General features: G+C 42.7%; 3 protein-coding genes, 1 long non-coding RNA gene, 1 other non-coding gene and 1 pseudogene across 6 annotated transcripts; 1 reads left to right on the top strand and 5 right to left on the bottom strand.

Annotated features, from left to right (window-relative positions):
* Nucleotides 1-40,305: 40,305 nt before the first annotated feature.
* Nucleotides 40,306-123,388, bottom strand: bace2 (beta-secretase 2). The gene is made up of 9 exons (XM_072585697.1): nucleotides 122,824-123,388; nucleotides 102,125-102,213; nucleotides 76,643-76,859; nucleotides 76,327-76,464; nucleotides 71,571-71,705; nucleotides 68,018-68,119; nucleotides 61,584-61,733; nucleotides 59,695-59,863; nucleotides 40,306-42,880 (listed from the first exon to the last, which is right to left on the bottom strand). The coding sequence occupies exons 1-9, from the start codon at nucleotides 123,082-123,084 to the stop codon at nucleotides 42,639-42,641; spliced, it is 1,503 nt and encodes a 500-aa protein (XP_072441798.1). The 5' UTR covers nucleotides 123,085-123,388; the 3' UTR covers nucleotides 40,306-42,638.
* Nucleotides 123,389-198,542: 75,154 nt separating this feature from the next.
* On the bottom strand, nucleotides 198,543-198,672 carry LOC140486556 (U2 spliceosomal RNA; annotated as a pseudogene).
* Nucleotides 198,673-225,164: 26,492 nt separating this feature from the next.
* On the bottom strand, nucleotides 225,165-226,662 carry LOC140486477 (uncharacterized). Its single transcript, XR_011962588.1, has 2 exons — nucleotides 226,554-226,662; nucleotides 225,165-225,499 (listed from the first exon to the last, which is right to left on the bottom strand). It is a non-coding gene; the product is annotated as an uncharacterized lncRNA (long non-coding RNA).
* Nucleotides 226,663-226,847: 185 nt separating this feature from the next.
* On the top strand, nucleotides 226,848-920,424 carry LOC140486476 (cell adhesion molecule DSCAM). Of its 2 annotated transcripts, XM_072585695.1 has the most exons (33): nucleotides 226,848-227,528; nucleotides 322,022-322,339; nucleotides 327,175-327,321; nucleotides 623,712-623,858; nucleotides 633,307-633,585; nucleotides 640,178-640,453; nucleotides 656,273-656,569; nucleotides 658,949-659,224; nucleotides 666,908-667,186; nucleotides 677,226-677,345; nucleotides 681,116-681,289; nucleotides 741,017-741,216; nucleotides 759,076-759,172; nucleotides 771,200-771,328; nucleotides 778,243-778,410; nucleotides 785,207-785,277; nucleotides 787,801-788,041; nucleotides 797,961-798,107; nucleotides 799,474-799,629; nucleotides 813,025-813,158; nucleotides 833,408-833,561; nucleotides 836,163-836,280; nucleotides 837,127-837,290; nucleotides 843,788-843,886; nucleotides 845,353-845,541; nucleotides 863,208-863,498; nucleotides 870,883-871,059; nucleotides 872,385-872,415; nucleotides 875,467-875,582; nucleotides 879,425-879,574; nucleotides 890,685-890,882; nucleotides 898,917-899,219; nucleotides 918,341-920,424. In XM_072585695.1, the coding sequence occupies exons 1-33, from the start codon at nucleotides 227,486-227,488 to the stop codon at nucleotides 918,679-918,681; spliced, it is 6,030 nt and encodes a 2,009-aa protein (XP_072441796.1). In that variant the 5' UTR covers nucleotides 226,848-227,485; the 3' UTR covers nucleotides 918,682-920,424. The 2 variants fall into 2 exon arrangements, with proteins under 2 accessions (XP_072441796.1, XP_072441797.1); XM_072585696.1 differs by lacking the exon at nucleotides 656,273-656,569.
* On the bottom strand, nucleotides 305,221-305,377 carry LOC140486554 (U1 spliceosomal RNA). Its single transcript, XR_011962629.1, has one exon. It is a non-coding gene; the product is annotated as a U1 spliceosomal RNA (small nuclear RNA).
* Nucleotides 920,425-946,159: 25,735 nt separating the features above from the next.
* Nucleotides 946,160-1,085,257, bottom strand: pcp4b (Purkinje cell protein 4b). The gene is made up of 3 exons (XM_072585692.1): nucleotides 1,085,099-1,085,257; nucleotides 963,897-963,948; nucleotides 946,160-946,503 (listed from the first exon to the last, which is right to left on the bottom strand). The coding sequence occupies exons 1-3, from the start codon at nucleotides 1,085,105-1,085,107 to the stop codon at nucleotides 946,370-946,372; spliced, it is 195 nt and encodes a 64-aa protein (XP_072441793.1). The 5' UTR covers nucleotides 1,085,108-1,085,257; the 3' UTR covers nucleotides 946,160-946,369.
* Nucleotides 1,085,258-1,086,318: the final 1,061 nt, after the last annotated feature.

Genomic DNA, 1,086,318 nt, shown 5'->3' with positions numbered 1-1,086,318 from the left:
CTAACCTCAGCCCATACTACTTCAGTTGATGAGTCCCCAAACATCCTTTCTGCAACTGTAATACTGTCCTTCACCAACAATGCCACACCTTCCCCTCTTTTACCATCTTCTCTGTTCTTACTGAAACATCTAAATCCTGGAACCTGCAACAAGCATTCCTGTCCCTGCTCATTATCCTGTTAAAAAAACCTTACAAGCTATGAGCCAATAAACCAGAAACAAACAGTACATCTTCCCCTTTGCACCAAATTCCCACACAGCCAATAGATTATCCAAACCATATACTCAGGCTGCATTTCACTCTCATGTGATCTCTTTTTCCTGACCATATGCAGCTTAATTTTGCTGTAGGAGACTATCCCGGGCATACTTTAGAAATTCACAACCTTTCTGACAGGTGCTTTCATGGGCCCTCTCTCAGAGTCATAGAGGTATACAACATGGAAACAGACCCTTTGCTCCAACTCGTCCAATGCGACCAGATAGCCTAAATTAATCTAGTTCCATTCGCGAGCACTTGGCCCATATCCCTCTGAACCCTTCCGATTCACGTACCCATCCAGATGCCTTTTAAATGGTGTAATTGTACCAGCCTCCACCACTTCCTCTGGCAGCTCATTTCATACATGTATCACCCTCTATGTGAAAAAGTTGCCTCTTCGGTCCCTTTTAAATGTTTCCCCTCTCACCTATGCTCTCTGTATTTGGATTCCTCTAGTCCAGGGAAAAGACCTTGGTTATTCATGCTCCTCATGATTTTATAAACCTCTGTGAGGTCACCCCTCAGCCTCCGATGCTCCAGAGAAAATAGCCCCAGCCTATTTAGCCTCTCCCTATAGCTCAAACCCTCTAACCCTGGCAACGTGCTTGTAAATCTTTTCTGAACTCTTTCGAGTTTCACAACATCTTTTCTGTAACATGGAGACCAGAATTGAATGCAGTATTCCAAAGGTGGCCTAACCAATGTCCTGTACAGCTGCATCTTTATCTCCTAACTAACCAAATGCCTTCTTCACTATCCTATCTACCTGTGGTTCCACTTTCAAGGAACTTTGAACCTAGATCCCAAGGTCCCTTTATTTCACAACACTCCCGAGGCCCTTGCCGTTAAGTGTATATGCCCCACCCTGACTTACCTTTCCAAAATCCAGCATCTCATATTTATCTAAATTAAACTACATCTGCCATTCCTCAGCCCATTGGCCTACCCAACCAAGGTCGCATTCTTTGCTGTCCATTACAACACTAATTTTGGTGCAATAAAATCATAGAATCCCTACAATATAGAAGCAGGCCATTCAACCCATCAAATAGACACTGACCTCTGAAGCATATCCCATCCAAATCCACCCCATCCCTCTAACCCATGGCTAATCAGCCTAGCCTGTACGACTCTGGACACTATGGCCAATCCACCTAACCTTTTGACATTAGGATTAAATCTGGGCACAACATAGTGGGCCAAAGGGTCTGTTCTGTACTTTACTTTTCTATGTTCTATGTTCTAAAATACTTGGATGAGTCCCTCATAATATTCATGATTATGGACCAAGTGCTGGGAAGTGGGATTGGCGTAGATTCAGACGAGTTTTGTAGGTGCAGACTCGATGGGCCGAAGGACGTCTTCTGTTCTGTATAACTCAGTGATACCAGGAGTAAGAGTCTCCGTTGGCAAAGTAATTCGTATGGGTGGTTCAACACACACACACACACACACACACACACCTCCCAAAACTTCCAGGGAAAGTGTTCTTACAGCGTTTACCAACTGATGGAGAGAGAACAGGGATGAATGAGCGGAGAAGGGTTGGGGGTGTTGGTGGAAAGGAGAAGGGTTGGAGCGGGGGTGGGGTGGGGTGAATAAATAATTAGTGACAGGAAAGTTCTGACCGTGCCCGGGATGAGCGCTCACACTGCCGAGAGAAACTGCAACATCAGCGCCCGAGGTAAGTCACCAGCCATGGGTGAAATTCACACAAAATCTCGGTGTCAATTTCCAAAAAGCGCCCCGTTTACCACAACATCCCAGAGACAACAGATTTTTAAAAATACAAGTCTCATGGCCACTTACCGTCTGCTGGAATTCGGAATTGTGTTGCCGTTGTAACGCTTTTGCCGACCTGACGGTTGTGTATTCAGATGAGCAACAATTTTGGACTTTACACGTCCTGTTTATATTTTTGTTTTGGGGCGGGTGAGACGTGTTGCGCTCAGATACTGATTCAGCAACTCCTCTCCCTCTCCCTCTCACACACCGGGCTAGCTGACAGGTGAATCCAACAAAAGGGTGTCTCAGTGATTCACTCTGGATTGGCTCAAGCAGTCAGACTGTGAGCTGAAACAAAAGGAGAAAGTAAGGACTGCAGATGCTGGAGATCAGAGCTGAAAATGTGTTGCTGGAAAAGCACAGCAGGTCGGGCAGCATCCAAGGAGCAGGAGAATCATGAGCCCTTCTTCAGGAATGAGGAAAGTGTGTCCAGCAGGCTAAGATAAAAGGTAGGGAGGAGGGACTTGGGGGAGGGGCGTTGGGAATGCGATAGGTGGAGGGAGGTCAAGGTGAGGGTGATAGGCCGGAGTGGGGGTGGAGGCGGAGAGGTCAGGAAGAAGATTGCAGGTTAGGAAGCTGGTGCTGAGTTCAAGGGATTTGACTGCGACAAGGTGGGGGGAGGGGAAATGAGGAAACTGGAGAAATCTGAGTTCATCCCTTGTGGTTGGAGGGTTCCTAGGCGGAAGATGAGGCTCTCTTCCTCCAACCGTCCTGTTGCCATGATCAGGCGATGGAGGAGTCCAAGGACCTGCATGTCCTTGGTGGAGTGGGAGGGGGAGTTGAAGTGTTGAGCCACGGGGTGGTTGGGTTGGTTGGTCCGGGTGTCCCAGAGGTGTTCTCTGAAACATTCCGCAAGTAGGCGGCCTGTCTCCCCAATATAGAGGAGGCCACATCGAGTGCAGCGGATGCAACAGATGATGTGTGTGGAGGTGCAGGTGAATTTGTGGCGGATATGGAAGTGTCCCTTGTGGCCTTGGAGGGAGGTAAGGGGGGAGGTGTGGACGCAAGTTTTACATTTCTTGCGGTTGCAGGGGAAGGTGCCGGGAGTGGAGGTTGGGTTGGTGGGGGGTGTGGACCTGACAAGGGAGTCACGGAGGGAGTGGTCTTTCCGGAACGCTGATAGGTGAGGGGAGGGAAATATATCCCTGGTGGTGGGGTCAGTTTGGAGGTGGCGGAAATGACGGCGGATGATACGCTGGACATGGAGGTTGGTGGGGTGGTAGGTGAGGACCAGTGGGGTTCTGTCCTGGTGGCAGTTGGAGGGGCGGGGCTCAAGGGTGGAGGAGTGGGAAGTGGAAGAGATGCGGTGGAGGGTATCGTCGATCACATCTGGAGGGAAATTGCGGTCTTTGAAGAAGGAGGCCATCTGGATTGTACGGTATTGGAACTGGTCCTCCTGGGAGCAGATGCGGCGGAGACAAAGGAATTGGGAATATGGGATGGCGTTTTTACAGGGGGCAGGGTGGGAGGAGGTGTAGTCTAGGTAGCTGTGGGAATCGGTCGGTTTATAGTAAATGTCTGTGTCAATTCGGTCACCCGAGATGAAAATGGAAAGGACTAGGAAGGGGAGGGAGGAGTCTGAGACGGTCGGGGTGGATTTGAGGTTGGGGTTGAAATTGTTGGTAAAGTGGATGAACTGTTCAACCTCCTCGTGGGAGCACGAGGCAGCGCAGATACAGTCATCGATGTAGCAGACGAAAAGGTGGGGGGTGGGACCAGTGTAGCTGCGGAAGATGGACTGTTTGACGGTTGGAGGAAGAGCGCCTCATCTTCCGCCTGGGAACCCTCCAACCACAAGGGATGGACTCAGATTTCTCCAGTTTCCTCATTTCCCCTGCCCCCACCTTGTCTCAGTCAAATCCCTCGAACTCAGCACCGCCTTCCTAACCTGCAATCTTCTTCCTGACCTCTCCGCCCCCAACCCACTCTGGCCTATCACCCTCACCTTGACCTCCCTCCACCTATCGCATTCCCAACGCCCCTCCCCCAAGTCCCTCCTCCCTACCTTTTATCTTAGCCTGCTGGACAAACTTTCCTCATTCCTGAAGAAGGGCTGATGCCGGAAACGTCAATTCTCCTGTTCCTTGGATGCTGCCTGACCTGCTGTGCTTTTCCAGCAACACATTTTCAGCTCTCCAGCATCTGCAGTCCTCACTTTCTCCTCTAAGATAAAAGGTAGGGAGGAGGGACTTGGGAGAGGGGCGTTAGAAATGCGATAGGTGGAAGGAGGTTAAGGTGAGGGTGATAGGCTGGTTGGTTGGTCTGGGTGTCCCAGAGGTGTTCTCTGAAATGTTCCGCAAGTAGGCGGCCTGTCTCCCCAATATAGGGGAGGCCACATCGGATGCAGTAAATGATGTGTGTGGAGGTGCAGGTGAATTTGTGGCGGATATGGAAGGATTCCTTGGGGCCTTGGAGGGAAGTAAGGGGGGAGGTGTGGGACACCTGAACCTCTGGGATACCCAGATCAACCAACCTAACCACCCCGTGGCTCGACACTTCAACTCCCCCTCCCACTCCACCAAGGACATACAGGTCCTTGGACTCCTCCATTGCCAGACCAGAGCAACACGACGGTTGGAGGAAGAGCGCCTCATCTTCCACCTAGGAACCCTCCAACCACAAGGGATGAACTCCGATTTCTCCAGTTTCCTCATTTCCCCTCCCCCCACCTTGTCTCAGTCCCAACCCTCGAACTCAGCACCACCTTCCCAACCTGCAATCTTCTTCCTGACCTCTCCGCCCCCACCCTCACTCCGGCTTATCACCCTCACCTTACCACCCTCACCTTAACCTCCTTCCACCTATCGCATTTCCAATGCCCCTCCCCCAAGTCCCTCCTCCCTAACTTTTATCTTAGCCTGCTTGGCGCACCCTCCTCATTCCTGAAGAAGGGCTCATGCCCGAAACGTCGATTCTCCTGTTCCTTGGATGTTGCCTGACTTGCTGCGCTTTTCCAGCAACACATTTTCAGCTGAAACAAAAGGCTCAGCATAGCAAAGCAATATACTGTACTACAAAGGAGAAAGGAATTACAGCGTTTAAAAGACATTTGGGAAAGTACATGGATGGGAAAGGTTTGGGGGGTGGGGGGGGGGGGGTGGGGTGGGGGGAGGATGTGGGCCAGGAGCAGGCAAGTGGGATTAGTTTAGATTGGGATTGTGTGGTCATGGACTGGTTGGACCATGTTGTATGATTTTATTACGATGACCATGTTCCACATAGATCCCCTGAAAGGGTCCTGGGGAGACAGGAATCTATTGGAGTTCTGACAGTCAGGATATGTTGATGAAGGGCTTTTGCCCAAAATGTCGATTTTCCTGCTCCTCGGATGCTGCCTGACCTGCTGTGCTTTTCCAGCACCACTCTTATCTTGACTCTAATCTGCAGTCCTCACTTTCGTCGTATGTTGTGTATTTGCCTGCCTCTTGTTCTGTAAACTGGTTGATCACTTCAAGGAGCAATAACCACTGCACCTTTTCACTGGCTGAGTAATTCCAGCTTTTGCTGCTTTTAAAAATAAACAGATTTCCAGCACCCATGGTGTTTTGCTAACAAAATAAAATCCAAATTTTGAAAGTTTCTGTTGCTAGCGTTTAAGGGGTTGTGTGTGTGTTGGGGGGGGGGTGGGGGTGGTGCTGGGCGGGGGGGGGGGGCGGGGCGGTGGGCGGAGAGGAGTTGTGGGCAGAGCAGGGGCAGGGGAGGATGAATGAATAGTGACAGAAAAGTTCTGACCATGCCTAGGGTGAAATTGACATGAAATCTTACAGGAGAGAATGCCAGATTTCGGTCAAAAGGGTTTGTACTGTAAATGTATCTTTCTTCATAAATCACCCAGTTATGAGGTATGTCCTCTCAGTTTCTATTTCCATGTCACAGAAAATAGTTTCTCCATACAGGTCCTACTCAGCATCTTCAACATGTCAGACACACCTGAGACCTGAGTCTAGATTAGAGTGGTGCTGGAAAAGCACAGCAGGTCAGGCCGCATCCGAGGAGCAGGAACATTGACGCTTCGGGCAAAAGCCCTTTATCAGGAATGAACCTTCATTCGATTCTCCCTGTTCTTCGGATGCGGCCTGACCTGCTATGCTTTTCCAGCATCACTCTAATCTCGACTCTAATCTCCAGCATCTGCAGTCCTCACTTTTGCCACACCTGAGAGCTGAATGACTTCAGACAAAGACTGAGCAAAACCCTTTTATCTTTGTCCCATTCTGGGACAACTGCACTGCCAAAACCAGCGTGACTCTCCTGAAATTCGGTGTCCAAAACTGAATGAGATATTCCATGTAAATTTTGACCAAAGTTTCTCCCTCACTCTGCCTCCCCGCACCCCACTTTGTAATCCAAGGTCTCCCTTCATTTTGGGAAGTTGACATGAAAGCAAGAACTTAGCACTTTGCACAAGTCTGGCCCAAACAGATTATTTCAAAATGTCCTGGTTATTGTAATATAGGAAACAGTCGCTTAGTCATTAGGAATCGAGCTGCTCCTCAGGACAGGGTCATACTCACAGTGAAAGTCCAGAAATGTGAAGATCAATGTTGGCTATCCATTGTCAGAAAGAATGTTCATTTGGAAAGGCAGTTTGTGAGAGGAATACAAACAGTCCACACACAGAGAGAGATGATGGGCAAAAAGTTAGCAAATGTGTATAATGTGGGAAAATGCAAAGTTCTTCACTTGGGAAGGGAGAATAAAAGAACAGAATATTATTTAAATGTAGAGAAAGCTGCAGAAAGTTACATTACAAAGGGATTTAGGGATACTTGTGAATGAAACATAGAAAGCTAGCATCCAGTTGTAGCTGGTAATCAGGAAGTCTAATGGAATGTTAGCCCTTATTACAAGGGAACTGGAGTTTAAGGATTGGAAAGTCTTACCGTAACTGTACAAAGTGCTGTGAGACCGCATCTGAGTACTGTGAGTATTTTGGTCGCCTTATTTAAGGAAGTATATCATTTCACTGGAGGCAGTTCAGAGAAGGATGATCCCAGTATGGAGGGATTGTCTTATAAGCAAAGGCTAAACGGGTAGGAATCTACTAACTGGAGGTTAGCAGAATGAGAGATGATCTCATTGAAACATCTCGGATTTTTAAGGCGCTTGACAAGATAAATGCTGAGAGGATGTTTCACCTCATGTGGGAGTCTAGGACCAGCCGGCAGAGTCTCAGAATAAAACGGCACCAATTTACGACTGAGAAAGAGAGGAATTGCTTCTGTCAGAGTGTGGTGAGTCTTGCAAACTCCTTGCCTCAGAAAGCTATAAGGACAGAGCCGTTGTGTTCATCTAAGGCTGAAATAGATAGATTCTCAACCAAGTGGGAGTCAAGGGATATAAAGAATGGACAGGAAAGTAGACGTGAGGAATGTCAGATCAGCCATGATGCTATTCAATGACAGAATGGACTCAAAGTGCTGAACTGCCTCCTCCTGTTCCTGTTTCTTACGATCTTTTGGATATTTACTCTGCACTATGGACAACCTCCTACAGCCATTCCCACATTCCAAATGAGATGGTGGACATCGAACTGCCCTCTGAAATGATAAAGCATGCACTTTGTTTGATCAAATTGTTACAAAGTCACAATGGGAGGGTCTTCACGATATGCTCTGGTTCACCAAAATGGCAAACTATTACCTTTCAAAGGCAAGTAGGGATTGGCAATAGATTTGCCGAGAGGGTCGAGGGAGGAGCGAAGGACTTCTGGGAAGTTTTTAAGTGGGTGAGATCTAAACCCGAGACCCTACACTGTAAGGCCTCCATCCCAACCACCTCCTCTAACCTTACTAAGTGTCTGTAAACTCAGTAAGTTTTCAGGTTTCTTTTTTTTCCTTCTCTTCCTTTGTTTAGTTCTGTGCGGGCTTTCAGAGTAGCGGGATATGGATGTTAGGGCAGTTGCATGTTCCTCCTGCAGAATGTGGCAGGTGAGAGACACCTCGCATGTCTCTGCCGACTACATCTGCGGGAAGTGCAGCCAACTCCAGCTCCTTGAAAACCGAGTTAGGGAATTAAAACTGGAGCTGGATGAACTATGGATCATTCGGGAGGCTGAGGGGGAAATTGAGAGGATGTACAGGGAGGTGGTCACTCCCCAGCCACAGGATAATGACAGCTGGGTTACAGTCAGGGGGAGGAAAGGGAACCGACGGTCCGAGCAGGGATCCCCTGTGGCCGTTCCCCTCAGCAATAAGTATACCGTTTTGGATACTGCTGGTGGGGACAGCCTACCAGGGGTAAGCCAGAGTTGTCAGGTCTCTGGCACTGTGGCTTAGAAGGGAAGGGGGGAAAATATAAAAGTGCTAGTGGTAGGGGACTCAATAGTTAGATGGATTGACAGGAAGTTTTGTGGTCAGGAACGGGACTCCTGGAAGGTATGTTGCCTCCCTGGTGCCAGGGTCCAGGATATCACCGATCGGGTTTACAAGATTCTGAAGGGGGAGGGTGAGCACATATTGGCACCAATGATATAGCCAGGAAAGGGATTCAGGATCTGAAAAGTGACCACAGAGAGTTAGGTTGGAAGCTGAAGAGCAGGACGAGCAGAATAGTGATCTCAGGTTTGCTACCGGTGCCACGAGACAGTGAGATGAGGAACAGTCAGCGAGTGCAGCTTAACATGTGGCTGTGAGGCGAGTGCAGGAGGGAGGGCTTCAGATACCTAGACCATTGGGATACCTGCTGGGGAAGATGGGACCTGTACATGAAGGACAGGTTGCACCTGAATTGGAGGGGCACAAATGTCCTGTGTGGGAGATTTGCTCATGCGATTTGGGAGGGTTTAAACTAGTTTGGCAGGGGGGTGGGAATCAGGCCCACATGTCTGAGAGGGGGTCAGTCGCAGACAGGACAGTGACAAGTTATATTGAATCTATCAGGAAGGTTTCTCATGCGATGAAACATAAGGATCGGTTAAAGTGTATCTGCTTTAATGCAAGGAGCGTCCGGAATAAGAGTGACGAACTTAGAACATGGATCAGTACTTGGGGCTACGATGTTGTGGCCATAACAGAGACGTGGGTTCCACAGGGGCAGGAATGGTTGCTTGAGTTTCCAGGGTTTAGAACATATAAAAAGAACAGGGAGGGTGGAAAAAGAGGAGAGGGTGGAGCATTGCTAATCAGAGAATGCATCACAGCTACAGAAATGAAGGTTGTTGAGGAAGGTTTGTCTACTGAGTCAGTATGGGTGGAAGTTAGGAACAGCGAGGGAGCAGGCATCACATTAGGGGTTTTCTACAGACCACCTAATAGAAATAGAGAGATTGAAGATTGCATAGGCAGGCAGATTCTGGAAAAATGCAAAAGTAGCAGGGTTGTTGTTATGGGTGATTTCAACTTTCCCAATATCGACTGGAACCTCCTAAGTACAGATGATTTGGATGGAGCCGTTTTTGTCAGGTGTGTTCAGGAAGGTTTCCTTACTCAGTATGTAGACAGACCGACGAGGGGAGAGGCCATTTTGGATTTGGTGCTTGGCAACGAGCCAGGACAGGTGTCAGATCTCACGGTGGGAGAGCACTTTGGTGAAAGTGATCACAACTGCCTCACATTTAGCATAGCCTTGGAGAGTGAAAGGAGCAGTTACCGAGGGAAGATATTTAATTGGGGGAAAGGAAATTATGACACTATCAGACAGGAGTTGGGAAGTACAGACTGGGAGCAATTGTTCCACAGAAAGGGCACAGCAGACATGTGGAGACTGTTTAAGGAGCAGTTGTTGCGAGTGATGCACAAGTTTGTTCCTCTGAGATAGGTAAAAAGGGGAAAGATTAAGGAACATTAGATGACGAGAACAGAGGAACTTCTTGTCAAAAGGAAGAAGGCAGCTTACGTAAGGTGGAAGAAGCAAGGATTCAGCACAGCTTTAGAGGATTACAGGTTTGCTGGAAAGCAGCTCAGAAATGGACTGAGGAGAGCCAGGACGGGGCACGAAAAAGGCTTGGCAAGAAGGATTAGGGAGAACCCAAAGGTGTTTTACTCATACGTGAGGAATAAGAGAATGATCAGGGAGAAGGTAGGGCCGATCAGGGATAGCGGCAGGAACTTGTGCGTGGAGTCTGAGCAGATAGGAAAAGCCCTAAATGAGTTTTTTGCTTCTGTTTTCATCAAGGAAAGGGAATTTGTTGTAAATGAAAACTTAGAGGAGCTGGGATACAGTCTTGACCAGATCAAGATTGATGAAGTTGATGTGCTAGAAATTTTGGAAAACATTAAGATTGATAAGTCCCCAGGGCCAGACCAGATTTATCCTATGCTGCTCTGGGAAGCGAGAAAGGAGGTTGCTAAGCTGCTGGCGAGGATATTTGCCTCCTCACTCTCCACGGGAGTCGTACCGGAGGATTGGAAGGAGGTGAATGTTGTTCCACTTTTCAAAAAGAGTAATAGGGAAATCCCTGGCAATTACAGACCAGTCAGTCTCATGTCTGTGGTCAGCAAAGTTGTGGAAAGAATTCTGAGGGATAGGATCTATGACTATTTGGCAAAGCATAGTGTGATTAAAGACAGTCAGCATAGCTTTGTGAGGGGCAGGTCATGACTCACAAATCTTATTGAGTTCTTTGAGGAGGTGTCAAGACAGGTCGACGATGATAGAGCAGTGGATGTAATGTATGTGGACTTCAGCAAGGCTTTTGATAGGGTTCCCCATGGTAGGCTCATTCATAAAGTCAGGAAGTATGGGATACAGGGAGATTTGGCTATCTGGATTCAGAATTGGCTGGCTGACAGAAGGCAGAGCGTGGTTGTAGATGGAAAATATTCTGCCTGGAGGACAATGTTGGATGGGATCCTGCAGGGCTCTGTTCTTGGGCCTCTGATCTTTGTAGTTTTTATAAATGACTTGAATGATGCGGTTGAGGGGTGGGTTAGTAAATTTGCCGATGACACAAAGGTTGGAGGTGTCGTTGATAGTATAGAGGGCTACTGTAGGCTGCAGTGTGAGATAGATAGGATGCAGAGCTGGGCTGAGAAATGGCAGATGGAGTTCAACCTGGATAAATGCAAAGTGATGCATTTTGGAAGGTCGAACTCGAATGCTGAATATAGGATAAAAGACAAGATTCTTGGCAGAGTGGAGGAACAGAGGGATCTGGGTGTGCAAGTACATAAAACCCTCAAAGTTGCCACCCAAGTGGATAGGTTGTTCAGAAAGCATATGGTGTTTTGGCTTTCATTAACAGGGGTATCGAGTTAAAGAGTTGCAAAGTTTTGCTACAGCTCTACAAGTCCCTGGTGAGACCACAATTGGAATATTGTGTCCCGTTCTAGTCACCCTACTATAGGAAAGATACAGAGGCTTTGGAGAGGGTGCAAAGAAGGTTTACCAGGATACTGCCTGGACTGGAGTGCTTGCCATATGAAGAAAGGTTGAATAAGCTCGGACTTTTCTCTCTGGAGAGAAGGAGGAAGAGAGGAGACCTGATCAAGGTGTACAAAATAATGAGAGGAAAAGATAGAGTCAATAGCCAGAGACTTTTCCCCAGGGCAGGATTGACTGGTACGAGAAGTCATGGTTTGAAGATATTAGGAGGAAGGTATAGAGGAGACATCAGAGGTCGGTTCTTTACGCAGAGAGTTGTGAATGCATGGAATGCGTTGCCAGTGGTGGTGGAAGCAGAGTCATTGGGGACATTTAAGCGACTGCTGGACATGCACATGGAGAGCAGTGAGTTGAGGGGTGCATAGGTTAAGTTACTATATTTTACATTAGGATTAAGTCTTGGCACAACATTGTGGGCCTAAGGGCCTGTTCTGTGTATACTTTTCTATGTTCTAGATGCAGGTCTTGCCTGTGGCAATCCCATTCCAAGAATGAATAAAATAAAACAAACTTGTTTAAAAACATCACAATCTGTCTGTTCTAAAGTCTGACTGAAGAAATTCTTTACACACCTTTATTATCTGCTGTGAATCTGTGCAGAGAAAGGAGAAGAGCCACGTGCAGTATTTAAAAGAAATTTTGATTTGATTTATTATTGTTATATGTACCAAGGTACAGTGTAAAGTTGTGTTTTGAGTGCAATACTGGCAGATCATACCATATAGAATGCATTAGGGTAATAAATAGAGAGAAGAATATCATGTTACTGCTGCAGAGAAGGTGTAAAAAAGGTGAGATCAACATTAACTTTAACATTTGAGAGGTCCATTCAGAAGCCTGATAAGAGCAGGGAAGAAACTGTTCTTGAATCTGTTGGTATGTGTGTTTAACCTTTTGTATCTTGTGCCCAGCAAGAGGTTGGAAGATCGGTGGGAGGAATGTATGATGATGATGGCTGCCTTCCTGAGGCTGCAAGAAGTGTAAATGGAGTCAATGGATGGAAGGGTGCCTTGCGTGATGGACTGGGATGTGTTCACAACTCTCTGTAGTTTCCATACCAAGTTGTGATGCAACCGAATGATTTCTTTGAGTCATGTATAAAGAATGATAACAGTCATTACAGATATGCCAGATTATCTTAGCCTCCTGAGGAAGCAGAGGCGTTGTGGTGTGTTACTTGACATGGATGGACCAGGACAGATTGTTGGTGATATTACTCCTCGGAACTTGATGCTTTTGACCATCCTCACCTCAGCACCAATAATGTAGATAGGGGCGTGTCCTCTATCTTGCTTCCTAAAGTCAATGACCAGTTCTTTTATTGTGGGAAAGATTGATATCTTTACACCAGGCCGCCAATAACTCTATCTCTTTCCTGTATTCTGTCTCGTCATTGTTTGAGACTCAGACTACAACAGTGCTGTTGTCAGCGAGCATGTAGATGGAGTTAGGACAAAATTTGGCCACACAATCAATAGCTTGATGTAGGTATCCTCGTTATCCAAATATTCCAGGGATGAGTGTAGGGCCAGGGAGATGGTAGCTACCTTGGACCTGTTTTGTCAGGAGGCAAATTACAAGGAATTGAGGCAGGCTGGGAGACTGGAATTCATGTGAGCCATGACTAACCTCTCGAAGCAATTCATATAGAGATCAGAGTTTTCAGGCAGTAGTTATTGAGGCACGCTGCTTGATTTTTCTTTGGCCCTGGGACAATGGTGATCTTGATGGTGGGCTTTCAGATCGAAGTAGGGAGAGGTTAATGATGTCAGCAAATACTCCTGCTGACTGGTATGGGCAGGATCTGAGTGCATGGCTGGGGACTCCATCTGGGCCAGCTGCTTTCTGTGGGTTCACTCTCAAAAAGGCCGATCTGACATCTGCAGCAGTGACTGAGGGCACTGGTGGATCCGAGGCTGTTGGGGAAAGTAACACCGTTTCACTGACCTTCTGTTCGAAAATGTGTAAAATGCACTGAACGCAACAGGGAGGGATGTACTTTTGATATTTTGTTATTAGATGAGATCATAGAAATGTAGGATCTCAGGGAGGCCATTCAGTCCATCAAGTCATCTGCCATTCAATAGATCAAGGCTGATCTGATAATCCTCAACTCACTTTCCTGTTTTCACCCTTTAACCATTGATTCCCTTACTGATTAAAAACCTGTCTAACTCAGCCTTGAATATACTTACCAATCTAACCTCACCAACCCTCTACAGTAAAGAATTCCACAGATTCACTTCCCTCTGAAAGGAGAAATTCCTCCTAATTTCTGTTTCAAATGTGTCAACCCTTATTCTGAGGTTATGTTCTCTGCTCTTAAACTCTCCCATAAGGGATAACAACCTCTTAGCATCTACCCTGTCATGTTCCCTAATAGTCTAGTATGGTTCAATAAGTTTTTCTTTGTTCATTCATGGGCTGGGGGCATCTCTGGCTGGGCCAACATTTATTGTCCATCCCAAATTGCCGAGAGGACAGTTAAGAGTTAACGACATCGTTGTGGGTCTGGAGTCACACATGGGCCAGACAGGGCAAGGATGGTAGCTTCCTTCCCTAAAGGACATTAATGAACCAGATGGGTTTTTTCAATAATCAACAATGGATTCATGGTCATCATTAGACTCTTAATTTCCAATTTTTAAAATTGAATTCAAATTCCATCATCTGCCATTGAGAGATTTGACCCTAGATCTCCGGATCATTACCCGGGATACTGGATTGGCAGTCCAGTGATAATGTCATTGACCACACAGCCAACCTACTCAACCTTTCCTCGTACGGAGCCTACATTTATTGCCCATTCCTAGTTGCACTTGAGAAGGGAACTACCTTCGAGAACTGCTGTAATCTGTTTGGTAGAGATGCACACGCAGTGCCATTAGGGAGTGAGTTCCAGAGTTGAAGATATGTTGGAAATTGAATTGCCTTTAAAACGGTTTTATCTTGGTATTCCATATTTAGTCCTTTCTATGTAGAATGAGAGCTCATTTAACTGTGTTACCAACATAACTAGCCTTCAATAAAAGGCATCTGGAGGGTGTAAGAATAGGAAGGGTTTAAGAGGGGTATGGGCCATGTGTTGGTAAATGGGACTAGATTAGGTTAGGATATCTGGTCGGCATGGACGAGTTTCCCTGCTGTACGTCTCTATGACTTTATGACTCCAAATGCAAACAGTAGATTTCCTAGACAATATTATCAATGCAGCATTTTGGAAAATACAAAGTTTTTGCTTTTAGAAGATGAATCCTCAAATGAAGGTGGGCAAGAAGACAAGAGTCATCCTGGCATTACGGTCATTGGCTGAGAGGGCTAAGATATGTGACTGAAACAGCCCAAACAAAGGATACCAACAGGGAGGAGGGGGAGGGGAGAAAGGAGATCCTGGGGAATGAGCCTTCATTTTGGGAGAAAACCAGGAATTTCCCTACATCAGTCTGAGAGAAAAACAAAGGTTGCTACTCCCAAAGATTGTTAGGCTGGATAGCTGGTTAATGATGCAGAGTGATGCCAATGGTGTAGGTTCAATTCCCACACCATAAGGTCACAAAGAACAAAGGAAAAAATGCCACTGCAACAGGCCCTTCAGCCCATCAAGACTGTGTCAACACATGATGTCTTCCTAAAATAACAACTTTTGCTTCTATGTGGTCCATATACCTCTATTCCCTGTGTATTATATATATCTGCCAAGATGCCTCTTCAATGTTGTTATTGCATTTGCCTCCATCTCCTCCTTTGGCACTGAATTCCAGGCACTTACCACTCTTAGTCTAACATACCCTGCTCCTCAGGGATTTATCCAGCTGTTCACCCCCAGGGTCACTCTGAGTGACCCCGCTCCTCAGGGATTTATCCAGCTGTTCACCCCCAGGGTCACTCTGAGTGACCCCGCTCCTCAGGGAGTTATCCAGCTGTTCACCTCGACATTTGTTCTCCTTTGCTGCTATTGTTGCTGTTTAGACAGACTTCCAAAAGGACCATAAAAGACTCACAGAAAAGAATCATAGAATCCCGACCATTTGGCCCATCGAGTCCACACCAATCCCCTGAACAACATCCCATCCAGACCTACCCCTACACCTGGAATCCAGTATTCCCCTACCTACCCTGTACACTATGGTCAATTTAGTATGGCTAATTGACTTAACCTGCACATCTTTGGACTGTGGGAGGAAACCAGAGCACCTCACCGTTATCCAGTAGCACAATTTACCTAGAAGCTAAGAGCAGGGGGAAGTCATTCAGCCCTTGAATCTGCTCTGTCATTCTATATGATCATGGCTGATCCACTATCTTCTCAACCTTTAACATCTCAAAAGCTTTTTATCTCTTTATTGAATACACTAATTGAGCAAGCCACCACAACCTTCTGTGTTTGAGAATTCTACAGGTTGACCACCTGCAGAATGAAAACATTTTTTTTCACCTCAGTCCGAAACGATGTCCTAAAATGCTGACCCTGCATCACAGAGTAATAGACTTATCGATATCTACAGCATTGTAATAGGACCCCTCAGCCTGTAGTATCCATACCAGTCAAAAATAAGTACCAAACTATTCTAATCCCATTTTCTAGCACATGGCACAGAACCTTGAATGCATTGGCATCACAAGTACACATTTTAATATTTCTGAAATGTTATGAGAGTTTCTGCCTCTCAGCTATACTGAGATTTTGATTCCAGGCTCTAGATTTCAGTGGAAACGTTTTCTCTGCATCAAGTCTAGCTAGCCCTGTTAGAGTTTTATACATTTCAATCAAGTCCCATCTCATTCTTCGAAACTGAAGTGAATACAGGCCCAGTCGAAGCAACCTCTCCTGTATGCAGGGACAGCGAGCTATTAGGAAGGCCACATAGTGTGTTGGCATTCATTACAAGAGGATTTAGAAGTACAGGAGTAAAAATATCTTGTAGCAATTGCATGAAGTCTTTAATGACTTCTGTGTGCAGCTTTAGTGTTTTTACTTTAGATTTATACTCTCTTTTTGTTCAGTCTATGGTTTTCCATATTAATGCCTTTAGCAATCACCTTGTCTCTAGTCGTCCATTTACCAAATCTTCTGAAATTTAATATCTTACATTGACTTTTGGTTTCTCCAGTTATGAGGCTGCTTAGGACATGAGTCAGGTGTAGAATGCCGCAGTGGTATTCTAGACCTTCCCCGGCGCTCGCAAAAAGCACATCACAATCATAGAGTCATACAGCATGGAAACAGGCCCTTTGGCCTAACTCGCTCATGCCAGCCAGGTTTTCTAAACTGAACTATTCCTATTTGCCTCTGTTTGATTCCTATCCCTCTAAATCCCCCCTACTCCCTTACGCAGAAAGTTGTGAATGCATTGCCAGTTGTGGTGGTGGAGGCAGAGTCGTTCGGGACATTTAAGCAACTGCTGGACAGGCACATGGATAGCAGTGAGTTGAGGGGTGCGTAGGTTAAGTTATTATATTTTACATTAGGATTAAACTTCAGCCCAGCATCGTGGGCCAAAGGGCCTGTGCTGGGCTATACTTATCTATGTTGCATGTTCTAAATCCTTTTTATCCATAGAATCTCAACAGTGTAGAAACAGGCTGTTCAGTCCAACGAGTCCACACCGACCCTCTGAAGAGCAACCCACCCAGACCCAATTCCCCACCCTGTTGCTCTACATTTACCCCTGACTACTGCACCTAACCTACACATCCCTGAACACTATGGGCAATTTAGCATGGCCAATTCACATCCTCGGATTGTGGGAGGAAACTGGAGCACCCAGAGGAAACCCACGTCAACATCGGGAGACTATGCAAACTCCACACAGACGGTTGTCTGAGGTTAGAATTGAACCTGGGTCTCTGGCACTGTGAGGCAGCAATGCTAACCACTGACCCACCGTGCCGCCCTGTCCACGTACATATCCAAATGGCTATATCTTTTTGAAGTTCTACCCTAGCCTCCTTGATGTTCTGAGTCTCGGACCAGTCACACTATGTCATACGCACCATGTTCTAGGTGATTCACAAAAAAGAACAAGCAAGTGTCCAACTTATCCATGCAGACCAGGTTTCCCGAACTAATCTAAAAGTCCATGATGGCAGGATCACTATGGTCCCTTTCCCATCTCCATTTTAAGGGTCAGTTTCATTCCTTCGAAAAACAAAAACTTCTGATTTTTGAAAATACTGCACTCATTAGAGTTTAGTACAGTGCCCATAACACGTTTACGTTTGTTATTAGCTACTATTGCAACACAGGAAGACGAGGTCATAGCGACACAGTAAATACAAAAAATAGAACACTAAGATAATTCAGTTTTAAAGGGATGTAATTTCCGACACTCCTTATTTAGAGAAGGAAATGTTCCCAATTTCTCTCAACTAGTTCTTAACTAACAGATCTATTTTTAAAGTACACGTTTGCTTTGTAATATTTTTGACTATATGTTGTGGTTAACATAGTAAAGCTGCTGGACTGTTAATATCAAGCTTTGAGTGGCAACTAACATAGGGGCATTATCTTTAATCAAAGAGGCTAACATTATTATCCAACCTATACCAGACATTATTTTCTCGCTTTTGAATTTCTTCTTATAACTTTTTTGTTCCATTGGACCAATTTAACCAGACGTTTTTCAGAGATGCTGATCCTGTAGAATTGCCATAAGGTTTTGGGATTGGATAGTTAATTTCAGAGATGGCCTTGAGTGCCTCATTCAGCCATAGTTGTCTCAGTAGTTTGAATGTAGAAGTTGCCTTCCAAATAGAACAAATTTCTCCACAGTTGACTCACTCTTTTTGATTTCCTTGCTCCTTACATCAAGTCATTGCATTTCTCCTCTCTTCACCGTCATTCTGCGTTGAAACTATACCATCATTCTTCGAGAAGATTGATTCATCCTTAACCAGTTATGGTTCATTCAATTACAGTAACTGATTGTGTGTGAGATTTAACAGATTCTTCAGCTCACCTCGTAGCTATTTCTTACTAAGTGTATTGCCCTCTTCGCCTTTAACAGTCCCAACCCAAAATTTTAGATTAGCTTAAATTATTTACAGTGTGGAAACAGGCCCTTCGGCCCAACAAGTACACACCGCCCCTCCGAAGAACAACCCACCCAAACCCATTCCCCTATATTTACCCCTTCACCTAACACTATGGGCAATTTAGCCTGGCCAATTCACCTAACCTGCACATTTTTGGACTGTGGGAGGAAACCGAGCACCCAAAAGAATCCCACGCAGACACGGAGAGAATGTGCAAACTCCACACAGACAGTCGTCAGAGGCTGGAATCCCAGGTGCTGTGAGGCAGCAGTGCTAAACACTGAGCCACCATGCCACCCATACATATATTGTGTAAAATATATTTCTTGTTCTTCCAGCGACAATAACCATCTAGCAAGTAGTTGTACATGTCAGAGACCCATTCTTCAGTGGATTTTCTCCATATATTCCATGTCATTTATTGCAGAAGTAACAATCACTTCTGCACACTTACATCACTCTACCAAAATCATTCCACTGTTATGGACCAGGCCAGACCTCCACAAAACATTGCAAGAAAATAGCTCAGACCCTAACTTTTCGAGTTATTTTAAGCAGGTGTATAGTGGATATTCCAGGAGTGATACAGCTAGTCAAAACCCCTCGGTTTTATACAAAACAGAATTTATTTACAGAGTACTAAACAAAACACAAACAAAAGAGAACAGAATACAAAATAACTTAACCTACCTGTAAACCCAACAGACTATCCCAACTTAATGATGCTGTTCCAAATGCCTGCAACAGTTCTCATAAACACTCCCTTGGCAAAAAGATAAAATCAAACACAGGTTCTTATAGGAGAGAGCGAGATGGTAGAGAGATTCAGCATGGAACACTTTCTTCCATATTCCTGTTCCTTTGGATTCCCAGCTAACAACCGACCCTGTAGCTCTGAATAGACTGAGTGCTAAAACCAAACCAAACCAGAGAAAAGCTGAGCTGGCCACTCCCCTCTCGTTGTCCAAGTGTTTTATTTTAAAACTTGAAAGATTTGTTAAGTAGATAAATGCAGACATTTTGGAATCTGTGTCCTTCACGACCCCTCTTTAAAACAAGCTAAGGACAACATAACCTTGTTAGAGGAGCAGCATTGTCTCAGCTCCCTCCTAAAAATGAACCATCAATATCCAAAAGATGGCCTAATTTTAAAACCCCTCAATCTTACATAGTTAGTACACTACAACACCCATTTACATTACATTGACTATAAACATGCAAACATGCACTACTACATTCTGTTTCAGTCCGTTTACCCCTGCCACCAAACCCCTCTGTTTCTCATCCAAGTCTTGACAATGTGTCAGCGGTCACGTTTCCTGTCCTTCCGCATGCACAGTTTTCAAATTGAATGGCTGTAACAACCAGCTCCATCCAAACAGTCTGGAATTTAATATCTCTGCAAACTTCAATCGGTTATGATCAGTGTATATGATTGTCTCAGATACATTATAGTAACATAAACATTGAAATATTGTAAGGACATCACCAAGCTCAAAGTCTCCTTCTCAACTATTGAATATTTCTGTCGATGAATGTTCAATTTCCTGGAGAAATACCCGATAGGTCTTTCTATCTTCTTGTTATCTTCCTGCAAGACCACAGCACCGACAGTACATCACTCACATCGCTAGCCACTTTGAATGGCTTTGCATAATTAGGTGTGGCTAATACTGGAGCAGTGGTTAACACAGATTTCAGGCTGTCAAATTTCTTCCAACAGTCCACCGTCCACTGAAACGTCTTGCCTTTCTTTAGCAATTCAGTTAGTGGAGCAGCCATACTGCTAAACTTTGGTACAAATTTCCGATAAAATGCACTAAATCCCAGGAATCATAGTACTGCTCTTTTTGTCAATCATGGGGCCATTTGTCCATGTCCAATAACATGGCCCAGGAAGGTGACTTGGACACTGGCAAATTCACTTTTAGCTAGGTTTATCACCAGGCCTACCTCCTGAAGTCAAACGAATGGAGTGGCAAATGGAGTTCAATGCAGATAAATGTGAGGTGATTCACTTTAGGAAGAATAACAGGAAGGCAAAATACTGGGTCAATGGAAAGATTCTTGGTAGTGTGGATGTGTAGAGAGATCTTGGAGTCCATGTACATAGATCCCTGAAAGTTGCCACCTATGTTGATAGTGCTGTTAAGAAGGCATACGGTGTGTCAAGTTTTATTGGTAGTGGGATTGTTTTCGGGAGCCGTAACATCATGCTGCAACGATACAAAACGCTACTGCAGTCGCACTTGGAATATTGTGTACATTTCTAGTCGCCCCCATTACAGGAAGGATGTGGAAGCATTGGAAACGGTGCAGAGGAGATTTACCAGGATGTTGTCTGGTCTGGAGGGAAGGTCTTATGAGGAAAGGTTGAGAGACTTGGTTTTGTTCTCATTGGAAAGAAGAAGGCTAAGAGGGGATTTGATGGAGACATAGAAGATGATCAGAGGATTAGATAGGGTTGGCAGTGAAAGTCTTTTTCCTAGGATGATGACGTCAGCTTGCATGAGGGAGCAGAACTACAAATTGAGGTGTGATAGATTTAAGACAAATGCCAGAGGCAGGTTCTTTACTCAGAGAGTGGTAAGGGCGTGGAATGCCCTGCCTGCCAATGTAGTTAACTCAGCCACATTGGGGAGATTAAACAATCCTTGGAGAAGCACATGGATGATGATGGGATAGTGTAGGGGGATGGGCTTAGATTAGTTCACAGGTCAGCGCAACATCAAGGGCTGAAGGGCCTGTTCTGTTCTGTATTGTTCTATGTTCGATGAACAATTCTGATAAGCATTGCAAATGTTCCTTCCATGTGTGATTAAAAATCACCAGGTCATCAATATAAACTACACAACTGGGTAATCCGGATGAGACTTTATTGATTATGTGGCTGGCACATTTTTTATATCAAACGGCATGCCTTTAAACTGATACAGTCCATTCAACATTATGAAAGTCGAAATTACCTTCGCTTGTTCGGACAAAGGTACCTGCCGGTATCCTCTGAGCAAGTCCAACTTAGGAATATAGTTGCCTTTCCCTCCTTTTCAACACAGTCTTCTGAATGAGGAAACAGATGTTCATCAGTCTTTGTAACTGCATTGATTTTGCAAAGATCCACACATAATCGTTGGGTACCACCTGGGTTTGGCACTATTACTATGGGTGAGTTCCACTCACTGTAACTCACTTTGATTATGTCATCTTGGAGCACGCATTCAATCTCCTTTCAAACTTGTGCCAACTTTATTGGGTCATGCCTATAAGGATATTGCTTAATTGGAACAGCATTTCCTATATCTACATCATGTATAATTAGATTAGTACTTCCCAGTCTATTTCCACATATCTCTCCATGCGATAGCAATAACTCTCAAGTCATTTCAGATTTCATCTGGAAGGTACTCAATAATTTATCGCAATTTTTGAAAACTTCCTGACTGTCTGATTTAATTTGAGGAATGTTCAGTGCAGAATCCTCTGAACTTGGTTCTTCATTGTGTTGCAACCAATAATACAGTCTTGTTTTGCTTACCTTCCCTGTCAAAATACCTTTAGAATATATTCACATGACACACTGTGAAATTTCTTTCTGTCTGGAGTCCTTATGAAATAGTTCATCTCACTCAACCTCCTTTCAACTTGATAAGGTCAACTAAACCTTGCTTTTAAGTTTTCACCTTTCACTGGAACTAACACTCACACCTTATCCCCAATAGTAAAATTGCGAGTTTTTGATTTCTTGTCTGCTTTCCGTTCCATTGTATCATGTGATACTTTTAAATGCTGTCTAGCCAACTGCCCCACTCTATTTAACCGTTACCTAAAATTTGACACATTGTCCAAATATGTGGTCTCTGAATTCTGACTTAACAATTTCTCCTTAACCAGTTTTAGTGGTCCTCTCACTTCATGCCCAAAAACTAATTCAAATGGACTGAATTTGGTCAATTCATTTGGTGCATTGCTGATGGCAAAAATTATGAATGGAATTCCTTTATCCCAATCATCTGGATAGTCTTGACTATAAGCCCTCAACATGGTGTTTAATTCTGATGCCACCTTTCTACCACTCCCTGCGATTCGGGATGACATGCAGCAGATTTGAGTTATTTTATTCCTAAGCTGCCCATAAATTCCTTGAATAGTTTTGATGTAAAGTTTGACCCTTGATCTGATTGGGCCTCTATGGGTAGTCCATATCTAGTGAAAAGGATCCACAACCTGTTTAGCTGTGACATTGCACAATGGAATGGCCTCTGGAAATCTAGTGGACACGTCATTATTGTTTACAAATACTTATACCCACTTTTTGTTTTAGGTAGGGGTCCTACACAATCAATTAAGAGTCTTGTGAAAGGTTCCTGAAATGCAGCAATAGGTATTAAAGGTGCGGGTTTTATTACTGGCTGTTGTTTTCCAATTACCTGACACGTATGACACGTCTTGCAAAAAACAACTATAAACTGGTGCAGTAAAGGCCTGTATTTTAGCCTGAGTTTTTCTTATCCCTAAATGACCTCCTCCTGGCAGTTCTTGCACCACCCTCAACACCTCCTTTCTCTAACCCACTGGTAATATGATTGAATAGTGCCTGCTTATTTCTTATAGTGTGAGGGTCTCCATTTCCTCATTAAGACATTATTTTTAAAGGTAGTAACATTCAGGGATACATTTGGATTCTGCCTCCATGTATGCCTTTTGATACAATTGCTTTAAATTTTCATGTTCGCCGTAACTCAGTTAATTTATCTGAGATAAAGATTTCTTTTTTTAAATTTTTTAATAGATATTTTTATTAGAAATTTAACATTTTTACAAGTTTACAAAAATAAACAATACTCTCAAGTACAAACATTGATATACAATTAAATCTTAAATATATAACAGCCAAAATTTAACAAAAGAAAAATACCGAGAAAAAAAAACTCAACTAACTACAAATCTAACCTACAACTAACCAGAGTGTATATTTAAGTCTCTTACAATATTCAAATAAGAGAAAGAGAAAAAAAAGTGGATAACACAGAAATTGGGTAGTGAGATACATGCTCGGAATGTGTTAACATCAAATGTAAAAAAACCCGTATTCGTGCGGGATTCCTCTCCCAAGGGGCCCTGGACCTGCCAGGTTCATAATCTCAATTAAATAAAAGCCCTTGTTAGGATAGCCGAAATATTTGTATTCATATAATTCAAGAAGGGCTGCCATATTTTATAAAATAATTCGGTCTTTCGGTGCACCATATTTGTAAGGAAGTCAAGGGGAATACATTCCATAATTAATCTGTGCCAATTTGAAAGTCCAGGGGGGCCTTCAGCCACCCAGTTCACCAAAATATTTTTCCTTGCACAGAAAGAGAGAATAGAAAATAATCTCTTCCCGTGCATATCCAGGGAGGGTAAGTTCGAAAAGCCCAAAAGGAGAGATACGGGGTCCACTTTAATTTCCATTCCTAAAATTTCTGTCAGGGTTCTTGCTACTTTAGTCCAATATCTACGGATCTTATGACAGGTCCATAGGCAATGTACAAGAGTGCCCACCTCTATTTTATATTTGGGACACATTGGAGATGCTCCTGCCTTAAATTTTGCCAATCGATCCGGTGCTATATGGGCCCTATGAAGTATCTTCAGCTGGATAGCCTGAGTTCTGTTACAGATGGTGATTCTTCTGGCATTTTCCCAAATGTCATTCCACGTTTCTATAGAGATTTCTGGTCCCAATTCCTGATCTTATGTTTTAAGCAGATTGTCCATATCTCCCGATACTTCATCATGTAGTAAATGATAAATAGTACTGATGGAGGATACCCCCATTGGTCGTAGTACTCTACATTCTCTACCTGATTTATAAAGACTATCTAATAACGTAGTCTTCTTCTGTATATAATCTTGAATTTGGAAGTATCGACAGAGGTCTCCATTAGGTAATCCGAATTTCTGACGCAGCTGTTCAAAAGACATCAGGACCCCATCTTTAAATAGGTCCCCTAGATATGAGATACCCCTGGATCTCCAGAGTTTAAAAGTGGCATCTGTAAACCCCGGTTGGAATCACCATGCTCCCACTTTCGACGCATGTTTTATGTGAGTTGCCCTCATTTTGCCGCATTATATTCCAAGCTTTAATTGTGTTTAGTATTATAGGGTTTTTACAGTGATCCGTAATGATTTTCCTCTTGTCCGAAAATAGAAGGTTAATAAGTGGGCATTTTACTTGAGAAGCCTCGATGTCCAGCCAGATTGATTGTGGATCAGACAAGACCCAATCAGCTATGTAACTTAATAGGGAACTTAACTGATATTTCCTAAAATCTGGGAAGTCCAATCCTCCCCTTGCCTGTGGAAGCTGTAGCTTCTTCAGCTTCATGTGGGGCCATCTATGATTCCAGATAAAGGAACCCAATAGCCAAGTTAGCCTTGTGTAACTGACCAAATACTGGGGTAATAAAAATGCCTAAATATAAGAAACCCTCCAGGGACCAACGAAAGGGAAAATGGGATCCGTCCACTAAGTGGGGTATCATAGCAAGGCCACCCATTGGCATAGCCTCTGATTTTGAGAAATTAATTTTATAGCCTGAGAATGCGCTAATTTATTAATAACTTGGATTAAGCGAGGTAAGGACATCAGAGGATTACTGAGGAATAGAAGAACATCATCTGCATAAAGGGTAATTTTATGTTTACCTGTACCAATCCTCAGGGCCGTTATATTAGGATCAACTTGAATAGCTTCTGTTAGTGGCTCAATTATTAGCGTAAATAACAATGGCGAGAGAGGACATCCCTAACGGCAGCCCCTACCCACACTGAAGCTATCCGAACCTAATCCATTGGTAACCACAACTGCTTTGGGATCACTATACAATGTTGAGACCCATTTGGTAAACACCTTTCCAACACCAAACCTTTCCAATGTGTAAAACAAATATGACCATTCAACCCTATCGAATGCCTTTTCCGCGTCTAATGAAACTACTACTCCTGGGATCTTTCTCTGATGGCAGGCTTGAATCACATTCAAAACCCTTCTAATATTATTGGATGATCTACAGCTCTTAATAAACCCCATCTGATCCTCCTTTATGATATGTGGCAGTAACCTTTCTAGTCTCAATGCTAATGTTTTAGAAAGGAATTTAAAATCTACATTTAGCAAGGATATTGGTCTGTATGATGTACAATCTTCTGGATCCTTTCCTTTTTTAAAGATAAAAGAGATATTTGCCTCTTTCAACGAAGGCGGGAAACAGCCCTGACTATATGCGTAGTTATACATGTCCATAAGTGGACCAGCCAATATTCCTGTAAATTCTTTATAGAATTCAGCTTGAAAACCATCTGGGCCAGGTGCCTTACCGCTCTGAAGTTGCCTGATTGCGTCAAGTATTTCTTGGACTGTTAGGGGAGCATTTAGGACCGATACCTGTTCCAGAGTTAGGCCCGGAAAGGTCAAATTTTAAAAAAATGATTGCATCCTCCTAGTCCTGTCTTCACAATCCTACGATTTATATAAATCAGAATAAAATTTTCTAAAGATTTTGTTAATCTTTTTATGATCATGAGTCAAAATACCTGTACTTTCCTTGATAGATGTGATAGTTGAGGGGCCTTTTTTTTCTTTGCAAGAAATGCTAAGTATCTACCCGGTTTGTCGCCAAATTCATATAACCTTTGTTTTGCAAATAATATTTCCCTCTTAGCCGTTTGGTTAAGCGTAATGTTTAGAGCTGCCCTAAGGGCCGTAATCCTTTGCAATTTAATAATAGGTCTATCAGCGTATGCTGTTTCAGCTGCTTTTATGCGAGCTTCAAGCAGATGCTGTTGTTCTCCCTTCAACTTTTTCTGGGTCGCTGAGTAGGAGATGATCAAACCTCGCGCATAAGCTTTGATGGTCTCCCACATCATTGATGGGTTGCTGGACTTAAATTAATTTCTTACTTAATTTCTAAATTAATTTCTAAAAATGTTTTAAATTCTTGAGCGAAGTACTTTACAAATTTACTATCTTTCATGAGGAAGGGGTCCATACGCCAATGCCGAGGGGATGTCCCGTTGTTCCTCACCTTGGTTTCCATATATACAGCAGCGTGGTCGGAAATTGCTATACTACCTATTTTACAGGATGATATGGAACTTAAAAAAATCAAGGGGGACAAAAACATCAATTCTGGTATGACATTTATGTGGGTTGGAGTAAAAAGAAAAATCTCTGCCCTGTGGATGAAGACATCTCCATACATCTACTAATCCTAATTCTTTGTTCAGATCCACCAATTGTCTAGATCTGGGAGATACTCCTGCAGTACTCTTGGGAATCCTATCTATTTCTGGATCCATAATACAATTAAAGTCTCCCCCTATAATTGTATGACGGGCACCAAGAGCCATCAATTTTGAAAAGGCTTCCGATAAATTTAAAGGAGTGTGCCGGGGGGGCAATACAAATTTAAAATCCCACATTCCTCTCCATTTATAAGGGCTTTAATCAAAATATATTGTCCAGATTCATCTTTTATCTGATTTAGAATTTTGAAAGAGAAATTCTTCCGAACAAGAATAACAACTCCCCTACTTTTTGAGCTAAAAGAAGAAAAAAAGGCCTGATCAAATCCACCCTGTCGTAATTTCAAGTGTTCTTTATCCAACAGGTGTATCTCCTGTAGGAGAGCTATATTAACTCTTTCTTTCTTAAGATTTGATAATATTTTCTTCCTTTTGACTGGCAAATTACTCCCCTTGACATTCCAGGTGCACCACTTAACCGACTGATCAACCATAATTATCCGGGCAAATCCGAGACCCCTCGGGAGGGGAAACCCTATCCAGAACATCCTGAGCATAGAGCATATAAAATTCACAAAAATAAAGGCTCTCTAATACACTCACAACAGTGTAATAAAAAACTATTTCTAAATGATAAAAAAAACATAAAACGTATTTAAATGGAGATTTTCCCCCTTGTTCCCAGGGGGTGTCACTTCCTTTCCAAAGGTCCATCGTATCCTCTCCCAACCAATGCCCCACCCTTGACCCAGGTGCTCCTCAATAGGATGAGGAGAATTCAGATATAATACAAAGCTAGAGTTAACAGTGAGCACCCTACCCCCAGCCCCCCCACCCACACTAACACCTGGAGAGATTTGGTAATGTTAATTCCATGTATAAACATATATAACTATAAAATTACAACCTCAACAAATAATAATTAAATACAATAATACAAAATAACAAGGGAAAACAACCCCGCTCCTAGAGACAGAGGTAAAATAGAATAAGGTAACCACCTCCCCCCACCAACATTAACTAAACCCCCTGGCTTATATATATATATATACATACCCATACACATATATATACATACCCACTTACATACATAGAATAATAAAAAAAACCAAGGGGGGGGAGAAAATCGTTAAATAGAGAACAAATAAATAAATCCCTCCCCCCACCCCCCAAGATAATTTTATACAGTAAGGTAAGAAAAAAGAAAAAGGGGGGGAATATAAAGCGGATTGGGGGGAAGGCAAACCAACGTCCATTATCTCTTACAATTTATCTCAGAGAGTCCAAAAATTCCTTAGCCTTTTCCGGCGATCCAAAGTTATATATGGATCCTTCATGGTTAAAGCGTAACGTCGCTGGGTAGCATAAGGAGTACTGAATATTTAAGTCCCTTAAACACTTGTTCGCCTCATCGAATGCCTTCCTCTTTCGGACCAGAGCTGGGGAAAAGTCCTGGAATAACATGATCTTGGATCCTTTATAGATCATGGCTTGGGAATCTTTTCCAAGATTTCTAGAGGCTTCTAGGAGTATCTGCCTCTTCTTATAGCTTTGCAGCCGGAACAGGACCAGGCGGGGATGCTGGTTCGAGCAGGGCCCGCGTATTGCAACCCGGTAGGCCCATTCTACCCTTACCTGGCCTGATCCAGCCTCCAGATTTAAAAGCTGTGGCAGCCACTGTTCGAGAAACGCTGTAAGCTGGCCTTCCTCTTCCCGTTCGGGAAGGCCCAGCAAACCAATATTTTTTCGACGCCCTCGATTATCGAGGTCATCAATATGATTCTCTAAGGTCCGGACTCGCTGTTCGAGAGTCCGGACCCGATCCACGGCTGATTGCGCTGTAGTTTCGGAGGTCGCGGCCTTTAGCTCCGCCCCTCCGACTCGGCGCTCGATTTCTTTAATGTGTCGGTCGTGCTTTTGCAGCGCGGCCGAGAGTGAGTCCCTTCGGCTATGGGATTCTTCAATGAAAGCGTCGATCTTCGCATCCAGTTTGGAGATGATTTCCACGAGGCTTGCCACCGTAGGTAAGTCCCCCGGGGTGGCTGAGGACGCCTCTGCTGCAGCTGGAGAGGGTGGGGGAGGGGTTCCTGCTCGCTGAGAGCTGCGGGCTCCCTTCCCTTTCGTCATTTTTACTAAAGATTAGATTGTTTAAATTTAATACTAAATAACTAATTAAATTAAACAGCTATTTTACGTGATTTGGTGAGTGTGGTGGGGGTGGGTGACCCACTTTGCCCAAGTCTTGGGAGGAGCACTGTAGACTCAGACTTGCTGGGCCGCCGCCATCTTGGATCCCCGAGTTAAAGATTTCTACTTTGTCAGCCATTTGATCCTGTTTTGTGTTGACCATTTGGTCGTTGCTAATTTCACTCCATCTTTCTTATCTGTACTTTTTGATCTCACCTGTACCAATGGGCGACTTTGTGACCTTGTTACCACAGTTTCAGGAAAAATCTCAGTATATACATAGAACATAACAGCACAGTACAGGCTCTTCGGCCCTCGATGTTGCGCCGACCTGTCATACTAATCTGAAGCCCATCTAACCTAACTATTCCATGTACGCCTATATGCTTGTCCAATGACGACTTAAATATACTTAAAGTTGGCTAATCTATTCCCTTGCAGGCAAAGCACTCCATACCCTTACTCTAAACTACCTCTGACATCTGTCCTATATCCATCACCCCTCAATTTAAAGCTATGCTCCTTTGTGCTCGCTGTCACCACACTTGGAAAAAGGCTCTCCCTGTCCACCCTATCAAACCCTATGATTATCTTATATGTCTCCATTAAGTCACCTCTCAACCTTCTTCTCGCCAACAAAAACAGCCTCAATGGTCTCAGCCTTTCCTCGAAAGACCTTCCCTCCATATCAGGCAACATCCTAGTAAGTCTCCTCTGCACCCTTTCCAAAGCTTCCACATCCTTCTTATAATGTGGTGACCAGAACTGTACACAATACTCCTGCTGCGGTCGCACCAGAGTTTTGTACAGCTGCAGCATAACCTCATGGTTCTGGAACTCGATCCCTCTATTAATAAAAGCTAAAACACTGTTTGCCTTCTTAACAACCCTGTCAACCTGGGTGGCAACTTTCAAGGATCTGTGTACATGGACACAGATATCTCTCTGCTCATCTACACTGCCAAGAATCTTACCATTAACCCAGTACTTTGCATTCCAGTTACTCTGACCAAAGTGAATCACCTCACACTTGTCTGCATTAAACTCCATTTGCCACTTCTCAGCCCAGCTCTGCAGCTTACCTATGTCTCTAACCTACAACATCCTTTGTCACTATCCACAACTCCACCGACCTTAGTGTCGTCTGCAAACTTACTAACACACCCTTCTACGCCCTCATCCAGGTCGTTCATAAAAATGACGAACAGCAGTGGACCCAAAACTGACCCTTGCGGTACACCACTGGTAACAGACTCCAGGATGAACATTTCCCATCAACCACCACTCTCTGTCTTCTTTCAGCAAGCCAATTACTAATCCAAACTGCTATATCTCCCACAATTCCATTCCTCCGCATTTTGTACAATAGCCTACTGTGGGGAACCTTATCGAACACCTTGCTGAAATCCATATACACCACATCTACCGGTTTACTCTCATCTACCTGTTTGGTCACCTCCTCAAAAGAACTCAATAAGGTTTGTGAGGCACAACCTACCCTTCAGAAAACCGTGCTCACTATCCCTAATCAAATTATTCTTTTCTAGATGATTATAAATCCTATCTCTTATAACCTTTTCCAACACTTTACCAACAACTGAAGTAAGGCTCACTGGTCTATAATTACCAGGATTGTCTCTACCCCACTTCTTGGACAGGGGAACCACATTTGCTATCCTCCAGTCTTCTGGCACTATTCCTGTAGACAATGACAATTTAAAGATCAATGACAAAAACTCGGCAATCTCCTCCCTGGCTTCCCAGAGGATCCTAGGATAAATCCCATCTGTTCCTTGGATGCTGCCTGACCTGCTGCGCTTTTCCAGCAACACATTTCCAGCTGTCAATCCCATCTGACCCAGGGGACTTATCTATTTTCACACTCTGCAGGATTTCTAATACCTCCTCCTTGTGAAACGCAATCACACCTAGTCTAGTAGCCCGTATCTCAGTAATCTCCTCGACAACATTGTCATTTTCTAGTGTGAATACAGTTGAAAAATATTCATTTAGTGCTTCCCGTATCTCCTCTGATTCCACACACAACTTCCCACTACTATTCTTGATTGGCCCTAATCTTACTCTCGTCATTCTCTTATTGCTTAAATACCTATAGAAAGCCTTAGGGTTTACCCTGATCCTATCCACCAACAACTTCTCATCTCTCCTTCTGGCTCTTCTGAGCTCTCTTTTTAGGTCTTTCCTGACTTCCTTGTAACCCTCAAGCGCCCTGAGTTTTCACATTTTGTCCTAACATAAGCCTTCTTCTTTCTCTTGACCAGAGATTCCACTTCCTTCATAAACCACAGCTCCCGCACTCTACAGCTTCCTTCCTGCCTGACAGGTACATACTTATCTGGGACACACAGTAGCGTTTCCTTGAATAAGCTCCACATTTCTTATGTGCATATCCCCCGCAGTTTCCTTCCCCATCCTAATCTTCCTAAATCTTGCCTAATCGCATCGTAATTGCCTTTCCCCCAGCTGTAACTCTACCTAGTGGTATACACCTATCCCTTTCTATCACTAACATAAACATAACAGAATTGTGATCGCTATCACCAAAGTGCTCACCTACTTCCAAGTCTAACACCTGGCCGGGCTCATTACCCAGTACAAATCTAAAGTGGCTTCGCCCCTTGTAGGCCTGTCTACATACTGTGTCAGGAAGCCCTCCTGCACAAAAACTGACCCATCTATAGTACTCATACTATAGTGTTCCCAGTCAATATTTGCAAAGTTGAAGTGCCCCACGACACCTACCCTGTCTCTCTCACTCCTATCAAGAATTATCTTTGCTATCCTTTCCGTTACATCTCTGAAACTATTCGGAGGCCTATAGAAAACTCCCAACAGGTGACCCCTCCTTTCCTGTTTCTAACCTCAACCCATACTACCTCAGTTGACGAGTCCCCAAACATCCTTTCTGCAACTATAATACTGTCCTTGACCGACAATGCCACACCTCTCCCTCTTTTACCACCTTCTCTGTTTTTACTGAAACATCTAAATCCTGAAACCTGCAGCAACCATTCCTGTCCCTGCTCTAACTGTGTCTCCGAAATGGCCATAACATCGAAGGCACAGGTACCAACCTATACTGCAAGTTCACCCACCTTATTCCGGATGCTCCTGGCGTTGAACTAGATACACTTCAAACCAACTTCGTGCTTGCCGGTGCCATCTTGCATCCCTGAAACTTGATCTTGGACCTCCCTACTCTCAACCTTTTCTATACTCGAACTACAATTTTGGTTCCCATCCCCCTGCTGGATTAGTTTAAACCCACCCCAATAGCCTTAGCGAATTTCCCCCCCCCCGGGATATTGGTACCCCTCTGGTTCAGATGAAGACCATCCTGCTTGTAGAGGTCCCACCCACCTATACGTCTTTTAATAGTTCAGCTGACTGAGTTTCCAAAGGCTTTTTTACCCACAGTAGGCAGCACGCCTACCTGTAACCAGTTATATTGTTAGCAAGGAAAATTAAATTCCTGGAGCTGAGAGTTTGTCCAGTACTGCTACCACAACTTCTCTACTCTTTCCCAGACACTTTAACCTCGCTCTACATATATGAGCACTTCTTGACTCACTGTGAATTCCTGTTACTAGCACTTTTTTCCAGCAAGTCTTTCTGAGGTATATAACTCATATTTCAATATCAAACATTGAGAGGATCCTGTATCTCTTAATATAGTAACCTCGTTAGCTGCTGCTGCTCCTGGCTTATGCAAGTAAACTTTACCCTCGCAGGTATATGGTTTAAAAAGATCTAGCACTTCCTCCTTAAACCAACTTCTGACCAGGGTGTACATTCTGATGCAGCTGTCTAGCCTCCACTGTGCTTTCCATTACTATTCGAACAAAATTATTGGCTTATCCTGTTTTCCTACATCTGGCTTCCCAGTGCTTTTTATAACCCACCAACACGATGATTTCATGCGGCCTATTTTATTACATTGAAAACACCAGAGCTTTGAAACTTCTCTTTCCCCTTCAAGGGTTTCCTTTTAACCCCATGGTAAGTTGCCCTTATGATTTTCACCAAGACTACCTTTTCCTTTCCACGTGAGGAATTCTTTTCTCCCCAATTCCGATATCTCATGGATTGAAATTGATTTTGGAAGCCAAACTTTGATTAATGGATCAACTCATAAACATCAGCTATTCCAGTTGCTAATCTTATCATTTTAACTTTCTGTTGTTCCACATGAGTTCTCACTACCTCAGGAAGGGAATCTTTCAACTCCTGTCTAAGTCACAACTTCTTAAGTTCAAATTCTCTCTCTCTTTCTTCCTTTCTTCTCTCTCTCTTTTCTTTTTGTTCTGCTAACGCGATTTGTTCTTTTTCTCTTTCCTCAGCAAAGGCCTTCCTCTCCTTTTCTTTTGCCTCTCACTCAAGTTGCTTCATTTTCAATTGAATTTTAGCCATCTCTAAAGATTCTGATGGCATTTCCAGCAAATTTAAATGCTCAGCTATTGATGCAATTATCTCTCCTTTTTTCATGGAAGGAGGCAGCACCAACTCCAGTTTGTCTGCTAATTCCAGCAGCTCGGCCTTAATCACCTTTTGTAAAATCCCCAAAGTAACTTCGTCCACCCACAGAAAACTCTTGTCTGAAAGAGCCATTGCTATCCCAAACCAACTGAAATCAACACCCAGCGCAAAAGATACTAACACCTAACACTCGCTGCCTTTGAGACCAACAACCCTAATCCCAATTTGGAATCTGGACCAAATCCTGCAAATAGTCCCCAGTCTGTTATGAACTAGGCCACATCCCCTCAAAGCATTGCAAGAAAGTAGCTCAAACCCTAACTTTTCTAGTTATTTTATGCAGGTGTATAGTGGATATTCCAGGATGGATATAGCTGATCAAAACCATTTGGTTTTATATAAAACAGAATTTATTTACAGAGTACTGGATGAAACACAAACAAAAGAGAACAGAGTATAGAAAAACAACCTATCTGAAAACCCAACAGACTATCCCAACTTAATGGTACTGTTCCAAATGGCTGCAACAATCCCCATAAACACTCCCTTGGCAAACACAGCGTTACACACAAGGTCTTGCAGGAGAGAGAGATGGCAGAGAGATTCAACATGGAACACCTTCTTCCATGTACCTGTTTCTCTGGATTCCCAGCTAACAGCTGACCCTGTAGCTCTGAACAGACTGACTGCTAAAACCAAACCAAACCAGAGAAACGCTGAGCTGGGAGAACTGGCCACTCCCCTTGAGTGTTTTTTTTAGAAGCTTAGAAACTTCTTCAAGTAGTTAATGCAGACATTTTGCAATCTGAGTCTTTATAACCCCTGTTAAAAAAAAGCCAACATAACCTTGTTAAAGGAGCAGCATTGTCACACCACATATTCTTGAGTTTCAGATGATCTTTTGGAAAGATCAGAACTTGAGCTGGAGTGGCCAAATCCTTCAAATCAGTTCCCCTAAATAAAACGGTTCATAGGCAAGGAAATATATGTTTCTAAGAGTAAACTGGCAATAATTAATTCCACGTACACTTTCACTTACTTTATTTTATTTAATTATACCCAAGGTGAATTATTCCCACTTGGTATTGTGAAAGTTTTTCCCTTTCACTATTCTTTGACTCTAAATAGGACATCCCACTAATTACCGTTAAACTGATTCAGGAATCCTTGAGAAACTATACTGTCCAGCTTAAAAATGTGAATGTTCTTTCTTAGAAAAAATCCACACAATCGTCTCAAAAGTAAATGACTAGGTTATGCTTGACTCCCAAATTCAAATACCTCACATGATAGACTTGAGGGTTTCTCTATGTACAGCCTCAGCTGTGTTACTGGCCTGATAGGTTTTGGTATTGGTCGATTAATTTCCTCTCAAACAATCTTTCCCCTTTTTATTATTAATAAGTTAAAGGAATCTGGACGCTTGTTTTAAATTAAAATTTAAAACATATTTGTTTCCTTAATACTTGTGTAAATTTCCCATTGATTGCTTGAACTAACACCTTGTATCAATTAAAAAAGAATCAACACCTATTTCAGAAACAATTCTGTCCAGGCTCAGTGGTTTTTAAAGTTCACACCATTTTCCAACTTTGAACCCTTTCTCAAATCAAATTTGGGTCTTCGACGCTTGTAAGCAACATCCCGTTTTAGCAAAGATTTGACCTGAATGCAAGGTTTACTCCTTCAGGGGCGGTGATGAGCTCGTGGTATTATCGCTGGACTGTTAATCCAGAGACCCAGGTAATGTTCTGGGGACCTGCGTTTGAATCCCACCACGCCAGATGGTGGAATTTAAATTCAATAAAAATCTGGAATTCAGAATCTAACGATGACCATGTATCTATTACTGATTGTTGAAAAAAACCCATCTGGTTCACTAGTATACTTAAGGGAAGGAAACTGCTGTCCTTACCTGGTCTGGTCTATGTGTGACTCCAGACCCACAACAAAGTAGTTGACGCTTAACTGCCCTCTGGACAATTACGGATAGGGAATAAATGCTGCCTGGCCAGCGAAGTCCTCATCTTGAGAAGAATAAGGGAAAAAAAAATACACTCCAATTTTTCACTGGGGGCCCCTATAGCCTCATGGGGGAATAGGGACATGTACAGATTTAAAACCTGGGCTGGGAGGGGTGAGCATTTGTGTTCCCCACACTTGGTCCTGAGTTTTCTGGTAGTGGTGGCCAGAACACCATATCTCTAATTGTGTCTGAGGGTTTCTCACTCACTCCTCCTGTCTCAGTCTTGGGTGCAATTGTACTTGAGCTTCACTCTGTTGGAGTGGGAATGTGAGCAATTTCAACAATGCTCTCATACCAGCTGGAGTCACCCATGTTATCCCAAGAAGGTTCAAGTTCACCTGGGGTCTTCTCCAAGAAAACAGGCACTACTCCATCTGCTCTTTGTGGATTTCTGCCTAACCCTTTCTTTCTTTGTGATGATTCCATCTGAATTCATCTTGATGGGAAGGATCCTTGGACTGAATGGTATTCAGACTTACAGTGAGTCTTTCGTGGAGTCTGGTCAGTGGTCCTGGATAATGATTGCGAGGTAGTTGACTTACATTAATTGCTGAAGGCCTCCACTACCAATGACATGGACTACAGAGGAACCTTGATTATCTGAACTAGATGGGTGGGAACTATTTCATTTGGATAATTGCTTATTCAATTAATCGATTCAATACCTTTCTTCCGGTCCTCAGGAGTTTTCTATTGTCTGCTCCCCGTTCAGGAGTATAGGCAGCATGCCTCGTGTGAGACCCTGCCCCCTACCTGTGCCCAAACCCCACCCACTCCCACCCATCCCAATCCCATCTAATACCGCCTCCTGCTTGCCCACAAAACCACCAACACATCGCCCCACACCCGCCCACAAAACCTCATCCAACACTGCCTCCCCGCCCCCAATACCCCATCCAACACTGCACAGCGCCAGTCCGCCCCCACCCACTGTCTGACCTCTGTCTGCGTCCCTGCCTCCGGGCGCCCTCCTCCCCCTCTCCGGGGCAGCCGGACTTGGCACCAACAGTAAGACTGCTGCTACCTTTCTGGGGTAAGTCCCCAAATAGCATGCACGCACACACACAACTTTTTAAACTGGAACCTTTTGACAAGTTCCATCTCTGCCCTGTATGGGACAATGTTAGAGAGAATATCTGGGGAAAGGGGGTTTAGGGTTCACCCCTCTGTAAAACTTTAGGGAAAGTGTGGGGGGGGGGGGAAAGAGAGGGATAGAGGGCAGGTCAGTCATTTGGAGACGGTGCCTGGGCTCTCATCTATGCCCAGGACTGTTCGCAGCTGAGATTGTTTTGAACTGGTGTGAACAAAAGACATGATCAGGATCAAAACAGCTCTTTAATGTAATGTTTCTATTGGGACCTTGAGATCTCCTTCGGATAATCCGATATTCCGATAATTGAGGTTACCCCGCATTGACCCCCCACAAGCATTGTATTGGTGCGCACATAGAACATTATAGTGCAGCACAGGGCCTTCAGCCCTCAATGTTGTGCTGACCTGTGAAACCAATCTGTAGCCCTATCCTACTCTATTCCATTTTCATCCATATGTCTTTCTAATAACCATTTAAATACACTTAAAGTTGGTGAGTCTACTACTGTTGCAAGCAGTGTGTCCAATGACCCTACTACTCTGAGTAAAAAAAAACTACCTCTGACATCTGTCCTATATCTATCACCCCTCAATTAAAAGCTATGACCCCTTGTGCTAGCCATCACCATCCGAGGAAAAAGGCTCTCACTCTCCACCCTACTTAACCCTCTGATTATTTTATATGTCTCAATGAAGCCACATCTCAACCTTCTTTTGTCTAACACATACAGCCTCAAGTCCTTCAGCATTTGCACATAAGACCTTCCCTCCAAACCAGGCAATATCCTAGTAAATTTCCTCTGAACCTTTTCCAAATCTTCCACATCCTTCCTATAATGTGGTGACCAGAACTGTACGCAATAGTCCAAGTGTGGCTGCACCAGAGTTTTGTACAACTGCAATATGACCTCATGACTGCAAAACTCAATCCCTCTACCAACAAAAACTAACAGACCGTATGCCTTCTTAACAACCCTATCAACCTGGGTGACAACTTTCAGCGATCTATGTACATGAACAGAGAGATCTCTCTGCTCATCCACGCTATCAAGAATCTCACCATTAGCCCAATACTCTTTATTGCTGCTGTTCCTTCCAAAGTGAATCACCTGAATTTTCCCCATTAAACTCTATTTGCCACTTCTCAACCCAGGTCTGCAGCTTACCTATGTCCCTCTGTAACCTGCAACATCCTTCGGCACTGTCCACAACTCCACAGACCTTAGCGTCATCCGCAAATTTACTAATCCATCCTTCTACACCCGTATCTAGGTCATTTATAAAACTGACAAACAGCAGATCCCAAAACAGATCCTTGCATTACACCACTAGTAACTGAACTCCAGGATGAATGTTTCCCATCAACCACCACCCTCCGTCTTCTTTCAGCTAGCCAATTTCTGATCCAAACTACTAAAACACCCTCAATCCTATGCCTCCATATTTTGTGCAATAGCCTACCATAGGGAACCTTATCAAACGCCTTACTGAAATCCATCACCTGCTCTACCCTCATCCACCTGTTGGTCACCATCTCAAAGAACTCAATAGAGATTTGTGAGGCACGAACTACCCTTCTCAAAACCATGTTGACAATCCCTAATCAACTTATTCCTCTCTGGATGATTATAAATCCTCCCTCTCATAATCTGTTCCAACACTTCACCCACAACCGAAATAAGGCTATAATTACCAGGGTTGTCTCTACTCCCTTTGACAACATTTGTTACTCTTCAGTCTTCTGGCACTATTCCTGCAAACAATGACAGCATAAAGATCAATGGCAAAGGCTCGGCAATCTCCCCCCAGCTTCCCAGAGATGAATCTCTTGCCAAGAGGAAGGAGGCTTAGTTAAGGTGCTCGAGAGTTACTAGTCAGGAAAGACCTAAAGAAAGAGCTAAGAAGAGCCAGGAGGGGACATGAGAAGTTGTTGGCAGATCGGATCAAGGAAAACCGATAGGTATATCAGGAATAAAAGAATAACTAGAAAAATGTTTGTGCTAATCAAGGACAGTAGTGGGAAGTTGTGCGTGGAGTCTGAGGAGATAGGAGAAGCACTAAATGAATATTTTTCGTCAGTATTTGCACTTGAAAAAGACAATGTGGCTGAGGAATATAATGAGATATGGGCTACTAGACAAGACGGGATTGAAGTTCACAAGGATAAATCCCATCCGGCCATGGGACTTATCTATTTCACACTTCCCAGAATTGCCAACACCTTGTGAACCTCAATCCCGTCTTGTCTAGTAGCCAATATCTCAGTATATTCCTCAGCCACATTGTCTTTTTCAAGTGCAAATACTGACGAAAAATATTCATTTAGTGCTTCTCCTATCTCCTCAGACTCCACGCACAACTTCCCACTACTGTCCTTGATTAGCACAAACATTTTTCTATTTTTTTTATTCCTGATATACCTATCGGTTTTCCTTGATCCGATCTGCCAACGACTTCTCATGTCCCCTCCTGGCTCTTCTTAGCTCTTTCTTTAGGTCTTTCCTGACTAACTTGTAACTCTCAAGCACCTTAACTAAGCCTTCTTCTTCCTCTTGGCAAGAGATTCATCTTCTTTAGTAAACCACAGCTCCCTCACTCTACCACTTCCTCCCAGCTTGTTAGGTACACACTTATCAAGGACACGCAGTAGATGTTCCTTGAATAAGCTCTATATTTCAATTGTGCCCATCCCCTGCAGTTTCCTTCCGCATCCTTTGCATCCTAAATCTTGTCCATTCGCATTGTAATTGCCTTTCCACCAGCTATAACTCTTGCCACACGGTATATACCTATCCCTTTCCATTGCTAAAGTGAACATAACCAAATTGTGGTCACTATCACCAAAGTGCTCACCTACCTTCAAATCTAACACCTGGGCAGGTTCACTGCCCAGTATCAAATCCAATGCTGCCTTGCCCCTTGTTGACCTGTCTACATGCTGTGGCCAGGAAACCCTCCTGCACACATTGGACAAAAACTGACCCATCTAAAGTACTCAAAACTGTAGTATTTCCAGTCAATTTATGGAAAGTTAAAGTCCCCCATAACAACTACCCTGTTACTCTTGCTCCTAACTAGAATAATCTTTGCTATGCTTTCCTCCACATCTCTGGAACTATTCGGAGGCCTAGTTAGGCGGATGGCTATGCTAAATTATTTAGGGATGTGCAGGCTAAATGGATTAGCCATGGGAAATGCAGGGTTGCAGGAATGGGATGGGTTGCTGTGGACTCAACAGGCTGAATGGCCTGCTTGAACACTGCAAAGTCTGATTATAACTACACAGTAATTCTCACACTGGTCTGTAATTTCCTGCAAATTTATTCATCCATATCCTTCTCATTTATTGGTGATCTGCAGACTGCCAAGCAATGGAATCCCATCTTCTTTGTTCTATTGCTCTAGCCAAAGAGATTCTATCCTGGATTCCTCTGGCAGAATAATCAATTTAACATTTCAGCTGTAAAAACAGCACCATTGGCAATGTAGAACTCCCCATTACTGCACTTAGACTCTTGATGACCGAGACTACGTCATCCTTATTGATTAGTAGAACAGAAACTACAATTTATCTTTTTTAAAAGAGAAAGACAAGATTCTTGTATCAACAGTTTTCCACTTATTTGCACACTCAAAGCTACAAACACAATGACTTTTAAAAAGTCTATTGTGGCAATAATATTCCTCAGATGATCAAAACTTTCTGCTGATAAATATTTATTTTAAAAGAAACAATTATGCTTTCCTTCTTCTGAAATCTACCTTAAACTGCAGGTGAAAAAAAAATCAGTTTGCACATTATAGATTTTGCTTTCCTTTAAATGCATATTTTATTATTTAAGATTTACAAACCCCAAGGGTTTTATTCATAACTTAATTACTATTCTGTTAAAGTGACTGGCTTGCTTTTCAGAAAATCCCAAGACACTTGTGCTGTAGCAGACAGAAAATTAAAAGATACAGAAGATATAATAATCATCTTTGGAAAATCTCAGAGGTGGATGCTTTGGTTGACAAGATGCTTCATCGTTAAGTTTGATGTTATCACATTATGTCGCACATTAAAAAGCAAAAACCTCTTTTAAGCATCAAAAGCTTTTTATGGTGTCAATCTCTTCAAATGTTATTTCACATTTCACAAACATGTCAATTCTTTTGGAAGGTGATGGGGTGCAGTGGGAATTCCTGCTCAGGACGTTTTCAAAACTAAAATGCACACTTGATTTTATGCTTGGTTTGAGTGTTTTAATTTTCAGTGAATGAGAACTGAAGACCCAGCCAAAGCTGTGAGGATGCAAGCGTCATTTATTAGCATCCTACATGAAATGAGTTGCAAAAGTCTCAATTAATGTGGCCGGCAGGGTCACTATCTGGCAAACAAGTATATCCAAGTAGTGTGTGTCCACCCGAGGGAAGAATAGGATCCAGTTGTACGCTGATCTGGGTACTTGATCATAGCTTGGGTTAATCTTTGTTCAATATGGGAAGTTTCCAACATACTGCAACTTTACTTTCAAAGATTCTCAGGTGAAAGGACTGATAGTGTCAGTGCATTCATATGACAAAGAGAAGTACTTCACTTAATATTCATATCAGAAACTTACTGTCAATTTTACCATCACATCCTCTTGCAGGCTAGGTGGGGAGGGTGCAGTCAGGCTGATGACAGAATCTTCAATGCCAGACAAGCACAGCTAGCCCACAAATGGTCCCTGTTCTCCTACACGGCAAATAAAATTCACCGTCTTGTGTGAGATAAGCAGCCCTTGTTTTGATGTGATCATAGACAGTTGGATAGAATCATTAGGAAGTCCACTGGTAGGGGTTGGGGAAGGGTGAAATCACAAGTAACTAAGCGGTGGTATTGAACTGTGTCCAATATTATCATAAGGAAATGTCACCCTCACCCAAACTCTGTGAAGTGCAAACAAAGTCACGTCTCTGTCATTCTGCAACCTGAAATGAGGAGTTATGACAGACTGTGGGTATGCCTGGAAGACGATAGGTGCCACCAGTTCTTACTACTTAACGATAAGACGTCGTACATCAGCAGTGGCAGGAGGCCCGGGCTGTTTGCGCAAACCAGATAATAAATCCTTTAGCCTCAACTGTAATCAAATGTGCAGAGTTTGGCAAGTCAAAGAATAGGTAGGGCGATCTCATAGAAAAGGGTGAGGAAAATAGACATGGGTGTTCTTATCTACAGGAACAGGTGTAGTTGTTGCAACATATAAGGCTGCAACTTCACTTGCTTGCTACAGATGGCAGCAGGACATAAGTTACTCAGATGACACAATGCCAGCAGCAGCACTGGATTGTTGCATAAGAGTGATGTGTAAACTGAAACTGGCAAAATACAATAGCAATGCAAAGCACAGGCATTTCCAGGAATATTCCTGACAATCCCACCCACTAGAACTGGTAATCAAAGAAACCTGCAAACTGTAATTTGTGATGAAGTTTATAAGAGTGCAATGTTTCAAAATTCAAAATAATGGCTTAACACATCCATCGACAGTAAGCTCAACAATAATCTCCCAATAAAGAAAGCAAAAAGAAAATATTCTATTGAATTGTCCTGCGACCCCAAAATGTAACCATGAGAGATGGCTGTACACTTATTGACATCTTCTAGTTTCCTAACTGACTTAATGAGTCTTTGGTTGAGAGATGCTGGTGCAGAGAAATTCAGAGAGGTTTTTTTGTTTAGATCTTGTTCCCCTTGTGGTATTATAAAACTATGTCCACATCACAGTTTGAAAATGTACTCAAAGTCAAGGCCCATTCATAATTTCAGTTGATGGGAAATTTTCCTAATCATCCGAGTATTCAATCTACACAAAATGCCTGGTTTCAAATCATTTCTAACTGTACTTTTGAAGTTTACAGAATGATTGGATAACTAATAGATATTAGTGTACAGTATGCTCTGCTGCATATCAGGATTGGGGGGCAATTAAGTAGAATGCACATTCTGTGTAACATGAGTTGAATGTTCAGTTCCCAACTGCCACAACATTAGTCACCATTATTTACTTTTTAAATAATCAAACTTGCTCCAAAAGGCACCAGGCTACACGGGTACCATCAAATAGTGCAAACAGCCCGATAATCGTTCCACGCGTGACATGCATGGCTTTATTTCCAACGGTGTCTAATTAATGATGAATCATCAGTGAGACCATTGCCATTTCGGTGGCTGCAAGGAAAAATCAGCAAGATGACTGAAACCAGGAGGGTAATGCCAGAGAGTGCAATCAGAGCATAGGAGATGATCCAGAGTGCAGGCTGAGTCCTTGGCCTTTTGCTGATACAGTTGCTTGAAATATCTGCTGCTGAGAATGGACCAGCGATCTCAGAGACTGGAGAACCATCAATGACTGTTGATAGACATAAAACAATCTAGTTTAGATTCATGTCTTTCGACCAGATGAGGTATTTTTGTTTTGGTAAGAGCAATACCAACCAATTCATTTCCCCCCCGATTGATTATATTGATGCTTCACTATATGAGCCATGTTAACCAAGGCTAACAAGCCAATACTCTGCACAGATTCTCTCGACGCCTTCGACTGGTAGTAACGTAAGCTTTACAAAAAGTACACTGAGAAAGAGAGGACTGCAGATGCTGGAGATCGGAGTCAAAAGGTGTGGTGCTGGAAAAGCACAAAGGAGCAGGAGAGTTGATGTTTCGAGCATAAGCTCTTCAGCAGGAATTCCTGATGAACAGCTTATGCTCAAAATGTTAATTCTCCTGCTCCTCTGAAGCTGGCTGATCAGCAGTGCTTTTCCAGCATGACACTTTTTGACTCTTTACAAAAATACAGCAGAACTATGCTTTAGTAGAAATGGCATTTTAAAAAAAAGGCACATAATAGGACCAAGAAATGAATGGCAGCAACTCGTTTTGATTCCCTGGTCATCAGGAGCATCATTCCTCCATTTACTCTGGCTGGTCCTGTTAGAATTTTGTAACTCTCTGGAAGATCCCTTTGCCTCCTTCTAAACTCCAATGAATATAAGTCGGAATTGACTCAACGGGAATCAGTTTGATCATGAAAGAATAAGAGCAGCCCACACTGCTCCAGAGTTTTGGATGACTTGAGAGTATTTCCCGTCTGTGCCCCACACAAATTAAAAAAAAGACCCATCACCAAAGAGGGAGAGAAGCTTTGACAGACAAGTTAGGGCTCCAGCCCTTTACAATAATGTGTTAATGATTTAGAAAAGGGAACCGATTGTAATACCTTCAAGTTTGCAGACAAAACGGAGCGGCGTAGGAGGGTGAGCTGAGAGACGGATGCAGAGATGCATCAGTGCGATTTGGACAAGTTGAACAAGTAGGAAAATGCATGGTGGATGAAAAATGATGTGGATAAAAGTGAGATGATCCACTCTGGCAGCAAAAACAGGAAGGCAGATTATCTGAGTGGTGATAGGTTGAGAGAAGGGGAGGTGCAACAAGAACAGGTTGCTCAGTGAAAGTAAGCATGCAGGTTCAGCAGATGGTGAAGAAGGCAAATGGTATGTTAGCCTTCAGAGGGAGAGGATTCAAGTACAGGAGCAGGGATGTCTTGCTGCAATCATTCATAGCCTTAGTAAGACCACAGCTGGAGTATTGTGCGCAGTTTTGGTGTCCTTAGCAAAGGATGGATGTTCTGACCATGGAGGCAGTACAACAAAGGTTTATTAGACTGATTCCTGCGCTGATAGGGCTGATGTATGAAATCAGAGCGGATTGGTTATATTCACTGGAGCTTCCAAAGGGTAAATGCAGGAAATAGGTTTTCAAATGACCAAAGAGGCCAGAACCAGGTATCACAGTTAAAGGATATGGTTAGGTCATTCAGGACTGAGATGAGGAGAAATTTCTTCTGCCAGACAGAAATACACCTATGGAATTCTCTGCCACAGAAAGGAATTCAGACCAAAACAATGTTTTCAAGCAGGAGTTAGATATAATTCTCAGGGCTAAAGGGATTAAAGGGTTTGAGGAGCAAAGCAGGAACAGGGTACTGAGTTGGAAGATCAGCCATGGTCACGTGGAATGGTGTAGCAGGCTTCAAGGGCTGAATTGGCCTACTCCTATTTTCTAGCACAAGAAGATTTGTCTTTCTTCTCTCAATACACAAGGGAAAGAAAAGTCTAAAGGCCCACAAGGCTCAACTGACTGTATTTTCCAAATGTGCTTACGACTATGTTTGGTACTAAATGCATCACTTTTCCCTCAGTTTATTCAATTTGGCTGGCATTGATTGATCAGTCATGGTCAATTCACAGGATATTGGAAAAATGGCAAGACTTAATCTCAATAAAAAAATCTTTTCCCTTGGAGAGAATGCAAATGTGCTTGAATATATACATTTATAGTCTGCAATTCGAAAGGAAAATTTACTGATGAATGCATTTTCCACTTTTACAAATTCATATAACACACCCAAAACAATTACAGTGAGCATTCTCTCCACTTCTATCTTTATTCAGAACACTGCTCTTAATTGTTGGATTTTGCAGCTTATTTTTGCATTTTAACACAATGGATTATTCACAGCTGAATGTCATGATCAAGGGAAGTTTTCTCTGGTGGAGAAGACCAGATCTCACTTAGTACACACAGATCAGGTTGAAGGCTCACTCTCAGGTGAAAAATCATGACTGACTCATTATCAAAACTGAAGCATTGTAGTTACAGACAATAGGTGCAGGAGTAGGCCACTCTGCCCTTCGAGCCAGCACCACCATTCATTATGATCATGGCTGATCATCCTCAATCAGTATCCTGTTCCTGCCTTATCCCCATAACCCTTTATTCCACTATCCTTAAGAGCGACAACTCTTTCTTGAAAGTATCCAGAGACTTGGCCTGAACAGCCTTCTGGCACAGAGCATTCCATACACCCACCACTCTCTGGGTGAAGAAATTTCTCCTCAATTCTGTTCTAAGTGGCCTACCCCTTATTTTTAAGCTGTGTCCTATGGTTCGGGACTCAACCATCAGCAGGAACATGCTTCCTGCCTCCAGAGTGTCCAAACCTTTAATAATCTTATACATCTCAATCAGATCCCCTCTCAGCCTTCTAAACTCAAGCACATACAAGCCCAGTCGCTTCAATGTTTCAGCGTAAGATAGTCCCGCCATTCCAGAAATTGACCTCGTGAGCCTACACTGCACTCAATAGCCAGAATGTCTTTCCTCAAATTTGGAGACCAAAACTGCGCACAATATTCCAGGTGCGGTTTCACCAGGTTCCTGTACAGCTGCAGAAGGACCTCTTTGCTTCTATACTCAATCCCTCTTGTTATGAAGGCCAGCATGCTATTAGCTTTCTTCACTGCCTGCTGTACCTGCATGCTTGCCTTCATTGACTGATGTACAGGAACACCTAGATCTCGTCGTACTGCCCCTTTACCTAACTTGACTCCACTTAGGTAGTAATCTGCCTTCCTGTTCTTGCCAAAGTAGATAACCACACATTTATCCACATTGAACTGCATCTGCCATGCATCCATCCACTCACCTAGCTGTCCAGGTCACCTTGTATTCTCCTAACATCCTTCTCACATTTCACCCTGCCACGCAGCTTTGTGTCATCAGCAAATTTGCTAATATTACTTTTAATACCTTCATCTATATCATTAATGTACATTGTAAAAAGCTGCGGTCCCAGCACTGATCCCTGCGGTACCCCACTGGTCACTGCCTGCCCTTCTGAAAAGGAGCCGTTTATCACTACTCTTTGTTTCCTGTCAGCCAACCAATTTCCAATCCATGTTAGTATTTTGCCCCTAATACCATGCGCCCTAAATTTGTTCACTAACCTTCTACGTGGGACTTTATCAAAGACTTTCTGAAAGTTCAGGTATACTACATCCACTGAATCTCCCTTGTCCATCTTCAGAGTTACATCCTCAAAAAATTCCAGAAGATTAGTCAAGCATGATTTCCCCTTTATGTTCCCAGACTAGTAATCCAGAGGACTGGACTAAATATCCACGTCCATAGTTGGGGAATTTTAATTCAGTTTATTAAATAGATCTGGATTAAAAAGCTTGCATGCACAATGGTGGCCAGGAAAAGGGATCTTGTACCACAATGACAGCATCCCTACCTCCGGTCCAATATTATAGAATCCCTACAGTGCAAAAGGTGGCCATTAGGTCCATTGAGTCCACACCCTTCAGAAAAACATCCCACCCAGGCCCACCCTCCAACTCTAACCCTATAGCCTTGCATTTACCATACAATTCCACCTAACCTGCACATCTTTGGACTGTGGGAGGAAACCAGAGCACCTGGAGGAAACCTGGCACTGAGAAGCAGAAGTGCTCATCACTGGGCTACCATGCTGCCCAGGAGGTCTGGATTCAAGTCCTACTTCAGGACGGCCAATGAGGGATGTCATAACAGAATGGTGTGTTGTTTCCCTGGTGCCAGGATCAAGGATGTCTCAGAGAGAATGCAGAATGTTCTCACGGGGAGAGGGGCCAAAAGGTCATTGTCCACACTGGAAGCAATGACATAGGAAGGGAAAAGGTTGAGATTCTGATGGGAGATTACAGAGAGTTAGACAGAAATTTAAAAAGGAGGTCCTCAAGGGTAGTAATATCTGGATTACTCCCAGTGCTACGAGCTAGTGAGGGCAGGAATAGGAGGAGAGAGTAAATGAATGCATGGCTGAGGAGCTGGTGTTTGGGAGAAGGATTCACATTTTTGGATCATTGGAATCTCTTTTGGGGTAGAAATGATCTGTACAAGAAGGATGTTTTGCACCTAAATTGGAAGGGGACTAATATACTGGCAAGGAAATTTTCTAGAGCTGCTCAAGAGGATTTAAACTAGTAAAGTGGGGGGGGGGGGGGGGGTGGGACCCAGGGAGATAGTGAGGAAAGAGATCGATCTGAGACGGGTACAGCTGAGAGCAGAAGTGAGTCAAACAGTCAGGGCAGGCAGGGACAAGGTAGGACTAATAAATTAAACTGCATTCATTTCAATGCAAGGGGCCGAACAGAGAAGGCAGATGAACTCAGGGCATGGTTAGGAACATTGGACTGCGATATCATAGCAATTACAGAAACATGGCTCAGGGATGGGCAGGACTGGCAGCTTAATGTTCCAGGATACAAATGCTACAGGAAGGATAGAAAGGGAGGCAAGAGAGGAGGAGAGTGGCATTTTTGAAAAGGGATAGCATTACAGCTGTGCTGAGGGAGGATGTTCCCGGAAATACATCCAGGGAAGTTATTTGGGTGGAACTGAGAAATAAGAAAGGGATGATCACCTTATTGGGATCGTATTATAGACCCCCCAATAGTCAGAGGGAAATTGAGAAACAAACTTGTAAGGAGATCTCTGCTATCTGTAAGAATAATAGGGTAGTTATGGTAGGGGATTTTAACTTTCCAAACATCGACTGGGACTGCCATAGTGTTAAAGGTTTAGATGGAGAGGAATTTGTTAAGTGCGTACAAGACAATTTTCTGATTCATTATGTGGATGTACCTCCAAGAGAAGGTGCAAACCTTGACCCACTCTTGGGAAATAAGGCAGGGCAGGTAACTGAGGTGTCAGTGGGGGAAAAGGATAGACCAGATCTAAAAGTTGAAGTTGTAAATTGGAGAAAGGGCAATTTTGATGGTATTAGGCAAGAACTTTCAAAAGCTGATTGGAGGCAGATGTTCGCAGGTAAAGGGACGGCAAAAAATGGGAAGCCTTCAGAAATGAGATAAGAATCCAGAGAAAGTATATTCCTGTCAGGGTGGAAGGAAAGGCTGGTAGGTATAGGGAATGCTGGATAACTAAAGAAATTGAGGGTTTGGTTAAGAAGAAGGAGGAAACATATGTCAGGTATAGACAGGATAGATCGAGTAAATCCTTAGAATAGTATAAAGAAAGTAGGAGTATACTTGAGGGAAATCAGGAGGACAAAAAGGGGACATGAGATAGCTTTGGCAAATAGAATTAAGGAGAATCCAAAAGGGTTTTTACAAATATATTAAGGACAAAAGGGTAACTAGGGAGAGAATAGGGCCCCTCAAAGATCAGCAAGGCAGCCTTTGTGTGGAGCCACAGAAAATTGGGGAGATACTAAATGAATATCTTGCATCAATATTTACTGTGGAAAAGGATATGGAAGATATACACTGTAGGGAAATAGATGGTGACATCTTGCAAAATGTTCAGATTACAGAGGAGGAAGTGCTGGATGTCTTGAAATGGTTAAAGGTGGATAAATCCCTAGGACCTGATCAGGAGTACCTGAGAACTCTGTGGGAAGCTGGAGAAGTGATTGCTGGGCCTCTTACTGAGATATTTGTATCATTGATAGTCACAGGTGAGGTGCAGCAAGACTGGAGGTTTACTAACATGGTGCCACTGTTTAAGGAGGGCGGTAAAGACAAGCCAGGGAACTATAGACCGGTGAGCCTGACCTCAGTGATGGGCAAGTTGTTGGAGGGAATCCTGAGGGACAGGATGTACATGTATTTGGAAAGACAAGGACTGATTCGGGATAGTCAACATGGCTTTGTGTGTGGGAAATCATGTCTCTCAAACTTGATTGAGTTTTTTGAGGAAGTAACAAAGACAACTGATGAAGGCAGAGAAGTAGATGTGATCTATATGGACTTCAGTAAGGTGTTTGACAAGGTTCCCCATGGGAGACTGATTAGCAAGGTTAGATCTCATGGAATATAGGGAGAACTAGCCATTTGGATACAGAACTGCCTTAAAGGTAGAAGACACAGGGTGGTGGTGGAGGGTTGTTTTTCAGACTGGAGACCTGTGACCAGTGGAGTGCCACAAGAATCGGTGCTGGGTCCTCTACTTTTTGTCATTTACATAAATGATTTGGATGAGAGCATGAGGTACAGTTAGTAAGTTTGCAGATGACACCAAAATTGGAGGTGTAGTGGACCGCGAAGAAGGTTACCTCAGGTTACAACAGGATCTTGAGCAGATGGGCCAATGGGCTGAGAAGTGGCAGATGGAGTTTAATTCAAATAAATGTGAGGTGCTGCATTTTGGGAAAGCAAATCTTAGCAGGACTTAACACACTTAATGGTAAGGTCCTAGGGAGTGTTGCTGAACAAACAGCTTGGAGTGCAGGTTCATAGCTCCTTGAAAGTGGAATCGCAGGTCGATAGGAGAATGAAGGCAGCGTTTGGTATGCTTTCCTTTATTGGTCAGAGTATTGAGTACAGGAGTTAGGAGGTCATGTTGCGGCTGTACTGGACATTGGTTAGGCCACTGTTGGAAGGGTTCAGAAAAGATTTACAAGGATGTTGCCGGGGTTGGAGGATTTGAGCTACAGGGAGAGGCTGAACAGGCTGGGGCTGTTTTCCCTGGAGCGTCAGAGGCTGAGAGGTGACCTTATAGAGGTTTACAAAATTGTGAGGGGAATAGATACGATAAAATAGACAAAGTCTTTTCCCTGAGGTCGGGGAGTCGAGTCCAGAACTAGAGAGCATAGGTTTAGGGTGAGAGGGGAAAGATATAAAAGAGACCCAAGGGGCAACGTTTTCTCGCAGAGGGTGGTAAGTGTATGGAATGAGCTGCCAGAGGATGTGGTGGAGACTGGGTACAATTGCAACATTTAAGAGGCATCTGGATGGGAATATGAATAGGAAGGGTTTGGAGGGATATGGGTCGGGTGCTGGCAGGTGGGACTAGATTGGGTTTGGATATCTGCTCAGCATTGACGGGTTGGACCGAAGGGTCTGTTTCCATGCTGTACATCTCTATGATTCTAAATGTGTTTTAGCCCCATCCAAAAGGTCTTTCCAGAAATAACTCAAGCAGCAAAATCTCTCACTTCGCATCCTCTAACTCCAAGGATGACAGTTGACAATTAATGGTTCAATGGTCATTTCTAAGATTTAATTTTTGCATTTTGGAGTCAACAACCATCCCTCCACAGCGATAGACACATACAGAGACAAAAAATCCCCAAAAGAATTGGACATCAGAAACAAAAACAGAAACGGTTGGAAAAACTCAGAGGTGGCAGCATCTGTGGAGAGAAATCAGAGTTAATGTTTTGGGTCCAGAGTCCCCTTCATACACAACACAGTGAATGAGAGAGACAAACAGAGACACACACAGAGTGCAAGACAATGTGCCAAGTACCACATAATCTGAATTGTTCATCACTAGATCAAACAAATTTGGAAAAAATAAGAAATTTTTACTAGTTGGCTTGTGATTCCTTTAAAAACGAGAGCAGGGTTAAAATGCCATGAACTAAAAGAAAACACACAAAATTTAATAATGATGAATCAACACAAGGTGGCAGAGTAATCTTTAGTTATAGTGCTTGAGAAGGGGTGGGTAAACACCATGATTAAAAACAATTAGTATAGAATTTGTCGGATTTGTAATGAGCTGTTAGGTTTTACCTTGGAGAACTTGTCACACTGATACCAGGTATAAACCAAAATAAATCCTTTTGCATTCTCCAAATAATGAAGAATATAAATTTAAAAATTCAAATTTGTAATGGATGAGCATTCTAAAGCTTGGTTCATCCGATTGCAAAATTGAATCAATATATCAAGGAAGGCACTATGTAGGAGGCAATGGAAACATTTGGGCAGGGATTAAGGACCGAACTGTCGAAGCAGTTTAGAGGAGGTTTACATGACTCATTCCTGGGATAAAGGGCTTATCTTATGAAAAGGCCCAGTCTGTTTAACCTATACCCATCAGAGCTACAGCAGAATGAGACATCATCTTGTTGAAAACTATGAAAGTTCTTGATTGTAGGAGCAAATGACTGCAGCTGCTGGAATCTGTACTGAAAACAAAAAGTGCGGGAGATCGTAGAGGGTCAGGCAGCATCCATGGAGAGAGAGCAAGCTAACGTTTCGAGTCAGAGGCTGAAAATGTTAACTTGCTCTCTCTCCATGGATGCTGCCTGACCCGCTGTGATCTCCAGTATTTTTTGTTTGCAGTAAAGCTCTCTATTGGCTGAATGCTAGATGCTCCCTCTTTGGGGACACAGCTTAATAATAAGAGATCTCCCTTTATGGCAGTGTATCATAGACATGTACAGCACTGAAACAGACTCATCGGTCAAACTTGTCTATGCCAACCAGATATCCCAACCCAATCTAGTCCCACCTGCCAGCACCTGGCCCATATCCCTCCAAACATTTCCTATTCATATACCCATCCAAATGCCTCTTAAATGTTGCAATTGTACCAGCCTCCACCACTTCCTCTGGCAGCTCATTCCATACACGTACCACCCTCTGCATGAAAAAGTTGCCCCTTAGGTCTCTTTTATATCTTTCCCCTCTCACCCTAAACCTATGCCCTCTAGTTCTAGACTCCCCCACCCCAGGGAAAAGACTTTGTCTATTTACCCTATCCATGCCCATCATGATTTTATAAGCCTCTATAAGGTCACCCCTCAGCCTCCAATGCTCCAGAGAAAACAGCCCGAGCCTATTCAACCTCTTTCCAATAGCTCAAATCCTCCAACCCTGGCAACATTCTTGTAAATCTTTTCTGAACCCTTTCAAGTTTCACAACATCTTTCCAATAGGAAGGAGACCAGAATTGCATGCAATATTCTAACAGTGGCACCATGACCTCCCAACTTCTGTACTCAATACTCTAACCAATAAAGCAAAGCATACCAAACACCTTCTTCACTATCCTATCTACCTGTGACTCCACTTTCAAGGAGCTATGAACCTGCACACCAAGGTCTCTTTTTTTCAGCAACACTCCCTAGGACCTTAACATTAAGTGTATAAGTCCTGCTAAGATTTGCTTTCCCAAAATGCAGCACCTCACATTTATCTAAATTAAAGTCCAACTGCCACTTCTCAGCCCATTGGCCCATCTGATCAAGATCCCGTTGTAACCTGAGGTAACCTTTTTCACTGTCCACTACACCTCCAACTTTGGTGTCATCTGCAAACTTACTAACTGTACCTCTTACGCTCACATCCAAATTATTTATATAAATGATGAAAAGTAGTGGACCCAGCACCGATCCTTGTGGCACTTCATTGGTCACAGGCCTCCAGTCTGAAAAACAACCCTCCACCACCACCACCCTCTGTCTTCTATTTTTGAGCCAGTTCTGTATCCAAATGGCTAGTTCTCCCTGTATTCCATGAGATCTAACCTTGCTAATCAGTCTCCCATGGGGAACCTTGTCAAACACCTCACTGAAGTCCATATGGATCACATCTACTGCTCTACCCTCACCAATTCTCTTCATTACTTCTTCAAAAAAACTCAATCAAGTTTGAGAGACAAGATTTCCCACACACAAAGCCATGTTGACTATCCCTAATCAGTCCTTGCCTTTCCAAATACATGCACATCTTGTCCCTCAGGATTCCCTTCAACAACTTGCCCACCGCTGACATCAAGCTCACTGGTCTATAGTTCCCTGGTTTGTCCTTACCACTTTTCTTAAACAGTGGCACCACATTAGCCAACCTCCAGTCTTTCGGCACCTCACCTGTGACTATCAATGACACAAATATCTCAGTCGGAGGTCAAGCAATCACATCACTAGCTTCCCACAGAGTTCAAGGGTATACCTACTTCACCAACACATTCCACCCAGACCTTAAATTCATGTGGACCATCTCTGATACCTCCCTCCCTTTCATGGACCTCTCCATCTCCATTAATGGTGACCGACTTGACACTGACATTTTTTACAAACCCACCGACTCCCACAGCTACCTGGATTACACCTCTTCTCACCCTACTTCCTTCAAAAATGCCATCCCATATTCCCAATTCCTCTGCCTTTGCTGTATCTGCTCCCAGGAGGACTAGTTCCACCACAGAACACACCAGATGGCCTCCTTCTTTAGAGACCACAATTTCCTTTCCCACGTGGTTGAAGATGCCCTCCAACGCATCTCGTCCACATCCCGCACCTCCGCCCTCAAACCCCATCACTCCAACCGTAACAAGGACAGAACCCCCACCCGGTCCTCACCTTCCACCCTACCAACCTTCGCAAAAACCGCATCATCTGCCGACATTTCCACCACCTCCAAACGGACACCACCACCAGGGATATATTTCCCTCCCCAACCCTTTCCGCAAAGACCGTTTCCCTCAGTGATTACCTGGTCAGGTCCACGCCCCCCCCCTACAACCCACCCTCCCATCCTGGCACCTTCCCCTGCCACTGCAGGAATTGCAAAACCTGCACTCACACCTCCTCCCTTGGCCCCAAAGGAGCCTTCCACATCCAAAGTTTTACCTGCACATCCACCAATATAATTTACTATATCTGTTGCTCCCGATGCTGTGTTCTCTACATTGGGGAGACTGGACGCTTCCTCACAGAGCGCTTTAGGGAACATCTCCGGGACACCTGCACCAATCAACCCCACCGCTCCGTGGCCCAACATTTCAACTCCCCCTCCCATTCTGCCAAGAACATGCAGGTCCTGGGCCTCCTCCACTGCTGCTCCCTCACCACCCTACGCCTGGAGGAAGAACGCCTCTCATCTTCTGCCTCAGAACACTTCAACCCCAGGGAATCAGTGTAGACTTCACCAGTTTCCTCATTTCCCCTCCCCCCACCTTACCCCAGTTCCTAACTTCCAGCTCAGCACCGCCCTCATGACCTGTCCTACCTGCTTATCTTCCTTTCCACCTATCCACTCCACCCTTCTCTCTGACCTATCACCTTCATCCCACCCTCATTCACCTATTGTACTCTTTGCTACTTTCTCCCTAGCATATGTTTCTTTCTTTTTCTTAACCAAACCCTCAATTTCTCTCATCGTCCAGCATTCTCTACTACTATCAGCCTTTCCTTTCACTAACAGGAATATACTGTCTCCAAAATCGCGTTCTCATTTCTTAAGGTTTTCCATTTTCTACCCATCCCTTTACCTGCAAACATCTTCCTCCCCAATCATTGTTTGAAAGTTCTTGCCTAATACTATCAAAATTGACCTTTCTCCAATTTAGAACTTCAACTTTTAGATCTGGTCAACCCTTTTCCATCACTATTTTAAAACTAATAGAATTATGATCACTGGCCCCCAAAGTGCTCCCCCAAAGACACTTCAGTCACCTGCCCTGCCTTATTTCCCAAGAGTAGGTCAAGTTTTGCACCTCCTCTCATAGGTACATTTAATACTGAATCAGAAAATTTTCTTGTACACACTTAAATTACTCTGCATTTAAACCCTTAACACTATGGCAGCCCCAGTCTATGTTTGGAAAGTTAAAATCCCCTACCATAACCACCCTATTGTTCTTACAGATAACCCCTCTGACTATTAGGGGGTCGAAAATACAATCCCAATAAGGTGATCATTCCTTTCTTATTTCTCAGTTCCACCCGAATAACTTCCCTGGATGCATTTCTGGGAATATCCTCCCTAGGTACAGCTGTAATACTATCCCTTATCAAAAACGCCACTCCCCCTCCTCTCTTGCCTCCCTTTCTGTCCTTCCTGTAGCATTTGCATCCTGGAACTTTAAGCTGCCATCCTGCCCATCCCTGAGCCATGTTTCTGTAATTGCTATGATATCCGAGGCCCATGATCCTAACCATGCCCTGAGTTCATCTGCCTTCCCTGTTAGGCCCCTTGCATTGAAATAAATGCAGTTTAATTTAACAGTCCTACCTTGTTCTCTGCTTTATCCCTGCCTGCTCTGACTGTTTGACTTGCCTTTGTTATCAACTGTACCAGCCTCAGAATGACCTCTTTTCTCACTATCTTCCTGGGTCCCTACCACCCCCCCCCCCCCCAACCACCTTACTAGTTTAAATCCTCCCTGCAAGTATATTAGCCCCCTTCCAACTTAGGTGCAATCTGTCCTTCTTGTACAGGTCACCTCTATCCCAAAAGAAATTCCAAAGATCCAAATGTGAATCCTTCTCCCACACACCAGCTCCTCAGCCATGCATTCATCTGCTCTGTCCTTCTATTCCTGCCCTCACTAGCTCGTAGCACCAGGAGTAATTCAGATAGTACTACTCTCGAGGACTTCCCTTTTAAATTCCTTCCTAATTCTCTAATCTCTCTTCAGAATCTCAATCTTACCTACGTAGTGGTTTCCAATGTGTACAGAGACCTCCTGCTGGCCCCTCACCCCCGCGAGAACATTCTGCACCTTCTCGGAGACATCCTTGATCCTGGCACCAGGGAAGTAACACATCATTCTGATTTTTCGCTGCTGGCCACAGAAACGTCTGTCTATGCCTTGGACTAGAGGGTCCCCTAACATAATCAATCGCTTGGAACCTGATGTACCCTTCATTGCACTAGAGCCAGTTTCAGATAGGTGGGATTGATCTAGAAATAAGGCATTAACAAGATGGGGCTAAAGGCCTTTGCCTCCCTCTACCTAAATTTTCTCATGACATCAGTATGCAGGATGTTAAAGCCATAATGGGATAGTATGGGAGGCCATTTGGCCACTCAGAACTGTGCTGGCTCTTAAAGCGTTTTCTGTGTTTAGTCTCAGAGCTCCAAGCTATTCCTTTTCAACTATTCCTACCTTGAATACTGTGACTTCTACACTTGGAAGGACAACAGTGTGGAATGCATGGGAACACGCCCTTCCCAGCCAAGCCATAGAACAACCTGGCTTCCAAAACCCTATTATTGCTCCTTTGCCATCACTGGTCAAAGTTGTGGACCTCCCTTATTTAACACCACTGTAGGTGTAAGTTCAACACGGAGACCGTTGTTATGGACTAGGCCAGACCACTCAAAATATTCTTACTCAGGCAACCCAGACCATAACTTTGCAATTTGTTTCGGTAAGTGTACAGTGAAAATTACCAGGATTAAGTTAGAGAGGTTGACTACCAGGTTTTAAAACAGACAAAACAATTTACTTATTCATAAAATTACACAATGAACACAAAGAACAGAATAAAGAACCCCTATAGAACTCAGTCTATCCAAACTAGATTTAAGTATGCTGTTCTGAATGTACACAACAATCCCAATAAGTGAACCCCCTTTAAAACACAGTACAAAAAAGGGTCAGATGCTTCCAGGTTGAAGTTGGAAGGGCAGAAGAGAGAGTTTCCTAACAGCTCACTGTTGAACTCCCAACTAGTTCTGGACTGAACTAAACTGCTCAGCTACAGCGCTAACCACTCCCCTTTTATTATACAGGTCACTTCTAAAACACAACCACTTTGACCTGAAATCTCATCTGTTTACATATAAACAAAAGGCCTCTCAAATCCTTTCCATCTCTGTATCAAACTAGTCTAATCGGAGCCCGGCCCGGTTTATTACCCCTCTGAAAAAAATCAAGGACAGAACATCCTTGAGCCAAGGAACAGCTTTTAGAAAAAAAGGACTCGCTTTGTGACAGTTCACAATTCAAGGTGGTGACATTTTGGTGACAATTAAGGACAGGCAGCAAATGCTGGCTTTTCTGGTGATACCCAAAGACCGAAAGAAACATTCAATTCACTTAAAAATGCTTGGCTCTACGTTCACCACTTTACAAGCTGCAGACTCCAGATCATATCTTGCTGTTGGATTTTTGAAAAAATGTCCTTTACACCACTGCAGGTTCTTTGCCAGCGACACGTAAATTTGAATAGATAAGGCTTATAGGAAATGGGGAATCTGTTCTGCGAGGGAGTCGAAGGATTTCTTGTGATGGTGGGGGAGACAGGCAGGAATGTGGAGCTAAGGTCACAGTTAAATCGGCTACGATCTTATTGAAGGGGGGGGCAGGCTCTACGGAACAAATGGCCCACAGTACTATTATTTCTTACTATGATCTTGAGAAGGTTCCTCAACCAAAATTAAGGGCTAGCGTCTATGTCCATTTGCATTCAGAGGAATACAAAACTTGAACATGTCAGACAATTTTAAAAAGTACAAAATGTAACAGTTTGCGTATTTTCACTTCATTGTGAAGAGTTGTTGAAAGAAAGCACTGTGTGTTGGAACTTGAGTACATTAGACCTCAGAGTGTGAGATAGGACCTGCTCCTTCTCCACTCCACACAAAGCACCAGGGCATGGAAATGGTGTTGGGGGGCGGGGGGGGGGAAAGAGAGAAACAAAAAACAACTCCCTTTGGAAATGAGCAGGATGGATTCTTAACATTCAAGAATCGAGAGAGAGAGAGAGAGAGAGCGCGACAGATTGACAGAGCATGGATTGCAAAGCCTTGCAAATCCACATAAAAAAGAAAGTTCTTCAGCAAAAACATGTCATTCTTGGAGAGAAAGGTTTTAATGACTTTACTACAATTTTAAGATTATTCCACATCTCTAATGTTTTCCAGCTCAACAGCATATTGTTATTCCTCTGAACTTAGCCTCATTCCTGGATCTTCACAGCTCCACTGTCAGCGGCCCTGTCTTTTGCAGCCAAGACCCTAACCTGAACCTCTCTGCCCCTCTTTCCACCTTCAAGGTGCTTCACAAACACCAACTTCTTGGTGAGCTTTTGGTCACCTGACCTTACTCTCCTGAAGTTTGCGTGTCAAATTTTGTTTAACAATGTTCCTGAGAGGTTCACTGTGATGTGTGACAATGCTTAAGGCACTACATAAATGCATGGTATTTTTCAGGCAGGTTCTTTATTATTTGCCAGCCGTGTACCTGGAGGCAAGGAACAGAACCTGCACAGCAGGTCCCGCCAACTGATGAGACCACACAATCCTTCTGCAAGTTTTTCTTGAGCCATCTCGAGGTTGAGGGGCCCGGATTGGGAGGTGTGCAAAACACAATTCCACATTCCAAAATTCAATCCTGGGCTCAATGCAGCACTTAATGCTCTGCAGTATAGCTCAGGTCAACTGGAAAACCTCAAAAGGTCCAAAAATGTAACTTTTAGAAGGGAGTGTATAAGCAACAATATTAATGTGGCCATTTTCCAAACTAACAGAATGATCGATTGTTTGGCATGCTGACCAGTTCTACCACATTTTCTGTATCCCTACTGAAGGTCAAAATACCACCCACATTCTTTCAAAGGAACATGTGCGGAATTTCCTTGTAACTGCTCCCATGGCATTGTGGGTAAATTTCCTGGAAGTGCAACAGAAGGCTAGTTCAGAGGAAATTTGCAGCCTGTACCCCTATAAAGCACTAAAGGTTCAGACTTGAAGCTGTCTGTCGCATCTTGCGACATCAGTCTCTAGCTGCATGTGACTGGGGTAGATTGTTGCCATTAATTCCCCTTTCTACGATTTTAAAATAACCAACTCAAAGAACATTTGAGTTTTAAGTCGTCTTAAACTTAAGAACTTGAATTAAAATATCATTTTGTGGGACTGATGCAGCAACACATACAGTATCCATTGATTATAGAAGACTGAATGAGTACATCAACCATGGACGTCTCTAGTTGGTGTTTTCACTTCTCTCATTGCTATCAAGTTGTAATGAGGTGCACTTGAACAGTAATTTACTGTATGGTACCAATACATACAAGTTACACTGAACGCATTGGCATCTTTGCAAACCCAGCTGTTGCCATCGAGACCTCATGCTTGATAGCTTCAGCTCCCAAATGACCGAGCCACCATCAGCTTCAACACGTACGCCTTCAGAACCGCTACCTTATGCGTCACTGCCCCCATTAGTTTGCTAGTCTTGCCAAGAAGACCACACAAAAGCAGCAGCAAATCCAGAGACATTTCTTGACCCAAGCCTTGATAGTAGTAATGGCAACATCAAACATTGCTATTGACTATGAATTGGTCAAATCTTCTGTCATTCATAAGTCATCCTGAAATGCCATTCAGCAGGATAGAATCACAGTAAAACAAAAATGAACATTATTTATTTGCTCCTTTAGCAGGATTTAAGAAATGTAAAATGATCACAGTTTGTACACACATTGGTTCCATAATTAACAAGCTCATTACTGCAATACAATACTAACGGCACTCTCATTCCAACATTCGAGCTGTAGCTTTTACAGAAAGGGTCCAGTGTATAGTGAGCACCAAGAGAACTTTGTGATAATCAAATGAGCTTTGAAATCTAAGCCAATTCTTTAAGTAATAGTTTGTTTCATTTAAAATTAAATAAAGCCAACAAAGATCATATTCTTGCAGTGAGATCTCGAGTCAGGGCCCTTTCAGCCTCAGAGCTCAAAGAACAGACTCAATTGTTGTTTAGCCTTGTGGCAACATTAGTGACACACGAGGCTTATGAACACACTGCACGATAACGCTTACTAAACACAAGCAGCACAAGACTGACCTGCACACGAGCTGATAGAAAACCCAACTCGTTTCTGTTCTCGGTCAAATACAACGTAGAAGCCTTCCATCACAGTGGCACCCAAGACTAATCCATTCGTCGAAGAGGAGATTCCAAATCTATAGCATTCTAACTGGACTCCAACATCAGCCATTGGTTGGATGTACAACTGTACAGTAACAAATATGTATGTTAAGAGTTTATAACAAAACACTTTATTGGAAACAAAAATTACTGGAAATACAACTTCCACCATACTCAGTAATTTACTCCTACACAGTTTTTATTTGTTCATGAGATGTAGATATTGTTGACCTAATCCAGCATTTATTGTCCATCCTTAATTGCCTAGCAAGCAGGTAAGAGACACATGTAGGTTGACAGAGTAGTTAAGAGGGGCATTTAGCATGCTTGCCTTCATTGATCAGACCACTGGGTACAGGAGTTGGGACGTCATGTTGAGTTTGCACAAAATGTTGGTGAGGTGACTTTTGGAGTACTGTTTCAGTTCTGGTTGTCCTGCTCCAGGAATAATTTTATTAAATTGAAGAGGGTTCAGAAAAGATTTACCAGGATGCCAGGGATTGGAGAATTTGGGTTATAAGGAGAAGCTGGATAAGCAGAGTTTTCCACAGGAGCATAGGAGGTTGAAGGGTGAGGAGCATAGATAAGGTGATTATCTAGAGTGGGGGAGCTCAAAACTAAGGGGTGTATCTGATAGGAGAAAGATCTAAAAGGGAGCTGAGGGGCAATTTTTCACACTAAAGATGGTTCATATGTGGAATGAACTGCCAGAGGAAGTGGTAGATAAAGGTACAGTTACAGTATTTAGAAGACATTTGGACAGGTACATGAATAGGAACAGTTTAGAGGGATGTGAACTAAATGCAGGCAAGTGGGACTCATTTAGTTTGGGATTATGGTTGGCGTGAAGGGTCTGTTTCTGTGCTGTACACCTCCATGGCATACAGACAGGAATTCACCAAAGATCCTCAGACAGCACCTTCCAAACCCACAACCACTATCATCAAGAAGAAGGGCAGCAGACATGTGGGAACACCACCACCTGCAAATTCACCATCCTGACTTGGAAATGGATTGCTGCTCCTTTAGATTCACTGGGTTAAAATCACAGAACTCTCTCGCTAATAGCATTATGGGTCGACCTATAGCACACAGACTGTAGGTCTCAGGGAGGCAGCTCACTACTACCTTCTCAAGGGCAACTAGGGAGAAGCAATAAATCCTTGCCAGCCACCAATGTCTACGTCCCACAAGTATATTTTAAAAAATGAAAGAGAGGAGAGTTCTTTCTCTCAAGGATGTTAGTGCTAATTGATAGCGGTAACACTGTCGCCATTGGATAGTTTTTTTGTCATTGAATTTAAACTTCACCATCTGCCATGGTGGGATTTGAATACTTTAGCCTGGAGTTCTGGAATACTATCCAAGTGTCATTGCTAGCCTCCCCATTTATCAGTATTCACTGTCTTTGTCATGACTAGACCATATACATAATCAATGAACTTACAATTATTCAACGTACAGAGGAACCTTGATTATCCGGCATTCGATTATCCGAATATTTATCCAGCAAGATCGCAATGTCCCGATGCTCGACTAAACTATGTTATCCGGCATTTGATTATCCAGAATTCAATTAACCAAACAAAATACTCCCTGCTTGTGTCCTTCAGATAATTGAGGTTCCTCTGTAATCCTTTCTATCCTCAAGTAGGACCGTCTTCACTTGTATTATTTATACCCAGACATTGTGCAGAAAGATATTCTTGTACAACGCTGAATGCAAGAGAAGGGGTGTGTAGATTAAGTGACTAAGTTACAGGCCCAATCAGTTTAAGGTAAAGTTAAGCGAACTTGGTGCTTACCTGTGGCAAGATGGTGATTCGGAAAGACTGGGTTGAATTCTCTCCTCGGAGGTAGATTGAGATTTTGGGAAAATAGGACCAAGGTGTGGTCCCTTGCATCCAACAGGCCAGCTGGCTGCCTGACCAAAACCCATCGGCAAATTCTGCAACCTGCCAAGACACCAAGGGAAGCAAGCTTCAGAAACATGGGAGTTGCAAACAGAATTGTAAGCTGCAACATTAGACTTTGACTAAAATGGTCGAACGTTCTTTGGAACATTACTCTCCCAGCTCAAAAAGGAGTTTTCATCCTATCACAACTATCCCCCCCACCTGCATCCACCTATCGTATTCCCAGCTACCTTGCCCCACAGCCCCACCCCTCTATTTGTCTCTCATCCCCTTCCCCCTCCACATTCCTGATAAATGGCTTCTGCCTGAAACATTGACTCTCCTGCTCCTCAAATGCTTCCTGACCTACTGTGCTTTTCCAGTGCCACATTTTTAGACTCTATTTCCACATCTCTGCTGGCTCATGCTATCTAATCAGAATATTGAATTAATTCACCTAAATCTGTGACAATGCAAGTAAAAGATGAAATAGAAGGAGATGTCTCATTGGGTCTTTTTTAGTTTATAATATTCATTACTTTAATGTAGACATTTAGGGCCTATGACTGTGAATTCTGAATTCTGAGCAAAGCTGTGGTTCCTATTCCTGACGCAAATCAGGCTTAAAAAAAAGTTGTCCACTTAACTTTGGAGTTTTCTGGGTCAGGAACCTTTCCAGATGAAGCAGTGTAGCCTGGGGTTCCAGGCAGGCTGCAGGGCAGAGGATTGACACAGAACACACACTCTCCTTCTTTAGCCACAACTTCCTGTGGCCATGGTTTAAAAGATCCTGAACGCATTGGCAGTGAATGACTGAAGGCCAGTGTGAAATAAGTGAAAAGGTGCATAGGCCATTCAAAGGGAGGGAAAGGTGAGTGAGTGAAAGTTAAGGGTCCATTGAAAGGGTGGGGATTGGAGCTGATGAGGTAGTTCAGTTCTTGAGGTGGTAAAAGAGTTACGTCAGGTTTGGGACAATCAGAAGTCTAGGAGGATCAGGGTTTGAGTCAGGTATCTTGTGGGGAGAGTGGTGGTTTTATATCTAGACAAGACATAGAATGAACTATAATTCCTGTAAGCTTTCTTGCCTAACTGTTAAGGTAAGGAGTTGGAATGTTCTGAAGTCTGCAACTCAATCTCATAGCAGGGGAACTTTCAGTGTTCCAGACTCCAATCAGACATTTAAACTCCCCAGGAAGCCAGCTGGATTGGCACCTCCATCAACACTGTTACCACTGCCACCTCCCTGTTCAGTTTTAGATAAATCAAGATTTCAAATATTCTGTAACCCCACGACCTAAATGCATAAAAAGGAGATAATTACAAAAGAAAAAGTCTTTGTCTCGAATGAGTGTAAGTCTTAGAAACGTACCACAAGTTGCCCAATGATAATTTGCATTTATGTAGCACCCATAACATGAACAAACATCACCCCAAGGGTCACTGTTCTAATCTGATAAAAACGCAGAATGAACAAAGGTGTTGGTCCTGAAAGGGATTACCAAAAGCCTGCTCGCTGTAATGGGTTTAAAAAGGAGGAGACAAGGATGGAGCAGTTGAGAGGCTTGATGATGCAAGTTGTGGCCACCAGGGGTGAAGCAAAGGAAAGTGCAGATGCACAAAAAGTTAGCATCAGAAACATAGGGATTTTGGAGTGATTCATATAAAGGCTGTGACAATTGGAAACACATTTTACATCATGCTTTATTTTCTCAACTCAACTTTCTTCCTTCATTAAGCAAATCATCAGGCATTATTTTGTGTTAGTCATAGGCTGGGACTTGCAGGTCTTCTGAAGAAATGCTCCTGAACAAGTTTAAACTCTTGAAGGTATTCCTGTGGTTACAGAAGGGGATAAGGGCTGCATTTTGTACAAATTGGACATCTACTCCCAGAAAGTAGAAAGGCCATATTTGTATAATATGCAAAGTACACTTGCTATAGTTGATCCAGACCTCAACAAAAGGAGCTATTACGCCACTAAGCCAGACATCATGTAGACAAACAGCTTCCACAAGTGTGTTTTGGGGGTTGGTTTAGCATCAAAACTGGTGATTGGGCTTTACACTGTTATGTTGAATTAAAAAGAAAATTTTACATTATGAAAGCAAAACAAAATGCTTTCCCATTCCCCAATAGAATCAATTTTTACTTCAAAAGCACTTCAGATGCTGTAAAGGAGGAGGAACCGGTGGCAGTTCAAGCCAAGAAACCAATTACTTTATTGCGCCCGAGTAACCTGGGTGACAAAATATTGGAGAAACTCCAGTTGCAAAATTTAAATGATAAATAAGTCATGAGCTTGAGGCACTTGTCTAGAACAAAAACAAGTTGCAAGTGTTGAGAGACATTCAGCAATTTAAGATGATTGCTCAGTGACTTCAAGTATATTAATACAAGTGCCAGAATTCTGGCCATGCAGTCTGTCACCACCACCTGCTGCTATTATGCAGCCACTGCTCTCCAACATCCTGGGAGATGAACACTGATCTGAAACCAAACTCAGTTGATGAAATGTGGGAAAGCACATTGGTCTGAACATCTCTACAGATGCTGCCTTAACTGCTGACCATTTCCACTACTTGCCATTTCTCACCAGTCCTTCGTGGTTGACCGTCAGGTCAAGAAATTCTAAAGCAAAAATGCACAATTGCAATCTTCTGTGAAGCAGAAATGGGTAATCCAGCACAAACCAATGCACCCATCCCACCAATTCAAAAAAAGGTCTTCTTTTGGATCTCCTATTAGGAGTTTGTGGTCATGGCCTAATCAAATCCCACTTCCAGCTCTGTCCCTGTTCCTCCAGAAATAGAAGGAAGATTTAATGTTTTCCTGGACCTCCCTATTACTAGATGGCAACATCTCTTGAAGCCCTCAGTATTGCTGTTTCCAGTGAAACCAAATGAACTTAAAATGTACAGTGACTTTATTGCAGTAAAGTCTCTTGTCATATCTCATGAGGATCATCAGAAAAATAATTGACATCAAGCCACATTAAGGGTATCTGACCAAAAGTTTACTCAAAGAGCTGCATTTTAAAGTGCCCAGTAAAAAGGAGGGTGTCAGAAACATTTAGGGAGGAAGTTTCAGAGGTTAGGACCTTAATAACAGATAGCACAGTTGCCAATGGTCACTAAACAGAACTCAAATGCCTGTTTTTCCAAGTTCTTGATTTCTAGCAGGAAGCTCAAGTGAACTATTAGCAGACCATTACATGGAGCATCTGAAGTTGCTCCTGTGGACCAGAATGAAATATCATTAGGAAAAGAAAGGTAGGTCAAGACAACAGGATCCTTTTGAACAGGACCATGAATATGGAGTATCCTTCACTCTTACAGAAGAGATTCACATCTCCAGAGTGTGCGGCACACCACATTAGCTCAAGTAACATCCACAGCTTTCTAAACAAAAAGGGGAGACAGTGCCATACTGTTACTGTCATTGGACTATAATCCAGAACCCCAGGCTAATGTTCTAGAAAAGGTTTTAAAGAAGGATCATACCGGACCCGAAATATCAACTCTGCTTTCTCTCCACAGATGCTGCCAGACCTCCAGAGTCTTTCCAGCGAATTTTTGCTTTTGGTTCAGACTTCCACATCTACAAATCTTTGTTTTTTTCTTGGTTAATGTTCTAGAGACATTAGTTCAAATCTCACCATGGAGACAGTGAAATGTGTTCGCAATAAAAACGGGAAATAGAAGAATTTGATTAGATTAGATTCTCTAAAGTGTGGAAACAGGCCCTTTGGCCCAACTGGTCAATACTGAACCTCGAAAGAGTAACTCACCAGACCCAGTTCCCTCTGACTAATGCACCTAACACTAATGGGCAACTTAGCATTGCCAATTCACCTGATCTGTACATTTTTGGACTGTGGGAGGAAACCGGAGTACCTGGAGGAAATCCACGCAGACACAGGAAGGATGTGCAAACTCCACACAGTCACCCGAGGCTGGAATCGAACCTGGGACCCTGGTGCTGTGAGGCTGCAGTGCTAACCACTGAGCCGCCCCAAATTAGCCTAATGGTGACCGAATACAAAATAGTGAATTGTTTTATTAACACATCTGGTTCACTAATGTCCTTTAGGGAAAGCAATCTGCCATCCTTAACTGGTCTGACCAAGATCCATAGATAAATTGAATCTTAAGTGCCTTCTGGGCAATCACAGATGGACAGTAAACACTGGCCAGCCAGCAATGCCCATATCCCATGAACAGATAACTTTTTAAAAAAACAGAACTTTTAAAAATTGGAACGTTAAAGAGAGAGACTAACTGAATAAGCCAACAACACATTAAAATTCAGGTCCTATGACAGTGTCTGAACTCTCAGAAGAGTGTGATCCTGGGGGGTAGCTCTGTGATACCGGTGTCTGGAGTCGATGGCTAGCGATTAGCGCTTTGAGCTTGTTAGGAGATGAGGCCACGTTACTGACTGTTATTGGCAGTTTGAGTGGAGCAGGCGACTGAATGAAAATAATTAACTAAGTGCCCGACAAGTCAGAGACTGGAAGGATGCCACATAGGCTGCACTTCCATGGTCCCTGCTCTCAGAGTTAGTAGAAATGAGAGGCATCTTTATTTACCTTTTGTTTTAAGAAATCTAATACAAAATTTCCGGGCTGGAGAAATTCAATAATATTTCTGACTAAAACAACTGATGAAAGCTGACAATCCTAAATTGCTTAACCTAATGAGCAATGGCAGATGTAAATGTCACATATCTGCACTTTTACCCCATATACTCAAGTGATAGTCAAATGTTTTTCACGACTTTTAAACGTTAAACTTATGGGGTCAGCTATTACAAAAAATACTGTTTTTGAGGGGCTGGAATTCACGCCCGTCAAAATTCATGCCGTATCATTCGCAGAAGCCCAAATGAATTGGGCTTGCAGTGTTTTCATTTTATCTCTGGTTTACGAATTGAAATCCGCATTTATAAATCAATTCAATGGGACAGGTAAACAGCAATTCAAGTTGTCAGATGGAAGACAACAAGTTAGTGTCACTGTAGAGGGGTGGAGGCAAAGTTGCCTAATCAAGGCTGAGATAGACAGATTTTCATAAGTACAGGAATCAAGGGTTATAGGGAAAAGGCAGAAAGGTTGGAGTTGGAAATTATTACAACGTATTCAAAGGATGAAATACCTACTTCTGCTTTTATGTTTTATACACAGGAGTTCTGAAAGTCTAGGCATTTACACTGCCTGACTGAAAATGCAGCCTTAAATTGGTTACAAATAGGAAGTTTTAAAGTAGAACATCATACAGTTTAATAGAGCTGTGATAATCATATGAATATAGGAGTTTAAGGGCTAAGCCTCACTCTGTGTTAGTAAGAGTCAACAATGGCTCCACTAATTTTCCTGTGACTCAAGTCTGTCACTGGACATTGGGCAGTGTCATCAATTGTATCTGCTCACTTCAAACCTGCACCTCTGACAAATCAAGAATCTTGGTCAAGTGTGCAACGTCACTGTACTTACTGGTTCAAATGGAATGGCACTTTGCTGGTAAATGGGAATTAATCTTGGCTGGAGTTCAATTTAAATACTCGATAAAAGGAAAAAAAGATAGTCTGTGTGCACGTCTGGGCAATTAAGAGTTAAAGATAACATCAAACTTATAGAAAAAGCCTATAATTGGACAACATTCAGAAGATTGGATAAAATATGAAAAACAAAAAGATGCTAAAATATGAATAATAAATCGAGGAAAGACATTTTGTCAAAGCTTTTCATTTTGCATCCATCAAGACATTTTGCAATAATAACAAAAAAAAATCATAGGGAAAACCAACATTGATCCAGCACGAGAAGAGTACTGATTGGTTGACAAGTGAACTCTGATTACTCATGGCACTGCCTCGATCAATGTACCCATTAGAGCTGATTGACAGTTAATGTCCAGGCTCTATCAAAGTTTAAACCAGGCAGTTTGACTGATTTCTTATCGTAATGCCCTGAACCAATGACCAGCAAATAGCTATCATCTATTTTGTTGAATTGAAACAGATGTAGGGCATGAATACATGTTCTATAGATAAAGAATAGAGCCCTGAGTGTTGTATGTGTTTAATATGTGTAGCTTCCAGTATGTACAAGCACAAAGATTCTTCATGCTGCCATCTTGAGCCAATTTGTGGCATGTGGGAAACATGCGAGACAAAAAGTGATGAGGGAAAGTCACAGCAGGTCAAGGAAAGGGAAAGGATTCAAGCTACATTCAGTGATGACTTGTCAATTTATTTTTGATCAATGAAGTCCACATCCTAAATTTGAAACATAGAAAAAAAACCTTAAATGACATCTTCACAATTCTAGTAGCAAAGTCTCTTACCTTTGAGGTTTGTTTGATGGCTGCGACAACTGCATCAAACACATTGATTGGTAGGCGCAGGAGAGTGGTACCACTGTCTACAATGGCCTTGTCAGAGTTGTACTAGGGGGAGAGGAAAAACAAACACTAGTGTCGGTAAAGTGATAACTCCCACAGGAAGCATTTTCAGAATAAAAGCAAGACTAAGAATGATGAGTGAAGTGACAATGCGACTTTAAGTTGATCTGTCACTGTCAGGCCTGTATAAATCTAACTCGAGCACTGATGGTAAATTGAACATCAATAATGTAGATCCCCTGATACAGACCCAAGAACTGAACTAACCCATAACCCGGTTTAAACAGCGGGCTGGAAGAGCCAATATGCCAGTTATAATAATGTACTGTGAGGCAGTCCTGGAAAAAGAAATAACTTTAAAAATTTTATATAAATACAAATTAAATTCGTGGGAGTATCCTTACTGTCATATGGGGCTCAGTGATACAGTGATAGACCTTACATTGAGGATTTGAGTGCAATAATTTAGGTTATCTAACTGAGTGCATGCTGTTGAAGATGACATTAATCAGCTCAGCTGTTAACCAAGATCCTCTCAAGTAGCACAAAAGTTCTGTGGTCACATTTGAAGTAGAGCAAGCTTCCTGGTTGATATTTATCCCCTGGCAAACTTGAAAAGACAGAACATTTCATCATTACTTCTTAACTTTTTGTGGAGGCTTCTGTTGTATGAATTTCTGCATAACAACAAATGATCACACTTCAAAACGTCCATCTTTGTTTGTAAGTGGGTCACAAATTCATAGAATCATCGAATAGCCCATTTTCACACTGTAGGGATTCTGTCCATCACGTCCACACTGACTCTCCAAAGAGCATCCCATCCAGATCCACCTCCCCTACCCTACCCCTGTACCTTGCATTTCTCAAGGCTAATCCATTCCTAGACACTACGGCCAATTTAGCACTGTGGCTCAGTGGTTAGCACTGCTGCCTCATAGCACCAGGGTCCCAGGTTCGATTCCAGCCTCAGGCAACTGCCTGTGTGGAGTTTGCACATTCTCCCTGTGTCTGCGTGGGTTTCCTCTGGGTGCCCCAGTTTCCTCTCTCAGTTCAAAGATGTGCAGGTCAGGTGAATTGGCCAGGCTAAATTGCCCATAGTGTTAGGTGCATTAGTCAGAGGGAAATGGGTCTGGGTGGGTTACTCTTTGGAGGGTCAGTGTGGACTGGTTGGGCCGAAGGGCCTGTTTCCACACTGTAAGGAATCTAATCTAATCCATCTCACCTGCACCATCTTTGAACAGAGGGGAAACTCATGCAGACACAGGGAGAATGGGCAAACCCCACACAGATGAATGAAAATTAATCCGGGTCCCTGGTGCTGTGAGACTGCAGTGCTAATCACTGAGCAACTGTGCTACACTATATAAATCTAGGCTCATCCATTTTAAGTAAACAAACGCTAGTGTATCTCCCAGAGTCATAAATGGCACTATTCAAATGTATATTTTTATATTCAATAGAATGAGAAAATTACATGTAAAACACAACTGAAATATAACAGAAGCCATCTAGCTAATCTTTGACTTTCAGAACAGCATGTTCCATTCTCATTGTCCCCCAAACCTAATCTTATAGTATCCTTTGCAGTCAGCGAAGTTTAACTCTAAACCATTTCACCTGCTGAACTGACAATGAATACAAAACAAACCAGTTTGGATGAAGCAACATTGACATGATCTGAGATTTTTTTTTTAAACAAAGTACTTTCCTCATTCTTTGTAGATATGCTCACAGTTCAACATCCTGGAACAGCCAACTTAAAAATCAGATTGACTGAATGTTGCCTAGCAATGATTCAGCCAACTAATACCGTTGGCTTGTAAAGCTGAGTGACCTTCCTGACAGGTTGAAGAGAATTGGAGGGGAGGGAGTGCGAGGCTGATAAAAGAAGCCAGTTTAAACAATTACATTTAATAAATTTCCAAGCATTGTTTACTTTAAAGGGCAAACTCACACTGGGATGTAGAACAAGTAGCTGCCCTTTGTATTTAAGTATCCAGCCAACTTTCACCGACTACCCCACACTGGGTGCATTACTCCAATCTGCAAACAACAATTGTACAGCTTTAACTGTCCCAGTAATGGGACAGCAGACAGAAGCAGGATGTCTTGCTGTCTAGTTCTCCCGCAGCTGTGGCAAGACATGTACAGCCACTAACTGGAGGATGTCAGTCTTTCTCCTCTCACTGGCCTGCAACGTCAAGGGACAAGTCACTTATTTGCAGATTTTAAGTAATTTTGAAATGTACAATACCACACCATATTTTAAACAGGTAGACGCCTCCACCCATAGCAGCAACCAGAAACATTTCTGGAATTCAAACAGGGCACAACTGCAGCAATGTTATGAAGCTCTATCATGTAGCACTCGAAAAGGCACCAAAAAGTAAATGCCCACTGCCCACACACAGAAATTAAAGTGGGGAACTTTAAAATAAAAAAGAAAGCACAGCTCTGAGCCCCATAATCCATCATTGCAAAAATAGCACATATACATTTCATTTCTTCCTCCCTCAATAAGTCACAGATCATTTAATATTTCTGCACAACTTGCACACGGTTTCTATTCTGTTACTGGTGAGAAGCAGGGAGGTTTATTCTCACATTAGTTTTCAAGTTGGGAAAAAAAAATCACACTATTAACTTTCTGTCCACAACGGTGTCTGAACATCCATCTATTGTCGATGAAACAGCGAGAATACTGTATCTGCTACATCTTAAAAAAGAAAATATCAAAGCTTCCTATTGAGTTTTGAAATTTCTCAGGTTGTACATCAAAAGTGCAATTTTTGAATTACCAATTTGCAGGTTTCCTTCAACATTTTCGATTGCATCTTCCAATACAGTACCTCAACAACACACCAGAAGCAACAAACTCAACACATGGAATTTAACAAACCTGTTCAGTAAAGGTAGATTGGCAAATATTCCTTTTAAATTTGAGAAAGTCATAACTAATCCTCCAAATACATGAGCAAATGGTCAATCCCATACAGCATGAGCTTCGATACAAACCATATAATAACTAAAAAGGACCTTGCTGTCAAATATAAGCTCCTTTACTTTTCAGCTCATTATGCTCTTTCACATTGCCTTATAACACTCATACAGCTGTATTCTGCACTCATACGCTCTGATCCATCAACTAGATTTCTCAGAGTTGACTAAAGACTCAAATTAAAAATAATTAATGGAATTCTACCTATGCAACTCAACAATGCTTTGAAAAGTAGAAGGCACAACTTGGGCTTGAATACCAGCACTTTCAAGTGAACAGCAAATGTATTGAGCCTAATACTAAAGTTATTAAACAGCTCCTTTGTAATCAAGTCATAAAGTGGTGGTCTTCACTTCAACACTCAAATGCAAGAACTGATGGAAGGCATCAATTCCAATTATTTCTCATTAGATATTGAATGATGCTCTCCCACATTTCAATTAAAATTTCTTGCCTCCAGCAAACATTGCACCTTAGAATGGATGATGTGCTTACCTCTGTACAGTCCAGGTTTAAGTTCAGTTCCCCCACTTCCAATTTAAGAACCTCAATTTGGTAATACCATTCTCTTTTGATCGGGGTATACCATATATCACCCTTGTACAGACTCGATTCAATTCCACCCATCACCTAAAAGCAACAAGAAAAAAAAACTCTATTATAATGGTCAACATTATTCTAATACAAAGGCAAGTCTAAAACTTTCAAGGTTCCTTTGACAGTACTTTCCAAACCCTCAACCTACAAATGACAAGAGGAAACATCCCATGGGAACACCATCACTTGATAGTTGCTCTTCAAGTCCCCAGCATTCTGACCTGGAAAAATATTGCTGGCTCAAAATCTGGAAACTACTTTCCATATAGCAATGTCATGTACTTGCATCCTGGGGACTGCAGCAGTTCAGGATATGGCAGACCACCATCTTCAAGGGTAGTTAGGAATGTTGGCTTTGCCCGCTATGCCTTCATTCCCAGAAGGAAAAATAATATTTTGTTGAAAGTCAACCCATTATCATAAAATATCCTCTGTTGACTGCAAGGGTCCTAGATTAATTAGGCTTGTTGCACTCTCACCTTGGTTCCATAGGAGCTGTGCAAGAAAAATGATGCCTTAAATTTAGCATAAATTAAAAATCTCATCCATAAATCATGAGGAATTGGAAAAGAAAATGAAAAGAACATATCAGTCAAGAAGCTAGTAAAGAATGCTGCTTAGAAGCTGCGATAGTAGGTAGAGGAGAGATAGGGAGCTCTGCTCTACGAAAGGTCAGTAGCAAGAACACAAAAGGTACAGATCCTCAACATGGATGTCTTTTACCTCCTGCACATATTTTACCCAAGTAGGCTTTTATTCAAAAAGATCTTTATATTATTTTGTTGGTTCATAGAATAATGCATTCTTTTAAGAAAGAAAAAAATAGTTTCATTGCAGCTGAAAGTGACAGAATTTCCATTTACCATCATTTGACTGTAAACCTAGTGCAAGGGTTGGGGGCGGCGAGCAGTGTTGTAGCTTTGTCATTGCACTAGTAAACCAGAGATCCAAGACAAAGTTCTGGGGATGTAGATTTGAATCCCACCATAACTGGTGCCAAAATTTGAATTCAATAAATAAATCTGAAACAAAGATTTGCCCTATGGCATGGACAAGTTGGACCAAAGGGTCTCTTTCTGTGCTGTACATCTCCATGACTCTATTTCAAAGCAACTTCTGCCACCAACGAGAAACCTGTCAATTGCGGTTGTATATGCTCACCTGCTTTGCATTGTTGCCATTAACAAGTGTGCAACAACCCCTATCATTTTTCTGGTCAGCAGTTCAGGACAGCAGCTATTTCACTGCAAGAGAGTAGAATAAAAATCGTCCCTGTTTTTAATCTGATGTAGAGTCTCAACCTCAATGGGATTGTGCATGATGGTTGTTTCTTCAAGCTAACTTCAGTTTCTTACAATGCTGTACAGGGATCTTTTACACAGAAAAGGTAGCTCCTCTTAAATGTAGCTGATAGATTTAGTTTTTTCAGTAAGGTGGACAATGATACTTAATCTCAAAGTTGATGATTCAAATCCCAAATTGTTTTTTTTTTAAGATTAGATTCCCTACAGTGTGGAAACAGGCCCTTTGGCCCAACAATTCCACACCGACCCTCCGAAGAGTAACCCATCCAGACCCATTTCCCTCTGACTAATGCACCTAACAATTTAACGTGGCCAATTCACCTGAACTGCACATCTTTGGACTGTGGGAGGAAACCGGAGCACCTGGAGGAAACTCACGCAGACACGGGGAGAATGTGCAAACTCCACACAGGCAGTCACCCGAGGCTGGAATTGAACCTGGGACCCTGGTGCTGTGAGGCAGCAGTGCTAACCACTGAGACACTGTGAAAATATTTCAGTTTTTTTTTTAAGAAACCAAAAACTGCCCTTAATCCCAAATATTACAATTAACGCTCCATATTGGACGTCGAGAATCTCATGTTTGGAAATATCCTGATTATTCAGCTTCATCATTAACTAAGTCACATGTGCTTATGCAAACAGAGAAGAATAGCTAGATGATAGATCAACTAGATACATTTGAATTGCTTAAGTACTGCACAAGCCTAAAAATGGATGGCTTGAATTTTATTGTTAGTCTGGATTAAGTTAACTTTCATGCATACAGCTTGCTCTGGTTTGACACTACAACAGCAAGTGTGCAAGAATTACACTCTAGTGTTGTGGCACATACATACAGCATATGAATTTAGTTTTAGTCTTAAAAGCACAAAGAGGGAGTTAGAAGACACTGTCCATGCAAAGATTTAGAATGTAGAATGCAGCAGATGTGGCCAGTGATGCGAATTTAACAGGAACATTGGCCCTAGTTCAAAATGCACACTAACTGTGTAGAAGGCCTGTTTGAATACAATCAGTTGGGTGTAAACTAGTCAAAAGAGCAAATATTAAACAATGAAAGGCAAGTGAAAGAGGGAGCTTCAGTGTAAAAAGATCTCAGTGAGAAAACAAAGGTCTAAAAAATCCATTTCCTTGTACTGAAATTTCAAGGATTAACTTGAAAGTTGCAATACAATTAACCATAGAAGCAAATGATAACATACAATGACCTGTTTTCCCCCTCAAACATTCTACAGCTTCAGAATTGGGCACAAACTGAGTCTAAGGTGCATTCCCAGTTCTGTGGAACGCACTTTCCGCTGCCAACTACAGAAACAAAATTACTTACAGTGTGGAAACAGGCCCTTCGGCCCAATATTTGAAACCTTTTCCTTTTCTAGCATCACATTACTGCTTGACATCCCATATCATTTCTGCATCTTCTTCAAATCGAATATAACTGCGCATTTAGTGTTAGATAGTAATAATTATTGCTAAACATATCTAGCGTTGCACTGTAGATTGTATGGAGTGTTGTTAAATCTATCCAATATGATTATTTACTGGATTATTTTAAAGTTTAATTACTAAAAAACACTATATATTTATCACAGTATTTCATCTTCTGTCTTTAGCCCATAAACATGTCCAAAGCTTTACTGTACTGCATTAAAGTCATACAAAGATAACTTGACTATTACCGCTTTCTGTTCTTTGGTTGGCTGTCTGTGGGAATGTGATTAGCTGCTCCAAAAGTTTGATGACATCACTGCAGCTTCACCCTAGGAATTCCCATTAAAGAATGCTACACTCAATTACCGAGAGTAAGTAAGTGAGTTAAACTTCTCACAACAAATAATTCAACAGCCGTCAGTGAGATTTTGAGGTCAACAATGGACATCTTTCCTCTGTTCAGGATGCAAAACCTGAACCAACTTCACAAAAGGTCAGTGTTTAATTATTAAAGAGGGATCTATAATGGTCGTCACTGAATGAGAGACAGATACTCAAGTCTCTGTTGTTGCATCAGACCTCACATTGTGCGCTTTTGGGTTAATTGTTCTGTATTCATGAACATGAAGGATCTTAACACCAGAAATTTCCTTTCCCCACTTTACGCCTGCAATAAATCCATAACAAAATGATTGCATTGCAGCTTTAGAATGTTTGACCTTAAAACACCCTGCCACCAGCTCCGATTTCAGTCCAGTGCCTGCCAAAATACCACTGTTCCCATTAAGAGTGTTTTACTTAAAAGGCCGCTAATTTGCATACATGCAGTTAGCTCTCTAACTGTACAAAATGTGACCAAGGTGTGGATCCAAACTCTGAGAACATTTAATTTGAGATTTCTAAACAGCAAATGGTCATTTCTACTGCAGGCTGTGGCAATCCAAACCACTGCATAGAGGTAATTCCTTTTATACTCCAGATTCAGTGGTTTACCCTGTTTGAAATTCACGGGCTTGGAATCAGCTGCACTTAACAGATATTGCCTCACTAACTGCTATATTTTCAGGCAATATGAAATAGGAACAGCAGTAGGCCATTCAGCCCCTTGAGCCTGCTCTGCCATTTAATAGGATCATGGCCGATCCAACATTCCTCATCCACTTTTTTTGCATTGATTCCCTGATTGATCAAAATGTCTATCTAACTTAGCTTTAAATACGCACAGGAACTCGGCCCCTACGACTCTGTGTGGCAAAGAGCTCCAAAGTCTATCAACCTTCAGAGAAGGAATTCCTCCTCATCTCAATCTTAAATTTCCAAAGTTAAAATTCACATAACACCAGGTTATAGTCCAACAGATTTATTTGGAAGCACTAGCTTTCAGAGCGCTGCTCCTTCAACAACCACCTGATGAAGCAGCAGTGCTCCGATAGTTAGTGCTTCCAAATAAACCCGATTTGGAGGTGCCGGTGTTGGACTGGCAACGCCAAGTTATAGTCCAACAGGTTCATTTGGAGGCACTAGCACAATCATCTGAAGAAGCAGCGCTTTGAAAGCTAATGCTTCCAAATAAACGTGTTGGACTATAGCCTGGTGCTGTATGATTTTTAACTTTGTCCAAAGAAACCTGTTGGACGATAATCTGGTGTTGTGTGATCTTTAACTTTGTCCACCCCAGTCCAACACCAGCTCCTCCACATCGTGGCTACTATTGACACCAGTAAATGTTCAAGTCAGAACATTGAGAATTTTTTAATTGTTCAGAGTTGAGGCTGTGGAAGAATAGGAATGTTGATGCAAGCATATATTTCTAGGCTCCTAGGACTTGGCTCAAAAGTTCAAGCAGCTGTTTGAAGGCAATAAAGGGCCGATAACTCTTAGTTTACAGTCAGAACGTGTCTTTTCTCAGAACTTACCAGGCTCCCTCCTGCGGGACTGGCCTGCTCTTCACCTATTAGTGACAATCCAGCACCACACATCTGCAGTGAGAATACATTTGGGATCTTGATCTGTTTCACTAATGAGTCAAAGAATGGCTCCACAGAACTGGACGGCTGTAAAAGAACGAACAGGCAGAGTATAAACAATAAGGAACCCAACTGGCTGCAGATCATTAAATTGGCTCCACAGTTATTTCTCAACATTTTCAAACAAAAAAGTAATATTGATCCAAGCTTCCTTGGGAAGGCTGAAGAGATAGTGTTAAAATTACTTGAAATATAATGAACTTACTTTGGCTAACATACTGTAGGCCAGCCCCAGAATGCCTTGCCAGTTTATCCCAGGCAGGAAGAAGTCCTCTGATTGGAGAATAGTGGCAATATTGATAGTGACAGTGCCATTAGGTCCTTTTGGAATTGCGACAACATCAGTGCCGAGTTCACCTTCCCAACTTCCCTGTGTATATCTGACTAACACAAACTGGTCACTGGACTTATAGGTGCTCGAACTGGACAAGAAAAGGAAAATAAAAAGTAGAAAGGTTTAGGATCTCACTAATTTACAGATAGAATTCCTCATTAAGTACCTTGCAGAATTCTGAATAAATATGATGTGGCTATTTCGAAAAAGAAAAAAATATTAAATCCAAGGTAAAATGAGAAAAAAAACCAATAATATTGAGCTTCTGATTGAATTCATCTCATGTCAAATAAATCCAACTTTCCTCAGAGTCCAATTTGGATTCCAGCTCCACATTGGGAATGCAATAGAAGGTCCATATTATTTAAAATATCTCTTTTTTTGGGCTTGGTTCTTTGACTTAAACTAGTGACATATGGGTTTTGTTACATAGCTTAAGGGGTTCAATCTTTAAACTTGTCAGCATTTCTGCATTTAGGCGATTTCTTTAAAAAAAATGCTTGAGAGGCACAGTTTAGTGACTAATGGGAACTTGTTAATATATTCTTGCAATGTAAACAAAGTAAATAGTTGTATACAGAAGATTCTGGAATTATTGTGGTTGGGGGAAATACTTGTAAAAAGTTTCAATTTGGAGAGTTCAGTCAAAGTCTTGATTGTAGCTGGATGTATAAAGTGGTTGTTCCCGAGAAAGGGAGAAAAATCATTTAGAATTCTTAAAATGGGTGAAGGATAAGGAGTTTAATTTAAGAGTTCCAGACAGAGTGCTTGGTTAAAACCATGAAGTGGTTATTTGAAGTTGAGAAAATTTAAGTTCTGTTTTATGACAAATCAAGGAAGAGGCGACTAAGATTCTCATCAGTGTGAATTGAAAGGCACAACTCAGTCAAATCCGATTTGGGATAAAGGAGGGTAGTCTCTATGGTATTTACAACCATAATATGATGCTATTTGGGATTAATGGGATCATATTGTTTTACTGTGTTTAAAAATATTTAAACATGTTCAATGAAAACAATTTGGGTCACTCTATTTTGTCATTTTTTTTAGATTAGATTACTTTACAGCTATTCATCTTCTGCATAAAAACCTTCCATCTTATTGTTAAAACCAAATTTGAAACAATGTGTCCTTGTGTTCCAGTGACCTCATTAAAAGCAAAACAATAAAACATATGATTATCAACGCAGATTTCAGTCTGGGATCTGGCTTGTCGAATAACATCAATTGGAACCACAACAGGATTCAGCCACATAATCTCAATCAAAGTTCTACTGTAGTACAGGGGAACCCTGCAATATCAGCACTGGCATTGTTTGAGCATGCCAATAGACGACCATGTTCGACTGGTTCAAATAAATATCTGATTTCATGGTGATATCCAATGAAATGGATCAGCATTCAAACAAAGACAGATATATGATCATTAATTTCACTGTTTTTTTAGGATACAGATTTGGGTTTCTATCGCAACAGTGTCAGGTAGCAGTCAAGAGTAATGGAATAGTGTAAACTTGCTTGGTGGGGGGTAGGATTGGGGGCTATAAGGGAAGTGTTTGGGAAGGAGTTGGTGGGGAATTTTGAGAAATGTAGAAAGGGGGTGTGTGTGTGCGCGTCTTGGCAACAAAATGGAGGGTGTCTCAATGTCATCTCATCAGCTACATAAACAGCTCATCGATTTAGGGACAAACAGTACAAGGCAACAATATGTATTTAAATAGCAGCTTTTACATTATAAAATGTACCAAGGTGCTCAAACAAAGTTTAACACCAAGCCATTCAGGGATATTAGAACAGTTAAGAAAGAGGTTCTTCAAAGAGGTATGTTTTGCAAGGATGCAAGGGATATAGGGAAGCCTGGAGGTTTGGTGCCTGAATACCAGAGCTCTGGGCCTTTTCAGCTTAAGGCCTGGTGCTAATGGTGCAGGAGTTAAATTGGGAATGCACCAGGGGCCAGTAATTGGAAGACAGCAGTGATTCATCAGGAGGGTCATAGGAGATAATAGTGAGGTAATACCATACAGGAACTCGAAGGCATGGATGAGCATTTAAAATCAAAGAATCCATGTATGTTAGTGAGCAGAGGCGATGGGTATGTGATGCAGAATAGGATATAAGCAGATCTTTGGGTGACCTTGATACTTAATTAAAAAAAAGGTATACCAGTACTTTACTGACAATAACCCAAAATATCTGCAGGAAATTAACATAAAACCTCCACAACAGATTTGCTCCAACCATTCATTATATAGTTGTTGGAACATTGGATGTAGACTTGAACAGTGATAAAGTGTCATGGAAACAAAGCTATTCATCTTGCACTCATCAGGTGCAGGATGCAAGAAAACATGGACCCTTCTGTTTCGCCACGTTCTAATTGGATCAGAATGTCACTTATAGCTATGGTTTCCAACTCTGTCGGCCATACTCCTGGAAGTACAAAATCTCCCAAACTCTAATTTGCAACTATTTTTTGATTAATCAACCAAGGTTTAAAAAAACATCATTTCTCATGTTGCTATTTTACTCATGAGTTGCTTATAGCAGTACCTGGGAGATTAATCTTCAAAATTCCAGGGTAAGATTAAGGATTAGTTTCACCGTGTACAAAATTGGCAAATGTGTGCACATGCTTAATAAGACCAGGATCAAGGCAAGCTGTGAAGCCTAATGCAATCAAACAGACTATTAGTATTCAATGTGGAAATTCGTGCAAGGAAAATAGTGGCATGGGCAAGGTAACATTATCCACACTAGTGCCAGGCAATAGCCATTTCCAAACAAATCAAACCTAAAGACCTCTGTGAAATTCAGTGGGATTGAACGCATCCTTTGAATCCTTACTTTCAACATTCTGACCAGAATGAACTGGATTAGCCATATATACCATGGCTACAAGGGCAGGTCAAAACTTAGGAATTCTGCAGCAAGTAATTTACCTCCTGACTCCCCAAATCCTGACCACCAGCTACTTGTCAGATCTGTGATGGAATACTCCCTACTTGCCCGAGTGAGGACAGGTCCAAGTCAATGCTTGACACCATCCAAGACTAAGCAACCACTGGCATTGAATGACACTACTTCCACAAACTTAAAATATTTAATCCTCCAGCCCAGTACAGTGTACACAATAAATAACATGTACTGCAACCATTCACAAAGGTTCCTTTCATAAAAGAGTGCAAATCCATGAACACTCCCATCTAAATAAAAGGACAAGGGCAGCAGGTGCATGGTAACATCATCGATAAGTTCCCCTCCAAGTGTCACGCCATCCTGACTTGGAAATATATCGTCATTCCTTCAGTGTCACTGGGTCAAAATCCTGGAGCTTCAATCCTAATAGCACCACGGAATAATGACATCACAGTGACAGTGGGACAGCACAACTGCTCACCAGCATCTTCAAGGATGGTAACAAATGCTGACCTCTTGGGTAATACCCACATTCTAAAATAAATTTTTAAAAAAATCAAAGACAAAAGGGATAGACCTGAGTAAGACAACTTTAGCAAGAGAAGTGCAGTAGAGGTGAATGAAAATAAAACATACAAGTGTTGGAAGTCTTGAAATAGGTAAAGGTGGATAAATCCCCAGCAACTGATCAGGTGTACCCTAGAACTCTGTGGGAAACTAGAGAAGTGTTTGCTGGGCCTCTTGCTGAGGTATTGGTATAATCGATCGTCATAGGTGAGGTGCCGGAAGATTGGAGGTTGGCAAATGTGGTTCCACTGTTTAAGAAGGGTGGTAAGGACAAGCCAGGGAACTATAGTCCGGTGAGCCTGACGTCAGCGGTAGGCAAGTTGTTGGAGGGAATCCTGAGGGACAGGATGTACATGTATTTGGAAAGGCAAGGACTGATTCGGGATAGTCAACATGGGAAATCATGTCTCACAAATTTGATTGAGTTTTTTGAGGAAGTTACAAAAGAGGATTGATGAGAGCAGAGTGGTAGATGTGATCTATATGGACTTCAGCAAGGCATTCGATAAGGTTCCCCATGGGAGACTGATTAGCAAGGTTAGATCTCATGGAATACAGGGAGAACTAGGCCATTTGGATACAGAACTGGCTCAAAGGTAGAAGTCAGAGGGTGGTGGTGAAGTGCCACAAGGATTGGTGCTGGGTCCTCTACTTTTTTTTAAGATTAGGTTAGATTAGATTAGATTCCCTACAGTGTGGAAACAGGCCCTTCGGCCCAACAAGTCCGCACCAACTCACCGATACGCAACCCACCCAGACCCATTCCCCTATATTTACCCCTGCCCCTAACACTATGGGCAATTTAGCATGGTCAATTCACCTAACTTGCACGTTTTTTGGACTGTGGGAGGAAACCGGATCACCCGGAGGAAACCCACGCAGACACGGGGAGAATGTGAAAACTCCACACAGTCAGTCACCTGAGGCGGGTGCGAGCATAAGAGGTACAGTTAGTAAGTTTGCAGATTACACCAAAATTTGTGGTGTAGTGGACAGCAAACAGGGTTACCTCAGGTTACAACAGGATCTTGACCAGATGGGCCAATGGGCTGAGAAGTAGCAGATGGAGCTTAATTCAGATAAATTCGAGGTGCTGCATTTTGGGAAAGCAAATATTAGCAGGACTTATACACTTAATGGTAAGGTCCTAGGGAGTGTTGCTGAACAAAGAGACCTTGGAGTGTAGGTTTATAGATCCTTGAAAGTAGAGTCGCAGGTAGATAGGATAGTGAAGGCGGCGTTTGGTATGCTTTCCTTTATTGGTCAGAATATTGAGTACAGGAGTTGGGAGGTCATGTTGCAGCTGTACAGGACATTGGTTAGGCCACTGTTGGAATATTGCGTGCAATTTTGGTCTCCTTCCTATCGGAAAGATGTTGTGAAACTTGAAAGATTTCAGAAAAGGTTTACAAGGATGTTGCCAGAGTTGGAGGATTTGAGCTATAGGGAGAGGTTGAACAGGCTGGGCTGTTTTTCCTGGAGTGCTGGAGGCTGAGGTGTGACCTTATAGAGGATCATAATTATGAGGGGCATGGGTAGGATAAATAGACAAAGTCTTTTCCCCAGGGTCGGGGAGTCTAGAACTAGAGGGCACAGGTTTAGAGTGAGAGGGGAAAGATTAAAAAAAAAGAGACACCTAAGGGGCAACTTTTTCTCACAGAACGTGGTACGTGTATGGAATGAACTGCCAGAGGAAGTGGTGGAGGCTGGTACAATTACAACATTAAGAGGCATTTGGATGGATATATGAATAGGAAGGGTTTGGAGGTATATGGGCTGGGTGCTGGCAGGTTGGACTAGATTGGGTTGGGATATCTGGTTGGCATGGACGGGTTGGACCGAAGGATCTGTTTCCATGCTGTACATCTGTGACTCGATCTCAAGGGCAATTCGCACAGCACACCACTCAAAGTAAATTTTGGAACCATGAAATCAAAATTGTGAAGCACCTTTTAATAAGAATTAACTGGGAAAAAGATATTCCAATGGGTAGTAGCTGACTGGCAAAGAACATAGGTGCAGCCTTTCTCGCCTCTATAGTTTTCCAAAAGAAACAGGTTACAGTTTTTCAGCTAACATGGTCATTGCCCAAACAGAGTAGAGAGAATGTCCAGAGGAGGCTTAGCTACAGGAGCCAAGAAAGGAGTTTACGCAAAATGAACAAAAATAGAAAAATGTTGGACCCTTCGCGCTTATCCACTGGGGTGGGGGGGGTTACAAATTCCAAACAACTGCATCTTGCCTGACTCTTTTCCTGATCCATAGCTCTGGCTTTTGCTGGCTGGAGCCAACTTTACACAAAGCCACTTTCTCCATTAGATTGCTGCACTCCAGTCACTTTGCTAGCAGACTCTCTCAATTAGGAGAGATTCTCAATATTTTACACCCCAGCAAGCATTATTGTCTCAGTTTTGCTTAATAATTACCAGATTGTATACCTCCTGAGGAGTTTGGCGGGGATCCAAACTCCAAGGAGAAGCAATGCTGAAGCTTTGAACACTAATTCAAATACAAGGCTGAAACCATTAGTGGAATACAACAGTAATAAACACCTATAAAAGTGAAGTTATTTTTATATTAAATAATATACCGGGCACTCGGATCTGTCCATTGTTGTTAGTCTTTGTCATCTATCTACTGAATGGGACACAAACAAAATATGTGATCCAACAGAAAGCAAGGAGGTGGAAGAGAAAATCCAAGGTAATAAATAAAGAAGCAATTGGTTTCTAATTAACCAGACAAGTCTTGCCATTTTTCACAATACTGATCAGTCGAAATGACATTAGCCAGCTTAATGACATTAGGCAACCTTACTAAAACTTAAACTCTTTATTTTGTTTGAAATTATGCTCATAGCTGAGGGCAAGAGGAGATTGCAATTTATTTGCCAGGTCAGTTTTAAAATGAAACCTTCTACATGACTCAGAATTGTAGCTAGGTTTTACTTGGTATCTTTGAAATTACAAATGTGGGTTCAAGTCCAAACTAAGGATGTCAAGTGTTAAAAACAAGTTCTGAACTTGCGCTGCACTTTCAAAAAGTTGCTTTTTTTTAGATGGAACAGTGAATTGAAGTCTTGCAAGCCCTCTCTGGTGAACAGAGAGAAAAAAAATCCAATATCACTATTTCAGAAATCAGGGGACTTTTCCTGTAGTCCTGGGATAATATTTATTCCTCAACCATAAGCTAAAGTATAACCACTGCAGCAGATTAACCACTTGTCAAATCATTGATATTCATGGGAACTTTCTGCACCTAAACTTGCTCTGATTTCCACTCGATAACATGAACAGGAACATTTTAAAACAACTTCATTAGATATGTAAAGCCTTTGGAACTCCTGAGATCGTGAACATTGCTATATAATGTACCCTCTTTCCTGAATCATGTAGGTTAACATCATTCAATTGGTAAGAATTTCCAGAATGGAAGAGAGTGTTTAAAAATACAAATTCAAGTGTAAAACTGACTGTAAAGTAAAGTAATATGGGAAAGCAGTGTCATGGTAGTGGTCGAGCAATCTAGTACTGCAGGCTGCTGTGATAAATTGTTACTGGAATTCAAATTTCACTATCTGAAACATAAATCTAGCCATGTCACTGTTGATTGTCAGAAAAAAAAATCTGATTCTCCGATACATTTTAGGAAAGAAAACTTGCCATCATTACCTGGTCTAGACAATGTGTGACTCCAAACCCAATGCAATATGGTCGACTCTTGACCATGCCTTCAGTAGAGATTAGGATGGGCATTAGATGCTGACTGAGCCCACATGCCATGATTACTTTGGTTTGTCATTCTTTTTAAAGAAGTATTCAGTCAGTTTATGCTGTACAGTAATGGTAAATGTCAATCAATGCTTTCCTGATCAATGTGAGACATGGCTATTATAGCTCTGCCTCCCACCTATAGCAAATTGTTCTGACTTTTCACATTAGTAAATACAGCAGCTCAAATACAAGAGTCTTCCCATCAGCAAATTAAAAAAATTAAAAACGCCAAGCCAAATACTGGGATAGATGTAGTCACCGTAGAGCGAAGAGTTTGTGCAGGAGGCAATGTTACAGAGAAACATCACAGAGAAACAGAGATCACTTACAGAAAGTTAGTGACACCTTAATTTTACAGGACAGGGAAAAGATCAAGAGGCAAATAAGAACTCCCCACCTACGTCCGGGACACCACCCATACCCTCCACCACCTCCATGATTTTCGCTTCCCCGATCCCCAATGCCTTATCTTCACCATGGACGTCCAGTCCCTGTACACCTCCATCCCCCATCACTAAGGACTCAAAGCCCTCCGAACCAACCAGTACCCTTCCACTGACACCCTCCTTCGACTGACTGAATTGGTCCTCACTCTTAACTACTCTTTCCAATCCTCCCATTTCCTCCAAACCAAAGGAGTAGCCATGGGCACCCGCATGGGCCCCAGCTATGCCTGCCTCTTCGTTGGAAATAGTGGAACAGTCCATCTTCCGCAGCTACACTGGCACCACCCCCAACCTTTTCCTCCGCTACATCGTTGACTGTATCGGCGCTGCCTCGTGCTCCCACAAGGAGGTTGAACAGTTCATCCACTTTACCAACATCTTCCACCCCGACCTCAAATTTACTTGGACCGTCTCAGACTCCTCCCTCCCCTTCTTAGACCTCTCCATTTCTATCTCGGGCGACCGAATCAACACGGACGTTTACTATAAACCTTCCAACTCCCACAGCTATGTAGACTATAGTCTACAGCACCTCCCACCCCGCCCCCTGTAAAAACGCCATCCCATATTCCCAATTCCTTCGTCTCTGCCGCATCTGCTCCCAGGAGGACCAGTTCCAACACCGTACAACCCAGGTGGCCTCCTTCTTCAAAGACTGCAATTTCCCCCCAGACGTGATCGACGACGCTCTCCACCGCATCTCCTCCACTTCCTGCTCCTCCGCTCTTGAGCCCCGCCCCTCCAATCTCCACCAGGACAGAACCCCACTGGCCCTCACCTATCACCCCACCAACCTCCATATACATCGTATCATCCGTCGTTATTTCCGCCATCTCCAAATGGACCCCTCCACCAGGGATATATTTCCCTCCCCTCCCCTATCAGCGTTCCGAAAAGACCACTCCCTCCGTGACTCCCTTGTCAGGTCCACCCCCCCCCACCAACCCAACCTCCATTCCCGGCACCTTCCCCTACAACCTCAAGAAATGCAAAACTTGCGCCCACACCTTCCCCCTTACTTCCCTCCAAGGCCCCAAGAGATCCTTCCATATCCGCCACAAATTCACCTGCACCTCCACACACATCATTTATGCATCCGCTGCACCCGATGTGGCCTCCTCTATATTGGGGAGACAGGCCACCTACTTGCGGAACATTTCAGAGAACACCTCTGGGACACCCAGTCCAACCAACCCAACCACCCAGTGGCTCAACACTTCAACTCCCCCTCCCACTCCACCAAGGACATGCAGGTCTTTGGACTCCTCCATTGCCAGACCATAGCAACAGGACGGCTGGAGGAAGAGCGCCTCATCTTCCGCCTAGGAACCCTCCAACCACAAGGGATGAACTCAGATTTCTCCAGTTTCCTCATTAACCCTTCCCCCCCACCTTGTCTCAGTCCCAACCCTGGAACTCAATACCACCTTCCTAATCGGCAATCTTCTTCCTGACCTCTCCGCCCCCACCCCCACTCTGGCCTATCACCCTCACCTTAATCTCCTTCCACCTATCGCATTTCCAACGCCCCTCCCCCAAGTCCCTCCTCCCTATCTTTTATCTTAGCCTGCTTGGCACACTCTCCTCATTCCTGAAGAAGGGCTCATGCCCGAAACGTCAATTCTCCTGCTCCTTGGATGCTGCCTGACCTGCTGCGCTTTTCCAGCAACACATTTTCAGCAAATGAGAAGTAACCAAATATTTAAGATTTGTACATTAATTTTACGAACAGGGATTGTAATAACTTCACTTCCTTCTGGGGTACAATGGAACAGTCCTGGAGACTGCCTTTCAGTTTGGCTGACTGACTTTGACTGGGAAGTAAAGGCTGACACAGTATGGTTAGTGATTCTCAATTATGTGCTAACATAATAAAGCTAATCCCAGTGCACACCCAAAAACAACACTAGAGTGGATTGGGGCAGATGAATGAATTAGCCCTATTGTCACATGCACTCAAATGATTACAGTGAAAAGTTCACATTTACTGCATTACAGTGCTATTTTAGGTACAAAGATACCTAGATACAGATACTTAAAATTAATTTATTGGGAAACAAGTACAAAAATTAGAAAAGTAAAGAAACACAGAGGAACTCAATTATCCGGCATTTGATGATCGTATCGGATTATCCGGCAAGATCGCATGGTCCCAATGTTTGGCTAAACTATGTTATCTGGCACTTGATTATCCAGAATTCAATTAGCAAAATGAAATACCCCCCACCCCCCCCCCCGCCCATGTCCTGCGGATAATCGACGTTCCTCTGCAGATACTCCGGCATTACAGTCAGAGGAATAAATTAGAAAAATAAGTAGTAAGAAATTCAGAGTATCAGTCCTTCCAACCTCATCTCAGAGGATAGCCAAAATCTTTAGTGAGGGGTTTTAGTGGAGAGATGGAAGACAGGTCAAGGCGAAGGCATGGCTGCCAGTGAAGTGAAATGATCAGAAATTCCTATGAAGCCAGGACTGGAGAACGCAGAGCTCTTGAAGTGTTGTAACATTGAAGGTGATCAAATCCAAAAGACAGAAGGGAAACAACATGGAGGCTCCTGATGAAGAGCTTATGCCTGAAACGTCGATTCTCCTGCGCCGTTGATGCTGCCTGACCTTTTCTTTTCCAGCACCACACTCCAACATGGATACTTAGCAAAGGATAGAATGGACAAGAAAACTCAATGGTCACAAGAGAGCAAATGAATATGACAATTGATGTAGATTCCATAAACATATTATGACATAGTGGTGAACCCTACTGCTAATTAAGTCTAACACACGGAAACGTTCACTTCACCTCGTAATCTGTTGAAATAATGAGTGACAGAGAACTACCCAAATTCCACTATTTGAAGAAACATTTTTTTTTAAACTCCAAAGGTGAACATTAAACACCAACTAACTACAGCTCTAAGCCTTCTTTGTTTGAAAGATTTGTTACCTTCCTCCCACTCTATAACCATATACTGACCCGATAAAGCCCTTATTAAATTTACAGCAAATCAATTTGCAAAACCAGACAGCATTCATCTTCCACTGTTTGTAGGTCACCCAGCCCCTTCAGTTGCTTTTAAATCTCTCCCCTTCAACCTACGCCCTCTAGTTTTGAATTCCGCTATCTGGAGGAAAAGACCTTGGCTACTCACTCTATCAATGCTCCTTTTGACTTTATAAACCTCTAAAAAGGTGTTCTGGACCAGGACAGACCCCTCAAAATATTTCAAGAAAGTAGCCCAGACCCTACCTTTGCTAGCTGTTTTAAGCAGATGTAACGTGCATATTCCAGAACGGGTGCAGCCAGACCAACCACTTAGTTTTAAACAAAACAGAATTTATTTACAAGATTACCGAATGAGACACAAACAAAAAACAGAACAGACTACTGAATAACTTAACCTATCCAAAAACCCAACAGATCATTGTGACTTAATGATGCCATTCCAATATTTGCAACAATCCCCCTAAACACCCCTCGGCTCAAAAGGTAAAATCAAACACAACGTCTTACAAGAGTGAAGGAAAGTCAACCTACTTCTCCGTCTATGGGCCCAGCAGCTTTTCAACACCACTGCTGTGCTAAAACCAAACCAAACAAAAAAAAACTGAGCTGGGAGAACTGGCCACTCCCCTTACATTGTATAAGTGTTTTGTTTTAAACTTGAAAGCCTGTATCTGAGGCAGTATCTGTTAGCTATAATCAAATTGACCCTAAAACCCTTCAACTTCAGAATTTGCAGAGTCTGTCTTTTACAACCTCTCTGAAGAAACACCAAGGACAACATAACCTTGTTTAAGGAGCAGCACCACCACAAAAGGTCATGCCTCAGCCTCCGACGCTCCAGGGAAACTAGCCCCAGCCTGTTCAGCCTCTTCCTATAGCTCAAATCCTCCAGCCCTGGCAACATCCCTGCAAATCTTTTCTGTATAACAAGTTTGACATCTTTCCTATAACAGGGTGACCACAATTTAACACAATATTCAAAATGTGGCCAAACCAATGTTCTGTACAGCCACAACGTGACATCCCAGCTCCTATACTTAATGCTCTGACAAATAAAGGCAAGCACACCAAACACCTCCTTTACTATTACAGAGGTCACATTGAGGTCGAAATGGGTGCTCTTTGACAGATAGACAATTGACAAAGCCCCAGGGATGACCTTGGCCCTTTCACCTCCAAATCAAGAAGAATATAATACCAACACGAAGAATCCTGGCCACCTGACTAAATATTTTGGTCAAAGAGGTGGAGCTTAAAGAGAATTTTGAGGACAGCAAGGTTTAGTACAGGAATCAAAATAACTTCTTTTGCCTCAAAACTCCTCTCAAGATTTGCAAGCAACTACTTTTGACTTTGACAGTACATGGTTGGTTTTCAAGGGCTCCTTTCTGATTCTCATCAGCTGTTTTATTAGATGACGCAGTCTTGTAGGAACATTACCTGATTGTTTGTGATGAATGGGGTATTTGGACTCTGACAGATGCAAAATTGGAAGAATTCAACAAATGATCACCACCACTCCATTAAACAAAGACACAACATGCAAGAAAAGCATTAATTTCAAACACCACAGTATTTAAATTGGCATGAGAGAATAGGCACAAGTTAGCAACAAATGGATTTTTTTAAAAAAAGAAAACTGATACTCACCTGTTCACAAAAAGCCATCATTAAACATACTTTCGGTGGACTGCTGAGGTCACAACTAAATGATTGCATGTTTATCTCAAACACAGTCACTGCACTTCAAGTAATTCATTGAAATTTGAGAACTCAAATAACGTATGAAATAAAACTGCGCAGTATTAAATGATCCAGTTAACAATGTTCATTACAATAGTAAATGTTCATGTAATAAGAGTCCTTTGTTGAAACAGTCCACCCACCTTCACAATCACTCCTCCCCCCACCCTTGCTGCTCCTCTCCCCTTCCTTACTGTTCCTCATCTCCACTCCCCATCTTTGTTGTTCTCTCCTCATGTCCACCTTTACAGATGCAATCGCTTCCCTGGTGTAATGTGAAGCAGCAAATCAAAGGAAGAATTCTGAGCAGGGTTAGATGGATCCCAAAGCTTCATATTAAGGTTCCTTCTCTTCTTGCCTTCATTTTAATGGAGGATTGTACAAAAATGTGCAATTTAGCCAAACTGCTCAGGACTTCTTGGGAAACAAGTAGTATACAAACAAATTGAAGTGGAAGCAAGTGGAGGAAAAACTTCAAGAACTGGTTTGACATTTTCATTGAACAAGCTCAAAGCATTCCTAGTCCAGAAACAGTGGTTAAACATTTATGATTATACAAATGATCTTTACGAATAGGTCCTTACAGAACAACTTCATCAAAGCCACATCCATTAGAAGAGGTCCACATTTGTTTCTTGTGTTTTTCTCAGATGTTATCAAGTAATGCAAATATACTGTAGTGCAGACAACTTAAAAGAATGAAGAATATAAATTCTAAACTCAAAATGATTCGGCTGTCCCATAATGGGACAACTTCTTACACAAGATATCCATTCCGTAACACATGTACAAACACATTGTCCCTCATACAGGACCTCATGATTTATGTTGCCATTGTGTTCATCCCTGGAGTGCTGCTAAATCAAAGTATTCATTTATCATGTACACTATTCAGGGCTTCCAGATTTCTTTGGTTCGCCAAAATGAACTGTCCAAGATAAGGGGCTCATTATGGACAGTCATTGTTCAGCTATAAGTGCCATATGATGAGAGAGTTCTGTGTATATTTTCAGTAAAAGCTCAGCCACTTTTACTCTCATCAGGATGTTTTAAAATTTCCTCAAAGAGAACTGGTATGGAATGAAAAATTAAATTACCTGTATTAGCAGCTTGCACCATACATTTGGTGTCATATGTCTTAGTAATTGGTTAATGAATTCACATTAATCATTACACTCTTGACAGCTCCATTGAAATTCCCTTCTCCTCAGATGGATGGTTTAATTTATTGTTTAGGCTGAAATACAACTTTAACTCTGTTACACTGCAGAACTAAAGTAAGCTAGTATAATTCCAAAAGTAAAATATTCAAAGACTGATTTGAACCCTTCTTGGGGTGGGCTAAAAATGGAAGTTCAACACATCCGACCATATTCCAGTGCAGTTTGAACCCACCATTCTTGCACAATTGTGTTTTGATTGCTGACAGGATCAGCTTCTGGTTTCCTGCACATGACACTCTGCAAATAGGGGAGGGGGTGGTGCAAGGGTAATGTTGCTGGACTAATGATTCAGACCCCCACATGAACTGGGGACATGGGTTAGAAATCCAATAGAGTAGGTGGTAAAATTTGAATTCAATTAAACATCTGTTTTTTTCTTAAAGTACAGGAAAGGTTATCCAGTGGATATGGGCTTCACTGCCGGGTCAGCATTTATTGCCCATTCCTATTTGCCCTTGAAGAGGTGGTAGTGAGTTGCCTTCTTGAACCATTCCAGTTCAGGTGCCTTCAGGAGACCCTGAATGCTGTTAGGTTAAAATTCTGAAACTCTTCCTAACATCACTGATAGAACAGTGACATATTCTCAAGCCAGGATGGTGAGTGACTTGGAGGAGAACTAGCAGGTGGCAGTGTTCCCATTGTATTCTGCTGGCCTTGTCCTTCTAAATGGAAGTGGTTGTGGGTTTGGAAGCTAAGGAGTCCATGGTACATTGCTACTGACCGGTGAAGAGAATGAACGTTTGTGTGTGTGTGTGGTCCCAATCAAGCAATCTGCTGGACCTTGGATGGTAGCAAATTTCAAAATGTTGTTGGAGCTGCATTCATCCAGGCAAGTGGTGAATATTCCATCACACTGCAGACTTTTGGTATGTAGAAGGTGGACAGGTTTTTGGGGGGTTGGGTTCAGGAGGGGAGTTATTACTGCAGATTTCCCAGCCTCCTCTTATATTTATATGGCTAGTCCTGTTCAATCTCTCATCAATGGTAACTCCATGACATTGATAATGCATTATTCAGCAATGGTAAGGCTATTGAATATCTCGGGGCAAGAGATAGGTTCTCTCCCGTTGAAAATGGTCATTGTCTGGTACACATGTGGTGGAAACTATACTTGCCACTTGTCTGGATGGTGTTCACAGCTTACTACCTTTGGATATGGACTGCTTCAATGATGACCATGTAACCAGTACTAACTGATGCTGAAAACCCAGCTGATTCACTAATGTCCTTAAGGGAAGGAAACTTACCATAATTACCCAGTCTGGCCTATAGGTGACTCCAGAGTACTAGCAACATGGTCAACTGCTATTGCCCATCTGTAATTGCCCACGGGGCAGTTAAATGTTGGCCTAGCCAATAATACACATCCTAGGATGAGAAAAGTATTAAAAGCTTGTTAAACTACAATTCCTGTTGAGGGAACTTGTGCCTGGTGGAGATGGAGGTGGTGATGGTGATAGGGGAGGTCCTGAATGAATACTTTGCTTATTCACTATTGAAAGGGACTTTGTCATTTGTGAGGACAGCGTGAAACAGGCTGATTTGCTGAAAACAGGTTGATGTTAAGAAGGCGAATGTGCTGAAAATTTTGAATAAAATATAAGGATGGATAAGTCCTCTGGGTCAGATGGGATATACCCAAAATTACTACAGGAAGTGAGGGAAGAGATTGTTGTGCCTTTGGTGATGATTTTTGCATCTTCAATGTCCACTGGAGTAGTGCCAGATGATTGGAGGGTGGCAAATGTTATTCCTTTATTTGAGAAAGGGAATGGGGATGATCCTAGGAATTATAGACCAGTCAGTCTTACATCTGCGGTGGGCAAATTTTGGACAGGTTTGAGAGAGATAGGATTTATGATTATGTGGAAAACAATAGCTTGATTAGAGATCGTCAGAATGAGTTTGAGAGGAGCAAGTCATGCCTCACAAGCCTTACTGAATTCTTTGAGGATGTGACAAAACACATTGGTGAAGATAGAGCAGTGGATGTGTATACATGGAGTTTAGCAAGGTATTTGATAAGATTCCCCGTTGTAGGCTCATTCAGAAAGGCATGGCATACAAGGAAATCTGGCTGCCTGGATACAGAATTGGCTGGCCCATAGAAGACAGAGAGCGGTAGTAGATGGAAAGTATTCAGCCTGGAGCTCAGGCAACCTGTGGCATTCTGCAAGGATCTGTTCTGATCTGCTCTTTGATGTTTTATCAGCAACTTGGATGAGAAAGTGGAAGGATGGAATAGAAAGATTTCTGATGAAATGAAGGCTGGAGGAGTTATGGACAGTAGGGAGGGCCATTGTAGCTTGCAACAAGACATTGACAGGATGCAGAACTGGGCTGCTATGTGGCAGATGGAGTTCAACCTAGAAAAGTGCGCAGTGATTCACTTTAGAAAGTTGAATTTGAATGCAGAATTAAAAGCAGAATTCTTGGCAGTGTGGAGGAACAGAGGGATCTTGGTGTCCATGGCCCTAAATCCCTCAAAGTTGCCACCCAAGTTGATTGGGCTGTTAAGGCGGCATATGGTCTGTTGGGTTTCATTGGCAGGGGGATTGAGTTTAAGAGCTGAGGTTATGCTGCAGCTCTGTAAAGCCCTGGTTAGACCACACTTGGAATATTGCATTCAGTTCTAGAGGAAGGATGTGAAGCTTTAGAGAGGCTACAGAGGAGATTTACCAGAATGCTGCCTAGACTGGAGGGCTAGAAAGCCTTTAAGAAAGGCTTCATAAAGAGGCCTTTCTTTATGAAGAAAGACCGAGGAAGCTAGGGATTTTTTCATTGGAGCAAAGAAGGATGAGAAGTGACTTGATAGAGGTGTACAAGATGATGAAAGGCATAGCTAGAGTGGAGAGGCAGAGACTTTTTCCCAGAACAGAAATGTCTATCATGAGGGGTATATTTTTAAGGTGATTGGAGGAAGGTTTAGGGGAGATGTCAGAGGAAGGTTCTTTACACAGAGAGTGGTGGGTAAGTGGAATGCACTGCCAGCAGTGGTAGTAGAGTCAGAAACATTAGGGACATTTAAGCAATTCTTGGAATAGGCACATGGAAGAAAGAACAATTAAGGGTATATAGGTTAGTTTGATCTTAGAGTAGGATAAAAGGTTGGCACAACCTCAAGGGCTGAAGGGCCTATACTGTGCTGTACTGTCCTATGTTCTCAAGTTGCTGCCGCAGTCCTGCTACATTGGATTTTGACTGAGCAAGAAGGATGGGGTAGGAAGATATATTTAATTCAGGTTAGCATATGTATGTGTCCCCGTGCACCCTTGGTTGCCTAGTTGCTGGATGTCACAGATGCTACAGGGCATCTTGTAGATTGGATGCACACCTTCATGCATGGTTCCCAACTGTACATACAAAACCTGCTCCTGCTTCTCAGTCTTTTCGTCATTTTTGATGGTGGTCCAGCGTGGATAAATGTTGATAAAGCCCAGGAGTGAAAATTACCCTGATTTTACAAGAGTGCCAAAGGAGTTACCTCTTGCCAGCTCCAGCCATAGCCCTTACATTCACACATAAATCTAAGTTAACATCAATGCTTTCATGTTCGCTCATTCCATCAAATTCACAGCACAGTGTGCACCAGTACTGATGCTGCGTTAGTCTCCACATATCCACTTTATCAAAGTACATCAGCAAGAAGCTGCTATTCCATTAAAATAAAACTAAGAACTGTGGATGCTGGAAACCTGAAACAAAACCAGAGACTGCTAGAGAAATTCAGTAGCTCTGGCAGCATCAGTGGGAAGACAGAGTTCACGTTTTGAGTCCGGTGTCTCTTCATCAGAACTTCTCCACTTCCATTTCCCTGTTATGCAACAGGTAGGGCCTCCTGGCTCAGAGATATGGACATTACCAGCCACAAGAGTCCCTCCACTTCGCCACGCAGTTATTTTAGATCAACCTGTTCAAACGTAACTCACTTCGGAGCAGGTGGGACTTAGACCCAGACATTCTGCCTCAGAGGTAGGGACAATACCATTGTGCCACAAGTGCTCCCTCCACTTCCCATGTATCCTTAGTAAACAGACAATTGCATGGCTAATGAATACTCACTACTCTTCAAACTCCCTCCGTTGACCATTTAATGTTCTTGCCCAGCCACTGCAGTCAATGTTATTCTGCTCCTTCAACTCCTATTTGCAGACGTTGTACCTACTCTCATTGTTCCAAGTTCCTCCTACTAGCACTGACCACACAACAGCATCATTAGTCAGTCCCCATTAAAGTTGACAAACTGCTCGCTGCTTCCCACTCTTTTCTGGCCTTTTCAATTTACAAGTATAAATTTTGCATTTCTGCTATCACCACAACCCATCCAGCAATTCCATCCTCATACATTAGTGAGCTCACCAAACCTACTGTTAACTAGTCCTCGGGTTACTCATTATAGTCATAGAGCTATACAGCATGGAAACAGACCCTTTAGTCTGACAGTTTCATGCTGGTATCCTAAATTAATCTAATCCTATCTGCCAGCATTTGGTCCATATCCATCTAAACCCTTCCTATTCATGTGCCCACCCAGATGCCTTTTAAATGTTGCAATTCTCCAATTCATTACAGTTCCAGACAGATTATCCCAAATTTTCAAATTCGGAGTGAGGGGGCATGAACTGGCTCCCCTGCTTTATTCATCCAACCCCCTTCTTCATTCATCTAATTTCTGTTGGTTGTAAGAAGAATAATTTAAAAACGGACAGCTCCCTTTATAGGCATCCAAGTCATAGAGATGTACAGCATGGAAACTGACCCTTCGGTCCAACTCGTCCATGCTGACCAGATATCCTAACCTAATCTAGACCCATTTGCCAGCACTTGACCCATACCCCTCTAAACCCTTCCGACTCATATACTCATTCAGATGCCTTTCAAATAATGCAATTGTACTAGCCTCCACCACATCCTCTGGCAGCTCATTCCATACACGTCAAGTAATTTTATATTTTAAAAGGGAGTTAATTTAACCAGACTAAGTTATGGAGAGGGTGAGTTTTTTTATTTACTGAATATAGGAAAATGGACACAACCACACAATTTAGGAACAAGCAGTTAAAAACACACGATCAGTGTAAGCCTTTGTAAAGACTCTGCATGGTTGCACCTGGCACATGAGAAGCTATCGATTAACAGTTGAGCAGTTAATTTCAAGATTCTTGGTTTTTCATGTAGATTGAAATTCTTTTGTTCCAATTCCTTCTCTCAGTGGATAGCTCACAGCATAGTGATCGAGTGCTTGCCATTTCTTTAACGTGGAAATGTTTAATCGCTGTTCTCAAAGTGTGACCTACACAGCGCAATGGCCTATATGCTAGCAGGCCACTAACACACACAGACCATAAGTTGGAATCAAATATTCAGTATGACCATAAGTAATGTTGGGTTTAAAATCTATCATAATGACATCTAAATCTAATTTTTTTTTAAAATTTACTCATTGCCTCATTTTGGAGGGGTCAGTAAATGTTTAGAAATTTCAGTTGATCATTAGCTGCTAAAAAGATTAATTTTATATTTTAAAAAGTTACATTAAGAGAATTGAATGCGCAAGATTGAAATATTTCAATCTGCAATGCCACGTAACACAACAGATGAAGAACTGAGCTTCCACACAAGTATCCAAGACATCCTAGGTCTAACAGAGCCCTGAAGAAGGGCTCATGCCCGAAACGTCGATTCTCCTGCTCCTTGGATGCTGCCTGACCTGCTGTGCTTTTCCAGCAACACACTTTCAGCTCTGATCTCCAGCATCTGCAGTCCTCACTTTATCCTAGGTCTAACAACCAGCTCCTGGATAAGTATTCTTGCTTGAAGCACAACGGAGGGATTGGTAGGCAGGTAGATTACTTTGGACGTGTCTGTGAACTACTTTTTATTCAAGAGACTAACTGATAAACATCCTAAATTTTTTTAAAAATGTGCAAACATCTTTCTCAAGCTCAGAAAATGAGTTACTGGTGGAATTATCCAGTCAACGTAAACAATTATATTTCCTCTCCAAGTTCAGTCATACCTCATTGAGTCTGTTTCACTCAAAACACTCTAGAATCATTGCACTTCCTAGTACCACAATGAGTTGACAGTACAGGTAGTTGGCTGGTAGCCAGAGAACGTTGACAAAGAAATTTTATGGACTTCAGAATAAACACAACTTTCTACTTCCTGGTGCCTATTTACTCAACCATAACTCTTCACCTCAGATCCAGGCTGCTGCCAAATCTATTACTATCAAGGAGGTGATAAAGGAAGTGGAAGGATATGTTGAAACAATTCAGGGTAGAGAAATGAAAGCAGTATAGTATGAACATCAGGCTAGACCAGTTGGGCCAAATGCCTTCTGCTGTAAAATTCTATGGAATTTTCAGCTTCAGTCCCCAGGGCATGCTGTTGAAAACCACAGAAGATTAAAGTTATTGAAGAGGTGATTGAATAGCAGAACAGGATCAATAAGTTGAAGGGTCTACTTTTGTTTCCAGTGTTTCAATGCAGTACTTAGGTGTAGCTAGACCGCCAGTGGTGCCATTCCAAAATGAGATGCTAAACTGAAGCACCGCCCTCTCTTTCTGCAAAGATCTTTCAGACCCTTTCCAACAATGGAAAGAAAGTTTTTTCCAGTTTGCTGGGCTCAACTACAAGAACAGATTGGTCATTTGTCTCATTGTTGTTTGTGGGAACTTGCTGTGTACAAGTTGTCTGTTGTGTTTCCCCCATTACAATAGTGAGAACCTTCCAACAAGCACCCCATGAGCTGTGAAATACTTTGGGACATCTGAAATCCAGAATGGCAAAGTTTGGTGCCTTCTTTCCATTTAACATGGCCTCAAAATGAAGAAACTTGGAGATTAATATTATTCTATTCTCTGAATGCAGGGAAAAGTCTTTCTTCCCCTTCCTCCCAAAATATGGCTCCATACCTACAGCTGGATGCCAGTTCCTTTAAGTAGATAGAGGCAGAAATTCTCACCTTTATACATGGTAATATAAACACACCCAAATTGAACAATAAATATTGTCACAAGAACAAAGAATTATGGATGTGGAAAATCTAAAATGAAAACAAAGTGCTGGAGAAACGCAGGTCAGACAGCATCTGTAGCGAGACAAGTGGAGTTAACGCGGCAAAGGGTCATGGACAATAAATATTGTAAATTGCTTTCTGGAATCTGTTGAGAATCTGGACCACATTCTTTTGTCACTTTCCCACAATGGAAAATAAGACAGAACAAGAAAATCTTAGTTTAGCACATTTAAAAGTAGTGAAAGGCTACTACTTAATGCATATACATACAAACTATCCCACTTTGTCCAATCTACATGTGATTGAAATAAACAGAGGCAGAAAGATACAGAACAGTGATACAATAAATCAAAATCATGAAATGTAAAAAGTTTGGATACAGATGATCATGTGTTTTGGTAGACGATCATGTGGATTCTCAATTAGTCCTACATATGAAAGCAGGAACGAAGACAGGAAGTGAGTCTAAAATGAATCTTTTCATCTGGTTAAAAGGCAGATCTTTAGAAGGTTCACACTGCAAAAAAAACATGGTAATGGCTCAGGAAACTAGCTCACAGATTCTCACTTTCCCAGTATACTGTTTCAATATATTGACAAAAATCATCATGTGAACCACCTACTATCAATTCACACATATTACACACCTCAAAGTAAAGGGTCTATTAGAGAAACAATTTTGCCATTAGTTTCAACGGTTCAGCATTTGATGATTTCCCCATACGCACACAGCTGTGGATTTCAAATGGAAGCCTTGTTCTTTACAATTTAGCTTTAGCCATTTTCAACATTACTTGAAAAGAGAAAAAAAACAACTCTTTTGATCACAAATGATGGATTAGCTAATCAAAATGTGCAAATCAGGATGAATTGCCTAAACGTTCAGAAAAATTGAACCAAATTCCTTCAGAAGAAACACCACCCATCAAATCCATCACAGAATGCGTTTAAATTCCACAGACTAAACAAATTTCCAGCAGCACATTAAATAATCCAACATCTACAAACACTCTCCACTGTCCACCACGGTCAAATAGTGAATTCATACAAACAAGCGATGTTCGTAACTAATCCAAACTTCATGCAATTCAGAAAAACTTATTTGACTATAAACGTCTACATCCCCATTTATAATTAAAGTGGTGTTAAATCAGAGTGCCAAATATAAATTAGACATGTCAAGACACTTTTTTTTGCCCACAGTCTGACATGCTTCACAATTTGTTATTTTTATCAGAAGGAACCTACGTAACATTCATTAAAGGATGGTCTCGAGAGCGAGAGAGTTCTGGGGGCCAAAAGGAATTAGAGGGTACGGAAATAAGGCCGGGAAGTGAAGCAGAAGTAGACAACTAACACCACAATGGGGCTGGATGCATATTTATGTTCTCACGTACCTGTGCCCACTCCTCTCCATTTGTTTTTAGAAATATTACTGGGATTCAAGCAAACTAATAAAGCCACGTTTATTGTCAAACTCTTATTGCCTTCAAGAAGGTGATGGTGAGCTAACATCTTGAATGGCTGCATCTCAATGCGATGTGTATACATTGTTAGAGGGGAAGTTCCAAGACTTCAACCCAGCAACTGTAAAGGATCAGCTATACAGTTTCATCTTGCAGGTCTTGGTATGTCCACCAGTCCGCTGTCTTTGTTCTGAGAGACTACAGTTTAGAAGATGCTGTTGAAGAAGCCTTGGCATAAATCATTTAAAATAACAGCTTTGGTTCAACGACAGCACCACTCACCGCCTTGGGAGATGCAAGTTGAAGCCCCACCTAATCCTGGTTGAGACTACAGTGAAGTACTGAAATTGTCTCACATGTTGAAGGTGTCATCTTCACAATGAACACAAAACCTAGTGGATAACAACCATTTCATCACACACTTTAAAACCTGAGGAAATTCCTCTAATGGTCTCGCAAATTATTGTCCTCATTGAAACAGCAATGGAAATTAACCATATGTACATGATTAATCATAGGCACATTCAGCCTCTGAACCTCAATATTAAATTCCATAATTTTCAAAAACTGAATTTTGGGTGTTGTCCCAGTTTTATTATATGGTGTCCCTGTCCCATCCATTTCCACCCATCCCCCACCAGTCTTGTTTGTTTCTTATTTTCTTTGCTTCCAATACAGAGCTCTCATTCTCTCCCTTTCACATCTTAAGTTAGGCCAATTGTAGAATCTCTCTCTCTCTCTCTCTCTCTCGTTCACCATTTGTCTTTGCACTGGGCCACTACGTCATCTGTCCAATTCACTTTCCCTCCAAACCTATCAAAGAGTATTTTAAAAACCCATCTTCCAACATCTTTTAGTTCTGAAGAAGAGTGATACCAGCCTCGAGGCTTTGACTCTGTCGATTAACAGAAATTAACTGACCGTTTATCTTGTTCTTTATGCTAGCTGTGCATTTGTGTTTTCCAACAGAATGTCACATTCGTAAACACATGTAATATTCAAACCTTTTAAAGTATGAACTCAACTCCATTCCAGAATTTCTTGTACAGACTTTTATTTTTCAAATAAATAATGATGGGGTTGCAAAAAAGCTGAGTCACACCACCATTCAAGATGGTAGCTCACCATCACCTTCTTGAAGGCAATAAACGTGGCTTTATTAGTTTGCTTGAATCCCAGTAATATTTCGAAAAACAAATGGAGAGGAGTGGGCACAGGTACGTGAGAACAAAAATAGCCACACTGTCTTCAAAGACAAAGCAACACTTTACAGATTAGTGGTGTCACCACCTATCTCCTGTAGCCATTCACAAAAAGTACTTCCAAACTTGAAAGGGTCATTCTGAAACAAAGATGACATCTTAAACTCCCAGGGTAAATGTTTGCAAACAATAATTAGGCTGAAGTCAATCCATTTAAGGGCAACACCATGTTTGGGGCTGCTAGAAACCATATGGTAAGGTGGTCGTGATGGTCTCAATTTTAAAATTGCCCCCAAAAGGTAGTGCCAGTGACCGGTCTTCTTGAATAGCTGCAGCTCACATGATGTATGTACATCCACAACGATCTTGGGAAGATTTTGAAAATCAGGTGTGGGGCTCAATGGGGTAGATAGGGAGCATCTGTTTCCACTGAAAACAGATGATGAGCAGGCTCATGAAAGGAATAAGAAGGAGTAAACTTAAAAGTCAAAAGAGGAAATGCTGGAAAATCTCAGCAGGTCTGGCAGCATCTCTAAGGAGAGAAAAGAGCTGACATTTCGAGTCTAACTGACTCTTTGTCAAAGCTAAAAAAAATGGGAGAAATAGGGAGGTATTTATACTAGGCTGAGAGAACGTGAGTTAAGGCTCCAAAAGCAAAGCTACCTTTGCTTCTGGAGGCATGACTCCCCTTTCCTCAGCCTAGTAATAAATACCTCCCTATTTCTCCCTCTTTTTAGCTTTGACAAAGGGTCAGTTAGACTTGAAACATCAGCTCTTTTCTCTCCTTAGAGATGCTGCCAGACCTGCTAAGATTTTCCAGCATGTTTTCTTTTTGGTGTCAGATTCCAGCATCTACAGTAGTTTGCTTCTATCCAGTAAACTCAAAGTGATCTGTAAAGAAGCAAGGAAAAAAAAGTCTTTTTTTTAAATGAAATAGTTCGGATATGGAATGGATAGTCTGGAAATGTGTTGAAGTCAGGTTCAATTGATTGGGGGGCTTTGGATGATTACTTGGATAAAAATAATGATCAAGACTAAAGGGAAAAAGTAGGAGATTAGTGCTGGATAATGATGTTTATTTAACGAGTCAGTGCAGACACACTGGGCCGAATGGCCTTTTTATGTGCAATAGCAATCCTGTGATTGTAATATTAAGAGCTGCCTGTCCATGACAGAATTAAAAACAAGAGCTGCAGCCCAGCCACAACAGGAAAGGGGAAAAATACCCATGCAACAAAAGTAGGAGACTGCAAAATCATACAGTCTCCCAACCTGGTCCTTTCCAAATCCAGAGAGAGCTCAGTATTTCCTGGTCACAAGACTCCAAGTAATTCATTTGTAATTTGCAGAGAGTCTGACTCTTAGAAAACTCAGTGATGGACCTTTCAATACGAACTGGGCTTTTGAGTTCACACCTTGATATGTGAACTTTCAAAAACTTTTTCTTCATTAGGGCCTACACCATGCTCTTCACCTATATTTTGAGTGAGTGGGAGGAAGGAGGAAGGGAGATAGCATTAGATTTTCAAGGTAATTGCTTGAATAAATATTCCTTTTTATTTAAACTCACAAAAGATTTGTTGCTGGTTATCATTATCCACTCACACAGGGGTTAAGAAACCCCTTCTTTTTAAAGCCACACTTATTATAGATTATAAAGGAAGGGAACATGGATAGGGGTCTCAGTTCTCTCTTTCTCTCTCTTATTTCTGTCTGTAACAAAAATATTTCACTTGGAAGGTATATATAAAGTCCCCCAGGGGACATCCTGAATCTTTGAATGGTCTATGTTGTTGCAAACCTGTCCAGTCCACTCCAGTCATTTCAACCCCAATTGTTTTGGAGGTAAACCCACAACATGACTTGTGCAAAAATACATAGAGGTCTTTCACCTGACTTTGTAAAACAACATTGATTTATCATGCTAAATCTAAACTTCCCACCCTTTTATACAGGCATGTAGTGCATTCCTTATGATGTCTGAATACTTACAATTTTGGTTTAAAATAGGTCTTTATATTGCTGTTTGCTGCACCAGCCACTGCAAAGTTACTGCTCCCTGTATCGACCAGTATATTCATCTGCAGATAAAGGAGACACAGCAAACATTACAAAGCAATGCATTCATTGGAAGAGAGAGGAGAGAGAAAGCAAGTACTGGGACTTACACTATTAAAGTGTTTGTGCCTTCTGGAAAGAAAGCCAAACATTTGAGAGAAAGAAACATATTGGTGAGGGGAAAAGGGAAAGGGTTTCATCTCCCAATCCAACAGCAGCAGGAAGGCAGTAAATTCTTTAAACACTGGGGTAGTGGCACCCAATTCTGTTCCCTCTATGAACAGGCTGTTACTGAAATAAAAATTAAATTCTGTGGATGCTAGAAATCTGAAACAAGCACAGAGAATATCATAGAAACTCAACAGGTCGAGCAACATCAGTGGAGACAAAATAGGAAGGGCTGAGGGGGATATGGGCCAAATACTGGCAAATGGGACTAGGTGAATGGAGAATATTTGATTGGCATGGATGAGTTAGACCAAAGGGTCTGTTTCCTGTATATCTCTGTGACTAAGTCCAGTATGACTTTTGTTCTGAAGAGTCATCATACTGGACTTAAAATGTTAACTATTTCTCTCGCCACAGATATTGTTAGATCAATGTTTGGCCCTACTCACTATAACTTAACCAGGATGCAAACATATAAACATGGAGGAATAAATAATTCAGCCCCTCGAATCTGCTCTGCCATTTAATAATCCAATCTGATCGTAATCTCATATCCACGTTCCCATCCACCCCAGAAAACCTTTCAGCCCCTTGACTCTCCAGTCATTCCTCCAAATCATGAGGCTTCTGTTTCCGAGAGCCCCAGCAAACGATGACATTTGCAGAGCCTATTAAAACTACAGGTTAAAAAGAGAGTAAAAATCATAGAAATGCGAGTTTTGGATGTTGGAATTTTGTTGCTACTTACTTTTTGGTGCGGATAGGGGAACTCACAAATCATGCGCGGATACACTAAATCCAGTGTATCTGCATCCACCTTAAAAAAAAATCTAGCTTTTTAATTTTTCCTCAAGCCAAACCCCCATTCTCAATGTTAGTTTGGTGAACCTTCATTGAACTGCCTTCAACAAATTTACATCCTTCCTTAAAAAAAAAGGATGAACAGTACTGAGTATAGTACCGCAGATGTGTTTTTACAAGTTCCCTGTATATAAGTATAACCATATTACTTTGGTATTCAATTCCCCTCATGATAAACAACAACATTCGATGCAGTTTTCCCAATTACTTGTTTTATTTGCATATGAACCTTTTATGATTCAAGCACTAATCCACACGATTTCTCTGTATCATGTCATTTAGATAGCTTGTATGTTTTTATTTTGGATAAAATGAACAATTTCACATATTCCCACACCATACTCCATTGCCATATCTTTGCTCACTCACATTTATATCCTTCTGCAGGATTCATATGTCTGCTTCATAATTTCCTTTCCAATCTAACTTTGCGTCAATCCTTCAAGTAAATAATTTATGGAAAGTGTAAATGGTGGATGGCCCATCACCAAACCCTGTTGCACACCATTTGTAAGATCCTGCCAATGCAGAAAAGACCTATACATGCCCCTTGACTGGCTAACAGAAAGAAGACAATCAACTGTCCATGCAAATGTGCTACTGTCTACACCAAGAAATTTTATTTTTCACAAAAACCTTTGATATGGCACCTTATTGCAAATCTAAGTATAGTACATTCACGGATTTCCCTTTATCCACAGTGTGTTACCTCAAGAAAACCTTAATAGATTGATCAAGCACAGTTTCACTGCCACAAAACGATGTTGACTCTGACAGAGTCTGCAATAATTTTAATAGCAGCTTTGTACATTTTGTCTATGTGACATGTGCAGCTAACTAACCTATAGTTGCCTGCTTTCTGTTCCTCCCCTTTTTGAATAAAAAAGTTAGATCCACTATCTTGCGATCTAATAGGACCATCTTCAAATCCAGAGTGTTTCGGAAAATTAAAACTAATGCATCAACCATCTTCCTAGCTTCATCTTTCAAACTTTCAAGATGAAGTTCATCAGTAACCCAGGCATTTGTCAGTTTGCAGCTCCAATGACGTACTCAGTACGACTTCGCTGGCAATTGTGAATTCCTTCTCATCTTCAATTTCCTGATTTAGCATCCTTCTGTGGTGTTAAGTTTTGCTATAGCAAATAAAGCAATGTAAAACACTGTTCAATTAATCTGCAGCCCCCTTTTATCCATTATTTCTCTAGAAACTTGCCACAGCAACAACTCATTTTTTTAAACTTCTTTCGAAAAATATTTACAGAATCCTTAAATTGTTGTAGCTTTTACTTATTCTTTGCTTTCTTTTATATTCTGTTCAATCTTTTGATCTGCTACCTGTCTTGCACATTGATGTATTTTTCTTTCTTTTACGTCGACACTACCTTTAGCATTTCTAGTTAATAACAGATGGTGGTCCATCCCTTGGAATTTTACTTAACACTTTGGGAATGTGTCTATTCTCTATGTTTGAACTATCCCCTTAAATGTCTGCTGCCACACCTATCTTGCTTCACCTGAGGAGCAGCACTCTGAGAGCTTGTGATCTTAAATAAACCTGTTGGACTATAACCTGGTGTTGTGCCATTTCATACCAATTTTGAGCTATTCTTTAACTGAATTTGCCAAATCACTTTGACTCAGCTCTGATTGCATACCTTTATAATTAGCATTATTGACATTTTAAAAGTCTCAGACCCATTCTGCTCTCCCTTAAACTGAATGTAAAATTTCAGTCAGATGACAATTGCTGCTGTAGACCAGACCAAACCCACTCCAAATACACAGAGTCTAGACCCTTACTTTCTCTTATTTTGAGAGGTAAATGAAAGGCGTTCCGAATACAAGTTGATTGGTCAAACTATTGACTTTAAGCAAAACACACTATTTTTACAGCAAAGTTAAAATACAGACAAAACAAAAATAAAAATAGGAATTGGCTTAACTGTTAACTACCAAAATGCTTAAAATAATATATATTAACTACTAGTAATTAACTGTTCTAGTACAATAACATTTCATAAACACACCTTTGGCAAAGGCAAATTCAGTCAAATGGATTTCTCACGTGTAATTCTAGCAGCAGGAAGAGAACCTCAGCTTTTAGCTGTAAGAGAGGAATAAGTGCTTCCACATCTAGCTCCAAGATCCTAGCAACTACAGCAAGCTAAATATAAAAATCCTCGTTCTGTGAGAGCTTGACCCCACCCATTCAAGCTGATTCTATTGTTCAAACTTTTTTTAAAAAGCCTCAAGGCCTCACAAAATGTTTGCTTGTTCAGCTTTGAGCAAACTCCTCTGTATCTCTGCTGCAACCTGTCTTCATCCATAAAAAACAAGGACAAAATACATCTCTTATAGCCACAGCATCGTCACACTGCTATTTGAGGAGTGACTTAGATTTCAGATTTAGATTTTATTGTCATGTGTACTCAAGTACAGGAGTACAGTGAAAAGTGTACAATTTCATCATACATGACACCATCTTAGGCATCAAAGTACCTAGATACCAAAAAGGCTTAGGTACAATGTAGTAAGAAAAACAAAGTTAGTCATACAGCCGTACAGCATGGAAACAGATCCTTCAGTCCAACTTGTGCATACCAACCAAATATCCTAAATAAATCTAATCCCATTTGCCAGCATTTGGTCCAGATCCTTCCTATTCACATATCCATCCAGATGCCTTTTAAATGATGTATTTGTCCCAACCTCCAATACCTCCTCTTGCAGCTCATTCCATATACGCACTCTGCTTGAAAAAAAGTCACCCCTTAGGTCCCTTTTAAATCTTTCCCCTCCTCACTTTAAACCTATGCCCTCTAGTTTTGGACTCTCCACTCTGGGAAAAAGACCTTGGCTATTCACCTTATTCATGCCCCTCGTGATTTTATAAACTTTTATAAGGTCACCACACAGCCTCTCTGTCTCTCCAGTGAAAATGTTAAGCATTATTTCATAGAATAGTAGAAAACCAAAGAAATAAGTTATAGTTTACATTAAAATATTTCATAGTTTAAACTAGGAAAATAAAGGATAAGCAAAATGTTCAGTCTTCAATGAGTCCTCCGCTTGTTTGACTCTCTGGAAAACCTCAGCTGCCAGTTCTCGAAGCAGCTGCTGTAGATACTATAGCTGCTGCTGAACCGCTGCCTATCCATTCTCCCCCTGGGTATCTCAGGAGCATGCCCAGGCAGGATCCACTCACATGCCGAGCTGAGACATCACCATTAGCCGCCAAGAGACCGACCAACATACTGCTGAGAGGCTAGGCCCGGGACCTGCCGTGAGCCACTGAGACCCCAGGCCTGGGACTCAGCTCAGGCCACCAGGAGACAGGGCCCGGACCAACCAAGAGAGCGGAGGGAGGGATAAAAACAGAAAGAAACAGAAGGAGAGGAAGAGCTCCAGTTGGAGCATCCGACTCTATCATCATCTTGGATCTTCACTATAAATTAATTAATTAATTCTATGGCATTGCACAATATTTGGTCCAGTATAAACTACTCTGGTCAGCTCCTGAACATGGTGATGTAAAGAAACTATCCCAAAAATAGTGTGTGAAGTCCTTATCTAGGCTACCTCTGCTCATCTCATTTTGCCCGTCTATATGTTGAGTAAAATCTCCCGTAAATATTATGGTGTCTTTCGAACTATCCATCACTATTTACTCCATTGATGTTCCACCTATCAACTGATTAGTTAGGAGGCCTGTGTGCCACTTGATAAAAGAAGTGTTTGTACATTTCTCATCTCTGCCCAAACTATTTTGACAATCTAGCTTCCTGAATGAAGGTCACCCCTCTCTGGTATGCTCTTTCTTTATTCATTGCTGTGATGTGGGTGTTGCAGACTGGCCAAGCATTTATTGCCCATCCCAAATCCCATTGATCTGAGCAGCACGCGAGGGCAAATTCAGAGAGCCATTAGGAGCAAACCACATTGTTAGGGGTCTGGAGTCACATGTAGACCAGACTGGGTAAGGATTGCAGATTTCCTCCCTAAAAAGGAAATTTGTGGATAATATTTTTTGTTTCTATTTTTAAAAAAAAACATGGTTACTATTGGTTAGCTCAATTCCAGATTTTTATTGGATTCATATTTCCCCATATGCCATGGTGGCATTTGAACTGATGATACCAGAATTTTAGCCTGGGTTTCTGGATTACTAGTCCAATGACATTCCAAAATGCTGTTTTTCTCTGCTCACTTGAGTTGCTTCTTGTACCACAGTGCCATGGGCAGCAAGTTCATCCAGATAAGTGGAAAGAATTTCAAATGTTTTGAACAGTTGCAAAAGCCATGATTCCTGATGACTGGGTCCCTTAACCTGTCGCACTTACAGTCCCACTCTACTGTTCCTGCACACCGACCAAATCAGATGACCATATGTTACTGAGGTGCAAATGCATCCTCATACAAAGAATCTAAATAAGCCTCCCCCCCTCCCAGATGTATTGCAGTATCTGTAGTTAAGCTTTCAGCTCATAAACCCTGAGTCAAAGCTGCTCAAACTTTGAATACTTACTGTAGATGTATTCACTTTGGACCATACTGGCATCAAAGAGCTCTCAAATCCTACAGCCTGTGACACATCATCCATTCTGTTATCCTTCATGTGCTCCAGTGGACCATTTAATTGTTTTATTCAACTATATATTGATTCACTGATGTATTTTATTAACTTACACCAGTTGCTATATAACGTTGAACCTTACATAAAGAACAAACTTTTGATTTCAGAAACACTCACCAAATAACGAGCTTCTTCTCCTGTAACAGAGTAAGAACCAATTCTTGTAGGCTTAAAATGTTTGGAAAAAGCAACAGTATCTCTTTCCTGTCTTATCCCAGCTCCCTTAGTAACTTTACTCGAGCACTCTACTTTTAGTTGCACACTACATCTAAATCACACAAAGTTGGCTACTTCTATATGCTCAGTTTAAAAAAAAAATCAAACACCACCAGGTTATAGTCCAGCAGGTTTAATTGGAAGCACACTAGCTTTCGGAGCACCGCTCCTTCATCAGGTGGTTGTGATATGCTCAAACACAAATGGCCTATCTGATCCACTCAAATGAGCAAGCAATTCCAACTGCTTTCTGGTATTAAACCTTTTTTTTCATAACCTGTTCAGAGATGTCCCAGTGGTACTTGAACCTGGGTCCCACAGTCCGAGGGTAGGGACATAGCTTTACGTCAAAAGACGGCCCTTCCAACTGCTTTCTTAATAAAGTTGAACTGCTCTACCCCTTAAAGCCTTGTTCAAGTCCTTGCTGAAAGCTGAAAACTACAGAATTTAATACTAGTATGACGACAAAACATCTGAAAATAAACCTTCAAGCTCAGCAAGCTAATTTACAGATTGTAGATTTCAATTAAATGTCAACTACAAACAAAATTAGATTCAGATAAAAACATTTTGCCTTGCCCATGAACTGAAAGCATTTATTCAGTCCGAGTAGATAAATCCCAAGGACCTGATCAGGTGTAACCTAAACCTCTATGGAAAGCTAGTACAGTGATTGCTGGGCCGCTTGCTGAGATATTTGTATCATCAATAGTCACAGGTGAGGTGCCGGAAGACTGGAGATTGGCTAATGTGATACCACTGTTTAAGAAAGGTGGTAAGGATAAACCAGGGAACTATAGACCAGTGAGTTTGACGTCGGTGGTGGGCAAGTTGTTGGAGGGATTCCTGAGGGACAGGATTTGCACGTATTTGGAAAGGCAAGTTCTGATGAGGGATAGTCAACATGGCTTTGTGCATGGGAGATCAGCCTCACAAACTTGATTGAGTGTTTTGGAGAAGTAACAAAGAGGATTGATGAAGGCAGAGTGGTGAACATGATCTAAATGGACTTCAATAAGGCATTCAACAAGGTTCCCCATGGAGTCGGATTAGTAAGGTTAGATCTCATGGAATATAGGGAGAACTAGCCATTTGGACACAGAACTGGCTCAAAAGGTAGAAGACAGAGGGTGTGGTGGAGGATTTTTTCAGACTGGAGGCCTATGACCAATGAAGTGCCACACGGATCGGTGCTGGGTCCACTACTTTTCATCATTTATATAAATAATTTGGATGTGAGCGTAAGAGGTACAGTTTGTAAGTTTGTAGATGACACTAAAATTGGAGGTGTAGTGGACAGCCAAGAAGATTACCTCAGATTACAATGGGATCTTGACCAGATGGGCCAAAGGGCTGAGGAATGGCAGATGGAGCTTAATTTAGATAAATGCAAGGTGTTGCATTGTGGGAGAAGAAATCTTAGCAGGACTAAAACACAATAATAAAGTCGTCGGGAGTGTTGCTGACCAAAGAGCCCTTGCAGTACAAGTTCATAACTCCTTGAAAGTAGATAGGATAGTAAAGGCGGCATTGATATGTTATCTTTTATTGGTCAGAGTATTGAATATAGGTGTTGGGAGGTCATTTTGAGGCTGTACAGCTTGTTGGTTAGACCATTTTTGGAATATTGCATGCAATTCTGGTCTCCTTCCTATCAGAAGGATGTTGTGAAATTTGAAAGGGTTCAGAAAAGATTTACAAGCTTGCTGCCAAGGTTAGAGGATTTGAGCTATCGGGAGAGGTTGAACAGGCTGGGGCTATTTTCCCTGGAGCGTCGGAGGCCGAGGAGTGACCTTATAGAGGTTTATAAAATCATGAGGGGCATGGATAGGGTAAATAGACAAGGTCTTTTCCCTGGGTTGGGGGAGTCCAGAACTAGAGGGCATAGGTTTAGGGTAAGCAGGGAAGATATATAAGAGGAGACCGAAAGGACAACATTTTTATGCAGTGGGTAGTGTGTCTATGGAATGAGCTGCTAGAGGATGTGGTGGAGGCTAGTACAATTGCAACATTTAAAAGGCATCTGGATGGGTACATGAATAGTGAGCATTTGGAGGGATATGGGCCAGGTGCTGGCAAGTGGGACTAGATTGGGTTGGGATATCTGGTTGGCATGGATGAGTTGGACTGAAGAATCTGCTTCTGTGCTGTACATCTCTATGACTCTAGACCAGGATGACAGAGAGTCAGCAACGAACTCACTCTCGACAAGCAGGTTATTAACTCTAATATTTAAAAGTAGTTCAAGCCCCTCATGTTTTAACCATTATGCAGATTAAATTGCAACAGACTGGGTTTCCCATAGTTTGGGAGACTCAGCAACAGTAGGGACATAAGAACTACCAGATACGGCTATCGGTGGACAGCAAGATGACTCTGCTGTACCTCAGAGCTGAAAAATGTGTTGCTGGAAAAGCGCAGCAGGTCAGGCAGCATCAATGGAGAAGGAGAATCGATGTTTCGGGCATAAGCCCTTCTTCAGGAACTCCTTCTCCTTTGATGCTGCCTGACCTGCTGCGCTTTTCCAGCAACACATTTTTAAGCTCTGATCCTCAGCATCTGCAGTCCTCACTTTCTCCTCTGCTGTACCTCACACCACTCCCCAACCACAAATCGTCTCTTGCCCCCAAAGGCCAATCTCAACAGAGATCCTAACCAGCTTTTCCTACCCCCAAGATTAGCCCTCACCAATTCATCACCAAAGAAGCTAGCAAGGTGAGCACTAGAGAAAGAGAGAGAGGAAGTTGTTAAATGCCCAGTAGAGGAAGGAGACGATCTGGAATGAGATGTTGTGGGGTCAGAACACAATATTTTAGCAGAAATCAAATCCACAACTACTTAATGGTTGTTTCAAATTCTTATTTCCTCTCTTCCTTTGTTTGTTTTCAGTGACTTAAACTGACTGTTCAAAGCTCACTTCATCATACCCATGTCAGCATTCATAGACTGATACAGCCCAAAAGGCCATTCAACTCAACAATATCGTTTGTAAGTTTCAGCACAGCAATGGCAGACAGTGTTTAATCCAGACAAACGTGAGATGTTTTTGTTTCACATATTCTTCTAATCAACCTGTTCAGAGATGTTATTGCAGACATCTACAGCAGGTGTGGCCTTGAACCCAGCTCTCCTGGTCCAGCCACAAGAGAGCTACAAATGTGAGAGGGTGCATTTTGGAAGATCAACTTCAGGTGCAAATTATACAATAAATGACAGAACCCTTAGCAGCATTGAAATACAGAGAGAGGGAAGTGGGCTACAGGTTCACAGACCCCCCCCAAGTAGCAACACAGGTGGTCAAGACAGCATACAGCACGCTTGGCTTCATTGGCCTGGGCACTGAATATAAAAGTTGGCAAGTTATGTTACAACTCTACAAAACTTTAGTTAGGCCACATTTGGAACTTTGCTCTGGACACCATGCTACCAGATGGACGTGGATGCTTTGGAGAGGGCCAAGAAAGGGTTTAATTGGGTCATTGCCTGGTCTGGAGAGTTTTAGGTACAAGGAAAAGTTAAATAAACTCTGTTTTCACTAGACATGCAGAGGCTGAGGGGCAACCTGATAGAGCTCAACAAAATTATGAGACACATAGACAGGGTCAATAGTCAGAGGCTTTTCCCCAGGGTAGAAAGATCAACTACAAGAGGACACAGGTTGAAGGTGAGAAGGGGAAAGTTTCAGGGAGAAGTGCAGAAAAAGTTTTTCACACAGAGGGTGGTGGGTGCCTGGAGCACACTGCCATTTGTGGCAATGGAAGCAAACACATTAGCGATGTTTAAGTCATGGCTTAATGGATACATGAATGGGAGGCCAGAGGGATAGAAACCATGCATGGGTAATAAGCAGTGGGTCTAAATAAGGACTAGGAATCGACAAAGACTTAGTGGACCGAAGGGCTTGTTCCTGTGCTGTATTAAATGGAATTGAATCAATTTTCTTGGCAGATGGAACATAGTGAGAATAAATGAGGTTGTATACTTTTGTGGGAAGAACAGAGAAGCTGATTATTATTCAAGTGGAGAAAGACTGCAGAAAGCTAAAGAAAAGACATTTGGAAGCTGAGAAAAACAGGGATCGTGGGGTGCTTGTCCACAGATCCCTGAAGGACAGGTTAATTAGGTAGTTAAGGAGGTATATGTGAGACATGCCTTTATTAGATTTTAAGAGTAGGGAGGTCATGCTGGAGCTGTATAGAAATTTGGTTAGGCCACAGCTGGTGTAGTGTATATAGTTCTGCACACCACAGGAAGGATGAGGTTACACCGAAGGAAGTGCAAAAGATATTCACCAAGATATAGCCTGGGATAGAGCAATTCCATAATGAAGAGAAACTGGAGGAGCTGGGGTCATTTTTATTGTAACCGAGAAGGTTGACGGGGGGGTTCTGATAGAGGTCAAGAAGATTAGGAGGGGCATGAACTGGTGGATAGAAAACAGCTGTGCCCTTTGATTCAAGGGTCAGTAACAAGGGGGCATAAATTTCAAGTGGAAGGCAGGAGGTTTAAGAGGAGATTGAGAAAAACTTTTGCATCCAGAGTTTGGCAGGGGTCTGGAATACACTTTTTGGCAGGGTAGGTAAGGTGGGAAACCTCACAACCTTTAAAATGTACCTGGATGAGCACTTGAAGTGTCATAACATAGGCTTAATGTAATTAGTCGTATACAGAGGAAGCTCAATTATCCAATGGACGCGGGCGGGAAATATTTTGTTCAGTTAATCGAATTCCGGATAATCAAACGCCGGATGACATTTTTTTAGCCAAACATCGGGATCTTGTGATCTTGCTGGGTAATCCGATACTGGATAATAGAGGTTCCTCTGTGTTTTTAATAGTACAGACCTCTTCTGTACCATGTGATTTAAGATTCTAACGAAGGACTTGGGAGTCCAGGTTCGTGAACTACAAAAAGCTAGCAGCCAGGTTCAGCAGGTAATAGGAAAGGCAAATAAACTGCTGGCCTTTATTTCAAAGAGAATTCAGGATAGAAGTAGGGAGGTTTTGCTAAAACTATGCAACACACTAGTCAACTGGAATACTGGGAAGAGTTTTATGCCCCTTATCTAAGGGAAGAAACACTAGCATTAGAAGATTTCAGGTATGGAGGGACTGTCGTATGAGGAGAGGTTGAATAGGTTGGGTCTGTACTTGCTGGAATTTAGAAGCATGAAAGGTTATTGAAATATACTTATTGTAACATACAAGATTCTTAAAGGGACTTGACAGGGTAGATAGGTTGTTTCCTCTTGTGGAAATTCTAGGGTATAAATCTTACAATAAGGAGTTGCACATTTAAGAAATGATGAGGAATTCCTTCTGAGATGGTAGTAAATCTGTGGAATTCTTTCAGATGACCAGATAACCAGAAAGAGAATCAAGAGGTATTGAAAAAGCCAAGACAGTGCAGTTGAGGCTTATCAAATCAGCCATGATCTCATTGAATGACGTAGCAGACTTGGGCTGAATGGCCTACTCTGCTTTTCTCTCATAACAATGTACCGACTCAAGTTCCACATTTTGCAGACAAGGCTCAGACAGTAACATTCTCACTTTGGAGTTAGATTTGTATGTTTAAATCCTCTTCCAAAGTCCTCATTGTCGACTGAGATTCCCAATAGGAGTACTGTACTATCAAGTGCCATGCTTCAGAAAAACATTAAAGCAATGCCCCATCTGCCACGATCAGATGGGCATTACAGCGCCCAAGACACAATTCGAAATAGTCAGAGAGTTCTCCAGGGTGTTCTAGGCAATATATATCAATAACGTTACAACCAATTTTGTTGGTTATTATTACATTGCTCTTTGTGGGAACTTGTATGAAGTAATGCTGTGTTTTCTACATTAAAAATAGTGACTACCCTTTCCAAAATACATAATCAACGGTGAAGTACAGATATCCTGAGGTTGCAACTGGTGCAAATTAGATGTTGTTCTTTCGAAAGGAGGCAGGAAAATGGGAGTTTTGACAAAGGGTGGAGGAATGTGTCCTTTCGAAAAAGGATGCTGTGTACCACTGAGTTCTGTGCCAATGTACACAAATTAGAGTCTCATCAGCTGGCCTTCAGAACGGTGGTAATTGGTCAATTAGTCCTGAAATATCACAATGTACAGAGGAGTTGAAGACCTACCCCTTACTTTTTCTTTTGTTTGCAAAGCACAGCTATTCTTTTCACTTCTGGAATTACTTTCACCAGCAGCTTCAGCTCAACGCCACGCAAAAAATAATTCCGTCAGTAGGAGGCTAAACAAGAGATGGGTCTGTGAAGCACATTGTTAAAATCGCAGTCACATGGGGAGAAAACACCCACAGCCAACACTATGGTCACATGGAACCATGTGAAGTATGATTAATTGAAACAGACTTTATTTAACAAACAAGGAGCCTTGAAGTTTTGATTTCACAGACATAGTAGATGGAGTTGCAGGCTGGAAATTTTATAAAGTAATTCAGGCATGCATCAAGGGATTCAGATGACTTGAAACACAGATCATATTACTGCATTGTAACAGAGTTCCTGCCTCATTGCTGACAGTGAATCAGAGATTATGCTGTTAATGGTTAGTCTCTTTACAATCACTGCACACACAATTAGGCAAAGGAATAAGTCAGCTGTAAAGCTTATATAATTTAACAGAGATTTGAACTTATATTTAAAATTTTGCTTTTAATGCAGCAAAACATTGAGGTGGTTTAAACAAAGCCACAGATAAGAAGACATTAGGAGAGGAAAAGGCAGTTTTAATCAGCATCTTCAAACTCAGTTAAAGAGCAAGATCAAGATAGAGAGAAGATTTAGAGCAGAAATTTCAGTGTTTATGGTGCACTGAGGCATAACCGATAGATTCATTTTTGCTGTCTCTGTTTTGTTTTAATATTGAGACAAACTTGTCGCCCACCTACTGGTACCTCTCCAGCAGTTAAAGAATCTCATAGTCATCTTTGCGTGAGAAATCTTTATTCCAGTGTTCTCTTGTTTGAAGAGGTGAAAGCATGATGGGCCAAACGACCTCCTTCGGAGCCATAACAATGGTAATTCTTTGATTATAAACGTCATTGATATCCAATACTTTTGAGCATTTCCTTGCCTCATTGCAAATTCTGTGAAGTGCAGTGGGAAGTATTTTCAACGTGAAACTTGCTGCAAAATGCAAGTTGTAGTATTAGTCTGTCTGGTTTATAATTAAAGCCTTCAATTTTTCTTTGGTCATCTCTGCCAACAGCATGATGCTGGTATAATTATTTCAAATGCTCACAAGGGAGAAGAGAGTCATTCAGAATAACAACTATATGGTATTCTTAATCAGGTTGGCATTTATTTATATTTCTCCCAGTGAATCCTTTCTGCTGGGTTTCGGGAAGATTATTTTTCTTTATGCCAGTATAAAAGTGCTCATTATTTTTGGATCATGTTTGCTCAGTTTCAGTCTTTTGGTTCTTAGTCATTTTGAAGTTTGAACATCATATGTTGAAAATGGTATCCCATGAACCCTCTATACCAATATTTTGAGCAATTCCACAAACTTCTTGGACTGCTGTTTTTTCAATTTATCTGCTTAAATTCATAATTCACCATCTCAAATTTCTGGTATCATGTTATTAACCATTAATGACCCACCCCAGGGCAAAAAAAAAGTTACGAAGTTCCTCATTCTATAAACCAGTGGAGGAAAAGGTTACAAAGGCCCAACGATGCTGGTTACAAAGATCCAACAACATCTCTTCTTCCTCAGGCAGCTGTCGAAAGTTGGCATGAAGGTGAATACCCTTGCCAACTTTTATAGGTGCTCCATCAAGAGTATTCCGTCTGGATGTACCACTCCCTGGTATGGCAACTGTACCATTCAAGATCGGAGATGGTTACAGAGTGGTGAATTCGGCCCGGACAAAGGCCAACCTCCCATCTGTAGAATCCATCTACCAGGCCCGCTGTCAAGGAAAGGCCGCCAGCATTCTCAAAGATCCATCCCATCCTGGTAATACTTTTCTCAAACCTCTACCATTGGGTAGAAGGTACAGAAGTCTGAACACATGCACCAGCCGGTTTCGTAACAGTTTCTACCCTACTGTTGTTAGAATACTGAACGGACCCACAAACTCTTAACATTCGCCTGTACCTGCGTTTTTGTTTTTGCCACTGTTTACCTATTATTTACTTATCTATGCTACTTAACTCTGTGATTGGTCTGAATTGCTCACAAAACAAAGCTTTTCACCGTGCCTCGGTACACGTGACAATAAATTCAATTCAATTCAAAAGAAAGCCCAACTTGATTTTTACAACCTTTAGTTCAGCACGAGTTAAAATCTGACTGCAACTCAATCTGAATAACTAAAAAATAAGCATGAAATCTAAGTGTGATAAACTGTTTTTTTTTAAAGAAAAGCACTCATGGGATATCGCATCGATGGCTTGGCCAGCCCTTACTGTCTGTTCCCATTTGCCCATGAGAAGTTGGTGGTGAGCGAATCTTTTGAACCGCTGTGGTCCATATGCTGTCGGGAGACCCACAGGGACATTAGGGAGGAAATTCCAAGATTCTGACCCAGTGATAGTGAAGGAATAACAATACGCTTCCAAGTCAGGACAGTGAGTGACTTGGAGGGGAGCTTACAGTTGCTGGTTTTCCAATGTATCTACTGTCCTTGTTCTCCTAGGTGGTAGCAGTTGTGGGTTTGAAAGATGCTGTGTAAAGGAGCCTCAGTGAATTTCTGCAGTACACCTTGTAGACAGTACACATTGCTGCTACTGAGTGTCAGTGGTGGGGACTGAACGGCACCACAACAATCAACTGGACTGCTTTGACCTGGCCAGTATTAAACTTCAAGTGTTGTTGGACATGCATTCATCCAGGCAAGAGGAGAGTACTCCAACATACTCCTGACTTGTGTCTTGTACACATGGACAAACAAGCTTTGAGGATTCAGGAGCTGAGTTACTCGCTGCAGCATTCCTAGCCTCTGACCTGCTCCTGTATTCACATATGGCAAGTCCTGTTTAGTTTCTGGTGAATGGTTAGGGTTAGGGTTAATCCTAACTCCAGGGTACTGTTAGTGGCAAATTCATTATGGTAGCAACATTGAAAGTCAAGGGATGATGGTTATTGCCTGGCATTTATGTAGCATGATTATTACTTGCCAGCTCTCAGGCCAAGACTGAATATTGATTTGAACATAGACTGCTTCAGTATCTGAGTTGCTGCAGATGGCACAGAACATGTTTGTTGATGGTTGCACAACCCCCACTCCTTATGATGGATTAAGGTCAGTGAAGATAGTTGGGCCTATGATGTTACTCTGAAGAACTCCTACAGAGATGCGCAGGAGCTGAGATCACTGACCTCCAACAATGTTTATTATGGGTGGCACAGTGCTGCCTCACAGCGCCAGAGACCCGGGTTCAATTCCCGCCAGAGGCAACTCACTGTGTGGAGGTTGCACATTCTCCCAGTGTCTGTGTGAGTTTCCTCCGGGAGCTCTGGTTTCCTCCCACAGTCTAAAGATGTGCAGGTCAAGTGAATTGGCCATACTAAATTGCCCATAATGTTAGGCGAAGGGGTAAATGTAGGAGTATGGGTGGGTTGCGCTTTGGCAGGTCGGTGTGGACTTGTTGGGCCGAAGGGTCTGTTTCCACACTGTAAATAATCTAAATCTAAGTACTCTAAATCTAAACCACTATCATCTTATGTGTTAAGTATGACTCCAACTAAAGAAGAGTTTTACCCTCGATTCCCATTAACTCTAGTTTTGTAAGGGCTCCTTCATGCAACACTGTCCAATGCGGACTTGACTTCAAGGATTATCATAGTCACCTCACCTCGAGAATTCAGCTGTTCAGCTCAAGTAAGTTGTTTAATTGCCCATCACTAATTACAACTGAATGTGGCATGATCAAAAAAAATTAGACCTGGTCTGTTGATTGGAGGATTGCGTAGCTCTATCACTTGCTGTTTATGCTGCTGGTATGCAAGTAGTCCTGTTTTGTAGCCTCATCACATTGATACCTTATTTTTAGGGATGCCTGGTGTACCCCAGCAAGCCCTCCTGCACTCTCCATTGAATCAGGATTGATGGTAATGGTAGAGTGGGAATTTGCTGGCCAATGAGATTGCAGAACGTGTCAGAGTAGAATTCTACTGCACACACAGCATTGTCCTTTGATGTGAAGGGTGGTGCTTGTCACTGGCCACTCGGGTGCTTTTCCTATCTTCCTGGTGGTGGAAATTGAATAAAGATTCGTGCATTTTGTGTCTTTCACTGTCACACATCTACACACACACACCATGGGTGCTGGGGAAAAAATAAGCATTACCGCAGTTAGGCGGTAGTGTGGGGGTAAAAATAAAAAAAAGAAAAAAAAATAGAATTCTACTGCAAGTGGCCCACAGCGTCTCATGGATGCCCAACATTGAATTGTGAGATCTGTTCAAACCCTGTCCCATTTAGCGCATTGATAATTCCTACATCATACTGTGTGACACTATCAATGTGAAGGCAGGACTTTGTCTCCACAAGGACAGTTCAATGGTTACTCTTATTGTTTATATTACACACAGATGTATCTGCAGCAGGCAGGTTGGTGAGGATGAAGTGAAGATCGAGAGTGTGATGCTGGGAAAGCACGGCCGGTCAGGGAGTAGGAGAACCGACATTTTGGGCATAAGCCCTTCATCAAGGAGGCTTGTGGGCTGGGGGTTGGGGGGGGGGGGGAGTGGGAGGTGGGGGGCTGAGAGATAAATGGGTGGGGGTTGGGGGCGAGTTAACTGGGAATGCGATAGATAGATGAAGGTGGGGGAGAAGGTGATAGTGGGAGAGGAGGGTGGAGTGGATAGATAAGAAAGGCGATTGACAGGTCAAGAGGGCAGTACTGAGTTGGAGGTTTGGGACTGGGATAATTTGGGGGGACAGGAACTGAGAAAACTGGTGAAATCCACATTAATCTAGTGTGGTTGCAGGGTCCCAGGGCAGAAAATGAAGCGTTCTTCCTCCAGTTGTCAGGTGGTTATTGCTTGGCGATGGAGGTGGTCTAGTACCTGCATGTCCTTGGAGGAGTGGGAGGGGGAGTTGAAGTGTTTGGCCACGGGCCGGTGGGGTTGGTTGGTGCAGGTGTCCCGGAGATGTTCTCTGAAACAATTCGCAAGTTGGCACCGTTTCCCCAATGTAGAGGAGACCACATCGAGTGCAACGGATACAGTAGATAACATTGGTGGAGATACAGGTAAGTTGGCCTTCATTGACAAATCCTAACCACCTGTAGCCTGGAGGAAGAACGCCCTTTATTTCACCTTGGGACCCTGCAACCAATGGGATTAATGTGGATTTTACCAGTTTCCTCAGTTTCCCTCCCCCCACAATATCCCAGTCCCAGGCCTCAAACTTGGCATCACCCTCTTGACCAGTCCATCGCCTTTCCCATCTATCCACTCCACCCTCCTCTCCGACCTATCACCTTCTCTCCCCCTATCAGATCCCCTCAGCCCCATTCCCCCTTCCATTTATCTCTCAGCCCCCTGACCCACAAGCCTCATTCCTGATGAAGGGCTTATGCCCAAAACGTCGATTCTCCTGACCCTCAGATGATGCCTGACCTGTTGTGCTTTTCCAGCACCACTCTCTCGACTCTGATCTCCAGCATCTGCAGTCCTCACTTTTTCACCCTGAGAATGAAGTCAAGTATGCTTTTCCCACTCAGTTCCTTCACCATCTGACAGACAGATTTTAGCAGCAGTGCCCTATGAGATCCAACCAGCCTGATTCACTAAATGCCCTGCCACTGTCACTGGAGGACATTAAGATCCCCCAGCTGGAGTACATTCACACCCTTTCTGATCTCAGTGTTTCCTCCAATCATGGTTAAACAAGGAGGAGCCCTTATTTATCAACAGAGGGAGGACAGTATTTTTCCTGGCCACATTTTTCCTGATGTCTTGAGACCACATCAGTTCCTGAGTCAATCTTGAAGATTCCCAAGGCAACTCCCTCCCAACTGTATGCCATTGTGCCTCCACCACTGCTGGGTCTGTCCTGCCAGTGGGACAGGACATATCCAGGGATGGCAATGGAGACAGTCGTACTCTCAGAATCATACCTTACAGATAACATCATCACAGGCTGTTGCTTGATTAGTCTCAGACTGGTCTGCCAATTTTGGCACAGGCCCCAGATTTTAGTAAAGAGGATTTTTCAAGAGGGTTGTATTTGTCATTGCTATTTCATATTATTGTCAAAAATCAAAATTTGTTTTTTGTTCTAGTAACAATCTATTTTTGGACACCAAAATCCCCAAAACCTTTCCTTTCTCTTCTCTCCATGCATTGGAATAACGTATGACATAGCCAGAAAATGTGATTGTTCAGAAGAGAAGAATGTTACCAATATTAACCGAGTGTGTTAAATTTGTCAAACTTGCAACAAATATCATTTACAAAAATACATGCTGTTCATTCATGACGAACAGTTGCCTGTAGCTTAGAATGCCTACTCCAATTCATTAAGATGCTGTCAATGTTAAATGGAAGAATTTTGAGTCGGTTTTTCTTCAAGAATCATTCACATATGGACATCTCTGACCATTGTTATTTGTGTATCACTTAGGCAGAGAGGAGATTTTTTAAAAATCATTGAATATGTATGTTATTATTGCCCATGACTAACTGGGCAGTAAAGAGTCAACCATATTGCTGTCAGTCTGGAGTCACATGTAGGCCAGACCAGGTCAGAATGGCTGATTTCCTTCCCTGAAATAGAAGACTGAATCAGGTGCATCTTTACGTCTAATCAACAGTGGTTGACATGAGACTAGTTTTTCACTCCATAGCATTTTTATTGACTTTATTCCATGGTAGGATTTGAAACACTTATCCAAAACGTTAGCCTGGGGTTTGACATATGTTGTGGCTGTATAAGACATTGGTAAAGCCACTTTTGAAATATTGCATTCATTTCTGGTCTCCCTGCTGTAAGAAAGATGCTGTTAAACTTGAAAGGGTTCAGAAAAGATTGACAAGGATGTTGCCAAAGTTGGAGGATTTGAGCTGTAAGGAGAAGCTGAATGAGCTAGGGCTATTTTCTCTGGAACATCAGTGGCTGAGGGGTGACCTTAGTGAAGTTTATAAAAGCAGTGAGAGCATGGACAGGGTGAATAGCAAAAGCCTTTTTCACAGCATAGGAGTGTCCAAAATTAGAGGATATATGTTTAAGGTGAGATGGGAAAGATGTAAAAAGGGACTTAAAGGGTCAATGTTTTCACACAGAGGGTGGTGTGTGTATGTAATGAGCTCCCAGTGATGGTGGTGGAGGCTGGTACAATTACAAAACTTAGAAGGCATCAGGATAGGAGGGATATGGGCCAAATGCTGACAAATGGGATTAGATTAATTTGGCATATCTGGTCAGCATGGACAAATTGGACCAAAGGGTCTGTTTCTATGTTGTATATCTCTATGATTCTATGACTCTATTACCTTTTCCTCTGCTCCCCAAGTTAACACAGTGGGGCAAGTGAAACAAGTTGTTTGACAAACTTTCAAGGGAATGGGAGAGTTGGATTTCTTACATAAGGGAGGGTTCCAAGTCTTTTGATCATTGTTGGCTACGCTGATTAATACAGAGTACCTCCAAGCCCACACTTTCAGATCTAAATCAAAGCTCTCAACAATCGATCTAGAGCAAACTGATCTTGCATTTCTTAAGTTTCAAGCTCATGCATCATCGAGGTTAATAGCCTCAAATCATTCTCTTTCCAACTTCCCAGTGCCACAAAAATCCAAAGTAGAACAAACCAGGAAACAAGGGTAAAATAATTGACCACATTTTGCATTTCACTTTTCACTTGGTCAAACAGACTTTTTTTTAAGAAAAGGGAGGTCTATACTTTCCGAGTCGGTTTTATCCACAAAAGTTGTTCAAAGTCTGGTTGCTTAATATCACCTGGGGCCATGGTGAGAGGGCGAGAAGGGTATCAGTCCTCCTTAATCAACGGGACTAATTCTCAAACGGGAGGATTGGGAAGAGGGAAAATTAGTATCTGTTGTAAAATCAGGCACAGAAACAGGAATGAAAGAAAAGGAAACTAAGTTTGGATTGAGGCGAACACACACTTAATATTGTCATTTTTTTGACTTCTGAAATAATTTACAACCTTAGCACATTCCATGCATTTAACTGCTGGGCTAACGAGCGACTGGCAGTCATTAACAACCGTCTCATTAAACAAAAAAAACACAGCTATAATGGCCAGAACATAAAACTTTCTGTGGCAAGTTTCGAGGACAATACTCAAACCTCAGGCAACCCATTGAGAGGAGAGGGGCGTAGGGAATGATCTAAGGACATCAAAACTGGTGCTAAACCACCAGCGATTCACAGCAGCTGGGAAGCGACTATCCCCATATCACTGATAGCCCATTCAGTCTTAGACAGTACTTAAAGCAAGAATCCAAAAAAAGTGTGTGTCATAATTTCCTGTGACTCCCAGTCACTACAACATAGCATCTGGGTCCAATAAGTGTACATGACTGGGGAGGGGACGGCTAAGCGAGAGAGAAAGGACCATAAATTGGACACCACCCAGTTACTAAAAGCTGCAGAAGGTTTAAAACATGTCAAAACTTAGGCCATTATGTATCACAAACAGCTCCTCAGGGAACACTTGAAGAGACAAAAATTTCCCGAATTTTTTTGTTCTAAAATATATCTTCAAATCAACTTTTTTGTCTCCCCTCGTTGACAAAGATGAGCATTTCTCACCTTTTGTACAGGCGTCCCGATGTCCACTTCCAGATAGTACCCTCTGCCGACATCTCCTTTCAGATTGTTGAGCATGCTGTAGAAGCTGACAGTGCCGGCAGACTGAGAGGCCAGGGAGATACCCCCCTGGCGTGAGCTCCGTTTGTCGATCAGCCCCTCTCCCGAGCCGTTGAAAGTGGAAATCTTCAGAGGCAGTAAAAGGTTTTCGCTTCGGCATAACCCGAACTCCGCCAGCAGCAAGAAACTTATAAGGAACTTCATTTCGCTCCCACCTCACTCCAAAACAAAAAGTAAATTTACAGCTCCTTTCGCTCGACAAAAAACAAAACCCCAGCCTCACACACAGTTTGTCTATTTCATTTTGACCTCCAGGCTTGTTAAAACTGACTCATCGCTGATTGAGTTTGTTTGGAGATTTCAGATCTCTTTTTTTAAAGAACTTTCACCTACTGTGAGTTCTGCCCTTTCTCACCCCGAACCACAAACTCGGAATAAATCGCTGCCGGCCGAGAATAGACATTTAAGAGCTGCACTGATCCACCATCCCAGCACAAACTTCCCCAAACTTCACTTTAAAAACGGATATGACGAACCGCTGAACGGGAAAAGTTTGGTCAACTTGTGCAAAGTGAAGGACAGTCCCCTAGTGGCTAGTATGGGACAGAGCTATTCGTGTCTTAAATCGAGTGTCGATAGATACCTCCTGTCTGGATTAGTGGTGCTGGAAGAGCACAGCAGTTCAGGCAGCATCCAAAGAGCTTCGAAATCGACGTTTTCGCTGCTCCTTGGATGCTGCCTGATCTGCTGTGCTCTTCCAGCACCACTAATCCAGAATCTGGTTTCCAGCATCTGCAGTGATTGTTTTTACCTTGTTGATTTTAACCCTACTGCGAATCCTCTTGCAAAGATACCTCCTGTCCTCTATTGTTTTGGGAAGATTGTGAGGGTTGGGTGGAATGGGGAGGGTAGATCTCTCCTGACCTTTGACCAGTGGGAACACCATTTCTGCAATGTGAAAGTTTACCCATCTGAAACCCTAACTACTCTGGCTGAGTTAAAAATCACACAACACAAGGTTATAGTCCAACAGGTTTAATTGGAAGCACACTAGCTTTCAGAGCGATGCTCCTTCATCAGGGATAGTCACCTATAACCTAGTGTTGTGTGATTTTTAACTTTGTACACCTCAGTCCAACACTGGCATCTCCAAATCATGACTACTCTGGCTGAGACAGTAAAAGACAAGATATGTTTTTACCCCAAAGACAAGATAAGGCAGGTATCTTAGAATCTTTAGATTAGATTACTTACAGTGTGGAAACAGGCCCTTCAGCCCAACAAGTCCACACCGACCTGCCACCCACCCATACCCCTACATCTACCCCTTACCTAACACTACGGTCAATTTAGCATGGCCAATTCACCTGACCTGCACATCTTTGGACTGTGGGAGGAAACCCACGCAGACACGGGGAGAATGTGCAAACTCCACACAGTCAGTCGCCTGAGGCAGGAATTGAACCCGGGTGTCTGGCACTGTGAGGCAGCAGTGCTAACCACTGTGCCACCGTGCCGCCCACATAGAGAACCATAGAGCTGTACGGCATGGAAGCAGACCCTTCGGTCCAATCTGTCCATGCCAACCAGATATCCCAACCCAATCTAGTCCTACCTGCCAGCACCCGGCCCATATCCCTCCAAACCCTTCCTATTTATATACGCATCCAAGTGCCTCTTAAATGTTGCAATTGTACCAGCCTCCACCACTTCCTCTGACAGCTCATTCCATACATGTACCACCCTCTGCGTGAAAAAGTTTCCCCGTAGGTTTCTTTTATATCTTTCCCCTCTCACCCTAAACCTATGCCCTCTAGTTCTGGACTCCCTGACTCCAGGGAAAAGACTTTGTCTATTTATCCTATCTACGTCCGTCATAATTTTGTAAACCTCTATAAGGTCACCCCACAGCCTCCGACGCTCCAGGGAAAACAGCTCCAGCCTGTTCAGCCTCTCCCTGTAGCTCAGATCCTCCAACCCTGGCAACATCCTTGTAAATCTTTTCTGAACCCTCACAAGTTTCACAACATCTTTCCGATAGGAAGGAGACCAGAATTGCATGCAATATTCCAACAGTGGCCTAACCAATGTCTTGTACAGCCACAACATGACCTCCCAACTCTTGTACTCAATAGTCTGACCAATAACAGAAAGCATACCAAACGCCTTCTTCACTATCCTATCTACCTGCGACTCCACTTTCAAGGAGCTATGAACCTGCACTCCAAGGTCTCCTTGTTCAGCAACACTCCCTAAGATCCTACCATTAAGTATATAAGTCCTGCTAAGTCTTGTAAGCATCCAGGTAGGTTCAAAGTTCGTAAGTGTTCAGAGAGCAAGCAGGCATCGCTGAGATGGTAGCTTGGTCCAACCCCTGGGCTTGATGCCAAAGCCTCTGTGTACGGTGTGCTTGCAGCATTAGTCCAGTGCGAGACACTGGTGTGCTCTGAGGTCGCGGCTTGAAGTGCAGTGGTAAGTTCATTGGATCATCGTCATGATGATGCAGGTGAGCTGGCACATGTGAGATGCCAGTGTCCATGGAATGTAGTGTGAGATGTTGGTGCTGGGTACCCAAGATAGTGGCCCAGAGGATCAAGCAGTGAGCTGAAATCACCCACTGCCCAGTCAGACTTACATGTTGTTAATTGTCAGCATCTAACTTCCTCACATGGGCGGTATGATAGGGAGCTACATTTAAATGAAGCGCAAATTGCAGCTTATGAGGCCAAGAACAAGCAGTAAGAAAGGGATATTGATAGAGTAGGTGAATGGGCAAAACTGTGTTAAATGGTGCTTAATATAAGAAAGTGTGAGGTTATCCATTTTGGAAGGATAAAGGATAGATCAGGGTGCTTTCCAGACAGTAGGAAATTGAAGTTAAATATAGGTGGATACCCAAATTGACTTGGGAGTTCAGGTGCATAGATCTTTAAACTTTAAACTCAAACAGATGCAGAAAAATGCCTTAGCTATTCACACTAACCATGTTCCCCATGATTTCATAAACATCTATAAGGTTACCCCTCAGCCTCCAATGCTCCAGGGAAAAAGCCCTAGCCTATTTAGCCTCTCCTTATAACTCAAACCCTCCAGTCCCAGCAACGTCAATGTGAATCTTTATGCACCCTCTCAAGTTTAAGAACATCCTTCTTATTGGAAGGTGATCAGAATGATATGCAATGTTCTAACAGTGGCTGAACCAATGTCCTGCACAGCCACAAGATGACATGTCAACTCCTCTGCTTGTTGTTCTGGCCAATGAGGGAGGTGTGCCAAATCCCTCTTTCACCACCCTTCTACTCCACACTCAAGGAACTATAGAACTGTACAACATGGCTTTGTGCATGGGAAACCATGTCACACAAGCTTGATTGAGTTTTTTGAAGAAGGAACAAAGAGGATTGATGAGGGCAGAGCAGTAGATGTGATCTATATGGACTTAAGTAAGACGTTTGACAAGGTTCCCCATGGGAGACTGATTAGCAAGGTTAGATCTCATGGAATACAGGGAGAATTAGCCATTTGGATACAGAACTGGCTCAAAGATAGAAGACTGAGGGTGGTGGTGGAGGGTTGTTTTTCAGACTGGAGGCCTGTGACCAGTGGAGTGCCACAAGGATCGGTGCTGGGCCCTCTACTTGTTGTCATTTACATAAATGATTTGGATGTGAGCATAAGAGGTACAGTTAGTAAGTTTGCAGATGACACCAAAATTGGAGGTGTAGTGGATAGTGAAGAGGGTTACCTCAGATTACAACAGGATCTTGACCAGATGGGCCAATGGGCTGAGAAGTGGCAGATGGAGTTTAATTCAGATAAATGCAAGGTGCTACATTTTGGGAAAGTGAATCTTAGCAGGACTTATATACTTAATGGTAAGGTCCTAGGGAGTGTTGCTGAACAAAGAGACCTTGGAGTGCAGGTTCATAGCTCCTTGAAAATGGAGTTGCAGGTATATAGGATAGTGAAGAAGGCGTTTGGTATGCTTTCCTTTATTGGTCAGAGTATTGAGTACAGGAGTTGGGAGGTCATGTTGCAGCTGTACAGGACATTGGTTAGGCCATTGTTGGAATATTGCGTGAAATTCTGGTCTCCTTCCTATCGGAAAGATGTTGTGAAGCATGTGAGGGTTCAGAAAAGATACACAAGGATGTTGCCAGGGTTGGAGGATTTGAGCTATAGTGAGAGGCTGAACAGGCTGGGGCTGTTTTCCCTGGAGTGTCAGAGGCTGTGGGGTGACCTTATACAGGTTTACAAAATTATGAGGGGCATGGATAGGATAAATAGACAAAGTCTTTTCCCTGGAGTCGGGGAGTCCAGAACTAGAAGGCATAGGTTTAGGGTGAGAGGGGAAAGATATAAAAGAGACCTAAGGGGCAACATTTTCATGCAGACGGTGGTACGTGTATGGAATGAGCTGCCAGAGGATGTGGTGGAGGCTGGTACAATTGCAACATTTAAGAGGCATTTGGATGGGTATATGAATAGGAAGGGTTTGGAGGGATACGGGCCAGGTGCTGGCTGTGGGATTGGGTTGGGATATCTGGTCGGCATGGACAGGTTGGACCGAAAGGTCTGTTTCCATGCTGTACATCTCTATGGCTCGATACAAAACTGTGAGAGACATGGACTGTAGATCGTGAGGTGCACTTCTCCCAAGACAGCAGACATAGGTTTAAGCTGAGGAGCAAGTGGTTTAGAGGAGATCTGAGAATGGTGCAAGTATGGAATGCACTGACTGAGAGGGTGATGGAGGCAGATACTCTTGCAAAATTTCATAAGCATTGAGATGAATACCGGGCTTCAGTAGGCTATGAGATAGATACAGTCTAAGATGGATAAAATTTTGACAAGTAAAGCTATTAAGGGACATGGGCCAAAGGCAAGTTTGTGGAACCCATTGAATGGGGAACAGGGTCATTCTTATTTCTGTGTTCCTGGGCAATAATTCCCCTAAATTGGAATCTCACCATTTCTTGTTGAGAGTCTCCTCTTGATACCTAGAACTCTGTCTAAAGTGCAGTGAGTTGCAATACCGGTCGTCCTGCTATAACGTGCATTCCGTTAATGCGACTTCTCTGTAACATGATTGATGAATTGGGGACACTGTTTCTAAAGTGTGAACTTTCAAAACATGTATTGGTTTTAACACGATTCCAGCTCCATTAGATTAAATGGTGATGCTGTTACGCGATTTTCTTATAACACGGGATTGCACGAGAACGGAACTACCACGTTATAGCAGAACTGACTGTATCAAGAAAGGCCTTGAGTAACACCTCACATGATTCTCCCAGAGATCCCAACATGACACATGTAGTTCAGCCTCTGCTGCTCCTTTATCAGGTGGTTGTGGAGGTTAAGATCGTAAGACACAGAATTTATAGCAAAAGTTTACAGTGTGATGTAATTGAAATGATGTATTTAAAAAGACCTGGATTGTTTGTTAAGTCTCTCAACTTGTTGAATGACCATGCTGGTTTCAGTTCTTCCATATTTAAATCACAAAATTTTTTTAAAAGTTACATTCTCAAGTGAACTTTAATAATTGGTGTCATGTTGGCCCAGATAAGGTATCGAACATGTTAGCTCCCTGTGTGAGGCTGTCTGTGCCACAATGGTGATTGATTCTAATCTAAAAAATGGATTTACAGAATCCTGCATGGCTTCATGCAGTTTTTGAACAAATAAGATGTAACTGTGCAAGTACACATTCACCCCACAAACTTGTGTATGTGTGTGTGTGTGTGTGTGGTGGGGGGGAGGGGGCGGGAGTTATAAGTGTCTGTGAGACTGTGTGCGAGTGTGAGTGTAAAGGGGTACAAGTGTCAGAGGATGCGTGCATGAGTGTGGGAGTGTATGTGTGAACGTAAGAGAGTGTGTCTGCGTGAGTGTATAGGTCTATAGGAGAGAGTGTGTGTGTATTTGTAGGAGTGTCTGTCTGTGTATGTGTGTCTGCCTGTGTGCGTGCATCTCTCTGTGTATGTGTATAGTGCAGTGGGGTCACCTGTAGTGTGACATGAATCTAAGGTCCCAGTTGAGACCATCCCCATGTGTACCGAACTTGACTATCAGCCTCTGCTTGGCCACTTTTCATTGTTGCCTGTTCTGAAGTCCACCTTGGAGGATGGTCACCCAAATGTCCCAGACCGCCGAAGTGTTCTCTGACTGCCTCTTTAACATGGAGTTAGATATGTTCTTGATTGATAAAGGGATTAAGTGTTATGTGAAGCAGGCAGGAGAATGGGGATGAGAAACATACCAGCCATAATTGAATGGCATAACGGACTTGATGGGCTGTATGGCCTAATTCTGCTTCTATATTATGGATTTATGGTCCTAAGGTATCTACTGCCCTGTACATCTAGATGTAAGTGATCATAGGTTTGGAAGGTGTTGTCTAAGGACAATTATGAAGAGGGAATAAGGAGCTGACAAAGAGATGTAGATAGTCAAATGAATGGAAAATGGAATATAAAATGCAAAAAGGTGAAATTGTCCACTTGTCAGAAAGAATAAAATGAAGCATATTGTATTATACCAATCTCTCTCTCAATGTTGACAAAACTAAAGAACTAATCATTGACTTCAGGAAGAAAGGAGGAGGACACACCCCCATCTACATCAGTGGAGCGGAGGTTGAGAGGGTTGGAAGCATAAAGCTCCTCAGAGTGACGATAACTGACAATCTGTCCTGGACTCCCACATAGATGCGACAGTCAAGAAGACACAACGATGCTGCTTATGAAATTTAGCATATCCATAAGGACCCTCACCATTGAAAGTATACTGGTACATAATGGCCTGGTATGTTAACTACTCTGCCCAGGACATAAGAAACAACAGAAGATTGTGAATACAGCCCAGACCATCACGGTCAAGGCAACCTGCCACCCATGGACTCCAACCACACTTCTCGTTTCCATAGAAAGGCCGACTTATTCCTGATGAAGGGCTTTTGCCCAAAACGTCGATTTCGAAGCTACTTGGATGCTGCCTGAACTGCTGTGCTCTTCCAGCACCACTAATCCAGAATCTGGTTTCCAGCATCTGCAGTCATTGTTTTTACCTTAGTAATGCTGTCTTCCAACCTCTCCATCAGGCCGAAGATACAGAAGCTTTAAAACACACACACACACACACACACGTTCAAGAACAGCTTCTTCCCTGCAATTATTAGACTGATGGCAAATAGCGCTAATTTTGTTATTGTTCATGTTGCTTTGCGCACTTCCTGTGCAGCCATGACCTTGTGTGCCTTGCCCTGTCTAAGCACCCTTTGATCCATTTGTCCTTGTTGCTATCATCTGTCTGTACTGCTCGCAAAACAAAGCTTTTCATCGTACTAAGGTATCTGTGACTAAAATAAATCAAATCAAAATCAAATCATCTAAAGTTGTGAGGTTGCAGAGCTCTGAAATGCAGAGAGATCTGGGGGTCCTAGTGCATGAATCACAGAAGGTTATTATGCAGGTACAGCAGGTAATCAGGGAAGCTGATAGAGTGTTATATTTTATTGCAGAGGCATTGAATGCAAGACAAGAGAGGTAATGCTTCAAACACAGAGGACATTGGTGAGACTGTACTTTGAGTGCTGTATAAAGTTCTGGTCACCGGACTTACAAAAAAGTGTTAATATGTTGGGAAGCAGTTTACTAGACTAATACCTGGAATGGGCAGATTGCTTTATGATGAAAGGTTAGAGAGGCTAGGTCTTTATCCTTTGAAGTTTAGAAGAGTCAGAGCTGACTTAATTGAAACATTTAAGATCCAGAGGAGACTTGACTGGGTGGATGTTGAGCAGATGTTTCCTGTTGTGGGAAAATCTAGAACTAAGAGTTATAGATTAAAAATAAGAGATTCCCCCATGTAAGACAGCGGTGAGGGGAAAAAAACTCTCCCAGAGGGTTATGGGAATTCTCTTGCTCAAAAGACAGCAAATACAGAACCTTCAAATGTTTTTAAGGCAAAGGTAGATTGATTCTTGATTACCGAAAGGATGAAAGATTACTGGGGGTATGAAAGAATGTAGAATTGAAGTTCAAATCTGATCATCCGTGATCTTATTGCATGGCAGATGAGGGTCAAAAGGTCAAGTCCTAATCTTGTTCCTTGTTTGGTTGTTAGTAAGCGAAGTTGGCTAATATGTTTCAGTTCTTTTGTTGGAAGTCCATTCTTAAACAAAGTGAAGTTTGAATTTCCGTTATGGTCTGCATTTCTCCATATTTAAATTATTGCTTGAGACACAGGTTTGGCTAGAGCTCAGGAACAAAAGGTCATATGATTTGAAGCAGCCCCTTTTAATCCATCATCTGTGTTCAAAACATACAAATATTATCTGGAAACTCACAATAGACTGAGGCGTGACATTGTCAAAGCTCTTGTTCAGGGTGTAACAACATGGAGGTGAACCCATCTGTTAATTAAACTAAACACCCAGAAAAGCTCACCTCTCCTCATGATCTGGTAAAATAGGAATGACAGAGAACTTCCAAATTCCACTATTTAAAGAAAGTGACATCAATTTATTTTTTAACTCTAAAAGTGAACATTAAACAACAACTATTCACAACTCTAAGCCCCCCTTTCTCTTAACTGATTATTACCTGCCTCCAAATCTATAACAATATGCTGTTCCAATGAAACATTTATTAAAATTACATCAACTTAGTTTCAAAGCCACACAGTCGCTGTCGTCTTCTTGACTTCACTCTTCTAGCTGATAAATTCCCTGGGTCGATCTCTTCCTTTTTACTGCAAGTATGTTTCATATGAAAATAGAGTGTTTCCTAACTTCTTGGATCTGTCTCAAGGGCAGTTACTCTTTCTCCAATTTTCAAAATGCCTGCATTTTTATACTCCCAACATCAGATCATCTCAGTGCTTCGATGTTGGCAAAATAATAAATTCAGACTCGATTTGGTTTTAGTATCCTCAGGCATAATTTAAACTAATTGGTTAAATTCAAATCGTTGTCAAAACAGCAACCAAAACTCAGTTATCCATTTCACAGCCAAATATTACATGTTTTCAATCGTCCAGTACACTCTGGGACTGCCATCTAGTCACATACACAGGTGCTTGTAAGCTCTCACTTAACAACGGTATTCATTCTCTCTTAAAGATACAGTACACACCTTCATGTTCATAACAGGGGACTCCAAGAACCTTTGAAGACTGATGATAAAGGCAGGTCTTTTTCATCATCTACAATGACATTGGCATTTAGTTGATTTTAGGTAAGTAATGGATCCCATTAAGGATAGTCTAGAGGGTTTCTGGGGATTCCAAGAATGTGATGCACAGCCCCAAGTTAGAGCTTAAGGCTGCTTAAGAATATTCTGGAGGAATTTAGCCTTTCCCTGGAAACAGCCCTTTACCATTAGGGTACTGGGGGAGCGATGGAAGATATATGGATTTCTCCTGACACACAAGAATTTTACAGACAAACATAAATACAGCAGTAACCATGACAGTCATTCGCCCAACCATCCAGATAGCGCTAAGGATCCCTTTTCATACATTTCTTGGGGGTGGAAGCCAAATCTCTGTTGAGATTTTAAGTCCCTTGTGGAAAAATAAAAACAGGGGTGATAGAAATTTTGATTAATGAGGTTGAGCTTTAGCTCTTGTATGCTATGCTTGGGTGCATGCTGGCATGAAGTTATATATTAAGGATTAAAGCTTGCTGTAAAACCAAAATGAACCACCCGTTCATGAATTTTGCTGATCAGTTTTGACTCTATAATAAGCCTGATGGATATGTTTGATATATAATAATGAACTCTCCAGAATTTCCTGTTATGTAATTTAAATGTAAAATATTCACTGGAAGTCATTAGTTATCTTCTCTCTCCCTGGATAGTTATCTGCATAGACATATCTGATTTTTGACCGGATGACAGTGTCCACAAAGCCGTTCAGTTGAATGGCAATACTGCATACTGCAGCAGAGGGGTGCTGTGTACAGGCCCAAAGGTGATTTACAGTTGATTGGCTTGGATCCTGAGAAGTTTATATTCATGTCAAGTTCAGTAATGTTTGGCATGGTTCTACTACACCTCTATGCCTCAGGCTAACTCATCCGATTATAAAGAGCTCAAAGAGCCTAATAATCCGAATTACATCAAAAATACAGGCACTACAGGGTTTTGTAGTGCAGTGATCACTTACATACCTCTGAGTCAGGAGGCCCATCTGCTCCAGAGGTGTGGCATAACATGCCTAGTCAAATTGTTTATTTTAAATAAAATCTATAAATATGAATTGGACTACCAAAATAGCTCAACTGGCACAGTGTTAGATTGAAGATCTAAAGATCCCTGGTTCAATACCAGGATTCCATTTCAGTGTTTGGGTCTCTTGTGACACAGTGGTGGTGTCCCTACCTATCTACACATCTATCCCTTAATATCAACAGGCATGATGGTCCGAATGGCAGTAAAACTTTGTGAAGAAATAGCATCAAGTGCTATTAACTGGAATTTGGTGGACGGTTGCCTGAATCCAAGAACATGGGGGTGGAAATCACACTTGCTGAGAGCTGCAGGCCAAACAGATTGAATGATAGTACCATCAGGGGGAAGGGGCTGCTGCCAGTAAGACACCCCACCCCCACACCATTGTACCACCACTGGATTCTGGTCAGTGGCTGAGTAATGGCAGGATGGGCGTGTCAGCAGAAAAGGTAGGCAAAAGGCTAACAGTAAAGAGGAGGAAGTGAGGACTGCAGATGCTGGAGATTAGAGTCAAAAAGTGTGCCGCTGGAAAAGCACAGCTGGTCAGGGAGCATCTGAGAAGCAGGAGAATCAACATTTCGAGCGTAAGCTCTTCATTAGGAACTCACCCAGTCCTCACACCCACTCCGCCCTCCCCCTCAGTCACTGAGTGCTCCTCCTAGGGCACTGCAAAGAGGTTTGCTTCATGCGCCTTTCGCATGGCAACAATCCCAGCTTCCTGCCGATGCCTTAAGGCCTGTGGGACCTTCGATGAACACGAAACACTCAAAAAGGGTGCTAAGTCTAAGGCATGGAACTACAGGCCTACAAATCTGATAGTCAAGGGTGTGATGCTGGAAAAGCACAGCCAGTCAGGCAGCATCCGAGGAGCAGGAAAATCAATGTTTCGGGCATAAGCCCTTCACCGGTGAATCTAACACCTGTGCTAGGGAAACTATTGGAAAAAATTCCTAAGGACAGAGTTTATCTCCACTTGGAGAGGCCAGGATAGTTAGCCAATGAGGGTAGTCTACTTGGCCTTCAGCAAGGTTATTTGACAAGGTCTCAAATAGCAGACTGGTTAAAAAGTTGAGAGCTCATTGGTTCCAGGTTAGTTTGGCAAATTGGATCCAAAATTGTTTTTGTGGCAGGAAGCAGATGGTGATGGCTGTAGGATGTTTTTGCAACTCCAACCCTCCAGGGATGTACCATCGGCTTTGCCACTGGATCACTTGCTATTTGCTGTGTACATTAATGGTCACACATGAATGTCTGAGGTATAATTAGTAAGTTCCTAGATGATATGAAAATTAGTGATGTGTGATAAATAGGGAGATGGAAAGCCTTAGGTTACAGGATGATACAGTTGGGCTGGTCAGATAGGCTGAATAGTGGCTAATGGAATTTAATACTGCAATGTGTAAGGTGATGCATCTTGGAACTCTAAGAATTACAGAAGATCAAAGGAATCTTGGTGTGCATGTCCATACATCCTTGAAGGCAGCAGGGCAGGTAGATAAAGTGGTTAAGAAGCATATGGGATACTTGTCTTTATTCCTGATTTATGCCAGAAATGTTGATTCTTCTGCTCCTAGATGCTGCCTGACCTGCTGTGCTTTTCCAGTGCCACACTTTTCAACCCTACTTGTCTTTATTAGTCAAGATATGAATACAGGTACAAGTATATTATGGTGAAACTGTATATAATATTAGTTCGGCCACAGCTGTAGTACTGTGTGCAGTTCTGGTCACTACGTTCATTTTCTTCCTCCAAGTCTTTAATATAGTTTGCAGATAATTGTGGTCCCAGCACTGATCTCCATGGAACCTTACTGGCGACTGAAAAAAAAATACTTTATCCCAATTACTGTTGCTTTTCCATTAGCCAATTCTCTATTCATGCCAATAAAGTACTTCCAACACCATGTACTCATACTTTATGTCTTCCTTTAGTGAAGTGCTTTGTCAAATGCCTTCTGGAAATCCAAATACAACACATCCACTGGTTCTCCTGCATCCACGTGATCTAACTAATGGTCTTGGGTCCTTGCTTGGAGCATGAGGTCTGTCCCATTCGCCAGAGGAATGGTCCTAGCAATTGTTGATTGTTCAGCAGTCTTGCCCAAATGCTTCATTTCAAATGGGAGGAATGATAGATGCAATGTTCCCTTCCTGGAGGTGGTGCGAAGGGTGGGTGAGTTTGCCCTAGAGAGAAAATTGCTCCTTTGTGACCAGCTCAGCAATGAAATGTTGGGAGAGAAGGCCAATTGGGGACCTTCTCAATCACCACCAATTAGGGCCAGGAATTGTCGAATAAAAATCACTTAAAGGTCCCAGTTCCCTGATGATCTGCTTTCCCAACAAGCAGGAAAGGTGGCTTCAGGGTGATCTGCCTGCTGCATGGTTTAGGAGAGGGTAGGAAAGAGGAGATGTCCTTTATTTTCCCCAACATGTGAAAATCAGGGGCAAGAGGATATCTGCTGAAAGCCACCCTTGTCCTGGCCTCTGTCTTCCCTGACCCCTACCCTTTTCACAATCCATCAGACCCACAAGAAAAAGACTTGCCTTATCGCTGTTGAATCCCCTGAAGACTAGGCCTGCATTCATGGTCTGTAGACTCCAGGAGATACCCAGCTTTGATAAGACCACAGGAGCAGAAGTGGCCAATCAGCCCTTTCTGTCTGCTCCATCATAAAATGAGATCACAGCTGATCTTATAGCCCTCAACCCCACTTTCCTGTCTTTTCCCAATAAGCCTTAGCGATTAAAAACAATTTCAGCCTTAGTAATCTAGCTTTGATGCCCTGTGCAAAAAAAAAATCCACAGATTCACTATTCTCTGAGAGGAGAAATTCCTACCCATCTCCATTTTAAACATGCAACCCTTTATTCTGAGATAGGTGTTCAATGTTGAGGCCTGTAATTCATTGAGAAACCTGCCAGTCAACTCTTAAGAAATTGATTGAATCTCAATGCTTTCTTTTTGCTAGAGATGGGAAGTGAAGGATAGTTTCTTGATTGTTATTACTGAGCCTGGCTTTATAATTCCAGATATTTTATTGCAATCAAATTCCACCATTTATCATTTACTGTCATGTGCATTTAATAAAATGTGTGCCATTCATAGGCTGCTAATGGTAAAAAAGTCGCCACAGACCATTGAGGTTGGTCTCTCATTAGAGAGGCATGACTGGTGGTGGTTTAACCTCAGGGTTTCCACATCTCCAGCAAAGGGAAGTCCTTCACACATCAGGGTAAATAGAAGACAACCCATCTCAGCCAATGTGGGAATTGAACCCACACTATTGGTATCATTCATCAGCTGGGATAGTGGTATTGACCCAATGTCTCCAGGTATTAGCCTGGGTCTTCAGATCACTCACCACTCCTCTATCATCTGCCTCATTTGATTTGATTACTTACAGTGTGGAAACAGGCCCTTCGGCCCAACAAGTCCACACCTACCATCCAAACAGCAACCCACCCAGACCCATTCCCCTGCATTTACCCCTTCACCGAACACTACAAGCAATTTAGCATGGCCAATTCACCTAACCTGCACATTTTTGGACTGTGGGAGGAAACCGGAGCACCCGGAGGAAACCCACGCAGACACGGGGAGAATGTGCAAACTCCACACAGAGAGTCACCTGAGGCAGGAATTGAACCCGGGTCTCTGGCACTGTGAGGCAGCAGTGCTAACCACTGTGCCACTGTGCCATCCAAACGGCACAGTGGCACTCATATGGTCCTTAATCAATCCATGGTTCCTATCAAATAAAAGTGTTTAAATATTGTGTTATAGGCCAGGCCAAAACCTCTCAAAGAATTCAGAAGACCCTAAATTTTCTTATTTTCAAGGTAAATGTAGGTTGTATAAACTACTGGATTAGTGGTTCTGGAAGAGCACAGCAGTTCAGGCAGCATCCGAGGAGCAGTAAAATCGACATTTCGGGCAAAAGCCCTTCACCAGGAATAAAGGCGGAGAGCCTGAAGTGTCCAACACATCTCGTCCACATCCCACACCTCCACCCTCAGACCCCACCCCTCCAACCATAACAAGGACAGAACGCCCCTGGTATTCACCTTCCACCCTACCAACCTTCGCATAAACCAAATCATCCGCCGACATTTCCGCCACTTTCAAAAAGACCCCACCACCAGGGATATATTTCCCTCCCCACCCCTTTTCACCTTCCGCAAAGATTGTTCCCTCCGTGACTACCTGGTCAGGTCCACGCCCCCCTACAACCCACCCTCCCATCCTGGCACCTTCCCCTGCCATCACAGGAATTGCAAAACCTGCGCCCACACCTCCTCCCTCACCTCCATCCAAGGCCTAAAAGGAGCCTTCCACATCCATCAAAGTTTTACCTGCCCATCCACTAATATCATTTATTGTATCTGTTGCTCCCGATGCGGTCTCCTCTACCTTGGGGAGACTGGACGCCTCCAAGCAGAGCGCTTTAAGGACCATCTCTGGGACACCCGCACTAATCAACCACACCGCCCCGTGGCCCAACATTTCAACTCCCCCTCCCACTCTGCCGAGGACATGGAGGTCCTGGGCCTCCTTCACCGCCGCTCCCTCACCACCAGACGCCTGGAGGAAGAATGCCTCATCTTGCTGTGTTCTTCCAGCCTCCTGCCTGTCTACTCTGGATCCAGCATCTGCAGTTTTTTTTATCTCTAACCAAGTTTCTACCACTTTCTCTGCCAGTTCATTTCACACACAAACAACCCTTTGCGTGAAAAGGTTGACCCTTGGTTCCCTTTTAAGTCTTTCTCCTCTCGCCTTATGTAAATCTTATCTGAACTAATTGCTGGAGCCTCAATCCATGTCCTGTTTTATTCTGTAATATAGACTCAGTTCAGTGCAATAAATTCACATGATATCAACACTTTTATTGTCTGAAATTTCAGTTGTATCATTAGGCCTTGGAGCAAATTGTTAACTTGCAGTTACCACAATAGTTCAGAGCACCGGAGATATATTAAGGACATAATGCCTTACTTAGACACTGAACATCTGCTCTCATTTGCATTTGGTATTGGATTCACTGTAATTACATTCGGGGATTGATGGAAAATCCTGGATTAAAGCAATATTCCTTAATCCCTGACCACATGTTTCAAATTTCAATGCTGTATTAACCTTTCAACTCAAGTGTGAACACTCAGGATTGCTGAAGACATAAAATTAGTGCTGTTGACTCCCACGGATAGTACTTTATAAATCTGACATAAATATACACTGAGCAAATTAAGTTTTGGGATGTTACATGCAGTAAATAATCTTTAAGCCTCTGATAGGCCTTGTTAACATGCAATACAATGTAGACCATTAAACCTCGGTAAGACACCATGAAATGTAATTTTAAATTACCTTTTTGTGTTAAGCTGCTTCAAAACCTTCATTGTCATGCCTTAAATTAAATTGAGAGACTAAAATAATGAAGACAAAGATTCAATCTAGTAAATTAAGGAGTGATATCAGGAAATGCTACTTCAAGGAGAGAATGATGAATATGACAAATAAAGTTCCAGACCAGTGGAGGTAAATTTCCTGGAATCATTGACAAAACAATTTGATGTTGAAATGGGAGGAATCCAATCTTGGCCTATGGAGTAAGATGGTTTGCATTTTTGCAAAATGCAAAATGTTGCATCCCTCATTTGCAATTCTCCTGCCGTTCTCTGATTATAGTTTGGGACAGAAGACTTGGAAATAGTCTATTCAGCCCTTCAATCCTGTGCTGCCATTCAATATGATCATGAGTGATTACATTGCTATCTCAACAGCTCTCTCTTCACTGCCCCTTATTCCTGTGTCTGCCAAAAATCTATGGAGCTCCATCTTCAATAAATTCAATACCCCAATCCCCACTGCTTTCATGGAAAGAGAATGCCATGGACTAACAATCCTCTGAGAGCAAAAGAAGTCCCTTCATCTCCATTTTATGGAAGTTCCCTTCCCTTCCTACCTCCTATCACTAAAGTGTTCATTAGCCAATCTTCTCACAGATCTTTGAAATGTTTGGGAGTGTTGAGGACTGTTTCTGGTGTCTCTCCCTCTGGTTTTGATTTGATTTATTATTGTCACTTGTACCACGATACAATGGAAAGTTTTGTTTTGCATGCAACACAGACAGATCATGCCATACAAAGCACATTGGGGGATAGACCAAAGAGAAAAATACAACATTGCAGAGAAGATGCACAAAGAGGGAGATTGATTTGAAAATTAAAATTTGAGAGGTCCATTCAGAAATCTAATTCAGCATGGAAGAAACTGTTCTTGAATCCATTGGTACGTGTTTAAGCATTAGTATCTTCAGCTCAACAGAAGAAGTTGGAAGAGATTATAACCAGGGTGGAAGGAGTCTTTTATTATATTAGCTGCCTTCCTGAGGCAGCCGGAAGTGTAGGTGGACTCAATGGATGGAAGGTTGGCTGCGTGATGGACTGGACTCTCTTGTCTGTAGTTACCTATGGTCCTGGGCAGAGCAGTTGCCATGCCAAGTTGTGATGCATCCATTTCTCGATTGCATCTATAAAAATTGGTAAGAGTCTTTGTGGTCATGTCGAATTTCCTTAGCCTCCTGAAGAAGGAGCGTCATTGTTGTGCTTTCTTGATTGTAGAATTGAATGTGGGTGGACCAGGACGGATTGTTTGTGATCATCTCTCCTGGGAACATGATGCTCCCAACCATCTCCACCTCAGCACCATTGATGTAGGCAGGGATGTGCCCTCCACCTTGCTTCCTGACGTCACTTTTCTTATTCTGCCAGGTCCTGTCCTCATCTGTGACCCAGATCAGAATGTGATGAAACCACGCCATCTGTAGGTAACAGTCACTCCAGCAAACTATTGTCATCACTATGTATAAGACACATCCTCCTCAGTACTTTTAACTCTGCAAGGGAAAAAAAACACTCAAATATAAGCAGAGTACTGTAGAATGCTGGAAATCTATAATACCAACAGAAAGGACTGGAGAAACGTAACAGCACCTCTGGATAGAAGTTTAGAGTTAACATTTTGAGTCCAGAATGGTTCTTTTTTTGCAACTAAATGAGGCTATAAAATCTATCCTATTCATGCTGTTAAAAAGCAACAAGTGGAACAGATGATAAGTATGCTCAAACCAAAAAGCAGAGCAGGTCATAGAGGGGTGTTATAGATGGAAAATGTCTTCATGGTAGTAATAATATCAGAACATAGGTTCAAACACTGGATGCAGTGAGAGATGGATGTAACAGAAATGGAACATCGAGTTCATGGTCTGAAGTTGTTGAATTCAATGTTGATTCCTGAAGGTTATAAATTGCTTAAGCACAAAGTGAGATGCTGTTCCTACAGCTTGTGTTGGAACAAACCAGAAAGAAAATGCAGCACTCTGCTGTGCAGAGGGACCTGGGTGTCCTTGGCCATGAATAACAAAATGTTGGTTTGCAGGTGCAGCAGGTAATTACGAGCAAGCTCGATTATCTGAACGAAATGGGCGGGACGTACTTTGCTGGGGTGACTGATTGTTCGGATAACTGATTTGATCGTGAACAAAGGAAGCTATACTGAACATACTTATGTAAAAAAGCATGTTTACAGAGTTCTTATTTCATTCAATTGATAAAATGTGCACAAACACTGGATATTGCTTAAAAATTCATGATATTTTACAAATAAGATCACTTTTTGGCATGAGTTTGACTGAAGTCTGTGAAATTTTTCGCAGATGTTTTCTGCAGTTTTATCCCAGTCCTCAACAGCAGCTAACGTCTTTCTGTTCAGTGTCATCCCACTATCCAGACCAACCAAGTGTTGTCCATCCCTCCCTCAGCAACTGCTGAGCCCTTCGAGAAAGAGAGAGAGAGAGAGAGCGAGAGAGAGGTGCAAAATACAGTGGGAGTATGAACGAAAGATTTGTTTGCTGACTTCAGATTCTGTCCTCTCATCAATTGTTTTTAGGGGGATAATGTTTTCCTCGTGTTTCCTCCAGTCAAGTCTTCCTCCTGTTTATTTTCACATGTGCTAACTAACTACGATTCGATCTCCCCCATCAAATACATTACATTTTCTTGTTAGCTGAAAGATATTGAAATACATTTCGTTGGAAAAAAAGAGGCATCGTCGGATAATGGGGGGAGAAAGCAACAGAAATGAGAAGTGTGAGTACACTTTTTGACTTAACTGTCTGGAGAATGAACTGAGGAAAAACATTCCTGATGAAGGGTTGATGCCCAAAACATCGATTTTCCTGCTCCTCGGCTGCCACCTGATCTGCTGTGCCTTTCCAGCATCACTCTAAACTTGACTCTTATCTCCAACATCTGCAGTACCCACTTCTGCCTGAGAAAAAGAATTGTTGGGTTTGCAAAACAGAGTGAGTCAATGTTGAAAGGGAATATTGCTGTTAGACCGCACAGCTTGGGCTTGCACGTATGTTGTTCTTGCGTGTTCGCAGTCACAAACCTTGGTCCTCGGGAGAATAAGTATCGGAGAGCCTTTTTACAAAAAGTGTAAGGCTTAACTCGAACATCATATCTTGAGTATATATTTGAGATTTATTATTTGTTAAAGTATACTTGCATCTATATTCCCGTTCAAAGTTACAAAACGATGTCTTAAATGGATGAGGAATAGAATTTTCTCACTTCAATTGAAATGCATGGACAGGGTCCTTGACATTTTGTTTGGATAATCAGAAATTCAGATAATTGATGTTCGGATAGCCGAGTTTGTTCTGTATTGTCCTTCATTGCAAGGAAGATGGGTTATGGGAGGCTACGCTGAAGCTGTATATGATGCTGGAGAGGCCCAGCCTTGAGTACTGTGTACACTTTGGTCTCCTTACTTGAGAAAGGGTGTACTGGCACTGGAGGGGGTGCAGAGGAGGTTCACTCAGTTGATTACGGATTGAGAAGTTTGGCTTATGAGGAAAGATTGAGTAGACAGGGACTTTACTCATTGGAATTTTGAAAAATGAGGGGGGAATCTTGTAAAACATACAGAATTATCAAGGGAATAGGTAAGATAGAAGGGAGGTTTGTTTCCACTGGTGTGTAAAACTAGAACTAGGGGGCATAGCCTCAAAGTGCGTGGAAGTAGAATTCGAATTGAGTTGAGGAGGAACTTCTTCACCCAAAGGGTTGTGAATCTGTGGAATTCCCAGCCCTCGTTGACTGGTTTTGAAGCAAAGATAGATAGAATTTTGAACAGTAAAGGAATTAAAGGTTATGGTGAGCAGCCGGGTAAATGGAGCTAAGTCCATGAAAAGATCAGCCATGATCTTATTGAAAGGCAGAGCAGGCTTGAAGGGCCAGATGGTCTTGCTCCTAGTTCTTATGTTATGTTAAAGCATATTTTATTTTAGGTTTAGAAAATATACCCATTCAGAATTTTTTCCCAGTGAATTAATAATCCAGTGGATATTTCTGTTATACTCATCCTCTCTCGATTTTACCATGTAGAACTCAGCATTTGAGTCTGTTTACAAAATGTACCTGTACTGTTTTATTCTGTTTTATTGTACTGTTTTATTCCTGATCCCCTTTACATTTGAATTAAAAGGTCACCTAGCTACCTAGACACAGGTAGCTACTTGGATGCTGCCTGAACTGCTGTGCTCTTCCAGCACCACTAATCCAGAATTTGGTTTCCAGCATCTGCAGTCATTGTTTTTACCTAAAAGGTCACCTAGGCAGTTAAAGATGGTCATGTGAATTAGTCCAAGAATGCCAACTACTTGAGTATATTATAAACACACAACCTTCTTGTTTTGATACACCTTAAAAACATGAGACTTGAATGGTTTAGAAACAATAGTACCAAGCTGCATTTGTATAGTGCCTTTAAAATAGAGTGGAGCATTCCAAGATGCGTGAGGACCTTGCCATCTCTGACCTACTTTTTAAGCAATCTACCCTTCTGTATTTTAATGACAACCTGTGTTAGGTGACTTAAAAGGGTGTACAGGGCTGTTAAAAGATTACCTGTCACCATGATAGATTGCATGCTAAGCAAATCTAATCTGGGAGTATTATCTGTCCAGGCTCAAGAAAATACAAGAAATGCTATTGATTTGTACTCCATACCTATTACCTCGTATTTGACAGGGACAGTGACAGATCTCAAAACCAGTAATGTAGGCCAAGGTCCACAACTGCCACAACATTATGAGAATATCACGCTGTAAGAGCTGACCCCTGTGAACTAGAAGGCTTAACTGGAGATTTAGTCCTTCACAGGACATGACAGAATAGGCTTTAAGACATGCTAAGCCTCCAAATTAAAGGCACATTGTCATTAGGATTTTCTCAAAGGATAACAGGCATATGCAACAGATAAATGGTAGTCGGAAAATACAACAATGAATTACAAGCCTCCTTCAATCCCCTGAGTAGTGCAGTTGATCAATGTAATACGTTTCAAGAACTAAAAGCATAAAATGTTGGAAATATTCAGCAGGCTTGGCAGCATCTGGAGAGAGAGAGAGAAACAGAGTTTACCGTGATCTTTCCTTCCAAACACACAGATGCAACCTGCTGATTGTTCTCAGCAAATTCTTTTCATTTTATTTTAGATTTCCATAATCTGAAATATTTTGCTTATACGTTAAGATATTTTAAGCAGGTATAAGTGAGGAATTGGAATTAGATCAGGATTCTTAAACTGCGGGTTAAAACAGGGGTTGCTGCCAAGCATGTTAATTATTTATTTGTTTGTTTATTTACTTATGGGACATGGGTGTTGCTGGCTGGGCCAGTATTTATTTCTTATTCTTGAACTGGTGCAATCCATATGTTGTAGGTTGACCCACAATGCCCTTAGGAAGAGAATTCCAAGATTTTGACTGGGCAACAGTGGAGGAACGGTAATATATTTCCAAGTCAGGATGCTGTGTGGCTTGGAGGGGAACCTGCAGGTGGTGGGTGTTCCCATATATCTGCTGTCCATGTCCTTGTGCCAGGTATGACTCTAACTAGCAGAGAGTTTGCTCCCAATACCAACTGATTCCATTTTGCTCAGGCTCCTTGATGCCACACTTGGTTGAATGCAGCCTTGATGTCAAGGGCTGTCACTCTCACCGTCCCTCTGAAATTCAGCTCTTTTATCCATGTTTAACCAAGCTGTAATGACGTCAGGAGCTGAGTGGGGACTGGGGGATCCCGAACTGGATGTAACTGATCAGGTTATTGCTGAGCAGGTGCTGCTTGACACCTTTCATCATTTTACTGATGATTGAGAGTGGACTGATGGGGCAGTAATTGGCCAGGTTGGATTTGTCCTGCATTTTGGGTATAGGGCATGACTGAGCGATATTCAGGTAGATGCGAGTGTTGTGATTGTACTGGAAGAGCTTGGCTGGGGGAATGGCCAATTCTGGAGCACCAGTCTTCAGTACTATCGCTGGAATATTGTCAGGGCCCATAGACTTTGCAGCATCCAATGTCTCCAACTGTTTCTTGATATCACGTGGAGTGAATAAAATTAGCTGAAGACTGGCTTTTATGATGTTGGGGACCATTGGAGGAGGCCAAGATGGATGATCCACTAGGTACTTCTAGCTGAAGATTGGTGCAAATATTTTTCCTTATCTTTTGCCCTGATGAACTCAGCTCTTCCATCATTAACAATGGGAATACTTATGGAGCATCCTCTGCCTCCAGTGAGTTTTTAAATTATCCACTGCCATTCATGACTGGATATGGCTGGACTGTAAAGAGCTTAGATCTGATCCATTTTTTTGTGGGATTGGTTAGCTCTGTCTATCACTTGCTGCTTATGCTGTTTGGCATGCACGTAGCACTGAAATGTAATGACACCTCATTTTTAGGTATGCCTGGCATGCCCTCCTGCACTGTCCATTAAACCAGGGTTAATCCCCTGGCCTGATGGTAATAGTTGATTGGGGTATATTCTGGGCCATGAGGTTACAGATTGCACTGGAGTACAGTTCTGTTGCTGTTGATGGCCCACTGCCCCTCATGGATGCCCAGTCTTGCGTTGCTAGATGTGTACAAAGGCTGTCTCATTGAGCACAGTGATAGTGCCATACAGTACGATGTAGGTTATTCTCAGTGTGAAGGCAGGACTCCATCTTCCCAAGGACAGTGCAGTGGTCACTCTTACTGATACACTCAGGACAGGTGCACCTGCAGCTGGCAGATTGGTAAGGATGAGGTCAGAATGTTTTCCCTCTGGTTGGTTCCCTCACCATGTCCTGCAGACCCAGTCTAGCGGCTATATCCTTTAGGACCCAACCAGCTCGATCAATAGTACTGCTTCTGAGCCCCTCTTGGTTTTATGACAGTGAAACCCCCACCTGAAGTACATTTTGTGCCCTCCCCAACCTCAGTGCTTCCTCTAAGTGTTATTCAACATGGAGGAGTACTGATTCATCAGCTAAGGGAGGACGGTATGTGATAATTAGCAGGAGGCTTTTTGCCTATGTTTAACCTGAAGCCATGAGAGTTCATGTGGTCTACAGTCAATGTTGTGGACTCCCAATGCATTTCTGACCAATTTCCTGCACTTCTGTCCTCACCCCTTCTCTTCCCTCCCACAACACTGATAGGGTTCCCCTGATCCTCACTTAGCATTCCACCAGCATTCATATCCAAAATATCATTAGCCACCATTACTACCACCTCCAGTGTATCCCATCACCAGACCCATATTCCTCTTCGCTCTCCTTGTCAGCATTTTGCACTTACTGTTCCTTTCAGGATACCCTGGCTAATTCCATTCCACTCCCAACACTACCACTCACTCCCATGGCAATACAGTCACAGAAAGTGTAACACCTGCCCATTTACTTCCTCCGTCCTTGTTATTCTAAGTCCAAGACACACCTCACAGGTGAAGCAGTGATTTATCTGCATTTCACTCAATCTAGTCTACTGCATTCGCTGCTCACAGTGTCGTCTCCTCTATGACGGGGAGATGAAACACAGACTGGGTGATGTCTATCAATGAACTTACTTTTTTCCCCTCCCCTAAACCCTGACTTCAACAGATATACCACCTTTTCCAAGCTACTATCACTTCAGAAGAAGGGTCACTGGAACCAAAATGTTAACTGCTTTCTCTTTGCAGATGCTGCCAGACCTGCTGTGTTTCTGCAGCGATTTCTATTTTTGTTTCAGATTTCCAGCATCTACTGTTCTTTGTTTTACATGGACATTTCCAACTGTCCTATGCTTTCCAATTTGAAGTGTGACTTGTAGCATTTGCATGCGTTTCACATTTATTCCATCAATGTTGCAAGGTCTCACCACTGTTGACTGTAGCATCTGTTTCTTCAGCTCTGGGAACTGTTCTGCAAGATAGTGACCTCAAGCTTAAATGTAACAGGATACCCATTGACAAACACAAATTCTTTTAACCACATATTTTTGAGATTATAAATTACCACTTTCAATGCCATAGATATCTTTCCTAAAGGAGATGCTTGAGCATGTTGAGTCTGTTAAGTGTATAATCTCCTTTTTATTGCTCTATAATAGTGACCCAACTCTGAATTTCGTGTTTGATATTGATATAATTCTGTATCTGAAGAGTTGATTTCTCCAAGACGTCCAATCTTGTGTTCTGCATGATCCTTCTCTGGCCATGAATCTTTGTGAAAATATTATATTTTTTCCATTTCATAGATTCATAGAATCCTACAGTGCAGAAAAAGGCCATTCAGCCTACTGAGTTTGCACTGATTCTCCACAGAGCATCTCAGCAGACCTAACTCTGAACCCTATCCTCAAAACCCTGCATTTACCATGGCTAATCCACTTAACCTGCACATCTCTGGACACTATGGGGCAATGTAACATGGCCGATCCGTATTACCTGCACATTTTTGGACTGGTTTGTAGTGGTTCTTTGTAGTGGTTCTCTTAATTTTTGTACTGTAAAGCTGTTTTAAGTCTGTATCATGTTAATACTGCTTGTAATCTATTGTTCTTTAAGCTGTACTATTCCAATCTCCAGTGTGGTTTTAAATTCAATTACTGAAGAGTTTGCTAGACTCTGTATGGTATTTGCTTTATTTGGCAGTCTTTTACAAGTCTCTATTGCAGTAAAACTGTATTAAATTATTTAATATATCTTTTAAATTCTCTTGACTAGCTGTTCTGCAGAGATTTATTGTTTTCAGCTTTTCAAATTTGTCTTCTTTTATTAGATGTCTGTAAATTTCCTCCTTTCCAGATTAAATAAATTCTGAGGCCTTCTCAATTCTGAAACACCCCCCAGGACAATTTCTTTTCAGGCCGTTCATTGTAAGATGTAAGAACTCTCTCTTTTCATTCCTCTATCTTCCCTTTCTGGTCTTTGCACTACGTTTATCATTATCCCCTTTCCTTTAGGGATATCACACTTAACTCCTGAAGTCTTTTTTTGCTCCTTGTTCTCTAAGGCCTCTATCCTTTTCGAAGTGGAGCTGACTGTTTTCTCTTTTGCAAGCCCACAGTCTTGTCCCTATACCTGTTACCAGCTTCTTGATGAAGGTTTGTCTTTCGAGTGCTGAGTTTGCCTTGTTGCTGCTTCCATAGTCACTGCTGTTGGTAATTAAATATCTGTTGTTGACTGATGATCAACACATTCTTAAAGTGGTTATGCTCTCAAACTGGTAAACTGACTTGTATCCAAAGGTTTATTTTCCTCTCTGTCTTTTTCTTTTTCTGCTGGTTACTCTGCATGGAAGTCAGTTCCATACTACTGCTCACTATGTGGTAGTACAACCTTTGGCTGTATGTGGTTCAGAGTAAAAGTTGTTTGAACTAGTTCACTGCAACCAATCTTCTTTTGTCTATAATTTAACTACAGCCTGTATAATAATCAGTGGAAGAGGTTACACCAGACTCTTCTTAGTTAACAAGATTGTTTATTGCGTAGTACAACTATGTTACCAGATCATGCAAAATTGTGAGGACTCTTGGGAACTGTACAGCATATCTCTGCTCCTTATAGAGTCTACTGTAGGTCTTACAGACTCCAACCACAAGCTGTGTATAACATCTTAAGAATGGGTGGTGCTCAGTGTAACATGAACATTAACTCTTTTGGAACCATTTCCTTATCCAACTGTGACATCCTGTGAATGCCTTCAAATTTCCAGGATACATTAGAGTTGAAGTGTACTTCTTGCCACTCGAGTTACAAACTCTCTGTCAGGGCATCATGTAGGCCACTCATACATAGTCTGGCCTACATGTTGCTCACTGTGCTGTAGCTGACTCTTAAATGCTCTCTGAATTGGCTTATTGTGCTACTTAGTTGAAGGGCAATTGAAGATGGGTCACAAATAGTGGCTTTTACCAGTGAAGTCCACGTACTGTGAAAGAATAAAGAAAAAATTCTGGACGCAGTTATCTGAATAAGAAGTTATTGTTGCGGTTGGGACCTGGAGCAGGTCAGCCATTTTCTTAAAAACCAGGAGAACTGCGAATGCTGTAAATCAGCAACAAGAACAGAAATTGCTGGAAAAGCTCAACAGGTCTGGCAACATTTTGTGAAGAGAAAAAGAATAGGAAATGATATTACCAACACAGGGAATGACATAATCAACCCAAGGAAACCTAAACATATAAATCAAAAGTGGGACATAACACCAGTGCTTCACCGGAGGATCACTGGTAATGTTACCTAGTATAGTGACAAAACATCTGAAAATGAACCTTCCAGCTCAGTGAGCAAACTTACACCCAGAGAAATCAAAGTTAACATTTCAGGTACGATGACATTTCCTCAGTTGTGAAGAAGGGTCACCAGGACTCAAAATGTTAACTCTGATTTCTCTTCACAGATAGTGCCAGACCTGCTGAGCTTTTCCAGCAATGTCTTTTTTTTGTTTCAGCCATTTTCGTGTTGCATGGAAGACCAGGTTTGAAGGGCTAAATGGCCTTCTTCTACTTCTCATTATGCTCTGCATTTACATCGAGTTAGAGACAAAAACAAAACTGCAGATGCTATATTCCAAAGTAGACAGGCAGGAGGCTGCAAGAACACAGCAAGCCAGGCAGCACCAGGAGGTGGAGAAGTCAACGTTTCGGGTGTCCTGAAGAAGGGTTACACCCTTTCCACCTCATGATGCTGCCTGGCCTGCTGTGTTCTTGCAGCCTCCTGCTTGTCTGCATTTATATCAGTCACAAGAATGTGCGACATCTTTGTCTGCCTGGCCTGATGAGAGAATGGTTTGGAGACAGTAAGAAAATCAGAAGTGACCCAGTCACAAAGCTGTCTCTACAAACGTTTGTACTGAAGAAGGGATTTGGGAATAATGGGGGGGGGGGGGGGGTGCTGTGATAATGATCAATCAGTTAAGGGCAGCCAGAAACCCTTTGAAAAGTATTTTATTACAGCTGTGTCACAACTTGTTTGATGTTTTACTGCGCCCAATCATGAAACGCTTCGACAGAATTCAGTGACTCAGAGGGTCCTTATGACAGTGTAGAGCTTGCAATGGTTGATTATAAAAATTAGTATCAAAAAATAACTAGCTTCAAGGCTCATGGAGGTGATGTGGGTTTTTGCGTCAGCTGAACAACAAACTCATTTATGACCTAACCTCTTCATCAGCTTACAGCACAAATGCAAAATGACACTTCAATGCTTTGGAGGGCTAAAAAAAAGAGACTCGATAACTTAAAACACTGCCGTTTATTGTTAAAATATATGTAGCTAATAATATAGGCAGAATGTTCTGATGCCTTGAAATTTCAGTGTCATTGAACACTGGGAAGATTAAAGTTGTCATGTTTAGCTCCATCAAACAAATTTGTTACCGCTGCCTTCTATCTCCCTCACAATTTGTTCTGGTAACAGCAGGAAACGTGCATTCCTTGGGTTCCAATTTGGCCGAGAATTAATCTGTAAATCTAATTAACCAAGTCCGACCAAGTAATTTTTCATTTACAAAGATCCCCCTGTCTCTGCATTACTTCTGCTCTTTCCAAACCAAATGGAGTAGTGATGGGAGGTGGGGTTGAACGTGTCAAGGTGGTAGAGTTTCTTCATAGGCAGTAGATTGAAAGGCCAGTACAGTGGAAGCCAGCAGAAACTGACTGATCCCTTTAGTTCATGCAAACACAATTTCCAGCCTGTGGGAAACCACCTTAGGAAGGGTGAGTTGGACATCGAAATATGCTAAAAGCTCATTACCTGCGGGTTTAACTAACCCAGGACTCACCTCAAAATGTATCAGTTCCCAGGTTTTGTGGAACTCATCAGGTTAAGATGAGCTGACAGTGTGTGATTCTGGATTAGTGGTGCTGGAAGAGGACAGCAGTTCAGGCAGGGTCCAACGAGCAGCGAAATCGACGTTTCGGGCAAAAGCCCTTCATCAAGAATAAAGGCAGAGAGCCTGAAGCGTGGAGAGATAACCTAGAGGGGGGTGGGGGTGGGGGGAAAGTAGCATGGAGTACAATAGGTGAGTGGGGGAGGGGATGAAGGTGATAGGTCAGGGAGGAGAGGGTGGAGTGGATAGGCGGAAAAGGAGATAGGCAGGTAGGACAAGTCCGGACAAATCATGGGGACAGTTACTGAGCTGGAAGTTTGGAACTAGGGTGAGGTGGGAGAAATGGGAAATGAGGAAACTGTTGAAGTCCACATCGATGCCCTGGGATTGATGTGTTCCGAGGCGGAAGATGAGGCGTTCTTCCTCTGGTGGCGAGGGAGCAGCGGTGGAGGAGGCCCAGGACCTCCATGTCCTCGGCAGAGTGGGAGGGAGTTGAAATGTTGGGCCACGGAGCGGTGTGGTTGATTGGTGCAGGTGTCCCAGAGATGTTCCCTAAAGTGCTCTGCTAGGAAGCGCCCAGTCTCCCCAATGTAGAGGAGACCACATCAGGAGCAACAGATACAATAAATGATATTAGTGGATGTGCAGGTAAAACTTGATGGATGTGGAAGGCTCCTTTAGGGCCTTGGATAGAGGTGAGGGAGGAGGTGTGGGCACAGGTTTTACAGTTCCTGCGCTGGCAGGGGAAGGTGCCAGGATGGGAGGGTGGGTTGTAGGAGGGCGTGGACCTGACCAGGTAGTCATGGAGGAAATGGTCTTTGTGGAAGGCGGAAAGGGGTGGGGAGGGAAATATATCCCTGGTGGTGGGGTCTTTTTGGAGGTGGCGGAAATGTTGGCGGATGATTTGGTTTATGCGAAGGTTGGCAGGGTGGAAGGTGAGCACCAGGGGCGTTCTGTCCTTGTTATAGTTGGAGGGGTGGGGTCTGAGGGCGGAGGTGCAGGATGTGGACAAGATGCGTTGGAGGGCATCTTTAACCACGTGGGAAGGGAAATTCCGGTCTCTAAAAAAGGAGGCCATCTGGTGTGTTCTGTGGTGGAACTGGTCCTCCTGGGAGCAGATACAGCAGAGGCAGAGGAATTGGGAATATGGAATGCCATTTTTGCAAGAGGTAGGTTGGGAAGAAGTGTAATCCAGGTAGCTGTGGGAATCGGTGGGTTTGTAAAAAATGTCAGTGTCAAGTCGGTCATCGTTAATGGAGGTGGAGAGATCCAGGAAGGGGAGGGAGGTGTCAGAGATGGTCCAGGTAAATTTAAGGTCAGGGTGGAATGTATTGGTAAAGTTGATGAATTGCTCAACCTCCTCGCGGGAGCACGAGGTGGCGCCAATGCAGTCATCAATGTAGCAGAGGAAGAGGTGTGGAGTGGTGTGTGATTGACAAGGCTGATCAGTTAACAGGCAAGAAAGACTTCAAATGCTGAGCTCTGACAGCTGTTCCCCTGCCTAAGTGAAAGATTTTTATCCCACAGGGTTTGTTCCAGGATTGTACTGAATATTGCGTGCAATTCTGATCTCCTTCCTATCAGAAAGATGTTGTGAAACTTGAAAGGGTTCAAAAAAGATTTTCAAAGCTGTTGCCAGGGTTGGAGGATTTGAGCTACAGGGAGAGGCTGAATAGGCCCAGGTTGTTTTCCCTGGAGCGTCGGAGGCTGAGGGGTGACCTTATAGAGGTTTACAAAATTATGAGGGGCATGGATAGGGTTAATAGACAAAGTCTTTTCCCTGGGGTCAGGGAGTCCAGAACTAGAGGGCATAGGTTTAGGGTGAGAGGGGAAAAATAAAAAAGAGACCTAAGGGACAACCTTTTCATGAAGAGGGTGGTATGTGTATGGAATGAGGAGGCTGGTACAATTGCAACATTTAAGAGGCATTTGGGCGGCACGGTGGCACAGTGGTTAGCACTGTTGCGTCACAGCGCCAGAGACCCGGGTTCAATTCTCACCTCAGGCGACTCTCTGTGTGGAGTTTGCACATTCTCCCCGTGTCTGCGTGGGTTTCCTCCGGGTGCTCCGGTTTCCTCCCACACTCCAAAGATGTGCAGGTCAGGTGAATTGGCCATGCTAAATTGCCCATAGGTGTTAGATAAGGGGTAGATGTAGGGGTATGGGTGGGTTGCGCTTCGGCGGGGCGGTGTGGACTTGTTGGGCCAAAGGGCCTGTTTCCACACTGTAAGTAATCTAATCTAATGAATAGGAAAGGTTTGGAGGGATATGGGCCGGGTGCTGGCAGGTGGGACGAGGTTGGGTTGGGATTTCTGGTCAGCACGGACGGGTTGGACTGAAGGGTCTGTTTCCATGCTGTACATCTCTATGACTCTATGACTGCTTTGAAACTGATTTCCGATGCTACGAAGATCATTTCTACTACCTTGCGTTTTTTTTTTGCCTTCGATCTGCATTTTTATGCTATCTACCTTCACTGCAGCACAAGCGCTGCTTTGGGATAGATTGGTATCATCAATGAGGAACAAGAGCAGTAACAATCACAGACAGCAACAAAACCAGGAGCAACATTAGCAGGAGCACAGGGTGGCATGGTGGCTCAGTGGTTAGCACTGCTGCCTCACGGTACCAGGAACCCAGGTTCGATTCCAGCCTCGGGAGACTGTCTGTGTGGAGGTTTGCACAATCTCCCCATGTCTGTGTGTGTTTCCTCCAGGGTGCTCTGGTTTCTTCCCACAGTCACAAAGATGTGCAGGTTAGGTGGATTGGCCATGCTAAAATGCCCAGTGGTGTCAAGGGATACGCAGTCTAAGTGGATTACCCATGGGAAATGCAGGGTTATGGGGATAGGTTAGGGAGCTGGGTCTGGTTAGGATACTCTTCAGAGGGTCAGTGGTCCCAATGGGCTGAATGGCCTCTTTCTGCACTGGAGGGATGCTATGATCCTAGGAGCAGCAACATTATTTTCCATAAACTGCTGTTCCTCCAGAGGACAAAGGGAAAAAGACTGATCTCGTGCTTGAGGGAACGTAAAGCGGAACGGTTCAGCTCTGATACAGGGCTATTACTAACAGAGAGTCATATTCCTGAGTCAAAAAGTGTGGTGCTGGAAAAGCACAGCCAGCCAGGCAGAATCTGAGGAGCAGGAGAGTTGACGTTTCAGTCCTGATGAAGAGCTTATGCTCGAAAAGTTGAGTCTCCTGCTCCTCGGATGCTGCCTGACCAGCTGCACTTTTCCAGCACCACACTTGTCAACTCTGATCTCCAGCATCTACATTCCTTACTTTCTCCCTCTCATATTCCTGAGCATTATTGCCTCAGAAAGCTCTGGATTTCTGTCAGATAGTTACTGTTGTGTAAGGCAGTTAGCTGGAAAGGGTTGGAAACTTTGGACTATCTCTGCCGACTGTGATATAAATGGGTGTCATTGGGAGGAATGGGTCAGTTTGTTGCTTATAGTTAGTCAGGTTTACATATAACAGCCATGTGGCATAAATCAATAGTTACTATCTCTTAGTTACTATCTCTTACCTAGTGTTAAAATAACCAGTTATAAACTAATGTGACTTGTTACCTTCCTATTGTGTAATGAACTAATAGTTGTCGTTCAGGTATGCGCCTTTTCTGCCTATAGAGACATACAGTTGTACAGCACGAAGACACACGCTTCGGTCCGACTCATCCATGCTGACCATTTATAAGTGGTTAATTCTGGTAAACCCCATGGACTAATAGTACAATAAGAGTTGTTGGCAGTGTACTCCCCCAAAGGAGATCCTGTCACAATCAGGTGCTAGCTACGGGCACCTCTTAGTGATACCTACAGCCTTCTGCAAGAGCGCCTCCTTCCAGGCAGACCAGTTGATTCAGGGCAACATCCTGGAAACTCTGACACAGCGTCAGGCATTTCCTGCTGGTGATCCTGTTCACTGATTACTGCAGATGAAATCAGGGCAGGACTTATACACTTAATGGGAAGGTCCTGGGGAGTGTTGCTGAGCAAAGAGACCTTGGAGTGCAAGTTCAAAGTTCCTTGAAAGTGGTGTCGCTGGTAAATAGGATAGTGAAGGAGGCATTTTGGTATGCTTTCCTTTATTGGTCAGAATATTGAGTACAGGAGCTGGGAGGTCATGTTGCAGCTGTACAGGACATTGGTTAGGCCACTTTTGGAATATTGTGTGCAATTCTGGTCTCCTTCCTATCACAAGGATGTTGTGAAACTTGAAAGGGTTCAGAAAAGATTTACAAGAATGTTACCAGGGTTGGAGGATTTGAGCTATAAGGAGAGGCTGAATAGGCTGGGGCTGTTTTCCCTGTAGCATCAGAGGCTGAGGGGTTTATAAAATCATGAGGAACATGGATAGGATAAATAGACAAGGCCTTTTCCCTAGGCTGGGGGAGTCTAGAACGAGACAGCATAGGTTTAGGGAGAGGGGAAAAATTTAATAGGGACCTAAGGGGCAACTTTTTCACAGAGAGGATGGTGCATGCATGGAATAAGCTGCAAGAGAAAGTGGTGGATGCTGATATGGAGTGGTTTAGAGGGATAAGGGCCAAGTGCTGTCAAATAGGACTAGATTAGGTTAGGATATCTGATCAGCATGGTGGTGTTGGACCTAATGGTCTGTTTTGTGCTGTACATCTCTATGACTCTATAACTCAGCTTCTGTGCCCAGCTGATCAGAGGTTGGAAGCTCCTGCACCCTCTGCTGGTGTGCCTACCTCCTGCTCACCTGGCAGGTTTGTCAATCCCTTCTGAGATGGCATGTCCTGCGGCAAAGCTTTCTCAAATTGAAGCTCCAGGCTGGCATAAAGATGCAGAGCTTCATCACTTCCCTCTTCCTGCAGCTCCAGTCCTTCTCTGAGAGATTCTTCCTTTTCCTCCAACACCATTTCCTGAGGAATACTTGTATGACCTTTAGAAGCTGAAATATGTGAATGAGAAAAACGAAGATATGAATGATTTCTATTCACTTGTGCCTTGCATCACCACTGGATGTCCTGACGTACATTAGATTAGATTTGGTTTAATTCATTATCATCACATGTACCGAGGTACAGTGAAAAGATTTGATTTGCGTGCAGTACAGACAGGTCAGAACATACAAAGATGATAGGATGATTGAACAGAATGAGGAATATAATGTTACAGCTGCAAAGAAGATGCACAAAAATCAAGATCAACATTCGATTTGGAAGGTCTATTCAAAAGTCGAACAACAGCAGAGAAGAAGCAATTCTTGAAACTGTTGGAATGTGTATTTAAGCTTCTGTATTGTCTGCCCAGCATAAGAGGTTGGAAGAGATTATAACCACAGTAGGAGGGGTCTTTGATGATGTTGGCCATCTTTCTTCAGCAACAGGAAGTATAGATGGAGTCAATGGACAGAAGGTTGGATTATGTGATGGGTTGTGTTCACAATTCTGCATTTACAGCCAATAAAATACTTTTATGGCATAATATCACTGGACTAGTAATTCAGAATCCCAGGATAATTCTTTGAGGTATAGGTTTGAATCCCACAATAGCAAATGGTGAAATTTGAATTCAATAAAAATGTGGAATAAAGAGCTACCTAATGGGCAATGGCAGAGATATTTAATACTTGGCTATCCATAAATCAAGTGCCAGTTGACTGGGGGATAACTAATGCAGTTCCTTGGTCAAGAAGGGCAACAGGGATAGCCAAGGTATTTTCAGACCAGTCAGTTTAACATCCGCAGTTGAGGAATTATTGGAAAAAATTCCAAGGAACAGGGTTAATTGACATTTGGAAAGGCAGGGATTGATCAGCGCAGACTTCTTAAGGTGGGATCCTGTTTGATTAATTTAATTGAGTTTTTTGAAAAGTTGGCAAAATATATTGATAAGAGTAGTGCAGCCTTTCAGTAAGGCTTTTGCAAGGTCCCACATAGAAGGCTGGTCCAAAAGGTAAGAGCTCATGGGATCCAAGGCAAGTTGGCAAACTACATTTGAAGGTGGCTCGCAGATAAGAGGTAAAATGTAATCGTGAAGGGTTGTTTTTGTAATTGGAATCCTATGACCAGCAATGTGCTACCAAGGGACCCTTGCTGTTTGTTACTACAGTAACAATGTGGATGCAAATTAGAATATATAATTAGTAAGTTTGCAAAGACACAAAAACTTATGGGACTCTTGATAGTAAAGTCTAATATTGATTAATTGATTAATTGTGCAGAGCAATGGCAGGATTTGATTTTGATAAGAGTGAGGTGATGTTTTTGTGAGGTCTAATGAGGGAACAATAAACACAATGAATGGTAGGTCCATAGGAAGTGCTGAGGAACAAAGGGACCTTAGTGTACACGTCTATAGCTCCCTAAAGGCGTCAGCACAGATAGACAGGGGGTGAGAAAGAGGTGCTTGCCTTCATTAGCCAGGGCATAGAATATAGGAGCAAGGAAGTCTTGTAACAACCTCACAAACTTTGGTTCGGTCATAGATGGGACACTGTGTTCTGGTCACCTCACTGTCAGAAGGTTGCAATTGTTCTGTGGAGGGTGCAGAGCAAATTCAACAGGACGTTGCTTGGGTTTGTTTTCCCTGGTTCAGAGGAGACTGAGGGGAATGTCATTGAAGTATACAGAATTATCTCAGGCTTTGATAGGGTAGGCAGTGAGAATCTTTTCCCCATGATAAACATGTCTAAGATCAGACAGCGTAAGTTTAAGGTGAGCTGTAATTGGTTTCAAGGGGATCAAAGGAAAGGTGAGTGGTAGAAATGTTGAATGTGCTGTCTGAGAGGATGTGGTGGAGGCAGGTACTCCCGCAACATTTAAGAAGCATCTGGATGAACACTTAAAAAGTTAGGGCATAATAGGCTATGGACCAAGTGCAAGTAAATGGAATTTGAATGATTTGTTGGTTGTTGGTCAGTAGAGGCAAGGTGGACTGAAAGGCCTGTTTCAATGCTATATAACTCTAATGGCAAACCATTGTCAGTTGTTGTAAAACCCATCTCGTAATAGTCATGTTCTTGAGGGAAGGAAAGATGTCATCCTCACCGGGTCTGGCCCATATGTGACTCCAGAGTGACAGCAATGGCTGTGCCCTCTGGGCAATTAGGGATAGGCAGTAATGCTCCCTAGCCCGCAGCATTTTTAAGAAAAAGTCACTACTATAATATCAGAAACTGAGAAGAGGAGAATTGTGATGAAATAGAATCATTGGAAGATGCAGCAGAGGAGATTCCATTATCCTCGTGCCTGCTGTTTGAAATGACTCAAAATTGTTACATGCTTTTTCTCTTTAACCAGGCAATATATTTGCCCTTAAAGTATTTATCCAATTTCATTTAGAAGTTTTCATTAAATCTTCTTTTTATTAAATCTCCCTGTCAGAAGCTATGATTCAGACCATAAAAAAAAATCCTCTACATGTAACAAACCATTCTCATCATGTCACCACTGGATCCTTTGTCAATCTTCTTCAAGCTGTTTTCTCTAGTTACTGAATCTATTGTGATCAGAAATAGTTTCTCTTTATTTACACGAACAAAGTTCTCCATGATATTGAACATCATGATCAAATCCCTCATAACCTTAACTGCCCTAAGGAGCACAATCCTGTGAGCTTGACTTTAATTATTCCCATCAGATGGGAAATAGTTAACTTTCATAACTCTCACTTATTTTCTTTCACTTTCAGTAGTGTGTAGTGAAAGGGATGATTGCACATGATTTAAAACAGCAAGTAGGTGGAGAAGGGAGTTGGGGACAGGGGATTGTAGTTACAGGGATGTTTTGATGGTGACAATGATGCCATATTGTTTCTGGCAAGTGCAGTTGAAATCTACTCTAGAAATCCTGTTCACCGTAGACATTTTGAGTCATAGAGTCATACAGCACAGAAACAGATCCTTCCGTTCAATCAGTCCATGCCGAACATGATCCCGAACTAAACTAGTCCACCTGCCTGCACTTGGCCCACATCCCTCCAAACATTTCTTATTCATGAGCTTATCCAGTTGTCTTTTAAACATTGTAACTTCCTTTGGAAATTCATTCCACACACTAAACACTCTCTATGTAAAAGAAATGCCCTTTTTAAAAATATCTTTGCCCTCTCACCTTCAAATTATGTCTCATTGTCCCCTGTAAATCCCCCACCCTATGGAAAAGACATTCATCTTATCTATTCTGCTCGTGATTGCATAAACCTTTATAAGGGCATTCCTCAACCTCCAATGAAAAAAATCCCAGCCTATCCAGCCTCCCCTTATAACTCAAACTCTCCATTCCCGGCAACATCCTGGGAAGTCTCTTCTGAACCCGCTGCAGTTTAATAATATCCTTCCCATAGCAGGGAGACCAGAATTGGATGCAGTACGCCAGAAGAGGTTTCATCAACATCCTGTACATCCTCAACAGTGAGATTTCAATGAGACTAACCTTTCTGAATTTCGGATAAGTGTCTCTACTGAGAGAAAAATACAGATGAACAAAGAAAGGCCCACACAACATGAAGTAATTGTACAGAATCCTGGCAGCACTTCAAAATCCAGTGAGTTTTAAATGGAAGATCTCAGCGAAGTCACTCATTACAAAAAAGAGGCCTGAAAGCCAGCTTCTGAACCATAAAAAACAGGAGCAGGAGTTGGTCATTCAGCCCCTCTGCTATTCAATAAAATATTGGGTAACCTTTGAATCAAGAAGCCAAAAGAACTGCGGATGCTGGAAATCAGAAACAGAAATTGTTGGAAAAGCTCAGCAGTTCTGGCAGTCTGGCAGGGGAGAGAAATCAGAGTTAACGTTTCGGATCCAGTGACCCTTCTTCAGAAATTACAGTCAACTCCATTTTTCTACGCTATCCCCATAACCCTTGATTCTGTCCCCATAACTCTTTCGAGCAAAATGCCATGAACAAAATAAACATTTCTCTGTCATCTTCTGCTTCGGATCTTTGATTTATTTTTCTCATCTTTATGAAATTCATTCCCATGTTGCTCTCTTGGGGTGCATTGACAAAAGGGAATGATAAGTCCTCTGTGAAAAATAGAATATAAATCCAAGATGCACAAGTAAGACATACACCAATGAAATCATAAACCACCGGAATGAAATGTGTGTTTAATATGTTCATTGAGCTCGAAAATATTCCAGCTTTCTGACCTTTTTTATGTAGGTAGTCTTGCTTTTTATTCATGTCAGTCGTATCTCTATGGTTCCCTGATGTCAGCAATTGCTGAGAAGCGGCTATATTTCCTCTGATCCCTCTGTGACTTTGTCACTCCCTATCTCAAATAGCTTGCAAAGCCATTTCATCCGAGATGTCTAATTCTCCTATCTTGAACCTCCCTCACTTTAATAGCTCCAACATTCCTGCTCAGCATCTCTACCTTGCTTTCCTCCTTTAAGACATTCCGGAAAAACCTATCTTTTTAACCAAACCTTGCGTCATATGACCTAATATGCCTCATAGTGCCAATTGAAGCACTGAAGCAATTTATGATATTTGCTTACGCTAAAGGCTGTACAGGTTATTGTTACTGGTATTACTTTAGGGATAGAGGACTCTGCAGAGTGACAGAGGTCAGAAGCTAGAGAGAGGCTAGAAATCAAGGATAACATTTTGGTAGGTAGTTGATTTTTTTTAAAAAATTGTTAACGGGAAGTAGGCATTGTTGATAGGGTCAACTTATGCTCCCCATCCCTAATTGTCCTTGAGAGGGTGGTGTTGTGCAGCCTTCTTAAACCATTTCAGTTTGATTGCTTGGCTATCAATTGGTTAGATTTGACAGAGATGACATCGCGGCAAATGCCAATTCCTGGAACAATTCATTCACTGTTCATATGTTTGGGGAGTGCATGTTGAATGCAAAGATTTCAAGTGAGCAGCAACATTTAATATGATCTACATGGCTGCCAGAGATGACAACCTCCTCAGCCTCAGGAAAACTGGAACAAGTGTTCCCATGGCAACAGTGGATTGGTATGTTGACCATTCTATTTCCTGCATTGCAATAAGTCTTTCAGTTTGCTTTCTCTGACTGCTGGTCTCCTGGAGAATTTGATGATTTGTTTTTATTTAATTCGCCTTTTTTTTTTCTGTGATTGATAGTTGGGGCATTTGAGGTTTGGAGTGGTAAGATACCAAACCTGGAAATTCATCTCAGACACCAGGGGATTAGACACAAGTCCTGAGATGTACTGCCATTGACCACAACAAAGTAGGAACTCTGTATAGTGTTGGCTGATCGAACTGAATCTGTTTTGCAGCAGTGACCTCGACTAATGTCCTGCTTCCCATCTCATCACGCTATCCCACATTTGGAGAAGCATGTAAAGATTGCAAAATGACATTGATTGAATATGGTCATGACTACACTTTAATGGTTGAAATAAATCACTAAATAGACAGGTTCACCATTAATGATTCAGGGGATTGTTTAATTGAACATTCATAAAGTGTTGCTAGGATGGTGCAATCTGATCAACATGGTTAGGAAGATGTGTGTTTGTTGTAAGGGTGTTCATATTAAAAGGTCTATGTGACTCCTTGCATTGTAAGGAATTTAAAACTTCAAGGTCATGATACAATCTTGAGACACACTACCCACGATGAATAGTTCATTTGGTTCTTACGTTATCAGCCACAGCCTGGTATTCAGCAATGGATGTCTGTTTTTTAATCTCCTTCTCTTAGTGGCAAGATCATATAAAAATATTGTTTGAAATGACATATATAAAATACAAGCAGATTTGCTGTGGTGTGGTTCATTGTGAGTTAGATAATGCTATTTATAAATCCAGGAATGTTTAGTTGTGTAAGACATGGACAGAAAGCAGGATGCAGTGGTTAGGAGAGGTCCTGGCTGCCGACTCAGGACAACAACCTGGTGGTTGTGAAACCAGGTGGCCAGTACCACTGCTGTGGCCAATCTCTTTCCCTGACATTGGACACAAGGAGGTCACAGTAATGACCTGAATAAGAGTGGATTTTGTCTCATTGCAAATGACAACAATCTCTCTCTTAATATCAGCAAATCAACAGAACACACCCTCATCTACATCAATGGAGCAGAGGTTGAGAGGGTTGAGAACATCAAATTCCTAGCAATGATAATAACCGTCAGCCTATCCTAGACCTTCCACAGAGGCACAAGAAGGCACAACAAAACATATGAGGAACGGCTGAGGATACTGGGATTGTATTCGTTGGAGTTTAGAAGATTAAGGGGAGATCTAATAGAAACGTACAAAATAATACATGGCTTTGAAAAGGTGGATGCTAGAAAATTGTTTCTGTTAGGCGAGGAGACTAGGACCCGTGGACACAGCCTTAGAATTAGAGGGGGTCATTTCAGAACGGAAATGCGGAGACATTTCTTCAGCCAGAGAGTGGTGGGCCTGTGGAATTCATTGCCACGGAGTGCAGTGGAAGCCGGGACGCTAAATGTCTTCAAGGCCGAGATTGATAGGTTCTTGTTGTCTAGAGGAATTAAGGGCTACGGGGAGAACGCTGGCAAGTGGAGCTGAAATGCGCATCAGCCATGATTGAATGGCGGAGTGGACTCGATGGGCCGAATGGCCTTACTTCCACTCCTATGTCTTATGGTCTTATGGTCTTATGGTCTAACACCTCTTTTTCCTTAGGCTGCTTAGGAAATTTGGCACATCTGTAAGGATCCTCACAACTTTTATAGATGCACCATAGAGAGCATACTATCTGGGTGCATAATGGCCTGGTATGGTAACTGCCCTGCCCAGGACCATAAGAAACTACTGAAGGATGTGTGCATAGCCCAGACCATTATGGAAGCCAACCTCCCATCCATGGACTCCATTTACACTTATTATTGCCACAGAAAGGTACCAACATCACCAAAGTCCCCTTCCACCCCGGTAATGTTCTTGTACAGTCTCTTCCATCAGATAGAAGATACAGAAACTTGAACGCATACACCAACGGGTTCAAGAACATCTCCTTCCCTGCTGTTATTAGACTGATGAATGGATTCTCTAACTTCAAATGCTGCTGATCTTGTTAATGTTGATCTTGCTTTGTGCAACTCCTGTGCACCACAACCTTGTATGCCTCACTCTGTCTAAGCATCCTATGATCTGTATGATCTTCCAGTAGTGCTCACAAACAAAGCTTTTTACTATATTTAGGTACATGTGACAATAAATCAAATCAATCAATCATTTGGACAGTGCATATGTTCTCAGTGCACCAGTTGTAATTTGCTCAGAGATGTGCATAATGGAAATCAGTCAAACGTTATCTACTGATAGGGCAGATTTGTAAAATGCACTGAGACATTCTTCCATATGAGAGAGCCATATAATTTCACGTAAGTAAAGTTCTGCTAGTAATGAACAGGAGTAAGCCACTCAGCTCCTTTTCCGTCATTTAATTATATCATAGGGCAGCATGGTGGCTCAGTGGTTAGCACTGCTGCCTCACAGCACCAGGGACCTGAGTTTGATTCCAGCCTTGGGCGCCTGTCGGTGTGGAGTTTGCACATTCTCCCCGTGTCTGCGTGGGTTTCCTCCAGGTGCTCCGGTTTCCTCCCACAATCACAAAGATGTGTAGTGAGGTGAATTGGCCATGCTACATTGCACATAGTTTTGGGTGCAGTAGTTAGAGGGTAAGTGTGGACTTGTTGGGCTGAAGGGCCTGTTTCCACACTGTAGGGAATCTAATCTGATCATAGAATCAAAAAGAGTCACAGTTCAATTGAGTCATAGAGTCATACAGCACAGACCCAGACTCTTTGGTCCAACTAGTCCATGTTAACCATCATCCCAAATGAAACTAGTCCCTGCACTTGGCCCAAATCCCCCCAGACATTTCTTATTCATGTAATTATTGAATAATCTTTTAAATATTGTAACTGGACCCACTTTCACCACTTCCTCTGGAATGTCATTCCACACATGAATCACTCTCTATGTAAAAAAATTGCCCTGGTATCTTTTTTACATCTGTCTCCTTCACCTTAAAAAATATGTCTCCCAGTCTTGCAATCCCCCACCCTAAGAAAAGGACACCTGGATTCACTTTATCTTCACCCCTCATGATTTTATGAACCTCTGTAACGTCACCCATCAACTATCTATGCTCCAATGAAAAATCCCAAACTATCTAGCCTCTGTCTCTCATAACTCAAACCCTCCTTTCTGGGCAACATCCTGGTGAATCTTAGGAGCTTAACACCATCCATCCACTTTGGTTCTATAACCCTTAATAACCTTTGAGAAGGCAGAAATGTCAATCTCATATCAAAAAGTTTCATGGATTCTCCCTCCCCCCAAACTCAATATTGATTTTGGAGAGAGAGTTCTAACTTTCTCTTTTCCTTCATGTGAAGAATTGATTGATGGCCTTACTCTAACTTATTGTTATTTTAGACCCTCTTTTTCTGGTCTCCCTCAAGAAATACTTTCTTTCTATACATCTATCCCATCAAATCCTTTAATCTTCTTCCAATTACATGTTGTATGTACTTCAGTAATTTCAGCGTCAGGTCACATAATATTTTAATTTTATACCTTTACTAATGTCAATCACCGTGCTGCAAACTCGCAAATTAATTTGTACGTGTCTTATCAAATGTTACATACTGAGCTACGCTCCCACTATTTCACATAAAAGATTAATATCTTGTATCAGCTCCACACATGAATGTTGCTGATCTATAATTATTCCACCAAGAGCCGCAACACCCTCCAACTCTGACCAACCTTACAGCCTTTGTCAAATGTAAAATGGAAATTTTATTTTTTACTGACAAAGTATATCTTATGTAAAGAGTAAATGGACATTATTTAGTTATAATACAGTATATCTACCAGTTAACGTCCAAATTGTGGTCATGCCAAAGATATATCAGAATAATACATTAATAAGTAAACTGATGCTGGTATAAGAGTCTGGGAATGTAGAAAGGACATGTTTACAAACATAACATTTGAACCTTTACAAGGTCTCATTCAGTGAGGGAAAAAATAAAATTACCACTCGCAAATTATTCTGGATTTTGGCTGATCTGTAAAGAAAGCTGTCCAACTGATAGTCAGATATAACTGTTGTCTCAGTTAGAGGGGGAGGATGACCTTCACTTTACATCCCTGATGGATGTTATGTCAGTGAATCAAGACTAGCTCATTGTGTAAAAAGCTCTAAATGTTAATAGTCCCAGCTATTTCACTGATATTGATTGTCCTCTTCATCTCTTAAAAGTGATAGCAGTAATACAGCACCTTCCATGACATATAAACTGAAAGAACTGCGAATGCTGGAAATCAGAAACAAAAACAGAAATTGCTGGAACTGTTCAGCAGGTCTGCAGCATCTGTGGAAAGAGATCAGAGTTAACTTTTTTGGGTCCAGTGACCCTTCCTCAGAACTTCCCATAACATTCTGTTTAGGTTCTGTTTAACTATTCTGCCTATTGACTCAAAATCCTACAATATGGCCTCTAACATCAGTTATAGTGCTCATTTTACATTTGACAAAAATGTTACCAACAAAAGTGCTGTATGGTGTATTGATGACAATGCAGGACAATAAGCGTGGTCTACCACAGCCCTTTACATAACTACATTCAATACCATCCTTTGACCTGTTGAATCTCGCCTCCAAGCTGAACCGTTTAGTGAGGATGAAATTGATATCCATCGACAGCCAAGTTTCCGCTGGCCTGAACTCATTTTGCTGAAGTTCAAAGAATACAGAATACAAAGGATACAGAACTGGCTCAAAGGTAGAAGACAGTGGGTGTAGGTGGAGGGTTGTTTTTCAGACTGGAAGCCTGTGACCATTGGAGTGCCACAAGGATCGGTGCTGGGCCCTTACTTTTTGTCATTTACATAAATTACTTGGATGTGAGCATAAGAGGTACAGTTAGTAAGTTTGCAGATGACACCAAAATTGGAGGTGTAGTGGACAGCGAAGAGGATTACCTCAGATTACAACAAGATCTGGACCAGATGGGCCAATGGGCTGAGAAGTGGCAGATGGAGTTTAATATGAGGTGCTGCATTTTGGGAAAACAAATCTTAGCAGGACTTATTCACTTAACGGTAAGGTCCAAGGGAGTGTTGCTGAACAAAGAGACCTTGGAGTACAGATTCATAGCTCCTTGACAGTGGAGTTGCAGATAGATAGGATAGTGAAGAAGGCATTTGGTATGCTTTCCTTTATTGGTCAGAGTGTTGAGTACAGGAATTGGAAGGTCATGTTGCAGCTGTACAGGACATTGGTTAGGCCACTGTTGGAATATTGCATGCAATTTTGGTCTCCTTCCTATCTGAAAAATGTTGTGAAACATGAAAGGGTTCAGAAAAGATTTGCTAGGATGTTGCCAGGGTTGGAAGATCTGAGCTACAGGGAGAGGCTGAACAGGCTGGGGCTGTTTTCCCTGGAGCATCAGAGGCTGAGGGGTGACCTTATAGAGGTTTACAAAATTATGAGGGGCATGGATAGGGTAAATAGACAAAGTCTTTTCCCTGGGGTCAGGGAGTCCAGAACTAAAGGGCATAGGTTTAGGGTGAGAGGGGAAAGATATAAAAGGGACCTAAGGGGCGACTTTTTCACGCAGAGCGTGGTACGTGTATGGAATGAGTGGCTAGAGGATGTGGTGGAGGCTGGTACAATTGCAACATTTAAGAGGCATTTGGATGGGTATATGAATAGGAAGGGTTTGGAGGGATATGGGCCGGGTGCTGGCAGGTGGGACTAGATTGGGTTGGGATATCTGGTCGGCATGGACGGGTTGGACGGAAGGGTCTGTTTCCATGCTGTACATCTCTATGACTCTATGACTCTAACAATTATTCATATTCTGTTTGGCGACATGATTTCTCAACTCATTGCCACTGTTATTTTTTTTCTCTCAGAGGTTTATGCGACTTTACAGCTTGCTCCCTCAGAAGGTAATTCATTGAATAAGGTGGAAGTAGGTAGATTTTTGATAAGCAAAGGAAGCAAAAGATATTGGGTACAGGTAGGAAATGGGATTTGGAGCTCTAACAGATCAGCATAAATAGTGGAGCAGTCTTGAAGGGCCAGATGATCAACTTCTGATTTGACGTTTAAACTGTCGGGAAATCAAAGTTCTTGAAAAACATTTCACTAATCAAATAGAAAATAAAAACTGAGTCCGTGAAAGGTAGACCGCCAATTTGCAACAAACCCATTTTGCATTGCTGGCAAAAACTGATTTCACCAACCATTCAACTTTGATCGCTCTCCAGCCTAATAGCATAGGTAAAAACAAGGACTGCAGATCTGGGAATCAGATTCTAGATTAGAGTGATGCTGGAAAAGCACAGCAGGTCAGGCAGCATCCGAGGAGCAGGGAAATCGACATTTCAGGGAACGCTATTCCTGATGAAAGGCTTTTCCCCAAAACATCGATTTCCCTGCTCCTCGGATGCTGCCTGAATTGCTGTGCTTTTCCGCACCAGCCTAATAACATGCACAATCTACCAGACCCAAGGGTTTATTACCATTGCCTCAATACCAGTAGTGTCATTATATTCTAGAAATTTGTTTTTAATAATCTTGTCCTACCACCAAGTAGAAAATAAGGTGGAAGGTGCCTTGATGGTACCTTTTAAGGTGTTTATTTTGCCCTCTATACAGTGTAAATGTTTCACTAAATATAGAACACTGGAAAGAACAACAGCTTTACAAGCCTTCGGTGTAGTGGCAAACTCGATAATGTGCTGATTCCAACCAGAGGCTATCCTTCCTCTCAGTATGCAAGCAATCACTTCACTATTGACCCTTGCATCATCAGATAGTACACTTCCAAGTTAGGTGAACTCCTTGACTGCATTCAATTCAGTTTCACCAATAGTGATCGATGTGACGTTCCAGGAGCTGGTTGATATATTACTTTAGTCTTATTCAGACTAACAGTAAGCCTGCAGCTACAATCCATCATCAGTTGAAGGTTCTCTTTGGAATGCACCAAGGGGACACAGTCATCAGTATACTAACGTTCTTCTGGAATTTGTCTGGAGATTTTAGTTGACGCTTGCAATCTTAATGGATAAAGCCATTTTTCTGCTGTGCGGATGCGTAACCCATACACATTATATTGTGTAGTATTGTCATGTATATTAGAATAGATTTGGCTATCTATACTTATCACAGACCATTCAAAGCAGAGGGGGAAATGTTCAGAGTCTGGTAAATAGGGTTTTAGGAGTATGCATGCAGAGTGAGGGGCCGTGGCAGAATGGTAATGTTGCTGGACTAACAATCTAGTGTCCCAATCTTGTTCTCATCAATCTATCTGTCACAGATCCATTTGTCTCTGACAGCATTGAGAGGAGGAACCACCACACAGTCCTTGTGGAGGCAAAGTCCCACCTTTACATTAACGATATTCTACATTGTGTGGTGTGGAAGTCTTGCTAAATGAGGTAGACTTTTAAAATAAGTGAAGCAATGCACAGTTGGGCAGCCAAGAGATGCTGTCAGACAGCAACAGCAGCAGAAATGAGTTTAAGTGTCATTTCATGGCTGGGAAAATTCCCCACTCCAACATCACCATCAACTTCAAATTGACCCTGATTCAATGGAGAGTGGAGGAGGACATGCCAGGCACAAGACAGATGAAGCTAGAATTGAGATGTCACCCTGGTGAAGCTACAACATGGCTCTACTTGCACACTGAACATTCAAAAAGACATGAAAAAGAAAGAATAGATTCTCGCAATCAACGGATCAGATCTAAGCTCTGCAGTCCTGTTACATCCAGTCGTGAATGGTGGTGACAGTTAAAAAACTCATTGAAGGAGGAGGAGGTAACACAATTATCCCCATTTTCGTTGATGGGGGACCCCAGCAAATCAGTGAAATATATCAGGTTGAAGCATTTGCAACAATCTTTAGCCAGAAGTGTTGGATGGATGATCCATCTTGGCTTCTTTTAGAGGTCCCCAGGATCATGGATGCCAGTCTTCAGCCAATTCCATCCACTATATGTGATATCAAGAAATGGCTGATGGTGCCAGATGCTGCAAAGGTTTTGAGCTTTGAAAACATCTTGGTAGTAGGACTGGAGACTTGTGCTCCAGAATTTGCTACTCCCTTAGCAAAGCTGTCCCAGTACAGCTATAACATTTGCATCTAAATAGCTATATGAAAGATTGCCCAGGAATGTCCTGTCCACAAAAGGCAGGACACGTCTAACCCAGCCAATTGGCATCACATAAGTTAACATCAGCTACAGTGGCAACATTGCAAACTTTTCACTGCACTCATTCGAATGGCTATTCTACTCTAACTCTTGGCTATTAGCAAAGTAGTAGAATGTGTTGGTGACAGTGCTATCAAGAGTTGATCACTCAGTAATAACTTGCTCCCTGAAGATCAGTTTGGGTTCCTCTAATCAGTTTCTCGTCCTGTTACAGTCTTGGTGCAAACATGGACAAAGATTGTGAACTCAGATGGTGAGGTGAGAATGACTGCCCTTAACTTGTAACTGAATGGGGAATCAAAGACACATGGAAAACTGGAATGGGAATCAGTGGGTATGCTACCCATCGTTTGGAATCATCACAGGCACAAAGAAAGATCAAAAGTCCAAAAGGACTGCGAAGCTGGAAATCAGAAACAAAACTAGAAATTGGTGGAAAAACTCAACAGTCTGGCAGTGCCTGTGGAGAGAAATCAGAGTTAACATTTCAGATCTTAAGACCCTTCTTCGGAACTGATGGTAACTAAGAAGATGTTGATATATTTATATATAGGATGGGGAGGGGGAGAGTAAATGATAGGTGGAGATGGAACCCAAAGCTGGGAATTCTGTGGTGAATTATCCATGTTTTCACTTCCCAAAGCCTTTCACCGTCTACAACGCCTGGATGAGTGCAGCTCCAACAATACATCAGAAGCTTGATCCCATCCAGGAAAAAGAAGCCCACTGAATTGGCAACTCATCCACTACTTTCAACATTCACACCACCCACCACTGATACACAATGGTAGCAATGTGTACCATATACAAGATGCAGTGCAGGCACCTTCGGCAGCACCTACCAAATCCACATTCGCTACCATCTACAAGGACAAGGGGCAGCAGATACCTGGGAACATCGCCATCTCCAAGTTCCACTCCAAGACAAATGGCATCCTGACTTGAAAATTCGTTATCATTCTTTTAGGGTCGCAGGGTCAAAATTCTGGAACTCCCTCCCTCAGGACTCTGAATGTCCTTATGCCCAATCAGTATTCTGTCCATGAGAATGTAAATAAAGAGCATTGTATTGGAGCTCCAGAGAGTCAGACAGTAGACAGGGACAGAAATGCCACAGATGTGGAGTAGGGAATGTCTAGGTGAGTAGAGCAGCCACTAAACTGCAGTATAGATATCTAACACCAACACCCATGGAAGGCAGAATCCATTAGGAGATGATAAGGCAGCACGGCCTATGGAGATGGTGACCATAGTACAAGCTAGTTGTCCACCATAACTTTGGCAGAGGATCCACAAATAAAACTTGAGGTAAAGTCATGAATGTTGTCTGTACCATTTCACTGGAGATTCTGCAGATAGCCCTCCAAAGCTTTGGTGGGTGATTGGGAGAAAAGAAATGCACTGAATTTCAAACCCCTGTGTTGCTAAAGTTCTGAAGATGTGGACGGTACTATATAAATGCGGGGTTTTACAATCCACTGTTCTTGTGTGATCCACTAGATGGAGTACTATTCCCCAACTGACTGTGTAACCTCAGGAAGAAAGGAAAGCAGAAAAACAATCTGCAATTTTTAAACAATTGTTTAATTAAATAGAACCCGGATTATGTCATCTTTATTCACCTGTCACAGCATAAACTTAGAAGCAAAATAGTGCAGAAGCAGGAAATGTGAAATAAAGACAAAAAGCATTGGAATTGCTTCACAGTTCTGACATCAGTGGAATGAAGACAGAATGTCTGATTCTTTTCCAGAACCCTGAAGACCTAGGCTCTTCATTAGGACCATAGGTTGCAGATATAATTAATGGAAGAAAACATTCATGTGAATTAAGAAAAAAAGGTGGTTATCCAGTGAGGGAAAGTACAACTTAATGGGGCAGGGTCTGGGAGAAAATTGCAGTTGTGTGAAATCCAGGATGATTTGGAGGTCCTGGTGGTGGACTGGGGTGGACAAAGTTAAAAATCACGCAACACCAGGTTATAGTCCAACAGGATTATTTGGAAGCACTAGCTTTTGGCGCGCTGCTCCTTACTCCACAACCGCCTGATGAAGGAGCAGCGCTTGAAAAGCTAGTGCTTCCAAATAAACCGTTTGGACTTTGGCCTGTTATTGTGTCATTTTTAACTAAATCCAAGATGCCACACCTGGTAATGGGAGGCAGGAACCATGTCAGCTGTCCATACTTTCAGACTCTGCTATCCAACATCCAAGGCAGACAGATCCACAGTACAGTCAATGATTGACCAGTTTAAATATTGTACATTTTCATTTTTCTGTATTTTTGATTGTGGACTGAAATGGGGAAAGGACTGTTTTAAATACTAAGGATTATGGAAAGCATTGCTCCACTTTTATAAGCAGGTTATTGAACTCACTGTAAATGGTGTTGACCTGGTGCACTATTCAGCTAGTGGGTGAAGAGAGTAGTCAATGGTCTGGAACCAGGAGGTGTGTACAAAGTGAGATTCAGCTGGCAACAATTAGCTGAATGGGTTGTGGAGTCTCAATCAGTTAGCAATAGCAAAAGCAATCTCCCTCCCAACAACTGTATATTGGCTCTCATGTGGGCTGAACATGTAGGTGTGACATCTAGAAGAGGACATGGCCTCTCTCTTTCCCTCTTTTCTCTCTCTCTTCTGTGAAAAATATCTCAAGGTTAAGAAATGCCAGTTTGTTTCCCCCTCACCAGTTGCAGTAAGTGTGCCCTTGTTATGTAAGTCAAGTGGTTCTGTTGATTAAGATTTTGTGGTGGTCTACCCTCTTCCACTGATAATTAAATACGTCCTTAGAGTCAGCATAGAAAGGATGATTGGTGGTGATTAATTATCTCAACCTCCAGCTACTAATGGATGACACCCAGAGCCCTGTATGAAAAAGTGAGTACAACTACCAAAATTTCAGTGGGAAGATTTGTTAAGGTGGAAGCCAAATAAAATATTTAAAAATCGTATTCTTTGTTTTTAGGCTGAGAAATATGGGAAAGCATCAATTTTGTAGTATATGAATTTTAGTGTTAGTGTGATGCCAGGTTTATAACCTAATTCCAAAGAAACAGGCAGCACATCCCTTTGGGTATTTGCAACAAGCAAGTTACTGACCATATCGAATCAGCCAAATTTGCAACATTCACACAGAAGGTCCAACATTACATGTGATTTATCAATTGGAAAACATTTGCTTGACAGTCTTGATTTTGCAAGGAATTACATGGGCAAACAATTTAAGATTAACTAGAAGAAAGTGAGGACTGCAGATGCTGGGGATCAGAGTCAAGACTGTGGTGCTGGAAAAGCACAGCAGGTCAGACAGCATCCTAGAAGCAGGAGAATCAATGTTTCGAGTATGAGCCCTTCACCAGGAATTAGGCTTGTGACCTGAGGAGGTAGAGAGATAAATGGGAAGGGAAGTGGGGCTGAGGGAAAGTTAGCTGAGAGTGCAATAGTAGATGAAGGTGGGGGTGATAGTGATAGGTTAAAGTGGAGGGTGGAGAGGATAGGTGGGAAGGAAGACCAACAGGGAGGACAAGTCATGAGGTCAGTGCTGAGTTGGAAGGTTGGACCTGGGATAAGGCGGGGGAGAGGAAATGAGAAAACTGGTGAAGTCCACATTAATTTTATGTGGTTGGAGGGTCCCAAGGTGGAAGATGAGGCATTCTTCCTCCAGGTGTTGGGTGGTTAGGGTTTGATGATGGAGGAGACCCAGAACCTGCATGTCCTTGGTGGAATGGGAGGGGGAGTTAAAGTGCTTGGCCATGGGGCAGTGGGGGTTGCTTAGTGCGTGCATCCCAGAGATGTTCTCTGAAGTGTTGTGGGTCTCCCCCATCGTCAAACCCTAACCACCTGATGCCTGGAGGAACAACGTCTCATCTTCTGCCTTGGGATTCTCCAACCACATGGAATTAATGTGGATTTCACCAGTTTCCTTATTTTCTCTCCCCCACCCCAACCTTATCTTAGATCCAACCTTCCAACTCAGCACCACCCTCTTGACCTGTCATACCCGTCCATCTTCCTTCCCACCTATCTGCTTCACCCTCCTCTCTGACCTATCACCATCCCCCCCCACCATCGTTTACCTATCACCTTCCAAGCTACCTTCCCCCCAGCTCCACCACTCTCCCATTTATCACAGTACCCCCTCGGCTCATAAGTCTCATTCCTGATGAAGGGCTCATACCCGAAACGTTGATTCTCCTGCTCCTCGGACACTGTCTGACCTGCTGTGCTTTTCCTTCACCACACTCTGAAGCATTTTAAGATTGCCTATCGGTCTTGCTGTATAGTTGCATGCGTTGGACCCTAGATATATGAATATACAGGGCTCTGTTCATTGCAAACAGAAAGAACATAGGAACATAGAAATTTGGATCAGGAGTAGGCAATTAAACCCTTTGAGCCTGTTCTACCATTTAACCTGTTCATAGCTGATCTTATCCTGCTCTCATCTCAACTTTCCTGTGTGCTACCCCATCGCCCTTTATTCTGGTTTTCATCAGAAACATATTTATTTCTTTCTTGAATTTGCTATTGATCCTGCCTCCACTGCACTCTGGGGCAGTGAGTTCCACAGATTCACAACCCTCTGAGAGAAATAGTTTCTCTTCATCTGAGTTTTGAACTGACCTCCCCTCACTTGGTATCTTTGACGTCTTAAAGAACATGAGTAGGTGTTGCTCCTATTTCAACTCAATAAAATAGTTGACAGCCCTATCAATGTCCGTTATTTAGCCCTCAAAATGAAATGAAGAAATTCACTGATGGTGATCACCATTGCGGTCCAAAGTCACCTGTTGTTCCCAGAATGCTGGAATTACCATCAAATTACTTGCAGGCTACATCCCCAAAAGTTATTTTCTAAAATAAAATCAATTGAATTTACATTTCAATAAATCAATAAGAAGTTTGTGCCACATCCTGTGGGAATTGATGTGCAATTGTAACTGTAACTGGACGTAACAGGATCTGAGAAAAAAAAATCTCTAATTGAGGCTGTGTACTGTTGCAGTGTGCTGTTGTTCAGTTTGTTTTGCCTTGTAAAGGAATGAAAGGCTGAACGGCCCCCTTCTGCACTATAACATTTCTATGATTCTGTAATTCTAGCTCACAGAGTGATGGGTCTGCTTGTAATGTGTTTAGCCATACTATAGTGGAGGATATGAAAGCATCAGTAATAAATTCCAACATAAAACGTATTCATTTTAACTACAGTAATACTTAGATAACACTCTATCCTCCTGCAAACATTATACTAAACTCAAAATACTAACTTTGTCTCTCTCTCGACGTGAAGATTCATGGACTTAATCTGATGTCACTCAATCCAGAAGAAAAGCTCTACTAGTTACATTAAGTTCCAATTGCTCTCAGATTGCTTCCAAATCTCATTTTAAAAAGAGGATTTTTAAAATGGAGGTGTCTTCTTCTTTCAATGCGGTATTTTAAAAATCCAAAAACGTTTCCATGCCCTTACCCCCCCCTTAAAACGTTGCATTGCTACAACATTTTAAGTAAAAGGTAAATGGTGTTTACATAATAGTGGCTGAATCACTAAGGCACTGTAACTGCTAATTCTGGATCAAATAAGAATCAAAGATTTCAACTGAAAATGCTGGAAATGCTCAGGTCTGGCAGCATCTGTAGAGACAAAATCAGAGTGAATCTTAAGATTTGCTGAGCTATCGCTGGAACTGGATCAAGTTACAGATGTGTCAAGTCTCCACCAAATTCAAAGGCAGGAAAAGTGGGGAAAAAGGAAAGAGCAAAGGCAGGGTATTCAATAGGTCGAAAGAAGGAGAGCTTAAGGGCAGCATGATGGCTCAGTGGTTAGCATTGCTGCCCAAAGCACCAGGGTTCCAGGTTCGATTCCAGTCTCTGGAAACTGCTTGATTTGCAGGCTAGGTGGATTAGCCATGATAAATTGCCCACAGTGTGCAGGCTAGGTGGATTAGCCATGGGAAATGCAGGGTTACAGGTATGGGTGTGGGCCTGGATGGGATGCCATTTGGAGGGTCAGTGTGGACTTAATGGGCAAATGGCCTGCTTCCACAGTGTAGGGGTTCTATGTTGGTGAAAGACATCCTTTTGGTATTTAATGCTTCCTGCAACAGGAGGAAGACAGGATCAAAGATATAACAATAATACATTGACCTAAGTAATGACCAAAGACCTGGCACAGACATAATGGACCGAATGTTCTCCTTTATTATTTTACCTTAAATTGTTCCCTAAATCTAACACCCTTTCAAGAAGACAGTTTCAGATTTCTATTATCCTCTGTGCAAAGAACAGCTTCTTCTTATCCATCCAAAATAGTAGTTCTAACCTTGGGATTACTTCACTTTGTTCTTGATTCCTGGAACCCTGGAGGAAACAATTCCCACTGGCTCTTCCTCTCAAATTCCTTTACATCTCAGAGACCTCACACAGATCACCCTTCAACGATCAACACTCAAGTATGCAATTCACATTGTCAAGGCGTTCATCAGCTAATTATTTGACAGTTACTTTAAAATTTCTCACCAACCTTTTAGCACAGCTAAGCAAAACGCTACAATATTTAGACCTCTATTTTTAAACCTGGCTAAGTCCATGACAGTAGTAGAAGAGCCATTGTGTTCATTGTGTTGATCATTCCAGTCTGTAATTATCCTTATAATCCTCAGTCCCACTGTGAGCAAGACACTTATCCAGCTATTTTTTTTTGGTGGAGTTAATCAACAAAGGCATTAACGTTTCACTTGGGTATGTGTTCCACTGTCCATATCCCTTGTCTCAATTGTTAATTGTCTATTTGGATCCTTCTCTACGATACCACGTCCATCTCATCACCTCACTGCTAGTGAAGCCATGGGGACATGCTCAGAGCTCTTTAACATTATCCATTCCAGATCCTGATGTTGGAATAAGAGTATCCACTTTGCAGTGAACAATTAGTCACTCACAGCTTACCTCACTGAAGGCTTACCATCTGTAATTCTGTCAAACGTCACATCAGGCAATTATGAGATGGACGTTTATTGCTGGTGATTTCCATGAAGTGAGCAGAGATTTCTATCATTGTTCTTTTGGGCAGTTGTTGAGTGAAAGCAGGTGCACTTCCAGATAGGAAGGTGTGAACAAAAAAACACCATTATCTGGTTGATATCTCTCTTTTATGTTCCACATTTGACACAATGTTTTTATTTAGATGAGAGTTAGAATCAGCCAGCCTCCTAATGCTGTCTTGGTCTATCTGTTGTGAATGTTCAAGTCGGCATTATAAGATGCACAATGAAAGAATGGAGTTCACTGATTGGCCTGATCAATGTTTCTCCTTCGGCCAACTTCACTAAAAATAATCTGTTTGGTCAGACATGGTTATGTGCGGAATCTTGTAGTCAGTAGACTTTGCATCGGAACAACTGACGTCGATATAATCAATCATCCTGAATTTGGTTCCCCCCCCCCCCAGTACTTGTACATGGGGGTGGTGAAACTTTTAAATGTGTACCTCTAACTGATGCTATCCAAGCCATTTGAATCCTGCCCACCATAACTTGACTCCATTATTCAGAGAGAGTGACCGAAGGTAACCTTTATACTGGAAGGTCCCATATAATTGCCTTAAAGGTATGCTGCCTGTCTGGTGTGGAATCTATGCAATAACACAACAATATCAACACACGATATAGCAACAGGAGGTGAGCATTTGACCATTCAGACTTGATCCCGCCATTCAGTAAGATCAAGAATGTTTTAACATGGTGGTAACTCCAATTTCCTGCCAGTCCCTGAGAACTCTTCACTGTCTTGTCAAGCAAAAAGCTGCCTAATTCCACCCTGAATATTTTCAATCATCCAGTCTCTACTGCCGACTGTGGAAGAGAATTACAAAGACTAATGAACCTTTGGACGAAAACATTATTTCTCATTGTTGTGTGAGGGTGCATTCAACTGCATCATACAATTGTTATGGGCTAGGCCAGACCACTCAAAACATTCTTAAACAGGCAGCCCGAGACCTAACTTTGCAATTTGTTTTGGTAAGTGTACAGTGAAAGTTACCTAGATTAAGTTAGCTAGGTTGACTACTAGATTTTAAAATAGACAAAAACTGTATTCACAAAATTACACAATGAAACACAAAGAACAAAATAAAGAACCCTTACAGAACTCAACCTATCCAGCTAGAGTTAATTATGCTGTTCCGAATACACACAATAGTCCCAATAAGCAAACTCCCTTTAAAAACCAGTATAAATAGTTCACATGCTTACAGGTTGACATTGAAGGGCAGAAAAGAGAGAGAACCTCCACACAGCTCCCTGTTGAACTTCCCAGTTCAAGACTCAACAACAAACAGCTCAGCTCAGCGAGACAGCTAACCACTCCCCTTTCTTTATACAGATCACTTCTAACCCATGACCACTTTTTAAACAAAAAGCCTCTCAAAGTCCTTTTCATCTCTGTACCAAATCAGACTGATTGGAGTTCTGCCTGATTTATGCCCCTCTGAAAAAATCAAGGACAGAGTCTCCTTGAGCCAAGGAACAGCTTTTAGAAAAAAAGGGACTAGCTTTGTGACAGCTCCCCCCCTTAAAAAAAATGAAACCATCAATACCAAAGGATGGCTTCATTTTTAATTTTTCAAAAACTCGGTTAGTAGTCTAAACACACTTATATACTACACTAACTCTAAACATGTAAACATGCACAACTACATGCGAATTCAGGCCATGGCATACCCACCTCCATATCTCATTCGAGCCTCGATAACGCATCGGCAATCATGTTTTCGTGACCTGCCACATGCATAATTGTCAAACCAAATGGCTGCAACAACATGCTCCATCTAAACAGTCTGGCATTTTTGTTCTTAAATTTTTGCCAAATGTCAATGGGTTATGATCAGTGTATACGATTGTCTCAGATGCATTGCTGGTAATATAAACACTGAAATGTTGTAATGCTGACACCAAGCTTAAAGTCTCCTTCTCCACCTTTGAATATTTCTGTTGATGAACGTTTAACTTGCTCTAAAAATACTGGATGGGTCTTTCTAGCCCCTTGTCATCCTCCTGCAGGAGCACCACACCAACACCCACGTCACTGGCATTGATAGCCACCTTGAAAGGCTTCATGTAATCTGGTGTGACTAATACGGGGGCAGTGGGTAACACAGTTTTTAGGCTGTCACATGCCCTTTGATAATGCGCTGTCCAGTTAAACTTCTTGCCCTTTGTTAACAATTCTGTGAGTGGAGCAGCCACACTGCTAACGTTTGGCAAAAACTTTTGGTAAAATCCACTCAACCGTAATACTGCTTTTTTCATCGACGGTGTGGGAAATTCTCCAATTACCTTCATTTTCACATCCCGTGGGGCCATTTGTCCATGTCCAATAATATGGCCCAGGAAGGTGACTTGGGCTTTGGCAAATATACTTTTAGCTGGGTTTATCTCCAAGCCTGCCTTCCAAAGTCAGTCGAACAAGTCCAATAAATGCTGTTCCTTCTATGAGTGACTAAAAATCACCAGGTCATCAATGTACACCACACAGTTGGATAATCCAACAATGGCCTTATTAGTCAGTCTCTGAAATATGGCTAGAGCGTTTTTCATACCAAAATAACATGACTTTGAACTGCTATAGTCCATTTGGTGTTACAAAAGCAGAAATTGCCTTTGCTCTCCCTGACAGGGATATTTGCCTGTAGCCTCTGAGCGAGTCCAACTGAGAAATGTAAGTTGCATCTCCCACTTTTTCAACACAGTCCTCCAACCCCGTGGGATTGGATATGCATCAGTCCTTGTGATGGCATTGACTTTGCAATAGCCCGGTACCATGAGAGTTTGTCCAGTACTCCGACCACAAATTCTCCACTCTTCTCTGGACTCTGTAGACTCACTTTACATAACTGAGCACTTTTTGTCTCACCATGTTAATTACTGTCACTGGTACCTTCTCTGGCAATAGTCTCTCAGGAGACCCTATATCCTCATCCTTCAGCATTACAGATTGAGAGAATCCTGTGTCCCTAAATACTGTAATCTCTTTACCTATAACTTCTGGCCTATGTGAATAAGCTTTACACTTGCATGTATATTTTTAAAGCAGATCTGGCACTTCCTCCTTAACCAACCTCTGATCATCTTTACACTCTGAGGCAGTTGTTTAATTTCCCTTGTGCTTGTTGTTACTAGTCCAACAAAACTCCCAGGCTTGTCTGGTTTTCCTATATCTGTCTTTCTCCTAGCCCACCAACACTGTGATTTTGTGTGGCCCACTTTAGCACAATGAAAACACCAGAGCTTTTTAACTGCTTTGTCCTCCTCAAGGGTTTCTTTTTCACCTTGTGGTAAATTATCCTTCTGATCTTCACTGAGATCTACCTTTCCCTTTCCATGTGAGGGTTTCTCTTTGCCCCAATTTCTATCCCTCATGGACTGAAATTGATTCTGGAAGCCAACCTGTGTTTTGTGGACTAGCTCATAATCATCAGCTACTTTAGCTGCTAACCTTGCTGTTTTAACTCTCTGCTGTTCCACATGAGTTTACACTACTTCCTCACAGAGCCTACCCTCTGCCTTTATCTCCAACCTTTTAAGTTGACTTTCCTTTTCAAGGGTCAGTTTTTGAAGTTCAAAAGCTCTTTGCTTTTCTTTCTCTCCTCTCTCTTTTTCTCTCTGTTCTGCTGCGCTCTCTTTTTCCTTCTCTTCTGCTTTTAATCGTAACTCAAACTATTCATTTCTGCTGCCCTTTCCTTATCTCTTCACCTTCTGTTCAATATCTAGATCAGAACAGTGCTGTACCTTAAGAATTGTTTTCTCTAAGTTGTCCAACTGCATGTTATATTTGGCCAATCTCAGAAATTGTTTGGCCAATCTCAGAAAATTTTGGCCCATCCCTAGTAGTATAACTTCTGCTGCTGCCATGTCTTTCTAATGTGATTATTTATATTCCTTTCTTCAAACCAGGTTGAAAAAAACAGTAAAACTTGCAAATTACTTATACAGGTCTGATTCATGTTGTATACATAAAACACATTCATTTCCAAGTTTAACTTTGTTTTTACCAGGTTTCCAAAATTAGCAATGATGCTGCTACTGTATATTACTGTACTAGAAGTTTACCATGCTGTCAACATGGAGGATTACTGTCTTCCAAAAATGAAATAGATTATTCTGGCTTTATGAAAGTAAAATACCTCATCCTTATCTTTTTTGCAGTTTCTCCTGATGAATCCCACTGCTCCCGGCCTTAATAAATTATTCCTGTTTACTTTATATCTTTACTGAGTGAATCACACTCTTTTTAACACCATAAAATAATTTCCATTGCTTTCACAGATTTTTTTCCTGGTGTCCCACTCGTACAAGTTAAATAAATGCCTTTCACCTTTACTGTGGATTAAGTAATGGATACCCCCTTTCCTTGTAGACTCAACAGCCTCCTAATGTTATTCTTCCATCACACATTGTCTATTTAGACCTCAAATTGTTTTTATTTGTTCACTCATGGGATGTGGGCATTGCTGGCTGGGTCAACATTTACTCCCTCAATGCACTTGAGAAGGTAATGATGAGCTTCCTCTTGAACTGCTGCATCCATTTGCTGCAGATACACCCACATACGGTTTGGGAGGGAGTCCCAGGATTTTGACCCTGCAGCACTTAAACCACTTTAGTAGCCTTGATTTTCCTCCCTGTCACCAGATCTCATGGTATCTCTTCGCTATGGTGGTGATGTTCAAGCTGAGTTGGAAGAACTTCATTTCCACCTCAGTGTCCCAGCCTGCCAATTGTACCATTTCAATAAGGGGATTTCCCATGCTCACCATGGATATTAACTTTATTCAACAACCGGCCCGCATGGAGTACAGATGAGAGTATAGGTGTTACAACACAGCAAGGTGTAAAAGAATCAATAGATAATTTTGATGAAGTTCTGAAAGCTTTTGATAATTCCTTTAACCCCAGAAGGAAGAATAATATTGAAAGAGAAATATTTAATTGATGAGTTCAGCATCCAGGCTCTGTGCAGCAATCAACCGTACCTTTCATCTCATGGATAAATATATCTTCAGTAGATAGATTGGTGAGCATGAGGTCAAGTGTGTTTCTTCTTCTCACTTGCTTCTTAATCAACTATCACAGACATAATCTAGCAGCTACATTCCTTTGGTCTGGATCAGCTTGATCAGTAAATATGCTACCAATTCAGTCTTGCTGATGGACTATGATACATTCTCTGCCTTGCCATCCTCAGTGCTTCCTCCAAGTGGTGTTCAACAAAGTAGAGTATTGATTTATCAGTTGAGGGTGGAAGATACGGATGGTGGGAAGTGGCAGTAGGTGGTGGTCAGCAGGAAGTTTCTTTGCCCTGGTATGACCTTCATGGAGTCCAGCGGCAATGTGGAGGACTCTCAAGATAACTTGCTCCCATATCATAGTGTCACAACCTCTGCTAGGACTGTCCTATTGGTGGGACATGGCACACCAAGGTGATGGTTGAATCTGTGACATTATCTGAACAGTATAATTCCAAGAGTATGATTACGTCTGGCTATTCTTTGACTGTTTGGAACAGATCTCCAAATGTTGGCTAAATTCAATCGCAGCATGACTTTGCTACTTTCATGCTCAATCCCCCTTTTAATAACAACCAATATGCCACTTACCTTCCTAATTACTTGTCGCAAGTTAACATATTGTGATTCACGTGTAAGGTTACTCAAAGCCCTTCGTGCCACAACATGCTGCAGGTCTTTCCCGCTGAAATAACATTGTGTTTTTCTGTTCTTCCTGCCAAAGTGGAGAAATTGACCTTTTCCCATAGCGTACCCCGTTGGCCACTGAGCCTATTTAGCATAACACCACTTTGCAGGCTCCCTAACTGTACTGTGAGTGTTCCAACCCCACCTGAGCCAAAATAGTCAAAGAAAGCAGTGTCCCACCACCTTCTGAAGGGCAACTGGAGTTGGAAATCAAATGCTGACCTTCTCCGTGATGTCGACATCCCCTGAACAAAGGAAGAAAACCCGCTACCCTCCCCCAGCCTGGTACCTCTGGCTCCAATAATATAGCAATGTGGTTGATTCTTAACTATCCTGTATGATGACCTAGAAAGGTATCCCACCACCATCCTCTCAGGAAAACAAGGAATGCCAATAAATGCTGCGCTTCCCAAAACATTTGATGAAAAAAGGAAAGGTGGGTGCTGAAGTAGGAATAAATTTGCAAACATCAGTGATCGATGTCATTGGGGTCTCTGCTCATCTACTTAGTTTGAAAACTGACCACTTGAGGGCACCCAACAACTTTTGATTTTTCTCTCAAACTGTGGCCAAACAATCTGTTACCTGCATTGAGTGACAACAGAAAAGATTAAGCAGTAAAGGATCATTGTCCAATGACGTACATCATGCTGACACTGAAGTAAATATTATAACAAAATACGCAACGTCAAGCAGGAATTGCTGAAGTACCATGCTTCTTATTGTATGATATCTGATTAGTTCAGACAAACTGGAAACTGGCATAAGGTTAAAGTCAAACTTTTAACCAGACAAAATAAAATTCTATTCAATAATCACAGACTGAAAACTCATATCAATTATCTAAAATGTCCACAGATTTCATAGAAATCACAATAGTATCCCTCTTTATGTCTTCTTTAAAAATTAAACAACATTATAGGAAATTGTCATTCTAGAATCTCTTTGTTGTTTGCAACTTTCCTGGTCATCTTTTCGGGATAGTTTATTAACTCACTCCATTATCTGATCAACTTCACGGTGAGCTCAGGAAGAATTTTGCCATTTGTAGCAAATCATACCATTGACCTCAAATAAAGTTACCTGCAAAGATCTTGTGACGTCTGCAGTGCTGACTTCCCCTTTCCCAATTCAGGCTTAAACCGGATAGGAACTAAACACGATGATAGTAATGAGGGTAACCAGCCAGTCACATTTCATTAATTTCACACACAGCAAAAGGAGCAAGTTAAAAGCCATTTGGCTGTAAAGGATTTGAATATTGCTGAAAAACATCCCATTTTGTTGATGCTATTCATTGTGCAATCATCAAAATGTTTTGCAGCCAACATTTGTGCAGTATAAGAGGACAGCACAGATTGGTTGGCAAGTGCACTGTCATTGCTATGGAAAATGCACCAGCTAATGATGATTGACAGTTAGTGGTCAGGCTTTGGTTGAAATTGGAAAGCAGACAGCTTCACTCTGATTGGTTAAAGCATTGATCTGAGAAATGAAGCAACGAATGGCTGTCACCTATCTTGCTAAAGTTAGCCATTCAGTGAGGTTGTTTATCAGTAACTATGAACTTAGTGTTCAACAAAATGTAACTTTTCCCCAGATTTCCAGTGAGCCTGAAAATTAAAGAAGTTGCAAGTTCACTGCTAAGGAAATACTCCCTTGATGATGTACAATTACTAACTGAACCTTCATGTTATTCTATCCATGTGCATATTCCTAGAGTCACTGTCAGTTTCAGAATACTAGAAGGCTTTGCAATCATTCCAGCTCCAAATCGGATTTTTGCTGTAAAACAAAATGCAACCTGTGACTCCTGGGTGTTGTTTTCTGACCTTTTAGGTAAGTTATAACAAAATAGAGTCTGTGTCATTTAAATTTTTTGAAATGAATTGACCTGAATAATTTCTGCAATTCTACACACAAGAAAGTGACCCAGACATATTAATTGTTTACATAAAAATATTGCATAGGTGAATCTTATTACCTAAGTAATTACTTTGTATCGTTGTCAGAACTTTGACACTGTTGTCCGCACCAATGAAGTCACAGAGGTTTAGCACAATTTGAATTCAACCTCATTTCAGATCACCCTCCTTTCTTGGTACTCAACATGTGTGTGTGTGGTGTGTATCTGCATGTCTGTTTGTGTGTGTTGTCTGTGTGCCTGTGCGTGTGTGTATGTGTATCTGCATGTCTGTGTGTGTGTGTTTGTGTGTGTGTGCCTGTGCACCTGTGTGCCTCTGTGAGTATCTGTATGTGTGTGTGCCTGTGTGTTTGTGCATCTGCTTGTCTGTGTGTCTGTATGTGTGTTTGTACATCTGTGTGTTTGTATGTGTGTGGCTGTGTCTGAGTGAGTGTCTATGTGTGTCTTGTGTGTGTCTATGCACGTGTGTGCCTGTTCCTGTGTTAGTGTCTGTGTATGCCTGTATGTGTGTGTGTGTCTGTGCGTGTGTCTGTGAGGGTCTGTGTGTGAGGGTCTGTATATCTGTGCATCTAAGTGTCTGTGTGCATTTGATTTTGAGAGATCTCATACATTGAATGACACTGGGTTGGTCAACTGAAGGAGATGATTGTAGCTAAACTGGAGTCTGCCTCCAATTAATATTCATTTATTTGATGAAGTCACTGGATAGTAATCGGAGAGGAGGGAACAGCCATGTCCGTGTATTCACTATTTCAATACTGTCATCACTGAGATCGATTTGGAGATGCCGGTGTCGGACTGGGTTGTACAAAGTTAAAAATCACACAACACCAGGTTATAGTCCAACAGATTTAATTGGAAGCACACTAGCTTTCACTGAGATCAGTTGTTTCAATAGAGGTCACTACTGGATCTGGCAATACCCTACACAGACCTTCCTTTGCATCAGGACATTTTAGTGCTTTACAGCTAAAGAAGTGCTTTTGAAATGTAGCTACTGGTCCAACACTGAAAATGTGGCAACCAGTTTAAGCACAGAAAGCTTCCATAATCAGCAATTATAAAGACAAGATAATCTGCCTTATTGATGTCAATTGTGGAAAAAATAATGGCAAAGGCACTGTAGAGAATACTCCTGCTCCTCATAGAAAAATACGATCTTTTACACCCATTTAGAAGGGCAGACAGGGCTTCAGTTTAATGTCTCAATCTGAATGTTATTTAGTTAGTTTACCTTAGTTCGTTGGTGGAGGAGCCAGTGTTGGATTGGAGCGGATAAAGTTAAAAGTCACACAACACCATGTTATAGTCCAACAAGTTTATTTGGAAGCACTAGCTTTCAGACCACTGCTCCTTCATCAGATGGTTGTGAAGCATGACCATAAGATACAGAATTCACAGCAAAAGATTACAGTGATACAATGATACATTGAACAAACCCAGATTGTTAAATCTTTCATCTTTTAAAATTGATTTGCTGGTTTTGATTCTTTAATATGTTAATCCCAGAACTTCTTTTAAATCACATTCTCAAGAACATTTAAGGTTTTAGAACAATAGGTGACATCTCAGCTCAGACAATGCCTTAAAGGTGTGGGATTAGAGTCTGTATCCCAATCTCGAGTCAGACTGGTTCTATTTCCAAAGCGGAATTTACAAAGATTATATGGATTCACTGCCTGCATTGACCGCTTGCAGGTTCTGCATTTTTTGAGCAAAATTGAATGTATTTACAAATATAATTCTGCAAATACAAATTCACCTCATAAACTCATATGTGTGTGGGTATGCAGGAGAGAGAGAGAGACAGAGTCAGTGTGTGCATGTGAGTGTGAGTGCATGTGAGAGAGTGTGTGTTTACGTGTGTGCAAGTTCGGTAAAGTGTATGTGAGTGTGATGTGGTAAAAGCCCGTTAGAGGGTGCATGTGTGGGTGTGAGTGTGGAAGGTCTATGTGTAAGTGTATGAGAGAGAACTTGTGTATGAAAGAGGGTCTGTGCGACTGTGTGTGTGTGAGTGTGTGTGTGTATGAGAGAGAGAGAGAGAGAGAGGGAGAGTGTATAGTGCAGTATCACTTGTATCACTTGTAGTGTGACATGAAGCCAAGGTCCTGGTTGAGGCCATCTTCATGGATACCGAACTCGCCTCTGCTCGGCCACTTTACATTGTTGCCTGTCCCGAAGTCCTGCTTCACAACCACCTGATGAAGAAACAGTGCTTCAAATGTTAGTGCTTCCAAATAAACCTGTTGGACTATAACCTGGTGTTGTGTGATTTTTAACACTGTCTTAGTTTGGTCAGCATCCAACGAGCAGCGAAATCGACGTTTCGGGCAAAAGCCCTTCATCAGGAATAAAGGCAGTGAGCCTGAAGCGTGGAGAGATAAGCTAGAGGAGGGTGGGGGTGGGGAGAGAGTAGCATAGAGTACAATGGGTGAGTGGGGGAGGAGATGAAGGTGATAGGTCAAGGAGGAGAGGGTGGAGTGGATAGGTGGAAAAGAAGATAGGCAGGTCGGACAAGTCAAGGAGACAGTAACTGAGCTGGAAGTTTGAAACTAGGATGAGGTGGGGGAAGGGGAAATGAGGAAGCGGTTCCGGTGTAACTGCTCCCAGGAGGACCAGTTCCACCATAGGACACACCAGATGGCCTCCTTCTTTAGAGACTGCAATTTCCCTTCCCACGTGGTTAAAGATGCCCTCCAACGCATCTCGTCCACATCCCGCACCTCCGCCCTCAGACCCCACTCCTCCAACCGTAACAAGGACAGAACGCCCCTGGTGCTCACCTTCCACCCTACAAACCTTCGCATCAACCAAATCATCCACCGACATTTCCGCCACCTCCAAAAAGACCCCACCACCAGGGATATATTTCCCTCCCCACCCCTTTCCGCCTTCCGCAAAGACCGTTCCCTCCATGACTACCTGGTCAGGTCCACACCCCCCGACGACCCACCCTCCCATTCTGGCACTTTCCCCTGCCACCGCAGGAACTGTAACACCTGTGCCCACACCTCCTCCCTCACCTCTATCCAAGGCCCTAAAGGAGCCTTCCACATCCATCAAAGTTTCACCTGCACATCCACCAATATCATTTATTGTATCCGTTGCTCCCGATGTGGTCTCCTCTACATTGGGGAGACTGGGCACCTCCTAGCAGAGCGCTTTAGGGAACATCTCCGAGACACCCGCACCAATCAACCAAACCGCCCCGTGGCCCAACATTTCAACTCCCCCTCCCACTCTGCCGAGGACATGGAGGTCCTGGGCCTCCTTCACCGCCGCTCCCTCACCACCAGACGCCTGGAGGAAGAACGCCTCATCTTCCGCCTCGGAACACCTCAACCCCAGGGCATCAATTTGGACTTCAACAGTTTCCTCATTTCCCCTTCCCCCACCTCATCCTAGTTTCAAACTTCCAGCTCAGTTACTGTCTCCTTGACTTGTCCGACCGCCTATCTTCTTTTCCACCTATCCACTCCACCCTCTCCTCCTTGACCTATCACCTTCATCTCCTCCCCCACTCACCCATTGTACTCTATGCTACTCTCTCCCCACCCCCACCCTCCTCTAGCTTATCTCTCCATGCTTCAGGCTCACTGCCTTTATTCCTGATGAAGGGCTTTTGCCCGAAACGTCGATTTCGCTGCTCGTTGGATGCTGCCTGAACTGCTGTGCTCTTCCAGCACCACTAATCCAGTATTTGGTTTCCAGCATCTGCAGTCATTGTTTTTACCTTGGTTTGGTCAGTCCTAAGGGCACTGTAATCAATATGAAGGGTTTAACGGAAGGAAGTTCCCTCTGTCAGTAGCTGACTGTTATGTCATGACTTTAGGTAAGAATGAGTATATGATCAACAGGTGGGCATAGGGATTGAGCTGTTGATAAGGAAGTAACGTGCCAAAGCTTCATGTGAGGTATTACATTCAATTAATTCAGGTTAATTTTTATCCAGAAGGGAAATTACTTTGCATTTGTTGCTTGTTCATTCAAATATTTCAGAAAAATCAATAATATTTAAAAAAGGAAATTACTCCATCACAGATGACAACTTGACATTAAAATGTATTCAAAGTTATTCCAATGCATTAAAATAATCAGTCAGCGAGTCTCATCTTGAGTGAATATTGTTATCCATTCATCAAATTCTGTTAAAAATTCTTATGGACAAGAGCAGAGATGAGTTCAGAAACATTTGTCCTGCATTTGAGGAATTGCACCCTTTTCCGTGAATTCAACCGGCAATAAAACAGAGACAATGTGATTCTTGTCATTCAAGATATTTAATTTACATTAAAATTATCAAGAAAGTTCCATTCCACAAATACCCTTCCAGCCCCTTCAAAAATCTCTGTACCATTAAAGAGCCTGCCTTCCTAAGGCAACAGAAGCTACATCAAAAAGAGAAGCACCCTCGTCTACAGCTATATGAAGCTTTTAATGATTGTGGTATCAATTGAATAGGATTTTAATTTCCTGAGGTAGCTTAATTATATATGTTCCATGGCCACCACATCACTGTTACCTGCAATTCAACTTATCATCTATTTTAATACTAAATTGCCTGTAGTCTTTTTCAAGTATCATGCATGGTATTTGGGCACCACTGGCTCAGCAGCATTGATTGCCTGTCCTTAGTTTATGAATCAATCTCATTGATATGAGTCTGGAGTCACACATAGGCCAGACCAGGTAAGGATGGCAGATCTCCTTCTGTAAAGGGGATTCATGAACCACTGGTGACATGGTCATATTAGGCCCAGATTTTTATTGAATACAAATTTTATCATCTTCCCTGGTGGGATTCAAACCCACGTTTCCAGATATATACCAGGGTTCTGGTATACTAGATATTACCACTGCACCACTGCCTCACCAAGCATCGTAACCATTTCAAGAGTTCCCAACATGAATATTCACAGATACAATGTCAGTAACTTTTTTCTAAAGTCTATCGTTCTTTGGTCTTGCTTTTGTTCGGCGGTAGCACAATTCTATGATCCTCTCCACCAGGTTCCTGTAGTTGCTCCTTATGACACTCATGTGTACCATCTCATCAGTGTCCTTCAGGATTATCATGTTGCTATTCCCTATTCGATAATCATTCACGTAGAGGATGTGAAAGTGAAGATACACAGTCCTGAGAAGATCCAATGTTCATTAAAATGGGCTCCAAGTAAATCCAGAGCCTAACACCTAATTGATGACATTCCTGTTGTGGTGCAAGTCAGTGATCCATAGGAAGAGAGTGGGAATGGTATCAAGATTTTCCAATTCCTCAATTTCCTCGGATGGTTGTGTGGCATTAAAAGCTGAAGAAAAATCAACAGTGGAAGCAAGAGCATAGTTATCCAATCAATTCAAGTCTATTTGAAGAAATGAACAAAGGTTGGTACAGTGTCATCCACTCACTTAGTCATTTGATAGACAAACTTCAAGGAATATGGGGAACAAAAGGATCAAAAGATGTTTTGGCACCATTTACTTGAAATGCTTCATGACTATCTTTGCAAGGGCAACTAGTTGCTAATTGTTCAGCTGAACAGACTGCAAACTCTTAGCAATCAGAACGATGGTGGCTGATTTCCAATAGCAAGGAACTGCATATGTGTCGCACAGTTTCTGAAAGACCAGGTGATAAGGAACTGCCAACTGCTGAGCCCAATCCTTAACAATGTTTCTGCTGATTTGATCTGGGCTGCATTAGTGTCCTTTTTTTCAGTTGCTCAGATTGCTTCTTTATCTCCCATTTCTTTGCAAAAATACAAAATCTTTTTTTAAAATTCACAAGGTGAAGCCTCCTGTAAAATTACATGTTTCTCAAGTTCACCATTTTCAAACTGGCTAAAGAATCCATTCTGTCACAACATCACAAGGATTGTCTGGGCAAGTAAGGGTAATTTCTCTTCTATGATGTGAAGCTTGACATTCTTTGCGTACAATTTCATGTATCTTTGGGATTGCTTGTCCTAAAATCATTATGCAGTTTATCTCTGCACTCAAGTTTTGATTCTGAAATTCCTTTTTGATCATGAATCTTAGTCTATCAAGGTTGGTCCCCAAGGTTTCCCACATTAAATATAATTTGTCTTTCCTTCATTATTGCTTTTGAGTTCCTATTAGTCCAGAGTTTCTCATCTGGATGGATCTTAATCAGTTTAGCTGGACATGAAGCTGTTTACAGAAGATAAAATAATAATTTCTAATATCTCTGGTCTTATATATGCCTCCACCATCAATAAAAATCTCCTAATTTGCCTGGTCATAGCAAATTTTTGAATCTCGAAAGACCACATTCTCCGAGGCACTTATCACATTCCTGCCAGATTTGACTCTTTCCATCTTTCCAGCTTTTGTTGATATTTAAGGGGGAGATGCACAAGATTACAATTTGAATCTCTAGTCCCTGACCGAGTCAAAGACTTCTCACAGTCAAGAATGGAGCAATCTTCTCTTCCTGTGTTGTTTTGTCAATGCACCTAGAGTACTTACAGAGAAAAGCCACAAAGTCAATCACAGCCACATAGAATTTAGGAACAAGAGAAGTCCATTTGGCCTTTTAAGCCTGTTTCATCATTCAAATCACTGATCTAATTGTGCTCTCCTTTGTATACATCATTTTAACATAATTAACTAATTAGATTCACAAACTCTTGTTTGCCCTGTTACCTTTAACTTCTAGAGACTTGACTCCAGGTTATAGTCCAACAGGTTTATTTGAATTCACTAGCTTTCTGAGTGCTACCCCTTTGTCAGGTACTTCACCTGACGAAGGGGCAGCGCTCCAAAAGTTTATGATAGCAAATAAATCTGTTGGATTATAATCTGGTATGGTTTGATTTTTGACCTTGTCCACCCCAATCTAACACCTGCATCTCCACATCCTAAATACTTAGCATCCTTTTAATAGATTTAGATTGTCATTGATTCTTGTTTTTCAATCAAGATAATTAATGATTCATAAGTATAAAAAATGATCATATGTTTTTTATGCATTGTTATACAATCTTTAACAAATCATATATTCCAGCTCGACTGAAAGCAAAACAAAAATCAATAAGATTACAATATGAATATATATTTGTTCTCATAATTCATGGGGACACAAGATGTTCAACAGTTTTCTTCAAATAAGCAATTCATTTGGTAAACCAATCCAATTGTTGCTTACATGCATCAATCTATTTTGTTTATGAAATATCCTTGCTTTTTAACATCTCCTTTATATACATGAGATCAATCTTTTCAGGCATTGTTTCAGAATGAACGATTATCAATGTAGCATGCCAAATGTTGCACTTTAAATAAAGGTTCCTTTGAAATACTAGATGAATACACAATTATGTCTATTGCATCTATTAGTGCAAGAGTATCTACAGCTAAGGTGCTTTTGACAACTCTTCTGATGTTTTTGTTGATTTCCAAGGTAATGGACAACATTTGTCATTTATTCACACCAAAGATATAATGAATCCTGCTGTACTCGAATAACCATTGGGAAAAGCAGTGTGTGAGATGTCATTAACAATTATTAATTTCATTCCTTCTGGCTCAGCCAGGCTGGAAATCTGCGAGTATTCAGTTATAAGTTAAATCTTTTGAATGTGTAAATTTGTCTTCAGAATTTTTGTAACAGTAACTTCTTTCAAGATAGTGCTTAACTCCAGTAAAATAGCATGCATCTAGTCTAGTTTGCATGTGTAAGCAATTTAATTACCCCATTAAATTTCTCAATTAATTTTCTGCTTTTCCTCAGCTGTGGAATATCATTGTTGACAGACTAGATTTAGCTGCAAAATCTACAAAATGTAAAATGACATCTTTTTTCTTCATCTTACACAGTTAGATTCTGATCCACTACCCAATTGAATTCCCATACCAAGAATAGACTTATTATAAAGTTAAAAATCACACACAACACCAGATTATAGTCCAATAGGTTTATTTGGAAACACTAGCTTTCGGAGCGCAGCTCCTTCATCAGCTGGCTCATGAAAGAGCAGCGCTCCTGATGAAGGTCATGATTTGGAGATGCTGGTATTGAACTGGGGTGTACAAAGTTAAAAATCACACAACACCAGGTATAGTCCAACAGGTTTATTTGGAAGCACTAGCTTTTGGAGCGCTGCAAAGGCTTGTGTTTCCAAATAAACCTGTTGAACTATAACCTGGTGTTGTGTGATTTTTAACTTTATCCACCCCAATCCAACACTGGTATCTCCAAACCAAGACTTATTATAGGCTCTTACAGAGTCTTTTGGTATTCCTTACAATTTTTTGCATTTATCATTTATCTCTTCTGTAAACTCATTTTATTCTGCACCCTTCATTTCTGCATCCTTTACTAAAACTTTAAGCCTTTAGGAGGACAAATGGACAAATGCAGTTCTAACACAATTGATTTTATCTTTTACATTTCCACCCCAGAGTCATTAACATTCCTTTAACTTCTTCAGTGGGTTGGTTATGTTCCATGAAAGGGTTATAATACTGGTCTGATTGCATAAATTGCAAATTCTCAGATTTCCTAAATACAATAGCTTTGTCAACTTCCATATTTTGTTTCATCTGCGCTTTCTGTACTTAGTTAATAACAACAGCATTTCACTGGATACTACACTATGCTAATGAAATGATTAAATCTGGCTATATTATAAGGAATGGCCACTTCTTAAAAATATGTTCACATGTTATCATCCCAAAATCTGAAATTGGTGCAACTCTCAAATTTGTTAACTTTGTTCCAATCCTTATTATTCCCAATATCCAGATGGTATTTTAGTCAGTCTATTCCCACAAACATAGATATGCATCCATTGTTTAATACTGCCCAATTAAAGGATTCTGCCAAAATTCCTTCATTACTTCCCTGAAACATCTTGTGATCAGTACAATGCCCTCACTCTGAACCATATCTGCATCTTCTTCCTCTAAATTTTCTATTTCATGTTTAGTTTTGAATAGTCTATTCAAGTGGTGAGTTCTTCTGGGTATAAAAGATAAAGTTGCCATTATCTCACCAGACTATCCAGCTGCTCCCTCATTAGAGAGAGGTGACTGGTGTTGGTTTAACTTGAGGGTGCTCACACACCTCAGGTGAGGGGAATGGTTGAGAAGGAGAATCGTTCATGGTAACCTCAGTCAATGCAGGGCATCACTCCACTTCACAAATCAGGTATCCAGCCAACTAAGCTCTCGGTGTAGCGAGGTAGAATCAGGCTAGAATCGGATGAGAATGTCACAGTAGAGGTGAGGTGCTTTTGGCAAGACAGAAATCCCACTGGAGAGGAACCCTCCGGTATACCTAATGAAATTCTCACAGCCAAAATATGACAAGATTCAGCCCCATAGATTTCTTTTTTGATGCAGTATCTAGTTGACCTAATTTTAACTGATTGACTGAGCTCGAAGATTCACAGTTAGATTTGTTCAGGAGAAGTCATTTTCATTGGATGAAGTGAAGTGTTTGCTTTGGTTGTAATTAGCTATACTTTCTTTGGTCTGCTTTTCTCAATACCTGTACACTCATTTGGGCAAGATTACCAGGTGAGAAACTGACTGAAAGGTACTGGTATTAACATTATGAATGAGCGACACCTTAATGAGGCTTTGAGAGCAGCACGATTTTTCAAAGGAGATTTTTGGATAAATGCATTTCAAATGCAATTTAAAACTTGCCATTGTTATTATTTTGACACAATAGTGCATACTGAATATGAGCTTGGAGAATTCTGTGGTGTGGGGAAGGGGGAGTAATGGAATGAGCATGAGGGCATAAAGAGAAAGGGGAGCTCAAGGATTACGTGCAGTGAGAGCTTGAGGGCTTCATGATATTTTGAGATACTTGGGATAAAACTGCATGGAGCCAAGATGGGGTTTCTAATTAGCCCAGCTTGGCACTCATTCCCCTCTGCTGCTGCATGCATGTCGCTGTTGGGATCAGTTGGTGCAACATGATCTCACCAAACCCTTGCCAGAGCAAAAATAGTGTGTTTGTACGGACTACATTTCTGCTGAGTTGGGAAGTTTCTTGCCTTCTCTCTTGATGGTGGAATATCTGGCTAGGTCTCTGAATTGAGGTTGTTCAACCTGATCGATTACTGAGTTGAGTCACACAGGTCCTCAGTCTCATATATTGTGCTAAGAATGCTTTCCAAACGCGACAAGTTTAGTGCAAAACACAATAGAAAACCTGTGAGCAAATATAAATGCTCACATGGACTGCTAACTCTTGACTGCAATGTCTGATTGTGTTGATTAAAATTAAGCCATTTAGCTCCGTGAAATTCAAAAATAACATGTTTTTCTGTAATGAAAAATGTGTTGCTGGAAAAGCGCAGCAGGTCAGGCAGCATCCAAGGAGCAGGAGAATTGACATTTCGGGCATAATCCCTTCTTCAGGAATGAGGAAGGTATGCCAAGCAGGCTAAGATAAAAGGTGGGGAGGAGGGACTTGAGGGAGGGGCGTTGGGAATGCGATAGGTAGAAGGAGGTTAAGGTGAGGGTGATAGGCCGGAGAGGGGGTGGGGGCAGAAAGGTCAGGAAGAAGATTACAGGTCAAGAAGGTGGTGCTGAGTCCGAGGGTTGGGGCCGAGATAAGGTGGGGGGAGGGGAAATGAGGAAGCTGGAGAAATTTGCATTGATCCCTTGTGGTTGGAGGGTTCCTAGGCGGAAGATGAGACGCTCTTCCTCCAGGCGTCGTGTTGCCATGGTGTGGTGATGGAGGAGGCCAAGGACCTGCATGCCCTTGACGGAGTGGGAGGGGGAGTTAAAGTGTCCGGCCACGGGGCGGTTGGGTTGGTTGGTGCGGGTGTCCCAGAGGTGTTCTCTGAAACGTTCCGTAAGTAGGCTGCCTACTTTAACTCCCCCTCCCACTCCGCCAAGGACATGCAGGTCCAAGTCCCTCCTCCCTACCTTTTATCTTAGCTTGCTTGGCACACCTTCCTCATTCCTGAAGAAGGGTTTATGCCTGAAACGTTGATTCTCCTGCTCCTTGGATGCTGCTTGACCTGCTGTGCTTTTCCAGCAATACATTTTTCAGCTCTGATCTCCAGCATCTGCAGTCCTCACTTTCTCCTGTTTTTCTGTAATGCCAATATTAAATTAATATTGTTTTGGGATACATACACCCTAATCCCCCATTGTCAGACTGAAAACTGTCCATGTGATTGTAGAGGGGTTATGCAATGGTAATCACACACATGACATGTGGTAACAACAAACTTATGTCAGCTGATTACCCTTATAGCCTGTGAATTTGAGCATGAAACCATCACAGAACTTGTGACAATTAGTGCACAGCCGTGGTTCTGTTAACATGCAATAAAAGTTTTAAAAAAATATAATTTATCTTTTTAGCTCTCCTTTTCAAATGTAATGACATTTTCAGCTTCTCATCAACTGTTACTGCAACTTCACAGAATTTAATTTCAGACAAATCCATTACTGATACTTAAAGGTCTCCACACCAAGCCAGAAAGAGAAGCATAGATAATTTCTATTTGGTTCATATGAATTGTGCAGTCTTGCAGTGAGTAAACACAAATTCATGGGTGAAGTATCACAGAGTATTTACAGCACTGATTGGGACCATTTGGGCACATAGACTCATGCCAGTGTTTATGGGCCATACGATCCTTGGCTCACCTTCTTAATTTAATTCCTTGCCAAAACTTTCACTTCCTTTTCCCCTTGAGCATTAATCTAGCATCCTCTTAACTGAGTACAATGATCTTAGGTGCAAGTTGCCAAAGCAGTTCAGGGCAGTACTTACACATTTAATAGTAAGGTCCTGAGTAGTTTTGCCAAACAAAAAGACCTTGCGGTACAGGTTCATAGACCCTTCAAAGTGGAACTGCAGGTAGATAGGATAGTGAAGAAGATATTTGGTATGCTTGCCTTTATTGGTCAGTGCATTGAGTATAGGAATTGGAAGTCTTGTTGTGGCTGTACAGGACATTGGTTAAGCCACTTTTTGAATACTGCATTCAATTCTGATCTCATTGCTGTAGGAGAGATGTTGTGAAACTTAGAACATAGAACTTAGCAGCGCTGACTTGTCATACCAATCTGAAGCCCATCTAACCTATACTATTCCATGTACTGGAAAGGGTTTCCAAAAGATTTACAAGAATGTTTTGTACACGATGAAGGAGCAACACTCTGAAAGCTAGTGCTTCCTAATAAACCTGTTGGACTATAACTTGGTATTGTGTGATTTTTAACTTTACAAGTATGTTGCCAATGTTGGAGGGTTTGAGTTATAGTGAGAGATTGAGTGGGCTGGGGCTATTTTCCCTGTAGTGTCAGTTGCTAAGGGGAGACTTTACAGAGATTTATAAAATGATCAGGGGCATGGATCGGATAAATATCTTTGTCCCAGGGTAGGGAAGTCCAAAACTAGAGGGCATAGGTTTAATTTGAGGGGGTAAAGATTTCAAAGAGACCTAAGAGGCAACTTTTTCACTTAAAGGGTGGTGCGTATATGGAATTCGCTGCCAGTAGAGGTGGTAGAAGGTGGGAAAATTACAACATTTAAAAGGCATCTGGATGGGTATATGAATAGGAAGCCTGTAGAAGGATATGGGCACAATGCTGGCAAATGGGGACTAGATTCATTTAGGATATAGAACATAGAACATAGAAATATCCAGCACAGAATAGGCCCTTTGGCCCACGATGTTGTGCCGAGGTTTAATCCTAATGTAAAAAATAATAACTTAACCTATGCACACCTCAACTCACTGCTATCCATGTGCATGTCCAGCAGTCGCTTAAATGTCCCCAGTGACTCTGCTTCCACCACCACTGCTGGCAACGCATTCCATGCATTCACAACTCTCTGCGTAAAGAATCTACCTCTGATGTCTCCTTTATACCTTCCTCTTAATATCTTAAAACTATGACCCCTCATACCAGTCAAACCTGCCCTGGGGAAAAGTCTCTGGCTATTGACTCTATCTATTCCACTCATTATCTTGTATACCTCAATCAGGTCTCCTCTCTTCCTCCTTCTCTCCAGAGAAAAAAGTCCAAGCTTTTTCAATCTTTCTTCATAAGGCAAGCTTTCCAGTCCAGGCAGCATTCTGGTAAACCTTCTTTGCACCCTCTGCAAAGCCTCTGTATCTTTCCTACAGTAGGGTGACCAGAACTGGACACAATATTCTAATTGTTGTCCCACCAGGGACTTGTGGAGCTGTAGCAAAACATCACAACTCTTAAACTCGATCCCCCTGTTAATGAAACCCAAAACACCATATGCTTAACAAACCTATCCACTTGGGTGACTACTTTGAGGTATCTATGTACTTGCACACCTAGATCCCTCTGTTCCTCCACTCTGCCAAGAATCCTGTCTTTAATCCTATATTCAGCATTCGAATTCAACCTTCCAAAATGCATCACTTCACATTTATCCAGGTTGAGCTCCATCTGTCATTTCTCAGCCCAGCTCTGCATCCTGTCTATGTCACACTGCAGCCTGCAGTAGCCCTCTATACTATCAACGACACCTCCAACCTTTGTGTCATCTGCAAATTTACTAACCCACCCCTCAACCTCATCGTCCAAGTCATTTATAAAACTACCAACATCAGAGGCCCAAGAACATAGCCCTGCGGGACCTACTCAACACTGTCCTCCAGACAGAATACTTTCCATCTACAACCACTCTCTGCCTTCTGACAGCCAACCAATTCTGAATCCAGATCGCCAAATCTCCCTGTATCCCATATTTCCTGACTTTATGAATGAACCTACCATGGCGAACCTTATCAAGTGCCTTGCTGAAGTCCAAATGCACCACATCCACTGCTCGGCCTTCATCAACCTGTCTTGTCACCTCCTCGAAGAACTCAATAAGATTTGTGAGGTATGACCTGCCCCTCTCAAAACCATGCCTTCAATCATGGTATGGTTTTCCTAAAAGTCATAGATCCTATCCTTCAGAATTCTTTCCAAAACCATATGGATGGTTGATATGGATGAGTTGGACCAAAGGCTGTTTTCGAGCTGTACAGCTCTATGACTGAGACATAGCAATCTGCAAGTATATGTAACACATAATTGTAGCAATTCTGCTGAATTTTAACTCACAAATGTTTCATTGTCAACACAAAGTCATGAGAAAAATTGTACTGGCTGACAGTGATTATACTTCATTCACTGTAAAGAACTTTTGACACTTCCTGAGATACTTTGTGCTGATACAGGGTATTCTGGTGACAAACCATCTCCAAAGATAGGCCTGAGAGCTTAATTCCTATTTATAAGCCACACGTTAGGATAATCATTCATAGTATTGCTGACCTGACTTCAGGTTATTGAATCTGTAGCACCATGCTTCCACCAATGTATCCTTGCCGAGAAGTTTACTCTGCTCAGCTCTCCCTCTGCCTTCTGAAGATAATTACTATTTGATTATTAGACCATTAGTAAACACAAGAGAATAGGTCTGTTGGCACACAGTGTAACACCCTTTCCTCTAAGCCAGGAGGTCTGAGTTTGAGTCCGACTCCAATGTTTGAGAGCCAAGGCAAGGTGCATTCCTACTGTGGCTAAATTCTTCTGCCACTCTGATAGCAGTCAGTCCAGTTGGATGCTGAGTGGCACCCCTCACATTATAATCTCTGGTGACAGGTTAGTGACCTGTACTAGGAAAGTCTGACTGTTACAATGGGAGAAAGCACATACTTTATCTACCAGTAGGCATGAAAAGAAAGAAGAACCATAAACACCAGGTTGAGCTCGGGGCAGGTAATGGAATGCCTTCTGAATGCTAGGATGAATGGTACATTTTACCATAAACTCCCCGCTAAGATCGAGTGGTAGTTAGTCAGTGTGCAATGACCACCACGTATTAAAAACAACAAATGCACATCTAGGCATCCTCTATCATTTCAATATGAAAAGGGAACCCTAAAATAATAAATGCCTTATTATCAACACATTGTCCATAGTATGAAGACACACCATAAGCCATTGTTCTTTGGTTCCATTTGTTTGATATGTAGACATTCAGCCACAATTATTTGTCATTTTGCAAGTTACCAAAGACACAGAGCCTTGATAATTAAAAAGGGCATTCACATATCTGGCATTCAGGTTACCCAATCTCTTACAGTTTCTTCACCATACATAAAACTGGCATTTGGCTTCATGCGTAGAGAAAATGAACTGGCCAATTTTCAGCAGCTCATTTCTCTCGATATTCTGACTGTTCAATTTCAAAGGAATTTCAGCACACCTAAAAGCTCTCCGAATCCTTATACTGTACACCAGTACATTAATCCTCATCCCCATCTGGGCCACATTAAAACTTTAGAGAAATTACTAATTAATGTCAATAAAACTATAAGATGTAGCAGCAGAAATAGGCCATTCAGCCCATAAAATCAAATTAATATTCAGTCCCAAATTCATGGACCTATCACATATTAAAGAACAGAACTACACATGACCTTAGCCAAAAGGCCGAGAAGTGATCAGCCCATAGAGTCTGCTCTGCCATTCAATGAGACCATGGCTCATCTGATAATCGTCAACTCCACTTACTGATTAAAAAAACTGTCTACTTTAGCCTCAAATTAGAAAGGGTCCTGTGTTGTAGGCCATCATCCAGAAAGAACTGAATGAAGGTAGCCAAAATCATTTTAAGTAGAACGCTTACATTTATCATACAGAAAGCACAGGTATCAACAAAGTGGAGAATTAAAGACAGCCTGGGGGATGATGGAATTATCTTTAGCAAATTTCCTTGTTTCGGTTGTTACGAATGCTTAATGCTATATTTTAATTTTTCGTGCAAAATTTCAGTTCAGAATGGACAGAACCATACACGGCTTTAAGTTTGATTTGTATTTCTGTATATATTGTGTGGCTTAAGAAGGAGAGGACGCAGTTTAGTTTCATTTTTGAATCTGTGTGTCATACCATGCCATTTGAGAAGTTGTTTACATGTAGTCAAATTAGGATTTTAAAAAAGAACCTTCAGGTGTATAGGCCAGTTCTTTAGAAAGCAAGTGTCAATGAGAAGTTAAATAAAAGCTGTTACCAAGCAACAGAAGTCTGCTACTGCAGAAAAATAAAAAAAAAACCCAGAACAATGGGCAGGGTGCAGGTTTTTGTCAGAGAAAACAGGTCTATGGCAGTAAAGGCAATGTTAGCTTAGCAGTTTGGACAAAAGTGAAGTTTTGATTGGCTTAAATGTCAGTAAGAGCAGAGCTCCAGAAACAGAAGATAGCAGAGGAAGACATCCCACCAGGATGTTGAATGAATACGATAAAGGAGCACACGTTAAGGAGTAAATGAGCTATGTTAACAATTTAATGGTATCAGGAAGATATATTAATGAAAGACGAGCATATAGTGAAAGCAGAAATTTTCCCAAGAAGAAACCTCCTATAGATCTATCACAAGGAATTTCAAAGGAGACAACTGGTGATCCTTCTCAGAGATTTGACTATCTATAAGGGTTTTTGAAGATAGAAAGTATTGTTAAGTGAAAGAGTGGGTAAATGTACCCTGACTAATCTTGAAAGATTTGCAGTAACCCTTTTTAACTCAAGCGTGTTATGCAGTAAGATAGACAAATGGGATAGACAAGACATTGGTAAGGTCACATTTGGAGTACTGTGTACAATTCTGGTCTCCCTGCTATAGGAAGGATGTTATTAAAATGTAAAGGGTGCAAAAAAGATTTAGTAGAATGTTACCAAGACTGGAGCATTTTCTTCATAAAGAGAGGCTGGATAGGCTGGGACTTTTTTTATCCCAGGAGCATAGGGTGCTGAGAAGGTCAACTTATAGAGGTTTATAAAATCTTAAGGGGCACCAATAAGGTGAATAGCAAAGGTCATTTTCGCTAGGGTAGAAGAGTCCAAAACTAGAGGGCATAGGTTCAAGGCGAGAGGAGAAATTTTAAAATGGACCTGACGGGCAACTTTTTCACACAGAGGGTAGTGTGTTTGTGGAACAAACTGGAAGTGGTAAATGCTGGTAGAATTACAACATTTAAAAGACATTTGGATGGGTACATGGATAGGAAAGCTTTGGAGGGATATTGGCCAAATGCAGGCAAGAGGGACTCGTTCAGTTTTGGAAAGCTATTTGGCATGGATGAATTGGGCTGAAGGGCCTTTGTCCCTGCTGTATGAGTCTATGACTCTATGACAAGAGATCCAACACAACTTTATTGAACATTTTATCAAGGAGAAATGATAGTTGTCAGACCATACTTTAGTTAAACTTTATTGAACTCCTCTTCATAAGGTTCTTCAGTAAACATCCTTCAATCTCTCAGTAAACAGTCTCAAATCTGCACTAGGTATCTACTTCTGGCATGGACTTCCAAGTATTCACTACACCCTATCCACAGGTCTCTACCACTGAATTTGAATAATTTGACCGAGATTCTGGTAATACCCATTAGTAAGACTGCAAAAGGCTGTTCCTCAGGCTTCAGAACCGAGGACAATGTCATTAAGTTTGCAGATGACACAATGATAGGTGGAAGGACAGGTGGTGTTGAGAAAGCAAGGAGGCAGCAGAAGGACTTGGAGAGGCTAGGGGAGTGGGCAAAGAAGTGGCGGATGAAATACAATGTGGGAAAATGTGAGATTATTAACTTTGGTGCATACTGGAGAAGAATAGAGGTGTAAACCAATTTCTAAATGGGGAAAGGCTTTGGAAACCTGAAATACAAAGCGATTTGGGAGTTCAAGTTCAGGATTCTCTTAAGACTATCACGCAGGTTAAGTTAGCAGTTAGGAAGGCAAAATTCATTTCAATAGAGCTAGAGTACAAGAGCAGGGTGTACTGCTGAAGCTATATAAGGCTTTGATTAGATTAGATTAGATTAGATTACTTACAGTGTGGAAACAGGCCCTTCGGCCCAACAAGTCCACACCGCCCCGCCGAAGCGCAACCCACCCATACCCCTATATCTACCCCTTACCTAACACTACGGGCAATTTAGCATGGCCAATTCACCTGACCTGCACATCTTTGGACTGTGGGAGGAAACCGGAGCACCCGGAGGAAACCCACGCAGACACGGGGAGAATGTGCAAACTCCACACAGTCAGTCGCCTGAGGCGGGAAATGAACCCGGGTCTCTGGCGCTGTGAGGCAGCAGTGCTAACCACTGTGCCACCGTGCCGCCCACAGAATGTATTTGGAATGCTGTGAACAGTTTTAGGCCTTGTATCTAAGGAAGGATGTGCTGGCCTTGGAGGGGGTGCAGAGGAGATTTACAAGAATGATTGTGGGAATGAAGGTCTTGCCATAGGAGGAGCAGTTGAGGACTCTGGGTCTGTATTTGATGAATTTTAGAAGGGGCCGAAGAGGGGTGGTGGAGAGATCAGATTGAAATGTACAGAATCCTGAGAGGCTAGGATAGAGTAGACATGGAGAACATACTTCCACTAATAGGAGACAAATTGGCAGACTGTGTTCATTGGGTGCCCATTCTTTTTGAATACACAGTATAGGTGATTTCCTCTGCTCTGTGTAGTTCCTCTGTGCTGCAGTGTGTGTTGGCTCGTTGAAGTAATGTTCTGATGCAGCTTCGTTTGTGGCTGCTGGGATGATTGCTTCTGTAGTTCAATATTTGGTCCATATGTGTTGTTTTCCTGTAGACGCTGGTTTGGAGTTCCCCATTGGCTGTTCACTCTACTACGACATCTAGGAATGGCAGTTTGTTGTTGTTTTCCTCCTATTTAGTGAATTTTATGCCAGTAAGGGTATTATTGATGGTCTTGAAGGTTTCCTCTAATTTGTTCCTCAGCAATAAACCCAAACAAGCAGACAAAACATGTCCAGAAACCCTAGCCACTCTCCCCTACATCAAAAATATCTCAGAAATGACTGCGAGACTACTCAGGCCCCTTAGCATCATGGTAGCCCACAAACTCACCAACACACTAAAACAGCAGCTAATGAACTTGAAAAACCCTATACAGACAACAAGCAAAACTAATGTCATTTACAAAATACCATGCAAGGACTATAACAAACACTACATTGGACAAACAGGCAGAAAACTTGCCACTAGGACAGAACCCCACTGGTCCTCACCTACCACCCCACCAACCTCCATAAACACCGTATCATCCGCCGTCATTTCCGCCACCTCCAAACGGACCCCACCACCAGGGATATATTTCCCTCCCCTCTCCCATCAGCGTTTTGAAAAGACCACTCCCTCCGTGACTCCCTCGTCAGGTCCACACCTCCCACCAACCCAACCTCCACTCCCGGCACCTTCCCCTGCAACCGCAAGAAATGCAAAACTTGCTCCCACACCTCCCCCCTTACTTCCCTCCAAGGCCCCAAGGGATCCTTCCGTATCCACCACAAATTCACCTGCACCTCCACACACATCATTTATTGCATCCACTGCACCCGATGTGGCCGCCTCTATATTGGGGAGACAGGCCGCCTACTTGCGGAACGTTTCAGAGAACACCCCTGGGACACCCGGACCAACCAACCCAACCACCCCATGGCTCAACACTTCAACTCCCCCTCCCACTCCACCAAGGACATGCAGGTCCTTGGACTCCTCCATCGCCAGATCATAGCAACACGACGGTTGGAGGAAGAATGCCTCATCTTCCGCCTAGGAACCCTCCAACCACAAGGGATGAACTCAGATTTCTCCAGTTTCCTCATTTCCCCTCCCCCCACCTTGTCTCAGTCAAAGCCCTCAAACTCAGCACCACCTTCCTAACCTGCAATCTTCTTCCTGACCTCTCCGCCCCCACCCCCACCCCCACTCCGGCCTGTCACCTTCACCTTGACCTCCTTCCACCTATCACATTTCCAATGCCCCTCCCCCAAGTCCCTCCTCCCTACCTTTTATCTTAGCCTGCTGGACACACTCTCCTCATTCCTGAAGAAGGGTTCATGCCCGAAACGTCGATTCTCCTGCTCCTTGGATGCTGCCTGACCTGCTGCGCTTTTCCAGCAACACATTTTCAGACCAGGTACATGAACACCAACTAGCCACAAGATGACATGCCCCTCTCTCACTAGTATCCTAACATACAAATAAGAAAGGACACCACTTCGACTGGGACAACACATTCATCCTAGGACAAGCCAAACTAAAGACATGCATGAGAATTCCTAGAAGCATGGCATTCCAACCGGAACTCTATCAATAAACACATCGAGTTAGATCCCATCTACCACCGCCTGAGAAAAAGAACGGGAAAAGACTTTAAGCACAGGAAATGACAACACACAGGAAATGACATCACCAACCCAAACAGAAGCCCAGACATATAAATGGAAAGCAGGAATTATTTGCAGTGCTTCGTCTGGAGGCCCACTGAAGATGTTACCTAGTACAGGGACGAAACGTCTGGAAATGAACCTTTCAGCTCAGCAAGCAAACCTACATCCAGAACCTCAACCTGAGCTACTAATCTTCTCAAAACTCACTTCATAAAATGTGTTCTCTATGCGAATGGGACAACCTTGCATTTTATCTTTGGAAGCTCAGAATATAAAGAGGTTTATTGAAAGCACTCCAACTGCTGAAGCACTGGCATTTTGAGGCTGGCAAATATGGGGTACAATTTATCAACTATTTTAAGTATGACTCTGTAACGTGTGTGTACTGAGGAGAGTATACACATTCAATGTTATGGAGATAATTGTTCCTTCTGAATAATTGTGTCTGCAAAAGACACAAGTTGGAAATGATTGCAGATTGACAATGACAATTTGAGGTAAATGTTGTAGAGAAGTGAATCAATAAAAGTAAATGGATGGAGTTTAGATAGAAACTTTTAGATTGATATACAAAAAGAAATACATGCATAAATAAAGTGTTCAGGGTGTAAGAGTTGAAACATCTCACTATATAATGCTTTGTACAGATTATGCAAATCTTTGATTAAATTTGTTCTGAAATCCTAGATGCAAATATGAACTTTTTTTAACATAGAAGCAAATTTGTTAATTGTATGTTAATTATCTGCCTATGATGGAAATTGACTGGAATTCAGTTGTGTTCCTAGATAAAAAGAACAGACTGGAACTGTAATTGTCGAAGGTGCATGTTTGTGACATGGATTCCTGTAAATAAATGTCCAGAAATTTGGGTAAAGGTTGACTTCAGTTCAATTTCTCATCATCTGATTTTCCTGAAGTATAACACCTATTCCCTGTATTTCATAGAATCCCTAGGGCAGAAACAGGCCATTTGGCCCAACAAGTCCACACCAACTCTCCAAAGAGTATCCCACCCTATCCCTGCATTTCCCATGGCTAATCCACCCATTTCCATATCCTGGACACTATGAGCAATTTAGTATTGTCAATTCACTTAGCCTGCATATCTTTGGACTGTGGGGGGGAACCTACACAGACATAGGGAGAATGTGCAAACTCCACACAAACAGGAATTGAACCCAGGTCCCTAGAGCTGTGAGGCAGCAGTGCTAATCGTTGAGCCACGATGCCACCATTATGGTCGTCTGGCCTGTTCAGCATTTCTGAGTGCTTAAGTCTGTGAGATTCTGAATGACTTAAATGTTGGTAACCCAATGTTATTTCTCAATGTTCCACCGAGCAAATATTTTGATTTTAGGTTAATTAACAGAATGCAGCAATTTGCCACTGACTATTAATCAGATTGCTAGGTAATCATTGTGAGAGGGCCAGTGAAGTACACATGATGGGATTAGTTTTGACTGCATGACAAAGATCTGCATATAAATACAGCAATTCATAGCAATACATCAATCATCAATAATATAGGCCCTTTAATTTCCAGCATGCCAATTTCTTTAAGCCCCCATCAATCGATTTTAATGCAATTGACATAAACTGCTGATGTGTAATATTGACATTACAGAGAGGTAGAAATTGATGCACAGGGATTGTCTTGAGGGAGCTTTTTAATATTAGCTGGAGAAAACCACAACGCACAGCTAATTGTTGTGCAATATCTTTTATTGTAATTTGTTTTATGTGGACATTGTCTCATGTAAGTATGGCTTCTGGAGAATGGATTTAATTATTGTTAAATGGAACATTTATTTGTACGCATCTATCCATGTAATGGAACATTATGAAAAGAGATGGCTATATTCTTGTCTAAACAGATCAATTTCAGAATACAATTTTGCTTTTTAATGGGCTGGCATGGGCCATATATAACCTGAGTGAAGCCATGGGCATTAGATTGTAGTGAGTGATATGAAACTGCCTCACAGAAAACTGTCTGATACCCATGGGTTTGAAATAGGCGACAAGGTGATGGGCACCAGATTAACTGATCCCTCCTGTCATCACTGATTTTGTGCTCTTGATAGGACTGTGATAATTACCCACAAAGCAATTGTCCTTGAAATTCACACTGAAGTGATTTGATATGGTTTTGAGAAAAGGGGTAAGGCACTAATTAAAAGGACATCTCTCGAATGCTGACAAGACTGACTGTTCTGCTGGTTTTTTTTTGTCTAATACAAAGTTTAAATAGGTTCTGAGTACCAATAAGAAGAGCTCTACACCTGTGTGAAATATAAATTTGCAGGTATCCATCTAGCAAACATGCGGGACAAACAGTATAACTCTAAGAGCTGTAAGCAGTGTTCAGCCTCCTATATACAACAGCTAAGGCTTGTTTTACAATATTGTTACACATCGAACCAGCTGGCTGGAGAATGCCTGAGCAGAGAGATTAGCATTAATATGGTACCATGATGATCTGCCCACTAATCCAACATGTGTCTAAAGTGTTGCTGTTAACAGTTGAGGTATAGCACAGCACAATATGGAAAATCTTGCTAACATTCTGCAATGTAGTTTTTGGGGAGCAGTTTGCCAAGTGAATACCATCATTTTCCCCAAGGTCTTTAAGGGCGTGATGGTTATTAAGATACATAAGGCAACACAATAGTGTACATAAAAGGCTGGTTGGATCAGATGTCTAAACCTGTCAGTATGTTTGTGAATTGATGAACATGTTTGTTGTCATGCTAATCTGAGCAATCCTGCATTACTTGTGCTGCTCACAATAAGGGAGTTATCAGTTTTGTCTTTGTTGACGAACAAAGGATCACGTTACATACTCATCGACACTACATTTCAAAAGAACAGTGCTAAAACTCTAGCAGATTCACTGAACGCAATGCAGCCAGCTGTGCTAGCTTTCCATCCAACAGTTAAAAGTTCTAACTTACGCTCAGTGCCTCTAATTGAGACTACCTATGTCTGAGCTAGCATTGGTTTGCAGGTTGTGCATTGCTGACTGTGATATCTGGATCCTTATACTACCCTTGTAAACTAAAGGATTTTATGATAAGGTTAACATGATCCTCATGTTCACAATCTCTCTTTGCCCAACCTCTGAAATTCCAAACTCTTGTTCTGAATTACCAATCCAGTAATGGCCAGCAATTTGTCACATTTTTTTACACGTCCAAGCCAAAATTTTTCAGTAAATTATTTGGACTTGAATTAATTTAAGTACTGTATCCCTTGCCAATAATGGTTTTGACTGCTCAAACCATATTAGTGTAATTATTTAATGAATGCTCTCCATTCTCTTGCCTGACTTTAACATTTCTGCAGCACTGCGGTTAGTTTTTTTTTATACAATGGCGCAATGTTTTGGAATAGTACTAGCTGAAAATTAGTAGATTCTCAAGACAATTAGGGAAACAGTAAAACTAGACAGAGACAAACTATTCTGACTAGTTTGTGTGTGTATGACTATGGGTTACGGTCTAGATAATAGAATTAGACCTGGCAGAAGTGAATTAGAAAGCAGGTCTGCAAAGACAGGACAGAAAATGATCCCAACCACTGTTCCACGTACAGCACTTGGTGCCAGGTGAAAATAATAACTTTGAATCTGATATTGACAGATTATTTTTAACAAAGATATTAAGGGACATGGACAAAGGCAGAATGATATAAAGCTAGATAGTAGTTAGGCTTAGAACTCAGTTAAGAGCCAAATCGGAACAAGGGGCTGAAATTGCTTACTTCATTTTATTTACTCCTGGGACATGGGTGTCACTAGCTGGCCAGCATTTATTGCCCATCTCTAATTGCCCTTGAGAATGTGTTGGTGCTCTTCCTTCTTGAACCACTGCAGTCCACCTGCTGAGAGTTAATCCACAATGCTCAAGGGAGGGAATTCCAGGATTTTGACCCAGCCACAGTGAAGGAACAGAGATATATTTCCAAGTCAGGATGGGGAGTGGCTTAGAGGGGAACTTGCAGATGGAAGAGGTTGTGGGTTTGAAAGGTTTTGTCTAAGGAACTTTGGGAAACTTCTGCTGTGTGTCTTGTAGCTATGTACACACACAGACATCTTGTATAATCAGCCAAGATGGCAGCCAAGTAGGACACTCCAGCCAAAGCTTACCCACTCCATCAGTTCTTCTTTTTCTTCTCTTCTCCTCCTCTTAGTGCTTTTGTTTTTTTTCTTCTTTTCTCATGGCTTCTGTTGATTCCTGGCCCTCGTGCAACGATTCCAAGCCCTCAGGCAGCAATTCCTGGCCCTCAGGCAGCAATTCCCAGCCCTCAGACAACAATTCCTGGCCCTCAGGTAACGATAATACCCAATCTTCTGGCAGCAATTCCTGGACCCTTTGGTAACGATGATTCCCAGGCCCTCAGGCAGCGATTCCCCAGCCCTCAGGTAGCGATTCCCAGTCCTCAGGCAGCAATGAGTCCCGATCCTGAAGCAGCGATTCCCGGTCCTCAGGCAGTGATTCCTGGCCCTCAGGCAGCGATGATTCCCAGCCCTCAGGCAGCAATTCCCGGCCCTCAGGCAGTGATTCCTGGTCCTCGGGCAGATATGAGTCCCGATCCCCAGGCATTGATTCCCGGGCCCTCAGGCAGTGATTCCTTGTCCTCAGGCAGCGACCCCCGGGCCCTCAGGCAGTGATGAGACTTGATCCTTCGGCAGTGATGATTCCCAGGCTTTCAGGCAGCGATGATTCCCAGGCCCTCAGGCAGCGATGAGACCTGATCCTTAGGCAGCGATGATTCCTAGGCTTTCAGACAGTGGTGATTCTCGGTCCTCAGGCAGTGATTCCCAGCCCTCAGGCAGAGATTCCCGGTGCTCAGGCAGCAATGATTCCTGGCCCTCAAAAGCAATTCCTGGGCCCTCAGACAGAGATTCTTGGCCCTCAGGCAGTGATTCCTGGTGCTTGGGCAAAGATTCCCAGTGCTCAGGCAGCGAATCTCAGTCCTCAGGTAGCTTTGATTCCTCGACCCTCAGGCAGCAATTTCTGGTCCTCAGGCAGAGATGAGTCCCAGTCCTCAGACAGTGACATCTGGGCCCTCAGGCAGCAATGATTCGCAGGCCCTCAGGCAGTGATTCCCAGGCTCTCAAGGAGCAATGATTCCCGGTCCTCAGGCAGTGATGATTCCCAGCCCTCAGGCAGCGATGGTTCCCGGTCTTCAGACAGCGATTCCCAGGCCTTCAGGCAGCGATAATTCCTGATCCTCAGGCAGTGATGAATCTCGGTCCCTCGGTCCTCAGGTTGTGATGTTTCCCCGCCCTCAGACAGTGATGATTCTCGGTCCTCAGATTGCGATGATTCCTGGTCCCTCAGGCAGCGATTCCCGGGCCCTCAGGCAGCGACTCCTGATCCTCAGGCAACGATTCCTGAGCCTTAAAGCAGTGATTCCCGGTCCTCAGGCAGCGATGATTCCCTGCCCTCAGGCAGCGATTCCTGGGCCCTCAGGCAGCGATGATTCTCGGTCCTCAGGTTGCGATGTCTCCCCGCCCTCAGGCAGTGATTCCCGATCCTCAGGCAACGATTCCTGAGCCTTAAAGCAGCGATTCCCAATCCTCAGGCAACAATGATACCCGACCCTCAGGCAGCGATGATTCCCAGCCCTCAGGCAGTGATTCCCAGGCCCTCAGGCAGTGATGATTCCCTGCCCTCAGGCAGCGATGATTCCCAGCCCTCAGGCAGCGACTCCCAGGCCCTCAGGCAGTGATTCATGGTCCGCAGGCAGCAATTCCTGGTGCTCAGGTAGCGATTCCTGACCGTCCGGCAGCAATTCCCAGGCCCTCAGGCAGTGAACCTTGGTCCTCAGGCAGTGATTCTGGTTCTCAGGCAGTGATTGTCGGCCCTCAGGCAATGATTCCCAGATCCTCAGGCAGTGATTCCCGGCCCTTAGGCAGCGATGATTCCCGGCCCTCAGGCAGCGGTGATTCCTGGCCCTCAGGCAACAATTCCCAGTCCTCAGGCAGTGAATCTTGGTCCTCAGGAGTGATTCCCAACCCTCAAGCAACGATTCCTGGCCCTTAGGTGACGATTCCTTGGCCCCAGGCAACAATGCCCTGCATTTGGGCAGTGATTCCTGGCTCTCTGGCGGTGACTCTCACTCTTGGAAATGGTTCCGGGCCAGACGCAGTGACCTCTTGTAGCAGCATGGCATCCTCCCAGCCTGGTGCGAGGTCTCCTGCAGCAGCCTCCTGGTGTGGTGTGGCAATTTCCAAGCCTGGCGTAGCAGCCTCCCAGTGTGGTATCCTCAGCCCGGTGTGGCATCCTCTCGGCCTGGCAAGGCGTCCTCAGCCCAGCGTGGTGTCCTCTTGGCCCGGTCTGGTGGATCTGAAATGATCTCCAAAGTGATGCTCAATGCGACCTGGAACCAAGGCTCCATGCGGACTGAGGCTAGGTGCCAGTCTCGTCCACCCCTCTGAACTTTTATTTCTGCAATGCTGGACACTTTATTTCTCTATTGTCTAAGATCTTGTAATGAAAGAAGCTGTGAGACAAGGTTAGAATGGTGCTAGAATCCTTACCTGGTCTGGCCTACATGTGACTCCAGACCCACAGCAATGTGGCTGACTCTTAACTGTCCACTGGGCAATTAGAGATATACAATAAATGCTGGGCTAAACAGTAATACCCTCATCCCGTGAATGAATAAAAATGATAGAGTTCAAGGTCTATACGCTCCTGTGAGGGTGAAAGGCAAGGTTGACAGGAATAGGTAACCTTGCACAACAAGAGATATTGAAGCTTTGACCAGAAAAAGGAGGTAAAGCTCAGGCAGCTGGGATCAAGGGAATACCACGATGTATATAGGGGATAGAACATAGAACATAGAACATAGAAGAATACAGCGCAGTACAGGCCCTTCAGCCCTCGATGTTGCGCCGATCAAAGCCCACCTAACCTACACTAACCCACTATCCTCCATATACCTATCCAATGCCCGCTTAAATACCCATAAAGAGGGAGAGTCCACTACTGCTACTGGCAGGGCATTCCATGAACTTACGACTCGCTGAGTGAAGAACCTACCCCTAACATCAGTCCTATATCTACCCCCCCTTAATTTAAAGCTATGCCCCCTTGTAATAGCTGACTCCATACGTGGAAAAAGGTTCTCACTGTCAACCCTATCTAACCCCCTAATCATCTTGTACACCTCTATCAAATCACCCCTAAACCTTCTTTTCTCCAATGAAAACAACCCCAAGTGCCTCAGCCTTTCCTCATAGGATTTTCCTACCATACCAGGCAACATCCTGGTAAACTTCCTCTGCACCCGTTCCAGTGCCTCCACATCCTTCCTATAGTATGGCGACCAAAACTGCACACAATATTCCAGATGCGGCCGCACCAGAGTCTTATACAACTGCAGCATGACCTCAGGACTCCGGAACTCAATTCCTCTACCAATAAAAGCCAGTACGCCATATGCCTTCTTCACTGCACTATTTACCTGGGTGGCAACTTTCAGAGATCTGTGTACATGGACACCAAGATCCCTCTGCTCTTCCACACTACCAAGTAGTCTACCATTAGCCCAGTAATCCATCTTTTTATTACTCTTACCAAAGTGAATCACCTCACACTTAGCTACATTGAACTCCATTTGCCACCTTTCTGCCCAGCTCTGCAGCTTCTCTATATCCCGCTGTAACCTGCCATATCCTTCCTCACTGTCTACAACTCCTCCGACTTTCGTATCATCCGCAAACTTGCTCACCCAACCTTCTAACCCTTCCTCCAGGTCATTTATAAAAATGACAAACAGCAATGGTCCCAAAACAGATCCTTGCGGAACACCGCTAGTGACGGCACTCCAAGATGAACCTTTGCCATCAACTACTACCCTCTGTCTTCTTCCAGAGAGCCAATTCCTAATCCAAACCTCCAACTCACCCTCTATGCCATATCTCTGTATTTTCTGCAGTAGCCTACCATGGGGGACCTTATCAAACGCCTTACTAAAATCCATATATACCACATCTACCGCTTTCCCCTCATCTACCTCCTTAGTCACCTTCTCAAAGAATTCAATAAGGTTTGTGAGGCATGACCTGCCCTTCACAAAACCATGCTGACTATCCTTGATCACATCATTCTTATCCAGATGTGCATAAATCCTATCCCTTACAATTCTCTCTAAGACTTTGCCCACAACAGAAGTGAGACTCACTGGCCTATAGTTACTAGGATTATCCCTACTCCCCTTCTTGAACAAGGGAACCACGTTTGCTAGCCTCCAGTCCTCTGGCACTACTCCTGTCGACAAAGAGGACACAAAAATCAAGGCCAATGGCTCTGCAATCTCCTCCCTTGCTTCCCAGAGAATCCTAGGATAAATGCCATCAGGCCCAGGGGACTTATCTATTTTCACCCTTGCCAGAATTTCCAACACCTCTTCTCTACATATCTCAAAGCCATCCATTCTACTTATTCGTGCCTCAGTATTCATATCGACAGCAATGTCCTGTTCCTGAGTGAATACTGACGAAAAGTATTCATTCAGCGCCTCCCCAATCTCTTCAGCCTCCACACGCAACTTCCCATTACTATCCTTGATTGGACCTATTCCTTCCCTAGTCATTCTTTTATTCCTAACATACCTATAGAAAGCCTTAGGGTTTTCCCTAATCCTACCAACTAAGGACCTTTCATGTCCCCTCCTTGCTGCTCTTAGCTCTCTCTTCAGGTCCTTCCGGGCTACCTTATAACTCTCAATTGCCCCTATTGAACCTTCACGCCTCATCTTTACAAAGGCCGCCCTCTTCCATTTAACAAGGGATTCCAACTCCTTATTAAACCACAGCTCCCTCACACGACCCTTTCCTCCCTGCCTGATAGGTACGTACTTATCAAGGACACTCAATAGTTGCTCCTTGAACAAGTTCCACATATCAATTACGCTCTTGCCTTGGAATCTACTTTTCCAATCCACACATCCTAAGTCATGCCTCAACGCATCATAATTTCCCTGCCCCCAGCTATAACTCTTGCCCTGTAGTACACACTTATCCCTCTCCATCACTAGAGTAAAAATCACCGAATTGTGGTCACTGTCCCCAAAGTGCTCACCTACCTCTAGTTCTAGGATATAGGAGCTTAACGCAGAAGGAAATCAAGAGAGCGAAAAGGAGGCACAAGATAGGCTTGGCTGAGAAGGTTAGGGTGAATTCAAAGAGGTTAAAGGAAAAAGAATAACTAGAGAGAGAATAGGACCCCTCAAAGACAAAAGTGGACACGTATGTGTAGAAATGCAGGAGATAGGCAAGGCCCTCGATGAATATTTCTCCTCTGTGTTTACTGTGGAGAAAGACATGAAGACTTGGGAACTTGGGGAAGTTAGTGATCATATCTTGGGGATAGTCCATATCCCAGTAGAGGAGGTATCAGAATATATGAAAGTGGATAAATCTCATGGTCTTGACCAGATATATCCGAGAACACTGCAAGAGGCTAGGGAAGGAATTGCGAGGGTCCTGGCTGATACTATTGCATCATCATTAGCCATGGTTGAGGTCCCTGAAGACTTGAGGGTAGCAAATGTTGTGCCTTTATTCAACAGGGCTGCAAAGGAAAATCTGGGAACTAAGAACAATAAGCCTACCATTTGTGGTAGGGAAGTTAGTTGAGAAGACTCAGAGAGATAAGATACAAATACATTTGGAAAGACAGGGTTTGATGAGGAATAGTCAGTTTGTGCGTGCGAGATCATACCTCACAAACTTGTTAGAGTTCTTTGATGAACTGACCATTACAGCTGAGAAGGGCAGGGCAGTAGACATAGTCTGTATGGATTTCATAAGGCCTTTGATGAAGTTCCACATGGTAGGCTGCTCTGGAAAGTTAGATCACATGGAATCTGGGGGAGTGGCAAATTGGATACACAGTTAGCTTGATGGTAGGAAGCAGAGGGTAATAGTGGAAGGATGCTTATCTCTCTGGAGGCCTGTGACTAATGGAATGCCTCGGGTCGGTGCTGGGCCCATTCCTGTTTTTATCTATATCAATAATTTGGATGAGAATGTACAAGGCATAATCAGTAATATTGCTGATGACACTAAAGTAGGGGGTATCATGGAGAGTAAGGAAGATAATCAGAAATTGTAGCAGAAACTTGATCACCTGAGGAATGACAAATGGAGTTTGATATAGAAAAGTGTATTTTGGAAAGTCAAATCAATGTAGAAGCATCATGATGAATGGTATGGCCTTAAGGAGCGTAGTGGAACTGAAGGACTTTGGAGTTCAGGTGCACAGTTCTCTGGAAGTGGAGTCACAGGTAGACAGGGCAGTGAAGAAGGCTTTCGGCACACTGACTTTCATCAGTCAGGGCACTGAGTATAGAAGTTGCAGTTGTACAGGACGTTGGTGAGGCCGCACTTGGAGCATTGTGTTCAGTTCTGGTCACCTAGCTCTAGGAAGGATGTTATTAAACTGGAAAGAGTGCAGAAGAAATTTACAAAAATGTTGCCAGGACTCAACAGTCTGAGTTATAGGGAGCAGTTTGACAAGCTAGGACATTTTTTAGAGCATAGGAAAATGTGGTGGGATCCTTTGGAAGTGTATAAAGATCATGAGAGGCTTGGATAGGATGAATGCACTGAGTCTTTTTCCCAGATTTGGGGACACGAGGACAAGAAGGCATCAGTTTAAGGTTAGAGGGGAAAGAGTAAAAGGGAACCTGAGGGGCAACTTTTTTACACAGAGTGTGGTATGCATATGGAATAAGCTACCAGCGGAAGTGATTGAGGCAGGTACATTAACAACCCTTAAAAGGCATTTGGACAAATACATGGATAGGAAAGGTTTAGAAGGATCTGGGTCAAGTGCAGGGAAATGGGGTTAGCGTTGGTGGACATTTTGGTCGGCATGGACTAGTTTTGGCTGAAGGGCCTGTCTCCACGCTGTAGGACTCTATGACTGACACTATGTGACTCCAGATCTACAGCAATGTGGTTGTCTCTTAACTGCCTTCTGTGCATCTAAGGATAGGCAATAAACGCTGACTGTGCCAGCAACACACACATCACATGAATGAATAAAAAAATCAGGACAGAGCAGCTTGCTTGATTATTGCCCTTGGATTCAATATTGACCCTGTCAATCACATTGATTCTAATTCTTTAGAAATTATTTCAGTTCTTGAAGGTACCATGATTGACAGGATGCACTGTGACACTTTCTTCAGCAACATTTTCCAAAACTAAGACCTGTGATTGCCAGCGTGCTGCTCTGTGGGATGTTGTCATCGTATTGCGGTTAGTATTCTGCATTGTGGCCGTAGCAGCCTCAGTTTGAATCTGAATTACGGCAGTAAGTGCTCCCTGTGCTCCAGCTTTGGGGGCGGCACGGTGGCTTAGTGGTTAGCACTGCTGCCTCACCTCGCCAGGGACCCAGGTTTGATTCCAGCCTCCGGCGACTTTGTGGAGTTTGCACATTCTCCCTGTGTCTGTGTGGGTTTCCTCCCCCAGTCCAAAGAGGAGCAGGTTAGGTGAATTAGCCGTGCTAAATTGCCCATGTGTTCAGGGATACCTAGGTTAGGTGCATTAGTCAGGGGTAAATATAGGGTAGGGGAATGGGTCCGGGCGGGTTACTCTTTTGAGGGTCAGTGTGGACTGGTTGGGCCGAAGGGCCTGTTTCCACACTGTAAGGATTCTATGATTCTAGTCTATGACTTCCATTATTGCAGCAGAACATTGGGTGGATGGGAGCATAACCATTTCCAGGTTCCCTTTCAAGTTGCAAATCATCCTGACTTGGATTTTTATCACTCCTCTATCATTACTGTGGGTTAAAATTCTGGGAATTCTTGTCCCTCAGCCAGGTAGTTTGCAGCATGTTATGACCAGGTGAGGAGGGAATCGGCTCTCCTCTTCTCAATCTCCTCAGTTTTCTGCAGCAAAATGTTTTCAATTCTTTTACCCACCTATGTATTTCTCTCTCCAATCGTAGCTAGCTAAGTTTTTTACAGCAGTACGGAGACAATTACAGTCAATTAAGGACAATTTATAGGCAATTAATAAGACTGTAAGAAAAGGATAGTGGCCAGGATAAATGGAAGATAAAAGAATACAGTTTTAAAGTCTTTAAGGTGTTTTGGAGGTGTCAGGTCTTACCTGAGGTCATGTTTGCTTAGTCGTGTCTTGGATCAGCAGCCTCCATGAATATTGCAGATGAAGTGCTTAATATTCAATGTTCCTCTGATTCATCGTTATTAGTTGCTTTATCATTTCTGAAGGCTCAGGCAGAGGGAGAGAGCCAGTCTTCTTCAATTCCAGTCATCTCTCAAGCTCCACCAATCTATTTCAGTTCCTTCTCCAGCTTCACCAATCTATTTCAGTTCCTTGAAATAGATGGCATTTATTGTGCATTTCCATGTCTAGATTCATTTTCTCCCAGCTGGATAATTGTGGGTAATGTTTTTTTTATCTTCAACATTATGAACTGCTCATAAAGGTAGAAAACAAACTGAAAATACAGGTTACTTCACATCTAATTGGTGTCAGTCTCTTTTGATAAAAGGATTAATTTCGGTTCAGGTTGCTGCTTGGTTATTGGTGGCTTCATGAAATTTGGCTGAACCTGTGACTACTCTGGACATCTTTAAGTCAGCGCTATTTCTTTCGAAACTATTTTAATTCTTTAAGGTACCATTTCTTAAAGTCAGACGATAGAAGTTGGAAATTGATCATCCATATTTTGTCACTATCACGATGAGCAATTAAGAAGACAGTCCACTATCATATTTTCAGGGCAACTCGGGATGGTATCACCCAAACCCGGGCAAGAAACTGTTTTTCAAGTCTAATACAATCCAAGCCTGCTTTAAAATATATCTTTGCATGCTGACTATGTGAGTAAGTGAGCAGACAGCTAAAATTCTCACCAAAAGAATAATGTTCGTGAGAAATTATCCAAGGAAAATTATCCAAGGAAGCAAACAATAGAAATCATTAAATAAAAATGTTTGCTTAATTTATCTGAACATTTTCTTTAAAGGCAGATGTGGTTGAAAAGTATCTTGTGCACAAACAAAAGCACTTCTGAGTTAAAAGTGTTATCCAACGTTGCCCAAGTATCTTAAGGTTTAAACCAAATCCTAAAGAATTAAACTCAATTAATTTCTTTCAGTTACATTCTGCCTGCTGGTCTGTAGGACAATATAGAAAGCCTTCTGTACCAACAGAAATGACTTGAAATGTTTTATTTTGACTGTCACGTCCGACAATTAGGATACTAGGAAAATTCGTAGATGTTATAAAAGCAAAATACTGCTCATTCTTGATGTCTGAAACAAAAAAAAACAGAGATTGATCAGATTCACTACAGTGTGGAAACAGGCCCTTCGGCCCAACAAGTCCACACCAACCCTCCGAAGTGCAACCCACTCAGACCCATTCCCCTCTGACTAATGCACCTAACACTATGGGCAATTTAGCATGGCCAATTCACCTAACCTGCACATCTTTGGACTGTGGGAGGAAACCAGAGCACCCGGAGGAAACCCACGCAGACACGGGCAGAATGTGCAAACTCCACACAGACAGTTACCCAAAGCTGGAAATTGAACCCGGTCCCTGGCGCTGTGAGGCAGCAGTGCTAACCACTGAGCCACCGTGTCGTCCTTTTGGTGGAGAAACTCAGCAGGTCTGTGGAGTGAGGAACAGAGTTAACATTTTGAGTCCACCAGTCTTCTCTTCTTCAGAACACAGAAACGGGAGAGGATTCAACAAAGTTACCCCATTTTTTCTCTCCACAGGTGCTGCTGAATCCAACATTTTCTGTGTTTTGAAAGCCCAGCTCTTCGTCTGTCTCACCCATACATGATTGTGTGACATTGTTAACTTAATAGTCTTCCACATTTTTACAAGTGTACACTCTCAAGAGTCTTCATTTGGTTGAAATACATCTAATTGCATTTCGTTTGCGGTGGAATGCTTACATGAGTATCCTTCCTTGTCCAGCTCAACCCATCTCCCTACAGACCAAATGCTATGAGGCCTTTGTTAATAAGCCGATCCCATACTGTCACTCATCCATATATTTTCTTGTAGGAAGAAGGTTCAAACAGGTCATAAGTCAGAGTTCTTCTGTCAAATAATTAAAAAAATCTATTTTTTATAGCCAGAATACCTGAAACTTCACTTTGTGTGAAATGATCAAACTGAGCTGAGCTACTAATTGGAGTACTGTATTTATCATCTAATCTGTTACCTCTGGAATTTCCAGAGTCTCTCTTCCAGCCTTCAAAGGTCACCTAAAAACCTATCTCATTAAGATTCTTCCTGCTTTGATGTTCACTTCTCGTTGAAAAGTGTTCTGAGAACTTCATCTGCATAAAGGTCAATAACTAAATGATTGCATAGCTGAGGAAGGAAATATTTTGTCAAACCTTTTCATTTTGAACTCAGGACATTTGCAAGAATTTCCAACTACATTGTGCCCAAAGTTGGAAATTATTCTGTGATCGGCATTTGCTAAACAATTCCAAGTGTGCTAAGAATTATGCTAGGCTGAAGTGGGTACTGCAGATGCTGGAGATTAAAGTCAAGATTAGAGTGGTGGAAAAGCACAGCGGGTCAGACAGCATCTGAGGAGCAGGAAAATCGACATTTCAGGCAAAAGCCCTTCATCAGGAATGCCCGAAATGTTGATTTTCCTGCTCCTTGGATGCTGCCTGACCTACTGTGCCTTTCCAGCACCACTCTAAGAATTATGCTGACAGCCAAAAAAAGTAGTTAGCCCGGTGCATTGTACATGGTGAAAGCTGTACGAAAGTGTAATACATAAGGCCCAGTCTTTGTAGACAGAATGTATAAAAGTGGGGAGTTCATTAGCTCAATTGGCTAGATGTCTGCTTTGCACTGTAGAGTGACACTTACAGTGTGAGTTCAGTTCCCACACTGGTTGAGGTTGCCATAAAAGTCCAGCCTTCTTTACCTCACTCCTCACCAGACGTTGTGGTGACTCTCAGATTGAACTTGCCATCAGTTGTCTCCCTCACACTAATGAAAGAGTGGGACTGTATCTTTACCATACATACAATATTCCACTTTCAAGATAAATACCAAACATGCTCTGGCTAATTCCTTATTGTTGTGACTTGACTAATCAGAGTGAACTGATTGGTTTAAATCTATACAAAGGTTGTCAGTTAACTCACAGTTAACTGGTGCATAATCCTTGGTAATGTTTCGACCAATCAGTGTACATTTGGGAACCAAGCAGCACTTACAGTATATCATTTTGTTCACCTTTACATTGGTATTCTTGCCTATGTCCTGATAAATGCAAGATTAAATCTTTGATAAAGTATGTCTTTTCTCATCAATACTCAAGTTCTGTACAGCCAAATGCTTAAATGAAGGTTAAAAATCACACATCCCTTCATGCCCGAACCGTCGATTCTCCTGCTCCTTGGATGCTGCCTGACCTGCTGCGTTTTTCCAGCAACACAGTTTCAGCTCTGATCCCAAGCATCTGCAGTCCTCACTTTCTCCTAAAAATCACACAACACCAGGTTATGGTCCAACAGGTTTAATTGGAAGCACACTAGCTTTCGGAGCGACACTCCTTCATCAGGTGATTGTGGAGGGCTCGATCGTAACACAGAATTTATAGCAAAAATTTACAGTGTGATGAAACTGAAATTATACACTGAAAAATTGATTGTCTGTTAAGCCTTTCATCTGTTAGAATAGAGTGATAGTTTCACTTCTTTCATGTGTAAATGACAAAACCTTTTTTTCAAGTTGCATTCTCGGGATAGCTGTTAACAATGGTGATAGCTAGACAATATGTTGAAGGTGTTGGCCCCCTGTGTTCTCTGTCTATGCCATGATGTTTAGATTGATTCTAATCTAAAAAGTGAGATTAAGGAGTTTTACATGAATTCATGCAGTTTTTGAGCTCAGAGTTCTTCGTGAATGCATGCAGTTTTTGAGCAAAGTACAATGTAACTCTGCAAGTACGAATTCACCCCGCAAAACATATGTGTGCATGTGGGTCTTTGTCTGTCTATGTGTGTGTGTCTGTCTGGGGTGGGGGTTGTGAGTGTGAGAAAGTGTGTGTGTGTGTAATGAGTGCAGATTGTCTTAAGTCTGTGAGGGGGTGCATGTGTGAGTGTGGGAGTGTGTGTGTCTATAAGGGTGTGTGTGGGTGTCTGTATGCGTGTCTGTGTGTACCTGTGTCTGTGTGTATGTGAGAGTGTGTGAGTGTAGGAATATCTGTGTGTGTGTATAGTGCTATGGTGGTCACCTGTAATGTGACATGAACCCAAGGTCCCGGTTGAGGCCCTCCCTATGGGTACCGAACTTAGCTATCAGCCTCTGCTCGGCCACTTTTCTCTGCTGCCTGTCCCGAAGTCCACCTTGGAGGATGGTCACCCGAAGGTCTGAGGCTGAATGTCCTGGACCACTGAAGTGTTCCCCAACTGGGAGGGAACCCTCCTGTCTGTTGATTGTTGTGCGGTGTCCATTAATCCGTTGTCGTAGCCTTTGCTTGGTTTCCCCAATGTACCATGTCTCTGGGCATCCTTGCCTGCAACGTATAAGATAGACAATGTTGGCTGAGTCACATGTGTACCTGCTATCTACAAGGTGGGAAGTGTCCCCATGCGTGATAGTGGTATCTATGTCCACACTCTGACATGTCTTGCAGCGTCCACCGTGACAGGGTTGTATGGAGTTGTCCTGAAAGCTGGGCAGTTTGCTACGAACAACGATCTGTTTGAGGTTTGGCGGTTGTTTAAAGGCAAGTAATGGAGGTGTGGGGAAGGTCTTGGTGAGGTGCTCATCCTCATTGATAATGTGTTGCAGGTCACGAAGAACATGACATAATTTTTCAGCTCCTGGGAAGTACTGAACAATGAAGGGTACCCTGTCAGTTGCAGCACGTGTCTGTTTCCTGAGGAGGTCATTACGGTTCTTTGCTGTGGCACGTCAGAACTGGCAGTCAACGAGTTGAGCATCGTACCCCGTTCTTGTGAGGGCATCCTTGAGTACTTCCAGGTGTCTGTCACGTTCCTCCTCATCTGAGCAGATCCGGTGTATGCGTAGAGCTTGTCCATAGGGAATGGCTGTTTTAATATGTTTTGGGTGGAAGCTGGAGAAGTGTAGCATTGTGAGGTTGTCTATGGGTTTGTGGTAGAGTGTAGTGCTGAGGTGTTCATCCTTGATGGAGATGCATGTGTCCAAGAATGAGACAGGTAGTCGAGAGTAGTCTATGGTGAGTTTGATGGTGGGATGAAACTTGTTGATGTCACTGTGTAGTTTTATCAGTGACTCCTCACCGTGGGTCCAGAGGAAAAAAATGTTGTCAATGTACCTGGTGTATAATGTTGGTTGGAGATCCTGCATAGAGAAGAAGTCTTGTTCAAACCTGTGCATAAAAATGTTGGTATATTGGGGTGCAAATTTGGTCCCCAAGGCTGTTCCGTGTGTCTGGATGAAGAACTGGTTGTCAAAGGTGAAGACGTTGAGATCGAGGATAAAGCGGATGAGATGTAGGGTGGTGTTTGGAGATTGGCAGTGGTTGGTGTTGAGTACTGAGGCTGTTGCCGCAATGCCATCATTGTGGGGGATGCCGGTGTAGAGTGCGGAAACGTCCATTGTGACGAGGAATGTTCCCGGTTCGATTGGTCCGTGGGTGCTGAGTTTCTGTAAGAAATCCGTAGTGTTGCAACAGAAGCTGGAGATCCCCTGTACAATAGGTTTCAAGATGCCTTACATGGGATCTTTGTGGGGTGAATTTGTACTTGCAGAGTTACATTGTACTTTGCTCAAAAACTGCATGCATTCATGTAAAACTCTGTTATCGCACTTTTTAGATTAGAATCAATCTAAACATCATGGCATAGACAGAGAACACAGGGGGCCAACACCTTCAACATATTGTCTAGCTATCACCATTGTTAACAGCTAACCCGAGAATGCAACTTTAAAAAAAAGGTTTTGTGATTTACACATGAAAGAAGTGAAACTATCACTCTATTCTAACAGATGAAAGGCTTAACAGACAATCAATTTTTCAGTGTATAATTTCAGTTACATCACACTGTAAATTTTTGCTATAAATTCTGTGTTACAATCGAGCCCTCCACTATCACCTGATGAAGGAGTGTCGCTCCGAAAGCTAGTGTGCTTCCAATTAAATCAGTTGGACTATAACCTGGTGTTGTGTGATTTTTAATTTTGTACACCCCAGTCCAACACCGGCATCTCCAAATCATTAAATGAAGGTGGTTGCCTTATTCACTTTTTGCAGGATTTATAAAGTGTGGAATTATCATCTCCACATTTGTCTAATCTCCTGACTAAAAAAACCTCAAACTTTTCTCTTCATTAACACATTTCATTTACTCTCTTGGACTTTGGCATTCTGTATAAAGGAACTCGATGATTCATTTTGGCTTCTCAACAACATATATATCGACCTAGAAAAGTCCATAGGATCATTACCACTGCAAACCCTGCCCCCACTGTAAAACTTGTTGAATCTAATAGGGTCAGAGGGTCCCTGATAGTTTTGGGAGGAAGACCTATGACATCTGGGTTTGTGACAGGAGATCCTAGAGGGATTTGTCTCTTCTATCCATGGTATTACAGGCACAGCAGAGGCTCTAGTCTTTTTCAGCTGCCCCAGACAAGGCTGGCTTCCAGTTTATCCAACTTCTGACTAAATATGTGGCCAGTCCTTCCAATGTTATAGTAGGGTTGGGGAAAGGGAGTCAACAAAATGTCTGCAAAATAGTTGGGGCTTAAGTATCCAAACTCAGGACACAGATTGCCCACAAGTGTCACATTTATTTCTTGCAGCACTTTTCCTGTGGCACTTTATCGGTCACAGTCATATCTGCTGGCTGTCCTTTAGACAAGGTCTTGGGTGCTCTGCCAGCCCTGAGAAACAAATATATGGACAAAGCATATTTAATGCGTATGGAATACTTTACTGATGACTAAAACATGCTTCTGTTTGCAAACTATAAGCTATTTGATCAAACAATGTTTGCTGATATTAAATGTTAATGTTTTCCTGCTCATGTATGAAGCCATGTATGGCTATGAGGAAGGAAATTGAGGGTGAGATCCTCTGGACACCTCTTTCAGCCTACTGGCCTCACTCAGTGGGACAGGAATCTGTAATCACAGTATTCTTGTTTTCCAATCCCTCAATGAACTGACTTTCTATCTCTTATGTTTCTTCCATCTGAGATATCTGAACTCCTCCAATTCTGTCTCTTGAACATCTCCAATCTTTAATCACTGTACTATTGACAACCCCTGTCTTTAGCTGCCAAGACCTAAGCTCTGGAATATCACTGACTAAACCCCCATTCATGCACCCATCAACTCCTTGACCCCACTACTGTTCCCCCGTCGCCAAAACCCTCCATTTCCCTACATTTTCTCCCCTTTTAGACACTGCTTAAAATCTGTTGATGGAGATTTGAGTCAGCTTTCCTCACATTGACTTGTGTAGCTTAATGTAAAATTTTGTTTGGTACTTGCTTATGAAGCATATTGGGACATTTTAAGTGTAGCATAAATAGCAGTTGGTGTTATTCTTCTCAGCACTAATTTAATTATGTTGCCTAAATGTGTAAAGTAGCCTTATGGCCATTAAAACTGATCTAAAACTATAACAAAAATGCTATTAGCATTCATGAAGAGGTCACAACTGTGACCTTTCATCAGACCTTTTGGTAGGTCACTGATCTGAAAAATAAAACTCTTCCTCTGGTGGATTCTAGCAGACCTACTGAGTATTTCCAACATTTTCTATTTGACAATAAGATGTTTTTCTATTTGTGTCTGGCAGCTGAGTGGCTCCGACCCCAAAATGAAACTTTCTGTTGAATGTTTTCAGTACTAGTAACAATGAAATATTTTAAGAGCAGTGTAGTTTACTGCTTTCCTCATAATAATGAATAACAATGCAGAGAATTTAAGTAATGTTTTAAATCATTTATCCAGCAATCACACCTATTGTGTTGGATACTCTGACAGACCCATCCAGGAGAACACAGCTGTGCCTTCAGGCTCTGCTCTATTCCAAATTTGACCACTTTATTGATGCTCCATCTCTGGCTCTGATAATGCAATTGTACAAAGAGCATTCCAAGATGAAAAATACAGATTCTTGTAAGATGGCTCCCTTAAATCATTCAGAATATGTATTCCCATGCAGACCAGAAGGTAGTGCTTGTGATGTTGCAGATGACGTACATATCCTTTCTATTCTCCTGTATTACTGAATAGTTTAATTTCAATTACTTATTGCACATTGACTGGTTAGTGAGGTTAGATCACATGGAGTCCAGGCAGAGCTAACCAATGGATTACAAAATTGGCTCGATGATAGGAGGCGGAGCTTGGTGGTAGAGGGTTGTTGTTCAAACCAGAAGCCTGTGGTCAGTGATGTATCACAAGGGTCAGCACTAGATCCACTGATGTTTATGATTTCAATGAACAATTTGGATGAGAATATAGGAAAGATGGTCAGTAAGTTTGCAGATGGCACCAAATTGGTGGTATAGCAGACATTGACAAGGGGACTAAAAGTACAATGGGATCTGATTAACTGGGCTACTGGGCCAAGGATTGCAGGTCCAGAGTTTAATTCAGACAAATGCGAGGTGTTGCATTTTTGTAAGACAAATGAGGGCAGACCTTGCCCAGTTAATGGTAGGGCCCTGGGGAACAGAGAAACTGATGGGTGCAAGTACATAGTCCCTTGAAAATGGTATCACCATCACAAGGTCATGAAGAAAGCATTTGGCACACTTGCCTTCATCAGTCAGAGCACTGAGTATAGGAATTGGGATGTCATGTTATGGCTGTACAAGACATATTTGAAGTACTGCATACAATATGGTCTCCCTGCCATTGGAAGAGTATTATTAAACTGGCAAGGATGCAAAAAGGTTTTACAGGATGTTACCAAGACAGGAAGGCTTGCAACATAAGGAGAGGTCGAAACATCTTCTGTTGAATGTAGGAAGCTTATGGGTAACTTGAAGAGGTTTACCAAATCATGAGGGGCATAGACACAATGAATAGACAAGGTCTTTTCCACAGGAAAGGGATAGTCCAAAACTAGAGGGCATAGGTTTATGATGAGAAGGGAAAGATTTAAAAGGTACTTGAGGAGCAACTTTTTCAAATCTTTGGAACAAGCAGCCAGAGGTGGTAGAGGCGGATACAATTACAGCATTTAAAAGAACACTTGGACAGGTATATGGATAGAAAAGGTTTAGAGGGCTATGTGCCAAAAGCAGGCAAATGGGGTTACTTTAGTTTAGGAAACCTGGTAGGCATGGGCAAGTTGGACCAAGGGCCTGTTTCTGTGCTGTATGTCTCTATGACACTATTACTTAATGACTGCAATGTCCTGCTTTATAAAAGGATTGGAATGTGTGCTGAAAGACCCATCCAATGGTGTGACTGCTGATTCTGAACTGCGTAATGATAATCATTAGGCATTCCATACATGGCCTCAGATGCAATACCACAGCAATTGATTGATACTGCTAGTATCCTGTAAATAATCCAGAGCATTTACTGACCTGTCACCCTTTAATGGAGGATAAAGCAGGTATATATTCATTTAACACCAATGTCCTGTGTGTTTACCAGACAATAATGCATGATATGCACTAAAAACAAATGGATGGGTACACACAAAAAAAAACAGACCAAGAATTCCATCCAGTAAATACAGAATTGAATATATTCAGTCACTACGACCCTTAGTTATAAATGAGTAAGAGCAGGGACTTTGGAAAACGGTTTGCCAGTCATCAGGAACAAACATCTGAATTCAATTTAATAAATCTGAAAATTATACAATGCAGACATAAACTATTTGGCCTGTTGGCTTATACACGAAACATTGACTCTCCTGCTCCTCAGATGCTGCCTGATCAGCTGTGCTTTTCCAGCACCACCATTTTTGACTCTGACTCTCCAGCATCTGCAGTCCTCACTTTCTCCTGTTTGGTTTGTGTTGGTTTTCACTGGTCAGCAATAGTCCTCAGAATTAACATCCTGAAATAGACACAGATCTATTCATATATTCATAGCATAGAATGGCAGAGGTGTTGCCGGGCAGGATGAGGCCATTCAGCCCGTTGTGCCTGTACCAGATTGCTAAATGAACACCATTACCTAGTGCCAATCTCCTGCTTTTACACTCCCACCCCCCCATAGACTAATGTATAGTGGTGTTGATTAACTCAGTTGGAGGAACAGCTAGTTTGCAATGCGAAGTGATACCAAAGGTGTGGTTCAATTCGTGTCCTGGTTGAGATTACCTGGAAGGATTCTCATCAACCACCACCTAGTCATATCTCTCTGAGGAGGGAGCAATGCTATGGTCTGGTTGGGCTATAGCCACTTTACCATTCAATGTGTCAATATACCTTGCTGAGGGCTATGCACTAATGTTTGGACGGTGCCCCACTTAGCAGTGAGGTGTTAGAACAAGGAGTAACGATGTCTTGTAGACCTCAGATCAGCAAGGATGGCTCTACTGTGAGTTTCCTCTTTTTAACAGGGTCAGTGGTGTTTATTCTTACTGTAAATTTGCTAGCGAGAAATTACTAATCACCAACCAGTCATTCCTTCTCCCTTTAAGGAACAGACGATTGACAGAGGTGTTTGTTTTTTTTTCCGGCTGGAGGCTGGACCTGCAATTCCGAGAAGGCAGCTCCGTCAAATCCAATTGGAAATGAAGGAAAGGTGGGGCGGAGCTGGGGCCAGTGACAGTGACTTCGCTCCAGGACAGAAAGGGTTAAAAGCAGTCGCTCTGTTGTTTCGCTTTCCCATCTTACCCATAAGCTTACAAAAATCAAGCTGCAGATCGCTTTAGTAGAGGTACAATATTTATCCAAGAGTTTAATATGATTTAATATTTATGCAGGCACTGTCCATCTATATTACTGATTATAAATATTATTTGAACAGGAGTGGATATTTTATATAAATATTAAACAACCGCTGTATCAAACAGTTCTATTAAAATCACCCTTTTTAAAAAGAATATCATCAGGGACATAATTAGAAACGGATTTTCTTTTTAATGCATAAGTCTAATACTCACATTTAACTTCCTGAAAAGATGTCTCCGAGTATTGTAACTGACGATGAGTACAGAACTCTGACTAATATTTCTAATGGGACACATTTAATCTCGTCAATTTTCTAAGTAGATGTTCATTGCCGATCGATTCCAACCCCCCCCCCCCCCAACACCACCACCCGCAGGCAACAAAAGAATCGACTCTGCCCCTTTAAGAAACAATGGGAGTTTGTCAATGATAAATAAAACGCTAAGCAGATATCCAGTATTGGGTGTGTTGTCCTTTATGGAGCATTCAGCTTGAGAAAGAGAGAGAGAGAGAGAGAGAAAGGGTGAGAAGGGTGCTCAAATCTGGTCTGCAGCAAACAAGAGGTTAACTCTCTGCTTTAAGACTCTGGGAGTGGGTTAATGGGTTGTGATCTAATGGTATCAGGCGCTGGTTTAGCGCTGGGATCAATGTGGTTTAAGCAGTGGGAAGATGTGGATGTGTTGGACAGTGTTGAATTTGGAGGCTGACTGCAGAGCTGACTGTAGTGCTGTACCTGTGGACCAGCCTCCGACCTGGTGCTGCTGCTGCTGCTGCTGTTGCTGTTGTCAGTGTCTGTGTGTCCCAGCACACCTGGCTGTCTCTCAGGGCTGCAGAGCTGACTAATACACACCCTCTGAATCTCTGATACGTTTTCTTTTGCACTCAAGAGGAAGGAAAAGAAGAGAGGAGATCAGGTTTTAAGGACACAGCCAGGAAATACAAAATTTAATAGCCCCAGCATAAAGGGCTACCAAAACAAACTGGTTTGTCTTCAGTGCCTGCTGTAGCCAAGAGCTCTCTCTCTATCTGTCTGTCTCTCTCTCTCTGTGTGGATGTTAACCTTCACATACAGTAACAATTTTCAAATATAGCAGAAGACGGTCAAGTGCACAGGGATCATTACAAGAAGGACAAAGCCTAGGGCATGTGGATCGTGACAACTCTCTTACTCCACAGCATCCTGAATGGTGAGTTAGTTAATGAAACAGCCCCTTTCCACATTAAAACTGTGGGATGGCAGTGAATGTTTCTTTACATTTCCCTCTACTCTGTGATCAGCAGGAGACAGAAAATTGCACTGTAATCATTTAAAGTAGCTTACCTAGCAGAGTCAGTGCCTGGTGCTATAATATGACCAATTCAAACAAATGCAGGCAAGCATTGTGCCTTTCTATATGCTGTAATTAATCTAAATTTTATATCTCTGTATAGCATTATGGAAATGTCACTGATGATTGATTGTGTGGATGTGGATATAGATGATAGAAATGTGATCTCAAATGGGGGAAGAGGCTAAAATAAGAAAGTGTGTTAAAATATAAGAATATTGGAACTGTATCTCACTATTGATATGCACACCGACACATATGTGCACATTACAGATATATGTTAAATGTATGTATCTTTGCAAAGATAGAGTGAGAATCTGAAAATGCGGCTTAAGATCGAAATTGTGCCTCAAAAGGCAAATGAGTTTCATGGAGATCGAGCCACAAGATTTATTTATACTTGGGGGGGGGGGGGGGGGTAGGTTGGTGGGGACAGATAAGAAGCCTCTTTGATGGGCAACTAAACCCTTTGAAGAATAAATGGAGATGGGCAATGTGGATGGTGTAAGGCAAGGGTTGGAATTGGGGGAGGGGATGGTGGATGTAGAGTGTGGGATCGTGGGGTTTCTCTTTCTTAAATCTGAATATGCTTATAAAGCAAAAGGTAGTGATAATAGACAGGTAATTCAGATAGACGTACCACTCCCCCCCCACCCCCCACCTCAACCACCATCAATTTCCTTCATCAGTCTAAAGTATACTGTTGAAATTCAATGCTGAAGAGATGAATGAGGGAGCGAAGGTAGATGGCACGGAAAGATGGATAGATAAATGACCCTCAATCTGCAGCTGAAGTTCTTTTGACTCCTGGAGCTGTGAGCAGCGTCTAAGTGTGAGACAGCATTGCTATTTATAGAATCTCATTTTTAAATGCATTGTATTCAAGCAAAGTCACCTCAATACCAAATGCAAACTCTCCTGAGCTTTTCAATAACACACACACAGAAAACACATATATATGCACATAACAGCAGTAACCCAGGATTTACTCAAATTTAATATCTAAATATCTGTGAGGATTTAGCTTCTAAAATCAAAAACTTTCAAGGAAAGACAATTGATATTTTATTTTGTAGAATTTCCAAACCGACTTTCAAAAAGCCGAATGCAAATTATTTTAGACATTATGTGGCTTTAAAACAAAATGACCCATGATGCCTGCAATTTGTAGACACTGAACCATTTTACTACCAAATCATTTCTAGAGACCATCTATTATATCTTCACATAGTCTATGTAGATTGCCACAAGAATTCGTTAGATGCTCAGTTTATTTAATAGTGATTGATGTATCTCTTCTTGTAACAGCATTTTTGCTGCTTTTATTTCAAATTGACTCAAGAATTTTTTTTGGTGTAAAAGCAAAATTCATCTATTTAAAAGCTGTCAGCTCTGATTGAAGTATTTCTGACTTCTCTCTCTCTCTCCAAGGCTCCCAACAGTTCCCCTCAAGTGATTATGCTAATTGGTGTTTGATCAAATGATTAAATTATAATTCGATTAATCCTGTGAGCTAAATGCTTCAAACACATTTCCATGCACCCCAGCTGCTTTTTTTTTCTGCTTTTTTTTCCCTACATTGACATGAAATTAAACCATCACAAACTTGATGCATTTTTTGAATACAAGCATACGAAACAAGTAACATTGGATCAAGAAGAAAAAAACGCCTGGGTTTTTCTATACCAAATACCACTGTGTTGCTGTTTCAAATTTAAAGGCTATTGCAGACTCTGGCGGAAGATGTTAAATTGATTGTCTGCCTATGATTTGATTCCATATATATTCTGAGCTCAATTTCCTTGATCCTTCATCACATTGTAAAGACTGGCAACTTAGATGAATTAGAGAAATAATGAATTCTAATTTTGGACATCTTGGGCTGTGAAAAATACATACTTTCATCTCAACTCTTATCAGGAGAATTGTTCAGAATTTTTTTTAATAGATGATGAAGGGCTAACAAATTAGGAACTGCAAAGTAAGCTGATTAATGTGGCGTAGGGGGGCAAACTGATAGTCACGTGTCCCAGTCCTTGATTGACTAATCAATACCCTTCTCATGTTATTTTTGTGTCTGTGATTTTGATATTAAATAGATAACATATCCATATCATAGAATAACATCTGGATGGGGCAGAATTACAATATCATTGCTGGCAAACTGCAAGGGTGGGGAGGTTCATGCCATTGTCGAGAGGCACTGAGCAGCTGCCCAGGGTTCTTATAACACCACCCTCTCACAGTCCCTTCCCTCAAATTGGGGGAAGATAATTGTCAGGAGAGCCAGTCCTCAGCACTGAGGTGCCCCTTCCAGCAGTCTGTTACAGAGCAGCTTGAGAATATACCCAGGCCAAGTGACACCTGTCTATCTGTCTCTCAGCAAGAGTAAATTGGAAGGAGTATGGTGTGTGGTAGATTGTCAATAAATAAAAACAAAGAACATGATAGTAAAAAAAGTCATTTAATAGGTTATTTTGTTTAGATTTTTACTTGTCCTGAATGCATTGTGTAAGAGAATAAAATAGCTATTGATTCTATGAATATATTATGCTAATATCGTTTCAGTTATTTGACAGCCTATATTTCTAGTTTGCACTGCCCTATGTTATTAAATAGTCTGGACTTGTTACTGTTGATAAGAGGGAAAGCCTTTGCTTCACAGTCAAATTTTATTGAGCGGTTATTCAGTTAAGTTTAACTAATGTTGAACTTGAGCACCCGTAACGATACACTCTTCTGTCCCTATGTCCAGTGGGAGGATGTTATACAGTGGCCTTATCTCTGCTGTTCTCCTTTCCCCAGGGGAATGTCACACGATAATACTACCCTATACTATGTGACAAGGGGCTGTTGCTTGAGGGTAAATGAGCTGGAATATTTCGGATTACTAGTTCTGGCTCCTGGTGAGCTGTTTTGACAAGGATGTACGTAAGAACTGCTTGCAAAGTGAACAAGCCGTGAACAACTTTGATAATTCACTGCTTTTACCGCAGCGTGTGTTCAGAATGGTTTCCAACCCATGCTTGTCTCCTCCTCCACCACCCCAAAAATAAAAGATTGTCGGTGGCATTCAGTTAATTTTGCTCGAGTGCCCATTTAATTTGCTTTTGAAATCATCCATCGCCTCCACTCGCACCACCCTCGCAGGCACCAAGTTCCAGGTCATTACCTCTCGCTGCGTAAAGGAAAAGTTCAATGGTGGTTTTAAAAAAAAACGACCCAAGGCATTTCTAAAGAACGTAATCAAACAAAACTTGACACTGAGTCACAGAAGACGACGTTGGGAGAAGTGACCAAGGTGCTTGCTTGGAGAGATGGTCCTCAAGGGGGAAATAGGAGACCTTGATTAAAGTCAGGATAAATCCCTCTGCTCCTCATCCTGGGAAAAGGGTCATATTTTCCTGGAGCTGCTGAGGACATAGGAATCATGTACATAACCCTCACGGCGCTGCAACAGGTCGGGAGTTTCCATAGTTTCAGCGAGAGCTTGTGGAATTTCACGTGCGTTACTTTTAGCGTAGAATTTTGGCTATAGTTTCGAATCATTTCATTGGAAACTGACATCGCCCACAAAACCAGCCGTGTTCTCAGATCGAATTAATCTTCACTGTGAGCTCCCACTAGTTGTGCCCGCTCGCATAGGGAGACGGATAGCCATGGTTTAAAAGCTTATGAATAATATTTTTTCTTATTCATACAGTCAAATAAACTGATCGCTCAACATCAATGTAACTAGAAAATGATGGTGTGTAATGTTTTCAGTGAAGTCAGTTTCAGTTCCCTGGAGATCAAGTTACAGAATTCTGTGTACATCTCTGGTCTCCCTGCTAAAGGAAGGATGTTGTGAAACTTGAAAGGGTGCAGAAAAGATTTACAAGGATGTTGCCAGGGTTGGAGGGTTTGAGTTATAGGGAGAAGCTGAATAGGCTGGGACTTTTTTCCCTGGAGCATTTGAGGCTGAGGGGTGATCTTACAGAGATTTATAAAATTGTGAGGGGCATGGATCTGGTAAGTAGCTCAGGCCTTTTGTTTAGGGTGGAAAAGTCCAAAACTAGAGGGCATAGGTTTAAGATAAGGGCAGCATTTTCATGCAGACGGTGGTGCGTGTATGGAATGAGCTGCCAGAGGAAATGGTGGAGTCTGGTACAATTTCAACATTTAGAAGGCATTTGGGTGGCTATATGAATAGGAATGGTTTAGAGGGATATGGACCAAATGCTGGCAAAGGGGCCGAGATTAGGTGGGATGTCTGGTCGGCATGGATGGGTTGGACCGAAAGGTCTGTTCTGTGCTGAGTGACTCTGACTCTATGACCAGCCATTTTGATGAAAATGCTCATTTATTTTGTGGCAATCCCATGTCAGTTGCATCAATAACATTGCACCAATTCACCACTCTCACATTTAGCCAGCACTGTATTTTTCTGTGTGATTTTCAAATAAAAACTGCATTCTAAATCCTGATTCAATTTCACTGGCTCATGGCAGATTTTACATTCAGCAATATCCAATAAATTTGAGCGGCACTTGAAAGTTTAAATAAAACCACTTGTCAAAGCTCTTGCTATTTGGGTCCAGTTTGTACCCCAATGTCACTTGTGTCCAAAGCAGAAGTTCTAAGGGCTCATGATGTATTTTTGCAGCTCCTCCACAAGTCTGTAATTCCATCCTCTCGCATCGGCCTGCCCTGAGACACACTTCTCCAAGAGGAGATATTTTCTTCCCTTGTGATGCACAGCTATCATCAAATATTTCTCTGTCTCCAACCAAATTGGATTTTCTGACCCAGGTATATGACAGCATCACAAGTTCAAAGTGCTCCCTAATTCTCCACCAGCCATTCTCATTACCAATTCCCGTGCAGAATTGTGGACCCTCTATAAATACAGCTATGCTCATGTTTATCCTGTTCATAGAGACTAAAAACAAGGGAATGTTGTTCCCCCAAACCCCTCCCCACTCTCTTCCATTTCAGATATGTTTTAATCTGAATCATGGTTCATTTCTAACCTTTGTCAGTGTTTTAACATTCGAACCTGCAGGAAACTTGAAGTAACGCACATCTTTAATTTTTTTTCAGCTGATGCAAAAATTCTGCTGCAAATAACATGAAGGAAACCAATCTTGATTGAAATTTATTTAATCACCTAGTTATGTTAATGTCAAATCTGGTGTATTTTCCCTTCTGAGATGTCAGCCAAGCGTGCACGTGACTGTTCAGGGCAGCCCTAGCCTGGTACCAAATAGCACAGGGTGCCAGGCTACAACAGAATCTGTTGTCCTTTCAGATTTCTGCTCTTTACAGATTCTCAGGGATAACTGCAGGCCTGTGTTTTCCATTTACATCACAGTTTCAAGAAACCATTATATTTTGTTAAATGCTGGCATTGGTTTGCCCTGTATAACTGGGCTGCAGCATTTTATGCAGCCAAATGGGTGTGGGTAGAGATGGAATACAACACAGTATAAACTCCAGTACTGTGGCTGCTGCACTGTGAATATTTCTGATGTGACTTTTGACACGTTACTTTCTGTTGTGTTTAACATTGAGGCAATTGCCACAGAAAATATTGAGTATTACTTGGGTTTAGCTCTAAAACCTTTGGAAGACTTGCATTTCATGCCCACCCAAAGTGTTTTACACCCAAAAAAAGGTTTAATGCTGGAAATGCTGCAGCCAATTTTTACACAGCAAAGTCCCTCAGATGGAAATGTGATAATAACCAAATAATCTGTTATTGTGATGTCAACTGAGGAATAATTATGGACCAGGATAGTAGTGCGATCTTTCCTTCTTTGAAACAGCATCTTTCCTGTCCATCTCAGAGGTCCCCAACAGGACCCAGAGGTCCACGGTTTAACTTTTTATCTGAAATGGTTCACTTCTAACTGTCTTGTGTTTATTCAGTACTACACGGTGAGAATCAGCCTTGATTACATGCTCAAGTCCCCTGGATTGGGGCTTGAATGTTCCATTGTTCTAATGCAGAATTGAGCAGAGCTACCTAGAAATCTGCGACTGTAAAAGGGGATGATAGTTCTGTAGTGCTGTGTCCTAGTGCCAGTCATGAGCATATGGTGGTCATGTTCTTCCATTCTTACTACTTTAGCCTGGGAACAGATGCACACTGAGGCCAGTTGTAGTGCCCTGCTCTACCAGACAGCAACACCCCTCCATTATTACTCAGAGAGAGAAAAAAAGAGAAGGAAGGAAATGAGAAGTAAATCCCAAAAATATGATTTGAGCTCATTCTATTTGGCTGCAAGGCACTGGCTGTGAAGGCGAGGAACTGAATTATCAGGCAGCTCGTGCCTCTGTGGTTAGCGCTGCTGCCTCACAGCACCAGGGATTGAAGTTTAATTCCACCCTCAGGTGACAGCCTGTGTGGAGTTTGCACATTCTCCATGTGCCGGCGTGGGTTTCCTTCAGGTGCTCTGGTTTCCTCCCACAGTCCGAAGATGTGAAGGTTAGGTGACTTGGCCGTGCTAAATTACCCATAGTATTTAGGAATGTGCAGGGCATGTGATCAGTGGAGAGATTAAATTACAAATTACAAATTTTGTGGCTCAGTGGTTAGCATTGCTGCCCCACAGCACCAGGGACCCAGGTTTGATTCCAGCCTCTGGAAACTGTTTGATGTGCAGGTTGGGTGGATTAGCGATGGTAAATACAAGATTTGGGGGGGGGGGGGAGGGGTGGGTTTAAGTGGATGCTCTTAAAATGGTTGGTGTAGATTGAATGGCCTGCTTCCACGCTGTAGGGATTCTATTATTCTATGACCTGTGACATGTTATAAACTGACTAAGGTTTATACAAATGTCACGTAGCTTCACTGTTTATGTTGTGTGTATGTGTCAGAAATCATCAGCTGTACCATGGGACCATCTGATGGCTTCTGACATTGATTGTTGCTTCAAGAGAGGAGTAGGACAAGTGGAGGAGGGGCAAGAGAACAGCAAATAATGAGGCTCTTCATCAAGGGTCTGACGTTGACCGTTTGTGAGACAGTACATGAGCCAGGAATCCCTGAAGGCTGAATTAACTGACGTAAAGGAAACTTTTATATCAACATGCATGAGCCAACTTAGTTATTTTTCAGAGCGGCCGTGCGCGTGCACACACACACACACATACACTCACACCTGAAGATAAATTGACCAATTCTACAGGAGAAGTGAAGAAACTAAGATTAATCAGTTCACAACTTAACTCAGTTTTGTTGTAGCCTGCACTTAGACCCATTTCTTTTGAGTTAGCAGCACAGGATTGGATTATCTCCTTGCTGATGGCTTCAGCTTACTCAATTGAGGTGCCAAAAAGATCATCATAATTTTTAGCAAATTCTCTATGGCATTGCTCGTGGCATCTGTCAGGAAAGGGATGGTGCTGGGATGCTACAACTCAGGAGGGGTGCGTTGAAAGGATTTGGAAAGAACTTGCATGATTTAAACATGTTGGTCATGTTTACCTTCTCCCAGAGAGATTATCTTTGAGGCAGGGTAATACAGATACAGAAATCTCTGACCTCAAGTCCTCAAGAACCTCAATGTGCTTTCACACTGCCAACACCTGCATGTGCCAGAGTTGAACAGGCGCCCTGGTTTGTTTTATAAAAGCAAAACACTGTGATTGTTGGAAATCAGAATAAAAACAAAGAATGCTGGAAATATTCAGCAGATCAGCTTGCATCTGTGGAGAGAATCAGTTAATATTTTGGGTGATGTCCTTTCATAAGAACAGGAGCATTTCCAGTATTTTCTCTTTTGTTTTTGCCCATGGTTACTTCAGATATTTGGCAGAGTGTTATATTTAAAGTTCTGTTAGATCAAGCTAAGGTTTTAAGTTATTGAATTAATTTTCTTCTTTTTCCTTGGGCCTACCTTTAAGCAGAGAAGAGTCTAACAGTCTTTCTGGGGGGGGGGGGGGGTAGGGTGAGGAGGCGGGTCCTTACTCCAACGCAGCCGAACAGCAATCAGAACACATGCCACCATTACTGATCCAAACCACGCCAACTGAGCAAGCAAGCTGCTTGAAGAATCTGAGTTGCTATGGAAGCAAACACCTTTAACTGCAAGTTGTAGCCTAGAGCTTTGGATAGTCCTTGGATAGTGATGGGAGGGACTTCAGTTGCTGTCCATCGTAGCTGACCAGGCATCTCCACTCTTCTTGCCACCTCCCACTGATGTATGTTGTGAGGATTTCCACATTGATCCACAGTCTGTGTGGCTGCATTACGAAGGCATCTTGAATGGCTGGATTGTTACTGAAATAACTCCACAGAGGCCAGAATCCCATCACCAGGTCACCCCTTATTTACATGTGCTGAGTCCTTGACACTTATCCAGCTCCCTCAGAGCCAGCTCTCAGGGTGAACAGAACACCTGACACTCCTGTTTATCTTTTTTTTCTTTTTTCTTATTTTGTGCAGGTGTGAGATACAGTGAGGGACACAAGGTGTAGGAATCTTTATTCAATTTCCACCACCAGGAAGAAAGGAAAACACCCGAGTGGCCAGTGACAAGCAGTGCCCTTCACAAAAGGGCAATGCTGTGTGATCAAACTGTGAAGGGGAGGGCAGGGATTAAATCAAAATAGAGTTGGAGGGGGAAATAATGCACCCCACTCCCTGCGGCACCCACCTCTCCCTGAACAGCTCAAGGGTGTTGATGGACACCGCGTGCTCCTTCTCCAAGGACACCCGGTTTCTAACGTAACTGCGGAAGAGGGGCAGGCAGTCGGCCCTAACGACCCCCGCCATGGCCCACTGCCTCGACCTGTTGGTGGCCAGTTTGACCAGGCCCAGGAGCAGACCCATGAGGAGGTCCTCGGACCTGCCCTCCCTCCTCCGTACCGGGTGCCCAAAGATCAGGAGCGTGGGACTGAAGTGCAACCAAAAGCAGAGGTTTTTAAGAAAATCAAAAAGGGAGTGCAAACACCCACACCCAATATATACATGGTCCACGGACTCCACAGCACCACAGAACGAGCAGTTGGGCTGGGAGTCCGTGAACCACCACAATCTGCGGTTGCAGGGGACCGTTGCGTGCAGCACCCTCCACCCCAGATCCCCGAGAGAAAGGGGGAGGACTCCCGCGTAGAGAGCCCTCCACTGGGGATCCCCACCACCCGGTGGCAAATGGGCATGCCAAGGCGTGTCCGGACGGTGGATGAGGGAGAAGAGGTGGACGGTGTGCAGCAGCAGTCGATACAGGGCCTGCCTTTTTACATCCTTAAAAGGGACAAAATTAAAATTCCGGAGGCGGCTCAGGTTGTAGGGCACAGGCTCCCGTGGGAAGTACGGGACCTTGGGACCAATGCGAAATTCCGTCCGGGCTGGGGTGACACTCCTGTTTATTTTTTTTTATTTTTATTGTTTTTCTTTTCTTCTTTTTTTCTCTTCTAACAGCGGTAGACGCTCCTGTTTATATCTGTCAGCCAGGGCCCCCTGATTGGACCAGATTAACTGCCCCAATCAAGGAACTCATATTCTGTGAGATCCACCTGGGCCGACTCCACTACAATCACTATGTCCCTCCCCCTCTCAGTCCCAGTACATAGGCCATTTTGTTTTTGCAGTTCCTCCCGGGGTATTTACCATTGAGCCAGGTTCCTCCAAAAGCACAGTAGTTCAGGCATCATCCGAGGGATACTAAAATCGATGTTTCGGGCAAAAGCCCTTCATCAGGAAATTTCCTGATGAAGGGCTTTTGCTCGAAACGCGATTTTACTGCTCCTCGGATGCTGCCTGAACTGCTGTGCTTTTCCAGCACCACTCTAATCTAGACTCTGGTTTCCAGCATCTGCAGTCATTGTTTTTACCAGGTTCCTCCAACACTGCCTCTGATATATGCAAAGTGTAACACAAATAGCTTGTCTCTCACGCACAGACCATCTTGGAAGAAATTCATTCCTCTGTTCAGGTGGCAAAAGTGATGGGCCGCTATCTGTTGTGCCCATCTCAGAATCTGAGGTTTCTTGATCACAAGGGGGAGCCCACAGTTTCCAGACCAGTCGGAAAGGCAGTCAATGAGCTGGTGCATTTTGCTCCTGCACCGTTTGCGAATTTGCAGCTTTCATATAGTCCACATGTTCATTCAGGACTGCCGACCCACCTGAACATTGTACATTACTGGACCTGATCTCGTGTCAACCATACCTCTTACTCAACATTGGCATTCCTAATGTCACTCCCCCCCCTCCCCCGCCACCCCTGGGAAGATCAGATTTAACCTACTGCAGAGTATCTCCCCATTAGTAACTGTCTTGGACCTATCCCTGTAGTTGCCTGAGATCTGATAATCAAATAGGAACTGGCACAGATTGGTATCAAGTGGAGCTTTTTTTTAAGCCTGCCTTCAAAGCTTGGACTGTTTTATCTGCCAGACCATTGGATGGTATGGAGCTGTCCAAATACCCATTTGACTTTAGGAAATACCCAAAATAATGGAACAGTTCTTTTATCATCATTTTCATATTTGACAAATGAACCCTATGCATGTCCAGCCACTTTGAGTAGGCGTCCACAGTGATGAAGAAGATAGAGCCCATAAAAGGACTGGCCTAGTCAACATGTAACTGAGCCTAGGGGTTACCTGACCATTCCTGTGAATGTGGGGAAGCTGCCGGCGATAAGTTTTGTCCTGGTTGGCACTCTGGGCACTGCCCCATCAATGCAACTTGTCTGAATCCAGTCCTGGCCACTAGACAGAACTTTGTTGCCAACATCTTCATTTTGGAAACCCCTGGCTGATCTTGGTGGGGTTCAGATGGTATCTGGCAGCAGCCTTTGCCTGGGATAATCACTCTTGCTTCCTCATAATAATGTGCCATCCTCGACTGTGATCTGATCTCTCTGGGTCCAAAAAAGTTTTGATTGTGGTTATGACGCCCCTTTAGTCCCCTCATCACCACCAGCTGTTTCAGTTTTGCCAGGAACGGATCTTTATGCATCCAAAGTCTGATATTGTCAGCTTGGACTGTAAGTGTGTTTGGAAAATTTAAAACCATTGTGGACTCTTGCAAGGCTGTACCACTGGTCGTGCATCTGCCAATGAATGGCAGCTCAATGCATCCACGTTTGCTATTTGGCCTCCTGAACTGGGTTCCAACAATTATACGCATTTAGAATTTGAGCCCACTGCTGAAGTTGGCCTGAAGCCTGAACCTGATCCTCAATAAGTAAACCTTGTGTGGGTTTGTGTTCAGTTATTATTGGTCTTTATTCATGCTGCTTGTTGGTTTTCCCTGTTATTAACAATTCATCTCGATAAATGGCGACCTGAGGTATACCTTTTTCTCTACTTTTTCCTGAAAAATTGCACAGGCTGACAATACTCCAAATGGCAGTCTTGTATATTGGTACAAACCCTTATGGGTGTTAATTGGAACATACTTATGGAAATCCTCATCCACAATTGCAAGTCCACATAGCTCATGTCCAGTTGTGTGAAGGGCAGCTCCCCTGCAAGCTTTGCATATAAATCCTCTATGTGAGATTGGGTATTTATCCATTTGAAAAAAGTGGTTTACCGTTTGTTTAAAATCCCCATGAAGGTGATCTAACTGATTGAACTTCACAATCGGCATGAGTGGTGCAGCCCTTTCCCCAAACATGATTTGGTTTGATGATTCCTTCGCTTTCCAGCCTCCTGATTTCTGTCTCTGTTTTTGCCCGTAAGGTAAGTGGCACTGGGCGGGCCTTACAAGATCATGGAATTGCTTCAGTCAACCTGCAAGGTGGTCTTAGGTCCTTTTGATAGTCCCTGGACCTTCCTGAAGAGCTTCCAGATTTCATTCAGGCAGCCATATGAAAAATGTGGAGTCAATCAAGGTGAATCTTTCTCAACCAATTTCACCCCATCAAGCCTGGCCCAAGCCTTTTACTATAATCAGTGGTAAATGAGCCTGTTGCTTCTCATAACAGACCGGATCCAAAGCTGTACTCTAATGATCTGCTTATAAAGCACATAAAACAACACTTTTCACTGTACCTTGGGACATGTGATTATAACAAATCAAATCAAATCTTCATCTGTTGGTGTTCCTAGGTATAGGTTCTCAGTTAAGCTGAGGTCTTGCACTTAAGGGATAGTGTCCAGAGCGAATTTTAAAAAACTGATTCTGTGATCACTGAAACAGCCGTGCTGGTATTGACCTCCATGTGAACTGGGTGACCATTTAACTGGGGGTTGATTTTGATTGGATCTGATTTGAATATTGCTAAGCAATTTAACTGTTTCAAACCAAATGTCACTGGACTCTCCAGGGTGTGCCCACTCCTGGCTACTGGCTTATGAATTCTCTTCAGTTTAGATTGAGTGGGACTCGTTTGCTGTTCGGAGTCCGCATACCAGCAGCAACTACAATGGCCTGAAGAAACTTTGAATTGTTTGGTCAAGGCCTGGCCTTGATTTGGGGTTTTGCTGTAGGGTAATCTAGAGACCCTCTGTTCAGGATATGTCCTGAATAAGGTCATGCAATCGCTTTCACTCAAGTGGCGTTTCTCAAGCTCAGTGAGCCGTCGAAGGAGCAGCACTCTGAAAGCTTGTACTTTCAAATAAACCTGTTGCACTATAACCTAGTGTTATGTAATTTATAGCTTTATCCACCCAGTCCAACACTGGTACCTCCGGTGTTGGACTGGGTGGATAAAGTTATAATTCACATGGCTCCCAATGACAAAGCCAGTTGTAGCGCCTGTTTGAAGTTGAGTCAGGCTGCAGCTAGTAGGTGCTTTTGCATGGATACATCATTAATCCCACATATCTCAGCATCTCATTAAGGGTTAAGCCAAAGTTGCATGTCTCTGTAAGTCATCCTAAACTGGTCAAAAATCTGGATATGGATTCCCCTGTTTCGCAAATTGTCGAGTAAAACTGATGGTGTCTCAGGACTAGAGGAGGCTTGGGGTCATAATATTCCTTAATTAAATCTGTCAACTCTTGAAAGACTTTAGTATGTGAGGAAAAACTGGTCTCACAATAACTGAGACAGCTGCGAGTCCACAAGCTGTTGGAAGAATTACTCATTGATTTTCATCTGGCGCAGCATCATTTGCCTGGAAAAAGCACACCTTTTCTATGTGTTGGGCCCAGTTTTCAATATCAGTTTTGAATGAGTCAGGCTTCCCACCTAACAGCTTGGTGGCAGAAATGCTTACCCCAAAGGTGACTGCTGCGAGTGAATTCCTTCAGGAGCATGCTTTTCTCTCATCACCACTCAAAAATCTGCACAGAGGCTGGTATGAAGTCACCCTTTATTTACGTGTGGAGAATGTGACACTGATCAAGCTCACTCAAACCTGGCTCTTAGGTTGAGAAGAACCTCTGACATTCCTGCTTATATCTGTCAGCCATGGCTCCCTGATTGGAGCTGATAACCTGTCCAATCAGGGAACTCAGATTCTATGATGTCCACTTAGATTAGGTTCCCTACAGTGTGGAAACAGGTTATTTGACCCAAGTCCACTGACCCTCTGAAGAGTAACCCACCCAGCCCCATTCCCCTACCCTATATTTGCTTATTGCGCCTAACCTACGTATCCCTGAACACTATGGGAAATTCAGCATGGCCGGTTCACCTGACCTGCACATCTTTGAATTGTGGGAGGAAACTGGAGCGCCAGGAGGAAACCCACACAGATATGGGGAGAATGTGCGAACTCCACACAGACAGTTGCCCGAGGCGGGAATCGAATCTGGGTCTCTGGCGCTGTGAGGCATCAGTGTCAACCACTGAGCCACCATGCCACCGTCCATTTGGCTGACCTCGTTACAATGACTATAGTTATCATTGAGTATATTTAAGGCTGAGTTAGACAGATTTCTCATCAGTAATAGAATCAAGGGTTAAGGGGAAAAGGCAACAAAGTAGGCTTGAGAATAATCAAATCAGCCTTACCTCATTGAGTGGCAAAACAGCCTTGATGGGCTGAATGGCCTACTTCTACTCTTGCACCTTATGGCCATAAACCCCTGGAGTGGGACTTGAACCCAAAGCCTCCAGCTCAGTGGAAGGAACCCTACCACTGGACCACTACGCCCTTTATTGAACAGGTTTAATAATAACACAAAAAGCGAAGAAAAGGGGATAAAAGGCAAACCAACAATGATAATATGCAGAGTCTAAATATTGTCCCTGAGGAGATAAATTGTAGCACCATAATGCATAGACTGCACTAACACTTACAATAAAACTAGAATTGAAGCAATTGATTTGGTCGTAACTTTAGATTCTTTTTTTCAAAGAAACTAGGGAATCAAGGCAGCTTGTCTCACATTGTTCAGAAATAGTAACAATCCACAGTGCTTAACAAAATGGAAATTAGCATGGAAATAGGCAATGAGGGTAACGAGGGCTTGTAGTGCATGAAGCTTGAATACTTTTTGAGAGTGTACCATGGCAAAATGTCATGTGCCCTTCATTTAAATACATTTTTCTGGAAGTAACATAAAACTCCAGCTCTTGCCTTCTCTCCTGCATCACTCCCTTTGGCTGAGGAACCAGGAAAAGCCCCCTCTATGGCACCAGGATTTTGAGCTCTCTGTGCTGCTACAGAGAAAATAATTGTTCAGGAAAGTGATCACTTCAAGTTAAAATATGGAAATATCGAACAGGTCAGCCAAATAAAAACAACCAGGATGAAAAGGTACCAATTGCTATAATTGTGGTTCATTCCCTTCATTTCAAAGTCATAGTGTGGGTCAGAATCAACAAGTCTTGTTTTGTCTGGACATGGACTAGTTTGTTACCAATGGAATTGTTAGTGTGACTGAACATTGTGTAATTACAAAAACTCGTGTTTCTCACTTCTGATGTTATGATGGAGGGCGGGTCATTGAAGTCATTGAAAATGGTAGAACGAGTACGCTACCCTGAAGAACTCCTGTAGAGATGCCCTGGGTTGGTGATGTCATTTCCTGTGATTATGTCACTTCCTATGGTGATGTCATGTTCTGTTCTTTTTCTCAGGGGTTAGTAAATGCGGGCCAATAAAATGTGTTTGTTGATAGACTGACTTGGACCCCATTTATCACCCCCTGAGAAAAAGAACAGGACATGACAAGCCACAGGAAATGGTATCACCACAGGAAATGATATCACCAACCCAAGGAAACTCAAACATATAAATAGAAAGCAGGAAATGCCAGCAGTGCTTTGTCTGGAGGCTCACTGAATATGTTACCTGGTATGGTGATGAAACATCTGAAAATGAATCTTCCCACTCAGCAAGCAAACCTACCTTAACCTGAGCTACAAATCTTCTCAAAACTTGCTAATGTGTACCATCTACAAGATGCACTACAGTAACACACCAAAGTTACTTCAACAGTACCTTCCAAAGCCATGACCACTGCCTCCTTCAGGAACATGAGCAGCAGATGTATGGAAATGCTAAAACCTACAAGTTCCCCATCAAGTCACAACCTTCCCAATGTGGAACTATGTGACCCAACAATAGTGAAGGAACTCTCACTATGAATGGAATACAGTAGCTCAAATAAGGAGTTGCTACCATCTTCTCAAGGGCTAATAGAGATGAGTAATAAATGTGGCCACAGCCTGAGATACCACATCAGTAAAAGAATAGGCCGGTTAGCTTCATGTCTATAATTGGGAAAATGTTAGGGTCTATTGCAAAGGATATCATAGCAGAGTATTAATAATTCTATAATATGATTAAGCTTCGCGAAGGGGACATCATGCCTGTCAAATTTATTAGAATTATTTTGAGGAGCTAACAATCAGGCGAGAAAAATCAGAAACAGTGGATGTAATGTATTTGTAGTTTCAAAGAGCATTTGAGAAGGTACATTAGGCTACTTAAGATAAGAGCCCATGGTGTTGGTGGTAACATATTAAGATGGATAGATGATTGGCTAACTAATAGAAGACAGAGAGTTTGGATAAGGGACTGTATTCAGGATGTAATTCGGGAATACCACATGGATCAGTCCTACGGCTGAAATCATATCTTTACTACATATATTGTATATATATGTAAATTACCTGGATGAGCTAAATGAATGTACTACAGTCAAGTTTGCTGATGACACAAAGTAGATGGGAAAGCAGTGGTGCAGATGACTGAAATAATCTGCAGACTGATATACATAAATAAAGCAAGTGGGCAATAACTTGGCAGATAGAGTATAAGGTGGATTAATATGATGCTATACACTCTGGCAAGAAGAATAGAGGAGCTGAATATAATTTAAATGGAGACAGACTGCAGAAAGTTAGGGAGCAGAGAAACCTGTAAGCCCATATCCAGGAATCACAAAAATCTAGCATCTTAGTGCAGTGGGTAGTTGGGAATGGAAAATAGAATTTGGCCTTTATTTTGGAGGGAATGTAATGTAAAAGTAGAGGGGATTTGCTCAAACCATGCAAAGCACTAGTCACATGACACCCACAGTTGGAATACAATAAATAATTTTAGGCCAATTATCTAAGGAAAGATATATTGGTATTGAAGGCAGTCTTGAGAAGGTTCATTAAGCTGGCACCAAAAATGGGGGGATTGTCTCATGAGGAGAGGTTGAGTAGGTTGGCCCTGTACTTAATGAAACTTAGACGAAGGAGAGGTGACCTCATCAAAATCATACAAGATTGTGAGGGAATTTGAAAGGGTAGATGCAGAATATATTGTTTCCCTTTAGGGAGAATCTAGGATTAGAGGACATAATCTCAGAATAAAGGATTTTACGTTTACAACAGTAATGAGAAGGAATTTCTTCTCTTGGGGGTTGGTGAATCTGTGGAATTCTTTATCCAAGAGGGCACTGTTGAGGCTGGACCATTAATTAGATTCAAGGCCCAGATAAGTCAGACATTTTTATAAAGGAGCAAAGGTTAAAGGGAACAGGCAGGAAAGTGAAGATGTCGATTATCATATCAGCCAAGATCTCATTGAATGGCTGAGCAAACTTGATGAGCTGAGTGGCCCACTGCTGCTACTACATCTTGTGGTCTTTAGAAGAAGGGGTGAAATTGCTTCACATTGACTCACAGGTAACATATTTAATTGAAAACGTAGGCACTTTCAGGCCATGCTCTTTATATGTGCAGAATTCATTATTTGTCAGAGTGTTCTTTGTGCATGCCTGCAAGCCTGTAGGTACAGAGCTCACTTCCTGATAACTGACGAGCCATACTGCAACCAGGCTTTAGGATTGAAACTGCAGATGGGAACCTCTGCCACTATTCAGTTGTCCCCAGCCCCTTGAGTAAGCTGATGTGTGTTAGTCACTTCATGTCCATAGCATACTGACTGACCTGGCAGACCATTATTACCTCCACTCGATGAAATAGCTTAGTAAATATTTGTTTTTTTTAAAAAAGAGTTTATTTTCCTGTGGGCAAAAAGAAAGGTATCAGTGTTGGCCACAGCCCACTGTTTAAACATTTTTCACTTGTGCTTTCTTTGTTGAAAACATGTAGATTAGATTCCCTACAGTGTGGAAACAGACCCTTCGGCCCAATAGGTCCATACTGACCCTCCGCAGAACAACCCATTCTCCTATATTTACCCCTGACTAATGCACCTAACACTATGGGCAATTTACCTAACCTGCACATCTTTGGTCTGTGCGAGGAAACCAGAGCAAACCCACACAGACACGGTGAGAATATGCCACATAGACAGTTGCCTGAGGCAGGAATTGTCCCTGACTCTGTGAGGCAGCAGTGCTAACCACTGAGCCACCATGCCGCCCCTTGGTAGTTTTAAATAAAATTGTCCTTTTGATAGGTGATAGAATGGATCGCTAGAGGGATTGAATGAAATTTGAAGGTTACCTCATTTGTGAGAAAGGCCTAATTAACTACCTCCAGCCTGCAACCTACCATGAATAATTCAACTTTTCACCAATTGTGAAATAACCTTTTGATTCAAATGGGTTGTTTAGGAATATGCTCACTTTAATTTTCTTGAAAAGTTCATTTTTTTTTGCTTTGCTTTTACTACAACATGGAGGAAAAGATGTCTGATCGGTCTAAAATCTTAACAATGGGATGTTAAGCATTCCCCATCAAGCCATCACTTGGAAGGGAAGATTCTGTAAATCAGTATTTCTTAGATAGCTCACTGTTTTCTGATATCACAACAGTAAATGGTAGACCTTTTATCTGACATGTAACATTACATGAAAACCTTATTGGCCCTTTGTGCTTAATTGAAGATGCTAGAGCAGAATAAAAGGTTGTCAGACATATGACAATTGGGTGAACTTTTAGAGAGCTGATGCCTTAGTGAAGAGCCACTCCGTGACATCTCTCAGAGAATGAGGGACATGTTAACCTGAGCATGGTGCTTGGGTTAGCGTCTGCCACAAAAGTAACCACTCCTGCCTTCATTTTTATTTTGCAGTAAAATATCCTTTTTTTATCAAACTGTCAAGTGTGAGTGTTTTGTTTTAAAATAGTAGTTAAATATCAATAAACCCCAACAGAGAGTTAACATTTGTGTTTGAAGAATGATGGAAAGCAACCAATTTCTGATAAACATCTCTTGTTTCGCTGACACAATTGTCGTCTTCACTTCGGCTGCTTCGGAGAAGATCAGATATATTCTCTGCTCGCCGGACAATGTAAAGGAATGTGTCTGCATGGGGAAAAAAAAAGCTTTGCAAACCTTTTATTGTTTGTTGTACAAAAACATGACACTCTGAAGGCAATTGCTTTGAAACACATCATTGGATCATTATGATGAAAATCACTTGGCTCTTCCTGCCACCCAAACACTAAAAAGGCTTGCCAGACACTGTTTTTGTGAAAAAAATCTTTTACAACTGAGTGAAGCCCCTTTCTCCCCTCCACTTGACAACTTAGAGCTTGAAATTGAAATTTCTCCTTTTGAGGATGCCAGTTCAAAAGAAATGGAAGATCATTTTGAGCATAGTTTGACATTTTGGTGAAATTATAGCTGGGAGGAATTTAATCAACTTAGTTCGCTCAAAAGATGCTGTTAGGGAGGGTGCTAGTGATTGTTGTGAAAGGTGCCATCTTGCAGGTGAGGCATTAAACTGAGGCCCAGACTGTGCTCTTGCTGGTGTGCTCATGGGTGGCATGGTGGCTCAGTGGTTAGCACTGCTGCCTCACAGCACCAGGGTCCTGGGCTCGATTTCCACCTGTCTGTGTGGAGTTTGCACATTCTCCCCGTGTCTGCATGGGTTTCCTCCCACAATCCAAAGATGTGCAGGTCAGGGGAATTGGCCATGCTAAATTGCCCACAGTGTTAGGTGTGTTAGTCAGGATAGGGGAATGGGTTTGGGTGGGCTTCAATTTGAAGGGGTGGTGTGGACTTGTTGGGCCGAAGGGCCTGTTTCCACACTGTAGAGAATCTAATCTAAAAAAAAAGGTCCCATGGCAGGATTTTAAAGAGCTGAGGGGTGGGGTGGGGTGTCTTCTCGAGTCTCAGCTAATGTCTATACCTTACCCTTATTTCTCGTGTTGTTGTTTGATGTACCTTATCTCATAACACATAGGATGCTGCATTCTTTAACTGCCATGAGCTAATTGTTAATCAGGTCTGCATTATGATGACCATTTTAATTATATACAGTACTTTACTAGCCACCATACACTATCTGTGGAGATGTTATTATTAAAATGCATCATTCTGTAATATGTTTTATTTCTTTACAGCCATCCACTAAGAGTAACTGCATAAGTCACATTGGACTTTTATTTCAATCTGAATTTTTTTAATCTGTTTTTTATGGGTTCTTGTTTGTGATTCCAGCTATTTGTAGTGGCTGAATACTTGTCAATCTTTTGGATTTGCCAATTTACTAGTCTGTTCCATATCCAGGCCAGGTAAGATTTCCCAAATTTTAATGTTCCTGGGATTGCATTTTGACAGAGGATTCGCTCAACCTTTCCAGATCACCTTCAGCAAAGGCTTTCCCTGTAGAATGTGGCTGTGTCAGGACCAAGCCTTCCTGCTTTTAAATCTATCATCTACGAAATGGGCACGGCAATGTTCTATTTCAAATATACACCTTTATATTTTAAAGAAGTATCCCATCGTCAAAGGCTTCCTGATGCCCTCGTATGAATTAGAGAGTGGTAAATTGCAACATGGTTCAAGAAATAACTGCAGCTCTTTTTAAGGATTTTGGCCTCAATAGCTTCTTCAGCAGGTTGCTGTGCGTGCAATGACTGGGCTTTTTGCCTACAAAAAGAGAAATTGTACAGCTAATATCCTGAGGACATATACATGAAGCACTCCTTGCATGTTTATAATGTTAATGGTGGTGAATTTGCAAAGCATACATTCTCCGAGGTTATTATGGGACTGACTGGTATATTGTTTGCCACAGGCCAAAGCAGAACATTGTACTCCAGAGAGTTTGTAGACACCACAGATGCTCCCAAAGAGCTGTTCTTTAATTACACTGCATTTTGACAGGAATTGTCATCTCTGCTCTCTGTTTAGGAGTTGCCTGCCTGATGAGTGACAGGGATGAGAATGGCCTTCTGTTTGCGAGGTGACAAGGCGTGCAAATGTGCCTCCTCAGCTCCTGAATATTTAAGCCCATGGAAGCTGCTTAATGGGACGTCTTGTGATTGGGAACTCCCTCATAGATTTCACCACTGCCCCAGACAGCAGTGGAACACCAATTTGTTACTTATACGATTTATTTTAAAAGGATCTGAATTTTTTTTTGTTGCTCGGCAGAGGGCTTTTGTCAATCAACTGTCCCGTATAACTGGCTGCTGTACAGACTGCCATTGCACTAAAGCCATTGAAAAGCTAATAATACAGCAGGATGACCACTTTGTGATGGTCTCTAATGATCTCCTTAAACGTGATTCAGGTAACTTTACCTCTGAGTGACAGTGCACGATTGAAAGTGAAACTATTTAATTTCAGTGATATGTCAATGGTTCAAATACCCTGCACCAGAGACTTATACAAACATTACAAACTACTACAGTCTGAGGCAGTGCTGAGGGAATGCTGCTTAGTCAACAGTGGATGAGTCCTTAAACTGAGGCCCCATCTCTTCCACCCTTGGGTGAATGCATAATGTCCTTTAGCACCTTTTTCTTGAAGAAGAGCAAGGAGGTTAATCCCAGGCCAATACTTATCCCTTAAGCAGAACAACACGATCTGGTCATTTGTCTCACTGTACGTGGGAGCTTGCTGTGCGCAAATTAATTGTGTCACTTCTCCTGAGACATTATTTGCATCTAACCATTGATTCATCAGCCACAACATGCTATTGTATGAAGTCGTGAAATGATCTATACACACAGCATATCCAAATCCTATATCACTGATCTGCAAGCTGCGACAATATTCTTCAAGTCTGACCTCCTAACTTGTCAAAGAGCATTTTTAAAATTCCATCATATTTTGCCTTGGATGTAGCCATCTGAAACTCTCCATGCCTTTCTGTCCTCAGCTCTGCAGTGTTATACATCAGTGCAGGATATTGCAGCCAGCACTCTGTGACTTCACTGCCTATCAGGGAGAACAGTTTGCTTCAGTGAAGTGTGTCCCTGTGTAGTCAGCAGGAGCTTGAGATTTCAAGTAGCAGTTCTGCCCTCATTTTTGTATTGATTTCTCCCCTATTCACTACAAGATCCTTGGTGGGCTTCAGTTCATCACCAAGTGGCATTTTCCCTCTCCCCACCCTTTTTATGAGTTAACTTTACCATAGAGGAAATCACAGTCAAATCAAACTCTGCCTTTATATGGCATCTACACTAAGTAATACATAGGGGAATTGAACTGAGCATCTCCTGAAGGTGCGATGCTTAACTACAGAGTGAACATAGAACATAGAAGAATACAGCGCAGTACAGACCCTTCGGCCCTCGATGTTGCGCCGATCAAAGCCCACCTAACCTACACTAACCCACTATCCTCCATATACCTATCCAATGCCCGCTTAAATACCCATAAAGAGGGAGAGTCCACCACTGCTACTGGCAGGGCATTCCATGAACTTACGACTCGCTGAGTGAAGAACCTATCCCTAACATCAGTCCTATATCTACCCCCCCTCAATTTAAAGCTATGCCCCCTTGTAATAGCTGACTCCATACGTGGAAAAAGGTTCTCACTGTCAACCCTATCTAACCCCCTAATCATCTTGTACACCTCTATCAAGTCACCCCTAAACCTTCTTTTCTCCAATGAAAACAACCCCAAGTGCCTCAGCCTTTCCTCATAGGATCTTCCTACCATACCAGGCAACATCCTGGTAAACTTCCTCTGCACCCGTTCCAGTGCCTCCACATCCTTCCTATAGTATGGCGACCAAAACTGCACACAATATTCCAGATGCGGCCGCACCAGAGTCTTATACAACTGCAGCATGACCTCAGGACTCCGGAACTCAATTCCTCTACCAATAAAAGCCAGTACGCCATATGCCTTCTTCACTGCACTATTTACCTGGGTGGCAACTTTCAGAGATCTGTGTACATGGACACCAAGATCCCTCTGCTCTTCCACACTACCAAGTATCCGACCATTAGCCCAGTACCCTATCTTTTTATTACTCTTACCAAAGTGAATCACCTCACACTTAGCTACATTGAACTCCATTTGCCACCTTTCTGCCCAGCTCTGCAGCTTCTCTATATCCCGCTGTAACCTGCCATATCCTTCCTCACTGTCTACAACTCCTCCGACTTTCGTATCATCCGCAAACTTGCTCACCCAACCTTCTAACCCTTCCTCCAGGTCATTTATAAAAATGACAAACAGCAATGGTCCCAAAACAGATCCTTGCGGAACACCGCTAGTGACGGCACTCCAAGATGAACCTTTGCCATCAACTACTACCCTCTGTCTTCTTCCAGCCAGCCAATTCCTAATCCAAATCTCCAACTCACCCTCAATGCCATATCTCTGTATTTTCTGCAGTAGCCTACCATGGGGGACCTTATCAAACGCCTTACTAAAATCCATATATACCACATCTACTGCTTTCCCCTCATCTACCTCCTTAGTCACCTTCTCAAAGAATTCAATAAGGTTTGTGAGGCACGACCTGCCCTTCACAAAACCATGCTGACTATCCTTGATCACATTATTCTTATCCAGATGTGCATAAATCCTATCCCTTACAATTCTCTCTAAGACTTTGCCCACAACAGAAGTGAGACTCACTGGCCTATAGTTACTAGGATTATCCCTACTCCCCTTCTTGAACAAGGGAACCACATTTGCTCGCCTCCAGTCCTCTGGCACTACTCCTGTAGACAAAGAGGACACAAAAATCAAGGCCAATGGCTCTGCAATCTCCTCCCTTGCTTCCCAGAGAATCCTAGGATAAATGCCATCAGGCCCAGGGGACTTATCTATTTTCACCCTTGCCAGAATTTCCAACACCTCTTCTCTACATATCTCAAAGCCATCCATTCTACTTATTCGTGCCTCAGTATTCTTATAGACAACAATGTCCTGTTCCTGAGTAAATACTGACGAAAAGTATTCATTCAGTGCCTCCCCAATCTCTTCAGCCTCCACACGCAACTTCCCACTACTATCCTTGACTGGACCTATTCCTACCCTAGTCATTCTTTTATTCCTAACATACCTATAGAAAGCCTTAGGGTTTTCCCTAATCCTACCAACTAAGGACCTTTCATGTCCCCTCCTTGCTGCTCTTAGCTCTCTCTTCAGGTCCTTCCGGGCTACCTTATAACTCTCAATTGCCCCTATTGAACCTTCACGCCTCATCTTTACAAAGGCCGCCCTCTTCCATTTAACAAGGGATTCCAATTCCTTATTAAACCACGGCTCCCTCACACGACCCTTTCCTCCCTTCCTGATAGGTACGTACTTATCAAGGACACTCAATAGTTGCTCCTTGAACAAGTTCCACATATCAATTACGCTCTTGCCTTGGAATCTACTTTTCCAATCCACACATCCTAAGTCATGCCTCAACGCATCATAATTTCCCTGCCCCCAGCTATAACTCTTGCCCTGTAGTACACACTTATCCCTCTCCATCGCTAGAGTAAAAATCACTGAATTGTGGTCACTGTCCCCAAAGTGCTCACCTACCTCTAGTTCTAATACCTGGCCTGGTTCGTTACCCAGAACCAAATCCAGTATGGCCTCACCTCTTGTTGGCTTATCCACATATTGTGTCAGGAAACTCTCCTGCACACATTGCACAAACACTGACCCATCTAACGAACTTGAGCTATAGCTTTCCCAATCAATATCAGGAAAGTTAAAGTCTCCCATAACAATCACCCTATTACTGTCACTCTTCTCCTGAATCATCTTCGCAATCCTTTCTTCAACGATTCTAGGACTATTAGGAGGCCTGTAAAAGACTCCTAACAGGGTGACCTCACCTCTCCTATTCCTAACCTCAACCCAAACTACCTCAGATGGCAAATCTTCGTCCATCTTCCTTTCCACCGCTGTAATACTATCTTTGACAAGCAAAGCCACACCCCCCCCTCTTTTACCCCCACCTCTGACCCTACTAAAACCTACAAAGTGCTTAAACCTACAAAGGCACTGGGCTCAGTGGCTCAGTGGTCAGCGCTACTACCTTACAGCACCAAGGGCCTGGGTTCAATTCCAGCCTGGGACAACTGCCTGTGTGGATTTTACACATTCTCCCCTTGTCTTCTTGGGTTTCCTCTGGGTGGTCCAGTTTTCTCCCACTATCCAAAGATGTGCAGGTTAGGTGAATTGGCCATGCTAAATTGGCCATGCTAAATTGCAGGTGAGGTATGTTAATCAGGGGTAAATGTAGAGTAATAGGGTAGGGGAATGTGTCTGGGTGGGTTACTCTTCAGAGGGTCAGTCTGCACCTGTTGGGCCAAATGGCCTGTTTCCACTCTGTAGGGATTTTATGAAAACCTCCGTTCAGGATGTAATGAATGCCTCTTCTCAGCTTAGCCAAAAGATGCATCACCGTCAATGAAAGGAGCAGCTTCATTTCAGACAGTGAGGAACCTATAACCTCGTTACAAGGTCTTGCTGTGAAGGCTGATCTGTTGAAATGGGACCCCCTGCTGTGACTCCTGCCATGAGTCCATGTGATGAACCGAACCCTTCGATTCTTTTCAAATTCTATTTTAAGGCCAATGATCAGTACTTTTCACAGTGGGAAATCACAGGGTGTAATAACATGCTGACATCTCTCAGGCCATTGCTGGCAGCTTCAAGTCCTCCTCCTCATGCACCCATTCAGGATACATTGTAGCTTGTTCCCACTCTGGGAGCTAAGACAACTGATATGTCCAATGACTGACCTGCACACTCTATCAGCTGCTTGAAGGATCAGGTAAATGGTTGATTGGAGAATTGTGCATTCCCATGCCTCAGTTTTACCCCAGTGAGGCCCTGATTGAGGTCTTCCATGTGTGTGACGCCGCCTGAGATGAATCTTCCCCGTTTTAGCTGGAGTTGTGGAGATGTTTGGTCACTTCAGGGACACTGTGAAGATTCTTGAAAGCATCTCATTGCAAGAATTGCCTGCTGCAGCCACATTCAGCCTGCTGCAGCCACATTCAGCCTGCTGCAGCCACATTCAGCCTGCTGCAGCCAACATTCAGCCTGCTGCAGCCAACATTCAGCCTGCTGCAGCCAACATTCAGCCTGCTGCAGCCACATTCAGCCTGCTGCAGCCAACATTCAGCCTGCTGCAGCCAACATTCAGCCTGCTGCAGCCACATTCAGCCTGCTGCAGCCAACTACTTCAAGGATCTGGTGTCAGGCAGAGATCACTGTTGCTTGGGAAAACTGTGATCTTTGTTACAGGCTTGAGACCCTGGTCCTTAAATATGTTTTGCCTCAGTAGTGTTTATAACTACTGAGTACCTCGTAGTGTATATGTTGTCTGATTGGACCAGATTAATAACCCCAATCAGGGAGTCCTGGCTGACAGATAAGAACAGGAGTGTCAGACATCCTGTTCACTCTGAGAGCTGGCTTTGAGGGAGCTGGATCAGTGTTAAGGACTTTCCACATGTAAATAAAGGGTGACTTGGTGACAAGTCACCGGCCAATGTGGAGTTATTTCAGTGTGGATGAGAGGAAATTCATTTGCAACTGTTGCCTTTGAGTTGGGGTAAGCATTTCTGGCAAAAAGCCTTTATTTGGGGAGCTTGACTCGTTCACTCCTGCTTTCGATAACTGGGCCAGCATATGGAAGAGAATATGTTATTATTTTCCAGGAAAATGACATTGGAATAGATAGAGAAGGAAGCTTTGACTATCATTTTTGGAGTCAGGAGGTTCCACCAATTTATTTCATAAATTTAAAATAACAGTGGACCACAGACCTCTGCTAGGTCTACTTAAAGAGGACAAGGCAGTGCCGCCCATAACTTTAGGCCGAATTCAGTGGTGGGCCCTAATACTAAGTGCATATAATTACAGGTTGGAAGACCATCTGGGAGACCAAGTAGCAAATGCAGACCAAGTCGCAGCTGTCTCCTGCTGCTAGACACACCACCGCTGATACCACCACTGGAAGAGTCTGTAACGGATGTAAATTTTGAATAGAATTGAACTGAATTGAATTGAATCTATTGTCACATGTACTGAGACACAGTGAAAAGCTTTGTCTTGTGAGCAATACAGGCAGATCACAGAGTTAAGTAGCATAAATAAATAAATAATAGGTGAACAGTGGCAAAAACAAAAACACAGGTACAGGCGAATGTTAAGAGTTTGTGAGTCCATTCAGTAATCTAACAACAGTAGGGTAGAAACTGTTTCAAAACCGGCTGGTGCGTGTGTTCAGGCTTCAGTACGTTCTCTCTGATGGTAGAGGTTTGAGAAAAACATTGCCAGGGTGGGATGGATCTTTGACAATGCTGGCGGCCTTTCCTTGACAACGGGCCTGGTAGATGGATTCTATAGTTGGGAGGTTGGCCTTTGTGATTGTCCAGGCTGAGTTCACCACTCTCTGTAACTGTCTCCGATCTTGAATGGTACAGTTGCCAAACCAGGGAGTGATATATCCAGACAGAACGCTCTCGATGGCACACCAACTTCCCTTCACAGCTGACAATATCAGACTTCAGACGTAGAAGGATACGGTCCTGAAAAAGCTAGTGATAACGGAGGAAACCAAAGGGACGTCACAACCAGATTGAAAAATCTTTGCACATGGAGAGACCAGATTACTGTCCAGGACGGCATATTATCATGGGGAGCAAGAGTGATTGCCCTGAGCAAAGATCACTGGCAGAGATTGGCTAAACTCCACCAGGGTCATCCAGAGGTTTTCAAAATGAAGATGCTGGCAGCAAGTTATGTCTGGTGGCCAGGACTGGATGTTGACATAGCTGCATTGGTGAAGCAGTGCCCAGTGTACCAACAAGGACAAAAATTAATGCCAGCAGCTCCCCGACATACATGGGAATGGTTGGGTAAACCCTGGACTCTCTCACATGTCAACTATGCCAGTCCTTTCATGGGCTCAATGTTCTTAGCTATTGCGCAGGCCCTCAATGTGGCTGGATGTGCACAGAGTTCATTGGTCAAACACAGGGACAATAATTAAAAAGACACTGCGCCTATCTTTTGCAATACACAGACTCCCGGAAGTGTTGATCACGGACAATGGGCCATCATTTACCAGCAGGGAATTTGAGTATTTCCTAAAGTGAAATATTCATCATATAAAAACAGCTCCATATATCCATTATCCAATGATCTGACAGAAAGAACAGTGTACAGCTTCACTCAATACCAAACTGTCCCAGTTCCTGTTTGACTATTGGAGCATTCCTCGTGCAACTACAGGGGTAGCTTCAGCAGAGTTGCTAAGGGGGGATGACTCTGCAGCAGGTTAAATCTGATCTCCCTGGACTTCGGCAGGGGGGTAATGGAATGACCTCAGGAGCACCAATGTCAGACACAAGACTCTGCTAAGTGAGACAGTTTATTTCAGGGGGCGAAGTTTGGTGTAGGGACCACAGTTCTAGTCATGCATGGGTAAGAGGCGTGGCTAACATGAGGTCAGGTCCAATGATGTATAAAGTTTGGGGAGGTGAGGCCATCCTGAACAAGCACGTGGACTGTGTGAAACCTGCAAACTCGCAAATGGTATGGGAGCAAAATGGGCCCAGCTCCTCGATTGCCTTTCAAAACATTCCAGAACTCGTGGGTTTTCCCTCTCCATCTAGCATTGAAGGAAGTTCAGTATCTGAGGTGGACATGGCAGATGTCATCGCCTCCACGCGTTTGTCAATGAAGAGGAGAATGAATCTCTTCCCAGACACCCGCGGCACAAAAGGTGAGCTACTGTGTGTTACACAATGTCTGTATCAAAGGCTGAGTTGGAGGACCCTGACCTGGTACCAAAAGCTGCAGGAGGAGCTAAATAAAAGTGAACCAGCCTATGGTGCTCGGACTGAGAGGGGGAGGGATATAGTGATTGTAATGAGGTCAGCCAGGGGGACCTCATAGAGTGGGTGGCACGGTGGCACAGTGGTTAGCACTGCTGCCTCACAGCACCAGAGACCTGGGTTTAATTCCCGCCTCAGGCAACTGACTGTGTGGAGTTTGCACGTTCTCCCCGTGTCTGCGTGGGTTTCCTCTGGGTGCTCCGGTTTCCTCCTACAGTCCAAAGATGTGCAGGTCAGGTGAATTGACCATCCTAAATTGCCCGTAGTGTAGGTAAGGGGTATGGGTGGGTTGCGCTTCGGCGGGGCGGTGTGGACTTGTTGGGCCGAAGGGCCTGTTACCACACTGAAAGTAATCTAATCTAATCATAATGAGTTCCCTGATTGGGGCTGTTAATTTGGTCCAAACAGGGCATTCTGACTGACAGATATAAACAGGAGTGTGAGATTTTTTTATTTCCCCTCCGACTCTAATCCATGCCCTCCTTTTTCACTTTGTTCACTCAGCAATGCCCTTTGTTGAGAAGAGCACTGTTTGTCACTGGCCACTTGGATGTTTCCTTTCCTCCTGCTGGTGGAATATAAATGAAGATTTACGCACTCATTGTTCTTCACTGTGTCCTACACCTGCACACACACATGACATGGTTGCTGGGGAATGAATAAACACTACTGCTGTTAGATGGTGTCAGAGGCTCTGTTCACTCTGAGAGCTGGCTCTGAGGGAGCTGGATCAGTGTCAAGGACTCTCCAAGTGTAAACAAAGGATGACTTGGTGATGGGATACCGGCCTCTGTGGAGTTATTTTAGCTTTATTCAGCCAAAGGTGCCTGCCGTATCCCAGACTGCAGTAGAGTATGGGTAAGTTTGTACCAAATTTCACCAAATGTTTGTTCCCCTGGTTAGTTTATTGGAAGCTCAAACAGCTGTTCAACTGAAAGAGCCAAGTGCCCTGTCCATCTGATCCTAACTGAGTACTGTCAGCAACAAAAAACCTCAGATGAGGTCATTTCCCCAACTTCTTTGTCGGGGACCACGTTGGTGAAACGTTCTACCTGGAAATTATTGGTATTCATGATAGTTCAAGTCTCTTTCCAATCAGTGAAATCTTAATGCCTTTATATGCACAGTAATTGACTAAACTGACCTGGAATTCCTCCAGTTTAAGCTTTTAACACTATCTGTATACAGAACCACTGGCTGTTAGTATTCTCTTTTATATATGTTAACTAAAAGGGTGCTGTGTCTCAGGTTGATGCTACCAGGAATGGTGGAGAGAATCCTTCCACTTGAGGTACTCTGAATATTGCTATTGACTGCATTGTTAAGGTTCATTGCCTGCATTCATTTCTCTTTGATGCCTGGGTTTCCGGAGAACTGCTGTCTTTGACAGGAATGTCTTGGCTGCTTGGGGTATCCTTCCCTATCATTTGCACTGGGTCCACCTCCCCACCTCTGCATTGAGTATATTCCAGGATCATCCAGCCATGATTTCATTGAATGGTGGCTGGGGCTGCAAAGACAAAATAGCTACCGAGGCTCCTCTTTCTCGCATTCTCAAGTGTGGCAACCAATTTGCAACTTCCCATATATTGCAAGGTGATCATAACTAATTATTTGTTTGTAATGAAGTCAGTTCAAGATAAACATTAGTGATGACAACTGCGGTGTGCTTTGAACTGGTGAATGTGGTTAACTTGGGTCGAGGGTGGACCTTGGTTTAACATCTAATCTGAAGCAAAGGATCTCTGATTCCCTCTACTCAAACATTCCCCAGCTATTCATTAATCCATATGCTCCATTACCCTCTTTATTACAATCCTATAGCCGACACAGTTGCCACACAAAATGAGCTCACATTTTTGAAGTTGGACTTGAATTCAAAGATTTCTGACTGAGAGGCCACTCAGACTTTGCTGATACATCTATATTTTACAGTGTGACACGGAAGCCATGGTTTCATCTTGTGTTCATTTGGCTCTTGTGCTAAAACTTCTCAAAATGAACAATTTCATGGCCTCCAATAGAGGGAGTGTCATATTTAGAATTGCATCAGAAAATTACACAGTTGCAAGGAATCCAGATTAATGCAACGTTGACTTTCTGTCTGAGTCATTCTCATAGAGTGATAGAGTTATACAGCACAGAAACACACCCTTTGATCCAACTTGTTTACGCCGACCAGACATTCCAATCTGACCCATTTTCCACCATTTGGCCCATATCCCTCTAAACCCTTCCTATTCATATACTCATCCAGATGCCTTTTAAATATTGTAATTGTACCAGCCTCCACCACTTCCTTTAGCAGCTTGTTCCGAACATGCACCACCTTCTGTGTGAAAACGTTGCCCCTTGGATTCCTTTTAAATCTTTCCCCTCTAAACCCTCTAGTTTTGGACTCCTCAACCTTGGGAAAAAGACCTTGTCTATTTGCCCTATCCATGCCCCTTATGATTTTATAAATGTCTTTAAGTTCACCCCTCAGCCTCTGATGCTCCAGGGAAAAATGTCCCAGCCGATCCAACATCTCCTTATAGCTCAAACCCTCAAATCCTGGCAACATCTTTGTAAATCTTTTCTGCACCTTCTCAAGTTTAACAACATCTATCCTATAGCAGGGTGACCAGAATTGAAGGCAGTATTCCAAAAGTAGCCTAACCAATGTTCTGTACAATCTATAAGGAGCAGAAGTAGGCCATTCAGCCCATCGAGACTGCTCCACCATTCAATGAGATCATAGCTGATCTGATAATCCTTAACTCGACCTTCGTGCCATTTCCCAGCTAACCCTGGTTTGTTTACTGATTAAACGTTGGTTTATCTCAGCCTTGAATATAAAGAACAATCCAGCCTTGACAGTCTTCTGATGGAACGAATTGCACAGAGTCACTATCCTCCGAGAGAAGAAATGTTTCTCAAGACTCTCTTAAAATATGTAACCCTTTATTCTGAGATCATGCTCTCTGGTCCTTGATCCTCCTAAAAGGAGAAGCAACTCGTGGCTCAGTGGTTAGCACTAGTGCCAGGGACACGGGTTCAATTCCCACCTTGGGCAACTGTCTGTGTGGAGTTTGCACATTCTCCCTGTGTCTGTGTGGGTTTCCTGTGGGTGCTCCAGTTTTTTTCCCCACAATCCAAAGATATGCAGGTTGGGTGAATTGACCATGCTAAATTGCTTGTAGTGTTAGGTGTAGGGCAATGGGTCTAGGTGGGTTGCTCTTCAGAGGGTTGGTGTGGACTTGTTGGGCCAAAGGGTCTGTTTCCACACTGTAGGGAATCTAATCTAAACTCCTCCTCATCTAACCTTGTCAGGTCCCCTAATAACCTTTATATCTTTCAATAAGGTTGATTTTCATTCTTGTATACTACAGGCCAAACCTACTCAACCCTTCTCCTAAGGCAGTCCCTACTCTTACCTGGTATCAGCCTAGCAAGTCTTCTCTAGACTGCCTCCAATACCAGTATTGATTTGGAGGAGCCGGTGTTGGACTGGGGTGTACAAAGTTAAAAATCACACATCAGGTTATAGACCAACAGATTTATTTGGAAGCACTAGCTTTCCTGGTGAAGGAGCAGCGCTCTGAAAGCTAGTGCTTCCAAATAAACCTGTTGGACTACCACCTGGTGTGTGATTTTTAACTCCAATACCAGTATATTGTGAACACTAGAGGAAGCTGTGACCAGCTTTAGCAGCAGTTTGTAACCTTCGCCAGCCCTCACTCTCCATACGGCTGTTCAAAGGAATTGAATTGAATCTATTGTCACATGTATTGAGGCACAGTGAAAAACTTTGTCTCGTGAGCAATACAGGCAGATCACAGAGTTAAGTAGCATAGATAAGTAAATAATAGGTAAACAGCAGCAAAAACAAAAACACAGGTACAGGTAAATGTTAAGACAGGGCGGGGACAGGACAAGACAGAGTGTTAGAACAACCCGAATGCGCAAGATCAGCACTCAGGCAGCCAGCAGTGCACACGGATGGATCATGAATCAGCAATCTCGAGCAAGGGAAAAAAAAATTAAAACAGAACACAAACCCAACTCCCCCATGATGTGATTGCAGCTGCTGCCACTGGTTACATGCTGCAGCCTCAGGTGGTCTCAATTGTTTCAACATCTGATGCCCTCGAAATACAAGGGGACCAAGTGTTCACTTTGCTGCACAATTTCATTTTTTGATTTTTGCATGCACCCATTAAAATGTGAAGGAGAAAGTTGTTATTTTTTTTTCTCCCAAAATGTAAGAATATAGATCTGCACATCAAAATGTATTGGGAAATTAACTGGTAGAGTCATAATGAGTTAAATGACATAACAATTATTAGTATGTCAATTGTATAATTCCTGATGAAGGGCTTATGCCCAAAACATCAACTCTCCTGCTTCTCAGATGCTGCCTGACCTGCTGTGTTTTTCCAGGGCCACACTTTTCGACAATTGTCTAACAGCTTGGGCTGCACTAATCCATGAGCTGTGGGTGGCCACAAGTTACTGAAGGATTCTTGCTTTTTACCACTAGTCTCACTCAACTGCATTCAATGGTCTCAACCTCCCTGTGAGTTTCTTGAATTGCTTCATTTTTGCATTGATTATGACACAAAATGTAGTGGGTGGGGCTCTTACACCAGGTGTTGTTCACTAGCAGCACTACTGGCTGAATCTGGAAGGACATATTGGCCAGACTGGGTCGGAGTCAGGAAGTGAGAGAACTGAGAGGAAAACCTACTTACTCATAACCCTCAGGAATCCGACAGTTATAGATGCACCTATCCGTGACAATATTGATAATACTGACCACTCAAAGTCCTTATGGTTTTGATTTCCCATCTTCAGATTAACAATACCCTTTGTTATTTTGTGTGGAACTGACATTGTGCAAACTGGGATAGCTTTAAAACTGATGTAGTACCTATGTGGTTTGCAATCACAATCTATACACTCATGGCCTGAAATATTCTCCACTCTACTACGGTGTTAAGCTGACTCTGGTTTAATGAAGATGCACGAGGTAACATCAGGAGCTGCACCAGTATGATTAAAAATGAAGCGCCAACCTGGTGAAGCCACAACACAAGACAAAAAACATGTTAAGGAATATTACAAGCAACAGATCAGATCAAAGCCTTGCAGTTTAGATTACTTACAGTGTGGAAACAGGCCCTTTGGCCCAACAAGTCCACACCGACCCCCCGAAGCGTAACCCACCCATTCCCCTACATTTACCCTTTTTACCTAACACTACAGGCAATTTAGCATGGCCGATTCACCTGATGTGCACATCTTTGGACTGTGGGAGGAAACCGGAGCACCCGGAGGAAACCCACGCAGACACGGGGAGAATGTGCAAACTCCACACAGTCAGTCGCCTGAGTCGGGAATTGAACCCTGGTCTCTGGCGCTGTGAGGCAGCAGTGCTAACCACTGTGCCACCGTGCCGCCCTTTGCACAACATTTTGTCGTGAATCATGCTGGACAATTAAACAGCTAACAAGAGGAAACTCCATTAATATCCCCATCCTCAATGGTTACTCAAAGAGTGGCCCAGTGGTTAGCACTACTACCTCACTGCACCCAGGGCCCTGAGTTCAATTCCACCCTTGGCAACTGTCTGTGTGGAGTTTGCACATTCTCCTTGGTTTTGTGTGGGTTTCTTCTGGGTGCACTGGTTTCCTCCCACAGTCCAAAGGTGTGTATGTTAGGTAGATTGGCCATGGTAAAGTCAAAGAGATATGCAGGCTAGGTGGTTAGCCATAGGATAGGGGAGGGTCTAGGTGCAATGCTCTTTGTAGGGACAGTGTGGACTCTATGTGCCAAATGGCTTGTTTCCATACTGTAGGGATTCTGTGATTTTATGCTTGGGAGTACAGAAGGGAAGGCTCCAGCATTTTCAACAGAAGTACTGCATGAATGATCTATCTTAAACTCATCCTGAGTCCCCACAGTCACAGCCAATCGTCAACCAATTTGATTCATTCGATATGATAAGCAAGGAACAGCTGGTGCGCTAGTTACTGCAAACACCTTGGATACTGACAAAAACCACAGCTGGCGGACTAAAGATTTTGTGCTCTGGAGCTAGCCATGACCCTCATCAAGCTGTTCCAGTCCAGCTGGTGCCTACTTCATAATGTGGAAAATGACCCAGGTATATGCAGTCTACACTGAAAATGTGTTGCTGGAAAAGCGCAGCAGGTCAGGCAGCATCCAAGGAGCGGGAGAATCGACGTTTCGGGCATGAGCCTTTCTTTATGCCCGAAACGTCGATTCTCCTGCTCCTTGGATGCTGCCTGACCTGCTGCGTTTTTCCAGCAACACATTTTCAGCTCTGATCTCCAGCATCTGCAGTCCTCCACTTTCTCCCATATGCTGTCTACAAAAAAGCAAGAAAGATTAATCCTTTTAATTATCAACTCATCAGCAGAAACATAGAACAATCCTATTGAGGTGCACTTACTCATCAATGACTGGCTCATTGATGCTCAGTTTGGGTTTTGGTCAGTTCTAGGACATCTTGGAATTCCTCAGGGATGTGTGCATACCCAGTTTGTTTCATGGTGGAAACTGCGGACACTTGAAGCATCTTCAGCTGCTTCATAAATGAACTTCTGTCCATTATGACTTCAGAGTCGGATGTTTGCTGATGACCACATCGGATTCCATTCCATTCACAACTTCTCAGATAATGTACCAGTCTGTGCCCATATGCAGCGAAACCTGGACAACATTCAGGCTTTGGCTAGAAAAGTAACATGTAATGTTTGAGCCATGCAAGGGTCAGGCAATGCCCATCTCCAATAAGAGAGACAAACCACATACCATTTATATTCAAGGCATTACTATATTGATTTTTCTCACCATCAATATCCTGATTAACCAGAAATGTAACTGAATCAGCCTCATGATCACAGTATATCCGCAAGAGCACATCCAATGCTGGATATCCTGTGGTAACTCACCATCTGATTCCGCAAAGCCTTTCCTCTATCTACTAGGCATAACTCCAGAATGTGATGGCACACTGTCCTTTGATGCTACCAACTAGATGCAGTGCATACCATCTACAAAATGCACTCGAAGCCAACTAAGGCTTCGCTCACCTTCACTGCCAAACTCATGCCCTCTGCTAACTAGAATAACAAGGGCAGGAAACACATGGGAATAGCATATGATTTGGAGGTAGAGGTCAGAGGATTGGAAGGTTACATCAAAGAAGGCTTGGTGAGTTGCTGCAGGGCATTCTTAAGATGGTGATCATGTGACTGCTTTGTCTTGCATGATGTTGAGCTTCTGAGTATTATTGGAGCACACAGAAGATGAGCCTTAAGGGTCCCTGACCTGTGACTGACTGAAGTGGAGAGGTTTTATCAGGAAGGCACCAACACATCAATGGACTATCTCAGAAGGGCACATGGTAAAATTGAGGTGTTAGACAAAAAGGATAGACCTCCAAACAACTAATCTACGTGACCCTCCAAGAACCACCTCCCACTATGGGACAGACTCTGCAGATTCCCCTCCCAATGTATCAGCCACTTTGGAATTCATTGAACATGAGTGGAAATAGGTCATCATTGATCCTGAGGAACTACCAAGGAAGAGATTGGTACTTCAGTCATCTGGGCAAATGGCAAGTATTTAACTACATTCCTGACTTGCACTTTGCAGATGTTGAGTGGGCTTGTGATCAACTGGTTAATCTTTAGTGAATACCATACAATTCACAAATAGTTAATGCCTTAAATGGAGTATTTTACAATACTTTTTATTCACCATAGTCACATGCTTCTTCAAGGAAGGAGTGGAAATCAGAAGGAGGATCTTCAATGGACTGCATTTCCATTGCCCAGGGATTTACATTGCCAGAAATCACCAGTTGTCTCTCCCTTATCTGGAACTTAGCATGGAGGAGCAGGGATAGGGCAGGGTAGTGTATTAATCTACTCCTTATTTTGCATCTGATTCTTACTACTAGTTTTATAGGTGCCAAGAATTGTAAGTTACAGGAACCACACTTACAATGTACTGATGCATTTCCTTACAAGGGCAGGATCTATGCCAGGAACACAACTTTTGAAATATTGCTAGAAGCAAACAAGAAGTTGAAGCTGTTTGTCCTGCACTTATTAGAACTGGGATACAAGAAAACAAGTTTGAAGAGACATTTTATCCAGAATGAGAGGAGGATGTTGAATAATTGGGTCATTGTTGGCTTGGAGATGCAGCAAAGGCAGTTAACTGTTGATCTTAATTCTCAAACCAGGCAGATAGATTCTGGTCAAGGTTGCCATGGAAGTGTAGCAGGGTTTGGCTGTCTGCATCACCTTTCTTTTGGAAAAATGTGCAATATGTATATAATCCTTTGATGTAGTGCCATGATCCAGTCCGTGTTTTATGCCTTACATTAGAAGTGACTCCTTGATCCAAACCAGGTTTTGCATCTTACGCCTTTGTGCCATCTATTTTTCCAGTCCATGTTTTGTATCAGCCACTAGCTATTCAGAGGCACAAATGAGGGCCAGGAGATTGGAGAAATTCAGTTTTATGCCAGAGGAATGAAATTTGGCAGGTTGTTGTTGAATTCTTACTTTCGCACTCACACTAAGTTACAAATGCATCATCCTGTTATGAAGGCTGTTGCTTTTGTGCAGGCTAGAATTTGCACTGGCCCTTGTCCTCTAAGTGACTCCAGTATTGTTAAACAACAGGCAAAATGCTGCAGGCAAGGCGACAGACTGCATAGGCAAGGGAGTAGGTTTTATTTTCTTCCCCAAGAAATTGGAAAGTAGAGCTATTTAATCATCAGTGGAAAATAAAATAATAAATTTGGAGCTATAAATGAGGCAAAGAAATATGCTTGGGTGTGTTGCACTTTGGTTTTCTTTAATGCATGCTTACCCATTTTCTTTCATGGATGGAAACAGCTGATACTTGAACATTAAAATATGTCAACGTGGAAAAAGTCTTGAACTACCTATCATTAATGTCAGACTAAAGAATGCATCCAATCCATACAAAGACCATCCAAGGCTAAGGCATAGACTAATATGTAAACAATGTTGGAACAGAAGAAAATGTAGATCAGTTGAATTTGCGTGAGAAAACACAACACTAAATTTATACATCATGGGTTCTTCCATTCCATGTCACAGCCACCACTTCTTTGCCCTCTTCAGTCCAATTTGTGCTCAGAACGGTGTCTCAAGATTCAGTAAATGACATGTTCATAGCATGCTTCACTTCATCAGACCCATCAGCATAGATTTTCTGAAAGAGTTGGTTTAAAGCAGGCATCTCCCTCAGGTTTCTCATCACTTTCCTCTTGTTTAATTTCCATTACTAGTTTATCCTTATCCTTTGTGCAGTGAGACAAGGATGGATACCACTGTGGCTTTACTGGCACAAAATGCTTTATATCTGGGGAAAAAGCCTCCCAGGTTTTCCCAATGAATGGCTTGAGTTTTCTTTCAGTCTTTGTTCCAGGCACTTTGACTGCACATTATATATAGGTAAAAACAAGGGCTGCAGATGCTGGAAACCAGAGTCTAGATTATAATGGTGCTGGAAAAGCACATCAGGTCAGGCAGCATTCGAGGAGCAGGAAAATCATATATATACTGAGCTACTGTGGGATGTAGAAGACTCAGTTTCAAATTGCAATCATTTTCTGGTGAAAGCTTTGTTGCTTCATTCATGTTTCTTTTTGCAAACTTGACATTCACAACATATTTGCTTGCTTTTTTGATCCTGATGGAGTTCACACATTCTACCCGTGTCTGCATGGGTTTCTCCTGAGTGCCTTGATTTCCTCCCACAGTCCAAAGATGCATAGGTTAGTCGGATTGGCCATGCTAAATTGCCCATGGTGTTCAGGGATGTGCAGGCTAGGTGGGTTAGCCATGGAAAGTGCAGGGTTACGGAGATAGGGTACGATGCTCTTCAGGGGTTCAGTGTGAACTTAATGGGCTGAATGGCCTGATTTCACACCGTAGAGATTCTATGATCATTATTGTGAAGATAACACAAAAACCTGTCTGAAACCAATTATGTTTTACTTCCATCATTCTTAAAAGTTTTTCATTTCCAAAATTTAAAATCCTCATCCAGGTTTGAAGTACCTCAACCTTTGCTATCTCTGTAATCTCTTCCAGCTGCACTAACTCTTTCTAATTCTGACCTCTTCAAGCCTTCCTGATGTTTAATCATTCCCCTGTTGGTGGCTGTGGCCTCTGCTCCCTGGGGTCTAAATTCAATATTCCCTCCCCCAATTCCACTTTTCATTCTGCCTTGTTAGGATGCTTTTTTTAAAAAAAGCTTACCACATTGGTCTGGTTTTTGGTCACCTGTCCTAATGTCTCCTTTTTGTGGCATGTGTTTAGTAATGTGCAACATATGTCTGTTCAAGTCGTTGTTGTTAGAGTAAGTTTCTTAGCTGACCTTCTGAGAGGGAGATATAACCACCTGATTCTGTTATGGGAGAACTGTACATCAGAAGTGCGTGTCAACAAACAACAAAACAAGATCTAAATAGATCTTCACTTCACAGTTACCAAGTTCATTCCCTGAGCCCATTACTCAGCAGACTTGCACTGCACGGTCGATCCCTCAGGGATATATGACAGCTGCCAGTAACTTTCCACCCATCCCTCTTTCTCAGTGCACCTATTATTATTGTTTAATTTTAAACATGGTTGAAAGAAGGAAGATTAGGATCGATATATTTTTCTTCTGTTTAGTATCAGAAACGTTGCGGCCTTGAAATAGAAATTCACATGGCCAGTAACTCTATACATATTTCTAAGTGAGCTTATGACCTGCAATGGGGGAGGCTGAGGAGGAATCTGATGAACCAATCATGCAAAAAAAAGTGTGCCATCCATTAACATTTGCTGATAAAAACATCTTTAAACTTAAACTGCAGAGTGTGCTTTGGCTGTGCAGAAGAGAAAAGAAGATGATTAATTATAAATATTGTGGCAAATAATTCATAAGTATCACTTATGTGTGCTTTATAGCTCAGCTATATGTCAATTAAGTGAAGGTGTCCATAGTTTCTGAGCACAAAGATTGCAGGGCATACTTTTCTTCCACAGAGTTTGTTGGAAGACCAGTAGATAGAGCATCCTACCTACATTGCGCTTGAAGTCTTAAAGTTTTGAACTTTTTCATAGATTCCCAACAGTGTGGAAGCAGGCCATTCACCCCATTGAGTCCACGCCTGCAAACAGCAGACCACCCAGACCCATCCAATCCCTGTAACCCCACATTTTCCATGGCTAATCCATCTAACCTGCACACCCCTGGATACTATGAGCAATTTATCATGGCTAATCCCTCCTACCTGCACACCTTTGGACTGTGGGAGGAAACCAGAATGCATGGAGGAAACCCACACAGACACGTGGAGAATGTGCAAACTCCACACAGACAGTCGCCTGAGGCGGGAATTGAACCTGGGTTCCTGGTGCTGCGTGCACCAATGCTAACCACTGTGCTGACTTTTAGTGATGAGATTTATGATTTTCTTTTTAGGTGATCATCATTTTTGTAATGATGTGGAGGTGTTGGTGTTGGATTGGGATGAACAAGGTTAGAAATCACACAAAGCAGGAGAATCGGCGTTTCGGGCATGAGCTCTTCTTCAGGAGCCCTTCCTGAAAAAGGGCTCATGCCCGAAACGTCGACTCTCCTGTTCCTTGGATGCTGCCTGACCTGCTGCGCTTTTCTAGCAACACAGTTTCAGCTCTGATCTCCAGCATCTGCAGTCCTCACTTTCTCCTAGAAATCACACAAAACCAAGTAATAGTCCAGTAGATTTATTTGGAAGTACAAGCTTTTAGAGTGTTGCTCCTTCATCAGGCAGTTAGTGGAGCAGAATCATAGGACACCAAGATTCACTTGTGTTTATTACTGCTCCCAAACTTAGAAGCTGGTTGCAATCTCATGTAATGTGTAGAGTTGTTGGGATAAAGCATGCAACACACGAATAGCTGCCATCTTGGTTTACTGGCCACAATATACCCACTTTGAGTACCTACTGAATGTGTACATAGTGAATGCCAGGAAATGGATATTAAAGAATGCCAGTCACCCAGCAAGCGATTTGTAATGAAGAAAGATCAGTTGAAGCAGCAGAAGGCATTGAGCTTTGAGAAGTTAGTAGCAGGATGTGAGATCATCACTGACCCAGAGGTCACATTGGTGAAATGAGCCTGTGGAATTCTCTGCCACAGAAAGCAGTTTAGGCCAAAATACTGAAGGTTTTCAAAAAAGAGTTTGGTATCGCTCTTAGGGTTAAAGGAGTCAAGGATATGAAGATAAAGCAGGACCATGGGACTGCGTTGGATGATCACGCATGATCATATTAAATGACAGGGCTGGATCAAAGGGCCGAATGGACTACTTTTTCTTTATGTCTCTATGTCATTTCCCTAATCCTAAAAGAGCTAGAAAGTAACATTGTCTGAGTTCGCTGAAATGCAAGTACCTTTATTAACCAATGAATCCCAATTTTAGGGGGGACTTGATCAATCAACTGCTCCCATTTGTTAATGAGAACTGTCTTGATGCCTCAGTAGGTTCATGCAGGTGAAGATCACGTGAGAAATTCTAGTGCAATACCAAATTTGATCTGGGCTGGTTTATCAATTCCACCTTGCAGATATTGACTTCTAGACTCTGAATTTCAGTAGTGAATTCAGCTACTGGAATCATCAAGGCTGATTCCCAACCGAGAATTTCACCCTGGAAGAAAATTAAAAATTCAAAGTTTGTTTTCAAAAAGACAATTCCTCCTTTCTGATTAATGTAAAATCCATCTCAGTTGCCTTGGATGCATGTGAGTGGGAATCCACACTGGTGTTGATCTTAAGTACTTATCTTGGTTATGTAACACTGTTAAGATCTGGCTTGGCAAGTTATTTTATCCCATGAGTACATACTTTTGAAAGAAATGCAGTTTCATTTTGTGTTTAAAATGGGACAGTTGAGACATTTTAATGAATGAGCTTAGAATATAGAGCATGGCTGTTGAGATTTCAGCTGAAAAATGTGTTGCTGGAAAAGCGCAGCGGGTCAGGCAGCATCAAAGGAGCAGGAGAATCGACGTTTTGGGCATAAGCCCTTCTTCAGGAATGAGGAGGGTGTGCCAAGCAGGCTAAGGTAAAAGGTAGGGAGGAGGGACTTGGGGAGGGCATTGGAAATACGATAGGTAGATGAGATTTCAGCAGATGTATGATCTGTGAACAGGTTAGAATTCACACCAGGGGAATGGACAACAGATCCATGGATTTAACTAATACCTCTCTTTTACTGTTAATAGGAACCAGCTTTTGCAGATGGAAATTGAGAACAATGGCATTAATAGCGATCCCAGTCTTCTGAATTATTTGTCTCTTGCATTGCCATTGGTCTTTCCCCCAAAGTTTGTTTGCCCATCCTTTTGTGGAATGTGAGCACTGTTAGCCAGACCAGTCTTTGCTGCCCATCCTTTATTGCCCTTGAGCCCTCTTGAACTACTTCAAACCACCTGGTATACATACGTCCACAGTGCTGCCGAAAAGGGAACTTCATTGGGGGCATTGTGGAGTAGTGGTAGTGTCTCTACCTCTGGTTCAGGAGGCTTGCTTTCAAGCCCCACCTACTCTAGAGTTGTGTCACAACCTATCTGAACAGGTTTATTTTAGAAATAGGTGGGTAAGTATTTCTAGGGTTGTGATGGTGAAGGAACGGTAAGTATCGTTCTATGTTAGTGTGGCTTATATTTCTAGAAATGGGAACCTAAAGGTGGATGATGTTTCTGTGTGTCTGCTGCCCTTTTCCTTCTAGGTGGTAGAGGTTGTGGATTTGGAAGGTGATGTCAAAAGAGGTTTGGCCAGTTGTTACAATGTATCTTGCATTTAGTACACATTGCTGCCACTATGCATCATTGGTGGTTGCCATTTAAGCAGACTCTGTCATCCTGGATTGTAGGAAGCATTTCAAGTGTTGGACCTGCACCCATATGAGCAAGTAGACAGTATTCCATCACACGTTTGACCTTTGCCTTGGAGATGGTGAATAGTCACTGGAGAGTCAGGAGGTAAGATCCTTAACACAGAATTCCAAGCTCTTGAGGATGGTCTAATTCAGTTTCTGCTTAACAATAACTCCCGGCATGTTAAAAATAAATCGCATTTTCGTAGAAAGTGATAATTTTGATCACAGAGTATAAAAAAAATCAACATGTGAAAAAAATCGCAGATACGTTGATTGTAATTTGACGTGACTCTCAAAGTTCAGAGAATGTGCCTTTGGGTTAGAAAATTACAATTTTTGTGCCATTATTTAAAAAAGGCATCTGTTCCATTCATTCAAAATGCATGCAAAATAGATTTGTTTCTGAAACTAATACATGGAGAAAGAGTGCAAATAATGTGAGATGTTGCAAGTAATAGATAGAGCTAATTGATCCCACAACCAATGGATCAAATCTAAGCTCTGCAGTCCTGCCACATCCAGTTGTGAATGGCAGTGGATGATTAAACAACTCACTGAGGAAGAGGCTCCATAAATCTCCCCATTGTCAATAATAGAAGAGCCCAGCACATCAGTGCAAAAGACAAGGCTGAGGCTTTCCCAGCAATCTTCAGCCAGAAGTGCCAAGTGTATAATCCATCTCAGCATCCTCCAGTGGTCCCCAGCATCACCAGTTTTCATCCAATTTAATTCGCTCCATTTGATATCAAGAAATGGTTGGAGACATTGGATACTGCAAAGGCTATGGGGTCTGACAATATTCTGGCAACAGTACTGAAGGCTTTTGTTCCAGAACTTGCCACACACCTAGCCAAACAGTTACAACACTGGCATCTACCCAATAGTGTGGAAATTTGCCCAAATATGTCCTGCACATAAAAAAACAGGACAAATCCAACCTGGCCAATTACTGCCCCTTCAGTCCATTCTCAATCATCAGTAAAGTGATGGAAGGTGTCATCGACAGTGCTATCAAGCAGTACCTGCTCAGCAATAACCTGCTCAGTGACACCCAGTTTGGGTTCCACCAGGGCCACTCAGCCCCTGACCTCATTACAGCTTTGGGTCAAGCATGAACAAAACACCTGAATTCTGGGGGTGAGGTGAGTGTGACAGCCCTTGACATCAAGGCTGCATTTGACTGAGTGTGGCGTCAAGGAATCCTGGCAAAACCAGAATCAATGGGTACCAGGGGGCAAACTCTCCCCTGGTTGGAATCATGCATGACACATAGGAAGATGGTTGTGGTTGTTGGAGGTCAGTCATCTCAGCTTCAGGACATCTCTGCAAGAGTTCCTCAGAGTAACATCCTAGGCCCAATCTGCTTAATCAATGGCCTTCCTTCCATTATAAGGTCAGAAGTAGGGATATTTGCCATTGATTGCACAATGTTCAGCACCATTCGCGACTCCTCTGACACTGAAGTAGTCCATGCCCAAATGCAACAAGATCTGGACAATATCCAGGCTTAGACTAACAAATGACAGGCTATGACCATCATTGATAAGACATAATCTAACCACCACCACCCTTTTACATTTGAATGGTGCTACCATCATCGAATCCCCCACTATCAGCATTGAATCAGAAGTTCAACTGGACTCACCACATAAATGCAATGGTTGCAAGAGGCTAGGAATACTGTGGCAAGTAACTCCTGACTCCTCAAAGCCTGTCCACCATCTACAAGGCACAAATCAGGAGTGTGATTGAATACTCCCCACTACGCTGGATGAGTGCAGTCCCAATAGCACTCAAGAAACTTGATACCATCCAGGACAAAGCAGCCCACTCGATTGGCACCACATCCACAAATATCCACTCCCTCCATCACCGACACTCAGTAGTAGCAGTGTGTATGATCTACAAGGGGCATTGCAGAAATTCACCAAAGATCCTCAGACAGCACCTTCCAAACTCATGACCACTTCTAGCTAGAAGAACATGGGAAACAGATACATGGGAACACCACCACCTTCAAGTTCCCCTCCAAGCCACTCACCATCCTGACTTGGAAATGTATCGCTGTTCCTTCACTGTTGCTGGGTCAAAATCCTGAAACTCCCTCTCTAGTGGCCTTGTAGGTCAACCCACAGCAGGTGGACTGCAGTGGTTCAAGAAGGCAGCTCACCACCACCTTCTCAAGGGCAACTAGGGACAGGCAATAAATGCTGGCCCAGCCAGTGACAGCCACATCCAACAGAAATGAATAAATTAAGGAGAATGTGAAGCATGCTCAGGAGGGAAAGGTGCTTTGTGTTTATGGTTCCTAAAGCTCTCCAGCACAAGTATTTAGCATCATAGTCAGGGATGTCTATAGCTCTGAAAAATGCCCATCTTCCTGTCACTGTGTAAACTATTTGATAGAGATTTGTTGCTATGATTAATCAGCACCTGTTATCTATCATCTTAGTTATCATGAAACTACTTGGATATCAAAAGGATTAGATGTACATCTGTTCTTATTTTGTTTGGCAATCCCATTCATCCAGGTAAGTTGAACATCAGTTGTGAGGAAGTTGACCATCATGTATCATCTGGGACAGGGCACTGGGCAAATCATAGAATGCCTACAGTGTGGAAGCAGGCCATTTGGCCCATCAAGTCCACACTACCCCTCCAAAGAGCATCCCACCACTCCCATTCCTGTAACTCTGCATTTCGCATGGCTAATCCAGCTAGCCAGCACATCTTGGACAGGATGGGCTATTTGGCATGGCCAATCCACTTAACCTGCGCATCTTTCACAGTGAGAAGTAACCCATGCAGATACAGGGAGAGCCTGAAAGCTCCACACAGGCAGTCGTCCAAGGATGGAATTGGACATGTGTTCCTGGTACTGTGAGGCAGCAGTGATAGCCACTGAGCCACTGTGTCACCCAGCAATGTAAGCTGATTATAGATAGTGATGGAGTTTTCCAACTCTGAGGGAAGTAAACATTTTGAAGAAGTCATTAACATTGTTGATAATTGAGTGCTTCGGATTTATTAGCAAGAGATTTAGCTGGGAAGTAAGAGATAAAGAACAAAGGGAAAGAGAATTTTCTCTCAGTGGGAAGTGTTCCATTGTGGTACAGATTCTAGGTCAGATGGACCTGCATCTTTTAGAACAGTTACATGATATCATGTTTTGGTGTGAAGGTATCTGCCTCCCCTTCAGTCACTGTCCCTGAGTAATGTAATCAATGTAGTCAATCTGCGTATACTCCACTGTAACACCAGTAAGCACAGAACAAAGACTAAGTCTTTATGTTTGTGATATTGCAGTCATGTAATTAATTAGCCTTGCAAGTAAACCCCAAGATATGGACTCAACATGGATCAATTCTTCATGATATGGTACATGGGGATAATGTTTAGAAAACCACAAAGGTTGTGACAGCTAGTTAGTGGCAGTAAGTAGACTCTAAAAGCTGAAAAGGTGATTGGCATATGGCAAGTAACTCTTCTTCCTTGAGTCATCCATCCATCTGTCAGCATTCAGAGTTGAAACTACAACTCAAAACTAAGGATTCCAAAATGTCCTGAAGTAAAGTGAGGAATTTACCTCTCCTTTCTTTAAAACAAAAATTTCAGCTTTCAAGTGGCCCAGGTTAGCTCAATTTTTTGTTTTTTTTCCCCTAAATGGCAATTTAAATACTCTGAAGGTCAGCTCCAATCTAAGGAAGCAACTGCAGAACAAAGTACAGGAAACAAACAAACACACACACACACAAAAAAACTAAAGAGGCCTTATCTGTGTCCAGATATTGGCTGATTCTGCCAGTTTCTTCTTCTCCATGAAAAATAGCATAAAAACAAAATCAGAGCATGCATGATGTCAGTACTTTTCTTTGGCATGGATACTGCCTGCAAGCACAAATCTGCAAAATTTAAAATGACAGCATCTCATAAAATTGAATATCGATGTGTAATGGCTTGGTATTAGTAAGGACATTAGTTTATCAAATTGTATGGCACACATCAATTTTATCAACCTCAACAACCAAGAGAATCTCTCCATTCACATGAAATTCCTTCAAATGTGACAGATTGTGCCAGATTTTCCATATTTCTGGTTGTAATGACCACGTCCTGTGAAGAAATTGGCAATGTGATCAAACTACATATCATCAACTACTTGTCAAACAGATTCGTGACTCAGGTACTAAAGATATTGTGTCAGCCAACAACTACACATCTCACGCAAATGATACACCATCCAAATGTGACAACAGACAGCACACTGTCGAGACCATTACCAAGTCATGACAACCATAAAAAGACCAGATCTCACTGTGTGATATATCCACTGACATGTTATCTAAATATATAATGACAATATATCTAGACATCCTGTGAATGTTATCATAAAGGGATTATAGTCTTTAAAGGGAGAAAACATTGAATTGTGGTGTAGATTCTCGACCATACAAGCGTGTAAATTTCAGACAGTTAAATAACATCATGACAAGTGACCTCCCTATGAGGTACCTGGCACATCCTTTTTGTGTAATGGAGTCAGTCAGGAGTATGTATGTGTCTTCATGTGTGCACTGTAACATCAGTAAGCATAGAACTCAAACTCTGCATGTGGGTTTATGATATGTCACTGTAAATAGTCAATGGTGTAAATAAACTTCAATATATCTAACTCAACAAAGAACTCAATCTACATTACCCAGACTAATAGATAGCAATGTGTGAAACACATCAGGAAGAAATTGTGAAGTGGCATTCCTGAGGGCTTGGATTTTCTCCATACGTGATAGGAATAAGTGGTTGGACGTCCACAGTCACCGATTAAACAGAGCCCAAAAGCACAGCAGATTATGTAGATGTAAACACGAAAGGTTAAAGTAGATATATGTGGACCGGGTATTGGATGAGGTTAAATGTGGTGATGAGGTGGAGAGTGCAAAGCCTTTCTGTTTGAAAAAGAGAAGGGATATTTTGTCAATGGTGAGAGACTAACAGCTGTGGGGGACAAAATGATTTGGATGTCCTTGTATACAAGTCACTCAAACCTGGTGCACAGGCACAGTAATTTAAAAGTAATTTGAAAAGTTACTTGACTTTTATTCCAACAGATGAGAAATGTAAGAATGAAAAAGTGAGGCTTCAGCTGTTAAGAGTGATTGTCATATCCAGCTAGTGCATTGCATTAGATTCTGGACATTAAACCTTTGACCTTGGAGGAGACGTGCTAACAATCCATGAGAATTCAGCCAGAGTTTACAGGGTTAACATAACAGGAGACATTGCAGAGACATGGCTTATAATTAGAAGGTTGAGTGGCGATCTAATCAAGGATGAAAAGTAAAATCTAAATACTAAAGAGATTTGACAGAATCGAGAACAGATTCAAGAAATTATTTCCTCTGATGGGAGAATCCAGAACAAGGGGTCTTAATTGCTGTTTGCCTCATTATTGATGGCCACTGAATGCCATGAAGTTGTTGTATTGCACTTTAAATGTGAACTAAACTCACCGAGGATATTTAGGACCAGTAATTAGAGGCATAATTACCTTCTCAACGATGTGATCAGTGGTAATTATTGTCAACCAATCTCTCGGCGTTGAATTTAACTATCGCAAGTGTGGAATGCTGTTCCTTCAAGATATTTTTATGTGGACGAGATTCTAAAACTGCCATATTTTAAATTTCATAATTTTATATTTTCAGAATTTTCTTTTTTTTTGGTCTTTTGCAATCCACGCTTCCCTCCTCTTTCTTTATATTTCTTTCTATCCCTGCATTAATATTGAAATCACTGTCCTTTCATCATCTCCTTTCAGTCCTTCTGCTGCTTATTTCTCAATCCTCAAATCTCCCTGTTTAGTTAGGCATCATTAGATTAGATTACTTACAGTGTGGAAACAGGCCCTTCGGCCCAAAAAGTCCACACCGCCCCGCCGAAGCGTAACCCACCCATAACCCTACATCTACCCCTTACCTAACACTAAGGTGTAATTTAGCATGGCCAATTCACCTGACCTGCACATTTTTGGAGTGTGGGAGGAAACCGGAGCACCCGGAGGAAACCCACGCAGACACGGGGAGAATGTGCAAACTCCACACAGTCAGTCGCCTGAGGCGGGAATTGAACCCGGGTCTCCGGCGCTGTGAGGCAGCAGTGCTAACCACTGTGCCACCGTGCCGCCCATCATGTTAAGGTCAGTTCCAAGTGCCTGGTTGCTGAAAGGTACAGTGGTTAGCCTTCCTCATATTAGACACAGTTAGACACAGTTATGCCGGCACAGATGTGAAGAAATCGTTTCCCTTAGTAGAGAATTCAACAACAAGGGCAGTGATTTTAAGTAAGGGACAGGAGGATTATAGGTGATTTAAGAAAACATTTTTTTTCACTCAGCCTGTAGGGGTAACGAGAACTCAGTGCATGAATAAGTGGTACAGATAGGGACCCTCACAACCTGTAAGAAATATTTAGATGAAGGTTAAAACACAAGGCAACATGCCAAATGCTGGAAAATGGGATGAGCGTGGATAGGTGCTTGATGACCATTGAGGACAGGATGGGCCAAATGGTCCAAATGGTTCCTGTCTGTAAAACTCTGTCATACAGCTGCAGCATACTTTGGCCCAATGTCAAAAGTACAGCACATCCAGCATTACAATAATACAGTACATTGTACTGTACTTTGTCAGCTCAACCTCTGGATTAGGCTTTTAACTACAATTTGCTATGGTATGCTGCCAAAACACGATCTGATAAGTTCAGCAGGTCTGGCAGCATCTGTGGAGAGAAAGCAGTGTTAATATATGCAGGTCATCTCCCAAAACATTAACTCTGATTTCTGTCCACAGATGCTGCCAGACCTGCTGAGCTTTTCCAGCAATTTCTGTTTTTGTTTCTGATTCACAGCACCTCTAGCTCTTACAGTTTATATATGAAAATGAGTATCTTAGAAAGTGAAAACAATATCAAAAGGTAGAGAACAGGATTAAGGAATGTTGAATTATTCCCTTTCTGTTGTAAGGTGTGTAATTTTTATGTACTTTAACATCATTGTATAGTTTAGATTTTGAACGAGTGGTATGTGGGTTTGGTCTGCATCTATGAAGGGGATTAATGATTAACCTGAAAGTATTTCTGCAGCCGTGATGATTTCTTTTAAAAAAAACAATGTGAGAGCAGGTATCAGAGACTAATTTGTTTACATTAGGAGAGAGGTTTTACAAGCCAACACAATAAATAGTGTAGTGCATTAAGCTTTTGGAAAAAGGTTTCTGTTCTGGTTTTGGGGAAACATCAAGAGCTGGAAGAAATCCTTTTTGGTTTTAGGGTTTGTAGAGGTCTTGGCTTAAGCTGGATGGATTATGATTGAGGAAGGAAGATAGTTTAAAATGCTTAAGAATTATGTTACCTCAGTATAAGGAATTTAGATCCAGCCCAGAATTGGTTAGAAAAAAACCTTAAAGGGATATTTGAAGCTGAGCAAGTCTAAGCTCAGTTATATGAAGATTCAAGGAAGAAGGTAGCAGATTCTGAAGGTAGGGCATTTAATCCACAGTTAAATTAAGGTGTGTAGATGTGATAAAGAAGGTAATTCCATTGAGTGAGTACTGTAAAGGAGTGCTGTTGGGATTGATAGAATTGTATTTTGGCATATGTTATATGTATACAGTTTGCTTCATTGCTTTTATCATTTTCTTTTATGCAACTAATTTCTGTTTTATTGTTAAAACTGAATTTGTAGAATTATGTGTTTTTGTTTCAATGATATACCACCTAGTATGCAGATCAGTATGAGATCTGGCATATCCAATAATAACATCAATTGGATTCAGAGTACTTTCTACGGTTCTCTTATTTTAGGGAGTTACATGTGTCTGGGGGATTAACCAAGATCTTTTGAGAAAATAATGAATTAGCCTCCCCCTGTCCCCATCAACACCAAGTACTGACTCTTGTGTGTTCTTGAACTGGGTGATCTCAGTCAGAGTAGTCAATAGGTATCACCGGAACCAATGTCTGTCATTAGCTACACTTGCCAGGATTCCTCCACCTGTTTATGACTCTTATTGGGGAATGTGTGTTGATATTAAGTCAGGTAAACAGCTTATTTGCACTTGTTGCACTTAATAACTGAAAGAGTAAATTGACATCATGCGATAAGCTCCACCCATCAGAATATGAACTGCTGTTCTTGAAATTGGTCTTCGGTACCACTTCTGTGCATGTTGCTGGAATAGTTAAGCAGCAGTAATATTAACTTACTGTTAAGTATAGCTTTGATATATTATCATGGACACTCATGTAGCTCATGTATCTCATATATCTATTAACTAATGTGTAATAAACCTGTTACATTTGTCAAGACTTAGCATGTGTTTTTGCTGTGGGTATCCTTCCCCACTTTTTATCAGTGTGATAGATTCATACCAATAAGAAGGATTGGTGGCAGTGATCATTCTGTTCAAAACATCCCAGATGGTTCAGGTGGACACAACTGTGACATCATAATTGAACTCACTGCCTAATACCACTCGCAAAGTCATAGAGATGTACAGCATGGAAACAGACCATGCCCACCAGATATCCCAAATTAATCCCGTCTCATTTGCCAGCATTTGGCCCATGTCCCTCCAAACCCTTCCTATTCATACCTACCCAGATGCCTTTTAAAAGTTATAATTGTACCAGCCTCTACCACTTCCTCTGGCAGCTCATTCAATACACATACCACCCTCTGTGTGAAAAAGTTGCCCTTTAGGTCCCTTTTAAATCTTTCCCCTCTCACCAGAAATCTATGCCTCTGGTTTTGGACGCCCCTACCCCAGGAAAAAGACCTTGGCTATTCACCCTATCCATGCTCCTCATGATTTTATAAATCTCTATAAGTTCACCCCTCAGCCTCCAACACTCCAGGGAAAATAGCCCCAGCTGATTCAGCCTTTCAATATAGCTCAAATGCTCTAATCCTGGCAACATCCTTGGAAATCGTTCCTGAACCTTTTCAATTTTCACAACATCTTTCCTATAAGGAGACCAGAATTTCACACAACATTCCAAAAGAGGCGTAAAAATATCGTGGTCAGCTGCAACATGACCTCCCAACTCCTATAGTCATGACAAATGGACTCCAGGGTTCAAAACAAGTGGACTCATGGGGCAAAACTCTAACCTGGCATAGGACTCAATCTTAGGAAGATGATAACATTTACTTCTGTTTCTGAAGGTTGGCATTGCTGTGAATGGTCATTGTGGTCAGTGGACAATGGGATAAATGTAAGGCCACCACAATTAAACATATTCCAAATGCAGTCCAGCTATAAAAGAGAGCCATCCTCTGAAGGTAATTTCTTCACTTCATGAGTATGATTTTATTTCCATTTATCATCCATTACTCACAGAATCACAGGCAGATTTCCACTGAGGAGTCTCTGAGAATGAAACTGAGATTGCAGTTGGCTGCCAGTAAAAGTACTGATGCAATCATCTTTATGGCCTTTGGAACTTACTGAAAAAAAAAGGAACTATAAAAAGTGTCAAATAAATCATGAAAAGTCTGAAGATTTTAGAATGCTTCTTTACTGGTATCTTGTTAAAAATTTATTGAGTCACTGTACCTTTTGAGGCACCTTTGGGATCTTTCTGTTGTACAATGAATGCCTTCCCTTGCCTTGGTGCAGAGAAACTTCCTCTGGCAGTTCATTCCGTACATGCACCCCCCCCCCCCCGCCCCACCCTATGTGAAAAGGTTGCCCCTTAGGACCCTCTTAAATCTTTCCCCTCTCATCTTAAACCTATGTTCTCTGGTTTTGGACTCCTGTACCCTGGGAAAAAAAACCCTTGACTATTCACAAGTCATGTGGTAATTATTACACAGTGAGTTGTTCTGATTGGGAATGCACTGCCTAAAAGTCTGAAAGTATTGAATCTGTTTCCACCACACGAATGGTCAAAAGACAATTGAATAAATACCCAGCTGGAAAATAATTGGAAGTTTATAGGCTAAGAGCAGATGAATGACCCTATTTGGGTGTCTTTGCCAAAGACCTGAAACAGGCTGAATAGTCTCCTACTGTGCTATATCATCCTATGATTCTCAGTGTTAATAGAAACTATTCATTCTGTTCGAACCAGGTTAAATGTGATCACATCTTTCCCCACACCCACAACCCCCCACACCATCTTTTATTATAAAACAAAATAATATGATCAGGGGCTGGAGAAGATCATTTGGCTTTTGAGTCTGCTTTTCCATTCATTAAAATCATAGTAATCACTGACCTGACCATTTTTCACATAGTGTCATAGAGTTATACAGCATGAAAACAGACCTTTCGGTCCAACTCATCCATGCTGACCAGATATCCTAAATGAATCTGGTCCTGTTTGTCAACATGCATCCCATATTCCTCTAAATCCTTCCTATTCATATACCATTCCAGATGCCTTTTAAATGTTGCAATTGTACCAGCCTTCATCACTTCCTCTGGCAGTTCATTCATACCCCCCTCCCCATGTGAAAAGGTTACCCCTTAGGATTCTTTTAAATCTTTCCCCTCTCACCTTAAACCTATGCTCTCTAGTTTTGGACTCCTGTATCCTGAGGAAAAAAACTTGACTATTCACACTGTCCATGCACATGCAACCCCATATCTGTTAATTCTTTTAGAACTCAAAGGTCTCCTGACCTCGATCTTGAATACACACAAAAATACTGAACTCCAAGAATTCCAAAGATTTACAAATGTTCAAGTTTAAATATTTCCCCTCATTGCAGCCCTGAATGGCCAAATCTTTATTCTGAAACTGTGACTCCTTATTCTAGATTCACCGGTTGGTAGAAATAATTTCTCAGTCTGTACCCTGTCCAGTTTCACTAAAGAGGTTATGCAAGGACTGTGTCTTTTTTTTGTGTCTTTAAAAGCTGTGGACTCTAAGGAGAAAGCACTACTTAATAAACAGGGATTTACCAGGATGGCTGCACAATTTCATAGCAAGGAATTTGATACTTATTGTCAACTCATGGCCACACTAAAATAGTTCAGACAATAAGGAGCCAAGGAGCTGTTTACAAGTGAATCTGATTGGTTCTTAGCTAACAGAGCAGGTTAGAACTGGAGACAGGTTATACGGAAAGCGAGATAGAAAGACGCAGAAGGGTGTGCTGTTGTTCTCCCTAGCAGAAACTGCCTGTTCTCTGCAGTAAAATAAAAGCTCAGTTTAATTTTGAAAAACAGTTATCTTTTCTGCAACATTTGCTGTGAGCTGTGAAATTTGAATTGATAATTTAGAGACATCTGACAAGTGAATCAGTGACTTTGTATTTACAAACAAGTGAGAGCTTTCAGAGAAAAACACTGAATACTGGGGACCCGATTAGCCAAAATGAATCATGTCAATATTGGGATTCGCAAAGCAAAGACAATTGAACTGTCTTTTCAGTCTTTTTATACCACCACTAATAATCTATTTTCTCTATTTGTTTGTCCTTGTGTATGTGTAAGGGGTGACTTAGAAGCGGGTTAGAACTTTAACATATAACATTACCAACTAGTGGTTTAGATCTGTGCACCTGCAGCTATTGTCTAATTACTTATAATAAAGAATAATCCTTGATGAGTCCCAAAAACAACTTTAACACCTTACATAACTCTGGGAATATTGGGGCATAAATGGCAAGATGTTACCCCAGTGGGGCCATAGCATTGATATGATTTAATGAGATTATCTTTGATTCTTCTAAACCCCTCTAGGTTTAGTCAACTCAATTTCCTTTCATAGGAATATATCCATGTTGCTTAAGGTAATGGATCTGAGGAGCTTAATTTTGATGTTACATTGAACTAAATCCATTCTTCTGGTGTCACATGCAGCCTGTGGATGGACACAGTATGGACTACACTAGCTATCATATGAGCAGATAAATATTGTGTATGTTTGATCAACAATTTGTACCTGTTCTTATCATGCCATGAATGATGACCAGTATCTCCTCTGTTAAGACTCTGTGGTACTGTATCCTCTACCAGTGATTACTAGAAAGTGTGTTGATGAAGTATAGACAAAGAAGGATTGTTGGGAGTGAACTATCTCAAAAACAGCCTTACTCTGGGATGCATCCAAGGATATTGCAGGAAGTAGCAACAGAGATAATGGTGTACAAGTCAAAATCTTCCAGGAATCTGTGATGCTGGAAAAGTCATAAAGCTACTGCCATAACTTTATTTAAAAGGGAGGAGACAGAAAAAACAGTGACTATAGACCAATAACCTTCATGTCTATTATTGGGATGATGTTAGAGTCTGTTATAAAGGTTGCAATAGCAGAGAATTTACAAATGTACAATATGATCAGGCAGAGTCAGCATGGCTTCATAAAGGAGATAATGCCTGACAAATTCATTAGAATACTTTGAGGAGTTAACAAACATGATAGATAAAGGGGAACCAGTAGATGGAATATATTTGGATATTCAGGAGGCGTTTGGGAAAGTAGCAGACATTAGGCTACTGAACTCAACAAGAGCCCATGATGGTGGGTGCAGTAACTAGAATGGATAGAGGTTTAGCTTACTAGTAGAAGACAGAGAGTTTGGATTAAGGGGTGTATTTTCATGATGATAAAGTGGTGTGCCATTAATGATCTGGGTGAGGAAAGTGAATATATTACAGCCAGCTTTGAAGATTCCACAAGAGCCTTCTCACCGATTTTGTGGAATCTTCAAAGCTGGCGATAGTGTATTCACTTTCCTCACCCAAATCATTAATGGCACACTACTACTTACAATTCAGATGAATTGATAAGAATTACACACAAAAAATTGTAGAGTATTATAAACAGGTTAAGAAACTGGGAAAAAAAATCAGTTGGAATTTCGTTTGGAAAAATGTGAGATTATGAATTTTGGCAGAAAGAATAGAGGAGCTGAATATTATATAAATGGAGAAAGACTGCAGAAAGCTATAAAACAGGAGGATGTGGGAAACCCTGTTCATGAATCTCCAAAGGTTAGTGTTCCCGTTCAGCAGGTAATAGGGAAGACAAATGGAATGTTGGCTTTTATTTCAAAGGGAATGGAAGGTAAATGGAGGGAAATCTTGCTAAAACTGTACAAGATATTAATCAGACTACAACTGGAATACAGTGAACAGGTTTGGGCACCTTATCTAAGGAAAGATATGCTGGCATTGGATGCAGCCTAAAGAAGGTTCATAAGCTGACACTAGATATGGAGGGACTGTCTTATGAGGAGATGTTGAGCACATTGGGCCTGCACACATTGAATATAGAAGAATGAGACAGCACTTTACTGAAATTTACAAGATTCTTAGGGAACTTGACAGGGTAGATACGGAAATCTTGTTTCCCCTTCTAAGAGAATCTAGAAGCAGAGACCATGATCTCAAAATACATGGTTTCACTAGGGATGAGGAGGAATTTCTTCTCTGAGGGAAGTGAACCTGTGGGATTCCTTTACCACAGAGGGCTATTGAGGTTGGGTGCTCCTGTACATTCAAGGCTGAAGTAGCCCTTTTTAATCAGTAAGAGAATGACGGTTTATAAAGCGGAGGCAGGAATGTGAAATAGAGGATGCTCAGTTCAGCCATGATCTCATTGAATGGTGAAGCAGACTCAACGGGCTGAATGGCTCACTTCTGTCTAACGGCTTAAGGGTCTTATACACTGAACCATATATAGGCAGAAGTAGCAAAAAGAAGGAGGTGCCAGTAGTAGCAATCAAGCCACAATTAATGAATCGTTTATTGCACTTTCTCTAGTGTAAGTAAGTCCTTCCTTAGATTAGAAGACCAAACCTGCACGTAATATTCCAGATGTGTCAATGCCTTGTGCAACTCTAGTAAGTCTTCTTTATTCTTGTATGCCATTCCCTTTGTAACAGAAATTTAAAATTGACAGGTGCAGGATCGATGGGCTGATCGGCCACCTTCTGTGCTATAATTCTTGTGTTTCTGTAATATGTTCTTTGCTAATTGCTTATTGTAATTAGACATTAATTTTCCATCAATCACAGACAAGGAAATCAGTTTTTTTAAACAATTTTATTATCAAGTGGGTAACTTCACCCTTCACCACATTGAATTCCAATGCCTGGATCTTACACACTTTTCAAACCTGTCCACATGCCTTTGCAGCCTTTTCTAATCCTTCTCTCTGCTTCCTTTCCCACTTCACTTAATATCCTCAACAAATTTGGATACACTTTATCACTTCATTTAAGTGATCAATAAAGATTGTAAGTAACTAAGGCAGAAGTACTGGCCTTTGTGATACCTCACTAGTTATAGCCTGCTAACTGAAAATGTCCCTTTTATTCAGACTGAACTATATTCATTAAGTACAATCATTAACTCATGCCAAAACATAATGGCACCCAGTTCTGAGACTTAATTTACTGTAATAACCCCTTGCGAGGTATCTTTTATTGAATGATATTGTTTTGAAAACCTAAATTCACAGCATCTACTGACACCTCTCAGTTGTCACAAATCATAACACATTTGTAGAACACAGTTTCCCTTTTATAGATTCATGTTGACTCTGCATCCAACTGTTGTGTGAATAATATCAGAAATTTTGCCTCTATCCGTTTACCTGGGAGATAATTCCAGGTGATGTTATTCTTTCTCTGATGGAGTGCTTTTTCACAACTTGTCTTTTGACATTTGACATTTGACTTTCTGAAAGTGGATTAATGCAATGAGATCACTTCATTTCTGCTGGTGATCTGTAAGAAAGTGTCTGAAGGCAATTTGTTGTTGAAACACAGAAACATATGTCTGGGTCACTGAAACATGCTCAGATATTAACCTCTTTCCTATATATGCTGGCGTAGTTCAGATGGGCACCAAAATTAGCTTAGAGCAGCAATGGCTTAAATTGGAACAATTACTATTTATTCACCATAACCAATTTTCTTGATGTTCTTTTAAGTGCTATAATCTATACAGAGAGAAAATGCCTCCTCATGTTCACAGTACCATTTTTCCTTTCTTGGTATAGTCATATCTCACTGTCAATGGATACAGCCTCTTTGTATTTCTGTGATAGGTAACTCTCAATGGATGTATGTTTGTGATGAAAGCAACAATGGTTTTGTTTCCACCAGTTCCACAGTGCAGATGGGAGTCATTTACTAACTATAATGTTTGTAGTGCAAAATTTGCTGTGTTCCTACAAATGTTCAACTTCTTTTACCAGTCTTGAAATGTGAATTTCTGATCATTTTAACATTCAAAGCTAAATCACACTATCCCCACCAACCCCCACCACCACTGCCCACCCCCCACAACCCCTCACTGCTCCCCAACCCCCACCCATTAAAGAAAGGAGCATTCACTGCCTTATCTGCACAGCTCCAGGGAATGGTTTGTAGGACTGTTTCCTTGGTGACTACTTGAACTATGAGAATGAAGGTTGCATGGTTAATAAATTACAGTTTCCAGTCACCCTGATGATAAAATGAAATGTTAATCATCTCATTCACATGAGATTAAAAAAAAATTAAACATGAAGCTAATGTAACACTTTTGCTTCCTGGAAGAACAATGTTGATGGTTTCACTTGCATGTCCCTGTATGTCCTCCCCACCCCTTATTCCACAGCCTGCAATTCTTTTCTCTTTGGGTACTTATCAAATTCCCTTTTGAAAGCTGTGATTAAATTTGCCTCCATTAATCTCTCAGGCAGCATATCCTAGATCCCAACCATTTAAAAAATATTATTTTCCTCGTCACCTTTGGCAAAAGAATGGCTAACCTTAAATTGTTGCCTTCTGGTTCTCCAGCCAATGGGAACTGCTTCTCCTTATCTACTCTGTGCAGAGCCCCTTGTGATTTTGAATATCGCCATCAAATCTCCTCTTGCACTTCTCTAAGGAGAACAATGGCTCCTTAATCTATTCACAGAATGGAAATCTCTCATCCCTGGAACCATTCTTATGAATCTTTTTAGAGCCCATTTTGACATCTTAACATCCTTTCGAAAGTGTGGTAGCCAAACTGCACCCCATATTAGTTGAGGCTGAACCAATATTTTATTAATGTTAATTGTAACGTCTTTGGATTTGTACTCCATGACTATGTACTTTTAACCACTTTGTCACTGTAACCTCCAATGATTTTAATGCATATATATATATCTCTGCAAGTCAAATTTTGATATATAGAAATTCCTGACCGTGTGATGCTTCTTGGCTTTGGGTGCTTCAGGTGATTAGCTTTTAGTGCAAAACTAGTGAGTGTCACATATCATCATTTGAGACAGAGCCTTAACGGGGACAACATCAACAAAGTTCACCCATTTTCCTGATGAAATAATTGAAGGAGATCAGAAGGAACCTCCTAGATACTGCACACTGTTTTAAAAGTACAGGAACACAAACTATGCGGCGCACAATGTGTTATTCCACAGTCAAAGTGAATGGTGACTTCCTGAGACTTTGAAACATGTTGAAATATGGAAGATAGGAGCAGGAGCCCTTTGAGCCTGTTCTGCTATTTGTTATGATTGTGGCTGATCATCCAATTCAGTTGTGTTTTCCTGCTTTCTCCCAAACCCTGTGATCTATTTAGCCTTACTGTTTATTTCTAATCCCTTCTTCAAAGCATTCAATGTTTCAACTGCTTTCCATGGCAGAGACTTCCATAGGCCCACCTCTCTGTGGGTGAACGTTGCTTCTTATTTCGGTCCTACCCTGTATCCTTAAACTGTGACCCCTGGTACTGGACTTCCCAGTCGTCGGAAAAATCCTTCCTGCATCTACCCTGTCTAACCCTATTGGAACTTTATAGGTTTCAATGAGATCCCCAATGATTAGGAAGGTAACCCTACCTCACGGGACCTGGAACATTAACTCAGTTTTCTCTCCACAGATGCCACCAAGCCAGCTGAGCTTCTCCAGCATTTTCTCCTTTTGATTCAGATTGCCAGCATCTGCCATTCTTTGTTTTTATTCGGATGGGGATGTTTGTGATTTGGGCCAGTTTACTTGCTAACCGTGGCTATCATTGCAAAAACTGACTACAACAGCAAATGATGAGCCACAATTTGACTCTGCTGAGTATATCTTTCTCAATAACTGATGAGTTACCTTTTTCTAGCCAGAACAGGGCAGCACTTGGCTATTTGATAATGCTAGCCTAAGTACCCTGTTGCTAGGTAGTCCAGACTTAGAAGTGACAAGAAGAAATCACAGCAATAATATCAGAATGGATTTACTTTCTGCCATGAAATATTTATCAGCTTCTCACATATTCATCATCTATTGTCTTAACAAATAAAATATCCCAAGAGTGTTATTAATATTTGATGGCTTTTGTCTGCAGAGGCTAAATAAAGGTTCCTCAATCTGTCTATCAAAAAAAGTACCTCAGGATTGTATTGACACAAGTCCTGCTGTTGCAGCAATCCTGAGGTAAAAGTGGTTTCACATCAAGGTCTCAGTAAAATAATTTACATTTGTTTTTCATGAAGAAAGGTGTGAGGAAAACTCCTACCTGATTATCTATCCATAATATTATTTAGAAATCCATTTCTGGCATACATTTTCTGTCCATCATGCTTCTGGCACATTCCAAATTTCACGTTCAGATTTCAATATCACACACCAAGGCAAAACATCAAAAAAAGTTGTGGTCACCATCCATCCAGCAGAGATGATAATTGATATGTGGTGATAAAATTAGTTAATATGCACAACATCATACTGGCCTCTTACTTATCCCCAGTTTTAATCACATCAAGTCTGGTGGCTCTGCATTCAGCTGTCTAAGCTCTAGCTGTTGAAATTCCAGTAAATTCTGTTTCTTTACAGCTCCCTCTTTTTAAGATTTGCCATAATCTCCCCTTAAATTTTTGGTCATCTCTCTAATAACCCATTGTGTCTCTGGTATCAAATGTTGCTTTTTCATGCTGAGGGGAAACACCTTTATTGTAAAGATGCCGTATAATTCCAGTTGTTATTTTTGCTGAAAATCAATAACTCACCACTGTAAAATATATGTGCCACCCGGCTTTCCATTTTGCTGTTCCCTCTTCTTGTTTTCCTTAAATCTGATGTGTTTCCCCCTCACATGAGCCTTCTACAATTGTGCAAGAGTGAAGTTTAGTAGATTCTGGAAATCAGAAATAAAACACAGCAGGAAATTGTTCAACAGTTCTGTTGTCATGGCCACTGGTCAGAATCCTGAAGGACTGGGGATATTTTTAACTTGTAATTTCAAACACTGTTTTTAAAAAGAGAGCTAATACTGCGAAAATCGGTCATATATGTAAATGAAGTGGCTGTCTTAGAGAGATATCCACAGAAGGCACATCTATGGATGCGAACAGAACTTAGAATGACAACCCTTCAAAGGAGCAGTGTGAGAGAATAGGCAAGTCAAAACAGACTGGACTATGATCTCTTGCGACTACAAGGATAATGAGGGGCTGATGACCTCCTGCTCAGTAGCAAATGAACTCCGTGGATTATGCCCCAAACTGCAGACTGATTGTGTGTTTCTCCCTTTGAAGAGTAGCCAAGAACAGGGGTTGAAATATCTGTTTCAACCCGACTGAAGTGTGCTAGTAAAACTGAGTATTCCTGTATGCACCAACCTGGATTTGAACATTAGTGTACTGTGAAAGCCACAGTTTAAATATTATCACCACCCTGTGTGGCAGATAAAGAGACTCCCTTATTCTGAGTGCTAGAAGTTAGCTTGCTAGTTGTCAGACAGCGGGAAAAGGACAATAAATGTATTCGCTCTCATCCTAAATTTTAAAATTCAACCACAGTTGAAAAGACTCAGAATTACAGACCAATTTCTGCAAAATTGAAGATCATGAGTTGACAATTCAATGAGCAATGTCAATGCTACTCATGAACTCTACTGCAATGTTGTAATGTTCAGCCATCTCTCTTCACACACAGTTCAGAGATTGATCAGTACATCTTTTATTTTAACTTTAATCCATTTGAACTGAGCACAATAATCATCTCATCCAACCATCTGTAAATGTGTTTATAATTATAAAAGGACAGGATAGGATAAGAAGTGTATTGTTTCTGGATGTTGAATATGTCGGGACTAGGATACAAGATGTTATGGGAGAAGTTCAGTTGAGTCGTGACATGATCGTGGCTCTTGGATTGGAAGGTAATGGACATTACATTAAGTTGGACAAATGGTAAAAGAGAAAGGGGATAAAAGGACATGGAAGCATGTTTTGCAAGGAGGACATTTGAAAACTTTTTATTTCATCGAACATATTTTACAATTGCAGGAAAATTTAAAATGCAGTAAAACCAATGATGTAGTGTTTCAAAGTGTGGTCATGTGAGAAACTCATCAGGAAATTCACACACAGCAACTTCATACAAACAGCAATGTGTAACTAACCAAAATAATCTTATTTTGTTGATGTTGCTTGGGGGATAAATATAGGTCAATGCACCTGGGAGAATACCTTGATCAAATTTGAAGCAATGCCATGGGACTTTTTATATCCCCAAGAGAGGGCAGATGGACTCTTAACTTTGCATCTCAAGACTAAGAGTAATCTAACAGACTATTTATTTTTGAGGCACTCAACACCTAACCACACCTAATTACCAATTCTTACATCATCTTGCATTTTCTTCTTTTCAAACTGGGCACTGTATTGTATATCAAGACCTAAATTCTGAGGGTTATCTGGTGCCATCCTGTTGTAACCTTGGTAAGGTCATGAATAAGATGTATCCAATTGCATCGGCTTTATGATGGACAGATCATCACCCATCCTTTAGATGTGGAACCGCAGAGATTGCAATGTCAATAATTTTCCATTACTCTGGCCTGCAGAAGGAATCATAAGGTCAAGCAATGGGAGAAGGATCCCACTTAGGAATCTAAGTGAATATTATAGCCTGCATTCCTTCAAAATAAGATTCAGTCTGTTTTGTCACAATTTTTATAACTGTTTATTGTCTTTAATTAATGGACATTGTAGTGATGGGAACCAAGTGGACCTCATTGACTATGAGATCCTTGATTGGCCCAGGTGAACAGATCCAGTCAGGAAGCCCCGGCTGACCAATACAAACAGGGGATTTAGAATCTCTTCAGTTCAGGGGACTGACTCTGAGCTGGCTGGCCACAGCAGATGTACTCTACACAAGTAAACAAAGGGTGACTTGGTGAGGAGAACCAGCCTCTGTGCACTTATTTCAGGCATTAATTTGGGACTCATTTATTATCCCATATAGGATCAAAATTAAAATTATGATGGTTGGGTTGAGAGGAGCATGTTTGCAATAATGGAATGTTGGAAATAAGGGTGTGCAAAGATTAGGTCCAGTTCCATCCAGCATCAGCTGGTGTTCTGGATTGTACACTGACACTTCCATTTTGAAAGTTGCTTGGAAACATCTAGGTTTTTTTCTGAGCGCCTGGATATGCCCAGTCTCATCAGGCATTCTGGTGTATTGGAGCTTGTGGCCTGTTTCTCCCTATCATAAATATAAAATAATAGAATTTGACATCTGACTAAGAATGAGGGAATATATAATCAAATACACATTTCATTAGGAACCTTGCAGTCAGCGTGTCAAAGACAGGGAATATTCCTGGACCGTTGGTCCAATCTACGACACCATCCGGGCCTACAAAGTCTGGCTTCTGGGCATGTGTAGTGGTATTTACCAGATATCATTAAAAAAACTGTAAACTTTCCTGGTTTCTCATTAGAGATTTAATTAGCTTTTTTTATTTTGATCGACTGCTGAAACTGTGAAGAAAACTGGAGTGATTTGAAAACTTGTTAGAAATTTATGAAGTGCTAAAATGTTTTATTCCCAACGGCTGGTTTAACAGCTGTCACTGCTTGAATCACAGAATGCTGTTAAAGGAAAACTGGAAGCTAGCAAAGCGATGGCAAATTCTTCCTCTCATTGGCGATCATCAGATCTAGACAACACAAAGAGAACAATACCCAATAAATAACCAACTCTTAATGAATCCAATGTAATTGGAATTAATAGACATATGACACTACTGACCTGTCAGTCCAGTTTTAAGAATTTCAAGACATTTTTTTTTAATATGAAAGTAGGCTTGTGATATCTATTCTACTCCAAGAAAATAACCTCAGCCATTATCTAGCTTCCATCTGAGACCATTGCATTCCTACCCTTCAGATGAGAGTTTGAACTAAGGTCTCCCTACCTCCTCCTCATGTCATTCTATTCCAGAACATATTGGGCACTGGGGCGCGGAATAAACTTAAGGAAGAGATGGACAGGTTTTTAGTTAGTAATGGGTTAAAGGGTAATGGGCAGAAGGCCAAAAGTGGAGTTAAGGCTGAGGTGAGTTCTGCCATGATCTTATTAAATGGTGGAGCAGGTTCGAGGGGCTGAATTGCTTACTCCTGCCTAGTTCCTCTCTTCTGTGCTCTTATGTAAAAGATTCGCAGGTGTATTCTGAAGACGAGCAGGCAAATTCTCCCTTCGATACCAGTCAACGTTTATCCCTCATCTAACATCACTGACATATCATCTAGTCATTATGGCACTGCTTTTTGTGGGAGACTTCTGTGTAGAAATAGTTTCCTACATTACAGTGTTGCCTCTATAGCTGAGGAGAAAGGAATAGGATAAGGAATTGAATGATATATTAAATGGAGGAGCAGCCTCAAAGGGCCGAATGGCCTACTCTTTCCATGTTTCTAAAACAGTGAGTACATTTCATTGGCTGTAAAACAACCTGAGATGTCCAAATGTCATGAAATATACATATAAATGCATTTTTTTCTTTCTTCTTATTTTGCCTCCCAAGAGGTTACTTTGAAACAAGTTGCCATAGTGATTTCCTGATGCTCCAAAGGGCACAATATTGAGGTCCCCAGGTAGCTATCTCTAGAAATCACTAAACTATTGAGAACATCCACTTTTATTCCATGATACAAGTGTCAAGAATCCTTCAAAAAATAATGTATATCTTATTGATTAGGTTTACTTAATGGTGTAATCATAATTATTGCTAACCAACCTATCTGGCCCTGAAAAATTAATTAAATATTTGAGTTCTGTCAATTGTTTCATTTCTATAATCTATATATATGAATATCAATGATATTTACACTTCTAATATCTACACCCCAATATTTATTTCACTCTGTAAAATTTTAGAAAAGTGTACCTTTTTGAACAGGCATAAACACGAAAGGTAATAGCACTGGTGCATTTATTGTGACAATATCGTCACCAATCAGCATCTCTTTTCTCGTGTAGTGTAGATTTTTGTTTCCTTTTGAAATTTACAATTCCATCTGTCCTGATGAGTGCAAGATGGAAAATGTCAAAATAGAGGTTTACAAAATTATGAGGGGCATGGATAGGATAAATAGACAAAGTCTTTTCCCTGGGATTGGGGAGTCCAGAACTAGAGGGCATAGGTTTAGGGTGAGAGGGGAAAGATATAAAAGAGACCCAAGGGGCAACTTTTTCACATAGAGGTTGCTATGGGTATGGAATGAGCTGCCAGAGGATGTGGTGGAGGCTGTACAATTGCAACATTTAAGAGGCATTTGGATGGGTATATGAATAGGAAGGGTTTGGAGGGATATGGGCCGGTGCTGGCAGGTGGGACTAGATTGGGTTGGGATATTTGGTCGGCGTGGACAGGTTGGACGGAAGGGTCTGTTTCCATGCTGAACATCTCTATGACTCTATGACTCTATGTTCCCTTTATCAGAGACAATATCATCTGTTCTACTTTTGAATCATTAGAAGTGGGTTTTCACAATTCCTTGGATTCCTGTTCTCTGTTGCTTGTGGCTGTGAATATCAAAGATTTATTTCAACAATGTTGTAGTCTGCATTCTTTCTGACTAAAAAAAGCCACAGTTCATTCTTCACAGCATAACCTATGACTTCACATGTGGAGAGCCCTGAGAAAGAATAAGCTCAATTTGGTTTCTGTATGATGAGACTTGATTTCAGCTTGCACGGTGGAGGAAGAGGCTGTTTAAAACATCTGGAGTTTGGGAGGGACAGGAGCAGAAGATTGAGACAATCCATGACTATCCAAGTATTGACAAATGAATGGTTGTGCTAGGAAACTCAAACTAAGTGAATTCCCATTCATGAGTGCGACAGAATTGGCAACAGACTTTCACGATTGGAAGCTTGGACATATTGGGTTTTATAAGGCAATTAAGTGATGCTGAGGGAATGTTTGGCATGTTCTTTTACAAGAAAAGCAAAAGAAAACAAAAGAGAACAACGATTTCCTTTGGGCATGATGCGTCAGGAAATTGTAAACATGTGTAGGCAGAATGGAAGCCTCCTTGTGGTCAGAAGAGATTCTAGTTTTGATTTGATGACTAAAAGCTCTGGGTTAATTTGACCTCATCAGTGGCCCTACTCATTTTAAACACCATATTAGCTTCTGAAATGTAACTTTGGATAAGGCTCCTCAGAGATCATTTTTATGATCGTCCATCTGTCAGCTAAAATTCTCTCTGTTTGATGCACAGAGATAATGCAGTTGCATTTCCCCCTTAAGGTGTTCCAGTGTATCAGTTCTCTGTCCTATGTTCAGGTGGCAAGATATGTTCGCACACAGAGATATGCGTAGGAAGAGCATGAGATCTGACTAGTCTGGCAATCTTGTCTTAGTAGATAAGCAGCCATACTGTAGCACCCACTGTTGTGATGAGCGTGATCATTCTGCAATGCTAATGATATCAATGATATCCCTTTAAAATCTTTACTGTGGTTTTAACTGCAAATGTTGAATCTCCAAAGGGGCAGTACTACTTTCGCGAATTGTATTGCCCTGCAGGTCATGTCTAGATCATGACAACCTTACAGCAAAAATACTGACAGTCTGTCAGGCGATTCTCACTTTCCAGATATGGAGGCAATGCATTTTTTTTAAGTGAGTGGCAAAAGAATATAGAACTGTTGTTTGTTCTTTTAGCTTAATATTCACTACAAACAATTCATGACTCAATTCATATCGGTTGAGGTATCCATGGCTAAATGGCAGTATGCTTAACACTGAGTCACTGAGGTTTTCACTCAAAATACTTAAAATCATACAATGACGTGGCACTAGAAGAGGCTATTTGGTCTAGTGTGCCTATCGTTGACAGAATTATATAACTAATTCCATTCTCATGACCTTGTTCCACTGCTCTGCAATATTTCCTCTTCAAGCATCCTGTTCTCTTCTGAAAGTTATAATTGGATCAGCTTCTATCAGCTTTTCAAAGCAGTGCAGTGCAGATCATAATAGCTTCTGTGCTTAGTCTTGGCTGACACTTCAGGGCATGACAGTGGGAGTGCTGTACTGTCAGAGGTGTTGTCTTCTGGATGAGGCCTGGAGGGGAATCTAAAATGAGGAATTGAAGAATAAGAAGGTGTCCATTTGAGACAAAAGAGGAGAGATTTCATCCCCTCAAGGATTTCAAACTTTGAATCTACCAGCAATCTATGCAGGCTGACCCATTGAGCATGCTCAAAGCAGGAGAAGATGGATTCCTGCATTTAGGGGATTTAAAAGTGAGGTGAGGGGGCGTGCGATTGGGGGTAATGAGGGAGGGGGGCAGGCAAGAAAGTGGAGTCAGCAGTGTGGTGCTGGAAAAGCACAACAGGTCAGGCAGCATCTGAGGAGCAGGAAAATCAACATTTCGGGCAAAAGCCCTTCATCAGGAATGTGGATTTAAGGCCCAGATCAAATTTATCACATTGATTGATGGACCTTTTCTCAAATTTGCTCATAGGATTTGGGCATGGCTGTCTGGGCCAACCTTTAATGCCTGACTCTAATTGTCCTGGAGAAGGCAGTGATGAACAGCATTATTGAACTGCTGTAGCTGTTAGGGTGTAGGGACACCCACAATGCTGTCAGTACAGGAATTACAGGCCTTGACCAAGTGGCACTGAAGGAGCCATAGTATAGTTTCCAGACGCAGAATGGTTAGTGATTTGGGGGGGCAATGTTCAGGTGGTGGGGGTGTTCCCAAGTATCTGCTGCCCTGGTCCTTCCAGATGGAAGAGGTTTTGGGTTTGGCAGGTGCTCTCTAAGGAAGCTTGTTGAATTTCTGCATCTTGTAGATAGCACACATGGCAACAACTGAGCATAAATTTTAGATTAGATTAGATTAGATTACTTACAGTGTGGAAACAGGCCCTTCGGCCCAACAAGTCCACACCGCCCCGCCGAAGCGTAACCCACCCATACCCCTACATCTACATTTACCCCTTACCTAACACTATGGGCAATTTAGCATGGCCAATTCACCTGGCCTGCACATCTTTGGACTGTGGGAGGAAACCGGAGCACCCGGAGGAAACCCACGCAGACACGGGGAGAACGTGCAAACTCCACACAGTCAGTCGCCTGAGGCGGGAATTGAATTGTGGTGGGAATACATTTTTGTGGATGTCGTGCCAATTAAACAGGCTGCTTTGACTAGGATGGTATCAAGCTTCTTGAGAGTTTCCAGAGCTGCACTCATCCACGTAAATGGGGAGTATTCCATCATATTCCTGACTGGTGCCTTGTAATGGAGGACAGACTGTGGGGAGTCAGGGGTGAATTACTCACTGTAGGATTCCTAACCTCTGGCCTACTCTGTTAGCGACTGTACTTATACTACCAGCCCAGTTTCCCTTCTGGTCAATGTGACTATATTTTAGTGAACAGCCACCACAGTAAATAAAGCTTTAAAAGCATGTGATCAATTGGCCGGATTAAAGTCTGGGATATTGGGTGGTACGATGGCACAGTGGTTAGCACTGCTGCCTCACAGCGCCAGACACTCGGGTTCAATTCCCGCCTCAAACAACTGTCTGTGTGGAGTTTGCACGTTCTCCCTGTGTCTGCGTGGGTTTCCTCCGGGTGCTCCAGTTTCCTCCCACAGTCCAAAAATGTGTAGGTTAGGTGAATTGGCCATGCTAAATTGCCCGTAGTGTTAGGTGTAGGGTCTGGGTGGGTTGCTCTTCGGAGGGTTGGTGTGGACTTGTTGGTGTGGACTGTTTCACACTTTCAGAAGTAGTCTAATCTAACCTGTCAGTTAGTACCTTGAGTTGAGATCATAACAGAATCCAGAGGCATTTTAAAATGAATCTTAGAATGTTCTTTAATATATTGCTTTTGGATCAAAGGTTATCGCAAGATGTATAAGCAACCTTTTGGTAATGTTATCAGAGGTTGGAATATTGTTAGGATGTTGTGGGAACTTGTACTCTCATCAAATAAAGACATGGGATTAGATTAGATTACTTACAGTGTGGAAACAGGCCCTTCGGCCCAACAAGTCCACACCGACCCTCTGAAGAGCAACCCACCCAGACCCATTCCCCTACACCTAACACTACGGTGTAATTTAGCATGGCCAATTCACCTAACCTACACATTTTTGGACTGTGGGAGGAAACCAGAGGAAAACCGGAGGAAACCCACGCAGACACAGGGAGAATGTGCAAACTCCACACCGACAGTTGCTTGAGGTGAGAATTGAACCCGAGTCTCTGGCGTTGTGAGGCAGCAGTGCTAACCTCTGTGCCACCGCGCCACCCAGTATCCACCAGAACCACAGGAATGGCCAGCATGTTGTCAGCGGTCTCTCTTCTCATCCCAAATTCCATCCTGGTTTACGCACTAAGGTATCATAGACACCACAAACTTCACTTTCTTGTAGTCAGTGTTGGTCAGCTGAGAGACCCTCTTTCTTCTCTCCCCTGTCCTTGTCCCCAATTTAAATGATTAAATGCTGCCAAGTGTGGGACTTGCATATACTATATGTTCAAGGTCCTTCGGGGATAGGAAAGTGAAAGGTATCTTTAAAAGACTTAAGGTCATAATATTGAGAAGAGAAATAAAGGGGCAAGGAGTCTTGTGGGGGTTGGTTTGGAAGAGAGACAGAGAAAGCCATTTATCATTGTTTTATGTCTCTGTGACATGTTATTAACAGTCCTCTGACTATCCTTTCTGTGCAATGTACTGCATAAGTGAACTAACTGTCAGTCCATTCTCTGCATGTCTTATTTATTGCTACTTGGTTCTCTGCAGTGCACTATTCCATGACCAAAAGAGCCTATGAATCCCTACAATGCTTCCACTAATACTTTTGTATGTTGCTTATTGGCATCAGTGAGGATGGGTATTCTACACAAAAGTGGCATTGTATCATAAAGGCGACAGTGCGATGTGTTACCCGATATTTATTTGGTGGTTTTGTACACAGCAATGTTTCTGCACAGTTCTAACATTCCCCCCCTTGCCAGAGATGAGGTATTGCATTCAACCACTAAAACCAACATTTAGCTAATCAATTGTCACTCACGATGAGTCTGAGATTATTTAGACAGTTTGATTTTTGTTTGATGATGCTCTGTGAGTTATTTCTCGATGTTGATGTTGTTTTATAAACACAAGCTGTTGTGGCCAATACTAGAACTAAAAATCTTGATGAGCTTTTAGAAGTACAAATCTTGAAATGGGTTTACTTCCAAAACATAAAACAATGGATTTGAAAAGCCCTCCTTCAAGGTTAATGCAAGGGGATCATTCTAAAACAGGAACTTCGGTAAGATAAGTGTTTTCCAAACCAGTTGCTTTCTCTTGCACTTTTGTTACATTTATTGATTTGGGAATGTTGGTTAAAACCAAGAGAGAATGGCTGAGGCTCCCTCTCCTCTCTCATGATCAACATATAGCCTGACCCTGTGAATGGAAATGCCATGACTATGTCGATCTTGCGCCCTAAGATCAATATGACCATCCAAGAGAATCTGAGAGTGAAGAAAGTGCTGCAGTTATACGATTAAAAAAAGCGAAATATAATTGAGTTGAAAATTCTACTGCCTGAAAAAAGCAGTGGCCATCCACCCTGCTCACTGCTAACACATGACAGTGATTTTCCAACTGGAAGTTAATTGCTGCTGGTCTTAAAAGCAGCATTGGTGAATTGAATGACTCCAATTGCTGTGAAAGCAGCAGCAGCCTTTAATTTTCTGGCTACTATGTCTTTCTAATCACGCGGTGGTTATTTCTGGCAATCGAACAAGTTGCTTTGTCTACCTGTCAGCTAGTGCTAACTGATGCACTGTGGTAGAAAATTTAAAAGCACATTTCCACAAAACCGAAGCAAGGCAGCTGGAGGATTGCAACAATTTGTGTGTTGAGTTGAATTTTCTCCCTTTGGAGATGGCTGTTTTGACAGCTGGGTTTTAGAGCGCCCAGCCCAAAAATGGCTTGAAGTGACTTTTTACACGTAATCTTCTGCTGTCCGTGTCATTATTTGTGCACCTGGTCTCAATATTGCCATCTCTGGAATTGTACAACAGGAGAGGTAGACATAACCTTGCCATTGCTGGGATCTGCTGGCATTCGTGATGTTAGTGCCAATGTTAAATCCCAGCAGCACCCCATTTAAGGAACTATAAGGCAGCAAATGGCCCTCTCACTGAGGTGTTGGCCCAGAAAGGAAACTCGCTCACATTTTCAGAGATAGGCCCTGGAGGTGCTGCAGTGGAGGAGGAGATCAGTGCCTTTTTTCTGCTGCCCATTGCAGGAGATTGTGCCCACCATCCTCAGGTGGACCGCACTGAGATAGCAGCCCAGCTCAATGCTGCATTGTGGGTAAAAAGGAATGCACAGTAGTTCAGCAAGAAGGTGAAGACAGGTTGTGCTATAAACACGTGTTTCATTGATATGAATTCACTGTAGCTCGTTTGATGAATTGCGAACACTGTTTCTAAAGTGTGAACTTTCAAAAATGTGCGTTGGCTAGAATGCAATTATGCCACCAATAATTTCAGCTCTGTTTATAAAGCGCAAATTTTCTTTAAAACAGGATTGCATAAGAATGCAACTACCGTGTTATAAGAAGAACTACCTATAGCGTCCTGCACTCAGCAAGGGCACCACCGTCTTCTCCCTGCTTCACCACATTCACAGGCCCATCATTAGCTCTCACTCTGCCACTGCACGCACCCCTTACCAAGGTACATGGACTACTCTCTCTCCATTGCATGTATCAATGGCCCTTGCACACCTTGACCTCCTAAACATTTCCTACCCTCTGTGCTTCCTTCTCTAGTCACTGGCGACATCTTAGCATCTTCTGTTTCAGCAACACCATGGACAGCTCTCTCTACTCCCAACCAGACTCAATCCCTTTGCCTCATTGTAGGAAATATTGTTCTACAGCAGGAATGAGAGGGCCAAGCTTGATGGAGGTAAGGTTGATGTATATAAACTCTTCACATGAACATATCTCAAGCTCCCTCTTGTAGTGACAATCAGGTCTCATTAAACGTCCATCCAGTAAGCTCATTGTGCTGTGCTCATCTCCCATTGCCATCTACACTAACTCATTCATGGAATCCCGACAGAGTGGAAATAGGCCATCTGGCCCAACAAGTCCATACTGACCCTCTGAAGAGTCTAGCCATCCAGACCCATTCCCCTACCCCTATTACTCTACATTTCCCCTGCCTAATGAAACAAGCCTACACATCCCTGAACACTATGGGCAACTTAACATGGCCAATTCACCCTAACCTGCACATCTTTGGACTTTGGGAGGAAACCAGAGTATCCGGAGGAAACCCATGCAAAAATAGGCATAATGTGCAAACTCCACACAGACAGTAGCCCAAGGCTGGAATTGAACCCAGGTCCCTGGAGGCAGCAGTGCTAACCACTGAACCATTGTGCCACCCATAAAACTGTGGAGCGGGATTTGAACCTGCAACCTTCATACTCAGCGTTAGGGTGCTACCAATTGAGCTATAAACACTGCTAAATAAAGGCTGGAGCGATCATGAAACACCTTTTTTTCCAGAAACTAAGAATTGAACCATCGACTTTTAGATCTTTAGTCTAATGCTCTCCTAACTGAGCTGTTTTGGCTGGTTATCTCTGTCTCTCACATAACTGGTTCCCCCTCTTCTATTATACAGTCACTAGCAGCATGCAATGACCCTCCACCCCAAGTAGAGCAGCACTGGAAACCCTCAGCCTGGTATGGGTTTTGGGGGGGGGGGGGGGGGGGGGGGGGGTGGTACCATGGCCCAATAATCAAGGCCTCACAATATCTCACAGGAACTGCTGTGCTTGGCCAAGGAGAGGGGACTGGGACTTAGGGTACAGGCTAGACAGAGCTCATGATTTCTGCCCATGCTCTCAGCTCCACCTCTAGCTCTGAGGAGAAAGCAGCTCAACCTTCAGATGACTAGACAACAAGGATTTCACCTGCACCCTTCTCCAGCTCAGTGACTCTCACAGCAGTGAGTTATCTTTCTAGATTAGACTTGGGAGCATGGACTGGTGGTCGCTCCACAGTTCATTCAGGAAGAAACAGCCCAAATCTGTGTCACTTTGACAACTGTTTAGGACCAGGCAACTGGTCAGCCTCAACCATAAGATGATCCCATGGTCATGGTCATTAATGACGTTGTGAAAAGACACATACAGACACAGGAATATCAGGTTAGTTTGTTAGAGGCAGCACCAAACTGGATTGAAGGATAGAGAAGCCTACTAGCTGGTTCTGGCATGCATGCCGTTGGCTATCTCCATGAAGAGGTCAGTGAATGTTATGGAGAGCCCAGTAGAGAACACTCAGTGTCAGTCATATATGGGAATGGATTGTAATCCGCCGATTGTGATCGGCATTCATGGTAAAATGAGAAGTGAGGATGTGGAACCTTAACCTCAGTCTGTGTGCCCATTCTCTCAAGGAGCCAGGGTGGTGCCAACAGGTATCCATAGGATGGAGGAGCCACACATAGACAAAGGACCCCCAAAACTTCCTCTCAAAAGTTCCAGATCTACTGGTGCCTAAATCTCCCCTCAGCCTCTTATCCCAAACCCTATAGAAGTCTACATTGAGGAGAATGAGCCTACGTCTGGAAAAAGGCCCACTATCAGTAGGCCTAGTCCCTCAAAGCCCAAACACCCCTAAGGACAGTTGGCTCAATCCTGGATGTCAATAAAGGTCAAGGGCAGAGCAAGCTCCATCCACCTAGCTGCAGAAGTCAGGACTGCACTTCAACACAGCAACATGAAGAGGAAGTCAAACTTGTCGGAGACATGTAAGTGCCATAGGTGACACACAATTGGCACCTTGCAGCTTTGTAAATATATATGCACCTGCTTTCTTAAAATGTGTGGTCTTGTGCTTTTTTGTGCTGTCAGACTTGGTTAGTTGTTCCCATGTGAGATTGAGCAGCCTCCTCAGGCATCTCAAGGATGAAGCAAGATGTAATGGCCAAGCATTGCTCATTTCTCACAAATAACTGACTTCTTCACTGCAGATGGCACCAAATATCAGGGATCTTTGAACCATGATGTCAACTGAAGCCAAGATGTTGCACCACAACATGGAGAACACTAAGGCTAAATGCAATGTGCAGAGATTATGCTATGGCCTGGTCTTCACACACCTTCCCCATTTAACATACACCTTGTGAGTAAGAATACTGAATCAGTGGTTGACCAGGGGAAGGTGTACAAATCACAGCCTCCTGTGCATTCAGTGCTCTGTAATGGAATGCTCAATTATTTCAGGACAACTTAGCAACTTACCTCGACTCTGAAACATTGAAGACCAACTGGTGATGGAAAGGTCAAATGGAGATGCCAAGCTGCTGCCAATCATGACATCAAATTTTCCCTCACCCTCCTACCTTGTGATGTTAGTGCTCTATCTCTCTGTCCCTCTCGCTCTCTCTGTCTCTGTCTGTCTCTCTCTCTCTCTGGCTGCTGCCTTCTCCTTAATGGTCAGTAGTACTTGCATTGTGTGGATATTTGAAAGTGGAACCAGTTGAAGATATTAAGTGTGTAATCAGATGGATAATGAAAGCTTGACTCAGCAACAGAAAGAACTGCAACAATAACAACCTCCTTTACAATAAGCAGAGGCTGCTTGCCAGATTACCACCAGAATGTTAAACAATTAGAAAAAGTCTAAACCCTAGCTCATGCATCTGGCAAGTGGGTTTCACTTTGGAACTCTGGTGCTCAACTTGTTTTGCTCCATTGCGCTCTCTTGGATGTTCATCCTGGTCACTGTCCTGATAATCACCTTCATCTTCATCCTCCTCCTCATCTTCACCTTCAGAAGGAGGCCTGTCGTCTATGGGGCATGGGCTATGACCTCGGTGGATTTGTGAGCAGCGTTTTTTCTCTATTTCACATCAGTCTGAAGATTTTACAAAGATGTCATTGGCCATGTTTGAATAGGGCTGAATGTCTTACTCCTGCTCCTATTGCTTATATCCTTACGTCATGTCTGATGAACCTGATGTCATTTCATTGGAAAGTAGTTGTGGACAGAACAGTGTCTATTGATGTAATTTATATTGCTTTCCAGAAGATTTTTGATAAAGGTCCCACATCAGAGACTTTTAGTGAAATTGAAAACTCATTGAATTGATGGGCAATTATTGGGAAATTTGGCTGTGAGGGAGGAAACAGAGTAAAATGGATAGGCATTGCAATTGGCAGTATGTGACTAGTGATGTCCTGCAAGGATCTTTTGGGAACTCAACTGTATTGATCTCCATTGTATTTATTAGTGACTTTATTTATGACTTCGATTGGCACAGATTCATAAAAGAAAATTTCTTTAATTGTGCTGTAAACCTCTATGACAATGACTTAGCATAAAAACCCATCTATCCAAGTTTCCAAATGTCACAAAGGTAGACCGCATTGTATTTGGAAACAGAGAATTACCAAGAGCTAAGAGAATGGTCAGAATTGTGGTAAATCAATGTAGGCAAGTGTCAGGTTATTCAATTTGGACTTGAAAAGGGTTTGAGGGTTTATGAAATGACATGGGTTAGTATGAATGGGGCTCGTGGAGTGTGTGGGGGATGGATGCAAGGGATGTGACTGGAAGAAAGATATTGGTATCATTTTTCATGAATTAGTCTGTCAGGCAGAGCCAATGTAAAGAGCCTTGTCCTTTCAGCCAAACCATATACCAGTCAAGCTACCTGCATGTTTATTTCAGGGTTGACCCCTAGGGAATGAAAATATTACATTTTTGGCCATTTTCTGATCTTCAGTCAGGTTGGTGGAACTGAGGAGTGTCTTGTGTCTGTGTTCTCATTCTGAGAATGAAAATTCAGACGCGTCAGTATATGGAACTGAACACCAGTGAGACATGGCCCAACATTGTGGTTCTCAATGAAATTACAAAAGTGAAGCTTGGAAGCAGCAAGATAGAGGCAGCGAAGAATTTCAAATGTCTTATGACAACCATAGCTCAAAAATAAAGATCAAAGCTCCATTTAATAATAAAATATAGGCTATATTAGATGAGACCAGTGATTCAGAAAGTCCAAAAACATCAGCATGAAGCTGAGAAAACGTGCCGTGCATTCACTGGTCTGTCGTGTTACAATTGAAACGTATGAGCTAAACTCGAAAGAAAACCAATGAAAAGAGAATGGCAGTGTTTGAAATGTGGGGTATGCAAGGATATTAAGACTCGGTTGGATGGAAGGAAGCTCAAGTGATTAGGTGAAATCAAGAGTAGAAGTTCAGGGATTCAAAGGGTTTGGTATGTGCAGTTATAGAAAGAACGGACATTGGAAAAGATGACCTGTCAGCCTTGTCCTGGCAACAACTGACCACAACATTAAGGGTAAAAACAGAAGAGGAAGAAGAAAAATCAGAGCTGCGGATTTGGAAAGATTGAAGATAACCAGAGAAGAAACAAATTGAGTCCAAAGGCCCCACTGTGACTGTGTTAAAAATATTAACAATGTGGGTCAATGTGAACCAAAAGGGACATCAATACTAATGAATCCACAAGAATAAAAAGTTACAAAGAATTTCATGGATCAAAAACCTAATGGAATGCTGCTGTTCCATTGTGATGTAGTCTGTGTGATTTTTGTATTTACGTAATAAAATATCAAAAATCATTTAAGTTGGATTTTTGAAATTTGAATTTGTGATGTGTGTTTTTGTCTGTGCCTGAACAGTATAGTGATTTATTCTCCTTTCGTTTCTGTAACCATTCTTGTAATTGTTTTAAAACAGTTTGATGGATTTAGCTTTCAAATCTATTTTTTTTTGGATGCATTAGGTGAGTGTACAACATAACAAGGTAAATAATTGTGCATAAAGGTATCTTAGAAACTTCAGGAATTTCACTTAAGCACAAGGAAAACACTCATAGCTTGGATCAATGCTTTTGAAACATTTTTAGCGCAGAAATCCTTGGACAAAGATTCAAATATAAAACAGTAGTCCTGCAAAAGCACGAAGATAATAAGGAATTTAGTAATAGTTCTAAATCAGAAGTGTCTGAATAAAATGCTGAAGAGATTATTTGAAACTGAAAACATTTAAACTAAGGCATATGAAAGCTCCATGAAAGGCTATCTGATCTTCCAGACTGAGGTTGTAGGAAAAGAGATTTTGTTTTCTGGTGTGAGACAAAATCTTGATCAGATGGGCCAATGGGCCAAGAAGTGGCAGATGGAGTTTAATTTAGGTAAATGCAATGTGTTGCATTTTGGTAAGGCACACCAGGGTAGGCCTTACACAGCTTATGGTAGGACCCTGGGGAGTGTTGCCAAATGGATGGACCGAGGGCTGCAGGTGTAAAATTCCTTGAAGGTGGCATCAGAGAGTGTGGTGAAGAAGGTGTTTGGTATGCTTATTTTAATTGGTCAGAGCATTGAGTATAGGAGTTGGGGCACCATGTTGTGGCTGTGCAGGACACTGGTGAGGCCACTTTTAGAATACTGCATACAATGCTGGGCACCTTGCTGTAGGAAGGATCTGTTGTTAAACCAGAAAGAGTACAGAAACAATTTACAAAGATGTTGCCGGGACTGGAAGGTTTAAGTTGCAAGGAGAAGCTGGATAGGCTGGGGCTTTTTTAAAAATTAGATTTCCTACAGTGTGGAAACAGGCCCTTTGGCCCAACCAGTCCACACCAACCCTCCAAAGAGTAACCCACCCAGACCCATTGCCCCTCTGACTAATGCACCTAACACTACGGGCAATTTAGCATGGCCAATTCACCTGGCTTGCACATCTTTGGACTGTGGGAGGAAATCGGAGCACCCAGAGGAATCCCACGCAGACACGGGGAGAATGTGCAAACCCCACACAGTCGCCCGAGGCTGGAATCGAATGCTGGACCCTGGTGCTGTTAGGCAGTCGTGCTGACCCACTGAGCCACCATGCCACCCCTTAAATAAGCATGAACGCAGTCTCCCACTACTACAAATGTTGCAGTCGAGTACCCCGCATTTGGGGACATTGCAGGCGTCAGCACACCCAAAGTGCAATGGGATAGCCTCGTCCTGGGAGAACCACCTTATTGATTATGGAATCTCTCCTAATTTTCCTGGAGCATTGGAGGCTGAGGGATGACCTTATAGAGTTTTATAAAATCATGAGGGGCATAGATGAGGTGAATAGCCAAGGTCTTTTTTCACAGGGTAGGAAAGTCCAAAACTAGAAGACATAAGTTTAAAGTGAGAGGGGTTAGATTTAAAAGGGAACTGAGGGGCAGCGTGTTCACACAGAGGGTGGTTCGTATATAGAAAGAACTGTCAGAGGAAATGGTAGAAACAGGTACAGTTACAATGTTTTAAAGACAATGGGACAGGCACATGAATGGGAAAGGTTTAGAGGGATCTGGGCCAAACACAGGAAATTGGAACCAGTTCGGTTTAGGGTACCTGATCAGCATGGATGAGTTGGGCCAAAGGGTCAGTTTCCGTGCTGTATGACTATATCACTCTACCTGTGCAAGGGATGCTTTTGTGACCTACACAAGAGGTTTTATTTTAATTAATTGGATTGTTTGTTACCACGTGTTTAAAAATCTTTGAGTTGGTGTTGTAAGTAAATGGTCGAGAGGGTGGTGCTGGAAAAGCACAGCAGCTCAGGCGGCATCTGAGGAGCAGGAAAATTGACTTTTTAGGCAAAAGCCCTTCATGAGGAATGAGGCTGGGAACCTCCGGGGTGGAGAGATAAATGAGAGGGGAGTAGGGCTGGGGAGAAGGTAGCTGAGAGTGCATGAGGTGGTCGGAGGTGGGAGTAATAGGTGGGAGTGGATAGGTGGGAAGGAAGATGGACAGGGAGGACAGGTCATGAGGGCAGTGCTGATCTGGAAGATTGGAACTGGGATAAGGTTGGGGGAGGGGAAACGAGGAAACTGGTGAAATTCACATTGATGCCATGGGTTGCAGGATCCCAAGGCAGAAGATGAGGTGTTCTTCCTCCAGTTGTCAGGTGGTTAGTGTTTTGCGATGGAGGAGGCCCAGGACCTGCATGTCCTCAGCAGAGTGAGAGGGGTATTGAAGTGTTAGGTCACGGGGAAGCGGAGTTGGTTGGTGCAGGAGTCCCAGCGATGTTCTCTGAAGTGCTCTGCGAGCAGTCTGGTTTACTCTATTTTATCTTAATTTCTTTTGCTTCATAAATGATTGAAAAAACCAAATCTGCAACTTTGCGTTCTTATGCTTTGACAAGAAACAACCTCAATAAAGCTAAGATGAATCAAAGTATGATCTATTGAGCCAGATTTCAGTCCGGGATGTGACTTGTCTGATAATAACATCAACTAAAATCAAAACACTATCTGGAGGATTAGAATATAATGGAAAACATTTGCTTTAGCTATACTGTTTCCTGGTTAGACCACATATTAGACTGTACCTGGAATACTGTGGACAGTGGACCTTAGAAATTTTTTGAAGTGAGTACAATATAGGTTTACACTGGTAACCGAGGGTTTAATTACAAAGAAAAAATATATAGATCTACGTTGTAATTACTGGAATTTGAGGATTAAGAGTGATTTGATCAACATTTTCAAAATATGACAGGGGATAGACAAACTCGATACATTAAAGGTAATTCTAATTGTTAAGGTGTCTCACCCAAAGGAGAAATAAAATACATAATAGACCCAGAACTTTCCAAAATGAAGCTTGGGTGGAATTTCAGAACTCAGATCTACCAATGGCAATTGGTGCCAAATCAATTATTAATTATAAATGTGAGATTGTAAATTTATGCAGTAAGGAAATAGAGCAAAGGTGGGATAAATATGGTGTGGGACCACAGATGAAATTAAACAATGCCTCATTTTGTTCAGATGCTGAAACACGATTATTGTAGCTGACCCATTATTGAGTATCTTAGCTTAAATATAAAATGTGGAATGACACAACATGCATTATTCACCCCAGGTAGCAAGTAATGCATTTAATGTCACATAACTGTTCTTACTCAGCACAGGTTAGAATCTTTACCTCAAACATTGCTATAATGTCATTGCACCATTAACAGTGGACCTCAGCACATCAACCTCTAAGGGTCAGAAACTAGTTTTCCATTTCTGAGGTATTGATTCAAGGTGATCCCAGACTGAGTTGATGAAAATGTTCTGTCTGATAGCAATAGTATGCACAAACTTAACCCCTTTCTTTGATTAAATGACTCACTATAAAAGCCTTCCTAACTTGTCACTAATTGCTAAAAGTGGCACATAGTCGCATGAGGAGAGGGCTCTTCTGTGTTTGAGATGGAGGTTTACTATGTACATAATAAAGTGAACATTGCTGTACACTGAACAGAGCTGTTCTCAATCTGCTGTTTGATTTTGAAGTGGGAGCCTGCATGGAAAGCTTCCAATCCATAGCATAAGCTCAACATTAGTTCAACATTTGACTGTAATCAGAAAAGGAGTATGTAATAGTTTGTGGATGTAATTCCAATCTAGCACGGAGCATCTCTGCAGCTAAGAGGTTTTGGCACAGGCTGCCTCAGGTTATATTTGCAGTATAATAATCCCTCTATGATTTTACTTTGCATCACTGACTCATTTTGTCATCCAAACCTAGTATTAAATGTTTGAGCTGAGTCTGGGATGAAACATTGTTGTGCATTACAACTGTGGAGTCCAATATACCTACTTTCCTGTCTATGGATAGATCCTGTCTTATCCATGTGGTGGTCTTGGCTTGTTCAAAGTCGAAGGGTTCGCAAAGAAAAATGCTGTTTCCTACCGGTTGCCAACTGAATATCTCAGAGCATTTCCAGCACACAAGACTTAGGAGCTGGAATAGGTAATTTAGCTTGTTCAGCCTCCTCCACCATTTGATAAGCATATGGATAATATTCTTATAGCCTTAACTGCAATTTTCTGTCTGACCCCTGCACCCTCCTATAACCCTTGGCTGCTTGGTTGATCAAAAACACTTGTATATTTAATAGCCCAGCTTTTATCTTCTCTGGAAACAAACCCCAAAGGCTAATAGACCTCCAAGAGAAAGTATTTCTCCCCATCTCAGTCTTAACGGGAGACCACTAATTTGTAAACTGTGTACCCCAGTTCTACACTGCCCCACATGGGGAAACATCCTTTCAGCATATAGCCTGTCTAATCCTTTCAAGATCACAGATTCACAGAAGAGTAACAATGAGAAAGGAGGCCCTTCAGCCCATCGTGCCTTCACTGTCTTGTTAAATGAGCATTATCTTGTGCTATCCTCCTACTTTGTCCCCATACTCTTGCACATTATTTTTTTATAAAAATAATCATTCAATGCCCTTTTGAATGTTTCTTGATTGAAACTGCCTCCACCACATTTCCAGGCAGTGCTTGCCCAACCCTAACTACTCGCTGAGTGAAAAGGTATCCCCTCACCTCACCATTGCTGTTCATTATAACTCTATGCCCTCTTGTTTAAATCACAGAATCCTCCTCACCGTGGAAATCAGGCCACTTGTCCCATCAAGTCCATGCTGACCCTCTGAAGAGCATCCCACCTAGACCCATTCCCTTATCCCTGTGACCCAACATTTTCCATGGCTAATCAACATAGCCTGCACATCCCTCGACGTTATGGGCAAGTTCCTTGGCTAATTCAATCCACCTAACCTGCACATCTTTGGACTGTGGGACCAAACCTGAGCACCCACAGGGAACCCACGCAGATTATGGGGAGAATGCCGAACACAGAGAGTTGCCGGAGGGTAGAATTGAACCTGGGTCCCTGGCACTGTGAGGCAGCAGTGCTAACCACTGAAACACTCTGCTTACCTTTTTGTCACTTTTACAAGGCGGAATAGTTGCGTGCCAATGTTTTGTAATCTCATTACCTTGATACTTGATACTCCATCCAATCTTGTGAGGAACTGGGCAGCTGCAGAGGCCTCCTGGTTCCTGCTATGTTTTGCCTTTCTATAAGCTTAATTTCACAAGGTTACGATAAATGACATGAGCGAGAAGCAAGGTAAATCTGAAATAAATGTGTTCTCTTTAATGCAGTTGGATGCTTTCAGCTGCCTGATTGTTTAATGAGTGCTATTTTAGAATAAGGATATCATTTGGAAGGGCTAATGCCAACCGTTCAGGCAGTGAAGTGTGTGGATTGGGGATTTAACCTTTTATTAAAGTTCTGTCATCAAATCTACACATCGAGGAAATGACTCCACCGAAGCATTCACTGAACAAAACAGAATAACTCAACATCCTTATTTAAATTAGTGCGATGTTTTTTTTTCAGATTAGACTTAGAATAGTGTCATGAGATACAGTAGCAGTATCCCAACCTCCGGGAAAGAAGACCAGGTTCAAATCCCACCTGCTCCAGAGATCTGTCATAAAAATACAATCAAAAGTATATAGAATTTTGAATGCTCTTATGCATATTCACAAAGTGCGAGGAAACAATGATTGTTGCGCACCTTTCTCGATATAACTTTCCCAATTCACTTACACTGTGGGGACTTGCATCTTTGGCTTCTGCTCCATGAGATCCACCACATTGCATTTTACTGCACATTATAGGAAAAGAGCTAGACCCAGTAATTTTGCTGGATAGATCTCTTATCTGTGTTGGTGATGTATTGATTCTCTTGCGGTCTGAATGCACTGAAAATGAGTTATGCATGTTTTTAAGGTTAGTTTTACAGTTCCTGCCATGATATTTATACAGCTAATCGAACAGTGGTATTGCACATTGCTCCCAGTCACTGCTGCACATGCCAATTAACTGGAGCGTTACATGACTTGGCATCTCTTACTCACAGAGCAGAAACCTCCTAATTTACTCAGTGCCATTGTGTTTCCTGAATTATGGATTCATTGAGCTCATTAAATATACAGTTAGCAATAAAGTATCACCCCTGGGCCACCTGTAGCCCACCTCCAATTTATCAGTGGTGTCCTGGCATAGTTAGTGCTTCAAGTGCCTTGACATTGCCAGTCCTGACTCTGGAATGGTGAACAGAGACCATCATGGAAATCTGCATTGGATAAAACTGAGATAAATTCCATGTCTTCTCTTGTACAGCTCGAGAGCTGAAATGTAACCTATTTTTCCCAGAGAGGTACAAGAATATGGAACCCACCACCATGTAGAATAGCTTAAATCCATTTGAGGAGAAACTAGTTTGTGACCTTTGAAGCAGGGGGACACTACCACTAAGTCATAACAGGCCTTCTACATGATAAACCATGCAGTTTGCCTTCACTACTCAAACCCCAAATTGGAATCTGTCAGATGAATTAGTATGGGGATAACCACTAACCAGGTGAGTAGGATAAATCTGAAATAAAGGGGTTGTGTTTAATGCAGTTGGATGCTTTCAGCTACTTGGTAGTTTAATGAGTGCTGGTTTAGAACAAAATGCTCTTCTGGATATTTCAATGTCTGCTTGAAGGAGCAGATGGCACCTCAGTGATAATTGGGTTGGCCGAGCAGTTTTTATGACAAAGCATATCAACCTACTTTTCAAGTTCGCTGTTCATTTCACTTTGACAGATTTGTAAAGAAACAGAAAGTTTAGGCTGATGTAAACCTTACAGCATATGAATGTGTGTCAACTCAATGCAGTTGGAGAAAGAAAAGGCTGCACATGGAGGAGATTAGAGCCAAAATGTCTGGCTCTGGAAAAGCAAAGCAGGTCAGGCAGCATCCGAAGAGCAGGAGAATCAATGTTTTGGGCATAAGCCCTTCATCAGTGGCCAGATATATTTATTTGATTTTCTTTGTACAACACTGCACTCCTGCAGTACTGCACTGAAGTGTCAGTCTGGATTGTATGCTTACTTCTGTAGCAGGACTTGAACCTGTAGCTTTCGGACTCTGTTAGTGAGACAAGCTGACATTTCTAAGCTTCAAGAAAGGCTATCGTTGTGGTAAATAATAAGCACTGTCTGACTGCTGCTTGTGAGGACTAGATAAAGCATTAAGAATTAAATCTCTGTTTTATTTCAAACACTTTCTTTGTAATGGTAAAAGAAGGATAATAAATCTTCACAAATCTTTTACTAAAAAATTTTACTATTGAGAAATTTTGCAAATTGTGCACGTTCCTGCTGGCTGTCTTCAGTTGCTCTGCGAAGAAACATCGAAACAATGTCCAGGATTTTCAAATAGTCTGATGTCTTGAAGCAAAAGCATTCATGATGGTATAAAAAAACAAGTTGGAAGCTATCAAGGAAAATTTTATTGTGTTTTAAGTCTGCAAAGTTTTTTCGTATTTTTATTTCCTTTTAAACCTTTATGTGGATGTTGAAACTTTAAGTAAAATAACAAACAAAACAATAGCGAACATGGCCAGTGTGGATTCAACCACTTCACCTTCTCCTTTGGACCTTATGACTGGATGTTCGGGATTACTGTTTTAAAAAGATACATTTTATTGAAGCATCTCATCTTGGACTCATCAGGGCAATTTGCAAAAATTATCAACTTGAGGAGGGGAAACTAACGTTTATGCTACATGAGGGGAGATTGCTGATTAGTTGGCAAGTGGATCCGGATTGACCCATGGAAAAAGCACTTATTATTAATGATTGACAGTTAACTGCTAGGTTTTGATTTACTTATAAATCAAACAGTTTGAATTGGATTGGTCAGGCGATTGCATTGACAAATGAACTAGTGAATAGCTACCTGCTCAATTGTGTTGATGTAAGCACAGTGTGTGTACATATTCCTTCTGTCACTATAAAGAACTGGTCTTATGTATTAATGCAGCTTCTAGCACAGGCAGGTACACCCCACTGTGGCCCTGACTGACAATCCTAAATTAGTCAACAATGGGATATTTAATCATTCCAGTAAATGTTGTCCAATTGCAGAACACATTTATCATTGGGCACTGTGTTCTGTATTTTCTAAGTGTCAGCAAGTTAGGTACATCAGTACCTTGTTTATTGCAACCAGCAAATGCTGTGTGATACAATTATCCAGTCTTTGGGCTATAAAGCCTCCATATCTGGCATCACAACAGCACTGAAATTAATATACCACATTACCCATTTGTGTGTTGGGCAGGATGTTTGTTTTGGCTGACAGCAGTATCCTGTTGCGAACATCACTCTTTTCACTTCTAAATGTTAGTAGTGTGAAAACAACTTCATCTGTTTCTCAAATGTTCAGATACCCCACTCTGGCAAGAGAATCTGAAGTAGCCTGTGAACTTCTCCAGACTATATGTTTTAACACCTTTTGCGAGCTCACGCAACATATTGTGAGAAATGGTCTGATCAGGGTAGCCAGTATACACTCTATTTAACCACAAAGCTTGCATGATGAACAATTAGCTTGGACCCTATTATGAGGTTGCTGATAATGCTAATCTTACTGCATGTGAAACTAGGAACCCCAATGTGTATACTGACCAGTGAAGGTAGCTTAACGATAATAGATAATCTTGTGGCTAATTTCCAAACTACAACCGCATGCTCATTTGACCGTTCCATTTCCAATGTGAATTCAAGCGCATTATAGAGCCCATTAAGATAAATAATAAAATGTTTACATGGAGGTGTGGTTTCAAATGCAGCTAATGTATCATCTAAATATTGGCAAGGGGTGAAAGGTTACATATCATTCCATCAAAGACAACTCCTCATGGAACTGGTTCTAGAGGATATCTCAGGGACAACATCAACGGTTGGGCACACATAGTATCATGAGAACAGAGCTCAACTGCATGAGTTTCTGAGTTTATTAGTTCAATAAATTCTGATTCACGCCACAGTGACAAGTCTAGACTGCCATGGTACAGTGCTGCATTGCAAGTGTCTGGACTTCCTTCAGTGGTACGTTGGTGAATAGGCCAGAAATGTCCATTGTGCACATGGAAACTGCAATGTGCAAGTCTTGTATGTACTTCATAAATGTAAACACACTGGTTTTAAACTAATTCAACATTAGATGTAATTCTGCAATTGGACAGCATTTACTGGATAAGCCTGAGGCTGTGAAGAATTAAACTGACAACAATTTAGGATAAAATCAACGAGGTAAAAACAATGACTGCAGATGCTGAAAACCAAATACTGGATCAGTGGTGCTGGAAGAGCACAGCAGTTCAGGCAGCATCCAACGAGCAGCGAAATCGACGTTTCGGGCAAAAGCCCTTCATCAGGAATAGAGGCAGTGAGCCTGAAGCGTGGAGAGATAAGCTAGAGGAGGGTGGGGGTGGGGAGAGAGTAGCATAGAGTACAATGGGTGAGTGGGGGAGGAGATGAAGGTGATAGGTCAAGGAGGAGAGGGTGGAGTGGATAGGTGGAAAAGAAGATAGGCAGGTCGGACAAGTCAAGGAGACAGTAACTGAGCTGGAAGTTTGAAACTAGGATGAGGTGGGGGAAAGGGAAATGAGGAAGCTGTTGAAGTCCACATTAATGCCCTGGGGTTGAAGTGTTCCCAGGTGGTGAGGGAGCGGCGGTGAAGGAGTCCCAGGACCTCCATGTCCTCGGCAGAGTGGGTGGGGGAGTTGAAATGTTGGGCCACAGGGCGGTTTGGTTGATTGCAATTTAGAGGTTGGTGCACTTGTGTGTACTGGAAGCTCCATGCATCAGTATACATGGTCCTGTTCTTTGCAGACAGTGAGGGCAGGTATGTGCATTATGCCTTTTTCAACAAAAGAGGTGACAGCCACTTGTTGGTTCATTTCTGAAGGCAAGGCCCTGGCAAATTAGAATTGATCTGTCTGGTTTAAAATTTAAGCAAAATCTGGCAGTTAGTTGTCAGTCATCAGTAATGGGTACATTCTCTAAGGCAGTGCCTCTACCGATTAATTAGCATTCTGCACTCAGGCAGTACAAATGTTTGTGTTCCCCTTGAACTATTATTTTTATGAAATATCTTGATGAGTCCAAGATTAAAAGCTTCAACAAAATTGAGGTAGCATGGCAGCTCAGTGGTAGCTCACATCGCCAGGGACCAGGGTTTGCTTCCTGCCTTGGGTCACTTCTTTGCGGAGTTTGCACATTCTCCCTGTGTCTACACAGATTTCCTCCGGGTGCTTTGGTTTCCTCCCACAATCCAAAGGTGTGCAGGTCAGGTGATTTGCCATGCTAAATTGCCCATACTGTCCAGAAAGTGTGCAGGTTAGTTGGTTTAGTTGTGGGAAAGGAAGGGTTATAGGGATGGGTGAGTGTGGATGGTGAGAGTGGACTGGATGGGTTGAATGGCCTGCTTGCACACTGTCAGGATTCTATGAAGACGTATCTTTTTCAGCAGTGCTTAAGGTCTGCACTACCAAGTGACCATTCATTATGGAGAAAGTGTTGCGGAAATTAAGTGAATTAGGACAATCACATTATGGGTAAGACTATTCAGGTAGCAGGTAACCACTAAATTTTGGCTACTTTCTTCAGCTGTATTGCATAATTATTTATTTTATTAACTGATTTATTAATAAACTTTATGTAGTAAGCAAAAATAGAAATATACATTGGATGAATCAACATTTGATAGAGAGCATATAAAAATGAATCAGATCTGCCTCACAGCTCCAGAGACCTGGGTTCAGACCCCGCCTCAGGCAACTGTCGGTGTGGAGTTTACACATTCTCCCCGTGTCTGCGTGGATTTCCTCCGGGTGCTCCGGTTTCCTCCCACAGTCCAAAATGTGTAGGTCAGATGAATTGGCCATGTTAAATTGTCCGTAGTGTTAGGTGAAGGGGTAAATGTAGGGGAATAGGTCTGGGTGGGTTGCTCTTCGGAGGGTTAGTGTGGACTTGTTGGGCCGAAGGGCCTGTTTCCACACTGTGAGTAATCTAATCTAATCTAAAAGATTCTTCAAGAGCTAGCTATCAAAGTTCAAGGATACAGAAAATAGAATCAAGAATAGGCCTTTCAGCCCTTCGAACCTGCTCCACCATTCAATAATATCATGTCTGATCATACAACTAATTTCCCTGTTCCACTGTCTCTCCCTATCCATTCAACCCTTTAGCTCTCAGAACTAATTCTAACTCCTCCTCGAAAACATTCAATATTTTGGTCTCAAATACTTCCTGTGCCAGAGAATTCCACAGCCTCACGATGCTCTGGGTGAAGAAAGTTTTCTTCATCTCAGTTCTAAACGGCCTACCCCCTTTCATTAAACTGTGACCCCTAGTTCTGGACTCTCTGGTGATCAAGAACTTCCTGTTACCCCAGTTTTCCCTGTCTCGTTCTGTTAGAATTTTGTAGATTCCCTTCAAATGTATCATCATTCTTCGAAATCTCAGTGAACATAACCATTATCGATCCAGTCTCTCTTCATATGTCAGTCCTGCCTACCCAGGAATCAGACTGACAAACCTGTCAGGAGATCAAAACTGCACACAATACTCCAGGTGTAGACTCCCCAAGGCCCTGTACAATTGTGGGTTCACGGTGGCTCACTACTGCCTCACAGAACCAGGAACCCAGTTTTGATTCCAGCCTCAGGTGACTGTGTGGAGTTTGTACATTCTTCCCATGTCTGCAGGGTTTTCCTTTGGGTGCTGTGATTTCCTCCACAGTACAAAGATGTGTAGTTTAGGTGGATTGGCAATGGGAAATGCAAGTTTACAGGGTTAGGGATGAGGGTTTGTTTCTATGTAGGATGCTCTTTGAAGGATTAGTCATAGAGTCAAACAGCATGGAAACAGACCCTTCGGTTCAACCTGTCCACGCCGACCAGATATCCCAACCCAAACTAGTCCCACCTGCCAGCACCATCCCATATCCCTCCACACCCTTCCTATTCATAATCCATCCAGATGCCTTTTAAATGTTGCAGTTGTACCAGCTTCCACCACTTCTTCTGGCAACTCATTCCATACACATACCACCCTCTGTGTGAAAAGGTTGCCCCTTAGGTCTCTTTTATATTTTTCCCCTCTTACCCTAAACTTAAGCCCTCTAGTTCTGGACTCTCCCACCTCAGGGAAAAGACTTTGTCTATTTATCCTATCCATGCCCCTCATGATTTTATTAACCTCTATAAGGTCACCCCTCCGCCTCCGATGCTCTCGGTAAAGTAACCCCAACCTGTTCAGCCTCTCCCTATAGCTCCAATCCTCCAACCCTGGCAACATCATTGTAAATCTTTTCTGAACCCTTTCAAGTTTCACAACATCTTTCTGCTACGATGGAGACTCAATGAGCTGAATGGCTTGCTTCCACACTGTAAGGATGATAAGATTCTTCTATAATTGCTGCATGTCATCTCTCCAAGTCAATCCTTGCACTATGAAAGCCTTTTACCTTCTTTACTGCCTTGCCGCCCCATCATACTTACTTTCAGTGACTGGTGTGCAAGGACACCCGGGTCTCATTGTACCTTATCCTTTCCCAATCTATCCCCATTCAGATTAGAATCTGCCTTCCTGGCTTTTCTACCAAAGTGGATAACCTTATATTTATTAGTCATTGTCTGGAAATGTTCCAGGAAAATTTATTGTCCGTTTTTCCGTTATCACTCTATTTTAGCTGTTCCAGCCCTGGATTCTAACTGCTCAAGTAATTAGTTTGTTTGTTTAATGATTTTTGAGTCTTTGTTTAAAGTTTCCACACATGACTAAGTAGAACAGAGACAAAAACAAATGTAGTTGGAAAAACTCAGCAGGTCTGGCAGCATCTGTGAAGAGAAATCAAGGTCAATGTTTCGGGCCTGGTGACCCTTCCTCAGAATTTCCTCAAAACTGGACCCAAAACATTAACTTTGATTTCTCTTTGCAGATGCTGCCAGACCTGCTGAGTTTTTCCAGCAACTTATGTTTTCGTTTCTAATTTACAGCATCTGCATTTTTTTTCAGTTTTTATAAAGTAGAACAAAGGTCCAATACTAACTGGTGGAAATTTGACATTGCAATCACTGCAAGTGATCTAATAGTTAGAAAACAAATCCCTGATTTTTAGTCTGTGGAATAAAGAACAATCACTTGATCATTGAAACCATGCCCCATATATGGAGATTACAGTACAGAAACAGGCCATTCGAGACAGTAAGTTCTTTCATTCTCCAGTTAGGCTTCCTTTTATGTTATTTCATCCCAGTCCATAAACATCTCCTCCTCTTTCTTTCTTGATCACATACTTAGGGCAGGTTGGTGGCTCAGTGTTTAGCACTGCTGCCTCACAACACCTAGGACCCAGGCTGGAAGCTACCCTTTGGCAACAGTCTGTGTGGAGTTTGCATGTTCTCCCCGTGTCTGCGTGGGCTTACTCCCATAGTCCAAAGATGTACAGGTTAGGTGGATTGACTGTGGGAAATGCAGCATTACAGGGATAGGGCTGGGTGGGATGCTCTTTGGAGGGTTGGTGTGGAATCGATGGGCTGAATGGCCTGCTTTCACACTGTAGGGATTCCATGATTATTGAGCTTCCCCTTAAGGTCCCTCTATGCTATTTATTTTCACTTCTCTGTGGGCAGAAATGTACAAGGCCCCCTGCTGGTGAATTTGCGGGTGGCAGAGGAGGGAGCCTGCAGCAAATTGCTTGTATGGCCTTACTATTTGTTGTCCCCCCACCCCCAACCCCCAAAATGCTCACAATCCCTTAGCGGGATGGAATGCTCCTATATAGACCCATCTGCTCACGTGTGCACTGATTGAAGGACTGGTGTGGCCTGCAATTTATTTTTAAGATGATGTCTTTGTGGGTCATAAGTAGTAAGAATGATTCTTTGGCTCCTGGAAGAAGAGTTCAGGGCCTTCCCAGTGATCGATTCCACTCCTGCTTTGTGCCCGGGATTCCCATTCACTGGATGCAATTACCAGAAATGCCACTGGCTCTTTCCAATGGTCTGTTCCGACCATCTGCCAGCACACTCCAGCTGCTACTTCCCACTGATTCGCAATCATTCTTGTCAGGTTCAGGAAATTGTCTGATATATATTAATGAGATCCTGACATTAGGTTTTGTCCACACTGCCTTTCCCCAGTTCACCTCACACCCCTATTTAAAATAGACACCAAAGGCTAACGTCTTACTTGAGATGAATTTTGGGAAGTGGCAACCTTTTAATCAAAAGTGAGCCAGAGACATAGCAATATTGCATTTGATGGCTGGTTAGCTATATTTGCAGACCTTAATTCACTCAAAATCACTGCCACTGTATTATTGATGGTGCTTCAGCTGAGTGTACCTTTTATAATATTCCATTGTTCATCCTCCAAATATTTGCTGAAATATTAATTAAAAGAGAAGGAATGCCTAAAGGGAGAGCCTACAGTACAAAGTACTACCCAACATGCATTATTGAACAAACAATGAAGAATGTAATCCTGAATTCCAAGAGCTATCTTTGATTCTGTGAGGCATTCTCCCTCCTGTGGAGACCCGTCGTTGATGGTCTTTTGTTGCTGCATCTGTATATTGTGAGTTAGCTTGAGCCTATTCGAAGGTCCATATTAAATTATATGGACATCGTCATTTCAGATTGCCTTCGTAGATGATATAAGATGAGGCAAGGGGTAATATCCAAAGTGTACCAGGTACCACCAGATGGACGCCCCTTGGGGTAGAAATCCATCTGGGACTGAGCAGTGATCAGAAAACTGGTCACAACTTGTCAGCAGTTGGCACTAGATGGACACGGATAAATTGCAGCAAAATCCTTTCACCTTGCCACATATTAATACATTGTACAGATAAGTCTTCAAACTTTAATCTATGACTTATGGTCATTTTCTGTTTATTAATTTCTGCTGAACAACCTAAGCTCACTTTTTGTTTTTGTTTTATTAAATTTGTTTGTGTCATGCAGGAACCTGGCAAATCGATTCCCCTTTCTGTTCAGTTTCTGGAAAATGGTATTGCTGGATAGAATTAGATTTTAACTTCAACTAAATTCTTTTCTCCTAACCCCTCCCCCACCCCTGCAATCCAGAAGCATAGGGCCCAATGTTAACTGATTCAATGGGTGGGTTTGGGTCAGTTGCTGGGGATTAAAGTTCTGGAAATGTTTTATGATACAAGCCCGCTTTCCCTCCAGCCCATTTCTGCTTTAAACTGAGGTCAGAAGGAGAGCAGGTGACCAATCTGATCCAATGTGATGGATTAGAATTTTAACCATGACAATGTGGCCATGTGCATCATTACCATTCAGTTTTGAAATGTAATAGCTGTTAGCAGGGTTCCAGAGCATCAGGAATACATGTGTTATTAATTTCTTTATATATGTCTTTGTACTCATCCTGTTCTGAAATCTTACCTCTGGAGCAGGTGGAACTTGAAGCCTCCTAATCTAGAGACAGGGACGATATCACTGCACCTCAAGAGGCTTTGAAAAATCTTGTTCAGATACATTGATGAAGATATTGGTAACTTAGATATTTATCACAAGAGAGGGCTTTTGTGGTAGTGTTCCTTCCTTTGGGCCTGGAGACCCAAATTGAGGTCCCACCTGCTCCAGAGGTATGTAATAACATCTCTGAACAGGTAGGATAGAAAGCTCATTATAATGAGAGATGGAGTGTCTTTGGAGAGGAAGCATGTGGTGTTTACTGGACTTCTGTCCCAGGTGGGCCCCACATCGATTAGAATGTGTACGCACTACCCAAGACCAAACTTGTTCATCTCAGTTTCATTTAGAATTTTGACTCTTGTTACAGTGCTCCTTTAAGCAGTTTTCACATATTAATTTGACTTGATTTGTATCATTTAATATGTTTTTATAAGAGACTGGGAGGGTGAGGCTATTGTGGCACAGTGATAAAGTATCAGCCTCTGGGCTAGAAGGTTAAGGTTCAAGTCACACCAGCCCTGGAAGTCTGTCCTGACGTGTCTGAACAGGTTCAGTGAATAAACCCATTTAGGGAAGTGTTCATGTCCACTTTCATATTTTGCTGACTGGTTTGGGATTAGATTAACATCCTGCAGTGTTCCTGAATGGGAATCCGATGGATTCTAGTTCTTCACAAGTACGCTCGAGTGCCTTCACACCAATGCCTCCCAGAGCCCAAAGCTGTGCAGGTTAGGCGGATTGGCCATGGGAAGTTGTCTGTAGCCTCCAGGGATGTGCAGGTTAGGTGTATTAGCTAGGGATAGAATGGGGGTTTGAGTGGAATGCTCCCTAGAGATTGGTGCAGGTTCATTGGGATGAATAGCCTCATTCCATGTTGCAGGAATTCTATGATTTTGCTGCATATGTAACCTCTAGTGCCATCCTCACAAGCAACCTTCTCCCTGAGGCTTTTAGCCTCCCCTCCAGCATCAATATACCACAGTCTCTCTCTCTCTTTTACCCAAAAGTCCACAACTCCAGCACACCATGCCCCAAAGCCCCCTGACCCTGTCAGGCTGCACATATAGTTGTAGCTGAGGTTTTTGTTTATTTATTTATGGGATGTGGACATCGCTGGCTGGTGAGCATTTATTGCCTGTCCCTAGTTGCCCTTGAGAAGGTGGTGGTGAGTTGCTTTCTTAAACCGTTGCAGTCCACCTGCTGTGGGTTGACCCACATTGCCATGAGGGAGGGAATTCCAGGAGCTTGACCCAACTACAGTGAAGGAATGGGGATATATTTCCAAGTGAGGACGGTGAGTGCCTTGGAGGGGAACTTGAAGATGATGGTGTTCCCATATATCTGCTGTCTTTGTCCTTCTATATAGAAGTGGTCATGGGTTTAGAGTGTCTTTGGTGAATTTCAACAGTACACCTGGCTACACAAAATGTAAGTCATATATTCGCCCAACTTACAACCTTCCTTGTCGTCTGACATCCAACTATCCCCCCCCCCCCCACCTCACCATTTGACCTTTAATTCCAGTCTCTTCCTCAGGTCTCTCTGGGTGACCCAGCCTCCTGATCTTGCTTCCTTCTTTTCAAATCCCACCCCTCCCCACTTCCCGGAAACAGGTTGATTCCTACTCGCCTGGTTCTCAATGCAGACCTGCTGTGATAGCCGCCAGTGATCTGCTTCCCCCCACAATCTCCACACCTCCCCCCAAACTCTCATAGTAACTCTCTAACTGGTGAAGCAGCTTGACAGTCTACAGTGGGACTTATTGTGGTATACCATCAAATGGATGTCATTATGTTTGCTGCAGACATACCAAGAGGTGTATTGTTGCAATATGTCACGTGATTCAGACACAGTGAGGAATATTCCAGCTCAGCTTTGTGGACATGTTCCCCAACTGTGTATCACTGCTACCAACTTCTCGACTCTTACTAAATGGCTTTAGGTATTTTTGTGTTAACCAATCTCTGATGTGTGCCTTGATGTTTATATTTGATTGGATTTGATTGGATCTGATTTATTATTGTCATATGTAGAAGAAGGTTCCTGAAGAAGGGCTGATGCCCGAAACGTCGATTCTCCTGTTCCTTGGATGCAGCCTGACCTGCTGCGCTTTTCCAGCAACACATTTTCAGCTATTGTCATATGTACCAAGATACAGTGAAAAGTATTATTTTGTGTGCTATCCAAATCATATCTTACAAAAGTACATCAGGGTAATAGAACTGAAAGCAGAATATAGTGTTATTGTTGCAGAGAAGGCGCAGAGAGAGATCAACTCTACTAGATGGGAGATCCGCTCCTAAGTCTGATAACAGCAGGGAAGAAGCTGTTCTTGAATCTGTTGGTAGTAACACAAAGGGAAAAAAAAAAGCAGGATTAGCACCTGCTGACTCAGTAGTACCCAAGTCACCAACTCATAAAGCTAGCAATTGAGTCTTTTTTCAGTCAAAAAGCATTCATTTGTTTTTGGTTACATTTTGAAACAAGTAAAATTGTCTGTCTTTGTTACAGTTGCCAGTGAAGATCTGCAATCCAGCTTATACTTTGTCAATGGATCTCTGCAAGAGGTAGTCTTCGCCAGTACCATGGGGACATTGTTACCATGCCCTGCATCAGGGAATCCCCCAGCAACCCTGCGCTGGTACCTAGCAACCGGGGAAGAGATGTACGATGTCCCAGGGATCCGACACGTCCATCCAAATGGCACTCTCCAGATCTTCCCTTTCCCTCCTTCAAGTTTTAATAACTTGATCCACGATAATTCGTACTATTGCACAGCAGAAAATCCTTCAGGGAAAATTAGAAGTCAGGATATTCACATTAAGGCTGGTGAGTATCATATTGATAATTTTGGATAGTGAGAGCGATAATGATCATATTACAATTGGAACCCTCTGCAGGCGAGCTAGGGACCGTGACTGAGTCACAATGTTGAACTTCTCTTGGGTTACATATTTGCTTAGTAAGGATCATGGGTTGAACAGCACTGGAGAAGGCCATTTGGTCCTATGTATCTCAGCCAGTTCTTTGCAAGAGCTACCCAATGAGTCTCACTCCATCACTCTATTCCACAAACCAACTATTTTTCATTTTCACACTTGTATGAATTAATTTTCCAAAATATGATTGAGTGCTATTTCACTTATTATTTCAGGCAATGCTTGCTGCTTGAAAAGAATTCTCCTCACATCCCAGATCTGTGTCCTCTGGCTACCAACCGACCAACCTTTCTACTTCAGAGTTCTGTAGTATCGCCACAAACAGAAGTCCCTCACCATTGGTCCAAGTCTAATAAGTCTTTTCTACCCTCTTTCCAAACACTTCACATATTTCCTAAAGTGTGGTACCCAGGACTGAAAACAATTAGGTCACATGACAATGTCACAGAGGATCAGGCTAATGGTTTCAGCCTCAGCTTCAATCCCACCGAAGAAAATGGTGGAAGGTTGAAACGTTAGGAATTGGGTGGAAGAGGAAATTCTATTTGTGGAAGTCGGGGGAGGGGATGCTGGGCTGTATGGTCAATCCTCCAATGGGATGGCGGGGGCAGTCTATCATGGATGTGAAGTAGAAAAGGCATCAATTGGAGTTGTGTGGAGGATGGTCTGGGAGTGACCTGCGAATCCAGGTGAGGGAGGAAGGTCAGGGGTCAAGGTTGTGAGGAGGAAGAGACCTGAGGGGAGGTACTTTAATGGCTTCTTGGGGAAACATGAGGAGGCAGAAGGTCAGACAAAGCATAAGGGATCAGACTTAAAAGGTTAGGGGTGAATCAAAAGCTTTGTTTCAGTGGACTTGAGTTTAGGGGGCAGTGGTTCACAGTGAGGAGTTCACTAGTAGGGGAGCTACATGATCATGGAGATTTCACAGAAGGGAGATGTGAAGGAATTTTTCAAGCCAATGGGTGGCATGGTGGCACAGTGGTCAGCACTGCTGCCTTACAGCGCCAGAGACCTGGGTTCAATTCCTGCCTCAGGTGACTGACTGTGTGGAGTTTGCACATTCTCCCTGTGTCTGTGTGGGTTTCCTCTGGTTTCCTGCCACAGTCCAAAGATGTGCAGGTTGGGTGAATTGGCCATGCTAAATTTCCTGTAGTGTTAGGAGTATGGGTGGGTGGCAGGTCAGTGTGGACTTGTTGGGCCAAAGGGCCTGTTTCCACACTGTAAGCAATCTTTGCCTTGGGGAAACTTTTAAGGCTTTTCTAACATTTAGGAATCTAGCATCTGACTGTTGTTCATGCTGAAAAGCTGCAGGTCATTGAGACTCGCAGACTCATTATCTAACTGGAAATTCTAACTGTCTACCTTGAATAGGGCTGTTTGCCCACCTGCCCTCCAGCCTCCATTGAAACTGGAGATGGTTGGCATTGATGCTGGTTTGGGTCAGCAGACAGATTTGACAGACAACATCTCAGCCTTACCGCACACTTCTCACACACAAACCTACCTTCCCTTTAGGATAAAATCATCCTCAAGTTCAGTTCAGGTTCAGATGGGAGAAAAGTTATTTCTTCACAAACTTAGCAATTTGCCCTTGAAACTTACTGATGGATAGGTTTAAACGTATGTTTAAACAGCGTAGCAAATTAAAATCTGTAAAAATAAATACTGGATTGCGAGAAATATGTAACAGGCACTTCAGTGCCTGAAACAGGCACAAACAGGTTAATATCTAAGGGGAGACATTTTGCAAATGTCATTTTCAAATATGAATGTCTCCTGTGACATCATTATTAATTGCCCATCCATACTTGCTCTTGCAAAGCCACCTTCTTGAATCACTATGTTTCATGGGACCACTTTAACTCCAGTCATTTCTTCCAGTCTATGAAGGAATACACTTCATGCACCTTTGCAGTTCTGATGGCTATCTCCCAAAACAGAGTTTAATTTCTTTACTCCTTTCACTTCCTCCTTCAGAATTTTTGTTTTACAGGAAGTGTTCATTTTCCTTTTCTGAGCTGGTGTCAAGTCATAGAGATGCACAGCATGGAGACAAACCCTTCTGTCCAACTTGTCAATGCCGACCAAATATCCTAAATTAATCTCATCCCATTTGCCAGCATTTGGCCCTTATCCCTCTAAACCTTTCCTATTCATATACCCATCCAGAAGCCTTTTAAATGTTGTAATTGTACCAGCCTCCACCACTTCTCCTGGCAACTCATTCTGTACATGCACCATCCTCTGAGTGAAAAAAATAAGCCCTAGGTCCCTTTTAAATCTTTCCCTTCTCACCTTAAACCTATGTTCTCTAGCTTTGGACTCCCCTGCCCTGTGAAAAAGACCTTAGCTATTCACCCTATCCATGTCCTCATGATTTTATAAACTTCTATAAGGTCACCACCCAGCTTCTGATGCTCCACGGAAATTGGCCTCAGCCCATTCAGCCTCTCCAAACCCAGCAACATCCTTGTAAATTCTTTCTGTACCCTTTCAATTTTAATAAGATCTTTCCTGTAGTAGGGAGATCAGAATTGAACATAGTCTGACCAGTGTCCTGTATAATCACAATATCACATCCCAACTCCTATACTCAATGCACTGACCAATAAAGGCAATACATGAGAGGTTCTAGTAATGAAAGAGCAGTATACTAACCTCATGCAACATTCTTCGATTCCATAAAGCCAGTTGAACAGGAGTCCATCTTTACACATGTCTACATTTATTTACAAAGTTACATGTTATAAGCATATACCTCCTTTGCCATCAATGGTTGTGTCAATCTGTTTATACTTATATCGGCTCAAGTGAATTCTCAGTTAAGGCCTACTAACTTCAAACAATTGAAGAGTCTTTTAATATCTAATTAACAGGAATAGATATCTCAAACGTATGGAAAATCCATGTGTAGACCAATTGAATTGAGTTTTGATTAAATTATTCTGTGTAACTTTAATTGCCTGTATACTCAGAATCTCACTCTCCTCCTCTTGGACTCACTTTCATACCAGACTTTGATCACCTGACCTATTTGCATCATTGGCAGGGCCCGCAGCTTGTCTGACCCATCTCCCTTGCTCCTGGCTTGACCCTTTTCTCTCCCTCCCAAGGCTCCCCTTGTCTTTACTTTCCACTCCACTGCTTATCACATTTGAAGAATCATCTGTGCCATTTCTGCGACCTCCAGGATGCCACCATAAAACACACCATCCCCTCCTGTCCCCGGAATATCTCAGGGACCGTTCCTTTTGTGACCTCCTTATCCACTTCTTCAGGATGACTAATTGTTCCTTATCCACCATGGCACCCTCCTATTCAGAACTTCCTCCTCTCTCCTCACTGTGCTAGGCACAAAATATACCTTCCAGCTGAAGCAACATTTTACTTGTTCTTCTTTTGATCTAGCTTATTGCATTCTCTACTCACAAGGTGGTCATCTTTACATCGATGAGACATTTGAAGAACATCTCTTCTTTGTTTAGTCATTAACAAGATGTGGGCAATACTGGTTGGGCCAGCATTTGTTGCCCTGTGGGCAGTTAAGAGTCAACCACATTGCTGTGGGTCCGGACTCACATGTAGGCCAGACCAGGTAGGAATGGCAGTTTCCTTCCCTAAAGGACAATAATGAACCAGATGGGATTTTCTGACAATCATCAATAGATTCATGGTCATCATTCGAGTCTTAATCCAGACTTTTACAATTTAAACTTGGGTCCACAGAACGTTCCCTGGGTTACTGGATTAACAATCCATCTTGAATACCACTAGGTCGTTGCCTCCCTAGGTTTGTAGGAATGACTGTAAGCCACCTTGCTGTCATGCTGTTTCCATCCTGGGCCTGATGTAGTGCTCTAGCTAAGTTCAATGCCATCTGGAGGAACCTAATTTTCCATTTACACTTTACACTCTTCAGGACTTCACAGCTTGAACACTGCCTCCATTTTGATTACACCACATTGCGGCTTGTTTTTGTCTTTGTTGTTTTTACCCCCGGCATTACTGAACTACCTTCTCCAATTTAAACCTCTCACTTATACCTATTTTACAACTCAATATATCCTTTACCACCACGATCACTTCCTTTGTCTTTTGCCGTGTGCACCTACATCACCTGTTCCACTCATTTCTCTCCCCTTACTGTCAACATCATTTTCCAATTCCTTTCAGTTCTAAGGACTCCAAAAGTTAACAATACATTGCTCTCCATAGATGCTACTGTGTTTCTCCAGCATTTTCTGTGTATATCTTGTTGCTTGACTTGGTATCAATTTAGAGTATTTTGTTATATTAAGGGGACAATGTAAATACAAATGGATATTGTTGCTTAATGGCACAATGGTTAGCACTGCTGCCTCATAGTGCCCGGCACCTGGGTTCACTTCTAGCCTCAGGTGACTGTCTGTGGAGTTTGCACATTCTCCCTGTGTCTGCGTGGGTTTCCTCTGGGTGCTTCGGTTTCATCCCACAGTCCAAAGATGTGCAGGTTAGGTAAATTGACCATGCTAAAATTGCACATAGTGTTCAGGGATGTGTAGATTAGGTGCATTAGTCAGGGGAAAAAGTAAAATAATATGGTAGGGGAATGGGTCTGGGTGGTTTAGTCTTTGGAGGGTTGGTATGTACTTGTTGATTGCAATGGCAAATTGTAGGGATTTTTTATTCTCTATGAATTTTGGTACTGTTTGACAACGTTAATCCAATTATAAATTTTGTCCTCAGTTTTAAGAGAGCCCTATACAGTCCGCGTAGAGGACCAGAAAGCCATGCGGGGGAACGTAGCAGTCTTCAAATGCATTATCCCCTCCTCTGTGGAGGCTTATATCACTGTAGTGTCATGGGAGAAAGACACAGTCTCACTTGTCTCAGGTAAGGTCAGGTTTTGCTTCTTTTGTACCTGCCCTAAAGCAGAAATGTTCATTGTGACAAAAAAAATGCTTTGCTCTGTGTGCAAATATTCAACTTCTTCACACACTGAATGATAATCCAATGAATGCAAGCATTGAAACTGAAGGATTGTACATTTTCTAACTTCCCTGCTCATCAAGCCTAATATTTTATGTGGATTGCAATGGTAATGGAACTTCTGGACAGCTCCAACAATGTGGTCATAAGGTTTTGCTACTGTTCAGTGACCCAATTTGTCAGAGTAAGATATCTGAGGCAACTCTTCTAACATTGGTCTCTAGAAGTAAGCTAGGTGCTTGTCATGTGAATTATTGAGCATCCACCATCTCTAAATTTTCCAATGAGGAATTCAATGAGGTTTTCTCCAGAACGTAAACTATAATCATTTGAATCATAATGTGTGCGATTGATGTGGAGGTGGCTTTGCCTTCATCTGGAATGGGTTTGCTCTGATGATCCATTTGGTAAATGGCAAGATGTGGCCATGGAAAGCTGTGAAGACTCTTCATTGCATAGGTTATATGTTGTTTGACAGCTTCATATTAATAATGCTGCATTTTACCTATCAGGTAAGCCATTTGGAGGAGGTATAACTAACTCAGCTTTCTGTAACTTCAGCATATATAGGATTGTGAATCACGTACTAGGACTTGAAGCAGTTACTGTTACTGTTGTTATTTGTCTTCATTCTGGACAGGTTGGACAGGCTCTGATGACTGGCACAGATTCACAGGGTGTATTCCCTCACTGGTGTGAATTACATGACAAATTATATTTTAGTGCAGCTGATTTACCATGGCACTTATTTTTTAAATTGTAAAATTTACATTATGATACTCTACAATTCTACAAAGTGTCTGTGGTAACTGTGGGAAATTGATGCGGTCAGTGATTTCTAGCGAGTGTTACAAACCTGTGCAGATTTGCACAACTCGGTGCCCTGGCATTTACCCAGGTGACCAAGAATTGGTTAGCCAATATTGATGTGAAGCTGCTGGTGTTGGACTGGGATGGACAAAGTTAAGCATTACACAACAGCAGGTTATCGTCCAACAGGTTTATTTGAAAGTACAAGCTTTTGGAGCGCTGCTCCTTCATTAGGTAGCCTGACAAAGGAGCAACACTCCAAAACCTTGCACCTTCAAATAAACCTGTTGGACTATCACCTGGTGTCGTGTGATTTTTAACTTTAGCCAATAATGACATACAGCAACCATGCATGATCCTGACTCTGCCCAGCAGTGTCCCCTGATGCTAAGTGACTGAACATTTACTTCCCAGTGGACAATTTGAAGTTGTCTGATCAATGGATTCTTGTCTGTGATAACGAGTTGATTATGGAAGATCTCAATCCACCAGAATGCCTTTCACAATGCAAGAAATGCATTAATCAATATTCCTTCATTTTTCCCCTTCAACATAAATGCAGAAAACCTTTTTTTATGTCTGACATTGAGATTCCTCTAAACTATAATCATTTGAATCATAATGTGGCCCTGAGCTTCACATTCAACAATTACCCGAACTTATGACTCTCATCCTGACTCCAGAAATTATGTCTAAAGCTGGGCTGCTCTCTTTTTAAGAAACACATTGTGATTTGTGCTCTGTGGTATCTCACTGCCCTATCTAAAATTGGGAATGATTACATTATGGCTGTGGATCTTCTTAAGAGGAAAATAATGACTAGACAGTTCAACTGTAATGGCTATAGTTTATTTCTCTTGTTCACTAATCAGCAGTTCGGGAAAAGTTGCTCCCTAAAAAAAATTAGGTAATTTGTGATGCCTTCTTGTGAACTTTGATTGAATGTTCCTCATTTTCACTGAGAGATTATCAAGGGAGTAGAGAGTCTGAGCAAGTGACAGCATTGTGAACAGTTATCTAAGAGTGGGATCAGTGTATGAAGCCCAAGAGACCATCCTGAAATCCTGCAAAGGTCATGAAGCTTATTAACCTTTGCTTGAAACCATGGCGATTAGAAACAGAAAAAGTACAGAGCACTCTCCAATAAAGAGACTCTGCCCTCCTGCTCATAATAGTCTGGTTATTTTTAAACCTAGATTTGTTTTAAAATTGACCAAAAAATGCACACTGACCAATATGTAAATGGATTTTGATCAATGAAGAAGAATAAAAGGGCTTGGCCTTTCCATCATTTCTTTGGTGGTGGACAAACCCAGTCTTTTGTCTGCAAAAAATATGGCAAAGTGTTGTCTTATATAATTGATCCAGCATGATCCCTCCAATTGATCCACTGCAGACACTTATTGTTACTGAATACTGTGACAAAGATGCCAGCAAACACACTGAGTTTGATTTAACTGGGGTCACAATCACTTGCCTACAATTTTAAGGTCTATAAATATGTCTACATTTAATACCACTGAGGAGATATTTTTAAACAGGCATGTGTCAAGGCAAGCCCTAAGGCCTTGAAAGGTCAGGGGTCAGGAAAGCTACTGACATTTGCTGTGAAAGGTCAGCAACAGGTAAGAGTAGTTGGTAAATTGCTCAAATAGTTTTATGTTTTTTTTTAGTGCACTTGTCAATTGGTTAATGGGGGTGTGATGAAAATCAGACTAATTTTCTTAATAAATAAAGTTTAGAGACATGGCAATGTTCCCCTTTGGTATCCCTTTGAGTGCACCTGCACCACTGGATATTCAAAGCTTTTTTTCTTAATCTTGATTTTGCTTTTCTAATGTTAAAAGTTTGATCTCAGCACCTGAGGAAGACGGGCGTAGAATATGTGAGATTGTACCAAAATGTCTGAGGTTGAGGGAATTTATTAATGACAAATAATCTCCTTCGCCCTTCCCATCACCAGAAGCTTTGAGTTGTCACAAACTCTTCCCTTATTTATTTACTATGATGCACAAGGGAGAAGCTTGTGTTTTCTCGAAGACTAAGTGTGAGATTAAAAGAGGGAGGAAATTCTGTGGGCTGGACCAACTATCTCACACAATCGGGCTCTTCTCAGCTCACACCCAGCCAATTTAATGAGTGGGCAGGTAGGAGGTTCTCCTCTCCATACCTTGGGGATGTCTTTTCTGATCTCTGGACAGCACTCCACTCTCTACAACCCAGGAGCATCTCTCAATCTCTGCTCATCACCCCGTTAGAGACATCAGAGACCAGGCAAAAAGTAACACAGTACTTTCGTGACTGCCTTCCTAGAGGTTCTCCTGGAATGCCTTCACGAAAAAGAGCTTTTTCCCTAATGACGGCAACTGGAAACTATCCTGAACGATGAATGCAACTTGGGACAAAGGTGCCTGTGGGCATGCATATCAAGAATAGAAATATTTCGAAGTGGGGATGTCTCCCACAAAAGGAGCACATTATGGAAAGTTTGCCTCAGCCAGCACCTTTTTTTTTGGAGTGGCTGAAGTTTTGATTATGAAAACTACTTTGAAGAAGTTTACATTGACACCTTGGTGACAACTACTGAGGTCAGTCCTTACAGCCACATCAGTTAATCAGTTAATATTGAAACTGTTTTTGAGCGTTGCATTTTTATTCAAATCCATTTTTCAGCATTGGATGAGAATAGAACATTTATAGAATAATTAGCTACCAGAGAAGAGGTGAAGAGTAGTTGATTGGCACTGGACAGTCAGGACTCAGAAGTCCTAGGAAACTGAGGGAGTAGGAAGGTCTGAAACAAAAATAAAAATTCTGCAGAAACGCAGCAAGTTGACGTCATCTGTTGAGAGAAACCAACATTAACATTTAAACACTAGTGATCCTTCTTCAGAGTAGGAAAGGTGCTGGCTTGGAGTCTGTGGAGGCTATGAGGAGCTCAGAGCATTAATTCCTCAATGCAGAGGAGAGAGTGGATGCTGAAAAGCCACAAGCAGTGCTTCCTTTTTACAGCTGAGCAAGATTCAGGAAAACCCAGGGGTAGTTCCAGCTTGGGAAAGCTAGCTATCAGCAAAATGCTGGAGTTGTGCTGGTAAATAAGTGCTGCGGTACAGTTTTAGGGCCCAGGTGAACATGAACTCAGAACAGGAGGGTGATCAACCAGAAAAGGAACAATGTGAGGCAATCCATAATAGGGTGATTTTTGAGAGGAAATTTCAAGGCCAGATTAGTAAATCCTTTGTGAATTTTAATGAAATAAGATGCTCTAGATTAAATTAGATTAGATTCACTACAGTGTGGAAACAAGTCATTTGGCCCAACAAGTCCACACCGACCCTCCGAAGAGTAACCCACCTAGACCCATTCCCCTAAATTTTACCCCTGACTAATGCACCTAACACTATGGGCAATTTAGCACGGCCAATTCACCTAACCTGCACATCTTTGGACTGTGGGAGGAAACCGGAGCACCCGGAGGAAACCCATGCAGACACGGGGAGAATGTGCAAACTCCACACAGACAGTTGCCCAAGGTGGAAATTGAACCCGGGTCCCTGGTGCTGTGAGGCAGCAGTGCTAACCACTGAGCCACCTTGCTGCCCCTTATGTTCATATCATTATGTTAATATTGGGGTTTGTTGCTGAGAAATCCATGGGATCTATCTTGTTCTCATTTGCTTTTACCTATGTTTATCACCTTAATTCTAGGTGTTACAAATAATTTATACATGTATTGTAGATTATAATGCTGTTCTAAGTTGAATAGTAAAGTATAAAAGAAGACAATAAAACCAGCGTTGTTACCTCAACTCTTCAAAATGCTCGATTCTTTTGGTTTTAATTTAGCTTTATTGAACCTGAACTGCTTTTCGGTGTTGGGATGAGAAAGGTGGGGGGAAGGAGCTGTGCAGGATTGATTCAACTGCTGACCTTTGTCTCCCCAGGTCTCATGGCTCAGATTTTTAAATGTATTCATTTGTGGGACTTGGGCGTCGCTGGTGGCCAGCATTGATAGCCCATCCTAATTGCCTTTGAGAAGGTGGTGGTGAGCTGCCTTCTTGAATTGTTGCAGTCCACCTGCTGTGGGTTGACCCACAATGCCGGTAGAGAGGAATTTCCAGGATTTTGACCCAATGACTGTGAAGGAACGCAGTATGTTTCCAAGTCAGGGTGGTGAGTGGCTTGGAGGGGAACTTGCAGGTAGTGGTATTCTCAAGTACCTGCTGCCCTTGTCCTTCTAGGTGGAAGTGTCGTGGGTTTGGAAGATGCTGTCTAAGGATCTTTGGTCAATTTCCTCAGTGCGTCTTGTAGATAGTACACACTGCTGCTCGTGAGTGCTGGTGGTGGGGTGTTTGAATGTTTATGGATGTGGTGCCAATCAAGCGGGTTGCTTTGTCCTGGATGGTGTCAAGCTTTTTGAGTGTTGTTTGAGCTGCACCCATCCAGCCAAGTGGGGAGTATTCCATTACACTGCTGACTTGTGCCTTGTAGATTGCCGATAGACTTTGGGTGTCAGGAGGTGAGTTACTCGCTGCAGTATCCCTAGTCTCTGACCTGCCTTGTAGCCACTGTGATTATGTGGTGAGTCCAGTTGAGTTTCTGTTCAATGGTAGCACCAAGGATATCGACAGTGGGGGATTCAGTGATGGTAATACCATTGAATGTCAAGGGGCAGTGGTTAGAGTGTTCAAGTGTTTCCCGAAGTGACTTAAGTTATTCTACACATATGTCTCTCTGCCTGTATCCTTAACAAATCACTCTGTATTCCTTGTATGCACGCATTGTCTAAAAGCAGTCGACTGTCAGCTCAATATGTACTCAGCCGCTGGTAGGTAAATAGCAACAAATAACAGAGAGAAAGCTTTTGCAATTTGCTTTTCTTTTTCTTTTAGTGAATTCAGGCAAATAATCCACAGCCATTTCTTCAGCTTTGTACCCACTTTCTGATGCCACAGCGATCAGCATTTCAATTTGAATAAAAGCAGTATTGTTATCTTCTGCATTGAGTTTCAGGTCCATGGCATCTGAGCTGCAAAGACATACCACAATCAATACAGTGTTAAAGCAGGCACTTTGTGAGACTGATTTCATATTGGATTTCAAAATTGGTTGACCCCAGCAGGTTGCCAGTGGGAGTAGCACTTCAGGTTCTCCGTGGTTACAAACAGATAGTTGAGTTTGTCTTCATTGCTGAATTTTGGCGCGATTGTTCAAGTATGGACAAAGTAGGAATTATATTGGAATTCATTTGCTGCTAATGTATATTTGAGTGTGGGTGATGTGGTTCAGAAGGAAGCTGTAGAATAATAGTGAAACCATCAAAAAACACCCCAGGAGATCAGCTCTCAGATTCATCAAGAAGATCGACGCTGGTCTGCAAACCTCTCCAAATATGTGGCTTCTTGGCTTTATCATCATGTGGGTTTGATCAACTGTGCGCATTAAACACCACGTTTAACCAATCAGGGAAAGACCATCATGAATATAACAGGGAGGAGTTTTATATAAAGCACTTGTACGCTGTTGTTCCATAGTACTGCCTGCTAGGACTTGTTCTTAAGTTTGTAATTAAGATAGACAATTGGAGGAACTTTTTCACTCACCAAAGATGACAGGAAGGGAAAATAGTTGGGAGAGTTGCTCCAGGAGAGATATTTACCCTTTTCTCACCACTTAGCCAGTTAACGTCTGGTTATGAAATTCCATTGCGGTATTTTTTTTTATCTAACCTCTTTTTCTAATCAACCTGTTCAGAGATATTATTATGTATTTCGTGGATCAGGTGGGACTTTAACCCAGGCCTCCTAGTCTAGAGGTAGGGATACCACCACTGTGCCACAAGAGGACCTTATTGGGATGTTCTTGACCCACCACCAATTAAGATCCATCCGCAATCAAGTAACAGACAATTAAAGGCCGTAAATTGCCACCTGCCCCATTAGCTGTCTGCTTGGCAGGTGAGTCAAGATGGCTGCTTTCAAAATAGTCAACCAGGAAAATGGCTGCCAGGTTGGAGGAGGCCTCCAATTTCCCCAAATGTAGGAAGTTGGAGAGACATTTATGGTGGGGAGGGGGGGAAACAAGATGATGGCCTTTGAAAGCAAACGCCCTGCTTTTTGTGCCTGACTTTGACCCTCTCCCTGTGAACTCCCACCCTGTGGGACTCTAAAGAAAGAGATCTACCTTAGGTTCCCCTGAGTAATAGCACTTGGCCACATAAAGGCCTGAGATAGGCCAAAATGCTCGCTGAAGGTTGCCATTGAGCTCTCACTAGTTTGGCCTAAAATCTGTTGATTGTTTTCAGCAGTGAGGGTAGTGTTTGCTTGTCACAAAAAAAATGAAAATCACACTCCATGTGTGTTTAAACTGAAATGATTAAGCCATATATTACCTGAAAACACTTTCACAAGGCAGAATAGTGGTGAGAGGCAATTAGTTTGTCAAGAACACTGCAAAATAAAGGGTTTGTATATGTATAGAGCACCCATACATCACATGAAAAGCAATCTACCCAGGTTCTTGTAAAGAGGACCATGTTGCAGATTTACAACAATATTTGTGATAACATCAGCTGATTAAGTTCCTCTCCTTCCTCTGACGTTTACCTTTTGCTTTGCATTTAACCATAAATATTTCAGCATGGATTACAGAGGTTCAATGGCAGCTCCAAATCATATCTCTAAGGCAGTTGGTAATAATGATGGTTTAGGCAGCAATACCCCCAACCTCTCAATGAATCCACTTAAAAGAAAAACAAATTAGGTGTGCATTATGAAGCAGACCACTACTTTTCTATTTCCTTTTTTCCCCTGGTTCCTGGTTGGAACTGAGTATCCTTGCCATCTCACATTAAGAAACCCCTTTTCAGACTGAGGCTGTCTGAGGTTATCATGAGAGCTGAAGCCAATCCTACACTTTGTACATACCTGCCATGGCTGCTACTGAGTGATCAGGGATGCCGGCCAGTTCTTCTTCCTTCTCTCTTAAACATGGAAACTGGTAGTTCTGTTCCTGATTCCCATTATGGCTGAGATCAGCAAAACCTTCAAAACAGATCAGCGTCCACATGGGAATCATCTTCATCTAGATGACTTGGCAACGTTTCTGAGCCACTGGGGAGGTTACTTTCATCTGGGCCTCTTCCTCAAACAGCAGGTATCTGGCCAATACTAAACATGGGAGTGTAGAGGCCAGGTTTTGGGAGTGGGGAGAAAGAGGAAGGAGCGTTCTTTGGAATTCACTGATTGATGTCTCATTTATTTTTTGCCTGCCTTACTCTTACACTGAGGAGAGCTTCTGGAGTATGTGTGTGCTATAGAGACCATGGCCAGTGTTTTGCCTTTTTCTGGCAAGTGCAGTGAATCTCTGCTACTCAGAGCTGTCAAATTAACCAGGCCAGCAGGACTGAAGACAAGAGAAAAAAAAAATCAATAAATCTATGAATTAATAATGTAGCTGCCAGAGAGAATCATGGGTAAACAAATGAAGTCTGTACGTTTCAGGACTTAACACTTTACTTGCACATCTCTCTTGTCTTTTGCTGGTAGTGTTGTCTTTAATCCTATCCTCTCAGATAATGTTTGCATTTATTTACATCAAGTCTCTTAGCAACATTTTAAAATATTGACAGATTATTCTATTTTTACGTTGCATGGAAGCAAAGAAACAAATAATGTTTGGTCCATATAGGTCATGCTGATATTTATACTCCATACAAACCTTCTCTAAATTCCTCTCGTTCTATTGATATATCGTTCCATTACTTTCCTAGCTTCCCCTTAATTGCATCTGTTGTTCACCTCAGTCTGAGAGAATTCCCCAGTCTAGCCTCTCTTTGGATACAAATGTTTCTCCTGACTTCCATATGAGATTTATAGGTGACAATCTTAGGTTAATAATTCCTTCTTTTTGCCTTCCTTATGAACTGAAATTTCTTCTCTTGCATACAATAGAGAGATGCAAGTCCAGTATCCAAAGTTGCATTGTTACCAGGACTTCGGGAAAATTCCCTGCTATTGTTTGAATGGCATCAAGAGATCTTTTTAGTATCTACCTCATGCCAAACATGAGTTATGGAGACATACAGTCATACAACACAGAGGAGGCCTTTCAGCCTGTCAAGACTGTGCTGAACTACCTGCTTGAATCAAGTGTCCTTGAAAAGCAATCGTCTTACTTCTTGTGTACAGGACACACCCAGACAATCCTCCACACTGCCAAGTTCTGAAGAACAGTAAAGACATCTTGCCTTTGAGTCTGACTCCATTGTTGTAAATCCCTTTCTGCCAGAGGTGGTCTTCCTGTGGCCCAGAGAGATATTGGATGTTTGATAGGCTGTTAGCCTTCAGAGGTAGGACTTGGTCTCCCATCAGATCCACCTCAAGCCAGTGGATGTTGTTAAGTGAATGCAGGGCAAGCTGGATAACTGGAAGCATTTTATGGAGTAACCAGGGGAGGTGGGAATCCTGCCTCCAGAATCAAATAAAGGCCTTAATATCAAACGGTTAGCCTGACCTTAGTCATTTATAAGATTTAAGTCCATTATTAAGTATGAAATTGCAAAGTACTTGTAAGTGCACAGTAAAATAGGACTATGACAGTCTGACTTCAAGAGTGTGAGGACTGTAGGTGTTGGAGATCAGAGTCTGAAAGTGTGGTGCTGGAAAAGCACAGCAGGTCAGGCAGCATCCGAGGAGCAGCAAAATCTACATTTCGGGCATAACCCTTCATCAGGAATGTGGGGTGGGAGGGGAGAGAAGGAGGTTGAGAGATAAATAAGAGGGTGGGTGTGAGAGGAAGGTAGCTGGGAAGGCGATAAGTAGATGAAGGTAGGGGATACTGGTGATAGGTCAGAGAGGAGGGTGAAGCAGATAAGCGGGAAGGAAGATGGACAGGTAGGACAGTTCATGACAGCGTTACTGAGTTGGAGAGTTGGATCTGGGATGAAGTGGGGGACGGGAGTTAAGGAATCTGATGAAGTTGACGTTGATGCCGTGTGGTTGGAGGGTCCCAAGGCGGAAGATGAGGCCTTCTTCCTCCTGGTGTTGGGTGGCTTGGATTAGCTGGTGGAGGAAGCCCAGGACTTGCATGTCATTGGCAGAGTGGGAGGCGGATTTGATGTGGTCCACCATAGGACAGTGAGGTTGTTTCGTATGTGGTTCCTTAGGTCCTGTCCCCCCACTCATCCAAGATTCAACCCTCCATCTCATCATCGCCCTTTTGATCTGTCCTACCTGTCCACCTTTCTTCCTATCTATCCACTCCACCCTCCTCTCCAACCTATCACTATCACCCCCCATCTGCATCTACTTATCGTCTTCCAAACTACCTTGCCCCAGCGCCACCCCCACCCTCCTATTTATCTCTCAGCCCCCTTTTCCCTTTCCCACATTCCTGATGAAGGGCCTATGCCCAAAACGTCGACTCTCCTGCTCCTCGGATGCTGCCTGACCTGCTGTGCTTTTCCAGCACCACACTTTTCAACAGTCTGACTTCCTCAGGGATAGCTCAAGGCTCACAAATCTGTTAGAATTTTTTGAGGCGGTAATGAGTGATTTAGATAAAGTAGTGACAGTGGACATATTCTATTGGGATTTCCAGAAGATAAGAGCCCATGGGGTTAGGGACAGGGTACTGGCATGGATAGAGGATTGGACGACTGGCGGAAGGCAGAGAGGAGGGATAAAAGGGTTTTTTTCAGGATGGCAACTAGTTACTAGTGGAGATCAGAGCTGAAAAATGTGTTGCTGGAAAAGTGCAGCAGGTCAGGCAGCATCCAAGGAGCAGGAGAATCGACATTTCGGGCATAAGCCTTCTTCAGGAAGAAGGGCTTATGCCCGAAATGTCGATTCTCCTGCTCCTTGGATGCTGCCTGACCTGCTGCGCTTTTCCAGCAACACATATTTCAGCTCTGATCTCCAGCATCTGCAGTCCTCACTTTCTACTAGTGGAGTTCAGTAAGGGTCAATGTTGGGACCACATGTATTTACATTATACATTAACGATCTGGAAGAAAGAACTGAGGGCATTGTTGCTAAGTTTGCAGATAAAACAAAGATAGTTGGATGGACAGGTAGTGTTGAGGAAGCGGGAGGTTGCAGAAGGACTTGGACAGGCTCAGAGAGTGGGCAATGAAGTGGCAGATGGAATACCACATGGGAAAGTGTGAGGTTATGTACTTCGGTAGGAAGGATAGAGGCGGAAATTATTTTCTAAATGGGCAAATGCTTTGGAAATCTAAATTACTAAAGGACTTGGGAGTCCTAGTTTCAGAATCTCTTAAGGTTAATATGTAGGTTTGGTTGGCGGTTAGGAATGCAAATGCAATGTTAGCATTTGTTTCAAGAGGAAACAAGAATATAAGAGCAAAGATTTAGTGCTGAGGCTGTATAAGGCTCTGGACAGACCGCATTTGGAATATTGTGAACAGTTTTGGTCATATATCTAAGGAAAGGATGCTCTGCTTCAGAGGAGGTTTACGAGAATGATCCTGGCAATGAAGAGATTGTCATATGGAGAGTTGTTGAGGACTCTGAGTGTGTACTCAATGGAGTTTAGAAGGATGAAGGGGAGGGATCTGATTGAAACTTACAGAATACTGAAAAACCTGGTTAGAGTGGACATGGAGAAGATGGTTCCACTAGCGGGAGAGATTAGGACCTGACAGCACAACCTCAGAACAAAGGGGTGACCCTTTAGAATCATAGAATCCCTACAGTGTGGAAGCAAGCCATTCAGCCCACTGAGTCCACACTGACCTTCTGCAGTGGAGGGACTGGAGGATCAGCCTGGACCATGTACTCATGTCTTGTCATGGCACTCCAAGGTCCAAATGGTGATTCAGAGAGAAATGTACCATGAACTGAAACCAAATCAGACCTTCATGAATACTTGTCAAAAAGTGAGCCTATCATTTTACAGATATGTAGTCATTGCTGGAAGGAGTCCTTCTATGGAACAAATTATTATGATCAGGATTGCACTACCTAAAAGCAAATGTATGAAAGCAGACTTAATGAAACCTTTCAAAGGGATTTGGATTAAATGTTTGAAGGGAGAAACATCTGTAGGGCTACAAGGGAACAGCAGGAGCGTGGTTATCCGATAATTCCTTCAAAGCTGGCAACAGGTACACTGAACTGAATGGCCTCCTGTTATATGGTATCGTTCAGTAACCTTAGGATAGCACTCCTTTATGAGAAGAAATCTTCTAGTCTGTGGTAAAGGATTCACTATTTAACCTCATCATTCAGTGAGGCTAACACTCTGAAGCCAGAGGTTCCAAGCTCTTGTTAAGTCTTATGGTGCTTAATGTTGAAGTGAAAGGTTTATGGCATGCACTATCACTTCAAGCACTAAGTGGCATCTTTGTATTCTAAGTGATTACTAAAAAAAAATTGCAGACATCAAAAGTGGAATAAAGATTCAAAAAATACATAAAACCCTATAGTGCATTAAATTGTCATCTCCCTAAAGAAACCGGCCCAATCACATCTTACATTTGTTCCATGCCACTGACGCCATATAAATTCCAGAGGGATTGTGCATTGTCTTTCAGCTGCTGGTTGTTATATTTACAAATGCATCTTGAATAAAAGTTCGCTGTTAATTCTTGTACTTCACTGAAATTCTCAAGGTTGGGGAAAGTCTCAAAATGTTTCATTTCTCCATTTTCTGGTGTGCTGGGGCATATCACATTTGTATAATTGCCCTTCAATGATTGTTTGCTTTTGGCTAAGTGCAAGACGCATTGGGTTTGCCGTGAGGCCAAGCAAGTTTTTTTTACTAAACTCACCGGACCATTTGGCAAGGGTCACAACCAATTTCTGCTCCATTTTATCCAAGTTTCTAAGACAACTTGCCACTGAGCTGATGTCACAGAATTGACCAACATCTCTGACTGAGGCACTATTTTTAAAGACCCATGATGCATTCGGTAAGCACGGCCAACCCGAAGCTGCCCTCCATATTTGGATGTGATAGACAGGGGCAAATTGACGCTCTACTTTGAAGGTAGAGATCTGGAGCATGGGGTGTTTCACAGGGAGGGCTTCCTGTTCTCCCAGGATTGGCTGTGGAGGTCACATCACCAGACCGTGCCAGCCTGGTCTGATGTTGCATCCTGGTAAAGTAGTCCTAGCCATCCGGCCAAATGCCCAGCATTCCTGAAAGAAAGTCAATGACCTTCCTAACTTTGCCAGGAATATGTGCCACCGTCTTCTGTCTGATACCTCTCACACTCATTCCATCTTTGCTACTGTTCCAACCTCTGTGCAGGGCTCATATTCTACCACACTCAATATTGCTCACAACATGGTCTCCTTTACATTGGAGAGACCGAATGCGGACTTGGTGACTGCTCTGGGGAGCACCTGCACTCCCTCCACAGGAATGACCCTGACCTCCCAGTTGCATGCTGTTTCAATGAACCATCTTGTTTTCTGATGACATTTCTGTCCTGGGCTTGCAGCAATGTTCTAATGAAGCACAATGCTAGCTCAACCAACACCATCTCATTTTCTGCTTAAGTAGTTTGAGCCTCCAGAGCATGTCATTGAATCGTGCAACTTCAGAACGTAGACTTGGCCAACAATTTTTTTTATTCATTTGTGGTATGAGTGCGTTGCTGGCTTGGCCAACATTTATTGCCCATCCCAGAGGGCAATTAAGAGTCAACCACATTACTGTGGGTCTGGAGTCACATGTAGGCCAGGCCACGTAAGAATGACAGTTTCCTTCCCTCAAGGACATCAGTGAATCAGATGGCTTTTCTAGGATTTGGCAATGGATTCATGGCCACCATTAGACTCTTAATTCCAGATTTCATTGAATTCAAATTCCACCATTAGCCATGGTGGGATTCAAACCCAGGTCCCCAGAACATGGCCTGAGTCTCTGGATTAACAGTGCAGCGATAATACCACTAGCTCATCACCTGTTGTTCCTCTCTCAGATGGAACAGCTGCAGCTTTTGCAATGGATGCCTTTATACTCAAGGTTAATGGTGATTAGTGATTAGCTGTCCACTGCCTCCAGCATCCCACTATCAATGCTGATTTGATGGCGATGTGGTAACATCCTGGGCACTGACTTCCTAATGCTGATGGTCAAACTGAATCCTTTGCAGAAATCAGCCTATACATTATGTTGGCATAGGGAAGAAAAGACCATACTGAGGACCTCAGGGGAAGGCCAGTTTCCTTCAGAAGTTTGGACTGACCATCTTTGCCCCTGTGGTCGAGTGCCTTAGTGAAGGTGGTATATTCTGACAGAATCTGTGGAGTGAAACTGAGCTAACTTTGCAGGCCGATGGTTCTTCATCACCAGACATGGATATGTATTTCCATTTAGGTCTGTTAAACTGTCATTGGCCTGAAAGACTGACCCTCTTTCTCTTCACAGAAGCTGTCTGGCCTGCTGAGTACTGGCGTTATCAGAAAGGAAGAGAAAGGGGAGGCATAAAAAGGGAGGGACATCAGACAATTAAAAGAAGGACTGAAATGATTTCTTTTGAGAATAAAATCTAAATGAATGCGACATAGCAAGTTGTTGTATTTGGACAAGAAAGCTGCAAATATCAGGTGGGCCTTTTCCCATTCTGTAGATTGAATACAAAACGATGATCAATGTGCAGAATTGGAAGTGGGATTTTGATCATTGACTGTGATATATGACCCTTATCTGCTTTAAGAAATATCAGGTCAAGTATAACAATATACCTTAATGTCAGGCTCAAGCACATATTGTAACAGTTCATATGGATTATATGTATTTGTTCCTGGGATGTAGAGTTCACTGCCTAGAGGAGCATTTATTGTAAATCTCTAAATGTCCTTGTGAAGATGGGCTGTTTTTAAGAACCACTGCAGTGCATTCAGCTGTAGTTCAATGTAGAATGGTGTCAGAGAGAGAGAGAGAGAGAGAGTTCCAGGGTCTTGACCCAGCTGCACTGAAGGAATGGTAATACACTTCCATGTCAGGATGGTGTGCAGCTTTAAGGGGACCTTGCAGGTGGTGGTCTTCCCATGTATCTGCTGCCCTTGTCCTTCCAGATGGATGTGGTCGTGAGTTTGGAAGGTGTTCCCAAGGGCCTTTGGTGTATGTCTGCAGTGCATCTTGTGGATAGTACACACTGCTGCTACTGAGCATTGGTGGTGGAGGGAGTAGATGCTTGTGAATGTGGTACTAATCAAGTTGTTGCTTTGCACTGAATAGTGTCAAGCTCCTGCACTGCTATTGGATCTTCCCCCACTGAGACAAGTAGGAGTATATCATCAGACTTGTGCCTTGGAGGTTTTGGAGAAACAGGAGATGGATTTATCACTACAGAATTAGTAGCCGCAGTATTTATTTGATTTGTCCAGAAAAATAAAGAAATAAAATTTAAAAGGCATCTGTCAAAGTGTGCAGTGCTAGAAAAGCACAGCCGGTCAGGCAGCAACCGAGGAGCGGGAGAGTCGACATTTTGGGCATAAGCCCTTTCAGGAAAGGGCTAATGCCCAAAATGCCAACCAACTCTTCTGTTCCTCGGATGCTGCCTGACCGTCTGTGCTTTTCCAGCACCATTCTCTTCAACTCTGATCTCCGGTGTCTGCAGTCCTCACTTTCACTAGTTTAAAAGGCATCTGGATGGATATATGAATAGGAAGGGTTCAGAGGGATATGGGCCAAGTGCTAGCAAATGGGACTAGATTAGATTAGGATATCTGGCTGGCATGGATGAGTTGGACCAAAGGGTCTCTTTCTATGCTGTACATCTCTATGACTCTATGACTGTAAGAAGTTCAGCATTATGGTTCTTCAAGCATTCCACCCCTGGCCTCACACACAGACTGCCCCAGACCTCACCCCCAAACTGCACCAGGCCTCACCTCCAGACTACACTAGGCATCACCAACAGACCGCACTAGGCCTCACCCCCAGACCACATCAGGCCTCATCTCCAGAACACACCAAGCCTCACCTCAAATCCACACCAGGCCTCACCTCCAGTCCTTGCTGGGCCTTGCCTCCTGTCCGGACTGGGCCTCACCTCCAGTTTGTGGTGGGGCTCACCTCCATTCTGTGCTGAGCCTCACCTCCAAACTGTGCTGGGCCTGATGTCCAGTTCACACTGGGCCTCACCAGTCTGCGCTGGGGCTCACCTCTAGACCGTGCTGGAGTTCACTTCCAGTCTGTGCTGGGGCTCACCTTCAGACCATGCCGACTTGGGACTACTTGTCCTTGCTACCATTTACAACTGCCTGTCTTCCTCACCACCTCAGATGCCAGAAAATCTCACTCTCTACCATGTTGCACTCACTTGCCCAGCAATGGCTCGACTCCACCACTCTGCGCTTGATTTCCTCCTTGGTGCTGCACAAACTCGCTCTCCACAGACGATTAAAGTTTGAAAAAAAAAATTTCAAAAAGGCAGTTTACCGCCAAATTTACAAGGTTAACAAAGGATGGGCAATAACTGTTGGCCCAGCCACTGATGCCCACATCTCATGAATATAAAAATAACATTCCTTGAGGAACATTTGTACAGCAGATTGACTCTTTTATGTCAGCTTAATTTGAAATTTCAACTTTAGACTGAATTCATAAAATTTTGAAGTCTACCAACTGCAAGAGTGGGATTTGAACCGGGGTCTTGGAATTACTCATCCAGTGGCATTATCACTATATCACTATCTCCCCAAAAGATCAGAATCTCACTAAGATGTAACAGTTTCAGCTTACCGTTCTATTAGTTTAAATGATAGCTTCCTTCTAATAAGGAACTATCCAAGCTATGATTGCTACCTTACCTGTTATATCTGAATTTCAGCAAAAGGAGTGAGCCACCCCTATTACGGTCAAATGCAAATGACTGCAGATTCTGAAAATCTGAAATAAAAACCATGAGCTGGAATTACTGAACAGGTCAACAGCGTCTATAGTCAGAAACAGCTGATGTTTCAAATTGATGGTGAGCTTTGATCATAATTCATATCTCAGTATCTGTCTACTGATGCTCTGATGTAGTCAGACGTGAACGTTGTGACAGTAATACGGATTGAATCACCTTCCCATTTTTCCCGTGTTTCTTTCCATAACATTTCACTCTGTATTCCCCCTGGCTGTGGGTCAGTAATGGTCACTCACTGACCTTCACTCCTTTCCAAGTAATTTTGAAATGAGCTGAGATGATAACCACTGAGCCATCATGCTGCCCTCAATTCATGCAAGAGTACACCCAGATTTTAGGACACCAATACACTCAGAGGTTTCTCTCCATTTAGTGAGTGAGATGTCTTTCTATTCCTCTGACCAGAGTCGATAACCTCACACTTGTCCATGTTAAACTGCATCTGCCATAGTTTGGTTTATTCACATAATCTATCATATCCATTAGTAAATTTCTTATTTCTTCATTGTAACTTACTTTCTCACCTATTTTAGTATCATCTGAAAATTTGGCTATAGTACTTTCCATCCTTGAATCCAAGTTATTAATGTAGATTGTAAATAGTTGGGGCCTGCACACTGAACTCTGTGCATTCCTTTAGTTACATTTCATCCACCAGAAAATACACTTATCCTAACTTTCTGCTTTCTATTGGTTTGTCAATCCTCTGTCCAAGCTAATAAATTACCTCAAACCCATGTGATCATTCCTTGGGTATTAACCTTTTGTTCAGCATCTTACCAAATGCTTTCTAGAAGTCTCGATGTACTACATCAACAGGATTCCCATTATCCACATTGTTTGTTACATCTTCAAAGAGCTTGAACAAATTAGTCAAAAATAATTAATCCTTCATAAAAACGTACTGAGTACAACAGACTGACTTTTTAAATGTCCTGTTATTATTTACTTAATAATGGATTCTAACAATTTCCCATGTCAAACTAATTGATCTGTAGCTTCCTACTTTCAGTTTCCCTCTCTTTTTGAATAAGGGTGTCAAATGAGCTTTTGAATTGAATTGAATTGAATTGAATTGAATTTATTGCCAGGTGTACCGAGGCACAGTGAAAAGCTTTGACTTGCGAGCAATACAGGCAGATCACAGAGTTAAGTAGCATAAATAAGTAAATATTAGGTAAACAGCAGCAAAAACCAAAAAACAGGTACAAGCGAATGTTAAGAGTTTGTTGGTCCATTCAGTATTTAACAACAGCAGGGTAGAAACTGTTTCAAAACCAGCTGGTGCGTGTTCCAGTTTCTGTACCTTCTCCCTGATGGTAGAGGTTGTAGAAAAACACTGCCAGGGTGGGATGGATCTTTGAGAATGCTGGCGGCCTTTCCTTGACAGCGGGCATTTTCGCAATCCACTGGGATCTTTCCCACATCCATTTAGAACAGGATATTTTGCACTCACTGGGCGAACATTTATACTAAGTTATTGATTTGCATTATCTGATGAACATCATCATAATTGTCGTCAGGTCTTGGATAAACCCTATGCTTTCTGAATTTGAGCGTGTTGATGATGAGTGAAAATCTTGTTCCCATTGCCACCTTCAGTCACGGATCTCAGACACTGCAAAAGGGTCTATTATAGCAGAGAAGATTAAGAGGAGACTTCATTAGATTTCTAAAGTTCTGAAGAGTTTGATAAAGAACAGAGAGAAAGAATATTTCCTCTGGCTAGAGAAGGGGCCATTAGATTTGATTTGTCATGAAGAGGAAAAACAGTATCAGAAAAATTTCTGTTCATTTAGCATCCTTCACCACTGGGCCAATACCTTACGTTAGCTTCACATCAATGTAGTTGACTCTTAACCACCTTACAAGCTCAGTTCTATCAAGCGGCTGCTAATGATTCAAGAATGAGGGTCAACAGCACCTTTCCAAAGCAGCTAGAGGTGGGCAATAAATGCCATAATTGTGAGCGAAATGGCTAATTGACAAGTACGTTTCTGTGGGGAGTTGCTGAAACATCAAACTAAGTGAAGCTGTGACCAGTGAATCTTTTAAAGGAAAAGGGGAGATGTATTTTAGATGTAGGAACAACAGCCTGATTGCTCTCTCAAGAAGCAGGACTCAGGTCAATGGGCCAAATGGTCTGATTCTATACGACACACTTTTAATTGTTCTACTTCTGGGTCAAATGTGATGCTAATGTTGATGTGAATCTCCCCTTATTCTACCCCACAATAATCCCTAATTGTCCAGTCAAGATGTTCATCACGGTGAGGGCGTCTGGAAGGCTATTGGTCATTTTGCTCCATTAAATTTACATGTTTGAATATAGAATGTTTATTACTCTAGTTGGTTTTGCGAATAAATTCCGTATTGAATTAGCTTTATTGACATGTACACTCAAATGAATGCAATGAGAAGTTTGCAATATTGCTGCTTAAGATGCCATCTTAGGTACGAGATGCCAAGCAACAGGTACTTATAAATAAATGTCCAGCATAAGAAAAGAAAGGAGGAAAAAATACTCGAATTGCAGTTCTTTTCACCCCAATCCACCTAGCTTCCAGACCGCACTAAACTGTAAACCTCTAGGACTCACCTCCCCATGCTGGCCTCCAGTCGGGGACTCACCTCTCCACGATGGTCTCCAATCTGGGTCTCACTTCCCTGCGATGGTCTCCAATTGGGTCTCACCTCCCCACGAAGGTCTCCAGTCTGGGACTCACCTCCCCATGATGGTCTCCAGACTGGGTCTCACCTCCCCATGATGGTCACCAATCTGGGTCTCACCACCCCGCGATGGTCTCCAGTCTGGGTCTCACCTCCCCACGATGGTCTCCAATTGGGTCTCACCTCCCCGTGATGGTCTCCAGTCTGGGTCTCACCTCCCCGCGATGGTCTCCAGTCTGGGTCTCACCTCTCCACGATGGTCTCCATTCTGGGTCTCACCTCCCCGCGATGGTCTCCAATCTGGGTCACACCTCCCCACGATGGTCTCCAGTCTGGGTCTCACCTCCCCGTGATGGTCTCCAGTCTGGATCTCACCTCCCCACGATGGTCTCCAGTCTGGGTCTCAGCACCCCATGATGGTCTCCAGTCTGGGTCTCACTTCCCTGCGATGGTCTCCAGTCTGGGTCTCACCTCCCCATGATGGTCTCCAGTCTGGATCTCACCTCCCCGCGATGGTCTACAATCATGGGTCTCACCTCCCCATGATGGTCTCCAGTCTGGATCTCACCTCCCCACGATGGTCTACAATCTGGGTCTCAGCACCCCATGATGGTCTCCAGTCTGGGTCTCAGCACCCCATGATGGTCTCCAGTCTGGGTCTCACTTCCCTGCGATGGTCTCCAGTCTGAGTCTCACCTCCCCATGATGGTCTCCAGTCTGGATCTCACCTCCCAGCGATGGTCTACAATCATGGGTCTAACCTCCCCACGATGGTCTCCAATCTGGGTCTCAGCACCCCATGATGGTCTCCATTCTGGGTCTCACTTCCCTGCGATGGTCTCCAGTCTGGGTCTCACCTCCCCATGATGGTCTCCAGTCTGGATCTCACCTCCCCGCGATGGTCTACAATCTGGGTCTCAGCACCCCATGATGGTCTCCATTCTGGATCTCACCTCCCCGCGATGGTCTACAATCTGGGTCTCAGCACCCCATGATGGTCTCCATTCTGGGTCTCACTTCCCCGCGATGGTCTCCAATTGGGTCTCACCTCCCCATGATGGTCTCCAGTCTGGGTCTCACCTCCCCACGATGGTCTCCAGTCTGGGTCTCACCTCCCCGTGATGGTTTCCAGTCTGGGTCTCACCTCTCCACGATGGTTTCCAGTCTGGGTCTCACCTCCCCGTGATGGTCTCCAGTCTGGATCTCACCTCCTCACGATGGTCTCCAGTCTGGGTCTCACCTCCCCGTGATGGTCTCCAGTCTGGGACTCACCTCTCCACGATGGTCTCCAGTCTGGGTCTCACCTCTCCACGATGGTCTCCATTCTGGGACTCACCTCTCCACGATGGTCTCCAGTCTGGGTCTCACCTCTCCACGATGGTCTCCATTCTGGGTCTCACCTCTCCACGATGGTCTCCAGTCTGGGTCTCACCTCCCCACGATGGTCTCCATTCTGGGTCTCACCTCTCCACGATGGTCTCCAGTCTGGGTCTCACCTCTCCACGATGGTCGCCAGTCTGGATCTCACCTCCCCGCGATGGTCTACAATCATGGGTCTCACCTCCCCATGATGGTCTCCATTCTGGATCTCACCTCCCCACGATGGTCTCCAATCTGGGTCTCAGCACCCCATGATGGTCTCCATTCTGGGTCTCACTTCCCTGCAATGGTCTCCAGTCTGGGTCTCACCTCCCCATGATGGTCTCCAGTCTGGATCTCACCTCCCCGCGATGGTCTACAATCTGGGTCTCAGCACCCCATGATGGTCTCCATTCTGGATCTCACCTCCCCACGATGGTCTACAATCTGGGTCTCAGCACCCCATGATGGTCTCCATTCTGGGTCTCACTTCCCCGTGATGGTCTCCAATTGGGTCTCACCTCCCCACGATGGTCTCCAGTCTGGGTCTCACCTCCCCAAGTTGGTCTCCAGTCTGGGTCTCACCTCCCCGTGATGGTTTCCAGTCTGGGTCTCACCTCTCCACGATGGTTTCCAGTCTGGGTCTCGCCTCTCCACGATGGTTTCTAGTCTGGGTCTCATCTCCCCACGATGGTCTCCAGTCTGGGTCTCACCTCCCCACGATGGTCTCCAGTCTGGGTCTCACCTCCCCACGATGGTCTCCAGTCTGGGTCTCACCTCCCCGCGATGGTCTCCAATTGGGTCTCACCTCTCCACGATGGTCTCCAGTTGGGGTCTCACCTCCCTGTGATGGTCTCCAGTCTGGGTCTCACCTCTCCACGATGGTCTCCAGTCTGGGTCTCACCTCTCCACGATGGTCTCCAGTCTGGGTCCCACCTCTCCACGATGGTCTCCAGTTGGGGTCTCACCTCCCCGTGATGGTCTCCAGTCTGGATCTCACCTCCTCACGATGGTCTCCAGTCTGGGTCTCACCTCCCCGTGATGGTCTCCAGTCTGGGACTCACCTCTCCACGATGGTCTCCAGTCTGGGTCTCACCTCTCCACGATGGTCTCCATTCTGGGACTCACCTCTCCACGATGGTCTCCAGTCTGGGTCTCACCTCTCCACGATGGTCTCCATTCTGGGTCTCACCTCTCCACGATGGTCTCCAGTCTGGATCTCACCTCCCCGCGATGGTCTACAATCATGGGTCTCACCTCCCCATGATGGTCTCCATTCTGGATCTCACCTCCCCACGATGGTCTCCAATCTGGGTCTCAGCACCCCATGATGGTCTCCATTCTGGGTCTCACTTCCCTGCAATGGTCTCCAGTCTGGGTCTCACCTCCCCATGATGGTCTCCAGTCTGGATCTCACCTCCCCACGATGGTCTCCAGTCTGGGTCTCACCTCCCCGTGATGGTTTCCAGTCTGGGTCTCACCTCTCCACGATGGTTTCCAGTCTGGGTCTCACCTCCCCACGATGGTCTCCAGTCTGGGTCTCGCCTCCCCACGATGGTTTCCAGTCTGGGTCTCACCTCTCCACGATGGTTTCTAGTCTGGGTCTCACCTCCCCACGATGGTCTCCAGTCTGGGTCTCACCTCCCCACGATGGTCTCCAATCTGGGTCTCACCTCCCCACGATGGTCTCCAATTGGATCTCACCTCTCCACGATGGTCTCCAGTTGGGGTCTCACCTCCCCGTGATGGTCTCCAGTCTGGGTCTCACCTCTCCACGATGGTCTCCAGTCTGGGTCTCACCTCTCCACGATGGTCTCCAGTCTGGGTCTCACCTCTCCACGATGGTCTCCAGTTGGGGTCTCACCCCCCCCGTGATGGTCTCCAGTCTGGATCTCACCTCCTCACGATGGTCTCCAGTCTGGGTCTCACCTCCCCGTGATGGTCTCCAGTCTGGGACTCACCTCTCCACGATGGTCTCCAGTCTGGGTCTCACCTCTCCACGATGGTCTCCATTCTGGGTCTCACCTCTCCACGATGGTCTCCAGTCTGGGTCTCACCTCCCCACGATGGTCTCCATTCTGGGTCTCACCTCTCCACGATGGTCTCCAGTCTGGGTCTCACCTCTCCACGATGGTCTCCAGTTGGGGTCTCACCTCCCCGTGATGGTCTCCAGTCTGGATCTCACCTCCTCACGATGGTCTCCAGTTGGGGTCTCACCTCCCCATGATGGTCTCCAGTCTGGATCTCACCTCCCCGCGATGGTCTACAATCTGGGTCTCAGCACCCCATGATGGTCTCCATTCTGGATCTCACCTCCCCGCGATGGTCTTCAATCTGGGTCTCAGCACCCCATGATGGTCTCCATTCTGGGTCTCACTTCCCCGCGATGGTCTACAATTGGGTCTCACCTCCCCACGATGGTCTCCAGTCTGGGTCTCACCTCCCCACGATGGTCTCCAGTCTGGGTCTCACCTCCCCGTGATGGTTTCCAGTCTGGGTCTCACCTCTCCACGATGGTTTCCAGTCTGGGTCTCACCTCCCCGCGATGGTCTCCAGTCTGGGTCTCGCCTCCCCATGATGGTTTCCAGTCTGGGTCTCACCTCCCCACGATGGTCTCCAGTCTGGGTCTCACCTCCCCGCGATGGTCTCCAATTGGGTCTCACCTCTCCACGATGGTCTCCAGTCTGGGTCTCACCTCCCCGCGATGGTCTCCAATTGGGTCTCACCTCTCCACGATGGTCTCCAGTTGGAGTCTCACCTCCCTGTGATGGTCTCCAGTCTGGGTCTCACCTCTCCACGATGGTCTCCAGTCTGGGTCTCACCTCTCCACGATGGTCTCCAGTTGGGGTCTCACCTCCCCGTGATGGTCTCCAGTCTGGATCTCACCTCCTCACGATGGTCTCCAGTCTGGGTCTCACCTCCCCGTGATGGTCTCCAGTCTGGGACTCACCTCTCCACGATGGTCTCCAGTCTGGGTCTCACCTCTCCACGATGGTCTCCATTCTGGGTCTCACCTCTCCACGATGGTCTCCAGTCTAGGTCTCACCTCCCCACGATGGTCTCCATTCTGGGTCTCACCTCTCCACGATGGTCTCCAGTCTGTGTCTCACCTCTCCATGATGGTCTCCAGTCTGGGTCTCACCTCTCCACGATGGTCTCCAGTCTGGGTCTCACCTCTCCACGATGGTCTCCAGTCTGGGACTCACCTCTCCACGATGGTCTCCAGTCTGGGTCTCACCTCTCCACGATGGTCTCCAGTCTGGGTCTCACCTCTCCACGATGGTCTCCAGTTGGGGTCTCACCTCCCCGTGATGGTCTCCAGTCTGGATCTCACCTCCTCACGATGGTCTCCAGTCTGGGTCTCACCTCCCCGTGATGGTCTCCAGTCTGGGACTCACCTCTCCACGATGGTCTCCAGTCTGGGACTCACCTCCCCACGATGGTCTCCAGTCTGGGTCTCACCTCTTCGCGATGGTTTCCAGTTGGGGTCTCACCTCCCCGTGATAGTCTCCAGTCTGGGTCTCACCTCTCCACGATGGTCTCCAGTCTGGGACTCACCTCCCCGTAATGGTTTCCAGTCTGGGTCTCACCTCTCCACGATGGTCTCCAGTCTAGGACTCACCTCCTCGTGATGGTATCCATCCGAGACCAGTCTCCCCACACCCGGTCGGGTGTTGCCTCCTCCATTCCCTTTTGAGTAAGTTTAAAAGTTCTGAATTGAAGCGTTGATGGTTTAGATTTAATTTGATAAAATAAGCAGATTAAAAAAATAAAAATAACTTGTGTTATTATCACTTTATTACCCTTTCATTTCTATCAGCACCATGCCAATGATCACTGGTGGTGTGCTTATATTGGATAGAAATCTAGAAGTGCAGCTGAAGTTCTTCATGTGGAAGGTAGAGTCTTGAAGGACTTTGTGGTGAAAATATTTGACCTGGATGCTGAGTGGGTTGCTCAGTCAATTCATAAGTCTTAATTGGCTCTGTAATTTATGTTTTATAATTAATTACAATTTTTCTGTTAATTCACACTTACATTGATTTTAGGTGTTAGTCCAAAATAGTATGTTGTCTTTTCTCTGTTTTACGCTTATAGAGTAAAAAGTTCTTTTATTTGATATCATGAAATATCATTCTTTCAGCAAATAATTGGGATTTTGGATTTCTTCTTTTTAAAAATAGTTACTGGTCTCAACCAAGATATGAAAACAATAGAACAACAGCAATTAGCATTTGTATGGTGATATCGAAAGTGTAAAAGGCCTTTAGGTGTTTCAGAGGAGCATATTCAAACAAGAATTGAGAAGAAGCTACTAGAACATGTGGTCGATGGTTCTAAAGTCTGTTTTTAAGCCAAGCCTAACAGCAAAAAGGCAAAGAGGTTCAGAAGGGCACTCCAGAATTTGGGCCCAGAATGTTTGTAGATCTTTTCTCATCATGTTATTGCAACCCTCTGGAGTAGGCCTCTTGGCTCAGATATAGGAACGCTATCATTGTGTCACAAGAGCCCTTTCCAGGAGGTTGTATCAATGGTGGAATAAATTAAGAGTGGGTGCAAAAGAGACTAAATTTGTCAGAAAGATTGGCTGACAGAGGTAGGGAGGATTTGAACACACACACACACACACACACATATATAGAGAAGTAATCCTAATTTATAGATGTTTTTAGTTTTTTTTACTATAGATACATTTTCATTTGCTATAGGAGCAAGTTATTTAAAATTAAATTTTCAAACTTGCTACTAGTTAGAGCAACCAACACCTGATATTAAGATTAAAATATTGATCAGTTGAACTGTTCTGTTCATATTATCTGTTTGTTCATGGCACAATCAGAACAGCACAATTAAATCTTGATAATCGCTTCCTTCTCCTCCACTTCATTCTTCAACTGGAGAGGGATCGTAACCTTTAAAAATTGAGAAATCCAGATGCAAGGCCACGGGTCTGTAGTGCAGCATATCACAGAGGTTGAAAAGAGTGGGAGAGAAGATGAGATAGATCAAGAAGTATTGATTAACTGACAAAACGCTGGTGGTTTGAAAGCATGAAGATTATAGGAAGAAGGAAAGTCACAGGCAGCTAAAGGTTTCCATTGTTCTGAATCGGGGCGGAATACAGAGCTTTCATTTCAAAACTGTGATGATCTGGACAAGTGGTACAATGGATAAAGTGAGGTACTTGATTTTCTCACAAGAAGGGGAGGGTCCAGTGATGTGGAGGATGAGGTGTAATGGGGTACTTCATCATAACAGAGTAAAGATGCTAGGAGGTGATAAAAATGAGGTGGTGACATCTGGAGCTTGGGAAGAGCAATATCTGGGACGGGAATAAGGCAAGAGATTTTGGACGGGAGTGAGGGTGAGTTAATTGCTGGGGATGGGGTAGGGCCTGGTGCTGGGAACTGCAGTGCAGGGGATGCCTCCAATGTGCCCAGGAGGGTCGCGAAACAGTTAGCCTCACCCAGCCCATTTCCCGACGCCATGTGTGGGCTGTGAAAGTCCCCCTGCATGGGGAGGAAATAACAATACAGGCACAATGAGACTTTTAAGTGAGCATTCATTTTCCAAGCAGCCAAAGATAGGCAGCTGCCCACATCTCATTATAAAATGGTAAAAAGGTGAAAGACAGGATAGAAAGGATGTGGAGGGATATTGGCTGGCTGCTGGCAGGTGGGACTAGATTGGGTTGGGCTATCTGGTCGGCATGGATGGGTTGGACCGAAGGGTCTGTTTCCATGCTGTACCTCTCTATGACTATGACTATGTGCTGGTCATTCACTGCATGTTCGGAAAGGAAACCCCAACCACCTACAAATGCACTGTTGCGGAATGTCAAATCCACCTACAGATGTGGGGGAGAGGAAACATATACAGGTAGAGCATACTGAAGACTTAATCAAAGACCTGATACTAAACCTGGTTATGTTTTTCCAGCCCAGCTTTGAATTTTCCGTTTGAGCTGATTAGATGATTTCCTTGCGCACAGTTAACTCTGACAATTCTTCCAATGTCTGCCCAGCACTTAAGGGCAATTAAAGAGTTGCTTTGCTGTGCTAATTGTTGATTGTCCTGGGCAGAAAATGCAAGTTTAAAAACTGTGTTGCCTTCATTATAATCTCAACAAATTCACAAACATGTAACGTATGTTCAAGAGCAAAACATGACATTGTCCATAGGATTCTTGCTTTCTTGCCTGTTTGCATCATTATTAATTGTTTTATTTTCTTTTAATTATATATCCATGTAAGACCACACAAATATTATGGGAGTAATTTTCTGTAATACTATTCCTTTCATCCAGGTATGAATGTGCATTGGTTCCCAGTCCATTAATACTCTTGATATTAATGCTCTCATCTATGTATTCCAATAACTCCATTGGCCTCATTCCTCCCAAGCACCTGCAATCTCCTCCTGTCCTTTAATCTTCTGCAAACTCAGCTTGTCTCTAACTCTGGCCTCTTGTGCATCTCCCAGTTTTTTTTTTGATCTAGTATTAATGGCTGTGCCTTTGGGCATCAAGGCCTTAAGGCTCTGGATTTTTTTTCCATGTATCTATTGCCAATTTTCACAACATATCTGAAATAACTTCACAGAGGCTGGTATCCCATCACCAAGTCACCATTTCTTTACTTGTGGACAATCCTTGACATTGATCCAACTCTCTCAGAGCCAGCTCTCAGAATGAATGGAATCTGTTTATATCTGTCAGCCAGGGCTCCCTGATTGGACTAGATTAGCAGCCCTAATCAGGGAACTCATATTCCATTAAGACCACATGGCTGACCTCAATGTAATCACTACAATACCTTAAGTTTTTTAAGGAAGTTTTAGTTACTAATCCTAATACTTCCTTCTTTGGCTCGGTGACTATTGTTATCTACTGCACTCTGGAAACACCTTGGAAATTTTTGTTCTTCCTATTCTTTCTTTGGATGTGAGTGTCACTATCTAGGCCAACATTTATTTTCCTTGAAAATGCCTTTCTTTACCCTCTGCAGTCCAGGTGTGAGTACCAACCCAGTATAGGAGGGAAGAGGTTCCAGGCTTTTTCTCAGTGACACTGAAGATATGGCAGTATATTTCAAGGTCAGGATGTGTGTCGCTTGGAAGGGCTGGTAGTGTTTGCTTCCTTTGTCTTGGTTAGTACAGTTGGCTGGACAGCTGGTGCAGTGATGCCAACTGCACGGGTTCAATTTGCACACCCGCTGAGGTTATTATGGAGGATACTCCTTCTGAAAGTCTCCCTTTGCCTGTGGTTTAATGACCCTTAGGTTACATCACCACCTGTCATCTCTTTCCAATGAACGAGCAGCCGTATAGCAGCTTTAACTGTTACTTTCTTGGTGGTAGTGATCATTGGCTTTGGGGCGGCGAGGTGGCTCGGTGGTTAGCACTGCAGCCTCACAGTGCCAGGGACCCAGATTCGATTCCAGCCTTGGGCAACTGTCTGTTTGGAGTCTGCACATTCTCGCCGTGTCTGCGTGGGTTTCCTCTGGGTGCTCCGGTTTCCTCCCACAGTCCAAAGATGGGCAGGTCAGGTGGATTGGCCATGCTAAGTTGCCCATAGTGTTAGGTGCATTAGTCAGAGGGAAATGGGACTAGATGGCTTACTCTTTGGAGGGTCGGTGAGGACTTGTTGGGCCGAAGCGCTTGTTTCCAAACTGTAAGTAATCTAATCAAATCTTGGTGAAGGTGCCTTGGTGCATCTTCTAGATGGTACATAATGTGTCGTTGGTGGTGGGAGTGGATGTTTAACAGTGGACAGATGGCATGCCAATCAAATTTCTCTATAAATCTACACCATTATTGTATTCCTTCCATTGTTATTGTCTGTCAGAATTGTAAAGAATAGCTGGCTATTAATTTTGTGGATTTTAGCATTCCCTTGATTGCAAAAACACGATAGTGAGTGCTTTAAGTCGTAAAAGTCTACCTTATCCAGAAAAAAGAAACCTTCAAGAGGATCATCCTCTGCCATTACAGTTTCAAATCTCTCAATTTGTCACAATTCTAGAACAGTCATCTTCTTTCTAAAGAAAGGGGGTGAAAATTAATTAGAAATTAAAATGATAGGAGTGTAGACCAAGACTGGCAGCCAGGTGAGATTACTGAGATTGACATCCTGCCACTCCCACTCCTCGACTTATTGTGGAGTGGGGGTTGGGGAAAATGATGGTACTTCTACGTTTCAAGGTACAAACAATTTTTCTATTTTTCATACATCTTTGAACTGAAATTTATTCAGGTCTAAAGCTGCTGAGTCAAGCTCTCGAATGTTCTTGTGATCAACTACCCATTGTTGTGTCCCTAGAGCAAGCATTTTACCAAAGTTGGGTTGCCAATTCTGGTTGGGGGTATTTGTGAATGCTTCATTCCATCTGCACATTTACTGCTGTAGACTGTTAAATGTTTCCCCATTTTTAAAATAGGAAATAAACAAGTATATGCCTGAGGAATGGAAGGTCTCATGGGTTTTCTCTTGCATTACATGCAGCAATGCTTTGGCGATTAAACTTCAATTCCTGCAGACTCCAGGTGAAACCCTGAAGAGTTGGCAACCCAGTAGATCGGGGCTAGAACCCTGTGTGCTCCTCCCTCTCTCCTGCCTTTTAAACAAGTACAGCAGAAACATCCCAAAGGTTGGTCTAAATGGCAATTGTACTAATTTCCCACAGTTTCCACGGCTCCTGATTCGATGAAATGGGAGACAGGCTGGAGAATTCTCACAAACATGAGTGAATGAATGATTTTATTGTCCAGTGTATTTTACAGTGAGAAAATTAGTAGAATACAGTGAAAGAATTTTCCACTGTCGCCACAATCTGCGCCAGTTTGAATAGTTTTAAGAATGAGAAACAAAATCGATAAAGATTAAAGAGAGTCCATCAGTTCTGAGCCAGCTCACCATCAGCGATGCCTGTGCTACCATCCTTTCTCCATTGCCTCGCCACCACCTACGCCGGACCCAAGCAGTATTAAAGTCGCCACTTTTCAGGCACCATCTTACACCACTGGGCTGATTCTCCCCCTCCACTGCCACCTGCTCTGGACCAACCAGTTTCAGAATCGCATCTCTCACCACTAGGCCCACCTTGTCAATGTCACGGTGATACCACCACTTGGCCACCGCCAGTGCCACACCCAACCATGGGCAAACATTCGCCCATGCTACACCACAATCACCTGTTGCTACTAACTCAGCTCATAAACACTGACTTACTCTGGGGACATCAAATGTGTGGCCACTTCACTTATAAATGTGTTTCTGGATTCTTCCACTTGCCCAGAGATCAGCTGATGTTTATTAACCACTGCTAAAACTAATGGCGTCATCTGAAATTCTCACATGGCCCTGTTTGTTTTTTTGTTCAGACCTCACTGCTTCTCCCTGGTGTTTTAGTATGTGCTCATCTGTTCAGATAAGATCAGGATGGTCCTTAAGATGGTTCTTAACATTTCTTAACAATACCAGGTTGTTGGTCTATAACGCACATTTCATGAATGAGAATTCGCCGTAACGTGAATTGACGAATTGGGGACACTGTATTGGTTATAACGGGATTCCAGTCCCATTAGATTAAATGGTTCGGAGGAAGGAGCGTCGCTTCGAAAGCTAGTGTGCTTCCAATTAAACCTGTCGGACTATAACCTGGTGTTGTGTGATTTTTAACCTAGATTAAATGGCGCTGCTATTATATGATTTTCTCATAACATTGGATTGCATGGGAACAGAACTGCTGCATTATTGCAGAGCCTACTGTATGTACAGATGACAGGGCAAAGGTATCTCTGCCAAGTTCCAACTTTCGAGCAGAATCTTTCACACGTGATGAGTCAGGCCACCATGACAACACAGCATACCTCAGTCATATCTCATAAGTCTTGTCCAGTATTGTCCTTCATCCCTTAATTTAACTTGTTGCTATTTGTGAGAACTTGATGTATACAAATTGAGTGCTGTCTTTCCCTACATCACAGCCCTGACTTTGTTGGCACTTCAGGATATCATGAGGTCATGAAAGTCTGATAGAGATGCATACGTTTTATTCTCTTAAAATAGTTTCTATTCCAGATGATAGAGTTGAGATTGTGCAGAGGGATGGAGACATCACAGCATTTAAGAAGGATTTTGGTGATCAGTTGAAGCACCATAGCTAGGCGACAGGCCAAGTTTTGGAAAATGGGACGAGCAGTGTAAGTAGGTGCTTGATGAATGGAATGGACAAGATGGTCCGAAGGATCTCTTTCCGTCTTGTAAAGCTCTATAACTCTGCGTTAAACAAAATTAATATCCTATTAAAGAAACACTATGGCCACAGCATTACTTTGAAAATCCCTTTTCATCACGTTTGTATCTAAACAATGATTACATGAAATGAAAAATAACGAGAATGGTCAGATTCAAGGATACATGTAGACTTAGAAACTGATGAATAGAATATTTTTATGAACCACTGTTTCTATAAAAAGAAAAAGAACAATGTAATTTCTTTTTATGAGTTACATGAACTGTTTTCATGAACTGGCTATTTATTGTCTCTGGAGATTCCCAGAGCCAATCAGGTTCATCCTGAGGATAGGCCTTATGTTGCATTGTTGAAGGGTGGACATCATTTCACAGGTTTCAGAACAGAAAAGGCTTGCCTTGTTGGAATTGGTCATTAATGGTGTCCAAAGGCTTAAGGGTGGTTTCTCTAGTTTAGCCATTGCTATCACATCTGTCCGATCCAGTAAGGTTGACAGTTACCTGCTTGTGTCCACCTTGACACACATTCTCAGTTTTTCTCAGCTCCCTTGTATTCCAGACAACAAGCTGCTTCTGGAAGAAGGTTGACTGGTTGGATTGAGCCAGTCTCTGCCTGTTCAACTTCACTTCACTCCCTCGGCCACCTTTTCTCCTCTTACTCCTACTGTACTGAAATCAAATTTTTATTCCATGATATGAAATTACTCACTCTTTTCGGGACTTTAAGGGTTTTGTCTGCCCTTTGCCCTTTAACTCCATACCCCATTCTTTTCAAATTCTCTCTGTTCTGATTGAGCCTCTGCTGGAGGGTACAAACTGCCCTGCCCCAACTTACCCAGCCAGTGGTCAGCCAAGATGTCCACTCTTCTCACACCGACTGTAAAGTAAGAAGAACTTGCATAATTCAGAGAGATGGTACAGATGCGATGGGCTGAATGGCCTCTTCCACATCATAAAAATGTAACCACTGTACCATACTCTAGGGATTAAAAGACTAAAGATTCAAGCATGCTGATATTTTGCAGCTGATTCTCCCGCCAAACACTGAGCACGGGGATATTCTACACTGGGAGGGGATCTCTCGAATGTTTCATTTTTTAAAAATAAGTACAGGGCATCTCATAACATAGGACCTTGCAGTACAGAAGGAGGCCATTTGGCCCATTTGATCTGTCTTGGCTCTTTGAAAAGAAAACTGTCCAATTAATTCCACTCCACTACCTTTTCCTCATCGTCATGTGCATTTCTTTTCAAGTATATTATGTGGCTTGATGTCAAATTTTATTTGATAATATTCCTGTGAATCACCTAGGGACATTTTATTACATTAAAGGCACAATATAAATGCAAGTCGGCTGTTATAGATCCAATTCCCTTGTGAAAGTAACTATTAAATCTGCTTCCATTGTCCTTATACACATTGCATTTCAGATCATCTCAACTCACTGCATGAAATAAATTCTTCTCATCTCACTTCTGGCTCTTTTTTGCCAGCGACCTTTTAACCCGTGTTCTCTCACTTAATGTTGGATTCTAGGCACCGGTGAGCAAAGGGATTTCATTCCAAGGTAATATTGGCCTCCCAGTGGATTTTACATGGAACAATCCTGGATTCCAAAGCTTTTTGTTCCATATCAATGTAACATGGAAAATTACTGCATGGGGTGGAGTGTTGGAGCTCATGTACTAAGAAAGGAAAGTAACTTCAACAGAAGAGGCATTTGGATGAGTATATGAATAGGAAGGATTAGGAGGGATATAGGCCGGGTGCTGGCAGGTGGGACTAGATTGGGTTGGGATATCTGGTTGGCATGGACGGGTTGGACGGAAGGGTCTGTTTCCATGCCGTACATCTCTATGACTCTATAAGCATGAAGTTCATTTTCTGTGACCAACAGCATCACCCCACCACCCACCACCACCTCCCGGAGCATGATTAGGACAGCTACTTTCACCATAATGATTTGGAGATGCCGGTATTTGACTGAGGTGTACAAAGTTAAAAGTCACACAATACCAGGTTATAGTCTAACAGGTTTAATTGGAAGCACTAGCTTTTGGAGCACCGCTCCTTCATCAGGTGATTGTTGAGTTTACGATCGTAAAGCACAGAATTTATAGCAAACGTTTAAAGTGTGATGTAAAGTTCTTTTTATAAGAGCAACTTCATGTTTAAAGTCTTCCCATAACCTCTTTCAAATTCTGCTAGAGATACTACTGAACTGCTACTCAACAATCTCTGGACTTCCTCATCATCTCTTCATGTTAGAGCAGGAGTGCAATGTTCTTTGATACTTTTTAGAGAAAGATCAGAACATATATCAGTTATTCCACATGATGCTTATTGGATGCAATCTTTTCAGCATTTTACCATCCAATGCATGGTCTATGTTTCTGTGGTAAAAATGGAAATGATCTCCTTAATGTCATCAGAATCAATGTCTCTATTACACACACACACACACACAACCACACACACAACCACAAACAACCACAAACACACACACACACAACCACACACACACATACTCTTAAATGGCTAATTTCACTCATCCCAGGTTCATTCCATCTTGTCCTGTTCCACATTGGAGTCAGCAGGAGGCAGGACACCTCATTTGCAACACAAGTCCCAGAGTCCCAGAGATAAAAGAATGCAAACTACTGTCTGCCCCTCCTGCACAGCCTTCCACCACACACCCCCCCCCCCCCCCCCACTGCGCCCCCATACTGGTTGAGCTGCCTCTCTGACTCAATCCTAAGCATGGAATGGCAGCTCAAAATGCATGGATTACTTCCCTATTACGTTTCTTTTCAAAACTGCTTTGTATCAGAGCTTTTTATGCAGATATGATATTGTCATCATAGCAGACTGACATAGGTAGACCCACAGCCAATGACAAATATTGTCACCTGTGCTTCATGGGTTTGTAAAGTAGGTGACAATTGTTTGCAGAAATAATCAACCTTCCAATATTGTTACTGTGTATTAGCAACTGGCGTAGACTGTGAAGCCTCATAAAGCTTGTTCAAGTGTCCAGTTAGATCATTGCTGATCTGTAGCTCAACTCCACCATGGTTCCACATATGCTAATATCTCACTTAACAAAATTCTATCAGTTTTTGATTCCAATTTTACAGTTGATTTAGCTTCCACATTGTTCTGTGAGGGAGTTTCAGATTTCAACTGCTACTCTTTTTGTGAAGAATTGTTTCATAACTTTAAGTATAATGACTTTTTATGGGATGTTGCTTCAGGACATCTCTGCAAGAGTTCCTCAGGGTAGTGTCCTTAGCCTATCCATCTTCAGCTGCCTCATCAATGATTTTTCCTCACCATAAGGGGTTCTCAGAAGGATGTTTGCTGATGATTCATGGTGTTCAGTATCATATTGAATTCCTCAGATACGAAAATCGTCAGCACGTGTATGTAGTAAGACCAGGCCAACTTTCAGACCTGGGCGGATAAGTAACAAGTAGCATTCATACCAGGCAAGTGTGTGTCTTCAACAGGGCAGAATCTCCAACAAGAGAGAATCCAACCACTCCCTTTGATATTCAATGATATTATCATCACTGAATCCCTCACCATAAACATCATGAAGGTCACTTGTTGATCAGAAACTTAGCTGGACTGTTCAGATAAATACTGCTACACATCAAAGCCCAGGAATTCACCTCCTGTCTCCTGAATGCCTATGGACCATCCACAAGGCTAGAGTCAGGAATATGATGGAATATTGTCCCCTTGCTCCAAAAACACTCCAAAGCCGAGTGCCAGTTTGGTCAAAGCAGCTGTTTGATAACATTATTTTTCTGTCTGAACACCACTGGTACATAACTGCATCAGTTACCACCCATACAAGATCATGAGGTCCTTTAGACAACACCTTCCAAACCATGACCACTTTCATCTACAAAGATGAGGGCAGTAGATACTTAGAACCTGCAAGTTCCCCTCTAAGCCCCTCACCATCCTGACTTGGAAATATATCACCATTCCTTCACTGCCGCTGGGTCAAAATCCTGGAATTTCCTCCCTCCAGAGCATTGTGGGTCAGCCTACAGCACCTGGACTGCAGCGGTTCAAGAAGGCAGCTCACCACCACCTTCTCAAAGATAACTAGAAATGGACAATAAAGCTGGTCTAGCCAGTGATACCTGTATGATTTGCATTTTTTTTAAAATACACATTAAATCATGCCTCCTTCAACTGCACCTTAAATCTGTGATCTCTCCTACCTAAAACGGCAGGAGCAATGGATGCATGGGACCATCATGCTCAACTTCCTCCCAAGCCACACAATCCTGCTGGAACTATATCGCCATTCCTTCATTGTCACTGGGTCAAAATCCTAGAATTCCTTTCCTAACAGCACCACGGGTGTCATACACTCCAAGGACTGCAGCAGCTCAGAGAGGCAGCCCTAAGCATTTCCATCTTGTGGACAATTGGGATGGGCAGTAAATACTGGCTTTCCAGGTGACTCTCCCACGTGAATGAATGGATGAAAGCAAAATGGCATTTGCTGTCAGTGAGATGGGTTTGGCAGACCTGAAATACTCCATCAAATGCCATATCACGGTTTGGCTGATTTCATACACTCCACCTCTGGGTTTCATAGCTGTACACTCGAAACCCTATTGCTGGATGCCTCAATGCAATACTGATTGAGTGTTGCATTATCAGAGGAACCATTCTTCATGGGAAATGCTTAAACGAGTACTTTGCTGTTTCGCTGGTTTAGATGGGTATTCAAGATCCTGCTGTACCATTCAAAGAAGAAAAGCATGTTGTTCCAGAGCTGTGATCAATATCTCGGACTCATCCAGCACCCACCTAAAAGATACACTCACCTGTGAGTTATCTCAATTTGAGAGTTAAGTGTGCTGTGAGATCTTGCCGTGTTTAAAACGGATACTAATTTTGCCAATATTGCCACTCTCATCGAACAAAGGTAAGCATTTAAAGGGTTTTGAGGCAAGATCATGTAAATGAGACTGTGGAGTAACACACCACACCCAGATATCCCAGTCACTACTCGCTGTCTTTCTGACTGCCAGTTAAATCGTTAATTTTAGGAAGGAACTGTTTGAAGTGTTAGCTTCCTTTTATCAATAAATAGCAAAACAATTCAGAACTTCCAGGAGGCGTGCTGTATGTGTGAAACTCAGGCAGTTTGCAGCTGTCCCCTGGAAATGCCTTTGCACCTCTTTGACTTCATGGTAAACCGCAGTCAGATAACTGCTCTGCTATTTTGTGCCAACGGATTTGCTTCATTTTGATGCCAATTTGGGTTTGCAACTGGCACATGATATTGACTACATTTTTGCCACAGTGGTTCCATACGTTCGGTAATTATTCAGCTCTGCAGTGGCCTAGTTCTTGGATTTCCTCTGTGAGAACAGGTGATGTCATCTACAAGCACACAGAGTCACAACAGTGGAAAGTTCACCGTGTTGACAATGGAGCTGATATCACACTCTGCATGTCTAATTCAACTTGGCATCAGCTGGCCTCAGCCAGTGTGTGTTTTTAACCTTTGTCAAGCAGAAATTATACCGTGCATTTAATAAATAGGTATTTGTGGTTTCTAATTTTAAAATGTTCATTTAATTTTTTTTTGTGGTTTGTTGAAAATGTAGAAACTGAGTGCATTTGACAGTTGGAATGGGGTTAGGAAGAAAACCCAAATCTCTATGTGAGCATTTTAATCTAGAAGGTACACGGACTTCAATGTGACAAGCGTCTGAAGCCTAGAGGCTCCTGGAAAGGGTGATCTTGGGATCTTTGCAGCTTTTTGCCGAGATACACGTAAGGACAGATTTTTAAAAATTGCTATTCTGCAAAGTGGAACTTGCGTATTACTTTCATCTGTGTAACTGGCAACACTTTGTTTGGGAGCAAGGGATTAATGGCATAAAAGATCTGTGTGTGCGAGTGCTTGTGTATGTGTGTGTGTGTCTGCATGTGTGTCTGTGTGTGTGTGTGTCTGTGTGTGTATAAACGCATGTGTGAAAAACTGAGCAGGAGGAGGGCCATGTGCAGGTTTCCTGGGGAACCTCACATTGAGAGAAAGCAGAGTCAGTGTTTCAGGTCCTGTAACCTTTCTTCAGTCTGTGCTTTCTCTCCATAGATGCTGCCAGACTTGCTGAGTTTCTCCAGTAGTCTCTGTTTTATGCTTCAGATTTGCAGCATGTGTAGTTCTTTGCTTTTTGTTTAATATGTTTTGTGAAGTTGGCTGATGAATTTTTTTTTGAAGGATAACAGGGCAAACTGCCCTTGCTCTCCTTAAAAACAGGCTCTTTTTCAAACTCTTATGAAGCAAGATGGGATCTCAGTTTAACATCTAATTTATAATACTTGATGTGACTGTGCAGCATTCCCTCAGTCTTGCATACACTTGGAATATTGCATACAGTTCTGGTCACCACACTACCAGAAGGATGTACAAAGTTAAAAATCACACAACATCAGATTATAGTCCAGCAGGTTTATTTGGAAGCACTAGCTTTCAGAGCACTGCTCCTTCATCAGGTGGTTGTGGAGTATAAGATCGTAAGACACAGAATTTATAGCAAAAGTTTACAGTGTAATGTAGGCTACTTTGGAGGCTGAAGGATGTGGGTGTTTTGGAGAGGGTACAGAAAAGGATTGCCAGGATGTTGCCTGGTATGGGGATTTTAGCCATGAAGAAACATTGGATAGATTTGGTTTATTTTCACTGAAATGCAGGAGGTTTGGAGGCGACATGATAGACGTTGAGAAGATTGTGAATGGCATGGATAGAGTGGAAAATATAAGGCCTCCTCCCAGCGTGGAGGGTTCAATTACTAGAGGACACAAGTTCAAGGTGTGAGGGGGCAAGTTTAAAAGAGATGTGCGAGGTACGTTTTTCACACAAAGCATGGAGAGTGGCTGGAATGTGTTATCAGAGGAGGTGGTGGAAGCAGACACATAGCTGCTTTCAAGGAACATCTGGACAAATAGGAAGGGAATAGAGGTTTATGGATCCTGTAAGTGAAGACTGTTTTAGTATGGAAGGGCAAAATGTATCAGCACTGGCTTGGAGGGCTGAAGGGCCTGTTCTTGTGCTGTTTTGTTCTTTGCTTTCTTTGTTCTTTGCATTTGGAATACAGAAAAGGTAGAAAATAGCACATGTTTGTATAATCTATCAGTGTTTTATTATCTTGGCTAACATTGTGTAACATACTGAAGATTACATTGTGCCCTTTTGTCCACTTAAGGCTACGAAACACACATACCAGCAGAGAGAGTCCAGAAAGGGAATGAAGCAATTTATAGTTTAACAGCATATGCAGTTCTGACTCTGAATATGTGTTCCTTCCCAAGAACTTCACTATGTCTTAGTAATTGCTGACATATATGGAAATAGAAGCTGGTACCTGTGAATGGTTTTAAATCTTCCCACTGAGAGAAAAACTGCATGTTTGCACATCAGCAGTCAGTTCTGCACCATCCATTTTCCTGGCCTGCAAAAGGAAAGCAAATCAGGCAAGATATAAAGTGGGCTGCTGCTTCACTCTTGCGAGTTTTCCAATCAACAATAAAAGTTAAGATTACCCCTGCTCTCTTTCATTTATTGGAGTAAAAGATTAAAGGGAGAAAATATCTTGAGGACTGCAGCTGAGAATGAAAATATAATGTCAAACTGTAATACAGTCACTTGATTGAAATATAAAGGGACTTTTAATACTCACCATCCCCTCAGGCTGGGTCACAAACTGTTCATGAAAAATCAGACTATATGCAGGCTGAGCATGGAATGGCGTGTTGTTTTGGGGGGTGCATAGGAAGGTTGAGAACAGAGAGGTAATGTCAAATAGAATTGAGAGATTTCAGACAGAAATATTTTAAACTGGATGTGGAGAGGATGAGCAGATTGGCAGTGGGGGTGGGGGGGGTGGGGAGGAGGGTGTGGGGGGGTGCAGAGAGAGAGAGTGTCAGTAGATGGTGGGAGACTGTAGAAAATTTCACAAAATACAATTGATACCACTACAGAAATTGAAAAAGCTTCTGGTTCTGATGCCCATGTGATTCCCCCTGAAGATCGGACTCCTGTATCTTAACTGCTACATGGGCTGGATTTTCCTCATTGTGAGTCAGGACATGACAGAGGTGAGATGACAGACTGGCTGCTAAGAGGCATGCCAGAAATTCTGCCTTCATTTGCACCTTGTGTCATTTTTCTGATGTGTAGGAAGTAATGAACCTCAGAACCTGCTTGCTCTCATTAACAAGGTATTGTGAGCACATTGTGAACCCCTTTTCTGCTGTGTTGTCCAATTTTCAATGACCTGGTTGGAGTTCTGCAGAATGTCAGGGATCAGACCTGCTCCATGGGGTATGGACAGGGATGGTTGTATCCGAGAAGGTGCATTTCAAGGTGGTATCAAGGAGGATGTGAAATTCAAGAATCCAAAATGTTGCTAAATACAGTTAGAAAGAAAAAAATTAAGCAAGTATGGATGTTGGAAGCAAAGACATATCCACTTGCTGGTGCTCCAACTGAAGGAGAAATTGAGGGCAAAACAAGAAGATGAAGAAGAAAAATGGAAAAGGTGGCTAACGTTATGATGTGTGTGGATTGGAGATTTGAAGAAAGCCAAGGAGAAAGAAGGAAAATGTCAACTAAAGCTGTGGTGTGAACGAAGAAGCAAACAAACAGAGGTGCTGCAAAGGATGAAGAGAAAGTTTACAACAGTGATGCCAGGAATGTAAGGCTACTTGCATTAGGAAAAGATATACAGGTTGGATTTTTGTCCCTTTGTTTTTGGAAGCTGTGGGAGCCCTAATTACAGTCCTTCAAATTGTGAAAATCATGATGTGGAGGTGCTGATGTTGGACTAGGGTGGGCAAAGTTAAATATCACACAATACCAGGTAATAGTCCAACAGGTTTATTCAGAAGCAGTGGCTTTTGAAGCCCTCTTCCTTTATCAGGTAGTTGTGGAGTAACAACCACCTGATGAAGGAGCAATGGTCCGAAAGCTAGTGCTTTTGATTAAACCTGTTGGACAATAACCTGGTGTTGGGTGATTTTTAACCAAAACATGGAATGATTTGATCGCATGGATTCAGGGAGAATGCTTCCCAAGGTAAGATAAGCACCAAGAAATTCGACTGAGAATTCAGGAGAAACCTGTTCATCTGAAGAATGGTGACAACATAGAACTTGTTACCAGAGGCAGTAGCTGAATTGTAGAGTATCAGTGCATTTACAGGGAGTTTAGATAGCATATAGAAGAGAGGGGAATAGACGGTTCCTTGTTTCAACTTAGCTGAGGGAAGAAGTCAGGAGACTTGATTGGAGCATAGACATCGGCATAGATGTTGGCATCAACATTGACAGAGACATTGGCATCGACAGAGACATTGGTAGAGACACATTGGACCACAGCATGTTTTTGTGCTGTGTAAGCATTAGCACGAACATCTGTTGAAGTTAAGTAAAAATGATTTGTATTTATACAGCACTCTTCCAAAGTGCTGTGCAGACATTGAAGTGTAATTCTGGAAATGTACCAACAATTCTTTTTTTCTGAGGAGAAGTATTTTCTTTCAGAGGGTTTTAAGTCTATGGAACTCTCTTCCTCGTCAGGCTGTGCTAGTGGAATCATCTTCATAAGGCAGAGTTGGATAGATTCTTGCTAAGCAAGGGTGAAAGGTTATCATGGGTAGGTGAGGACTACTTTTATTCCGAATCAAAAGCAACTTCAAAATTATGGTCACTATTCCTGAAATGATCCCCCACTTAAACTTTGATCACCTGGCCAGTCTTATTCCCCGATACCAGGTCCAGTCTGGCCCCTTCTTTATTTGTACTATTTACATTTTGCTTCAAGAAACACTTCTGGACACAGCTAACAAAGAGCTCACCACTAAACCAGGCCCAGCCAATATAGGGGAAGTAAAAATTACCCAACAATCCTGTTGGTTTTATATTTTTTGCCATAATCTGTCCACATATCTGTTTCTCTATTTCCCGCTGGCTGTTGGGAAGCTTATAGTACAATCCTATCAAAGTGAACTCACCCTTTCTATTCCTGAGCTCTACCACATGGCCTTACTGACTGAGCCCTCCAGGGTGTCTCTCTCAGTACAGCTGTGATATTCTCCCTTATCAGTAATGCAATGCCCCCACCTCTTTTATATCCCTCTCTACCTCACCTGAAACATCTAAATCCTGGAACGTTAAGCTACTAGTTTTGTCTCTCTCTCTCTCTCTCTCTCAACATCATAGTTATATGTACTAGTCTAAGCTTTAAGTTCATCTGCCTTGTTAATACAAATGAATCTCAGACTGCCAGATCTGCTGTATTCAGTAACCTCTCCCAAACTGTTGTTATGTTTTGCCTTACTGGACTTAGTCTCTGACTCCTCTTGTTTTATTCCCCTCGCTCCCCTACTGCCACACTAGTTTAAACCTTCCCAAGTGGCATTAGCAAACCTCACTGCAAGGATTTTGGATGCCCCTCCAGTTTGGGTGCAATGCAACCGTCTTGCAGGGAAGAACTCGTTGAATTGAAATCTCCTTGTTGAGGAGTGGTCAGATGCATTGTGATTTGGCTTACATTGAACACCTCTTCCTCTGCAGCTGCACCTTCTAACTGAAGGTGAAGGTGTCTCTACTTCTTGGCCTTTCTGCATCCGGGGTGTCCAGGGTTTTCTTTGTCTGTGAGGGGAGAAAGAGGAGACCTTTGAATCCGAGCGATGGAGTGTTTTGAGAGGATGGAGGAGTACCAATTCTGAAGGGTGACCAAGAGAGTCAGCGATACAGAGGTCTATAGCACAGAAAAAAGACATTTGTGCTGGTCAGAAACAACCACCTAACCATTCTAATCAAAAGGGAATAACATTGCTCTCTCTCTCTCTCTAATTGCAATAGGATAAAGCTGAGTAGCACTGCTGCCTGGTATGATGGGGATGCAAAGAGCTGGATGGCTGGATATATTTGCATGGCTTGTTGGACTGAGGAAGGGTCCTGCCTGAAATGTGAACTCTCAAGATGCTGCTTGACCTGTTGTGCCTTTTCCAGCTCCACATTTTATGGACTCTGACTCTTCAGCATCTGCAGTCCTCAGTATCTCCAAGGACTGAGGCATGATGTCATGAAGTCAAGGTTGATGGGGCTTGCGCTTGAATGTGTCATGTCTCTTACCTCTCTGGCCCTGATCAGGCCATCCAACCTCATATCCAGGAATGAGCCAGCACACCCCTGCCATTAACCTTTTCAGCTCCTTTCAGCTGTGTATTTTTTTTTCCTGTGGTTTTCCTTCTTCCTTATGTCCATGGGAGTGGAATCTAACTCTGGATACTTTTAGCCCTCAGCATCATGCGCAGGACACGTCGAGAAAATGTGTTGCTTCTTTCCATGTTAGACCTTCCATTTGTACAAATCCTGGCCCTGCCACAGTGCTTACTGTTTTAATTGTGTGTGGAGTCTGAGGATATGGGTGAGGTTTTAAATGAATACTTCTTGTTATATCTGGGGATTTCGGTTGAAGTTTTTGAACTTGTAAAGATTAACACAGAGGAGGTATTCGATGTTTTAGCAGTGTAAAGGTGCATAAATCCCAAGGGCCTGATGGGTTGTATCCCAGGCTACTATGGGAGGCAAGGGAGGAGATGCAGGGGCCCTGTTGGAAATATTTAATACTTCACCGGCCCCAGGTTGACTGGAGAATGGCCAATGTAGATCCTTTGTTCAAGAAGCGATAGGCCCAGTAATTATAGACTAGTTAGTCTGATGTCAGTGGTAGGGAAATTATTGGAAAAAATTCTGAAGGACAGAATTAATCAACACTTGGAAAGGAAGGGATTGTTAACGGAAAGTAAGCATGGATTTGTTTGAGAGAGATCCAGTCTGACTAATTTAATTGAGTTTTTGGAAAAGATGACGAAATATATTAATAACGCTAGTGCAGTTGATGCTGTTTACATGGACTTCAGTAAGGCTTTTGACAAGATGCCACATGAAAGGCTGGTCCAAAAGGTAAGAGCCTGTGGGATCCAGGGCAAATTGGCAACTGGATTCAAAATGTTCTTGCAAACAGGAGGCAAAGGGTGATGTGGGGTGTAAATTTTTTGATGGGAAGCCTGTGACCAGCGGCTACCACAGGGATCAGTGCAAGGAGTTTTGCTGTTTGTAATGTACATTATGATTTGGATGTGAATGTAGAAGGATAATTAATAAGTTTGCAAATGACACAAGAATTGTTGGTGTGGTTGATAGTGAGGAGGATAGTCTCAAATTATAATCTGATATTAATCAGCTGGTAAATTGGGCAGAGCAATAACAAATGGAGTTTCATCCAATTGAGTGCACGTTTATGCATTTTAGGAGGTCGAATAAGGGTAGGGTATACACAATGAATGGTAGGTCCCTCGGGAGTACTGAGGAACAAAAGAATCTTGGTGTACAAGTCTGCAGATTCCTGAAGGTATCAGCTCAGGCTGACTGGATGGTGAAGAAGGTACATGGAATACTTACCTTCATTAAACAGGGTGTAAACTACAGGAGAAAGGAAATCTTGCTGCAACTTTATAAAACATTGTGAGGCCACGGATGAAACACTGCATGCAGTTCTAATCACCACACTATCAGAAGGATCTGATTTCAGTGGAGAGGGGGCAGAGGAGATTCACCAGGACGTTGCCTGGGATAAAAATTCCTCAGTTATGAGGAGAGACTGGAAAGGGTGGGTTTGTTTTTCCTGGGAGCAGTGGAAGCTGAGGGGGGGATCGGATTGAGGTATACAAAATTATGAGATGCGTAGACAGATTTGCTCAGGAGAATCTTTTACCCATTGGCAGATGTATCTAAGACCAGTGATGCATAAGCTTAAGATGAGGAGAAAGTGGTTTAGAGGAGATCTGGGAAAAATGTTTTTATCCAGAGGGTGTTTGTAAAATGGAACGTGCTGCCTGAGAGGCTGGTGGAGGAAGGTACTCTCAAAACATTTAAGAATGAACACTTTAAATGCCAGGGCATAGCAGGTAATGGCCAAGGGCAGGTAATTGGGATTATTGTAGTTTGGTGTTTATTGGTCGGCCTGTTTCTGTGCTGTATTATTGTAATTCTGGGCTTCTTTAAATCAAGGAGGCAAAGGTAGTTGTGGATGGGCATCAGGTTACCTAATCTGGTCAGTTGGGAAATCTGTAAGATAACTGTGAATGCGGTGGCTGGATGGAAAAGCTACTGCTGAAATTCTGCCTCTGAATTGTGCTGCAGGCCTCACCCACTGAGAGTGGGTCTGACATTTCAAATTCAGTTCGCAGTCTGCAAAATGCTCTTTCCAATTTATTTATGTAAAAAAGCAGCTCACTTGTATTAAAGTATTGAGACCACTCTTCTGGTCCTGTAATGAAACTGCGACGACTCATCAGTCCTTCAGCATACTTTCTGCTGAGATATTTCCTCTTTAGTAATGCCTGCTGTTGACATCACTGGAGAAAATAGGCTTGGAGAGGTTATTGAGCATGACTGTACAAGATATCTGGAATTACACAACATATTAAAGCCCGCATCGCTACCTCAGGTAATCCAAGTCGTCACACAGTCAGACTCAATACTTCCACGTACCTAGCCCTCCAAAGATGCTACTGGTAATTTCTATTAAAGAAAATTAAGAGTACTCATTGCTGATTATTTTATTTTGTTATCGTGCAATGTATTTAGTTTCCACTTAGCCTCTTGTCAGAGTAGCACATTAAAATATGAGAAGTGAGCCTCTGGTTTGAAATCTGGGAGAGTACCATGTCCCATTGCTTTGTGTGTTTCAGACCCAACTCGTTAATTGCTTTCACGTTTTGCAGCCAACACTGTTTGGCATTCAGCAATGTTAAATTCCCTTCCTCGTGTTTGTTAAGGCTTCATCATTGCCTTTCCGTCTCCAGGTGAGATGTTGAGAGGGCACGGTCTGCCCTCTCAGCTGTGTGTAATGGAGCCCACAACAATTCTTTTCAAAGCAGAGCAGGGTATAGCAACAGTTCAAGAAGGAAAGCCTACTATTACCTTCTCAACGTGAATTAGGAATGGACAATAAATGCAAGTTCTTTTTCTTCATTTGTGGGGGATGGACATTGCTGGCTGGGCCAACATTTATTGCCTGTCCCTAGTTGCCCTTGAGAAGGTGGTGGTGAGCTGCCTTCTTGAACTGCTGCAGTCCACCTGCTGTGGGTTAACCCACAATGTCATTAGGGAGGCAATTCCAGGATTTTGACCCAGCGACAGTGAAGGGATGGCGATATATTTCCAAGTCAGGATGGTGAGTGACTTGGAGGGGACTTGAAGATGGTGGTGTTCCCGTATATCAGCTATCCTTGTTGTGGTTCTGTTCGCCGAGCTGGGAATTTGTCTTGCAAACGTTTCGTCCCCTGTCTAGGTGACATCCTCAGTGCTTGGGAGCCTCCTGTGAAGCGCTTCTGTGCTGTTTTCTCCGGTATTTATAGTGGCCTGTCTCTGCTGCTTCCGGTTGTCAGTTCGGGCTGTCCACTGTAGTGGCCGGTATATTGGGTCCAGGTCGATGTGTTTGTTGATAGAGTCTGTGGATGAGTGCCATGCCTCTAGGAATTCCCTGGCTGTTCTCTGTTTGGCTTGCCCTATAATGGTAGTGTTGTCCCAGTCGAATTCATGTTGCTTGTCGTTGGCACTCATCCACAGACTCTATCAACAAACACATCGACCTGGACCCAATATACCGGCCACTACAGTGGACAGCTCAAACTGACAACCGGAAGCGGCAGAGACAGGCCACTATAAATACCGGAGAAAACAGCACAGAAGCGCTTCACAGGAGGCTCCCAAGCACTGAGGATGTCACCTAGACAGGGGACGAAACGTTTGCAAGACAAATTCCCAGCTCGGCGAACAGAACCACAACAACGAGCACTCGAGCTACAAATCTTCTACCAAACTTTGATCAGCTATCCTTGTCCTTCTAGATGGAGGTAGTGTCGTTTTGAAAGGGCTGTCTGAGGAACTTTGGTAAATTCCTGCAATGCTTCTTGTAGATAGTACACACTGTTGCTACTGAGCGTTGGTTGTGGAGAGAGTGTATGTGGTGCCAACCAAGAGGGGTGCTTTGTTCTGGATGATGTCAAGCTTCTTGAGTGTTGTTGGAGCTGCACTCATCCAGGCAATTGGGGAGCATTCCAACACACTCAAGTGAAACTCATGTCTTACACACAAATCTAAAAGAAAAATGTTTTGGGATGGCCCAAATTTGCAATTAGTGCAAGTTCTTTTTGAAAAATTTTCTTCCCAATTAGTATATAAAGAAAAGCTTTTCCCTCAGCACTCCAAGTTGAACTGTAATTAAATTTGATTGAATAATGGTCACCAATGCAGAGGAGAAACAACATAAACTTAATAAATTTAGAGATGGATTGTCAATAACAAATTACCCATTTCCATATATCTGTTACAAGAAAAATAGGTGCAATCACAGGCAATTTTGCCTTAATTGTCTTGTTTAGTTTCAAGTGTGCAGTTGTTTAATGCAGGCATCAGCTAATTAGTTGTTGTGATTTAGCAGGATTAAAGGCAGATTTTTGCTGATTCATTTTGAGCTGGAAGGTGAGAGTATGGCTGATATTTCTGACTGGGTGAAGGATAACTCTTTCCAGTTTGGGGCAATGCCACCCATGCCTCTTAGGGTCGAAGTGTGGGATGTGATGGGAGTCTGGGGTTATGGGGGAGCAATAAGTGAATCAAAAGCATGCTACTGTTAAAGAAGTCTTGGGTCTTACATGGTCAACAGGCAAATAATTTGTGAAAATGATTTCCGTGACAGAAGGTAAGCTTGCTGCACCTTTTGGTTTTCCCAGAAGCTGTATCACTGCTCATAACAACCAGAATAGTGCCTGTTTCCCAGGGTTAGAGGGAGTGTCAAACCAACCTTGACCATTTTGCATTGCAATGTAATTGTGTTTTGAGCAGGGGACCAGCCCCCTGAAATTTCATCATTTAGCCATAGCCAGAAGTTCCCAGTGGGAATGATCTGGATTACAGCACCTGACTTGTTTCTTCCTCAATCTACAAGTACCCCAGTGAGATACATTGTCTTTTGCTAGCCAAAATTATTTTCCACCTGTGGGTCTTCTGAAGATGACCAGTGGTGTGCTATAATCAAAAGTATCGTCATAAATTGCCTAGATAGCCACAGTTTCTGAATTAGCCTTGCCATAGAATGTCACTACACGGTTAGATCACAAGAGGCCATTATAACTGAATGCAATTCTTCCTTAATTCCAAGGCTTGTACTTGTACTGGTCAATTTTAAAACCCCATTGGCATGATGGCCAATTTCACTACCTCCTTTGCTGCCCACACTAGTACTAGCAAAATTAGCACCAGTTAAAAGATCAAATGCACTTTCGTCTCCAGTTTGTTGAAGAAACTGACTGGTCCATGAGGTAACTGAAATAAACCCATGCTTATTGCTCAGGGCAACTCATGATGGCATCTCCCTCTCCTGTTTCATCTGACACTGAGGAGGACATGAGCAGCAATGCTATGGAATCATTACGTGCCTCAAATTGCCTATCAAGTGGTATTTTGTCTTGATTTGAGGAGATATCACCAGTGCTTCGTCATTGACAGATCAAAACTTCAGCGACAAGTTATTTAGCACCAACCCCTCAAGACTGTTGCTCATTCAGTTAGACCATGGCTGATCTATCAATCATAATCTTGGTTATAACTACTCCAGTTACTGCACTATTCAGAGCCATGGGGTAGGAGAGGAATCCTAACCTATTTTGAGTGTGAAAGCACCATCAGAAATGGTCTGAAATGGTTCAGGAATGCCCACTATCACCATCTCAGGTGACAGGAATTGTCAGTATTGTCGATATGTCAAGAGCAATTAGGAAGAAAAGGAAAGCTCGCCTCTTGGCTATCAACAGGAAGCATTGAATGTGCAGCAATTCTGGCACTGTGACACTGGCATTTCATTGCTTAATGTATTGCCAACATTAAGAGGTACAAGACTAGTTGGCACAATCTCATGCCTGTGCTGCACAGATCCCAGTCCATGAATCTGATTGCTGAAACAGCCCAATCTATTCCTGACAGTGATAGAACATCAGGGAACCAGGGTATTTGGATATGTCTGAGATTAACAGGGAAAAATGAAAATATTAACAGTAGAAGACACAAGAAAAACACAGAACATGTCTGACCAAATTGGTCAGGAGATTAATATTGCAAATAAATTCACTATATTTCTGTGGCTTAAGGTATTGCACAGAAGCTTGAAGGAACCTTTAAAAATGTAAACGCAGGGGTGGTATCTTCACCAATATCTGTAACATTAAATCTATTTCATTCAAATGTAAGCTTGCTGCACCTTTTGGTTTTGTAACTAAATTCCTGCATTTCCTCATTGAAGTGACCCTGTCACCATTAACTTCTGTAACCAACCTCTGGATCAGGCTAAGTCATAGTGTGCCCACCACTACCTGCCACTTTTTAGATATCTGTGTCCAGTGCCTAGTATAAATACTGGACTGACTTACATTTGTAGCTTTAACATGACTGACCTTTTCCTTGACAATACTTAATCATTCAGATAGTACAAGTGAGAACTCTGGGCCATCAGGAAGGCAAGGGATCAGGAGTCAGGGAGAATTCTCACCCAATCTTGCAAACCCATCTTTCTTCAGGAAGCCATAGCCCACCCTGTTTAGTTTTATCAGGAGGGCAGGAGCAAGCCCCTGTCCCTTGAATCATTGAGAGAAGTGGGTCTGAGGGGGAAAATGGCCTACCCTGGTGTGTGTTTGTATGTTCAAATGTTAGGTCTGGATTGACACATCCTTGTCTGTTGCTTTTAATATCTTGAGGTGAGATGAGACTAAACAAAAATCAAAGAAATGTGGATCTTGAAATCTGAAAAAAACCCAGAAATTGACAGAGAGACTCAGCAAGTCTGGTAGTGTCCCTTCTTCAGAACTGAAGGAAGTGTTTTGAAGAAGGGGTGACTGAATGTGAAACATTTTGACTCTGTTTTCTCTCCACAGATGCTGCCAGAGCTGTTTGAGTTTCTCTAGCAATTTCTGTTTTTGTTCAGTCTCAGCTCAGTTTTAAGAATTAGAATTAAAGCTAAAAATCACACAACACCAGGTTAAAGTCCAACAGGTTTATTTGGAAACACTAGCTTTCGGAGTGCTACTCCTTCATCAGGTGGCTGTGGAGTATAAGATCGTAGCACACGGAATTTATAGCAAATGTTTACAGTGTGATGCAACTGAAATGATATATTGAAGAAAGACCTGGATTGTTTGTTAAGTCTCTCATCTGTTAGAATGACCATGTTGGCTTCAATTCTTTCATATATAAATCCCAGAACTTTTTTTGAAGTTACATTCACTTGAGAATGTAACTTCAAAAAAAGTTCCGGGATTTATATATGAAAGAATTGAAACCAACATGGTCATTCTAACAGATGAGAGACTTATTGAAAAAAGACCTGGATTGTTTGTTAAGTCTCTCATCTGTTAGAATGACCATGTTGGCTTCAATTCTTTCATATATAAATCCCAGAACTTTTTTTGAAGTTACATTCACTTGAGAATGTAACTTCAAAAAAAGTTCTGGGATTTATATATGAAAGAATTGAAGCCAACATGGTCATTCTAACAGATGAGAGACTTAACAAACAATCCAGGTCTTTCTTCAATATATCATTTCAGTTGCATCACACTGTAAACTTTTGCTATAAATTCTGTGTCTGACAATCTTATATTCCACAACCACCTAATGAAGGAGCAGTGCTCCAAAAGCTAGTGTTTCCAAATAAAGCTGGTGTTGTGTGATTTTTTTTAAAGCTTTGTCCTGTTGATCTATAACCTGGTGTTGTGATTTTTATCTTTGTACATCCCAGTACAGAACTGGCACCTCCACATCACTAATTAAAATTAGGTTTTGTTGTCACGTGTACTCAAGTACATAGATACAGGATCACAGTGAAAAGTGTTCAAAGTTACCACTCTCCAGTGCCATCTTAGGTACAAATAAAAAAAAATTAACAGAAACAACCATCTTCGATACCAAACCAAAACAACCATTTTAGATACAAAAAAAAGAATTAAAGACAAAAGCAGAAATACAAGATGTAGAGCCAAAAAGAAAGGGGAGACAATTGTGTCTTAAAGTCCTATCTTTCATAAGGTAAGTGGGCGTCCATCTCCAATGCCACAATATGGGGATGATGAAGTGATGCGAGCCCTTATGTCACAAGGTGTTTACCTACTTTCATATGAATGGGAAATGGAGAATTCTCAGACAAGGGAAATAAAGTATATACTTGTGAGATTAAAGACTAAATTTTCACCATGTTGGGTGATGGGGTTTCTTTAAGTGTCATGATCTGAGGTTTTCTTCATAAATCTTCAAATTTTCTTTAAAAGCCCCATTCATGGATTTTATCATAGGAACATAGGAGTAGGCCCTTCAGTAGGTCTTAAGCCTGTTCCACCATTCAATGAGATCATGGCTGATTTGTGGCCTAGTCCCATATGCTTTCCTTCGGCCAATATCCCTTAATGCCTTTGCTTAACAAAAATGTATCTATCTCCGATTTAAAATTAACAAATGATCACACACCTTTTTATTAATTCACTCGTGGGATGTGGACACTGCTAGCTGAGTCAGCATATATTCTTTGTCCCTAGTTACCCTTGAGAAAGTGGTTCTGAGTTGCCTTCTAGAACTGCTGCAGGCCGTGTGGTGTAGGTAGACCTACAATGCCATTGAGGAGGCAATTCTAAGATTTTGACCTTGCAAGACTGAAGGAATTCTGGAGCAGTTGGGACTTGATCTCATGCTTTCTGGCTCAGAGGTAGGGACACTATCACTCCACCACAATTCCCTGTGCTCTCCCCCATCTCCCTATCCCTCAATAATTAAATTGTTTTAAAAATGGGATGCAGCAGTTAATAATTGTTTAAAAATAACTCAAGCTTTTATTAACCATGTAACCAGTGTAGCATTCATTTAAGCAGGTTCAGGAGAGTTTTATGACATTCATTGGTCTCTTCCCTATGAATGCTCAGTTGAGTTTCAAAAACTGCAATTACCTAGGCAGGGATGTTGAGTTCACAGCTTGATTGACTGTATAAAGTGGCTATTGAAGGATTAGAAGTATGAACAAAATTATTTTATGCTTTGGTTTTATATGCTGATAAAAAACAAGGTAGGCCTTGCCATTCATTTGACTCAGATACTCTGATTTGCTCTCATAATGTCCTTTAGGACATTGGGAGAGTTTGATTACCAGATTGAGATTATCACTTCTATGAATGACGGGACTTAGAAGGCCAATAAATGTCAATGTGTATAAGCAGATGCATGAAATATAGATTCTCCCTTCCTCCAACACTTGTCTGGATTTAAAATCCAAACTTGCCATCACCTGATCATAATAACTACTTGAGAAGATTTAGAATTGCTGATGATTTCTTGAGTGGGAGGTCTTTTCTGTACAATGGAAACCACAGTAGATTGTTAGAGATATTTACTTTTGTTATCTCTACAAGGTATGTTCTTGGTGTACGCTAGATGGGTTTGGCAGGGTGGTTATGAGTTGCCATGGTGGGTGGGAGAGAATGGGGGTATGAGGGCTGTTGACAGCTTGAGGATTAAGTCTCAGAGAACTAGGCAGGATGCCCACCAAGTCCACCTTGGGACGTGCCTGCCCGGTGTTCTCCTAGTATTTAATTGGAGGGTTGACTGACCCAATTTCATCCCAAACTCACTGGAGTGAAATCTTTACAATTCGGCACTCTTTATACCATTGTGGTTTAGATGAATCAAGACATTTTATCAGTAGCTAAAACCTAACCTGAAGTCTGAACATTTATTGGTACATTAGAGGAGAAGGAGTATTTATTTGAATCCCCCTGTCTGCTAAGTGCTTAATGCTGACACTTATTGCCTGAATTTAAACATATTTCATTCTCAAGTACTAAGGGTTCCTCACCTCAATGAACACAACCCACCTCTGACTGGAAGCATATATCTCAAGTCAAAGCCTTTGCACCACGATGCTTAGCTACAAGAGTTTCAGCTCACTTAAAGCAAGAAGGGCTTCACCTTTAATTCAGAATCTGCTCCAATTTGCTGGCATAATGCCCTTTAGGAGTTTCACAGAGTTTGATTACCAATTGCTCTCAGTCATGGGGCTTACAAGGCCAATACTATGTCAGCGTATATAAGCAGGTCCATAAAATACAAATCCACACTTCCTCCAACGCTTATCGGGTTTTAGAATCCAATTTTGCCATCACTCAGTCAGTACCAGTTGATTTCCTTCATCTCCTCTGTTAATATTTCCAACTTTCCAGCTGTCCTACACCATGAACCTCAGTCTCTCACCTTGGCTTCTTGATTTAAAAGTGTATGCATGAGACTTTCAATGGAGTCCAGTTCTGGTCCCCGAGTGATTCTTCCAAAATAAAATGACTGCAATAAAAAGCTGAGTGTGCAGTGTGTGGTGAAATTATAACTGAATGTTCACAAAGTGATCTGGCCTGGATATTCTCCAAAGGGAGGCATTTGAATCTCATTGTTTCATAAAAATACACAATTTCATTTGATGTCACTGTCATAAATTGTACATTTCTGGAGGATAGGACAGGGACATGTGACCAGCAATTCTTCTGAGGTCGTACCAATCTATTTAGCTGTATGTGTAATCCTTTAGTCACACTCTCCAGCTGCTTGCACAGATACAGGCTTTGGGCCTACTCCACTGTATTGCCAAGCCGACAGTAATGAGGGATAACATCAGTGTTCTGTTAGAATATGTATCGTTAATAAAAAAAACCCTGTCTGCTTCTTTTAGATTTCTTCAGAAATCTGTTTCTCATTATTACGTTTACCACTTGATTATGATCCCAACTAATTTGCAAATTAGACAGGTATCGATTTTTTTTTATGACTGTTTAATGGAACAAATACAAATACTGAAATCTGTTTTTATAACTGCCACGGCTCTATTAGTGTGCAAGTCTTGCCTGCAAGATTTCAGGGGTTCAGACAATGCCATAAATCTACATCTCAACTCTGCGAGGGAATTATGCGCAAAGCAATTACTTGCTAATTTCCAATTTTTTTTTAATTGAAACTTTATTGCAGGAAGATAATCATTAAAGATAAACTTTTTTAAATTGAGAAGAGAAATGGTCAATCAGCAATTAAGTGTCAAAGAAAAGCTATTGCAATTTTATTTTCGTAAAAATAAATAATTTTTTAATAGAACATTAGCTGGCCATTCAGCCCCTTCAGTTTATTGCTACCATTCGGTGTGATCAGGGATGATAAGTACATTGCTCAGTCATTTGAGTATAGGAATTGGGAGGTTGAGGTTGTTCAGGACATTGGTGAGGCCTCTTCTGGAATGTTATATCCAGTTCTGGTGGCCAAGTTATACAAAGGATATTTTTAAACTGGAGAGGCTTCAGAAGAGATTTACTAGGATGTTGCTGGCTATGTAAGGTTTGAGTTATAAAGAAAGACTAGGAACTTTTTCACTTGAGCATAAGAGGTTGAGTGGAGACCTTATAGAAGTTTATAAAATAAAGCATAGATAGAGTTAATGGTAGTTATCTTTCCCTGGGATGCGGTATTTCAAGACAGGGGGTATATTTTTAAGGTGAGAATGGAGAGATTTAAAAAAACATGAGGGGCAAATTATTTGCACAGATAGTGGTTTGCGTGTGGAATGAACTTCCTGAGGAAGTAGTGGAGATGGGTATAATTACAGTGTTTAAAAGAGACTTGAGTAAGCATATGAATTGGAAAGATTTGGAGAGATAGGGGCCAGGAGCAGGTGGGACTAATTTAGTTCAGGATTACATGCAGCATGGACTGGTTAGACCAAAGGGTTGGTTGTTTCTATGCTGTATAGCTGTACGCCTATGATTGCACTAACTCTTAACTATCTGCCTTAGATCTTTGAACCTTACTACCCATGCTAACAGGTATCAGTCTCCATTGTGAAATATTCTACTGACAAAGACTCAATAGTTTCTTTGGAAGAGAAATTTCTGAGTTTTACTTCTCCTTAATGTGAAGATATACTTCCTGATATCAGCCTTGAATGGCTCTATCTGTAAGATTTGTTCTGCATTCCACAGACCAGAAAAATGTAGCTTGCATCTATACTACAACCATTCTAAACTCCTCAATTAAATGTTTTATAGAGACATACTGTCACATAGTCATACAACACAGAAACAAACCCTTTGGTCCAAGCAGTCTACACTGACCATGTTCCCAAACTAAACTAGTCCCACTTGCCTACTCCTGACCCATATCCCTCCAAACCTTTCCTATTCATGTACTTATCCAAATGTCTTTAAAATACTGTAACTGTACCTGCATCTGCCAATTTCTCTGCCAGAGAACCACTCTCTATGTAAAATGTTACCCTTCATGTCCTTTTTAAATCTTCCTCCTATGCTCAACAGTCCTCATAAAATCATTGAGATCTACAGCATGGCAAAATATCCCTTGGTCCACTGTGTCCCTGCTGATCAAAAACAAGTATCTAACTATTCTAACCCCATTTTCTAACACTTGGTCCAGAATGTTGGGTGCTGCGGCATTGTAACTGCACAAAGACAAGTACAAGCCTAATGAATCAATTGGTCCAACTGAAGCAATTAAACCATTTAAAAGGCATCTGGATGCATACATGAACAGGATGGGTTTAGAGGGACACAGACCAAATGCTGACAAATGGGACTAGATCAGTTTAGGATATGTGGTTGGCATGGCAAATTGGACCAAAGTATCAGTTTCCATTCTGTATGATTCTATAACTCCATAGTCCATACTAAGAGCAGATTGCAGGAAATAGCAGGCATTTCTAGATGTGTGCTTTGTGAGAGGTAGCGACTATTCTCTTGATGGGTTGATATAGCTGGAAGCACATTAATTAAAAGCTAGGAATCAACGACTGGACTAGAATACTACCCAAGCTGAACTGCAGAGGAAAATTCATGAAAGAGACAGCATTATATCATAGAAACTGAAGAAAAACCAAGGCAATCTCAGTGCAAAAATAGAACAAGTAACCCAGACCCTCAGGGACTATTTTTGACCCTAAATTCTACAAATTTAGGATGGGAACCACTTTTGTCCCAAAGCAAGAGAACTCATATCAAATTTCGAAGGCAAGGTCATCTGCCGTCTAATGTGGATGCTTCAGTCAATGTAAAGACAATGTAATGGTATCTCCCTGGAGACACTGGTATAACATTTGGAGGATTATGCACAGTCTTGGGCCCCATATCTCAGGAAGGAATTATTGGCCCTGAAATGTCTTCTTCCTTCAAGCAATGCCACGAGAATGGGCCCTAGGAATGAAAAGCTTAACATATGAGGAACATTTGAAGAGTCTGGATTTACAGTCAAAGAAATTTAGAAGGATGAGGGGGGATCTAATTGAAAAGCACAGGATATGAAATGGCCTGGACAGAGTGGATGCTGGGAACATGTTTCCACTGGTAAGAAAGACTAGGACCTAAGGGCATAGCCTTTGAGTAAAGGGAAGACCTTTTAGAACAGAGATAGTGAGAAACTTCTTCAACCAGAAAGTGGTGAACCTATGGAATTAATTACCACAGAATGGTGTGGAGGCCAGGTCATTGAGTGTATTTAAGACTGAGATAGATAGTTTCTTGAGTATCAAGGGTTATGGAGAGAAAGCGGGAGAATGGGGTTAAGAAACTTATCAACCATGACTAAATGGTGGAGCAGACTCGATGGGCTGAATGGCCTAATTTCTGCTCTTGTGTCTTATGGTCTTACAGTCTAACATTAAAAGTGGTACTATGATGGTCTGAGAGTAGTGGGGTAATTCCTACGGAGAAATATCTTGCATCTTCTGTTCCTAATAAAGGAAGTGGGTTTCCTGTGAAGAAACTGGTTCCCTGAATTACCTTGCCCTGAGGAAAGTCTGGGACATTTTTGAAGGTTTCAGCAAGCCACAATGGCATGAAGATCAGGATTCAAGGACTTTACCTCTTTGATGTGATTGGAATTGTGGAGGAACTGCTCAGTATTCCTTTGCTCAGGAAGATGGCCGTATTTAAGGATGAGCATTTAGTTCACCTGGTGACTTGATCAAAGTTCCTCCTTCAAGCAATGCCAACAGAAAGCCAGATTGAATGACAGTTCTTATGTTTTGTGATTATGGGATTACACTGTCTGCAAGTTGCCTGTGTTAACAGCAATGACTGCTCTTCAGAAATAACTCCTTGGTAGCAAAGCATTTAGTGAAATGCCATATACATGTAATTTAGAATTGCCAAACCACACAAGATAGAAGGAGATCATTCAACCATCATTTTTGTTGTTTCTTTGAGGAAGCGACCTAATTGGACCGATCCCTGCTGCTGTCTTCGGCATAAACCTGTACTTTTTGTTTATTTTTAAGTCGATGTCCAATTATCTTTTCAAAGACTTTGAATCAGCTTCAGCAAGTGCATTCGAAATAATAACAACTCACTGGCTGAAAAAAAAACTCACCACATCCCTGCCACCAATCTTGTTCTTTTGCCAATTACCTTAAGCTTCGGGTTTACTGACTACCCAAACTACCCCATGAACTTCAACGCCTTAATTAAGTTTCCACATAACTTCTCTTCAATAAGAGCTTTACTTATCCCTCCACAAAGTCTTCCTTAATGATGGAGAAGCAAATTATTGCAGATTCTGGAATTGTACTGGAAACAACAAATGCTGGAGATCACAGTGGGTCAGACAGCAAGCTAACATTTCGGGTCCAGATGACTCTTCAAAACATCAGCTTGCACTCTCTCTTTCTCTCTCTCTTGCGCACTCTCTCTCTCCCTCCCCCCTCCATGGATGCTGCCTGACCTGTTGTGATCTCCATATTTGTTGTTCTGAATCTTGCTTAATGATATCTGGAACAAATTCCTCATATGGAGATGATTAAACTGAGTCATAGCAGAGGTGAAATACGTAAAACCAAACAAGATTCAGTGAGTATTTTTATTGAGACTGTTTGGTAAGAGAGTTCTTTGCAAAACAAGCAGGTATAGGATGAGACTGGACACAGCCCACATCCACTGCTAGGGCCTAAGGTCAAACTATTTGTGTGTGTAGAGAGATACAAACAATACAGCGCATGTCCCCTCTGCAGACTATGTAATGGACTGATCACCTTAATCTCAGCCAATTAGGTGACAGTTGTGTAGGTCCGCCAATTGACTAAACAAAATAAAGGAAAACAATTTTTCTCAGAACACATGGGTTGAATGGCCTCTACAGTTATTACCTTGTGATTTAGTAGCAATCGGAGTGGTACGTTTGTGAGGTCAGTTCATGAAGCACTAATATCATTTATTGTATCCGTTGCTCTCAATGCGGTCTCCTCTACATTGGGGAGACTGGGCGCCTCCTAGCAGAGCGCTTTAGGGAACATCTCCGGGACACCCGCACCAATCAAACAAACCGTCCCGTGGCCCAACATTTCAACTCCCCCTCCCACTCTGCCGAGGACATGGAGGTCCTGGGCCTCCTTCACCGCAGCTCCCTCACCACCAGACGCCTGGAGGAAGAACGTCTCATCTTCCGCCTCGGAACACTTCAACCCCATGGCATCAATGTGGACTTCAACAGTTTCCTTATTTCCCCTTCCCCCACCTCACCCTAGTTCCAAACTTCTAGCTCAGCAGTGTCCCCATGACTTGTCCGGACTCGTCCTACCTGCCCATCTCCTTTTCCACCTATCCACTCCACCCTCTCCTCCCTGACCTATCACCTTCAACTGCTCCCCAACTCACCTATTGTACTTTATGCTACTTTCTCCCCACCCCCACCCTCCTCTAGCTTATCTCTCCACGCTTCAGGCTCACTGCCTTTTTTTCCTGATGAAGGGCTTTTGCCCGAAACGTCGATTTCGCTGCTCGTTGGATCCTGCCTGAACTGCTGTGCTCTTCCAGCACCACTAATCCAGAATCTGGTTTCCAGCATCTGCAGTCATTGTTTTTACCTCATGAAGCAGCTTTGTTCAGCCGTCAGAAAATGCAGAGAAAAGGTTAATGCTGTTTGGAGTGCTCAACTAAGAAGGTGCTTTTCTTTCCAGTTTAATTTAGTTGTGAAAGGTCAGGAATAGGCAATGCTGTGATGTCGTGCCATGAGATCAGATGTGTTTTTATAAAGGAGTCTCACTCCATTCTGTGCCAACCCTTGTTCTCTGTTTTGTGTTTTAGCATCTCTATCAGTTGGATAAAAATGTACTACAATCTTATCATTCACACCATGATGTGACATGAATCATGGAGATGTACTGTATGGAAACAGACCCTTCGGTCCAACACGTCCATACTGACCAGATATCCTAAATTAATCTAGTCCCATTTGTCAGCATTTGGCCCATATCCCCCTCAATCCTTCCTATTCATATATCCATCCAGAAGGCTTTTAAATGTTTTAATTGTACCAGCCTTCACCACTTTATAGACCAGTGAGCCTTACTTCAGTTGTTGGTAAAGTGTTGAAAAAGTTTATAAGAGATAGGATTTATAATCATCTAGAAAATAATAATTTGATTAGGGATAGTCAGCACGGTTTTGTGAAGGGTAGGTCATGCCTCACAAACCTTATTGAGTTCTTTGAGAAGGTGACCAAACAGGTAGATGAGAGTAAACTGGTTGATGTGGTGTATTTGGATTTCAGCAAGGCGTTCGATAAGGTTCCCCACAGTAGGCTATTGTACAAAATGCGGAGGAATGGGTTTGTGGGAGATATAGCAGTTTGGATCAGTAATTGGCTTGCTGAAAGAAGACAGAGGGTGGTGGTTGATGGGAAATGTTCATCCTGGAGTCCGTTACCAGTGGTGTACCACAAGGATCGGTGTTGGGTCCACTGCTGTTTGTCATTTTTATATGAGAGCGTAGAAGGGTGTGTTAGTAAATTTGCAGATGACACTAAGGTCGGTGGAGTTGTGGATAGTGATGAAGGATGTTGTAGGTTACAGAGAGATATAGATAAGCTGCAGAGCTGGGCTGAGAGATGGCAAATGGAGTTTAGTGTGGACAAGTGTGAGGTGATTCACTTTGGTCAGAGTAACCGGAATGCAAAGTACTGGGCTAATGGTAAGATTCTTGGTAGTGTAGATGAGCAGAGAGATCTCGGTGTCCATGTACACAGATCGTTGAAAGTTGCCACCCAGGTTGAGAAGAAGGCATACAGTTTTTTTTAGCTTTTATTAATAGAGGGATCGAGTTCCGGAACCAGGAGGTTATGCTGTAGTTGTACAAAACTCTAGTGCGGCCGCACTTGGAGTATTGTGTACAGTTCTGGTCACCACATTATAAGATGAATGTGAAGCTTTGGAAAGGGTGCAGAGGAGATTTACTAGGATGTTGCCTGGTATGGAGGGAAGGTCTTATGAGGAAAGGCTGAGGGACTTGAGGCTGTTTTTTGTTCGAGAGAAGGTTGAGAAGTGACTTAATAGAGACATATAAGATAATCAGAGGGTTAGATAGGGTGGACAGGGAGACCCTTTTTCCAAGTATGGTGACGGTGAGCACGAGGGAGCATAGCTTTAAATTGAGGGGTGATCGATATAGGACAGATGTCAGAGGTAGTTTCTTTACTCAGAGAGTAGTAAGGGTATGGAATGCTTTGCCTGCAATGGTAGTAGATTCGCCAACTTTAAGTACATTTAAGTCATCATTGGACAAGCATATGGACGTACATGGAATAGTGTAGGTTAGATGGGCTTCAGATTGGTATGACAGGTCGGCACAACATCGAGGGCCGAAGGGCCTGTACTGCACTGTAATGTTCTGTGTTCTATGTTCTGTGGCAGCTCATTCCATACACGCACCACCCTCTGTGTGAAAAAGTTGTCCCTTAGATCCCTTTTAAATCTTTCCCCTCTCACCCTAAGCCTATGTCCTCTGGTTTTGGATTCCCTCAATCCAGGGAAAAGATCTTTATCTATTTATCCTATCTATGCCCCTCATGCTTTTATAAACCTCTATAAGGTCACCCCTAAGCCTCCGATGATCCAGGGACACAGCCCCAGCCTATTCAGCCTCTCCCTATAGCTCAAACCCTGGCAACATCCTTGTAAATCTTTTCTGAACCCTTTCAAGTTTCACAACATCCTTCCTAGAAGAGGGAGACCAGAATTGCTCGCAATAATCCAAACGTGGCCAAACCAGCGTTGTGGTGAACTAGCTGAAGGTCCTGTTATATTTCTGTATATTGTCTGGATGCAGACATGTTTACCAACACCACAGTTATAACCCTGTATCCTTGCTCAGCATTGACAACTGAGTAGTTTTCTAGGTCCAACCGGAGAGCTTTCAAATGTCAACTGTGTTCTTTTTTTAGAAATGGATTATGGATTTGCATATTATCAATCAAGAACGTGCACAGTTCTAGGATTCCTTTTAGATAATGAAGTACTTCTGAAATGTAGTTGTTTTCACCTAACAACAAATTACTACAATCTTCAAGGAGATGGTGACCAGATATCTTGTTTTAGCAGTATTAGTTGAATGATAGGTGTTAATCTCAACTCAGGGAAGAACTCATTCTCACATTCATGATCGTAAGATGTGGACAGATGAGTATTGTTCAGTTTCATCTGAAGATAGGACTGAAGTCACATGTAGGCCAGACCACAGTCATATCCCAGGCCTCTGCATATCTCAAAGCACTGTACACATTCAATTAATTTGTAATATGGTCAAACAGAGGAGTTTTTTTTAATCACAGCAGTTCCCCATCGGAAACGTTGGGGTGACCAGCTTAGCTGTTCCGTTTGGTCACATTTACTGAGAGAAGAATATTTGTCAGGATGACTTTAAAATGGATTTGTCGAAGTGTCTCACCTGAACGATGCAGCACACCCTTGGGTACTACACTAGAGTGTCAGCATAGATTATGTCTGGAGGAGATATTGAGCTCACAATGAGACTCTGAGGCAAGAGTGCTATAAACTGAGCATTGCTTCTCTCCTTTCTGTCAGTGTGAATAAAGAGATATTTTGACCATGATAAGCTCTTCCACTCTTGGCTGAAATTCATCTATTATCAATAAAAAAAAACATAGTTGTCACCTTTTTTTGATTATTGACTCTGTAATTTCATAGGCAAGAAACCCTCCAGAAAGGAATACTTCTGAGTATTGAATATGGTTTGAATACTGTTGTGGAAGAATTACTCAATATTCTATAAAAAAATTACCAGGAGATGCAGGAAGTCCTTCATGAAATTAAACTTTAATCTTGCAAAATCAAAACTGTGGACCCAGCAAAATATCTTCCCTAGCTCCCCGCAAGCTCCTTGTTCTCCTCCAATTTATACAATTTGTTGGTCCCGTGCTTATTGGATAACATTAGCGTTACCAATCATGCTGGCTTGCTTTGTCTTTCTGAAATCATCATCATCTGCCACACTGATTCCCTCCATCACTCTTAACCTATCACATTTCAACACCATTATCTTCAGCATTAGCTCATCTACCAGTGATTTAACTAGCCTATCACAATCCACTACCATTATCTGTTACTAGAGCCCTGTGATATAATCCCGGGCATACATTACAACACTAAGTTAACTACATTAGTGCCATAATAATTTCCATATTACTTACAGGAAAAGGCAAAACATTTCTTCCTCTTTGGGTGAGTGGAGATTTTTTTGTTTGGCAACTTTGTAGCTGGAATCTAAGTTCCAATCTTGGAGATCATCAAGAGGGTGGGTTCAGAGAAAAGTGTGAAGTAAAGTGGCAGGAATATGTAAAGATAAAGTTGCCAAAGTCCAAAGGAAGCATAGGGCTGCAGTGTCATCGGCCAGAGACATCTGGTGGTGCTTTAACCTCAGGTCACTACGCCTCAGGTGAGAAGATGGGATCATCATGGTAACCTCAGCTGGTGTGGGAATTGAACCCCAGACTATTGGCATCACTCTGCATCGCAAACCAACCATCCATCCAACTTAGGTTAGAAATGAATACCTACCACACGAGTGGAAGATTGGAATTTATAGCCACTTACCAGTCTCCACCTTCAGTTTGACTCCCGTTAACTGCAATTAGTTGTAGAATCCCCCTCCAGTTGCAAGGATAACATGCAAGGGAAGGCTTCGCAAGGACACACAAGAGGGCTGAGGGTTTGTCAGACAGCTGAGAATTCATTCTCAATAAATGCATTGGTAACTTTTACAATCAACAAGTAGAGGATGGACACACACACAACACACACGCACACAGACAGATATAGCATGTGACACAAATAGGGCTAAATGTAACCTTTGCAAAATAAAAGGTCTGGCCTTGGACAACTGTTTTGTCAGTATTACTTTTTCCAGAATTCAAGACATGTATACTTTTAAACATTAGCCCAACAATGGTGAACTCTACATTTCTTTGCTCGGATCGTGAGGTTGCAACCTCTTTCTGAGGTGACTATTGTTCTTCTGTTGCTAAACTGTGACACTAACTATTGTACTCAATCAGTTGTGACTACTGACATTAAAACTGCACAGGGTGGCCCTCTTGTGATGCAGTGATCATGACCTTACCTCTGGACCAAGGGTCTTGGGTTCAAGGTCCACCTGCTCCAGAGGCATGTAGAAACATCTCTGAACAGGGTGGTTAGAAAATAGGAGAAAATGAGGACTGCAGATGTTGGAGAGTCAGAGTCGAAAAGCTCCTGAAAGGGCTTGTGCCAGAAACGTCGACTCTCCTGCTGCCTGACCTGCTGTGCTTTTCCAAAGCCACACTTTTCAACTCTGATTGGAAAATAGGTTAAATTTTTAAAAAAACTTACATTAATATCTGCACAGACTAGGGATTGAATCTGAGGATGTTCACATCTGCAGAGATACAATACCTATGAGTGCCTTTCCTGAGAGTCTATTCTCCAAATCTAATGCAGGGAAGCTCTGACCATTCATTCTTGACTGAGAAGAATATCATGCGTGCACTTCTGTTCCCACGCCCTCCGCCCCACGAACACTTGCTAGGACAGTCGGTCATCAACCCCGGTCTGGCTTCTCTAGCTGATTTGACCACAGCCTACAATTTTATTTTCTCTCCTCCACAATGGATTTCTCCTTCAAATATCGCCTAATTTTTATCGACAGTGGCTGGTTTTTTTTCTTGTAAAACGAATCAGCCAATTTTTCCATAAGTAGTTAATAAAAAGCACACACAAAGTCTAAATGAATTCAAGTAGATTTAAATAAATATGTTCTGTTAATGAATCCTAATATTTTCAATTTTAATAAAAACAGGCAGCTATTTTCTTCTTTCTAGAGTCTGAGATAGGTTGTCATGAGGCTCAGTAATTGCTGCCTAAAAGTTGCCCAAAGTTTGTCCCTTTGTTACAGAGCAGTTCAAGTGGCTTCAGAGTATTGAATGCAACCTCTCTCTCTGTTTGATTAGTGAGCTGCATGTCTCTTTTTTTAGATTAGATTACTTATAGTGTGGAAACAGGCCCTTTGGCCCAAAAAGTCCACACCAACCCTCCGAAGAGCAACCCACCCAGACCCATTCCCTGACATTTACCCCTTCACCTGACACTACAGACAATTTAGCAAGGTCAATTCACCTAACCTGAACATTTTTGGACTGTGGGAGGAAACCCACGCAGACACAGGAAGAATGTGCAAACTCCACACAGAACCCAGATCTCTGGCGCTGTGAGGCAGCAGTGCTAACCCCTGTGCCACTGTGTCTTCCCCCTTCTGAAAACAACGATGTTTCAGGGAACTCTTTTTCAAAGGTTATTTTCATTAATTTTTGTAAAAAATAGATAAACATATGCTGACTTTGTTATGATCAAAGCTGATGTTACTACTGTACAGGTCAGATCCCAGAATGAAATATGGCTTGAGAGGTTATATCTTGTTTGGTTTTGATTTCGATTTGATGCGGTGGTTTTTCACTGAAGTCCTGGGCCATGAAGTTACAGACTGTGGTTAAATACACTTCTGCTACTGTCACAGTGTTTCATGGATCTGCAGTTTGAGTTGGAAGATCTGTTGGTTCCACGAAGCATGGTGATAGTGCCACACAACCCGATGGATGATATCCTCAATGTGAAGGCAGGACTTTGCCTCCACGAAAACCGTGCTACCACATTTCCAATGTCACAACAACAAATACATCTCAAAACTAGACTGTGAAGGGGCATTTCATGGGAACTGTGGCAGGTGCTATATAAATGTACAAATTTCATATTGCTTCATCTTTTCCTTACAAGTGCAAGGTCCTGGCTATATATTCATTTTCCATTCTGCCATGCCGAAGCCAATTCTCACATTTTTGCCAGCACCCTGATTGAGATCAAGTAATCCCTGGGACCCGAAACACAGGACAACTGCCAAAGTGCTTATCAGCTGTCTACAAAAATCCCGCTTTGGAATGAAGTTTCGTTCAATGATTGTGCATTTAAATCACTCTGAGATGGCTTATGAAATGAATTGGATGTTCTTTTTTGTTTTAACATGCAAAGCAGAGAATTGAAAAGTGTCAATTTAATTCCGAATGTCAGTGAATTGTGGTCAGTAGCCATTGATCTCAAGAAAATCCCTGACTCCTAAATGCAAACCACAGCACAAAGATGTCAAGCCTGTTATCGATCCAGAGCAGATGGGAGCAAGTAGGGTCTTACAGGGTAAAGCCGATTTTTTATGCATACATAATTTTTCTTTTTTAGCAGCCTATCCTGCCAATCAAACACGTGAATGCTAAGCCTATTCCAGTCTGACAGCCTGAGAGTTCTGCTTTTTGCAGCTGAATAATGAGCTTTCCTACACACATCTATTAACCTTCTCAGCGCTTTGTCGTTTTGACTCGACTCAGAAGGTCAACCAATCAATTTGACAGGGCGCATTCACCCTCATTATGTCACAGTAACCTTGCGACAAATTTGTTTCTCTGTTGTGGCACTAGGTAACCCAGGGTCACCATTATGGATCAATTGACAAAGGTAGTTGTCCAGCTATGAGGAGTGTGGCCAACTACCCAGCAGAGAGGAAGTAGTTCTGACTAAGGTGTTGAGAAAATTGTCTTATTAAAACTTCTAGTGATAATGTCAAGCAAATATATAAAAATGTGAGAAAATGCAATCTTGACCCAGAATGTTCTTTTATGGAAAACCACACTTTCAAGTCACAGCATCATATCTAATTTTTTTGAGGTGGAAAACACCTGAGGCACCTTAACAATGGAGTGGGGGCAGAGAATGCATTTGGCTAGCTTTTATATTTTTTCATTACTTCAAAAATTCATTTCACTAATGGATTCATTGTTATCTTTTCCTGTATTTATGGTTTCCAGCTTTGTGGAAACATTCTTACAGCATAGAAACATTGAATCAAAGAATGTCCACAGGATGGAAGCAGGCCATTCATCCCATCGAGTCCACACTGACCTTCGAATGAGCATTCCCTCCAGACATTTCCCCACCCCCCAACCAATCCCTGTAACCCTGCATTCCCTATGGTTAACCCACCTAGCCTGCACATCCCTGGACACTATCATCAATTTAGCATGGCCACTCAACCTAACCTGCACATTTTTGGTCTTATTCTACTTTGCTCAACCCAATAATAATGTTAGAGACCTCTTTTACATATCCAGTAAGTCCCCTATTCTGAAGAAAACTGCTCCAAGCTGTTCAATTTTTCCTGACAGCTATAACTTCTCAGTTCTGATACGATTCTTGTAAATCCCTTACCCACTTTCCCCAGTGCCTGTTTACAGAAACCGGAACTGTACACTTTGGTCCATCTGTCATAAGTTCAACATAACTACACTAATTTTGAATTCTGTATCCTTCAAAATGATTCCAGGTTCTTTGTCAGCATTTAAAATGGCAGGCTGACCTAAACTGTTGCTTTTAATTAAGGTTTCCCCAATGCGTTGTGCTCAAAGCCATTCTAAACCTTCCCAACAGATGGATTCTTGTCATCCCCAGATAAGAGTCCAGTTATTTACAGTTGCAATTCCTGTTTTTATTTCTGCATCCATGGACATGGTTATCAAGGTACCTTTTCCAGTCTCTCAACCAGCTGCCCATCCTCCATTCCGTGAGTGGTAATATTCTACTTGACTGCCTCAGCTTGATTGTCTCCTCATCCAATACAAACAGATGAATGTATAAAGTGGAAGCAGAGGTAGGCTATTGGACTCATCAGGCCTGCACTGTCCTTCATTAAGATCAAAGGAACAGGAATAGACTATTTAGTCCATTGAGCCTCCCCCAACATTCAATACAAACAAGGCTGATTAAACATTTCAATGCTTTTTACTTACCCCCATTCGCATTACTACCAATGGTATTCAGAGACCTATCAATCTCTGTCTGAAACATACTCAAAGACTGTGGTAGATAATTCCAAACGTCCACAAGTCTCTATGAGAGAAACTATCTTGTCATCTTGGATCAAGGTGACAATGATTTAAGGTGTGCCCTCTGGTTCTAGACTCCCCATCTACTCTGCCTATCCCTTTGACAATTTCATGCGTTTCAAGTGATCACTTCTCATTCTTTGAAATTCAAGAGAATTCAGGCCCAATTTGCCCAATCTCTCTTCATAGCAGAGTTCCGCCATTCTGGGAACAAGTCTCATGAACCTTTGCTGCACTTGCTCTATGACAATAATCTCTTTCCTGAGATAAGGAGATCAAAACTGCACACAGTACTCCAGGATTATTCTTATCAAGTTCCTATACAGTTGAACCAAGATTTCACTACTCCTGTATATTAAAAGGTTGAAAAGCTTGTGGATGTGAACGAAAGAGTCAGAAGCCATTGGACCTCTGGAAAGAAAGACGCTGTCTTTTCTCTCTGAGGTAATATCAATTCTAAAGCCTGAAGAAAGCTAGATTAATTTCCTCCACCAGTTGCTTTAAGCTGCGGCTTTTAACCTATAAGACATTATGTGGCTCCTGCAGGCAAAGTGTCAGGAGAATGGAGAGATCACCAAGCAGCAAGTCCTGGCCAAGCAAAAAGGATTGTCTCAGTGGCCATTGAATACCCTACATAGTCTTTCCCTCTATCCATAACACCATTGCTTTTTTTTTGTGTCTGTATGGTGTCTGCATGTATGCATAATGCAAGTTTAGTAAGGTCAGGTGAGATTTTAATGAGTAGAGTTATATGTGACAGACATAATTGTCTACTTGTAAAGGTAGTTCTCCTATAACGCCACAGATGTATTCCAGTGGAATCTTGCTTCATACAAAATCGCTTAATAGAACTAATGGAAAAAGTGGGCTTGTGGCAGACCATCAAAAAATTTCACTCACAATCATTCAAAAATCACCTAAATGCGTAATGGACAGTGTAGCACAGCCTGAATGAAGGTTGAAATCGTACTTGTTAATGAAACAAAAGAAAATGTAACATAATACGTTCGAAAACTGTGATCTGCACAGTACCTCCCATGGAAAGCGGCTCTGTTAGCAGCTGGCATTGTGCATGTGCAGAACGGCGCAGAGATTACAACTTAACCGTCGGTGCTGGTGCAGGACATTGGCGCATGCGCAGAACGGCACCAAGATTTTGGCGCGAACATCGGTGCCTGTGAAGGTTTGTACGGACATTGGCGCATGTGCAGAACGAAGCGCGCAAACCGATTCCCCACAGGCATTGCAATATTGCCAACGGAGATAAGTATTCTCTAAAATACTATTCCCTAATTCTTCAACAATGTTCTAGCCAAAACATGCATTATCCTGGAGCTAAAATCTATTTATTTGTGATGAACTGTAAAACTTATTAAGCACAGAAACCTGGGCCCTTACGTTCTGTCAACCTGAGCCCAACAGAGAGGTAAATTGGAAAATTCTGCAAGATTTTACATCAAATGTTTAGTTATTGTGACAACTCTGGGAATAGTGGGACTTGTGGTGGAAAAATTCTCCTCACCTTGGTCGTCAAAGACCATCCTTTGAGGCTGTGACAAAACACATTGATGAAGGTAGAGCAGTGGATGTGGTGTTCATGGATTTTAGCAAAGTGTTTGATAACGTTTCCCACGTAGACTCATTCAGAAAGTAAGGAGACTTGGGATACAGAGAAATCTGACTGGATACAGAATTGGCTGGCTCATAGAAGACAGAGGGTGGTAGTAGATGGAAAGTATTCAGTCTGGAGCTCGGTGACCAGTGGTGTTCCGCAGGGATCTGTTCTGGGATCTCTGCTGTATGTGATATTTATAAATGATTTGGATGAGGAATTGAAAGGTGGGTTAGTAAGTTTGCTGAAGACACGAAAGTGGGTGGAGGGTGGATAGTGTGGATGGCTGTTGTACTTTGCAATGGGACATTGACAGGATGCAGAGCGAGGCTGATAAGAGGCAGATGGAGTTCAACCTGGAAAAGTGTGAAGTGATTAATTTGGGAAGGTTGAATTTGAATGCAGAATACAAGATTAAAGGCAGGATTCTTGGCAGTGTGAAGGAACAGAGGGATCATGGGGTCCATGTTCATAGATCCCTCAAAGTTTCCACTCATGTTGATAGAGTTGTTAAGAAGCATATAGTGTGTTGGCTTTCATTAGCAGAGTGTTTGAGTTTAAGAGCCACAAGGTTATAGTGTAGCTCTATAGAGCCTTGGTTAGACCACACTTGGAATATTGTGTTCAGTTCTGGTTGCCTGGATGTGGAAGCTTTAGAGAGGGTGCAGAGGAGATTTACCAGGATGTTGCCTGGACTGGAGGGCATGTCTTATGAAGAAAGGTCAAGGGAGCTCTTGCTTTTCTCATTAGGGTGAAGAAGGATGACAGGTGACTTGCTAGAAGTGTACAAGATGATGAGAGGCATAGATAGTGGATAACCAGAGACTTTTTCCCATGGTGGAAATGACTATCATGAGGGGGCATAATTTTAAGGTGATTGTAGGAAGGTTTAGGGGATATGACAGAGGGCTATTCTTTACACCGAGATAGGTGGGTACGAGAAATGCCTAGCCAGCAGTGGTAGTAGAGTCAGATACATTAGGGACATTTAAGTGACTCTCAGATAGGCACATGGATGATAGTAAAATGAAGGATGTGTAGGTTACGCTGATCTTAGAGTAGGATAAAAGATCGGCACAATATCGAGGGCCAAAGGGCCTGTACTGTGCTGTACTGTTCTATGTTCTATAAGAGTGAATTTTAATTTTAAAACAATGCCCACTGGTTCTTGATTCAAATGGAAACATCCTTTCCACATTCATTCTGTCAAAACATTTTAGGATCTTACATCTTATATAATTCAATCAAGACACCCGACTCACTCATTTGAACTCCAGGGGAATTGAGCCCAACCTGTTCTATCCTCATTACACAACCTCCTGAAGTCAGCTATTAGTCTAGTAAATCTCTGAATTATCTCTAATGTATTTACATCCTCACTTAAATAAAGAGACAGAATCTGCTCACAGTATTCGAGATGCAGTCTCACCAATACCCGATACATCAGATGGAGGGAGTGGATGTTTGTGGATGTAGTGCCAATCAAGCAGATTGCTTTGTCCTGGACAGTGCCAAGACTCTGGAGTGTTGTTGGAGCTGTGTCCATCCTGGTGAGTGGGGAGTCGTCCATCACACTCCTGACTTGTGCCTTGTAGATAATGGACAGGCTTTGGGGAGTCAGATGGTGAGTTACTCACTGCAGTATTCCTACCCTCTGACCTATTCTTATAGCCACTGTGTTTATGTGGCCTGTCTAGATGAGTTTCTGTTAATGGTGATGCCAGGATGTTGATAGTTGGAGATTCAGTGATGGTAACACCATAAAATATCAAGGAACAGTAGTTATTTTGTTTTTTGCTGGTGATGGTTATTGTCTGACATTTGTTTGGCACGAATGTTACTTGCCACTTGTCAGCCTAAGCCTGGATACTGTCCAGATCTTATTGCATTGGACTGCTGCAGTGTCTAAGATGTTGGGAATGGTGCTGACATTGTACAACCCTTCAATATCCTCACTTCTGACCTTATGGTAGAGGGAAGGTCATTGATGAAACAGCTGAAGATGGTTGGGCCGAAGACACTACACCGAGGAACTCATGCAGAGATGTCCTGGAGCTGAGATGACCAACCTGCAACAACCACAACCATCTTCCTATGTGCCAGGTATGACCCCAACCAGCAGAGAGTTTGCCTTGATACACATTGATTCCAGTTTTGCGAGAGCTCCTTGTTGCCACACTTGTTTGAACACGGCCTTTGTATTGGGAGCTGACACTCTCACTTCCCCTCTGAAATTCAGTTCTTTTGTCTCTGTTTGAACAGAGGGTATAATGAGGTCAGGAGCTGAGCAGCCTTGATGGAACCCAAACTGGATGTCACTTAGCAGGCTATTGCTGAGCAAGAGTTGCTTGATAGTACTGTTGAGGACACCTTCCATCACTTTTTTTTTAACTGATGGTTAATTAATACCTTTCTAGTCTGAGAGCAAGTTATCCATTGAAGTTAGAAAACTATTTATTTTTCTCATGTGGATTATCTCTTCAGTGTTGTGGGGAATTGCTATGTTCTATTTATCTGTGGGAACTTGTCCTGGACAGCGATCCAGTAGAATTGGAAGTATTTGAAGGCTTTGCCTCGCAGTGACTGTGATGGTTTTAAAACTTAAACCCCTCATTTGAGTTTATCATTTTTACTGTGAGAATTCTTGCAAAATCCTCAGTGCAGAGCAATAAGTCGATTGCACAGCTTCCAGTATGCCTTGCCTCACATTTTTATCTTTGGACCGTAGAATGTCTCCAGGCAACCCTGCACTCCTATCACCTTCTCAGAGCTGAGATTTCTATTAAGAGTTGCAGTTCAAAGACCTATACTCGTTATGTTATGGTCTCCGCTACCCCTTTAGAAGTTGGAAATATATCCTTTTTTAAGAGGCTTGCAGGCGAAAATTAAAGTTGCCGGTGGGAAGGTAGCATTGTCTTAGAGCTATTGGATATACTTAATTCCAGCAACAGTGTGCATCAAATATCCTGGTGTGGGACTGTCTGATTGAACACTATCATGTGCATTTGTTGTATGGGCATTTTCAATGGTGTTGTTGGTCTGCCCCTAACTCCACTGTTTCCCTTAGATTCCATTATTTCTATTAAACAATTAAGCATGATTTCACTGGAATGCAACTATTGCGTTATAGGAGAACTACCTGTAATAGCAAAGTTTCAATCCATTGACGTTTGGGTTATATGTACATCACACTTTAGCTGCACCGTCTGTGCCTTGAATTATGGTCCTGTTAATCAACCTGTTCCAGCATGTTTTGACACACATTTAGAGCAGCTCTTGAACCAAGCTCCCCTGGCCTAGAGGTAGGGACACTACCACTGTGCCACAAGATCCCCTATTATAAACATCCTCAATATTGACACCTGCTTCTCTGTTTTAAATGAAGTACCAGTTTGGGCAGGTAATGATACACATCTTTTGTATGTGGGGCTTGAACGCAGACTCTCCATTCCACACGTAGGGGGACTGCAACAAGAGCCCTCTCTGGCTGTTGGTAATTGCATTAGAAATTGCAGTTTGTCATATTCTTCTATTCATGTTGTTGCTTATTTAAGTGCAGGCATCAACCTGTTTGATTTGAATAAATTAATGTGTGAATTAAGATAGTGAAGCAATGTCAAACCAAAATGATAATGGTTTATCCATAGACATCATGAACAATAATTACTAGCCTCTACTTTCAAGATGAATTGTTGGCAGCAAAGCATAGTACAAAAATAGTTCCTTAGTTTAGTAAGTCCCATTGAAGTATGGAGCTTTTCAAGTGAAGGTGATTGGCTCCACAATCCTAGCCATTAGATTTGTTACCCCATTAAACCACAATCTGATGTACATGTTTCACTACCAGAAAGAATAAGTCCATCTGAAATAATTCCACAAAGGTCAGTATCTTATCAGCAAGTCATTTTTTTTTCACATGGAGAGTTTCTGACACTGATACAGCTCCATCAGAGGCAGCTCTCAGAGTGAACAGAATGTCTGACACTCCTGTCAGCCGGGGCTCCCTGATTGGACCAGGTTAACAGCCCCAATCAGGGAACTCAATCTATGAAGTCCTCCACCTGGCTGACTTCATTATAATCATTATGCCATGTAGTTTCACGGCTCGAGACTGGCCATGTTTGAGAAATGACAGGCTGATCTATTTTTATTTCTTTTCACTCTCCATTTCAAAATTATCTTGCCCCCCTCAGTAATGAATGGCCATTTAAAGTTGATCAAAATGAGCAGCTGAGTAATAAGCTGTCTGACCAATGCTATATATAGTTGCACCTAATCAAATTTTCAATGAGATTCTTGCCTTCCAATGAAGGTGATGGGGTCAAGGGTGAGATGCACTTAAGTCATTATTCACAGACAGGACTGAGCAGCAGATGGAAATAAATCAGTTTATGGGCCTCAAACCTTCTATAATTATCCTTTTAATTATAGGTTAGGCACTTATTAACATGAAGTTTTATGAAGGGAAAGAATTAATGTTATGAAAATATGGATTGAAAATGGATAAGTATTAAATATAGTGTATAATAACAGGGTCTGTACATGAATATCGACAATACACAGAAACATAATTGCATTGTTACATAGAACAGAACAGGCCCTTCAGCCAACCATGTCTGTGCTGACCATGATGCCATTGTAAACTAATCCCAAATGCCTTCATGTGGTCCATATCCCTCTACTCCCTGCCTGTTCGTATGTCTAACTAAATGCCTCTTAAACTTTGTACCTGTTTCTACCACCTCCCTGGCAGCATGTTCCAGGTACCTATCACCCTCTATATAAAAAAAAGCTTTCTTTTGATGTTCTCCCTCTCATTTCAAACCTATGCCCCTAAGTATTTGACATTTCCACTCTGGCAAGAAGACTCTGACTATCTAGCCTATCCATGTCCCTCATAATTTTATATACTTCTTTAACTTTGCCCCTCAGCCTCCGACCTCTAACTTTACTAACCAGTCTACCATGCAGAAGCTAGTCAAAGGCTTTGCTAAAGTCCATAGACAATTTCCACAGCTCTTCCCTCATCTATCTTCTTGGTGTCCTCCTCAAAGAATCCATTCGAGTTTGTGAAACATGATTACCCATGCACAAAGCCATGCCGACTAATTCTAATCAGTCCTTGCCTCTCCAAATGCATGTAAATCCTGTCTATCAGAATCCCCTCCAACTTCCTTCCCATTACTGACGTAAGGCTCCCCAGTCTACAGTTCCCAGGCTTCTTCTTGCAGCTTTCCTGAAATAAAGTTACAACTTTGGCCACCTTCCAGTCTCTCCCCTGGGGTCCTGCAATTTTTTCCCGAACTTCTCAGATACATTTGATTAGATCCCAGAGATGTATCTACCTTTATGTGTTTTAAGACCTCCTGTGCCTCCTTTCCTGTATTGTGGTCTTTTTTCAAGACATTGTATGTCATCAATTAGTATATAACATATCTTATGGGATATAAATCATAAGCATTGGCACATCCAGTATAAGTACCCTACTGGAGACCTGCAGTAGATAATCTTTTTGTTGAGCAAAGCAGTTAAGGGATATGGGTCAAAGGAAGGTATATGGAGTTAGGCCACGGATCAGCCACAATCTCATTGAATGATGCAACAAACTCGAGGGGCTGAATGGCCTACTCCTATTCCCATGTTGCTAAGTTCCAGAGACCACACCACGGTGGTAGACAAATGATTACATTTGAAGTCCTTCTTGCTACTTTCTGACCTAATTCCCTAAATTCTGACCACAGGATCACACCCTTCTTTCTGCCTGTCTCATTGGTGTCAATGTGGAGCACTAACTGTTTACCTTTACCACTGCAGAAGTATCCTTCAGCCTTTCAGTGACATTCTTGACCTTGGCATCAGGGAGGTAAGGTCCCATCCCGGATTTACATCTGTAAACCGCACATCCCTGACTGTTTCCGTAGCCATTAAAATCACAATCGCTATTGTTTTGCCAGCTTTTGTTGTGCCTGCCTGCACAGGAGGCAAAGATAATGGAGTCAAGATACATATGTTCACAGTGGGCATATTACTATTGAGGACCTGCTGTTGTGGAACTTGAAAGGGTTCACAAAAGGTTTATATGGATGTTGCCAGGGTTGGAGAGTTTGAGCAAGAAGGAGGCAAATTGGCTGGAGCTACTCTCCCTGGAATGCCGGAGGCTAAGGGGTGATGTCATAGAAGTTGAAAAATCATGAGGGGTATGGATAGGGTAAAGAGAGAAGATCTTTTCCCTATGGTAGGGGAATCCAAAAACTAGTGGGTACAGGTTTAGAGGTGAGAAGGGAAAGATTTAACAAGGTCCTAAGGGGCAACGTTTTCAAGCAGAGGATGGTGCATGTATGAAATGAGCTGCCAGAAGAAGTGGTGAAGTACAATTGTACCATTCCAGATGGCGTTTAAATGTTATATGAATAGGAAGGATTTAGAGGATTATGGGCCAAATGTGGACAAATAACTAGATTAATTTAGACGATCTGATCGGCAGGGCTGGATTGGACTGAAGGGACTGTTTCTGCGCTGTATAACTCTGAGTCCCCAACTCTATGACCAAGCATGACATCCTCACTCATAGCAATATGTGTGCTGCAGGAAGCACAAATAAGTTCATCGTCAACTTGTGCTTCATTCAAGTATAACCTCTTTGCTGGGTGTATGGAATGGCTACTGCATTGAATCCTTATCTGAACACTAAAATCAGATCTAATCTCAATTACATTCTTCCAGAAAGTGGGCAAGTATACAGTGAATGTGCCCCAGGATACCATCCATAACTCTTTACCCTCTCTGATCAGACAGCATGTGACACATTCTCAGGGGGATCCATTATTCAATCTGGGGAATTTTACAAACGAGTCTTCCCAACATGGATCCTCACCTACCAGAAAACATGTTAGAAATTTGGGTTTTAGTCCTCTGTGATTTTCCAATGATTAAAATATAATTATGATAGTGGCATTTGTGGATATCCTTTTTGATTAATTGAGGGATTGGATGTATTACTGGCTGGGCTTGCATTAACCCTTGTTGCCCTTGAGAAGTTGGTGGGGAGCTCTCTTCTTGATATAGGAAGATCTGTAATGCTGTTTGATGGGTAATTTCCATGATTTTGATCCAGCAACACTGAAGGAGCAGTGATAATGTATTTAGACTTGAGAAATGAAAATTAAATACTAGTGATTAACTCACTCCTAAGCATACATCAGAGTGGTGATACCTTTATGGCTCCAGTAGTTGAGCCATGTGGGCAAGCAAACTTCCAGGTTGAATGTGATCTCCGACAAGATACTGATTGCTCTAACTGGGTTTGGATTAGGGAAGAGGAAAATAAAGATTAGCCAAATTCTTATCAAATGTCTAGTGATCCTGCTGAAAATCACATGTGTGGTCAACAAGGCTCAATAGTCTGCTCGAGCATTCTGGGCGGTCACAACTCCCTATTCATCCCCAGGCGTGAAATGCATAAAACTTTGGTCAGTGTATTCTGTTCAGCACCAATCTGTCCTCAAATGTTGCAAGGAGAAGGTCAAAGGTACAGAGATACAAAAAGAAAACTCAACAATAAGCAAGGCATAACAGAGGTCATTGGTTCAGATATTATATCCGAGGCCTTAGTGGGTTAATGCTAATTGGGTGTCATTCATATAGGCTATCACTGGTTGTCTGATCACAGGTATAAATCAGTCAGAATTACAGCCTTGTCTAGTTTATACAGCCTGGGCAATCAAGTTCTTTCATCGGAAGGACTCTCTGGGAAAAAAAGATAATTTATTTGTTCCAAACACAACTGTCATCTGTGATGAATGGCAAAGGACAAAGTCATCACGAGAGACAATCATTACAGTGTTGAATTTTCTTGGTGACTGTCTCAATGTTTTCTGGGATTTATTTTTGGATGACAGGGTACATGGTCAGCAATAAAGGCTCAAGTCTTATCCTGTTAATTATCTGTGAATACAAATGAACTCAGAGCCTGGAAGCCTTGAGATTCACGTAGCCACTGCTCTTATTACAATTGTTGTTTTGAGCATTCAACTGAATAGAATTTTTTATCCTGAAAATGTGACTTTGTTGCTTGTTCACTATGCCATTCACTAATTAAAACTTTTCTTTCACTAAATAAACCACTATCCTGGTCAAACCTTCCTCAAGTCAAGAATGAATGGACCTATTGCTGATCCCACCAAAAGATCTCTGCACCGACCTCAGAGTGTTTCATCAGTTGAGCAAAAACAAACAGGACTAGATTTATTCTGTCTAATAAGAGAAATATCATTTTTAACTTGCTGAAAGATAATAACTATACTGTATAAATTTCTGTGAAAGAGTCTCCTTATTGGGGAGGCTTAACAGAGACAAGAGTGTTTCCATTCATAGTAAATAATAATTATTACAAAACAAAAGCGTTCTCAGATACTCATGGAACAGTTAGCATTAAATTGTTGCTTCTACTTGAATATATCTACAGCAGTCAGCTCTTGCACAATGAATTGAGTGATTCAGTAACCTGGGAGACTGTCTCAGAACAAATGGACAACTTTCTGTTCTCTGTTCAAATTGTAATAAAATGAAGACAGATCCAGCACATCATCCATTATATTACTGATTCTAGCATTTCTGGGTCCATTAGACAATGATGGGGTGTAAACAAGAGCTATTGGGAGAAGATGGAAGTGCAAATGTGTCTACCATGTTCCCACTGAACAAAGCAAACGCACAAAGAGTGAGAAAATCACTATCAATGTGGTCTCTCGAAATAAGAACAGAATCCTTGCCCTGTCAGATTAAGTAATTATGGAATTTAGATAGGTCCATCCAGATCACTTGATCATTTGCCCAAAGGGAAAAAAAGTAGTCACAGGTGATAGGTGTTTGCATTTGGCTCAACACCTTGATGATGGGTTCAAATTAGAAACCTGACAAAGTGCCACATTGTGTAGACAGCAGTCGCCTGACATGGATTCCGTCTGTATTGGTCCAACAGTGTCCAGAAGACATAGCACCACAACCAATGAAAGACAGGGTGCAGGCTCTTAAAGCTGGAGGGCCAACAGGAGCCTCTACACATAGAGGGACCTGTAGTCTGTTGTGTAGGGAAGGGACAATGAGATGCCTTCATCTCAAAACACAGTCTCAGAGCCTTTCACAAATTTAAAATGAATATGTGTTAGAACTCTCACTGATTTATTTTTATTCTGTTATCAATTTTGTTTGGAGCTGAAGATCGCTAGTGGCCTTTGTGAAACAGCTTGTGGTAAAAAGTAAAGAACAATTCAAACAAACTTTAGTGTGTTTGTAAGGCCAGACCTGCAGGTTAAATGCTAGCTGAGCCTTGATCAAAAGGGTCTTAATCCTACAGAAACAGTGAGCCTGAGAAGAGCTTTTTGTTTAAGCAGAAAGCAGAAGTTGGCTATTATTGAGATCAGTACCTGGGAATTGGTTCTGGCAAGTCTGGAAGATACCCTATGTTCAAACAGATGGCTGCTGTTAAATGGTAACTGAAGCCTCAAGAAGAGACAATCATTCTATCAGGGTGGAATCATGGTTGAAGTTTGTTTTTAAACTATGTTTTCTGTGGAGATGAGTTTGGCTGCTTACAATACAGAATTAAGATTTGGAAGCTCCTTGCCTAGTCTACAACATAACCTTTTGGAAGCCCAGAACAAAGAAAGCTCAGAGAAATATTACTGCCTTTACATGAGTGAACTGAGAAGGTGAACCACTTGGTGGTTCCAGAAAAGAAACCATGGAGTTTGCAACTAAGCCTTTGAAAGAATGCATTATGAAAGCCATTTAAGTAATAGGGCCAGTTTGGTTACTTTCTTTTATATATCCCATAACTGTATTTGTTTGTCTGTCTTTTGTATGAATGGGGACTGGAATCAAATGTTTCAGGTTAAAGCATAGACATTAATCTGCTTGCCTTGTTATTAATTTTCTCTCTGCGAAAGCTATTATGTACTTAATAAGTAGCTAAGTATTTTGTTTGAGAAACAAAACCAGTTCAAGTAATTAACAATTCACCAAGCCTGGGACTGGTTATTTAAAGGTCTGGTTTGGAACCATTGAGTAACTATTGTGGGTCTTCAATTTAATTTTACTGTGTTGTGAATACAGAGGTAGAAAGGCCGATTTAGTTCAGATGCCTGTCTCTGTATTGTGCAGCTGTCATGCTACCATTGTGGAGATAGAAGCCTCTCTCCAGGGCAGCCTGAGACTACAATTGCAGATAAGTGATGATGGTCTGTAAAGACTGCCCAGGAGGCTAGCCATCCACTCTGGAAAATTCCAGATAGGCTTCTGCTCATTGGTTTTGAAAACTTTTAAAATACCTTAACAATTGACCCATTGCTTACAGGTAGGTCATCATTCCACCCCTGATCTGGGTAGTTAATTTCAGTAGCACAAAGTTGCCATAAAATTGGCACTCCATTTGCTGGCACATTATTGTGCCTTCCCATCTCTTTTTATCACCCTGGGGCAAAAATGTTGTCCAAGGAATCTAAACTAGAGATCAAGAAATAAATCCCTGGTCAAAGGCCACAAAGGTACACTGACATTCGTCATGGTGTTGAACCGATCATCGTGACTCAATCATGACTTGACCTCAACCTGACTCATACCCGAGGACTTTCAGAATGGCACTTTGTTGCTGCACTGAGACAGAGCATGGCTTGATGGTGCCAGATCTGGCCCATTAGCAGCTCTCTTCCCTTTGAGTTAGAAAGTTGGTGGTTCAAGACCCACCCCTAGGATTCAAGTACAAAGCCCCCCAGCTGACATTACCATTGCAGTGCTGAGAAGGAATTGCACTGTTGGATATTGCCATGTTTCAGATGAGATGTTAAGCCAAGACCCCCATCTGCTGCTCTCATGTAAATCCAAGTAATCCTATTGCATTGTTTTTACAGACGAGCAGAGTAGTCTTTCTTCTCTATTTCCCAGAGCAGTGACTATGGTACACATGCTCTTAATTGGCTGCAAATTGCTTCAGGACATTGCATAGTTGTGGATGGCTCTGAAGTGTATAGAAATACAAGTTTGCTTTTAAATTTACATTAATTTCAAAACACAATCCTACACTCAGAATCTGGCAAATGTATGCAGCTTTCTGTCCCAATAATCCTGATTGTTAATAAGGATTGGAAGAAGTATAATCTGCATGAGTGAAGGTAAGACATAGCAAGGGGGAGAGAGTCTGGTGGGAGTAGGTTATAGACCCCCCACTTGTAGCAATATTGTAGGACAGGGAATAAATCATGAGATAATGAAGGCATTCTAAAACAAAAGACTGTATATTGATCATGGACCAATTTAATCTCCATGTAGATTGGGAAAATCAAATGAGCAGAGGTAGCCACATGGAAGAGTCCAGATGGTATTTTGGGACAGCAAGATTACAAGGATTTTTAAATTCTGGAAAAGGATCAAAGGGTTGGACATTTGCAAATGTAATACCCCTATTCAGGAAGGGAAGCAGTCATAAGATAGGTAATGAATGGCCAGAAAACTATTACAAAGAATGTACATTAGCAAAGTATTTAGAAATAAATAAATAATATGATCAATCAGTGTCAGTATGGCTTTATGAAGGGGAAATCAAGCCTGACACATTCATTAGAATTCTCTGGGGAGGTAACAAGCAGGCCATCAAAAGGGGAACCAGTAGATGTAACTGGGGTGGCAAGGTGGCTCAGTGGTTAGCACTGCTGCCTCTCAGCACCAGGGACCTGGGTTCGATCCTAGCCTTACGTGACTGTCTGTGTGGAGTTTGCACATTCTCCCTGTGTCTGGGTGCTCCAGTTACTTCCCACAGTCCAAAGATGTGCCAGTTAGGTGAACTGCCCATGCTAAAGTGCCCATAGTGTTCAGGGATGTGTAGGTTAGGTGCATTAGTCAGGGATATATGTAGAGTAATAGGATAGGGGAATGGGTCTGGGTGGGTTACTCTTTGGAGGGTCAGTGTGGACTTGTTGAGCCAAATGGCCTGTTACCACACTGTATGATTCTATACATGCTTGATTAGGTACTATGCATTAGCTATTTAATATGACAACAGTCCATGATGTTGGAGGTAGTATATTAGCATGGATAGAGGATCAGCTAAATAGTAGAAGAAAGAGTAAGGATAGGGAGGGCATTTTCAGGACTGCAAAAAAGCAGAGTAGCACAGGGATCACATTTATTCTCAATATTTATTAATAACTTAAATGAGGGAAATGAATCTACTGTCGCCACATTTGCAGATGACACAACATTACTGAATATTACTGAAATGGAGAAAGAATGCGGTATGCTACAACACAGAGCAATTTGGGGGGCCCCATGCATAAATCATAAAACACTAGCATCTACGTTCAGCAGGTAATAGGGCGGCACGGTGGCACAGCGGTTAGCACTGCTGCCTCACAGCGCCAGAGACCCGGATTCAATACCCGGTAAGGGGTAGATGTAGGGGTATGGGTGTGTTGCGCTTCGGCGGGGCGGTGTGGACTTGTTGGGCCGAAGGGCCTGTTTCCACACTGTAAGTAATCTAATCTAAAAAAATCTAAACATTGGTGGGAAGGCAGGTGGTAAGGATGACAGAGCAGTCAGCAGAGGGGTATAAATAAGTTGGTGAATGAGAAAAAATCTTGGTAAGTCTAATATAATGTTGGAAATGTGAGCTTGTGCACTTTGGCAGGAAGGATACGGGAGTTGAATATTACTGAAATGGAGAAAGAATGCGGTATGCTACAACACAGAGCAATTTGGGGGGCCCCATGCATAAATCATAAAACACTAGCATCTACGTTCAGCAGGTAATAGGGAAGGAAAATGGAATGTTGGCCTTTACTTTAAAGGAAATGGAGTACAAAAATAAGAAAGTCTTGCTAAAATCATACAAGGCATTAGTTAGACTGGAATACTATGGGAGAAAGTGAGGACTGCAGATGCTGGAGATCAGAGTTGAGAGTGTGGTGCTAGAAAAGCACAGCCAATCAAGCAGCATCTGAGGAGCAGGAGCTTCCTAATGAAGGGCTTATTGCTGAAATGTCAATTCTCCTGCTCCTCGGATGCTGCCTGACCTGCTGTGCTTTTCCAGCACCACACTCTGGAATACTGTGAATAGTTTTCATCACCTTTATCTAAGGAAGGAGGTACTGCCAACAGTGGCTGGCCAGAGAAGGTTCACTTGATTGATTCTGATTATGGAACAAGTTTCTTATGAGGAGAGGTTCAGGAGATTGGGCCTGTGCTCATTAGAGTTTAGAAGAATGAGAGGGGACCTTATTGAAACATATAATGATTTTTGGGGGATTTGACAGAAATGTGCTGAGATGGAGGGTCGAGGAACAGAGGACAAGGTAATCTCAGAGCAAGGGGTTGTGTGTTTAAAACAGAGATGAGAAGGAATTTCTTCTCTCAAAAGGTAGTGAATCTGTGGAAATCTTTACCACCAGGGCCTGTAGGGGTTGTGTCATTCATGCCCTTACTGATTACACATTAGTCTTTCTCAGTCTTAAATATATTCAAGAGTTATGGACAAAAGGTGGGAAAATTACGTTGTGAATCATCAGATCAGTCATGATCTCATTGAATGGTGGAGCAGATGCTTTGGGCCAAATGGCCTACTTCTGCTCTCACATGTTATGGTTGAAGTATCTGTGACTCAGTCTTTTCTTTAACTCTCCCTGTGTGCCCAGCCTGAGGAAATTCCTGAGCTAAACTATCATTGCTGAGAGCCCAGCTCCAGCAGCCTCCCAGGACAATGGAGGTGAGGAGTTTATTGATAAGAGAGACAAAGTGCACATAGCTTTCTGTTTTGGAGCAGACACTTTTCACATCAGTCCACAATTTAACCATCTTTCATCCTCAGTTTTTTGAAAACTTGTGTTAAAATCTCAAAACATGAATGAAATTTTACCTCATTGGTTTTGACAAGAGTGGACATAGAAGCCAAGCTGTAATAAAATGATTTTAGGTACTCCACACCGAGTAACTGCTCACCCATCACCTCGATACTTGCTGATTTGTATTGGCTGGCAAGTTTTGAATTCAGAAATTCCCTTCCCTATGCTTAATCCCCTCCTTGTCCTGTTCTCCACTCTCTCTGCCCCTTTCTTCCTTCCCTTCAAGATTTCTGAGTTTCAACAATTGCCTCATATGGAACCCTGATTCCCGCCCCTCCATCATTGGCAGCTAAGCCTTTGCTGTTGTGTCCCTAAGCTTTGCAATTACCCCCCTGAGACTCAGTACCTGTTTCATGCATTAATTCACTCCTAAAAAGTTAAGACCTTGAAGAAGCTTTTGATCATCTGTCCTATTATTTTGTTTGGTAAAAGTGAAATGCCTTGGGGTGTCCTCCTATGTTAAAATGCTGCTGAAATATGTGTACTGTTTTTCCACCATCACAGCTTTCCTTTTAAGTAATTGAAGACGTTCTGCTTCTATTACCCACCCTCAGAATCTTTTCATTTTGTGTGATTCTTTCAGTGACTGGTGAATTGGTTCATTTTCAAGAAAAATAACTGTGCCATTTGTCAATTTGAATTATTCTCCCTTATTCTGATATCATTGTTGACCTTGAGGTCACATTGCTATTTTACTAGACCTTACCCTGTTTTTTTTATTCATTCATGGAATGAAGGCATCATTTACTAGGTCAGCATTTTATTCTCGATCCCTAGTTGCCCAGAGAGCAGTTAAAACTCAACCACATTGCTGTGGGTCTGGAGTCACATGTAGACAAGAATGACAGTTTTCTTCCCTAAAGGGCATTAGTGAACAAGATGGGCTTTTTCCCAGCAATTGATGCATGTTCATCATTAGACTCTTAATTTTTTCATTGAATTCAAACTCAACCAACTGCCATGGCAGGATTTGAATCCAAGTCCCCAAAATATAACCTTGGTCTCTGGATTAACTGGCTGGTGATAGTACCACTAGGTCATCATCTCCCTTTGTATACCTCTGTGTACTTCCAGTTGCTTCATCAAGGCAGAAAAATCCAAATTTCTCTCATCTTTTCTCCGAACTCAGATGTATCTTGATTCAGGGAATTCTGGTGTTTGCTGGTGTTGTGTTTTATCTCATGGTCAGGATGACAGTGCCTTTAAGAAACACCCTCACAATATCATCACTGTAAGATAGCATGTGACCTGAGGCCGTAAATGTCTGAGACTCCATTTTAGCTTGGGATCACTTGAAGCATGACATGTTCATCCAAGTATGTCACTCTTTGTAACTGAAAAGTTTCATGTGAGCCCAGACACTGATGCACTTTAAATGCAGTATTTGTAAAAAGCAGATGTTTGATCTTTCAACACCACATTGCACTAGTTTCTTACACTGTGGTAACATAAGTATTGCTAACACCCACATTCTCTGTGATTTTGTCCGTTCCTGCACGTTGTGTGATTCCTTCCCATTTATTTCTCCCTCTCGCATCTTCAGGAGAGTGTTGGGCCCGTATTGCTGATGACTCGCTTTACACAAAAACATAATAACAGCTATTTTTAGATGTGTGAAGATCCAAGGACAGTGCAAACCTTTCATCTTGGTCAGCAGCCTCAGATTAAAGATACAGGATGAAGAGTGGAAACAATTTTTATGTCGGCTGCATCAAGAAATCAATGTTTTCAATCTCGGAACATTGCTATGAAGGGACCTCTCTCTCATTACATGCAGTATACAGCTGTCTTTATTTGTTGATTGATCTCAGAAAATGGCAACGAAATATTGCTGCTGTGCACACTGTAGATTCAGTCTTGGATAAGGCTGCTTCAGAACAAACTGGCAAAGCTAAAGACACATCGCAAGTTTAGATTAAGCCGTTTTTAAAAAAAAAATTAGCCTGCCCTTTCTTACTATTTAGCAAGGTTTCTCCTCTAGTTCTTGGAGAAATGGCTTCTGCTGATATCTGACTGCTTCTCCGATATCCAGTTTTTGGATGAACTAAAGCTTTCAGGGCATCATGTTAGCTCAGTGGTTAGCACTGCTAACGGCACCTGGCTTCAATTCCACCCTGGAGTGTCTGTCTGTGTGGAGTTTGTACATTCTCCGCATGTCTGTGTGTGTTTCCTCCGGGTGCTCTGGTTTTCTCCTATTGTCCAAAGATCTTCAGAGGCAGTGGATTGGCCATGCAAAATTGCCCATAATGTCCAGGGACGTGCAGGCTAGGTGGATTAGCCATGGATAATGCAGGATTACAGGGATAGAGTGGGATTCTCTTCAGACGGTTGGTGTGGACTCAGGTCAAATAGCCTGCTTCCGCACTCTAGGGATTCTCTGATTTCTTCCTTACATTTTGGAGAAATTTAAGCTATTGATTAAGTTATTGGGCTGAGTTAGGAGATCCTTAGAAATGAAAACAGAAACTCAATTTTGGGATTCCCCATTTCAATTTTGGCAACTTTAGTGCAGGATAAGGAGGGAGGTAACACATCAACCTTTGGTTCCAGGGCTCGTTATTTTGATTGCTCTCTAACTCGTCTCAAAAATAATTCTTAGAATCCAGACCATTTCAAGCCCATGACCTCAACCAACAAGTACACAGAGCAGCAGATGCATGGGAATGTCACCAACGTCATGACCCCCACCTCCAAGCCATACCCTATCCTGACTTGGAACTATATCACTGTTCCTTCATTGTCACTGTGTCAAAGTATGGGAGCTCTGGGCGGCACGGTGGCTTAGTGGTTAGCACTGTTACCTCACAGCGCCAGGGAGTCAGGTTTGATTCTAGCCGCGGGTGACTGTCTGTGTGGAGTTTGCACATTCTCCCCATATTTGCATGGGTTTCCTCCGGGTGCTCCAGTTTCCTCCCACAGTCTGAAGGTGTGCAGGTCTGGTGAATTGGCCATGCTAAATTGCCAATAATGTTAGGTGCATGAGTCAGAATGAAATGGGTCTGGGTGGGTCAGTGTGGACTTGGGCTGAAGGGCCTGTTTCTACACTGTAGGAAATCTAATCTATAACTTTGTACACCACATGGACTACTGCAATCCAAGGTGGAAATGCCCCACAGCCTTCAAAAGACAATTCAGAATGGGAAATAAATGCTGGCCCAGCTAGTGACACCCACACTCTGTGAAACAATAAAACAAATGTTCATGAGCAGATGTGGTTCATGGCTTCTCAGGGGAATCACAAGTATAGTTTGAAGATAGGAAACTTTTAAAAAGGCCAATCAATGTTCCCTTTTAAATAAATTGAACCTCTAACTAATCACAGCCATATATTGCATCAATTCTAAAAAGTTTAATTTATGTCAAACCTCATAATCTTGTATGAATAAACACACCCATGACTGTGTTGCCAAATTCAAACCAACGCTATCCACAAGTTTGCTGACAACACCACCATGGTAGGATGGATATCAAACAATGATCAAGGTAGATAGAGGGCTTGGTGTTGTGGTGTGGAGAACAATCTCTCTCTCTCTCTCTCAGTGTTGGCCAAACTAAAGGACTGATCATTGACTTCAGAACGAAAGGAGGAGAACATGCCCTGATCTGCATCAATGGAGCTGAGGTTGAGAGGGTGGATAGCGTCAAGTTCATCGGAGTGTCGATACCTGATAACTTGTCCTGGACTTTGCACGTAGATGTGATAGTCAAGGAGGCACAACAAAGCCTCATCTTGGCACCAGCAACATAGTCTTGTTTGTATTTAGTATCCTCACAGCCATGGGTAATCACTACCATTAACTGCAACACTACCATCAAAGAATTGTGCTAGTGGTTGGTTCATTAAGATTCAGGATGGTCTGTTCAAAAGAGAGGATGAAACCAGCAGATTAGTTGGGTAAGATCACATGTTTAGTTCAGTTGACAGAATGATTTTTCAGAGGCTCATTGTTAGATAGACAGATTGAGTCAGCAGATTTGGCATCCAAATGGTATTTCAATTGTATTAAATGTGACTGAGTCCAAGAGTTTAGTCAGATTGATCCCACTGGAAATGAGGAGTTAGTATTGTGTGGAGGACCGTGGTCAACATTGGTACAGAAACAGCTAGAATTGAGTTTTGGATGTGGTCTTGAAATGTCTTTGCACCTGGATGTCCAAAAGGTCAACTGTGGTTATGCAAGATATCATTGGTTGGTTCACTTGGGGTCAGATGCTATAAACATGCCAATTTGCAAATGAGTGGTTTAGAATCTGCAGTCTGGTCTGAGACAAAGATTGTTTTTTATTACGGGTAACTGTAAATTTGGTAGGTGATTACATCAATGAAGAACAACAGCAGGGAATTTCCATCAGTTAAGTTGACTGTTGACATTGTCTCCTGGTAACAAAGAGCTCTTGCAGTGATAACAAGGCTACTTCCCCTGTCCTGTAAGTTGCTGAGAAACCACAGTAACTTTGTGGCCAGATGTTTGCTCTCTCAACTCCCTGAAATCGGTGATGGAAAATTTCAGCTTTGGAGACAGAAGTCTTTCCTTTTTAGGTATTTGCCTATGGGAGGTAGTTGATACTGGGTCAGTCTTTATTACCTATCTCTTAACTGTCCCTGGAGTGTCTCGCTGCAGGTCGAGTCAGAGGGGAGTTGAGAGTGAATCACATTTCTGTTGGTCTGAAGTCACATGTAAGCCAGATCTAGTAACAAAGGCAGATTTCCTTCCCTAAAGGATATTAGTGAACCACATGAATATTTACAACAATGGTCACCAGTTGGCTAATTTTGAAAAATTTCACCAACCGCCATGTTGAGAAGCAAATCTAAAATATGTATTAGCCTGGGGTTCTGGATTACTAACAGGTGATACTATTACTACACCACTACCTCTGCCTGTGGTGGGAAATAAATCAAAGCAGAGTTGTTGCTTTTACCTCTGATTTTTATCTGTTTATCCGAACAAACATTTCTCATCCCTTCTGTTGCAATGTTGCCACTTTTATGAGGCTTAAATTGACAGTAAATAGGAGGCAGGTGATTGGTGCAAATGACAAATAGTTGCATCACCTGTAATAACCAGTCTGCTCTGTGGTTTTCATTCTGCACTTACTGCACTTTGCGAGCAGATGGGGTTATAAAGATTAACGTCGTGTTTCATAGATACGAGGGGACATTATCCAATTTACTTGTCACAACCACTCCTAATTGATATCCCACCTCTTGTGCTCCCTTATGTTCTCTCACATCACAAGAAAGTTGCTGAAACATCACCAACCACCCCCCCTTCCCCCCCCACCCCCAATTAATTCTGCAAAATTTCCAAGGTTTTGTTTGCATTTTTAGCTGCAGGCTTCCAGCAGGATAGTCTATCAAGAGCAGCTCCACAGCCTTCCGCAGTGATGAAGGAGCATGATAGCCTTAGTCAGGGGGTTCGGGAGCTCAGGAGGGGACCCATTTGCAGAGCCAGGATGGTATATTTGATGCAAGTGCCACCAACAGCACCTAATTCCCTTTTCCACTGTGTATTTACAAAAGGCACATGTGTGCTTGTCAGTGTGTTTTGTCTTTTTCTACATTGTTCTTTGTCTCTTTTTTGATCACACTTTTTTGTTTCTCAGACTTTATGCATTTCTCTGTGTTTGCCTCTCATTCTTTGTATGTATATCTTCCTATGTCTTTCTGTTTCCATGCAGCACACGTGTGTGTGTGTGTGTGTGTGTGTGTGTGTGTGTGTGTGTTTGTCCATCCCTCTGTGTGTTACCGGCTTTCCTTTGCCATCTACATGAAATTGTCTGGGAGTTGATGCACAGGCAATTGTGGGCACAAGACTGTTGACCTGATATGTATTATATATTACTGGAAAATAAAGTAACAGATTAGACCACCAATTTGACCACAGTTTTAAAATTACAAACACTTAGCTTTGATTAATAACTTACTGAAGAGCGAATAAAATCTTAAACAGTCACCACTGAGAGAATAATGTACCATAGCTTCACTTATTTATTTGTTTTTAATCATTCTTGATGTTTTCCATAATGATCTTATTTAATCCAAAAAGAATTTAACATCTCTATGAGTGGGATGTGAGTTGTCTATCGTATGTGTGGGTAAGGTCAGAAGTCTCATGACACCAGGTTATAATCTAACAGCTCTGCTCCAAAAGCTTATGATTTCAAATAAACCTGTTGGACTATAACCTGGGATCGTGTGACTTCTGACCTTGTCCATCTCAGTCCAACACCAGCACCTCCAGTGTGTGGGACTTGGTACTCTGTTCAACTTCTAAATCCGCTAATTCTTGCACATGCAAAATGAAGACAGTCTGTCTCAAAAGGATAGTGTTGTCAGTCTGGTTGTTGTATTGCAGCATATCTTGTAATGCACTCAGGACTATCAAACCTATGATGATTATTGCTGGGAAGAATAAACATCGTAAACAAGTAATGTTAGGGTCTCAAAAAGTGCCAATGTGTTGTGCGTTATGCAGCATATGTAGTTTTGTGAAGTTATTTCTCAATCAAATGATAAGGTTGTCAGAGTACACCAAGACTCTTAATGGCCTCAGAAGTGGTTGAGCAAACCCCTCGGGTATGGACATTTGCAACAAGTTCTGTAATGACAGGAATGGGGCTCCTATGGTGCAATGGTAGTGTGACACCCTCAAATCCAGAAGGTTTGGGTTCAGGTCCCACCAGCTGCAGAAGTATATACTAACATCTCTGACTGATTGATTAGAGAATGTACAATAAAGCGGGGAAATAAATTGGATTGAGCTATTACCAAAAGCCTGGGTATCATATTAACAATTGCAAAGGCCAGCATCGTATCGTGTAGTAGAGTCATAGAGATGTACAGCACGGAAACAGAGCCTTCAGTCCAACCTGTCCCTGCTGACCAGATATCCTAACCTAATCTAGTTCCATTTGCCAGCACTTGGCTCATATTACTCTAAACCTTACCTATTCATATAGCCAGCCAGATGCCATTTAAATGTTGTAATTGCACCAGCCTCCTCCACTTCCTCTGACAGCTCATTCCATATATGCACCACCCTCTGCATGAAAAAGTTTCCCCTTAGGTCCCTTTTATATCTTTCCCTCTCACACTAAACCTATGCCCTCTAGTTCTGGACTCCCCTATCCCAGGGAAAGGACCTTGTCTGTTTATCCTATACATGCTCCTCATGATTTTGTAAACCTCTATAAGGTCACCCCTCAGCCTCTGACTCTCCAGGGAAAACAGCTCCAGCCTATTCAGCCTCTGCCTGTAGCTCAAATCCTCCAACCCTGGCAACGTCCTTGTAAATCTTAGTGACATCACCATCTAAATGGGATAGACTAAAAAGAAATCTGTGAGCTTAAAATTGGACATCTATGAGGTATTGTGGGACATTGCAAGTAGAGCTATACTTCATCATAGTCTGGCCCATTATGTTCCAATGCATCGCCCCCTCCACAGCTGCTGTGAAATTTTGTAGATGTGTCAGAGTATGCTATGAGGTATTTCATCCAGAATGAGCTCCAAGTCTATTGAAGCTACCACATTCCCTGCCCAGACTATAAACATTAAAATAAGTAGGCTAAAGACCAAGCTGGGAGATCCAACAAAGAATGGATCAGGGTTAACTTGCCAGCACTACCACATTTAGCATGACAAGGGTGATGGTTAACAAAATGATTAATGGGAGGAACAAGCTCCTTGGATAGCACTAGACTGCACAATCTAAAACTGCCTTTGGAAATGGTCTTCAGCCAGAAATACTGACTACTGATCCTTCTCAGTCTCCTCATGAAGCCTTCATTTATCATCGGTATCAGTGTATAATCGATTCACATAAAAGCAAAACACTACTGATGCTGGGCATCTGAAATAAAAAGATGTCACAAAGTCAAAGATGTGGCTGTTGGTATTCATATGGGTATCAGCTGTGCCTGTCTCTTTGTGGGCATGTTCCATGTTCCAGTCCTACTAGGGCCCCCATTCAAAACTCTTTCTTCAACATCTCTCAATAACACCATATGTGCTACTTCCTACTCTTACCGGAATTAGAAAATTTTTCGAGTCATAGTCCTACAGTCATATAGTATGGAAACAGACTCTTTGGTTCAACTAGTCCAGGCTGACCATGCTTAACAGTTTTACTTTCCATTGACAATCTTCCCTGACCTTCACCTGGTCTATACCTGGCTCTTTTCTCACCGACCTTTGACTTCATTGTTTCAATTTCTGGGATAGGCCCAGATAGACCCACCGACTTCCACAGTTGCCTTGACTGTATTGCCTCATACCCTGCTGCCTGCATTGACTACATTTCATCTCCTCAGTTTTCCAACCCTGTTCAGGTCTGAAGAAGTCATGGGTTTCAAAACATTAGCCCTGTTTTTTTGTCCAATGATATTGCCAGATCTGCTGACTTTCTCCAGGATGTTTTGATTTTATTCCAGTCAGTTCAGTTCTCTCTATCTGATATCTGATTCAGATAGATAGTTCTTTGAAAGTTGCTTCACAGGTAGATAGGGTGGTTACACGCGCCTTTATTGCTCAGATCATTGAGTGTAGAAGTTGGGACGTTATGTTGAGATTGTACAGGACATTGGTGAGGCCACTTTTGGAGTACTGTGTACAATTCTGGCTGTCCTGTTATAGGAAGGATATTATTAAACTGGAGAAGGTTCCGAAAAGATTTACCAGGATGTTGCCAGAACTGGGGGGGTTTCAGTTATTAGGAGAGGCTGGGAACTTTTTCACTGGAGCATAAGAGATTGAAGAGTGACGTTATGGAGATTTATAAAATCATGAAGAGTATAGATAAATTGAATAGCAAAAGTTATTTCCCTAGGGTGGGGGAGTTCAAAACTTTACATTTTTAAGTTGAGAGGAGAAACATTTAAAAGGTATTCGAGGGGCAACTTTTTCACACAAAGGCTGGGTCATATGTGGAATGAAGTGCCAGAGGAAGTGGTAGATGCAGGTATAGTAACAACATTTAAAAGACATTTAGACAGGTACATGAATAGGAGAAAGTGAGGACTGCAGATGCTGGAGTACCAGAGTTGAAAACTGTGGTGCTGGAAAAACACAGCAGGCAAGGCAGCATCCGAGAAGCAGGAGAATCGACGTTTCGGGCATAAGCCCTTATTCAAGAATGAGGCTGGTGTGCCAAGTGGGCTGAGATAAAAGTTAGGTTGGGGTGAGAATTTTGGGGAGGGGTGCTAGGAAGGAGGTGAGGGTGAGGGTGATAGGCAGGAGAGGGGTGGGGGTGGAGAGGTCAGGAAGAAGTTTGCAGGTCAAGAGGGCGGTGCTGAATCCGAGGGTTGGGACTGAGACTAGGTGGGGTGAGGGGAAATGAGGAAGCTGGAGAAATCTACATTCATCCCGTGTTGTTGGAGGGTTCCTAGGCGGAAGATGAGGCGCTCTTCCTCCATGCATTGTGTGGCCAGAGTCTGGCGATGGAGGAGGCCAAGGACCTGCATGTCATTGGCGGAGTGGGAGGGGGCGTTAAAGTGTTCAGCCACGGGGCGGTTGGGTTGGTTGGTGCGGGTGTCCCAGAGGTATTCTCTGAAACGTTCTGCAAGTAGGCAGCCTGTCTCCCCAATGTAGAGGAGACCACATCGGGTGCAGCGGATACAGTAAATGATGTGTGTGGAGGTGCAGGTGAATTTGCGACGGATATAGAAAGATTCATTGGGGCCTTGGAGGGAGGTGAGGGGGGAGGTGTAGGCGCAAATTTTGCACTTCCTGCCGTTGCAGGGGAAGGTGCTGGGAGTGGAGGTTGGTTTGGTGGGGGATGTGGACCTGACGAGGGAGTCACGGAGGGAGTGGTCTCTCCTGAATGCTGATAGGGGTGGGGAGGAAAATATATCCCTGGTGGTGGGGCCTGTCTGGAGGTGGCGGAAATGACGGAGGATGATACGATGTATCCGGAGATTGGTGGGGTGGAAGGTGAGGACCAGTGGGGTTCTGTCCTGGTGGCGATTGGAGGGGCAGGGTTCAAGGGCGGAGGTGCGGGAAGTGGAGGAGATGCGGTGGAGAGCGTCGTTGACCACGTCTGAGGGGAAATTGCGGTCTTTGAAGAAGGAGGCCATTTGAGTTGTTCGTTAGTGGAATTGGTCCTCCTGGGAGCAGATGCTGCAGAGGCTGAGGAATTGGGAATATGGGATGGCGTTTTTACAGGGGGCAGGGTGGGAGAAGGTGTATTCTAAGTAGCTGTGGAAGTCGGTCGGTTTTTAGTAAACATCTGTGTTGAGTTGGTCGCCCAAGATAGAAATGGAGAGGTCTAGGAAGGGGAGGGAGGAGTCTGAGACGGTCCAGGTAAATTTGAGGTCGGGGTGGAAGGTGTTAGTAAAGTGGATGAACTGTTCAATCTCCTCGTGGGAGCACGAGGTAGCACCAAGACAATCATGGATGTAGTGGAGGAAAAGGTAGGGGGTGGTGCCAGTGTAGCTGCAGAAGATGGACTGCTCTGCATATCCGACGAAGAGGCAGGCATAACTGGGGCCCATGTGGGTGCCCATGGCTACTCATTTGGTTTGGAGGAAATGGGAGGATTAGAAGGAGAAGTTGTTAAGAGTGAGGACCAGTTCAGTCAGTTGAAGGAGGGTGTCAGTGGAAGGGTACTGGTTGGGTTGGTGGGAGAGGAAGAAGCGGAGGGCTTGGAGGCCTTCATGATGGGGGATGGAAGTGTATATGGACTGGATGTCCATTGTGAAGATAAGGCGTTGGGGGCCGGGAAAGTGAAAATCATGGAGGAGGTGGAGGGTGTGGGTGGTGTCCTGAACGTAGGTGGGGAATTCTTGGACTAAAGGGGACAGGACAGTGTTAAGGTATGCAGAGATGAGTTCGGTGGGACAGGAGCAGGCTGAGACAATGGGTCGGCTGGGGCAGTCAGGTTTGTGGATTTTGGGTAGGAGGTAGAAACAGGCGGTGCGGGGTTGTGGGACTATGAGGTTGGAGGCAGTGAATGGGAGATCTCCTGAGTTGATGAGGTTATGGATGGTCTGGGAGATGATGGCTTGGTGGTGTGAGGTGGGGTCATGGTCAACGGGGCAGTAGGAGGAGGTGTCCGTGAGTTGGCATCTAGCTTCAGCGGTGTAAAGATCAGTGCACCAAATTACCACTGCGCCTCCCTTGTCTGCCAGTTTGATAGTGAGGTTGGGGGTGGGAGCGGAGGTCTACGTGTTGTGAGGGTAAGGGGTTGGAGTGGGTGAGAGGGGTGGACAGGTTGAGGCGGTCAATGCCGCGATGGCAGTTGGATATGAAGAGATCGAGGGCGGGCAAGAGGCCAGCACGGGGTGACCAGGTGGATGGGGTGTGTTGGAGGCAGGAGAAGGGGTTGTCAGAGGGTGGGCGAGAGTCCTTGTTGAAGAAGTAGGCGCGGAGGCGAAGGCGGCGGAAGAAATGCTCAATGTCTCGCGGCGTGTCGAACTCATTGATCCGGGACCGTAGAGGGATGAAGGTGAGGCCTCTGCTGAGGACTGATCGTTCATCCTCAGAGAGGGGAAGGTCTAGAGGGATAGTAAAAATATGGCAGGGCTGGGAGCTAGGACCTGGTGTGGGGCTGGAACTGGGAGTGGGGGCGGAGCCAGTCGTGGGGGCGGAGATTGACTTAGGGGGCGACGTGGTCCTTGAGCAGGTAAGTGAAGTCACTGGGGGCAGAAATGGCTGCGGCGACGGCCACTCTGGGGGCGGAAGTGGCGCGCCAGGCAGAAACGGTGCTGGTCCCGGTGGCCGTGGATCTGGCGGCGATGGTCTTCCTGGCGATCGTGGAGGCGGTTGTCTGGGCTGCGATCACAGAGGCTGTATAGTCGGTGGTGGCTGTTGCCCATGCAGTGGTGGGGGCGGAAGTGACGTCACCGTTCACCGCAGCGGTGGTGGCTGCAGCGGTCACGTGGGCAATGGCGCCCGAGGGGTTCCGGAGGTCACGAGAAGGTTCTGGAACGGTCGAGGAATTCGGAGTGTCGGGGTGAGTACATGAAAGTTTTTTGTATTTACTTTCTTTGAAGTTCGATACGTCTAGGTAAAAACGTTTGTTCAGTGTATGAATCCTTCTGAGGATGAAGAACAGCAAAGGTCCTTTGCAGGTCTGGGAGAGTGTTGTCCTGAGCTGGGGCAGGGCTGACTGCAGGGAGTGTCGGTGCCGGCGCATGGCTTGAAGTGTGGAGCGGAGGATCTGGAGGGAGGTCTGTTGTTGGAGGCTTCGGATTTGTTGTAGGTACTGGTTGTCCTGGTTGGGTCCAAATTGTGTCGGTTTGAACGTAGTCCGGAGTCCATGCGGGGTCAGTCGGTTCCGTAGGCTGAGGAAGGAGATGTGGCTATGATAGCGAGTCTGTTTGAGGACGTGGCTGAAGAGGTTCAGGGCAGAGGAGATGACCTGGGGGGGTGCAGTGAGAGAGGGACTCACTGAGATCTTTGTAGAGGGAGGAGGAGAGCTTCTTCAAGGTAGGCATCCTTGCAAAACGATTCGCAGTAGGTTAAGATCAACTAGGAGAAAGTGGGGACTGCAGATGCTGGAGTACCAGAGTTGAAAAATGTGGTGCTGGAAAAACACAGCAGGCCAGGCAGCATCCAAGAAGCAGGAGAATCGACGTTTTGGGCATAAGCCCTTCTTCAGGAATGAGGCTGGTGTGCCAAGTGGGCTGCGATAAAAGGTGGGGGGAGCGGGGGGGGCGGGGTACTGGGAATACAATAGGTGGAAGGAGGTGAGGGTGATAGGCCAGAGAGGGGGTGGGGGCGGAGCGATCGGGAAGAAGATTGCAGGTCAAAAGGGGGGTGCTGAATCCGAGGGTTGGGGCTGAGATAAGGTGGGGGGAGGGGAAATGAGGAAGCTGGAAAGATCTACATTCATCCTGTGTGGTTGAAGGGTTCCTAGGCGGAAGATGAGGCGCTCTTCCTCCAGGCGTCGTGTGGCCAGAGTCTGGCGATGGAGGAGGCCAAGGACCTGCATGTCATTGGCGGAGTGGGAGGGGGCGTTAAAGTGTTCAGCCACAGAGCGGTTGGGTTGGTTGATGTGGGTGTCCCAGAGGTGTTCTCTGAAACGTTCTGCAAGTAGGCGGCCTGTCTCCCCAATGTAGAGGAGACCACATCGGGTGCAGCGGATACAGTAAATGATGTGTGTGGAGGTGCAGGTGAATTAGCAACAGCTATAGAAGGATCCATTGGGACCTTGGAGGGAAGTGAAGGGGGGAGGTGTGGGCGCAAGTTTTGCATTTCTTGTGGTTGCAGGGGAAGGTGCTGGGAGTGGAGGTTGGATTGGTGGGGAGTGTGGACCTGATGAGGGAGACGCGGAGGGAATGGTCTCTCCTGAATGCTGATAGGGGTGGGGAGGGAAATATATCCCTGGTGGTGGGGTCGGTTTGGAGGTGGCGGAAATGACGAAGGATGATACGATGTATCCGGAGGTTGATGGGGTGGTCGGTGAGGACCAGTGGGGTTCTGTTCTGGTGGCGATTGGAGGGGCGGAGTTCAAGAGTGGAGGGGCAGGGTTCAAGGGTGGAGGTGTGGGAAGTGGAGGAGATGTGGTGGAAAACGTTGTCGACCACGTCTGAGGGGAAATTGCGGTCTTTGAAGAAGGAGGTCATTTGAGTAGTTCGTTGGTGGAATTGGTCCTCCTGGGAGCAGATGCGGCGGAGGCTGAGGAATTGGGAATATGAATAGGAATGGTACATGAATAGGAATGGTTTAGGGAAAACGCAGGCAAGTGGGGCTCGTTTAGTTTGGAAATTTGGTTAGCATGGAATTGTTGGATTAAAGGGTTTGTTTTTGTGCTGTATGATTCTATGACTCTATGACAATAAGAAGCAGCTAAATGGTCAATGAAGAATTTCAGCCATCTCAACACAAACTAAACTTTGGCACTAGGAACACATCTGAAGTTTTCTTGGAAGGAATGAACCTTTTTAGGTCTAAGGTGACGGCCAGTAACAGCTGCTCTGCTTGGTAACATGAGTTTCTGTATTTGATATGGAAGCAGATGGTTGGACTATTAAAAGAGCTGTTTGCTGATCTTATTGTAAAGTGGAGCTAATAAACAGAAGTGTATGATTTGAGTGGCAGCTGTGCAAACAGTGACTTGTTCCTCTTCAGTGCTTTCTGTAAATGTCTGCCCAGTAATACATTCTCCATCATCGTATATGGGGCTTCAGTTTGTCCAATGTGCTAATTGAAAGGATTGCCATTATTCTTCATTAACTGAAATAACTCCACAGAGGCAGGTATCCCTTCACCAAGTCGTGCACTACTTACACATGACACTGACCCAGCTAGCGCAGAGCCTGTTCTGAGAGCAAACAGTCTTTAGTTTTGTTTTTTTTTGTAACATGTCAGAAGAGTTGTGGATGTAGGTGGCACTGGGCAAGGGGAGAAATCAAGCCAAGGTAGGAGGAAATAAGTTCCATGGGACAGGCACAAGGGTAAACATTGGGTCTGCCCGCGCAATCCCGTTTGTGGATTTGGGGAGAAGGTAGAAGCGAGCTGGGTGAGTGGGCTATGAGCTGTGACCTGGCCAGAGAGATGGGGAAATTCCTAAAGGATATGAGGTTGGTGTTAGTCATGGACACAATGGCCTGATGGTCCATTCTGATGAAGAGTTACCGGACTTAAAATGTTAACTCTGCTTTCTGCTCAAAGATGCTGACAGATTAGATTAGATTAGATTACTTACAGTGTGGAAACAGGCCCTTCGGCCCAACAAGTCCACACCGACGCTCCGAAGAGCAACCCACCCAGACCCATTCCCCTACATGTAGGCCTTCACCTAACACTATGGCAATTTAGCATGGCCAATTCACCTAACCTGAGTTTCCTGAGTTTCACCAGCAATTTCTGATTTGGCTTCATATCTTCAACATCCACAGTTCTTCATTTTACCTTCAGTTCTATTGATGGAATGTTGTTGGTGCACATAGCCTTTGAAGTATTGTTAATGAGGTGAGATGCCCGAGAGTTAAGTTGAGAGACTGTTAATCCACTGTGTTCTGTACACATGGGTTTATATCCCACTCTCATCACTGCTTTAGTAAGTGTTTGATTGATGCAGGCTTCTCCATGTGTCTATCCTTAGCAATGTTTCTCACCAGAGAGCATAGAGTTGTCTACTTTGGTGTGGCATGATGGTTCAGTGGTTAGCACTGCTGCCTCACAGTGCGAAGGACCCGGGCTTGATTCCACGCTCAAGCAACGGTCTGTGCGGAGTTTGCAAAGTCGCCTCGTGTTCAGTTTCCTCAGGGTGCTCCAGTTTCCTCCCACAGTCCAAACATATACAGGTTGGATTGGCCATGGGAAATTACCCATTGAGTCCAGGAATGTGCAAACTACATGGATTAGCCATGGGAAATGCAGGATTATAGGGATAGAATTGGGGGATGAGTCTGAGTGGGATGCTCTCCCAAGGATCGATGGGCTTGACCCATCGAGTGAGGACTTGATGGGTTGAATGGCCTGTTTCCACAATGTAAACATTCTATAATTCTATGAGTGCCTTCAGGCATTCCTTCACATTATGCAAAGTGAATCAAACTGATTAAAAACTGGCCCTGTGATGCTTGGTCATCTCGATAAGAGGTTGAGATGAATCATCCATTAAACTCGAAACAGGATTGTGGCCAATGTTTGAGATCCTCCCATACTGAAATGATGGATAAACCATGAAGATTAAATATCCCCTCTTATAGTCTGTTACTGATAGAGAACTCACCTGTTACCAGAACAAGTAGAAAAAAATTGCAGATTTGGATATTCTGGATGTGCTAATGCCAGGCAGATTATAGAATTCCAAAGCACAAAAGAAATCCATTTGATCGATTATGTCTGTACCATCTCTTTGAAATGGTTGTCCAGTTGGCTACACTCCCCATCTTTTTCTGCCTTCATATTTCCAATATATTCTTCGGGGTCACAGCATTTATTATTATATTCCAGAATGAGGATTATTGTATATATACCACAGGATCTACAGCATCTGCGAGATCAGGAAATGGTACAGTTTTAGAATGATAAGTACGTTTACTGCGTTTCTGAGAATTTCATACTAAGACCATTGAAGGAGAAAGCAGTGCTTGAAAAGCCTGAAATTGTAACACAGTAAAGTTGTGACCTCTGCCTTACAATCTCTTCAGCCAGCTTTTCCAATTACTTTTATCATTATTACTTTTGAATATTCATGTTATTCATAATTAAGGTTATAGTGAGTGTTATTTTATCCATAATACTGGTGATTCTGAAGAGGAGCATTGTATGATTTAATTTCGATGATGCGGTGCTGTCCTTTTGCAAGGTGAAGTATAGGTCAAAGAGTTTTACAGGTTAACTGTTCAGAAGAAGACCCTGCGCATACCCAAGTGGGTCTCACTTTTTGTGCTTGGATGAGCATATCGATACAGCCCGTCATCCACAGAGACATGTTCTACTTATGGCACTGCCTGTAAAAGTAGGGATAATATTAACCTAACCCTCCAGGTGAGAAATCAATGAAATCAAAATGATAATGCTTCTTTTTCACGCTGGATTTTGCTTCTTTATTGGATTAAATCTGGAGGTTCACAAAACCACTGTCAGATCAACAATTTGGGTTTAAGTGGCATCCAATTTCTGTCTTAAATCATTCGAATACTCCCTTGAGGATGTATTTGCTTTGACCTCATACAGGCTATCTTTTTCTCTCCTCTTTAGATTTTTACCTTTCAAGGAACCACACAGAATATATTGCACAGAAAGAAGCCACTTTCTCCAACCTTTCCATGCTATTGTTTATGTTTCACCACAACCTTCTGCCATCTTTCCTGATCCAGCTCCACTATTGTAAATCTCTATTCTCCTTCTCCCACACAATTTCTTCCAGATTACCCTTCAATGTCCCAGTACCATTCACCTCAACTACTCTGCACTGTAATGTGCTCCTCATTCTCACCAGTTTCTGAGTGAACAGGATTCTTCCAAATTTCCTATTTAATTTTTTGCATACTATCTTAAATTACTGGTCTCTAGTTTTACTTTTCATCACAAGTGGATACTGTACAATCCCGACAATGTTGAATCAGTTCATTCAGCCCATCAAATATGAGCCAAAAGTATTAAGTTAGCCTGGAGCAGTGTTTCGCAGATGACTAAGACGGTGCTATTTTCTGGGTCTGTAGATTGGAAGAAGCGAAAATGGCCCTGAATGGAGTGATATGCTCTTCTTTTCGGATGTGGGAGTTTAGGGAGGGCTTACGTGTTACTGAGGATTATATCAGCAATAAATGCCATTGATTGTGAATCCTGTCAGATCAAATTAATCAGATAGAGGCAATAAGGAATTTACAAGAGCAAGTGGTATGATGAATGGCAGCTATAGGAAGGGAGAAAAGTTGTAGATACAGTCACATCGATGAGTTAACTCCAGGAAAGATAAGAAAGGTAGGCAGATAGAGCAGGAGTCTTCTGTGGCTATCCCCATTTCAAACAGGTATGCTGTTTTGGAAAATGTGGGGGGTAATGGATTCTCAGGGGAATGGAGCAAGAACAGCCAAGTTTCTGGTATCGAGACTGGCTCTAATGCAATGAGGGGTAATTTGGTTTTCAAGAGATCAATTGTATTAGAGGACTCTAGTCTGAGGCACAGACACATGTTTCTGTGGCCAGCAGTGAAAAATCAGAATGGTGTGTTACCTCCCTTGTGCCAGGATCAAGCATGTGTCAGAGAGGGTGCAGAATGTTCTCAAAGGGGAGAGGGACCAGCAGGAGGTCATTTTACATATTGGAACCAATGACATAGGAAAGGAAACGGTTGAGATTCTGAAGGGAAATTGCAGAGAGTTAGGCAGGAATTTAAAAAGGAGGTCCTCGAGAGTAGTAATATCTGGATTATTCCTGGTGCTGTGAGCTAGTGAGGGCAGGAATAGGAGGATAGAGCAGCTGAATGCATGGCTGAGGAGCTGGTGCATGGGAGAAGGATTCACATTTTTGGATCGTTGCAATTTCTTCTCGGGTAGAAGTGACCTGTACAAGAAGGACGGATTGCACCTGAATTGGAAGTCGACTAATATATTGGCAGGGAAATTTCCTAGAATTGCTCAACAGGATTTAAACTAGTAAGGTAGGGGGGTGGGACCCAGTAAGGTAGTGAGGAAAGAGATCAATCTGAGACTGATACAGTTGAGAGAAGAAATGAGTCAAACAGTCAGTGCAGGCAGGGACAAAGCAGGGAACAAGATAGGACTGATAAATTAAACTGCATTTATTTCAATGCAAGGGGCCTAACCGGGAAGGCAGATGAACTCAGGGCATGGTTAATAACATGAGACTGGGATATCATAGCACTGCAGAAACATGGCTCAGGGATGGACAGGACTGGCAGCTCAGTGTCCCAGGATACAAATGCTACAGGAAGGACAGAAAGGGAGGCGAGAGAGGAGGGGGAGTGGCATTTTTGGTAAGGGATAGCATTACAGCTGTACTGAGGGAGGATATTCCTGGAAATACATCCAGGGAAGTTATTTGGGTGGAACTGAGAAGTAAGAAAGGGATGATCACCTTATTGGGATTGTATTATAGACCCCTTAATAGTCAGAGGGAAATTGAGAAACAAATTTGTAAGGAGATTTCAGTCATTGGTAAGAATAATAGGGTGGTTATGGAAGGGGATTTTAACTTTGCAAACATAGACTGGGACTGCCATAGTGTTAAAGGTTTAGATGGAGACGAATTTGTTAAGTATGTACAAGAAAATTTTCTGATTCAGTATATGGATGTACCTACGAGAGAAGGTGCAAAACTTGACCTACTTTTGGGAAATAAGGCAGGGCAGGTGACTGAGGTGTCAGTGGGGGAGCACTTTGGGCCAGCGACCATAATTCTATTAGATTTAAAATAGTGATGGAAAAGGATAGACCAGATCAAACAGTTGAAGTTCTGATTTGGAGGAAGGCCAATTTTGATGGTATTAGGCAAGAACTTTTAAAATCTGATTGAGGGCAGGTAAAGGGACAGCTGGAAAATGGGAAGCCTTCAGAAATGAGATAACGAGAGTCCAGAGACAGTATATTCCCATCAGGGTGAAAGGAAAGGCTGTTAGGTGAAGAGAATGCTGGATGACGAGAGAAATTGAGGGTTTGGTTAAGAAAAAGAAGGAAGCATATGTCAGGTTTGGACAGGATAGATCGAGTGAATCCTCAGAAGAGTATAAAGGCAGTAGGGGTATACTTAAGAAGGAAATCAGGAGGTCAAAAAAGGAACATGACAAATCTTTGGCAATTAGAGTTAAGGAGAGTCCAAAGGGTTTTTCCAAATACATTAAGGACAAGAAGTTAACTACGGAGAGAATAGAGCCCCCACAGGAGATCGGGGAGATACAAAATGACTAAGTGCTAAATGAATATTTTGCATCAGTATTTACTATGGAGAAGGACATGAAAGATACAGAATATAGGGAAATAGATGGTGACATCTTGAAAAATATCCATATTACAGAGGAGGAAGTGCTAGATGTCTTGAAACGGATAAAAGTGGATAAATCCCAAGGACCTGATCAGATGTACCCTAGAACTCTGTGGGAAGCTAGGGAAGTGATTGCTGGGCCCCTTGCTGAGATATTTGGATCATTGATAGCTGTAGGAGAGATGTCATAAGACTGGAGGTTGGCAAATGTGGTGCCAGTATTTAAGAAAGGTGGTAAGGATAAGCCAGTGAACTATATACTGGTGAGCATGACATCGGTGGCAGGTAAGTTGTTGGAGGGAATCCTGAGAGACAGAATGTACATGTATTTAGAAAGGCAAGGACTGATTAGAGATAGTCAACATTGCTTTGTGCATGGGAAATCATGTCTCACAAACTTGATTGAGTTTTTCGAAGAGGTTACAATGAGGAATGATGAGGGCTGAACAGTAGATGTGATCTATATGGACTTCAGTAAGGCGTTCGACAAGGTTCCCCATGGGAGACTAGTTAGCAAGGTTAGATCTCATGGAATACAGATAGAACTAGCCATTTGGATACAGATTTGACTCGAAGGTGGAAGACAGAGGGTGGTGGTGGAGGGTTGTTTTACAGACTGGAGGCCTGTGACCATTGGAGTGCCACAAAGATCTGTGCTGGGTCCACAACATTTAATCATTTATATAAATTATTTGGATGCGAGCATAAGAGGTATAGTTAGTAGGTTGGCAGATGACACCAATATTGGAGGTGTAGTGGACAGCAAAGAAGGTTACCCCAGATTACAATGGGATCTTAATCAGATGGACCAATGGGCTGAAGAGTGGCAGATGGAGTTTAGATAAATGCGAGGTGCTGCATTTTGGGAAAGCAAATCTTAGCAGGACTTATACACTTAATGGTAAGGCCCTAGAGAGTGTTGCTGAACAAAGAGACTTTGGAGTGCAGGTTCATAGTTCCTTGAAAGTAGAGTTGCTGGTGGACAAGATAGTGAAGGCGGTGTTGGTATGCTTTCCTTTATTGGTCAGAGTATTGAGTACAGGAGTTGAGAGGTCATGTTGTGGCTGGAAAGGACATTAGTTTGGCCACTGTTGGAATATTGCATGCGATTCTGATCTCCTTCGTATTGGAAAGATGTTGTGAAACTTGAAAAGGTTCAGAAAAGATTTACAAGGATGTTGCCAGGGTTGGAGGATCTGAGCTACAGGGAGAGGCAGAACAGGCTGGGGCTGTTTTCCCTGGAGCGTCAGAGGCTGAGGGGTGACCTTAATAGAGGTTTACAAAATTATGAGGGGAATGGATAGGAGATATAGACAAAGTATTTTCCCTGGGGTCAGGGAGTCCAGAACTAGAGGGCATAGGTTTAGGGTGAGAGGGGAAAGATATAAAAAAGACCTAAGGGGCAAATTTTATCACGCAGAGGGTGGAAATGTATGGAATGAGCTGTCAGAGGATGTGGTGGAGGCTGGTACAATTGCAACATTTAAGAGACATTTGGATGGGTATATGAATAGGAATGGTTTGGAGGGATATGGGCCGGGTGCTGGCAGGTGGGACTAGATTGGGTTGGGATATCTGGTCGGCATAGACAAGTTGGACCGAAGGGTCTGTTTCCATGCTGTACATCTCTATGACTCTATGACTTTAAGGGCCTGTTTCCATACTGTAGGGAATCAAATCTACTCTGACTGGTACATCTTGGAGTTAGAAGACAGAGGACCTATGTTAAGGAAATTAAGTGCAGTCTCCTAACAAGGGCATCGTTGAACCAATTCACACTGTTCACAGTTTGTGATTCATTGCTGATCTTCGGAGAGAAAATATACTACTGAGCCACCTGCACCTATTGATCAAAATGAAGGCAGAACAAAATAGCATTCTGGAGCTGGGTAAGACATAAAAATGGACAAGTCAAGGTTAATCCAGTGAGTGTTTGTCAGCTTTGTTTGATGAACCCTCGGAGGACTGATTGTGTGAGATTTGACAACATGGTATATGATCACGTGATATTTTCTCTCTCGTTCTGAAGCAATAAGTGGGATACTTGAAGAAGTTAACGTTTTGTCAACATGTCTGAAAAGCCCTGACCGAATGCAAGGAAAGTGATGAGCAAAATTAATTTTTGGCCAGAGTTCCTCCTCACTGAGGACTATTCATAGGTTGTGACCAGAATCAAAGATTTGACTAAATTAGCATCAGTTATTTCTGATGATTATGGAGAAAATAAAACATAAGCAGGCAAATGGAACTGAACTTAAGATGATTCCCAGAATTAAAGTAAAACTCACTGTGAATTTCTTCTCAGATTTTCCCGATCAGTCTTTATAACTTTACTGAGAACATGCTTCCAGGGAGAGCAGGGGTGTTAAGTGGGAAAATGGAAGGAAGTAGATTAGTCAATCAGAATACTCTTGTCCAATTATCAGTGGGAAGAGTGAAAATTCACACATTTACATGCTTATCCATGATCTCAGTTGGTTTGTTCAGAAGGTTAGGTATTTTTTAACCAATTTGTTCAGCAATGTTAATACATACCTCTGGAGCAGGTGTGACTTGAAGCCAGGCTGTCAGGTTCAGAGGTGTGGGCACTACCCCAGGGCCACCGAGCTACTGTGATAGCTGATTGGAAGATTCCTGGCAACAAATTAACAGCTACCGCACATAATGGATTTTCCAAAGGCTCATTCATGGTTTTGTGTAGGGATCAGTGAGATGTAGGAGCTACAATGTTTTGGATAATTGAACTTGTTCAGACGTATCTTAACGCACCTTTGAAGCAGGTGGAACTTGAACCCAGGTCTCCAGGTTCAGAGGTAGGGACATTACCACTGCACAACAAGACTCCTGAGCAAATATGTTTTCATAAAGTGGCTTTAGCTGTTTCCAATAAATATATCATTTAGACAATTCAGGTTTGGGGACAGGCTGTAGCTTTCAAGTGTAAACTGTCTCTTGGGTATAGTATCCTCTGCAGTCATATCTATGTGTTTTAAGGAAGTGGTGGTACTTTGTCAGTTTGTCAATTGGACATACAAAACAGTTGCGATGATGCTTCATGTGGCATCAGCATTTATGTATCACTAGTTCATTGTGGTCCCGCATTTCTTTGTTTGCTTCATCACATTTAAGGAAAAATGGGTTGAATGAACTGCCTTGCATTTTACCTTTCACTTTTTGGCTTTTTAAAGAAGTATATTTGTTTCAGCAATGGATGGCATGAATTAATAGAAAAGCAAAGTATGGACAATGTTATCCGTGTTAAAGAAACTGAATTAAAGTGAATGAAAGAAACTGAATTAAAGTGCGGTTGAATGATGTGGATCGAACTTTTGGGCTAATTCCATGGGGGCCTGATGGTGACATTTCCTATAAGTGGTTCTGAATCTGGCTGATAAGTAATTCTGTCAGTATGTTAGTTGTGAAAATGTGGTGTCAATAGCTTTTTAAAGTCTTGTCGTGCATTGAAAGCTTTGCTGTAAACTTCTAATCTGTGCAGAAAATAATCAATATGGAGCAAGTTATAAGGATTTACATGCAGCAAAGTAACTTGAAAGTTGGACAATAGTGATGGGAAGTGCTGTTTAATTTTTCCTCTCACTGCCTAATTAACAGGAGAGATAAAGCTTAAGTGATTGAATGTTTGTCAGGAGGAATTTTGTTTTTAACCAAAGAAAGCTGATATTGCAGTGCGATAGCGAGTGCCTTCTCTTAGGTGAGATCTTAAACCTCCCGAATAGATATAAAAGTTCAGATAGCCCTATGGTAGGGCTGCAAATCTGTCTGCAATGTATGTATCATTCAACCAATATTATTAAAATACATGTCTGGCCAATCCAATCTGGTTATTCTCACACCACTGCTCCTGGGAGTTGGCTGATCACAAAACTGGCTTTTGCATTTTCTACATTACAACAGTGATTACATTTCCAATACATGTCGTTTGTTGTAAAACACTTTGGGATACTACGAGGTGATGAATGGCACTAAATAAGTGCATTTGTTTTGTTAGATGCATTATAAAGTGACAGTGCATTCTTGTATTATTTTGTTTTGTCTGAAAGAATGTCGTGTTCAGTGAGTCTGATACAGGTGGATGTTGAATAAAGACTGAACGAATTGTGGATGCCTTAAATCAGAACTGAAAGCAGAAATTGCTGGAAAAGCTCAGCCAGTCTGGTAGCCTCTGTGAAAAGAAATCCAGACCCAAAGCATTAACTCTGATTTCTCTTCACAGATGCTGCCAGACCTGCTGAGCTTTTCCTGCAATTTCTGTTTTTGAAATAGGTGGAACTTGAACCCAGGTCTCCTGGTTTAGAGGTAAGGACACTACCACTGTACCACAAGAGCCCCACGCAGCTATATGTTTAAACAGTCCACCAGAATCCCACCAAATTGTATTGAACATCAGTCATTTTTTCACTTAATATTCCTCCTCTCATCGTAATCTTGCACTTACTGTTCCCTGTTGCCATTTCAGTGGGTAGTCTTAACAGATGACCTGTGCCATTTCAGTGGGTAGTCTTAACAGATGACCTTCGTTGATATTGGATTAGCTTCTGGTGCTTCACGAACTGTTCCACTGAGCCAAATACCATAGTGTGATCAGTTGTCAATATGTCAAGAATGAATGTTGGTGTGTAGGACTCCTGCTTCATGCAAGGACTGTTGCTAGAACTGACAAAGTTGAATTGAATTGAATTGAATTGAATTTATTGTCACGTGTACCGAGGCACAGTGGAAAGCTTTGTCATGCGAGCAATTCAGACAGATCACATAGTTAAATAGCATAGATTAGTAAAAAAAGGTAAACAGCAGCAAAACAAAAACACAGGTACAGGCGAATGTGAAGAGTTTGTGAGTCCATTCAAACAATAGTAGGGTAGAATCTGTTGTGAAACCGGCTGGTGCATGTATTCAGGCTTCTGTACCTTTTCCCCAATGGTAGATGTTGTAGAAAATCATTGCCAGGGTGAGATGGATCTTTGAGAATGCAAGCGGCCTTTCTTTGAAAGCGGGCCTGGTAGATGGATTCTGTAGATGGGAGTTTGGCCTTTATGATTGTCCGGGCCGAGTTCATCACTCTGTATAAACACCTTCGATCTTGAATGGTACAGTTGCCATATCAGGTGATAATGGTGATACTAAACAAGTTAGATGCCAGAGTGAAACCTCGCTTGTACTGTTAAACAAGGGTGCCTCACTGCTGACATAATGTTAATAATTCAGTGCCATGAAATATGGTTCCAGCCCTTTTTACAACATGTGACGTGTACCAGTACTTCTGCTGTTTACTTATATAACCTGGTAAAAATAAATTCATCTGCTGCCATTTAGACCTTGGTTACGACCAGTGAGAGAACCGTATCTAATCTTTGATCTTTTCATGCAGTCAAACATTGTTGAGACACAGGACAGCTGAGTAGCAATGCCACTTGGTTTATTCCCAGTGTGAAGCATTTTGTTTATCATGTTGGCCTCAAAGAATGAAAATTTTACATTTTAAAGAAGTATTAACATGGGACTGATTTAATTGATGTTTGTTTGTTACAAGGTGAAGGTTATGACTAATGATTATGAATAACAATGTGATCCTAGAAAATGGTGATACTGAACAAGTCAAATTCCAGAGTGAAACCTAGCTTGACAGATCATAAATTTAACTCTTTTAGCAGTTGGTTATTGTGATGGTTATTTATTGACACATAGTCATGCAAATGTTCTTTATCAAAACAACATTAATTTATTGCACAAAAAGAATTTTTAAAAAGCCACGTATAAAAACAGTTTAGATAGTTCTTAACACAATGTGCAAAGCATGGTTTCAACCTATTGCCCAGCAATAACCTTTACAGATACTCAAATCCCAGATAAACACTGAAACATACTGCAATTCCTATTTCAACTTGTTAATTATGTAACTGACTAGCCAGTTTTCTTTCTCAGCTGCTGAAATAGTTTCATGACTTTTCTCCAGTCTACCTGCTCCATAGACCTCTTTTAAGCTCTGACAACAACCCAGTGCAAATTTTCACAGCTTGAAGATTTCACAAATGAAAACCCTCCTGCTTTCAGAAATCTCTCCTCTAAACTGCAAAAGTGATTCCTCTGAACTGAAGTCAAAATTAACCCAGTAATCTCTAGTCTATTTTGGCCTGTCTGTCATAAACATAACAGTATGAACATTTCATCTATTAACACCACTGGTCTCCTCCTAGGCACTTGACTGGATCACAAGCTTTCTTGAACTGATGCATTTTGGTCAATGTTCCAAATCATTTTCTGATCTTTGAAAAAATTATCTTGACAGATTTGACCAAAATCCATCTGCCTGTATGATAAAAATCCAAATTCCAAAATTAATTATCTACCTCACATATTTATCACTGTAGAAAACTAACTTTCAACTCAGTAAGTTATGGAGGAGCAGACATCACAATCAAAACTTCTTTGAAGGTAGATTATTCCATTTGAAGTGGAAGGTCAGAGATTAGACCAACCCTGACCTACTAGGAAGGCAGAATTTTCACAGGGTCTTAGTGATGGGTCAGTCATCCAGTAAGAGATCCGGAAACATGTGAATGGAGTCAGGACAGCAGAGAAGTGGTCCACATCCTAGTCTGAAATGGGCAGCATGGTGGCTCAGTAATTAGCTCTGTAGTCTCACAGAACCTGGGTTCAATTCCAGCCTCGGTAACTTTCTGTGTGGGGTTTGTACATTCTCCCTGTGTCTGCGTGGGTTTCTTCCGGGTGCTCCAGTTTCCTGTCACACTCCAAAGATGTGCAGGTTAGGGGAAAATTAGCCATGCTAAATTGTCTGTCATGTCCAGGATGTGTATGTTAGTTGGATTAGCCATGGAGAATGCAGGGATAGGGAGGGTAGGGTGAGTCTGGGTGGGATGCTTTTAGGAGAGTAACTGTGGACTTGGGCCAAATAGATTCTGTGTAGGGATTCTGTGGTATCTTTTTCTGTGGCTGCTGTCTATTCATGATCTTAAAAGACAAATGAAGGATTCTTTATCTTTGAAGACACAATGGCAAAGGTGAACCGGTGACCTGGGATAAGGTAAGGAAAGGTTAGATGTTAAAATGTTGTTGCTACTTAGCAGTTGCTACTTAGCAGTTTTTGTTTTGCCCACTTACTTATATCAAGTAAGACTGTTTCAGTGATGCTACCCCTATCACCAGCTTGCACTTGCTCAGCTTCATGGAGCTCCAAATGGCTGTCTGCCCTCACAAAAATACTGAAAAGTCTGGGGGAAACTTGCTAAGACCGCTGATTAATGAGGGGGGCAGCCGAACTTCAGCATCAATCCCATGCCCTCTCTCCCACCCTGGTCACCAGCTGTCCTCAGCAAAAACATTCCAGCTGGGAATGGAGGCACTTGAGTGGCTTTCAATCAGTCTTTGATATTTTCTGCTCTTGTGTCCTCATTCCAGGACTGGAGAATCCAACTCCAGATTGCAGGAGGCATTTGTTTTCCTCAGGGAATGATGTAAGGTGTTTAATAAGGTACCCCACAGGCTATTGCACAAAATATGGAGACACGGGATTGAGGGTGATTTAGCTGTTTGGATCAGAAATTGGCTAGCTGAAAGAAGACAGAAGGTGGTGATTGATGGGAAATGTTTATCCTGGAGTTCAGTTACTAGTGGTGTACCGCAAGGGTCTGTTTTGGGTCCTCTGCTGTTTGTCATTTTCATAAACGACCCGGATGAGGGCGTAGAAGGATGGGTTAGTAAATTTGCGGATGACAGTAAGTTCTAGGAGGGGGATAGTTACCTGGACGTTTTGTTTCAGGTGGCAGTCACACCCGGCAGATTAAGTAATTCAAATTCAGTCAGTGATCAGGAACAACAGGATGTGACTGTAAGTGAGGCAGGTAGGGGGATTCTGAGATCAGGAGTGGAGGAGCCTCAGCCCTCGACCTTGTCCAACAGGGATTAGATTTTTACTCCCTATACGGATAAGGAAAAGGGCTCTGGACAGGACGAGCCAGCTGACCACAGCACCATGGTGCAGAAGGCCATTCAAGAGGGGGGAACAAAGAGACAAATAATTGTTCTTGGGGATTCTATAATTACGGGAATAGATATTATTCTTTGTGAGCCGGATCAGGAGTCCCGCATGGTGTGTTGCCTGCCCAGTCCCAGGGGATCAGGACATCTCGGAATGGCTTGAAAACATATTGGAGCGGGAGAGGGAAGATCCAGTCGTTGTGGTCCATGTTGGCACTAACAACATAGGCAAGGCTAGGGTGGAGGACCTGTTTAGGGAATATCAAGCACTAGGAAGGAAATTGAAAAACAGTCCTCAAGGATCATAATCTTTGGATTACTGCCCGAGGCACATGCTAATTGGCATAGGTATAAGAAAATTAGGGAAGTAAACATGTGGCTAAGAGATTGATGTGGGAAAGAGGGTTTCCATTTCATAGGACATTGGCATCAGTTTTGGAACCGGGGTGATCTGCACCAATGGGACGGTCTCTGCCTGAACTGAACTGGATCCAGTGTTCTGGCAAAAAGGATAAATAGGGTGGTCACTAGGACTTAAACTTGTGAGTCGGGGGAAGGGAAAGGGAAAGTAACAGGGAGTATGGAGTCAAGTAGAAAGATAAGCAGCAGGTTAGCATGTGTGCAGGGTTTAAGTTCAAGGCAGACTAGGAATTAAGCCAAAAGGAAGGATAACTTAGGTAGAGGTGATGGAAATCATGAGGATAAGAACATTTGCAATAAGGTACTTTACCTGAATGCTTGAAGCATTCGAAACAAAGTAGATGAATTAACAGCACAAATCATTGTAAATGATTATGATGTGGTAGGCATCATAGATACGTGGTTGCAGGAGGTTTAGGACTGGCAGTTAAACGTCCAAGGATTTACAACTTATCAAAAAGACAGGGAGGTGGGCAGAGGGGGTGAGGTTGCCCTGTTAGTTAAGAATGAAATTAAATCTATGGCATTAAATGATATAGCGTCAGGTGGAGTTGAGGAACCACAAAGGCAAAAAAAAAACAATAATGGGAGTTATGTACAGACTTCCCTGCAGTGGTCAGGACCAGGGACGCAAGATGTACCAGGAAATAGATAGTGCATGTCAGAAAGGTAAGGTCACAGTGATCATGGGGACTTCAATATGTAAATGAACTGGGAGAATTATGTTGCTGGTTGATCCAAAGAAAGGGAATTCATGGAATTCTTACAGGATGGCTTTTTGGAACAGCTTGCAATGGAGCCCACAAGGGACCAGGCTATTCTGGACTTAGTGCTATGTAATGAGCCAGATTTATAAAAGTCTTAAAGTCAGGGAACACTTAAGAGGCAGCGATCATAATATGGTGGAATTTAGTCTGCAGTTCGAAAGAGAGATGTAATGGTGTTACAGTTAAATAAAGGTAATTACTGCGGCATGAGAGAGGAAATGATGAAAATTGACTGGAAGCAGAGCCTAGTGGGGAAGACATTAGAGCAACAATGGAGTTTCTGGGTGTAATTGAGGCCACCGTACAGAGGTACATCCCAAAGAAAAGAAAGATTGGGGAGTGCGGGGGGATTAGACAACCATGGCTGATGAAGGAACTCAGGAAATGTATCACAGAAAAAGAGAGAGCCTCTAAAGTGGCCAAGAGCACTGGGAAATCAGAAGATCAGGAAGACTGCAAAAACAAACAGAGGATAACAAAGAGAGAAATAAGGAAGAAGAGGATCAAATATGAAGGTGAGCTAGCCAGTAATATTAGAAATGATAATAAAAGTTTATTTCAATACATAAGAAACAATCGAGAGTCAAAAGTAGAGATTGGCCACTTCAAACTGATGCTGGAAGGCTAGTGATGGGAGTTAAGGAAATAGCTGAAGAACTTAATAAATACTTTGTGCCAGTCTTCACGGTGGAAGACATGAGTAATATCCCAACAAGTAAAGGGAGTCAGGGGGCTGAGTTGAATATGGTTGCCATTACAAAAGAGAAAGTACTTGATAAGCTAAAAGGTCTAAAAATTGATAAGTATCCTTGCCCAGATGAGCTACATCCTAGAGTTCTGAGGGAGGTGGCTGAGGAAAGAGTGGAGGCGTTGGTTATAATCTTTCAAAAATCACTGGAGTCAGGGAAAGTTCTAGATGATTGGAAAATCACTATTGAAACCCCCTTGTTCAAGAAAGGATCAAGGCAAAAGATGGAAAATTATAGGCTGATTAGCCTAACCTCGGTTGTTGGTAAAATTCTAGAATCCATTGTTAAGAATGAGATTTCTAAATTTTTGGAAGTGCAGGGTCGACTTAGAAGAAGTCAGAGGAGTAAGAGGAGGTCGTGCCTGACAAACCTGTTAGAATTCTTTGAAGTGGTAACAAGTAGGTTACAGCAGGGAAACCCTGGAGATATTATCTAACTAGACTTCCAAAAGGTCTTTGATAAGGTGTCTCACAGGAGGCTGCTGAGTAAGGTGAGGGCCCATGGTGTTCGAGGTGAGCTACTGGCATGGATTGAGGATTGACTGTCTGACAGAAGGCAGAGAATTGGGATAAAAGGTTCTTTTTCGGAATGGCAGCTGGTGACAAGTGGTGTCCCACAGGGTTCAGTTTTGGGGCCCCAGCTGTTCAACTTTATATATAAATGATTTGGATGAAGAGACTGGGGACATTTTGGTGAAGTTTGCCGATGATACAAAGTTAGGTGGACAGGCAGGTAGTACTGAGGAGTTGGGGAGGCTGCAGGAAGATTTAGACAGTTTAGGAGAATGGTCCAAGAAATGGCTGATGAAATTCAATGTGAGCAAATGCGAGGTCTTGCACTTTAGAAAAAAAAACATAGGTATGGACTACTTTATAAATGGTGAGAAAATTCATAAAGCCAAAGTACAAAGGGATCTAGGAGTGCTAGTACAGGGTTCTCTAAATGTTGACTTGCAGGTTGAGTCTGTGGTTAAGAAAGCAAATGTAATGTCATTTATTTCAAGAGGGTTGGAATATAAAAGCAGTGATGTGCTTCTGAGACTTTATAAAATTCTAGTTAGGCCCCATTTAGAATACTGTGCCCAGTTTTGAGCCCCACACCTCAAGAAGGACATACTGATACTGGAGCGTGTCCAGTGGAGATTCACACGGATGATCCCTGGAATGGTAGGCCTAACATACAATGAACGGCTGAGGATCCTGGGATTGTATCCATTAGAGTCCAGAAGGTTGAGGGGAGATCTAATAGAAACTTACAAGATAATGCATGGCTTAGAAAGGGTGGACACTGGGAAATTGATCCTGTCAGGCGGGATACTAGGACTCGTGGGCACAGCCTTAGAATTAGAGCATTATAGGAAGGTTGTGGAAGCTTTGGAAAGGGTTCAAAGGAATTTACTAAGATGGAGGAAAGGTCTTACAAGGAAAGGCTGAGGGACTTGAGGCTGTTTTCGTTAGAGAGAAGAAGGTTGAAAGGTGATTTAATTGAGACATACAAGATAATCAGAGGGTTAGATAGGGTGGACAGGGAGAGCCTTTTTCCTCTGATGGTGTTGGCTAGCACGAGGGGGCATCGCTTTAAATTGAGGGGTGATAGATATAGAACAGATATCAGAGGTAGTTTCTTTACTCAGAGTAGTAGGGGCGTGGTACGGCCTGCCTGAACAGTAGTAGACTCACCAACTTTAAGGGCATTTAAATGGGCATTGGACATACTTATGGACAAAAATGAAATAGTGTAGGATAGATGGGCTTCAGATTGGTTTCAAAGGTTTTACAGGTCAGCGCAACATCGAGGGCCAAAGGACCTGTACTGTGCTGAAATGTTCTATGATCTACATAACTTGGGAATCAACAGGTTGTAACGTAGACACCAATTTGCTGAATTTCTTCAATCGAGAGCTAATCCTGCTTCTGCCTGGGCTGGGATCGCCTCTTACAAGGGTAGGTAATAAATGGGAATAATAGCCCAGACACAGGCCATTCAATCTCTGCTGGCATTCATGCTCCAGATGAGCCCAGTTTACATTGACACGAATCAGGCCCAGAGTGGTTGCTTCATGACTGGTGTGAGGGGAGTTAGAAAGGAAATCCCTGTGTATTTTTCCCTCTAACTGGCTTGGACTTTTGTTTATTGTTCCCATCTTCCAGGAAATCATTTCTTTCCAATGGTTATGGAAGGAGTGTTCAGATTTGCATTGGGGGGGAAAGGATGGCTGGAGCAAATGGTCTTTTTCTGTTTGTCCAAGGTCATCCATCCCTTTTCTCTGAAACTGAGAGAGTCAAACTAGTATTTGAAGTAAGTGAGAACCTAACCCTAGAATGTTACGTGTAAAATTTCTGAGTACCTTAAATTCAAAATTCCTTGGCTATTTTTCACTTGAGAGATAGTAGCTTAATCATAATGTCACTGGACTAGTAATTCAGAGGTACAGGATAATGATATGGGAACATTGGTTCAACCATTACCAAGAAAGTTGATGGTGTATAAATTTAACCAATAAAGCCTGTTTCAGTTATGATAACCATAGAAACTCTCATTGATTTAACAAGAAACACATCTGATTCACTCATACCCTTTGAGAAGGAAGTCAGCCATCCTTACCTGGTCTGAGCTTCATCTGATCCCAGATCCACTGTTGACTATTAACTGTCTTCAGAAGTCACCTACCAAACCATTCAGTTCACTGGCAATTAGAGTTAGATAATAAGCACTTGCTTTCCCAGTGAGGATCACATTCTACAAAACTATAAAGTAATTCATACAAAATCACTACTGTGTTATGCCACAATGCTTAATGCCTGAGCTCAACTCAGCCACACGATGCTCAATGTCTCCTTTCTACATAAATTAGCTTGCAAAAGTGCAGGATTGAGGAATTGCTCAATAGTCTGATCAAGCTTCTGAGACATTCAGCAGGAAAGACTGAATGGAAATTCATGTTGGGAAGCAGTGTCTGATAGACAGTAAATAACCAGCATCTTATTGATTGATAAACCTGAATGTCTTTCAGTTCACAGTGACAAAAAAAAACAGGAAATAGAGATTCCCCCATCAACTCTCATTCCAAGGTATTAAATTAACGAGAGGAAGTAATGATTAAGAATACTGCTGAAGTAAAACTTGGGTTCTGAGCAGAAAGGAAGTTGGGGGAGTCTAGGACCAGTGGGTATTGTCTCCACATTAAGGGGCAACAATTTAAAAACTAGAATGAGAAGGAAGTTCTTCTGTCACAGAATTGAGTTTTGTGACTCCTTTCCACTGAGAACATTGGGGACAGTGGCCTTGTGTATATTTAAGGCTGAGATAGATCTTGATCACTTGGGGAACCAAGGATTTCAGAAAAAACTCAAGACAGTTGATGTGGAATGTCAGAATCAACCATGATCCTTTTGAATGGTAGAGCAGGCTCAAGGGTCAAATGTCTTGCTCCTTTTCCTATTTCTTATGGTCTTATGGGTTGCCATTTTGATCTTTTATGGAATCAGGAAAAGGAATGGAATATGATGTGGGAGAGTGATCAGACGACCAGGATATAAATGGTCAGCTCAGTTTAACAAACCAATGACATCACCTGCGAGGCTGGCATCTTTAAATACCGTGTCCCTGGATCCCAACTCATTGACGTCAGCTAACCTTTGTTATGTAAATCAGCTGGAACACGGAGTCTGCGGATTGGATGCAGTCTGTCAATAAAAGCCTGCCTGTCCTTTAAACTCTGGGCTGCTGATTGACAGGGAGACAGAGCTTTTTTTGCTGCAGAATTCATTTTAATTTTAGTCCACTAACTAAAGGTCACAAAGGGATGGTTGGCGTGAGCTCAGATGTAATGAAGTGCAGGGTCATCTTAAAAAAGGAATGAAGTGTGTGCTGGATTGACCTGCATATCAGTAATTGGTGAAAAAAATGAGAGAAAGGGGGCAGAAGGTGGATTTTATAATGCAGCACCTTGTTATGATTTGGAATGCACTGCCTCAGAGGGTGGAAGCAGATTCAATCATAAACTATCAGAATAGAATGGGATAAATACTCAAAGGGGAAAGGCTATCAGGACTGGAGGGACTGGGGTGGGAAGTGCAGCTAATTAGTTATTTCTTTCGAAGACCCTGTGTGGCAAGTAGATGTCTACATTTTTATGAGTGAACATTAGTAGGCTTTATTAAAAATACCTCAATACAAGGGATATTCAGGGAGGACATCATTTGGCACCGAACAGTCTCAGATTCCAGTGAGATTTAAAGACATTATGACATATCTTCTTATGTATATGTTTAACAGCTTTTCTCAGTGTACGGTTAACCCTTAACTCCAGTTCTCCCCACAGTTTCTTTCATGGTATACCCTTTAACCATTTTTAACCATCAGCATTTAACTCTTAATGTCCACTTTCCCAGGTCACCACCAGGCAAGGCTCCTTGCTAAAGGCAATAATCTCGATCAACGTTCTCAGCTGTTTTGAAGCGCCTGCAGGATATTGATGCTCCCTTATCATTGCATGGGAAGCTGGGTGTAGAGGTGGAGTAGAAGTGCAGGCTGTCTGCAGATAAGAACATTTTCAGAACTTCAGCAGCAAGTGCAAGTGTAATATTATTAATGAAGAAATAGATGACTGGACCAGCATCTCAAGTATGCTCCTGCATAGTTCTGTGGTATGCAGGCTAGACAGCAAATTGATTAACTTTCCTATGGATTTAGAGAGAGGCATAGTGATGTACAGCACGGAAACAGACCCTTCACTCCAACTTGTCCATGCTGACCAGATATCCCAACCTAATCGAGTCCCATTTGCCAGCATTTGGCCCACATCCCTCTAAACCCTTCCTATTCATATACCCATCCAGATGCCTTTTAAATGTTGTAATTGTACCAGCCTCTACCACTTCCTCTGGCAGCTTATTCCATACACATACCACACTCTGCTTGAAAACGTTGCCCCTTAGGTCCATTCTAAATTGTTTTCCTCTCATCCTAAGCCTATGCCCTCTAGTTCTTGACTTCCCCACACCAGGGAAAAACTTTGTCTATTTACCCTATCCATGCCCCTCATGATTTTATAAACCTCTATAAGGTCACCCCTCAGCCTTCGATGCTCCAGGGAAAACAGCCCTAGCCTATTCAGCCTCTCCCTATAATTGAAACCTTCCAACCCTGCAACATCCTTGTAAATCTTTTCTGAACCATTTCAAGTTTCACAACATCCTTCCTAGAGGAGGGAGACCAGAATTGCACACAGTATTCCAAAAGTGGCCTAAACAACATCCTATACAGCCGCAACGTGTCCTCCCAACTCCTATACTTGATGGTCTGACCAATAAAGTAAAGCATACCAAATGTTTCTTCACTATCCTATCTCCCTGTGATTCCACTTTCATGGAATTGTGAACCTGCACTCCAAGGTCTCTTTGTTCAGCAACACCCCTCTGGACCTTACCATTAAGTGTATAAATCCTACCCTGATTTGCCTTTCCAAAATGCAGCACCTCGCATTTATCTAAATTAAACTCCATCTGCCAATCTAGTTTTGGACTCCCTTACCCTGGAGAAAAGACCTTGGCTACTCACCCAATCCATGTCCCTCATGATTTTATAAACCTCTCAATGTTCACCCCTCCGCCTCCGATGCTCCAGGGAAAACAGCCCCAGCCTATTCAACCTCTCCCTACAGCTCAAACCCTTCAACCCTGGCAACATCCTTGTAAATCTTTTCTGAACCCTTTCAAGTTTCACAATATCTTTCCTATAGCAGAGAGACCAGAATTGGACACAGTATTCCAAAAATGGCCTAAACAATGTTATCTATAACTGAAAGATGACCTCTCAATGCTGATATTCAATTCTCTGATCAATAACGGAAAGCATACCAAATGCCTTCTTCACTATCCTAACCACCTGCGACTCCACTTTCAGGAACTATGAACCTGCTTTCCAAGGCCTCATCATTTCACAACAATCCCCAGGACCTTACCATTAAGTATATAAGTCCTAGCCTGATTTGCCTTACCAAACTGCAGTACCTCACATTTGTCTAAATTAGAATCTGCAAACTTACTAACGATGCAAGTAATGTTAACATGAAATTTTCTAAGCGTTTTACAAAAGGTTATCCTCATATTGAAGATGGTCTCCATCATTTGCAAGGACATCCTTCTCTAGGATAGTCATTTTGCTAACTTAAACAAAAATTTTTGATTTCAGTGTATCAAGAGTTTCTTTTAAAACACAAGATCATCCATCATTATGGATAGCAGAAAATCTTCCTCAGATAATTACTGACAGTGGTCTTGGTATTCTGAATATTTGCATAAAACAGAAAGATTTTCCTCTATCAAAGTATGTCGTTGTCTGGATGTTTTCAAGAAGGAGTTAGAAATAGGCCTAAAGGGATCAAAGGGCAGTGGGGAGAAAGCGAGAACAGGGTACTGACTTGTATGATCAATTATGACCATATTGAATGATGGAGCAGGCTTGAAGGGCTGAATGGCCTAATCCTTCAATTTTCTATGTTTTCATTTCTTTGTGTCAATTGCATAAGAACATGGGCTATCTCTTCACAGGACTTTGGGAAATCTTCTGCAAGATTTTCTATTTCAGTCTCTTAGTCTTGATTCATTAAGCCTTGATTTTTTGCTCACTGCTGTTGAAGAGACTTCACAGTGGAACAAACTTGGTTAGAGGCCAAAAAGAATTGCTGATGCTGGAATCCAAAGAAGACAGACAGGAGGCTGGAAGAACACAGCAAGCCAGGCAGCATCACAAGGAGGAGAAGTTGATGTTTCAGGTGTTACTGCTTTGGCAAACCACTTCCAGCTTGGCATTCTCCATTGCTGGCTGGGCAATGTTGAGACTGATGAGGAGTTTCCCACCACAGTGCTGACAAGAAGCAATGGCAGGGGCAGTGCAGTCCTCCCCTTCTGACTAGTGTCTTCTCAGAATGTTAGTCGTAATCTGATTATCAAAGTGAACTGAGTCACAGTTAGTGGGCTGACCCAAGTGAAATTCTTTCCTCTTGAATAACAATTCTGTCCAGTTTGCAAACTTTCATCAACTTGGCAAACTGTAATGCTAGTGGTGTGAAATGTCTTCTTAAGACTGCAAAATTTCTGGTAAGGCTTCACCCACTAAAATGTGGTACATAAAGCTCTTCTTTCAAAGCTCTACATTAGCAATTATCTACAGGATAGTTTAAATTATTCATAGAATCAACAGCTTCCTCAGGACTTGGTTGCAGTCGTTAGACTTTGCACAGTCTCCGCTGGAGTTTGGTCTGTCACTGAAATGGGAGTTGAGAGCTTTCATTGCATTGTTGAATGTTGTGGTTTCTTGTGCTGTGTCTGGTGAGAGCGGTTGGTGTTAGCACTGCGATAGATCTCCAGACAACTTTACACTGGCTGGCTTTACATCAAATCGAAAGCAGTACCAGACTCGGTAAACCAATCCTGCCAGTTTACCCAATTCCTGGCCACATTGGGGCCATCCACATGTTCTAAAGGGTCTGATAAAGAGGAGTTTTTTTTCCCCTTAATTCGTAGAGTTGCTGTGGGCAACAGAATGCCTCTGTTTTCTTGCTCTTCTGTCTCTGTGCAGTTATGCCTCTCTGTAAACGTTTCTGATCCACAGGAATTTAATGCTTACTGCAGCTGATTGACTTTCTTGTTCCTTGCCATGTTCCCTGCTCTGGGCTTAGTTTTGCTAGTTTTAAACTGGCTTTCTCTCGCTGTCATCCACAGCCTATGAGGGGTCTTGAAGTTCATTGCCTGCCTGCTGTTTCCAGTGACCACTGAGCTTCTCTTCCAGGTATTTTCCCATCTCCTGGAGTTGGATAGCTGGGATGAATTTGTCCTTCACCCTTATCTCTTCAGATGCTCCTTGTCTTTGGATCCATGGGTCTGCTACCACATTGTGAGATTAGGCATATGTTTGGGTGACTGAATGACAGCAGGTTTTAACTATATACAAAAGGACCATAAGGAGCAGGATTAGGCCATCCAGCCCATTGAGTCTGCTCCACCATTCAATCATGGCTGATATGTTTCTCAACCCCATTCTCAAATCCCTGTCTATACCTGTCATCTCAATGATATCGCTGTTTGTATTCCCTGAAATTATGTGTGGATAAAGAGGCACGCTGGTTAGAAAAGCAGCCTTGCTTCTCGAAAACAGCAGGTCAGCTCCCAGTATTGATTAAAAGTCGCATAAACCTCAACCCTCACACCCTTTACTACTCCACCCAACCCATACAGCTCCATGAGCCACAACCTTTCCTGTATTCTCCTCACATCCCTTATTCCCTGATGGATCAAACCTCCATCTATCTGAAAGTTGAAAATACTCAACGATAGTGAACCCACGTCGAACTGGGATAGAACGATTCTCAACCTTTTGAATGAAGAAATCTCTCCACATCTCAATAATAAATAATCAACCCCCAAAGTGTGTCTGCACAATTTAGGTTTGGAAACTCCGTGAAGAAAGCTGTGCCAAGCCTATTTCTAGTTTGTAGGCAGCAAAAGTTTGTGTAGCCTCCCATATAGTCATAAAGTGTACAGACAGAAAAAGGCCCATCGGCCCATAGCGTATGTGCTGGTCAGAAGCAGGCCCCTAAACTAAACATGCCAGTCAATCTCTCGTTCAAGAAAAACAAACTGGAAACGCTTGTGCTTTTCACACATATAACTTGTTGGTTTAACAGAATTAATTTTCTTTTTTACACTTTCACGTTTATTTTCAGTGCTGTGCCAATTATGCTTGCTCCATGCTGAAGGGCCCATCCTGGGTTTGGGGAACTGACTCTGAAATCTTTGGAATGCTTATTTTATCTGTATTGTGGTACTTTCAATGATTATAATTGTATATTGGTGATCGAACACCACACAACTCCCTAATAGGGCTGTAAAGATTACACTTACATTTTCTTACATTTCCTCTTACATTTTTCTTCTTACAGCTAGGAAGAATAGGCTTTAATAAAAACAGTCACTTCATTATCAGCCCAGATTGAGTGTTTATCAAATGTAAGAGTTAGCATTGAAGATAACAGGCAACATGTTGTGACAATGATTGTCTGTTTATTGGATTTTATTGTTTATAAAGCATGGGTCAACCTTGTTATGATAATTTTCTTTTCAGATTAATTAGAAAAATAAGAATTTTGGTTTTGCTGGAGCAAGTGTGGAAGGGCTTCATTTTCAATTCAGAAGAATAGAAAAGAGGGTAGTCCTGTTTGCTATTATAGACCTATAGCATGCACCTTTGAAAAGGAGTCTCCTGGTGCCCTATCAAAGTCAAAATGTAAGAGGAGGTGGACCAGATGCTGAGGGGAGGCTGATTACTAAAGAGCTCCATGCCAGGTCTTGATAATTTAGAATTCATTACTTCCTTTTGTCATTTGCCCTCTACAAAATGTGTCCTATCCTTTTGATGTGGAGGGGCTGGTGTTGGACTGGGGTGGACAAAGTTAAAAATCACACAACAGGTGATAGTGCAACAGGTTTATTTGGAAGCACTCGCTTTCAAAGCTCTTCTCCTTCATCATATAGCTGTGGAGCAGCTGAGAACACCAAGTTATCCTTGCCTTAGAATGAAGGCTCACAGGAGGCAATCAGTTGAGAAAAGGTCCTGTACTTGCACATCAGATGTGACCAAAACTCACTGTTGGTATATCGAGTCAGTTGTGAACCCTTTTAATTATGTGGCAAGTGTGACAGACTCCCATGCGACATCTCTGGCATGGAAAGTTAAATACTATAAATGGCAGATTTCAATCTTTTGGTATGTGAATTGCTTTTGGTAATTATGGAAATATTAAACTTTCACAGTTTTCCTGTCCATTTTCTCTTTCTCTCTTAATCCATTTTTTCTTTGTTTCCAGCTGAGTTGATGTTGGCCTGGGTTTTATTCTCCTGTACCAATGGGCTCAAAGATGGTGAAGGGGGAGGGGGGGGGGAGTTGTCAATCCAGTTGGCTCACCACCCAGCTGTTTCCCCCACATAAATGGTAGTTATACCACCACCAGAGTTGGCAGTAGGTGGCCTGCCCACCAGAAGGCCAATGGAAGGTCTTACATGGGCAATTAATAGCCATTTAATGGCCTCACTCTGACTGCTGCCAGGATTGAAGAGTGATACCTAGTGCTCAGCCCTTTCAGCTATGGTATGGCAACAGGGAAAATTGAAGGGGGGGGAGGGGCAAGGGGTGGAATGATCCTCCTTAAATTAATAAAAATAATTATGAGATGAAGGTGTCACTAGCTAGGCCAGCATTTATTATCTAGAGGGAAGTTGAGAGTCAAGCACATTGCTGTGGGTCTGGAGTCACATGTAAGCCAGACCAGGTAAAGGTGGCAACTTCCTTCTCTCAAGGCCATTAGTGAACAGTTGGCAACAGTTTCATGGTCATCATTATACTCTTAATTCTAGAAATTTAAAATGTAATTCAAGTGCCAGATGTTTTAAATTTAATTCAAATTCCATCATCTGCCATGATAGAATTAGAACCAGATGCCTAGTACATTAGCCAGTCACTGGAGAAACCGTCATCTTACCTTAATGGGCCCCTTTGCAGGGTCAGAAGATTCCCGAAAGTGTTACCTACTTGGTAGTCCCTTCCTATGACCTCTGGAAATGAAGTCAGTCACCCAGGACCTGGAGAAATGCCAGACTTTCCAGGAACAGTAAAAGTTTAATATTTCTATAATTACCAAAAACAATTCACATACCGAAGGATTGAGATCTGCCATTTACAGTATTTAACTTTCTGTGCCAGAGAGGTCGAATGGGAGTCTGTAGCACTGCCACATAATTAAAAGGGCTCTCACTCTTTCAAAACTGACTTGATGGACCAACAGTGACCACCCAGGGACCTGGAGAAATGTTTAAGTGACCCTGCAATATGCCCTCACTGCTGGAAAGCTGCTGGCTTTTGTCAGCCAGTAGATCTCTGAGGATCCAGATGAGTGGGGCATCCTACCTCCAGCCTATTAGTGACAGATAGACCAGCATTTGGGAGCTGGGTCGTGGCTTCTCACCAGCAAGGTACTGGTGCAGAGTGAGCTATCCAGCGCTTTGTACAGTCCAACCCATTGCCCTTAATTTCCTATCTCCTTCTCAGTGCTTCTGCTCTTCAGTTCCTCTTTTTATGGCCTTTCTCTGGTTAAGGAGTTATCCATTAGTCATCTTGTTCATTTAACCTCCCAGAAATTCTATTGTTCACATTGTGCTGTTATTAAGTTCATCCCTCCAACCATTTTATGGGGGAAGAGATGTTTTCGATTGATGGCTCTGAGAGCAAAATTAACTTGAGGCATATGCTAGGTGGGAAATGCTGTGGAGAAGGAAGGGACAGTCTGTTGAGTTGGATGATCAGCCATGATTAGAATGACTGATGAAGCAGGTTCAGAAAACTGAATGGCCTATTCCTGCTCCCACTTGCTATGTTTCTAGGAGGTACTCAGCAAAACATGGCAGTGTCTCCCTCTCGGGGAGGAGGGGAGGTCAATGGGTCTGAACACAGTAAATACAGAGAAAATATTCCCATTGGAGGAAGACTGGAGAATCAGAGCACACAGATTGAATGTAACTGCAGGAAAAAGCCAGTTTATACAAGACGAAGGTAAAAATCGCATGACACCAGGTTATAGTCCAATACATTTATTTTGAAGCACGAGCTTTCAAAGCACTGCTCCTTCATCAGGTAGACTACAGTACAGACATGGACACAAAAAGAAAGCAGATTAGTCCTTGCATAATATTACTGTAAGTCAGAGCTTCGGATATCGATGATTACCATGTGCAGCAGTATTTATCTATCAGAGAGTCAGAGAGATGTACAGCACGGAAACAAACACTTCGGTCCAACTCGTCCATGCCGATCAGATATCCCAATCTAATCTAGTCCCACTTGCCAGCATCTGGCCCATATCCCTCTAAACCCTTCCTATTCATATGCCCATCCAGATGCTTTTTAAATGTTGCAATTGTACCAGCCTCCACCATTTCCTCTGGCAGTTCATTCCATACACGTACCACCCTCTGCGTGAAAAAGTTGCCCATTAGATCTCTTTTATATCTTTCCCCTCTCGCCCTAAAAATGTATAATGCATTGTGTTAATTTGAAGTGTACGTCTAAAGGCATTTCCTAAGTTTGCTTCTAGGCTTCAAACTATGTGATAAAAGAATTAGTCTTTGAAATTGTCTTCCACAGTAAGTAGCGGAGGCTGAATCTTTTCAAGGCTGACTTAGACAGATTTTTGATTGATAAGTCAGGTAAAAGTTATGACAAGAAAGTGGAATTAAGGCACAATCACATTCTCCATGATCTGATCTAATGATAGAGCAGTCTTGATGGGCAGAGTGGCCTACTTCTGTTCCTATTTCTTTAGATTTTCTCTCTGTATTCCAGCTTTAAGGGCTAAACACATATTTTGAGCTGATTGCAGTGTTCCATTATTCAGAATGTTCTAGAAAGGCACATCTGATATTCATTGATTACCTGTCAGCAAGTCAGACATGGGCAGAATCTGGATCATTCATAGAGTCAGTGACATTTACTTCAGTGCTCATCTCAATCGTGCTTCAAACTTTCACCAACTTGTGGCAGACCTGTTTGATATATCGACCTCTGTCATTAACCTAATTTAAATTTCTGCTAAAGTAATAATATTTCTTAACTGCAAAGATTGTTTCTTTTGATACAGAGGCAATACTGTGTCATCATCAAAGGATTTACCATGATTCTAATTCTCTTGCCAATAAACAACATCCTGCATTTATGTAGCACCTATCAGCTAATTAAACACCCCCAAGGCAGGTCACAGGAGTGTTGTCAGATGAAATTTGACAGTGATCCACACGTGGCTTTAACCTTGACGAAAACGTTATTATTGACCAAGGAGATAGGTTTTAAAGAACTGCATGAAAGGGGAGGAGAGTGATTTAAGGAAAGAATTCTAAAGCTAAAGCTTGAAGGTATGACCAATCATAGAGTGGAGTCATCCAAGAGTTACAGTACATAGATTTGGTCTCCTGTAACTGTGCTCGGTCCCTGAGACAGACACCTCTTGCCACTCATTTGCTTTGTCACTGTAGCCCTGGGACAGGGGCAGGGTTAAGGTTAGTTCGGGTAATTGTTTCCTTTTCAGATATTCATCCAATTCCTCCATGACTGCCATGAATGACCTTGCCTGCACCACACTCGTAGGCAGTGTACTCCAGATCCTAACTACTCAATGTGTACATTTGAATCTTACAGTGTCTGCATTGCATTTTTGACCAGTTACATTCAATCTGTGTGCTCTGATTCTCCAGCCTTCCTCCAATGGGAACAGTTTCCCCGTGTGTCCAGACCCATTGACCCTATCATTTCCAAGGAGAACAGCCCTGGTTTCTGTAATCTATCTGCATAATGTCATTCCTGGAAACATCCTCGTGAATTCTTTTCTGCATCCTGTCTATTGCTTTCACATCCTTTCTAAAACCAGGTGCCCAGAACTGGTAACAATACTCCAGTTGAGGTAAAACTGTGTTTTATACAGTTTTGATAAAGCTTCGTTGCTTTTCATGCCCCTATTGATAACACCCAGGATAACACATGTTTTATTAACTGCCAGCTCCACTAGTTCTGCTGCTTTTAATACTTGTGCCCCTATATTCCCAAGCTCCTCTGTTCCTGCATCCTCTCTAAACTCATTATCTTTAGTTCAGGTTGTCTGTCTATGTTCTGCTTCCAGAATGCATCACTTCTCGCTTCTCTGCATTGAACTTTATCTGCCACATGTCCAACCATTCCATCAACCTATCTCTGTCCTTTTGAAGTTTAACACTATTATCCTCAAGGTTCATAACTCTTCTACATTTTGTGTCATCCATAAATTTTGAAATTGAGTCCTGTGCACCAAAGTCTATTTCTGAATGTGGCCTGAATGTCTCTGTACAGGAGAGTGTTGAAAGCAAAGACAGCCAATGATTTCGAAAAGTGATTGGATGATCACTGACAGGAAGTAAACTTGCATAGTTACAGAGTGAGAGAAGAGGAGTGGGACTGACTGGATTACTCTACAGAGAGCTGATATGCACTCAGTGAGCTGAGTAGCCTCTTATTATGCCAGTATGAGTGTAGAACACAATTTGACTTATGATTTATTGTTGTAAGAGGATTAGTTCAGAAGTAGGGAACGGTTAGTACTGTTAGACAAAGACTTGATGAGACCATACCTGGAGTGTGCTGGATGTAGGTTTGCTCGCTGAGCTGGAAGTTTTATCACCATACTAGGTAAACTCTTCAGTGAGCCTCCGAATGAAGCACTGGTGGTGTAGCCCCCTTTCTATTTGTAAGTTTGAGTTTCCTGGGTTTGTGATGTCATTTCCTGTGGCAACATCATTTCCTATGGTGATGTCATTCCTGTTCTTTTTCTCAGGGGGTGGTAAATGGGATCCAAGTCAATGTGGTTGTTGATAGAGTTCCAGTTGGAATGCCATGCTTCTAGGAATTCTTGTGCTTGTCTCTGTTTGGCTTGTTCTAGGATGGATGTGTTGTTCCAGTCAAAGTGGTGTCCTTCCTCATCCGTATGTGAGGATACTAGTGTGTTGAATGGAGTTTTGCTCTGCCTACTAAAGAAAGGATATACTGACCAAAGAGGGACTGCAGTGGTAGTTCACAGGGCTGTATCGGCGATGGCAGAACCGTCCAATGAGGAATGATTGGTTTGATGACTCTATGACTATCACTAGGTCTGTATTCACTTGCAGCTAGAAGGATGAGTGGGGATAAAATTGAAATGAATAAAATTCTAACCAGACTGGACACTCTAAATGCAAGGAGGATGTTTTCCACTGTTTAGGGGAGTCTCGAACCAGGGGTCACAGCTGCAGCACGTGGGCTAGGCTGTTTAGGACTATGTTAAGGAAATATTTCTTCACTCAAAATGTTATGAACCCATAGAATTCTCTACATTAGAAAGCTGTGAACTCTAAGTCACTAAATATGTTCAGAAAGAGATTGAAAAAAATGTTAGATTTTAAAAGGGCAGAGGGAGAAAGCAGGAATTTGACAGTGAGCTGGAGAATCAGCCATGGTCATATTGAACAGTGCAGCAGGCTCAAAGGGCTGTATGGCCTCCTCCTGCCAAGTAGGTTGTTGCTGATTTGATGGGCCAAAGGGCCTCTTCTCTGCTGTGACTCTGTGTGCACAAATTTGCGAAGGAGACTGGAGAGGCGGTGAGCACGAGTCTGCATTCAGACTGGACTCCCAAGAACATCATGGTAACAAGGCCTGGTCATTAACATCGTCCAGACCCCAGCAATCCTTGAGATCACCACCTGCCTTAGGGTTCATCTGTTCTGGTCTCTCTGTGCTCACTGACCATAAAATGTATTTTTCTATTCATCTTTGCGTCTCTCAGTGGCTGCCTCGCTGTCTGTTTACCTTTCATTATCTCCATCTTTATCTTTGACCCTCCATCTCTCGTTTCTTTATATTTTACTCTTGGATTCTATTCACTGTACTGATATCTGACTGAGCTGCAGTCCCAGTCAGGCTTCACTCGTATCACTCAGTATGGATTGAAACGGAGATGAAATAGACAGAGAAAATTAAGTCTGTCACAGAGCACAAGGACATGAACTAAAGAGATTGAGAGTGGGATCATTCAAAGAGAGAGAATTGCCTATAAAACACTGAATACTGAATATAATTTCAAACATCAATTTTCTAATCTTGGCAGAGTGGAACATGTTTCTCTGCATCCTTCAATTGGCCAAATTAATTTTTTCACAAATGTTGGAGGTGAGTAATATTTCTTCGGGACTGATCTAAAGTTTAATGATATTTATGCAAATTCAGAGTTTAACTCCTTCAGTAAAATAACATGTAATGATATCGGGGCCCTTCCAACTAACACCTGTTGTGTAAAAGTGTGATGTATCATCCAATATAGGTGATAAACATCTTGTCCCTGCCGTAATGACTGAGATTAGACCAGAGCACTTGCATTAGTAGTTTTAGTTAGATGTCTGAGCTTTTCAAACCTCTGTCAGGTTGTGAAGGAAAGACTTCTATAGTTTCACCATTAGTGTCTAAATTCTGCCTCCAAAATTTACCATCCATTCGCCATGTTCGAAATAGCTAAGCTTTAGTAAATGTGACGATTGTTTGCCTAAGGCTGGGTTCGTCAACACAATGTTCTATTTGATGCTAAGATATGGCAAGAAAGTATTTCCATGACGTCTCAATGTTACAATGCACTTGACAGCCGATGAAGCACTCTTGAAATGTAGAGGTGAAGTCACCACAGTTCCATAGGGCTGCTGTCTCATTAGAGAGTAATGATGGGTGATGATTTAACTTGAGGGGCACCATGTCTCTGGCGAGGGGAGAGGCAGAGAAGATGGGACCTTCATGGTAACCTTAGCCAGTTCAGGAATTGAACCCATAATGCTGGTGTCTGTCTGCATTGCAAACGAGCCACCTGAGTCCCCCTAGACCTTCAAATATATGCCACTGTTCTAAGATCACACAGTTCTGGAAAACACTAGGATTGACATCTGGTATAGACTCTGTGACCTTTAAAACTGCCCAGCAGGACCCAGATGTAGAGATCATGTCTCTATATCTTCCAGGTCTTATATTGACTGGCAGGGGAGAGTTGGTGGGGTGTGAAAGCCAATCTCAGCAGGGATCTTGAACTCAGCACTCACCCCATTTTAGTCAGTCCACGGGCCTGAACCTGCAGTGTGGGAGTCCTGAGTTGGTGCAGTAGATGTAAACACTGTTGAAGAGTGGATGAGGCATAACTGTACAACTGTCCCAACCTTAAGTATTCTAAATACCCTGCTGTTAAAATTAAAAATAAACAGGCTGCAGCTGTTAGTAAGGATGGAATCTTTAACGGGCCTGGGCTACAATAAGAGATGTAGCAGCCTCATGTAAGAAGTGCACTGAGACATTTCTCAAAGCCAGAGCAATGTGCAGCATTTTCTCAATAAAGTTCTGGATGTCAGGATGAGATTCTCACAAGGTAGCAGGAGGTTGCTTATCAAGGAGGGGGTATCACATCTTAAAGATCTTATTGACTGCACATTTCACTCCGTGAATATGCAGCGTCCGATAAGACCATCCACCGTGGACTAGAGAATTGTCAATGTGGATGTCAGAGTGGGTACCTGCCTCCTTGAGCTGCCCGCTGGTTACATAGAGTATCCACATTAGTGAACAGCAGCACCCCGGCATCCAAGGAAGTTGACATCTGATAATCGCCAAACTCTCAGGATCCTCATCTTACCTCTCCATTCACTCACAGCATGTTTAGGAAGCACAGATGTGCATTGCAGGATGTACCAATGACAAGCATTGAAAAGGGTCCTGCAAGGACATTATGCACATAAGGACAGGCATCCAGCTCACAGGTTTGTCCAGGCTGCATCTCAGTGCTGCTCATTTCGCATCTACCTGCATGCTCGCAATATCATGCCATACCTGTTTGTGCATCAGTGCTTCAGCCAGAGCCGATAGCCCGTCACCACAGCCATCTTTGCACCCTCTTTTGTGCAGGCACACACACAGTCTGCTTGTCTGTGAAACCTTTATAGTCAATAAAGCACTTTTAGAAATATAGTCACCTATGAAATGTGGCAGAATTGATAAAGTATGATGCTGGGAAACACAGCAGGTCAGACAGCATCTGAAGAGCAAGAGATCGACATTTCGGGAATAACCCTTCATCAAGAATTCACATACTAGAAACCCGTGCAAACATGATAAATGGCTGGATAATCTGCTTCATATACTTTCTTGAGAGATAAATGTTGCCCAGGACACCAGGACGTTTACTCTGTCCTTCTTTGAAATAGTCTTATTCAATTGTTCATTGTCTACCTCAGAGGGCAGACGGGTTCTCAGTTCAATGTCTTATTCCCTATTTGTGCTAAAATGTGAATTGGACACAAGGAAGACTATGGAGAAAGAAATCATCAAGCCAAACAAAAAGGCTGAAAATATAGTAGGTGGACGTGCTGATAGAGAACGAGTGATATATAAATGCAAGTGTTTGAAGGAATATAAAATTGGCTGATGCACCCCAGTGTTCAAGGGGGAGTGAAGAAATAACTAAGATTTTGCCTCCTGATTATTTCGTACCTCACCTCATGTAATGGTATCATGCTCTGAGATATCTGTGCTGTTCTAATTTTGATCTTTTGCACATCCCCAGCTATGCAATGCTCTCACTAAAGCTGTCTACCACCTGAGGTTGCTTTTACAACACTGCAGTACGGTGCTATGCAAATGTAAATGTTTACTCACATCAGTTCTAAGCCATCAATGAGCAAATAGCCTGTTGATATTCAATATCTAGGCTTTTACAAAAGGGAGGGATAGAGACACCAGGGTGGTTGGCTGCATCAGTCAGTGCTACAGGAGAAGAAAGGGAAAAAAATAAATGTAAATAAAAAGTCATGATGAAGTTATTGAACACTTTACTTCTGTCACAACAGTTGAGTGAGTCCAGCAACAATTTGAACAATCAATTGTCCCCATTATAATTGGTGGCACAATTCTGTCTCATCATTGCTGAGTGTGTGGTGAATGGCTTTATCCCTGTGTTAATGGGTCCACACTCTCAATAAAGCTGTGAAATGCCAGTTTAAATAATGTTCTCTTCAAGGTCACTGGTTCCTGTCATTACCGTTCCCTCTTTGGACACTGATCTTGATTAAAAGGATTTTAGTTTTCGTCTCAAAACGCACTTCTTCTTTTGCATTCGAGTTATGTTCTCTGTCTACTACTAAAATTAACTCTTGTTTTTCTCTCACTACAGATGACACCAGACCTGTTGAGGTTCTCCAACACTTTCTGTTTTTATTTCCTATCTTCAGCACCTGCAGTATTTTGTTTTTATATTATTATTGTAGCTGAATTTTGGTCTTTAGCTATTCCCATTTGTACACTAAGCAGTTAATTCCATAATAACTTTGAAAGTTTTCCATTTCTGTTTTTCTGTCTCGATCTCAAAGTGACAGAATGTGTGAGTTTGCCAATGTTGTGTTATGACATAGATTCCAGACCAGACAGATCTGTACCTTTAAGACAACTGCGTGGCATCACAATATGTGATGTTCCAGCATAAAGGCAGCCACCTCACTTTCAGTCACTCTCTCTGTGACATCGACTAAGTCAATCAATAATCTGTGTGAATTAAGTGAAGGGGCATTAGGAAGCTTAGAACCCAGACTTTGTGGTATTCTGAGATATTGTAGTCATGAGAATGTTGGAAACACACTTTATGGTCTCTGTCTCATTGGAATCCATCTCTTTGCATCAGCTACTTGGACAAATGGCACAATCGTCCCAACAAGGAGCACTACAAATTGTCAGCTTGTCAGTCGCCGTATTGAACACTAAAGGCTGAAAAGATGACTGTATGTCAATTGTGAATGTCGTTATCCTAACAGTCATCTGTCAATCTGTCTGAGTTCAGAGCTAAAGTTGCAACTGCAGCCAAGACTAAAGTATTACAACCAAAGCTAAGGATAAATCTGTTCTGAAACATAATGGGTGTTTGACATCTTTCTTGACAAAGATGTGGAGATGCCAGTGTTGAACAGGGTGTGGACAAAGTCAGAAGTCACAGCTTATTGTCCAACAGGTTTCTTTAAAATCACAGGCTTTCAGAGCACAGCTCCTTCATCACCTGACTATAACCTGGGGTCATGTCTCTCTTGATAAAAAATGAGGCTGCTGCTGACCTGATTATTAAAATGAAAGTGTTTTAAGTTGTCCTAAAAGTACTAAAAACACTGTAAATTAAAAGATTTCAATATTACAAAGCCCATACCTCTGTCCAGATATCAGTCAGTACCCATTATTTTCTGTGTGCAAAAGGGTCCAAAAATTTTAAAAGCCTGCATAACTTCATCTTATCATTTTTTGTCAGAAACATCACTTTCAGACAAAACCTGTTACTATAAGTCTTTCACTGTAACAGGTACAGCAAAAAAAAAGATTGAGGATGAGCCAGCAGCCAGTTTTAAAAGCACAACAACAAAAGAATGAGAAGCCAACTGCTAGTAAAAATGCTGCAGTAAAATTGAAAGAAAAGGAGTAACCCTAAAAGTTGCAATAAGAAGGGAGATGCCAACAAAAGAATAAGGAAGGCATTACACTGTCACACAGATTTTTATTCTGACATTTTAAGGAGCATAAATAAAGTAAAAAAACAAATTGGAAAGCAAACACCTAATAATGAATAGGCAATCCATTAACATTGGGTCAGGGCTGCAGTTGTTTAAAAAAAGAATCAATTTTTATTTCACTAATCAGCACATAGATGGTAAAGACAACAAGCTGCCAGGCTTCTTTTTATTTTGGCACTAAAGGGGTAAGAAGAATAAAATTCTGTGATCTATTAAATGATGACAGCAAAGACACAGACAAACTTTTTCAGATTTTCGTCATTTTCAGAACACACATGTTCATTTCATGCTGACAAATGCCAGGTGAAACGATAGACCATTCACAAACATGTGTCGATGCATAAAAGTGATTTCATTGAAACTTACTTTACTGAAAGGCTTCTGAAACCAATCCTTCAAAACACGCATCTAGATGAACCCAATGATAAGATCAGTGGTGCTGTACTGGAGGAAGGGTGCAAGATTAAAACAGCTGCAGCAGATCATCTATTGCATCCTTCCAATTCAACTTCCCAATCTTGAATGAAATAAGGATCGCCTCCCACCAGGACAATGTCCAGCATTTTATGACATGTACATGTTCTGTTCTACATGAGGGCATTGAGTGAAAAACATGTAAGTAATCTAATCACTCAGAGAATCACAAAATAAACCAAAACAAATCCATTAACATTGGGTCAGGGCTGCAGTTGTTTAAAAAAAGAATCAATTTTTATTTCACTAATCAGACAGTCCAAAACAGCGTCTGAGGCAGCATGGTGGTTAGCTCTGCTGCCTCACAGTACCAGAAACCCGGGTTTGATGCCACATTTGGGCAACTCTGTGGAGTTTGCATATTTTCCCTGTGTTTGCATGGGTTTCCTCTAGGTGCTCAGGTTTCCTCCCACTGTCTAAGGGTGTGTGGGTTAGTTGGATTGGCCAAGTTCAATTGACCCTAGCATTCAGGGATGTGCAGTCTAGATGGATTAGCCATTGGAAATGCAGTGTTACAGAGATAGGCTAGGGGGATGGGTCAGGGTGGAACGCTCATGGAGGGTCAGTGTGTATTCAATGGGCTGCAAGGTCTGCTTCCACACGTAGGGATTCTATGATTCTTTGAAGCCCATGAACAATACGAAAGAATTTTCCAAAATTCAATCTATGGCATTAAAGCGTATCAGAAAAAGTTCAAGACAACTTACCCAAGATTGATGCAAAATCATTTATGGATCTTACTCACGATGTACCCAAGAAACTGGCACAATGTGGTGCAGTCCACATGAAAGATGCTAACTGATACAATGTAACTGACATCCCATGCCAATAGTGATGGAAGTCTGAAACCTTTTACATCATCGAAACAGATGGGCCCACATTATTTATTTGCTAGTGTGCACAGACCCACAAATTATTATGATTCAATGATTATTTATGAAGGGAAAAATCTGTCAGTTCCAGACTGCAGAGTTGAGGCTATCCATTAGCTGGCTAATCTTTACCTAGATCAGCCTGATACTACCAGCAACTTTAAAGGCAGTGATACTGTTGAAAACTGATGCCCAATTCCACATCCAACCCTCCACATAAAAGCAACATTCACATTCAAGTAAGGATCAAACTGGAATTGGATTTCATGGGATATTATGTCATCCAGAGAAATCAAACAATACTGATAGGTATGGCTTCATAATGATGTTTTGGAGAAAGTTGGTCGTGTACATGAACGATTAGGTCAAAGGTGACTGAGCATACATTGAAATTATGGGAGAAAGTGAGCACTGCAGATGCTGGAGATCAGAGTCAAAGAATGTGGTGCGAGAAAAACACAGCCAGTCAGGCAGCACCTGAGGAGCAAGAGAATTGATGTTTCGAGCATAAGCCCTTCATCAGCATACTCTGAAATTCTGTCCACACAAAGTTTCTACCCTGGAAGAGCTAAATTCCAAGTTCTAAGGAACCACGTATCTTTCCCAAGAGTCACAGGAGTTAATAAGCTTTCGAACTCCTATCAGCAGATCCTGAACATAGGAACAGGAGTAGGCCATTCAGTCCCTCGAGACTGTTCTGCCATTCTTTCCAAATTCACCTCATTATCTAGCCACCCTGCTCCAATGGAATTCTAACCTGTGCAGTTTCAACCGCATCTTAGCACATGCTCATGGAACAACTTGCCACTGTCAAGTTATCTCAGAATTGACCAGCATCCCTGGCACTGGCCCCACCTTTAAAGGACTACTATAGACTTAAGACAAGCACGGTCAGTCCACATTTGCCCCATGTGGTCTCTGGTGTTTGCGTTGACATGGCAGCAAAGGAGAGTTTGGTGCCCAGTTTTGCAGGCAAGGACCTGGCAGTACTGAACGGTTGGGATTAATGAGGCAAGTTGTGGTGTTCATGAAGGATTTAATGAGCTATAATCACCCCCACCCTCCATCACTTGCCAACACGCCATCTGAAGTGAAAATCTCACCTTGCTGCTCGGTAAATGTATATGAGATGCAACGAGATGTTCCTGAGGTTGAGGTAAATCACAATGTACTCCTCATATGCTTCTACTCAACGTCCAGTAGCTCATGTCACTTATACCCTTAGAAGACTTTGCTAAATATATCTGCATGCATCCTTATACATATTCATCAAAAGCAATACATCCCATCCCTAAAGGGAAAAGGAAGGTGTTGTAACTTGGTGCAGTTTCTGGACCAGACAAACCTCTATTTTAAAGATATGACATTACAACATGTGATGTTATGGTTTAAAATTACTTGCCGCACCCTGTGTTACCCTTTCTGTAATATCGAGTTGTGTAATCACCCAGCTATGTATGTGTGCAAGGTATAATAACGTCAGTTACATCTGTCCCAGGAGACCAGGGTACAGGCTCCACTTGCTCCAGAGGTATGTCATAAGATCCCTGAACAGGTTGATCAGAAAACATCTACAGTACCATCACTAAGCAATGAAAGGGTTCAGAAACGATTTACAAGGATGTTGCCAGGGTTGGAGGATTTGAGCTATAGGGAGAGGCTGAACAGGCTATGGCTGTTTTCCCTGGAGGGTAGGAGGCTGAGGGGTGACCTTATAGAGGTTTACAAAATTATGAGGGGCATGGATAGGGTAAATAGACAAAGTGTTTTCCATGGAATGGGGTAGTCCAGAACTAGAGGGCATAGGTTTAGGATGAGAGGGGAAAGATTTAAAAGGGACCTAAGGGCCAACTTTTTCATGAAGAGGATGGTGTGTGTATGGAATGAGCTGCCAGAGGAAGTGGTGGAGGCTGGTACAATTACAACATTTAAAAGGCATCTGGATGGGTATATGAATACGAAGGGTTTAGAGGGATTTGGGCCAAGTGCTGGCAAATGGGACTAGATTTGGTTGGGATATCTGGTCAGCATGGATGTGTTGGACCGAAAGGTCTGATTCTGTTCTGTACATCTATATGATTCTACTACTCAATGAACTGACACTGCGTTTGTAAGCCTGCGATATTGTAACCTTTTTAGTAGTTAGCGTTGTAAGTAAACTTCAAGATATCTGTCTCACAAGAACCTGACTGCTTGTGATATATGTTACATGGCTAACATATATTAAACAACAAACTGCACCAGCTCCCATTTGTTTAGTGCAGAAATCAAGAGTCCAATATTTGTAAGGTTGGCTTGTGTGCTTGCACAAAATGGTTGCTATATGCATTAAGGAGAGGTCTGTCTTCTTGTCTGCTCACGCAGTGGTGGTGAGAATTAGTCCTTCAGTCTTGTGTTTTATTTAATTATGATAGTTCCTAGACCAGACAGGCAGCAGTTATATTTTTGTCTGAAGCAGTTAATGCTGAGGGTTGATAACATAAGATCTGCCCATTATGATAATATGATGTGGAATTGTGGCCTGGATATTTTAGGATCTCAATGCACTGAAACCCAATATCTGATCCTCCTCCATGTCTCCTTGTTTCAATCTCTGTCAAATCAGTATAACCTGGAACTAATTACTAATATAATATAAACTATTTCATATTACAACAAGATTATGCCTCAAATTGTACCGGGAAGGAGTTGTCCTCTACCACACCAGACCGCACAGGCCTTGTGATCGTAGAATTAAAGAAGATGGTGGTCAATGTCCTGTCTAAACTGCGTGGCTCTGAGGGTCTGTGCCTATCGATCAATTTGCCAACACCATCCCCAGCATTGACTTTCAGTTTCGTAAGTTGCTACCACTCATGGCCCATCAGAGGTCCTCACAGAAGAAAACGAAATTCGACAGAGTCAAGATGCTGTCAGCAATCTGCATCATAGGTAGCAGCTGACTGGATTGAGCTGAAGTTACCCTGGGCATGGCTAAAATTGGGAGCAATTCTAACCCACTGTGCCATTGAGAAACTGACTGGATTAATAATATCCTGTCTGATTTCATCGACATTGCAGCCATTGGAAGGGTATAAAGCTGCTGTTCCAGCCCTCTGGTGAGTGAGGATAAACTCATCCCCATACAGCATGAGGAAATCACAGCTCAAAGTCTTCCTGCTGTTGCTGCAAGGTTCCTTCTACACCCCCATTAATTTTGGAATTGAAATTCACTCTGTGGTTATGGTAATTTAGTTTGTGACTCTCACGGATTCCCGTTGTATTTTCAGTTTAATTAAAGGCTGACATGCATTCACAAGCAAATGAAATTATGTTGCCCAGTTCAGTTTTCCTCATGAATATGAGGAACTATCGCCCTCAACAATGATCCGATCCCAGTCACCTTTCCCCCCCCAAGATTTCTCATATGACATTGACTTCTTCCTGATAAAACGCGAAAGAGCTGGTTTTCAGAGGCCAGGCAGAAATCGATAACGAAGAATTTAATACTCACATGCTGAATGACAGCCATCTAGATTAATTACAACAGGTAGACTTTACTGATGTATGTTAATCTCCCTCAACATATGGACAAGGAATTAGTAGGGAGGAGAAAAAAAAATAAATTAAACTGTGTTGAACTGCTTAACCAATAGAATAAATCTTCAGTCCTTCAAGAAATCCAAATTGACTTGCAGCTGTGGGAATAACATTTATCCAAGGCCTTTCTATACTATGTAATAGACTTCCAGTTATTCGAGTGCCTTAAAATGTCAGGCTGTCATGATTGAATTTTACTGCTACTTTGGGTTGGGTCAAAGGCCATAATATATAGCAAAATGTGAGGTTCCACTAAATTATTTTCAAAGCTGCAAAAAAACTGTAAAGGCATTGTTTCATTTGAAGGGCGAGGGCGAGTGAGGAGAATGTTGCATCCTTTCCCTGGACATTGCAAGTCGGACGTTTGCCTACAAAGCCTTACGGTTATCCCATGCTTCCTTATGTGCAATATTTTACTGGAGACGTCAACTTCCTTCTTTCAAGCAGCTTAAGCTCCACTGAAATGGTGGAGGGACAATGTTCGGGGAGAATTAAATTATAAAGTTTAAGAGAGATATAGGACTGATCAAGGACTGACCTCTGGCTGTCCAATGACTTCCTGAGTTTGAAGTATCATTGAATTCCTTTTGAAATGCAATCGGCTTTGTTGCCATGTAGGAAATGCAGTATATTTGCACTCAGCAAGCCTCCACAGACAGCAATGTTAAAGACAGATTTAATTATATTTAGTTGATACAGCAGTTGAGGAAGCCAGTTGGCCAGTGGGAGAGCTCCCCTTTTCTCCTTCACCACAACGGGATGGATTGTCTTAACTCTCCCGTGAAATGACAACTGGGGCCTTGGTTTAATCCATCCTCTGAAAGGTAGCATCTCCAGCAATGTAGCTCTCCCTCAGTAATGATGCGGAGGAGCCAGTGTTGGACTGGGGTACGCGAAGTTAAAAGACACAAAATACCAGATTACAGTCCAACAGGTTGATTTGGATGCACTAGCTTTCAAAACTCTGCTCCTTCATCAGGTGGCTGTGGGGCAGGACCATAAGACACAGAATTTATAGCAAATGATTACAGTATCATGCAACTAAAATGATATACTGAACAAACCTAGACGGCTGTTAAATCTTTCATCTTTTGAATGGGTTGCAAGTTTTGGTTTTTTAATATGTAAATCCCAGAACTTCTTTTAAGTCACGTTCTCGAGATAACTTAAGGTTTTCTTAAAATGGTGACATCTAAGCTCAGACAATGATTTGAAGGTGGGAGGTTCTATCTGTCTATATCACAATCATGAGTCAGACTGGTTCTATTTCCAGAGTGGAATTTACAAAATATTACATGGATTGACTGCTTGCAGATTGTGCAGAACTTGACCCCTGACTAATGCCCCTAACCTAGCCCTGCAGACTTGGTAAAGTGTATGTGTAAGTGTGATGGGAGTATAAGCCTGTGAGAGGGTGGGTGCGTGGGTATGAGTGTGGGGATAGGCAACGATGCAAAGTGACCGAGCAGAGGCTGATAGCTAAGTTTGCTACCATGAGGATGGCCTCAACTGGGACCTTGGGTTCATGTGACACTACAGGTGACCCCACTACACTATACATTCTCTCATGCACACATACACGCACACATATACACATGCAAGCACATATATACACACTCTGACATACTTACACGCTCATGCAAACCCTCTCTCAAACACGTAGATATACACACTCCCTATTCACACCCACGCACACACCCTCTCACAGGCCTATACGCCATCACACTCACACACACATTTTACTAAGCTTGCACACATGCAAATACACACTCTTACACGTGCACTCACACTCACTCGCGCACACTCATGTGCACACTCTCTTTCACACTCTCTCTCTCATGCACAACACATATATATAGGTCTTATGAGGTGAATTCGTATTTGCAAAATTATAGAACTCTGTGGGAAACTACAGGAGTGATTGCTGGGCCCCTTGCTGAGATATTTGTATCATCGATAGTCACAGGTGAGGTGCCAGAAGACTGGAGGTTGGCTAATGTTATACCACTATTTAAGAAAGGCTGTAAGGAAAAGCCAGGAAACTATAGGCCAGTGAGCCTGACATCAGTGGTGGAAAAGTTGTTGAGGGGAATCCTGAGGGGCAGGATGTACATGTATTTGGAAAGGCAAAGACTGATTAGGGATAGTCTACATGGCTTTGTGAGTGCGAAATCATGTGTCACAAACTTGATTAAGTTTTTTGAAGAAGTAACAGAGGATTGATGAGGGCAGAGCAGCGGACATGATCTATATGCACTTTAGTAAGGCGTTCAACAAGGTTCCTCATGGGAGACTGGTTAGCAAGGTTAGATCTCATGGAATACAGGGAGAACTTGCCATTTGGATACAGATGGCTCAAAGGTGGAAGACAGAGAGTGGTGGTGAAGGGTTGTTTTTCAGACTGGAGGCCTGTGACCAGTGGAGTGCCACAAGGATCGATGCAAGGTCCACTACTTTTTGTTATTTATATAAATGATTTGGATGTGAACATAGGAAGTATAGTTAAAAGCAAATTACTGCGGATGCTGGAATCTGAAACCAGCTTTGACAAAGGGTCAGTTAGACTCAAAATGTCAGCTCTTTTGTCTCCTTACAGATGCTGCCAGATCTGCTGAGATTTTCCAGCATTTTCTCTTTTGGTTTAGGAAGTATAGTTAGTAAGTTTACAGATGACACCAAAATTGGAGGTGTAGTAGACAGCGAAGACAGTTACCTCAGATTACAATGGGATCTTGATCAGATGGGCCAATGGGCTGAGGAGTGGCAGATGGAGTTTAACTTAGATAAATGCAAGGTGCTGCATTTTGGAAAGGCAAATCAGGGCAGGACTTCTACAGTTAATGGTAAAGTTCTGGGAAGTGTTGTTGCACAAAGAGACCTTGGAGTGCTTCTTCATAGCTTCTTGAAAATAGAGTCACAGGTAGATAGGATAGTGAAGAAGGCATTTGGTATGCTTTCCTTTATTGGTCAGAGCATTGAGTACAAGAGTTGGGAGGTTATGTTGCAGCTGTACAGGACATTGGTTAGGCCACTTGTGGAATATTGCATGCAATTCTGGTCTCCTTCCCATTGGCAGGATATTATAAAACTTGAAAGGGTTCAGAAAAGATTTACAAGAATGTTGCCAAGGTTGGAGGATTTGAGCTATAGGGAGAGGTTGAATAGGCTGGGGCTGTTTTCCCAGAGCATTGGAGGCTAAGGGGTGGCCTTCTAGAGATTTGTAAAATCATGAGGGGCGTGGATAGGATAAATCGACAAAGTCTCTTCCCTGGTGTGGGGGAGTCCAGAGCTAGAGGGCATAGGTTTAGGGTGAGAAGGGACAGAAATAAAAGGGACCTAAGGGGTAACTTTTTCATGTAGAGGATGTGCTTGTATGGAATGAGCTGCCAGAGGAAGTGGTGGAGGCTGGTACAATTACAGCATTTAAAAGACATCTGGATAAGTATATGAATAGGAAGGGTTCAGAGGGATATTGGCCAAGTGCTGGCAAATGGTTAGGATATCTGGTTGGTATGGACGAGTTCGACCAAAGGATCTGTTTCCATGCTGTCCTTCTCTATGACTGTATAACTCTATTTGCAGATACATTTTATTTTGCTCAAAAAATGCACAATCTGCAGGCAGTCAATCCATGTAATATTTTGTAAATTCCACTTTGGAAAAAGAACCAGTCTGACTCAAGATTGTGAGGTAGACAGATTCTAACCTACCATCTTTAATGCATTGTCTGAGCTTAGATGTCACCATTTTTAATAAAACCTTAAGTTACCGCGAGAACGTGACTTAAAAGAAGTTCTGGGATTTACATATTAAAGAACCAAAACCAGCAACCCCTTCTAAAAGATGAAGGACTTAACAACAATCTAGGTTAGTTCAATATATCATTTCTGTAGCATGACACTGTAATCTTTCATGATAAATTTTGTGTCTTATGGTCCTGCCCCACAACTACCTGATGAAGGATAAGCGCTCCGAAAGCGAGTGTTTTCAAATAAACCTGTTGGACTATAACCTGGTGTTGTGTGATTTTTAACTTTGTCTCCCTCAGTAATGTAGTTAATTTGGACTCTTATGTTCAAGTGGATGGAGCTGACACAAATATATCTTGGCCTTTTCCCTTCAGAGTCTGTACATTTAGATTTAGGTTTTATTGTCATGTGTACTCAAGAATGAGATACAAGAGTACAGTGAAAAGTGTACAATGTCACCACACACGGCATCATATTAACTACAAGTACCTCGGCACAATATCTTAGTTACAGCAGTCGAAAAATAATGAAATAAGTTAAAAAGTCAAACATTACAGTCCTTTCTTAAGCTGCAGACGCTCTAAGCTGGGCTTTCCCCAAGAGGGCTCGCTCTTCCCTCCGTTGGGCACACGCCTTGGATGCTGCCTGAACTGCTGTGCTCTTCCAGCACCACTAATCCAGAATCTGGTTTCCAGCATCTGCAGTCATTGTTTTTACCACACTTTCACCCACTCTGGGCTAAAACCCACCCATGTGCACCAGCCACCTTCGGCACTGCTGACCTCCATCAGGCCATGCCAGGCTTCGTCACCATTCACAAGGCTTCAGTCCTGTCCACGTCTTGGCCACTGACTGCACATCCACAACTTCCTGCATTTATTATTTCCCAGCTGACTGAGAAACAACAGCCTCATTGGTCAGAAGTTGATGGAATCCCGGCAAGCTGGGGTAAATGGCTGACAACATCTATTCAATACTATCGTCTGCAGATTGAGTTAGTCTCTCAGTGAACTTACTGCAGGACACACTGGAACATGACACCCACACACTTTCAGAACCAATGAGGTTGACTTTAAATTAAAATTATAAATATTGAAAATATTCTCTCCACCAAAGCAAAATTCTAACGAGTTCAAGAACAACCTCACACTTGTCTGTCAATCCTGAGATCTTTTGCTTCAGTTACATTGCAGCATAATGCATGATTAATGATTCCACGTCTCAACTCGAACAGAGCAATTCTCAGGACTGAAAATAGACTTGTCGATCAACTCCATTGAACCTTTCTCTCACTGTACCTCTTGATCCCCTCTCCTCTACAGATGAATCTAAGTGCCTTTTCAACTGACATATACCATCAACTTCAATGGATTTTACTTATAGCATATTCAGAGATGTGTTACTGTTGGGATTTGTTAAGAGCCCATCTCTTTTCCCTCATCCCTTCAGATGTCCAACAGACATTCCCTGGAAATGTAAGTCACACCTGACTTCAAGAGGGAAACAGGTACCTTATGGGAATTTGTTATGGGATGGTGGGTGATGTGATTTGGGTGGTGTAGGGAAGGAAAGAGGATACTCTTCAATGTAAATATCAGCAGGACCTTTTCAAATGGTGCTATTAATGTATGCAAAAAACAAATCACTCAAAGATCAGATTGTGTTCACTCTTACAGAAGGCACCAGGTTTGCTTCATAGCTGGAGTGACTTTAGCTGATCATATCTGCAGCACTCTTGGGCCAGACGGTACCAGTATGATAAGGTCTGAGTGTTCCCATTATGATAGCCTTGTACAGGTACCACAGGACTGGGTTGTTGTTGAGATAGCTGTTTTAAAGTTTATTAACAACACTAACTATTTACACTGCTGTAAGACCTCAGACTTACACATAATCTGGGTTCAGTGCTTACTGCTGTTATTATGATTACTGCTGCTACATCAGTAATACTAACTGAAGATGAGATGGTTGCCTTTATACTGGAATGTTATTCCCACTCCGAGTGCTGATCAGTGCAAGTGGTCCCTGCTGGAAATCTGTATATTCTGAGAGCCAATTTGTGAAAGCTACACATGGACAATTACCACCGAGCTAACAAGAATGGATGGTAACTAAGGCCCAGCCTGAATTCTTTGGCTTGGGGTAGGTTTTTGAATTCTTTGTGGAGGAGAATTACAAAGAGCGAGGACGAAATCATTATTGAAGAGCAAGAAAATCCATTTTTTTTAAGGTTTAAGTGGAGGAAGAAGAATTACAATGAAGCAGTATGTGTAGCTTTCCAATGAATGAGGAGGAGATTCTTGCATTGAAGCATTGATTCTTTGTTCTGGTTTGGATTCTGACCTGTTAAAACCCTGAGTGTTACAGGTACAGTTTGTCTCAATGAATGAAAGTCTTCGTAATTCCACTCACACCTTTATCATATGAATCATCAACTTTCATTTAGGTAGAAACTATAGAGTAATAAAGCATCCCAAGTAATGACACAAGGAGAGATATGAGGAGAAGTGACCAGAGACATAGGTTTTTAACAAACCAATTAAAGACAGAGGAAAAAGAGGAGCAAAGAGCTGAAAGGAGGAAATTCCAGAGCTTGTCCCAAGGAAGCTGAAAGCATGCCCACCAATAGAAGAGTGAGGGAAATCAGAATGCATAAGAGGCCAGAATTGGAGGCAAGCAGAGATTCACAGAGTTGGAGAATTGATGGAAGTTACAGAGGTAGGGAGGTACTTTGCGTAGCCTTGAAGATTTGATCTGATTTATTATTTTCAATGTCCTGAGATACAGTAAAAAGTATGGTTTTGCATTCTTTCCAGGCAAATCATACTTTACATAAGCACATCTGGATGATAAAACCAAATGCAGAATAAAGTGTTACAGCTACAGAGAAGGTGCAGAGAAAGATCAACTCCAATATTTGAGAAGTTCGTTCATAAATCTGATAACAGGGAAGAAGCTTTTCTAAAATCTGGTGGTGTTCTATGTGTTTTCAAACTTTTGTTTTGGACTGAAATTTCACAGTTTACAGTCATTCATTCCCCTCTCCCTATCTCCTCCATATCTAAACCCGCCAATGCCTTTTTCAGCAAGGAGATGTGTGTTGGATTCTTGAATTTAATGAACATAAGGAAGGGGGCCCACTATTTTTGTCCTGTAATGGTTTGGAGACTAACTGTTGGTCTGGAAGGTAATAAACTGCCATCCAAGTGGCTGCCTGCTTCATGTAGTCAAAGGTGTGACTTTCCCTCAGAGAATACTGGGACCAGGTTAAGAAGCAGGTCAACCCTTCCTGGGGGAGGCTTTACCCAAAATAAACACTGGGCCAGACACCAGTAAGGAACAGTGATATATTTTCTAGTCTAGAACAGCTTGGAGTGGAGCTTGCAGCTGCTAGTGTTCCTAAGTATCTGCTGCTCATGTCCTTCATGATGGAGGTAGTCATGGCTTTGGAATGTGCTGTCTGAGAAATTTTGCTGAATTTTTGCAGTGCATCTTGTAGAGATGGTGTCAAGTTATTTGAGTGTTGTTGGAGCTGCCCCCATCCAGGCAAGTGGGGAGTATTACACCAGACTCCTGACTTGTGTCATGTAGATGGTGGACAGGCTTTGTGGTGTCAGGAGGTGAGCTACTCGCTGCAGGATTCCGAAAAAAATCTATTTCTTAGACATTCGTTAAGGGGTAAATATTGACCAGTTGCATTGCCTTGATGTTAATGTAGGCCAGTATTATAGCAACAATTTCACTGCATGCTCTGGGATGTGTGTTAAATCAGGGTCAAGACAATCAGCCAAAGTGGGTGGCATGGTGGCTTAGTGGTTAGCACTGCTGCCTCACAATGCCAGGGGCCTGAGTTCAATTCCTTCCTCAGGCGACTGTGTGTGGAGTTTGCACATTTTCCGCATGTCTGTGTGGCTTTCCTCTGGTTTCCTCGCACGGTCCAAAGACCCATAGTGTTAGGGGCATTAGTCAAGGGTAAATATAGGGTCTAGGTGGGCTACTTTTCAGAGGATTGGTGTGGATTTGTTGGGCCGAATGGCCTGTTTCCATACTGCAGGGACTCTAATCTACCCTATATTCTGATCTCAATGCCAGGATGCATGTAACTCTGAGACATGCATAGTATAATGAGTGCAACAAAACATATTAAATGCAGTAATAATTTATTGCAGTAGGAACTCCCCCACCCCCACCAAAGATCTTGCATCAAGCTCATACATTTTGTTGATTGCAGCGATTGCCTTTGTGTTGATGGAGGTAAGGGCTTTCAGTCGGATTTTGTTGCAATGTCTGCCGATTGAATAAGATAGCACAGTGACAGTGTTACAATCCCAGCTCTGCCAAATTTATGTTACCATCTGGCTAGGGAACAGTAACATAAAGTAGGCAAAGTATAAGATGTAGGAGAATTGCAAAGAAAATAAAGCCACAAGATTCCACAGTTTTGAACAGCCATCAATACTTTACAATATAAGTCAGAACAGAATTACAATCTACATTATTTCTAACATTCAGAATTATCATGTGGTAAACATGGCTAATACTCTATGATCAAACATCTATCACAAGCATTGAAAAGCATCTGTGAGCAAGGCATGTCCCTTGGATTCCCCTAAAAGTTAATGTCACGATGGGTCATCAAATCTCATTCAATTTTACAAGGGATTATAATTCTTCACTTTAGCAAGTCTGGCTAAACTCCCTCTCAACAGCCGCACCATCAGGAATTGCATCGATGACTGGCTACTCTAGTTCTGATTGATTGATCTCCTTTCCTGGGTCTACACTGCACTGTACTTTGAAACTGCACTCCAGTGCTCATTCACAAGCACAATTCCAGCTCATCCTTGACAGATAGCTTCACCAAGCTAGTGCTGCCCCTGAGTGTTTCCAGTACTTAGCTGCCTACTAATTCCTAGAATTGTTATGAATATCTAACAGCACAGAGTCATCCAGCTGAGCTTGACTCCTCCTCACAGAGTCCCCAGTGCAGAAACTGTGTGGGTTCAGCTCCCATCCGAGCAGTAGAGCCAACTGCAATGCTCCCTCTCTCTCACTGACTTCCCAACACTGTCTGTAACCTTTGAACTCTTCTTCGGGAACCCTCAAACTGTCCTGAGTGACCTTTTGAAAACCCTGCAGCAAGACCTTTCCCAGTTGCCGGCCAGAATTGAATGCTATTAGCATTTTGAAACTGTCAAATGTACACAGGGAATGGTATGTTTCCTGAGAATGCAAGAAATGGGTTTTATCACAACAGATGGAGGAAAGGTCCTTCTGCCCAGACACAAACTACAAATCTCAGAAAGATGGCACTTCTACTATCTGTGTGACTCTCCTTCAGACTTCATTCAAAAGGTTGCCAAATGGACTGGAATTACAAACAGGACGTGTTTGTAAATTGCATCTTCTCTAAACTCATGTCACTTCAGAGTTGTCGGAGCTGGCAGTGAGACTAAGAGAGAGAGAGAGAGGGATTAAGAATTAAAAAACAGCTTTGTGTGGGGAAGAGGACAAGACTTGAGTCCTAATGTTCAAACACATGGTGTCCTTGCACACTGTTAATCCCTGAACTGCCAGCGCTGAAATTGTAAGGCACAATTGATTTGTAGCCTTGTCAAACCAAAGTAATACATTCAGCCTGTTTGGTGACCCACAAGTGAGCTCATCACTACTTACAATGTGCTAGGCTGGTGTGCTGTTCCATTTACGCTATGGAGATGTGCTTTAAATACACTGCAGAAAGTGATGCGGAAAGTTAAGTGATAAATCGCTCGAGTGTATAATTGTGTTTATTTTTCACTCAAGTGAATTATCACTTGTCTGGGCAGTGAAAGTAACATTCACTCCTGTGGTATTCCTTTCAGTGATGAACCACTTACTCTAATAGCTATAGCTTTGAGCAAACAAATTGATATTAATGCTAATATAGTTTGAAGCTAATACTAATGCAGTTTGGAGCCAGTGAGGATGAAATAGGTGTTGTGGTTGTTAGAAAGTCGTTAGCATGGATTCCAGTCCCAATGAAGCAATGGACTCCCAAGCTCATGCTGGAAAAAGCCATTCAACTGATGAGAAAATATTGAATTTCGCTCTCTATTTCTTTATCAATTCCAACTTTGTCACACTCATGATCTTCCCCACCTGCCCTCTAGCTGTCATCTGGGCCAATTAGGTGTTAGTTAATTAATGTAGGTGCCAGCTTTGTTTCTGTGGCTATGACTCATTTCTTAGCCTGGAGATGCTGAGTTCAAAATCCCACTCCTGAGACTGAGCACAACATTTCCGGCTGCACTGAAAAGACAGTGCTGCACTGTCCGAGGAGCTGTTTGAATGAGATGGTGAGGCATGACAAGTTAAAGTTTACACAGCACTATTTCAGAAAATGAAGAAATTCTCCCTGGCATACTGGCTAATATTAAAACAACATTCCTGAAACAGGTAATCGATTCACTATTGATGCACAAAGGAATTCATGTTCATGTTACATTGGCTGCAACCATCCTACTGACATCTCACACAATCTGTATGTGGAGACAAAGTGATCAACTCCAGTTTTCAGAGAGCAGATGTATCTGCACCATCTCCCTGTGGTCCGAGTAAGTATGTCTGACCAAATGTAGCTATTGTTATCTATGCACTAAACCTTCGATATATTTAAGAAGAGTGCCCTTTTTAAACACATCCATAGTGAAGTATCCTACACTGCTAATCAGTAGGTAAGCCCAAGTCATAATAAAGGGGAATTGACTGGAATGAAAAGCCTCAAACAAACCTTACCTAGTACCACATACTGATAGAGATGACAAATACCACAAAGCACCATGAAGTTTTGGAAAAATGCCACAATTATCACATCACTGTTTGTGGTACCTTGGAATGAACTAAGTGGCTGCCCCATTATTCTGTGTAACTATAACGAGATTTGAGCGCACGCACACAGCCCAAAGGTCATGAAGCAGGTATTCTTTATTCCACTGGCATCAGGTCATTACAAACAGGAAGGGATATTGAGGTTGTGCACAGTGTCTACTGAATGACTATGTGACTTACATTTGACTGAAATATTGATTCTCCTGCTCCTCGGATGTTGCCTGACCGGCTGTGGTTTTCTAGCACCACACTTTTTGACTCTGATCTCCAGCATCTGCAATCCTCACTTTCTCTGAGGAATTAATTTATTGTATTTGTCCCATTGTCCCTCTCTCCACCAAAGACATTCTTTTCCAGTAAAATCTGGTTGATAATTCCTGCGGCCCACCCTTGGTGGCATTCTCATACAACTGCTTAGCTCCCTTGCTCAGTACCATCTCTGGTTACTGTCAGAGGTGCCAATACACAATTTTGCTTCAGAAACACCAATACTGGAAAATGCATTGAAAAATTGTATTATGAGTTTGTTAAAGGCACAAATGAATAAATAGTAATATTCTTTCATATATGGCTTGGGATCATCTGATAGATTTAACTCCAATATCCAAGTCCTGTTCCCCATCCTGTTCTCTAAGAACCTTATCAGTTGTATTCATTGATTTTAATTATGTCAGCAATGTCAAGGGGCCTACCCAGTCATGGTTCAAATGCTGAATTAAAATTCAGACAAGAACAACTGAATGCTGGGAAAAGGATTCAAACTATATAGAAAGGAAGTAGGAAAGGAAGACATCTATTTATGTGCTTCCTCACGATTCTAGTTCAATGGATATTCCTCAGTTAATTGGAATGTATTGACTACTGTTATTAAGGCAAAAGAAACGTTATGGTGCACGTTTATAATAGTGACCATAACAACTGTCATCAATTGTTGAAAAAATCCATTTGGCTCATTCCAGCTCTTTAGGGAAGGGAGTCTCCTGTCCTTACCTGATCTAACTGACATGTGACTCCAGGCCCAGATCAATGTGGCAGATGTTTAACTCCCCTCTGAAATGGCTGAGGACAGTTCAGGGCGGGTATGAAATGTTGCTCCTGCCAGTGATGCCTACATCCCGTGAAATGTAAAACAAAGGTAATGAAAAGGATCAACTTGCATTCCAAAATGAACGCATGTTACAAAACTAAAACCTTTTAGTCCCAAACATGAGCGAAGAGATAGCTGGCTGCATAAACCATGCTCAGTGTTAAAGGATTAGTATAAAGCTGTTGCAGTAGAACAGAACCAGTGTGAAACTCTGTGTGGGAGCCATGTTTGAAGCTATAATTATAGTGAAGCTGTTGTTTTTATGTAGCTTCTCAGTTGTAGTAGCAGCCATAAGCTGTATGTGCAATGTGGGGCAGAGAGGCTCAGCATTTTATTTAATATTCAGGAACTTTAGAAAGCTATCATATTAAGGCAGCTGGTGGTGTACTGGGCTTGTCACTGGGCTAGTAATCTGGAGACTCAGACTAGTGCCCTGGAGATTGGGGTTTCAAATCCTGCAGCAAGTAGTGAAACTTGGAGTCAACTAATAAAACAAATTAATTAATAGCAGTTATTTCAATACAAGTCATCATTGCCTTACCAGACTATATAGTTGCTCTCTCAGTTGAGAGAGATAACTGGTGGTAGTTTAATCTAATGATCACCAGATCTTTGGTAAGGTAAAGAGATGTGAAAAGGAGAGTCCCTCATGGTAACCTCAGCCAGGCTGGGAATTGAATCCACTTTATATTGCTATCCAGCCACCCAACCTTCTATTAGTCTAGTACTGACCATGAAACCATTGTCAAAAAATTGTTGTTTAAAAACCTTCATTTATGGACTTTAGAGAAGGAAATATGACCTATATGTGACTTCAGGCACGCAGCAATGTGCTTGACTATTAAATGCTCTCTGAAATGGCAAGTAAAACTACTTCCTGACATAGTCATGCTCATTGAATCATGTCTTACAATGGCCCAACTACCACCATCACATTGACAGACAGCACGGTCCCATCAGCGGTGGCAGCACCGTTGTGTATGATAGGGAGGGAATTGCCTGGCAGTCTCCAACATTGACTCTTGACCCCAGTTCAGTTTTGGCTCTGTGGTAACTCCTAGGCTATCGATAGTGGGGAATTCAGCAATGGTAATGCCACTGACTACCAAGAAGCAATGCTTCAATCCTGGGCCACTCCCAAAGTATAGAGCCAGAACTTCCAGCACTGCTGTCTTGCTGACAGCCTTTGAATGGCTGGCAGTTCTCAATGAAACTCTCTTGTTTGTATTAGTAGGAATTTAAATAAAACCAATGCAGTTCATGATAGAGCTATGATCATTAACCTGTGAAGTTGGAGCTATTTGTATTTATTTTCCTTTTGCATTGATGCAAATTGCTAGTAAGAAGCTTTCGTTACAAATCCCTCCTGATAGCTATAAAATGTGCTGTTTAACTAATACTCACAGATGGTTTGGCTGATAAAGCAGGACACCCAACCTTATTTTCAGGCTGGATTTTTGCAGGAATCCTTACACAGAGTGTTCAACAGAATTTCTTCATTCATCTATCCATTTTTGTGTTTATCTACGGTGTATTTAATCCAAGAAGGAAGGTTCAATATGGATGAACATCACATCTCATAGAGTCATAGGAATGCACAGTACGGAAACAGACCTTTCAGTCCAAGTTGTCCATTCCATTCAGATATCCTAAATTAATCTAGTCCCATTTGCCAGCATTTGGCCCATATCTGTCTAAACCCTTCCTATGCATATATCCGTCTAAATGACTTTTAAATGTTGTAACTATACCAGCCTCCACCATGCTACATCAGGGTTTTGGGCAATAGGGCACTGTACAGTTCCTTGAAGGAAATCAAAGTAAATTGGAATAATTCACATCTCTCCCATCCTCTGACTGCCTCCTGAGCATAATACCTGCAGCAGGTAGTACAGTTAGTACTGGGATTAGTACAGCCTTAAAATAAAAGAATGCAAAAAAAGGTCTTGCATTTTCTGCAGCATTTTGTGTATCTACCCCTTAGTGCTTTATTGTTAATGAATTACTTGGGAACTGAATTGTTGTAAATCCAGTCGCTAATTTGGGCACAAAACTGTCCCAGAAACAGCAATGAAACTGTAACCAATGATTTGTTTTTATTAGTGTTTCATGACTGGTAAATATGAAGGGGCTCTTGTGTGCAATAGTAGTGCCCCTCTCTCTGAGCTAGGACGCCTGGATTCAAGTCCAAACCACTCCAGTAGGTGTGTAAGAACATCACTGAACATGTTGATGAAAAATACCTGGCTAGTGAATGCAATAAGGGGGTCCTGTGTGCAGTGGTGGTGTCCCTATCTCTGAGCCAGAAGGCCTGGGCTAAAGTTCCACCTGCTTTAGAGGTGGTATAATAACATTGCTGAACAGATTGGTTAGAAAATATCTTACTGGTAAATATTTTCCAGAAACATAAGACATTGGATTAGAAGAAGGCCATTCAGCCCATCTGATTCTGCTCTGCCATTCAATATAATCATGGCTAATCTGATAATCCTCAATGCTACTTTTCTGACTTTTCCCCATAACCCTCGATTATCTTTTTGATTAATAATCCATCGATCTCAGCTGCGAATGTAATTAATGACCCAGCCTCAACATGTTCTCCCCATGTCTGTGTGGGTTTCCTCCGGGTGCTCCAGTTTCCTCACACAGTCCAAAGATGTGCAGGTTAGGTGGATTGGCCTTGCTAAATTGGCCTTAGCGTTAGGTGCGTTAGTCAGAGGGAAATGGGTCTGGGTGGGTTGCTCTTCAGAGGGTTGGTGTGGACTGGTTGGGTCGAACGGCCTGTTTCCATACTGTAGGGAATCTAATCTAATCTAATCTAATCATTCCCCAGTAGTAAAGAATTCCACAAATTCACTAGCCACTTTGAGAAGGAATTCTTCCTCATCTCTGTTTTAAATAGAGAGAAACACAGAGTTAACATTTCAAGTCCGAAGACTATTCTTTGAAATTAGTAATGACATCACAACTAAATCCACATGTCAGCTTTCCAGCAAGATGTTGCAAAATAATGATCCTGGCTAATCTTTCCCTTTATTCAGACAAGTTCAATTAAGTTTGGTTGCACAATTCCTGCTGATTTTCAAATATCCTACATTGTGTAAATTCCCATTCATCCACAACCTCTATACCTGCTGACTTATGTTGACCTCTGGTCTATAATATCTCAAATTTAACTTTCTCTTGCTTATCTTCAAAGCCTCCCCCCACCTAACCTCAGTAATCTTCTCCAGCTCCATAACCTTCCAAGGTATCTGTGCTCCTCCAATTTTGGCCTCTTGTAAATCCCCAATCTCATCATTCCATCATTTTCAGTTGTGCCTTTGGCTGCCTGTATCTAGAACTGCAAGCCATGGCATAATTGGTAGCATTATTGCTTCTAATACAGGATTTATGAGCTCAAATCCCATGCTGAGTTATGAAAATCTATGGTGACAATCTACTGGAGAGGTGCTGGAGTGCTGCACTGTGGGAAGTGCCATCTTTTCAATGAGTTATTATTAAAAGTCCCTGTCTGCCCAGGAACATAAAAAGATTTTCATGGCACGATGGAGGAGAGAAAGGAAGATATCTATGTCAGGACTCCTGGCCAAGATTTATCCCTCATTTGACAAGAAACAGATAAGCTGGACACTATCACATTGCTGACTCTGGGAGTGTACAAATAAACTGGTGCACTATTTTTTTAGATTAGATTACTTACAGTGTGGAAACAGGCCCTTCGGCCCAACAGGTCCACACCGACCCTCCAAAGAGCAACTCACCCAGACCCATTCCCCTACATTGACCCCTTCACCTAACACTATGGGAAGTTTTGCATGGCTAATTCACCTAACCTGCACATTTTTGGACTGTGGGAGGAAACCGGAGCACCCGGAGGAAACCCACGCAGACATGGGGAGAATCTGCAAACTCCACAAAGACAATTGCCTGAAATAGGAATTGACCCCAGGTCTCTGGTGCTGTAAGGCAGCAGTGCTAACCACTGTGCCACCAAAACAGTGAGTACAATCAGAAGTACTTAATTTACTGTGAAGCACTTTGGGGCATCTCTCATTAGTTAAATATGCTCCAGCAAGTCTTTATTTCTAAACTCTTGAAATTCCCTCCCTAAAGTAATCTGCCTGTGTACTTCTGTCATGGTCCTTTGAGATGCTTTTGAAAACTGGCCTCTTTAACTAAGTGTTTGGAGCACACCTCTGAATATCTCCTTATGTGGCTCAGTGCCAACTTATGTTTGGTGGCATTACTTGCAAAGTTTGATTGTCTTGAAGTCAAATTGTTGTTGGCATGACACAAATCCAGTGAGTTTCATCTTTATAGGATGTGGGATGTCATTTCTCCTTAAAAGTAACCTAAAGAGTTCATCAAAGGTACAAGAGGCTCCCAGACATACACTCAGACTGGCATACTGATGTAAATATGTTGTGCCTATATGTTTGTATAGGTGTGTATATTATGTGCAATTATAAAGATGAGCATGAATTGTCATATATTGCATGCTTGTTATATCTCCAGATCTTATAAGTTAATTGTATGTATTATTTATATGACATTTTATATACACATATAAAGTCTTCCAGCAATGCCTTCTTTTATTTGCACTTGAGAGACTTCTTTCAATTAAGCCCTCTCAATGGGCCTTGATGCATATGCTAATTGATGCTCAATGTGGGTGGTGAAGCAGAGCTTAAGAGAACATCTTTAAATAGGAACACAGTCACAATGTAAAGTGCCAGGGCCCTGAGGCGCTCTGTGTTGATGTTCACTTAGGAAGTGGCCCATTTTGTTCGCTAAATAGAGGGAACAGTTACACGTTCACCTGCATAAAATAATAAAAAGGATTCTGCCTGGGGTGGGTGTGAGCGATGGGGAGCAATTAGCAGACATCTTTCTGATGCAGTGTCACAAAGTGACGCGTCGCCTGTTGCTGCTCAGAATTGGTGTCAGCATATGCTCCTCCGTATACCTTCAGATCTTTTCTCCGGCGCTGAACGTTGCCAGCATATCTGTCCGCACCCGCGCAGTTGCCTTAGCTAGAGACACGACGTCGATTATTTAGATCTCAGTCAGAGGCTGCCAGGACCTAGAGAAATGAAAATTAGAACTGCAAAGTGGTGCATCTGCCAGGCAGCTCTCACATTGACAGATCTAGTGTAATAGTTCTGCAAAAGAGCAACCAAGCTGTCACTGCCACCCTGTAATCCCAGAAGACAGTTGACGGCGAATTGTTAATAAAATCATATTTTCCTTTCTTGTCCCACTATGTTTCTCTCACCTTCTTGTTTAGAGTGATGGGAATGTTTGGGAATCAGACATTTTACATTTTCAGGCACTCAGTCAGCACTAAGCAGTCTGTTGGGTGTAAAGGAATACTTGTATTGATGTAGCGCTTATATGACCACTGGATGTTTCAAACTGTTTTTGCAGTCAATGAGACACTTATTTTTAAAGTGTATCCTTGTTGTAATGTTAGGAATCACAATGTACACAGAACAAACTCCCACAGATAATCTGGGACATTAATTGAGAGATAAATATTGGCGAGGAAAAAAGACTCTCATACTTTTCTTTGAAATAGTGCTTAGAGGTCTCTTATACCCACTTGAAGAAGCAGATACGGTCTCAGTCCAATATTTCAATCAAACTTCAGCACCTTCAACAGCACAGCACTCCTTCAGTATGGCAATAGAGTAACAGTTTTGATTGTTGTGCTTAAGAATGGAACTGGGATTTGAACCAGGAGTTTGTGACCTGGAGGCAAGAGTGCTAATAACTGAATCACAGCTGCTGCTGCAGAGGAAGATTCAACTTTCTCTGAACCCATAACATGCCGAGGCCCCCAAGCTATCAAAAATGCCACCTTTAATTTTCTGAAATTTATACATTGTGGAAGTCCCTTCAGCAAATGGACTGCTGTGGTTCAAAACGAAGGTGCTCTTCAGGATCAGCTAGGCCGGAGCAAAAATTGCTGACCTTGCCAGACACACCTGCACCCTGAGAATGAATATGTAAGAATAGAAATTCATGAACAACTATCCCAGCAGTCTGAATTCAGTATTTGAATTGTCCAAATGGGTGGTTGGTGATAGAATTAAAATTTTGTGTGAGAACATAAGTAGGCCTGAGCTGAACATCTCACTCAAAAGTCAGTACTGCAGTGATGTGTCAAACCTTGAGTTTAAGTTCAAGGCCTACCAGTGAGAATTATGCCAACAACTTTTATAGCCTTCCGACACATAATATGGTAAGATTTTATTTTGTATGTCTTTGAGTATATTGAGGTACATAACCAGTGAATCATGACTGGTCTGTGTGTGTTAATTAAGGGCCATCGTATGGAGTAGTAGAAAGTAGATAGCCTGGAAAGAGAAAATTAGGTGACCAAAGGACTGCCTTCATTTGAACCTCTCTTACAGTTTTCATGCTGAGGTAAACTGGATGTTCAGAGGCTAGTTTTAATAACCACCTGATCCTTATTCTTCTGATTTATAACTTTAGACCTCCTTGATGAACTTATCGCTTTATAATTACTTATAGGTTCTCATTATTGTGTAATTTATCTGACAAAAACTAGTGGTTTGTAAGCAGTTAGTCATCAATAATGGAGGATGCAGCAAGTTCTGAGCTGACAACATGATCCATTGTTGCTGAGTAAGCATCAACTACAATGTGAGAGATGCTTGGATCAGGACTTTTAGGACCGTGTATGAATCAGCTCAATACCATGGGAGAGCTTGCTGCAATCGTAGAATTCTGGGATTTGATCAGTGGGGCCATAACTTGTCAACTGCTGTCATTTTAATTCTTTGATTCTAAACAAGAGTGAACAGAACACAGTGCTCAATGTGGTTTATAACATTTCTCATCAACTAGCAGCAGAGGAAGCCGTAGTACTTAATAATCTTTAAAAATGTCCCCCTCTGAAACTTCAGCTCTGAGCGAATTAAAAAGAAAACTGTCCTCTGCCATTTCTCATTTCAAAGAGGAATGTTTACCTCTGTGGGGAGTCAGAATGCTGCTGTTCGATTGAAAGAGGGCTCAGGAACATGTAGGGAACAGTCATTCATTTCCCCTGAACTGGCCAAAGCGTGGCCAGAGGTGGGTTTGAGTATGCTGTGGAAACTGGAGGTTCAGTAGGAGACTCCACAGCTTGGAAACAGGACCAGGATGACACACTGGATACTGAGAGAAAATGCCCATTTGGCTCAATGAGCATTCCCTCCAATGTTTTACAATGTTCATTTAGAAAGTCATCTTCACAGCCTGGCTACCATTGTTGGGATGGCTTGTGGGGAGGTGAGGAGGTGGCTAGCATCTCCAAAGTACATCCTGAAGCTGAACCCAGCTAGACAGGGCTTGTAGATGGGGTACCATTTAAGCTGACTGGAGCCATCATCCCCTAACTGTTGTGAGAAGGCAATTTGGCCTCTTTATCTGAGGAAGGATGTTCTTGCGATGGATGTTCTTGAGTGCAACAAAGCTTTACCAGGCTAATTCCTGGGCTGACAAGACTGACATATCAAGAGACATTGGATCAGTTAGAGCTACCACTGCTTTTGTCATTTATTTAAGTGATTTGGATGTGAACATAAGAGGTATGGTTAATAAGTTTGCAGATGACAGCAAAATTGGAGGTGTAGTGGACAGTGAAGAAGGTTAACTCAGAATACCACAAGACCTTGATTAGATGGGTCAAATGGCCAAAGAGTAACAGATGGAGTTTAAATTCAATGAATATGAAGTGCTGCATTTTGGAAAGGTAAATCAGGGCAGGACTTATACAGTTCACGGTAAAGTCCTAGGGTGTATTGCTGAACAAAGAGACCTTGAAGTACAGGTTCATTGTTCCTGGAAAGTAGTGTCACAGGTAGACAGAATAGAGAAGAAGGCATTTGGTATGCTTTCCTTTATTGTTCAGTGCATGGAGTATAGGAGTTGGGAGACCATGTTTCAGGTGTACAGGGCATAGGTGGGGCCACTTGTGGAATACTGCGTTCAATTCTGGTCCCCCTGCCTTAGGAAGGAAGTTGTGAAACCTGAAAGAGTTCAGAAAAGATTTACAAGGATGTTGCCCGGTTTGGTGAGTTGGAGCTGTAGAGAGAGGCTGAATAGGCTCGGGCTTTTTTCCCCTGGAGCATTGGAGGCTGAGGGGTGACCTGATAGAAGTTTATGAAATCATGAGGGGCATAAATAGGGTGAATAGCCATTTTCCCAGGTTAGTGAAGTCCAAAACTAGAGGGCATAGGTTTGAGATGAGAGGGGAAAGATTTAAAAGGGAACTAAGGGGCAACTTTTTCACACAGAAGGTGGTGCATATATGGAATGAGCTGCCAGAGGAAGTGGTGGAGGCTGGTACAATTACAATATTTAAAAGGCATCTGGGTGGGTACATAGGAAGGGTTTAGAGGGATATAAGCCAAATATTGGCAAATGAGACTAGATTAGGTTATGGTATCTGGTCAGCATGGACAAATTGGACCCTAGGGGTGTGGTTTCATTCATTCCTGAAGAAGGGCTTTTGCCTGAAACATCGATTTTCCTGCTCCTCGGATGCTACCTGAATGGTTGTGCTTTTCCAGCACTACACTCTTGGCTCTAATCTCCAGCTTCTGCAGTACTCACTCTCGCCTATGTTTTCATGTAAGCGGCTCTATGACTGTATGTTCACTGGAGTTGAGAGCAATGAGGTAGGTATCTCATTAAAGCATTCCACAAGGACTGGAAACAGTTAAAACGGCAGGAAGGATGTTCTCAATGACCAAGGAGTCTAGAAACAGGGTCACATTTAAAAGATTTAAAGTAGGCCAATTAAGATGGAGATGTGGACAATTTCTTCAGCCAGAGAATGGTGGGCCTGTGGAATTCATGACCACAGGAAGTGGGAAGCGATTGAGGCCAAAACATTGATTATTTTCAAGAAAGAGTTACAAGAGTTAGATTTAGTTTTTTGAGCCAAAGGAAACAAAATGTATGGGATGAAAGTGGGAACAAGGTACTGAGTAGAGTAATCAGACATTCTTATATCGAATGGCCTACTCCTGTTCGTATTTTCAATATTTCTGTGTTTCCTTTAAAATCTCATCCTATTTGCTGCCAATTCAGTCTTTATAACTCCACTGATCTCTGCCCAACACTCAATTCAGCTGCTGCTGAAAACCTCACCCCCACATTTGCCACTTTTCCCTTGTATTCATCTGACACACCGCTGGCCAGCCCACCACAGGCTATGCACATCACCTTGAGTTTTATGGCAGGATTACAAAGCAAATTTGATACCGGGCCACATGTAGAATGAGGGAAATAATCAAAAACTTGTTCATACACGTGGGTTTTGAGGAGTGACTTAAAATAGGAAAGATAGGTTCAGAGGTGGAGAGCTACAGAGACATTCTTCCAGAGTGTGGGATCCAGGCAACCAGAGACATGGCCAACAAAGGGGAAGCAACTAAAGGTGAGGATTGGCAAGCATCCTGAAGTGGAGGAGTGCAGATATAGAACATAGAACACAGAACATAGAAGAATACAGCGCAGTACAGGCCCTTCAGCCCTCGATGTTGCGCCGATCAAAGCCCACCTAACCTACACTAACCCACTATCCTCCATATACCTATCCAATGCCCGCTTAAATACCCATAAAGAGGGAGAGTCCACTACTGCTACTGGCAGGGCATTCCATGAACTTACGACTCGCTGAGTGAAGAACCTACCCCTAACATCAGTCCTATATCTACCCCCCCTTAATTTAAAGCTATGCCCTCTTGTAATCGCTGACTCCATACGTGGAAAAAGGTTCTCACTGTCAACCCTATCTAACCCCCTAATCATCTTGTACACCTCTATCAAATCACCCCTAAACCTTCTTTTCTCCAATGAAAACAACCCCAAGTGCCTCAGCCTTTCCTCATAGGATTTTCCTACCATACCAGGCAACATCCTGGTAAACTTCCTCTGCACCCGTTCCAGTGCCTCCACATCCTTCCTATAGTATGGCGACCAAAACTGCACACAATATTCCAGATGCGGCCGCACCAGAGTCTTATACAACTGCAGCATGACCTCAGGACTCCGGAACTCAATTCCTCTACCAATAAAAGCCAGTACGCCATATGCCTTCTTCACTGCACTATTTACCTGGGTGGCAACTTTCAGAGATCTGTGTACATGGACACCAAGATCCCTCTGCTCTTCCACACTACCAAGTATCCGACCATTAGCCCAGTAATCCATCTTTTTATTACTCTTACCAAAGTGAATCACCTAACACTTAGCTACATTGAGCTCCATTTGCCACCTTTCTGCCCAGCTCTGCAGCTTCTCTATATCCCGCTGTAACCTGCCATATCCTTCCTCACTGTCTACAACTCCTCCGACTTTCGTATCATCCGCAAACTTGCTCACCCAACCTTCTAACCCTTCCTCCAGGTCATTTATAAAAATGACAAACAGCAATGGTCCCAAAACAGATCCTTGCGGAACACCGCTAGTGACGGCACTCCAAGATGAACCTTTGCCATCAACTACTACCCTCTGTCTTCTTCCAGAGAGCCAATTCCTAATCCAAACCTCCAACTCACCCTCAATGCCATATCTCTGTATTTTCTGCAGTAGCCTACCATGGGGGACCTTATCAAACGCCTTACTAAAATCCATATATACCACATCTACCGCTTTCCCCTCATCTACCTCCTTAGTCACCTTCTCAAAGAATTCAATAAGGTTTGTGAGGCACGACCTGCCCTTCACAAAACCATGCTGACTATCCTTGATCACATCATTCTTATCCAGATGTGCATAAATCCTATCCCTTACAATTCTCTCTAAGACTTTGCCCACAACAGAAGTGAGACTCACTGGCCTATAGTTACTAGGATTATCCCTACTCCCCTTCTTGAACAAGGGAACCACGTTTGCTAGCCTCCAGTCCTCTGGCACTACTCCTGTCGACAAAGAGGACACAAAAATCAAGGCCAATGGCTCTGCAATCTCCTCCCTTGCTTCCCAGAGAATCCTAGGATAAATGCCATCAGGCCCAGGGGACTTATCTATTTTCACCCTTGCCAGAATTTCCAACACCTCTTCTCTACATATCTCAAAGCCATCCATTCTACTTATTCGTGCCTCAGTATTCATATCGACAACAATGTCCTGTTCCTGAGTGAATACTGACGAAAAGTATTCATTCAGCGCCTCCCCAATCTCTTCAGCCTCCACACGCAACTTCCCATTACTATCCTTGATTGGACCTATTCCTTTCCTAGTCATTCTTTTATTCCTAACATACCTATAGAAAGCCTTAGGGTTTTCCCTAATCCTACCAACTAAGGACCTTTCATGTCCCCTCCTTGCTGCTCTTAGCTCTCTCTTCAGGTCCTTTCGGGCTACCTTATAACTCTCAATTGCCCCTATTGAACCTTCACGCCTCATCTTTACAAAGGCCGCCCTCTTCCATTTAACCAGGGATTCCAACTCCTTATTAAACCACGGCTCCCTCACACGACCCTTTCCTCCCTGCCTGATAGGTACGTACTTATCAAGGACACTCAATAGTTGCTCCTTGAACAAGTTCCACATATCAATTACGCTCTTGCCTTGGAATCTACTTTTCCAATCCACACATCCTAAGTCATGCCTCAACGCATCATAATTTCCCTGCCCCCAGCTATAACTCTTGCCCTGTAGTACACACTTATCCCTCTCCATATCTCAGAGGTTGTAAGGCTGGAGAAGATTCCAGAGCATAGGAGAGGTTTGAAAGCAAACATAAATTTAAAGTTGAATTTACTGGGAGTTTATGCAGGTCCATGTACACAGACGTGATGAATGAACAGGATAAGTAAGGACATAGGCAGCAGAGGTTTGGATGACTTTAGGTTTATGGGTAGAATATGGAAAGCTGACATATCCAGGCTGCCCTCAAATAGCCATGTCCAGAGGTAACAAAGATATTGTCTCAGCAACAAGGAGGTAATCTTAGATAGGACGGACTGTTTTCACTCGACTAAGGGATGATTTGAAGCAACAATAAAAGATTTCTGAATGGTCTTGACAAGTTGAATGTGGAAAGTATGTTTACTGTTGTGGGTGACCCCAAATCTCAGAAACGTTGTTTTAAAATTAGGGATTACCATTTTAGGACAGAGATGAGGAGAAATTCTTCCTTTTAGAGGGTTTTGCAAAGGGCTCTGGCAGCACAGTGATAGTGTCCTAACTTCTGGGCCAGGAGACCTTGGTTCATGTTCCATCATGTCCAAGCAGGTTGATAAAAATAATGAGAAGGTCATGTGATTTTGGATGACGTAGGAGGGGTTCTTGAAACTGCTTAGAGGAGAGGTATGTGGATTCTTGTTAAGCAAGGGGATGGAAGTTTATTGGGTATAGGTAGAAATGTAGCTATCGGTCCAAAAACAGATTAGTCATGATCTTCTTGAAAGGCAAAGCATTGCTTGATTGTCAGAATGGCTTATTCTGTGCTCTGAGTTTGTATGCTTGCGAATGGGCCAAGGCAAAGGAAGTAAGTCTCACTTCATAAGAAAAGAAAGTTGCATTTCTTGAGCACCTTTCACAGATTCAGGATAACTGGGAGCACTTTATGGTCAGCATGGTTTATTATTGCTGTTTGTGAGAGCTTGCTGTGGGAAAATATTCCATACTGTAACTACACTTCAAAGGGGCTTTTATTGGCTTCAAAATGCTTGGGGATGTGAAAGAGGCTACATAAATAACAAAACTGATATCGCTGGAGAAACACAGCAGGTCTGGAAGCATCTGTGGAGAAAAAGCAGTTAATGTCTCAGGCCCAGTGACCTTTTTTCAGAACTGAAATACATAAATAGAAGCTATTTTCCTTTCTTAAGGCTGTCTTTCTGTCCCCTTCCACCACCTTCTCCTCCTCTACCCCGGCACAGTATGATAACCCATCTCCCGTTGTTGTGACCTGCTATTGAAAGGATGCCCAATTAATTGGCAAATCCATAAGTAGTTTAACTTTGTGAGTTGCAGTCCACAGGGAGGAATGAGATAAAAAGGAACAGGTACATCAAACAAGGGGAGACGGAAGACAGACAGACCAAACAAGCTTTGAAGGGCGGCACGGTGGCACAGTGGTTAGCACTGCTGCCTCACAGCACCAGAGACCTGGGTTCAATTCCCGCCTCAGGTGACTGACTGTGTGGAGTTTGCACATTCTCCCCGTGTCTGCGTGGGTTTCCTCCGGGTGCTCCGGTTTCCTCCCACAGTCTAAAGATGTGCAGGTTAGGTGAATTGGCCATGCTAAATTGCCCGTAGTGTTAGATAAGGGGTAGATGTAGGGGTATGGGTGGGTTGCGCTTCGGCGGGGCGGTGTGGACTTGTTGGGCCGAAGGGCCTGTTTCCACATGTAAGTAATCTAATCTAATCTAATCTAATCTAAAAAGCTTGAGGGGATGGAGACAGAGATCGACTGGAGAAAGACACTCAACAACAGGCAGACATGCCAAACACAGTGTACTTAACTTGCTCCAATCAATCCACAACACACTGTGCCAAGCAAGCTCCCTCCTCCAACTCTGCCCCTCTTCTACCATGCCCCACACCTACCCTCACGTTTGTTGATGTATTGCCCAAGCCTTTTCTTAATCTTGGAAGATGCTTAATGTTGAGAAGCTGAAAACAATACCCAAAGACTAAGGCACCTCATTGACAGATTTCCTTAACCAGATTTTCTTAACAAAATGGATTGAAATCTTTATTTTAAAAGTTCACCGAATGTGGTGAGGGAGCAGTGTTCGAGGGGTTAAATGACAGCACGCTCTTCGTCTGAGGAGAGAAGGTAGTCTCACAACACAAAGAAATTCTTGGAAATGTGAAAGGCTGCCTTTAACAGCTGGCGTCTAATTAGATTCTGCTTCATTATCCGCTATATCAAGGCTTTATCTAATGCTAACAATCAGCAGTTTCCTCCGACGTGGGTGAAATCAGCAGCATATGTTACTCCTTGTCAAGAATCGCACCTTATGGACCCTCAGCTTCACTTGCATTTGTGTCAGCATGTAAACTGAATTATTCCCCCCATTGCAATTCAGTCAAGTTATAAAATAAAAACTATCCCCATTCTTTCACTCCTTCCTCCCTCCATTTATTGAAGGGAGTTGCCTGTGGTGTCAGATTTTACTCTCGCAGACTATGTCATGCAGTGATGATAATTAGTATTGAAAAGGACAGTTCCAGAAAGGCTTTTAAATACAGCTTTTATCTCGCTCACCCAGAGATCTTCCACAGGGTTTGTTGTGAGAAGAACGTATTTCTCTCTTTTTTTCTTGTCGTTGAAAGCTCTAGACCATGAGGTGTGCAGTTAAAGCCTGACAGCCACATGCTGTGATCTGACCACAATCCTCATCCTCCTCTCCCCCACAGCTCTCCATAATATATTTGTGCATGCCAAATTTATCAGGTACTCTTAAACAATTTGATGAATTAAAGCAAAATCACGTCGAATGCCTTATCAAATTATTGTAGAGTAAGAACCTGCATTCGCACGATATTTTCTCATTTCTCACCTGCATAAAAGCAAAATACTGTGAATGCTGGAAACCTGAAACAAACACAGAGAAGGCTAAGAAACTCAGCAGGTTTGGCAGTATCTGGGGAAGAGAGTATAGAACTGATGTTTGGAATCTGGTGTCTCTTCTTCCACAGACATTTTGCTGTGTTTCTTTTTTATTATTGTCCGTCCTGAACATACGAATCAGGGCCCATTCAGCCCATCATGCCTGATCCATCATTTGAATAAGATCACAGTTGATTTGATTGAGGCCTCTACTTTCCTGTCCAGTAGAGTAGAGTAGACTAGTTTTTTAATTGTCATTTCGACCATATACAACTGATGCAGTAAAACCGAGGCAGTGTTCCTCCAGGACCGAGGGTGCTATAAACCACACAATCGTACACAGTATAAAGTGCAAAACACGTAAGTTACAGTATAATAGAAGACTGATAAATAATACCAATTTTTCTACTCGCAATTCAAAGTTGTGCAAAGAATTTCAGATGGTAAAGAGTCCAATCATACTGTTTTAAGGGCCCTGATGGCTTGGGGGAAGAAACTGTTGCACAGTCTGACCGTTTTCCGCCAGATGGCCGGAGGGAGAAGAGTTTGAGTGAAGAGTCTTCCACAATGCCCTTAGCCTTTTGGATGCAGCGTGTTGTGTAAGTGTCTGTAATGGAGGGAAGAGTGACCCCGATGATCTTCTCGGCTGGCCTCACTATCCGTTGTAAGGTCTTACGATCCCAGATGATGCAATTCCTGAACCGGGCAGTGATGCAGCAGCTCAGGGTGCACTCAATGAACCCTCTGTAGAATATGGTGAGGATGGGGGAATGGGAGGTGGGCTTTTCTCAGTCTGTGCAGAAAGAAGAGACAATGCTGCGCTTTTTTGGCTATGGAGCTAGTGTTGAACGTCCAGGGGAGATTCTCCACCAGTGTACACCGAGAAATGTGGTGCTCTTCACGGTCTCCATGGGGACTCAACAATTTCCAGTGGAGTGTGGTTGCTCTGTGCCCTCCTGAAGTCAATAACCATCTCTTTCGTCTTGTCCATGTTCAGAGTCAGGTTGTGGGACCAGTTTGTTAGCTGCTGCCTTTTACCTTCCACTTGTCAGTCAAAGAACTTTCTAAAAGAATCCTTAAAAATCTTTAGTGACCCTGCTTCAGAATAGGGCTGAGGCTTATAAAGACTCGGTGGTTCTCCTTATGGTTGCAGCATGAGGAGTGGATGTTTTTGTCATTCACACGTGGGATGTGGGTATTACATGCTACAGGTGGATCCACAATGCTCTTAGGGAGGGAATTCTAGAATTTTGACCCAACAACAGTGAAGGGACAACAATATATTTCCAAGTCAGGATTGTGAGTGTCTTGAGGGGGAACTTACAGGTGACAGTGTTGTCATGTATCTGGGAAGGTGAGAGTAGGTGAATACCTGCAGCGCATCTTGTAGGTGATACACATTACTGATATTGATATTGATGGCGGAAGATGACTGTGGAGTTTTTAAATTTATTTGTGGGATGTTAGCATTTATTACCTATTCCTATTGCTCTTGAGAAGGATGTAATGAGATACAACTAAAACTTAGACCTGATTCATTGTTTGTGGAATCACTTGCTGCTTATGCTGTTTACCTCATAATTAGCTTAACTTCAGTGTCTTTCCTACTAAATTCACGAATTCCTCCTTTCACAATCTCCAACACATCTAGAACTCGGCTGCCTGCGGTCTGTTCCACATTAACCCTGAAAGATACTCACTGGGGTGACTAAATTGTGTCTAACCTATTTAGATGCTATCTCTCAATCTTCTCAATCTTTGTGTCTCTGAACACCCGAAACTCTTAGCCTACATTGACCCTGCCATGTGTGGCAAAATCATTCATAACTTTAGCTTTAGTCTTTCTCTTGGAAACAAGCTGGAAATAGCTTCTTGTGACCAAAGCACTTTGTATCTCCATGCTGTAGAATGGAGATTTGAAAAGCTATGTATTTGAATTGCCATGTAAAACATGATTGCAGAGAGGAACAAATAGCAGAAGATCATCAAATGATGACCTACAATGTCCCTGCATGGACAATACCTTATGGAATTAGAAGTAAACTTCCATTTGAAAATTCACAACCAATGAGCAGTAGATGGGAACCTTCAACAATGGTGCAAACGCAAAGTTCAAGATTCTCTTTGACTCCTTCCTATGCTCTTACATATCTCTTTTACCTTCAAAGTCTCACAAAGTCTTTCTAGCCTCAGTTTCGTTCATCTATCGTGAATCTTTTTCCACTATTCTTCTTCTACATGAAGTGCACTTGGAGATTTTATTATGTTAAGGATATTAGGCGAATGTGTTTTGTTGCTCTGTTAGTTAACCATGTGTGAAAGAATTTGCTTGCTGCAAAAATAAGAAAAAGAACATTGAACAACTGTTATCAAAAAGTATTCGAAAGACGAAAATAAGGTGGAGAAAATTTGCAAAGGAGACCTGGGAGAAAAGAACCTCAGAGTCAAATTCTCTGTCATTCTGAGTATAATGGGAAGCCTGTCCTTTTAGGTATAAAATTAAGGGTTTTTTTTTCATCCTTTCAAACAACTCCATGCTTTCTGATTGCGGATTAGGTGGTCTGCTGTGATTTATTTTTAAAGTCTTTCTTTCTAAATAAATCCGTGTCACCATCTATTTCTGCTCTAACTTCCCACTGTCTGTTTAGTCCTGTCTGCCTTTCCCTCTGTTTCATTCTCTTGACCTGCATACTAAATGTGCAAGACTGACTTATTGACATCACTGGAACATAAGGTGTAGTGTCAATCTATGACCTAAAGTCCCAAGGTACCAGGTTTTGTGAAGTTGGTCAGTGAGTGACAGTCTCTCTGTGACAAAGAGGTGTAATATCAGTCAGAGGATGACAAGTTTCACTGACAGAGGAGGAGTAATATTGGTTAATGAATGATAGTCCCACTGTATTGGGATGCTGTTCAGTGACTACCAATTCCTTTGTAGCAGGCAATGTGTTGCCAGTCAAACAGTAATAGTTATGCAATGACAGGTGACATAATGCCAATCAATAAATGGCAGTCAATAAGCCAACAGGTTTATTGTTGTTTCGTATAATTATGATTAGTAGATGGCTGTGTAATGGTTGTTGGACCAAAAAATCCAGGCAAATGCTGTATGGGTAGGAGTTCAGATGCTGGCATAGATCCTGTCAGAATTTAAGTGTAATTGATAAATATCGAATTGAAACCTCATCTCAGTAATAGTGACTGTGAAACCGTCTTCAATTTTTGTAAAACCCCATCTTGTTCACTAATGTCCTTCCTTTAGGATGTTCTTGTTATAGAGAGTGTGCAGCGAAGATTTACCAGATTGATTCCTGGCAGCACTGATGTATGAAGAGAATAGAATCATAGTCGTTGGAGCAGTTAGGATTATATTCCCTGAAGTTCAGAAGAATGAGGGGGAATCACGTAGAAGCTTATGAACTTCTAACATGATTAGACAGAATAGATGAAGGAATAATGTTCTTGATGATCTGAGACCCCAGACCAGGAGTCACCATCCAAGGATATGAGGTTGACTATTTAGGACTAAGGTGAGGAGAATTTTTTTCACCCAGAGAGTAGTGAGCCCATGCAATTCGCTACCAAGAAAATAGTCCAAATGTATGATTTCACAATGGCATTGGATATAGCACTTGGGGCTAAAGAGATCAAACGGCATGAGGAAAAATGAATGGCAGAGCAGGCTTAACGGGCTGAATGCTCCTGCATTTATTTACTATGTTTCTATGAAACCTGTTGTCCTCACCTGGTCTGGCCCTCATGTGACTCTAGAGCCACATAGCAATATAATCTTTCCACCCTGGAGGCTCCCAGCCTTCATTCCTGAGGAAGGGCTTTTGTCCGAAACATTGATTTTCCTGCTCCTCGGATGCTGCCTGATCTGCTGTGCTTTTCCAGCACCACTCTAATCTATACAGCAATATAATTGTCTTAACTGCACTCTGATTTGGCTTAGTGAGCCACTCAGTTTGAGTATAGTTAGGGATGAGTGACAAAAGTTTGCTTTTCCAGCTAGACACACGTCACATCAAAGAATTAGTTTTGATTATTGATGTGAGAGGAACTTGCTTATATGGTCAGTTGTGAAGAAGGCATTGGTAGACATGCATTCCCCATGAAATAACGTCCTCTCAACAGTTACCACTTTCACCAGACATTGGGATAACATTGGGACTGCAGTGAAATTACATGCAGTTGGATTGATGCAGTTGAGCTCAACTGATCATGTCGCAGCAGTCAGTGAGGGGAGAGGATCTGGGGCACTGGCAAGTTCCTTACTGCAGTGTAGGCCTTAATGAGATGGGTAAGAGCGGTTAGGAAATCCGGACAGTTGAATAAAGGAGTTAACATGTTTCTGGATGAGGAATTCCCAGATTTCCACCAGCAATAATGCAACAACATGCATTTAACTTTCCATCTTTAACAAAATGAAATATTGTTAGGCACTTCCCAGGAGCACTATCAAGCATGGAGTCATATAAGAAAACATGAAATTAGATAGTGAAAAACTTGGTCAAAGAGCTAAGTTTTAGAGGAGTGTCTTAAAGGAGGAGAAAGAGGTGAAGAGGTTTACGAGGAACATAAGAGCTAGGAGCAGGAGTAGGCCATCTGGCCCATCGGGCCTGCTCCACCATTCAATAAGATCAGGGCTGATTGTTTCATGGCCTCAGATCCACTTACCCACCCGCTCACCATAACCCTTAATTCCTTTATTATTAAAACATCTATTTATCTTTGCCTTAAAAACATTTAACGTGGTAGCCTCAACTGCTTCACTGGGCAGGGAATTCCACAGATTCACAACCCTTTGGATGAAGATGTTCCCCCTCAACTCAGTCCTAAGTCTGCTCCCCCTTATTTTGAGGCTATTCGCCCTATCTCTAGTTTCACCTGCCAATGGAAACAACTTATGAAGGCAACTTATCTATTGCCTTCATAAGTCTATATGTTTCTGTAAGATACTACCTCATTCTTCTAAATTCCAATGAGCAAACTCCCAGTCTACTCAATCTCTCTCAAATGCCAACCCTCTCAATTCCGGAATCGACCTAGTGAACTCCTCTGTGCCAGTACATCTTTAAAGACTTAGGCCCAAATAGCTGATGGAACAGCTGCTATTGTGTATGAGTCTGGAAGAGTTAATCATTGGTTGTGAAGTAAGCAACATTCAATGTGATGATCTAAAATGCTTTTAGGAAATAGAATTAAGACTAGTCTGCTCTTAACAGACTCTGTTGTAATGTAGGTCATATTCGCGTTGCAGTAATGGGATGAATGTGTAACTGTTCCACAATGAGACTCTTCCAGTTAGACAACAAATGTAGTTATCCTCATCAGTTTAGACCAATTTAAGCATGACGAGACTCACTCACAATACAGCCTTCAGTATGAGGTGATAAAAATGGTGATGTTGAAGCAGACAAAATTGAGGGTGTGCTGATATCTCCAAGATATTGTGGGTCTGGAGGAGGTTTCCAAGTCAGGTGAGAGCAATTTGCAAAAATTATTGTTGATTTGATTTGAAATGATTTGGTTTGATTTATTATTGTCATGTAACGAGATACAATGAAAAGTATTGTTTTGCGTGCCTTCCAGGCAAATCATACCTTACATAAGGGTACATCAGGATAACAGAAAAGTTTGCACAATAGCAATTCATTCTATGCAGCTACAGAAAAGGTACAGAGAAAGCTCAGCTTTAATATGAGAGGTCCATTCGAAAGTCTATAAACAGCGGCGGAAATGAAGCTGTTTTTGAATCTGTTTGTACATGTTTTCAAACTTTAGTATATTCTCCCCAATGGAAGAGGGTGGAACAGAGTATAATCAGGGTGGGAGGGGTCCTTGATTATGTTGGTGGCTTTTCTGAGGCAGCAGAAAGTGTAGATGGACTCAGTGGATGAAAGGCTGGTTTTTGTGATGTTCACAACTCTCTACTTTCTTGTAGACTTGGACAGAGCAGTTGCCATACCAAGCTCTAATGTATCCAGATGGGATGCTTTCCATAGTGCATCTGTAAAATTGATTTCCTTAGTGCATCTGTAAAAGAGTCCTTGTGAAAGTGCCGAACCTCCTTAGCTTCCTCAGAATATAGAGGGTTGGTGTGCTTTCTTGACTGCAGCGTCGATATAGCTCGACCAGGACAGATTGTTGGTGATACTTACTACGAGGAATGTGGTGCCCTCGACCACCTCCACCTCAGCACCACTGATGCAGACAGGGGCGTGGCCTCCACTTGGCTTCCTGAAGTCAATGACCAGCTCCTTCATTTTGCTGACATTGAGGGAGAGTCTGGTATCTTTACACCACGCAACTAAGCTTTTCTGTACTCTGTTTCATCATTGTTTAAGATCCAACTCAATATGGTAGTGTCATCAGCAACTTGTAAATGGAGTTAAAGCAGAATTTGGCCCCACAGTTGTAAGTATGCAAGGAGTACAGTAAGGGGCTCTGAAAGATGTACTGGCATTGGAGGGGCTGGAGAGGAAGTTCATCAGGTTGATTCCGGAGTTGAGAAGTTTGGTTTATGTGGAGAGATTGAGTAGATTCATTGGAATTTAGAAGGATGAGGGAGGATCTTATCAAATCATGTAAAATTATGAAGGAAATCGATAAGATAGAAGCAGGGGTGTTGTTTCCCTTGGCTGGTAAAACTAAAACTTGAGGAATAGCTTTAAAATAAGAAGGAACAGGTTCAGGGCTGAGTTGAGGAGGAACTTCTTCACCCAAAGGGTTGTGAATCTATGGAATTTCCTGCCCAGTGAAGCAGTTGCGGCTACTTCATTGAATGTTTTTAAGGTGAAGATAGATTTTTGAATACTAAAGCAATTGAGGGTTATGGTGAGAGTGTAGGTAAGAGGAGCTGAGTTCATGAAAAGATCAGCCATGATCTTATTGAATGGCAGAGGATGCTCGAAGGGCCAGATGTCCTACTCCTGCTGCTAGTTCTTCTGTTTCTATGATTACACAGCCTTGCTGCGCACTAGTGTTGAGGATTATCGTGGAGTTTTTGCTATCATTACTGATTGTGGTCTATGACTCAGGAGATTGAGGATCGAGTTGCAGAATGGGGAGCAAAGTTCTAGATGTTGGAATTTGAAGATGAGTTTGGCTGGAGGTAGATCTACAGTCAATAAATAAGAGTTTGATGTGGGTATCCAGATATTCCAGGGATGAGTGTAGAGCTAGGGAGATGGCATCTGCCATGGATCTGTTGTGATGGTAAATGAATTGCAATGGCTTAAGGCTATCTGGGAGGCAGGAATTGATGTGTCCCATTTCTAACTTCTCAAAGCACTTCATATTGATGAATGTCAAAGCCACTGGGTGGGTAGTCATTAAGGTACATTGCCTGATTTTTCTTTGGCACTGGGATTATAGTGGTCTTCTTGGAAGCAGGTGGGAACTTCAGATCATAGTAATGAGATATCGAAGATGTCAGCAAATACTCCCACAAGCTGGTCTGCACAGGATCAGAGTGCACAGCCGGGCCTCCATCTGGGCCAGTTGCCTTTCCTGGGTTCAATCTCAAGAAGGCCAACCTGACCTCTGTGACGGTGACAGTGGGTTCAGGTGCACTCGAGGCTGTCTGAGCAGGTGACATTATTACACTGACCTTCTGCACAAAATGAGTATAGAATGCATTGACCTCATCGTGGAGGGATACATTATTGTCAGCGATTCTACTGGACTTTGCTTTGTAGTGCTTCATAATGTATAAGCCTTGCCACAGTCAGCGTGTGTTTGGGTGGTTTGTCTAGGTCTCTAGTCTGGTATTGTCTCTTGATGTCCCTGATGGCTTTGCAAGATTGTACCTAGATTTCCTGTATAGGTCAGAGTCACCTAACTTGAACCAGGACTTCGGTAGAAAGTGGATCTCCCAGTTCATCCAATTGGGAAACAGTCAGGTTAACTTCTTTGGCAAGCAGTTCTCTACACACTTACTGATGAAGTCATAGAGTCACAAAGATGTCCAGCATGGAAACAAACATTTTGGTCCAACTCGTCCATGCCAACCAGATAGCGAATAAATCTAGTCCCATTTGTTGGCATTTAGCCCATATCCCTCCAAACCCTTCCCATTCATATACCCATCCAGATGCCTTTTAAATGTTGTAACTGTACCAGCCTCCACCACTTCCTCTGGCAGCTCATTCCATACACACACCAACCACTGGGTGTAAACGTTGCCCTTTAGGTCCCTTTTACACCTTTCCCCTCTCAACCTAAACCTAGGCCCTCTAATTCTGGATTCCCCCCACCCCAGGGAAAAGACCTTGTCTGTTTACCCTATCCGTGTCCCTCATGATTTTATAAACCTCTATAAGGTCACCCCTCAACCTCTGACCCTCTAGGGAAAACAGCCCTAGCCTATTCAACCTCTCCCTGTAGCTCAAATCCTCCAACCCTGGCAACATTCTTGTAAAAGATTTCTGAACCCTTTCAAGTTTCACAACATCCTTCGGATAGGAAGGAGACCAGAATTGCATGCAATATTCCAACAGTGGCCTTACCAACATTCTGTACAGCCGCAACATGACCTCCCAACTCCTGTACTCAATATTTTGATCAATAAAGGAAAGCATACCAAACGCCTTCTTCTCTATCCTAATCTACGCACTCTGTGACATATCATGAGTAAATCAAGAGGGAATGAATGGTGCTACTGCCATATCTCTGGATAAGGGGAAGGAACATCCTAGCCGTCAATGTTGACTCCCTTTTGCTTTGACTAAAAGCAAATGTTTGGTGAGAAAGGAATGACATTTCACAAGATTGCATCTTTGCACAATCCATGATTCAGCAGAAAGGGATGAGTTAATCATAAAGTCAGCTGCTCCTGCCCTATTGAGCTCGAGCTCAATGCAGTATAATTAGTTTCAGAAGGCAATGAAAAATAGCCATTGCTTTGTTTAAGAAACCCTTTCTTGTCTCCCTTATCCTTCCCATCACACCTACAGGGCTATTGACTTCAAGTGAGATAACAGTATGTCTTCTTTTTGGCACTTCTCAGACGAGAGTCCATTATCACATTTTAAGGGTCTTGTTGTGTGAAGCTCAGTTACTTAGAGCTGAGTAATTGTAAAGAACACAAGGTTCAAAGATTCAAGGTGGCAAGAGATCACCAGCAATTCAGGTTTCTTGGGAAAGAAATGAGAATATAAGTGAAATAGCCTGCTCTTTAGAGCTCAATGACAACGACATCTGTACCACCAACTCTAAGTTATCTGAGGACACACTCATTTTGCTTCACTCTACAGGGAGTATCATCCTCCCAGGCACTGCTGACTACAGCAATATTTGAAATGTCGATCTCATTCCAGTCTCTGTTTCTGGTAAAATGAAAATAATTGGCAAGTTGCTTTGGCATCTTGATGCCTACAGGACTCTCACTGTCCCGGGAATGTCCACTGAAGCACACTTCAATCAAGGCCAGTGTTAGGGCTTTCTCCCAGAATAGAGACCCAGGATGGGGAAGGTTGGGATGGGAGGGGGGGGGTGGGGTGGTGGGGGTGGGGTGGGGAGGGGATGGTTGGTGGTGAAGGAGAAGACCCTGTAATGGAAGCTGATGGTGATTCAGAGACTCTGAGTTCTTGCATTTACAGGAGTGATTGAGGAGGCTGCAGATCTGTTGGAAAGATACCCATCCCACCACTTGACTCCCATAACCCTGGCAGGTTCAGGCCAGAAATGGTGGTCAGATAGGAAAAGGGGTTCAGACTGTGTTTATCATCATGTTTCCCCCTTCCTGACATATGCTTTGATCAGATACTGTACCTTTTGACTGAGATACCCTGAGGTGACTTGTGATACACACACAGTTTGACCGTCCGGTGTGGCAAACAGAGTTAAGGAGAACTCGAAGAGTTTTTATAAATACATTAAGGACAAAAGGGTAACAAAGGAGAGAATAGGGCTTCTCAAAGATCAGGATCTTAAAGCCATTCCTGAAGAAGGGCTTATGCCCGAAACGTCGATTCTCCTTCTCCTTTGATGCTGCCTGACCTGTTGCGCTTTTCCAGAAACACATTTTTAAGCTTCTCAAAGATCAGTAAGGTAGCCATTGTATGGAACTGCAGGAGATGGGGTAGATACTAAATGAGTATTTTGCGTCAGTTTTCACTGTGGAGAAAGATATGGGAGGTATAGAATGTGGGGATATAGATGGTGACATCTTGAAAAATGTCCATATTACAGAGGAGGAAGTGCTGGATGTCTTGAAATGTCTAAAAGTGGATAACTCCCCAGGATCTGATCAGGTGTACCCTAGAACTCTGTGGGAAGCTAGGGAAGTGATTGTTGGGCCCCTTGCTGAGATATTTGTATCATTGATAGTCACAGGTGAGGTGCCAGAAGACTGGAGGTTGGCTAACGTGGTGCCACTGTTTAAGAAGGGCGGTAAGGAAAAGCCAAGGAACTATAGACTAGTGAGCCTGAATTGGTGGGGGCAAGTTGTTGGAAGGAATCCTGAGGGACAGGATGAAAATGTATTTGGAAAGGCAAGGACTGATTAGGGATAGTCAGCATCGCTTTGTGAGTGGAAGGTCATGTCTCATGAACTTGATTGAGTTTTCTGAAGAAGTAACAAAGAGGATTGATGAGGGCAGAGTGGTAGATGTGATCGATATGGACTTCAGTAGGGCATTCGAAAAGGTTCCTCATGGGAGACTGGTTAGCAAGGTTAGATCTCATGGAATACAGGGAGAGCTCGCCATTTGGATACAGAACTGGCTCAAAGATAAAAGACAGAGGATGGTGGTGGAGGGTTGTTTTTAAGACAGGAGGCCTGTGACCAGTGATGTTTTACCGCACAGATATTCTAACCTAATCTAGTCCCATTTACCAACACTTAGCCAATATCCCTTTACTGCTCACTTACCCATTCAGATGCCTTTTAATTGTTGTAATTGTGCCAGCCTCCACCACTTTGTCTGGCAGCTCATTCCATACACACACCACCCTCTGTGTGAAAATGTTGCCCCTTTAGTCCCTTTTATATCTTTACCCTCTCACCCTAAGCTATGCCCTCTAGTTCTGGACTCCCCCACCCCAGAGAAAAGACCATGTCTCTTTACCCTATCCATGCCCCTCATGATTTTATAAATCTTGATAAGTTTACCCCTCAGCCTCCAATGCTCCAGGGTAAACAGCCCCAGCCTATTCAGCCTCTGCCTATAGCTCAAATCCTCCAAATCTGGCAACATCCTTGTAAATCTTTTCTGAACCCTTTCAAGTTTCACAACATCCTTCGGATAGGAAGGAGACCAGAATTGCACACAATATTCCAAAAGTGGCCTAACCAATGTCCTGTATGGCTGTAACATGACCTCCCAACTCCTGCACTCAATACTCTGATCAATGAAGGAAAACATACCAAATGCCTTCTTCACACAAGTTGGACCAAAGTATCTGTTTCTGTGCTGTATATCTCTGTAAGTCTATGACTCTATGTGTCTCTTGCCTGTGACTGGGCTATTCCCTGTAGCCATAAGACAAAACCCTCGTATGGCCCTCACCTCAGGAGCTTCCATTGGTGGATGGACAATGGGTCATCTAGTTCTGGTGGAGGCTGGAAGACTGCAAGGTCAGGTTACTGCCCTAGAGCAAACTGATGACTGAGATTTCATTTTGTGCAGGGAGTCATTTCAATCTGGAACGCACTGTGTAAAAGTGGAGGTGAAAGTGGATTCAATCGTAATGTCACCGGGGAATGAGATGCTTTGTTGAAGAGCGGAACGTTGCAGGAAGAGTGAAGAAGTGACACTAGTTAGATTGCTCCTTCAGGAGTAATGGGCCACATGACCTCTGTCTGTGTTGTATGATTCCGTGGATCTGTTTTATAAACACATGGAGGTTCAAAGTTTGCTGCTCTCCCACCTTAACCCTGCCAGGTGATCACTCTACCCCCAGAGAAACTGCAAAGGGAAAGATAAGTGCCATCTAATCTACAAATGAAAGCAATTAACTTTGGGATCAGAGACTATTTGTGAGGCTATTTCCATCATCATAAGTCTGTTAAATGGAGGGCAGTAGTTGGTAGTCCAGTACATTCAGGGTTATTCATGGTAGTCTGTTATGTGTGGTCATATCTGTGGTCAAATGTGGAAATACATTTTGTGCAAAACAGTGGTTGGTAGTTTGCTATACATGAGGCTCATAGTGTTTGATGTGCAGGAAAATAGCTGATTGTGTATTCTGTGCATCGCAGCCTATTGGTTCCACAACCACAGTAGCACTGAATGACCTATAATCTGCTTTATTGATAAATGGCGGCCAGAATTCTGGGAGAACTAACTTCATGCTTTTCTTTGAGTCATACAACAGGAATTTGTTTGCTTTCCTGAGAGGATAGGCAAGCTCCTGTCTTATCTGAATGTCACTGTCTCTGAAGAAGGAGTGAGGCTCCGAAAGCTTGTGTTTTCAAATAAACCTGTTGGACTATAACATGGTGGTGTGCGATTTTTGACTCTGACAACACAGCATTCTCTTCATACTGTTCTAACATATTAGTGAAGTGAGACTTGAACATGTGACTTGTTAACTGTACATAGACAATGGGGCAGAGCCTGAGTCCATTTTCATCTCTAGCTCATTGACTGGTGGAGCTACCAAACGACCTGAAAACATTATGAAAATCTGGGATTACCAATGTGTTTTAATGGAGAATTCAAATGAACATTGACGGAGGTTAGGAAGATGCAGGGGAATTTAGTATTTTTGAACATCATTTATCCAGATGACAGTTGGTATATAGGGAGCAAACAGGAGAGAAAATGACCACAACCATGTCATTCCATATTATTAGAATGGCAGGGTAGGTTCCCAGGGCTGAGTGGCTTACTTCTGCTTCAGTGTTCCTGTGTACAAAGCTATTTCCACTTCATGCAAAGTCCGCAGAGCAAGGCCATAAATATAAGCTAGTCATTTACTCCTACTGAGAATCCAAGAGAGTGATGTGAAGGTGGAACAAGATGCCAGGAGGCGTGTCTGAGTAAACACCTGTGGGAGAAAGGATACGGTTATGGCTTTGAATAGAAAGAGGTGGATGGGGCCTTTCAAAGAGCATAGATACCAAAATAAGCAGGCTAGGCCAAATATGCTGACATCCCTGCACCATACTCGGAGCAACCTAATCATTGACTGGTTTTTCTCAGCAAAGGGGCAGCAGTGAAGACAACATTCAGTCCTCGTCTTGTGTTTGTTACCCATCAGCACAAGTATCATTTTGCATGCTCCACAGGAGTTGAATGCACATTGAAGGCTGAGAAAATTAGCTCCAGTTCTCCCCTGTTTTATTTTCATATTTTATGAGAGGTTTGTAGAGAAAAAAACAGCTGTTCTCAGAGTCAAATGTTGTGTTAGATCCATCACTTGCTCGTTTTGTTTGTCCAGTCATGACTCAGGCTAACCAATAATGTTGACGTCACTTTCATTTCCACCCAATGTCTCTGTAACTAGCTAGGCAGCCTTCACTGTCCCATTCTGTTTAATGAGTGGATCTTTTCTGAGTGGCAGTCACCAACTAGGATGAAGGATATTTAACAGGCAGACTTTATTGAAATTTTTTTTCTTCCTAGGAAAGAAAAGTAATTACACAAAAATAATCCTCACATGAATGTTATATTAATCACTGTCACAAAAAAGAAATTAAAGGGGTATTCCCTATCGTTCCATTATCTCACAATGAAATTACTGGTTTGTTAGCTGAAACGGCAGTCCATTCAATTATTTAATGAAGGCTATTGTTTTCTTCTGTCCTTCTGCTGCTCTGTCTCTTTCTTTCTCTGTCGCTGCAATTGTCTCATTCTCTCTCTCTCTCTCTCTCTCTCTTTCTGTTTGCACAGCGTAAGGCAATCTTTGTTGAAGCATAACCAAGACAGCCATGAGACAAAATACTCTGGGTGCTGGCAATCTGAAATGAAAAGAAAAAGGGCTGGAGAAACTCAGTGTCTTTGCAGAGAGAAGAGTTGACATTTGAAGTCTCATGTGACCATCCTTCTAAGAAATATTGTTTATTTCTCTCTCTGCAGGTGCTGACTGAGTTTCTCTAGCATCTTCTGTTTCAGTAACCAAGATTGAACTTGGCTTGAGCTCTGAACTCATAAGAAGGCTGATGCTAGAAAGAGGTTGCTCAGCCCATCACACCCTGTGCTGGCACCTCAATAGAGACAAAAAAACTGCAGATGCTGGAATCCAAAGTAGACAGGCAGGAGGCTGGAAGAACACAGAAAGCCAGGCAGCATCAGGAGGTGGAGAAGTTGACCTTTTGGGTGTAACCTTTCTTCAGGACTGGGAGTGGGTGTAAGGGGAGCTGCAGATGAAGAGGTGGTGGGGGCAGGGTGGTGAAGTGGGGATAGGTGAAGACAGGCAGAGGGTATGACCTGGGTTCCTCAATAGAGCAGAATTGCTTTGTTCCCATCAAACATCTACCTCCCACCCCAGTCGCCATATTTCGCCTTGATTTCTAAAAAAGCCTTATCCTTAAATGCCAATTTCAAGTTTCTTTTGCACTCCACTCCTTTTTCAGATAGAATGTTCCAGAAGCTGACAATGATTTGAAATCTCTGACCTTTAGTTATTGACTCACTTGCCAATTTTCCTCTACTTATTTCATTAAAATCTTTCCTTACCCTGAAATTCTTCCTTAAGTGATTAGTTAAGATCCAATGTTCATTGGAAAACAGTCCTAATTTTTCCAATTGTTTCTCATGACTGAAGTTCCTGATCTCAGGGAACATCCTGGTCACTGCCACTTCCCACATCCTTCCCCACACCCCCCAACGCCCCACCCCATTACCTTTGCTAAAGTGTTAACGTGTTCCCTTGAAGCATGCAGTGCCCAGAATTGTCTACGATAGTCTGGTTGAGCAGATGTGATCTTTGGAGGAGGGTAGGATTTGGGTGAACCATGAGGATGAAGTGGTAAATGAGAGATCCTGGGTAGTGAGTAGGCGGTGCGGTTGACATGTTTAGTCACAATCAGCAATGAGAAAAAAAAGTAATGGAATATTGTACTCGATTGCTAGATCAATTAAAATTGGTAAGAAGTCCTGCTGAGGGGGAGAGATGATGGCCTAGCGGTATTATTACCAGACACTCAGGTCATGTTCTGGGGACCCGGCTTCGAATCCCACCATGGTCGATGGTGGAATTTGAATTCAACGTAAGCCTGGATGTAAGAGTCTAATGATGACCATGAATCTATTGTTGATTGTTGGAAAAATCGATCTGGTTCACCAATCAATGATTAGGTTGCTCCGAGTATGGTGTAGGGAAGGAAATTACCATCTTTACCTGGTCTGGCCTGTATGTGACTCCAGACCCACAGCAATGTGGTTGACTCTTAACTGCCCTCTGGGCAATTAGAGATGGGCAATAAGTGCTGCCTAGTCAGTGAAACCCTCATCCCATGAATGAATAAAGAAAGAAACAATCTTACTATCTCCAGGAAGGGTAAAACTGCACCCATATCTAATCTTCTCCCGAAGCTGCACCTTCCTGTACTGACTCCAGACTCAGTCCACTTTGAGCACTGTACATAAATACACAGGATGTAGGAGTAGGAAAAGGTCACATGGCTGTTCAAGCCTGCTCTGCCATTCAATATGATCATGGCTGATCATCCAACTCCGTACTTTACACTTCTACTTCAGTGACCAAAATTGTTTATGTTGTTCATCAATGCTGTGTGGGTGTTGTTGGAAAGGCCAACATTTAATGCCTGTCCCGAATAGGCTTTGAGAATCTGGTGGGCAGCTACCTTCTTGGATTGCTGCAGTCCGTGTGTTACAGAAACTACTATTGGCTATAGGGGAGCCACGTGACATATAGGTGTCAACAGAGGAGCAGCAATTCGCCTCCGAGTCTGATTGATACATGATGTGGAGGGCGACCTGGAGGCAAAGGTCATGGGCTTGGGAGGTACTGGCAAGCAAAGTGAGTGCTGAGTTGAAAACAGGTTTCTGGAGTCATTTCAGATAGAATACAACGCCTTGAGGAAGGGCACTGTCACTTTTTATCTGGATGGACGAGCTAAAAGGAGTTGATTTGGCCTCCCTCATGCTATATTTATCTTGCGATCCTACCATCTACAAGCCTCCGATAATGAGCAGGCAAAGAAAAACCCTGGCTTGTTTCTGTGGAGCGGGTTTGCACGCTTGGCCTGTAATAGGATGAAACTAGATGGAAAATATCTGACTGGAGGCTATTTCATTGAGCTCCGTGTGCAGGCGAATGTTACAAAACGTTACCATCAGACATACTGGTGGAACAAACGTGTCCACTTCTCAGTGCAAGCAGCCACTGGATGTGTGATTCTTCCTGAGACAAGTAATAGTTCAGAAAATTCTGGGATTCACAAATACTGCATGTTTGCAAGAAAATGGATTTTCATGTAAAATGCTGGAAATATAAGCTGTGCCAATCTAATCCTTGCCACATGATCCAGTGAGTCTTTGATGTACCGTTAAAACAAATAAAAATGCTTCAGCCAACTCAACATCATACATCCACAGATTCAATTTTTATTTATCTGAATCTATCTCATCCTAACTCCTCTCTGTCTGTTTTGGCATAGATTATCATCCTTGCCTTTATCTCTCTTTCACTTGTTTTATATATCTGCCTTTCAATATTTCTCTTACAATCTTTCCTCCTTCTCTTTGGTTACCTTGTCTTTCTTTCTCTCTTTGTCTCCCTTTTGTCTTGTTGTGTCACTTCCTTTTTCTCTCGCATCATTCATTCTTTCTCTTTGTCATCTGACTTTCAAAGATGTGGTTTGAATTCATAGAGGTTCCAAAAGCTTTAGACTTGCTGGACACCTTAAGTAAGAGAGGAAGAGTTGCGCATAGGCTACAGGCTCCATGATGACCATCACTTCTCTATGTCAGATAGCTCTGCCATCATTTCCAAATATTATTAAGCAGCATATGCAAGAGTCAAATATATTCAAAAGCTAATGTAAAACAAATCTCCACTGAGTGAATTGATAATTACAGAAGAACACACATATACACAAGGGATAAGAGCAAAAGTAGGCAATTTTGCCCTCTGAGTCTCTCTGCCATTCTGTAAGATCATGGGCGAGTGTGTTAGGTGGCAGCTAATTGGTCAACCCCAACCCCCTCCCCGCTGACACCACCTCATCCCAACATTACCTCCTATTTAGCTCATTACTCATTACCAGGCAGCTGTGGACGGGATTCCCTGCCAATCACAGAACTTGATACTGCCATACCAGGTTGTCAGAAGCTTCTGGTCAATCGGAGGCTGGTAGATTCTGGCCCTAATGTCCTCCAGGGCATCTAGTGGTTAGGAAAATCAGAAATATTTATACTCGTCTTGTGGCGGGGAATGGGGTCAGTGGTGTTCAGAGGGGTCAGTAGCAATGGCAGAGACCATCTCCTTGGACCTCATCCATGCCTGCGATTTCACCCAGATTGGGGCAATTAAAGCCACTCACATCACCATGGTGTTGCCATGGTTCCCCAGTCAGGAAAATAGCCACCATTCTCTCTCGCTCATGAAGGCAGATGATTGAGGAGGTCGAAGCTTGAGATCCTTAAGTGACCATCAGTTGACTACTTTAGCGTCTTAATTTATGGAAGGTCAAGAAGGTTACCCTTGGTCCTTTACATGCAGAGTTAAAGAGGTGCAAAGAAGGAGTGAATTATCCCCAAGGTTCTGCCTCCTAGTCTGTTGCAGTGCAAATGGAAAAATTCAACTGAACCAGCGTTAAATATCTGACAAATAGTGACAAAATACACAATGTCCAACTTCCCTTGGTGGTCACATGGTTAGGATTCAGCCCTCTGGCTGCTGTTTCTTGTGTTCGACTCCCTGTCAGGGAATGAGGATTTAATGTTGTCCCCTTGTAGTGCTGTGGTAGTGTCCCTTCCCCTGGACTGGGAGGCATGGGTTTAAGTCCCACTTGCTCCTGAGGTGTGTAGTAACATCTCTGCGCAGGTTGTTTAGAAAAATAGGGTAATTGAAAAAAACTTTAAAGCCTTGTCTACACCCTCCTGTGCCTGTTCTTTGGCTACACCCTCCTATGCCTGTTATCCAGCCTTGCCTGCACTCTCCAATACCTGTTTTCCAGCCCTGCCTTCGCCGTCCACTACCTGTTATCCAGCCTTGCCCTTGCCGTCCAATGCCAATTATCCAGCCTTGCCTTCACCCTGTAATGCCTGTCGTCCAGCCTTGCCTATGCCCTCCAGTACCTGTTATCCAGCCTTGCCTACCCTCTCCATTTCCTGTTATCCAGCCTTGCCTACACCCTCCAATACCTGTTATCCAACCTTGCCCATGCCCCCCACTACGTGTTATGCAGCAGTATGCTTTAAGCCTATAATAGTGGGTACCATAAGGGGCAAAGCCCCCTTGAAACCAAATTCTAATTTCATTTGCTAAGTCCTTTGAAATTCAGAGTTTGTCACAGCGCCTCTCTGAGGTCTGTTTCTTTAACTATTTAAGTAATTTGGTCATTAATTCAGTCAGTTTTCTATTGGCTTTTGATACAATATAAAACCCTGTTCTCCATAATGTTACCCCCCAGCAAAGGAATGCAGCATTAATAAGTGCTCACTACTAAGGGATGGTGACACTCACTGATACGGCGGTGGAATTCACTGGGGCTTTTTACTGCCGAGTGTTCATATTCAGGGCTCAGTAAGTTAGTTTGTGTGTCTCAGCCATTGTTTATCGAATATGTTTCAGCTGACATGAAGAAAACATTACTGTGTGTAATTTGAAAATGCTGCCAGTTGTGAATCAGGGTGCTTCACATCAATTACACAGCTGAGCTGGCTGATTGGTGGCAGTGAATCTAAGATAAATTGACCTTAAGTATTTGGAGCTGCTGTAGTTTTTCAATATCTCACTTACTCTCTCTCTCTTTTCCTTTCTCACTCTCTCTCTTGCTTACTCGTCTTTTCCTGTTGTTTTCTCCCCTGCACTCCCAGTCTTGCTGCACAGATATTTGAACGGGAAAGGAGGTAACTGGGAGATTTGGGCATGGCCCACTGGACCCACTTGGTTTTTATCCCCATTTGGTGTGGCCCTCAAAACATGAACAAGTGGATAAGCCTCAGGGAAGGGATTGTGGATCAGTGTGTAGAATTGTAAACTGGAGGAATTTTGGAAGATAGGGGCTAAATTGTAGAGTTAAGACTTGTTGGAGGCCACAGGTAAAGGAAAAAAACTTGTTCACAGGCTACAGACTCCATTATGATTATGTCACATAGGAGCTGCTGAAGAAAGCAAAGCCAACAAATGCCAGCCTTACCAGCTCTTTCTGCCCACTTTTATGGATTTAGGTTCAAGAAAGATTAGTTGGAGAGAAAGCAAGACTGAGAACTGTCCTTAAGTTTGGACTTCCTTTGAACACTATTATATGTTCAGACTAAATGCTACAATGCATGGTATTCAGAGATATACCATGGCTCTAATCTCATTGTTACCTTATTGAAAACCCTGCTGCCTAATGCTAGTTGGTCTACTCCACACCTTTCTCTGTATATGTTGCTAACAGTTGCATGGCTAACTCTTAAATTTCTGCCTTGTTCTCAATGTGTCCCCATTATCTCCATAACTCTGTCCACACTGCACTATTTATTCCCCGTAAGGGACAGCTCTGTGATATCACTGTGGCAGTGTCCTAAAGTCTTCACCCAACATCAGGAGTGAATGCAATGAAAAAAAGTATGATTCAGAAGGGTCAGTTTTAACCCTACATGCCCAATGGAAACTAAATTGTTTGGATGGCCTGCTTCAGAGCTGTTGGTTCTGTGTAAATGTTACAGTTCTGAGGACAGGATTATAACAAGGAACGTTAGGAGCAATACTCCAAAAAGGACTATTGGTAGCTCTCTCCATTAGAGAGAATCAATTGCCTATGTATAGCTTGAAGGTAACCACTTCACAAGGAACATTAGGAGAGAAGGCAGATCTCCATACACTACCATAGCTAGAATGGTGTTGTTGTATCAAAGTAGCAAGTCTGTCAAAGCTGTCACTCCAGCGCAGTGCTCTGGCCTATTTGATGCAGGTAAGAGATTCCACTACTATGTCCAGGCCCATACTTATTCAATAATCAATATCACTGGTCAATATCATATTGCTGTTTGGGGAAGTTTGAAGAGTTCATGTAAGATTTGGCAGTTCTGCAGTAACCTTAACCCTGTCATACTGTGTCTACTTCAATAAAAAGTACTTTTTTAGTTATAGAGTACTTTGGGCTATTTGGTGGTCATGAAATTTGCTACATAAATGCAAATCTTGCCTTTGTTCCTCTTTGTAACCATAAGCCAAGTATAGATCTACTGGCCTGGAATCAATGTAGGATTGAAGATATAAGTTGGGGTCTATATGTACTTTTATGCTAGACTTGCCAATGACTGACACAGTTAGCACAAGAATGGAATCATAGGTGAGTTACAGTTGAAAAAACATTATTGTTGAGCTGATTTGATGTTCATACACATCAAGGCAAGATGTTGAGCAGAATGAAAGGATAAATTGCAGTCTCATTGGTCCCTGTCAGAGAGTGTGTGAGCTCCTGACCCAGGGTCTGTGTGCCAAGATGAAGAATGTGCTCTCACACATTTAGCTGGTCACATTGCTGGCCTGTGCCTTTCCCTATGCCAACAAGAATGAGGGTACTGGGGCTCACCTCATTGGCATGGTTGATACCCCCACTTTATGGAGGGTAACATTCACCTCCAAATAGGGCTACCTGCTGAATGGGGAGGGCATCAAGCTGGCACCGCTGGGTAGTGGGATTCAGTCAGAGAAATATCAGGAGCAGAGTGTTTAAAATCACCCAGTCGAAACCAGAAGAACATGGTTAGAGAAAGGGTTGAAAACTGGTGCCAACTGAAGGAAAGACGAATGTTTGGAATGGTTTGTCATACGGGAGTAGGTGGAGAGAAAGTATGAACAATATTCAGGGTACAGCAGGAAGTCCAGAATGCGAAAGTTGGCAACTTGAACACTGAGCTATGATGGACCAAATAGTTTCTAACAGTCCTTGACCACATAGTGTTTTTGCTGATGTGGGTGGAGTATTTGATACCACAAGAGCTCTGCATTCCTGACTTATTTTACAAGTAACGTGAATGCAATAACTCTGGGCAACAATTCTTTTTGCTGTTGTGATCTAGTGACAAATGAAACAAGGAAAATTCAAGAGATCATTAAAATACAAGTCAATTACAAAACGAAATTGATAAAACTCCTCCTCTCACTCTCTTTGTGCCTACACACAGACACACACTATTCGCCTGCTAGCATCTTCTTAGGTTGACCCCCATCTAACAGGAGATGGAAATTAGCCCTGACAGAACAAAAAGGGGAGTGATTTAATCACCACAGCGATGTCAATTCTGATTCTGCAGGTACATCAGCTGTCAGAGACTCTGGCAGTAAGTGAAGGCTCCCTCTCCTTCTTCTGCACTCAAAACCAAAAATAGCCGCAATTTTATATGAAACCCAAGGAGAGAGAGATTGATTGGACTGAGTGCAAAGCAAACTGTCATCTTGGCGCTCTGGTGCTCTGCTGCAGACAAAGAGAGACAGAGAGAAAGAAAAAAAATGGCCTTCAGGTGGAAATGTTCCGAGGGGAAGAGGGAGGAGAAAGAAAAGTCACAGACTGTAGATTATTCCTCTTTAAAATAAATAATGTTACCTCCAAAAGAATCTGATTGAAAATGGATAACTCACTTTCTTTAATCATCAGATATTATTGTAAATTGCCCTTACAACATCATCCTTTGTCATCAATTCAGCAAGGATGCAGCTAACACGTCTTCTGTGAGTAGCGATGAGAAATGGTTATGACTAAAATTTCCTAAATGGTTCTGAAAATCCAGCCTGGGATCAGTAAATAATATAATGGTTGAAGAGGTCATTTAGCCTATTCTGCCTATACCAGCTCTCCGACCGAGCCATTTCAATCAGTATCACCATCCCCCTGCCCTCTCCCAGTGGCCTTATGTAGGTTTTCTTTCTAATATATAGGCATTGAGCTATACTCGAATATGAATGCTTCACGTCTTCCGTTGCCTGTTATTTTAGCTGTAACAACTGATATAAATGGCACACATAACAATGTTGTAGAAAGTTTCAGAAAAGGACTTTTAAACAGTCATCTACATGCATGTTCACTGTATAATTTCAGGGTCCTTGTGTTTTGCTTACGTCGGACCTGCCATCGGCATTGTTCAATGTTGTTTCTTGCATATAAGCTAAGCAGAGGTGAAAATGTCTATTGATATCAAATAATTGAGCTCAGTGTTGAAGGGGCTCATTATTCCATGTCATTTCCAGTTGCAGCAAAGGCTCTAATCACCACTGACGTGTTGTGCCACTTGATATTCTGCTGTTGTTTGTCCTGTGGTGTTATTTATTTTTTTATGATCTGGTTGGTTGTATTTTATTGGGGTTATTTCTCAGCTTCTGTTTGAATGGCTATCAGTCATTTCAAGTTCAATCTCTTCGACAGGCCCTCATTATATGACTGCATTGAGCTGCCCTGTCTGAAGTTTGTAAATATATTAGAAAGAGAAAGAAAAAAATCAATAGGAAAATAATGTCGCAAACTAAAAGGGCGAAGGAGGGAAGTAAAATTCTTTACTAATTACACGATTGCAAAGTTGGCTTAACCTGGTGGTGTAAATTAAAGTGAATACCAGAATTGGTTTAGAATTGATAAGCTACCCTGCAAGAATACAGAAGTAGAATTTTAGGAATTTGCACTGGTAATCTATCTTGATGTCTTGAAATTTCAGTCTCTGCACCCAAATTCCCACCCTACCTACCTGATCCATGAAGCTTCGTGACAGCAGCAGAGCTTGATATATTTTCTCTTCTCATTTTTGTTTTACGTATAGTTGCACTAATCCCCATGTATTTGTGACTGTGTGTCTGTATGTGCGCCTTTCTACACCACATACACATAACACTCTCTCTCCCTCTCACACACTCACTCAGCCACTCACTTACTCACTGCTACAATCCATGTTATGCATTTTACACTCACAGTACTGTTAGGAAGGCAATTCCAGGATTTTGACCCCACCAACAGTGAAAGAATGTAGGTATGTGGAGAGGTTGGAACAATGGGTAACTGGTGAATATCAGTCTGCCTGTGGGAGTGCCTTTTTCAGATGATCACAGAATTGTCACAGAAATAATTGCAGAATGTAGAAGGAGGCCATTCAGATATTGGTCTATCCAAGTACGTGCTTCTCCATGGTAATCTATTACATATGTGTTGACTTGTGGGGGCGTGTGCGCACTTGTTCATCCATCTCTCTTCTCCCTCACACTGTAAACATATCTATACACCCAACACATCTGAAACCATCAGTGAAATGGTACCCTATATCTCCCTGTTCTTTGTAATCTGATAGCCATTGTGCCTGCAATTTGCATCTAATTACACAGTGCATTATCCATGGACAGACACGATTGAAATTTCAGACGACAATCATTCAAATTAAATAAATAGGTTAAACAAACTGAAAGTATTCCTTTTATTGACTGAGTGATGATGTGTTTAACATTGTCTTATGATTATAGTCAACATAAATTAGAACTGAGCAATCACACTCACTTCGTCTATCCGAGCAATTGAGTTAAATAGATCCTTGGATTGAAAATAAAGGGGAAGATCAAAGCTTGGAAAACATTTCTTTGTTCCTTTGAATATTGTCTTTGAAGCATTCCTTCACTGCTTCAAGGATTTATTGGAGCATTTTTCTTTACACGTTTTATCCTCGTTTACTGAAAGCATTTGGTGCCAATATCATTTTTAGTGTAAAGCTCATTCTGCATTTCCTCAACAGTGTGCCGCTGTTCCACCCTCAGCTGTGCTCCGGCTTTGGACATTAGGGATTTGCTGTGGCTGGATGGTAGCAGTTCCCTGCTAAATATAAGAACATAAGAACGTGGAGCAGGGGTAGGCCATCCGGCCCTTCGAGCCTGCCCCGCCATTCAATAAAATCATGGCTGATCTTTTCGTAGACACAACTCCACTTATCCGCGCTCTCATGGTATCCCTTAATTCCTTTATTGTTCAAAATAAAATCTATCTCAGCTTTAAAAGTAGTGTTAACTACTTCACCTAGCGAGGAATTCCATAGATGTCCTGAATCAGGACATTATGGTGCATGTCTCACTGCAGAAATATGAGTCCATTATTGAACGTGGCAGGGTCTAGATTAGAGTGGTGCTGGAAAAGCACAGAAGGTCAGGCAGCATCCGAGGAGCAGGAAAATCGATGTTTTGGGCAAGAGCCCTTCATCAGGAATGAAGACAGGGAGCCTCCAGGGTCAAGCACTGAGGAAGCAGATGTGGCTATGGTAGTGAGTCTACTTCAGGACATGGTTGAAGAGCTTCAGGACAGAGGAGATGACCTGGGGGTTGCAGTCAAAGACAACGTGGCAGCTCAGTCAGTACTGAGGGAGTACAATGGTGCCTGCTCTATTGTTCAGATAAGTCTCAAGTGGACAAACTTTATCCCCCAATTTTCCATCCCTCATTGACCTTACTTAAAGCAGATTATCTCGTCATTAATACATTGCTATTTATAAACAATTATTTGGTAGTAGAACTTGACAATTACTGAGAAAAGAAATGTTTTATTAAAATATTGCGAATTGGATCCATCAGGACAATTCACAAGAATACCAGTTTAAAGAGAAAAAGGAACATTTATACTTCATGAGAGTCAAATACTGATTGGTTGGCAACTGCACTCATTGGAGGCATTGCCACAGAGATGGTAGCAATTGATAATGATGACTTACAGTTAACTGCCAGATTTTGTTAAAAAGAAAGTCCTGCGTGTGTAAAGAAGTATACTGACAACAATTTAGAATTGTTATCTGGGCTTACAGTGTGGTGCGCTTAAATGTACTGTATGTTATTTGCAGACAGAAAGAACATGTGTACGCACTTCACCTGTTTCAACTCAACAAAACAGATGACGGCCATTCACTGGTTCAATTCTGAAGGCAATGCCCTGATCGGTCTGAGTCGGTGATGTAGGGAAGGTCCCCCACAGGGTGGTATCCAGTTGACCCCAGACAGACCCCTAGGCCAGCAAGGACACCAGTGACGCAGGGAGGATGTTCTGGATGATTGAGGGGTCCAGAACTATGGTGTCACAGGATAGAGATAAGGATGAATTTCTTCAATCAGAGAGTTTTGCACCTGTGGCATTCTCTGTCACAGGAAATTGTTGAGGCCAAAACATTGGAAACTTTCTAGAAAGTTACAGATACAGTTCTTAGGACTAAAGGGATCATAGGATAAGGGGAGAAAGTGGGAATTGGGTACTGAGTTGGATCTTCAGCCATGATCATATTAAATGGCAGAGCAGATTCAACAGACTGGATGGCCTACTCCTGCTCCTATTTTCTATGGGGCATTGGCGTTGGTCTGCTTCCGGTAGGCTGGCTCCAGATAATTAAACTGGTCCCTGCTGCATGTGATAACCCAGTGACGGTCTGGAAACTACAAGATAGGCTCCTTTAATGGTCCTTAATTAGCTGGCTCTGGTATCCATTATTTCTGGGCAAGTAGACTTGCCATCCCCGTCAAATTGAATGGCTTAATTGATCTGTGAGATGTCTAGTAATTGATCAATTCTTGATCAATGAAGCCTGGGGGTCAACTAAGAGTTAGAGTAATTACTGAACCTAGTACTGGCCATGCTCAAGTGCATGTGTTCTTCAACTGGCAGGTGGTGACATGGTGGTAATGTCAGTAGACTTGTAATTTAGTCGTCCAGGCTTCGACGGACTAGGTTCAAATCCCGCCTAAGGAGCTGGTGGAATTTAAATTTAATTAATGAAATATCTGAAGTTCAAAGGTCATCTATGGTAACCAGGTAACGAATGTTGATCATCATAAAACAAAAAGCCACCCAAATCAATGTTGCCTTTTAAGAAAGGAAGTCTGCCATCCTGGCCTGACTTGTTTTTGTTTTTATTTACTCAAAGGATACGGATGTCACTGGCTAGGCCTTCATTTAATGCCCATCCCTAATGGCTCCCTTGACAAGGTGGTGGTGAGCTGCCTTCTTGAACCACTGCTGTCCATGTGCTGTAGGTAAACCCACAATGCCCTTTGGGAGGAAGGTCCAGGGACAGTGAAGGAATGGGGATTTATTTCCAAAGTAGAATGCTGATTGGCTTGGATGGGAACTTGCAGGGGCTGGTGTTCCCATGTATATGCTGTCCTTGCCCTTCTAAATGGTAGTGGTTGTGGGTTTGAAAGGTGCTGTCTGAGGTGAGTTTGTGCAGTGCATCTTGCAGGTAGTACATTCAGCTGCTACGGAGTGTATTTGGTGGAGGGACTGAAGGTTTTTGGTTGTGGGTGCTAATCGAGTGGCTGCTCTGTCCAGGGGAATATCAAACTTCATGAGTGTTGAGAGGTGTTGAGGTGGAGTTGCACTTGTCCAGGCAAGTATGGAGTATTCCATCACACTTTTGACTTCTGTTTTGTAGATGGCAGACAGCGTTTGGGAGTCAAGAGGTGAGTTATTTGCTGCAGGATTCCCAGCCTCTGACCTGCTCTTGTAGTCACTGTATTTACATGCCTAGTCCAGTTTCAGATTCTGGTCAATGGGAACTGCCAAGATGCTGAAAGAGGGGCAGCACAGTGGCTCAATGGTTAGCACTGCTACTTCACAGCACCAGGGGCCTGGTTCGATTCCAACCTCTGATGACTGTCCGTGTGGAGTTTTTGCATTTTCCTCGCAACTGCGTGGGTTTCCTTCTGGTGCTCCAATTTCCTCCCACACTCCAAAGATGTGCAGGTTAGAGTGAATTGGCCATGCTAAATTGCCCATTGTGTTCAGGGATGTATAGGTTAGTTGCATTAGTCAGGGGAAAATGAAGAGTAATAGGGTAGGGGCAATGGGTCTGGGTGGATTACTCTTTAGAGAGTTGGTATGAACTTGTTGGGTCAAATGACCTGTTTCCAAACTGTCAGATTTTATGATTTCTATGATTCAGAGATGGTGACGCTATTGAATGTCAATGGTCGGTGTTGATCTCTATCCCCTGGGTGGGCACGGGTGCCAGATTCTCACAAGCATCACCACTTGCAAGTTTCCCTCCAAGATACAGACCATTCACACCTGGAACACTATCACAGTCCTTTCACTGCGGCCGGGTCAACATCCTGGAACTCTCTTGCTTACTGCATAATGCTTATACTTACACCACATGGACTGCAGTGGTTCAAGAAGGCAGTTCACCACCACCTTCTCAACGGAGTAACTAGGGACAGGCAATAAAGGCTGGCCCAGCCAGTGACACAGATGTCCCACGAATGTATGAAATGTAGTGATTCCTGATGAAGGGCTTTTGCCCGAAACGTCGATTTTACTGCTCATCGGATGCTGCCTGAACTGCTGTGCTTTTCCAGCACCACTCTAATCTAGACTCTGGTTTCCAGCATCTGCAGTCATTGTTTTTACCTCGGGAAATGTTAATACATTATGAGTAAAACCTGCTGCATGTGCAGGATCCAGTGTACACTCTGCATTGCTCTGAGATAAACATGCATCAAAAATGTACAATAAACTGATGCGACACCATAACCTCCACCACCAACCACCCACGTGCCATCTCTGTGAAAGTGGTCTGAGGGTGGTAAGAGCTGCAGATCCCACGTGTTGGCCAATGATGCAAACTTTAGTGCCCCCCCATGGCCCAGTACAGGTTTACAATCAGACCTGTATATCTGACCATAGTTTGTGGCTGAAATCTGGACTCACTCAGGCTGTACTCAGACATTTTAGGGACAATTGGAAGGTAATTTGGGTTATTTGTGCTGGACTATGGGGAAAAGACAAGAGATTGATGCTCGGCAATAGAACAAGTGCAGGCATGACAGACTTTCTGCATGATAACAGTTCTGTGATACGGCTCTCTCTCAGGTGCACCTGTGCATTTGGGCAGCCTATATGTGAGGTGTTAAATTTCCCCTCTACACCATTATGACAAGTCCCAATCTCTCCAATGAGATATTCATCTGATCAATCTACTGGGAGATGTTATGAGATACTTCTGGAGAAGTTGGGGCTTAAACCAAGGCCTCCTGGCTCAAAGATAGTGACGCTACCATTGTGCCACAAGACCCCTAAGTCTCTCCATTGACCAGAGATTATGGGCTTCAACCAGTTCTGTTGGAATCTATTGGAACTTCTCACAAGATTTGCAATAGCTGAAAGCAAGTTACACATTTATCGCTTTTCTTCATTATTTGAGGTAGATGGCATTTTGATTAATAGACTCATTGAATTACAAAAAAAAACAGTCAATTCTTGTCATAAACCAGCTCTAAATCCCTAAAGTTGGATTTTTTTTTACAATAAAAAATACTGTTGTTGACTAATTGGGTCAATTTGGAGTGTTCATTTACAGCTAACATCATCATAATGACACCAGACATCAGTTGAATCATCACAGTGCAATCTGCTCCTGTTAGTTTTTTTTCTAGTTATGATGAATGCTTTGATAAAGCTCCTCCCATCTTAACTGATGTTAATCAGTGTTACTTTCTCGTGAAGCATTTTCTAATCATCATATTCAGAGATGTTATTACACATCTTAGTTTCAACCCAGGCCTCCAGGTCAGAGGTTTGGATACTACCATAGCACCAGCAGAGCCCTCTCTGAAGTGTTTCACTGTCATTGTGTGCGTTGCAAAGCACTTCAGAACTGACCAAGCCTTGGTGGCCTTAATATTCAATGTTTCAAGACTGGGGAATGTGATTGATCTTGCTGTGAAATGGTTGTGCTGTCGTGTGTATCTTCAGCACCAAGGGTGGATGGATTTGGCTCTTGGTGGAAAACTATTTAATCAAGATTTTCAACGCTGCCCAATCCGAGTTGTGACAAGTTAAGCATCAGACTGCGGGCTGGGACAATTTTCAGTGGAGCGTAGGAGATTGAGAAGCGACTTTATAGAAGTTTATAAAATCATGAGAGGTATAGATAGAGCTATTGGTAACTATTTTTTCCCTAGAGTGGGGGAATTTCAAGATGAGGGGGAACATTTTTAAGGCGAGAGAAGAGAGATTTTAAAAAAGTCATGAGGGGAAAATTTTTTACACAGAGGGTGCTTCGCGTGTGGAATGAACTTCCCGAGGAAGTGGTGGATGTGGGTACAGTTACCATGTTTAAAAGACATTTGGATGAGCACATAAATAAAAAAGGCTTGGCGGGATATGATCCAGGAGCAGGTAGGTGGGACTAGTTTAGTTTGGGATTATGTTCAGCATGGATTGAAAATCTTTTCTCAATCCTTTCAAATTTCAGGCTATCTTTCCTAAAGCAGGGAGACCAGAATTGAACACAGTATTCCTAAAAGTAGCCGAACCAATGGCTGTACAGCTGCAACATGACCTTCCAACTCCTACACTCTAATGCATTGACCAATAAAGGCTAGCATTCTAAATGCCTTTACCTGCAACTCCACTTTCAAAGAACTATGAACCCACAGTCCAAGGTCTCTTTGTTCAGTAACACTCCTCAGGACCTTACCATTACATGTGTATGACGTGCCCTGATTTGACTTTCCAAAATGCAGCATCTCACATTTATCTGAATAAAACTGCATCTGCCACTCCTCAGCCCATTGGCCCATCTGATCAAGGTTCTGTTGTACCTTCTTCACTGTCCACTACACCACCAATTTTGATGCCATCTGCAAATTTACTAACCATTCCTCCTATGTTCACATCCAAATCATTTATATAAATGACAAAAAGCATTGGACTCAGCACCAATCTTTGTAGAATAGAACGTTGCCAGGGTTGGAGGGTTTGAGCTTTAGGGAGAGGCTGAATAGGCTGGGGTTGTTTTCCCTGGAGTGTTAAAGGCTGAGGGTGACGTTATAGAAGTTTATGAAATCATGAGGGGTATGGATAGGGTAAATAGGTCTTTTGCTTGGGGTGGGCAGGTCCAAAACTAGAGGGCAAACCTTTAACGTGAGAGGGGAAAGCCCTAAGAGGGCAACATTTTTATGCAAAGGGTGGTCCGTGTATGGAATGAGCTGCCAGGGAAAGTGGTGGAGGCTGGTACAATTACAACATTTAAAAGGATGGGTATATGAATAGGAAGAGTTTGGAGGGATACGGGCCAAGTGCTGGCAAATAGGAATAGTTCAATTTAGGAAATTGGGTCAGCATGGACGAATTGGGCTGAACGGCCCGTTTCTGTGCTGTATGACTCTATGACACTATGAACCTCGTCTCCAGAAGGGTAACTACAGAGGGCTGTCCTCATTCTTCTTTGGAATTGACTGGAAGGACAGCTTCCTTTTCCTGTGTATAAGGAGCTCTGGTAAAGTTGACAGCAAAGTATTGGCCAAGGTATCAAGCCAACATTTCAACCCATGGGCAGTATTGGATAGAGGCAGAGGGAGACTCACCCATTGGTTGGAGAGCTGGCGAGAGTCCTATGTCACCTCCTTCGAGGAAGTCCTGCTAAATTAACTAAGAGTGAAGCACTTAACTGGGCAATGGCTGGAACTCCCAGGAATCAAGGCTCCTGTGGCAGAGTCTCTGCCTTCCAAGAGAGTGGCCACTCAGTCAGATGGTAGCATTGCCAAGTATCACCACAATAGGGGTTGGTGGCTGCAGCCCTTTCTATTCTATTTCTATGGATGCAGGCATAGGTGAGTAGAGGAGAGCCATGGGGTGGGCAGTCACAGTGGAGGGAGAGGGTTTGTGATATCTTTACAGGATGGACTTAAAAAAGATGTACCCCACATGGAGAATCAACCCCCCCAGATGTAGTTTGTCGTAGTGCGTATGCAGAAATACCAATGGCAATGAGACAGTGCTATTCACAGAATTGTTTTGGTGCAGAAGGAGGCCATTTGACCCATCGTGCCAGCTCTTCAAGTGTGCATCATCGACTATGCCAGTCTCCTGCTTTCCCCCTATCCTGGCACATTATTTCTATCCAAGTGATCTGTCAGTGCCCCTCTCGAGTGCTTTATGGGAGGGTCTGCAGCACAGACAAGGAGATAGGTCTCAGCAGTCATCATCTCCTCTCCACCCCACCTTTCCCAATGTCCCTTTCCCAATGTCACGTCCGTCAGTCGGTCACTGATTGTCCTTGAATAATGGGTCCTCTGGATGTTCACAGACCACACACACAAGATCTGCTTTCTGCACTCTCTGCATAGCAAGCACTCACTCACTACAGAGTAAATGCCAGCACTGACTCTAGGTTGCTGTCTCCCATCGTAGATATAACAAGGGCAGAGGTTGAAAGGCAACAGGGTCCTATTGGCACCAGCTTCGCCTGATTAAATGATCCCCTCTTGCCAAACCTTACCAAAGGTGGGCCATTAAGTTACTCCCAATTTGCGGGATTTCCATTCCTATAAGGTAGGTAACAGGACTATTTTATTTGATACAAGAATGAAGAGACAGGCATAAATTATTAAAAATGAGATAAGTGCAAGTATATTAAAAGCTACGATCATATTCATCAGTGCGAGGGTAAGCTGATGATTATCAAGAAGTGAAGCCATCACTCTTGAAATGAGGGTGAATTGGAAGGATTGTAATTAATACTAGACAGCACAGCTCTGTAATGCTGAGAGTCATGGCACTCCCAAATTAACCTTGAAATCAAGGATAATGCCATATGGAATAGGGATCATTACAAAGAAATGTGAATGTAAAAATTGAGGAAGTGATTAATTTTAACTGGGGTAAATTGAAATATTTTAAGCAATAAAATTCCAAAGTAATATTTTGATAAAACCATATTTACTATAAATATATTGAACTGGCAACTCCACTGTGGTCATAGCAACAGGAAGGAATTATGTAGCTCTGCCCCCATTATGTAGCAGCTGGTTAGAGGCTCTGTTATGCATGCTGGGAGTTGTAGTCTAATTATAGGCCTTCAGGCTGTGGCCTGTAATTAGAATCCAGTACTCAGCACGCTCATTGGACTTCACCCGAGCTATGAACGTGGCTTCCAGCTGAAAGCATTGCACACCAATTTGGGAAATGAGCTATTGTGTTAATGACACTTGAAGTACCTCAGACATACTGATGCAGTCATCGCCTCTGCTTCCCCTCTGGTGGCTCAATGTTAAAAACTAGCACTCTCCCCCTCGCTCTTGCTCTCTCTCCAACAAATTTAGTATCATTTTTAAAAATTATGTTCACAGGATGTGTCACTGGCAAGGACAACATTTACTAGGCAACATTAATTGCCCTTGAAAGTGGGAGCGAGCGACCGTCTTCACAACTGAGTGGCTTTTAGGTCATTTCAGAGGGACTTCATTGTCAATTTAATCACCATGTGTCAGCCGTCTTATATCAGTCAGATCAGGTGTGAAGACGAGAGTTCAAGTCCTACCTGCTCCCAGAGGTGGGTTGAAACGTATGTAAACAGCTTGATTATTAAGGAGCAAGGCATTCGTCCTATGGTGCATGTCCTGTAAGAGAAGCATTGTCCATTTCTTTTTGTAGTCTTTCTTTTGAAAGTTCCCTTTTGAAAGTTATCATTAAATCTGCTTCCACCACTCTTGGAGGAACTGTGTTCCAAATCATAACTGAAGTAATTTCACAGTCACCAAGTCAGCCTTTACTTACACATTAATTATCCTTGACAGTCGTGCTGCCTCATACAGAGTCAGGACCAAAGTGTCAGTATATCTAAAATGCCCCCTTTTTATCTGGCAGCCAGGGCTCCCTGATTGAACCAGATTAACAGCCCCAATCAGGGAACTTATATTCTATAAGGTCCAGCTAGTTGACCTTCTTACAATCACCTTGCAACAATTCACTGTTCCAGAAACAAATGAACTCCATCTCCCTCTTGATTCAGTTGCAAACTATCTTAGGTATATGTTCCTGGTTTTGAACCTCCTGCAAGAGGAGACTGTTTCTCCTTACCTACTCTCTCCAAACATTTCCCCTATTTCCAATGTGATTTTCTCCCTGAAGATCTCCCGTACATATATCATCTGGATTCCATGAGATTGATATTCTGTACCCATGTCTCTTAATATTTACCAAGGAAGTATGACAACAGAGTGTAGCAGAGTAACTCCACTGATTACTCACCCTCTGTGGTGCCAGAATGACTTGCCCTCCATTATTATAAATTTACACTGCTGCTAGTGTACTGTTTTTATTTTTGGTAACAGTCTGGTGGCTAAATCTCATAAAACAAAGCCAGAGAGGTTTTGACAGGAGGAAGGGATGTGGTGTTGGGTATCTTCTGGCTATCATGTCTCATCTTGTGGCTGACAATCAAAGTGTACATACTCACACACACAAAAAAACAACTAGGCAAAGCAAGGAGATTGTTTACCTTGGTCTCTCACAGACAGAGTTGTCATCACACAGGACCAACAGACACCGAAAGGGGTCATCCCTTATAATATAGGATAACTCTGGTCATCCTGGTTATTGTCCAGTGTGTGGGGTCTATCCCTGCCAATGGGCAAGCTGTCTAGTTGACTTTATCCAGTTTCTGTTTGGAGAGATGGCTTGAGTTATAGGGAGGAGCTGAATAGGCTGTGAATTGGAGACTGAGGGCAGACCTTATACAGGTTCATTAAATGATGAGGGGCATGGATAGGGTGAGTAACCATGGAGTTTTCCCCCAGCGGGGGCAGTTCCAAAACTAGAGGACATAGGTTTAAGGTGAGAGGGGGAAAATTTAAAAGGACTTAAGGGGCAAAATTTTCACACAGAGGGTAGTGTGTCTATGAAACAAGTTGCCAGAGGAAGTGGTGGAGGCTGGTACAATTGCACCATTTAAAAGGCATCAGGATGGATATATGAATATATGGGCCAAATGGGGGGAGATTAATTTTGGATGCCTGGTTGCAATGGACAAGCTGGACTGAAGGGTATGGTATGGTTCTATGACACTGTGACTCGAAATGAAATTGTACTCAATGCAGTGGCTGCCTTGCTGTTTGTCATGTAACCTCTACCTTTGTTAGAAGTGTCTTCGTGTGCAGTCTGTGGGAGCCATTACACATGTCACTTGTAACAGCCTGAAGAGGTTATGTGATCCAGATCCAATACTCAATCCGTAAGATCAAAAGGAAAAGCTTCAACTCTGAATTAAAGGCAGAAAATGCTGGAATCACAGTCACTCTGACAGAGTCCAAAGCTGAAACAACATAACCTACCTATTCTCCATCTTTTATTGCAAATGATTGCAGCAATGCCTGGCTAGCTCATTCAGTAGACCATGACACTGTTAATATCAGAGTCACAGGTTTGAGCCCTACACTAGGAGCCTTTATTTTGGCTCAGTGTTTAGCACTGCTGCCTCACTGTGCCAGGAATCTGAATTTGATTTGTGTCTTCGGCAACTGTTTGTGTAGAGTCTGTACATTCTCCCCGTGTCTGCATGTGTTTCCACTGGGTGATCTGGTTTCCTCCCACAGTGCAAAGATGTGGAGATTAGATGGATTGGCCATGCTAAAAATAAGATTGGTTGTATTGTCCAGGGAGGTGCAGGCTAAGTGGATTAGCCACGGTAAATGTAAGGTTATAAGCATACGGTAGGGATTTGCATCTAGGTGGGATGCCTTTCGGATGGTCGGTGCAGACTCAATGGGCCAAACCACCTCTTTCTGCACTTTGGGGAATTCTAAGATTAACCCAGTTTCAGCCAATTTATTATATGAGTCAATAGTCACCTCTGTGAATGGTCATATTATATGCTGATATTTGTAGTCATTCCTTCAATTCCTGCTGTAAATTTGAATAGCAGCCCATCTAACATTCTTCCAGTGCAGGCTTCTCTGCAATCCACTGTAACATGAATACTCCTCCACCTCATCATAGAATCTGAAAGCCAGAGATGATTGAGATTGTGACTCTGTGAAGAAACTGTCCAATTTATCCGCTCCCGAGACGTTGCACCATCACTTTGCAAATTTTACTATTTCCTTTTCAAGTACCTATCTGATTCCCTTTGGAGAGTCTGTAACAAATCTGCTTTCACCAACGTTTCAGGCAGTGTGTTCAAGCAACAGCAACTCACTGCATGAAAGAAAGCCTCACTCTTCTTGGATTTTTTTCAGCTATAATCCTAAATCTCTGCTCTCTGTTTCCAGATCCTCCTGCCTGTGGAAGCAGGTTACCCACTCTATCGCAGTTTAAAACACCTCTGTTGGATCTTTCCTTCATCTTCTCTCTTTGAAGTATTTTCCACTTCCTGGAAAGCAATAGCTGTCCTCTGCAGTCTCATCTCTGTAATAGTGACCATGAATCGAGCACTGGTTATTGTTAAAAATCCATTTGATTCACTAATCCCTACAGGGTAGAAAGAAGCCATCCAGCCCTTTGAGTCTGCAACGACCCTCCGGAGAGCATCCCACTCAGATCCAGATCCCTACTGTATGCCTGTATGCCCACATGGCTAATCCATCAAGTTCACACAATTCCTGGTCTGGCCTACATGTGACGCAAGGCCCACAGCAACACGGTTGGCTGTTCAGTGTCTCCTGATCTTCCTCATTCAAACTTCTCCATTCAAGAACAATTGGCCATGGGCAACAAACATTGACCTTACCAGCAACAGCTGCATTCCATGAAGGAATACTTTTCTTAAAAAAAAGGTATCTAGATTCTGCGGGTTTCCAGTGTTAGACAAAATATGATTATCTGCTAGTAACTTTTAAAATATACTTTAGAAATCTTCAGGAAAATTTGATCAAAACACCTCATGCAGTGACCAGAAATGTTACTCCCCCGGATATCTTCAGTGATCACCACATTTTCAGCACCAGTTGTTTTTTTCTGGGCATTGCAATTAGTAAGGGCACAATAAATGATCAAGCAGATCAGCGACTGAAACTATCCAGATAGTCATTTAGAAAGATGTGATGTCATGCTCTGTTGGTTAGGGAATCCAGAGAGCTGTGCAGTCTTTTAAAATGTGCTGGTACAATCTTAAAATTGGTAACATGCTGAGCGATGTGGTCATACTGAGATGGAAAAATCCTTCACATCAATAACAGTGTTAATTAGATTTGAAACAACATGCTTTGCTTCAGCAAATGGTCAAAGATACACATCAAACTGCAGAATCTCAGCAGTCTAATTCAAAACTTTTATTTATATAGCAAGTTTTCATATGGTAGACTAATTCGTAAAGTTACATCACATGGGATTCAGGGTGAGCTTACCACTTGATTAGAAAATTGGCTTGATGGTAGGAGACAGAGAGGTGCGGTGGAGGGTTGCTTTTCAGACTGGTGACCAGTGGTATTCCACAGGGATCGGTGCTGGGTCCACATTTGTTTGTCATTTATATAAATGATTTGGATGAGAATTTTGGAGGCATGGTTAGGAAGTTTGCAGAAGACACCAAATTTGGTGGGATAATTGATAGTAAAGAAGGTTATCTAAGATTACAAAGGGATCTTGATCAATTCAACCAATGGACTGAGGAGCAGCAGATGGAGTTTAATTTGAATAAATGTGAGGTATTGCATTTTGGTAAAGCAATCAAGGGCAGGACTTATCAGGTTGTAAGTTTGCTCAATGACTTGGAAGGTTTGTTCTCAGACGTTTCATCACCATGCTAGGTAACATCATCAGTGAGCCTCCGGTGAAGCACTGGTGTTCTGTTCCACTTTCTATTTATGTGTCTTCATCTGATACGGTGGGTGATATCATTTCTGGTTTACGAGGATACACAAACCCCAACTAGCCACCAAAAGACAAGACCAGCTATCACTAATATCCTTACACACAGACAAAGAAGGACACCTCTTCGCCTGGGACAACACATCCATCCTGGGACAGGCTAAACAGAGACACACACGGGAATTCCTAGAGGCCTGGCATTCCAACCAGAACTCCATCAACAAACACATCGATTTCGACCCCATTTACCAACCTCTGAGAAAAAGAACCAGAAATGATATCACCCACTGTAACAGACTAAGACATATAAATAGAAAATGGGACAGAACACAGCACTTCACCGGAGGCTCACTGATGATGTTACCTAGTATGGTGATGAAAAGTCTGAAAACAAAACTACTGGCTCAGTGAGCAAACTTACAACCTGAACCACAACCTGAGCTACAAACGTTCTCAAACATTGCAGGCAGAACTTACATCGTCAGTGGTAGGGCCTTGGGTAGTGTTGTCAAACAGAGAGACCTAGGAGTTCAGGTGCATAGTTCTTTGAAAATTGCATCACAAAAGAACAGGATGGTTAAGAAGGCATTTAGCATGTTTGCCTTCATTGCTCAGATCATAGAGTGTAGGAGTTGGGACATCATGTTGAGGTTGTACAGGGCATTGGTGACACCACGTTCGAAGTATTGTGTACAGTTCTGGTCACACTGCTATAGGAAGGATATTATTAAATTGGAGAGGATTCAGAAATGATTCACCAAGATGTTGCCAGGACTGAAGGGTTTGAGTTATAGGGATAGGCTGGATAGGCTGGGACTTTTCCATTGGAGTGTAGGAGGTTGAAGGATCGAATGGAAGCAGAACTTCTGGAATGTTCCAATCAGATTCCTGCACGTGGCAGGGCCTGTTTAATTGCCTGGAGACAGTCTTCTCAGAGGAGTGGCTAATGCCTTACTGCCGGTCACTCAGAGATCTCTCCCTATGTCTTTAATTCGATGGGAATACAGCTTCTTGCAAAGTCAGAAGGTATTGGCAGCAAGTGAATGTTTGCCTTTCCCAGAAGTAGCTTTAGTTTCTGGAAACAGTTCTGATTTCTGCCTCGCACCCTGAAGAGAAAATCTGGCTTGCAGTGTTGCTGTGTAAAATCAGATTATAAAAAATCCTGGGCTGCACATTCTCCAATGAGCTTTTATGATCCCTGGAGAGGTATTGAGTTGATTTAATTCTTGGTTGAAAATACAGAGGATTGAAAATAAAACAGTCCTCTGAAATATTTAAGACTGTTAATTTATTAGATAATCTGACATTGCAGCCTCGGATTGTGGTCTTTAATGGAGACTATAAATGCAGAGTGGTGTTTGCACACATGAACTGACCCAAGATTGGAATTTCACTGACTTTGGGAGAGGGAAAATGGTCCCAAAAGGAGTTTTCCATCAGCCCAGGTTCTGAATATTTAATGATTCTATATTACCAGATTCTTTCAACCATTATGAAGGAATAGCAAAGCTATTAGAGCAGGTGTGCGTGTGTGTGTGGGTGTGTGTGTGTACCAAAGCTTATAACATTTTAACCTAATATGACCTAAATATTTCCTATATACCATTAACTAGATTAAATGGGAGGTGATGGGCTGGTGGTATTATTATGAGGCCCAGGTAATGTTCTGGGGACCAGGGTTTGCACCCACCACAGCAGACAATAAAATTTTAATTCAAATTGAATCTGGAATTAAGATGATGGACCCAGCTGGTTCACTAATGTCCTTGATGGAACATAACTACTGTCCTTGTCTGGTCTGGCCTACATGTGAATCCAGATGCACAGCATTGTGGTTGCTTCCTAACTGCCCCCAGGGCAAACAGAAATGGGCAATGAATGCTGGTCTACCATCCTTATTCTCATCCCATGAATGAAAAGAAAGAAGTAACCAGAGAACAGGATTTACGTGGACCATATTTTATTAAAGTCCCATTCACTGAAATGAAGAATTGATGTGTTTCGCCTGAGCTGCATTTGTTTGAACTTCACTTTCCCAGCTTCTTGAAAATTGACAGGGTGAGCATGGTTCACTCAGCTCTGACAATCAGGCCCGAAGTGTCCGTGCAACATTCAGAAAAGTTCAATATCGACCAGGTCAGCATCGTTCACCTTGACTCATGCCCCAGCCACAGTTTACCAACCTTCCTTCCTTCCCCTAACACTGCTCCGTATCGTTGCAGCATCCCCAGCAATGCTAACACAAAAGACAACAGTTCGTTATCACAAAGGTTCATCAGCAAGATACCATCAAACAGCAAGTGGATACCAAAAAAGGTGATTTTAAGGGGATTAACCAAAAGCTTGACCAACTGCATTGTACTGATGAAATGAACTAAGTGCAGTGTACGTGATAGCAGAAACATAAATTTCCACCCAGCCTTGTATATGGGGGACAGTGTAGCCCTTGACAAAGACCAGAGAAGGAGGTTTACACGGAGAGCAGACAGCCAAAGGAGGAGGATGTGAGCACGGACTCATGAGGTTTGATTTTTAAAGAGATTTTTGGAGTGAGTGACAATGGGGGTGTATAGCCCAACACGGTAGTGTAATACTGAAATAACTAAAGTTTCATGCTGCTGAACATTCTCAGTACGTAAGGGGATTAAAAAGACTTTGCTTTTTTTTTCTATGATTAATGCAAAAATGGGCTGGGGGATGGGGGATTGGAAAAGCTGATCAGAATATTTAAATGCTGAAGGGAGAGTAGTCCATATCAATGTCATAAATGGCTGAAGACAACAATTCTATGGATCATAAGAGAAACTAAACAAAGATTTGGAACATTCATACCATCTTCCGTTAACATGCCAGGTCCATTTCTGTGAATAGCTTACTCCACAAAATAAAAGCATGTGTGAAATTACAGATTTATTGGGAGTGCCAGTTTTAATGATTGTAAATATAGATTGAGATGTTTCGGCTCTGTCGTGCGCCATGGTGACGCTACTGGGATTCTCACTTCTCCTGTGGATCTGCAGTTCACAAACAAATCAGGCCATTCCAGATTTCTTCCCTGACCTTGCATTGCTGAGTCATTCTCAGAAGGTCTTCTGAAAACCTTTACTGGACATCCTCGATTATCCAAACGTCGATTATCCGAATTTCGGATTATCCGAACAAGATCTCAAGGTCCCGATGCTTGTCTAAACTGTACAATCCGAACATTCAATTATCCGAACATTTGACAATCCGAACAAAATACTCCCTGACCGTGTCATTCAGATAATCGAGGTTGCCCTGTATATTATGTCTTTCCCGGAGTAAGATATCCCAGGAAAGTTCACAGAAGTGAAATCAAGCAAATTTGATGGCAAGCACATCTGGAGATATTGGCCCACTCTCCACATTGGACACATGAGAAAAGATGCAGGTCAGGGCCATTGCAGAAACCTTGATGCATGAGCATGTGGGATTTGCCTTTGAAATTTAAGTTTCCCATGGGCTGTTTCATTGCTGCCTTGGACCCTTTGCAAAAACCTCCAGTACTAAGCTGTTGGGCTAGATATATGCGACTTGTCTCTATGGTTGCCCAGGAGATATTGAACAGTTTAAATCTTGGTCCAACACCTGGTTAATTCTACAACCTACTTCCCTCCCTACCTGGCCACCACCTCCATCCTTAGTGGCCAACTACCCCCTCACACATGATTTTCCTCCCAAAAGACCTACCCACTCATCCATTCACTTACCAAGGCACATTTGTTGAAGGACTAGACTTTGAATGACTTTGATAGCTGCTACCTTTCATTCCTCTGGCTCTACTCTATTTCTTGCATTTGTTAGGAGGGAGATGCTGTTTCACTGTCAGCCAGGATCAGAAGGTCCTGGGAGAAATGGACAGTAGCTTTGGAGTGGGAAAATCTTCATGGGCACTGACAGGGCTGACAGCATTAGTGAGTGAAAGTGAGGACTGCAGATCAGAGTCAAAACGTGTGGTGCTGGAGAGGCACAGCCGGTCAGTCAGCATCCGAGGAGCAGGAGAGTCAACGTTTTGAGCATAAGCCCTTCATCAGGATTCCTGATCACATTCCTGATGAAGAGCTTATGTTTGAAATGTTGACTGTCCTGCTCCTCAGCTCCTGCCTGACAGGTTGTGCTTTTCCAGTGCCACACTTTTTGACTCAGACAGCATTGGTGCTGACCTGAAATTTAAGGAGATTAAGACAGATGGTTAAATTTTAACATTCTCAATTCGACAACATTTTAAAAAAAATTGTTTTTGGGATCTGAGGATGGCTGGAAATGTCAGCATTTCTCATCCATCATTCATCGCCCTTGAGTATGTGGTACCTACACAAGGTGGCTTGGTAGTTCATTTCAGAGGGCCACCTTATTGCTCAGAGCCTAGAGTTGTGGCTAGGCCAGACTGAGTAAGGGCAGCAGATTCTCTTCCCTATTTCCCACACCATGATTTTCAATTTTTTTTTTCTTTTTCTTTTTTGTCCCCCCCGCACCCATGTTGTGTGTGTGCAGGTGTGAGACACAGTGAAAGACACAAGGTGCACGAATCTTTATTTAGTTTCCACCTCCAGGAAGCAAAGAAACACCCGAGTGGCTAGTGACAAGCAGTGCCCTTCACACCAAAGGGCAATGCTGTGTGATCAAACAGTGAAGGGGAGGGCAGGGATTAAATCAAAATATAGTTGGAACCATGATTTTTAATTCTGACACAATAGGTTCATGATCAGTATTAAGGATACGAGCATTCATTTATGAATTCAATTTAAATTAGCTTAGCTGCTATAGGGAGGACTTGAACTAGCATCTGCAGATCATTTGTCAGTGCATCTGGATCACTGAGCCTGATGTTACCACTCTAACGATTGTCCCCAGAGCTAAGTATGTTGTGACAGGAAAGGTAGGAACATGAATGTGGAGAATGGACAAAATTGTCAACCAGACGTGGTATCCAATGAGTTAAATCTCTTATTTATCCTTCATAAATTAGGCTGAAGATTCTTCTTGAGCAAAGCGCCCTCATGAATATTCATGTGGACTGCACTGGGGGCTTCAAGATAAGGTAGTTCTGTGCAAAAGATAAGGCATCTCACCACAGACATCACAGATTTAATGAGTTGAATCTAACGCGGACCAATTAACCAGCACGTGCATTCACTGGAGTGGGAATCCATCAATTTCAGGGGAAATTGAGGTTGAAATGATCCATTGTTTGGCCACGTGGTAAGGCTGGAAATGGCTGTTCACCCTGCAGATGTAATTTGAAGCTGGAAGCAGATGCAGAGAATTTTTTTCTCTCTCTCCTCCCTTCTCTTTTATGCATGTGCTGCCGATAAATGCTCCGTTTACACAGAGTCCCTCTGGGCTTACTCAGCCGACTGCAGATTCTTCAGGGTTTGCAAAGCAACATTTGCAACTGAACTCAACTTAAAAAACGTACAGCAAAACAGAATGAGAGATGTGGAGCAGGAAGAGGGAAAGGAAATTATAACCACTCCACCTTATCTTTTCCTAACTCACAATTTATAAGAACGTAGTGCCTGGAAATGTTTTACTACTGTGGAATGAGCTTGAGTTATCATTTTGGACTATCAGTTGAGACAGTGAGCAGGATTTTCCATTCAGGACACTGTTATCAGAGTCACAGTGGTCCCCATGCCCCAGACTATGTGGAATAGTCATCTGGTGGTGATTCTCCCTGAATTGGCCAATGAGTGTATTTGTACAATTAAGGGATTGGGGTCAAAAACAGGTATATGGAGTTAGACCACAGATCAGGAGTGGCACGGTGGCTCGATGGTTAGTACTGCTGCCTCACAGTGCCAGGGATCTGGGTTCCATTCCAGCCTCAGGCGGCTGTCTGTGTGGAGTCTGCACATTCACTCTGTGTCTGTATGGGTTTCCTCTGGGTGTTCCGGTTTCCTCCCACAGTCCCAAGATGTGCTGCTTAGGTGAATAGGCCATGCAAAATTGTCCATAGTGTTCAGGGTGAGGTGCATCAGCCAGGGGTAAATGTCGGGGAATAGGGTAGGGAATTCAGTCTGGGTGGGTTACACTTTGGAGGTCAGTGTGGACTTGTTGGGGCCATATGGACTGTTTCCACACTGTAGGGATTCTATGATCAACCATAATCTCACCAAATGGCAAAAGAGGCTCGAGGGAGTCCTGTTCCTTTGTCCTAATGGCCAGAAAACAGGCTTGCCATGGAATTAAGGCCTGGGATTGGGCTCTCATCGCTAAAGGGCTAAAAGGATACTATATCTTTCAAGAGTAGTCCCTCTTGAGCCATTGCACTAAGGCCATTCAGCTCCTGACCTCATGACGTGCTCAGACCCAATAATGTATACTATCCTACAAGTCGCACTCAGAAATTCACCAAGGCTCCTGAGAAAGCGCCTTCCAAACCCATAACCATTGCCATCTGGGAGTACAAGGGCAGCAGATGCATGGCAACACCACAATCTGCAAGTTCCCCTCCAATCCACTCACTATTCTGACTTGAAAATGCATCGTTGTTCCTGGTTCAAAATCTTGGAACTCCCTCCCTAATGACATTGTGGGTCAACCTACAGCAGTTCAAGAAGGCAGCTCACCACCGCATTCTCAAGGACAGCTCAGGATGGACAATTAATACTGGCTCAGCCGATGACACTTAAATGCCATGATTGAAGGAAAACAAAATTATGGCATTGATGATCGAGACTGGTGGAGCTGACTAGATGGGCTGAAGAGCCTTTTCTGCTGTCATGATCCTGTGCTCCTACCGGCCTGAGGCCAGACCATTCAGGGACATCTTAGCTGCACTGAGTTTTGAAGGTGTCTTGGTTCTGGTTGTGTGTGGGCAATATGATCTTAATGAAGCTTCTTGAGGCCGTTTACACAGTGTCAAAGCTGCCTACAAAATCTGGTAATTTATCAAACTGGTCAGAAGAGGCCAATAATGTAAAGGTAGTACTGTTTCTACTGAGGGAGAGGAAAAATCCTTGGGCCTTTCTCGTCACAGCTCTGTAAGGGTCTGTGTCTGAAGGGTTAATACTGAGGAATGGGTTAAACCCCACCACACTGATGACACCATATGGACTTGGTACTGATCGTGCAAGCAGCTAGGAATAAAAGCGAAACCCTGGGATACTGGAAATCTGAAACAACACAGAAAATGCTGGAGAAACTCAGCAAATCTGGCAGCATCTGTGGAGAGAGAAGCAGAATTATGCTTTGAGTCTGGTATGACTTTTCTTCAGAAAGAGTTAAATCTTTTAATAATCCTTCACAAATTAGCCTTAAGATCCTCTTTTGTCTGAAGCACCCTCATGAACATTTATGTGGGCAACACTTATGGGGACTTCAAGGTAAGGCACAGTTCTTCAGTTCTAAAGAAGTCATATCAGACTTAAAATGTTAACTCGATTTCTCTCTCCACATGTGCTGCCAGCCCTGCAGAGTGCCTCTATCACTCTCTGTGTTTCTTTCAGATTTCCAGCTCCCAGAGGGATGAAAAACCTATCTAGTTAGACCAGTTCTACCACACTCGACAGAGCATGTCCTGCTGGTGACATATTGTCTCCAGTTTACCGTTTCCTTCGCCAACCTTAGAATGGGGCCTAGGTGCTCTTTCCTTGTTGCAGTCATGTGCCTCAGTATCCAGGTCTCAGTCACTGTGGTCAGCAATCTGTCCGGATTTGTGGTGAAATCTGGGGTTTTTCAATCTAGCCACTGCAAAGACAAAGCAACCCTCAGTAGTTCCAGACCCCCTGAACTCCCCCACCCCCATCACTATTTCAGTCCAACGTTGCAGCTCACCGACAATGTACTTGCACACCTGAACCTTGTACTACAGTTTCCAACCCACTCCATTGCTGTTCACCTCCTCCTCCCCGCCCCCCCACCCCCAGCCCCGCTATTACATCTTTAAACGTTCATTTTAGCCTGAACGTTGTGACTTTGCTCAAAAGGGAGCAACAGAGCTTTCTGCACGTAGTGCCAAGAGCAATTAAATATTACTGCATCCTCAACAACATGTGTGTCAATTAGATGACCCCTGTTACATTCAACTCACTTTACTGCTGCAGTCTGCATTGTGTCAGCCTTTTGCTCAGGCATTAAGGCTCAAATGATTTGCTGCAGAATTTACATAATTATTTCTGAGCTGCGGGAGGCTGTCTAAAGTTCCATTTTGTGTTAAAAATGTTTTATTGGATGGCTTTTCTAGTTTTCTCCCTCCTCTCTGCTGACACCTAGCCTTTGCTTTGTCTGGGGTCGATGTGCACATAACTGCAAGCAATTTGCCATGTAGCACAGTGCAACTTCAGTAACTGGAATGGATATAACTCACAATGCATTTTTAAAATGTACTTCATAAAGCTTTTATACAGTGATTAATGTATTGTAATTCACGTGTAAATAGTCTTGATGGTCTATTTATCCATGGTTGATTCCCTGTCACACTTTACCCTTCATTCATCCCCCACCTGTGGTATTTCCCTAGACGTCCACACCTGATGCCTTTATGGTATTTGCCACTTTTGCCAGAATGCGGCACTGAGTGCGTGTTGCGTAAGCCACTTCACCACCACTAGACCTCCTTTGTCTTGGGAATATTGAGTGATACACCACTGTGGAATATCAGACCATAAACTGATACACTTAGTGGTAAGGCTGCAGATGCTGGAGATCAGAGTCAAGATTAGAGTGGTGCTGGAAAAGCACAGCAGGTCAGGCATCATCCGGGGATCAGGAAAATCAACATTTCGGGCAAAAGCCCTTCATCAGCAATCGAATCTTGACTCTGATCTCCAGCATTTGCAGTACTCAGTTTTGCCTAGTTGATTTTCACCTTACTGTGAATCCTCTTCCAAGGATACCTAACTTGAAGATGTTCTCCTCCTCTCTCACTTTATGATAAGGTCCTAGGAAGTGTTGCTGAACAAAGAGACCTTGAAGTGTAGGTTCATAGCTCCTTGAAAGTAGAATCACAGGTAGATAGGATAGTGAAGAAGGCGTTTGGTATGCCTTCCTTTATTGGTCAGAGTATTGAGTACAGGAGTTGGGAGGTCATGTTGCGGCTGTACAGGACATTGGTTAGGCAGCTTTTGGAATATTGCATGCAATTCTGGTCTCCTTCCTCTCAGAAGGATGTTGTGAAACTTGAAAGGGTTCAGAAAAGATTTACAAGGATGTTGCCAAGGTTGGAGGATTTGAGCTATAGGGAGAGGCTGAACAGGCTGGGGCTGTTTTCCCTGGAGCATTGGAGGCTGAGGGGTGACCTTATAGAGGTTTATAAAATCATGAGGGGCATGGATAGGATAAGTAGACAAAGTCTTTTTCCTGGGGTGGAGGGGTCCAGAACTAGAGGGCATAAGTTTAGGGTGAGAGGGTAAAAATACAAAAGAGACCTAAGGGGCAACTTTTTCACGCAGAGGGTGGTACGTGTATGGAATGAGCTTCCAGAGGATGTGATGGAGGCTGGTACAATTTAAGAGACATTTGGATGGGTATATGAAGAGTAAGGGTTTGGAGGGACATGGGCTGGGTGCTGGCAGGTGGGACTAGATTGGTTTGGGATATCTGGTCGGCATGGACGGGTTGGACGGAAGGGTCTGCTTCCGTGGTGTATATCTCTATGACTCTATGGCATTGCAGAAGTAGGCTAATCAGTCCATTGAGTCTGCTCCACCCTTCAGCAAGACGGTGGTTGATTTGATCATTCTCAACCTCACTTTCCTGCCTTTTCTCCCATCCCATGAGTCCCTTATGGATCAACAATCTATCTCAGCCTTGTATATGCTTGAAGACTCGCCTTTACAGTCCTCTGCAATATCTACAGATGAGGCACTGCTCCTCAATAACAAGAAAGTTAGCTGAATGATAGCGATAGTGACAACTATATTGGGTCAGACATAATGACTAGGACTTGAGATTGGCTAGTAAACATATACTGCGTCCTCCTCGACCCACAGACAGTGTGTGTCCTCAATAGAAGGGATGGAGCTGATATGTCATAACCTGAACACTTTCATAACTATTACAAAACTGCCCATACACATGACACACACCATCCAGAACTAACCTTTGTTTGGCAATGGAGGAATCTCCACTGAATTTGTGTTCTCGATATTGCAGAGGAGTGGAATGGTCATTGGCAACAGATCTTCCATCATGTCAGCTGAGGTGAACTCTCTTAGCCACCAGTTGACTAGCTGACCTATAACTTCCTGAAGAAGGGCTCATGCCCGAAACGTCGATTCTCCTGCTCCTTGGATGCTGCCTGACCTGCTGCGCTTTTTCAGCAATACATTTTCGCCTATAACATTTCATTTACTTGTTTCATAACTGCGCAAGTTTGCTTTTGTATTTACAAAGCCAGAGGGAGAGTTGTCTTAAAGCATATTCATTAATTGTCAGTGCTCCCTCTCCTCACTACCTGAGGAGGCAGCAGAGAAATTTAATGTTAATCCAAGCAGTCACCACAGGAAGAAATGACAACCTCACCCTCTAGTGGCTGTTTCCTCAGTGCTGGTGAAATAAGCGCTTCACTTTCCCCACACGCAAATAGAAGCCATCAAGGTGTGGACCTCACTGTGTTGAGTATTGTAAGCACAGATGCCTCAGTATGGACTGCCTCCCTCTCCCAGCATCCTGATGCCTGAAGGTTCTTTCCTCTGAATAAGATTGAGTTTTACAAACAGACAGGGCAGTAAGGAGTGGACTTGGTGCCTGTGCTTTCCTGATGTCCCACATGACATGCATTTCATGAGAATTTCCAGCAGGCTATATTCTCTTTCTGTTTGCAAATATTGTGAAACATTCAGAACAAAACATAGAATATAGAACAATACAGCACAGAACAGGCCCTATGGCCCACGGTGTTGTGCCGAACATTTGTCCTAGCTTAAGCACCTATCCATGTACCTATCCAATTGCCGCTTAAAGGTCACCAGTGATTCTGACTCTGCCACTCCCACAGGCAGCGCATTCCATGCCCCCACCCCTCTCTGGGTAAAGAACCTACCTCTGACATCCCCCCTATACCTTCCACCCTTCACCTTAAATTTATGTCCCCCTTGTAACACCCTGTTGTACCCGGAGAAAAAGTCTCTGACTGTCTCCCCTGATCATCTTATAAACCTCTTTCAAGTCACCCCTCATCCTTCGCTGTTCCAATGAGAAAAGGCCTAGCACTCTCAACCTATCCTCGTACGACCTATTCTCCATTCCAGGCAACATCCTGGTAAATCTCCTCTGCACCCTCTCCAAAGCTTCCACATCTTTCCTAAAATGAGGCGACCAGAACTGCACATAGTACTCCAAATGTGGCCTTACCAAGGTCCTATACAGTTGCAACATCACCTCACGACTCTTGAATTCAATCCCTCTGCTAATGAATGCTAATACACCATAGGCCTTCTTACAAGCTCTATCCACCTAAGTGGCAACTTTCAAAGATCTATGAACATAGACCCCAAGATCCCTCTGCTCCTCCACCTTACTAAGAACCCTACCGTTAACCCTATATTCCACATTCTTATTTGTTCTTCCAAAATGGACAACCTCACACTTGACAGGGTTGAACTCCATCTGCCACTCCTCAGCCTAGCTCTGCATCATATCTAAGTCCCTTTGCAGCCGACAACAGCCCTCCTCACTATCCACAACTCCACCAATCTTCGTATCATCTGCAAATCTACTGACTCACCCTTCAACTCCCTCTTCCAAGTCATTAATAAAAATTACAAACAGCAGAGGACCCAGAACTGATCCCTGCGGAACTCCACTTGTAACTGGGCTCCAGGCTGAATATTTACCATCTACCACCACTCTCTGACTTCGACCGGTTAGCCAGTTCTCTATCCAACTGGCCAACTTTCCCTCTATCCCATGCCTCCTGACTTTCCGCATAAGCCTACCATGGGGAACCTTATCAAATGCCTTACTAAAATCCATGTATACTACATCCACTGCTCTACCCTCATCCACACGCTTGGTCACCTCCTCAAAGAATTCAATAAGACTTGTAAGGCAAGACCTACCCCTCACAAATCCGTGCTGGCTGTCCCTAATCAAGCAGTGTCTTTCCATACACTCATAAATCCTATCCTTCAGTACCCTTTCCATTACTTTGCCTACCACCGAAGTAAGACTAACTGGCCTGTAATTCCCGGGATTATCCCTATTCCCTTTTTTGTACGGGGCACAACATTCGCCATTCTCCAGTCCCCTAGCACCACCCCCATTGACAGTGAAGATGAAAAGATCATTGCCAACGGTTGCAATTTCCTCTCTTGCTTCCCACATAATCCTCGGATATATCCCGTCGGGCCCGGAGGACTTGTCTATCCTCAAGTTTTTCAAAATGCCCAACACATCTTCCTTCCTAACAAATATCTCCTCTAGCTTACCAGTCCGTTTAATACTCTCCTCTTCAACAATACGGTCCCTCTCATTTGTAAATACTGAAGAAAAGTACTCATTCAAGACCTCTCCTATCTCTTCTGACTCAATATACAGTCTCCCACTACTCTCCTTGATTGGACCTACCCTCGTTCTCGTCATTCTCATGTTTCTCACATACGGATAAAATGCCTTGGGGTTATCCTTGATCCTACCCGCCACAGATGTTTCATGCCCTCTCTTAGCTCTCCTAATCCCTTTCTTCATCTCCCTCCTGGCTATCCTGTATCCCTCCAACACTCTGTCTGAACCTTGTTTCCTCAACCTTATGTAAGCCTCCTTCTTCCTCCTTACAAGACATTCAACCTCCCTCGTCAACCAAAGTTCCCTCACATGACCATTTCTTTCCTGCCTGACAGGTACATACACATCAAGGACACGTCGTATCTGTTCCTTGAAAAAGTTCCACATTTCAATGGCATCCTTCCCTGACAGTCTATGCTCCCAATTTATGCTCCTCAGATCCTGTCTTGCAGCATTGTATTTGCCCTTCCCCCAATTGTAAAACCTGCCCTGTTGTACGCACCTATCTCTCTCCATAACCAAGGTGAAAGTCACAGGATTTTGGTCACCATCACCAAAATGCTTATCCACTAACAAGCCCATCACTTGTCCCGGTTCGTTACCAAGTACCAAATCCAATATGGCCTCCCCTCTGGTTGGAAAATCTACATACTGCGTTAGAAAAGCTTCCTGAACACACTGCACAAACACCGCTCCGTCCAATCTACTTGATCTAAAAAGCTTCCAATCAATATTTGGGAAGTTGAAATTGCCCATGATACTACCCTGTGGCTTCTGCACCTTTCCAAAATCTGTTTCCCAAGCTATTGGGGGGCCGATAGTAAACACCCAACAAGGTGACTGCTCCTTTCCTATTTCTGACTTCAGCCCATACTACCTCCAAAGGCAGATCCCCCTCAAACTGCCTTTCTGCAGCTGTTATACCATTTCTAATTAGCAACGCCCCCCCTCTCCTTTTTTACCACCCCCCCTAATCTTACTGAAACATCTGTAACCAGGAACCTCCAACAACCATTCCTGTCCCTCTTCTATCCATGTTTCCGTGATGGCCACAACATCGTAGTCCCAAGTACCGATCCACGCCTTAAGTTCACCCACCTTATTTCTGATACTCCTTGCGTTGAAGTATACACACTTGAACCCATCTCTGTGTCCGCAAGTACTCCCTGTCAGTGCTACCTTCTCCACAGCCTCCCTACATTCTTGGACATCCTGACAAACAGCTAACCTACTTGCTGGACTACAAGTCCGGATCCCAACCCCCTGCCAAATTAGTTTAAACCCCCGAAGAGTGCTAGCAAACCTACCTCCCAGGATATTGGTGCCCTTCTGGTTCAGGTGCAACCTGTCCTGCTTGTACAGGTCCCACCTTCCCCAGAATGCAGTCCAATTGTCCAAATACCTGAAGGCCTCCCTCCTACACCATCCTTGCACCCACGTGTTCAACTGCACTCTCTCCCTATTCCTTGCCTCACTGCCACGTGGCACCGGCAACAACCCAGAGATGACGACTCTGTCCGTCCTAGCTTTTAGCTTCCAGCCTAATTCCCTGAGCTCCTGAATTACCTCCCCACCCCTCTTCTTACCTATGTCATTGGTGCCAATGTGCACCACGAGTTCTGGCTGCACACCCTCCCCCTTAAGGATTCTGAAGACACGGTCCGAGACGTCTCGGACCCTGGCACCCGGGAGGCAACAAACCATCCGAGAGTCTCGCCCATGTCCACAGAACCGCCTGTCTGTCCCTCTAACTATAGAGTCTCCTATAACTAGCGCTCTCCTCTTCTCCCCCTTTCCCTTCTGGGCCTCAGAGCCGGACCTTGTGCCAGACACCTGGTCACTGCAGCTTACCCCTGCTAGGCCGTCCCCCCCAACAGTATCCAAAGCGGTATACTTATTGTTGAGGGGAACGACCACAGGGATCCCTGCACTGCCTGCTTCCTCCCCTTCCCACCTCTAACTGTTACCCAGCTACCCCTGTTCTCTGGTGTAACTATGTCCCTGTAGCTTCTATCTATCACCCTCTCAGCCTCTCGAATAATCCTCAGTTCATCCAACTCCAGCTCCAGTTCCCTAACACGGTCTGTGAGGAGCAGGAGCTGGCTGCACTTCCTGCAGGTGAAGTCGGCAGGAGCATTGGTGGTCACCCCTACCTCAAACATCCTGCAGGAGGAACATTCCACTGCCTGCGCTGCCATAACTCTACACTTAGTCTCCAAAACAAGAACACTAAGTAGCTTACCTGTTCAGACGACTAAGTCCTTTTTTTAGGTTAGAGGAGGAGGGAGGGTGGGAGACACTACACAAGTAGTGTCTCGGGTTCCTTCTCCACTCAAACTTCTTACCTTCCCAGAAGCCTCTGTTGACAACTTCTGGGTTCCTGCTCCTAGCTGAAAAAAAACACAGACTGCAAAAAGAAAAACGTTAATTTAAACTGGTCTCAGTTTACCTTCCGGCTCCCCTCTCTGTGCGCCCGCTGTAGCACTGAGGTCGAAACCTCGGAGGTATGTGCTTTTAAATCAAACTTCTTACCTTCCCAGAAGCCCCTGTTGACAACTTCTGGGTTCCCGCTCCTAGTTTTCTTGTGCATATCACACAAGAAAACTCATGATAGACTTAAACTGGCATTCACATTAAAATCAGGTGAACATAGCCATGACAAACTACTGCAACTCGACATTCCTGGCCTCTTCCCCCACCCAGGCCTTAGCAATCCATGATTTATTTCGTGAAAAACAAGTGTAATTGAAATACTACTTCTCCATGATATTCGTTGACTCCTATTCTTTTGAACCTTGCTGTTATCCATTGCTAAAAGACTAGTCTCTACATATAGCTTTCTGAACACTTCCAATTTTGCCCACACTACCTTTTGTGTGATTCCTGTATGTTCATTGCCTTGGACCCAGACATTGCTGTGTGACAATGTGATCACAGATTTCTAGATATTTTACTTTCATCTCTATTCCAGGCTGTAGCTCTATACCAGGTGAAAGTGAGGACTGCAGGTGGTGGAGACTAAAGTCGTGAGTGTGGTGCTGAAAAAGCACAGCAGGTCAGTTAGCATCCGAGGAGCAGGAGAATCAATGTTTCAGGCATCAGGAGGCTCATTCCTGATGAATTGGAGACGCCGGTGTTGGACTGACATCTACAAAGTTAAAAAGTCACACAACACCAAGTTATAGTCCAACAGGTTTATTTGGAAGCACTACTTTTGGAGCACTGCTCCTTCATCAGGGACTTCTCCAGTAAACGTCGATTCTCCTGCCCCTCAGGTGCTGCCTGACCTGCTGTGCTTGTCCAGCACCACATTCTTGACTGCAGCGCTATACCAGTCAACACAGGAGTACTCACAGCCACCAAACTATGCACCATAGATGTGTGACAGCCAGGTTCGAATGATTATGGAAGCGATGTCAAAAATAAAACAAAACCTCTTTCAATGCAGCTGAACACCTCAAAGTCTCTCTGTATTCTTAGTGATAATGGACACTCTGGCAACCTGTCCCAATTCAATAAAACATGTGAAAAATGAATAATTTAGCTTGAGAGGCTGGGAGTCAGCACATTATAACGAGAATCTGGTGAAGCATCTCTTTTTGTTGACCTACATTCAGTGTTTTTTCAGAAGTTCAGCCTGCCCAAATAATTCAGCAACCCTCGCTGTAAAGCAACTCGGCCATCAAAGAAAAAAGTTGAAATTTCCTGCAGTTTTTGTCGACTGGTTGCGACTTACAGGAATGCTGTGAAAGTTTCAAATTGCGTGACAGTGATTTTGCTGCACAGATAGTTATTTTATCTAGCTAGGGTACGTTTAGACAAGTCAGCTGTAAATTCTAACTCCAACTCATTGTACAAACTCCCACTAGAGCCCAGTGACCCCTCAAAAACTTGAGGTATTCCCAAGAATCAAAATTGTGATTTTCTTTACTGGTTTTAGACTTCCATTTCTCCTAAAATTTATGGCTATTTAAATCACTGCTTGCTGTCACCTAATCAATACTTTATGACTTGACTCATCATCATGACCTTGGTTGTCATTCTTTACTGTGTAGCTTTCCTGATTAATTTAAAAAGATGTGGATGCTGCCCGAGTGGAGATTAGTTTTTGGAGATGCCAAAGGAGAGAGAATCATTGCAAAAATGAATTTAAAAATTATTGGAAATCTTGACTTTTTCTTTTCCTTTGCTTAAGTTGAAAGTGTGAAAGAATCAAAGCTGAACCAAAGGCTTTGACAAATAATCCAAAGAACACAAACTCAAATCCCCTCAGTTTGAGAATATGAATTCAGTTTCTTAAAAGAATCTGGAAAGAAGTGATGGTGCAAATAAAAATTAAAAGGTGCCTGTGGGATTATTGAGTGAGCCCAACTGGTTTATTGATGTTACTATGGGAAGGATACATGCTGTTCATACCTGGTGTGGGCTATTTGTAATGTCAGTTCCTCGTTTGCAGACTGCTCTCTAAAGTTGAACAAGCAACTTAAGACAATAACAAGGAGGGAAAAGGCTAGACCATTTAGTCCTTTTAATATGCTGCATCATTTGAAAATAATATGATTGTGACCTTAACCCCATTTTCCTGCCTGACCCCCATAACCCCCATGAGGAGTGGCAGGTGGAGTTCAACCCTGCCAAGTGTGAGGTTGTCCATTTTGGAAGAACAAATAAGAATGCGGAATACAGGGTTAATGGTAGGGTTCTTGGTCAGGTGGAGGAACAGAGGGATCTTGGGGTCTATGTACATAGATCTTTGAAAGTTGCCACTCAGGTGGATAGAGTTTGTAAGAAGGCCTATGGTGTATTATCATTCATTAGCAGAGGGATTGAATTCAAGAGTCGTGAGGTGATGTTGCAGCTGTACAGGACTTTGGTTAGGCCACATTTGGAGTACTGTGTGCAGTTCTGGTCGCCTCATTTTAGGAAAGATGTGGAAGCTTTGGAGAGGGTGCGGAGAAGATTTACCAGGATGTTGCCTGGAATGGAGAATAGGTCATACAAGGATAGGTTGAGAGTTCTCGGCCTTTTCTCATTGGAACAGCGAAGGATGAGGGGTGACTTGATAGAGGGTTATAAGATGATCAGAAGAATAGATAGACAGTCAGAAACTTTTTCCCCGGGTACAACAGAGTGTTACAAGGGGACATAAATTTAAGGTGAAGGGTGGAAGGTATAGGGGAGATGTCAGGGGTGGGTTCTTTACCCAGAGAGTGGTGGGGGCATGGAATGCGCTGCCTGTGGGAGTGGTAGAGTCAGAATCATTGGCGACCTTTAAGCGGCATTTGGATAGGTACATGGATGGGTGCTTAATCTAGGATAGAAGTTCGGCACAACATCGTGGGCCGAAGGGCCTGTTCTGTGCTGTATTGTTCTATGTTCTATGTTCTATGTTCTATAACCCATGACTCCTGTATCAAAAACCTGCCTCTGTCAAAATTGGGTAGGTTCAATGATTCAGCCTTTACTCCTCTCTAGCATAGAGAATAAAAACCCTCAGAGAGCAAAACGTGCTCTTTATTCCTTTCTTTAAATGGAAGATACCTTCTGAAACTGTGTTCCCAATTCCTCCCACCATCCGTCTCCCACTCTCCCCCACCCTTAACAAAGGGAAACATGCTTTCAGCATCAAACTCTCTCAGAATCTTATATGTTTCAGTAAGATCATCTCCCACTCTTCTAAACTAAAACAGATATTGGCCTAACCTGCTCAACCTTTCCACGTAAGACAATGTAAATCCATCAGCTGTGTTAAACAGAGGCACCAAGAAATGGGCGATGAGTACTGGCATTGCCAAATACAAAATGAAAGAACTATGGATGCTGTAAATCATAAACAAAAACAGAAGTTGCTGGAAAAGCTCAGCAGGTTTGACAGAATCTGTGAAGAGAAATCAGTGTGAACATTTTGGACCCAAAGACCCTTCCTCAGCAGAACTTTTTCAAGGTGAGCATGCCTGGAAGGAAGCATCACCGGACCTGATATGTAACTTTGACTTTTGTTGCTGGCATTGCCAACGTACCCACATCCAAGGATTATTAGTTTTTAAACAACTGAATCATAGAATCCTGACTGTGGAAACAGGCCCTTTGGCCCAACATGTCCACACCAACCCCTCTGAAGAGTAACCCTCCCTGGCCCATTTGCCTCCTCTATTATCCTACAATCACCCCTGACTACTGCACCTAACCTACACATCCCTGAACGCTATGGGCAATTTGGCATGGCCAATTCACCTGACCTGAACATTTGAATTGAACTTGAGTCCCGGGCACTGTGAGGCAGCAGTGCTTGCCACTGTGCTGCCCCTGAAATGATGAAAGTAGTCATGTCTCACAAACTTGATTGAGTTTTTTGAAGAAGTAACAAAGAAGATTGATGAGGGCAGAGCAGTAGATGTGATCTATATGGACTTTAGAAAGGCGTTCGACAAGATTCCCAATCGGAGACTGATTAGCAAGGTTAGATCTTATGCAACACAGGGAGAACTAGCCATTTGGATACAGAACTGGCTCAAAGGTAGAAGACAGAGGGTGGTGGTGGAGGGTTGTTTTTCAGACTGGAGGCCTGTGACCAGTGGAGTGCCACAAGGATCGGTGTTGGGCCCTCCACTTTTTGTCATTTACATAAATGATTTGGATGCGAGCATAGGAGAACAGTTAGTAAGTTTACAGATGACACCAAAATTGGAGGTGTCGTGGACAGCGAAGAGGGTTACCTCAGATTACAACAGGATCTGGACCAGATGGGCCAATTGGCTGAGAAGTGGCAGATGGAGTTTAATTCAAATAAATGCAAGGTGCTGCATTTTGGGAAAGCAAATCTGAGCAGGACTTATACACTTAATGATAAGGTCCTAGGAAGTGTTGCTGAACAAAGAGACCTTGCAGTTCAGGTTCATAGCTCCTTGAAAGTGGAGTCACAGGTAAATAGGATAGTGAAGAAGGAATTTGGTATGCTTTCCTTTATTGGTCAGAGTATTGAGTACAGGAGTTGGGAGGTCATGTTGTACAGGACATTGGTTAGACCACTATTCGAATACTGCATGCAATTCTGGTCTCCTTCCTATCGGAAAGATGGTGTGAAACTTGAAAGGGTTCAGAAAAGATTTACAAGGATGTTGCCAGGGTTGGAGGATCTGAGCTACAGGGAGAAGCTGAACAGGCTGGGGCTGTTTTCCCTGGAGCGTCGGAGGCTGAGGGGTGACCTTATAGAGGTTTACAAAATTTTGAGGGGCATGGATAGGAGAAATAGACAAAGTCTTTTTCCTAGGGTCGGGGAGTCCAGAACTAGAGGGCATAGGTTTAGGGTGAGAGGGGAAAGATATAAAAGAGACCTCAGGGGCAACTTTTTCATGCAGAGGGTGGTACGTGTATGGAATGAGCTGCCAGACGATGTGGTGGAGGCTGGTACAATTGCAACATTTCAGAGATATTTGGATGGGTATATGAATAGGAAGGGTTTGGAGAGGATATGGGCCGGTTGCTGGCAGGTGGGACTTGATTGGGTTGGGATATCAGGTCGGCATGGACGAGTTGGACCGAAAGGTCTGTTTCCATGCTGTACATCTCTATGACTCTAGTTGGCCCATGAGAACGTCTGCTGATTTGAGTGTCAAGTGCTGTTGCTAAGCATGAAATAGAGTAATCTTGCAAATTCTTGCCACTAATTGATCAAATAATCACAATAGCAGGTTGTCATAGAGTTACAGAGTTATACAGCATGGAAGCAGACCCTCCAGTCCAACCAGTCCACGCTGAACATAATCCCAAACTAAACTAGTCCTACCTGCCTGCTCCTGGCCCATATCCCTCCAAACTTTTCCTACTCGTATGGCTATCCAAATGGCTTTGAAACATTGTAATTGTAGACGAATCCACCAAACTTTTTCAGCAAGTTCATTCCACAATCGAACCATCCTCTGTGTAAAAATTTGCCTGTTATGTGTTTATTAAATTTCTCTCTTCTCACCTTAAGAACATACCCCTAGTCCTGATATCCCCCATCTTAGGGAAAAGACACCACTATTAATTCTATCTGTACCTCTCATTATTTTATAAACTTCTATCAGGTCACCTCTCAACCTCCCATATTCCAGTGAAAACAGTCCCAGACTATCCAGCCTTTCTTTATAACTCAAACCTTCCATACCCAGCAACATCCTGGTAATCTCTTCTGAATCATCTCCAGCTTGACAATATCCTTCCTATAACTGGGCGACCAGAACTGGCCACAGTAGTCCAGAAGAGGCCTCACCAATGCCCTGTACAATCTCAACATGACTTCCCAACACTTATACTCAAATGACTGAACAATGGAGACAAGTGTGCCAAATGCCTTTTTAACCATTCTGTCTGTGTGTGACACAAACTTCAAAGAATTATGTATCTGCACCCCTAGGTTCCTCTGTTCTATAAAGCTATCCAAGGCACTACCATTAATTTCCTGATGAAGGGCTTTTGCCCGAAACGTCGATTTTGAAGCAACTTGGATGCTGCCTGAACTGCTGTGCTCTTCCAGCACCACTAATCCAGAAACTACCATTAATTGTATAAGCCCTACCCTTGTTTATTGTACCAAATGCAATACCTTTTCATTTATCAAGATTGAACTCCTGCCATTTTCAGTCCATTGACCCATTTGATCAAGATCCCTTTGTAATCTTAGAAAACCTTCTTCACTGTCTACAATGCCACCAATTTTGATATTGTCTGCAAACTTACTAACCATGCCTCCTAAATTCACATCAAAATCATTTCTATAAATGACAAACAAAAGAGGACCCAGAACTGATCCCTGTGAAATACAATTGGTCACAGGCCTCCAGTCTGAAAAGCAACCCTCTACTATTACTCTATCGCCTGCCATTAAGCCTGCTATTAAGGTATTGCATTTGATACAATAAACAAGGGTAGGGCTTATACAATTAATGGTAGTGCCTTGGATAGTTTTATAGAACAGAGAAACCTAGGGGTGCAGTTACATAATTCTTGGAAGTTTGTGCCATTAAGCCAATTGTGCATTCCATCAGCAAGCTCACCCCGAATCCCATGTGACCTAACTTTACTAATCAGTCCACCATGCGGAACCTTGTCAAAGTCTTTACTAAAATCCAAATAAGCATCTACTGCTCTGCCATCATTAATCCTTGTGGTAACTTGATCAAAAAACGGAATCAAGTTTGTGAGCCATGATTTTCCTCACACAAAACCATGCTAACTCATAGAATCCCTACAGTGTGGAAACAAGCCCTTCAACCCAACATGTCCACACCAATCCTCCAAACAGTAGCCCACCCAAACCCATTCCCCTCCCCATTACTCTAAATTTACATCTGACTAATGCCCCTAACCTCCACATCCCTGAACACGGTGTGCAATTTAGCTTGGCCAATTCACCTAAACTGCAACTTTGGATTGTGGGGGGGAGCTGGAGCACCCAGAGGAAACCCACATTCCACACAGTCAGTTGCCCGAGGCTGGAATCGATCCGGGTCCCTGGCACTGTGAACCACCGTACCACCCTTTCTTTCAGCATTTTGGGAGTTCCAATTGACCAGAATCTGAAACTGGACTAGGCATGTAAATACAGTGACTACAAGAGCAGTTCATATCACCTCTTTGCCTTCCTGATTTATCTTTTAAGGATGCCCCTACACTTTTTAAATTGATTAAGAGGTTTAACTGAACCAAGTTTTCTATATCAAAAATAAGATTCTCTCTTATAATCACTTCCAACAATTTACCGACAATCAAAGTCAGACTCATAGGTCTACAGTTCTCTGGTTTCTCCTTACAACCTTCCTTTAAATAAATACATTACTCACCCTCCAGTCATTAGGCATCTCACCCGTAGTTAAAGATGATGCAAATATTTCTGTAATGGATGCCATAATTTCCTCCCTTACTTCCCACAATGTTCTTGGAAACATTAGATCAGGTTCTGGAGGTTTATCCACCTGTATATTCTCTGAGTCCTCTCAAAGTTCCTCGTCTGTAATATGAACTGTTTTTAAAACATCAAAGTTTGTTTCTCTGCATTCTCAAGACTCCATTTCTTTCTTTACAGTAAAACCTGAGGTGAAATATTCATTTAGTATCTCTCCCATCTCCTGGGGTTCAACACAAAGACAACCTCCTTGATCTTTAAGAGACCCTACCCTCTCTCTAGTTACCTTCTTGCTCTTAATGTATTTGTAGAATCTCTTTTTCTGCCAATGCTACCTCATATCACCTCTTTGCCTTCCTGATTTATCTTTTAAGAATGCCCTTACACTTTTTAAATTGATTAAGAGGTTCAACTGAACCAAGGTTTCTTCTCAAAAATAAGATTCTCTCTTATTCTTGAATAGAACTTCAATATCTTTACTCATCCATTGTTCCTTAATCTTACCAGCATTACTCTTCACTCTTAACTGGAGCAAATTGCCTCCAAACTATTGACATTGCATTCTTGAATGCCTCCCACTTGTCAGTCCTGCGAACATTTGAAAGTTCTTGTCTCAAACCATCAAAATTTGCCTTACTCCAGTTAAAAAGTTTAACTTTCATGGAAGGCTTACCTTTTTCATAGCCATTTTGAAACTAATACAATTATGATGGCTAGACTCAAAGTGTTCCCCCACTTTTACTTCAGTCACCTGTCCTGCTTTATTGCCCCAAAAAAAGGTCTAGTTTTGCACCTTCTCTAATAGGAGCTTCCACATATTCATAAAGAAAATTTTCTTGAACACATTTGACAAATTCTTCACCGCCAAACCTTTAACACTATTGTAGCCTCAGTCAATGTTTGGAAAATTCCCTCATTACTACAACCTTATTATGCTTATATATATATCTGAGATCTCCTGACATATTTGTTTCTCAATGTCCCTCTTATTATTGGGGGCATTGTGGTACAATTCCATCCTTTCCTTTCTTATTTTTAATTTCTACCCATATATTTTCACTGGTTGACTTTTCAGAAAGATCTTCCCTAGTTACAGCAGTAATGTATTCCTTAATCAGAACCACCACACCCCACCGTCCTTTTTTGCCTCCTTTTTTATCCTTTCTGTAGAATCCAAAACCCAGAACTGTCTTGTTCATGTCTAAGCTTTAATAGCTATGAAGTCCCAAACCTATGTTCTTAAACCATGCCCTGAGTTCATCAGCATTCCCTGTAAGAACCCTTGTATTAAAAAAAATGCAATTTAGTTTTTCAGAGTTCCTCTATAATTTATACATAGTCACCACTGCCTATGCCATCAAATCACCACATGGGCCTTTCATCCATATCTTACAAATGACTTTAAATTTAATCTTGCCAAGTCTTCCTCAATGAAGTTTCATTCCATGTATGGAGACAGTGAGGTCTGCAGATGCTGGAGATCAGAATTGAGTGTGTTGCTGGAAAAGCACGGCAGGTCAGGCTGCATCCAAGAAACACGAAAATTTTCCTGCTGCTTGGATGCTGCCTGACTGACTGTGCATTTCCAGCAACCCACTCTCAACACAGCAGAACAGTGTATGCCAAACTAGGAAGGATTCCTTGGAATTATCCAAGTTGCAGGACAAAAACAGCCATTGTGTAAATCCAAAGTTCAATCCCTGTCTCTTTCTCATTCATGGGAGTACTTTGCCATGCAGAAAATATTGTGGCCAATGTTTTTGGGTATAAAGTGTAACCAAGTTGATGGTTGTGAAAGAGGATGCCTTAATTCTGCCACAAAAATGTTGGGAGCAAGAAAACTTCCCTTAATCCAGAATGTAGTGATTACATGGTTCTGGGTAGATGGGGAGTGTCTGTATTGTGATGGTTGGCATCATGTCATGTAAATCCTTTTCCAATCTTATTTTCATTTGTTTAACCAGCACCTTTGCTTTAGCTTTGAAATGACAGCAAGTATAGATTAAGTGCAAATACTTAATAACTAACATTACATTGCCAAGGTTAAGGGGCATTAGCCAGATCAAATTGAATGATTAACACTGTCATTAAAATACTGGACCAACACATTTCATATGGCTATGTTAAATGCGTTGACGCTTGTAAAATGATAACTTCAAGGAGTTTTGTGCTGTAAATGAATTTGTGCAGATTTCCCACCTGTTGCTGAAATTACCACGGCCTCACTTTCAAACACCTTCCCAAATCCAAAGAAGAAAATGGCTGTATAAGTGTAACATCTCATTATTGCTCACAGATAGATCTCAGATTTCTTGATATTAGTTTACCTATAGATAGTAATGTTATTAAACATATTTGTGGAAACTATTAACGAAAGTTTTTATCAGACTGGTTTGTTTACTTTGTTCATTTCAGAGTTCCAATATTTTGGGACCTTTGTGTTGTCTACATTGACAATCCAGAACCAATGGATATTGTTAGCAAGAACTGTGTTTGACTCAGTTAGCAAATTTGCACTCAGGAAGCCCCAAAAGGTTTATTTTTTCTGCACTTTCAAGACTCCAGAGAAATCAAGTGTTATCTTTATCCCATATCCCTTCATGGGTTACAACAATCAAAATTGCTGAAAAAGCTCAGCAGGTCTGGCAGCATGTGTGGAGAGAAATCAGAGTTATTGTGTTGGGTTGAGTGACCCTTCCTCAGAACTCATGAGGTAACATTTGATCCTTCCATTCTGAAGGAAGTGCAAAGCTTTTGTTGTTAGTCTTAAACAAAATGTGTGTGCACTGTTAATCTGTTGTGATTTTCAATTTTCCCAATAATGTACAATTCCTTAAATGCATTGCAACTGGGTTCAAAGCAAATGTGGCCATTCATGGGGTAATGGACCTGAAATAAAGTTCCTGGTTTGCACCATGATAAGCAGGTCTCTCCATTTGTGAATCTCTGATGTGAAACCTCTTGTTGCAACACGAGGATTAATCGCATCTGCTCCTGGAATATCTCTAACCCAACACTGTTACAATGTCAAACTTAGTAACTGAGAGTGGCTGAGAGATGCACAGATATTTCCCTTGATAACATCCAGAAGTACGCAACAATTCAGAAAACCACCCTCGGCCTTGAATAGAATTGCAGCATGAAAAGTAGATTCGTTCTTAAGTTTGTCCTTCATGGGTGTTCAAAGCAGTTTAGAATTATCAATACATTGCACAATGACATTCCAATTAACTTTTCAACACACAGTATTGTAGTCTGAATCAGTTATGGTATGAAAGAGCCCCACTAATAGCCATGAATGGATAGATTTATTTCTTTATAATTCAGTAGTGAGTGTGGTATTCAACTGCAGCTTTCCATTCAATTGATCTTTGCATTCATTTATCTGGCCTCATTGCATGAGTAGTATGATGTGAAAAAAAAGAGAAAAAAAGGTATTCACATGGGCCCCTCAATACCTTATGAAGTTCCAGATTGCTTATCCAAATGAGGCACTTTTGAAGTGTGGTCCTTGTTGAAATGTGGAAACAATGCGGTGGCCAAATTGCCCATAATAAGATCCTGAAGTCAGCAATGAGGTACATGAGCAGGTTATCTGTTTTTTGTCAATCATTGTGACTGAGGGATAATTAACTGAGCAGGGCACAAGGGTAAATGTCTATGCTCCTCCTTGAGTGGTACCATGGATTGGTCACTGTCCACATGAGAGATCAGATCGGTCAGTTTGATACCTCATTCAAAAGACAGGTTTGATGTGTGCTCAGGCTCCTGGAGTGAAAATGGATTGTGGGACTGGCAGTTAACAGTTCTAATGCATATATAACATCAGGTGTGTTTCTTTTCTTTAGCTGAGGAAGCCGTCTGGTAAATGATTTTCTTGAGCTTATCATGTTCAACGACCATGTGCTCCCACCAGGTATTTGTGCTCCATCTGAGCATAGATTGGAAAGTCCTTCCCAAATGCTTGAAAATCCTTCACGCTGCAGGCAGCTAGAGTAGTGGAATTGTCACTCGACTTGTAATCCAGAGATTCAGGGGAGGCTGGTTGAATCCCAATGCGGCAGATGGTTAAATTGAAAAGACTGGAATTAAAAGTCTTACGATGATTATGAAACCATTGTCAATTATTGTTCAGATTGTGGATTAGTGGTGCTGGAAGAGCACAGCAGTTCAGGCAGCATCCAAGGAGTTTCGAAATGAACGTTTCGGGCAAAAGCCCTTCATCAGGAATAAAGGCAGTGAGCCTGAAGCATGGAGAGATAAGCTAGAGGAGGGTGGGGGTGGGGAGAAAGTAGCATACAGTACAATGGGTGAGTGGGGGAGGGGATGAAGGTGATAGGTCAGGGAGGAGAGGGTGGAGTGGATAGGTGGAAAAGGAGATAGGCAGGTAGGACAAGTCTGGACAAGTCATGGGGACAGTGCTGAGCTGGAAGTTTAGAACTAGGGTGAGGTGGGGGAAGGGGAAATGAGGAAACTGGTAAAGTCCACATTGATGCCCTGGGGTTGAAGTGTTCCGAGGCGGAAGATGAGGCGTTTTTCCTCCAGGCATCTGGTGGTGAGGGAGCGGCGGTGAAGGAGGCCCAGGACTTCCATATCCTCAGCAGAGTGGGAGGGAGAGTTGAAATGTTGGGCCACGGGGCGGTGTGGTTGATTGGTGCGGGTGTCCCCACCATCACACGCACTCCAGTTACAGGTTCAACCCCAAACTCCCAGCTCTACACCCACACCAGATCCCAGCTCCAAGCCCTGCCGAGTTTTCACCATTCCCCCCAGACCTCCCCCTCACTGAGGATGAACGATCAGTCCTCAGCAAAGGACTCACCTTCATCCCCCTCCGTCCACGCATCAATGAATTTAATACACGACGTGACATCGAACAATTCTTCCGTCGCCTCCGCCTCCGAGCTTACTTTCACAATCAGGACTCCCGCCCACCTTCCGAGGACCCCTTCGCCCACCTCCAACACACTGCATCCACCTGGACACCCTGCGCTGGCCTATTACCTGCCCTCAACCTCTTCATTTCCAAATGCCGCCGGGACATTAACCGCCTCAACCTATCTATCCCCCTCACCCTCTCCAACCTCTCACCCTCACAACGTGCAGCCCTCCAATCCCTCTGCTCTACTCCCAACCTCACCATCAAGGCAGAGGATAAAGGGGGCGCAGTGGCAGTCTCGCGCACTGACCTCTACACCGTTGAAGCCAAACGCCAACTCAAGGACACCTCTTCCTACTGCCCCCTCGACCATGACCCCACTCCCCATCACCAAACCATCATCTCCCAGACCATACAGAACCTCATCACATCAGGAGATCTCCCACCCACAGCTTCCAACCTCATAGTCCGGGAACCCCGCACTGCCTGGTTCTACCTCCTTCCCAAGATCCACAAGCCTGACCACCCTGGCCGACCCATTGTCTCAGCATGCTCCTGCCCCACTGAACTCATCTCTACCTACCTCGACACTGTCCTATCCTCCCTAGTCCAGGAACTCCCCATAGACGTTCGAGACACCACCCACGCCCTCCACCTCCTCAAGACTTCCAATTCCCTGGCCCCCAATGCCTCATCTTCACCATGGATATCCAATCCCTCTACACCTCCATCCGCCATGACCAGGGCCTCCAAGCCCTCCGTTTTTTCCTCTCCAGACATCCCCAAAAGTACCCTTCCACCGACACTCTCATTCGTTTGGCCGAACTGGTCCTCACCCTTAACAATTTCTCCTTTGAATCCTCCCACTTCCTCCAAGGGGTAACCATGGGCACACGTATGGGCCCCAGCTATGCCTGTCTCTTGGTTGGCTACGTAGAGCAGTTGATCTTCCGTAATTACACCGGCACCACTCCCCACCTCTTCCTCCGCTACATTGATGGCTGCATTGGCGCCACCTCATGCTCCCGCGAGGAGGTTGAGCAATTCATCAACTTCACCAACACATTCCACCCTGACCTTAAATTTACCTGGACCATTTTTGACACCTCCCTCCCCTTCCTGGCCCTCTCCATCTCCATTAATGACGACCGACTTGACACTGACATTTTTTACAAACCCATCGACTCCCACAGCTACCTGGATTACACCTCTTCCCACCCTACCTCTTGCAAAAATGCCATCCCATATTCCTAATTCCTCCGCCTCTGCCGGACCTGTTCCCAGGAGGACCAGTTCCACCACAGAACACACCAGATGGCTTCCTTCTTTGGAGACCGCAATTTCCCTTCCCACATGGTTAAAGATGCCCTCCAATGCATCTCGTCTACATCCCACACCTCCACCCTGAGACCTCACCCCTCCAACCGTAACAAGGACAGAACGCCCCTGGTGCTCACCTTCCACCCTACAAACCTTCGCATAAACCAAATCATCCGCTGACATTTCCGCCACCTCCAAACAGACTCCACCACCAGGGATATATTTCTGTCCCCACCCCTTTCCGCCTTCCGCAAAGACCGTTCCCTCCGTGACTACCTGGTCAGGTCCACGCCCTCCTACAACCCACCCTTCCATCCTGGCACTTTCCCCTGCCACCGCAGGAACTGTAAAACCTGTGCCCACACCTCCTCCCTCACCTCTATCCAGGGCCCTAAAGGAGCCTTCCACATCCATCAAAGTTTTACTTGCACATCCACTAATATCATTTATTGTATCGGTTGCTCCCGATGCGGTTGCCTCTACATTGGGGAGACTGGGCGCCTCCTAGCAGAGCACTTTAGGGAACATCTCCGGGACACCCGCACCAATCAACCACACCGCCCCGTGGCCCAACATTTCAACTCCCCCTCCCACTCTGCCGAGGACATGGAGGTCCTGGACCTCCTTCACCGCCACTCCCTCACCACCAGACGCCTGGAGGAAGAACGCCTCATCTTCCACCTCAGAACACTTCAACCCCAGGGCATCAATGTGGACTTCAACAATTTCCTAATTTCCCCTTCCCCTACCTCACCCTAGTTCTAAACTTCCAGCTCAGCACTGTCCCCATGACTTGTCCGACCTGCCTATCTCCTTTTCCACCTATCCACTCCACCCTCTCCTCCCTGACCTATCACCTTCATCCCCTCCCCCACTCACCCATTGTACTCTATGCTACTTTCTCCCCACTCCCACCCTCCTCTAGCTTATCTCTCCACGCTTCAGGCTCACTGCCTTTATTCCTGATGAAGGGCTTTTGCCCGAAACGTTCATTTCGAAGCTCCTTGGATGCTGCCTGAACTGTTGTGCTCTTCTAGCACCACTAATCCAGAATTAGTTTCCAGCATCTGCAGTCATTGTTTTTACCTTATTGTACAGATTGACATGGTTCACTAAAGCCTCTTGGGGAACTGTCATCCTTATATATCTGGTCTTCATGGACGGGTTGGACCGAAGTGTCTGTTTCCATGCTGTACATCTCTATGACTCTATGACTACATATAGTCTGGCCTATGTGTCACTCCAGACCCGCAATGATGTGGTGAACTCAGTAACGTGGTTGTCTCTTAACTGTCCTCTGAACTGGGAGACAGAGAGGTTTGCAGGTGCTGGAGGTCAGAGTTGAGAGTGTGTTGCTGGAAAAGCACAGCAGGTCAGGCAGCATTCGAGGAGCAGGAAAATCGACGTTTCGGGCCGGAGCCCTTCATCAGCAATATCGTGACCTCTGAACTGGCCCAGCCAGCCAGTTAATTGGATCAACCCACTAAAATTAATCTCAAAAAAGAATTGAAACCAGATAGACCCCTTGACATTGACCTCAGAACTGGAAATGACAACAGCAAACATGGCCCTGTCGAACGTCTGGGGGCTAATAATCAAAAATTGGGAGAGTTTTCTCACAGATAAGTGAAACAACAGCCTGATACATTTATGGAATCACACTTCGCAGAAAATGACCCAGATACAAGGAAACTTTATGCTGATTACTACATCCCCCACCCCCTACACCCCACCCAGCTAATGAATCAGTACTCCTCATATTGAACACCATTTAAAGTAAGTATTGAAGGTGACAGGGACATGGAATGTACTCTGGGTCTTAATGTCCCTGGGAGATTAGCTTGACAGAACCAGTACTGACTAATTTGGTTGCATCCAAAAGGACATAGCTGTTAGACTGGATGGTTGCAGATGGCAAGGAAACCAAAGAGGAGAAAAATATTCTTAACCTCATTCTTGCCAATCTGCCAGCTACAGATACATCTGTCCATGATGGTGTCAGTAAGAGTGACCACTGCACAGAACCTGTGGACAGAATGCCTTTTGTCATGTTGTGTGGTACTATCACAGTTCTAAATGAAATAGACTTCGACCTGATCCAGCAACTCATGACTGGGTATCGACAAGTCATTGTGGGCCAGAAGCTGCAGCAGAATTTTACTCAAACTTAGTCTGCCGTCTTACTGCCTGGCATATTGCCCACTCTACCATTGTGATCAAGCCGTGCAATCAACTCTGGTTCAGCAAAAAAGTGTATGAGGACATGCTATGAGCAGTATCAGGCATATCTAAAAATGAGTTGTCAACCTGGTAGAGCTACAGCACCGAACCACCTTGTGTGCCAAAGGGACAGAGCTAAATGATCAGACTGAAACTCTGCAGTCCTGCCACATCCACTAGGAATAGTGTGGACAATTCAACAACTCATTTGGACTACACAAATATCCCCAAATATCCCCAAATACCCCCATGTGATATCAAGAAATAGCTGAAGGCATTTTCCAGTACAGCTACAGCTGTACTCTCTGTAGGAGTTCATAAGGGTGATGTCTTAGGCCCAACCATTTTCAGCAGCTTTATCAATGACCTTCCCTCCATCATAATAAGGTCAGAGATGGGGATGCTCGCTGATGATTGTGCAATATCCATGACCAGAATCCATGGTAGAGGAAACCATGGTGAAGAATTCAAAGTGTATTCAGAACAGTTTCCTTGAACAATAAGTGATAGATCCAGGGATCAAGCTATTTTGGACTTGTGATGTATAATGGTACAAGTAAGGATTGCACACTGCGGAGGCAGGAAATATGTTTCCACTGATGGGTGAGTGCCGAACCAGAGGACACAGCTTAAAAATACGGGGTAGACCATTTAGGACAGAGATGAGGAGAAACTTCTTCACCCAGAGAGTGGTGGCTGTGGGGAATGCTCTGCCCCAGAGGGCAGGGAGGCCCAGTCTCTGGATTCATTTAAGAAAGAGTTGGCTAGAGCTCTCAAGGATAGTGGAATCAAGGGTTATGGAGATAAGGCAGGAACAGGATACTGATTAAGGATGATCAGCCATGATCATATTGAATGGTGGTGCAGGCTCGAAGGGCAGAATGGCCTACTCCTGCACCTATTGTCTATAATCTATTGTCTATTGTCTATAAGTAAAATCAATTATGTCAGACTAAAAGATTGCTTGAAAACAGTAAGTATAACATGGTATAATATTGCATTCAGTTTGAGAGGGAGAGCTTGAGTCAGAAACAACTGTGCTAAACTTAAATAGGAATAGTTACAAAGGAATTAGACAGAGCTGGCTGGAATGGCCTGGGGGAAGGGTTTTAAAATGAAAACGATTGAGGATCAATGACAGACGTTTAAGAAAATACTTCATGGCTCACAGCAAACACATATTCCAATGATGTGGAGGTGGCAGTGTTGGATTGGGATGGGCAAAGTCAGAAGTCATATGACACCAGGTTCTAGTCCAACAGGTTTATTTGGAAATAAACCTGGTGTCGTATGACTTCTGACATACTCCAGTGATGTAGAAAGATTCAAGGAAATTGATAAGCCAACCAAGGTTAACAAGCAAGGTATGGATAGCACCAGATTGAAATAAAAGTACAATTTTGCAAAGTTTAATGATGAGCAAGGTGATTAGGAAAGTTTTAAAAATTAACAAAAGATAACAAAAATGTAATCAAGAGTGTAAGCTAAGCCATGAGGGTAAACTTGTAAGTAATATGAAGATGGATGGCAAGAGCTTCTTTAAATATATAAAAAAAAGAGAAGCCAAAGTGAACGTAGGCCCCTTAGAGAGTGAGGCTGGAGAAATAATAATGGGGAACCAGGGAATGGCAGAGGAGTTGAATAAATATTTTTCATTAGTTTTCACAAAAGGAGACAGCAATTGTATGCTGAAATTATTAAATATTCAATGTGCAAAAGGACATGAAATAATTATGATAACTGTCAGTAGAAAAAAAGTGAGAATGAGATTAAAGAGGTTAAAGCTGATAAGTGCCCTGAAACTACTGGGATGCACCCCAGAATATTAAAATAAGTAGCTACATAGATAGTGGATGCATTGGTAGTAATCTTCCAGGAACCCTTAGATTCTGAAAAAGTCCCAGAGGATTGGAAAACTACCAATGTGACATTTTACTGGTTATGGGGAAAATATAGTAAAGTGGGTGTGAGGAATGTTGGATCAGCCATGATCCGATTCAATGGTGTAGCAAGGCTCAAGAGTCCGAATGGCCTACTCCTCTTCCTATTTTTCATGGTCTGATGGTCTTATGATTTTTATTTGCAAATGGAAGGAGACAAAGAGCAAGTAACTATGTGCTAGTTAGCTTAATGTTTATTATGGGGAAAATGACAAACACTCCTCGAAAGGATGGAGTAGCAGAGTGTTTAGAAAGAACGTGTTTGATAAGCTATCACATGTTAGAATATTTAATAAGTTAAGAGCCCATCGTTTTGAAGATGGGATAATAGCATAGGTAGAGGACTGGCTAACTGAAAGAAGACAGGGAGTGGGGAGCAGGGAAGCATTTTCAGGTTGGTAACCAGTAACTAGAGATGAATTGAATTGAATTCAATTGATTGTCATGTGTACCGAGGCACAGTGAATAGCTTTGTCTTGCGTGCAACACAGGGATCTTGTGAGGGACAGGGATCAGTGCTGGGACCATAATGATGTACTACATACAGATTAATGACTTGGATCAAGAAAGTGATTTTACTATAGCAAGGTTTGTAGATGGCACAAAAATAAGTGGGAAGTCAAGTGGTGAGGATGACTCAAAGGATCTGCACAGGCATATGGACAGGTTAAATGAACGGGCAGAAACTTGCCAGGTGAAATATAATGTGGAGAAATGTGAGGTTATGCACTTTGACAGGAAGAATAAAGGGGCTGAATATTAATTTGATAGAGAAAGAATGCAGAAATCTACAGAACAGAGAGATTTGGGAATCCATGAGTCAAAGAGAACTAGCATCCAAGTTCACTGGGTAATAGGGAAAGCAAACAGAAGATCGGCCTTTATTCGAAAGAGAATGGAATATAAAAGGAGTGAGGTTTTGCTAAAACTGTGCAAGGCACTAGTCAGACCACAGCTGGCATACTGCGGACAGTTTTGGGCCCTTATCTAAGGAAAGCCTCCTTCTCAATTAATAGATTCTATGATTCTATGAAAGATATCCTGGCATTGGAGTCAGTCTAAAGGAGGTTCACTGAGTTAATAACAGTTATGGTGTGGGGGTGGGGATCTGTTTGTAGGTGGTGGAAGTGATGGACGATGAGGAGTTGTAGCCGGAGGTTGGTGGGGTGGAAGGTGAGGAGCAAGGGGGTTTTGTTTTTGTTGCAATTCGAAAGGTGGGGTGGAATTGGTCCTCCTGGGAGTAGCCCAATGTAGAGGAACCCACATCGTGAGCAATGGACCAATTTCATTGTAGAAAATCCCAGATGGCCTCCTTCTTCAAAGACCGTACTTTCCCCTCCCATGTGGTCAACCATGCCCTCCAGTGCAACTCATCCACTTCTCCCCTTGAAACCCTTACCTCCAATTGCAACAAAGACAGGATCCCTGGTCCTTACCTTCCACTCCACCAACCTTCGGATACATCGCATCTTCCTTAGCCAGTTCCACCACCTACAAACAGACCCCACCACCAGGGATTTATTCCCCTCCCTACCCCTTTTCTGCATTCTAGAGAGATCATTCCCTCTGCGACTCCTTTGCTGGGTCCACACCCCCACCAACCCAACCTCCACTCCCGGCACCTTCCCCTGCCACCGCAAGAAGTTCAATACCTGCACCCACACCTCCTCCCTCACCTCTATCAAAGGCCCCAAAGAATCATTCCACATCCGAGAGAGATTTACCTGTACTTCCACATGCGTCATCTACTGTGTCCATTTCTCATGGATGTGATCTCCTCTACACTGGGGAGACAGGACGCAGACCTTCCAACTCGGCACTGCCCCCTTGACCTGTCCTACCTGTCCATCTTCCTTCCCGTCTATCCGCTCCACCCTCCTCTCTGACCTTTCACCTTTACCCTACCTTCATCTACCTATCACATTCTCAGCTACCTTCCCCCCCCAGTCCCCACCCCCCTCCCATTTATTTCTCAGATCCCTTGGGCCATCCTGTCATTCCTGATGAGGAGCTTATGCTCCTCAATGCTGCCTGACCGGCTGTACTTTTCCAGCGCCACACTCTTCGAATTGATCTCCAGCATCTGCAGTCCTCACTTTCTCCTCGGGCAATAAAATGCTGGCCAGCCAGGGATGCCCACATCCCACAAAAAAATGAACAAAGAAAAATAATTCCTGTCACTCACTGTCCTATGTTTTCCGCATTGCAAATGTCCATCAGGTTTTTTGCATAGTTCAGTTGGGGTATCAGATTTGAGGTTTTGGGGTTAAGTGTGGGATGGTATATTTGGACTGTTATAGGGTGGCTAGAATAAATGACAGGCATTGTAGGTCAGCTCTGTACCCAACAGCTAACGTCTCCAAATACTCCCGCCAATTCATATCACAACTTCCTCATGCCATTGGTCTGATCCCAGTAGGTCATGAGCCACCCCATTCTGCACAAGATTAATCATCTTCATTTCAGGTTGGCCTGAACTGCAGATTCGTTCTCATTTGATAGCGTGAAATCAGTTACTTTCTCACAAATTGGGTCTCACGTACCCATCACAGAAAGGGCATAATTTTGCCGGGATAAAATATTTCCAGTTATGTTCTTGCCACAGGATTGTTGTGAATTCTTGTAACATGAATCCATGCTGTAATTCACTATTTCCGTACTGTCAAAATACAAGCGTGTAACAGAAGGGGCGGACTGAGTCCCCTCCTCCAAATTATCACAGCAATATTTGACAGTGCTAAAAATGGAGCACCTTGTTCCTCACAGATGAATGATCTCCTCCCTTGTGGTAGAATCTCCTGTCTGTGCAATCGACCCTGTCTGCATTAACTACTCTACTGTAATTATATTTTCAATATCATCTAAATCTTCCGGGCCTCAAGATTTCATCTCTTACTGCAATACCAGGGTAATGAAAGTTGGAATTCATCGTGTTCCCTGCGGACATTATGCCAGAGCAATTTTCCCAAACATCCTACATTTTGATGGTAATGAAACAGTGGGTAGTCATTTCAGTGAAGCAATGTTAGTGATGAAATTCCTACAGTGGAGGAGAAAATGCCTTATGCAAGCAATTTACAATTATTGTGTTTGCCACATGTTGCTAGAACCAACAGCTGCCAAAATTCTGATAAAGTAGCTTTATGTCCTTTTGAAAATCCAAGTAAAAGATTAATATTGCTTTTGTCTCTTCCTTACTCGCAAGTTGGTATTTTTGATCTGCCTTTCCCATCCTCTTTGTCCGACAGCCATGGTTGAGGCGAGATATAGCTCTCTGAAATCATCCTCAAATGGACATTTGTCATCTCAAGTGCTGTCAATGTTGAGAAACCACAGGAAATGAGCTTGAGACCTCAAAAGACTTAGACCAGGATCAAATTCCGAATATACATTAATAGACCTTCCACAGCATTCCTGATGAAGAGCTTATGCTCGAAACGTCGATTCTCCTGCTCCTCGGATGCTGCCTGACCGGCTGTGCTTTTCCAGCACCACACTCTTCAACTTCCATAGCAAATATCCACATTGGATCGATGGTTTTGGCTGATAGAAATAGTGGCAAGAAACTCTGAAACAAATACATGGTAGGGATGAAATTTTGATGAATTCAAAGTCATCAGTCCAGATGAATAATTGTGGAGTGTTTTGATTTGTTGATTTTAATTTGATGGGGAGGTGATGGTCTAGTGCTATCATCTCTGGTCTGTTAATCCAGAGATCCCCAGCTAATGTTCTGGGTATCCAGGTTCAAATTGCACCAAGGCAGATGATGACCATGAAACCTTGCTGATTATCGGAAAAACCGATCTGATTCACTAATGCGATTTATGGAAGGAAATCAGCCATCCTTACCTGGTCTGGCCTACATGTGCCTGAAACATTGGTTCTCCTGCTCCTCAGATGCTGCCTGACCTGCTGTGCTTTTCCAGCACCACTGTAATCTTGACTCTTATCTGCAGCATCTGCAGTCTTCACCTTCGCCTCCATGTGACTCCAGACCTATAACAATGTGGTTGACTCTCAATTACCCTCTGGGCAATCAGGAATGGGCAATAAATATTAGCCTAGCTGATGACATCTATATCCTGTGAATGAATAAAACAAAATTGATCCCTGAGAAGGTGGAAGACAAGTCGATGCATAGCATTAAGAAGGTAGCACACATTATGTTACATCGGCAGGATGTTTCCTTATGTGACAATATAGAACAAGAGGTCATAGTATGAGGGGTAGCAGCATTAAAACAGGAGGAATTGCTTCTGTCAAAGGGTCGTGAATTTGAGTATGCTGACACATTGAGTACATTTAAGAGGAGATAGGCAGAATTTTGAGTAGGAATAGGTTGAAGGGTTATAAAGGAGAGGGCAGGAAAGCAGAGTTGAGACCAAAATGAGATCAGCCACAATCATATTGAATGAGGGAGCAAGGTCAAGAGGCTGATTTTCCTAATCCTGCTTCTGGTTAATATGTTATAAAGCAATGTCCCTTCAAAGTCATGACATCTACTGGCCAATCGTTGATTCATTATGATTTGGACAAACAATGTTGTAGCTGAGAGAGTGCCAGTTTGCAGATTGTGAATCCGAATCACTGTTTTGCAATTTCCTTGGACTTAATAACAGACTATAATATCTGCAGTGCCATATTTAGAGAATGACACTTATGAGACTTAACAACCTTGAAATTCCAAATGTTATGAACCTCGCCCAAGCTCAATAACTGCATCTGCTCAGGCAGGAGAATGGGGGTGAGAAACATATCAGCCATGATTGAATGGGGGAGCAGACTGACCAAGTTCTGCTCTTTTGTCTTATAGTCTTATCAGTGGCCACCATTGTAAAACAGTTAAATATTCAACATGATGTAGGAGCAAGTACTGCAGATACTGGAGTCTGTACTAAATTTTAAAAATGCTGGAGATCACAATGGGTCAGGCAGCATCTTTGGGGAGAAAGCTAGCTAAAATTTTGAGTTTAGATGACTCATACTTAATCTTCAATCCTTCTTTAAAGATATGAGCCAAAGCTGGTCACACTTGTCTCACTTGGAGGCTATTTCTGCCAGTCCAGTGCTGAACTGGGATCCTATGAGACTGGGGCCTGAGAACTTCCATTGTAAGGAACCATGCCCTCACCCCCAATCAAACTAGAAGCTGATACCCCTTTGGTAGACAGTAGTTCATCTATCCCTCACAACAAGCCAAACATACTGCATCTAGGGGCAGCCAGTTTCTCAGCAGTTCCCTTGTGTCCTCCAATAGAGTTTTACACAGAGTGTTAGTGGGTCTGCAGAATTTTCAGCCCATCAAAGTCCTTCAAATCTTCAAAGAGAAAGTTAAAGCCCTGTTCCTTTCAGTTTACAAACTCTGAATAAGAGAGCACTTACTGAAGTTAGAGCTTAATAACTCTAAACAACAGAATATTGACTTCAATTCTTTTTTTCAGTATGATCCATTGGATCAGCCTTGGTTTATTGATTTATTGATTTTTGTCTGTTCAGGCATTGTCAGTTGTCCATGTAATTTGGTTCAAGTTGGTTTATTCAGGTAACAGAAATATTCTGTGCCTGTCGAATATACACTTGTTGCTGCTGAAGTGAAACCAATTCTAATTTATGACTGCAAAATCTAACAGCTGCTAAGTAGATACTACAGGGAGGTCATTTGGAGGGTCAATGGTCTGAAAATGACAACTTTCTCGGTAATCTTCATGAATCCTTTGTTCAGGTTTGGGTTTTTTTTTACATTCTTTTATTACTTTACAAATTAATGCTTCACATTTTGATTGTTGAAGGAGTAGGGTTGCAAAGCAGTCTCGGAGCCTGTGGATGGTTATACATAAATGCAAGGCTTTCTCTTATAGCTTTTGAAATTCAAAGACTGGATTCTGATTGTGATACTACTGCTTGAAGTACATTGCCAGTAAATTGCTAATGGGACTGCCTATCAGTTGATGAACATATGGTTTGTTTATATCTGGTGAGAGATGGAGTTTATTTTGGTGACAGCAGGTGCTTAATGGGTGTTATGCTAATAAGATGCGCCTGTTTAAAAAGCTGGTTAGAACACAGTTTTAGGCCTAATTGCTGATTACCATAATTCCAACTTGCCTGGAAGTGCTGGAACAGACAGCTGCGGATTTAACCCCACTTTTATGAGCTAAATGCAGTCACTCACAAGGAAGGGATGGGGTGCTCTGACAGATATGCAACCACAGGTTAAAAAGTGGCTCTGTGAGCTGAGGGAGAGCACTTAGAAAGTGTTAGACATAGCACTAGACATCCTGGAGGAGGGGAGCCAGGGGATGAATAACGCCCTGTACCTTGCAGCCTTACTCTCTCTCTCTCTCTCTCTCTCTGTCTGTCTCCTGCAGACGTTGTGCTGCTATGTGCTAATTCTCATCCACACTGAAGAGGGGACCCCTAACCTGATACAAACATACTCATGAACATGTAGGCCATTCAGCCCTTTGAAGATTTGTAACGATTTGTAACTTCAAATCCACATTCATACCAGCCTGATGCAGGTGGACTAGCACAGCATGTAAACCTCAGGAGGTGAAATTGTCAGAGTCTTCTGAGTAGCCATGAATAGAGTGTTGGCAAAGACTTGGCAAAATAGTCTCCCGATGAAACCCTCTTCATATCTCCAGCAGTAAGTGAACACTGAACAGTGATATGCGGAGCAAATTAAATTCTCTGCTCACCCTAGTTTGCTCCCAGTCAGCAGGTCACTGTTAAAACTGGGCACTCGGTTTAATGGCAACCACCAAATACAGTTTAGGTGCTAGCAAGTGATGTAATCTGAAAGTAACATTTTAACGATCTGCAAGGCAGCCGTCAGGGTATACAATGCCACTTCTTTTCCAAGTTGGTATTTTGCACAAGAATCATAGAGTCATAGAGATGTACAGCACAGAAACAGACCCTTCAGTCCAACTCGTCCATGCCGACTGTATATCCTAACCTAATCTAGTCCCATTTGCCAGCACTTGGCCCATATCCCTCTAAATCCTTCCTATTCAAATAACCAGCCAGATGCCTTTTAAGTGCTGTGTTGGACCAGCCCGCACCACTTCCTCTTGCAGCTCATTCCATACACGTACCACCCTCTGTGTGAAATGTTGCCCCTAAGGTGTCTTTTATATCTTTCCCCTCGCACCATAAACCTATGCGCTCTAGTTCTGGACTCCCCCAACCCAGGGAAAAGACTTTGCCTCTTTATCATATCCATGTCTCTCATGATTTTATAAACCAAAGGTGCTTGAACCTGCTGCTGCAGCAAGACCCTTTCTTGGCCATCTTAGCCGATGTCAGGCACCTAAAGTATCCAGGGAAACGAGCCCCCACACATTTCATGAACCCAAGACTTGAGCCATCTAGTGGCAGTAGCCTGCCATTACATCAGTAATGTTGACTGCAAAATTGAATGAGGGGTTTAATATAACAGTTTACTGTACAGTGTTAAATGTTGACTGCAAAAGCTGAGAAAAATCAGTATGGTGAGATGTTCAGCTCTCTCCTATGCTGTATAATTCCAGGAGAATCACTGCACAGAGGCCTGTGTTGCAAGGGAAGACTTTAGAAATCAGATTGATAGGGAGAAGCTGTTCCTCCCAGTAGGGCCAAGAACTAGAGGTCACCAATCTGATGTTAATGTCAAACATAGCAACATGGGGGAAGGTGAATCTTGTTATTGCTGTATAAAGGGACATGTTGTGATAGTTATTTATCTTGCACTCATCAGGACAGAATCGCAAGAATCCCAAACAGTGATTTATATTACAGGAAAAAAACAAGGTTCTAATTGGTTAGCAAGTGGGCTCTGTTTGATTGAGTTTAATACAGCAGTAAATAGTTATTTCCAATGTTTTGCCTAATTTTTTGAAACTTTTTATGCTCAAGTGGGTGGAATTTGGAATGCGGTGCTGTTTCGTGTTTTAGAGGTAGATTAGATTGTGACTTTCACAAGTATATAGGATAATTATCTGAAGAGATAGAATGTGTGGAGCCACAGGGTAAACACAGTGAAGTGGGACTTGCTGAGTTGCTCCTTCAATGAGCTGGAATGGTCAGGACAGGTCAAATGGCCTCCTGCTATATCATTACTGTTCTGTGATGCTGTCAACATTGGAGGTGCCATAGGTTGATTTGATTTATTACTGCCCCATGTACCGAGATACAGTGAAACATATTGTTTTGTGTGCAAATCATGTTAGAGACAAAAAAAAACTGCAGATGCTGGAATCCAAAGTAGACAAGCAGGGGGCTGGAAGAACACAGCAAGCCAGGCAGCATCAGGAGGTGGACGTTTTGGGTATAATCTTTCTTCAGGAAACCTTACCTTAAGTACATTAGGATAATAGAACAGAATACAGAATATAGTATTACAGCCACAAGAATATATGAGAGGAACATTCATAAGTCTGAAAACAGTGGGGAAGAAGCTGTTTTTCAATCTATTGGTACGTGCTTTATATCTTCTGCCCAATGGAAGTGAGTGGAAGGGAGTATAACTGAGATGGGAGGGGTCTTTGATTATGTTGGCTGCTTTCCCAAGGCAGGATGCATTGACAGAGTCAACGGATGGAAGACTGGTTTTCTTGATGGATTGGGCTATGTTTACAACTCTCATAGTTTTTTTTATATAGTTGTGGGCGCAGCAATTGCTGAAGCAAGCTGTGCTGCATATGGATAGAATGCTTTCTAAGGTGCCTCTATACAAATTAGTAAGAGCCATTGTGGACATGCCGAATTTCCTTAGGCTTATGAGCAAGTAGAGATGTTGTTATGCTTTCTTAACCATAGCATTGAAATGGATGAACCAGGACAGGTTGGTGGTGATCTTTACTCCAAAGAAGTCAAGCTCTTGACTATCTCTACCTCAGCTCCACTTCCTGAAGTTGATGACCAGCTCCTTTGTTTTACCAGCATTGATGGAGAGATTGTTGTCATAACACCATGCCATGGAGATCTAATCTCTTTCCTGTATTCTGTCTCATCATTTTTTAAGATTTAGGATTGGTGGCAAAAAGCAATATCATGGCCATAAGGCAGCAACTAACAGCAATGCAAAGCAACCAGCAGGTGGCACACTGTTTGAACATGTGCAAAAGCTGCCTGTCCAACTGAAGCATCAGAGCCAGCAATAGTTCAGGTAGTTGCCAGTAAGAAAGATGGTGCTGCCCAATTGTTCACAGTTAAGAAATGCAAATGACAATGTGTGTTGACACAAGAACCAAAAACCTTTGTTTTGAATCTTCTAAATATAAGAAATAGGATCTGTGATAGGCCATCTGGACCATCGATCCTGCTCTGCCTTTCAATAAGGTCATGGCTGATCTTATTGTGGACTCAGCTCTACTTCCCGCCCGCTCACTATAACCCTCAATTCCTTTACTGTTCAAAACTCTATCTATCTTTGCCTTGACAGTGTCCAACAAGGGAGCCTCAACTGTTTCACTGGCTGGGGAATTCCACAGATTCACGACCCTTTGGGTGAAGAAGTTCCTCCTCAACTCAGTCCTAAATCTACTCCCACGCATTTTGAGGCTATGCCCCCTAGTTCTAGTTTCACCTGCAAGTGGAAACCTGTTCTGAGATGTTACTGCACAACTCTGAAGCAAATGGGACTTGAATCTAATTTTCCTGGCTGAGAGATAGGGATAATACCACTGTGCTGTAAGAGCCATCCCTGCAGCCTTGTGGTGAAGGAGAGATTATTACTACATCTGGCATGACTTGCCCCACCGTCACTAATTATTTTACACTCATCTTTGTATTTTATTCATTTTCTAAATAAACAAAATTTAATTTCGCCTGGTAAACTAAAACAACAAGAATATCCAGTCCTACTAAAGAGCCTTGCAGTGTTTTGTGGGAATGTTTTTATTAGGTTTTGTTATTATTTATTTCATGAAGTTAAACCAAATATTTGTACAAAATGACTGCGGCAAACTTGAACCTTCAGTCTTCTGATGCACCCTGATTTAGACAAAAGTTATATGTCTTATCCAGTTGCCCATGCTTTTAATTCATATAATGGAGAAAGCATCTAACTGCCTTATTTGCCAATAATCTGCTCTTAGATCATTGTGCAAGTTGACACTGGAAGCTGATCACCTTGGACAACATAGAATATTGTAACCAATTGCCGCCAACATGCATGAACCACTATGGGAGCACAGAGTGAGTTCAGTGACCATCGTGAAAGTCAACACATACAGTGTTGCCATAATGTTGCAGTGCCCCAGGAAGTGAATGAGCAGCACGTGGAGGTAAAGATCCAGGGGTTCATCCACAGGAAAGAACTGAAAGGTTTGTTGGGCTGAACAGATTTGGCCATGACTCTCTTTGTACAACTATCTTTAACTTCTGATCATGTCATCAACCTGTGCTTGTGGAAATTTATTTGTTTTCAAATTTGTGGGGTCGAAACTGGAATGTCACTCTGGAAATTGGACTAAGCTGCAGCTGAGATCATGTCTTGCTGCAGTACTTGACAGTTAACTTGGCAGCTCATTTCAGAGGGACTTTTACTGGACATGATTTAATGAAGGTGACGCTGTTTGCGAATATGTTGGCTTCGTAGGTTGGAGGCAATTCCAAGTCTCTGTTCAATGAATGAGAGACAGTCTTGTAACCTCTTTCATGAACATCCTAAGTGCTTTACTACAATGATTTGCTCCAAAGTGTCATGTATATTAGTGAGTAGCCAAATGTGGCCTTCTATCCTATGCACAGTGCAATCCATAGATGGCAATAAAGTGAGCAACAAATTGGTCTGATTTCTGGGTGGCATGGATCAAGGAAGAAACATTGATGAAAGCGTTATCGTTTTTTTTAATCAACTTTCTTTTAATCAACCTGTTCAGGGATGTCGTTACACATCTCTGGAGCAGGTGGGACTTCAACCTGGATCTCCCATTTCAGGGAGAGGGATGCTAACACTGTACTACAGGAGATCCCAAATTATTACTGTAATGTTATTACACACCGTTGAACTGGTGGGACTTGAACCAAGACCTCAGAGGTAGGGATACTACACCGTGCCACAAGAGCCCTTGGTAAAGAAGTTCTTTTTAAAATTTAACTTGTTTTTCTAAAATACCTGTTCAGAGATGTTGTCTAGAACAGGTGGGACTTGAACCCAGATCTCTCAGTCCAGGTAGAGGCACTACCACTGGGCCACAAAAGAGTCTCAAATTATGATTGTATTTCAGTGGAATTAACTACTTGCACCTTGAGCTGAGAGAAAGCTGCGTTTAAGGACTTATTTAGGAAACAATGATGGAGGATGGGCTACTCACGACTCTTAACAAGAAGAGGCACCCGTCTTCCCAACGGGATCTTATTGAATGGTGGCAAAATTTACAAGTTACGTTAGCTTGTTACAGACAGTTATTAAGACCACCAGGAACCAGAGGTGACCCCAACAGGATGTTGGAAATGGACTGTTCGTTTCTCTGCATGAAGCCAAATGTAATTTCTGTCCTTAACCCTTTCAGTACCACTATGTTATACAAGAAGCACCTTACTCTTCTCTAGCAGATCCTGGGAATTGAAGGACCTCTGTGCATAGGAGCATGATTTTATGTCACAGGAGTGCAGTACAGTAAATCTGACCTTTGATTGCAAAGAGACAGTGGGGTTTGGGAAATCACACACTGGAGAACAGGACAAAAAGAATAATATACAATTTTTCAGATCTGAAGTCTGGCAGTCTCCATTTTAACTAACTCCTTGATTGTCTAATACCCTCATTATACACCCAGCAGCCATCTGTATACGGCATTTGTAATATTACTGCCAGTGCCCCAGAGGAAGGGAGTCTCAAGCTGAAATAATTGGTTATTTTCAGACTTCCAATTGGCATATTTGGTCATATGACCCACTAGAATATTGTGAAGAAGGTTCAATTAATCTCCTTCAGGATAATCTAACCAATGCCTATCATTTATCTTTTAACACAGAGGAGCTGATTGTGGAAACCCAATAACTTTTATTTTATTATTCAAACAAGCCAAGCTGCTAACCTTCTCACACAGTATCTCAGAGGCTGTGGTTTGTTTCCACAGTGATGTATGAACCCCCTGTTGCTGCGGAGATGGCAGGAGCTGTCAGCACCTCTCGCTAATGCTGACAAATGGTACTTATTACATCAGGACTAATTTCATCCGATCCCCTTCATATGAAGATACTTAGCCTTGGTTGATCAAATTGTGTCGGAGTAATTACTGGGAACAGACCTTATTAGAAGACAGCAGTCCTTATTCATTGCCTTTTTCCATCTCTCTACCTCATAACTCATCTCCCTTCCTACTCTCGACATTTTCTGAACATTATTTGTAGTGGTGCTTATGAGATAGGGTTGGGGGGGTGGTTTGTGTGGGAGGTGGGAAATCATATTTCCTCTAGGGTCCAATACAGTTCCTTAGCAGATAATTAGTTCCTACACAATCCAATTTTCCTTTTTCTCAATTATCTCTTAAAGGAGAAGGAAGTTAAAGAGGGAATCATTTTTAGTTTGAAATATTTGCTTATCTCAGAGAAGAAAACTGAATGCTTATGAGGTAATTATTGGACTTAGTTTTGTTAACACGCAAGTTTTATTGTTGCCTTGGAGACCGTTAAAATGTAATTTTCCTCTTTGTCAGGGGTCTGCAGGAAATGTCCTTTGGTGGATCTGAGTGAATCAACTAGGATGGGGCTAGAGGGGATTTGTGACTGAAAACTTGCCTGGGCTTTTATTAATTTCAAAATATACCTCAGTTATATATTAAAAAATTGTTATGCAGTCACAAACGTGGTTCGGTTCTGTACAGTAGCATAGCAAGGAAACAAACATTGGAGTGTGGCTCTATCCAACAAACAAAGCAAAGGCACCTCTTACTTGTACAAGACTACATTTACCTGCACTTGAGGCACTAAGAGGGTTCCGCGAACTGAACAGACCTCCATTTGACTTTGGCAGCACCATTACTATTGTTTAAGAATGGAAATTTCTAGACATGAAGCATAGCGATTCTGAAGGCCAATCCCTCTGGAAGTGCTCTTAGTCCAATTTGAAGTCATGTTGTTCCCCCACTGTTTCCATTGCAAAGTTCAGGATGCGGTAGAAATGGTCCGGCTTTACATTTCCTCAATTCACATCCTGAGGGTACCAGGCAGAGAGTCAGCGGTGTGCAGCAGAAACAATGCCAGAACCTCGGCTGTTTAGAATTTATGTAAATAGCTTGGTTGAAGGAATGGAAGGTATGGATTCCAATATCTTACCTACAACCAAGGTTATGCTAATCGGTCTGTAATTTTCCATCTTTTGCCTTACTCCCTTTTTAAACAGTACTTTTCGTGAAGGGGATTGAATACAAAGTAGCAAGGTTATACTTCAGTTACACATGACACTGGTGAGATCACATCTGGATTATTAATTGGTTCCCTTAGTTAAGGTAGGATGTAAATGCATTGGAAGCCATTTAGGGAAGGTTTATCAGACTAATACCTGGAATTTTGTCTTATATGGAAAGATTCAACAGGCCAGCCTTATATCCACTGAAGTTCAGAATTGTAAGAACCAAATTGATTGAAACTGAGAGGTCATGATTGGAGTTGTAGAGAGGATGTTGCCACTTATGTTCAACTCTAGAACTGAGTCACTGTTTCCCAGTCAGAGATCGCTGATTTTAAACAGAGATGATGGGGGGTACTTTCTTTTTTTGCAGAGCATTGTGAATCTTTGGAATTCTCTTTTCAAAGCATGGTGGGATCAGAGTCCTTGAATATTTTTAAGGACCAGCTGGTTAGATTCTTGGTAAGCAATGGGTGAAAGGTAATTGGAGGTAGAAAACAATGTGCATTTATGGATGCATCAAATCAGTCTGTGGCAGAGCAAAACCTATGGGGCTGAAAGGTCTCCTGCTGCTCCTTGTTCATCTGGATATTCCAATGGATGATCTAAGGTCCTTCTGAAATATTGTCACTGTTGTAGTGTAAGAAGCCATGTTATGCAAAGCAAGCTTCCACAAACAGTAATATGATCATGAACAGGGAATCTAGTTTGGTGGTATTAGTTGAGGGATAAATATTGTCTGAGACATAGGGAGAACTTCCATGCTCATCTTAAAGTGCCTTGGGATCTTTTGCGTCCATTCGAGAGAGCAAATATCAGTACTCCCTTTCATTCCTCCTTTTTTCCATTCCTCTCCTTTCTTTCTAAATCAACTTTTCTTTTCTTCTTTCTTCCTTCCTTCCTTTCTTGCTTTCTCTTCCTTTCTTTTGCAACCCCCCCACCCAGTATCTCTTTCTCTCTCTCTCTCTCTCTCTCTGTCCTCCTTGCTTCCTCTCATATATATTTTCTTCTCTCTGTTTCTGTCTTTTTGAAATCTTATCTTTATTTTGAAATCCATTCCTAGTCTTGTTACTTCTTGCTTCTGGAATATCCTTCCATCCCCCAACCCTCTGAGAAATGTCTGTTCCTCTAATTCTGGCCTCTTGAGGATGATCATATTTTAATCTCTTCAAGAAAACCTGCCTGGGTCCCAAGCTCTGATGCCTCTTTCATGACCTTTCTATCTAATTTCCCTCCTTTAATGTACTCTGTAAAACCTGTACATTGACCAATATCTGGGTCTCAAACTTGACTGTTTAATGATGTTGGAAGTAGCTAAGATGTTTTGTTATGTTGGAGATGCTTTGTAAATATAAGTTTTTCTTCTATTTTCTTTCTTCCCTGCAGCTGTCAGGTAGATTCTTTGAGGAATCTCTTGTCTAAAGTTCTGCCAATTATTAGAGAAAGTACTCAATAGAGACTAGAGCTGGAAAAACGTAACCCAGATGCAACTGCTTCATGCCCAGATCTTGTTCCCTATTCTCTGACCCTGAATTCATTTAGTCTCACAGCATAGTATCTGTTCTCAGTAAGTAACTTAAACAGTGAGTTTGAGAAGTTTAAGAGGGCTACCCTATCCTGGAAAGAATCGTCTATCACTGATTCTGCTATTGTGCAGAAAACCAGGCAGAATTGTCAAAAGCCAATTCTGAAACACAGGGCAAGTCATGGAACTTCCCTTCATGGAGCTATATAAGTGTATGGTAAAGATCAGATGGACCATCCTGACAGCACATCCCTGAGCAACCAGACACTCCCATCCAACCCTCACAAACACCTTGTCTGGTAATTTCCTGAGAGGGCTAAAAATGGCAAAAAATAACTGCAAATAAATGAGTATGGAGATCACAAAGACCAAGTGTTAATTGATAAAATCACTTACTTCCTATGTTGCACAATTTCAGCCCTAATCAACAGTGTTTGCTTTAGATTAGATTATATTCCCTACAGTATGGAAACAGGTCCTTCGGCCCAACAAGTCCACATCGACCTTCCAGACCCCTTCCCCTACCCTATATTTACTCCTGACTTGGCAATTTAGCTTGGCCAATTCAACTGACCTACATATCTTTTTGGATTGTGGGAGAAAACCGGAGCACATGGAGGAAACCCACACAGACACGGGGAGAATTTGCAAACTCCACACAGACAGGCAGGAATCGAACCCAGGTTCATGGCACTGTGAGGCAGCAGTGCTAACCACTGAGCCACCATGCCACCCCAAAGTTGGTTAAACAATCCCATCACAGGAAATCGTACTTATGTGACAAGATGGCGGCTGAGAGGAGACCTGATAGAGGCCTACAACATTATCAGAGGCATCGATAGGGTGGATAGTCAGAGGCTTTTTCTCAGGGTTGAGGTTTCGATTACAATGGGTCACAGGTTCAAGGTGAGATGCAGAAAGTTTAAGGGAGATGTGTGAGGGATGTTTTTCATGCAGAGAGTGATAGGAGCTTGGAATGCATTGCCAGAAGGGGTGGTGGAAGCAGGCACATTGGTGACATTGAAGAGGCATCTAGATGATTACCTGAATAGGGAGGAAATAGAGGAAAATGGACAGAATAAGGTTTGGTTTTTAGTTTAGTTATGATGAGGGCTGAAGGGCCTGTTTCTGTGCTGTACTTCTGTTATTCTGTTGTTTGTTCTTGACAGCTTAGCTTATATTAGATTTCATTAATTACAGTTTGGCTTGTAAGGTATCCACAATGACTCAGAGGTCACACATTTACCTCTGAATAAAATGGACAAAGGTTCAAGTGCCATCCAGATACTGGAGTGAGAAGTTCAGGCTAACATTGCAGATCCCACAGCACTATTCTGGAGAGTCCTCCATAATGTTCTGGAAAATATTTACCCCCTAAACAACATCATTAAAACAGACTAGCTGGTTATTATATTGCGTGTGGGATCTTTATATGTGTAAATTGGCTGCCACATTTCCTCCATTACAGCGCTTCAAACAATGCTTCATTAGTTTTCAACCACCCTGGAGCATCCTGCAGTCATGAGGTGCACTATCTAAATGACTTGCTTTTTTTAATCCAATTCCAAAAGGAACAATAAAAGTTCTGGAATTTCTGTTTGATTTAAATATAATCTGATTACTCTGCCAAGCAGAAGGAACTGAGCCTTGTCATCAGTCTGTGTAGGAGGGTAAAAAAGTATGGTTTGCTCCTAGCCTTGGCCTCAGAGAGTCCCTTAAAAAAACACACACAGGTACACAAACCCTGAAACCACTACTGCTGATCCACCCTGCTTTGAATAAGTCACATAAACCCCCACATTAGAATATCAGATGCAGAAATATTGTAAGTGTATGTCAAGGTTTTGTCTGATATAATTGCCCCCATTATTTCCTGCAAAGCATTCCAATTGAACTATCAAATGGCTAAGTGAAAATCCCAGAAGCCTCACTTTATCCTTTGATAGCAATGCCAGGTGAATGAACTATAGAATATGATTAAAATATTTATCTCCGTACTAAATAATTTCTTTGACCAGTCATTTCTCTCACCTGTTCTATTATTACTTTGTCAAAGGAGGGCCGTAAGTGTGAGAACGCAGTGATGTCTGGGACCAGGCATCATTGCAGAGTAAACTTTGTGTTCAACAAGTCATAAAGAGAGAAAGGCCACCTGCTCGTCCTTTTATTTAAAACCCTCAGTGGCTTTGAAATTTAATGGTTGCTATAAACTAATCACTTTGATTCAGATGCTGAGAATGACTGAAATTTACAGCCACTGACATTTTATCTCTGTGGCAAGCATCTTGGTTTGTAGACCTGTGGGACTTTTTTTATATTCAACAGGATAAGTATTTTGTTTAATTCACAGCTTCTATTAGACAAGCTTTCCTTTAATTCTAGATTTATTGAACTGAAATTTCACCCTGTGCTGTATTGGGATTTGAACCCTTGTTCCCAGGACATTACCTGACGCTTCTGGATTACTAATCCTGCGACATCACAACTGTGCCACCACATGTCTTGGTTTACATTTTTTGTCTGCACCACAGTCAGTGTGGCACACCCTTCATACTGCACTGACATCTTAGCTATAATTTGTGCTCATCTCCCTGGAGTGGAGGAATTGAACCACAACCTCCTGACCTGGAGTCAAGAACATTGCCAAGAATACAAGCAGCGTAGAGCCTATTAAGGAGTATTCATTAACAAAAAGCAAAGGCTACTGAGAGCCATGTTATATGGAAGTTGTGAGGGGAGTGAGTAGCATAGAGTAGCAAGGTGTGTGATATATATAACTCAGAGGATAGCAAGCAGTGTGGTGTGTACACAATACTAACAGTGAGGAGTTTGAAGCCTGTGCACATGCCTGGCCACATAATTATCATGAAGGCATGTTGTTAGTTGCTCACAAGATGTTCTCCTTAAGATACCACTTTTTTTTAATTTCAAAAATATACTTTATTCATAAAATTATCTTGATATCTATACAATTGGTGATGCCATACATACGAATACATTCTATTTCTTTACATACAGAGATCGGAATTAATCATTCATATACACAAGTCTGTACATTGACCATCTAGATATTTAGCTGAGGCATCAGCGGAGCCCAATTACTGATGGGTCCCCTGTTCTTCTTAGGCAGGCAGACCTTACACGGTGGTCTTTCCCCACCGCGGCTTGGCGGCAGCTGCCCCAAGCTTCAGCATGTCCCTCAACACGAAGTCCTGGACCTTGGAATGTGCCAGTCCGCAACACTGTCGGGGTCAGCTCCTTCAGCTGGAAGATCAACAGGTTTCGGGTAGACCAAAAAGCGTCTTTCACCGACTTGATGATCCTCCAGGCACAGTTGATGTTCATCTGGGTGTGCGTCCCAGGGAACAGACCATAGAGCACGGAGTCCCGCGTTACGTCACTGCTCTGGACGAACCTCGACAAACACCACTGCATTCCTCTCCAGACTTCCTTTGCATAGGCACATTCCAGAAGGTGTGTGACAGTCTCATCCCTCCCACAGCCGCTTCGAGGGCAGCGTACAGTGTGGCAGAGAGTCCGGGCCTGCATGAAGGATCTCACAGTCAGAGCCCTTCTCACCACCAGCCAAGCCATGTCTTGGTGCTTGTTGGAAAGTTCTGGCGATGAGGCATTCTGCCAAATGACTTTTACAGTCTGCTCAGGGAACTGCTCAACAGGATCCGCCAATTACACAAAGAAATGAAAAGTACCGTGCATTGAAATATGCCATGCACAAAAAGGGATCTTTAAAGGTCATTGGTACGGAGCACATTACATACAGGCCAACAGCTGTTGTAGGAGATCACACAGAATAATGAATAGCCTTCTAAACTGTATAATCAATAGAATGTAAAATAATTATCCTCGCAGTTTCTCTGGGTGTGGGCTATTACTCTACAAACATTGATTTGGCTTCTCATATCTGTGGAAAGTGTTTGCAGTAACCAATCAAATACTGGGAGCATTGAAGGTAATTGAGAGATGTCATCAAAGTAATTTGAATATATGAGATGCTGCTGAATGGACTGTATGTAAGTATCAGTCACAAGTGCAATGTGTGGAGTTTTCACTAGCCTGATCCCAATTTTATTTATAGGCTTTTAATAAGTTATACTGTTTAGTGTAATTGAGGTGATGTCATTATGTCACAGCTAACTTCTCTGTCTGCCACTGAAGGAAATGCAACGTTCTGCTACAGATTGGAGAAAAACCCAACATCTGTTTAAACAATAGTTTGCAAGAGCCAGCTGTGTTCCCAACCAAGCAAACTTTTCTATCACTCAGTAAACAAAAAGGTTGTCTTAAAAAAAACTGCACTAAAAAAAAAGCTGAAAGAGCATGGATGCCAGAAATCAGATTAAAAAAACAGAGATTGCTGGAAGTATTCAGCCAGTCTGGCAGCATCTGTGGAGAGAAATCAGAGTTAATGTTTTAGATTGCTCAGTTACCATACTTCAGAAGAAGGTTGATTAGTGCTTGTCCTGAAACAAACAATAGTCAGAATCTTTGGATTCATTCCTCCTCTGTTCACCTTTTGATTTTGAGAAGATGCCGGCTTTACTACGAAGGCCAGCATTGTTGTCCATCACCTATTGCCCTTTAACTGAGTGGCTTAAAAGCTACACACAAGGAACAAAAGTATACCTCTCAGCCTTTCCAGAGAGTTACATTGTTATGGATTTAAATGATATGCAGGCCAGACACGGAAAGGACCCAGATGATCAATGATTGTTTTGTAGGCACCAATACTGAGGCTAGCTTTCAATTTGCTTTATTTGTTGAATTTAAATGCCACCAGATACCATGGTGGAACTTGAGCCCATGTACCCAAGAGCATTGGACTGGGCTTCAAAAATCTCTAGGCTAGTGAAAGTACTGCTACACCACCAATTTCCACCTGTTCATGTATTTAATGGCAGTAACTTTGTGTTGTTTTTGTATATAATGATTGAAAAAAATAAGCATTATAGTAGGGGTTCCCACTCCTCTTGCTCTTTTATTCTTCCTTTAATCATTCAAGGGCTTTGAGTGTCCCTGGTTAGCTCAACATTTATTACCCATCCTTAGTTGTCCTGGAGAAGGTGGCCATGAGCACTTTCTAAACCCATTACAGTCCATTGGTGTAGGCACACACAGAGTTAGGGACAGAGTTCCAGGGTTTTCAGTCTGTCACTAATATAGTTTGAAATCTCTGAAAATAATCTTGAATCAGCTATAGTGAACCAGTGAATAGTTTACTTTGGTGTACATGAGTCAGGTTTATTGCAAATCTCGGTGGGCCGAAGGGTGTGTTCCTGTGCTTTACTGTTCCTTGAATGTTTTACACAGAAATACTGTTAAAAAATATTCCTACCAATATTCACTGAAGAAAATATTCACTGAAGAAAAGTTACCAAAACCTGGATAATCCTACAAACAACACAACAGACTCTCAATGGTGGTGTGGCCAGTTTGGTGAACAGGGCCAAATTTGTGGGAACTGGTGCTTGAAGCACAGCATAAATAATTTTTGGACATAACTCCAAGTTAATGTTCATTTGTTCTGATTTATTCCACCCAGATTGCACCAATTTAACAAACGGAAATAGGTGGAAAGCAGACCCCCCCCCAGGAATTTAAAAGCCAGCTGCAGATAAATCTCTTCAATGCATCCTAAATCCGTACAAATATTACACGGTTTGATCAGTTGTCTCCAAGGTTACAGGCTCGAGAGAAGAAGTGAACAGCATTATTTAAATCTCCACACAGCCGTGAGATGGGTTTGATTTATCCCAATGACCAACAGCTACTTTTTGGATTGAGTTGTCAGGCACTTAAGGGCCAGAATTTCCAGCAACTGTTTCTGGCGTGCCTAACTGTGTTGAATTGTTCAAGAACCGAATCAATATTCAACCTTTGGGAATTGTGCTCCTGCAGTGGTGATAAATGCAAAACTGAAAGAATCACAGCGTGTAAACAATACGAAGACAGAAGCACAGTGATTTAGTACCAGGATCGTTAGCATTTGTTACTTTTCTTTCATACAGCTAGGGAGCATAATTCCCAGTGTAAATGTATAAATTATTTAACAATTACTCACTTTTAATATTGTACAGTGCAAAGAGAAGCCAATCAGTCCATTACATCCATGTTGGCTCCCTATAAAAGCTGTCTGGTTGGCCAAACTCACACATATACGTTTTGATAATCCTGTTCAAGAATTAGTATAAAATCTGTTTCTCTCATTCTGTGAAACAATGCAGTTCTGATCATAGAATCGTGCCAAGTTTCAAAACCTCTTCTCAGCTTCCAACATCTTCAATTTTTTTTGATAATGCTGTAAAATCTACAACATCTGAGCCTTATCCCAACTACCAGTGGCAACAGTTTCCCCCTAGCTAATCAGTTGAACAACTGTAATAGATCTATCCTTAAACCTTACCTGCTTGTTTTGTCTCCCCATGTAACTATGGCAGACTTTCAATAATGAACTTGCTTGATGATGGCTGATTGAAAGATCTGGTATTGTGAGAGTGCATTACTTTGCAGAACGGGGTAGAAACTTTTGCGGATGCATCGAATAACTGCTGTCGGTGAAATGCTTTTCCTGAATATTTTGCCGAGCATGTTAACGATAGTGAAGGTATTCTCATAGGGTGCTGGGTCACAGAGGCCAAGCTGATGTCAAATATTAACAGGGAGTAAAACACCAGGAACATATGTATGCATTCCTTAGATTTAGAAAGTAAAACAGAATCCCTACAGTGTGGAAGCAGGCTATTCAGCCCATCAGTCCAAACTGACCCTCTGAAGAGCATCCCACTCAGACCAACCTTCCCTTTCCCTGCAATCCTGCATTTCCCATGGCTGTTCCACCTAGACTGCATATCCTTGAACTCTATGGGCAATTTAGCATGGCCAATTCACCTAACCTGCACATCTTTGGACTGTGGGAGGAAACCCCTGCAGACAGAGGGAGAGTGTGTACAATCTACGCTATCACCCAAGAGCAGAATTAAACACAGGCCCATGGCGCTGTGAGGCAATATTGCTAACCACTGAACCTCCGTGCTGCCCTAAACTAAATTAAAGGCCATTTTCCAGTTCAACTGGAATTAAATATCCCATGAGAAGGTTCATTGTATTGTTCCCAGATGACGATTCCTGATACCTGATGGTATTTGCCACCTCTACCAGTATGCAGGTACAGCCGGTAGTGAAGAAAGCTAATAGCACGCTGGCCTTCATAACAAGAGGGATTGAGTATAGAAGCAAACAGGTTCTTCTGCAGCTGTACAGGGCCCTGGTGAGACCGCGCCTGGAATATTGTGTGCAGTTCTGGTCTCCAAATTTGAGGAAAGACATTCTGGCTATTGAGGGAGTGCAGCATAGGTTCACGAGGTCAATTCCTGGAATGGCGGGACTATCTAATGTTGAAAGGTTGGAGCGACTGGGCTTGTGTACACTTGAGTTTAGAAGACTGAGAGGGGATCTGATTGAGATGTATAAGATAATTAAAGGATTGGACACTCTGGAGGCAGAAAACATGTTTCCGCTGATGGGTGAACCAGAGGACACAGCTTAAAAATAAGGGGTAGGCCATTTAGGACAGAAATGAGGAGAAACTTCTTCACCCAGAGAATGGTGGGTGTGTGGAATGCTCTGGCCCAGAAGGCAGTGGACGCCCAATCTCTGGATTCATTTAAGAAAGAGTTGGATAGAGCTCTCAAGGATAGTGGAATCAAGGGTTATGGAGATAAGGTAGGAACAGGATACTGATTGAGGATGATCAGCCATGATCATAATGTATGGTGGTGCAGGCTCGAAGGGCAGAATGGCCTACTCCTGCACCTATTGTCTATTGTAGTGCTGGGGAAGGCTTATTTGAAATATTTTAGAGTTATTAATCCTTTTTTTTGGCTTTGTCCAATCTTTTCTCTCAGGCCTGTTGAACAATTCGTGGTACAGAAAACACCACTGTAGAGTATAAGGAGATTAATGACAAGATAGCCTTTGCTCCCTGCCAATTCATGTACCTGTCTGGATACATCTTAAATTATGCTATTAGTCCCACTCCTACCACCTCTGCTAGCAACGCATTCCAGGTACCCACCATCCTCTGTGTGAAGAACTTTCCATGCGTATCTCCCCTAAATCTTTCCCCTCTCACTTTGAACTTGTGACCCCCTAGTAATTGAGTCCCCCATTCTGGGATAAAGCTTCTTGCTATCCTCCCTGTCTGTACCTCTCATGATTTTGTAGACCTCAATCAGGTCCCCCCGCAACCTCCGTCTTTCGAATGAAAATAATCCTAATCTATTCAACTTCTCTTCATAGCCAGCGCCCTCCAGACCAGGCAACATCCTGGTGAACCTTGTCTGCACCCTCTCCAAAGCATCCACATCCTTTTGGTAATGTGATGACCAGAACTGTACGCAGCATTCCAAATGCAGCTGAATCAAAGTTGTATACAACTGTAACATGACCTGCCAACTCTTGTACTCAATACCCCGTCCAATGAAAGAAAACATGCCATATGCCTTCTTGACCACTTTGCTGACCTGAATTGCCACCTTCAGGGAACAATGGACCTGAACACCCAGATCTCTCTGTATGTCAATTTTCCCCAGGACTTTTCCATTTACTGTATCGTTCGCTTTTGAATTGGATCTTCCAAAATGCATCACCTCACATTTGCTCGAATTGAACTCCATCTGCCATTTCTCTGTCCATCTCTCCAATCTATCCATATTCTGCTGTATTCTCTGACAGTCCTCTTCACTATCTGCTAATTCAGCAATCTTAGTTTCATCTGCAAACTTGCTGATCAGGCAACCTACATCCTCCTCCAAATCATTTATATATGTCACAAACAACAGTGGTCCCAGCATGGATCCCTGTGGAGCACCACTAATCACAGGTCTCCATTTTGAGAAACTCCTTTCCACTACTACTCTCTGTCTCCTTTTGTCCAGCCATTCTATCCATCTAGCTAGAACACCCTGGACCCCATGCGACCTCACCTTCTCCATCAGCCTACCATGGGGAACCTTACCAAATGCTTTATTGAAGTCCATGTATATGACATATACAGCCCGTCCCCTATCAATCAACAGCGTTACCTCCTCAAAGAGTTCTATTAGGTTTGTAAGACATGACCTTCCCCACACTATGCTTCCCATTTCTGATAAGTCAATTTTCTTCCAAATGGGAGTGGATCCTATCCCTTGGGATCTTATCCAGCAGCCCCTCTACCACTGACATCAGGGTCACCACTCTATAATTACCTGGAGTATCCCTGCTACTCTTCTTAAACAAGGGGACAACATTAGCAATTATCCACTCTTCTGGGACCTCACCCATGTTCAATGATGCTGCAAAGATATCTGTTAAGGCCCCAGCCATTTCCCCTCTCGTTTCCCTCAGTAACCTGGAGTAGATCCTATCTGGACCTCGGGACTTGTCTAGCTTATTGCCTTTTAGAGTACCCAAACCTTCCTCCCTCCTTATGCAGACTTGACCTAGAGTAATCAAAGATCTATCCCTAAGCTCAACATCCCTCATGTCCCTCTCCTCGGTGAATACTAATGCAAAGTACTCATTATGAATCTCACCCATTTGCTCTGACTCCACACATATCTTTCCTCCTTTGTCCTTGAGTGGGCCAATCCTTTTTCTAGTTCCCTCTTGCTCCTTTTATATGAAAAAAGGGATTTTCCTTAACCCTGTTGCTAAAGATATCTCATGACCCCTTTTAGCCCTCTTAATTCCTTGTTTCAGATTGGTCCTACATTCCTGATATTCTTTGAAAGCTTTGTCTGTCTTCAGTAGACCTTATGTACGCATCCTTTTCTCTCTTAGCTAGTCTCACAATTTCACCTGTCATCCTTGATTCCCTAACCTTTCCATTTTGGTCCCTCATTTTCACAGGAACATATCTCTCCTGAACTCTAATCAATTTCTCTTTAAAAGCCTCCCACATATAGAATGTGGATTTACCTTCAAACAGCTGCTCCCAATCTATATTCCCCAGCTCTTGCTGAACCTTGAAGTAGTTGGTCTGCCCCCAGTTTAGTACTCTTCTTTTAGGACAACTCTCATCTTTGTCCATGAGTATTCTAAAACTTATGGAATTGTGATCACTATTCCCAAAGTAATCCCCTCCTGAAGCATCAACTACCTGGCCGGGCTCATTTCCCAACACCAGGTCCAGTATGGCACCTTCCCGAGTTGGACTATTTACATACTGCTCTAGAAAACCCTCCTGGATGCTCCTTACAAATTCTGCTTCATTTAAATCTCTAACACTAAGTGAATCCCAGTCAATATTGGGAAAATTAAAATCTCCTAACACCACCACCCTGTTGCTGCTCCAACTTTCCATGATCTGTTCACATATTTGAACCTCTACCTCACGTTCGCTGCTGGTCGGCCTGTAGTACAGCCCCAACATTGTTATCATACCCTTCCTATTTCTGAACTCTGCCCATATTGCCTCACTGCTTGAGTCCTCTATGGTGATCTCCTGTATATCCTCTCTGACCAGTAATGCAACTAGTCCACCACTTTTACCTCCCTCTCTATCCCTCCCCTGAAATCTTGGGATATTTAGCTGCCAATCACACCCTTCCCTCAACCAAGTCTCAGTAATAGCAATGACATCATGTTCCCAGGTATTAATCCAAGCCTAAACTTCATTAGCTTTACCTATTATAATTCTTGCATTGAAACAAATGTACCTCAGGTCACCAATCCCTTTGCATTCATCATCTGCTCCCTGCATTCTCTTCCCCTTAGTCACGCTGACTTCATTAGCTAGTTCCTTACAAGCTTTAGTTACTGCTTCCTTACTGTCCTGTAGCCTCATTTGGTTCCCAACCCCCTGCTACATTAGTTTAAACCCTCCCCTACAGCCTTAACAAAAGTGACCCAAGGACATTGGTTCCAGTCCAGCCCAACTGGAGACATTCCAATTTGTAATAGTCCCACGTCCCCCAGAACTAATGTCCCAAAAATCTCAACCCCTCCCTCCTGCACCATCTCTCAAGCTACACATTAGCGTGTAGCACTGGTAGCAATTCTGAGATGGCTACTTCTGAGGTCCTAATTTTTAACTTAGCTCCTAACTTCCTAAATTCTGCTCCTAGGACCTCATCCCATTTTTTACCTATATCTTTTGCGCCAGTATGAACCACGACAACTGGCTGTTCACCCTCCCCCTTGAGAATGTTCTGCAACCAATCTGGGACATCCTTGACCCATGCACCTGGGAGACAACATAGCATTCGGGAGTCTTGTTTTTGAACACAGAGCCACCTGTCTACTCCCCTTACAATTGAATCCCCTATGACTATATTCTGGATTAGTAGTGCTGGAAGAGCACGGCAGTTCAGGCAGCATCCGAGCTGCCTGAATTGCTGTGCTCTTCCAGCATCACCAATCCAGAATCTGGTTTCCAGCATCTGCAGTCATTGTTTTTACCTCCCCTATGACTATAGCTCTTCCACTCTTTTCCTGCCCTTCTGAACAACAGAGCCAGCCACAGTGCCATGAACCTGGCTACTGCTACATTCCCCTGGTGAGCCATCTCTCCCAACAGTATCCAAATGGTACCCCTGTTTTGGAGGGAGATGATACCCAAATAAAATGGTTTCACTCACCTTCCCAGCAGCCTTCTGTTCCTCACTCTCACCTCTTGACAAATAGTTTTCTGCCTTGGTTTCCCATCCTTTATCTTTTGCTTACCTGACAACATCAATTGTTTTCAGTTTGAAAACCTTGGCCGAGTGGTATTGTCACTCAGCTATTAATCCAGAAACCCAGACAACAGTTCTGGGGACCCTGGTTTGAATCCTGCGATGGCAGATGGTGGAAATGTAACTTAATTTAAAAAGGGATCTGGGGATGAAGAGTCTAATTGTGACCATGAATCCACTGTCAGAAAAGCCCATTTGGGGAAGGAAACTGCCATCCTTACCTGGCCTGGCCTCCATGTGACTCCAGATCCACAGCAATAAGGTTGACTCTCAACTGACCCTTGAGCAATTAGAGGTGGGTAATAATGCTTGCTTGGCTAGTGACAACCACCTCCTGTGAATGAATTTTAAAAATCTATTTTTCAAATCATTTAGAAGGAGATGGTTCTAGAATTCTAATACCCTTTATTTGATTGAATGGTTCCTGATATCACCCACGGCTTAGCCCCGCTTTTAGTTTGACTACTTTGTTCTGTGCTTCCATATCGAGAAGGCAATAGTTGTTAAATGTTTACCCTCTCAAATTATTTATTGGCTACGATCCTCAAATGGATCGTTCCTTAACCTTCTACATTCAGGGCAAGACAAGGTTAGTTTATGCAACCTGTTCTCATAATGTAACCCTGGAGTCCACACTATTGTCTGCTTTACCTCCAGGACAAATCCATCCTTTCAGAAGAACAGTGTCCAGAACTGAAGGCAGTCCTCTGGATGGGAATCTGGTCATTTAGGCGCAGTAGTAGATTGCTGCTGAAGCTTTCAGAGAGAATTGGAAAATGTAGCCAAATTATATTAATTGATATTTAATGCAAATCAATGAAAATTATGCTTGGTAATGGTAAAAGTAGTCCTCAATGTTGACACAGAACAAAAGAATTTTTCTTACAGTATGAGGTAAAGGGTCTAATTCAACACAGCCAGCCTAATGTCATTTTAAACTATTTGAAGGAAGCAGCGACCATTTGTAACTGCCAGCAGAAATTTCAGGAGTGATTTACTACTTTAAACCCATGCCTACTGTTAGCTTTTGCTGATAATGTGTGCCAGGTGATATTTCTTTTGAAAATGAAAATGTTTTTTACGTTACCTAACATCACATTTTTCACACAAAGTGGTTGATATAATGTGTTAAGGTGGTGACAGTGAAATTTAGTGATAAGCTCAGGTTGCCAGGCATTCCATGTTCTAATGTTCTATGTTCTACATGCTGCACAGCAACATTCACAGGATAATTCAGTGGGGAGCATTTAGGACCAATGATCATAGTTTTGTAAATTTTAAGATAGTTGTGGAAAAGGATAAGACTGGTCCTCAGGGAAAGGCTCATGACAACGGTAGTCGAAGAGTGTGGTACTGGAAAAACACAGCTGGTCAGGCAGCATCCGAGGAGCAGACCCTCCTGCTCCTTGGAAGCTGCCTTACCTGCTGTGCTTTCCCAGCATCAACACTCTTCAACGCTGATGTCCAGCATCTGCAGTCCTCAGTTTGCCCTCATGATAACTGTATTAGGCTGGAACTGGGAAAATTGGACTGGGGGCAGCTGTTTGAAGGTAAAGCCAAATCTGACATGTGGGAATCTTTTAAAAGTCAGTTGACCAGATTTCAGGACCAATATGTTCCTTTGAGGATGATGGATAAAGATGGCAAGATTCAGGAATCTTGGATGACAAGAAATGTTGTAAGTTTATTTAAAAAGAAAAAGGAAGCATATGTATGGTTTAGGGAGCAGAAATAAAAAAAGGTCCTTGAAGAGTACAAAGGAAGCAAAAAAAACCTTAAAAACAAAATTAGGAGGGCTAGAAGAGGCAATGACATGTTTTTAGTCAGTAGGATTAAGGAGAATGCTGAGGCATTTTATACGGTTATTAGGAGCAAGACGGTAACTAGGAAAAGAGCAAGTCCACTCAAGGACGAAGGAGAGAATTTATGCTAGGAGCCAAAGGGAAATGGATAAAGTCCTTAATGAGTACTTTGTATCAGTATTTGCCAAGGAGAAGGAGGTGGATGATGATCAGTTTAGAGAAGGATTTGTTGATACTTGAAGCCATATCAATATTAAGAAGGAGGAGGTGTTGGGGTGTCTTGAAAAACATTAAGGTAGATAACTCGTCAGGGCCTGATGGGGTCTATCTTAGGATATTGGAGGAGGCAAGGAGGGAGATTGTTGGGGCCTTGACAGAGATCTTCATGTCCTCTTTAGCCGTCATTTATTTCAAGAGGGTTGGAATGTAAAAGCAGTGATGTGCTACTGAGACTTTATAAAGCTCTGGTTAGGCCCCATTTAGAATACTGTGTCCAGTTTTGGGCCCCACACCTCAGGAAGGACATAATGCGTGTCCAGCAGAGATTCATACGGATGATCCCTAGAATGGTAGGCCTAACATACGATGAACGGCTGAGAATCATGGGATTGTGTTCATTAGCATTTAGAAGGTTGAGGGGAGATCTAATAGAAACTTACAAGATAATGCATGGCTTAGAAAGGGTGGACACTGGGAAATTGTTTCCGTCAGGCGGGATACTAGGACTCATGGGCACAGCCTTAGAATTAGAGGGGGTCAATTTAGAATGGAAATGCGGAGACATGTCTTCAGCCAAAGAGTGGTGGGCCTGTGGAATTCATTGCCATGGAGTGCAGTGGAGGTCAGGACATTAAATGTCTTGAAAACATATATTGATAAATTCTTAATCTTGCAAGGATTTAAGGGATACGGGGAGAGTGCGGGTATGTGGCATTGAAATGCCTATCAGCCATGATTGAATGGTGGAGTGGACTCGATGGGCCAAATGGCCTTACTTCCACTCCTATTTCTTATGGTCTTATGGTCTTATTGTTTGAGAAGGGCAACAGGAATAATCCAGGAAATTATAATCTGGTCATCTTTACATGAATGGTAGCGAGATTATTGGAGAAGATTCTTAGGACAGGATTTACTCGCATTTAGAGAAAAATTGTTTTCTTAGGATAGTCCGCATTGCTTTATGTGGGGAAGGTCTTCTGTAACCAACTTGATTGAGATTTTTGAGTAAGTGCCAAAAGTGATTAATGGGGTAAGCTATTAGATGTTGTCTACGTGGATCTTACTGAAGCATTTGATGAGGTTCCTTATAGTAGGCTGGTCCAGAAGATCAAATTGCATGGAGTCCACGGTGAGTTAGCACATTGGATACAAAATTGGCTTGGTCATAGGAGATGGTAGTTGTAGAGGGATGTCTTTATGACTGGAAATCTGTACCCAGTGGTTTTTGGCAGAGATCAGTACTATATATATCTATAAGTGGTGTGGATGAAAATGTTAGTGGTCTGATTTGTGGAGTTGTAGATGGTGAAGAAGGATACCAAAGGATAGAACAGGATATAGACCAGTTGAAAAATTGGGCAGAGAAATGACAAAATAGAGTTCAATCTGGACAACTGCAAGGTGATGATTTTGGGAGGTCAAATGCAAGAAAAAAGATTGCAATAAATGCAGGACCCTTAGGAGCAGAGAAAATTTGGGATACTAATCCACAGCTCTCTTAAAGTGGGAAAACAAGTGGATAAGATGGTAAAGAAGGCATACGATATGCCTGCCTTCATCGGCCAGGGCATTGAATTTAAAGTTGGCACATCACAATACAACTGTATAGCACTTTGGTCAGGTTACATTTGGAGTATTATGTGCAGTTCTGGTCACTGCACTATAGGAACAATATGGAAGCTTTGGAGAGCGTGAAGAAGAGATTTACCAGGATGGTGCCTGGATTGGAGTTTATTAGCTATAACACAGGGGTTGGACAAACTTGGATTGGTTTTGGTAGAGTGTCAATTCTGAAGAAGGGTCACTGAACCTGAAACAATAACTCTGCTTTCTTTCCTCTGATGCTGCCAGACCTAATAAGCTTTTCGAGCAATTTATGTTAGTCAATAGAAGGATACGGATCTTTGCAGGCAGATGGGATTAGTTTGGAATAGCATCATGGTGGGACAAAGGGCCTGTTCCTGTGCTGTACTGTTCTATGTTCGCTTTGTTTGAACTCCTTTGCATGGTATAACAGACCTGAGAACATTCATTTCATGGTTTGGGGGAGCTCGTTATCATTTATGAGACTGAAGAGATTACACCTTTGAAAGTAAGAACAGAAACTGGCCGTCAGGCCAACACACAGCTCAGTAAATATCGTCCTCAGCTGACAATAACAAAGCTTTACAAATCTATGATACACCGTACTAGGGGTTATTATTTATTCTTTGGTCGGATACAGGAGTCAGTGGTAAGACCAGCTTCTGGTTACCATCCCTAATTACCTTTGAAATGAGTTGCTTAAAGCCATTTCAAAGGGTATTTAAGAGCCAATCACATGCTATGGGTCTGCAGTCACATATAGCAGATAGCAGATCTGATATTTAAAAGTTTATCAGGTTTTTCCAGACTACATCACTGAGATATGGAGAGTGCTACTTTCAGCTCCAAGCCAAATCAACAGTGCATCCTTGCAAATATCTCCAGCAAATTCAAGCAGCTTCAAAGTGTGTATTGAGCAAAAGAACCCAGTACCTCCATGTAGAGATCACTGCTAGTTAACAACAGCAGAGACCATGAGCATTTTCCATATCTATTTGCTCAAAAATTGAAAAATTGAAACTCCACCCTTATCTCTCTTTCTCTAAAAACCTCACTGGAAAGTATTGAATTGAATTAACTTTATTGTCACATGTACTTGCATGAGTACAGTGAAAAGTTCACAAGTCCACTCAGTCCATTTCAAGGCTCTGGGCCCAAGGACCCGAACCCCTGTGGGAATCCCAGGCCGGACACACCATGATGCTGAAGAAAACGACTCATGGAGTCATGGACAGTACTTTCCAAAATCACTTTTTTGATAACCAGCAAATGGACTATAATCTTCTTTAATCTTTTGACTTTCCACTTCCAAAGAAATTACATGATAAGTGTTTTGCAACCCAGTAATGTCCAAACATGTCCCATATTCTAATTCTTAGCTTCTATAGATATGCGTTCTCAACAATTAAAGCAGACTACCTGGTCATTCTCTGCTTATTCTTGCTGGTAAAATATAGCTCCTCTCCTATAGTGCAACTTCTAGTTCTTGAGAGTTGTTAGCCATAAGAGGTGGCTCAGTGGTCAGCACTGCTGCCTCACAGTGCCAGGGACCTGAGTTTGATTCCAGCCTTGGGTGACTGTCTGTGTGGAGTTTGCACATTCTCCCCCCTTCTGCATGGGTTTCCTCCAAGAGATCTGGTTTCCTTCCATAGTCTAAAGATGTGGAGGTTATGTGGATTGGCCATTCTAAATTACTCAGAGTGTTCAGGGTGTGTAAGTTAGGTGAATTAGATATGGGAAATACAGGGATAGGATAGGGTTAGGGGGATGAGTCTGGGTGGGATGCTTTTCAGAGAGTTGGTGTGGACTTGTTCAGTTGAAGGGCCTGTTTCCATACTGTGGCGATACTATATAAAAAAAGTGCTATATTTTCTGTAAGTGCTATATTGTCTGTAAGTTCTTTCTTGCTGTAACCCAGAGTGTATAATTGTACAATTTATCAAGTCATGGCATAGCATTATTTCGCAGTGAGCAATACATAATCTACATTGATCACTTAACAAGAGGCAGCACATATGGATTAAATAAGGAAGAATCTTGCCTGGAAATCCTTGCCAATTCTTGGAGGATGCATCAAATGAAATTGGTCATAGACACTCTCACAAAGCTTTCAACAAAGTTTCAATAAAACCAAAGCAGCATCTAACATGACATATAATAAGAAACCAAGTCAGGTCATGAGTGACCCAGATTTATGTTCGATAAGATTATCAAGTGAGGAGGTGCTAAGACATTAAACGGACTTATATTGCAGATTAGCCATGAGCAGACTAAAAGGGCCTGAATGGGGTCTCTTGTTCAAATGAATTTGGAGAACAATTGTAGGCATCACACTGACACATGAGGAACTATACATCATCTATTTTGTACTTCAGATGAGATGATAAATCAAGGTCCTATCTATCAAGTGGCCAAAGAAAATCCAAATACAATATCTTGATGAAGAACAGGTGGGTTACCCCTGCAATGCTGGTCAAGATTAATCTCTTAATCAACTTCAAAAACATACCAAATAAAAGCAAACTACTGCCGATGCTGGAGGTCTGAAATGAAAACAGTGTCCTGAAAATCCTAAGCAAGTCTGGCAGCATCTGTAGACAATAGACAATAGACAATAGATGCAGGAGTAGGCCATTCTGCCCTTCGAGCCTGCACCGCCATTCAATATGATCATGGCTGATCATTCCTAATCAGGAGAGAGAGATAAAGTGTTATTTTTTTCAAATCCAATTACTCTTCTTCACAATGAAACAGATTCCACTGAGATTCTCCACAACTTCCTGGTTTCCTTTCAAAGACACGCCAACTGGCCTTTATCACACTGCTAGAGCTTTTCGTGTATCATACTGTGGAGCTTCCCATTGGCTACCACACTTTCAGCAGTGACCCGTCCTCAAATGTACGTCTCTGGGACATTCTGAGGTTCTGAAAGATGCTTATAAAAATTCAAGTCAATGATAGAAAATATAAAGGAAGTAAAAGAATTAGCTCAGAGAGACTTAGGAAGCTGGAAACAATGGTGGACTTCATTTGCTTTCAATTAAAAATAGAAAATGTATTTGGAACAAGAGAGGAGAGCACTTTCACTCAAATAGCAGGAAGTGGAATGTAATGTAAGTACATTAAACATTTCAGAAATACTTTTGCCGGTTATTTCTATTATTGTGAATTTTAGACCTCTAACTGTGATTGTAGACTACGTAAACAAGTGTAACATGCATGTCACTGTACAGTATGTATTTATGTAACAGCTATTTTATACCTGTAGTGAATCTCAGTAATACATTCTTTTCCTGTCAGCTTACCCTGTTATAACTCTGTTCCCTATCATAGTGCTGCAAAATTCACTTTAGTTCCTGTTAACAAGACCAGGATGCACACTGATAAAGTTTGGTCACCACTGTGACAAAGGTGAGATACAATTATAGTAGTTGGATCTCTGAATAGGATCTTCTGGGAACATTCAGAAAACACAGCTCTAAACTAGAGATTATAAATGGGTTAAAGGAGTCGTGATTGTGTTCATCTTTACGACTCAAAGCAGAAAGCCACTGGAAGTTCAACCCAGATACGGTTTTATTCTTCCAACAAGTAAGTTGGCAACATAGCAGGCAGAGCAGAGGCTGATGCTGCAGAATGCAACTCAGCACCACGAGAGTTAATTTTATTTTGGAACTGATGGTTGGTGATCTTGTTGATTTATATGCACTCAGAGAGATACAGTTTTTCGATCCAACTAATGGTGGAAGTGTCTGCAGAAGGCAGCTCCTAATCACGTCTGACGGACTGAATTGATGGGTGATGACTTCTAAAGGGCAATGCATTGGAGTGACTTCAGGGAGCTTTTAATAATGCTTCACAAATGATTGCAGAATGGAGTCACTCAATTTATAAGTGCTAAAGCAACATTTCAGCTACTGCTGCTTTAGAATTCAGCAGGCTCCAAGTTTTGTGTTCAACTAGAGAGAGAAAAGGAACCATACTGTGCTTTTAGAAATTATTTATTTTGAGATGGTAAGAGTTCTTCAGTAAACATTGATCATTAAATTGAAAAGTATTCAATTTGGCACTTTTTATTTCCTTTTTTTATGTCGCAGTGAGTTGTTGTGATCTAGAATACACTGACTGAAAGCTTAGTGGAAGCAACTTAAGTAGGAATATTCAAAAAGAAATTTGAATTAAAAACTCAGCAGAAAGCATTCACCAGGCTCTGGGGAAAGAACAGGGGAATGAGAGTAAAGACAAAATGAGTCAAATGGCCGTCCTCTGTGTCTGTGCCCCTCAAAACTTTGTACAGCTCAATCAGATTCCCCCTTCAGCCTTCTCAGCTCTGAGGAAACAATCCTAGAACTTCCACCGTCTCTTCACAGCTGAATTGCTGCATCCCAGGCGACAAACTGGAGAATCTCTTCTGCACCATATCCAGAGAAATCACATCCTCCTTAAGGTGCAATGACCACACCTGCACATTATAGTTCAGCTGTGGCCTAACTAGCATTATACCCTGCTCCTTTATGCCTTCTTAGCCAGCTTTTCTCCCTGTACTGCTGTGTTAAATGATTTATGGACATGCACATCAAGCTTTCTCTGATCTTCTGATTCCCAGGGTCCCACCATTCAATGTGTACTCCCTTACCTTATTAGTCTTCCCAAAATACATCATCTCACACTTTTCATTTGCCACTGTTCAGCCCAGATAACACAGCCTGTTTACATCATCCTATAGCCAAATATTCCTCGTCGCTATTTATCACACCAGAAATTTTCATGTCAATCTTAAAACTTACTGATCCTACCCCTTAGGTTCATGTCTAGATCATTAATGTATACAACAAACAGCAAGAGACCCAGCACTGCACCCTGTATTATGCCACCAGCCAACCTTTGACCATCATCCTCTGCTTCCTGCCACTAAATCAATTTTGGATCCAATTTGCCAAATTGCCCTGGATCCCAAGAATCCCTTCTTCACCAGTTTGCCATTTCAAAAAGCTTTACTGGAGTTCATGTAAACCACATCAACTGCATTACCCACATCTACACAACCAGTTACCTCCTTGCTGGTTGTAGGCCATGTCTGTCTATCCATTATCCTTGATGAATCCACATAAATTCCAGCCTTTAAAGGAAATGTCATAATCTGCAGCATTTGTGAGAAAATCTCTAATAGCTAAATGGATAACAGACATTTTAAATGCACAGGAGAGTTTCAGTTTGTAACCTGGGATGTAAAACTGATATTAATACAAGTGGAAAGGGGCTAGCTCTGATAAGCATTCTCCAATACCATGACCAGTTTTTATAACTGGATGGTTAATTGAAAATCTATTTCTACACGTACAGCACAACCTTTGTTGTCCATTTGCTAGCTCTTGTTGGCCGACCTGTCTAAATAAATTGTTTTTTCTGCTGTCAACACTCTGTTGGCTCATGTGTGTAACATTATTCTTCATTAATCTGTAACATGTAGTCACTGCTATTTAAGATGTCTGTGGTTTACAGCCAAGCTTTAGTAACCTAGGCAAATCCTCTGAATCTAAACCTCTAACAATATTAAGGACAAAGATGCCATTTCTTCCAAAAAGTGTTTGTCTAGCTTTCATTTGTCCTTTAATGAAAGTGCTACACAGTTTATTATCATCAGTCTTCGCTCTGACTTTTTACAGTCATGACCAAATGTGAGTTAGAATTGTACCTAGTGAATGGTTTTAATCGTCTCCCAATGCTTTTCCTATTGAAACTTTTGCATGCGCCAGTACGCAAAGTTGGCACAACAGATAACTGAATTCAGCCTCTTCCATTCTGTGCACACTTGACTTGCTAGCACAGGAGATTGTTTCTATAGGAAACTGTTGAACTGCTTGAGGAAACTCCGTGATGTACCTCAAATCAGGTTCTTAGCATGAAAACCTTTCATCTTCCCTTCTTTAATTTTAAGCACTCAAAGAGATATTTCAAACAACCTTACACAAGTTAAACCTGTGGGACATTCACACTGTATTTGTGAACATCTTCGTAGACCGTAAGAAACAGGAACAAGAATAGGCCATCCAGCCCCTCAAACCTGCTCCACCATTCAACAGGATCATGGCTGGTCTGACAATCCTCATAATTATTTTCCTGTTCTTTCCTCATAACCCTTGACTCCCCAACTGATCAAGAATTGATCTATCTCAGCCTAACTATACACATGGACTCTGCCCCGTCCCTCTGTGGTAAGGAATTCCAAAGACTCACAACACTGAGAGAAGAAATTCCTCCTCATCTCAGTCTTAAATTGGTGCTCCTTAATTCTGAGACTAAGACTGTAGTTTTCGAGTATTATACACATTCTACTTGCATTTTGTAAATCGAGTACTGGAGAACACCTGGTGAAGCCAAACAATGTGCACTTAGTTACAATTTGGGATCTGTTTGATATTGTGTGAATGGCCCAGACTGACAAAAATAATAGCCATTCTTATGTGAGTGTTTATCAGACATAACAATTGGCAGCAAGGACAATGAACAATGTACTGTTATGAAGATCAACTGTCTTTGTTGCTTGTCTTGAGGTTGGCTTTGTAACTGCAGTTTCTTTTTGATCATCTTAGCAATAGTTGGAAAAATCAAAGCATGCTAAGGTATCGAAAGACTGTTTACAAGCAAATCGACTTGCAATAGTTGGCAAGAAAAGGAGTTTCCTTAGTATTTGGGGACTCGTACAATACACATTGGTTACCAAACTGACTGTTCTTTCTCAGGCTAAAGATGAAGGAGAAGCAATGTGTCATATATCAATACTTCATACGATTCCCTGTGAACCATATGATTCCTCAGAGGCTGATAGCAATATTGGCTGCTACCTACATGGACCAAGTGACTTTCTCTGATTCTATCAAAGAGGAAACCTGCTGAGGTTAAATGGGTAGTGATTGACAGCACTGCGTGCCCTTGGTAATGAATGGAAGCCTTAATGCAAAAATGAAAATGCCCCCCCCTACCCCAGGTGTGTATGTGTGCCAGTCGAGTGCTGGCACTGGCTGTCGCCTTGTTTTGGAGGTCACTGGTATCTATCTGTCTATCTGTCAGGTTAACTCTCCTCCTCACAGTAGAAGCTGTACCTTTATGTGTGATGAAACAAAAGGATACACAGTGAAGATGTACCGAACATGCATTGGGCATGAAATATTTACATAGGCCGCCTGCAGATTCTATGCGAACACGAGTGTTTGCAGTCCCCAGTGTATTGCTGAAGTGCACGCTTTAGTTACGAGGCTGCACCATTTGGCTTCCAGATAAAAAAAAACACATAAATGATCCAAGACCCCACTGTTGTCCATTCAATGATGATTGCTTCACAGTTTAAAAAATGCATTGAAATAAGATCTTTCTTGATCTCAGGATGCTCCAAAGTGCTTTAAAAAGTGCTCTTAGAGTGTAGTCACTAGTAGCATAAGAGCAGTCCATTCACAAACAACAAAGTAGGTGATAATGATCAGATTTTTTAGCAGGTCAGGGAGAACTCATCTGCTCTTTAAAATAGCATCATGGGACTTTTTACATCGATCTGAGAAGGGGAATTTAATGTTTAATTTAATTTAATGTTTTATCAGAAAGATGGCAACTTTGATTTTGTCCTTTAGTTCTGCATTGGAAAAAGTAGCCCAGGTGGTGTGCAGGAGTTTCTTGAGGATATTTGTTCCGTGCTAAGAAGCAGAGTCTCACCCTCCATGCCTCTTTACTTGGAATGGAAAGAAAATCTAACTCAGGTGTCACCCCTGCATGTTGTTTGCATATCAAGCCCCCAGATAGCCTTCACTGTTTGATAACTTATTCACCTTTCTTCCCAAGACTCAACAAATAGGGATAATCAAACTCCATGCATTTTTTGCTTTTGCAGAATGGTCTAGCCTCTTTCCATTTGCTTGCAGGGTTGTGAAATGTGCATAGAATGTGTTTCTGTTGTGAAGTCATAGCCTTGGAGCATTTAAAAAACCTGCAGAAAACAAAATTAGATGCAAAAAATGTTTCAGGCTGAGATTTTTACAGAATTGGGTCAATTTGGAAACCCTTTAAAAATTTCCCCCATTTCTGAATCTGTTAATTATCAACAGTGTGGTAAAGGATGTAAGTAGTCAGCATGTATGCAGCACTCTAACCCTTACCAGCTTCATTGTGTGGTGGGAAGTCCATTCCTTCCTGCTCCCAAAACAATTTTTATGGTGTTCGCCCCATTTGTAAGAACGCCTGCTTCATATCAACTTCACAGAGAGACTGTGAATCACTAGGGAACACCAATCCCAAGAGGGCAACATAAAATAAATCAAATCATCCTGGAATTCTTTCACTGACATGTTTTGAAATGCACAAAAAATCTGTTCTTTCAGTTTTGAACTTAGATGATATATTAGAGCATAAATGTTACTTGACAATACGACATTGCCCTATTAAGGAAAATTGACCATTACAGTGATCAGTATTGTTTATTTAAGTGTTGAGATGCATTAGAGTACTTTCACAATACAAGATGTGCTGTTTCACATTTACATTTGAAGAAAGCCTGAATGATAATTCATGGTCTTTGAACCAATTTAAATCCCCAGCTCTATAGAATTGGAAAGAAAAATGTCTCCAGCTTTCTCTCAGAGGGAAAAAAGTGACCTGTTCCTAGACAGCAAATATTGACAGGGCATCCAGTTTAGCTGAGAAACTACCATAGGCATTTTCTTGCTTTACAATTTCAATAGACTTCATTGTCTTTGAGCTTTATGTTTGCAATGAAACTATGACCATAATGAATGTTTGACTAAGTTTTGAAAACTTAGAAAACTCTTATCTTTGTAGTAGGTGGTGTTCACAATTCAGTTGACAATTTACAAGCATATTAAAGGATTATCTTTGATTGGTATGGCTAATAGAAGTTTTTAAGCAATAGATGGACAATGTAGAGGATCTAATTTTTTAAAAATGGATGAGTACTTAAAAGATAAGTCTATTAGATGGTTAGATGATTATTGCTTTTAGCATCCATTTCAAAGACATGCATCCTCATGTTGTGAGTACTGGGTGTGTGGCTATAGAGGATTCGGGGGGTAGGGGGTGCTGGTGCTATGAGTAGACCCAGGCACATGAAGGTCATGGGGGTTTTACGAGCTATGAGGGGCATGTATGGGGCTATTATGGAGCATGGAGAGTATGAAGGGGTATGGATGGTTGGGAGGGGGTAGATAATGAAGAGTGAGTCTTCAAAGACCTGACAGTCATCACTGCAATGACCGCAGTCTCCCAGGAGCAGGTTCTAGCCTGCTAGCCTCATCCTTTGCCCTGCCTCCATTACCATCTCAGGTCTGACATCAGAGGCAACATACCTGACTACCTTTCACTCCACCTCCCTAGATTGTGAATATGTTGGACCAGAGGCGTTTTAAAGGAGGTGGCTCCACCAAGTCTTAAATGTCCCAGTCCAACCATCCCACGTGTGTCACGAAAATCTAGTCCCGATTCTGAGCCTGTTCCATCATTCACTGAGGCCATGATTGATCTGTGATTTAAATCCACTATCATTCAAGTGTAGCTCATAACAAAGATCTATCAAATTAAGCCTTTACAAATTATGTGGAGTTCACTCTGATGTTGTGAGGCTTTCCATGGAACCCATGCTGCACTGAGCATGTGTCTCTTAGGGAGGAGCGAATATGCTGAGAGACAGTCATGTTCTTATTTTCTCTTGAAAATGTTACCAAAGCTTCAGTGGGAAGCCTGAACATTGTGGCTCGTTCTCCCTCTCTGTCTCGTATTCTCTCTGAATGCAACAGCTAGCAGGCTGGTTCCAAGGAGGTAGTATAATATTCCTGGTAAGGTTCCCTCCTCAAAGTTGAATCTATTTTGTTACACACAAGCAGTCAGGTGATGTGATCTCCTGCAACCAGAGTGATTCATTATTTAAAAACACTTCCCTACTCACCTGTCAGTTTGTATGACTGCACCAAGATGTCAGGAACAGGGTCAGTATACTGGAGCAGCTCCTCAGATCATTAGTATTGAACAGCCTTCATGTTGCTGCTCACTGAGAAACCAAGGGCTGCTAGTTCAAATCAGTGGTGAGAAATACATTTTTCAAAAGTGCAGTATTGACGTTTCCTTGCACACTTACCCCACCTTGAAAATCCAATTTTAACAAGTCATTTTGCAGAATTTCAGGGACTGTACATTATAAGACGTTGTTCAGCTATTAGCCACAGGCTGTGTTTCCAACGAATAACTGAGAGAATAGTCCTGTTGCCACAACAATGTCAAATAAATTGTATTCACAGACAGAGTCTTGTTGAGTGTCTGGGTTCTCATCATTCAGCCGAAAACTGGGAGAGTTCCTTCCAAGGATGGTCGTCTGAATCACCCACCAATCAGGGAGCAATTCCCAGTGTTGGGGTGACAGAGACAAGGTGGCAGGGGTCATAAGCAAGAGCAGTCAAAGTGCCTCCTAGTGGCCAACCCAAGGCACATGCCAGAACTGTTGCCTCTCTCATCCAACAAAGTTTTAAGGTTTACCAAATTTCTTCCATGCTCATGATCTCCATCATGATCTCAGTCTTTTTTCTAACTTCAGTCAGTGAAACCACTAAACCAACAACATTTATTTTTCTATTGCAAGTTTTTGGAAAAGCAAATCTTAACAGGACTAATACAATTAGTCCTTGGGAGTGTTGCTGAACAAAGAGACCTTGGAGTGCAGGTTCATAGCTCCTTGAAAGTTGAGTTGCAGGTAGATAGGATAGTGAAGAAGGAGTTTGGTATGCTTTCCTTTATTGGTCAGCATATTGAGTGCTGGATTTGGGAGGTCATGTTGTGGCTGTACAGGACATTGGTAAGGTAAGGCTACTGTTGGAATGTTGCATGCAATTTTGGTCTCCTTTGGAAAGGTGTTGTGAAACTCGAAAGGGTTCAGAAAAGATTTACAAGGATGTTGCCAGGGTTGGAGGATTTGAGCTATAGGGAGAGGCTGGACAGGCTGGAGCATCGGAGGATGAGGGATGACCTTGTCTAGGTTTATAAAATCATGAGAGACATGGATAGGATAAAGAGACAAAAGTGGGGGAGTCCAGAACTAGAGGCCATAGGTTTAGGGTGAGAGGGGAAAGATATAAAATAAACCTACGGGGCAACGTTTTCACGCAGAGGATGGTGTGTGTATGGAATGACCTGCCAGAGGAAGTGGTGAAGGCTAGTACAGTTGCAACATTTAAGAGGCTTCTGGATGGGTATATGAATAGAAAGGGTTTGGAGGGATATGGGCTGGGTGCTGGCAGGTTGGACCACATTATGTTTTGAATATCTGGTTGGCATGGACAAGTTGGGCCAAAGGGGCTGTTTCTGTGCTGTATGTCTCTATGGGTCTATGACTCTATAAAGTCTTAAATGTTAATCAATGAGCTTCAATGTCAAGTTAATCAGGACAAATATTGTAACTTTAACAGTTTCATAGTCTGCAGATTGGAGTTCTGACAAACAAGAGCACACATTCATACCTGTACTTATACACACAGGCTGTAACATTGAGGTCCAAGCATTTTTTAGCCCCTTCAGTTTCAGAACTATCTTTTAAAATGAATGAAATACCTTTCAACCCTAACCTCTATAAATTTAGGTGCAAAGCAAAGAGACCTGATTAATCAATTCCTTCCATGGAATCAGACTCATTTTCTGAACTACTACTTCTTCTTCTTCCTTTACTTACTTCAAGTTTTTGACCAGCAAGATGATGTTGTCTGATTTCCCTCTCAGGTCTCAGGTGTTGAAAATTCCATTTCCTTTTACTTTTTTTCTTTTCTTGCACTTTTTAACTTCAAGCTTTTTTATTTCCATTTCTCTTTTCCTTTCTTTCTCCCCCCATCCTTTGCCCCATCCTCCTCTTTTTCTTCTAATTCAAGATTGTTTTCATTTCCACCAGAATCTCAGCCAACTCTAGCAGAGACACATTAATTTCAGATTTCTTTCCCTTCGAAATCTAAATGCTGGGTATTCAATTGAAGCATTGCATCCTTAGAAGCTCATGCTTTCTTTACTAACTGCAACTTACCTGCTAACTGTCACAGTTTAGTCTTAGTCAAAGATTTCAAATAACATGCTATTATGTTTTCTATTCCCAGAAAAGTATTAGTGACAGTCAAAGCAGTTTTGAAATTCTAGTGCATGTAACATAATTCACAAGAAGGCTCCTGCTTTTCTGCTCAACAACTTGAGTTTTTTTAAATAAAAGATTCGTACGTACATCACAAATTCACCAATTTTTGATCCTGGATGCACCCCTATTTCAAAATCGTTCCAGCTGATGATAACTTGAGGAGGCAGTGGCCTAGTAGTATTGTTTCTGGACTGTTAATCCAAAGCCCCAAATAAAGTTCTGAGGACCTGGTTCAAATCCCACCATAGCATATGGCAGAATTTAAATTCAATATCAAAAGATCTGGAATTAAGAGTCTAATGATGATGGAGTGTTCATTGTCAGACATTCGATTTGCTAATGTCTTTTAGGGAAAGAAACTGCCATCTTTATTTGGTCTAGCCTACATGTGACTCCAGACTCACAGCAACATGGTTGACTCTCAACTGACCCTTGGGCCATTAGGGATGGATAATAAATGCTGAAATGCCATCATCTTGTGAATGAATTACAAAAAAGCTGGATAAGCCAGATACCAAATTGAACCCTGACTTGTTAGACCATAAGTTTGATTTTTGTGATTTGTTTACTATGGTGGTCAGTCATTGAACGTATTAACACAAGGTTGCCAATACACTGTCATAAAAAGAGTAGCAAAATTAATTGCACACAAAAGAAACAAAACACAAATGTTTGGTTTTTGGAACTCACATTTAGATTTTCCATAACCTCAACTTCCAGTAATTTCCTGCTCCTGGAGTGCTCTTCTATGTCACTCGGGATTTTCTCCCCAAAACCGATGGGTTGGGAAACTGCTAAACTAACAACACCTTTTCATACTCATGCTCTTAAAAAAACCCACACACTGCCTTTCTAAATGAACTTGTTTCTGTTTCTGTCTCAGTGTCATGGGATACCTCGTTGCCAGGCAACAGCCCTTTCTTTTTATCTCTCTTCTCCCCTTGTTTTTAAAGCTCCTCCAGCTCAGCTCCAAACCCTTATTAGAAATGCATGAACTGACAAATTTCAGACAGCACAGCACCATGCACCAACACAACTCAAAAGTGAAATTGAACCACATCCTTCCCTTCTTAATACATACAGTGCTAAAATACAAATCAGACTTGAAACTATACATAAGTTCTCCATTTTAAAACCCAAGTTTCCAAGCGATCATATATTCAGAATTTTCATCATAGTGCTGTGCAAACGTTAAGAAACGTCAGATCCCCACATTGCACATTGTGGGTTACAACATTGACTGAATCCCTTTAACTCAACCTGTCATCAGAAAGCCAAGATTTCAGCTCCTGCCTGATTAAGTCACCCTGCCCAGCAAGCCCATTCCCAAAGGTCCCATTAAATTCCACCTAATGTGTATGTACATATATATTGTGGATGTGTTTGTTACATGAACTTGAAAAGGAATAATTTCAAGGCTATTGGGAAAGGAATCAATCTAATCAGACAGCTCTTTCAAGAGACGTAAACCTTCAAAGGGATGAATAGCTTCCATTTATGCTGTAAGTCTGTGTTTGTATGCATCTGTGTATTTATCTGTGTTGGAAGTGTGTCTGTGGGTGTGTCTGTGCATGTATGAGTGTGACTATGAATGTGTATATCTGTGCATGTATGTGTCTATATGTGTATTGGTGTGTATATATGTGTCTCTGTATGTGCATGTCTATATGGGTGTGTCAGTGTCAGTGTGTGTATGTGGATCCACAGTTCTCTGGAAATATATAAAGAGATTCATTTGAACTTTCGTGACTACTCTATTTATCTTTGCTGTAAATGTGTGTGTGTGTAATGAGTGTGTACATTTCTGTGGCTATGTTTGTCTGTATCTGTATCTGAGGGTGTAGGTGCTTTAAGGCTATCATTTAAAATCCCTATTTGTCCTTTTCATCGTGTGTGTGTGTGTGTGTGTGTGTGTGTGTCTACATCTACATTTCTTGAATATATATATAAAGAATCATTTGAGATTCCATCTATTCCGTGTGCAGAACCTTAGGATTAGAGGGGGTGAATTTAGAACGGAAATGAGGAGACTTTTCTTCAGTCAGAGAGTTGAGAGCCTGTGGAATTCACTGCCATGGAGTGCAGTGGAGGCCGGGACATTAAGTGTCTTCAGGGCAGAGATTGATAAATTCTTGATCTCGCAAGGAATTAAGGGCTATGGGGAGAGTGCGAGTAAGTGGAGTTGAAATGCCCATCAAGCTATGATTAAATGGTGGAGTGGACCCGATGGGCCGAATTACCTTACTTCCACTTCTATGTCTTAAGGTATTATGTTCTTATGTTCTATTCTTTTTAGAAAAGTATTAACACTTTCCATAATTAATATTGCCCAATAAAGCACCTGGATTAACATTTGCTGTTGAAGAGTTCTCTCTCTACAGATGCTGCCAGTCCTGCTGAGTTTCTCCAGCATTGTTTTTTTTCAAATCTCCAGCATCCACAGTATTTTACTTTCATTTAATCAAGAGGAATTCTGATCAAGGTTTTCAAAATCAGGAGCTGGATGGATAGCACAGAGCAGGATAAACTGTTCCTGCTCATAAAAAGGAATGGGAACAAGAGGGCATAGTGATCTGCAAAAGAAACAAGAGTGAAGTGGGAAAAAAGACTTCCTTACTCAGCAAGTTGTTAGAGAATGCACTGCCTAGAAGTGAGGTGGAGGCAGATTCAACTGAGCCATTCAAGAGGACATTGGGAAATTATTTGGAGAAAGGGTGTGGAGCAAACCCAGAAGATTGGCACTGGGTAATGATGCCCACTTAACAATCATTGGGAGCACAATGGGTTGAATGGCTTCCTGCTGCACTATAACTCTTCCATGATTCTGTCCTTACATGTTCGTCAAAAGGAATAACTCAAAATCTATCTGCAGTTTTGAACATAACTTGCAGGGGACAACTTCTTATTTGGCAGGGTGTTGTGAAATCCTCATTATTGTAATAGATGTAAAAGATCACAGCCCAATCTGTTGTGACTTGCCACTTCCACCCTTTAAAACACTGTTGTTTGATGTTCCCTTCATACAGTGGCTCGGTGGTTAGCACTGCTGCCTCACAGCACCAGGGACTTGGGTTTGATTCCAGCCTTGAGTGACTTCTGTGTGGAGTGTGCACATTCTCCCCATGTCTGCGTGGGTTTTCTCCTGGTGCTCTGGTTTCTTCCCACAGTCCAAAGATGTGCAGGTTAAGTGGATTGGCCACGCTAAAATGTCCCATGTTGTCCAGGGATCTGAAGGTTAGGTGGGTTAGTCATGGGAAATGTCAGGTGTGGGTTTGGATGGGATGCTGTGGACTCGATTTGCCAAATGGCCTGCTTCCATGCTATAGGGATTCTAAGTATAGGTGTGACATTCTATGAGTCTCTTTCACCACACAAAGCACAAAGAGGACAAAGAAGAAAGAAAGTTTACAGCCTAGGAACAGGCCCTTCAGCCCTCCAATCCTGTGTCGATCCAAATCCACTGTCTAAACCTATCACCCAATTCCTAAGGATCTGTATCCCTCTGCTTCCCACCTCCTCATACATCTGTACTGACGGACCTGAAATGAATCTACTGTACCTGCCTCTACTACCTCTGCTGGCGACACGTTCCAGGCACCTGCCACCCTCTGTGTTTAGAAGACTGAGAAGGGATCTGATTGAGACATATAAGATTATTAAACGATTGGACACTCTGGAGGCAGGAAACATGTTTCCACTGATGGGTGAGTGCCGAACCAGAGGACATAGCTTAAAAATACGGGGTAGACCATTTAGGACAGAGATGAGGAGAAACTTCTTCACCCAGAGAGTGGTGGCTGTGTGGAATGCTCTGCCCCAGAGGGCAGTGGAGGCCCAGTCTCTGGATTAATTTAAGAAAGAGTTGGCTAGAGCTCTCAAGGATAGTGGAATCAAGGATTATGGAACGTTTCAGAGAACACCTCTGGGACACCCAGACCAACCAACCCAACCAGCCTGTGGCTCGACACTTCAACTCCCCCTCCCACTCCACAAAGGACATGCAGGTCCTTGGACTTCTCCATCGCCAGACCATAGCAACACAACGGCTGGAGGATGAGCGCCTCATCTTCCACCTAGGAACCCTCCAACCACAAGGGATGAACTCAGATTTCTCCAGTTTCCTCATTTCCCCTCTCCCCGCCTTGTCTCAGTCCCAACCCTCGAACTCAGCACCACCTTCCTAACCTGCAATCTTCTTCCTGACCTGTCCGCCCACCCCCTCACCCCCACTCCGGCCTATCACCCTCACCTTATCACCCTCACCTTAACCTCCTTCCACCTATCGCATTTCCAATGCCCCTCCCCCAAGTCCCTCCTCCCTACCTTTTATCTTAGCCTGCTTGGCACACTTTCCTCATTCCTGAAGAAGGGCTCATGCCCGAAACGTCGATTCTCCTGTTCCTTGGATGCTGCTTGACCTGCTGCACTTTTCCAGCAACACATTTTCAGCTTTGATCTCCAGCATCTGCAGTCCTCACTTTCTCCTTATGGAGATAAGGCAGGAACAGGATACTGATTAAGGACGATCAGCCATGATCATATTGAATGGTGGTGCAGGCTCGAAGGGCAGAATGGCCTACTCCTTCACCTATTGTCTATTGTCTATTGTCTAAAGTTTACACAACAGCCTAATTTACATCAACAGCCATTTTTCACTGCATCAGTCATCTGTTTAAAAAAAAGCACATTTCAGAATTGCAAGGTAGAAACCTCCGCAGTACTTCAGGGATCTCACTTGTGGGCATGCCAAAAGAGATATGATTAAGTGGGATGTGAATACAAGTTGAGCATTTAATTTAAAGATGGCAGTCAGACAACAGGGTTGAGAGAGTGCAGTATAATGCAGGATTGAAGCTCTGACTCTATGTTCTGGTGGTTCAGGTAGATGCTCCTGACATTGGTATCTCTCGATGAAAAGCCAAACCTTCAAGTCAACGTCCCAACTCCCCACACGCAATTAATGCCAGCGAAGGTCCCTCATGTTCTTGCTGTTTGTGGGATCTTGCTATGTACAATATGGCATCTGAGTTTGGAGCAATAGCCACTGCATTTTAGAGACAAAAACAAAAAGTGCTGGTAAATCTCGGCAGGTCTGGCAGCATTTTTAGCTGCTGTATTTCATTCTATTTGAAATGTCATCAGATGCTTCTGTGAAATATACAACCATCCTCTCTGTTAAAATTCTTTGTTCTCAGGCACTTTGGGGCATTTTAAACACCAGGGCTGCAAAGTAAATCCAACTGTAAACTTTATATGTAGATCTTATAATAGGAAGCGCAATGCAAATTTTTAAATGATAGTTACTTGAACAAACTTAAACATCGATCTATCTTATGAGCATTCAACACTGTTCAACATATACTCAAGGACTTCATAAGAAAGAATTACAATGAGTTTATTTCACATCGAAATGTGATCCAACCCAATTTCCCAGAAGCCAGTCAAGAACTTTTCAATAAGAGGGAAATGCTGTGAATGTTGAAAGCTAAAATAGAAACAATCCACACAGAAATATTAAGGGCGGCACGGTGGCACAGTGGTTAGCACTGCTGCCTCACAGCGCCAGAGACCTGGGTTCAATTCCCGCCTCAGGCGACTGACTGTGTGGAGTTTGCACGTTCTCCCCGTGTCTGCGTGGGTTTCCTCCGGGTGCTCCGGTTTCCTCCCACAGTCCAAAGATGTGCAGGTCAGGTGAATTGGCCATGCTAAATTGCCCGTAGTGTTAGGTAGGGGTAGATGTATGGGTATGGGTGGGTTGCGCTTCGGCGGGGCGGTGTGGACTTGTTGGGCCGAAGGGCCTGTTTCCACACTGTAAATAATCTAATCTAAATAAAAAAAAAGAAACAGTTGGAAATGTTGGAAATACTCAGAGGTCTGGCAGTAGCAGTGAAAGGAGAAACAGAGTTCATATTCCGGGCCAATTAACTTTCAACAGAATTCGATGAATAGTTGAGGCTTGTAGGTTTTAACTGAGCACAGAGACAAGGAATTTATGAAGAGTGAAAGGCACAAAAGGAGTGGGTTTTAAATGATAGTTACAGTGCCAGTGTCTCCGGTTCGATTCCAGCCTTGGGCGACTGTCTGTGTGAAGTTTACCCCTACTCCCTGTGTTGGTGTGGCTTTCCTGCGGGTGCTCCAATTTCCTCCCACAGTCCAAAGATGTGCAGGTTAGGTGGAGTGGCCATGCTAAATTGCCCATAGTGTTCAGGAATGTGCAGGCTGGGTGGGTTAGCTATGGGGAATATGGGGTCTGGATGGGATGGTCTTCAGAAGGTCAATGTGGACTTGATGGGCCAAATGGCCTGTTTTCATGCTGTAGGAATTCTATGAAAGTAGAAGTCAAGAGAGATTAAATAACAGAAGGGATGGTGGTGCAAGACTGAAGGTAATGGGACAAAATAGTGGAATACAGGATGGGCCGAGAGGAAATTTGAATGGCAAGATCAGAATTATTACAAATAACCTCCATCCAGCACAGTCAGATCAGTGGTTATGATCTGAATTCAATATGAACTCCAGAGGATTGTAAAGTTTCTCATTGAAAAGGGAAGTGGGTTTTCCACAATCTTCAGTTGATCTTCATTGAAATAGTGCAGTAGCTAGCTAAAGACAGGGAGTGGAGGTTGGTCGGTATTTAAAATCACAGGAAGCCAGTAGCTGGAAAGAACTTTTTCACTTTTATTAACTGTGTCAGTCTACCTCATCAACAAAGTATTTATTTAACATTTCTTATGGTCTTCTTTCGTATCTCATGACACTTTCTCCTTTTGATACGATAACTGCTGTGGTTGTAAAGTAATATGCCATCTCATTGGTTAAGAGTGTCATTACTAAACCATATTACTTAACATCGGAACAGATGAAAGCCATTCAGTCCATTGAGCCTGACTCGCTATTCATAAATGACCAGAGCCAATCAAACACTTTGAAAATGAAAGGCAAGAAAGGAAACAGGCAGGACAATAGAAATTATAGCCCAAAACATGTTTTTATTTGCATAGACTCTTGCAGGACACATGACATTACTGCTTTAAAAGCTGAGTTTGTAGCCTTGAGCAATCCAAGCAGCAACATGCCAGACTAAGGATCTGTACGTAAATTGCTCTGTAACTTCAATTTATCAATTGATTTGCTTTGTCAATGTGTTTGAGATTTTCAAGTAAATCAATAAAATTAAAACGGTGCAGACACTGCAATTCTGAAATAAAAATAGAAAGTGCTGGAGAAACTCAAGTTTCAGCATCACCGGAGAGCGAGAAAGAGCGAGAGAGAGAGGAGGGAGAGAGAGAGAGACACAGAGAGTGTGAGAGAGAGAGAGAGAGAAAGAGAGAGGGCACTACTGTTCTTATCCGATGTAATTCTTCCTTGAAGTATTTTGCTGCTTCTGTTTCTCTCTCCACAGAGTTTTCCTAGCTTTCAGTTTTTGTTTCTAAAGTAGCAAGTTCCACATTTTTTAAGAAAAGAGGTGTGCCTACGTTCCCTTTATTGGATTTGTCACTGGCTGTCTCTGCAGACACGGCCTCAGCTGAACAGGAAAGTGGTTGGGAAGGCACGTGGTGAGGATGACTCAAAGAGTCTGCATTGTGGTTCTACCTGCACCACATAGACTGAAGTGAATCAAGAACACAGCTCACCACCAGCTTCTCAAGGGCAACTAGAAATGAGCAATAAATACTGACCCAGCCAGTGATACCCAGGTCCTAGGAGTGAGTTTTAAAATGGCTGTGGAATGGCAATGAGTAGATGGGTGAGGCAGATCACTCTCCAGTTTTAACAAGGCCATTGCCTTCAAATTTGTTGGCAGAGGAGCTTAAAATTCAGCCAGTGTTCACATTACATTGGCCAGAAATGATTTGGAGCAGTATTCTGAGCAATATTCAATGAAATGTGAGAAACCTAAGGCATGGCAAGCCAGGCCAAAGTATTTCACGGTAATATTATGTTGCAAGCACTATTATAGATGTCACCCATTTTACACTCAGGGAATAGATTTAGCAGTGATTTTGACTCAGTTTGATTTTCCTATCTTCTCTCCCTCAAACATACTTAGATACATATTTCAACTCTGCAGGAAGCCTTGTTGAAATGTTCTGCTGTTTTTTCTTGACATTTCTTATTATTTGGAAGCTTTCTACACCATTGATCATTTTGAATTGTTGAACGGGAACATTTGATTACTTTGTAGCCTGTATTTGCTCAAAGCCTGCTCACACAGGCCCATCATTAAGATTTTTTTAATGTCCTTCTTCTGTCTGCTCTGAGCTATTGTACGATAATGAAGAGTGCAGCTCATTAGTTTAACCAGGTGAATAAAGCAATCAGTCCATGTGGAGATTTGAGGATGAAATTTGAGATTTAGCAATGCACTGAATGAGATTTAAATAGACTTGTTTCTCTTTGTAGACTGAAAACAACAAATGCTGGAGATCACAGTGGGGCAGGCAACATCCATGAAGAGACAGCAAGCTAATATTTCGAATCTAGATGACTCTTCATCAGAGCTGAAGTGAAGTGTGAAGGGACTTTATGATTGTTCCTGTGATGAGTTCCAACTTTTGAGTAGCTTCGAGAAAACTTTAACAAGAAAGAAAACCTCTCCACAGATAGAACGGTTACATTTTCTGCTCTTACAGTGGAACAGATAGTTGTCAGTTTAGGCTGTTTTGAAGGCTTGAACATGTTTTTAACTAGAGACTTTGTAAGCCACAACATCACATTATATATGTTTGCCAGAGCTCCGAACCCCACTATTGAATTCAGTTCAGTGTCAGCCACCCACACAGTTGTCAAGGAGTACAGTGACAATACTCAATACCCCCGCCATAGCGATCAGTTCGAAGGAGGTGTTGCCTCATATAGCAATGGAGACCCAGTTCCAAATGGCAATCAAGCTAATTGAGCTAAGCAACAATTGGGGTGTAACAAAATTGGTTTCAATGTCTCAGGATTGGAAACGAGTAAAGTAGTCAGAGTTCTGACTCATGTGGTAGGACCTTTGTGTAACAACATGTTTAATGCCATCAAACAGCTCGTTGGATTCACAATGTCATCCTACCATCAAGTTATTTTGCCAAAGGGTGGTTTGGGGGCACAACTGCAACCCATCTGAAAAGATTAGATAGTGTGTTAGAGTAATTTAATGACAGTTCAATGCTTAATACCCAGAGGTTGACTGAAAATTTTTAGGCTTATATTGGCCCCATTTGTGGTATTGGGATCACTGCAGTTGCCCACAGGTTGCCTTTTCCTCCCTGTTAACGGGAAAATGCTGGAATCTGTTCTTAGAAAAGCAGTAGCTGGACATTGAGAAAAATGTAATACAATCAAGCAGAATCAACATGGCTTTGTAAAAGAGAAATCATGTTTTATTGACTTATGAATATACCTTGAGGATTTAACAAGCAGGGTGAATAAGGGAAAATCAGTAGATGTAGTGCATTTGGATTTATAAAGGAGTACGTTGCCACGTAAAAGATTACTACACAAAATAAGAGCTCAAGTTGTTGAAAGTGATATGTTAGCTCAACAAGAAGGTGGACTAACCAACAGGAAATGTAAAGGAAGATGAGTCATTTTCAGCTTGGAAAAAATAGTAAATGGAGTCCCAAATGGATCAATCCATGGGCATCAATTATTTACAGTCTATATTAATGATTTGAATGAAGGGACTAAGCCAAAATTACTGGCATTACAAAAATAGATAGAAAAACAACTTGTGAGGTGGCCATAAAAAGTTGGATTTTTGCCATCCTGACATGGGGAAAACATTCATGGGTTTGGGGGAATAGAATTCCAAAACTGTTACCTGATTTCTATTCCACAGATGCAGGAAATATGATGAGTCTTGACTTGAAATACATAAAGCTGAAAATGTGTTGCTGGAAAAGCGCAGCAGGTCAGGCAGCATCCAAGGAACAGGAGAATCGACGTTTCGGGCATCAGCCCTCCTTCAGGAAGAAGGGCTGATGCCCGAAACGTCGATTCTCCTGTTCCTTGGATGCTACCTGACCTGCTGCGCTTTTCCAGCAACACATCTTCAGCTCTGATCTCCAGCATCTGCAGTCCTCACTTTCTCCTTGAAATATATAAAAACTGACATTGTTGTTCTGTGCTGCAGCCTTATCCAACTTTTATTTTACAAAGTTTGGAAATTTTTAATGAGGTGGCTAGGCTTGTGTAAACCCTGTGAGTCAGGTCAGATCATAGCATTTGTGAATAATGAGAAAACCCTGTTTTGAAGCCTGGAACATTTTGAAAGGTGTGTTTAAAAGTGAATAGTAACTTCATATATGTCTTTGGATGCTGTACGATAGTTGACGTTTATTTTAATGCAGTGATTGTGTTGATTAAATTAGGAAGCAACGTGAAAGCATTTCAGATGCACAGGAGCATATTATCTACTGGGAAAAAAATACTTTTCTGTATGACACAAAATTGAGAATCAGATTTTAATAAGTCAGTGAGAAATTGTGCTTTAATCTTTATATTGATTCATAGTTGCAATATCCATTGAGACTTTAAAGCAGTGGAGCAGATGGTTGTCAGTTTAGGCTGTTTAGAAGGCTTGAACATGTTTTTAACTAGAGACTTTGTATGCCACAACATCACATTATATATGTTTGCCAGAGCACCGAACTCCACTGTTCAATTCAGTTCAGTAGCAGCCACCCACACAGTTGTCAAGGAGTACAGTGAGTTTTGTTTCATTTGGCAGATTTATGAGTAGTTAAATGATTACATTTTTTGAAGAGTTTCTTTTAGTTTTTAATTTAAAAGAAGCAGTTTTTTTCCAAGTACAGTTTGACTGGTGATGTCTTTAACAGAATTTGAATTCAATAAAAATCTAAAATTAAGAGTCTGATGATGGCCATTTTCAATTGCCAGAAACACCCAAACAGTTTGCTAATGTTATTTCGTAAATGCGTCCTCCACCCTGAACCCAGTCTGGTCTACATGTGACTGCTGATCCATAGCCCTGTGGTTAACTCTTAACTACCCTCTGGGTAATTTGGAATGGATGATTATTGGCAATAAATGCTGGCCTAGCCAGTAATGATCACATCCCCTGAATGAATTTAAACAAGAAATTAGCTTGCAGATAAAGCAAGTAATTAGGAAGGCAAATGGAATGTTGGTCTTTATTGAAGGAGGGATAGGATATAAAAGTAAAAAAGTCTTCTCACAACTGTACAGGACATTGTTGCAATGACACCTGAAATAATGTAAACTGTTCTGATCTCCTTAGTTCATTAAATATTTGCTTTGGAAACAGTTCAGTTCAATTTATCAGTAAAGTGATGGAAGGTGTCATCAACAGTGCTCTCAAAGCACTTGCTTAGCAATAACCTGATGCCCGGTTTGGTTTCCTCCAGGGACACCCAGCTCCTGATCTCATTACAGTCTTGGTTCTGACATTGATAAAAGAGCTGAATTCCAGAGGCGAAGTGAGAGTGATAAGCCTTGACATCAAGGCTGCATTTGACTGAATGTGACATCACAGAATCCTAGCAAAACTGGAATCGGTGGGTATCAGAGGAAAACTCTCCACTGGTTAGTGTCATACCGGACACAAAGGAAGATGGTCATGATTGTTGGAGGTCAGTCGTCTCAGCTCCAGGACATCTCTGCAGGAGTTCCTCAGGGTAGTGTCCTGGGCCCAACAATCTTCAGCTGCTTCATCAATGACCTTCCCTCCATCATAAGGTCAATCGTTCACTGATGATTGCACAATGTTCAGCACCATTCGCAACTATTCCAACACTGAAGCAGTCTGTGTCTAAATGCAACAAAATCTGGACAATGTCCAGACTTGGGCTGACAGGTCGCAAGTAACGTTCACACCACACAAATGCCAGACTATGAGCATCACCAAAAAGAGACAATCTAACCACAACCCCTTCACATTCAATGATGTTACCATCATTGAATTCTCCACTATTAACATCCTGAGAGTTATCACTGAACAGAAACTCACATAAATGCAGTGGCTACAAGAGCTGGTCAGAGTTTAGGAATACTGGGGCGAGTAACTCCTCTCCTGACTCCTCAAAGCCTGTTCACCATCTACAAGGTGCAAGTCAGGAGCATGATGGAATAGTCCCCACTTGCCTGGATGGGTGCAGCTCCAACAACACTAAATAAGCTTGACACCATTCAGGACAAAGCAGCCTGCTTGATTGGCACCACATTCACAAGCATCCACACCCTCCACCATTGATGCTTAGTAGCTGCAGCAATGCTTACTATTTACAAGATGCACTGCAGAAGCTCACCAAAGATCCTCAGACAGCACCTTCCAAACCCATGACCATTTCCATCTAGAAGGACAAGGGTCACAGACATATAGGAACACCACCACATTCAAGTTCCCCTCCAAGCCACTCACCATCCTGACTTGGAAGTACATTGCCATCCTTTCACTGTCACTGGGTCAAAATCCTGGAATTCCTCTCAAATGGAATTGTGGGTCAACACAGATCAGGTGAATTGTAGTGGTTCAAGAAAGCAATTCACCATCTTCTCAAGGGCAACTATAGGAACACCACCACATTCAAGTTCCCCTCCAAGCCACTCACCATCCTGAAAGGTCAGTAAATGCTGGCCAGCCAGCGATGTCCACATCCGATAGAAATGAATAGGTCAAAAAAACGAAGTTTATAAGATTGGTGCCAGTGATGTATGGTAGATGCTTGAGCAGATTGTGTTTGTGCTTGTTGGCGGTTTCAAAGAATGGGAGACATTCTTAGAGCAAGGTCAGAAAGATTTTTGACTGCAAGGGAGTCAAATGAATAGGGGCTAGCAGAAAAGTGGAGTTGAAGCCACAAACTGTGCAGGCATGATTTTAATGAATGTCTAAGTAGGTTTCAGGGGATTTAAGATGTACTCCTGCTGTATTGTTCTTATGAAGAAACTGTTTAGAGGGGAGAAATTATTGCCGCCCTTGTGAAATTTTCAATGGTAGTACGGTACTATTCCAGTGATTACCAACAAACAACATGAGGCAGTTGTGTTACTGTGGCATCATTTATATTGTAACATACGGTGCCACTGTGTCTCTTCACCAGTTTTCTGAAAGAAACTCAGTCCTTCATGATTATCCACTGAACCATAGCAAAGGACTGATTCTTCTTTTCACTGTGAGAAGGGCAAGGACACAGCCCTTGAATCTACCTCAGCTGAAAGGATTGAATCTCCTGCTGTCGAAGTTACTTTAATCCAGACACTCACCTTCTAAGCTAAGCGGATCACTTTGTCACTTGTATGCAATTATTAAAGAATATTTCACTTCCCCAGGGATCTTCTCCCTTCCTGGGATAATGGTAACAAAGCCGTCAACCCCCAAACCATCTCCCTGCACCTTGCACCCCCCCCCCCCATCCCCACCACCACCACCACCACCACACCTCTCCAAAAGAAATCTACTAAATATCTACCTTCTTCAAAAATGGCACTGGTCAAACTTTGAAGCAAGCATCTAAAGCGCTTCATTGTCAACTCCTGGGATGGTTTCACCTCAAGTGGATATGAAAGATCCCGTGGTCCATTTTGAAGAACTACTCTGTCTGAACGCCACCCCAGCATTCTGGCCACTAATTATCCCTCATCTAACATCACAAAAAACAGATTACCTGGTCACTGTATTGTTTTTGAAAATGGGACCTTGCAGTGTGTAACTTGCTTGCTGAATGCCCTATATTACATCAGCCACAGTACTGCAAGAGTGCTTCATTTGAGATGGAAGAGTGTTCATAGAACACTTTGGGATAACTGGAGTCGGGATGTCATGTTGACATTGTACATGGGGTATGTGTCCTGTTCTGGTCGCCCTGTTATTGGAAGGAAATTATTAAGCCAGAGAGGGTTCAACTACTAAGATGTACCAGGATGTTGCCTGGAATGGAGAGTTTAAGTTACAAGGAGAGGCTGAATGGGCTGGGACATTTTTTATTGGAGTGTAAGAGGCTAAGGAATGACCTTGTAGAGGTTTGTAAAATTGTGAGGGGTATAGGTAAGATGAACAGTAGGTGTCTTTTCCCCGAGGTGAGGAATTTCAAGACTAGGAGGCATATTTTTAAAGGTGAGAAGAGAAAGATTTAAAGAAGAAATGAGGGGCGATTTGTTTACACAGAGAGTGGTTCGTGTGTGGAATGAACTTCCAGAGGAAGTGGCGGATGTGGGTACCATTACAACATTTAACAGACATTTGGATAAGTTCATGAGTAGGAAAGGCTTTGTGGGATATGGACTAAGTGTAGGCAGGTGGGAATAGATTAGTTTGGGATTATGGCTGGGCTGGACTAGTCGAACTGAAGGGTCTGTTTCCATGCTGAATGAATCTATGAAGGCATGACAAGCATTATAATTAAAGCAAGTCTTTATTTTCTTTCATTTGTGTCATCAATAAGTGTGAGGCTTTGGCATTGCAGTGGAAAATACATGAATCTAATAACCATCAGCAACTTAGCCAAACCTCCAGCATGTGAAAGGTTAAAAGTGTTTGGTACAGGAGAGGAAGAGCTGAAAATGTGTTGCTGGAAAAGCGCAGCAGGTCAGGCAGCATCCAAGGAACAGGGGAATCGACGTTTTGGGCATCAGCCCTTCTTATGCCCGAAACGTCGATTCTCCTGTTCCTTGGATGCTGCCTGACCTGCTGCGCTTTTCCAGCAACACATTTTCAGCTTTGATCTCCAACATCTGCAGTCCTCACTTTCTCCACAGGAGAGGAAACAATGCAATAAGGAATGGGCATGTTCCACAAGCTATAGTAGACTGAGCAATCTTCTCTTGGAAAGTAAATAACATATAGAGAAAAATATTTCCCAGGCTTCTGAAATGGATAAATCATGTGTGGAGTTTCTCACAAAGCAATGGATTAATAATAACCTGATTCCTTTGCATTTAAGGATGACAGTCATAAGGAATTAGATTTTTCTGCAGTAAAATGAGTTTGATTAAATTAAATGCGCCTGGAGAGGGGAACGCTCCCTGGGATCAGCAGAGCAATCACCGCATGTCATTCCTGATGGCACGAGCTCTCTGAATGCTTTGAAGTAACGCTGACTCGCTATTTAGTCCTTGTTGCTGATGACAGGCTGTCTGTATTAATAAAAAAAGGTTCTTCTTTCAAGAAGCAATGTAGTAAATATACACATGGAAACGTTTACTTTACATCATTATTTTGAGTTGGCTGTTTGCCATAGTTCATGAACAAACATCTCTGATTCTGTTCAATACATTATACGTGCACATATACACACAGATACTCATAGATTTTAAGCATGAATATATACTAACGCACTCACAGACACACACACACATATAGTTACAGACTCACAAAGAAACAGAAAAACACCTACATATACTCACAAATGTAACACGTACTCGCATATATGGTAATATGCGCAAAGCACTCAAACATTGAGATACAAACACATACGAATACAAATGCAGTTACATACATACATACACAAATTCACATAGACGCACATACATACTAATACACACACACAGGGCAGTAAGGATGGCTCAGTGGGTAGCATTGTTGCTTCACAGCACCAGGGATCTGGGTTTGATTCTAGCCTTGGACAAATGTCTCTGTGGAGTTTGTATATTCTCCCCCAGGCTGTGTGGATTTCTTCTCGGTGCTCTGGTTCCCTCCCACAGCCCAAAGATGTGCAGTTAGGTGGATTGGCTGTGCTAAATTGCCCATAGTACCCAAAGATATGCAGGTTAGGTGGGTTAGCCATGGGAAATGTAGGGTTATGGCGATAGGATGGGTTTGGGTGGGATGCTGTTTGGACGGTCAGTGTTGACTTGATGGGCTGAATGGCCTGTTTCCACACTGTAGAGATTCTACGATTCTACTTAGAATCAAGGTGCATATGAAGAAGCTTACAGTTAGTATTTAAAATTAGTTGTAAAATACTAATAGATATCTAGCCAATGTGGCTGTCCAACTCGGTAATCTGCTTTTACTAACAACTTACTGAGCAGCCCAGGCAGTGGCCCAGCTAAAATTGACCTGCCTGCCCATCTTCTTCATGAAATAGCCTGCCAGCACTCAAAAGATTAAAATAAATAATTTCAAGCATTGTCTCTTCGCGTTTGTCTGTTTTGTCTGTCAGTTTGGTTTTATTTATTCAGTTGTTTGCGTAAAGTGTTACACAGCTTGAAAGTTGCAGTATCTGGAATAAAACAGGAATTAAAGAAAAATTGGCAGCTTTGTGAAGGATGTTTGGAATAGAAAGGGTACTTTGAGCCCAATTTTTAATGACACTAGACTGGATGACATCAAGGCATCTATTAATAGTATTCGTATCCACAATTAGGGCAAGAAAATAAATCAGCCCTGGATCCCACTCTCTATTCATTGGTGATTCCTGTTAATATCCTGGAATTAGAGACAAACATTTGAGTGGTTAGATAGTGACAAGATTAGGCCAGGCTAAACTGCTCCCCAAGGTATACAACCCTTCCTGAGCATTCATTGTAGACTTGAAGTTGAAAACGTATGCCACTGAGAATGCATTAGTAACTATATTGAGGAATGAGTCAGTATAGAATGGGAGAATTAGCAATTGAGTTTTGTTCACTCATAATCCTATGGAATTCATTACCATAGAAAGTGGCTGAAGTCAAACCATTATGTGCTTCCAAGAAGGAGGTAGATATAGCTATGGCTATAGATAAGGCTAAAGGAGTCAAGAGTTTGGATGGACAGTGGATGGGGTATTGAGCTCAGTGATCAGCCATGATCATATTTAATGGAGGAGCTGGCTATGGGGGTCAAATGGTCTGTTCCTGCTCCTAACCTCTGTGTTTCTACCGATGTTGCTGTCTGGAACGCATCCATGAACCATTGCAAACCATTTAATGTAGGTTCACCTGCAATGCTATTAGGGAGGGGTTAGGGATTTTGACTCAGTGACACTGACAGAATTCCCAGTTTTCAATTTGATTCCTGGGGAACAAAAATTTTGATGGATCAATAGTGTATCAGTAACATGTAGCTAACCTTCTGCAAAGACCCTTTGTCTGTGATCGGCAGGTTTGGAAAGGCTGGTTAGCTCAGTTGTTGAGACGGCTAGAGTGAGATGCAGATTATTGCCTGCAGTATGGGTTCAATGCCTTTATAGCCTGAGGGTGACATCGTTGAAATAGCCATAACTAGCAACCCTAACTAAGAGGGAAAGCATATTCATGAGGGAAAAATCAGGCTTCTAATACCCAGTACATATTTAACCACAATCACTTCAACTGCATGACAGAAATGACACATACTAACAGCTCCCTCTGTATATCCAGGTTGGAACGTGCATTTTTCTTGCTCTCTCATCATTTAAACTACTGTCTCTGAACAAACTGACTGACTGTTTCCATTAGTCCCTTCTCTGATTTCCAGTGGCTTTGTCTGCCAGGCATATCTTTTATATAAAACAAATGTGGCGTATTCTGTGTCAGGTTGACTTGACCTTTTAGAGATTTAATCAGCCAAATCTTGCATATATTCCTCAGGATTATTGAGTTGCATAATGCTCAATTATTCAATCTGCACTAAAACTCAAAACTAGAATCAAAAGATTTCAAAGGTCACCTCCTTGCTTGCTTGAGACTGTGAAATGTAAATAAACTATTTCTCAGGCTTAGAAATAATTTGCTTTTGATATTAAGTCCCAGCTGTCTAATAGAACTAGTTAGTAATGATAGAGAGGAAGAAAAAAATGGTTTAGCGTGTCAGTTTTGATTTTATTTATTAGATTGTCTGGGCAGTGCGTTACATTATTTGGTAGTACAAGACTCAGGATTGAGTTCCAGTGGGTCATTTTGCTGTCAGGGTAAAATATGACCTAAACAGTAGAGCCTGACAGCAACGCATCTGTTCATCTCGGTCTGTATTTCAAGTCAAATTTTCACCTGCCTCTACTTAAAGACATTTAATGCAATCTCATTAAATATGAGGTGTGTGTGGAAAAAGAGCCCTATAAACTGTGGAATCCAGGATTATTCTTTCGTTTTAAAGTACTATTTAATTGCTTAGAGCGTTGCTCAGTGCAAATACGAAAGAACTAATTGTTCCCACTTTCTAACTCCTCATTTCATGTATCTATATTTGTTTCCAGCTGCTAGACCACAGGTCTGTTGAAATCAATTTTACAACACGTCAGCAGGCCTATGATTACTCATGACAGTCCTATGCCACAACTAATCGACTATGGTGTCCATTTCTAAATGAAAAGCAAAAAAAATTAAAAGCTTCTCCACAGCAAGCCAGCGTCTGTAGACACAGCAAACAGTTTGAAGTTTTGAGCATGGAGATACAAATTGCTTCCTTGGGCACTGGTAATAAATCTTGATGCCAGCAGATTATTTGGCCATAGAAAATGTCATGGTGGCTCAGTGGTTATCACTGCTGCCACACAGCACCAGGGACCCGGATTCGATTCGACAAATGTGACTCCATTAAGACCCAGGATCTAAACATATAAGTTTAACTGTGGATCCACCATTAATGTGAACCTTGGCAGTTGTGAACTGAAGTCACTGATCATGTGCCAGGGATGACATTTAAGGCTTTTCTTGTCTCTACATCTCATGTAGGTGCTGGCCATTTTATCTCAGTACTAAGGGAGACAGCTAATATGCCAACCGTTACTGAAATAAAGCATGGTTGTATTCCTCAAATTGTACCTCTAAACCGTTAGTGGGTGCACTAATTGGCTTCTGTGTTACTACATGTTGTTGATCAGCATAGACCACTTGAACCAAAAGGCATTTTTCAGTACTGTAGGCTACTAGATTACTATTACAACAGTAAAGCACATGTCAAACGTACTTCATTGTCTGTACATGATGGTGGCAAAGTAGGACACTTCAGACAGAACTCGTCCATTTCCTTTTCTCTTGTTCTCTCTTTTCTCTTTGCTTTTGTGTTTCCTTTCCTTCTCTCAGACTGGCGTGATGGTCTCCCAGACTGGCGTGATGGTCTCCCAGTCTGGCTTGGTGGTCTCCCAGTCTGTGATAGTGATCTCCCAGTCTGGTGTGGTGGTCTCCCAGTCTGGCTTGGTGGTCTCCCAGTCTGTGATAGTGATCTCCCAGTCTGGTGTGGTGGTCTCCCAGTCTGGCTTGGTGGTCTCCCAGTCTGTGATAGTGATCTCCCAGTCTGGTGTGGTAGTCTCCCGGTCTGGCTTGGTGGTCTCCCAGTCTGGCTTGGTGGTCTCCCGGCATGGCATGGTGGTCTCCCAGCCTGGCGTGGTGGTCTCCCAGCCTGGCTTGGTGGGCTCCCAGTTTGGCCTGATGGTCTCCCGCTCCTCGGATGCTTCCTGACCTGCTGTGCTTTTCCAGCACTGCACTCTCGACTTAAGATTCTGTACCTAGGTAGTTGTATCTAAGATGGAACCTTGTATGTTGATGTGATACACTTTTCACTGTACTCCTGTACTTTTATACTTGAATGTAAATTATTATAAACTGAAAAATGAAAATAAAAAAATCGAGAAAAAGAGATCAAAGTGCTTTGGGATGTCTTTAGGTTGTTAAAGATATTTGAGCTATCATGAATTTCATTTTATTCTAGTTAGCAGGCAAGCTAGGAACAAATTTTAAGAGTTACTTGATACTTAGAGTCACTGAAAGTTGCTAAGTTCAGATTAGTTGTTTGCTTCACAATTTGCTTGGAATTCTAGCGATATGAGAAAGTTTTAGAAAAAGGCACAAAGACCTGAATTCTCAGCCAGAATCTTGACTTTCACTTATCCACCATGCTTCCAGCTGTTTTGTTAAGAACACTTGCAGATATACCCTTGATGGACTTTGTTCTTTTTAATTCATGCACGTGATTTATGAGAAAAGAGAGACCTGTTCTTTACCTGCATTGATTCCTGTGTTGGGAACATTCTGGGAGTTCATGAGGCTCCTACAGAATGCTCCAATGCTACCAATACTGCAACAATATTTTAAGACATTGTGAATTGGAATTGGTAGAATATAATGTGACAGAGGCTCGAATTGTTTGCAATAAATCTTGTTATTTTTGTGATATCCATATCATTGGTATATGCTCAGAATTTTGGTTTTAATATTGTTCTCCTTTCCCAATCCCCTCATTAGATACAATTTTTAACATACTTTAAATACAATTAATACAAGTTTTAATACAACTTTAACAATTGCTTTGGTTTCTAAAAAGCAAATTCCTTCATCAACTAATCACAAGCGTTGTATAAATCCAAATTTGGTTAAATATTAGAACCAAGTAAATTGCGAACATATAATAAACTGAATGACTGAGGTCAATGCTGCAGATGTTACATCAACCTTCTTGAGACTGGCCCTGATACAGTCCTTGGCCATGCACTCAGATTCTTCAGATACCAGTTTGGGGGAAGTATTCACAGAGATCTTTAATGTCTCCTTACTCTGGTCTGAAATCCCCACCTGCTTCAAGGAGACCACCATCATCTCAGTGCCAAAAAAAATCATGCAGCGTGCCTCAATGACTACTGCCTAATGTCTCTGAACTCCATAATTGTGAAGTGCTTTGAGAGGTTAGTCATACCTCACATCAACTCCAGCCTCCCAAATTACTTTGATCCTTTGCAATTCATTCATTGGTGCTCCAGGGCCATGGCAAACACCATCTCCCTGGCCCTACACTCCTGCCTGAAACACCTGGATAACAAGGATACCTACACCAGGCTCCTACTTATTGACTACAGCTACAAGTTCAACACCACAATTCCAAACAAACTCATCTCTAAACTCCAAGACCGAGGTCTCAGCTCCCTCTTGTAACTAGATTTTTGACTTCCTGACCCATAGTCCACAATCAGTAAGGATAAACAACAGCAGCTCCTCCACCATAATCCTCAATATCAGTGCCCCACAAGGCTGCATATCAGCCTCCGCTATGCTCCGTATACACTTGTGACTGTGTGGCCAAATTCTGCCACAACTCCATTTACATGTTTGCTGGTGACACCACTGTTGTAGGGAAGGTCTCAAACAATGATAAGACAGAATACAGGAAAGAGATTGAGTGCTTTGTGGCCTTGTGTAAAGACAACAATCCTTCCATAAATGTCAGCAAAATGAAGGAGCTGGTCATTGACCTTAAGAAGTGGAGTGGAGGGCACAGCCCTGTCTGTGTCAATGGTGCTGAAGACAAGATGGTCAAGAGCGTCAAGTTCCTTGGAGTGGTGATCACCAACAATCTGTCCTCGTCCACCCTCCTCCACATAAGGATGTGTAGGTTAGGAGGATTAGCCATGGGAAATGCAGGGTTATAGAAATAGGGTGGTGAAGGGATGAGACTGGGTGGGATGCTCTTCAGAGAGCCCGGATAGACTTGTTGGACTGAATGGCCTGTTTCCACACTGTAGGGATTCGATAAAATATAGCCTTAAAATGCAAACAAGGAAGAACATTGCTTTGTACAAGTTGTAACCAAACAAAGCCTGGCTAGAAAGACTTAACTGAGAAAGAAACCCATTGACATACAGTAAAGATGTTAAAATATCAACTCCGTATTTTATCAAATTTTCTTTTTCAGGCACTCTGACATAAGGCTGAATAGAGTTGGTCTATGCCTGTAATGTTGAATGGCTTAGTGGTGAATTTACGGCTGCTTTTCCACAGCAACTGGTCTTCTTTAAACAACAGTTCAAAGAATGATAGTTTACATCTTCTTTAGAGACTCATTTCCTAGTTTCATCTGGTTTGAAATTGCAAAGCTTGTCAATGTTTCCCAAGCCAGTAGAAATAAAAACTAGGAAAGTCAGAGATTGATTTCATCTCCATAGTAATACTGATTCATAATGAGCTTGTCTGGAAATGAGCTAATTGTGTCTTTAATTATTCTGTTTATCAGGATCTAGATTCCACATTACGCCTATAGGAGCCTTGTATATATTAGACGTACAGAACGAGGATGGCCTGTACAATTATCGCTGCATCACACGGCACAGATACACTGGTGAAACGAGACAGAGCAACAGCGCCCGGCTCTTTGTGTCAGGTAGGTCTCACTGCCATGTTCCCGCGTGGATCCATGCACCAAGTGACCTCATTCTGTTGTGTTATGTAGTAAAAATGAACAAATTAAAATTATATAGGAGAGAGTGTAAAAACGAAAGCTTTGCTTAGATAATTGCAGAAATCAAGAAATTAGAGCAGGAGCTCATCAAGCCTGCTCAACCCTTTAATGCATAGAACATCGAACATAGAACATTACAGTGCAGTACACACCCTTCGGCCCTCGATGCTGCGCTGACTGGTGAAGCCAATCTGAAGCCCACCTAACCTACACTATTCCATTATCATCCATATGTATGTCCAACGGCCATTTAAATGCCCTTAAAGTTGTGAATCTACAACTGTTGAAGGCAGGGCGTTCCATACCCCTACTACTCTCTGAGTAAAGAAACACCTTTGACATCTGTTCTATATCTATCACCCCTTAATTTAAAGCTATATCCCCTCTTGCTAGCCATCACCATCCGAGGAAAAAGGCTCTCATTGTCCATCCTATCTAACCCTCTGATTATCTGATATGTCTCAATTAAGTCACCTCTCAACCATCTTCACTCCAACGAAAACAGCCTCAAGTCCCTCAGCCTTTCCTCATATGACTTTGCCTCCATACCAGACAACATCTGAGTAAAACTCCTCTGAATCATTTCCAAAGCTTCCACATCCTTCCGATAATGTGATGACCAGAACTGTACACAATACACCAAGTGAGCCGCACCAGAGTTTTGTACAGCTGCAGCATGACCTCATGGCTGCAAAACTCAATCCCTCTACTCATAAAAGCTAACACACTAGATGCCTTCTGAACAACCCTATCAACCTGGGTGGCAACTTTCAGGGAACAAGGAATTGAGTTAGATGATTAGCTGTGATCATATTGAATGGCAGATTTGGCTTGAAGGGCTGAATAGCCTATTGCTGTATTTCTATATGATCATGGCTGATGTTAGGCTCCAAACCCACCTTCTTTCCTACTCCCTATGTCACTTAATTCTCTAGAAAGCCACATGCAAAATTTCATAGGATCAGTAAGATTAGAAAAGTAAACGTGTGACTTGAAGTCTAGTCGAGGTGAAGTTGGTTCTGGGTCATGGGCATTGATAGCAGTAAGGTGGAAGGTAGATCTATGCTGTTGGGATAGTCCAGAGAGAGGCGGGTGATGCTAGAATTATTAGAACACATTGTTTATAGAATCTGTGAGTGATAGAGTCAGTCAGCATGGAAACAGACCCTTTGGTTCAATTAGTCCATGCCGACCATAATTCCAAATTAAAATAGTTCCACCTACCTGCATTTGGCACATATCCCTCCAAACCTTTCCTATTCATGCACTTATCCAAATGTCTTTTAAGTGTTGTAACTGTACTTGCATCCACCACTTTCTCCACACACGAACCATTCTCTGTGTAAAACGTTGTCCCTTATGTCCTTATTAAATCTTCATCCTCTCACCTTAAAAATATGACCCCTAGTTTTGAACTACCCGACCCCAAGGAAAAGACCTTTGTCATTCAGCTTACCCATGCTGCTCATGGTTTTAGAAAGTTCAGTAAGATCACCCCTCAACCTCCTATGCTCCACTAAAATAAGGCAAAGTCTTTCCAGTCCATTTTTATGTCTCAAACCTTCCATTCCCAGCAGTATCCTGGGAAATCTTTTCTGAATCCTCTCCATTTTAATAATATCCTTCCTATAACAGGGAGACCAGAACAGGGAATAACATCACCACAGGAAATGACATCATCAACCCAAAGAAACCCAAATATATAAATAAAAAGCAGGAATTTTCAGTCGTGCTTCATCTGAAGCCCACTGAAGATGTTACCTGGTAGGTTGATGAAGCATCTGGAAATGAACCTTCCAGCTCAGTGAGCAAACCTACATCCAAAACCAGAACTAAACATAATACTCCAGAAGAGGCCTCACCAAAGTCCTGTACCATCTCAACATGATATCCCAACTCCAAGCCCCCAAGCCAGGAATCATAGAGTCCTTCCAATGTGAAAACAGGCCCTTCAGTCCAACAAGCCCTGCAAAGAGTATTCCTCCCTCAACCATTCCCCATTACACTACATTTTATCCCTGACTAATGCACCTAACCTACATAGCCCAGAGCACCCAGAGGAAACCCACACACACACGAGGAAAATGTGCAAACTCCACACAGACAGTCACCTGAGGCTGGAATTAAGCCCGGATCCCTGGCACTGCATAGCAGCAGTACTAACCACTGAACCACCGTGCCATCCGAACTGTCTGCTTCCTGTCTGCCAAGCAGTTCCCTATTCATGTCATTACATTACCTCCAATACCACAAGCTTTACTTTTCCTTACTAATCTCTTTTGTGAAATCTTGTCAAAAGCCTTTTGAAAGTCCGGATACACAACATCTACTAATTCACCTTTGTCCACTCTACTGGTTGCATCCTCAAAAAATTACAGAAGATTGATCAAGCATGATTTCCCTTTAGTGAATCCATGCTGACTAGGACATATTTTGTCACCACTTTCCAAATGCCCAGTGATTACACCCTTAATAATTGACTCCAGCATTTTCCCCACCACCAACGTCATGCTAACTTGCACATAATTCCTCATTTTCCCTCTCCCTCCTTTTTTAAAGAGTAGGGTGGCATTAGCTACCCTCCAGTCCATTGGAACTCTTTCAGAGTCTACAGAATGCTGGAAACTAATCCCCAATGCATCTGCTATTTCTAGGGCCACTTCCTTAAGCACTCTGGGATGCAGAGCATCAGGCCCTGGGGACTTATTGGGTTTTAATCCAATCAATTTCCCCAGTATGTTTTATTGACTAATACGGATTTCCCTCAGTTCCTCATGCTTGAACCTCTGTCCCCTAACATTTCCTGAAGGTTGTTTTGTGAAAAAAGATGCACAGTATTTGTTCAACTGCCATTATTTTGTTGTCCATTCTGAGTCTAACTGCAAGGGACTTACATTTGTCTTCACCAGTCTTTTACTCCTCATGTACCTGTAGAAGCTTTTGCAGTCAGTTTTTATATTTTCCGCAAGCTAATTTTCATATTCTATTTTCCCCTTCTGAACTATACCCTTTGTCCCCTTCTGCTGAATTCTAAACTTCTCTTGGGTATGCTATTTTATTCTGGCCGATAGTTATGTTTCCTCTTTGGCTGTAACAATGTCCCTTTGATTTCTCTTGCTAGCCATGGTTGACCTCTCTTTCCTGTTTTGGCAGATAGGGATGTACAATTGTTGAAGTTTAGCCATGTGTTCTTTAAATGTCTGCCATTGTCAATCCACCGTCAACTTCTTGAGTATTCTTGGCCAGCTTATCCTAACCAATGCATGACTCACACCGTCAAAGTTAGCTTTCTTTAAGTTCAGGTTCCTAGTTTCAGATTTAGTTGTGTCACTCTCCATCATAATGAAGAATTTTACCATACTATGGTCAATCTTTCCCAAAGAATTTCATGCTACAATGTTGCTAAATAATCAGCTCTTATTACACAAGACCCAGTCGAGGATGGCTGGCTGTCTAGTTGATCCCTCAACATATTGGTCAAGGAAACTATCCCTTATACATTCAAGGAAGTCATTCTCCATCGCATTGCTATCAGTTTGGTTAATCTAATCAATATACAGATTTAAGTCACTCATATCAACTGCTGTACCCTTACTGCATGCTTCTCTAGGTTCCTGTTTGATACAATCTCCAACCTCACAAATAGCGTGGCGTGTACACAACTCCCACTTAAAGTCTTGTCTCTTTGTTGTTCCGTAGCTCCACCCATACAGATTCCATATCTTACAGGTTAATGTCCTCTCTTAATATTGTGTTAATCTCCACCCTAACACATAATCCCACCTCCCTTTTCTATCCATCTTTCCTGAAAATTGAATAACCCTGGACGTTGAATTCCCATGCTTAGTTGCCCTGGAGCCAAATCTCTGTGATCTCAATTGCATCATATCCATCGATCACTGTCTGTGCAGTTAATTCATCTACCTTATTACAAATGTTCCTCACATTGAGACACAGTGCCTTCCGGGTCATTTTCTTTTTGGCATTTATTGCCCTTTTAGAATCATGGTGTAATGTGGCCCTTTTTGATTTTTATCTTTGGTTTCTCTGCCTTGCACTTTCACCTTCCCCCCTCACCGCCTTTTGTTTCTGTCCCCACTTTATTTCCCTCTGACTTCCTGCATTGGTTCCCATTCCCTGCCAGATTAGTTTAAACCCTTCCCTACAGCAGGAGCAAGCACTCTCCCTCGAACATTGGCAGAGCGTCCAGTTTGTACTGGTCCCACCTCCCCCAGAACTGGTTTCAATGTCCCAGGAATTTGAATCCCTCCCCCTTGCGCCATCCTTCAAGCCACATATTAATCTTAGCTGTCCTACCATTTCTACTGCGATTAGCACGTGACACAGATTGCCATCCAGGATTACTACCTTTGAGGTCCTACTTTTTAGTTTAACTCCTAACTCCCTGAATTCAACTTATAGGACCTTATCCTGTTTTTTTTACCTCTATTGTTGATGCCTATATGCACCACGACAACTGGCTGTTCACCACCCCCCCCCCCCATGACAAAATGTCCTGCAGCCACTCCGAGGCATCCTTGACTTTTGCTCTAGGGAAGCCAACACACCATCCTGACCTCTCATTCGCGGCCGCAGAAATGCTTATTTATTCCCCTCCAGTTGAGTGCCCTCTCTGCCACTCTTCTTCCCACCCTTCTGTACAGCAGAGCCAGCCACGGTACCATGAACCTGGCTGCTGTCACCTTCTCTGCTGAGCCATCTTCCCAACAGTATCCAATATGGTGTATCGGTTTTGGAGGGAGATGACCGCAGGGGAGCCCTAAACTACCTTCCTACTCTTCCTCTGTTTGTTGGTCAACCATTCCCTGTCTGCCTCAGTAATTCTTGCCTGCAGTGTGAACAACTTACTGAACGTGCTGTCCACGGTTCCCTCTGCCTTGAGGATGACGCATGGTGAATCCAGCCGCAGCTCCAGAGCCATCAAGCGGTCAGACAGGAGCTGCAGCTGGACACACTTCCTGCACGTGAAAGAGTCAGGGACATCAGAACAGACAGGGATTTCTCATATCGCGCGGGAGGACCGGGGCACAGGTCCTGCCATGACTTAACTCTAAAGTTAACAACAGCAGCAAAGCAAAAAGAAAATAAGAGAGAAGAAAAGCTACTCACCAGCCATTCACCTGCTGCCTGTGACTTCACATTTAAACTTCCTTGTGGTTGAAATGCCGCTGGAGGTTTACGTGTAGATTTAAAGTGAATTACGGGCTTCGGTGAGGAGGATGATCAGTAGCTGCAGGATGCTGCTCCTCTGACTGTCTTACCTCACTGCTGATGACCCTCCTCATCGAAGCCCGTAATTCACTTTAAGCCTACACTTAAACCTCCAGCGGCACTTCAACCTCCAGCGGCACTTCAACCACAAAGCAGCCCTTCTCAAAATGGCCGCTCCAAATCTGGCCACTCCCCTACAGCTTGTTTTTCTTTTATTCACTCCTGGGCAGTGACAGAGATGACTCCTCTGAAAATCCTGCAGAGCAGTGCCCCCTGTTAGTAATAACTTCAGCCAATAGTGAATTTGTGAAAGCCAAAGTAACAAGAACATATTGTAAGACAAGGACAAATGTTGCCAAGAATAGCAAAGTGAAATGCTCTAACAGATTTATGATACTTTTAAGAATGTCTTGTTGTTAACAGATATAGGTGTGTAGTTTACAGCACAATATCTAGCTGCTTAACAAATTTGTGAAGGAAAAAAAAGCAAAAAAAAATCTGGTCAGAAGAATGCAAGGTGGCCCTTGAGAAAGGAAAGGTACCAGGTTTGGCTGCCCTTTATTCTTCCAGGATTCTCAAACATACTATTAATGCTAGTGACTTTGGGGCATGTGCAGTCTAGTTACAGGATGGTGAGCTGACAATGTGAGTACAGCAATTTTCAGCTGGTTACAGATTGCTGATTGGTTTGTAGAATAGTGACCAGTAGTAGAATGACAACTACCTGATTGGCCTGTGTGTAGCTAAACAGCGTGTAAGTGTGAATGATACAATGAGGCACTGCTAAAACTGTTGGGGACACTATCCTTAATATGAGAATTACAACTAAGATTACATTAGGTAGCTCTTTTAAAGATCTTGTTCAGTGAAGACAGAGGATTTCTACTAATGGTTTGGCTGAGGTACATCTCTCAAGAAAACCATTCACCTCAATTGTAAATGGATATGCAAAATGGCCACTCTGTATCCCTAAATAACAAAATGTCTAAAATTTCTAAGTCACACATTGTGACAGAAAGCATTTGAGACTTTTCAGTAAGACAGAGAGAATATGGGTGGTTGAAAATTCAGTCAATGCCTCATGTTTGTATATGTATTACAATGGGCTTCGCTTAAAACCAATTGAGTATTTGGCTTCAAGAGTCCCAGCCCCTAGAAGAACAAGTGTACCAAACACATCAGAACACCACCTCTGAGTTGCACACCATTCTTAATTGGAATTATCTCACCATTCCTTCGCTATGGCTTGGTCAAAATCCTAGAACTCCCTTCCTGAAATCACAGAGGGTGTCCCCACATCACAAGTCCTGCAGAGGTTCATAAAGTGACTCATGGCCACCTTTGCAGTGTAGTTAGAGATGCACAATAAACACTGGCCTGTTTGGTAACATCTACATCCCATAAAAGAATAAACAAAAGCGGCATTAAACTGCATTTGAGATGAATGTATAAATTGTCATGACCTCATTTGACAAAGCAGAAGATTTGATGAGTGATCCAGTTAGCATCTGTGCAGTTTGGCACTGAGCTGATGTGTCTGATTGACAACTAGTCACAGAACATAGCACATAGAACGCTACAGCACAGTACAGGCCCTTTGGCCCTCGATGTTGCGCCGACCTGTGAAATTAATCTGATGCCCATCTAACCTACACTGTTCCATTATTATCCATATGTATGTCCAATGCCCATTTAAGTGCCCTTAATGTCGGCGAGTCTACTACTGTTGCAGGCAGGCTGTTCCACACCCTTACTGCTCTTTGAGTGAAGAAACTACCCCTGTCCTAAAGATCTGTCCTAAATCTATCACCTGTCAATTTAAAGAAATGTCCCCCCTGTTAGCCTTCACCATCAGAGGAAAAAGGCTCTCACTGTCCACCCCATCTAACCCTCTGATTATCTTATACATCATCCATACTGTCACAAGATTATCAACTACTCCTGACAAAAAGCCATTGATCTGAAGCTTTTCCTATTTTATCTCTGCCCTTATGCTGTCAAAATAGTATTTCCAAAGTTTTATGGTTTTATTTCAAATTTTCAGTATTAGCAATGTTTTTGCTTTTGTTCACTGTTGGGAGACTTTGTTGTATGCATAACAATGACTCTAATTGAAAAATAACTGTTAAACACCAGCAACTTACACTTACATTGTTCCAATCCCTGTGGAGACTGATATTTTGTAAAAGATAGATGAAGTTCCCAGCAATTGATGAAAGATTTCATTTTTAAAAATGTTTACTTTTATAAAGAAATTAAAATAAAATAAAATAAACATTGATCAAACATTAATCAATGGGCAACTTATAAGAAAAGGTGTGCTTTTACGTTAACTATGTAATACAACTGAAATTTGTTTTGCAAATATGTAGCTTTTCAAGAATAGACTCACCTTCACTTCCAGTTCTCTAGTGGGGATTCACTTCTCCAGGTCAAAGTGTCTTTTAACAATTGTTCGACTCAGCCCAAATTTTTCTGGGTACAATTATCACCAGCAAGACCAGCCTCAACAACTCTTTAAATCTTCAAGTATGCCTACCTTGAAGAAGTTTTCCTCCTCTCTCTACAAGATACTCTTTGCTACCTTCCCCCACCCTCCTCCCTGACCTATCACCTTCACCCTCTCCCCCATTCACCTATTATACTCTATGCTACTTTCTCCCTACTCCCACCCTCCTCTCATTTCTCTCTCCACTCTTCAAGCACTCTGCCTGTATTCCTGATGAAGGGCTTTTGCCCGAAACATCAATTTTCCTGCTTCCTCAGATGCTGCCTGAACTGCTGTGCTTTTCCAGCACCACTCTACTCCAGAATCTTCAAGAGCTCTGTCTGCCCTGTACCCTTCCATTGAACAGTCTTTAGATTAGATTACTTACAGTGTGGAAACAGACCCTTCGGCCCAACAAGTCCACACCAACTCATCGAAGCGCAGCCCACCCAGACCCATTCCTCTACATTTACCCCTTCGCCTAACATTACAGGCAATTTAGCATGGCCAATTCACCTGACCTGCACCTGGAGGAAACCCACACAGACACGGGGAGAATGTGCAAACTCCACACAGACAGTTACCTGAGGCGGGAATTGAACCCGGATCTCTGGCGCTGTGAGGCAGCAGTGCTAACCACTGTGCCACCATGCTGCCCACAGAAACTGAACTCCTAAAAGCTTCTCCTTCAGTTGTTAACATAAAGTGATTTCACCCAGTTTCCCACAACAGTAACTTCTTCACCCTGGCATCTCAAACAGCAGCTGTCCTTTTCTGCATAATAACTAAGTTGGTGGTAAAACTTGTCACCGTACCTCAGCCAATTCATTTTCGGGTTTTCTTTGCTTGCAACCAGATCAGATGGGCACGTCTCTGATCTAGGATGTTTACCTGGAATTCTCTGTTTTACTTTGGGTTAAAGGTACATTTCAAAACATAATTATTCTGTAATGTCCTGCGGTCTTAACAATATAGCAGTCTTAATGTAGAAAAACAAAATCCAGAGTCAATTTTCAGAGCAATGATCAGGGAATATTGGACACCTACATTCAAAGGGAATTACTATAAATAGTGAATAACAGCTTTATCAAAGGTATGGGCTTAAAGTGGGTCTTAAAGAAGGCAGAACAGTTCTGACAGGTAATTGGGGAATATGATTTGTTGAGTTTAGCAGACCAGATTGCATGATGGGGATCAGAGTGAAGGTTGAACTCAGTAGCTGTTAATTTAGAGGTGGCAGCATCAAATTAGCAACCAGTGATGCTTTGGAGGACTTTAACATTTGGCTGGGATGACACTAGTAGTCGGGATTTCCAGTCTCATTGTTGGAAACTTTGAGTACTGGATTGGCTTCAGCTATGAAACCTTCCTTGGTTGAATTGCTGCCAACATTCACTGTCGAGCCAAGCACACTGGATGATGGCTGCTGGAAGGGCAGTAGGTTGGGCATCTCCCCAACAAATGCAGCTGGAACCAACACCTGCTGGAGATGGAGGGGATGTTGAAGTATAACTGCCTGCAAGGTGAGTATTGACCGCAGGAATGTCTCTCGCTTTGCTGAGTGGTAATTTGAAGCTTCTCTTTCATTGCTGTTGCACAACCACAAAGTGTGATCTCGGTTGTAAAGCACATCTGAAAATCTCTCCACAGATCCTGCTAACTCAGCTCCGACAATCCTGGACGGATTTGACCACCGACTGGCCATTGCTGACCAGCGGGTGGAATTGCCTTGCAAAGCCTCTGGGCATCCTGCACCGAAATACCGCTGGGTGAAGGACAATGCCCCCTTGGCAAGGGACAACAGGTTCAGACAAACTGTCACTGGGTTACTCATTGTGAAGGCAGTGCCAGCAGACTCAGGAAGGTACACTTGCGAGGTGTGGAACAACTTTGGGAATGCAGAGGTTATTGGCCACCTGAATGTAAAACGTAAGTAAATGAACACAGCTGGTTCACGCACTCAGCTGAAGAGATTTTTATTCACTTTGCGTTCAAGCCTGATCTCCCTGCCACGGGAAAGATGTGGGCGGCACGGTGGCACAGTGGTTAGCACTGCTGCCTCACAGCGCCAGAGATCCGGGTTCAATTCCCGCCTCAGGCGACTGACTGTGTGGAGTTTGCACATTCTCCCCTTGTCTGCGTGGGCTTCCTCCGGGTGCTCCGGTTTCCTCCCACAGTCCAAAGATGTGCAGGTCAGGTGAATTGGCCATACTAAATTGCCCGTAGTGTTAGGTAAGGGGTAGATGTAGATGTAGGGGTATGGGTGGGTTACGCTTCGGCGGGGCGGTGTGGACTTGTTGGGCCGAAGGGCCTGTTTCCACACTGTAAGGAATCTAATCTAATCTAATGTTGTTAAACCCTGAAGGGTGCAGAAAGGATTGCAGCCGTTGGAGGGTTTTGGCTATAGGGAGAGGCTGAATAGGCTGTGCGAGAGACATTTCTCCCCAATAGCTGAAGGATAACCTTATTGAGGTTTACAAAATCAATGTGGTACGGTTAGGGTGAATACCGCGATCTTTTTTCCAGGGTAGGGGAATCCAAAACTACAGGGTTTAGCTTTAAGGTGAGAGGGGGAAGATTTAAAAGGGACCTCAGGGGAAATGTTTTCAAGCAGATGATGGTACGTGTTTGGAATGAGCTGCCAGAGGAAGTAGTGGAGACTGGTGCCATTACAACATTCAAACAACGTCTGAATGGGCATATGAATAGAAAAGGTTGAGAGGGTTATGGGCCAAATGGGACTAAATTCATTTAGGATGTCTGGTTGGCATGGACAAGTTGGACTGAAGAGTCTGTTTCTGTGCTATAGATCTCTGTGTAGCTATACAGTTAACTGGATCAGACTAATCTTAGGCCCGTTGCTATATTCCACACATTCTCAATCTTCTTGTGTTTTGTTGAGCTTCATTGCAGGCAGACCATGATCCACAGGAGGCCACTCATCCCAGCATGCTTGTGCTATCTCTTTCCAGGAGATGACTACTTCGCCCCACACTTGCCCTCAGCTCCACAAATGTCTCCTTTTCCGATTGAAACTGCTTCCATCAGCTTTCAGGCAGTGCCTCCCACACCTTGGCATCTTGATGATAATGCAAGTTAATGCAAGAGGTTTTCTCAAATGCTGCACGCTCCAAAAACTTAAATGTAATAAAAATTAACGATGAAGGATACTTTGAAGTTCTTTAAGTGGGGGCAAAGAACATGAAGAGTAATTTTGAACAATAACAACAAATTACATTTTCCTAGCACCTTTTAATATCGGGAAACGTCCCGAGATAGTCACAAGTGTTACCAAGCAAAACTGGACAGTGTACCACATTAGGAGATATTAAAACAAGTTGCCAACAGTCGTTTTTGAAGTAATATAAAACAGGAATTCCAGAGGTTCATGCAGCTGAAGGCAGGATCACTATAGAGTCATAGAGTTATACAGCATGGAAACAGTCCCTGTGGACCAACCCATCCATGCTGACAAGATAACCTAAATTAATCGAGTCCCAATTGGCAGCATTTGGCCCATATCCCACTAAACCCTTCCTCATCAAATATGCATCCAGATGCCTTTTAAATGTAGTTGTACCAGCCTTCACCACTTCCTCTGTCAGCTCATTATGTACATGCACCACGCTCAGCATGAAAAAAGACAGAGCGGATGACTAAATTGAGGTTGAAGATGACCTGGAATTAGACACTTGCAGATATCTTGGATGCTTGTGGGGCTGGGAGAGACACAGAGAGAGAGAGGGGAAGGTGTAAGACAATGGATGAAATTGAATGAACTTGAAAATGGAGCTTGTGTTGGAATTGAATCTAATTTAGTGAGTATAAGCATTGATGCTTTGTACAGGAAAAGATATTCAAAAATGGATTGCTAAAATTCTATCCTTCCGAGATGAATTGTATACCAGATTACTGGTAAACAATTATATAAGGAGGGCGTTTATAACATGCACTTTAAAGTGCATTGTTCACTTAATAGGCTAACTATTGACCTAGCTTTGATAATGGCTGCAAACTATCAATCACACAGCACCTTAGCAATAAAACAGAGTTGGACATTTCACTCAGCTTTTAGTTGAACTTATAGCTCAATTCTTTATAAATCACCAAAATACGTTCTAAATGATCTTATTGTACTCTTTGTCCTCAATGAAAAGACTGAAAACAAAAGTTTTAATTTAGCCATTCATCTGATATGTCCAAAGCAGGTTAAATCCTCTCTCCAGAACATATGTTCAAACTGAAGGAACAAAAGAATTGCAGAATGTTGTTGTCCAAGTCCCAATCTGGAATTCTAAGCAGCCTTTGATGAGATTAAATTACTTACAGTGATGGAAACAGGCCCTTCAGCCCAACATGTCCACACCGACTCTCTGGAGAGCAACCCACCCAGACCCATTCCCCTACACCTAACACTATGGGCAATTTAGCAAGGCCAATTTACCTAACCTGCACATTTTTGGACTGTGAGAGCAAACCCACGCAGACACAGGGAGTATGTGCAAACTCCACACAGACAGTTGCCTGAGGCGGGAATTGAACCTGGGTCTCTGGCACTGTGAGGCAGCGTGCCACCCTTTGGGTATGGTATAAAGTTGTAAGATGTATTGGGTAATTATTTGCAGCTGCGTTGGTGCTGTTGGTGGGCCTCTTTGTTTCTCAGTGCCAAATTCTATGCACAAGAAGCGGCTCGGTGTTCAGCGGTGTTATGAAGCGGAGGTCAACGCCACGCTGATAACTAAAACCGAAACACCCAGAGAGGCTCCCCTCACCTTATAATCCAGTAAAATAAATGTGAAAAGTGGTATAACCTACCTCTCACCCTCCAATCTCTTATAAAGGAGTGGTTAAATGAAATGAAATCCTTTCACTCACTCTATCATGAACAAGTAACGATATCTTTATTGAACTCCAACAGTGAACAGATTTACAGAACCATGAACAAACTGACCAATTCCCCTCTAACTACGAACTATTCCTGAATAAAACAAAATTCTAATGGTATGCTGTTCCAATAAAATACAAGTCCTATTTACATAACAAAACAATAGAATTCAAAATTACAGCTAGGATACATCTTTCGGAATGCTCTGTGCCCTCTCCGCTGATCTTCTTTCAGGAGTGCCTTCTCCATCAAATTCGTGTCAGTCCTTCTGTCAGAAATGTTCTCTCTGTGAATTCTGCTGTATGGAATATTAACCAAGTGTGCTGTGGTACCTTTATTAATGAGATGGTGCATTCTCTGAGAGCTGGAAGTTGTTATCGCTTGGCAGATGGCAGTTGGCTCTCACCGCTTTCCCAAATGCCCTCATGCTTTATACCCTTGATAACCAATCAATTTCTTACAGTCGGATTGGTTTTAAGTTGTCAAAACCGTCAGATTTAAATTTAATAGGTTCTTGGTAGCTAAGTGCTTGGTATAAATTGATTGGATAAATTTGAAAAGATTGTGGTCTTGGTAAAGGTGCTGCTTGGCTGTTCAAAACAAGGGTGTTCAAGGGCACAATGCAATGCTTTCCTTCCATTTTGCAATTTTACAATTCTACACACACCAACTTCGCAACAGTGGTTAGCACAGCTGCCTCACAGTGCCGGGACCCATGTTCAATTCCAACCTCAGGCGACTGTCTGTGTGGAGTTTGCACATTCTCCCCGTGTCTGCGTGGGTTTCCTCCAGGTGCTCCGGTTTCCTCCCACAGTCCAAAAGTGTGCAGCGTAGGTGGATTGGCCATGCTAAATTGCTAAAGGGATGTGTAGGTTTGGTGGGTTAATTGAATTGAATTTATTGTCACATGTACCGAGGCACAGTGAAAAACTTTGTCTTGTGAGCAGTACGGGCAGATGACATAGTTAAATAGCATAGATAAGTAAATAATAGGTAAACAGCGGCAAAAACAAAAACACAGATACAGGCGAATGTCAAGAGTTTGTGAATCTATTCAGTATTCTAACAACAGTAGAGTAGAAACTGATTCAAAACCGGCTGGCGCGTGTGTTCAGGCTTCTGTACCTTCTCCCCGATGGTAGAGGTTGTAGAAAAACATTGCCAGGGTGGGGTGGATCTTTGAGAATGCTGGTGGCCTTTCCTTGACAGTGGGCCTGGTAAATGAATTCTATAGATTAGATTACTTACAGTGTGGAAACAGGCCCTTCGGCCCAACAAGTCCACACTGACCCTCCGAAGAGCAACCCACCCAGACCCATTCCTCTACATTTACCCCTTCAACTCACACTACGGGCAATTTAGCATGTACAATTCATCAACCTGCGCATTTTTGGACTGTGGGAGGAAACCGGAGTACCCGGAGGAAACCCACGCAGACAATGTGCAAACTCTGCACAGACAGTTGCCTAAAGTGGGAATTGAACCCAGGTCTCTGGTGCCATGAGGCAGCAGTGCTAACCACTGTGCCACCGATGGGAAGTTGGCCTTTATGATTGTTTGGGTTGAGTTCACCCCTCTCTGTAACTGTAACTGTCTCCAATCTTGAATGGTACAGTTGCCATACCAGATAGTGATACACCTGGGAATAAATTTGAGATTAACCATGGGAAATGTAGGATTACTGGGAGAGGATTGGGGTGACAGGTCTGCTGTTTGGAGGGTCAGTGTAGACTTAGAGTCACAGAGATGTACAGCATGGAAACAGATTCTTCAGTCCAACTCGTCCATGCTGACCAGATATCCCAACCCAAATCTAGTCCCATTTGCCAGCACCCGGCCCATATCCCTCCAAACCCTCCCTATTCATATACCCATCCAGATGCCTTTTAAATGTCGCAATTGTACCAGCCTCCACCACTTCCTCTGGCAACTCAGTCCATACATGCACCACCCTCTGCGTGAAAACGTTGCCCCTTGGGTCCCTTTTATATCTTTGCCCTCTCACCCTAAACCTATGCACCCTAGTTCTGGACTCCCCCACCCCAGGGAAAAAACCTTGTCTATTTATCCTATCCATGCCCTCATGATTTTATAAACCTCTATAACGTCACCTCTCAGCCTCCAACGCTCCATGGAAAACAGCCCAGCCTATTCAGCTTCTCCCTATAGCTCAAACCCTCCAACCCTGGCAACATCCTTGTAAATCTTTTCTGAACCCTTTCAAGTTTCACAACATCCTTCTGGTAGGAAGGAGACCAGAATTACATGCAATATTCCAAAAGTGGCCTAACCAATCCCTCCTGTCTCGCTGCAACATGACCTCCCAACTGCGATACTCAACGCTCTGACCAATAAAGGAAAGCATACTAAATGCCTTCTTCACTATCCTATCTACCTGTGACTCTATAAAATACCACATTAGGTATTTCTGGGAATATCCTCCCTAAGTACAGCTGGAACCCAACATACCCCTCATCATTATCCCTTATCAAAAATGCCACTCTCCCTTCTCTCTTGCCTCCCTTTCTGTCCTTCCTATTGCATTTGTATCCTGGAACATTAAGCTGCCAGTGCTGTCCATCCATGACCACATCTCTGTAATTGCTATGCTTTCCCAGTTCCATGTTCCCACCAAGACCTGAGTTTATCCGCCTTCCCTGTTAGGCCTCTTGCCTTGAAATAAATGCAGTTTAATTTATCAGTCCTACCTTGTTCTCTGCTTTGTCCCTGCCTGCTCCTGACTGTTTGACTCCCCTTTGTTCTCAACTGTACAAGTCTCAGATTGATCTCTGTCCTCACTACCTCCCTGGGTCCCAAACCCTCCTCCCCACCCCCTCCACCTTACTAGTTTAAATCCTCCCAAACAGCTCTAGCAAATGTCCCTGTCAGTATATTAATCCCCTTCCAATTCAGATGCAATTCATCCTTCTTGTACAAGTCACTTCTAGCCCAAAAGAGATTCCAATGATACAAAAATGTGAATCCTTCTCCCATACTCCAACTCCTCAGCCATGCATTCATCTGCTCTATCCTCCTAGGCCTACTCTCACTAGCTCATAGCACCGGGAGTAATCCAGATATTCCTACTTTCGAGGACCTCTTTTTTAAAGTTCTGCCTAACTTTTCATATTCTCTCTTCAGAATCTCATCTTTTTGCCTTCCTATGTCATTGGTTCCAATGTGTACAATGACTTTCTGATGGGCCCTTTCCCCCGTGACAACATTCTGCCCCCTGGCACCAGGGAAACAACACACCATCCTGATTATTCGCTGCTGGCTACAGCAACTTTTGTCTGTGCCTCTGACTAGAGAGTCCCCTAACACAATCGATTGCTTGGAACCCGACGTTCCCCTCATTACTTTAGAGCCTGTCTTGACATCAGACACTTGTTTGTTCGTGCTACATTCCCCTGAAAGTCCACCACCCCCTACATTTTCCAAAACATACTTGTTTGAAATATGCAAAGGATGGGCCAAATGGCTTGCTTCCACACTGCAGTGATTCTTTGATCTCAGCATGAATGTAAATCTTTCTCCTCCTTTGTACCGACACAGAGTTCGCAGGAATGATTTTATAATGATCTACTTTGCAAGCAATAAGATTTTGAATGCTTCCTGTATTGTTTCAATGCACAGAGCGACTGAAGGCGACAGTAAATCTGCATAAGGTGAAAACCAGCATCGGTGGCAAGTTATCCCTGTCCTGTACAGTGACCGGAGCGGAGGAGTATGAGGTGGAATGGTATCAGAATGGTGAGATCATCACCCCTGGCAACAATGTGAGAATCACCGGAAACAACCAGGAGAAGCTGATGATAGACGGATTAGCAAAGAGCGATAGAGGAGCCTATCAGTGCTTTGTAAGGAAAGGCCGAATGTCAGCCCAGGATTTGGTGCATGTTATCCTTGAAGGTTAGTATGGAAATAAGTGGCTGCTGCCAGTTCACTGGAAATAGCGCTGGCAATAATCATTCTGTGCAAACCTGTATTGTCACAGAATTTGAGAGATGTTGGGCGTGACCAACTTGAAAGGATCCTACAGTTTTATTGGCAGTGCCACAAGCACACATTGTGGTATTTTTCTCACATTATTCCTTCAGACATTTCTGATTGGCCTTTTTTAAAGTCCAAAGTGGGTGGGTTTTGAGCTGACATTCTGACCACACAGGATAAAAAGTTGAATTAAGAGCACAGGTATATAGAAACAGGAGTTGACTATTAGATTAGATTCCCTACAGTACGGAATCAGGCCCGTCAGCCCAACAAGTCCATACCAAAACCTCCGAAGAGTAACCCACCCACACCCATTACCCTACCCTCTATTAACCCCTAACTAATGCACCTAACACTACAAGAAATTTAGTATGGCCAATTCACCCAACTGGCACATCTTTGGACTGTGGGAGGAAACCGGAGCACCCGAGGGAACCCACACAGACACGGGGAGAATGTGCAAACTCCACACAGACAGTTACCCAAGTCAGGGATTGAACCCGGTCCCTGGCGCTGTGAGGCAGCAGTGCTGATCACTGAGCTATCATGCCACCCCTCGAGCTTGTTCCAGCCTTCGATGAGATCATGGCTGATCTGTAGCCTCACTCCATATACCTGCCCTTGGACCATCTCTCTTAATAACTTGGCAAAACAATAGATTGGCAACCTCAGATTTTAAATTATCAACTGATCCAGCAACCACTGCCATTTGTGGAAAAGAATTCCAAACATCTACCATGCTTTGTGTCTAGAAGTGCTTCCTAACATCTGTCCAGAATGATCTGGCCCTAATTCTCAGTCTATACTCCCTAGTTCTAGAATCCCCAACCAATGGATATAGTTGATCTTTATTTACCCTGTCTTTTCCTGTTAATATAGAGTCATAGAATCATAGAGATGTACAGCACGGAAACAGACCCTTCGGTCCAACCTGTCCACGCCAACCAGATATCCCAACCCAATCTAGTCCCACCTGCCAGCACTCGGCCCATTTCCCTCCAAACTCTTCCTATTCATATACCCATTCAAATGCCTCTTAAATGTTGCAATTGTACCAGCCTCCACCATATCCTCTGGCAGCTCATTCCATACACGTACCACTCTCTGCGTGAAAAAGTTGCCCCTTAAGTCTCTTTTATATCTTTCCCCTCTCACCCTAAACCTATGCCCTCCAGTTCTGGACTCCCCGATCCCAGGAAAAAGACTTTATCTATTTATACTATCCATGCCCCTCATAATTTTGTAAACCTCTGTAAGGTCACCCCTCAGCCTCCCACGCTCCAGGGAAAACAGCCCCAGCCTGTTCAGCCTCCCCTATAGCTCAAATCTTCCAACCCTGGCAATATCCTTGTCCATCTTTTCTGAACCCTTTTAAGTTTCACAACATCTTTCTGATAGGAAGGAGACCAGAATTGCACACAATATTCCAACAGTGGCCTAACCAATATCTGTCAGATGTTGATCAGTTCACCCTTTAACTGTCTAACTTCAAGAGAAAACATGCCCAATTTGTCTAAACTCTCCTCATAACTTAACCCCTGAAGTCCTGGTATAACTCTTGTAAACCTATATTATATTCCCTCCAATATCTTTCCTAAGATATGGTGCCCATATCTGCACACAGTACACCAAGTGAGGTCTAACCAGGGTTCTGTATAGCTGCAGCATAGCTTCTGTACCTTTGTACGCTGGTTCTCTCGATATAAAGGCTAGCATTCCATTAGCTTTGTTGATTATGTTCTGTACCTATTTGTGACATCGTAAAGATCTATAAACCGGAACCCCCAAGTCTCTTTGGACATCCACTGAATTTAATCTTATACCATCTGGAAAGTAACCTGATCTATCCTTCTTTGGTCCAAAACAGATGACCTCATGCTTGCTTACGTTGAACTCAATACGCCACAGTTTTGCCCATTCACTTAGTCTATCGATATCCCTCTGTAATTTTATGCTGTCATCTACATACACCTATGTGACATTGAGTCATCTGTATCTGTCACACAGAACGAGACCATCTGTCCAATCGTGTCCATGTCGATTCAGCTTATTCCTGTTTTCTTGCTTTTGGTCTGCACTCTTGCAAATCACAGCAAATCGATCCTGAGTGAGTGTGAGGACGGTTCCTGCCTCTGCTGCCTTAAGGCAGTGAGTTCCAGAGACCTCACCACCGCCTGGATCGAAAACATTACCTCTTCTAATTCTTCTATCAATTACTTTGAATGTCTGCTCGCTGGTGATTGGCATCTCTGCTGGGGGCAATAAGTATTTCCTATTTAGTCTAGTCCCTTCATCTTTTTACACACTTTAATTAAAGCTCTGTTTAGCTGTCTCCATTACTAGGGAATCAATCACTGCCAGGCTGATATTTCCCCCGCTAAAATGTTTCTGTCCTGACAAGGATGTTGTGAAACCTGAAAGGGTTCAGAAAAGATTTACAAGGAAGGTGCCAGGGTTGGAGGATTTGAGCTGTAGGGAGAGGCTGAATAGGCTAGGGCTGAGGGGTGACCTTATAGACATTTATAAAATCATGACGTGCATGGATAGGATAAATAGACTAAGTCTTTTCTCTGGGGTGGGGTAGTCTAGAACTAGAGGGCATAGGTTCAGGGTGAGGAGGGGAAAGATAGAAAAAGGATCTAAACAGCAACTTTTTCACGCAGAGGGTGGTGCGTGTATGGAATGAGCTGCCAGGGGAAGTGGTGGCATGGTGCACCACTTGCAATATTTAAAAGGCATCTGGATGGGTATATGAATAGGAAGGGTTTGGAGGGGTATGGAACGGGTGCTGGCAGGTGGGACTAGAGTGGGTTGGGATATCTGGTCAGGATGGATGAGTTGGACCGAAGGGTCTGTTTCCGTGCTGTACATCTGTATGACTCTATGATTGTAATATCCTCCTCAACAGCTTTGTACTATCTCTGTTGTGATCGCATCCTTCCTGTGATGTGGTCTCCAGATCTGAACACAATACTCTGGCTGAAAGTTGTCATTTATCTCTCTACCCTTCAGGCTCTCTGCCTGTATTCCTGATGAAGGGCTTTTGCCTGAAACGTCGATTTTACTGCTCCTCGGATGCTGCCTGAACTGCTGTGCTTTTCCAGCACCACTCATCCAGAATCTGGTTTCAAGCATTTGCAGTCATTGTTTTCACCTACCTGAAAGTTATCCAGGCCCAGCACAACCTTCACACTCTTCTCCCCTCTCCCTGGATGATAGAAGTTTTCAATTTGGAAAAATGGAGTGTGGGGGTGGGCGTGAGGGGTGTGGAATGGTGCAAAGATGCTGGAATGGGTTGTTTGGGTTGAATGGCCTGTTTCTCTGCCATTCATGTGGAAAGCTGCAGTTTTACCAACTAGTGTCACTTGGGCCATTGTCCCAGAAGACCGCACCCAGTTCCTTGTGATATTTGCCACGTCTGCAGCATGTGGTACTAGAATCCCTCTGGACATATTTGATAAAGAATTCCTACTGTGTGGAACAGGCCCTTCGGCCCAACAAGTCCACACTGACCCTCCGAAGAGTAACCCACCCAGATCCATTCCCCTATTGCTCTACATTTACCCCAGAGTAATGCACCTAACCTACACATCCCTGAACTCTATGGGCAACTTTAGTATGGCCAATTCATCTAACCTGCATATCTTTGGATTGTGGGAGAAAACCAAAGCACCCTGAGGAAACCCAAATGCAGACACGGGGAAAATACGCAAACCCGACATAGACAGTTGCCTGAGCAAGAATCAAACCCGGGTCCCTGGCCCTGTGTGCCAGCAGTGCTAACCACTGGGCCACCTTGCTCCCCATTGCCATACTGTGGAAAGAATGTTCAGGTAGTTCACTATCACTGATCTCGTTTGACTGTGCTTCATCTAGGATCTCTCTAGTGATTAGTGGTTGAGGATACATTGCCATAGAGAATCAACAGAAAACGCTTGTTCTTAGATAACAAGGAGATTTATTGCATGGTAGCAATACGTACAACAACATTTGGGCAGGTGTGATTGCTGGGACCTTAGGGAATTCGTATGGAAAAATCTTCTTGCTCTCAAAGCTGGAGGAGAACTCTTTTTCTGTACACAGACTATGTCTGACATCTGGGTGGAGCCGATGTGTCCTGAACATTACCCTATCCAACATCCGGAAATAAGGGAAATCATGCAGGAGAAAGCAAGGTACTCAGTTTAATGCTGTCCCATTACAACATATCACTTGACCAACCAAACATGTTACAGCTAACTTGCTCAATAATGAGACTCATAGGTGTGATCTAAGCAGAGAAACAAAGAACTAAATCTTGCCACTCATTGTCAAGTCCCAATGCTGGGACCAAAAGGGCAAAACAACCTAATTTGGTGGATGCTGGAATCTGGAAACCTTATTGGTGACAGCAACCAATGAAGAGGCTGCCACCTGATTAAGATTGTCCCCAAGAGGTGCTGGTCATTCAGCAGGCTCAAGCCTTGTCCACGTGTAGTGACCACTGCTGGGCCCACCCGCTTTCCAAGAAGGGCACCTCACCATCTTTTGAGTGAGTTTGGATCAAGCTGAAACCTGGCAGTCCATGTGGGATTGTGGAGTATTAGCAGTGCCATTGCTTTGGATTTGTCTATTGTCATTGTGAGGAGGGAATGTTCCCCGCCCCCTCCTTCTCCTCCATGAGCAGTGGAGCTCTGAGCAAGGAGGGCATCTCCCCCCATTAAATTGTGTGGGAGGCCACTGTAGTCACCTGGAAGACTCTCCACTCAGTGGTGGGTCCTCCCAACGAGTACAGAATGTGGTCTTTAATTACCTAATCAAGTAGCTTGATTGATGCCTACAGTTGGCATTATGCCACATCCGTGATGTTCCCCGCACCGGGCCCAACACTTTGCCAGCTCCCTCACTTCCTAGCCACTTGCCAATGGGCTGGGACAATTCAGCTCCTGCACCACATTTCAAGAATGCTGTAGGTTTCTGTCTGACCTGCTTCATGTGGCCAAAGTCTCAAGGGGCCTATTGATAATCTGTAACGGTGTAAAAGAAGAGGATCCTCACAAAGTGACAGTGGGAAAGATTTCAAAGACACACAGGTCTGACTGGGAAAATAATGTTCCCTGTCATCTCAGAAAAATCCTATCACAGGAATAAAAAGGGAGGCTGAACATACAATGCAAGCTCACTGATTTGTCTATTGTGTGTCAGTGTTCATTCAATATCCAAAGCCTGAAGTTCCCTTTCTCTCAGAACTGCAGCATTAATGTGAGAAGGAAAATAACAGTGAGGCAAAACAACAATGTCTAATGACAGCTTACATGATGTGGAGGCGCCAGTGTTGGACTGTGGTGGACAACGTCAGAAGTCATGCTCCAAAAGCATGTGTGATTTCAGACAAACCTGTTGGACTATAACCTGGTGTCGAGTGACTTCTGACAACTTACAGGCTTTTTCACTGGAGCTTAGGAAGTTGAGGGATGAATTTATAAAGGTTTACAAAATCATGAAGGGCATCGATGAGGTGACTAGCAAAGGCCTTTCCCTCGGATGGGTGAGTTCAAAACTAGGAGACATATTTTTAAGGTGAGAGAGGGAAGATTTAACAGGAACCTGAGGAGCAACTTTTTTACACAGCGGATAGTTAATATGTGGAATGAACTGCCAGATGAAATGGTAGATGCAGGTAGAGGTTATAACATTTAAAAGACAATGGATAGGTACATGAATAAGAAGGATTTACAAGGATATGGGATAAATGCAGGCAAGAGACCTTGGAGTGCAGGTTAAAAGCTCCTTGAAAGTGGAGTCCCAGTTAGACAAGATAGTGAAGAAGTATCTAGTAAGCTTGCCTTTATTGGTCAGTGTGGCAAAATGAGAACTGCAGATGCTGGAAACCAGAGTTTAGATCAGAGTGATGCTGGAAAAGCACAGCAAGTCAGGCAGCATCCGAGGAGCAGGAAAATCAACATTTCGGGCAAAAGCCCTTCACTAGGGATATGGGTCAAGTGCTGGCATTTACCCAAAACATCAATTTTCCTGCTCCATTTTTGGAATACTGCGTGCAATTCTGATCTCCCACTATTGAAAGGATGTTGTGAAACTTGAAAGAGTTCAGAAAAGCTTTACAAGGATGTTGCCGGGGTTGGAGAGCTTGAGCTACAGGGAGTGGCTGAATCAGGCTGGGGCTGTTTTCCCTGGAACATTGGAGGCTGAATTGGAGCATTGGAGGGAGACCAGAATTGCACACAGTGTTCCAAAAGTGGCCTAACCAATGTTCTGTACAGTCACAACATGAACTCCCAACTCCTATGCTCAATGCACTGACCAATAAAGGAAAGCATACCAAACACCTTCTTCACTAGGGATATGGGCCAAGTGCTGGCAAATGGGGCGAGATTAATTTAGGATATCTGGTCGGCATGGACAAGTTGGACCAAAGGGTTTGTTTCCGTGTTGCACATCTCTATGACTCTATGACTCTAAATGGGACTAGTTTAGTTTGGGAGACTTGGTTGACATGGACAAGTTGGACCAAAAGATCTATTTCAGTGCTTATGACTCTGTGCCTCTTGTGCATAAACCTCCCCCATTTCACTCCCAAGCCATCTTATAGTTCAATATATTGCAAGAAACAATAATTTAATTTAATAATTTATTGCATTTGCTAGAAGTGTTAGTTACTTACATTGAGAAGCATATTCTATTCTTAGTTACTCTGGCCAATTTGCATAAAACATGCTGTAAAATTGATTGGTTTATTTGTACAGAGAGATTATTTCATAGAGTTTCACGAAGAGCTTTTCTTTCAGAATAAAACGAACATTCTTGCCAATGAGCACAGGCCCAACTGACTCGACATCTCTTCATAAGTCAGTCCCTCCACAGCCAGGATCAACTTAGTGAACCTTCCCTGGACTGTGTCCAATGTCAGTGAATCTTTCCTTAGAACTGTTGACAGTATTCCAGCTGTGATCTGACTAGTACCTTCTATGGTTTTAGCAAAACCTCCCTAGTTTATATTCCATTCTCTAATAACTATCTACTCTTTCAAATCTTTAATCACTTGGAATATAAAACAAACATTCTCACCAATTAACTTCTGTTTAATAATATTGATTATAGCTAATCCGATATAACAGCAGCATTCAGAAAGCCCACTTGAGAGGAGTAGGCCTCAGGCCTGTCCTGCCATTTAAATATGATTATGATTGGTCTGTATCATAATTCCATGTACCCACCTTTACTCGATATTCCTTGATACTCTCATCCAACAAAAGCTTTTTGATCTAAGTCTTGATAATTCCTACAGACTCAAAATCAAAACAGAGAAAGTTCCATATTTCCAATATATTTATTAAAAAAAAGAGCTGCAGATGCTGGAAATCATGGACATTTTGGTTGGCATGGACCAGTTTGGGTCTACGGGCCTGTCACCGTGCTGTAGGACTCTATGACTCTATCTGAAACAAAAGCAGAAATGATTAGAGAAAATTAGCCAGGCCCTAAAGAAGTGTCACTGGACTCAAAATGTTAAGTCTGTTTCTTTCTCCACAGATGTGGCCAGACCTGCAGAGTTTCTCCAGCTATTTCTGTTTCAATACTTCCAATACCTTTCTTGATTTCACTCTGCACCAGCCTAACCCCAGACTGATTTTCTGTAGAAAACATGAGAGCAGAAGTAAGCCATTCAGCCCATTCAAATCTGCTCCGTCATTCAATGAAATTATGGTTGATCTGATAATCCTCAACTCCACTCTCCAATCTCTTCTCCATAACCCTTGATTCCCTACAGATTAAAAATCCGTCCATCTCAGCCTTGAATGTACTTGATGGCCCAGCCTGAACTGCCCTCTGGTTCAAGAATCCCATCGATTTACAATCCTTTGAGAGAAGGAATTCCTCCTCATCTCTGTCATAAATGTGTGACCCCTTATCCTGAGATTGTGCCCACCATTCCAACACTCTGCCACAAGGGTATATAACGTTGCTGCATCTACCCTGTCAAGCCCGCTAAGAAGCATATCTATTTCAATAAACCGCCTCCCATTCTTCTAAATCCAATGAGTACAGGCCCAACCGAATCAACATCACTTCATAAGTCAGACCCTCCGAAGCCAGAATCAACTTAGTGATCCTTCTCTGGACACCATCCAATGCCAATGGATCTTTCCTTAGAAAATGGTCCAAACTGTCCAGAGTATACAGTCTGACTGAAAACTTCTATGATTTTAGCAAAATGTCCCTAGCTTTATGTTCCATTCCCTAATAAGTATCTACCCTATCAAATCTTTGATTACTTAGAATAACTGCTTAGATCACATTCAACTTCCTGAAGTTTATTCAACCTGTCCTGATAAATTAGCTTCTTAAGCCTTAGTATCATTTTGATGAACACGATATTACTTGATACCTCCTATGATGTTGTGAATATATACTTTCTGCAGTGTGGTGTCCACTACTGTACCAAGGCTCCTGGAACTGAAGCATCACAGCCTCATTTTGATACACCACTCCCTTGTGAAAGGGCTAATTCTCTATACTGTAAATGCTTCCAGTTACATTTTGTACCTGCACACTGGCATTTAATGACCTTGAATAGTTGATGTACAGTTTTGGTCTCCTTAACTAAAGGAAGTTATATTTAGCACTGAAGAAAGGTTCACTGGACTGATTCCAAAGAGAAATTAAGAAGACCGAGTCTATATTCTCTTGAGTTTAGAGATTGACAGGCAACTTCATTGAAACTTTGCAGAGTTCCTAGAAAGCTCATCAAGGTAGATGCACGAAGGACGTTGGTATGCACTGCAAGGGTGGACAAATGAATGTTATAACTGAGGTTGGATGGGTGAGAGCTGATTATTTTCCGCGTCCCATACCTCAACAAAATTTACATTTTTGGAAAGAATAGAAATTATATAGGTATCTGACTGTGTTTATTATCAGAAACAAATCAACTGGGTCTCTTTAGTTGCCAAATAATGAGATAACAAGCAAACATTACTCATGCTCAAGAAACAAAGAAACTTATCAAAAGGTTAAGGCTGTCCACACACATATCATTGGTAAAAATATAGTTCCAGAGGACCATCGAGCTGCTCCGCCTTCAGTGAGTGACAATTGGTGGTGGTTTACTCTGAGGCTCACCATGATATAAGCAATGGGTGAGGTTGAAAAGGTAGGGTCTTCATTGTAACCTCAGCTGGTACAAGAACTGAACCTGTGTTGTTGGCATCACTCTGCATCGCAAACCAACCCTCTGAGCGAACCAAACCCTATCCACATCTGTATAACTACCCTTCTCATAAACTAGCACATGTACACACACTCTCAAACAGTAACCAATGAGTTAAAGAAAATCCTGCAGACTTAAAAATCACACAACACCAGGTTATAGTCCAACAGGTTTATTTGAAGGCACTAGCTTTCGGAGCTAATGCCTCCAAATAAACCTGCTGGACTATAGCCTGGTGTTGTGTGATTTTTAACTTTGCCCACCCCAGTCCAACACTGGCACCTCCAAATCATCCTGCAGAGTGTAATGCTCAAAATTACGCTTAAACAGCGCTTAATCTCAGAAGAGTATTGTTAACAGATCATCCCAAATGTTGATCTGTAGATGAAGACACTTTGGAGCAAAGGTATCTTCCTAGATCAGTTGTGGCTGGCTTAATTTTTTTTAAATCTGGAGGCAATGAGGTAGATTCAAAAAATATTTGTTAAGCTCTCAATATAAATAATGAAGAGGCCTTCCAATGGATGCCTGGATCTGACACTACGATGAGAGGATATTCAGAGAAAGTGAGGGAAGGCACAGGCTCTTGCTGCCCAGGCTCCCTGGGCTGCCTGTGTTCAAGTTTCATCAGCTTTATTTCACCCACAAACTGAGTCATTCAATCCTCTGAAAGCATTTCAGATTAGATGTTTCTGTTCAAATACCAGGTCTCTTGTAAGTCTTTAGCGATGCAAAAGTGTCCTTTTCAAAGTTCAAGATACGTGTATATGGCCCCAGTCAACAATAGTGGGAGTTAATATTTGGATCACATGACCCATAATACAGGGGACACCATTTTTGAATAAGGAGCAGTTGATTTAGAACTGCAATCTGAGGTATCTCCTGACTCACAAGACAACAAGTCTTTTCAGAACCCTCTGTGATCCTTTGTCATGTGCATCTATCATCAGCTCAGTTTCCAATCAAATATAAAATTGTGCAAACCTGTTTTTTGCTGGCTTGTGAGAGAGGCCTGAGTTGATGCTAGCAGTGGAATCTTCAGCCTCCATTGCAGCATTGTGTGGCCTGGTCCAGGTCCTCCACATGATGGTGCAGCTTGGGTAGTCTAAGAGTCTTCTCCATTGTGATGTTTCTTTGCACTATACAGAAAGTCCTCACTTAAAGTGAGGGCCATGTCCCTGAATCACCAGTGCAGGCCTGATGGGGCGAATGGCCTCCTTCTGCACCATAACAATTCTGTGATTCTGACATTCACAACTTGAAGTGAAACAGCTTAAAGTGAAGCATTGATTCACTTAGGGTTTAATATTAAAACAGGACTTGGGTTCTGGAGTGCTTTGCCTGGCTGGGAAAAGATGTTAAAATATTACAGACTGTGTTGGGTGAAATGCAGTACATTAAATGGCTAACTTTCAACATTAGTAAATTAATTAAATGCTGAAGCATTTAAAATATAAAAGAAACCCATAGCTTCTTTCTTAAAGTACATTATGTATTGGACCATCTGAGAATGGACTCTGTGAAGCCATTGTCTGGGCTCTGCAACAGAAGTCTTTGTTCATTAACCTTTTCGGATCTGCTTGGGTCACCACTCAAAGGGGCATTTTTTCTTGAGTGGCTGTGAGGCATTGGCCATCCTACCCCTTCTCCTGGCCAGTGGGGTATCAGTTGTCAATGGGAGGCTTTTTCTTCCTTCTCTCTCTGTCTCTCTCTCTCTCTCTTTTTCTCTCTCTCTCTTTCTCTCTCCCTCTCCTTCTCTCTCTCTCTCTCTCTCTCTCTGTCTAGTGGAGAGGCATGGGGAGACTAGGAGTTGGGGCTGACAAGGCTTGACGCTGGAGTGGGGGAGGTACTGGGTGCAAAAGGTGATGGCTGCATTGGTCTACTGGCTATGGACCACAGTCATCCACAGGGAGACCTCACAGTTCTGACCCCTGCACCACTGGGGACACCTTGCCCAGTGTTGATGGGGTGAAGAGTGGCTCCGGTATGTTTGAGTGGGTCCTAAGGGCAGTAATGGGGTGAGGGGAAGAGAGAAATGCAGTTTCAGAATGGAGGGGGTGGGTACTGCTGGGTGGTAGTTCTGGTGGGTAGTCCATGGTATGGCAGGTGGGGGCTCCCTAATGGGTACGGGGAGAGGCTGTGTGCACAAGAGTCTGTGCCAAAAGGGACGCTGTTAAGTATGCATTCTCCTGTGCCAGGCATCACAGGATTGTTTTCGTGCCCAAGGAAGCCATTCAGCCCACAGTGCCTGAGCCAAACGTCAGGTACTCTCTCCTTGCACCTGTTTCACTTACAGTTTGAGGTTATTTGTTGTAACCTACACTGTTTTTGTTTACCACTGCTCTCTGGCACTGTGTTGACAGTGTGCCCATCTCCCTGAGTTCTGCCAGAATTGCTGACCAGTGGGTTTTTCCTGCCCAATGTGACCAGTGTCTGTCTGCCCTGCATTTGTCCAGTTTCGCCTCTTACTGGAGCTTGTCTGCCCCACATCCTTCCAGTTTCTCCCAGCTCAAGATTGTCTCTTGTGGCTTCTGGTGTTTGCCACTTCCTGTTTCTGCTCTAGTGTTGGAGCATGGCTACTGCCCATCTTCATTGCATAGTTCCACGGTCCTGTAAAAGTGTCACTTGCATTTCCCCGAGAACAGGTTTACTGCTGCCATTATGTTGTAAATGTGCTGGAGCTGGTCAAGGTTAGCACAAGTTTATTGAGCAATAGCCAGTTTATATAGAGAAGGGAGAATATCTTGGAATAAGAAATTCTACACACCTGATCTGATGTTCTTGCCAGAGATATCCTCAGCTCTCTTATTGATAACAGCTGCATTATTGTGAACTGCCCTCATTAGCAGATACAACTGTCCACCATCATCACAGAGAAAGCTCCAGATGTCTCTAATATCCCAAACAACGTCCAGCATTACCTGGGAAAGAAACAATCTTGGGTGCTCAGTGTCCTTTCTGTTGTTTCTCTGCAGCACCTAAACTCAACTTGGCAAGAGGATGCCTTTGGGTATATCCTCTCACAAAGCTGCCATGTAAATTAGTGATTTGGAGGTGTCAGTGTTGGACTGGGGTGGACAAAATTAAAGATCACACAACACCAGGTTATGGTCCAACAGGTTTATTTGGAAGCACTAGCTTTCAAAGCGCTGCTTTTTCATCAGGTGGTTGTGGAGCAGAATTGTAAGACACAGAATTTGTAGCAACAGGATTGCAGTGTCAGGAAATGTAAAATTAAACAAATTCAGCTTGTCTTTCATCTTTTAGAATGATCATGTTAGTTTTGATTCTTTAATATGTAAATCCCAGAACTTTGTTAAAGTTACATTCTCAAAATAGTTTTTAATAATAGGTGTCATCTTAGCTCAGATAATGCATTCAAGGTGGGAAGTTAAAGTCAGTCTGTATCCCAATGTTAGGTCAGACTGATTCTATTGCTAAAGTTAAAAATCACACAATACCAGGTTATAGTCCAACAGGTTTAATTGGAAGTACACTAGCTTTCGGAGACCGCTTCTTCATTAGGTGATTGTGGAGGGTTCGATCACCTGATGAAGGAGCGTCGCTCCGAAAGCTAGTGTACTTCCAATTAAACCTGTTGGACTATAACCTGGTATTGTGTGATTTTTAACTTTGTACACCCCAGTCCAACACCGGCATCTCCAAATCATGCCTATTTCTAAAGTGGGAGTTACAGAATCTTACATGGGTTTATGCAGTTTTATTTTGCTCAAATAAAATGTAACTCCCATTTAGAAATAGAATCAGTCTGACTTAACATTGGGACACAGATTTACTTTAACTTCCCACCTTGAATGCATTATCTGAGCTGAGATGACACCTATTGTTAAGAGCTACCTTGAGAATGTAACTTTAACAAAGTTCTGGGATTTACATATGAAGGAACTGAAAGTAATGTGATCTTTCTAAAAGATGAAAGACTTAAGCTGAATTTGTTTAATATTACATTTCCTGACACTGCAGTCCTATTGCTATAAATTCAGTGTGTTATGGTCTTGCTCCACAACTACCTGATGAAGGACGAAAGCTAGTGCTTCCAAATAAACTTGTTGGACCTGGTGTTGTGTGACTTTTAACTATGTAAATGACAAATGAGAATTGCGCAAGGACATGGAGGTGTTGGACCGAATGGTCTGTTTCCATGCTTTATATCTCTATGACTATGACTCTATGACTCCCTAAAACCTTACCATTTAAGCGTATAAGTCTTCCCCTGATTTGACCACCTACAATAACTGTCACAAGAAACACTTCTTTAAACTTAGGATGAAATCCACCAAAAACTTTGAGACTTGTAGACTCACAGTTACATAACTTGCTCCATAACACGTCCCTTCTATTCCCTAAGTTACAGCTGCTTCTACAGTTAGTTGCATTGTTCAAAATGCAGACTGATGCAAAATACACATTCAATTCATCTGCCATCTCCTTATTTTGCATTATTAACTCTCCAGATTCACTTCAAAAGGACCAACATTAACTTTGTTAATGATTTCCCTTTTAAAATATCTAGAAACTCTGACTACTTGTTTGATGCTTCTAGCTGGCATTTTCTTGCACTGTAACTTTTGTTCCTTACTAACCTTTTAGGTATTTCTTTATTATTATTTATATTTTATCTTCTGATCTACCATCTATCTTTGAATAATGATATGCTTTTCTTAAGCATATTATCTTTAATTTTTTTCATTCACCACATATGGTGTGTCCTCTGCTTGGAATATTTCTTTCTCTTTGAAATGTATCTATTCTGTGTATCCTGAAATGTTCCCTTAATGTCTGCTTCTATACTTCTATTTATCTATGCCTTAACTTAACTTGCTAGCATATTTTAACTAATGCTGCTCTCATGCCCTCATTTATGACATTGCCCTCATTTAAGTTTAAAATATTAGGCTTGGCTCCACTCTCTCACTGTTAAACTGAATGTAAAATTCAAACAAGTATGATCACTGTGTCATAACGGCATCTTCAGTATTTGGTCATTAATTACCCTATTTCATTCAACAATGCCAGATCTAGTATAGTTTGAAATCTGGTCAGCTCCAGAATATGCTGTTTGAAGAAATTTGCCATAAAACATTGTATGAATTCTTCATCCAGGCTGCTTTTGTCCATAGCTGAGTGGTAATGTATAGTAATCCAGAACTCCAGGCCAATTCTCTGGGACCTGGATTCAAATCCCACCATGGCAGATGCTAAAATTTGAATACAATAAAAATCTGGAGCTAACTCTGGCCTAATAGTGACCATGTAGCCATTATTAATTGTCACAAAAACTATCTGGTTCACTCATGCCCTCCAAGGAAGAAAATCTGCTGTCCTTACCTGTCTGGTCTACACTTGACTCCAGACTGACAGTAACCTGAACAATTAGGGAATGGTAATAACTGCTGACATTGCCCATGACAGCCACGTCCTGTGATCAAATTGAAAACAAATTGTGTCCTTGTTGATTATTTCCCACCATCGCTCCAACACCTGACTACCTTCATTCCTCTGACTTGTCTTTTCTTAACTAGTAAGTGTTGATAACAGCTCCTGCTGTGGTTTTTCAGCACCAACTCTCGACTCTGATCTCCAGCATCTGCAGTCCTCACTTTCTCATCCTTGATAACAACTCCAAAAGAACGGATTTAAATACTCATCTGACCATACTGACCCAGTCAGCTGCTTCCTGGTCCACTGTCTCAGTTTGAATCCTGACATCACCTCAGTAGGTCTGCCTCTGGATTCAGTGAAGGCTCTGTTCTCACTCTCGTTCCCGTTCCTGCTCTGATTAAGCTCAATCTTTGCCCCTCACACTTTTATCGGGAAGCCCCAACGCCACCATTTACTCCCAGATTTGTTCTACCCTCGCTGCTGCTCCAATTGGCTTCACCTTGAGTTGATTGCAGGGCATTTTTCCCAGATGGCTTCATCATGGCGCTAATTTCAGGACACTCTTCACAGCCTCAGTGGCCAGGCTGAGCAGAGAAACGAATTTCCTCAAAGTTTCTACTCATGATCATTATGTGGTGACCTGGAAGGATACAATTTAGTCGAACATCCAGGCAGTGTTTAACCTGTCCATTTAGACAAGATGATTACTGGTGGATAGCCTGTTCTGCAGAGACAGTACTGCAGTAATTTGAGATCGACATTCTTGTGAATGAAAAGCAACAGGCATTATTAAATAAAACAGTATACAGAGAACAGAAAAAGACAACAACTTACCTGGAGCCGAGACACCCAGGATCCAGTCATGTGATTTGTTGTGGCTATGAACTAGCTCCTTTTGCACATGCTCAGCAGCCATAATTTTCTTTACTGGTACCATTAAGAAAAGCCAAAAGTAATCTGAAGAGTGAAATAAAAGAGTTCTAAACAGAGAACTGAATGTCTCAGTTTATTGACAATTGGTCAAGTCCCTTATTAGCAGGCTGCACACATTGTGGCAAAATGATGTAGAACATGATTTTTTGAAGTAGTCTTTGAGGGCTGACACTTTGCCTTCTTTCTGTTTCCAGACGGAACGCCGAAAGTGATTTCGTTTTTCAGTGAGAAGGTGGTGAGTCCCAATGAGCCCATCTCGCTGATGTGCAGCGTGAAAGGCAATCCACCACCAACCATCACCTGGACCCTGGATGACGACTCAATTGCACGAGATGGGAGCCACCACTTCAGCCAGTACAGAACCACTGAGGGCAACATGGTCAGCCATCTCAACATCACTAACACTCAGGTCCGGGATGGAGGAGTCTATCGATGTGTGGCCAACAACTCTGCCGGAGTCGCCATGTATCAGGCTCGAATAAACGTAAGAGGTGCTTGTCAAATTAGCTCCTCAGAACACATAGTTCATTTCATTAGGATTGTAAAATCCATGCATTCTTAAGTTCTGCTTTTGAATTTTGAATGGTCCTTTTCTTGTTGTTTATTTTGCAGATAAATGCCTTTCTCGCTGTTTCCATTCTTTCTTTATTCTCCTTCCTACCCTCTCCTGGCTATCCTGACTTCTTTTATTCTCAGACTTGCACAGAAATGGTTTTCCATCACCATGTGAGTCATGCTTCTCATAAGCCCTATTCATGTGACACCAAAGTGTGCCAAATAATCCGTCCGGTATTTATTCCCAAGGATCCTCTGGATGCCTGTCTCCTCATCTGTCCCCATTGTTCTTTTATTTCTCTAGCTGAGCTGTTTTCAGTCAAGCCAAGTCAACTTCTGTTGATGCGTTGGACCATCCTGAAGTAACAACAGTAATGCACGTCGAGCTCTTGACTTTACTTGACTCGTCAAGCCAAATAATTCCATGTGGGCAACTCATTAGTCGTATGTGAATCAACGCCATTTTCTCAAATCGCCTACTGTTCTTTTTTCATCATTATTGGTTTTTGAATCAGATTAATTTCCATTATCGCACCATGGCACCACTCCTATGTTGTAACCTGTGAGTAATTTGCATCAGAGTTATCAGAGAGACAATGAAGGCAGCGGCGTAGGGAATTTCCAACCCTGTTCATGTAAATGGGGCCTGTATCATACCATAGAGCTGCCATTCCTCAGCTTCCTGGGCAGGAGTTTAAAGGCGAAGTTCATCTTGAACTTCTGTCATAAGAATGATCCTTTGCAAAAAAAACCAAAATCACGTTAAGTTTGATTAGATTCCATATAGTGTGGAAACAGGCCCTTCAGCCCAACAAGTCCACACCAATCCTCCGAAGAGTAACCCACCCAAACCCATTTCCATCTGATTAATGCACCTGATGCTATGGGCAATTTAGCATGGCCAATCCACTTGACCTGCTCATCTTTGGACTGTGGGAGGAGACACAGGGAGAACATGCAAACTGCACACAGTCAGTTGCCCAAGGCTGGAATTGAATCTGGGTCCCTGACACTGTGAGGCTGCCTGAGATCAGGGACAGAAATTAAATAGTTGTGAATTGAATACATTTTGGTTTCACCATGCTTGGTACTTGTCATACCAATTGGCTGCCAACATCACTGCCATTAAAGGAACTTGGTTGAGTGGTGTATTGATATAACAATGAGTCATGCCTTTAAAGGTGATAAAGGGATGTTTTGACTCCATCATTGCATATCGGTTTATCATGGCCAATGTCACATTGTCTTTTTGGGAGGGAGAGAGAGAAACAAGCACTTTCCAGCTCTGCTCTAACACAGCCCACAAGTCACAGAATGACATTGACAAGTAATTAGAGTCTTTCAGGTTTGCTGCTCCTCTTTATTTGGCAGTGGTGCAGCCAATGGCCAACCCTGCTGCCTGTCTCTATTACATATCCTCAATGATATAAATACCTTGACCTTCAAGAAATCAAGTGCATAACATGTCTGGAAAAAGGGGCTGGAGCAATATGACACTAAATTGATGAAGCTAATTTTTAATTATTATAAATGGTGAGGGACTAGATACATAGAACCCCTCCTGTGTGGAAACAGGCCATTTGGCCCAACAAGTCAACACTGACTGTCTGAAGAACATCCCACCCAGACTTACCCTCCCATTATAGCCCTGACTTTACCATGGTTAATCCAACATCCCTGGACACTATAGCATTAGGGACAATTCATCTAAGCCATTTATCTTTGGGAGGAAACTCCACTGATGCAGGGAGAACGTGCAAACTCTGCACAGATAGTCACCTGAAGCTGGAATTGAACCTGGGTCCCTGGCACTCGGAGCCAGCAGCGCTAACCAGTGAGCCAGCAGCGCTAATTACTGAGCCACCTGCCACCATGCTGTTTTCTTTAAGCACTGATGAGTTGTGACTTCAAATAGAGAAGTCTATCAGCCAAATTAAGCATGAAAGGGAAAGTGGATGCCTGGACAACTGAAAATCACAATGTAAAAATATATTTAGCTAGGAGCTAGAATGTAAGATCTGAATTTAAAAGGTGACAATCATATGAATAAAACATTTCTAGGTAGGGAGCCTTCTATTGTAAGTGGGCCCACAGATATGAACATAGTTTCACAACAAAACTGAGAAACTTACCTTTAACGTGTTTGGGAAAGTTTGGCTTGTCACACATTCTCTGAAGTTTATATCATAATTGAATCAGCCTAAGCTATCAGATGTTTAATGTTTTTTGCAGTTTTATTCTGTTAAAAAAGTCTCTCCCTTTTACAGTTTCCATTGTTCCTATTTTGTTTTTGTTTTTTTGATTTTCTCTGATAGGACCTGCCAGTATACGATCAATGAAAAATATCACTGCCATAGCCGGTCGTGATACATACATTCATTGCCGGGTGATTGGCTACCCATACTATTCGATCAAGTGGTACAAGAATTCCAAGCTCCTGCCCTTTAACCATCGCCAAGTGGCATACGGGAATAATGGGACCTTGAAGCTCTCTGATGTACAGAAGGATGTGGATGAGGGAGAGTACATCTGCACTGTGCTTGTCCAACCTCAGCTGACTACCAGTCAGAGTGTGTATGTAGCCGTCAAAGGTAAGGACAGGCTTGTCTTCAGCAAAAACACCATATGATAAAAGATCAGCATTTGATGGTGGCTTGGTCACATAAGTCATTGGGCTGTGAAATTAGCAAGGCAAATGGGACTAGAGAAGATGTGGGGCATGTTTATCTGCCTGGCGAGAAAGTCAACTTTGATGTTGTCTGGAGAGTTGGTGGAGCTTGACAGAAAATGAAAGGGGAAAGCTTTGGGAAAATGGTAGCCACTGGAAGGCACGTTGAAACAGTTTACATCCACTAATACAGCATTCTGAACCTTCCAACACAAAATGGAAAGCGTACTACCCTGTTCTTCTCTTTACATTGTGTGGAAAAATATGTATAAGCCTCTTATGAAAGCAGGTTAGGGACAAGATAAGGTGTACTCCTCATACCAGGTAATAATTGCACTTGGACAATGTCTGGACTGCAGATACTGGAGATCAGAATCAAGAGTGTGGGCTGGAAAAGCACAGCAGGTCAAGCTGCATCCGAGGAGCAGGAGAATCAACATTTTGAGCATAAGCCCTTCATCAGGAATGTACCCAAAACATCGATTCTGCTGCTCCTCGGATGCTGCCTGACCTACTGTGCTTTTCCAGCACCACACTCTCAACTATAATTGCACTTGTCTCACCTTGGGTTTTTTTTATTCATTCATGGGATGTGGACATCACTGGCTAGGCCAACTTTTATTGCCATCTCTAATTGCCAAAAGGGCAGCTAAGTGTCAATCATATTGTTGTGGTCTAGAGTTACATGTAGGCCAGACCAAGTAATAACAGCAGCTACCTTCCTTCAGTGAAGGTTAATGAACCAGATGGAATTTTCTCCAACAATCAATAATGGTTTCATGGTCATCATTAGAATTCTAATTCTAGACTTTTATTGAATTTGAATTCGAATTCCACTATCTGCCATGGCAGGATTTGAACCCAGGTCCCAGAACATTATCTGGCTCTGTGAATTAATATTCTAGCATTAAGGCCATCACCTCCCCTCAACATCCTTTCCACATTATAACATTTTAGGACAGTTCATTGGCATTAACTTTAGTGAGCCTTTCTTATTGATCAATCCTGTTAACCTGCGTTTCTTTCTCCCAACTCTTCTTATGGCCAGTGCTTTTTTGAATTGCACACCCCCTCATCCTTCTTACCTCCAGATCTGCTGTTCTGTATGTTCCTCCTCTTTCCTGCATCTTCCTTAACACACAGCTTTCTATGCTCCGTAATCCTTTCCACAACTGACAACTGCAGAGTTTCCTCATGTCTGTCAACCTTTCTTTCCTCCAGCCTTCATCAGGTGGTTCAATTAGCATTTTGCTGTCAACTGCTCAGTCCTTGTGGATTTACCTCAGATCGCATTCCTCCAGTCTTGATGGCTTTCTGCACAAATAGGTTTGCTCTCCTCACCTTGGGTTCCTAATGAAAAATAAATATGTTCTTTTGGCGCTCAATACTGAGCTGTCATCAAAAAAATGTCTTTCACTCTCTGTGAGATTCTCTGATATGTTATCTGAGTGTGTCATTAACTCTCTCTGTTGGAGCTCTGCAAGAAGCAAGTTCTGCAATTTTCATAGTTCTTGGAACTGAGCCCAGTAATCCTCTTACCTGCTCAACTCAGCAAATTTCAAAGTATTGCACTCGTATAATGAATTGAGTGAGAGCAGAAATAAGCATGATAATTTCAAAGTCAGCCTGATCACCTGAGAGAAAATTGTCTTCATTAAAAGAAAATGTTGACTTGTTTTGACCTGGGCTGTAAAGCAGTCTAGATCCAAATGCAATAAGGCCTGGATAATATAAGACCAGGGCTGAAAAGTGACAAATAACACTAATGCCAACAAATGACCATTTTCAGTAAGAGATAATCTAGCCATCATCCCTTGACATTCAGGTGCCATCACTGAAACCCCCATTACCAACATTCTAAGGGTTACCATTGACCAGAAACTTAACTGGACTTGCTATATAAATACAGTGGCTACAAGAGCTGGTCAGAGTTTAGGAATACTGGGGCGAGTAACTCCCTTCCTGACTCCTCAAAACCTGTCCACCATCTACAAGGCACAAGTCAGGAATGTGTTGGAATACTCCCCACTTGTCTGGATGAGTGCAACTCCAACACTCAAGAAGCTTGACATCATCCAGAACAAAGTAGCTTGCTAGATTAGCATCACTTCCACAAAGATTACGGTCACTGCACCACCAACACACAATAGCAGAAGTACATATTAACTGCAAGATGCAGTGAAGACAGGACCATCTAAACACATGAGCTCATCCATCTAGATGGACAAGAGCAGAAGATGCTTGGGACACCACTTCCACCTGCAAGTTTCCTTCAAGGCACTCACCATCTTGACTTGGAAATATATTATCTTCATTGTTACTGGTCTAAAATCCTGCAAACATCTCCCTAATGATATTGTAAGTCAACCTACAGCATATAGACTGCGGCAGATCAGTAAGGCAGCTAACCATCACTTTGTCAAAGGCAACTAGGGATGGGCAATAAATGCTGATCGGCTATTGAGACCCATGTTCCATGTCCCATTAGTGAATTAAAAAAAAACAAATTAGAAGAACAAAAAAATATTTTTAGAATCCCTACAGTGTGGAAGCAGGCTAATTGTCCCATTGGGTCCACACCAACTCTCTGAAGAGCATCCTGTCCAGACCCACCCCTCTACCCTATATTCTCCATGGCTAACCCACCTAACCTTGAGACTATGGGCAATTTAGCATGGCCAATCCATCTAACCTGCACATGTTTGGACTATGGGTGGAAACTAGAACATGAAGAAGAAACCCACACAGACTTGGGAGTATGTGCAAACTCCACACAGATGGTCACCCCAGTCTGGAATTGAGCCCAGGTCCCTGGCGCTCTAAGGCAATAGGAACCACAGTGCCTTTACAAGGGAGCAATACTGCAGATACTGGGAATCTGAAATAGAGTTGTAGAGTCATACAGCATATGACCAGGCCCTTTAACCCACCCTGTCAACCAACCAAACTTCAGTGATCCCATTTAGTTGCACTTCCATAGAACCTATTATCCCCTGACATTTTAAGTGTTCATGGATGCAGATGTTTCTTAAATGTTGTAAGAGTACCTGCTTCCATGACTGTCCAAGGGGGGAAAGTGAGGACTGCAGATGCTGGAGATCAGAGCTGAAATGTGTTGCTGAAAACGTGTTCCTGAAGAAGGGCTCATGCCCGAAATGTCAATTCTCATGCACCTTGGATGCTGCCTGATCTGCTGCGCTTTTCCAGCAACACATTTTCAGCTCCACCACTCTCTCAGTCAATTCCACATTTCTACCAGTCACTGGATGAAAAAATATTTCCTCAGATCCCTTCTAAACACTTACTGCTCACCTCAGATTTATGTATTCTGGTGTTAGACATATCTGTCATGGGTAAAAGACTCTCTCAAGAAACCTTGTGCCTCTCATAATTTCATACACCTCAATCAGATCCTTCATCAGCGTCCTTGGCTCCAAGGAAAACAAACCCAGCCTATCTAATCTCTCTCATAATTTGGGACTTTTCATCCCAGGCAACATCCTAGTGAATCTCTTCTGCAATGTTTCCAGTGCAATCACATCTTTCTGATAATGTGGCAACCAGAACTGCACACAGTATTCCATCTGTGGCCTAAACAATGTTTTATAAAGTTGTAACAGGACTTCTTTGCTCTTAGTATTCTATGTTCTATCTAATGAAGGCAAGCCTGCTGTATGCCTTCTTCACCACCCTCTGTACCTGAGCTGACACCTTCAGGAATCTGTGTGCTTGGTACACCAAGGTCCCCTTGTTCCTCAGTATTCCCTGGAAATTTACCATTCATTATGTAGGTTCTTCCCTCAATAGACGTCCCAAAATGCATCACCTCACACTTATTGGGATCAAATTCCATCTGCCATTGTTCTGCCAATGTACCAGCTGATCAATATCAGACTGTAGCCTGAGACCATTCTCCTCACTATCAACATCCCCGCCAATTCTCATGTCATCGACAAATGTCCTGATTATACTTTCTCCAATCATGTCCAAGTCATGTCCTTTTTTTCATTCATGCCCATCCCATAGGGCAGTAAAGAGTCAGTCACATTACGGTGGGTCTGGAGTTACATGTAGACCACACCAGGTAAGGGTTGCAGATTTCCTTCTGTCAAGCACATTAGAGAACCAGATGGGTCTTTTCCTGATAATCAGTAATGGTTTTATAGTCACCATCTTAATTCCAGATTATTATTAAATTCAAATTCCACCACCTGCTGTTGCAAGATTTGAACATAGGGCCCTGGAACATTACCTGGATCTTTGGATTAATAGTCTAGCCGCTGTCCCCCTACCCCCTAGTTATTTACGTATGTATTGAGTCATCAGCAGAAAGTGAGGCCTACAGATGCCAGAGATCAGGAGTGATCTGATGGAGAGCGTGTGCCTGAAATGTCGATTCTCCTGATGTGCTTTTCCAATGGCACACTCTCGATTCTGAGTTGTTAGTCTACATTAATGACTTGGATCTGAATGGATATGAGCTTTCAGGAAATTTTCAGCAGGTCAGCAATCATCTACAGAGAGAGACATTAACTCTGTTTGTGCTGTCACAGATGCGGTCCATGCTGTTTAGTATTTCTAGTATGTTCTTACAGGTCGCACATTTCTGAAGCTTTGTAGTTACTCATATCGGTAGGATGGTGCAGTTAGATGTGAATTGTTTTGAATGTCTGGTAAACCTGTCAGAAGATCTGGGTTCAAATCTCAGATCAGGACTTAAAGGTAAAGAGGCAGAATTAGGTAATTCAGCCCATCAAGTTTGTTCCAATTTGATGGCCAAGGCAAGTATGATCCACAATGTGACCAGACAGGTTGATGTCAATCCACAAATCTTTCCAGCACACCCTAGTTGCAGCAGTAAGAACGGGAGTGACTTGGGTTCAGTGATCTGATGGAAGGAAATGTGGGAGTCTCTCCCATCATTAGCCACAGCTCCAGATGTTAAAGTGAATGTAAAAGTGCTACAGCAGCTAAGAATCAGAGTGACACATCATCACCACTTCTTTTCTTGCTCCTCAATGTCTGTTTTGGAATGTACCACAAAACAACCAGTTGCCCTTTCCCTCCTTTCTGTTCAGTTAGTATATCTAGATCATTTCACTTTGAAGTCCTCCTTCCAGAGAAAAGACAATAAGACTATAAGACATAGGAGCAGAAATTAGGTCATTCAGCCAATCGAGTCTGCTTTGCCATTCAATCATGGCTGATAAGTTTCCCTTGATACCCTTGATACTCAAGAACCTATCTATCTCAGTCTTAAATATACTCACTGACCTGGCCTCCACAGCTTTCATTGGCAATGAATTCCATTGATTCGCCACTCTCTGGCTGAAGACGTTGCTCCTCATCTTCGTTCAAAAAAAGTTAAAAATCACACAACACCAGGTTATAGTCCAACAGGTTTAATTGGAAGCACACTAGCTTTCGGAGCATCACTCCTTCATCAGGTGGTTGAGGGAGCGTCGCTCCGAAAGCTAGTGTGCTTCTGATTAAATCTGTTGGACTATAACCTGATGTTATGTGATTTTTAACTTTGTGCACCCCAGTCCAACACCGGCATCTCCAAATCATAACTTTGTTCGAAAAGGTATTCTGTTTACTCTAAGGCTGTGCGCTCGGGTCCTCGTCTCTCCTTCCAGGTGGAAACATCTTCCCAACAACTACACTGTCCAGGCCATTCAGTATTCTGTATGTTTCAATTAGATCCCTCTTCATCCTTCTCAACTCCATCGAGTGTAGGCCCAGAGTGCTCAAACATTGCTCATATGTTCAGCTTTTAATTGCTGGGACCATTCTCATGAACGTCCACTGCACACGCGCCAGAGCCAATACATTCTTTCTGAGATTATGGGGCCCAAAACTATACGCAATACTCCAAATGTGATCTGACCAGAGCCTTATAGAGCCTCAGAAGTACATGCCTGCTTTTATATTCAAGTCCTCTCAAAATAAATGCCATCTTTGCATTTGCCTTCCTCACTATTGACTCAACCTGCAAGTTTACCTTGAAAGAATCCTGGACTAGAATTCCCAAGTCTCTTTGCACTTCAGAATTCTGAATTTTCTCCCCATTTTGAAAATAGTCGATGTCTCTATTCTTCCTTCAAAGTGCATGAGCTCACACTTTTCCATGTTGTACTCCATCTGCCACTTCTTTGCCCACTCTCCTAACCTGTCCAAATCCTTCTGCAGCCTCGCCTCCTCCTCAATGCTGCCTGTCCCTCTCCCTATCTTTGTACTGTCTGCAAACGTAGCCAGAATGTTCTCAGTTCCTTCATCTAGATCGTTAATGTAGAAAGCAAAAAATTGTGGTCCCAACACTGACCCTTGCAGAACACCACTTATCACTGGCTGCCATCCTGAGAACGACCCTTTTATCCCCACTCTCTGCTTCACCTTTCCTTGCAATTCTTAATCCTGGGTACAGGCAGTCCCTGGGTTGTAAATAGGCTCTGTTTGGAATCCATTTGCAAGTTATTTGTCGGTCCGCTAGAACTCAATGCAAGACAACATAAAGGAGGCAATTACTAAGTACAGAAAATGTTAATAGTCAGACCTTTAAAATTACTTGATGCTTGCCAGTGTAGCCTCTTGGGGATAGTACTGCATGTTCACAATTGCAGAGTCAGGACATTTAACTTCATTTGAAATTGAGCTGAAAGCATGTGAACGTATGAATTAGGGTCAGGAGTAGGCCATTTGGCTCCTTGAGCCTGCTCTGACATTTGATGTCTTGGAGCAAAGTACCAAATGCATTTTGTTGTGCTCACAATCGCGTAAAGGCTTTCCGCATCAAACTAAAATGTAAAGCTAGAAGTGCAAAATTAGCAGCAAGGTATCAGATTTGAAGCAATGTCAACCCCCAATGAAAGGAGTTCATCAACTCATTTTAAAAGAGCATCTGATTAGAAATGGGACAAAATGTATGTATTGTACATATTGTATGTTTGTAAGGACAAATCCAAATAACTGTGCTTCATTTAGAACTGAAACTGCTAGGAGTTTGGTCATCTTGAAAGCAAGATAACTGTTCAATAACATTAGCTAAACTCAATTGCTGTAGAATTTGGATTTGAAGGGTATAAATCTAAGTCCCACTCCTCTAATCTGGGCTGGCACTCCTGTGGGGTACTGACAGAATGCTGGTTTGTCTCAGTTCACTGTTCATTCCAGCTTTTCTCAGTTTGATTCATTCCCCAGTAGTCAGTCATTGTTGAGAAGTTAATTCCCACTGTTCCACTAGATCACTAACTAGCTCCAGAACACTATGGCCACAAATTTTGACAAAGCTGCTCCCTTGAACATGACCATGAAAGGTTTTCTCTGATTCAGAGGTTTCCTGTATGTATCTTCTGAAACTACAAGAGTGTGTTTTCTCGCTAACATGCACTGATTATCTCCTCAGTGGTATCCTGAATATATAATTTGAAATATGTTGCTTCCAAATGCTAAAGCCATTACTAAGGAAATTTTGAAGGCATTTAAATTATTGATATTGTCATGTTGGTAGTCATTTTGAATTTGCAGCCTTCAGAAAACAGAATATGTTGCACATCCTTGCACATGTTGACTTGGACAACTCATTAACTGTTTTTCTCTCTGTCAGTTCCACCTTTCATCCAGCCTTTTGAATTTCCAAGATTCTCCATTGGGCAGCGCGTCTTCATCCCCTGTGTGGTCATCTCAGGGGACCTGCCAATCAGAATCACCTGGCAGAAAGATGGTTGTCCAATCCCTGCAAGCCTGGGGGTCACCATTGACAAAATTGACTTCACCAGCTCCTTGAGGATCTCTAACCTCTCCCTGATGCACAATGGGAACTACACGTGCATTGCCAGCAACGATGCAGCAGCAGTGGAACACCAGAGTCAGCTGATTGTCCGAGGTAATGCACAATGCTGCAGCCCTGCATCAAGAGGCGCCAAGTTAGATGACCAAAACAGCAACCAAGCTGATATTCTGATTTACACTGAGCACGATATGTATTGTGAATCCGACCGTCACACTACAGGGTACATGAAAGGGCTGGTGTTCTGACCTCCAACAGGTCTTCTCACACAGCTTTACTCCAGCCCAGAGTAGGGGCAGAGATTAAATTTATGAAACAACGGATATTTAAAACAGCCCCCAGCTCTCTCCATGTTGCTGACGATCCTCCTCCTTGGAACTATTCTGTCACTGTTTTGCAGCACCATTCTCAAAAGGGTTCACAGACTTCGTAGACTGTAGTGCACAGAATGGCAGGAATTCTGGAACCCACTGAGGTAGAAGCCAAAGGTGGATGGGAACCAAAAAGTACCAGTGCCTGATGAAAAACCAGTTTCCTGACATCTGTCCCAGTGCTGGCTATTTTCAGGCAGTGAGGTTCAGAAATGGCAGGGCTCATTAAAAGCCTTGTTAATAGTAGATAAAGGAAGCTCCATGGAGGTTTCCATTCAGTTTCCGACCTTGGGACACAATATTGGGGCAGACAGTTCAACCATCTGGAGGCAAGTGCCTGGGGAGCCAGTACTCCAGAGGTACAGTCAACCTGGGCAGAAACGCAGCCCTGAAATCATAGAATCCCTACAGTATGGAAACAGGCCATTTGGCCCATCAAGGCCACATTGACCCCTCTGAAGAGTAACCCAACCAGTCCCATTCCCCTACCCTACTACTCTACATTTACCCCTGACCAATGCACCTACATATTCTTGGACACTATGGGCAATTTAGCACGACCAATTCCCCAAACCTGCACACCTTTGGACTGGGGGAGGAAACTAGAGCACTCAGAGGAAACTCGCACAGACACGGGGAGAGTGTGCAAACTCCATACAGACAGTCACACAAGGCTGGAATCGAACTTGTGTCTCTGGCGCTGTGAGGCAGCAGTGCTAACCATTGAGCCACTGTACCATCCTGTACAGAGATTCTCAGCAGCCCCAGTCTATGCCCCTTTCACTCCTACAGCGGTGATCTGGATGCCTTTCCTATTTTGTAAGTAAACACATCAGAACCACGCTAGGTCCTCCATATTCCATTGGCTCTCAGTCATTTGCAGTTTACTGGTTGCTTTATTAAAGGTACAAGGCCTCTGATTGGATGTTTTTGAGAACCCGCCTGCTGCCTTTCATTGGACAATGAACCCATCTCTGTTCAAATTAAGGGTGATGGGAGACGAGGGGTGTGTGCCTGGTCAAAATTCAAAATCCCGCTCCCCATTGATGTACATGACCCAGAAACAGTCTCAGCTGTTTCATACCAGGATGTGAATTAGGAACAGGAGCCTGCTGGGCCTTGCCTTCCATTTGGTGGATCATTGATGATCTCATAACCCCACATTCCCACTGGCCCTGGTTTAACAGGGAATAAGGAGGACCGTAGGAGCCATGAAATGTCTTTGGCTAACAGGAATAAGGAAAATCTCAAGGTGTTTTATGGATTAAGGAAAGTTTTAGATATTTTATACATATATTAGGAACAAAAAGGTTGCTCAGGAGAGGGTAGGTCACTCAAAGACAAAGGAGGGAATTTGTACATGGTGACAGAGGACTGGTTGAATTCCTTAATAAGTACTTCACACTGGTATTCATCGAGGAGAATCACATGATGGATTATGAGTCTAGAGAGGGTTATGCTGATATTCTAAGAAATGTCAATATAAAAAAGGAGAACTTTTGGGTATTTAGATAAATCCCCAGGACCGAATGGGATCTATCCCAGAATACTGAGGGAGGTCGGTGAGGAAATTGATGGGGCCTTGTGTGAAATCTTTATATCCCCTTTGGTCACAAGAGAGGTTTCAAAGGACTGGAAAATGGTCAGTGTTGTTTCTTTGTTTAAGAAAGGCAACAGAGATAATCTGGGAAATTGCAGGTCTATGCGCCTTACATCAATGGTAGGGAAATTATTGGAGAAGATTATTAGAGATAGAATTTACTTATGTTTGGAAAGATATGGACTTATTAGTGATAGGCAGCATGGCTTTGTGTGGGGAAAGTTGTTTCTTACACACCTTAATGACTTTTTTTGAGGAAGTAACAAAGATGATTGATGAGGTCAGGACAATAGATGTCAATATGGACTTTAGCAAAGTCTTTGACAAGGTCCCTTACGGCAGGCTGATACAGATGATAGTCACATGGGATCTGCGGTGGCCTGGTCAGATAGTTAGGTCATAAAAGACAGGGAGTAGAAGTGGGAAGAGTGCTTTTCTGACTGAAGATCTGTGACCAGTGGTGTTCCTCAGGGATCAGTGTTGGGACATCTGTTGCTTGTAGTATGCATAAATCATTTGGAGGAGAATGCAGATGGTCAGATTAGTAAGTTTGGAAATGCCACAAAGACTGGGGGAGGTGCAGACAGTGAGGAAGATTGCCAGAGGATACAGCAGATCATACATAGGCTGGAAACTTGGGCGAAGCAATGCAGGTGGATTTTAATCCAGACCACTCTGAGTCATAGAGTTATAGAGTCATACAGCACAGAAACAGACCCTTCGGTCCAACCAGTCCATGCCAAAAGTAAGCCCAAAATAAACTAGTCCCACAAGCCTGCTCCTGGCCCATGTCCCTCCAAAATTTTTCTATTCTTGTATCCATCCAAACGTCTTTTAAATGTTGTAATTGTACCTGTATCGACCACTTCCTCAGCAAGTACATTCCACACTCGAACCACAATCTGTGTAAAACATTTGCCTCTTATGTCTTTTTTTAAATCTCTCACACCTTAAAAATGTGCCCCCTAGTCCTGAAAAACCCCATTCCAAGGGAAAAAACAACGACCGTAAACTCAATCTAGACCTCTCATTATTTAATAACTTCTATCAGGTCACCTCTCAACCCGCTATGCTCCAGTGAGAAAAGCCCCAGCCCAACCAGCCTTTCTTTGAAATGGGTGATGCAGTTTGGAGAATCTAATGCAGGAGGGCAGTATACAGTAAATGGCAGAACCCTTAACAGTTTAACGTGCAGAGAGATCTAGGTGTATATGTCCACACTTCCCTGAAAGTAGCAACACAAGGGGATAAGATAATCAAGAAGGCATATGGCCTACTTGTCTTCATTGGTCGAGGCAGAGAGTATTAAAATTGACAATTTATATTGCAGCTGTACAGAATTTTAGTTAGGCCACGTTTAGAATATTGTGCACATTATTCATTGCCACATTACCAGAAGGACGTGGAGGCTTTGGAGATGGTACAGAAGGGGTTTTCAGGGATCTTGTCTGAACTGAAGAGCGTTAGCTCTAAGGAGGTTTGTTTTTACTGAATGTTGGAGGCTCAGAGGGGTGACCTGATAGAAGTTTACAAAATTATAAGAGGCAAGAATAGAAATATCAATTACAAGGGGACATAGGTTTAAGGGTAAGTTTAAAAGAGATGTGAGAGGCAAGTTCTTTTTTACACAGAGATTGGTAAGTGCTTGGAGTGTGCTACCAGAGTTGATGGTAGAAGCAGATACAATAGCAATGTTTAACAGGCATTTTGACAGATATATGAGTAAGCAGGGAATACAGGGATATTGACAATGTAGAAACTAAAGGATTTTAGATTAGGAAGTCTTCATGTGTCAGTGGAAGCTTAGTGGGCTGAAGGGCCTGATCCTGTGTTGTACTATTCTTTATTCTTCGATAACATTACACTTTCTTGATATCAAGATTCTGATTTCCTCTACGTGAATAATATTCGAAGTCTCTGCTTCCATTTACTTCGAAGGAAGAGAATTCCAAAGACTAATGACCTTTTGTGAGAATGAGTTCACCTCCTCTCCTGTTTTAAATGGACAACCCCTCATTCTTAAATAGTGACCCCTCAAGTGGAAAAATCCTTTCCACGTCCACCCTGCAAAGACCCCTCAAGATGTTAAATTGCTCAATCAAATCACCTCAAGCTCCCCTGAATTCCCATGGATATAAATCTAGACTTGTCCAGCCTTTCCTCATGGTGTCCTGGTCATTCTAGATTTTCTGAATGGCTCCCAAATTATTAACATCCTTCCTTGAGTCAGAAGACCAATGCTCTCAAGTTGCCCAAACTAAATGCGAAATATGAAAACACAAGAAATCGGAACAGGAGCAGGCTTTTCAGCTCCTCAAGCCTGCTTCACCATTCAACAAGATCATTGGCTGATCTGCCCCAAGCCACAACTACTATTTCATGTCAGGTGAACATAGATACTCTCCGACATTTCAAAAATCTACCCACATCCTCTTTAAATCTTTTCAGTGACCTAGCCTCCAAAACTCTGGAGAATCCCAGACGCTCACTATCCTCTGAGGGAAGAAATTCCTTCGCAGCTCAGTTTTTAATGCGTGTCCTCATATTCGGTAACTATTTTCCTTCATTTGAGACTCCCCCAGAAGTGAAAACATCTCCTCGATATCTACCCTCTAACACCCCTTCAGATTTTAAATACCCCAGTTCAAACTGAACAGAGTTTTTTTGGTTCATCATGGTTTCCTTACTGTTATGATGAATGGCTGATTAAATGCTTTCTCAACTGGCCCTGCCATTTTCAACAGTTTGTGCCTGTGTAAATTCCAGGTCTCTCTGTCCCCTGCACCCTCTGATTTGTGTCCTCTGGCAGAATTTTACAGGTGGTTTCTTCTACCCCTCCACCCTAGAGGGAACAGGTTCTCTGTTGCGCTGGTTGACTGCAGACAGTACTTCTGTCCCTTATTCCACAGCAATAGGCACCACCTCAGAGAGCTCGTGACCAACAGCTGAGACTCCAGGCCTTGGAGTGTACGCCTTGCAGGAGCAGGCAAATATCAGGGAAGAGGTGAGAGTGGAGTGACCAATCACAGAATCCCTCCAGTGTGAAAACAGGTCCTTCGGCCCAACAAGTTCACACCGATCCTCCGAAGAGTAACCCACCCGCACCCATTCTCCTACCCTATTATCCTCCATTTACCCCTGACTGACGCCCCTAAGCTACACGTTCCTGAACACAATAGGCAATTTAGCACGGCCAATTCACCTAACTTGCACATCTTTGGATTGTGGGAGGAAACCGGAGCACCTGGAGGAACCCCATAGGGAGAACATGAAAACTCCACACAGACAGTTGCCTGAGGCTGGAATCGAATCCACGTTCCTGGCACTGTGAGGCCGCAGTGCTAACCACTGAGCCACTGGGCCAAGGTGGAGATGGGGGTATTTATGCAGAGACCAGCAAGAGGGAATACTCATGAGAAGGGTTATAACTTAATGAGTTGAAAAAAAGCTGTTGATGGAAGCTCATACCCACCTCTGTTTCCTCCCCCCCAAATCTTCCTCCCCCCTCCAGATTCATTGTCTTCTTCTCTGTCCTATGAGTCTATTATGGCAACTTTGGGGTTCATCAAAGAATGGAAAAGCAGTTGACTTCAGCCTTGGCAACAGTCAGAGGATTATAGAATTGTTACAGAGGTCCCACTGTATCTGCACTGGCTCCCTGAACATTTTGACATTGTGCCAATCTCCTGTTTTTTTCCACATAACCCCCTGCATTGTTTCTATTTAAAAAGGAATCATCCAATGCCCTCTTGAATGCTCCCATTGAACCTGCCTCAATTGCACTTTCAGACAGTGTGCTCCATGCTCTCACGACTTGTGTGAGAAGTTTTCCTCAGCTTGCAATTGTTTAATTTGTAAAGCACTTTAAAATGTTGCCCTTTGATCCTTTTATGAGTGGAAACAGTTTCTGTCTAGCTATTCCAAAACTGTCATGATTTTGAAATCTACCACATTTCTTCTCAGTCTACCCCTCTCCAAGGGAAAGAATCTCAGCATCTCTATCTATTTTCATCACTAAAGTTCCTCATTCCTGGAACCATTCTCATCAATCTTTTCTGCATTCTCTCCAGAGTGTTGGCATCCTTCCTAAACAGTGGGGTCCAGAAGTGCCCAGCCAATGCTGCAGCTGAGACACACCCTGCTCTTCTACTCTATCCCACTATTATTAAAGCCCAGAATGTAATATGTTTATTCACAGTTCTGCTTACCTGTCCTGCCAACCTTTAATGACTTATGACTTATTTACATGTATACCATGTCTCTATGCTCCTCCACACCCACTAGAATATACTCTTTGTTTTATACTGCTTTCTTCATGTTCTTTACATCAACATGTATCATCTCACACTTCTCTGCATCAAACTTCATCTGACACCTATGTACCCACTGTCCAGCTAATCAATATCATCTTGAAATTCTCCACTGCTCACAATTTATAATTCACCCAGGTTTTTTGTCATCCACAAACTTTGAAATTGTCCCCAGTTCACCAAGATCCAGATCATTTATGTATATCAGAAAAAACAAGGATCTCAATGACAATCCTTGGGGAACTCCTCAACTTATTTGAGCATAAAAATACCCATTAAACCATTGCTCCCTACTTCCTATCTTTCAGCCAATTCTATATCAATGTTGCTACTGCCCCTTTTGTTCAATGTACTGTATTTTTCCTCATGTCTTCTATGTGGTATCATATCAAACCTCATCTGGAAATCTGTTTACAACACATGAACAACCCTCATCAACTCTCTCAAAAGACTCCAGCAAGTTAGCTGAGCAATTTTCTGACATTGAATTCATGCTCATTGTGTTGAATTAACCCAGATGTTGCCAAGTGACTATTAATTATAATTGTTTCTGGAGATTGCCCCATTACCAAAATTAAAATAGCTGGTCAGTAACAGCTGGACATACCTGAAAAGTGTTTTGAACAAGCATATGACGTTTGCAATTCTCCAGTCCTCCAGCACCATTCCCCAAACCAGGGAAGGCTAAGAGATTATTGCCAATTCTTCTGCAATTTCCAATCTCACTTCATTCAATGCCTCAGTGATTTGAAGTACTGACAGCTTATCGAACACCTCTCCCTTATGAATTTTAAACCCTTCGAATGACTAGCCTGCCCCATAGGTGAAGACAGATGCAAAATATTCATTTAACATGTCAGCCATGTCTCTTGATTCAATGTACAAATCCCCAATCAGCCTTATATTGCTACTCTTTTACTATTGTTGTGCTTAGAGAAGACTTTGGGATTTCCTGCTAGTCTTTTTTTAATAATGCCTCTTTGCTGCTCTCATTGGCTTTTCATCTTGCTGTGCTGCCCCCCCCCCCACCTCCCCCCATTGAACCTACTGTCTTCAGCTTTCTTTTCAGTTACATTTAGTACCCAACACCTATAACAAGTACACTTTAGTCTTCTTCAATTTCTATCTCCTTTGTCACCCAGGGAGCTGTAGTTTTGTCATCCTACCTTGCCCTTTTGAGGGAAAATACTTTAACAATGCCTGAAACATCACTGCTTTGAAAGTAGCCCATTGTTCAGCTGCCGTTTGTCCAACTAACTTATTTTTGCAGTCTATCTTGCCTCATTGAAGTCTGCTGTCATCCAGCTTACTTTTCCTACTCTGCAGAGACCAATATATTGATCCACCATCATCCTGAACCTTATAATCATTGTCTCCTAAATGTTCCCCCACTGTCACTTGATCTGCTTGGCTCATCTCATTATCAAGAGCCAGATCTAGCTTTCTTTTGCCTCCTTTCTTGTTGGACTGGACACAGATTGCTGTAGGAAACTTTGCTGAACACAATCTAGAAAAACATACTCTTCGCTGTCCCTCACACTAACACTATCCTAGTCTATATACCAATTATTAAAGTTCTTGGTTATAACTGCTGCATGCTGTTTATACCCTTCTGTAATTTCCCTTAATATTTGTTCTTGCAGATCCCTCACACAAATTGGTTGTCTATCGATTACACTAAACAATGTTAAAAGTCACACAACACCAGGTTATAGTCAAACAGCTTTATTTGGAAGCACTAACTTTCGGAGCGTTGCTCCTTCATCAGGTGATTGTGGAGCATCTTATTCTCCACACCACCTGATGAAGGAGCAGCGCTCCAAAAGCTAGAGCTTCCAAATAAACCTGTTGGACTATAACTTGGTGGTGTGTGATTTTTAACTTTGTACACCCCAGTCCAACACCGGCTCCTCCAAATCATGACTAAACAATATAATTGTACATGTTTTAGTGCTTAGCTCCAGCTGCACCGTCTCTGTCCTCTACCCCTCTTCTCCAGTACAGTGATACTCTCCAAAACAAATAAAATCACCCCTCCTTTTTATCTTTTCTGAGTGCCTTGTAATCAGGAGGTTTTTTTTTATCTTCTATATCTGCTCTTCCCTCAAATAAAGTCTCTGTTATCACCATATGACTGTATTCCCATATGGTGAATTGTGCCTGTAATTCGCCAAAGTCAGAAACTATATGCTGTGTGCGGAGGCTCTTGTGGTGCTGTGTGAGTGGGATTGTCCCTGTCTTTGACTCAAGCAGCCTAGGTTCAAGTCCCACTTGCTCCAGATGTGTGTCATTGCAAATCTGAAGAGGTTGTCTATAAAATATCTACTGAGTACATTCATAAACATGCAGTGAATGCATTTCATTGCTTTCTCCTTTACTCCAACTTCAGATAATAACTTACAATTCTGTATTTCCGTGCTATCTGCCTTTCCCAGCATGCTGGCAAAATTTCTTAATGCTCTCACCTCGTTTCCATATCTCTGCTAAATTACTTTAAACATTCCCCGATAGCACTTGTTAAACAGCTCTCATCTGGCTTGTACTGGTGGCATCTTCCCCACAGTCAGTCCCAGGAATCTAAAGCCTTTTTTCAAGCACATATTCTTTCCAGCCATGTATTCAACTTCCTTACCTGTTTATTTCAGTGCTTTATTGCATGTGGCATTGGAAGTAATCTGGGGATTACTACTTTAGAGGTGTTGCTTGGTAATTTTCTACGTAGTTTCCTAAGCTGGACTACATTCACCTTCCCACTGACTCTGTTAGTACCAATGACCTTGGACAGTTCACTCTCCCCATTAGAATACCCTGCAGCTGTTGTGTGGCATTCAGCACCAGGAACAGTACACGCAATCTCGGAGTCACAAGACATAGAAATGGCTGTCTGGTCTTCTAAATAAAGAATCCTGTATCAGTACTGCCCTTCCATTCTTCAGACCCCTCTCATGTGTGTCTGGGTCTCCTGTGGTGCCTGAGGCTTGGCCTTTGTACTTCTCTGACAATCCATCTCCCTCACCGATATCCAGAATGAAAATCAATGAGTGAGTGGTACCTCTGGGAACTCCAGCACTACCTACCAATTTTTCGTGAACTACCTAGTGGCTATTAATTCTCTATCTGTCTGTTTTCCTTGAACTCACAGTGTGCCAACCTCCCTGAATGTGCTATCCATGGAGGTCCCTGCATCATGGACAGTCCCTAGCTCAGTGATTCTGAGCTGTAAACCCCAGAGCTCAAGCTAATGCAACCGCAGTCACTTCTTGCACATGGGCTGTTGTACATCATGTGAAGTGTCCACGACTTGCCACAAAGCGACTATTCTCCTTGGCCAAATTGCCCTACCATATCTCAGACTTAAACTTTTAAGTTACTTTACTTTAACTTAGTATTAACTATAAACTGGAATTTAATTAAAAGTAGAAATGCTTCATCTTTACTCACAAATCAGCTCCCTCTCTCCTGCGCCTATAAATTCTTATCTTCCCTGCGCTAATTTAGAAATTTACATTTTCAAGTGGGGTCTTGCTGCAATGGTCTGAGTGACACTGTGCATTGACGGGAAATCTGTTGGGATTCCTATTCCTGCTTGCTCTTTATGAGGCTTGTGTCTGCTCAAGTATGCGCAGGATCGGATTTAATTACAGCCTCTAGTTCCTTGGTCGTGTTGTTGTTAATGCTTCCTTTTGGAGAATGTGCACAGATCATTTGGGCGAAGTAGCTAAGAGCTGATACTGCTCAAGGAAATGTGTCCTCACTTGAAATGATATCCTAGAATAAAGAGACCTCATTGTGAATGTCTGTTGGTGGATTTCAATTTGATATTAATCGCTATTTACAATGTCTGTTTCTTTCAGTTCCTCCTCGATTTGTGGTGCAACCCACTGATCAGGATGGTATTTATGGGAAAGCTGTCATACTGAACTGCTCTGCAGAAGGTTACCCTGTCCCAACCATCGTATGGAAATACTCCAAAGGTATCATTTCAAACCCAGATCAAAGCTAAATGTACCTTTTTTTTAATGCTGGTAACATTATTTTCTGTTATGTTAATTTATATTGATCTGTGATGGTAAAATATGAAAAGCGGGATTGGTATGTGCACTGAATTATATGGCTTCTGAGCTGGATTTGTGTTCAACCTGAAATAATAGGATGAAAGCCCCTTCCATTGACTTCTGCTGTGAAGTGAGTTTGGGCTGTCTCCAATAATAAAAATAGAGACCCCTGGAAATTCTCAGCAAGGCAAGCAATATCTATGGAGAGAGAGAAAAGCAGAATTAATATTTCACGTCAATAATCCTTCATTTGACTCTGGACAATCTGAGTCTTTGTGCTAGCAGCTTGGTCCTCAGCCCCAACTTGGCCTCGTTTGGCACTGAGTTAGTAATATTATTCAGAAAGCCCACAGCACAGTTCAAATTGGAAATTCAAGAACAGTCACATGTTACAGGAACTTGAGGCTGAGGTTTGTTATTGGGACAGCGTGCAGGGAGATTGACCTGATATTGCCATCCCAATGTGACATGAGGTTTAAACAGTTCTTGGAATAGGTAGGGGAGTGAAGATAGAATTGTTTAAGGAACACCAACATTTTTTAAAAAAATTCATGATAGTGAGCATCACTGGTTGGACCAGCATTTCTTGCCCATCCCTAGTTACCCTGAAGAAGTGCTGGTGAGCTGCCTTGTTGAACCTCTGCAGTCCGTTTGGTTTGGAAGGATCCACAATGCTGTTCGGGAGTGAGGACAAGGGTTTTGACTCAGTGACAGTGAAGGAATGGCTTGACAGTGTGTCTGCTGCCTTGTCCTTCTAAATGGCAGTGGTTGTTGGATTTGGAAGGAGCTGTCTAAAAAGCTGTGGTAAATTTGTACAGTGCATCTTGGAGGTAATACACATGGCAGCTACTGTGCATTGATAGTTGAGGGAATGATTATCTGAAGATGAGGTGCCAATCAATGGATTGCTTTGACTAGGATGTTGCGAAACTTCTGAAGTGTTTTTGAAGATGCACTCATCCAGAAACTAGGGCGTATTCCATCACACTCTTAACTTGTGCCTTGTTGATGATGGGCAGGCTTTGGGGAGTCAGGAGGTGACTTACTCGCTGCAAAATTCCTGGCCTCTGACCTGCTCTTGTAGCCACAGTAGAGGCATGGCCAATCCAATGCAATTTCCTTTCAATGGTAAACCCATTACCTCCACCTAGATGTTGATATTGGAGTATTTGGATGCAGATTTGCTTGCTGAGCTGGAAGGTTCATTTCCAGACGTTTCATCACCCTACTAAGTAACAGAACCTCAACCTGAGCGACAAACTTCTCAAAATTGGGTATTCAATGACAGTCGATGCCACTGAATATCAATAGCCAATAATTAGATTGTCTCTTGGTGGTTTAGTCATTGCCTGGCATTTGTGTGGTATGAATGGTACTGAGTACTTGTCAGCTCATACCTCAACATTGTCCAGACTGATGCATTTCCACACAAATTACATCAGAATGGTGAATAGTCACAATTGGTGCAGAACATTTGGAAAATACCCCCAGATCTGAACTTTTGATGGAGGAAAGGTGAATATGAATGGAAAATGAAGCAGATTATTAGGCCAAAGAAAATCTGCTGTGGAATCTGCCGGAGAATGTCCTGGAGCTGTAATGACCTCCAACAACCATAACCATCTTCCTGTGTTCCCAATGTAACCCCATCTGGTGGAGAGTCTTCCACTTGATCACCATTATCTGTAATTTTGTTAGTTAGTGATCATTGATGCCACACTCAGTCAGATGCAGTTTTGATGTGAAAAGCAGTCACTATCACCTCACTTGTGAAGTTCTGGTCTCTTAACCATGTTTGGCCAAAGGCCATAATGATGTTGCGAGCTGAGTGGCCCTGATGGAACCCAAAACTGAGTGTCAGTGAGCCACTAATGTTTTATTTGTTCACGGGATGTGATATCACTGTCTAGGCCAGCATTTATCATCCATCCCTAATTCCCCAAAGGGCGATTAAGAGTCAACCACATTGCTCTGGGTCTGAAGTCACATGTAGGCTAGGCCAGGCCAGGTAAGGAAGGCAGATTTCCTTACCTTAGGGACATTAGTGACCCAGATAGGTTTTTAACAGCATCCAGCAATGGTTAAATGTTTGCCATTAGACTGACTTTTTTGTTTTGATTTTTATTTCAATGGTATTGGAGGATTTGAATTCATATCCCCAGAAAGGTAGCCTGAAATTCTGATTTACTACTGACATGGCATTATTACAACGCCACTGCTTCCTGTGAAACAAGTGCTGCTTGATAGCACAGTTGATGATCCCTCACCACACTTTACTTACAATTAAGAGCAGACTAATAGGACAGTAATTGGCTAGATTGTCCTGCTTTTGTGTATAGGACATACCTAAAGAAATTCCACATTGTCACATAGATATTAGTGTTATAACTGTCCTGGAACAGCTTGACTAGGGGTGTGGCAAGTTCTGCAGCACAAGTCTTCTGTAATATTGTCAGAATGTTGTCAGAGCCCACAGCCTTTGCAATATCCAATGCTTCCAACTGTTTCTTGATATCACGTGGAGTGAATCAAATTGGCTGAAGACTGTCATATGTCATGCTAGGAAGGTCTGGAGAAGGAGGCCAAGATGGATCATTCACTCAGCACTTCTGAATGAAGCTTGTTACAAGTGCTGCAACCTTATACTTTGACCTGATGCACTGGGCTTCCCCATCATTGAGGTTGGGGATAGTTGTGCAGCCTCCTCCACCAATGAGTTGTTTAATTGCCCGACACCATTCACGACTGAATATAACAGGGCTGCAGAGCTTTGATCTGATCTCTCAATTGTGGAATTGTTTAGTCCTGCTCATCACTGCTGCTTGTGCCGTTTGACATGCAAGTAAATCCTGTGTTGTGGCTTCATCAGGTTGACACCTCATTTTTTGTCAACTGGTGCTGCAAATGTAATATCCTGTGGTACTCTTCAGTGAATCAAGTTTGATTCTCTTGCTGGATGGTGATGGTAGATTAAGAGATAAGTCATGGAATGAGGTTTTGGATTATATTGCAGTACGATTTGGCTGCTGCTGATGGCCTGTGGCACCTCATAGATGCCCAGTCTTGAATGACTAGGTCTGTTTGGATTCTAACTCAGTTAGCATAGTAGTCGTGCTGCAAAGACATTGGAGAGCATCCTCAATGTTGATTCAGGACTTTGTTTCCACAAGGACAGTGCAGTGCTCACTTCTACTGACACTGCCATAAACAATACTCTGTGGAAGTCAGATTAATGATGATGAGATCAAGTAGGTTTTTCCCTCTTGTCAGTTCCCTTGCCACCTGCTACACAGCTCGTCCAGCGTCTACGCCCCTTAGGATTCAGCAAGCTCAGTCAATAGTGATATAATAAACTCCAAGGTCATTTGAACTGATTTTCTTCTGGGTTTTATTTTTGCCAATTTCCCAACCAAGTAGATCCATTATCTATACTGAAAACTTTAATTCTTAAAATGGTAAGTCACATTCTAAAAGATATGAATCGTGAACTAGATATTCACTCATATTGTTACGTGATCTTGTATATATTGAAATTATTTCCAATTTTTTCTGTTTGATCATGATCGAGAGGTAAAAATGGTTTGTGTTTATTTGACATTTGAAGTTCAGATTGTTCAGTACAGCCAACAAATTACAAAGGAAGGGGCTCTGGAAAAATGATTTCTGATTTTGCACCATTCCCTCTGTAGGTGCAGGCGTCCCACAGTTCCAGTCAATTGCCTTGAATGGTCGTATCCAACTGCTGGTGAATGGGTCGCTCCTAATTAAACATGTTCTGGAGGAAGACAGTGGGTATTACCTCTGCCAGGTTAGCAACGATGTGGGAGCTGATGTCAGCAAGTCCATGTATCTGACGGTCAAAAGTAAGTAATAAGTTGACTGCCTGTATTAAGGTGAAGCTGAGTGCTGGCATGATTTGCTTTGAATTATTCTTGTCATATGTACCAAGGTACAGTGAAAAGTTTTGTTTTGTGAGCAGATCAGAACATGCAAAGATCATAGGGTGATTGAACAGAGTAAGGGATATAATGTTATGGCTGCAAAGAAAGTGCACAAAAAAACAGGATCAACATTAGATTTGAAACTTGAGAGGTATATTCATAAGGCAAAAGTGAGGACTGCAGATGCTGGAGATCAGAGTCTAGATTCGAGTGGTGCTGGAACAACATGTCAGACAGCATCCGAGGAGCGTAAAAATCAACGTTTCAGGCAAAAGCCGTATATTCAGAAGTCTAGTAACTGTGGGGAAGAAGCTGTTCATGAACCTATCAGTACATGTTGGTATGGCCTTTGCATCTTCTGCTTGATGGAAGAGGTTAGAAGGGGTTATAACTGGGGTAGGAGGGGTCTTTGATGATGTTGGCTGCCTTCTGACTCAGGAACATCTCTCTGAAAATAATATTGGAGGTAGAAGGGATAGAGGAAGAAACTTCCTCTGTCCTTAAATTTGAGTGATAACCAGTCCGAGTGATGGCAAAGGGCTGGGGTTTGAAATTTTCATGCTTTGCACATTGGTTGCTGAGCAGCAAGCAGTAGCCGAGATAGGTGGCAAGCATCAAACACCTTCTAATAAAGAAAAAGGTAGAAGGCGCATCATGTGGTTCCCTTATATTTCTCATTATTATATTTATGTCGCTCTCTCCATGTCTCTGTGTGTGTCTCATCTCCATCCAGATATGTGTTTGTGTGCATACTTTTCTGTATGTGTGTGCGTGCGCACCTGCACACAGTTTCTGACAGAAAGAAACATTATTGTTAGCTTCTTGGGAAATTATTTTGCAGTGAAATAAGTGGTAAACAAAAGTTGTAGCTCCATTAAAATCCAGATCTCCTGCTGCGAAAGCCTGGTCCTAAATCCAGGAGGAAATACCTTTCTTCCCGGGAAAGAATGCGGTGCATGCTTTGCAATGGTTTACCATGGTTGGGAAAGGTTGACTATCAATACTTTGGGAGATTAAATGAACTTCAGTGATAAGGTAAAAGCAGTTGCACTTATGAAGTGCACTGCTACATATGCAATGTAAGCAAGGGGAATGAAATGGAAAGTGCTACTATGGTATGAGATTATCAGATTGTAAGGAAAGGATAGAGAGAGTCTGAAATCATGCCCCCCAAACTGGAGACAATGTAAAAAGTGTCTCTAATGTTTTTAAAAGTGTCAGTAGACTGGCAGTCATGAGGAGTCCCCATCTATTTAGGGTGTATAACTGCAGTTCTTTCACTTTGTTATGCTATCTGTTGAAACTGATGAGCTGGTTAAGAGGAATACTCATAAGTAAAAGTTCGATTTGATTACATTTGTGGATCTTGATTCTTTATCTCATGCTTTTTAGTGTAATTGTCGATTTTCTATTCCTTACTGGTGGACAAGCTGATGAATTTTTATGTGCTCTGTTGTCAATTCTAATAATTAATCACTGAAGACTGAGTGCAGGTTTAAGATCATTTTATTCAACTGATTCTGGAAGAGAATCATTCCAGTAAAACTCTGAAGAATACAAAAATAATTGAATACTTGTACACTGTAAGGATGTCATTCACCAAATTCCAATCTTGCTACATACAAACAGAAAATACAGATTGTCCAGTATAATTCATAAGCTAATGTCATAAATGTCTCCTTCACCCAGTTAGGAACAATTAATTTTATCCTAAATGTGAATGTTTTTGCCAGTCCCTACAGATGTCTGTCACCTCACTGTCTCTGAATCTCCGCTCGCTCCAAAGACTCTAGAATGTTTTTGTAAACATTACCTTCTATTTGCAGAAAGTTGCCTACCGATTCCTGCTGACACTAACGTAGATGGTTCATTCATTGAAGTATGCTTCTCATTTTAACTACAGAGGAACCTCGATTATCTGAATGAGATGGGCAGGCAGTATTTTTTTTGGATAATTGATTATTCGGATATTCGATTTTACCCTAAATAAGGGAAGCCAGGCTGATCTAACACTATGCTCCACAGGAGAATTTATTTAAATCTAAAATCTTAATGTATTGACTGCAAGAGGACACAGATTTCACATGATGAACAAAATAAAGCAATGATAACATGAGAAAACTTTTTTTAAAAACATAGCAGTAGTCACCATTTGGCAACGAGTGGTGACGACAGCATTAAATAAGGTCCCAAACAGCTTCTACGATTACAATAGCATTTGTGTTCCCGGGAATGCAGTCCTCACGATAGAAAGACAGAAGCAATGCCTCACGCATGCGTTTATGTTCTTGTTTTTTTAAAATAAATGGCCTGGTAAAGTGACAGGAATACCTGTACAGTAATTTAAAACATTTACTTTTGCAAAGGGCTGTATAACAACCCTTACTTAAAAAAAATCCATAGAACATAGAACATAGAAGAATACAGCGCAGTACAGGCCCTTCGGCCCTCGATGTTGCGCCGATCAAAGCCCACCTAACCTACACTAACCCACTATCCTCCATATACCTATCCAATGCCCGCTTAAATACCCATAAAGAGGGAGAGTCCACTACTGCTACTGGCAGGGCATTCCATGAACTTACGACTCGCTGAGTGAAGAACCTACCCCTAACATCAGTCCTATATCTACCCCCCCCTTAATTTAAAGCTATGCCCCCTTGTAATCGCTGACTCCATACGTGGAAAAAGGTTCTCACTGTCAACCCTATCTAACCCCCTAATCATCTTGTACACCTCTATCAAGTCACCCCTAAACCTTCTTTTCTCCAATGAAAACAACCCCAAGTGCCTCAGCCTTTCCTCATAGGATCTTCCTACCATACCAGACAACATCCTGGTAAACTTCCTCTGCACCCGTTCCAGTGCCTCCACATCCTTCCTATAGTATGGCGACCAAAACTGCACACAATATTCCAGATGCGGCCGCACCAGAGTCTTATACAACTGCAGCATGACCTCAGGACTCCGGAACTCAATTCCTCTACCAATAAAAGCCAGTACGCCATATGCCTTCTTCACTGCACTATTTACCTGGGTGGCAACTTTCAGAGATCTGTGTACATGGACACCAAGATCCCTCTGCTCTTCCAGACTACCAAGTATCCGACCATTAGCCCAGTAATCCATCTTTTTATTACTCTTACCAAAGTGAATCACCTCACACTTAGCTACATTGAACTCCATTTGCCACCTTTCTGCCCAGCTCTGCAGCTTCTCTATATCCCGCTGTAACCTGCCATATCCTTCCTCACTGTCTACAACTCCTCCGACTTTCGTATCATCCGCAAACTTGCTCACCCAACCTTCTAACCCTTCCTCCAGGTCATTTATAAAAATGACAAACAGCAATGGTCCCAAAACAGATCCTTGGGGAACACCGCTAGTGACGGCACTCCAAGATGAACCTTTGCCATCAACTACTACCCTCTGTCTTCTTCCAGCCAGCCAATTCCTAATCCAAACCTCCAACTCACCCTCAATGCCATATCTCTGTATTTTCTGCAGTAGCCTACCATGGGGGACCTTATCAAACACCTTACTAAAATCCATATATACCACATCTACCGCTTTCCCCTCATCTACCTCCTTAGTCACCTTCTCAAAGAATTCAACAAGGTTTGTGAGGCACGACCTGCCCTTCACAAAACCATGCTGACTATCCTTGATCACATCATTCTTATCCAGATGTGCATAAATCCTATCCCTTACAATTGTCTCTAAGACTTTGCCCACAACAGAAGTGAGACTCACTGCCCTATAGTTACTAGGATTATCCCTACTCCCCTTCTTGAACAAGGGAACCACGTTTGCTAGCCTCCAGTCCTCTGGCACTACTCCTGTAGACAAAGAGGACACAAAAATCAAGGCCAATGGCTCTGCAATCTCCTCCCTTGCTTCCCGGAGAATCCTAGGATAAATGCCATCAGGCCCAGGAGACTTATCTATTTTCACCCTTGCCAGAATTTCCAACACCTCTTCTCTACATATCTCAAAGCCATCCATTCTACTTATTCGTGCCTCAGTATTCATATCGACAACAATGTCCTGTTCCTGAGTGAATACTGACGAAAAGTATTCATTCAGTGCCTCCCCAATCTCTTCAGCCTCCACACGCAACTTCCCATTACTATTCCTGATTGGACCTATTCCTACCCTAGTCATTCTTTTATTCCTAACATACCTATAGAAAGCTTTAGGGTTTTCCCTAATCCTACCAACTAAGGACCTTTCATGTCCCCTCCTTGCTGCTCTTAGCTCTCTCTTCAGGTCCTTCCGGGCTACCTTATAACTCTCAATCGCCCCTATTGAACCTTCACGCCTCATCTTTACAAAGGTCGCCCTCTTCCATTTAACAAGGGATTCCAACTCCTTATTAAACCACGGCTCCCTCACACGACCCTTTCCTCCCTGCCTGATAGGTACGTACTTATCAAGGACACTCAATAGTTGCTCCTTGAACAAGTTCCACATATCAATTACGCTCTTGCCTTGGAATCTACTTTTCCAATCCACACATCCTAAGTCATGCCTCAACGCATCATAATTTCCCTGCCCCCAGCTATAACTCTTGCCCTGTAGTACACACTTATCCCTCTCCATCACTAGAGTAAAAATCACCGAATTGTGGTCATTGTCCCCAAAGTGCTCACCTACCTCTAGTTCTAATACCTGGCCTGGTTCGTTACCCAGAACCAAATCCAGTATGGCTTCACCTCTTGTTGGCTTATCTACATATTGTGTCAGGAAGCTCTCCTGCACACATTGCACAAACACTGACCCATCTAACGAACTTGAGCTATAGCTTTCCCAATCAATATCAGGAAAGTTAAAGTCTCCCATAACAATCACCCTATTACTGTCACTCTTCTCCTGAATCATCTTCGCAATCCTTTCTTCAACGATTCTAGGACTATTAGGAGGCCTGTAAAAGACTCCTAACAGGGTGACCTCACCTCTCCTATTCCTAACCTCAACCCAAACTACCTCAGATGGCAAATCTTCGTCCATCTTCCTTTCCACCGCTGTAATACTATCTTTGACAAGCAAAGCCACACCCCCCCCTCTTTTACCCCCACCTCTGACCCTACTAAAACATTTAAACCCTGGAACCTGCAACAGCCAATCCTGTCCCTGATCTAGCCACGTCTCCGTAATAGCCACAACATCGAAGTCCCAGGTACCAACCCACGCTGCGAGTTCACCTACCTTATTTCGTATACTTCTGGCATTAAAGTATACAGACTTCAAGCCACTCTTCTGTTTACAGGCACCCTCCTTTAAGATTGATGCCATATTCCTAACCTCCCTACACTCCAGGTCCTGCACCCTAAAGCTACAGTCTGGGTTCCCATGCCCCTGCAGAGTTAGTTTAAACCCCCCCCAAGAGCACTAGCAAACCTCGCCCCAAGGATACTGGTGCCCCTCAGGTTCAGGTGCAGACCATCCTGTTTATAGAGGTCCCACCTTCCCCAGAAAAAACCCCAGTTATCCAAGTACCGAAATCCCTCCCTCCTGCACCATCCCTGTAACCACGCATTTAACTGTTCTCTCTCCCTATTCCTCGACTCTCTATCACGTGGCACGGGTAACAAACCAGAGACAACAACTCTGTTCGTTCTAACTCTGAGCTTCCAACCTAGCTCCCTAAAAGCCTGTCTAACATCCTCAGAACTCCTCCTACATATGTCATTGGTGCCAATATGGACCACGACTTCAGGCTGCTCCCCCTCCCCCTTAAGGACCCGGAAAACACGATCAGAGACATCACGTACCCTTGCACCTGGGAGGCAACATACCAAACGTGAGTCTCTCTCGTTCCCACAAAACCGCCTATCTGTGCCCCGAACTATCGAGTCCCCAATTATTATTGCTCTGCTCTTCTCCACCCTTCCCTTCTGAGTAGCGGGGACAGGCTCCGTGCCAGAGGCCTGAGCCCCGTTAATTACCCCTGGTAAGTCGTCCCCCCCACAAGTATCCAAAACGGTATACTTGTTCTTGAGGGGAACGACCACAGGGGGTCCCTGCACTGGCTGCTTCCTCCCAGTCCCCCTCACTGTCACCCATCTATCTGCCATCTTTGGAGTTACTACTTCCCTATAGCTCCAGTTGCTGATGCTTGAGCTGCTTGTGTTTCTTAGTTTTTGCTAATGTTTTCACATGTTCTACAGTACAGGTGAATCGAATACACTTACCTCTTTGATGTAACATTTAAGCGGAACCTTGGAATCTTCTTCAGATAATCCGAAATTTGGATAATCGATATTCGGATAATTGAGGTTCCTCTGTATAAAGATTTTCATTTGCCCCACCGCCAAAAATATATTTCCTTTCCCACCCCCATTGTTTTCTGTAGCGACTGTTCCCTCTGTGACTTGCTCATTAGGTCCACACTCCCACCAACTCCTCCTCCACACCTGGCACTTTTCCCTACAGCAACAGGAGGTACAACACCTGTCCCCACACCTGCCCTCTCACTTCCATCCAAGGACGCAAAGAATCATTCCAAGTTCACCTGAATTTCCACCAATCTGATTTACAGTGTCCGTTGCTCCCGTACTGGGTCTCCTCCATATTGGAGAGATTGAGCCCAAAGTTGGCGATTGGTTCAGGGACATCTGTGGTCCACACGCTCTGATCAACCCCACCTCCCAGTTGCCAGCCATTTCAACTCTGCCTCCCACTCCCCCAATGTCCATCCTGGGCCTTCTCCACCATCAAAATAAGGCCACACACAAACTGGAGGAAGAAAACCTCATCTTCTGCCTCAGGAGCTTACAATCTTATAGCCTCAACATAGAATTCACCAGCTTCCAAACCTCCCTAATCCTCCGCCTCATCCCAGTTCTCCCTCTCCACTCTTCCCCCTTGACCTGATCTTACCTGTACATCTTCCTCCCCAACTATTCTCACTCCACCTTTCCCAGTGACCAAGCTCAATCACCTCTTATCTGAATCCACCTATCGCTATCCGACCTACCTTTCCCCCAGCCCCCATCCCTCCCTCTATTTCCCAAGTCCTTTCCCCCTCCCCAGTCTTGATGAAGGCTCCTGCCAGAAATGTCAACTCTCCTGCTCCTCTGATGCTGCCTGACCTGCTATGCTTTTTCCAGCTCCATATTTTATCGACTCTGACTTTCCAGCATCTGTAGTCCTCACTATCTCTAGATCTCCATTTAACCCTTACAGTGTAACTTCACCCTAACAAAACCAAATCAAAGATGAGCATAAAAAGCATGCTCATAAGTTGTTGAATCTGCCCCCCACCCCCAACTCTAAAGGACAGAAGTTACTACCCACAGTAATAGATGGACAAACAATGATAATGTCTATTTGCCATTTATCTTTCCAATGGTTTAGCGGTGAGATTTGATCATTCTGAATGAGGAGAATGAACTTGGCTTGTATTTGCCACCTCAGAAAGATTTGCTGGTTTTACAGTGGGAGATTTACTGAGGGGTTAAGGTGTGGGGTATGGATACAAAATGGATAACCATGAGTCATTATAGTAACAAACAGAAGGATGTCATGATTGAGATCATGATTCACAATAGCGGACTCATTTTATGAACAGTGTTAAGAGCATGGTGCTGGGAAAGCACAGCAGGTCAGGCAGCATCCAAGGAGCAGGAGAATCGATGTTTCGGGCATAAGCCCTTCATCAAAGCATCAATTCTCCTGCTCCTCAGATGCTGTCTAACCTGCTGTGCTTTTCCAGCACCACACTCTCGACTCGGATTTCCAGCACCTGCAGTCCTCACTTTCTCCTAATTTTTTTAACAGTTTGTTTTGGGGGGGGAAGAAAATCACAAGAAATTGAATGGCAGATGTCCAAAGATTGTGACAATGACAGATAATTGCCTTCATACTCAAATATCAGTGACAATGCCCATGAAGTGTTCTACAATTAATGAAACATTTCTGAAAGATAGCTGTGGTTGTATGTGTAACAATTTGTATGAAGCAAGAAACCATGAATAACAGTGAGATAAGTGACCGGTTAATCTGTTTTTTAGTTATGTTTGTCAAGGGATAAATATTGACCAGGACCTTTATTTCATGCATTAACACCTCTAGATTTTTTTTAAAAACCCTCAAAAACATAATTCCTTACATGGGAAAGTTATGAACCAATATTATTCACAGTAATCTATCCCCAATTTACGAGGCATGAAAAGTACATTTAAGCACATCTGACCTTGATACTGAGAATTTATATGTTACATTAAAAAAGGATATCTGCATAGCCACCAAGTAATTCCAGCTATGGCATAGCATTTGGTTAATGGTTGGAGGATTATTTTATCAGCAATGAGAACACCATCAATAAAAGTGGCTTTGTCTGTGTGTAAGATGATGACAAGAAGCATCGCTTATCAAAGCAGAGCAGGGACCTCCCCAGTGAGTTGGGTTCTATTTGAAACTAATGAAAGACCCTGCAGGCTTCAGAGCAGTTATAGTGCACTTTGCTTTCCCAGCAAGAGAAGTTCCTTCGTGCTGAGTCCCTGTGGCTCACACAGATCAGGAATGCTAAATCAATGTTTACTGTGGAGTTGCGGAGATTTACAGAGGGACTAGCGGGGAGTGGGGAAAGCATAAAATATCACAGAGTTATGCCGACAGACTGTGTCATAGTTCAAAATGTAGCTCATATTAAAGATATAATTTTGCAAACGTTTTGCTTGGGAGCGAAGGCATTGAATGACCGATATGAAAAAAAATTGTGACAATGGTGTTTAATGGCCTTATTTACGAATGGCAGTGGCAAACCCCCGCAGCATTTTGAATCCCACTTTATACTCACACCAGCTCTCTCTGCCAATAGTGAAGGAAGGGAAATTGGTCGTTTGTGCGGCCAACAGTGAGGGGTGATGTGAAGAATAATCATCTCAACAGGAGCCACCATCAGTCTGAAGCAAATGTGTGCATTGTTCATTGTTTGCAATCTTTCAATAACACGCAAAATATCATGCCAGTGATAAACTCCCCATTGCAGTATTTTTCTCTGGCTCTTCAAGACACTTTGATGAAAGATCATCAAATAGACTATATAATAACTTACAATGCACAATCTAATCTATTTTTGCATTACAATATACAGCCCTTTCTATAAATAATATGTATATATTGTACTTCACTGGACTTATAATCCATGTAACCACTATCAATTATTGCAAAAATACATCTGCTTTACTAATGTCCAGTGGGGAAGGAAATCTTGCATCGTTACCTAGTCTGCCCGATGTATGACTACAGCTGCACAGTAATGAGGCTGACTCTTAACTACTCTAGAGACAGTTAGGAATGGGTAATAAATGCTGGTGTAGACAGTGATGCCCACACCCTATGAATAATTGAGAACAAAACACATAGACAACAAATGTTCAATTTTTGAAAACTCTTGTTTGCTGCACCTTGTTCCTTATTGTCATGATTTAGGAACAAATTTTATGACAACGGCAATGTCTGATGTTACATTTTTACAATGGAACATCTGCTCTTCAGTCCTCCTCCCACTGGTGATGCTATACTGATTTTCTACCATTTGTCACAGTAAACACAGGAAAAGGTTGAACTGTCTGAGATCCCCAAGCTTCCCTTCTCTAATGGATCAGGGTTACGTTGGCTGGTCAAAAGGGCTGTAAAAATGTTAAGGAAATTCTTCCCTCAGCTGCACGTCACTCCAATTTCCTGCACAAACAAATATGCCTTCCTGTTCCAATTTGTATTATAACAGAGTGTGACATTCAGTCCCAACATCATTATCCACCTTACAACAGTAATAACTTTTCTCTTTGCTTTGGGAAATCTCGAGTTGGTGAAATTGCTAGATAAACACTTGTCCTTACTTTATGTGTAAAGCAGGAAATGCTGGAAATTTGAAAAAAAAAATGCAGTCACAAACTGTACTGTATCGGTAAAAGTGACCACTGCATAGTCATGTGGAAATAAATCCCACCTTCAAGTTGAGGATACCCTCCATTGTGTTGAATAATTACCATGCTAAATGGGATAGACTTTGGACAGCTCGAGACTGGGCTTCCATAGCGTATAGTGGGCCTTGAGTGACAGCTGAATGGTATTCAACCTTCACAATCTGTAAATTCATGGCCTGGCATATCCCCAACTCTACCATTACCATCATGCTGGGAGATCGAGGAAGAGTGCAGGAGGTCATGCCAGGAGAAGTACCAGCCATACCTAACAATGAGGTGTTAGCCTGGTAAAAGTACAACACAGGATGACTTGCATGCTAAACAACAGAAGCAACATGCAATAACCAAGGCAAGCAATCACACAACCAGTGCAAAAACAGAAGTTGCTGGAAAAGCTCAGCAGGCCAGGTAGCCTCTGTGAAGAGAAATCAGAGTCAATGTTTCTGGTCCAGTGGCTCTTCCTCAGAACACATTGAATGCATCTGATCTCACTATTGCCAGCAACCTCGTGGTATCAGTTAACCAGAAACTGAATTGAACCAACCATATAAATACTGTGGAGCACAAGCAAGCTAAAGGCTAGGAATTCTGCAGTCAGTAACTCAACTCCTGTATCCCAAATCCCATCATCTACAAGGTACAGGTTAGGAATGTAATGGAATGCTCCCCACTTGCCTGGATGTGTGCAGCTCCAGCAACACTCAAGAAGCTTCTCACCATCCAGGACAAAACATTACATTTTATTCACCACCTTCCACATTCACACCCTTTAACATTGACAGACAAGATGTACTATTGTAACTCAGCAAGGTTCCTTTGACATCACCTTCTAAACCTGTGACCTCTATTGCTGAGGAAGAGAAGGACAGCAGATACATGGGAACCTCCCAAACATGCAGATCATCCTGACTTGGAAATATATCAACTTTCCTTCAGTGTCACTAGGTCAGAATCCTCTAACTCCCTCCCTAACAACATGGTGGGTGTGGTGATCTTTATCACCATCACCCTCTCACCTCCATCCCTCTGACCTATCACCATCACCCTCTCATCTCTATCCCTCTGACCTATCACCATCACCCTCTCACCTCCATCCCTCTGACCTATCACCATCACCCTCTCATCTCCATCCCTCTGACCTATCACCATCACCATCACCCTCTCACCTCCATCCCTCTGACCTATCACCATCACCCTCTCATCTCCATCCCTCTGACCTATCACCATCACCATCACCCTCCCACCTCCATCCCTCTGACCTATCACCATCACCCTCTCACCTCCATCCATCTGACCTATCACCATCACCCTCCCACCTCCATCCCTCCTACCTATCACCATCACCCTCCCACCTCCATCCCTCTGACCTATCACCATCACCCTCCCACCTCCATCCCTCTGACCTATCACCATCACCTTCTCACCTCCATTCCTCTGACCTATCACCATCACCCTCCCACCCACCTCCATCCCTCCTACCTATCACCATCACCCTCTCACCTCCATCCCTCTGACCTATCACCATCACCCTCCCACCTCCATCCCTCTGACCTATCACCATCACCCTCTCACCTCCATCCCTCTGACCTATCACCATCACCCTCCCACCTCCATCCCTCTGACCTATCACCATCACCCTCCCACCTCCATCCCTCTGACCTATCACCATCACCCTCCCACCTCCATCCCTCCTACCTATCACCATCACCCTCTCACCTCCATCCCTCTGACCTATCACCATCACCTGCAACCTCCATCTCCTTGTTGCCTTCCCAGCTACGTTCCCCATGAGCCCCTCCCCCACCTTCCTATTTATCATCAGTCCCCTTTCCCCCTCACATTGCTGATGAAGGGCTTATGCCCGAAATGTCAATTCTCCTGCTCCTCGGATGCTGCCTGACCTACTGTGCTTTTCCAGCACCACACTTTACAACACTGTTGGTGTACCTACAATCCAAAGACTGTAGGTATTGAAGAAGGCAGCTTGACACCACCTCATCAAGAGTAATTGACTATGAGTCATTAAAGCTGGTCTAGCCAATGACACCCATATCCCAGGAATGAATGAATTGTACATTTAAAGCAACATTCAATGACCACTGCTTTAGTGGATACCTGTACAATGTGAGTACTGCAGATACTGGAGATCAAAGTCAAAGAGTGTGGTGCTGGAAAAGCACAGACGGTCAGGCAGCATCCGAGGAGCAGAAGAATAGACGTTTTAGGCATAAGCCCGTCATCTGGAATTCGCAGCACATTGAGCCGAGATTGTAGGGGGATGAAGGTGAGGCTTTTACTCTGAATTGATCATTCATCCTCAGTGGGGGGAGGTCTGGGCAATGGTAAAAATACAGCAGGGAGCTAGGGCCTGGTGTGGGACTGGAGCTGGGAGTGGGGGTGGAGACTGTCAGTGGAGCGGGAGTGGTCATGGTATCTTGGATGACATCATCAATAGAAGTGACGCTCCTCCTTGGAGTCAGGGGGGTGGAAGTGGTGCCTTTGGGGGGTGGAAGTGCTGTAATGCATGATGTAAGCGATGTCATCGGGGTTAGTGGATACTTGTCAGCATGGGAATAGGCCAAGTTCAGTTTCAAATGCTCTGTGAATGTTAAGTTTATTTGGAGAAAGATTGAGAACTGTGGTGAGTTGGATAGCTCTTTCAAGGAACCAGCACAGGAAGGCCTCATTTGGTGATTTATTGTTCTGTTTGATTTATAACCATTGTTGCAATCCATTACTCGTTATGAGCTGTCTGTCTGGGTTACAAAAGCCAGGAAAGTTAGTCTCCAAATACACAACAAAACTTGCCTGATGATATTATAAGTCAAGTCATGTTGTCATCAGAAGTATTTGACCTGATTGCTGCTTTTTAGCAAACTCTGTGTAACTGTTACTATCTGGAAATGATTGGATAAATTTATCTTTAAAGTGTATAGAAACAAGAGCAGGCCATTCAGCCTCAGTAGCCTGTTCCACCTTCACTTCGATTGACTGATCCACAACTGAAAGCTCTTCAGCTGCCTTGTCTTCACATTCTTATGCAAAAAAGAAAATAAAAAGTACCAAGCTCAGTTTTGTCATTTTCTGCAATTTGATTCCCCCAGAGTGAGCCAATGTGAAAGGCTTTGTAAGTTCAATGCCCTATTCTGCCTTGTACTTTAAAAGCCTTTTTCTCATGCACTGTAAAATATTGTTCCCTTTTACATCATTATTCTTACGAATGTTCTGATGAGTTCAAGAATAAAGCTTCTTTTCTCAGCAAGACCAATATCTTTTTACAATGTACCTCTCCGCTGGGAGCCTATGATCAGTGAATTTGTTACTCCATCTCATAATCACCAGCATTTCTCCAATTATGCTTCCTTGTTGGATTTTGGAAGAATGAAAAAGTGCAGCCGAGGCTTAGGATCTGTAATGAGCTACTGTCTTTGGAAGTTGTCTCACACATATTCTTAGTTGAGGCAATTTTCGTCAGCTGATTGTAGGAATTAGAGATCTGGTTTTAAATCTTACTGACATGACTATTCACTGCTTAAAAGATTTGACGGTCAATCAACAATTTTGGACATAAGGTGGACACAGAATATGCAGAACTTTAGGAGTTTAGAGGATATAAGAAATAGGAGCAGGAGGAGGCCATAGACCTCTTTGAGCTCGCTGTTAATAAAAAGATGTTGGCTGAACTTCAATCTTGGCACCATTCTGCGTATCGTCCCCCTCATCCCTATGGCCTAGATTTTTGCTCATGAGTCAGGAGTGCAGATTCTGGAAAATTCCTGACTCCACAAACCTGACTTGGGAGAAAAGTGGTCTGATTTTCACTCTGGGGGATGGATGGGTGTTAGTGAGACTCGGGCCTACCCTCCCTCCTCCCTGGAAATAGTGCAGATGCAGCCTTGGAGGCAGCTGGAATTAGAGGCCGATTGCCTGAAAGACTGGCCTCAGTGTTGCAACATTTTATCCTGGCTCTACAAAGCTCCCCCTCCACCCACCCACCCAGCAAACAGCTCTCTGGGCCTTATCCCCTCACCTTTTGCACATTCTCATACTCCATCCATCCAACTCACTTCTGCTACCCAAACCCCTAACGTCACATACCACATTAGCCAAACTTTGTGCCTCCATCCAACTTCATGGTATTTTTAAACCCTTATGGCAACGTAGCACAAATGCTATGCCGTCATGCCAATCTAAGAAACCCACCCACTGCCCTTTCCACTTATGCTGTCAATGCCAACTCACCCAGTAAGAATCATTGTTATGATACAGCGGTGAACCCTCTGTTAATTCAAACTAATCACCCAGAAAAACTCACCTTGTCTTGTAATCTGTTAAAATATGGGTGTCAAAGAACCACTATTAAAGACAATAATATCAATTTTATTCTTTAACTCTAAAAGTGAACATTAAACAACAGCTATTCACAACTCTAAGCCCCCCTTTCTCTTAACTGCTTATTACCTGCCTCCAACTGTATATCAATATGCTGTTCCAATAAAACACTTATTAAAATTACACCAACTTAATTTTAAAACCATACAGCGGCTGTCAACTTTGGTGTCTTTCTTCTTACAGCTGAAGACCTCCCTGGGTCGTTTTCTTTCTTTTTACTGCAATATGTTTCAAATGTAAAGGTTTCTTTGATAGAGAGTGTGTCAATATCTGGGATTCTCTCTGACATCTGCTCTGTGTGATTTTCAAAATGCCTGCCTTTTTAATATCACCAACATCAGATCGTCTCATTGGTTCAATGCTGGCAAAACAATAAATTGAAACTTGATTGGATATTGGTTAAATTCAAATTGGTGTCAAAACAACAACCAACTCAGGTATGCATTTCACAGCCAAATATTATGCATTTTCAATTTCCCAGCACACTCTGAGACTGCTTATGTAAGCTCTCAATGCAGAACAGCATTCATTCTCTCTTAAAGGTACAGTACACACTTTCAACTTCAAAACTCCATGGATAGACCTCAGAACCCATCCTGAGATAAATGAAATATTATTTTATGTATAATGATTGCTTCATTATTTTAAAGGAAACATACACTTGCTGATGAAATATTTTATTTTATTTTATTTTGATTTGATTTATTATTGTGACATGTACCAAGGTACAGTGAAAAGTTTTATTCTGTGTGCAGTACAGGCAGATCATACTCTACAAGGTTCATTAGAGTAATAGAACAGAGCAAAGGACACAATGTTATGGTTGCAAAGAAGGTGCACTAAGAGCAAGCTCAACATGAAAGTTGAGAAGTCCATTCAGAAGCCTAATACCAGTGGGGAAGAAACTGTTCTTGAATCTGTTGCTACGTGTTTAGTGCATCTACACTCTGCCCTCATTCTCCCAATCCATGCTGACAAAAATTCAGGTTTTAGATTGGTGAGGAGAGGTGTCTTCAGTAAAAGGACTTCAATCCCCTTCTGATTAATCCAGAGGCACCCTCCATTGTTGCAAAGGTCCTTAGAATCCGAATAAGAGCTAGCAATCTCTGTTTTTATATCTTGTGCCCATTGAAGAGGTTGGAAGAGATTGTAACCTATTCACAACATTTAAATTCCTTCACCTACTTAATCCTTTGTAAAAGCAAGAATTTATATTAATTTTCTAACATTAAAGATTTTATAAGCTCGTGAAGCTATCAAATTTTGAATTGAAAGGCACCTTCCTGTGATAATAATAGGTTGTGAATCATGCTGAAGTAATAGCCAGCATGCCTACGTTGGTACACAGACTGCAAAAATAGACACTGACATTTTAAAACTTGCAGATGCTATGCAAAATATTAAAGACCATGAGATTTAAATTCCTTAACAGCTTGAGAGGTCCCTGACACCTCAACAATCCCAATGAATTTGTCTACTTTTTACACATATTCATGCTACTTTTACTGATCCCAACGAGCACCTTACTTGGAAAGTGTAACACTCATGAGCCATACTCTGGCATGCTACAAATAAAAGTTGGATTTTTCTGAAGGCAGGTGCATTTCTACATGTGTAGCTGCCTCCTGAAACGTGGATATGCAATCTACACACACAAAATTGGAAATTGCTGGAGAGACTCAGCAAGTCTGGTAGTATCTGAGGTGAGAAAGCAGAGTTTATGTTCTGAATCCCGTGACTCTTCTTCAGAATTGATCCCAGGGGAAATCCATGCAGACGCAGGGCAAATGTGGAAACTCCACACAGACAGTCACCTGAGGCTGGAATCAAATCTAGGTCCCTGGCATGGTGAGGCAGCAGTGCTAACCACTGAGCAACCATCCCCTCCCCCTCCCCACCATGACCCTAATTCAGAATTGATCAAAGCTAAGGGTTGAGGTAAGGAGATGTTACCCCCAAACACCAGGCCTTGTCATCAACCCATTGTCAGCCACTAACAATCCCATTAGCAGCATTCACTCTCCCAGACTAACCTTTACTCACTCCTTTGACTGGCTAGATACTTTTCTCTCTCTCTCTGGCCTTCATCTCCACCTATCCTTTACTCGCTGGCTCAATGGTTAGCACTGCTGCCTCACAGCACCGGGGACCTGGGTTTGATTCCACCCTTGGGCAACTGTCCGTGTGGAGTTTGCACATTCTCCCCGTGTCTGTGTGGATTTCCTATTGGGTGCTCTGATTTCCTCCTACACTCCAAAAATATGCAAGCGAGGTGGGAATTGTAGAGTTGCAGGGATAGGGTAGAGGGGTAGGTCTGGTGTGGGATACTCTTTGGATAGTCACTGTGGACTTGATGGGCCAAATGGCCTGCCTCCACACTGTAGGGATTCTATGAATATTCCCCACCCCCTCCCCCCCAACTCCCCAGCATTTATACCATACCAACCTTTTCCTTGCTACAATCAGTTCAGGAGAAGGATCACTGGACCTGAAATGTTAAGTCTGTTTTCTCTTCACAGGTGCTGCCAGACCTGCTGAGACTTTTCAGTAATTTCAGATTTTGTTTCTGATTTCCAGCATTTGCAATTCTTTGCTTTTTTGTGCATCTACACTTTGCCCTCATTCTCCCAAACCATGCTGACAAAAGATCAGGTTTTAGATTCGTAGGGAGGGGTGTCTTCAATAAAGAGACTTCAATCCCATTCTGATTAATCCAGAGGCACCCTCCATTGTTGCAAAGGTCCTTAGAATCCAAATAAAAGCTAGCAATCTCTGTTTGAAAGATAATTACCAACTGAGTATCCATAACCTTATATGTAAGAAAATTCGAATGGTTCACAGACCTCGGAGTAAAGAGGCATCATCTCAGCTCAGTCCTGAATTGTTGATTCTTTATCTTGAGATTTGGACCTTGGTTTTAGATCCTTCAGGCAGGGGTAACAGCCTCTTATGATATTCCATGGGGTGGCATTGTGGCGCAGTGGATAGCACTGCTGCCTCACAATGCCAGGGACCCAGGTTCGATTCCAGACTTGGGCGACTGTCTGTGTGGAGTTTGTGTCTGTGTGTGGGCTTCCTCCAGGTGCTCCAGTTTCCTCCCACAGCCCAAAGATGTGCAGGTTGGGGGAATTGGCCATGCTAAATTACCCATAGTGTTCAGGGATGTGTAGATTAGGTGCATTAGTCAGGGCTAAATGTAGAGTAATATAGTAGGGGGATGGGTTACTCTTCAGAAGGCTGGTGCAAGCTTGTTGGGCCAAAGGGCCTGTTTCCACATTTAGGGATTCTGTGATATCCCTGTCAAGCCCTCTCATAAAGTCTAAGATCTTCTTCGCTCCAGAGTTTACGTCTGTGCTACTCCATCTCTCCTCATACAATTTCCTCCCCTCCCAGGAATTAATCCAATGTAGCTTTGTTACATTTTCTGTCTGAAGATTACATCCTTCTTGAGGAACAGGGACTAAAACTGCACAAAAATTGCACCAATGTTTCCCCATCGCTGCTAATGAAACTAATCTTCCCACCGAGATGGATCTAAAAGCTTTCTGGACACTATTTTGAAGAAGGGCAGAAAGCTTCCCCAATTGTCCTGGCAAATATTTACCCCGCACTGAAGTAGATGTTTTAATCATCTATTATATCGCTGTTTGTAGGAACTTTCTTTGTGCAAATGATCTGTGTTTTCTGTACTTACAAAAGTGGCAGCACTGTACTTCATTCATGGAGTGTTCATGGAGACCGAAGTGTACAGAAATATAGAAACATAGAATATCAGAGCAGGAGTAGGCCATTATCCAAGGGTTATGGAGAAGTAATGGAGGATTGGATAACTACCAATGTGACATCCCTAATCAACAAAGTAGGGAGGCAAAAGATAGGTAACTATAGGCCAATTAGCCTCACAGGTATTGTTGGAAAAAATTTGGAATCATATTAAGGAAGCAATAGCAAAACATTTAGAAAATAATAACCTAATTAAGCAGAGTCAGCATGGCTTTGTAAAAGAGAAATAATTTCCGACTAATTTATGAGAGGTTTTTGAGGAAGTTTCAACCAGAATGAATAGAGGGGAACCAGTAGGTGTGTTGTATTTGGACTTCCAGCAGGCATTTGACAAGGTACTTCATAAAAGATTAAGTCAGAAGATGGAGCCCACAGTGTTGGAAGTAATATATTGGCATGGATAGTTTTATGAAATTGAAGGTGTGTAATGTACCTTTAAGAGAGAGTGAATGCTGTTCTGAATTGAGACATTACAAGCATTTGTGTACATGACTAGATGGCAGTCCCAATTGAAAATATGTAACATTTGGCTATGAAATGGATACCTGAGTTGGTTGATGTTTTGACAACAATTCAAATTTAACCACACAGTTTAAATTATGCTAGGAGAAAGTGAGGACTGCAGATGCTGGATATCAGAGCTGAAAATGTGTTGCTGGAAAAGCGCAGCAGGTCAGGCAGCATCCAAGGAGCAGGAGAATCAACGTTTCGGGCATGAGCCCTTCTTCAGGAATCTTGAAGAAGGGCTCATGCCCGAAACGTCGATTCTCCTGCTCCTTCGATGCTGCCTGACCTGCTGCGCTTTTCCAGCAACACATTTTCAGTTGAAATTATGCCACAGGATTCTAAAACCCAATCAGATTTGAATTGATTGTTTTGCCATTATTGAACCAATGAGACAATCCGATGTTGGGAATATAAAAACGCAGGCATGTGGAAAGTTGGAGACAGAGCAACTGCTGTTGAGAGAGAGAGAGAGACCCAAGAAATTAGAGAATACTCTCTATTAAAGGTACCTTTTCATATGAAACATTTTCACAGTAAAAACAAAGATAACGACCCAAGGAAATCTTCTGCTGGAAGAAGAAAGACATCAAGAAAGAAAGCCACTGTGTGACTTTGAAATTAAGGTGATGTAATTTTAAGAAGTGTTTTATTGGAATAGTATATTGTGATAGAATTGGAGGTAGGAAATAAGCAGTTAAGAAAAAGGGCGACTTTGAGCTGTGAATAGTTATTGTTTAATGTTCACTTTTAGAGTTAAAAATTAAATTGATACTATTTTCTTTAAATAGTGGGATTTAGGAGTTCTCTGTCACTCGTATTTTAACAGATTATAAGATGAGGTGAACTTTTCTGGATGTTTGGTTTAATTAACAGATGGGTTCACAGTTGTGTCGCAACAATAGAGAATTGGCTCATGGACAGGAAACATCGAGTTGGGATGCAGGGGACCTTTTCAGGTTGGCAACCTGTAACTAGTGGTAGGGATCAGTGCTAGGACTGCAACTGTTTACAACATGTACATCAATGACTTGGAGGAAGAAAGTGAATGTACTGTAGGCAAATTCAGAGTTGATACAAAAATATGTGGAAAGACAAGTTGGGAAGGAGATGCAAACAGTTTACAGAGAGATATCAATAGGTTAAGAGAGTGGGCAAAAATGTTAGCAAGTACAGAATAATGTGGGATAATGTGAAGTTGTTTGTTTTGAAAAGGAGAACAAAAGAATAGACTATTATTTAAAGAAGAAAAGTTGCAGAAAGCAGAAGCACAAAGGGACTTGGAGGTTCTTGTCTATGAAACACAGGCCTCAGATAATTGTGAAGGCTGATAGAATGTTGGCCTTTATTTCAAAGGGAGTTGGAATATAAGAGTAGTGAAGTCTTAAGGCAACTGTACGAGGTGCTGGTGAGTAAACTACTATGAGCGGTTTTGGTCCCCTTATTTAAGTGGATGTCATTTCATTGGAGATTATTTGCGAAGATGATACGCAGGGATTGTCTTATGAGCAAATATCGAGCAGATTGGGATTCTACTCACTGGCATTTAGAAGAATGATAGGTTATCTCTTGAAACATACAGAATTCTTAACGGGTTTGACAGGGTAAATGTTGAGAGGATGTTAACCCACATGGGAGAGTCTCAGACCAGAGGGCATGGCCTCAGAATAAAGGAGCACTGATCTAAGATTGAGATGAGGAGGAATTACTTCTCTCAGAGGGTTACAAGTGTTTGAAATCCCTTGCCGCAGAGAGCTGTGGGGGCAGAGTTCTTGTATATATATTTAAGACTGAGATTCTTAATCAGCAAGGGAATCAAGGTTTACGGGAAAAAACTTAGGGAAGTGGATCAGAGGAATGTCAGTTCAGACACCATCTTATTGAATGGTGGAACAAGCTTGAGGGGCTGAATGGCCTCCTCCTGTTCCTTTTCCTTACAGACCTTTGGTCCTTCGAGCCTGCTCCTCCATTCATTATGAACATAACTGATTATCCGACTCAGTATCCTGCTCGTGGTTTTGCATCATATCCTCCTACATTCCCCTACACCTTTCTTGGGAGTCTTCACTGTTTTAGCCTCAACAGTTTTCTGTAGTAGAGAATTGCACAGGCTCACCATTCTCTGAGTGAAGAAATTTCTCCTCATCTCCTAAAATTTAGAATTAGGTTTATTGTCACACATATATAAAAATACAGTGAAAAATGTTTTTTACCATTATATAGGCAAAGTATTGCCATCTTGAAACACTGAATACAGTGCAAGATTTTACTGTAATAGAGTTCATCATTCTGTCTTCTTATTCCTCCTCCTCTGCTCCTCCAGTCTCTGATTGACATTGACTGAGGTCTCTGTAATGACCTCCTGGGGTCTCTGTAACAAACTCCAGTGACTTTGTAATGGGCTCCAGGATCTCAGGTCCTCTGTAATGACCTCCGGAGGTCTCTGTAACAGGCTCTGGGGCCCTCTGTAATGAGCTCCCAATGTCTCAGTAACAGGCTCCAGGGTCTCTGTAATCAGCTCCCAATGTCTCGGTAACAGGCTCCAGGGTCTCTGTAATCAGCTCCCAATGTCTCGGTAACAGGCTTCAGGGTCTCTGTAATGAGCTCCTGGGGTCTCTGTAACAGGCTCTGAAGGTCTCTGTAATGAGTTCCTAGGGTCCCTGTAATGGGCTGCAGGGCTCTCTGTTATGGCTGCGGGGCTGTCTGTAATGGGCTGCGGGGCTGTCTGTAATTGGCTCTGGGCGTCTCTGCAATGGGCTCCGGAGTCTCTGTAATGGGCTCTGGGGATCTCTGTAATGAGCTCCCGATGTCTCTGTAACAGGCTCCAGGGTCTCTGCAATGAGCTCCTGGGGTGTCTGTAATGGGCTCCAGGGATCTCTGTAATGGGTTCTGTGGCTCTCTGTAACGGGCTCTGGGGGTCTCTGCAATGGGCTCCGGGTCTCTCTGTAACAGGTTCCAGGGGTCTCTGTAATGGGCTCCAGGGATCTCTGTAATGAGCTCCAGGCCTCGGTTATGGTTCTCCGCTGCTGTCACCCCCACAATTGCCACGTCCAAGCTGGAGTGGTGTGCCTGTGGATGCATGGATTCTGTATCTCCTGTTGCCCATCAAGCCATCCTCCGGTCATCAGGGCCCTCCAACATCCCTTTTGTCGATAATTCCTCCTCCTCTGGGCCTAGTTGTAGACCTGGAGCCTCGGCTCAGCCTGTGAGTCCAGGCCCCGGGATGGGGGGAGAGTCAGCTCTCCTGCCCCTTGCTCACCAGGAAACCGCAGGCTGGGGTGGAACCGCGTCCGGCTTGTCCTAATATTGCTGCCACTTGAGGCCTCTTCCTTCATCCACCATTCTCCAGATTTTAAAGAAAGTAAAACTAGAGAAATGGGGGGAAAAAGACAGCAAAAGTAAACTGAAGAATGGAAAGAAACAGTAAGTAGATGGGAGTAGACAAGCCCCAGGTTCAGCCCTCCTACTCCGCCACCATCTTGAACTTGGAAAAAGGTTTACCCCATTCCCTTTGACTGTGAGCCCTGGTTCTGGACTCCTGGCCAGCAAAAGATACTGTACAAATGCAAGCTTCTCCTTTGTTTGCCCAAAAGTGGGGAAACAATTGAATTTCACAATCAGACTGAATTTCTGTAGTTACAAGTAAGTGGTCTGATCCCCTTGTACAGAAATTTAGATTCCAAAGCAACCTTCCCACTTCACAACCTGTCTCCTCCCACGTTCCCAAACCCCCTCCACCCGCGATATTGTCAGTGCCTAATTCTACAAAGGTTTGAAAATAATTCTGCCGAGATTTGAGTAGTTTGTATGTTTGTATCAAGCATATCCTTTTTCTCCTAATGAGAGACTCCCACTACAAGCTGCAAACAAGTGTGAGTGCTGTTTGATGCCTCTTCAAACACTCAGGCTCCTTTGATTTAAATGCTTGCACTTTAATCACCCATCATGTGTCATTACCCCGACAGGCAACAGTAGTTGCCAGACACTGTCTCGAATAAATTGTGTTGAAAGTCACTGAAGCGGCCCACTGTTGATTTTTCTTTTCGTCCCCTTCAGCCACAGCTTGGCAGACGCCACATTTCTGAGCCCGTAGCTCTTCTGGGGGAAGTAAAGGAGACATAAAGTAACATTGCTGAGCATCCTCCCGAGTACAATAAGCATATAACATCAGAGAAAGTCGGAAATGAAAGAAGGGGATTTCCAACAGAAAAAATCTGCTCAGTGACAGGCCCAGCTGAAATATAGGTGTTAGCATGGGGCTATGCTCATAAGCAACAAGACTTGTAACAGGCCAATTTTAATTTGGCCAATCTTGTCCAATTAAGGAGTGCAAATGTCAAAGCTATTACTCTAAGACCCTTGCATCATCTTCAAATCCTCAACACCAGTTCCATCTTCCTCCCCAGCCAATATTTCAGGTTGGAACCCTCATCTTCTCATTTTTATCTCAACAAGGTTTGCAATCTTATACCTAATCCATCACCTACTTCTATCTTTATAACATTACCAGCCTTCACTGCTGCTGTGACCAACCTGGTGCTGAAACCCTCATTTATACTTCCGGCACCTACAGACTTGACTATTCCAGTAAGCTAGGACAAATGTTTGGCACAACATCGTGGGCCGAAGGGCCTGTTCTGTGCTGTATTGTTCTATGTTCTCTGGTCTTCTGGCCCACCTTCATTTTCCATTGTCTGGAAACCTCAGTTAAACTAAAGCATCACTGCTCATATCAAAGCCTACACCACTCACTCATCTGTTAGTCCTCACTGGTGTCCTTTGGTTCCCTAAAGTCTTCACTTTTAGAATTCACATCCTATTGAAATCTGTGGATGGCTTCCCCCTATCTCATGGTTTCCCTCTACCTTTGTAATCTCCTCTTCTCCCTTTCTATCTCTGCACCCTTCCAGCTCTAGGCTATAATGTATCCCTTATCAACTTGCCTGCACAATTGGACCTCATGTCTCATGGAAGCTAGGCTCATGCTGTGGTGTTCCTTCCTTTAACCACTGTAACTCTCTTTAGAATCTGCTATAAAATCCATCTCTTTGACCAAGATTTTAGTTACTACATCTACTATTGCCTTTTATGGCTCAGTGTCAATTTGTGTTTGATTACATAATTTTGCAGAGGATCAGATAGAGTATACAGCAGAGAGAGAGCCCATATTAATACATGTTCTTTTTCCACTTCTCCATTTTTCCTCATCTAACTCAATCTTCATAACCTGCCATTACTTTCATCATCATCGTAATGTCTCACTTTCTTATAATGCATCTACATATTTGCCTTAACTATTCAGTATGGCAATGAGTTCTATATGCTCAGGACTCCCTGGAAGTTTCTTCTGAATTCCTTAATTGACTACTTGATGGACCATCAGATATCAATAGCCTCTGGTTTTGCTCTTCCCCACATGAGGAATCATTCTCTCCGTGTATACTCGATCAAAATCTTTCACAATTTTACGATTTCTATGAAGTAGCCTCCAGCCATCTCAATTCAAGAATAAGGAGCTCCACTTTAATCAACCTTTTTTAGTAGGTATAATTATATAGTTCTTGTATTGTTCTTGTAAATCTTTTAAAAGATCCTCCCCAGAACCTCTGTATTCTTCATATGTTATGGTGACAAAGACTCCTTATGTGGCCTAACTAGGATTCAATGTAAATAAAGCTCAGCTTGCTTCCTTTCCAGTTGGGAAATAAACACTTCTGCTGAAGGGCTCCGGCCTGAAATGTTGCTTCTCCTGCTCCTCAGATGCTGCCTGACCTGCTGTGCTTTTCCAGTACCACTCTAATCTTGATTCTTATCTCCAGCATCTGCAGTCCTCACTTTCACCTAGTTGAAATGAACACAGCTATCAAGCTTGCCTTTGATGTGGACTGATTGGTCTGCATTACAACTGTTCGTGATTTGTGTGTTTTTATTGCCAGATTCCTTCGGTCCTCTATCTCAATCAAAACTTTATTTTCCAAACAAGATCTTCCAGTTCTTCTCCCCAATTGCTGACATTTATCTATCCACCTCTTTTTCTGAGCTTGTAAATACTTTTTATGGATTCTTGCGGTCTTCCGGTATTAACCAACCCTCTCAGCTTGGTGCTGTTCACAAACTTAGAAGTTGCATTTTTGATTCCAAAATCTAAATTATTGAAGTATTTTGTGAACTACAGTGGCCCCAACATTGATCCTTGTAGAACCCCACTTAGAGTCATAGAGATGTACAGCACAGAATTGGATCTTTTGGTCCAACTCGTCCATGCCAATCAGATACGCAAACCTAATCTAGTCCCATTTGCCAGCATTTGGTCTCCATCTCTCTAAACTTGTCTCATTCATATACTCATCCAGATGCCTTTTAAAAGTTGTTGCTGTACCACCCTCCACCACTTCCTCTGGCAAAGCGTTCCATACATGCACCACCTTCTGTCTGAAAGAGTTGCAACTTAGATCCCTTTTACTTCCTACCCCTCTCACCTTAAAACTCTGCCCTTTGGATATTGTGCCACTCTATGCTGCTATAATCATTTGTGACGAGACACCATTTCTATTTGACAACTCGAAAAAAAAGGAGCTTGCCTTTGACAACCTTCAGAAATCCCGAAGCCCATTACAACCAACCAGGTACTTACCTGTTGAAGTCCAAACCCTGTTGAAATAAACGCTATCTTATTCATTACGTAGAATTGCTTTTGATATTGCATTATTTTTCACTCATTCCCTGTTATGAAGAACTTCAATCAACTGAGTTAAAAATCACACAACACCAGGTTATAATCCAACAGGTTCATTTGGAAGCACTAGTTTTTGGAGCGCTGTTCCTTCATCTCCTGAAAGCTAGTGCTTCCAAACAAACCTGTTGGACTATAGCCTGGTGTTGTGTGATTATTAACTTTGTCCACCCCCAATCCAGCACCAGCTCTTGCAAACCATTTTAATCAACTCGACCACTTTCTTTTCTTTCCAGCTACACACAAACTGAAATGGATCAAACTGCTTTGAATTCTCTGTTGCTCCACAGAAAGCCTATGGAGTAGAATGCAAACCATTATATGAAATCTGTGAGGTAGGCATAACACTCGCTGCACTAAGCATAAACTGTTTCCAATTATTTGCTTTCCCTTCTTTCAGCAACAATAAACATTGTCAGTTCAACACCTGTCAGTCATCCTTGGCACAGTAAGCATGTTTGCATAGAGGACTGAATGCTGGATAATAAATTGTTTGAATGCACATTCAATGGCAGCATGACTAAGTGCCTTGACTGAGATACAAATGCCTCCATTTCATAGCAGATAGCACACGTGCCTGATCCAAAGGCACAGTTCTTTAGCAAATAAGTTATATGTTTATCAGGGTTCAGCCATCATAAATTTAGTGTCAGCCAAAGACCTATAATTAGTTAATGCAAGTTTGATTTTTCTACAGCACTGTGCATAATTAGCAGAGAGCGAAGCAGGCGCACATAATTGTGTCTCTTCCCATTAGTGCACAAACTAATTAGCAGATTTTATTTGCTTTCTATGCCTCCTCCCTAATCAAATTTAGCTAGTTTTTTTTGATTTTTATTTCTCTTTCACACAGTTGGGGAAAAAAAGAATCATTATGACACTAATGACTCCTTAGAAAATCCATTAAACATTTCAGATGTTATGTGTCTATTATCCATCTGAATTGAAGATAAATAGTTCACCCAGAATGCTTCTTCTTATAAAAATCATCATAGCATTCAACTTAAACCCAATTACTATTCTTTTTCATTGCTGCTTTTATTTCCGCAGCTGACAAGCCCACTATATGTTTGCATGGATTCTGAAGCCATGGTCCTGACCCAGTATAACAGTTATGAAGATATCTCAAGGGTTATCTGATGTTACCTCCACATACAGGGAAAAAAGACTCATGCCTATCTACCTCTTTTCCTGGGGAGTCCACTCTCTTTGCCTTGGTACAGCTCTGGGAAGTTACACTACTGACAAAAGATGAAGTTAGCCTGTGCCAGCAATTCTAAAATGGACTGCCTAGTCAACTTGTTTTAGGTTGCACTTAATTTTCATCTTCATGGATACTGATTCAGCAAGAACCCATTGTGCATCAAAAACAGCCATAGCTCTGGGGGACCATAGTCTGTTCTCTTATTGGCGACTGTTGGTGAGCTCAACCTGAGGATCCACACATCTCAGGAAAAGCTGAGAAGGCAGTGCCTCCATGGGTGAGCTCAGTCTGTGCAGGAATTGAACTCTCACTGCATCAAACCAGCTGTCCAGCCAACTGAACCCATTTTGCACTAACTGCGGTTCAAGATGATGTCTCGCCACCACCTTCTCAATGGTCCAGCCAACCCGTGAAGGATTGAAAGAACTGTAGTGGAACAATGCTAGCATTCTCTCCCAAATGTATTCACCAGCAACAGAAGTTAGGAAAGGGAAAGTTTCAAGGAAAAGGTTGAAGGACAAGGAAGAGGCCATCAATGCTGATGGCTTGGAAATTGAAGAATGCTATTACTGAAAAAACATACATCAGGGAGACATGGTGCCAAGAACTGTCCCTATGGGCAGAGTACATGTGCTGTTGATGATGGGGTGACATTGTGAATTCAAGATTGTGCTCGTCTCAGAAAACAAAATGAAACACTTGATTTAGCCAAAGCAGAGAACAGCAGTTCATGTTACTTTCTCTGCATCACACATTTAGCCGCGTAAGATGCAGGATATTGATCCCAAGATCCACCATGAGTGAGATCAGCCTGGGATGCTATAGCATCACCAGTGAGCAGAGGCATACACCTTCATTGTAACAGTTGGAGCAGATAATAGGAAATGTTAATTCTGCAGTACATGCTCTGCAATTTTCACACAAACAGTATGCATAAACTGGGGATGTAAGAAGTGACAGAAATACATGCCCTTTACAAAATATTTAAACCAAATACATTTCTTAATGTTACCTGACTGGTTGGCAATTAAATCAGGAAACATAACATATTCCTAACCAAAAGTCAAAGTATTAATGAGTCTTATTATACTGTAGTTCATGGCTTTTAATATTCATTGATCACCACTTCCCTTATTTACACCAAAATATGAAGGACAGAGGAATAATTGCAACTGAGTAAATTATCAGAAAATGTTAATCTAGTTAATTGATTTCAGGTTAATCACAATATTTAGAATGTACATGGAAAAACACTTGAAGCAAAGATATTAAGAGATATTAACAGTAAGTTTCAAGTCAAAACTCCTGTGGAGCTAGTATCAGCAGAAGGACAATGGGCCAAATGGTCTCTTACTGTATTTTTGTGATTCTGTAATTTGGGAGATGCTGCACCCTTCATTACAATCAGGTGAGGAAGGCTCCACTTTGTCCCCATGTTTAACCAAAGAAGGTTTACTCTGTTTGAAAAGAAAATAATTACTAATTCAGTGAATACATAACTGGTTTACAAACTGTAGTCATAAAAGGACCAATAACACAGGTTTTCTTGAGTTTAACAATGCAAGAAGTAATTTTATTGCATTTACCAATCAGAGTAAAATAAAATACTGACTTTCATACACACACATGCTTGATGGTTTCTGCAAGTTCATATACATACAATTAGAGTTCTCATCTATGCTTAATTTTATAAAATTTATTTACAGAATGTGGGCGGCACTGGCTAGGCCAGCATTTATTGTCAGTTAATATTCAACCACATTAATGTGGGTGTGGAGTCATATGTAGGCCAGACCAGTTAAAAGGAAAAAGTGAGGACTGCAGATGCTGGAAATCAGAGCTGAAAATGTGTTGCTGGAAAACCGCAGCAGGTCAGGCAGCATCCAAGGAGCAGGAGAATCGACGTTTCGGGCATGAGCCCTTCTTCAGGAATGACTGCACATGCCAGGTCATCTGCGCAGAAAAAATTCTCCCGCTCCTTGGATGTTGCCTGACCTGCTGCGCTTTTCCAGCAACACATTTTCAGCTCTGATCTCCAGCATCTGCAGTCCTCACTTTCTCCTAGAAGATCTTAACCTACTGCGAATCCTCTTACAAGGATGCCTTCCCTGAAGAAGCTCTCTTCCTCCCTCCACAAGGATTTCAGTGAGTCCCACTCTCACTGCACACCCCAGGTCATCTCCTCTGCACAGAAAGATTCCTGAAGAAGGGCTTATGCCCAAAACGTCGATTCTCCTGCTCCTTGGATGCTGCCTGACCTGCTGCGCTTTTCCAGACCAGTTAAAACCAACAGTTTCCTTCCCTAAAGGACAATAGCAAAGCAGATTTTTTTTCTGACAATTGACAAACGTTTCATGATCATTGTCGGATTCTTAATTCCAGATTGAACTCAAATTTCACCATCTGCCATGCTGAGATTTGAACACACACACACGCACAAATAAACATACAAACAAACACACACATACAACCCCACAAACTCTCACACACAAACATACAAACGCACACACATAAACCCACAAACACACACACCCACACACACTCATACACACACATACACACAAACAAGTATCCTGTCTGTGGCTTGATGACTCAGCTGGCCTCAGGCTAAACTTGGTATTTTAACCTTCCAATTTAAAAATGTCATTGACTGAGTTGGTTATTCTTATAGAGTCATAGAGATGTACAGCATGGAAACAGACCCTTCGGTCCAACTTGTCCCTGCCGACCAGATATCCCAACCCAATCCAGTCCCACCCGCCAGCACCCGGCCCACATCCCTCCAAACCCCTCCCATTCATATACCCATCCAAATGTCTCCCAAATGTTGCAATTGTACCAGCCTCCACCACATCCTCTGACAGCACACTCCACACACATACCACCCCCTGCATGAAAAAGTTGCCCCTTAGGTCTCTTTTATATCTTTCCCCTCTTACCCTAAACCTATGTCCTCTAGCTCTGGACTCCCTGACCCCAGGGAAAATACTTTGTCTATATCTCCCATCCATTCCCCTCATAATTCTGCAAACCTCTACAAGGTCACCCCCTGGAGATAGTTTTTCTGGGTTCAATTTGACACCAGACATCTCGGAATGCTCACAGTCAGCAAACAGAGCTCCAATCTCTGGAGCTGGATTAGAAAGAGAGAGAGAGAGAGAAAGAAATAGCAGGGCAGGAGGCACCCACTTGGGTCTTCTTCCTGGTCTCTTGGCCAATTTTGCTTTTTAACAAAAATTGTTCAGAGAGATAGGCATTTTGCTGGCTGTTCCAGCAGTTATTGGCTATTCCTAACCTTTGTGCAGATGGTGGTGAGCTACATTCCTGAACCTCTACAATCTATCTGGTGTAGGTTCACCGAATACAGCTGTCAGGAAGTGAGTTACAGGATTTTGAACCAGTGACAGCGACAAAATGGGCTGATCATTCCAAATCAGGATGGTGTGTGGTTGAGAGAGGAACTTGCAGGTGGTAGTATTACCATACACCTCGGTCATTGTCCTTTTATATAGCAAAGGTCTCAACTTTGAAACATGTTATCACAGGAGCTTTGGGATATATCCATAGTGCAACCTGGAGATGGTTGTTACTGTGTATTAACGTTGAAGAAGATGATAGCGTGGGGGTGTCAACCAAGCAGCTGCTTTGTCTTGGATGGTGTTGAGCTTCTTGGGTATTCTGGACTGACATCAGCAAAACAGGTGATCTCTCGTTATTTCATTTGCTACATTCTGACAGAGATTTAGCACAAGTCTCCAGAGACTCAACTGTGCACTGAGATGTGGAGGAGTCTGAAAATTGCTGCAGAACTGTCACCTTCTTTCAGTACTGTTGATCTTGAAGGACAGAGTTCTGCTGGTGGCTGACAATAGAGGCATTTGTACGCATACAGTGTGGAAGCGATTTGGAACTCTCTTCCACAAAAGGCAGTTGACACTGGATTAGTTGTTAGCTTTAAATCTGAGATAGATAAATTTATGTTAAGCAAGGATATTAAGGGATAAGAATAAAAGACATGTGTAGGGAGTGAGGCTACAGATCAGCCCTGACCTCATTGAATGGTAGAACAGACTGGTGGGACTGAATGGCCTATGGCTGTTCCTACTTTCCATCTTTGCAGGACTGTCCATCTTCAGCTGCTTCATCAATGGCCTTCCCTTTATCATAAGGTCAGAAGTGCGGATGTTCGCTGATGATTGCACAATGTTCTATGCCATTCATGACTTCTCATGAAGATCCATGTTCAATTGTAACAAAATTTGGACAATATCCCCAGGCTTGGGCTGACAAGTGGCAAGTAATATTCATGCCACACAAGTGCCAGGCAATAACCATCTCCAATAAGAGTCAATCTAACTACCATCAATGGTATTACAATCACTGAAACCCCAACTGTCAATATCCTTCGGGCTACCATTGACCAGAAATTTAATTTAACTTGCCGCATAAATGCAGTGGCTACAAGAGTATGTCAGAAGCTAGGAATACTGCAGCAAGTAACTTGTCTCTTGACTCCTCAAGGCCTGTCCATCATCTACAAGGCACAAGTCAGGAGTGTGATGGAGTAGTCCCCACTTGCCTGGAAGAATCCACTCCCTCCATTACTGATGCTCAATAGTAGCAGTGTGTACTATGTACAAGGTGAACTGTAGAAATTCACCAAAGATCCTTTGAGAGCACCTTCCAAACCCCTGACCATGTTCATCTGGAAGGACAAGGGCAGCACTTACATGGGAATACCACCACCTTCAAGTTCTCCTCTAAGCCACTCACCATCCTGATTTGGAAATATATTGCCGTTCCTTCACTGCTGCTGGGTCAACATCCTGGAATTCCCTCCCTAAGGACATTGTGGGTCAACCCACAATAGGTGGATTGCAGCAGTTCAAGAAGACAGCTCCTCACTACCTTTTCAAAGGTAATAAGGGACGGGGGGCAATAAATACTGACCAGCCAGCAATGCCCACATCCCATGAATGAATTAAAAAAAGTGCCACAAATGATTAGGCTAAAAAAAGACTGAAGGAAGAACATGCTTACAACTAATACCAGAGAGGCATGGGGGGGAAAAAAAGGTACTACAAAAAAAAACTTGAAAGGCTCAAGTAATACAAGTCAAGACAGAGTAGTAAAAAGTACCAGAAAAACACTTCGGATCAGTGAAGTAAACCCATCCATCAATAACAACTAAAGCTCAGAGAGAGATGAACCTCAGACTTCATACAGATTTAAATCCACATTTTCTTCTGAAACGATCGCCAAATTTTAATTCATTTTTGGCATTGCTGTTGTAAGGTGATTTTAAAATTAGTCATTTATCTTTCAGTGATGATGGAATACCTCACTTCTGATATGAATTTTAATGAATCTGGGGAGTGCTTTGTCAGAGTATAGTGCCTAATAGGTTTTAAATTAGTTAATTCATTAATAAACATATTTACTAATGTAATTTTTTTAACACAAGGTTATCGACTGTCTTAGTAACAGTGGACTGTGAGTAATTACTTGAAAAGCTTAATCAGTTTATCAATGGTGAAAAATTACAGTGGGAACCAAGGTTAAAATACAAATGATTGGTTTGCTGAGTCTAAAATAACAGTGGAATTTCCATGTCATTCTATAATGTATTAGTCTTAAGACAAATGAAAGAAGCGATATATTTGGCATAAAGTATTCTCTATTCACCACCCCCGCACAGCCAGCTGGCTTTATTTAAAAAAAAGGTCAGAAAGCATTGTCCAACTGCTCCTCCCCTCTCTGCTTTGGAGGTATTTCTCTACTTATTTTATCTTTTCCCTCTATGCCATCTTCTCACACTAGTGTTGATGAAAGGGAGATCATGGACAGTATAACATGGGTGTGGCGATATAAAATGAGGAGTACAAAGCTTAAGGTGGTCTCGGAGCAGAGGGATGTGAGTGTATTTGTAGCTGCCATGACAGATGGACAGAGCGAGTGGTAATCATACAGTATCCTGGGGCCCTTGTGACACAGTGTAGTGTTCCTACCTCTGGACCAGGAGGCCCAGGTTCAAGTCCCATCGACTCTGAATGTAATAGCATCTCTGAACAGGTTGGTTTAATTGATGGTGTAGTGGACAGTGAAGAAGGTTATCTCAGAGTACAACAGGACCTTCATCAGATGGACCATTGGGCCAAGAAATTACAGATGGAGTTTAGTTTAGATAAATGTGAGGTATTGCATTTTGGTAAGGAAAATCAGGGCAGGAATTATACAATTAATGGTAGGGCCCTGGGGAGTACTGAATAAAGAGACCAAGGTGTGCAGGTGCATAGTTCCCTGAAAGTGGAGACGTTGGTAGACAGGGCGGTGAAGAAGACATTTGACCTGCTTGCCTTTATTGATCAGAACATTGGAAACTGGTGGTGGAAACTGGAGACTGTAAGAAACATGAAGTTAGCATTAATAAGGGGAAGAGTAGGCAGAGAACAGATGAATGCAAAAGAACTGGCAGCCTGAAGTGCATATACTTTAATGCAAGGAGTATAGTGGGTAAGGCAGATGAACTTATGGCTTGGATTGGCACCTGGGAGTATGACGTTATTGCAATCACAGAGACTTGGTTGAAGGAACAGCAGGATTGGCAACTAAATGTTCCAGGATATAGATGCTTCAGACAGGACAGGGAGGGAAGTAAAAGGGGGGGGGGGGGGGGGGGGGTAGGAATTGCACTGCTGGTCAGGGATGATATCACGGCTGTGCTAAAGGTGGACACAATGGAGGGTTTGAATTGTGAAGCATTACGGGTGGAGCCGAGAAATAAAAAGGGTGCAGTTACATTGTTGGGGCTGTATTACAGGTCTCCCAACAGTGAGCATGAGGTAGAAGAACAAATAGATAAACAGATTATGGAAAGATGTAGAGGCAACAAGGTGGTGGTGATGGGAAATTTTAATTTTCTCAACATTAACTGGGATATACTTAGTGTCAGAAGTCTGGATGGAGCAGAATTTGTAAGAAGCATCCAGTAGAGTTTTCTAGAGCAGTATGTCAATAGTCTGACGAGGGAAGGGACCATATTGGACCTGGCGTTGGAGAATGAGCCAAGCCAGGTGGTAGAAGTTGCGGTGGGGAATTTCTTTGAGAACAGTGACCACAATTCTATAATTTTTAGAATACTCATAGACAAAGATGAGAGTGGACCTAAGGGAAGAGTATTAAACTGGGCCAAAGCCAATTATATCAAAATTAGGCAGAAGGTAGGAAATGTGGATTGGACACAGCTATTTGAAGGGAAGTCCATATTTGATATGTGGGAGGCTTTCAAAGATAGTGCAGGATAGGCATGAACTGTTGAAAGCAAAGGATAGGAAGGACAAGATTCATGAACCATGGATGACAGGAGAAATCATACGACTAGCCAAGAGGAAAAGGGAAGCATACATAAGGTCCAAGTAGCTAAGAACAGAATGGGCCCGGGAGGAAAGCGGGAGAATAGGACCAGTCTTAAATGAGGAATCAAGTGGGCTAAAGGGGGTCTTGAAATAGCTTTGGCAAGCAGAATTAAGAAGAATCCCAAAGCCTTTTATTCTTATATAAGAAGCAAGCGGATAAGTAGAGAAAGGATTGATCCACTAAAGGATAAGGAAGCAAGGCTGTGTGTCGAGCCTGAGAAAATGGGTGAGATTCTGAATGATTACTTTGCATCAGTGTTCATTGAGGAGAGGAACATGATGAATGTTGAGATTAGAGATAGAAGTTTGATTACTCTGGATCACATTGACATAAGTAGGGAAGATGTGTTGGATAGGCTAGAAGTTAATAAGGCGGACAAATCCCCCAGACTAGATAGGATCTATCCCAGGTTGCTGATGGAGGCGAGAGAGGAAATAGCTGGGGCCCTGACAGATATCTTTGTCGCATCCTTAAACACAGGTGAGGTGCCGGATGACCGTAGGCTTGCTCGTGTTGTCCACCTGTACGAGAGGGGTAGTAGGGATATTCTGGGTAATTATACACCAGCGAGCCTGACATCAGTGGTGGGGAAGTTGCTGGAGAAGGAACTGAGGGATAAAATCTATTTATATTTGGAAAAGAATGGACTTATCAGTGAGAGGCAACATGGTTTTGTGCAGGGAGAGATCATGCCATACCAACTTAATAGAGTTCTTTGAGGGTGTAACCAAGTTGAAAGACGAAGGAAGGGCTGTAGTTTTCATATACATGGATTTTAATAAGGCATTTGATAAGAATACTGTGTATAGTTCTGGATGCCACATTACCAAAAGAATGTGAACGCTTTGGAAAGGGTGCAGAGAAGTTTTATAAGGATGTTGCCTGGTATGGAAGGTGCGAGCTATAAAGAGAGGTTGAGTAGGTTAGGATTGTTTTCAATACAGAAAAGGAGATTGGGGGAGGACCTGACTGAGGTTTATAAAATTATGAAGGGTATAGACAGGGTAGATAGAGATAAGCTTTTTCCCAGGGTGAAGGATTCAATAATGAAAGGTCACACTTTCAAGGCGAGAGGTGAAAAGTTTAAGGGGGATATATGCGGCAAGTACTTTACACAGAGGGTGGTAGATACCTGGAACACGTTGCCAGCAGAGGTAGTAGAGGCAGGCACAGTAGATTCATTTAAGATGCATCTGGACAGATGCAGGAGTAGGTGGGGAGCAGTGGGATATAGATGCTTAGGAATTGGGTGACAGGTTTAGACAGTAGATTTGGATTGGCTCAGGCTTGGAGGGCTGAAGGGCCTGATCCTGGACAGTAAATTTTCTTTGATCTTTGTTCTTTGTATTGAGTACAGGAGTTGAGAGGTCATGTTGCAGCTGTACAAGACATTGGTGAGGCCACTTGGAATACTGTGTTCAGTTCTGGTCTCTCTACTGTGGGAAGGATGTTGTTAAACGTGAAAGGATTCATAAAAGATTGACAAGAATGTGGTCAGAGTTGGAGGGTCGAGCTACAGCGAGAGGCTGAATAGGCTGGGCTTTTTTGCCTGGAGCATCAGAGGTTCGGGGTGACCTCATAGAGGTTTATAAAATCGTGAGGGGCATGGATTGGGTATAGAGCCAAGGTCTTTTTCCAGGATATGGGAGTCCAAAGCTAAAGAGCATAGATTTAAGGTGAGAAGGGAAAGATTTAAAAGGGACCTGAGAGGCAAAGTTTTCACACCAAGGATGAGGCATGTGTGGAACGGGCTACCAAAGGAAGTGGTAGAGGCAGATACAATTACAACCTTAAAGAGGCATCTAGATGGGTGCATAAATAGGAAGGGTTTCGAGGGATATGGGCCAAATATTGGCAAATGGGACTAGATCAGTTAAGGATATTTGACTCACATGGATGAGTTTGATGAAGGGTCTGTTTCTGTGCTGTATAACTCTCTGACTCTATAACTCTGATTAAAAAGTATCTGCAGTATCCTAGGCTGTTTTAAAAGGACCTTAGGATACAAGAACAAAGAGGTGATGTAGAAGAGATTTATTAGAATGATCTCAAGGATGACAAATCTTGGCTGTGATGATAGATTGGAGAAGTGGGGGCTGTTCTCCTTGGAGAGAAGAAGGCAAGAGGAGATCTGATAAGAGATTTCAAAAGCATGAGGAGTCTGGGTAGAGTAAATCTGGAGAACGTCTTTCGCTCATATAAGCATCAAGAATGAGAGGGAATACCTTTTAGGTGATTTGCAAAAAAAACAAATGTGGCATCAAAACAACTTATCAGAGAATGATTAGTTTGGGACTGGAATGCACTGCATGGAAGAGTTGCAGAGGCAAGTTCAATTGAAGCATATGAGGGGGTGTCAGATGATTATTCAAATAGAAACTGGGTGCAAGGGTACAGAGAAAAGGCAGCAGAATGGAACTAAGTCCTGACGTTCATTTAATAAGCTGGTACAGACACAACAGGCTGAATAGCCTCCCTCTACACTACAATACTTCAGTGGTTCTATGATGTTGTCAGTGAATGGCCTTAAAAGATGAGCTCTGGGAATCAAACTTGGAATTCAAGGCTGTTATGAATGTGAAAGAATGGAAGAAGTTGAATTTTTCTCAATTGCTGCCTTACTTTTGATGTCTTTAGCTGTTAAGAGACACCTGGCTCATTGTAAATGCTAAGTGCCCATGTTGCCCTCAGTTTTTCAGGCTGCAGTGACAGTGGTAGGCATAGTTTGCCATTGATGCCAAGAATGTTTCATTTCAAATTTCTCATGTTTATTGACAAATGCTGTACAATGCCTCCCCCCTATGTATTTACATCATCTCATCTAGTCCTACAACCACTTAAAATATTTGGTTTCCTCCAATTCTAGCCTCTTGCACACTCTCAGTTTTCATTGCTGCATTTTTGGCCTTCATTAGCCTAGCCTCTTACCACTGGAAATCCTCTCCAGAAACTCTCAGCCTCTCTCTGCCCCCTTCTCCTCCTTTACAATGCTTTTCAGCCCTTTCTCTTTGATCAAGCTTTTGATCACCTGCTGTAATGTCCTGTTGTGTTTGATATCAAATATTATTTGTCAAGTGATATGGGGCATTTGCTCAGATGCTACCAGATCAAAATGAGCCACAGTGTGCAATATATGGCTATTTGTCTCACAGACACCAATGCATGAAATCCTGGGCAGAGAGAATAACAGAGGGAAAAAAGTAACAACATTATTTCATCCAGCTATGAACAGTCTGGCCAGGTGGCATGTGAAGAGATTGGCAAAGATTGTTGCTACTAAGTGCTCTTAATTTACTTGTTTAATCTTAAGTTAATTTGTATGTTGGCTTACAGTCTTGAGAACATCTTCCTACTGCAGATTTAATCATGTAATGCTCTCTAATGAGTGGAAATGTAGTGTTGACTGTTCTATGTTCAATTCCTGTGGATTTGCTTAGCAATGAGCAGATAGCTACACCTTCTGTGAGTGATTTGAACTTCTAGTTAATAGAGTGACCAGCAACAATGAATCTAAATCAAATACTTGAAATAAAAAATTTTCATTTCACTTGTTATTTAGAAGACGGTGGCACAGTGACGCCACAGTGGCCTCACAGCGCCAGAGACCCGGGTTCAATTCCCACCTCAGGCGACTAACTGTGTGGAGTTTGCACGTCCTCCCCGTGTCTGCGTGGGTTTCCTCCGGGTGCTCCGGTTTCCTCCCACTGTCCAAAGATGTGCAGGTCAAGTGAATTGGCCATGCTAAATTGCCCGTAGTGTTAGGTAAGGGGTAAATGTAGGGGTATGGGTGGGTTGCGCTTCGGCGGGTCGGTGTGGACTTGTTGGGCCGAAGGGCCTGTTTCCACACTGTAAGTAATCTAATCTAAGACTCATGTAGCTGGAACGAACAATGATGAGCTAAATGGTTGCCTTCTGTACTGTAAACTTCAATGATCTAATGCCTATTTTGGAGTCACTCATGTCTGATTGCATGGTCATGATGGAAAAGCTCTATGGAAAAGTCGCTCTTGCAAAGTGCTGAATGGCACCTTCTGTGCTCTAACCATTCCATGATTCCGGGACCTTAAAGTAGAAACTAGGAGAAAGTGAGTACTGCAGATGCTGGAGATCAGAGGATGAAAAATGTGTTGCTGGAAAAGCGCAGCAGGTGAGGCAGCATCAAAGGAGCAGGAGAATTGATGTTTCGGGCATAAGCCCTTCTTCAGGAATGATGGTGAGGTTGGCGTTGGAGCGGAGGGAGTGGAGGGCTGCACGTTGCGAGGGTGAGAGATTGGAGTGGGTGAGAAGGATGGACAGGTTCCTGAAAAAGGGCTTATGCCCGAAACGTCGATTCTCCTGTTCCTTTGAGGCTGCCTGACCTGCTGTGCTTTTCCAGCAACACATTTTTAAGCTTAAAATAGAAACCCAAAGTTCCCTAGATCCTAGCTTTGTTATACGTCAATGAATATCATTTTGAGGATAGAGGTAAGGTGGAAACAGTTTGAGCCAAACTCCTCAGATGGAAATCAATTGAGATTAAAATCAGATTGTATGCAACATGACTTTCCACCGAATGCCGTCAGACTTCCAATGAGTTGTTTCAGTTTAACACTGAGTACTCCCCTCTTACCTTCACTGAACCTGTTCCCTCCATCTTACTCCTGTGAGTTCACAACCAAATAAATTTCTGTTCCAAACAAGGCCATCAGGAGTTCTTTATGAGTCGATTGCAGTGAAGGTTGCTGATTATATTCCTAGCAGCTTTATGGATCAGTGATTTCTTTTTTTAGTTATAAATAGCACAGTGAGCATCTGAACAATAATAACCCCTATCTGAATGCAGTCTTGACAGTGTGAATACAAGGAGATTGATTCTCTTTATTCTAGTCTGATCTGTAACAGATCAACTGTCATTTATTTTATGGTACAGAATGGAAGAAACATACATATCTTATTAATATTAATGTCTCAATGGTGTTTGAAATTAAATTTTGTGGAGGAGCAAATTGGTTAACAGGATTGTTCTTCATAGGTGTTATGAAGCCCCCTGCACACAGTCAACTCGTTAAAAAGCAATCTCGCTCATAACGTCGCTCCTGTTAATGGTCTGACACTCAGTAATTGCACTTGTTAAGGCACTGGAATGTGTGAGATCATTAACACTCAGTGTTGCTAATTAACACGATATGTAATGTAACAAGTTGCCATAGTCCTACCAGACCATAGGGCAGCTTTGTCACTAGAAAGAGAACTGGTGCTGGTGTAACTTTAGGCAGGGGGAAAAGAGTCTGAGAAAGTGAATCTTTCACGATAACCTCAGCTAGCACAGGAATTGAACCCATACTGTTAGTACTGCTGTTTATTGCAATTAATCTGTCCAGCCAACTGAACTAATTGGCTGCTTGGGTCACTAGGATCAGCCTTATTGGTGTGGAACTGGAATTACACAAGTCAGGTTTTGCCCTGATGTGAGGCAATTTTCTGAGAGCCCAATATTTAGGCACCATCCACCAACTTCCACTGAGGACTGGATTACACTTATTGATACACAGAGTTAGCTTTCAGGGTAGCTCAACGAATGAAGGCCTCAGAGAATCTCTGTCATAAATGTTGATGATAAAGTCCCCTAGAACGTTTCCCAATATTTTTTGAAAATAGCCCTTCAGACTTCTAGCCATAAGTTAAAAGGCATTATATCTTTAAGCAGCATTTGTGATCCTCGACGAAGACTTGCTCAGTCCCAATTAGCTGGCTGACATAAGGAGAGGATGCTAGTTGAAGCGTTATCCACTAAGATGCCATGCAGTTTCTTTAATGAGCACTAGCAGATAATGTAACCAGCAAACGTTTTACCCTGTGAATGCTGTGAGCAAAGGAGATTCCCATATTGTGTTCATCGATCACACCAAGGCAGTACACCATGTGGATGGAGGCAATGTTTCTAAGCTGTTTGGAGAAATGTGACTGCTCCCTGATGCTGCTCACTGTGATTGTCCCTTCCTGTCACAGCATGACACATTAATGGGGCTACACTGGGACACTGAGACTCCACAGCGGGGTCCCACAAGACTGCATACCGGCATTGACACGGTTTGACATATTCTGATTTTTTTACCTCTATCCTAAGCAGAGATGGTGATATTGTAGTCATGTCACTGACCTTGTCACCTAGAGGCCCCCCCGGACAAAACCCCTCAGAGGAATTTAGAATGTAACCAATAAATCTGAAATTGGAAGCTGGTCTTTGGGGACGATACCACAAAGCCATCGCTGATTTTTGTGAAAGGAGAAACACTTGGCTCAATACAATTTACTGTTTTTCCCATACAAGACTCCACTCCAGATCCATAACAATGTTTGACTCTCATCTGCTTCTCTGAAATGGGGTAGTCCCACCAGGAGCAATGAGGGATGGAAACAAATTGGCCTTACCAGCTATGACTGCATCGCATGAAAGAAATAAAAAAGCTTCTGACCATTCATCCAGAGTGTCCATTAACCAAGCAGACATGCTGGAAAGTTGCCTAGCCTTGCTGACCTGAGATCCGTGAGACATGTGTACCACATGCTCATCAGAGAGTTGCTGTATACTGACAATGCTGCATTTGCATTCTACACTGAGAAATACTATCAGCTGCAAATGGTCAGGCTTCCTCATGCATGTAAAAGGGTTTGGTTTGTTCATCAGCATCAGAAAGACAAAGATCATAGTCCATGGTGTTACCATATCACTATCTATCAGCATTGACGATTTGATTTTTTGAATTCTTTACTCATTCATGGGATGTGGATGTCTCTAGCTGGGCAGTATTTATTGTCCATCCCTAATTGCCCAGAGGGCAGTTAGAGTCAACCACATTGCTGTGGCTCTGGAATCACATATAGGCCAGACCAGGTAAGGATGGCAGTTTCTAACCCGAAGGGATAATAGTGAACCAGATGGATTCTTGGTCAGCATTAGAGTCTTAGTATTTTGCAGTTACCTCCATGGTATGCTGGAGGTCATTGATAGTTTCATAGATGTAGTCTCTATGATCATCAACAATCTGCTATGTGAAGTTGAAATCAACTTGTGCATTACAAAGACAGTTGCTGTTACATCTAAAGGAGTATTAACAAACAGCAAGCTGACTGACAACACCAAACTATGGATCGACCAAGCCTGTACCTTTAGCATACCCATGTACATGGTGAGACCAGGACAACATATGCTGGGCAGAAGAAACGATTGAACAATTTCCAGCTTCACTATCTTGGTGTATTCTCTGCATCTTCTGCAGGACCAAGTCATCAACTCAAAGATCCTGGAGCATGCTAATTCCATCAGTGTATATGCATTGTTCAACCAACTGGGTTCCAATGGGGTCACCGTTTCACCTGATAGATGACAGCCATAAACCTCAAGACTTTGTGCAGGATGAACTGCCTACTGGATCACTACCTCTTTCACACCCGTTCCACAACCACAGTGAACTGTAAACAAGATGTTGGGATGGAGGACATGGACGCTGACAACTGGGATTCATTCGCTGATGATTATGACCTTTAGAGGCTTCCTGTTTGGGAGGGTATTTGAAGAGTCAGGCAAAAGTGTAAAGCTCAGCTCCCCCCAAAGAAAACAAAGGCTTTCTGGTGCACTTCCTCAGTCTATTGTCCTCTTCTGCAGAAAATTTGGCAGAAACTGCCGTGACCGAGTTGGGGACCTTGACCACACGAGAAAATATTCAACATGGAGTGGAGCAGTGCAGTGCAAACCATCACTTCACAAAATGGAAAGCTGCGAAACAGTGGAAAATTTACACGTCAGTCATTCCCACAACAATCCTCCAGACAGCCATTGCAAGTATGTACTCCAGCTCCTTTGAAAACAGGCTGTTTTGCACAAAAGGCAGGCTAAACTAGCACTCCAAATAAGCCACCTCTGAGGCTCTTTACTGCATGAAGATCTTGTTGGACTCATTATATGAATGCAAGATCTATTGATTAAGCTACTTCAGGGCCAGGCTGTCTACTGGCATGTGGTGCGCAAGGGAAGAATCTGAATAAAAGGCCAGCTCTTCCTGAAATCCTGTCTTCCCTTTGCTTGGGTTTTAAATGGAATAGATTTGTATTTCTGTTGTGTCTTTCTACTTCAGCGTACCCATTGTCCTTCATGTTCCTGTGGATGCAACTAGATTGTAAAGCTCTCAAGATATCTGGAAACTCTTTCAATGATTCTTATGGGGATGGGTGGAAATGCTTTAATTTACACTTTTTATGCCTTACATCTCTCTGCTCCAGCTCAAGCTACTAAACACATAAGCATGACTTCAACTGTTCATTAAAGATGGAAGATGATTTCTACACTATAAGGCTCACAACGAGAAGAATGACCACCATTTTTGCTCATGTTGTGCAAGAGAGCAAGAATAGCAAGAGGCCACTACTTTCCAGACCACCCCTGAGCAAATCAATGGATAGAAATGTTCCTATGTCATTATCGGTTCAACATCTCATCTAAAAGGCAGTATGCTCAATAGTGCAATACTTGTTCCTTTCTACACTTGAATGCTGACTTAGAATATACATACAGTTCATAGGATGGGGAGTTAACTTACACCCCTCTGATGGAAGTGTATCCAGTTGAGCCAATCTGGTATGACAGAGCATAGTGCCATTATCAATATACACCTCACTGCACAGCTGGGCCATCTCTAATTATTTGGTATGGAATTTGCAATGGTACGTTGTCACTCAAACATACATATATGGTATAATTTCTCATGGAATAAGAATAAAGTTAGCAGCAGATAAATGTAGACTGGAGGTGGCATCAGTTAGAGACCACGACATAATAACACTGTCACACAATTCACAGGGGGGCATTCTCAATAAAAGCATTATTTTGTAGCTGACAAACACAAAGAGTTTGTGACCAAAGCAAAGTTATATATATAGAATAGACATTCCGTATAGTTATATAAAGAATAATCGACAGCTGGATGTGACTAATGAGGCCTTTGTGCAATTAGATGACCCAGCAAACATGCAAGTGAAGTTAGCCAATTTTTTTTTTCGGCAACAGATTTAAATAGCTTGTTTAACTAAGGCAGGAGACTCCATCTGTTCTTAAAAATATTGAGTTCAAAAAGGCTTTTGATCATTGAGGCCTGTTGCTTATTATTCCAGTTTAGTATAATAAACGTGGCTGGAATTTCCTGAGACTTGATGTCAAACCAGTTTCTTTAGTTTGAGAAAAAGCCTCTTAGTTCTCCATCCCGTAGGTCCCAAGGCTACCAGTTTTGAGACGGTATACCTGTTTAAAGTCGCATTAATTAAGCAGCATAACTGTAGAAAAATATTTGCCCCATAATGTGTGTAGCATCTGAAAATTCTTAGTAGAGTTTATTCAACTTCTGTTGCATCATGTTAAGGTGAAAGGTCTGACAGAGCTAATATTGAGGAGTGCCTTAAACACTACCCATTATGTTAATGCCATACAGACTGGGAGAGGGGATGAGTTTATGATCTCTAAGCAGTAAGACCTATGATCCAAGGTCTCCTTTTATCGTCTATAACAATGACTATCCTATCAGTGTAACATGGAATAAACTACATCTTGTTTAAGACAAAAGCTTTGTCTTTTTAGACAAGCGAGTTTTTCTCTACCTCACCAGGACCAGGGACACTTTCCATATGAATACATTTATATCAATATGTCTACATAATCAATACAAATATAGAAAATACTGGAGAAAATCAGTCTAGTGCGACCTTTCTTTGGAACTCAGACTTGAAACATTTATCCTGTTTCTCCAAATTTACTGCCAGTCCTGTTGAATTTCTCCAGCACTTCCTGTTTTTATTTTTGACTTCCAGCATCCACAGTATGTTGCTTTTACTTGAGGGTCATGAGGTCTCTACCCCAAGAGATGCTAATGACAATAAACCTTCTCCATCGTGAGCAGTAGTGCAGATAGCCTCAAACAACAAGGTGATCTGTAGTGATGTTTTCTTTAATTTATTCACATAAGATGAACATCATGGGCTCAGCCAGAATTGCCCAGAGGGACAGTTAAAAGACAACCACTCTTCTGTAGTCTGGAGTTACGTATACAGCAAACCAGGAGAGAATGGCAGATCTCAGCTCTCGCACATCTCTGCAGGAGATCCTTAGGCCGTTGTCTATGGCCCAATCAGCTGCTTCGTTAATAACCTTCTCTCCATCAAAGGTCAGAAGTGCTAATGCTTGCTACTGATTACACAGTGTTCAGCACCATTCATGACTCCGCAGACACTGAAGCAGTCCTTACCCAAATGCAACAAGATCTGGACAATATCCAGGCTTGGGCTGAAAAATGCAAGAAACATGCATGCCACAGAAATGCCATGCAATAACCATCTCCAATAAGAGACATGTTACCAACACCGAAACCTTCACTATCAACATGGGGAGAGTGGCCATAACACTGTACGTTTCAAAGTCATTATGGAAAGGGATGCGTATAGTGCAGAAATTAAGTGTCAAAATTGGGTGACAGCCGATTTAAATGCCATGAGAGAGGATCTGAAAAATATAGACTGGGAGCATCTACTCGCAGGTATGTTCACATTTGGAAAGTGGGAGCATTTTAAAAGCAACAGAGTGAGAGTTCAGGGCCAGCATATTCCTGTAAGAGAAAAGGCAAGGGCAGGCAAAGCAAGTCCAAGGATGTCAAAGAATATTGAGAGTTTCATAAAGAAAAAAGTATTTATTTGGTATAGTGTATTAAAATCAGGGGAGGCCCTTCACAAGTATAGAGTTGGGGGAGTGTTAAAAAAGGAACTTAGGAGGTCAAAGAGGAGCCATGAAATATCTTTGGCAGATGAGATCTAGAAAATCCCCAAGAACCTTTGGAAGTTTTAAAAGTATATTAAGAGGATTACCGGGGAAAAAGTGGTACTTATTAGAAACCAAACAGGCAATATGTGTGGAACCAGTGGACATAGGTGAGGTCTTAAATTAATACTTTTCTTCTGTATGCACAATGAGAAAGACATTGTAACCAAGAATTTCATTTGGGATGATGAGGTTTTAGAACACGCTAAGATTAATAAGAAGTAGGCATTAGATGATTAATGTTTTACAGGTGCATAAATCCCCAGGGCCTGATGAGATGAATCCCAGATTGCTATGGGAGGCAATGGAGGAGATAGCTAGGCCCTGACAGAAATAATTAATACTTCACTGGCTACAGGTGAAGTACTAGATGACTGGAGGATCGCCAATGTGGTCCTTTTTTTTTCAAGAAGGCTAGCAGGAATAGGCCAGGTAATTACAGACTAGTTAGTTTAATGTCTGTGGTGGGGGAATTCTGGGAAAAAAATTCTGAAGGGCAGGATTAATCAACACTTGGAAAAGCAGAGATTGATCAGGGATAGATTTGTTAGATGGAGATCCTGTCTGACTGATTTAATTGAGTTTATTGAAAAGATGCCTAAATACATTGATGAGGACATGGATTTCAACAAGGACTTTGACAAGGTATTACATGGAAGACTGGTCCCAAAAGTAAGAACACATAGAATCCAAGGCAGGTTGACAAATTTGGATCCAAAATACCTGAGTTATAATTACAAAGCAGAGGGTGATGGTGGAGGATTATTTTTGTAATTGGAAGCCTGTGACCAGTAGTGTCCTACAGAGTTTGGTGCTGGAATACTTGGAGTTTGTTATGTGCTTTAACAACTTGGAAGTAAATGTAGAAGTTATAATTATTAAATTTGCAGATTACATGAAAATTGGTGGTGTGGCTGATGCTGAGGAGGATAGTCTCAGGTTAAAGTCTGACATTCATCCAGTGGGCAAATTGGGCAAAGCAATGGCAGATGGAATTTGATCCCATTAAAAAGAAGAAAGTGAGGACTGCAGATAGAACAATGCAGTACAATACAGTCCCTTCAGCTCTCGATGTTGCACCAACCTATAAAACCAATCTGAAGCCCATCTAACCTACATTATTCCATTCTCGTCCTTATGCCTATCCAATGACCATTTAAATGCCCTTAAAGTTGGCAAGTCTACTACTGTTGCAGGCAATGCATTCCATGACCCTACTACTCTCCGAGTAAAGAAACTACCTCTGACATATGTCCAATATCTATCACTCCTCAATTTAAAGCTATGCCCCCAGGCACTAGCCATCACCATCCAAGGAAAAAGACTCTCACTGTCCACCTTATCTAACCCTCTGAGTATCTTATATGTCTCAATTAAGTCACCTCTCAAACTTGGTCTCTCCAATGAAAACAGCCTCAAGTCCCTCAGCCTTTCCTCATAAGACCTTCCCTCCATACCAGACAACATCCTAGTAAATCGCCTCTGAACCCTTTCCAAAGCTTCTCCATCCTTCCTGTAGTGCAGTGACCAGAACTGTATGCAATACTCCAAGTGTGGCTGCATCAGAGTTTTGTACAACTGCAGCATGACTTCATAGTTCTGAAACTCAATCTCGCTACCGATAAAAGCCTAACACACCATATGCCTTCTTAACAACCCTATCAACCTGGGTGGCAACTTACAGGGATCTATGTACATGGATCTCTCTGCTCATCTCTACTGCCATTAGCCCAGTACTCTGCATTCCTGTTGCTCCTTTCAAAATGAATCACCTCACACTCATCTGTATTAAATTCCATTTGCCACCTCTCAGCCCAGCTCTGCAGCTTATCTATATCTCTCTGTAACCTACCACGTCCTTCTGCACTATCCACAACTCCAACAACCTTAATGTTGTCTGCAAATTTACTAACCCACCCTTCTTGTGACATTGTGAGAATTTCTCCTCCGTTGCAGTCCTATCTAAGATCAGACAGCATTAGTTTAAGATGAGGAGCAAATATTTTAAAGGAGGTATGGGAAAGAATGTTTTCACCCACATGGTGGTACGAATATGGAATGTGTTGCCTGAGAGGGTGAATGATTCTGGTATTCTCATAACATTGAAGAAGCATCTGGGTGAGCACTGAAAAAGACAGGGCATAATAGGCTATGGATCAAGTGCAGGCAAATGGGATTAGGATTGTTCTGTGTTAGTTGGCTGTCATAGATACAGTGACATGAAGGGCCTGTTCCTATGCTGTATGGCACTAATATTCTATGGATAGAGAACTGGCTGGCAGACTGGAATCAAAGAATAGGAGTAAATGGGTTATTTTCTGAGTGGCACCCAATGACCAGTGGGGTACCGCAAACAACATCAAGAGCATGGGGAAAAGACAGGAGATTGGCACTAGTTCATAATGCTCATTTGGAAGACTGGTCCAGTCATGTGGATCTGAAAGATCTTGTTTTACACTCTTTCTCTTCTGTAATCCTGTAATGGAGAGGAAAGTTTAAATTGAGGAAGAAAAGAAAGAATAGAGCAATATAGTAAAACAAGGATTTATTTAGAACAATCTTTAATAACAATTAGAACTGAGGGAATGGGTCTCCACATTTTCAATAATTACTATTTAGATCTGGAGAGATTGACCAGCTATCATCAATAATTTCTAAATTAATTGGTAAAAGCCAAGGGGACTTATAGAAACAAGAAGTGCTGGAGAGCAAAGCGGGTCAGGCAGCATCCATGGAGAGACAGCAAACTAATGTTTCGAATCGAGATACCTCTTCATCAGAGCTGATGTGAAGTGTGGAGGGGACAGTATGGGGAGGGGTGGTGGTGGTGTGTGTGTTTGGAGTGCTGGGGGAGAAAGGATGTTGATAGTTCAGATTAATTGATCAGAGTGCGGGATTGGCAGAACAATGGGGTGTCTAACTGCCAGACTGGAAAGAACTGACAGTCCCACTGGAGTGGAGGGAGGGGACAGAGGACATGCTGTCAGAGAATGTAGCAAATCAAGCTAAAAGGAAGGGAAGGATTGAGTTTGAAGATGTTAAACTCAATATTGAACCCAGAAGGTTGAAAAATGCCCAGTTTGAAGATGAGATAGAGTCATGAAATCATAGAAATGTACAGCATGGAAACAGACCCTTCCGTCCAACCTGGCCATGCTGACCAGATATCCCAACCTAATCTAGTCCCACCTGCCAGCACCCGGCCCATATCCCTCCAAATCCTTCCTATTCATATACCCCTCCAAATGCCTTTTAAATGTTGCAATTGTACCAGCCTCCACCACTTCCTCTGGCAGCTCATTCCATACATGTACCACCCTCTGTGTGAAAAAGTTGACCCTTAAGTCTCTTTTATATCTTTCCCCTCTCACCCTAAACCTATGCCCTCTAGTTCTGGACTCCCTGACCCCAGGGAAAAGACTTTGTCTATTTATCCTATCCATGCCCCTCATAATTTTGTAAACTTCTATAAGGTCACCCCTCAGCCTCCGATGCTCCAGGGAAAACAGACCCAGTCTGTTCAGCCTCTCCCTATAGCTCAAATCCTGGCAACATCCTTGTAAATCTTTTCTGAACCCTTTCAAGTTTCACAACATCTTTCTGATAGGAAGGAGACCAGAATTGCATGCAATATTCCAACAGTGGCCTAACCAATGTCCTATAAAACCACAACATGACCTCTCAACTCCTGTACTCAATACTCTGACCAATAAAGGAAAGCTTATCAATCGCCTTCGTCACTATACTATCTACCTGCGATTCCACTTTTAGGAGCTATGAACCTGCACTTCAAGGTCTCTTTGTTCAGCAACACTCCTTAGGACTTTATGATTAAGTGTATAAGTCCTGCTAAGATTTGTTGGTCATCCAGTTTTCCCTGTGATTCGCTGGAGCATCGCATCATGCTAAGGTCAGACTGCAACATCTCACCTTCAAACTAGACACTTTACAAACTTCTGGGCTCAATGTTGAGTTCAACACATTCAAATTGTGAAACCTTTCCTTCCCTTTCTTTTAGCTTTACTTGTTACATTCTCTGTCACCCTCTCTCTCCTTTCCCCACGCAGTAGGATTGTCTGTTCTTTCCAGCCTGGCAGTTAAATACACCATTGTTCTGCTATTCTCATATTCCAATCATTTAATCTGAACTATCAACATGATTTTTCCCCCAGTACCCCACTCCCCCATTCCCACTATAATATAAATGCTGCCCCCTCCACACTTCACTTCAGCTCTGATGAAGAGTCATTTAGACTCTAGATGTTAGCTTGCTTTCTCTCCACGTTGCCTGATCTACTGTGATCTCCAGCATTTTGTGGTTTCAGTTTGGATTCCAGCATCTGCTGGAGACTGAGGGGGATCTTATAGAAGTGTACAGGATCATGAGAGGCATGGATAGAGTGAATGCACTCAGTCTTTCTCCTAGGGTTGGAGATTTGAGGACTAGAGTTTCAAATAAGAGTGGCAAGAATAAATGGGAATCTGAGGGGCAACACTTTTACGCAGAGGGTAATATGTATATGGAATGAGTTGTCAGTGGAAATGGCTGAAGTGGGTACATTAGCAACATTTAAAAAACACTTGAACAAATACACGGATGGCTAAGGTTTCGAAGGATATGGGCCATATGCAGGGAAATGAGGTTAGCGTGGATGAACATTTTGGTCGGCATGGACCAGTTTGGGCTGAAGGGCCTGTCTCCATGCTGTTGGGCTCTACAACTCTCTCTGCAGTAATTTGCTCCTTGACTCAATGATTTGATTTAACTTCCTGAGGCTTGTTTAATTCATATCTAGTGTGCAAATGCTATGGAATTGTTATTTCTTCAGATTTTAATTGTTAAGAGAATTTTGTGAAACAAAAGTATGTTCTTATACTTTCCCTTTCTGTTTTAATCCTGTCTTTCTTTTCTCTTTTATCCAATTTGTCTTCCCTTTACTCCATGCTGCTTAATGTTAACCCAGACAGTAAAATGTCTGTCTTAGGCAAAGCTCACAGTGAATGGGACATCTTTGGCAGTAACTCTTGGATTTTTGCACGTTAACACATGATTGACCTTTCCTGAAGTTGCTGTACCATTTGCACTTAAACAACAGTGATCAATATTAGTCTCGCTGCTGTTGTAACAACAAATTTTGAGCCATTGTTGGATTAAGGAACCATGTTGCTAATTCAGTTGTGGCCTGGTGTGATGCTATTAAGAGTAAGCCTGTGCATTTCAGTCCCTTCACTTTTTCCATTTTAAATCGGCAACTGAGTGCTTTCCACTGGCTCAAGTACAAAATGTTTGGAAATTTGCCAGTTGTGACCCAAATGTGATATTTCCTTTATGAGCAATCGGGGTTGGGGGGAATTAGATTTCCTTTGTGCATGGTTTTAGCAGACATTGTTTATAAAGAACAGATTTATGGATTCATTACACATGGCATAAAAAGGGAACTCATCTCCAATATAATTCTTAGCGAAGGACTGTTAATTTAAATATTGTTGGAGAATTCCATGCTTGGATGATATGTGTGCCATCATAAAGAAGCAGGCACCTCTGATAATAGCATAAGAGTCATACACATTTAACTTAGTTTTCCATTCTGAAGCATTTGGAAAATATTCATTGCGGCTCAGGGCTATGAGAAATGATAGCTTCTGTACCAATAAGACGAACAGTGATAGTTTCTGCAGTATTTTGTTTTTCTTCAACAGAATTACATTCTTACAACCTAATCACCTTTGTTTGCTTATTTAAAAGTTCCAGTTCTACACATCTCCCACACATGTGAATATAACATCAGAAGGTGCAGTAACCCAGAATGCATCGCCTTGTGCATTTGCTATATTCACAGTACTTCTCTATATTCCAGCTTTGTTTAAGGCCATCAAAATGTCAATTACAGTGTTTTACATTCCCCCTCGGAAGGGACATTTATACACATCCCTTTTATTGTAAACAGGAGCTGAAACACACCTTGAAGCATGACGAGTTTGCAAATCATTCAGTGTAATGCTGAAGTACACTAAAGATTTATCTGTTGCCTTCTTTAACCACAAAACGTAGAACATAAAGGGAGACCTACACCAATATATTTTGTATATAGGTTGCAATAATAAACATTGCTTTAAAATATGATAAATCTGCAATTTTATCATGCAGTGCATTAAGCAGAAAGATCAAACGTGTGACAATTACATTAACATTTCCTGTGTTTGACGTATTGGAACCTGATTCCCTATGTATGGCTGGAGAACAGCCCAGGGCTGGACAGCACTCGTAAATCCCCCGATGTCCTGAAGCCTTCTTTGTATATGTTTTCATGGGATTTGGGCACTGCTGGCAAGCCCAGAAATTGCTGCTCATCCGTCATGGCCTTTAAATTGAATGGCCTGCTAAGTCATTTCAGAGGCCAGTTAATGGCTAATCACATTGATGTGGATGTAGACCAAAGTCTACTGGGTAAGGATGGCAGATTTCCATCCTGAAGCAACATCAGTGAACCAGATGGGTTTTTATAACAATCAGCCTATTGGTGACATTACCAGAGATTATGATTTTGTGAATTATTTGAATATAAATTCCACTTGCTTCACAGTGTGAGGTCTCCAACGCATTAGACTGGGCCATTGGATCACTAACATCAGCTGCACCTACCTTTCATCCATGGGCATTGGCTTCTGCCAATTCCCAATACCTTCATGGTCACTCCTCAATCTATTTGGAGGCCTCTCAGGAACTATAGACTTGCATTGCAGGTTGCACGAACAACTGCCATTGACAAGGCTGCTGCACAGATTTTGTACAAAGGGCATGATAGTTTACAGGAAGGGATTTATTGGCATTGACCACCACCCATGGCCTCCCCAATGGAGGGTGTGGTGGGGAGTGGGTGGGGTGGTCACTACTTAGGTGGAATGTCATAGGGGCAGGGAGGATGGTTGGAGGGGAACATTCAATGTCATGGGTCGCCACATGGGAAAGGTGCAAGGTGGAATGAGCTGAAGTGGGTTGTCGGGATGTAAAAGGGGAAATGGGAGATCTGGGAGGAACCTAGCAACCAGCCATAGCCCAGTGCTGACAGTTTCAACCATGAGCTGTGTTCCTTGCCGTCACTTTTCTAGATGGTGGATGTAACCGAAAAATGGCCGGGACAATGCCGCAGCTTGGGGCCGGGGTTGGGGTGGGGGTTGGGCACCATTTGGGAGGGGGCATGGCTAATGTCAGTTTGATGGGAGAAATGGCAGCACAGTGGCTCAGTGGTCAGCACTGCTGCCTCACAACGCCAGAAACCCAGATTCGATTCCTGCCTCGGGTGACTGTCAGTGTGGAGCTTGCACATTCTCCCCGTGTCTGCGTGGGTTTCCTCCGGGTGCTCCAGCTTCCTCCCACAGTCCAAAGATGTGCAGATCAGGTGAATTGGCCATGCTAAATTGACCATAGTGTGAGGTGCATGAGTCAGGGGTAAATGTAGGGGAATGGGTCTGGGTGCATTACTCTTCAGAGGGTCGGTGCGGACCTGTTGGGCCAAAGGGCCTGTTTCCATACTGTAAGGAATCTAATATAATCGTCTAAAGTACAGGATCCATTTTTACTGGACATTCACACACTGAAGGGCAAAATACATGAAGCATTCGCTTGCAAACTTCAGCGACGTTTCATTTACAAATACTTATTTGCTCATTTTCAATGCATGATGTGTGAGAGTGCCAAGGTGTTGAATGCTGATGAAAAGTGTCCCATCGATTGTCAAACTTCCAAGGATGCTGCAAACAAGAGGATACAGCTGCACCATATTGCCATGTTAGTACAATAATAGGCTGTTTGGAATTCAGTGATAGGTTTCATGTTTACAGTAGGTCGAGGACAGGAAGGGGGTCAGAGCACAGAAGTCAATTTCTTTTTTGATGTCTTTCTTCATTTACTTTGGTTTGATTTGATTTATTATTGTCACATGTACCAAGATACAGTGAAAGGTAGTGTTTTTCTTGCTATCCAGGCAAATCGTACCTCTGCTTCCCGGAGTCAATGACCAGCTCCTTAATTTTTCTGACATTGATGGAGAGATTATTGTCTTTACACTCTGCTATTAAGCACTCAATCTCTTTCCTATAATCTGTCTTGTCATTGTTTGAGATCTGATCTACATCAGGTTGTCATCACCAAACGTGTAAATAGAGTTGGGGTAGCATTTGGCCCTCCCATCGTGCATGTATAATAAGTATAATATGGGGCTTAGTACACAGCCTTGCAAGGCACTGGTGTTGAGAATTATGGTTGCAAAGTTGTTGTCTAGACTCACAGATTAGATTAAATTTCCTACAGTATGGAAACAGGCCCTTTGGCCCAACAAGTCCACACTGACCCTCTGAAGAGTAGCCCACCCAGACTCACTCCCCTACCCTATATTTACCCTGCCTAATGCACTGAACACAATGAGCAATTTAGCATGGCCAATTCACCTGACCCGCACATCTTTGGATTGTGGGAGGAAACCGGAGCACCCGGAGGAAACCCACGCAGACACTGAGAGAATGTGCAAACTCCACACAGACAGGTGCCCAAAGCTGGAATCGAACCCAAGTCCCTGGCACTGTGAGGCAGCAGTACTAACCACTGAGCCACTGTGCCGCCTATGTGCGCTTATGTGCGCAGATAGTCACACCAGCACTATGTTCAGGATCTGAGTAGACAGCCAGAGACTCCATCTGGCCCACTGATTGTGGTCAATGGAACAGGAAGTCAAGGATCCAGTTACAGAGCTGGGAGTCGACACCTAGATCTTGGAGATGAGTTTGTTTGGAATTATGGTGTTGAAGGCAGAGCTGTAGCCAATAAGTAGGGTCCTGATGTAGGTATCCTCATTGTCTAGATGTTCCAGGGATGAGTGTAGGTTAGGGAGGTGGTGTCTACCGTGGATCTGTTGCACCAGTGAGTGAATTGTAAAAGATCAAAGCAATTTGGTCAGTTGGAGTTGATGTGAGCCATGACTAAACTCTCGAAGCACTTCATAGTTACGGAGGGCAGAGCCACTGGGTGGTAATCATTGAGGCACAGTGCATGATGTTTCTTTGGCACCGGGATGATGGTGGTCATCTTGAAGCAGGTGAGGATTTCAGATCAAAGTAAAGAGAGATTAAAGATGTCTGCAGATAGTCCCACCAGCACTATGTGCAGGATCTAAATAGGCAGCCAGGGATTCCATCTGGGTCAGTCGCTTTCTGTGGTTTCACTCTCAAGAAGGCTGGTCTGACGTTTGTAGGGGTGACCTTAGGTAAAAGTACATCTGAGGCTGTTGGGATCAGTAACACCATTTCACTGACCTTCTGTTCAAAGCAATTGTAGAATGCATTGAGCCTGTCAGGCCGGATATACTGTTGCCCATGATTCTGTATGTAAGGGAGTGTTAGCCATGTGCCATTAGCCATAGAGACAGAGTGTTATAGAGACATGCAACATAGAAACAGACCTTTCGGTCCAATGAATCCATGCCAACTAATTTTCCCAAACCTAAACTCATCCCACTTGCCTGCATTTGCTCCATACCTCTTCAAACCTTTCCTATTCATGAACTTATCCAAATGTTTTTTAAATGTAACTGTACTTGCATCCACCACTTCCTCTGGCTGTTCATTCCATACACAATCTACTCAGTGTGTAAACCAGTTGCCCCTTGTGTCCTTTTTAAAACGTTGCCCTTTCACCTTAAAAAAAGTCCCCTAGTTTTGAATTCCCCCACCCTTGAGAAAACACCTTTGATTTCACCTTATCCATACCCCTCAGGATTTCATAGACCCCCGTAAAGTCACCCCTCAACCTCCTATGCTCCAGTGAAAAATGTCCCAGCCTATCCAGACTATTTTAAAAACTCAAACCCTCCATTCCCAGCAACATCCTGGTCAATCTTTTCTGAACCCTCTCCAACTTAATAGTATTCTTCCTATAGCAAGGTGACCAGAACTGCACACAGTACACCAGAAGAAGCCTCACCAGCGTCCTGTACAACCTTAACATGGTGTCATTACGATGCTGGTGAGGTCCAATGCTGAATTGCCAATGCTTGTCTGATGGCCTTTCGAAGACGGCACATGTGCAAGAGATGCTGGCCTTGGAAGGTATCTGCTTGGTGCAAGGTTGTTCCAGGAATGGCACATGGTGAAAGGGGCTAACAACAGATTTAAAAATCGCTGATTCTTGCTGAGTGGTCTCTCACCGTTGGGTGGTATGCGGCATCATAGGCACAGGGTAGATAGTCAATGAGATAAATTTGGAAGGTACAACGAGAAATTATGCCAGGCCTCAAAACAAGCAACCCTCCAAAACACTTGATGCAACACACACTTCACCAAAACAAGTAAGATTCAGCCCCATACATTTTCTTTTCCAAAGGAAGGTTGCTCTCAAGTGTGTTTTTGATGTGTGATCTTTATTCTAGCTATCAATCTCTAATACAGATGGCAAAGGGATTATCTGCTCTCCATAGGTTAATTCCTTATAACAGTGCCAATTCATTACTCTGCCCTTCTCTCCAGTTTTCTACCTTGACAAGAATGCCGCATCTTTGGCTGAATTTGACTTGACTTGTGTAAATGGCACATTAATTGTATTATCAAGGTTAAGAATAACCTGAACTTTAATTAATCAACCTTGACTGACTCAGGTATCCGTGAGCACAGATGACAAAATTTATTTTTGGCAGTCTAACAAATCAGCGGTTATGTACCTATCTCAGCGTCAAGAGCCCTAGGTGCAAGTCCCACCTGCTTCAGAGGTGTGAAATAACATATTTGAATAGGTTGATTTAAAAATCAATTATTCTTGCTGAGTGGCCTCTTGCAGTGTAGTGGTAATGTTCCTGCCTCTGAGCTAGAGGGTCTGGGTTCAAGTTTCATGAAATATCGTACACTGTGTCTGAATGAGTTGATTCAAAATACTGTAGGAATAGATGGTGTTGTCACTGGGTGAGTAATCCTGAGATCCTGGTAACGTTCAAGGTTCAAATCCCATCATGGCTGTTAGTGGACTCTGAACTTTGATCTAGTGGTAGGCCACCTGCCTCAGGACCAGAAGGTCAAGCTCCATCTGGCCCAGAAGCGTGTCCTAACATGTCTGACACAAGCTTTTTGATTGATAAGGGGGTCAAAGATTGTGGAGCGAAGGCAGGATAATAGTGTTTAGAAACATATCTGCCATGATTAAAAGGCAGACCACAATTGATGAGCAGAATGGCCTAATTCTGTTCCTATAAATTATGATCTTATGGTCTAATAAATTGCTCTCAACCAAAATCACGCAGTAATTATTCATCTCTCTCATTGATCTTTGAGGGATTTGTTTGTGATTGCAAGTATTGATGTTTTTAGCTCTGTGACTTTCACTGAAAGGTTAGTGAGAGATCCTGCATTCACAAGTTGCCTCAATAGGCATAAAGAAAGACAAGAGGTCATTAGGAGGTCAATGTAAGAGGAAGATACAGTTGCGATTTAGGTTTGTGGAAGGAAAATCTCAGCTGGAGTTCCTGTTCTTAGCTGACTGTTTGGTCAGCCTCACATCATGACAGATTAACCTAACGGTACTCACTGTCCAGGTTTAGATTTGAGCAAAGGGTACAAGATCGATTTGTGTCCATATGACTTTGAAATACAGTACTTGCAATCACAAACAAATCCCTCAAAGATCAATGAAAGAGATGAATAATTACTGTGTGATTTTGGTTGAGAGCAATTTATTAGACCATAAGATTGTAATTTATAGGAATAGAATTAGGCCATTCTGCCCATCAATTGTGGTCTGCTTTTTGATCATGGCAGATATGTTTCTCAATACTATTGTCCTCCCTTCTCCCCACAACCTTTGATCCCCTTATCAATCAAGAGGCTTGCTTTTTAACTTTTCACCTTGTCTTGGGGATCCTTAACGTCAGCCTGAGGTGTAGACCCAGCGTTCTAAATCCCAAATTTAACATTCTATCCAAGGGACAGACACTCGAAAAGAGCAACACTGTTTCAGTATGACATAGCATTCCACCCTCTTGCCGCATGTCCTCTGTGCTATGAATTGGGTAATTGGTGAGTACTTGGGGTGATGGCTGTGAACCTGTGTCTCGGCATGTGTAATAAGAGAAAAGAAGCATTCTGATCGCTGCAGCTATTCTGTCACTGTCGGAGCTTTGAACAAAATTACAGCTTCAGAACCCTACAGCATGTAGTTATGGGCTTGACAGCTTGTTAGTTTACTCTGGCTGTCAGAATTCAGGCGGCTAGGAAAGTTCTTTTGATCTGAGGCTTGTAATACCCTGCTGTTTGCTTGTCTTGCTTTCATGGAGTCTTTGCAACTTAGCAGACGATTTCCCTTCCTTGCTTGCTGCTTGGAATCACTGCACCACCGCTCGCACTTTCCCCTCAAGATTACTGTGTGGGTTCCGCTTGGCTTGTAGGAACCATACTAAGAACCCACAATGACAGCTTAAAGAGTTCTGATCCAGGAGGCAAGGGTAGAGCCAAGAATGGGCTTGAATATAGCCCACACCTCCAGTTCCTCCAAATCCTGGAGGAGGGAAGTTCAGCCCTTTTGTGAGGGGTTAGGGAAAGAGTATTTAGTTCAGGTCAAGTTTGACATTGCAGCCAATCCACTTTGAGCATGCCTCGATCAAGGGCTTTTCTGAGTGCGGTTTGTTGTCCTTACCTCTGAGCCAGGAGACTCACGGTCAAGTCCAAAATGCTCCCTGAGGACTGAATAACGTCTCTAAATAGGTTTTATATTTATATATGTATATAAGAAAAAAACATGCTTTGATCAGGTTGAGCAAATCTCCCAAGAAAGGCTTTCTTGACTCCACCAACATGAGTCATACTTGAAAGTGGAGCGTGACTTGAGAAATGGCTAGTTCTGTACGTAACAATGGATCAGGATTTGTCCTGTTCCTATGAGGCCCAGGCTCAGTTTATCTGAGCCAGCCTACATGTGACTCCAGACCCACAGCAATATGGGTGACTCTAAACTGCCCTCTGGCCAACTAGGGCAATCAATGCTGATACAGCCAGTGACACCCTCATCTCTGAATGAATGAACAGGAAAGTAGTAGATAGATGGAAGTTTCATTCCAGCAGCCTAGGGCTGGATATCTTGTGGTAAAGGTGCCAGAGTTCAAGGCACGATGTGCCAAATTAGCATAGTCAACTAACTTCTTTGCTCGACTTCCATAGCAACATCTGCACGAATCAATAAACCAATTGCTACCTTACAGTTGCCACGGCAACAGGGAAGCAGACCACAGTCTGGAGTTATGTAACCATAATTGATTGACACAGCAAGGCTGACTGCCCTTGCAGCTCAAGAAACATGAGCTGCATTATCAGAATTTGATTACCTGCCAAATCCCAAATAATTTGCTTTCAAGGTGTTAATGTATTCATATAGATCTTAGACTTACAAGAACTTAAAGCACCGAAGGAGACTACTCAGCCCACCATGCCTCTGCTGGTTGGAAGATCCATCATGCTATTCCATGTGGCCACTTTTTGTCAATAACCCTGCAGATTCCACATCCTCGAGTTTGAATCACTTGTAAAATGATTTATGGAATCACTTTCCACCACCTACAATTTTATGAGTGTAAATGATTCCCCTCCTTTCCATTTCAGATCCCTTGTCAATAATTTTAAATCCATGATCCAAATTCCAGAGAAAATATTTTACTTACCCCTTCTATCAGAAGTACCATCATCATCATAAAAACTTCCATTACGTGACCTCTTAACTTTTTTTTATAAGAATAATTGTTCTACATTTTCAACTTGTTCTCTGAATTGAAATCCCTCACATTTCGCAACTGATAAGTGTCTTCTACACTCTTTCTAACGCCCCTGCATCCTCCTGAAATGTGGTGTCCAGAATTGTTCACAATGCATTAACCTGGAACTTGTAAAATTCTCACATGATCTTCTGTGTTTCTTTTTAAAAAATTTATTGTCTATTCCTAGCTGCCCTTGAGAAGGTAGTGATGAGCTGCCTTCTTGAATTGCTATAGCCAATGTTCTGTACGTTAACCGACAATGCCCTGAGGTAGGAAATTCCAGGATTATAACCCAGTGATAGTGAAGAAATGCTGATATATTTCCAAGTCAGGATGGGGAGTGGCTTGGAAGGGAACTTACAGGTGGTGGTGTTCCCATGTATCTGTTGCCCTTGACCTTCTAGATGGAAGTGGTGATGAGTTTGGAAGGTGCTGTCTGAGGATCTTTGATGAATTTCTGCAATCTGTCTTGTAGATAGTACACACTGTTGCTAATGATTATCAATGGAGAGAGGTAACTGAATGTTTTTGGATAGCTGCCAGCCAAGTAGGCTGCTTTGATCATGTCAAGCCTCTTGAGTGGTGTTGGAGCTGTACCCATCCAGGCAATTGGAAAGTATTCCATTACTCTCCTGACTTGTTGAGTTTCTAGTCCGTTATAACACCCAGGAAGTTAAAAGTCAGGGATTCAGTGATAGTAATGCCATTGAATGTCAAGGTGGACTGATTGGATGCTCTCTTGTTGGAGATGGTCATTGACTGGCACTTGAGTGGCATGACTTTAATTTTTGACTTATGGGTCATGCCTAAATATTATCTAGGCCACATCATGGTTGATATAGTAGGGGCAGGTGTGCTTCCTGATGGAATGCAGATTAATAATTTGAAAGTACTTTGTGTGATTGATATTGGGAAACAATGTAAATAATGATTGTTGTTATGACAGTTAACATACAAATTTCTCATCATCATGGCTCAATATTTGCATCCTTCAGGGACACTACAAAGCTAAGTCAGGTCTTCATGAGGCTCAGATTGACCACATATTGCTTTGTTATTTGCAGTCCCTGCCATGATTACATCGTACCCAAACACCACCCTGGCAACTCAGGGACAGAAGAAAGAGGTCAGCTGCACTGCACATGGAGAGAAGCCCATCATTGTCCGCTGGGAGAAAGAAGACACCATCATTGACCCAGAGCGTATGTTTCGTTACGTTGTATCCACCAAAGAGATTGGAGATGAGGTGGTTTCTACATTGCAGGTACTGACTATGAAACTTAAAAAAAAAGTCTTGCTTTAATTTCCCACCACAAGAGTGATGGGAAGATGAAGATGAGTAGATTAATTGAACCTGCCCACACCACAATTACCAGGTCACTGATTTTTTTTCCCCTCATTCTGTTCCCAAGCTGTGACATTTAGTGAATGGCCCTGTTGCTCTGTACTTACTTCACCAAAACCGTCTGTGTTTCAGAAACCTCCATTAAATCTTCCGTCAACTTGTCTGTTTTAAGGAGAACAGCCATCTTCTCTGGCCAACATGAGTCCCAATTTAACAATATTTAGCTGCCTTATTCCAGAACCCTCATTAGACTTTTCTGTATTAATGACACATCAGTAGATTGTAACAAGGGCACAGTGTGATTAGGTACAATGAGTGTAAATGATGATCCCTGGTATAGAGGGATTATCTTTTGAACAAAGGCGACACAGGTTGGGACTCCATTCATTGGTATTTAGAAGAATGAGAGGTGATTTTATTGAAAAATGCAGGATTCTTAAGTGGCTTGACTGAGACGTTGTTTCCCATCAGGAGAGTCTTGGACCAGAGGGCATAGTCTCAGAATAAAGGGGCACCAATTTAATCATGAGATGAGGTTGAATTTCCTTGCTCAGAGGATTGTGAGTCTTTGGAACTCCTTACCACAGAGAGCTGAGAGGGCAGAATCCTTGTGTATATTGAAGGCTGAGATAGATGGATGCTTGATCAGTCAGGGAAATCAAGAGTTACGGGGGAAGGGGCAGAAAAGTGAATGCGAGGAGTGTCAGATAAGCCATGATCCTATTGAACTGCCAAGCAGGCTCAAGGGGCCAAGTGTCCTTCTCAGGTTCATACTTCTTATGGTCCTAATATTTCTTTAAGTGCATATTAGGCCTTTAGGATCCACAAGTGACACTCACTCCATCCAATCTGCAATACAAAATCGCCTTGAACAATCCTAAATTGTTTGGAATTTAGCAGCTCACTTTATATGGTTGGGCTTGCCAAGTGATACCTTAATTGAAGTGCCCCATTCAAAGAGAAAGGTCAGCTTTTCTTTCTCTGTTACAAATTATATTTGAACCTAAGTGATTCATCTGTCTACCAGAAAAATATATAACCGTAAAAATATATGATTGGTGATGATCGGTCTTTGCCTTTTGTATTTGAGTGTTTCTGCAGGACATACAATATATTTTATGAACTGTCAGGTCCACTGCTAAAACTTAAATTATTGATTTGTTAATTTGCTGCTATTTGGGGTTACCGATTTTAGAATTTATTCACCACTGACAACTGGTACTTTCAACATCTCCAAACTGTCGAATCTCAACCCAACAAGCCACTTAATTAGAAATGTAACTACAAATCATCTGCAGATGGAAAACCTCGAGAGCTACAGTTCGGACAGATCTGCTCTGTGGTTCTATAGGGTATCAAGTCAAATCAACATCCCAACCTATTGGCTTATACAGTTCCATTAATAATTATACAGTAACATTAATAATTTGTCTCTCTTCCCCCTATGTCTAATTCATATGAAACGTTCTGAACTTCCTGTCCCTACTTCTCCTAGTGCAGTTCTCAGTGTGCGTTGTCAATTGCAGAGGCTAACCTCACCCTTGCTATTGCAGAGGCACACACATTTGTGTAAACCATTGTTTCCCTTTTCAACTTTTCAGTTTAAATGATTCTGTTTTAAAGGGACGTTGCATTGTGGAAGAGTGTTCAGCAACAACAACAACAGCATTTCTATGTGGCCTGTGAAGTAGCAAAATATCCGAAGCATTTCAGGTGTAACATCATCATTGATACTGAACAACATAAATTATGAGCTTTACGGAAGGAGAGGGAGCGGTTAAGGTTCTGAGACATTTCTGGACTTCTGAAACTTAGCTCCTGGGCAGTCGAAAGGATAGTGCCAATGGTTAAATAAATAAGACTCTGGGTGTATAAAAGAGGACAGAATTAGAAGGGAGATTGCAATAGTTTGCAGAAAGTAGGGAGGAGATGAATTCGCATAGGGATTTGAAAGTTACATTCAAATCTAGTCCTCATTGAACCAGGAGCCAATATAGGGTAGCAAGCAGAGGAGTGAGGACTGAAAGCTTGGACACGGCAGCACAGTTTTGGGTGAGAGGTTTACCACGGGTGAGAGGTGCAGGTTTGAAGACATCGAAACCTTAACCTATTTAATTCCAAAATGATCTCTTTCCTTCCTCATCTCCAGCAATGCTATCTTCCAGAAACAAAGTAATATCCTGATTGATAATCATAAAACAACACATCAAGGCAAGTTTTTTTGATGTAGATTAAATTTTCCCACGCTTGTGCCCTAACACTAAGCTCCTGTGATTTTTTTTAAGCCTGTTTTAATTGTTAAGTTTATGCGAGCATCACTCCAAGATTTTTTTATTTGTTTATTCATAGCATGGAGGCATCACTGGCTAGGTCATTGGTCATCTACACTTGACCCAGGGAAGGTGGTGGGGAGCTGTTTTCTTGAACTGCTCAGGGAGAGGCAGTGGCATAGTGATAATGAACATAGAACATTCCAGCGCAGTAAAGGTCCTTCAGCCCTTGATGTTGCACCGACCTGTAAAATCAATCTGAAGCCCATCTAACCTACACTATTCCATTCTCATTCATCTGCCTATCCAATTACCATTTAAAAGCCCTTAAAGTTGATGAGTCTTCTACAGTTGCAGGTAGTGCATTCCATGCCCCTACTATTCTGAGTAAAAAAACTACCTCTGACATCTGTCCTATATCTATCACCCCTCAATTTAACGCTATGTCCCCTCGTGCTAGCCATCGCCATCCGAGGAAAAAGATTCTCACTGTCCAACCTATCTAACTCTCTGATTATCTTATATGTCTCAATTAAGTTACCTCTCGACATTCTTCTCTCAAACAAAAAACAGCCTCAAGTCCCTCAGCCTTTCCCTGTAAGACCTTCCCTCCATACCACGCAACATCCCAGTAAATCTCCTCCGAATCCTTTCCAAAGTTTCCACATTCTTCCTATAATGCGGGGACCAGAACTGTATACAATACTCCAAATGTGGCCACACCAGAGTTTTGTACAGCTGCAGCATAACCTCATGGTTCCGAAACTCAATCGCTCTACCAATAAAAGCTAACACACTGTATGTCTTCTTAACAACCCTGTCAAGCTGGATAGCAACTTTCAGTGATCTATGTACATGGACATCGAGATCTCTCTGCTCATCTACACTACCAACAATCTTACCATTAGCCCAATACTCTGCCTTCCTGTTACCCCTTTCAAAGTGAATCACCTCACACTTTTCCACATTAAACTCCGTTTGCCGCTTCTCAGACCAGCTTTGCAGCTTATCTATGCCTCTTTGTAATGAGAATTGTAGCAATCCAGTGACCCAGGTTATAATGTTCTAGTGTCATGGGTTTGAATCTCACTGTGTCAGATGGTGAAATTTGAATTCAAGAAAAATCTGGAATTGAACAACCTGAATGGTGAGTATGGAAGCAGGTCAATTGTTGTAAAATTCCATCTGATTAACAAATGGCCTGTGGTGAAGAAGATCTAAATTCAGTCTGATCTACACATGACTCCAACCCCATAGTAATGTGATTGACTCTTAACTGTCCTCTGAAATGGCCCTAGCAAGCCACTCCAATTAAGAGGCTATTAGCGATGGGTAATATAAGCTGGCCCGGCCCACAATGTCCACATCCCAGGAATGAACTAAAAAGTAAAAATGTTTGTAGGGACACCTGCAGTGCTGTTAGGAAGGGAGTTTGCAGATTTTGTTGATGTTCTATCATTGATATTAAACTGCTTTGACATAACAGCAACAACAAATGATATGGTATTTTAGTAAAACATCACAAGGCAGCTTACAGATTCCTAATGAATTTCAGTTCTCCAGTTATTTCACAGGTTTGCAAGATGCAACCTATTGGAGTAATGGCCTATCAGAGTATCTTAATCAGCCTGAGATGCTCTTGTTCCCATTCCTGTATCATGCATTGACAGTGCAATCTCAGATAACTGCTTTAACAATACTCTTAATGGGTGCCACGGTCTTCAGCCAACACGGATTGAAAACTACAACAGATCCCAGACAACACAAATCGATAGGGGCATTGGAGTCTTGAAACTCTGTAGAGACACTGGCTGCTTCGAATGCTGGTTGCTGCAAGCCTCAAATAATATTTTACAATTCATATGGTGATTGCTTTGTGATCAGAAGCAATGGGGGTGAACATTCTGACTGACATTCATCCTCTACAATGATTGTCATTTCTGTGATCAAATTGGCAGATTAAATTCTTTGCCATCCCATTTGCCCTTTACTTCTAGTGGGGCTAGCTGGAAAGTACAAGCTAGAGGCAGAGAACTTAGCTTTAAAGGACCAGAATTAGAGTTTTTAAATCGAAATGTCAACATGGATTTAACTTGTCTGAATCCTGTTGGAGTTCAACTTCCACGCGAACAGTGCCCCTAATTTGATCACCATCCAGTTCCCACACCTCCTCACTGCTGTTCCCTTCAGTCACGTCTCTATCCCATTCATAAAGATTGGTGCACCCTGTGTTACTGCCGACTAACTCTCTGACAGTGTGTTCCACATGCTGAAGTTATTCTATGTTAATAGGTCACTTCTTTACTTTCACGAAATTAAGTAAACTCTTTGGAGCTCAAAATGAGCGATGGCCCTGAAGAGGTGATGCAATATTGGATTGCCTGTCTGTCATAGACCATACCTGATACTTAATTCCATTGTCTATCAAGATTGCTAATACAATTACATTTTTTTGGAAAATAGTAAAGTGTACTATTTCAGTCAGACACCCGTGGCTTCCATGTATGAAGAATACTCTACACCTGGAGTGCTGTGTGCAGTTTTGGTCTCCTTACTTGAGAAAGAATGTACAGGCACTGGAGGGGGTGCAGAGAAGGTTCACTAGGTTGATTCTGGAGTTGAGAGGGTTGGCTTATGAGGAGAGGCTGAGTAAATTTGGACTATACACATTGGAACATAGGCAAATGAGGAGGGCTCTTATAGAAACATTTCAAATTATTAAAGGGAATAGATAAGGTAGAAGCAGGGAGATTGCTTTCACTGGCAGGTGAAGTTAGAACTAGAACTTGCATAGCCTCAAAATTAGGGGGAGCAGATTTAGGACTGAATTGAGGAGGAGCTTCTTCACCCAAAGGGTTGTGAATCTGTGGACTTCCCTGCACAGTGAAGTGGTTGAGGCTACCTCATAGAATGGTTTTATGGCAAAGATAGATTTTTGGGCAGTAAAGGAATTAAGAGTTATGGTGAGCAGATGGGTAAGTGGAACTGAGTGCACAATAAGATCAGCCATGATTTTATTGAAAGGCAGGGTGGGTCTGAGGGGTCAGATGGCCTGCTACTAGTTCCTATGTTCTTATTTTGACATAATAATTGAATTGAATCATTCTCAAATGACCAAAATTTAGACTTTACTTTGACTGCCTGAGCTGATGGAATACCTCTTTATTTGAAAGTTAACTGTTAAATTTTAAGTGTGAATTATCAGATGTTTAGAAGTCAGGGCTCAGGAGTCTGTGTGAGACTACCTGGCCAGTGCACTTTTTGCACCTTTTCTAGACATGCACCCAACCCAAGAGGGAATTTGTCAGGGATTTTTCTTCTTGTCCTTTCTAACAAGGTCGCTGGTGCATTTTACAAGCTGTGAGACACAGTGTCCAAGAAGCATGGATGTGATTAGACGGGTAACCTCCTTTCTCAGCCTCTGATATCATTTTAAAGTGCTCTAAACCCCTCCCCCCTTTACTTCCCAGCCACCTCCCACACCATCTCAGATGGCCCATTTCTCCTAAACACATACTCATCGGTCATGCCCTCTCTGACTGCACATGTCCTCACTCTACCTGCTACCCATGCCACCCCACAGATCCTCACTCGTCACCCTGTGCCTCTTCAACCCTTGCTACAGGCTACACCTGCCAGAACAACATTTTTTGCAACGGACAGAAAATGTTCCTATTGTAATTTCAGCTCAGAGTGCGTACCAACCAATGGAGGGGAATGAGTGCAGAGGTTTAACTCAACTTTCATAGCATGTTTTTCTCTATAAACAGGTTGAGCTATTGGTCAGTTTAAATTACAGCATAGGAAATGATAGCAAGGCAGATCTTTCCTAAAAGAATTCTAATGCATTATTGTCCTTTATCCAATGGCAAAAGGTACTATAACTAATGTTCAAATTTACATAATGGTGATTGACTGGATTAAAATCATGTCTACATTACAGTAGAGCAGGAAGCAGTGACATTTGAAAATATGCAATTATTTATACTTACCATTTCAGAATAACTCTGGCGTCTTAGCAAATTTTCCTCAGTGGTGATAAATTCACTGAGAAGATGCTTTTTTTAGCGCATCCAAAAGCCATGCTCATTTTGTGAGTGGGAGGCAATACAGTTTTCCTGTACTCCTCACAATGGTGAGCCCAGCCTCCGAAGAGATGCTTCTGTTTTGAACTCGAGGTACTCAGCCCTGCCAAAATTCCATATGAAAATAACATCAGGTCAAGAAGGCCAATAATTTTATTTTAACCGGTTAAAAAAAACCAGCAAGATCAGCATTTTGAGGCCCACTTTACATCCCCATTCAGGATCAAAAATCTGGTCCTTGGTGTTTAATCAGTTTGAATGAATAGGAGATCAAACAACAGCAATTAAGTCAGTGATTTCAGTTAGAGAACAGCAACAGTGAAATTGAAGGAAAACTTTGCATTTGACTGCTAAATTTGACCAGAGATGAAGTGTAATGCAAGCGATGCAAACATCTTGTTAATTGTTTCTGTTAATTATTCTCCATCCTTTTCCCTTTAGCCAGTTATTTGAGCCTCTGGGCACCAACCCACTTGCCAGCAGGCATAGTTTCTTGCAGGTCTTGCCTGCACTTTACAGCAGAGAAAGTTAATAATCTCATCTTCCCCAATCTTTCCATTTAACTGAAATCCTTCCAGTGATAGATGTCTCTACCTTTTCATTTTGCAAACCAGTGTACCGCACCATCTATTTGTAGCTCTTGCCAGAAGTTGAGCTCTTTGCAACAGTCTGTCAGCTTTTCATAGAAGCACATCACACCCACACTCTGAGGCACTACTTACTGTCCACTGAAGGCCAGTATTTTGAAAACATATCATTATCTCCTGACTAACATTTAAATTCTGATCGCTTGGATATTTCATTTCTAGTGGCACAGCGGAAGTGAGCTGACTAGGAAATCAAAGACATGCAGAATAAAACAAACAAGTAAAACTTGTAGATGGTTTGCCCTGACTTGTATACTTCAAAACAGCACTCTGATATGACAAACATGTTCACTTCCAAATATTACTGTTGTTTTGACTGGCTTGCCTCTCTGGGTGGTTTTTGCTGAATCAAATACTCTCTATTCTGTGACTTGTGCTGTGTGAGTTTACCATTGGTGACTGTCCACTAGTATCCCTGGGTTCAAAGTTGCCCCTCACTACCACAATCTTTATGTTACAAATCTCTCCCTAGCACAATGGAGCCATGCTTCCAGCATCCCTCAGGCTCATCGAAAGAGGAGACCAGAGGAAGACGAAAAAGGCACTTTCGTGAATTTTGTATTGGCCGTGCATGGAATTGATGTGTTGCACCTATTCATGTAATGACTGCATCGGAAAGGCACTTCAGAGACCAGTTTCAAAGGCATTGTCCCTGAGAGGTTAGAATGTGCACAATTGTAGGACGAAAGAAAATCAATGGATGCACAAGGAATCCACTTTAATGTTAATCTATTGATTAATCCAAAAATAATCAATTCACTGCTTTGATCTCTCAACCAATTGCTTTCTTTGTTCCCCCTTTCCCTGCTCTTTGGGTCTTCAATGATTTAGAGCAATGGCAGTCTCGATTTTCTTTTTAATCTTCCTTTCTTACTTCAAACGTGCTAGCAGCGAGTAGAATCTTTTTTGACATGGTTACTATAACAACCTCCTGTCCTGACCCCTGTCATCAGTGATTCTGAAAGTGCCTCAGACCTTCATTTTGAAGCCTCGGACAATTTTCTCCCAATCACAATGAGGAGACAAGGAAAGAAAATCAATTTCTCTGGCAATGCAATTAAGTCTGTCAGTTTAAATGATTAACCCTTCATGGGTTTACTACATGATTAAAGGAAGGTCTAATAATACTTGGGATTCAGGCAATATGATTATATTTGATTTCTACAGGAAGAATAATAGAATTTTTTTAAGAACAGCACAGGATCATAAAATCCAAAAGCATTCCTGACATTTTTCATTGCGTTACTTGTAGAAGACAGTTTGAGTTTGCAGATCCAACAAAAGCATGTAGAAGACTGGAAGTGGGAGTGATCAGTTTGTCATGTTAAAAGGGGTAGATTGGAACATATATTTCTATAGTGAAGGGGATAAGAATAAAGGGACTAATGTTAGCAAGTTTTGAGAAGATTTGTAGCTCAAGTAGAGGGACATAATCCTATGACTTCACCAGTTTCCCCATTTCCCCTTTCCCCACCTCACCCCAGTTCCAAACTTCCAGCTCAGCACTGTCCCCATGACTTGTCCTACCTGCCTATCTTCCTTTCCACCTATTCACTCCACCCTCCTCTCTGACCTATCGCCTTCATCCCACCCCCATCCACCCATTGTACTCATTGCTACATTCCCCCACCCTCCTCCCTGACCTATCACCTTCATCCCCACCCCTACTCACCTATTGTACTCTATGCGACTTTCTCCCCACCCCCACCCTCCTCTCATTTATCTCTCCGCCCTTCAGGCACTCTGCCTGTATTCCTGATGAAGGGCTTTTGCCTGAAACGTCGATTTTCCTGCTCCTCGGATGCTGCCTGAACTGCTGTGCTTTTCCAGCATCACTCTTATCCTATGATTGGAGTCAGACCAGGTAGCAATCTGAAATTCTAATGTCCAATTCTTGGGCTGCACAATAGCAACAGAATTTTCTGGGATAATTGGACCTTTCCAGATTGATTTTGACAAGAAATGGACAATACATACTGACCAGTGATGCTCAACTCCCATGAGTGTACCAAAACATGGCTTTTGTTTGGAGGAGGGTATTGGGGAGCAGGGAAGACTGAAAGGAGGTAAGGTATAGATCAGATATCAGGTAGTGGTGGAGTAGAGCTGGCTTGAGGAGCTGAAAGACAGACTCCAGAAAGCGGTGAATTGTGATGGACTCCAGAGACTATTCTGATTCATTTGGATGGACACGTAGACTGGGGAGGGGATTGGGGTTTAGATCCCAATTGTCAGTCCTCCCACACAATTCCCATTGCTAGGAGGGCTAACACTTAAAACGTAACCCTGTTTTCTACTCATTGAGTTAATAATTTGGTTTTAGTGCCATGTCTTTTCAAACAGCCGTACATAAATTCACTCCATGTCTCAGTGTGGAAACGGTAATGGATGTTATTCTTAATTAGATGTCTGTGTAATCTAGACTGTCACTCACCATCAATGTCAGCCTTTCTGAAGCTGTATTGAGCAGGCTGGCTTGATGTTGCTTCCAGCAGCCTTGGGTTGTGTGTGAGTGTTTTTAACAAAATACAGCAAAATACAGCTGTATATGTACCTCTCAAACAAGGGTATGGTGAATTCAGGTTATTATACAAAAGTACAGGCTTCTGACCAATTCTTTATAGTTAGACAGGCTTCTGTTCCCCTTAGCATGATAACTAATGTTTACAAAGCAACCAACAGTGTTACACATGGGGCACTAACAAAATTGTGTTTTTAGCAGGGTCTGATGTGTCTTTGAGCTTGTTCCAAATTGCTTTGCAGCTTTATTCAGTGTGAGTTGGGCCTATACTGAGCATAAAAATGTGTTGCTGGAAAAGTGCAGCAGGTCAGGCAGCATCAAAGGAGCAGGAGTGTAAGCCCGAAACATCGATTCTCCTGCTCCTTTGATGCTGCCTGACCTGCTGCACTTTTCCAGCAAAACATTTTTAAGCTCTGATCTCCAGCATCTGCAGTCCTCGCTTTCTCCTATACTGAGCATGTATAGTAATGTGCCTTACTTGGCAGCACCTTAACAAGAGAGAGCAGAATTAATGTTTTGATTCCAATCTGACTCTTCTATAGAGGTTATTTTACTGTCAGATGCTGAATTTTTCAAGCACTTGCAGTTTTCAATTCAGATTAGATTCCTTACAGTGTGGAAACAGGTCCTTCGGCCCAACAAGCCCACACCGATCCTCCAAAGAGTAAACCACCCAGTCCCATTTCCCTCTGACTAATGCACTGAACACTATGGGCAATTTAGCATGGCCAATTCACCTGACCTGCACATCTTTGGGCTGTGGGAGGAAACTGGAGCACCTAGAGGAAACCCTTGCAGACACGGGGAGAATGTTCAAACTCCACACAGACAGTCACCCAAGGCTGGAATCAAACCTAGGACCCTGGTGCTGTGAGGCAGCAGTGCTAACCACTGAGCCACCGTGCCGCCCACATCCACAGTTGCTTGCTTTCATTTTAAGGTACCTTTCTTTCTTCCTGTCATTTCTTCCAGCTTAGTCCCAAGAAGATTTCAGTAAGGTGGCAGTGAAGTCGGGCTTCAGAGCTGAGGGCTCGTTCACTCCGTCTACTTTTCTCTTTGTTTCTTTTCTTTTTTCCATCTCTTGTCTCGATTTTTTTTCTTTCGTCTTATTTTACTTACCTCTTGGTGAAAAACTCAGTTGCGGTGATGACATTGGCGGTGGCAAATAGGCCCAGCAGCATGGACTCGGGTAGGCCCAGCAGTGCAGACTCGAGTAGACCGAGCAGCACAGACTTGGGTAGGCCCAGCAACGTGGACTTGGGTAGGGCCAGCAGTGCAGACTCGAGTAGGCCCAACTGCACGGACTCAAGTAGGCCCAGGAGTGAACTCAGGTAGGCTCAGCAGCACACACTCAGGTAGGCCCAGCAGTGCAGACTCGAGCAGGTGCTGCAGCATGGACAAAGTAGGCCCAGCAGCACGGTCACAGGTAGGCCCAGCACCACACACTCAGGTAGGCCCTGCAGTGTGCACTTGGGTAGGCCCTGCAGCACAGACTTGCGTAAGCCCAGCAGTGCGGACCTGAGCAGACCCTGTAGTGTGGATTCAAGTAGGCCCAGCAGCACAGGTCTGAGTAGGCCCAGCAGCACAGACTCAATTAGGCCCTGCAGCATGAACTCGGGTTGGCCCAGCGACACAAAACTGAGTAGGCCCAGCAGCACAAAACTAAGTAGGCCAGCAGTGTGGACTCGAGTAGGCCCCACAGCATCGACTCAGGTAGGTCCAGTAGTGCGGATTCAAGGAGGCCCAGCAGCACAGACCTGGATAGGCCCAGTAGTGCGTACTCAGTAGACCCAGCAGCGTGTATTCACTAAGCCCAGCAGTGCAGACACGGGTAAACCCACCAATGCAGATCCGGGTATGCTCAGCAGTGCAGAATCAGGTAGGCCCAGCAGTGCATATCCGGGTATGCCCAGTAGTGCAGTATCAGGTAGGCCAAGAAGTGCAGATCCAGGTAGGACCAGCAGTGCAGAATCAGGTAGGCCCAGCTGTGCAGAATCAGGTAGGCCCATATGTGCAGAAGAATCCTGAAGAAGGGCTCATGCACAAAACGTCGATTCTCATGCTCCTTGGATGCTGCCTGACCTGCTGCGCTTTTCCAGCAACACATTTTCAGCTCTGATCTCCAACATCTGCAGTTCTCACTTTCTCCATGTGTGCAGATTCAGGTACACTCAGCAGAGCAGATTTAGGTACGCCCAGCAGTGCAGATTCAGGTTGGCTCAGCAGTGCAGAATCAGGTAGGACCAGCAGCGCGGACTGCGGTAGGCCTAGAAGTGTGGACTCGGAGAAGGCCTAGCAGTGCAGATTCAAGTAGGCCCAGCAGTGCCGACATGTGTAGTCCCAGCAATGCAGACATGGGAAGGCCCCGCAGCACAAACTCAGGTAGGCCCAGCAGTGCAGACTCGGATAGGCTCAGCAGTGCAAATATGGGTAGGACCAGCATGGACTCAGGTAGGCCCAGCAGTGCAGACTCGGGTAGGCCCAGCAGTGCAGACTCGGGTAGGCCCAGCAGTGCAGACTCGGGTAGGCCCAGCAGTGCAGACTCGGGTAGGCCCAGCACTGCAGACTCGGGTAGGCCCAGCAGTCCGGACTCGAGTAGGCCCAGCAGTGCAGACTTAGGTAGGCCCAGCAGCATGGACTCGGGTAGGCCCAGCAGCACAGACTCGGAGGCCCAGCAGCATGGACTCGGGTAGGCCCAGCAGCACAGACTCGATTAAGCCCTGCAGCGTGGAATCGACTAGGCCCGCAGTACAAAATTGAGTAGGCCCAGCAGCACAAAATTGAGTAGGCCCAGCAGTGTGGACTCAAATAGGTCCTGCAGCATGGACTTAGGTAGGCCCAGCAGTGCAGATTCAAGGAGGCCCAGTATCACAGACCTGGATAGGCCCAGCAGTGCATACTCGATCGGCCCAGCAGCATGTATTTGCTAGGCCCAGCAGTGCAGACACGGGTCGATCCAGCAGTGCAGATCCGGGTGTGCCCAGCAGTGCAGATCAGGGTGTGCCCAGCAGTGCAGAATCAGGCACGCCCAGCAGTGCAGATTCAGGTAGGCCCAGCAGTGCAGATTCAGGGTATGCCCAGCAGTGCAGATTCAGGGTATGCCCAGCAGTGCAGAATCAGGCACACCTAGCAGTGCAGATTCAGGTAGGCCCAGCAGTGCAAAATCGGGTCAGGCCAGCAGTGCAGATTTGTGTAGGCTCAGCAGTGCAGATTTGGGTAGGCCCAGTAGTGCCGATTTGGTAGGCCAAGCAGTGCAGATTCAGGTAGGCCCATGTGTACAGATTCAGGTAGGCCCAATAGTACTGATTCAGGTATGCCTGGCAGTGCAGATTTAGGTACTCCCAGCAGTGCAGATTCAGGTAGGCTCAGCAGTGCAGATTCGGGTAGGAACCGCAGCGCGGACTGGAGTAGGTCAAGCAGTGCAGATTCATATAGGCCCAGCAGTGCACATTTGGGTAGGCCCAGCTGTGCAGAATCAGGTAGGCCCAGCTGTGCAAATTCGGGTAGGCCCAGCAGTGCAGATTCAGGTAGGCCCAGCAGTGCAGATTCTGATACACCCAGCAGTGCAGGTTCTGGTACGCCCAGCAGTGCAGATTCAAGTAGGCCCAGCTGTGCAGAATCAGGGATGCCCAGCTGTGCAGATTCAGGTATGCCCAAGTGTATTGAATCAGGTAGGTCCAGCAGTGCAGACTTGGGTAGGCCCAGCAGTGCAAATGCAGGTAGGCCAAATAGTACAGGTTCAGGTACACTCAGCAGAGCAGATTTAGGTACGCCCAGCAGTACAGATTCGGGTAGGACGGGCAGCGCGGACTGGGGTAGGCCTAGCAGTGCAGATTCAGGTAGGCCCAGCGGTGCCGATTCGGGTATGCCCAGCAATGCAGATTCGGGTGGGCCTAACAGTGCAGATTCAGGTAGGCCCAGCAGTGCAGACTCGGGTAGGACAAGCAGCGCGGACTGGGGTAGGCCTAGCAGTGCAGACTCAGAGAAGGCCTAGCAGTGCAGATTCAGGTAGGCCAAGCAGAGCAGACACAGGAATGCCCAGCAGCATGGACTCAGGTAGGCCCAACAGTGCAGACTCATGTAGGTCCAGCAGTACAGACACGGAAAAGCCCAGCAGTGCAGACTCGGGTAGGCTCAACAGTGTAAACGTGTAGGACCAGCAGCATGGAATGGGTAGACCCAGTGTGCAGACTCGAGTAGGCTGAGCAGCACGGACTCGTGTCGGCCCAGCAGCGTGGACTCAGATAGGCCCAGCAGCATGGACTCAGGTAGGCCCAGCAGTGCAGTAAAGAAAAGACCTAGCAGTGCATACTCAGATAGTCCCAGCAGTGCAGACTCGAGTTGATCCAGCAGTGCAGACTCAGGCAGGCCCAGCAGTACAGACACGGAAAGGCCCAGTAATGCAGATTCGAGTAGGCTCAGCAACACGGACTCGGGTAGGTCCATCAATGCAGACACGGAAAAACCCAGCAGTGCAGACTCGGATAGGCTCAACAGTGTAAACGTGTAGGACTAGCAGCATAGTCTTGGGTAGGCCCAGTGTGCAGACTTGAGTAGGCTCAGCAGCACGGACTCATGTCGGCCCAGCAACGTGGACTCAGGTAGGCCCAGAAGCATGGACTTGGGTAGGCCCAACAGTGCAGACTCGAGTAGGCCCAGCAGCGTGAACTCAGGTAGGGCCAGCAGTGCAGTAAAGGAAAGGCCCAGCGGTGCAGACTCAGGTAGTCCCAGCAGCGTGGACTCGGGTAGGCCCAGCAGTGCAGACTCAGGAAGGCCCAGCAGTACAGACACGGAAAGGCCCAGCAGTGCAGACTTGAGTAGGCCCTGCAGTGAAGACTCAAGTAGGCCCAGCAGCGTGGGCTCGGGTAGGCCCAGCAGTGCAGACACGGAAAGGCCCAGCAGTGCAGACTCGGGTAGGCCTAGCAGCATGGACTTGAGTGAGCCTGGACTTGTAGCAGCTATGTTGGAGATGAGTTCTACTTCCTAGCATCTTCTGCATTGTTGAGGTGGTCCTAGTGCTGACTCATGGCTGCTACAATGGAAGCAATTTTGGGTTCGCGGAGATGTCTAAATCCAGCGTGGATTCATGGAGGCGGAGGTGAGTTTGGGCCCAATACAAGACCCGGCAGCCTCAGCAACAGCTGCGTTGTCGCAGCCTCATGGTGGGGGTGAAGTCAAGTTTGGACCAGTGCAGTAATGGATGGCGTTAGTGAAACCCAGTGAGGACTCAGTGGCGAGGGCATCTTTGGAGCCAAGATAGTGGTGACTTTCATTCTAGCGTTGGTGGTGCAGTGAAGGGGAGTCATGCTTGGCCACCAGGGCCATGACTGAGCACTTTATAAGAAGAATTGTAAATTTGGACACTTTTTCTGTATTTCTTCATTTTTTGCCTTTATATTATTTTTCTGTTATTTGATTTATTTTTTCTGTGTTTAGAGATGGCGCCAGAGAGTGGCAGCACTATGTAAAACTGTATCTTTTTTAACAAAATACAAATGACAGTAAATAAATAAATCAAATAATTTTGCAGGGCAAAAATCACACACAGCAGCTTGTGCATGTGTACATGCTACCCTGAGTCCTCTTCACATCTCATCCTGTGCTAATTGTATAGCAACGGAGTATTCAATTAAATCATATGTTAGCCAAGAGTGCATTTATACTCAAACATATACCAGAGGAGAAAGGTTCTTGTTGCACAGTGGTAGTGTCCTTACCTCTAAGCCATTCATTCGGGTTTACGTCCCACTTCAGAATGAGATGGTCATGGAGGTGTGTCATATGTTCAAAAAAAGATTGATTAAAAAAATAAGAACACGCTGAAACTGTGATGGTTTTGTATTTGGAGGTTCATGTTTGCAGTGTGTGTCTGTGAGTAAAAGCTTCTTGATTATGGAAAGATGGGCTTCAGTTCTACCTTTTACCATTCAGCTTTCTGGCGTAGAACACACTGGAGTGCCTCAAATGCTGCTTAACATAGTTAGGGCTCCAACTTTAGCTCATTAGTGGATCAGGACAGGACTAACCTTAGCTTATTTCTCCTCAGGTGTGGATTTTTGAGAGGGGCTGTGATCAGTTTGTACCAAATAAATGTGAAACAGGGTCTATATGGATTAATTGTTTGTGGTGGGGACAAAGTCTTCAAATTTGAGCTAATTGTCAGTCAGGCTTCATTTCTAAATCAATTTCCCAACTTTGTAGTCTGTCCATGATCCTTACCTGTTTCTTTGTCAGTGAAATACCAGTGTTTCCCCCTTGTTCTGAGCTGTTGTCATCTAGGCCCCTGTTCTCCAACCCTCCCCTGTAAGCCATATTCACAATCTATTACCCTCTAGATCCTGTGCACTCTCTTCCAACTCTCTCCTCCAGCACCTTTCACTTCACCTGTCATTCTCCCCACTTGCCCCCATCTCCAGATTCCTGGGTATTCCTACATTAGTCAATCCCATTTTCAGTCCATCTCAAAGTGGAGAAGGTTGGGGGGGATGCTGTCTTTGTTCAGCATTAGAGAAGAGTGTGGGAATAATGTGACATGGCACAACATTGGGCAACACAATGGCTCAGTGGTTAGCACGGCTGTTTCACAGCGCTAGGGGCATAGGTTCAATACCACGCTTGGGTGACTGTCTGTGTGGAGTTTGTACATTCTCCCCATGTCTGCGCATGTTTTCTCTGGGTGCTCCAGTTTCCTCCAGTAGTCCAAAGATGTGCAGGTTAGGTGGACCGGCTGTGTTAAATTGCTGGTAATGTCCAGCAATATGCAGGCTGGGTGGATTAGCCATGGGAATGAAGGGTAACATGGCTAGGATAGGGGATGTAGGTCTGGGTGGGATGCGCTTTGGAGGGTCAGTGTGGACTTGATGGGCTAAATGGCCTGCTTCCACACTGTAGGGATTCTGTTAAGCAGGGGTAACTGTGACCATAGCGGCTGATAGATGGGAACAGGGTGTGTGGATGATACTCAGGTAAGAAATATAAAAGACAAAAAGTCTCCTGAGTGATGGCTGGGGTGCTCATACCTAATTCAGGAGGGTTCCTGTGCAATACTGGAGAACTGACAACCCTAACTCGTCGATATAAACACTGATCACCTGATTTCAGCATGATGTTATAAGTGATGCTTCTGTGGCCTTTGTTCTAAAGGGAAAGCCCACCTTGAATTGGAATGAATACACAATGATTGGTTGGGTACTGTTTTTGTAGATACAGCTAATTGCCTTTTCTTTCAGAGAAAAAGATCATCAATGCAAGCACAATGTCAGGAACAATTATTTATACCATGGGGAAGAGTGTCTTGGGATATGAATCAGTGTGAATTGAGCTGCCAGTGAGAGAGAGAGACACCAACAGCCAAAGCCCTTCAAACATGGCTGAGGATCAAACCTCAAGGACTTAACTGAATTAGTTAGTGAAACGCTGCCAGAAATAGTCAAAATGAATTCTCGCCACAATATCTGAAGGCCAAGAATTTAATTCAGATCTTTCTAGTTTGAGGAGGAAGCTGGGCTGCTGGGACTGTTTCCATTTGAGCAGAGAAAACTACGGAGAGAGTTATAATTGAGTCTCGTTTTAAAGGCATTGCTGGAGTGAGTAAAGTCAGCAGCAAGGGGATGGACAATTTAGGTCTGTCACCAGGAAGACTGAAGAGAAATGGGTCAGGAGAATTTCCCTTTGCAAAGGATTGTTAGAGCATGAAACTTCTCTTTCATCACAGGGAATCTTTTAAGGGAAAGTCGAATGAAGATTTGAGGCACTGGAGCACATGGGTTTATGGAGGAGAGTGGGACCATGAGATTAGTTTTGGATTGATCTTGCCAAGAGTTGGCACTGACACCATGAACCACACAGGCAAAAGTGAGGACTGCAGATGCTGGAAACCAGAGTTTAGATCAGAGTAGTGCTACAAAAGCACAGCAGGTCAAGCAGCATCCGAAGAGCAGGAAAATCGACGTTTTGGGCAAAAGCTTTGCCCGAAATGACAATTTTCCTGCTCCTCGGATGCTGCCTGACCTGCTATGCTTTTCCAGCACCACTTGATCTAAACCATGAACCACATAGCCCATTGCAGTTCTATTGAGTAAGTCAGGAAGATGTGAAGAACACGAAGATGCTGATGAAGAGCATTAACCTGGCTTGTCTTCTTTCAGATGTTAGTTAACCTGTTGTTTATTTCTGTTGTTATTTTGTATTTCCAGCAGTAATATTACTCCAGATCATTTTCTCTCTACTGTTTGACCTGTCTGTTTACTCTTCAGATTACGCCAACAGTCCGGGGAGATTCCGGATTTTTCTCCTGCCATGCTATTAATTCGTACGGAGAGGACCGAGGGTTGATTCAGCTCACGGTGCAAGGTAAATCGAAATGTGACATGTCACCACAATCTACAGTTGATTTTGAAAGTCAAATGCTTACGTTCTGCCACACACCATTCCCAGCCTTATGGTGTAGCAGGTGTTCTGACCCTTGCCCATCATTTAATGTAGCTAACACACTTCATCAGACCCTAATCAGACAAAGAAAATCGACACCGAGCTGAATATGGAGTCATTGGAATGATCATTATAATGAGGTTACCAGCTGGATCTCGCAGAATATGAGTTCCCTAACTGAGGCTGTTAACCTGGCCCAATCAGGGAACCTTGGCTGACAAATATGAATAGGAGTGTCTGGCACTCTGAGAGCTGCCTCTGAAGAGGCAGTCCTAGAATCAAAGACCTTTCGTGTGTTAATAAAGGGTGACTTGGTGACAGGATACCAGCCTTTGTGCAGTTATTTCAGATAGATTATTAATTACCAAAAGGATGAAAGACTATTGAGAATATGCAGGAACGTAGAGGTGAGGTTAAACTTTTAGCATTAGGTTTTATTGTCATGTGCGCTCAAGTACAGAACTACAGGGGTTCAGTGAAAAGTGTGTAAAGTGACCAATCACTGGCAGTACAAAAACCCAAATTTAAAAAATAACATCTAAGAAACAAAAGTCAGAATTAAAAAACACAGAAATACAAAACAAAAACAGAGCCAAGGAGAAGGAGAGAAGGCTGTGGATCTAAAATTCTTATCTCCACAAGATAAGTGGGCCTCCTGCCCGAAAGCTGAAAAATGTGTTGCTGGAAAAGCGCAGCAGGTCAGGCAGCATCCAAGGAGCAGGAGAATCGATGTTTCGGGCATAAGCCCTTACCTCTGTCCTCAAATGATATTCATTGATGTATAACAAAGCTAGGATCTGGGGAACTTTGGGTTTCTATTTTAAGCTTAAAAATGTGTTGCTGGAAAAGCGCAGCAGGTCAGGCAGCATCAAAGGAACAGGAGAATCGATGTTTCAGGCATAAGCCCTTCTTCAGGAACCAGTCTATCCTTCTCACCCACTCCAATCTCTCACCCTCGCAACGTGCAGCCCTCCACTCCCTCCGCTCCAACCCCAACCTCACCATTATTCCTGAAGAAGGGCTTATGCCCGAAACGTCGATTCTCCTGCTCCTTGGATGCTGCCTGACCTGCTGCGCTTTTCCAGCAACACATTTTTCAGCTCTGATCTCCAGCATCTGCAGTCCTCACTTTTTCCCTTCTGCTCTGAAGCCTCAAGTCTCAGTGTTCTGGCAGATCCATGCACCCATTGCCCCCTCAGGCCCTCATAACCCACTCCCACTATCCCCTCAGGCCCTCGGAACCCACTGCCACTGCCCCCTCAGGCCCTCGGAACCCACTGCCCCTCAGGCCCTCGGAAGACGGTCTTCAAGCCCATTGCTCCTGCTGTCAAATCGTGGAACATGCCATTCCCATCCAGTCGCTGCCATTCTTCCCGTCCTCTTACCGATGTTCTACTGAAGATGCCATGGAAAGCAAAAAAGATAGGAAACAGAGTAAAAGAAAGAAAAGAAAAAGAGAAAGAAAGACAGGTGAACAAAAGCAGATGTGCCCCAGGCTCAGCAGCCTGAATACTGCATTGCTTCTCCACTACCATCTTGGAGCAGATCAGGCATGATCTCATTGAATAGTGGAAGCATGCTGAAGGGACCAAAGGGCCTACTCTTATTCCATGTTCATATATTCATAAAGAATAGATTGACTCCTCACAGTTCTTTTCATTCCTGTCAATGATCTGATTATTGTCAGTTGGAGAGTAATGGAAGACTTTCAGTTTGGGTGGATGATCTGCAAGACCCAGGTCTTTGGATCAACCTAATAGCTCCAAATTTCAAGTTCTTGAAGAGGTCAGAGACACTGATTTCTGGAACTTTCTCCATTTCTCTGATAATACTTCACCAAGAAATCTCTTCAACTGGTTGTCTTTGAGACAAAGCTGCCACTCAGAGTGAGAGCGGGTGCGTAAAAAGAGAGTGGGAAAAATAACACTGCTTTGTTGCAAACTTCTGCATAACTGCCAACTTTCTTCCAATTCCACTTTTTAGGGCATACCAATGTTTATGTTTCTAGCTTAAATGTCCTTTTGCAACTTGCATGCCTATGGCAAAACAGAGACAGGCATCCAGAGACTATGGTTAGGTTACCATCAGGATAAGGCTCCTTCTAAAACCCATTCTTTGTTTTGCAATCAAGGGCATAAAACTGATCTTTAATCCTTTTCATATTCTCCCCACAGTCAATTGACTTTTGTAACCTGAATTATAGAATTGTTATGGAGCAGAATTAGCCCACCATGCCTGCACTAGCATTTCAAGTGAGTACCATTACCTTGTGCCAATCTCCTGATTTTTCCCCGTACCCTTGCACACTATTTCTATCCAAATAATCATTCTCTTGAATAACTCAAATAAACTTGCCTCCACCACATTTCCAGGCAGTGCACACCCTAACCAAGTTTACACACACACACATACATACATATACACACTCTATCACATCCTCTCACGCACATGCACACACTCACATGCACACTCAGTCTGCCGCTCCTATATGCACAGACATTATAAACTTATGGAGTGAATTTATTTTTGCAGAATTACATTTTATTTTCTCAAAAATTCCATGAATCCATGTAAAACTCTGTAAAACTATACAGAGGGTTTGTTAGTCTGACATAGCATTGGGACACAGACAGACTTCATACCTATTGTTTAAAAAGCTGAGCTATCTTGAGAATGTAATTTAAACAGAAACCAGCAAATCTCATTATAAAAAAATGAAGTTTTAAACTAAGATTGTTTACTTTAAGAAAAGTGGTACTGTGGCTCAGTGGGAAGCACTGCTGCCTCACAGTCCCAGGGACCTGGGTTCGCTTCCAGCCTTGGGTGACTGTCTGTGTAGATTTTGCACATTCTCCCCATGTCTGTGGGGGTTTCCTCCAGGTGCTCTGGTTTCCTCCCACAATCCAAAGATGTGCACGTTAGGTGAATTAGCCAGGCTAAATTGCCTATAGTGTTCAGGGATGTGTAAGCTAGGTGCATTAGTCAGGGGTAAATATAGGGTAGGGGAATAGACCTGGGTGGTTTACTCTTTGGAAGGACGGTGTGGACTTGTTGGGCCGAAGGACCTGTTTGCACGCTATAGGGATTCTAATTCTAAAATAAAATCTCCATGACACTGGATTCCTTTGGCTATAAATTCTGTGAGAATGATTTTCACCTCCACATCTAGCTGATGAAGGAACTGCACTCCGAAAGCTAGTGCATCCGAATAAACCTGTTGGACTGTAACCTGGTGTTGTTTGATTTTTAAGTTTGTATACTTTAAAATGCTGTATGTTTCATTATCTGCTCTTTCCATCTGAGATGCCACCTTCAAGTGCAAAATGTGCACCCCACCTCCATCCAAGGCCCTAAAGGATCCTTCCACATGCGACAGAAATTTGCCTGTACTTCCACAAATATCATCTATTGTATCCATTGCACCCGATGTGGTCTCCTCTGCATCGGGAAGACAGGATGCCAACTTGCAGATCATTTCAGAGAACATCTCTGGGACACCCGGACCAACCAACCCCACCGTCCCATGGCTGAACACTCCAACTCCCCCTCCCACTTGACAAAGGACATGCAGGTCCTGGGCCTTGTCCATCACCAAACGCTAACCACCGACACCCACAGGAAGAATGCCTCATATTCCAGTTGGGGCCCTGCAACCACATGCTATTAATGTGGATTTCAGCAGTTTCCTCATTTCCCCTCCCCCCACCTTATCCCAGTCCCAAGCCTCCAACTCAGCACTGCCCTCTTGATCTGTCCATGGTCTTTCCCATCTATCCACTCCACCCTCCTCTCCACCCTATCACCTTCTCCCCCACCTTCATCTACCTATTACATTCCCAGCTACCTTCCCCCTAGCCCCACCCTCCTCTTATTTACCTGTCAGCTGCATCCCTCAACTCTGGCCACAAGCCTCATTCCTGATGAAGGGCTTATGCCGAAAACATTGATTCTCCTGCTCCTCAGATGCTACCTGACCTACGGTGCTTTGCCAGCACCACATGCTTGACCTTTCAGCAAGGCATTTGATAAGGTTCCCCATGGTAGGTTCATTCATAAAGTCAGGAAGTATGGGATACAGGGAGATTTGGCTATCTGGATTCAGAATTGGTTGACTGACAGAAGGCAGAGAGTGGTTGTACATGGAAGGTATTCTGCCTGGAGGTTAGTGTTGAGTGGGGTCCCGCAGGGCTCTGTTCTTGGGCCTCTGCTCTGTAGTTTTTATAAATGACTTGGATGAAGAGGTTGAGGAGTGGGTTAGTAAATTTGCAGATGACACAAAGGTTGGAGGTGTCGTTGATAGTATACAGGGCTACTGCAGGCTGCAGCATGACATAGATAGGATGCAGAGCTGTGCTGAGAAATGGCAGATGGAGTTCAACCTGGATAAATGTGAAGTGATGCATTTTGGAAGGTCGAATTCGAATGCTGAATATAGGATAAAAGACAGGATTCTTGGCAGAGTGGAGGAACAGAGGGATCTGGGTGTGCAGGTACATAGATCCCTCAAAGTTGCCACGCAAGTTATCAGGGTTGTTAAGAAAGCATATGGTGTTTTGGCTTTCATTAACAGGGGTATTGAGTTTAAGAGCTGCGAGGTTTTGCTGCAGCTCTACAAGTCCCTGGTGAGACCACACTTGGAATATTGTGTCCAGTTCTGCTCGCCCTACTATAGGAAAGATACAGAGGCTCTGGAGAGCATGAAAAGAATGTTTACCAGGATGCTGCCTGGACTGGAGGGCTTGAAAGGTTGAATAAGCTCGGACTTTTCTCTCTGGAGAGAAGGATAAAGAGAGGAGACCTAATCAAGGTGTACAAAATAATGGGAGGAATAGATAGAGTCAATAGCCAGTGATTGACTGGTACGAAAAGTCATAATTTGAAGATATTAGGAGGAAGGTATAAAGGAGACATCAAAGGTAGGTTCTTTACACAGAGTGTTGTGAATGCATGGAATGCTTTGCCAGTTGAGGTGGTGGAAGCGAAGTCATTGGGGACACTTAAGCGACTGCTGGACATGCACTTGGAGAGTAGTGAGTTGAGGGGTGCATAGGTTAAGTTACTATATTTTACATTAGGATTAAGTCTCGGCCAAAGGGCCTGTTCTGTGCTGCACTTTTCTATGTTCTATGTTCATGGATACAGCCAGAGCCATCTGCTCTTGCACCCTCTTTAGAATTTTGCCTCCTCTTTTACATTGTCTTTCAATGTTCTTCCAACCAAAATGCACACTTCATATTTCTCTTCACGAATCTCATCTGTTATCTATCCATCTACCCCTCAAACTTGTTAAAGTCCTTTTGGAATTCCACACTGTCTTCACATTTCTTCCAAGTTTCCGATTACCTCAGACTTTGAAATCATCCCCTGCACACCAAATCCAGGTCATAAACATATATTAAGAAAAGCAAGAGTCCTAATACCGACTCTTGAGGAGCTCCCTCTACAAATCTTCCTCCAGCCACAAAAATATCCATTGACCATAACTCTATTTCCGATCACTCAGCCAATTTTGCCACTGTCCCTAGCCAGTTTTCCTCACAAATTTGTTGCGTGGCATTATATCAGACACATTCTGGAAATCCATGTAGATACCATCAACAGTGTTCGCCTCAGTGTTAGCCTTTCTGTAACTTCTTTAGAAATTCTGGCAAAGGTAGACAGGAAGGAATTGGTTCATTTAGTGGAAGGATCAATGCTCAGGGGGCAACGCTTTAAGCTGAAGGGGCTAGACAATCAGAGACGGTGTGAAGAAAATCTTTTTCATCGAGAATCTACCACTCACTGCCTGTAAGGATGATGGAGGCAGAAATTCTCATAACATTTAAGTAGTATTTAGATGTACACTTTCAATGCCAAGGCATACAAGGCCATTGGCTAGATGATGGAAAATGGAATTAGAATATGTAGATACTTGTTTTTGACTGGCACTGACTCAATGGATCAAAGAACCTTTTTCCATGCTGAGCCCTATTTGACTTATACTTAAGCAGACACACTTTCTTCTTTAGAAATCCATGCTGACTGTTTCCAATCAACACACATTCAATGTTGACCACTAATTCCAGAACAAAAAAGTTGTTTCGAGAAGCTTCCCCACCATTTAGATAAAATGGCTTAAACAGCAGACAATACCCAGATCTCTTTGATCTTGCAGTTCCAAGAAATCACTAAATTTTCTTTAAACCAACTTCACAAATCTTCCATTTCTAATTCTCAAAATCTATGAATATTAATAGAACATAGAACATTACAGCACATTCCAGGCCTTCGGCCCTGAATGTTGTGGGACTAATCTGAAGCCTATCTATCCTACACTATTCCATTTTCATCCAAATGACCATTTAAATGCCCTTAAAGTTGGTGAGTCTACGACTTTGGAGGCAGGGCATTCCATGCCCCTACTTCTCTCGAAGTAAAGATACTACCTCCGGCATCCCTCCATTTCTATTACACCTCCTCAGTTTAAATCTATGTCTCCTTGTGCGAGCCAACACCATCCGAGGAAAAAGGCTCTCACTGTCCATCCTATCTAACGCTCTGATTATCTTATATGTCTCAATTCAGTCACCTCTCAGCCTTCTCTCTAAGTGACAGCCTCAAGTTCCTCAGCCTTTCCTCATAAGACCATCCCTCCATACCAGGCAACATCTTAGTAAATCCCCTCTGCAACCTTCCCAAACCTTCCACATACTTCCTATAATGTGGTGACCAGAACTGTACACAAAACTCCAAATGCGGCTGCACCAGTGTTTTGTACTGCTGCAACATGACCTTGTGGCTCCGAAACTCGATCTGTCAACCAATAAAAGCTAACACACCGTACGCCTTTTTAACAAATATCAAACTGGGTGGCAACTTTCAGGGATCTATGTACGTGGACACCGAGATCTCTCTGCTCATCTACACTACCAAGAATCTTATCATTAGCCCATTACTGTGCATGCCTGTTGCTCCTACCAAAGTGAATCACCTCATACCTTTCTGCATTAAACTCTATTTGCCACCTCTCAGCCCAGCTCTGCAGCTTATCTACATCCGTCTGTAACCTGCAACCTCCTTCAGCATTATCCACAACTCCACTGACCTTAATGTAATCCGCAAATTTACAACCCATCCTTCCACACCCTCATCCAGGTCATTTATAAAAATGACAAACAGGAGTGGACCCAAAACAGATCCTTGAGGTACATCACTAGTAACTGAACTCTAAGATGAACATTTCCCATCACCGTCTGTCTTTTTTCAGGTAGGCAATTTCTGATCCAAACCGCTAACTCACCCTCGATCCCATGCTTCTGTATTTAGTGCAATAGCCTACCATGGGGAACCTTATAAAACACCTTACTGAAATCCATATGCACCACATCAACCGCTTTACCCTCACACACCTGTTTGGCCACCTTCTCAAAGAACTCAATAAGGTTTGTGAGGTATGACCGATCCTTCACAAAACCATGTTGACTATTCCTAATCAACTTATTCCTTTCTAGATTATTATAAACTCTATCTCTTGTAACCTTTTCCAACACTTTGCCCACAATTGAAGTAAGGCTCACTGGTCTATAATTACCAGAGTTGTCGCTACTCCCCTTCTTAAACAAGGGGACAACATTTGCTATTCTCCAGTCTTCCTGTATTTCTGTAGACAATGATGACATAAAGATCAAAGCCAAAGCCTCTGCAATCTCTTCCTTGGCTTCCCAGAGAATCCTAGGATAAATCCCATCTGGACCCAGGTAACTTATCACTTTTCACAGTTTCCAGAATTGCTAACACCTCCTCCTTGTGAACCTCATCCTATCTAGTCTAGTAGCCTCTATCTCAGTATTCTCCTTGACAACATTGTCTTTTTCCAATGTGAATAATGAAGATAAATATACATTTAGCACTTCTCCTTTCTCCTTGGACTCCACGCACAACTTCCCACTACTGTCCTTGATTGCCTTAATCTTACCCTAGTTATTCTTTTATTCCAGATATACCTATAGAAAGCTTTAAGGTTTCTCATGTCCCCTCCTGGCTCTTCTTAGCTCTCTCTTTAGGTTTTTCATGGCTAACTTGTAACTCTCAAGCACCCTGACTGAGTCTTCACATCTCATCCTAACATAAACCTTGTTCTTTCTCTTGACATGAGATTCAACTTCTTTAGTAAACCACAGCTCCCTCACTCGACCACTTCCTACCTGCCTGACAGGTCATATTTATCAAAGACATGCAGTAGCTGTCCCTTGAATAAGCTGCGCATTTCAGTTGTGCCCATCCCCTGCAGTTTCTTCCTCCATCTTGTGCACCCTAAATCTTGCCTAATCATATCATAATTGTCGTTCCCCCAGCTGTAACTGTTGCCCTGTGGTATATATCTCTCCCTTTCGATCACTAAAGTAAACATAATAGGTGAGCACTATTACCAAAGTGCTCACCTACCTCCAAATCTAACACCTGGCCAGGTTCATTCTCCAGTACCAAATCTAATGTGACCTCACCCCTTGTTGGCCTGTCTACATATTGTGTCAGGAAATCCTCCAGCACACATTGGACAAAAACTGACCCATCTAAAGTACTCGAACTATAATATTTCCAGTCAATATTTGGAAAACTGAAGTCCCACATAACAACTACCCTGTTACTCTCACTCCTACCCAGAATCATCTTTGCTAACCTTTCCTCTACATCTCTGGAACTATTTGGAGGCCAATAGAAAGCTCCCAACAGGGTAACCTCTCCTTTCTTATTTCTAACCTCAGCTCATACAACATCAGTAGACAAGTCCTCAAAAGTCCTTTCTGCTACCATAATACTGTCCTTGAATAACAATGCCACATCTTCCACCTCACAATTTGAGCCACGTTCATAGCCCAAATGATAATCTTAAATTGGCTGCAAGTGTCACAAATTTCCTTTAATGTCTAAGTGGTTAGGACTGGAATGCACTGACTGAGAATGTGATTGAGGCAGATTCAATCATAGCTTTCAAAAAGTTGTTAGATTGAAGACAAAAGTACCACAAGGTGAAGGAGTGGGATAGCTGACTGTTCGTGCAGAGAATGGACATGTACACAACAGGCCAGATGATCTCCTCTGTGCTTTAACCATCCTACAGTTGTAAAAAATATCTCAAACTGTGTAATTAATAAAGAATTGATGCTCAGGAATGAAGGAGATATTAGAACAAAACACTGAAAGTTTGGATGATGAGAGGGGTTTTAAAGTCCATGTTGGAGCAAGAGAGACAGAGATGGTTGACATAACCCCACAGAGCCCAGTATTCCGTCACCAAGTCATCCTTTGTTTCCATGTGAGACTTGACTTTAGTACTGCCTCATTTAGAGTCGTCAGTATCTGTTTTTAAATTTTTTTCTTTTGTATTCTGTCACCAAGTCACCTTTTATTAACACATGAACAGTCCTTGACTTTAAGATTAGATTCCTTACAGTATGGAAACGAGCCCTTCAGCCCAACCAGTCCACACCGACCCTCGAAAGAGTAACCCACGTGGAACCATTTCCCTCCTAACACTAATGGGCAATTTAGCATGGCCAATTCACCTGACCTGCACATCTTTGGATTGTGGGAGGAAACTGGAGCACCCGGTGGAAACACACACAGACACAGGGAGTATGTGCAAACTCCACACAGACAGTCACCCAAGGGTGGAATTGAACCTGGGACCCTGGTGCTGTGAGGCAGCAGTGCTAACCACTGAGCCACCATGCCGGTTAAGTATAACATCATTCAGAATCCACTGTCAGAGTGGCAGTATCTCTGACATTCCCTTTTTGTTTTCTTTTTTTTTCCCTTTCCCCAGCACCCATGGTGTGTGTGTGCAGGTGTGAGACACAGTGAGAGACACAAGGCGTATGAATCTTTATTCAATTTCCACCACCAGGCAGGGAAAACACCCAAGTGGCCAGTGACAAGCAGTGCCTTTATTCCCTGTTAATTTTTTTTTTTCCTTTTTGTTTTTCTTTTTCCTTTCTTTTTTAACCCCCACACTACCGCCTAAGTGCGGTAGTGCTTATTTTTTCCCCAGCACCCATGGTGTGTGTGTGCAGGTGTGAGACACAGTGAAAGACACAAAGTGCACAAATCTTTATTCAATTTCCACCACCAGGAAGATAGGAAAAACACCCGAGTAGCCAGTGACAAGCACTGCCCTTCAAACCACAGGGCAATGCTGTGTGATCAAACAGTAAAGGGGAGGGTAGGGACTAAATCAAAATAGAGTTGGAGGGAGAAATGATGCACTCCACTCCCTGCGGCGCCCACCTCTCCCTGAACGACTCCAGGGTGTTGGTGGACACCACGTGCTCCTTCTCCAAGGACACCCGGGCTCTAACGTAACCCCGGAAGAGGGGCAGGCAGTCGGCCCTAACGACCCCCTCCACGGCCCGCTGCCTGGACCTGCTGATGGCCAGTTTGGCCAGGCCCAGGAGCAGACCCACGAGGAGGTCCTCGGACCTGCCCTCCCTCCTCCGTACCGGGTGCCCGAAGATCAGGAGCGTGGGACTGAAGTGCAGCCAGAAGCAGAGGAGGAGGTTTTCGAGAAAATCAAAAAGGGAGTGCAAACGCCCACACCCAATATACACGTGGTCCACGGACTTCACAGTGCCACAGAACAAGCAGTTGGGCTGGGAGTCCGTGAACCACTGCAATCTGCAGTTGCAGGGGACCGCTGCGTGCAGCACCCTCCACCCCAGATCCCTGAGAGAAAGGGGGAGGACTCCCGCGTAGAGAGCCCTCCACTGGGATCCCCACCGCCCGGTGGCAAATGGGCACGCCAAGGAGTGTCCGGGCGGTGGGGATGAGGGAGAAGAGGTGGATGGTGTGCAGCAGCAGTCTATATAGGGCCCGCCCCTTTACCCCCTGGAAGGGAACAAAATTAAGTATCTGTTTTTTTTTTCTCTTTTTTTTTTCTTTTTTTTTATTGAGACACAGTGAGAGACACAAAGTGCACCAATCTTTATTCAATTTCCACCACCAGGAAGATATGAAAAATATCCGAGTGGCCAGTGACAAGCACAATTGGTATGCTTGTGGGACTGGTAGCGATTACAGAGATGGGGAGGGGGTAAGGCCATGGAGGGGTAGATCAGCAAGGCAATAGTGTGTGTTTGATTAGATTACTTACAGTGTGGAAACAGGCCCTTCGGCCCAACAAGTCCACACCGCCCCGCCACCCACCCATACCCCTACATTTACCCCTTACCTAACACTACGGGCAATTTAGCATGGCCAATTCACCTGACCTGCACATCTTTGGATTGTGGGAGGAAACCGGAGCACCCGGAGGAAACCCACGCAGACACGGGGAGAACGTGCAAACTCCACACAGTTAGTCACCTGAGGCGGGAATTGAACCCGGATCTCTGGCGCTGTGAGGCAGCAGTGCTAACCACTGTGCCACCGTGCCGCCCACCAGATCAGATTGGCGATAACAGAGATGTTTAGTCCTGGAATGGTGCAAGGTGGGAGTGTAATTGCTTTAGTTAATAATTGAGTCTAAAGGTATGAAGGTTTGGATGAGATGGTTTCAGCAGCAGATGAGCTTGCTGTTTCAGAGTTTGAAGTCGGCAGTCTTTGTCATAGCAAAGATGTAAGGTTAGAAGTTCATCACAGGGTCAAATGGATGAAGCAATTCCAAATGGTCTGTCTGATATTGGATTGGAAAGAGGACATAATAGTTGACAAGTGAATGAAGATTCTTTTGTGTGATAATGACAAATGCTTTGATCTTCTCAATTCTCATGCCAGAGGACATTATTTTCATGTACTTGTACTTGAGATACACACATTTTGCTAAATGTAATTTGTTCATCTCTAATAAAGATTTGATGACCTTTCCTGGAAATGACTATTCAATACAGCCTGGTGTCAATAATTTGCCATGAAACATTTAATGTTAGGGGACTTCACTTTTTAATTCTGTACTGTTTTTTTCTCATGTTGCAGAGCCTCCAGATCCTCCTGAAATTGAGATTCGTGAAGTGAGAGCACGGAGCATCGCTTTGAGGTGGAGCATGGGTTTTGATGGGAACAGTCCCATCACTGGTTTTGACATTGAGTGCAAGAACAAGTCAGGTGAGTTCCAGAAACCGGAGGACCAATCTTCAACCCCATGGTGTAATGATGGGGGCAAAGACTGTTTTTAATTCTCAGACGCCTCTGCATGGCCTCTCAGGCATATCCAGTGGGAGGTCTTTCTGGCAACAGGTAGCAGCAAAGGCTCAGGGAGTAGCAGGCTTGGACTTGGCTTTCATGAAAGAAGTTTTGGCTTTGGAGTGTTGGCATTTGCAGTTGGGACTTGGGGAGTTGGGAGTGAGAAGAGCATGAGGGGCAGGATGTGGATGAAAGGAAAGACAGGGAAAGACAGGACCAGCATGCTTTATTTTCTGTACTGATCGGAAGAGCAAGGACCAAGGAAACAGAAATAGAAGTAAATTCACTTCTCTGGTTTTCTCTCTCTCACTTTCTGTTTTACTCTCTGCCCCTTCCCTACATTTGCTATGCATTTGATGACTACTCCACACAAGAGTTGAGTTAAAATTGTCTCAATGAAATCATTAGATATCCATTTCCTTATTTGAAGAAAGACCTTTGGCCATCAAATGGCATCTCTGCCACTTGTTTAAAATGATGGGTTAAAGTTAGAACTCACATGTGTGCCAAAAGGATCAGTGCTAGTTCCATTGCTTTTCATCATTCATATAAATGATTTGGACGTGAGCACAAGAGATATAGTTAGTAAGTTTACGGATGACACCAAAATTGGAGGTGGAGTGGATAGCAAAGAAGGTACCTCAGAGTACAATGGAATCTTGATCAGATGGGCCAATGGGCTGAGGAGTGGCAGATAGAGTTAATTTAGATAAATGTGAAGTGTTGCATTTTGGAAAAGCAAATCAGAGCAGGACTTATACACTTAATGATAAGGTCCTAGGGAGTGTTGCTGAACAAAGAGACCTTGGTGTGTAGGTTTATAGATCCTTAAAAGTAGAGTCGCAGGTAGATAGGATAGTGAAGAAGGCATTTGGTATGCTTTCCTTTATTGGTCAGAGTATTGAGTACAGGAGTTGGGAGGTCATGTTGCGGCTGTACAGGACATTGGTTAGGCCATTGTTGGAATATTGTATGCAATTCTGGTCTCCTTCCTATCGGAAAGAAGATGTGAAACCTGAAAGGGTTCAGAAAAGATTGACAAGGATGTTGCCAGGGTTGGAGGATTTGAGCTATAGGGAGAGGCTGAATAGGCTGGGGCTGTTTTCCCTGGAGCATCGGAGGCTAAGGGGTGACCTTATAGAGGTTTACAAAATTATGAGGGGCATAGGTAAGTTAAGTAGACAAGGTCTTTTCCCTGGGATGGTGGAGTCCAGAACTAGAGGGCATAGGTTTAGGGTGAGAGGGGAAAGGTATAAAAGAGATCTAAGGGACAACGTTTTCGGACTGAAGCTGGTGCTTTTATGGAATGAGCTGTCAGAAGAAGTGGTGGAGGCTGGTACAATTACAGAATTTAAAAGGCATCTGGATGGGTATATGAGTAGGAAGGCTTTAGAGGGATATGGTCCAAGTGCTGGCAAATGGGACTGGATTAGGTTAGGATAGCTGATCGGCATGGATGAGTTGGACCAAAGGGTCTGTTTCCATGCTGTACATATCTCTGACTCTCCATGAAGGTACAGGATTGGACAGAGAGGGAGCAACTGAGGGGGAATGGGCTATATTAGCTGATTTAGCTCCCTATCCAAAGAGATTTTCATTGTTCCCAGCAATAGGAAATTCTGAAAATTGATGTCTCACTGCATATCTTTTGCATCCATCACCTTGCACATTAATAAGAGCAGAAGAACTAGGAGCAGGAGTAGGCCATCTGGCCCCTCGAGCCTGCTCTGCCATTCAGCAAGATCATGGCTGATCTTTTCATGGCCTCAGCTCCACTTACCCGCCCTCTCACCAAAACCCTTAATTCCTTTACTGTTCAAAACATTATCTATCTTAGCTTTAAAAACAATCAATGAGGAAGCCTCAACTACCTAACTGGGCAGGGAAATCCATGGATTCGCAACCCTCTGGTGAAGATGTTCTTTCTCATTCAGTCCTAAATCTGCTCCCCCTAATTTTGAGGCTACGCCCTCTTGTTCTAGTTTCACCTGCCAATGGAAACATCCTCTCTGCTTCTATCTTATGTATTCCCTTCATAATTTCATATATTTCTATAAGATTCCCCCTTATTCTTCTGAATTCCAGTGAATATAATCCCAGTCTACTCAGTCTTTCCTCATAAGCCAATCCCCTCAACTCCAGAATCAACCTAGTGAACCTCCTCTGCACCTCGTCTAGTGTCAGTACATCCTTTCTCAAGTAAGGAAACCAAAACTGCACACAGTACTCCAGGTGTGGCCTCACCAGCACCATATACAGCTGTAACATAACCTCTCTGCTTTTAAACTCAATCTCTTTAGCAATGAAGGACAAAATTCCATTTGCCTTCCTAATTACCTGTTGTGCCTGCAGACTAACCAACTGTGATTCAAGCACAAGGACACCCAGGCCCCTCTGCACAGCAGCATGCTGCAACTTTTTACCACTCAAGTAATAGTCCTTTTTACTGTTATTCCTACCAAAATGGATGACTTCACATTTCTATGTATTCCATCTGCCAGACCTTTACCTACTCACTTAAGCTATCTATGAACCTTTGCAAAGTTTCAGAGTCCTCTGCACACTTTGCTCTACCACTCAAACTCTACCACTTCTGCAGACTGACGCACTACACGTGGTCACCAACTCCAAATCAACTATGTAAATTGTGAATAACTGCATCCTAACCCTGATCCCTGAGGCACACCACTAGTCACTGACTGCCAACCAGAATAGTACTCATTTTTTCCCATCTTTGCTTCCTTTTGGTTAATCAATCCTCTATCCATTACTAATACATTGCCCGCAACACCTTGTATCTTGATCTTATGTAGCAGCCTTTTGTGCAGCACCTTGTCGAATACCTTTTGGAAATCTAGGTGCGCCATATCTACTGGGTCCCTGTTCTCCACCGTGTTTGTAAGGTCTTCATAGAATTCCAGTAGATTAGTTAAGCATAACCTGCCCTTCATGAACCCATGCTGCGTCTGCCCAACGGGCCAATTTCTATCTCGATGCCTTGTTATTTCTTCCTTGATAATAGACTCAAGCATTTCCCCTCAACAGAAGTTAAGCTAACCAGTCTATAAATCCCCATCTTTTTGTGTACCTCACTTTTTATACATTGACGTTACATTTGCTGTTTTCAAATCTGCTGGAACTGCCCCAGAGCCGAGTGAATTTTGGAAAATTCCCACAAATGCATTTGCTATTTCTCCACACCATCTCTTTCAGCACCCTGAGAAGCATTCCATCAGGGCCAGGAGACCTGTCTACCCTTTGCTCCATTAGCTTGCCCAACACTACCTTTTTTGTGATAATGATTGGTTCCAGGTCCTCACCCATCTTCGTCTCTTTGTCAATTACTGGCATGTTATTCATGTTATCCACTGTGAAGATTGACCCAAAATACCTATTTAATGTCTCAGCCATTTCCTCATATACCATTACTGAATCCCCCTTTTCATTCTCTAAAGGACCAATGTTTACTTTCACCACTCTTTTTGTTTTACATATTTATAGAAACTTTTGCTATCCATCTTTGTATTCTGAGCTGGTGGTGAGTGTTGCTAATATTCTGTTGTTTTTAGCTACTAAGATTAGACTGTTACTTCACTTCCACCTTCACACCCTGGCAGACTCCAGCAAACATCGTGCAGTAACAGGACATACTGAACATGTCCTGCAAGGGTTTACCAGCAACAGAAGCTAAGCAAGTTCACACTGCCTACAAAAATCCTTAACTAGAGTCTGACAATTTGATAAAACCCTTTGATCAAACACATAGCCGTTCCTCCTGGCGAATGAATTTGCGGGTTGTCAGAGATTTTCTTCCTATATTCAACAGTAGCTTTGTTAATTTTAATATTTAATAATATGGCACGGCATCATGTCGACCTTTACTGTCCTCAACACCAGCACTCTCATCTGGCAAAGAATTTGGAGATGATTCAACATGGTCATGGGCTGATCATTCATCTCAGTCCCCTGTTCCTGCTTTCTCCCTGCTACCCTTTGATCCCTTTAGCCCCAAGAACAATATTCTAATTGCCAGCCTGACTGTTAAACAGGGGAAATGGCTTCATTGAATTATCAATAATGCAGATCTTCAAAGCAAATTGAGAAAAAAAAAATCACAAGACATCAGAGCAGAGATAGACCATTCAACTCAATGGGTCTGTTCTGCCATTCAATGAGGTCAAAACTCAGCCCCAGTTGTCTGCTTTCTCCCAACAACCCTATATTCCCTTACTGACGAATTGAAATTTCCATTCTCAGCGCTGCACTTCAAAATGATCTTTTTTAATGATCTGAGGGAGGCAAACGTGTCATAATGGTGGTCTCATTTCATTCTTTTAAATCTATAACTTTATTGCTCGTATTTGTATAATGTTCCATTTGAAAGTACATGGTGTCATTGATTATTCAGTGGGTTTTTTTTAGGCTGTTAATGCCCTGAGGCTGTAAATACTTGGTGTCAGTTACATTAACCTTATGAATATTATAAAACCCAAGGGCTAATGTAACAGAAGTTGTGTGTTAGCTGCCTTCAGAAGCAATGTTTAGCAATTCAGGTATCACACAGTCATTATAAAGTGACATCTTTCCTGCAGTTTGTGCAAAAGTGTGCTATGTGCTGGTTAATTGGAACAGACTTAATGGCAGATGGCTTTTAAAAACATTTTTATTTTGCTTCTTCTTTTATGTCGGCCTGGATTTTGATGTAGATTTAATATTTGAGGCTAATAGTGTTCAGTTTTCTTTTAAGAGAAATCTGAGATCCACCTCTGGCATTTGCATCTGTGCAGTTCTATGTGAAAATCTAGGACTTGCTCTCAGAGATACCCTGCTTCTCAAAAGGGTGTACTGTTGGAGCCCCTGAGGATAGTCTCAACACAGAAATCACTGAAGTGATGTGAACATAGCATGATTATGATTAGTCTAACATTAAAAATATCAGGAAATGTTATGACTGATGAATTCAGAAATACATGATATTTAATAAATGGCAAGTACTATTAAATATCATCTCTGGCCCTGAAAATTTATTTTATGCATATTGAGTGTCAGAAAGAACCTATGGATTTTTAAAAAGAAAATTTAAGAATTATTTTGCATTTTCTGTTTTTCTATTATTTTCTTTCTTAAACACATCTGTATTGCCCATCTCTATTTTGTCCCCTGCATAATGACTGCATCTGGAGTGCTGTTCAATTTTCATCTCCTGAATTGAAGAAAGACTTACTTACATTAGAAGCCATTCAGAGAAAGTGAACTTGACTGATTCCGAGAAGGAAGGGCTATCTTCAGAGCATTAGTCGGACAAATTAGGCCTGTATACTTTGGAATCTAGAAGAATAAGAGGTGAGCTTTTGAAGCTTGTAAGGTTGCAATAGGGACTGTTAGAGCAGATAATGAGAGAATGTTTCCTCTAGAGGATGAAGTTTAAAGGTAAGGGCTCTATCATTTAAGATGGGGGTGAGGTGGAATTTTTTTTCTCAGAGAGTTGTGAACAAGTGAAGTTGTGTCCCTCAGATTGTGGTGAAGGCAAGGTCATCAAACTCAATCTGGATTAGATAGATTGACATTGGAGTGAGGTGATTGACATTGGGTACTGCAGATGCTGGAGATTAGGGTCAAGATTTGAGTGGTGCTGGAAAAGCACATCAGGTCAGGCAGCATCCGTGGAAAAAGAAAGTTGGCGTGTCTGGTAAAGGTCCTACATAATTGACACAGGAGTTAAAGAATGTAGGGAGTAGACAGGAAAGTGGAGTTGAGGTCATGACCAGGCCAGCCATGATTTCACCAAATGGCTGAGCAAGATCAAGGAAAGGAAGGGCCACTTTCTGCTCCTACTTCATATGTTTGAGAGTCAGGAGAGATTTTCCGATGCTCCTTCCCAAAATTGCCGGCTGTGCCCAGGATCAGGTAGATGATTCGTAGGAAGGTCTACCGACAAAGTTGTGATAGGTTTCTAATCAGCTATCCCTGAGATTAACAGTGAAAGCTGCTCCTTCATCACAGAGGGAAACATCAGGACCATTAAACATATTTCTCTCCTGTAGTGAGTTTGCTCTGTTATGATACCCCATTGCAGCACCTAGCAGTTCTGCTCCTTACATTGATTCTAATCTGTGAGCCCCACCAACCCCTACCCTGGGTTTTCTGACATTAAAATGCCCCCATTGACTGAAACTTTAACTTGTTCTTGAACTGAGATCAATCTTCAGGAAAGGCTGTTTCCCATGCTTGTAACAGCTCCCCCACACTGGGCAAAGTACTGAGTTTTGTCCCCATTTTGACACATCTGAAACATCAGTTCACATTTAGCTCTGGTTGGGTGGGAAATATCTTTTTACTACCAACAAAGAATCCCTGTAAAAGTGGTGTCAGTCTACAGCACAGAATTCCCAGACACTTAGGAAGAAGTGATCAATCGTGCTCAGGCCACTCAGAAACATTCACACAGGCATGATGAAGGAGCTGACAATGTTGAGGTGTGACAGATTGGCAGGAGCAGTGTTCAGGGAGCTTTCTCCTGTGCTGCCTTAACCTGGAAAAATGTGATTTTAACTGAAGCCATCCATTGGGATTGGGGTGGGTTAGGTGACCATTGACGTTAATGTCATGCAAAATTAGGCACAGGAACAAAATGATCTAAATCCACTTTTGTCTGTCTGATAATTAAGTCTGAAGTCAGGAATATGATGATGACCCTTAATTATATTTTAAGAAATTATCTGTTTGCCAGTAGTGGCATCCATTTTGATGTGCCCCATATTTAATGAAATGAAGTCAATATTAGATCATCATTAAAGATCTTTATCTTTCAATGGAATTCATTCGGTGTCCCACAGATTCCTGGGATGCAGTACAAAGGACAAAAGATGTCTCACCTCAGTTGAACCAGGCTACAATCATCGACCTGCACCCTTCTTCCACCTACAACATCCGTATGTATGCCAAAAACCGCATTGGGAAAAGTGAGGCCAGCAACGAGCTCACCATCACCACAGATGAAGCAGGTAAAAGGTCAAAGATCAAGGGTTGAACAGGCTGAGCCATCTTTGGCTTTCATCGTCTCAGTTAGTGGATAAAAACTCAGGGCAAGTGGAGGGACAGAGAATGAAACATCTTGGAAAATTCTCCCTGATCCCATAATGATCCCTGAACCCCAATCCAGGAGGTGACTCTGATGCTGACAACAAAAGTCAGAGAGTTAGAGAGGCCTACAGCCCAGAAAAAGTTGCTTCAGTTCATCAAGTTTGTACCAGTCAAAGACAAGCACCTCACTATTCTAATCCCATTTTGCAGTACTTGGCTCGTAGCCTTCTCTGCCTTAGCACTGCAAGTATATGTATAAATACTCCTGAAATGTAAAATGAGGGTTTCTGTCTTTACCACATGTTGAGGCAGTGAGTTCCAGATTCCTACCATCTTTGGGTGAAAATGCTTTTCCTCACATCCCTCCCTTAAATCCATGCCCCTGGTGATTGGGATCAATCAACAAAGGGAAAGGTTCCTTGGCTAACCAATTCGATTCTATCCTATTCTGTGCGCATCATAATTTTATACTTCACAATCATGTGCCACCTCAGTCTCCTCTCAAAGGAAGTCAGTCTCAGTCTATCCAATCTCTCTATTCGTCAATCCTGTGCTTTGCTACCTTCTACAAAACTGACAATGCCATTAGACATGTCATATTTATGTTGAAGTTACTCTCAAGACTGCTCTACTTTGTACATCTCTCTGTCTCTCTCTCTCTCTCTCTTTCTCTCCATTCTTATTCCAAATGATAAGACCCTGGTGGCAACACCTTGTATTTAACTGCAGGAACCTATAATGATAACACATTGAGAATCTGTCAGCCTAATGTTCACCCGCTCCCAGCTTCATATTGGGTATCTAATTTTACTGTCTGTGTGTGTGCATCTCCTCGACTTTGTCGAGAGAGAGTCTTGCTCTTGAATCAATCAATGATGGTGCAGTGAGACTCCATGAATCAATCTGATTGAACATTATCACAGTGATTGAAGAGGAGTCCAATCATACTGAAAAGGCTGTGCACTGACGTCATGCTGTGAACCATCAGCCTTCCTTGCTGATTGATCTACAGAGTAATAAAGAATGAGACTTGTCTTGGTTGTGGGGGGGGGGGGGGTCTGCTGGGATGTTTCTATCCTGTTTCTACTACCAAGATTACATTTACTTGAACAAAAAAAGCACTTTCAGCGCCTGTTAGGTATGACCTTGAGGTAGTTTTCTTCACACTGACAATACCAGATTTAAGAAGGGATTAGTCATTTGGAAATGACAGGAGTAAGGGATGGAGGAAGAAGAGCTGTAAACATACGATAAAGAACATTTGATATGCTTTACTTTTCTATATTCTTAGATATGGAAGAGCTCTAGTTAAACCCAAATGCATTTTCCCCAGTTATCAACAATTTGCAATTACTGATTTGCTCCATATTGGTCAGGCTGGCATTTATTGCCTTGAGAAAGGTATTGGTGAGTTTCCTTCTTGAATCACTAGAGTCATTAAAGGTACTCTTGCAATCATTTTAAAAAATTTAATATCATTTGATCCAATGGAATGACTTATCAGGCCATATCAGGATACGTTTAAGTGTCAGTCAGCGTGCTATGGGACTGGAATCACCTATGAGGCAATAAGTGAACCAGTTGCATTTTTACAACAACCCAACTTTCACTCGATCACTTTTACTAATTAGTTGATCACCTTGAAATTAGTCAATTCTCCAGGTCACTTCTTCTGGAGAAAATTGATGGTGATCAGCATTGGAAAAAAAAAGGATAATTTCGAGCCTCCCATTGTAAACCAGAGGTCTCAATATGCGTCCTTTCCAATGTTTTTCTTGAAATTTTATCAAGGGATACTTTTCAGGAGTTTCTTTATCATTCTTTCTAACTCATTTATTCAGTGATGCAGTCATATGTGAATAACACCCAATGCATTTTAGTTGACATAAAGAATATTGGGCTCACACTGAAAAAGAATTAGAATAATTTATTAACATCTTCAATAATAATCAACTTTCCATTAAAATAAAACCGTAACAAACAAGTAAAATATTAATTACCAGGAAACCAGAGTGTTTTAATTGGCAGAAGACAATTAGCGTAAGTTAACAATTTTCTTTCAAATAAGTGACACACATTTCTACATCCAAAAGACCATCATCCAAATCATACCTCCCACAGGCTTGTGAGATCACAGCTTACATTGCACATACACAAAGTTGGAACAATTCGGGTTGTATTTATTGCTGTTTTTCACTCCATCTCAGATCTCAATCTCAGATTTAAATTTAACAATTGGCACAGAAGGCAGGACCTTATAGGTGATGCAGGCTATGACAGGATGTGTGGCAGATTTGGGTTACATGTGCAGTGACGCCCATCTATCGAGGTCATCTCGCTGCATCTTTTCTGATTTACACAAGCAGCATGGGAGATTCTCACTAGGAGATGCTAACTGATGGGTATAAATGCTGATTCAATGCCTTGTTAATGGCACAACCTGCCTCATTATTAATCAGCTTTCTATCTTACCAAATTCACCAAACATAATGTTGGGAAAAAAACTTGACAAAGAAATCAAAGCAAGCCACTTGCTTTGAACAACCTTCATGTTGGAAACTGAGTACTACCATCTCAGGGTCTACTCCATGGGCACCAGTCACATGCACACTGAAATAACATCATAACTCACCCTTTATTTCCAAGTGTGTAGTACGTGACACTGAGCTAGCTAGCGCATGGCTGGATCCTAGAGTGAGCAGAACCCCTGACACTCCTGTTTATATCTGTCAACCAGGCCTCTTTGATGGGACCAGGTTAACAACCCCAATTAGGGAATCCAGATTCTATGACATCCACCTGGCTGACCTTGTTGCAATCATTACATCTCCCTCCCCTGCCCCCCCCCCCCCCAAGTCCTGAGACATAGCCTTATTCTTGTTCCTTTAGCTTCTCCAGGAGTGGTTTTGTACCAGGCCTGGTTCCTTGGACCCTGCCTTAGCTATTGGTGGCACATACCAGACGGTAGCCTGCCTCTTGCACCCAGACCATCTCAGCTGAAGCTAATCTTCTTCAGGTAGTAATGGTGTCGAGGTTGCAACATCTGCCATGTCCACCTCTTCCTCAGAGGTTTCTTGGACGCTAGGCATCACTAATCTTATCCATTCAACTTTCCTCTGATTGGTCACCCTCATGATTGATTATTTTGAGGATTTTGATGCGAATTAACCTTACTCCCAGTGTACATTGAGGTCTGTTGTAAACTGAGTATAGAAGCTTGGAGAAAATTTGTGAAAAAGATTGATTTACCAGAGCTGTGAGATTGTAACTAACAGTCAGAAAACACTGAACACAATGGAGATATTTGTTCTCCAGAAGAGAACATGACCTTGATGTTTCAAGTAATTGTTCTGAAGGGGTTAATCTTCATTTGGTTTTCACCACTCTACTGATAGCAGAGGTAAAACTCATCTTCTCTACTATCAGATGGAACGGGGTCTCTCTACCGGCTCCCTTTGGTCCACGTACTGTAATTGTACTTATAGCTAGAATACATAAACCTTCCTGTTATCTAAGAACCTTGCCTATGCTGTAGACACTTTATAATGGTGTATCCTCTGCTGTTGGTCATTAGGTAGCCTGAAGTCAAAGCAAAGGACAATTGGTGGCAGTAAAATGCCTCAAACAACTGTCACTCAGTACCACTTACTCATAGAAGTGGCAAATACCAGGAGTCATTATCTGGAACAACATCACAGAACAGATGGGGGACTTTAAAGTTACAAAGGGATGTGTTTGGGAAGATAGTGGTAATGCTATTAAGCTAGGAGTCAGAGGTCCGGGCTAATACACTGGGGACATGAGTTCACACCCCATTGTAGCTGATAATAGCATTTTAAATGTGTTAATTATTTTTATGAATGGAACTGAAAGGCTTGATACATCAGCATATTAAGATCATAGTTGAACGTACTCCTGAACAAGTTAGATCACAGAAGGAAATCTGGAACATTTTGTTTTAGAATAAACTTGAAGTTTCTTACACCCAAGACAAAAACAAAAAAAAACAGTCTAGATACAGAAATGGTTTGAAAGATTATAAACACAAATAAAAACAAAGACTCGTCTGTTCCACAGTTCCGTCATTTTAGAAGAATTCAAAACCTAAGAAATCACCCTTCTATTTTTAATCTTCGTGTAATTTAGTTGATTCTTCCCATCCTTATCTGTAAAATCTAATGTCTTCTTACATAAATATACAGAAAGCTGAGAGCTTAGATTTCATCAGCTTTTAATTACATTGCAGATTTCTGTCCAAAGACCCAGATCCAGAAGTTGCACAAGCTAAATGTTTCTACTGAGCTACCTTATTCACATATCGGCTTTGCAAAATCTCATCTCAATGAAAGAGGCCATAGTTGTTTCCAACCCAACTGCTGAAAAGCTTTCAATCTCTGGGCTTTCCAAGTTAAAATTAATGGTTGTTTAATCTCCAACAAAAGCAAGATAATGGCCCTCAATATTAACCCCATCTGTCATTAGTCGCTACAGTAAAAATTATCTTCAATTGACACTTCAAAGGATCCCTGCTCTCTAACACTTAATGAATACACAAAAGACTGTCTAACCTAAGTCATTCAGAAAAGCAACCAAACCATATGCCATTATTTTAAGATCCAAACACTAAAATTGATAATAACACATAAATCAGACATGTAATAGAGACCACGAAAGTATCATCGATTGTGGTTTAAAAAAAATCTAGTTTACTAATGTCCTTGAGGAAAAGAAATCTGCTGAGCTTATCTGGTCAGATTCAAATGTGAATTCAGACACAGTAACATGGTTGACTCGTAACTGTTCTCCAAATTGACTGAGCAGGCTACTCAGCTCAAAGGCTCACATCAGAAAAGATTACAAAGAACTAGAAAAAAATGGAACAGTATTGTGCAGCTCTCAGAAACTTCCTTGCAACTTTGTTCTTACACACCTATCCCCAGTAGCCACAGGATTTAAGAAGAGAAAGCTACTGGGAATAAAGAATAAGCTTTATACAATGTTTCCATTAAGATATGAACCAAGTGCTAACTCACTTTTCAAATTGCTTTCCACTTCTTCTCCTTGTACCCAAATTACTTGGGGCTGGAGACATTTTCCTTAAGCCTTCATCAAGTTAATTGGTCTATTTTATCTCCATTGGTGCCTTTAGTCCTTTCAATTCAGGCATTCCTAAAACACAATTACTTGCTGTTTTATTGGCAGAATTCCTGTTGCTTTCAAGTAAACTGTCCCTGTTCTACATTTGACAGCTGCCTCTTGCAAGCAGTATAAAGATTAATGTGTCAATGTTGCTCTTTGAGGAGGGAACTGTGTTTGAAGGGAACACGAGCTTAAAGAATCAATGCTGTATTGTTGGTACCTTACATTTAGCCTATGGTCCCATTGGCTATATAGCACCTCATTGGAAGATTGTGATTGGTGAATTTATCCTATTGTCTCCAGTCACCCTGGTAACTGATGCTGATATGGTGCAGGTGTGCGAGTGTCACCAACCAACCCAACCGCCCTGTGGCTGAACACTTTAACTCCCCCTCCCACTCCGCCAAAGACATGCAGGTCCCTGGTCTCCTCCATCGCCAGACCATGGCAACACGACACCTGGAGGAAGAGCACCTCATCTTCCACCTAGGAACCCTCCAACCACAAGGGATGAATGCAGATTTATCCAGCTTCCTCATTTCCCCTCCCCCCACCTTATCTCAGTCCCAACCCTCAGACTCAGCACCACCTTATTGACCTGCAATCTTCTTCCTGACCTCTCCGTCCCCACCCCCTCTCCGGCCTATCACCATTACCTTAACCTCTTTCTACCTATCGCATTCCTACGCCCCTCCCCCAAGTCCATCCTCCCTACCTTTTATCCTCCATCCTCCCTACCCTCCCTCCCTGCCTGCTTGGCACACCCTCCTCACTCCTGAAGAAGAGCTTGTGCCCAAAACGTCGATTCTCCTGCTCCTTGGATGCTGCCTGACCTGCTGCACTTTTCCAGCAACACATTTTTCAGCTCAGATTCTAACAGCCAATAAGCCTCTGCAGTATCAGGAGTGCGAGCAGTCGATCCAGAGACTAAAAGCGAATGTATGAAAGTGACTGGTAAGAAAAGACCAATTGGTTCAGCAAACCTGCCCCATTCCCATAAATTCATCCTGTCTAGGCAGCCGAGACTGAATCGATCAATTTGTTTGATCAATAGTCTGAGGTTCAACTGTTGCTCATTCAAGCAATTGGATTGTGGTGGGTTTTCCCATTCTTCACTGCTCTAGTGCAAGATATGCAGGTGGGACCACCTGAGTGCCCCATTGCTTGAGAAAGCACCAGCCTGGATAAATGTGCACAATGTGTAGTAGTAGTTGCCATTGTACTAGAGCGGTAATCATAGGGCTACTCTCTCATTACAGAGAGATGACTGTTGGTGGTTTACCACACATCAGACAATGGGCAAGGTCAAAAGATAGGACCTTCGTGGTAACCTCAGCCTGTGTGGGAATTGAACCCATTCTGTTGGCATCACCTTGCATCACAAGCCAAACAACTCAGCTAAGTGGTCAACTGAGTGGGGTGTACACAGTGCAGTGTGAAAAACAAACTGAAGATCAATTCACCCAGATGTATTTGCTTCCCTGTTTGGTTGCTTTTTACGTTGCCCTTACTTCTGCGTTCCTCCAAAACAATGTAGCTGATCCTTCTCACATTTTTATTCTTCAACTCTGTCTTTAGCCCCTGATGGCCCACCTATCGATGTTGTGCTGGAATCTCTATCCTCTCAGTGTATCAGAGTGACATGGAAGGTAAATCATTTGCATGTAACTAATACTCTAACTCATTAATTCTTGCACTTATGGTCAAATGTTTTTGGTTTTGCATTATTTGAACTGATCTCTGAAGGAACTGCCTTAAAGACTGTTGACTAATAATGGCGTATTTATAATTTGGGGTAAGATTTGTGAATGCGAAATGCTATGTTCCATTTTTAGCTGAGCACTTGTGGATTTTCGTTGTTCCACTAAAATGCCATGGATACAGTGGACTGATCCATGCACTACAAATAGATTAAAGGTTTGACTTATCCAGGGAATGCTACACACACTCCTCAGCAAGTGGAACCAGTTGCTTTATGCTTATTCGCCCATGTAACAGTGCTTGGTGGTCACACACTGTCCTTGCATCACAATATATGAGATTGCACTGTGAATTATTATGTGATCTTACACCTCAGCAGGCACTCACCTCGTGTTGGGATTAAGGTCATTTTGAGGACTGATTGCAATAATTTGTACTATATATATGTATATGTATATAAATTGTGTTGTTTCCTTACTTAAGGACAATTTGTAGAAAAACTGGGGCCATTTGTGGAAAATCACTGACATTGAAAATTGCAAATAAAATTGAGAATGTAACCATCTTATGCCATACTGGTTGTTACTCAAGCCAGTATGATCTGTTTTGTCCAGTTATGTGATCACAGTATTAAGGTTGTACAGTGAGGACAATTATTTTAAACAGTTGGATTTACTTGTACTTTGATTATATCACAGTATATTCCAGAAGAAGGAAGCAGCCAATTTTTTTTAATTTTTTTTCTCCAGATTTAAAGCTTTCCTGAACCCTATTTATTTTCAGATCTTTTCCATAGTCCACTCTCTGTTTGCATATCATTCTTTTTGTTACATAACATAATATATACCTGGATGTTATAAACAACTATTTAAACTGAACTCCTACCTCTGTTCTGTCTTCTGTCTGTGTCTGTGCTATAAGTACATGTTTGACAAAGTAAACGTAATGTAGTGGTGAATTTGTGTCAGTGGAATGTATGAGTAAATAGAATCCTTCTAGCATGGAAGAAGGCCACTTGGCCCATCGAGTCTACACCAACCCTCTCAAAAGCATCCCAACCAGACCCACCCCACATTTCCCATGGCTAATCCACCTAGCCTGCACATCCCTGTGACACAATGGCAATTTAGCATGTCCAATCCAGCTAATTTATACATCATCAGACTGTGGGAGGAAACCCACGTAGATATAGGGAGAATGTGCAGACTCCACACAGTCAGTTGTCCAAGAGTGGAATCAAACCTGAGTCCCTGGTGCTATGAGGTGGCAGTGCTAACCACTGACCCACCGTGCTATCCTAAATATGACTGTGTGCATGAAAATATATGAATTAGTGCATAGCTAGGAAATAACTGTGATAGAAATATGTGTGTGTGTGTGTGTGTGTAGAGAGAGAGAGTTACCTGTGAGGGCTATGCTGCTGTAGTTGTGTAAATATGGAGATAGTTTCCTTTAACTTTATACTTTCCTGATAATCTGACTGATTTGCTTGTCCACTCTAACAATTTGCTATTAAGTGGAGAAGGTAAAAATATCCTGTTTATATAATTGCAAACATTTCTATCGAGGTCATCATGGTATTGTCCGTTCTCCGATGTGTTCTTCTGAATGTCTATCTAAATGTAATCATGTCCTATTATTTTATTAAGTAATCACCATCAATTGAATCTGACAGACTGTCACACACTTCTCACACATGTATTGTTTTTACTGAGTTATTTTTGTGCCAGATTCAGAAGCTTTCAAAGCCAGTGAAGTTACAGTAAGGTCTAATATTGCTTTCTCAGTACAAAAGTTGATTTTTGGTTTATTTACTGCTACATTTTTGGCAGAGCAGGTTGATAGAAAAGCTGAACTGTCAGGTGTAGTTTTGAAAATTAATTTTGTGATGCAAATGTCAACGCATTTTGGAATTGGCTTCTTCCCCTTCTTCAGTTTTAATTTTCCAAGACATCCTTCCAATATCAGGACTTAGAATGTGAGTAATGGAAAACTGACCAATTCTTCAGTTTATGGCAATTAATTACAGACAATGCATAGCATTGACAGCTATATAATTAAACTCCCCCCTGCTCTGCCTTATTGATGTGTGTTAAGCCATTCTTGGAGAACAGCTCTAACTGTTCCTATCTGACTTTCCCTACTCACTGAGTGACTTGAGTGAATTTGCCAATTTTGACCAGTGACCTCCATCCATTCGGAGTTCTGAGGGAGTGCTGCACGATCAAAGGTGCTGTCTTTCAGCTGCGTCTTTGAACCTTGGCCCTGACTATTCCCTCAGCTGGATGTAAGGTAACCCAACATGGCATTGTTGGCAAATAAAGGAGGGGATTTCTCTCCTCCACAACCCAATTCAAATATTTATCCCTCAACCCAATATTCCTCAGAAGAGGAAACATTTGTTTGCTCAGTAATCGGTTTCATGCCTGGAAATGGATGTGCTCTTTTCTTCATCCCTGCCATTTCCTCAGGCTCCAAAGAAGCACTTGCAAAATGGACTAATCCGTGGCTATCAAATTGGTTATCGGGAGTACAGCACTGGTGGCAACTACCAGTTTAACATCATCAGCATGGAGACAACTGGCGACAGTGAGCTGTACACACTGGACAACCTGAAAAAGTTCACGCAGTATGGAGTGGTGGTGCAGGCTTGTAACCGTGCGGGCACGGGACCCTCCTCACAGGAAATCATTGCAACAACGTTGGAGGATGGTAGGTTAACAATTAGATCGCAGGTTAGACTGAGACAGAAGGCCTCACCGTTGTGATAGCAAACCAGACATGACACTGAGCCCCTGAAGGAGGCTATTAGGACAAAGCAGTCATGGTCATGGGGGTTGATTTGTCATGGAGGGACAATTGGTGAGAGGGAAGGAATTTAGGGAAGGAATTGCAGAGCTCTAACTCTGGGAAGCTCATGCTGTACCCAGCAGTGGCATAATGTTGGAAATCAATGTTATCTCAAGAACAACATTCCCTCTCAGCTGTGCGGCCACAGGGCCAATGGGCAGCTCCATAATTGCTGATTAGCATTCCAGAGAATGACTGCCCCTTCTAGAAGGTGCGCTTACACACACAGACCTTGGAGGTCAGCACAGCAGGAAAAGAAATATTACTGGGAATGTTGCTCCAGAGGCCAGAATTGGAGGGTAGTTGAGTTTTTGGGAGCATTTTAAGAATTGGAACAAACAGGCCAATGAATTAGGAGTAGAGTGGGCTATTTAACCCCTGGAGCCTCCTCCACCATTCATTAAGATTATGTCTGATCTAATTATGGGCCCAGCTCACATTTATGCATACCTCTCGTTAACCTGGTTAGTCAAAAATCTATCTCTCTCGGCCTTAGAATTATTCAGTGATTCTTCCCTCACCTGTCCTCATCGGATTCTGAGGCAGGGAGTTTCAAATATCCTCTCAAGAAAAAAGGAAAATCGTCCTCATCTCCATCTTAAATGGGAACCCTATTTTTAAACAATGCCAGAGATACAGAGGGTTGAGGCCAAGGAGAGATTTAAAAGTAAGGATGAAAGTTTGGAAATCAAGACACGGTCAAACGGGAACCTAGGACAGGAAGATGAGAAAGTCTGATGAAGGAGGGCGGGTAGTAGAGTTTTGAATGTCCTGAAGTTTACAGAGGCTGGAAAGTGAGGGTTTGATCAGGGTAGTAAAGGCATGGGTAAGAGATTCAGATCAGTGGACATAGGCTCAAAGATCCTTTGTCAAGGTCTTCCTTGCACAACGCATCAGAAAGCCTTTCTTGGTAAATTGAAAAGCCAATCTTCATGGTGGAATCAGCAAGACCCAGTGAAGATTCGGCAAGTTTGAGTTTTCTAATAATTCTTCTCATGGGGTTTGGATAGCAACAGTACACCTGCCAGGTGTTCCCCTGCTGTCCTCAAGAGTGAGAAACCAGAGTTCAGCTAGAAGCTTGCAAGCTCCTGGTAAATCCAGATGGTGAACACAAAGCTCACGGCAAAAAAAATTCAAGAGTAATTTTCATTGTAAACCAAATTGTACATTTTCAGGAACGTTTGGGTCTTTCCTAAACAATTCCCTTCATTTCATCTTCTCACTACATAAACTTCAACCCAACTTCACGCCATCAATATTTTTAGTTATCTCCTTACTTATTCAAACTGCCCCTATTTGTCTCCACCCCAGCTAAAACCATCAAATTGGTTGCTATAATTAAAACATTTGAAAGGCATCTGGATGAGTATATAAATAGAAAGGGTTTAGAGGGAGAAGGAAGAAATGCTGACAAATGGGACTAGATTTATTTAGGACATCTGTTTGGCATGGATATGTTGGACTGAATGGTCTGTTTCTGTGCTGTATATCTCTATGACTCTATGAATTCCACCCAGCACACTCCTTCACCCGCACACTCTTAAATAACCAGGTCATACTGCTCTTCACACCCAAGTGTCACTCTTGGCTATCACTTTGTCTTCCTTCCCTTCTATATTTTCACCCTTTAATTTCATCTTGCCCTTTGACTTCATCCCTCTCTCTTTTGCTACTTCTAGATTGTCATTCCTTTTCCCTTCATACAGTCATATAACATGGAAACAGACTGTTCAGCCCAGCCAGCCTATCCATGTCGAGCATATTCCCAAACTAAACTAGTCCCATCTGTCTGCTCCTGGCCCATTTCCCTCCAAACCTTCTTTATTCCCATATTTATCTAAGTGTCTTTTAAACATTGTAACTGAGCCCACATCACCACTTCCTCTGGATATTCATTCATTCAAGGGATGAGGGCATTGCTGTTGTCACTCCGTTATTGTCCAGTTCTCTTGAGGAAGTGGTAGTGAGCACTGCTGAGCAATACTGAATAGGTTAGTAGAACATTTCAGAGAGCAGACAAATTCCAAATTAATTGTTGTGGGCCCAGAATTACCCACGGGCTGGATTGATAAGCAGATTTCCATCATGGAAAGGTTTACTTCAATAATCAGAATTATTTTTTTCATGACAATCTTGTTGTTGACTGGTCAGCATTACCATGAATAGCTTTTCATCCAGATTTACTCAATTGAATTTAAATTCACCAGCTGCCATGATGGGACATGAACTCATACATTCAGGTTATGAGTCAAATAACAGAATCACTGTGCCACCATACCCTTAGCAGCTTTTGCCTATTCATTATTTAACTTCTTGCTTCCCCTCTGCCTCCTCTCTTTCTCTTTCTATCTCCATATCTGTTCACCTGCTACACTTAAGCTTTCAATCCATCATTATGTTATTCTTGTCAATCTCTCTTTCCTATTTCTCCATCATTCTATTATTAGAACATAGAAAAATACAGTGCAGTACAGGCCCTTCAGCCCTCGATGTTGCGCCGACCGAAGCCTACCTAACCTACACTAGCCCAATAACCTCCATATGCTTGTCCAATGCCCGCTTGAATGACCATAAAGAGGGAGAGTCCACCACTGATACTGGCAGGGCATTCCATGAACTCACAACCCGCTGAGTAAAGAATCTACCCCTAACATCTGTCCTAGACCAACCTCCCCTTAATTTAAAGCTGTGTCCCCTAGTAACAGCTGACTTCATACGCGGAAAAAGGTTCTCACTGTCAATCCTATCTAAACCCCTAATCATCTTATGCACCTCTATCAAATCTCCCCTAAACCTTCTTTTCTCCAATGAGAACAGCCCCAAGTGCCTCAGCCTTTCCTCATATGATCTTCCTACCATGCCAGGCAACATCCTGGTAAACCTCCTCTGCACCCGTTCCAGTGCCTCCACATCCTTCCTATAGTATGGCGACCAAAACTGTACACAATACTCCAGATAAGGCCGCACCAGAGTCTTATACAACTGCAACATGACCTCAGGACTCCGGAACTCCATTCCTCTACCAATAAAGCCCAGTACACCATATGCCTTCTTCACAGCACTATTTACCTGGGTGGCAACTTTCAGAGATCTGTGTACATGGACACCAAGATCTCTCTGCTCATCCACACTACCAAGTAGCCTACCATTAGCCCAGTAATCCATCTTCTTGTTACTCCTACTAAAGTAAATGACTTCACACTTAGCTACATTGAACTCCATTTGCCACCTTTCTGCCCAGCTCTGCAACTTATCTATATCCCGCTGGAACCTGCCACATCCTTCTTCGCTGTTCACCACTCCACCGACTTTCGTATCATCCGCAAACCTACTCACCTAGCCTTCAAGCCCCCCTCCAGGTCATTTATGAAAATGACAAACAGCAATGGTCCCAAAACAGATCCTTGTGGAACACCGCTAGTAACTGCACTCCAAGATGAACCTTTACCATCAACTACTACCCTCTGTCTCCTTCCAGCCAACCAATTCCTAATCCAAAACTCTAATGCACCCTCAATGCCATACCTCCGTAATTTTTGCAGTAGCCTACCATGGGGAACCTTATCGAATACCTTGCTAAAATCCATATACACCACATCTACTGCTTTACCCTCATCCACTTCCTTGGTCACCTTCTCAAAGAACTCAATAAGGTTTGTGAGGCATGACCTGCCCTTCACAAAAACATGCTGACTATCCTTGATCACATTATTCCTATCCAGATGTTCATAAATCCTATCCCTTACAATTCTCTCTATGACTTTGCCCACAACAGAAGTGAGACTCACCGGCCTATAGTTACTCGGGCTATCCCTACTCCCCTTCTCGAACAAGGGGACCACATTCGCTATCCTCCAGTCTTCTGGCACTATTCCTGTAGACAATGACAACATAAAAATCAAGGCCAATGGCTCCACTATCTCCTCCCTAGCTTCCCAGAGAATCCTAGGATAAATGCCATCAGGCCCAGGGGACTTATCTATTTTCACCCTTTCCAGTATTCCCCGGACCTCTTCCCTACATACCTCAAAGCCATCCATTCTAATCACTTGTGACTCAATATTCACATCAGCAACAACGTCCTGTTCCTGAGTGAATACTGACGAAAAGTATTGATTTAGTGTCTCTCCAATCTCCTCTGCCTCCACTCACAACTTCCCACTACTATCCTTGACTGGACCGATACCTTTTATTCCTGACATACCTATAGAAAGCCTTAGGGTTTTCCCTAATCCTACCAACCAAGGACTTTTCATGTCCCCTTCTCGCTGCTCTTAGCTCTCTCTTTAGATCCTTCCTGGCTACCTTATAACTCTCAATCGCCCCAATTGAACCTTCACGCCTCATCTTTACATAGGCGGGCCTCTTCCCTTTTACAAGGGATTCCAATTCCTTATTAAAACACAGCTCCCTCACAAGACCCTTTCCTCCCGGCCTGACTAGTACATACTTATCAAGGACACCCAATAGCTGCTCCTTGAACAAGCTCCACATATCATTTGTGTTCTTCCCTTGAAGCCTATTTTTCCAATCCACACATCCTAAGTCATGCCTCACCGCATCATAATTTCCCTGCCCCCAGCTATAACTCCTGCCCTGCAGTGCACACTTATCCCTCTCCATCACTAGAGTAAAAGTCACCGAGTTGTGGTCACTGTCCCCGAAGTGCTCACCTACCTCCAAGTCTAACACCTGGCCTGGTTCATTACCTAGAACCAAATCCAGTATGGCCTCACCTCTTGTTGGCCTGTCTACATATTGTGTCAGGAAACCCTCCTGCACACATTGGACAAACACCGACCCATCTAACGAACTTGAGCTATAGCTTTCCCAGTAAATATCTGGGAAGGTAAAGTCCCCCATAACAACAACCCTACTACTTTCACTCTTCTCCTGAATCATCCTTGCAATACTTTCCTCTACGTCTCTTGGACTATTAGGAGGCCTGTAGAAAACTCCTAACAGGGTGACCTCACCTTTCCTATTTCTAACCTCAGCCCAAACTACCTCAGATGGCAAGTCTTCCTCCATCGTCCTTTCCACCGCTGTAATACTATCTTTGACAAGCAATGCCACACCTCCCCCTCTTTTACCCCCACCTCTGACCCTACTAAAACATTTAAACCCTAGAACCTGCAATAGCCATTCCTGTCCCTGTTCTACCCACGTCTCTGTAATGGCCACAACATCGAAGTCCCAGGTACCAACCCATGCTACAAGTTCACCTACCTTATTTCTTATACTCTGGCACTTCAAGCCACCATCCTGTTTACCGGCACCCTCCTTCGAGATCGATGCCTTGTTCCTAACCTTCCTACACTCAAGGTCCTGTACCCTAAAGCTACAGTCCAGGTTCCCATGCCCCTGCAGAGTTAGTTTAAACCCTCCCAAAGAGCACTAGCAAACCTCCCCCCAAGGATACTGGTGCCCCTCAGGTTCAGGTGGAGACCATCCTGTTTATAGAGGTCCCACCTTCCCCAGAAAGAACGCCAGTTGTCCAGAAACCGGAATCCCTCCCTCCTGCACCATCCCTGTAGCCACGCATTTAACTGTTCTCTCTCCCTATTCCTCGACTCTCTATCACGTGGCACGGGTAACAGACCAGAGACAACAACTCTGTTCGTTCTAGCTCTGAGCTTCCCACCTAGCTCCCCGAAAGCCTGCCTAACATCCTCACCCCTCTTCCTACCTATGTCATTGGTGCCACGACCTGGGGCTGCTCCCCCTCCCCCTTAAGGACCCGGAAAACACGATCAGAGACACCTGGGAGGCAACATACCAAACGTGAGTCTCTGTCGCCCCCGCAAAACCGCCTATCTGTGCCCCTCACTATTGATTCCCCAATAACTATCGCTCTACCTTTCTCCACCCTTCCCTTCTGAGCAACGGGGACAGGCTCCGTGCCAGAGGCCTGAACCTCGTTGCTTACCCCTGGTAAGTCGTCCCCCCCACAAGTATCCAAAATGGTATACTTGTTATTGAGGGGAACGACCGCAGGGGGTCCCTGCACTGGCTGCTTCCTCCCAGTCCCCCTCACTGTCACCCATCTGTCTATAACTTTCGGAGTAACTACTTCCCTAAAGCTCTGATCTATGATCACCTCTGCCTCCCGAATGATCCGTAGTTCATTCAACTCCAGCTCCAGTTCCCTAACACGGTCTTGGAGGAGCTGGAGATGGGTGCACTTCCCGCAAGTGTAATCAGCAGGGACGCTAATGGCTTCCCTCACCTCAAACATCTTGCAAGAGGAACATTGCACTGCCTTCGCTGCCATCCCTCTAAAAGGTAAACTTTAAAAAGAAAACTGGATCTAAAGAAACAAACAAGCAAAATGCAGCACTTACCTGCTTACCACAACGGGTCTTATTATTAGGTTAGAGGAGGAGGGCGGGTCGGAGGCTCTACCCCTGGAGTGCCTCGGGTTCCTCGCCTGTGCGCTTTCATAGAGAAAAAACATTCCCAGGTAAGCTAGCGCGACACCAGCTTCTGGGTCCACTAGGCGCTTAAAAAAAACTTTAAATTTTAACCGTTAAAAAAAAACAATAACTGGACTATACCGTGACTTAAAATAAACACCAACAGACAGCCGTTACCTGCTTCGCCGAGAGAGTGAGGCCGAAGGCTTGGAGCTGCGTGCTTTCATAGAGAAAAAACCTGTCTATGTTTTTCACTTCCTTGACCTCTTCATTCCTTTCACTTTTTTAGCTTGTCCCTTTTCCCTGTCACTTCCCATTTTTTGGCCCCTCCCTCTCTTCTTTCATTTTCCTTCTCTTTGTCTTCATTTCCTTCCTCTCCCTTCGTTCTGCTCCTCCATCTTCCAATTCGCATGTTAATTAGAGTAATAGAGTCATAGAGATGTACAGCGTGGAAACAGACCCTTTGGTCCAACTCTTCCATGCCGACCAGATATCCTAACCTAATCTTGTCCCATTTACCAGCACTTGGCCCATATCCCTCTAAATGCTTCCTATTCATATACCCATCCAGGTGCCTTTTGAATCTTGTGATTGTACCAGCCTCCACAACTTCCTCTGGCAGCTCATTCCATATATAGACCACATTCTGCATGAAAAAGTTGTTCTTTAGCTCCCTTTTAAATTTTTCCCACCTCACCTTAAACCGCACCCTCTAGTTCTGGGCTCCCCTACTCTGGGGAAAAGACCTTGACCATTTACTCTATCCATGCCCCTAATGATTTAATACATTTCTTTAGGGTCACCCCTCAGACACTCAAGGGAAAATAACCCCAAACTATTTAGCCTCTCCCTATGACTCAAATGCTCCAAACTTGACAATATCCTTGTAAATCTTTTCAGAAACTTTTCAAGTTTCACAACATCTTTCCTATATTGCAGTGATTTAAGTGCCAGAGATGGAAATTTTTACTCCACCTTATGTGGAACCGCCGTTGATGAGTAGGATTGGCCAAAAGGGCAAGAGAGTGAGTCTTCACAGATCTTAGTCCCCATAAGAAAATTGAATGCTCAAAGTGTTGTGTCATGCTTAAAAATCACACAATACCAGGTTATAGCCCAACAGATTTATTTGAAAATACAAGCTTTCAGAGCGCTGCTCATTTGTCAGGTAGCTAGTGGGTCTGAATGCACGGAACATCGAATTTGTAAGAAAAAGCCCAGAGTACAACTGATGCAATGTATTAGACAAAACTAGTTGGCTGTTAAGTCTGTAATCACTTAGAATGGTGAGTCAGGTTTCAATTGATAAATATGTAAATCCCAGAGTTTACTACCCCAATATAACTTAAGGTTTTATATTTAAAAAAGGTGACATCCCAGCTCAGACAATGCAGTAAGGGTGTGAGGTTAGAGTCTGTCTTGTCCCAACCTGGAGTCAGACTGTTGTTACTTCCAAAGTAGGAATTTAAAAATGTCACATTGACTGCCCATAAATTATGTGCCTTTTGAACAAAATAAAATGTATCTGCAAATACAAATCTGCAAATGGAAATTAACCTCATAGCCTTATATGAGTGTGTGAGAGGAAGAGGGGAGAGGGTGAGAGTGTGTGGTCACCTGTAGTATGACATGAACCAGAGTGCTGTCACACAGGAGAAGAATTAGTTAAGTAATAGCAAGCCAGGGTTTTTAAAGTCTGATGGTATTTTAGGAGCAACAATAGGCTGGGGTAGGTACTGTGCTCCTAGCTTTGAAAACCTGAGAAAGGATAAAATAAAAGGTTGTGGCTTTGTCACAGTGAGGAAGAATCTTAAGAGAATCAAATGTGGGGTGTACTAGATATTATACAAGGTGAAAGAGGGAGAACATGTGAAAGTGGAATTAGTTTCACATTTCACTCACAGAAATGAAGGGATGACGATGTTATTAATTGGCTTGCAATATTCCTTACCATGCCAGAATTCTCTGTTTAAGCAGCCTGAGTGCATTGAGAGAAGATACTTCCGCCTTCCTACAGTGCCCCCAGCTGGTCAGACAGCAAACAGTATATTCAGTTGAAATGTAAAGAAATGGGACAGATAAAAATGATAAATAGGTGAAGGATTCGAAATTAGATTAGATTACTTACAGTGTGGAAACAGGCCCTTCGGCCCAACAAGTCCACACCGCCCCGCCGAAGCGCAACCCACCCATACCCCTACATTTACCCCTTACCTAACACTATGGACAATTTAGCATAGCCCATTCACCTGACCTGCACATCTTTGGACTGTGGGAGGAAACCAGAGCACCCGGAGGAAACCCACGCAGACACGGGGAGAACGTGCAAACTCCACACAGTCAGTCGCCTGAGGCGGGAATTGAACCCAGGTCTCTGGCGCTGTGAGGCAGCAGTGCTAACCACTGTGCCACAGCTATCAACATGTGGCAAACAGACAGACCATTCAGGATGCACCATTTCTCCAAGGCCATCAGCTCTTCCAGAAGAAAGGTTACCAATAATTTCTGAAGGCTAACCTTTTGCAAATCATAGGATAAAACTAGTCTTTGATATGTTTGCTTGGAATCACTCCAGCAAAACTTTACTTCAGATTTTAACCCACTCGAAACCCTTTCAATTGGACAGAGTCAACATTGTGCCTCTACTGAATCTAACAGGGAGGTCCAGGAGATGCTTTACTCCAACACTCCCTAACTGAACAGAATCTGCCTACCCATCTACTTCTCCTCATCTCCATATCGACACAACATTTCTCATGTTTTATATATATCATGCCAGCCTCCTGTATGGGCAGGTTGATCTCCAACCACAGGCCTATGTCAAGGAAGAACCTTGAGACTTTATCCTGAAAATTGCAGGCATAAGATTGCATAATGACATGATGGGTTTTTTTTAAAATCTGTTTTCCCCTATCTTTCCATCTACTGCACAACAAATGAGTTCTTCAACACGATTTTCTTGATTCACTTTTCGAATATGAGTAAGACCAACATTTATTGTGTATCCCTAGTTAGCCTTCAGAAATTATTGGTAACCTTTCTTCTGGAAGAGCTGATGACCTTGGAGAAATGGTGCATCCTGAATGGTCTGTCTGTTTGCCACATGTTGATAGCTCTGAGCTAGGCGACGTCAGAAAGCCGTTAACAGCCAATCACATTGGCATGGGAGTCAGAAGTCACAGACAAGTGAGGGTACCCTTAAAATACAATCAATAAGGTAACAATGTTTAGAAATAAAATGAAACACATTTGGTATCTTTGGGTATCATAGCCGCTTTCAATCATGTTTCCTGCACTAAAATGACATTTTTGCAGAATTTCACATCTGTGCCTTTTATTTAGTTTTTTTTCTCTCTTATGACAAGTGCCCAGCCGACCACCAGACAATGTCCAAGCCAATGCCATATCTCCGGAAGCCATTTCACTGTCTTGGTCGATGCCACCAAAAGAGGCGCTGAATGGGATTCTCCAAGGATACAGAGTTATTTACTGGGCGAATCTCCCAGATGGAGGTAAGTATGTTGCAGTGAGCTATGGATAATGACAGCAGTCCCTGACATTCAGCAACACAACATCAGCTTCCTTGCCTCTATCTATTTCTGACAGTGTGGCTGATCAGGAAAGGAGAGCCAAGGTAAAGTATATTTGCCATTATCAATTAGAGTCATAGAGCCAAACAGCACTGAAACAGACCTTTCGGTCCAATTCATCCATGCCAGCCAGGTACCCTAAATTGAATTACTCCCATTTTGACTGCATTTGACCATATCCCTCTAAACCTTCCTTATCCATTTACCTGTCCAAATGTCTTTTAAATGCTGTAACTGCCTCTACCACTTCCGCTGGCAGCTCATTCCATACACGCACCAACCTCTGCATGATCAAGTTGCCTCTCAGGTCCCTTTTAAATCTTTCCCCTCTCACCTTAAGTCTATGCCTTCTAGTGTTGGACTCCCCTACCCTCGGGAAAAGACCTTGGCTATTCACCTTATCTATGCCCCTCATGCTTTTATAAACCTCTACAAGGTTCCTCTCAGCTTCCAATGGTCCAATGAGAAAAGTCCCAGCCTGTCCACCCTCTCCTTATAACTCAAACCCTCCACTCTCAGTAACATCTTTGTAAATATTTCTTTCACCCTTACCAGTTTAATAACATCCTTCCTATAGCAGGGAGACCAGAATTGTACAGAGTACTCTAAATGTGGCCTTAGCAATGTCTTGTGCATTCATAACCTGACGTCCCAACGCCCGTAATCTGTCTTCTGACCAATGAAGGCAAGCATGCCAAATGCCTCCTTCACCATCCAGTCTACTTGTGACGCCACACTTTCAAGGAACCATAACGTTATTGAAATTTCGCGGTCAGAAATCACACGACACCAGGTTATAGTCCAAAAGGTTTATTTGAAATCACAAGCGTTCAGAGTGCTGGGCGTTCATCAGGTGAGGTCACCTGATAGCTTGTTTCAAATTATAGTGGGCTCCTCTAGACACAAGGAAGCCCCTATGATTTGATTCCTGTGGTTTTACAGTCATGGATTTCTGCCATTTCGGAAACTGGACAAATTTAATTTCTGATTGATAACTCAGGTTTCCAAAGCGCCACTTAAAAAGACAGGAGCAGATGCTCCAGTATCTAAATCAGACAATAATTCTTCCTGTGAGAATGCAGACCATCAGTGAATTTGTCTGACGGCAGCTCACAGTTGAGGCGAGGCATGCGGTATTCATATTCCAGCAGATGGCACTGCAGCAGGAAAGAGACCCTGGAATGACGTTCCCACTCCTTGGTCATTGACCTCCTGTCTGCCTTCTGAGTGTGTTAACATGTACGATTGCCCAATTCAACATTTGCTCTTCTCCTTTCCTTTCTGTCAGAGCTGGGAGAGATTAGAAATGTCACAACCATCCAGGTTACGCTGGAGCTTGACGGGCTCGAGAAGTTCACCAACTACAGTATACAGGTGCTGGCATTTACCCGGGCAGGAGACGGAGTCAGGAGCGAGCAGATCTTTACACGTACCAAGGAGGATGGTAGGTTAATGATAATGATGCTCCAATCATCCAAACATACAAAATGGGGAGAAGCAGGCCATTCAGCCCCTTCAGCATGGTGCTGTCCCCAAAAGAGAAAACATCTTTCTCATGTCAACCTGGTCAGGACCATCCACGATCTTCCAAACTTCAATCAAGTTGCCCCTCAGTGTTCTGAACTCCAGTAAAAACAAGCCCAACTGAAGCTCATAATACAACTCACTCACTCGAGGTGTTATTTTAGTAATCTTCCTCTGCACTACCTCCAGCTAATCATTTCTGAAATGTTTGTTCAACCCTATTTTCATAAAGTCCTATGTACAGTGCAGCATTCTGCAGCTTCCCCCAATTCCAACAAATGGTAAGACCTTAATTAAATCAAGATTGTACAATGACACCAATTACAAAGTTAAATGTCCACCTCTTAAGACCAACTGAAACTCCATTCATATTGGAGTTGTGAGGTCATTAGCTGGTGGTATCCATTAGTGTACTCCACACAGTTTGAGTGCCTCCATTGTCGAAATATATTTTCTTCTAAAATTGCGGAGGTTCGTGGTGGTAAAGGGAACTCCCTCCATTTCGGCTGTTCTATATCAGCATTAATTAACTGTCAAGTCTGAGCTTCATCTACCCTGCCTTAATTTAGTGCTGGCTGTCTGAGCTACCAGCGTGTTATAATGGTTTGACAAATAAACTTTGGGCGGGATCACTGCCATCAATCTTTCTTGTTCTTGTGTAAGTTATGGATTTTATGTGAGGAAGAATGCCCACAAAAAAACCTGCAGCAGTTGGGAGGAGAGGTCATAGCTTAGTGGTATCGTTATTAGACGACTAATCTAGGGGCCATAATGCTCTGGGACTATGGGTTCAAATTCTGCCGTGGTGGAATTTGAATCCAATACCAATGGGATTAAGAGTCATAAAATGCCTATGAAAATGTTGTCAGAAGAAGCCCATTTTGTTCACCAATGCCCTTTAGGGAAGGAAACTGTTGTACTTACCTGGTCTAACCTGCATGTGACTCTCGAACTCAGCAATGTGGTTGACTCCCTACTACCCTCTGGGCAATTAGAGAAAGATAACAAATCCTGGCCAGTGATGCTCGGGTCTTGTAAATGAGTAAAACAAATGTCAACCTTGATAAAAAGTAAATAGGTTTAATTGGTAATATTTATTACCTAGTTACATTACATCTCAGATGCATGATTGCCTCTTGTAGGATATCAGGTTCAATCTAAGTATAAGGATGTATTATTGCTTTTGAAATGTTCTGATACACAACTTAGAGACAACTGAACGATCACAGCTATGGCAATGCTACATGGTTAGCTCCTCCCTGGAGCTGTCTTTTATAACCCAAGCTTATCTCATGATATCAGTTAACATTTTCAGTGGTTTGCACAGAACAGAAAAACACAGTGAGACAAAGCAGTGTCCAATACCAATCCAAAGGCATGAACACTGATAGTCAGTTGCCCAGGATAGTCAGTCAAGATAGTCTCCACACGAGGGGTGAAGAATTGAATGTTGGGCAGCCCCTCACCCATCTTGACTCTTTCTGCCTATTGTGGCCCTATTTCCTCCTGAAAAAGAGAGAGGGAGGTGCGTGAATGTGAGTGGGGCAGCTGTTAGTGTTGGTGGAGGTGTTTGTGAGTAGGTCATCAGCACAGAGGCCATGCAGGGTGAGTGGTTTCAGGGGTTGGGATAAGGGTGACAATGAGTGAGGGAAGACGTTGTAGGCATCAGTGTGAGTGATAGAGCACAAGCCTTGGTGAGAGGTGGGTACAGTAACAAAGATAGAAAGAGTAGAAGTCATCAAGAGAAGATGGTGGCATTTAGGCCAGCGGAATACAAATGATCTATAACCATTGAAAATGCACCCCCCCCCCACCCCTTTCCAACTTTCTGTCTTTTTTTTTAGAATCCCTGCAGTGTGGAAACAGCCCATTTGGCCCAACAACTCCACAGCAACCCTCTGAAGAATAACACACCCAGACCCATTCTTCTACATTTACTCCTGACTAATGCACATAACTTGCATATCCCTGAACACTATGGGCTATTTAATATGACCAATTTACTTAATCTGCACATCTTTGGACTGTGGGAGGAAACCAGGGAGAATGTGCAAACTCCACACAGTCACCTGCAGCCGGAATCTAACCCGGGTCCCTGGTGCTGTGAGGCAGCAGTGCTTAGCCACTGTGCCACAGTGCCATCCATCGATTAGTTAAGTTTCTCCATCCGTGCTAATATACTACCTCCAACATCATGGGCTGTTATAACTTTACCTTTTGTGAGATATCTTGTCAAACTACCTCTTGAAGTCCAAATGCAACGCATCTACTGGTTCCCCATTATCCACACTAGTTGCAACTTCCTCAAAAAAGTCAGAGACAATTTCCTTTTCATGAAGCCATACTAACTCTTTTTGATTAGACTATGAATTTCCAAATATTCTGCGACTGCTTCCTTGATAATGGATTCCAATACTTTTCTAATAATCGATGTTAGGCTAATCAATATGCTTTTTACTTCCTTCTCTTTTTCACTAGGGTTATCACATTGGCAGTTTTCCAATCCTCTGGAACATCTTCAGAACCCAATGATTTTTGGAAAATTGTAACCAATGCATCCACTATCTCTGAAGCTACCTCTTTTAGAATCCTGAAATGCAAGCCATCGGGGCTACAGGACCTATCTACCTTTAAGCCCATTAGTTTGTCTAATACTACCTCTCTAATGGTGATGGTAGTACTTAATTCCTTCTTTAGCATTAATGGAATGTTCAACGTTTCTTCCTTCTCAAAACATTTATGAAAAATATCTGTAAAACTCCTCTGCCATTCCCTTATTCCCGTTAACTTCTCCCCAGATTCAGTTTTTAAGGGAGCAGTGTTCACTTTGACCTCTATGTTGAAAGAAGATCTTTTTGCCAGTTTTTTCTTTATTTTCCTGGCCAATTTGCCTTGATAGTTTATTTTCTTTGTCATATCTTTTCAGCCCTCCTTTGCTGGATTCTGAATTTATTAAAATGCCTGGGGCTATCATTGATTTTTGCCTCCTCATGTTCTTTATGTTTCAATTTCATAAGTTTCATAACTTCCTCGGGTAGCCATGATTAGTTTATCCCTCTCTTGGAGTCATTCCTCCTTACTGGGATGTATTTTTGTTCAGAGACATGAACTATATCCTTAACTATCTGCTTGCTGTCATTCCTGCTAATTTATCTGCACAGTTCTCTCTTAATTTTACCTTTTCATCTTTTTTTTTACCTTTGATCCTATTTCCTGTTTTTTTCTCTGAAGTTTGCAAACTCTTTCCCTTTCTGTCACACTCTGGTTATTATTACCTAACTATGTCTTGCTGTGCCACCATATCATTTTGCTTTATAGTATCTCCTCTCTATTGAGGTTAAAATGTTCTCTAGTGCCCTGGTTATAGGATTCAGTGGACCACTGGTCCTATCATGGTTCAAGTGAATCCTGCCCCACCAGAACAGCTCCCTTCTACTCAGTACTGGTCCTCAAGCTCCATCTACTGAAACCCATTTCTCTCGCACCAATCTTTGAGGTGCACATTTGACTTTATTTGCCTTATGCCAGTTTGCCCGTGGCTCGGGGAATAATTCCAAGATTATTGCTTTGAAGGGTCTGCTTTCTAATTTGTTTCCTAACTGTTTCTTTGAGCAGAATCTCCTTTTGAGCCCTGTCAACGTCATTGGTACCAACGTGAGTGATGATGATAGAATCCCTTTCCTCCCACTCTAAGTTGCTGTCTAGCCCTAAGGAGGTATCCTTAATCCTGATACCAGGCAGGCAACACAGTCTTTGGGATTCATGACCACGGCTGCAGACAACAGTATCTATTCCCGTCACTTGAATGGCTCCCTCAACCACAATACCATGGCATCCTCACTGTAGTTCCCTACTCCTGCTTGCACCGGATTATACCTTGGCTTAAAGAGTTAATTTATAAGGGCAGCTTTTATAGCAGCTTGAGTTCTCTTGTGCATATAACATTTAATGGGCAATCTAAAAAAAAGATGTTGGAAAGGTTGAAAAGAGTTGATAACTTAAATAGTGATATCTTATATCCTCTGGCAAGGGATAGAATCTTAAAATTAGAGCTAAGTCATTCATGGTTGATATCAGGAAGTGCTTTGTTTGAAAAGTGTTGGAAATCTGAAGCTCTCCCATTAAGAGATCAAGCTATTTAATGATAGATCACAGAAGAGGGTCAGTTGGACTGTCAAGCCCTTAAAGTATCCCTGGTAGCGCTCCCCAATTAATTCCACAGCCTTGATCTTTCCCCATAGCCTTCTGAAAGCTCCTCCTTCAAGAATGTATCCAATTCTCTTTTGAGTGTTACAATTTGAATCTGAATCCACCCCCTTTTCAGGGTAATACATTCTGCATTATAATAAATCTGTGTAAAAGCAAAATCTTTCCTCTGTTGTACTTCTAGCTCCTTATCAATCACATTAAATATATATTTTCTGGCTTCTGACCCTTCTGCCACCTGGAAACAGTTCCTCTATAGTTCTTCCCATTAATTATTGATTATTATATATGTGTACCTTTTCTTAGCTTTCACTGCTGTAAGAAAAGCACGCCTCACTGCTTCAGTTTTCTCACATTATTGAAGTCCCTCATCCCCAAGATCAATACGTTTTTGTTAAGTAAGCATATTCATAATGATGAAACTAAGAAAATGTGTAAGATGGTACAATTGAATAGATTGGTGAAACTGGTTCAAGAAACTGAAGGGCCCACACCTATTCTGATGCTTCTAGTCCAGTACTTAATGCCTCAGCAATTATAATAGTTACATCATGCACTTATCTATGTAGTAATTTTATTTCCAAACAAGATACCAATCGAGTGATTTAAATGGTGTCTATGCCAACTGAATGAAATCTATCTATAGAATTCCTGCAGTGTGGAAGCAGGCCATTTGAGTCCATACCACCCCTCTGAAGAGCATCCCATCCCTCCACACTATGTCTGTATCCCTGCATTTCCCATTGCTAATCTACCTAGCCTACACATCTTTGGACTGTGGGAGGAAACCAACGTGTCCAGAGGAAACCCATACAGACACAGGGAGAATGTACAAACTACACATAGACAATTACTGAAGGCTGGAATTGAATCTTGGTCTCTGGCATTGTGAGGCAACTGTGCTAATCACTCGGCCACTGTGCCACCCTAGACATAGGATAAAGTAAGAGAGTCATTTCCAAAACTGCCTTTGTAAGACTGTTCTTAAATTAAGATGAAGATATTATCACAAACTCTGAAGTTACACCGTAGTCAGGAGCCTAGTTTTGGATAATGTAACAAACTCTAATCCTAGGGTACTTGTGTCAAAGCAGCTCCAACAGTTCAGCACTCTCTTAATACCACAATTAGTCTGCATTATAAACAAACCCGAACCACTGATAGTAGAAGATGGTGTATTTGGTATTCTACCATTGAGTGCATTAAGTATTGATGGGATTCATGGCTTTCTCTGCCCATTTCCTCATGTGTACATGTAGGACAAAAAGAGGCAAGCCTCCGAAAATTTATAGACAGAGTTAAGCCATTTCTTTTGAAGTGTTTGTGTGGATGTTAGTTACCTAATGCTCATTTCCCTCACTCCATCTCTATCATAGCATATCTTTCTATTTCCTTCTCCCTTGTGTATTTATTAAATTTACGTTTTATATGTATTCAGATATCTATGCCATTTTCTCCAATTACACCCTGTTAGTGAGTTCCATACTTGTCAAGATTAGAGTGGTGCTGGAAAGGCACAGCAGGTCAGGCAGCATCCGAGGAGCAGGAAAATTGACATTTCGGGAAAAAGCCCTTGATGAAGGGCTGACCTGCTGTGCTTTTCCAGCATCACTCTAATCTCCAGCATCAGCAGTCCTCACTTTTGCCAAGTTCCACACTTGTACCATCCTCCAGGTAAAGATGTTCTTTTAAGTTTCCAATTAGAATTTGTCCAGTAATTATTTGACATTTATGAGCTCCTTACTTGTAAAATTCCCTAAAAGTAGAAGAATATCTAAGTCAAACCCATCCAATCAGACGTTGAACGACTATTTAGATTAGTTCTTAAAGTTAATGTTTAAAATATTTAGGTTCCCTCTTAATATTTCACAAATGGGTCCTCAAACTGATCAAACCATCACTAATGCAATAAATTCAATAATTGCATATATTCTTTTTTATTGCATATGTTATTAGGGTTACTTGTGAGATTCAGGGTTAGTGACACCTCTTGTGTAATTATGAGGTACGTCATTTCAAAATACACACATTTTCTCTTTTGCCATAATGTGACAAAACATCCAATGCCCTGGAAGTAGGATTAGAGTGAGCTTGCAGGATTTTAGATGATATGACAATCCATTACCAATGTTCAAAACAGCATCAATGGTCAGTGGTTTGCACTATGTGTTGATGATGAGGTTGGGGAGATTGTGTGACAGGGTGACTAAGGAATTTAGCACTGGCCAGTCATTACCAGGGGCAGTTAATAGTTCTGACTACAACAATTATATGGAATAAGAGCTAGTCCCTTTTATAAAAGCCAGGACTCTAGGTGGCTAGAACGTAGCCATGACCTAGGGGTCAGAGTGAGGGAAAGATACTCAAGAAGTCACAGTTCCCATGAGGTTGTAGGGCTTTTGAAGTTTCAGAGGTAGGGAGTGGTGAAGCCATGATGCAAGAATGGAAATGTTAAACATTTTGCATGTAGGCTTGCTCACTAAGCTGCAAGATTCATTTCCAGACGTTCGTTACCCTACTAGGTAACATCTTCAGTGGGCCTCAGTCGAAGCAATGCTGAAAGTTCGTGCTTTCTATTTGTATGTTTAGGTTTCTTGGGTTGGTGATGTCATTTCCTGTGGTGAAGTCACTTCCTGTTCCTTTTCCTCAGGGGGTGGTAGATGGGGTCTAACTCGATGTGTTTGTTGATAGAGAACCAGTTGGAATGCCATGCTTCTAGAAATTCTCGTGTGTGTTTTTGTTTTGCTTGTCTTAGGATGGATGTGTTGTCCCAATCGAAGTGGTGTCCTTCCTCATCCATATGCGAGGATACTAATGAGACAGGGTCATGTCTTTTTGTGGCTAGTTGGTGTTCATGTATCCTGGTAACTAGTTTTCTGCCTGTTTGTCCAATGTAGTGTTTTTTACAGTCCTCGCATAGTATTTTGTAAGTGACATTAGTTTTGCTCATTGTCTGTATAGGGTCTTTCAAGTTCATTAGCTGCTGTTTTAGTGTGTTGTTGGGTTTGTGGGCTACCATGATGCCAAGGGGTCTGAGTAGTCTGGCAGTCATTTCCGAGATGCCCTTGATGTAGGGGAGAGTGGCTTGGGTTTCTTGAGGTGTTTTGTCTGCTTGTTTGGGTTTGTTGCTGAGAAATCGGCGGATTGTGTTCATTGGGTACCTGTTCTTTTTGAATACATGGTTTAGGTGATTTTTCTCTGCTCAACATAGTTCCTCTGTGCTGCAGTGTGTGTTGGCTCGTTGAAATAATGTTCTGATGCAGCTTTGTTTATGGGTGTTGGGATGATTGCTTCTGTAGTTCAATACTTGGTCCATATGTGTTGTTTTCCTGTAGCCACTAGGATACATGAACACCAACTAGCCACAAAAAGACAGACCCTGTCTCATTAGTATCCTCATATATGGTTGAGGAAGGACACCACTTCGGCTGGGACAACACATCCATCCTAGGACAAGCCAAACAAAGACTTGCACGGGAATTCCTAGAAGCATGGTATTCCAATCAGAACTCTATCAACAAACACATCAAGTTAGACCCCATCTACCGCCCCCTGAGAAAAGGAACAGGAAATAACATCACCACAGGAAATGACATCACCAACCCAAGAAACCTAAACATATAAATAGAAAGCAGGAATTTTCGGCATTGCTTTGCCTGAGACCCAAGGAAGATGTTACCTAGTAGGGTAACAAAACATCTGGAAATGAGCCTTGCAGCTCAGTGAGCAAACCTACATCTAAAACCTTAACCTGAGCCCAAATCTTTTCAATACTCATTATTTTAAACATTATTGTATTACCCCAAGCCTTATTCCCTGTAACCCTCCACTTCCCATGACTAAATCACCTAACCTAAACATCCCCCGGACACTATTTAGCACGGCTAATCCACCTAGCCTGCACATCCTTGGACTGTGGAAGGAAACCCATGCAGACTTGGGGAGAAAGTGCAAACGCCACACAGGCAGTCACCCAAAGTTGGAATCAAATCCAGGTCCCTGGTGCTGTGATGCAGCAGAGCTCACCACTGCTCCATCTTGTTTTATAACACTTTGGGATGTATTCTTACATCAAAAAAAAATTGGTGTTCTCCCTTCCTGGTAAACCAGACTGGTAGCCATTGAAAGTTAACACTGCCAATAGATTAAGTGTTATAAAACAAGATGGAGCAGTGGTGAGCTCTGCTGCATCACAGCACCAGGGACCTGGATTTGATTCCAACTTTGGGTGACTGCCTGTGTGGCGTTTGCACTTTCTCCCCAAGTCTGCATGGGTTTCCTTTCACAGTCCAAGGATGTGCAGGTTAGGTGGATTAGCCATGCTAAATAGTGTCCGGGGGATGTTTAGGTTAGGTGAGTTAGTCATGGGAAGTGGAGGGTTGCAGGGAATAAGGCTTCGGGAGGGGGGTGTGGAGTGGGGGATGCGCCTGGGTGGAATGCTCTTTGGAGGGTCATTGTGGTCTCACTGGGACTGCTTTCACACTGTAGGGATTCTATGATTCTGGGATGTTACAATGAACCACAGGAGGAAACTTTGGGACAGATGACCAAAATGATAAATGTAGGGTCTTGAGGAGTTTCTGAAAATAAAAGTGCGAGAACATGATGGAAAGTTTAGGCCCCATGCATGATCACTGACTAGCAACTGATTAAAATGCTTTATGGAGCATAGGTGTTTGGATTAACAACATGGCATCAAATGTTCTGAAGACACTGGGCTGGATGTTTGCGACTGTGCCAAATTTCTGGAGATTTCCTGGCTCAGCAGAGCTGTCTGCTCAGGGGAAGTGGAAATGGGATATATTTAGAAAAATACGGAGGCAGACCAGGGCTAGAGGTAGGGCTAGGTATCTCCTGAAGGATAAAACGAGACCACAGATACAAGGAGAAGGACAAGGCTAAAAAAACTTGAGGCAAAGGAGCGACCAAAGATATTGTGCAGTGAGAGGAGGAAGGGAAGGAGTGAAAGAGGATATGAAAGAGGAAGAAGGGAGGCATCGAGCTGTGTTAAAGGCAAAAGCAAGGCTTCAAAGGAGGTTTGGGAAAAAGGAAGGCTCCCCCTATCAGGAAAAATGGAATCTGTTGGATCACTTCCATGGAATGGGGCAGCCCATCCCTAGTTACCTTTTGACTGAATGGCTTGAATCTCAGAGGCAAGCACATTAGTCAACCCTGGAGTCTGTTACACGGGTAACAGACCTAGGTAAGAAAACAGATTTCCTTCCCCAAAACCCCCAATGAATCAGACGAGTCTTTTTAGCAATTGTTCATGGTTTCATGGTCACTCTTCGTGAGACTGGCTTCTAATTCCGGAATTTAGAATTTTAGATTTTATGAATTGCATTTAAATTCCACAAGGTGGCATAGTGCGGTTTGAATCTGTCCCCAGAGCAGTGGTTTGGTTCTCGGGATTGCTAGACAGTGATGTTAATACACTGATACTGTCTCCACATCTGGGTTTCCCCACCCCCACCCTGACCATTTTTAAAGTTCTCTGGAATCAGTTCGACTCCAAAAATATCCAGTCCCCACTCACATTCTGGAGTTAACCTTAAGGGGTGCATTCTCTGTGACCAACAGGCCAGTGAGTATCAGTGAGCTAATTAACTAAGATACCATTGTGTCCAAATCTACTATTGCCCCTAGTTGGCATAATGCCAAAGTCAAAAAGTTTAGGTGCTGGAAAACACACAGCAGGTCAGGCAGCATTTGAGGACCAGGAGAGTCAACGTTTAGGGCATCATGCCAAAGTGGTCAATAGATAACAATCAGGAATGGCCTGAACACAAAACAGAATCTCAGTTAAAGATCTTTGTTTGACCTCAACCTGACAGGGGCAAAATCTCCAACACTGACGTGGGACCAAACGTCTGATCTTCATGGGATGCCTCAATTCAAATGGCTGTCAACAATACGAAATACATTGTGCCCGAAATAACTCCACAGAGGCCAGTATCCTGTCAGCAAGTCACCCTTTAATTACATGTGCATAGTCACTGTCCAGCTTCCTCAGAGCCAGCTCTCAGCTTGACCAAAGCCTCTGACACTCCTGTTTATATCTGTCAGCCAGGGCTTCCTGATTGGACCAGATTAACCAAAGCGTGTGGTGCTGGAAAAGCACAGCCTGTCAGGCAGCGTCCAAGGAGCAGGAGAGTCGATGTTTTGAGCATGAGCTCTTCATCGACCCCCCTGCTCTTCGGAAGCTGCCAGACCGGCTGTGCTTTTCCAGCACCACACTTTTCAACTCCGATCTCCAGCATCTGTAGTCCTCAGTTCCTCCCTGTACCAGATTAACAGCCCCAATCTGGGAACTCCTTATCTGTGAGGGCCACCTGGCTGACCTCGTTGCATTCACTATAGTGCCATTTTAAGGAAGATATGGAAAGCATCCAATTTGATGTCTCATTCTATTTGATAGTACATTGCCTTTGATAACAAATAAATCTTTATGCAGCCCACTTCAGCACTTTGATCAAAAATATGGCCAATGTTATGAAAGTCTAAGGAGATAGCCTCTGGATAAACTAGCCGTCGCATTTCCATTCAGTGCAGCATACAAACTTACTCAGACCTTTTAAAAAAAATTGGTTGAAACTCAAAAGAAAGGTGATAAATAAGTTATAAAACAGGCCTCATCATCTTGCTGTGTGAGTGATCGATCGCGAATTAATGAGAGGTTTTGATATTCACTGTCTGAGTCAGCATTCAGCCAGTTGTACCCTCCTGGGATGTTCCCTTCTGCAGATGAGGTCAGGATTGATTGGGTGTGTATTTCTTCATAAGATTGTTTAATCGATTTTCTTCCTCCAGGTTTCGAAGAGCTGAGGTAAATAACTTTCATGCCACTGTTTGTCAGATTCGCATTTAACTTTTGGTTGGCATCGAGTTTGAAAAAGTAAAAGAAATGTTTCTGAATGTGTTGTACCCAGTCTGCTAATGTGCCATGTTGCCTTGCAGTAGCCCTTGGACAAGCTAAAGTTCACTTCACTTCAACCCCTGACTCCTCAGCAATTATACTGAGTCAGCACGATGGCTGTGACTGCCTCTTGCTCTGTACCACATCAATTAGTGTCAAACAGGGGAAAGTGCAATCACCAATAGTGCTCTGGGGACAGTTTTAGAGGTGGATGGTTTGCATAGTGGTAATATCGTACTAATGCCACTGTCCAGAAACTGGTTATCTGGGTGCTTAGGTGAAAATACAGCCAGGACAGATTATGGAATTTGAATTTGATAGTAAGTCTGGAATTGAAAGCTAACTTCAGAGATGCTTCCACAAATCCGTCAATAATTGCTGTAAAAAACCCATCTGGATTGTTAATGTGCTTTAGGGAAATAAACCTGGTATGCTTGGCCCTCGTGTGACTCCCATCCAACAGTAATTGACTCTTCAGCGCATTCTTGAAATGGCCTAGCCAGCCGCTCAGCTCAAACACAATTAACAATTATAGAGAGGATCAGGAAATGGATGTCAGCATCACATGAAAAAATAATGAAGGTAAAAGCTGAAGAAAAAGGTCTCAGGTAGTATTCTTCTTCTGATCTCGGGTGACTGTGTGGAGTTTGCACTTTCTCCCCGTGCCTGTGTGGGTTTCCTCAGAGTGCACTGGTTTCCGCCCACAGTCCAAAGATGTGCAGGTCAGATGAATTGGCCATTCTAAATTGTCCATAGTGTTAAGTGCGTGAGTCAGAGAGAAATGGGTCTGGGTGGGTTACTTTTTGGAGGGTCGGTGTGTACTGGTTGGGCCGAAGGGCCTGTTTCCACACTGTAGGGAATCTAATCATCCTCTAGTCAGCTCTCCTGTGCATACATGCAGGAGTGTGGACTGAAGATGGCACTTACCTGCCCCTCAGTGATGTCCTCAGCAGAAGTGGGGACAATTTCCACATCTCGCTGGATGCCTTGGAGCTCTACCTGTTCAACATGTCCTGTAACCTCTCCACTGCTGCTGTCTTGCCAACCTGCTCGTCCAACATTCAGTATTGAATGAGTCATTATTTCCTTCAGTTAAACCCAAGCAAAATTAAAACCTCATGTTATCTAAATGCACTTAAATAAGGTCAATGGAATCTGTTTACTTGAAGATCTCTGTTGGCTTTATTTACAGCTAAACTAAGATATACAGTGCAGGGTAATCTCTACTAGAGTGCTTCAGTACAGAGAGCCTGTGGTCATGTGAAAACAGGTTCTGATGAAGAGACACTGGACTCTGCTTTCTTCCCACAGATGCTGTTAAACCTGCTGAACTTCACCAGCAATTTCTGTTTTTGTTTCAGATCTTCAGCATCCGCAGTTCTTTGTTTTAGTCTTGTCACGTGAGAAGATATGGGTTCATGGCTCATTTGTATGTTGTGCTTCTTAGGCATTCCAAAGGCATTATCAGGAGGCTCCTCATGTCCTATTCTTGTCTTTGGCTCCCAGTTCTTACAGCACTTTCCATTTAAATTTCTCATCCTCGCCTGCAGGGGGCAGTGCACCCCATTGGTGGCCTTCGTGATTTTACAAATCTCTAAAATTAATCAGTAGAACTTTGAGAGGATGATGAACTGAGTGTGTTGTCTGAAAGTTCCAAACAACAAGGTACTGTGCTAGAAATATCAGAGTTGACCTCAGTAAGAAACTGAACTCTGTCTTCATGTAGATGTTGCAAAATAGGTGATGTTCCAAATCAATTAAAATGGACGACAAAAGAGCAAGAAGGTCATAATCTTTATGAAAGACCTATTTAGCTAGGCCTTCATGCTGTCGAACTGAAAAAGTCAGTCCTACTAGGATAGTGAAAGGACTAATGGGTAGAAGTGGAGGAGATGCTACCACTTGAATGGGATTTCAGAACCAAAAAATACAATTGGGATTTCAGAACAAGCATCTTTTTGCAGGGAGAGCTGGGAATGTGGTATTGGCTACAGCTGGATATAGTTGTGTTGAATAGTACGGAACCATTGAAGAGAAGCCACATAAAGACCGGAGGGTGTAAGCCTCATTTTCCAGCCAGGTTAAGTGATGAGGAGGAAGTCTCATAAGGAATGTACACATTGGCACCAAGGTGTGGGGCTGAATGGCCTGTATCTATGAGTTCTTTGCAATAATTTTTATTTTTTATTTTAGTTCCAGGTCCCCCAGGCGGAGTGAAAGCAGCTGCAGCCTCTGCTACGATTGTGGTTGTCTCCTGGCTTGCCCCTCTGAAGATGAATGGCATCATTTGGAAGTACACCATATTTTGCTCTCATCCATATCCAACAGTAAGGAATAGTTCATTGCTGATTTCAGACACCATCCCATTCAAATTGACTTGTTCCATTATTTTTAAGGTGTGGAAGGTGAGTGAGTGTGTGAGAGAAAGCCTAGTCTGTAGAAGTCACTGAGATCAGTCAGCACGGGCTAACCTGTAATAACCCTCAGCATACAAATTGGGAACAGGAGTAGGCCATTCAGCCCCTTGAGCTTGCCCTGCCAGTCTGTAAGATTATGATTGTTCTGCTGGTGCTTTGAATTCCATGTTCAAATCTGCTCCCAATAACCTTTGACTCCCTTGTCTCACAAGAACCTATCTACCTCTGCCTCAATAATATTCAATGGCTGTACCTCCCCTACCTTCGGAGACAGAGTTCAACCCTCATCTCTTTGCAAAAATAGCAACTCAACATTTTTGAACAGTGTCTATGGGGAGAGAGAGAGAGAGAGACCTCAAAGTTGTAAACTGATGAAGCAAGCCTCAAGGTCTTTCTCTCCACAGCTGCTGCTGGACCCGCTGTGTTTCTCCAGCATTTGTTTCACATTTCTAGCATCAAGAGTATATTTTGCTCCATTCTGAACCCACCAACGGGGGAAGCATCTGTTCCAACATCCACCATATCAAGACCATCTTATGTATGTGGTCATACTTCACTCTTCTAAACTCCAATGGAAACCAGCACAGTCAGTCCAACTTTTAAAGACGCCAAAACTACGCACAGGATTTGAGATTGGTCTGATCAATGGCCTTTGTAACGGGAGCATAACATCCTTAACTTGTTTGTCCTATTCCTCTCTTAATAATAGATAACATTCTCTTAGAGATCTTAATAACTTGCCGCACCTGCAAATCCAGTCCGTACTTGTGTACTCATATACCTCATTCCCTCTACACCTCAGAATTCTGCAGTCATTTAAATAATAATTTTTTCTTCTGCTTCCTTCCAAAATGAACTATTTCACATTTTACTACATTTTACTCCATTTGCTATATCTTTGTCCACCCACTTAAGCTCTCTATATCCCTTTGTAGCCTCCCTATATGTTGTTTACAACATGCTATCCTACCTATTGTTGTGTCATTAGTAAAGTTAGGAACTATACTATGAATCTCTCTGTCCACGACATTTATATGTATTGCAAACAGTTCAGGTTCCAGCATGCGCCCCTGTGGTAAATCAATAATTGCATCTCAGGAGCCAGAAAATGTCATATTTATGAAGAGTCAGTTTCCGGTCAGTGAGCCAAAATGAGATAAAGGTTGGTTTTCCAGTGGAGTAACTTGTAGAGATTTAAACAGGATTCCACTTTTAAATGGAGAGTGGTCACCTCAGAATCACAGGCCAGTTTTGGTTTACTGCTGAGTGAGCTTTGAATTGAAAACTTGTGAATGTGGGTCGGTGGGAAATGGCCAGGTCGGGATGGAATTGATTCCTTCTTAAAATTCTAACCATGCCATGTTTGGCATACTAACGAGACACTGCAACCTGCAGCTAATCCAAAAGAACAATCTTTATTGTCATGTACATGCAAATGAATACAGTGATAAGTTTGCAATGTCACCTCTCAGCACCATCTTAAGTACATGGTACCTAGGTACAGAAACTTTAAGTGTTGATACAGAGTAAAAACAATATAGGTTTGCGTGGGTGTTTAAGAAGTCCTGAAATATATTAAAAGTGACAATAAAGCAGTTAGGTTCCTCTCCAATATGAGTCCATTCCCAGCAGCACCAGAACATGGGAGCACACTGCCTCTATGTGCTGGCCTCTGTCCAGGACTGGCCCATTCCGCCGGTCTTCCAGTTCCAATCCGCTCCACTGCCACTCCGGATATCAGCCCCTGCTGGCTCCTCCACCACTGCAGGACCCGCTGGTGGACTCAACCCACACTGGCTCCATCGTGTGACTCGGCCCATACTCGCTCCATCGTGGGACTCAGTCTGTGCTCGCTCCATCGTGGGACTCGCCCTATACTCGCTCCATCGTGGGACTCGCCCTGTACTCGCTCCATCGTGGGACTCAGTCTGTGCTCGCTCCATCGTGGGACTCGCCCTGTGCTCGCTCCATCGTGGGACTCGGCCCATACTCGCTCCATCGTGGGACTCGGCCCGTACTCGCTCCATCGTGGGACTCGCCCTGTGCTTGCTCCATCGTGGGACTCGCCCTGTGCTCGCTCCATCGTGGGACTCGGCCCGTACTCGCTCCATCGTGGGACTCAGTCTGTGCTCGCTTCATCATGGGACTCGGCCCATACTCACTCCATCGTGGGACTCGGCCCGTACTCGCTCCATTGTGGGACTCGGCCCGTACTCGCTCCATCGTGGGACTCGCCCTGTGCTCGCTCCATCGTGGGACTCGGCCTGTACTCGCTCCATCATGGGACTCAGTCTATGCTCGCTCCATCGTGGGACTCAGTCTGTGCTCGCTCCATCGTGGGACTCGGTCCATACTCGCTCCATCGTGGGACTCGGCCCATACTCGCTCCATCATGGGACTCAGTCTGTGCTCGCTCCATCGTGGGACTCGGTCCATACTCGCTCCATCGTGGGACTCGGCCCGTACTCGCTCCATCGTGGGACTCACCCTGTGCTCGCTCCATCGTGGGACACGCCCTGTGCTCGCTCCATCGTGGGACTCGGCCCGTACTCGCTCCATCGTGCGACTCGGCCCGTGCTCGCTCCATCGTGGGACTCGGCCCATACTCGCTCCATCGTGGGACTCAGCCTGTACTCGCTCCATCGTGGGACTCGGCCCATACTCGCTTCATCGTGGGACTCGGCCCATACTCGCTCCATCGTGGGACTCGGCCCATACTCGCTTCATCGTGGGACTCGGCCCGTACTCGCTCCATCGTGGGACTCGGCCTGTACTCGCTCCATCGTGGGACTCGGCCTGTACTCGCTCCATCATGGGACTCGGCCCGTGCTCGCTCCATCGTGGGACTCGGCCCGTGCTCGCTCCATCGTGGGACTCAGTCTGTGCTCGCTCCATCGTGGGACTCGGTGCGTGCTCGCTCCATGGTGGGACTCGGCCCATACTCGCTCCATCGTGGGACTCGGCCTGTGCTCGCTCCATCGTGGGACTCGGCCTGTGCTCGTTCCATCGTGGGACTCGGCCCATACTCGCTCCATCGTGGGACTCAGTCTGTGCTCGCTCTGCCGTGTACCTCGATGGTTTGAGGAATGCCAATCAGATGTTCCCTATACTATGATACATTAAAGTGATTGCCAGCTCATTTGCATTCATGCCTATCTGAACAAATACATTAAGTAAAGCGAGTAAATCAGTAAATGTATTGATCAGAAATCTCTTCAGTACATGTACTTCAGAAATTCTGAATTTGAGTGCTCAAACTGACTTATTCTCATTTGTTGTTTGGCTGATATTGCAGATACATCAATGTTTTATGTTTCCAATGCCAGTTTTACCATGCCGACAAATCTTCTTTGAGTCCCTGTACCCTCCGAAATGCAGCAAAATTGCCCAGAAAGGAACTATTTTAACAGACTTGATGCTTGCATATTGCAAGAGTTAATGCTGAATTGATTTTAAATCCATTATAAAGGGCATCTCTATCAAGTGATCACCTCACAATCAGAGTCCAGTGTTATTTTCCTGCTTATTTAGCTTCAAATTGAAAGCAGGGATCATCTGCATCTGGGAAATTGGTACGTTTCTATTGGTAAAATAATATGATATAAATCCATCAGAATACAAAATAACAAATAAACTGTATGTTCAATTTTGATTGATACTACATAGTACAGCTGTATTATGTTTTGGAACACTTGCACAAAAGCTTGTGTCCTTTGTGACCATACTATGGTTTTAAGAGATGTTTTTGTCCTGGTTTCTTCTCAAGAGAGATTAGGGGAGAAGTGCCAAGCAGTCCATGAGAAGATAAACAAATTGTGACGTCTTGGGATTTTTTAAAAATTTGGAACAATAGAAGCAGCCTGGCTGGGTGTGGCCAGCTCTTTCAGAGACCAAGATTTCTAGTTTTTTTTTTAGTTTTTTTAGGTTTTGCTTTAAGCAGTTGTTGTTGGGAGTCTTGGCAGGGTTGGCAGCTGCAGTAAAGGTCTCCAGGCTGCTACTTTCTCTGGGTTTCCACTTGATGTTTTTTTCTCTCCCTGCTGCTAGATTGCAGGTGAGACAGTCTGTTTCTGACTTTACCTTTTTGTCAAGGGGTGGTATTAATGGGATGTTACTATATTGGAACAGTTGATTAGCAATAGTTACTGTATCTATTAAGTTTTCCAACAAAGTTAAATTATTTTAAGTTCTTCTTTCTTTTGTTTTACTTTAACTGTTATGTTTGAATAAATGGTCTTTTACTGAATGCAGAGTAGTTTGACCAATCTCATTGTATCTGGAACACAGCACTTTACATTTACCTACAAAATAAAAGCTAAGTTCTAGTCTATCTTCTTAAAATATCTAGATGGGGTCTGGCCTGGTCCATAATATCTTGACATCTTCTTGGACACAATGAGTTTAGTTCCTTGGTTGCCATTTTGCTCAGTGAAGGAAAAATGAGGACTGCAGATGCTGGAGATCAGAGTCAACCAGATTTTGACCTTATCCATCCATCTCCTTCCAAACCTCAAACTCTACAATCTGGAAGGACAAGTACATTAAATACACAAGAACACCACCACCTGAATTGCCCTCTCCAAACCGCTCGCCATTCCGATTTGGAAACATATCATGGTTCCTTCATCATTGTTAGGTCAAAATCCTGGAATTCCTTCCCTACCAGCATTGTGATTCTATCGACAACACACGGTCTGCAGCAAGAAGGCAGCTTACCACCACCATCTCCAGAGCAATGGTCAGTTACAGGCACACCCCACTTCCTGTTAATGAATGAGAAAGAAACACTTGTCTGACTTTTATAATGAAGTCAGTCTAAAGTGGACAGTGAATTTATTTTATGGAGCTAAGCAGAATCTATTCCAGTTCGGGAAATGTTACTGGTTGGTTCGTTGACAGTTCTCTGACATGCGGTGTTCGGAGTTGGGAGAACTATGACTGTACCATCTGCTGATGGTATGTATTATGAGTGTGTGATAGGTTTACACAAGCTCTTTCCTTGTGACAGTTCACAAACAATTTTGTAATCTGGAGAAGTGGACACAAGCACAAGAGAAGAACACAGGTTTCTGTGGACAGGAGTGCTGAGATGTTTAATACGTTGTTACCATGAAGGATCACTGGAGTGGGTTTCTCGCCCTGTAACCTGAAGTATTGTTGGAAAATGCACCCTCACTGGTCACAGCAGCCCCTTATCTGCACCCCTGTCCCCACATGATCAGTCACTGAGCAGCCCCTACATCCAGCTCCCCCTTATTAGTCTAGGCACTGTGCCCACATTGCATGAAAGAGATTTTTAAAAAGTTCCATGTGATCTCTGATGTGCAAGGGTTCACAGTTCATCCCTTTGGATCACAGGCTTTTGGCAGCACAGTGGCTCAGTTGTTAGCACTGATGCCCCACAGCACTGGGGACCCAGGTTAAATTCCACCCTCAGGTGATCCTCTGTGTGAAGTTTGCACATTCTCCCCGTGTCTGCGTGGGTTTCCTCTGGATGCTCCCATTTCCTCCCACAGTCCAAAGATGTGCAGGTTAGGGTGGATTGGCCATGTTAAATGGCCCATAGTGTCCAGGGATGTGCAAGCTTGATGGGTTAGCCATTCGAAATGTCAGGCCGTAGGGTAGGGGGTAGGATGGTCTTTGAAGGGTCGGTGTGGACTCGATGGGCTGAATGGCCTATTTCCACACAGGGATTCTATGATTCTAACCTAGGCCATCTTCTCTGTTGTCACCACTGCTGCTTCAGAGGAAGGATCGATCGTGACCCCAAAAATATCTCAAGGGGGTCAGGACACCTCAATTCAGGAACTCTGACATAGACAGAGGATTCTAGCCTAATGAAGGAAAGAAGAAAGACATTTATCCTCAGTGTTTTATTAAACAAGGTTGACTGTAAATTGCTATTAATACAGAAACAACAGCTTCAATTAAAATCACATTGAAGAAGGAATGGAAAAGTAATGTAATGATTCAAAGAATGTAGGAAGGAATAAATGATCATGGAATTCACTGCAACACATATCAGATGAACTGAATAACCAATTTCTGATTTGTTAAGTCTGTTTAGTATCATAAATATATCTGTACCTTTTGATTTGCTATTGTCCTACCATTATCAAAACAAAGAGAGAAAACAGTCTATTTTCCTTCTTCCTCCACCGTACTGTCACCAGTAACATTTGCTTTCTATTATCACATTGATGCTTCAGTTGCATTTTGTGCAAAAATATCCCAATTGTGTTCCCTTCCCAGACCAGAAAACGAGCAGACTGTCTGACGTAACCACTGTGCAAGAGCTCCCAGCACTATGCTGTCTGAACAGCAGAGGGTGCTGGATCCTCTCGAAACAGAGCTACCATGACAATCTCTCACTGTCTCAGGTTAACTGCCCATTTACCATTTCCCAGTTTTGATTTTTAACACCAAATCGAGATGGAAAGAGCAGGGGTTGGAGTGGGGTATCCTCCAGAGATGTAAATTGAGAGGGCATTCAGTATTATGAAGAAGAAACCTTAGAGCAGAAAGGTTCATGCACGTGTTCAGTTAGTCTGCCCAGCCTGCACTGGAAGAAAAGGTTCAAGTGGAAATTGTTAAGAAGGGAAATAAAACAGAATGTTAGAACAAGATGGCGGTTTTGTGAGGCCTGATGTTTGGTCATATTCGTGTGTGGACTCTTCAAGTATTAATACATGCTCAGCCAGATTTTTCAGTAATTGTATTTATTGTTCTATTGTACATGATGGTACAGCTAAGAGCAATAAAGACCAAGCTGTGCAGGTACAACTGCTTAGTATAGTTCAGACATATGCGTACAGAGATAACAGTCACATTTGTACTTAGATGCACCTCAAAGTCGATCAATGTAATTTTCAAACCCTATCACTGCATCTCCCCCCCTCGCCCCCGCTAGTACTTTACAAATTTTCAGAAGTACTTCTATAATATTAATAGTTAAAATGTTTAATTAAGTTATTTCCATTAACAATGAATCTATGTCTAACCCCATCACCTCCCCCGCAGCCTACTTTTTTTTATAGACTTGAATTATGAATAGCAAATTTCTCGGAACTGCTCATTCGAAGTTGCAAAACAGGACAGTGGTGAGAAGGCTATTCTAGAACTGATTTTTCATTGAGCTGTAATAAAAAGACTAGACTGAGGAATAATGTTACAAAGTTCACAGGACAGAAAGGCCAAGCGGCTAGGGGGCAGCATCACGGTGAAGGTAAATGAAGGCCCATCAATGGAACCACTTCCACCGGTTACTTCTATTGCTTCCAATGTACTGTCCAGTGAAGAGAAGGGCTGGCAATGAAGATCTACTGAATGGTGAAGCTTCAGCTTTGATGAAGAGCCAAGCTGTGACACCAGCAGAGGACTCCAGGAATCAGTATGAGGACCCCAGCTATATATGGTAATCACTTAGAAGAAGGACCTAAATGTAATACCTCACAATTTGCAAGTATCACAAAGCTAGGTAGAAAGGTGATCTATGAGGAGGATGCAGCGATGCTTCAGTGTTACTTGGACAGGGTGAGTGAATGAGTAAATGCATGGCAGAGGCAGTATAATGTGGATAAGTATGAGGTTATTCAGTTTGGTATCACAGATAGGAAGGCAGATCATTATTTGAAGGACTATAAATTGAGAGAAGGGAATGCTTGGTGAGACCTGGGTGTCCCCATGCATCTCACTGAAAGTAAATGTGCAGGTGCAGCAGGCAGTAAGGAAGGCAGACTGCACATTGGCCGTCATAGTGAGAGACTTCAAGTACAAGGATATCTTGCTGCAGTTACACAGGACATTGGTGAGACCACACCTGGAATATTGTGTGCAATTTTAGTCTCCTTATCTGAGGATGTTCTTGCTATAGAGGGAGCGCAGCAAAGGTTACCAAATTCATTCCTCGACTTGTACAACTGACGTATGAGGAGATGTTGTGTCAGTTAGGATTGTATTCAATGAAGTTTAGCTGGATGAGGGAGGACCTCATAGAAACCTACATAATTCTAACAGGACTAAACAGGTTGGATACAGGAAGGATATTCCTGATGGTGGGGGAGTCTAGAACCAGGGGATCACAGTTTAAGGTTTAGAGATAAAACTGTTAGTAGTGAGATGAGAAGATGTATCTTTAACCAGAGTGGTGACCCTGTAAATTCACTACCACAGAAAGTGATTGAGGCCAAAGTATTGTGTTTTGAAGAAGCAGGTAGACATCACTCTTGAGGCTAAAGGAATCAAGGGATATGGGGGTAGGACAGGATTGGAGTTTTGAGTTGGATGATCAGCCATGATCATATTGAATGGCAGAGCAGACTTAAGGGATCAAATGGCCTTCTCCAGCTTCTATCGTCTATGTCTCTATTACCATTTGATTGCAATAACAAAACAACAACTTGGTGAGAATCTTGGACTATATTTTTGATCCAAGATGAAGACGTGAGTGAACCATGGGGAAGACACTAGAGTATAAATTGACTCCTTCCAGGAACTTACTCAACAGCTATGAACAGTCATTAAAATTCTCCTTTGATGTTGCTGCTTTTACTGGAAGAATCACAGTCAGGACCGCTGGGACTGCATCTGGTGCTGTCACAAAACATTCTCAAAGGGAAGATGAGATCAGAGGAACTGCAGCATTGCCTACTGTCACTCCTAACAGTGTTTCTGGATCACTAGATAAAGGCAAGCAATATTCTGGATCTCATGCAGAAGTGGAACATGTTTCCCATACTTCTGAACTGCTGAAGAACTTTAATCCACTGCAGAGATTTCTGTTCCTTATACTCTTGGGGAAATAAAACTCATCAGATTCTTTCTGCATGCTGCCAAATTAAGTAGCATCATGAACACCCCTTAAAACCAGAATTACTGCAACTTTGCTCACTTGTTTGATACATACTACTCCTTTGCTCACAGTGTGGGACAGACTAGTTGAACTGATTTCACTTTGACTCCAGGCAAAGTGATTTGCTCTGTCTGATCTGACTGAGCATCATGATATGCTCCATCAAGAACTATAGAGTCAGGTACCACAAGGTCTACTTCTGGAAACAATGAAATACTAGGCCTCATAATAATATATTCTCAGGGGGTCACCATTCACAGCAGAAGTCCCAGCTGCTGACTCACTCTTAACGCCACAGTATTTATTCAGCTGGTCAAGTTCAGTTTCAGGTCAATGGTAAATTTTGTATCAATGGATACTGATGATACCGTGATCATAATACCATTGAATGTTAAGGTCGATGGTTGGCTCTGTCATGTTGGAGATGCTTAGATTCAAATGTGTGTCACCTGAACAGTTCTCTGGGGCTCCGAATCACTAACACAGTGACAATGCCACTGTGCTACTTTGCCGACCAATATATGGTCACAGAGTTAGGTTTTAAAGTATATCTTCAAATAAGAAGATAAAGGTGAAGATGCTTAGGAAAATGTAGGGTCTAGGCAGCTGAAGAAATATATGTGAAACAACTTTTTTAAAAAATGAGGTAATGGCGAACCCATAAGAACACGGAATGATGGGTGAATGGGATTTGATGTGAGCTTTTTTATCATAACAGCAGAGTTTTGAAAAAGCTCAAGTTACAGAGGATTCAAAGTTCAAATTTCTTATTGTAACATGTTCTACAAAATGACTGATGAGTTACTGACTAGGCACTGAGAAGCTGAATTCTTCATAGCAAGGCCTTCACCAGAGTTCAATTGTCAATCAGGACTCTCTTATCATTGGTTTCCCCATGAATTAGCACTCTTTCAAATTGTCCTGGTGAGTACGAGATGAAAAGCTTTAACAAACATGTGATTTTTAATCCATATATGTATTAATACCTTAAGGACCCAGACAAGAACATGAACAAACATGGTGACCATCTCCAATTCGGTCAGAAGAGGTTGATCGTCTTTCCTCTTCCCCAGCAATTTCTGTTTTTGTTTGTGTTGAAAACAGAGTTAGTGAGAGAGTAAAATTCAAACCTCAATGCAGTACTTTGGTGGTGTGAGGGAGGCAGTGGTGAAGCAGTAATGTCACTGCTGATTTGGTAGTATGTACCATAATCTGTGCTAGACCACTTGAGGGAGGATGGTGGAGTGATGATGTGATATGTCTTAAAGGAGTTGGTTAGTGAATGCAGTTCTTAAATTACCAGGCTCAATGATTTCATTTCAACACGTCAAATGGCGGAAACTATCACTGATGTGTTCCATTTATAGAATGGAGGGAGAATGAAAGCACTTACCAACACTGACCCATGCTCCCAACATATATAAATGACAACAAACAGAAAGTGGACTTGCAATCCAGAATCCTATTAATGTTCTGGGGAAATAGGTTTGAATCCCACCACAGCGAATGGTGAAACTTGAATTCAACAAACCTCAAGAATTAAAAGTTAGCCAATGCCAATTGTGTGAGCACTCTTGGTTGTTGTAAAGAAAATCCATCTGGTTTCATAAATGTTGTTTAGGAAATCTGCCTTTCTTACCTGGCCCCTTAGGGCACCAGACCACAGCAATATGGTCGATTCTCAATGAGGGATGGACAATAAATGCTGACCAAGTCAGCGATGCCCTAATCCTGTGAACAATTTTAAAAAGTTTGTCACTTTATCCTGATCTGATGATTAGACACCAGTCTTTAGAGATATATTTTTGCTGTTTATTATCAACTTACTTGTTTTGCTGCTGGCTATTGCCACTTGTTCTTATTTGTCAGAGTTTTCTCCTTTACTCTGCATGCATGATTGGAGTATTGTACATTGATCTGAATTTACTTCGCAATGTTGGATCACGATCAAGAATGATTTTATATGATCTGATCAGATTCCATATTTGAGACGCTGTTGCTGGTGTTCAAATATTTGTAGCTGTGTTTCTGATTTGCACTGTATGCCTAATGCATAATTCTGGTAGCTGTTTTCTGGTCATATATCTCTTCTGTATATTTCACCTCCATCATTAAGAAATACATCATATGTCTTGGAAATAGTTAAACAGTTTACTTCTAGGCAAGGTCAAGCTTTTTTTAAAATTCATTTGTGGGACTTGAGCGTCGCTGGCTGGCCAGCATTGATAGCCCATTCCTATTTGCCTTTGAGAATGTTATGGTGAGCTGCCTTCTTGAATCACTTGCTGTGGGTTGACCCACATTGCCATTAGAGAGGGAATCCCAAGACTTTGACCAGATGACAATGAAGGAACGGCGGTATATTTCCAAGTCAGCGTGGGTGAGTGGCTTGGAGGGAAACTTGCAGGTGGTGGTGTTCCAATAAATCTGCTGCCCTTGTCCTTCCAGGTGGAAGTGGTTGTGAATTTGGATCATGCTGTCAAAGGATCTTTGGTGAATTTTGACAGTTCATTTTGTAGATCGTACACAGTGCTGCTACTGTGTGCCAGTGGTGGAGTGATTGTATAATTGTAGGTGTGGTGCCAAATCAAGCGGGTTGCTTTGACCTGGATGGTGTCAAGCTCCTTGAGTGTTGTTGGAGGTGCACCCATCCAGGCAAGTGGGGAGTAGTCTATCACACTCCTGACTTGGGCTTGTGTTTTAGAGTGTGTCTGATTGGTGATAGTCACTGTCTGGCATTTGTGTGGCGCGAATGTTACTTGCCACCTATTGGCCCAAGCCTGGATATTGTCCAGATCCTGTTGCATTTGAACACGGACTGCTTCAGTATCTGAGGAGTCGCGAATGGTGCTGAACATTGTACAATCATCAGCAAACATCCCCAATTCTGACCTTATATCAGTTGATAATAATTGGTTTGACAGTTGATAATAATTGCTTTGTTTGTATGCGCTGCTAAACCATTTGAGGGAGGATAGTGGGGTGAGAATGTAATATGGGTCACTCCCTATTTAGCACACATGGCTTGAAGTGGTTTCTGAACAAACTGCAGTTTATTCTCAGACAATAATCTTTCTGCTATGCCAAATAAACTGAAAATAGCAGTGATGACTGCACTCATTATGTTGAACAATGGGAAATTTGGAAAAGTAATCCATCACCAAGATATAAACATACCTCTTCATTGTGAATAGATCTGTTGCTTAATTCATCTAAGGAGTGGAATGAACATCATGTGGAAGCAGAGACTCCCTGGCGATTGGTGTTAACATGTTTGGCAAGTCTCAGATGCATTCATGAGACAATGAATAACCTCTTCAAGGTAGGCATCCTTGCAAGAGGATTCGCAGTAGGGTTAAAATCAACGAGGTAAAAACAATGACTGCAGACGCTGGAAGCCAGATTCTGGATTAGTGGTGCTGCAAAAGCCCTTCAGGCAAAAGCCCTTCATCAGGAATAAAGGCAGTGAGCCTGAAGCGTGGAGAGATAAGCTAGAGGAGGGTGGGGGTGGGGAGAGAGTAGTTTAGAGTACAATGGGTGAGTGGGGGAGGGGGTGACGGTGATAGGTCAGGGAGGAGAGGGTGGAGTGGATAGGTGGAAAAGGAGATAGGCGGGTAGGACAAGTCCGGACAAGTCATGGGTACAGTGCTGAGCTGGAAGTTTGGAACTAGGGTGAGGTGGGGGAAGGGGAAATGAAGAAACTGTTGAAGTCCACATTGATGCCCTGGGGTTGAAGTGTTCTGAGGCGGAAGATGAGGCGTTCTTCCTCCAGGCGTCTAGTGGTGAGGGAGCGGTGGTGAAGGAGGCCCAGAACCTCCATGTCCTTGGCAGAGTGGGAGGGGGAGTTGAAATGTTGGGCCACGGGGCGGTGTGGTTGATTGGTGCAGGTGTCCCGGAGATGTTTCCTAAAGCGCTCTGCTAGGAGGCGTCCAGTCTCCCCAATGTAGAGGAGACCGCATCGGGAGCAACGTATACAATAAATGATATTAGTGGATGTGCAAGTAAAACTTTGGATGTGGAAGGATCCTTTAGGGCCTTGGATAGAGGTGAGGGAGGTGGTTTGGGTGCAGGTTTTACAGTTCCTGCGGTGGCAAGGGAAAGTGCCAGGATGGGAGGGTGGGTTGTAGGGGGGCGTGGACCTGACCAAGTAGTCACGGAGGGAACAGTCTTTGCGGAAGGCGGAGATGGTTGGGAAGGGTGGTGGGGTCTGTTTGGAGGTGGTGGAAATGTCGGCAGATGATTTGGTTTATGCGAAGGTTGGTAGGGTGGAAGGTGAGCACCAGGGGTGTTCTTCCTTGTTACGGTTGGAGGGGTGGGGTCTGCGGGCGGAGGTGCGGGATGTGGACGAGATGCGTTAGAGGGCATCTTTAACCACGTGGGAAGGGAAATTGCGGTCTCGAAAGAAGGAGGCCATCTGGTGTATTCTGTGGTGGAACTGGTCCTCCTGGGAGCAGATACGGCGGAGGCGGAGGAATTGGGAATACGGGATGGCATTTTTGCAAGAGGTAGGGTGGGAAGAGGTGTAATCCAGGTAGCTGTGGGAGTCGGTAGGTTTGTAAAAATGTCAGTGTCAAGTAGGTCATCATTAATGGAGATGGAGAGGTCCAGGAAGGGGAGGGAGGTGTCAGAGATGGTCCAGGTAAATTTAACGTCAGGGTTGAATGTGTTGGTGAAGTTGATGAATTGCTCAACCTCCTCGTGGGAGCACGAGGTGGCGCCAATGCAGTCATCAATGTAGCGGAGGAAGAGGTGGGGAGTGGTGCCGGTGTAATGACAGAAGATCAACTGCTCTACATAGCCAACAAAGAGACAGGCATAGCTGGGGCCCATACGTGTGCCCATGGCTACCCCTTTGGTCTGGAGGAAATGGGAGGATTCAAAGGAGAAATTGTTAAGGGTGAGGACCAGTTCAGCCAAACGAATGAGAGTGTCGGTGGAAGGGTACTGTTGGGGACGTCTGGAGAGGAAAAAACGGAGGGCTTGGAGGCCCTGGTCATGGCGAATGGAGGTGTAGAGGGATTGGATATCCATGGTGAAGATGAGGCATTGGGGGCCGGGGAAACGGAAGTCTTGGAGGAGGTGGCGGGCGTGGGTGGTGTCTTGAACGTATGTGGGGAGTTCCTGGACTAGGGGGGATAGGACAGTGTCGAAGTAGGTAGAGATGAGTTCCGTGGGGCAGGAGCATGCTGAGACAATGGGCCGGCCAGGGTGGTCAGGCTTGTGGATCTTGGGAAGGAGGTAGAACCGGGCAGTGCGGGGTTCCCGGACTATGAGGTTGGAAGCTGTGGGTGGGAGATCTCTGAGGTGATGAGGTTCTGTATGGTCTGGGAGATGTTGGTTTGGTGATGGGGAGTGGGGTCATGGTCGAGGGGGCAGTAGGAAGAGGTGTCCTTGAGTTGGCGTTTGGCTTCAGCGGTGTAGAGGTCAGTGCGCCAGACTACCACTGTGCCTCCTTTATCCGCTGGCTTAATGGTGAGGTTGGGATTGGAGCAGAGGGATTGGAGGGCTGCGCGTTGTGAGGGTGAGAGGTTGGAGTGGGGGAGGGAGGTAGACAAGTTGAGGCGGTTAATGTCCCGGCGGCAGTTGGAAATGAAGAGGTCGAGGGCAGGTAATAGGCCAGCGCGGGGTGTCCAGGTGGATGCAGTGTGTTGGAGGTGGGCGAAGGGGTCCTCGGAAGGTGGGCGGGAGTCCTGATTGTGAAAGTAAGCTCGGAGGCGGAGGCGACGGAAGAATTGTTTGACGTCACGGCGTGTATCAAATTCATTGATGCGTGGACGGAGGGGGATGAAGGTGAGTCCTTTGCTGAGGACTGATCGTTTATACTTGGTCAGTCCATAAATTCACATGTTCGCCCTCTTGTGCATTCAATACCCACGTGTGCCGAATGTAACATGGACATAGTATCCTGGAGCAATACTTTTGGTGTTGGATGTTTTTTGCTCTTGCAAGTGACTGGTCGTGATACACCAAGTTAGTTTCTGTGTGGCTAAAGTAAACAAATAATCTTAGGAACATGCAAAAACAGAAATAGCTGGAGAAACACAGCAGGTCTGTCAGCATCTGTGGAGAAAAAAATGTCCTCAGGTACTTCCTTAATGTTGTCAGGAAATCCCCTGGATACTGGTCTGTTGCAATGTTAGAGATGCTTAATGGAGTTCCTGATTACATCCATTCACATCGGCTCTGAAAGAAGTGTAACAGACTTACCTTACGAGTGTCATTAAATTTGATTGATTTGTTGAGTCATGCCTGGTCTGGTCCACTACAGTGGGTGTGGACTGAATCTCATAATCTTGATCATACTGACATCTGTACATAGATGTGCATAGAGCACACCTTCCACTACCTAGACCTTTGGGATCTACCAGGTTGAAGATTTTAGGAAGCCAAAGTGAACTTGTGTGTTGACACTGCATTGTGATGGTCCCAATGTACAGAATTGGTCATCTATTAAGTGCTGTGAGACTATCTATCGTAAGTAGTAACATACAGTGCCATTTGCTAAAGTATATGTATTTCAGAGTGTATAGTGTTAATATCTTGGAATCAGCTATTGTGTTGATTTTAGCTTTTAAGGTGTATAAGCCTATTTTTTCAGGACATATGATGTTAATGGTCTTAAAAGCTTCTCAGCACCTTATACCATTGACATGGTTTGTGAGAAAACAAGATGAAAGCTTCATCTTCCAAAATTGGCCTTTCACGCATTTGATTTTCCACTTCAGTGATGTGTTTACGTTTGTACATATTCCTGAGACTTCCCTTGCTGCCCTTGTTGAGGTGCTGTACTGTCTTGTTGGCCACCTGTGTTTTGATGTAGGACTTGGTTTTGCTTTTGGCATCAGACTTTCTGCATGTGTCACATACTTTGCAGATGTGAAAAAGCGGTGAATAGATTTTGGGTAGGTGTGACAAACAATATCCATGACAGATCTTGTTAATTTGGTGCACGTTACTAACCATAGCAAGAGAGGTGGCTGCACCTAAAGTGTTGAATCCATGTTGACTTACCTGAGTCTGCCTTCAAGCAAAACACCAATAGTATCAAAGAAATCACACTCTCACCTGTCATTATGGCATCTTGCAACAAAATTGAACTCCTGGAGATTCTGTCTATGATATAAGTTGAAAGCTGTTAAACCTGAAGTTAAATAGTGCCTTGAGCAGGTCTTTGAATACTTCCCAGGTTATTTCTGGATCTTCCTTATTGTCCACATAGAGACTGAGTGCGCTAATGCTGCAAATTAATTCCTGGTGCTGAATTGAGGGAACAAAACTGCTGAAAATAACCAATCTCAGCACACAGGTAGACTACCTGAGGTTATCATGATACATTTTAGTGTTTAAATGCTGTAAGTGTAATCAGGAGGGCTCTGTATTTAAAATGAGCCTTTGACTACCATTTTATGATTTTTAAATAGGAAAGCAAGCTGATTTTTCTTTGTGAGAGACAGGGCTTCGAGCTGGACAGAACTTGTACCTGACACAGAAGCAAGGCCTGTCTTCTGCCTATTAAATCTGAAGGTCTTGACTGGGAGAAATCAATGCTGTTATTTTCCAAATAGCTTCAAGTCTACGGCTGTCTGATTTTCAGAAGGGTTTCCATGTGTCTGCGACAAAGAACTTAGACTCGTTTATAACTGACCACTATACCTTACCACCATGATCTTTCGCTATGTTGGACACTTTTGCCTCCAAAAAGGTGTTTGCATCTGATATTGCAAAAGTTGTTAGTTTCTGTAACATAAGAACTGAATATGGGTAACACATTAATAAAAGATTCATTCGATGTTTGGTATAGAAGTATATTCCAGTCGTAGGCACTTCACAGAGATGTAAACATGTCGTAAGCATGTCATGCACCAAATGGTCCTAGTTAAGATGGAAACTTAGATCTTTATATCCTTGAGTTACATGTTATGATATGGTAATGATATCATAAGCATGTCTCTTAAATGTATCCAGAGTACTAGCTGTCAGAAGTTACACAATAACCATTATCTTCTTGAGGGCAACTAGAGATGGGCAATAAATGCTGGGTGACATCAATATCCACATAACTGGGTGAATAAAAAATGACTATCCTTACATTTTCCAATTTTGTTCAGTGTCATATAAGTCTATAATAACATTTCTCTCAAGCAGCTTGGAGAGTATTACTCAGCTGAAGTCTCTATATAAATTAAAATGGTTGTTGTACACTTCCTTGGGGATTACTCTATATATGCTTCATGTCACAATCACAGCTACAGGATGTTTCCTGAGCCTATCCTTTGTAATGTAAAACAATCCTGAGTTCGTCATGAGCAGATAGGCCTGAATATTTTACAGTGAGAGCCCTCAGTTTTGTGTCATATGCCACCTATCTGAGTATAAATTAGTAAGCTCTTTGATTAATTATTTACTGTTTTCTTAACCTTTGCCTTCCTTAGATGTTCTGTTAATCTAAAAGGAGCAACTTTTTCATTGTCATCAGCGGAAGAAAATGTGCATTACTCTGTAGTGAGTTGGACTGAACCATTGCTGTATTCTGAAGTAACTAATATCCTTGACTTCTTCTGAATTTCTGGAAGGGAATGGAAACTCATCTGTCCTTACTCTATCTGCCCCAGCATTGAATACTCTTGAATGAATCATCATCCCTGTGACCACAGCCTTAGCTGAAGTTACCTTGTGTGGGTTGGATTCCCATTCGGAAGATTTCTTCATGACACGAGACCTGATTTCAGCTTTCACCAACATCCTTCTATTTCACATAATGTTGATATACTTCTCTGTGTTACTGTTTAATATCACATGTACCTGTAAGGTTTGCTAGAACAGCTCGGTAAGACTATTGCACAGAATTAAGCACGCTCTCCCCTGTTATTTTATTCAGTCATTGTCATCACAAAGAGCTTAGCCCTACTTTGCCCTACAGTGTGAGAGTCCTCACTTCTGTGCAGTAGGCAGCTTAACTGGGTATAAATTAGTGAGCTCAGTGCTTAGTGAGGTTGGCTCCTTTCAGTGTTACCGAACAGAGATGTACATGAACTGACTTTAAACCTGATCCTCAAGCACTGAGGTCATCTTCATACATGCTTCTATAGTGACAGTATTGTACAGGGTGGTCTTCTGTCAAGCACTGGGTTCCTGACATCCTTACCAGCTATTGTTCTGCTGAAATCAGGCAATCAGACACAGAGTACACCTTTAATAACAAGAGAAAATGTTTGGAAATACTTAACAGAGGATGAGAAATGGAACTCTGGGCTGAGAAATAGAGAAATCACTAACAGGAAACACCTCTTTTTTTTAGATTAGATTCCCTACAGTGTGGAAACAGGCCCTTCAGCCCAACCAGTCTACACCGACCCTTCGAAGAGCAACCCACCCAGACCCATTTCCCTCTGACTACCCTAGCACTATGGACAATTTAGCATGGCCAATTCACCTGACCTGCCCATCTTTGGACTGTGGGAGGAAATCGGAGCACCCAGAGGAAACCCACACAGACACAGGGAGAATGTGCAAACTCCACACAGACAGTCACCCGAGGCTGGAATCGAACCTGGGACGCTGGTGCTGTGAGGTAGCAGTGCTAACCACTGCACCACCATGCTGTGACCTTGTGTAAAATGTTTACCCTCCACTCCCCAAATCCCTGACCCCACCCACCAGACACTTGAGAAACATTCCACTGATATTAATCGAGGATCAACCCTTGTATGTTGCTACATTAAATTACTCCCCGTGAGTACAGTCGCCACAAGACAGACAATGTTCTGTCTTCCCCTCTTAATAATACACAAGAACGTAGGAATAAAAAGCCCATTCTCCCCTGGTCTCTGCAAGTGGAAAAAGGTATTCTGGTGAACTGAGGTGTTTTTTAAAATTCATTCACTGGATGAAGCCATTGCTGGCTGGGTCAGCATTTATTGCCCATCCCTAATTGTCCAGAGGGCAGTTAAGGGTTAATCACATTGCTGTGGATCTGGAGTCACATGTAGGCCAGACCAGGTAAAAATGTTAGATTTCCTTCCCTAAAAAACATTAGTGAACCAGATGGGTTTTTCCAACAATCGACAGTGGATTCATGGTCATTGTTATACTTGTAATTTCAGATTTTTTGTGTGTTTGTGTGTGTGGCTTGTGTATGTGTGCGTGTGTCTGTGTCTGTGTATGTGCATGTATGTATACACATGTGTGCCAGGTACTTTTGTCACTAGCCTGGGTTTGTACACTGGTTTGCTGTGAGAGTCACAGCTGATGAACTATCCAATTGTCACTCCCGCATTGCAGCTAAAGGGAATCTTTATCTCTAAGCGCTCGAAGTCAGCAGCCAACATCCATAGGAAATGAAAGAAAAGAGTATCAAAATTTCAGCAAACTTTCAACTGTGGAATAACTGTGGCCATCACTATAATACCGTTACACGGAGGAGCTGGTGTTAGACTGGGGTGGACAAAGTTAAAAATCACACAACACCAGGATATAGTCCAACAGGTTTAATTGGAAGCACTAGCTTTCAGAGCGCCACTCCTTCATCAGGTAGCTGATGGGCAGCACTCTGAAAGCTAGGGTCTGGGTGGATTACTCTTCGGAGGGTCAGTATGTACTGGTTGGGCCAAAGGGCCTGTTTCCACACTGTAGGTAATCTAGTGCTTCCAAATAAACCTGTTGGACTATAACCTAAGGTTGTGTGATTTTTAGCTTTATAATACCATTGACATTGTAAAACATCTCCATGTGTTTCACAGGAGTATGATCAAACCAAATTTGATGTGGAGCCAGGTAAAGGAGGTAAGTGAAAGCTTCCTCCAAAGGATGAGTCTTCAAGGAGCAACCTAAAGGAGGCAAGATACATCGAAGCAAATTATAGAGAGGGAGTTGAGAGCTTCTGAAAGCACAGAGCAATAAGTATCAGGGAAGCTCCAAAATCCCTTCAAGTTTGTTAGAATTTTCTATTAAATAATCCTTCAGGCTCTTTGTTTCCAGGGAATGGAACTTTTAAACTAAATATCTTTGTTTTGTTTGTTTCTTGTCATTGACAGTCATACTGACCTTAGGATCATGTCAGACAGTGTGGGCTCAGCCCACATAGGAATCAGCAGCCACCGACTTTTAAGTTCCACAGCAAAAATAATGTTGGTTTACAAATTGCCAACACACCGGGGCCCTCCCGAATTAAACTTGTCACAGGCATGAGGCATCTTATTGTTGGATATCAGTATCTTTTCAATTGATTGACAAAGCACTGTGAAAAGTTGTCACTTTAATTGATCTTCGGTTTCTGTGAGGCACCAGTAAGTGGCTTTGTTTTCCTTCCCAGATAATCAGTGAATTTGAAGCCTCACCGGACTCATTCTATTACCGCATTCCTAACCTCAGCCAGAACCGCCAGTACAGCATCTGGGTTGTCGCAATCACTGCAGCAGGGAGAGGGAACTCCAGTGAGATCATTACTGTGGAGCCACTGGCGAAAGGTAATGTTCCAGAGTGGCTTTGGTGACATTTATACCTCAATCTGACGCAATCAGGCCCCCACTGTGATGTTCTGTGTTGCACAAGTCGGATTTCTTATGTAGCTGCTCTAGTCTGTGTGGGACTCCAGATCCACAGCAATATGGCTGTCTCTTAAATGGCCCTGGGATGGGTTGGCAAGCCACGCAGTTCAAGGGATGGGCAACAAATATTGATTTTGTCAGTGATGCTCACTTCCTAAGAAAGAATAATAATTTGCTGTCCTGAATATGATCTTCCCAACCTAGCCTATGTTTGAATTATGTACATTGTACAAAAAATAATCTTTCCCCAATTACCAGTTGAAGGTCTGTGTACCAGAAGAAATTGAGAAGTGATTTACCCTCCTGGTGGATGTTTTTTATATGTTACTTCCATTATTTTTAGGATTTTACAGGCCCTCTGTGCCTAATACAAGCCCTTCACTTGAGGTCAGATTAGGAAAGGGTTTTGTACTTTAGATTGTTGTGAAGCTCCCCAGTGCATTTAACCCTCTGCAAGGATCCAGTTAAGTTGGAGAATTTGGAGGGTTCTGCTCTGGTTATGTCAACAGTTACTCAGAAAGTGTTAACAAAGAACAGTACAGTGCAAAAACAGGCCCTTTGGCCCACCAAGCCTGCCAACACATGATGCCTTTCTAAACTAAAATCCTCTTGCCTCTACACAGTCCATATTCCCTGCCTATTCATGTATCTGCCAAGATGCCTCTTAGACATTGCTATTGTATCTGCCTCCATCACCTCCTCTGGCATCGCATTCCAGGCACTTAGAATCCCTACAGTGCGAAAAGAGGCCATTTGGCCCATTGAGTCTGCACCAACCCTCCGAAGAGCATCCCATTCAAATCCTAGTACCCCCACCCTTTTCCCGCAACCCTGCATTTACCATGGCTAACCCCACCTAGCCTACCATGCTAAGCTCACAATTTTCCTGTCATCCCTAATATTGTTTTAATTAGCCTTCCCTCACCCTCCCCCCACTCCCCCGCCCCCATTTTACATTCAAGGACTACTTTTATCCTCATCCAGAAGTGACTTAAACGTTACAGAGTTGTGGTCACTGTTCCCAAAATGGTCCCCCACTGAAACTGGGCTCATTCCCCAGTACCAGGTCTAATAAGGCCCTTGTCCTTATTGGACCATCCACATATTGTTTCAAAAAATCATCCTGGATTTAAACTCACCCATCATAACAACCCTGTTGTTTTTACATTTTTTCCACAATCTGTCCAGATATATGTTCCTCTATCTCCCCTGGCTGTTGGAGGCCTGTTGTAGTACAATCCCATCAAAGTGACCGTATCCTTCTTATTCCTGAGCTCTACCATATGGCCTCACCAGAAATAACCTGAGTGACTGTTAAACTGAAGCCCTAACTTAACTCACATACCCCAGCTGCACCTTCCATAGACCCTCACACCTCGCCACGCTACAGATCCTGAGTTGACACCCCTGTGACCTGATACAAGCACTCCTGGCCCAACCACCCCTAACCTAACTTTTGCTGAACGAGGACAGATTATCCCCTCGGTACCTTCCACATTTCCCCTACAACTTGAAAAGTTTCCTTACTGTGGAGCCGAAATTCCCTTGCCTGTCCTAGGACCTAGCCCCTTCTCCATCCAAATCTGACACGTAACCCACTTCAGTCCCCATGCCAGGCTGTGACCCCCTTCAACCCCACTCCACTACCCGCCCACCGGGACCCCAACCCACTCCACCACTGGATCCAGCACCTCGTCGTCTGTTGAGACAGTACCCTGTCTAACCCCTCCCCTAATTGTTCAGACCTGAAATCTCTCACGGACCCTTAACTACTCTAAGTACTCAAACACTCACCTGATCCCCTTGTCATTCTACTCACCTGCTACCCTAACCCACAGCACTGTCCCCTCCTTGCAACCTATTCCTGGCTCCCTATCCACCTGGCAACTTACTTACCTGGTCCCCTATCCCATTACCCACCTGGCACCCTAACCTCACTAGCCTTTCGTACTGGCCCTTTAACAGCAGCTGACAAAGTCGATCTCTGAAATACTGCACCTATACATTAGAGAAACTAGCAGCAGCCTGCTGTAACAAATCAAAAGATGGTTTGTCTTGCACCCAGCCGTTCTTTGCAAATGGCGACCATTCAGAATGGAATCATGGCTGTCCATTTCTGAAGGACCCTGATCAGACTCTCCTTTCAACAAGGCAGAGCTCTCTTGTTTTGTCAAGAAAGGAGCAGTGTGACAGTCTGTGAGATTCCACCCCTTGAGACACCTGGCCCTCTATTTCAATTCAGTCAGCTCTCATTCCCCTAATGAGGGGCCTCGTCCATCTTGGATGTTGCTGATGGCTTCTGCGTCAACTTTCATTCTACACTTCGATGAAAGATGCAAAATATGGGAGCTTAGGAAATAGGAACAAGAGTAGGCCATTCGGCCCTCCAAGCCTGCATCCATTTTTCAATCTGACCATGGATGGCCATTCAAGTCAGTACCCTGTTCCCGCTTTTGCCCCATACTCTTTGATTCCTTTAAGCAGGATAAGGTTTTAACTTGCTGTTGTGATTGTTATCAGCACCAGCCCGGATACTGACATTCAGTGGCACCGTGACCACGCCATGGATGCGGGATATCGTGTTGCCCTGTAAAGCAGTTGGAGACCCAACCCCTACAATCAAATGGATGAAGAACAGGTAAGTGGACAGTCTGTACCCAGCGTAGGAAGCTGCAGCATCAAAACTGCCAGCTAGGGATGTAACCACTGCAAGTGAAGCACATGTATATTTCTGGGTGATGAGGGCTGGCCAATTCATGTCTTTGTGCGTGAAGACTACTAACCTGCCTACTGACTGGTTAGCAGGCAGCGGAGGCCCTGACTACTATTCAAAAGATTGGGAATAGGTAGCAAGCCTGTCTTGGCCACTTCTGGGTGCCCTGACTGGATTTAATCATCATTCCTAGTATCAGTGGCCACTGCTGGGACTACAACCAGGCAGGAGCCCTCAGAATCAAAGTGAGTGGGATCATACTCACCAGGACCAATCAGGTGAGTGCTGGGAAGGGAGCGAGTAATGGAGAAATTCACAGAATCACAAAACCCTACAGTGTGGAAGTTGGCCATTTGGCCCATCGAGTCCATACCACCCCTCCGAACAGCATCCCACCCAGACCCACTCCATCCCTACAACCTTGCATTTACCGTGGCTGATCCATCTAGCCTGACAATCCGTGGACATTGTAGCATGCCCAGTCCACATAACCTGCACATCTTTTTGCTGAGGGAGGAACATACTCATTTCACACAGCCAGTCGCCCGAGGGTGGAATTGACCTCAGGTCACTGGCACTGTGAGACAGCTAACCATTGAGCCACCGTGTCACCCCATTTAGTCACTGATGAGGCAGCTAAGAGAAGTTCTGTTTAGCACTCCCTGAATGTTATCTCCGATGAGTTGAACCAGGTTTTGTCTCACAGTTTGTGCTACATTTGGTTGTCATTGTACACTGTCAGACCAATCCCTCTGCTTTCCTCTGGTTTAGTAATGGAACACCCAGCCCTGTAGTGACCGATGGACGGAGAAGCATCTTTAACAATGGAAGCTTTGTCATCCGCACTGTGAAAGCAGAGGATTCTGGGTACTATAGCTGCGTGACAAGTAATAACTGGGGATCAGATGAAATTCTTCTCAATCTACAGGTGCAAGGTGGGAGTCTTAGATTGTTTTTACCTTTACTCTGAAGCAATTCTGGATTTTATTTTGGTTGGGTGACCCACATTGATGGCCATTTTACATTTTGTCTTCAGACTTTATTCCTGTAATATGAGCTACACCATTAAGATACAAGTTTAGATTAGATCTAAGCTTCTAAGTGTGATGTCAAGAAGGACTTCCTCTCACAGCAGATATCAGGAATGTTCTCTTATAAGAAAGGCTATGAAGGCTAGCTTAATTGGAAGTCTCCTTTTGGGAGAAATTTCAGCAATGATTTTAAGGATTATGGACTAATGCAAGTAGAGTGAGGATGGATACAGATCAGTCTTGAATTAATTGAAGTCCTGTGTAGCCTCAAGTAGCTGAATAGACTACTTTTCATCCCAAACATGTCCAGTTTCTTAGAGGCGGTTCTAGGCTGGACTTGATCCACACAGCTTTCAATTTGGCAGAGAGAGTAGAACAAGAGGCGTATTTTAGTATTGTTCAAGACCATTACTCAGGGAGCCACAAGCTGAGGATTGTAAACTTGGAAAGGGGTCAGGTTACAAGGAAGCAGAGTAGATGTCGAGATTTACTAAAACAATCGCCCAGATACTGTTACAGAAACATGGAGCTGAATATTATTTGGCACAAGTCATTTTCATTGAGTTTCATGGAAGGTGTCTCCCTGCAAGGTCAAGTAAGTTTTCTCATGTGATCATCCCAAACTCATATCGTTAACAATCTACCTTGCCCTTATTGTGCCCCTCTCATCTAATGTTAGCCCAATTTTGTCACTCGCTTTAGACAAAAGTATGCCCCCATGCGGGGATATCCCGATATATACCATCATCCCTAACCCCGGCGCGATCTTGGAATCTCAGCTCTGCACCCATTGAAGCATGTGACCAGCATTTGGACTCCAGACACTTGGCCATTACACGCATTTCACACACACAATGAGATGATTGTACATGATTCCAACCTGCATTATGCGATTGCAAGATTGATAGATGTCTCTTGAAAGACCTACTGTCTCAGAGAAGTAGCCATCAAGCTATCAGGGTCTCTGCTCACTGAGATGTGAGATGAGATGATGTGGGAGGAAGCTACGATGGAACATAGACAATGACCAAATGGGTTTAATAATTGTTTCTTGACTTTAGATTATATTAGATTAGATTAGATTACCCACAGTGTGGAAACAGGCCATTCGGCCCAACAAGTCCACACCGACCCGCCGAAGCGCAACCCACCCATACCCCTACATCTAACACTACGGGCAATTTAACGTGGCCAATTCACCTGATCTGCACACCTTTGGACTGTGGGAGGAAACCGGAGCACCCGGAGGAAACCCACGCAGACACGGGGAGAACGTGCAAACTCCACACAGACAGTCGCCTGAGGCAGGAAATGAACCCGGGTGTCTGGCGCTGTGAGGCAGCAGTGCTAACCACTGTGCCACCGTGCTGCCCACTTTAGTTTACAATAGTTCTATGTTGGATATTAACTCAGTTTATTGCCCATTCGCTGATTAGAAGTTGGGCTGTACCTGAAAACCTCACCTTGTAGTGATATTAAAAAGCCAAGGAAGGAAGAACTCTGGGGAAACAAACCTTTGAGGCCTTTGACTCCACTGTTGTTAATGAGATGATATATGCCTGAGCATTTAATGAGAATTGACACTGGCATTTTCATGTGAAAGGTCAATGCTATTCCTAATTACTAATGTGCCTGCAGTGACATTTAGCAAATGGTCAGATGCTAGTGAAGTAGGTCTGACATTACATTCTCCTATTGATTTTTTTATATTATAGTCTAATTAATGCAGGGAAGAATATTTGGAGATCAGGTAAGTGATGGGAGAATTTGGTAATCAAAGTTAATGGTTAGATCTATTGGAAATGCTGATTATTGGAGGCATAAATATGTCAGAGTTTGATAATAAGATTTGCTGGGAATAACGGAAGCAACACTTGAATTCACAAGACATAAAGTGCAACATGTAGGGTGAAGTATAAAACATAGCAAATAATGCAGACTATGGAATACGCACTGTGTAGCAGAGTGCAGAGGCTGGATATGGAAAATGTGGGCGAGCACACAGGATGGAGCATAAATTCGTGGAATCCTTACTGTGCAGCTAAAGGCCATTCAGCCCATCGAGTCTGCATTGATCCTCCGAAAAGCAAACCACCTGATCACCATCACCCCACATTTACCGTAGTTAACCCACATAGCCTAAATGTCCATAAACAGGGCTGTTTAACATGGCCAATCCACCTTACCTAACCTTTAGACTGTGGAAGAAGAAACTGGAGCACACAGATGTAACCCAGCCAGATAAGAGGAGAATGTACAAACTCCACGCAGCCAGTCACGCAAGACTGGAATCAAACCCAGGCTCATGGTATTGTCAAGCAGTAGAGCTAAGTGCCGAGCCACTGTGCCAATCTAAAATCAATTTGTATGCAAGTCGGAAGACAATGTAAAGCAGTGCTCATAAGTACAAAAAATGTTTTTATGTCAGGTCTTTAAAATTACACTGATAACAAAAAATGCTGGAAATTACAGCAGGTCAGACAGCACTCATGGAGAGAGAGCAAGCTAATGTTTCTCGTCTAGATGACTCTTCATCAACTTACACCATTGTATGGGATCGCATCTGGAAGTACAAAGCTTTTGTAAATTAGGGACTCCTGTATAGAATTACCCACAGGTTGGTGTAAGTAACCTGCAAGATGACACTGAGTCATGTGAACACATCATTCTCACCAGCTGGAATCCTGCTAGTACTGTGGTGGTATGACGTTTCTACCAGGACCCTACATTCCCCCAGAACGTTTTCCCAGAGTTGACCTAACTCCAACATTCCCATTGAAATGCCAACAATATTGCTGCCTGTACCAAGGTGCAGGCAGAATCAGACCACATCCAGAATATAGGAAGAGGAAGATCGTGCACACAAAAATTAATTTGTGGGATTTAAGACTGTAAACAGTCACAATAGTTTGCAGGGTGTAAAGGATAGGAATTAATGTTCTGTTCTGTTGCCGGTGTGCTTTGATAATATTATTGTATTTTTGAATTCAGTCATGGGATATTGTCATTGCTAGCTGGGCCAGCATTTATTGCGTATCCTTAGTTCCCAATGTGAAGGAAATAGTGAGCTGCCTTCTTGAACTGCTGCAGTCCGTGTGATTAAGATAGGCCCACAATGCTGTTAGGGAGGGAATTCCAAGGTTTTGACCCAGTGACATGAAGAAACCGTGATATCGTTCCAACTCAGAGTGGCGAGTGGCTTGCAGAGGAACTTGAAAGTGGAGTGTTCCCATGTATCTGTTGCCCTTGACATTCTAGATGGTAGAGCTTGCAGGTTTAGAATATGGTGTCACATCAGCCTTAATGATTTTCTGCAGGGCAACTTGGATATGGTACACACTGTTGCTACTGAGCATCGGTAGTGGAGGAAGTAATGTCAAGCGAGTTGTTTTGGCCTGGATGGTGGTGTCAAGCTTCGTGAGAGTTCTTAGAGCTGCCCCCATCCAAGCAAGTGGAGAGTATTCCGTCATGCTCCTGACTTGTCCCTTGCAGGTGACGGACAGGCTTTGGGGGAGTCAGGATGTGAGTTACTTGCTGGAGTATTCAAAGCCTCTGACTTGCTGTTGTAACCACAGTACTTCAGTTACTAATCCAGTTCAGATTCTAGTCAATGGCAACCCCTAGGGTGTTAGTAGTGGGGACATAGCAGTGCTGATGCCACTGAATGTTCTGGGGTAGTGATTAAATTCTCTTTTGTTGTTGATGGTCATCGCCTGACATTTGTGTAGTGCTAATGTTAATCAAGAAATCTAGAATAGTAATTGAGAGAATGTGTTCAAGCTCTACACTTAGCAGTTTGACCACTTGATTTCAGTATTTTACCAGGGGCCAGTTTAAAAAAAAAGTGACAGTGAAATCATTGCAAATTCTAGTTCTGAAAAATAGTCATGTCAGACTTGAAACATTTCTCTCTGCTACAAACCTGCTGAGTTTCTCCAGCACTTCCTGTTTTTATTAATGAAAACATGGAGTTGTATTAGAAATCAAACTGGTACATTAGAAATGGAAGCGTCACATTTTTAGTTGAAAAATGTGATACTGGAAAAACACAGCAGGCCAGGCAGCATCCGAGGAGCAGGAGAATCGACGTTTCAAGCATAAGCCCTTCTTCAGGAGTGAGGCTGGTGTGCCAAGCGGGCTGAGATAAAAGGTAGGGGGGTCGGGAATTTGGGGGAGGGATGCTGGGAATACGATAGGTGGGAGGTGAGGGTGGGAGTGATAGGCCAGAAAGGGGGGGTGGCAGAGAGGTCAGGAAGAAGATTGCAGGTCAAGAGGGCGGGCTGAATCCGGGGGTTGGAACTGAGATAAGGTGGAGGAGGGGAAATGAGGAAGCTGGAGAAATCTACATTCATCCCATGTAGTTGGAGGGTTCCTACGCGTCGTGTGGCCAGGGTCTGGCGATGGTGGAGGCCAAGGACCTGCATGTCCTTGGCAGAGTGGGAGGGGGAGTTAAAGTGTTCAGCCACGAGGCAGTTGGGTTGGTTGGTACAGGTGTCCCAGATGTAGAGGAGACCACATCGGGTGCAACGGATACAGTAAATGATGTGTGTGGAGGTACAGGTGAATTTGCGACGGATATGAAAGGATCCATTGAGGCCTTGGAGGGAGGTGAGGGTGGAAGTGTAGGTGCAAGTTTTGTACTTCTTGTGGTTGCAGGGGAAGGTGCCAGGAGTGGAGGTTGGGTTGGTGGGGGGTGTGGACCTGACAAGGGTGTCGCAGAGGGAGTGGTCTCTCCTGAATGCTGATAGGGGTGGAGAGAGAAATATATCCCTGGTGGTGGGGTCTGTCTGGAGGTGGCGGAAATGACGGAGGATGATACGATGTATCCGGAGGTTGGTGGGGTGGAAGGTGAGGACCAGTGGGGTTCTGTCCTGGTGGCGATTGGAGGGACGGGGTTCAAGGGCGGAGGGGCAGGGTTCAAGGGCGGAGGTGAGGGAAGTGGAGGAGATGCGGTGGAGAGCATCGTCAACCACGTCTGAGTGGAAATTACGGTCTTTGAAGAAGGAGGACATTTGGGTTGTTCGGTAGTGGAATTGGTCCTCCTGGGAGCAGATGTGGCGGCGGCGAAGGAATTGGGAATATGGGATGGCGTTTTTACAGGGGGCAGGGTGGGAGGAGGTGTAATCTAGGTAGCTGTGGGAATCGGTCGGTTTGTAGTAAATGTCTGTGTTGAGTCGGTTGCCCGAGACAGAAATGGAGAGGTCTAGGAAGGGGAGGGAGGAGTCTGAGATGGTCCAGGTAAATTTGAGGTCAGAGTGGAAGGTGTTAGTAAAGTGGATGAACTGTTCAACCTCCTCGTGGGAGCACGAGGTAGCGCCAATACAATCATCAATGTTGCGGAGGAAAAGGTGGGGGAATGGTGCCAGTGTAGCTGCGGAAGATGGACTGTTCCACATATCCGACGAAGAGGAAGGCATAGCTGGGGCCCATGCTGGTGCTCATGGCTACTCCTTTGGTTTGGAGGAAGTGGGAGGATTGGAAGGAGAAGTTGTTAAGAGTGACGACCAGTTCAGTCAGTCGAAGGAGGTTGTCAGTGAAAGGGTACTGGTTGGGTCGGTGGGAGAGGAAGAAGTGGAGGGCTTGGAGGCCTTCATGATGGGGGATGGAAGTGTATAGGGACTGGATGTTCATCGTGAAGATAAGGTGTTGGGGGCCAGGGAAGCGAAAATCATGGAGGAGGTAGAGGGTATGGGTGGTGTCCCGAACGTAGGTGGGGAGTTCACATTTTTACCCAGTCCAGGAAAGAACCTTGGCCCTACCTTACCATTTGGCACCAAACACCCTGTGAGTCTCTCCAGATACTTCACCCACACTCTGGAATGTCAGCAATGTAATTAAAAGAAGCACCCCTCATTATTCCCTATTCCCCCATCTCTTCAACTCCAGTTGCTTTCACAGGTTCTCACTGGATTGGGAACTTCAAATTAAATGCTGCCTCATCATTTCTTCACCTCATGCAGCTTCGGTAATGAAATATTTTGCATTTTGTTCATCATGTTAGGAAAAGTCCAGTGTTCATTTATGATCAGCAAGAATCACAATCTTTGCAAATCTGTTAAAAGTCCACTTGGCAATGTTTATATGTGAGCATGACACTATTGTAGGTGATACAAGTAATCTAATCTAATCTAATCTAAACTATCACAAACATTAGAACCCAGTACAATGGTGTTAAACATTTGTATTCAAGGTTAACTGAATGTTCTTCCTACCCTATGGAGTTGTGCTTACTTTTGAGGTCATTTTATCTCAAAACAGATAATAAATTACATTCATACTAGACACTAGCCAGGTCCTTGTCACTGGCCACTCTCGGTGATACATAGTTGTTCAACTGCTGAAAGTTGAGATTTAGAAAGGTGAATCCTTTCATTGCTGAATCTAACTGTTTCAATTGACAGTTCCACCAGACCAACCACGCTTGACTGTGTCCAAAACAACCTCAAATTCCATTATTCTTTCCTGGGTACCTGGAGACAATGGTGGGAGCTCCATTCGAGGTAAGGAAGTCTGTATTCTGTATACAACCACAAACTGTCCCCCCATAGAGTTTATTACATTTGTGCAATGTTATTCACTAATGTACACTGGAGAACCACTGTCCCAAGCAGACTCTTGGCAAAAGACCCATATCCAACAATGCAGTGGTCCATGCTGCTATAAAGTAATGAATTGCATGTATATGCCTATCTTTCATGCTCATTTAAGCTCTTAATTTTGTTCAGTAGAGTTCACTTAAAGAAAGGGGAAAAAAGACCTGAAAGACTTTTACTCCCTTCTTATGTCTCATGTTACAGAAAATCACTTTAGCACAATTTTTGTCTCCATATTGCAAAAGGATATTAAGTCACTTGAGAAGGTTCAAAGATGGTTCAACATACTAATGCTGGAACAGCAAAGATATACTTACCAGAAAAGTTGGAGCTCTGTTTTGAAGAAAAGGGAAGGGATGACCTGAGAAGTCTTGAAGATTATGAAGGGACTAGATAGCGTAGACATTGAGGAGGTGTTCCTGTGAGTAGGGAGACCAAGTCTAGTAGCTATATAATATGTATGTATATATAAGAACATGGAATTCTACTATATGGAGTAGCAGAAGCAAAAAATATAGATGCACCTAAGGGGTTGCTATATATGTATAAAAGGAGATGGGAATAACAGGAAAAATTAGAGAGTGAAGTAGGAAAGGATGAAAAAGGATGGGACAATGTAAGCAGAGAGCATAAACATCAACTGGTAAACATCATTTAGTGCCAGGAAGCTACGATGTTTTCACAACGAAGTGTTCCTTTCACAGTACACACTTGAGGAAAATATGCACGTAAAACCAAAAGTTTCAAGTTAACACTGCATTACAGTGGTGAACATTCCACAGCCAAGCTATGGGTGGAGGTCAGGGTTTACAAGAAACTATGTCTCCCCATAGAGAACAGGATGACAGTTAACAAATGAAACAGGATCTCCTCACCTTGGTAGGCTGTTCAATTGAGCGATGAATAGCAGCTTCGAGGGGCATCAGTCTTGTTTAACTATCCTTTTGTGATCTGTCCATCAGGGATAAGAATGAAATGATGAGGAGGGATTGAAAATTAATGAACTAACCAGAATTATTGCGGCAGCACCCCAATGATCCTGTGTCTGCTATAAATTTGGTTATCGCAAAATGAATATCTTTAAAGTTGTTGGTGTGGAACTTTCTCTATACCCAATCCAATTTCTCAGCCAAACTTATCAAGTGGAGCATCCATTATATCTTGGGATATCTTGGGACTGGGAAACACATCAATCATGTTAAAGTTGGGATAAACAAGAACTAAATATCATATCATTGTCAAGGCACCGGTAAACTTTTAGTCTTTTTTTTCATATTAGATCTCAGTTTAACATCAATGAATGCAATTACTTTTTTTCATTTCTTGTCAGCAAACCTTTTAATTTACTGATTGTGTGCGGTCTTCCCCTTAAGGTTATATTCTGCAGTACTCAGAGGACAACAGCGAGCAATGGGGTAGCTTTCCCATCAGCCCTAGTGAGCGCTCATACCGTCTGGAGAATTTGAAATGTGGGACATGGTATAAGTTCACTTTGACAGCACAGAATGGAGTGGGCCCTGGACGCATCAGTGAAATCATTGAAGCTAAAACCCATGGGAAAGGTACTTGTTGCTTTTTCACAGAGGGGATGAATATATTCATTACTTATATTAGTGCTTGTTAAAATAGGATGCTGATAGTCTAACAAAAAAAAGCTCTTCAACCTTTCCAATTTTAATTTCTTGCGTATCCATGTTTTTGAATGCTCCACCATTAGCAGCCATGCTGAGCTCTGCAATTGTCTCCAAAAGCTTCTGCACTTGTCTATCCCTCTGTCTCCTCCTTTTGCACGTTCCTTTAAGATTGATAATTTAATCCTCTTTACTAATATCTCGTTATGTGGCTCAATGACAAATTTTGTTGGGAGGTTTGTAATTCTAACAAAACTGCTATATAAATACAAGTTTTTGGTTGCCGCTGGAAGAGAGCAAATGAATGATTCCAGATTTCCTACTCTGTTCTGTAAGGTAATGATCAAGAAAAGGAGTTTTTGGAGAGTGCGTTAAATCCGATGATTTCATCTGGACGTGACAAGGAAAATTGGGAGAATAGCTTTGGATCACAAAGAGGACAGTTGTGTGATCGATGTCTCCCACTAGTTTGAGTGACAATGACTCCTGAGCTCATGTGATTTGGACCTAATTGCTCTCGTGCAATCAACTGCACCTTGTTAAGATAAGATCCTAATCTTGTTAAGATTAGTGCTTGCTCCTCCAAATCAACCAAACAGGCCCTAGTCTGAGTTAGACTCCAATAATGGGTTTTACCTGATATAACAATGTTTCTCTCCTGTAACATAAGAAACTCAGAACGGATATCATTGCATTGAAGAATTCAATAGACTTTTATTACAACTAACTATTATTTGCAAATTATACATTTCTCAGGTACATGAGTGTCTGAGCTAATGTTAAAGTATCAGATTGAAACAGAGGAGTATGCTTCCAGTCGAGAATCATGCCTCAAGTGATGTGAGATAGGATGGCATATGAGACCTTGTCATGTGCTGTAATACAATGATGATATTATGAGCTAATGCCTTAAAGGAGTATTTGCTTACTGTGAGACATAAAACAATAGAGCCTTAAACACAGTCAAGGAAAGGGGAGTAGTTGCATCTATCCACATTCACCTTTGCTAACAAATGCTTAGAACTCACTGTTATGATTGGCCTTTTCTGTCAAATAAGTTCATGGATGTACCTGGACTCAAACATAATGTACGGTACATAAGGTAGTGTATTAGAAGGTACACAGTATTCATGGGCTGGCATCCTATTGTGAGACATGAGGAAAGGGTTTCAAAAGAGAACAATGCTATTTTTACCAACTGCAAAAGGGCATGGCAATAAAACTAATCATTGGATTATATCATGTTTCATGGAGTTATTGTGGGGGGAGCAGATTAGTAGCCTGTGGAGCTCAACTATGTACGACAACAAAGAGGCAACTTGTTTACTGTATTCAATCTTGACTTGATTTTGACTATTTCACTTTCAAACTGCAATGGCTATTAAAGTAAACAGGTCATACAGATCAACAGACTTTACAAGAGATCGTAGCGTGAATGAATCACTTAGAAAACTGATTTTAACCTTACCTGTGCTGGAAAAACAAAAAATGCTTTCCCCACCATCATTTTGAAATGACCTTTGAAATAATTCTATAGAGGCCAGTATCCCATCACCCTTTATTTACACATGAATAATCCATGATTTGAGTACTGTCTCATCAGATTCAGCTCTGAGTGCCAGAATCTCTGACACTGCTCTTCTTATCTGTCAGCCAGGGCTCCCTAATTGGATCAAATTAACAGCCCCTATATTCTTTGAGGTCCAGCATGTCACCTTGTTACAATCACTGCAACCCTGACTTGACTGCAAAACGTGATTGGAGTTACAAATTAAAGATTAATAAACTGCACTACTTAATCAAAGATTTTATATTCATGATCATAGAATCCCTACAGTGCAGAAACAGACCCTTCAGCCCATCAAGTCCACACCAACCCTCTGAAGAGCATCCCAACCAGACCCCGCACCTTGCTGTATCCCTGCAATTCCCATGGCGAATCCACCTAGCTTGCACATATCTGGACACAACGAGCAATTTAGCACAGCCAATCCACCGAACCCACATATCTTTGGAGTGTGGGAGGAGACCAAAACATCCGGAGGAAACCCATGCAAAATTCACACTGTCACCCAAGAGTGAAACTGAACCCAAGTCCCTGGTGCTGTGAGGCAACAGTGCTAACCATTGAGCCACCGTACTGCTCCACACTGAACACCGTGCAGATCCATTTATGTAGAACTCCTCTAAGATTTTTTCTTGTCTAAGATCATTTGTTGATGGTTCAGTGGCTAAACACAGCCAGTGGTGAAGTATACAGGTCAGAAAAGCCACAAGCCATCCTTCTCTCTGTTGTTAGGAGGGTTTCTGCTGTTCAGGCTCTGGAGCCACTACTTCCGTGAGCTTTAAAGGGCAATACTGCACAAATGTTGTATTCTTCCACTTATGCAAACTTGTTAATTATACAACACAAAAAGATCAAACAAAAATGTGGGATCTTTAGTTGATGGCAGGATTATGTATGGACGATGCTTCCTGGAAGACTCTGTGTGACATGTAGAGCTGTTGTTCTGTTTTAAGTATATGGGATTGCACACCATCTTCTGTCTTGTATGGACAGTGATGGGCAGCTGATTTAGATCCAGGTGTAGTGCAATAATAATGACCTACGTCCCCTTTAGCCAACAACATATACTTGGCTGTGATGTTTTGGCAATGTGCTAACTACTGTTTCCCATATGCTGGGCTCCAATTTTCACCGTGTTCTCGATGTTTCAGGGAGTTACAAAAACTGGAAGAGTTTCAGCTTTTCATAGTACCGTTGGGAGATATTCAGCTTTGTACGTGACAGACTGACTTTTAACAGTCTGGCCACTGAGTGGTACTGAAAATGTGTTGCTGGAAAAGTGCAGCAGGTCAGGCAGCATCCAAAGAGCAGGAGAATCGACTTTTCGGGCATGAGCCCTTCTTCAGGAATTGAGTGGTACTGGGTGGCTTCATTTTAGGCAATTTTCTACTTACCTCAATAAAACTCTTGCAGAGGTCCATAATTACTCCTTTCTTTTCAGAAGCACTGCCATTGTGACAGAGGTCAGCTGTATTTCAATACCTTGTTTGTATGTTTTCCAAATGCCCCTCCACTTGGTCTCTCCCAATGGGCCATTACAGCATACACAATAATGTTTGATCCATGTGAGGATATATTGATTATCTCACCCAGCCTCTGGTGGTGTCATTGCTCAACAGTCAGCTGTTATTACTGGACTATAAGACCATGATGAATAGGACCAAGAGTAGGTTGTTTAGCTCCCAAACCTCTCCACCATTCAAGAGGATCATGGCTGATCCAACATTCCTCATGTCCACTTCCCTGCCATTTCCCTGTAACCCTGAGTTTCTGGTCTGTGGTTACATCAACATCCTAGGGGTTAACCATTGACCAGAAACTTAACTGGAATCGTCACATAAGAACAGGTCAGAGGCTAGGAATGCTGCAGCAAGTCACTCACCTCCTGACTCCCCAGGCCAGTCTATCATCTGTGAGGCACATGTCAGGAGCTTGATGGAATACTCCCCACTTGCCTGGGCGAGTGCAGCTCCAACAACACTCAAGAAGCTTGACATCACCCAGGACAAAACAGATGCTTGATTGGAACCAAATTCATTAAAATCCACCCACTCCAACACAGACGCTCAGTAACAGCAATTCGTACCATCTACAAGATATGCATCGAACATGGAACATTGAATAGTACAGCACAGAACAGATCCTTTGGCCCTTAATGTTGTGCCAACGTACTGCAGAAATTCACCAGAAATCCTCAGATAGCACCTTTCAAACACATGATCACTTCCATCTAGAAATACAGGGACAGCAAAAACAAAGGAACACCACCACCTGCAAGTACCCCTCCAAGCCAATCATCATCCTGACTTTGGAATTACATCATTATTCTTTCACTGTTTTTGGGTAAAAACGCTGATATTTCATTCCCTAAGGGCATTGTGGGTCAACCTACAGCATGTGAACGCCAGCAGTTCAAAGAAGTACTGCCCACCATTTGAAAGGCAACTAGGGACAGACAATAAATGTTGGCCCAGACAGCAATGCCTACATCTCACCAGTGAATAATAAAATTTTTGATTCTCCTACTAACCAAGAATCTATCTATCTCAGCTTTTAATCTCCACATGGACTCTTCCCCCAGAGCTTTGTGGCAAGGAATTACAAAGACTCATAATCCTCTGAGAGAAGACATTTCTCCTATTTTCAATATTAAATTGGTGACCCTTTATTCTGAGATGAGTTCCTCTGGTCCTAGACTCTTCCAAAAACAGAAAACATCCTCTCAGCATTTATCCTGTCAAGCCTCTTGAGAATCCGATATATTTAAACGCGATCACCTCTCATTCTTCTGAACTGCAACACCAACCTTTTTAATGTTTGCTGAAAAGACAATCTTTCCTTACTGAGAATCATCATAATGAACTTTCTCTGAACTGCCTCCAATGAAATGATATCATTCATTAAATAAGGGGAGGAAAACTGCTCACTGTACACCTGATGTGGTCTCCCCAGCACCTTGTACAGTTGGCGTAAGACCTCCTCTACTCTTATTCTCTAACTCTCTTGAAATAAGGGCCAACATTCCCTTAACCTTCCTGATCTGTGACCAATTTCACTGCTGAATGCAGATAACAAAATCCTGTCAAAGGTCATCGCCAACTGGCCAGGTCTGCTCTGGGATTGATGATTCACCCTGACCAAATCTGTGTTGTACTGGGCAGGATGATGTCCGAGAACTTCCCGCTCCTCAGGGGTGTGATCGCCTGTGTACAGCACAGTGGGGTGGACACTTTCCTCATTGGCCTGGACCAGGAGAAGGCCTTTGACGGGATATTATACATGTACATGTGGGACATGCTCTCCAAAGTTGGTTTTGGGGATGGAATTTTCAACTGGATCCAACTGCTCTTACACCAACATTATAAATGCAGTCTCAGTCAAAGGGTGGGAATCAGAAAGCTTCCTGATCAGATCTGGAGTAGGGCAGGGCTGCCCATTCACTCCTACCTTGTCTGTGTTTTGTATAGAGCCATTTGCTCAGTCCATCAGGAAAGATGAGAGCCTGAGCGAGGTGACTATTCCAGACAGCGGAGGCCTCCAGGTCAAAGCCTCCCTGTATATTGTTGACATTGCAGTTCTCTGCTTGAACCCATTGCCAGTGCACATCTGGAACCGGTTCAAACTGGCCTTTTGAGTCAAGTTAGTTCGAGGCAAGAGTCAGGCCATGTTCTTTGGGAAGGGAGCCAACTGATCCGTTATTCCCTTCACCATCAGGACAGATTACCTGAAGGTAATGGGAGTGGCTGGGATGTTTGCAAAAACCTACAAGGTGTGCATCATTGAGGTGAGGCAGAAACTGGGCTTTTGGGAGCATCACCCCTACTCCATTGCAGGTCTGGCTCATTCCCTGAAATTGAGCCATTGCAGTCACCTGAGCCATCTTCCACTTCACCTGGAGGTCCCGAATGCTGCTTTCCTACTGATGGTCAGCTATGTGTGTGGCTGCATCAAAATGTACATGGACTGTCAGTATATAAACACTAAGTGACACAGTGTACTAAGGTTCTACCTTCCCACAGTGTAGTGAAGTATGGAACTGGTCTCGTTATCATAGAACACTGCAAGCCGTTGAACCTTCCATTTCTCCTTCCCTTCGTGGAGAAATTTACAAAGTTAAACATCTTTGATCATAAGTCTTTGAGGAAATGGTCAGTATGTAGCATCCTGGAAGATACAGAAGCCCTGAACACACACGCGAGCACGTTCAAGAACAGCTTCTTCCTGGCTGTTATTAGATGATAAATGGACTCTCTAGCCTCAAATAATGCTGATCTTGCTAACGTTTTCTTGCCTAGCGCAACATAATAACATAGCTAGGAAAAGGGATGAGGGCCTGAAAAGTGAATGTAGGGAGTTAGGTTGGAAGCTAAAAGGCAGGGCAAGCAGCGTAGTAATCTCAGGATTGCTACCAGTGCCACGGTTAGTGATCCTAGGAATAGAGAGTGAGTGCAGCTGAACCCATGGCTGCAGAGCTGGTGTAGCAGGCAGGGCTTCAGTTATGGGGCGGCACGGTGGCTCAGAGGTTAGCACTGCTGCCTAACAGTGCCAGATACCCGGGTTGAATTCTAGCCTCAGACACTGTGTGGAATTTGCACCTTCCCCCTGTGTCTCCGTGGATTTTCTCCAGGTGCTCTGGTTTCCTCCTGCAATCCAAAGAAATGCAGGTTAAGTGAATTGTCTGCAGTGTTCAGGGATGTGTAGGCTAGGTGCATTAGTCAGGGGTAAATGTAGGGTAGAGGATTGGGTCTGGTGGGTTCCTCTTCGAAGAGTCAGTGTGGACTTGGTGGGCTGAAGGGCCTATTTCCACACTGTAGCGATTATAATTCTAATATATGGATCATTGGGTAAGGTGGGACCTGTACAAGGAGGGTGGGTTGCACCTGAACTGGAGGGGCACCAATATCCTGGGTGGGAGGTTTGCTAGAGCTCTTCAGGAGGGTTTAAGCTAGTTTGACAAGGGGATGCAAGCCGGAGCTATGGTTCAGAGAATGGGGTAGCTGGTGAACCGGCAGACATAGTGTCCAGATGCTGTGAGGAAGGATAGAGTGTTGTTAGGGTAAAGTTGCAGTCAATGTAATGGGTTGAAGTGTGTCTATTTTAACGCAATAAGTGTCAGGAGGAAGGATGATGAACTTAGAACATGGATCAGTACTTGGAGCTGAGATGTTGTGACCATTACCGAGATTTGGATATCACAGGGGCAGAAATGATTGTTGGAGTTTCAGGGGTTTAGATGTTTCAAAAAGCTTAGGGAGGGAGGTAAAAATGGTGGGGAAGTAGCATTGCTAATCAGAGATAGTATAACAGCTGCAAAAAGGGAGGTCATCGAGGAGGGTTTGTCTACTAAGTCAGTATGGGTGGAAGTCAGAAACAGGAAAGGAGCAGTCAGTTTGTTCAGAGTTTTTTTATAGACCACCCAATATCAACAGAGACACGAAGGAGCAGATTAAGGCAGATTTTGGGAAGTTGCAGAAGTAACAGGGTTGTTGTCATGCATGACTTCAACTTCCCTAATATTGATTGGAACCTCCTCAGTGCAAATAGTTTGGATGGAGCTGATTTTGTCAGATGTGTCTAGGAAGGATTCCTGACTTAATATGTTGATAGGCCGATTACAGGGGACGCCATATTGGATTTGATGCTTGGCATCGAATAAGGGCAGGTGTCAGATCTCTCAGTGACACACCTACCATAAATGTTGTTGGCTGTGAATCTTATCAGATCAACTGGATCGGCTGGAGACACAGTGAGAAGCAATGAGGAATTTGCAACAGCAACAGTATGTGATGGAAGGCAATTATAGGAAGGGGGGAAGTCTCAGATACAGTCACATAAATGGGTTAACTCCAGGAAAGGTAAGAGAGGTAGGCAGCTAGTGCAGGAGTCTTTTGTGGATATACCTATTTCAAGTATGTTGTTTTGGAAAATATAGGGGGTGATGGATTCTCAGGGGAACGTAGCACAAACAGCCAAGTTTCTGGTATTAAGACTGGCTCTAATGTCAGGGTACATCAGCTTCCAAGAGATCAATTGTGTTAGGGGATTCTGTAGTCCAAGGTACAGACAGACTTTTCCGTGGCCAGCAGCGAAAAAGCAGAATGGTGTGTTGCTTCCCTGGTGCCAGGATCAAGGATGTCTCAGAGAGGGTGCAGAATGTTCTCACGGGGGAGAGGGGCCAGCAAGAGGTCATTGTCCACATTGGAACCAATGAGATAGGAAGGGAAAAGGTTGAGATTCTGAAGGGAGATTACAGAGAGTTAGGCAGAAATTTAAAAAGGAGGTCCTCGTGAGTAGTAATATCTGATTTACTCCGAGTGCTACGAGCTAGTGAGGGCAGGAATAGGAGGATAGAGCAGATGAATGCATGGCTGAGGAGCTGATATATGGGAGAAGGATTCACATTTTTGTATCTTTGGAATCTCTTTTGGGGTAGAAGTGACCTGTAACAGGACAGATTGCACCCAAATTGGAAGGGGACTAATATACTGGCATGGAAATTTGCTACAGCTGCTCAGGAGGATTTAAACTAGTAAAGTGGGACCCAGGGAGATAATGAGGAAAGAGATCAATCTGAGACTGATACAAGTGAGAACAGAAGCAAGTCAAACGGTCAGGGCAGGCAGGGACAAGGTAGGACTAATAAATTAAACTGCATTTATTTCAATGCAAGGGGCCTAACAGGGAAGGCAGATGAACTCAGGGCATGGTTAGGAACATGGGACTGGGGTATCATAGCAATTACAGAAGCATGGCTCAGAGATGGGCAGGACTGGCAGCTTAATGTTCCAAGATACAAATGCTACAGGAAGGACAGAAAGGGAGGCAAGAGAGGAGGGGGAGTGGCATTTTTGATAAGGGATAGCATTACAGCTGTGCTGAGGGAGGATATTCTTGGAAATACATCCAGGGAAGTTATTTGGGTGGAACTGAGAAATAAGAAAGGGATGATCACCTTATTGGGATTGTATTATAGACCCCCCAATAGTCAGAGGGAAATTGAGAAACAAACTTGTAAGATCTCTGCTATCTGTAAGAATAATAGGGTGGTTATGGTAGGGGATTTTAACTTTCCAAACATCGACTTGGACTGCCATAGTGTTAAAGGTTTAGATGGAGAGGAATTTGTTAAGTGTGTACAACACAATTTTCTGATTCAGTATGTGGATGTACCTACTAGAGAAGGTGCAAAACTTGACTTACTCTTGGGAAATAAAGCAGGGCAGATGACTGAGATGTCAGTGCGGGAGCACTTTGGGGCCAGCGACCATAATTCTACTGGATTTAAAATAGTGATGGAAAAGGATAGACCAGATCTAAAAGTTGAAGTTCTAAATTGGAGAAAGGCCAATTTTGATGGTATTAGGCAAGAACTTTTGAAAGCTGATTGGGGGCACATGTTCGCAGGTAAAGGGACGGCTGGAAAATGGGAAGCCTTCAGAAATGAGATAACAAGAATCCAGAGAAAGTATATTCCTGTCAGGGTGAAAGGGAAGGCTGGTAGGTATAGGGAATGCTGGATGACTAAAGAACTTGAGGGTTTGGTTAAAAAAAAGAAGGAAGCATATGTAAAGTATAGACAGGATAGATCGAGTGAATCCTTAGAAGAGTATAAAGGAAGTAGGAATATACTTGAGGGAAACCAGGAAGACAAAAAGGGGACATGAGATAGCTTTGGCAAAAAGAATTAAGGCGAATCCAAAGAGTTTTTACAAATACATTAAAGACAAAAGGGTAACTAGGGAGCGAATAGGGCCCCTCAACGATCAGCAAGGCGACCTTTGTGTGGAGCTGCAGAAAATGGGGGAGATACTAAATGAGTATTTTGCATCAATATTTACTGTGGAAAAGGATATGGAAGATATAGACTGTAGGGAAATAGATGGTGACATCTTGCAAAATGTCCATATTACAGAGGAGGAATTACTGGATGTCTTGAAATGGATAAAGGTGGATAAATCCCCAGGACCTGATCAGGTGTACCCTAGAACTCTCTGGGAAGCTATAAAAGTGATTGCTGGGCCTCTTGCTGAGATATTTGTATCATCAATAGTCACAGATGAGGTGCCGGAAGACTGGAGGTTGGCAAACATGGTGCCACTGTTTAAGAAGGGTAGTAAGGACAAGCCAGGGAACTATAGGCCACTGAGCCTGATGTCAATTGTGGGCAATTTGTTGGAGGGAATCCTGAAGTACAAAATGTACATGTATTTGGAAAGGCAAGGACTGATTAGGGATAGTCAACATGGCTTTGTGCGTGGGAAATCATGTCTCACAAACTTGGTTGAGTTTTTTGAGGAAGTTACAAAGAGGATTGATGAGGGCAGAGCGGTAGTTGTGATCCAAATGGACTTCAGTAAGGTGTTTGACAAGGTTCCACATGGGAGACTGGTGAGCAAAGTTAGATCTCATGGAATACAGGGAGAACTAGCCATTTGGATACAGAACTGGCTCAAAGGTAGACGCAGAGGGTGGTGGTTGAGGGTTGTTCTTCAGACTGGAGGCCTGTGACCAGTGGAGTGCTACAAGGATCGGTGCTGGGTCCTCTACTTTTTGTCATTTACATAAATGATTTGGATGCGAGTGTAAGAGGTACAGTTAGTAAGTTTGCAGATGACACCAAAATTGGAGGTGTAGTGAACAGCGAAGAGGCTTACCTCAGATTACAACAGGATCTGGACCCGATGAGCCAATGGGCTGAGAAGTGGCAGATAGAGCTTATTTCAGATAAATGCGAGGTGCTGCATTTTGGGAAAGCAAATCTTAGCAGGACTTATACACTTAATGGTAAAGTCGTAGGGAGTGTCGCTGAACAAAGAGACCTTGGAGTGCATATTCATAGCTCCTTGAACGTGGAGTCGCAGTTAGATAGGATAGTGAAGAAGGCGTTTGGTATGCTTTCTTTTATTGGTCAGAGTATTGAGTACAGGAGTTGGGAGGTCATGTTGCGGCTGTGCAGGACATTGGTTAGGACACTGTTGGAATATTGCCTGTAATTTTGGTCTCCTTCCTATCGGAAAGATGTTGTGAAACTTGAAAGCGTTAACAAACAATTTCCAAGGACGTTGCCAGGGTTGGAGGATTTGAGCTATAGGGAGAGGCTGAACAGGCTGGGGCTGTTTTCCCTGGAGCATTGGAGGTTGAGGGGTGACCTTATACAGGTTTACAAAATGATGAGGGGCATGGATAGGGTAAATCGGCAAAGTCTTTTTCCTGGGGTGGGGGAGTCCAGAACTAGAGGGCATAGGTTTAGGGTGAGAGGGGAAAGATATAAAAGAGACCTATGGGGCAACCTTTTCACACAGAGGGTGATACGTGTATGGAATGAACTGCCAGAGGAAGTGGTGGAGGCTGGTACAATTGCAACATTTAAGAGGCATTTGGATGGGTAAATGAATAGGAAGGGTTTGAAGGGATATGGGCCGGGTGCTGGCATGTGGGACTGGATTGGGTTGGGATATCTGGTCAGCATGGATGGGTTGGACTGAAGTGTCTGTTTCCATGCTGTATATCTCTGTGACTCTATGACTCTATGAGACAGCATTTCGGTGATAGTGATCAAAGCTCCCTAACTTTTACTGTGCTAATGGAGAGGGATAGGAGCAGATGGTATCGGAAAGTATTTAATTAGGGGAGGGGGAATTACAATGCTATTAGGCAGGAACTATGGAGCATAAATTGGGAACAGATATTCTCAGGGAAATGCGCGACAGAAATGTGGAGGTTGTTTAGGGAGCACTTGCTGTGAGTGCTGAATAGGTTTGTCCCACTGAGGCAAGGAAGGGATGGTAAGGTAAAGGAACTTTGTATGACAAGAGATGTGGAACATTTAGTCAAGAGGAAAAACAAAGCTTACTTAATGTTGAGGAGGGAAGCATCTGACAGGGCTCTAAAAGTTTACAGGTTGGCCAGGAAGGAACCAATTAATGGACTTGTGAGAGCTAGAAGGGGGCATGAAAAAGCCTTGGTGGGTAGTATTAAGGAAAGCCCAAAGAGTTCTATATTTATGTGAGAAACAAGGGGATGGCCTGAGTGAGGGTAGTACTGATCAGGGATAATGGAGGGAACTTGTGCTTGGAGTTGGAGGAGATAGGGGAAGTCCTTAATGAATACTCTGCTTCAGTATTCACTACTGAGAGGGACCTTGTCATTTGTAAGGACAGCATGAAACAGGCTGATATGCTCGAATAGGTTGATGTTAAGAAGGAGGATGTGCTGGAAATTTTGAAAAACATGAGGATGAATAAGACCCCTTGGCCAGACAGGATATACTCAAGGTTACTACAGGAAGCGAGGCAAGGGATTGCTGCACTTTTGGCCATGATCTTTGCGTCCTCACTGTCCACTGGAATAATGCCAGCTGATTGGAGGGTGGCAAGAAAGGGAATAGGGATAACTCTGGGAATTACAGATCAGTCATTCTTATAGCGGTGGTGGCAAATTATTGGAGAGGATTCTGAGAGACAGGATTTATGATTATTTGGAAGAGCATAGCTTGTTTAGAGATAGTCAGCATGGCTTTGTGAGGGACAGGTTATGCCTCTCACACTTGATTGAATTCTTAGATAATGTAATAAAATGCATTCATGAAGGTTAGAGCAGTGGATGGGTGTATTTGGATTTTAGCAAGGTGTTTGATCAGGTTCCCATTGGAAGGCTCATTCAGAAAGCAAGGAGGCATGGGATACAGGGAAACCTGGCTGTCTGCATACAGAATTGGCTGGCCCATAGAAGACAGAGGATGGTGGTAGATGGAAAGTATTCAGTATGGAACTTGGTGACCAGTGGTGTTTTGCAGAGATTGGTTCTGGGACCTCTGCTCTTTGTGATTTTAATAAATGACTTGGATGAGGAAGTGGAAGTATGGGTTAGTAGATCTGTCAATGACACGAAGGTTGGTGGTGTTGTGGATAGTGTGAAGGGCTGTTCTAAGTGTGACGAAGCTGCTCCTTTAATAAAGTTATGCTATCATTGACATTTTTTTCCCCGAGAGCTTGTAAAAGCAGTGATTCTGAAAAGTGTAGGTTTGAAGGGTTTTCGGGTCGATTTGATTATAGCTAACAGATACTGCCTCAGAAAAAAAGGCTTTCAAGCTTTTTAAAAAAACTTGTACAATGAAAGGGGAGTGGCCAGTTCTCCCAGCTCCGCTTATCTCTGGTTTGGCTTGGTTTGGTTTTAGCAGTCTGGCTGTTCACCAAAAGCAGTCAGTTCAGTTTGAGGCTGCTCGTCCGAGAAACAGTTCCATGGAAGAAGGTGTTCCATGCTGAATCTCTCTGCCATCTCTCTCTCCTGTAAGACCCTGCGTTTGATTTTTACTTTTTTTTGCAAAGGGATGTTTATGGGGATTATTGCAAGTATTTGGAATAACATCATTAAGTTGGATTAATCTGTTGGGTTTTCAGATCGGTTAAGTTATTCTGTTCTCTTTTGTTTGTGTTTCGTTCGGTAAACTTGCAAATGAGTTCTGTTTTGTTCAAAACTAAGTGGTTGGGCCAGCTGTATCACTCCTGGAATATCCACTCTATACCTGCTTAAAACAACTCACAAAGTTAGGGTACAGGCTACTTTCTTAAAAAATTTTGAGGAGATCTGGCTTGGATCAACAGCGTAGGTCGCAATGGGACATTGACATGATGCAGAACTGGGCTGAGAAGTTGCAGATGGAGTTCAACCTGGAAAAATGTGAAGTGATTAATTATGGAAGGCTGAATTTGAATGCAGATTACAGGATTAGAGACACGATTCTTGGCAGTGTGGAGGAACAGAGGGATCTTGTGGCCCACATCCATAGATTGATTGACCATTTCCGCTATTGTTTCCTCCTCTACCACCTCTGCTGGCAACGCATTTCAGGCACCCACTACCCGCTGTGTAAAGAACTTTCCACGCATATGTCCTCTAAACTTTTCTTCTCTCACTTTGAATTCGCGACCCCTAGTAATTGAATCCCCCACTCTGGGGAAAAAGTTTCTTGCTCTCCACCCTGTCTACACCTCTCATGATTTTGTAGGCTCAATCAGGTCCCATCTCACCCTCTATCTTTCCAATGAAAATAATCCTAATCTACTCAACCTCTCTTCATAGCCAGCACCCTCCATACCAGGCAACCTCCTGGTGAACCTTCTCTACACCGCCTTAAAAGCATCCACATTCTTTTCGTAATGCGGCAACCAGAACTGTACACAGTATTCCAAATGTGGCCTAACCAAAGTCTTATACAACTGTAACATGATCTGCCAACTCTTGTACTCAATACCCTGTCTGATGAAGGAAAACATGCTGTTTGCCTTCTTGACTGCTCTACTGACCTGCATTGCTACCTTCAGGGAACAATAGACCTGAACACCCAAATCTCCCTGTTCATCAAGTTTCCCCAGGACTTTTCCATTTAATGTATCGTTCACTCTTGAATTGGATCTTCCAAAATGCATCACCTTGCATTTGTCCAGATTGAACTCCATCTGCCAATTCTCAGCCCAATTCTCCAATCTATCTATATTCTGCTGTATTCTCTGACAGTCCCCTTCACTATCTGCTACTCCACCAACCTTAGTGTCATCTGCAAACTTGCCAATAAGACTAGATTAGAGTGGTGCTGGAAAAGCACAGCAGGTCAGACAATATCCGAGGAGCAAGAAAATCCACATTTCAGACAGGAACCCTTCATCAGGAATTCCTGATGCAGGGCTCCTGCCCAAGACGCTGATTTTCCTGCTCCTTGGATGCTGTCTGACCTGCTGTGCTTTTTCAGCACCAGTCTAATCTTGTCTCTGATCTCCAGCATCTGCAGTCTTCACTTTCACCAAACTTTCTAATGAGACAACCTACACCTTCCTCCAAATCATTTATGTATGTCAGAAACAACAGTGGGCCCAGCATGGATCCCTGTAGAACACCACTGCTCACAGGTCTCCATTTTGAGAAGCTACCTTCCACTACTACTCTCTGTCTGCTGTTGCTGAAGCAGTTCTCTATCCACCTAGCTAGAACACCCTGGATCCCATGCAACTTCACCTTCATCAGCCTACCATGGGGAACCTTATCAACGCCTTACTAAAGTCCATGTATATGACATCTACATCCATTCCCTTATCAATCAACTTTGTCACCTCTTCAAAGAATTATTTAAGTTTGTAAGACATGACCTTCCCTGTACAAAACCATGCTGCCTATTACTGATAAGCCCAATTTCCTCAAATGGGTATATATCCTATCCCTCAGTATCTTCTACAAGAAGGTATATCATGTGTTAAGAAGGCGTGTTGAAGTGAAAAAGGATGAGAGATGACTTGATAGGGGTGTACAAGATGATGAGAGGCATAGATAGAGTGGATAGCCAGAGACTTTTTCACAGGGTGGAAATGGCTATCATGAGGGGGCATAATTTTAAAGAGATTGAAGGAAGGTTTAAGGAGATGTCAGAGATTGGTTCTTTATACAGAGAGTGGTGGGTGCATGGAAGGTATCTGACGCTACACTGGTGGTAGTAGTCAGAAACCTTAGTGACATTTTGGTGACTCTTGGATAGACACATGGATGATTGTAAAATGTAGGGTATGTAGATTAGCTTGATCTTAGAGTAGGAGAAATGGCCAGCACAACATTGAGGGCTGAAGGGCCTGTACTGTGATGTACCGTTCTATGTTCTATGTAACCTGTATGCCTCTGTCTAAGTTTTTTTTTGATTTGTACATCCTTGCTTCCTATGATCAGCCTGTAGCGCTCATAACCAAAGCTTTTCATTGTACTTCGGTACATATGACAATAAATCAGTCAATCATTCGATCAAAAGGAGAGGATAGAACCTGTCAAATGTTCCCTGAGTCGATGAACCTCCAGGTGCATGTTTGTCTCAGTGTGCGTTCAAGCGAACAGACGGTAGAGCACAGAGTCCTGCATCACGGAGCTACTCGGGACGAACCTTGACAATAACCACTGCAGCTTTCTCCAGACTTCATTAGCAAAGGCATATTCCAGCAGGAGGTGTGTGACAGTCTCTATCCCCCAGCAGCCACTTCAAGGGAAACGTGTGGTGGCACAGAGTGTGCCTCATCTCTAAAACTTTCCAACAAGTACCAAGACATCGCTTGACTGGTGGTGAAAAGGGCACAACTTGTGAGAACCTTCATGTACGCCCACACTCTCTGTGCCACCACACAATGCCCTCGATGTGGAAATTTTAATACAGAAACATTGACTGCATCTGGAGGACCATCAACTTGATGAAAGATGCTCTTTGGTCTGGCCGAAACTTGCTGGTCTTCCAGGAGTTGACCCCAACTGAGTGTTACAGACTGGCACATTCCAAGGTCTAGGATGACATGCTGAGGAACACATTAATGCCTGGGACAGCTGCCACCAAGGCACAGCAGGGAAAGACCACTATCGTAAGATCTTTCTTGCAAAGTTAAATGAGGGTCTATTCTGTTATTGAACCCCTCACCCTTTGTGTCTCAATTATATGTAAATATAGTTTTGTACAAGTAAAAAATGCTTTTCTGGATAGAGTCAAACTACAATCTTTGTTTCTTCATATGCTGCTGTACAGAACTGAATTGCTTTTGTGACTAAATAAAGATATTTTTATGAAAAAAGTTTATTTTTGAAATTAAGGAAGTATCAGAGAAATAAAACCACTTATGCTTACTCCAACTGAGGGTGGATGGTACTTCAGTTTTACAGCACTCTGATTGATTCTCAAATACCTTCTAAAGTAGCCTGTTTCTATGAGTGGCATGGTGTCTCAGTGGTTAGCGCTGCTACCTCACAGCACCAGGGACCTGGGTTTGATTCCACCCTCAGGTGACTGTCTGTGTGGAGTTTGCATATTCTCCCCATGTCTGTGTGGGTTTCCTCCCACAGTCACAGAAATGTGCAGGTTAGGTGAATTGGCCGTGCGAAATTGCCCATTATGTTCAGAGATATGTAGTTGAGGTGCATTTGTCAGGGGTGTATGTAGAATAATAGGGTAAGGGAATGGATTTTTTTTAGATTTAGATTACTTACAGTGTGGAAACAGGCCCTTCGGCCCAACAAGTCCACACCAACCCTCCAAAGAGCAACCCACCCAGACCCATTCCCCTACATTTACCCCTTCACCTAACACTACAGGCAATTTAGCATGGCCAATTCACCTAACCTGCACATCTTTGGACTGTGGGAGGAAACCGGAGCACCCAGAGGCAACCCACACAGACACGGAGAATGTGCAAACTCCACACAGACAGTTGCCTGAGGCAGGAATTGAACCTGGGTCTCTGGCGCTGTGAGACAGCAATGCTAACCACTGTGCCACCGTGCCACCCACAATTGTAGGTTACTCTACAGATGGTCAGTGTGGACTTGCTGGACCAATTGGCCTGTTTCCATGCTGTAGGCATTTTTTTTAAAAAAGCAGAAATAAACAGCCGCTTTGCCAGAAATCCCAGGAATTAATTCAATAAAATGTTGGCAGTCAGTTTCAGCTATGAACTGTCTCTAGTGGTAATCTCCAGAACTCAAAGAGGAAAACTGAGGTGAGGGATACTGAGCTGATAGTAATGGTAGTCTCATGCCAGTACACCTCATATAAATGCTCATGAAAGTTGACCTTCAAGATGTTGCCCTCAGGCTGTCTCTGAACTGAGATTACAAGCTGATGTGCAGCTATACTTTCAGCCAATTCCACAACAGTCCTTCTGAGATGTAATTCTAGATCAGTGAAGCAGAAATTGAAAACCTTATTATGTTTATTTGAAAGAAAAGATTCACTCCAATGACGATGAACTCTTTCCTGAATATATGAGCCTTTTGTAACATATGACAGCCCACTAACGTGTACGAACTAATAAACTGCCACATTTTATGGGAGGATAGAAATTTCAGTGGAAGTCAGTTTCTATGTAAGTTACCTGCTGACATACAAAGGATTTTTGAATTGGTTCACCAAGAGATTACAGACATGCTGTCAAAGGAAAGAATTATTGCAAGTAGAGAAAATTAGGGGAAACAAATCTATGAATATCATTTATGAGACGTTTGTTTTCCCTTACAGAGCCACAGTTTTCGAAGGAACAGGACCTATTCTCCAGTGTCAACACCACAAGGATCAGGCTGAATCTCCTCGGTTGGATTGATGGTGGCTGTCCCATCATCATGTTCACCCTTGAATATCGGCCATTTGGGACAACAGTCTGGACGACAGCACAGCGGACGACCCTGTCCAAATCATACATCCTCTATGACTTGCAGGAGGCCACGTGGTATGAACTTCAAATGAAGGTGTGCAACAGTGCAGGATGCACAGAGAAGCAGACGGAATTTGCAACCCTCAACAATGATGGCAGTAAGTACTGCAGGAACAAGTCTGGGTTACATCCTTCTGGAGCAAAGGGGCCCACATGACTCATTAATGTTGGTCTGAATAAGAACCAATAGAAAGGTTATAAAAATCTGGATATCGACAAGCATGGGGGTGGCATTTATTGAGCAAACTGTGCTTTCCACTTTCGGTCATTTCCCACCCTGCACACATCCACTGCACAATAAAACAACAGAACATTGATTAATCCTTGAAAAATGTCACTACCTTCAAAGCACAAATGATTTCTCCAGTTGTATATATTTTAAATATGAAAGCAATTGAGGATCAATTCAACTTCAGAGGAGTCCCATTACTTTCACCAAGTATCAAACGTCAGATATGTTGCATTAATTTGTGGATTGAAGTTGTTTTAGAATGTATAACTAATCAACAATTTTGTTGAAAATAAGTTTATTCACCAAGTCTCAAGTGAGGACATTGGCAAAAGTTCTTAGTATTTAGATGGTAGGGAGGTGCTGTGACTTTGCACTTCATTGAGGTTTTAAAGAAACTTGTGCAAATTTTGTGTGCCAGTTTCCAGTATGTCAGGACTGAGCACAGTGGGCATTGAGTATTTTTATACCTCCACACTCAATACTAATGACCCTTGATTCCTGTTATGGACTACACAAGACGCCCTCAAAAAATATTAAGAAGTTAGCCTCCGGCCTATCTCTTTCTTATTTTAAAGTTGAATGTGAGGTACTTGAAGTTAAGCAAAATACAATTCATTCAAACACAATACTTAAAGTACAAAAAAGGAAGAGGAAACAAAAACAGAAGTTGCTGGAAAAGCTCAGCCGGCCTGGCAGCATCTGTGAAGAAAAATCAAAGTTAACATTTTAGGTCCGGCAACCCTTCCTCAGAACCGACCCGGACCCGAAACGTTAACTTTGATTTCTCTTCACAGATACTGTCAGACCTGCTGAGCTTTTCCAACAACTTCTGTTTTTGTTACTTGTTTACAGCATCCATAGTTCTTTCTGTTTTTAAAAGGAAGTGGCAATTGGAATAACTTAACTCTATTGGGAATCTTAACAGCATAATAGATTATTTTACTACTAAACAGTAACTGCTCCAATATAGTAACATCCCACATACACATCCTGGGAAAAAAGGCAAATTCAGAACACAGAATTGTCTCACATGCAACTCCAGCAGCCCAGGAGGAGAAACATCAAACAAAAACACAACGAGAGAGAGAGTGTAGCAGCCAGGAGAGATTCACTGCCTTCCAACCCCACTGAGACATTGACATCATTGCCTTGAGAAAGTCCTGACAAACAAAAGAAGGTCAGCTCAAAGATCAAAATGGTATTTACCCTCTTCTTGGTGGGGTAAATTTGAAGAAAAATGCTAATTCCTGGTTTAACCGATGGAATTAATTGACCATCTTTGCAAGATTTCCTGTAGAATCAGCAAATACATCATGACCCTTGAACTCACTGTAGCCCAGAAGCAATGCATCACAATTATCACCCCCTCCCATACAAGCAATGTATAAGGCCAAAGAGAAATTCTACCCCAATCTTGATCAATTATTGCCTCATATCCCAAAGGGAGACAAGCTGATTTTTCTTTGATGAAAACAATGGGCGCGTTGGAAAGGATCCCTGAAATGGTGTGATTAGAAAGGAAGGCATTGGAAACATAATGGAGTCCACCTTCTGGCAAAATGCCTAGATTATAGTCCAGCCCTAATTCACCAGAGACACAAATGCAAAACCTCATGGCGATTCTCTTGCTACAGAGATTGGCACCTGCCTGACTATGTCATCATCTGAACAAAGGTCCTAAGGATTTTGCATCACCCAATAAGTGACAGACCTAATAACTACTAGACAGTCTACTGACTAATCCAGTCAACTATCTCCATCAGCTTGACACAAAAACAACTCATGCTAGCAACAGTGCTGCTACAGGAAATTCAGTGTTGAAGGACTTAAGCATTCCACTGACAAAGCCCTACCTCAGTCAATACCTCATAGTCAATCTGGTGACACTTAATGAACAGGGACCACAGAGTGTCCCCAGTGACCTCAAATCCATCATAAACAGCCCCTGAAAGGGGATTTTGGGTTTCTCTGCCAGGAAGCAGCAAGATTGGTTTAACGAAAACAACAAAGAGATCTAGGAACTGTTATTCACAAGCACAAGGTATTCCTGAAACAGAACCTCCTCAATAACTGATGGAAAGAAAGAAAGTCTTTAGATGAATGAAGGCTGAGGTGTAACAAATAAACTTGTGATGAAAAGAACAGATAGTGGGTGGGAGGAACTCAGGAATCACAGAAGCTGGCTGATAGCCACTGCCAGCATGGGGTCTTCAGTGCACACAAGATCATCTGTGACCTTTGCACCCAAGTACTGACCACTCTGAGAGCTGGTAATTGATGGGCGCTCATCAAGGACAGAGAGACAGTCAGCATTTGCTAAGAGGGCCAATTTGAGGATCCCCTGAATCACAAGTCAGTCGTCAATGTGAGTGCTGTTCAATGCATCCTGCATCATGTTACCCTTCACCGCAACTTCAGCGCAACATGGGATTACAAAGGCCACCCAACAGCTGAGATGGCATCCACACTGAAATATGGAAACAGGGTGTGGAAACAACCTTGGCTTAGATATTCAACTTCAGCTCCCTCACCTGGATGGATGGGAGCATGCTAGGGGAAGTCCAAAACGCAAAGGTGCCAACCATTTTGTGCACCTTTGATAAGCCCAGCTGGAGGTAGAGCAAAAGGGGGATGCAAAGATCCACACATCCCATACACCCAAACGATTGGAAACACCTCCTGGGGCAAGGTGTGTGCATCTCATATTGGACTGTTTAATCACCTAAGTATCCACAATACCTGAATGAAAAGACATCATCCTTCATCCTGAGGTCACCTTAAGAGTTAAATAGAAGGAGTCTTCAACTTCATATCACTGCCTTTCATCAATATCCCTTGAAAGCCATCCCCAACATATATTCATCAAGCTCAATTTTGCAAATGTTTGCATTGCCAGTGATTTTTGAGGGAAGTTATCGGTTTGAGCCCCAGTCTAGATGGCAGTGGAGGGAAAACATTCAGGGTAAACCTTTCCAATGGGAACTTGGTGTTGACTGTCTTCAAACCCATTGAAGTTGATTTGTTTCCCTACTTGGATTTAATAAAGGCAATTCATTATGGAAATAACCCAGAACACAACTGACTATTTGTAAGACTAGAGAAAGAAATGGGTTGCCTCATGTGCTGTTAGGAGTGAAAGAGAAGTATTTATTATAATATCTAAACTGTTTTGGGTTCTAGCCAGAACGCTCTCTGACAACATTGTTTTCTTTTTTATTTGCAACGGATCATTTTTATTCCCATTAGAAGTCTTGGCAGTAGCGCTAATGTTGACACAGATTCTTCACTGCACAGGGCCAGAAATCTGTTCCTTTTGGCACTGCATAAACATTTGATTTGAGTGTGTTGCCACTGTCCTAGTAGTGTGGTGAAGTTGGTTTAGCTCTGTTGGCTGGATGGTTAGTTTGCAAAGCACTATGATGCCAATATTGTGGGTTCAATTCCTACACCAGCTGAGGTCTCTCCTTCTCAACCTCACCTGAGGTAGGTGGCTGTTGGGTTAAATCACTACCAATCGTCTCTCTCTAATGAGAGACCAGCCCTATGGTTTGTTAAGACTCTAACAACTTGAGTTGTGTGGTAACCTCAAAAAGATTAGACATGTAGGGATTTGCTGAGACTATCTAGATTGTGCCATATAAATGTTAGTGTCATGAGCACAGCCTTACATGTTACAGAACAATAACACAACATATCCAGGAATTCCCTCTGAACCATGCTTCCTTCATCACGATGGCCTTGACAAAGATGCAATACTCCCTGCTGCACTGCATTTATGGCAAAGCAAGACCAGTACCAAGAGCTGTCTATTTTATCTATCTCAGAGCAATGCAGTGATAACAGTAGTTTTTCAGTATATAAGTTTATTTCCAAGAATTTCAAAATATTTCTACTATCACAAAACACCAGTTTCTAATACTTACTGTCAACTTTACCCCTAAGGAAACACCCAAACCTAACCAGTCGAACACAATGAACATAGATCGGGTACGAGACTCAAACACAAAACAACTGAACACGACACCAAGAAATCTTGCTTCTCTACTTTGTAAGCATTACAGAGTAGAAACAATGCCATTAGATATCACCAAGTATGAGTATGCCATACTTAACTCACAGGGTAATAGAAAGTGGCATACATTACACAGCCACTGTATTACTTCTGTAATTTACAGGGCAGTTATAGTTATCTCGTAGTTATTTCACTGGTTCATGAATGTCCTTTAGGGAAGGAAGCTACAGTCCTTATTTGGTCAGACCTGCTGCAATGTGTTTGACACTTAGCTGCTCTCTGGGCAATTGGGGTTGAGTGGTAAATGTCAGCGATGCTCATATCATTAAATGATTTTTTTTTTTAAAATCAGAATTTTAGGTTTCCATTGCATACGAGGACAAGATTTCAACTCTGTCTGCTCTGTCGTGCTGAGAATGAGGATTGGGATTAACTGTTGTCAGAGCTCTCATAACTCTGTTGATACACCCTTCTCAATTACTATTGTCTTACTCCGAGTTTTAAGGGAGAGTGAGTAACCTTGCTTATCCTGTAGTCCACAGCACTCTGGTTCTCTATCAATCATCCTGCCAATTTTTATATCATTTAAAAATTTCATAATCATTGCCCTATATTTAAACCTATAATTAATTGATATATGTATTCATGAATTTATATACATATAAAATTCATGAAGAGGAAGGTACCAAGCAATGATCCTTGCAAAACCCCAAGAGACACACCCTTTCAGTCACAAAAGCACATGTTGACATTATGGAATGCAGAGGATTGACTTCACTTCCTGCCACTGATCTCAATTTTTAATTTCCTTGGACTTCATGAGCTTGAATCTTTCCAGTGTGCAAATGTGGAGCCTTGTCAAAACCTTCCTGGAAGCCACATGGACCAAATAAGACATGCTACACTCATCAGTCATAGCCAACTCAAAAAATACAAACTGACCCTGAACAAATCCAACCTCTACTCAGTCAAAGCCCTGGAGCTCCCTTCCGAACAGCACTGTCAGTATCCCTAAAGCTTCTCCAGGAAAAATGTTGGCTGACTTGCACCCACCTCCAGGAATGGATAAAATAATTTACCCTTTTAATCTCTAATAAACCCTACATTTTCCTTAGATATTCTCTGATTCTTTAAAACATATCCTTGATTTTACTTGCCAATATTGTTTAGTCCTTGGTATCTGATAACAGCCTCCCTTTATTGCCTCATCCTGCCCTGTATGCTTCCTGACATTCAGGGAGGGGGTGCTAGATTTAGGATTCTCACATGATTTCTTTGCAGGAATGTATTTGTTCTGAGCCCCTGCTATCTCCTCCTTGAATACCTCCCACAGCTCCATCACTACTCTGTGCGTTCACCCAAGTGGGAAATCAAATAGCTCATTGATTCAGATCAGGTTTTTGTGTTGAAATAATCTACTTTCAGCATGATTGCAAAAGTGTGAAAGATAAGAATTTCTGGTTCTGGTTGCAAGAGGGTACTGTTGTTATATTTGTCACTTTACACCAAGACGCAGGACAGCACGAGTCAACCTCTACTAAGGTTCAATGCTTAGATGGTTTTCAAGTGTGACTGATGCCTCAGAAGATAGTATCAGTCAGTGACCATCATAAAATATCAGACATAAAATATCCTGTTTAAATTGCAAAGCAGCAGCATATCTAGTCATTTATAGGTCAAAGGCACATCTTATAGGTCTTACGCAAGCAGATTTATTAAAATGAAATTAAGAAATGCAGTAAGTGTCAATCTGCAGGAACACAGTTCTTCAAATGATCAACATTTAGCAATGGAAATAAAGGATTTGAGCTCAGCTTTTCGAGTCCTTTTGATGACAAAATTTCTTTAATCTGTACCCAGAACTTAAATACTGTTAATTAGCTTGTGTTACTATGGTGACTAGAAATGAAACTAAACCATCTTAACTGTCAACAGCACTTACAACGCTCCTTTAGGACTGAGCATGAGACTTTGTACTTGAAAATACATTGTAATCCAGTCTGTAGACAATTAAGGCCCATTCATCTCATTATGTGAGACACTCTCTCATGTATCAGAGGTTTGTCTTCATTTACAAGAATTTTTTACATTATTTAATGATTTGAAAATATGAAGTATAGTAAAAAGTTAAGAATATGCTGCCAGTGCTTTATCATCACATATGTGATCCTAGCATATGCTATCTAGAAATTCCTGGAAAGATAAATTCTCAAAGATAATTAGGATATAAATGTGTCTTATTGATAATGCAAAATAGGCACCAGGGAATTGGCAGCTTCTATTATGCACTGCCCAGTATTCTATTCCATTGATTTCAATATTGTTTTGCTATCGCTTATTTAGGAACAACATCCAATGGGAATTTCTACCTCAATGATCTTCTGGCTATTCATTGTGTGGGGATTGTGGGCAGCATTAGGAGCCATTTTTGACATCTCTGGAGATCATCTGTATGATATTTCATGGTGGTGAGAAGGATACAACTGTGTTTTGTACGCACCAAGGGTTTATGAAGAGGTGTCATTTAAATAGTAATTTAAACTAACATCAATTGGACCCATGTGTAAGTCTTGAACTTTTAACAAAGAACAGTTTGCAAAGAAAAATGGCTCTAGGTGTAACAACAAGGAACAGAGCTTTAGATAGATGCAGCCGGTCTATAAGATTTTCAGAGGGATGTCACATTGTCCAGTTTGTGGGTGGTATAAGATTATTGGATTCTGAACCCAGCCAGAAAGATTTTGAGAAATAGTTTGCTGTTTCTTGATCTCTCTTTCACTGCAATTCCTTTTGGCAAAATGGCAGGGCTAAGGAGTCACTAAAAGCGGCAATCAGAGGCCAGCAACTCTAACTGGCTGGGCCTTCTTCTTGGGGTCTTGATTCCAGACAAGAATCTAAGCTGTCCTTCCACTGCCTGATTAGCGTTGAATTTGGTGGACTTTCTCTGGAAAAACAGTCGAGATGTTTCCTTACTGCCTTAACAAGATTCTGCTTATCCTTCTCAGTGACTGAGCTTAACTTTTAAGGTCATGACCCTGCCTTGTTCTGAGTACCTTCTACCTCCTTCCCCCCACCATCCCCCATTGATTTAAGCACTTTGGTACATCAATGGTGTGGTGAAATGGTGAGTGAGTGGAATAATTTCTGATCAGAACTTACCCTTATGTTTGAAAAAGGTATTCTACCTTGTATCACATTGGCACAGCGAATAAATCTTATTGTGTCTTTGATCACACAGGTACAATCCCACCACTGATTAAATCAGTGGTCCAGACCGAGGAAGGAATGGCAACCAATGAAGAACTGAAGATGCTGGTGACCATCTCATGCATTCTGCTGGCTGCCCTGCTGCTGTTTGCTCTGCTTCTGATTGTTCGAAGGCGACGGAGGGAGCAGCGCCTGAAAAGACTGAGGGGTTAGACACATTTATAGAGTCATAGAGTTATACAGCTTAGAAACAGGCCCTTCTCTCCAACTCATCCATGCCAATCAGATATCGTAAACTGATCTAGTCCCATCTGCCAGCATTTGTATCCCTCTGAATCCTTCTTATTTATGGACCCATCCAGATGCCTTTTCAATGTTGTAATTGTACCAGCCTCCACCATTTCCTCTGGCTGCTCCTTTCACACACACACTGCCCTCTACGTGAAAAGGTTGCCTTTCAGGTCCTTTTCAAATCTTCCCCCTCTCACCATAGATCTCTACCCTGGGGAAAATACCTTATGTATTTACCCTATCAATGCTCCTCATGATTTTAGAAACATCTATAAGGTCATCCTCAGCCTCCAATCCTCCAAGAACAAAAGCCTCAGCCTATTCAGTTTCTCTCTGTAGCTTAAACTCTCCAGACCTAGCAACTTCCTGGTAAATATTTTCTGAACATTGTCAAGTTTAACAGCATCTTTCCTGTAGCAGGAAGACCCGAATTGAACACTGTATTGTAGAAGTGGCCTCACCAATGTCCTGTACAGACAAAACATGACATCCCAGTTCCTACACTGAATGCGCTGACCAATGGAAGCAAGCGTGTCAAATGTCATCTTCACCACTCTGTCTACCTGCAACTCTACTTGCACCTGCACTCTTTAAGTCTCTTCATCCAGTAAAGCCTTACTATTAACTGTATAAGTTCTGTCTTGGTTTGCCAAACCAAAATGCAGTGCCTCACATTTATGCAACATAATCTGTATCTGCAATTGGCCCATATGATCAAGGTCCCATTGTACTCTGAAATAACCTTTTTCACTGTCCATCACACCACCAAAATTGGTGTCATCTGCAAACTTACAAACCATACCTCATATTCACATCCAAATCATTTATAGAAATGACGAAAGGCAATGGACCCCACCTCAATCCTTGCAACACATTTGTTAGTCACAGTCTCTTTAAAAAGTCTCTTCGGACAATCTCAGATCCACACTCTCCCCTGACTATCATTTAAAGATGTCACTGGCCTTGACTATTCTTCTCCTGTTTGAGTGTTTTTGATGAAGAGCTTATGCTCGAAATGTCAGCTCTCCTGCTCCTCGATGCTGCCTGACCTTATATGCTTTTCCAGAGTCACACCTTTGACTCTGATCTCCAGCATCTGCAGTCTTCACTTTCCCCTGAGCGTATTTGTTGCCAGGTTATACTGTCACATGGTATAGCAAGGCCAGCATGGGGCCATCTCAAGGTTCTTTCTTTTTAACATCTTGAGACAGGTATGATAATGAATATCTCCTTTTCTTACAGATGCCAAAAGTCTGGCCGAGATGTTGATGAGGTAATGCACTGCAGTTTTTCAGTATTCAATGTTATTCATGTTACAGACTGCCAACGATGATACCTGTTCTATCTGGAATTTCTGTGCCCCTGTTGAAAACAAAAAAAAAATCACTGGTGACTATTCCAAAGTCACACCAGACAGCAGTATGGTCACTGCATCCAGTTGCATATGCCAGGGTCATATATGGGCCTTATTACCAGCCAATGGTGGGTTATGGGTACCAAGCAAGCATACTCCAGCTGCTGGCCACTTCTCAGAGAATAGGAAACCAACTGGTGTCTACATTGAGCTGCCTGGCAAGGCCAAGACTTTAACAATGGGTGGCAGGAGTGGCCTCAAATGGGGCATCAGTTGTCCCAGATTGTTTATGTGGCATTGCGGTGCGTCAGTCAGAAGTTGCTCACATATTTTGGGTGAAGCCTTTGCTCCACAGGTTGAATTGAGTGCCTGTTCCACCCCGTTTGTACCTGAAACATTTTGTATGGCAATTTGCTGGAAATACGAGCTATTAAAATCAGAGTCAAAGGGAAGGGGACATCTGGAACCTACATCAATGGAGCAAGTTAATATTTAGCCAATCAGAGTATGCAAGTGATGAAACATAAATTGAGAAGGAAATGTTTTACTTAGTCTTTGAATTATTTGGCAGGCCAGCTAATTGCTAATTTGCCTTCAGGGAGCTGATGCTGAGCTTCTTTCTTGAACTGCTGCAGTCCATGTGGCATCAGTATATCTGAATACCATGAGGCATGAAAGGATTAGCGGTATAGCCCTGTGTAAAAATGGTGTGTGGCATGGAGGGGAACTTGTAGCTTGCAGTGTTATGTGCTTCTGCTGCCCTTGCCTTTCTGGGCAGTCGAACCACTGGATTTGGAAAGTGTAAGTTAGAGTTGATGAACTCAGTGTCAAAACTGGCACAGAAATGAAACGAGGAGAGGGAAAAAAAAGGAGACAGAGAGAGAAAAGGAGTAAAATAAGACAGCAATTAAACCATGAAGAAATTTTTTCCACTCAATACCAAAGAGGTTCTTTGGAAATAAGTCCTTACAATCTTACCAGACCATAGGGCTGCTCTCTCATTGGAGAGAGCGAGAGAGAGAGAGAGACGACTGTGGTGATTTAGCCTGAGGGTCACCATGCCTCAGGCAAGGGGAGACAATGGGAATCAATCAGAAGTGAACCTACACTGTTGGCAGCACTGTGCATTGCAAACCAGCCATCCAACCAACTGAGCAATCTGACCCTCAAATGACTTCTAATGCATTGTTAAGAGAATCTCTGATGATCAGTCGGGTTTAAATATACAGAGATGTTCACTAGTTCTTTGCGTCACTTCAGATTGACTTGTAAATGCCTTTGAGTATCATGATGGCACTGCTCAGTACAGTTCAATGGTGAGCTGTGCAACAAGATGCCATTTTCCTCAAGCAAACAGTGGGACAGTGCAATTGGACAGCAATATAAAAGTTACAGTCCTTATCTTTGCCTCATGTCTGAGGTTCCTAAGGAATTTATGCTTAAGTAATTGTAAGCATTATAAACCTCATTACTACACCGACAGCATGTTATGGGCTAATATTCTCAAGGAACCGAACATGTTAAAAAAATCTTGGAAGCAATTGTTCTAATCACATTTGTTTAAAGATTATGATGCCCTGTGCCTGTTAGAGGAGGCATATTTTGGATAAATATTTAAAGATGAGGTAATGTTGAGTGTCTGTAGACAATGTAAACCAAACCATTCCTCTAATTCGGAGAGAATCTCATGAATCAGCATCGTCTATTGTCCACATTTGATGAATGACTGCAATTGAAAAATCTTATAGATGTCAGAAATGTATTTGGAGGGTTCGCACAGCACCGCCAAGTTTGCTTTTTCACCCAATTGCAGTTAATCTGTGTCCTGTGTTTCCTGAAATTCAGTGTCAGATTTTCGTATGCTCCACAAACCTTTAAAAATGGTGGGAAGGATACAGAGATAGAAGTGACGTCTGACAGATCCAGTTTTTGGCAGCAGGTGCATGGTACAACTAAAATGGGAAACCCCCAGTTAGAAAAGAAATCTGAATTTCATGCTGTGCACAAAAAGACCCCATTTTGCCTGTTTGAAGGATCCTCATTTGCAATGTGGCTGTCACAAGTTGGCAGAAGTGCCTAAATTCTCTTGAAGGGTGGAGAATGTCTTTATAACTGTCAAGATCTGAAACTTCTCTCAATAATACCATCTTTAAAATGAAAAGAAAAGAGTACAGTTGTCGTTCCTGATGAAGGGCTTATGCCTGAAACGTCGATTCTCCTGCTCCTCAGATGCTGCCTGACCGGCTGTGCTTTTCCAGCACCACACTCTCGATATTGCTGTTGTCACTGGAGAGCTTTCTTTAAAAAAAAACCCTGTTGCATTGCTTTGCCTGACCGTCAATCGGAAGGAAACTATCAGATTAACAGGAACGTTCCAGCTGGTCAGACAATTTCCATAGATCTCTGTTGACATTTCCACAGATGTCACCCCTGAACCACTGAAAATGTTTGGCTGAATTTAAGGAGCTACAGTTATGTCAACAATGGATTCCGAGTTCACTATTTGTTTGACTATTCAAAGACGCTATAAAAGGATTATCTGTCTTCGACGTGGATCTGAATATAAATTTGTTCTGGTTTTTTCCCATGGTCCAAAGGTGTGCAGGTTAGGTGAATTGGCCATGCTAAATTATCCACAGTGTTCAGGGATGTATAGGTTAGGTGCATTAGTCAGGGGAAATGTAGGGTAATGGGTTTGGGTGGGATATTCTTCGGAGAAGTAATGTGGACTTGTTGGGCCAAAGGGCCTGTTTCCACATTGTAGGGATTCTAATTCAAACTATGGCACGCTTGTTTTAAAGAGGGTCACAAACTAATGAAGACCTAAACAATAAAAACAAGAAGCTTTTGAAATGAAATGGTTGCAATAATGTCATTATGTGGAAGACCTCAGACGTCATGGCTATTACCAGAACGTGCTTAAGGCATAGATATTAGGTTATATGTGGTTTTCTTTCTATCTCTTCCAAGTAAAAACACAAGGACATCTGATACCCTGAATAAACAGCAGCAGACACTGAGAATGCACATCGATATCCCTCGAGCACAGCTTCTGATAGAAGAGAGGGATACCATGGAAACAATCGGTATGAAATTCACCATCTCAATACTTTCCAATCATTTGTAAAATGATATCATTTAATTCCTAAATTAATTGCCTTTTTGACCATTAACCTGGATATATCAAAAATTCATCCTGCAGCTTGAGGGACAATAATGTTTCCTTTTCTTGGAGACAGAATCTTGTTGAGGCACAGGAGCTAGGGAGTCTTGCCAGCTGGATGGAGAGCTGGTAAGAGTGCTGCACGGCTTCTTGGCAGTGGAGGGATGTAGAGAGAAAGAGATTGAAGGAGTAGAGCAGTTCCCTGTCCTATGTTCAGTCCTTTAATCAGGCTTTGAGTGTCGGGATACCCCTCCCCTTAATTGGCTGACAGGTGACCAAAACGGCTTCTTCTTTGGACGCGTTGCATGGCACATGAACACATGGAGCTGGGCTAATCCCAGTGTTGGAGAGATGAGGCCCTTAAAGTAGTTCCTTAATTGACCAATTAGTAGACTCAGTTGATGGAGCAGGAAAACCAACCAGGAACCTTCCCACCCAGAACTTAGAATCATAGAGTCGTATAGGACAGAAACAGACTCTTTGGCCTAACTTGCACATGCTGACCAACTTTCCTAAAATGAACTATTCCCATTTGCCTCTATTTCACCCATATACTCCTAAACCTTCCATATCCACATACCTATCCAAATGTCTTTTAAATGTTGTAATTGTACTCACCTCAACTGCTTCTGCTGACAGTTTGTTTCATAAATACACCATCCTCCGTGAGAAAACATTACCTCTTAGGTCCCTTTTAAATCTTACCCCTCTCACCTTAAACCTATGCCCTGTAGTTTTGGAGTCTCGCACCCTGGTAGGAAGACCTTGGCTATTTACGCTATCTAAGCCCTTCATGATTTTATAAACCTCTATAAGGTCACTCCTCGACCTCCGACGCTCCAGGGAAAAAAGACCCAGCCTTTCCTCATAACTCAAACCCTGTAGTCTTGGTAACTTAATTCAGGCAGAGGAGTAAGACAGGGTGGGGGTGGAGGGTTGGAAGCATCACTCTGAAATAAATGTTTTTCCTGTCACAAAGCTTTTCACCTCAGGAAGCCAAAAATTCCGCCCTTGGCTCTGAAGGGCTCGGGCAAAGTGCAGAAATTTGCCAGAATTCACAGAATCACGGAACTGTTACAGCACATGAGGTCATTCAACCCATTGTGTCTGCATATGCTCTTCAAATGAGCATTGTTTCTTGCAACCAATTCCATGCTTGTTCCCCATACACTTGCACATTACTTCTGTCCAGGTAAACATCTAATCCCCTGTTGAACGCCTCAATTGAACTGTCCTCCCCTACATTTTCAGGTTGTGTATTCACTACGGAGCTATTTGCTGTGTGGAAAAGGTTTGCTTGCATCGTTTCCAAGTCACTTTAAGTCTTTGACCACTAGTTCTTTATCCTTTTGCAAGCGTTATCAGTTTCCCACTACCTGATCTATCAAACCCGACCATAACTGTGAATTATACCATTGGCCTTCATTCTGTTGAGGAGAGTAGAGGAACTGTTGTTGTTCTTCTAAGTTTAAGTTGTAAGGAGATTTAATGGAGGTGTTCAGAATTATAAAGGATCTTAATAGGATAATTAAGGAGAGATTGTTTCCAATGACACAAGAGTCAGCAAGCAGATTTCAAAGATTTAAGATCAACTGGAAAAGTAAAATAATTACAAATTTAAAAATAAGATAGTGAAGAAGAGATTTTTTTAAATGAATCTGCACTTCATTGCCTGAAAGAATATTGGGAAGAGATTCATGGAGTCACAGAGTAATTTACAGCACACAGGGAGGCACATAATAACCATTCTGAATGCAATAATAACCTTCACAAGGCAATTGGACACATACTTGAAAAGGAAACTTTGCAGATTTGTCACAAAAGAGGAGTGGGACTCATTAGAAAGCTCTTTTAAACAAGCAACATCAGTAGTACAATGGGTCACTTGGGCTCCTTCTGTGCCCTATGATTGTACAGCTTGTACATTTTCATGGTAGCTCAGTGGTTAACACTGCTGCTGTACAGTGTGAGGGACATGGGTTTGATTCCACCCTTGAGTGACTGTCTGTGTGGAATTTGCACATTCTCCCTGTGGTTTGTATGGGTTTTGTCCTACAGTCCAAAGATATACAGGTTAGGTGGATTGGCCATGCAAAATTGCCCATAGTATCCAGGGATGAATGGATTAGTCATGGGAAATGCAGGGTGATAGGGTAGGGGATAAGTCTGAGGGGGATGCTTTTTGGAGTCAATGGACCAAATGGCCCGCTTCCACATTGCTGGGATTCTATGATTTATAACACTTAAAAGTACAAACTTTTCTCTAGTTACAGTTGGTTACATATGGCAATGACAGCTTTCCGGTTCTTTGTTCAAGTGGTCAATCTTCATTAGTAATATTAGACAGTCAGCATTGCCAAAATAACCTTTCATGGTGGATATAAAAAAAAACATTGTAACTTTGTTCAATTCCTACACAGTTGTGCTTTCCAGCAGAAGTTGCCACATAGTAATCACATGATATCGAAATGCCTTGTCTACTTTTTTCTAATATAAAATGATTATGTCAACATATGACAATGGAAAGTAGCCCTCAATATAATCACACTGAAGTTACATTGACTGGCCAGCAGTGGGGCTAGAGTACCTCAGTCTGTTTCTCTGCCAGGATTGTCAAGAAGCTCAGACAAGTCAAATTCCTTGCTTCCTAAATCCACTCTATCTTGTGTATTTACCTGTAAATGATTACATAAAATATATTTATATAATAACAAGGACAAGATTAATGACTTTGAAATGACCACTGAATTGCATCAGTGCATGATATCGATTTATTCCTGTCTTTTAGCACCACTTTGGATTCTGATTGACTCTGCAATGCTGAAAGAGCATTTATCTATATGTGTGTATGTGTGTGTTTACATTACTATGTATAGACATATAACGAAAAGAAGTATGCACAAATAGCTAGCTGTTATTTGCCATTGAGAATGAAAAGATCACTTTGATAAAGCTGAAACTGCGATGAAGTTTTGGGATCAACAGAGGTTTAAGGGCCAGTAATAACCAGAAAGGAAGTGGAATTGCACATGCACATACCCAGTGTGAGAGGAGAGAGCCATATGAGTTACAGCACAGAAGGAGGCCATTTAATCCCTCATACTGGAGCTGGTGCTTAGTCAGTCCTTAACTTGAACTATGTTACACTAATCTCCTTGTCCTCAGCCTCACCTCTGAATTAGGAGGTTGTGGGTTTATGCCCCCTTCCAAAGACTTAAACCCATAATCAAGGGTGACTCTAGTGCCCTGCTAAATAGAGTGGTGCACTGTCAGCAGTGCCATCTTTATGATGAGACATGAAAACAAGGCCCTGTGTGCTCCACAAACTATTGCTAAGAGTTGTAAAACAAAAACAGGCAAGTTCTCCATGGTGTTCAACAGTCAACATCTTTAGGTTAGAAAACCTAGTAATTTAATCCATGGCTTTCTGTGAACACTTGCTGTTCTAGTTGGTTGCCTTTTACCCTTTCATTTCAACAGTAACTTAACTTCACAATGTTTGAGGCTGCAGTGTTTTGCTGAGATGGCAGAGGCACATTTAACTCTTGCAAGTTCTTTATGTTTCCTTGCTCAGAATCATAGAAATGAGAGAACCTTCAGATTGGAGCAGTGCAGGAACTGAACTCAACAGAAACTCCACTTTGAAGCAATAAAGCCTCTCATGATTGCATCAAACTGCATGCCACCTTTCATTTTAATATCTCTTTTGGATGAAAATCTGTTGAAAGACTGATTTGTAAACAGTGTACACCTGCTGTGTTACAGACGACCGATCTACTGTGCTACTGACGGATTCGGACTTTGGAGAGGCTGTGAAACAGAAATCGCTAACGGCCACACACACTGTCCATTACCACTCAGTCTCGCAGGCCACTGGCCCTCTAGTGGATGTTTCAGATGCCCGACCTGGAACCAGTGAGTATTCTTGACGGAGAGGGAGTGCAAGTGAGAAAAACCAACATGAGAGAGTGTGGGGATGGTTGCCATGATGGTGAATGGATTTGTTCCCATTAGTTCCTTTATTGTTCAGATTATTGAGTACAGTAGTTGGGAGATCACATTGCGGCTGTACAGGACATTGGTTAGGCCACTGTTGGAATATTGCATGCAATTCTGATCTCCTTCCTATCGGAAAGATGTTGTGAAACTTGAAAGGATAGAGAAAAGATTTACAAGGATGTTGCCAAGGTTGGAGGATTTGAGCTATAGGGAGAGGTTGAATAGGCTGGGGCTGTTTTCCTGGAGCGTCAGAAGCTGAGGGTGACCTCATAGATCATGAAGGGCATAGATAGGACAAACAGACAAGGTATTTTCCCAGGGGTTGGGGAGTCCAGAACTTGAGATTATAGGTTTAGGGCGAAAGGGGAAAGATTTAAAAGAGAGCTAAGGGGCAACTTTTTCCCGCAGACAGTGGTGCGTGTGTAAAATGGGCTGCCAGAGGAAGTGGTGGAGGCTGATACAATTGAAACATTTAAAGGGAATCTGGATGGGTATATGAATAGGAACGGTTTGGAGGGATATGGGCTGGGTGCTGGCAGTTGGGACTAGATTGGGTTGGGATATCTGGTCAGTATGGACGAGTTGGATCAAAGGTTCTGTTTACATATTGTACATCTCTATGACTATGACTCTAGTAGTCACAGCTGTCTTTAACTAGTGTTGGCTTCATTTGAGTAGGAATGGGAGTTTTTGTCATGGACTCTGGACCCCAGTCTGTGTTTTAAGGAGGATCCCTCAAAGAGCTTGTCTCTGAAATTCCACTGAGGTGCCCCTGCTATAGCTTCTGAGAAAATGGCATAAACCCACTATTACTTGCAAAACACATTTGGACTATTGCCCTATGGAACTTTGTTCTAATGTTCAAATTGATGGGCATTTCAGGCATTAAGTAATGGTTAGTCTGTGTCAGAGGAGAAATAGTCAGCTCCAGTGATATGCCCTGATGGCACTTGTTTTGTTGCAAATTGACAACTTTCATTTCCTACTCTTACCATCCTGATAGCCTGTCTGAGTATCAGCTTTGAGCTCAGCCACAAATAAAAACTCATGGATTCGAATTCACTCAGTGACTGATTCAAAGAGCTTAATTTTCATGGAGATGGGAAGATTTCTTGATTCACTGATGCCCTGCCCCCACACCGAGCCAATCCCAATTTTGTAAGGAGGAGGAAGGATGCATTGTGGAATTCACACAAGCAGGAAACCTCCAAATCAGTTTGATCATTTGAACTTAGTGCTGGGTTTCAACAGACTCCAGTTTGGCTCTTGCAAAAGTCTGAATCATAGACCAAGAGAGAAATTGGTTGGCCTTTCGTAACTGCTTTCTAAGGGTGGATAAGTTTGGTCTGATCTGTCTTGATCAGATGTATTTTTTTCAAAAACCCTTCTCTTTAAACCGCAAGAGAAAAAACTAGCTCAGTGTCAGTGACTTTTTTTATACAAATACTCTGCTGAACTATTTTAGCTGGGGTAGCATCTGTTGGAGCAGTTTCAATAGAGATATTTGTTGAAATTTTCCAAAATGCAATTCATCATGAATGCTTCACTGAGTTTCAAATACTACAACTTTCCCAGCATGGAATCTGCAATCATTGTTTGATTGACAGCTTAGAGCAGATATTAAGGGATTAGTTACTTAAATAGGAGTTTGTTTTTTATAAAAGATTAAACATAGAGTCATACAGCACAGAAACAGATCCTTTGGTCCAGCTCATTCATGCCAATCGGATTTTCTAAACTGAGCTAATCCCGTTTGCCTGTGTTTGGCCCGTATTCCTCACAACCTTTCCTACCTATATACATGTCCGAATGTCTCTTTAAATGTTGTAATTATACACAACTCTACCACCTGTCTGGCAGTTCGTTCCATATGCACACCACTCTCTGAGTGAAAAAGCTGTCCCTCGGGTCTCTTTTAACTGTTTCTTTCCCCTTTCATATTAAACCTTTGCTATCCAGTTTTGGCCTCCCCTACCCCAGGAAAAAGGCCTTGGTTATTCACCTTTTCCATGCTCTCTTGATTTTATAAATCTCTATAAGGTCGCCCCTCAGCCTCATATGCTTCATGAAAAAAGACTCAGTCTATCAAGCCTCTCCTTATAACCCAAATCCTCCAGTCACAATAACATATTTATCAATCTCATTTCTGCACTCGTTCCAATTTAATAACATCCTTCCTGTACAAGAGTGACCAGAATTATACACAGTACTCCAAAAGTGGCCTCACCAATATCCTGTACATGATGTCACAATTACTGCACTCAATATACTGACCAATGAAGGCAAGCGTGCCATACACCTTCTTCACCGGCCTGTCTACCTGTGTTATAACTTTCAAGGAATTGTGTATCTGTACCGGTAGATCAGATTCAAAAACTCTGGTTTGCATGAAGGGGAGACTCGTTTTCCATCATCAGGTCTGTACACTGAGAACTTAATTGGATTTTTAGAAAATATTTTTCATCTCCACAAGACTCATGGATGCTGAATGGGTCAGAATTGCTTTGGCACAAAGGGGTATGATGGACCTCAAGAGTAGGTGGAGGAGTGGGTTAACTTTGAGTTGACGTAACAATATGAGGGCTGCATGGTGGTGGCGAGTGGTCTAGCCCATTTACTTTGGAATTCTCAATCCTGGGAATATATATCACTACCATACATGACTGACTCAATATCACTTTTTGAAATCTAAACTTATGCGAGTCCACTGAATTTATACCATCCTGCGTCTGCTTAGCTGTATCTGGAGATAGCAGGTTTAACTGCATCCCATGTCACATTAAGCGCACCACCCACACCCCATTCCCCTTTTACCCAGAGCAAAAGTCTTGGGACATTGGGTAACTGGGGCATTTTTGCTAAGGCATACCAGTTGAGTCAGGACATTTCCCATTTCAAGCCACCTTGCCTGAAGACTGGGGACAGAATTTTTCATAGGGCAGTGTTTTCCACCCTGCTACCAGCAAACGTCAGTAGGAGGTGCAGCCCCACTCTGGACAGCCATGGAGCATTACTTAGCTAGATGAGAGACTGCTGCCCTTATTGGGAAGAAGTCCCATCTTGGAAATGCTCGTCAACTATATAAACTGGCAGCTCTCTACAACCAGCAGTGACACAGGTAATAGAGGCCTTTGTTGGGACTACACCAAATCCCACAGAAAGATCTGCCTAGAACCCTGGAAATTGGTACAGGATACGTTATGTAGCTCGGAAAGGAATCCTCAATAGGGGAAAGGAGCTAGAGGATGAAAATTGTCATAATAATGTAATGATAACCAGTTGATTAATTCCATGAGTTGGTTTATTTTTTGTCAAAGTATAAAGTCATAGAGACGTACAGCATTGAAACAGACCCTTCAGTCCAACTTTTCCAATCTATTACCACCTGCCAGCACCCACCCCATATCCCTCCAAACAATTCCTATTTATATACCTAACCAGATGCCTTTTAAATGTTGCAATTGTACCAGCCTGCACCACTTCCTCTGGCAGCTCGTTCCATACACGTACCACCCTCTGCGTGAAAACGTTGTCCTAGGTCTCGTTTATATCTTTCCCTGCTCACCTTAAACCTAAGCCCTCTAGTTCTGGACTCCCCCGCCCCAGGGATAAGACTTTGTCTATTTATCCTATCCATACCCCTCATGCTTTTATAAACCTCTATAAGGTCACCCCTCAGCTCTGACATTCCAGGGAAAACAGCCCTAGCCTATTCAACCTCTCCCTATAGCTCAAATCCTCCAACCCTGGCAACATCCTTGTAAATCTTTTCTGAAACATTTCAAGTTTCACAACATCTTTCCAGTGGGAAGGAGACCAGAACTGCATGCAATATTCCTTCAGTGGCCTAACCAATGTCCTGTACAGCCGCACATTATAAACTACAAAGCAGAAACTCTAGCAAACCAAACGATTTCTATGTGTGCAGCGTACAAACTGGATGAGACTGAGTCGCAACATTGTGTGTACATAGCACATGGAGTCCATAAAGATGAACTCTCTTAAGGGAACCGACAACAGGGGTTATGTTTGAGAAGACTTCCCAATCAGGAAAGTGTGTGTGTGTGTGTGTGTGGCAAACTTCCACCCCCACCTTGATACCCAAATAGGTAACAATGCTCGGTTCCCTCCACCACTGTACCCTCCCTCACCAAAAGCTCCCAACCAGCCTCAAAGTTACACTCTGACAGACAGCAGCTCTTAACTGGCCACTAACCGTCCGCCTAAGAGCCTCAGTCAAGGTGGGCAAGCTTCTCCAGTCTTCTGTCAAACCCATAAAATCATGGCCAGGTGGAAGACAGGTGAGGAAGGAATGGGAAGGATATTTGTAGATACCTGCTGATGGTAGATTTACACAATTCTGTCCTTCGTGAAGAGGTCGATGAAAAATAAAGAAAAAGTGTCACAGTTTGACCAATTCAATCTCATATAAACAGGAGGTTTATACTTGATCAGTTTAGATATTAACTCTCCTCTGAGAACTATAGGAATGATTCAGCCCAGAAAAGGGCCCTTTGGCCCATCTTTCCATGCCCCCAAAGGTATCCCATTTTCCTGCACATGGCCAATAGCCCTGCAGCTTACAGCACTTAAGGTGCAGATCCAGGTACATTTTCAAAGAGTTTCGGGTCTCTGCCTCCACCACCAACTCAGGCAGTGAATTCCATACACCCACCATCCACTGCATAATGAAGTTATTCCCCATATCCCCCCTAAACTTTCAGCCACCCAGCTTGATTCTGGTTTTTGAAATCTCTGCCAAGGGAAACAGGTTCCTCCTGTCTACTCTATCTCTACCCCTCACAATGTTGTACACCTCATCACGTCACCCTTCTGCCATCTCTACTCCAAGGAAAACAACCCCAATCTCTCCTCATCACTATGCACTCCAGCCCCGGCAACATTCCAGTCAATCTTCTCTGCACTCTCTTCAGTGTACTTATGTCCTTCCTATACTGTGGTGACTTGAACTGTATATATATTTCAGTGAGGTGATGCACTTTGGAAAGAATAACAGGAAGGCAGAGTACCGGGACAATGGAAAGATTCATGATAGTATGGATGTGCAGAGGGATCCTGGAGTCCATGTACATAGATCCTTGAAAGCTGCCAACCAGATGGATAGTGCTGTTAAGAAAGCATATGGTTTGTTAGGTTTCATTCGTAGAGGGATTGAGTTCCGGAGCCACAGTATCATGCTGCAACTGTACAAAATGCTGGTGCGGCTACACTTGGAATGTTGTGTACAGTTCTGGTCCCCATATTTCTTGAAGGATGTGGAAGCATTGGAAAAAGTGCAGAGGAGATTTACCAGGATGTTGCCTGGTCTGGAGGGAAGGTCTTATGAGGAAAGGCTGAGAGACTTGAACCTGTTCTCATTGGTAAGAAGAAGGCTAAGAGGGGATTTGATAGAGACATACAAGATGATCAGAGGATTAGGTAGGGTAGACAGTGAAAGTCTTTTTCCTCGGGTGATGACATCAGCGTGTACGAGGGGGCATAACTACAAATTGAGGGGTGATAGATTTAAGACTGATGTCAGAGGCAGGTTCTTTATGCAGAGAGTGGTAAGGGTGTGGAATGCACTACCTGCTAATGTCGTCAACTAAGCCACATTAGGGAGATTTAAACAATCCTTGGATAAGCACATGGATGATTTTGGGATAGTGTAGGGGGATAGTGCAGGGGAATGAGCTGAGAATAGTTCACAGGTCAGCGCAACATCGAGGGCCGAATGGCCTGTTCTGCGCTGTATTGTTCTATGTTCTATGTTCTGGTTGTGGCCTCACCAGTGTTTTATACAGTTTCATCATTATATCCCTTTTTTGCATTCCATATCTCTGCCAATGAAGGAGAATATTCCATATATCTTCTTTATAATCTTCCCTACCTGTACTGCTATCTTTAGTGACCTGTTCCCTCTCAGTATATTCCCAATTATTATGTATTGCCTTTTACTATTTGACCTTCCTAACTGTATTACCTCACATTTATTAGAGTTGAACTCCATCAGCCACTTTCCTGTCCACTCCAACATCCAATCTTATCATTTTGGAGCTTACAGCTCTTTTCTATCCACGACATGGCCAATTTTTGTACAAGCTGCAAATTTCCAAATTGTGCCCCTCAAATCCAAATCTTAGTGTAGAAATCAAACATCAGGTTTCCCAACACTAAGCCCTGAGGAACACCACTTGAAACAGCTGTCCATTCACAAGGGCAGCCATCAACCATTAGCCTTTGTTTCCTGTTTCTCAGCCAATGATCCAATTTGACACATTACCATGTATCCCTTGGGCTTTTACTTTTTTTAACTGGGCCTACCATGTGGGACCTTGTCAAATGCCTTACTAAATTCGATGTAGGCACCATCCGTTGCACTACCCTCGTTGATCCTCCATGTCATTTCCTCAAAGAATTCAATCAAATTTGTAAGATATAACCATCCCTTCACAAAGCCATGCTGACTATCCCTGACTAGTCCATGCCTTTCTAAGTGACAGTTTATCTGATCTCTCAGGACGATTCCAACAATTTGCCCACCACTGAAATAAGACTAATTGGCCTACAATTGTTTGATATTTCCTTTACAAACATGGAACCATATTTGCATTCCTCCAGTCCTCCAACACCTCACCTGTGTCTAGTGAAGATTGGAACATAATCCCCAGAGCATCTGTTATTTCCTCCCTGACCATCAATATCCCAGGGAACAACCTATCTGGTCCTGGTGATTTATCCACTTTTAAGATTCCACTTCCTCTAATACTTCACCTCTCATTTTGATTATTTTGTCCGATATTTCACCCTGCTCCTCTTGGATTCCTGCACCCACATGATCCTTTCCTTAATGAATGCGGAGACAAAAAGATCATTTAAAATCCTTCCATATTCTCTGCATCTTCACACAAGTTCTCTTCTTCATCTCTGATAGGTCCTACTTTTCCTTAACTATCCTTTTGCTCCTTATATAATGATAAAACATCTTTGGGTTTTTCCTTTGTCTTGCTTGCTAATATTTTTCTAATACCCTCTCTTTAATTGCCTTGTGTTTTACTTGATTCCTGTGCTTCCTCTAGGCTACCTGCAATGTTGGGTTTTTTGTGACTATCATAAACTCTCTTTTTCTGTTTAATCTTCCCCTGTATTTTTCTAGACAACCTAGATTTCGCAGTAGCATTCTTATTTTTGGAGGGGGCTTGTCTGCTTTGTGCCCTAATGATCTCATGTTTTAGTGCCTCCCACTAGTTTTCCACTGAGTTTATACTTTAGCAGCTCTATCCAGTGCTCCTCAGTCAAATCACTTCGCAGTTTTGTAAAATTTGCCTTCCCCAAGGTAAAGCCTTTTACACCTGATTTATCTCTGTCTGCAATAAGACTAAATCTAACAGAATTGTGGTCACTATCCTCAATATAGCCACCCACTGTCATTTCACCCACTTGTACAGCTTCATTTTCCAAAATTAAATCCACAATTGTGTTTCCTCTCATTGGGCTTGTCATGTATTCTTTAAAATAAATTTCCTGGACATAGTACATAAACCTTTCATCCTTAATGCCCCTTACATTGTTTAAAACCCAATTGATATTGGGATAGTTAAAGTCTCCTACTATTATTGCCCTCTTATTCCTACAGGCTCTTGTCCAATCTCCTCAGCAATTATTGCCTCAGTAACTGAAATCACAAGAGCCACCAAGTTTTACAACATGTAATTCCATTATATAGAGAATGGCACGCTTTATCTCTATTGTCTCAGATGAAAGTTGTTTTGTCAAAAGCCTGGCAGTCACCAAATAGCAAAAGTCGTTTATAATAAGAGAGCAGCAGGACTTCAAGCCCACCCCCTTGCGATTAACTTTCACAAAGAATCCTTAGCAACCGACAGGAGAAGCTATCGTAATTTCTACTCACATTTACAATTCTCAGGTTAATGCTCTGATCCTTACACATCACCGTATTGCAGGTTCATCTGAGATCAATAGCAGAACATTGCAGTTCTTAATTCACTCTTGCTTGCCCCAGGGGGCAAGGAAAGAGAGAGAGAAAGAACACTGCATCAATTTTCAGTGAACAATTGACACTGTGAGCCACTGCAGTGAGATTGTTAGAGAGTTGTGGAGGAAAAGATTTTTTTGCTAATTGCATTCTGGTTTTTCTCTGTCTTCGAAAGCAGTGCCCTCTCCATCAGAGGTGAGGCTCCACATGGAGGTGTGATACCATCCTACAGTGATATGCCTAAGTGTATTATGGGCATTTGTCATGTGTGTGTGTGTGAATGGGAATTATGGAGGTGGGACGATGGCTGAGTTGTGAACACTGCTGTTGGACAGTGCCAAAGACCTCGGTTCAATCCCAGCCTCAGATGACAATCTGTGTGGATTTGCACATGCTACCCTATGTCCTGTGGATGCTGTGGTTTTCTCCCACAGTCCAAACATGTGCAGGTTAGGTGGATTGGCCACAGAAAATGCAAGGCTATTGGGTCAGTCTGGTGGGATACTGTTTGGAGAGTTGGTGTGGACTGGATGGGCTGAATGGCCTACTTCTATACTGTATGGATAAAATGGAACTAGAAGCGGACCCTGCCCTTCCTTAGATAATATGAATCAATTTGATTGTGGATTCCAGACCCAACCATTTGAACCCCTGAGCTACATTCTAAGGTTGGGGATCCTTTTGCCTGCACACTGCAAGAGTGATTTACTTTCCAGTTATCAACCTGCTGTTCGCTCATCCGACCACAAACCTCTGTAGTATAACCCACCTTGTCAGTTCTTTGTGATTCCATTTCCCTTTCCCTCCAGCCCTATAATGCCTTCAATTATAATCTTTCCCTCTCCCATTAAGATCATTTCTGCAATTTAATCATCTCTTGCAGAATATTCAAACACTTCATTGGTGTGTGTGCGTATGTGTGAGTGTGAGTAAGTGTGTGTGTGGGTGGGGGGGTGGGAGAGAGAGTGTGCGTGTACGAGTGTGTGTGTGTGTGAGTGTGTGTGTGAGAGAGAGTGAGAGTGTGTGTATGTGTGTGTACATGTGTGTGTGTGTGAGAGAGAGTGTGTGTATGTGTGTGTGAGAGAGTGTGTGTGTGTGAGAGAGAGAGTGTGTGTGTGTGTTTATTTATATATACAATATCTTCCAGTCTTGGGAAAGGTCTTCAGCTGTAAAATCTATACCAGTAGATTCCCATTTTTCTTGTTTGGTTAGATGTTCGTGGTTAGGTCAGCATTTAGTGCCCTTAGAAGGTAGCAGTGAGCCGCCTGCTTGATATCACTGCAATCCATGTGGTGCAGGTACAACCACAGTGCTGTTTCGAATGTTAAAGGAACTTTAGTTAATTGCAGATAAAAGCAGAAGAAATTGGAGCTCTCTGTGCCTGATCTGCTATTCAACCAGAGCACAGCTGGTCTTCTGGGCCAATCCCACCTTTCTGCACAATCCCAATGTCCTTTGATTCATTTAGTATCCAAAAATTTATCAATAATTTTGCTAGACCTGCTAAGTGTGAATATGTGTGTGCACAAAAATGTACGTGTTAACTGTTTTTACTTGGACTCTGTCCACGACCCAGTGGGGAAAAGTGTTAGTTGAGCTCCTAATTTTCACAGTGCATCCTCTAATTCTCCTCTAGTTCTACTCTCACAGTCAAAGTCAAATAACCATCTCGCATCCACATTATCAATGCCTCCCAGGATCCTGAAGACCTGAATTGTGTCCATTTTCCATCAGCCTTCCTCCATAAAAACCTGTTTCAGTTTCGAATGACTCAGCTACCTAAAGCTCTAAATACCAGCACCATCCTTTTCATTCACTGTTTCAAAGGAATTTTAATAAGCACACATCAGTGAGCCCTTTGATATAACCTGCTTAGTTCAGCAGGAAAAGGAAAAGGCATTTTAGCTGGGGAAAGATTTTGAATAAGTCATTTATGATGGAAGATAGGAATACCAAAGTTGAAAGTATTTTAATTTTGCTTGTAATTTTCAAGCCTGCGGTGCATTAGATCTCTCACTGCAGATCTGCATGAGGGAATGCCGCATTGTTTAAAATGATGATCATTGCAGTTTAATTAGATGTAAATAATTCAGAATGCTTTGGAAAATAACAGAGTCGTTTCTGTGAATTTTTTATGAGAGCACGGAGAAAAATAAGTTTGGAATAGCATTAAAGGTCTGTATTAACAATTACGCCAATTTGTTGTGAAGATCAGATTGTAAATTATACAAATGTCACATAAACTGAATAACAGCTTGACTTTGAAATACAACCACATTTGGCACCTGGTTTTTTGGGGATCCAAGGGGCCTCTTAAAGCTGCAATATGACAGTCAGGAAGTGCATACTGAATACCAGCCAGAATTCCCCCACCCGCTACATTGAAGTAGGCAAAACAAGTTGGAATTTCAGGACCAGCCTGAAACAAGTATTCAAGGATTAACATCTTTGCTGATACAGTTAGAGCATTTGTGCCCATTTTGAGCCCCCAGTAAAACAAAGATTGCACTGCAAGTTCTGTAAAAGCTCATATACATGAATCTTATTAAGCTATCCTTGAAAGGATCTCTACAGGCCGTGGTCTACAGAGTGAAATTGTTCAAAAACACACTTAGATGCAATCTCGTATGCCTTCGACAAAAGGCATCCAGCATCAAATTATGCACAGTAAGTGACCCTAAAGCTGCACTGTAACTTACAAATAAACGCCATAAGGAACTATCAAGTGTAATTTCAGGGTTTATGTCTGCAGTGATTACACAGTTCAATTGGATTGTGAATGCTGTATATTGTCCCAGACTATGGTCTTTTCAGCAGAGATTGAAACAGACATGATAAGAGCTATGAGGTGCTGAAAATGTACTACTGTGCAATTAGAACGAATGATGAGTTGCAAAGCTGTCCAATTTGGATTCTCGTTATCGAGATACAGAGATGGCAGACTTCCACCATCCTCAGAAATTAGACACATCGTGACATTCAGCTTCTGTTGACCAGTGGTGTTCATTTTCTGAATTTTGTGATCTTTAGATCCCACAGCCCGCAGGACTGTGAAGGGAGTTCCATCAGCTCGCAATAGGTACTCCAGCCAGTGGACACTGAACAGACCCCACCCAACCGTGTCTGCTCACACGCTAACAACTGACTGGAGAATGCCAACACCACATGTTGCGGGATCTGTTGATAAGGAAAGTGACAGCTACAGTGTCAGTCCATCTCAGGACACAGGTATTACTGCACTCTTGCACAGAAGCTTTCCATCATCCCTCCCCCAATGGAGGAAATCATTATCCAGTAGATGATGCTCGATGATTTTTCATACTATATCTTCAAGAGTATAAAACATGGAAAGGGCGGTTGAGGGAGTTGATAGGACTTCCTTTGCATGCAGAAATGATAAATGAATATCAGGCAGCAAAATAATGGGGACCATATGGGCCTTCTGTCCTTTGCACACAAGAAATGACTCTCCCCTGCATTACTAACAGGATGGTTTTTATGACTCATATGAACTATAATTTGAAATGTTTTCGACAGTATAGCCCAGTGCTGCTGAACAGACCGAGAGGTCAGCAGCAGCTGCAGCTAGTCTCATTATTAGCTCATTTACAGTATGCTGAGTTTGTCACTATAATGCCACACTTCTCCGAAAACGAAAGTCTTACATTCTTATAGCATCCTTCACAACCACAGGACAAGTCACATTATCCTATAACCACTGCTGTACTTTTGTGAATGGCACCAAGTTCAAATCCCATTCCAAGCCACTGAGCACAAAAATCTAGATTGACATTGCTGTGCCTCTCTTACTGAGTACTCAGCGTTGGAAATGCTGTGTCATAACCCTCTGCTGTGCTCTCTCCAATGTGTTCACATCCTTCATATAGTGTGGCTCCCAGCACAGCACACTATATTGCAGCTGAGATATAACAAGTGCCTTATACAATTTGGGGTGGCTCAGTGGTTAGCACTGCTGCCTCACAGTGCTAGAGATCCGGGTTTGATTCCAGCCTTAGTTGTTTATATTCATTGGAATTTAGAAGAATGAGGGGTGGTTTGAAAGAAACATATCAAATTGTGAAGGGAATAGATAAGCTAGAAACATGGAAGGTGTATCCACTGGAGGATAGAACTAGAACTAGGAGTGTAGCCTCAAAGTGCAGCACATAGAAATAAGTTGAAAAGAAACTTCTTCACCCAAAGGGTTATGAATCTGTGAAATTTCCTGCCCAGTGAAGCTGTTGAGGCTATCTCATTGAATGTTTTTAAGGCAAAGATAGGTAGATCTTTGAACAATAAAGGAATTATGGGTTATGGTGAGCGGGTGGATAAGTGGAGCTGAGTCCATGAAAAGATCAGCCATGATTGTATTGAACAGCAGAGCACACGGGATGGGCCAGATGCCCTACTCCTGCTGCTGGTTCTTATGTTCTTACGTACATGAACATAAGACATTTCAACTGGCAGGACAGGAGGAGAAAGTGGATAATAGTGTGTCTTGGGCTTTATTAATAGGGACAAAGAATAAACGAACAAGGAGATTATGCTGAATTTAGAACCCCTACAGTGTAGAAGCAGGCTAATCATCCCATTGAGTCCACACCAACCCTTTGAAGAGCATCCTACCCTGACCCACCTCATCCCTGTAACCCTGCATTTCCCATGGCCAATTGACCTAGTTTGCACATCTTTCGACTGGGAGGAAATCAGAGCACCTGGTGGAAACCTATGCAGACACAGGGAGAACATGCAAACTCCACAGAGACCAGGTGCTCTGGTTTCCTCCCACAGTCGAAAGATGTGCAAACTAGGTGGATTGGCCATGGGAAATGCAGGGTTACAGGGATGAGGTGGGTCAGGGTAGGATGCCCTTTAGAGGGTTGGTGTGGACTCAATGGGATGATTAGCCTGCTTCTACACCATAGGGGTTCTAAATTCAGCATAATCTCCTTGTTCGTTTATTCTATGTCCCTATTAATAAAGCCCAAGACACACTATTATCCACTTTCTCCTCCTGTCCTGCCAGATGTAATGTCTTATGTGCATGTACGTAAGAACATAAGAACCAGCAGCAGGAGTAGGGCATCTGGCCCATCAGAACTGTTCCGCCGTTCAATACAATTATGGCTGATCTTTTCGTGGACTAAGCTTCACTCACCCACCATCTCACCCACTCACGCTTTCCTGATGAAGGGCTTATGCCCGAAACGTCAACTCTCCTGCTCCTCGGATGCTGACGGGCGGTGCTTTTCCAGTGCCACACTCTCGACACTCACCATAACCCTTAATTCCTTTACTGTTCAAAGATCTACCTATCTTTGCCTTAAAAACATTCAATAAGTAGCCTCAACTGCTTCACTGGGCAGGAAATTCCACAGATTCCTAACCCTTTGGGAAAATAAGTTTTCCTTCAACTTAGTTCTATGTGCTGCCCCTAATTTTGAGGCTATACCCCCTAGTTCCAGTTCCACCCTCCAGTTTCTACCTTTATCAATTCCCTTCATAATTTGGTATGCTCCTATAAAATCACCCCTCATTCTTCTAAATTCCAATGAGTGCAGTCCCTGTCTACTCCTCATATGCCAACCCTCTCAATTGTGGAATACACCTAATGAACCTTCTCTGCACCCCCTCCTATGCTGGTACATCCTTTGTCAAGAAAAGAGACCAAAACTGCACACAGTACTCTGGATGTGGCCTCACCAGCACCCTATAGAGCCGCAATGTAACATCCTTATTTTTAAAAGTCCATTTGCCTTCTTAATTACCTGCTGCGCCTGCAAACCAAGTTTTTGTGATTCATGCACAAGGACACTCAGGTCCCTCTACACAGCAGCATGCTGCAATTTTTTTGATGAAGGGCCTATGCCCAAAACGTCGAATGTTCTGCTCCTCAGATGCTGCCTGATCTTTTGTTCATTTCCAGCGCTACACTTTTTGACTCCAACCATTTAAACTTAGTCCACTTCTCTGCAATTCCTACCAAAATGGATGACTTCACATTTACCAACATTGTATTCCATCTGCCAGACCCTTGCCCACTCACTCAAACTATCTATATCCCTCGTCAGACTTTCAGCATCCTCTGCACACTTTGCTCTAACACTCTTTTCAGCAACAGCTGCAAACTTCGACACACCACACTTGGTCCCTAACTCCAAATCATCTGTGTAAATTGTAAAATAATTACAGTCCCAACACTGATCCCCAAGGCACAACACTTATCACTGATCACCAATCAGAAAAAACACCCATTTATCCCCACTCTTTGCTTTCTGTTAGTAAATCAACCTTCTATCCATGCTAATACATTACCCAATACAGTGTGTACCTTTATCTTATGCAGCAGCCTTCTGTGTGGCACCTTGCCAATGCTTCTGGCAATCCAAATGCACCACATCCATCCGTTCCCCATTGTCCACCAGGCTTGGAATATTCTGAAATAACTCCAGTAAATAAGTTAAACATGACCTGCCTTTCATGAACCTAGGCTGTGTCTGCCTGATGGGACAATTGCTATCAAGATGTCTCGCTATTTCTTCCTTGACGATAGATTCATGCACTTTCCCCACTACAAAAGTTAAGTTAACAGGCCTAAAATTGCCCACCTTTTGTTTACCTCCTTTTTAAACAAAGGCATCACATTTGCTGTTTCCCAACCTGCCAGAACTGCCTCAGAGTCCAGTGAATTTTGGTAAATTACTAAGAGCGCATTTGCATTTCCACTGCCATCTCTTTTAGTACCTTGGGATGCATTCCATCAGGGCGAGGAGATTGGTCTACCTTTAACCCCAGTAGTTTGCCCCACGCCACCTCTTTAGTGATAATGATTATTTATAAGTCCTCACCTGCCATAGTTTCTTTGTCTTCAATTGTTGGCATGTTATTTGTGTCTTCCACTGTGAAGACCGACACAAAATACCTGTTTAATGCCTCAGCCATTTCCTCATATTCCATTACTAAATCCCCTTCTCATCCTTTAAAGCACCAATGTTTATCTCAGCCATCCTTTTTTGTTTTATATATTTGTAGAAATATTTGCTATCTGTTTTTATATTCTGAGCTCATGATCTATCTTAACTTCCTTTATATAATTTTTGTCATGGCTTTCTGTTGACCTTTAAAGATTTCCAAATCCTCAAGTTCCTCACTGATCTTTGCTACTTTGTATGCATTAGCTTTCAGTTTGATGCCCTTCTTTATTTCCTTAGTTACACGTGGCTGATTATCCCTTTTCCTGGTTCCTTTTCTTCGGTATATAATTTTGCTGATCATTGTGAAAAATTGCTTTGAAAGTCCTCCACTGTTCCTCAATTGTCACACTACATAGGTTTTGCTCCCAGTCTACCTTAGCCAATTCCTCCTTCATCCCATTGTAGTCTGTTTTGTTTAAGCACAAGACACTGGTATTGGATTTTACCTTCTCACCCTCCATCCTTATTTTAAATTCAACCATACTGTGAGCATTCTGTCCGAGAGCGTCCCTAACTAAGAGATCATTAATTATTCCAGTCTCATTATACCGGATCAGATCTCGGATAGCTTGCTCCTGTGTAGGTTCCATTACATACTGTTCAAGGAAACTGTTGTGGATACGTTCAATGAGCTCCTCCTCAAAGCTGGGCAAAAGTGAGGACTGCATGTGCTGGAGATTAGAGTCGAGAGTGTGGTGCTGGAAAACCACAGCATGTCAGGCAGCATCCAAGGAGCAGGAGAATCAACGTGTCAGGCAAGAGCCCTTCATCAGGAATGGCCATTTGATGAAGGACTTTTGCCTGAAATGTCAATTCTCCTGCTCCTCCTCCTCAAAGAAGCCCTGAATGACTTGATTTGACCAATCAATATGTCGATAAAAATCTCCCATGATAAATGCCATTTTTACATGCATCAGTTATTTCTTTGTTTATTGCCCACCCTAGCATGATGTTATTATTGGTGGCCTATAGGGTATGCCTATCAGTGACATTTTCCCCCTTGCTATTTCTAATTTCCACACACGTTGATTCAGCCTTCTTCTCCGTAGAGCCTATATCATCTCTCATGACCACCCTGATGTCATCCTTAAATATTACTACCTCCCCTTCCTTCCCATCTGCCCTTCTGATTAGTCAGATACCCCTGGATATTTAACTCCCAGCTGTGACCTCCCTGCGACCATGTCTCTGTAATGGCCACTAAGTTCTGCCCATTCGCAATGATTTGTGTGGTCAACTTATTTACTTTGTTTTGAATACTGCGAGCATTCAGGTAAAGCTCCTCTATGTGAGTTTTGATACCTTCTTTTTGAATCCTAACACGTGCCCCAGAAGAACCTTTGTTTGTCTTTTTCTGTCAGTACCTGGTTTCCACTCATCTTAGTGTAACACCACTCAGCTGCCTCTTGCTTGTTATTTACTGTCTTGATTCTCTTTTTCCTTAAGCCCTCACCACTCTAGCTCGCTCAGAGTCTCCCTTTAGATTCCCATACCCCTGCCAAACTAGTCTCAATGCTATTGCAAACCCAGGATTCCAAATGAGTTATTTTGTTAACCTGCCCTACCAATTTCAAAGGTTTGTGCAGAACATGAAGAGATCTATATCTCTCTGCACTCTCTCTAAAATTGTTTCATTCTGTCATCAACTTGACACAGCTCACCCCAGATCTAAAGCACCAGATGCCAGACTTGACACCCACCTTCCATACCAGACCCGATTTCTCCCAGCCCCCAAATCAACCCACAAACATTGCATCACTTACCAACTTGTATCCTGGAAACCTACCCCTCAGCTTACATCCTGGCATCCTACCCAGCTGGCAGTCTGTTTCCTGATGCCCTAGATGCAGCCTATTTGGCATCCTATCCATGGTGCATGAACTCACTCCCCAGCTGTCACCCTACCTAGCTGGCATCATTCCCTCCCACTACCCATCATGCACCATACCCTCCCAGCACAGTTACCACAAAGGTATTTCCTAATCAACTTGTTTGTTTGTGTCATTATGCATCTGGAAGTAGATGGGACTTTTTTTTATTCATTCACAGGATGAGGATGCCATTGGCTAGGCCAGCATTTATTGCCCATCCCTAATTACCCAGAGGGCAGTTAAGAGTCAACCACATTGCTGTGTGTCTGGACTGTAGGCCAGACCAAGTAGGTACAGCAATTTCCTTCCCTAAAGAGGATGAGTGAGCCAGATGGTTTTTTTTCCTCCCCTGAAATTCAACAATAGATTCATGATGATCTTTTGTCTCCAGAGTTTTTTTTTAACTGAATTAAAATTCCACCAATTGCCATGGTGGGATTTGAACCCAGGTCCCCAGAATGTTCCTGGGTGTCTGGATTAACATGCCAGTGAAAATCCCACAAGGCCATCGTTCCCCTTGGATCCAGGCCTCCTCTTTCAGAAGTAAGGACACCACCATGACCACAAGAGCTCCTCACACTTGCCTTACACTCTTTGACAGTAGCAGTGCTACAAAAGCATTGACAGAATGGAAGTGCAATATTTCTGAGGAAAAACCAAACAGAATCTCCTCAGAAATGTGGAGCTTCCTTCTTTTATAAAAACAAAAATAAGGGCTGGAGATGCTTGAGATTCCAACTCTACAGAAACTCCAGCCGATATTTCACTTGGGTCCAGAAAGCAGCCATTCATCACAAATTGCCCCTTTGAATTGGTGCTGGGTCCGCTGCTTTTCGTCATTTATATAAATTATTTGGACGTGAACACAAGAGATATAGTTATAAGTTTTCAGATAACACCAAAATTGGAGATGTAGTGGGCAGCAAAGAATGTTACCTCAGATTAAAATGAGATCTTGAGCAGGTAGGCCAATGGGCTGAGGAGTAGCAGATGGAGTTTAATTCAGGTAAATTTGAGGTGATGCATTTTGGAAAGGCAAATCAGGGCAAGATGTATACACTTAATGGTAAGGCCCTAGGGAGTGTTGTTGAACAAAGGGACCTTGGAGTGCAGGTTCATTGTTCCATGAAAGTGGAGCTGCAGGTAGATAGGATAGTGAAGAAGGAGTATGCTTGCCTTTATTGGTCAATGGACTGAGTATAGGAGTTGGGAGATCACATTGCAGCTGTACATGTCATTGATTAGGCCACTTTTAGTTTTTCTGCATGCAATTCTGGTCTCCCTGTAATAGGAAGCATGTTGTGAAAATTGGAAAGGTTCAGAAAAGATTTACGAGGATGTTGCCAGGGTTAGAGGACTTGAGCTATAGGGAGAGGCTGAATAGCTTGGAGTGTCGGAGACTGAGGGGTGACCTTATAGAGGTTTATAAAATCATGAGGGGCATGGATAGGATAAATAGACAAAATCTTTTCTCTGAAGTGTGGGAGTCCAAAACTAGAGGTCATAGGTTTAAGGTGAGAGGGAAAATAATTAAAAGGGACGTGAGGGACAACTTCTTCATGTATAGGATGGTGGAATGAGCTGCCAGAGGAAGTGTGAGAGGCTGGTACAATCACAACATTTAAAAGGCATCTAGTTGGGTATGCAAATAGGAAGGGTTTGGAGGGATATGGGCCAATTGCTGGCAAATGGGACTAGACCTATTTAGAATACCTGGTCGGCATGGACAAGTTGGACTGAATGGCCTGTGTCTGTGCTGTACAGCCCTAAGACTCAAGTAAATCTCCTGTAGATTATCTCCAATGTTTACACAGCCTTTGCAAATGATTTCCAGAATCACACAATTTACAGCCAAGGCATATCCTGGGACTTACAAAGAGTATAAAGCCCAATTTCCTCACTGTTTATTCTTTGGCCTTTGGGGAAAAATGGGGCAGAAATTGGGAATGTGAATACTGGGGCCTGGATTTTCACCACAGAGTTGAGAAGCTTACCTTGAGAAACCTAGCATATCCATCACTATGGGTATGACTCCATACATGTAATCTTTGCTCTGGACATGCAATTGGGAGCTGGGGTCGGAACTGTGACCTCCAGAGATAGCTCAGAAGTGAGGTAGCCTGGTTTAAAGAATTGCCTCCATTCTCTGGAACTTTGGACCCTTTTTATAACAGATTGTGAGGCACTTGAACATACCCCTCAGTCTCCACTGTCTCCACCCTTCTAACACTCCCATGCCACCTGATGCCTGCATGCCACCTCCATGTCTATCCACTAGGGGCAGCAGATCTCAGGAATTATATGGAGATGAGAAAACATCTAAGAGAACCCTCTAACTTACACATTCCATCAGAAACTAACTTTCACACTGAAAATTGGAGTTTGGCTTTGTACTGAGTAATGTTCTCTCCTGTTAGACAGAGCACGCAGTAGCATGGTCTCCACAGAGAGTGCCTCCTCCACATATGAGGAGCTGGCACGTGCTTATGAACATGCCAAGATGGAGGAGCAGTTGAGGCACGCCAAGTTTACAATTACGGAATGCTTCATATCGGATACATCTTCGGAGCAGCTGACAGCTGGGACCAATGAGTACACAGACAGCCTAACATCCAGCACACCTTCAGAATCGGGCATCTGCAGGTTTACTGCATCACCACCAAAACCTCAGGATGCAGGAAGGGTGGCAAACATGGCAGTGCCCAAAGCACATCGACCAGGTATGTCACAGTGCCTTGAAAATGTACCTCAAATGTCTCACTGTCTGCCAATGATTGGCAAGGATTCAATAACAATAAGTCAATTACCTTCAGCTTCAGTCTTACACTGAGTTTAAATGTTAGATTGAGAATTCAAACTTCAATTCACTTGCAAATTCAAATCTGCTGTTTAGTACTGATACCTGATCTCTCGTGGTATTAAGATGAGTGTAGTCCTGATCTTCAATGAAATCTTCCATGGTGAATTAGTGATGTACATGTGGGTGTCCGTGGTGAGTTAGTGATGCACATGTGGGGTGAATTAGAGATGTACACGTGGGTATCCATCGTGAATTAGTGATGTACATGTGGGTATCCATGGTGAATTAGAGATGTGAATGTGGGTATCCATGATGAGTTAGTGATGTACATGTGGGTATCCATCGTGAATTAGTGATGTACATGTGGGTATCCATAGTGAATTGGTGATGTACATGTGGGTATCCATCGTGAATTAGTGATGTACATGTGGGTATCCATAGTGAATTAGTGATGTACATGTGGGTATCCATCGTGAATTAGTGATGTACATGTGGGTATCCATAGTGAATTGGTGATGTACATGTGGGTATCCATCGTGAATTAGTGATGTACATGTGCGGATTCATGATGAGTTAGTGATCTGCATGTGGGCCATCCTTAGCGAACTAGACAATTCATTGAGTTTAATCCGCAGAAATCTGATGGAAATTTTTTGATGCCAAGTAGACAACTTTCCCTGGTGTGTAACTGGGATCATTCAGACTTCAGATCTGAATAAGTTCAATCTTCAGATGATCAATTATTGTGCTGCACCAGAATTATTGTGCTCTCCACTCCCATTCCTTGACCTGACCAGAGTGGAGCGAGAATGAATGGAATTTAAACACCTGTAAGTTTTAAACAAACAGAGGGCTCAATATGATCACTAGGCATTACATAGCTATCAGGAGAGCAAGATCTAATTTTCTCACAGGTTTCTGGTCAGCACCATTTGCCATCAGCGAAGGGAAAGAGAAGAACTTGATTTTCTTCAAACACTGTTTCTGCTGTTGTCACATTGCTGTTGCAAACTCAGTCAAACAGTAGCGTCTGCAAGTACAACACTCACCTCAGGCATTCCTGTTCTCTGCTGCGAAACTAATGATAGCCCTGTCTGTGGATCAATGTCTCTGAAGCAGTTGCAATGTTTGGCCATAAGGGTGTCATTAATGAGCATGTCACAATATATATTTTATCTATCAATCTTGCTTGCTTAACCTCTTTCAAAACTACTTCTCCCCAGAATATTTTAGTCATGTATTTTGTTGAAGTTATTTCCAATCTAATCGCTTCACAGGGCAGTTACTCAGAACACACAGTATAGCATCGAATTATACAACACACAAGGAGGCCAATCAGCCTTTGGTGCTTATACCATTACAATTGAATCTAATTTCACTCATTTATGACAGTGCAGCAAGTAAAATCATTTCTCCTCATCTTATCTTTGGTTTCTAATTGAAGTTCTCTCAACATAAGAACTAGGACCAGGAGTAGGCCATACGACCCACCAAATTTCCTCCACCATTCAATAAGATCATGGCTGATCTTTTCTTAGACTCAGTTCCACTCAACCACCTGCTCACCATAACCCTTCATTCCTTTACGTTTTAAAAATCTATCTTTGCCTTGAAAACATTCAATGAGATGGCCTCAACTGCTTCACTGGGCAGGGAATTCCATAGATTCACAACCCTTTGCGTGCAGAAGTTCCTCCTCAACTCAGTCCTGAATCTGCTCCCCTTTATTTAGACGTTATGCCCCAAGTTCTACAGTGGAAACAACCTCCCTGCTTCTGTCTTATCTATTTCCTTTATAATTTTACATGTTTCTATAAGATCCCGCCTCATTCTTCTAAGTTCCAGTGATTATAATCCCAGTCTACTCAGTGTCTCATTGTAGAACCTCCTCTGTCCCCCCGTGTACCCTTTCTCAAATAAGGAGACCAAAACTGTATACAGTACTCCAGGTGTAGCCTCACCAGCACCCTATATAGCTGCAGCATAACCTACTTGCTTTTACACTCCAGCTCTCCAGCAATGAAGGACAATACTCCCTTTGCCTCCTTAATTACCTGCTGCACCTGCAAACCCACAGCATATGATCACTGACCCTCTCAGCAGTGGGAGTATTCTTTTCCTATGTACTTTATCAAAACACCTTGTCATTCATTTGCAACTCTTGATTTCCAGTTAGGAGATATTTAGAAAGAGTTCATTTTTAACATTAGAATGAATTCAATATTAGAAAGTTCTTCAGTGTTAATGGAAGAGAAAATACACAGCATGGAACATGCAGCTCCTAATCTATAATGATACTTTATCCTGAGGGAGGACTGCACTTTGGGAATGGTTATCAATTAGGTGAGACTTTGAACTAGAGTAACAGAATCATAGAATAGTAAAGCACAAAAGGAGGCCATTTGGCCATCAGGTCTGCACCCACTCCTTTCAAGATCAATTTAGTTCATTTGCACTTTTCATCTTTCCTTGCAACTCTTTTCCTTTTGGTATTATCCAGTTACCTTTCCAAAATCACCACTGAATTTATTTCCACCACAAGTTACAAAGTTTATAGCCACTTCTTGCAGGAAAATAATTTTTCCCATCCACCTGTAGATACTTTGACATTCACTTTGTGATGTCATTGTCAACCTAGCTCCCAGAATGTGTATCTACAAATAAGACTAACATTTATTAAGATCTCGTGAATTTTATTAGTGTCCACCTCCTGTTTTTCAAGGAATTGCTCGATTCCTTCTACAGCCTTCATTGAGTTGCCTTTATGTCTTTGAATGAGGAACTTGGTAGGATTTGAGCGATTATTCACCATTGACACTCAGCCAAATGCTACATTGTTGGAAGGGCCATTCAATCCCTGTGGACATGAGATCAATTACAGAACTGATACCACAAACCATAAGACATATGAGCAAAACTAGGCCATTCAGTCCATTGAATCTGTTGCATCATTCAATAGGATCACAGCTGATCAGATAATCCTCAACTCCACTTTCCTGCCTTTTCTCTATAACCCTTAGTTTCCTTAATGATTAAAAATCAGTATCTTAGCCTTGAATAGATTTAATGATTCAGTCTTAGCAGCTTCAGTGGTAAAGAATTCCACAGATTCACTACCGGCTAAGAGAAAAAATTCCTTTTCATCTGTCTTAAATGTGAAATCCCTGATTCGGAGATTATTTCCCATGATCTTAGATCTCCCACAAGGTTAAAATGGCTTTTCCACATCTATTATGTTAAGTCCCCTAAGGATTTTGTAGGTTTCAATAAGTTGCCTCTTATTTTTCTACATACCAATGAATGTAGGCTCAACCTACTCATAACCTGTCCTTGTACCTCGCTACATACCTGGAATCAGCTGAGTGAACTTTCTCAAGACTACCTCCAGTACCAATATATCTTCTCTTAGATAAGGGGCCCAAAACTATTCACAGTATTCCAGCTGTAGTGTGACTAGTGCCTTGTCTAGCACCACTCTAATCTAGTTTTAGCAAACTGACTACTTTCATATTCCATTCCCTCTGTAATAAAGGCCAACGGTCCATTTGCCTTCCCTAATACCCACTGCACGTCAATGCTAGTCTTTTATGATTCATGGACGAGGACTCCCAAATCTCTCTGCTCTGTTGCTTTCTACAGTTTTTGTCCATTTAAGTAAAATTGAACTTCTCTATTCTTCCTGCCAAAGTGCATTACCTACATTTGCCAGCACTATATTTTATCTGCCAAGTTTTTGCCCACCTAACCTGTCTACATCCTTCTGCAAAATGTTTATGTTGCCCTCACCACTTACTCTTCCACTCCTTTTTCAAAACTAACTTGCTAGAATTTTGTTAGGCAAGTGTTATTAAAAATTTGGGACCAAGGCAAAAGTGAAAAAACAAGCCGACCATCTTCAAATTCAATGGTGAAAGAGGCTGAAGTGGCTGAACAGCCTCCTCCAGTTCCTAACAAAAACTGACATTGCTGGAAAAGCTCAGCAGGTGTGGCAGCATCTGTGAAGAGAAATTAAATTTGTCTGGTGACCCTTCCTCAGAACACTCCTTCGGTTCCTGTTCTCGTGGCACTGATAAAGGTGAAAGCTACGAGCTGAGCTCAGGCCAATATTCCTTTCTTAGCAAAGTCCACACATGTTGATTATTCAACTCATCGTTGTGTGTAACCAAATGACTAGAGCATTGTTTGTGAAAGAAAAACACACTTCACTCACATTAGCTCATTGTGAGAAGCATTTTGAGATCTTTTGAAGGCATTATAAGATACTACATAATTCCTTCCATTTGTTCCTCAAATCTAAGATTGCTATCAATTACTGACTTTATCAGCTAACCTCATTGACATATCAAAGGTGCATCTCAATGAGACAATCTTAACTCATCTAACAGCCATTCTGGGAAAGATTTGTCATTTAGGACAGAGGTGGTAGAGTAAGTAAAGAACCAGAATCGTTTGTTGGGATTACAGTATTTGATTTTCTTGGAAGTTTGCTTTATTGATGCTGCTGTACTTAAATATTTGTCCAATAAAGGGAGAAGACATTTATTAGCCTGCTAATGCATACACCACTAATCCCTTCAGGGACCTGAGTCCTCTTCACTCAAACATTATTTTTCTCTCCATGTCTCCCATCCTTTTATGCTAAATTTCAGTAATCAGTCACATTACAGTTTTAAGAAACCATGAAGGAGCACTTCAGGAATCCAAATAAAATGATTTCATTCTAAAAATATTGGTCTTTATTTCATTTCTAACTGTTCTTAAGATCTTTGCATTATAAAATATTGACTACACTGACACAGGAATACTGAGTCCAAAGTCACTTATTTTAATGTCTGACTGTAAAATGGTCAACATTAGATGAGTTCACGAAACCACATAATTGTAATGTTATGATCTAGTTAAGGACCATTAACCTTTAAAGAGAAACCCAAGCATTTTGTTTTAACTAAATAGATATACCCCACAAGATTGCACATGGTTTCTCAAAATAAACTTAGTTGTGTATAAAACAAATCAATTTAGCAATATGGTGTCTAACAAATGTATGTTATACACTCAGGTTTACCTCTTACTCTCCCCAAGGACTTCCCTGTAAAACACTTCAATCTAAAATTTACTTAATTCTGCCACCTATAAATAAGCCTCAACTGTCTTGAAAATTCTCCTTAGCATCACCTTTAGTTAGTTCAATTTGTTCCAAATTATCAAGAAAGAGCTAAAGGCACTAGCTATTGTAAAGTCTATGGGCCCTGACGGCATTCCGATAATAGCACTGAAGACTTGTGCTCCAGATGTAGCTGTTATCTGAGCCAAGCTGTTGCAGTACAATTATGACAATGGTATCTATCTAACAATGTGGAAATTTGCCCAGGTATGTCCTGTCCACAAAAAGCAGGGCAAATCCAACTCAGGCAATTACCATCTTGTCAGTCTACACTAATCATTTTGTAATAAAGAGAAGGAAGGGGTCATTGGTAGTGTCATCAAGTGGCAGTTGCAAATAATTAACCTACTCACTGACACTCAGTTGAGGTTCACCAGGATCACGCGACTTCTGATCTCACTACAGCTTTGGTCCAAACAAGGGCAAAAGAGCTGAACTCCAAGGATAGGTGAGAGTGACTGCCTTTGACATCAAAGGACTGTTTACCTGAATAAGGCTTCAAGGAGCCCTAACTGAATTGGAGTGAATAGTAATTGGAGTGAATAGGAATTGGAGAATCTCTTCACTGCTTGGAGCCATACCCAGCACATAACAGGACGCCACCATCTCAAGAGTAATAAATGCTTGCTTAGCCAACAAAGCCCACATCCCATGAATGAATCATATTTTCAGAAGTAAAGCAAACATTTATATCCTCTTGACTTTAAGTGCCTCAATAATTGGTTAATTTTCAATACTTTCAAGCTAATCTGCTTGTTATTTTCTTTGGCACAAGGTTCTGTTGTGGATCATTGTAGATTCTTGCACTAGTTTCCAAATAGGCATTCTTCTAGTTTCTGTACTCTCAAAAGATTTAAATTGAGATTAAGCCTCAGCCACATTCTACACAATGAATATTGAATTTAGTTTATTGTTTGTCAACAGTAACAGATCTAGCTAACTATCATTTACTTTGGCTGTCTTCTCAAAGTGTGTCACAAACCACACCAGGTCTAAATCGTAACTCGTTTTCCCAACAAATACCCAGATAAATCAAAAGTAAAGACCATCACTATGCTCCATCCTTCTCCATGGTAATGTAGCCTATTCTGGGATGTTCTCAAACCATCTTTCACCTAATTATCCCTCATTTACAATTTCTTCTTTGATTTGATGAAGTAAATTGGTTTTATAATCTTTCATATTTTACTGACTGCTTTTAAGCTAATGCATCTCTAGGTTCCAAAACAAAGCATCTCTCCTAATGCAAGGATTATAAATATCATGTCTCCAATTTGTTAACATTGAAAGGTGCTTTATGATCTTACCTTTGCAGCTTTTAATCTTTTAAGTCAACATGGTCCCCAATGCTTTACAATGTAATGGACCCCAAGCTGGCTTTAATTGCATTTTTCCTCATTTTCTGCAGTTAAGTCTTTAATTCCCAAATAAAAATCATACATTGAAGCACATGAACTGTGAGCTAGATATTTGCAACAGTGACGTAATACAACTCAAAATTCATCCCTTGATTAACAGCCATAGATTGCAAGGCAGATGGATGACAAGAGCCACAAGATAGCCGCCACGGCTCAGTTAATTGTACCCATACCTCAGGGTCAGAATACCTTTTGGCCCAAAGCCCCTTCCAAATTCTTTAACATACATTTTCGCTTGTACTCTCATGTAATATTGAGGGGCACTGCATTGTTTTTCATTTGGAAGCTAAAACAGTCTCAGCTTCTCTCTCAGATGGTATATAAAATCTGACAGCACTGTTTTGAATTAGCCTATCGAAGTTCTCAGATTGTCTATCAGACTGTTGTTTATAAATTGGCCACCCATCTCCTACATTAGAACAATGACAGTACTTCAGACACAACTTTGTTGTCCCTAAGATGCTTTTGCAGATCTTGAGGTTGCAAATCCTGTGTAAATGCATTTTGCTAAGGAAAATATCATCTTGTGTTTTTGCTAAGGAAAATATCATCTTGTGTTTTTTTCTGAGATTGGCAAAATACATCTTTGTTCTGCATCCATGCATAGTAGATATGACAGAGAGGATAACGTTGATGAAGAAGTGGAAAAATGTAACAGTGGTATCTTTACCTTGAAAGGTAGAAAACTCATTGCTAAATATCAGAAAAAGTGTGGTGTGTATGTGCGTGTAGACCATTTTTCGTGGCTGTCATATGCCTACAAAAGCAGGATGGAGATCAGCCTAATCAAATCTTCCTGCAATGCTGTTAGTGGTATGGCACTGAAGGCTGGATATAATGCAGAACTACCTTGCCCATTTCTTTTTTCAGTTCTGAAATGTACTGGATTGTGTCCTTTCTCCCTCCAGCCATCATTTTTCACAAAAGTGTAAACTCGAAATGAATCCATTTAAGCTCATTACCTCAATAAATCAGCAAGCCCCCAGGAGGACTGAAATTTTAAAATTTTGAATATGCCAGAGGCCCTGTAATTTCAGTCTCTTGCAGTCAATCCTCTCTCTCATACACATATATCTCCTAACATGTCCTGTACCAGGGATAGATTGACTCGACCTGGTCTTTTCAGGCTTTGAGGACTCATTGAACGAAAAAGTCGAAAGAACTGTAGATGCTAAAAGAACCCAAAGAAGTGTTAACTCAGATTTCTCTCTACAGATGCTGCCAGACCTGCTGAACTTTTCCAGCAATTACTGTTTTTGTTTGAATTTGAGAGACTCACTGTTGTGTTTTCCTTGTTTGAGTGATTGGTCTGCAACCATGCAAATGTCTAAAAACTGGGATTCAAAATAAATGATCATAAAAATATCATTCATCAAACAACTGAGACCTAATTATTCAAAACATGCTCCAACTTTCAAAACAAATGGCCGGAATTAGAAAGAAGAGAATGTAATATCATAATGAAGCCAGTTAAGCATCAGAAAAATCTTCATTGCACTAATATTAACCATTAACTTTTAGCTATAACATCTGAAAAAATATAGCTCATTATTAATGGAGAGAAAGCAGAGTTTATGGATGTAGGTTTGCTCGCTGAGCTGGGAGGTTCATTTCTAGACATTTCGTCACCCTACTAGGTAACATCTTCAGTGGGCCTCAGGCGAAGCAGTGTACATGATTCCTGCTTTTTATTTATATGTCTGGGTTTCTTTGGGTTAGTGATGTCATTTTCTGTGGTGCTGTCATTTTCTGTGGTGATGTCATTTCCTGTTCTTTTTCTCATGGGGTGGTAGATTGGGTCTAACTCGATGTGTTTGTTGATAGATTGTCAAAACTAGCAGAGTTTATGTTTTCGAGACCAGTGACTGAAGAAGGGTCATGAGACTTGAAATGTTAAATCAGCTTTCTCTCCAAAAATGCTGCCAGATCTGCTTAGTTTCTCCAGAAATTTCTATTTTTGTTTTAAATTTTCAGCATCCAAACAGTTCTTTGTTTTATTGTAGCTTATTATTAATGCCAGTCAGTAGATTCAACCTGCAATCTTCTAACTAAACCATACATCTAATTGTAATTGTTCCTTCATTTTTTCTATATATCTTTGTGCCCAGCATGTGTAAATATATATTCTATATATATAATATACTTAGTTACTTATTCTAATGTTCATCTGTCAAATGTGATGTGTTAGACACTATTATAAAAGAAGATATAGCATGGTTCAAGGTAGATGGGCAGAGTTAACACGGTTTTGTGAAAGGGAAATCATGTCTGCCCAATCTATTGAAGTTAATTGAAAAGTTAACACATTATCATGGAGAACTAGTGCATGTATTATACTTAGATTTCCAAAAGGCATTTGGTGAGATGCTACATCAAAGGTTTTTTTAGCAGAGGTTATAGAACCTAGGACCTTTTCCCTGGAGCATCGAAGGCTGAGGGGTGACCTTATAGAGGTTTATAAAATCATGAGAAGCATGGATAGGGTAAATAGACAAACTCCTTTTTCCAAAGGAGGACAGTCCAAAACTAGAAGGCATAGGTTTAAGGTGAGAGGTGAAAGATTTAATTGGGGCCTGACAGGCAACATTTTCAGGCGGAGGGCAGAGCATGTATAGAATGAGCTGCCTGAGGTAGAAGCTGGGACAATTACAACATTTACAATACGTTTGGACAGGTACATGTATAGGAAAGGTTTAGAGGGATAAGGGCCAAACATAGGCAAATGGGACTAGTTATGTTGAAACCTGATCAGCAAGGATGAGATCAACTAAAAGGTCTGTTTTCGTGCTGTATGATTGTATAAAATAATAAATTCCTCGTGGTGTAGTGGATAATATATTGCCATGAGTAGAAGATTGACTCACTAAGTCGTGAAGATGACATAGATATAAATTAGATATACCAGATATATATCAATTAGGTGAGGGGGCAGTGTATAATGTGGGAAAATATCATTTTGCCCATTTTGGCTGAAAACATAAAAAGGAAACTTATTATCAAATTGGTGAGAGATTGCAGTGCTCTGAGGTGCAGATGGCTCTTCATGTCCTCATGCATGAATTACAGCAAATAACTGGGAAATCTGATAGATGGTTATTGATCTCAAAGGGAATTGACTACAAGCGTAAGAGAGGTCACGCTTGAGTTACACAAGGAACCAAAGAAACCAACTCTGGAGTACTATGTACATTGGCTTCTTACTTAAGGAGAGGTGTAAATAAATTGTAGGCAATTCGGTGACAGTTTATCAGAGTAATACCTGCAATGAGAGGGTTGTCTCATGATTAGTCAAGCTAGGTTTGCATCTGCTGGAGTTCAGAGAAGTGAGGATGACTTTATTGAAACATATAAGACCATGAGGCATCTTTGCAGTGTAAGTGTGGAGAAGAATGTTTCCTATTGTGGGAGAATCTAGAACTCGAGGTCACGGTTTAAAGATCATCCATTTAAAACAGATCAAGTAATTTTCTTTTCTCATTGAAAGTCATCGGTCTTCAAATTCTCTTCCTGAAAAAGTGATGGAAGAAGAGTTGTTGAATATTTTTAATGCAGGGGTAGATAAACTCTTGTTGAGCAAGAGAATGCTACATTAGTGGTGGTAGGCAGGATTGTGGATTTGAGGTTACAATCAGATCAACCGTGAAATCATTGAATAATGCAGTAGGCTCGAAGGGCTGAATGCTCTATTGCAGTTGATTTTCATGCGAGCAAGCATACCGTTCTATCTATTCTAAACATAATGCTCCATCCGACTCCACTCCTATTCCCTGCATTGTCATTTCACCTTATGTAAAGGTTTCTCCTGCTACACCCACATGGCGTCTTCTAATGGACTTCTCTCCATGTTTTCTTTGATTGTCAGGTATGGTGTTACCTCATCCATAAATATGGTGTCAAATTTGCACATGCAATATCCACATTTGTTTCTCTGATACACCCTCAGTTCTCTGGCTGTTTTATTATTTGAAATGAAATTGCAGATCAAGCAAAATGCCTTCAACTAAGTAAGACAAAAATCAATGCTGCAACCTGTATGTAGTGACTCCATTATTCATATCTTGGCCAGCGCCAGGCCTAATTTCTTCGATAGTCTCTGAAACTCATTCTTCCTAACCTTCCATTCCAATCTCTAGGATTTCACTTAACTTCATTGACTGAGTTAATTCAATTTCCAATGGTTCCCTCCAAAACAGTGACTTCAGAACTCTCATTCTCATCATGCACAATCTTGATCCATTAATCACTGAGGCTTCTTTTACCTGTAGGATCAGAAAGCCTGGTTGATCTTTGCCATTCCCAAACCCACTATGGCTAAAGTTAACCATACCTTTGCCAACTGACTAACACTGTCTAAACAGAGATTCCCGCAATTCTAGTTTGGCTTTATTAAATTAATCATTTCACAGGATGTGGTCATTATTGGCTAAGCCTGCATTTATTGCCTATTCTTTACTGACCTTGAGAAAATAGTGGTGAGCTGCCTTCTTGAACAGCTGCAATGTCTGTCGTGTAGATATGTTCACAGTGCTCTTGAGAAGGGACTGCTAGGATTTTGACACAGTTTTTATTGAACTTCCCTAAATGTCCTTGAGAAATTGGCAGTGAGCTGCCTTCTTGAACAGCTGCAGTCCTTGTGGTGTAGGTGCATCCAAAGTGCTATTAATAAAAGAGGCCCAGGACTCTGACCCAGTGACAGTGCAGGAGTTCCAAGTCAGAATCATGTGGGTCTTGGAGAGAACCTCGTAGCTGGTGGTGTTCCCATATATCTGCTCTCCTTGTCCTTCCCGATGGCAGAGGTCAGTTTGGAACATGCTATCGAAGGTACCTTCAAGCATTGCTGTTTGTATCTTGTAGATCGTGCACAGTGCTGTTGAAGATAGTGAACAGACTGCTGGATTACTTTGACTTGGAAGGTGTTGATTTGATTTGATTTATTGTAGTTGTATGTACCTAAGTGGCGTGAAAAGCTTTATTTGCAAGCAATACAGGCAGATCATAGCAAACAAGGACATACAGGTCATAGGGTGCTTAGACAGAGCAAGGCATACAAGGTTACAGCTGGTATGTAGGAAGCTGTTCTTAAACCTGTTGATGTGTGGGAAGCTATTCTTGAATTTCTTGGATGTTATGAGGCTGCACCCATCCAGGATATGGGCACAGAAGGTAACAGTAGAATGGGGATATTCTGGACAATGAGGCTGCTCATTGGGGTACAATTCTACTCCTGATGATGGCTCAAATACCTCATGATTTGAGTTTTAGATCTACTTGAAATCCATCCATTTAGCATCTTGATATTGCTACACAGCATGATGGTGGGTATTTTCAATGTAAAACAGTAGGGGTAATTAGCAGAAAGTTTCCCTGTCCATGTTGACCTGGTGCCATGAGACTTAATGGAGTCCATGGTCAATGCTGAGGGCTGATGGGGCAACTCCTTCCTGACTGCAAAGCCCTGTCCATTCTGCCAGTAGAAACTGAAAAACCCAGGGGGGGATGGTGATGGTGTTATCTGGGACATTGTTAAGAAGTTGAGTATTCAGTGAGTGTGACAATGTCAGACTATTGCTTGACTCATCTGTAAGCCAACTTACCCAATATGGCAGTATACACATTGCATCCTCCATCCCTTCCACTCCCGATATTAGTAAGGAGGACTGTGCAAGTTTTTGAGATCTTTTTATGAATTGATACAACTGATTCCAGTTGCCTATTTCAGATGGCAATTGAGAGCCAACTACATTGCTGTGGGTCTAGAATCATATGTAGCCAGACCAGGTAAGGAAAGCAGTTTTCCTTCACCAAAGGATATTCGTGAACAAGGTGGGTATTTAATAATATTCAGCAATGGTTTCATGGTCATCATTTGACTTTAATTCCAGATATTTGGTCTCCTTCCTTTTGGAAGGATGTTGTGAAACATGAAAGGGGGTTCAGAAAAGAGTTACAAAGATGTTGTCAGGGTTGGAGGATTTGAGCCTATAAGGAGAGGCTGAATAAGCTGCGGCTGTTTTCTCTGGAGTATTGAAGGCTGAGGGTGACCTTCTATCAGTTTATAAAATCAAGAGGGGCCCGGATAGGATAAATAGACAAGGACTTTTCCCTGGGGTGGGGGAAGTCCAGAACAAGAGGGCATAGATTTAGCGTGAGAGGGGAGAGATATAAAAGGGACCTAAGGGGCAACTTTTTTCATGCAGAGGGTGGTATGTGTATGGAATGAGCTGCCAGAGGATGTGGTGGAGGCTGGTACAATTGCAACATTTAAAAAGCATCTGGATGGGTATATGAATAGGAAGGGTTTGGAGGGATATGGGCCAAGTGCTGGCAAATGGGATTGGATTGGGTTGGGATATCTGGTCAGCATGGACGGGTTGGGCCAAAAGGTCTGATTCCGTGCTGTACATCTCTATGACTCTATGACTCTATATCCTGATATCCCAACACTAGACTACAGCTCTATGCAGACATCCTAATATCCTGACACTTGGATACAAAAATGAAGCAGAACTGTTTGTAATTTTTATTAATGACTTAGATGAGGGAGTCGAAGGGTGGGTCAGTAAATTTTCAGATGATACGAAGATAGGTGGAGTTGTGGACAGTGAGGAGGGCATTTGTCATTTGCAAAGGGACTTAGATATGTTGCAGAGCTGGGCTGAGGAGTGGCAGGTGGAGTTCAACCCTGCCAAGTGTGAGGTTGTCCATTTTGGAAGGACAAATAAGAATGTGGAATACAGGGTTAATGGTAGGGTTCTTAGTCGGGTGGAGGAACAGAGGGATCTTGGGGTCTATGTACATAGATCTTTGAAGGTTGCCACTCAGGTGGATAGAGTTTGTAAGAAGGCCTATGGAGTATTATCATTCATTAGCAGAGGGATTGAATTCAAGAGTCGTGAGGTGATGTTGCAGCTGTACAGACTTTGGTTAGGCCACAGTTGGAGTACTGTGTGCAGTTCTGGTCGCCTCACTTTAGGAAAGATGTGGAAGCTTTGGAGAGGGTGCAGAGGAGATTTACCAGGATGTTGCCTGGAATGGAGAATAGATCGTATGAGAATAGGTTGAGAGTTCTCGGCCTTTTCTCGTTGGAACGGCGAAGGATGAGGGGTGACTTGATAGAGGTTTATAAGATGATCAGAGGAATAGATAGAGTAGACAGTCAGAAACTTTTTCCCCGGGTACAACAGAGTGTTACAAGGGGACATAAATTTAAGGTGAAGGGTGGAAGGTATAGGGGAGATGTCAGGGGTGGGTTCTTTACCCAGAGAGTGGTGGGGGCATGGAATGCGCTGCCCGTGGGAGTGGTAGAGTCAGAATCATTGGCGACCTTTAAGCGGCATTTGGATGGGTACATGGATGAGTGCTTAATCTAGGATAGAAGTTCGGCACAACATCGTGGGCCGAAGGGCCTGTTCTGTGCTGTATTGTTCTATGTCTAGAACACAGAAATCCTCTCCTCCTGGCTCATTGTGGGAACAAAGTTCAGGCATGTAAGGGCCTAATCTTGATAATAGGGATTATTCCACCATGTTCTGAAGCTGCACGTCAATTCCATATAAGCCATAGGGAATAGGACTGAATTATGCCCCCTATTTTAGGAAGGATGTAGAATGACTACACAATGAGATGTGGAAAGGAGATGCTATTCACTGGCCTCTTGTAAATCCCTGTGATTTCCCATTGTTCATAGTCACACCTACAGCAGCTGAGACTTTGTCTCTGGAATTCCAATCCTAACCCTCCAGGACTTTTTCCCTCTTTCCTCTTTTACAATGTGGCTCAGTGACAAAGTTTATGTGATAACATTCCTTCAAACTCCTTGGGACATTATACTATTTTCAACATGCCATATAAATGCAAGCCATTGTTGTTTTTGTATGATTCCATAGCATCTTGGAAAGTTATTGCTAGTTTCTTTAAAGGTTATGAATTGTGTGTGTGTGCTTTTAAATATTAATGCTTATTTTTTCTTCTTCTGTTAACCACTCTTTAGTATTCTCACATCCAGACCAGATGCAAATAAATAAATAGAAGGTCCAGTGGTAGAGCTCTATCATAAAGGATTTCTTTTGAGAAAACTCTGTGGATAAGTTTTTAAGAATGATAGATCTTGCTTGGAAAGTGCCCTTTCCCTTTAACATAGACGCGGCCAGAAAATAACTGATCCTTTTACTCTTTTGGAAACAGGATACTGTGCTAATTATCTGCACCAGACTGATGCTGGAAGGTTTCTGAAATGTTTGTGTTCACTTCACTAGAAAGTATCATGTTGGGACATTGGTGGGTGGGAGCGAGAATGGGATCTTCAGCACCTGTGAAAAATACATGAGGTGGATTGTATTCAGATACTTTGTAGACAGTTAACCGTTTTTATGTCACATTGCTAATATCATTCCTTCATCTTTTATTCAGACATTTTCCAAGTTGAAATGTTGGAACTGTTAAGTGATGTGCATCTCACTTTTATTACGCCTTCAGCAAACGTTATTTTCCTTACTTAATTGTGTACACTGTAATGTTAGAAGTGATAAGCTTGTTGCTTTGTAGCCCTCTATGGCAAACAGTTGGTATCTGCACTGATGGTTCTCTAACTATATTTAATAAGAACCAACTGAGGATTACAGGTATTGAGAGTTTGGTGCAGTGTGGTCACAGAATAGGGGAAATGGGGAGAGATCAGCAAGGAGAGATCAGCAAGCAGGGAGGGGAGGGTGGGTCGTTGGGGGGGCTTAGACCTGAAGAGGGAGTCATGGAGGGAACGGTCTTTATGGAAAGCGGATAGGGATAGGGAGGGAAATATATCTCTGGTGGTGGGGTCTGTTTGTAGGTGGTGGAAATGGCAGAGAATGACGCGATGCACACGGAAGGTGGTGGTCGAAGGTGAGGACTGGGGGATGTTGGGGGGAGTTCTGTCCTTGTTGTGGTTGGGGGGGTGGGGTTCGAGGGCAGAGGTGCAGGAGAGATTGAAGTCTTTAAAGAAGGAAGCCATCTGGTGTGTTCTGTAGCGGAACTGGTCCTCTTGGGAGCAGATATGGTGGAGGAATTGGGAATAAGGGGTAACCTTTTTGCAGAAAGCAGGGTGGGAGTCAGTGAGTTTGTAGAAAAGGTCAGTGATGGAGATGGTGAAGTCCAGGAAGGGGAGGGAGGTGTCAGAGATATTCCAGGTGAATTTAAGGTCAGGGTGTTGGTGAAGTTGATGAACTGTTCAACCTCCTTGTGGGAGGACGAGGTGGCACCGATGCAGTCATCAATGTAGCGGAGGAAAAGGTGGGGAGTGGTGCCAGTGTAACTGTGGAAGATAAACTGTTCCACGTATCCAACAAACAGCAGGCATATCTGGGGCCCATACGGGTGCCCATGGCTACCCCTTTCATCTGGAGGAAGTGAGACGATTCGAAGGAGAAATTGTTGAGAGGACCAGTTCAGCCAAACGAATTAGACTGGTGGAAGGGTACTGGAGGGGACGTCGGGAGAGGAAGAAACAGAGGCCTTGGAGGCCCTGGTCATGATGGATGGAAGTGTATAGGAGCTGGATGTCCATGGTGAAGATGAGGTGTTGGGGGCCAGGGAACCAGAAGTCTTGGAGGAAATGGAGGTCATGGATGGTGTCCTGAATATAAGTGGGAAGTTCCTGGACCGGGGGATAAGACAGTATCAAGGTATCCATGCCCTCCCAACAATCCACCCTCCCCTCCCAGCACCTTCCCCTTCCACCGCAGGAATTGCAAAACCTGTGTCCACACCTCCCCCCTCACATCCGTCCCAGGCTCCAAAGGAGCCTTCCACATTCACCAAAGTTTCACCCGCACTTTCACACATGTCATTTACTATATTCATTGCTCCCGGTACAATGTCCTCTATACTGGGGAGACAGGATGTCTACTCGCAGAGCGCTTCGGAGAACATCTCCGGGAAACCCACACCAACCCCACCGCCCCATGGCCGAACATTTCAACTCCCCCTCCCACTCTGCTGAAGACATGTCGGTCCTGGGCCTCCTCCATCGCCACTCCCTTACCACCTGAAGCCTGGAGGAAGAACACCTCATCTTTCGCCTCAGGTCCCTTCAACCCCATGGCATCAATGTGGACTTCACCAGTTTCTTCATTTTCCCATCCCCCACCTTACCCCAGCTCCAACCTTCCAACTTAGCACCACCCTCATAACCTGTCTCACCTGTCTATCTTCCTTCCCACCTATCCACTCCACCTTCCCCTGACCTATCACCCTTACCCCCACCTCCATCCACCTATTGCACTCTCACCTACTTTCCCCCAGCCCCACCCCCCGAGGCTCCCAGCCTAATTCCTGATGAAAGGCTTTTGCCCAAAATGTTGATTTTCCTGCTCCTTGGATGCTGCCTGACCTGCTGTGCTTTTCCAGCACCACACTCTGGACTCTGATCTCCACCATCTGCAGTCCTCACTTTCACCACTTCGCAATGGGGTTAGGGCCCAGGATGGTGGGATGAGGCCGTTAAATAGTCCTTAGTTGACCACTTAAATGCCTCACATGGCAGCGGGGTTGCAAGATCAAGCCTGGGGGTCTCCACCCTCCCCCAGAGTCCAGCGGAGCTGGGATGGCAGGGTGTCTCAGGTAAGTCACTGCTGCAGGAGACAACATGACCAAAAGGTGCTGACAATGCTGGTAAGTTGCTATAGTCCATCCTCCAACAACAATACACCACAATTTTGTGTTGGTTATAGAACTCAGTGGTAATTGTATAAAAATGTAGCATTAGTGACTAGCAGTTGGTCAGTTTAATCAGCACACACAGTGTTGCTCCATAAATCAGGAACTGTTTCCATTTTAGCAAGAGGGCCAACTAAATTTTTCCTCTTTTCAAGGGCTCTTGCGGCGCGGTGGTAGGGTCCCTAACTCTGTGCCAGGAGACTCGGGTTCAAGTTCCACCTGCTCCAGATGTGTGTTGTAATATTTCTGATCGGAGCACGCAAACTCAATTGGAATTAAACTGTAACAGCTATAAAGGGCAATTCAGATGCTCGCATTTGTACAATACTGATTAGGCCTCAGATGGATTATTATGTCCAATTCTGGACACCATACTTTGGGAAGGCTGTCAGGGATTTGGACCGATTGAAGAGGAGGTTTACCAGAATGCTAACAGTAATGAGGGCTTTCAGTCATAAAGAAGAACAGCTCTCCTGGGAGCAGAGAACATTAGGAGAGATTTAATAATGATGGTGAAAATCCTATAGAGCAAATCAAGCAAATTAGTTACACAGACGTAAGGGTCAGTAAGCAAAAGACAGAGAAAGAGGTAAGATGAAAAGAAATTCTTTTATGCAATTTAATGCAGAATTATTGTTATCCGTTATGAGAGGTAGTGGACAGTGAAGAAGGTTATCTCAGAGTTCAATGAGACCTTGTTCAAATGGGCAGAGGAGTGGCAGGTGGATTTTAATTGAGAGAAATATGAGGTGCTGCATTTTGGAAAGGCAAATCAGGGCAGGAGTTATACACTAATGGTCAAGTCCGGACGATTGTTGCTGAACAAAGAGACCTTGGAGTGCAGGTTCATAGTTCTGTGAAAGTGGAGTCACAGTTAGACAGGATAGTAAAGGAGGCATTCAGTACATTGGCCTTTATTGGTCAGTGCATTGAGTGTAGGAGTTGGGAGGTCATGTTGAGGCTGTATAAGACATTGGTTAGATCATTTTTGCAATATTGTGTGCAATTCTGGTCTCCCTGCTATAGGAAAGATGTTGTGAAACTTGAAAGGGTTCAGAAAAGAATTACAAGGATGTTGCCAGGATTGGAGAGTTTGAGATATAGGGAGAGGCTGAATAGGCTGGGGCTGTTTTCCCCAGAGAGTTGGAGGCTGAAGGATAACATTATAGAGGTTTATAAAATCATGAGGGGCATGGATAGGTGAACAGCCAAGGTCTTTTCCCCAGGATAGGGGAGTCCAAAACTAGAGGGCATTGGTTTAAGGTGTGGGGGAGGTGGGGAGGGGAGAAGATTTAAAAATGATCGAAGAGGCAACATTTTCACGCAATGGTGGTGCATGTATGGAATGAGCTGCCAAGGGAAGTGGTGGAGGCTGATACAATTACACCATTTAAAAGGATCTAGATGGGTACATAATAGGAAGAATTTAGGGTAATATTGGCCCAATACTGGCAAATGGGACGGGATTTATTTGGGATATCTGGTCAGCATAGATAAGTTGGATTGAAGGGTCTGTGCTGTACAACTCCATGACTCCATGACCCTATAAGAGTGGTCGAGGGAGATTTAACTCTCTTAAGAGAATTATATCAATACTTGAAATGGAGCAAAATTTCAGGGAGAAGGAACAAGGGATTAGCAGCAATTGGAAGACACTTTGAAAGAGCCAGCACAGACATGATGGGCCAAATAGTTTTCTTATGTGAGTTTGCATGATTTTGTGACGTTTTTATATGTAGAGGAATGATTCGGTTGTGATTGTCTACACAGGTGACCTTATGCATCTTCCGCCATACCTAAGGGTGGACTTCCTGATTCACAGAGGGGTGGCAGGTCCAAGCAGAGACCTTGGTCAAGGGCATGCCTGTCTGGAGCCACAGAGAAGGAGCACCATGAAACGCACACAAGTCATGGAGCCAATCCCAGTGGAGGTAGCTTCCAGGGACACACAGCAATGGCAATCAAGCACCGCCTCGACATTACCTCAGAGGGAGGGAGCAGACCGTGGCAAAGCTCCCAAACTGAGCAGCTCCCAGGAATCTCTACTGGACAATCGCGGTCACTTGAAACAAGGAAACAACCCTTACGCAAAATCCTACACCCTGGTATAACAACAGCATGTCTGTACAAGGCTGTAAATAGTTCGATTTAAAGCTACCTTTTTTTACTGATTCCAATATTTATAATCAAAGATTTGCCAAAATATTTAAAAAAAAATCAGATATTGCAAAGACTTTGTTGTGATCCAGGGTGTGACATGTCTGAGCAACTGAATGTCTGTGCATTTTTTTAAACAACACCCCCCACCCCTCCTCCTCCATCCCCACCCCTGATTGTCTGATATGCACAGATCATTGTGTTTTTACTTGTTTCCTATGAAATGCATGGAGGCAGATTACGAAGACATTGACAATAGCAAAAAAAAACACAAGGAGAGAGGAGAAGGAACTTCTGTCACCCACTTAAACGGGAATCTCAATGGTTTAACTATCGCACAAAAAAAAAGACAGAAAAGCTACATTTGTGGTTGAAACAGCGATCCCTGATTGATTGACGACTTTGAAGCCAAGTATGCACGCATCTTTTACAGTTAACTAGAAGTAGAATCGTAGAACAACACAGCACAGAAGGAGGCCCACCATGCCAGAATCCTTCAATTCCATTTTTTCCTATTGTCCATTAGGTTAGGGACTAACATTACTGAATATTTTTTCAAATGTAATTAACCTATCTAAAGTGACATTACACTAAGAACCCATAAGGCTGGGTATCAAAGGGAAAGCTTCTCAACATATTTCCTTAACTTGATTGATCAGCAGTCCATATATATATGCATTACCTGTACTCATATGTGTATGCATATTTATATATATAATATATGCACACACATACAGAGTGCACGTGTATATCTGTGGTTTACATACATATAGTATACGTACATGCATATATATTTGTCTAAGTGTAAATGTAAATGGGTCTAACTTTATTTTAGGTAAATAAACATTGAGAGAAAGATGGAAAACCCAATAATAACTGATGTTCCAGCTACATGTGTGTCTACCTCCTGAAGCTTGCATTGGTCAGACAGGTTCTGGCTTCAAGTTCTAACCAAAGTTTGGTGACCTTTAATTCTTTGCTACATAGTGTGTTTGTGTGTATTTTATGATGTTAAATTTTAACAGTTGCCTCATGCAGAACTTTTCAGTCTTGTTGTTATAATAAAAAAATTTTGAACAACAAAAAGAAAACAAAAATATATTATATAGATACGTATATATGCACTACTATACAAAGGGTCCTGACGATATAAGGAAACAGCTGCCCTGAGAGGATGACTGATAGTTTTATTTGATACTGAAAGGTTTGCTTTTTGTGTAAGTCACTGGTTGCTGCTTTTTTTCCAGAAACAGAGCCAGCTACACTGTAATGAGGCGCCATCCAAAAGCAGAATCCCACAAAGCAGATGTTACTTATTCATAAATATCCGAATACCCTAATTATAAATGGTTGAAATTGCAGAAAATGAAGCGAAAAGAAAAATAAAAAAACACTGGCCAAGTTCCTGTGTAACAAAAGCAGAATGAACTTGTTTAAGGAATTATGAGCCAATGACCATGATGTTTGCACCTTTCAACCAGAGCTGAGTTAGGAATAATTTACAGTGCATTGGTATATGCTCACACATCTTGTCAGCTGGAAATGAGAGTGTTCCAATCTTTCAAGAGATTTAAATATAAAATCAATAAGCTTACAGAATTTCCTTCCTATTATTGTTGTGATGAGGCTTGCAACCCTCAATGTTTAGGAGACAGTGAGGTCTGCAGATGCTGGAAAATCAGAGTTGAGAGTGTGTTGCTGGAAAAGCACAGCAGTTCAGGCAGCATCCGAGGAGCAGGAAAATCGATGAAGGGCTCCGGCCCGAAACGTTGATTTTCCTGCTCCTCGAATGCTGCCTGACCTGCTGTGCTTTTCCAGCAACACACTCTCAACCCTCTACGTTTAGTTGAGGTAATTTGGCTTTTTGAGTGGGCTGTCTAAAAATTATAAAGCAACAAACCAGACACTCATAGTGTACTTTGAAAATGGAAGTTAAGTTTTCACCACACTGCTTCTGATGTAGAAGCATCAGATTTTACAATGAATTTTCATTGAATTGCAAACATGAGAAAAGTTTTAATCCTGTACCGCTTGCTCAATGCAGCTTTTGTCTTGGGAAGAGGTGATGTCAATGAATATGTTGACTCAAGAGAAAGTTCTATGTAGATTAACAATAGCAAGTAGTAGTTTAATTTGTTATTATTTGCCATCTGATCCTCTGTTAAAAGCACAAGCAAGGACAATTTTGAAGATTGTTGAGAGTTTTGCAGAAGATTTTCATCTGATGAAGTTAAACTGTCAAGACTCCAAAAGAAAATTCAAATAATCTAATGGTTATCTAATATGGTATGTTTATAACGTATATCATTCATCTTCTAGTTAAATACAGAATGTGTCTAAAGAAGCTGCAGCCTAGCACAATTTCTTTTGGAATGCATTGACAGATTCCAGCATCAATTTTAATCATGTTACAGACAAGTTCATGACCGGGAGATTGTGGGTGCTTTGGCAGGATGAACTGCATGGACCAAATTACCTGCCTAATTGGAGTTTATCTCAATATGTTCTAGAGACAATTGGTCTCACTGACAAGTGGAGCATTCAGTTGTTGGTCAGACAAGATTTATTGAGTACGTTTAGATACATAATGTAAGTGCATGCACCAGTTTAACTGAAGGCATAGACAATGAAAAATATTACAGAGTGGTATCAACTGCAGTGACAATTATTGTTCACTTTGGCACCATTGTTGCAAAAGTGAAAGCAGGAGAATGATAGAATTGACATAATTCATTCCTATAATGATTCTCGAATCGAATCTCAGGTCTGCAGATAATGGTATGAATCCTCTTTATATCACCTGCACTGCACAGCTGATGAACAGTTCACTACTCAAGCAAATAAAACTACTGCTCTGTGCAAGGTAACCTGGCTAATTGGTGAGATGAGCTGATATTCACTTGTCTGCCATGGATGGATAATGTAGCCAAGTATCTGGAGATAGCAGATTGGCATTTCAACACAATGTGCAGTGGAGTGATAGGTGATAGTCTGTGCATGTAATTCCCAAAGATGTCAAGTTGTCAATCTCAAATGTACCAATCAACGCAGAGAAAGTGCTTTCTCACAAGAAGAAGCAGAATCAATGAATGAATCGTTTCTCAAATCTTCTTGTGGCTAAGTTCACGCACTATTGGAAACATACTTAAGTTCCCAATGGTGCCAAAAAAATGTGATAAGGAAAATTCTTGTTTAAATGCTAAGAACTGAGAAGTTCTTTAAATGATATAATATACATATCCCCTACAATGAGCCTATATGTATTAGATCTGCAGGTTATAATGCCCACATGTGCCACAAATATTACACATTTGAATGCTATCATTTGCACCATGTGTATTGTGCCTTCTTTCATATGTTCGTTCCAGGTGCTGCATTGATAAGATCACAGCTTACCAGTTTATATTGTACTCTCAACAGCATCGCATTTCTTGCTGAGCACAATACCTGAATGCAACAGTTTCTGAATCACAAATTCTGTGAATCTAGTGCCTCATTCAGTGCTTGCAGTCATTGGATATTCATCAGATTTCAAACTAACCATGATGGGCTCCTCACCTAAATCTCTCAAGGTCTAAATCATAAGATCATAAACTACCAGTTACAAAGTCTCGAATTAGTAACTTCAAGCACTTCATATAATTATCACATGTCAAAAATAGCAGTTGTTCACGCTATTCACAATAAGTTCTTAAATAAGTTTTAGCAACTGCTCAAATTAATCAAGCAAAGTAACCTTTCCAATATGTGAGCTAATCATTGCATATTCTCAAAATAGTAGTATTAATGTTCAAATTAACCATTGTAAACACTCACACTTCAAATTGTCCAGGATACACACAGAGACTCAAAATGGCAGATCTCCCTGGGATACGTTTTGAAGTTAGCTTTTATTTTGAAAACAAAAGCTATTTTTATATTTCTTTCTTCCGCATAAGAATTTGGGGAAAAATTTGAAAGAAAATTATTGCCAAGATATGTTCTCCTCTTTAAATCATGTGAAAGCATAATGTTGATAAATATTATTCATGGATATTCTTTCTACATCTATACTGAATACAAACAGCACCACTAATGACTCCCATTTTAACCACTTTATAATAAGGAATGACAATAGAAAACATACGATAAATGCTATTTAAAATGGACGTGTTGTTTAAATTTAGACAAGGTAAATGTTCACTTGGCAGAAAACACTCAGGCTCCCAGATTGGGAAACTATCTCGTGGGTCGTGCAAGATGTCCAATTGAGAAAGAGAAAAAGAGGGATGCAGAAGAGGGCTCTGTTGTAATTTTAAAATTGACAGACCATTTGTACCAGAATTTAGAGACCCTTTGTCATCCAACCTTTCAGGAATTAGAATCATTGCTCTGTCCCACAACTCTTTTTACATCAGTCAGTCTGATATTGATCGCTGTTTGATTGCAAATGGTTTAAAAAAAAGATTTTTTTCTTTATTTACTGTTTGTGGGACGTTCCACCAATAATTGTGCAATAAAAACATAATTTTTGCTGCACACCAATGTTGAATGTGTACTTTCTTATAGAACTGAATGTCACGTGTTCAGCAATACATGACGCACGTATGCCTTTGTGCATTTCATTGGGCTTTGGGATGAGGATGGTGCTGACAAAGGTCAGCATGAAGAGATCAGTATGCGCTTTCTCCTTGAAATGTGTGAGGAAGGTTTTCTTATGATAATGTTGGATTGACACTATCAAGATACTGATGGAAGAATGGCATTTGACGAAACATTGCTGCGTTTGGTCACCTGGTTACAAGTAAAATGGGTTAAAATTACATTGGTAAGTACCTGATGTGCATCATATAGAATGCACAACTAGCAGATACTGGAACTTGGGAGATAAGAGCCAATTGATCTTGGTTGTAGGGAGATCAATTCAGTAAATATCTCTGTTCTGTGTTGAACGTCTTGAGTATCATTGAACTGCACTCACCCATAGGCAAGTGATAGGTGAAATAACTGCACAAAGATCCGTATCCTGTCATCAAGTTATCCTTTATTTACATGTACATAGTATATAACACTGCCCCAGCTAGCTCAGTGTCAGCTCCTAGGGTGAGCAGAACCCCTGACACGCCTGTTTATATTTGATTGGACCAGGTTAACATCCCCAATCAAGGAACTCAGATTCTATCAGGTCCACCTGGCTGACCTCATTCTCATCACTACAACAGGTATTCCCACCATATTCTTTGAAGATAGTAAATAGCTCGGAGTAAATATCAGGAGATGAATCAGTCAGTCTCTACCCTGTTCTTATAAGGCACAGTTCTGATCAAGTTGATCCAGGTCAAATTAAATGGGAGTTTACCTGTTTCCCCTCACCCTCTCCCCTCCCCCAAATCCCAAAGGTGTTAACGATGGGAAGTTCAGTATTAATGGAGCTGGTACATTCAAGGAGAGATGGCTGCACTGTTTGAGATGGTTGTTACCTGGCACAAATATTATATGGCATTTATTAGATCATGATGTAGCCTGGTATTGACTACTTCATTTGCAAAATGTTTGAACAGAGCTGCACACTAATTTCACACTGTAAAATTAATGAGGGTTTAGTTTCAATTCTGAACTTAAAAGAAAATGTAGCATTAAACCTTTAAGTTAAATGTTAGCAGCTGTATCTCTTCTGCAAAGGCATTTCTTTCCCAAAATCTGTTGACTTTGATGACATTCTGGTGCCAATGCTTATGTTGCTAACCCATTAATTTACAAAATGTGGTCAATTCATTTTGACAACTTGCTGCATTAAAACTTGCATGGATCTCTTACCATAACCCATCTATAATTGCAACAATCATATACAACTATAGAGCTTAATTACATACTACACATCTAGACACCAAAATTATATTTTCATGTAATGGTATTATTTTTCATTACATGAAAACCTTACATATTCTGATCAGCAACCAGCATGTCTCCTTTAGTTAAAGGGTCCGTCACATGAGGACATTGGTTCAAGATGAGGGGCAAGAAGTTTAGCGGGGGGATGTGAAGAAAAACCTTTATACCCAGATGGTAGTGATGGTCTGGAATGCACTGCCTGGGAAGGTGGCAGGGAGAAGTTGCCTTACATCCTTTAAAAGATACCTTGATGCACATTTAGCACGTCATAACACTCAAGGCTATGGGCCAAGTACTGGGAAATGGGATTAGGCTGAATGTCAGGTGTTTCTCACATTTCAGTGCAGACTTGATGGGTCAAAGGGCTTCTTCTGCACCGTATACTTCTATGATTCTATGGTCTTCCTATAGATAAATGGGAACAATGCAATGGATTTCTACCCAATCCAGTTTAGGATGAACATCCAAAATGGAATGACTTCATCTCAATCAGATCTTCAGTGTGAATGGTTGCTCAGAATTGAATTAGTTGTTGTTTCTAAAGATGCATTTCTGAAGTACACAGCCATGTTAAAATGACCATATCAATCACTGGATTCGAATTAGCTGATGTTGCTAATATTAGCTAATGTCTTTCCAAACATATTCAAAACAAACACAGTTAAGTATGAGGTGTCAAACAGATGAGAATGAATTTCTTCGCACAGCAGAATGTGAAATCCTCTATCCCAGAGAAACCTAATCGATCATCCACCACTATATTGAAGAAAAGATATTCTCATTCATAAGAAACATTTCCTAGATTTCCGTTCCTTAAACCAAATTAAACCTTGCAAAAGGAACATTTAATTTGAAATTTATAATCTCGCATTGAAAGAGTCCATAATCACTGGTTGTTATCAATCTAATCCTGAAATGGGAGGCAGTCCACTGTGATGATGGATGGTTGTGAAATCATTCACACGGCAACAATCCAGTAAAGGAAACTTTCAGGCATATAGTAAGAATAACAATAGTAAGCAGTGATTTTTTAAATAATAATATGGGCTTTCAAAGATTTAAATAATTGGTCTTTTAATGTTTTGACTGTTTCCTTTGAGTTTATGCACTTTTGTGCCCACTTTTAACCACTCCAAGGTGCATCTGACCATATAAAAGGGAATCTTACCTCTTCAAAATGTGTCCCAGGACTATATCCAAAGGGGTAGATTAATTTTCCAAAGGAGTAACCAAACTATCCAAGCAAATTCACAAAATTGAGTCATAGATTTACCAAGTTAGCTCTGCACATTTTGAGTATCACATCTCTCGATTACTAAAAAACTAAGTTGAGTGGAGAAAGCTGCTGAATTAAATGACCAGCTGTACCTCCTTACATGTGTGAAATGTGCATTGCCCTCATTGCTGCCGCTGAGAAAATGAGAATGGAAAATGTTATGGATTCTGAATTTATAACTTTAGTAGGAAGGCAATTCACAGTTCACACATGTAAGGAGGTACAGCTGGTCATTTAATTCAGCAGCTTTCTTCACTCAACTTAGTTTTTAGTAATCCAGAGATGTGATAGTCAAAAATCAGGGTATTTTTAAAACAGATGGGCACGAGTAAATGCAGAGCAATTTGAGCTTCCTTGTACATGAATAATGGGAAATCAAATTATTTTACAGCAAACTATTTGGAATATGAGTGCATACTAATTTTTATTTATTATAAACTAGGTGGAGTTGAAAAGTAAGGAAGTCTTTATGCAATTATGGATTTTGTGAGACCTGGATTATGAAGTGCTTTTTTTTGTTCAGCAAGGTTGCTCAGTGGTTAGCACTGCTGCCTCAGCGCCAGATTCAATTCCACACACGGGTGACTGTGTGGAGTTTGCACATTCTCCCTGTGTCTGCGTGGGTTTCCTCCAGGTGCTCTGGTTTCCTCCCGTGGTCCAAGAATGTGCAGGATAAGTAGATTGATTTTGGGAAATGCAGGGTTACAGGGATAGGTAGGGGAGGGGTCTGTCTGGGTGGGATGCTTTTCAGACTTGATGGGCCAAATGAGCCTGTTTCCACACTGCTGGGATTCTCATTGCCTGAAGAAGGATATACTTGCCTTAGAAGGACCACAATGAGGTTCCACTGAAATTATTCCTATAGCCGAAGAGGAATGGTCCCATAAAGAGACATTGAATGAGTCTAAATTCTTTAGAGTTTTGAAAAATGGGCAGTGAATGCACTTAGATATTTTTAATCAATCCATTAAGAGATGCTATTGCACATCTTTGGAAGCAGCTGGGATTTGAAGATGGGCTACTTACTTCAGAAACAGGATCAGTACCACTGCACAGCAAGAGCCCTCTATGAGCTCATTTATACATATTACATTTTTAGATGGGTACAGGGCTAGATACCTGTTCTTCTGGATGGAGAATCTAAACCAGTGGTCAACATTTTAAGACAAAAAGGTCAATCATTTGGAGCAAGTTTCTTCATGTATCTTTGGAATTCTGCTCTTGGCAATAAGTGTATTCAAGAGAGAAATCAAGAGACGTATGAACGTTAAGGAAACTACAGGATATGAGGTTGGAACAGAAAGTGGTTTTGATGTAGGAGGTCATCTACTATTTTCATAAATGGCAGAAGGGGTTGCATGGCCTACACCTACTCTGGTTTCTTATGCTCTTCTGTCCATTTTGTGTCATAACAAAAAGAAATTGCTAAATTGCCAGATTATTGCAGAAACACATCTAGGTCTATGATCAGTTAGATATATCTGCTCTGGTCTACGTGAACTCCTGGTCCAGATCACTTGATTGACACCCAATGTCTTCAAGGAAATGATTGCTCATTCATCATTCCTACTCATATTTAAATTTTAAAAATTCTTGTTGTCGTTCAACTGGACCCACAGTGCAAGTTATATTATCTGGCTCTTCCAGGAAATCAATGCAGCTCCAGGAAAATGTTGTTTAATGTACAAATGTATTCCACGGACTGCAGAGAACATTTGTTCAGCTCTGTTTCTTAGAATTGAGTAGGCTCGTAAAGGCATTAAAAACAAATAATTTATTTCACATTATAAAGTGAAGTGAGTTTTCAAAACAGCTCAAAAAAATGATGCTGAAAACTAAGACAAACCACATTCTGAAATCTTAGCCCTTCCCTTCTATCTGGAATTCAGAGAATATTCAACCCAAGCTTGGAGGTAACTAACAATGTGGGGATGCCATGGCCTCATGGTATTTTCATGAGACTGTTAATCCAGAAATCCTGGTAACATTCTGGGGACCTAGGTTTGAATCCCATCACTGCTGATGTGGAAGTTAAATTCAATGCAAAAACAAAATCTAGAATTAAGAGTCTAATGTGGCCGTGAAGCCATTAACAATGTTCGGAAAAACCCATCTGCTTCACTAGCATCCTTTAGGGAAGGAAACTGCCATCCTCACTTGGTCTGACCTACTTGTGAGTCCAGGCCCACAACAATGTGGTTGGCTCTTAACACTTGGGAATCGGGTTTCAAATGCTGGGCTAGCCAGTGACACCCACATCTAATGAATGAATTAATCAGATGACAATGACCTGGATTTATTTCCAGGTTGTGGATTGAAGCCTTGCTCTACAGGACAAAGAACAAGTCTGACACTCCACCCCAGTAGTGAAAGATTATTGCTTTATTGGATGATAAGGTAAACTTTGTTAAGGAGATCTCCAAAATGCTCCTTTACATTGAGTGCTGACTATTTCTCCATCCTTCATAAGCACCTCTCTATCCTTGACCAGCAATGGAGTGGGTCCTTGGTTGTATGAACTGTAGGAAGTCTGCACTGCACTAAACAGACCACACTCATTGTGTTTGTCTGCTAACATTTGGATGTCCTGTACTTTCTTCACCCACCATATGCTCTTCAGGCTGAAGGTGTTTTTTGCTGGACATCCACCTTTAGCAGGTTGTATCGATGTTTTCTAGTTCTCAAGTTCCATGTTCAGAAATGTCTTGTCAGCTTCATGAAATCCTGGCCATTCCAATAAATCCAACCTTGGTGCTTCCTGGTTAGGTCACTGAGCATTACTTTGCAAGAAACCAAAAGCTCCCGATGCTGGAGATCAGGAACAAAAAACAGAAATTGCAGGTCTCACAGTAGCTGTGGAGAGAAATCAGAGTTAACATTTCAGGTCCAGTGATCCTTGTTCAGTTGTGAGGAAGGGTCAAAGGACCCGTTAACTCTAATTTTATAATTTATAACCATCTGGAAAAGAATCATTTGATTAGAGATAGCACGGTTTTGTGAAGGGTAGGTTGTGCCTAACTAACCTTATTGAGTTCTTCGAGAAGATGACAAAACAGGTGGATGAAGGCAGAACAGTCGAAGTGGTGTATATGGACTTCAGTATGGCGTTTGATAAGGTTGCACATGATAGGCTATTGCACAAAATACGGAGTTTCGGGATTGAAGGTGACTTAACGAATTAGATCAGAAATTGGCTAGCTGAAAGAAGACCGGTGGTTGATGGGAAATGTTCATCCTGGAGCTCAGTTGCCAGTGGTGTGCTGCAAGGATCTGATTTGGGGCCCCTGCTATTTGTCATTTTTATAAATGATCTGGATATGGGCGTAGAAGGATTGATTGGTAAATTTACGAATGAGACAAAAGTGGCAGAGTTGTAAATAATGCCAAAGGACGTTGTGGGTTACAGAGGGAATAAATAAGGTGCAGAGCTGAGCTGAGAAGTGGCAAATGGAGGTTTATGCGGAAAAGTGTGAGATAGTTCACTTCAGAAGAAATAACAGGAATGTAGAGCACTGGGATAATGGTAAAATCCATGGCAGTGTTGATGAACAGAGAAGTCTCGGTGTCCAAGTATATAAATCCAAGTATATGAAAGTTGCCACCCACGTTGATAGGGTTGTTAAGAAGGCATATGGTGTGTTAGCATTTATTGGTAGAGAGTTTTGGAACCACGAGATCATGCTTCACAGGTACAAGGCACTGGTAAGGCCACACCTGGAATATTGCGTGCAATTCCGGTGACCACATTATAGGAAGAATGTGGAATCTTTGGAAACGGTTCAGAAGAGATTTACTAGAATGTTGCTTGGTATGGAAGGAAGGTCTTATGAGGAAAGGCTGAGGGAACTGAGGCTGTTTTCGTTGGAGAGAATAAGGTTGAGAGGTGACTTAATCAAGTCATATAAGATAATCAGAGGGTTAGATAGGGTGGACAGTGAAAGCCTTTTTCCTTGGATGGTGAAGACTAACATGAGGGGACATAGCTTTAAATTGAAGGTGATAGATTTAGGATAGATATCAGGGTACTTCCTTTACTCAGAAATTAGTAGGAACGTGGAAAGGCCTGCCTGCAACAGTAGTAGACTCACCGACGTTAAGGGCACTTAAACGGGCATTGGACATACATATGGATAATAATGGAACAGTGTAGGTTAGATGGGCATCTGATTAATTTCACAGGTCAGCGCAACATCGAGGGCCAAAGGGCCTGTACTGTGCTGTAGCGTTCTATGTTCTATGTTCGAGATGCTGCCAGAACTGCTGAGTTTTTCCAGCAACTTCTGATTTTTGCTTATCACTTAGCACGTGTTGATTATGGAGACCTTAAGGACAGAGCAACCTCTGTGGACACTCTGGATCACTGGGCATCATCAGGTTGGTAGTCAGGCACTGACTGAATATAGCTCCCTTATCAAGGTCTTTGCGTGCCTTAGCTTTGATTTTCTTTGGTGCTTGGGACAACACTGACATTATTGACAGAGAGCATTCGGTGATAGTTGCCTGTTTTTGTTCTTTCACGGGTGATACACATGACCTTGTGGTCCATCTTTCTGCGAGAGTCTGTCTTCAACATGAGAATTCTTGATTCCATCCTGCAGTGTGCTCCTCACCACCATTTCAATACACACTAAACCCGTTGGAGGTAGAAAAGACCATTTGACCTTAAGAACTAAAGTAGTACCAGGCATCAGGAACAGAGGGAATCTCAGGGGAAGCACTAAAATATGGCAAAATCACATTGCTAGTGAGATCATGTGACTACATTTCCTTCATCTGGAATGAGGAGAGCATGGCAGGAGATCTTAGAGATGTCATAAAAATAACCTTCAAGAAAAGAGACTCATTCAACTGTGGCAATGACACAGGAGTTTCCCTGCAGCAGACCATTGAGAAAGTCAACACAAAAATGCTCTTAAGTTGATTTCTCCCTGCGGCTGAAGAGCCCCTTGCAGGGACACAGTGCAGATTCTGCCCTCTAAGGGGCAAATCAGACATGATTGTCCCTGCACAACAACTGCAAGACAAACATAGGCAGCAGCATCAACCCTTGTACATGGCCTTTCTTGAACTCCCAAAGGTCTTCAACACTGTCATGTGGGAGAAATGTTTAGAGCATCCTCCTCCATTTTCGCTGCCCCCAAAAGATTGTCTCCATCCTCTGCCTGCTCCACAGCAACACGCAATCTGTGGTCGTAAGCAACAGATTCATCCCAGACCCAACTCCTGTTCAGACCAGGGTCAAACTCAGGTCATTACACTAATGCTCTTCTTGCTCTTCCCTGTGGTAATGCTTTACATTACTCTCAACAAGCTGACCAGTGGAGTGGAGCAAATCTCCAAGACAACTAGGGACTTGTTCAACCTCTGTCACTTGCAGAGAAGTTTCAAAGTTGTCTCATTGAATTACAGTATCTAGACAAGGTTTGTATCAGTACTCTCTCTGAGACTGACCTCCAAGCTATTACCAACATCTTCACTGAAGTGGAAGACAGGATGTCCCTAACACAAAACATTCATAAGTCAAATGGACCTCCATAACCTAACCCCCACCACGCATCACTCACCCCCATCCCCCAATACCATTTATCCAATTTCATAACAAGGTCTTGGACAATGTTGATACTTTCAATGTTTTGGGACCATACTGTCAAAAGGAAGACATTGATGAGGAGGGTCAAGATGTCCCTCAATGTGCAACCTTTGGTTACCAGAGGAAGAGGGCAGGACCTCAACTCCAGCATCAAACTCATGGCCTACAGAGCGGTACAGAGACATATAGCAGGCGCCTCAAAACCTGGGGAAATACCAGCAGCAGTGTCATAGACTCATAGAGATGTACAGCATGGAAAGAAACCTTTCAGTCCAAGTCGTCCATGCCGACCAGATATCCCAACCTAATCTAGTCCCCACCTGCCAGCACTCAGCCCATATCTCTCTAAACCCTTCCTATTCATATATCCATTCAAATGCCTTTTAAATATTGTTATTGTACCAGCCTCCACCACTTCTTCTGACAGCTCATTTCATACACACATCACTCTCTGCATGAAAAAGTTGCCCCTTTGGTCCCTTTTCCGTGGGCGGCATCATGGCACAGGGCGGCACACTGCTACCTCACAGCGCCAGAGACCCGAGTTCAATTCCCGGTTCAGGTGACTGACTGTGTGGAGTTTGCGCATTCTCCCCGTGTCTGCGTGGGTTTCCTCCGGGTGCTCCGGTTTCCTCCCACAGTCCAAAAATGTGCAGTTTAGGTGAATTGGCCGTGCTAAATTGCCCATAGTGTTAGGTGAATGGGTAAATGTAGAGATATGGGTGGGTTGCGCTTCGGTGGGTCAGTGTGGACTTGTTGGGCTGAAGGGCCTGTTTCCACATTGTAAGTAATCTAATCTAATCTAATCTAAATGGTGCCCCTCTCACCCTAAATCTATGCCCTCGAGTTCTGGACTCCTCCAGCCCAGGGAAAAGACCTTGTCTATTCACTCTCTCCGATTCATCTTGCCCACACTCCTTTGGACTGTGGGAGGAAGCGGAAGTGCCCAGAGGAAACCCAGACATGGGGAAATGTGCGAACTCCACACAGACAGTCGCCTGAGACTGGAATCAAACCTGAGTCCCTGTTATTTATGTTAAATTTCATCTGCTACACCTCCTCCCATTGGCCCATCTGATCAAGATCTCATTGCATTCTCAGATAACTTTTCAGTCACCTGAGAACTTATTTTCAATGTGGGTGCAAAAGTCATCACCAGGAGGGACTGCCCAAAAAGAAGAAACTGTTGGTGCCTGCCCTCTCAGGCCAATATAAAAGATCTCACGTCACAGTATTGAAGCAGATCGAGATGAGATATTGAGAGCAATTATTATCTTTCAATCAATATCACTAAATAAAAGGTTATCTTGTCATTATCAAATTGCTGTTTGTGTGATCGTGTGAGCACATTAGTTGCTATGTGTCCTATATCAGATTGGGGATTACATTTCAGAAGCATTTAATTGGCTGTAAATACCTTTGGGATGCACTACGCTTCTCAGAGATGCTGTAATAATGGAGGGTCTTTCATATCTTTCTTGTTTTACTCTGCTTTCTGTCCCGACTTGGTGGTATCCTCAACGATCAGCATTTTGGTTTGATCATAGTTTCTCAATTAACATGCAACTTTTGTTCTTATCTTCAAATGTGTGTTCCTATTTTATTGTGCCCACTGCATTGCTCAGTCTCAGGCAGAGCGTGTGACAATCTGTTCATTAATCTAGACTGTCTGCAGTGTCAGATGACTTTTCCCACCAGTTTGTGTTCGATTCGAGTCTCTCAGAATGCAATGATTGCTTTTGTTGCTATTTGCTGACTGGCAGAAATTGTAATTGGTTGCTGTGTGTAACTGATAGGAACGCTAGCTTTCACTAGACAATTCCTACTGCAACCTGAACCAATACTTGCAAGTTTTTTTCTTGGGTTAACCCAGCAAGAGCTGTACATATTGGCTTCCTTTGTACTTTATCTAATCAACTTGTTCAGAAATGTTATTATAGACCATTGGTGCAGATGGCATTGAAATCAGGCCTCCTGGCACAGAGGTACAGACACCATCACTGCACCTCAAGAGTGTTCCCTGGCTTACTTTGTAAATTTTTATTTAACCTATTTTTCTAATCAGTTTGTTCAGAATTGGAGTCATAGTCATAAAGCTGTACAACATGAACATAGGCCCTTTAGTCCAACTCATCAATGCTGACCAGATATCCTAAACTCATCTAGTCCCATTGCCAGCATTTGTCCCATATCCCTTTAAATCTTTCCTATTCAAATACCCATCCAGATGTCTTTTAAATGTTGTAATTGTACCAGGCTCCACCACTTCCTCTGGCAGCTCATTCCATTGATCCAATTTCTCCCATACCAATCTAATCTAACCACTGCACCTGACTCCCTTGCCAACTTGCACCCTGATATCCTAAGCAACCCAGCATTCTACACCCTACTCACGTGGAATCTGATTCAATTTGCAGCAAACACCTTCGCACCGTAGCACCTACTCAGCTAGTAACCTACCCAGCTAACACTCTACTTACCTGGTACCCTATCTCCTAATTTTATATCCTTCCCATTTGACAGCAGCTCTCAAAGTGGTTCTCTGTGCCTCTGAACATTTAAATTTCAGAATGCGGCAGCTGACTGTTGTGTATAAGGGGCATAGTTTGCCTTCTGCTGAGAGCTCTGCACTGTCAGAAAGAACTATCAGAATGGAAGAACGTTTCTGCGTTTCCAAGGCAATCCCCTCTCAGAAATGCAGAGCTCATGTAAAAGGAGTGAAGTGACAATCTGTGTGAGATTTCCATTCCTCAGAAAATCTAGCCTAATGTTAACCTGGAATGAAAACACTCAATATCCATGTCCAAATCTTTGCTTCAAACAACAAAATCAATTACATTTGGTGCCACATGAATTTCTCTGCATCTGTGTCTAAAGTGATATTGAGTTTATCTGGCTCACAAGTCAATGCTGTTGCATTAGCGCCACTGGATACTTCCTGTGGTTCCATCTCAAATAAAGCAAGATTCCTGGTTCAATATAATCATCCTGAAGGTATGATAAGAAACGTTTTCCCACACATCTGCTTTCAGGACGATTTCCTTACTTTCAATCGTAGTTGCTGTGTAATCACAGTTGCTTCCCTAATATCTGATCCCTCAAATTGGAAGAGAAGCCAGGTTGATTCAAGTAGCTGTGCAATGTTTGTGTTGAAATACAATACTTCACTGGAACACCTATTGTCCTGAACTATCATATCAGATCTAAAACCTATTTTTGAAGGCTCACTTTCTAAGTGTCCACTGTGTTTGAGAGGCAACAGCATTTAAACGTTCTGAACATCCAACTCTTTCAATGCCACAGTGGATCTGCTTCATCATAGTCACCCGGGGTTTCCTCTATCTTAAAACCTGTATAAAGCATTTTGGAAAATACTGATCATTCCTGATTATAGTTTCACAGATCCCCATTGGATTTTAAAGGAGAATTTTAGCAAAAGCTCAACAATCGTTTAGCATTCTGTTGTGTTTTTTTACATAAATGGACCATCTCTGGATCATTAATCCTACCCTCACTGGCAAGATTGTCAATTTCAGAACATGTTGTGAAAGATCTGGATATGATGCTACTCTGGCGATTGTTAAAGAATGTTCAATTATTATGTACCTTCAATTGCACAGAGTTTGCCTGCATTTCCTTATTCTTCTGCACAGTGGGCAAAATTATTATTTCCTGAGCACAGTAATCATGGTTTAAACTTGATTGTATTGATGCATCATTTATACAACAGTTGTTTCATATTCTTCTATCCCATCAGACATTTATTGTGCATCCTTTTAGGGCAGGGTTATGTAGTTCCAATGAGATCTCCCCTCAATCCTCTAAACTCCATCAAGTGCAGCCCCTGAGTCCTCAACCGCTCCCTCTAAGACAAGTCTTTCATCCCCAGGATCAATCTTGTAAACCTCTTTTGGACCCCTCTAAGTACATCTTCCCTTAGATGCAAGGGCCAAAACTGCTCATAACATTCCAGTTCAATCTGATTGGAGCCCTATACAGCTTCAACAATATATCCCTACTCTTATATTTTAGCCTTCTCAGAATGAATGAATTTGCCTTCCTAACTGTGGACTGAGCCTGCATGTTAACCTTAAAAGAATCCTGAACTAGGGCTCCCAACTCTCTTTGTGCTTTGGATTTTTGAAGTCTTTCCCCATTTAGAAAATAGTCTATGCCTCTCCTCTTCCTAACAAAGTGCATAACCTCACACGTTCCCTCATTGTTTTGTATCTGTCATTTATTTGCCCACTGTCCTAGCCTGTCCAAGTCCTTCTACAGCCCCCTCACTTCCTCAACACTACTTATTTCATTAGCTATCTTTGGCTCAGTTTGGATATGAACAGGGAACATTCACTAAAGCAGAGAAATATTGGTAAAGGCATCGCCATTGACATTTTTAAATGTTGTGTATTTTTTTTCGCTGTTATGGCTGGGGACTGTGGCAGGAGGTTCAAATAATAAAAGAAACAGTTGATACAGAAATCCACCTGCATGAAACCTTCACTATCTACCAGAAAAAAGGAGTGTGCGAATGGGTGAGGATCAGCACATTCTCCAAACAGCCACAATGATATTGGAATTCGAGCCCGGCAGTCTCATAGGGTGGCATGCTGGTTCAATGGTTAACACTGCTGCCTCATAGTGCCAAGTACCTGGATTTAATCTCCAGCCTTGGGACACTGTTTCTGTGGTGTTTTTGCCTATGTGGTTTTTCTCCAGGTGCTCTGGTTTCCTCCCACAGTCCAACGATGTAAAGGCTAGGTGGCTAGCCATGGGAAATGCAGGGTTACAGGATAGGGTAGAATAAAGTGGAGGGCCGTGGGCTCGGGTGGCATGCTGTTTGAACAGTCAGTATGGACTTGATGGGCCAAATGGACTTCTTCAACACTGTTGGGATTTTATAATCTGAACTCAGAAGTGCATCGGTGAGTTGGGTGAACTGCCTACACACAGAAGATAGAAACGATTTCTGTTTGGTGCATATGCACTGTTCATGCAACAAAATCCTGTAAAGTTTCAAAATAAGTAAATCCTTTTACACTGTGTAGTCTCTGAATGAAACAACTGCAAAATAATGCTGCTTCTGAAAATCTGAAATTAAGGTTGTACTGGAGAAGCTCAGCAGTCCTGGCAGCATCTGTGGAGAGACAACAGGCATACTTCTGTCTGTTTCACTCCACCCACAGAGTTTGTGTGAGATTGCTGCTTGGCCAGTCAGAAGGTATTTGTTATGATAGTTGTCTGGATTGAATGTCCCCCAAAATTAACATTGTTTCATAAGCATCAGTTAGCTTCACTAAGAGTCATAGAGTCATTCAGCCTGAAAACAGACCCTTTGGTCCAACTCGTCCATACTAACTAGATTTCCGAAATTGACCCATATTTCTCTAAACCTTTCCAATCCATGCACCTGTCCAAATATCTTTTAAAGGTTTTAATTATGCCTGCCTCTACTACTTTCCCTGGCAGCTCATTCCATATACGCACCATCCTGTGTGAAAACATTACCCCTCAGTCCTCTTTTAAATCTTTCTTCTCTCACCTTAAACCCATGCCCTCTAGTATTTGACACCCTTACCCTTGGGAAAAGACCTTGGCTATTTCATCTTATCTATGCCCCTCATAATTTTGTAAACTTCTATAAGGTTATTTTACCAAGCTGCAGCAACTTCTTTTACAGTATTGCCTTTTTAAAACAATGTCCATTTTGCTCACTGTCAGCCCCTAGTTAAAAAACAATACCTCATTTCTAACAATCGGATCACTAATTAGAGGTCTCTCTCTAAGACACACACCATCCTGATTTGGAACCATACAGTTGTTATTTCAATGCTGCTGGTTAAAAATCCTGGAACTCCCTGTTTAACAAGACTGTGGGTGTTTTTACGTCACATGGACAGTGGCAGCTCAAAAAGGCAGCTCACCATCTCATTACAAGGGCAATTAGAGAGAGTCACTAAGAACATAGAACATTACAGCACAGTACAGGCCCTTTGACCCTTGATGTTGCGCTGACCTGTGAAACCAATCTGAAGCCCATTTAACCTGCACTATTCCATTCTCATACATATGCCTGTCCAATGACCGTTTAAATGCCCTTAAAGTTGGCAAGTCTACTACTGTTACAGGCAGTGCGTTCTACATCCCTACTACTCTCTGAGTAAAGAATTTACCTCTAACATCTGTCCTATGTCTATCACCCCTCAATTTAAAGCTGTGTCCCCTCATTCTAGCCATTGCCATCCGAGGAAAAAGGCTCTCACTGTCCAACCTATCTAAGTCTCTATCTAACTAAGTGTTGGCCCAGTCAGTTATCCTCACACACCATGAATGAGCAAATTTTTAAAAAGTCAGGGTATTCAACCAATGTGGAAAGGGAACAAAGGTCACCTATATACATTTATGTCTGCTGTTGCTTACCATCAAATGCAATTGAGGACTTTATTCAGTGGAGAAAGGTTTCTATTATATCTTTACCTGAAAAAGTAATGTTTTTTGGTCCTTTTAAAGCTATGATAAATCACTGCATTTAATAAATGCTAATATCATCATTTGCATGATAAGAAGTTATTAAGATTTACCTGGCACTGATGTTCTCAGACCTGTCAGGAACACACTTGCCTCCATGAACATATCATTGGCAGGGAAAAGTAACTTCTCAGCTGGCATTTAAATAGCAATCCTAACATTAACTTAAATGCGCATTTGTTTTACGGACCCTGCAAAATTCCTGGCAGGCAACAAGAATCGGAACGCATCCCTCCCATTTCATTCTCCCATCACTCGTTTGCTCAGCATCACGAGTTGAAAATTCCATCTAAAGTCTTTAATTAAATATCTCTCCTTGGAACAGAAAAGTTATCAGTCAGTTAACTAATCTGTTATTAGCTGAACAGCAGAATATTGTACCAAGCTATCATTTTACTGCCCACTATACAAAGCTGAGGCGGGGGTGGGAATTAATAGGTAGGAGAGAAATAAGCTGTTTGATTGCAGAATTATAAATACAGAAATACATTACTCTCTTACATTCTATCTAAATCGTTTTCTGCTTTGATTAAAAAAAGGACAATCATCTGATTGCTTTCCAGAGGGCATCACTGATTCAAACTGACAATCACGAGCTGTTAGAAGGGATGTATATCAATGGCTGTTCATTTTTTTGACTTCTCACTTCTTTGATATGTTGAACACACAAGACAGAAACAGACTATTCAGCCTGACCATCCTATGCTATCATCATGCCAAGTTTAATCTTTCGTCATTCCTCCCACAGAGTTACCAGTTTGATTCCCTTCTCCCTCCCAAGCTTATTGAGCTTCCCATTAGCTGCATCTAAACTGCTTGGTATATGGGAGTTTGTGAAAAGTGGCCTGGTAGCTTTGACTCTCAGTAAAATCTTGGGACAGTTTGTTTCATTGCCTTGGTATTTATTTTGTGAATCTTTGGACTATGGATTTCCATTGGATTAGATTGTGCTTATAGCCAAGAAGTTTTGCCGCTGTCTTCTGTGGGATTTGCTGACCAGGAAACTTTCCCAGTTTTCCTGCTGGCCACTGGAAATTAAAGTGATATTCAATCTGAGAAAGGGTCACTCAACCCAAAACATTAACTCTGATTTCTCTCCAAGTCTGCTGCCAGACCTGCTGAGCTTTTCCAGCAATTTCTGCTTCTGTTTCTGATTTACAGCATTCACAATTCTTCCAGGTGATCCTCAATCTGTTTGGCCATGCTTTGGGACATACCTTCTATGGCCAGGGAGTTCTGATGAGGGACTGGACCCTATGCACCAGTGGTAGGGACACTGCCCCTTAACACCACAAGGTCTGGGATTATGAATTATGAACTATTGTTTTAACCTGCTTTATAATCTCACAGTTATTCTTGTTCCAATTTGAATTTCTAATACATTTTTCTTTCAGTTAAACAATTTGAAGATTTAAGTCACATCAAGTGAAACTAGAGAGATAATATGTAATTTAAATGTTCACAATTACCATGAAGACAAAAAAGACTTAAAGCCTCAAAATATTGAGCTAAAAAATAAACCCTTTAACTCAAGCCTAAAACACTTCAAAACTGATTCATCTTGTGGGACTTTTACTTTGTAAATTGTACACTCAGCATTTTAACATTGGTATTGTCGAGGGAAAAATAAAGTACATAAAAGCATAGTTTGTAACAACAACTTACATCGAGCGTTCTTTGTTGTAAGAAAACATTGCAGCAATAGTAGATTTAAAATGCCAAGATCAACCAGGGATGACCTGTATATGTTACGGACAACTAGCAATATACTATTCTTGCCACTTTATTTGATGTTTTTTCCAGGGTTTTGAATATTGCTGTCATTCTACCCTCCTGCATGTGGGAATGATTCCCTTGCAGGATTCATTTTATTTTGGTGTAAATGACATCAAAGCATGTAAGACTGGATTTTATGCTCCCTCACCTTGTCAAACATTTTCAGTGGAGGATGGGCACATAAGAAATGTCAGGCCCACCACCAATCCAGCGCTATAATTCCAGGGAGTAGGTAAGGCACCCATTAGGCTGCCTGTCCCTAGATCCTTGATTATTGGACATCGAAGTCTACCACTGTCCCTATAATATCTGGTTGACAGAAGCCAGACTAGAGAGGAGTTGTGGTGAAAGCAAGAAGGGAAGAGGTGATCTCCTTTTAAGGGTATGCTGGGTGGGTGTTCTCTGCCATATATTTGTGCGGCTCCCCTCCCCCACTCACATACCCATTCCCTCCCCCCTCCACACACACACACACACACACACACACATATCTTTATGACTCCCTCACCTGGCTTTCAAAAGCCACCACACTCACTACCCTCTCCAGACTCCATGAGCCCTCCATGCCCAGAGTTCCAGAGCCTGGTACCTACTTCTTCTTTTGACCCAGAGATTGCTTGCAGTTCTAACAGTGCTCACCAATCAGCACTGGAGCTGTTGGGACCACTACAGCCTAGACCAATCAGGTTAGCTGGCCTTTGTAGAGTGGAGGGGAATGGCTGAAATCTACCTGAAGCCTGGCCAAGGCCACCCACAGTGTTATGGTTGTGGTACAAGAGTCTGTGTGCTCTTGTTTAAAGGTGATGCTGAATCTGAATGGAAAAGCTTTGCATTGAGTCCTGACAATAAAAGCCTAGCATTATGTTGCAGCTCTGCTAAATCTCTGCATGAATATATTGGGGGGTGGGTGGTGTTGAATCCAGTTCTACAGCACAAAACATTTGGAATTGCATGTTAAAAACTGAACGAACTGCAGATGCTGTAAATCAGAAACAAACAGAAATTGCCGGAAAAGCTTAGCAGTTCTGAGGAAGGGTCACCGGACCTGAAACGTTAACTCTGATTTCTTTTCATAGATGCTGCCAGACCTGCTGAGCTTTTCCAGCAACTTCTGATTTTGTTTCTGATTTGCAGCATCTGCAATTCTTTCAGTTTTTAACACGCAATCCAAAACATTTCGTAAAACTGGGTTCACATTGCCCTATCCCACCACCACATATTTGTGCAGAGATTAAGCAGAGCTATAACCTAATATTAGCTTTTATTGTCGGGGCTCAGTGCAAAGTCTTTCAATTCAGATTCAGCATTATTAGGTTGAATATTACAAGAGAGAAGGAAGGGAACAAACAGACCACAAGCATAACACTGTGGATAGGCTTGTTCAGACTTCAGATGGAGTTAGCCATCCCACCATTCAGTGAGTTCTGAGGAAATGTCACTGGAACCGAAACGTTCATTCTTATTTGTCTTCACAGATTCTGCCAGACCTGCTGAACTTTTCCAGCAACTTCTGTTTTTGCAGTTGAATTGCATATTGTTGTGTTCTAACAGCATCGCATACTCTGGTTCTGGCATCTAAGGTGGCCATGTGAAACATGTGCGAGGTTCTTTAAATATTTAAATCAGGGCCTTATGTTGAAGATAGGCCACTGAGTATGAAATTCAGTTGTAAAAGGAGCGAAGCTAACACCACAAGTGCTCTGTCTAACTCTACCAGAAACTGTGCACCCTGATCTGTGATCTTTAAATGAAATACAACACAAAAAGGCCAAGGAAATAATCAGTTATTATTAGATTAGATTACTTACAGTGTGGAAACAGGCCCTTCGGCCCAGCAAGTCCACACCGACCCGCCACCCACCCAGACCCATTGCCCTACATTTACCCCTTTACCTAACACGACGGGCAATTTAGCGTAGCCAATTCACCTAACCTGCACATTTTTGGACTGTGGGAGGAAACCGGAGCACCCAGAGGCAACCCACGCAGACACGGGGAGAACATGCAAACTCCACACAGTCAGTCGCCCGAGGCGGGAATTGAACCCGGGTCTCCAGTGCTGTAAGGCAGCAGTGCTAACCACTGTGCCACCGTGCCGCCCAGGGATCCTGTTTTTTGCACAATCACACAAGCACATGCCATCTCTCCTGCAGCCCCAAACCCCACTTACGTTGTTGGTTCGTTGTGGGTGGGAGTTGGCTGACTTTCTACCTGCATGGCACCAGCAGCTTTTTTGCCAACATTTAAAGGTGATGCCCATCAGGTTTAAGTCTCAGGTGGTGTGGATTAGTTCGGGCAATCACCCCTCTTCCAACATGAAATTTGTGACTTCCATAAAACATTTTAAAGTCACCTAAGAATGAGATGCACTTGTTTTCCAATGATATTATTTTGTGTAAACATTAAGAGAGAGAACCATTGAGGTAACTATGGAGGATCATCAATGTCCTAAAGTTCACTATCTTTGTGAAATTTGCGGTACACAGCACTGCCTTCCTCAGGGAAATCAACCATTGAGCCTGTGTAGCACTCCTAGGATTTTTCTGTCATTGTGTTCACTTATTGTTGCAATTTGTTTGTGGCTTTGTACATCAGCTATAGCTCAGTTTGTAGCTTCTGAAGGTTCACACCCAACTCCAGACATTAAGCAAAATAACTTAGGCTGACACTCCAATTCAGTACTGAGGGAGCAACTGATGAATTTTAAACTCAAGCTTGATCTGCCTTCTCAGAGGACACAAAAAAACTCCTGTGGCCCTAATTTTAACCAGAACAGGAGGGGCTTATTTATCCATCGCAGACAAGAGAAAAATCACATTGTCTGGTTATTATTTAATTACTGTTTGAAAGAGTTTGCTGTGTACAAATTGGTTAACATGGTTTCTACATAACAACACTGACACTGCCTCAAAAGTATTTCACTGTTCGCAAAGTGCTTCTTGACGACCAATGATTGTGAACGATGTGAAATCAACTGATGAATATTTGTTTTCTTTCATCACTGACTAAAAGTGGAGTTTGCAAATCAGGTCAGGGATTCACTGAATGTTCTATCACTTAACTTCCTGCATCCAACTCTCTTTCCCAATCAAACAATCTTTATTTTCCCTATCACCAATGCTTTTACAACTGATAGATAAAGAAGTTCAGAAAAAAGTGAAGAAAAATTATGCATTCAAATTTGCAATGATTTTTATTATCTTAGACTGTCTGATATTCTGGAGATGAATATTTCATTCCTGGACATTCCAAGACAACCTAAATTTGCAAGTGAAAACAGGTGAATAGAAAAAACTTCAGTATGAATCACAGAATCCCATCCATTAAACATATATTTTGGCATATTCAGCCCCTGTAAATCAGTGTCCTTGTTTCAATTCTTGCTGGTGTATACCAGTAATTTTAGACTCAGTTGCATATTATGGAGGTTATGCAGTCAGCTAAAGGTGAACTGTGAGCTCCCTCATTGTAGTTTAATGTAGTGATTAGAAATTTAAAATTTTACCTCCTCCTAATGCCTCTAGGTCACTTATGGCTGGTTATTTCCACAATCACTGAGATGACACCTCTTCTTCCCTCACCCCAACTATTGTTAACATAAGCAGTATTTTCAAAAAAATATAATTGTATCCTTTCAGAAACAACTTGACATCATGTGAAATTAACTGGTAATTAACTTCCATAAGCACGTTACTGCAGAAAAACATTTCAAACAGAGGAAAAGTACAGCATTTAATAGAAGAAGGGTCAAGGCATGTTTTTCGGGGAATTGAATATGTTGTGAAGATTGACTAAATGTAAGTGAAGTGAAATCAGAATATACGCAAAATCTAAAAGTATTTCTTCTTTTATGAAAAGGTAGAAAGCAGATGAGGTCAGAAGGCAGCAGGTGGCAATGCCAGAGACCAGAGTAAGGGAGGGGGGGTGGTTGAGAAGGAGACAAGATCAGGAAACAGCTGAGAAAAAAATGGCAGACGTTGGATACTACAATAGTCAGAAGATAACATGTCCCCCCCCCCAGACTTCCCTTTTCCACAGAAAGGATTTTTTCCTTATACCTCCTTAGGTTGGTTGCCACCATTGGTGAATCTATTTTTAAGTTTTCTTCAGGACCCATCCAACATTTTTGTAATGTGGAGATCAGAACTATGCACAGTATACCCTGTGTGGTCTTATCAGGATCTCGACTTTTCAATGCAGTGCTTCTTGAAATGAATTTCCATGTTGATCAGCACTATCCTGATGCACATGATCAGCTCGTCCCTCAGTAAACAATGATGGAGCCCTTTCCAATGCTGCTCATGAGGATTATTCACTGCCATCAACCTGAATACTAGGCCCATTTCTTTCTCTTCATAATTACCGCTTCGGTCTAGACCCACAAAACCATAGAAATGATACAGCACAGAAAGGGACTATTTGGCCCATGTTGTGCATGCAAATCCAAAGACACCCAGATACTATTTCTAATCCTAACTTCCAGCACACAACCCATAACCCTACAACACTTAAGGTGCAGATTCCAGGACCTGTTATAATAATTTAAGGTCTCTGTCTCCACCACCAATTCAGGTAACAAATTCCAGGCACCTACCTCTGTCTGTGCATAAAAACTATTCCTCACAACTCCTCTAATTCTTCTGTCACTTAGCTTGAATCTGTGATGTCTGGTCTTTGAACTCTGTGCCAAAGGAACCAGGTCCCTCTTGAACACTCCATCTCTACCTTCACAGCATTGTATATCTCAATTCTGTCATCCTTCAGCCTTCTCTGTTCCAAGGAAAACAACCCCAACCTCTCCAATCTCTCCTCAGAGCTGTAATTCTAGCAACATTCTAGTCAATCTGTACCAAGATTCTGTACCTAAGTATTTTCGTAACTAAGATGGCACCGTGGTGGCAACTTGCAAAGTTTTCACTGTACTCAGGTGAGTAAATGTGAAAATAAACCTAATTCAATCTTCTCTGCACTCTCTCCAGAGCAATTATGTCCTTCCTGTAATGTGGTGACCAGAACTGTTTACAATACTCCAGTTGTGGCCTCACCAGTGTCTTATACTTCATCATTATATCCCTACTTTTGTATTCCACATCTCTGCCAATGAAGAATAGCATTCCAAATGCCTTCTTAACAACTTTCTCTATATGCAAAGATTCCTTTAGTGAATTATGTTAAAAATCACACAACACCAGGTTATAGTCCAACAGGTTTAATTGGAAGCACACGAGCTTTTGGAGCGACGCTCCTTCATCAGGTGATTGTGGAGGGCTCGATCGCCGTGAACTATGCACTTGAAGCCAAGATCTCTCACCTCATCTACCCTTGTCAGTATATTCTTGTTTACTGTATATTCCCCTTTACTCTTTGACCTCCCTAGATGCATTACCTGAGACTTATCTGCTGAGCTCCATCTGCCACTTTCCTGCCCAGTCCACTAACCCATCTCTATCATTTTGGGATATTAATCATCCCTCTACACTATCCACTACGTGGCCAATTTTTCTGTCATCTGCAAATTTCCCACTTGTGCCCCCCACATTCAATTCCAAATCATTAATGTAAAACAGGGCTGCCAACACAAGCCATGAGGAACACCACTTGAAACAACTGTCCCTTCACAAGGGCAGCCTTTAACCATTGTCCTTTGTTTATTGTTTCCAAGCCAACTTTGGATACAATTTGACACATTACCCTGTCTCCCATGGGCCTTTACTTTTTTGGACCAGTCTGCTATGTGGAATCTTGTCAAAGGCCTCACTAAAATCCATGAAGGCACCATCCAGTGCACTACCCTCATTGATGCTCCTTGTCACTTCCTCAAATCAAATTCAATCAAATTTGCTTCCTTTAATAAAGCCATGCTGACAATCCCTGACTGTCTCAACAACAATTTATCCAATCCCTCAGGATTGATTCCAGCAATTTGCCCACCACAGAAGTAAGACCAATTGCCCTATAATTGGATAGCACTTCTTTTGTACCCTTTTCAAACAACGGAATCACATTGACATTCCTCCAGTCCTCCAGCACCTCGCCTGCATTGGTGAAGGTTGGAAAATAATCCTCAGAGCATCTCTTATTTCCTCCTTGATCTCTTTCAACATCCCAGGGAACAATCCATCCAGCCCTGGCAACTTAGCCACTTTCAAGCATTCCTACTCCTCTAATGCTTCCTGTATGACATTGCTGACGAGTGTTTGCAGCATTAACCTGCACTAATTCACAAGTGAGGTTTGGTCCCTGGTCATGAAGTAGCAAGCTACCCTTTGGAGTTACATTCCAGCAGTGGTCAGCACCTTCAGAAGAGGGAGAAAATTGGCAAGTAAATTTGCTGTGCTCCTACTTTCAGGTTCTGATTGTAGCTTTGAGAAGGAAGATTACTGGAAATGTGTCAGGTACAATACTGACTTTATTAAGGTATGAATAATAATAGGAACAGGTTACAAGTGAATGGCTAAGGGTAGTATTACATAAGAATTTTCGGGAATTTATTAAATACACACACACTAACGGTGTTTCCTTTTCTGCATGCACCAATAGAAGACAGCTATGAGTGAGTTGACCTGTTGTGTGCTGTTTTTCTCAGCACCCAACGGAAAGCCTAAGAAGGGTCCTGCTTTTTCTTCTGGAATTTTCTGAACTGACTTTGTATGGCGACAGCAGCCTTCTCTGTCTCAGGGGCATCCAGGTCTATGTCGAATTCCTCGGCATCCTCCTTCGAAGCTCTGGCTGCATCTGCAAAACAAAAAGAGTGTGTGAAACGCAACGTAGAACTGTTGGTGCTGGAAGTCTGAAACCAAAACAAGAAAGGGCCAGAGAAACTCAGAAGGTCTGGCAGAAATTGTGGAGAGAAAGTAGAGTTAATGCTTTGGGTCCAATTAGGAAGAAAGATCACTACACTCTTAACATTAACTCTGCTTTCTCTTCACAGATGCTGACAGGTCTGCTGAGTTTCCCTAGCAATTTCTGTCTTATTTAAGAAAAGTGTGCGATCACCTTCGGCTGCTTTACATCCATTTTGGCAGCATTCCAACCCAGCACCCTCCTCTCCTCGGGGCATTGATTTTTACTAGGGAGCCCTCCATGATCCTTTGACTGGGATGAAGAGGAGGAAGCAGGGCCAAAAGTCTGAGGGCACTGGTACCTGCTAATGGATTCCTCATTGCACGAGATTGGCAAGATGAACAAAGCCAGATGGCTCATTGGTGTCACCCATAGAGTGGTCCAAAAAGGGGAGTGGACGAAATGGGAAATGGTGGAGATTGGGTGAAAGAGTGTACGATCAGGAGGGAGGGGACAAAAAATTCAAACAAGAAATTTCTTTGAGGAGAGGCAGAGGGCTTGGTCATTAACAGTCTAGGGAGTGCGAGTGATGGTGAGAATGTGGGGGAACAGTAATCTGAGACGGTCAGTGATGGGGAGGGGTCGAGTGATAGTGATGGATAGAGGTGAATGGTAGGGAGTGGAAGAAGTCTGTGATTGGCAGAGGAGGGAAAGGATGATTGGAAGGGGGAGAGGGTGGTGATAGAGAGGGGGTTTGGAGAAAGAAGGGCAGTACTGGGGTGGAACAAGGCAAGAACATCGATGGAAAGGGGAATAGTGATAGAGAAAGGAACAGTATGGGAAAGGCGAACAATGAGGGAAAGGGAAACAGTGAGAGAAGGATGAACAGTGATGGAGAGGGAGACAGTGATGGAGAGGGAGACAGTGATGGGGAGGGAGACAGTGATGGGGAGGGAGACAGTGATGGGGAGGGAGACAGTGATGGGGAGGGAGACAGTGATGGAGAGGGAGACAGTGATGGAGAGGGAGACAGTGATGGGGAGGGAGACAGTGATGGGGAGGGAGATAGTGGTGGAGAGGGAGACAGTGATGGGGAGGGGGACAGTGATGGGGAGGGGGACAGTGATGGGGAGGGAGGACAGTGATGAGGAGGGAACACCGATGGGGAGGGAGACAGTGATGGGGAGGGGACAGTGATGAGGAGGGGACAGTGATGAGGAGGGGACAGTGATGAGGAGGGGATAGTGATGAGGAGGGGACAGTGATGGGGAGGGGACAGTGATGGGGAGGGGACAGTGATGAGGAGGGGATAGTGATGGGGAGGGGACAGTGATGAGGAGGGGATAGTGATGAGGAGGGGACAGTGATGGGGAGGGGACAGTGATGGGGAGGGGATAGTGATGAGGGAGATAGTGATGAGAAGGGGACAGTGATGGGGAGGGGACAGTGATAGGAGGGACACAGTGATGAGGAGGGGGACATTAGTGAGGACGGAGACAGTGATGAGGGGAACAGTGATGAGGAGGGGGACAGTGATGGGGAGGGGGACAGTGATTGGGAGGGGGAAAGTGATGGGGAGGGGGACAGTCATGGGGAGGGGACAGTGATGAGGAGGGAGACAGTGATGAGGGGAACAGTGATGGGGAGAGGACATTAATGAGGAAGGGACAGTGATGGGGAGGGGAACAGTGATAAGGAGGGGGACAGTGATGGGGAGGGGACAGTGATGAGGAGGGGACAGTGATGGGGAGGGGACAGTGATGAGGAGGGGACAGTGATGGGGAGGGAGACAGTGATGGGGAGGGGACAGTGATGGGGAGGGGGACAGTGATGGGGAGGGGACAGTGATGAGGAGGGGACAGTGATGGGGAGGGGACAGTGATGGGGAGGGGGACAGTGATGGGGAGGGGACAGTGATGAGGGGACAGTGATGGGGAGGGGACAGTGATGGGGAGGGGACAGTGATGGGGAGGGGGACAGTGATGGGGAGGGGGACAGTGATGGGGAGGGGACAGTGATGGGGAGGGGACAGTGATGGGGAGGGGGACAGTGATGGGGAGGGGACAGTGATGAGGAGGGAGAACAGTGATGGGGAGGGGGACAGTGATGGGGAGGGGGACAGTGATGGGGAGGGGACAGTGATGAGGAGGGGACAGTGATGGGGAGGGGACAGTGATGGGGAGGGGACAGTGATGGGGAGGGGACAGTGATGGGGAGGGGGACAGTGATGGGGAGGGGACAGTGATGGGGAGGGGACAGTGATGGGGAGGGGGACAGTGATGGGGAGGGGACAGTGATGAGGAGGGAGAACAGTGATGGGGAGGGGGACAGTGATGGGGAGGGGGACAGTGATGGGGAGGGGGACAGTGATGAGGAGGGGACAGTGATGAGGAGGGGACAGTGATGGGGAGGGGACAGTGATGGGGAGGGGACAGTGATGGGGAGGGGGACAGTGATGGGGAGGGGACAGTGATGAGGAGGGAGAACAGTGATGGGGAGGGGGACAGTGATGGGGAGGGGGACAGTGATGGGGAGGGGACAGTGATGAGGAGGGAGAACAGTGATGGGGAGGGGGACAGTGATGGGGAGGGGGACAGTGATGGGGAGGGAGAGAGTGACGAGGAGGGAGACAGTGACGAGGAGGGAGACAGTGATGGGGAGGGGGACAGTGATGAGGAAGGGACAGTGATGGAGAGGGAGACAGCGACGAGGAGGGAGACAGTGATGGGGAGGGAGACTGTGACGAGGAGGGAGACAGTGATGAGGAGGGAGACAGTGACGAGGAGGGAGACAGTGATGAGGGGAACAGTGATGAAGAGGGGACAGTGATAATGAGGGGAACAGTGATGGGGAGGGGGAAAGTGATGGGGAAGGGACAGTGATGGGGAGGCGGACAGTGATAGGGAGGGGGACAGTGATAGGGAGGGGGACAGTGATGGGGAGGGGGACAGTGATGAGGAGGGGGACAGTGATGAGGAGGGGGACAGTGATGGGGAGGGGGACAGTGATGGGGAGGGGGACAGTGATAGGGAGGGGGACAGTGATGGGGAGGGGGACAGTGATAGGGAGGGGGACAGTGATAGGGAGGGGGACAGTGATAGGGAGGAGGACAGTGATGGGGAGGGGGACAGTGATAGGGAGGGGGACAGTGATGGGGAGGGGAACAGTGATAGGGAGGGGGACAGTGATGGGGAGGGGGACAGTGATAGGGAGGGGGACAGTGGTGGGGAAGGGGACAGTGATGGGGAGGGGACAGTGATGGGGAGGGGGACAGTGATAGGGAGGGGGACAGTGGTGGGGAAGGGGACAGTGATGAGGAGGGGGACAGTGATGGGGAGAGGACATTAATGAGGAAGGGACAGTGATGAGGGGAAGAGTGATGTGGAGGGGACAGTGATGGGGAGGGGACAGTGATGAGGGGGACAGTGATGGGGAGGGGACAGTGATGAGGGGGACAGTGATGGGGAGGGGACAGTGATGAGGGGGACAGTGATGGGGAGGGGACAGTGATGAGGGGGACAGTGATGGGGAGGGGACAGTGATGGAGAGGGGGACAGTGATGGGGAGGGGGACAGTGATGGAGAGGGGGACAGTGATGGAGAGGGGGACAGTGATGGGGAGGGGGACATTGATGAGGGGGACAGTGATGGGGAGGGGACAGTGATGAGGAGGAGACAGTGATGGGGAGGGGGACAGTGATGAGGGGAACAGTGATGGGGAGGGGACATTGATGGGGTGGGGGACAGTGATGGGGAGGGGACACTGATGGGGAGGGGACAGTGATGGGGAGGGGACAGTGATGGGGAGGGGGACAGTGATGAGGAGGGGGACAGTGATGGGGAGGGGGACAGTGATGGAGAGGGAGACAGTGACGAGGAGTAAGACGGTGATGGGGAGGGGGACAGTGATGAGGAGTGAGACGGTGATGGGGAGGGGACAGTGATGGGGAGGGGACACTGATGGGGAGGGGACAGTGATGAGGGGGACAGTGATGGGGAGGGGACAGTGATGAGGGGGACAGTGATGGGGAGGGGACAGTGATGAGGGGGACAGTGATGGGGAGGGGACAGTGATGGAGAGGGGGACAGTGATGGGGAGGGGGACAGTGATGGAGAGGGGGACAGTGATGGAGAGGGGGACAGTGATGGGGAGGGGGACATTGATGAGGGGGACAGTGATGGGGAGGGGACAGTGATGAGGAGGAGACAGTGATGGGGAGGGGGACAGTGATGAGGGGAACAGTGATGGGGAGGGGACATTGATGGGGTGGGGGACAGTGATGGGGAGGGGACACTGATGGGGAGGGGACAGTGATGGGGAGGGGACAGTGATGGGGAGGGGGACAGTGATGAGGAGGGGGACAGTGATGGGGAGGGGGACAGTGATGGAGAGGGAGACAGTGATGAGGAGTGAGACGGTGATGGGGAGGGGACAGTGATGGGGAGGGGGACAGTGATGGGGAGGGGGACAGTGATGAGGAGTGAGACGGTGATGGGGAGGGGACAGTGATGGGGAGGGGACACTGATGGGGAGGGGGACAGTGATGGGGAGGGGACAGTGATGGGGAGCGGACACTGATGGGGAGGGGACAGTGATGGGGAGGGGACACTGATGGGGAGGGGGACAGTGATGAGGAGGGGACAGTGATGGGGAGGGGACAGTGATGGGGAGGGGGACAGTGATGGGGAGGGGACAGTGATGGGGAGGGGGACAGTGATGAGGAGGGGGACAGTGATGGGGAGGGGACAGTGATGGGGAGGGGGACAGTGATGAGGAGGGGGACAGTGATGGAGAGGGAGACAGTGACGAGGAGTAAGACGGTGATGGGGAGGGGTCAGTGATGAGGAGGGAGACAGTGATAGGGAGGGGGACAGTGACGAGGAGTAAGACGGTGATGGGGAGGGGGACAGTGATGGAGAGGGAGACAGTGACGAGGAGTAAGACGGTGATGGGGAGGGGGACAGTGACGAGGAGTAAGACGTTGATGGGGAGGGGGACAGTGATGGGGAGGGAAACAGTGATGAGGAGGGGACAGTGATGAGGAGGGGGACAGTGATGAGGAGGGGGACAGTGATGGGGAGGGGGACAGTGATGAGGAGGGGGACAGTGATGAGGAGGGGGACAGTGATGGAAAGAGGACAGTGATAGGGAGGGGGACAGTGACGAGGAGTAAGACGGTGATGGGGAGGGGGACAGTGATGGAAAGAGGACAGTGATGGGGAGGGGGACAGAGATAAGGAGGGGACAGTGGCGAAGAGGGAGACAGATATGAGGGGAACAGTGATGAAGAGGGGAACAGTGATGGGGTGGGGGACAGTGATGAGGAGGGGGACAGTGATGAGGAGTAAGACGGTGATGGTGAGGGAGACAGTGATGGGGAGGGGGACAGTGATGAGTAGGGGACAGTGATGGGGAGGGGACAGTGATGGGGAGGGGACAGTGATGAGGAGGGGACAGTGATGGGGAGGGGACAGTGATGAGGAGGGGACAGTGATGGGGAGGGGGACAGTGATGAGGAGGGGACAGTGATGGGGAGGGGACAGTGATGAGGAGGGGACAGTGATGGGGAGGGGGACAGTGATGGGGAGGGGACAGTGATGGGGAGGGGGACAGTGATGAGGAGGGGACAGTGATGGGGAGGGGGACAGTGATGGGGAGGGGACAGTGATGGGGAGGGGACAGTGATGAGGAGGGGACAGTGATGGGGAGGGGGACAGTGATGGGGAGGGGACAGTGATGGGGAGGGGACAGTGATGAGGAGGGGACAGTGATGGGGAGGGGGACAGTGATGGGGAGGGGACAGTGATGAGGAGGGGACAGTGATGAGGAGGGGACAGTGATGAGGAGGGGACAGTGATGGGGAGGGGGACAGTGATGGGGAGGGGACAGTGATGGGGAGGGGACAGTGATGAGGAGGGGACAGTGATGAGGAGCGGACAGTGATGGGGAGGGGGACAGTGATGAGGAGGGGACAGTGATGGGGAGGGGACAGTGATGGGGAGAGGGACAGTGATGAGGAGGGGGACAGTGATGGGGAGGGGACAGTGATGAGGAGGGAGGACAGTGATGGGGAGGGGACAGTGATGGGGAGAGGGACAGTGATGGGGAGGGAGACAGTGATGGGGAGGGGGACAGTGATGAGGAGGGAGGACAGTGATGGGGAGGGGACAGTGATGGGGAGAGGGACAGTGATGGGGAGGGAGACAGTGATGGGGAGGGGACAGTGATGGGGAGAGGGACAGTGATGGGGAGGGAGACAGTGATGGGGAGGGGACAGTGATGGGGAGGGGACAGGGATGGGGAGGGGGACAGTGATGGGGAGGGGACAGTGATGGGGAGGGGACAGTGATGGGGAGGGGACAGTGATGGGGAGGGGGACAGTGATGAGGAGGGGACAGTGATGGGGAGAGGGACAGTGATGGGGAGGGGGACAGTGATGAGGAGTAAGACGGTGATGGGGAGGGGGACAGTGATGGGGAGGGGGACAGTGATGGGGAGGGTGGACAGTGATGGGGAGGGGACAGTGATGGGGAGGGGGACAGTGATGGGGAGGGGACAGTGATGGGGAGGGGACAGTGATGGGGAGGGGGACAGTGATGGGGAGGGGACAGTGATGGGGAGGGGGACAGTGATGAGGAGGGGACAGTGATGGGGAGGGGACAGTGATGGGGAGGGAGACAGTGATGGGGAGGGGACAGTGATGGGGAGGGGGACAGTGATGGGGAGGGGACAGTGACGAGGAGGGGGACAGTGATGAGGAGGGAGACAGTGATGGGGAGGGGGACAGTGATGAGGAGGGAGACAGTGATGGGGAGGGGACAGTGACGAGGAGGGGGACAGTGATGGGGAGGGGGACAGTGACGAGGAGGGGGACAGTGATGAGGAGGGAGACAGTGATGGGGAGGGAGACAGTGATGAGGAGGGGGACAGTGATGAGGAGGGAGACAGTGATGAGGAGGGGGACAGTGATGAGGAGGGGGACAGTGATGCGGAGGGAGACAGTGATGGGGAGGGGGACAGTGATGAGGAGGGAGACAGTGATGAGGAGGGAGACAGTGATGGGGAGGGGGACAGTGATGGGGAGGGAGGACAGTGATGGGGAGGGGGACAGTGATGAGGAGGGGGACAGTGATGAGGAGGGAGACAGTGATGAGGAGGGGGACATTGATGGGGAGGGGACAGTGATGAGGAGGGGGACATTGATGGGGAGGGGACAGTGATGAGGAGGGGGACAGTGATGGGGAGGGGACAGTGATGAGGAGGGGACAGTGATGAGGAGGGGACAGTGATGAGGAGGGGACAGTGATGGGGAGGGGACAGTGATGAGGAGGGGGATAGTGATGGGGAGGGGACAGTGATGAGGAGGGGACAGTGATGGGGAGGGGACAGTGATGGGGAGGGAGACTGAGGAGACCATAAGACCATAAGACATAGGAGTGGAAGTAAGGCCATTCGGCCCATCGAGTCCACTCCGCCATTCAATCATGGCTGATGCGCATTTCAGCTCCACTTACCAGCATTCTCCCCGTAGCCCTTAATTCCTCTAGACAACAAGAACCTATCAATCTCGGCCTTGAAGACATTTAGCGTCCCGGCTTCCACTGCACTCCGTGGCAATGAATTCCACAGGCCCACCACTCTCTGGCTGAAGAAATGTCTCCGCATTTCCGTTCTGAAATGACCCCCTCTAATTCTAAGGCTGTGTCCACGGGTCCTAGTCTCCTCGCCTAACAGAAACAATTTTCTAGCATCCACCTTTTCAAAGCCATGTATTATTTTGTACGTCTCTATTAGATCTCCCCTTAATCTTCTAAACTCCAACGAATACAATCCCAGTATCCTCAGCCGTTCCTCATATGCTAGACCTGTCATTCCAGGGATCATCCGTGTGAATCTCCGCTGGACACGTTCCAGTGCCAGTATGTCCTTCCTGAGGTGTGGGGACCAAAACTGGACACAGTACTCCAAATGGGGCCTAACCAGAGCTTTATAAAGTCTTAGTAGTACATCTCTGCTTTTATATTCCAACCCTCTTGAGAAAAGAGACAACATTGCATTCGCTTTCTTAATCACAGACTCAACCTGCATGTTTACCTTTAGAGAATCCTCGACTAGCACTCCCAGATCCCTTTGTGCTTTGGCTTTATTAAGTTTCTCACCATTTAGAAAGTAGTCCATGCTTTTATTCTTTTTGCCAAAGTGCAAGACCTCGCACTTGCTCACGTTAAATTCCATCAGCCATTTCCTGGACCACTCTCCCAACCTGTCTAGATCCTTCTGTAGCCTCCCCACTTCCTCAGTACTACCTGCCTGTCCACCTAACTTCGTATCATCGGCAAACTTCGCTAGAATGCCCCCGGTTCCCTCATCCAAATCATTAATATATAATGCGAACAGCTGTGGCCCCAGCACCGAACCCTGCGGGACACCGCTCGTCACCGGCTGCCATTCTGAAAAAGAACCTTTTATCCCAACTCTCTGCCTTCTGTTAGATAGCCAATCCTCAATCCATCCCAGCAGCTCACCTCGAACACCATGGGCCCTCACCTTGCTCAGCAGCCTCCCGTGTGTCCCTTATCAAAGGCCTTTGAAAGTCCAGATAGACCACATCCACTGGGTTTCCCTGGTCTAACCTACTTGTTACCTCTTCAAAAAATTCCAACAGGTTTGTCAGGCATGACCTCCCTTTACTAAATCCATGTTGACTTGTTCTAATCAGACTCTGCTCTTCCAAGAATTTAGAAACCTCATCCTTAATGATGGATTCTAGAATTTTACCAACAACCGAGATTAAGCTGATTGGCCTATAATTTTCCATCTTTTGCCTTGATCCTTTCTTGAACAAGGGGGTTACTACAGCCATCTTCCAATCATCCGGGACCTTTCCTGACTCCAGTGACTCTTGAAAGATCTCAACCAATGCCTCTGCTATTTCCTCAGCAACCTCTCTCAGAACTCTAGGGTGTATCCCATCGGGGCCAGGAGATTTATCAATTTTAAGACTTTTTAACTTTTCTAGCACTATCTCTTTCGTAATGGCAACCATACTCAACTCAGCCCCGTGACACCCTTTAATTTTTGGGATATTACTCATGTCTTCCACTGTGAAAACTGACGCAAAGTACTTGTTAAGTTCTCCTGCTATTTCCTTATCTCCCATCACTAGGCTCCCTGCATCAGTTTGAAGTGGCCCAATGTCTACTTTTGCCTGTTGTTTGTTTCTTATGTACTGAAAGAAACTTTTACTATTATTTCTAATATTACTGGCTAGCCTACCTTCATATTTGATCCTCTCATTTCTTATTACACTCTTTGTTATCCTCTGTTGGCTTTTTGATTTCCCACTGTTCTTAGCCACTTTATAGGATCTCTCTTTTTCTTTAATACATTTCCTGACTTCCTTTGTCAGCCAAGGTTGTCTAATCCCTCCCCGGTTAATCTTTCTTTTCTTGGGAATGAACCTCTGTACAGTGTCCTCAATTATACCTACAAACTCCTGCCATTTTTGCTCTAGTGTCTTCCCGGTTAGCCTCTGCTTCCAGTCTATTTTAGTCAGTTCCTCTCTCATGCCCTCATAATTACCTTTATTCAACTGTAACACCATTACATCAGATTTTGCCTTCTCCCTTTCAAACTCCAGACTGAACTCTACCATATTATGGTCGCTACTTCCTAAGGGTTTCCTAGGAGGAGGGGACAGTGATGAGGAGGGGACAGTGATGAGGAGGGGACAGTGAAGAGGAGGGGACAGTGATGAGGAGGGGGACAGTGATGAGGAGGGAGACTGAAGAGGAGGGGACAGTGATGGGGAGGGGACAGTGATGTGGAGGGGGACATTGATGGGGAGGGGACAGTGATGGGGAGGGGGACAGTGATGGGGACGGGACAGTGATGAGGAGGGGACAGTGATAGGGAAGGGACAGTGATGGGGAGGGGGGACAGTGATGGGGAGGGGACAGTGATGAGGAGGGGACAGTGATGGGGAGGGGACAGTGATAGGGAAGGGACAGTGATGGGGAGGGAGGACAGTGGTGGGGAGGGGGACAGTGATGAGGAGGGGGACAGTGATGGGGAGAGAGGACAGTGATAGGGAAGGGACAGTGATGGGGAGGGGGACAGTGATGAGGAGGGGGACAGTGATGGGGAGAGAGGACAGTGATAGGGAAGGGACAGTGATGAGGAGGGGACAGTGATGGGGAGAGAGGACAGTGATAGGGAAGGGACAGTGATGGGGAGGGGGACAGTGATGGGGAGGGAGGACAGTGATGGGGAGGGGGACAGTGATGGGGAGGGGGACAGTGATGGGGAGGGAGGACAGTGGTGGGGAGGGGGACAGTGATGGGGAGGGGGACAGTGATGGGGAGGGAGACAGTGATGGGGAGGGAGACAGTGATGGGGAGGGGGACAGTGATGGGGAGGGAGACAGTGATGGGGAGGGGGACAGTGATGGGGAGGGAGGACAGTGATGGGGAGGGGGACAGTGATGGGGAGGGAGGACAGTGGTGGGGAGGGGGACAGTGATGGGGAGGGGGACAGTGATGGGGAGGGAGACAGTGATGGGGAGGGAGACAGTGATGGGGAGGGGGACAGTGATGGGGAGGGGGACAGTGATGGGGAGGGAGACAGTGATGGGGAGGGGGACATTGATGGGGAGGAGGACAGTGATGGGGAGGGAGGACAGTGATAGGGAAGGGACAGTGATGGGGAGGGAGGACAGTGGTGGGGACGGGGACAGTGATGGGGAGGGGGACAGTGATGGGGAGGGGGACATTGATGGGGAGGGGGACATTGATGGGGAGGGAGGACAGTGATGTGGAGTGGACAGTGATGGGGAGGGAGGACAGTGATGAGGAGGGGGACAGTGATGAGTAGAACAGTGATGACGAGGGAGTAAGGGAACAGTGATAAAGCATTTCGAGGGATTTTAATAAGAACAGGAGAATGATGAGGAGAGGAATGAGAAAATGATCAGTAGAAGGAGTGAGGTGGTGAATGAGAGAAGGTGTGGATGTGACGAGGAAAAGCATAAAAGATTTCCGTCTTTACCTTCCAGAATCCCTTTAAGAGCTGACAGGCCTCAAACAGAGCACATTTTCTCAGGCCTTGCAACTGCATTCACTTCAGCTCAATGCTGCCAATGGAGCCTTAAAATACCATTAGGTTATTTATTTGTGTGTTCCTAATCCAGGAATGATTCCTGATCCAGATTTGGACAGCCTTCAGCAATATGCTGTGAAGGGCATAATTAACAAGCTGGAAGCTCCACCATTATCCATTGTCATTATTTTTGCACCTGAACATTGCGAAGCAACAGCATGTGGAAAACCCAATCTTGAGTTGTTTACAACAAGTTACAGATATATAATCAATCTCTCATGTCTGATTTTTGACAGGCAGAGTCTGTCTGCTCATCAGTTGCCTGCACTAGAAGTGTTGATTCGGCGAATTAATTTCCATGTGTTGAATAAAGTTCTGCTGGCTTGGAATTTATTGCCTTGGGATGAAGGAGATGTGTCATCCCTGTGATATACATCTTACAGCTTCAAACTATGATGTTTCTATTCACAGTTGCAATATTTTCTTCATTTGTTTTTCCTTAACATTCCCCTTCGGCATTCTGAATATAGGTGCCATCAAGTCCCAGGGCTGAGGATTCCTATAATAACTTCATCATCATCATCATCTTCCAATCACTGGAGAATATTCTCTATCTTATGCAGAAATAGCCTTACTTATCTGACCTTGAACCATCCTCCAACTGCAATGTATTGAAACCATTTTGTCTCCTGTGTTACGTTAGTCTCACCCAGAATTGCAAAAATGTTCATTTCACAACTATTCTTATGACCTAAACCCCTCAGCCATCCAGTGAGCTGTCAAGATATTATTAAATTTAATATTAAATTCTCATGTTGATGTGTTACTGCCATTACTATCATATAGTGAGCTAATTTACATCTTTTTCTGAATACATTAACTGAGAACATAAGAACATAAGGACTCAAGGGTTTGAGTTATAGGAAGAGGTTGGACAAGCTAACTCTTTTTTTCTAGGAGCAAGTGAGGACTGCAGATGTTGGAGACCAGAGTCGAGAGTGTGGTGCTGGAAAAGCACAGCAGGTCAGGCAGCATCCGAGGAGCAGGAAAATCGACGTTTCCAGCATAAGCCCTTCCTGATGAAATGATTTATGCCTGAAATGTCGATTCTTCTGCTCCTCGGATGCTGCCTGACTTGCTGTGCTTTTCCAGCACCACACTCTCGACACTAACACTTTTTTCTTTCGAGGGTAGGAGACTAAGGGGGTGGAGGAAGGTGGGCCTTATAGAAGTGTATAAGATCATGACAGGCATAGATTGTGTGAATGCACTCAGTCTTTCTCCCAGGGTAGGGGAAGTGAGCAAAAGAGGGCATCAGTTTAAGGTTAGAGGAGAAAGAATAAAAGGAAAACTGAGGGCCAACTTTTTTTACACAGAGGGTGGCATGTATATGGAATGAGCTGCCAGACAAAGTGGTTGAGGTAGGTGCATTAACAACAGTTAACAGGCATTTGGACAAATACATGGATAGGAAAGGATTAGAAGGATATGGGCCAAGTGCAGGGAAAGGGGATTAATGTTGATGGACACTTTGGTTGGTATGGACCAGTTTGGGCTGTAGGGCCTGTCTCCGTGCTGAAGGACTCTATGAAAGTACAAGAGATAGGATCAAAAATAGGTCATCTGGCCCCATTCTGTAAGACCATGGCTGATCTTTGCATGGACTGAGCTCCACTTACACAACCTTCCCCACCCCCACCCCCCCCCAACCCCCGCCACTTGCCATAACCCTTAATTCTTTCACTGTTCAAAAATATATCTATCTTTGCCTTAAAAACATTCAACAAGGTGGCCTCAACTGCTTCACTGGGCAGGGAATTCTACAGATTCACAACCCTTTGAATGAAGAGGTTCTTCTCTGAAGTTTACTTCACCAGAAACTGAATAAGATGGCGTGTGAGGATTGAGACAAGGAAAAAGATGCCAGATTTTATTCTTTAATCTGTTTCCTCTTTAACATCATTTCCAAGTAAACGCTGCGAATTGAGAGGGCACTGCTCACAAACCCTGTCCTTGCCTTTGAGCAATCTTCTACTTAAAAGAAATTAAGAATGCAATTGCTCAATCCATGCTAGCAGTGGTGGTGGGGAGGGAAGGCAGTAGTTGAACTCCCCTCTTCTATCTGCCTGGTTGACATTGTATTGGCACTCTATGTCTAGTCTGAAGTGTGCGTTGACTTTACATCCAGTGTAATATGTCTCCAAGGAGCAGAATGTCAAATCACAGCAATGTGTCAACTTCATCAAGGGAGGAGAAACTGAGGTGGAAAGAGAGGACAGAAAAACAAAAAAGGATCCAATATTTTAGGTTGAGTGACTGATTATACACTCAGTCTAGTTTGTTTCTTTTTAATGAAGGTAATAACCGGGGTTTCAACGTGATTAAATATAAGGTTTTTTTCACATTGAAACAGGCAAATGAAGGTGGAAAGTAAAGAAGGGAGTCATAGAGTCAAGACTAAAGCTTTTATTAACAAAGACAATAGATGCAGTGGGGATCATCTTTGGGACATCGCAGTGACGTTGTAAATTGATCTTCTAAATTACTGAAGCCTCATGTGAAATATTGATGGATTTTAAAGCTGCCTGATCAGCAGAAGCAGGATGATGCTACTCGCCGAGACTGCCTGAATCTCAGCACCTTCTTCATACCAACAGTGTCGGGCACACAAATTTTGCCCAGTTTCCATTGGCAGCTCGGTCTATTTGTGGGTGTGGGCTTGTTCTAAACTGGTTGATAAACATTGATTGCAAAGATCATTGAACAACTCCATTATCATTATGTAATTTGTAAGCTGCTCTAGGATGGATGAAATGCACCTTGGTTTTTGATGGGCTAGCAACTCTTTTCAAGATAATCTTCTTTTCAAAATTCATCCCAAATTGTGGACAGTACTGGTAAGGTCAATATTTATTGTCCATTTCCAATTGCCCTTGAGAAGGTGCCCTTTCCTATGCTGTTACACCTTTAGGTAGGCTCAAGAATAGCACCTGATCTGCTGTGGAACCTAAGAGGTCAGATAATTCACTCATAACTTCTGTTTAAAGATGATTGGAGAATCTTCAGCCTTTTCCTTTCCACTCATATGGTGGAGTCTGCAATCACTGAGGATGGACTGTCCTCCTCCAGGTGGCAATTATGAGTCAACCGCAATGCTGTGAGTCTGGAATCACATAGAGGCCAGACCAGGTAAGGATGGCAACTTCCTTCCCTAAAGGGGATTAGTGAACCAGATGGGTTTTTCCAACAATGGATTCATGGTCATCATTACACTCTTAATTCCAGATTTGATTTCCCCGTTGAATTCAAATTCAACCATCTGCTGCAAACCCAGCTACCCAGAATATGATCTGAGTCTCTGGATTAGTAGTCCAACAACAATACCACTAAGCCATTGTCACCCCCTTGTCCTCCTCCATCGGGATTATTGGCCTTAGTGTAGGAACATGAAGTTGAGTAGAAGATTTATCATGATCACATTGAATCGTGGTGCAGGCTCAAAGAGCCAAATGGTTTACTCTTACATTTTATGTTCTCCTTTTTTTTTAATTTGCCCTCTATCATTCTTGATCAATTTCTTGCGGGATTACTCAAGACTGTTTACTATCTTCACTGCTCTCTTGAGGAAAGTAATTCCAAATGTTAACAATATGTGAGAGAAAACATTTCTCTTCAAGTCAGTCTTAAAAAGAAGGCACTAACTTTTCAAACTGCATCCCCAACTTCTACAATCTCCCACAAGGAGAGCCATCCTCTCAGTATGCACCCTATTAATATGTTGAAACGATGGATTTCCCTGAGATCACTTCTTATTCTTCTAAACTCTAATGGGTATTGGCCCAATCCGTTCAACCTCGCCTTAATAAGGTGGGCCTTCATTCTGGTAATCAATCAACTGAACCGTTTCTGAACTCTTTCTAATGCAATCATATATATTTTGCTTAATTAAGGAGACCCAAACTATATGCAGTACTCCAGATATGGTTGCACCTAGGCAATAGCAACACTTCTGTACCTTTATTTTAACTTCCCCTTTCAATAAATGTTAACAACCTACCTGCTTTCCTCATCACCTTCTTTACCTGATGCCAGCACTTCATGTACTAGGACCACCAGTTCCCTCTTAATTGTAAAATTCTACTACCAAACATCATTCCTTGGCCCCTCCCTCCCCACCCCCAACCACCCCCATTCTTATTATATTTTCTATTCTTCCAGGCAAAGTAAGCAAGTTTACATTTTCCAACATTGTACTTCATTTGCAAAATTTCTTCCCACTCACTTAAATCATCTACATTTCTTTGTATCTCTTTGTGTCCTTTTGATAATTTACAGGGGAAGCGATAACCTAGTGATATGATTATTGAACTTTTAATCCAGACACACAGATAATGTGCTAGGGACCCAGGTTCAAATCCCACCATGGCAGACAGTGAAATGTGAATTCAATTTAAAGAAACATCTGAAATTAAGGTGATCATGAACTGATTATCAATTGTTGGAAAGGCCCCTTTGGCTCACTGATGTCCTTTAGGGAAGGAAACTGTCATCCTTACCTGGTCTGGCCTACATGTGGCTCCTGACCCACAGCAATGTGATTAGATTGGATTCCCTACAGTGTGGAAATGGGCCCTTCGGCCCAACCAGTCCACACCGACCCTCCGAAGAGTAACCCACCCAGACCCATTTCCCTCTGACTAATGCACCTAACACTATGGGCAATTTAGCATGGCCGATTCACCTGACCTGCACATCTTTGGACCTGGAAGAAACCCACACAGACCTGGGCCGAGGCTGGAATCGAACCTGGGACCATGGTGCTGTGAGGCAGCAGTGCTAACCACTGAGCCACTGTGCCACCTGCGGTTGACTCCTAACTGCCCTCAGAACAATTAGGTGTTAGCAGTAAATGATGACCTCGCCTGTGACACCCTCATCCTGTGAATGGATAAAAAAACATCCCTATCTATTTCTGTGTCATCATCAAATTAGGCTCGTGTTTATTAAGCACCTTCATCCAACTATTGATACAGATTGTAAATAATTGAGAACCTGACATTGATCCCTTGACACTCCACTAGTTATTGCCTGCTAACTTGAAAATTAGTCATTTATCCCAGCTCCCTAATTTTGTTAGCTGACCGATCGTTTTACCATATTAATATAAGCTTTGATGTGGCATCTGATCACATATCCTTTGGAAATCCAAGAACATAACAATAGGTTCCCCTTTATCCAGATTAAAGAGCTCCAGTTAGGTAGTCAAACATGATTTTCACAAAGCCATGCTGATGCTTCCTGATATTTTGCTTTTACTCCATAATAATAAATTCTTTGCACCCCTATGACAAATGCTTGGCAAACTGTAAGGGATATACTGGGCTATAAAGTTACAGCTTGTGGGTGACTGTATAATTCTGTTATTGTGAATGGCTTACAGTGCCTCATAATTACTCAGTTTTGAGTGGCTAAATCTGTTTTGAATCCATCCTATTTAGAACAGTGACAGTGTCAAACTGAAGTTGGCGTCCACTACAAGATTAGACTTTACCTCTACAAGGACTCTGTAGAGGTCGTTCCTATCAATACAGTACTGAAATAGATGGATGCATCCATCACTGCAGATTGATGAGGGGAAAATCTATTAGGGTTTTTCCACATGTTGGTTCACTCACCACCTGCAACAGGTCCCATCTGGAAGACATATCTTTCAGAATTTGGTCAGGTCAATTAGCAGTTGAGCTGCTCTTCATAATGGGCATTGAACTTCCTCTTCCAAAGTACATTCTATGCCCTTGCTATCCTTCTAGCCCAGTGACATTACTACCATCCTACCATACTCCATTTCGTTTGCTTTCAGACAATATAACCAGCATACCGAGGAACCTCGGTTATCTGAAAGACATGGACGGGGAGTATTTTATCTGATAATCAAATGTTCAGATAATCAAATGTCAGATAACACAGTTTAACCAAGCATCGGGACCTTGCGATCTTGCTGGATAATCCGAAATTAGGATAATTGAATGCTGGATAATTGAGGTTCCTCTGTACTATGTCCATGTAAACCATGAGAATTTGCTTTATCAACATCTTAAATTATATTTGTCGCTTCAGTCTTCACTGAGTCTTCTGAAAATGATTGCTTCCCAAAATGAAATGAGGAAAAAAACCAAGTGTTCAAGAGTTCTGAGCTTTTCTTTTTGTTATTCAGTTATCTAAGTCAATACAGAAATAAAAATAAATACCTTTTCCATCAGATGTCTTCTCTTTCCCATATTTTGCTCCAGTGTTTTTTCTCTGAAAAGAAAGGGAAATATTAATTTCCTTGCATTATTCAAAGGTCAGTTTTATCATTGGAACATCCTGTTAAGTACATAATGTACATTATTCTTTGATGTTTGCCTTACATATAGAGGTGGTTAAAAAGGTGTTTGGCATGCTTGCCTTCATTGCTCAGTGTGAGTTGGGAAGTCATGTTGAGATCGTACAAGACATTGAGGTAACAACAATGACTGCAGATGCTGGAAAGCAAATACTGGATTAGTGGTTCTGGAAGAGCACAGCAGTTCAGGCAGCATCCAACGAGCAGCGAAATCGACGTTTCGGGCAAAAGCCCTTCATCAGGAATCCCGAAACGTCGATTTCGCTGCTCGTTGGATGCTGCCTGAACTGCTGTGCTCTTCCAGCACCACTAATCTCGTACAAGACATTGGTGAGGCCTCTTCTGGAATACTCACCCAGTTACGGGGAGGATATTATCAAGCAGCAGAGGGTTCAGAAGAGATTACCAAGATGTTGCCAAATATGAAAGGTTGAGTCATAAAGAAAGGCTGGATAAGCTGGGACCTATTTCGCTGGAGTATAGGAGGTTAAGAGGCGATCTGAAAGAAGTTTATAAAATAATGAGGGGTTTAGGTAGAGTTAAACGTAGTTGTCTTTTCCCTGGGGGCACATTTTTAATGTGAGAGGAGAGAGATTTAAAAAAGACATGAGAGGCAATTTCTTTGCATAGAAGGTGGTTTGCGCGTGGAATGCACTTCCTGAGGAAGTGGGTGGATGTGGGTACAATCACGATGTTTAAAACACATTTGGATAGGTACACGAACAGGAAGGGTTCAGAAGGATATGGGCCAGGAGCAGGCAGGTGAGACTAGTTTAGATTGGGATTATGCTCGGCATGGACTGGTTGGACCGAAACATCTGTTTCTGTGCTGTATGACTCTATGACTCTAAGTACCATTGCCTTCGAAAATCTGTTGTATCATCCCCAGTGAGGATAGTTAAACAGTTGGACACTTCTGCAGATGTAGTCACTTCCATTACTTGGTTTGTCCCATTACAATGGCGCAAGGAAAGGTTAAAGAAATTAGTGCTGTTCAAGACCTTGGAGAAAATTACTTTCTTTACATCAGGAGTAAAAGTGGGTTCAGAGGGAAACAAATAATTAGATCAGGGTTCAGAGCTATACAGACTGTTCTTATTTTTAATCTATTCTTAAATCATAAATCTTAATAGTTGAGTAGAAACTCTCTATACAAAGCTGCTACATTGCATATGCCTTCCCATCATTGGAGCCAACATGTAATTACTACATGACAGGTTTACACAAACAGACTCAGTTCAGTACCTGATAGCTCTGCTAAAATCTACTGGAGTGTGCTTGTATCTGCAAGCTAGATACTGAATGCAATTCCAATAGCACTATATTGAAAACGACAATGCTGAAGATAACAGAGGGTCAGACAGCATCCATGGAGAGAGAGCAAGCTAATGTTTCGAGTCTAATGACTTCGTCAGAGCTCAAGTGAATTGTAGAGGAGACAGCATTTATGTGTAAAGAAGAGCCAAACTTTTTGAGGGTAGACATTCCTCAAAGAGGTGTGACAGTCGCCTCCAAATTTCACTTCAGCTCTGATGAAGAGTTATCTAGACTCAAAATGTTAACGTGCTGTCTCTCCATGAATGCTGTCTGATGCATTGCGATCTCCAGCATTTGGTGTTTTCAGTACAGATTCCAGTATCTGCAGTACTTTGCTCCTCCAGTAGCACTGTACCTGGTAAAATAGCCTGCCAACTTTACAATAGCTCTCCTGATGAAGGGCTTTTTCCCAAAACATCGATTTTACTGCTCCCCAGATGCTGTCTGAACTGCTGTGCTTTTCCAGCACCACTCTAATCTAGACTCTGCCAACTTTACAGTTCAAATCCGACTCACCATTTGAACTGCTGCAGCAAGAACTATTCTTGCTCACTTCCAGTCCCTCTGGAACTTTCTGGCAACAATGAGTGAAACTGCTCACAACTTTCCTTCTGTCTGAAAAATGGATTGGACACAGGACGAAGCTTCCTAAAGTATACTTTGGAGGATTATTTGATACTTTATCTGGGGCCTGTCTCATGATCATTGGTAGAGAATGTACCATCTCAGAATCTTTCCAGGAGAGGCAGTGAGGCACTGTTCTCAATTAACATAATTTTTTATTGTTTATTGGAAATAAATACAGTGCCTTCCACACTCAGTGCTGGCTGCAGCAAGTCCTTCCTCTGGAGAAGAGCCAAGCAGAACAAACTCAAAATAGTAGTGCAACAGGGCACAGAGCTTACATCTCAGGTGCAGTGCTGAACACCCGAATGCAGGAGGGACACAAGTAGAGTCAGTGGACCCTTTCCCTCAGGAGACTCTCCAAACATAGACATTAAACAGGCAGTCACATTTTGTTCCTCATCATGTAATGCCAGGACCTGGATGCAGTGCCCCAAAATGTGAAATGCCCTCATACAAACAGTCAAAGTCAGCGCTGACATCTTTAAATGCCATTTCCAACCAACTATAGCATTATCTTCACTAACCTACTCATATTGTTATCAATCAAGACTCATTATTCACATACCTCACACGCTTAGCACTGCTGAAGGCTCACATGCACATTCTAGAGCTTAATAGTACCAATCATTCAACTCTCTACCACTCAAACAATTGATCACTGATACCCTTCCATTTCATTTACATAAGAAAATAACTGCAGGATGTTATGTCAATGTGGCAGAGTCTAGCATGGTTGCATGTACTATCCCCATTGAGGAATCAGCTTTCACCTTCACCTGGATGAGAGCTGGGGCCATGGTATTACTGAAATGATTGAACATGTTGGTATCTACGTCCGCTTCACTCATCATCTGAAATTTTTTTCTAGATGAAAGTGAGTACTGCAGATGCTGGAGATTAGAACCAAGAGTGTGGTGCTGGAAAAGCATAACTGGTCAGGCAGCATCTTAATGAAGAACTTTTGCCCAAAATGTTGATTTTCCTGCTCCTCGGAGCACCACACTCTTGTTTTTTTTCTGGAATCATATCTTTTGTAATAAGTCTGACAAAGACTCGTCAGGAATTCAGACAACAATTTCATTTCTTATGAATTCTGAGTTTGAGTTGCCAAAATTGCATTTTCTACTCAGCTGCAGAGATCATCAATGTAATCATCAATGGATCCCCTTGTATACTGAACTCTACCATTAAATTTTGCTCTTTCAAGAATTTGATTTGTTCTGAGATTAAAGTAATCAAACTTTTAATATTGCTTCAAAAATATCTGCTGCTTTTCCCATATATTGGCAATGATAACATTCTTAGTCACCTAGTTGTATGTAGAAGTGTATTAATTGTTCAACTTCTGATTTAGCTGAGAATCTGTTTTGTTATTTTTTCATGCAGAGGGTGGTGAGTGTTAGGAATGAGCTGCCAGAGGATGTGGTGGAGGCTGGTACAATTACAACATTTAAAAGGCATCTGGATGGCTTAGAGGGATATGGGCCAAGTGCTGGCAAATGGGATTAGGTTGGCTTGGGATACCTGGTCAACATGGATGAGTTGGACTGAAGGATCTGATTCCATGCTGTACATCTCTCTGATTCTATGATTCTATCTTAGGAATTGTTTTCTCCAAGTCATCTGATTCTGTGTTAAATTGAACAATATCTGAAAATAAACCTTCCTGGTAATACTGTTTCTGATGCTATGCCTTTTTACTATGGGCATTTATTTTTGTTGGTAAATGCTTTTTGTTTTGCAGTAATCAGAGTGCTGCTTCTCTGTCCAAATGTTGTGTAATGTTTTCCTGGGTTTTGCAGCCAAGTGGAGGATTTCTTTCCACTAAATAGCAGCATTTCTATCTTTTCTGTAGATTCACCAGATGAATACTACTATTCACGACTTCAAGAAACAATTTGATTGCTTAATAATTTTACTGAATGAATCCCACTGCCTGTGGCTTAAATAAACAATTCCTTCTCTAATCACACAATTGCTGCTTCTTCATCTGATGAGGAAGCAATGCTCCGAAAACTAGTGCTTCCAAATAAACATGTTGCAGTCTAACCTGGTATTGTGTGATTTTTAACTTTGTCCACCCCAGTCCAACACCGCCTCCTCCAAATCATGCTCTAATCATGACTTTACTGAACAACCCTCACTGTTCGCAGCCTCATTGGTTCAATCTCACTTGTGTCACTATATTTTTCTGCAAGATTCCACAGTCTTTGAATCTATTGATGTACTTTAATGGCTTGTTCATGGATAATTCCCATTCCCTGCAGTTTAACTAAGTGCTTCATATTGTTAATGTAGCTTACATGCCGGGTCTTCCACTTTTTCTGCAGTCTTAATGAATTCCCCAGTGTCCTCCAAGGTTGTTTCGGCTTTCATGTCTCTTAGGCCCCGATCCTGGCTTTGTGCTGTCCCTGGGCCTGTGATCTGGTTTAAATTGCTTTTGTGGCATTTTATTTCCTTTGCTGCAGCTTTGCCTCCTGGTGCCTACCTCCTGTGGCAGTGACATGCTTCTGACTACAATTTTCTTTTACTTTCCACTTTCCCAACCTCTATCACTGAGCCGATTGTTTCTGCGTCTCCCAGCTTTCGCCTTGCATTAGACTTTGTTGGTTTCTAAGTTGTCCCTTTCTCTCTTTCATTCTGGCTTTGTCACTTTTTCCCAGGTCTGCAATCTCTTTTTAACTTTTTTAAAATTCATTCACAGAATGAGGGTGTCACTGGCTAGGCCAGCATTTATTGCCCATCCCTCCTAATTGCCCAGAGGGCAGTTAAGAGTCAACCACATTGCTGTGTGCCTGGAGTCACATGTAAGCCAGAGGAGGCAAGGATGATTCCTTCCCTGAAGGCCATGAATGAACCAGATGGGTTTTTCCTGACTATCAACAATGGATTCATGGTCATCATTAGACTCTTCATTCTGTTTTCTTTTAACTGAACTCAAATTCTACCATCTGCTGAGATGGGATTTGATTTCGGGTCCCCAGAACATTACCTGGGTCTCTGGGTTAACAGTCCAGCGATAATACCACTAGGCCAGTGCCTCCCCTTACTGCTGAGGCCCTTGGTATCCTATGTTAAAGCCACACCTTGTGGTGCCCACTTGCAATAGCGCCAATGCTCAACCTAGGCTGGAAATTCTGCACTCATGACCCAGCCTGTAAATTGCACCATTCTTCAACCTTTCCCCTTATCCACGAGGACTTACTTTACTCATGAGCTTCCGATATTCCTTCCCCAGCTGACTGAACTCTGACTGCAATTGCTCGTACAGACCACTGCCATATGATGGTCTCTCCCTTGGGGTAATTCAGAATAATTAATTCTCCTTGTCCAAGACTCTCTTGCTGCAGCCCATTCCTTACTGGGTCTGGATTGCTTGTAGCATTGGCTATAGATTCTCACCGTGAAATCTCACTGTTAGGATTTCTTCTGTCGGGTTCTTCGGTCTCCAGCTCCTTCAGCAGCTGACTCTGCCTGAGCCGATGGCGTAAAGTTTGAAAATGCTGCGAAAATGTTTCGACATCCACCACTCCCATTGAGCTGTATGAGGCAGCTGAATGAAGTTTGCCCTGCTGCTCACCATGACTGAACAAGAGGTAGATTATTGCACATGAGTAACTAGCCACGGGGGACACTTATGTGAGAAACATTGGTGTACATTGAAGGGGACCTGGATGCTAGACCTTGTTGTCTGAGATCCAAAACTACTCAGCACAAAAGTCCATATTGCGTCATCATATCGGATTGTACAAATGACACTCTTCAGTATTAACTCTTTCCAATCCACATGCAATATTTCTCAGTCTGGAAGTGGGAGCCAATCCCATTGGCAAACTGTACACCCAACAGTAAAAGTAAAGTTGCCATCATCTTACCAGACCGTAAGGCTGCTCTCTCATTAGAGAGAGATACAACTAATTGTGTTTTAACCTGAGGGTCACCACACATCAGGTGAGGGGAGAGGTTGAGATAAAAGTTCTTCATGGTAATCTCAGCCAATGCAGGATTATAAAACCATAAGACATAGGAACAGAAATTAGGCCATTTGGCCCATTGAGTCTGCTCCACTATTCAATCATATCTGAGAGGTTTTTCCCATTTTCTCCCCATAACCTTTGATCCCCTTGGCAATCAAAAACTTATCTACCTCTGTTTTAAATACACTCAATGACCTGGCCTCCACCACCTTCGGTGGCAATGAATTCCATAGATTCCCCACTCTCTGGCTGAAGAAGTTTCTCCTTATCTCCATTCTAAAAGGTCTTCTCTCTACTCTAAGGCTGTGCCCTTGGGTCCTTGCCTCTGTTGCCAAATGAAACCTCTTTCCAACATCTACTCCATTCAGACCATTCAAAGTTCTGCAAGTTTCAAACAGACTGCCCCTCATTGTTCTAAACTCCATTGAGTGTAGTCCCAGAGTCCTCAGATGTTCTTCATATATTAAGCCTTTCATTTCTAGGCTCATTCTCATGAGCCTCCTCTGGACCCACTTCAAGGCCAATACATCTTTCCTAAAATTGCTCACAGTACTCTAAATGTGGTCTGACCAGAGCCTTGAAGAGCCTTAGAAGTACATCCCTGTTTTTATATCCTCGTGCTGCTCATGATGTCAAACTGCTGTTGTCACTCAGCATACAAACCAGCCATAACGCGAAGCTAACCATCACACCCCATCCCAGTAACTGCAAAGAGGGGTATCATGGAGGATGTCTCCACCCTTACTGCAACACATCAGAACAGAGGCTCAGACTGAACTTAAGTGTTTGCCATGTGAGATCAGGCTGCCACCATCATAGTTGCTCATACCGGAGTTCAAAGTGGTTTCCAGGGTCTCGAGAATTCAGCAGTCTGTTCTCCATGGAAACAGTGTTACCTTTGAATGAAAGCAAAATACCAAGGATGCTGGAAGTCTGAAGCAAACACAGAGAATGCTGGAAAAACTCAGCAGGTCTGGCAGCATCTGTGGAGATAGAAACAGAGTTAACATTTCAAGTCAGCTATGACTCTTGTTCAGAATGTGGATCTTCCTCTCAGCCAGCCAGCAGCGATTGCTGCCTCACACGTCAGTGCAATGCAATATGGTGCAGGGTCTTCTCAGACTGGATCATTCAGTGAGGTTGTCCACAGTCTTTGACGCTGAAAGTCAGCAGCCATCTACCAGCCATTGGGATTGCAATCTCTATTATCATAGTAATCACTGTGGTGGCCACCTCCTTTATTCGTCCGACTCTTTGTCCACTCTTCATCCTCCTCATTGAGACCCATAGATCCTGGATTCCAAAATTGAAATATTTGTGATTTAAGTTGCCATGAACAGATTGTAGATGGTAGGAGCAATCTTGATGATGTTACAAATGAGAGACGGTTATATTTTAAGACGGTTATATGTTAATTTAGATTAGAACATAATATCCAGGGTTATGTTGTCTTTTTTTTTCAGAGGGATCATAAGCGTAGAGACTCCAGGAGGTCTAGTTTTTATAGGTTTTAGGGCCAATTTGATTATAGTTAACAGATATTGCCTCAAGCTAATGACTTTCAAGTTTTAAAAAAGAACACTTGTAAAATGAAAGGGGAATGGCCAGTTCTCCCAGCTCAGCTTTTCTCTAGTTTGGTTTGGTTTTAGCAGTCTGGTTGTTAAGAACAAGCAGTCAGTCAGTTTTCAGTCTGCTGGTCAAAGAAACAGTTACATAGAAGAAGGTATTCCATGCTAAATCTCTCTTGAGTTCTCTCTCTCTCTCCTGTAAGACCTCTTGTTTGATTTTACCCTTTTTGGTAAGGGGTGTTTATGGGGATTGTTGCAGGAATATGGAACAGCATCATTAAGGTGGAATAGTCTGTTGGGTTTTTGGATAGGTTAAGTTATTGTATAGGTAAAAACAATGACTGCAGATGCTGGAAACTAGATTCTGGATTAGTGGTGCTGGAAGAGCACAGCAGTTCAGGCAGCATCCGAGGAGCAGTAAAATCAATATTTCGGGCAAAAGCCCTTCATCAGGAATAAAGGCAGAGAGCCTGAAGCGTGGAGAGATAAGCTAGAGGAGGGTGGGGGTGGTGAGAAAGTAGCATAGAGTATAATAGGTAAGTGGGGGAGGGGATGAAGGTGATAGGTCAGGGAGGAGGGTGGAGTGGATAGGTGGAAAAGAAGATAGGCAGGTAGGACAAGTCATGGGGATAGTGCTGAGCTGGAAGTTTGGAACTAGGTTGAGGTGGGGGAAGGGGAAATGAGGAAACTGTTGAAGTCCACATTGATGCCCTGGGGTTGAAGTGTTCCGAGGCAGAAGATGAGGCGTACTTCCTCCAGGCGTCTGGTGGTGAGGGAGCGGCGGTGAAGGAGGCCCAGGACCTCCATGTCCTCGGCAGAGTGGGAGGGGGAGTTCAAATACTGGGCCACAGGGCGGTGGGGTTGATTGGTGTGGGTGTCCCAGAGATGTTCCCTAAAGCGCTCTGCTAGGAGGCGCCCAGTCTCCCCAACGTAGAGGAGACCGCATCGGGAGCAACGGATGCAATAAATGATATTAGTGGATGTGCAGGTAAAACTTTGATGAATGTGGAAGGCTCCTTTAGGGCCTTGGATGGAGGTGAGGGAGGAGGTGTGGGCGCAGGCTTTAGAATTCCTGCGGTGGCAGGGGAAGGTGCCAGGATGGGAGGGTGGGTTGTAGGGGGGCCTGGATCTGACCAGGTAGTCACGGAGGGAACGGTCTTTGAGGAAGGCGGAAAGGGGTGGAGAGGGAAATATATCCCTGGTGGTGGGGTCTTTTCGGAGGTGGTGGAAATGTCGGCGGATGATTTGGTTTATGCGAAGGTTGGTAGGGTGGAAGGTGTGCACCAGGGACGTTCTGTCCTTGTTACGGTTGGAGGGGTGGGGTCTGAGGGTGTAGGTGCGGGATGTGAACGAGATGCGTTGGAGGGCATCTTTAACCACGTGGGAAGGGAAATTGCGGTCTCTAAAGAAGGAGGCCATCTGGTGTGTTCTGTGGTGGAACTGGTCCCCCTGGGAGCAGATACAGCGGAGGCAGAGGAGGTAGAGTGGATATTCCAGGACTGATGCAACTAGCCCAAGCACTTAGTTTTAAACAAAACAGAATTTATTTGCAAGATGACCGAATGAAACACAAATGAAAGAGAACAGATTATAGAATAATTTAGATTATAGAATAACCTCCATAACCAGCGCTCCTCAAACATTCCAGAAGATTCCCCCAGCCTCTGGAAATATTTGGACGCCATTAGCCATGCGGCTGGTGCAGCTGCCACCCCACGCCGATTGATTACTGAAGGATGCCTCGATCATCCACTTTCATGCTCAATTGATTGGGTGTGAGGACTTTTGAAAGGAAACTCCATGAGGGAGCAAGAAACAGCAAAAACACTTGTTCAAGAGAAAAGTGGAAGGGGCAAGAGTTATTCAGACTGAAATCTCTGAACATTTCAGCCAAATTCACAATAATTAACAAAATGATCTAAATCTATTGTCCTGGGCCAATACCTAACTCCCAAAAAATGTGGCTAAATTTAGCAATTTCACTGTTGTTGCTGGGAGCTTGCTATGTGCAAACTGGCTGCTATGTTTCTCTGAATTACAATAATACTTCCTCAGTTTTAAAGCTGTTTAAGACACCTTATAATTGTGAAAAGTACAAACATTTAAATACAAACTGCTTTTTCTTTAAAAGAAACTAATATTGGAGTACTTCTGCTCCGCAAATAAAAGAAGATTTTCATCTCTCTGAAAGAATAATTCAACGTAAAACATTGAGTGATGGGACTAAAATCAGCAATTTCTGCTGTCCCTGGCTATGATAAACTTCACTACGTTTAGTTCATTTCATGGGAAAGCAGAATTGGCTGCCTCTGTAATTCACAATTGATAAGAGCTTAATGAGTTATGGTTGTAATAATGGGAAATCGGTGCAAACAGTCACTTTAAAGTCTTTTTTCCATTAACTTGTGTGGAATCTGAATGCTTTCCCCCCCTGCAGTTAAAAGTGGATCTAAGTATAGAAATGTTCAGATGTTCAAACCATTTATTAGTGAGAGCGAGTGATGATATACTGTCATGTGTTTCTATAGAGATAGGAGTTCCTATCCAATGCACTGCATTTTTAATGCTGATGAAAATGTTTAACTCCAGTACCATTTACTAGCCACTATGATTTTGACAGCGTCTAAACAAAATGGTGTATTGTAAGGTGATATGACCCATTGAAATAATAGCCTGTAGACGTGGATGTCCTATGCAAACACACACAAAATTCAATAGGGCAGTGACAGAGTGTGACAGAAATGTACCACCATCTTATCACCTGACATTGCACTAAACACACCCATCCCACTTTTGATGTTTCTTTCGTCTACTTTCCACATTCCAGAATTACTATGGAAACAGTAGCTGAAGCCCCCAGAAAGTGACAGTAACAATTCATCTATGGAGGAGGATTATCTCACAGCAGCCTCCTCTGCCCTTCTGTCTAGTTTTTCCATTGACTATCATGGTCTATGCTGAGGCCAGCAAGACTATAGCTCTAAGAGGGTTTGGAGACTTCTGTCCAGTCTTCCTCACTTGTGTCACTGTAGTGGGAACCTTGTTATGGCTGCAATATCCCAAGCATTTCCTTTCGAACAGTGGATGGGCTCTCACTTGGCAATAGGAATCCTCACAGGCACTTTCCATGAAAAGTAACCCCAACATCAGAAATGAGCCAGAGATGTGACAACATCAGGAGGTGAGTGGGGGGAATGTGTACAGGAGCTCCACATTCCTGTTATTGTGAAGGAATCTTCAGCACGTTATGTGCCACCCATATTGTTTAACGCTCATTGATCTCATGATCTTTTCAGACAGGGTGCATCAGATGGAGGAAAAATGAAGCAGAAATTATTAAAGAAAGTTTGATCCAACAACTCAAGAACAGGATGTGAGGAAGCCTAAATGTAGAATGCACAACACAGTAAGTGTAGGTTATCTGGAAGAGGTCACAAAGGGTAGAAATCAAAGTTTAATCTACACCTCAAATCAAAAGCCACATTGAGTTCAGTGATTTAACTCCAATTCCAATCCAACATAGAATCCCAATTCCCTAGATTACTTGGCATTGTTAAAAAATTCAGATCCAACTACCAGAGTATGGAGCCAATTGCATTTGTAGTGAGTGATAAATATTTTCTCATTTTAAATTACAGTTAACGACAATTACACTGGTACAGCAGGAAGCATGTAAGAAAGTAGCAAAATATTGGAAATGGAAATATTGAGCAGGTCTGGTAGTTTAATGGACAGAGAAAAAGAGAGAATTTTTCAGGTCCTCAATTTTCATTAGTTCTGATGAAGAACCACTGATCTCTGTCTGTCATTACAGGGTAGGCCACACTTGTTGAGCAAGTATTAGAAGTTGTCATCAGAAGTTCTATCAAACAGCAGCTATTCAGTAATAATCTGCTCAATGACCCCCAGTTTGGGTTCTGCCAAGGGCCATTCATGTTCCTAACCACATTACAGCCTTGGTTCAGACATGGACAGAAGAGCCAATTTCTAGTGGTGAGCTGAGAGTGACAGCCCTTGATTTCAAGGCTGTGTTAACCGAGTCTGGCACGAAAGAACTCTGAAACCACTGGAGTCAATGAATATCGGGGGCAAATACTCCACTGATTGAAGTCATACTTTATACATAGGAAGATGGTTGTGGTTGGTAGATGTCAGTCAACTCAGTGCGGCACAGGGGCTCAGTGGTTAGCACTGCTGCCTCACAGCGGCAGGGATCTGGGTTCAAGTCCAGCCTTGGGCGATTGTCTGTGTGGAATTTGCACATTCCCCCCATGTCTGCGTGGGTTTCCTCCGGGTGCTCCGGTTTCCTCCCACAGTCCAAAGATGTGCAAGTCAGGTGAATTGGCCATGCTAAATTGCCCGTAGTGTTAGGTAGGGGTAGATGTAGATATAGGGGTATGGGTGGGTTACGCTTCGGTGGGGCGGTGTGGACTTGTTGGGCCGAAGGGCCTGTTTCCACACCGTAAGTAATCTAATCTAATCTAATCTAATCTAATCCATGTTCAAATTCAGCAGGATCTGGAAAATATCCATTACTGGGCTAACAAGTGCGCAGTAACATTCGTGCCTCACAGGTGTCAGGCAAAGCACATCTCCAATAAGAGACAATCTAATGAAAAGTAATTTGACATTCAATAGCACTACCGTCACTGAAGCCCTGAGATTACTATTGACCAGAGACTGAATTTGACTCATCATATAAAAACAATGGCCACAAAAACAGGTCAGAGGCTAGTAATACTATAGTGAGTAACTGAACTCCTGACTCTCCAAAGCCTCTCTACCATTTAAAAGGCACAAGTCAGAGGTGTGACGGAATACTCTCCAATTGTCTGGATGGGTACAGCTTCTAAAGCACTCAAGGAGTTTAACACCATCCAGGATGAAGCAGTCTGCTAGGTTGGCACTGCATTCAAATGTTTCCACCTGCCTCCACCACTCAGCAGCAGCGGTGTATAGTATCTACAGGATACACAATAGAAATTCACCAAGGCTCCTTCAACAGCACCTTTCCACCCACAACTACTTCCATCCAGGATGACAAGAGTAGCAGATACATTGGGATGCCATCACCAGCAGGTTTTCTCTGAGTCATGCTCCATCTTGACTTGGAAATATATCACTATTTCTTCATTGTTGCTGGATCAAAATCCTGGAACTGCCTCCCTGAGGGCATTGTGGGTCAACCGACAGCACATGGACTCCAGTGGTTCATGAAGACAGTTCACCACCACCTTCTCAAGGGCAACTAGGGATGAGCAAAAAACATTGGCCCGTCACTGCACCCACATCCCATGAGTGAATTAAAAAGAATTCAATACTTTCCAATTTTATTTGAACAGTAATAGTCCCTTTAATAAAACACAGATTCTTTTGGGTCTCTCATTCTCGCTCAGCAAGGAGCCCAGAAGCAACTGTCTGAGATGGCGTTTGGTAAAATATTAAATATGAATTTTGAAGAAATTACAACTGGTAAGAAAAATGTCAAATGCTATATCAAAACAATAAATTGATCATTTTTAAAAATTACTCATTAATAAAACTGGCCATTAAAAGATGCCCAGCAGCAGAGTGAACTAATAAAACCTTTATTGGTTTTTCATTTAAGAAACTTAGCTCAAAAGAGGGATGCTTGCTCTAAGTGTTGGTCACCAGGGAAGGAGAGGGCACCAGGGCCAAGTGAATGAGTTGGGTGTAACTTGCATTAGCCATCAGCCATCATGGCTCACCATCAGAAGGGAGGTGGTCAGGATCTTTGATCAGAATTGCCCAGAGCAGCACAATGGACACCAATGAAGTCAAGAAGGTCATCTCGGATAGGAGTGAGATATTGAATACTTTATCTGACATTGCACTCCTGCACTTTCGAGCAAGATACAACAGACCTATCCTGAATCCCAACATGTGAGCTGCTTGAAAGGAGAAACTGGGGTATTTGTTACATTCTCCGTAGCCAATGTTCAGAACAATAGACATCATTAGCCACTTAGCCTTTCAATTGGACTATCTCCAGATCTGATTGGGTTAATTTGACTGGCTACTTGGTCAATGGGCCCGGCCCGCCTACAGGCCCTGGCTCTGATGATCAGCATTGTGTATATCGCCTTATCCCAGGCACAGGTTAAAGGGCATTCCTCTACATCGGGTAAGATAAGGAGGCAGGCTCCTTATGTCATCACAGCTGATACATGGAGTGACCCTGGTGTTGCTGATGTCATTGTACACCACACTCTAGCTATCAAAACTAAATGGCTCCCACATCTGATGTATTTTGTGTTGTTATATGTCAGGAAAAGATAAAATACACGCTGAGTGTTGAGTTCTTGATGGGACAGATGCCTTGCAGTTTATTAACAACACTATTAACATGGCCAGAATATCATAGCCTTACACGTGGCCTGGACTCCGTGCTAACTGATGTTACTGTACATTGCACACATATAAATGACTGACTGAACACACCATACTGACTCCATTGCAGTAAGAACACAATTGAAGGCAAGACAGGCACTTTTATACTGGAACGTCACATATCATGATATCATGTGACTTTCTAAAGGAGACAGGTCATCCAGCCTGGAATCTCTACCATAATGGAACAATGTCTATCTACTCAGTAAGTAGTCCTGATCTATTTTTCTTCCTTAGAAATGTTACAGCTACTCTCCCTTCAAGGGAAGAAAACACAAGTCAGCCAGAGTTGCTGGATCTGATCACTTGTCAATGCGCCCTGCTGAAAAGGTCACAAGTGTGAACATTGGGTGGTGACAAATGCGAAGTTCCTCATCTCCCACCCTCCCTCTTTTTGGATTGTCTCCTATACCTCACGGTGCAGACGAGCTAAAACCTGATGACTGTCCCGTTGGTGAAGACTTCCATTGACCTTTAAGGATCTTTGCTGAGTAAAATCAGGAGGAAGTGGTAGGGAGTGACGAAAATCAGGATTAAAAGCTGTCTAATTTATTTTCAGAAAAAGCATTCAAGCAGCAAATACTCATTGTGAGATGCAAACTGAAACCACCATCACTTTTGTTCAAGTATAATGTATTTTCCCAATCAGCAACGTGAAGGCTCGCAAAGTGGCTGCTCATAATTACAACTGATATATAATCGAGCTGAGCTTCGGACTGAGGCACAGCATTTTCTGGGAATTTCAATTACGTGTTTATTAGCATCAGACTGTGCCGTCCAAGAAAAGTGCAGGATGGCATACTCAGCAAAGCAAGGTTAATATGCAGGAGAAGACCCACAGATCGTAGCAAACGAAATGGAACAAAATTACAGCACGTTCAGGTATTTGCTTTATGCCACCTAAAAAGTGCAAATGAGTTTTGACATTTAAATAGAAACTGTTGTGTTATGTATCAGAGTCAGTATACATTTAAAGGATAGGATCAGTCACTAGTTGGTAGTATGCAACCTAAGGGTATAAAGATCTTAAACCCTCTCTTAACTAGGATCACTTGAAGCTTGACACAGTAATAGAAATATGCTGCTCTTTGTAGGCCAATAGCTGAATGTGAGCTCAGACACCTGATGTGCCTTTGAATGTAGCAATTATGTATATTAATGAGACACAATAAATGTCCGTTGGATTCTTCACTGCCACATTATTCACATCTAGTTACCAGGGATAACATAAGCATTTTGCATCAGGTAATATACACTGCTGGAGGCAAAAACTGACATCAGAGACTGGCGCTTAGTCACTTAGAGTCTATCCAGAAATTCCAATGATATAATTAACTCAGGTCTAAATGCTGCTAATATATTGTAATCTGGGCAGTATTTGTGGAAAAATTGAAACACATCTGTCATGTGTAAGCACAAATACCATGAACTTGTACTGAATGGTAAAATACTAGATTTTCTGGAGTTTTCTTTGCAATACTTTTGTACATTTCTAAAATATTGTTGCTGTATCCTTGTTTCAATGAAGCAGTACCTGATTTTCCCAAGTCCAGTGTTGTGATCTTGCTGCCTCACTAAAATTGATACTCCCAAGGCCCGTAATTTAAATTGCTGAGAAAGCATTGCTAAGATTTGCCGGATGGGTTATCCCACGGTTGGTAAACAGAAAGGGAAAAAACACTTGCATTTAAATAGAGCTTTATAAAATATCAGGGTTACACAGAGGACTTCACTGCCAATGGAGTATTTTTGGCATGTAGTCACTATTCTAATGTGGACAGCGTTCCACTCAATCTGTGCACAGCAAGATTCCACAAAGAGCAATGAGATAACAACTAAATATTCTTCTTAATGCTGTTGATTGGCCAGGATACTGCCTCTTCCCTTCAAAATAATGCCTCTGAGTCTTTTATGTTGACCTGAGGGGTCAGAAAGGGTCTCGTTTTAAGGGTTCGTCCAAGTGCGCCGCACTCCTTCAGCACATACTTTTTTCTGGTATGTCAGCTTGAAGATATGCAAATGTCTGAAATGGGACTTGAATACCTCCCCCTCTCCCCAGCCTTCAACCTCAGGTGCTAGGGTACATTGCCAAAAACTGCCATTCAGTTTAGAAATCTTAAAAGGTGATTTTGCAAATTCATGCTTACATTAGATGGAAAATTATGAAGGAAGGCATGCTGGTTGGTTAGTGAATCTCCACCACTTGGGCACTGAAAAGGATTTAATGATTATTAGGGCATGGGAGGGTTCTTGCTCCTTAAAGCCATACAATGACAAGTGAACAAGGAGTATATTTTGCATTGGACTGCATTCCAGAGCTGAATTCAGTGAGTGATCAATATATTTATAACGTGCATTAAACATAGAACTGTACATCACAGGAACAGACCCTTGGGCCCATGATGTTGTGCTGAACATGACTCCAAGTTAAACTAATTCCTTCTGCCTACCCTTGGTCCAGATCCCCCCCAGTCCTTGCGTATTCATGTGCTTATCTGAAACATCCCTGTCGTATCTGCCTCCACCATCACTTCTGGCAGCATGTGCTAAACTCCTGCCATTCTCTGCGCAAAAAACCTGCCCCTCGCATCTCCTTTGAACTTTTCCCCTCTCACTTTAAATGCATGACCTTTTGTCTAAGTCTAAAATATAATGTTAGGAGAGATACTGCAGCACATCAGATGAAAAAAAAGCACACTTGCTTCTTTCTCATTTCATATACTCTGGTCAGATGAAAATGTTCATAGGAAATGAAAAATCACACATGACTGACACTAAGACCTATTCATGTTCCCAAACTCCTAAATAGTTGTGGATGGAGGTACTAAGTTAGATGTTTAAATGTTGAGTCTGGTGTATATTAGTATTGATTTGAAAAAGAAAACTCCTGTACAATTCCAGCTGTTTGCTAAAGGGTCTTGTTAAGAACTGAAATCTGGTGAGCCCAGTTTTGATTTGTAATGCTGCTGAGCATATTGGCTCCTGGACCTTCCTGATGGGTAAGGTGATACTTGGTATGGAACTACTTTTCAACACATCAAAGAAAGGGATGTGCCAGAATGACACATTATAACTATTAACATCAAGCATTTCTGAATGAGATGGAATGTAGCCAAGTGCAGAATTCCATCTCTTCTGTTTTAACAACTTGCTTCAACTTCAACTAGAATTGTGTCACTGAATATACTAGTGTCTTATATCCCTTTTGCACATTATTGTACTTAAAGCAAGATTTAGTACTAATCTGTGATCAGTTAGGTGCTATAGGTTTGCTATAGCATCTAACTTTAGAATGGCAAGATGGCTCAGTGGTTTGCACTGCTGCCTCACAGCACCAGGGACCTGGGTTCAATTCCAGCCTTGGGTGCCGTTATGTGTGGAGTTTGCACATTCTGCATGGGTTTCCTCTGGGTGCTCCGGTTTCCTCCCACAATCCAAAGATGTGCAAGTTAGATGAGTTGGCCATGCTAAATTGCCTGCAGTATTAGGTGCATTAGTCAGAGGGAGATGGGTTGATTGGTCCAAAGACCCTGTTTCCACGCAGTAGGGAATCTATAGCTGTATGCTTTAGGAACCGGGGATGTGTCACAGAACAGATGTGGCTCCTGTTGGGAAACAAAAACCAAAGAACTGTGGATGCTGGAAATCAGAAACAAAAACAAAAACAGAAATTGCTGAAAAAGTAGAGCAGGTCTGGCAGCATATGTAGACAGAAAACAGAGTCAATGTTTCAGGTTTAGAATGTGATTCCTACAGCAGCAGGGAAGGTACCTTATTTGAATCCGTCTGTACAAAATTCACATCCAGGTCTGAGATGAGGCAAATAAATATATCAGCCCAATGCACCATCAAGTTGCATTAGAATACATAAAATTTAAAGAATCAACACATTGGCAAGAAAAATTTGAGCCATGGTCCTTGATAGGGCATTAGGAATGAGGTGTTTATGATTACTAAATTAAATAAATTAGTTCTATTAGTGGAGGAGGTTAGAATTTGGGGCCATAAATATAAGATGAAATAGAGATAGTTTAGAATGGAGGTAAAGAGACACACAGAGAGGAGTAATGTCTTGGGGACATTATTAGTCTCCACATTATATATCGATTATTGAAGCAGAAAGATGGTCAACATTCAAGTAGGGAAATGAAGGAAAAGATTCTTTAAAAAAAATTGGAAAGATGTAGGTCATTATGATTAGCTCCCATTGCTAGGGTCAAGGTCAAACAATGACATGGTGGGGGAGATATTTGAGCAAAATGGTGTATCTGCATGCTGTAACTTGCCTAACATATACTGTTGAAAATTCACATGGTGTTTACAATAAGGAGAATCATTACTCAGTAATCAATGATTAGGTTGACTCGGTTTGCTAGCCCAGAAGAACTGAAGCCAATTATAGTTCATGAGAACATAGCAACAAGAGTAGGCCATTCTGCCCCTCAAATCTGTTCCAACTGGATCTGTGCTTTAATTTTAATTGCTTCAATAAAACAGACAAATGAAAAACATATCACTCAGGTCTGTCTTTGGTTCGAGGAGGCTATGAGATCGACTACACTGGGTGAGATTGATGTCACCCAGTGCTGTCCCTCCTTTTCAAAGTTCACAAACCTCACAGCTCATTGCACTGCTCAGTGAAGAGAAAATAGCCAACCATTGAAACAAAGTTATTTTCTCTCCTGTCTGAAAAACAAAGCCTGTGTAGGGATTGAAATAATGACAAGCCTGTCAGCTCGTTATCAGAGTTGGTTGCCATGGAGGCTAAGTATTGCTGAGTGCCCCTGACAGAAAGGAAACAACTTTGATTTATGTAACACTTTTTACGACCTCAGGATGTCCCCAAGCACTTCCATATTCCGCTAAAAATGGGTTGGGTCCTACTGTTCATCACTGGACTTACCTTAAACTGGCACATGCATTTTCTGTGTATCTTTCTTAGTTATTTCTAGATTCGCAGTCAACATTGATGCTAAATACTACCAGTATTAGCATTATTGATCAGTATTCAATCATCTGTGCGCTTTCCAAAGGTTGAGAATTCTGTGTACTCCTCCTGCACTCACACATCACTACCTCTCCACCTCCAACCAATCCTTGCCTCAGTTTCTTCACTATAACTATTCACCATTAAATTCCACCTTGTCTCCTTTCACCCAATCTTTGATTCTCTCTCTTTAGCTTTTCCTTCTGATCGTGACTTACCCAGTCACTGCCCCGGTGAAATATCTCATTATTGGTGCTACAAAGAAAAACAATGTGCAATTACAAAGCATCTCTTGGAATGTCTTAAAATGCTAATGAAATACATGTTACCGTGGTGTTGTACTGTCGGAAAGGCAGAGCCTGTTCTCACACAACAACATCTCACAGGCAGTCACATAATAATAAGCAGGTAAATCAATTTTGCTGGTTTTGATATTTGCAAGGATACTGAGAACAACTTTTTTGAATGATGCGATTGAATCTTTACATTAACATGAAAGAGCAAAGAGTCTCTTGGTTTAATGTCTGATCTAAAAGACAGCATCACTAACAGTGAGCACTCCCTCAGCCTGCACTGAAGTATCAGCGTAGATTTTATGCTCAAGTCTCCAGAGTGGAATTTGAGCCCACTACCATCTGGCTGAAAAGTGAGAGGTACCAATGCAATAAAAGGCATATATAACAAGTGCAACCTACCATCAAATTGCTCTGACTCTTCTAACATTACAGGTAAACCTGGAACTGCTCCAGGAGACAAGAATTTACAACCACATTAATATGTCAGCTAAATGCCACCATATCATTTAAGACTGTGCCTTCTCTTTCACAGAGGTAGCAAGTATCAGTGACATATCTCTGAAAATGATCAGAGTTCTTGACTTTTGCTCTTTAACATGATAAAAGGTGAAAGCAGTTCTAGGCCGATCAATAACACTCTGTTTTAATTTACTACATCCATAGTATGTGTGGATATTATATCATTTCATCTGGCAGGTCAGGAAGCACAAACGTTGAACGAAGAGAACAATTACAAAAATGTACATTTTATTGAAAGGCGTGAAGCAGGGTATTGGACTTAATGAAAACCCATTACACACTTCATCAGTACCCAATTCATTTCATGCACCATTGATGGTTTGAACTGTTATTGAAGATGGACTTGTTTGTGGAACTTGTTTGAGGTGTGGTACATGCACAGTATAATTGCTTCCAGTGCAATCACATCAGGGTACTGAGATGTATTAATGTACTTCTCCAACATACTCTGTACAGGTCAACTGTAAAATGGAACCATTAACTATTCATAAATTGCTAGTGACATTTCCCATGGTTAGTTAATGGATGGATTTTTATGAACATTTGAAAGATAGAGGAGACCTTTCAAGACCTTTGGGTGTCCCCAAGTGCTTTACATGCAATGGAGTACAATTTTCTCAAGGGTAGCCACTATAGTAATGCAGGAGATGCAGCAGTCAATTTCTACACAGTCGTATGATGATGCCCAAATGACATGTCACGTGTGGGACACAAATTGGTCAGGATTCTATCAGGTTCCCATCATCCTTTAAAATTGCGCCATGGAAACTCTTGCCTCCCCCTGAGCGGCAGTTTGGATTTTGATATAGCATCCCATCCAACAGTACTCTTTTATCATTCCAAATGGAGTGTGTTAGCCATATACAACAATGCGGTTGGGACTTTGGTGGCACAATGGTAGTATCCCTACCTCTGAGTCAGAAGATCCAGGTTCAATTCCCACCTGTCCAAACATGTGGTTGAACAGCTTGAATAAATAAACCTGGCGTGTGCCAGAGTTCCCGTGCCAACTCCCACCAATTAGTTGCGTTGAGGTTCAGGTTCTCAGGCAGATGATTGAGTATACTTATGAGTTCTTCATCATTTTATCACGGTTTTGGTTGGCATGTTTTATGAAAGCTTACACCCACTTAAGATTTTTCAAACTCTTGGAATCTCAATCTTGCCACACCACCAAGCACGTCTGTCCAATTCTGGACATGTTCAGACCTTGAACAGGTTAGAGAAGAGGTTTACCAGAAAGGGATGGAGGACATCTGTATGTGGAAAGACTCGAAAACCCCTTGTAGTAGAGAAGATTAAATGGAGAGACAACTGAGGTATTCTTAATTACAAGGAGCTTTTAAAGAGTAAACATGGAGGAATCACAGCCATAGGTCGCAGAAGACACAGACAAAGAAAATTGGGGATAAAAAAGAACAGAGAGGCAGGTGATGAGAATTATTTTTAAGCTATATATCATTTTGATCTGGACTGCACTGCCCAATCAGATGGTGGAAGCAGATTGAATAGTAACTTCCAAAAGAGAATTAGAGATATTGTTAAATAGAAATAAAATTCCCAGACCCAGCACAAGAGAAGGGGTAAGGAAAAAGAGTCATAGAGATATACAGCATGGAAACAGACCCTTCGGTCCAACCCGTCCATGCCGACCAGATATCCCATCTCAATCTAGCCCCACCTGCCAGTGCCCGGCCCATATCCCTCCAAGCCCTTCCTATTCATATACCCATCCAAATGGCTCTTAAATGTTCCAATTGTACCAGCCTCCACCGCATCCTTTGGCAGCTCATTCTATACACGTACCACCCTCTGCGTGAAAAAGTTGCCCCTTAGGCCTCTTTTATATCTTTCCCCTCTCACCCTAAACCTATGCCCTCTAGTTCTGGACTCCCCGACCCCAGGGAAAAGATTTTGTCTATTTAGAAAACTCAAAAAGGATCATGCTGTAAGGTTGAGTGAAATAGGAGTTGATGGGAAGGGTGAGGGCAGTAACAAATTAAAAATACTATACATGAATGCACGAAGCATTAGACATACGATGGATGAGCTTGAGGCTGTTTTGGAAATTGGCAGATACGCTATTTTGGGGATAACTGAGACGTGGCTTCAAGTGGACAGGACCTGGGAAATGAATATTCAAGGCTACACGTGCTATCGTAAGGACAGACTGACGGGCAGAGGAGGTGGGGTGGCCATGTTGGTAAAGGATGATATTCAGTCCCTTGCACGGGGGGACCTAGAATCAGGGGATGTAGAGTCAGTGTGGATAGAGCTGAGAAATTCTAAGGGTAAAAAGACCCTCTTGGGAGTTATCTACAGGCCCCCAAACAGTAGTCTGGATGTTGGATGTAAGTTGAATCAGGAGCTGAAATTGGCCTGTTGCAAAGATGTTACTACAGTTGTTATGGGGGATTTCAACATGCAGGTAGACTGGGAGAATCAGGATGGCATTGGACATCAAGAAAGAGACTTTGTGGAGTGCCTCTGATATGGATTCTTAGAACAGCTGGTGCTGGAGCCTACCAGGGAGAAGGCAATTCTGGATCTGGTATTGTGCAACGAACCAGATTTGATCAGGGACCTCGAAGTGAAGGAGCCATTGGGAAGTAGTGACCATAATACAATAAGCTTCAATCTGCAATTTGAGAGGGAGAGGGTACAATCGGAAGTGACAATATTTCTGTTGAATAAAGGGAACTATGGAGCTATGAGGGAGGAGCTGGCCAAAGTTCAATGGTGCAATACCTTAGCAGGGATTACAGTGGAGGAACAATGGCGGATATTTTTATGTATAATGCAGAAGATGCAGGATCAGTTCATTCCAAAAAGGAAGAAAGATCCTAGGAGGAGGCATGGTTGGCCTTGGCTGATGAGGGAAATTAAGAAACATATAAAGTTAAAAGAGAAAAAGTATAACATAGCAAAGATAAGTGAGAAAACAGAGAACTGGGAAGCTTTTAAAGAACAACAGAGGATTACTAAGAAGGAAATACGCAGAGAAAAAAAATGAGGTACGAAGGTAAACTGGCCAAAAATATAAAGGAGGATAGTAAAAGCGTTTTTAGGTATGTGAAAGGCAAAAAAAATGGTTAAGACTAAAATTGGGCCCTTGAAGACTGAAACAGGGGAATATATTATGGGGAACAAAGAAATGGCAGAAGAGTTGAATTGGTACTTCAGATCTGTGTTCACTGGGGAAGACACAAGCAACCTCCCTGAGGTAACAGTGGCTGAAGGACCTGAACTGAAGGGAATTTATATTTGCCAGGAATTGGTGTTGGAGAGACTGTTAGGTCTGAAAGTTGATAAGTCCTCGGGGCCTGATGGTCTACATCCCAGGATACTGAAGGAGGTGGCTCGAGAAATTGTGGATGCGTTGGTGACTATTTTCCAGAGTTTGATAGATTCAGGATCAGTTCCTGCAGATTGGAGGGTGGCTAATGTTGTACCACGTTTTAGGAAAGATGGGAGAGAGAAAGCAGGAAATTATAGACCAGTTAGTCTGACCTCAGTGGTGGAAAGATGCTGGAGTCTTTTATAAAGGATGAAATTACGACACATCTGGATAGTAGTAATAGGATAGGTCAGAGTCAGCATGGATTTGTGAAGGGGAAATCATGCTTGACTAATCTTCTGGAATTTTTTGAGGATGTAACTCTGAAGATGGACGAGGGAGATCCAGTAGATGTAGTGTACCTGGACTTTCAGAAAGCTTTTGATAAAGTCCCACAAAGGAGGTTAGTGAGTAAAATTAGGGCGCATGGTATTGGGGGCAAAGTACTAATTTGGATTGAAAGTTGGTTGGCTGACAGGAAACAAAGAGTAGTGATAAACGGCTCCATTTCAGAATGGCAGGCAGTGACCAGTGGAGTACCGCAGGGATCAGTGCTGGGACCGCAGCTTTTTACAATATATATGATATAGAAGATGGTATTAGTAATAATATTAGCAAATTTGCTGATGATACTAAGCTGGGTGGCAGGGTGAAATGTGAGGAGGATGTTAGGAGATTACAGGGTGACCTGGACAGGTTAGGTGAGTGGCCAGATGCATGGCAGATGCAGTTTAATGTGGATAAATGTATGGTTATCTACTTTGGTGGCAAGAACAGGAAGGCAGATTACTACCTAAATGGAATCAATTTAGGTAAAGGGGCAGTACAGAGAGATCTGGGTGTTCTTGTACACCAGTCAATGAAGGTAAGCATGCAGATACAGCAGGTATTGAAGAAGACTAATAGCATGCTGGCCTTCATAACAAGAGGGATTGAGTATAGAAGCAAAGAGGTTCTTCTGCAGCTGCACAGGGCCCTGGTGAGACCACACCTGGAGTATTGTGTGCAGTTCTGGTCTCCAAATTTGAGGAAAGACATTCTGGTTATTGAGGGAGTGCAGCGTAGGTTCACAACATCAATTCCTGGAATGGCGGGATTACCTTACGCTGAAAGACTGGAGCGTCTGGGCTTGTATACCCTTGTGTTCAGAAGACTGAGAGGGGACCTGATTGAGACATATAAGATTATTAAAGGATTGGACACTCTGGAGGCAGGAAACATGCTTCTGCTAATGGGTGAGTCCCGAACCAGAGGACATGGCTTAAAAATACGGGGTAGACCATTTAGGACAGAGATGAGGAGAAACTTCTTCACCCAGAGAGTGGTAGCTGTGTGGAATGCTCTGCCCCAGAAGGCTGTGGAGGCCAAGTCTCTGGATACTTTCAAGAAAGAGTTGGATAGAGCTCTTAAGGAAAGTGGAATCAAGGGTTATGGAGATAAGGCAGGAACAGGATACTGATTAAGGATGATCAGCCATGATCATATTGAATGGTGGTGCAAGCTCGAAGGGCAGAATGGCCTACTCCTGCACCTATTGTCTATTGTCTATCCTATCCATGCCCCTCATAATGTTGTAAACTTCTACAAGGTCACCCCTCAGCCTCCAAAGCTCCAGAGAAAACAGCCTCAGCCTGTTCAGCCTCTCCCTGTAACTCAGATCCTCCAACCCTGGTGACATCCTTGTAAATCTTTTCTGAACCCTTTCAAGTTTCACAACATCTTTCCAATAGGAAGGAGACTAGAATTGCACGCAATATTCCAACAGTGGCCTTCCCAATATCCTGTACAGCTGCAACATGACCTCCCAACTCCTGTACTCAATACTCTGACCAATAAAGGAAAGCATACCAAACGCCTTCTTCACTATCCTATCAACCTGCGACTCCACTTTCAAGGAGCTATGAACCTGCACTCCCAGGTCTCTTTGTTCAGCAACACTTCCTTAGGACCTTACCATTAAGTGTATAAATCCTGCTAAGATTTGCTTTCCCAAAATGCAGCACCTCGCATTTATCTGAATTAAATTCCATCTGCCACTTCTCAGCCCATTGGCACATCTGGTTAAGATCCTGTTGTAATCTGAGGTAACCCTCTTCACTGTCTACTACACTTCCAATTTTGGTGTCATCTGCAAACGTACTAACAGTACCTCTTATGCTCGCATCCAAATCATTTATGTAAATGACAAAAAGTAGAGGGCCCAGCACCGATCCTTGTGGCACTCCACTGGTCACAGGTCTCCAGTCTGAAAAACAACCCTCCACCACCACCCTCTGTCTTCTACCTTTGAGCCAGTTCTGTATCCAAATGGCTAGTTCTCCCTGTATTCCATGAGATCTAACTTTGCTAATCAGTCTCCCATGGGGAACCTTGTCGAACGCCTTACTGAAGTCCATATAGATCACATCTACCACTCTGTCCTCATCAATTTTCTTTGTTACTTCTTCAAAAAACTCAATTAAGTTTTTGAGACATGGTTTCCCACGCACAACGCTATGTTGACTATCCCTAATCAGTCCTTGCCTTTCTAAATACATGTACATCCTGTCCCTCAGGATTCCCTCCAATAACTTGCCCACCACTGAGGTCAGGCTCACCGGTCTATAGTTCCCTGGCTCGTCTTTACCGCCCTTCTTAAACAGTGGCACCACGTTTGCCAACCTCCAGTCTTCCGACACCTCACCTGTGACTATCGATGGTACAAATATCTCAGCAAGAGGCCTAGCAGTCACTTTTCTCGCTTCCCACAGAGTTCTCGGGTTCACCTGATCAGGTCCTGGGGATTTATCCACGTTTAACCGTTTCAAGACATCCAGCACTTCCTCCTCTGTAATCTGGACATTTTGCAAGATTGTCACCATCTATTTCTCTACAGTCTATACCTTCCATATCCTTTTCCACAGTAAATACTGATGCAAAATATTCATTAAGTATCTCCCCCATTTTCTGTGGCTCCACACAAAGGCCGCCTTGCTGATCTTTGAGGGGCCCTATTCTCTCCCTAGTTACCCTTTTGTCCTTAATATATTTGTAAAACTCCTTTGGATTCTCCTTAATAAATTGATGTCTCTTTCAAAACATGGACATAGACACAATGAGCTGAGTATTTTCCATCTGTATGATTCTATGATCACGATCAAGTAGAATGTCCTGGTTTCGAGGCAGGCTAAAGCTTCCCCTCTAATATCTTCTAACTCCATAGGCATTAAAGATAACAGGAATCTAGCTCAATGCATATATATTTTAAATTAAATCTTGACAGCTCCGCTAGTATCAAAGAGCCTGTGACCTCCATCAGTGGTTATAATTGGGAAATGAGCCCGAATGATAGAGTTTAGGTTGCTTAGTACTACACAACATCCACAAGGGTCCATTGCTGCAAACAAATATTCCCCTGAGGAGGGCAACAGACCTCAAACTGACAGCCAGTTTGAGACAGCGTATTTGTTAAAATGGTTATCATGTTGAGGGGACAATAATCAGTAGGTGTTCTATATATAGCCGCTCTCAGAAGCACTTATAAAGTGATTTAAGCTTGAAAAAGACTGTCATCATATAACCAAAGCAGGAAGACATTCAGAAAATTTGAGACATATATGCAGGTATTTTTAATGGGGGATATTAATTTCAATTAAAATCAGTGCCTAAGGAGCAGCTTCAACCTTAACCCTTCCTGTAAAGCTGGCATCATTTTGCCCTGTTATAATGAGTACTGGGTTTTAAACATTCCCCAATTGGAGGATGCTCATCACACGCTATCCTAAATTAGGAATATTTTCAGGCCTGTTATACTTTGATCATCGTGACACCAATGCTACCTTCAATTAACGAGATTAACTGTTTAAAGAGAGCACACTCCCAGGGATTTGTGCTTTTTTTAAGCAAGGAATGGACTTCATTAACTTAACAAGGCAATGTTCTATTAGCTAAGGATTAATCTGCATTATTGAAGAGACCAAGTGCATTGCAATCCACAGATTTAGTGCCTTCATTCTGCTGACAGTACTTTATAATGTATCAAGTAAGTGCTGAATTATTCTAGCATGCTGAAGTGCTCAGGGAGTAACACTACATTGGAAAAAGGGTCATGGAAGCAATCAATATTGACCTCATCGAGGAATATTGTTTTAAGCAGTATAGGAATGGTGGTAATCTTGGAAGGGCATATTGAATTTATGTTTAGTGTTAATATACAGTGAAAATTCGATCATCTCTGCATTTTCAACTTTTAGAAAATAGCTTTTATGCTATATTGTAGGCATTTCTGTATGTTAATTAGCAAGTATGTTCAGGCTGGTGACATTATCTGATAACTATTTCTTAATCAGATGTAGTATGACACACATTCATTACGTCTGGAGATGGGACCCAAGACTTTAGTTACTTTGGATGCTGGAAATCAGAACCAAAAACAGAAATTGCTGGAGAAACTCATCAGGTCTGAAGAAAGGTCACAGGACTCAAAATGTTAACTCTGTTTTACTCTCCACACATGCTGCCAGACCTGCTGAGTTTCTCCAACAATTTCACTCCTTGTTGTGACCTTAATTGCATTATCTGATATGGTGGTCCACCCACTGTCAAGCAATTAGCATTTCATTCATGACTCTCATCAGCTTGTTTCTATATTGGCTGGCATCACCAAGTCATAAAGCCATTCAGCATTCAATGAACTTTTCTCACTTCCTCCTCCTTTCAATTTGACCCTTTCTTTTCTTCCATTGGCCAGATATGACTTCATGGTTGCTAAAACAGATTGGATTACACACTTGGGTGTGGCCCAGGTTTTGAGTGCAGGGATGATGATTGATGATACCCCTCTGTTGGTTCCAATTGATGTGGACACCACATCATTTGGAACATCCACTTCATAGAGTCATAGAGATATTACAGAATGGAAAAAGGCCCTTTGGCCCATCATGTCTGTTTCTGCCCTGGTCATCAAAACTCCATCTATTCTGATCCCATTTTGCAACACTTGGCCTGTAGCTTTACATGCAATAATGTTTCAAGTGCTTATTTAAATACCTAATAAACATCTTTGGGGATTCTGCTTCTATTTAGGCAGCGAGTTCCAGAAACCCATAATCCTCTTGCTTAAGTGTTTGTTTTCTCAAATTCCTTCTAAAACTCCTGCTCTTGACATTGCAACTGTGGCCCCTGATTGTTGACTTTTTTTGTATGGCGAAATGTTTCTCCTGATCAACCCTGTCAATGCCACTCAGAGCTTTGTAGTACACCTCAAACAGGTCTCCCCTCAGCTTTCTCTACTCGAAAGAAAACAACTCAGCCTCTTTATAGTCTCTCTATGTAGTTGAATTGCTCCAGAACAGGAAACATCCTGGTCAATCTGTGCTGCACCCTCTCTAGTGCAGTTCCACTCATCTGCTCTGTAATGCTATGCAGCTTAGTGGACTCCGTGCTGCTTATTTCTTCCTTGCACTGACAACTGTCTGAAAAGCAGTGGGCAGGTACGTGTGATGCTGCCAAAACAACTGGCTCTTCTCAAAGCAGAGCTGTCCCTCTAAAGGGAAAATTGCATTGAATAACATTGGTCAAATTTCCATCAATAAAATTGAACTCCTGGGCAGAGTGAAGTTTCCAGGGAGACAGATTGGGCGCTAAAGGGAGGACTGATGGAGCCGCGCAGTTAAAGAGAGCCCATTGCTCCACAAAGGTGGGAGAGGCACACAAGGTTGATGCTCTGAAGGAAGTCAGAGTAGGGTTGTGATGAAGGTCACCTCCTTGGTACTTCACAGCCCTGCCACAAGTACTTTAATTACCTCAGTTGGGTGGTCGAGGTCAATGAATGCTTCTTTGCATTGCATCATCTACCCACCACACCACCCAATGTCTTTCACTGCCCACTGCACCACAACCCATCACTTACCTATCAACAGTCCCTGGCAACAAGAACTCATGTCTATCATCTAGACGCCCCACCTCACCCTCACATGCCTCACATGCACTGAACACTGCCTCCACATGTCTCTACCTTATTAGTTATGGCAGGAATGTCACCCTCATGTGATGCTAGATAATCACTAGCCTTCAGCCTTCTCTCTTCCATGTCTGTGACCTCCACCTCTGAGCCTTTCTTGAGAACAAGGAGGATGACATGTTCCTACCCTATTTCCCCTGTAGGGGTCTGATGAGCACCAACTGCTGATGTGACCTCCTAGTTCCCAGTTCCTCAGCTCCCTGCCCTCACACCAGCTATTCCCTTCTTGGAATTTGCTTTTAGACTCTGAGGAACTGCCACCCACCCAGCAACCCAAAGAGGGATGGGGAGAGAGTCTCATTACTTGATCCGACACTCAATGCCATCAGCTCAAATATTAGTCTTGAATATAACAGAGTGAAGCAGTGTATGTTGATTTGTCTGGGAAGGTAGGCCAAGAGTTTCTATGCCTACTCGTCAGAGACCAAGGTCCATAGATAAATTCTGCTGCAGGTCATTCCAAAGATGACACAATGGGGCAACATAGAGTCGTGTGTGAGGGGTCTCTGCATCTAAATGCTGGGACCAGGTAGTCCCACATCACTGTAAATATGCGAGGAGGAGCCTGGCTCCAATCATGCACAGCACATCAGACTGCATGTTCCCGCCATGCAATCTCCGCTCCATCACTGTGTTGCTATGGAGGCCCTCGCTGAGACACTGCCACTGCTTTCCCCATACATGGATGGGTCACCTGCTATTCTGTCATTCTGATCAGAATAGATCTTTATGAATCTAAGAATATATCACCTCCACACAGTTTGGAACAGTCAGCTTGAGCTGCAATCTGGGTATTTGATCCTTTAAATTTCACTCAGACAGTGCCCTTATTGCAGCTTCATGCTTCTTATTTGCTGAACATTTGTCGAATTTGTTACCTGAACCTGCATGTGCTCCACATTTGACCTCCTGGGGTTGTATCAGCTTCTTGGGCAAGTCTCTAAGGCAGTTCGATTCTGTCCAATCTTAGCATTTTGAGAACAAACTACCATTGAAGTTCGACTCTCCCAACAGTTCTAACAAACAGGCCCAAGGCATTTCTTACTCAAGCAAGATACTCTTTACATGTACTTGAGGCACTTGGGGGCGGGGTTCGATAACTGAACGGACTCCAATTGTACTTTGACTGAAAGACCTCAGACAGTGGTCTTTCTCCATTGCGCCTTGGCAGCAGCTGCCCCAAGCTTTAGTGCATCCCTCAGCACTGGGTAGCAGGTCTTGGAATGTGCCAGTCTGTGACACTCAGTTGAGTTCAACTCCTTTCTCTGGGAGGCCAACAAGTTTCGGACAGACCAAACAGCATCCTTCACTGAGTTAATGGTTCTCCAGGCACAGTTGATGTTTCTCACAGTGTGTGTCCCATGGAACAGACCGTAGGACACAGAGTCCTGCATCACAGAGGTACTCAGGACGAATCTCGGTGAAAAACCACTGCAAAAGCACATTGTTGCAGAAGACATGTGATGGTCTCTAACTCCATGCTCCCACAGCCGCTTCGAGTGCAGCATGCAGTGGCGCACACATGAAGGATCTGATGGTGGCTGTGATCGCTCCGATTCCCAGCCATCCTACCCTGATGGGTGCATATCTCTTGAATGAATCCCACACGTTTCACACAAAAGGAACCAGCAATACACATAGCACTGTTACGTCTCCATGTTGATTTTCCAATCCCTTACCTGGTTGTTTGCCTCGTTGTTTTCTTGGGATCTTCCTATGCACAAAATGAATGTCAGAGTTCCTACATTACAAAGATGACTACACTTTAAAGTGCACTTCATTGGCTGTCAGGAGATGTCCTGAAGCCACAAAAGGCATCACATGTATTTAGGTTTTTCACTTTTCCTATCCAATGTAACTGAGCTATTGCCATGTTCAGACTCACATAATGGTTGTGTTGAAAATAATCCATCTGCTTTACTGCTAGTTCTTCACCCTGACATCAGGCAGTGAAATTTCCTCCATCGTCATGGTTATCTAGGAGATACTTAATCCAACTGAACAGCACCAATTATTAAACCTCATTCATAAATAAATTGCATTCATATCTTTCTCAAGGAATATAATAATATCCAGTGACATTAAAATTCTGCATTCATCTCGAAGAAAAATGATAGGCTTCTTATTAAAACTGTTCCTGTCCAATCCATGAAAAAATAATGTTTAATCTATCTTTAGATGATGAAATTTACTTTGCACTTTATTAATCTAATCCTCAGCTGCACTGGTGCAAATATTCATAACTCAGCTTTATCACTGGTGTTCACACAATCCCTGCAGTAGCCCTGTGCTAAGACCTCAGGGAAAAATGTATTTCACAGAAACAGTAAGTTCCCAATTCTCCAAAACTGGAAAGAATTATGTTTTGACCAATAGATACCTGTTTCCTTATATTCAATCACAACCCTACAACCACCACTAAAATTACTCAATGTCTTTTTGATCCAGAAACACCTACAATAGTCTCTTCAAGTGACACTAACTATCGGGGAGAGGCTGAAGGAGAGCTGTGAGCATATAATTTAATGTTAGAAATATCCAGGTCCTCGCACAACAGAAATCAACAAAATATACAGAATGCTGCATCCCTCAATCTTTAAATATACGTGTGGGAGCATCATACTGAGGTTATAAGGACAGTGCTGGTCAGTCAGTTACTGCATTCAGTTACAGTACGTTGAGGTATTAGTGAATCTTCCAAAACACAATGCAGTATAGGGTTGCAAAAACTGACTCTCAATATCAGATTACTAATTCCAGTGCTGAAAATGTGTTGCTGGAAAACCACAGCAGGTCAGGCAGCATCCTGAAGAAGGGCTCATGCCCGAAACATCGATTCTCCTGCTTCTTGGATGCTGCCTGACCTGCTGCGCTTTTCCAGCAACACATTTTCAGCTCTGATCTCCAGCATCTGGAGTCCTCACTTTCTCCTACTAATTCCAGTGGAATGGTTAGAAAAATTAAGGCCCTTCAGCCTTGAAAGGAGGTGGCAATGTTCCATTTTAGGATTTACCCATGTGCTATGCTTTGCACCAAAAAAGGAGTCTTCCACACAGTAATCAAACCTTACAATCTGTATTGGTTAACATCGCAACCATGCCTGAAGGGAAACTACTTCATGCTGGGGATGCACTATATTGGTAAGAATGGAAAAAGGGGTTCAAAGTTTGGGAGAAGATTTGTAGCTCGGGTGCTCGTTGTTGTGGTTCTGTTCGCCGAGCTGGGAATTTGTCTTGCAAACGTTTCGTCCCCTTACTAGGTGACATCTTCAGTGCTTGAGAGCCTCCTGTGAAGCGCTTCTGTGCTGTTTCTTCTGGCATTTATAGTGGCCTGTCTCTGCCGCTTCCGGTTGTCAGTTCGAGCTGTCCGCTGTAGTGGCCGGTATATTGGGTCCAGGTCGATGTGTTTGTTGATAGAGTCTGTGGATGAGTGCCATGCCTCTAGGAACTCCCTGGCTGTTCTCTGTTTGGCTTGCCCGATAATGGTAGTTTTGTCCCAATCGAATTCATGTTGCTTGTCATCTGCGTGTGTGGCTACTAAGGATAGCTGGTCGTGTCGTTTCGTGGCTAGTTGGTGTTCATGGATGCGGATCGTTAACTGTCTTCCTGTTTGTCCGATGTAGTGTTTTCTGCAGTCCTTGCATGGGATTTTGTACACTACATTGGTTTTGCTCATGTTGGGTATCGGGTCCTTCGTTCTGGTGAGTTGTTGTCTGAGCGTGGCTGTTTGTTTGTGTGCTGTTATGAGTCCTAGTGGTCTCAGTAATCTGTCTGTCAGTTCAGAAATGCTCTTGATGTATGGTAGTGTGGCTAGTCCTTTGGGTTGCGGCATGTCCTCGTTCCGTTGTCTTTCCCTTAGGCATCTGTTGATGAAATTGCGAGGGTATCCGTTTTTGGCGAATACCTTGTATAGGTGTTCCTCTTCCTCTTTTTGCAGTTCTGGTGTGCTGCAGTTTGTTGTGGCCCTTTTGAATATTGTCTTGATGCAACTTCGTTTGTGTGTGTTGGGGTGGTTGCTTTCGTAGTTTAGGACTTGGTCTGTGTGTGTGGCTTTCCCAGCTCGGCGAACAGAACCACAACAGGAAAAAAGGGGTGCCTAGGAGCAGGAACCCAGCATCCACTGCTCTCCAGAGAATAGAATTCTGGAAAAATGCCCCTTTGTGAAAAAATGGCCATCATCTCTGTCTGAAAAGGGAAAGCCCACATTTTTAAATTGTGTCCACTTGTTATAGACTCCTCGACAAAAGGAAATATTTTCTTACCATCCACCCTGTCAGCTCCCCTCAGGATCTCAAATCTGCTTTTGTAAACTTCAATGATTTACAAACATATACATTCACATTCCTCTGCTTCCTCACATCCTTTCTTTCATATTGTTCTTCCTCTTTATAATCTCTTCTTCCAAAAGAAATTACTTCACAGATCTCCAGAAACTTCTTATATTTCTCTTTCAGCAATATAGGCAGGGATGATCAGGAAAATCTGGACTAATCTGTGGCTCTTCAATGAATCATAGACTCCTCATAGTGTACAAAGAGGCCATTCGGTCCATTGAAATTATACCAATATTCCGAAAAGCATCCCATCCTAACCCAAAACTCCACATTTAACATAGTTAATCCACCTAGCCTGCACATGACAGGGCAGGTTATATGTTACTCGCTGAGTCGGTAGATTTGTTCTCAGACATTTCATCACCATGCTAGGTAACATCATCAGTTAACCTCTGGTGAAGCACTGGTGTTCTGTCCCATTTGCTGTTTATGTGTCATGGTCAGTTGTGGTGGGTGATACCACTTCCAGTTCTGTTTCTGAGGGGTTGGTAAATGGGATCCAAATTGATATGTTTGTTAATGGAGTTCCGGTTTGAATGCCAGGTCTCCAGGAATTCCTGTGCATGCCTTTGTTTAGCCTGTGCCAGGATGGATGCGTTGTCCCAGTCGAACTGGTGTCCCTCTTCATCTGTGTGTATGGATACTAGTGATAGTTGGTCATGTCTTTTGGTGGATAATTGGTGCTCATGTATCCTAGTGGCTAGTTTTCTGCCCGTCTGACCAATGTAATGTTTGATGCAGTCCTTGCAGGGTATTTTGTGTATGACTTTCGTTCTGCTGGTTGTTGGTACGGGGTCCTTTAAATTCATCAGGAGCTGTTTCAGTGTGGTGATAGGTTTGTGGGCTACCACGATGCCTAGAGGCCAGAGTAGTCTGGTTGTCATCTCCATGATGTCTTTAACATATGGCAGGGTGGCTAGAGTCACTCAGCTCAGAATGACCAGTCAGCTTGGAATGACCGCTCAGAATGGAATGACCACTCAGTTTGGAATGGCCGCTCAGCTCGGAATGACTGCTGAGCACTGATGAGTCTTAAACTGTTCCCTCAGCTCCAGGCATATACAGTTTATAAAGGGTTACAAATGGCTGATTGTTTGATATCGAACAATACAGCTCTAACTACAATTGATAGTTCAACAATATTAAAAAGGCTAACAATACTACTGGTCAAACAACATTGATTAGTTGAACAATTGAAACTGATTGGGTAGCCTTCTGTTCATAATAGCAAATGGTCAGAAACTATCAATATTAAATAGTTTGGTGACATCTTGTCTGCAGGGGTCTTGTTTGAGTTGGAACTCCCATGGAGACCCCTCGGGAGACTTATCAGTGGGTGCTGAGGTACAACAGCAGTGTGAGTGAGAGAATCCAATTAGCGGGTCATTTAACTAACATGTTTCCTCTGGTCAGGAAATTAGCTTTCATAGCCAATTCCTGTGAATGGCTTCAGCAAATTAGTTAGCATGTCTCCTCTAAACAGGGAAAATAGTTTCAACAGTCAAAATGGTTTCCCTTCTCCCACACTCAACTCGAGGAACAACCATCGCAACAAACACAAATGGAGCTGCATCAGGACATTATGTTAATGAGCCACAACACAGTGCAGCACCTGGGAACTATGCAAAGCTGAGGAAAAACACCTACACAATGTATTCAGGAGCAACAGTTACTTGATAAGCACAGTCCGCTGATTCCTACACAACAGACCTAAACAAGAAGACACAACATGCCCAGAGACTCTAGCCACCCTGCCATATGTTAAAGACATCTTGGAGATGACAACCAGACTACTCTGGCCTCTAGGCCGCTTTGCTGATCTTTGAGGGGCCCTATTCTCTCCCTTGTTACCCTTTTGTCTTCAATGTGTTTGTAAAAACCCTTTGGATTCTCTTTAATTCTATTTGCCAAAGCTATCTCATGTCCCCTTTTTGCCCTCCTGATTTCCTTCTTTAAGTATACTCTTACTGCCTTACACTCTTCTAAGGATCCACTCGATCTATCCTCTCTATACCTTACATATGCTTCCTTCTTTTTCTTAACCAAACCCTCAATTTCTTTAGTCATCCAGCATTCCCTATACCTACCAACCTTTCCTTTCACTCTAACAGGAATATACTTTCTCTGGATTCTCGTTAACTCATTTCTAAAGGCTTCCCACTTCCCACTGACCTGCGAATATCTGACCCAATCAGCTTTTGAAAGTTCTTGCCTAATACCATCAAAATTGGCCTTTCTCCAATTCAGAACTTCAAATTTTAGATCTGGTCTAACCTTTTCCATCACTATTTTAAATCTAATAGAATTATGGTCGCTGGCTCCAAAGTGCTCCCCCACTGACACCTCAGTCACATGCCCTGCCTTATTTCCCAAGAGTAGGTCAAGTTTTGCACCTTCTCTAGTAGGTATATCCACATACTGAATCAGAAAATTGAGTTGTACACACTTAACAAATTCCTCTCCATCTAAACCCTTAACACTATGGCAGTCCCTGTCTTTGGAAAGTTAAAATTCCCTACCATAACTACCCTATTATTCTTACAAATAGTTGAGATCTCCTTACAAGTTTGTTTCTCAATTTCCCTCTAACTATTAGGGGATCTATAATACAATCACAATAAGGTGATCAGCCCTTTCTTATTTCTCAGTTCCACCCAAATAACTTCGCTAGAATTTCCAGGAATATCCTCCCTCAGCACAGCTGTAATGCCACTCCCCTTCCTCTCTTGCCTCCCTTCCAACCTTCCATTTATATGCTGGAATATTAAGCTGCCAGTCCTGTCCATTCCTGAGCCATGTTTCTGTAATTGCTATGATACTCCAGTCCCATGTTCCTAACCATGCCCTGAGTTCATCTGCCTTCCCTGTTAGACCCCTTGCACTGAAATAAATGCAGCTTAATTTATTAGTCCCACCTTATCCCTACCTGCTCTGACTATTTGACTCGCTTCTGTTCTCAACTGGACCAGTCTCAGATTGATCTCTTTCCTCACTATCTCCCTGGGTCGCCCCCCCCCCCCCCCCAACAACACCACCTTACTAGTTTAAATCCTCCCGAGCAGCTCTAGAAAATCTCCCTGCCAGTTTAGGTGCAATCCATCCATCTTGTACAGGTCACTTCTACCCCAAAAGAGATTCAATGATCCAAAAATGTGAATCCTTCTCCCACACACCAGCTCCTCAGCCGTGCATTCATCTGCTCTATCTTTCTATTCCTGCTCTCACTAGCTCATGCTGAGCTGAGAGGCCATTCCGAGCTGAGTGATCAGTCTGAGCTCATGGTTTATTGGATTTAACTGACCTGATATGACACAAGCCTTCTTGTGATGACCTAGATTTTGGGAGATTTTTAAAAAATTCATCACATGATGTGAATATCACTGACTCTGCCAGCACTACTTGCCCATCCCTATTTGCCCAGAGGGCAATTATGAGTCAACCACATTGCCGCAGGTCTGGAACCAAATGTAGACCAGACCAGTTTCCTTCCCTAAAGGGGCATTAGTGAACCCGGTGGGTTTTTTTGACAATCAATTCACGGTCATTGTTAGACTCTTAATTCAAGATTGTTATTGGATTCACAATCCACCATCAGCCGTAGTGGGATTTGAACCTAAATCTCTAGAATATTAACTGAGTTTCTGGATTAATAGTTGAGTGATAATACCACTAGGGTATTGCTTCCCTGATAGTTATACAATTTTAAACACCGTGGTAGATCATGAATTGGGATTATAAATTACGGAACCATTTTAATAAAAAATGACAGATTTGTAGTAAAATAGTTCACTGTACTTTTACCAGTTAGCTCACAGTCTTTTCAATTGGACAAAAATTAACATAAGGGGGCATCTGGGGGCATGCGTCAAAGAACGTTTTTATGAAGCAAGTGGTGATGACCTGGAACTTAAAGCCTATAAAGGTAATGGAAGTGGAGAATCCACTCATTTTTCATTATCCACTGATTTGTTTCCTCAGAGCCACGTACTTGTGAGACTGGCCCCAGACTGAATCTCTTTTTTTCCCATTGTCTTGTCTAATCCATCTCAGTAAACATCGCATGGTCCTTTGAGGTACATAGGAGAGACATATAGGAATATTCCTGCTCTCACTAGCTCATGCTGAGCTGAGCGGCCATTCCGAGCTGAGTGATCAGTCTGAGCTCATGGTTTATTGGATTTAACTGACCTGATATGACACAAGCCTTCTTGTGATGACCTAGATTTTGGGAGATTTTTTAAAAATTCATCACATGATGTGAATATCACTGACACTGCCAGCACTACCAGTATCAACTTGTGTTATCTGAGGGAAGTCCCCATCGGTCGTGATAAGGAAGAGGACTGAGTGCAGCAACTATTTCAAAAGGAAATTGAATAGACACTCAAGTGGGAAGGTGTTCTGTAAGGCTGTGGGAATAGCATTTGTAATTTGGACTGGTTTATTCAGCAGAGAGTAGGCATCAATTTGATGAGTTCAATGGACACTTTATGTGGACTCAATGACTCTAAAATACATGACACAGACAGGTGGTGGGGAAGATTTTATGAAGCTGTCAAAAGCAGGCAATGTGGTGTGTGGGGTAACTCAATCAGACAGGATGTAAAATTTTGATTTCCCAACAGGATGGTGAGCATAACATTGGGCACAGACATGAACATTCAATTAAGAGACAACACAGAAATTGTGTCTTATGTTTAACCATAAAAGAAATCTCTAACTCCCCCATAACCATCCATGCCAACCGTAAGCCTTGCATTTGACCCATAAGCTAATTTTAGCAAACAACAATGATACAGACATACATCAAATGCAATCAATTTAATGAGTAATATTTAATAGCGAACTGTTGTTTTAAGAAACACCAATGCCAAGTTTATCCTAGTGGAGTTGGAGTTGGGCAGGAAAACTTTAGCTGTACTACAGAAATTCCCTGCTTGACTGGGGGGGTGGGGAGGGGAGTGGGGGGGGGGGGGGGGGGGGTTTGAAAGCCCATTATATCCACGGCTTTATCATCTCCAGGTTTCACTACTGAAAACCTTGCCCCCACTCTTGAAACACCCCATGCATATCACTGCTGCTTTATACATTAATTATAATCATGTAGAAAATGACAAAAAGAGAGTGCGGAAGAGATACATACCTTTAGTTCTGCTGTTGGAAATGGCATTCAGTTGATAAAATCCCTGTGGCTATTTCTACTCATAATATTAAACCAACATCATTGCCTGTCACGTGAAAATCAATGTACATCGTGCTTACACGGGATGGAACATCACTTTGTTGACGGTAGCTGTTTCTGAGCCTATTCCTGGAAATGTCTCCGATGACTTCCCATCACCATGCTCCTGCCATTTACTGTCTAACTGCCCATCCCCACTATACTCTACTTACCAACATCAATTGGCATAGACCATCCTTCTTTGATCGACTGTCAGTCAAACAGCCATTACCCTCCCCCCACCCTCATGTTTGTTCATGTTTCAATTATTGAACAAAAGTATTCAGAGAAACAACGTTAAATATTTTTAATAAGCCTCTCTTCAATGAACCTGTAGGGCAATAGAAAATCCAGAGCACGGTTCCAGGTAAATCACAGCTACAGAGGAAAGGCACCTGGGAGATAATGTCAGAATTACCTCTCCATGCGAAAAATACCGCTCACCTGTTGAAGTTTTCTAAGTGAGGGAGGATAAAATTCTTGATATTTTTTAACAGCAGATTGATGCTAGATTGCAGGATGTAATAAATGCTCTCCCTCATTTGTATTTATCCTTGTAATCTAGCCAGAACATTCATGCCAGATAAACATGAGATTATTATAGCAATTTGTCAAGTTGTCTTGGTGTGTTCATGACTTGAATCCACATCCCGCCACTGTTTAAGGCTTGACTGCACTGGCTGCTGACTAGGGCACCTGAAAATATTTGCTCTTTCTGATGATGAGATAGTCAAAGGTGAGATTGAGTTTACCTGTGACATGACAATGAGGGAAGAAGTGATACTGTCACTACACTGACACAATTTCACAACACACAGAATTACAAATCTAATTTTGTTGGACTATCACAGTTATCTACAAAGGTATTGATATGCTCAGGGGCTTTGCTAAGCTGGGCAGTGCAAGTAGTACAATAAATCATCGCTATATATTGCGTTGACAGTTGCTATATCATAGTTTAATTTAAAAGTGCAAAAATAACCACATCAGTGATATATACTCACTATCTTATATCCATTTACTTGATGTTGAGCATGCTAGTTATTAAAACCTGTATGACAAGCCACACTCTGCAAAAGTAGCATCTGGAGTTCAATAAAGCCACCTGATGCTGTTTACAATATATTTTCTAAAACTGAATGATAGTCACCTTGATTGCAGAGCTGTAATCTAACGGGTAAGTTTGTGGTTCACCTTTATTATGCTTCTGACTTCTTCAACATTGTGTAAAGGATTACAATCACCGAGTATCACTGTTGCTTACATACATTAACTATTTGAACCCTGCAATTTTACTAGTCTTTACCTTCATCATTTAATTTCTTTATATGTAGTTTCTATATGTGAACCCATCATCTGTGTTCAATCTAGCACTGACTCGTACATTGCAGAGAGGCAATGGCTCAGTGGTACTGTTGTTGGACTACTCATCCAGAGATCCGGGTTCGAAAGCAGATGGTGGAATTTGAATTCAATAAAACTCTGGAATTAAAGAGTTTGACCACGAATTGATTATTGGAGGGAAAGCCCATGTGGTTCACTAATGGCCTTTTGGGAAGGAAACTGTCATCTGTAGCTTGTCTGGTCTACAGACTTACAGCAATGTGGTTGACTCTTAACCACCCTATGGGCAATAAATGTTGGTTTAGCCAGAGGTCTGTCAATGAATTTTGAAAAAAACACAACTAGCCTTCAACTCTTTCCATTATTGTATAAGAATACAAGCCAACAACTTCTGGATATACAGCACTTCTTACTTTTTTTCAAATAGTCCAAGATAATGTTTCAAGGAAAACAGATGAAATCCGAAAATATGAGATGAGGAGATAATATTTCTTAGAAGAGCAAAATGGATTTTAGGGAGGAGATGTGGATTGGGACCCAGATAGATGAAGGCCATATTGGGGCAAAATTGATGAGGTGAGGGGCAAATCTCCAGAATCAGAGGAGGGACTTTCGGGAACATATATGACTGGTAAAGGATGAGACTATTCAAGAATTTAAAAACAAAAATAAGTATTTTAAACTGGAAGCATTGGAAATTCAAAAGCCAATCTAGTCAATTCGCTCAGATTGAGATCTTAGAATTACTTTTGTGTACTTCTTTTCTATTTAGTTCTGTAGCAGGCAGTATACAACTTGTCAACCAATTGATGTACTGGAAATTGCAGGAAAACCTAATAATTTCATGTAGACTCCATTACATAAACCCATTGAAGACAAAATAGAAATGATTTAGAAGCTTCGAGACTTCCAATGAGATGCTACTTTGAATGAAAAGCAAAACAACTTTTTTTTTCCTAGAGATAGCTGTAGAGTTGATTTCAATTCTGGCACAGTCTGGTGGAACAGAAATCTAATCAAACAGAATCTGTTGCGGAGCCAGTGTAAATAATTGCAATCCAGTGGGCATGAATCCATGCACAAAAATGTTTCCATTTCGGCATTGCATTGGAATTTTTTTCTCAACGCGATCTTTGAATGGCTGGTGTGGAGAGTCAGAACAAAATGCCATGTTGTTGTGAAAGGTGTTGATTTTTTGAGGTTACAGCCAAGGAATGTTGTTGGAGCAGTGTAGAGAGAGCTTTAAAGTATGTCTAGATAACAGGTATCTCAAGATTGATATCTAATCTGATTGAGCAGATTAGAGAAACTGAAGATTGTTATTTAAGAAGCCACCACCTTAAGAAGATTTAGCAGATCTGAATGGGATTTATCCTGAATCCACTCTCTGCTTGATACTATGGGAAAGTCACTAAAACAAATGTCCCATAATATTTATCAGCATAATGCTTATAAGTTTAGTTCATGCTAGGAAGTGCAGAGTACTGGGCTAATGGTGGTGTAGATGAGCAGAGAGCTCTCAGTGTCCAGGTATATAGATCCTTGAAAGTTGCCACCCAGGTTGATAGGATTGTTAAGAAGGCATACAGTGTGTTGGCTTTTGTTGGTCAAGGGATTGAGTTACAGAACCATGAGATCATGCTGCAGATGTACAAAACTCTGGTGCGGCCACGTTTGGAGTATTGCGTACAGTTCTGGTCATAGCATTATAGGAAGGATGTGTAAACTTTGGAAAGAATTCAGAGGAGATTTACTAGGATGTTGCCTAGTATGGACAGAAGGTCTTACAAGAAAAGGCTGAGGAACTTGAGGCTGTTTTCGTTAGAGACAAGAAGGTTGAGAGGTGACTTAATTGAGACATATATGATACTCAGAGGGTTAGATAGGGTGGACACAAGGAATTTTTGATGTCACAAAGAATTAAGGGCTACGGGGAGAATGCAGGTAAGTGGAGTTGAAATGCCCGTCAGCCATGATTGAATGGTGGAGTGGACTCGATGGGCTGAATGGCCTTACTTCCACTCCTATGTCTTATGGTCTTATGGACAGTGAGAGCCTTTTTCCTCAGATGGTGATGGCTAGCATGAGGGGACATAGCTTTAAATTGAGGGGTGATAGACATAGGACAGATATCAGGGGTAGTTTCTTTACTCAGAGAGTAGTAGAGACATGGAACGCACTTCTTGCAACAGTAGTAGACTCGCCAACTTTAAGGGCATTTAAATGGTCATTGGATAGGCATATGGAGAAGAATGGAATAGTGTAGGATAGATGGGCTTCAGATTGGTTCCACAGGTTGGTGCAACATCGAGGGCCAAAGGGCCTGTACTGCGCTGTAATGTTCTATGTTCCATGTACTAAATGCCATTTCAGCTGGTTGTGTATGATGGTGTATTCGTAAAAACCCTATGGTGTGGAAGCAGGTTCTTCAGCCTGAGTCCACGCTGACCCTCCAAAGAATATCATACTCAGACCCACCCAATCCCTTTAACTGTGCATTTCCTATAGTCAATCCACCCAGCCTGCACATTCCTGGACACTATAGCATGGTTAATCTGCCTAACCTGCAAATCTTTGGACTGTGGGAGGAAACGCACACGGACACAGGGGGATTGTGCAAACTCCACACAGACAGTCACGTGAGGGTAGAATTGAACCTGTGTCCCAGGCACTGTGAGGCAGCAATGCTAAACAATGAGCCACCATGCTGTATATCAAACTCCAGATGCTACTTTTACTGAGTGCAGACTGTCATACTCCCTCACCACCAGACGCCTGGAGGAAGAACGCCTCATCTTCCGCCTCGGAACACTTCAACCCCAGGGCATCAATGTGGACTTCAACAGCTTCCTCATTTCCCCTTCCCCCACCTCATCCTAGTTTCAAACTTCCAGCTCAGTTACTGCCTCCTTGACTTGTCCGACCTGCCTATCTTCTTTTCCACCTATCCACTCCACCCTCTCCTCCTTGACCTATCACCTTCATCTCCTCCCCCACTCACCCATTGTACTCTATGCTACTCTCTCCCCACCCCCACCCTCCTCTAGCTTATCTCTCCATGCTTCAGGCTCACTGCCTTTATTCCTGATGAAGGGCTTTTGCCCGAAACGTTGGTTTCGCTGCTCGTTGGATGCTGCCTGAACTGCTGTGCTCTTCCAGCACCACTAATCCAGTATACAGATATTAATGACTAGTATGCCCAATATCAAGTATAAGAATATCAGAGTCGAGAGTGTGGTGTTGGAAAGGCACAGCTGGTCAGCAGCATCCGAGGAGCAGGAGAATCGACGTTTCAGGCCACAGCCCTACGTCAGGGAATGCAGCATCTGCAGTCCTCACTTTCTCCTATAAGAATATGAGATAATGGACATACATCTCTGACATTTATTGATTCTCCTTTTTTTGCACATTCCAATGACAAACCCTGTAGGGGTTTGCCTTCTGACTTGAACTTACAGAAGTCTGTCACGTATGAACAAACAAATTAGGAACAGGCATAGGCCACTAGATCCCTCAAGCCTACTCCACCATTCAATAAGGTCATGGCTGATCTGATAGATTACGCTACACTTCTGCCAGCTCCCAATAATCCTTCACCTACTGGGTTATCAAAAATCTACTGATCTGATATAGAATTCCTACAGTGTGGAAACAGGTCCTTTGGCTCAACAAGTCCACACCGACCCTCTGAAAAGTAAACCACCCAGACCCATTCCGCTACATTTATCCCTGACTAATGCACCTCACCTACATGTCCCTGAACACTATGGGCAATTTAGCATGGCCAATTCATGTAACCTGCACATCTTTGGATTGTGGGAAGAAACCCACGCAGACACGGGGAGAATGTGCAAACACCACACAGAAAGTCGCCAGAGGCAGGAATCAAGCTCGGGTCCCTAGCATGGTGATGCAGCAGTGCTAACCACTGAGCTATCCTGCCACCCCACAGTGCTGCCCCATGGATCTCTGTCTTGAAAGTATTGGAATACTCTGCTTCTACTGTCTTTTGAAGAAAAGTTGCAAAGACTCACCCTTGTCAGTGAGAAAAAAACATTCTCCTCGTGTCTGTCTTAAATAGATACGCTCTTTTTTGTTAACCACCTAGTTTTGTCTTTCTTGCCCTCTCTGACAATAACTGCTCAGTGACTGCCCAACTCAATGGCATAAAATACAAGTTGACTTTGAAGTGACACTGTAGGCTGGAAAGTGTCAGTTTCATTGAGTGTTTATAGAGGGTTTCTCTCCAGAAGGCTGAGTGAATTTTCTTGTGCTTTCATCCTAAAATACTCTCATTAACTACCTTCTCTGCTTCAGTAGTGCGCGTCTCATCCAATGCTAACCCAATTTCCCAATCACGATAGCCTGAAGTAATCACCACTGCTGGGCAATATAACACACACCAATATCCCTGGCAATGGTGCGTAGTTAAAAAGCTATTACTCTCCATGACAAACACTGGCATTCTGAAGCTGCTGTGCACATTTCCACATATTCTTCCAAAGCTTGGAAGATAGGTACAAATTGGAACTTAACCTTGCTGACAGAGACATGGAGGTCCTCATGAATGGTACAGAGAAGGGCCCATACAAATGCACAAGCAAACACAGGAGCAACAGACAGGTTTACTGGGGCATTGGTCTTCATATGCTGCAGCAATACCAAAGAGGGTGCACCAGCCTCTGGGTAGGACACATTCAGCATGCCTGACCCTTCTCGAGACAAAACCTTAAGGTAAGTCGCTCCACCATCAGGCAGGGATCCTCCATCTCAGCTCTGGGCACCGATACACTACTGAGACATGGGGAAGGAAGAGGAAAGCCTTTCCGGATCATAGCTAACATCTGCTTTCGGAAAAGTCGCTATCACTTCTATTAGTAAATGTTAACATTGTAGCATAATGTGTGAGTCTATGTGTATTCAGAAAGGTAAGCTGTTTAATGGTGTTGAAGCCACCCCTCCTTATCCCCACACCATATGTTCCATAGACCAAGGTGTGGTATGAGTGGCTGCTGCACTAAGTGACCAGTAGGTTGTTGTGACTGTGAAACCAGATTCCATCTCTCTAGATGCAACATTACAGCAATGCAGTGCAGTTCTGTCATTAGCCTGCACGTGATTTTCAGAAGTAGTTGGATCAAGGAGCCGGATTGCACACAACAGATTAATGTTTAAGGCTTTCAAGAGATGCTGAACTAAAAACACAGTGTTTTGCCCTCTGTGTCTGGGTGTATTCCTATTGCAGTTGCCCTGTGAAAGATCCCACATAGCTGTAACCTAAAGCTCCCTCCTTCACAGATGGCAGCACATAATTCACACCAATTTCCTTTCTATCACACACTCTTGATTTACAGGATGACAGAAGGCAGGGGGTGGGTTACCACTCCTCTAAACCTGGGGTCCAGACTCTGCCACAACATTTCAGTGAACGGCCAAGCATCTGCTTCTTCTTCCGGGTAGGCCTCACCATCAACCCCATGAAGCGCTCCACCCACCCCATCCATTTGAGTTTGCATCCACACGTCTCTTCCCCTCCATATTCATGAAGTGCTTCGAAAAGCTGGTGATGATTCACATCAACTCTAGCCTCTCAGCTGCCTCGATCCCCTGCAATTTGCTAACCTCCGTAACAGGTCCACAGTGGACACCATTTCCCTAGCCCTGCACTGATCCCTAGAATATCTGGACAACAAGGGCACCTACATCAGACTCCTACTCTTCAACTGCAGCTCTGCCTTCAACACCATTGGTCCCTCCATATTAATCTCAATACTCTGAGACCTTGTTCTCAGCTCCGCACCTCTCTAACTGGATCCTCAACTTTCTGACCCACAGACTACAATCAGTGAAGATAGACAACTGCACCTCCTCCACAATAACACTCAACTCTGGAGCCCCTTAAGGACTGTCCTCAGTCCCCTGCTTTACGTACACCCATGACTATGTTGCCAAATTCCAAACAAACGGCAACTACAAGTTTGTTGACGACACCATATGGTGGGACGAATATCTAACAACGATGAGTCAGAGTACAAAAGGGAGATAGATGGCTTGGTGTTGTGGTGCAATGAGAACAACCTTTCTCTCTCAATGTTGGCAAAAATAAAGAACGGGTCATTGACTTCAGAAAGAAAGGAGGAGAGTATGCCCCACCTACATCAACAGATCGGAGGTTTAGAGAGTGCAGAGCGTCAAATTTCTAGGAGTGACGATCGCTGAAAATCTGTCCTGGACCTCCCATGTGGATGCAACAGTCAAGAAGGCACAACAACGCCTCATTTTCCTCAGGCCGCTCAGGAAATTTGGCGTACCCATAAGGACCCTCACCAACTGTTACAGATGCACCTTGGAAAGCACACTGTCCGGGTGCATTATCGCCTGGAACAGCGACTGCTCTGCCCAGGGCCATAGGAAACTACAGAAAGTTGTGTGCACAGCCCAGATCATCTCAGACGCCAACCTTTTTTTCATGCTCTCCATCTACACGGCTCGATGCCGCAGAAAGGCTACCGACATCAGCAAAATCTCATCACACCCTGAGGTAATGCTCTCCTACAACCTCTTCCATCAGGCAGAAGGTACAGAAGCTTGAACACACACACACGCACACACACGCACACACACGCACACACACGCGCACACACGCGCACACACGCGCACACCAGCAGGTTCAGGAATAGTTGTTATTAGGCTCATGAATGGGCTATCTATTTTCAAATAATGCCGATCTTTCTAACATTACCAGAGGGATGTGGCTGCTTGGAGAAAGTGCAAAGAAGGTTTACAAGGATGTTGCCTGGTATGGAAGGTGCTAGTTATGAAGGGAGGTTGAGTAGGTTTGGTTTATTTTCATTACAGAAAAGGAGATTGAGGGGGGACCTGATTGAAGTTTACAAAATCATGAAGGGTACAGACAGGGTGGATAGAGACAAGTTTTTTCCCAGGGTGAAGGATTCAATAACGAGAAGTCACGCTTTCAAGGTGAGAAGTGGAAAGTTTAAGGGGGATACATGTGGCAAGTACTTCACACAGAGGGTGGTGGGTGTTTGGAACGTATTGCCAGCAGAGGTGGTAGAGGCAGGCATGGTGGTTTCATTTAAGATGCGTCTGGTCAGATACATGAGTAGGTGGGGAGCAGATGGTTACAAATGCTTAGAAATTGATCGACAGGTTTAGACAGTACATTTGGATCGGCTCAGGCTTGGAGGACCAGAGGGCCTGTTCCTGGGCTGTAAATTTTCTTTGTTCTTGTTCTTCCTTAACATTGATCTTGCGTAATGACGTAACCTGTGTGCCTCCGTCTAAGATTTTTTTCTCACCCTATGATCTATATGCTTTTGCTGACCATGATCTGCCTGTACTACTTGTAAACAAAGCATTTCACTGTACTTAGGTACACACGACAATAAATAAATCAAATCAAATCAAATCAAATGCTCCCAGCCCAGTTCCATGACTAACAGGTGAATGTGTGATGTCTTGTAGGTAACTGTCCCCTCATGGAGATCAGGATGCTGCACACCATTGATAAATACTCCTGTCTGTGAGTGCCCTTAATAGACATCCAGCCATATTCGAGACCCTGGATAACCAACCAATGATATCTTGCAGGACATCCATAAAGGCTACTCCCCTAACAATTTGAGGTATGGCTGTTTGCCTGAAGCACATTAGGTTTGCTTGCTGTACACGTTGTCACATGGTACAGGGGTGACATTCTAATGTGTCATAGAACAACATAGAACCATTGAGGCCCTTCAGCCCGGTTGAGTCTGTACCGACATGTGAGATACACCCGATCTTCATTCTAATCCCATTTACTAGCATTGGCCCATATCCTTGAATGCTACAACTGCCAAGTGCTCACCCAGGTACTTTCTAAAGGTTGTAGACCCCTTTCACTGCTGACTGCTAACAATTACATCAAACTACCTGGCTTCGTGTCAGCACTAAACAGGAAGGCAATGCAGCAGGACCATGAGCCTTTAGGCTTTGCCCAGGGGATAAAGTGCAAAAAGACAAGGCAAGGCAGGAATTCAGTAATCATCCAGGCCAGTGCAAAGCAAGAGAGCACCAAGAGAGCAAGCGAGTGGCTATGAGGTGAGGTCCATTCCCTGTGCATTGTAATGAATGGGGATGGAGTGCTCCAAAGAACAACATTATAGTGCAGACGTATACTGTAACTGGTGATGGTGCGGAGAGGCTGCCACATTCTATGGTGTGACTGCTGGCCTGGATGTCGGTGCCACATGTCCAACGTGGTGGTCCAAAGGACCAAACTGGGAGCTGAAGTCAGCAGGTCACCACTCAGACTTTCATGTCAGGAACTCTGAGCATCTAGTTTCGATTTCTCCCACAGAACGACAGAAAACTGCATATTAATAAGGCAGTTTTCGGTTTAAATGAGAGTGACAATATGTAATAATCCCACTTAAGAGGATTTTATTACATATTGCCACTCCCTAATGAGAATCTTGTTTCAACACCATGTATTCTGTTGGAACATGGAACTAATTGTTTTCACTATCTCAAAAGGCCTTGCTGGACCTCTCCTGAGATTTTCTCAAGGTTCTTACCACAGCCCATGTCATTCAGGGCCTGTTACCATTCAACACTATGTTATTAAACCTTTCCATGTGAAAATATCTCTCCCTCAAGATTTAATATCCTTCTTCAGTCATGACATTGTTTTCGCTGAGTGGAAGATCATAGTCTCACTCCACATGCTTGAAGGTGTTATTTATGCCAACACTATGGTGTAGTACTATAGTGTGCAGAAAGCATGCTGCGTTGTTGGAAATACGGTCGTTCAGCTGTGGCTAGAAACCATGGCCCTGTCTTCCCTCTTTGGTAAAGATAGGAAGTCTTTTGTCATTATTCAATTGAACATAGAATCAAACAGAAGGAGGCTATTCAGTCCATTAATCTATGTCTTTGAGATTAATGTCCAATTAGCCATTAATAGACATTTGTGGTGTTAGATCATTTGCTTTCCAAAGCCCAATTGCAACTACTTACACTTCAGTTTCCTTTGTGCACCACTGGCAATAGTATTTTCAGTCACAGTGTCCTAAAGCTCTAGAATTCCATTCCATTGCGGAACTTCCTTGCCCTTCCAGCTACCTGCATCATTGAGATGCGACTTAAACTTGGAGCTCCTTGACAACATCTCATAATCGATTTCTTTCAAAGCTTGCATTCATCAGAACAATTCATAACACTACCAATTCAAGAGAATAATCAGTACTTGGTTATCAAAGCAAAAACTCCTACTGAGTTTTTTAAGCAATTCCTGTTTTTGTTTCAGATCTTCAGCATCCATAGTTCACTGTTTTATTTTGGTTTTCAGTGGTGGTTTTCTCATTCGATCAGTAATCTTGCGAATTGTCCTGATGTGTGCAAATTTTGACAAAATGTTTTTTTTTCAACGACGTTCAAGCTCTATATGACTAAAAGATTATTTGTTTGACCATTTCAGTTGCACATTTGCCTGTGGAACAGCTTGAGATGTTTCACCATATTAAAGACACTACAAAAATGCAAGTTGTGGTGCATAGCCTGAGAGTTATTGTACAGCCTGGAAGTCCTCAGTGACTTAAAGGCCATATTCAATTCCACATGGACTGCATATTATTGATAAAGCAGTAAGGAAGCAAGATATTACTATAGTGCTGAGGGCATTGATTGTACATTATTAAATTGGTGAAACACATTATTTTCTGAAGTCTTGAAACTATATTTTGTTAAGTTTTGGCAGGAATCGAGCTGTATCGAGCATTTACATTAAGAAAGGAAAAGAAGACTGTGAAATAGTTGCAGACAAGAGGAAAAATAATAACAAAATTCAATTTTCGTTGGATGGATTGAATTCCTTTGTTTTATGTGCCTGCTTTTACAATGTTAAATTTATGGCACCACATCTGTTGTGTGATAATGAAGCTCTTGCCTTCTGTCCTCTAAAGTTTGTGTTGTATAATAAATATAAGCTCTTTGTTTAGTCACTGTAACTAATGGAAAGCCTCTTAGCTTTCAAGCCAATTATCTCCCTCCATTCGTATATGTGTTTCTACAATAAACCGCTGCCCTTTCATGACCTGTTTGTGTTAATGTATAACACCCATCAGTTGCTACATGGCATGTAATTTGGAAAGGGAACACTCATCAGTATTAATGTAGTGATTTTCACATTTACATTCTTTAAGTACACTTCCTTCCATTTTTGACCCTCTTAAACTGAAGGCTGTGAGCAGTGTCAGGGTGCACCCTAGCAGAACCCTCTGTAACGTTTCTCAATACTCCACATTACTGAGACCAGGCATCACATCAGTGTTCCATCTTGTTCTTACCTAATGAACGTAGATGGAGGGAGGGTGTTCCCGATGGTGGGTGCATTAGAACCAGGGGTGACAGTTTGAGTATTCGTGGTGGATCATTTAAGACGAAGATGAGGAGATATTTCTTTACCCAAAGAGTGGTGAGTCTGTGGAATTCATTACCGCAGGAAGTAATTAATGCCAAAACATTTAATGTATTCGGGAGGAAGTTATATACAGAGCTTGAGGCGAGTGGGATCAAAGGTTATTGGGAGAAATCAGGATTAGGCCATTGAGTTGGAGAATCAGCCATAATTGCGATGAATGGGAGAAGCCAAATGGCCTCCTCCTGTTTTTATGTTTCGATGCAAATTCACATCCAACCTTGTGAACATGTAGTCCGAGATTTTATAGAGTAGCAGTCCTGCCTCAGCTACTTTTGGGTTGCCTGACCAAAAGGCATCAGGCAATGAACTGCCAATCATCAGGGCTCCAGTCCCTTCATGGCAGGACAGTTCAGCTCAAGAGCCCATCAATCTCAGAGAGCTGACAGTTATTTAGCCCCAGCACAGCAAATGGAAGTAGTGGTCACCAATGGGACGACACTGTGGCCTCAAACTACAAAATGAACAGGGTTAAGCGTGTGGGCAGAAAGGTGGCAAGCAGAATATAATGTGAGTAAATGTGAGGTTATGCATTCTGACAGGAAGAATAATGGAGCTGAATGTTATTTAATTTGCAGAAAGCTACAGCAAAGAGTAGTTTAGGAATTCTCATACATGACTCTCAAAAATTTGGCATCCAAGTTTTGCAGGTAATAAAGAAGGCAAATGAATGATGGTCTTTATTTCAAAGAGAATGAAATATAAAGATTAGGAAGTATTGCTAAAGCTACACAAGGTATGATTCAGGCCATAGCTAGAACACTCTAAATATTTTTCACCAAGAAAAGGTATTCTGGCATTAGAGGTAGCCTAGAGAAGGTTTGGAGGGACCATCTTATGAGGAGAGGTTGTGTAGATTGGACAGACAGCATCCAAGGAACAGGAGAATTGACGTTTCGGGCATAAGCCCTTCTTCAGGAAGGACTGCTGCTGCCTGATCTGGATGCTGCCTGACCTGCTGCGCTTTTCCAGCAACACATTTTCAGCTCTGATCTCCAGCATCTGCAGTCCTCACTTTCACCTCAGAAGAATGAGAGGCAATCTTAATGAAACATACTAGATTCTTGGAGGGCTTGACATGGTAGGTGTGGAAATGAAAACAAAAAATGCTGGAAATCACAGCGGGTCAGGCAGCATCCATGGAGAGAGAGCAAATTAATGTTTCAAGCTTAGAAGACTCTTCATCAGATCTCAGATTCCAGCATCTGAAATAATTTGCTCCTTTATAGACATGGAAATGTTGCTTCTCCTTATGGGAAAGTCTACAACCAGAAGGCATAATCTCACAGTAAGGTGTCTCCTATTTAGAACAGAGATGAGGAGGAATGTTTTCTGTCAGAGTATAGAGAATCTGTGGAATCAACCTCAGAACTGTAGAGACTTAGTCATTAAGTATATTCAAGTCAGAGATAGAGAGATAATTAACCAGTCATAGTAATCAGAAATCAGTAACTTGAATTCAATAAAATATCTGGAATCAAAAATCTACTGATGACCAGAAATCCATTGCCAATTGTCGGAAAAAAACTATCTCGTCACTAATATCTTTCAGGGAAGGAAACTGCCATCCTTACCTGGTCTGGCCTACATGTGACTCCAGACCCACAGCAATGTGTTTGACTCTTAACTGCCCTCTGGGCAGTGAGAGATAGACAATAAATACTGCCCTAGCCAGTGACAGCCTCTTCCCCTGAATAAATAAAGGAAAAGAAAAAAAGGGTTATGAGGAAAGGCAGAAAGTGGAGTAGAGGATTATCAGATCAGCCATGATCTTATTAAATGGCAAATGCAGAGCTCTAAGATTCAGAGGGATCTGAGTGCCCTTGAGCATTAGTCATGTAAAGCCAGTATCCTGGTACAACAAGTAATTAGGAAAGCTAATAAAATGTTATGATGCAAGGGGTATTGAATACAAATATAATGAGTTTATGTTTCAGTTATACAGGTTTTTGGTCAGATTACATTTGGAATACTGTTTTTTCGTATAAGGAAGAATATAAATGTTTTGCAAGCAGATGATTTGCTTGATTTATACCTAGAATGGTCGGTTTGGCTTATGAGGAAAGGTTGGACAGGCTAAGCTTGAAACCACTGGAATTTCCAAAATTAAGAGGTGACGTGCTTGAAACAGAAAAGATTCTGAAGTCTTTCACAGGAGGAGATGTGTCCTCTTATGGGGGAATCTAGAACAAGGACTCATTGTTTAAAAATCAGGGCTTGCCCACATTAAACACAGATTATGCAAAAACAAGAATTCTCTCGGAGGTTCATGGGTCTTTAGATATCTCTTCCTGGCAAGGCAGTAGAAGCAGAATCTTTGAATATTTTTAAGGCAAAGTTGATAGATTCTTGCTAAACAAAGGGATGAAATGTTATCACCGATGTTTGGGAATGTTGATATAAAGTTTCAGTAATGTCAGCTGTGATCTTACTGAATGTTTGAACAGGTACTTGGGACCAAATGGTCTATACTTGCTCCTAGTTTATGCGTTTGTAAAGAATCCAACACCTGTTGATTATTTCTTTCATTATATGAGATCCAACTATATCTGTGATTTGAGCTTTAGCACTTAATATTTCAATTTAACAGCATGACAGAATTAGTTTCTATGATGGCTGTAGTATAAGAGGTTATGTCTAATTATGTGAAATGTAAATTAAACCCAATAAATCATCATCACAGAAAGTGATGGCAAGTTCCGTAACCCTTCTCCCTCTGTAGCTTCGTGGCAAGATGAATCCACAATAAGATGATTCTTAAATAAAGCTAATGCTTTCCTAACCTCTGCCTTACTTGAATATTCAAAAATATTATAATAGCTACAGTGTTGAGAATATGACATCAGCTATATACCAATGGTATCTGTAAGGAGTGCACAAATCCTATCCATAGATGCCACTTCCAATGTCTTAAGTTTGGCCATTCATTTGTACCCAGATTTCCTGTTCAATTTTATGTTTTCAGCTATCACAATCCAGCTGCTGACCATGGCCACTAAGTGGCACTGTGGTGTATGTTTCTGAAATATTCTTCCACACTGTTTTTCTGCCATATTGGGCTTTCTCCTTTTTCCCAATGCTTAAACCCCTGTTTCATTAATAACATTCTCACCTCTGAGTCAGGGGATTCTGGGCTCGAGTCTTACTCCAGAGACTGGAGCATTTAATATCCACTGATGATCCAGAGCAGTGCTGAGGGAGTATGCACTGTCGGAGGTGCCACCTTATTAAGTTTCAACTGAGGCCTCCTTGTTCACCCATTGTAAATGTTCATGTTTAATCAATTTTTCAGTCACCTGTTCTAATATCTCCTTAATGTGGTTCAGTTTCACTTCTTTTTTTTATGATAGTGCTCCTGTGAGTGTACTCAATGAATTGAGTTGTGACTGCTTGCTCACAAACATTGCTGGGATCAAGTGAGGGGTAGACAGGAAAATGTGGTTGTGACCATGATGAGATCAGATATGATCTGTGGATTGGTGGAGCAGTCTTAAGGACTGAATAGCCTTATCCTACACCCAGGTCCTATCTTCCTCTTACAATTTTAACTGGTGGACAGATTCATAGGTCAAGCAAGTAAATGATTTAAATTCATCAACTGACCTTGTATATTCACTTCCTTAATGCCATCCAACCTTTTTAATATCTCATTTCCATATTGGAATTCAGTAGGTGCTCCTCATTTAGCTCTTTGAGAAGCTCCAAGACCCTTGTGTAGAACTTGGGAGAACATGGAGAACTATTGCTCCAACATCTGATTAAGAACATAAGGGCAATTTCGGAAATTACAGATCCTCATTCTGTGAAAAGCCTCTCTAAAGATTGAGACACCAGCAAAGATACAGTTTTGTTCACCCACATCATTTATGTCACTATAAACCTGCGGACGATGTATTAAGGGCAGTACTAGGTCATTTGCCTGTTACACCACAGTCTGACCTTAAATAAGATCATAGTTGTTCCTTTTGTGTTTTTAATACCACGTTCCCATCTATCTTGATTCTCTTGCCCAACATGAACCTACACACTCCTGCCTTACCAATGTTCAAACGCCCTGCCTCCACCACTTCCAAAATTGCACAACCATCTGTGAGAAAATAATTCCCATCTGTGATGATGCTGCTCCCTTAACATGGTTATGTTGTCCTTCGCAACTTTTCCCTAGAGGTTGTAAAAACAGTGATCCCGAAAAGTCTAGGTTTGCAGGGTTTTAGGGCTAATTTAATTATAGCTAACAGATACTGCCTCAGGCAAAAGGCTTTCAAGCTTAAAAGAAACACTTGCACAAAGAAGGGGGAGTGGCCAGTTCTCCCAACTCAGCTTTTCTCTGGTTTGGTTTGGTTTGGTTTTAGCAGTCTGGCTGTTCACCAAAAGCAGTCAGTTCAGTTGTGAGGCTATTGGTCCAAGAAACAGCTACATGAAAGAAGCTATTCCATGCTGAATCTCTCTGCCATCTCTCTCCTGTAAGACCCTGTATTTAATTTTACCCTTTGTGCCAAGGTGTGTTTATAGGGATTGTTGCAAGTATTTGGAACAGCATCATTAAGTTGGGATAATCTGTTAGGTTTTCGGTAGGTTAAGTTATTCTATATTCTGTTCTCTTTTGTTTGTGTTCTATTTGGTAATCTTACAAATAAATTCTGTTTTGTTTAAAACTAAGTGGTTTGACTACTTGTATCACTCCTGGAATTTCCACCATACACCTCCTTAAAAGAATTAGCAAAGGTAGGGTCTGGGCTACTTTCTTGAAATGTTTTTAGGAGATCTGGCCTGGTCCATAACACATCTCTGACCGGAAAGGGCAATCTTGTCATTTTAACCAGTGCCCCCTGATTTTGGATTTACTCACAAAAGGAAACATTGTGTCCATTGTGCCCCTCACTCTTTTAAATTCCAAAGCCCAATCTGTCTGACCTACCCTCATAAAACAACAATCCAGGTATCAGTCCAGTGAACCTCCTCTGAACTACATCCAATGCACTTGTAGCCTCCCCCAAATAAGGACACCAAAACAGCACATAAGTGCTTGTCTCATAACTGCCCTCTGGGTAATTAGGGATGAACAATAAATGCTGGTCCAGCCTGTGATGCCCACATTCCATCAACAATTATTTTAATTTTCCCAACATTGACTGGGATGCACTTAGTGTCAGAGGTCTCGATGGGGTAGAATTTGAAAGAAGGGTTCAGGAGTTTTTTCTACAGCAGTATGTCAATAGTCTGATAAGGGAAGGGGCCATTTTGGACCTGGTACTGGGGAATGAGCCAGGACCGGTGGTAGAAGTTGCAGTGGGCATTTCTTGGGAACAATTCTGTAAGTTTTAGCATACTCGTAGACAAAGATGAGAGTGGTCCTAAAGAAAGAGTACTAAAATTAGGCAAGAGCTGGGAAATGTGGATTGGACACAGCTATTTGAAAGGAAGTTCACATTTGATATGTGGGAGGCAGTCAAAGATAGGTTAAAGATAGTGCAAGTTAGGCATGTCCCATTGAAGGAAAAGGATAGGAAAGGCAAGATTCATGAACCATGGACGATAGGAGAAATTGTATGACACAGTGGCACAGTGGTTAGCATTACTGCCTCACAGCGCCAGAGACCCAGGTTCAATTCCCGCCTCAGGCGACTGACTGTGTGGAGTTTGCACATTCTCCCCGTGTCTGCGTGGGTTTCCTCCGGGTGCTCCGGTTTCTTCCCACAGTCCAAAGATGTGCAGGTCAGGTGAATTGGTGAAAGGGTTAAATGTAGGGGAAAGGGTCTGGGTGGGTTGTGGGTCAGTGTGGACTTGTTGGGCCGAAGGGCCTGTTTCCACATGTAAGTAATCTAATCTAGCCAAGAGGAAAAGGGAAGCTTATATAAGGTCTAGGCAGCTAAGAACAGAACAGGCCCTGGAGGAATATCGGGAGAGTAGGACCAGTCTTAAACAAGGAATCAAGTGGGCTGAAAGGATCATGAAATAGCTTTAGCAAGGAGAATCCCAAAGCCTTTTATTCTTATATAAGAAGCAAGCGAGTAACTAGAGAAAGGATTGGTCCACTAAAAAATAATGAAGGAAGGCTGTGTGTCGAACCTGAGAGAATGGGTGAGATTCCGAATGATTACTTTGAATGAATGTTCACTGAGAGGAACATGATGAATGTTGAGATTAGAGATAGAAGTTTGATTAGTCTGGATCATGTTGACATAAGGAAGAAAGATGTGTTGGGTAGGCTAGAGGTTATTAAGGTGGGCAAATCCCCAGGACTGGATGGGATCTATCCCAGGTTGCTGAGGGAGGTGAGAAAGGAAATAGCTTGGGCATTGACAGATATCTTTGTAGCATCCTTAAACACAGGTGAGGTGCTGGAGGACTGGAGGGTTGCTCATGTTGTCCCCCTGTACAAGAAGGGTAGTAGGGATATTCTGGGTAACTACAGACCAATGAGCCTGATGTTAGTGGTGGGAAAAGTTGCTGGAGAAGGTACTGAGGGATAGAAAAGAATGAGCTCATCAGTGATAGGCAACATGGTTTTATGCAGGGGAGATTGTGCCTTACCAACTTAATAGAGTTCTTTGAGGAAGTGACCAAGTTGATAGATGAAGGAAGGGTTGTTGATGTCATATACATGGACTTTAGTAAAGTGTTTGATAAAGTTCCTCATGGTAAACTAATAGACAAAGTGAAGTCACATGGTGTGCAAGGTGTTCTAGCTAGGTGGATAAAGAACTGGTTGAGCAACAGGAGACAGACAGTAGTAGTTGAAGGGAGTTTCTCAAAATGGAGAAAGGTGACCAGTGGTGTTCCACAGGGATCAGTGCTGGGACCACTGTTGTTTGTGATATACATAAATGATCTGGAAGAGGGCACTGTTGGTATGATCAGCAAGTTTGCGGATGACATGAAGATTGGTGGAATAGCAAAAAGGATAAGGGACTGTCAAAGAATACAAGAGAATATAGATAGACTGGAGAGTTGGGCAGAGAAGTGGGAGATGGAGTTCAATCCAGACAAATCTAAGGTGATGCATTTTGGGAAGTCCAATTCTCGAGCAAATAAGACAGTGAACTGAAGAGCCTTGGGAAAAGTTGATGAGCAGAGAGATCTGGGAGTTCAGATCCATTGTACTCTGAAGGTTGCTGCACAGGTGGATAGAGTGGTCAAGAAGGCATATAGTATGCTTGCCTTCATCGGACAGGGTATTGAGTATAAGAGCTGACAGATCATGTTAAAACTGTATACAACGTTGGTTCTGTCACATTTAGAATACTGTGTACAGTTCTGGTCGCCACATTACCAAAAGGATGTGGACACTTTGGAGAGAGTGCAGAAAAGGTTTACAAGGATATTGCCTGGTATGGAAGGTGCTAGCTGTGAAAAGAGGTTGACTAGGTTAGGTTTGTTTTCATTGGAAAAAGGGAAAATGAGAGGGGACCTGATTGAGGTCTACAAAATCATGAAGGATATAGACAGGGTAAATAGAAATAAACTTTTTCCCAGGGTGAAGGATTCAATAACGAGAGGTCAAGCTTTCAAGGTGAGAGGTGAAAAGTTTAAGGGAGATCCACATGGCAAGTACTTTACAGAGAGGATGGTGGATGTCTGGAACACGTTGCCAGCAGAGGTAGCAGAGGAGGGCACGGTAGATTCATTTAATATGCAACTGGACAGATGCATGAGTAGGTGGGGAGCAGAGGGATACAGATGCTTAGGAATTGGGCGATAGGTTTAAACAGTGGATTTGGATTGGCTCAGGCTTGGAGGGCCGAAGGGCCTGTTCCTAGGCTGTAAATTTTCTTTATTCTTTGTTCATTGTAACAAATTCAAAATAAGTATTTGAATTGTGGTCTCACTGAGGCATCCATAACTTTTAAGCTCAATTCCTCTTGCAATATTATTTAAATGATTGAAACTTTGGCTCCTACTTACAAGAAATTATTACTTTTAGTCTAAGAAGGCTGCTGTCTCAGTTGGAGAACAGATTGGGAAGCGTCATCCTCTTGGATGGTAAACAAGCATCTAACCACATGAGTTTCCAAGGAGGACAGTGAGTGATTGAGCACCTATCCAGTGCTCTCAACCTGCAATTTAAGAGGATTATAGAAGCAGTATATAATGAAGAGAGCATCAATCAACCAGCAGAGGTACCAGGTACTGCCAATAGTGACAGAAATAGCTCATGATTGAAGGTAATCATATTTGAGGCATGCAACACAGGGTCATTTTTGAGGTGTAACAGCCAGACATCTGACCTGGACCTCCAAATAGAATAGCTCCTGAAACATATCACCTATACTTTTAATAAGACCAAGCACAGAGCTAGAAAATATTTTGTAAGGACCTGAAGGTGATGTGAACTGCCCATGCTATCTTTGAAATATTTAATATTTAAGTTTATTTCCAAAAGGATCACATGGGGCAGCACGGCTCAGTGGTTAGCACTGCTGTCTCACAGCATCAGGAACCTGGGTTTGATTTCACCCTTGGGCGACTGTATGTGTGGAGTTTGCACTTTCTCCCCGTGTCTGTGTGAGTTTCTTCTGGGTGCTCCTCGCACAGTCCAAAGATGTGCAGGTTAGGGTGGATTGGCCATGCTAAATTGCCCATAGTAGACGAAAATGAGGACTGCGGATGTTGGAGATTAGAGTCAAAATTAGAGTGTGCTGGAAAAGCACAGCAGGTCAGGCAGCATCCGAGGAGCAGAAAATTTCAGGCATAAACCCTCCAAAACCACTCTAAATTGCCCAGACTGTCCAGGGATGTGCAGGCTAGGTGGGTGAGTCATGGGGTTGCAGGGATAGGGGAAGGAGGTGGGTCTGGGTGGGATGCTCTTCAGAGGGTCAGTGTAGATTTGATGGGCCAAATAGCCTGCTTCCACACTGTAGGAATTTTATGATTCTAACTGTTGGTGTGTTCAAGACAAGCGTGAAGTATAGAGCAAATGTAAGAATGTATAAGGTTACAATGTTGTTTGAACTAAATATCAGGTCAATCAGTGTTAATTTCATATTAATTGTATTTAATTACATGTAAGCAACGAATAATGATGGGGGATTCACTTATTCCCCTTTAAACAGGGTACAAGCTGAAACTATTGTCGTTGAATTAGGAGGTGCATCTTACATTTATTTTGCATCTTTGCAAATAAAAGCTTATAGAAGAGTTTAACGATTGGTTCAAGTTCTGGGTCTCTGCAAAATAAAGGATATATTCTGAAAAACTGAACAACTTCTACCTGTTCTGCTTCTGTAGGAAAAAGCTCTTGAATTCTCTTCCTCAGTTAAGGTTGAGCATGACATAGCGAATGGTCATTTGATAATATCTCAGAACTGTACATTAGGATCCCACATACTTTCTCTAGATAGTAGAAGCACTGGAGGCAAAATGCGAACATTGTGGTCCATGCCTTTCAGGTTATAAGCAAGGTGCAAATGTGTTTTCTTTTGGCCTTAGTGTGGAAGTTTCTGGATTGCTGTCTGACAAGAGGCAACCCTGGTCTCCCAGTGATCCGCTGTCCAATTCTCACGGTCCTTACAATGCCTGACAACTGATGAGCAGCATCAATGTGCATGTGAAGGTTGAGAGGCTTTGATGAGGTAGATGTATAGAAAATATTTCTACATATGGAAGACACCAAAATTAGGGATGACAAAGGTATAAGATGGCTACTTATAAATCCAATAGGAATCCAAGAGAAATGTTGAATGATCAGAATGTGGACTTTGCTACTACACGTTATTGTGAAGTAAACAGCTTTGAAAGAGTTAAATTGAAGCTAGATCATCGCAAGAGGAAGGAAGGAATAGAAGGCAAAGATGATGAGGTTATATGAAGCAAGAAAACCATTATGAACCATAAGCTTCAGTACAGATCAGTTAAACTGAATAGCTAGTTTCTACAATATATCTTGAAAATGCAATTCCAGGCTAGTGTCATTTATCACAAGCAGTACGTAAACTTTTGTGATGATGGTGGCAAATGGTTAGTAAACATTATGATCATATGCTCTCCAATAACACTCAACAACTTAGCAGCTTGTTCAGCTGGCAGTCCCTCCGCTATCCACACAAAGTGGCACCAGTGTGTGCCATCTACAAGATGCACTGCAGCAACTCACCAAGGCTCTTTCAACCCCATTTTCCAAACCCCAGCCAGTGTCACCTATAAGGACAAGGGCAGCAAGCCCATGGGGACATTGAAGCTTTCCCTCTAAGAATATTCCTGTTCGCTCACTATTGCGGGATGAAAGTGATGGAACTCCCTCTCTAACAGCACTGTTGGTATATCTGCACCATGTGGACTTGCCAGCCACATTCACATTCCAAGTTTGTCTTTCCAGGGTTAAGGGAAGAGTTAGGAGGGTTGTATAGAGAATGCTGGTCCACAAAGACTGTTCTAATTATTACTGTGAGTTAAAATCAACCCAATAATCCTTTTTGGTCAATGAGGCCAGGAATCATGCCAACAGGTAGAGATCGACATGACAAGATGACTTGAAATTTATGTCCTCATCATTTTGGAAAATGAATTCCAGGGTCCCAGTGATCTACCTACCTGACTCTGTGCTGTTGGTTCCAAGTGGAATTGACCCTTGTGTAATTAATTTTTTTGTCATCACCATGGTTTCTGGCTCACTGCCAATTTTATTTGTATTATAAATTCATAAGGCGTAAAATGGGTTTTTCATGCAGGAACATAAAGTGCTGTTTTGAACAACTAACTGAATAATGATGAGCTAATTTCAATGAGGTTTTCCCACACCCTTTCTGACCTATGATCACAAACCAAATTGTGGTGGCAGAGAAGAGGCAGTATCATATGCTGTAGTTAAAATAATGAGCATTTTCCTCCTTACTGTGACAGTGTTAGTCATTAAGTCAAATGATATTTTATAGCCATGCCATTTGAAACTAGCATGGGCAATAGTGCAGGATCTGACATTAGTGTACTCCCACTTAATCAATTAATTAGCCAAAGTGACCTCTCTCTTATCTGCATTATTAGTGATTACTCTGGATGGATGTATGACTGGAGGGATGATCATAGACATTCAGCCTCCAACAAGTTGCCTTGTCAAGAAACACCTTCTCCCCATTTTCCATAGTTCTGTAACTAATATACTAAAGTGCTCAAAATAAATGAGACATATGTGTAGAACTAGTCCATTCAGTCCATCACATCTGTTTCACTAATAAATGGCCCAATCTGATACACCTCCATTTCACTTTCCTACCTTTACTCTCTAACCCTTGATTCCCATTCTGATTAAAAATCTGTCGATCTCAGCCTTGAACATACTTAACAACCTCAGCATTCTACAGTTCAAGAAACTAATGAACTGGGGAAAGCAATAGACACGGCAAGCAAGCAAGGAAGGTGTCTTGATTAATTCATGTCTGTTTATTCTGAAGCAGACAGCACACAAACTGCACGTTACCTGCTCCATTATGTGATCGCAGCATGAAGCCCAGTGCTGGGATGCTGAATAGATGAGAGGTGGATTCAGAACTGTGAGCGGCTAACATAAGTTCAAACTAGATTCTCCACTCAAAGCTAGTCGTTAAAAGGGAAGACCATTCTGGCTGGAACAGGCACTGAAATTCAGAACTGGCTCAAAGGTGGTGGTGGAGGTCTGTTTTTCAGACTGGGGGCCTGTGACCAGTGGAGTGCAACAAGGATCGGTGCTGGGTCCTCTACTTTTTGTCATTTATGTAAATGATTTGGATGCAAGCATAAAAGGTATAGTTAGTAAGTTTGCAGATGACACCAAAATTGGAGGTGTAGTGGACAGCGAAGAAGGTTACCTTGGATGACAACAGGATCTTGATCAAATGGGCCAATGGGCTGAGAAGTGGCAGATGGAGTTTAATTCAGATAAATGCGAGGTGCTACATTTTGGGAAAGCAAATCTTAGCAAGACTTACACACTTAATGGTAAGGTCCGAAGGAAGTGTTGCTGAACAGAGAGACCTGGGAGTGCAGGTTCATAACTCCTTGTAAGTGGAGTTGCAGGTATATAGGATAGTGGAGAAGGCATTTGGTATGCTTTCCTTTATTGGTCAGAGTATTGAGTACAGGAGTGGGGAGGTCATGTTGCGGCTGTACAGGACATTGGTTAAGACAGTGTTGGAATATTGCATGCAATTCTAGTCTCCTTCCTATCGGAAAAGTATTGTGAAACTTGAAAGGGTTCAGAAAAGATTTACAAGGATGTTGCCGGGGTTGGAGGATTTGAGCTATGGGGAGAGGCTGAAAAGGCTGGGGCTGTTTTCCCTGGAGCGTCGGAGGCTGAGGGGTGACCTTATAGAGGTTTACAAAATGATGAGGGGCATGGATAGGCTAAATAGATAAAGTCTTTTCCCTGGGGTCGGGGAGTCCAGAACTAGAGAGCATAGGTTTAGGGTGAGAGGGGAAAGATATAAAAGACACCTAAGGGGCAACTTTCTCACACAGAGGGTGGTACGTGTATGGAATGAGCTGCCAGAGGAAGTGGTGGAGGCTGGTACAATTGCAACATTTAAAAGGCATTCGGATGAGTATATGAATAGGAAGGGTTTGGAGGGATATGGGCCGGGTGCTGGCAAGTGGGACTAGATTGTGTTGGGATATCTGATCAGCATGGACGGGTTGGACCAAAGGGTCTGTTTCCATGCTATACATCTCTATGACTTTGTGACACTAAGTAACTTCAACCTTGGAAAGACAGAGGAGCAGTGCAACGAGGCAGAGAGTGGGCTCTAGCATTCTCTGACATAACATGAGGAGTCTAAGTTAAAAATCACACAACACCAGGTTCTAGTCCAACAGGATAACGTGGAAGCACTAGCTTTCGAAGCACTGCTCCTTCATCAAGTGAGCAGCACTCTGAAAGCTAGTGCTTTCAAATAAACCTGTTAGACTATAACCTGCTGTTATGTGATTTTTAACTTTGTACACCCTATTCCAACACTGACATCTCCAAATCATTAGAAGTCTATACATAGGAGGGCACAGTCCAGAAAATATCTAATCTGAAGAGGTAATACACGATTTGAAACATTAATTCTGTTTTGTCTTCACAGATGCTGTCGGACCTGCTGAGGTTTGCCAGGAATTTTTGTTTTAGTTTGTTTCAGATTTCCTGCACCCTGTTCTTTATTGTTATCTCAAAGGACATATGGGAGCAGAATGAGAGGGCATAGAGTTAAAGTGACATGCAAGAGAAGTGAGGAATATGACAAAACAAATTCATTATCCAGGAAATGTTCTGAGGACCTGGGTTCGAATCCTGCCATGGCAGATAGTGAAATTTGAATTCAATAAAAAATCTGGAATTCAGAGTCTAATGATGACCATGAATCCAGTGTTGATTGTCAGCAAAACCCATCTGGTTCACCAACGTCCTTTAGGGAAGGAAACTGCTATCCTTATTTGGTCTGGCCAATATGTGACTCCAGACCCACAGCAATGTGGTTGACTCTTAACTGCCTTCTGAGCAATTAGGGATGGACAATAAACTAGCCAGTGATGCCCTCACCCTGTGAATGAATAAAAACATTCTGCAAATAGTTTGGTTATGGAATTCCTACAGCCATGTGGGCCATTGCAGGCAGTATAACCCTGAGGATCTGGATGCACAACACTCTGTGTTCAATATCCTATACAATTAAACAGCTGACTGGATGAGAAGACTCTACAAATATCCCCATCCTCAATGATGGAAGAGCCCAGCGCATCAGTGCAAAAGACGAGGCTGAAAGCATTTGCAGCAACCCTCAGCCAGAGTGCCAAGTTGATGATCCATCTTAGCCTCATCTAGTAGTCCCCAGCGAATCTTCAGTCAATTCGATTCAGTCTACGTGATATCAAGAAACACACTGAATATTGCAAAGCCTATATGTGCTGACAACATATCAGTAATAGTACTGAAGCCTTGAGCTCCAGACACTTCTGCTCCTCTAGCCAAGCTGTTCCAAAACAGTTACAATATTGGCATCTATCCAATAATATGAAAAATTATCCAGGTGTGCCCTATGCACAAAAGCAGGTCAAATCCAACCCAGCCAATTACTGCCCCATCAGGCTACTCTCAATCATCAGTAAAGTGATGGAAGGTGCCAGCAACAATGTTTTCAAGCAGCACCTGCTCAGCAATAATCTGCTCAGTGAGGTCCAGTTTGGGTTCCGCCAGGGCTACTCAGCTCCTGATCTCATGACAGCCTTCGTTCAAACATGGACAAAAGAGCTGAATTCCAGAGGGGAGGTAAGAGTGACAGCTCTTAACATCAAAGTCACATTCAATTGAGTGTGGTATAAAGGAACACCAGCAAAACTGGAATCAGTGGGTTTCAAATGGCAACTCTCCACTGATTGGAGTTATACCTGTCACATAAGAAGATGGTCGTGGTTGTTGAAGGTCAGTCATCTCAGCTCCAGGATGTCTCCACAGGAGTTCCTCAGGGTAGTGTCCTAGGCCCAACCACTTCAGCTGCTTCATCAATGATCTTCCCTCTATCACAAGGTCAGAAGTGAGGAAGTTTGCCTATGACTGAGCAATGTTCAGCACTATTCGCGACTCGTCAGATAACGGAAGCAATCCATGTTCAAATGCAACAGATCTGGACAATATCCAGGCTTGTGCTGACAAGTTACAAGTAACATTCCTTTCACACAACTACTTGGCAATGACCACCTCCAATAATCGAACTGCCACCCCCTGACATTCAGTGATGTTACCATAACTAAATCCCCACTCTCAACATTCTTTGGGTTATAATTGACCAGAAACTCAACTGGACTCGCCACATAAGCATTATGGCTACAAGAGCAGGTCAAAGGCTAGGAATACAGTGGCAGGTAACTCACCTCCTGACTCACCTCCTGTCCACCATCTACCAGGCACAAGGCAGGAGTGAAATGGGATTCTCCCCACTTGCCTGAATAGGTGCAATTCCAACAACACTCAAGATGCTTGACACCATTCAGGACAAAGCAGCTCATTCAATTGACACCACATCCACAAGCATCCACTCCCTCCACCACTGATGCTAAATAGCAGCAGTGTGTCCTATTTACAAAATGCACTGCAAAAATTCACCAAAGATCTTCAAACAGCACCTTCAAACTCTTGACCACTTCCATCAGGAAGGACAAGGGCAGTAGATATATGATGACTCCACTACCTGCAAGTTCCCCTCCAAGCCACTCACTGTCCTGATTTGCAGATATATTCCTGTTCCTTCAGTGTCACAGAGTCAATATCCAGAATTCCCTACCTCAGGGCATTGTGGGTCAACCTACAGCAAATGTACTGCAGCGGTTCAAGAAGGAGGCTCATCACCACCTTCTCAAGGGAAACTTGGGACAGGCAATAAATGCTGGCCAGCCAGCAACACCCATGTCCCACAATTAAATATAAACAAACCCCATGACTCACCTACTATAACAATCCCAATCAATCACACTCATACCAAAAACTTAAAGGTTCACCTCAGGCAGTGGCACAAGACCATAAATTGGCGATAAAGAAGCACCATTGATCAATCTGACACTTGCAACCTCCAGCTCAGACCCTGATATTGTACATTCCTTAGAGAATAGATTAGATGCATGTGTATACACATCATGGTGGGAAGTTAACAGTGGCCCATACTACCGGTTAGGGGCCTCTTCATTCCTTGAAAGACCCCAATGGTGTTCCCATCTCCCCAAACTGGGCAATTAATGATTTTAATTGGCCATCCAGGAGCACACCCTCTCTTTCAGGTTTACTCCACCTACTGGTTAAGGGCAGGAATGAGTTCGTCTACCAATCCGATGTCCCGCTTTCCTCTCCATCCTGCCTCTGAGCCTCACCTGAATCTGCAGGACTGGGAAGATCCCCTCCTCCCCCCCCCCCCCCCCCCCCCCCACAATAGCAAGTGGATAGTCAAGACCAGCTAAGGGTACACATTGGATGGAAGGGAAGCGATATGAGGGTGACACAATGATGGTGGTGGTGGTATTACAGTAAGGTTATAATCGGAACAGTGAGAGTCAGAAAAGACAAGTCATGTTATTGTTAGAGCATATTGACATCACAATTTACCCACTCTACAAACTTGGTCATATGCTCATAAGACACTAACTAGAGGCTTCAAGAACATAGTGTGGAATGTGGACCTTGCCAGAAATGAGCAAGAGTTGACATGTTCGTCATTTCCCACCTACACTAATACTCTTAGTAATGGAACTGCTGCTTTGGAGCAGTGTTTTGAATTCTAGAATCCCATGTCTCATTTATTTTATGTGAAGCGATAATGTTTTTGAGTAACAGTATAAAGTCAATTCAGCTGCCCCTTATAAATCCTGAATTTCATTTCCATAGAATCCAACACTTGTATCTCTTTTAGCCAAAATAAAATGACTTCTAGTCCTGATGTATTACATTCTGTGCAGCAATAGGGAACAGAAAAATGCATTGCATGCAGATATGCAAATTTTAACTCAATTCGTACAGTCCTCTGATTACTGTTTGTCTTGTAAATTTTGAGTACGTAATCTAAAATGTAACAGGCCTGAAGTGATTGAATTGTCTACCGTTAGGCTCTTGCAATGATTGAAATGGAAGTGAACTTAAAGCAGCCTTCAAACATGGTACACAATTTGTCTCCAGTCAATCAACTGAATATGTGTACCCTACTCAGTCCCAGGTACTATAATAAATGAGAAGGCTTATAATATATCTATCCTATACTGAGGTAACAGAGACGATCTCATTTAACTTTTTCAGACTTAGGAAGTATTAAACAACTCTAACTTGCATCTATATTTGTCTTTAACAGGTTGAAATGTGCTTCACAGGAACAACTACCAAGTATTTAAGCATATCAGGAGATACTAGGACAGACTGTTGTTTAAAGTATGGTACTGCTATGGTAATGAAAGGGATGTCCATCCATCCTACTGATGTCACACACAGTTTCTAAGTGGAAAGCAGTTGTTCTAAGGCAGCAGTGTATCTGTACTGTCTCCTTAAGGTTCTAGTCATAATGCTTGAGCAAACATATTTGTACTTAGTATTATCATGTAATGAGCTCTTGCAATCTCTTCTGTAAATGCTCTATGATGGTGTATCCCCTACCATTAATTATTGGAAAAAGCAAAGTCAAAGAAGGATTGTTAGCAGTGAACTTTCTCAAGCTACTGTTTCCTAGTGCCAGATGCTAGTAGATACAGCAAATATCACAAGACATTGGGCCTGATCTTCTGGGAAAATACCACCTCAGTGACCAAAATCTTGGTCAAAGAGGTATGTTTAAGGGGTTTCTTAAAGGAAAAGCGAGTTGGAGTTTGCAAGTATTGGGTGCAGGAGTTTGGGGGGGGAGGAGGGGGGAAGAGGATGTGTGGGGAATTCCAGAGCTTAAACACGAGGTCAGATTTTCACTTTTTGATGGACATCCATAAGCTCGCTCCTTTTAATAACTTCATAGAGTTATAGAGTCATAGAAATGTACAGCACGGAAACAGACCCTTCGGTCCAACTCATCCATGCCGACCAAATATCCCGACCTAATTTAATCCCATTTGCCAGCACTTAGCCCATATTCCTCCAAACACTCCCTATTCATGTACACATCCAGATGCCTTTTGAATGTTGTAGTTGTACCAGCCTCCACCGCTTCCTCTGGCAGCTCATCCCATATACGTACCACCCTCTGCATGAAAACGTTGCCTCTGAGGTCCCTTTTATATCTTTCCCCTCTCACCCTAAACCTATTTCCTCTAGTTCTGGACTCTCCCACCCCAGGAAAAAGACCTTGTCTATTAACTCTATCCATGCCCCTCATGATTTTATAAACCTCTATGAGGTCACCCCTCAGCCTTTGACACTCCAGGGAAAATAGCCCCAACCTATTCAGCCTCTCCCTATAGCTCAAATTCTCCAACCCTGGCAACATCCTTGTAAATCTTTTCCGAACTCTTTCAAGTTTCACAACATTCTTCCGATAGATAGGAGACCACATTGCACGCAATATTCTAACAGGAAGAAGAATTCCATGCAATTCATGTTTAAGGAAATGTCATTTCCTCAAGATACTGACTGTGTGAATGTTTCAGCTTTTTCTGTTTTTATTTCGGATTTCCTCAACATCAGTATTTGGTCTTTACAAACTACCACCTGATGAAGGAGCATCGCTCCGAAAGCTAGTGTGCTTCCAATTAAACCTGTTGGACTATAACCTGGTGTTGTGTGATTTTTAACTAAAATAAATACATCTTAGAGCTTCTCCAACAGCCTGCAGACATACCAGCACACCCCACAGCAATGAGATGCTTTGATGTGCAGTCCCATTATATCAAACAAACTTGCAAACTACCATCTCACTCCACTTTCATTATACTGCTTTGTTTTGTGATTTCTGAGATTTGGCGTGTGAGTTCTCACTGAAGAAAATAGAATTATTTGAAGCTTGAGTTCAAACTAGACAATTTTTTACTGTCAATATAGAAACCTGCTCATACTTCACAATTCTCATGATAAACAAGACAAGCTGCATGCCAGTGAAGAGAGCAGGAAGATTCACTGTTGCACAGTCAGTGTCTTTTTCTTCTGAGATTCAGAAATCGAGGCATGTTGATGGGTAGATTAGAAGGAGTGTTTCACTGCATCTAACCCATACAATGGCCTAAGTTGAATATAACCTACAAGGTTATAATTATCTATATAAGGAGAAAAGTCAAGACTTGGTAACAGCCTTCATGCATCAGCACAGTGCCAGGAATTTATTCAGAACACATCCCTCCTCCTTTTACAATGCTGTCTCTAAGAATCAGACAATATAGTAGAGAGAGTGGGAAGTGGCTTATAAAGATGATTTATATGAATAACTGCCTTTGCGAGAGCCATAAAGTGTGTATATATTAGAAAGCTTTATGACGAATCTATGCATCTTTTCTCTATATTATTTGTCTGTTTTCAATTCGTGTTAATTGTTCATCCCAAATATTAATACAGGCAGGTTTTTGGAAAATTCAGTGCAAATGCTTTTTTCAAAAACATTTCTTAATTAAAGGTAAAGTTATGAATTCATTTATTAAAGTCAAATTGAAAACAGTTTGACTATATTTAATGTATCTTTATTGAACCCCAAGTTCTAACAGTAATCAATATTAATACCATCCTTATATCTAGTTCTGATCATTGAAGTAGAAGGATGGAGGGTTAGTTTCTACCTTACCATACTCTGTAAGAAGGACAAATGCTTAGAAACGCTCAGCTGCATTAAGTCAGGACGTGTCTAATGTAAACACGCTAGCTCTAAGTGGACAATGTTATTTCTATTCTTCTATTTTTGGTTTTGGCACAAGCCTGTGGGTGGAGGTGGAAAAAAACATGTTTTCCATTTTGCAGTTTGTCATGTTATATGGTGTTATATATCTCACTTGTACATCAAAGCAGAGTGAAATAACACAAACTCTTTGATTTCCCTGATTCAGATTCATCGTGTATATGCAAGAACGAACAAACCTGTTAAGTTTATGCTTCTCGTCTCCTCCTCTGTGGTACCACAGGCTGCACCTTCATCCTGAGATTGTCAATTCAGAGCTGACTACAGAAATGTGAGCATGGAGGATGACACTCCAGCACTGAGTACTGAGGGAGTGCTGCACTATCAGGGGTGCCATCCTTCGATTGAATATTTAAACAGAAACCTGTTCTGTTCTCTGAGGTGACGTTAAATGATCCCACAGAGATTTTCCGAATGGGAGCTCATGAGTATTCCCTGGGGACCTGATAAATATCTTGCCGTCAACCAACATCAGCATTCCAGATTAACTAGTTTATATATCATAGCAGGAGACTGTTGTGAGTTGCTGGAAAATCACAGCAGGTCAGGTAGCATCTAAGGAGCAGAAGAATCGACGTTTCGGGCCGGAGCCCTTCATCAGGAATTCACGATGGGCTCCGGCCTGGAACGTTGATTTTCCTGCTCCTCGGATGCTGCCTGACCTGCTGTGCTTTTCCAGCTACACACTCTAAACTCTGATCTCCAGCATCTGCAGACCTCACCTTCTCCAATAATTCAGCTGGCTGCCATTCCTCTGTCATGTTATGGCTGTGCTAAAGCAGTTTCTTTTTTGGTGGCAGTTACCTCAGCAGCTAATCAAAACACCATCAGGCCCTGTTTACATACAGGATTCCAACTTGCAGCATATTAATGGGGAGTTCACTCAAGTACGTCAGACAACTCATTCACTGTCAAATCCCGTGCAGTAAAATGGTGAGTCAGCAGAAAGGCAACAATTAGACCAAACGATTTTAGTAGCTCCCCAATTCTTTTCTTTGACTCGTAGAGTTTTCAGCATTCAAAATGGCTGTTCATACCAGTTATTAAGCATCAGTCTATTTGAATCCCATTCCCCAGTACTTGGTCCATTGCTTTGTACGCTATAGTGTTTCAAGTTCTCATAGAAATACTTGTTAAATGACTTGAGCTACCTTCATTAGCCTTTTAAGTAGTAAGTTCCAGATAGTCACAACCCTTTGGGTGGAAACACCATTCCTCAAGCCTCCTCGAACCTTCCGGCTTCTTACCTCAAAACTCCGACCCCTGGTGATTGACCCCTCTACTAAGAGGAAATGTTTCTCTCTACCTACCCTACCCATGCACCTCACAAACTTGTACACTTTTGTCAACTTGGTGAGTTAAAATCTCAACTGAGCATCTGCAGATTGACTGCAAGATGCAACGAAATTCATTAGATGGCTGTCAGAAGCAGGTTCCCTGTTGGGACAGATCAGGTTTCAGTTTAGATACACATCCGAAAAGCTGGCATCTCCAACTATGCAGTGCTCCCTCAATACTCAAGATAAGAGAGTCAGCCTGGGTCTCCATGCTTCGGTTTCTGCAGTGAATCCACAACCTCTGAGGACATGCAGCTTGTTATGGCTTGGAGAAGAACATGAGGAGCATAAACCTAAGTTTTAATAGAATCCTTACAGTGTGGAAGCAGGCCAATCAGTCCATCGGGTCCACACACACCCTCCAAAGAGCATCCCACCTAGACCTACCCCATTATCCTATCCCTGTAACCCTGCTTTTCCCATGGTTAACCCCACCTAGCCTAATCCCTGGACACTATGGGAGATTTAACACGGTCAATATATATAACCTGCACATTTTTGGACTGTGGGAGGAAGCTGGACCAACAGGAGGTAATCCAAGCAGGCATGTGAAGAAACAGTCACCCAAGAGTCCCTGGTGTTGCGAGACAGCAGTGCTAACCACTGAGTCATCCCACTGTCCCATTTTGTTCATTCTTTTATATAGATGAAGGTTCTGAATTGGGGAAATCAAAGGAGTTGTGGTACTTCACTCTGCTTTGTTGTACAAAAGCCAGTTGTATTGTTACCTTATTGTCTTGGCTAAAATCCAATATAAAACAGAGATTAGCCTTGAGGATGTTTACAGTGCTACATCAGACAACATAATTAAGTAGACGGAATTCCCAATCAAATTTATTTATCACGATCACTTAAAGAAACAAAAATAAACTTCGAATATATGCATTGAAATTCTATATCATCTTTATACTCTCACAAACAGCCAAACAGAAAATATTCAGGTCCTGAACGAGCTAGTGCACATGCAGAATAATAACTAGCCGGATAGTAGTTGAACAATTCAGCCTTTTTCCATTTGGTATGCTTAAACTAGAAATCCCAGTTGGATAGTATTAATATATGCTCTATTAATGTTCTGCTCTAAAGTGTATTAATGGTTTGCAAGCACATGATTGATTTTGCAAATACTACTGAAAAGCAGCACTCTTGAGGAGTTTATTGCAGGAACGAGAGAGCACATACCCTGCAATTTTCTGTTCATTAATAGAAGAAACATCATTAGCTATACACTTGAGATTTCAAAGTTAGTTCTCATAGAATTTCCATTTTCCACGGGGAAACAGAGGTCCATTGTTAATCCCCTAATGCATAGGAGGGAATTGAACAGGCATTAAAATATGGGGATTTCCCTTCTAAGCATTGCCAGGTTATATATTTGACCAGCTGTCGAATAGTAAGAGGTACCACATTTTATTCTAATGACTTCCTGCAATTAACCTCATCAGGCCATCGACTCTCTTTTTCGGGTTCTTTGGCTGCTTTTAGCTTCACCTGCACTCTCCCATTATTATTGAGGCCAGCGTGTGCATAATTGGCCACATGACAATGAACCAGACTGAAAAAGTAATAGTGTGTGAACATTGCATTCCCTTCTTAGTGTGTAGGTTGGTTAAGAATTTACAGCAAGAGGAGAAATTATGATCGCCAGGGGCTTCTGGTCAATTTGCACTATTTCTCCGTTAGATTGCGTATATTGCATTACACCCTTAAATCTCTCGTGAGTTTCTTCACATTGCTAAATTTGTGTCTGAATTTCCCATTAAACACACAGTTGAAATATAGATTTTGTAATAAACAATGTTCGCATTATTTCAACAACATGTTGATTGTTAATGACTGCAAGTAACGTCTGCTTAGAAAGTTAGTAATTGAAAGTGTGGAGTTTCATTCCTTAAAGTTGTGAATTGTTACAACAGATGTTAAAATTGTCAAATTTTAATTGTTATATTTCTTTTCCTTACATTTCCTTTTTGTTGCTTTTATTTATATTCACAGAGTCACAGAACTGTTCAGTACGGATGGTAAAAAACAATGACTGCAGATGCTGGAAACCAGATTCTGGATTAGTGGTGCTGGAAGAGCACAGCAGTTCAGGCAGCATCCAAGTAGCTTCAAAATCGACGTATCGGGCAAAAGCCCTTCATCAGGAATAAAGGCAGTGAACCTGAAGCGTGGAGAGATAAGCTGGAGGAGGGTGGGGGTGGGGAGAAAGTAGCATAGAGTACAATGGGTGAGTGGGGGAGGGGAGGAGAGGTTGGAGTGGATAGGTGGAAAAGGAGATAGGCAGGTAGGACAAGTCCGGACAAGTCATGGGGACAGTGCTGAGCTGGAAGTTTAGAACTAGGGTGAGGTGGGGGAAGGGGAAATGAGGAAGCTGTTGAAGTCCACATTGATGCCCTGGGGTTGAAGTGTTCCGAGGCGGAAGATGAGGCGTTCTTCCTCCAGGTGTCTGGTGGTGAGGGAGCGGCGGTGAAGGAGGCCCAGGACCTCCATGTCTTCGGCAGAGTGGGAGGGGGAGTTGAAATGTTGGGCCACGGGGAGGTGTGGTTGATTTGTGCGGGTGTCCCGGAGATGTTCCCTAAAGCGCTTACGGAAGCAGACCCTTCGGTCCAACTCATGCCAGCCAGATATCTTATATTAATCTAGGCCCATTTGAGAGCCTTTGGCCGATATCCCACTAAACGGTTCCTATTCCTATACCAACCTAGATGCCTTTTAAATGATGGAATTGTACCAGCTTCCACCACCTCCTCTGGTAGCTCATTCTATAAACACACTACACTCTGCATGAAAACATTGTCCCTCAGGTCCTCTCACTGTAAACCTATGACCTCAACCTTTGGACTCCACGACCCTGGGGAATAGACTTGGCTAGTCACCCTATCCATGCACCTCATGATTTTATAAACCTCTACAAGGTCACACCTCAGCCTCTGATGCTCCAGGGAAATCAGCTCCAGCCTATTCAGTCTCACCCTATAGATCAAACTCTCCAACCCTGACAACATCCTTGTAAATCTTTTCTGAACCCTTTCAAGTTTCACAACATCGTTCCTATAGCAGGGAGACCAGAATTGAATGCAGTATTCCAAAAGTGACCTCACCAATATCTAGTATAGCCACAACGTGATCTTTCAACTCCTATACTGAATGCACTGACCAATAAAGGCAAGCGTATCAAACACTTAGTTCAAGTATCATGTCTACCTGCAACTCCATTTAAAGGAACTATGAGCCTGTTTCCCAACATCAGTTTGTTTGACAACACTCACCAGCATCTTACCATTAAGTGTCTAGGTTCAGCCATAATTTGCCCTTCCAAAATGCAGTGCCTCACATTTACCTAATTTATACTTCTTCATGAATCCAATCTGTCTTCCCCATTCTATTTCTCTTTTTTTGAGGTATTGAATTCACCCCCTTTCATTTACCTTTATCCCCGATGTTCCTTTCGTTTCTCGATCCTTACATTTTGTTTATTAAGGGTACACTCTGTTGGCTCAGAGGTCCTGTTGTCCACACTGCTTGCACTTGCAGCAGATTTGTGGTCATATTTTCCTTAAAACCAAAACATCGACAAAAAGGTCTAATTAGTACGATGTCCATTGTAGTGTCAACAGCAAATGATAGTGTCGCTGCCAAAGTGGTGGGAAATTCTTCCACAATGGGCGTCCTCTCCATCTCTTGTTTCATGTTCTCTTCTCATGCAACATTCAGTTTTCAATAGAGCCTCTCTTCACAAGTACGTGTTGTTTTTCTCATTTTTTTCACAACTCACCATCCTCCAGGGGCATCTATAGTTCATTTCCCTGCACCCACCAACCACAGAACATGCCTTTCTCTCAATCTGCCTTGCCAGCTGGATTTCTGTTGGGTTCTGTCTTCCTGTTCTATTTACCGTTTCCCTCGCCTTCCCTCCCTTCACCTAACAGCATTTCTTTCACACACATTCTCTTGCCTCAATGTTATCAACAGCAGCAGAGCTGAAAGAAATAAAGTGGAGATTCTGGTCAACAGAATTGGTTTTGCTGTGCATTCGGAGCTTATTTCCATGATTATAGCAGGCAGCTCATTGCAGTATGCCTCATCGGGAGGCCTCAGCTTTGTTCAAGGTTAGCACTACTTAAAGCTAGACTGCCTGACTTAAAAGCATCCCCTAAACACAAATCAAATATAACTGAACTGAACAGAGTAACAGGCTCGAGGAACTGAATGGTCTACTCTTGTCCCTATATTCCAATCTCATCTGCTACTGCTGAGTAGCAATTGCATTCAATGTAACAGAGACTTCACTTTAAAAGTGAAATGGTCACCTTGAAGATGGAAGTTAGATTTAAACCCTGGAACCCCCTCCCTAATAGCACAATGGATGCACCCAGACCCCAACAACTGTAGCATTAACGAAGAGGTTCACCACCACGTTCTCCAGGACAATAAATGTTGGCCCAGATCCCAATATTGAATCAAAAAAGAGATTATTTCAAAATACGAGAAAATCTCATGTTACCCTGAATTATATTTTGTTTTCATATTAATTTATTTGTAAAATTCAATCTCCTATAATTGCCTTGCAATTGTGCATTTGCTTTTTGTGCTCAAAGCATAATAATATTTTCTGATTCATTTTACTTGTTTAAGCTTTGCTTGTTGGTGCAAATTCACATTAATTACTACAATCAGTGTCTGTTAAGTGTCAGCCGTGAATCAGTTTGCAGTGTCCTCGCCTCCGAGTCACATCGTTGGCCCAGGGATCGGCGGCTTTTGCCTGAAAGGTCGATTTTACTGCTCCTCGGATGCTGCCTGAACTGCTGTGCTCTTCCAGCATCACTAATCCAGAGTCTGGTTTCCAGCATCTGCAGTCACTGTTTTTACCGAGCACACTCCAGTGCTGTGCTGTTAGACACGATGACCTTTGGCATGAGCTGTTAAACCACGGTTCACTGTCGAGTGGAAGATAGCTGAGTGGGGTGCAAATCTCTTCTCCAGTATCAGAGGGGTGCAAAGGCATGACAGCAAGGTGAAAGGGCAGCATTTGTCTTCAGCGTGCATTCTGTCTTGTTGTTTGAAGGTGATGGCTGTACTGCAAATGATATTACCAATTCTGCAGTGTCGGTTCCGAGAAGCATATTGAATTTGTCATGTTACATCAAAAAGCGAATTAGATTTAACGCAGCGCTTGGAGTTGTACCGGATTACATTTTAGTAATAATTTGCTCTAACCTGTGTGTACTATACTGCAGTATTTGTCACATGATCACAAATGTCCTTCAGGTCTTTCCTCAATGTCATCAGTATTCTCAAAGCTGCTGGTAGTGTAGTTAGTTTCTTCACTTCCTCCAGTCTGTTTTTATTATATTCTTTTATAACCACATTCAACTCTCCAGACAGTTTTTTTTAACAGCAAGAAACTTCTCAGCTTGGTATTTGTGGAATTATACCAGCTTCCACAGAATTCTTCCTGGATACTTTGTCACAGTGTTACTGACGTCTGTGGGTTTGTTTCTGCTGTTGTTCATTTGGCAGACAGCTCATTTGAGCTGTTATGTTTATTCAGCACATTAAAGGAGAAACACCTCTGTCTTTCAGAGGATCCCAAGACACTGAGAAAGAGCCTTTAGGAGTGGAGTCACTGTTGAAATGTGTGAAGACTAGCAGCCAATCTGTATGGGGTCAGTTTACACAGACATCAGTTGAAAAAACAACCAGATATTCGGTGGGGGAATGAACCACAGAAAGTTCGCACAAAGGTGCAGCAGGTAATCAGGTGGTCTAACAGAATGTTGTTCCTTACTTCAGGGGAGTAAGGAAGTCTTATTGTAATTGTACAAGGTGCTGGAGAGACCACATCTGGAGTACTGAGAGTAGTTTTGGTCCCCTTATTTGAGGAAAGATATTATTTCATTGGAGCAAAGGCATTCACTCGTGATGATCCTTGATATAGAATCATAGAATCCCTATTCTGTGGAAGCAGGCCACTTGGCCCACCAGCCCTCCGAAGAGTAACCTACCCAGATCTACCCCCATCTACCCTATACCTCTAACCTTGCCTTTTCAAAGGCTAATACACCTAGCCTGCACATCCCTGGACACTGCAGGCAATTTAGCATGGCCAACCCACCCAATCTGCACTTGGAGGAAACCCACGCAGACACGGGGAGAATGTGCAAACTCCATACGGACATGACCCAAGGGTAGAATCGAACCCAGGTCCCTGCTGCTGTGAGGCATCAGTGCTAACCACTCAGCCACCCTGTTGCCCCAAAAGGGGTATGGAGGAAATGTTTTATGGGCAAAGGCTGAACGGGTTGGGGCTCTATGCACTGGAATTTAGAAGAAGGAGAGGTAATCACATAGATGTTCCCCCTCATGGTCCACCAAAGGACAAGAGGGCATAGTCTCAGAATAAAGGGGTGCCAATTAAAGACTGCAATGAGAAGGAATTTCTTTGTTCAGAGGGTTGTAAGTCTTTGGAACTCTTTTCCACGTAGAGCTGTGGGGGCAGAGTTCTTGAGTATATTTAAGGCTAAGATAGTTTCTTGATCAGTAGGGGAATCAAGGTTATGGGTTAAATACAAGAAAATGGACATGAAGAATGTTGATTAGCCATGATCCTATTAAATGGCAGAACAAGCTCGAGGGGCTGAATGGCCTACTCTTGTTCCTATTTCTTATAGTCTTATGATTATCAAATCAATATTACCCAGGACAGCTTCCTGCTTTCTTCAAAGTAATGTTTTGTGCCTTTCTTACATCCCCTGAGAGCGACATGGCTCCAGTTCAATGATTTCTTAGAAAGACAGCACCTCCAGCCGGGCAGCATCCCCTCAGTACTCCACCGGATTGTCATCCCAGAGTTTTGAGCTCAGGCCTGATCTTTGAACCCACAACCCTTGAATTGAGAAGCAAGGGTGCTACAATCAAGCCGTAGCTGACACCGAACATCATGAATGGGTGAACCCTACTCATTCTAAAAGCTATTCTGACTTATTTTCAAATGAAAACTAATAGAGAGGAACACATTACCTTCCCCAATTTTCCAAAGATCTCATGAGCAGCTTATTTCCAGCTGGAAGTCACACAACACCAGGTTATAATCCAACACGTTTGCTTGAGATAACAAGCTTTCGGAGCACTGCTCTTTGTCAAGTTAAGTCAACACCTCCGAAAGCTTGTGATTTCAAATAAACATGTTGGACTATAACCTGGTGTCATGTGACTTCTCACTTTGTCCACCCCAGTCCACTGGGCACCTCCACACATTATTTCAGGTTGAGTTGCGTCATAACCAAAAGGAACCCCTTCAATAAAACAGAGACCAGCAGATGCTGGAGATCTGTAATAAACAAAAACAAAAATTGCCACTTTCTGTTCCAAAGAAGTGTCAAATTCAACTGGAAACATTAACTCTGCTTCTGTCTCCACAGGCACTGCCGGACCTGCTGAGTTTCTCCAGCATTCTCTGTAAGTGATTCATCTGTGGATTTTGTCTTTATTCCAGAAGTTGCAGTGTTGTCTGACTTGGAAAGTGGAAAGCTCAAAACTAAATTAATTGGGGGGGGGGGGTGCAGGAAATGCCCAATCTTTTGTCCTCATAGATCATCAGAAGTTGCATAGAAATTTATGCACACATATTCTGGTTGTTTTATAGTAACATGACTGAAGGGTCAAGAACCAGATGACATGGCATTAACGTGATTATCAAAAGAATTAGAGCAATGTGAGAAAAAGATGGTTATGCAGCAGATTACTCGGATGTGGACTGCATTGCCTGAGAGTGCAGCAGGAACAAATTCAACCTGTGGATTCCCTAGAGGAATTAGATAATTATTTCAAAAGAGGAAGAAAATTGCAGAGCTATGGTTAAAAAGAAGGAGATGTGGCATAAGCTAGGCAGCTCTTACTGAGAGCTAGCACCGGCACAATGGGCCAAATGGCATCTTTCTGTGCTGTAACCATTCTATGATCACCAACATTTACAGTGGTTCTATATCCAGTTCTGACTGGACAGACTGAGTTATAGAGATGTAGACGATGGAAACAGACCATTTGGTCCAACTCATCCATGCCGACCAGATATCCTAAATTAATCTAGTCCCATTTCTCAGCATTTGCCCCATATCCCTCAAAACCCTTCCTATTCATATACCCATCTAGGTCCATTTTAAATATTGTAATTGTACCAGCCTCTACCACCTCGTCTGGCAGCTCATGCCATACACACACCACCCTCTGTGTGAGAAAGTTGCCCCTTCAGCTCTTTGCTCTCTCACCTGAAACCTGTGTCCTCTTCTTTTGGACTCCCCTACCCTTGGGAAAAGACCTTGGCTATTCACCCTATCCATGCCCCCTCATGATTTTGTAAACCTCAATAAGGTCACCTTCAGCCTCCGACACTCCAGGAAAAACAGCCCCAGCCTGTTCAGCCTCTCCCTGTTGCTCAAATGCTCCAACCCTGGCAACATCCTTGCAAATCTGTTCTGAACCCTTTCAAGTTTAACAACATCAGACCAGAATTGAACACAGTATTCCAAAAGTGGCCTCACCAGTGTCCTGTACAGGAATAACCAGTAACTGTCTGATGAATTAGCAGCACTCTGAAAGTTAGTGCTTCCAAATAAACCTATTGGACTATAACCTGGTGTTGTGTGATTTTAACTTTGTTCACCCCAGTCCAACACCAGCTTCTCCACATCAGAAATAACATGACCTCCCTGAGGTTTACCCTCCCCTCACTCTGCTGCAAAATAACTCTGGTATTTTTCAACGTAGAACTAAGAGCATGTGAGTGTACAGCACAAACACATCTGTTTGTCTATCCTAACATAAATGAGGGAAATGGCAATCTTACTGTGGTTTGCAGTATCTTCTGATGTCAGAAGATTAAATTGCAGTGAATAACACTACCCTTTGTATACTGGCTGCATTGGAATCACTTTATCTTTCTAAGCCTTTGTACAATTTCACAGCAGTCAACCTACAGAGAAAATCTATCCCCATTACTGGGACAAAAGGGAGGAAACTAAAATTCCCAAACTGGAATGACTTTGAAGTGTTTGATACTGATGCTGATGGAAAATGATAGTGATAATAGCCAACCAAAGACTTCATGGTTTTTGTATGATGTTCCTCACATGCAATTTTATTAGATGCAAATGGGTTACACATGCATTTGATAATATTTCCAAACCATTATTAGGTTATCAAGGGTAAAAATATTCCATTTTAGCTCTGGGATTCTGACCCAAATGAGTAAAATAAAATTAGTCTAAATTAAAATAACATGTCAGGGAATAGAACCTAAACTGTAACCCAGTCTGAGATTCCAGACGTTGAATTCATAGCATAAGTAATCAGACCTCTTGATTAAGTCACAAACTAAGCACAAAATCTGGGCTGACAGTCTGAGGCAGTCATAAAGGAATATTGAACTGCTGCTGTCACATCTTTTGCATGTGGTGTTAAATTGAGACCCGACCTGCTCTCTCATGTGAATATAAAACACTCCACCATACTATTCTAAAGAAATTCAAGGAGTCCTTATGCCTCAACCAACATTATTAAAATAAATTCAGAGGACATTTTTGAAACGGTAAATGGGACTAGATTAATTTAGGATGTCTGGTCAGCATGGACGAGTTGGACCACATAGCTTTATGACTCTCAATGTAAGAGCTTGCTCTACGCAAATTGACTCCCGCACTGTTTGTGAGGTCTGTATGGCCAAGCTGCGGTTATGTAAGGGACTAAATAAGTTTCTTTTTTATTATTTTATATTAATTTATTGTTTTCATTGGAAAGCACCTCTTCCAGACTCACTCTTTCTCTTGTGCTGCTCAAATCCCTTGAGAGGATGTCACAGATGCCAACCGTTCACACAATAAACAAACAAGCATAAAAGAAATGATAGGATCACATCTGTATCAGCTCAAAATGTATCCATTATCATCTTGCTTTCCAGTTCCTCATCGTTGGCTATTACAGCACTTCAAGTGTTATTCAAATTTGTTTTCTGCACAATGAGCAGTTCTGGCTCTACCACCTTTTGAAGCAGAGAGTTCCAGAACCATCCTTTGGATAATGACACTTCTCCTCAACTACCCCACAACCCCCATCCTTCTACCATTTTCTTTAAATCCATGCTTCCTGTTTATTGACCTCGTTGCTAAGTGAAATAGGTCAGTCCATTCCATTCATTTGTATCCATTCCACTGCATTTGTATCTATTCCATTTAAGGCCCTCAGTTTCATCAACCTCAATTAAATTTCCCTCCAACCTTCTGTGTTCCAGGAAAAACAGTCTGCCCATCTTTCTTCACCAATTAATTTACCAACTCCAGGGAACATCTTCATGAATTTGCCTGACCAAATATCATTCTAATTATTGTTATCATGCAATAAATCTTCTTGTTATCCAAGAAAAGTGCCTCTTCTGTAAATTCTGTAATGATGTATTATCCATTACTGATCACTAGACAGGACAAAGCAAAGAGAAAGGAAGATTGACAGCAGTGAACTACATCAAAGAGCTCCCACCCAGTACCACACATTGGTTAAAGTGGCGAGTATCAGAATGTGTCAGGAGTGGTCATCTGGGAAAATGTCTCATGGTAGCAGTGGTGCCGATATGACCTCCACCACGAGAAGAAGAAGCAAAGAAAAAGACAAAAAAAATCACACAACACCAGGTTATAGTCCAACAGGTTTATTTGGAAGCACTAGCTTTTGGAGCGCTGCTCCTTCACCAGGTGGTTGTGGAGAATAAGATCATAAGACGCAGAACTTATAGCAAAAGTTAACAGTGTGATGTAAGTGAAGTGATATATTGGAAAAAGACCTGGATTGTTTGTTAACTTTCTCATCCTTTAGAATGACCATGTTGGTTTCAGTTCTTTCATATATAAATCCCAGAATGTTTTTTTTTAAAGTTGCATTCTTAAGTGAACTTTAACAATTGGTGTCATGTTGGCCCAGATAATGCATTGAAGGTGTGAGGTGCTCTGGTGAGGCTGTCTGTTCCACAATGTTCAGACTGATTCTAATCTAAAAAATGCATTTACAGAATCTTACATGGATTCATGCAGTTTTTAAGCAAAAGAAAATGTAGTTCTGCAAGGACAAATTCACCCTGCAAACTTATATTTGTGTGTCTGGGTGTTTGTTGTTGGGAGGGGTTATGAGTGTCTTTGAGAGAGTGTGTGTATGTGTGTATGTGTGTGAGTGTAAAGGGGTTTAAGTCTGTGAGTGGATGTGTGTATGCCTGCGATTGTGGGAGTGTACGCGTGAGTGTAGGGGAGACAGCTTGTGTATGAGAGAGGATCTGTATGAGTGTCCAGGTCTGTAGGAGTGTACATTCACGCCGAACCTCTCTTATACATAAACTCTCTCTCATGCACTCCCACATACACTTCACAATCACATGCACACATGCATCCTCTCACAGACTTATACCCCTTTACACTCACACTCACACTCACACACATACACACACTCTCTCACAGAAACTCATAACCCTTCTCACACACAAACACCCAGACACGCACACACAAGTATGAACGAACTGAAACCAACATGCTCATTCTAAAAGATGAGAGACTTAACAAACAATCCAGATCTTTTTCAATATATAATTTAAGTTATATCACAGTGTAAATTTTTGCTATAAATTCTGTGTCTTATGATCTTATACTCCACAACCACCTGATGAAGGAACAGCACTCCAAAAGCTAGTGCTTCCAAATAAACTTGTTGGACTATAACCTGGTGTTGTGTGATTTTTAACTTTGTATACCCCAGTCCAACACTGGCATCTCCACATCAAAGAAAATGAGTTCAACGAAATGAGTTTATCACTTTAAGAGTATTACCACTTTAAGACGACAATGACAGTCAGCAGCTGAAGCATGATTCCCAATAGAAAGTGAGAAGGAATACAGACGGTGGGTGAATAGCTTAGCACTCCAAAGGCAAAACTTCATTTAGAAACTGGTAAAAAGTGCTATAAGATCATAAGATATAGAGCAGAATTAGACCATTCAGCCCATCAAGTCTGCTCCGCTGTTTGTTCATGGCTGACATGTTCCTCATTCTCCTGTCTTCTCCCTGAAACCCTTTACCAATCAAGAATCTATCCTTATCTTAAATTCATTCAATGACTTGGCCTCTACAGCCCTCTGTGGTAATGATTCCACAGATTAACCACCCTCTGGGGAAGAAATTCCTCCTCATCTCTGCTGTCATAGGACATCTTTTCATTTGAGGTCCTAATCTCTCCTAATCATGGAAACACCTTCTCCACATCCACTCTATCCAGGCCTCTCAGTATTCTAAAAGTTTCAATCCGATCTCCCCTCATCCTTCTGAACCCCATCGCATATAGAGCCGAAGTCCCCAGCTGCTCCTCATATGAGAAAGCCCTTCATCCCCAGGATCATTCTGGTAAACCTCCACTTAGACCCTCCAACAGCAGCACGTCTTTCCTTCCAGGGCACAAAACAGCTCATAATATTCCAAATGTGTTCTGACCAGAGTCTTATACAGCCTCAGCAGTACATCTCTGCTCTTGTATTCCATCCCTCTTGCAATGTGTTTCAGATTTCCAAATCATTTCCCCATTTGGAAAGTTCTATGCCTCTATTCTACCGATCAAAGTCCATAACCTCACAGTTTCCCGCATTGTATTCCATCTGCCACTTCTTTGCCCACTCTCCTAGCGTGTCCAGGTACTTCTGCTGACTCCCTGCTTCTTCAAGATTACCTGTTCATCCATCTACCTTTGTATCATCTGCAAACCTAGCAACCATGCCCTTGGTTCTTTCATCCAGATTATTAATATATAACATGAATAGTTGTGGTCCCAACATGGACCCCTTTCTACTAGTCACCAGCTGCCATCCTGACAGAGACCCATTTATTTCTACTTTCCATCTTCTGCTAGTCAGCCAACCTCCTATCCATGCCAGTACCTTGCCTATAGCACTATGGACTCATCTTATTTAGCAGACTTCTGTGTGGCACCTTGTCAAAGGTTTCTGGAAATCCAGAATCATGTCCACTGGCTATCCTTTGTCTAAATTCCTTGTTACCTCCTGTACGAATTCTAACAGGTTATGTATGAACTTTCTGTAATAGTTCACCAGCCAAAGGAACAATCTAAGCCCCGGTATCGAGGTCGGCCTCTTTAAACAACTTCACTTTATCTTCCAACAGATATAGTCCAGTCTTGTCGACTCCGTAGATCACTTGGGGATGACTGGAACACACATTTATCCCTTCTTAAGTGTAAGCCCGCCTAGGAGAAACATCTAAGGACTATGTCCAAATTCTGTAAGTGTTCCTTATTGGTCTTCCTTGTTAATAACACATAATCTAGATAAATAGGGACCTGGAGTAGACCTTGTAAAATGTTCTCATCATCCACTGAAAAATTGCACAGTCTGATGATATCCCAAATGGCTGTATCATATATTGGTACAAACCCTGACAGGTATTAATTGTAGGAGAAAGTGAGGACTGCAGATGCTGGAGATCAGAGCTGAAAATGTGTTGCTGGAAAAGTGCAGCAGGTCAGGCAGCATCCAAGGACAGGAGAATCGACATTTCAGGAAGAAGGGCTGAAAAAGGGATCATGCCGGAAACGTCGATTCTCCTGCTCCTTGGATGCTGCCTGACCTGTTGCGTTTTTCCAGCAACACATCTTCAAGTATTAATTGTAGCATACACCTGGGAATCTGCATCTAACCACAATTGCAAGTGGACACAGCTCATGTCCAGCTTTGCATGCAAATCCTGAGTGCAAAAGGATTGAGTATTTATCCATCCGTGAAAAGTGATTAAAACCCCCACAAAGGCAAACCAACTAATTCGGCTACACAATCAGTACAACGGGTGCTGGGTTTCCTGAATCCAAGATGGAGGATGGGAAAAGTTTCTGGCTGTAAGAGCTGTTCCTTTTTTTGAGGCATTTTAGGTGTTGGAGGTGATACCCTCGAATTCCAGGAGCAGCAATTACTGTTTCATATGCTGTTGCATTGTTTTGGAACTTTGGAGAAAAAAAGTCAAAACAACAGCAGTTTTAAAAGGGAGAGGTACAGACAAAGGAAGCACATGGTGAGGTCAGTGCAGGAGAGTGAGAGAGTGAGAGAAAGGGAGAGAGAGAACCTGCACAGTTACCACCTTTGCTGTTTGAATTCGTGTATCGCTGGACACCGGAGTGCATCTGGGAAAATTGACAAACAGTGAAATTCACAACTAATCTTGCAGGAACTGTTGGGCGAAGTTCACAGCACAGAATCAGATAAGTTAATTGTTATTTTAAGTCTGTCCAAGAGAAAGGCTGCAGTAGTGGGTACAGTGGATTCTTTCTTGATTATAAGTTATATAAAAGAGGCAACATTTTCACGCAGAGAGTGGTACGTGTATGGAATGAGCTGCCAGAGGATGTGGTGGAGGCTAGTACAATTGCAACATTTAAGAGGCATTTGGATGGGTATATGAATAGGAAGGGTTTGGAGGGATATGGGCCGGGTGCTGACAGGTGGGACTAGTTTGGTTTGGGATATCTGGTCAGCATGGACAGGTTGGACTGAAGGGTCTGTTTCCATGCTGTACATCTCTATGACTCTATGACAAACTGGTTTGATGGTTCCTTTGCACTCCAGCCTTCTGATATCTGCCTTGATGTTTGCCCGTACTGCAAATTTAGCTGGGCAAGTCTTGTAGAATTGTGGAATTACTTATTTCCTGAAAACTTTTGGGTATTTCATTAAGACTAATTGAAACATGTTCAGCCAATCAAGGTGAATCTTTCTCAACCATTTTCACCCCATCAAGCCTGGGCCTGAGCGTTTTACTATAATCAGTGGGAACTGAACCAACTGCTTCTCATAAGAGACCTGAACCGAAGTCGTACCCTCCATTGCCAAAGGTTCCCCAGCATAGGTTCTCAATCTAGTCTTGCACAAACTTAACGGTTGGAGTCCAGAGAGAATTTTGTTAAAGACTGGTTCTGCAATCACTGAAATAGCTGTGCTGGTATCAACCTCCATTAAAACCAGGTGACCATTTAACCAGACATTTATTTTGATTGGGTCGGATTTGAATGTTGGTAAGCAATTTAACTGTTCCAAACCAGATGTAGGTGGACTTTCCAAGGTGTGCACTCTCCTGGTAACCAGCCTATGAGTTCTCTTACTCAGTTTAGGTCAAGTGGGACTCCTTTGCTGTCTTGAGTCCACATACCCGCAACAACCGCAGTGCCTCGCCAGCCTGGATCCTGAGGAAACTTAACTGTTTGGCTGAGGCCTAGCTTTATTTTGGGGTTTTGCTGTGGGCTGGCTTAGAATCCTTCTGTCCAGGACATGTCCTGAGGGAGGCTCTGCAATTGCCTTCACTCAAGTAATGTTCCCCAAGCTCAGTTGGATTGGTGAGGGTGTCCACTTCCATCAGAATACCCTGCAACTCATATGCTCCAGTTGCTGCATTTTCCAATGATAAAGTCAGTTTGAAGTCCAGTTGGGCTGCATCTCATAGGTACTTTTGCATGTTTACATCATTTGTCCTACATACCAACCAATCTCTCAGCATCTCATTAAGGATTAAAACAAAGTCAAATTACTCGGCCAGGCGTGGTAACCAAGTCAAAAATCCCAATACGGATTCCCCTGGTTCTCAAACTGCTGAGTAAAACTGAAAGCATCTCAGAACTAGAGGAGGCTTGGGGTCATAATATTCCTTAATTGAATCTGTCAACTCTTGGGTGCCTCAGGGAGTGTTAGGTTCCGAATAACTGAAAAAGCTGTGGGTCCACAAGCTGTCAGGAGAATTCCTGATTGCTTTTCATCTGCCTGAAAAAAATAACACATTCTTTTCACATATTGGGCCCAGACTTCAACAGCAGGATTGAACGAGTCAAGCTTCCCAAATAATGGCATAATCCCTGAAATGATTACCCTAACTCAAAGGTGACTATTGTGAGCAAAGTTGTTCAGGAGTGTGCTTTTGTCTGGTCGTGACTAAAATAACTGCACAGAGGCTGGTATCCTGTCATCAAGTCCCCTTTTATTTATATGCGGAGAGCCCTTGACACGGATCCAGCTCCCTCAGAGCCAGTTCTCAGATTGAACAGAACATCTAACACTCCTGTTTATATCTGTCAGTCAGGACTTCCTGATTGGACCAGATTAACAGCGACAATCAGGGAAGTCATATTCTATGAGGTCTACCTGGTTGACCTTGTTACAATCACTATAGGCACCACACCCACTCTCAGAAGCTCAGTAGCCACAGTGTTTACTATCTAAAAGATACTCTGCAGAAATTCGTCAAAGATCCTCAGACAGCACCTTCCATAAACACAACCAATTCCATCTAGTAGAACAAGGACAGCTGACACATGGGAATACCACCACCTTCAAGTTCCCCCCCCCCACCGAGCTACTCACCATTCTGACTTGGAAATATATCACTGTTTCTTCACAGCCGCTGGGCCAAAATCCAGAATTCCCTCTCTAATGACATTGTGGCTCAACCGACAGCAGATGGACTGCAACAGTTCAAGAAGGCAGCTCACCACCACCTTCTCAAGGTCAACTAGATACAGGCATTAAATGCTGGCCCAGTCAGTGACACCCACATCCCACAAATGAATTAAAAAAAGATTCATGAATTCAAACAACTGACAAATAAAGGAACCTTTTGAGAACCTTTAGTGTAGCACAGAACCAAGCAAGTTCCACAAATATTCAATTTAAAACAGTATTCGTGAGTACAACAGTATAAGTATAATGAATATCAGATTTAAACGCAACATGTTTAAAAATATTGTTACAGAAATAACACTCACCAGAATATTAAGAAGAAATAGATAAGAATAGAATACTTCCTAGGAGATTTAAGGTCAGAAAATGACTAGACAGAATACAAGATTGGAGTTCATGAAAGTGATAGTTCTTAAAATATCACATTGCTTCAAAATGAACGCTGAGACAAAGCTGCATAAGTGAATGCACTCTTATGTCCAAAGGCTCTGATTATGGATGATATTTTTAACAGGCAAAATATTAGAAAACATAAACATTTTTGAAAATGTCCTAAAAGCTTTTGATACTTACTTCAATTTAAGAAAGAACTAACTTTTTCAATGAGCAGGATTTACCAGAAGGTGTTAGCTATCAGGAGAATCTACAGGCATACTCATTAATGACCTTGCATCATAGCGACATAAAGTTTCCTTTAGCATGGAAACAGCCCATGATGTCCATGCCAGTAGATTAGTATGGTTTTACAGCCAAAATGCCAATAAACCATGCAGATCTTCGGGTGACCATCCTCCAAAGCGGACTTTGGAATATGCAACAATGCAGTGTGGCCGAGCAGAGGCTGATAACCAAGTTTGATATTGATGAGGGTGGCCTTAACCAGGACCTTGGGTCCATGTCACACTACAGGACCCCCCACTACACTATACACTCTCTCACACACACACACAGACACACACACACACACACACACAAGCACACATACACACTCTTACATAATCACATACTCTCACAGACCCTCTCTCATACACACGCTTTGTCTCAGACACCCACATGTACATCCCACATATTCTGACCCACATGCATACTCTCTCACAGGCTTATACGATCTCACACTCATGCACACACTCTACCAAGCACACACTAACTAGGCACACTCTCACACCTGCACACACACACACACACTTACACTCTCCCACACTCTGTCTCTCTCTCATACACACACATGCATGAACGCACAAGTATATGTCTAAGGCATGAATTTGCATTTGCAGAATTGTATTTGCAGATATATTCTATTTTGTTCAAAAATCTGCAGGCAATCAATCCACGTGACATTTTATAAATTCCTACTTTGGAAATAGAGCCAGTCTGACTCAAGATTAGAACACAGACAGACTCTGACCTCACACCTTTAATGCATTGCCTGAGCTGAGATGTCACTTTTTTTATATAAAACCTTAAGTTATCTCAGGAATGTGACTTGAAAAAAGCTCTGGGATTTACATATTAATGAATCAATACCTGCGACCCATTCTAAAAGATGAAAGACTTAACAGCAATCTAGGTGTGTTCAATATATCGTATCAGTTGCGTGACACTATGATCTTTTGCTGTAAATTCTGTGTCTTCTGATCCTGCCCCACTAGTTACCTGATGAAGGAGCAGCACTCCGAAAGCTAATACTTCCAAATAAACCTGTTGGACTATAGCCTGGTGTTATGTTATTTCTAACTTTGTCCACCCCAGTCCAGCACCAGCACCTCCACATCAGAATAATTGCTGGACACATATGTCAAGAGGGTGATGCATCACCATTAGAAAAGCTATCTGCTTTTGGTGAAATATGCCCATTGGAGGAGACAGCAGAGGCATTCCTGGAGGGGCTAGCTAATCCAAATGAATCAGAGAAACAGAATGTCTACATGAATGGGCATTCTATTGATTTTGTACTTGATATAGGAGTAAGTGCTACTGTCCTGTCAGACTGATGACCATGTCTGAAAAAGCAAATGTTAAAGCCTACTGAGATATAACAACATAACAGAGGTAATATAACTATCAGAAGCATATAAATGTTACAAGTCACATTAAATCTGAACACACTTAAGAGGGTTGAAAACATGTATGTTGTTCACAATCAAACAACTTTACTTCGAGCATAGCTGCATGTCTCAAGCTCAACTTTATCAGAAGTGTTGGAGAAGATCGATAATCTTCCAAATTACGACTGATCTAGGAGCAAAGTCTGGTCCATGAACAAACCATTATTCCCCAGTCAAAAAGGAAGCATTCAGCAGAAGGCATCATTGGGCTTTCCAGGTTCAAGGCAAAACGTGAACAGAAAACAGAATATGTTGGCATAAGGGAGCAACTTAATATTGTCAACGTAGAATAAGTTACAGACTTCATGACTGGTGGAACTGTTCAGTCTGCTATCATTTAAAACAGAACAATCAATGCAAGTGGCAGAGATAGTGCTGAGTGAGCAACAATCCTTCAGTAACAAGACGGAGAATCTGAAAGAATCAGATTGTGTTTTTTACCAGTAAAAAAAAAGGGCAACTGCAGGTACCGAGCCTGATCAATAACTCAAGGGTGATAACCTGTACATGAGTCTAAAAGAGCCAGATCAAAGCTCACAAATCCAAGAGACACTCAAGGTCAAGAAACTGAAAGTGTTTAGTGTTTAAAGTTAATAATGACACAACACCAGGTTGTAATCCAACAGGTTTATTTGGAAGCACTGGTTTTCAGAGCACTGCTCCTTCATCACGTGCTTGTCTAAGCTGTTTAGTCTAAGTATCCAGGATATTTCAAGAACAAGACTATCTTTCTGATTTGAAAGTGACTGCCTAATCCAGAAAATCCGAATACTAGAATGAAGAACATATTTATTTCAATAGAGCCATCTGTCTTCCAACAGGGTAATAGACAAGCTGAAAGGCCCTCCAGATAGTATAATGGGTGAACAACAATGTTTATCAAGGATGACATCAAAAGATATCCAAACTAAGCAAGAATGTATGTGGTCTGAAAGACATAAAACTTGCCAGGAAAATTTGGATAAGCTTAGTGATTTGGCAAGAACATGGCAAGTGGAATATAATGTTGGTGCTGGATCCACTACTTTTCATCATTTATATAAATGATTTGTATGTAAGCATAAGAGGTATAGTTAGTAAGCTTGCAGATGACACCAAAATTGGAGGTGTAGTGGACAACGAAGAACGTTACCTCAGATTACAATAGGATCTTAATCAGATGGGCCAATGGGCCGAGAAGTGGCAGATGGAGTTTAATTCAGATAAATGTGAGGTGCTGTATTTTGGGAAAACAAATGTTAGCAGGATTTGCACACTTAACGGTAAGATCCTTGGGAGATTTGCTGAACAAAGAGACCTTGGAGTGCAGGTTCATAGCTCTTTGAAAGTTGAGCCACAGGTAGGTTGAATTCTGAAGAAGGCATTTGGTATGCTTTCCTTCATTGGTCAGAGTATTGAGTACAGGGGTTTGGAGGTCATGTTGCGGCTGTACAGGACATTGGTTAGGCCACTGTTGGAATATTGCATGCAATACTGGTCTCCCTCCTATCGGAAAAATGTTGTGCAACTTGAAAGGGTTCAGAAAAGATTTACAAGAATGTTGCCAGGGTTGGAGGATTTGAGCCAAAGGGAGAGGCTGAACAGGCTGGGGCTGCTTTCCCTGGATCGTCGGAGGCTGAGGGGTGACCTTATAGAGGTTTATAAAATTCTGAGGGGCATGGATAGAATAAATAGACAAAGTCTTTTCCCTGGGGTGGGGGAGTCTAAAACTAGAGGGCATAGGTTTAAGGTGAGAGGAGAAAAGTATAAAAGACATCTAAGGGGCAACCTTTTCACACAGAGGCTGGTGCGTGTATGGAATGAGCTGCCAGAGGAAGTGGTGGAGACTGGTACAATTGCAACATTTAAAGAGCATCTGAATAGGTATATGAATAGGAAGAGATTGGAGGGATATGGGCCAGGTGCTGGCAGGTGGGACTAAATTGGGTTGGGATATCTGGTCGGCATGGACGGGTTGGACAGAAGGGTCTCTTTCCGTGCTGTACATCTCTATGACTGTATGAAAAATATGAGATTATCCACTTTAGTAGGAAGAACAGGTGTGCAGAATATCTGCTAACTCATGAGATGTTAGAAGCCATAGATGTGCAAAGTGACTTGGATATCTTAATCAAGAAGTCAATGAAAGCTAACATGCAGGTTCAACAATATATTAGGATGGCAAATGAAATATTAGCTTTTACAAAGCTTTTCACTGTGCCTCGGTACACATAACAATAAATTCAATTCAATTCAATATTGTAAGATGATTTGAGTATAGGAGTGGTGAAGTTTTGCTTCAATTGTGTAGAAGCTTGGTTAGATCACATCTATTGTCTTCTTATCTGTGGAAATATTTTATTGCAATAAAAAGAATGCAATGAAGATTCACCGACATGTACCCTGAATGGTGGGACTGTCCTTTGAAGAGAGATGCTTACATTCTCTAGAGTTTCAAAGAAACGAGAGGTGATCAACTTGAAACATAGAAAATACTTAAAGGAATAGACAGGGTTGATGCAGGTAAGTCGTTTCTCCCTTTTGGGGAGTCTAGAATCAATGTACACAATTTAAAATAAAGGGATTGCCATTTGAAACTGAGGTGAGGATGGTGATTGAGGGTAATATTTAAAGTAAAGATTGTTAAATGTTTGATTATCAATGGCCTAAAAGCTTGTCGGGTAGTATGGGCAAAAAGCACCAGTGCTTGATTAACCATGACTGCACTGAATAGCAGAATAGGCTCCACAGGGTGAAGAGCCAACTCCTGCTTCCACGTTCCTTTGAGAAATAAAAGATCCTCCGGCTGAAATGATCTACTGACCATTACCAAGGGTAACAGTCCTCAAGAAAGAGGTTTACTATTCCTCCTTGACAGAAGTAGGTCCAGTCTTCAAAAGGAATTCACCATCTAGATCACCTTTATTAAGATGCCAGAGACCTGTGTCACAAAACTGTTCCTTTTCTCAAGGATACTGTGTCCTTGGTTTTCTTCAGAGGGCTCGTAAACCAGATCCTGGCTCCAAGGTGGCTAGTTTGGGACAGAGATGAAAAAGGATTTTGTTTATATGTAAACAGATTAGACTTAAGGCCAAAATGGTCATGTTTTAGAAGTGACCTGAAAAATGAAAGGGGAGTGATCTGTTCTAAAAGCTAAAGTTAAGTTTGAGGCAGTTCAGCAGTGGACTGTGTGAAGAAAGGCTGCTAAACTCTCTCTCCTTCTGCCCTTCTAACTTCGACTTGTAAGCCTCTGTTTCAGTTTTAGTCAATGTTTAAGGGGTTTGTGTATTGGGACTGTTGTGTCTATTCGGAACAGCATAATGAAGTCTAGTTTGGATAGACTGGGATCAGTAGGGGTTCTTTATTCTGTTCTTTGTGTTTCATTCTGTAATTTTGTGAATAAATCTTTCTGTTTTAAAACCTGATCGTCAACCTCGCTAACTTACTCTGGGTAATTTTCACTGTACACTTAACGAAGCAAATTGCAAAGCTATGACCTGGGCTGCCTGCTTAAGAATGTTTTGAGTGGTCTGGCCTAGTCAATAATGGATAGGGCTCTTTGCGGGATTTTAAACAGCGAGAGGTAGATGCAAATGTCTTTGTTTCAGGTTTTGTTTTGGTTGGGGAGACACAGCTTGGGATAGTAATGGTTCTTTGAGTCGCCAAAAGGTTTCTGGATGTGGATGCGGTGACTTTGGAAGTTTTGCAAAAGGTGAATAAGAGCAAGCTGCAGGAATTAGCAGACAAGCTGGGGTTGGAGCTGCCTCCTTCTATGGAGGATAATTACAGCAATTAAATTTGCTGGAAACACCATCAGGATCTATAGAGATGGCTAAAATTCAATTACAAATGAAGCAGCTTGAGTTAGAGGCGAGAGATAAGGAAAGGACAGCAGAGTTGAAACAGCTTGAGTTACGATTAAAAGCAGAAGAAAGGAAAAAAGACAGCAGCAAAAGAGAGAGAAAAACAGAGAGCAACAGAAGAGAGAGAAAAAGAGAGAGCATTTGAACTTCATAAATTGACTCTTAAAAAGGAAAGTCAGCTTAAAAGGCTGGAGCTGAAGGCAAGGATGCAGAGCTGGGCTGAGAGGTGGCAAATGGAGTTTAATGCAGACAAGTGTGAGGTGATACACTTTGGCCGGAGTAATCGGAATGCAAAGTACTGGGCTAATGGTAGGATTCTTGGGAATGCAGATGAGCAGAGAGATCTCGGTGTCCATGTACACAGATCCCTGAAAGTTACCACCCAGATTGACAGGGTCGTGAAGAAGGCATACAGTGTTTTGGCCTTTATTAATGGAGGGATTGAGTTCCGAAACCAGGAGGTTATGCTGCAGCTGTACAAAGCTCTGGTATGGCCACACTTGGGGTATTGGGTACAGTTCTGGTCACCGCATTATAAGCAGGATGTGGAAGCTTTGGAAAGGGGGCAGAGGAGATTTACTAGGATGTTGCCTGGTATGGAGGGAATGTCTTACGAGGAAAGGCTGAGGGCCTTGAGGCTGTTCTCGTTAGAGAGTAGAAGGTTGAGAGCTGACTTAATAGAGACATACAAGATAATCAGAGGGTTAGATAGGGTGGACAGGGAGAGCCTTTTTCCAAGTATGGGGATGGCAAACAGGAGGGACACAACTTTAAAGTGAGGGGAGATAAGTATAAGACAGATGTCAGAGGTAGTTTCTTTACTCAGAGAGTAGTCAGGGTAGGGAATGCTTTGCCTGCATCGGTAGTATATTCGCGAAGTTTAGGTGCATTTAAGTCGTCATGGACAGGCAAATGGACGTGCATGGAATAGCATAGGTGGGATGGGCTTCAGATTAGTATGACAGGGCGGCGCAACATCGAGGGCCAAAGGGCCTGTACAGTGCTGTAATGTTCTATGTTTTCTGTTAAGTCTAGTGAGGAAGAGAGTGGGGATGAGCAGACCCATGGTGAGCGAAAGCCTGATGAGAAACTGTTTAAGTATATTCAAGCATTGCCTAAATTTGATGAGAACAATGTGGAAGCCTTTTTCATCTCATTTGAAAGAGTGGCTAAACAAATTCAGTGGCCAGTGGCAATGTGGGGTTTGTTGATCCAAATGAAACTAGTAGGTAGGGCAAGTGAGGCTTTCACATCACTATCAGAGGAGGTATCTGGAGAGTATGAGAGGTGAAAAAAGGCATGTTAAGTGCATAGGAGCTTGTACCAGAAGTCTATAGACAATGTTTCAGGAATCTAAGGATGGGCCTTGGTCAAACCTATCTTGATTTTGAAAGGATCAAACATTCATTTTGACAGATGGAGAAGAGGTTTAAAAATAGAATAAACTTCTGATACCCTTAGAAAGATAATTATTTTGGAGGATTTCGAAAATTCACTGCCTGAAGTGTTGTGAACTCATGTGGAAGAGCAGAGAGTCAGAACAACAAGGTTAGCAGATGAAGTGGCTGATGATTATGAGCTGGTCCATAAAACACGGTTTGGCTTCCAGAATCAATTTCAGTCCATGAGGGGTAGAAATTCGGGCAAGGAGAAATCCTCACGTGGAGAGGGAAAGATAGATCTCAGTGAAGATCGTAAGGATAACTTACCACAGGGTAACAAAGAAACCCTTGAGGGGGGGACAAAGAAGTTAAAAAGCTTCGATGTTTTCATTGTTATGAAGTGGGCCACACAAAATCACAGTGTTGGTAGGCTAGGAGAAAGCCAGTTGTAGGAAAACCAGACAATTCTGGGAGTTTTGTTGGACTAGTAACAAAAAGCACAAAGGAAGTTGGACCACTGTCTCAGAGAGTACAAGATGATCAGAGGATGATTAAGGAGGAAGTGCCAGATCTGCTTAAAAAAACACATGCAAAGGTAAAATTTATTCACAAGGCCAGGAGTAGCAAGTAAAGAAGTTACAATATTAAGGGACATAGGATCCTTTCAGTCTATGATGCTGAAGGATGAGGAGATATGTACTCCTGAGGGACTATTGCCAGAAAAGGTACTGGTAACAGGAATACTGGAGAAATTCTCAATTCCAGGAATACGATTTGTCCTTGAAAATGATGCAGCTGATTCACCGGTAGGCGTGCTGCTAGTGAAGACTCATGCAACTGAAGAAATGCAGGGTATTTATCCATGCATCCTCCCAGATTGTGTGGTCACAAAATCACAGATGCACAAGTTGAAGCAGGAGAGATCAAAAGGCACACATAAGGAAGCTGACATCACTTTATCAGAAACATTTTTGATCAGATAAGTAGGACAGAGCAGGAACACTAGGCAAACATGCAAGTATCTTTAGCTCTGCTGTGCTTATTGAGTTACAGCAGAAAGCTGAGAAGTTAAAACAGTTGTATCAAAAGGCATATATAGAAGAGGAGAGTGAATGCATCCCTGTGCGTTATTACTTAAAGAATGATGTTTTAATGAGGAAATGGAGACTATCAGACATTCAAGCTGATGAGAAATGGGCAGAAGTTCATCAGATTATTTTGCCAGTAGGGTATAGAAAGGAGGTGCTGCGAGTGGTGTATGAACAACCACTTGGAGGTCATTTCGGGTTGAGGAAAACACAGGCTAAAATACAAAGACATTTTTACGGGCCTGGACTACACAGGATGTAGTTGAACTTTCCCAGACGTGTCAAACATGTCAGCTAATCGGAAAACCACGGGCAGAAATAAAACCTGCACCTTTAATACCTATTCCAGCATTTGAAGAACCTTTCACAAGAGTCTTGATTGACTGTTTAGGTCCCCTACCTCAAACAAAAAGTGGGAATAAGTATTTATTAACAATAATAGATTAGATTTCCAGACACTAAAAGAGTTGTAGAAGAAGTGATCAATTTTTTTACGAGATACAGTCTAATGATAGAGATCCAGTCAGGTCAAGGATCAACCTTCACATCCAAACTATTCAAGGAGGTTATGGATAGCTTTGGAATAAAGCAATTCAAATCTACTGCATACTCTCCAGAATCGCAAGGAGCACTAGAGACATGGCATCAAACATTATAGACCATGTTGAGGGCTAATGGTCAAGACTATCCAGATGATTGGGATAAGGGAGTTCCATTTGTACTTGTTGCGATCAGAGATGCACCAAATGAATTGACCAAATTCAGTCCATTTGAATTAATTTTTGGGCATGAAGTAAGAGGACCATTAAAATTGATTGAGGAGAAACTAATAAGTCAGAATTCAGAGACCACAAATTTGGACTTTGTGTCAAATTTTAGAGAATGATTAAATAAAGCTGGAGAGTTGGCTAGGCAGCATTTAAAAGTATCACAATGTACAATGAAACAGAAAGCAGACAAGAAATCACAAATTCACAATTTTGCAATTGGAGTTAAGGTATTGGTGCTACTTACAGTAACAGGTGAATCTTTAAAAGCAGGATTTAGTGGACCTTATCAAATCAAGAGGAAATTGAGTGAGGTGAACTACTTGATAAGGATTCCAGACAGGAAGAAATCTCACAGAGTGTGCCATGTAAATATGCTCAAAAGGTATTTTGATAGGGAAGGAAAGCAAGAGGAGAAGGTGTTAATGATTCCAGCACAGAGGGAAGAACCAAATTCAGAGGATTCTGAATTGGACATTCCTCAACTCAAACTGGACAATGAGGAAATTGTCAAAAATTGGGATAAATTATTAAGCTACCTTCCACAAGAAAATCAAAGTGATCTGACAGAGTTATTGCTATCACATGGGAAGATATGTGGAAATACACTGGGAAGTACTAACTTAATTGTGCATGATATAGTGATGGAGATGCCAATCTGATGAAGCAACATCCTAATAGGAAGAACCCTCCAAAGTTGGCACAGGTTCAGAAGGAGATAGAGTGCATGCTCCAAGATGGCATAATCGAAATGAGTTACAGTGACTGGCGCTCATCCATAGTCATGGTGTCAAAGCCAGATGATAAACAACGGTTATGAGTGGATTATCATAAAGTCAGCATTGTTACAAAGACTGATGCATATCCAATTCCACGGGTGGAGGGCTGTGTTGAAAAAGTGGGACAGGCAAATTATATTTCTCAGTTGGACTTGCTCAAAGGCTACTGGCAAGTACCTCTGTCAGAAAGAGCAAAGACAATTTTGGCTTTCGTAACACCAAATGGACTACATCAGTTCAAAGTCAAGCCATTTGGTATGAAAAACACTCCAGCCATATTTCAGCAACTAACTAATAAGGTCATTGCTGGATTACCCAACTGTGTGGTGTATATTGATGACCTGGTGATTTTTAGTCACTCATAAAAGGAACATTTACAGCATTTATTAGACTTGTTCGACTGACTTTGGAAGGCAGGCTTGGTGATAAACCCAGCTAAAAGTGAATTTGCCAAAGCCCAAGTCACCTTCTGAGCCATATTATTGGACACGGACAAATGGCCCTATGGGATGTGAAAATGAAGGTAATTGGGGAATTTCCCACACCGTCGACAAAAAAGCAGTATTACGGTTCCTAGGATTGAGTGGATTTTACCAAATGTTTGTGCCAAACGTTAGCAGTGTGGCTGCTCCACTCACCGAATTGTTAACAAAGGGCAAGAAGTTTAACTGGACAGCGCATTATCAAAGGGCATGTGACAGCCTAAAAACTGTTACCCACTGCCCCAGTATTAGCCACACCAGATTACAGGAAGCCTTTCAAGGTGGCTATCAATGCCAGTGATGCGGGTGTCGGTGTGGTGCTCCTGCAGGAGGATGACAAGGGGCTAGAAAGACCCATCGGGTATTTTTCCAGGAAATTGAATGTTCATCAACAGAAATACTCAACTGCGAAGAAAGAGACTTTGAGCTTGGTGTTGGCATTACAACATTTCAGTGTTTATATTACCAACAATGCATCTGAGACAATCGTATACATTGATCATAATCCATTGACATTTCTGGAAAAAATTCAGGACAAAAATGCCAGACTTTTTAGATGGAGTTTGTTGTTGCAGCCATTTGGTTTGACAATTATGCATGTGGCAGGTTGCAAAAACATGATTGCTGATGCGTTATCGAGGCTCGAATGAGATAAATAGGCATTCGTTGGCGGGTGTGCCCCAGCCTGAATTTGCATGCGGTTGTGCATGTTTAGATGTTTATAGTTAGTATAGTGTATAAATGTGTTTAGACTACTAATGGGGTTTTTGAAGGGTTTTGAAAATGAATCCATCTTAGGAGGTTGATGGGTTTTTTTTAAGGGGGGAGGTGTCATAAAGCTCAATGATACTGTGTCCTTGGTTTTCTTCAGAGGGTTCATAAACCAGATCCCGGCTCCAAGGTGGTTGGTTTGGTACAGAGAAGAAAAAGGATTTTGAGAGGCCTTTTGTTTTTATGTGAACAGATGAGACTTCAGACCAGAATGGTCATGTTTTAGAAGTGACCTGTATAATGAAAGGGGAGTAATCTCTTCTAAAAGCTAAAGTTAAGTTTGAGGCAGTTCAGCAGTGGACTGTGTGAAGAAAGACTGTTAAACTCTCTCTCCTTCTGCCCTTCTAACTTCGACCTGTAAGCCACTGTTTCAGTTTTACTCTATGTTTAAGGGGTTTGTGTATTAGGACTGTTGTGTACAATTGGAACAGCATAATTAAGTCTAGTTTGGATAGATTGGGTTCTGTAGATATTCTTTGTTTTGTTTTTTGTATTTCATTCCATAATTTTGTGAATAAACTTTTGTCTGTTTTAAAACCTGGTAGTCAAGCTTGCTAACTTACTCTGGGTAATTTTCACTGTACACCAACTGAAGCACATTAAGTTTCAGTAATTTGTTACTGAAATCCCAGTGTTGAACTGAGGTGTACAAAGTTAAAAAGCACACAACACCAGGTTATAGTCCAGTAGGTTTATTTGGAAGCTCTAGCTTTTGGAGCGCTGCCCCTTCACCACCTGCTGAAGGAGCAGCACTTCGAAAGCTAGTGCTTCCAAATAAATCTGTTGGACAATAACCTGGTGTTGTGTGCTTTTCAACTTTGAAACAAAATGCAAAATTATGGTCTGGGCTGCCTGCTTGAGAATGTTCTGAGTGGTCTGGCCCAGTCTATAACACCTGTGAGTAGATAAAATGAGAGTAAATGCAATATAGCTAGGTATGTGATTATACAATGGGCAATAAATTTGAGGGAAGATCATTGCACAATGATTCTGAAGGGATCCTACTCATGTTACTTTGGCTCCTTTTGTTCTGTAGATTCTATGAAGGAATATCTTACACTACTAATCAGTGGCATATACCTCCAAGGTATTGAAGTATACCTTGAAGTTGTCATCTAGAAAAATATCACACGTGATAGCATGCAGATTCCACTATGAATAACGAGCAGTTATCGTGTACCACATGGAAACAACTGAAATTTGCTTTTCTCCACCAGGCCAGGTACCACAGCTACAAAGTTGATAAACATAGACAAACAGAAACAGACCTCAAAGAACTTAATGTTGTGCTTGGAGTTGGATCAATTCTCAGATTGCCCTCACAGCCCAGTGGACAGCAGTTGTGGATAAAATAAAGAACCCTTTCTTCTTTATAAGAATATAAAATTGGGAGAAAGAGGAAAGAATTTAGTCCCTTGGACTTCCTTCGCCAATCAATAATTGACTGATCAGAATGTGACCTTAACTCTGCCATCAAATTATTATGGTTCCCATATTGATCAAGATTCTGTCTCACTCAACCCTGAATATATTCAATGAACCAGCCTCCATAACTCCTTCATCCCAGGAACCAGCCTCATCAACCTTCCCTGAACTGTTTCCAATGCAAGGACTGGTTAGAGTGTCAATTTCTGATGTACTTGTCTTCTTTGCCAATGAGCCCAATTAAAGACAAAGTATCAAAAGGCCAAGAACAGTCATATCCACCTTATTTAAAACAACTATTTCTCCAGGTACAGAGTCATTAATTCTTACTGCACTCCATCTCACTCTAACACAATACAATATGAAGGAGGGCCTGTGATTATGGACCTTGTTGCCATTATTTGATTTGTTCTGTGTCTTTCTCATTCCCTTTCCTAACCAGGGTTGTGAAGGTGTTGCTCCTTCACTGCTGCCCCTTGTTGAGCTGATCCAATTCAGAAAATCAGAGGATTTAACTTGAGCCTTCTCTGCACTGTATGATTCAGACTCTTCGATCTATAAAGCATTTTGAAGGCCCATTCCTGTGATACAAAACCAGGAGTGGTACCAGTGTTAGTATTTGAGAGTTCCACCACTATTTTCAAATTTACCCTTCAAGTAGCAAACTGATTCTTTACATGGTATGGCAGATTTCCCTTTGTTAGGCTACATACCATCAAGAATAAAGGTTGTAAGTAATGAGCTAAATTTTCCTGCCCACTGTCCCCAGTCCCCCCAAATCCACCCACACTTCTACCTCAGAGAAGGTTTTGGAGGCACAGGTGTTAAGTGATGCCAGGAAAGAAATGGTAACCCTGTTGGCATGGATTCCCAATATTGTCCTGCCTCCAGCACGGAAGTGGGCATTCAGATAACAAAAGTACTTAATATTCCCAGACAATGCTGGAGACACTCAGCAGGTCTGGCAGCATCTATGGAGAGAGAAAAACAGAGTTAATGTTTTGAGTCCAGCACTCTGTTCTGAAGACAACATGCTGAATTCCAGTTCTGAGGAAATTATGCCAGACTCAAAACATTAACTTTGTTTCTCTCTTCACAGATGCTGCCTGACCTATTGCGTTTCTCCAGCATTATCTGCATTTGTTTAAGATTTCCAATGTCTGTGGTGTTTTGCATTTACTTCATATTTTAAACCAGGGCATTGGAACTATCTGAATGCCTCAATGCTACACAATGTGCCGCAAAAGGAACTAGCCATTCGGAAATGTGCAGTAATATGTGGCTGGATGCATTAGCAGCACCATGGGTTGCAAAACTCACAGAAGGCCAGGAGTAACAACAGGACTGCTGCTCTATCTTGAGGTCTCCTCCCTGCACTCTATCATCTTTCTCATCACTGGACAGGAAGATCTTTGAGGGTGCCTCTATTTTAGATCTTTCTCTTCTCCAGCAACATTCACTTGTCCAGGTGAGTCAGTTCAGACTTTGGGGCTTGACCTCCCACTTCACTGGTTCACTATTTTATAAAACCTTTCACAAGCTTTGGACATCGCTACCAGAGCCACATCCCTAATTGCCCCGAGAAGACAGTGTTGGTTTGCCATTTGAATTGTTGAAGTCCTCCTTGCCTTAACTGGACAGCAAGCATGGAGTTTATCTTATTACAAGAATTAAGAGCAAAATAATGTAAAAAAAATGAAAAAAAGCAGAAGATGCTGGAAATACTCAGCAGGTCAGGCAGCATCTGTGGATAGAGAAACAGAGTTAACATTTCAAGACAGCGATGTCTCTTCTTGAGAAGCCATGATGTGGAGGTGCCGGTGATGGGCCAGGGTGGACAAAGTTAGAAGTCACATGACTTCAGGTTATAGTCCAATCGGTTTGTTTGAAATCACAAGCTCTCAGAGCACTGATCCTTTGTCAGATGAGATTCATCCAATGAAGGAGCAGTGCTCTGAAAGCTTGTGATTTTAAATAAAACTCTTGGACTATGACCTGGTGTTGTGTGGACTTCTGACTTCTTCTTGAGAAGGTGGTCTCATATAAAATTTTTCACAGGATCTGGGCATCGCGAACAGGGCCACATCCCTAATTGCCCTTGAAAAGGCAATAGTGGGTTCCCATTTTGTGCTCTGAGGAACATGCAGACGCCATACATAGGCTTAGGTGTCCTCAAACATATAGGTCTCAATAGCCATGGAAAGTTTCAGCACAATTTTAATTGGTTTTTCCTTTTATTAAAGAGGAAAGGAATGCAATTTGCCAGGACCATTTGAAAGTGAAGTCAGAAGGGAAAACATTTACTTAATTAAAATTGTTCCCTTGACAGCTTGGCCTACTTGGTAAGTAACCGCACTAAGCCACAACGTTGTGTTTCCTTTTCAAGAGTATGAGCAGATGACACTTCAGTGTAATACTGAGACCGTGCTAAATTGGCAGAATTACTGTCCTTCAAGTATTCTGACAGACCATGTGCCTTGATGCTTCAGGCAAATAAAAGAATGTTCCGTCCTTCAACTCTGGCTAAAATTTCTCAAAAATCACAATCAAAATCTGACTGCATCATTATTTATTCTCTAGCTGTTTGGGCTTTGTTACACGAGCCAAAATGGCTTTTACATAGCTGCAATACAATGGAAACTGAACTTCAAAACAGATCACCATTATGAGCTTTAAGATACTTCAAAATGCTGTGATATGATACTCATGTCCATGTATGCCTTCAAATCTCCATAAATGTGATTCGATGATTCTATTCCATGCTTCTATGAGGCTATCATTAAGAGATTGAACAAAAGAAAACATGGCAGCTCTAATATTTTCTATTACCATTGATTCCTTTATAGCAAAGATAAGTGGGAAAACGGAGGACTGGGAAGCTTTTAAAGACCAACAGAGGATTACTAAGAAGGAAATACACAGAAAAAAAATGAGCTACGAAGGTAAACTGGTCAAAAAGGAGGATAGTAATAGCTTTTTTAGGGATGTGAAAGGCAAAAAAAATGGTTAGGACTAAACTTGGGCCCTTGAAGACAGAAACAGGGGAATATATTACGGGGAACAAAGAAATGGCAGAAGAATTGAATTGGTACTTCAGATCTGTGTTCACAGGGGAAGACACAAGCAATCTCCCTGAGGTAACAGTGGTTGAAGGACCTGAACTGAAGGAAATTTATATTTGCCAGGAATTGGTGTTGGAGAGACTGTTAGGTCTGAAGGTTGATAAGTCCCCGGGGCCTGATGGAGGATACTGAAGGAGGTGGCTTGAGAAATCGTGGATGCGTTGGTGATTATTTTCCAGAGTTTGGTTCTCCACCAAACCTCCAATCATCAAGGTTCACAAGGAAACTTTAGAGAACTTTGGCCACTTCCAATACCTCAGGAGTGTTCTGTTGGCCAAAGCAGTTATTTATAAAAAGATCCACCACAACCCACAATGTGCTAGTGCAGCCTTTGGCTGTCTGAGGAAAAGGGTGTTCAAGGACAACAACATCAGATCTGACATCAAGCTCATTGCTTACAGAGCTGTGGTGGCTCCTGCTCTGAGATATCTGCAGCAGACATGTCGAGGCACTAGGGGAAGTACCACTAATGCTGCCTGCACAAGATCCTGTGAAGCCATTGGGGAGAAAGATGCACCAACACCAGCACCTTCAACCAGGCCAACATCCCCAGCATTGAGACACTGACTGCCTTTCATTGGCTACAATGGGCTGAGTCCCAGTTGGACAGAGGAAGTGCTTCAGGGATACTTTCAAGGCCTCACTGGTGAAGTGCAGCATTCCCACAGACAACTGTGAATCACTGGCCCAAGACTGTCCAAAGTGAAGGAAGAGCATCCAGGAAGGTGTCAAGCACTTTAACATTTGCTGTCAGGAAAAAATGGCGGCCAGGCGAAAACAGCTTAAGGAGCACGCTGCCAGACCAATGCCCCACCCACCCTTTCTCACGGCGACCTTTTATCCCAAGTGTAACACAGCCTGCAGTATCCACATCAGTCTGTATAGCTACCTACAGATTCAACCTGAGAGTGGAAGAGAGTCATTCTCATCTGTAAGGGACCACCAATGATGATTATGCTGAATTCCTGCTGAGTATCCTGTGAATGATATCAACATCAACTGTCTACTGCTGCTACTGTGCTTTAGAGAGTAAATCTTGAAGGTCTTCGATGGATTGCTAATTAAGTGAGTTGCTTTTTCCTGGATGATACTGAGCTTACTGAGTATTGTTGGAACTGCACTCATCCAGGCAAGTGGACACTATTCCATTACACATCTGATGAGCACGTTATTGATGTAGACAGGCTCTGGGGAGGTGAGTTTACCTGCTCTTGTAGTCACATTATTTATATGGCTAATCCAATTTCATTTCTGGACAATGGAAACCCTCAGAACATTGATAGCAATGCTAATGCCGAGGAGAGATGGTTAGGCTCTTTCTTTCCAGAGATGGTCGTTGTCTGCTGTTTGTATGTTTTCCAATTAGTGCAGCACAGTGGCTCAGTGATTAGCACTGCTGCCTCACAATGGCCGGGGCCCATGTTCAATTCCACCCTTGGGCGACTGTGTGTACTTTCCCTGTGTGTACTCTCCCTGTGTCCATATGGGTTTCCTCCGGGTGCTCCGGTTTCTTCTCACAGCCCAAACATGTGCAGGTTAGGTGGATTGGCCATGCTAAATTGTCTGTAATGTTCAGGGATGTGCAGGCTAGGTGGATTAGCCATGGGAAATTTGGGGCTACAGGGATAGGATGGGGGTGTGACTCTGGGTGGGATGATCTTTGGAAGGTCATTGTGGACTTGAAGGGCTGAATTGCCTGCTTCCATGTTGTAAGGATTCTATGATCAGCACAAGCCTGGATATTATCCAGGTCCTGCTACAAATGTACACACGCTGCTTCAATATCTGAGGAGCCATAAATGGTGACGAACGTTTTGCAATCATCAACAAACATTCCAACTTTAAACCTTATGGTGTTAGGAACATCATTAATGAAGCAGTTGGGGATGGTTGGGCCAGGGAGATGGAAGAATTGAATGCAACATAAAACTTGGTTTACTGGTCACATTGAGGTTGTGTGAATCTTATCACCTTAAATTGCAGCATCTGTTTGAAAGAAAGAACTTGCATTTTGTGCAGATGTTCCACAGGATGCTCCAAAGTGCCTCCAGGCCAATGAAGTGTATTTGTAGCCTGATGCTTAGCAGGCACACACAGCAGTCAATTTATCCAGAGTACCATGCTGTTGTTGGCCAGGGAAATAAACGATGAGGCAAATTGTTTTGGTCATGTTAGTTGATTATTCCACAGGCAGAAGAAGTGATATTATATTTTCAGCTGGTCATTCAGTTTGGATTTATTGAGATTTGTGCAGAATGCAGGGAAATTGCAGTCTGTTCAGAACCCAAAATACAGACTTTGTCGAATTACTGTTATGACATATCAACTGAATCACAGAATTTGTTCTTAAGTGCTGCAGCTGACTGCAGACAGTCTGCAACATGGAGTTTGGAAGTGAGCATTAAACTAGTTGCTTTCTGTCTTATAGATGTTAATCTCTTTTTACAATTAGTCATATTATAATTAATTCAACAATGAGTAAGAACTACTTACAGAGTGCATGAACCTTTGAGGTTTCGTATTGTCTACAGTTATACCAGATTCTGTTGGAGCCTCATAGGTTGTAAAGCGATCCTAACAGACTGTGATGGACAGAGATATATATTCGGAACAAATTTCTAATAACTGTGCATTCATAACAAACATGGCTGGAATTTACAAGGTGATTGAATGAAGGTCACTTCACTTAGAACAATGCAGGCTTTCAATCAACGTTGTTTTTTTTATTCACTCACAGGATATGGATGATATTGACCAGGCCAGCATTTTTGCCCATCCCCAGTTGCCCAGTTGAGTGCCAACCCCATTGCTGTAAGTCTAGAATCACATGTAGGCCAGACCAGGTAAGGATGGCAGTTTCTTTAAAGGACCTTATTAAACCAGGTGGGTTTTCCAACAATTGTTTCATGGTCATCATTAGATTTTTAATTCCAGATTTTTACTGAATTCAAATTCCACCATCTGCCTTGGTGAAATTTGAGCCCAGGTCCCCAAAAGACTACCTGGGTCTCCAGATCATTAAGTACAAACTGCAGATGCTGTCAATCAGAAACAAAGTTTCTCGAAAAGTTCAGTAGGTCTGACAGCATCTGTGAAGAGAAATCATAGTTAACATTTTGGGTCCAGCGACCCTCAGAAATTATGGTAGCTCAGAAAGTGTCAGTTTATATGCAGAAGATAGTGTGGAGGGATGGGGTAAACAGTAACAATAGGTGGAGATGGAGCCCAAAGAGAGAGAAGAACACTTGGACAGACAAAGGAGTCAATAGAAATCTGGCTGGGAGTGTAAATAGCTGTTAGCCACTAGTGGCTAATAATAGATAGTGTGTAATGGCAGATGATGTGATAAGGCCCAGTCTGTGTGCAGTTGGGACTAGGACATAGGAGAGCTCAGGCCTTAAAATTATTGAACTCGATATTGAATCGGGAGGTCCCTAAGCGGAGAATGAGATATTGTTCTTATAGATTGTACTGAGCATCACTGGAGCACTGCAGCAAGCCTGAGACAGAGATGTTGGCCAGAGAACAGGGTGGGGTGTTGTAGTGGCAGGCAACTGGAGGCTCAGGGTCATTTTTGCAGAACGTGGATGTTCTGCGAAGTGATTCAGTTTCAGAAGAGTTTCAAAAAATAAGGGCTAGTTTATAGAAACATCGCAAAACAGAGTCACCAAATACCAGACTAATGCCAATTACAAGTTCGCTGATGACCCCACCATAATTGGTTGAATCTCAGATGGCGATGAAACAGACTACAGTCGGGAGGTGGAAAACCTGGAAAAATGGCGCACTGAGGAAACCTAGCTCTTAATGCCAGCAAAACCAAGGAACTCATTATTGACTTTTGGTGGGATGTTACTCATGCCCCTCCTACACATTAACAATGCAGAGGTGGAATGAGTGGAGAGTGTCAAGCTCCTAGAAGTGGTCATCCATAACAAGCTTTCTTGGACTCTTCATGTGGATGCACAGGATACAAAGACCCAACATCTCTTCTTCCTCAGGCAGCTAAGGAAATTTAAGATGATGGCGAATACCCTTGCCAACTTTTATAGGTGCGCTATCGAGAGCATTTTGTCTGGATGTGTCACTACCTGGTATGGCAACTGTACCATTCAAGATCGGAGACGGTTACAGAGAGTGGTGAACTCGGCCCAGACAATCACAAAGGCCAACCTCCCATCTATAGAATCCATCTATCAGGCTTGCTGTCAAGGAAAGGCCTCCAGCATTCTCAAAGATCCATCCCACCCTGGCAATGTTCTTCTACAACCTCTACCATCAGGGAGAAGGTACTGAAGCCTGAACACACGCACCAGCCGGTTTTGAAACAGTTTCTACCCTACTGTTGTTAGAATACTGAATGGACTCACAAATTCTTAGCATTCACCTGTACCTGTGTTTTTGTTTTGCCACTGTGTACTTATTATTTACTTATCTATGCTATTTAACTCTGTGATCTGCCTGTATTGCCCGCAAGACAAAGCTTTTCACTGTGCCTCGGTACATGTGGCAATAAATTCCATTCAATTCAATTCAATTCAACCTATAATAGTTCTAGATTAGAGTGGTGCTGGAAATGCACAGCAGGTCAGGCAACATCCGAGAAGCAGGAAATTCGACGTTTCAGGCAAGAGCCCTTCATAATAGACTAAACACGTTAGTTGCAGGAAGGAAGTTCCCAATGGTGGGAGGGTCCAGATCCAGGGATTATAGTTTAAGAACAAAGGGTAAATTTATTTTAGGACAAGGGGTAAACTTTTTAGGACTGAGTTGAGGAGAAATTTCTTAACGACTGGTGAGCCTGTGGAACTCACTGACACAGAAAATGGTTGAAGCGAAACCATGTGTTTTCAAGAAAGAGATAGATATCGCTCTTGTGATTAAAGGGACCAAGGGATTCCTCACAAGTGTATAGAATGAGCTGCCAGAAGAGGTGGTGGAGGCTGGTATAATTGCAACATTTAAAAGGCTTCTGGATGGGACATGAATAGAAAAGGTTTAGAGGGATAGGGGCCAAATACGGGCAAATGGGACAAGATTAATTTAGGATATCTAGTTGGCAAGATCGAGTTGGACTGAAAGATCTGTTTCCATGCTGTACATCTCTATGACTCTCTGACTGTATGATATGTGAAATTAGGAAATTGAGCCCGATGATGTGGACCTCAATGGATTTTAGAAGGATGAGGAATGATCTGTTTGAAACTTACAGAATACTAAGTGGCCTGGATAGATTAGATGTGGAGAAGATGTTTCCTCTGGTCAAAGAGACTCGCACCCCAGGACATGGCCTCAGAGTGAAGAGAGAACCACTTAGAATGGAGATGAGAAGAAATCTCTTCCGCCTGGGGTGGTGAATCGATAAAACTCATTGCCGTGGTGGGCTGTGGAGACCAAGACATTGTGTGTGTTCAAGACAGAGATAAATTGATTCCTAAAGGAATCAGTGTTACGAGGAGAAGACAGGAGAATGGGGTTGAAAAACAATCAGCCATTATCAAAGTGGTGGCGTCGACTCAATGGGCCAAATGGCTTAATTCTGCTCCTATGTTATCTGGTCTTATGAGCAGCCTTGATCATAATAAATGTCAGAACAGGTTTGAGGAGTCGAATGCCCTACTGCTGCTTCTATCTTCTATGTTTACGTTTCTATGTAAATGTTAACATTTGCCATCTGTCTATCACTATGGAATGGCCGATGTCTCAGGCTGAAGAGAACATTTTCAAACTTAGGGTTTTACTTGACCTTGAACTGAACTCTAAGGAAGAGAAAGTGAGGACGGCAGATGCTGGAGAGTCAGAGCTGAAGAATGTGGCACTGGAAAAGCACAGCCAGTCAGGCAGCATCCAAGGAGCAGGAGAATTGATGATTCGGACATAAGCTCTTCATCGGGAATGTACCTCACGTCCCCACCATCACAGAGACCATCATGTCCACATCAATCAGATCATGTGCCCCCACTACTTCCTTCTTATTCCACTATTCCATGTTCTCCTGGCGGGCCTTTCATCTTCAACCCTCCAAGAAACTGAGCTCCATCAAAAGGATTGTACTCATAATAAAACTTGTGTCAACACCCACACATTTAACACCCCCCACCATGTGCTCACTGACACCAAATGACGCCTCACCCATCAATATCTCAACGTTGACATTCTCATCTTCCTATAAACCCATCTCTCCTCCTCCTCACACCTGTAACCACCTCCAGTGTCTCTCCCTCTCCTTCTTCAGCTTTGTGTTCATTTTTGTCTTAAATACATTCCTGTGAAGCAGACGGATTGTATTATTACATTACAAGTGATTTATAAGTAGAAGTGGTCGTTTTTGAGCCTTTATTCACTTTACTGTTATAGTTCTATTACTACGTGATTCCTACAGTGTTAGCTTTCTCCCACACAAATGCCTCAGCGTGCAGAGTTGACACTAATGTATCTCTGGCAGATTCATAGATCATTGGTCATTTGTGTAAAAATAAGACAGGCAACATTATTTCCTTTTTCATTCCATTAACTCCAATTTAACAAATAAGCACTTTAGGAGGTAAAACGGAAAGCTGATGAACCACTCACAAAGTTGGACTCATTAGGGTGCTTTAAATCAACCGTGACTTGCCCTTCACTCTCCAATTTAATACCAATGCCCAGTAAATCAAGAAAGCAATTTTTTTTCCCCTTTGAAAAATTTGGCCTGAATGAGCCTGCCAGTTAAATAAAAGAGTCTGGATTCTGTGTAACTGCACATGATGTGAAGCTTCTCTATCGTTTCCTTTAATTACCCTCACACCCCCGCTCACGTCCTCCCTCCATCCCGAGGGTGTCGTTCAGATCCATATCTTGTTTGACTTCACTGTCTGCATGTGGGGAGATCAGCTTGCTCAGCGTAAACCTATCACCAAGCCTTGTACTCTTCAATTTGTTTCTCTAAGGCTGAAAGTTGTTAACGTTTATCTTCTCTAATCTTTCGAAATTCAGGACGTGCTTCCCTCTAGCCCTCTGCCTCACTCTCGTTCCTCCTTTCAGTTACAACTTTAAAGGGTCTCCTTTGACCAACTGTCCTACCGTCCCTCATGTGGTTCAGTATCAAAGTTGATAATAAATTATGTGAAGTGCCTTAGGGCCTTATTCTGTAAAGAAACTATGTCTATACATTAAAGCTGGTATTGCTTTATTCATCTTCCAGGAACAGACGTCAGTGTCCAATGCTGTGGGCAGGGTTTAGATCAAGTTTCCGTCTGCATGGGAAACACAGCACTCCTAATTTGATTCAACATGTTCGACATTTATATAGCAACATTCACTTCATAGAAACGTGCCAATAAGGTGCTTCACAAAAGCAGTATCAGGCAAAGTGACAAAGGCCACCTGAAGATAGTTGACAAAGGGGTGGTGGCACAGTGGTTAGCACACAGTGCCAGAGACCCAGGTTCGAATCCTGCCTCAGGCAACCGTCTGTGTGGAGTTTGCGCATTCGCCCTGCCCTGCAAGGGTTTCCTCCGGGTGCTCCAGTTTACTCCCACAATCCAAAGATGTACAGTTTCGGTGAATTGACCATGCTAAATTGCCCATAGTGTTCAGGGATGTGTAGGTTAGGTGCATTGTCAGGGGTAAATGTAGAGTAATAGGGTAAGAGAATGAGTCTGGGTGGGTTACTCTTCTGAGGGTCACTGTGAACTTTTTGGGCCAAGTGGCCTGTTTCCACACTGTAGGGATTCCACGAACAATTCTAGGTAAATTTTGAGGAGCGTATAAAACAGGGGAGAGCGATAGAGGGGTGAGAGAGGCCTGCAGTGGAACTCCCAGAATTTAAGACCTTGGCCGTTAAAACCTTGGCCACTAATGAAAGAGCCAACACCAGGTTATGGGATGGTGTGAGTCTATATGAATAGGAAGCTCCACAAATTACCCTGACATGTTCATTTGCATAGCTACAATGGCAACATCATGTCTCCAGATTGCAGCTGCACCAGTGCTGAGTCATCATTGAAGTGAAGCCACCAAATGAGAGGGAAAAGAAAGATCCTTCTCTGGGTTTAGTGTAACATCCTTCTGCTTGTCTGCACACACTATCTCTGCTCCTGTACCCACCACCCACCAAGGCTCAGGTTCAGCCACTCTTACTGTAGCCTGCAATATCTTCCTGCACTCGCTCTCCCCCTAGCCACTAACCCTGAATGATGCCTCCTCATCCCTTTGGTACATCTCATCATCTTTCACCCCACGTGCCACAGCACTAACAGCTCGGCCACCCATCCTAACCTCACTTATTGTCCTTCTTTGTTCTTTTTGTTACAAGAGAAGACAACAGTGCAGAAAAGACCTGAAATCTGTGCCCTCATCCCCAATGAGGAGAGACACCACTTCTGTGGTGGTGCTTAACCATCCATGTCCCACCAAGCAAACTTCACTCATTCTTTCCACAACACTCCCAATCATTCAACACCACATCAAACCATTGACTGTGACACCTTCACTCTCCCTTTCTCTCTTCTGCCTTGCATGTTCCATTAGTCTCCCCATGAACTCGATGGAAAAATGCCCAGCTGTCCCAGATGCTGAGGGGGACAAGAGAAGCCCTGAGGTGTTCATATTTAGGCGTGAGATTGATATAGCACACTGCCACTTGACAAGATGTGTGCCCCTCCTAGATGGAAGACTTCTCAGCATCAAGATAAGTTGCCTGAGCTCATTAGCACAGTAACGCAAGGCAGGAATGTTCCACAGAATCCCTGTGTGGAAACAAGCCATTTGGCCCAACAGGTCCACACCAACTCTCCAAAGAATGTCCCACCCAGACACACCACATCACTCCTTATAACCCTGTATTTCCCATGGCTAATCCACTTGACCTACACATCCCTGGACACAATGGACACAATGGATTCCTGAAGAAGGGCTCATGCCTGAAACGTCGATTCTCCTGCTCCTTGGATGCTGCCTGACCTGCTGCGCTTTTCCAGCAACACATTTTCAGCTCTGATCTCCAGCATCTGCAGTTCTCACTTTCTCCTACAATGGGTAATCTAGCATGGCCAATTCAACTAACCTGCACATTATGGAAGGAACCCCTTACAGACATGGGAAGAATGTGAAAACTCCATGTAGACAGTCATCAATGGCTGGAAATGAACCCAGGTCCCTGGCATTGTGAGGAAACAGTGCTAGCCACTGAGCCACCATGCCACATGTTGCAAGCATGCAGGCAGGTGCTAAGTGAGAGAGAAAGTGCGATTCCTGGAGATGCAGCCTTGGTCCAATCTACGCCCTGGCTGCCTGTCCTTCTTCCAATGTCCCCTTGCTGCAGCCTTTGAAAACTAATTGTTGGTGAGCCCTGTAATGTTGGTTTATGCTTCCAAAATGCATTGCCAGCAAATAGGACAAGTGTCAATGATGATGAGCAAATGTGGGATGCCAGTGTCCATGGAGGAGGAGAGTTGTGTGTTGACCATACCTGGGACTGCAGTTTGGGAGTAGGTTCATGGAGAGGATTTAGAGCAAACTTTGAGCTGAATCCACCAAGTACACACCCTGGTTTCCTTTTTGAGTTTCCCTGACGACTAGTTGATTGATGAGTTTTGTAAGAGGGGCTGAATATAAATGTGGCATGTTGTGGCATTAAATACAACAAGCATTAATCGGTGTCGATAGGCATCTGACTGCTGCCTCTCGAGGATCTCACCATGCTACTTGAGAAATGGTAAAGATGGAGTTGGTCCTCACCACACTGTGTGTCAGGGAACACCTGCCAAAACACACATCACTCAGACTCCTGTAAGATTGCGTCCTTCATTTAGGGGTGACATCCATCATTACAAAATAGCACAGTGGCTCAATGGTTATCCCTGCTGATTCACAAAGCCAAGGACTCAGGTTTGATTCCACCCTCAGGCAGCTGTCTGTAGAGTTTGCATATTCTCCATGTGTCTATGTGGATTTCCTCCAGGTGCTCTGGCTTCCCCCCACAATGTGCAGGTTAGGCACATTGGCCATGCTAAATTGCCCATAGTACCCAGAGGTGTGCAGGCTAGGTTGGTTAGCTTTTGGAAATGCAGGGTTACAGATTAGGGGGTTGGGTGTAGTGGGATGCCTTTCGGAGGCTTGATGTAGACTTGATGGGCCAAATGGGCTGCTTCCACGCTGTAAGGATTCTACAATTTCTGTGATGCCTGTCATGACTTCAAGGTGCTGCCATCCTGGGAAAAATAAGAGCAAAATGCCACAAAAAGATGCACAGCAAGATGCCACAAAAAATAAATAAATAACGGATAATTTGTTGTAGAGATGTTGGGTTGAGGGATGAGCATGAGCTCCCTTACTCATTGTCCAAATCATGATCACTGCTATCTGCCTGGGAGGATAGATAATCTCATCATTGGAAATGTAGATCCTCCAGAAGTGCAGAATGCCCTCAATACCTCACTATACTGTCAGCCCACATTCTCTGTCTAAGTCTGTAGTGTAGAACTGGAACGCTGAAGCTGAAGCAAAGCTATTAAACCAGTATTTCTCTTAAATGAACTGAATCAATTATCTGCTGAATGGCCTCATGGGAAGTGTCAATTGCTGTGTTGTCTTCCACTGAGAACTTATGAGGGTGGGATAGAGAGAACTTCTCCAGGTCTCATTCTGACATGTGTGCAGAAGGTCCACCCATGATCCCTTCCAGCGGATGATCAAAGGACCGGATTTGTGGGCGGCACAGTGGTTAGTGCTGTTGCCTCACAGTGCCAGAGACCCGGGTTCAATTCCCGCCTCAGGCGACTGACTGTGTGGAGTTTGCACGTTCTCCCCGTGTCTGCATGGGTTTCCTCCGGGTGCTCCGGTTTCCTCCCACAGTCCAAAGATGTGCAGGTCAGGTGAATTGGCCATGCTAAACTGCCCAAAGTGTTAGGTATAGGGGTATGGGTGGGTTGCGCTTCGGCGGGTCCGTGTGGACTTGTTGGGCCGAAGGGCCTGTTTCCACACTGTAATGTAATCTAATCATGAATTGGTGAAGGAACATTTCACTCCAGATTTCCTGGATGCCAGCAATTCCAGCATCTACTTCCATGGCTGAATCTGCTACCTCACCTCATACCTGCAGTGAGTTCACCTTCCACCAGGAAATATCCAGACTCTGGTGCTTTCCATAGCCAAACGCACAGTATCACTGATGGTGTGGTGAGACCAGGTTGGACTAATGTTCTATGGGGAGCCACAGGAATGTCACTAAATATTTTAAGAGAATTATTTTAAACACCTCGACTCATGTGATATATACGACTGCCTTAAACAACTACTTATGCATCAAAACATTACTTGGGGGGGTCAGACAAGCACTAGGCTGGGGGTGGTGGAATTATAAATATTACTGGGCTTGGGAGGACTGGAATAAAATTACTGGCGGTTATAAAAACACTGGGCTTGGGGATGTTGCTATAAAATTATTGATGGTTATAAAAATTCTGGGCTGGGGATGTTGTTATAAAATTATTGGGGGTTATAAAAACACTGGGCTGGGACACGTTGTTCTAAAATTATTGGGGGTTATAAAAATGCTATGCTGGGGCAGTTGTTATAAAATTATTGGGGGTTATAAAAAGGCTGGGCTGGGGACATTGTTATAAAATTATTGGAGGTTATAAAAACACTGGGCTGGGGGACGTTGTTATAAAATTATTGGGGGTTATAAAAACGCTGGGCTGGGACACGTTGTTATAAAATTATTGGGGGTTATAAAAACGCTGGGCTGGGGAACATTGTTATAAAATTATTGGGGGTTATAAAAACGCTGGGCTGGGGACGTTGTTATAAAATTATTGGGGGTTATAAAAACACTGGGCTGGGGACGTTGTTATAAAATTATTGGGGGTTATAAAAAGGCTGGGCTTGGAGACGTTGTTATAAAATTATTAGGGGTTATAAAAAGGCTGGGCTGGGGACATTGTTATAAAATTATTGGAGGTTATAAAAACACTGGGCTGGGGGACGTTGTTATAAAATTATTGGGGGTTATAAAAACGCTGGGCTGGGACACGTTGTTATAAAATTATTGGGGGTTATAAAAAGGCTGGGCTTGGAGACGTTGTTATAAAATTATTAGGGGTTATAAAAAGGCTGGGCTGGGGACATTGTTATAAAATTATTGGAGGTTATAAAAACACTGGGCTGGGGGACGTTGTTATAAAATTATTGGGGGTTATAAAAACGCTGGGCTGGGACACGTTGTTATAAAATTATTGGGGGTTATAAAAACGCTGGGCTGGGGAACATTGTTATAAAATTATTGGGGGTTATAAAAACAATTGTGAATCGGCTGGGAAGAAAGTCACTGCAGCACCTGGGTCCTCGACCAGGCCAATATCCCCAGCATTGAGGCACTGACCATTATTAATTGGCTGTGATGGGCTGGGCATGTCATCCACATGACCAAGAGACTCCCCATGCAGGTGCTCTACTCCCAGCTTTAAAACAGCAGGCACAGCCCAGGTGGACAGAGGAAGTGCTTCAGGGATCCCCTCAGGGCCTCACTGGTGAAACACTGCATTCCCACAGACACCTGGGAACCACTGACCCAACATCATCCAAAATGGAGGAGGAGCATCCAGAAAGGCATTGAGGTCCTCGAGACTTGCCGTCAGGAAAAAATGGAAGCCAGGTGAGCACAGTGAAAGGGCCGCGCTGCCACACACCAATGCCCCCACCCATTTCCGTGATCACATCCCAAGTGTAACAGAGCCTGTGGGAGCCGCATCAATCTGTACAGCCAGCTGCAGACTAACCCTGAGAATGGAAGAGTGCCTACCTCATCTGCAAGGGACTGCCGATGAACGAATAAATGAATAAATCAAACCCTGACGCAGAAGCTAGAATGGCATGAGCTATCAGAGCTGAACAGCAACCAACCATACTGAGTAAGATCAGCGTGAATAACATAGCAGTATATTTCACGAATTATTTAGTGGTCTTTTATCAAAGTGTCTCATACATTTTCTGTACATTTTATGCAGTGACTGGCCCTTATTTTCTTTTGAGTGATAAACTCGTAATAAAAGGAGTGCCCATCATCTTATCCCTTCAGGTTTGTAATCAAAAATAGTATCGCAATATCATTACATAATATTCCATTTCTTCCAGTTTTCACTACTGTGTATTCCTGTCCAACATGGGTAACCTCTCTCTATCAACATCAATGCCCACCCACATGGTCTAACCTTTCCGATACCAGGAATTGCAATGAGCTTGTTGGGTGACGCCCATTCTCCAGTATCAAGTGCTAACTTTTCACATCTGCATCCAGACAATGGGGCTTGAAGAAACAACAGTCATTGTGATGGGTAGAGGGACACCATTCATTCATAACCTCTACAGTGGGAGCAGAGATGGGATTCGGAGGATATCAGCTCCAGAATCCAGACTAGTGCAGGTGCTGCTGTGCCAACACATTACACTCTTTGGGAAAAACAAAGCGCTTGGCCCGAACCACGGCAGAAGTCCCATCACCACCAAAGCAAACGTGGATTGCTCCTGGGTATGGACTCCTCACTGCTGCCTATTCTGTCTCTGAGGGCAACCCCAATGTGCCAACATTGTCTCAAGTATCAGAAATTCTAGTGGGTTTAGTAATCCCATGTGTAGGGGAAAAAAAGCCTTGTACTGCTCTCATAGCCCACGTCACCTTGTGGTGGCAGGGTGGCATTGCAGTCTATGAGACCACCATGGTGACGTGGTGGCTCATTGGTTAGCAATATTGCCTCACCAGCACCAGAGACTTGGGTTTGATTCCACCCTCAGGTGACTGTGCAAACTTCACACAGACATTCTGCCCAAGTCTGCATGGGTTTCCTCTGGGGACTCAAGTTTCTTCCCACAGTCCAAAGATGTGCAGGCTAGGTGGATTGGCCACAGGAAACGTAGAATTGCAGAGATAGGGTAGGGGGTGAGCTGCTCTTCAGAGGGTCAGTGTGGACTTGATGGACCATGCTTCCACACTGTAGGAATTCTATGAGTATCGGAAGCCACTTCAACTGTAGGAGGCATCACAGCTCATGCCTTTCATGCATGTGTACTTTCTAGTCAAGCTGATCATATTAGAAGCAAGAGAGGGCAATGCAGATGGATTTGCACCTGAGATCAGTGAGGATGACTCAATCCAGCACATCTTGCAGCCTGTCAGTTGGATGCGTGGGGAGGGCAATAGGCCCTCTGATTATCTCGGTCACTGAAAGAACTCCCAAGATTAAAATGCTTGACTAATTTATCCTTTAAAGCGTCAAGTTTGAGGTCAGCCTCAGGGCCCATAAATCCACTTTTGTTATTAATGTCATCCCTCTGAAACCATCATTTGATTTTCGGCTCCCTCAGCTCCCTCCCCTGAATCCATTGTTTTTGCCTTCTAGCTTCCTTCCCTTTCTGTTATTTCCCTCTCAACAATAATTAAGCAATGATTTCTCTGATGTCCTGCGGTGTCCACAACAACTGAAATATTTACAGGTTATAAATCTTTAATTTCTATGACCATCTGTTGGACTGGCTCTGAATGGTTGCTGTATCGCTCACTGCTTTGTGTGTGCACTGGTTTGCTGTAACTCTAAAGGTCACTGCAGCACCCTTATATCCTTTCCTCTCCCTTTCTCTTCTCTCCTATCCTCGTTTCCTTCTCCACTCCTTCTGTCTCACCCCTCTCCTCTGTCACGTCATTTATTTTTCCTCTCTCCCCTCTTCTTGCGCTCCACTCCCTTCACCTTTGCTTTGTCCCTTCTCCTCTCTTCCTTGTATTCAAAGTTGCTGACTCATGCTCATCCTCATTCAAGAAGATAAACTTTTTGTATTAAATCTGGGCAGAGTGAGCTGTCCGAGGATTTCATTGTGGAAGTTTGGACCTTCCACTCATTTGTTTGTCACTGGTTAATTTACTGAAGCATGACAAACCCGTGATTAATTTTGATTTTTGTTTCTCTTTCTGACATCCATTGGAGAAACTAGAAATGAACAAAAAATTTCTGAGAGACTTATTTTCCGGGATTTGCATGGCTCTTCCCCAGAATTTAACTGGAAGAAACCAGGCAAATTCTTGCCTTCATCTTCAACCCTATACGTAGTTGTAGATGTATAAGCAAATGAAAGGAGAATAAATCATAGTGCAAGCAACATCTACACATAAGAACAGCTTTATCCCCTCTGTTATCAGACTTATGAATGGACCTCTCATATAATAAAGTTGATCTTTCTCTGCATCTTCTCTCTAGCTGTAATACTAGAATCTGTGTTCTGTTCTATTACTGTGATGTACTTATTTAAGATATGATTTATTTGGTTAGCATGCAAAACAACATATTTCACTGTATCTTAGTACATGTGACAATAATAAATCAGATTAACTCTGGTTTGTTATGTATCTCTGATTTCCATTATTCCCACAATTAATGACCATGCCTTTGGCTACCTAGGCTCTAATCTCTAGAAATACCACTCTCCACCTCTCTCTCAGTGGCCTTTTGAAATCTACCTTTTTGCCTGAGCCTTTGCTCACCTGTCTAGATATCTCCTCATGTGTTTAGTCTTGTCTGGTAATGCACCAATGAAATGCTTTGCTATCTATTCTACTGTATAAGAAGAGCTGCATAACTGCAAGTTGTTATGATCAATTTGCCCCATCCACACTGCGTCTCCCCTCATCTGCACCAAACAATCATATAATGCCCTCCCCCATCAGAAACACTACAACCTCCATTGCCCCAGTCACCCAATTTCGATCTCAGATAGGCAGAACAAAAAGTTCAGGATAATTTGAGAACCTTCGTGTCAATAATGAGGAAAGGTATGCTTTAAGCGTGAGTTTTTGTGAACGTGAATTGCCCTTTCTCTAGCTTACATCATGACTTGACAGCAGCTGACACAAGGTGAGATTACCATGAACATCTTGTGAACATTGCCGTTCACACAGATTGACTTGAATCAGATGGATGGTGTAAAAAAAGGAAAGCTTCTGACAATGTAGGCTGTAACAATCTATTATTCATTACAGATAACCCAGTAAAACATTAGCTCTATTGTCCCATCTTAAACATAACCTGTCATTAGATGGAGTGAACAATCTACACATCAGCTAGAGAAAGTGGTATTCAAGCAATGTAAGTTCAAAATTAAAGTTACTTCTTTCTTTCAGAAAAAGAGTCAAATAGCAAAATGTCTTTCTTTCACCAGCAGCACGAGTTCTTACGCTCACTTCAGCAGACTTCTTCAAACATAAATGAAACAGGAGAGGGGGATTTAATTGTAAGAATATTAATGCTTAAATTGTAAAGCCTTAAATTTCTGGAAAACTTCCAACATCTGATAGTTCACTGGATCTTTCATAAAGAACTTTACATGCAATTCAACAGCACTTTCCCAACCCAAAACCACTTCCATCTCGCAGGACAGGTGCAGCAGATACCTAGGAAAGCCATCCGCTGCAAGTTTGCCTCCAAACCATTCACAACCTTGATTTAGAAATATATAGCCATCCCTATAATGTCACTGGGTCAAAATCCTGTGGGTGTTAGATGGGCATGGACTGCAGTGGTTCAAGAAGGCAGCTCACCATCACCTTCTCAAGGGCAATGAGGGGATGGGCAATTAGTTCACTCCAGCCAATGACGGCCTACTTCCCATGAATGAATAAAAATAAATCGCTATGCATTGTACACACATGCAACTCTCGTTTTTTTCAGTCACGTACTGCTATTTTTGATTATTTTTACGATTTTAAAGCCTGTGTTTTTCTGCCCGTACTTTTGCCCTCATGCTGCTTTGAATTTATGTTGTTTACTGTATCCGTGTTTGTTTTCACTCTTCTTTTGAACTGTTAATTTGTATTTATCTACGTTCACTGCTTTCATTTTGCTTCATTGTATCACCTCTATCAGAGATTTTCTTTGCACTTGCAGCCTTCAGCACTCTCCCTGTTTCTCTCTTTCATCTGTGCTACAGTTGGCTTTGCTTTGTCTTTATTGCACTCTTTTGTACATTCTGACTTTCATTCGCTCTCTGTTTCCTTTCTCCTTCTGCCCATCCTGCTGTCATTATTCGCTTCATAACACTGAGGCTCTCTGCATCTGTCAAATGCCTCTTGTATCTCAGTTCTGTTTAACACTGGACCCAAGCACCCACACGGTTATAAATTAGTTTCTTTTTAATTCGTCGCATTTTATACTTCTGTCAGTGTACACTTAAATCTCCCATTTGGAGAAAATGCAACATAGCTGAAGAAAGCTACATATGAGTGCACACAATTATTAATATGAGGTGTCTTACTAAAGTGAAATTCACAATAAAAATTAACATAGCATATTGAACTCATCGGAAAAAAATGAACACTTTTAAAAATTAAAGCTAACCGCAAAGTGCTGGAAACACACAACAGGTCTGTGACCATCTGACAAGAGACTAAATCAGATTATTTTATCTCAGACTATTGAGGTTGACATCTGAAACAGTATCCTTTTTAAATTTTTCTTTAAGTTGTAAATGACTGACATATAGAATCCTTGGCATTCCTTTAAAGAGAACTTAAATGATTGCAGTTTTATTGCATTCAGTGCAGAATAAATCAAAATAAAACACCAGCGAGTTTAAACATAATTACATAAACTGAACTTGGGACCTGGAGGAAAAGGTTTTGTCAACTAATCTGGACTGAAGGCAGAATAATTGAGCATACTTTACATGCACAATAGAATGCAGGTCATTTTACTTATAAGCCTCACCTCGCTCATGGTTAGACTGCAAATGTCTCTCTGTGGGGTTTCTGTTTGCCGCTTTCTCCCTCCAAGGTAGTTCAGGTTCACACTCTGCTAGTGTCGGGAGCTCAGCAACCAGCCCTCTGTGATGCCAAGCTCTGAAAGCAGATCCTTTTAAACTCAGGCAGAACCTAATGTCATCACACCTTCGGGGGAGCCAATGGAAATCGCCGTTCTAAACTTCAGCATCCCGAGTCTGACACACTCTCATGCCACCCAGTGTTTCAAATATTAATAGAACACTTCAAGGTACGAGCTTAAGCTTCTCGCTCTCCCACAGTAATTGTGAAAAAGAAAGCATGCCCCATCGATAATGTTTTGAAAGACCTTTTTCTTTCCCTGAAGGCTATGCTCTGACCTCTTCAGCACAGTAAACAGAAATGCTATTCAGGATGAGGAGAGCTTTGATCCTTAAACACTGTCAGCCTGAGCAATGCCCTCACTGTTTCTACATATACAAACCATATTTGTTATCAAACAGGGAAGGGAGCAGTTTGAGGTGGTTTAGTAGCTTAATTGCTCCACCCAATGCATTCCTGGTGGTGACAGACCAGGAAGATTCATCCAGTATTTTACAATTGACCATTGATACGGAGTACGATCACCTCCACAGGGTATCCAATCCAAAGTGGTACTTCTGCAATTATTCACCTTTTCATTTGATGTTAATCCTGTGAAGCAACTTAGCATGTAGAGCTAGGGCATAATACAAATGCAAATTGTTATTGTTGTACTGCCCTTTGGCCAAAGGAGTGTTCTATAAGGCCCAGATTTTCTACCCTCCATTGTTACCCAGTTACCTAGGCAGACAGTATCAGCCAAGGGTGAAGATCAGTGCCAATCCATGAGCAGTCCACCAACACTCATGTACACTTCCCCCAGATAGCAAATGAACCACTGGCTAGTGACTAGGGGCATCCTTGCAATGGTAATCTGGCAGAGTGCTTCAAGAAAGTGGGGAAAAAAACACTGTCACACAGGACAGGAAACACTGTTTAACAGGACCATTTCTCTATGAAGTAAAAATCACATCCTTTCTCGATGTCTTGAGATAAAAATGTGATAGGTTCCCTTCTCTTTCTCCTTCATTAATGTGACACTGTGTATATCCCGAAGCAAAGGCTGCTTTTTAAAATTCATTCAAAGGATGTGGGCATCGTTGACTTGGTCAGCATTTATTACCCATC

The sequence above is a fragment of the Chiloscyllium punctatum genome, chromosome 15, assembly GCF_047496795.1.
Source record: "Chiloscyllium punctatum isolate Juve2018m chromosome 15, sChiPun1.3, whole genome shotgun sequence".
Lineage (NCBI taxonomy): Eukaryota > Metazoa > Chordata > Chondrichthyes > Orectolobiformes > Hemiscylliidae > Chiloscyllium > Chiloscyllium punctatum.
Note: the sequence above shows the minus strand (reverse complement) of the source record. Positions and strands in the feature narration are given on the sequence as shown.

What these genes read in the sequence shown, in the direction of transcription:
- pcp4b (XM_072585692.1), bottom strand. An exon ending in GAAGACATCTGATGGAAAAG is followed by an intron (nt 946,504 to 963,896) that starts GTATTTATTTTT and finishes TTTGTTTTGCAG; the next exon opens with ATGCAGCCAGAGCTTCGAAG.
- bace2 (XM_072585697.1), bottom strand. Translation starts at nt 123,084, where the DNA reads ATGAAGTTCCTTATAAGTTTCTTGCTGCTGGCGGAGTTCGGGTTATGC. An exon ending in CCTACAGTATGTTAGCCAAA is followed by an intron (nt 76,465 to 76,642) that starts GTAAGTTCATTA and finishes GTTCTTTTACAG; the next exon opens with CCGTCCAGTTCTGTGGAGCC. An exon ending in TAAACCTGGACTGTACAGAG is followed by an intron (nt 68,120 to 71,570) that starts GTAAGCACATCA and finishes CTCTCCCCCTAG; the next exon opens with TACAACTCTGACAAGGCCAT.
- LOC140486476 (XM_072585695.1), top strand. Translation starts at nt 227,486, where the DNA reads ATGTGGATCGTGACAACTCTCTTACTCCACAGCATCCTGAATG. An exon ending in GCTCTCATCCATATCCAACA is followed by an intron (nt 813,159 to 833,407) that starts GTAAGGAATAGT and finishes TTTCCTTCCCAG; the next exon opens with ATAATCAGTGAATTTGAAGC. An exon ending in CTGGCCGAGATGTTGATGAG is followed by an intron (nt 872,416 to 875,466) that starts GTAATGCACTGC and finishes ATCTCTTCCAAG; the next exon opens with TAAAAACACAAGGACATCTG.